General features: G+C 42.4%; 6 protein-coding genes, 2 long non-coding RNA genes and 1 other non-coding gene across 31 annotated transcripts; 4 read left to right on the top strand and 5 right to left on the bottom strand.

The window, feature by feature from the left end:
• Positions 1–39,259: 39,259 nt before the first annotated feature.
• Positions 39,260–61,956, top strand: FRRS1L (ferric chelate reductase 1 like). Of its 2 annotated transcripts, none has more exons than XM_073332663.2 (5): positions 39,260–39,678; positions 46,040–46,124; positions 46,616–46,754; positions 50,861–51,107; positions 51,634–61,956. In XM_073332663.2, the coding sequence occupies exons 1-5, from the start codon at positions 39,465–39,467 to the stop codon at positions 51,804–51,806; spliced, it is 858 nt and encodes a 285-aa protein (XP_073188764.2). In that variant the 5' UTR covers positions 39,260–39,464; the 3' UTR covers positions 51,807–61,956. The 2 variants fall into 2 exon arrangements, with proteins under 2 accessions (XP_073188764.2, XP_078707786.1); XM_078851660.1 differs by having other exon boundaries at positions 46,664–46,754.
• Positions 61,957–81,007: 19,051 nt separating this feature from the next.
• Positions 81,008–202,223, top strand: TMEM245 (transmembrane protein 245). Of its 5 annotated transcripts, none has more exons than XM_073332665.2 (18): positions 81,009–81,803; positions 89,557–89,674; positions 90,929–91,030; positions 96,264–96,374; positions 99,763–99,957; positions 111,031–111,200; positions 117,947–117,970; positions 129,081–129,185; positions 133,432–133,514; positions 138,027–138,117; positions 138,963–139,061; positions 148,403–148,534; positions 157,316–157,438; positions 172,754–172,899; positions 192,185–192,285; positions 194,358–194,532; positions 198,677–198,871; positions 199,364–202,223. In XM_073332665.2, the coding sequence occupies exons 1-18, from the start codon at positions 81,132–81,134 to the stop codon at positions 199,407–199,409; spliced, it is 2,688 nt and encodes an 895-aa protein (XP_073188766.1). In that variant the 5' UTR covers positions 81,009–81,131; the 3' UTR covers positions 199,410–202,223. The 5 variants fall into 5 exon arrangements, with proteins under 5 accessions (XP_073188769.1, XP_073188766.1, XP_073188765.1 ...); XM_073332664.2 differs by having other exon boundaries at positions 81,010–81,803; positions 99,757–99,957; XM_073332666.2 differs by lacking the exon at positions 117,947–117,970 and having other exon boundaries at positions 81,010–81,803; positions 99,757–99,957.
• Positions 202,224–212,144: 9,921 nt separating this feature from the next.
• Positions 212,145–476,487, bottom strand: LOC144930222 (uncharacterized). Its single transcript, XR_013635368.1, has 3 exons — positions 475,819–476,487; positions 273,372–273,421; positions 212,145–213,258 (listed from the first exon to the last, which is right to left on the bottom strand). It is a non-coding gene; the product is annotated as an uncharacterized LOC144930222 (long non-coding RNA).
• On the top strand, positions 264,839–718,475 carry LOC144930221 (uncharacterized). 3 transcript variants are annotated; one of them, XM_078851665.1, is made up of 7 exons: positions 264,839–265,947; positions 343,933–344,010; positions 419,216–419,973; positions 488,701–488,842; positions 490,257–490,301; positions 704,486–704,581; positions 705,494–718,475. In XM_078851665.1, the coding sequence occupies exons 3-7, from the start codon at positions 419,948–419,950 to the stop codon at positions 705,530–705,532; spliced, it is 348 nt and encodes a 115-aa protein (XP_078707791.1). In that variant the 5' UTR covers positions 264,839–265,947; positions 343,933–344,010; positions 419,216–419,947; the 3' UTR covers positions 705,533–718,475. The 3 variants fall into 3 exon arrangements, 1 of the variants encoding a protein (XP_078707791.1); XR_013635366.1 differs by lacking the exons at positions 419,216–419,973; positions 488,701–488,842 and adding an exon at positions 645,123–645,172 and having other exon boundaries at positions 264,860–265,947; XR_013635367.1 differs by lacking the exons at positions 419,216–419,973; positions 488,701–488,842 and having other exon boundaries at positions 265,021–265,947.
• On the bottom strand, positions 331,402–331,505 carry LOC140907982 (U6 spliceosomal RNA). The gene has a single exon (XR_012157693.1). It is a non-coding gene; the product is annotated as a U6 spliceosomal RNA (small nuclear RNA).
• Positions 655,968–657,509, bottom strand: LOC144930162 (uncharacterized). Its single transcript, XM_078851302.1, has 2 exons — positions 657,066–657,509; positions 655,968–656,477 (listed from the first exon to the last, which is right to left on the bottom strand). Exons 1-2 carry the CDS (start codon positions 657,472–657,474, stop codon positions 656,323–656,325), a joined length of 564 nt encoding a protein of 187 aa, XP_078707428.1. The 5' UTR covers positions 657,475–657,509; the 3' UTR covers positions 655,968–656,322.
• On the bottom strand, positions 668,644–723,697 carry INO80C (INO80 complex subunit C). 5 transcript variants are annotated; one of them, XM_078851661.1, is made up of 6 exons: positions 723,118–723,689; positions 699,501–699,611; positions 695,649–695,760; positions 693,771–693,838; positions 690,546–690,644; positions 682,564–685,444 (listed from the first exon to the last, which is right to left on the bottom strand). In XM_078851661.1, exons 1-6 carry the CDS (start codon positions 723,367–723,369, stop codon positions 685,313–685,315), a joined length of 774 nt encoding a protein of 257 aa, XP_078707787.1. In that variant the 5' UTR covers positions 723,370–723,689; the 3' UTR covers positions 682,564–685,312. The 5 variants fall into 5 exon arrangements, with proteins under 5 accessions (XP_078707788.1, XP_078707787.1, XP_078707790.1 ...); XM_078851664.1 differs by having other exon boundaries at positions 723,091–723,453; XM_078851662.1 differs by lacking the exons at positions 682,564–685,444; positions 690,546–690,644 and adding an exon at positions 668,644–670,333 and having other exon boundaries at positions 723,091–723,481.
• A 36,355-nt stretch (positions 723,698–760,052) lies between these two features.
• On the bottom strand, positions 760,053–770,691 carry LOC140907229 (uncharacterized). 2 transcript variants are annotated; one of them, XR_012157413.2, is made up of 4 exons: positions 769,439–769,547; positions 766,045–766,131; positions 762,846–762,934; positions 760,053–761,166 (listed from the first exon to the last, which is right to left on the bottom strand). It is a non-coding gene; the product is annotated as an uncharacterized LOC140907229 (long non-coding RNA). The 2 variants fall into 2 exon arrangements; XR_012157414.2 differs by lacking the exons at positions 766,045–766,131; positions 769,439–769,547 and adding an exon at positions 770,370–770,691.
• On the top strand, positions 769,651–963,406 carry GALNT1 (polypeptide N-acetylgalactosaminyltransferase 1). Of its 11 annotated transcripts, none has more exons than XM_073332672.2 (14): positions 769,651–770,569; positions 797,266–797,422; positions 821,993–822,186; positions 844,687–844,916; positions 853,255–853,429; positions 882,405–882,571; positions 903,658–903,865; positions 908,142–908,312; positions 910,838–910,955; positions 913,039–913,219; positions 926,522–926,661; positions 935,377–935,475; positions 940,226–940,360; positions 961,454–963,406. In XM_073332672.2, exons 4-14 carry the CDS (start codon positions 844,778–844,780, stop codon positions 961,598–961,600), a joined length of 1,680 nt encoding a protein of 559 aa, XP_073188773.1. In that variant the 5' UTR covers positions 769,651–770,569; positions 797,266–797,422; positions 821,993–822,186; positions 844,687–844,777; the 3' UTR covers positions 961,601–963,406. The 11 variants fall into 11 exon arrangements, with proteins under 11 accessions (XP_073188773.1, XP_073188780.1, XP_073188776.1 ...); XM_073332679.2 differs by lacking the exon at positions 797,266–797,422 and adding an exon at positions 843,125–843,189; XM_073332675.2 differs by having other exon boundaries at positions 769,651–770,521.
• The last annotated feature ends 190,027 nt before the right edge of the window (positions 963,407–1,153,433 follow it).

Raw genomic sequence — 1,153,433 nt, forward strand, 5'->3', positions numbered from 1 at the left:
CAAAGTGTACAGTGATCACTTTATATTATTACTTTGATTACAAATATTTGCACTGTAAAAATGATAAACAAAAGAAATAGTATTTTTCAATTCACCTCATATACGTACTGTAGTGCAATCTCTATCGTGAAAGTGTAACTTACAAATATAGATTTTTTTTGGTTACATGACTGCACTCAAAACAAAACAATATAAAACTTTAGAGCCTACAAGTCCACTCAGTCCTACTTCTTGTACAGCCAATCGCTAAGAGAAACAAATTTGTTTACATTTACAGGACATAATGCTGTCCTACTGCTTATTTACAATATTACCTAAAAATGAGAACAGGCGTTTGCATGGCACTGTTGTAGCTGGCATTGACAAGCCAGATACGCTAAACATTAATATACCCCTTCATGCTTCAGCCACCATTCCAGAGGACATGCTTCCATGCTGATGATACTCGTTAAAAAAAGAATGCGTTAATTAAATTTGTGACTGAACTCCTTGGGGGAGACTTGTAAGTCAAGGAGGGCCCTGGTTCAAGACCCAGATTTTTAAAGGTATTTAGGCATTGTTCGTAAATGTTACATGCCTGAAGGCCAAACCCTCAAAGGTCGTTTTTTTTAGGTATCTAACGCCCATTGAAATCAATGGGTGTTAGGCACCTAAATATCTTTCAGGATCCGGGCTAAGTCACATAGGAGCATCTCTCCTATTTTTCAAAAGTGACTTAGGCACTTAGGGAACCTTTCACTGAGACTTGATCTCAAGTGCCAAAAGTCACTTTTGAAAATGAGACTCAGGCCCCTAAGTCACTTAGGCCTTGCACCGCTGGGTGGTGCAACACCTAAATACCTTTTAAAAGCTGCGCCCAAATTACCTCCTTTTTTGAGCCATAGAAGTCATGCTGCAGATCTCCATTGCAGAGCTAGTTTGGCCCAGTTTACTGGTCACCACCATGTACACGTACAGCTCTATATTAAAACGTGGTACAATTTTTTAAAAGGATGGCTGCAGGATGCTCAGCACTTCTGAAAACCAAATCACATATTTAGGCACCTAAATATGGGTTTAACAAGCCTAATTTTAGGCCCCTATTTTTGAAAAATCTTCACCAACAAGTTCACTGCTTCCTCATTTACAGCTCCCATCAAAGGTCTCTTATCGCAGAGCCCTGCCTTGGTAAAGCACACAGGGCAAGGCAGTTAAAGGGGATGGAATGTAGATAACAGCACTGGGTAACCTCTCTAACCTAACTAACAAAACCTTGAAGCTGCTTTTCTGTGTCTGCGGCCTTTGTTACCAAATATCTGTGTGCATCACTCATTACAAGTTCAGCTCAAGGATTTAAGTTGATGAAGCTTTTTCTCACTGACTACTTCATGTGTAAGTAGAGGAGGAGGGCTGACTTTTCCCCAGCACTCGGCTATTTTCAGCCAATTTTAATAGTCTAGATCAGAGGTTCTCAAACTGTGGTCCATGAGTTCCATTCAGGTGGTCTGCAGATAGTTCCCTCTAAGGTGCGCACCTGGGTGGCCGCACACAAGAGAATGAAGGGCCACCCACCTAATTAGTGGAGCTGCGCAGGTGTGGCTCCACTAATTAGGTGTCTGGACCCTGGAGAAGATGCACATGTAAGGTGAGGTGGCGGCCTTGGGGGGAATAAGGGGTAGGTGGGAGGGGGCAGTGGGGTAAGAAGAGGGGGTGGGGGAATTTGGGATGTGCAGGGTTGTGGCAGCCAGAGAAAGAGGCAACTTTCCCCAGCTCCAGGGCTGCGGCTGCCGAGGAGAGACGGCCCTCCTTCCCAGCCTCACCTCGGGGGCTGCTTTAGTGGAGGAGAGAGGGAGAGACTCCCTCTCCTTCCCAGCCCCAGCTCAGGGGCTGCCGTGGCGCGGGAGAGAGGGCACATCCATTGCATTAGAAAGGTAAGACTACTGATATTAAAATATGAGTTGTGTGCTTTTATTTGTAGAATAAAAAAAATTCATTATTATTATCCAAAATGCTTTACAATAGTTAGCTAATGGTACAAACAACATTTGGAAAGGTCATTAAGTGGTCTGCCTAGACCCTCAGCAATTTTCTAGTGGTCCGCGGGAAAAAAAGTTTGAGAACCACTGGTCTAGATTAATGGTGGACATCTGAAAAGGCTCTGTTACAGTTTTACCAAGGATGTTGTTTTCAGTGATCTTCCTTTGTATCAGTTGTGACAAAGTTCCTGCTCTACCTTGGTGGGTCTTGCACTTATTGGCGGATTTGCTCGCCTTGGAGCTTCACGGCAGCCCTCAGCTTGGCCATTTTTCTGAATTCACAGTCCAGATCGACTCCTCCTGTGTCTGACCAGGAATTGGGAGGATTTGGGGGGAACCCGGGCCCGCTCTCTACTCCGGGTTCCAGCCCAGGGCCCTGTGGAATGCAGCTGTCTAGAGTGCCTCCTGGAACAGCTGTGTGACAGCTACAACTCCCTGGGCTACTTCCCCATGGCCTCCTCCCAACACCTTCTTTATCCTCACCATAGGATTTTCCTCCTGGTGTCTGATAATGCTTGTATACCTCAGTCCTCCAATAGTCCACATTCTCACTCTCAGCTCCTAGTGCCTCTTGCTCCCAGCTCCTCACACACACACCACAAACTGAAGTGAGCTCCTTTTTAAAATCCAGGTGCCCTGATTAGCCTGCCTTAATTGATTCTAGCAGCTTCTTGATTGGCTGCAGGTGTTCTAATCAGCCTGTCTTAATCGTCTCCAGAAGGTTCCTGATTGTTCTGGAACCTTCCCTGTTACCTTACCCAGGGAAAAGGGACCTATTTAGCCTGGGGCTAATATATCTGCCTTCTATTACTCTCCTGTAGCCATCCGGCCCTGTCACACAGTCTATTCCATTAACTCTCCTTGTGCCTACTTCATATCCTGTATAATATTTGTGTGGCTATGGGTACACATTAGGCATTAGATAAATAAAAATAAATAAATTAGCCCCTTAAATATGTGTAGTACAGAAAGATGCTCATGAATGAAGGGGTAATCTTCATCTACATTCTTTGTTTCTATGATTTCTTCCAGTGTAATTAATGTTCCCAGCTCCCCCTGGTTTACCAACAAGTAATTGAGCCTTTTGATTATTTAGTTGCTTCCATAATCATCTTGGCACAACACATAAGCTATTTGTAGGAGCAGGTTTTTCCAGAACTGCCTCCAATGCATGATTTATGGCACCCTTCTTTAAAGGATCTGGTGCTGGCCAGGCTCAGAAACAGGACATGGACTAGATGGACCCTGGGTCTGTCTGATCTTGTAGTGCGACTCCGACTTTCCTAGCATTTATTTTCCATTGGCAGCTAAGTCCTTAATTACTATTGTTTTTACTCACACATTCAAAATTAAACAAAAACCTGAAGCATCTATAAATCAAGAGGATTACTGAAGTAAAGTATATAGAGAGACATTGCTGTTTAATTAAAAACTACATTAATTATGCACCTATCATCTGCCACTTACTGTAACAATTGAGATCCAAGCTTTTACCAAGTGAACATAAGAACATAACAGCCATATGGGGTCAGACCAAAGGTCCATCTAGCACCGTATCCTGTCTTCTGACAGTGGCTAATGCCAGGTACCCCAGAGGGAATGAACAGAACAGGTAATCATCAAGTGATCCATTCTCTGTCACCCATTCCCAACTTCTGGCAAACAGAGGCTAGGGATACCATCCCTGCCCATCCTGGCTAATAGCCATTGATGGACCTATCCTCCGTGAATTTATCTGGTTCTTTTTTGAAACCTGTTATAGTCTTGGCTTTCACCACATCCTCTGGCAAGGAGTTCCACAGGTTGACTGTGCATTCCATGAAAAAATACTTCCTTTTGTTTGTTTTAAACCTGCTGCCTATTAATTTCATTGGTGGCACCTAGTTCTTCTGTTATGAGAAGAAGTAAACACTTATTTACTTTCTCCACACCAGTCATGATTTTATAGACCTCCATCATATCCCCCTTAGTCGTCTCTTTTCCAAGCTGAAAAGTCACAGCCTCATTAATCTCTCCTCATACGGAAGCCTTTCCATATCCTTAATAATTTTTGTTGCCCTTTTCTGAACCTTTTCCAAGTCCAATATATCTGTTTTTGAGATGGGGTGACTACATCTGCATGCAGTATTCAAGATGTGGGCATACCATGGATTTATATAGAGGCAATATGATATTTTCTGTCTTATTATCTATCCCATTCTTAATGAGTCCCAACGTTCTGTTTGCTTTTTTGACTGCTGCTGCACATTGAGTGGATGTTTTCAGAGAACCATTCAGGCTTATGGAATTGAGTCTGAAAAAGGATATAGCATACTCCCCTGCTCTGAATTCACCCCACTTGGCTGGTTAAGGGGAGTGGGGTGGAGCCAGAGTCCATCTCATGTGACCCTTGGCTTTTCCCTTGCTTAGGTACCAATCACAGCAATAGAGAGTACTGAAAGGAAGCATGTGCCCTGTTGAAATTCTTGCCAACCCAAAAACAATGCAAGATGACAGGGAATCTCGCCTTTCCTCAGCCTACCTTGTGCTTCTGTATAGGAGCTGACCAGAATCTGGCCCAAATGTTTGATCCTGAGAGGTGCTGAACATGTGTGATTCCCAGGAGCAGGCCCAGCAGTAGCCTTATCTCTGTTAAGACATCTTATCTCTTAATGCTCATGTGAGCTGTTTATGGTTTAAATTCAGCATTCAGTCAATGTTTGGCATTACAGTAATAAGTCATTTCATTAATATTGAAAAGCTTTTGTTTATAAATACTTTATCATTCTTCAGGGGGTAAACTGTGCTTTTGAAAATCTCAGCACTCGTGGTAGGAAATTGTTTCAATTTGTAAGACTCCTTTGTACACTGCAGCAGAGTATACATAGTATCATACTACTCAGGCTTTTAAAGCCTCTACTATACTTCTCATTTGCCAACAACAATGGGGCAGACTCACGTGAGCGAAAACAGCTCTAATTATTAATAGAAAATTCAACCCTTCCATTATGCTACCAGGAAAGGAAAGGAAAGGAAAGAATTGCTGTTTCGCTAAAGGTACCCATACCTATAGCTAATATAGGTAATAAATCTGACTTTGTTGTCAAATTGACAGATGTGCTTATGAAATTTGAGTCCAGATGTTCATTTACAGCTAAACTACAGCTGATTTGCATCTAAAGCTATTTGAGACATGAAATTTCAGTTCTGCAGGAAAATCCAACATTTTGAAGTTTTCAGTTCAGTTCCATCAGAATCCTACCTTTTTTTTTTTTTTTTCATGGAAGGTAGTTGAAACCAAAACGTTTCTACAAAACATTTCAGATTTGATGAATCCACATTGTCCAAGGAAAAACATTTCATTTGAAAAATTTCTGACCAGCTCTATTTGCATCTTACTTCCAGTCGTACAGCAAAGAGAATGAGCAAGAAATGCTCTTACACTTATGTGATTTGTATATACATTTTCCTTCTTGGTTAACTCTGGCCCTGGTTCAGCAATGTACTTAAGCATGTACCCAACTATAAGTATGTGCATAATACCTGTGACTTCACTTGTATTAAATGGGGCTACGCACATACTTTAAGTTAGGTATGTGCTCATGTACCTTGTTAAGCCAGGGCCTTGGTCCACAAGATATTGCAAATTTACTTATTGGATAATGTGTTGTGTTAGTTTTTTAATATTTTGAACAATGATTACCTTTGTGGCTGGTGCAATAACCACATATAATAAAGTCCAAAGAATTTACACTAGATTCAGAAGTGAGGCAGTTAATTTTCCTGTTCATATCTGCTGACTATACCAAGACAAGAGCAAAGCATTCAGCTAATGAGAAAGGACTCCTCTCCAAGAAACCAGTCCTGTTCCAGACGTAACTGATAGCAGTTTTACCTTCAATAGAACAGAATTAGGCTGCAGGAGGCAGATTTGTAAAGGTATTTTGGTACCTAAAGTACCTAGGCACCTAACTGCCATTAGCCACACATCTAGGCATTTTTTGAAAATCCCATGAGGTCCCTAAATACCTTTAAAAATCTGGCCTCAGATACCAAGGAGAGTCATACAGAAGCAGAAAAGTCTGCCAGTCCCCTTGTCTACAGCTCTCCAGACGTACAGCTCACCTGGTCTGATGAATCTAGGCCCAGTTAAGGGAAAAAATTGTAAAATAAGTGTATTATGGTAAGTCTAATATAAAACACTACAGGCTGAATAGAAGCTGAGAGGTATAAGATGTAGCAGGTGGAAAACACTGTGTGTATACAAGATATATTAAAAAAAATCTTATCAGCCCAAATTAATTGCTGCGTTCCTCCCACAGCATCTTTGCAGACACAGAAAACAGAACAGTGTCACTATTCATTCCTGTCCATGGCTTGTTCCTCTGCTAAGCCCAGATTCATCACGTTTGTGTATACGGTATCCCACCAGGTAGTCAGTGGTCATCCTCTAGGTTGGACTGACCTTGGTTGTGTTTGCATTATTTTCTTTGGCATCCTATCATCTGTTTGTCTTCTGCAGTGTCCCAACATCATAATCTCTTCTATTGTGACCAATCCCATATCCGGATTTCACATCCGACCCTCCTAATTAATTAAATTAATTAAAATAAATGACAAGGCTGATCTAAATCTAGTTCTCTAAAAAGTGTCTTGTAGAGATTTAGTTTGCGTTGGTGACATCTTCTGGGTGTATTTACTGACTGCTTGTGGAATTTTTAAAGCTTAACCTTTAGTCTTTCAAGTAGTCCATGAAAGGAGAGGTTTATCTTGAAATTCCAACTTCCTTTAGGCTCTTTAGTATGTCTCAGCTTTTACCTTTTCATTTCTTCCACCAACTGGTGAAACTGAGCATGCAAACACCTTTTCTTTGTGGCTGGCAGCTCTAAATTGAACTTGGAAACTTTATTTTCAGCTTTAAAAATTGCATGGAATGTGCATGAGCACATTGCTTCTGCAATTTGGCTTGGACCATTCTTTGGACTCTTGTGACGGGGTGTACCAGGTCCTTTGAGCCCCCACCCCCTGCTGGAGGCTTCATGGTCTTACCAACCCCCTCCCCAGAAAAGGAACGGTGAAGGTGAGTCCTCCAGGCCTGCAGAGAGGCTGCAGGAAAGCAGCCAATCAGCAGGCTCAGTTAAAAGGAGCTGCAGGGGCTGAGCAGATTAGTTGTGGGCTGGTTCAGAAGGGTGAGGAAGGCTGTGAGACTCTCCAGGTGAGGAGACCTGAGAGACACCCTGCTCAGGTAGGGAACAGTCAGAGAACTCTGAGGTAAGGGTGGAAAGGAAAGGGTTACATGGGAAGCGGCCCAGGGAACAGCAGCGGCAAGGGAGTTAAAGGAAGCAGTATGTGACTGCTTTTTGTAGGGTTCCTGGGTAGGGATTCAGAGTAGTGGGAAGTGACTTAAGGCCCCAGAAGGAGATAAGACTCAGTACTAAAAGGCCCAAGAGAGGGACTTGAATTTAAACAGACCCCGAGATGGGCCTGAAGACCCTGAAGAGAGCTAACCATTTGTTGGACTATTACCCAAAAAGGGGTTTGTTCAGTCACATATTGACTGTGTGAGACTTGAGTGGAGGGCTAGGCCACTGAAGACCCACCTGACCAGATTAACAGCCAACAGGGGGCACCAGGAGCAGAGAGAGAGAGTATGCGCAGGTTCACATCAACTGACAGGAGGTGCTCAGGTATGTGACCCCACCCCCATCTCAGCTTTACAACACCCAAATTAAATATTATTTAAATGATAGAAGAACTGAGGCTAAGGAGCAGATTTACCCAGGAGAAGAAAGAGCCTCATCCTTCCACACACCAGATGATGACAGAAGTTTTGCTGTATCCAGAGTGAAACCTTTGTGTTCTTTGAATGTTTTGTGAGATGTTTTGGTTTTGCTGCTGTTAAAACCTGTTGAACTCCAAGTTGCGATCTGAAACACTTGGAAGACAAGCTTCCTCTGAGCGAGACATTAGCTTTTGGACTGTATTGGCTGGCTTTGCCAGCTCACAGATCAGGAGCAAAGCAGTAACACTGTCAACTAAATCTCAGTATTTTCTTGCTGGAACACGTCTTTTGTAATTTTCTAAAACAAGGGATTACAGACATGTGAAGCTGCTGTTCTGGTCGTGCTCAAAAAAATGACCCCTCCTGATTACTTTCAGATGAAATTAAACTGACTTCCATGGATATTCAGCGCCTCTAATATCTATTTAGAGAAAGGGGAGAAATGTGTTATCCAAGGAGCTCTCCAGCTATGACCCTTGAGGGCTTTAGGCAGACCACACAGCTGCTGGCTTAAGCGCAAGGTGCTCTTGGTGGCTCTTTTGACCAACTAAACGGAAAACCAGCCCGTCGGTGCACTGTGAGCCGCTGCTTCATGCCTCTCTTTGTTTGGTGAAAATTCAAGTCATGAACAAATATGTAAACAATGCAACAGCTGGAAAGGCAGCAGCAAATGTATTTAAGGAGAAAGATAAACTGCCAAGTGCCTTTTAGAGATTACAACAGCTGAAGTCCTGCACCCAGGGAAGACATGACCATATTCAGGATATAGGCATCTGCATCCATTGCCTCAAAATAAGTTTATTTTTCATCTGGCATTCTTTAATACTGTCCTAAAGCCACTTTTTTTGTGTAACCAAGCACTGCAGTTGCTACCCAGAAGATGTGTGGTCAGGACTGAAATGCAGGTATCCAGATTCCTTTCCTAAGAATGGCCCCGGGTTGAAAATCACTGAGTTACCCAAATTTCCTGCACCAAAGAATTTAATGATAGTTTGTTCAGCATCAAATATATCTTAAATACTGTATTTTATTTCATCTTAGTAATTAAAAAAACAGCAAAGTATCCCTGGGTTTTTAACAATGGACCTTTAGAGTCCATTATAGCCATGGCAACTGGGGCTAAAACCAACTCTATGGATCTTGACAACAGCGAGAGAAGCGTGAGTCATAGTAATTGTATGCCACAAAACCATATCACAGCAACACAATCAGATGAGTAATCTTATAGCTTGCCTTAAGGCAGCTGTCTAACTGATCTCACATATCAAACTGCAACAAAATGTCAGTGCTTCAAAACCTTTGACATTTCTTTATCAGGAGACAATAAATGAATCTTTCTAGGCTAAGAAGCAAGGATGATATCAGAAAAAGCAGATAATACTTTTTATCTGCAGAACTAATGCTGGAAGTAATCTCACCTGAATGGAATTTGAGACTAACCAAGATCAAATGAAAGCCTGTTCATTAACTATAGGAACTCAATAACAGTCCAATGGATTTAGTGTCTAATAGCAAATAACATTGACACAGATGTATGATCTAGGAAAGCCAGGTATTGTTTTAGGGGCAAATCCTGTCTTGTCAGTTAGAAAAAGAATTCATCCTTAAAGAAGAGACAACTATAAGCATGAAAAACAGAGCAAGATGTGCATTAATTCTGGTAAGCCCTGTGAGAATGTATGGGCCAGAACTTCAGCCGGTGTTAATTGACATCATTCCATTGAAATCCATCCCAGGTACAGTATCAAAGAAACATGCAGGCAGAGGTGGACAAATAGCACACAGAACGTAGCAAAAATGGGTTCATTGGAAACCTGATTGAGTAGGCAATGCCAGACAAATAGGTGTGTGCTGTGGACATTTGTCAGGCAGACAGAGAAGGTGGCTATATGATAGGTGTACTTTAAAAGTTCGTATTTATTTTAGGGCTATCACAATGTTCAGAGTATTTCCTATCTTTAAAATGGGTCATGCTGTTAGAACCAGTAATACCTTTAAAACCAAAATGCACCTTTTCTGTGCATCCATTGTACAACCCAGCAAAGGTCACATTATGCATGCACAGATGCATAACAGCAATGTGCATAATGAACACAGGAGAGTGACCATGTAGCAGTCCCTTAGGGAATCTCTGTACAATTTATTAATTCTATATGAGACTATGAACTCTCTGTATGTATCTTTCTAAAGATGCAAACTCCATTTTGAATGTAAGTCTGGTCTTGACTTTCTGCTGTCCTTTTACCTCTATCTTGGATTAAATGTCCCACAGGCCTAACAAAGGAGGGTTGTTAAACTTTGATGATTGTCCATTTAAATGGAGTACCCGTGGACAAAGAGGATCAAAAGAATCAAACAAGCAACATCGCCATGAATGCTTGGCCACCACAAGCCAGTTATCCCTGTGGTAACTTTTCTGACACCACCTGCTTAAAACACCAAAAGTCAGAAGGATCATGAGGCCCCGCTTTCACGTCTGTATTCATTGTGAAAACCAAGATCAAGAGAGCTTTTATCCTTCTGCTCCACAGGAAGTTTCTGTCCTCCCTGAGCTCACCTTAGGACACAAGCATTATGATTTGACAGGTGTATTGCCCAAGTCAAACTCCCCAGCTGGCACTGTCCCTGGGGCGGATTGCACCCGGCATGCACGGGGCACTTGGAGCCAGAAGCGAGAGCCCCTCAGGGCTCCCCCCGACCTCACTGGGTAAGTGAAAAAATGCTAAGAAGAGGTGGAAAAACGGTGAGTCCTAGAGCAGGCTCTGAAATGTCTACTTCAGCACCTTTTTCCACCTCTTCTTAAATGGCACAGTTCTGAAAATAGGTTCTCCACACGCTTTGTGCATCCTTATAGAGATAGCCAGTTGTGAAAAGGTTCTTGGACTGCACAACACAAGACACCAAAGTAAGGCACAAAGTTTTGCACATGCTAGCCTTGAGAAAGAATAAAATGGTCAAACACTGGCCAATCACAGAGGGTTTCTTGATGAAGATTGATACACTAAGACTCAGGAAGAACCAAGAGAGGGATGTGTTTGTGAAGGGGCTCACACCATCTCCTGAGCTGGAAACGCCCATTGGGGCATGTCCTTAATTTCACCCTTGCCCCAATGGAAGTGTTCAATATACTTGTATGACATTATTTGTTGCTGGTACAATTCTGTTATATAGTTCCGTTTTTACAGCTAAGGTAGACTTCTCAACTGTAGTGGGTTGGTGTGGGAGTCTGTTTTTTCTTGTACTGAGTATGATAGCATGTCCCATTCACCTTACCTCTCTCTGTAACCATTAGGTCCTGCAAAGCAGGTTGAAGATAAGCTGGAGAACCGCCATTTGTGGTCTATCAATATACTTGTAGGGAGGACTGTGTTTCCATTCAAACGTTGAGCTTTCTTGTTTTAGGTTTATAATAAAGCCCCAATCTGAACTCTCTTTGCAGGCTATGCTCAGTATATGTAATAATAAAATAGCATGAACCTTGTTGGCTACCTGCCCCAGCCACCACCACAATACATACCACACATTCACTCTTAACAGATTAACCCATGGTCTATAAACTCCAGTTATTTTGAACCCATCATGGAGTGAATTCCAAAGTCCAAGGCCCTTCACCAAAAATGCCAATCCTCCAGAGCTCAAAGTCTTAGGGACTCCTAGTGGAAGTTCTAGGGTGACCAGATAGCAAGTGTGAAAAATGGGGACAGTGGGGTGGGGGGTAATAGGAGCCCATATTTAAAAAAAAAGCCCCAAATATCGGGACTGTCCCTATGAAACCGGGACATCTGGTCACCCTAGGAAGTTCCCACAGCTAGTCTCAACTGCTGGAGTGGTATATAGGGCAGGGGGAGATCTACTTGATCTATGATTCAAAATTTATAGGTTTATAAATGACACCTTGAATCACATCTGGAAGCAAAGTGGATACCAGTGCACTCTTTGAAGAACACATGGCATGTACTCTGCCTCGTTAGCTCTGGTGCACAAGTGGGTAGCAATATTTTGCACTAGCAGAAGCTTCTGACTGAGATTCTTTTTGATGCCTAATAGGCTAATTTTTACTCCTTTTTCCAACTATACACTCTCAAGCAGCCATGATTGTGTGCAGGTTTTTTGATGTTCTAGGTGACAGATACGCCACTTGCTCAGCGTCTGCTGCTTTTTACACCCATGTGCATGACTTGGGCAATATTCATCCCCGTGTCAAGAAATAAATTTCGACTTACAAGAGCGAGCATTAATGTAACCAGATTACATATAAGCAGGGTGTGATGCTGTATAAAAGAAAGGTGACCCTTTATATCACTGGTGTTACCGCTGTTGCCCAGTTGTAATAAATCTTCTACAAAGTATGTCATGCAAGGTATTACTAGAAAAGTTATGATTTGCTAAGTATGATCCTGCTTATCTCTATGTATCATCTTTGTATCTGAAGTTATGAATATTGGCTATGTATTTATATCTCAAACGTGGTGTCATTCCTTGGTGACACCCCCCCCCCGATAGATTTACATTAGCACTAACCAGTCATGTGTTGATGGCCCATTAAGAACAATTCACTCTCACAATGGGCCATTGAAGAGACTCACCTTGCCCAGTGAGTCACTCCCAAGGACGTCTCAGAAGGACTATGGACAATGGAGGTCCAGTGACTCATCATGACATGTGATACAAGACTCTGTCTTGGGCCAGTAACTTTCCATGTTCTTGGGTGAAGATATAAAAGTGGAGACTGAGACATCATGCTTTTGTCTTCATTTCCTGCTTTAATTCTCTGGACTGACTTCTAACAAGGAAGCTTTGAAGAAGACACTGATGACCCCCAACTAGTTTGGGTATTCGAGGAGAATTTTTTACAAGCTAGCAGATTTACATCACTGCTATGATCCTGACCTACATCTCTGAAAATCAATTGTATATGATTCCTTAACTTTTTAATAACTCTCTTCTTTTCTTTTTTGTATTATTAAACCTTTAATTTTTAGTTACTAAGGGATTGGCTATAAGTGTGATTTTCGGGTAAAATCTGTGTTATATATTTGACCTGGAGAGGTGGCTGATCATTTGGGATTGGAAGAACTTTGTGTGATGTCTCTGGTTTTCAGTAACCTTTCATCATAAAGTCCAGATGTCTGGGTGGTGAACCCGGGGCTGGAATGCCTAAGAAGACTGGGTTTTTTTGGCTTCTTGTTAACCGGTGTGGTGATACAGAAGTCTACTTTTGTTACTAGTTTGGTAAACTCAAATGATAGAATAACTACCAGTCTGGGGTGTGTTTGCCCTGTTTCTCAGTAGTCTGTCCAGAGTTGGCATTCTCAGCCATGACCCACTTAGGCACAGTGACACAGGGTCTGAATTAGCTCTTCTCTGCCATCTAGTGACGAACTGGGGAAAAAGACTTCAGGAGCAGACTATATTTGCAGTTGTGGTGGATTATGCCCCTTAAGAAGCCACCTGATGTGCTGAGATACCAGTGGGTTCTACCTGTTGTGCCAGCTTTCTTGCTGAGCCAGGCAATTAAAGCCTCCTCTCACACACACACACACACAGGCAAGGCCACACTCAGCTACAGATCAGCTCTGGAAAGACTCAGCTTAAGGGATTTGCTCCAGCACTCAGATGTCCACCTCACTTGTAGTGCAGACCCATGGATATATTATGAAATCCACCTCCTCCCTCAATGTGGAGGAAGGTATGCACAACTCTCCCCCCCCCCCCCCCCACCATTAGAAATTACAGAAACTGGGTTATATTATCAACAAAACAAATTTTATTAACTACAAAAGGCAGATTTTAAGTGGTAAAAGGGGTAACAAACAGAACAAAGCAGATTACTAAGCAAATGAAACCAAACACATGAACTAAGCTAGTTTCACTAAAGAAATTGGTTACAAATAGTATTTCTCATGCTAGATATTGTTGCAGGCAGATTACAGAACGTCTTGAAAGGCAGCTGCACTGGTCTCCCTCTTGAGGCCTCAGGTATTATTATGCACAAGCTAGACGCCCTTCCAGGTTGAGTTCAACCCTTCTCCCCTCAGTTCAGTTTTTGCTTCCAGGTCTTTTTCAGTGTCTCTTTGGGTGGGGAGGCAGAGGATACCCATGATGAAGTCATTCCCCTGCCTTATATAGCTCTTGTGTAAGGGGGGAACCCTTTGTCTTCAAGTGGAAAACCACAGGCATTCCAAAAGGGGAGGAGGGGTATCCGGTACCAGGTTACTCGGACCCATGTCTCTGTACGGTTGTGGCAGCCATTGCTCATAGGCTGTCTCCAGCGTCCACAGGAATACTAAGCCCTTTCACAGTCCATTGTCTCTGCTAATGGCCCATTAGCTCTGTTTGGCTTTTCCATTGTTGTACCGGAAGGGCTGGTTGGGGGTGACACCCAAAGTAACACATTTGAAATACATATACATAGTTAATACTCCTAACTTCAGATACAGCAATGATACAGGCATACAAATTGGATAATCACATTCAGTAAATCTTAACCTTTCCAATGATATCTTACATGTGTCATCTTGCATAAAGTACATTTCTATTACATCATATTCATATCATAAGCATATGTTTATAAGGAATATGGAATGGAATGTCACAGCATTGACACGCCTTCTCTGCCTGGTGCTCAGAAGATGGAGCTGCTTTGCCAAAGTGATCAATTTTGGCTGGTTGTGGGTTACAAATCACGTAAGTATTGAATGCAGCGGTATTGAAATGTTATCCTTATTGTGTGAATAAAGGGCAGCAGAACTGTACTCAGCATGCCCTGATTGAGGTGGTCACCCTAAGCTGATCTTTGCATGCTAAGCAGGTGTAGGGATGTCAAATCCTACTGAAAGAGAGAAGGATTGGGAGCAGGTGTTCTTAGGTGGTGGTGTTGGCTCTGCTTAAAGGGTCCTAGATGACATTTGACCCTCGTGTTCCTAGCATTTAAAGTCAGAGTTCATTAGACCCAATTGACAGTCCTTGTTTCTGTTCTGTGAATTTTAGAGCTGACTCACTGATGAAGAGGTTCAGGGACTAGATTGGGTGAGGGACAGTGCTGCAGTGAAAGATCAAAGCAGAGGTTGCACTAGTAGTGAGGTTCCCCCCCCCCATCTACTGAAACTATTAAGACCTGAGCAGAGATAGAAGCAGCAGATAAAATAGTGGCAGCAGTGGCCAGCAGCAGCAGCAGTGAGCCAGTTGCAGAGGTGCACAGCAGCGCCATTGCTCCAGGGGTGGGAGGTGGACCCATGTGACTGCACTTCTGTACTCTGGGTCTTTGCTGACCAAGGAGAACCAGCTGTGAGTGGGGTGCAGTGCAGCGAGAGGGGAGTGATGTGCTAAAGGGACATTCGTTCATTACACTTTCACACCGTAAGGTGAGAAACTGAGGCAAAGGACATTGTGCAACATACTCTGGGATGGGTGTTTGCTCGTGGTCCTATGCTTTTGAATCGTAGTTGTGGTGTTTTCCCAAATTAATGCAGGGATCCCTTTCCCGGTTAATAAACGTTTTCTTTAGTTATACAGACTCCGTGCTTGCGAGAGGGGAAATATTGCCTCTTAGAGGCACCCAGGGGTACTGTTTAGTTTTCCCAGATTACTGGGTGGGGCTTTAAACTGGTTCAGTTTTGTACTGTTAAGAGGAACCCCTAGATATTGAACGCAGCCCTTGTTGCCACCGTCTCCACCTGGCAGAAGGATTATATATAGAGAGAGCTATCGTTTTTGTTAAAATAGAATCCCTATTCCATAATTGTCCTTACAAATTGGCACATTACAGTCTGATTCTAGTTTTTACCATTATCAGAAACCAGGACCTATGGCCTAAAGGAAATGCTGTCTACCTCTGAAACAACTAACATGGGCTATTAGTGAGGACTGATTTCCTAAAAAGTCAAAATATAAAAAGCTTTGGCCTTTTTCATCAGAAGAAGAAACAAGCTAAAGAGTCAGTTGTCATAGTCTTGGAGGACCTCTGTTAGACCAGAACTTTAAGGCCTTGATTTAGCACATCACTTAAGCATGTGCTTATGGGCCATCGACATGAATTCAACAAATGCTTAAAGTTAAGCACCTGCTTAAGTGCTTTGCTGAATCACAGGCTAGGGTAATACCACTGCCACTTAAACAAATGATTAGACTTTCCTTTCTAACTTGGTTCTCTCCCAGACACTAAAGTAACATAGAAATGGATTTTTACTTAGGCATTCATCTTGCTTCCTTTAATTGTCTCTTCGCCCCAGGAAGTTACTAATGGCTAAGACTTTTTTGGACTGTTTTAATCTTGCTATGTACCACAACCTATAATTAAACATTCGTGAGGTTGGGAAGTAGCCTATCTATATCTTCAGTTGAAATGTTGGTAGAACAGTTTATCTTAAGTTAAAATTTGAACAGTGGTATGAATGAAATTACTGAAATCAAAGATAACTTTTAATGAAATACAATAATTCCCTGCAAGAAATACTTTTAGTATCCTTTTTTAAAACAATTTTTCAAAACGAAAAACAAATTACATTCAGTATCATTATCTCTTTTTAACGTGGTTGCATAGAAAGAGGTTTCTAATTTAGACAAAGATCTTTATGTTAATGTTCCTGATTAAAAGGGTTTTTCATTAATGTTGCCTCCTGGTTATATTCCAATGTATCATTTTGTGGAAAACAACATCCTTCATGTGGAATTTAAATTCTCATTCACTGAACTTTGACTTTAGCTTGTTCCACGGTATAATTGGAACTCCTAAATCCATGGTAAAGCCTTTAAATATCACTGGGACTCCACAGCATATCTTCTTGAGAGAGGATGGTTTTGTGGTTCAGGCATTAAATTAGGACTCTATAGATCTGTATTAAATTCCTGCCTCTGACATGGAATTGCCTATGTGGCCTGGAGTGAGTCATTTAATGCTCTGTCATTTCCCCCCCCCCCCCCCATCTGTACAATGGGCATGATATACTTTCTGTCTTGTCTCTTCTGATTGTAGGTTCTTTAGGACAGGGTTTGTGTCTCACCATGTAAACATACAGCACCTAGCACAATGGGGCCCTGATTTCAGTTGCGGGCTTATGGTGACTATTAGAATACAAATAATTATTAACAACAACTATAATGAGTCTTGAATTCTGAAATGCTGAACATTCAGAATTTTAATTATGTACTTGGGAGGATAATCTAAAAAGAAAAGGAGACTAGACTGTCATAGATGACCTTGAAGAAAGAATTATCAGGTAGGAAATTTTTCAGTTAAGATTTTTTTTTATTGCTATGTGCACTCATTCCAGAGACAGCCCATGACAGAAGTACCCACCCTGGCTGAACATCTATGAATACCACCAAAATATATGGACCCGGAGGTAATCAACCCACTTACTACTATCATATGTAGTTGTAATCAGAAGAAACTATCCAAAAGGTAATGCCTACAGTATCTTATATTCTCTCATTGAGAGTTAGCATTACTGCCATAGCCCCAGGTGTGTGTGTGTGTGTGTGTGTACACACACACACACACACACACACACACACAAAGGAAAGAAAGGGAAGATGAAGTAAAAGTTGTGAGGAATCAGTGCAGCCCTAACTGCTGTGGACTTCCTCTCTCTCACACTTATCTGCACTGTACTTCAAGCATCTGACAATGTGGCATGTTATGTGGATGGTTCAGCAGCAGCACATACAGCTATGTAAATACGGAAGAGAGGTGTCTGCTGGCTAAATAGCAAATATAGACAGACAGATTTGGGGGGGCTGACTCACCCATCATTTCAGAGTGAGAGATGAATTTGGTCAGTTCTGCCCTCTGTGGTCAGTTTCATCCTCCAATGTGTACATTCAACCAAGTGGATATGAAATTCCAGAAGTTTAAAGATCAGTCTAGTAAACTAGAGCTGGCATGAGCAAATGGGAACTTTCATTTAATAAAACACACCGAAAACAGATTTGTTTTCTTTGCTGAATATCATTGTCTCACCTGCCTTGAAATGGGAATTGCAAGCACTTTGAGATACGGATCGAAACATTTTCTAATTTTACTGTAGCTTACCTAAGTAAAATATCTTTTCTCAGTTGTTAACTGCTTGATTTATTTCCTATCACTAGAGGGTTGTGGACTTTGTTGCTTCTGGAGGGTAAGCTATATTCCCAGTGACAGAAAGCAGTACAGTAGGCTGCTGCCTATGATATATGTAGCAGAGGCATCAGAGATTCAAAATGATCTAGAAAGTCGTAATGATTTGTTTTGATTTTTTCCCTTTTAAAATTTCATCAACGTGGACATGTTTGCACCAAGTGTTTCAATTTTTGACAAAATGGCATTTCTGTTGGAAAACTGTTCTGCTAGCATTTTTTTTTACTAGCTCTATTTCTGAGTGTTCCACTTTGCAACCTTAAAGGATTTTTATTGTTTTAATTAAATTTTGAAATGGTTCATGAAAATAAGTGTCGTTTGATATGTATTGAAAAAGTTGTTCCACTTCTCGCAGAACGCAGCCATGCAACCTTAACTCCACCCAGTGGGGACGATAACAGTATTGGGAATATGACAGCACTTTACCTCCGCACCCCAATGAAACCTGCCATTTTCTCTGTGCCCACCAGAACTCTAGATCAGCAGTCCTAATCTTACAGTCTAACAGATCTTTCTTTGTGATCTGTGCAGCACCATTCATCTGGGGAGTACTGACTTCTGGCACACTTCTCCAATATGCTGAGGAAGGTGTAAGGTCCAATACTTTCTCTGAGGGATTCCTTAGAACAGAATATGACAGTGTTAAGGTTGTGTGGCTGTGTTGTGCAAGAAATGTTGTCTTAATTCTGCATCTCCTGATTTTCTGTCTCCCCCTCCCATGTTTTATGTGATGAGACACCAATAGCTGTGCATTTTCCTGGGTTTTGTGAGGGTGTCCTTTCTGGTAACAGTAATATAATTTGCACTTATGTTTGGGGGCTTTAAGCTTCACATATTGGAATGGCATGGGGAACAGAAGACCCTGTTCAGTGTTAGCAACCTTTGTTCCTTAAAGTCTGGTGTAAGTAAATGCCAACCTGGTGATGTCTGGGCCATTTTTCCAGTTGCCCTGTGCCCCTATCTGAAAGTTGATTAAAAACATGTTCTCATCAGGCTGGAAAGAGCACTCTGCAGGCTTAGATTGGCATAGCAACAAACCTCAGAACAGAACACACAGGCCTCATGTTAATACATCAAACATAGCTTCAAAGTTGCTAATATTCTTTCATTTCTCTAGAATGCAAGGGACAGGATTATAGCCCAGCGCATACCATAGGCAGCTTCAGGTCCTTGTGCCATACAGAATGTTTACTATCGAGTCATTTTAGTTTGCTAAAGTATTGATGGAAAAGAAGATTTTCAAAGGCACAAATACCAGTTAGGCATCTAACTCCTTCTGAATTACTTAGTGCTTCACTGGTATTTGTGCCTTGGAAAATCTCTTCTATTTCTTACACGAGTAACAAAAATAGTAAAAACAGAACAAGTCCTGCCTTTAACACAACACAATATGTAAACAGAATAGCTTGAAATGAATGCAAGAATCTTGCTTACCATGGTTCTTTAGTGCTTTGGAAACCAGCCTTTTACTACAGCACTCTCTGTACTCTGGTTTCATTTTAAGCGTTGAATGTTAGTTTAATCCATTGATTTTTCTGTGATTTGTTTGTAGATATCTTGCTGAGTCTCAGATTACTAGAAACCTCCTTCTGTAATGGCTGACCATGCTTTGTACTACTCTGAGTTTGTGTTATGAGCTGGGTGAAAACTTCTTATGGGTTGAGTTAAAACGGCCTTGAGATTGGTAGGCATGAACTCACCCTTCTATTGACGTATTAGGAGGCATAAGCCCCACTTAAGATGCAAGGTGTGTGTGAACCTGCCCAGGAGCTTTTAGCAGAGTCTTGTTTTGCGGGGTGGAGGGAGAAGAGATCTCAAGGAAACTGAGGTCAGCAAGAACAGAGGGAGACAGCCTGAAGGAGCCGCTGAAAGTGTGTGGCTTATCCTTCAAGAAACTGGAGGTGGGGGAAGTTTTGGGGTTAGGGGTTCAGGCGGAAAAGAGTGCTTTTGGTGGTGGTGAGCAAAAGAAGCTGTTACCTGCTACTTGATTCCTTCTGTGTTTAGACACAAGACTTTGAACATTCTTTATAACTAAATAAAATTGCATCAAAGAAATACATAACTACAACCTATTTCTATCCCCACTAGATCACAGACAAGGCCCCGAACTGACTAGCTACTCAGGTCAAAAAGAGGCAACAGTACTTTTGCTGAAAGTAAGAATACTTCACGTAGGGACAAATCCTATAATCTTTGGTTAGTTAACATTCCCATTGAATTGCTGCAGGATTTAGCCCTTAGGTTAAAAGCAGATTAAGTAACATTATTTTACTTGGACAGGGCTATTTCCAGCTTTTTTTTTGCACAAGCTGTTAAATATAGAATGAGCACAATACCTGTTTGCTTAGTTCTGAGAACATGTATTTTATTCACACTGTATAATTTGGTTGCTTGCTGCCTCTCGGTGGCCTATCATTGTTACTACTACAGTTCAGGGGGTTTTTTCCGAGAATTGCTTAAACTTTGTTAACCATTAACAATTGTGCACCAAACGTTTCCAATAAAGGCCTGTATCACTGTCTCCTGCAGAAATTCCCACATATGAAGTTTTGAGTGTGGGGAGAAGAGAAAGCCCAGTGGATCCCCTGACTAGTGCTGGATTTTTTCAGTTTGCAAAAAATGCTTTTGTTTCAGATCAATCCAAAATGAAAATGTTTTTGTTTTCTCAGTGAAACAAAATATTGGAAAAAACCACCCATATCTTCAGGTTGAACAAAATGTTTCATTTTGATTGCAGGCATTGACTGCTTTTTTTATTGAAAGCAAACACATTTTGGAAATGCCATTCACAAAACTCCCATTCCTCACCCACCTCTAAACCTATAGCCAGATAGTGGCTAGAGCACTCACCTGGGATGTAGGAGACACTGGTTCAAATCCCTGCTCTGCCTGATTCAGAGTAGGGACTTGTATTTGACTTGCTCACATTGCAGGTGAGTTCTCTAACAACTAGGCTATAGGATGCTCAGAGGTGGGGGTTTCAATCTCTCCTGCTAAAGCTGTTCCCATTTTGTAAAATAACTTTAATATGCACTGTGTCAGATGAGACACTCTATGGCCTAGTGATTAAGAGACCTGCCAAGGACACCTGGGTTCCCGTCCGGTTCCAATGAATTAGCCTGGGTTCCAGTCCTGCTCCAATGAATGAGTTATTCATAAAGCTACGTTTTAGTCATAGATATTTTTAGTAAAAGTCATGGACAGGCCACGGGCAGTAAACAAAAATTCACAGCCCGTGACCTGTCCATGATATTTACTATATACCCCTAACTAAAACTCTGGCCAGAGGACCGCAGATGCTCGGGGGAGTAGCAGTCTGGGGGCACCATGGGAGCTGGGGGGGGTGGCCCAGAACCCCATTGGTGCAAGGCCCAGAACCCGTGCTGGGGTGGGGGGTGGGCAGTGGCAGCATGCGACCCAAGAACCCCGCTGGTGCTGGGGTGGGGGTCCGGGCGGCACTGCGCGGCCCTGGTGCCCTGCTGGAGGGTCCCACAGCTCTCGCTCGAGCCTGAATGTCTACACAGCGATTTTTAGCCCGGCAGCCCAAGTCAGTTGACCTGGCCCAGCCATGGCAGTGCTGCAAGTCTTTTATCCCTGTGTCCATGTACCCACAGAAGTAAAAATGCAATCCCTGGAGAACAGAAACAAGTTGTCTGATGCAGGATGGCAAGAAAAAGCTGCAGTTTTAATGTACTTAGGGCAGATCTTATAGTGCTTACATAAACAAAACTCCCACTGATTTCAAAGACTGAGTAAAGAGTACCAGTTTAAGCCTTTAGAATACTGTATGTATATACACCACTTTATTTTAGATTTCTTTAAGTTATACTAACTTTTCCTATACTGGGTTAATATTAATAGGCAGAGTCCTACTCTACACAATGTCAGATGTATGGGTATGCTTACTCTTGCAGGAAGAACAAAAATATTTAACAATGGAGAGGAGAGATGTTACTCCTTACAAAAATTAACAAAGGATTACCTAATGTTTTTACTAAAGTTCATATTTGCATAACTTACACTGGAGTCTGAGTCGATTTTTCCTTTTCAATGATTCGGTAAAAGGCCAAAAATACAATCATATACAACAAACTCCTGAAAGCTCTTGAGAGAAACAAGGAAGGGGAGGTAATATCTTTTATTAGACCAATTTCTGTTGGTGGAAGGAACAAGCTTCCAAGCTACACCGAGCTCTTCTTCAGGTCTGAGGAAGGTAAACTGATTGTTCTGAGTTAAATCCAAGTTGGGACTGATTTTTAAGTGTAAGGGGTTCACACATGCGACAGGTGACCACTTAAAATGAAGTAGGGAATTAAGGGTTAGTAGGCAGTGGGTTGGTTGTATTAGTGTCTCACAGCACTATGAGTTAAAGCTCCCAGGCTTGCCTTTTGAAGGTATTGTGTGGGGTGGGGGGGTAGGGGTTTGTTTTTTCTGAGGACAAGGTCAAAGATAGAGTAATGACTTTGTGAAAAGTATTTGCCCACAGGTGATATGGTGGTTTTTGTCTTTCATTGTTTTTTGTGCAAGTTTATTTGAGATCATAGCGATTGGTTTCACCTGAATAGTTGTTGTTAGATAAGGTACATGACATGTTGTGATAGGCATGTATAGGACCCCTGGATCTTGACAGGTGTGTTATGAGGGTATTGATCAGCGTAGCAGTGGAGATATGCCAATGCATAGTTGAAATTCCTTGGTCCTGTTGGGATCCTGGAAGTGGGTGGGTGGAAGCCTGCCCACTGCTAAAGGACCTCCCACAGCCTAAAGGGAGGATCCACAAAACCCGGGATCTCAATTAATTGCAGGGGACAACTAAAGCTATAACAGGGACAGGAGTGAGGTCACAGGGCTAAAGGAAGGGAACTTGACAGCGACACCAAGCAGAGACCCCTGGACAGCGCCCACTGCTCCTCAAAGATGTCAAGGGAGCCAGCGGATGCCACCCAGAGGAACTCCACCCGGATGCATGAGTGGATGGAGGATCGGAAATAGGCCCTGCAGAAACAGGAAACCCCATCAGCCCACCTCCTCTCTCTGGTCTTGTAGATGACCATTTTGGCCAGTGCTAGGAGGAGGTTGACAAGGATGTCCCATGACTTGGTGGGACCACAGATAGGGAGTACATAGATAAGGAGGTGAGGGGAAAAGTGCAGCCAAAAATGTAACAGGATATCTAAGAGAAGCCGGAATAGGGCCTGCAACCTGGCGCACTCCAGCTACACGTGCACCAGGGTCTCCCTCATGCCACATAAGGGGCAGGTATCCAGGATAGGGGTGAACCGTGCTAAGAACACACCCGTGCTCACAGCTCCGTGAAGGAGCCGCCAACTAATATCCCCAGCGGGCTTCGGGACCAGGGTGGAATATAGGCTGGCCCTCTGGGGTTCCTCACTCTCCAGAGGTGGTAGGAGGAACTGCCCCTTCACATTGAGGCGGGACGTGAGGGTGAGGATGTGAAGGGTGTGGAGCATGAGCGTGTACAGATGTCTCCTTGGAGCAGTCTGGAAACGAGCCAGCTGTAGATTGTGCAGCCAGCTCACAGTGAAGGGGTGGGGTGGGGTCATGGGACAGGGGTCTGATGAGAAGGTCCAGAGGGCCTGGGGTGTAGGGTGGGCGGAGGGTGCCCTCCCGCAGGACCCGATTGAGGTAGACCCAAGCAGTGGGCAGTAAAGTGGCCCTCACTTCCTGAAGTACGTGCCAGGGAGCACGAGGGCTGGAGCTGAAGTTGCTTGGTAGTAGGTCGTCTCCTTGCACAATGTGTAGTTGGGCAAACCTCAAAGTTCTGAAAAATAGGAAATGTAGACTTAAGGTTGCCCAGCGAGCCCCATTAACACACACATAGTTACTCTGCCAACCCCACAGATGCTAAAATGTACAAGCTCTTCACCTCCTGTTCCCGCCTCCCATTCATTCTCATCCACAGGATTCCATCTGACACTATTAAAGACCCCCCCTTAAAAAAAGGTTGCCCTATGTATGTTTTTGAAATGCCTCTTCCTCATTGTCCAGTTTGCTGAGCACACGTAGCAGCTCTCCCTTGTTGCATGCAACTGCCCAACTGACCATGCTGGCTACATGCTCTAACTGCACTCCAGCCTGGATTAGACAGGAGACATTGGATTTCCTAGGCCCGTGGGGAGAAGAGGCTGTACAGACACAGATATGGATCAGCCATAGAAATGTGGACATCTATGAAAAGATTGCACGGGAGATGCAGGAGATGGGGTACAACAAGGATCAGCAGCAGTACCATATGAAAGTGCTGCCAATCTCCCCTCCCTCCCCCAGGCACAATTTGTGTACGTCCCGCAGCACATTGTGAAAATTCTCCAAAAATCGTGCTGGAGGGTGGTGTGTGGCACACTGGGATACTTACCTGTGGTGCACTGCACTTTGCGTTGACACAAGCACTCCTAGTGAATATGCAAAATGCTGATATGAGCAGCCAGGTGTGCATTTAGATAAGCAATATGCTAACTGTGGCAGCTTTATGCTGGTGTAACTTGCATTGACCAAAGTGGAACCTCCTGAATGTTATAGCACACACTCAGACTGGCCCTTGGCACTATGTGCATAGTGAGGCATTGCACAAAGAGAGTAGAGGAAAGGTGGCATGGGCAACCTTCTCCTTTCCTCCCTTATATTCTTTAATAGTGCTAGATGGAATCCTGTGGGTGAGAGTGAATGGGTTGTAAAAGGAGGTGAGAAGCCTATATATTTCAGCAACTGTGGGGTTGGCAGAGTAAAGATATGTGTATTAATGGAGCATATTAGGGCATTGCTGAAAGAAGGCAGAGTTAAGATTGCATGGGCAACCTTAACTATGCATTTCCCAGTTTTCAAAAGTTTGAGTTCTTAGAGTGATTGCTCATACCGATTCCAATTAGGTGTACGTGTGCTGCGTGCATGGCCATCCGAAAGTTTTTCCCCTGGCAGCATCTGTCAGGTCGGCTGTGGAGCCCCCTGGAGTAGCGCCACCATGGCGCTCAATATGTGACCCTGCCGACCTGGCACCCCTGCAGTTCCTTCTTCCTGCCTGTGATGGTCATTGGAACTGTGGCGTCTTGCTCTGCAAGTTCTCCACGTTTCCCTAGCTTTGTAGATAGTTGTTGTTTGTTTTTGTTGTAGTTAGTGGAAGCTGGTTTGGGGGGTATACCCTTCACTCCGACTGTTTTTTCTTCTGGACTCTCATGCCCAAGTCCCCGGGATTCAAGCCCTGCAAGTCCTGCTCCAAGCCCATGCCAACGGGTGACCCTCATGACTCTTGTCTAAAGTGTCTTGGGGAGGCTCACCAAGCTGAGAAGTGTAGGATCTGCAAGCGATTTCGTCCTTGACTAAGAAGGAGCGGGACTTTCGCCTGCATAGTCCAGTCCATTCACCTGGTCACGTCCTTTCTTTCCAGGATCCAGAACAAGCTGGCGGACCGCCTCAGCAGGTCCTTCCACTTGCACGAGTGGTCTCTCGTCCACCCCATCTTTCACAGGTGGGGGTTTCCCCAGGTGGAACTGTTTGCCACCCGCAGCAACAGGAAGTGCCCAGTGTTCTGCTCCTTCCAGGGTCGCAGCCCGGGCTCCCTCACAGATGCATTCCTGCTTCCCTGGACGGGTCTCCTGCTCTATGCCTTTCCTCTGTTCCCTCTCATGCACAAGGTCCTGCTCAAGATCTGCAGGGATGGGGCAAGGGTGATTCTGGTAGCTCCAGCGTAGCCCTGGCAGCATTGGTACACCACGCTGTTAGAGCTGTTGGCTGATGTTCCGGTCACATTGCCTCTCCTCCCCAACCTGCTCACTCAGGACCACATTTCGGCTTTCCACCCAGGCACGTCTGACCGCTCTGTCTTCGTCAACCTTATGGTTGGTCACTTTCTGAAGGGCTTGGACCATCTCTATCCTCAGATCCGGCATCTTATGCCTACATGGGACCTTAACCTGGTCCTTTCAAGGCTCATGGGGCCGCCATTCGAACCGCTGGCCATGTGCTCCCACCTGTATCTTTCCTGCAAGACAGCTTTCCTGGTCGCCATTACATTGCCGAGACACGTCTCCGAGCTGAAGGCCCTTACCTCGGAACTGCCTTACACAGTCTTCCAAAGGGATAAGGTTCAACTCAGACCACACCTGGCCTTCCTCCCCAAGGTGGTGTTGGCCTTTCACAGCCAGGACATTTTCCTGCCCGTCTTGTACCCGAAACCTCATGCTGGTCCCCAGGAACAGCAGCTGCATTCTCTCGATGTCCGCAGAGCCCTAGCTTTCTACATCAAGCACACTAAGCTGTTCAGGAAGTCGACCCAGCTTTTCGTTGCGGTGGCAGACCGGATGAAAGGCCTCCCGGTCTCCTCTTAAAGAATATCCTCCTGGATCACGTCCTGCATCCGCACTAGCTATGAGTTGGCTGGGGTGCTGACCCTGGCTTTTACCACACATTCCACTAGGGCCCAGGCCTCGTCAGCAGCATTCCTGGCCCTGCTACCAATCCAAGAAATCTGAGGCACCACTCCAGGGGGCTCCACAGCCAACCCGATGGATGCTACTAGGGGAAGAACTTTCTGACAGCCATGCACGCGGCACACACATACCTAATTGGAATGGATATGAGCAACACATCTCAAAGAACAACAGTTACAAAGGTGAGTAACTGTGTTTTTGTTTTTTTTTATCAACTCAACATTCTGCAAGGGGACAACATATCACCAAGCAACCTTAATTCTGCATTAATGTAGTTTTTTCTCACTAAAATATACAAAACATAAACTACATTAGAAGAACATTAAAGTTGCAAAGTCAAAAATTATATAGTTAAAAAATGCCAGAATGAAGGTCTGCCTGTGCCACCTTAATTCGACCCCCTTGTGCATTTGCATTATAATACAGTCTCATACTACATGATCACATACAATTTTTTCTACAGCACCCCTGCCTCAATCAGTTCACAGGACGTGCTCATTTAAAACAATGACTTTCCTCATTGGCTGAACATAATGGTATATCTGTTCTTAATGTAAAAAAACCAGAACACACAGTATACCACCCAGCAGCCAAAGCAGAAGGCTGCTCAAGTATCCCAGGGTAGATTTCAAAATGCAGATGGTACATCTCCTGCTATCCATTATCTAGAGAATTAAAAAAAAATAATATTCAAGACCAGCAGGAAGAAGCCAGAAGACCTCCCAGGAGTGCATGGCAGCTCCTCCTGCCTGCCCTTCCCTGCTTCCCAAAAACAGAGCTTCAGCCTTCTCTACTCCTACTGCCTCTGAGAGAAGGTCTGGTGGGTCAGATATAAATCATGAAGTATTTCCTTCTGGCAGGCACAGGAAAACCACTGAACTTCCCTTTATGGGGAAAATACAGACAAACCAAACATGGAGCAGGAAGACAAAATGGCAGATGGACACTCAGCAGCTGAACAATGGGATCTTTTGTGGACGTAGATGGCAAACAGATTTATGTAACAATAGTAAACAGGTAAATTATGTGACCAATTTGCACAGCCACATAACAGAATTCTACTCTGAACCCTGGACACACTTCACAACCCCCTTGTGAACTTATACTCTTTAAAGATGGAGAAAATGAGCACAGTACCCAGGTCTCGTATCTCCTACCTCTGTAAAGAGACAGTATGGCTGAGGTAAATATATTTTACTGGACCAACTTCTGTTGGTGAGAGAGACAAGCTTACACAGAGTTCTTCTTCAGGTCTGGAAAACTTTTAATCAGTGTGTCAGAGCTAAATACAATGTGAAACAGATTACTTAGCATAAGTAGTTTCACCTGGAATGGTGCCTTGAAATCTGTAACGACTTATGCTAAGTAATCTGTTCCACATTGTATTGAGCGCTGACGCTCTGATTAAGGGCTAGTCTACACTTACAGCATTGCAGCAGTGAAGCTGCACTTAGTGCAGATGCTGCCTGCACTGACAGAAGAGCTTCTCCCATAGGCGCAGGTACTGCACATCTCTGTGGGGTGATACCTATGCTGATGGAAGAAGCCCTCCCGTTGACATAGAGCTGTCTACACCAGGAGTTAGGACGGTGTCACTACTTCGCTCAGGGAGAGACGTAGTTACACCAATGTAAGTTGGTAGTGTAGACCAAAAGTTTCCCAGACCTGAAGAAGAGCTCTCTGTAAACTTGAAAGCTTGTCTCTCTCACCAGCAGAAGTTGGTTCAACAAAAGATATTCTCACCTACCTTGTCTCTCTAATATCCTGGGACTGACCTGGCTACAACAACACTGCATCCTACATTGATACCACAGGCCTGGTCTACACTATAGGGTTAGGTCAACGCAAGGCAGCTTACGTTGATCTAACGACAAAAGCATCTACACTAAAATTTCACCCCCACCTACATAATTGGCTCGCTAAACCTCTTAATAACTCCACCTCCATAAGAAGTGTAAAGTCAATGTCTATGTAGTTAGGTCGAAGCAATGTCAGTGTAGATACTGCATTGCTTATATTGACCATTTCTGGCTTTCAGAAGTCACCCCACAATGCCCCATACAATCAGTACAACCACTCCTGGTGAGGACGCACACTGCTGACACAAAGAGTAAAGTATAGACTTGCCCAAATGATGTAATTACTGCGACGGCTAATGCTGATGTAAGTTAGGTTGACTTAATTTTATAATGCAGACATGCCCTATAGCACCTTCTATTTTGATTGTAAATTCACTAAAGGCTTGTCTACATGCGGGGGAGGGGGTTAAACCAGATTAAGTTGAGGCCAGTGAAGAGCTGTTTTCAGAAGCCAGGACTCAGCACCCTGATGATAGCCAGTAGAAGCCAGCCAGCCTGATTCCTGCAGTGCAGGAACAAGCCCAGTTCCCAGCCAGAAACCTCAGGGCAGTACTGAGGAGGCATATCTTATTAAGGAAACCTCAGCACTGAAGTATCTATCTTTACAATTTATTATTATTGTGCTCTACTGCCTTGCTAGCTTCTGTTCTGGGTGGTACACAGCCGCAGCCATTTTTGGAGAATATGAGCTAGGAGCCTTTCTGACTCACCATCCCCCATCTCCTGCTTTGCCCCCCTTGGCCTATGCTGTCCTTTTGATTTCCCCCCCCACCCCCATACTATGGTGACCACCTACCCTGGATTTACCAGTTGCCAGTAAAATAATTTAATCTGCTTGGGGGTGGGAGGGAGGGTCATGGGTCCAAGATTTACATTATTACCACAATATACTGGGATATCTAATATTAAAAGTTTGTGTCCAACTAAAGATGCTGCGGTTTTCCTACTTCTGCAGTTTAAGCGATAACCGATCAAAACTGTTGAAAATACAGCAGATGTCTGCCCACCAACACACAAGTGCACCACGCATGTGTGTGAGAGAGGGTTTTAGTCACGCAAGAGTGAGGAGACATGCTATCAGTCATATACATACATTGTGGCAAAATACCTTGTTCGCCTCAGCAGGCTCAGTCCTTTTTAGCCTCGGAGACTCAGGTTTGGGGCAAGGCGAATCCTTATAGGTGGCACAGGGCCCTGATACTACTCTCCTCAATCAGTCCCTTGTGCTTATTTTCCTTCCCTTCTGGGGAGCGAGTGCAGCCTCCCTGCTGGGAAGGTCTGGTGTCTTGCTGCAAAGAGCCTACTAGCAGCTTCCCTGCTCCTCTCATTTCCTCACTCTCCCCCTCCTTCCACCCAGGGGAGGGTTTAAAAAGGTCCCAAGTAGTTGGAGTCAGCTGAACCTAATTGGTTCCCTAGCAACCCCTTTTCCAGCTGAACCTTATTGCCCCTGGGTTCTCTCTCCTCAGTGGATAGGGAGGGGGCTTTTAATCCCCTGGGACTAATTACTCTCCCCCCCCCCCCCCCCGCTCCTTTGTAGCTGTTTGTGCTGGGTTTACCACTATATATATCTAGAGAGATAAGTAGCTGTTGAAGGGGAATGAGTTGCCTTGTGGCTGGGCGGGTTGCAGTGGGCTTGCCTTAGGGGTTGGGGGAGTTGCTTTTGCATTTCGAAGGTGGTAACCCTACCCCATACACATTTCAAAATAGTGGCTGCTCTGCCCAGACAATCAACCTTTGCTTCACGCTAAACACATAAGAACACACTGGGTCAGACTAATGGTCTATATGGCCTAGTACCCTGTCTTCTGATAGTGGCAGATGCCAGATACTTCAGAGGAAATGAACAGAACAGGGCAATCATTGAGTAATCCATCTCCTATTGTCCAATCCCAGCATTTGGCAGTCAGAGGCTTAGGGACATCCAGAGCATGGGGTTGCATCCCTGACCATCTTGGCTAATAGAGTTGATCCCAGCAATTACAGACTGGTAAGTCTAACATCAGTACTGGGAAAATTAGTTGAAACAATAGTAAAGAATAAAATTGTCAGACACATGGAAGAACATAAATTGTTGCGCAAAAGTCAACATGGTTTCTGTAAAGGGAAATCATGTCTTACTAGTCTATTAGAGTTCTTTGAGGGGGTCAAAAACATGAGGACAAGGGGGGTCCAGTGGACATAGTGTGCCTAGATTTCCAGAAAGCCTTTGATAAGGTCCCTCACCAAAGGCTCTTATGTAAATGAAGTTGTCATGGGATAAAGAGGGAAGATCCTTTCATGGATTGAGAACTGGTTAAAAGACAGGGAACAAAGTGTAGGAATAAATGGTGAATTTTCAGAATGGAGAGGGGTAGCTAGTGGTGTTCCCCAAGGGTCAGTCCTAGGACCAATCCTATTCAACTTATTCATAAATGATCTGAAGAAAGGGGTAAACAGTGAGGTGGCAAAGTTTGCAGATGATACTAAACTACTCAAGATAGTTAAGACCAAAGCAGACTGTGAAGAACTTCAAAAAGATCTCCCAAAACTAAGTGATTGGGCAACAAAATGGCAAATGAAATTTAATGTGGATAAATGTAAAGTAAGGCACATTGGAAAAAATAACCCCAACTATACATATGATGTGATGGGTGTTAATTTAGCTACAACGAATCAGGAGAAAGAGCTTGGCGTCATCGTAGGTAGTTCACTGAAAACGTCCATGCAGTGTGCAGCGGTGGTCAAAAAAGCCAACGGGATGTTAGGAATAATTAAAAAAGGGATAGAGAATAAAACGGAGAATATCTTATTGCCCTTATATAAATCCATGGTACCCCCACATCTTGAATACTGTGTACAGATGTGGTCCCCTCATCTGAAAAAAGATATACTGGCATTAGAAAAGGTTCAGAAAAGGGCAACTAAAATGATTCGGGGTTTGGAACAGGTATGAGGAGAGATTAAAGAGGCTAGGACTTTTCAGCTTGGAAAAGAGGAGACTAAGGCGGGATATGATAGAGGTATATAAAATTATGAGTGGTGTGGAGAAAATGAATAAGGAAAAGTTATTTACTTGTTCCCACAATATAAGAACTAGGGGCCACCAAATGAAATTAATGGGCAGCAGGTTTAAAACAAATAAAAGGAAGTTCTTCTTCACACAGCACACAGTCCACCTGCGAAATTCCTTGCCTGAGGAGGTTGTGAAGGCTCGAAGTATAACAGGGTTTAAAAGAGAACTGGATAAATTCATGGAGGTTAAGTCCATTAATGGCTATTAGCCAGGATGGGTAAGGAATGGTGTCCCTAGCCTCTGTTTGTCAGAGGGTGGAGGTGGATGGCAGGAGAGAGATCACTTGATCCTTACCAGTTAGGTTCACCTGGCATTGGCCATTGTCGGAAGACAGGATACTGGGCTGGATGGACCTTTGGTCTGACCTAGTATGGCCATTCTTATATTAATAGCCATTGATGGATCTATCCTCCATGAACTTATATCATTCTTTTTTGAACCCACTTACATTTTTGGCTTTCACAATATCCCCTGGCAATGAGTTCCACAGGTTGACTGTGAATTGTGGAAAGAAGTACCTCCTTATGTTTGTTTTAAACTTGCTGCCTATTAATTTCATTTGGTGATACCTTGTTCTCGTGTTATGTGAAGGGGTAAATAACACTTCCTTCGTCACTTTCTCCATACCATTCATGATTTTATAGACCTCTGTCATAGATCGCCTGTGACGTAGTCTGATTAAAATATAACCATGCAAACCATTGTTGCTACCACTGCTGTATAATTGCAGCAAATCTTATACTAAGTGTAACACATGGCCAGAAAGGTTTAAACAGCTTGCAGGCTAACTAACCCAAAGTGACCTTTATAGACATGTTAGAAAGATATGTGAATGGTAATTAGGGCCATTCTTGCTAAGTAGACTAGAACTTTGAAATGCAAACCTATATTGTTAGAAGTTACAAGTGATACTAATTGTGTGTACCTTTAATGCTAGCATGTAAACAGACAGTTCCTGTGTGTCACTATAACTATTAATTCAGAGATCAAAGGGGAATATTAACATTTAGATGAATCTTGGGTAAAATAATGTCATTGTCTATATGTCTCTTTGAAGTTTGTGATAGATTGCCTAATGAATAAATTGCCCTATGTTAATTTGTTTAATTACTGGTGGTGTTTAGAAAGCAAAAGGTTACATTAAAAGCCTATTGTTTAACCAGGACTGTGTGATCAAATGAATGCTAGAACACTGTATAAAAGACAGTTGGATCCTGATTCTGTCATCTCAGATCTGCTTGAGGCTTCTTACAGGGGGAAACTTAAGCCATAAGGACTGAGATCACACTCCTAAGCTGGAACACCCTGAAATGATATTGAACATTGGATCATAACCTATGAACTAAATTCTAAAGGAACTGTTTGCCACTATGAAGCTCACCATCTCTGCAATGAATCTGAACCTCAAGGATTAAGCTCGTCTGTATGTATATTGATCTTTTAACCATACTCTCTCTCTCTTTTGTTTTTTAAAAATGTTTTTAGGTTAGTTGTTAAGAATTGGCTGTAGTGTGTATGTGGGTAAGATCTGGAATATTCAATAACCTGGGAGGTAATGTGTCCGATCCTCTGGGATTGGTAGAACCTTTTCTTTTATATGATGAAATTAGATTTTCAGAAATCATCATATTTGACTTATGTACCTGGATGGAGGCCTGAGGCTGGATCACTTAAGGGAACTGTGTTGTTTGGACTTCTGAGTAACCAGTAAGGTAATAAAGAAGCTGTTTATGCTGGCTTGGTAAATCTAAGTATTGCAATATCCACCAGCTTTTTTGCAGTTCACCCTAATTGACTGACCACAGCTGGTCCCCACTGGGACCCAGGTCACACCCTCTTAGTCGTCTCTTTTCCAAGCTAAACAGTCCCAGTCTTTTTAATCTCTCCTCCTACGGAAGCTGTTCCATCCCCCTCATCATTTTAGTTGCTCTTCTCTGTACCTTTTCCAGTTCTAGTATATCCTTTTTGAAATGGGTAGACTCATACTGAATGCATTTTTTCAATGTGTGGGCCTACCATAGATTTATATGGTAGCATTGTGATAGTTACTGTTTTACTGTCTATCCCTTTCCTAATGGTTCCTACCACTTCATTAGTGTTTTGACTGCTGCTACGCATTAAGCAGATATTTTCAGAAAACTATCCACGATGACTCCAAGATCTCTTTCTTGAGTGGCAATAACTGATGTAGACCCCATCATTTTATATGTATAGTTGGGATAATGTTTTCCAACATGCACTTCTTTGCATTTCTCAACATTGAATTTCATCTGCCATTTTGTTGCCCAATCACCCAGTTTTGTAAGATCCCTTTTGTATCTCTTTTCTGTCTGCTTTGGATTTAACTATCTTGAATAATTTTGTATCATCTACAAACTTTGCCACTTCACTGTTTACACCTTTTTCCCTTGACTGTTTTTGAAACTCATGCCACAGAGGGCACACGTCCATCTACCTATTTTCATTTTCCCTCCCCACCTGGTGAATGCCCCAACCTGTTATCCAGGAATACAACACATCTGTAAGATACTAGTATGTATCATAAATTCAGATACAAAGATGATACATGCATATAAACAGGATAATCAGACTTAGCAAATCATAACTCTTCCATTGACACCTTATAAGACGTACCTTGTACAAGATTTGTTGCAAATGTATAACAGCGATAATATCAATGATATAAATGGTCATATTCAATCATACACCATCATAATGAGTCACTATCTAACATATTAGAACCCAAGACTCCTAATTCCACATGCTCTAACCAGTTGATCACATTGCATCTCATATGCAGCCCTTATTGTGGCATTGGCAACCAAGCAGCATATGAAACAATTTGGCAAAGAATAACAGGGAAAACCTTTACTCCTAAGAAACACGGTAGGGCATGTTTAATGTCTGTACAGGAGGGAGGAAATCTAGACCAGATCCTCAGCTGGTGTAAATCAGCATAATGCCACTGAAGTTAAGGACAGTGTATTGACTCTCAGTATTATCGTGATAGATTCCATATAAATACCTGTAATAAATAATAAAGATCCTAAAATGTTTATAACTGTAACAGCATAATCCAGTATTTACTATGCAGCATCCTCCCTGTCAAAGTGCCTTAAGGTCTTTTCGTATGCATGGAAACAGATTATGCAGCTGACAGCTGTTCCATTGCTGAGTAAATGCTTCCTCAACAGCAGTTGATGAGCTATCTTTAAGGGGAAAATCTTCATCAGACTTAATTTTTTGTCAAAAAGAATAAGATGTAGCATTAGTTACCTTCCTGTTATCCTGATCCACTAGTTTCTCTCTAGCAATACAAAGTTTGGTAGCAACAAGTGGCCCACTCGATATTTGATGTTTTAGCCTGATGTTGCTCCCCTATAGCTTTCTGTAGGTTACCTGGGAGTATGGTGCATTTGCATAAGGCCTAAAATCCTTTTGCACTTTTTTCTTTACTTTTTTTCTAAAAATTTCTAGCTTCTCCGCCCAGCTAACATATCGCCATGTACTGACTTCTGCTTTCTGTGCACCACTGTCCTCTACTGGATACTCAAAGGTTTATTCTGAACTCCATAGTTAAGGAGCATAGGTTACGTGGCAACTGTAGCAGAGGATAAATAACTGGGAGCAACAGTGGCCCACAGAAGAGCATTTTAAAAATCAATATTAATAGATAAAAAAATTAAATAAAGGTTTTAACTTTTAAATCAATCTATGTACTGATATGGGCCTCTATAGTATCTAGGGCCTGGTTTACTTAAATAGTTTCTTTATAAACTATTTTTAGCATCAGATAATGTAAATAAGCATGTCAATAGTAAAACTTTCAAATTTAATGAAGATGCTAGAAAAGCATATAAAGGAGGCAAAAGGCACATGCCCTGCAATTAACATTAATGTACAGGAATCACAATTCAGGAAGCACTAAACCACATAATTAACTTTAAGAAGGTACTTAAGTCCCACTAGAATCACCTTGCAGCTAATGCTTGAATACTTCACTAAATGAGGGACCTAGAGACCACAGTGGATCAGTTGGTGAATACAACCAAAGGGCAATACCACTGCCTGGAACTATACCCAATACTTTCATAGCATGGGAGGGAAGTCATTAGTCAAAACGTATGTGATGTGTTATTTATTAATGTGGGGGAAGCTTATAAATGTGGGTTCATTTACACCACCACCCTCTGCTGATTTGTTTACTGGGTTTTTCCCTCAGTGAGAATCTACTTGTTTCCGTTTATTTGCCTTGGGAAATTATTTCTGCCCCATTCTCTCTCTCACCAGGGCAAACCGATGACATCTGTGGACAAGACAAGCCATAGGGTCCAATGCATTTTCCGTGGAGCTCACTTTTCAGCTGATGATCCCCCCCAATCCAAAGCTGGCCCACAACATTTTGGCACCTGAAGAGGAGAGCTCAAATGATGCCCCCATACCCCTTCGCTTGGGCCAAAACTTTGAAAGGTCTCAATTCTGCCTTCTTCCTGTTCTATTCCTCTCATAGTACTGCTCTGCTACCTACCCCAATAAAGGAGAACTAACAACTTAAAATGCCTTGTTCAAAAATTTTAAGTAACACTTAACTTTCAAATGCCTGAACAGCAAATGTAACTTTTCTTGTCTGCATAGTAAACACTGGCATTTTTATCTGTTTGAATAATCAAAGTGGTGCTTTCCGTGCCTTCTTGGTTGCAAAGATATGAACTGCTTCCTGCTGAAGATCCATAGTCAGGGCCAGCTCATGCTCTGTTGAGATGGTTGCAAGGCCGACCAGCCTCTCCGGTGTCATTATGGAGCGTAGATGTGTTTTTATTAACTTCAGCTTGGAGAAGCTGTGTTCTCCACTGGCAACTGTTACAGGAAGTGTTAGAAGTATGCGCAGAGCAACAAAATCATTTGGAAAGAGGGCGGTCATCGTATTTGTGCACATATATTCCAGAACAGCCTTTGGAGTTGATCCTGCTGAAATGTATCTTGAAAGGGCTTTCAGTTCATGACCTAAATCACTCGCATCAATATCGCACATGTCATCATGTGTCAACACTGTCTCTAGTGCCCTGCATTGCTGGTGTAGGTCTTCTTCAGGTATAGTGAGGAGTTTTGGAATATCATACAACATCCCAAATACACTGCTGTGTTCCTTGAGCTGCATGAAATGTTCTTCAACTGACTGTATTGCACAATCTAGCACCTGGTTAAATAATTCAACTTTGAATTGTTGTTTGGGGTCTCTTATGGGATTATCTCGTGCCTCGTAATCAAAATGTCATCATCTTCGGTGACTCTTGTATTCTGAAATGGGTGGGAAAATAGATTCAGTGCGAAGTTCCTCTGCCAACTTCTGTGCACTCTTCAGAACATTTTGGAATCCCTCATCTGACCGGTAAGACTGTAGGTATGACTTCGCTTTGTCCAGTTGTTCCATTGCTCCAGATATATCAAGGTCAACACCTTGGAGTCTCTTGTTCACAACCTTTATTTCGAACAGTATGTCATGCCACAACACTAAGCCACACAGAAATTTGAAGTTCTGTATGTTTCTGGTGATTCCATTTCCCTCTGCCACTGTTCTCCCATGAACAGTTCCTGTCATAGCATTATCCTCCATAATGGCAACTGTGGCATCATCTATCTTCCCAATTTGGTGTTTGATAGGCTTTATCGCCTCCACTCGACTTTCCCATCGTGTGGCACTCAGTGGTTTCAGTGTCAGAGAGGATGTTCCCAGATACATGTTGCTTCAAAATTTGCCATCAATGAGTTGATGCACAGAAAAAAACATAGATGCTTTGAATTACATTAAAAAATTCAGCAGCCTCACTAGAAGCTGATGCTGCATTACCGACCACCAAGTGCAATGAATGAGAACTGCATGGGACAAAAAAAGCTCGAGGGTTTAACTCTTGGATCCGTGTCTGCACTCCTGTTCTTTCCTCTCATTTTGGCACCATTATCGCAGCCCTGACCTCTCATGTCAGCTATCGCAATTCCCAAATCTTCCAGCTTTTTAAGAAGCACATTTGTCATACCAGCTCCCGTAGTATCATCAATGTCAATACATTCTAGAAAATGCTCTCTGACAGTCTCACCATTGCAGGGACATTTTCACTATGTTCTGTTGTTACAAAACGCACCATTAAAGTCATTTGTTCTGTATGGCTGATGTCAGGTGTGGAGTCCAGAATAACAGAGTAATATCTTGCTGACTTCAGATCTGCCACAATCTTCTGTTTGACTTTTTTTGCCAGTAACTGTGTGATCTCAATTTGAATTGTTTTTCCAAGGTAGTGGTGTGTGTACATTTCTTGGGTGGTGACCCTTCTTAGATGCTCCTGGAGTACAGCATCAAACTCAGCCATCAGCTCCACAATTTTAAGGAAGTTTCCATTGTTTGGCACATACAGCTGATCTGAAGTGCCACGCAGTGCTAGGTTTTGGGTAGCAAGCATTCTCACAATGGCAATGAGCCTTTTCAGAACATTTTGCCAGTAAAGAGACTCTGATGCAATCTTCTCTTGATGCCAATCATCTGTGGTGGCCTTTAACTTTAGTCTCATCTCACGCTCTTACCACCTATGGAATGCTCTCTGGTGATTTGCTGCCTTCTTGTGGCATGCCAGATTTCTTGCTAGATTTTTTCAGTCCTTTGTTCCTGTAGAACCCAATGTGGCTAGAACATTAGACTGGAAGAGTTTGCAACAAAACCAGTATGCAGCATTCTGGGCTTTTGAGTACATAAGCCATGGCCTCTCCACTTTGGCACCTTTGGGATTTCATGCCAGTAATGTGTTGGATGGAAACTTCTATTTTCCTTATCTTTGGGGAAGATGAAGTTTTTCACTTGCTGTGGCCCATGCAGTACAAGCAAGTCAGGCTACTGCTCAAGTGGGTCCACAGTCCTGGGTAATCTAGACTTAAGGAACTAAACCCTGCAGCAGCTGTTTCTTGTGCCTCCTCCACACTCTTCTCTGATCTACACTTTTCTTTAGGAATGTGTGTGGTTACATCCATTTGAGATGGAGACATGGATGTTGCAGTAGCTGCCAGGTCACCGGCACTCTGACTAACTGGAAGATCAGGCATCTCCTCACTGCTCACATCCTGAGTGGGGCCGGAAGGCTCATCGTGAACATTTGTGTCTATATATTGCAGGAGAGCTCCTTCCTGCTTAGATACCAAAGGAAGCCTTTCTTTCTTTTTCTGAACGCTGCCCCAGAGGGGCGCTTTCTTCTTTCACTAATGATTGCTGTTCTGTGCCAGCTATAGTGGCTCTCAACACTCAGCTGAAGGGGACAAATAAGCAGGCTGGTAGCAAGGCCTGAGTGAGGGAAGCTATCAGCGTCTTAAGGGTCTAACTGGTTCCTACTACTTCAGTTAACTGCCTGTTCTCCTCAACTGGGTTCACGGAAACAGGAAGCTCCCTGAGAAGTTGGGGTTAATAAGTCCAGGCTCCTGGGAGTGCTAGAGAGGTAGATAAGAGCCTCCTCCTCCTCTCTCCCTGCAGCTCCTGCTGCTTTCTGTTATTGCCTCGCACCCTTGCTCTTGGCCGCCTGTTAGGTCTCTTGCGCCCTCCTTCCCCTCCAGCACAGCACTCCACCATCTCTGTGCAGCTAGAGGAGAGAGAATGCATTGCACCAGCAGCAGACACAATTTTCTTCACTCTGGGTCCTGGTGCCTCTCCCTGCTCCCAGTCTGTGGCACCTGCCGCGGCCGCCTCCGTTGGCTCCAGGCCAGCGCCGCCCCGACCCCCGATGCCTCTTTCTCCTCGCGCCCTGAGTCATTTCAGTGCCCCAGGGAGTAACCGCAGTGATTTACTGGGGAGTGAGAAGTTCCCTTCACTCCAAACCTTTCCCTACTTCGGAGCAGAGCGCGCTTCCCCGCCCGCCGGTCTGCATGAACCCAGAGCCCATCCCGCCTGCTGGAAGCCGGTGGGGTTGTTCCCCTCGTCTCCGGTTTCCGGATCGGCCTCTCTACTGGGGGGGGGCTCAATCGCAGGCTCCGCCCTTCCCATCAACCACTCGCTGCCAGGGGCGCTCTATGCACAGGTCACTGCGGGAGGGCGGCCGGGGAGCCCCCCCCTTCCAGCTGGGGGGCGCACGGGCTCCAGGAGCCCGCTGCCCCTCCCCTCGCAGGACGCCGCGAGCGGCAGGAGGCGGAGGAGGGCGCCGCCGCACGCCTCGCTCTGCGCCTCTCCCGGCTGCGGGGCCGCCATGTCTCCGCTGCGCTGGGGCGCTTGGCTGCTGCTGCTCGCCGGCCCCGCAGCCTCCTCCGCCAGCCCGGCCGACGAGAGCGGCGGGGCGCGGGGAGGGGGCCGCGGGGACGGGGAGCCGGGGGCCCGGGAGGAGCCGCAGCGGCAGCAGCACGACTCCTCCTACGGCACCTTCGCCAGCGAGTTCTACGACCTGCGCTACCTCTCCGAGGAGGGTGAGGGGGCCGGGGGGCGCGGGGTGGGGAGCCTCCTGTTGGGGTAGGAGGAGGAAGCTGCAACCCCCGGCCCGGTGAGGTGCCCCGAGGCCGCGGGGGAAGGGGGGGGCGAATTGAGCTGGGAGGAGGAAGCATGCAGCGAGGGCAGGGAGAGGAGCTGGATGCACGGGTGTGTGTGTGTGTGTGAAGCATGCAGGAATGAAGGGGAGAGTGGAGCTGAAATGCACCGAGGGGAGCGGGAGAGTGGAGCTGGATGCACGGAGGGGTGCCGGGGGAGAAGCATATACAGGAGGGAGGGGAATAATGCACTGGGACACGGGGGCGGGGATGGAGCATGCACCCAAGGGGAGGGAGAGGAGGAGCTGGATGCACCGGGGAGGATGAAACATGCAGGAATGAGGGGGAGACTGGAGCTGAAATGCACTGATGCGGGGTGGGAAGGGAGAATGGAGCTGGATGCCCTGAGACACTGGGGGGGATGCACCAAGGGGAGCTGGAGAATGGAGCTGGATGAACGGGGGAGGGTGAGGAATATACAGGACGGAGGGGAATAATGGAGCTAAATGCACTGGAGGGGGAAATATGTGGAGCATGCATCCGAGGGGAGGGAGAGAAGGAGCTGGATGGGAGGGGGAGGGATAGCTCAGTGGTTTGAGCATTGGCCTGCTAAACCCAGGGTTGTGAGTTCAATTCTTGAGGGGGCCATTTAGGGATCTGGGGCAAAAATTGGGGATTGGTCCTGCTTTGAGCAGGGGGTTGGACTAGATGACCTCCTGAGGTCCCTTCCAACCCTGATATTCTATGAGTCTATGCCCGGGGGAAGATGAAGCGTGCATCGGAATGAGGGGGAGACTGGAGCTGGATGCATTGGGACACTGGGGGGGAATGGAGGGAGCTGGATGCATCGGCAGTGGGAAGCTGCACAAGGCTGGTGGAGGGTCCGTGGGGGGGTGGATGGGCTGCTCCCTTCTCGGCCCCGCTCCTGGCCGGGTCTCCCTCCCCGTCGCCCTGCTGCCCTCCTGTCTGTGCCGTGGAGCCGCCTGGCCCCGTGTTGTCGTTTCAGCACGTTGGCTAGTAACTCGGCGGCGTCCGTTCCCTGCTGTGGCCGGGCGGGGGCCTCCGAGCTGCTGCTGTGGGGCGGCACTTTCTGGGGCACGTTTGGAGCCAGCCCCACGCCCGTCAGCTCCCGTCGTGCACGGCCCGTGGCTCCTGGGGCGGGGGCCGAAAGGGGAGTGTCGGAGGCGAGGCCTGGTGCAGGGGTCGCAGTAGATTGAGGCTCGTCGCAAACGAAGAGAGGGAGAGAGAAATCTGCCCTTCTGTGGGTCGGAGCTGTGTTTTGGGTGTCAGACATATTTGCTATTGACAATCAAATGCTCTTCATCATGGGAAAAAGGACTGGCAAAATGAGCATAGCTCCCCCTCCTCTCCCTGGCGTGGGCACCCCTCCTAGCTGCCCTTCCTTTTGGCTGGGGTGCTGAGAGCTCTACCACCAGTCTCAGTTTACAATAACCATTATTGGTGTCTCCAGGCTTTGGAGCAAGAACTTGGAATCAGGCACTGCGACAGTGCTGGGGTCACAGAGATGCCTAACGCTGCGCTCTGTGCTTTCGCAGGGAATACAACCTTGTCTCTCCTAGAGAATGCTCAAGTGTTCTCCTCATGGGTACACAGCCTTTCAGGCTAAATGTGCCAAGTCTCTATTACCACCACTTGCAGATCAGGGCTCATGTATACTCCCACTGGGCAGGAGACCCTTGCACTGGACCTCATGCAGAGACTGGAAGACCCAGTTAGGTTTCACATTTCTCTTAGCAGAATATCCTGCTATCTGTAGCTTATTTTATTGTTGGTTCTGAGGTGCAGTCTGTCTTCTGTCCTCAACCATCTATGCAATGGCAGCCAAGCATTCTCTTTTCACAGGTTACCTTGGTATAAAGATGACCTGTGACAGATGAGGCATATAGGATAGAGACTAATGTCCGTGGCAAAAATCATGCAGTCACATTGATTGCAGTATTGTTTTAAGTGGTGATGGTGAAGAAAGTTTTTCCCTGTCTGTGAAATCCATTTGTCAGAGCTTTTCCAGGTGTGTGATGGGTTGATCATGCCTGGTTGCCTCCACTCAGATACAAGAATCAGTTCTTTCTTGCCATCAGAAGTTTTCCAGTTGTTGTGCTGACAAGATCGATGTGATTTAGATAAAAAATTGGCTGCTTTTGTGGTGGCAAAACCATTTCTGGAGGGGATAGATATATCATCTTTTCTGGCACAGTCCTGGACAGTTTCAGTCACAGAGTTTCTAGCTACCATCTGTGATTTGGAGCCTTTACTTTCTTGGCTAGTAAAATGAAGTAGGGCAGTATTATGTCCATTATCCATTGATACTGCTAGTGACTCCTTAGAGGAGCGCTGATTACCAGCATCCCTCACATGAACAGTTGTTAGGGTTTTGTTTAAGAAGCCATCATTTTACCATAGCAATCTTACCAGTAATTGCCCTGTTCCTAATCTTACCTTTTGAGGAAAGATTATTGACAAAAATTGTGGCAAGACAATTTGGAAACCGCAGACACTTCTCATTTCTCTCATCTCATTCTTTCAGTCTGGCTTTAGGCCTGGATTTGGTATGAAAGCTGTACTCGTCACACTGATCTCTTAGCAATGGAAAGTATTCTCACTGATTTTTAGATCAGTCTGAAGCTCTCCATTCATTTGTGACAAGATTTTCGCTGACTTGTTTGCAGACCATAGCTAGCTTAGACAGTGTTGCACTTGAGTAGTTCTTTCTTTCCTCTCTGAGAAATCCCAATAGGTGATTTGGGGCAATTGTCTGTTTGCCTGGAGGGCTTCCTCTTCCAGGATTCCACAGATTCCATATATTAGCTGAGATCAGCCAGTGACGTGGGTAGAGCTATTAACAATCCCGAAGATTTAAACCCATGGAGTTTGAGGAAGGACATTCTATTGAAGGACTATCAGTTTAGGAATTAACTTCCCTTGCTGGTTGGGTAGAATATGAGTAGTTGATCTTTGGGCCACAGTGCAAGGCTCATCTTGTATTCTCAGGCTTTTGCCTGAGCAGGGAGGGGAGTGGCTGTGCTGGTGTATAATTTCATATGCGGTGAAGAAGTCTGATTTTTTTTAACTTTTAAAAAGCCACGTGTTATGTTAAATATCATATATGTGCCTAGATATGTATTGAGCATATTTTATACATTTTAAAATAAATAAATGGGGCTGAACTTTAAAGCTTCAAACTTCATGTGTGGCTGAACAGCTTTGAAAAATAGCTGCTTGAAAAGATAGAGGAAGGGAAGGGGTTAAATAACGAGGTTTTAGGCAGTGAAAACTTTCCTTTGTTTGCCTGCAGTAAAAGCTTTCAGTTATATTGCTGACTGCAGTATGCGCTATGGAGTGGTGCAATAGTGCACAGCTCCAATAGTGTGATAACGATAGTTGTGTTTCTGTTGAGTGGTGCAGCTTAAAACTCCTGAGGAAGTGAAAACGCAGCTGCAAAACTTCTTAGTGCCACAGCTAGTTCTTTCTTTTCCTGTCAGTTGAAGAAAAGAATATCAAATTCAAATACCAACATAAAGGCTGAAAACCTGAACCCAGAAAGATCAGGAAATTCAAAATGTAAGGTTTCAAAAACGATGTTCACTCAGCCTGTCACGCTTCCTTCCCCACTCTGAACTCTAGGATACAGATGTGGGGACCCGCATGCAAGACCCCCTAAGCTTATCCTTACCAGCTTAGGTTAAAAACTTTCCCAAGGTACAAACTTTGCCTTGTCCTTGAACCCTATGCTGCCACCATCAAGCGTTTTAAACGAAGAACAGGGAAAGAGCCCACTTGGAGATGTCTTCCCCCAAAATATCCCCCCAAGACCTACACCCCCTTTCCTGGGGAAGGCTTGATAAGAATCCTCACCAATTTGTACAGGTGAACACAGACCCAAACCCTTGGATCTTAAGACCAATGAAAAATCAATCAGGTTCTTAAAAGAAGAATTTTAATTAAAGGAAAGGTAAAAGAATCATCTCTGTAAAATCAGGATGGTAAATACCTTACAGGGTAATCAGATTCAAAACATAGAGAATCCCTCTAGGCAAAACCTTAAATTACAAAAAGACACAAAAACAGGAATATACATTCCATCCAGCACAGCTTATTTTACCAGCCATTAAACAAAAGGAAATCTAACGCATTTCTAGCTAGATTACTTACTAACTTAACAGAAGTTCTGAGGCTGCCTTCCTGATCTGTTCCCGGCAAAAGCATCACACAGACAGACAAACCCTTTGTTCCCCCACCCCCCTCCAGATTTGAAAGTATCTTGTCCTCTCATTGGTCATTTGGGTCAGGTGCCAGCTAGGTTACCTTAGCTTCTTAACCCTTTACAGATGAAAGGGTTTTGCCTCTGGCCAGGAGGGATTTTATAGCACTATATACAGAAAGGTGGTTACCCTTCCCTTTATATTTATGACACAGCCTCATTCCACAAAGTGTACTGGTGCCAAATGGGCAAGTGCATACTGATTTTGAAGCCCTGACTTTTTCGTTATCTGGTTGTTTTGTGTTCCGATTTATGTAGTGTATTTTATCTTTAACCTGTCTTTTACCTTTTGATTTAATATAAAATTCTTTTTAATTCTTAATGCAGAATTAATCAAAAAGGCCCTGTACATATCTGTGTTGGTTAACTGAAACTATGTTGGTTTAACAGCTTTTAACTTTTAAGATTCATTTTCTGGACAGAGACTCAGGAAACCTGTGCTCACTGCGTAGTTCTGCCACAGACTGCCTAAGGAAATCACTTATTCTCTCTTAGTGGGATTTTTGAAAGTGCCTAAGAGAGTTAGATGACTAATGCCCATTGAAAGTTCATAGGAGTTAGGTGTCTTCAGATACTTTTGAAAATCCAGTCCTCTGTGATGAGGGTCCCGGGGGTGTGGGAGGGGGGCACGCTGAGATTACTTAAATCAGTGCAAACTGGAAAGAATGGGGCAGACAACCCCCAAAGCTGGTGGATAGTCCAATTTTTAGATTCACCAGATAAAACAGCTTCTAGAATAATCTTACTGGTTACACGGAAGCCAAACATAGCAACCCAGCCTTTGGGCTCCCTCCAAGACAGCCAAGTCAAATATGAAAGTTCTACTAATCCCAAAGGATTGGACATATCTCCCAAATTAATGAATATTCCAGATCTTATCCAAATATACACTTACAGCCAATTCTTATGAGTACAGTTCTGAGATCAGTTTCATAGTAAAGATGATGAGCTTTCTAGTTGCAAAGAGTTCTTAGAATTAGTCCATAATTTCAGTCCAATGTTTCATACCCCGGGTGATCCAGATGCGACTGGAGATATCAGTCTTATGACTCAAACTTCTGCCAAAATAAAGCTCAAGCAGATCTGAGAGGAAAGGATCAGATCCCAAGAGTACTTTATACAGTTCCTGGGCTTGGATGAAGAACAGGCTTTTGATGTAACCTTCTGTTTCTCAAACATTACTGGTGATTAACTACGTGGATTAACATAAGGTAATTTATCCATGAAGCAGTTCAACACAGACTTTAAAGAGACATGTAGACAGTGACATTATCACACTCACATTTCATCTAAATGTTAATAGTCCCTTTTGATCTCTGAATGAATAGCTATCGTAATATACGGGAACTGTCTGTTTACACGGTTAACATCTAACAAGATATAACTAAACACGTACAATTATTATTACCTCTAATTCTCTAACAATACAGGTTTACATTTCAAAGTTCTTGCCTATCTAACATGGAATGGCCCGAATTACCATTTATCTAACATGTCTCTAAAGGTTGAATCTGGGTCATTTAGCCTGCGAGCTGCTTAACCCTTTCTGACCAGACGTCATAGCCTCAGTGCCCTATCTTTAAAATGGAGATAACGGACTCAGTTCTCTACTGGATACAAAGCTCAAGTGCAGTGGAGGAGGGACTAGGAAGGAGCTGATTGCAGATCCCTGATTCCTAGCTGACTTGTGGAAAGACCTTCTGCCAGCAGAGAATCAGGTGTAGTGGCCTCTGGATCCACTACACCCCCATCCCTCAAAATGCATTTTGCATACAAGATAATCCAACCCAATAATACTTTCTCTTATCTACTCTTTGCATGTTTTGTCTAGTTAGATTGTGAGCTCTTCAGGGCAGGGACTCTCTCTCTTACTAAGGTTATGTACAGTGCCTAGCACAGTGAAGGCCTAATCTTGGTTGGGGCCTCTTAGATACTATTCTAATATAGATAAATAATAACAGTGGCAATATTTTGATGTATTACTCCGCATTCATTATCTAATGGCGGTTTATTCTGATTATACAGGTTACCCTTTCCCTACTGCTCCTCCTGTGGATCCATTTGCAAAAATTAGAGTGGATGATTGTGGAAAAACCAAGGGATGCTTTAGGTTGGTGTAGAATAAAAATGTAGATATCTTTCAGTTTATAAACCGTTACTTGACTTCACTAGGGACACTAGTAAATGTCCCACATTCATTTTACTAAATGTTTGTTGTCTGCAGATATTCACCATGATCAGGGACTATGTTGTTCAACACCTGATGAGCACTTACGTAAATAGTCCCAGTGAGATCAATGGACCACACCTCTGAATAAGTGCTCACCATAATGAGCCAACATGACCCAGTCCTACCATAAAGGGATAATTATTTTTAACACTGTAATTTATTGTTTTATATATAAAATACAATATAGTATAGAAATGATACGTTCTACCAATATCTGAAAATTTTATTTATGTGTCCACCACCATTAACAGCAACAAATCATGCTGTCTTCAAGATTTCGATGTAGAAACACAGATAAGCTAGAACAAAAAAGCTGTTCATATTTTGCGTGGTAGAAAAAGATACATGTTCTGTTTTCCTATTTCATCCAGGTATGGTAAACCTGGATGTAATGCAGAGACTTGTGACTATTTTCTCAGTTATCGTAGAATAGGAGCTGATGTAGAGTTCGAGTTGAGTGCTGACACTGATGGCTGGGTGGCAGTAGGATTTTCCTCAGACAAGAAAATGGTGAGACCAACAAAATTTAACGTTTCATGTTAACAAGTATATAAGCGTTTATGTATTAGAATAGGCACAGTTTATATTGGATTTGAAAAATATGTGGCAGGTGCAGAGAAAGATACACTTCTAATGAGAAATAATATCTAATGTTTGCATAGTGCTTTTCATCTCTAGTTCGCAGGGCACTTTACAAAGGAGGGGTGAGTATTATTAACCCCAGTTTTACAGATTGGGAAGCAGATCAGGAAATAGAACCCAGGGTTGCTGATGCCTGGTCAAGTTCCCTAGGCACTGGACACCTCTCTTGAGAATGAAAGTCTACGGTGATCTCTGGCTTCTGCTTTTGAACGCAAGACTGTTAATGACTTTGCACCATTTAATTCTAAAAAAAAATTCAAGAATAACAAATTTGTCTTCTAAGTGTTCTGACCAGTGTTTAATGGAGCAAAGTATACATCAGAAATTAGTGAAGTGTAAAGTTTTCTTGAATAAGTCAATTATTTTTCCACTGTATAAATCTGGACTTAACCATTACACTCTCAAGGGGATGCCCACTGCCTCTTTTTTCCACCAACACCCCACATTCCCAGAAAAGCCAGGTGAATTTAGAGAGAAAATTATTATTGCTAATTTAAATATATATGCTATATAAAATGAACAAATTGAAATAGGCTTCTTTGCTTTTTAAAAAAGTTTTTGAACAAGGTTGCCTCATATTTATTCTTGTTCCTGTGATTTTTATATTTCAGAAGCATTGTTTTTATTGGGGTTTTATGAGGAAAGCAAGAATTGAGGACTGTAATTCTGTTATATAAATAGTGATTCTCATTAATGTATTTAAGATTAGAACACAGCTTATAATGCTATCTATAATTGATTGCATATTGAAACATACCTATCTGCAACTGAAAATAGTGTTTATGTAATACATCCCTAGTCAGAGAGCAAGTGGAGTTATAAAGTTGCATGTGGATTCTATACACTGGAAAATGGGAGAGTGTTTAATGATCCTTAATCAGAGCCCCCTGAAGCAATAGAAAGACTCCCACTGGTATCAGCTGCTGACTTTGGCTCAGGTCCAAAATGAGGAGCACAAAGAAAATGTGAGGAGGGATGCATTACCATCCTACCCATGTAAATGGTATTATGTTGGAAATAAAAGATATGCGTCATGTAGTCTTAAGAAATAGTTGTAGGGACACATTTTTAAAGGTATTTAAGAGCCTCAAGATACAGATAAGCACTTAGTGGGATTTTCAAAAGCACCTAGGCACTTAACTCTCCCAAGCACCTGTCTGCACCTTGAAAAATCTGGCCCCTACTCTATATCAGATTAACAGTGGTAACATGCAGCCTTATCATATATCCAGTAGATGGCACCCCTGCACAATCATAATTTTAAAGTGAATGATTTGGTTTTCAAACCTGCTATGTATGAGATGCTGTGTGTCACTTAATCAGGCTACAATGCCATTTGTCATTTCAGTCTTTATTGCTTGTTGTATCTGTTAATTTAATCTATTTTCCCAGTAATTTTCCAGCCAAACAAGTGTCCTAGAATATGTAGGGTTTGTTAATGTAAATGACTCTGAGCTTTTTGGCAAAAGCTCCTCATAAACAAAATTCTGCCTTGGTGGACTCAAGTCCCTGTTTCTGGCCTGAGCAGCCTGACACAGTTCAGGGAAGAAAAGCATCTTGATTCTTTGATGGATTATTTCTTCATTGCCCTGTGCAGCTTTTAGTATTCTTTCTTGGTCTTGAATAGCATAATGCTTGTTCCATTTTTGTGCTCTCTCTCCTGTTAAGATTTGTACTCCTTTTCTGTTAATTTAGGTTCAGATTTTATTATTTTTATTTGTTGACTCGGAACCATATTCTGATACACTTGCTCATGCTGAATGGTACATTACTCTACTATTCGTCCAGTTGAAGTGGATGGGACACTCGTGGAATGTGTTGCCACCCTTTGTGAGCAAAGGTGTCAGAGTCTGGCCCCTATTTATTCAGTGCCAACAATGTGCTTGTCACTGTAATATGCTCAGAAATAAGGACAATCCATGTCTTGAAGCATTTACAGTCTAAAAGACTGAGAAGTGGGACCCACTGAGAACTCCAGAGGTAGGGGTAATTAGTAAGGCTTTGTTTGTTTGTTTGTTTGACCTATAATTATTATGAATTAACTTTTTGTGGGCATAATGCAAGAAGTCAGTTTTAAGGAGGGATTTCAATTAGGAGAAAGTGGTTGTTCATGGTGAACTGAGGTCATTCCATACAAAGGGGGCACTGTAGAAAAAATGCACAGAGATGAGTGGAGAAGAAGGAACTGAATAGGGCATCATGTCTGGCATCACTGGCGGAGTTATGGGGTGGGGGAACCTGATAGGAAAAAAAACCCAAGATGTAGGGCAGGGTGGAGTTCTGCAGAACCTTACCAACGAAGACCTAGGAAGTTTAAATTCAATGTGGCATGTAAAGGAGAACTAGTAGAAAGATCCCAGATAAGGATGACATGGCAAGAACAACTAGGCAAGGAAAATAATTAAAAATCCTTGTTTTTTAAAAATTGATTGGGTTGATGTGTTAGGGAGCTACATGGCAATTTTGACTACAGAACAGTTCAAAACATTTTAACTTTGTTTTGTGTTTGGTTTTTTAATGTTAAAGGTGCTGGTTTTTTTTTTTTTTTAATCTCCTTGTCCTTAGAGGTGAAGAATTTTTGCTCAAACTTATAAAAAAATAAATTAAACCTTTAAACACAAATTAAGCCTGAGGTGAAAGTTTTTGAAAACAGGAGGTTAGAATGAAAGCCCTTATATAACCTCAACTGTAGCAGTCATCACCTCTCCCACATTAATACCGAGCACCTGGAGCTTTTCAAATCCATGTCTTACCTAGTTCTTCCATTTTTCAGCAGTTTTGTAAGAATCTACACAGCAGTGGCAGCTAAATTAATGTGCCACCCCTTACTTTGTCCCCATCCATTTTGTTCCCCAAAAGCAGTTTGTGCAACCAGGATTAGGTGAGCAAAGACAGTTATGAATCTTTTGCAACATGCATAAAAGAACAGACTTACTTAGGATAAAGTCAGCAATCACTATTGCCTCCTTCAATGTGACACATTGATGACATTAGTACTATGGCTGTGGGGTATGTTGTTACCCAGTACTAACATCTACGCCACTGGCAGTAACCCAATCTTTAGTTGCCAACAACCTACAAAACTTTAAGATTTATTCCTGATATTAATGCTTCTAGAAGGCTATACTTTTGTAAGTAATATTGTGCCCTGAACGGTTAAGTATCTTTGCTGTGTCAATAGTGTTTTTGAATAATTGTTTTAGGAATACAGTACTTCTATGAATAGCCTACACAAGTAATTGTCATCATACTTTTTTTTCATCCACTTGTTTGTTTCTCAGATTGTGTTTCTGTGTCACTGCCTACAATATGTGCGGAAGCAAATTTGCCGTTGGTTAGTTCTGTTAGTATTTTATAGTATTCAACTTGTTTAACTGAATTCCTACTTTGCACTTGGGTGATATATATTAAGGGAAGGAATTAGGAAAAACACTATTGAATTAAAGTAGATTCCTTGCAGTTACGCAATTAATCCTTCAGATATTTTAGATTTGTTTCCTACTGTTGATTAGATTATATAGCATTTAATGTAATGAACTTTGCACCCCAAAAGTTCTGTTCTTCTTCTGTTTTTGTTGTGGTACAATATCCAGGAAGTTCACATATTTTGAACAATAAAAAAATGTTACTTTTTCTTTCTTGTTACTTAAATTATGTCAGGGAGTTGCCATCCTACTGGAATTTGGTATACATCGTGGTGAAAATCAAAAAGTGGCTTGCATACCCATAAACAGATAGAAAAAGTAAATATTACCATTGACTTTTTTCTGCACAATCTGCAGGTGGAAGTATCCAGGGATTTGTACAATGAAAGGGGGAACTAGAGCTTTTAGTATGTCAGCTTTCATAGTGAAAATTATGTAATGTGAATACTTTTATGGATATGGAAAAAAATTATTACTTGTTGAGTTTTCTTGCTAAAAGTAAAACTTTCAAAAGGTAGAACTCTGACTCATTTCTTTCCTACCATGTAGGGTGGAGATGACGTCATGGCTTGTGTTCACGATGATAATGGAAGGGTCCGAATACAGCACTTTTATAATGTTGGTCAGTGGGCTAAAGAGATCCAGAGAAATCCAGCTAGAGATGAAGAAGGAATTTTTGAAAACAACCGTGTGACTTGTCGATTTAAACGTCCTGTGTATGTTCCCAGAGATGAAACTATTGTAGATCTTCACTTGAGCTGGTACTATTTGTTTGCTTGGGGTCCAGCAATTCAGGGTAAGTTGATGGTATGCAGCTATGACTGCGTTCTTCAATCTATTTCATCATTGTAAAAGGAATTAAAATAGTTTGCAGAAGATTTTCCGATTTCTGTTTACAATAGCAGTGTGTGTATATATGTAAATTAAGGGGGCACTGTCAAGTTAAGTCATATAAAAATTCCTTACCTACTCTTTTTGATTATCTCTACTCCCAAAAGCTAAAATTGATTGTATATGCTTCAAAATGACCAGTTTATGATTCTTCTGAAGGATATTGTTCATAGTTTGTTGTTCAGGTTTCCTATGATTTATTCAGAGTTTTACCTTCTGGCACTATGTTAACTGTTGATGTAATGCTGTGTTTTTGTGAAGATTTCCTATTTGGCTAGAAACACCATTTTAAACTTATGAAAATCCTCCTTTTGGTATAGTAAATAGCAATAAGAGGAGGTGAGGTTATCTAGTGGAAAAGAAAGAAAAATCAGAAGTAGTTTAATTCACATGCTATGCTCATCTCTTTTTCTATCCTTTGTCTATTAAAGGTTCTATAACTCGGCATGACATAGACTCACCGCCTGTATCAGAGCGTGTTGTCAGTATTTACAAGTATGAAGACATTTTTATGCCATCAGCTGCCTATCAGACCTTTTCTTCTCCATTCTGTTTGCTTCTTATTGTTGCACTGACCTTTTATTTATTGATGGGAACCCCATGATCACAGCTGGATATGTATGGAAGATAGTGAGAATTTGTTAGTGAGAGTTCCTCAGGATGGATGAATTTTCTGTTGGAATTCATATCACATGATCGTCTAGCTGCTTTGTTGACAATTTCATCTTCTCAGCAAGGAAATAACCTCTCCTTTGAGCAGTAATGGTGTGCCAAATAATTAAGAGTAATCAAGGAGCAAGTAACAAACCGCTTCCAGTGTAACTACTAGTTGTTTAATGAAAAATACTTTTGTAAAATGTGTGTGTGTATGTTGGGGGGAATTTAGTAATGGACATATAGAATCAAATTATTTAATACACAATTTCCTTCAGTTCAAGAACTAAACGTTGGGGAAATATTGTCTGTTAAATACTTGTGGTGCAGATAGCACACCTGTAAGTGCAGTTTCTGAACTCAAAGTCAGGGTATTGTCCCAGCACCGCTGTTTAATAAGGACTGCTTTGTGATAATGGGCTTTCACCTGCCAAAATACTTTGAATTTGACAAAAGCAACTCACAGGTCTAAATGGTTCTGGTGCTTTCCAAAACCAGAAAATGCTTCACATTCCCAGTACAAGCAAAGTTAAACTTTCCATTGCAGAATTCTAATAATTGTCTGTACTATAAAAATAATTCTTAGACACAGCCATACTTAAGAAGACATAGCTAAGCTTTTTATTAATGAGAGATGATGCTGTATAAACAAGAAAAAAGAACATTAATGCTGATATAAATTCTTCATGATACAGAAAAATGCCTAAAAGTATATAGACTATAGAAGCCCCTTCAAGCCATAAGACATCTTCTAGTAGGCAAAGTAAGTTTCTTTTTTTATGAAAAAATGTTATTTAGATGTAAACGTCTTTTAAACAGCTGTTTTGCAGTAACCCTAACGTGTCTGTTCTCACCTTGCTATCTGCCCTAAATTCCATTCATGTTAAAGATGAGCAGGAGCAGCAGCTCATTGTTCCCAGAGCAATGCAAACATGATCTATGGTACTAATATGAAAATATGGGAATAAATAAAAAGAGCCTTAATTTCAGTTCCATCAGAATCATAGGTAAAGTCATATTTATCCAATGAGGAAAAAGACAATTCAACCATGAAAATAGATTTGAATTTTCTATCCTTCAAAGTATTACAAAAAGGGAAAGAAAATAGTTAAGTATTATTGTAAATGGGAGTGGCAGAAATGTATCAAATGAAGAATAGATCACAACTTATTCTAAAATGTTTTGGGTTATTGCTGTACATTTTTACTGTCTACATGATAGGAAATTTATGATTACCTTAAGCAGGGAAGCAGCTGTCTCTTTAAATACCTGATCTTGCAGATAACACATGCACAAATCTTCCATCCACTCAAATGGGAGTTCTGCATGCTTTAGGGTTGCAGGTTCAGTCCCTAAGTTATACTACGTATTAGGCTGTTGTACCAAGAGTACACAGTGCTTGACATGTTTGAGAACTCTTTAGCGCTATGTACTTGTAGAGTGTCTTATTAGAGATGATGTTTCCATCTTAGTTATTGCATGGTGAGGTAATAAGAAAAAAAATAATTGGAGTTTTGTAATTTGTGCATTATTACTCACAGTATAAAATTCAAAGGTTGATTTTTTTCAAGGCTTTGCATTCCTCGAAACTGTGTGCTTAAAGTATGTAAATTTTCGGTTTAAATGGTTATTTACCTCCCTAGCAAGCATTTTGTCCATATTTAAAATTGCAACATTTGTTTAAAAAATGGAGTATTAATTAGAAAAGTTTACACTTTAAAGTGCTTCATAAATAGTGACTTTATCTTAGTGCATTTCAGTAAGTGAATCCTCTATACCTGATTAACCAACTAATTAAATATGTGATATAGTTGTAGTGGGTCAGATCCTTGTCCCTGATAAGGTCTGCTTTGTGGAACTCTGGGAACAAATCATAGCCTTAATGTGTTCTAAGCAGACAGCTGAGATTCTTCTGGTGTAGCAGAATCCTTTGATGGCATAGATCTGGGTAGCTGGCTCTATGCCATAGTCTCTAACACTGGAGAGAAGAATGTGGTCAAAGCATGCTGTGTGTCCCATGTGCTGCTTAAATTACAGCAAGGAGCCTGTTCAGCTCCCAGCCTATGGCCAGTTTTACTACCAGCATAAGTTAAAGCAGTCTCTGGCCTGCTCTAATTTAGAGGCACTTACAGTAGCCCACAAGGGGCTGTTCCAGCAGCTATAGATTACTGGAGCATAACACAAACCTACCTTTGCTCTCCTGCCTCCACTTGACTCCTGGCTGGCCATCAAAATTGAGGTCAGTATATACAAAGACAGTAAAAATAACACTAAGGTACAAAGAGATTTAATCAACCTGACAAAAGTAAACAGATTCAGAGCTGAGGCTAAACCTTTGCACTTATTGTATTCCTTTGTGTCATGCTCGTGGAGAATATACACTATTTCAGATTACAGAGCTTTCAGGGCTGGTGGCTGAGCCTATGCCGTACATTAAGGCAAACGTATGCCTTCACTTTCAGATTCTGTTTTTGTGAGTTAAAGGTTCACCCTTTACCTGAGATTAATGTATTTTTTTTTTGGTTGTACTTTCCTTTTGTTCAGATATTAGTAGCAGTTTGCACTTGTATAGCACCAAGGATCTCAAAGTGATTAGCTGGCCCTATTTAGCCTTCCTTAATAATAGAGAAAAATACAGCAAGTCTACCAAAAAAAAAGAGAGAGAGAGAGAGAAACTATACTACTCTTCAGCTTTTCAACTGATGTTTGAGTTTGTGTCTATTAATTATTATTCTACTATACCATAATTTTACATACTTTACTGATATTAAAAAGACATAATCCCCGCCCCAAAGAATTTAAAGTTCAAGGGGGGATGGAAAAGGGTTTAAGGAGAGTGGAAGGCTACAAACAGCCATTGAGGATTAGAGGTATAAGAGTGGATAATAGTGGAAAAGTAGAACTGCTTGGCCAAGAACAGAGCAGAAGGAAGAAAGAACAAGCCTATAGGAAAGAAAGTTGGCAAGATCATGGGACTTTCTCCATGAGCATCTCTACAGAGCAGAAGCAGAGATAATAAAGGCGAGGAGAGAAACAAGGCTGGGAACTTAACATATATTCTATATTGGAAATATATTATCTATAGCAAAGTCCCCTTTTCACTACAGCATCACTGCAATCTTGCTTCCTAAATGGAAGGTGTCTCCTACTACCGAATAACAGAGACTTCTGGCAAGCCTATCACCCACCCTCTCCCCCAAGTCAGAATAGGGTACATGGTAGTTAAAGTAGCACCAGGTTGGAAATGAAACATCAGAAGCAACCCAGTTTCAGAATTTTCACGAAGTAAAGTTGATTGGACTGCTAATATTTGGAGAGGACAGGAAAAGGGTGAAACTGCAGCAACGCTGTAATTAGGTTTGGAAAGATTAGATTTTTATCAGTAAATGTAAATAAACATTGATTTCAACACACACCCAGAAACCAACAAAAAATATTTCCATTTATGATAACTGAAATTTACAGATAGGCAAAATTCAGCTTGAACACTTGTTAGAGTTTGATTTAAGGATATGTACTTTGTATATTTTTAAGTGGTGATGTTGATAATTTGTGTTAATGGTTATAAAGTTTTAACATTTTGAATTTCCAATTCTGCTGCCATTAAATAATTGTCTCCCTCCCCATAATTTCCCAAAACTGTGAAAATTTAAATCAAATAAAAATGGGGGGGAAATGCTTTAACTCTATAATTGTGCACGACTGTGAAAATTGAAAAAAAATACTTCAAAATAAACATCAATATTATCAGTCAGTTATAATACAAAATTGAAGTCTGCCAAGCCTAACTATAACAGAGAGGAAAGGTCTGGACTTTAGTGAAATTTGACTCTTAATATAATACCTCTTTAGTAGTAACTGGGCATGCCCCGTAACTGTTTCTTATATGTTGTTGTTTTAAATACTAAAAAGCAGTAGTTAGTCCCTGATATGATGAAGTACTGTAAACTTGCTTTACGCTTTTTATTGCTTGTGGAGGGTGCCCTGGAAACTAAAGTCCTCTTTACCCACAGAAGCTGTATGCAGCAATGCATGCTTCTTCATACCTGCCTAACTAATGTGTATCAACCCCGACCAGGAGAGTCAATCTCTAGGGAGAGGATAGTTTAGTCTCCATACCAAATCATTTCTTAGCCTACTTACTGAGATTACTAATGAATTGGCCATTAAAGAACAGTTTCAAAAGGCTTCCATTTTGTGTACGAGGTGAATTAATTGTACAGTTACCTGGCACACATGCACAAATGCAGGCACAGGAACGTGCATGGAAATTTTGCGTGTACACAATTAGGAGGCCTTTGGAAATATGGCCCTGATTGTTCTTTTCCAACATTATCTGTATAACCAACAAAAGGCATTAGTTACCACCTGGGACCATGTATCTGTATAAAAAAATTTTTTTTTTTAGCTGTGAGTTCTGCTTATTATGTTAATCATAGTGTTATCTTGTGCTCCCTTTGTCTGTCTTCACCTGTTGCCTCTCATTTTATACATAGATTGTAAGCTCCTTGGAGCAAGAATCAGATTTTTGTTATGTATGTACAGTGCCTGGTGCAATGGGACCTGCCTTCTCCACGGGGGCCTCTAAATGCTACCACAAGACAAATAATAAATATAATAATTTGGCCTGTTTTACCCAGAAAGAAAGAATGAGATAGGAAAGAGAGAGAAAAAGAAGAGGGAAGGAAGGCACAGCTGAAGACTCCCTTTTTACTTTCATAAAGACATATAATCTCATATAGTTTGTTTATAGTAGAAAAGGTCTTAAAACCTAAATTACAACATTACAAACTAAACAGTATTACTGATTTTATGAAGTATTTAAATAGAGGGTAATTCAGTTACCCAAAATTCAAAAGGAGAATAACCCTGTTTTCATACTCGAAAGAAACTGTATTGGGGAAAACTCTGCCTCTTCCCGTCCCACTCCTCCCCGCCACACACACTTGCTTTGCTGCACTCCAGTGGTACAAAGGGATAAGAGACATTTAACTCCCCTGTTATGGTTATCCCTATCTTTAGGATGTTCCCAGCTGATGTAAATGTAGCAGAGCTGTCATTCATTTATGTCACCCTCTGCACAATCACCACCATATGATGGGGGGATGAGGGGAGTGAATGGAACATGATGTGCTAGCAGCTAATCTTTTTGAGACCATTGCAAACTGATACAGGTTAAAGAAGCACTCAGGCTGAGCAAAGAATCAGGATCTGCAACCACCTTTCAGCAGAACCCAGAATAATTTAGATGCAGCAGATAATATAGCTGTTATGTGATAAATCCAGTGCAAATTTAGCATAGACTTGGCTGCTTAATAAAATTACAATTCATTTCTTTATGTAAAAGGTCCAGCATAGAAACCTTGGGATTGCCATACCAGATCAGACTCAGACCACTATTCTGTCTTTCATCGTGGCAATTATAGATGCTTCCATGTTAAGGCTACCCAGATCATGGTTTGAAGTCCTTGCTGGACCTCAGCCTGTGCTGCTTATGCTGCTCCCAGTCATTGTAGGCAAGTGAGTGGAGAGACTGTGGGGAAGTGGAGTGAGCCAAATGTGCCTCCTCCCCCTATTTCCTCCTTCCCAGCAATGTACCAGACAGCAGAGCTGGTGAGTGCAAGGCAGAATGTAAGCTGTGTCCCTTTCAGAGCTCTCTCATCTCCTCAGATCTCTTCCAGGGATAGTGCAGGTATGCCTCCCCATATTCAGGACAGAGGCTAAAAGATTATAAATAAAGCTCTATTTTTTTAATGTATGTTGTCTTTTAACATCATTGGATGCCCCCTTGTTTTGCCACTATGAAATGGAGTGAACAGGAATCCCCACTCTGTCACTTTGAGAGCAGAAGGCGGGGGCCCGCAAGGGTTCTAAAAATTAATACTTACCACTCCAGGCTTGTATTAAACTCCCATAGTTACAGCTTTTCTCTTGGCTTGGTAAATGCTGCCACCACCCAAATGCAAAAAAAAAAAAAACCCTTTGAACCCAGGAAGGAGCACTTGGGAATTCCTCCCTGTGGGGTACCCTCAAGGGGAAGAGCTGAGAAAGAAAACAAAGGAAATTAGCTGAGGCTATCAGCTAATCAAACAACATGCACAAACCTCGTAGGACACCAAAAATCCAGTCCTGTTCTTAATAAGGTAAATTTTATTAAAAACAAAAGGGAAAAAATACATCTGGAACTTAGGCTTTTGCTAGATTTTAAAGGAGCAATTCCAAAAATAAAACACCCAAAATAGCTTTCTTGGGGGGTTCAGCTTAAAGGTTACAAACAACCAAAAGCATCAGGGGGTTAGCACAGAGGAGATCTACAAGTCTTAAAAAATAAATAAACCTGATCTAGCTAAACATTCTAATCTACTTACACATTTGGACTTTCAGATAAGTAGTTCTAGGTATGATCTGATGATTTATGATCATACCTGGCTTAAAGCTATACACAGCATTTCTGCTGCCCCTCTGTAGGAGTTCCTGCCTGACTATCTTTATACCACTCATTATTTTCTCTCTCTCATGTGTCACCTCCAGCTAATATCCCCAAATAGAACAAACTTGGTCCTGCTTAGAACTGTGTTAGAAGGAACCATGTGCTTTTTCCTTCCCTAGAAGCTGGCTGCAAATAGCACTGTAAAATTACAGAAAAGGAGTATCAATTTTTTTCCACGGAGATCCATTGTGGGAGTCCTAATATTATTGAAATGGTTGTACATACACTGTATAATTTGTCTAGAACCTGGAACAGCTGGAGGAAACAAAGTTAACTAAATAAAACTTATAAACGTATATATTCTGCATGGATACAATCAACAACATTCATTTAGACCCTGATCTCATAATGTATAGACAGTGGGTGCAAGCAGTCTGCACACATGCTACACATTGCGGAATGCAAGCATCAGTAAGTATTTTTAGAATAAAATGGGTAAACATTTATTTAGTATAATCATAAGATATTGTTTAAACAATAAGGAGGAGATTAATTATTTCTTATACTTACTGCTTTCTCTTAAGTGTTTGAGGTGTTTACTTAAGATTGGATTATGTCACCCTTATTCACATTAATTAAACTACTCAATATGTATAAGAGAGGCAGAATCTGATCCTAAAGAAAATTCAACTTTTATGTAGATTCTCTCCAGGCCGATGCAGACTAAAGACTACATTCTTTGCTAAAATACATATTCACATAAATCCAGAATTTGACCCTAAAGCCTTGAATCTGCCCTTTAAGATATGGAAACACATCACTGGGTACAGGATCTTGACAAATCAGCTACTGGCCATTTCACAGGGGACACAGCTCTATATGCCTGAGTATCAGGATGGAACTCAGCTCTGTATCTGTGCTCAAGGGCTTTCATTGTAGATCATGTATTTACCCGAATTTAATCTCATTGTGTTAGTGGCATTTCTGCTGTGTTGTATCAGAGTTGCATTAGGATCTGATACAACACTAAAATATGCCCATCTTCTGTGTGGATACTTCTAACAGGTCCTGGAAGCTTTAAAAAAAATGTCAAATTTCCAGTGCAGAAGGCAGTCAAGGGAAATAAAGATTATATATTTGTGTATTATGTACCAGATTTTTAAAACCTGCCCTCTGTTTCTGCATTCACTGTTATTTGTATGTGTAATTTAGAGGTCTTAAGTATCTGATTTTGCACACAAATATGGTATAGATAACCCCAGTTTTTCTGAACCTGTTTTCTCTAGATCTGTGTGTTGTTGGTTATATATTTTATATCTACACACACAAATTAAATAAATCAAAAGCAAAATTCAGTTTTTACATAGATTAGTTTTTGGATATCTTCTAAGACCTTTGTAAAATCAGCTATAATTGTATTTGTGTCTAACAGATCTAAATTGAGCCACTGCTAGACTGCGAGTCACATAATAGAGCATAGTACCAACATAAGATGAGTGGATGATAGGTGTGAAGAAGGAGTATGAAAATGTAGTAACATTACTTTCTTTTAAAGTGCAAAATGAGTTACAAATATCAACCAAATCAGCATAATAAATAGTATGAAATGTATTTATTTTGGGTTCATGTTACACTCCTTCAGAAATACAGTTCCTTCCCCGATTTTACTAGAGTAAGGGAAGGGGAGCATTCTTCTAATTTAGTGTTCAGTATGTATTCAACATGACCTTACAAAGTCTTTAAAAGTGGTACTGCTGAGTTTTTAAGGCTAAATTTGGCTTAGCTTAAAACTTCTACTAGCTGGTTAGGAATCTTTGGTTTTAGGATTCTCAATCTATTGTCCTGATATGGTATATGGCAATCCCAAAGTTTCTATGCCAGACCTTTTACATAAGCAAATGAATTGTAATTTTATTAAAAAGCCAAGTCTGTGCTAAATTTGCATTGGATTTATCACATAACAATGTTGAGAATATTTTAAGAACCATTTCCAGCAGCAGATGACTAGTAACAGTAACCAAATTTTTTAAACTTGAAATCTAAAATTACAACTCCAAATCCATATTTACATTCCTAAATTAGTCGGATTTTTCAAAAGTGCTAAGTAACTGCAACTCCCATTTGACTTCAGCGGCTACTCATGATAAAAACTGCACTGTAATCACTATGTGTAGGGGCAGTTACATAGACTCTTTACCCTTTAGATCATTCAAGTTCAATAATTCAAGGTATTTCAGATTCTGAAAATGGAAACATTCAATGAATAGATAAATAAGTCTTTGATTCTGTGGAAAAGAATACAAATATTTTTGCATCTTTTCATTGTAATGCTCTTCTATACAAAGGTTAGAAAAATAAAAAATAAAAGCAACTTCCCTGTCAGTGTTAATGTTTAAATAAAGTAATTTTGCTTTAGGCTTTTTGGTTTTGTAGAAATCAGAGAATCCAGTAAGATGGTTTTAGAATGAAAAGTAACTGGGAGCATGCTCTGGAGAGTACAATAAAGCAAACCACTTTACAGCACAGGTTCATTAACCCTTTTTATCTTATTTTCAAGGGCTATTTTTCCCCGCCAATACTATATATTTATAGTGTAGTATATATTTTTTTCCACCATGAAGGAAAAAAGAAGTTTGGGGATAAGAGAATATTGTATATAAAATTAGTAGAATTGGAGGTGAAATGTAGATGCCACATTAAAATCTAGGAATATCAAAGTTTATATTATCAGCGATAATGATGAGAATTTCTTTAAGCAACTATATCGGCAACTATACCATGGCAATACTAAAGTGAGTGGTATTATATACAGCAGTGATTTTTTTTTTCTGATTTCACATCTGATGATAAAGTAGTAACAAAAAATACAGCTACCGTCTATTTTTTTCAAAGCTGAAAATAGTACCATGTTTACTGAAAGAAAATCAAGGGCAAAATTCATATTGGTTTCAATAGAGTCAGGATTACACCCTAAAGATGTTTCCAGCCTTGACTAAAGATGGACATTTTTGTTCCCATATATTAAATATCAACAGTTCTGTTTAGATTAAGACAAATGGCTGGTTGTACTCAGTATTTCTAGTTAGTGCATTCTGAGGTCTGGTTTGCTTCAGACTTTTTGTGTGATTAAGACTGTAAAAAGTATGCTAACACTTGCCAGTTTGTTCAGTACCATATGAACTGTAAAGAATGTAACTTACGCCAGCATTAAATTTTAATTTTGTACAATGTTTGTGCTAAAAATGAAATTTTAGTCTAAATAATTGATATTCACATGAAACGTGTACCTACAGTATTTAATATTAAGCATGCTCTTCATTCTCTATCTTGAGCCCAGTCCTCCATTCCTTTCCAGCTCCTGTTTGAAGTCATTGAGTACTTTGTTTGGTGAGAGTGGAGGAATAGGCTCATTGAGGTTTGGTTGTCAAATACCTGGACAGAAGTTCTTAAAAATAAACTTTTATGTTAATGCATTGGAATTTGCAGAAAGATAAAACTGAACAAATAGTGAAATTATTTTCACCAACAGGACTATTTTATAAAAAGTGCATGCCCTAAAACATTGCTTTGTAATATTTGTTTTATACTAATTGTGTTGTTGATGTTCTAGTGGACTTGGTTAATTGTCTGACAATAACATATGCAAATATTTATAAACCTGTTATAATAAATGCCTTTTTACTGTAAGAAATTATGTGGTATGGCATTTATAAAGAAACACAGACTTTACAGCTAAAATTATAGTAGCTTTCCTTATCACGTGACATCTTTATATTAAGTTAGTACTTCCATTCTAAGGCGCAAGTCCTGCAAACACTTAGTCATGTGTTTAACTTTTACTACCATGAGTCGTCATTGCAGTGAAGTGTTACATTGTAGGACTAGATAAGTAATGTGTGAGAATCCCAGATGTCAAAGCCATGATGCTCCTACTCATATTCACTGACTCTCGGTGAGATTGCCTTCCTGCTGAAGGGAATAGGTAATTCCTATTCCCATGCTCCTCTTTCCTGTGTAAGAACAGACAGAGGGAGGTGGTGCTAAGAGAGAATACCCTGATGTGGCCATTTTGGAAGGAATAGAGCTCTAAAGAGGTGAGCTAATTTGATGTGACTTGGAGCTGAGTTGCTCAACATTCTCCACCAGCACCTTTGATCACCAGGTGCTAGACAGAGCCTCCTTCGTAACCTGTTACTGGAGTATCCAGGTTGTAGTACTTCTGAACATCACAAGGGCACTGGAAAAGAGGGTAAGTCAGAGCTGGCCATCCAAACAGTGAGGCAGCCAAAGATCACACTCATCACCTTGGGCCTTTCAGAAGTGCCCAGAGATGAGTGTGAATTATACTTATTTTTTAAAAGGTGCCGTACAAAGCAGTGAGCCTTACTTCAGAGCCAGGCACATCAGGTAAAATGATACTTAGGAATAGGATTACAAAATACATCCATGAATTTGTGCTGGGTTGTCCCCCTCATACAGGCTACATAGCGTGCTTCATCTAATAGGATTCTTTGAGTTTGTCAGCAAAAGAGCAGATTAAGGAGAGTGAGCTGCTAATCTCTTTGGACATTCAGAAAGCCTCTGACAAAGTCTCTGAGAAGAGGAAAACAAGGAAAATAAGTAATTACGAGATGAAAGCTAAAATGGATCAGATACTGTCCAACAGACAGAAAACAAGAATAAAGGATCAATGTTCAGCATACCAAAAGATTAACAGTAAAGCATCCCAAGGTTCTGCACTAGTAATGATACAGTAATCTTTTTCTAATCATCTGGAAAGTGAGGCAAACAAGATGACAAAATTTACATCCAGCACAAAAACATTTTAGACTAGTCAAGACTCTAGAAGACTGACGAATTACAGAGAAATTTAATAAAGCTAAGTGAATGGGGAGCATAGTAACAGATGAAATTCAATATTAAAAATGCAATTAATGCACCTGGGGACAATAATGTAAACTATGCAAAATTTGCTGGGTTGTACATAAACTATACTAATAAAGGGAGAAGACCTGGCTGTCAATGTGGAAAACTTAATGAAAGTCTCTTCAGTGTACAGAAATTATAGAAGTGTTAGAATGTATAAAGGTTGGGATAGAAAAGAATACCAAAAATGCAATTATATAAATCGATGGTACACCCTTCACATGGGATGCCAATGTCAGACCTGATCACCTTAGTTGGCCAGACGATATGTTTCTAGGTACAATGTTCAGAACCACCAAAGAGACTTAGGCACTTAAGTCCCATAGACTTGCATTATTTCAGGGTATGCTCTTCCCCTACCCACCTCCCTCGCTCTCCCTACTGCATGTAACCTCCTAATCCCCTGCCCCCTCTGTGTGGGAGTTGGAGAGAAAGGCTGGAACAGCGGAGGATGGCTGGAGCAGGAGAGGCTATTGCTTTTACAGTTTCACTTCTACAGGCACTATCTTAGGGATTCTGTTGCTGGCTGTGCTGCTTAGTCACTCTGAGTTTTTGGTTTCCCCATCTGTAATATGGGACCTCTAATACTGACCTTCTCTCCCTTTAGGAAAATGCTTTGACAATACTAAGCATTATAATCAGGGCTATATGAGTGTATCTTTACCATGTGACTAACAGTATCTGTTCATTTACCTCTCACTGTTCTGATGCCAAGAGTTCTGAAGAAACTCAAATGTGAAATTGCAGAACAACTAACTGTGGTATGTAAGCTATCATTTAAATCAGCTTCTGTACCAGGTGACTGGACGATAGCTAAAGTTTTTAAAAAAGTGTCCAGAGGCAATCCCAGCAATTACAGTCCAGTAAACCTGACTTCAGTACCAGACAAATTGGTTGAAACGATAGTAAAGAACAGAATTATCAAACACATAGATGGACACGATTTGTTGGGGAAGAGTCAATATGGTTTTTGTAAAGGGAAATCATACCTCACCAATCTACCAATTCTTTGAAGGGGTCAACAAGCTGTGGACAAGGGTAATCCAGTGGATATAGTATACTCAGATTTTCAGAAAGCCTTTGACGAGGTCCATCACCAAGGCTCTTAAACAAAGTAAGCTGTCATGGCATAAGAGGGAAGGCCCTCTCATGGATCAGTAACTGGTTAAAATATAAGGAACAAAGGGTAGAAGTAAATGGTCAGTTTTCAGAGTGGGGAGAGGTAAATAAATATTGGTGTCCCCCCAAGGGTCTGTACTGGTAACAGTACTGTTCAACATATTCATAAATGATCTGGAAAAAGGGGTAAACAGTGAGGTGGCAAAATTTGCTGATGATCCAAAACTACTCCAGATAGTTAAGTCCAAAGCAGACTGCAAAGAGCTACAAAGGGATCTCACAAAAGTGAGTGATGGGGCAACAATATGGCAGATGAAATTCAATGGTGAGAAATGCAAAGTAATGCACATTGGAAAACATAATCCCAACTATAGATATAAAATGATGGGGTCTAAATTAACTGTTACCACTCAAGAAAGAGATCTTGGAGTCTTTGTGGATAGTTCTCTGAAAACATCCACTGAATGTGCAGTGGCAGACAATTTAACAGAATGTTGCGAATCATTGGGAAAGGGATAGATAATGGTCAACCTGTGGAACTCTTTGCCAGAGGATGTTGTGAAGGCCAAGACTATAACGTAGTTCAACAAAGAACTAGATAAGTTCATGGAGGATAGGTCCACCAGTGGCTATTAGCCAAGATGGTCAGGGAGACAAAACCATGCTCTGAAGTGTCCCTAGCCTCTGTTTGCCAGAAGCTGGGAATGGGATGGATCACTTGATGATGACCTGTTCTGTTCATTCCCGCTGGGGCACCTGGCATTGGCCACTGTCAGAAGACAGGATTCTGGGCTAGATGGACCATTGGTCTGACCCAGTATGGCCTAGGTTCTTATGATAGCAAAGAAAAAATCATGCTGTTGGAGATTTCTGTTTCAAGGGTAATCTAGGTAAGGACTTGTGCTCTTAGAAGAGCATGAGACAAAGTCTTCCAGTGTATTACATTGCCCTATGGAAGAACCAGTTTCAGAAATGAATTCTTGTTCCTTGGGGCATGTGGCACAGCAGCAAGAGTGGCTGCAATAGAGAGCTCCTGCAGGTAGAGATCAGCTGCATGTAATAATTGGATAAAAATAATCTGATTTCCATAGGATCGTCAACATTTATATTCTGGAACCCCAGAATTATTCTTTCTGGTTTGTAAATCACAATAAAAGTGGTTTCAGAGTAACAGCCGTGTTAGTCTGTATTCGCAAAAAGAAAAGGAGGACTTGTGGCACCTTAGAGACTAACCAATTTATTTAAGCGCTCAAATAAATTGGTTAGTCTCTAGGGTGCCACAAGTCCTCCTTTTCTTTTTACAATAAAAGTGGAATCAATTCACCTTTTCTGAGGGGTCTTAGTGAAGTAAATAAAAAAATAAAGTCTCCTTGTGCCAGTTTCCCTTCTCTTTGTGTTTGAGGCCCAAGATGGGTACTTTTAAGGGAAGAGCTTATATTGTGATGTAAAAGAACAAAATCAACGAAGATTGGAGAATGTCATGCATTTATTTAAACAAAAAAAGTAGCAAGGAACGAATCTGAACAATATTAGCTAATGGAGAAATATCTAGACATATGCACAGACTTCCTCCACTGAACCTTAGACTTTTTATTCACGCATTCACCCTGCTCCTCCGATGTCTGAATGTTCCCTGTCTTCTTCCTGTAACTCTCTGCCACTGGGGATCATGTTATGACTGGTGCAGCACAATACATAGGAGCTCTCCTCAGTCACTGAGCCTTTGTTTATTTAAATCTTGCTTTCAGTCCACGTTCACTTCAGTAGATGACCAGGTCTCCCAAAATGTGTTGCCGTATTGCTTATGACACACTATTAAACATGGTAAAAAGGGCATAATCATGAGTAAAGTACAAAAATATATAAATAAGTCAGCTACTTGTCGCTGCTGTTACTAGTATCTTAGATCTAATAAAACATAGGAACAGTACTTGCTTATGCACCAAATATAAGGACCTTGTGACAAAGTGCTAGGCAAGAAAGGGAGTCAGCACTCTGTTCACAGCAGCTCCAATCAATCAAGGCAGAAAGAAGCTGATTAAGCAGAGCTGTGCCTAATTTGTGGGTAGGGCAGGGCAGAAAGGCTAATTAAGCCATTAGCCAGAGCCCACAAATAGGTACAGGAAGGAAGTGGAAAGAGAGAAACAGGCAGCTTGTTATAAGAGCTGTATAGATGATGAAGGTGGTGGGAATCCATTTGTAAATAAACTGCACAAGCTGTTGGACCAGTACAAGGCTCTCTCAGTAGTCTGTAGACCGGGACAGAGGCAGGAGCCAGGAGGCCCTGTTACAGACCTGATGAGAGCACATTGCCTCCTCCTGGAGCTGCTGCTAGAAGGCACGGCTGCCTCATGCTGTTTCTCTGTGTTCTTTTCTCTCTCATTCTCTATCTCTCAGCCCTCATTTTGCTGTCTGATTTCATCAAGGTCCTTCATTTCAGTGTCCATCTTCTCATTCTCTAATCTCTCACGCTTCTTTCTCTCAAATCTCTTACTCTCTGAGTCGTTGATGCTCCATAAAATCTGTCTTTAGCAATTACAAGACATTGCTAACATTTGTGACATGAAATGTGGTATTGTAAATGGTTTGATAATCTATAGCAACTCACAGCTAATTACCCCCTTGACATCTTCTCTTGGATGTCTCATCATCAATTTACATTAATAGATTCAGATATATTAAGGCCAGAAGGCACTATTATGATGATCTAGTCTGAATTTTGCATAATACAGACCACAGAATTTCACCGAATGATTCCTGCATCTAGATGACAATTTCTGCTTGAGCCAGAACATATCTTTATGAAGACCTCCAATTTTGATTTTAAATTATGGAAATTCCACCCCATCTCTATGTAAACTGTTCTGATGGTTAATTGACCTCTCTATTAAAATAATTGATGCCCTATTTCCACTCTGAATTTGTCCAGCTTCAGCATCCAACTATTGGATCTTTTAATATGGCCAAAATGGAACTCCTAATCTTTCCTCCCCATCCCATTCCATTTCCAACAGTGAGAAGGAGGCAGGAGCCATTAGCTGACAAGGCAGTGTGCGGGATCCAAGTGGCATTTAACTCTTCTGCACAAAATGCACAACATGGATCTCCAGTGAAACATTTTTAAACATTTAGCAACTATAAGTTCAGTCTTGCAACCACATTTTGTCATTGAGACACCACAACCTCACCCACCTCAGCCCCTCTAAAAATGAGGGAGTGGGTCTCAGATCCTGGGCTCCAGCCTGAGCCCCTATGGCTACGCTGCTATTTTAAGTCTCGCAACCTGAGCCCCATGAACCCAAATAAATTGACCCAGGATCTGAGACTCGGTGCCGTTGGTTTTTTATTGCAGTATAGATGTACCCTAAGATGCTGAGGCCAACATTTTCAAGTGTCACTAATTTTGACCAGTGCCATGCCAAGAGTGTTATGGGCCTGGTTTGAAGACTCAATTTTGGGCTATCTCACCCCCCCATACCTCTCCACCCTGGCTGCAGAAACAAACAAAAAAATCCACACTCACCAAATAAGTACTTTTACAAAGGGACCTTTCCTAGTCTTCTCTGAAGCAACCTCATGAATTAGCTCTTCCAGTCTATCCACCTTGTTTCCTAGGTCTCTACAGAAATAACTGCTGGAGCACTTAACCTTTCCTGCCCCATGGACATTATTAGGTAGGTCTTAGTTAATTTTAGCATGCCAAAACCCCTTTCATTAGCATCCATGTTTACAGGAAGATGGCTAAAAATTCATAATGCTGTTTCTGTGTATGGGAAACTCCCATCTAAAGACTAGGGTTGTCAAGCGATTAAAAAAATTAATCACGATTAATTGCGCAATTAAAAAAATTATTGTGATTAATCACGCTGTTAAACAATAATAGAATACCATTTATTTAAATATTTTTGGACGTTTTCTACATTTTCTAATATATTGATTTCATTTACAACACAGAATACAAAGTGTACAGTGCTCACTTTATTTTTGATTACAAATATTTGCACTGTAAAAAAAACAAAAGAAATAGTATTTTTCAATTCACCTAATACAAGCACTATAGTGCAATATATTTATCAAGTAAGTTGAACTTACAAATGTAGAATTATGTACAAACCCCCCCCTGCATTCAAAAATAAAAAATGTAAAACTTCAGAGCCTACAAGTCCAATCAGTCCTACTTCTTGTTCAGCCAATCGCTAAGAGAAATAAGTTTGTTTACATTTACAGAAGATAATGCTGCCTACTTCTTGTTTAAAATGTCAACTGAAAGTGAGAACAGGCATTCTCATGGCACTGTTGTAACTGGTGTCACAAGATATTTGTGTGCCAGATGCACTAAAGATTCATATGTCCCTTCATGCTTCAACCACCATTCCAGCTGACATGTGTCCATGCTGATGACGGGTTCTGCTTGATAACCATCCAAAGTAGTGTCAACAACACATGTTCATTTTCTTCATTGTGAGTCAGATGCCACCAGCAGAAGGTTGACTTTCTTTTTTGGTGGTCTGGGTTCTGTAGTTTCCGCATCAGAGTATTGCTCTTTTAAGACTTCTGAAAACATGCTCCACACCTCATTTTGGATTTTGGAAGACACTTCAAATTCTTAAACCTTGGGTGGAGTGCTGTAGCTATCTTTAGAAATGTCACATTGGTATCTACTTTGCATTTTGTCAAATTTGCAAAATTTGTGTTCTTAAAACGAACATGTGCTGGGTCATCATCCGAGACTTGCTATAACATGAAATATATGGCAGAATGCAGGTAAACAGAGCAGGAGACATACAATTTTTTCCAAGGAGTTCAGTCACAAATTTAATTAACACATTATTTTTTTAACGGGCATAATCAGCATGGAAGTATGTCCTCTGGAACGATAGCCGAAGCACGAAGAGCCATATCAATCTTTTGTGCATCTGGCACATAAATATCTTGCGACGCCAGCTACAACAGTGTCATGCGAATGCCTGTTCTCACTTTCAGGTGACGTAATTAAGGAGTGGGCAGCATTATTTCCTGTAAATGTAAACAAACTAATTTCTCTTAACAATTGGCTGAACAAGAAGTAGGACTGAGTAGACTTGTAGGCTCTAAAGTTTTACATTGTTTTGGTTTTGAGTGCAGTTATATAACAAAAAAACCCTACGTTTGTAAGTTGCACTTTCATGATAAAGAGATTGCACTACAGTAATTGTATGAGGTGAATTGAAAAATACTATTCCTTTTATCATTTTACAGTTCAAATATTTGTAATAAAAATATAAAGTGAGCACCGTACACTTCGTATTCTGTGTTGTAATTAAAAAAGATATATTTGAAAATATAGAAAAACATCCAAAATATGTAATGCATTTCAGTTGGTATTCTATTGTTTAACAGTGTGATTAATCATGATTAATTTTTTTGAGTTAATCACGTGAGTTAACTGTGATTAATCAACAGCCCTACTAAAGACCTTTTGTGAAAGCTAACAAGATAAATGGGTGTCTGTTTCCAAGTAATCCTTAAAGATTTTCTTGCAAAACCTGGCAAAGAGCTCAGTCTCATTCTCTAAACTCTTAGAGTTTAAGTCCTCAGGATAGTTCCTTGATAAGTTTCAAGCATGCGTCTTTAGGTCTTTGCAGCTGAGACTTTTCAGTTTCTCACACATCAAAAAAGTACAGCTCCTTCGTACTTAGGCATCCTATTGTCTAATTTTGTTAATATTTTATCTAAGATGGGGTTGAAAACCTTGCACACAAAAACTTTTTCAGGATCTGATGACCTTTCATAGTTTGCATTTTTTTCCTCTTTCAAGATAATTTCTCTTTGAACTGTGTAGATCTTCCTAACATTTCAGCCTGCGAAGTAACAGCTTCCTTAACATGCAATGAACCCAGAAGACTGTAATTCTGATAAAGCATCTTGAAGGCCACCAAGTAAACCATGAGCTGTCTGAATGTCAAGATCTGGACTCTGCAATTTTTTCTCTCAGTGTTAAATTTTGATAAGATAGTGTACAATATCTCAGCCAAAACAAGAAACAAAAACTCTGAATGTTCATTTGCAAGCTATCTGCTTCCGACTTAAGTTCTGGCATAAGATCATGTGAAGATCATCTAATGTGTCAAAAACACCCTCAACCTGATTTCAGAGTGAATGGATTTCCTCTACCCTTGCTGACCATCTTGTTGTGCTTTGGCATTTTAATGTAATGCTAAAATGCTCTTTCAGAACATTCCAACAACTAGGAGAAGCAGAAAACAGGGCATACAATCTTTGAACAATTAAAAAAAATAGAACAACTTGGGGAACAATCATTGCAGCAGTTTCTCCAACAAGATTCAGTCTTGTGCATGGGACAAAAGATGGTGTATTGATTTACCTGCTGAATTCAATTTTGAACACCTCTGTATGCTACAGCCATGTTAGTTCCGTTGTCTTAGCTTTGTCCCTTGCAATCAGCCATATCCAAACTATCTATCTTTTTTCAGGTTTCGGAGGGGTAACCGTGTTAGTCTGTATCAGTAAAAACAATGAGGCGTCCTTGTGGCACCTTAGAGACTAACACATTTATTTGGGCATAAGCTTCATGAGATGAAGTGGGTTATATCTCACAAAACCTTATGCCCAAATAAATTTGTTAGTCTCTAAGGTGCCACAAGTCTACTTTTTGTTCTATCTTTTTTCAGCTTCCCTAAAATAACCGCCAGAATACCTTCCCCTGTTGTGGTGTGGATATCAATAAAATCTACAAAGCTCTCAATAACCTTCACTCCGTATTTCAAAACCTGAATATACCTTACAACTGAGATATTTGTTCCATCAGGAGAGATCTGGAGTGCAATCAAACATAACAGAAAAGTATTGAGCTTTCCTGACCTTGTTGAAAACAGTCTGCCATACTTTTCTTGTGATCCTATGGAAAAATTCATTTGGAATTTGATTGGATAAGTATGTCACCTTTGCAGTGCCAATCTTATTAGCTTCCACATGATCACACAACACACCATTGTACCTTGCAGGCAATTCAAGTAAACTCAAAAAAATTACCATTACAAGGACTGTCTAATTTCTCATCTGAACCTCTCAAAGGTAAACACCTCTCACCTAAGTACAGCAAAATATCCAAAAGAGAGCACATCTCTGTACCTGATAGCAGGTTTTCATATCTTTGACAATTGTTCCAATCATTCTGCATGTTACATCTGTTGTACCAATAAAATAAAAACCAGCAGGATCTTATTAAAGGGAAAAAGGCAAAATACCACATTTATTGTGAATACAGAAAGGATCATAGTAAGCAGTTAGTTATAGTTATAACATTCCATTCAATCTCAAATTTATTCTCATTCATTCATTCATACAAACATACACACACACACACACACAGGTTCTGCAAGGTTGTTATCATAGTTACCAGCCTTAGAGTTGCTCATGCCAAGTCACTGGCCAGGTGGCCTGGACATGAGGAGGGAGCAGGGCCTTGTCAGATGCTCATCTGATGCTCCTGGAAGTTGGTTTGCAGAATCAGACCCCAAAATTCTCACTTTTTAGAGTCTATTTTTATAGGAATTTCTTCCTAGGCCAGTCTATGGGAATTGCTTCATCATGCTGTTGCTGACTCAATCAGCAGATAGCACATTCCTGACGGCTCCAAGATGTTATCTTGTTCTTTGGTTCTCCCATTCTTGAGGCTGTTGGGTGGATTCCAGTCTGCCCTCCGGGTGGGGTCCTCTGGTTATTTCCACTTGACACCTTCTTCAGCCGATGGACACTGGATTCTTAGGCTGGCACCTCCCTGATCATTCAGTTATTATCCACACCAAGCATCCATCCACATGCATCCTCTATCTCTATTTTAATCACAATGGTTAATACAACAAAAGGGCGGGGAGTCTCTGGGTGCTGTTTCTGTTGTTAGAGTATTGCTTTGAGTCTCTCTCTCTGTGAATTGCTTTGAGAACAGACTCTGTCTTAGAATGTACTAACACAATTAGCAGCTTGCAAGTTTCACACATAGAGGGAGAGAAACAGCACCAAAAACCAAGAGACCTCTTAATTAATAATACCCTGGAATTTAAACTCTGGGGAATCAAACTCATTTGTGATTTTAATACAGAACTTCTTTAATATGATCCAACACATCCAGTGAGCAATCACCTCCAGGCATTCCTTTGAATATTTGTGTTGGCATACTCATGTGCTGAAGTGGAAAAAGTTAGTGAACCCAGTTTTACAGTTCACAAAGGAAGATGAGGAATTTGGCTGGAAAAGCAAACAAGTGAAACAGAACAGAGGCAAGAGTCATAGTATACATCAACCAGGATTGCTGGCATAACTCCCCAGTAGGAGTGTTGACAAAGAACCACAATTGTAATGCTTGCCTTCCTTTGTATTTGCTAGGCAAAAAGTCTTGTTCTAAATTAATAATGGGACCATTTTTCTAAATTAACAGTGGGACCAAAAAACAGTGAACAGAATCTGTCACTTGCGGTCAAGTAGCTGGATGTACCTGGTCAAAGTCAAAATTCTGCCCCAGGCTTTCAATAATCAAACTTCTTTCAGTGTCCACATCCATATCAATTGTACCAGCAATCAATAGGAAACTTTCTGTCCTGGAATCAGACTCCAGGACTCAACAAGCCAGATAAACCCAAATCAACACCTTCGCTCACTAAGGAAAGCTCAGAAGTATGAGTAACAGAAGCATCTGCAGATTGTTCACCAGGAACATGGTCAAACTTTGCGTGTTTCAAGAAACTTTGTTGGCCACTTACAATTTTCTGATCTTTTTCAAGAGCCTTCTGTACCTTGCATTTTTGAGCACCACTCATTTAGTTATTCAAGGCAGAAATCAAGATTGACTGTAGGAATTCACCCACCAGGCTCTTCAGAATTAATTGCTAGCTTTGAAATAACTGTGGTAGTGAGTGAAAGATCTAATACCTCTGATACTCTGAGAGAAATCGGGTAAAAAATCATATTAGAGCTCAGAGGTATATCCTGTGCTTAGTGGGGCCCAGGGGCGTGGAGAGTGGGAGGGCTATGCCCTCACTTTTTAACAAAAGAAAGCACCATAGGGGTGGGCGAGTCCAGGGAGGGCAGTGCCAGCCCCTGCTCAACTGGGGCCGCCCCATCTTCTATCTGTATCTCGTGGGCAGGCTCCATGTGTGGCTGCAGTTCCCAGCCTGGCTCTGTAGGCAACAGGTGAGTCCCGTTCCAGGCAGAGGGAGCCTGGCTGGGGGTGGGTGGGGCAACCTGCTGCAGTGTTGGGAGTGCAGGAGGGGAGCCCATGGGCACAGTTTGATGGGCAGCAGGGGGGCATTGCCCCCCCACAAACAGAGGCAAGGCATGTTGTGTCTGGGGTGCATGCAGAGTCACTGCCCCTCCCCCCGATTGCTGTGAGCATAGCGCTGCTCTGCCTGTGCAGGGGGGTTCTGTCCTGCACCTCTCCTCCCACTCCACAGGTTTCTGCCTTGCTCAGTCTCTCACCCTGGCATCCGGGTTGCTGCCTCTTGAAGGGGTGTGGTGGGGGAAAAGGAGAGGATGAGGGAATGGGATGGGAGCTGAAGGGGATGGCGGGGGGAAGGGTTGAAGCAGGGAGGGAGAAACTCAAAGCTATCAGGGGAAACCTTCCTGGCAGTGCGATCTCTGCCTTAGGCTGTGGAATAGTCTCCCAAAAGAAGGGCTAGAAGAAACCTTAAGTCTTGGGATTTTTAAAAGGAGACTGGACAAAACATGCTGCAAGGAACAGCCCTGCACTGGCAGGGAGATAGACTGAGCCGAGATGATCACAGAGGGCTTTTCTCCTTTAACTTCTGTAATTCCATCCCACTATTCTGGGAGTACAAATTTTGGAACTACAGGCCTGGTGCCTGGATCCTATTGCACTGGGATTGTGAATTAATGCCCTGACACGCAACTCCTAGTGGGCCAAGAGTGCAGATCCCACTGTTAGTACAGCTGTTTGCAGGTGCCCTTGTGTTTAGCGGAACCCTTGCACTCAATCCCTGAGTGTATCCCCTCTGTAGTGAGAGTGTGCATTCTGACACTGCTATCCTGCTGTGTGGATCCCAGGGTGCGTGCACTGTGAATTTTTGGCACGCACATGCAGCTATATCTATCTCATTATGCTAGTTCCCTTGTGTAATGATGACATTATGCTAGGAATATGAATCCTGAAAATACTGCCCTGGTGTGATGGTCACTCTGGGTTGTCAATGTGAACCCTCCATTTTTGTATGCAGTGTTGTTGTAGCCCTGTTGGTCCCAGGTTATTAGAGAGACAAGATGGGTGGGGTAATAACTTTTATTGGACTAACTTTGGTTGGTGAGAAAGACAAACTTTCAAGCCACACAGAGTTCTCCTTACTTCTGTTAGTGAGAGAGCTAAGCTTCTGAGCTTACAGAGAGCTCTTCTTCAGGTCTGTAAGTTTGAATGCTTGTCTCTCTCACCAGTAGAAGCTGTTCCGTCTTGTCTCTCTAATGTGAATCCTGTCATTATGTCCCTGTTGGGTGCTATATACTGACAGCATGAATCTTGCCACTAGAGGACTGTAAATCTTAATGCTAGTAGCCTGCTGTTTAGTGTTATACCAATAAAATAAAAACCAGCAGGATCTTATTCAAGGGAAAAAGGCAAAATACCACATTTATTGTGAATACAGAAAGAATCATAGTAAGCAGTTAGTTATAGCTATAACATTCCATTCAATCTCATATTTATTCACACATTCATTCATACACACACACAGGTTCTGCAAGGTTGTTATCATAGTTACCAGCCTTAGAGTTGCTCATGCCAAGCCACTGGCCAGGTGGCCTGGACATGAGGAGGGAGCAGGGCCTTGTCAGATGCTCATCTGATGCTCCTGGAAGTTGGTTTGCAGAATCAGACCCCAAAGTTCTCACTTTCTAGAGTCCATTTTTATAGGAATTTCTTCCTAGGCCAGTCTATGGGAATTGCTTCATCATGCTGTTGCTGAATCAATCAGCAGATGGCACATTCCTGACGGCTCCGTGCTGCTAGATGTTATCTTGTTCTTTGGTTCTCCCATTCTTGAGGCTGTTGGGTGGATTCCAGTCTGCCCTCAAGGGGTCCTCTGGTTATTTCCACTTGACGCCTTCTTCAGCCGATGGACATTGCATTCTTAGGCTGGCACCTCCCTGATCATTCAGTTATTATCCACACCAAGCATCCATCCACATACATCCTCTATCTCTATTTTAATCACAATTGTTAACAAAGCGAGATGAATACAACAAAAGGGCCAGGAGTCTCTGGGTGCTGTTTCTATTGTTACAGAGTATTGCTTTGAGTCTCTGTGTGAGTAGCTGTTGTTACAAAGAATTGCTTTGAGAACAGACTCTGTCTTAGAATGTACCAACACAGTTAGCAGCTTGCAAGTTTCACACACACACACAGAGAGAAACAGTACCAAAAACTAAGAGACCTCTTAATTAGTAATATCCTGGAATTTAAACTATGGGGAATCAAACTCATTTGTGATTTTAATACAGAACTTCTTTAATATGATCCAACATAATATCTTACTTTACTCTGAGCCTGGGAGTTTTAATTTTAGCATGTGTATCCTCATGCCAATCCATGAAGGCAGTGGAGTTTGGAAATAAGGTGACAACAGGGCCAGCCTTACAGGGGTGTGGCTTGGACAGATGGCCACTGTAGTCAAGAGGCAAGGTGTGGGATGGGCCTGGGATGCGAGGCCATGGAAGGGAGCTCGGGGCAATGGGAGGAGTCAGTGGGGCCCAGAGGCAATGCGGGGATTTCTTTGCCACTTTGGTCTTCCCCTCCTCCCCCACTTTTACAAAGGTTCTAGCACCCTTGGTAAGTGGATTGCAGATCCAGTTGCATGGGCAAGAGGGAGCATACTTTTTTTTACTTCTTGCTCATTTCACCCATCATGGGGCTCTAGCTTTCTGCATTCAGTGTCCAAGACAGTGCATTCAGGACAACATTTAGTGACCAAAATGGAATTCAGGACCCCATTTAGTGCTCTCAATGGTGTATTCAGGACCTCGCTTAGTGCCCTGAACTGTGCATTCAGGGCCCCATTTAATGCTGTGTAGATGTAATTGATATCCACACCAAAACAGGGGAAGTCTTTCTGGGGATGGGAGTGCAGTGAGATTCAGTGGGGTGTGGAGTCAGATGGGATGGGGGTTCTCTCTGGAACTGGGGGTGGAGTAACAGTGGTTATGGGGGGGTGGGGTCACTGAATCCCTGGGACCTGCAGCAGAGCTGTTGCCTCTGCCCTCCTGTGTCCACGGCTCCCCATCCCTCCCTGCTGGCCTGGCTGGAGCCTGTCTCTACAAGGTGCTGGGTGGCTGGTGGGAGAGAGTACCTGCATCCTGCAGTTTCTTCCAGCCCCAGCACCTAGGTTGTGCTGACCCCCTCTAGAATTGCTACCACTGCCCCTCCCCAGGGCTGCTGCAGCTCCCAGGATGGATGAAATGAGTGAGAAGTAAAAAAAAAAAAAAGCATGCTCCCTCACCCCTCCAAAAAAAACCCCCAAACAAACAAAAAACCCAGGGTCTTTAAGGGTCCTTGATGGGTGCAGACAGGTTTCCACAGGAACCGTTTGAATCATGCTTCACACAACCCTAATTTTGGCTGCCTCATTGGGTGGCCACCTTGAGACACCTTGGCCTTTCAGAAGTGCTGTCTATGAGAGTTGTATGGGTATTTGGCATCTATGAAAACAAGCCCAGGGAGTTTCAAGTTAGAATCCAAATTAATTGGTTCTGCAATCCAACCAAAAACGGAAGCTGTAACCTGAACTCTAACATTCATGAATATCCCTTTAAAATTTTATACTGCTTTACACTCAGTGACTGTTACCACCCTTTACCAACCTTAACCTCCATGTGGTAGAAAATGGTAATACTCACTGAGTAGCAAATATGGCTCTGCGGACTGAGCGTTCACCAGTACATGTGATCATCACTAAAAAGCGCCAAAGGAGCTTAATGGGCAAAGAAGCATTTAGGGTATGGTAGTGTTTTCCCTGAGAGCAGGTAATGTCTCTCAAATTTGGGTGGATCAGGCTCAGAAGCTTTGGATGACAGCTGATGTAAGAGAAGGTAAATTCCAAATGAAAATGACATAGAGTCAGCAAAATAAGGCAATGGTCAGAGGGCTACTTAGCTCCTAGGTTCTTCATGTATCATGGATTCTTCGCAATCAAGTCATTTAAAACATGCTACCACATGTGGGGTAACCAAAATGCCATCTTCCAGGCATCCGGAACAAAGTAGCAAAGAACAGGAAATTGGAACCTGGAACATAGGTTCATTTACAGGTAAGTCAGGAGAGGTAGTTGAGGTAATGGCTAGAAGGAAAATACTGAGGATACAATGGAATGACTCTGTCAGGAGACGTTTGAAGAGAAAACTATTGGTATTCCGGGATCTATGATCCGTGCTATGGATCTGAAGGAGTGGCAAAGAATTGTGGCTACCTCCGACTCTGTGTAAATTGGGAAACGTGTTGAGAAAGAAAGAAAAGAAGACTGCTGTACATTTTAAAATTATCAGTACCCACTACAAACATATTGGCTCTAAATATAATCATAGCACTTTGTTTAATTACAACCTAATTTTTTCAAATACAGCCTAAACAAAAATGGTAGTGATAGAGGTAGTGTGCGAAGTTTGGGTTCTCAAGGGATTTCAGTAAAAAGTCTCCAAAAAGTTTTCAGTCTCAAAACATTTTTTTAAGGGCCCATTTTTAATTAATTTGAATTCAAGCTTATTGTAATGAACTAACTGGCTGACTTGTGGGTACGCTCTCTCCACCCTAACTGAGCTGGAGGAAAAGGATGTAGTCAATGGAGGGCACTGTGTTACACAGTTCAGCATACAGACTGTTGAAGGTTGCATAACTCGCAGCTTACAGAAATAGAAAGTAATATCCTGGGATGAGAGGGGACCAGGTTCAGAAGAAAGATAAAGGTTGAATAAATTTTGCGGTCCATTGCAGCTCAAATTCTCCTATGAACCATCACTGATAATGCAACATCCCTGGTGGAACCTATGGCTCTAAAACCATGATCCTCTACTGCCTAAGCTAAAACTAGTTCTGTTATCTCAAAAGCTGCAGTCAATTCATACATCTGTACAGTAGAACCCCAATTTTATTAATTGGGGATTGAGTAGTTCATAAAATTGAACTTTTCAAAAGTACAGTAGATAGGATGTATAAATTATAGCATGGTGCAGCACAACACTTTCTTCTTGTCTTTTAAACCACTGCAAAGTGATCTCCAAGGCATTGAATGCACTGGAACGTAAAGGGATGTTGATTTGTTCTTTCTAAACATCACTTTCATCATGTGATTTTTTCTTTCCATTAAGAAAACTGGTTCCTAGGACTGGTCATTCATTAGATAGTGGAGGACGATGGACAGTCACACTGTAAGTGCAGTTATATGCACATTAATAGCAGGCGTGAGACAACTGCCTGAAAGTTGGTTGTGGTGGTGGCAGGAAGGCTTGGTAGCAGACAGCCTGATAGCTGGGTCTGAGAGATGGGCAGGGAATAGCCTGTTGCTGGCAGAGGCCCAGCTGTAGGATATAGCACAGTATCCTTGCAAGTGTAAAGGGACTGTTTCCCCCTTACTCACATTCAGTGCGGGTGTTTTAGTTGCTAGCTCCGAGTACTAAAAAGGGAAGGGTCTATGGGTAATCAGGACCCTGAGACTGATAGTCCCCAGGAACAATGGGGAGAGGCCAATGCTCAAGGTCAGCCTGAATGACAGGGCGGGCAGGCTAATCAGGGAGTCAGGAGGCCAGGGAGGTCCCGTCCTCCCTATGAGCTGGAATTGCTTGGATCAGACAGAGTGGCGCTGAGCTAAGGAGAAAGCAGGGGCCCAAGCTGAGCTGGGGAGCTGAGGTGTGCCAGATCCAGAGAGAGCAGACCTGTCCTGGGAGCAGAGTTGTAGCATCCAGAGGCAGAGGGGCCAAAGAAGCAGCCCAGGGAGCTGGAGGCAGAGCAGCGGAGACCGGAGAGTGGTGGAGCTGCGGCTGGAGCAGTCCGGAGCTGGGTGCAGTGAGCAGCCGGAGAGAGCGAGGGGGACCCTGGGCAGTGGGCCCAGCACAGGGAGCTGCCTCAGCCAAGAGGCTCTGTAGGGCAGGCTTGAATCGTAACCCCAACAGGGCGGGGACGACACTGGGAAGAAGGGTCCTACCACTTAGAGTCTGAGAAGCAGGGTCCTACCACCAGAGTGAGTGTCCAACCCACAGCATCCCTGCAGCACAGCCGGGGCATGAGAAGAAGGCCTGGGACTTACAAGGAACAGACTGTGAACTGCCTGGACATTCCAGAGACGCTGTTTGTGATGTTCCCTGCCACAGAGCGGAGTGATGTGTTTCCTTTAACCTTTCCCATTTTTCCTTATTCTATTTAAAATTAATTGTTGATTAAATAACTTGCATTTGATTTAAATTGTATGTAATGGTCAGTGGGTCAGAGAAGTGCCCAGTACAGAGAGAGTACCCCGGAGTGGGGACACCCTAGCTCCTGTCCGAGGTGACCACAGCAGGGTTGTGGTTCAAGCCTCCCAGGAATCCTAGGCCCAGCCTCGTTGGGGTTACGAGGATTCTGCCAGACAGGAGAGTGGAAGGGGAGTCCTCAAGGGCGGGGAGGCCACTGGGTCAAGGAAGTGGGAGTGAGGACTCAGATCCTTTTGCTAGCCCACTTCACCGGGGTAGTGCAGAAGCCAGGAAAGTTCCCCACGATAGCAGGATTATTCCCCCGCTTATACAAGCCAGGAGGTTTGGGGGCAAATACATGTACAGGGTGCGTGAGGTAATATCCTTTATTGGACCAACTTCTGTTGGTGAGAGAGACAAGGTTTCAAGTTTACACAGAGCTCCTCTTTAGAACTTTTTCTTTAAATGTAGCCAGGAATTGTGGGAATGCAATCAATGTGTGTTATAACTGTGCGAGGGTGGATGTAGGACAAAACTTAAATCACATCAGTTAGTCTGGATGCACTGAACTGTTTCTGCTTCAACCAATTTAATTACAATTGATTTGGGACTTGAAAACTCCAGTTGAGTCTTCCTGAATAAACAGGACCTGTACTTTTTACATGTGTATACAGAAATAAAAGGTTTCAGAGTAGCAGCCGTGTTAGTCTGTATCCGCAAAAAGAAAAGGAGGACTTGTGGCACCTTAGAGACTAACACATTTATTTGAGCATGAGCTTTCGTCAGGTACAGCTACAGCTCATGAAAGCTCACGCTCAAATAAATTGGTTAGTCTCTAAGATGCCACAAGTACTCCTTTTCTTTTTACAGAAATAAAAGAATCTTAACGTCTCATCCCACTTTTCTAGCCGCATTTAATAATAAAGGAGAAAAAATTTCACCCCTGCCTAGTCGCTCACCTTTAAATCCATGTGAGAGAACCTGTGCTCTAGGCTGTAAATGTACAAGAAACTACATCTCCCAACATCCCCTGCTTCACCAATCACCGCCACTAGGAAAGCACTACCGTCAGGGCCCCCCCCCTCGCAAGCGCTGCATTTCCCGGCTTCCTCGGCACTCCCTCGTCTGACGAACTTACGCTCCCAGCATCACACTCGCCTGGGGAAGGGGGAGGAAGAGGGACTACATTTCCCAGCATCCTCTGCGAGCTATTCTTCTGCGGGGGGCGGGGGGCGGAGGAAGGACAGACTACATTTCCCAGCATCCCCGGCGGCTCACGAAGCGGGCAGCGGAGGCTGGGCCTATGCCGCTCTCCCCTGGCTATAGCGGCGGTTAACGGCGTGGAGGGGGCGCGAAGCGGCGGCTATGGACGAGAGCGGAGACTCCGCGGCGAGTCCCCGCGTCCCAGCTTCTCCCGGCTCCCCGCTGCAGGGACGAAGGCGGCCGGGCTCCCCCTCGGCTCCCGGTGCGGGCGGCGGCGGTAGCCGCCAGTCTCCGGAGCGGAGCCCTGCGGGGGCCCCCGGGCCGGCGGAGGGCGCGGCGCCGCGGCTGCTGCTGCTGCCGCCGGCGGCGCCGGTGTCGTCGCTGCCGCGGCTGGAGAAGCCCATCAAGCAGGCCTTCTACAACACCGGGGCGCTGCTCTTCGCCGGGCTGTGCTGCGGCGCCGCCGTGCTGGTCTACTTCATCCTGGAGGCCTTCCTGCGGCCGCTGCTCTGGGCCGTGCTCTGCGGCACCTTCCTGCACCCCTTCAAGAGCTCGCTCACCGCGCTGGGCCGCCGCTGGCTCGGCCGCCTGCACCGCTCCCGCACCCCGGTGCTGCTGGCCGCCCTGCTGCTGCCCCTCTGCTTCGCCAACTACGGCGCCGAGGCGCTGGGCCAGCAGCTGCTGCGCAGGCGGCGCCTCCTGCTGCTGCTGGGCGCTGGCGGCCCCCTGCTCTACGGGCTCTACTGCCTCGGCAGCTCCCTGGGAGTCCAGGTGCTGCTGGCCCAGACCGGGCTCCTGATCTGCCAGGGGCTCGACTTCTTCAGCAGCCTGTGGGTGAGTCTGGGGGCTAGGGTGGGCTTGGCCTCGCCTCTTGTCGCCGAGGTGGTCGCGCACGTCTGCGCGGAGAGGCGCGGTCTGCCGCTGAGCATCACCCCGGCGGCTCAGCATCTCTCCCCAGCCCCGCCCCGGGGCTCCCAGGCATGGCTTTCAGAGGGCTTGGTGCCAGCCTCCTCCTCAGTCGCAGGGAGAGGCTTAGCCCGGCGCACCGTGGGACAGCCTTCAGCTGGCTTGATAGACAGGGTGGGATTCACAACAGTGAAATCAGTGGGAGTTAGGCATGAAAGTCCCTTGGTGGGACTTACGGTTGGAGTCAGGTGCCTAAATAAACACATTGATTTTATTGGGGAGTTAGGAGTCTAACACTTGTGGGATCCCAGCCTCAAAGCTCAACCTGGAATGACTGAAAGGGGATCAGAACCAGCCTCAATATGAAATCACTTGGTATTGCTTGGAAAGGCATAGGGAAAGCTAGCGTCACTTTCACTTCACCTGTGTCTGCTCTAGAAACTTTTTCTGATCAGTATACCCTAGTGGTATGATTTTGTTTTTGCAATATTTTTGTACTGGCAAAAGCCCTAGTCTAGATGCAATTATAACAACTTAAATGTGCTTTTGCCAGTTTATTTTGCTTACTGAACTGGTGGTGTAAGGTATAGCTAGGGTTCTACTAAATTCAGGTCCATTTTGGTCAATTTCATAGTTTTAGGACTTTAAAAATTGTAAATGTCATGATTTCAGCTATTTAAATCTGAAATTTCACTGTGTTGTAATTGTAGGGGCGATGACACAAAAAGGAGGTGTGAGGGGGTGTCACAAAGTTATTGTAGCGGGCTTGTAGTCCTGCTACCCTTACCTCCGTGCTGCTGCCAGCGATGGTGCTGCCTTCAGAGCTGGACAGCTGGAGAGTGGCAGCTGCTGGCTGGGAGCCCAGCTCGGAAGGCAGAGCTGCCTCCAGTAGCAGCGCAGAAGTTAGGATGGCATGGTATGGTATTGCGACCCTGACTTCTGCGCTGTTGCTGGCAGGGTGCTGCCTTCAGAGCTGGGCGTCCAGCCAACAGCTGCCGGTCTCTGGCCACCTAGCTCTGAAGGCAGAGCAGAAGGGTGGCAATACTGCAGCCCCCTAAAATAACTTTGTGATCCCCCTATATCGTCCTTTTGCATCAGGACCCCCAATTTGAGAAACGTTTGTCTGTCCTGTGAAATCTCTAGAGTATAGGGTAAAAGCACACCCAAGACAAGATTTCACGGTTCGTGACATATTTTTCATGGCCGTGAATTTGGTATGGCCATAGCTAAGTGGCATCTACATTAGGATGGTTTGTTGATAGAGACCTACCTTAAACGTCACAGGAATACCATGTTGCACAGCCACTGCTAACCACACTTCTAGCTACCTGGATGCTGGATGGGCATTGTGGTAGGGAGTAGTAGGATGCTTAAGGGACAGCATGGTGCTTTTAATAAAAAATCATATTGCCCTACAAAGAATATTCCTTATTGACAGAAATCTTTAATTTATATGGTGGTTTTCCTCCTAGAGAATCTGCAAGCCCTTCCCAAAAACTCTTCCTAATATGTGTGCACAGCTTTTACTCTAGGACATTGCAGAATATGCTGCACAACATTGGCAGGAAAAGGAAATTTAAGGGACACTGAAGTAAACTCTACTGCGACACAGAATGCCATGGAATATCTTGCGCTCACCTAGAGCGGATGTGACTTTGAAAGTCTCATTCAGAGCAAATACATTAAATGTCTTTAAATGTTTGACTTGAGGCTCAAGAGTGTGCTATTTAACAGTTTGTGTAAAAATGAACATCACATTTGTTGCATAGATACAGGAACTGGGGGTGCAGGAGCACCCTGTGGCTTGAAGTGTTTTCCGTCATATACAGGGTTTTCGGTTTGGCTTAATGGCTCTCAGTACCACCACTATACAAGTTGTCCAGCACCCCTGATTTGTTGAAATAGCACATGTGCTATATCCCAGTATTTTAGCCATATACCAGTTTCACTTACTACTTTCTGATTAGTTGTTCTTCCAATTCTAAACTGTTGCACAAAGATGTTCTGTAATCTTAAATAGCTACTCTGTTCTACCCCAGTCTGTTTTACCACAGAGACAAGTTGGGTGAGGTAATATCTTTTATTGGTGAAAGAGACAAAACCTTTGAGCTACAGAGAGCTCTTTTTTTCAGGTTTCGTATTTTTACCACATTTGATTGGAAGAGGTGATCGCTCTGTCTCTGTTTTTTGTAATTTATATCAAAGGTGCTTAGACTGTTAATAGGCACCCTTTTTACTATTTTAAATATAAATTTATATAGCTGTCCTAATCCTGCAAACACTTAAGCATGTATGTAACTTTACTTACATGAATGAAGTTACCTACATCTTTATGATCTGTCAGTCTGTAAAATGCTTTGGGATGAAAGGCACTGTAAATTTAAGGTGGTATTGGTTATTACAAAATATTTTGTGTTGTCAATCCAAAGAGTTAAGAAGTAAGCTATTTCTTTTGTATATTCATGTTTTGAGGGAAATCTAGACCCTTGTCCTGCAGTGGCATCTGTGTGGGTGTTATCCCCTTAGTCAGTGGAGTTCTGAGAAGGCAGCACTGCAAACCAGGCCCATGCAGCGGAATTTTGTTTTAGGGAGTTGAGTGTATGAATACCTTAACTTTTCCCCCTTTTTGTGGGGAATGTTGTGTTGGATATAGAAAAATTATAGAGTAATGATCTCTTCTCTTGCCTTTAATGAACTTTTTTGTTAATCAATATAATCCATGAGTTTGTTACAAATATATAGGCTTCCGTAATAGGAACCTAGAATTTGCTGTACTAGGGAAAACCAATGATTCATCAGGTCCAGTATTCTGCCTCTTTCACTGTCTGAAACTGGAAGCTTCAGAGGAGTAGACACCCATAGTTCTCTTCTCCTCCTCCTCCTGCCTTTCTCCATTCACACCTACCCAATTATTTATTGGTTCATATAGATAGATAGATATTCTTCCTATCCTCAGGCTGATCAGGGCATAAACTTAAGTAGCACTTGTAACCATGTTTGCTCAAGTGTTTTAACAAGTATTAGGGGCAGGGGGAAGATCAGAAAACTTAAGATGCTTTTCCCTGAAATTTTCTAGGTTTGGCCTCTGGTCATGGGTGAATTGTTTTGTTTGAGCAAAAACTGTTCATTATTGAATGCAAGGAGTTCAGATACTTTTTGCTGTACTTAAAGACTTGTTTTAAACAGCTGAAGCATCTTAAAAACGTGAGGAAGAAAGTTGAAATTTGGGACAGTGTCTCTAAGTTCAGTATTTTATGGTTAGAGTCCTAGTAAAAATTGGTTGTGATTTGGCTAAACTACAGTTAGGGCACTCAAGTATAATTACATTATACAACCATGGAAATTACTATGCACTTCAGAAACTAATCTTTCATTTTAAAGCCGAAATTTGGATGAAAAATGCATCACACTCTCCTCAAGTTTGAATGAAATTATTTTACCTACATTTGAAATTAAATACGCTTTAGGCACTTCTTTGAGCTTTCATGCAAAGTAACTTCTGTGTTTTAAATGTAAAATGAGCATTTGCAGTAAACCAAGGGAAACACCCTGCTTAATTCAATGAGGAGTCTGACCGTGCATGCAAGCCCCGTTTTATTTTTGATCAACTTAAGTTGCTTAGGATAAGAACATTGAGGTTGTAAATATGGTGCTGTGAAAACTAAGGAAAAAGCAAAGTTAAGTTGGTAAACTTCTCAACTTGCCAACTCCACTTCTTTTTAGCCAATCTTTTCCCCTTTTATCTCAGTTCCTTGAGCTGGGATATCTGTCTATAATGTCTTGATTTCCTTTCCTTCTGTCTGGCCTCCATCCTCTTCATTCCATTGAAATTTCTCTTGTAAAAGTCACTTATCTTTAAGTCTAAATATTAATCATGATATTAAGTCTTTTTTTCAGTCTGCTGCTTTGGACAGCACGCTGTCCATATCTTGAGACAGAGGTTTAAACTTCTATCACAGTTTACTTTGTACTTCCATTTTGCAGCCCTTCTCCCATTCAGACCTGGCTCAATGCTGTCACCCCACTAGCTCCTGAGCCTGCAACCCAGCTGTCTCCCCACACTAACCCTTCTGCACCTCCCCCCCGCCCTCCCCCCGCAGCCCTGTGTGCTCCACTCTGTGTGTCTTAATCTAGCTCTGCGGGCACAGTGCTGTGATGAATGCTGCTGGCTGTTCTGATGCCAGAGCAACCTCTGATGGGTGACAAGCAGAATTGCAGCACTTCTCAGGCAGAATGTATTTTCTGCAGCGGGGGGGAATAATTCTGCGCTGGACATGATTTCTGCATATGCACAGTGGTGTTAGAATTCCCCCAGGAGTAAATAGAAAAACAACTGAAAGCAAAGACTTGAACTTTGAAGTCACAGGTTTTTGCTGACATTGCAAATTGCTGACTGAAGGCAGAGATAATTGAAGCCCCTTGTGCTGGATACACTTCCTCCAACAGATTTAAACTCTGTTTCACTAGTAGATGGTGCAACTAACAGAATTTGCACTGATATAAATGCAAAACCATTGGTGAAACATGAGATGTTACCCCCGTAATTGGTATTTAAAGTATCAATGGAGGGTGGGGGGAAATGGATTTTTTTATTTCTTTCAAGAAAACTACAGCACGTTGTGATCAAGTTCCTGAAGGTGTTATTGAAGAATGCAGAGAGCAATATGGCAAAAGAGGTCTTTGTCATTTGTTCAGACAATGAAAATAAATGGGTTGTCATGGGTTGGACCCCCCTTTTGGGGTGCAACCAGATGTGCTGAGGTCCCACTGAGCCTGCTGTCCTACCAGCCTGGGTTTCCCTTACTACTCTGTACTGCTGTGACAGGCTCTCAAGGCTCTTTCCAGCACACACACAGGCAGGGATACACCCAGCTGTAGAATTTCAGAGTCTACGATTAGCTCTCTGCAGAGTTTCTGAAGCTTAGAGTTCCAGTTATTTCTCTTTACAGGCTAATCAGTACATCTCAACCTGGACTCAGCCCTTGCTTTTTCCCTGGCTTAGTTCCTTTGTCTCTTCATGTGCTTTCAGCAGTCTTCCTTCTTGGGTGGGGAGGCAATGGACAAGAGCCCTGATTGATTCACTTCCCAGCCTTAAATAGGATTTACATAAGTCGGGAATCCTTTTTGTTTCCAGTGGAAAAATACCAGGAGTGTCCAAGGTGGTACCCCATACTAGGTGACATCATCACGTGACCTTGCAGTGTTAAAGCCACCATGAGACAAGGCTTATTTGTAATGTCCACAGGAAGTCTAGGAAGATGCGAGATCAGCATCTTCAAAGACCTAATTTATTGTCTATCCTAATGGCCCATTCAGGCTGATTGCCTACTCTCTGGTGAACGTTCCCCAAGTACATACACAATTGTAATTGTTACATAGGCAATATTCCTAACTTCAGATACAGAACTGACACATGAATACAAATTGGATAATCACATTCAGTAAATCCATAACCTTTCCAGTGATACCTCACATGACCCATCTCCCATACCTTAGTTATGCCATATTCATATTACAACAATATTTTTATGAAGAATATGGGGTGCAGCGTCACATGGGGGAAGAAAGAAAACTTGTCTGTTGGAACCATCCTAAAATTCTGACACACAAGCATTCAGCTCACTATTTAAGCCTCACTGAGAGAGAAATAACACATGACATTCTAAAGTAGGACGGAAGTTTAGTCATCTGCAGTTACCCTCAAGTTGGTTCATAGAAAAAAAGGGGCTTGAGGATTCATCTTCCTACTGAAACTGAGTGGAAAAACTCAAGAAAATTGTCTCTGTTACATGCAACTACCACAGTAATTTATAGTGAGTATGAGTAGATCAAAGTATAGCATGATTTCACACAAAGGAATCTACATAACACACCGAACTTTTTTTTTTTAAATGAAATAGGATTTCAGAGGGACTGCTGTTGCAGTCTATATGAAAACTGGTTTGATATAATTACCAAAGGAACTACCAAAGAACAAAACCAAAAAAACAATTTAGAGAAGCTATTGATTTTATCCATTATTTAACCAACTTGACTGACTCCAGCTACGCAGGTGATAGATGGAGCCCAGGAGTAAAATATTTAAAAGGGCTTTAGTCTAATTTTCAGAAGCGATTTAGGCACTTAGGAGCCTGAAGTCTCATTGAAGGTCAGTGGGATGTGGGCTTCAAGGTCATTTATATGCTTTTTAATCCCAGAACAGGAAATAGACTGAAACTTGGCTGCTAGTGTGTAATTGTGACTGATACTTCTCTTCCAGTATTTAAAACTGAAGATCCAGATTTCTTCCCCAAATCTGTCTGAAGCAAATGATCACAATGAGTTGCATCAAAATGGTAGAAAGATAATTATGGAAGATGGGGCAGTTTAAATTTTAAACACTGACAATTTCTAAGACTTGCCATCCTGTCCAGTCAACACGGCATCAGTTGATTGTGACTTTAACAAACTGAGACTTGCTTGGCCAAAATTTCCTTGAGTAGGTACTCCAAGTTTATTAAAGAAAAAAAGCAAGCTCAAGTGATAAGCATATTGGTGTCAATGGTAATAGAGCGTAGTAGACCTTGCTAGCTGGTAGACTGGGGATTTGATTATTGTATTTTTGTCTTTTTTGTTTACAGAATTGAAAACTTTTCGTTTTGAACAATAAATATACTTGGTTATGTCATTAACACATTTATCGTTCAGAAGTGAGACCCCTGGCATGTATTCAATTTAATAAAACCTGGTTTTAGGATATGTTAGGGATGAGCACTTATTCTCCTACCTTTGCCCAAGGAAATTCTTTAGCTGTTTTCCCTCAACCTGGTACAGCCTTGTTAATTAGTATATGTGTGTGTGCCCCAGGATCTGAAATGTACAGGTATATAGATTAACCCAGTTATATCTACACACCTTTGTCAATCAGGCCCATGACATTAATAGACATTATAATGTAGGATAATTTTGTTTAAAGCAGGCTTCAGAAGTCCACTTGAGGGATGTGAATAGTGTGGAATTTGTGTCCATGCTAGGATTGTAACAATAATCATCGTGGGAACTAGAATTTTCACAAAAGCAGATGTTGATGATCTTTCTCTTCCAAGTCTGTCCCTTATCACCCTCCCACCAACTCCATATTTTAATATCAGTAGTCTTACCTTTCTAATGTGATGGATGTGCCCTCTCTCCTCCACCGCAGCAGCCCCTGAGCTGGGGCTGGGAAGGGGTGGGGTTTCTCCTCCACCACAGCTGCAGCCCTGGAGCTGGGGAAAGTCACCTCTTTCTCTGGCTGCTGCAGCCCTGCACATCCCAAATTCCCCCCCCCCCCCCTTCTCGCGCCACAGCCCCCTCCCACCTGCTCCCTATTCCCCCCCAAAGCCACCACCTCACCTTACATGTGCGTCTTCTCCAGAGTCCAGGCACCTAATTAGTGAAGCCACCCCTGCGCAGCTCCCCTAATTAGGTGGGTTACCCTTCATTCTTTTGTGTGCGGCCACCCAGGCGTGCAGCTTAGAGGGAACTATCCACAGACCACCTGAATGAAGCTCACGGACCACTGGTGGTCCATGGACCACAGTTTGAGAACCTCTGCGATAGACAACTCTCGAAGGTGCAGGAGTTCATATAAAAAACCCTACCAGTTGACTAATATGTATGTGTAGTACATATGTATGCTCATAAGTATCTTCTTCTTTTAAAGATATGGACCTTGGTTGTTGGTTATCTGTTGACCATTTCATTCAAGTGGAATGCAAGCACTGAGCGTTACTTAAGAGCAATCTCCATTCCTGTCTGGATAATACTGCTCTTCCACTTAGGTGAGTAACACATCATTGTGTTTATGTATAAAATGTAGTTCGGAAGCCTAACAAAGAACAACCTTCGGCTAAATTCTCAACTGAGATCCAGCTCCTTTGCCCTCCTCAGGTGGCGGAAAGGATCCGGATTCTTACTGCAAATAGCCAGCAGAGAATTTCTCTTGGTGCAGGAGAACTCGTCGCTGGTGTAAAGTTTGCTGGAGGTAGCTTTTATCCTGCTATCCTTCTGGAGGAGTGAACAGGGAGGGGACACGGAGGAACTCTGTAGCACTGCCTGCCTTTTTTTTTTCACTGGTTTAAGTTAGAGCGGCTGCTCTAATGCTGGTTGGGGCTAGGTGCTGATTGGCCCTCAGAATCAAGGATCAGAATCCAGCTCCTTGACACCACTTTTTTCCCTCAGAGCTTGGCCACAGAAGAGAATTTGGCCCCTTATCAGTAACTTTTTTACTTTTTTTTAATAGAGAATCTCAGTAACAAAGATTAAAAATCTAAAAGACAAATGGCAGAATTAAAATGAAAATAAACTCTTCCTCCTACAGCCAGTCTGAGCATATTGATAATATCAAGGATTGTTTGTTTAATTTTTTTTACTAAGATTGTGTTCTATTTCTGTTTTTCTAATAGCATTACTGTATGGTAGTTAATACATTAATAATAAGCTAATATCCTTAAAAGAGCTCATACATCACTCCTTCGTGTTTTACTGAGGCAGCATCTCTTGTGAAGTGTTGCACAAATTTGCCCATACGTACACTATTTTAAGATCTCATGTAATGGCTTTGTGGGTTAGTTTTCAGCCAAACAAAACTTGGTCTTCAAATCCTGAAGCATTCGTCCCACCTTCCCCACTCCCAAAAAAAAAGAGCAAGCAAGAAAACTCCTTGGTCTCATTCTCTATAAAAGTTCTACTAAAAGGAAGTTTCTTTCTTTAGTTATTCTGAAATGTAAGTTATTTTAAAAAATAACTTTAAAATTATATATCCAATATAATAATAAAAATTAGCTAATAGGTATTAGAATGAGTATTGAGAAATGTAAATGTCCGATAAGAATTAAAAGAAATGCATAAAATGTCTAAATATTTTTTTTAGATGTAGAAAAATTTCTCACAATTTTGTGTGATATCTATCTATAATTGCTAGGTTCCAGTTGTGGCTGCCTTCTTCAGTATGGCTGTGTTACACTAACATTTTTGTTGAATGCGAGCTTCATTAAATTCTGAAAAACTTTGCTGAAAAATCTTATTATTTTCAGCATCTGTCGCTGGCTCTTGGAGGATTCCAGTATTTGTGGTTATAGTTTTTCTGATGACTGTGGGCATGTTGCATGAGCAACGGAGCGGAAAGGAGTCTTCTGGTAAGAAATAAGTCACTTTTCTTCCGCTATATCAACCAAGGTAAACTTACGAAAAATAGAGGACTTGAAATCTTAAAACTGCTTGGGTTACTCATGAGTTTATATTAATATCATATGGCTTTTATATGTGTACTCTTTAATATGGAGAAAGTAGGAGTTCTTGCTAATTAAAAATATCATGGATTAGGCGTCCTTACACCGAAGTCTGATTGGTTTTATCTAAGAAAATATTTTGCAGTATACTAATGTTAGGTTTTTGTAGTGAGTCTATAGTTACAATAACAATCTGGATTCTGTTTTAAACGGCAATTTCTGTTCCACCTCTAACTTCTCATTCGTATGACTGGTATGCTTGCAGACTGGGTTGCTTATACGAAGACATGAGGAGAATACTTTCTCAGAACTGGGGCAATACAGGATTAAAGATGTTTGTTTCTTACTAATTCAAATACTCTAATCTTAATGTTTTCTCAGCACAAATGTTTGTTTTTGGAGATCCAGTCATGGGACAAAGGCATTTGTCAGTGGGTAGATTTAAATCCGAGGAGACTTTCTAGGGAAGTATTATTTAGGCGTCTTAGACCTGGTCTACACTATGGGGGGGATTGAGCTAAGTACTTAGATCTACTTACTGTGGTGTTTTCACTGTGGTAGGTAGACTGCTGACACTCCCCCGTCTACTCTGCCTATGCTTCTCACTCCAGTGGAGTACCAGAGTCGATGGAAGAGTGCTCGGTGGTCGATTTATTGCGTCTTCACTAGATGTGATAAATCGACCCCCCCCCCCCTTTTGCTGGATCGATCACTCCAGAGGTAGGTGTAGACATGCCCTTATTCTTATACTGAGGCTAGAGAGAGTAGGATGGGATCAGGCTGAACAAACTGGTTTCATTACATTGGGCAGTGTCATACATGTTAGTCCCTATGCTCTGATTCCAGAGGACTAAAAATCTTCCAGGATCAAAGATAAAGGTATGGCACTGAAGACGAGAACTTAAGCTTGCAGAGGAAATGTGGAAAGGAGAGAGGAATTCCCTGAGCTGTGATGGGAAAGAGAACCTGGAGGAAAGAAAAAGAATCTTGAGAAATAAAGAAAACGCTTCCCTGTTTCACTCATTTTAATGCATCCTGACCCCCATGGAGGGGATCCCAGAAAACAAAGAATCCTTGCCCTCCAATTGGTTGTCCCTGGGAAGTATGCATTAGTCTCAGGGAGTAAAGAACTTGTTCTGCACTCCCATCATGTCCTGTTGCTCTGCAGCAGGGTGCACTAGGGCAAGGGTTCTCAACTTTTTTCTTTCTGAGGCCTCCCCCAACATGTTGTAAGAACTCCATGCCCCACCAGTGGCACAACAACTGGTTTTCTGCATATAAAAGCCAGGGCCTGTGTTAGGTGGTAGCAAGCAGGGTAGTTGCCTGGGGCCCCATTCCACAGGGGCCCCCGTGAAGCTAAACTGCTCAGGCTTTGGCTTCAGCCCTGGGTGGTGGGGCTCAAGGCCTTGGGCTTCATCTTTCTGACCTGGGCCCCAGTGAGTCTAATGCTGGGCCTGCTTGGCGGACCCCCTGAAACCTGCTTGAAGGCTGCCTCCCCCCCGCCCTGCGGCTCAAACCTCTGTTTGAGAACCACTGCCCTAGGGAATAAAAAAAAAATCACAGTAGGCCATTCATAGTTAAAATTTTAAGAACCTAAGAAAATGCTAAACGTTTGTTAAATTAAAGTTAAGGTTGAGCTACATATTGGTAAATTAAGATTAAAACACTTCAATACTTGTGTAAAAAGAAAAGGAGTACTTGTGGCACCTTAGAGACTAACCAATTTATTTGAGCATAAGATTTTGTGAGCTACAGCTCACTTCATCGGATGCATGTGTAACTTGTGTAGTTACTCTGGGGTATGCAAGAAGCATTGGAAGCCCAGGAAATTCACAGTTAAGATTAAATTTAAAAGAAATTACTAGTTGTACCAAAATAGTTCACTGGAATACACGGTTAAAGTATGTCAATAACTTTAACTGCACCTGTAATCATGCTGAAGGTGGGAGACTGAGGGTTTCTCTTCTGAGGGTTTGAATCTAAGCATACCAGTTTGCTGTGAAGTTATGTGCCACCTGGATGAAGCTACAGCACAATGTAAGTCCCTGTATGGCTTTAAGTAGTAGCATGCCAAGCTGCACTCTAGAACATCTTGTATTGTGCCGTAGCAGTGCACACACAGGATGTTGCTGTGTGGCAAACTGGTGTACTGTAGACTCACACTCTGTGTTAGAATCATAGAATATTAGGGTTGGAAGAGACCTCAGGAGGTCATCTAGCCCAGTCCTCTGCTCAAAGCAGGACCAACGTCAACTAAATCATCCCAGCCAGGGCCTTAAAAACCTCTAATGATGGAGGTTCCACCATCTCCCGAAGTAACCTATTCCAGTGCTTCACCGCCCTCCTAGTGAAATAAGTTTTGCTGTGCAGTAACTTAGAGACCATTTTACTAATCCTTAAGTTTCTCATTAGTAACCACAAATGCTTAGAATTCTTCCACTCAACATTTTTCATTAAGATCCAAGTGTAGATGTCAGTTGAGATTAAACTGGTTTCTCCTACTGTGAATTCCACTAGATGAAAGTCGTCCCTCATGTATACCAGTTGTACCAAAATAGTTCCTTGTTTCTAGGGACAGAGAGCTCCTCATGTTGGCTGCAATGATTAATCATTGAAGATACAGTACATGGTCCAATTTACATTGGACCATGTACTGTGTCTTGGTCAGTACTCAAGCAGTCCTAAAAACAGTTAGAATAGGGATTTATTGCACCTTCTGACACAGTTTTCCCTGAAACTGGTGGTCTTGGTCACTAAACTTTATTACCAACCATAGAGGTTTCAGGTTAATCAGATTGCCTGCCACTTGGAACAGTTTTGGTGAGCTGGATTTCACAGATCTTATGGTTGACAAGAAGAGAGATCACTTCCTAGGTAGTCCTGGGGGAATACTATGCCAAAAAATTAAATTCTACACACAATCTTGTAAAATTCTGCATATTTTATTAAAATAATGCAATGTAATCAAAACAGTTTCAGTTATTTTGGTAATTTATTTCAGAATACCTGTCAGCAAGTATGTCTGTAACAATACAGACAACAAAAAATTCATGAAATGTTTTTTAGCAAATAGATTCCTTACTAGTAACTTTGAGTAAATTCATTTAAACTATTGTAAACAGAAACGTATTTCCTGTACCCCTCAGAAGCAGCGCAAAGGCTGCGGGGTGGGGGAGGATCAGGGGTAATGGAGGAGCTGAAGGAGAGGGAAGTAATTGCTGGGAAGGAAGCTGGGAGTGAACCTGGAGGGTTGTTAGATGTGGGTGGGAGAAGTATGGTACAGGTTTTTTTTTTATGGGGAGGGGGATGGAGGGATTGTTGGAGTGCCTCCCCCATGCAGACTCTAGTTGAACCCCTATCCTCTGTCAGGCACATCTGTCCGTGTATCCATGTGTCCGTGTACCCCAACCCCTGTCCACATTTGGCTCTGCACCCTCACTCAGAAGGCCCTGCACCCCCACTTCCATTCAGCCCCTGCCCCAGTCTGTCCCCCACACTAGCCTTTCTGAACCCCACTCTGGTACCTCCTCAGCAGCCCTATGTGCCACATGCTGTCAGTCCTCTTCCACCACCTCCCCCCCCCCAATATTCCATGCCTCCTTATCTGGACATGTGGGCAGGGCGCTGTTAGGAATGCAGTGTCTTCTGCTCCCTCTCCCCGCCCTGTGGCTGACAGCTCCTGAGTGGGAGCAGCTTCCCTCTGTTCTGGTGCCACAGCAGCCCCTAGTGGGTGAAAGGTGTAATTGCAGCACCTTTCAAGCAGAATGTATTTTATGTGGAGGGAAAAAAAATTCTGCAGGGGACATGAATTTTTCACTGGCACAGAATTTCCCCAGGAGTATCCTAGACCACAGCCATGGCATAAAATGCATACATCTTCTTGAGAGACTAAATTTTGAAAAGTGCTCAGTGATAGATGTGTGATGGGTTGGACCCCTTAAGGTGCCACCTGATCTGGAATATGACTGAGCCCGCCTGTTCTGCTAACCAGGGCACTCCTTTTTACCTGTCTTGCTGAGCCAGGCTATCAAGCCTCCTCCAGCACACACGCGCGCGCACACACACACACACACACACACACACAGAGGCAGGGCCACACCCAACTGCAGAACAACACAGATACTGAGATCAGCTTTGGGAAGCCTCAGCTTAAGGGACTTGCCCCAGCACTCAGGTGTTCACCTCCCTTGCAGTGCAGACACAAAGGTATATTATGAAATCTGCCTTCTCCCTCAGTGTGGAGGACTGTATGCACAGCCTCTTATTCCCCCCTCCCCCCATTATGAATTGCACCAGTGGGGTTATAGTATAAACAAGAAATAAGTTTATTAACTACAAAAAGTTAATTTTAAGTGGCTAAAGAGATAGCAAACAGAACAAAGCAGTTTACTAAGCAAATAAAACAAAACAAGCATACTAAGCTTGTTTCACTAAATAAATTGGTTACAAATAGTAATTTCTCACCCTAAATATTGTCACAGGTAGATTACAGAAAGTCTTGAAAGGCAGCTTCGCTGGTCTCCAGCTTGAGACCTCAGGTATTATTACTCACAAGCTAGATGCCCTTCCAGCTTGAACTCAGCCTCCCCCCCCCAGTTCAGTTCTTGCTTCCAGGTGTTTTTCAGTGTCTCTTTGGGTGGGGAGGTAGTGAAGAACCACGATGATGTCACTCCCCTGCCTTACCTAGCTCTTGTGTGTAGCAGGAACCTTTTTTCTCCCAATGGAAGAACACTGGCATTCCAAGGGGTGAGTCCAGTACCAGGTGACTCAGACCCATGTCTCTGCAGGGCTGTGACAGATGCATAGTTAATATTCCTAACTTCAGATACAGAAATGAAACAGGCATACAAATTGGATAATCACATTCAGTTTCCAATGATATCTTACATTAGCATAAAGTATATCTGTTATGTCATATTCATATTAGAAGCATATTTTCATAAAGAATATGGAGTGAAACGTCGCAAGATGATCATACTGAGTCTACATAATATATGTAACTATTAAAGCGAATATTTATCCATTTCAGTTTCACTGAAGTACAATTTCAATGGATGTTGAGCAACAGAAATAAAAATAGTATTGTGATAAGAATAACCTCTTCCCAACTCTTTACTTATTTGTGTATTTATTTTTATAGGAACAGAACTTCCTGGTCAAATGATTTCCATTGCTGCTTCTACAATTGCCATGGCAATATCTATCACAGGATATGAGTCAAATAATGAGCAACATTCACCCCAACCCTCAGGTGACTGAACACTCTGTAAGAAAATATTTGGATTTGTTCTAGAAACATGAACCAAGAGGAAACTAGAAACAAATTTTAAAACATTCTCTGACCCACAAATTACCACACTTATCCCTGTAAAGTTGGTGTTCCTGGTTTAAAAGTTGTTTAAAGACAGCAGTATTAACATGTAAATGACTAGGTCATAAAAATTGTATTTAAAATAGTCATTTACAACTGTTACCTGCAGAGGCAGAAGTGGTGTCTGAGAGAAATTTTCTTTCATAATTAGTGTTCTATGAAAAGAACTTTTTCTTAGTGGATTTCCTGCTGTACTTATTTCTTTCCCTTGATATCTTCATGGTAGCAAGAAAAAGTTAGGCTTCATGCCTGTGTGGAGGCAGCCTTGAACAAGCTTTGTAATGTCAGACTTTGTGGACAGTACTGTGGAGGCAAAAGACTTCCTTTTGTACTCCTGCTCAACAATGGCTTAAGACTAAAACGTTTTTTCTTGCAGTTAGTTTAATTCAGCATGTAGTTTCAAAGACCGTGTGTCTGGCTTCTGTTGCAAGAAACCTGTGTAAGCAGCAATTTGAGAAGATGAAGGTTCGATAAGGATATTTGGGGGTGGAAAGCCTCTTGGGTCATCGGCGAAAGATCACTATAAAGACAAAATAGGCCTTTGATGGAATAATAGTCCTCCAGAGCTCTCTGGAAACTAAAATGTTCCATCAGCATCTGAGGATGAACTGTCAAAACAGGCCCAGCGACCTGACAGGACTGGAGTGCCCTAATCTCAAACTTGAACATCCTAAATAAAAAATAAAATTCAAGCTACTGCAAAAATAAGTGAGTTTAAAAAACATGACCTTGGTTTCAACACACAAATAGTGCTCCATATGATAGGACATACAGATCAGTGTGAGGTTATTTCAAGCACACAGCATTAATAACATTTTTTTCTATCTAAAGATTGGATTCATTGAAGTTAAAAAGCTACTTCCACCTCCAGATAGTAACTGATGTGCAGCAGTCTAACTACATCTTACTCAGACAGATGGATACACAAGTGTATTCACATACACATTTACGAATTTAAGTGTTCCAATACAAATAGTACTCAAACAAGATTTAGGTTTGAAACGTTTAGCAACACACTCATTTTTAAAATAAAAAAGGCAATCTTTCTGCTCTCATAGTATTTCATGCTGTTCCAAGTGAAACTAACCTCTTCACTCAGACTAGCATGCTAAAATTTCAAAGATAAGCACTTCTTCACATAATACATTGGAAAAAATGTCCAGAGAGATCTCTTGAAATTTCAGGTTGGAGCAATATGGCTATAGCTGTATTCTTTTCTTTTGCAGCTGTTTCCCTTGAGTGTGGGGTGTAGTGTCTTTTGCTTTGCTCGCCCCCTTGTGGCACTCCCCTCTTTCCCCTGCCCACCCCCCCAAAAAAAACCAAAAAAAACAAAAAATGTATGAAGCCTGGAAGTATAAGAGAAGTGATTTAGCTAGATTTTGGATGGTCTGCTGATGAACTAGGGCCTGGTTTTCCTGCATGATCATAAGTGTTCATCGGGTAATGTCAATCCCAGTTAGTGATGATATGTGCAAAATCAGGTTTGAAGATAACCAAGAACCCTGCTGGTATTTTTTTATCAACTAAAACAAGGCACCTCGTGTTAATAAAACTTAATAAAATCGATTCCCAACACCTCTGAGGCCAGGTTCTGTTGAACACTGAGTTAGGGGTTGAAGATAGAACCGTGTAATGGGTAGACTAGTGTAGGATGCAGTTTTGTTGCCTGACTCTTATGCAGATGTCTACAACCAGAAGAGCCACCTGCAAATTTCACTGACAGTAGGATCTGTCTATATAAAGTAGGGCTGCAGATTTGTTACAGCATTTTTATCAAAAATCATGGAACATTTATGATAACCTTAGTAAAAGTCACAGATTTTGTGTCTGTGTGGTGGAATTTTTTTTGTTTTTTGTTTTTTTTTTTTAATTAAAAAAAAATGCTGATACAAATGAGGAGGAGGGCTACTGCAGAGCAAGCCCACCCCACGCTCCTCCTGAGGTTCGGCCCAGCTCCCCACTCTGGCCATTGCGACCTGGTGCGGGGAGTTGCAGTGCCGTTCAGGTTTGGCCCAGCCACCCTTTCACTGACAGCATTGAGACCCCCTGTACCAGGTCACAACAGCCAGAGTTGGGAGCTGGGCCCAGCCTTGTGGGACAGAAACCACTACTGTGGAGTGAGTTTAATAAAACTATGGACACAAAGACAAATCACGGACAAATGGGAAAATCACAGTGTCCGTGACATTTTTCCAACCATGACAAACCTGCAGTCCTGATTCCAGAATTGTCCCTCTGAAGATTAGAATGTCTGTTGTGCCATCATGAAGTGATGGATATTGTTATAATCATGGTTGAGAGCTGCTTTTTTTTTTTTTTTTTTTGTTCAGAATATTACCAATCAACACTGGGATTCACGGTCTGTTACCATCTGGTTTTTAAGTTTTCGGCCATTTTGGGCTGTTCTACATACTTGAGTTTACAGATCACACGTGTGTGAAAGCTACTAGTTTATCTCTAAAAGTCAAAGAACAAAATTGAGCCACACGAATGCATTTGTAGAATATTAATACATATTTTTACAGTAAGTCTCTTTGGGGTGGAGTAATGAAATACATTCTAACTTTCTGTAAACTGGGATTTTGATTAGAATGAAATATTATACACTGGTTAAGTAATTGGCACTTAAATTTTAATGTTTAATGTGTTCATCTTTTAGCTAGTAAGCTAGTGAAGATGAAGCTTAAACATTTAGTGTCATCTTAGTCATACAATGACATATTAGTTATCTACTAATTTTTAAAGTTGTTTGCTTTCTTTATGGTATTGTTTCCAAGGATATTAAAGTATGACATGCAAAGTAATATAATTGAGATCACTGCATGAATATTGTGTAATTTTAGTATGATCATATCTGAAAAGAACACCACACGTTATACTTAAATGATTTGTAAGATGGAAGCGTTCACTTCAAAGTATACTGTGTGCGCTTTGAAGTTAGGACTTTGATTTAAAAATAGCCTGGAGCATGCATTTGGATGTTATTGAACTCATAGCCAAAATACATTATTCATCTTTGCCATAAGGATAATACAGTAAATTCTTCTCATTTTGTAGCTGACAATATAGTATACTTCTTAGATTTTGTTTTCCTCTGGAAAACGTAACACGTTCTCTATTTTTGTTGGGTTATTTGGTGAAGTAGGATTGCACTGCTATGCATTTAGCTGTTAAGACCTTAGGGTAAATGTTGGTGAGTACTAGGCAACCTCCTTCAGTTCAGCAGTAGAAATTAATGTGATAACTTCTACTTCTTTTCTAGAAACAGCAGAAAGTGGGCAACTCTCTCAAGACTCATCCTCTTCGTCCACTTCCGGTGGCAGACACAGGCCTGAGATTGGAGCTTTTCTTAGAAAGAAGAAAACCAGTGATATCTACTTCGTTACACTTGTATGGGCCATTGTCATAGTTCAAATCTGGCTGAACCTCTGGATTGTGCAGTTATTGCCAGTGCCTGTTGCAGGTCATTGTCTAGTTCTTAATAATGCTAGTTAAAATATTACGTACAACACTATTGGATTTTTAGAACTTCTTATTTATGGTTGCACTTAAATACGGATGCTTCATTTGCCTATCGTCAGCCTATTATGAAAATACTATGTGTGGTTGTAGCACAGATTCACTTAATTTATGATTATAAGCAGTTACAGAATGTCTATTGTAGTATCTGGCTAACTTGATATTTCTTAAAAAGAAATTAATAATTAAGAGAGAACATGCTTCTCTGCTGCCTTCATCTCTTAATCAGACAATTCAATGGTAGGTTTGTGTTTCAGTATATTTTGTGGACAGCCACTTTCAGAAATGTGGCCTATTACCAAGAATGATCTTCCTCCAGCACCCAAATGTTTCATGCTTGATACATACATTGGAGAAGAAAAGTAGTTTATAGCTTCCTGTTTTAAAAATAGCCAAAATCAGATATCTTCCAGAGCATTAAGAAACTCCACAGTGAACAGTTATGGAATAACTTTCCCATGAGGGAATTTTTTTCCTAACGCTTGTAAGTTACGGTGAGCTTTTGCAGTATGAACGTTATTCCTTTTAGAAATGGATAGATCACATCCAGTGTAACTGTAGATGTTCTTATATGTTTGACCCTATGCCATTTAACATTTTTCACAATGACATGGATGAAAACAAAGTAGAGATCGGGGGAATGATAAGTCATGAAGCCGACAAGTCACTGATCCAGAGTTTCAGTTTTGTTTTATAACATTCGTATTTCCAATCAGTATAAAGTTATTCTGTTTATTTTTAAAAAACCCTTCCTTTGACAGCCCGGTGGTTCTAGTTTACCCCTATAAAACATAATGATTCACTGTTCTAGATTTGGCTCAGTTTATAATTGCGCTGCCCCCTTTATGACTTAATAAAACTAATAGATAAGGCAGAAGGGACCATTGTGAAAGGAAAAAATGTTCTTGCATTATAGGAAAAGATATTCCTATAGAAAGGGCTTGATTTTCCCAGAGTAGAGAAGGCTGTGACTAAATGCTACTCCATGTTTCAGAAATGTCTTGGTACTGTTAACACTTCCCATTCGGTTCACTTAAACTTCAGAAGAATGATGTTATCTTAGAATTACTTTGTTCCTGGTGGTGGGAATTTTTTTAATAAAAACATAGAAGGGAAAGAAGAATTTTAGTTTAAAAGTTAAACAGAAGACCAGTCGTGAAACCTCTGAAACTTAAGTGCAGCATATGTGTGAAAATAAGCTGTCTCTTCTATTAATTTGTTCCCTTGTTCTTCTGTTTTTTTCCCTTTTTATTCTACCCCTGTTGCAGCTCATATTCACTTCCTTTGTACTGTTTTAACTTTCTTGCTATGCCTTGTGGATAGCTATTTTTCCTCTTTCCCTAATTTGGATTCTTCTGCTTTCACTAGATTTAATTCTTTTCTGTATTAACAAGGTATGACTGCTATATCACAAATATGCCTGGAGCTTTCTGATATGCTTTTGTCAGTTGTTTTAGGAACTAATGTTTGGGGTTTTTTTTGTTTTTGTTTTGTAAAATTTAGCGTTTTGGAATGTGTGGAATATATTTTTTTATTTTTGGACCTTATTGGTACTTCAGTCTTGCAAGAGACTTAATTGTTAATGCAGTACACAAATTTGCCACATGGTGGAGCCAATAGTAAGTAAAAGCAAAGCTTGGAAAAGTTGTAAAATACATTACTCTATTTGTGAGCAAGAGCATAAGCTTACTGAAATGGTTTACAGATAAGTCTTTTGTTGAACTTTGATAAACTCCCTGTAGACATTAAAATTTGACCTTTAGGGCAATGACATTTTGTGTATCTAGATATTTCCAAAAGAAGGCATGTTGTGAATGTTGAGGGTTTATTTTTTGTAGTGTTTGTCAATAGATACTGCATCTAATTTGGAGGAGTTTTTGAATGAACATTATAAGAGTTTTATTAAATATTAACATGATTTGTTAGACTATTAAATTTCAATACTGTTCCAGTGAATAAGGTTTCTAATGTTGTTGCATAGGGGGCTGTGTTGCTACCTATTTCCTTTTAGGATACTGATTTCAACACAACCATTGTTTACCTCAGGATTTTGGTTTGGTGCGTTAAGTGAACAAATTTGAACAAATCTTAGCATTCACTTTTAATTGATCCATTTTATGACATTCAGCATTGCTGCCTTGTGGCAAAACTAATCTACAATAAGAAATAGTCCACAGATGACGACTTGATTTTTTAAAAAAAATTGTACTTCAATTTTTGTAAATTAATGGTTCCTGAATGTCAGTCACAGCAATGGGTTGGGTTTTTAAATGGGGTGTTAAATGCAAAAAACTGTTTAATGCAGTGTTGAGGCTACAAAGTGAATTAATCAGGAAATGCAGAAGTTTTAAGATTCATATATCAATATTAACTCACATGGTATAATTTTTAAAAGTACTTAATATAAGCAGAGACTAAGTACGAATCACTTGATCTACAATGTGAATTAACATTCTGTGGGAACATAAATTTTTGCACTATTTGATGTGCATTATTTTAAATTGCCAAATTAAAATTTTACTTGCATGAATTTTTGATTCTTCTTCGAGTGATGTCCCTATGTGTGCTCCACTGTAGGTGCGGCCTAGGATTGGAGATTATCAGTGCCTGTCGGACCGCACGTGTGCTCCTCCCCCATCTTGCGCCAGGAGCTCGTAGATAGATAAAGTATCTACGTGTGCATGTAGATAGATAAAGTATAAAAAATATAGCCCTGTGGTCCCCAGTTCCTTCTCTACTGCCTTTGGTCTGGGACAGAATCCACAACAGAGCTCGCTTCTCCTTTTGCTCAGTTAGGTAGTGCCTTGCCTGTTAGTTTTTAGTGTAGTTTAGTAGTTATTTCCTCCCTTTTCATCCTCTCCCTATTTTTTTTTAAAAAATCGCTTTTATGCCTTCCTAGCTTTTTTTGTTTCCTGCTTCCTGACCAGGAAGTTTTTTTCCCTCACCTGTATGCCTTTATCTCCCATGTTTAAGAGGTGCGTTTCCTGCTGGCTTGTCTTCCCGGTAATAGATGGTCATCCACAGGGCATTTGTGCCTGAGAGAGGGACATGTCCTGCAAAAGCGTACTCACTGCCACAACCTCACTACCAGGGTCAGAAAAGGCTGGGACATTCAGTTCCAACTTCTCATGGAGAAATCTCTGCGTCCTGCATCTGATGCTGGCCTGGATGCTTTCCCTGCACGGCTCTCTCACGCCACTAGATTGTTCACCGATCCTCCTTCGCCATGCCCTTCTGAAAGAAAATATTTTCTTTTCTGCACTAAAAATAAAGAAATGAGCTCCCTCATCACCCTCTGAGACACTGCCTGCCAGAACATCATTTCCTGCAAGGTCGATTGCCTGACATCCTTGGAGAGGGGACTGCTCCAGGGCCTGTCCGAGTACCTCCGGTACTGGAGCTAAGGAAAGGTCTAAAGACCCTATCTGGGCAGACCTGCAGCCCTCTGCACCATGTATTAGTGCTGGGGACAGAGACTCAAGACCTTCAAGAACAGTGCCAACCGTCGTTACCAAACCAGCTGTGCGTATTGTGCTGCCAGTGTCCATTTCAGCACCGAGCAAGTCCTATTCACCAGGCAAGCCTTCCACACCATCTACTGGCTGCTCAGGAGAATGCATCTCTCCCTCAGCACTGATTACATGTCAGTACTGACAATGCTCCTTCCTTCTCCCCAAGAGTTCCGATATGCCAAGGACTACCTATCTCTGGTGTGCCAGAGTCACCACTGCTCAGGCATGACCTCCCTCCGCTTCAGTCTCTCTCTTTCTGGACTCTCACTGTTCTTCCCTTTCTCCTCCAAGGACGGCACCCCGTTTTCCCAGCGACAGAGGAGGGTGAGGAGTACTCTATCCCACCCTCATACTTGAGATAGGCACAAAAGACTTCCTCTATGCATCCTCACTCTCCACAAGCAGACCAGGGCCCTGATATCGACGGTCATGGATGCAACCCCATGTGCTGCACCCTCAACATTGGCCTTACTGGGATCCTTGGACCATGTACAGAGCACCGTTTGGGAAACCTCTGGTGAAGCAAAGCTGGAGGCCTACATTTTTGCCTTCTCTGTTGGTCTCTGGACCACAAGAGGCTGAACCTCTCCCTGTAGCAGCTAAGGAGGAAGTACAGGAGGAGGAAATTCTACCACCACTCCACTTCTTTCCCCGATGAGGCTATCATGCCTCCACCTCCTGCTGCTGACTGTAAACATTTCCAGGAGTTGTTTTTCAGGATTCCTTTGGAGGAGGTGAAAGATCAACAACATAAGCTGCTTGGCATCCTGCACACATTTTCCTCCTCCAAAATAACTATGAGGACCTTCTCTATCCTGCCAAAGTGCTCTGGCAGACTCCAGCGTCCATCCCAGCAACCTGCAATGGGTGGACAAAAGATATGTTCCCACAAAAGACTTGGAATTTTTTTTCTCAACTCACCCCAAATTCCTTAGTCATCAAGAAAAAGGATGCCAATTCCTCGACCCACCTGTCATGACAGACTGGAAGCGACTGGATCTGTGTGGCCTCCAATTCTGAATATCCAATTACGAGGCTCTCATGGCTAAGACTGTACCTCAGCTACTCTAAATTACAGGAACTCTGCCAAGATAACAAAAAAAGAACAACTCCAGGTGCTCGTATCCGAAGGACGCCTCTTGGCCCATAGAGCTTTACAAGCCTCTTTGGATTCCACAGATACTGCTGCCTGTTCCATTGTGACTGAGATTGGCATCATGGCTGCACATCTCTGGCCTTCCTAAGGAGGTACAAACCACTGTCTAAGACCTAGCCTGAGGGCCCCAAATTATTTGTGGAGCGTACACTCCCTTCAGGACTCACGGTGGGTGGGATTGCAGGGGAAGTTGATATTTCCTTGGGCGTCTCTTCGACAGTAGAGCGTAAATGCCGAGGGAGCAATGAGTTGCTTACATACGCTCCCGATTTGGCACTATGATACTCGGTGCTGTCAGCAGAAGTCCCCTACCAAGTACAGACATAAGACTCCTCAAGGGGCTACCTCTCACACACCTTCAACCAAACAACAATTTTGAAGGTGAGCTTGTGACCCTGAGAAGCCTCCCCCTGTACCAGTCACATCAACCATCTCCAGCATCCTACCAGTTTGGCAACCACTTAGCCCCTTTCTTTCCATCGTGAGGGCTAATTGCCTTGGACAAGTGGATTGGAGAGATCAAGGAAGGATGTTCCATCCCTCTTCAGTGATCCTTCTCATGAGCCCATTCTTAAAATGATTGGGGTTATTCACGAGCTCCATTTGTGTCTATTTGTCAGCCATCATGACCTTTCACTACCAGACAGACAGACACTGTCTTCACCCACCTGCTCAGGAAACATTTCCTGAAGGACTTACAAAATCTTTATCCTCACGTATAGGATCCAATCCCAGCTTGGGACACCAGCCTCGTCCTACACTGTACTAGACCTCCATTTTAACCAATGGCAACATGGTCCTATGTTCATTTATCTATGTAAACAGCATTTCTTGTTGCTATCACCTCTGCTCGACCGGTTGGCAAAATTGGAGCTCTCTTATGGTATACCTCCTGTACACAGTTTTTCATAAAGACATGGTTACATGACATCCTCATCCCAAATTTTTACTCAAGGTACCATTCTCTTTCCATCTAAATTGCTTTCCCTGCTTCTTTCCAAAGCTGCACAGCAATCAAGCGGAGGCAACATTGCATCATCATCGATCGATTTTGAGGATAATCTCTACAACAAATTTGCGTATGGGTCCTGAGATGACTCGAGTCTGATCCTGGAACCACAGGTCCGCCTGCAGTAGGTACAGACATTTTTGTTTTGTTTTTTGTCCCCCTCCGGTCCCCCCCCGGCCCCTTCCTTCCTTCTCTCAATCTCTCTCTTCAGCTTTGAGGGCAAGGCGCTTCTCCCCGAAGCGGACCACGGCCTGATGGAGGATGTGGTGCTATTGAGGTTGGTTAGTGGTTTGCTCCTCCTAGCTTGTGATCTGCACATCAGTTTTCTTGAGATATACTTTGTGTCTCTGTAGTGTTTCCTCTGACCATCACAGGATCTCTGACCATGGGCGAGCTGAGAGTAGAGCACTTGTTTTGGGAGGCGAGAGTCTGGCATCCCTGCCCAATGTCCAGACCAGCGGAGTTGGTGTATGAGGATCATTGCTTCAATGCTGGTGACATTGGCTTCGGTGATGATGCTGGTGTTAGTGCAGCGATCTTACCACTTGATGCTAAGGAGGCATCGTTGATGGTACCTCTCCAGACTCTTGAGGTGCTGTTAAGTCACCCAGATTTAGCATCCATAAAGGAGTGTAGGAATAACAGTTGCCTTATAGACCCGGATCTTGGTGTCCTGCTGTAGGTCACGGTTCGTGAAAACATGGAGCAATTTCTCAAAGGAAGCACTTGCACACTGGATCCTGTGCTGGAGCTCACTGTTGATTTTTGCATGTTGAGAAAGTTTGGCTATTGAGGTAGTAGAAGTAGTATTCTATTGTTTCCAAAGTCGTAGTGATTCGTGGTGGGTCATATGCAAGGCCTGAAGCAGGCTGATGGAAAACTTTAGTCTTCTCAATATTGAGTGAGAGTCCTACTCTTCAGTAAGCTTGTGCAAAAATATCACGTGTGGACTGAAGGTCATTCTCAGTGTATGTGAGGGTGGCACAGTCATCAGCATACTGAAGGTCAGTAATGGATGCCCTGAGGACTTCAAGCAGAGAAGTCGAAGATTAAAAACCCGCCCATCCATTCTGTATTTAATGTCAATTCCATTGGGGAGGAGGTTTTAACAAGGACCAAAATGACTGCTAAATTGATGGAGAACAGGGTTGGGCAATAACGCATCCTTGCTTAATCCCAGTTTTGATGATGAAAGGGTCCATCTCCAAGCCATTACCACCGTTCTCTGTAGTCATCTGATCACCAAAAATCCTTAGGACCTTAATAAATTTTGGAGGTCAGCCAAAACTGGCCAGCACCTTCCACAAGGCTTCGAAATTGACTGAGTCGAAGGCCTTTGTCAAATTGATGAAGGCCGTGTATGGGTCCTGATTTTGCTCCTGAGACTTTTTCCTGGATTTGGTGGGAAATGAAGATCATGTCAGTTGTCCTGCAGGATGGTCTAAAACTGTAGAGATTCTGGCAATATTTCCTCAGCAAAGCAAAGTCATCGGTTTAAGAGGATACGGGCGAGAATTTTCACTGCTGTAGATAGCAAGGCGGTGCATCAGTAATTTCCACATTCCGATTTATCATCTTTCTTAAAGATTGCCTGAAAAAAGATCCTCCTGTCATGCTTTATCAGCATAAAGTTCAATCTCCTTGGTCCTTTTTTTACCACCACTTGTTTTTGATGTTGTGGGTTTTCCTTTGGGCTTTGGACTTGGTTGCTTGTATGACTCTTCCTTCTGCTTGTGTAATGTCTTTTTGCCATATGCGATGAGCTTTTTTTTCCTGTCAAGCAGGCCCTGAATCTCAGCATCATTCTCATCAAACCAATCTTGGTGATCATGGGTGACATAGCTGATGGTCTCAGCACGTGCCGAAAGAATGGCAGCCTTTAATCTCTTCCAGAAATTTTCATTATCGTAGTCAGCTGTAGGTATAGTGGAGACCCTGCTGAAGTTTGTCCTGACTCACTATGTGTTGAAGGGACTTGATGCTGAATTTCTTTCTTACTGATTTTGCCTGTTTACGATCCCTTGAAGCGATCTGGAAATTCATGATAGATTTAACAAAGCCATGGTCTGTCCAACAGTCATTGGTTTCATGCATGACCCTTGTGATGCAGACATCCTTCCGATCTTGAGCTCTGACAATAACATGGTCGAGAAGGTGCCAGTGCTTGGACCGAGAGTGTCTCCAGGCGGTCTTATACTTCTCACTTCGTCTAAAGATGGTGTTTGTGATGACCAGGCAATGTTCTATGCATTTTCTCAGGAGGAGGATGCTGTTGGAATTGGCCTTTCCTACTCCTCCTTTTCTGATAGTGCCATTCCAGAGGTCTAATTCATACCCGATTCTAGCATTAAAATCTTTGAGGAGAATGATCTTGTTCTCCTTGGGAATATTGGTCAAGATCTATATAGAATTGTTCCTTGATATACTTGTCAACATAGAGTGTTGGAGCCCATGCACTGATGACAGCAGCAGGCTGGTTGTTGCTGAGCTTAAGATGAAGAGTCATAAGATGTTTGTTGATTCCTTCAGGAAGTTCTGTAAGCTGACTGACACTTATTCTTAATAGCAGAACCGACACCATGAGTGCCCCTGTTCTCTGCAGATTTTTCTTTCCAGAAAAAGGTGTAGCCTTCACCACCTCCTGTCAGTTGACCTTCATCTAGGCCCCTTGTGTCACTCAGGGCGGTGACGTCAGTGTTTATATCTCACACGTTCTCTGGCGACAATAGCAGTTCTTTCTGGTCATACATTATTTTTATCTGTCAGCATGCGAACATTACATGTAGCAAAATTCACTGTCTTTTTATAGTTCCAACTGCAGGCAGAGTGATCCCACTGGATGCGGTAATCCAGCCAGGAGTGGGTGAGACAGCCTAGGTTTAGGGCATCTTTTCTAATCTTCTCCCCATGTGTGTTGATCAGAGGGGATCCTAAAGAGGACTGCTCAGTTGCGATAGCTGCTGCCAAATTACACACGTCTCAGTCCAGGTGCCAGACGACCATCCAGCTACCACCACCTACCTATAGATTCATGGTGAGGGACTGCCCAATTCACTAATCCTGTCCCCATCACCTGTCACCGCAGGGCTTGGAAGGTTGGAAAGATGTTATTTCCTGTGGTAGAAGCTTGCATGTGATTTCTTTTAATGTGGGGAAGCTGGTATGCCTACAGCAAATGTACGATCATGACAAGGTGGAGGTCTGGGGCCTAGTGGCAGGGAAAGTCCAAGTTGACTAGAGCGCTCCAACTTCAGCCTTCATCTGCTTTCACAACCATTGAGATCCGAAGACCCTCTTCCACCTGATCTACTGTTGAGGACTTGGTGGATTGGACTGTGCTTTGTCTGGGACCTCTCCTCAGACCTGCTCACCTTTGGAGACCCTACCAGGAAAATGAAACCCCCGACAACATAGCTCTGAGGATCATTGGAACACTCAAGCTCCTTCATCACAACAAGGTGGCGGTCCCTGAAGAGGCAACATTGCACACCCTGAATGTCAAATGAGCATTAGCTTTCTACATGGACAGAACAAAATCTTTCCATAAATCACCATGCTTATTCTTAACAGCCGAAAGATAAAGGTGTGGCCATCTCTAAGCAACGCCTTTCCAAGTTGATCTTGCAGTATATGCAATTGTCCTACAAACTACATAATTGATAATCTCCTCCTGGAACTAGAGCATATTCCATCCACTAGTTCTTCACCTTGATTGCCTTTCTCAATAGTGTCTCGACTGACATTTGAAAGTGGCCACATGGGCATCAGTGGACGCTTTTAGCTATCACAATGCCGTTACTCAGGACGTTGCAGCAGATGCTCTGCTCGGACACGCTGTCCTATCATCTGCAGTAAATGTCAGTCCGAAGCTCCAGCCTTCCAATTAGGGGCCCTGCTTTCTAATCACCTAAATGGAGCCCCCTTAGGGACATCACTTGAAGAAGAGGAAGGTTACTCACCGTGTGCAGTAACTGAGGTTCTTCAAAATATGTGTGCTCCACTACCTTCTCTCCTCCCCTCTGCTTTGGAGCTGAAACAAGCTCTGCAGCAGAGAAGGAACTAGGCAGGTGGTCGGACGCACAGTGCTATACATATCCTGCTCATGGCATGAGATGCGGGAGGTATGCATGTGTGGTTGGACAGGCACTGCTGGTGAAGGTTTCTGATCTGAGGTGCAGGGGATGCTGCTGCACCTACAGTGGAGCACCCATAAGGGGACACATCTTGAAAAATGTCAGTTACTGCAAAAGATGAGTAACCTCTTTTTTTCCCCCCTAATCCTCTTCTTTTATAAGAGAAACATGGGGTGTTGCAGCTGATATTTGATGTAACTGAGTAAGAGGAATATTGAAGATTTTGAAGAGCTATGAACTCGTTTTGGAGTTGTAGAATTGTATGTCTGTGGTTTTTCCCCTGCCACTCTACTAGTTTTAAAATTTATTTTGTAAAAGAAAAACATGGCACTCACACTATGGAGTTACAGAACTCTGTAGTACAAGTCATAATTAAGTAAAATCATAAGCAGAATTTTTTATTGCACGTTAACTGAAGTGATCATTTTTTCGCTGAACTGTAATTTTACATTTTTTTTTTCTAATTTACCTAGCAGCCTAGAGACACATTTGATGTTACAAATCAGCTGTGTGCACAATATATGCTTACTGATTTAGTTTTTTTCCATAAAGGACAAGTATTCCTTGTATTTGCCTAATTCAGGCTGTGTATGGATTTTACTGAAAGTTGCCGTAATCATTTTTGAGTTGAGATGCAATTTCAGTTCCAAAGGAGAACTTTTTTTAGAGACTTAAGAGCAAATTAAATCCGGATCGTTATAATGAAAGTTTGGTTGCAAGCTTACATATAACTGTTCCTGTTGTGAACATTATTTCTATAAATAGATGTACACTATTATTTTGCCTAAGAGGAAAGAGAGATTTAACATTATAGAAGGCCTAAAGTTTTAGGAATTCTGAGGGAGAAAAGTTTGCCTTTTGTCAAAGATTTTATTATATTTGTCAGTTATATTATGTGTAGCTACACAATTTAGTGCCATGCTTACAATCTGTGGAATTGCACCTATTTACATCAGACCTTGATATGAACTGTAATCTCCATAATGGTGCTATCGGTCTGGACTTAAAACTTCAGATAGCTGAACATGTTTTTCTGCAAGTAAATGACCACCAGTTTTTAAGAAGTTGACATTTAGTACTGTTTCTGGTGATGAGTTTTTATTAAAACAATTTGATTTTTCTAACTCACTCTCACAATGGAGTGAAAAACCCTGACATGGTGCACTTCTTAAATCCCTAATCCTTTCTCCCTCTTTTTTTATTACAGTTTGGGTTCTTAAAAAACTTGTGGTCCACTTTGGAGTTGTAAACTTCATGGCGAAACGTTGTAGTAATTGGTGGCACGTTCTGGAAGACTTCGTGAAGGAGCGGCAGGAGGCTCTTGCTCCACGGCCAATCAGAGGACTTGGAAGGGTCATGCTAAAACTTGACAGTAAGGTATTTCAATTTATTTTCTTAAGCCATAATTCTGAATAAAATTTTCTTTATTCTTCATAAGCTGTGCTCTAGAAAGCTATAACTCTAAAATAAGTGTCTCCCACTCATAAGCACATTGTTCTTCATGTAAAAGTGTATCTTAGGCCTTGACTATGCTTGCTCTCTCGAAGGCTATAGCACGTTTTTAAATATTGTTATAATAATGTTTAGCTCCCTTGGCACTAAGATGATGTCTACATACTAAAAAAAAAAGTAGTTTTTTAAAGTTGTTAGCTAACATGATTTTCTACTTGGATGTTAATGGGGATTTCCCATTTTACAATTCTTTTAACTGATGGTAAAGATGATAAACTGAAGGTACATAGGTGTTTGGGGAGGGGAATCCTGATCATGTTAAGCTAACCGTTTTTTAAAAAGCAACTTTTTTCATTGTGTAGATAGGACCTAAGCTACTTTAGTTACATTTGTGTTTAAACTGTGCAAAAGCATGATGGTTAAACACAACTGTTCGATAGTGTAGAACAGACCAATGTGGTGGTGGGGAAAAACCTGTGGGGTGAGGGTGGGTTCTCTTGGGAAGCTACTGAATATGACATTGCTTATTTTCTTCTGGTTTTCTAAGTCAGGGGGTGCCACATTTCAGGAAAGATGTGCACAAATTGGAGCAAGTCCAGAGGAGAGCAACAAAAATGATTAAAGATGACCTATGAGGAAAGATTGAAAAAATTGGGTTTGCTTAGTCTGGAGAAGACACGATTGAGGGGGGGACATAACAGTTTTCAAGTACATAAAAGGTTGTTACAAGGAGGAGGGAGAAAAATGTTTCTCCTTAAGCTCTGAGGATAGGACAAGAAGCAATAAGCTTAAATTGGACATTAGGGAAAACTTTCTAACTGTAATGCCCATACAAAGCACACAAGATCTGTTATAGGGGAGAAGGCAGCATGTGAAAATACAACAGGATGTGCAGTCTCACACCCACACACCCTGCAGATGTTCTTTATAGTTACCAGTCTGTTGTAGCTCGAGTCAATCTAACAGCCAGTTAGATTGAGCACAAGTGAGGAGCTGGGCTCTGTCGGTCGTGATCTGAGGCTTTGCAGGACTGAACCCACAGTTCTATGGCAAAACACCCCAGCTGTAAATTTCCACTTTAGTATATGGATTTTTCAGTGTTATTCTGTAATCATTAGTCCTTAAGTGGTGTTAATCTTAGGGTTTTCCACTGTTATCATTCTTTGGTTATTGTCAGGCTTCCCATCGTTATCTCCTATTTGTTGTCTCGCTTTTGGAGGTGCCTGCCTTACCTCTGAGGTCGTCAATGCTGCTAACATGTTTAGCGTTGGATACAATGGATGCTTTCTGATTGTCTCCTGGTGTTTCCAAGTCTCTCACTTTTTCTTGACCATCTGGACATTTGTGATGGCTTTCACACTCATCCTTAACCATGCACACATCCTTTACTCGCACCAAGCAATTTTACAGAGACTTTCAGACAAGATAACATTTTGGAAAGGATTATATGGTTACTAAAGGGATTACAAAAGAACCTTACATAATTTAGTTTGCAATGCATCCAAGAAGCAAGATCTTGTAGCTAATACTGTAATGAAGTCTTATCCTGAAACAAAAGGTGACCATAATCAGCCATAAGGACTATTCTGGTCTATTTGTACCTTAACATCCATATTACAGACACTGGGAGTCTGTCAGATGCGTTTCTACCAATGTCCCAGGGGGTCATTCCTTTCTGCTATTCAAAAAGGGTGGCTGGCAGGATGATCAAATCATACATTAATACATTTAATACATACTACATTATTATAATCGTCAGTCATTATAACCTCTAATACAAATATAAAATCCTACTCCCACACTGGGGTGGTTAAGCACTGGAATAAATTGTTTAGGGAGGTTCTGGAGTCTATCATTGGAGATTTTTTTAAGAGCAGGTTAGACAAACACCTGTCAGGTATGGTCTAGATAATATTTACGCCAGCTGTGAATGCCGGGGACTGGCCTAGATGACCTCTCAACATCTCCTCCAGACCTATGATTCTGTTGAAACAGTTGATCCTATGGTGGTAGATAGAAATAGACTTAACACCTTTAACTTACATCACATGCTTTCACTTTTTGCAACATTTATTCCTAACACTTTCGATAGTGTGATACTGTAATAAGAACAAAAGAATAGCAAACCCTCATTTTCTTCAGAAGTAAAAGCAAGGTGATTAACCATTTTAAATCTGTTTAGCAGTATGTTTAATTTTAATCTTAGAGTTTGGAGGTCATATGGGCCTGTTTTGCCTGAAAGCCATACTCACTACTTTCTGTTAGTAAGGGGGGGGGGAGGAGCTGAGCTGAGCTTCAGCACCAGGAAGCTGCAGAGACTCAAATGTGAAGAAAACAGGCAGCTGCTGCTGTTTCAAACATAAACAGCTGTCTAAAAGTATAGTGGTGATGCTTTATTCTGGCAGTCTGGCACGTGGTAAGGCCAAGAAGAAGTCCCACTACCAAGAGCAAGAGATGCACAGAGCAGAAAGGTGTCCCATTCCACCCAAGAGAATCTGTCAGCCTAGGCAGGGGCCTAGGGAAGAATGTTTTATTCCCCTTCTTAAGTTAAACTAATAAACAACTGACAAAGGGTGAGGGAGAGAGCTGCTTGTGAGTTCAGCATGTCTTCAGCATTGAGCTCCCTTTTGGAGCATTCCTTTGATCTACCAAGGGGGAGCTATGAGAAAGTATTCTGTTCAGCTTTCCCCCTACTCCAGGTCCTCTTTTTCTCCTACAGGGAAGATGGGGCATACCCCACCCCGAGAGAAGTCCTGGGTGAGGAAAGGGAACACAAGCATTGCTGCTTATTCTCTCTCTCAACAGATCAAAGGGACAATCTGGGGCAGAAATTCTATTGTTCTGTACAGCACCTAGCACAAGAGGTCTTAGTTCATTACTTGGGCTCCTAGGCACTATGATAATATAAATAATAAACCCGGGACAACTGGGAGGCTCTGGAGGCAGCAATGAAACCTACTTGTGCATTTCATATAGGTCCTAATTAGATTAGGAAAATGAGATGTTTTTAGCAAAATTGGTTTTACTGTCCCCTCATGCTACTCCTTCTGGCACTGTCCCTGCTGCTGATAGCATCTCAGTAGAAGCTGGGAGCTTCCCGGGTTGGGGGGGAAGATCCCAGGTGTTCTCCTCTCTCTGCCCCTACAATCCTTATACAAATGTTTATAGTTTACTCTCACATTTGTAATTAGTCCAAAATCAGTGCTTTGCTTCACCCTAACACACACTTTAAAAAAAAAAATTCATTGGTTTCAGTTAATGTTTAAAATGGTGATTGTATGGTTTTGTTTTATTTCATTTCTGTTGGGGTTAATAAGGATAGCTCTTTAATGGCGCCATATGGTGTTTCCTGTCCATTGAATGATTCCACACATCCTTGCAGACATCTATAAATCAGGATTGTACTGATGTTTCCCTTTCCTAGTGAGTATTTTTATTAACTGCAGCCAGGGTTGTTTTTAGTGTGTTCAGATACGTATAGTCATTTAACTATTCTTGATAGAGTATAGGAGAACTTGATGTAAATGATACAAACAGGTTGGGCAGCTCTCTTACCATACAGAGTCCAGTGTTAGTGTACATCAAGCACCATACTAGTCGTACAGTTCAAACACATCTTAGCAGAAACATTTACCAGATTATGGAAATACGTATAGCCATGATAAATCTTCCCAAGAGAGATGTCAGCATGAATATAAATAGCTTCCTTAAAAAATACTGAGAAAGTGAATGTAGTTTTGTTAAATTTGACTTCCTCAAATATTTGGTTTAACCCAAATGGGTCATATTTTTTTAAAACTAACTTGATTGCTGGGGTAGAAGCAACAACATTTTGGGGTACATTTGTCGGTATTACAGTGGGAAATAAGGCATGTTGTATATAATGTCCCCTAATCTGAGTTTTAGTGTAGAACATATACTTAACTATATTAGTCAACGCTATTGACATTTTCCTGCATATCAGTGCTGAATTCTGGAAGTCCTGTTTCCAAGCTATTCTATTTATCATTTGTTGTATTACTTTTAGAATGGAGAAGATATAAGACAGAATCTGAATGAGGGAGGTTATGCTAGTATCATGTTAATTTCCCAGGCTAGAACCAGGACAATAATTTCCCCTCTGTCACATTATTATAACCATTAAGAGGGGAAAGTAGCTGATCAAAATATCCTGTTTACACTGCTTGGTACTTAATGATGAAAACGGGTTCTTACACTCATATGGGAATTTTCTACCCAGTTTCCATGAAAGTAAGGTAAGGCAAGATTTTTTTGTTAAATCTATAAAACCCGTTACCTTATTTTTGACTTATACAATATCCCATTTCCTGGGAAGAAAGAGTGGAAACAAATCAGAAGCTGGAGGCTGAGACTTTTGAAGCTCTCTTGTACCTTCCCATTTCCATGCCTTGTTTCCATAGGAACAGGTGTACCTAAGCCACACAAGTATATGGGATAACTGCATACTTTCTGTTGTATATTGTTTGTTTTGAAATCTTTGAATGCCTATGTTTAATTGTAAGCCTGTTGCTTGCTTAATCATACTTTAATTTACGTTCTGAAATTTTGGTTTTATTTGATACATTTTCTCTTAGGCCTTGTTTACATTAGGAATTTTGTCCCAATTCCATCTATTGATGGCCAGCCACTGGTGCAAACCCCAGCTGTAGACCAGAAAAAACACAATTTGTTCTGATGGGGTGTTGGAATTATTAATACGGGAACCACTATTCCTTTATTAAATCCAAAGGCCAAATGGTACTTATACAATTGCTCTAAACATGCCTCAAAAGCCTAATCAATAAGTAATATACTACATCCAAACAGTAACAAAACATTAATAAGCATTTGATCAAGAGATTTACAAGTGGATTAAACCCAGTGTTGTTTAGACTCATATTGGTAGGCTCCAGCTTGGTCAGGCGGGTATTGGCAATGGACCCTTTAAGAGTTTATTTTTACAAACAAGTGATGTCATTGCCAATTACTAGCTTCAGTTAAAAACCAAGTTGAGACAATTCACCCTTATTTCCAGTCTTAATCCAGATAAGATTTACAACCACCTTTCTTCCAAAGGCATTTCCTCCCTTCCTTCTTGCTGTCTACTTGGGTTCACATAAGCTTTAACACTAGTATGCAGGTTGGGGAAGGGCTGTGTTGGCTCATTTTAAGACAGACATCCTCCCTACTTTGTTCCTTCTGGCCTTATTGCTTATTATTTTCAAGATCTTCCTTCTTGAGAGTCAGGGCTTTCTTTACAACACGCACAAATTTCCTTAACTAAATTTAAGCTAATCTTAATTCTTTAATTTTATACTTATCCTACCTGGAGCTTAGCCCAGTTTCAAGCTTCACGGGTGCAAGCTGCCACTTCAATTGTCCACACTTGGGATTTGCATGGATGTATTCGTGACTTGTTACCAGTAGCTGGAATTGAAGTAAAATCTTATTGAAAAGCAGGCCTTAGAATGAGTGAGTCTCTGAGTAGTTTGGGTGAGAATTAGAGTAATATTTATTTCAGTACAAAAGTAGACGGTTGCTTGTCAGGGAAGGGCTCAGCACCTGAATTTATAATATGATCCTACTGCAGACAAGCATGTGTAAATAAGTGTTGGTTCCATGACCTCTTGGTCTGTATCTCATGCATATAAATATATGCGTGTATTTTATATTCCTTTTCATACTGATTCTCACTGGGTATGAATGCAGTAATACTAATAGGATAATAAAATTTATGTATATCACAATAGGTAACATAAAAGACGCTTCATATATATTTTAAACTGTATCTTTGGTCAAAGTTGGAACCTCATTGCAATAAACTAGTGTATGAGATGTTGATTCCTGATATCACAATGATATCACGCTGCTTTTAGAAAAGAACTTTCACAAGTGTTGCACTGATTTTTAAAATTTTGGCTTGCTACTGTTAATCTGTAACTATTCAAGACATAGTGATGCTGATTTATAGCTGGTTTATTAGTGTTAAGTTATGCTAGCAAAATATGATGAAGTTTATATTCATTCACTGTACTCCACTTGCTAAATATTATGCATATTTAGGCTTGAAAGGATTAGATTATCGGAAAATGTTGGTAAATACCGATTTCACCATACATAAGCCAACAGAAAAATATTTCCATAGATAATAGTCAAAATTTACTATTGGACAAAGTAAGAAAAATGTTGCTTGAACTTACTAGTTTTTGATTTAAGGATATTTGCTTTGTATATATTGTGGTATGTAATGTTGACAGTTTTTGTGTTAATGGTTATAAAGCTTTAGCTTTTTGAATTTCAATGTCTGCTGTCATTAAATAATTACTGTTTCACCTCCCCATAATTTCCCACAACTATGAAAATGTAAAGAGATAAAAGTAGGAAAAATTTTAAAAAATTGATATCTGTTGAAATTTATATATATACATGAATCGAATTTTGCCATGCCTATGCATTTTCCTGGTAAATCCTAGATTATTGTATTACAGATTTCACTATTTATTTCCTAATGCAGTTTACCTTTGGGTCTGGAATTACTTAATTTTCATTCTGTGGATGACTGTCTGCCTTCATTTCTATTCACACTATTACTGCATTCTTCAATAATCTTCCACTGTCGTCTTGTCTTTTTTTTTCTCTCCTCCGTCTCCCTTCCTCTCTTCCCCCACAAGCTGTGGCACTGGCTTAATAAGAAGGTAAATAAAGAGATTGTGATTCCAACTAAAGGATTGTGTCCTTTTTGCAGCATGAACGCTTTTAACATGTCTTGCTCTTTAGTTCTCTCTCCCAATTGTCGTCTCCTCTGCCCCCCCCCCCCCCCGTCTAAGCTACTGGAGGTCATATAATGCCATCTGATCTATATCTTTTAAATAAAATGAATGCATTTAGTTAAATGTCTTATACAGCAGGTTAGTGTATTAGCCTTTCTCCTTTGTGGACTTGGGTTCAAATAATTTTAAGATTTAAGAAAAATTTGATCTCTTGACTAATCCCCATCTGTACACGTCACAAAGCGAACACATAATTTGACTCTGTAGGCATTTTCTGTTTAGGGGAACTTAAAGGTGTTGAAGGTCAGGACTAGGGTAAGTTTACAAAGATGTGAGTGGAAACTTGCATAGCTCCTGTATTATGACTGGCTCTAGTCAGTGCTATTAGGCTTTGGCCTTCAAAAGCACCAACTTAACCCACACATTCTTTTTCTTAAGGGAAAAATAAAACTCCAAATTACTCCATATTGAACCATTACTTGGGGAGCACCCAAAGCAGCATCAAGTAGAAGGAAGGAACATCCAAAACTGCTACTGTAGTTAAAAGAAAATAATTTCCTTTCTATGAGGTTCATAGAAAAAAATAGCCATGTAATCCATATGACACACAATCTCATCCTTAATTCACCCTGTGTTGCTGAGGTACTTCAACTAATTTATTTCAGTTCTAAACAGGATTAAGCTACTACACTCCTACAAATTGCTACTTTCATTGTCTATACTAGGAATTTGTTAGTGCATCCACAGTGGCTGGAATCTGGGCGAATCCCGATTTTAGACAAAGCCTTAAACTCTGGCAGAGCATACCAGCTCCACAGTAGCAGCAAGAGAGCTGGAGAGGGCTGCCAGTGGAACTTGTATGAAAATCAAGGTGGGAAATCTGGCATCAAAAGTATTAAAATACAAATCTCAAACATAAAATTCCCCAGCAGAAAAGCATTAAGATAAACTAATGGTTGTAGATACATATTGATTTAAATTATTAAATGTTCAAACACTATGTATGAAGGGCAGGAAGTTAAAAGGTAGTATCTTTAAAAAGCAAATAAAACCATAAAACTGGAAATCAGCTAAACTTCTAGCACCAACCTCTGTCCTCATTTATCTCAGCACTGGTGAGAGAATCCAACTAGCTGTCACTGCACAGAAACTCGGTGTTTACTGTTGCCTGTACAAAGTATAAAAGTATAGTCTCTTTGATCAGTCACATAACCTACAGCTGCCCTTGTAGACTGTAGTAGGTACCTGGAATATAATGGCTCTGGCCTGTGATGGGAGGGTGAAAGGGATAGAGTTGTATACCCAGTCCAAAGTGTAGCTGTGGATGGAGAAGGAGATATAAAGGTATTTTTTTAACAGTGTGGGTAACAAACAGTAAAATTGAGATTATAGTTGGGGTCTTCTGTGGAAAATATGTGGAGAATAATGCATGAGATGTTGTGGTCGTTTTAGCCTGAAACACGGGGACTGTAGAGTTTCATCTCCAGCACCAGTGGATGAGTTCCCTATGCAGGGATTTCACTGAGTATGTGGGGGGTGGTTGGGGTGAGGTAGGGAGAAGCAAGATTTGTGTGGCTTTTCGTTAAAAGATGGATTGGGGAGAGCAGTTAGAGTAGAAGGATAGTTTGACCATCATCTGATCTTTGACATTTAGACTGTTTTAATTTCATCCTCCATTTCCTGATGTTGAAAGGATTGTGTCTGTACTACAACGTGCAAGTGTTCTTAAATTATAAATATGTATGTGCAACCAGAAGTTGTCTTAAAGAAGAATTTTTGTTTGGGAATATGTTACATCTCTGCAATATACCCACACAATGTACTGAGGTACTAATGGAATTTTGGTCTTAACTGTCCATTTTCTTGATTCTGTGATTTTAGACTCTTAATGTTTGAACAGCGATTTTATGTGGGTGGGTTTACCCTAATTTTGCCACAATATAAAAGTTGCTAAATACTAACATGGCTATTAAAATACATTTAAAAAATAATAATAAAATATAATTAAAAAAGAATAAAAATAATGTAGACCCATCACGTGCAGACTATAACTTTTAAAAAATTGAGCTTTAATTATTTACTTGGAAAAAGTACTTGAAACTTCTCATCTTTCATTTCTTGCACCTACATAGATATTTTGAACATTTATATCAAAATATTTTTATTTTGTAATATGCTAAGACTCCTGTGTATGCTGAGCAAATCATACATTTGTACAACTTAGATATAAAATCCAAAAACAGACTGTAAATTCTGACAGGCTCTTAATTTTATCAAATCTACAGTTCATAAAATGCTAAGAAAGGGGGAAGATAGAAGCACAAAAGAGCGGATTGCAGTTCTAAAGGTTGCTTACCTTTTATAACTTTTTCGTCTTCCTCTCAAGGAAAGTACTTAAGAGAATACTAAAATAAGCTTCTCTGTGCAATGTGAAACTAAAAATCTGACCCATGGAGGCAGGACAGGGTTTGAAATGGTTATTGGTAATTCTGGTTATTAGGACGGGAGGTTAAGAGCAAAGCTCTTTTATATAAGAGCTTTCTGTCAGGGACTGTTTTTAAACTGTGACTTCTGTGAGTAAGAATTACACAACTTAATATTACTTACTGAGCCCAAGGCATAGAAGAGATTCCAGTGAGTTAGAAAGACGTGCTCTGTATGGCATTGTTTACAGCGTGAATCATAAATACCTTTCATTTTTGCTAAAATCAGTGCCTCTGCGCCAGTGTTAGCAACCTTGGAAACCCTAATGTAGACAGCTCCCCAGCTTGTTTGACCTAGCTACTCATCTGCACTTTTTCACCGTGAACCTGACATATCTGAGTAACTGACTTCACTGGAGCTAAATTATCCCTTTTTAACAGTCCTACAATAATGGAAGATTAAATCCTTACCAGAAAACACATCCGATTTGATTTATTACTTTATTTTAGGGAGGGAAATTAAAATAGACACTGAAACAGCTGCGACTGCATAAAAGAAGCAAGATACTCATACTGTTTGTATTTTACCACAAACAAATATATATTCAGAGGTTTGTCAATATATACAATTTGCATGTATAATAGTTTAGCATGTAAAAATATATTAGAAAATGAGCACTCAGATATACGTAGGTGTTCTTTTAAGATGAGATGATTTGATTTAAATGTTTTTTTGTGAATAATGTACAGTGCTCTATAAAATATAGAAGGCATAATCACTCTCCCAATTCCAATAAATCTAGACATGAGTCAGTCTTTTCAAAGCTAGTTCCTAGTACAAACCGTAGATTTAAAAAGCCACATTCAATTAAAATGTTCATCCCAATTACTTTTTCCAAATACATTTCTCAGTGAACTCATGAATGTATGTACTTTGACCTTCCTTTAGTTTTGAGGCGTAATTCAATTGTTTGTAATTTGCTTTATTTTTGAAATGTAAAGATAAGTTTATACCCTTTCTTTCAAAACCCTGACATTTTAAGATAGTTTTCATTGACTGCATATCAGAAATCCATCATTATTATTATTTTTTAATGAGTGAATGACCTTCTGTAGCTTAGGAGTTTGGTTTCTTTCCACTACTTGACTGTCGTAGATGTCATGGCAACATTTGCTTGTAGCTATTGACTAACAATTAAATTACTTTAAAATACTGAATAGCTGCTGACGACTGATGTTTAGAAAGTGTGTGTGTGTGTGTGTTATGTGCATGCATGTATTTAGGGGTAGGGTAGAAAGGAAAGTCTATAAGAATGACCTAGAGAAATATGGACCAAATTCAGTGGTAAGTTTCAACTGGTTTAATTTACAGTTATTTTTCCCACTGCCTCCAGCATGTAAATTGAACCAACAGTGAGACTGAGGTTTTTGTTTTGTTTTTTAAATGGGAGATTAGAATCAAGCATGTATAGGAGCTGCTGGGTGCTCAGCATTTTTGAAAAACAGGCCACTTATTAGGTGAATAAATACTTTTATTTATAGTATTTAGCAGCGTTGTGTTGCACCCATGTTTTGAAAGTCTTTAAAACTCTCTTAATCTCTCACTTATTTACAGTGAAGCCTCTTTTTCTTTCTTTGAATTTGTCCTACAGACAATAAACTAGTCTAAGCTAGTGTTGAGGGACCAGATTGAAGGGGGTACAACAAGAGTTAAGAGGAGGCTGTAAGTGAATTAATAATATGGAGAGCATGCTTTCACTTATACCTTATTACACCCTTCTGCTCTTCCCTTTTCAGCTTTCCCTGATGGCCCAACTGCAAGTAGCATAATATTAGACTCTTAGAACTTGCCTACAGTAAGGACACTGATGGTACTATCGGTTCAATGGCTCCAGTGGGAGACCTATCTTCCAAGACTCTAGAGGTTTCCAGATCAAACCAACAGTTTACACAGTGGTAAAACAACAAAAGCCTCTAGATATGTCTATGCTGAGACGCTTGTTGCTATCAGTGGTGCTGTTGGATCAGAACTGACAGTGGTGGAAATCTCTCATGCGGTTCCCTAATGTAGATATGGCCATGGACTCAGTAGCCAGTGGGACAGATTCAAAGGTGATATGTAAGCTTATGCGTTAAGTGGATGTATATTTTTCACAAACTGAATCTAAGTTTAGCATACCTGTTGAAGATAATTGAGATAAGAGATACATTACATTAGTTAGGTTTTCTTAGATTCACTTAGATGTGTCTCTGAATTTGGACCTGTGAGTAGAAGCCACGGCTTTTTTTAAATTGAGAAAGAAATAGCAAGGAAAGTTACAGAAGATAAAGTGAATATTTAACTTATGTATAACACAGTATTTTTAAGGTGCTGTATCCTTTTTATTCTTCAAGTGCTTGCTCATGTCCATTCCATATTAGGTGTGTGTGGTCGCCACATGCATGGGTGCTGGAAGTTTTTCCCCCAGCAGTATCCATAAGGGACTGGCTCTGGTACCCCTTGGAGTAACGTGCACATGCCGCAGCATAAATGGCGCCTCCGGCTCCCTTCAGTTCCTTCTTGCCGCCAGTGATGGTGCTGGAACATCTGCTGCTTCAGCTAATGTTGTCTCGAACTGTGCAGAACTTGTAGTATAGTTGTTGACAGTGACCCTTAGTAGTAGTTCGTAAAGTTCTCGTAGTCCCAAACGGGACTCAGCTGGGGGACAGGGCATTCCCTGATCTCCAGGCTTTAAGCCCTGCTATCGCTGAAAATCACCTATGCCCATCAGCGATCCACATAACAGTTGCCTTAGGTGCTTAGGCGAAGGGCACATAAGTGACAAGTGTCGTATCTAGGACAAAGAAGGAGCACGATGTCCGTCTCAAAGTGCTCCTAATGGAGTCAGTACTCACTCCAGCACCAGAGCAGCGGCCCGACTTCGCACCGACTACCAGGCCTCTGTCCACAAGATAGCACCAGTCTCCCTCCACAGCTCCAATCAAGAAGCTGAAAAAGACTGAGGGGAAGATCTCCTACCTCAAGGAAAGGAGAGGTTGGGCCCCAGCTCAAGTCAAGTGGTGCAGCCCATCCCATACTTCGCTTACGACTTTGAGTTGCTCAAGAGATGCTGATGCACCCGGTGCTTCCCACACCGGCTCCCATGGTACCCCGGCCTCGGGGAAAACCTGCATTGGGACCTATGTGTCTCCCCACCTCAGTGGCACTGTTCCCCATTAAGAGGGCGGTCCTACCATCGCTTGCCCACCCGAGGTCGTCACTTCTCAGGATTAGAGAGGCAAGCTCAGTGGAGCCCTCTTCAGTCTCTGCACTTGGGACACCAACCAAGGGACTCAAGGCATACCTCGCTGGTAGATTAGCACAGCCTCTGAGGCACGTGCCACCCGTCAAGATCTATGGGACGAGCCCCGACCATCTGCAAGGGCCCGATACCGATCACAGGATCGATCGGGGATCCGAGACCACCAGGCCATTATCACCCATCTCCAAGAAGGAGGTTGCCGTACTCAGGAAGATCCTTCCAGCAACTGGCCAGTGGTAGCTCCCGGGCCCATTCGACGTACTGGTCGAGTAGTGTGAGGCGGGGATTGCTGGGTGTCCAACTCAGATCCGCCAATCGCCGTCAGTCCCTGAGGCCTCGAACAAGATGGCCCGGCTTCCTTGGACATGTTGGCTTCGGGACACAGTGACTGGCCCCGGTCAGACAAGAGCCAATGCTCTGTCCAATCCTGGTTGCCCGGTACCGACTGCTTATAGCGTCGGCATGGAGTGACGTTTCCTGACTGCGGGACAAGCCCTGGTACTTGCGGTGCTATCTACATCATCAGCACCGAAACCTGTCCCATGGCCCAAAGTGCAGTGACCAGTGCTATGGTACCCATGGGGGTTCTCCCAACCTTCCCAGGCTGCTCAGTCTGTCTCGGAGAGGGCAGCAGCCTCGGTATCCCAGGGAGCAAGTTGCTGAACAGTGGACGTGGAGGTTCCTGTGGCATTGGCAATATGTGGCAAGCCATGGCCAGGTTTGAAGTGTCGCTCCCCGAGGCTTCCAAGAAGGAGTTCTGATCGATCCTCGAGGAGGGAACAACTGCGGCCAGGACAGTCCTCCTGGTAGCTTCAGATGCCACTGGTTGCTGCTGCCCACACCATGGCTTCCACTACCTCCATGTGGCAAGCCTCCTGGCTGCTCCTCTCTGCATTGTCTACTGAGGCCCAGCAGTCAATGCAGGACTTGCCCTTCGATGGCTGAGCCCTATTTGCGAAGCAAACAGATAGCAAGTTGCATAGCCTCAAGGACTCCCGCACCACCCTGAAAACCCTGGGTCTCTACATCACAGCCCTGGCGCATAAGCGATTCAAACCACAGCAGCCTTAGGGCCGGGGAGCCAGCCTCGGCAGTACCAGCTCCACAAATGAGCTAAGGGCTACAAGCACCACCTGCCTCTGTCCAGTCAGGCTTGACCTGTAACAAGTAAGGGGCCAAACGGTCATTTTGAGGGTGCGTCTGAGGGTGACCTACCCGACTATTCCCCAGATGCATCTTTCCCAGTAGTTCCTCCCTACTTGAAAAGCTATAACTTCGGACCCCTGGGTCCTCAGCACAGTGGAGCAGGGTTATACCCTCCAGTTCCTTTCTACCCCTGCTTCCCACCCACCTTCCCTGTCCCTCTTAGGGACCTTTCTCACAAAAGTCTCCTTGCACAGGAGGTAAAGGGGTTACAACAGCTGGATGCAGTGGAAGAAGTTCCTCTCGAGTACAGGAACAAGGGGTTCTATTTCCGGTACTTTTTAATCCCAAAGGCCCAGGACAGTCTATGACCCATCCTGGACCTGCGAGACCTCAACAAGTACCTAAGGACACTATAGTTCCGCATGGTCTCCCTGGCTTCTATCATCCCCCTCCCTGCATTCGGGAGACTGTTATGCCACCCTCGACTTGAAGGACGCATAGTTCCACATAACGCTTTTTCAAGGACACAGACACTTCCTCCAGTTTACAGTGGGGCCCCACCACTACCAGTTTGCGGTCCTCTCGTTTGGCCTGGCGACAACACGGAGAGTATTTACCAACTGCATGTCAGTGGTAGCCGCTTACTTCAGGCGCTGGGGTATCCAGATCTACATGTATCTCAACGACTGGCTGGTCAAGGGCAGCTCCAGGTCTCAAATCCAAAGGGATTTTGCAGTGCTTCAAGCCACGTGCCGCTCCCTGGGTCTCCTAGTAAACGACAAAGTCAACGCTGGTGCCTGGACAAAGGATAGAGTTAATCGGAGCGTTCCTCGCCTGGACCTGTGCTAGAGCGTTCCTGCCAGTAGAAAGACTTCGGGCCTTGACAGACCTCATCATGGAAGTGTCCCCATTCCCCCGGACTACAGCCAAGGTGTTCCTGTGCCTGCTGTGCCACATGACAGCCTGAACATACATTGTCCACCATGTCAGGCTCTGGATGCGGCCCCTGCCGGAATGGCTGACAGCCTATTCCCAGTCTAGGGATCACCAGGAAAAGATAGTGACCATCTGTCTAGTGTGCACCTCTGAGATCTTCAGACCCAGGGTATGTGGTCCCCGGAGGAGAAGACGCTCCACATAAACGTCAAAGAACTCAGTGGTCCGATTAGTGTGCAGCATCTTTGGCAGCGTATGTGGTCCCCGGAGGATCGGACCTATTCAGAGGAGGTCCAACAGGTCCTCCTGGGAAGTAGGAAGCCCTCAACTAGATTGACATACCTGGCCAAGTGGACAAGGTTTTCCTGCTGGGCATCTGAGTGTGGCATCTCTCCTTTGTGTTCTTCAATACAGGATGTCCTAGACTATCAGCTTCATTTGAGGACCAGGGCCTGGCGCACATGTCCATTAGAGTGCATCTCGCAGCCATCTCCACTTTTTACCCGCTGATCCAAGGACAGATGGAGTTTTGCAATGACATGGCAGTCAGATTTTTGAGAGGGCTTGAGAGACTCTTCTTGCAGGTACACACTCCTGTCCTGCAGTGGGATCTTAACTTGGTCCTCTCTAAGCTCACGGGCCCTTTTCGAGTCGCTGGGTTCCTGCTCCCTTTCCCACCTGTCATGGAAGTTCACGTTCCTGGTGGCGGTGATGTTGGCGAAATGAGTCTGTGAAATTAGAGCCTTGACCTCAGAACTGGTGTACACGGTCGTCTACAAGGACAAGGTTCAGCTGCAGCCCCACCCGGCCTTCCTGCCGAAGGTGGTGTCCACCTTCCATATCAGCCAGGACATCTTCCTCACGGTGTTCTGTCCCAAACCGCACAAGACCAGTGAAGAAAGGCACTTCATATGCTGGACATCCGAAGGGCTTTGGCTTTTTACTTAGAACGTACCAAACGTTTCCATAAATCAACTCAGTTCTTCATCGCTACAGTGGATAGGATGAAGGGCCTGCCAGTGTCCTTGCAGAGGATTTCCAATTGGATTACCTTGTGCATAAAGACGAGTTATGACCTGCTGGGGGTTCTGCTGCCACTGGTTGTTAGAGCCCACTTGACTATGGCTCAGGTGTCTTCGGCCTTCCTGGCGCACATCCCTGTCCAGGACATCTGTAGAGCTGCAACATGGTCCTCTGTCCACACATTCACGGTTCATTATGCCATCAGTCAGCAGGCCAGTTGCAATCTATACGTCTGTGGACTCCTATCCGCCTCCAGGGGTACTGCTTTGGAGTCACCTTATGTGGAATGGACTTGAGCAAGCAGTCAAAGAAGAAAAGACAGCTACCTTTTCCATAACAGGTGTTCTTTGAGATGTGTTTCTCATGTCTATTCCATGACCCACCCACCCCTCCCCCGCTGTCAGAGTTTCCGGCAAGAAGGAAATGAGGGTGGGGGAGCCGGCGGCGCCTCTTTCACTGCCGTATGTGCCAGTCGCTCAGGGGGTACCAGAGCTGGTCCCCAAACATACTGCTGAGGGAAAAGCTTCTGGTACCGGTGCATGTGGTGAGCACACATACCTAATACGGAATGGACATGAACAACGCATCTCGAAGAACGCCAATTCAGGAAAAGGTAACTCATTTTTATGTTGCTGTGTCATCAAAATCATTAAACGTATGAGCCCTTTGAAAGGGCAAAACTGAAACAGGATTTTCTGTAGTTTCCTAGATGGTAGATAGTTTGGAGTTCAATCTAGTTGGAATTTTTCAGATAACTGCCCTGCAGGCAGTTGACTTCCCCACTATTACCGGGGAGAGGACTTGAATGATTGCTGAAGTGTTTCAGGGTATGGTGGCAAACAATGAAAATTTCCATGTTCTCTCTGAGATTTTTGCTGGGTACTGCAGGTTCTTTGAGATTCCCTTCTGCAGAACATAGTATAATGCAGGTTTCATTGCAGGAACTTGCAGAACTCAACAATTGCCTCTCTAAAGAGAGTGTCACACTGTATTCTGAATAGTTGCTCTGAAATGCTGACTATCTGCCTTGTGACAATGTGTGTTAAACAAGATGTCAATTGTAGTGGAGTCTGAGGGTAAAATCATTAATGTATATTAGGTGATCAGATGCCACGGTGATGTTCCAGTTATAAAGAAATTTTAAAACTATAACAATCAGTAATTGATCAATAAAGCAACTTCATATGCAGGGATAGGGATCCGTAATAGAGAGAGCTCCTGTTACTCTAACTTTTAACATTTACATGACACTGAGGAAGAGAATAGCAACTAAAATTATCAGCACAACCACTGAATGTCGAGCCATTTCTCATTTGGAAATATTGAACCCTCTGCATATTGCCTCTGAACTCAGTTCTGTTTTAAAGTAAAATTTTAGAGCACAGCTAGATTTACCCTGCTAGTTTTTTTTACTCGAGTGCTTTTTCTGACTTTTGAGCCACAAAATCTGGAAAAAATACATTTGCCCACGATGAGGTTATGTGATCTTTATTTAATCAGGCCCCTTTCATATTTGATTAAGTGCAGTTTACTCTTTTCTAGAGTACTCTCCACACAGCCATGTAATTAAGATTTTTCCCTCCTTGAACGACGCCAACAGAACTTCATGAACCTGAAGTGATGTGATTACTGGTTAGTTGCGGCATGTGTGTGTTCAGGCCATCTGCACTGAGTTCAGGCTTGAGGTCTGATTAGCAGCATTAAAAATCAGGCCACTTATGTAGGTATCTCATTAGAGACTTAGGTGATTTTCAGCCATCCAAGTTGGCAAATTATGGTTGTATAGTCCACACCGGTAACTTCCCAAGTTTTGTGCAGATGATAGTGACCGTAAGTTTCTCTGTTGCTTGAAGACAAGAAATTAAGCCAGAATGTAAGTTCAGAATTAAAATGAGTGCTAGCTTCTTTGGGTCTGATAACAAAATAATGTTAAATTACTGATTGCTTTGTTGAGGGCTTGCTATGTGAGTCACAGTAATATTTAAATTTAATTTGCAAAATCACTTGCATTGTAACACTTTCCTTAGTTGTCATGCTAAACATTGCTTGTTAATTGTTCATATCTAAGCTTAGGGTCTGATCTTGCAGTCTTTTTGTAAAGAAAACTCCTGTTGAAATCCAGGATTCAGACTGGGTCAGTATCACTTGAATAAAAAACTGATTTTTTTTTGTATGTCATGATTTGTTTTTCTTTTTTCTGCACAGATGATCGTGTGGCTGGAGAAAATGCTTGATAAAATAATTAGCATTTTCATAATATTTTTGCTAGTGATAGGAACGCTTCTGCTAGCCCTGCTCCTTACGGCAAAGGTACAGTGCACCAAGAATGATGATCAGTTCTTTTAATCCCTTTTTTAAATGAAAATGTTACTGATGTTTATGCTGCACTATACTAAATATCTTTAAAAGCCCTTCTGCTTTAATCAAATGTTCTTCAATCTATCTTGTTAATACTATGTATAGATGAAGAAAAAATATTTGTGTATGCAAAGTGTGTCACACTAGTAAACTGTGAAGTAGCAGAATTGTGAGCCATATTATAATTTTACACTACTAGTACTCGAATTATTTGCAACCTATTATAGCTGCTCAGTTTCAATGAGTAAGGGAGAAGACCTCAGATTCCTTAGCATCAGCGTTATGCTGGTGTAAATTATTGCAGTAGAATATTAATATTGTGAAACTACTTACCAATTTTTATGTGAAGAATGATATTTGAATGCATTGAAGATCACTTTCAGCATAAATCTGTGGAAATAAGGGAAGAGCATACATTTCTATACAAGAACTTCTGTATCTCACACTCGTAAATATTTGTGAGGTGTGTAGGTACACATGCCCACTTGTAACTGTCAGTTTTGATCTCATGACACCACATTTTCAAGGTCAGATTTTCTAACTGATTTTCACTATGCAGCTACTCTTTCTTCCCAGTGGAGGTCACTCATTTAATGTAAAGTTCTTTTTTTTAAACTCCTGAAGAATTATGAGCCACTGCACATGTGCCCTGCAGAATTTTTTTTTTCTCTGCAGAAAATTCATTCTGCCAGAAAGGCACTGCAATTACACCCTTTGCCCACCAGGGGCTACTGTGGTGCCAGAACTGAGGGCAACTGCTCCCAGTCAGGTTAACCAACCACGAAGAGGGGAGAGGGAGGAGAAGAGGTTGAGTTCCTCACAGTGCCCTGCTCATGGGGCCAGGTGAGGAGGCATGGGATGTGTGAGGGACAGACAACGTGGGGCACATGGGGCTGCTGGGGGGCGGGGGTGTCACAGACGGGGGTTAAGAAGGGCTAGTGGGGGACAGACTAGTGCGAGGGCTGAATGGGAGTGGGGGTGCGGGCCACATGGGGATGGAGGAGGAGTGGCTGAGTGAGGGTACATGGAGATGAGGGAAAAGGGCTGGCTTATTGGGGGTGCAGGGACACATGGGGACAGGGGCAGATGTGCCTGACTGAATGAGAGAGGCTAGGGGTCAGCCAGGGAAGGCTCCCCAACTCTGTAACAATCCCTCCCCTCTTCCCCCAAAAACCTGTTTCATACTTAGAATCATAGAATATCAGGGTTGGAAGGGACCTCAGGAGGTCATCTAGTCCAACCTCCTGCTCAAAGCAGGACCGATCCCCGACTAAACCATCCCAGCCAGGGCTTCGTCAAGCCTGACCTTAAAAACTTCTAGGGAAGGAGATTCCGCCACCTCCCTAGGTAACGCATTCCAGTGTTTCACCACCCTCCTAGTGAAAAAGTTTTTCCTAATATCCAACCTAAACCTCCCCCACTGCAACTTGAGACCATTACTCCTTGTTCTGTCATCTGCTACCACTGAGAATAGTCTAGAACCATCCTCTTTGGAACCCCCTTTCAGGTAGTTGAAAGCAGCTATCAAATCCCCCCTCATTCTTCTCTTCTGAAGACTAAACATCCCCAGTTCCCTCAGCCTCTACTCATAAGTCATGTGTTCCAGTCCCCTAATCATTTTTGTTGCCCTCTGCTGGGCTCTTTCCAATTTTTCCACATCCTTCTTGTAGTGTGGGGCCCAAAACTGGACACAGTACTCCAGATGAGGCCTCACCAATGTCGAATAGAGGGGAACGATCACATCCCTCGATCTGCTGGCAATGCCCCTACTTATACATCCCTAAATGCCATTGGCCTTCTTGGCAACAAGGGCACACTGCTGACTCGTATCCAGCTTCTCGTCCACTGTAACCCCTAGGTCCTTTTCTGCAGAACTGCTGCTGAGTCATTCGGTCCCTAGTCTGTAGCGGTGCATTAGATTCTTCCATCCTAAGTGCAGGACTCTGCACTTGTCCTTATTGAACCTCATCAGATTTATTTTGGCCCAATCCGCCAATTTGTCTAGGTCCCTCTGTATCCTATCCCTACCTTCCAGCGTATCTATCACTCCTCCCAGTTTAGTGTCATCTGCAGACTTGCTGAGGGTGCAATCCACACCATCTTCCAGATCATTTATGAAGATATTGAACAAAACCGGCCCCAGGACCGACTCCTGGGGCACTCCAGTTGATACCGGCTGCCAACTAGACATGGAGCCATTGATCACTACCCGTTGAGCCCAACAGTGTAGCCAGCTTTCTATCCACCTTATAGTCCATTCTTCCAGCCCATACTTCTTTAACTTACTGGCAAGAAGACTGTGGGAGACCGTGTCAAAGGCTTTGCTAAAGTCAAGGAACAACACGTCCACTGCTTTCCCTTCATCCACAGAGCCAGTTATCTCGTCATAGAAGGCAATTAGATTAGTCAGGCATGACCTTCCCTTGGTGAATCCATGCTGACTGTTCCTGATCACTTTCCTCTCCTCTAAGTGCTTCAGACTTGATTCCTTGAGGACCTGCTCCATGATTTTTCCAGGGACTGAGGTGAGGCTGACTGGCCTGTAGTTCCTAGGGTCCTCCTTCTTCCCTTTTTTAAAGATGGGCACTACATTAGCCTTTTCCAAGTTATCTGGGACCTCCCCCAATCGCCATGAGTTTTCAAAGATAATGGCCAATGGCTCTGCAATCACAGCTGCCAACTCCTTTAGCAGTCTCGGATGCAACGCATCCGGCCCCATGGACTTGTGCTCGTCCAGCTTTTCTAAATAGTCCCGAATCACTTTTCTCCACAGAGGGCTGGTCACCTTCTCCTCATGCTGTGCTGCCCAGTGCAGTAGTCTGGGAGCTGACCTCGTTCGTGAAGACAGAGGCAAAAAAAGCATTGAGTACATTAGCTTTTTCCACATCCTCTGTCACTAGGTGGCCTCCTCATTCAGTAAGGGGCCCACACTTTCCTTGACTTTCTTCTTGTTCCTAACATACCTGAAGAAACCCTTCTTGTTACTCTTAACATCTCTTGCTCGCTGCAACTTCTCCCACCCATACCCAACAGCCATCCAGGTTCACTCCCATGCTGCTCCTTCCCAGCAATTACTTTCCTCTCCCTCAGCTCCTCCATTACCCTGACTCCCATAAACCTTTGCACTGCTTCTGAGTGGTGTGGTAAATGCATTCTGTATTGTAGTTTAAATGAATTATTGCTCAAAGTTCAGTATTAATATGCATAATAAGGAATCTATTTATTTGTCAAAAAACATTTCCTGAATCATCTTTGTTGTCTGTATTGTTACAGACATACTTGTTGACAGGTATTTTGAAATTACCAAAATAATTGAAGCTGGCGTGATTATAATGTTACTTTGAAAATAAAATATGCAGAATTTTAAACTTTTTGGCGCAGAATTCCCCCAGAAATATTTTTTGCTGCTTTGTGTTCATACTAAGTACTTATTTGATCATCTTTGCTTATACTGTTTTTTTATTACAGAACCCATGTGGTCATTCAGTCTGCCGTTTATGTCAGTTTCCTTTTTCATATGATGTGGAATTTATAAAGAATATTGAGTATATGAAATCATAAGTGTTAGCAGAGTTGTAAAAATTTACCACAAAACTATGTGCCTAAATCTATTTTAAGATATTTCCAAGTAACACCTTTTATAAGAAATATATTTTTAGTCTAGAATTAACATAGTAATGTATTTTACAGCATAGCTGATCATTGTAGAACAGAAAATGGAGTGGCTTTCACATTTCTTCTATCTATGGCGAAAATTTAAATCACAAGCTATGCTTTGTATCTCAGAACTTGAAATTACAATTTACACTTATTTTAGGATTATGTAGATTCTTTGACATAGGTATCTTACTACCAGTGTGTCTACATCACAGTTGGGAAAACAATCTGCAATTTCTGGTTAGTATGCCACTTGTGTACATATGGCCCAAATTCACAAAAGTGGCTGGTAATTTTGGATTCATGAATGTTTGGATGCAGGAATTCAAACCTCTTAAAGGAACCCCACTTTGAAAGAGTGCTCAGTGTCTTTCTGCCTTGAAATATTTTAAGGGCCTGAGTTTTCACAAGTTGAGCACCAGAAATTACCAATCACTCTTAAAAATGTAGATTTAAATATCTTGTTCTGTTAATTTAGGGTGGGTGCTAATTTGTATTACATAACACTCCATATTCTTTCTTTTGTCTGTATTTAACTCAGGTACATCAAGAGAGCGTTCACTTGATTCAAGTCACAAGCAGCTTGATCAATGAGACTGTAGCCAATCACCCAGAGTGGGCAAAGTAAGAGTGCTGAAATTAAGAGACTAGAGTAGATAAACAAGTTTCAAGGTGCTCTTATCTACAGTTTTTATATCTTTAAAAAAGACTCCTGTGTGTTAAGAAATGAGGGTGACTATTTTTCAGGCACATGCATGCTTACCTTCCCACAAATCTGATGCTAATTTGCCTTCCAGTCTATCCCTTGGAGTAGTGATCTCTCCTGGAGCTGAAAGGGCAGATGGGAGCTGAGCCTGGTGGTTTAATTGTGGACCAGTGGTGGCAGATAGTTGTGTAACTGCCTTCCTGGTAGCTGTTTTGAAGGAGCTTGTCTCCCCAGATTGTAGTGCAGGAAGGCAAAGGGGCAGTAGCCACATAGTCTGGACCAGAAAATTAACTGGAAAGCCCATTTACAGGATGGAGGGAATGACAGCAGAGCAAGCCTCTTTAAGGATAGGGTGTTGGCTGGGAAACTCTCTTGAGGGAACAGTAAGACTGGGGGAAACTGTTTTGCAGTGGATTAGAAAAAGAAAGTAATTGGTCTGGAAAACGCCTTTTTTAGGGGGAATTATAAGTGAGAATAAGTGGAAGGGGGAGGAGCATGTAATCTACATGTAAATGAAAAGTATGCAAGTGTGAGAGGTAGTGGGAAGATTGGAGGGAATAGTATGTGTGATAGGGAGAGCAAATAGGAAGGGAAATGAAGGGAAAATCAGTGGGGAGAGAGATGAAAAGGGGTAGTTAAGGGGAAAGGGAGGGAATCAATCAATCTGTGAAGGGAGTGCTTACAGTGGATTGTGTGAATAGCGGAGGTGGAAAAGATCAGTCTGAGGAGTGGTTTTTAGGTGATATGGTTACAGAGGTATTTTTCACCGTTGCTTTTATGCTGATTTAAACAAGTGAATTGTTGGGTACACTTTTTTTAAGCCCCAATTTGTCTAGACCAGTGATATTCAGAAAAGTGGCTCTTTAAATGTGTCTCCTTTGGCTCTTTGCAGCACATGATACTAAAACACTGTGATTTCTATTATTAACCAACCAGTATGCTTTTACTATGTATTTAACCAGTTATAGTTGATAAAATAATACTTAGTCATTTTACTGTGAGAATAATGTATATAGAACTAAATATTTCCCCATCAGACAGTTTAAATATGAATATATAGTACTACAGTAAATTAAACTAATGTATTCACACTACCCAAAAGAGCCACAGTAATGTTGATCGCTAATTTGGCTCCTGAACCACTGATGTCTAAGTGTCTGGTGTAGACCCTGCTGTCGAGCACTATATGTTCCCTAGTGCGCTTTAATGTAGTGCTGTTTAACACAGTATGTTAAAGTGTACCACCAGCAGGGTCTACATAGACCAATTAATTTGCAACACAAAGCTGTGTTTAGAAATCACACCCCCGTATAGCACATTACCCCATTTAGACAAACAAGCCCCTTGTTGGTAGCTATTGTATGATTCAGCCCTTGCATTCTGTAGAGAAGGTAGAAATTAAGGCTGTCAAGTGATTAAAAAAATGAATCACGATTAATTACACGATTAAAAAAATAGAATACCATTAATTTAAATATTTTTGGACGTTTTCTACATTTTCAGATGTACTGATTTCAGTTATAACACAATACAAAGTGTATAGTGCTCACTTTATATTTATTTTTGATTGCAAGTATTTGCACTGTAAAAAATAAATAAATAAACATAGTATTTTTCAATTCACCTAATACAAGTACTGTAGTGCAATCTCTTTATCATGAAAATTGAACTTACAAATGTGGAATTATGTACAAAACCTGCATTAAAAAACAAAACAATATAAAATTTTAGAACCAGCAAGTCCACTTAGTCCTACTTCTTGTTCAGCCAATCGCTCAGGCAAACAAGGTTGTTTACATTTGCAGGAGATAATGTTGTCCACTTCCTGTTTCCAGTGTCACCTGAAAATGAGAATAGGCATTCTCATGGCACTGTTGTAGCCAGCGTTGCAAGATATTTACATATCAGATGCTCTAAAGATTCGTATGTTCTTTCATGCTTCAACCACCATTCCAAAGGGCATGCGTCCATGCTGATGACAGGTTCTGCTTGATAACTATCCAAAGCAGTGCAGACTGACGCATGTTCATTTTAATCATCTGAGTCAGATGCCATCAGCAGAAGGTTGATTTTTCTTTTTGGTAGTTCGGACTGCATCAGAGTGTTGCTCTTTTAAGACTTCTGAAAGCATGTTCCACACCTGGTCCCTCTCAGATTTTGGAAGGTACTTCAGATTCTTAAATCTTGGGTCGAGTGCTGAAGCTATCTTTAGAAATCTCGCATTGGTACCTTCTTTGTGTTTTGTCAGATCTGCCGGGAAAGTTTTTTAAAAGGATCATGTGCTGGGTCATCATACGAGAATGCTATAACATGGAATATATGGCAGAATGCGGGTAAAACAGAGGGGGGGACATACTATTCTCCCCCACGGAGTTCAGTCAAAATTTAATTAATACATTTTTTTTTAATGAGTATCATCAGCATGGAAGCATGTCCTTTGGAATGGTGGCCGAATCGTGAAGGGGCATATGAATATTTAGCAAGTGTGGCATGTAAAATACCTTGTAATGCTGACTACAAAAGTGCCATGCAAATGCCTGTTCTCACTTTCTGGTGAAGTTGTAAATAAGAAGAGAGCAGCATTATCTCCTGTAAATGTAAACAAACTTGTTTCTCTTAGTGATTGGCTGAACAAGAAGTAGGACTGAGTGGACTTGTAGGCTCTAAATTTTTACATTGTTTTTGTTTTTAAGTGCAGTTATGTAACAAAAAAAAATCTATTTGTAAGTTACACTTCCACGACAAAGATTGCACTGCAGAACTTGTATGAGGTGAACTGAAAAAACAATTTATTTTATTTTTACAGTGCAAATATTTGTAATAAAAAATGCACACTTTGTATTGTGTGCTGTAATTGAAATCTATATATATGAAAATATACAAAAACTCATCCAAAATATTTAATAAATTTCATTTGGCATTCTGTTATTTAACAGTGTGATTAAAACTGCTATTAATTGTGATTGATTTTTTTTAGTTAACCATGTGAATTAATTGCGATTAATCAACAGCCCTAGTAGAAATGTAACAAAAATAAGAGTAATAAAATCTGGCAGTTTTAGTGACCAACTAGATTACTCAAGGAATAAAAATGTTTGAGAAGTAGTAGAATCACTAGATAGCACAGTTTCAATTGGAGTCCTTATTTCTCAGGATTTTTTCTTGAGTAGAAGATCGCATTTTACTTGATTTCAAAGTTTAATAGAAATAGATTGAAGGCTTGTCAAATTATCCAGCAGGCTCTAACCAAAAGACTTACCCTACTTGCTTTCAGAGCTTGAAGTGTACATAAGTTTCAAATTGGGCAAGAGAGAGACAGTTAAAAGTTCTTTGAAGGTTCAGATAGCATTTTTGAGGGGTCAAACTCTGACAGAAACATCACAGTTAATAGCTCATTGAGATGAATGAAGGCAATTCACACCTCTTTTTGGCCCAAACACTTCTCTTCCCAGCCTCTGTGGAGAACTATGTGGTTCTGTTCTGCACTGATAGGGCAAGATTTGGGGAGCTGATGTAGGAGATGCATATCTCTGGTGCACTGAGGCTTGACTACTGGCCACAGGGGTTATGTCTACACTCAAATAAAAGACCCCCGGCAAGGCTGAGGCTGGCTGCGGTCAGCTGACTAGGGGTCGCAGGGCTAAAAATTGCTGTGCAGATACTTTGGGCTCTGACTGGAGCCCGGGCTCCAGCCTGAGCCTCAACATCTACACGGCAATTTGACAGCCCTGCGAGCCCAAGTTAGCAGACTGAGGCCAGCTGTGGGTGTTCAATTGCTGTGTAGATGCACGTAGAGTGGCTCCATTCCTTCAGAATGACCTGAGGGTGGGAATGGGAAGATTCTTCCCCAGTACTGGAAAAAGTCCCCAGCACACATCTTGACTGGGAATAGGATTTGAGCATTGGGTGATGTGCATCACTCTGTATTTCTAGGCTGTCTGTAAGTTTAGGAAGACCAAACTGTATCAGTTTACAGTCCATTCATATTTGAAAGGTTATCTTTGCAACTATACGAACTAGAAAGATGAGGTTTCCAAATTATATTTCTAACAAAGCAGCAGCTTTAAGAACCCAACAAGGCTAAACCGTTATATGATAGCATACATACAGATGGACAAGCTCTCTTCTAAAGTTACATTTAGTAAATTTCAAGAACTTTTCCTGATCAGCCTTAGAGTGAAATGTAAATGTAGTAATCTGTATCCTACACCGAGTTAAGCTTTGTATGTTAAAGTCTTCATCCTGTCACTAAAAGAGGAAGTACTGTATTCTAGTTTTAACAAAGGTGTTAGTTGATACATATTTAAACTATAGGTGCTGTGAGTTGGTTGGAAACCTTTTTTACTTTTAGTGTTTCAGGCACTGTAATTAAGTGGTTCAGAAGTATTGGAGATAATTTTATTTATACTTTCCTTCCTTAAAAATATCAGCTGGCTCCCTGAAGCTCAGGTCATTCAAAAAGCTCTCAATTCAGCTGCTAACAATGTGTATCAGTATGGCCGAGAATGGATTACACACAAGGTAAGAACACCTTCTTAATTTTTTTGTTTTCGTGTGTTGGTTTTTGTTCCTTTCCAAAATACGTGAATGATCTGTATACTTTTTCCTTCTTGTAGATGTCAAATGGTATCTCTTGGGTTGCTTTAGTTACCTTTTAAAGGTTGTTTTGCTGAAGATTTATTCATTCCAATCTGCTGTTTAGCAGAGTAAAACCTATATTTGGGAGTGATTTTAAGTCTTGCTCCCCATGGCTGCTGGAAACTGCTTGCTTTTAAGAACTTGAAAATAGAAGTATCTATCCATCTCTCTTGTGACTATCCATGTGAAGACTCTGTAGAAAATGTAATTTGTTTCAGAAACTGCCCTTAGTTAAGCATTTTTCAGATGGTAGAATGCATTGTCCTGAAAATGACCATTTTTGGCCAAGCCATGATCATCTGAAGTTCCAGCCTTTAAAGTACAGAGTACATTGTAGATTGGGAGTTTGGTGTTCTTTGGGAAGATGTCAGGATCTTGCATTGTCCTCACATAAGCATTCTGACGTCTAGCACACCTCTCAAATCTCTTTGGGTGTATTTACTGTTACAAGGATCTTACAGATCTTTGTGCTTAGTGTTTCATTGGGGAGGAATCTTATCTGTTCCCATTTAATGTGGCAAAATTGTTTGTTTCAGGTAAGATGTTTTGTGCTGTCAGCCACAGTTTCTGAAATGTATACCTGTAGACACAGTTGACTTCTTTGATATTTTTGGACTTGAGCCAAGCATTCAGTGAAAATCTAATGTAGATGATCTGGCTTTTAGTTCAGCCATAGCTGCTAGCTTCAAGTTGCTTTACATAATAAACAGAATTTCTGTATATTCTAGCTCCATAAGATATTAGGAGAGAAAGTGAACAACACTGCTGTGATTGAAAAGCAAGTGCTGGAACTCTGGGACAGACTTTATCATTCTTGGTTTGTGAAGGTGAGTAACTGATACCTATTATGTATCACTTTTTTATTTTTTTACTGATTCGAGATAAATTTTAAAAACCTACTTTCTAAGAAAGAGAAAAGCTTTCTTATTGTAAAAGCTTGTAATGTTTAGTGAAAGAAATTAATGAAGCATTGAGACTTCAAATGCACAAGTCAGGTCACTAGAATTAGGTTTCCTCTTCATCCAGAATTCTGCCCCTTTGCATATATGTAGTTACATGCATGGTTATATGTGCTATTTAATGTATGCTTAGTATATGTATGTGTTGTAGTATGTCAGACCTTTGCACTGAATATTTATTCCTTGGAAGTAAAATCAAAGCTATTTGTATATATATTTGTGCAACTTCAGAATTAAATATTAATTTGAATTTGTTACAGTGCTATTTTATCTGTGTATTTTCACTGTATTTCTTAAACAATTCAGATTCAAAGTATGTGTTAGCATTCATATTATGGGAGACTCTAGAGAGAGAACAAAATTAAGAGCAATTTTACTAAGATGAAGTGAGCTGTAGCTCACGAAAGCTTATGCTCAAATAAATTTGTTAGTCTCTAAGGTGCCCCAAGTACTCCTTTTCTTTTTGCGAATACAGACTAACACGGCTGTTACTCTGAAACCTTTTAAATGTATGTAATTTAAACATACAAAATAATCCTAACATTGTGTAATGGACTTTTCTTTACTTATTTTTGTTTTAGTAAAAACAGTACTGATTGCACATGAAATTAAGTTCACTTTGTGTTCTGTGAGACTCCAGTGTGAAGAACCTTTTATTTATAACAAAACACTCTTAAAATGTTTGTAATTTACCAAGAAGATCTCTGGTTTTCTGGTAACAATATTATCCTAGTGTAACTGTCAAAATGCAAGAGAAAATCAAGGCTACTTTCCTTGACAGGGTGATGTAGTGAGAGGTAACATGGCTGTGTAAGTAAAGTACCAGCAAGTAAGATACTCTAAACATGAGAGAGGGAGACTTCAGTAAAATGAGAGGGCTTGTCAAAAATGTCCTAAAATCAAAAGTAAAGGAAGTGAAGTCCTTAGAGGTGGAAACTGGTATGGATACTTGTGACTGTGATTGCTGGAGGGGCTATACTGAGAATGTTCAATCAGGGAAATTTGCAAAGAATAGGGCAGACAGTCCCCCAAAACTGGTGGTTTATTTAATAATTAGATACTCCTGGGGGGAATCCTACATCACTGTACATGCGCAGAATTTTTGTCCCCCGCAGATTTCTTTGCTTTCTGGCCAAAAAATGATTTTCTGACAGGGAAGCTGCAAGAGCAGTCATGCACCACTCCATAGCAGTGCAAGTACATCGTTTCAGGCACCCAGAGCAGCCGGTGGAGAGGTAAATCACCATAGGGCTGGGGACACCACAGCCAGTGGCTCCTATCCTGAACTGGGATCAGCTGCTAGTCCCGGCTGGGCTGGAGGCAGGAGAGGATGGGACTTCCTCTTCCCCTGCAAGGAGTGGCTGGGGCTGTGTCAGACCCACCCCCAGAGACCTCCCCCAGCTGCAGGAAGCTCAGCATGCTTCCTGACCCCATTGCTCCTCAGCTGTGTGGGTAGGGGTCACTGTACAGGGAGCTGCTCCCCCATCCACGCAACCCCTGTGCATCTGGACCTCCCTGCCAAGCCTCACCTGGTACATCCAACCCCACCCCTAACTCTCCATACCTGAACCTCAACCCCTGTATCTGAAGTCCCCCTGCACTCTGACCCCATGCCTCTGGACCCCCCACCCCTGCACCCAGACCACCCCCCTCTGAACTCCCTGCACTCAAACCCCTACTCTGATGCCCCACCTCCTGCACCACCCTAATCCTCCACATCCAGACCCCCATGCCACTGACCCCCCTCACCTAACTACATTCAGATCCCCACCCCCTCAGCACCCAGACTCCCCCACTGAGCCCCAACCACCTTCACCTGGAGCCACTGCAGAGTCCCATTGCCCCTGCTCTTGGACCCCCTCCCCTCCCACAAGCCTCTGTTCATCCAGATCCCCCCCACTGATCTGCCTGCACCCAGATTATCCCACACAGAATCCTCTCACCCCACACTCTGATCCCCCTCATCCCCCCCACACTGAGACCGTCCACACTTGGATCCTGCCTGGTTGAGCCTACCTACTCCACACCTTGTACACCTGGCTCAGAGGTGCAGGGCCCCAGGGTGTTTCTGAGGCAGGCCCAGACCTTGTGCTGTGTCGGGTCCAGTGTTACCTGACCCCTGAATCTGTGCCCTGGGAGTGGGGGGTGTAGGGTGATCTCCCACCTTCCTGCAGCCAGTGGCCTGTGCTCCCCACTGCCATGCTGGAGCCTCTACATTTATTTATTGACAAATAAAACTTGTAGGATTTTTAATTTTTTGGCACAGAATGCCCTCAGGAGTAAACTAGATTTCACCAAGCTAGTAACCAAACAGCTTCCTTAATACCTTCTTGGTTACCAAGAAGCCAAAATACAGTTCCCTTTAAGCAATCCAGCCTTTGGCTCCCATCCAGACACCCAAGCCTAAGAACCTTAATCATGATACATGAAGTTCTACCAATCCCAAGAGATTGGACACATTACTCACCAGGTCAGTGAATATTTCAGATCTCACCCAAATACACACTTACAGTAAATTCTTATTAACTAAATCTAAGATTTACTATTAAAAAAAGAAAAGAAAGAGATGTTATGGTTAAAGATAATTATACATACAGATACAAATAAAGTTCCTAGGTCAGTTTCATGGCAGAATTGGTGAGGCTGCTGATTTGTAAAATAGTTCTGGAATTAATTTAAAAGGGTATATCCAGGGGTGGGCCAACTTTTTGGCCTGAGGGCCACATCTGGGTTAGGAAATTGTATGGTAGGCCGCGAATGCTCACGATATTGGGGGGTTGGAGTGTGTGTGGGGGGTGAGAGCTCTAGAGTAGGGCCAGAAATGAGGAGTTCAGGGTGTGTGGGGGGGTTCTGGGCTGGGGAAGGGTGGTTGGGGTGTTCGAGAGGGTATGAGCTCTGGGCTGGGGGTATGGGTTCCAGGGTGGGGCCAGAAATGAGGAGTTCAGATGGGGCGGGGATCCAGGCTGGGGCAGTTGTTGGAGTCCAGGGGAGGGGGCTGTGGCTGAGGGGCTGGGGTGCAGGGGAGGGGACTCCGGATTGGGGCAGGGGTTTGGGATGTGTGTGTGGGGTGAGGGCTCCGGCTGGGGGTGCAGGCTCTGGGGTGGGGCTGGGTATGAGGGGTTTGGGGTGCACGAGGGTGCTCTGGGCCGGGACTGAGGGGTTCAGAGGGTGGGAGAGGAATCAGGGTTGGGGCTTGGGAGGTCAAGGATGCAGGCTCCGGGCAGCGTTTACCTCAAGCAGCTCCTGGAAGCGGGGCATGTCCCCTCTCCAGCTCCTATGTGGAAGCGTGGCACCGGCCAGATGGCTCTGCACGCTGCCCCATCCACAGGTGCCGCCCCTGCAGCTCCTGTTGGCCATAATTCCCGGCCAGTGGGAGCTGCAGAGCCATCACTTGGGGCAGGGGCAATGTACGGAGCCCCCTGGCTCACCCTATGTGTGGGACCTGGAGGTAGGGACATGCTGCTGCTTCCAGGTGCTGTGTGGAGCCACTGCACATACGGAGTGGGGCAAGCCGCTGAACCTGCTCCCTGGCGGGAGCTCGAGGACCACATTAAAAGGTCTGAGAGGCCAGACATGGTTCACGAGCCGTAGTTTGCTCACCCATGTTATAGTCCAATCTGGAGTCTGTACAGAGTTTGTTCAAATTCTTCTTTGAGAAATTGCAGGATTAATCCAGAGTAGACCTGGAGACCTCAGTCTTACAGGCTTAGACTTTCCCTGTCAAAGTTTAAGCAGATCTGAGAAAGCAAGGATCAGGCTCGAAACTTTATTTAAATTATAGCGTAAGTTCAGTGGATAAGCCTCTTGGTAGCAAATGATCACTGCACTCTTGGATGAAGAATAGGTAACACACCCAACTGAGTTACATTAATGATGTCTCAGCCACTCATGAGCCAACAATAGAGAGGCTTCAGCCAGTTCCCCCCCCCAGCTCCAGCCCTACACTCCAGAACTGTATCGTCTTACACTGCTCAAGGCTCCCTTGGGCAGTGCAGGTTCATCAAGTAGTTTGCCACTCGCTCAGTGTAGAGTGGACACACTAGCCTTCGTAAACTAAGATGAGATTTCCCAAGCACTTCAACCAAAACACACTGTTTTAGGTAAAATAGAAAACAGATTGATTAAATATAAAGAGAAGTTTTAAGTGGTAGGTATAAAGGTCACAGATAGTTACCTTATGAAAATAAAAAGTAAACATGCATTCTAAATTGTAAACTTTTAGTCTAAGCAAGAGTTGAATCAAACAGCATTTCTCACTCTGACAGATTGTCCTGGCAGGTTACAGTTCCTCAATACACAGGCTGGCATTTCATTCCAGCCTAAGACCAAACTTCTCCAGTTCAAAGTCTTTGTCTTTCACACATGCTTCCAGGTGTTGAGATGAGGAGGAAGAGAGGCTAAGTGATGATGCCAATGTTTTTCTCTTTTTTTTTTTTTAAATGCCTTCTTCCAGCTGCTAGAAAGATCCTTGCTGTGTCATGGGGTGGCGGGGGGGCAGGCAGTCCACATTGGTCAAGCAGTCTCCATTGTGTACATTGTCTCTTCTGCCTCTGTGACAGTGGATTGTGTGTTTGAGCCATTAACAACTGGCTATTGATGGCTACTCCTTTGTTGTAACTGAAAAGCTGGTTGTGGGTGTTCACAACCTCACAACATATTTCAGTAACATATATACACCTCATAATTTTACAGACAATCCAACAGGATATTGGTCAACAAATCAAGACTTACAAAATGATACCTCACAAGGCATACTTTGTACAAAACACATCAATTATGTGCCAGTGGTGAATATGGGGGTTCCAGGGTGCTACTTTGAGGTGCAGTGTCACAATAGGTAAACACAAACAAATATAATTAGTATCTATTTTTAATTCTCTAACAATACAGGCCTACATGTCCAGAATTCTAGTACTTAACATGCCTTTGATAATGATCTACAAGGCTTGGCCCTCTTTACCATTTCAGTACTCTTCTGATATGTCCTTACGGGATTCTTTCAGGTCAGCCAGCCTGCTGGTTGCTTAACCCTCACTGGCTTGGCATCATAATGCCACTTTAAAAAAACCCAATAAGTGAGTTTCAGAAGATGTGCATACTGCTCACTTAGAAAGGGAACCAGGAAGGCAAGAAATCAACCAATATGGATAAATAGCAATTTCAAGAGATCATTTGAGCCAAACAGTAATCCAGTGAAGCCAAAAACCAGAAGCATAAATTACAGCAAATAATATGTGAGGGGGCAATAAGGATTTTGAAGAACCGAGAGCTAAAGGTGTAAAAATTAAACAAGATATTCTTTAAGCAGATCAGAAATAGAAAACCAGTGGGAGACTCTAGGAATGATCCAGGTAGTAAAAGAGCAATAAGGCTTGCATTTATGCCTGGCAGACTGGTTGGAACTAATTACAAACAGAGTACTAATACCTGGGATCACAATATTACTCGCAGGCTACACATTTCGTAATATATGTTGACTTAGCTTATTGCATGCATCAGGGCTCCTTGTATTCTTCTGTTGCACCCCGCAAGCTTTCTGTGTGCCAGCCTCCTCTGCTTCAGGCACTCCTTGCCAGTGCCCCCAATCTCCCCATGTCAGGTTTCTGTGGCCTCCTATTCTTCCCTTTTCCCTTACCAGGGTCTCTCATTCTCCCCAAGGGCTCTGTGTGCACCCTATTCTTATCCTGAATATCCCCCTACTGGTTGTTCTTTGTTCACCTCCATTCTTCCTCTGTGGCAGGGGTACTGTGTGCTCCCCAATTCGTGTTCTCAATCTCTCTTCCCTCCCCCCATTAATGGTACTTTGTATATCCCCATGGCAGGGGCCCTGTGTTTATCCCATTCCTCCAGTCTCCCCCATACCAGGAGTTCTGTGTGCCCTTTTGCTCCCTCATCCTATACCGTAGTCTGTGTGCATGTCTCCATAACCCCCTCTTCACCTCCATTCCACAACACCCCCCACCCCGCCATTATTTCTCTTCTGTCTGGAAGATAAGTCATTCAGGGTGTCAACATGTTAACTGCTACTGAGAGAATGGTCAGGAATATTGTTATGCTGGAAGGGGTTAAAGGGTGTCCTCAACAGATGACAGTGGCTTCATGGAATCTGACTAAGCTTGTCCACTTTAGAGGATTTAGAAAGCTTGACCTTTAAACAGATATTGTGATGCAACCTTTACTATAATGTTGCTACTGCATCGCTACACTTAATGATCTGGAATGGTGGGTAAGCAGGGAGATAGCAAAATTTGATTAGTCAAGACCAGAGAGCACTCTCAGGAGTTTTAGAGACCTAACGAAATTAGGTGAATGGGCAACAAGATGGCAAACTGTTTTTTGATAAAAGTAAAATAATACACATAATTAAAAAAATGAAACTACTCACACGTCTTCCAGGGCTCTAAATTAACTCTATCAACTCAAGAAAGAGACTTGTGTAATTGTGAACATTTCAAGGAAGACCTCTGCTTGGTGTACATCTACGGTCAAAAAGCAAATAAGATATTAGGAAGTTGAAGCTACTGGATTGAAAACCTAACAGAAAATATTATTATTCCATTATATGAATCAGTGCTAACGCTTCACTTGGAATACTTGTGGTCACTGCATATCAAAAGGGTTGAAGGGGGTTCAGAGAAGGTCAACATAAAAGATTGAAAAGCTTGTATGAAAACAGATTGAGAAGATTGGGATTGTTAGCTTTAAAATGGAGATAAATAAGAAGTGGTGTAGAGAAGGTAGGAGGCAGAGGCTCACTGTCTGTCTCAACACAACAAGAAAACATTCAGTGAAAGGTGGTAAATTCAAAACCAGTGAAAGGAAATACTGCTTCACGCATGTAATGAGACTGAACTCATTGTCACAGAATGTTGTTGAGGCCAAGAACCTGGCAAGATTCAAAAAGGGACTGAACATTTAGATGCAGGTTTTAATGTGGCCTCTAATTGTTAGATTAAGATGAAACTAATATAGCAGGCTGATTGTCCTACATCTGCCTTATTCAGGGTGCTTGCATCTTCCTCTGAAACATTTGGTGCTGGTCACTGTTGGAGACGGCATACTAGATTAGGTAGACCTCAGGTGTGACCCAGTAGGGCAATTCCTAGGTTCCTAACATTATGCAGGTTTCAGAGTAACAGCCGTGTTAGTCTGTATTCGCAAAAAGAAAAGGAGGACTTGTGGCACCAGCAGGACAGTGGGGTGGGAATAGGTATTGTTTCATATTCTCTGTGTATATATAAAGCCTGCTGCAGTTTCCACGATATGCATCTGAAGAAGTGAGCTGTAGCTCACGAAAGCTTATGCTCTAATAAATTGGTTAGTCTCTAAGGTGCCACAAGTCCTCCTTTTCTTTTAACATTATGCAGTTTCATAACTGGGTTAAAATTTCTGTAAGGAGTTGATCTAGCTACTGCATACAGAACCTGTTTCCTTTGGTCTTAATACCATAAGTATTATGGTTATGTATATCAAACTATATACTCTGGAATTGCTAAGTCTGTGCACATAAGTATACAAATTGTATAAATAGCAGCATTTTCAAACATTTGTATTGGATTTGGGCATACAAAATGCATTATACTCTATTTGCAATGTGTACAGTTAATTTTTGTGAAGTGATGGTAATTGAGGATCCAGTTCAGTACCACCAAAAGTCTATGGGAAGCACTAGACTGATTTCAGCAATCATTGGATCAGTCCCAATGTGCCCTAGAACAGTGGTTTTCAAACTGTCGGTCGTGACCCAGTACTGGATTGTGGAATGTAAGGCACTGGGTCGCGGCGGCTCTGGTCAGCACCGCCAACTAGGGCGTTAAAAGTCCCATTGGTGGTGCTGCCCGGCTAAGGCAGGCTAGTCCCTACCTGTTCCGACATTGCGCCGCACCACAGAAGCGGCCAGCAGCAAGTCTGGCTCCTAGGCGCGGGGGCCACGGGGCTCCATGTGCTACCTGAGCACCGGCTCCGCACTCCCATTGGCTGGGAGCTGGGGCACGCGGTGTCTGCGGGCGAGAGCTGCTTGTGCTCCTCTGTCTAAGAGCTGAACCTGCTGTCGACCACTTCTGGGGCGCAGCACAGCCGCGGTGCCAGGACAGGTGGGAAGCCTGCCTCTGCACCCCAGCTGCGCCGCTGACCAGGAGCCGCTGGAGGTAAGCCCGAACCCCTGCCCCAGCCCTGAGCTCTCTCTCGAACGCAGAGCCTCCTCCTACACCCCAGAGCCTACACCCGCAGCCCAGAGCCCTGACCCCCTCCCACACTCTGAACCCCTCATTCCTGGCCCCACCCCATAGCCCTCATCCCTGCACTCCAACCCTCTGCCCCAGCCCTGAGCCCCTCCCACACCCCAAACCTCTCATCGCCAGCTCCGTTGGGTCGCGGACATCAACACTTTCCTTCAGCTGGGTCCTCAGAAAAAAAGTTTGAAAACCACTGCCCTAGAATCTATTGCATGCCCAAACTAAGGCATGCAGACTTATTGCATGCCCAAACTAAGGCTGGAGGAATGGTCAATTATTTAAGTTTGCCCTTGCGTTTTTCACCCAGGGTTATATTGGGAAAAAAAAGTATGCTGCTTGCATTAAATTTTGTAGGTATTCGTGTGCAACATAGTAAGCAAGAAAATTGCTAAAATGCATCATACCTAGGCTTTAACAGATAACATCTGGTTGAGATAATTGGGTGTAGTTCACACTTCTCAAATTATTTGAGGCTGTCCTCTGGAAGATATTACTGTTTTCAGTCAGTTACTTCACGTTTTGAAAATTTTCTTCTCAACCATATGGGCTGGAGACTTGATATCTTTTTTTTAGATGAAAGCTTAGATTCTGGACCTCAAGAATTGCACTCTAGGGGAAAGGACGGTCTTTCCAAGCTGCTGAGAATCCGTCCAATTAAACCCATTTTCCCCGCAGGAGGAACATTGTTCCTCCTAAACTTATTTGACAGATTAACACATTTAAGGAATTTTAAATTATTAAAAAGCATTCTGGGTTAGATTTTCAAGGTACATGTTTAACAACTAATAAGGGGGAACAAATATATAAAAACTTAAATATTTGTGAAAGTGCAGCTGGAAGTGTCTTGTGCAAATGAAAATAGATCTAAGCTACATAGCGGACATGCATTCTCTAAATCAAGTCCTAGTAGCTTACTTTTCTTTGTAAATTGCTAAGATTTAATTTCTATCTTAAATCTCTTGCTTTATTTTTCAGAATGTAACACATCCTGGAAGACACAAAGGACACAAGCTGCATATAAATCGTCAGAACAGCTGGCTGGGTGACATTCTGGACTGGCAGGATATTGCTTCATTTGTTCATGAGAACATTGAGACATTTCTTTCAGTATGTATCTTTTTATCTTAAACTATGCATTAATATTCTCTTTGTAAAGTGATCTGAACATCTAATGTGATTTCACCTTTCAAGATAACACAGTACTCAAGAATGCATGAAAAGTTGGAGGTAAACGGAACTATTCAAGTATTATCTGAGGATCTGTTGTCACACCAGTTGTGAATCTTCCACATCAGCAAAGTGGCAAACATAATGGATTATGATCAGGAAACACTCATCGACTCAGTATCCATATTAATACAATCTCTTCCACCTTCAACCTGTCCCCTCCCAATAGATATCATTGTTGCAAGATTACTGTGTGGTCTGCAGGTTAGTTTTAAATGTTTTAGTTTCTGTAAACCTTAATCTTTTCACTCGTTCTTGGAGATAATTAATATGAATCTCTATTTGGCTAGACATGATTTTTTTCTGGTCAAATGTTCATTTTTTTCACACCCTTTCCAATAAATTCATACTGCTCCATTTCTATGGCACAGTTCCTTTCTTATCTCTCTTTGAACACCACAGTTTTGTTTGAAGTAAATTTTACCACCTCCCTATCACTGAGGAGAAAGCAAGGAAGTTGAATTAAAATGACCTATATCTTTGTTTCAAGCTCCAAGGAAATAAATCATGTGTATAGTTACAAATCGAAATATTTTAGCTTAGTTGAAAAATTCTAATGTGGCAAAAACAGAGTTAAAAGGTTTTTGATAAGACTAACAATTCAATGTTTGACTCAAAGCAACTATTTTTTTGTTTAAAAATTCAGTTTGTGTAGGTCATAGTTGAAGGAAATATCGATCAAGAGGTTGAGAGGCCGGTTCCTTAGTCTCGTTTTTCCAAATTATTATTCATTGTTTTGAAAGCAGCTTATTCTTTCTTTGTGGAAGTTCTGTGAAGAATGAAATTAATATTTTACACTTTGTGGTTCCCTGAATTAATTGCACTGGTCCTCTCACCTCCTTGAAGGAAAAAAAATATAACATCGAAACCAGTCCATACTGAAAAAACTGACTTACACTCAAATGGTCCATTCAGTCAGGAATGGTTAATGTACAGAATCGCTACTACAGTGCAGGCACTTCTTAAGTTCTTGACTTGTTCACTATAAAACAAACAAAAAAAATCTTTACATTATTGTTGAGCTATCTCAGAAAATAAGTTCTCTACTAACCTTCAGCATTTCTTGTGGAGGTAATTTAAACTAACACTTCCCTGGAGGCACCTCTTGCCATGGACTAGTAGGTATGTATTTGTTCCTTATACCTTGTGCTTCTAAAGATGTTACAGTTTTGACTCCTGAATATGGAGCAGGATGAAGTAACTCAAGGGAAAGTTACTTCAGTGAACCTTTTATCACTTTACAGAAATGATTTGTTTAACCCTTTCTTTAAATTGACTTATGCATGCATGAGGCACATTTCTTTGAACTTGCCTTTCATAAATAAAAATGCATGGCACAATTTTTTTTATTTGTTTTTTAAATCCATGTGCAATTTCCCACCTAGCAAGACAAGTGGAGAAGGAAACACACTTGAAGGTGCTACTCATGTCACTTAATGCATTGCTGAAAAGTGCTTGGATACCATGGTGATGGGGGTGCTACAATAACCTCAATACAATAGAGTGACCATGAACTTAATGCAGAAGAGGATAAATATTTTTAAGGGCTGAAACCTAAAAATAAGGATTTTTTTTTTTTAAGAAAATATCCATAGTTTCCAGCTACATCAATTTATTTTCTTTTCAGTTTTGGTTTTGCAGTAGGAAAAAGAAAACCTCTCAATTGACTTGCTTTCCTGTTTGTAGCCATGAACTCACAATTTATCCTCAGTTATAGGAAACACCTGTCCCTTCTCTCCACACTCATGTCCTTTATGATGTACTGTAGACGGTTGAACGTAGTGTAAATTCTAAATGTGTCCTTTCTGGGCAGCATTCCCTTGCGGGCTCCTGTGTACACGACCCCTTGCATAAATATTATTCACTCTGATGTTGCAAATTAAAATAGATGAAAATGTGATTGTGTGCCACTAGAGCATTGATACTTGGACATCATAAACATTTTTGTTTCTTTAAGGCCAGTATTACTGAGGTAAGGATGTTGACTTAACTTAGTATGCAGCAGTACTTTTGAGATATTAAAGGTTTTGAGGCAGGTAATGAAAACATTTTATTTAGCTAGTGATTAATTATTCAGTAGCAGAAGAGTTTTGCTAGGGAAGCTAGGAACTCACAAGCAGACTAAATGAATTGCCAAGGAGCAGCAGCCGTCGCTTAAACTTTTTCTTCTTTGAGATGATCTCTGCATTGTCAAAGTTTTAGGCTGCAGCCCAGCTTTGAAAACTTATGGTAAGCCAGCACTAACCTGGGACTTGTAAGTGTGCAGTAGAGCACTAATGCTAACAGTAACAGTAAATTCCTAAACAACAAACCTATAATTCTTATTATAATACAAACCATTTTAAGAAAAGAAAGGGGGGGGGGAAGAGAACTGGCTTTCTATGATTATGTCTACGCTGCACTTAGACACCCACAGCTGGCCTTGTGCCAGTTGACACAGGCTCACAGAGCTGCGGCTGTGGAGCCGTTTTAATTACGGTGTAGATGGACCCTCAAACTTCTCAGGATTCTAGAGCCTGAGCCCCAGTGTCTGCACCACAGTTAAACAGCCCTGAGCCCAAGTCAGCTGGCCTGGGCCAGCCACAGGTTTTTAATTGCAGCGTAGACATGCTCTAAAAGGTCCCAAAGCTCTGCAGATAAGACTGGGCACATCCTAAAGGTGTAAATATACAGATGCTATGTTGTCAAACTCTATTTAGTAGTAAGTAACCTTACTTTCTCACCCATTGGAGTCCTAATGAGTATTCATCCTCTTTGGTAAGAGACGGGACAATAGCCCTAAAAGCAGAAAAGACACTTACAGGGTATGTAAATGATTTAGGAGCATTAGTTGTAGCTCATTCTGTTACTTGCTGAGAAGACTACCATACTAGTCCCCCAAATGTACAATTCAGAGGAAGAGATGTACTACAACTGGAAGTTCAGTATGCTTCTTTATTTATAATGCACGTTGGTATAACATCAACTTGTTAGCTGAATGGTAGTATAATACTAAATGTAGCTCAGAAGGACTAGTATACTTCATGAAATTTCATATGCCTGGCTTAAAAATTTGACCTTTATAGTTGTTGATTACATTTTAAATATAGACTGCTCTTAAATATTGAACAAAGAAGGTTCTTTATTTAAAGCGAGAACTTGCTACTTTAATCTGTATTACCAAAATCTTTAAGATAAGAGAAAATTTACAGAATGGCCGAAGTCTCATTTTTCAAAAGCAGCTTAAGAGCTTTAGAGCCTGAGTTTCCATGGTGTTTCAACCTTGAGCTGTACCCTGTATTCAGGAGTAGAAGTAGTAGCACAGACCCATTTTCCAGTGATTCGTTTGTTGTAAGGTAAGTAAAAATCGCTGTTTGTAGTCCTACCCCTTCACACCATTGATATGGAGAGGGGGGAGGTTCTGATTCCTGCCTCAGGTTCTGTACCCTATTTCTATAAGACAGTTTGTCAGACAAATGGTCCCTGCTTATTAAATATATAGCCAGATGGTTAAGATTCAACCTCTGAAAAAGGGAAATCCTCGCTTCTTTTTCTGAATTATTCACAGAGAAGAGACACTCCTGGTCTGTTTTCTTTTTTTTTTTTTCTTTTAAATTCATGCTGGGATCTTTGAGAGTAAAATGGCCCTTCCTAAACCTATGAATAAACACTTGAAGCTTTCCAGGTGATGTGTGAGACCTGGCTCATATCTCCTTAGATTCGATCCTCTTGCTGCTTTCACAAAGTCATCCATCATTACACTAGCAGTTAGTATCTTCTTAAAGATATCCTGGTCAGGAAGACAGAGGGCACACTCTATTAAAACTTTCAGTAAGCTTCACCTAATTAGGATTCTTTAGCTATGTTTTTTTGCAATTCAAGAGCCTGAGTGGTATATATGTCCCAACTTGAGTTGGGCTCTACAGTCCAATTCTAATTGTCCAAAGGATACCTCAAGTTGTTAAATACCCTGATGTCTGTTGTGGCCCTGAAAACTGTTGCTAAGGAATTGTCCAGTTTTACAGTTCATATGAACTGTTCTTCAGTAATAATCCAAAGGTCCCTCTGGCTTTGTCCATGGTAAAGTGACTTTTCTATGAGTTAATGTTTCTCTCTCTTTAAGGGCTGTCACCTTTCGAGGCGTAAGGTAGATACCAGCCCTTCAGCATAACTTTTTGAAGTTTGAGAATGAGGAAAACAATCTCTCTCCCAGCATAATTGTCAAAGGGATATTTGTCCTGATGGAAGATTATCTGTGCTTTTCTCAAAATTTAAATGGAGAAAATGAGATATGAAAGTACTCCAAATCTCACTGTCAAAACTGTTTCAACCCTTGGGTCAGCAATCCAGATCTTGCAGAATAGGGAAGTCTTAATTCTACTGGTGTCAGCTGGCTTTCCTGAAGGAAGAAGTCTTATTTAGTCCTGCAGAATTGAACTGTTATCAGCCAAGACAAATGGTCACTATAGACTTACTGTCCCCAACTTCCCCCGGGGCAGTTTTACATTTTCCTTCTACGTTTTGCTTTCATTTACAGCATAATATATCTATAGCAGTATTTTGCACCAAGTCCAACACCTGGTTTCTACCATAAACCTCCTTTTGCCATTATTTCTAAATTTAGAGTATGATGTAAAATAGCTTGGGGGAGAGGGTTGAATTTCTATTAAATAACTCCAATTAAATAACTCTAACTCTCATTTTGGGAGTTTATTAATTGGGTATGAATATACACAGTGGGTTCTGACTTGGTGTACTAGTCCCTGCCTGGGGAAAAAATTATTTAAGCTTCTATATAGGTTTTTATGCCATGGACATCACTATAGTACAGGGGTCAGCCGAGTCTTCATTTATTCATTTTAATGTAAGGTTTCACGTGCCAGTAATACATTTTAACGTTTTTAGAAGGTCTCTCTCTATGTCTATACTATGTAACTAAACTATTGTTATATGTAAAGTAAATGAGGATTTTAAAATGTTTAAGAAGCTTTATTTAAAATTAAATTAAAATGCAGATCTTATCAGTTTAGTGCAGTGGTTCTTAATCAAGGGTGCACGCACCCCCTGGGCGTGCGTGATGCCCTTTCTGGGGGTGCAAGACGTGAGATTTTTTTTAGAAGGTAAATCATCAAAAACACAAATTAAGCACAGGCACATAAGTACAACTACTTTGTTTTATCAAACCTCTGTATTTATTAACATTATACCTTTTTTAACAATTACTGTAATATACAAACAAAGTTTTTACGTTTTCAAGTTTTTAAGTTAATCGTAGTGTAATTTTTGAAAAGGGGTGAGAGAACATATTTTGAGAACTCCAAACCATCAGTGGGCTGGGTGGGGCTGGGTGTACTGTATTAAATTGCTCCCCATAGGAATGTCCTACTCACGGTGTACTACTTACGGCTGCCAGTCCTGATGCTCTTGAGTGTCATGGTAAGGGGATGGAGAACAAGGGTGGTTGGATAGACGCGGGAGTCTGGGGGGCCTGTCGGGGGTGTGGATAGGGGTCGGGGGAGTCAGGGGACAGGGAGCAGGGGGGCTTGGATGGAGGGGTTGGCTCCCGGGAGGTGGTGGTCAGGAGACAAGGAGCAGGGCAGGGGGTTGTATGGGTGGAGGGTTCTGAGGGGGACAGTCAGGAGGAAGGGGGTCCTGGGAGGGGGTGGTCAAGGACAAGGAGTGGGGGAGGTTGGATGGGTCAGGGTTTATGAGGGGGGCAGTCAGGGGGCGGGAAGTTTGGGGAGGCACAGCCTTCCCTACCCAGCTATAGTGTATTAAGTTTCTCCCCGTAGGAATGTGCTAGTTACCATGTACTACTTACGGCTGCCAGTCCTGGTGCTCCGCAAGTAGCACATTCCTACGGGGAGAAATTTAATGCACTACACCAGCGAACAGAACCCCAGACCAGTGGCGGCCTGAGCAGCTCAGCCCGCTGCCGGTCTGGGGTTCCGTCCGCCGGCTCCTGCCAGCTGGGGTCCCAGCCACTGGCCCCGCTCAGCCCACTGCCGGCCTGGGGTTTCATTCACCCAGGCCGACAGCGGGCTGAGCGGGGGCGGCAGCCGGGACCCCGGCTGGCAGTAGCGTGCCACTAAAAATGGGCTCATGTGCGGCTAGTTGCCGACCCCTGCTATAGTATATGATGGCCTTCCGGGAGTGCATAAAATGTGACTAATATCTACCATGTGTTTGTACTCTTCCTTGCCCCAGGGAGAGAAGTGTGCAGTGGAGTAATTTTGTTTTGGAATTTTTTATACAATATATTTAGCAATGTGTTGCAATATGTTAGAGAAGGCAAGATCAAAGAAATGTGCTTTGCAGTTAGAGCAGAAGGTGGTGAGGTTTGTGATAGGTCTTGTGGGAGTTAATGCCATGATATTGGGTTGGCCTTAGAAAGTGCTCTGTTCTTCTGCACAGACAAGCTTTATGCTTATTGTGGAAAGTTCCACTGTGACAGAGGAGCGCAGCTGTCAATCACGGTCTTCATCTTGATACCCTGGGCCCAAGCCATTGAACACCTTGAATTTAATTTGATACTCTCTGGGAAGTCAGTGTAGGAAGCAGAAGACAGGTTTGATGTATTCTCAATAGCCAGTGTTGGTGAAGTGACATTCTGTAACAGACTGTGTACCAGTTAGCTTGTTCTGAAGGCTTCATGCCCAGGTATATTAAAGTGTTGTAGTCCAGTCAAGAGTTGACGAAGTTGTGAATAACTTCATGTACTGTGTATAAGTATTGAGAGTCAGACCAATTGCATAGCTAAATTTTTCATTTTATGACTAATCAGTAACTAGGTGAGTGAAAATTATTAATGCTGAAACTACATTTTCTAGTAACTATTACTTATGTTTTAAAATCTCTTTTTTCAACCCTATTAGTTCTTTTCCTCACCTGACTTGTAATTTCATCATGCACTGCAGAGTTTGATGCAGTTTTGGATCGAAATGTGACAATCTTCAATAGCATTACAGCCGCTACTCTGCATTTCTTGATCTTTTCATTTTACACCAGTGTCCTCCTTTGCTTACCTCTACTTCCTCTAATTTCCAGCATCTGACCTCTTTGCAGGCAAGGCAAAAGAAGCCATTGTCCAACAGCCAAAGACAACCAAAAATTGTCTATTTAATACAAGATATTTATTTCAGAGTAACAGCCGTGTTAGTCTGTATTCGCAAAAAGAAAAGGAGTACTTGTGGCACCTTAGAGACTAACCAATTTATTTGAGCATGAGCTTTCGTGAGCTACAGCTCACTTCATTGGATGCCACATGCTCAAATAAATTGGTTAGTCTCTAAGGTGCCACAAGTACTCCTTTTCTTTTTACAAGATATTTAGTTTTCTGTTTTGCCAGACAAGCTGCTGGCATCCACTTAAAAACCCTGATAGCACTGATGGACTAATGCCTCTGACCTAAAAATGAAAATCAACGTCCCACCTAAATTTCCTGTTACCAAATCCAGGTTAACTGGGTGCTTTTCTTGACTTAGCCTGCTACTTTGTTGAATGGCTTCTGTCTTAACATTCTTTACTCTGACATTCTATTTACCTCTGAGTGTTGAAGTAATCCTTCAGTATAAACTCATTTGCACATTTACAATGGTAAACTCAGTCTGCTTTCTTTAGCCTCTGTGGCATATCCTGCATCTGTCACTGCTCATTCTTGCATTTGAAAGTTCTTACCTTGATTACTGCAATTCCTTTTTTAGAGCCTCCCAAAAACTCTTTTTTCAAATGTGAGTATTAGTGCTTCCATTCCCTGTGCATGCACACTAATGAACTCTCTATCCTTCACTGTATCCTTACCAACTTCAGTGTCGACTGAAAAATTGCTGTCCTTCTCTTCAAAATTCCTACCTTTGTCATAGTTATTCAGTTTATTTCCTCTCAGTTTTGCCTTCTGAACTTCCCTCCTTTTTTTGGACTTCACTGCCACTGAGCAAGCTAATTGGAACAACCTGTTTGTACTAAGTGCATCACTTTTTTTGAACCAATCATTCCTATGCTACCTGCAACTAGTAAGCAGTCAGCCAGTTGTCCCAAAATAGCACTTACTGATTTTGTGTTATGGATTATAGGTTACTGTCCACACCTAATCTAATTTATTAATGTACCTTTACACAAAATCATAACTTCTGTATTGAGTTAATTGTGTGAACAAGTTAGAAAATTAAATAGCCCCAATTAATATGGAACTTCTTTTTAACCCTGTGTTGAAGAAAATTACAGTATTTGATTTGAATTTAGCTTTGTAATGTTACTGCAACATGTTTTCTGACTTAACTGCCCTACCTACTTTTGAGGGAAGGATGAGATCTTTTTCTTTCCGCAAAGTTCACTGATTGTAATGAAACTAGCAGCAATAAACAGAAAATAGCACTGCCTTCCTAGTAAGAATGGATGTCTTCACACAGTCTTTTGTATCAGAATTATGCTATTTTATTAGAATTGTCAAAAAAAATCCATTAAAACATTTTTGATGGAAAATAGCTTTTTGACAAAAGGGATGTTTTTATGAAAAATTGTTTTAAATGAAAAATCTTAGATTTTTGTCAAAACCAAAAACTGTCTTGATTAAAACAGAATTATTCTTTGCAGGTTTGTTGAAGGGAGAAATCATTTTCTGACCAGGTCTGTATTTTAGATAATTTTAGTCAAAGTAGTGACTTACTTTCTTTTCCTTGCCAGATTCTGGAGTCCTTGTGGATAGTGATGAGTCGTAATGTGAGCCTACTCTTCACCACAGTAACAACATTAGTGACAATCCTCTTCTATAGTGGGACAGCCCTTCTCAATTTTGTGCTCTCACTGGTAAGTAGCATGCACTGGACAGTTTATACTATTCATTTTACATCCCTCTAAGTTGATGTAAACAAGGAGCTTTCACCAGGGATTTTAGGGATATCAATTCATCTTTAGAACACAGAAGGAAGGATTTAAAGGAACACATTAAATATTAGTGAATTCTTGTTCACAGATCAGACTGGATTTTTTTTAAAGTGCTTTTGTTTTGACCATGTGCATGTGTGGATAGCAAATATGTGATATGGTGTGATATAGTATAAAGGTTCTCACAGCATGAGTTTTTGGGATAACCATTTTGCCCGTTCATAAGTAATGCAGGTCATCCTGTACTCTCAATGATAAATGCCTACATCCTCTGCTGCAGCTATAATACACTCAACCTGAGGAAGGATGGAGGTAGAGTGGCGTACTTGCCTGATCCTGGGGCCAGTTCAGTCCTTGGCACTACTTAAAATAGCTTGGAAGCTCCTGACAATTACACTGAAGGCGTTCAAAGCTCCTATGTGCTATTCTAGAAACTGGAAAATGCCAGCGTGTAGGGATGTCCTTGTCAAACTCTCTCTCATAGAAGTATCCCCTGCTGGGGGAGTCAGAGGGAAAAAGTGTAATTTTACTTGGACAGGGTGTGTATCAGGGAGGTGATTGATCCAGTTTTGCAGATGCTTTGTGCCAGCGGAGTGGTGCAAAGCAGTTAAAATGATCCAAAATCTTTTTTTAAAACCATTAAGTATTCTGCATATGCCACATATACTTAAAATATTTTAGAGTTTTCAGTGTTTCAAAAACTTTCACTGAAATTGTTTGTGTCCTGCTGTCTGAAAAGCTGTTTTATCTCCATTACCAAGAGTCCAACTACTGTACGGGGTTTATAGCAAAAGGAATATTAAAACTAACGCCTCTCAAAAGTCCTTTAAATATGATCTAAAATAGCTTTTAAAATTAATACAAATGCCATGACTTGGGACCTTCTAGGCTTAGGAACAAGAACACTCTCTCTCTCTCTTCCCCTCCCCCCCCCCCATTGGGAAATTGGCAGTCTCCCCTTTCCTGTTTTATAAAGCTCCTATTTCTAGACTTTTAGAATTCTGAAAGATTAGACCTTAATCCTATCACTGGTTTATATTTTAATATTGCCTATCCTGAACTTGGAGCCAGAATAATTTGCCGGTAGGGGGAGTGGGAATTCTACCGTTTGGGGGAGGGAAAAGGAAGGAACGCTTATCTGACAATTTTTTAAGAAAAAGGGCATCTGTTAGAACATGATTAGGGAGTTAGAATAAGTCCCAGATTGGACTGGTGGGCAGAGTATAGGTATGGCAATCAAAAGCTAATGCTAGATATAATTTAACATGAACATCAAGACCTATGCAAAGTACTTCCTTAGAAAGAAAAAAAATCAAATGCTCAGCTGCAAAATGGGGAATAACTGGCTAGGTGGTAGTACTGCCTCATATGTAAGACACAGAAGGCAGCTGTCCTGCTTTATGCAGCTCTGGTGAGGCTACAGATAAAAGGTTTAGAAAATCCGACCTATGAAGAAGGGTTAATAAAACTGAGTATGTTTCGTCTTCAGTCTTTCTCAAGGGGACCTGTTAAGTCTTCAGAGAGGTTAAGGGCTATTATAAAGAGCTCTGTGACCAGTTGTTCTCCATGTCCACTGAAGATAGGACAAAAAGTTATGGGCTTAATCTCTGTAGCAAGGGAGATTTAGGTTATATATTAGGAAAAACTTTTTAACTTTAAGGGTAGTTATGTAATGGATTAGAATTCCAAGGGAGGTTGTGGAATCCCCATCACTGGAGGTTAAGAAATGGTTAGACAAATACCTGTCATGGATGGTCTAGATCAGTGGTCACCAACTGGTAGATCGCAATTGACTGGTAGATCGTGGAGCCTCTGGCAGTCGATTGCCATCTCAGTCTAGGGTTGCCAACTCTCCTGCAGCCATCCCTGCCTGCCCTGGCTCCGCACCGCTACCGGTAGCAGCCAGCATGTTTCTGCAGCTCCTGGGGATAGGGAGTAGCGAGTCTCTGCATGCTGCCCTTACCTGCAGGCACCACCCCTGCAGTTCCCATTGGCCTGGAACGGGGAACTGCAGCCAATGGGAGCTGGGGGAGGAGGTGTGTGCCTGCAGATGGGGGCAGCGCACAGAGCCACCTGCCCTGCCCCACCCCACCCCACCTCCAGGAGCTGCTGCCGGACATGCCGGCCACTTTGGGGAATGGTGCAGAGCCAGGGCAGGCAGGGAGCCTGCCTTAGTCCTGCTGTGCCGCTGCCCAGGAGCTGCTTGAAGTAATCAGCATCCGGCTGGAGCCTGAACCCGTCTGGCACTCCAACCCCCTGCTCCAGCTCTGAACCCTCTCCTGCAGCCCAACCCGCAGCCCTGAGCCCCCCGCCACACCTACCTCCCCCCCAGAGCCCACACCCCCTCCTGCACCCCGTCCCAGCCCCTTCCCAGAGCCTGCACCCCAACCCTTTGCCCAAGCCCTGAGTCCCCTCCCAGAGCCTGCACCCTGAACCCCCTCCTGCACCAACTCCGTCACAGAGCCTGCACCGTGAACCTTCTCCTGCACCCCAACCCACTGCCCCAGGTTCAGCTTGGAGCCCCTCCCACACTCCAAAGCCTTCGGCCCCAGCCCAGAGCCCACACCTTCTCCTGCACCCCAACCACTTGTCCCAGCCCGGTGAAAGTGAGTGAGGGTTGGGGAAAGCAAGAGATGGAGTGGGCAGGGCCTCGGAGAAGGGGTGGGACAATGGTGTTTGGATTTGTGTGATTATTGTTGTTTCTACGTTTTCTTTGAGGTAGATCGTGGGTTGTACTTAAATTCAAAAAGTGATCTTGTGCTTAAAAAGGTTGGAGACCACTGGTCTAGATATACTTGGTCCTGCCTCAGATTCCACGGGCTAGACTTGGTGACATCTGGAAATCTTTTCCAGCCATATTATTATTATTATTACCTCCACGTATGTGAATAGTGTGATGTGAAAAGGTTTTATTGGTATGAGTTTAGGAAGGTCAATTTACTTACGTAAGCATGTTTTATATAGGTCATTTTTAAATGAGTACAGCTAACATAACTTTTATATGCATAGATTGTAATCTTTCAGAATCCTTTTAACCTTGTTGAAAAACTTGGTCTGACAGGGTGTCCGCTTATTTTGCTTACAGTTCTTTCTAAAATCTGGTATTGTCAGTTTTTCCAAAGTACATCTCCGAACAAAGGCATTGTTCTAAGTTGGGTAAAATTATTGTAGGGAATTGTAAGCAAAACTGCTGAATACACAATTACTGTTTTATGTTGCATTCATTAAGGAAGTATTTTCAATTAATGAGTTTTATTTACCAAAATGATTTTTTCATTGCAATATGCTTATTAGATTTGTGTATTCTTTAACACTAGTGCACATACTGAAATAGTGGTTTGATATGTACTTTTAAAAAAGCTCTTGTTTTTAATGAAAGGTATCACTTTGTTTTTTGTGTGTGTGCATGTGGGACTTAGTTTTTTAAAGATTCTTTTGATTCTAAATCTGATAGCCACAGCTGTGTGGAGTAGTTACTAATGTTAGAGGTGATTTTTTTTCTTTCCATTGCAGCTGTGTATTGACAGCTGCTACTTTTAAATAACTTAATGGCTGGAACAGAGCCCGAGGCTTGTGATCACCTAGATCTCAGACACTGAGAGAGCTTGTGTCAAGGACTCTGGCCTGAGTGAGTTTTTTAATCTAAACAAACACTGACCTTGGAAACATGATTGAAATCCTGGTGGTGTTTTTGTTGTGTGGGGTGTTTCAAAATATTTGTTTTGAATAATTGGAAGAAAGTGAAGGCCTACTGCCAGATTAACTTCAGCAGTTAATGGAGACAGTGAGAAGAGGAGACGAGATCTTTTCACGTTTGTTTGGATAACTAAAATTGCATAACTTAAATCAAATGCTAATTTGGGGCAATTGTGTGGGTTCTCAATCACACAGGTAAAATATAAGAGTGGGCTATGAGGATTTCTTAGCTGAATTGCTACCTTAAGTTCCAGACAAATGACTTTTACATCTATTTGTAGTTATGTTGTTCTGCAGTTGTCCCTTACTTCAACTGAGGGAGAAAAGCATAGAAAATAGATATGTGTAAATAATTATTTACATTTCTTCCTGGGTCTAATATTTTACCCATGATGAAACACTGAAAGCAGTTTCTGTGGGCTAGTGAGATTACATTAGAAATAAAAATATTTAAAGATGAAGAGAGCCTGATGAATAGGTCTTCACAGTTCTTAAAGACCACATCTCCACCCTATCCCTGCATTGCCCCTCTTTCTCCCCCCCCCCCCCCCGGGGAGAGGGAGGTATTTCTGATATCTTCTACTATCTTCTTTGCTTTCATTTGTGTAAATCTTTCACAAACATTCTTGCACAAAAGGGGGAACATAACTTTTATGGTATAGTGGATCAAATTTTTAATTTAAACTCAAACCTTAAGTTCTCCTAATAGTTTTTACTGTGTCTTTTACCATCTTCTTATAACCATAAACAATTTTAAAAAGAGGAAAAAGGGCATCCTTAGCATAAGCAGTAAATCTGTCCATTGAGCCTGGTACACAGGGATCTAAACAGTCTGTTCACTGGGACAGTTATTAAAATGAACATGTTAGTTGTCATTCTGAGAACTCTGGAGAGCTGGTTTTGTTGGATTTAAATGATCTTTCCTAGCAAAACATCAGCTGAACTACCATCCAGATGATGATTTTTCTTTCAAAATAACGTGGAATTTTGCTGGGAATAATGGAACACTTTCCACTTGTCTCTTCATGTGCTTGTTTTCTAATGTAGTAAGTCTGAGAAGTGCAATATATTAAGGCATGTAGTAAGTGATAACTCTTACAGCTTTTGCAGCTTTCAAGTTTCATTCCCTATCATGTATATCAGACAGGGTATCAGTAATCTTGCATCAGTTCCTCTTCCTTGGGTTTGCACGAGGAGTCCTTACAACTTCTTTCCATGTATACTAGGTCATATTAATATCCAGTTTGTGAATATTAGGTGTGAGGTTTTTCTGTAACCCCTGAGGCTCAGAACCTATATTCTGAGTGATATGGATATGTTGAACCCTGACTTGGTTCTCTAAAGTTTCCAGTTTTCTCTCCAATAACATTGTTTTTAATAAGTAATTTTATAAGTGTGGATGTCTCTTTTGCAATTTCCTTTATTACATTAAGCTCAAATTCAGTGTGCCCTATTCTCTACTCCTTTTGTGGAAACACTTGAAATTCAAAGGTTGACAGCTTCACGGAAACTCACTATTTTCTAGTGAGGAAACAGATTTTTGTAGAGATCCCATCTTATGTGCAGCGCCAAGATAATTTCTTCCTACAATATTTCAGAATACCCTTTCACTTCAGCCAGTGGTTCAGAGAGGAAGATTTTACCAAATGCACTGTGCTACTACTCCTAGCTTGAGAAGTCTGAGCCATCTGATTTCCACTTATTTCCTCCTATTTTCTGCTTACCCCTACTGTTAGCCATCGGAGGCAGCTATTCCCCTCGGTGGTGGTGTCAAGGCTGATTCCCCACTCTGGCATTTTGAGTGTGGAAGGTGGGGGCCCGCAAGGATTCTAAAACTTAATACTGGCCACTCCAGGCTTGTATTAAACTCCCAAGGTTACAGCTTTTCTCTGACCTTGGATGGATAGATGTTGCTGCCACCCAAGTGCAAAAACCCCTTTGAACACCCAGGAAGGCGCACTTGGGAATTCCTTCCTGTGGGGTACCCTCAAGCCCTTTCACTTCTGTTTCTGGGAAGAGCTGAGAAAGAAAACAAAGGAAATCAGCTGTTGCCACCAGCTAATTAAACAAACCTCTTAAGGACACACAAATCCAATCCTGTTCTTAAAAAAGGTAAATGTTGTTAAAAACAAAAAGAAAGAAAATACATCTGGAATTTAGGCTTTTTGCTAGGTTTTAAAAAGAACAGTTACAAGGATTAAGTATCAAGAGAGCTTCTTGAGGTCCATCTTAAAGTTACAAGCAAAACAAAAGCACCTGGAGTTAGCACAGAGGAGTCCACAAGCCATAAAGAAATAAAAAGAAATAAACCTAACCGCATCTTTCTAGACATTTCCTGATCTACTTACATATCTGGGGTTTTAAATTAGTAGTTTCTAGGTATGATCTGATGATTTTCCATACCTCACCCAAAGCTTCTTACAGCATTGCTGCTCTGTCCCCCTCTTCCCTGGAGAACAGACAGACAAAAGGGACGTTTTTTCCCAATTTTAAAAGTTTTAGCCTGTCCATTGGCTCCCTTGGTTAGGTGCCCACTCCCTTCCTTTTACCTATGGACTTGGTAATGCTTTACAGGTAAAGCAAGTAGAGAACAGCTAAGAAGAGGGGTTTTATAGCTAACTGGCTGGCTGGGTGCCCATAAAATGGAGCTATCCCCTCCCCCTTATTTATCACAGGTGGACACTTAGAGTTTATTTCCTCTCTGCAATGGGCACATCACCCAGAAATTTATATTGTTTTTTTTAACATCTGTTTTGAAAACAGAGATGTTCAGTTGAAGCTCTTCCTCCTAGATAAGTCTGAGGCCTAAGACCTCTTAAAGCAGGCTCCTTCTGGGTCCAAGCAGTCCTCTGAAAAAAGTGCCTCAGCAGTAATTTCCTGTGTCTCAACTTCCAGGGCTCATGCTTAATCAAAGCCTTCTACGGATCCTTTTGTCATTCCCTCCTCCCATCCAGAAAAGGGGAGATATCAGCTCCTCTCATCCAAGGAGCATAGATGCAGATCTTCATCTAAATTGAAAGAGACATCTCCACTTTCAACTTGAAAAGAGGACACCAGAAGGCCTCAACAAGGGTCCCTCTGGTGTCTGCAAAAACACTGAAGTTAGACCTCAGAATGACTTCATCAGCATCCATCTGTCTTGGATATAGAGTCTGAAGTATTACCTCATGGGTTTGCTCTAGTGCTGATAGGGCTGTTTGTTCTGGTACCGATCGCTTCGGCACCACTCACCCTGGTACTAACTATATATGGTTTCTTCTTGGCACCTGTGTCATCAGGGCCAAGCTTTACAATGCTAGGGGTTTGGTTATATTGATCTTATCTGAATTATCTTTGCTTTCTGTCTCAATTAAGATTACTGAACTGCTACTGCAAGCTTTGTTACTGGGTCCGTCCTCTGCCCTGGTGCGGCATCTCCCCACCTGCATCCCTCAGACTCCTTTTAGATCTGCTCTACCTCTGCCAAAAGAGTATTCATACTCTCCTTCCTCTGATATTGGTGTGGACGGATCACCTTCCTGTTCCTCCTCAGTGTATAATCCTTAATATTCTGATAAAGATTCCAGGGCTACGAGTTGTGGCATACACAGGGAATGGCCTCCCTCCTGGTACATGATACTGTCATGATTCTGCTTCTTGGCTTTGCTGGGCATCTTGGTGTGTGCGTGAGGCAAGGAGACCCAGTTCCTCTGTGGCATGTAGAACTTTACCACAGGAATTGCTCAGAACTCAACTATAGCAACCCTTATCTCTCTGTGGTGGAGACTATGCAAATTGAACTTTCAGAAGAGGGGCAGTGACTGCAGTTATCCTCTGATGTGATTCTAACACATATGTTGTCATCATTGCCAAATGAAGCTGTTATGCTATCCACTTACCTCACCACCTGACAACAGGGCATTCTAAGACTAACTTTGCAGGATGGCAGAAGCACTGGAGATTCCTGAAGGCCATCCAGGCTCACAAATTTGGGGGCATTTTACACTCTTCTTTACTTTAAAGACACACACTGTCTGTCAGTGGAGCCTTTTAGAACCTGCTTAGCTCCTCTGGAAAATCCCAGCATCTATACTCCTGACTTCAAAAGGACAGATAAGATACCTAGTTCCCTTCTATGGGATTTGAGTACTTCTTTCTACATCTTTCACTGGGTTCTTTGGTTATAGCAGCTCACAAGAGAATGAGACAACAGGCCTCAAAGCTAACTTAAAGAAACTGAGCCAAAAGAGACTAGAAAGAGCTACTCTGCAACTCAGAATAGCTAATTACCAAGCTCTCCTTTCAAAAATGTGATTATTTTAACTGGTACAAGGTATCAGAGTTTTTAGATTAGATTCTAGAATCTAAAGAGGAACAATCATTGATCCAGGAGGGTCAATTTACAAAGTATTTTAGTAGATTGACTCATCGGATACCACAGCTAGGTCAATGGCAACTACAATTATCATGCCTCATGTATCCTGGCTGCAGTCATCTAGGTTAACGAGAGAAATTCTGAATGCAATCAAGAATCTCCCTTTTTTGTAAGGAATCAATTTTCCTTTCTGATGCCACTGATGATGCAATATGTTAAGATTCTCAAGCTTCACTGAGATCTTTAACCACTTACACTGCTCATCCCAGAAGGAAAAAACCAAATCAGATGAAGATCCCATTCTCAGTCATATTAGTGACCAGCCAAATCATCCAGGAAGAGGTAGAAATTCCAGATGAGGAGGCAGCCGTCTACTGTTACTGCCACCACTACAAGAACAATGCTATCTTCCAAGCAGTCAGTTTGATAATCATGTTGAGAGCAGCTGGGAACAACTCGTAAAGGATCTCTATCACTTCCTTACCCCATATGGAGATTGGTGGTTGTTTTTGTTTTTTATTTTCAGGTAGCCTGGAACAAGATGACATCAGAGCACTGGGTTTTGTGTGCTACACAAATCGGTTATTTGATCGAGTTCCAGGAGTTTCCCATCTCTTTGGAGGGACTGCTCTCATCAGACACTATTCTATCAAGCTGTACAGTTCCTCCTTATGCTTGGAGTAAGGGAAGAGAGTTTTTTAATTCACAGAGAAGAGTATTTACTCCTGTTACTGTCTAGTTCTCAAGAATGTATGCAGTGTTGTAGCTGTGTTGGTCCCAGGGAGACAAGGTGTCTGAAGTAATATCTTTTTTTGGACCAACTTCTGTTGGTGAGACAGATGAGCCTTCACAGAGCTCTTCTTCACATCTGGGAAACTAGCCCAAGTAAATAAGTTCAAAATGGGGCACCAACCTGACTTCTTGGGAACTAAAGAGCTCTGAACACATTCATCTGTCAGTGCATATTCAGAATGGTGACCCTTGCTAAAATAATCTATACCTTGGATCTTCTAGACTGGTTTGCAGCTCTGAATCTGCAGGATGTATATTTCCATCCCACCAGCACACAAGGACATAATTGTAATTTTGTAGTTGGGAAGGCACATTATCAGTCTGCAGCCCCAAAAGTCTGGCTGACTTTGCGTTTGTTGTTTACAAGAATGGTTGAAGTCCACTTACCAATCCAAACAGACATCATATATAGACATGGAAATACAGATTCCACAAGGATCACACTGCCTGGATGCTGTTAGACTGTCTTAGTAAGGACTTTTTCTAGAGATGTGCAGAATATCTTAATACAAAGTGGAAAAGGTTCAACAAGATCTGTTTATGCAAGTGGAAAAGTTTGTCTGGTCATCTCAGGGCATTTTGTCTCCATCTCACACAGTTTCTTCATATGTTCACATACAAGTTATATTTAAGGATTCAGATATCTCGATCAGTTCACTCCAGATTCACGTAGCAGCAATATCTGCAAGTCATCCAACATATTCAAGATCATAATTTTTTTTTCTCATCCAGCAGTGGTCAAGTTTCTCAAGGTTCTGACTCATGTATTTTCACTAGTGGGGGAACCACCCACCTGTCACTGGAATATTGTCCTCCAGGGGTTAATGCAGTGGTGCCCACATTTTTCCTGTTGCATCCTCTCTTACCAGTAATTGAATGTGTCCATGCTTCCCCTCCATTTCTGCACAATTGGCTTAGCAGAGGGGCTGTGACTGGGGCCGGAGCAGGGCTGCAGCTGGGGCTCCTTCCCCACCCCCTGTGGGAGCTGACCCAGGCCCTGTTGTGCACCCCTCCCCAGTGTTCCTCTGTGCCTTCCGGGGGGGGGGGGCACCCCACAGTTTGAGGGCCACTGGGTTTATGGGTCCTTCATTTGAACCCTTAGCTACCTGTTCTGTGTTGCATCTTTCTATGAAGATGGTGCTCTCAGTAACAATCACTTCAGAAATGAGTTGACCAGAATGGCAACTTATTAAGAAATATTTACTCTTACAGATTTAGATAATGAAACTGAAGTGAATCTTGTAACTCACATGTAGCATACCACTTTCAGAAATCCAACAAAACAGCTCTGCGTTAAGGTCTCAGCAAGACTGTAGTTCTTTGCCTCTCAAACACTTAAACTTTTTTGTTTTTGCAAGAGAACTCTCTGAAAGTCAGATAACACCTTCATTTTACATTAAAACCTCAAGTGTTTATGTTCAAATAGACCAATTGTCTTCATTTAACTCGATATTGCTCTGGGTGTCTCAGCAATTCAACCTAGCACAAACAGGAACAGCTCCTCTTTAGTTGTATTCTCTTAAACCAGGGCTGAATCTGGCCCTGTAATCAGTGACACATGTTGGTAGCTACCAGTGTGGTGCTTTGCTCTTGTTCAATGATACGTCGGCTGTCTGCGTGTTCCCTCTGCGTGCTGACCCAGCTCTATGCAGATAGCTAACACAGCAGACCCCGAGAGAACCCCCAAAACCCACAGACTCTAGTAAGATACGAAGGAACCCGAGCCAGATTTATTGTCAAATGAAGCACAGTAATAGTTCCCTATAGACTTTATAGGGCATACTACGAATTTGTGCTCCCTGGCAATGGACACAGCTCAGTCAGCGGCAGGACACTTCACTGCCCCCTAGGCTGGACACATCAGAACGATGTGCGCTCTCTAACCTACTTTTATACAGTTGCAGAACAGATTACTTTTCATAGTTTAAATGAATTTATTCATTATGTTGTCCTTTTGACCCTGTCTTTAAGATGCACCTGCCTGTTCCTTGTTGTGTTTATGGAGTGTTGTGATGCTGTCTTGACACAAGTTCCTTTCATTAGCACTTACGTGTGTGTGCACGTGCTTCTAACAATCTTTTCTTGTTAACTTCTGTGAGTGGGACCTGCCTTTGGCTCACAGCCCAGCTTTGCTTAACACTGCCTGGAAGTACTTTGGTTCAGGCTTCAGGCCTCAGACTGGGCCTCTGATACAAGAGTTTGTTTCAGGGCCTTCTCTTACTACAACACAGGCTCGCTCTGTTTTGTTAGTGTTTTAAGTAGGATTGAATTTACACATTTTCTGTAGATGAACAGTGAATAAAGTTGGTTCAGCTCATGTTTTTACTGCAGAAAAGGAAGATAAAAGTGCCATTGGTCCAAAGGAGACCTGCAGTTCTGTTGGGGGAATATGGAAATTTTCAACACATTTTTTAATATGTCAGCAATAAAGCCCCCGGACAGACAATAACTCAGTGAACGGCAGGGATAGTAATGTTTCCCAATGTACAGAGCTGTCTCACACACAATTAAACTACATTGATATATAGTTCTAGGCTATATATTTTAGCACAGAATTTTCTCACCAGTCACTTTTCTTTTTAGGTGCAGTCCTTTGGTGCCTCAGTTATGACTTAGAAGTTTAATTTTTGCATATAGTTTAATTTTTAAATTAAGAAATCACTAAGTGCCTTGTAAAATGCAAAGAATGGCTTAACCGGTTATCTTCAGTGGCCTCCCTCTTCTTTTGTTGACCCACAATTGAAGTTAATAGAGCCTTGCATTGCTTCCTCACTAGAGGCTAAGGTGATTCTGAAATTTTCCAAAACATACTCAAGCTTACTTAAGATCTAGTAATGGACAAAGGGGACTGCATGCCTTAATGTTGCATGTAATGTTGGGACTATTCTGCTTGTGGGAGGAGGGGGCAAGTCAGTTATATTTAATTTAGTATTTATCTTGTGATTCCTGGCATTACTTTGCACAGTGTGTTCTCTTTTTTCAAAATTTAATTGCACATTCATAGAAATGGAGTTGTTGGAGTGTGATGCTCTAATTACATGCATTTGCACTTGATATTAATTAAATGATCAGCTCAAATAAATGAGCTGTATGTCTGTGTATCATTTAGTTCAACTAACTCCCTGCTTCCACTCTTACTTCTTCAAGATAGGAGAGGGTCCTCAGATGCTGCTGCATTGTTGCTCCCTAGGAAAGGGAAGCCCCTGCTGCCATTCCAAATAGGGGAAGAGGCTATGGTGTGAGGGTGGTGCCATGCAGACTGAGCTAAAATTGTCCTGTGCGATAGTGCACCTAGGGCTTCAGGCTGTAATCCAGTCCTGCACACTTTGCGTTCCAAGTGGGAACGAGTTCTGCCGGCAGCTCGTCAGTTCAGACCTGTGCTGCCCTATTATATTCCTGTGGCTCGCTTTCAAAAATAATCAAGGGCAGTCCTAACCATCCAGGAGAGCTCTTGTCCTGCTTTCTAACTCCCCCTTTCATGAGTAGCAGTGTGGCTTATGTGGTGAAAGCAGCACAGAAAGAGATGCTCTGGCAAAACAAGGCTAATGCAATCCTTGGATGTATAAATGAAGGAGTAGTGAAGAGTAGTGGGGAGTTGATTTTTATCTCTGAGTACAGTATTGATGACACCAATGCTGGAATACTGCACCCAGTTCTGGTGTCCACATTTGAAAAAGGATGTTGAAAAACTGGAGAGGGTGTAGAAAAGAGCCACACAAATTATTTGAGTTCTGGAAAAAATGCCTTATAGTTGCTGTAAAATCCCCAAATTTATCCACTCCTTCCACATGTGGTGCTGCCCTTATCTTCTCCATAACCAATTCCCTAAGCCCTCACCCTTAACTTGTAGTTTTTGCTACCTAATCTTTGGTGTTACCCTCTTTCATTTTCTATTTATCTGTGTTCTAAGACGCATATCTAAGGTGAGTGTTCTATGTTGACTTGTAAGACTTTTTCCTGCGATCACCTTGTGGTCCTTTATATCTTTTGTTTTCTTCTAGGAATCCTGAAAAATAGTCAGTCTGGCTCCCACTCTTGTTGGTAATAAGCTGTTTCTCTCTTTTTGTAAAGAATGTGTTGGATACTACTAGGTCATGAGCTTGTATCAGGTGCAATATGCTTTCTTCTTTGTCATGTAAAGTTCCGTAGCCCTGGCCACCATGTTGTCTGCTATATCCATGCCTGTCTCTTCCAGCATGTCCATTTAAGTAGGTGCCGATAATTATTTCCTCATTTTCTGGAATTTTTTGAAGAGCATTGTCTTACGTCTTCCAGAGAGTTGGCTTCTCATCCTCCGCACAGTCAGACTAAGAAGCATTTAGCAATCCACCTTCAAAAGCCAGCTTGACCGTCATTAACCTGTCACAGATTCTATTTATTGTCACCACTCTTTCCTTTATTTTACCATTGAGCTATGGCTACTGTTTCTTGAGTTGGAGGTCCCACAGTAAATTGTTTTGTATCCTTCTCCAGTATGTTTTGCCTTTTTCACTTTCCATTTTGTTTCCAAGATACATGCTATCTGTACTCTCCACCTCTTCAGTGTTTCCTAGCTCCGTGTTACAGCCAGTTAGTAGACCAGCATTCCAATGTGCCAGTCTGATCTTCGATTTCTGGGCTAGAAACTGCATGCTTCTGAAGTTACACTGTAACCCTCACCTACAACACTTGGCCAAGAGGCACCGTGCATCATTTCTAGAGAATACTCTTGTATTGTTTTGATTTATTTGAGGACTCACTGTCAGTTTATGGCAAATTTTTACATCTGGCTGCCAACCTAACGCAAGCCCGCCTCCTTTTTCTATCAGGCTTGGTACTGGCAATGATGATGGATATATTGGAGAGTGCTAAACTAGTTGTGGGTGAATCAAAAGAGAGAGCCTTTATTCAAAAAGCAGCTTGGTGTTGGAGTAAAGTAGAGATGAAGTGGTAAAAGATGAGAGAAAAAAAACTCTGGCGAAGTAGTAGGAACAAACAAGAGGTGGAGGAATAGTAGTATGTAAAGAAATTGCCCAGGAACGTAGTTACAAAAGCGAAAGCAAAGGTTTTGGAGAAATTTTACATAAGACTTAGAACAAAGGTGGGGGAAAAGGGAATGTATAGACTGGTGAAAGCACAAGACAGAAGTACCAAACATGTAAAGGAAGTGAGGTTGGTGTTGACTGTTGACAGTCACATAAAGGATTGATGGAAAAGGTATTTTGAACAGCTTTTAAAAGAAGAAAATCCAAGAGACTAATGCTATTCTGTGCTCTACTGCACCAAAGTTCATCTTCTATCAAACCAGATGAAGCTGCAAGTGCTCTAAAAGAAATTAAAAATAAGGCTGAGGTTCAAACAGAATCGCTACTGAGGCATAGAAAAAGCTTGGAATAGAAGATATCCCTCTGCTGGCATTCTTGTACAGCTCCATCGTGTGATGGGAAAAGATACTAAATACATGGAGGAAAAGGACCTTGGTACCAAGATGCAAGGAAAAAGATGGTTGCTATTGATCTGAAAAGACCTTTGACAGAGTTCCAAGACAAGTCATCTGGTAGTGTATGAGGGAGAAAATGGTACCAGAACTTTGTGTGGGTTGTTCAAGCCACATATATAGGTGCTATATCAATATTCAGAACTTCTGGTGGTGAAACAGACAAACTCTTGGTAAAGGTGGGAGTGTGTCAGGGATCAACACTGAAGTTTCTCTTGTTTATCCTTGTCCTGGATACCCTCAAGGAATATACAGAAGGAGGCATCTTGATGCATGCTGTTGCAGGTATCGTTCTGTGCAGTGGGGAGAAAGATAGGTAGTCTAGAAGAGGATTTTGATAACTGGAGCGATATGAGCTCAAAATAAGCAGAGGAAAAACAGAGCGTATGGTATGTAATTTCAATATTGTGAACACTGAAGACTTATTCTTGAAACTAGATGGGCAGACTGTTACAGAAAACACATAGTTTCAAGTATCTGGGTTCCAGAATCTTGGAACATGGGGAAACGGAGGACAAAATTAGAACTAGGATAATAAAATGTCTCACTCAAATGATAAGAGGTGTAATATGTGACAGAAAGATGCCACTAAGATTAAAAGGGAAAGTCTGACTGATTCTCTGGGAGCTCTTCCAAACTAAGATGCAATAAAAGACTGGTGCCTCTGCACTGGGGGAAAAAAATTAAAAATGATTGCTTGGAACTCTTTCAGGTAACTGTCAAATCCCTTTTTCAAAGGCAAGATTTACTTTTAGATGTGCCATCTGTATGACCTGCAATGCATTTCTCTAAGTCTGTGTGTCCAATAGCATTTTTTGCATTTCCCAATTATGTTAAATGATCTGAAACATATTTGCATCCTATTATCTGCGTAGTGTTTAATGCTTTTTTTCCTTTCAAATTGTGTTTTGTTTTACAGGTGATTTTCCTGACCACGCTGTTTTATCTGTTAAGTTCCAGTGATGAGTACTACAAACCAGTGAAGTGGGTGATTAGCTTGACACCTTTGTCGCAGCCAGGCCCATCCTCAAATATAGTTGGCCAGTCTGTGGAAGAGGCCATAAGGTATGATGATGCTTTCTCACTAGCTGTGGCAAACCATTTTTTTTGAGAGACTGACATATTTTTGTTGTATGAATATTGAATAATTTTAGTTTAGTTTAATTTTAACTGTTCATGTTAAGGATGTGCAGTTGTGGCTGCTCATATTTCAAGGACTTAGTGTATGTTAATAACAGACCAGTGTGTCCCTGTTGGGATGAGGCAGAGAAGAAAATCTTGATCCAGATTGTTCCACACTAAACGTGCCACCTTTGTCTCTTCCCTTTCCCCTCCTAAAAAACCCCTTCAATTGTTGGAACTTTTGAAAAATACATTTTACTGAGACATTTTATAATACAACTGTTTTTAATTTCACAGTTACTTATTTTGTGATAATTAACTAAAGATGTTTCTAGATATCCTCTTACAGTAGCAGCTTACAAACATTAGTATAGTTGACTATTTGCTTTTCATCCCATGGCATGAGGGAACAGAGCAGCCATAGTGGCAGAGACTAGCTTCTTCGCTTTTTTTGATTTGGGCTGTCTGCATTTCATTAGGTTACTAAGTAGAGCTGCACTAAGTAAACTCATCCTGTTTGCAATCCTGCTTCTGTGCTTTAGTGCCTGGCCAGTTTCTCCCAAGTTGTCTTTCCATGACCCCATACATTTATATAGCATCTTTGATTCCACAGTGGCAGAGACTAGCTTCTTTGCTTTGTTGATTTGGGCTGTGGGCATACTCTTAGCTGCAAAGTGCTATTCAGCAAAGAATTTAAGTTTCACTTTGTAGACCCATATCACAGATAATGCAATGGATTGGATCAGTATATAGGAAAACAATGAACTGGAGGGGATGGAAACTAAGGGAGGAGAGAAGTAAAGCCAGAGAAGCAAGGTGTAGGGAAGGAAAGAGACAACAGGCATCAGCGGTAGATAAAGCAGAGCCAACGATTGGGAAGTATAAGGGGATGCTGGCCTGCCTTGCTGACAAAGACTTTATTTTGAAGATGCAAGAAGTCAAATTTGACTTTAAAAGAATGCAGATATAAAGATATGCAGAAGTGTGTGCTGTCAGGTCTCTTTAGTCTACCCTTGTTCCCTAATCCCTGTATGTGTCTCTTTTCCTACCTTCGCTCTGTTAATCTAAATTGTACCCTGAATGTTAAGTTGCACACACATCTACAGAGTTTGACATAACACTGAGGGTATATCTATACTACAATGGTCCAGTGATGTGCCAATGTAGTGCTGTAGCGTAGCTGCTGCTTGCATTGATGGAAGGGTTTTTTTCTGTCGAGATTGTTAATCCACCTGTCCAAAAGACAGTAGCTAGGTTGGGAGAAGAACTCTTCCATTGACTTGGCTGCCTCTACACAGGGGGTTAGGTTGACCTAACTACGGTGCTCAGGGACATTTTCCACAGCATTGGGCAGCATAGCTATGTCAGTATAATTTTTAAGTATAGACTGCGCCTGATATGGGATCCTCATGCCAGAACATATACTTCAGGAATTATTTTGGGGCAGTTCTATGGCCTTTGTTATTCAGATCAGACTTGATGATCACAGTGGTCCCTTTTGGCCTTGGAATCAATATGGGATACATTAGCTGCAGCCTTAAGATGGAATAAATACAGTGGGTTATGTAGAACAGCAAAAAGGAGAATGAAAGGACTTACTATTTTTGAGATAATATGGTTTCCATAAGGCAGTTTTTGCTGAACTTAATGACCAATTTCTTGAGGACTAATGGTCAGAATAGACTAATGGTGGGGACTTCTCTTGAATTATTACGGCTAGTGTGGTTTGATGCTTATTGTTACATGTATATCTGATCATTGTTTGTCAGATCTCATGCCATTTGGAAAAAAATTATGATTCTGTCAGTTCATCAGGCTGCCTGCAGGAAAATTGCTTGTTTGTCACAGTGTGGCAAGTATCTTGTCTTAAAAAAAAAAAAAATTAAAATAAATCAGTTTTTCCCAGATTCTGACCTTGAAGGAGAGTAATAAGCTAAAACTGCATGTGCATCTGATATGGCTTATATATTAAATCTGTAGATACAATTTTGTCATGGTAAAATGGTTCATAATTCATAGCACAGTCTTGGTAAGAAATAGATAATTTCACACTCTAATAATGGGAACCTTGTGTGTACCCTGCTGCTGCATGTTAACAGTTTTAGTTTGCTTTGATCTAGTCCTCTTTGAAATGTGATTAGATCATAGAATCATAGAATATCAGGGTTGGAAGGGACCTCAGGAGGTCATCTAGTCCAACCCCCTGCTCAAAGCAGGACCAATCCCCAATTAAATCATCCCAGCCAGGGCTTTGTCAAGCCTGACCTTAAAAACTTCTAAGGAAGGAGATTCTACCACCTCCCTAGGTAACGCATTCCAGTGTTTCACCACCCTCCTAGTGAAAAAGTTTTTCCTAATATCCAATCTAAACCTCCCCCACTGCAACTTGAGACCATTACTCCTTGTCCTGTCCTCTTCTACCACTGAGAATAGTCTAGAACCATCCTCTCTGGAACCCCCTTTCAGGTAGTTGAAAGCAGCTACCAAATCCCCCCTCATTCTTCTCTTCTGCAGACTAAACAATCCCAGTTCCCTCAGCCTCTCCTCATAAGTCATGTGTTCCAGACCCCTAATCATTCTTGTTGCCCTTCGCTGGACTGTCTCCAATTTATCCATATCCTTCTTGTAGTGTGGGGCCCAAAACTGGACACAGTACTCCAGATGAGGCCTCACCAATGTCGAATAGAGGGGAACGATCATGTCCCTCGATCTGCTCGCTATGCCCCTACTTATACATCCCAAAATGCCATTGGCCTTCTTGGCAACAAGGGCACTCTGCTGACTCATATCCAGCTTCTCGTCCACTGTCACCCCTAGGTCCTTTTCCGCAGAACTGCTGCCTAGCCATTCGGTCCCTAGTCTGTAGCTGTGCATTGGGTTCTTCCAGTCCTGCACTTATCCTTATTGAACCTCATGAGATTTCTTTTGGCCCAATCCTCCAATTTGTCTAGGTCCCTCTGTATCCTATCACTGCCCTCCAGCGTATCTACAAATTTAGTAGTATCCTCCCAGTTTAGTATCATCCGCAAATTTGCTGAGGGTGCAATCCACACCATCCTCCAGATCATTTATGAAGATATTGAACAAAACCGGCCCCAGGACCGACCCCTGGGGCACTCCACTTGACACCGGCTGCCAACTAGACATGGAGCCATTGATCACTACCCATTGAGCCCGACAATCTAGCCAACTTTCTACCCACCTTATAGTGCATTCATCCAGCCCATACTTCTTTAACTTGCTGACAAGAATACTGTGGGAGACCATGTCAAAAGCTTTGATAAGGTCAAGAAACAATACATCCACTGCTTTCCCTTCATCTACAGAACCAGTAATCTCATCATAGAAGGCAATTAGATTAGTCAGGCATGACCTTCTCTTGGTGAATCCATGCTGACTGTTCCTGATCGCTTTCCTCTCATGTAAGTGCTTCAGGATTGATTCTTTGAGGACCTGTTCCATGATTTTTCTGGTGACTGAGGTGAGGCTTACTGGCCTGTAGTTCCCAGGATCCTCCTTCCCTTTTTTAAAGATTGGCACTACATTAGCCTTTTTCCAGTCATCCGGGACTTCCCCCGTTCGCCACGAGTTTTCAAAGATAATGGCCAATGGCTCTGCAATCACAGCCGCCAATTCCTTTAGCATTCTCGGATGCAACTCGTCCGGCCCCATGGACTTGTGCACGTCCAGCTTTTCTAAATAGTCCCTAACCACCTCTTTCTCCACAGAGGGCTGGCCATCTATTCCCCATGTTGTGATGCCCAGTGCAGCAGTCTGGGAGCTGACCTTGTTAGCGAAGACAGAGGCAAAAAAAGCACTGAGCACATTAGCTTTTTCCACATCCTCTGTCACTAGGTTGCCTCCCTCATTCATTAAGGGGCCCACACTTTCCTTGGCTTTCTTCTTGTTGCCAACATACCTGAAGAAACCCTTCTTGTTACTCTTGACATCTCTGGCTAGCTGCAGCTCCAGGTGCGATTTGGCCCTCCTGATTTCATTCCTACATGCCCGAGCAATATTTTTATACTCTTCCCTGGTCATATGTCCAACCTTCCACTTCTTGTAAGCTTCTTTTTTATGTTTAAGATCCGCTAGGATTTCACCGTTAAGCTAAGCCGGTCGCCTGCCATATTTACTATTCTTTCGACACATTGGGATGGTTTGTCCCTGTAACCTCAACAGGGATTCCTTGAAATACAGCCAGCTTTCCTGGACTCCTTTCCCCTTCATGTTAGTCCCCCAGGGAATCCTACCCATCCGTTCCCTGAGGGAGTCGAAGTCTGCTTTCCTGAAGTCCAGGGTCCGTATCCTGCTGCTTACCTTTCTTCCCTGTGTCAGGATCCTGAACTCAACCAACTCATGGTCATTGCCTCCCAGATTCCCATCCACTTTTGCTTCCCCTACTAGATCAGAGCTACTAGCGAAATGTTAATGCATGGCAGCTGATCAAAGTATACTAACAAACTGGTAAAGCAGGGCAGCACATAAATGTCAAAATTCAGGGGTTCCATGACAGTGGTGACCGCCGTCACATAATTGTAGCCTTAGTTAAATCACATGCTGATGAATAGTAGTCTGGGATGTACAGTAGTAGGATCAAGATACTGTGCTGATATGAATTATAACATCATAATTGCACTCCTCTAGTTCCTTTCATCTTAGACTCTCAGAGCATTTTACAACCATTAATACAGCCTCAAAACATCTCTGTGCACCCAACTCTGCCAAATAACCTAGAGATATTAGTGTAATGGGGGCTACCAGAAATGAAATTAATAATCTTCTCTAAAGGTATCATGAGTGCATAATTCTCACTCTTGGTTCTCATTCTTCTAAACCGCTGATGCTCAACCTATTTACCATTGTGGGCCTCATATGCAGCTCTCTCTCTAGTATGTGGGCTGCAGCCACATAATATATATATATACTAACTATGGCCTATAGCAAGTTATGTGGGGCTGCAGCTGTGTGTTGATTGGGCCACGGGTTGAGAACCACTGCTCTAAAAACTACCTGACCGGGCATGTTCCAGGCACCTGAGTTGAGGCCCCAGAACATTTCAGTCAGTCCTTTCCTGATAGTGGTCAGTGAAGAAGCTGCCTCATAAATGTTACCCAGTGATTCTCAACTTCAGCTATGGCTCCTAGTGTTCATAGTTCTTTGAACAAGATTCAGGGTATCCTTTGTCCAGATTTCCAATCAATAGCAACAATTTTAGTTGGTACATTGGTGTTTTTTCAACAGGGCATAACTATGCAGCTGGTTTACTTACTATTTATTATTTAAAATGAGTTAGTGCCCAGAAGTTGAAATACTTCCAAATGATAGGTAAGATGCACTCATAGGAACAGGGAAAGTACAACCAAAAAAGATTCATGCTTCAAGGGTTCTGCCTCAATTTTTTGGGTCAGTGAGAGGCTTCAGAAGCCCGACCTGTACCTTGGCTTTCAGCAGTCATTCAGCAAAGATTTGATGAACCAGTCGCCTGCACCAATTACAGTTTGGTCTCCTGTGGACAATCAGTAGTGGTTTTTATTCTTCTGTGTTCCATTGATGCCACGTCCGTGAAGTTGATGACACCTTCTCTCTGAACTGATTGAGCTATGAGCCTCTGTGTGGACAAACGCATCTCAGGTTGGCCCTCTGCTGTGTGCCATGTGTTCCACTCCTGATTGTTCCCTTTTCATTAATTCAGATTGTGGAGGTGCAGTTGAGAATGGGATTGAGGAGCTAGACGCACAACTGGGCAGTGCAACAGCCCATAAATAGTCTTCTAAGTACTTGGAGCATACATTCACGTGGATCCCGCTTTGAATCATGCCTCTGAAGGTGTGCCTTTACTGCAGTGTAAACCCAGGGTTAGCAGAGCTTGCGTTAGCAGACCCTGCCATTACCTGTTGAACCCTGGGTTCCAACCTGGGGATCCAGTATCTGTACTGCATTATGCACACTTGAGTCCAACCATCCGTATCCCAGATTTCCTAGCACCCTCCCCAAAATATGGTTGCTCTAGCCCTTTGTTTGTGATGCACTGTGGGAAAACTTGAATGTCCACCAAACCTGACTCCAGAGGACAAAGAGTGTCAGCCTGTGGGACTGTGGAATACTGTTGGCAAACTCCGAGAGCCCGAGTCCACTAGGACAGCATCTACACTACAAAGCATAAGACTTGAACCCTGGGTCCAAGTTTGGGTCAGGCTCAGGCCTTCCACCCCTGCAGGGTCCTGGGATCCTGGATCTGAGCCCTGGGTTAACGCAATTTGTGTGTAGATGAAAGGAGGGTTAGAGTTGAGCCTGAGTTTGAACTCTGGAATTACATTGTAGTGTAAACTGCCCTAAGTCCTAGGGTTGAACTTGGAATGAATTTAAGACATTAGAAAATTAATCCAATGTTTTCTTTGTGTGTTTTGGTTTTTTTGTTGTTTTTTTTAATACTGGTTCCCTAGGTAATACCGTAACTTAAAGAATTGTGTTGAAATGACTGATTTTATTTCTCACTGCTATGATCTGGCAGGCCTGCAGTTAGTCAGGTAAAGGTGAAGATTTATTCTATCCAACACTGAACAGTTTCCTTTGTCAGTCACAGGAATGTTTAAATCATGGCTGTATGCAAAGCAACCTATTAGTTTTGCTCAGTACTTTTACAGAGTTTGCACAGATTCAGTCTCTAAGGAAGAATACTGCTTATATGGTCCCCTTATCTTGTAGTACTTCTATATAGGACGGGTTTCAGAGTAGCAGCCGTGTTAGTCTGTATCCTCAAAAAGAAAAGAAGTACTTGTGGCACCTTAGAGACTAACAAATGTATTTGAGCATAAGCTTTCGTGAGCTACAGCTCACTTCATCGGATGCATTCAGTGGATGAATGCATCCGATGAAGTGAGCTGTAGCTCACGAAAGCTTAGGCTCAAATACACTTGTTAGTCTCTAAGGTGCCACAAGTACTCCTTTTCTTTATATATAAGACTAACTCCTCCCACCCATTTGAGTTTTTCAGTGTCAGAATGTTCTTTCATGGAAACCGGTGACATTGATGCGAAGTTTTTGTTGGCATATGTTCAGAAAAGCTTTTATTGTTCCATGCCTTGTGAGGTATCTTACAACCTTTTATTTAAAATAAATAAATAAATCATACCTGTGAGTAGTAGCCCTTATTTAATTTGTAATTACACTCTTTAATTAGCAACATCCGACAAGATTCTTTCTAAATTTGAGAATCTGACACAGATATGGTATATTTACTTACCTTGTGATTTTCATTCTTTACCAAGATCACTTGTAAGATTCCTTCAGAGTTGGAAGGCAGCTCTTTTATCTGTTGTCCTTTCATATCTGGTATTATTCCTTCCTTGAATTCTTTTTTAAACATAATTAGAGAAGATCTTATTTTTCTGCTCTTCAAAAGAGATGACTGGGCATGTTCGGGGTCTATGATGTGCTTGAGATTGGTGCAAGCGAAGCAGGATAGAGCTCTTAAACCAAGTTTTGGGTGTTTTAGAAGGTCAAAAATGTTAAGTTAAGTAAGTACTTACTGTAGGCATGAGACCCACATGTAAAACCCTGCAAAATAACAAGATAAATAATTTTTCCTTACAGGGATTTCCCACCGCTACCCCCAAACTTCCCCCATGCCCCTAGTGGTCAACTAGTTACTGTGTTGCTAATACAGTTGTTTTCCACACACCCCATAAATTCCAACACTCTCTCTTACCCCCAGGCTTGGTTTATATTTGACAGTTTACGTTGACCTAACTCTGTAAGTGTCTACACTACAACGTTGCTCCTGTCAATGTAAGTCACCAACTACACCGACCTAATAATTCCACCTTCACAAGAGGCATAGTGCTTAGGTTGACATAGTTAGAACTAAAAATAATCCATCCTAAACTTATCTTGAATTATTAAGAAAGAACCTACATCAGTCAACTGGATTGTTTGGCAATCCAAGGGTGTAATGAATGATACTTCAGTAGTAAAGTGTATTTCTTAAAATTCAGCCAGAACCCATGGTGGAAGAGGGGCAATAGGGGTTGTTAATCTTCCATGAAATAACATGTTTGGCAGACTTACACAATTCTTCAGGGTTCTGTTGCATGCTAGAACAACCATTGTTCCATTCAGTGATCTGTGTCATTTATTACCAATTATAGTGACTGAAATTTCCGTTTGTTAGATTAAGACCAAGGGGACCAATCTTTAATTGTTTGACGAAATAAACCAAGATTTGCCATGTGTCTTGATACTGAAGCTGCATGTGCTTACATTTCACAATTAATCAAAGTAATGAGACTATAATCGGATCAATTCTACATCTGTAGACTATTTGTTTATTTCCTTAATAATTCATTCATATGAGGTCTGAGTAAATTAGAATTATTGGGAGTTAGTGTTGATTTTCAGAGTACCCCTAGGAGAGTTAGAAGTATTATGTATTTAAATTAATGGTATTGTTAAAAATATGCTGGTGATTTTGTTAGTCTAAGAAACGTGTCCTGTCTAGTTTAAAGTGATCCTCTGTATTGAATTTTGTGCATGTGGGATATGATTCAAAATTATAAATAAAATACAGTTTTGGGCTGACCCAGTCATGCCACCTGCACTACCACTTGAGACTTCTCGCTCCCGAGGCCAGGAGGTCTTGGGGATGCTGCAGAGGCAAATGCTCCGTGGCTGGGAGAGAACATACCTTCCATCGTTCCATAAAGAACTTTCTATGGCCTAGCTAGCAGCAGCGTTGGTGACTTTTGGGGAAAAACAAACAAACAAACATGCAGTGTTAGTTGGCCAAAGAAGGTTTTGAGCTGATGGAAATATTTGCTGAGGCTTTCACTCAAGACTAACAAGAAAACTTGTTTCAGATATGAACTAGCATTATTAGATTTTACAGGACTTTTGAATCTATTAGTCATTAATACTTCAGTAAGTGAAAATACTCAGAACGTAATTGTTTTAAAATAAAGCAGTACTTTGAGAGCTGGAGTGTAAATTACCAGATAACGGCTTTCCCAGGGTACTTGAAGCTGTCAGTTTTCGATTCAGGCTTTAAAGTCCTTTGTATGAAGTTAGTTCATAATCACCCAACTATTTCACTGTGTCTTTGACTATTACCACCTTGATAGCATCATCCCTCTACTTTTAGGGATACATGTTTTGTCTCCTCATTTCTGATTGGATGAAGTGGTAATTCTCAAGTTCGTGGATCTCTTTAGTAGCAGCATGCACACCTTTGCCTGAACCATTTTCCTTTCCCTTAGCAGCATGTCGTTCTCTTCCTGAATGCACCATACCCTTCTTCCCTGAAGCTTCCATTCTGCTTGCTCTGGTGGAGATATTGCACATTACTAAGTTGCATGTTGTCACGGCCTCAGTGCAATTTAGTGTGTGCGATATTTTCACATGAGTGCATGCACACGGGTATGGCTGTGGCTTAAAGTTACTGCAGCTTTCAGTTTTTGGTGGGGGCTGACCAGTGTTATAGAAGTCATAAGACCAGTTCAGTGTTTTGACTGGATTCTTGAAACATTCTTCTTAGCAACAGCTCAAGTTTTGTAACATCAGGAAGATGAGTAGTGTTATCGTTATTTTCTTCATCCATTTTTAATACGTTTAAAAATCTTGAGAGTCTTGGTTATAGAAAATTCTCCCAAATGATCTGAGTTTTTCCTAAAAAGGAAATGGCCTCCAGATTTTTAAGAAAAGGTTCTCCTGACGAAGAAAGGGGCTGAACCAAAGTTGCCTAAAAGCGAAAAGGCAATGTTTGATGCAGAGACCTACAGTGCCTTGATTGAACAATCCAGGTTTCTATTAACACTTCAGAACTTTTATTTACAGTAAAAGCTGTTTTATCCAGTAGCTGGGGGAATGGGGAATTCCGGTAAGTGAAAAATGCTGGTTAACTAAGATGGAGGGAGTTTGGGTGCAGGAGGGAGTGCAGGGTTGGGGCACAGGCTCTGGGAAGGAGTTTGGGTATAGGAGAGGGCTCGGGCCAGTGGGAGGGGGTGCCGGATCCGAGGGGCACTCACTTCGGGCGGCTCCCCGCTAGCAGCGACCTGTCCCAGCTGCTCCTAGGCGAAGGCACGGCTCTGTGCACTGCCTCTGCCCTCAGGTGCCGCCCCTGCAGCTCCCATTGGCCATGGTTTCCAGCCAGTGGGATCTGCGGAGGCAGGACTCAGGGTGGGGTGGAGGTAGTGCACAGAGCCGCCTGTCATGCCTTCACCTAGGAGTAGCAGGGATAGGTCGCCACTTGTGGGGTGCTCAAGGTATGCGGCCCCTGGATCCGGCACCCCGCATCCTCTCCTGTGCCCTTACCCTGAGCCCCCTCCCGCACCCAAACTCCCTCCCAGAGCCCATGCTCCGCACCCACTCCCACACCAAAACCCCCTGCCGGCCCAGCACCAACCAAAATTTCAATGAAGGTCAGAAATGGCAGTTTATAGAGGTTTCCAGTTGGTGAAGTGCCAGATAAAACAGCTTTTATTGTAGTAACTTAGATGTAGAGAGCTGTGCTATGCAAAAGCTGATCAGTCACCTAAATGTATCCAGGTTATTGCTTTCACAGAATAGTCAAATAGTCAAGAAAATGAGATGGTGATACAGTTCCCAGAGAAAACAATGGTCTTCCAGCATATTAAGGGTAAAAGTGTATAATATGCTCAGGAAAGCTAGAATGTGTGAATTTTTGACTGAAGTGTTAATAGTATACCTTTTTAATTGAGTGAGTTTTTATTAAACAAATGTTAACAAACTAAGTCTTGAAAGAAGCCTGCATGCACTGTCTGTCCTTTCAGTACCAGAAGTATCTTTTACAGAGATTTATTGTTCACAAGAATGCAGAAAAGTTGCATTTTCACAATTTATAGTTCTTGTCTGTGTGTGTATATAGTGTTCATTTGTTTTCAGTGAGTATAATATATGAATCGAGTGGGGGTAGAAGGTTAAAAATGGCATTTCCAAAATTTTCCTTCCTTCCTTCCCCTTTTGCCTTTCTGAAATCAGCATAGAATCCACTTTTTGAATCTCATTTGTGTACCAGAATCTACACTTTGGCTTTGGTGGTGAAAACCTTTCAGATTCAACGTTCCAAATGAATTCAGTGATGATTCAGGTTATGTGCAGAATGAGGTAGACACTAGCTCTAAAGAAAGGATGAACTACCTGATGATCACAGTGAAGCGTTAATTTTGAAACCTAATGATAATTTAAATGTCATAATTAACTAACTTGGTTAATTACTGCTGGTAATTTTAACAGAAATAACCAGCTAACTTGCTTATTTCCCAGCTTAAAATAGCCTCCAATACCTTCCTGTGTTCCAAAATCCTAAACTATCACCCACTTTATTTCAAATCTCCAGTTTTCCCTGATGGCTGCAGTGGCTGGACTAATACCATTCTCTGAGTGTGGCCTAGGGGATAGAGCATGGGACTGAGATTCAGGAGAACTGGGTTTTATTCCCAGCTCTGCCACTGACCTGCTGGTTGACCTTAAGCAAGTCACTTCCCTTCTCTGTGCCTCCATTTCTCCATCTGTAAAATGGTGTAATGACATGGATCTCCTTTCTAAAGAGCTTTGAGATCTACTGATGAAAAGCATTAGATAAGAGCCAGTTACTGTTGAAAATTAATGTTCAGGGTGAATATAAATTTAATTTTAATATAAAATTAAATAGGAAAAGGCATTCAGTTTATTCATTCATATTACTCTACAAACCCGCCTCCCATTTATTTTTTAACTTCTCCAGAGCTACTACAGAATTTCTAGTCTTCCATAACGCTCCACTGCAGCATTTAGGTCAAGCTGCAAAAAAGCATATGGGACCTTAGTAATATACTACTCTCAATGTACCGAATCACTTGTCTGCATGATCTAATACTGAGAAAATATTATCCTCTTCTAGGCTCTCTCTAGACTAGGGAAATGAGGTGTATTTAGCTAACATTAGCTGGTTGTGTAAGGGCTTCCATATTTTCAAACCAACGCGGTCAGTATTGTAACCTACCTAGGATTTTCATTCTGTTTTTGTGGCTACCATCTGCCTCATGTGCCTGATCTTTTAGTTCTCTCAACCAGATATATCGACGCGCAATATATGGGGGTCAGTAATTTTAAAAAGCTAAAATTTTTTTCCCCAGGCAGACAGCAGGTTTCCAGAAAGTGCTATTTGTGTATTTCCATTCTCATCCAGTTTTCCTCTAGATCATATATAAATAAACATATATAATATTTATATATCTGTATGGTATATGTGTTTATAAGTGTATATAAACAGATTTACATACAATTAAGGCATGAAATTGTAGGAGGACTATTATATAATTGTGTACAGTATAAAATATATATTAAAAGTACATGAATATATACAAGTATATCTAAATACCATGTAATATAGAGTTGCTTAATTAACCTTATATAAAACTATACACAGGTGTGTGTTTGTGTGTGTGTGCACACACACAATGTACAGCTTTTTCTACAACATTAAATACATCACATTTTCTAGTACTGCATACTATTGTCCATATGCCAAAAATCCATTAAATTAATTTATATGAAAATTAAACTGTTACATGACATACATCAAGAACAAGGGTAGTGAGAATTTGCTGACACATGTAGGCCACGAGTGTTGCTAACTCAGCTCGCCTGGTAGTTAGTTGTCATGTTGCCTAATTTCTAAGAAAGTCTGCGTAGGTGGTTGGAAAAAAATTGTGAACTACCCAGGTGCTGACAAAATTATTAAAATGTGTACTTCGTGAGAGAACTTGTACTGGATATGTGTGGGAATAAGGAGATAATGGCTAAGACAGTGAATGTGTTGCTAAAAAGAATTCGAGCATCCTATGCATGCATATCTAAGAGTGTAGAACAATTATATAGTGTATTTGAGAAATTGTATGTGGTAATGTAATTAGACTGTATTGCTACACATACATATGAGGAGGCATTTTTAAGGTTGAGTGTGCAACTTTAACTATGGCATTTCCAGACATTTTGAGAGATTAACTATGTAACTTTAACTTTCTTCTCATTATTTTGCTTCTACAGATCCACGTTAGGAGTAACAAGCACTGTCTTACAAGTTGCCACCCCTCTCAATGCAGTAAACTGTCAGGGTCATGCATGTGCATGCTCCTTGGATGCAAAATAAAATCTCTACCTGATAGCAATCCGTCATTTCCTCTCTTCACCAGCCTGAGCAGTCACAATCCTAACCTTCTCCCTGCACAGGATTAGTATTACTCCTTTTTTTAATTGTTTAGTAATATTGTGGCTGACTACTACTTGAATAGGCAGGGAGGATCTTGGTCTGGCTATGAAAAGATGCAGTAGATCTCAGGAATGGTGCACCATGAACAAGGTCAATGCTTTCTCATCTGCTTCTGGAGGAGTGAAAACCACCTTAAGTTGCTACTATGAACAGGCCTGAGTGGCCTTCAAAGGAATCAGTGGTTGGATTTTTTGTTTTTGTTTTTTTGTTTAAGTGGACTAATCCATATGTAGACTTGTTCGTCACAAACTGGAACACACAATGTTCAGTGTTCTATGCCAGAGAATGTAGAGACGTTGAAATGTTCTAAAGCTCTGGCAGGACAGGACCTGAGTGATTTTTCACTTCACAGATGTAGTTCTTGGATATATTATCCCTCTTCAAGAATGTACATTCTGTTGTTGTTCTTCAAGCCCACATCTCTCCTAATAGTGTGGTTGCTGGGCTATTGAAGCTGGGGTCACTGTGGGTATGTCTACACTGCCATTCAAATCCTGCAGCTGGCCCGTGCCAGCTGACTCTGGCTCAGAGGCTGTTTAATTGCAGTGTAGATGCTCTGGATGGAGCCCCGGGCTCTAAAAAGCTGTGAGGTTGGAGGGTTCCAGTGCTTGGGCTGCAGCCTGAGCCCAAATGTCGGCACTGCAATTAAAAAGCCCTTAACCTGAGACCTGCGGCTGGCCAGTGCCAGCTGACTGGGGGTCTAATTGCCGTGTAGATGTACCCTGCATTTCTTTAGTCAATCACATCTTTGCTATAGAAATTATGGGAAAGATCTTCTAAGAAGTCATGTTGGAGGAAGTCTTTTAAAGCTGATATACCGACTAAACTTAAAGGTGGTCCAATTCTGTTCCATTGACTGATTTATTTTGGAACATTTTATGTCTCATAAAGACAATCCTATGTTGATTTACAGCTAAAGTGTACATAACTATCTCTGCTTACCTTTTTACTGTGCTGGGGATGGGGCCAAGTCTTTTTCCCCCTCCTAATCTAGTAAAATGGCTTAAGGGTATGGTAGAAGTGTATTCCCAGATTTGTAAATGGATGAGTTTGTGGTATTTAAATGTTATTTTCACAAGTCTCCTACAATTTGAAAACTCATCTACCTATTCCTTCACATTGCCCATTCATAGTTTTTCTTTGTGGCTGTAACATTAGCCAAGAGATTTTTCTCAGCAGCAGGCTCTGATGGCAAACATGCTTGATCCTGTATACACCTTCTCCTAAGGACAAAAGTAGTGTTGATCTCATCTCATTTTGTTTAGTAGAGTGGTCTCTGAATTTTACTGAATCAGTCAATTACTTTACTATAATTTTTCCTTCCACATTTTCATGGTGGAATTGGATATATAAAGAAATATTGTTTAGTTTTTATCTTGATAGGGCAAACTCTTTTAAGAGGGCTAAAAGTCATGGCTTTTCACAAAAAATCTAACTGACAAGCTGTAACCTAATCACTGTAACAAGAGTGATTGGGTAAGGTGAGCTATTACCAGCAGGAGAGCGGGGGTGTGCGTGGGGGGGGGGCCCTTTTCTAGTGATAATCAAGGTGGGCCATTTCTAGCAGTTGACAAGAACGTGTGAGGAACGGGCGGTGGGGGGGGGGAGCGACAAACATGGAGAAATAATTTTACTTTGTGTAATGACACATCCACTCCCAGTCTTTATTCAAGCCTAAGTTAATTGTCTGGAAATGGCCCACGTTGATTATCACTACAAAAGATCACCCCCCCCCGCTCACCCCCGCCTCCTGTTGGTAATAGCTCACCTTAAGTGATCACTCTCACCTTACAGTGTGTATGGTAACACCCATTGTTTCATGGGTCTGTGTATATAAAATCTCCCCACTGTATTTTCCACTGAATGCATCCAGTGAAGTGAGCTGTAGCTCACAAAAGCTTATGCTCAAATAAATTGGTTAGTCTCTAAGGTGCCACAAGTCCTCCTTTTCTTCCTTTTGTGTATCTCCTGAACCTCTCTGAGAGATGAAAAGTAACCAAGTATTCTAGGTTGCTTGAGCTCCCTTATCCAGATTACTGGCCTTTGCGCTGTGACGGGCCACCAGCTGGCTTCTGACATGCTATTTACTGTACTCAGTGGAATGCTATGTTTTACAAGTTGTTGGAACGGCATATTTTTTCCCATTTTTAATTATATTTGCATCCAATGCTCAGCGTGTGTACCCTTAATATAAAAACATGTTGGTAGTTTAGGATAGTGTCCAATAAATTCATCCCACATAAGCCCACTCTACTCCCTCAGATGAAAACTCTCCCTCCAGCCCAGTCCACTTGCTCCTCTTTCCCCAGTGCTCAGGAAAAACTTTAGAAAACAAGTAGGCCTTGTAGAGAGCTCTGGAAGTAAAATAATACTTTCAGCTGAAACATGAAGTAGATTTCACAGTCCAGAAACCCTAACTTCTAAATGTCGTCCTTCTACCTTTTCTTTGTAGGACTAGGGGCTGTTTGCCTCCTGTGATCTCAGAGGTATCTCATGGGGGAAAGGTAGCGTGAGATCACCAGGAGCCAACTCATTTAAGTCCTAATTAGAGAGAATCACTGTAAATTTCACAAAGAAATTAACAGGAAACTCTAGCCTCACTGCATTCATTCTAATCCAGTACTAACAGGAAAAATTCAGGAATCACCATAGTAGAATCTACAACTTCATGGCTAAGTAGAAATGATAAAATGAAGTGGGTTTCTGGCCACTGCTGCTATGTAACTATCCAGAAGTAGGTGGGGATCCAACCTGATCCCACCCCACCCCCCAGATTTTGATCTTGAATAGCACAAGGTGAGCGCACTTACTATTCTTTTGTTTTATCATGTGTGTGCCTTTTGCAGTTAAGTAAAACCAAGAATATCAAGGTATGCCATACACTGTTCTTGAATTTGTAATCCCATTTACAGACCACAGCTTCTCCAAGTGGTGTTTCATTCACACGGTGTTCCTTTGCATTTAGCTTTCTGACTTTGCTGAAACATGTAAAGACTGAGGAACATTCACACCTCCCTCTTGGATTACACAACTGAGCAGGTTCAAAAGCACAAATAAATCCTTCCTGTGTGAGTGAAAATGTTAGCTTGCTAAATTGGGTCAGAAAGGTCTGCCACTTTTTATGGTAATATAGAACTTTATGATTTTTGCACAAAACCGCTCTGAGGGTCTGTCATCACAAAGGTGGAGGAGATAATGCATAATGTTGATATTAGTTACTAAAATGACTAACTGGGCTCACATTCAGAGATATGCTTCATAGTTATGATAGCAGAAATTGGATCCAGAGTTTTGAGTGTAACAAATTTAAGCCTGTCCAGTCAATTTCCTGGATTTTATTATTCTAACGGCATATGCATAATGAATAACTGGCTTATCAGTGTAAACACTATCAAACTTACTTAAAAGCTCAGCCTACTGCATTATCAATAAGTAATTAACAAAAATAACTTATCTAAGTAAATACACAGCTCTAAAGATACATAGTGATGATTTTTATGGTCTCACTGAGATTAAATCTTACTGATCTGTGCAGATTACATACTCATTAAAACTGTGGCATACTAAGAAAATATATTAGCTATTGCTAATTATCAAAGACGTGTCTGAAATGTCTTTATTTTAAGCTGAGTGCATGGCATAAGTGGATGCAGTTCTTACAGATTTCACTTTGATGTTAAAATGAATTTGATCCTCTGTTTCAAGGTCTTTCCTGTGTGCAGAAAGCAGATTTACAATTGTTTTCTAATACACACAGTTATATTTAGAAATCCAAAAGATTTTTTTGGCTCATGGAGTTTGTTTCTGTTTACTATTACATTTATCATAGTAGGACAGTCCTCTCTTCTTTCATAGGCTATGGGGAAATTTTCAATGACTGAGTACCCGAAAAATCCTTCAAGGAGCTGTAGATGGAACAGTTTAATTTCAAGTGAAGTTGGTACCTCAGACACCTGTCTCAAGCCAGAGCTCATAAACTGAAAACTAATATCCATCCACTCTCAAAAATCTCTTTGGAGACCATGTATCATGCTAATTTTGGCAAAGTATACAAGCATCTTCTAAGAGACAGTAAGCAGAGACACACTGTGGGGATACTTTTCAGTGATTTTTGGCTAGAAAATTAACCTCAACTTTATTTGTGTAGCAGCTCATATTCAGTTTCAAAGGACAGTATAAACCTGAGGATTTAAAAGTTTTATATTAACCCATACTGGAACTTGGGTTCCCGCAACCAATGTTTAAGTATTAAAGTGTAACGGAATCCTCCTAATTATGATTTTTTTTCTTATTTTTGAAGGCTCCTGACAAGCTATATAGCAATTAAAAAAAAAAAAAATTCACATCGCCAATTAGGGGCCTCACTTAATGGTTGCAGACCGCTCTCTTTGTTCTGTAGAAGAAGGGTTTGTTTCATCATTAGAAGGGAACGCCTTGGAATAGGTTCAGGAGCTAGAAGAGCCTGACAGAGGAGGAAACTGCTTTGGCAAGAGTTTAGGTATTAGGCGAAGATAGGAGGGAAGAGATGAATTCTTAGTGTTACCAACAGGAGAGCCCTCAGTAGGTATAGTTGAAATGTTTTTTTTACTGCTTCCTTCCGGGCTTGGTGGTACATATGTAGCACTTCCTTTGTGAGCCTCTGTGAAGGCTTTCCTCACCAAAACCTAAAAGTCACTGCTCTAAAGATCTTGGACAAGGAAACCAACTACAGACAAAATTGTGTACAGGTTTTAAACTAATGCTTGCCAAACTAGTTTTGTGAAGCTAGTGGGTAAAAAACAGGAATTTCAGTTAATCAGAACAGAACTTATGTTTTTTCCTAACACTTCACATATGATTTATTTTGATAGCGTAAGTAATTAAAAACAGAATTAGTTCTGTAAACAGACTTTCACTACAAGAAAATTATATTCTTTAAACTTTTGTAGAGAAAACTGGCATATTGCATTCAATGTAATAGAAAAGGAGAGTGCAGAAATAATGCTGATTGTTTCATCTAATAATTGAAATATGATAGTATCTTAGTATTTTGAAGTTTTTATACAAGCTCTGGTGTTTTGCTTGCTTACTGTGATTGTTTTTCCTTATAAAGATTTGAGCTGTTTCCTTCTAGCATAACTAAAATATATTGTATATTCTGCACTAACCAGGCCCTGAAGTATTTTATTTCAGACTATGCTTTTCTCCATGTGGCGCTATGGCAAATGAGATCAGCTATAGTGTCCAGGGTGTTTTCAGTGAAGCATCAACAATGTTTCAAACCACGCCCCGCCACCCATATTGATCTGAATTTGTTGACTTTCAGGTCACTGTGCAAAACTTTTTTTTTTTTTCTCCCTCATGTCTTTTCTGGGCAAGTGGCTGAATGTTTTGTGTTGGATGACAAGCTTCTAGTTTAGGTCTGTTTGAGGATTTCATATTTGAGACATTGGTCCTAATGTTTAAGTTGTGTATATATACTCAAAACTTCAAATAGGTGCATTTTAAATGACTAGATATATATAAATTCCTTCAAAAACATTTGATACGTTATACAGCTCCTAAAATGTGGGAGTAAGGTGGCAGCAGGGAGAGGATAGCAGGAGGAAGTTGAAATTACTGGGTTCTTAAGCCCTAGCAGAGAGATGATGTAGATGATTATTAGCAAGGGAAGGCACATAAAGCTAGTAAGTAGAGCGGTGTGAATAACTGAATTTTCAGCTCACAGGCAGTTTAGAAAAAATGGGGGGGAATCATTTTGGGTTTAACCGAATCTGACAATTGAGAAAATTTTGGCAAATCAAAAAATCCACTTTGGGTTGAATGCATCCTTTGGCATAGGGAACAAATGGATAATTTATTCTTCATTACAATTTGAACCAAGTAACTTACTTCACTAGTGTATGATGCACTTGGACATGTTTTGATATTTCCCCCACTTTTGTAATCAGTAGTTTAATTGGGTTTCTTTGATCATTCTAGAGGTGTGTTTGATGCTTCTCTCAAAATGGCTGGGTTCTATGGACTGTACACCTGGCTCACTCACACCATATTTGGAATTAATATTGTTTTCATACCATCAGGTAAGAACCAAAGCAAATGTTATTTATTTTACAGATGGTAGCTATGTATCCATTTATTGTGCAGTGGCAGTAGTGATTAAATATTGCCTGTATAAAGACCTTTGTTTGAAATATTAATAATTACACACGCAAACTATTCTAAAAGAACTTTTAAGATTTCAAATTCAAGAACTCAGAAGTAAGGAAATGCCAAAACTAACGTTCATTGAGAGGTCCTAGGCTCACCAGACATTTTGTCCTAATCTACTCCTTTCCCTCTAACCAGTCCAGTTTTTGTCCCTTCTGCAATAAATCTGCTTCCTTTGCTGCGCTTTGAGAGTGCCATTTGGGGGTTGTCATTGAGAGCACCGGAGAGGGAGGCTTTTTGGTGTCGGCTCCGTTGCCTGCCCTACTCCAGCCTGGAGCAGCCACAATGGGGGAAGTCTGTCTTTGCTTCTGTAGCCCTGGGCTAGAGAGACCATGTGCTCTGTGGGGATGGCATATGTATAAGCCTGTCTCTCACTCATGCACACACAAGCTGTGAGAGGATGAAGCGTGCCCACTCACTCCGTGGGGTTGGCGTATGCCCCATCTGATTGACATTAGCAGCCGTAAGAGTCTGGAGCATACTCAATGAGGACAGAATCTTCTTTAGCACCTAAATTCTCTGAAATCATTGTCAGTTCACGTGTGTGAACTGACATTTTTCAAAGCCTTATAGGTCAGTTAAATTTGGTCAGACTTCCAGGGGACAGCAAAAGCCACATCCCTGAGAGATTTCCAGTCCCTGCTCCAAAGCATGGGATGGTAGAGCTATGCAAAGAATTTTTTCCTAGCCTCATTCTTGGAAATGGCTGAAGCTTTTATTTAAAAGGGGGCGGCGGGGAAGGCCTGCCTGAGACGGCCACATGACATGATGTAAAATTTCAGTGGAAATGGTTAAAATTTAGCAAAGTTGTAAGCAACTGACAACAGGGCCTTTAAAAAAGGGAAGTGTTGGACAACCATAATAACAGGTAGCTTTACGAGCCCTGTCTATAATAAAAGTATAAATCAATTTTTTTTTAATTTCCATATTACTGATCACAACTGTATTGGTGTATAAATAGTACTCCTGGAGGCATTCTGTGCCAAAAAGTTAAATTCTGCGCACAATATTTTAAAATTCTGCAAAGTTTATTTGTCAGAAGAACACTACATAATCACTCCAATTTCAATTATTTTTGTAATTTATTTCAAAATACCTGTCAGTAAGAATATCTGTAACAATACAGACACACACAAATTTTCCCCCAGAAGTAGAGAGCTAAAGAAATCTGACAACCCAGTTCCTGTTTCTCAGCTCCCTTCCCCCTCCAAGTGCCTAGCTGCGTGTCCCCCCCGCCCAATACACCTGAACCCTCTTCCATCCCCACCCCCTTGCCCAGATAGCCTTTCTCCCCGAACCCAGGCATCCAGAGGGAGAAACAGTCTGATGCTCGGTCCTACGCTTGCATGGAGTTTCTTGCGCACCATCCTTTCCTTCCCTCAGAGGGTGCTGGGAACTGTAGCTGTCAGGAACCCTTTAGCTCCATCCCCCTCTCCCTGGCAGGATCTTCTGTGTGGGAGTTGGGCTCTGTTGGGTCCAGCAGCCCCTAGTGGCAGCCAGCAGTGCTGCAGCCCATTTGTGTGAGAAGAAGGAAATTCTGTGCGTACAACGTTAATTTCTGCAAAATTCTGAATTGTGCAGTGATGCAGAATTCTCCCAGGAGTGAAATAGAAGTTTCTACCTTGGGTTCACAAGACTGCTTCTCCTGCTTGTTTTTTTTAATTCCCATCCATTTTTATGTCACAATCAAACATTTTTGATATGGAAAGAATTTAGGTATCACAATTTTGGAGGAGGTGTAATAACAAAAAAAAAAAAAAAAAAAAGGAAGAGCTGTCACTTCTTTTAGTTCCTTATTCCAGATGGTGCCACTGATTTAAATGAGGCTGTCTGCACAGTAAAGGTGGCAGAATCTGACCCAAAGTATTTTATTTTTTTGTAAAATATTATATTTTCTGATCTCTTCTTCCTAACTTCTGACTGACGGTGTACTCTATTATGTTAGCATTGGCAGCAATCCTTGGAGCTGTTCCATTTCTGGGAACATACTGGGCAGCTATACCTGCAATTCTAGATCTGTGGCTCACCCAAGGAGAAGGATGCAAAGCCATTTTGCTCTTGGTTTTTCACCTGTTGCCAACGTACTTTGTAGACACAGCAATCTACTCAGATATATCAGGGTAAGTGTCTCACTGAAGACCTCTCAAAGCATGCTATTTTTTTTTCTGTTGGATCATACTCTTGCCTTAATTAACTTATTTGTTCAAACTATAGTGGTGTTTTCAGTGTTTTAAGCACATGAACAGTTTAATGAGACCATATTATTATAATAATAAAAAATCTAACTTTTCAGAATGTCACTACTACCACAAGACTCTCTTCTCTACCCAACCATTCAGCAGTAGTCTGCATATATAAGTATTGCATCATACCCTGAAAGTCAGCCAACTCTGGCTTTGCTTGAGCAAGAATGGAAGCAAATACAGGAGCATAGGAATTGCCATATATACTGTATCAGACCAATGGTCCATCTAGTCCAGTATCTTCACTCTAGAATGACCAGTACCAGATGCTTCAGAGGAAGGCACAAGAAACCCAGTAGTAAGCAACTATGGATTAACCAGTCCATCGTGAAAGTTTCTTCCAAACTCCCTTCATGTGCAGGTTGAATATGTTCTGAAGTATGAGTACCGGAGTTTGGGGCTCACCTTAAGAATGTTCTGGCACCAGCCACCAGATGTAAAAATCTAGGGACTACAGGTCAGACTTTTAAAGGTATTTAGATGCCTAAAGATATACATAGTTACCCAGCCCCCATTGTAGGAGTTCAGAACCTATGTACTGTTGGAAGTCCCACTACACACCTATCTGCATCTTTAGACCTAAATACCTTTAAAAATGTGGCCCTAACAACTTGAGCTTCTCTCTGATTTCAATTGTTGAGAGAGAAGAGAAACTCCAAACCTGTGTAGGGTCACATCCAAACCCTTCAGTTGCATCCTGAATAATAAGCAGGCAGCTGAAGCTTTCAACTTTCCAATTAGAGCTCATTGCAGTGCTCTAGTCTGGAGGTGACAAAAATAACTCTGAGATCCACATCTGCAAGGAATGGTCACAACCTTGTAGTGATGTACAGATATAAAAATACACTCTTAGGCACTGCTACTTTCTCTGCCTTTAGGAGCAATTGTACATCTAGTACAGGGGTGGGCAAACCTTTTGGCCTGAGGGCCACATCGGGGAATAGAAATTGTATAGTGAGCCATGAATGCTCACTAAATTGGGATTGGGATGTGGGAGGGGGTGAGGGCTCCGGTTGGGGGTGCGGGCTGTGAGGTGGGGCTGGGGATGAGGAGTTTGGGGTGTAGGAGAGTGCTCTGGGATGGGACCGAGGAGTTCGGAGGGGGATCAGGGCTGGGGGTGCAGGTTCCGGCTGGGGGTGCGGGCTCTGGGGTGGGGCTGGGGATGAGAGGTTTGGGGTGCAGGAGGGTTTGGAGAGCGGGAGGGGGATCAGGGCTGGGGCAGAGGGTTGGGGCATGGGGAGAGGCTCAGGAGTTCAGGCTCTGAGAATTGCTTACCTCAAGTGGCTCCCAGAAGCAGTTGTATGTCACTTCCCTGGCTCCTAAGCACAGAGCAGCCCCCAACCCTCAGAGCGGGACCATCACGCGGCTTCCGGGAGCCACGTGGTGCAGCCCTTGACCCAGAGACCCGGCTGGAGCGCCAGAATGAGGCCGAGCCGTGTGGTGCGGCCCCCCATCCGGCGCCCCTGCTGGAGCACCAGAGCAGGGCTGAGCCATGTGGTGCAGCCCCTCACCTGGCTCCGCAGCAGGAGCTCGTGGGCCAGTTTAAAATGTCTCCCAGTCTAGATTTGTCTCGCGGGCCGAGGTATGCCCACCCCTGATGTAGTAGGACACTTAAATTATTTTAGTCAGATCCTGGAACAGCTTAATTTTTGTTATAATGCACCTAGGGATGTTCATCAAATCAGAGCATTAGGTAGACTGTTTGTTTCTCTTCTGTGGGAAGACAAGATTTGCTGTAGTCTTAAAATCTTTTGGTCTCATCCGACAGTAATGATACTGTGCAGAGAGAACTGGTCCTTGAAAATATACACAGTCTTAAGTTTCTTCAGACTATTGCACTGGTTGCCTTTCTAATGAATTTGTTCCAGTAAGTGAAGTATAAATTACTACTGTTCTCCAATGATAGGTTATTTATGCTTGTCGGGACAGTGGTCATTAAAAAGCCAATGACCTCATTCTTCCATTTATTCATTAGAATTTTGTTGTTCAACTGCTATGAGATGGATGTTTACTGCCTATAAAATGTCTGTGATAGAGAGAATTTGCTAAGGGTCAGAGCAGAAACCCAACTGTTCCCATTAAATAAAACAAAAACACTCTGCTGCATTGTAGATTAGATTAAGTGCATTAGAAATAGCTATAATTGGGTTATGTAGGGTTTTCTAAATGTATACACGGATATTAGTTGTATCTTGTCAGGCAACTTGTTGCAGCAGCTGCCTATGTAATTTAACAGCCTGGACCAAAAAAATTGAAGTTGATACAATAGTTGAAAAAATTTACGAAGAATTGCAGAATTCAGGAATCAGTCACAAGTCCACTTTTTTAAGTGATGGAAACAAAAGATCTGTCTAAATCCTACCCTCTCATAATCAAATTATCTACTGCCCCTGCTGTGTATTAGATCTGATTTATATCACAAGTGAAGCTGAGTTGTGTGTTACATTTTGAGCTCCCACTCTGTTCAGTAGTGACAAAGATCAGAACAGCAATAGTGCAGGTGGTATAAGTTGGGACTGTCGTGTGTCTTTGGTGCTGTGTGTAGAAGTTTGACTGACAGCAACCGCCAGAACTCTGCCTGACTAGCCAATATTCTCATTCCCTTATGTTCAGTTCCAAAACCACCCCTCAAAATATGTGCTACTTGTATTACTACAAGCTTCTCCACATAATTCCGTATCTGTTGTCTGCATGCTGGCTTATGCGCTGTAAGGACGCTCAGCAGGCTAGGTTTGGGTTTTTGCATAATGCTGTTGGTTGGGTTTTAGTTTTCTGCTTTGGAACTTGTCCATTTAATTTGAACTGCTCAAGTACAGCAGTGGGGGGGAGGTACAGATAAAATATTCTCATTTTGACCCATTTTTAATCATCTCTTTAGAACACATCTTTTAGGAGTGGTTTCCAGATGCTAGATTAATTAGTTGGGGTTTGGGGGAGGGGGTAGTTTGGGGTTTTTTTTGTTTTTTACTAGAAGTGGTAGAAAGTTTTGAAATTTTGAATAATTTTTTCCCTGATGTTTTTAGATATGTTTGAAATTTCCCCTCCTCTGTTTACACAACTATAGAGCAAGTTTTTATTTCAAGTTTCAGCTTAATTTTGAAAATCAGATATTTCTCCTTTTTCCCCAACCCAGCTGTACTCATGGATGCCTTTCCATCGTGCATTTGTCTGTGGGCTAGTGCCAAGTCTTAAATTATGTGGTTGCCTCCCTGCAAGTGGCTCATTTGCCATCTTTTATTTGTAGTGTTGGCTTCTTCTGCTGTAGGATTTCCTTAGTGAGGCGGGGCTTTAGTATTGGCAGTATTTAAAATGGCAGCTTTAGTATTACTGTATAGAACGGTGATAGGGTGATAGCCAGGTCTTAACACATAAGGGCATCATCTTTGAGACAGTCGCTACAATCTTTGATAGCAGTTATTAGGCTGCTCCCAAGCCTGTTTCGTAGATGGCTTTATGATGCTTTACAAGTAAGATGGCTAAAATCAAGTGTCTTTAGATATTTTCATTCATTTACCCATTACCATTCTGCAAATAAAAACTAATTCCAATGAGAGAATATGAAATGTTGTGAATCTACAAACTATTCTTGTTAGAGTGTGTACAGTTTAGGGCACACATGACAGGTCACCGTTTCAGTAATTAGAGGTTACACGAAGACGCATGTTGCCAGCCATCTTATAAATTGTAATTCAAAAATCTTTACAAAGATCGTGTTTTATGATTAGCCTTAAGCATTTCATTTTGAAATCTAAAGCCTACCTAGAATCAACTACTTGGAACAGAGACTGTCCCTTCTTCAATATGTGGAAAGTGTCTACTACATTGTGGACATTACCAAGATCAAATACTAATTAATAATACTAGAATGTTTGTACTTGCAACATTTATAGCAATCTGTAGTTACATCAGCTTGATATGCTAAATAACATTTGCTAATCAATCCACATTTCCATAAATGATGATATTTGCTGTTATAAAATATTGCTCTTAGTAACTTATCCTCCTTATGCTGTAATTCCAGAGGTGGCCATCCCTACCTGACAGGCCTCGCAGTAGCTGGTGGAGCATATTACCTAGGATTGGAAGGAGCGATCATTGGACCCATACTGCTTTGTATACTGGTGGTTGCCTCTAACATATACAGTGCCATGTTAGTGAGTCCAACAAATTCAGTTCCTACCCCATCACAAACACCATGGCCTCTGCAGATATACCAGTAAGTAATAGATTAGGGTGGTGTGGAGTGAATCACAGACTGTGTAAGAACAAACAAAAACTTATTATAAATAGGGAACTATTCATTGTGGGTTTGGGGAAGGGTTTTAGGAAGAACTTGTTGTTCTATAATAATCTAGAAATAAAAACTACGGGGTGGATTGTGGTTTCCAAAGCAATATAAAGAATGTGACTGCAATCATTGATATAAATAACATAAGGGAGCAAGATTAGCGATTGTGGGCTTGATCCTGCATTTTACTCATGTGTATGATACCAATATCTCCAATGGGGGCTACTCACGTGAACAAAAAAATAAAGATTAGGTCCCAAGGCAAATTTCTATCTAGTTTTGTGATTACGTTCTAAAGCTTTCCATGTATATGCAGTCCCACAATATAGAGAAATCTTGCAACTATGCATTTTATCATCCTCTTCCCTTCGTTGTGAAAAAGCGTTTGCTCTCCCTCAGTAAGTGAATATTTTCTTTCAGACCATCTAGAGGGAGTCCTGAGGAGATGAAAATGGCCACAGAGTGAGATTTACACCATCTCGCACCTGATCAGCATGAAGTTGTCACTCTCTCTTCTACCTGGATTGAGTTCAGAACAGTCATGGCCTTCTGTCCCTCTTCCAGCTGTGCCTAGTGACAGCTCATAGTGAAGCACAGTTTAAAACAAACCCTCACGTCTGCTGGCCTTACGTTATGAAGCACTTCGCCTTTGCAAGATAGACTGTCTGCTTCCGATTACTTTGCATACTAACACACAGACTTAAAGTTCAGATGCCTTGTGTGTAGATTTTTTTCTTCATAGAAAGATCTTAAGAAGGACAAGTAATATCCACTGAGTCAAGGATGCCATCTGCTGAAATGACTAACTTGGCTTTTATTCCTTTGGATGTTTGCATTATTAGACTTCTAGTAATTTTAAACAAGTTAAACGCCAAGTCTTTTGTTGCTGGAATCTTTAGTTGATTTAGGGGTGTGTTTACTTGTAGAGATGCTAAAACTTATAAAGGTGTGAAGCACCTGCTATTAAAAGAAAAAATAGTATAATCTGCTGCTTCTCAAAGTATTTCTTTTGAGAGGCATGACAGTCACCGTTCAATTAATAACACTTGAAGCTTATTTATGTGTACACTAATCGTGTTTATGCTGTCAGGGAGCGATGCTTCCACTTGCAGATTGTGTTAAGTGTAGGTTATGCTCACGTGGAATAGGAGTATTTGTAAAAACAGTTTAATCCTTGACTTCACTTTTGCAGTTAAACTTAGTATTCTGCTGTTTTGATTTGTTGATAAAGCTTAATTTAATACCAGGGTCTCAGTAAGATGATGTACCCAAAGTCCCAATGGATTCCTGCCAAACTTAACCAAAGGACTTAAATATTTCCAGGCAGAAATAATATCAGATTGCCATATCTAATTACAGTATTTGGAAGATGCTGAATGATTGTGTTCACACCATTTTTTTTATTATTTATTGAGAAGTAATCATCAAGAAGGTGAAAGGTGGTGGGGGGAGGGGGAAAGCACAAGACAGGCAGAGATCTCAAATTCCTAAAATGTGTTCGTGTCCTGGGCACCAAATTGAAGTGCACTAGAGCCCTTCCCGCCTGCCCCCCCTAACCCCCCAAAAAAGTAGTTGGCCTTAAATTGCAGTTTTTAGTGTCACTGAAGGCTTTTCATACCTTGGTTATTGATGCAGGTTTGAAATAGTGGTTTATGAGAACCAAAAAAGTAGTTAAATTATTTTTTGTATAAGTTCTCAGACTCAAAAGACAGATACAGCAAAAAAAATTTACCCCAAATACTTGGTCAAAGAATACACTCAGATCATCAGGCCCCAGGCACGATACAAATAAGCTGCGATGTAGGTGGTGTGGTTTTCTTTTTTTTTTTCTTTTTTCTTAATACCAGGGCAAAACCATTCCATTCCTGATTGACTCTACCTTGAATTTATGGCAGGGTTTCTTCTTTTCTGATTTATACAAAATACAGGCTATGTCATGCTCTTCATCTGTCCTTGCTTTGTAAAACAGCTATAGTACAAATCTGTCCATATCATAGTCCCAGGGATCTGGCTCAACCTAAGTGAGAGAGGTTGTTATAGATCACTACTAGTTTTTTGATGTGACCGTACATGTGTTGATAGATAATATTTTAAGACTGGATCTGTTGTGTGCCCTATGTACGGCAAAGTTTTGAGATCAATTCAGTGTGCTGCAATGCATGGGCCCAATTTGTGGTGTTATGGATGGAGTAATTACCCTAACTTCGAATTTCCTTGCTTTTGTGGAACAAAGTTAGACCCTTTACATTATTCAACATCATTTTGTTTCATAAATGACAATTATGGAAGAAGTCAGGATCTCACTAAGAGTATCAATATTCGTGTAGTATACAGACCAGTGTATGAATGATAAACTGTTATTGCTCTTGGGAAATTGCTACATTCTGTTCTATTAGTTTATTCTACCATGCTGAGCAGCATTACGAATCTGTTTTGGTTAATCAGGTCATTGTGTACCCAGGTAGCTTTTGAAAAGAAAGGGTTGTCACTTGAGAGAAAAATGCTTAAAATGTATACAACTAACCAGAATCCATAAGCTTTAATATTTTAATACTTTTCTCTTGCTGCTTTTTGCTCACTGTTAAAGATTGTGTTAAGTGTTTTCTACATTAGATAGCATGTTAACATCTAACCTGATCTTTCATAACCCTGTGTTCCTGAATTTGTGATGTCAGTCATTTCCATGCTGCCAGATAGTGATGTCATAAACAAAGGCTGATTTCTTTACTATAATCACAGAGAAGAATCTCTGATATGAGAGGAGAGTTCTTTTTCAAACACAAGTATCTTCAATAATAGCAAAACAAAATTAATAAACTGAGAAGACCTGGTGTTGCTATTTTGAAATGTTCCTTTCCCAGTGTGAAAAAAATCTGTGTGTATAGCATTGATACGATACGCATTGTCTATTTGTTTTTATGTAGGTGGTTTTTTTTTTTTTAAACGAATACTTGAGCCTTCCAGTCTTCAACTTCAGCTAATATTTGCCATTAATAACACAATAATAAAGCTGTAAATTTGTGGTAAACCTAGATTTAAGACCCATACTTTGTGCCATGTCTGTATCTGAGGAACAAAGACCTTGTCCCATGTCCCTTTGAGGCATGAGGCTCAATTTAGTAATGAGTGAACTCTGTTTTTAAAATTACCATGTCAAAATACTTAATCACTCACATGCTTACTCAATAAATGTAAAAAATCAGAATCTTTACATGTAGATGCCTTATGGAAAAGTATATGTCTGTTAGTGTTCAAAAAATAAATTGTCACTGGGAACTAATGACCTGCACATTTTTCATTTTTAACATCCAATTTCATTTGTGGAAACATACATCTGAAATGTGTTTGGGGGTTTTGGGGTTTTTTGGGGTTTTTAATCAACTTTCCAGCAACTTAAAAATTACCAAACTAATTTTATCCATGTTCTTTTAAAAGAAAAAAAGAGGGGAATTAAAAACCATTTTGAATATGATACTTCGTATGAAAAGAAACATTTTTGAGTAATTTTTAAGCCAGTTATAGTTCCCAGGAAAAATGATTTCTAGACCGTTCTTTGTGCAGTGGCATTCTGAATAGGGCTTTCCCTCTACTTCATATTTATAGCCTCTAGCACAATGAGGCTTGATTTAGTCTGGATCTTCTTGGTGTTACAATAAGAAGGTGTTTCTAGAATAATAGTCATATTAAACACTGTGTGTGCAAGTAGAAAATATTAATGAGTTGTTAAAGGAATGCTTATATTTTTATTGGTTGTCATGAGATGGTGCTCAGCAGTGGAATAATGATGACAACATAAAGTGTGTCAGCTATGATGCTGTCATGTTTTTCTAGCACATTAGGTTTATCCCAAGTACAAAATTATCAATAGCTCTATGGTACTAATGGTTTTTAGCATACATTTCAGTAGATTTATTTCCTCCTTTTTTTATTAAATTGGAGGGTTTAGGCCCATGAATTTTAGTTAGTGATTATTGGATTAGGAAACGAGTAACATCTTACAAAACTGCAGGCTGCAATAAAAAAAAAAAAATGTAGAAAATGTAACTGCTGTCTCCAGTGTTAGCATTCAGTATATTTATCTTAATTTCCAAAAATAGTTAATATGGGGAAAATGTTAAATCTATTAAAAATACTGAGCCTAAATTCAACATTAACACCTTTGTAAAAGTGTTAAAGAAAATTCGGTCCACAGTTAGGGTTAAACGCCTCATCATCTTCAAAAAAAAAAAAAAAAAAAAAATGGCTGCAGTGCTAATATCTCGCACTTTGGTCATTAGACTACTTATAAGGCTGCCTCCCCAGCAGACTTAATACAGTGAGTCTGGAAGGACACCAGGATGCAAGTGTCCAAGATGGCACTTCACGTCCCTGAGGAGCAGAATGGCCCCCTATTGCCTTCATACATATATAGACTGTTCGTATTGTGTGTGATATGTCTGCTTAGGCACAGAAACTGTCACTCCAGAGCACAATACTGGACTCATGGTAACTACTGTGAAAATAGACCATACTTTTTTAAATGGATTTGCATTAAAGATGTTTTGGTTTTTTTAAACTAAAGTTAGAAGACTTTATGGTTAATATTGAAGACCACATTTAATTTTCTGTAGTCAGTTTCAGGGAAGCCTGTAGTCTTAAAAGAGAGAATAATGGTTTCCACGCTTCTAGTTAAAGTTAGATTGTCTCCAGAACTCCCTTCTCTTATTTGGTTTATTATGAGAGTAAAAACAGTATTTTCTCTCCCTCTTTGGGCACTCCACTGAATTACGGAATGTAACAGTGCAGTTCCCCTTTCATTCCCAAGTCTTCTGTGAAATAAAATGGCCTAAAGTTTTTAAAGTCATGTGGATTTAATCTTTAATCGGGCATTGTTTCTCACTGTCCATTTTAGTCAGGTTCCTTCATGCTTTATGATGAATGTGTAGAAGCTTTTTATGAAAGTAAAACAGGTATTTTATGAAGTGTGAAAAATGAGCAAAGTGTTTTTAAAAATCAGTAGTAATTCCAGAAGTAATGAGGGTATTCAAGGAGTCCACATTAGTTGGTTTTTTGTTGGTTGTTTTTTTTAAGAGTATACATATGAACAGAGTCTGTTTTTCTTCAAATTATTTTTAACTGACAAATTTTCTTTTGTGATTCCTAGGAATAAAATGTTATGTTGCCTGTACATAGTGGAAATAAAGTTTTCTGGAACGGTCTTATACATGGTATACAATAAATAGGTAAAGAGACTGGGGAGAATCTAGCAAATATCTGATCAAGTGACTAAATAAACTGTTCTGATGTAATAGTGGTACAAAACTAGTCAACACCAGTCTTTCTAGTAACAGCTCAAGAACCAGAATTTAGAGCCTATTGGTCCTGAAAGTATTTGCACTGGTCCACCAAAGCACTTCTAGCCTTAATAGGTCATGAAATATCAGGCTTTCAAATCCCCAAATGTTACTCTTTTTTCCTCCCCCACTTACAGAATGACATTTTAGTATCTGGTATTTTGTGAATTACTAGAATTGGAGAAGATTATTGCTTTATGCCTTTTGTAAGATAGGTTCCAAGATTCAGAGGGTATGCTGCTACAGCAGTTGGTCTGATTTCAGGAAAGCATTTCTCTCAAGGACAACATTTAAGCAAATCCCATTGAAGTCTGTTTTAAAGCCACATGTGTTTTTCAGTGCTGCCCTAAATAGGGATGGACTTAAGCACATAGTCCATAAGCATGCTTAAGTGCTTGTAGTCTAGTACTGAAGATGGCAGCATTTAGAATCCTGTTGGAATTAAACCAGGTGGGGGAGGAAAATATTCAGCTCTGACACCTTTCCAAGGGAATACAGCATTCATTTTATGGCTCGGATGGGTTTTCAGTGTGTTGAACTTAAAACTCTTGGTGTTTTATTCAGTCCAGCCTTGGTTGTGTGTAGTTTGTTTTTGGTGTTTTGTTTTGGTCCCTGGATGAGGGTGAACTATAACAAGTCTTTGACTTCTAGTATAAAAGTAATTTTCATTCCCTGCACAAGTCTTTGACACAGTCACAATGTAACAGCATGACGCACAGTTACATCAGAACAAAAGTCTGTTCAGTGAAAAAACAAATGGACATCCAGGCCTTAGTGCTGGAATAATAAACAAAACCACCACAGTAGGCCTCTTTGCTGCTAGTCTCAGCCCAGGGCACTTCTTCTAGAAGTATCTTGTCAAAGAAGTGTCAGTGAAGATTATTGCATTACTGCCTATGATTGACTTGCTCTGTGGATGGATGTCTTCAGTGTCATCAAACTGATGTATTTCACATGCACTAGATTCAGTCAGATGTTCACCTTTTTAAAAATGTAATAAAACGTTACTCTGCAGCATTCAGTGAAAGTTAAGACTTATTTGGTTTTTGTTTTTGAACTGAGTAAGAGCTAAGCAATTAGCATATATGTACTCACCAATATTTGGTGTTTTGGTAGGAAGGCAGCATAGCTTCTTTTCTGTATGTGTTAGTTTGGCTAAAACGAAATCCAAAGAAACTGTATAAAATTGGATTCTAAGACTAGTTTGGTTAACGTCACCACAGATGTTTTGAATTACAAAGCATCGGTTATTGTGCCTGACTTGAGGTGTGCATTCCAATTTCAAGTTATTTGTGGGGATTTGGAGAAGTAACTTCTACTGCCCATTGTCATGACAAATTTGTGTGTAAATTAACATGGGATACATGTTCACAATAAGAATTACATTCCAAAGTAATAATACCTGAACTGGTAATTTATAGTAATTGTTACTGCATGTATAATAGTTTGAAAAGATAACCCCTGTGCCTATCTGTAGTGGAACAAGAAGTATAAGTTGCTATTGGTAAGAACTCTTGAGTAGACTGAATAATTATTTAAAAACTTAATTTATTTTTGACTACTCAGAACATTTTGTTTCCTAGCAAATAGGTTTCCTGTAGCAGCTATTAAAAGCTTTTAACCCAGTATTGTATGCACGTCACAGTCCTTTGTAAACATCATGTTTAATATGTTTTGAAATAAAAATCTGTGCTGAATGTTTAAAAAAACGGCTGGGTCTTTTTTAATGGTTGACTAATAGAGTAGTTGAACTGAATAAGCATTATGGTAAATTTGAGTGGATTCCTGGATGGAATTGTCCAAATAGGTATCGTACAGTAACTATTGGATGCCCTGGAGACTAATAGTTGATGCTTAGCAGCAGTTCATGCTCTTTCTAATGGTGTTTTTAGTATGATTTCTTATAGGGAATGGAAATTGTAGTAATCTGGTATCACAAAGCACAATTTTAGAGCATTTCAAATTACCATAAAACAGAAATGGTCAAATATAGCCTTTGTGGTTTCTCTCATCTTTAAAACAGATGGGAAATGTGAAGGCTGAAGTTCAAGCTTGCAGTATTCCAGCTTGGTAAGGTCAGGAGTGTATGGTTATATGTATTTGACACAGATCTTTTTAGCAAATGTAACATCTTCTAACTAAGCTGTCTTCAAAAAGGTTCCTAAATTTACGTATGCAATGAACAGAGTAGCATGCTCAGTTACTGAGAGGATCTTAAAATAACTTTTTCAGATGACTAAAACCAGTCTATTTTCTCCTGTGTGTCCATGCGAGGGAAGTGTCCATGATCAGTGCTAACCCACCTCCTTTTAATTAGGAACCAGTACAAATAAATGTCTGTATTCAACCATCAAAAATATACTATGCTATTGGGAGACCTCTTTATTTATATTACGTTTTGGAACCAGGTTATATAGGAGGTGGATCACAACCTGTGAACCCAAGGTGGTTTTTGCTGGGTGGAGGCCAATTTGCTAATATAACCAGAGGGATTTACTGACTCAGTAGTTCACACTATAGTAAATTATACCACAGATTAATTTGGGTCAGTTGACAACCAGCCTTTTGGTGCCAAAGAAGTATGATCAACTCTGGATACTTGTGACCAAAAGATTCAAGAGGAAGACCCACTTTTGAGGAATTTGTCAAACGCTGAAAAGATTTGGTGCGTCAGAAGATCTCCTTGCACCATCTCTCTTTTCAGTGGCCTATATTTTGCATTTGCTCTGCAGGCTGCAATTTCTAACTTCAAATAAAAATTGTTCTCAAGGAAAATCTCACCCAAAAGCTATTTGAGCTGACAGCATTGAGCTAAATTATGTAAGGAAAATGGGAAAAGTGTGCCAAATGGAGCTTATTGTTGAATTACATCATCTTTTTAAGAGACACAAGTAGTTAAGTTGGTACATTCTTATTGGGCACCAGTCCTTTTTTACTGTTACCATATAAGGACCTAACACTTGAGAATACTAAAAACTCTTCTACTGACAGTGGCTGTCCACACACCCAGCACTACATGCATTCAATCTGCACTTGAAATTACAGACTGGGGTGTAATAAAGTTGAATACTCAGCGTAAATGTCAGAGTAAATGTTTAAAGCGGAGCAACTCCTAAGCCTAATGGCTTTAGCTGCAGGTTCTCCAAGAACAAAAATTGCAGTTTTCAAAACCTGTTTCTCCCTGGTTCTTGGTGAAGGTGGACACTAAAGAAGGTTGTAGGGCAGTTTTCCCCCAAGTTGCACCATTCTCAACCCCTTTGAAGTTATTGTTGCATCGGGTGTAAATCAGAACAAAATTCCGTGAGACCAGTCTCCTCGTCTGTCGACTTCTCTCAGGATGTCCCCATCTCCGAGATCTGCAGAGTGGCGACGTGGGCGTCAGTCCACACCTTTGCAGAACATTATGTGATTACCGGGGACTCTGCCTCTGATGCCGTTTTTGGCTCCACAGTACTATCATCTGTGACCAACCCAACTCCGAAGTCCCAGCCCTCCAAAGGGGTTACTGCTCAGGAGTCCCCTACAGTGGAGCACCCACGGCAGCACTAATCAAAGAAGAAGTTAACTTGTGCAGTAACGATGGCTCTTTGAGATGTGTCTCCCTACTTGTGCTCCACCAGCTGCCCTCCTCCCCTCTGCGTCAGAGTTCTTGCTATGACTCCGGTAGAGAAGGAACTGAGGGGAGTTAGCCCACGTGCGCTGGTTAGCCTCGTGGTGCGGCATAAGGAGAGATGGTGCATGTGCCAACCCAACGGACACTGCTACCAAAGACCTCTGACCGGCAGTGCAGGGATGCAGACACCCTTACAGAGGAGCACCCCTAGGGACAAACCTCTCTCGAAGAACCATCGTTGCTGCACAAGGTGAGTAACTTCTTTCCTTTGGCCTGTGTGGAGTCTCAGAAGCCCTGAAGAAGGGAAAAAGAGAGGCAGGGCACTGCAGAGGCAGCCCTGACTACTAGGGGTTGCTCGGAAAGCAGTTGACCCTATTACACCATATTATGCATTTTAGAAATAGTGTAATCATGTAATTACATTACGAAGGAGGAAGAAATAAGTTTGCCCATTGAACCTTAATTTTGTTGTTCCTGACTTTGAGATTGACTTTATTAATGTAGTCCTTTGGAGTTCTCAGTTCTATACAAAATTGCTATTTTGAAGACTTCAGGTTTCACATTAGTAATAATAAATCTGTCCTTTTTATTGTGATGTGACTCATACAGTTGAACACATTAAAATGTAATTTTAATTATTTTGCGGTAGTGCCCAGATGTCTCCGTGAGGCTGAGGAGGCTCATTGTACTAGAAACTGTACAAACACACAGGTGAACATGGTCCCTGCACCAAAAAGATATTTCCTGGCTTGAGTCACCTGGCCATGGTCAGAATTAAAAAGGTTATAGCCTGTCAGATGTTGGGTGGCCACAATTACACTACTGAATTATAGGGGAGCAGCAGCTCTGCTATAGTTAACGCTTAGAGTTGCTTAGTTTTAAAAAGTTGACTTTTCTAGGTGCTCTAAAATCCACCTGCTTATTCAGATTGTCTTGCAATTTGCTGTGTCTCATGGGGGTTGTTCTGCTTCTAGAGGAAAGGGGATGTTAGATGAGTGTAGAGGAAGGTGGGGAGCCAAGGAAGGGGTCAGAGTTGTTCAGTGGAGGATATAGGGAAGGGCTTCAGCTCTGCCCCCAAAACTTTGTACGATCTTATTTCCCCCATTATTGTCCCACATTCAAAACATGTTCCCACAGCACTGAGACCAGGATGGGGAGCTAGGAACTGGCCTGTTCCATGCATGCGTTAGCCTCGCAGACACTGAAATCACAGGAGGGAAAGAAAACACCCGCTGAAATGAATGGAGCAGTTCATTTGTTTTAGGCTATACTCATTTGCCTGGGGTGATCTTATTCAGCACAGAACATTACATTCCACCTCTCTGAACCTTAAATGCTGGAGGCGGTTGTATAGAGCCCCTTCCCCATACACTAGGCCAAATCTGGCATAAGGACTCTGCATCTCCATGCTCCTACCCCTTCCTGCCTTGAACAGGTGTACACACTCCTCAGAGTCCCCTGACTTTCCCACTTCTCCATGGCTTTCCTAGTTTATCATGTGCATGAACTGGCAAAGATAGGGTGGATCTGGTGTGTGTGTTGCATTACTATTATTCTTCGTTCCCTGGTTTTCAGAGGTTTGAGTGTAGCTGAATGTAACATTCGGGCAGGACAGGGAAGGGCAGGATCTTGACAAAGGGCTGTCAGGGCTGATGGTCGGTGTGACCCTGCACCCATACTCTTTACAGTGATATTATGGTATGATTGACATAATTATGTATTTTATGCAAGAGGGGTCATGAGATGTCATTGAAAGGGTTATGATTTGCTGAATATGGTTATCCTAGTTGTACGCATGTATCATTTTTGTATCTGAAGTTGTGAGTATTGACTATATATCTGTATTTCAAAATGTAGTTACACCTGGGGAATGCCCACTATACAAGATGCTTTCATTCTCGATAGCTGGGTGGGGAAGGGCCTATTATAGGGAATGGGCCATTAGGAAAATAGGCCTTAGAAGAAGCTTATCTCCCACCTGAGGAGCCTTCCTGAGAATGCTACCAACAGCCTCCGAGTAATGGCTGCTATGACTCTACAAAGACATGTCTCTAGATTCCATCTTGGGATGTCAGTGTCTTTCCACAGACTGGTCTGGGAACCAAGCTTTGAAACAAAGGGTTCCTGCCATATGCAAAAGTTAAATAAGGGAGGGAGTGACCTTGGTGGTTCTTCACTCCCCACACAAGAAGACTCCTGGAAATACCTGAGGAACAAAGACTGAACTGGGGGAAGTGCTGGACCCATGCTAAAGGGGTTTTTAGCCTGTGAATAGAACACCTGGGGATTTCAAGCTGGAAGCAAGTGCAGTTTGCCTCTTAAGAACCTGCAGCCTGCTTGTATCCTCTCTTTGGCTATAAGTAGCAAATTTTCACCCTATCTATTTAGTATATTAAGCTTAATTTCCATTTTTTATTTGCTATATAATCTGCTTTGATCTGTTTGCCATCACTTATAATCTATCTTTTGTGGTTAATAAATTTGTTTTAGCTTTATCTAAACCAGTGTGTGGGGATCATAACTTGGGCAAAAGCCATTGCATATTCCTTTCCACATTGAGGGAGGAGGCACATTTTATGAGCTTACGCTGTACAGTTCCCCGTGCAGTGCAAGACAGTGTAATTTTGGGTTTATACTCCAGAGCAGGTGCGCGCCTGGGAAGCTGGGAGTTACCTTTGCTGCTGCCTTCCTATGCAGAGACTGGTCAAAACTCCTGCATGTAACTGCAGGTGGGTGTATCCCTTCCTGTATGTAGGCTGGTGAAAATGCAAGCCTGGAGGGCTTTGGAGCTTGTCACAGCAGTACAGTGTAAGTAGGAGCCCAAGCTGCTGGGTGGTATCCCAGTTCCAAGTGGCACCCCAGGGGAACCCGTTACACTTGGAACAGTGTCAAACCTGAGGCCGAAAGCAGCAATAGATTTTATAGTCAAGTTCCAGACAGGTGGATGCCAAGGACTAGAATCTCATTTGGGTTTCAGGTCTGGGTCAGGAATCAAGGTCCAAATCAAGGTGAGGTTGAAGCCAGGAGTTCAAGTGCAAGAATGGTCATGGCAACTATAGAAGATCCACATTGTTACCTGGACACTTCCTGGAATGCCCCTTGGGTTTATATAGGGCGGGGAGTCAATCATGAGCCAGGAGGCTAATGACTGTTAGACCCCTTGAGGTGGACTTCCATTGTCTGTGTCGGCAGTGGGTAGTGGAGTACAAGAGAAACATAACCAATTCCATGTCAAGGACTGTATCCCCAAGGCTTTGAAAGAGGATGTTTGTGTTGCAGTGAGAACCGTGTGTAAATTGGTGAGAAGAGTGTTAGAGGCAGAGTTTTGAGAAAGTAGGACAAGGGTTTGGAAGAAAATCTCCTGGTATAAAAATTGTTTAAACTCTAGAGCAAAGTTTGGATCCCAAGTTTATTAAGGAAAACTTTCTGGATGCATTCCTGACCCAAAAAAAAAAAATGCTGAAACAATAACTGAGTTTTCTTAAAAGGGGCTTAAGTATTTAACCTAGTTAAATTTAGAGAGCTTCAATTCCTTTTGAAATGTTTGGGTAAAGGAATTGAACCATGATACAGCTCTGACATCAGATTTATTGTTTGCTCAGATTTTTCCCCTCCTCTTGAATTACAGCTTTACATAGCTCTGGTTTATTGTTTTACAGACGAACTCTTGACTCTGCTCAATAACTTGGCATGGGTCACTGGCATGAATCAAATGTTGTTCTGGCCAGAGACTTTCAGGAACCGGGACAAGTGTAGGAAGCTTCTGAACAGTCCAGAATTTAGTAGATTGCCAACATCAAATAACTCCCTGTGTGTAGTTCCACATAGCCTAGGACTGGAATTTAATCAGTTATTTTTTTTTCTTATTAAAAAAGTCGGTTAAAGAGGATAACTGATGCTAGACAAAAAGAAAAGGAGGACTTGTGGCACCTTAGAGACTAACCAATTTATTAGAGCATAAGCTTTCGTGAGCTACAGCTCAGCTGTAGCTCACGAAAGCTTATGCTCTAATAAATTGGTTAGTCTCTAAGGTGCCACAAGTCCTCCTTTTCTTTTTGCGAATACAGACTAACACGGCTGCTACTCTGAAACCTGATGCTAGACTGTAGTTACTATTTTCTTGTAATAACTACAATTTTGTTCAGTTGCTACTTATGAAAGCTACATTTGCCCACTGACCGTAAACAACAAGAAAAATAAAATTTTACATAGAAACTCATTTTAATTAGGTTTATTTTCTTTGATAAAATGTCCTTTAATTTTCACTTTGGCTGGTTGCCAGTTGTCATTAATTGATGTCATAATGGTCCTAATTCATGCGAAGTTACATTTTTCCTTTGAAATGGTAATAGTTAATATCAATTACTCTGCCTTTGTTCATTCAATAAATATAGGTTTATTTAGCCACACAAATTCCACTCATTTTAAGTGGAGGTGAAGGATAAATCTCCTAGTTGACCATGAAAATCTCAAGCATAGGATACATACAGCAAGCATACAGCAAGACTATTGAGATGGCAGAAAATTCTTCCAAGACACTCAGCAACAGCTTCTTGCTTGTCATCCCAAAAAGTCAGTGACCGTAAATGCTTAGAATATTTTGCCTTTGGATCATGTCAAATCTTTTATGCATAAACATATACAATATGGTCAAGACACACGTGGCTGTTGAGATGAAGACTAAGGAAGTTTGCCTGCAGTGGAAGGCAAGGAGGTAGGATTGTGGAGTGGTGGTAGGTTTTTGTTTGTTTTTCCTTTCCTTAACTTAACTTTCCTATGTTATGCAGGGGGTCAGAGTAGATCATAATGGTTCCTTTGGCTTTCAAATCTATGATTCTATAATTTATTCCATTGTTTTTATGTAGATCTTGGTTTGTGTAAATGTCTTCATGAGGGTGGATCTCTGCACCTGCCAGCTCGGATCCAGTTGCAGCCAGTTTACATTATAACTTCTAAGATGCCAGCATGGGGATCTATCACAGTTAAAGTATCCTTTTAGTGTATCTTTATATTGCAACTGAAAAGGGGTGGTTGAATAAGGAGCATTTGGCTAGAGATTTTAGGCATAGTAGGCCCACAAGTCTTGGTGTAACTAGCAGAAACTTCCAACTAAAAATGGTTTTGCCTTTACTTACTGGCTGTTGACTTCTTCCTTCTCCAAAGCAGTAGAAGTGATGTTGATTTAAATAAAGTATTTTTTTTATAAAAGTAATTTAAGCTTGTTTTCAAGAAAATATTATTCTGTCCATCTCTGCCTCTCTCTCAGCAGTAATGTGTCTTAGCTGGTTGTGGACAGTGCTTCTAATCTTGCTGGTTGGTTTAAGCACATGCCATTGTGTATTTTCTTCTGTTGGTCAGTGTCTTCTTCCCTAGAATGATAAAGTGAAAGTTAATGAGGTGCATTTGGAATGTCCACCTATTTCCCATGGTATTCATTGCTCTTTAGTGGAGGAACAGCAAATCTATGATGCACCAGAATGACATTGTAACTTCACAAGTGGATAAAAGCATAGGAGAGTTCCACTGGTACTGATATTTTTAGAATGAAGCTCAGTTTTAAAAAAAAAAAAAAAAGAGAGAGAGAGCACACTCTGCTTCAACATCTTCATTACAGATGTTACTTTTGTTGAATAAATGAGTCTCTTCATCTGCTACTTGTGTAAATCTGGACGCAAGATTGGATGTGCTGATTCTAATTTTGATTTTAAAAGTAACTTGTCTCTTATACAGTCAATTTACAACCCACATCTTTTACTAGGTTAACAGCAAGCTTTTTGCTAGATGTGCCCATAGCGCCTTGCCTGAAAAAAGCTTACAAATGATCACTTATGCCAGCTGTGTTCTGGACAATATAGTTGCCAAAAACTATTCTCCTTTGTTGTCGTCATTTTTCCTAGAAGGATCCCTGTGTAACTTGCAAACATTTATTAATGAAGCCTCAGTGTATCTATGTAAGACAACTAAATCTTATACTCTGTGTGTGTATATACACATGTATATACACACACACACCTGTTCCTAATTTTCCATATATATAAATATGGAAAAAATAGGCACACAGAGGTTATGGATGGATTATTAAAAGCACTCAGTATTGACCTGCTTTCACTGAGGTCAATGGGAGCTTTACCATCTGTGACAATGGGAACGGAGTTAGGCCAATCCTAAGGGCTTTTGAAAATCCCATCCTATGTGACTTGTAGCAAGATATTGGTGGAACTGGGGATGGACCAGGAGCTGTACAATGATGTCTACTGAGCCTCCCATTAAACAGTTTGGACAGATTTTTTTTTTAACAAAAAATTGTTTCAATGGGTAAGGCTCTTTCAAACTCCCTTACGCCCTTGAAACGCAATTCAAGTTGAAAATGAATCTCAATTCAAGTTAGAACTATGTTAGTGCTACAAAAAGAGGGTGTTGCCTGATCCTCTCATTTCCACACTTAATGTTAGCTGTGCTGGCAACATGTCCCTGTACTTCCTAAATCCGAAATGAAGATTATCCAGTTTTATGCTTATGGAAGCACGGTGACTTTTTCTGTCTCTGGTGATTTTCTTGAATCAACAACTGTTTGTTGTTCATACTGCAGACTGAGTGCTTTTCTTCTGTTCTTGGTGCCATAAAGTACTGTGTACTACATGGCCTATGAGGTAGAGTGAGCACTTTACAATAAGGGGCAGTATATCAGAGGACAACTTCGTGGGTACTAAATCAACATATTTTTTGTTCTTTCATATCACATTTGTCTCTGGTTACGAGAACCTAGCCCCATTTGAAGATGCTCCATTGTCTCTAAAGATTGTGTGCTTGTGGGAGCACAAAGCACTATCTAGGAGCAGCTGCTTTTCAGAAGTGAACTTGAAGTGACATCACAAACAGGAGATTCATAGATATTGTTTTAAGGCCAGAAGGGACCAGTGTGATCAACTAACCTGACCTCCTGTATAACACAGGCTATAGGACTTCCCTGAAATATTTCCTATTTGAACTAGAGTGTTTCTTTTAGAAAAATATCTAATCTTGATTTAAAAAGGTTCAGAGGTGAAGAATCCAATGGTAAATTACCTACACTCTTAAAAATCTGCACCTTCTTTCTAGTGTGAATTTGTCTAGTGTCAAATTCCAGCCGTTGGATCTTTGTTATATCTCTATCTGCTGGACTGAAGAGCCATCGAGTCTAAAATTTCTGTTCACCATGACACCTACATGCGACCTGGTTGGCTGCCTCTGCAGAAATCCCTTTTCCAGTCCCCAAAGTGCACCATCTCAGGTGCAGGCTTTTGCCTCCCCTTTTTGGGGGGATGGGGCCCTGTGGTCCAACCACTCCTCAGCTGGGTCTTCAGGTTGCACCAACCAGTAGCTAATATCAATTGTTAGCAAGTCCAATAGGCTTGACACCTGTGCAAGTTTCCCTCTGGTCAATAACAGTACGCAGTGACCCAGAAGCAGCTTCTCCAAAACAAAGTATGATGTATTTTGCCAAAAGGTGCACAACACTTAGAGAAGTACATTTAAAATAAGGGACCTACACGTGTATATTTACACATGCTTAGCATTCCCCTTGAGCCCCTAGGTAGGCCATGACATTTTATCTTGGGAACCAAGTTGTAGCCTGCTTGTTGCAGACCTAGGTTCTCAGTCAGTGTGTGTCAGCCTGCATCATGCTCTCTGTGTGTTTCAGCCATAGGACAGGTGACCTCTTCCCGCCCTCCCTGTCTGCCGGAGGCACCTTTTAGCAGAGTGATGTCTTGATTTTCTTCTCAGCCTTGGCCAAACAGCTGTGTCACCTGAATACTAACTGAGGAGTCCTCTTCACAGCTATAAACGTGCCTATTTTGTTTGAAGGGAGGCTCCTTTTATGAGACATTGTTTTTACCTATCCTGCATAATTTCTCACTTTTTTGAGATAACTATGCCTTCAGACAGGGTAATATCACACAGATACACTGAGGGACATATGTTTATGAAAAAACAAAACAAAAAACAAATATTTTCCAGTTCTCCACAGTATGTACTTTGAAACTGTAATTGTCACTCCTCAACCTTCTCATTGTGAAGCTAAATAAATTGAGCTCCTTGAATCTATCACTATTGGCCATGTTTTCCAACCCTGTAATCCTTCCTGTCGTGGCTCTTCTCTGAGCTCTCCAGTTTATCAACTTCCTCGAATTGTTGGCACCAGAACACAGTATTCCAGCAGTTGTTGCATCATGCCAAATACAGAGGTACAATAACATCTCCGCTCCTACTCAAGATTCCTGTGTTTATTCATCCAAGAATCCCATTAGTCCTTTTGGCCACGGAGTCACACTAGGGAGCTCTGATTATCCACCACACTCCCAAATCTTTTTCAGTCACTGCTTTCCAGCATAGAGCACCCTAGAGATGGCCTGAATTCTTTGTTCTTAAATGTATGACTTTGCATTTGGCTGTGTTGAAACATCCATTGTTAGCCTGCTATCATCTTTCCAAGCTATCCGAACTGCTCTGTATTAATGACCTGTCCCCTTTATTATTTACTTCCGCCCCCAATCTTTGTAATATCTGAAAAAATGATCAGTGATGATTTTGTTTTCTCTCAGATCATTGATAAAAATGTTGAATAGTGGAAGGTCCAAAAACCAAGTCCTGTGGGATTTCACTAGCAAGACGCCTGCTTAGTGATGATTCCCCATTTAATGTTTCACTTTCAGACAGGAGAGTTTGCCAGTTTTTAATCCATTTCTTGTGTGACATGTTGATTTCTGAATTGTTTTTTAGTTTCTTAATCCAAATGTGTGATATGAAGCCAATTGCCTTACAGAAGTCTAATTATATTACATCAACAAAACTACCTCGAACAACCACATTTGTAATCTCATCAAAAAAATTATCAAGTTAGTTTGACAAGATCTAGTTTCCATAAACCCATGTTGATTGGAATTAATTGTATTACCTTCCTTTAATACTTTATTAAGAGTCTCCTATCAGCTGCTCCATCATTTTGCCTGGGATCTATGTCAGACTGACAGCCGTATAATTGCCATGGTTATGGTGTTTACCCTTTAAAATATTTGCACAATGTTAGCTTTCTTCCTATCCTCTGCATGGCTTCTTTAAAATCAACCTTAACAGTCCAGAGAGATCCTTGGCAAGCTCATTTTAAAATTCTTGGATGCAAGTTATCTGGACTTGCTGATTTAAAAACGTCTGGCTTTAGTAGCTGCTTTTTAACATCGTCCTTAGTTACTGTTGGAATGGAAAGTACTTCATCATCACATGATGTGACTGTCGTCTAGTTTTTTCCCAAATACAGAAGAAAAATAATTACAGACCACTTCTGCCTTTTCTGGATTATTGACAATTCTATTGTTTCTATCTACTAATGGACAAATACAGTTGTGTGGGTTCCTTTTGTTCCTGATATGCTTAAAAACCTTCTTATTGTTCTTAACTCTGCCATAGATTTCTCCTTACCCTATTGCTACCCTTGTCAATTTTCTACAGTTCCTAGATTCTGTTTTATATGAATTACTATCAATTTCCCCTTCCTTCCATTTGTTCTCTATGGTGGCGTGATTTTTTGTTTTGTTAGTAGCTGCTTTCATTTCCCCTCTTAAGATTGGTTACAAAACCAACGTATGTGCCCTTTTTTTCCTTGATTGTGGGATATTGCCTTTCTGGGTATCTAGTAAAATATTCTTAAACCATTCCCAATTATCATTCACATTTTGCTGTTTAAATTCTTTCTCCCGCCTGATTTGGCTCATAATTGTTTTCAGCTTTGTGAAATTGCCCTTTCTAATGCACCAAGATGGCTTAGTTCTCAGTCATCTGAAAATACAAATACCATGGTAATACGTGTGATCCTGTTGTTTAAAGTTTCATTTGTGGACAACATAATTTTTTTCTCCTGCAGAGAGTTTGTTTACTTAATGATTTCATTTGCTGCCTTCTTTTCCCCATCAAAAGACTGAAAAATAATCAAGGATCTGTTGAAGACTACAAGTGCTGCTGCATCTGAGACTGTACTAAAAATATCTCTCTAATGCACTGTGCTGCTTCTCTCCCTGTGCATCAAACAATTCAAACTTAATCCCTATAGTAGTTTCCTGTTTCTTTAGGTCATCTTATAATAGTCAAAATAATATTTACTTTCTGTCATTATCAAATGGTTCTCTCAATCTCTTACTCTCTATAGCTGATACAACTGTTTGGCTTATTCCCTTGGGAGTGTATATATCATTGTATTGACTCTTTAAATTGCAGTGTCACACCTCTCTTTCATGCAGGCTAAATAGTTAAGAAAGAACTCTACAAAAAAGAATGGTCAATGTTTGTATGAAATGCATCTAGCCAGAAAATTCAGAGGTGAATTTTCTTCAGCCTTCTCTCATGTTATTGTGCCTACTTATATATATGCTTATAGTACTGTATATGAAACAAATGCACTGTCAAACCATAACAGGAAATGGTGGTTTGAATTCAAAGTAGTTCTTGATGGTCTGACATTGAATTTCTTGGCACCTTTTTCTTTTTACTTCAGATTAATTTCTAGAGTCCTGTGCTTCATTTCCCTTTTTCTCCCCCCTTCCTCACCCCACCCCTTATCTGGTTACATATGAGATGTGGGTGAAATTATCCCTGATCACTTGCTACAAAATCATATTTCCAAATTCATTGCTGCTTAATCCGCAATTGTGAGACACAAGACTCTGTTTATATAAATAAATGGATTTGGATGTCAAGGTACCACAAAGGCAGGATGGATTGTCTTAGAGATGTGAATCATGCAGAGGTGTCTAATTAGCCCTTGAATATTTCCCAATCTTTGAGTTAAATTCAGTCCTGTTGAAAGCATGTTCAGTATCTATCTAAGGTTCCTATACAACCCCGAGTCAAGGCTGAATGCCCACTCTGTCACTCAGAGTGCAGAAGTGGGGGCCCACAAGGATTTTAAAAATTAATACTTGCCACTCCAGGCTTGTATTAAACTCCCAAGGTTGCAGCTTTTCTCTGACCTTCGCTTGGTAAACTCTGCCACCACCCAAATGCAGAAAAACCCCCTTTGAACCCAGGAAGGCACACCTAGGAATTCCTCCCTGTGGGGTGTTGTACCATTCTCCACAAAAATGTTATACCAATAAAATTAAAAACCATCAGGATCTTATTAAAGGGGAAAAGGCAAAATACCACATTTATTGTGAATACAGAAAGAATCATAGTAAGCAGTTAATTATAGCTATAACATTCCATTCAATTTCATATTCATTCTCTCTCTCTCACACACACACACACACACTCCTACCTTCTGCAAGGTTGTTATCATAGTTACCAGCCTTAGAGTTGCTCATGCCAAGCCACTGGCCAGGTGGCCTGGACATGAGGAGGGAGCAGGGCCTTGTCAGATGCTCATCTGATGCTCCTGGAAATTGGTTTGCAGAATCAGACCCCAAAGTTCTCACTTTTTAGAGTCCATTTTTATAGGAATTTCTTCCTAGGCCAGTCTATGGGAATTGCTTCATCATGCTGTTGCTGAATCAATCAGCAGATGGCACATTCCTGACGGCTCCGTGCTGCTAGATGTTATCTTGTTCTTTGGTTCTCCCATTCTTGAGGCTGTTGGGTGGATTCCAGTCTGCCCTCCGGGGGTCCTCTGGTTATTTCCACTTGACGCTGCCTTCAGCCTATGGACACTGGATTCTTAGGCTGGCACCTCCCTGATCATTTAGTTATTATCCACACCAAGCATCCATCCACATACATCCTCTAGCTCTATTTTAATCACAATTGTTAACAAAGCAAGATGAATACAACAAAAGGGCAGGGAGTCTCTGGGTGCTGTTTCTATTGTTACAGAGTATTGTTTTGAGTCTCTCTCTGTGTGAGTAGTTGTTGTTACAGAGAATTTCTTTTAGAACAGACTCAGTCTTAGAATGTACTAACACAATTAGCAGCTTGCAAGTTTCACACATAGAGGGAGAGAAACAGTACCAAAAACCAAGCGATCTCTTAATTAGTAATACCCTGGAATTTAAACTATGGGGAATCAAACTCATTTGTGATTTTAATACAGAACTTCTTTAATATTATCCAATAGGCGTACCCTCAAGCCCTTTCTCTCACACACCCTCCGGGGAAGAGCTGAGAAAGAAAACAAAGGAAATTAACTGTGTCTACCAGCTAATCAAACAACACAAACATCTTAGGACACCAAAAATCCAATCCTGTTCTTAAAAAAGATAAATTTTATTAAAAACAAAAAGGAAAAAATTACATCTGGAGTTTAGGCTTTTTCTAGATTTTAAAAGAACAATTCCAAAAATCAAGCACCCAAAATATCTTTCTTGGGGGTTTAGCTTAGAGGTTACAAGCATCAGGGTTAGCACAGAGGAGATCCACAAGCCAAAATAAAAAATAAACCTGATTGTGTCTGTCTAAAGGTTCCCTATCCAAATAATTTCTTCTAGGTATGGAAGATTAATTTTCAGACCTGGTTCAAGCCTTACACAGCATTGCTGCTCTGTCCCTGCAGCCCAGAGAACAACAGACCAAGGGAAAGTTTCTTTCCCAATTTTAAAAAGTTCTACCTTCCCATTGGCTCTTTTGGTCAGGGGCCTTTACAGGTAAAGCAAGCAGAGAACAGACCAAGAGAGATTTTACAGCTAACTGGCTGGCTGGGTGTCCATCAAAGGTTGCTACTCCCCTGCTTCATCGATCACACCTCCATTAGCGTAGTGTCTGAGCACCTCTCATTCAAATGTATTCTCACAACACCTCTGTACTATCTTTCCCATTTTACAGATGGGGAAGTGAAATTGAGGCACCGAGATTGAGTAACTTGCCCATGGTCACACAGGAAGTCTGTGGCAGAGAAGGTTACTGAACTCTGGTTTCCAAGTCCTACGCTAATGCTCCAGCACTGGACCATCCTTTCCCATTGTCTTTAATGAACTTACAATAGCTCATGCTTGGGCTGAATTTAGGTCTGCCCTGTGTTTTCAGGCTTTGTTCTTCAGATTCTTTCTTTAACTTTAATGCAGGTAGACATACAGGAGATTTGCTGCTGAGATAAAACTGATGAAAATTCAAAGCAAGCTAAAAGCAGAGTGAATCAAAATATTTTGCTATGAAAAATAAAAGGGAGGAAATGCTACTGCAAACAAGTACTTTCTGAACGGAAAAAGAAAAGGAGGACTTGTGGCACCTTAAGAGACTGATAAATTTATCTGAGCATAAGCTTTCGTGAGCTTCAGCTCACCTCATCGGAAGCATGCAGTGGAAAAATGAAGTGAGCTGTAGCTCATGAAAGCTTATGCTCAAATAAATGTTAGTCTCTAAGAAGCCACAAGTCCTCCTTTTCTTTTTGAGGATGCAGACTAACACGGCTGCTACTCTGAAACCTGTCTATGAACGGAGTCATTCTGCTGCCAAGAACGAGTGGTCTGTTATGTCGTGGGTGAGAAAAGAATCCCATTTTTTTAGATGTATGGGAAAGCAGAAACTGATGAGACTGGTGGCTTGTGTACACTCAAAACGTTACAAAGACATAGCTGTAGTGCTTCATTGTAGGCGCTACCTACACCAATAGGAAGGGTTCTCCCATCAGCGAAGGTAATCCACCTCCCCGAGAGGCGGTAGCTAGGTAAATGGAAGAATTCTTCTGTCAATCTAGCACTGTCTACATGGAGACTTAGCATAGTTAAGCCAACCTGCTCAAAGATGTGGATTTTTCATGCCCCATACTTGGATTTTTTGGCAAACACAAGCCTAAGACACACAAGGAAGGCTCAGGGTACTGCCAGTTAAGCTGTGTTGGGAATCATGCTCTCGCTAGGAACTAGAAAAATAGAATTTTCATCCCACAGGAAACTTTGCCATTTCAAAATTAGTTTGTTTTGACTCAGAAGGTTGGAATCTTGAAAAATTTCACGGAATGAACATTGCAAAAAGTTTCCCATCAGAAATGTCAATGATTTAAAAAAAAAAACATTTTCAATCGAAACGAAATTAAAATTCTTTTCAACTAACATTAACATAAAATGCCCTTTTGGTGTTTCAGGCTGGAAAGCCAAAATGAAAAAAAATATTTTTCATTTTGACATTCCCTTGACAGAAAATCAATTTTTTTGTTGGAATCAAAATTTTCATGTGAAAAATTTCAGTTTCAGCCAAACCATAGTTTTTGGCAGGAAAACTTTCTATGGAAAATTTTTTGACTAGCTCTACTAGAAACAAAGGGTTGGTGAAATCTCAGTTCAGCAGATAATCCATCATAACCTAGTTATTTTGGCAAACAAAAAATATTTTTCCCATTGCCAGACCTTTGTAAAGCATTCCAGACAAAATTTGAGTCAGACTTGTTCTACGCTAGGAAATCAGACCAGTATAGCTGTCGCTCAAGGGTGTGAAAAATCCACACCCTTGAGTGACTTGTTTACATTGTCCTAACCCCCGATGTAAACAGCACTAGGTTGATGGGAGAATTCTCCCATCAACCTAGTTAATGTCTAGCTACTGCCTCTTAATAGCGTTTTAAGTGTAGATAAGCCCTCAGTACCAATAAACCTGTGCTTATTGGGAAATGGGATTCTTTTCTCACTCAGGACAAACATCCAAAAATGTGTGTATTAGAAGACTTGTCACTTTCTGAAGCAAGGTAATCAAATACTTAAAGCATGGTCCTACTCTGAAAAGTTATTCTCTAATAAGGAGGGAAGACTTACTAGACCTGGTAAACAGATGCTGTTTCTGTAGATCTTGCACATGCTTATTTGCATGTCCCTATATCAGCTTAGTACCAGCAATCGTCATAAGCTTTATGGAATTACATCATTATTAGCCTCAGGGATTTGGTAGCAGCTGCTGCCCACCTCAGAAAGTAGAGTGTCTCTATCTCGTATTTAGATGACTGTCCATTAGAAAGTAACATCAGAAGCAGAAAGGGAATTTCAGAAGTGTATGTCTACATTGCCTATACCGATTTTGCCAGTAGTTCATCATAGGCCTCACATCGGAGGCAGGTCTGAATACAATAAAAGGTACAGACTTTCCTTCAAAAGAAAGGGTACAGAAGTTTTGGCTGATATAAATTGATCTTAACTTATACCATACCAGCTAAGTAATAAATAGCTTGTGCACAATCTATAGGCTGAAATATGTTCACATAAAGTGTAGAACATTGCTACAAATCAGCCTTTTTGTAGGTAACTTGCAAACAGGAAAAAGGGGCTAGGTTTGGATAGAATGTGTGCTCCTAATAGATGAGTTATCTTTTTATGGGACTCTCCAGCCAAGCTTTGCTTTCACTCTCGTCCCCTGATCCAAAAGCTATTATAAAAGGTGGATATAGAAAGGGCCTCACAACTGATAATTCTGTTTGTTTGACCCAGCATAGCTCCTGAAAAAGTGCACTGACTTGCATTGCCTGACTAGATAAAAGTCTAAACTCATGTGACTATTGTCTAACTGAGGGCTTGTCTACATTTAAAATGTGGCCGCTGCACTGTAGTGCTTCAGTGAAGATGCTGACAGGAGTGGTCTATCAGCATGGGAAATCCACCTGCCAGAGGCAGTAGCTAGGTGAATGGGAGAATTCTCCTATTGACCTACTGCTGTCTACACTGGGAGATATGTCAGCTTAGCTGCGTTGGTCAGGGGTGTGGCTTTTTCACACCACTGAGTGACATAGTTATACTGACCTAATTTCCTAGTGTTAGACCAGGCTTTATACCCCTTGGGTAGAGGTCTCGTGTTTTGCATATTTTACAGCAATTATTACACCATTGATGCTCAATAAATAACCATAATGATATCATCATCTCCAATGTCAGCAGATATAGTCATTCAGGGACCATTTGAGTGCCCAAACACACATCCAGTGGAATTATTGGCTTAGCTCTTAAGCAGACAGTACTGAAGAAAGGATGTTTGTTCCAAATGGGGGACGTCTAGTATTCATTGCACACTATTGGCAACAGTCTTACATTGATATAAAGTCAAGCTATGATCACTGAAAAATATCTTGTGGCTCAGCACTGAGTTTTGACAACTGAACTGTCTAAGGGGTGAAATGCAGAATTAAAAGCTAAAATTTAAACCTCACTGTTATCCATGGCTTTTAATAGGCAATGCTATCATCCACTTGAATCCCATTCTTTTTTGAATTTTTATCTTGAAAGCTGGCATTGTTTTAGGATCAGCTATCACTCACGTGGAATTATTAGAGGTAGCAGCTCTTCAGTCTACTCTTCATGATTTTTAATAAGAACAAAACTATTCTCTTGATACCTATACATTCCAATTGTTGAGTTGTTCACTGGGTTTTCCATTGTTATCTTAGCAGATGATGATTTTGCTTTGTTTAAAGGGAGAGAAGAGGCAAGTACTAATCTAACAAAATGGATCGCCTTTTGCATCAGAAAAAACATACGCAACAGTTAGAGGGAACAGTCCATGGAACATCATAGCCAGCTCATAACTGTTTCTGCATTGAAAGGAGAGAGAACGCAGACTACTTCAGCTGCAGGCAAGAAATATCAAGTTACAACTGTATCTAACCATTTTATGAAGAGTTTTAAATAAAATGGTTCAGCCTTAAGAGATGCTGCCTTCAGCAACTGGATGCTGTAGTAGGAAGAGAACCTGAGACATAAGCCCTTGTATTAGAGGCCTGGTATGAGACAGAACCTGCTCACAGAATCTGGCAAGAACTGGGCTGATATTGCAAAGATACACATTCCTAGGAAGTGCTGAGCACAGAACACTTATGCAAACATATTTCGATATCAAGTGGTACCAGAACATTCTGATATTAAGGATGGTACAAAAACATTCCCCAAGGATAATAGGAATACATTGACCCCCTCCTCAGAGATCAGGTCAGGATAACTGTACGTAATAACAATGTTTTGATTGAACCAACACCGTGTTCCCAAACTTTAACAGCCTGTGAACCCCTTTAACTAAAATATCAAGTCGCGCGAACCCCCTCCTAAAACTGAATATTTCCAGGGATTTTCTCCTTTACCTGAGTATAAATTAAAAAAGCAGTGATCTTGGAAATATAAAATTTCTTTTTATGACATGCTTATAACATGCTATTTATTAATTATTTATCATTACAGTATTTTTATTACATTATGAAAACAGCAACACTCTTCCAAGTCTTCTTCTCACTTTCGTAGCTTGTATCACTTTGAATAAGCCTGTTATAAGAGAAGGTTCCTATGTTTCATCAAGGAGTATCAGATGTGAAACAGCATGTAGGTATTTAAGAAGCCAACTCAAATCGTTTCTCCTACACAAGGATTCAGGTCTTGAGCAGTCCAAGCAAACAACACATGTTACAACAAAGCTTAAACTTCTTCATAATCTTTTTAAAAACAATACTGGCTGCCTATTTAATTTTAAAAACAGCAAAAAATATCCACCTCCCTTTCCATTTCTTATAAGGAGTCTTGAAGTTTAAATCTCCTCAGGGTGATAGATATGCGTTGCTTAGCTTTTGGAAGTCCAGGGGCTCTGGGCTGCTGGCCCTGTGCTGTCTGGGGTCCCTAGAGACAGCTCTGTCCACCATTAGGGAATTTTTCCCCCGAGAACCCCCTGTAACATTTTGCAAACCCTCAAGGGTTCATGAACCCGAGTTTGGGAACCACTGAACCAACATGTCAAGGTAATAACTAGCTGTGTCAGAGGCAGTAAGTAACTTGTTTGTATCAGGGTATAAAGGTGTATCTGAGGGAGCATCTTTGTCTAGCCGAGGGGGGAATGGAATGTCTCGCCATTCACTGAGCTGCAGCCATTGTCATGGGCATACATGTCTTAGTATCTGTGTAGAGTCTGCCAGGTAGTATACTGTGCTTTGTTGACAATAAACCTGGCCCTACATCTTCGTACCTTAATGGATCTTGTGGTCTTTGGGAGGTTCGCTCGAGGTCTGCTATGCTGGGTGTCTGTGCAAAGCTGGGGCAGCATACAGGGAAAAAAAAAACCACACACACACACAGCCAAACATCTAACCACAGATGCTTGCAATTTTCTCTGCCGATATGAAGATCCTTGGAATACCAGAATCCTGGAACTGTCCACTACAGTGGCCTTCACATTGGACCCTGCTGTACAGTAGGTTATACTGGTACACAAAAAGTCTCTGAATTTCTCTTCTCTGTGGGAGAAAAGCTTTGAGGATTTCTTCAGAACTTCTCTCCTGCCTGGGGAGCTCTACCTTCCTTGTAAGAAGTGAACCCAATGTTCACAAGCCTACACATCCCCTCATGCTTTCTGTGTCTCGCCCTGCTGCCAGATGGTAAATAGCATGGCTCATGTTTTATCAGAAACTATTTTTGAGGTGTGGAAGTGCAGCAAAGCATTTAAAAACAATAAGGTGTTTCTGCCTTTCTAATTTTAAATTGTTCAAACTGAATTTTGTTAATGAAATTAGCTTTGGAGTTAGGCTTTACAACCTTTAGCCTGGAGCAAAATTTTATGGCTGAGTTAGAAACCTCTGAGAAATTAGTTTTGTAATGGAACTGGTTAGAGAAAAATAGTGATAATTATAGGGGTGTTTCTAGTATCGCTGTAGTTCATGATCTCTCTTGTGCAGCTTATGGTGATTTTTATATTGTGCCACAAATTGTAGTCATTTCTTGTACATGCATGCACATACTCACCTACCTCTTTTAGATTTCTTTCCTCCTACCCAGGTAGCTGATCTCCATTACTATGGAATCTTATTTCTAAAGCTGCATGTTACTTACACACTAAATATTAGCTGATTTGCTAATATTGCATTAAAAAAATTCCCTACTCGGCAACTTTCCTTCCAAGATGAGGTTCAGTTGTCTTAATATTTTTCTGGTCATGACTGCAGTTAGTGGGCTCTTAGCCAATTGCTATAATCAGTTTTCAGTAAGTAATAGTGAAACTAGATACAATAAGAGATTCTGCACTGGTTAGCTTGTGTGAAAGCTTGTTTTCATTATGCTCTAATCAAAGTGTTGCAGAGCATCACAGATGAAGCAGATATGAATTTAAGACAATGTCCAGTCATAGGGAAAGTAAAACTAGCAAATTTGTGCTTCCGAGTCCAGGAAGCATAGTAAAGCAACAGACTAACAAATAATGTTACAAGAAGTACTTTGGCTTGCATTCCCCTGTGATGCTGTTTCTGTTGCTGCCGAAATAAGTGTATGAAACAGTATATTGCTATGTTACTGAAGTTCCATCATCAAGCTACATATTGCAACTTAGTTTACGAATTTATGTAGGTTGGTTATAGGTAAGTGGTTCATCTTTGATGCTGTGAAGTTTGGGGTTACATTGTAGACACTGATATTTAAAGGGCATTATGAACTTTTCAGAGTCTATAGTTTGGCACTGCATTCTAAAACCCAGCACAGAGATGTTATAAAGGATTTTAAAATTACAGTCAAGGACAAGAACCATTTGAAATCTTGAAAAGAGAATGGTTTTGTGTAGGCTGCCGTGGAAAACAGTGCAATGTGTCTTTCACTAAAAGTTAAATTTCTGAGATGAATAGCGTGCATTCATTTCCTGCAAGCTCAGGATAGAGTGAATCACGATAGTTTAAACACTTTAAACTTACTTTATTACCTTAAATAATGACATTTGTTTTGAGAAAATATCCAGTGATGCAAATTGCTAATTGTTTCTTTTCAGCTATTTTATAATTAAAGATAAGACTGCATAAATATAGAAAGACATAAAGAGGTTAGTCATAGTTTAAGAAACAAACAAACATATGGGGATATAATAAGCACATTCCACAACAACAATATTCAGGATGGAAGAAGTTGTAATATTAGAGAGTTCTACGTGAAAATCTTGGCATACAAGAATTTTTGTGAAGATCAAATTCATTAAGCACTTCATTTCTCATTAAGAATAACTTAAGAAGTTTTAAAGGTTTAAAAACAAGCAATCTTCTAGTTTAATCAAACTTCAAAGTACACATTCTTTGGTCTCAAAGAACACATGGTTTAGTTGGTAAAATATTGCTCTTAGGGCACCAACTGCCCAGGACAAACCTGCAGAAAGACACCTTACAGAATATTTTCTGTGAAACAAGGCTAGTGGTGCCAACACTTTAAATTTAATCAGGAGTCTCATGATAGTTGGGGTTTCTCTTAGAGCCTGAGCTTCTGGAGTCATCAGATTCCATGAGAATGTCAGCTTCCCTTTTAAAAAACAATTGCTAACCCTTGTGGCTGTAGAGAAAAGCTTGACAATGTGACTTCTAAAGCAGAGGTGGGCAAACTATGGCCCACGGGCCACATCCGGCTGGTGGGACCCTCCTCCCTGGCCTGGGAGGCTAGACCCTCCCCCACTGTTCCTCCTCCCGCGCAACCTCTGCAATGCTCTGGGCGGTGGGGCTGTGAGCTCCTGGGGCAGCGCAGCTGCAGAGCCTGGCCTGGGCTGGTGCTCTGTGCTGCACGGCTGTAGCGCCGCCAGCCACCGGTGCTCCAGGCACCGCAGTAAGGGGGCACGGGGGCTTGGGGTGTTGGTCAGAGGCCGGGGGTGTGGATAGGGGTCGGGGCAGTCAGAGGGCAGTGAATGGGGGCAGGGGTTCCAGGGGAGGCAGAGAGGAAGGGTTGGATGTGGCGGTGGGAGGCAGTCAGGGGCAGGGGTTCCGGGGGTGGTCAGGGGACAGGGAGAAGGAGTGGCTGGATGGGGAAGGGTCCTGGGGAGCAGTCAGGAATGAGAGGAGGGGTTGGATGGGGTGGGGGGGGAAGTCAGGGGACAGGGAGCAGGGGGTGGTGGATGGGGCAGGAGTCCCGGGGGGGCTGACAGGGAACGGGAGGGGTTTGATGGGGCAGGAGTCCTGGGGGGCCATCAAGGGGCGAGAAGCAGATGGGGTCGGACAGGGGTCTGAGGCCGGGCCACGCCATGCCACGCCTGGCTGTTTGGGGAGGCACAGCCTCACCTAACCGGCCCTCCACACAATTTTGGAAACCCGATGTGGCCCTCAGGCCAAAAAGTTTGCCCGCCCCACTCTAAAGACTTGAAGGCAAATAAAAAGGCCCCCCAAATGTATTATTTTTTAAAATCTCACAATTTCTAAGTTAATCTCTTGATTCTGGGGGCTGGACACATTATTTTTCAACACTTCACATTAACAGTACTGCAAAGGCCACAATTAATAAATATTACAAACCAATTACATGAAAAAGGAATGGGAGAAAAGCATAGCTCACACACCTACAAGATAATTGCTGTGCCCAGGCAGGGCCCTACTAAAGGCTTCAGTGGGCTTATGTATCAGTTCAGCAGTCTTCCCCCCAGTATTGTCGAATTTCAGGGTTCAGACCATAGTCTCTGCCTCAAGGGGTGGCTGAAGTTTCTCTCTCTGGTCATGAGCCACAAAGAACCACTTCAACAGACCACTAGGTCCACGTATGGCCACCCAGCGAATTTTAAACTATACATTTTCCCCCTACATATTTCTTGTATAACAGCATGAAAAGGGAAGTTAAACATAAAGTCCTTGGCACGTTCTGTGAAAAATTAAATTTTTCACCAAGAAATTCTTTGCACAAACCCAATAACCTTTTGTTTTTTAGCACATTCTGTGACCAATTTTAAACCTAAGGCAAGGAGGCAGGAAGCTATGGCTTTACCCTCTTTGCCTTGAATAAGCGACTGTTCATTTAAGGGTATATCAAACTAGCATTCAAAAGAAATTCTCATAAATATTGCATCATTCCCAAGTCATAATTTAAATCTAGTCATTAAACAATTCTAACCTCTAAAACTCACTCTGAAACAAATGACTCGAACTACAAGTTTTTGTGGACAAGAAGGGAGCAAGATTTGGTTTTGATTAGTTTTCTTACAGTGATGTTTTTCTTTGAGTAGATTAAACAGATCTGATGGCTATAAAAAACATATGCATTAGGTCCTTGATTCTGCCATGTGTGTAAATTTATTCATATAAATAATCCCAGTCACTTCAATGGGCCTATTCCCATAAATTAGACACGTGTTCTCAGCATGAAGGCCTCACTGGTGCTTCTAAGGAACAGTCAACCCATGGAACTCTTTGGTAGAGGATGTTGTGAAGGCCAAGACTATAACAGGGTTCAAAAAAGGACGAGATAAGTTCATGGAGGATATCTCAATGGCTATTAGCCAGATGGGCAGGAATGCTGACCCTAGCCTCTGTTTGCCAGAAGCGGGGAATGAGCAACAGGATGAATCACTTGATGATTATCTGTTCTGTTCATTCCCTCTGCGGCACCTGGCACTGGCCACTGTCAGAAGACAGGATACTGGGCTATCTAGACCTTTGGTCTGACCCAGGACGGCCCTTCTTATGTTCTTATATTTTTAATTACATATGCTTAGTACAGTGGTAACTTTTCCCTCATATTATTTAAAAAACCTTTTTGAGGAAATGCTGACAAATGCACAGACAACAGCCAGGAGCCATGAAGGACATCCACACAGAAAAGAGTTCCTGTATTATCGTCTCCAAAAGGCGACTCAGTGGGTAAAGAGGACTGGGAAGAACCATATAATAACCTCCCTTTTAGCCATTCTCTTCGTCATCCCCTCTCCATCACCATTTTCTCTTACAGACTTTTCCCTCATACTCAGCTATCTTGGTAAAATCTCACTATTTTTACCTTCTTCCTTGATGCCCACCTGTTCTGTGATGCACGTCAACTACATTGCCATGCCATTTCTGTATTGTACTGTGCTCACTTGGGCCTTCATTTTATTATTGGTTATTGCTTTAACAAATTATTTCTCTGATAATTTACTAGTATTAGCAACAGATGCGCTAAAACCACCTATAGCTTTTCATCCATTCATATGTTACATTCATTCATATGTTCTAAGCAAAATGCAGTGAGCCTAGACAGATTTAATAACTATGAACAGGAGCCTTGCATAAAAACCAAGAAGCAGATATACAGTTTCATAAGTCTGTGATAAGTTTTTTTTCCCCTTTATCTGAGATGGGGGGGAAAGTGACATTTTAATAAAACCTAAGTCCCATTGCGATTTTCCCTTTAATTTGTTTCTCAAGTTTGAATAAGTCCATGTTGATATAATGAGCAGTTGTGGTTTAGGTCTATTTGTGCCAAACTCTCAGAAGCAGAGATCAGCCCCAGGCTAAGGACAGAGGTTAGAAGGAGACACTTAATCCTAAAAAAGAAAACAGACTATAGTTACTAGCTAAATAAAGCAATTTTCTGTCTCACAGGGCTGCAGTCCAGTGAAGCCTGTTAGGTAGCATATGGTATTGTAGAATAAATCTGCCAGAAAAATAAATTCATCTAGGTACAGTAAAAGCTTTGTTATCCGGCATGTTGGAGAAATGCAGGATGCCAGTTAGTTAAAAATTCCAGTTAACTAAGAGTTATAGATACCAATGGAGGGAGGGAGTTTGGGTGCAGGAGGGGGCTCGGGGCAAGGAATGGGTTTCGGGTGCTGGATCTGGACAGCGCCCACCTTGGGCAGCTCCCCACAAGCAGCAACAGGTGCCTGCTGCTTTTAGGCGCAGGCGCAGCCAGGCGGCTCTGTGCGCTGGCCCTGCCCCGAGCGCTGGCTCCCCAGCTCCTATTGGCTTTAAACCATGGCCAGTGGAAGTTGTGGAGCCAGCGGGCGGGGCGGGGCGCGGGCAGTGCACAGAGCCCCCGGGGCCGTTCCTCCACCGAGGAGCGGCAGGGACACGTCGCTGCCTCCAGGGAGCCACGCGGAGCCAGGGAGGGAGCCTGGCAACCCTATTGAAGATTTGTATTGGGAGATATCCAAAATGCTGGTTTCTAGAGCTTTCTGGTTGGCCAAGTGCAGGATAACACAGCTTTTACTGTATCAGTCAAAGCCGTGAGCACAAACCTTTGCAAACAAATAACCAATGAAAACATGTCTATCTTATCTACTATTAATAGTGGACATCCAGGTCTTTTACATTGTTAAGTTCACTTCAATGAATATTGATTTAGGTAATAAAGAAATCTTTCCTTAGGGGAATACTTGATAAAAGAGCCAAAGTGGGGAAAAGAAGGGAGGAAGGGGGAGGAGTTCACCCTGGAGCTAACTTGAATAAAGAGAATATTTAAACAAAAAGCTATTGACATGATCAGTCGTTTTCTTCATTCCCTTTGCTACAGTTTATGTATTTGACTTAAGAGCTAGTACCCTTGCAGCCAAGCTTCTTCTTCTGTGTTTAACAGGCTGGTGTTTACTGGGCATGGCCCCAAATTTGCCATCCTGATTTCTTCACAAGCGCAACTTGAGGAAAGGAGCTGGAGATGAGTTAACCTTTCTCCAAACACACAGCTTTTCTAAAGAGCTCAGTTCCCATTTAGACACCTGAGTAAGTGACCAGAGTTTCAAAAAGAATAAAAAGGACAGCTGGCAGCTAATCTCTTTTGAAAATGCTGCCCTTAATGTCGAGACAAGAAAATGGAGCTGAATCTACAGTCTGGCAAAAAGTAGGCCTCCTTGTGGAGGATTAGTAAGAATTAAAGGAGGATAATATAATTAATGCCAATCAACATGGGCTTGTGGAAAATATATCCTGTCAAACTAACTTGATATCTTTTATTTTAATGAGATTACAGGTTTGGCTGATAAATGTAATAGTGTTGAGGTAGTATACTTAGACTCCTGTAAGGCATTTGACTTGGTACTGCACAACATTTTGATTAAAAATCTAGAATGATATAAAATTAACATGGCACACATTAAATAGATTAAAGGTGGTGAACTATTGGTTTCAAAATGTAATTGTAAACAGTGAATCATCATCGAGAGGGTGTGAGGCTTTTGGGGTTCCACAGGAATCAGTTCTTGGACTATTTTTATCAATGACCAGGAAGGTAACATAAAATCACTACTGATCAGTCAAGATTGGATTTTTTTTTTTAAAATATATGCTCTAGTTCAAATAGGAATTAATTCAGGGAAGTCCTATAGTCTGTGTTATACAGGAAATCAGACTAGATGATGACAATGGTCCCTCTTGGCCTTGGAATCTGTGAATCTGAAACCTGCTGTGAACCTTAGGGTAGGATTTTCAGATGCAGTCAGTGTTAGCCTAACTTTGCTTCCATTAAAGCAAATGTAGTTTTACCATTTACTTTGATGGGAGCAGGCTAGGGCTGTCAAGCGATTAAAAAAATTAATCACTATTAATCACACTGTTAATAATATAATTTATTTAAATATTTTTGGATGTTTTCTACATTTTCAAATATATTGATTTCAAGTATAACACAATACAAAGTGTACAGTGCTTGCTATATATTTATTTTTGATTACAAATATTTGCACTGTAAAAAACAAGAGAAATAGTATTCACCTAATACATGTACTGTAGTGCAATCTCTTTATCATGAAAGTTGAATTTACAAATGTAGAATTATGTGCAAAAAAACCCCAAACTTGCATTCAAAAATAAAACAATATAAAACTTTAGAGACCACAGGTCCACACAGTCCTGTTTCTTGTTCAGCCAATCGCTCAGACAAACAAGTTTGTTTACATTTGCAGGAGATAATGCTGCCCACTTCTTTTTCACAATGTCAGCTGAAAGTGAGAACAGATGTTTGCATGGCACTGTTGTAGCTGGCGTCGCAAGATATTTACATGACAGGTGCGCTAAAGATTCATAGGTCCCTTCATGCTTCAACCACCATTCCAGAGGACATGCGTCCATGCTGATGATGGGTTTTGCTTGATAACAATCCAAAGCAGTGTGGACCGACGCATGTTCATTTTCATCATCTGAGTCAGATGCCACCAGCAGAAGGTTGACTTTTTTTTTGGTGGTGGTTTGGGTTCTGTAGTTCCCGCATCGGAGTGGCTTTTAAGACTTCTGAAAGCATGCTCCATACCTCATCCATCTCAGATTTTGGAAGGCACTTCAGAGTCTTAAATCTTGGGTCAAGTGCTGTAGCTATCTTTAGAAATCTCACATTGGTACCTTCTTTATGTTTTGTCAAATCTGCAGCAAAATTGTTCTTAAAATGAACATGTGCTGAGTCATCATCCAAGACTCCCCTAACATGAAATATATAGCAGAATGTGGGTAAAACAGAGCAAGAAATATACAATTCTCCCCGAAGGAGTTCAGTCAGAAATTTAATTAACACATTATTTTTTTAATGAGCATCATCAACATGGAAGCATGTCCTCTGGAATGGTGGCCGAAGCATGAAGGGGCATACGAATGTTTAGCAGATCTGGCATGTAAATACCTTGCAATGCTGGCTACAAAAGTCCCGTGTGAATGCCTGTTCTCACTTACTGGTGACATTGTAAACAAGAAGTGGGTGGCATTATCTCCCATAAATGTAAACAAACTTGTTTTGCTTAGCGATTGTCTGAATGAGAAGTAGGACTGAGTGGACTTGTAGGGGCTAAAGTTTTGCTTTGTTTTGTTTTTGAGTGCAGTTGTGTAACAAAAAAAAATCTACATTTGCATTTTTCACAATAAGGAGATTGCACTTCAGTACTTGTAGGAGGAGAATTGAAAAACACTATTTCTTTTATCATCTTTACAGTGCAAATATTTGTAATCAAAAATAATATAAAGTGAGCAGTGTACACTTTATTCTGTGTTGTAACTGAAACCAGTATATTTGAAAATGTAGAAAAACATCCACAAATATTTAAATTTCAAGTGGTGTTCTATTAACAGTGCTATTAAAACTATGATTAATCACGATTCATTTTTTTGAGTTAATCACATGAGTTAACTGAGATTAATAAACAGCCATAGAGCTGACTTTAACCAATGCTGAGCACTTTTGGAAATAGCATTCCTTGTGCTGAGTTCATGCCAAGATATTAAGGTGATGGGCAGGTTGAAATACGTGATGGGATGGGGCAGAGGGGAAGAGATTAGCAAATGGGGAAAAACAAATGATTAGTAAAAGTTTGTTTAAATGTAACACATTTTAAATTTAACTCCCTTATTAAAGTCTTTATTTGGACTTCTGTAGTAGATTTCCTTGCAAAATTGAAATTATGAATGAAAAAAACTACATGTTTTTGAAGGCAATATTGTAATTAATTTACATAGTGCCACAGGTGTTCATGGAACTTATCCTATCTAAGACATGGATCTTCCCCTGTGGCCCTTACAGTCTAACTTATGCAGCTAATGCTAGTGAAAACAATGACCTATTGGGGAGAGCAGGGAGGATAAAGGATAGAGGAGGTAAGGTCTTGAGGGAGCATTCTTTTAATACATTTGTCTTTGTATTGGTTACTTGCATTGCTGTGTTAACTTCCTGGTCTCTCTTGCTTTTGCTTTATTTTGTAAACCTATCATGAGAGTGGTAGATGTGGTAAAAGGAAAGGCTCAAACAAAGATTATTGGTGAAAGTCAGTGCATGTAAGGACCTGAAGGAAGGAGGCACAAGGCATTGCAAGAGACAAAGCATAATGCGAGGAGAAAGTAGAGGATGAATACAGATGGGGCGGAGCAGGAGTTCTAGAAGATGAACTTTGATGTAGCCAGAGCATCACTGTGAAGAGTCTTGAAGATTATGATGATGAAAGGTTTGAATGTGGTGCAGAAGGAGAAAGAGCCACTGAAGTGTTCAAGGGGCAGAGTGATATGGCCATTGGGCAGGAGAATACAATAATTTTCAAATCAACATTTCAGGTAGATTGGAGGGGGTGGAGAAGTGAGGAGAAGAATGATGATGAGGCAGTCAATGTAGTAGTCACAAGCATCTTAATGCTTTCTACCATGCTCCCCCTCACACTTAGGAGGAATGGCTCAGAAACATCCCCCAAAATACCTCATTATCCATGTTCAAACCCTCCTCAAAACTCTTCTTTGCTGTAGTGCCTTACCAAAAAATGTGATAATGGTTGGGCTGACAATGGTGTTAAGCCCACTGCCTGTCATGCTGCCACCTTGTACTTGGCCATTGATATGCACCCACCAGTTGCCTCTTGTCTTATACTCAGATTGTAAACTCCTTGGGGCAGGGACCATCTTTTTGTTCTGTTTGTTTGTACAGCACCTAGCACAATGGGGTCCTGGTCCATGGCTGGGGCTCCTAGATGCTATGATAATAGAAATGGTAAAAAGGGGAGAGGGAAGTAAGTCACGGACAACAGATTAGAGATGGGAATGGAGAGGGAAAGGAAAGGATGAATTTTGCAATGCCAAACATTTATAGACTCTTACACCAATGATCTGAGAAACATGGAAGATGAGATGTGATGTTTGTTGGGGCATATATTAACTCCTTCAGAATAAAATGTTTAATTTCTTTAAGGTATTTTGTTTATATGTCATGTAGAAGGAGATCACAGACTAGGATCAATAAATGCTCAGATATTACTGGTGTCTTCCTGAACTTTGTGATTCCTTCTATGTATGTGAGGGGGCTTATTAGGAGATTGGGATGGAATAGGCCAACTTGTTTTGCCTACTTTCAAAATTGCTTATGCATCTTAGGTTCAAACGTTTTGTTTGCTCTTTCACATGACAAGGATCATGTTCTGGAAAGGAGAGGTTTTTTTTTAAATGACTATAGGGCAAAATCCAATAAATATAAAGTGAAAATTGGAACTGAGCATGAAAACCCAATGAAGGTCTAAAAAAGGAATACAGAGAGATTCTACTAAATCACAGTTTGTACATTTATATACCATGTATAGGGTAGCCACTGTGCCAGCCTAATTTGGGGAGTATGTGTCTTGAATCTCTAATAAATAACATAGGCTCCCATTAAAATATATAGCTTTAAATGATGAGGGAACATAAATTGGCCCCATTATACATTGGAAAAGGTGGGCTTTCCACAAGTGCTCAGGATTAGCCAAACTCTGCTCCCATTGAAGTCCATGGGAATTTCACCCTTGACTTCAACAGGAATTGAGCTAGGTCAATTCTGAGCACTGTTGATAAGTCCCACCCAGAATTAATGCTAATAATAATAATACCTAGCTCTTAGATACTGCTTTTCATCAGTAGATGTTGTTGTGGAAAACAAGTCACACCACCTGTTTGGCTCAAACAGTCTGAGGTCCTTTTATTTTTGAATACAAGCATGCAGGGAGAAGGAGACAGAGATGGTCACACACAGGTGCCACCCTGGTCTCCCTCTGTCCTGCCCCTATAATACCAGTCTTTTATATAGTTTTTTACATTTCAGTCAAATGATACATTGCCTTAATTTTTTCTTATCACTTAAGCATTGTTAATAAAGCCTTAAAAGGAGCCAAGGTAAACAGCTTTATAATTAGCATTGTGCTGATGCACTTTGTTATTATCAAGATCTGCGGTTTGCTTGTGGCAGCGTTTTGTCTAGGGGCTTTTGCAGGTTTGGGGGTGGGGGGTTGTACATAATAGACAGCTAGGGACTTGAGCTAGGTGAAAGATTGGCCTAGTTTGTTATCTGTGTCAAAATACCACGGCCCAGCATATGCTCTTAGCTTAAGCTAAGTCTTGCAGGATGCAGGCCGTAGGTCTCTTGCATTACTGCTCTTTCCTATGCTGCATATAGTGCATAGGTCTTTGTCACAAAGTGGGATAGGGTCAGGTCAGCAATACTTTTCCCCACCATGTCAAAGTGCTTTGCAAAGCAGGTCAATATCATTAGCCTTTTACAGATGGGGAAACTGAGGGCCACACCTGAATGGTTCTGTGATTCTCATGCACCATGTTGCTCAGCTACTCACTTAATTTTGGCTTCCCCTCGCCCCCCAGTCATGATGGAGCGACTGGGGCAGGGCGTCAAACCTGAGTGTCAGCCAGTGCTGCTGCTCCTCAATGCTGCTGTGGGGCTGGCTCCTGTAACAGGACTCCCCACCTCCATCCGGGCACATGCCCAGTATCACCCCACTTCCTGCAGCCTGTGTCCACTCTCAGGGATGGGGCCTGACATTGTGCCTGGGCCATCCGGGCTGGGAGGCAGGAGCTGAGCATGGCACAGACCTGGTGGTGCCCCTAGAGCCTAGGTCTCCTGAGTCCCAGTCCAGTGCTTGCCACCTTGCTCTCAAGCCATCAGAAATTATTTGACTGGCTGGCTTAAAAATCAGGAGTTTGGGATTTTTAAATAATACATTTTGGGTTGTTTTCCCTTGGCTGGTTTCTGAGCTGTTAGGATGCCCTGAGATAGCATTTTCAGGCTTTTTTCCATATCCCGGAGGTAGGGTGACCAAATAGCAAGTGTGAAAAATCGGGATGGGAGTAGGGGGCAATAGGCATCTATATAAGAAAAACCCCCAAATATCAGGACTGTCTCTATAAAATTGGGATATCTGGTCACCCTACCCTGATGGCTAGAAATCTTTTTTTAATGAGAGCTGGAGATTTAAGAAAAACACCAAATACAGCAAATGCACAGTCAAATTACAAGAGTTGGCAACCCAGCCCCCATTAGTATCAGAATGTGATTGTTTTGGCAGTCTTGAAATGGCTAGTTCTTTTCTTATAGAATAAATGACTTTTACTTTGCAAATGTTGCCTTTTTGCTGTTCCATCCTTTACATTTGTATTTCAGTAAATTATATTCCAGAGTTTTGGATCTACCTGTGAGGGGGGAATGTATGTATGTTTTATTATTAAAAGGTTAGAAACTCCATCTGATTCTGTGAACCCAAAACAGGTTCTAAAACCCTCAAAGCCCATTAGGTTCATGCTTTTGTTGCTTTTGAATAGATCTATCAAATTTCATTCTGTAATATTCCTTGATTCACCCTTATTCTCCTGCTATGTGAAAACGTAACAGTGAACTACACATTACTTTTGACTATAGACATCATCACATTGGTTTCTGCCCCACCTTAAATTAATGTAAGCATCTTATTTGCCACCACATGCTTGGAAGAAATCTTCATTTAGGACCTAATCCTGCATGTGGCTCAGCATCTGTAACCCCATTTGAACAGGGAACTCAATATCAGGCATGTTAAGTATCACACTAACTCCAAGTCTCTTGTTTCAGGTGATTCTGAAAATCCGAAGCTCATCAGCATGTATGAGAAGTTTGACTGTTTCTGCTCATGTGCATTACTGTAATTGTATCCAAGCTGAATTTCATCTGCCATCCTGCTGCCCAGTCCCTTAATATATCTTGCTGGATTTTGTCACAAATCCACATACTTTTTACTAAATTAAAAAACTTGGTATCATCAGAAAACTTCATTAATTCACTGACTACTCCTCCAATTCATTAATACATATATTAAATAGCCCTTGTCTGAACACTAACCCCTTGGGCACCTAGTTATTAACCTCTCTGTCCTCTGAAGAGTTAGGTATTCACCTGCTATTCTGTTTCCTGTCACTTTATCATTTTTAATCCATGCCCATGAGGTAAATGGAAGTGTATGAGTTGTTTGTTTTCCCTCACGGTCTTTTATAAGAGACCTTATCAAAAGCTTTCCAAAGGTCCAAGTAAATGAGGTCACCTTCACAAAGTTTCTTTTGTTTGGAGTTGTTGGTTTTGTTCTTTTTGTTTGTCTTTTTGCTACATGATGAAAACCTAGAGATGAAGTATACTGCTTCAATGATTTCTTTGTACTGTTCACTGGAACAGGGAAGCATCATTCTTTCAGTTTGCACAATTACTTTTGCTATGCTCAAAGTCTCTCTCTCTGTTAAAGCTCTTTGTACATGGCCTATTATTTTCACTGGATTTTTTTTAACTGCTCACTGAAGAAATAAACATTTTTTTGGTGAAACTAAATTGCCTTGTAAGTAATGCTCTGTGACATTGCTGTCCCTTTCTCAAGGGCGGAAGGAGACAACATGGATTTCAGTCCTACATATTTAAAGAGATGTGCAAAAGCATTTGTTTCTGAGACTCAGCAAATTTGACAGTCGGAGGCATACGTTTTCCTAAACGCTTTTTATAGATATTTTGTACAATTTCTGAAGGTATTTTTATGGTACTGTTTTATGTAAACGGTTGACTTTGAGGAGATCAAGGTTATATGTGTTTAAATACACATGCAGAGGTGATGAGGTCCATAATGAAGGAAATATATATTTTATATTGCATGACCGTTATAAAAGTGCCTTTCACTCAAATATGTCTAGGGTTTACAGCCTTGCATTCCCAACCTACCATGCTATCTGTGCCTAAAGAAATGTGTTTCAAGGCTAATTACATGAAATTGATTCAATCAAAAAGATTCAAGACTTGTTTCTCTCTGTCCTTGTTGGAAATAAGTTGTTGAATTAAAATCAATATTGTTTACTTTCTCAATTATCCTGTGTAAATTTGAGTTAATTCTGAGTTTTTGCAATTTAACTACCTCGAACTTTAGTAAACCAAATGCCATGCACCATAAAATACAGAGATTTTCTATTTTTCATTACATTTATTTTTAACTTTTAAGAGTCAAAATGGGAGGATAAACTTTATGCTACTTCTAAATTTTGACTATTTGAAAGCACGTTTATTATATCTTTTGTGTATCTAGATCCTTCTGCAATGTGTACCTCTGAGAAATGTACACACCAATGTAACTTCTACTCTGCTTTCACAGAGGTTTACCAGCTTAAAATGATGGATTAAATAATAAACACAAAACAACCACCATAGATCCCAGGAGGCTTTGTACTTTAACCTGAATAAAGATCACAGGTGGAGTGGCAAGTAGCCTAACTTGTAATTAGGGACCATAGAAATCAGAAAGAAACTTGGCAAATGCTTAAAATGTTCTTCACAATTGTACAGTTTAAAAAAATATTTTCTAATTGCTACTGCTTTTTGAGACAGATGGATGAAGGGGCATGGTTTGGGGAAGAGTGCAGTGCTGCCGCATATGCCTTATCTGTCCTATGGAAATAGAGGGCTTTAGTCTCGAAGGCTGTTAGTCAAGCCCATGTTATCAGTACTTTTGTCATAAATATAAAAGGAAGGGTAAACCCCTTTGAAATCCCTCCTGGCCAGGGGAAAGCTCCTCTCACCTGTAAAGGGTTAAGAAGCTAAAGGTAACCTCGCTGGCACCTGACCAAAATGACCAATGAGGAGACAAGATACTTTCAAAAGCTGGGAGGAGGGAGAGAAACAAAGGGTCTGGTCTGTCTGTAGTCCTCTTGGCCGGGGACAGAACAGGAATGGAGTCTTAGAACTTTTAGTAAGTAATCTAGCTAGGTATGTGTTAGATTATGATTTCTTTAATTGGCTGAGAAAAGAATTGTGCTGAATAGAATAACTATTTCTGTCTATGTATCTTTTTTGTAACTTAAGGTTTTGCCTAGAGGGGTTCTCTATGTTTTTGAATCTAATTACCCTGTAAGATATCTACCATCCTGATTTTACAGGGGGGATTTCTTTATTTCTATTTACTTCTATTTTTTATTAAAAGTCTTCTTGTAAAACACTGAATGCTTTTTCATTGTTCTCAGATCCAAGGGTTTGGGTCTGTGGTCACCTATGCAAATTGGTGAGGCTTTTTATCCAACATTTCCCAGGAAAGGGGGGGTGCAAGTGTTGGGAGGATTGTTCATTGTTCTTAAGATCCAAGGGTCTGGATCTGTAGTCACCTAAGCAAATTGGTGAGGCTTTTTACCAAACCTTGTCCAGGAAGTGGGGTGCAAGGTTTTGGGAAGTATTTTGGGGGGAAGGACGCGTCCAAACAGCTCTTCCCCAGTAACCAGTATTAGTTTGGTGGTGGTAGCGGCTAGTCCAAGGATAACGGGTGTAATATTTGTACCTTGGGGAAGTTTTGACCTAAGCTGGTAAAGATAAGCTTAGGAGGTTTTTCATGCAGGTCCCCACATCTGTACCCTAGAGTTCAGAGTGGGGGAGGAACCTTGACATGGTGGCACAGTGGTGGGATTAACCTGAAATCATTTGAGATCCAGTTGAGATTTTTTGAACTAGAAATACAGATTTTAAAAAGGAAATTTTTTTTTCTTTGGAAAGAAAGTCCAGAAAGCAGCTTTGAAACTGAAAGCAGCTTGGTTTCTCTCTGCTTTGTGGCCAAGCAGAGACAAAAGGGGATTATCTTGTGAATTGCAGGTTTTCTTTGCCTGGAGGCAGGGTACTTAACTCCTGCAGGGAAATTCACAGTCTTCCAACCCAGAGGTTTTTTTTTTCTTTTCTTCCTAAAAGTAAATAGGGGGGGTGTGCTCTACCCATTTGCCTGGAGACAAAAGTGGCAGGGGTTTTTTTTTAGGATTTTGATTTTTTTTTTGTTTTACAAGGATCACAGGTTTGAAAAGAAATTTTTTTTTCTTTGGGCTGGGTAAGCAGGTTTCCAAGTAGTTGGAGGTTTTTGCTTTAATTTGGGCCCAGAGCAGAGACAAGGGAATTGTCTTTTTCTGTAGGCTGACAATCACGATCAGAGAATAGGTATTCTATTCCAGCACAGCAAAATTTTACAGCCAAGTTTTGTTTGTTTATTTCTAAACCTCGGGTGTAAAGTTAGTTAAAAACAGAGAGGTTAGAATGGCCAAATCCTCAGCTCGACTACAGCTGGAATTAGCCAAATTTCAGGCTGAGGAAAAACAAAGGGAACATGAAAGACAGACAGAACTCATGCAGCTGAAGAAGGAACAAGCAAGGGAGGCAGAACAACACCAAGAGGCTGCCCACAAGAGGGAAATGGAGGCAAGGAAGCAGGTGGAGGAGGAGAAGGAAAAAGAGAGGAAGCATGTGGAGGAGGTGGAGAGGATAAAGGCCCAGCAGAATATACCAACAAACCCTAGCAATCCTTCTCCAGGTACCACTTCCCATCCCAGAAAGTTCCCCACCTACAAGGCAGGTGATGATACTGAGGCCTTCTTAGAAAACTTCGAAAGGGCCTGCCTTGGGTACAACATCTCTACTGACCAATACATGGTAGAGCTGAGGCCGCAGCTCAGTGGACCCTTAGCTGAGGTGGCAGCTGAAATGCCTAAAGAACATATGAACAAGTATGAACTGTTTAAATCCAAGGCGAGAGGCAGAATGGGGATAACACCCGAGCAGTCTCGTCGGAGGTTCCGAGCGCTAAGGTGGAAACCAGACATGTCATTTACCCGACATGCCTACCACATTGTAAAACATTGGGATGCCTGGATATCAGGAGCAAGTGTTGAATCTCCAGTAAATTTGCCCTTCCTAATGCAAATGGAACAATTCTTAGAGGGTGTTCCTGAGGAAATAGAAAGATACATCCTAGATGGGAAACCCAAAACTGTAATCGAGGCAGGAGAGATTGGAGCCAGATGGGTGGAGGTGGCAGAGAAGAAGAAAACTGGTCGCAGTTGGAGCGGAGACCAGAAGGGACCACCCCAGACCACACCCTATTACCGGGGGCTGCCCAAAGCCCCACCTACCTCCCAAAGAACCCTCCAGACCCCTTATCGTCCCACCACCCCGTTCTCCAGCAACCCTCCTCGCCCCAGTGACCCGTCAGCTGGACGATGTTTTAAGTGTAACGAGCTGGGGCATGTAAAGGCCAACTGCCCCAAGAACCCCAACAGATTACAGTTCATTGCACCGGAATCACACCAGAGGTCCACAGGCCCAGATACCTCCCAGATACCCTTGGAGCGGAGGGAAACTGTGAGTGTGGGCGGGAAGAAGGTCACCGCATGGAGGGACACCGGAGCACAAGTGTCAGCTATCCATGCTTCCTTAGTGAACCCCAATTTAATCAACCCAGAGATCCAAGTGACGATTCAACCCTTCAAGTCCAACTCTTTCAATTTGCCTATAGCCAAGTTGCCTGTCCAGTACAAGGGCTGGTCAGGAATGTGGACTTTTGCAGTCTATGATGATTATCCCATCCCCATGCTGTTGGGGGAAGACTTGGCCAATCATGTGAAGCAGGCCAAGAGGGTGGGAATGGTCACCCGCAGCCAGGCTAAACAAGCCGTGAGGCCTAGCTCTGTTCCGGAAACTTCTATCAGGACCCAGTCAGAGGTGATGGACCTGGACCCCAGGCCAATGTCTGCAACAGCAGTAGTGGATCCAGTCCCAGAGACCCAGACGGAACCAGTCCCAGAACCGGAACCAGCCGAACAACCAACACCAGACCCCGTGTCAGCACTGAATCCAGTACTTGCAACCTCAACACCAGAGGGCCCCACCGAACCTGAACTGGCAGCAGCCGATAACCCTACACAAGAGGCTCAGCCGGAGCCTGAATCCCAACATAGTGCACCAGCGGAGAGCGGTTCACAGTCAACAGAAACAGCTCCATCCCCTATATCGCTTCCAGAGGGACCAAGCCTAGGTCCACAATCCCATGAGGAACTGATGTCTCCAGCATCAAGGGAACAGTTCCAGACCGAACAGGAAGCAGATGAAAGCCTCCAGAGAGCTTGGACGGCGGCACGGAGCAACCCACCGCCTCTCAGCTCTTCTAATCGATCCAGGTTTGTTGTAGAAAGAGGACTTTTATACAAGGAAACTCTTTCTGGTGGACACCAGGAAGACTGGCATCCTCAGAGACAGTTGGTAGTTCCAACTAAATACTGGGCCAAGCTCTTGAGCTTAGCCCATGATCACCCTAGTGGCCATGCTGGGGTGAACAGGACCAAAGACCGTTTGGGGGGATCATTCCACTGGGAGGGAATGGGCAAGGATGTTTCTACCTATGTCCAGTCTTGTGAGGTGTGCCAAAGAGTGGGAAAACCCCAAGACCAGGTCAAAGCCCCTCTCCAGCCACTCCCCATCATTGAAGTTCCATTTCAGCGAGTAGCTGTGGATATTCTGGGTCCTTTTCCGAAAAAGACACCCAGAGGAAAGCAGTACATACTGACTTTCATGGATTTTGCCACCCGATGGCCGGAAGCAGTAGCTCTAAGCAACACCAGGGCTAAAAGTGTGTGTCAGGCACTAGCAGACATTTTTGCCAGGGTAGGTTGGCCCTCCGACATCCTCACAGATGCAGGGACTAATTTCCTGGCAGGAACTATGAAAAACCTTTGGGAAGCTCATGGGGTAAATCACTTGGTTGCCACTCCTTACCACCATCAAACAAATGGCATGGTGGAGAAGTTTAATGGAACTTTGGGGGCCATGATACATAAATTCGTAAATGAGCACTGCAATGATTGGGACCTAGTATTGCAGCAGTTGCTCTTTGCCTACAGAGCTGTACCACATCCCAGTTTAGGGTTTTCCCCATTTGAACTTGTATATGGCCGTGAGGTTAAGGGGCCATTGCAGTTGGTGAAGCAGCAATGGGAGGGATTTACACCTTCTCCAGGAACTAACATTCTGGACTTTGTAACCAACCTACAAAACACCCTCCGAACCTCTTTAGCCCTTGCTAGAGAAAACTTACAGGATGCTCAAAAAGAGCAAAAAGCCTGGTATGATAAACATGCCAAAGAGCGTTCCTTCAAAGTAGGAGACCAGGTCATGGTCTTAAAGGCACTCCAGGCCTATAAAATGGAAGCATCGTGGGAAGGGCCATTCACGGTCCAGGACCGCCTGGGAGCTGTTAATTATCTCATAGCATTCCCCACCTCCAACCGAAAGCCTAAGGTGTACCATATTAATTCTCTAAAGCCCTTTTATTCCAGAGAATTAAAGGTTTGTCAGTTTACAGCCCAGGGAGGAGACGACGCTGAGTGGCCTGAAGGTGTTTACTACGAAGGGAAATGTGCTGGTGGTGTGGAAGAGGTGAACCTCTCCATGACCCTTGGGCGTATGCAGCGACAGCAGATCCAGGAGCTGTGCACTAGCTACGCGCCAACGTTCTCAGCCACTCCAGGACTGACTGAACGGGCATACCACTCCATTGACACAGGTAATGCTCACCCAATTAGGGTCCAACCTTACCGGGTGTCTCCTCAAGCTAAAACTGCTATAGAACGGGAGATCCAGGATATGTTACAGATGGGTGTAATCCGCCCCTCTGAAAGTGCATGGGCATCTCCAGTGGTTCTAGTTCCCAAACCAGATGGGGAAATACGTTTTTGCGTGGACTACCGTAAGCTAAATGCTGTAACTCGCCCAGACAACTATCCCATGCCACGCACAGATGAACTATTAGAGAAACTGGGACGGGCCCAGTTCATCTCTACCTTGGACTTAACCAAGGGGTACTGGCAGGTACCGCTAGATGAATCTGCCAAGGAAAGGTCAGCCTTCATCACACATCTCGGGCTGTATGAATTTAATGTACTCCCTTTCGGGCTGCGAAATGCACCCGCCACTTTCCAAAGACTTGTAGATGGTCTCCTAGTGGGATTAGGAGAATATGCAGTCGCCTACCTTGACGATGTGGCCATATTTTCGGATTCCTGGGCAGACCACCTGGAACATCTACAAAAAGTCCTTGAGCGCATAAGGGAGGCAGGACTAACTGTTAAGGCTAAGAAGTGTCAAATAGGCCTAAACAGAGTGACTTACCTTGGACACCAGATGGGTCAAGGAACTATCAGCCCCCTACAGGCCAAAGTGGATGCTATCCAAAAGTGGCCTGTCCCAAAGTCAAAGAAACAGGTTCAATCCTTCTTAGGCTTGGCCGGTTATTACAGACGATTTGTACCGCACTACAGCCAAATCGCTGCCCCACTGACAGACCTAACCAAAAAGAAACAGCCAAATGCTGTTCAGTGGACCGGAAAGTGTCAGAAGGCCTTTAACAAGCTTAAAGCGACACTCATGTCTGACCCTGTACTAAGGGCCCCAGACTTTGACAAACCGTTCCTAGTAACCACAGATGCATCCGAGCGTGGTGTGGGAGCAGTTTTAATGCAGAAAGGACCTGATCAAGAATTCCACCCTGTAGTGTTTCTCAGCAAAAAACTGTCTGAGAGGGAAAGCAACTGGTCAGTCACTGAAAAAGAATGTTATGCCATTGTCTACGCTCTGGAAAAGCTACGCCCATATGTTTGGGGACGGCGTTTCCACCTGCAAACCGACCATGCTGCACTAAAGTGGCTTCACACCGTCAAAGAAACTAACAAAAAACTTCTTCGGTGGAGTTTAGCTCTCCATGATTTTGATTTCGACATCCAACACATCTCAGGAGCTTCTAACAAAGTGGCTGATGCACTCTCCCGTGAAAGTTTCCCAGAATCAACTGGTTAAAATCGTCCTTGAGATGTGGAAAATATTGTTAGTCTTTATGTACTTGGTAGTATATTTAGAGATGCATGTGTCTTATTAACTCTGTTTTCCTAGAGCTCCAGGAAGAAATCCCAGCCAGTGTTTCACCCTAGCTGAGATTTGGGGGGCGTGTCATAAATATAAAAGGAAGGGTAAACCCCTTTGAAATCCCTCCTGGCCAGGAGAAAGCTCCTCTCACCTGTAAAGGGTTAAGAAGCTAAAGGTAACCTCGCTGGCACCTGACCAAAATGACCAATGAGGAGACAAGATACTTTCAAAAGCTGGGAGGAGGGAGAGAAACAAAGGGTCTGGTCTGTCTGTAGTCCTCTTGGCCGGGGACAGAACAGGAATGGAGTCTTAGAACTTTTAGTAAGTAATCTAGCTAGGTATGTGTTAGATTATGATTTCTTTAATTGGCTGAGAAAAGAATTGTGCTGAATAGAATAACTATTTCTGTCTATGTATCTTTTTTGTAACTTAAGGTTTTGCCTAGAGGGGTTCTCTATGTTTTTGAATCTAATTACCCTGTAAGATATCTACCATCCTGATTTTACAGGGGGGATTTCTTTATTTCTATTTACTTCTATTTTTTATTAAAAGTCTTCTTGTAAAACACTGAATGCTTTTTCATTGTTCTCAGATCCAAGGGTTTGGGTCTGTGGTCACCTATGCAAATTGGTGAGGCTTTTTATCCAACATTTCCCAGGAAAGGGGGGGTGCAAGTGTTGGGAGGATTGTTCATTGTTCTTAAGATCCAAGGGTCTGGATCTGTAGTCACCTAAGCAAATTGGTGAGGCTTTTTACCAAACCTTGTCCAGGAAGTGGGGTGCAAGGTTTTGGGAAGTATTTTGGGGGGAAGGACGCGTCCAAACAGCTCTTCCCCAGTAACCAGTATTAGTTTGGTGGTGGTAGCGGCCAGTCCAAGGATAACGGGTGTAATATTTGTACCTTGGGGAAGTTTTGACCTAAGCTGGTGTAAGCAGTGTCAGGATGAGCTCCACCCTGACATCTGGTGGTGAGGTGTGGCAAGTTGTGGAAAAGAACTTCAGGGGCCGATCTCATTTGCATAGGCACACCCACCACGCCTAGAATGAGACCATAGCTGCCCAAATGGTCACTTTGGCTGCTGTGGGATCCCCAGTGTCTCTGTTATTGGGGCAGGAAGAATAAATTGTTATTACCCTGATTATGGGAACTGTGCTTGGAACTGTACGTGGCCTTTTGTTATGATGGAGGGATTCACCATCAACTAAGTAGCACTCGCTAGGCAAGGGTCATGGGTTCCAAAACTGTGTGAATGGAGAGAGGCTGGGGACAAGTAGTAGTACTTGGTGGCATGGGCCCCTTGGTGAGGGCCTTACATGCTGATTGCACTTCCTCCTCTCTCCACTGTGGAATATCAGAGCTAATTTTGATTTCATTAGAAGTCTAGTTATAGGCTGCTGAGCTCACTTTGGGCTGACAGTGCACCAGCCCTGGGGCTCCCCTACTATAAGCTGAATTCACCTAAGAGCTGAAATCACTGAGTGTTGTGTTAAGTAGTGGGGGAGCCTGAAGATATATTGTGGAGCAGTTTGCGGGACGGCTGGTGAAGCAGTTCGACGCGGAGCAGTGTGTGGATGGCAGGAGCTGCTTGTGGGCCGTGGAGCTGAGTTCGTGGGGCAGCTGAGCGAAGGAGTTCGTGGGGCGGCTCGCGGAGCGGAGCGCAGCTGAGCGAAGGAGTTCGTGGGGCGGCTGGCGGAGCGCCGCTATGGGGCGGTCAGCTTCAGATCACGTAAGGTGCCTCTTACCCCCGTCCCATTTCCACCCAGGTTGGGAGGTAAAGCTCCGCCGATAAACTTTCGAACTCTGGGGCTGCCCTGACCAGGGACAGAGACTTTTGGGGCATTGGACTTTTGGGACTTTGGGTGATTTGGGGTTGCTGGACTCAAGAACCAAAGGGAAAAGGGCATGCCCCAATTTGCCTGGGGTGGGGTTGTTTTTGCTCATGGGTTGTGTTATGAATCCTGTTGGTGGTGTTTCCCCAACATAATGCCACATTGTTTCTCTCTGTTATTAAAAGACTTTTGCTACACTCAGACTATGTGCTTGCGAGAGGGGAAGTATTGCCTCTTGGAGGCGCCCAGCGGGGGTGGTATATATTTTTCCCAGGTCACTGGGTGGGGGCTCGAGCCGGTTTGCATTGTGTTATTGGAATGGAACCCCTAGATATTGAACCCGGCCCTTGTTGCTGCCAACTCTGACGGGCAGAAGGGTTACACTGGTAAAGATAAGCTTAGGAGGTTTTTCATGCAGGTCCCCACATCTGTACCCTAGAGTTCAGAGTGGGGGAGGAACCTTGACAACTTTATTCATTTAAAGAATCCAGTTGCATTGGTTTTGCAGGTAAGATGTGGGAAGCTACACCAACCAAGCTCACCTTTACTGTACATTGTATCTTTGGTTCGCTTGATTCCCTCCTGATCTCATTGTTTTGGTTGTAGTTTTCTGGCTAATCTGTCAGCCATAGACCTCTTGAAATCCTCTGCATTGTTGCCTGTTGACCTCAGGGATAGTCTGTGCTACACAGGTTCTGCTGATACAGCAGACATAGCTAGGCTGAGAAAGCTTTGGGTGTAGACCTGGCATCAGAGAGGCCTCCAGAATTCTTCAGAAAAATCGCTGATCAGCCTCCAGCCTCCAAAATAATGCTAAGAGCCTGAGTTTCATGAAGCTCCATGTGTGAAATTATATGCAAATATTTAATGAGCTAATTTTCATATAGTCATAAACATCAGCTTTAAAAATGTTGATTTAATACTGGTGAAAGGCAGCAAGAAAGACCGATCCAGTGGAAGAAGTTTTGTTTATCGACAGGGCATGCTTCCTGCTACACTGCCCTGCAGGCACACCTCAACCCTGATCTGGTGAGGAGTTGGGGGGAACTTCCTTTAAAAGTAACAAGTAGTTAGTCTCCATGGCCCATGCAGTTCTTGGCCTCTCTGTTCAGTCTGCCCATTATTGCAAAATGTGATGATGAGTGTGTGATGTAGGAGCCAGAACTTCAAACTGGTGAGCTACAGGTAACTGGCTCTGAGGCTCATTAGGAATGCCCTAAGGCCAATAAGTGCTTAATTAAGAGGAGTGCCTGTCTATATTTATATAAAAAGCTATGTTAAAAAACATTAAGACTCTAAAGTCTACCACTAGACTTTGAAATCTAGAAAATGCTGCAATAAAATTTGCCTTTGAGACCCCAAGTTAACCCCCTTGTACATACATGCCTCATAACAGCCTGAAATTATATGATTGCATACTATTCCCACCTGCCCACAGCAGACTTTCAGATCCACAGCACAGATCTCCACCACTTGAGTTAAAGCAATAACTAGCAGCTGCAGTAGGTTATCCTCTGTGGAGAGTAGCCTGTAGACGGGGAGGACACACACTTTGCTCCAAGAGCCAGGAATGCTGACAAACGACATTCCATTGTGGTGTCCCAAACATTTGCTTAAGTCACTGGCAAAGTGTGGTTGCATGGCTAGAAAAACTGATTACAGACAGTGTCTGCAAGCACATTGAGTCTGAAAAGGAGTATAGCAAAATGGATGACATTTGGGTCTGTCATATTAAAGGTCTTTTTTCAATTCTGAACTCTAAGTTACTGTGCACAACTCTTCAGCTAACTGATTTGTAAGTGGGTGAATGATACTTGTCTGCTTTCTAGGGTTGGAGCTAAGAAGTCTTGGTCAGTGTAACTGTTGTGGACTGCACAGAAATGTTTACACAAGTCAGTAGAATAGCTGAGAAGAATCCATGGCCTTCAGCCAAGTGACTCTTCACCTAAACCAAAAATGGAGGGTCTTAAGCATACTTTGCAGATTTGCTGTTTTGCTTGTTTTTGTAAGGGAGCTTTTAAATCAAGTACTGTACCTTTCAAATGAATGAAGGGCAAAAAAAGCCAAGCGTTTTAATGTAAATCTAACTACATGTGTAGCATCCTAGTATTGGCTTGTGGGTATTAACAAGGTCAAGCGTTATGGAAATGTTAGTAATTTCTGAATCAATCTTGTGTCAATTGGTAAAGGCTAAATTCTCTGGTGCAGTTGTTAGAGACAAGGTGGGTGAGGTAATATCTTTTTATTGGGCCAACTTCTCTTGGTGGAAGGTACAAGCTTTTGAGCTTACACTGGAGCTCTTCTTCAGTTCTGGGGAAAGAATCAGAGTATCTGAGCTAAATACAAGTTGGATCAGATTGTTAAGCAGAAGGGGTAATACACGTTGGAGGTGGTTATTTGAAATGAAGTGAGCATTTGTGGGGGATTAGACTGTTCTGCATAAAGTGTTTGAAGTGGGCAATTAAGGGTAGCAGGCAACGTGCTGTCTTAGAAATTGCTGTAATGAGCCAAGAAACCAGTGTCCCTGTTAAGTCCATGGCTTTTCGTGTCTAGCAGAGGTTATGAGTTTAGGGGATTGTCTACACTTACAGCACTTGCAGCACTCACTGTAGTGCTTACTGAAGATGCTTCCTATGGCAATGGGACAGCTTCTTCTGTCAGTGTAGGTACTCCACCTCCTCCAGAGGCAGTTGCTATGTTGATAGGTGAAGCCCTCCCATTGACATAGTGTTGTCTACACCGCTATTTGTATAACAACACTGCTCAGGCGTGTGGATTTTCCACACCCCTAAATAACAGTTACACCAACATACGTTGGCAGTGTAGATCAAGCCTAAGTTCCCAGGAATACCATTTGAAGGTGTTTTGGAGATTTCCCTTGAGGACAAATATTGAAAGATCAGATATGGAGTGATTGCCTTATGAACAGTATTCACCCACAGTCGATATAATGTTTGTCTTTGATCATTTTCCTGTGTGAGTTCATTCAAGAGTGTAGTGATTGTCCGGCTTCACCCATGTAGTTGTTGTGGAGGTATTTGAATGAGGTACACCACATAAATATACATGTTGTAATAAGCATGTGTAAGACACACAAATCCTGAAAGGTGTGTTGCGGCAGTGTTGATCATCATAGCAGTGGAGATACGTTGGCAGGTTTTGCATCTGTTGTTATGGCAGGGACTCAATGGTGCCACATTGAGTCGGTGTGTCCTGGTCTGTGAGGAGCTTGCCCCTGGTTGTGAGCTTGGCAAGGTTGGGAGGTTGTTTGAGGGCTAAAAGAGGGGGTTTGGGAAAGATTTCTTTTAGGATGTGGTCCCCATCAAATATGGGTTGTAATTGTTTGATACTTTGTACAGGTTCCAGTGTGAGGTCGTAGGTGACAACTATGAGTGTGAAGTCAGTGGGGCTTTTCTCGTTCGGATAGGCATTCTTTGTGCATTATTTTGCTCTCTAAACTCAAATAAAAGAATTTATTCATGTGTACTTCTGGGCTGAAGCTTGAATTTCCTTGGTCTCTTGTGTCATACATAGGCTTGTCATTGGCCCAGGAGCACTGTGACTATCCCTGGGTTTTAGCACCTTTCTCCCAAGATTTTTAGTAGTGACCTTATGACTTCTACAAAGTGGGGAAGATGATGACTTTCTGAATGAGTTTCTCTTAAAATGTGCCCTTCTGCAAAAGGCCATTTTATGTTCTTTTCTTTCTAAATGGATAGATTCAACCATGCTTTGATTCTGTGAGGAGGAAGGGGAGCATGCATCTAAGAAAACAATGATCTACTGTAGAATTTGTACAGCAATTACCATAAAAGTGAACAAGGAATCTGACAGAGTGAACTGAAAGAAAATTAAATATAAAACATCCAAGAAGTTGGATGATTGTCAAGCAGAAGGAGCAATTACTGGAACACAGCCACAATCTCCAATATAAACTCTGAAGGCCCACAGCTGAAAAGGAATAAGTAACTAGAGGTTATGTAAATCCTTATTTCTGCAGTCCTGGAATGAAAAGTTGGCCAAGGTTAAAAAATTTAGAATTGGAGCTATTCAGCTTGAAGAATAAATACATTATAATTGGTATGCAAGGACCTGAATGCAAACCAAATGTTCACCATGAGTATTTTTTAGGAAAATGAGAATTCGAAGGGGAACAGTACTACACTGTACGTTATCAAGGGTAGCATGCACTAGAAGGTGCTACATCATTAGATGAACATGAGGGAAAGACATAGAGAAGATGACGGGTTCCCACAAGTACTCCTTTTCTTTTTACACAGAGAAGAGTGTGTTTCTTTCTTTCAGAACAATGTCACAATGCCCTGCACTCCTCTGGAAGTTGGAAGTACAATGAGAGTAGTAGTTGCATAAGTGTTGAGAGAGTCAGAACAATGGCAGGCTATATTCTCTCACTATGTGTAGTGTACAGGGATTGAGTAGTATCCCTTTAAACAGTTGTGGGCTTCCCTCTGTTCTATAGCAGAAGCCCCTGAAGCCTAACAGAGTAGCAGTATATTGATGTTACATAGCTACGCCTTGTATGTTTGTATATAGTTAATAAACATGGTTATTTAGAACCCAACTGTATCTGTATAGTTTCTTCATATCCTTAACATTGTGAAGACAGCAAAGACATAACTCTGTTATCCCACTAGCATTATTGCTGTGGCTGCTTACCCCTGCCTACAATGGAAAAAGTAGAAAGGATGAGTTTTTTATCTTGGCTGGTTTCCCCCTCCTTCTGGATTTTTCTCTATCTGAATTTTTAAATCAAATTAGGTTTTTCCCAAATTAAAAAAATAATCACCTACTGTGTATAAATCCAGATATCAGTGGGACTTGGACCATCACCATTAAGACAATCTGTTCTCGTGATATTTCAAGATGCCTCCAGATGGAATGTAGATTAGGTCCATCAAGTCACCTTGGAGACATCTGAAAGAGGATGATAAGCCACTGGCCTCCCTGCCACTAGCCAAGAGGCCACCAGCAGGTAGGAGGTATTCAGGGCCTGTTTGGGGCAGGAGGTTGTGGGGAGAATGAGAGAGGGATAAAGGAACTTCTGTCAAGACTCAGACAAGCAACCATCCTTTTGGATGCTTATCTGAATTGAACCCAAAGTCCAACCCCTAAGAGGTTTGCCCAGCACTAATGATGGGTATTTTACTGCCAGACAGCTCAGTGGTAATGACCCGGGGGGACAGGGGTTACCCAACTCCAGAATTCCTTTGCTTCTCACCATAAGGCAGATCTAATGAGTACTGTATAAATTACCACAGAGAAAATTGCTGTACCTGTCAGTAGATTGCTTAGATACCCTCTCTGGTCATAGAATCTCATCTAACTAAAAGCTGCGTGAGGAATGAGGCATGGGCTACTGGTCTGTGCACCATAGCTGGGAGCTAGGGATTCTTAAAATTGAATCTTTATTCTAATATTTCCTCAGTGGCCTTGGGCAAGTCACTTAAACTCTGTGCCTCAGTTTTTCCACCTGTAAAATGGGCCTATGGCTTACTGACATCACAGATCTGTTATGGAAGATTAGTTAATATCTTTAGAAGGTTAATACTAGTTAGCTGTTATATATCACATCTATTACTGTGTTCAGTTCTGGTGTCCACGCTTTAAAAAGGATGTTGAAAAATTAGAGAGAGTGCAGAGAAGAGCCACAAAAATGATTAAAGGGCTGGCAACTGTGTCTTACAGTGACAGTCTTAAGAAGCTCAATCTGATTAATTTATCAAAAAGATGATGGAAAGGTGATTTGACTACAGTGTAGAAGTACATTCAACAGGAGAAAAAATACCAGGTACTCAATGGCTCTTTAATATAGCAGAAAAAGGCATAACAAGAATCAATGGCTACATGCTGAAGCCAGATTCATTCAAATTAGAAATATGGCACAATTTTTTAGCAGTGAGGGTGATAAGCAATTAGAACAAACTAGCAAGGGAAGAGGTGGTCTTCAGATTCAGACTCAGTGCCCAGTGGTGCCCAAACTTTTCCTCACGCCTTCCCCTTACCAGTAGTGGAATGGGTCCATGCCCCCACTTCACTCCCCATCACTGCACAGTTGGCTCAGCAGAGGAGCTTTGGCTGCAGGGCAGAACTCAGGAAGGAGGAGGACTTGGTGCTAGAGGCAGAGCTGGCCTGGGGGTGAAGAGGGAATGAGGGCAGAACTGGGCTGGGGGCAGAGCAGGGGGTGGAGTGGAGCTGTAGCTGGAGATGGAGTAGAGCTGGATGGTGCTCCCTCCCTGCCCCCTGTGCCCCTCCCTAGAGTGGTGCGCCCCACAGTTTGGGGAGCACTGCTTTAGCCAGTCACAAGTTATTGATTCAATGCTGGAGCAACTGAATGAAATTCTATAGCATTTATTACACAGGAGGTCAGGCTAGATAATATAATGGTTTGCCTTAAACTCCATGGGTTGGTTTATATATAAAAATATTTTTGGGAATTGTGACTACTAACTAAACCATGACAGTAAATGACACTGCTACCCCAATTTATATTTTGTAAAGTTACCCAAAGGCCTGATTCTAAAGGAGGGCTAGCATGTGCAACTCCATTGACTTAATTTATATTTGCAGTATAAGCAATTTTTATTGGGTATATACTTCCCAGAATGGGAACCTCAACAACCTTAATACCTCCCAAAATCAGCTAGTAAGTTTTCACCATATTTAGGAGCTTGCAGTTGTATTTTTCCCTGAGCTTTGTGTTTTGAGGCATTTTTGTGTCTTCTACAGCCTCAAGGACACTATCCACACTGACCAATTAATGTTTTTTGTAAAGCTTGAAAAGTAGATATCCTTTCCAAAAGAACCCTAGGAAATTGATTTTTAAAATAGTGAGGTGGCCACATGAAATGCCATGTTTTTGGCATTGTAGTAATGTACAAATGTACTCATTTTTGGTAAGCATAGTTTGCATTCAATGCCAAATTTGAGTTTGGAGTGTAACAAACAGAACATTGTTGGATCATATTAAAGAAGTTCTGTATTAAAATCACAAATGAGTTTGATTCCCCATAGTTTAAATTCCAGGGTATTACTAATTAAGAGATCTCTTGGTTTTTGGTACTGTTTCTCTCCCTCTATGTGTGAAACCTGCAAGCTGCTAATTGCGTTAGTACATTCTAAGACAGAGTCTGTTCTCAAAGCAATTCACACAGAGAGAGACTCAAAGCAATACTCTGTAACAACAGAAACAGCACCCAGAGACTCCCTGCCCTTTTGTTGTATTAACAATTGTGATTAAAATAGACCTAGAGGATGTATGTGGATGGATGCTTGGTGTGGATAATAACTGAATGATCAGGGAGGTGTTAGCCTAAGAATCCAGTGTCCATAGGCTGAAGAAGGCGTCAAGTGGAAATAACCAGAGGACCCCCGGAGGGCAGACTGGAATCCACCCAACAGCCTCAAGAATGGGAGAACCAAAGAACAAGATAACATCTAGCAGCACAGAGCCGTCAGGAATGTGCTATCTGCTGATTGATTCAGCAACAGCATGATGAAGCAATTCCCATAGACTGGCCTAGGAAGAAATTCCTATAAAAATAGACTCTAAAAAGTGAGAACTTTGGGGAGTCTAATTCTGCAAACCAACTTCCAGGAGCATCAGATGAGCATCTGACAAGGCCCTGCTCCCTCCTCATGTCCAGGCCACCTGGCCAGTGGCTTGGCATGAGCAACTCTAAGGCTGGTAACTATGATAACAACCTTGCAGAAGGTAGGAGTGTGTGTGTGTGTGTATGAATGAATGTGTGAATAAATATGAGATTGAATGGAATGTTATAACTATAACTAACTGCTTACTATGATTCTTTCTGTATTCACAATAAATGTGGTATTTTGCCTTTTTCCCTTTAATAAGATCCTGCTGGTTTTTATTTTATTGGTATAACAACATGACAGGCTATAAAGCCCCTTACTTGTTTACTTTCTATTTGAGAAGCTCTTTCTAAGCTTTACTTCCACTCCTAATTGGAGTAGCAGTGGCTGACGATGTGTTTGGGGGGCAGGGGGGAATTTCTGATTTTTTTATTTGTATATTATGCAAAGAAGAAAGAATGATGATATACTTGTTGTACAAAGTTTTCTAAAAATTACCATCCCACTCTGCAAAAACTAAATTGCACCATATCCTTGATAACAGACATTTGCTAAGTTACCTGGATGGATAATAAATGCCGTATACATACACGGAATTATTAAAGAACACACTCCATGACTATTGTGCACTTTTCTGTCAGTTGTTTACTCAGCTAAGAGACACCCTCAACCTTGATATCAATGGAAATTCCTGGAAGAATGCAGATAGCATGTATAGAATAGAACTTTCCTTTTCTCAGTATTTGCAACTGTATGTGAGGAGCATGTTCTGTAACAGCATTCGCTGTGCATAAGTGGAGGGTAACTTATGCAAATACTTGCAAGACTGTGCCCTGCCATTCTTGGGCAAATGCTTCTGCATGATGTAGCCTGCAACCTCAAAAAGAGGCTGCCTCTAATTTCACATATGTCCTGTATGTGTTTTAATAAAATATTGAAGTCTTTCTCACTGGCACCATTCAGTTATAAATGGTTAAAAATAAAAACACTGATATAAAAGAAAGACCAAGATTACACAAATCTCTGAGAAACAATATTTTTACCACACATAATTATTATACAATGTGCTTGACCCTATCCAAAAAGTTCCTGCAAAGGACATGTTATATATATATAAAAACAAACAAACAAACAAAAAAAAAGCAGAGAACAAACAGGGGATGCATGGAGAAAAGCACAGGCTGGAGTAATATTTTTTTCTGTTAAATCACAGCTTGGTGAAAGAGATGAGATATTAAGAGGGGTATTAATGTGGAGGAGGTGTTGGCATAGGGAGATCACTCAGTGCAGAGTGGACATGATTTTGATTTGCCACTTGCCTTTCTCCTCACCCTCCATTCCCTTGGTTTCCTTTTTCCTTTATACCCAAACTTTTTCCTTGATAAAAGCTTTTTATTTTAATTTAAACGTAATTCCTGTAAATGATTGGAAGCTGTCCAGCATATCTGCACTAATGCTGGAGAGGGCTGGAACCCCAGAGCACGGACACAGGATGAGTCACACACAGTCAGGGATGAGAGAGCTGGTGGGTTCACATGAGAAACTGTTGCACCATAAAGCTTGGCCCCTTCCCATTTGTTCTCAGGTCTAGGAAACTTTCAGTGCATCCCTTTCAGTGTAGAAAAGGTCAAGGAGACAGGAACCAGCCTCAAAGATTCAGCTAACATGTTAAGGACAAGGATGTGAATACTCTTATTTTTGGAAAGCTAAATCAAAATACAACACTTAATCCGAAGAAACAGCATCCATGCTCTGACTGAAACTACAAAAGATGTGAATTCAACCTGCTTTCAGTATATGTTTGAGTGTAGCCCAGCCCCCAGGGAGCCAATACCTGTGCTGTTTAGGGCTGTGTAACCAAAGGCAACAACTTAATGCACTGGAGAGGCAATATCCTGCCAATTTCCATATAGTTGGATGGAAACAAGGCTAACCCTGCCTTTAACTTATTCAACCTCCCCTGTCATTCTCCCCTGAAGCCTTACTGTGTAGCATAGTGGCTTGGGCATGGGCCTAGGACTTCAGGAGAACTAAGTTCTATTCCTGGTTCTGGCATCCTGGGTGATCTCAGACAAATCACTTCACCTCTGAGCCTCAGTTTCCGCATCTGTAAAACACTGATTATAATAATAGTGATCTCTTTTGTGAAGTGCTTCAATAGCTGATGAGGAGCACTCAGTGATGTGGTTAACACTGATGGCAATATATGTAAAAGTACTCACCCCCCAAACAGTTCATCCTGTGTACAGTAATCGAATACACTGACAGATTTTGAGCAACCAGGACTGTATCCAGCAGCTCTTTCTGCCTAGTTGAACATTTCCCCCTAGCTCTAATCTACCTGTATTTCTTTCTTTCTCTCATTGTGCAGTTTAGAAAATGTATTATTGGTATTACAGCACTCATTTTGACTGGGAGAAAGGGACTATTCAAAGTAATGTTATCTGGAAACACAATAAATCCTGATTACTGCAGTGACATCCCATTCAGAATGTGCTCCAGGCACTAGTATGGCATCTACTTTATATCTAAGTGTATCAACTTTGTGACAGAACCTGCTGTCCTTTTCTCAGGGGCTCCTGAGTTAAACTATCACTGTTGTGAGAGAGGATAAGTTTGCACATTTATAGGGATGTTTGTTTATTGGAGTGGGTTTCCATTGCTACTGTGTGGGCATCTAAGGTGGTGTGGAGATGACTATCCTCTCCTCCTATAGCTGGGGACCCCCTGTGGGGTCTCCTGTAATCCTTGCTAAGGTGGTAGGGCATAGAATACTCATACAATCACACACAAAGAGGTCCCATTCCCCACAGATGTTGTAACAGTGCTGCCAGCCAATGGCTACTCTCAGCATCTTATAGCCATTCTTCCTTGCTCAGTCTTTCTGTTTGTTTGTCAACACTAAATGCATCCTGCCAGCAATCTCCTCCCACCAGTTCCTGTCTTCACCTTTTCTGCTCCTTTCATGCTCTACTCCTGAGGGAATTCTGTGCCAATGCAGAATTTAGCAGAATTCCTTGTTTCCCACACAGAATTTCTGGATGTCACGAGGGGCCACTGGACTCTGTAGAGCCCAGCTCGCAGTGAGCAGAGCACCCAGCCTGGAGGGGCTGGAGGCTGCATGCTCATTGATCTTCATTCACCCAGGGACAGGAAAGGGACTGGGAGACCCACCCAGCTTTGGCAAAGGGTGAGGAAGAGCAGGGCTGTACCACACCATGTCCCCTGGCAGAACAGTAAAGAAGTTGAGGGGAGTAAAGGCTCTGTGGGTGCTGGTATCTCGGCTGGGGGCTGCCTCATGGCTGGGCTCTGTGGGAAGGGGGAGGGCTGGTGTTTGGGCAGCTGGTGTCTGGGGGCTACCCCGCTGCTGGGCTCTGGAGGGGAGGGGGATGCTGGTGTCTGGGCCGGGGGGAGGAGTGTGTGGATGTCTGGGTTGCGGGGGTGCCTCATGGCTTGGCTCCGGGGGGAGGAGGGTGCTGGTGTCTGGGGCAGGGAAGTGCCCTGCAGCTGGGCTCTGGGAGGATGGGAGTGCAGATGTCTGGGCTCTGGGTGCCCCACACAGCCCCCTCCAGCACCCACCAACTGGAACTGGGTTGTTGTAGGGGTTTCTTTAACTCTCTACTCTTGAGGGAATCTTTTTTGATGTTCTCTGTTTTGTTGACATACTTGTTGACAGGTATTTTGAAATAAATTACCCAAATAATTGAAACTGGAGTGATGGTATTGTGTTATTTTGATAAATAAAATACACAGAATTTTGCAGAGTTATAAAATATTGTGTGCAGACTTTTAATTTTTTGGTGAAGAATTCCCCCAGGAGTAATGCTCTCAGGCACGTGCATACTTCCTGCATGCCTGGGAGCTGGCCTAGGCATATTAGGAGAATGTGGTGGTTAGAGAGCTGACTCCATCACAGGTGTGAAAAAAGCTGTAGGGTAAATGCTTTGTGTCTGTCTTAGCACAGGATCCCGCAGAATATATGACTGGCACCCATTGCTTTCGTTTAGTTGGCTAGAATACAGCATGAAAGGAATATTCCCTACACATACAGGATGCTGTAGAGCAATGGACTGCTAGTGCAATCCTGATATCTAATGCATTTTAAGAATGCCTAGTTCAATCTTTGATCATTCTACTTTAATTCAACAGGTGTATTAAGGGGTTTGGGAACAAGTGGCCTAGCCCAAATTTGGGGTGATCACTCTCGTCATCTAAAAGTAAATGGCATAGTAATCAACAGCTAGGTATTACCCAAACAGGGGATATGAAAATGTGTTAATTGCTTATTAGCCTTCTGATCTGCAGCGATTCTACCCAACCAAGGAGCTGATCTAGAGGAGCTTGCCTGCATACATCATGGCATGATCCAGGGAGCCTGATGAAAACAGCTAATGTGTGACACTTGGCATTGTGTGTCACGTGCAAAGCAGGGATCAGAGGACTTTCTTGCTGGGAGAAGCACTTGTTCCACGTTCATGGCCCTATGTGCCTGCAGTTGATAGCTCCAACATTTATGGCAATTGGGCCATTTAATAGATACTGTGAATAGGTTTAAAGTGGTGTTGCTTTTCCATGAAAAATCAATCACATGGAACATCCTCAGACAGCATAGGTGAAGTGCATCATTGCAAGCATTAACCAGGCAATAAGTGTCTCCTGAAGAGAAGTGTCTGGAGTAATGCCCCTCTGTAGCTAGGAAGCCTAAGGCTGCTGTTACCTTGACAACTGTAGACCGGACATGATTCATCCTTGTCTGAATCTAAATCCTATTGTAATTCTTGGCACAGATCACAAACTGTCAGTTTATCATGTCTATATCTGTGGAACACCTCTTCTTCAATGATTGTGAGAAATTAGTGTTTTGGGTGGACTCCTTTCCAGGCTTAAGGTGCAATGAAGAATGATAGCCCTGTGCTTAGGTCACAAGCCTGGGACTTAAGAGCTCTAAGTTCAATTCTTGGCTCTGCCACAGGCTTCTTGTGCAATTTTTGGCAAGTCATGTTATCTATCAGTGCCTCAGTTTCCAATCTATAAAATAGGGACAATAATACTTCCTCATGTCACAAGGAACGGTGAGGCTAAATCAGTGTTTGTGACACTCTGAGATACTATGGTAATGGTGCCTTGCAAGTACCTAGACAGACGGAAGTAAGAAAGTGATTGATTTCCTTTTTAGAGCTTTTTCTGCATTCATCCCTTCCTCCACACCCAGAAGAATATTATGCTTCTCCCAGGGATCAGCATACGAGAGGGTGGCTGCCTGGAAGGAAGTGTAAGCTTTACTGTTTAATCATGATTTTCACTTAAGGAAGGCTGCCCTCACAACCGCTTGATTAGTTATATTTTTATATCCTACCCCTTCTAAAATGGTTGAGGATCCCTTATAACCAGACTTCTGATGATAGTGGCTGGCCCTTGTGCAGTGACTGGCAAGCTTAGGGTTAAAATGCTCTCTCATACTTGCAGAAACCTCACAGCTGCCAGCTATTAGCCTTGGCAGCAGCCTTCTCCTCAAGAAACTGGTGCTAGCTCATCACAGTTAATTATCAGCAGCACCTGAGTTCCCTAGAGGCTGGAGATATAAACCCAGCAAGGAGAGCCTTAAATGCCAGATATGCTGGTTTCTTAGTAGATCCCAAGGAAGTATGATTTCCTAACCTCTCCCCCCCCGGGAAACATTCATGTAATGTTGAGGACTAAACAGAGTGGGCACACTCCTTTCTTCTCTAAAAACAGTTTGTTGTTTTCTCAACACCTGAACTCTCATCCTTCCTTTTAAGAGACCCCTTAAAAACCACAGGACTACCAGATGTTCAAAGAGTTCACCAAAAAAAAAAAAAAATGTAATTTCCGATGATACAAGGAACTATCTTTTTCATTATAGACAAGTTCTCATTAGATGGAAACTATAAATAATGCATGTGGAATATTGCTCCCTGATGTTCTTTGTCAGTCTTGGATTCCCGGGGAGTGGAGCTATTTTCTCAGGTTTCCCTTAGACGTGGTTTAAGTTAAATGTGAAGCCTGATGCTGGATTTTTCTTCCTGTTACTTTGGGGTGCCTGACATGCTAATGTTGTGATCATCTCTGATGTATGCATGTATTTGCTCTGAAAGGCATTTTTGTAACTGCAGATACTTTTAATGTAGAACTTTTGTTTTCCTTAGGACAAATATATGTGTGTGGGAGAAGTATACTGGTGCTTTCCCTACAGTCACATTTTATAATGGTCTCTCCTGTTCACCTCACTCCCACCTCTTCAGATTTGTTGTTGCATAATTATATTCCCATCTTGGTGCCCCACTGCTGATGAAGGAGGGGAGAAGCCCCTATCTGTTTCAGAGAGAAAGAATATGAATTTTAATTTAGCTCCAACATAGCTTCTTTCCTGGGTGTCAGCCCATTTCTATCATTACAGAGTGTGACCTATACCCTGTGAATAAGAGGATTAGCAGAAACGGAGGTGTTTCACCACTCAAGCTGTCTGAGAGCTTCCCATGCTCTGCAGCAGTGTGAAAAAGATGCCAAGAACAGAATTGCAGTTGCAGAAGCCAAATGTACATTTCAAATCACGTAAATTAACAAATAGCAACAGCCTGGGTCTCTGAAATATATGAAAGGCTGTTCACTGAAGATCTATGAAATACTAGATTGTCAGTAACATAAAAAACCAAAAAGAAAAGGAGTACTTGTGGCACCTTAGAGACTAACCAATTTATTTGAGCATGAGCTTTCGTGAGCTACAGCTCACTTCATCAGATGTTTACCGTGGAAACTGCAGCAGACTTTATATACACACAGAAATCATGAAACTGTGTGTATATAAAGTCTGCTGCAGTTTCCACGGTAAACATCTGATGAAGTGAGCTGTAGCTCACGAAAGCTCATGCTCAAATAAATTGGTTAGTCTCTAAGGTGCCACAAGTACTCCTTTTCTTTTTGCGAATACAGACTAACACGGCTGTTCCTCTGAAACCTGTCATAAAAAACCAACATTTTACTTAAAGAAAAGCCAAAAAGCAAAACCTTGAGCCCCTGTACGCAGGTTACTGTATACCCCAGAGCAGAATTTGCCACAGAATCTACCCCCTATTACAGAGCTGAGTTCAGAAGGGAAGGTCTTGCCTTCCCCAAATAGAACCTTTCTAGCATTTATGGCTACTAAAATCACCTTGAAAATGGAATGCAGAGCAAAGTGGTACACTAATGTCTACCGGCAGCCAGACCCAATAGGTGGGTACTGCCCCAGTCAGTGCCCGGTGGTCGAACTTGAACTTGAAAATGGGATCAAGGTCAGCATTCTTAACTCCTGCACTTGTGGGCCACTTTAGCAGAGACATCGAGTTTTGACCCCTAAAACGGTCTCCTATCCCTCCCCAGGTGCCAAAGGCTCCAGCTTCTCGCTGATGACTTCTTGTGGTGCATCGTCCCCCAGCCCCATTTTTGGCAGACCGGCCACTGCAGGGGAGAGCCGTGGAAAACAGGGCGAGGGTGTACGTGCGTAGTGTGGGACGGAGGGTAGGACGGATTGTCCCCTTCACTAACAGCCTCTTTTTCTCGCTGGCAATCCTGCAACAGCTCCACTGAAACGTGCGGCGGGCAGAGGGCGGGCTGGCTGCCGCCGGGCGTGGGCTGGGCTTGCCGTGGAGCATTGCGGGTGCTGCCCGGCTTTGCGCGGGGAGTTTTCTCCCCTGCCCCCGGGGGGGAGTCTCGGAATGCACCGAACAGCAGCCCAGGGCAGGTTCGCCTCAGGCGATTTCTGACCGGGCTATGCTACATCTTCCTCTTCGCGCTCTGATCGCTGCGGGGAGCTTCTTGTTCGACTTGCCGGGGGGGTCCTAGCCGCCTGGAGCTCCCTGGGAGCGCCCCCTGGACACTGCGCACACATCCTGTTGCTGGGGAATGGCATCCCACAGCAGCGTTCAGTGCTTGCTGCATTTGGCGGGAAGCTCCCCGCCCGGCGCATTAGTCCAGCTAGGATTTCCCCCCCCCCCACGCCACCTCGTTCATCGGAGGCGGAGCTCTGGCGGGTTTGTGTCAGAAAGACACTCCGGGAGAGCTTCCGCCTGTCTGGTCTCTGGTGACGGGGTCTGCTCTATTCGGGTTTGTTAGACTGAGCAGAAGTTTTGCTAGTCCCCATTGGAAATCTTTTATTCAGCCATTGCAACTACTGCTCCTCCCAGGTCTGCGTCCCCGTGAGGGGACGGCGCTGGGTGTCGCTCGTGAGGAGGGAAAATCCTCTCGGATTTATTTTCGGTGTCTACTTTCCTGCTGAACCTGTTGCCAACTCCGGGATTTAATCTCCTGTCCCAAGAACTCGTGTGGATGTATATTACACTGCACTTCTGTACATGCTAGGCTCCGATCGGACACATTTCACCTCTTCCCCTTCCCCTCCCCATGCAAGTTGAGTCTATTACTCAGGACAATGACTTTTGTGCACCAAAGTGAAAAGAAAATGAGCCAGGTGTGACAGAGAAATGATCCTCTTTCGCATCTGTGCGCACCCTTCCAAGCGCCTGCGTTGTAGGCACAGACGTAATTTTGGGATCCACCCTGCAACTGCAGTCACTTGTCACTAATTTCTGAATGATTTAGTCTGCCAGTTTGAAAAGTAGCTGGTTTGCGGAGGAGGGAAGGATTAACACTCCTTGTGGCTCATAAACACTGATCAAAACTCAGTCCCTTCTCTTTATGCCCTTCTTCTGCTCCTATCATTGACATCCACTTCTTACGGCTCAGCTCTTACCTAGGACAGCCTCTTATGGATCAGCAAGCAGACATCCTTCTTCTTACTGGGTGGTGTGACGGCAGCTGAGAACAGTTTGTGTGACCCAAATTATGAAATGCCATTGAGCTAATGAAAGCAGACCTCAAGACGACTCGGCCGAGTTAGCTGCAGGCTACAGCAAGACCATTATAAAAATAAAAAATCACAAAGTCGTTTGTTGCACAGGCTGCTTGAAGTGGTCTGAACTGAGGATGGAGATGTGGGAAGGAATAGGTTCAGGGCAATGTGCTTGGCGTTCTCGGTCTTTGTCACTTTCCTTTCAACCTTCCATGTAAACGCTCGAGTTAAACAACTCCAATGCTGCTACTTAAAAGATGGGGGAGGGGGAGAACCATGCCTAACAACGGCCAATAATATCTTGTACAAGCTTCAGGAAGGACAAGACCAGCTCAAGAAGTGGGTGGTTTAGATAAGAACCAAAGCGTGATTTTTGTCAACAAATGACGGCGGGGGGGAAGAGCCAGCTGTTCCAGGTGGCGTAGCGGGATAAGAAATCTCATGCTGAGAGACGTTATATGGCTGGGCAATTCATCATGAGAACGGATAACTTTATTACAGGAAAGTCGTAAAGACTTCCTGGTGCAAGCATGAGCCCAAGCTCGGAAATGAGGGTGAACGATCTCTTGCTAATAAAGAAAAAATATGAACTAGCTGCTGAAAGTTGTGGCTATTTACCTTAATTAGGGAAGTGTAAGAAGACAATTTAGGGAAGTCCAGTTTACCATCATGAGGAACCTACTTTATCAATTTAGCTAAAGACAGAGTTCTGCAAAGTTTGTCCAACTGGTAAGTAAACTATTATAAAAGAGGAAGCCCAGAAGGTAGGTGGGGGGTAGGTGTGGGTGTGTTGCTTGGAAGACTTGCCATCTACTATTAATGACTTATTGCACAGATTAACAAATTGGTTAATTTAATTACATGGCCCACTAACATCAGACAAATGCATAAACTCAGGTTCAATGTAATCTTCACTAACCTTAAAATAATAATAGACCTCAACTATCTGAATTTAAAAAAAAAATTAAAACCTGCAACTATGATCAGAAAATGGAAGCTTAGTTAACAAGAGCCTCAGTATAACAATGTTGCTCAATTAGGAGATGGACACTCTGAGTGAGTAGCTTATGTAAATCATTGCTCCAAGTGAAAAATCAAGTAAGGAGGAGAAGTCAAGGGTAGAAGAGTGATTAAACATGCTTAAAATGAATTGTGAATATATAACCACAGCGAAGCTTGAGAGACATTTGTGAAACTCTTCTAAAAATGTAGATGGTAGACCAGAAAGTTGATGATAGCTATGCTCAGACAATGCTGAGAACAGTTAGCTGATAACATAGTCAATTGAGGTTAAGCTACATTATTCATCTTGTAATACTGATCTGGAACCATGTCTGAATGGCTTAGTTCAGTACTTTGGAAGCATATGGCGCTAGGCGTAGTCTAGACCACAGCTATCTGAATGGAGAATTTAATTGTGATGAAGGTACACTTATTTAGATATGTGGGTGGGCGAGATTCTGTGGCCTGCAATGTGCAGGAGGTCTGACTAGAGTATCATGATGGTTCCTTCTGATGTTAAAGGCTATGAATCTCTCTGTAAGGCCTTCTTGTTTGTGATTGTTCCATTTGTACAATTGCTTCCACATTTCTCAGACCCATTGGAACTCCTTTGTCACTGAGCCATGTCTGTCTTTGGCAGGCTGCACATTATGCAGACTCTCATTGTGGTGTCAATCACTGTCCTCTCCGCTCACAAGTAAACATTACTTCCACTCCATTCAGATCCTCAAAAGCTTTGCAATATGATGTTTGGCACATCTTGGTTACTGAGGCAGTCCTGAAAAATCACTTAAGTATGTATCTACCAAAAGGGAAGAAGAAGGAACTGAGTTTCTATGTTGAGCCTGACCTGCCAAAACATTTGGCTTGCATCCAAAACTGAAAATACTGTTGTATTTTGAAAGTTAGACATAAGATACAATTTTTAAAAGCATCTCAATGACTTAGGAATCCAAGCCCCAGTCAGACACTTAAAATTTTCAACATGACTTGAGTGACTTATCCATTACCTCCTAACTGTTCTTATGGGTAGCACTTGTGTTTAGTCTATACAAATCTTTAACTTGTTGGATTTTATTATGGTGGCTATTCTATTAATCCAATCTGCTGCTATCTGACCTTGCTCAATAATCTTCCTCTTATTATCCAGAAAAGTTTAGGTTTTATTTCTCAGTGTTAATAGAACTTTATGTGGCACATATTTGTAATTTTATCCTTAATGAGTATCTTAATCTGTTAAACACCATATGTCTCTTTCCATCCTGTTCCATACATTTTCATTTGCCGGTTGCCTTTCCATGGCTGCTTAGATTGCACTTCTGTGGTGCTTCCTAGGAGTCCAGGTTGTTCACTACCACCTGCCCTTAGCATGAGGAAGCCTTGTCGGTGCCTGCCAGGGGTCAGCTACCCATCTTCACCAGCCATAGGCAACATATATTCCCCTCTAGATATATGCAGGATATAATAATTTTATATAGCACTTTCTCATCAGTAGATCTCAAACCACTTCACAATCTATTTATCATTACAACACCCCTGCGAGGTAGGGAAGTACTACTATCCTCATATTTATTTATTTATTTTTAAACAGAGGCTAAGTGATTTTTGTCCAAGGTCCCACAGGAAATCTGTGGTAGTATTGAACCAGGTCTCCTATGTCCTAGGCTGGTTCCCCAACCATAGAACCATTTTCTCATAGAACCTTCCTTAGGCAACTACTTAAGTGACTGGCAAATATCAGATTCCTAGTAGTGATAGCCTTTAACTGAGGTTACAAGTAAATAGTACTGGAAACCTTCAATACCTTCAGATCTTAATTTGTGCTGGGGCTTGCTGGGACTCAGCTCTGACATGTCTTTTCATGCCAGGGCACAGCCGAGCACCTCTTCTGTTAGTGGTGTATGGGGAAGAGACCTTGCTCATATGGTGTGTGAGAGATCCTTTTTTTTGGAGAACACTGTTGTTGTTGCTTGAGCCCTGGCACCTCTTTCTTTACAAATTTAAGCACTGTGAAAGTAACTTGCTTTTTGAAGGCCTAGTCTCTCTCTTCCCCTCCCCCCACTTGATTGCACCAAAAAACCTTATTCCTTGAGAAAATAACTTGATTCACTGGCTACTGCTAAGGAGGGCCATTTATTCAGTACCTTTGCACTTAGTGCATAATTTCTCACAGTGTAGCTATATAAAAATCTTAAATCCTTAATTAAATATATAAAAAACAATTAAGTACTTAAAGGCCATGTTTGGCACTAATCTACAGGAAATGACAAGCTGTCATCCATTCATTTTTTCTCCTGAGTGTAGGCCAACATTATCTTCAAAATCCTGCATGCTCTCAGGTCTCTCCCTGATCAGAGCCCCAAAATGAATTTCCCCCCATGTGGAATGTCCAAAACACCCAAAATTTGGATGTCTGTCTTGGATTAGAGATGGAGAAAGTTGAGGCTCCCAGATGGATTTCAGCAACAGGGAGTGCAGCCTGCTGGATGACGAGTACTTATCCAGAAAGCCTTAGAACAGAGTCATTGTTGGCTAAAGAATAGGGCTGAGGTACAGGGCCTTATCCAATACCTGTTGAAGGCAAAGGGAATCTTTATATTGGCTTCAATGTGAGTTGAAACATGCCTCAGGTGCATTGATTTCTTTTTTTTTCTGAGTAGGTTTGGCCATTTCTAATAATACCCTTTTCCCATACCCATAGTAAAGATGCTATAGAAATGGGCAGGAGAAATCAAGTAAATTTTCCTGCTAATAAGATGGTCACAGCTGTTACTAAAACAGGCACAATTTAGAGTTGTTTGTGTGTATATAATGTCGTCTGCAGTTTCCACGGTATGCATCCAATGAAGTGAGCTGTAGCTCACGAAAGCTCATGCTCAAATAAATTGGTTAGTCTTTAAGGTGCCACAAGTACTCCTTTTCTTTTTGCGAATACAGACTAACACGGCTGTTACTCTGAAAGGCTTCTAAGCTGTAAATTGTGCTGATTTGTGTCTCAGCCCAGTGCGTGTGTGTAAAATAATTCATCATTACTTAATAAATGTTAAAGCTTGTTTTAAATAACACACACATAAATGTTAATTATATTGTTGTTCAGAATGACTCCACTACTCTGGTGAATGAGGTCAAACACAACACATTTCTTTAATACTATACAACCTAGTTTACAACTGTTGTATCTTATTCCAAAGGTAGAAAACTAAAATTAAACCCACCTGTAAGAAGTAATCATTAAAGTACTGTATTATTGCCTTTGTATTACTTATAGTGTTACAGAAACCTAGTGCTAATATTCATTCTTAGCTGCTTCTTCAAGAAAACTTAAACAGGGTATTAATCCAGATGATTTTTCTCTTTGACTCTGATATTTTTTGAGCTTTAAGGATTAGTTTCTAAGTTTAAGCAGAGGGCAAAGTAATTCTCTCACCATATTTTGGATGAATGATGGTTATCTTGGAACAAAATTTGTTTCAAAGACATTCATAACTGAGCTGGTTAATAATTCAGCAGTTAACACCTGAACTGAGTTGTGTTTTAAAGCAAAGCTTGATGGATAAGCTACACTGAAACACTAGGAAATGAAATAGAGGCATAGAGAAGTTCCAGGGATATTCTAAAACATGAGAACAACAGTGATCAAATGGTTAGATTATTGCCAACACATTGCTTTTGCTGATATTACCTTTTATGCATTCATTTGTTTTTTAATATAGGGAATGGAGATTGTCTTTAAGGTTCAACATTTTAAACAACATTTAGTTTAACATTAAGATTTGACATTTTAGTACTAATGAAAGGTGCTAAATTGAAAGCCCTGGAGATCAGTCCACTTACCCAACAAAGACAGTATGAACAGTGCAATGCAAGCTTTGTCACATGGACTGCAGATAGGCATCAGTCTTGACTTGGAGGTACTACAGTGAAGGCAAGAGGGCAATGTAACCTCTATCAAATTCCTGATTGGATCTCTCACTAACTAATTTAGAAAGGGAATTTTAATATTTACACTACAACCAAAATACTCACATAATGTAACAATACTTCAACACTGAAATGTTTCACTTTACTAAATACATCTTCAACCAGCAATTGTGCTTAATTATTTGTTGTTTTCAGATAACTAATCTGGTGCATACTAGTGAATAGTGACTAGATCCCTCCACGGTTTGGGATTTTAGAGTCTTTCATTTCTATGTCACTGGTGCAAATCTGATCTGCGATGGTATCCCTGGAAAGTCATTTTTACCTGAAGGTGATTTGGTGAACTATGTGAACTGGTGGACTCAGACCAGATCCTAAATTACTGAATACTGGGAATAATCAAACACCATTCTGTGTCAATGGGGCCACTACCACTTTACCTGAAGCCACAGCAGCATGTCTGCAGTGTGTGCATAAACCAGAGCAGATCTAGATTCCCTCCAAACACTGCTTTATCAGACATCCCTCTATCCTTCCAGCCCTATGCTGGGAAATGTTGGTCTAATCAAGGCTCATAAGGATTGATGGTCAGTTTCTATCTCTGTTTACCATAAACCTGTTGGTAAACCCTTTCACACGTGAAAATAATAGAGATCATCTTTCTAGTGAGGCATGGTTTCAGTTGTCGGCTGGTTACTGCTCTTGATTTGTTACCACATCCTCCCCAGCCTTGGCCTTGCTTGTGCCTTGCTGGTTTTGCTAATCTTTAATGGAATGCACCCTTTCAAGGAGCTGGCTTTTTTTAATGACTTCCACACCATCTGCTTCTTTATTTTCTTCCTGGTTAATCATGATTTTTATTTGTAATTTAATAACTTCTTCAGATATCTGCTTTAATTAACATTGTGCGGATCTCCTTAGCAATTATGTCTTCACACTAGGGTTATTTAGTATTACAAACCACCCTATTATTTATTTTGTTATGCAGGAAGTTAGACTAAATGATGATAAAGGTCCCTTCTCACTTTAGAAAACTCAGATTCCTTTGTATTTTAATCTCTCTCTCTCTCTCTTCATGGTGTTACTTCTCATAAAACAAGATACAAGAAGTAGCAGTGACTTTCTTTTTTGCTTGACATACGGAGTAGCATGTTAACATATGTTCACAACATAGATTAATTGGGCAAATTAGTTGAAATAAAAGTGCTACAATCTTTAAATTGTGGAACTAGGGTATAATCCACAATCTACTAGAATGGCTTGTGCTGCCTTCCTCTTAAATACAGAGGGCCTTATGCAGTGCCCCGCCCTGATGCAAAGGACCAACTTCTTTCAGATGGAGCTCTGTGTCATGAAGAACTGTGATGTCTTCTACATATAGTGTTTACATAGCACTAATCAAACTTCTGTAAAGCCACATCTAGGTTTTCTTTAATACTCATTCTTAAAGGTGAATGTGTGTTAAACCTCCAATACTTTCTTTCTCCCATCACATACTGGAGCAAACAAATCTTACACTGCATTGACTTTTCCTCTGGCTCTATAGCCATTAAGTACAGCAGAAATATTTTTGTCATAAATGCTTCCTGTGAGAGTTAGCTTTGAAGGGGCTTTCAAATTTTTCCTAGTTTGCTTGAGTTTGATTTCCCAAAATCATAATGCTGTATTCAAGGAGTGGCCGTTTTGGATCCTTTTAATTATAGAATCATGGAATTAGAGTAATGTAGGGCTGGAAGTGACCACATGAGGTCATCTAGTCTATGCCCCCACAATGAGGCACCCCTGCGGTCTACCCTGTCTACCCTGTTCTTAAAAAAACCTCCAAGGACATGGATTCCACAATTTCCCTAGGATAACCTGTTCCACTGCTTACCTATAGCTTAACTATTATGTAATGTTGTCATTGACAGAGAGGGCACATGGATTGTCTAGCTGTTTCTAATGGGGTTATTGTGTTGCTAAATTCAGAAATGTCTGGTAAAGACTTTGAGGCTCTCCAATGGAAGGTATTGTAGAAGTGAAAAGTATTTATTACCTTCATTCCCTACTTCTATTTTTAAGGGATAATGGCATAAAGTCTTGCAAAAGAAGCATGGGATCTTGTCTTGATCAGTTCTCCTTTTGAACACTTTGTTGTGCTGAAACTCAGGTCTTGAATGGATAATTGCCTCAAACAATAAATGCCTTATGTTAAATTAATTTTGATCCTTATGAGTCAAGATGCCTAATTATTATTTTTCCAACAGGGGCAAATTGAACCACTTCAGTGTCTCTCTGTCAGTGATACAGTGAAGGACTTGAGATTTTTTTTTAACTGATTGCAGCAGTCAAGTACTGATTGATTCTAGTCAATGCTAACAAGCACTATAATATTTATTATGTCTTGTTGAGCAGAAGGTAGCCAACATGCATTTCACAGGCCAAATGTGGCGCGCAGATATCAGTCAAACTTGGACAGAGCACTGCATGCTGGGAACTGTAGTTTTCACACCGGGTACCTCTATGCTTAATTAAAAAAAGATGACAGCAACTTAGTGGGTTGCCAGTAGGGTAGCCTTCTTATCAATCTTGTATAGAATTATGGCGGAAATGGATGTAATAAATGTATTTAAGCATTTGAAAACTGCTTTCCTTATGAAGATTATTCATAGGGTAGAAATTAGGATTAATTCAGGAGCAACATGCTGACCTTAAAAAGCATCACCATTTTTTTCCCAACTAAGAAATATTAGTTACAATGAACTTTTCAGTCAATTTTAGCATTGCAATAACAATTTTGATAGTATTTTTATATCTGCATGTTCTCTTAATTTCAACTGATCTACTGAAGAAAACTAGAACAGTCTCATTCTACAGCATGCAAATAATGTATCAAGTGGCAAAACTGGGATCAAAACATGTGAATGTTTCCTTTCATTTGCATTTCTTTCATTTTCTTCATTTCACTCATGAGAATCAGAGTTTTCTAGACATTAGTCAGTCCTAAGTAGCTACAAAGAAACACTTTCATTTTACACACAAAATAAGTTGCAGGTGGCTGTTCTTGTGCAATTTAATTTTGAGTGCTATTCCAGATTTTTTTTTCTTAAACAAATCAAAGATGACATCAGAATTGGCCTCTACTCTTGAATGCTTCTTTGTAAAGAGAGAACTCCGACTCTAGACAATTTTTTTTAAGAGGTGCTTATGTAGATTTCCACAAAACCCTTTTGTATTTGCCTTTTACTTACAGTTATTGAAATCCTCGTCTCTTAAGTGTTTTTCCTTTTGAAAAACTTCCCTGTAATAAGAAATAAAATACCTTGAAAAATTATGGACCATGATTCAACATCAAACACAATTTATGACTTAAGACCACATTCTGACTTCACTTCTGCTCCATTCAATACAAGACTAGTGTGTGTGGTGGGTTCTTTTTTTTAAAATTTATTTATTTTTAATTTTTTAGTATTCACAGATAGAGTAACACAACATGGGGGGAGAGGGGGAAGGATCATCAAGTAGTTTACTTCTGACATACTTGATTTTCCCCCACCCCTGCCATGGGGTCAGTTGGGACCACATCAGAGGTAAATGCATGATACATTACACATCAACTCCTGCTCTCAACTGAGAACAGCTAAGACTAGAAAGACCGAGATTCAAACCTGGATCCAGAAACCTGAACTTTGCTGAAAGGGCAGATGAGGTTTTAATCTTGACCATTCGTGCCAGTTTTAGTTGGAACAAATTGCCTCCCAACTGCAATGTGCTGCTTGGCTCACCTGAGGAAAATCTTTCCTGAATTTTGACCTGAAAGGGCCTTTTAAAACACATTTTTCATTTTAATAGCAGCTCGGTAGTGTTCTAACCAGTGGGACCTGCTGAAGAATGCCATTTCTGTGCAGGTTTTGTAAGCTCCCTTTCTGCAGGAAGCAACGTAGGGCAGGACAGATTTCCTGGCATTCCTGCAGAATCTCCCAAATTCCTCCCTGCAGAGATTTCACTCATCAGTCATTTCTACTGAAAACAGACAAGAGCCAGGAAGTTGAATTAAAGCTGACCCTGTGTCTTTTACTCAGAGTTTTACGTAGGTGTGTCAGCCTCTTGATATAATACAAGTTCACCCACTGCTCTTTCATTATGTTTCCACTGGAGAATCTTAACCATTTGATCACCAGACGTTAGATGCTCTTGACTAGTATGCATCACGTTAATGGCAACATATAGTGTCTGTGACAAGGAGTTAATGTTGCACCTTCATTTTAAATTTTCTTCCTGACCTGTTTGTCATAAAACAAAATTTAAATACACTCTTGAAATATGTTTTGCATTGACACTACTAACTTACTTAGAATAGCATACAATTGTGTTATTTGTCCTGAAGCATCCTACAGTAAAGTATTTGATACACTACTGACCAAATCCTGCAGTGTTTATTCATGCAAAATGCCTATGACAGTTAATAGGCACTCTCTGTGTGCATGAGGAATGGGTAAGAATGACAGTATTTGACCATATAGTGAAGTCACTTTGTGTACCAGGTTGAAATGTAGCCACTTCCAGGGTGAAACACAGCAGCTTTTAACAGTGAACAATCACTAAGGACAGGAAGTGAAGAAGAGTACTGAAGCCATTTGAAACCACAGGAGAAACTGGTGTGTAACAGGAATTTTTGTATTGGATGTCACTGTGGCTAGCACGCGGATGCTTGTGAAAAGTGCCACAGGATCTCTAAGAACAATTCCTCATTGAATGTCTTCTTGGATTATATAAAATAGTCTTGAATGACAGTTTTCTCAGCAAGCCCTCAATAACACTCCCTTCTGCCCCATATCCTAATAATCAAATATGGCAATTCTATTGAGCACCGTTGCACCAGCCAGAGTGACTACAGTTGATTACATCGCATCTAGCATTGTGTAGTGAGGTTACCCTGAGCAGCACCAGATAAGGTACAGGCACGCACCCTTTTGCATATTGATAGAGAGTTTGAGAGCACCGTGTGCTGGGGTGTTTTTGTCCACCCTGCTGACATGGCTGAAGAGCATACAACACAGCTTTTGGATATAATGTGTGATTGAAGGAAGGCCAGATCTCTGTGAGATTGACATTTTGCACAAAGTCAAACCGCTTTATGCTAACAATACATAAGCAATGTCTCCATTCACCCCAAGTCTACCTATAAGAGAGGCCAGGTTTCTGACCCATATCACAGTATAGGTAGAACAGAGGTTTGATAGATCCTGAAATTTTGTCTCAGCCAAAGATGGTTTTTTCATCCATACGCCAGACATGGATTTCATGTAGGAGGTGGCAAGGCCTATTCATCAAAGAATGTTGATTTACTGTGACCATTTGAACTCTGCTTTCAGCTTAGGTAGATGCACTCATCCATGCTCTCCACAGTACTCAACCCTATCTGTACCAGGGGTTCTCATGGCCCATCTCTGAGATTCGGGTCTTTTGCCATGAGAAATTCAACCCAATAGTGCAGGTAGTGTCTTGTAGACCTTGGAGCACAGAGGTGAAATTGATTTCTCCACAAGCCAGGACATTGTTATTTAAATAAATCAAATTCAGAGATACTTAAATGAATTGGCAAAACCTATAGTACAGAGTTCTAAATGCAAAGTTCCTAAATCCTGGTGTGCTGCTTTGATTGCCTCTTAGGAACGAGCACGGTGCCATAGTAAAGGCCCAAGTAGACACGTGTGTGCCATGGCTTATGTCAAGGTTCCTTCCCCACTCCGAACTCTAGGGTACAGATGTGGGGACCTGCATGAAAACCTCGTAAGTTTACTTTTTAGCAGCTTAGGTTAAAACTTCCCCAAGGTACAAACTATTTTACCCTTTGCCTTTGGACTTCCACTGCCACCACCAAACATTTATCTGGGTTTCTTTATTAGGAAAGCGTTGTTTGGAAACGTCTTTCCCCCCCAAAATCCTCCCAACCCTTGCACCCCACTTCCTGGGGAAGGTTTGGTAAAAATCCTCACCAATTTGCATAGGTGACCACAGACCCAAACCCTTGGATCTTAAGAACAATGGAAAAAGCATTCAGTTTCTGAAAAGAAGGATTTTAATAAAAGTAAAAAAAATCATCTCTGTAAAATCAGGATGGTAAATTTAGATTCAAAATATAGAGAATCCCTCTAGGCAAAACCTTAAGTTACAAAAAGACGCACAGACAGGAATATCCATTCTATTCGGCACAGCTTAATTTCTCAGCCATTTAAAGAAATCCTAATCTAACACATATCTAGCTAGATTACCTACTAAATTCTAAGACTCCATTCCTGTTCTGTCCCCGGCAAAAGCATCACGCAGACAGACACAGACCCTTTGTTTTTCTCCCTCCTCCCAGCTTTTGAAGTATCTTGTCTCCTCATTGGTCATTTTGGTCAGGTGCCAGCGAGGTTACCTTTAGCTTCTAACCCTTTACAGGTGAAAGGGTTTTTCCTCTGGCCAAGAGGGATTTTAAAGGTGTTTACCCTTCCCTTTATATTTATGACAGCCTACAATTTTTAATTTCTTTTTGGTTCTGTTTCATATTGTGTTTGTCAAAATTCTTGTTGTCCATTTGGGTCTCTTATAAAGCACTGCTAGAACTTTGGGTTCTCAAACTCTATCATAATGTGAACAATGACTTAATAGTCTCTTCTCTTTTGCAATCACATAACATCCTCGTGGCAACCTCAGCAATTGCTTGCATGAAAAACTAGTCCTACATCTCAAGTGTCCATTAGGTCAAGAGATGTTTCACATTTTATTCCAAAGTTACCTGTGTTGCCTACAAATTTGGAATCCCCCTCACTTCTGTTGTTGAAAGTTTACATTAGATTTATGAAACTGAGATTACAGAATGTGGCAATTTCACTAAAATTTTAATCCCAGTTTATTTAAAGTTTCTTGCATGAATCATGGTTTTTGTCCCCTTTTTTTGGGTCTTTGTCACACATAGTGTCCAAATTTGGCAGGTTGAAAGGTATGGAAATAATAATAAGAGATTCTTATTGTGTCCTTTTGCTGTCTCTAAATGTGATTTTTTTACAAATAGAAACAAGGAGAGCTGGCTCATGTGACCAGCTGACTCTTCATGACAAATGTTCTGTGCGCTGTCAGTGGTCTATGAACACAATTTGAGAAATGTCTGATTTCTCCTCCAACAAGAAGCTGACCTGCAGGAGCCTAATATTTGCCACTTCTTAGCTGAGGGGCAACACTGATCAAGTTGTAGGTAATATGTCTTCAGTTCTTGGGAATGTTGTAGACTATTTGGAAGTGGTGAAGGCAGTGTAAAACTAACCCAAACTTCTCCTCTAACTAATATTGAACAAATATATAGGAAGTAACTTGCGAGTGTTAGGTGTTAACACTCTACTTGTCATATCTGTATTTTTTTCCGGTTCTCTCTCTTTCCTGCTGAGCAATTTTAGAGCAAACCCATTAATCCAAAACAGCACAAGTCTAAAAGGCTTTTGGGTACAGAATGCTTTATAAATATTTATCCCTTTAAATATAATTCTAAAACATTGTAGCTTGAAATGAAACAAATACAGTAACAGGCCACTTGTCGTCATTTCTTCCCATCATGCTTTTCCAAGAAGTTCCACATCTTCTACCAAGGGGGTGCTGGTGGTACAAATAGTTAAAAATTTTGCTGCAAAAGGAATCCATTGGGAAAAAAAATCCCAGTAACAAGTCTCTTTTCCTTGTTGCTGTACAACTTAAAAGTTTACAAAAATATTTTCTGTTTTTACATAACTTGGATATTTTTTTCTGGTACCTAGATCTGTAGGCCAGTGGCTCTCAACCTTTCCAGATTACTGTACCTCTTTTAGGAGTCTGATTTTTTTTTCTTGTGTACCCCCAAGTTTCACCTCACTTAAAAACTACTTACAAAATCAGACATAAACATACAAAGGTTGTCACAGCACACTATTACTGAAAAATTGCTTACTTATTTTTAACACATAATTATAAAATAAATCAATTGGAATATAAATATTGTACTTACATTTCAACGTATAGTATAAAGAGCAGTATAAACAGGTTGTATGAAACTTTAGTTTGTACTGACTTTGCTAGTGGTTTTTTATATAGCCTGTTTTAAAAGTAGGCAAATATCTAGATGAGTTGATGTACCCCCTGGAAGACCTCTCGGTACCCCCAGGGGTACGCAGACCCCTGGTTGAGAAGAACTAATTTAAATCAATCCACCTTTTGAGGCAGAAAGGCTTTACTGACCAGCAGTAACATATCTTCTAATATATTTCCTCTGTAGCACCACCCATTAAGAGTGCCTACCCACGTGGCCTCAGAAGCAATTTTGAGTAGTACTCTGTGGTTACAAGCATCAGCAATTCCTTGTAGCCCCTACATTCCAGGGGCATAAATACCCTGCCTCCTCTAACTGCCCTTCAGTTACACTCTACCTCAAGAAGTCTTACTTGCAGCTGGGCCCTGAAGTTCTGTTAACAGAGGGTGATTGTGGCTCTGAGATAGCAATACATTCAAAGTATAAGAATTACCGCTAATAAGCCTACAAACCTTTTTTTAGTTTCATGACTTTGCCTCCAGAGAGCCCTACGTAGGAGACTAGCTAACAGTGAAATCCCTTAAAAGGCAAGCTTGTTCAATAGCAACTGAAGCATTGTCCTTCTCAAACCAGAGTCTGCTGTTGACAAAATGTTTGTTTGAGCAAATGTCTGGGTGCCAGAAACTCCCAAGATCTAACAACAGCTCTGGCACTAACTCAGTGTTGCCCAGTCTTGTGATAGAATGTGGTGGCCTTGTGTCTTTGGAGTTATGTGAGTACATGAGAATCTTGGCTTTCACTTAAAAGGAGTAAGTTTGTCACCTTAATGTTCATGGAGAAAAACTGGAAAATCTAAACTCTAAAAGCTAGTGTGGGGTCATGAATCTTCTGACTAGATGCTTTTTGTCAGGCAATGCAGGATTGTAGAAACTGAAACTGTCATAAATATAAAGGGAGGGGTGTCATAAATATAAAGGGAAGGGTAAACCCCTTTGAAATCCTTCCTGGCCAGGGGAAAGCTCCTCTCACCTGTAAAGGGTTAAGAAGCTAAAGGTAACCTCGCTGGCACCTGACCAAAATGACCAAAGAGGAGACAAGATACTTTCAAAAGCTGGGAGGAGGGAGAGAAACAAAGGGTCTGTGTGTCTGTCTATAGTCTGTCTTTGTCGGGGGATAGACCAGGAATGGAGTCTTAGAACTTTTAGTAAGTAATCTAGCTAGGTATGTGTTAGATTATGATTTCTTTAAATGGCTGAGAAAAGAATTGTGCTGAATAGAATAACTATTTCTGTCTGTGTATCTTTTTTGTAACTTAAGGTTTTGCCTAGAGGGGTTCTCTATGTTTTTGAATCTAATTACCCTGTAAGATATCTACCATCCTGATTTTACAGGGGGAATTTCTTTATTTCTATTTACTTCTATTTTCATTAAAAGTCTTCTTGTAAGAAAACTGAATGCTTTTTCATTGTTCTCAGACCCAAGGGTTTGGGTCTGTGGTCACCTATGCAAATTGGTGAGGCTTTTTTTTATCCAACATTTCCCAGGAAAGGGGGGGTGCAAGTGTTGGGAGGATTGTTCATTGTTCTTAAGATCCAAGGGTCTGGATCTGTAGTCACCTAGGCAAATTGGTGAGGCTTTTTACCAAACCTTGTCCAGGAAGTGGGGTGCAAGGTTTTGGGAAGTATTTTGGGGGGAAAGACGCGTCCAAACAGCTCTTCCCCAGTAACCAGTATTAGTTTGGTGGTGGTAGCGGCCAGTCCAAGGACAACGGGTGGAATATTTTGTACCTTGGGGAAGTTTTGACCTAAGCTGGTAAAGATAAGCTTAGGAGGTTTTTCATGCAGGTCCCCACATCTGTACCCTAGAGTTCAGAGTGGGGGAGGAACCTTGACAAGGGGGGAAACACCTTTAAATCCCTCCTGGCCAGAGGAAAAACCTTTTCACCTGTAAAGGGTTAAGAAGCTAAGACAACCTCGCTGGAACCTAACTAAAATGACCAATGAGGAGACAAGATACTTTCAAAGCTGGAAGGGGGGCGGGAACAAAGGGTTCTCTCTAACTGTGTTGTCTTTTGCCGGGACCAGAGCAGGAATGCAGGTCAGAACTCCTGTAAAGGGTTAATAAGCAATCTAGTTAGATATTCATTAGATTCGGTTTTGGTTAAATGGATAAAAATTTAAGTTGTGCTGAATGGAATGTAGATTCCTGTTTTTGTGTCTTTTTGTAACTTTAAGGTTTTGTCTAGAGGGATTCTCCTATGTTTTGAATCTGATTACCCTGTAAGGTATTTACCATCCTGATTTTACAGAGGTGATTCTTTTACTTCAATTAAAATTCTTCTTTTAAGAACCTGATGGCTTTTTCCTTGTTCTTCAGATCCAAGGGTTTGGGTCTGTGTTCACCTATGCAAATTGAAGATTTTTATCAAGCCTTCCACAGGAAAGGGGGTGTAGGGATTGGGGGGATTTTGGGGGAAAGACGTTTCCAAGTGGGCTCTTTCCCTGTTGCTTTTTGTTAGACGCTTGGTGGTGGCAGCAATAAGGTCCAGGGACAAAAGGTAAAATAGTCTGTATCTTGGGGAAGTTTTAACCTAAGCTGGTAAAAATAAGCTTAGGGGTTTTTTCATGCAGGTCCCCACATCTGTACCCTAGAGCTCAGAGTGAGGAAGGAACCTTGTCAGAAACTGTATAGGAAAGGGTTAGTTTTGACAAATATCCCAATTTTTGAGAATTTTTTTTTAAATTGTTGAAATGTCCTGTTTCAACACTCTAAAAATGAAAAGTTGTGTTTTATTTTAAAATGACTGGTTTTTGGTTTAGTTTGAATTTGTGTTTAATGTGTATTTTTAAACAGTTACAAAATAAAGGTTGAAAATGTTTCATTTTGAAGTTATTGAAATGAAGTGCTTCAGTTGACCCAATCTGACTTATTATTTATTTATTATTGATTGGTTCGTGAAAACTTTCAAGAGTTTGACTTTATATGCCAATTCAGGATGGAAAAAACTTTAAGAAATCTGAAGCTCTCCTAGGATAAGAAAAACATTTTCTGCCCAGATCTACTAAAGGCTCAAAAAACCCATGGGAAAATCAAAAGAATCCTAAATGTATGTGGTTTTTTTTACAATCCCATGACTTTTTGTGAGCTGATTTGTGATTTTGGAATCCTTGGGACGAGCAATACTGCTAACACCTTCTGTGGCCTTTGTCAATTGCCTAATCATGCTCTCCTATTTTTGTCCCTTCCTAAAATAAGATGATTATTACTATTTTTACTGGCCTTGAAGAAGATTAGTTAGTGGTTTTGAAGGCAAAAAGTATCACATATAGTGTGTTAAATATTATTCATGAGTCTATCTCTTTGATCCATTGGTTTTATTCTTCATACTTGCAAATAAAGCTAGCATGAATAAAGCTAAATTGTCGTCTAATTAAAGATGGACTGTTATGCGCTTAAGAACTCTTTCTTCACGCCTATTTCACATATTAAGACCTTGCAACTTCCTTTCAAAATAACTCTTTAAAAGTAATTTAAGTTTGGAAATGCATTTTGGATCTAAAATTTACAAGGCAGGCTACACAGTACACTTCTGGGTGTGCAACTGAATTGAAATGGAGTCAGGAAATCAGCAGTACCATGAAGACTGGTATGGCTAGTTTAGTTTCAGCAAGGGATTCTGACGGGATTCTAGGCTGTATCAAAAGGAGTATTGTTGCCAGGATATGGAAAATAATTATAAGGAAATACAATACATGCTGAGGTCTAATATTGGACCACAGAGCCTGATGCTGACCTCACACTGGTTCAACTCCATTAACTTCAACAAAGTTTCTCTCGACTTTCACTGGTATGAGTGTAATCAGAATTAGGCCCATATTGTGTGTTTTGTACTATAGTGTGTTCACAGACTCTCCAGCTGTATCCATTGTTTGGGAGCACCTCAAGGAAGCAGGTTGTAGCCCCCTGATTGAGTCATGTCTCTGCCTACTTTGGTGAAATGTAGAGTAGCCTTGAATCGACTTTTAAATTACATTGCTCTTGTGTGGCAATGGTGAATCATTGCACAGTAGTGCTCTGGTCCTGCCCCCTTTTGCACCCAGCATACACTCTCTGTGCTGGGGCAGTGGGGGTGGGAAATATAGATCTGGCAGAGCCAGCTCCTACACCAGTTGGGGATTGCCTTCATACTGGGAGAATATGCAGCTGAGGAGATCCAACAGCTTTCTAGCCCACTGGTTCCTCAAGAGAGAGGCAAAGAGAGAATCTGACCCTTAATCATTATGGAAATTTGTCAATAAAACTGACTATGCAGGTATACCAGTAGATAATCTTTAAACTTTAACACTAGCCTGTTTAACAATGTTCTTGGCTCCGCCCCCCTCATTTGGAAAGAGGGTGGTCGCCTTATTTGTGCACATATATTCCAGGACAGCCTTTGGAGTTGATCCTGCTGAAATGTATCTTGAAAACCCTTTCAAGATACATCACCTAAATCACTTGCATCAATATCGCACATGTCATCCATGTGTCAACACTGTCTCTAGTGCCCTGCTCTAGGTCTTCTTCGGGTATAGTGAGAAGCTTTGGAATATCATACAACATCCCAAATATACTGCTGTGTTCCTTGAGCTGCATGAAACATTCTTCAGTTGACTGTATTGCACAATCTAGCACCTGGAAAAAGCATTCAACGTTGAACTGTTGTTTGGGGTCTCTTATTGGATTATTCTGTGCCTCATAATCAAAATGTCGTCATCTTCTTCAGTGTCTCTTGTATTCTTGAATGGGTGGGGAAAATAGCTTCAGTGTGAAGTTCCTCTGCCAACTTCTGTGCACTCTTCAGAATGTTTTGAAATCCCTCATCTGACCGGTAAGACTGTAGGTATGCCTTCGCTTTGTCCAGTTGTTCCATTGCTCCGGATATATCAAGGTCAACACCTTGGAGTTTGTTGCTTTCAACATTTATTTCGAACAGTATGTCATGCCACAACACTAAGCCACACAGAAATTTGAAGTTCTGTATATTTCTGGTGATTCCATTTCCCTCTGCCACTGTTCTCCCATGAACAGTTCCTGTCACAGCATTATCCTCCATAATGGCAACTGTGGCATTATCTGTCTTCCCAATTTGGTGTGTGTTAGGCTTTATCGCCTCCACTCGACTTTCCCATCATGTGGCGCTCACTGGTTTCAGTGTCAGAGAGGATGTTCGCAGATGTTGCTTCAAAATTTGCCATCGATGAGTTGATGCAGAGAAAAATACATAGATGCTTTGAATTACATTTAAAAAATTCAGCAGCATCAGCTTCTAGTGAGGCTGTATCACTGACCACCAAGTTCAATGAATGAGAACTGCATGGGACAAAAAAACCTTGAGGGTTTAACTCTCGGATCCGTGTCTGTGCTCCTCTGTTCTTTCTTCTCATGTTGGCACCATTATCGTAGCCCTGACCTCTCATGTCAGCTATCGCAGTTCCCGTATCTTCCAGCTTTTTAAGAAGCACATTTGTCATACCAGCTCCTGTAGTATCATCAATGTCAATAAATTCTAGAAAATGCTCTCTGACAGTCTCACCATTGCAGGGACATTTTCACTAGGTTCTCTTGTTGTTACAAAATGGAATGTGCATGGTTACATCCATTTGAGATGGAGATATGGATGCCGCAGTAGTGGCCAGGTCACCTGTGCTCTGACTAACTGGAAGATCGGGCATCTCCTCACCACTCACGTCCTCACTGGGGCTGGAAGGCTCACCGTGAACATTTGTGTCTATATATTGCAGGAGAGCTCCTTCCTGCTTAGATAGCAAAGGAAGCTTTTCTTTCTTTTTCTGAATGCTGCCCCAGAGGGGCATTTTCTTCTTTCATTCCTGACTGCTGTTCTGTGCCAGCTATAGTGGCTCTCAACACCCAATTGAAGGGGACAAATAAGCAGGCTGGTAGCAGGGCCTGAGTGAGGGAAGATATCAGCGTCTTAAGGGCCTAACTGGCTCCTACTACTTCAGTTGACTGCCTGTTCTCTTGAAGTGGGTTCAGGGAAGCAGCAGGAAACAGGAAGCTCCCTGAGAAGCTGGTGTTAATCAGTCCAGGCTCCTGGGGGTGCTAGAGAGGTACATAAGAGGCTCCTCCTCCTCCCTCTCCCTGTAGCTCCTGCTGCTTTCTGTTACTCTGTCTCTCCTTTTCTCCTGCCTACCCGTTATGTCTCTTGTGCTCTCCTTCCTCCAGCACAGCATTCCACCATGTCTGTGCATCTAGAGCAGAGAGAATACATATACACCAGCAGCAGACACAATTTTCTACACTCTGGGTCCTAGTGCCTCCGCCCCTCCCCCCATCTGGCACCTGAGGCAGCCGCCTCAGTTTGCCTCATGGTAAGGCCAGCCCTGGCTGACTATTTCAGGATGCTGTGTCCATAGATAAGTGACACACAATGTCCAAAACATCTAAAAAGATCACTTGTGAGTTTTAGAGAATTTTAATTTATCAATAACAAGGCTCTGAGACCATTAATTACATCTCTCATGATTTTAAGGCAAATTCTCCTATAATTTCCCTAGATAGGTCTCATTTCTGGATCTGGATCAGTTTTAGTTGCTTAATCCTGAAACTCTTATCTGAGCCACGAGCTATGCGTATACCAGCTTCTAGTCCCCAGAATACTAGGCAATTTCAGGAAAAGAGGGGTGGAGAAGATTAGCATTATCTGGACAAGCAATTGTTATGCCTCCTTTGGCATAGACCATCTTCATAGGTTTTTGGAGTTAGTATGTTTAAAAAGTAATTTCTGAAGGCAACAAGTGACAACAAACAGACTCAGTGAGACCAGGGATCATGCACCGTGCAGATGACATGTTCAGAAAATTAAGGAGCAAAATTCTAGACCTGGTTGACAACTTTTTCTTGGAAAATGCTGATTGATGACATTCAAACATTTTTTGGAGCTGTATCAATTTTTGTCAAAACTTTCACAGGAAATTGGGACACTTTTTTTTTTGTTCAAATAATTTAATGTAGATGTTATCGGTTCAACTTTGTTATATAATCAAAACAGTTGAAACAAAATGCTTTTGTAATACTTCAGAATTTTTCATGAAACGAGTTTTTAACTTGTTCATGCAGATTTGGGATGGAACCAAATTTCAACATCTCAGAATTTCCTGCTGGAAGGAAATTACAGATTTCAAACAGCTCTAAAGCCCTTAAAATTTTTGACAGTGCAAGAAGTGGTGAAAGAATTTTGGCTTATACAGTGTTGCCAAAACCAGACATTAAAAAAAAAAAATTATGAGTCAGCCTTGAAAAGTCCATGAGACTAGCTTTAAAATAATTGTGTAAAAAAGAGTAAAAATCAGGTTCTCTCTATTTATTTATCTTCCGTTTTTGAGCATTTGTGCATTCGGGTCACATTTTCAAGTTTTTGTGGTGTGTGTTTTTTTGTTTGTGTGTTTTTTTTAACAGAAGCTTAGATTCTCACATAATCATTTGTCTCCAAAAGCTGGAGCTTCAAGAAAACATTAAATATCATAGAAGTCTTGATAGAATCCTATGAGTTGGCAATATTGCACCCCTTCAGTAGATGCAGTGAAATAAAGAGAAGAATGCAAGGGTGACCAGATGATTCCTGTCCCTACAACCTTTCTAATTCACCATACAACACTGGGCTGGAAGCTACCATAGCAATGCAGATGGCTTGTCACGAGTACGCTGCCTGACGTCCCAAGTTGCCCAACCCCATAGTGTTGAGCAGAGTGGGGGGGATATGTGACAGGGATGGCTACAGTAGAGTAATAGAAGGCAGATATATTAGCCCCAGGTTAAGTAGGTCCCTTTTCCCTGGGTAAGGTAACAGGGAAGGTTCCTGAACAATCAGGAACATTCTGGAGACAATTAAGACAGACAGGCTGATTAGAACACCTACAGCCAATCAAGAAGCTACTAGAATCAATTAAGGCAGCCTAACCAGGGCACGTGGGTTTAAAAAGGAGCTCACTTCAGTTTGTGGTGCGTGTGTGAGGAGCTGGGAGCAAGAGGCACTAGGAGCTGAGAGTGAGAACACAGACTGTTGGAGGACTGAGGAGTACAAGCATTATCAGATACCAGGAGGAAGGTCCTATGGTGAGAATAAAGAAGGTGTTGGGAGGAGGCCATGGGGAAGTAGCCCAGGGAGTTGTAGCTGTCACACAGCTGTTCCAGGAGGCACTCTAGACAGCTGCATTCCACAGGGCCCTGGGCTGGAACCCGGAGTAGAGGGCGGGCCTGGGTTCCCCCCAAACCTCCCAACTCTTGATCTGACACAGGAGGAGTCGACCTGGACTGTGGGTTCAGAAAAACAGCCAAGTTGAGGGCTGCCATGAAGCTCCAAGGCAAGCAAGTCCGCCAATAAGCATAAGACCCACCAAAGTAGAGGAGGAACTTTGTCACAATGTATATTTCCATAACTTAATTCTCAAAAATGGCTAAACTATTTTTTGCTGAACTATTCAAGAAACTAATGGAAAATCATCCCCTGAATAGTTAGTTTGCCAAGGTGATAAGGCACTGAAAATAGAGGCTTATAAGAAAAATGGTGGATAATCTTAATAGAGGGGTTGTTACTAGGTACCCATATAATTTATTCTTTGGTTTAAAAAAAATCAAATGTTTTTATATATACTCTTGATGCCCTGACAGCAGTGAAGATAAGTTGTAAAAATATCACCCAGCAGCCAATACTAGAAGTTCACATCCCATCCAGTAAACACACAACAAAATATTAGACTCTGTACAGCCCCATCACCTTCAGACTACACCTTTGTTGACATCTATGCAATGCTGTTTACCTTAGCAAATAATCCTATTGGCAGTACCTCAGAAATAATAGAAAGCAGCACACTCTGTCTCACCTTCGCTGGCTATTCTGGGACAAGAGGAGTAAAAAGCAATGAACACTTCTACCCCTAAAGTCAACAACTGTCATGTGATGCTTAATACACACAGGGAGCAGATACTGAGTAAGAAGGTGCCATTTGATATAGTCACTTTTCAGAGGAAAATCACTCTTGAAGGATTCTTTTAGTTTAGCGATAGTGTCTGTTTTATACAAAAGATCTCTGATCATTTTAACAAGTACAAAAAAAAAAAAAGCATAAAAATGTATCCACTAGTGCAATAAATGACTATACTGAAATGTTAAGGTAAGTTACTGAACATATTGTCTAAATTACTTTTTTTTAGAAGAACAAAATAGGACTGTGTAAGTGTTGGGGAGTCATCCTGAGTTTACTCAAATCAAAATGTTTCTTTTTATAAATACAGAGCTAGCTACCCTCTGTTGAAGTGTGAACTTTTGACATACTGCACATAGCTTGTTCTTAAAATGTTGGACTTCTGGACGTCTTCCCATGGGGCTTATACAAATTGTTTATAAACACATGGATTCTCCCACCCACATAAATATTAAACAAGCTCCCTATTGTTCTAATGTCTAAGGGAAGCAGAGATTCCCATCCAAACACTTTGGCTGGCAGACCTGCAGAGGGGAAGTAGATTAAGGATTGATGCATTCATAGCCTGTGGGAGAGATAGGAGTAGGGAGCTCTGATATCACTGCTGTAGAACGTTGTCTCCCCATCTTTTGTTAATCTGCTTCATACAGTCGTATTGATATTGCATCTGGGGCAGTCACTCATCAGCACTTTTAAAGAGAGCAAGAGAAAGAAAGAAAAGGCAATAAAAGGCTAAGAATCTATGCTTCATTCTCCACTGCTTTCTTCGCATTTGCAGATGCGTACCACCAGTAATCAAATGCTTGCAAAGCTAATTGATATAAGCAAAATTTGATGTATAAAGCATCCCCAACTGGTAGTATCAACATAAATTGCTTTTATGAAGAGATTGCAGTTTGAAGAGTGGAAAAATGGATGGTTCTGTTTTTGTTTGTAAAATCATCATGTATTTTTTTTCAACAGAATTGCTCAGAATTCATCCATTAAGAAAGTCTTTTAATTTAGAACAAAAACTTCAGAAAGCATGTAATTTTTCCTCACCAAAGCTCTTGCACAATACCAAACCCATGTGAACAATTTCTGTAAAATTTTCACTACAGTCATGGTCCTCTTAGAAATGGAAAGGGAAAGGAAGACAGGGTAACGAAGTACAGAAATAGTTTCTTATTGGAAGCAGACTTGCTGGCTGAAGTGGGCATCAGAACTGCTTAATGGATAAAGTGTATTAATGCTGAGCAGGTGCTGAGTGCAGTACTGGGTCCTTTCAACCTTGGTGATAAAACTGGGTTGGGTATTGCAAGGCAGAGGGGTGTTGACATAGCTGATTGGGTAGTATTTATTCAGGATTAGGTATGGGTTGCAGTTGTGTGACTAAATCCATGGTATGCCCACAACTTGAATACAGTGTGTTTAGATGTGGTCACCCCACCTCAAAAAAGATATATTGGAATTGGAAAAGGTGCAGAAAAGGGCAACAAAAATGATTAGGGGCATGAAATGGCTGCCATAGAAGGAGAGAGTAATAAGCCTGGGACTTTTCAGCTTGGAAAATCATGACTAGTGTGGAGAAAGTAAATAAGGAAGTGTTGTTTACTCCTTCTCAAACACAAGAACTATGGGTCGCCAAATGAAATTAATAGGCAGCAGATTTAAAAAAGACAAAAGGAAGTATTTCTTCACACAACACACAATCGATTTTTTGGAACTCCTTGCCAGAGGATGTTGTGAAGGCCAAGACTACAACAGGGTTCAAAAAAGTACTAGATAAGTTCATGGAGGATAGGTCCATACATGGCTATTGTCAATGGAGTCACCGGGTCATACAAAGCAAGCCAGGACTCTGGTGTATCATGTCTCCTCTCTCTGAGCATACTGTCACCAGGGCAAGAAGCTTACACAGCTTCAACCTTCCTGGGTCTGACCTCTGAGCATTCCGCATCCTCTTCCTCACTGTGCGCTTCCCCCAGCAAGTCCGACCAGGTGGGGCTCCTGGGGAAGCCAGAGGGCCCTGCACCCCAACTCCCCCGTCAGCAGTGACTCTCAGCCAGCAGGTACAGCAGAAGGGTTTATTAGTTGGTGGGAACACCACATAGAACAGAGCTTGCTAGCATAGAAATCAGTGACTTTCAGCCAAGTCCATCTTGGGGAGTCCTGCACCAGATGCCCTGGACTCCCCCTCTTTCAGTCTCCCCAAGCAGACTGCCAGTTTCCAGTGACCCGACCTCAGACACCCCTGTTGCTCCTTCTCCTTGTCTTTGTCTCGCTTGCTAGGCAAAGAGTCACCAGGCTGCATCCCCCTCCTGGGTGTCAGGTTATGGAAGGCACCAGTCATAGCATACGAGCAGGCAGCTGGAGCAGCCTCACCTGCACCAGAGGTCTCAGTCAAAGTCACACACCCCTGTTACCACCGCCGAGGTATTGGTTCAGGATACAGGGAAACTGAGGCACGCACAGTACTCATGCAAAACAGTAAAATGCACATAGACTCTCATACAACATAACAAGGGAAAATGCCCACTTTGTCATAGCTATTAGCCAGAATGGACAGGGATGGTGTCCCTAGCCTCTGTTTGCCAGAAGCTAGGAATGGGCGACAGGGGATGGCTCACTTGATGATTATCTGTTCTGCTCATTCCCTCTGGGGCACCTGGCATTGGCCACTGTTGGAAGACAGGATCCTGGGCTAGATGGACCTTTGGTCTGACCCAGTATGGCTGTTCTTATGTGAATAAGAACCTGGATTGGGAGGCAGTGATAGATACTGCTGGTGTGGGTACAGGGTTATGTCAATGAACAGATATAGGTGTTTAATTTTAGTTTTGCTGGCCAGCAGAGTTGGGAGCCAATCCTCAGCTGGTGTAAATTGTCATAAGTGTATTGACTTCAATAGAACACTCAAAACTCCAAGGGGCCTGCCCTTGATTCCTTTGTGCTGGTGTAATCCTGAGGAGTTTACTGCAGAGAGAGGGGTCTTATTCTTTTATCTATGTTGGGGTGTCAATGTTAGTTTCTTAAAGTATCTTTGGAAACACTAAATAGTTGAGGCTAATTATACTGGATATCCCAAAGTATTTGATTGTGAAAGGCAGTATTCCCAACTATAACACTCAAAGATCATGAGTCAAACCCAAAACAATCATGGTACTGGATTAAAAATAAGTTTTTTAAAAATAATACGTGTTGGGTTCTTATTAATTGCCTTATTGCTTTTGAGCAGTTAGGTTTAGTGGGGGTGTGGGGAAGCAGAGTTGTGTTTTCAAGTCTTTCTCCACAAGCAGGAAGGCAAGGAATTTTTTTTTTATTTTTTTTAAATGAAGGATTCTCAATTATTCACCATACTCCAGGAGCTGGCACTTTAGGAAAGTTGCTGAGTTTCATGACACTTGGCAATGCTGAAAAGGCAACATTGTAGAGCTTGGTTGGTGTGCATGCATGCGATGCCCTGGATGTCTTGCAGTGGGATTACCCTGCCATGGTGGCATAGGTGCTGACTTCTACTGGCACTGGTGGGTGTTCGACCCCCTGGCCCTGCCCTGACTCCACCCCTTCCCCAAATCCCCGGCCCCACCTCTTCCCCTGAGCATGCCATGTTCCTGCGGACCCCCGCCCCCCCCCCCGAGCTTGCTACAACTGTTTGGCGGCGGCAGCAAGCGCTGGGAGGTAGGCAGAGGAGCGGGGATGCGGCCTGCTCGAGGAGGAGGCGGAGGTGAGGCGGGGCAGGGAGCTTGGCTGCCGGTGGGTGCAGAGAACCCACTAATTTTTCCCCGTGGGTGCTCCACCCCAGAGCACGCATGGAGTCAGTGCCTATGCATGGTGGTATGTCCTGGCTGGGAAGCAGCGTGCACTTTGATTCTACCCCCTGCTCAGTTTTAATGTAGTTGAGGAGTCAGTTGGCCATTTTGTTCCAGGTGTCTGTACTTCGTTAAGGAATGACTCTTTAAAACTGTGTACTCAAATAGGATAACGAGTTATCAGTTTGTATCACAAATGAGCGGGGAGGGTGTGGGGAAGAGGATTATTATAAAAGAAACTTTATTTCTCTTAGCTGATGACTGATGGACAGAGTCTTCCAGTACAAATAAACTAAGGTGAATAGCAGAAAGGCATGGTGAGGAGCTTCTCCCTGTAGTGACGAGGTGCTGCTGACATGCACTTGGGAGTTACCAAAAGCCTGGTTTCAGATTTGAGGGGGGTTATACGTTTTTGTGTTGCGGGCTGAATGGTTATATGTGTCTGTATTTTCTTTATGGTAAGTAGAGCTGGTTGGGAATTTGGCAATGAAACGTTCATGTGAAAAGTTTTCACTTTTGACAAATCCGCATTTTCCAACAAACTCCCCCCCCCCCCCAAATCCTCTTAGTTTCCACAAAACTTTTGTTGGGAAGGTTTCTGAGGCCTATGATTGAATTCTGGGTCAAAATGAGAGCATGGGAGACCGACATTAACATGTGGACACCACAGATTAGCCCATAGTCTGATGGTCAGGGCATTCATGTGAGATGGAAGGACTTGCATCTGGGTCTCCCACATCCCAGGTGAGTGCCCCAATAACAGGGCTATTGGCTATTATGGGGAAAAGTCTTTGTCTGACTTTTTGTAAAAAATGTCAAAAGGTCTTGGTTTTGTTCCAATGTGAAATAGGAAAAACTATAGCTTGCCCAGTTCTAATGGTATTGCCTGAGGGTTATACTGTATCTCTGAAACTTTCCTGTGCTGTCAGATATCTCTTAGGGCATGAACAAGACACTGCCATCTCCGCCTACCATGCTGTTTGCTGGAACGGTTAATTTATTGTGTTTCTATAACTTAACTTTTTTTACAAGGATAGGGTTTTGGCCTATTGCTCAACTCGCAGCCTGGAAGACCTGTGAACTGTGTTATGACTGGTCCCCACCTTTTGACCTGTCCAGCTAGGGTGGCCGTACCAGGAATTTAAAATTCATACTGACTTAGCTCTCGGGGTCATTGGAACACACACTCCTTTCCACCCCGTCAAGGTGCAGTCCCCAGGGAAGGTTATATTGTATAGTAAACAATAAATATAAGAATTCCTAAATTGTGTTGAAGTGGCTTGTGACTTCTATATTGCTGAACTAATCCTTATAACTATTTTTTTAAAGTAAAGATAACTTTTTATAGATGCCATCCCTGGTTCCAACTGAGATTTCCACCACATCTTCTCAGAGAAATCTCGCACCCAGTGCTCTCTGCATTTTTTTGGCACCAATTTTGAATGAAAAATGGACTTGCAGGTAGTAGGAGGTCTCTTTTTTTCTCAGTTTGCTTAGAGCAACAGGAGATCCCATCACTTGCTTGTTGTATGGTGTGAACCCAGGATTTCCTTGTAATGATCACTCCGGACTCATCTCTTCCCAGTCTCTGAAGATTTAGAAAGAATATTACCATCAAAGCCATAATAAGTTGCAAATTTTTCCCCAGGCAGATGTGACATTAGTATGACTATAACACCTTTGCTTCACAGTTAATTATTTAGGTAATAGAAGTATATATATTTTTATGTTAGCATTTGGAAATTTAAAGCAACTTTTCTGCAATTCTTTTTTGAACAGCTGTGAAACATAAAACACAATCTTAATAGTGATAAGGCATTTGGGTTGAGTGAAGATTAGCAGCAGCACTGTTGAGTTTTTCTTGAATGTTTCAGATAATTTTGAGCTGACTTTAAGCTGGTCAGAAAATCTTGACTTCTCAGCAAAAAATTAAAAACTGAAATAGATCAGCCAAAAACTTTAATAGTTTGATTTGGAAATGCTGTCATGGTGCTTCCTGGGAGTTGTAGTTAGGTTTTTCATGTTCCCATTCTCCTCTATATGCCACGTTTACTGTTCAGACTAAATCTCCCATGATGCACCATGATCTCTCCTCCTATTCTTGAATCCACTTGTGGTTTCTTTACACATCTTCCAGGTGGAGGTGGAAACCAACACTATCGGCCAAAACCTATAATCTTGGTGTAACAACTTGCATTCAATTTAATAAAATTTCAGGTGCTCAGTGCCATGCTAGGAAGGTCCCACAAAGCACTTTCATTGTCAAGAAGATTTTGTGGAGCTCAAAGGTATAAAGAACAGTTCATCTCCTTTATTTCAACAAGTTAGTGTCCTGTATAATATGTTATTTGATGAGCACTGATATATAGAGGGGAGTATAGTTTGCATTATACTGTGAATGTATGATTTCAGCATCATACTTCCTGTTTATGTAACCTGCTGATCCATGTGTGTTACAGATCCCCCTCAGCACTTGATCCACAGAGGAGCTGAATCTGTTACAGCCACAAAAACATGAACCTTATCTCTTCAGCTCAAGCTGTAGCAGCTCATGCTTTTAGATCTTAGTTTCAATCCCTGGTGTATTGACCAAGATGGTGGCCCTCACGCCTGTAAACTCAGAACGTGTCTGTGGTAGACTAATCAACAGTTGTTGACAGCTGATGTTTGCTATGGTATTCCCGCATCTTGTTCCTGCGCATAGCCTTTTGAATAGTTTTGAACACTACGTAGATGCTGGTGTAGAGGGTGCCAAACCTTTTTTAACAGAGGCTATAGAACACAGCTTCTAGATACAATTGTCAGACACAGTAGTTGATACTACTTTGAGTCTATCTGTACTAGAGGACCTGTGGCTGTCACCTGTGAACAGGTCACTTTCCAGGGTTGTAAATGTTAAGGTTGTCTTTGTGGGTACACCTGCACTTGAGTTGGAGGTGTCATTCCCAGTTTGGGTAGACAAATGTGCACTAGTGTGGACTGAGCCAGCATGTGAAAAATAGAAGTGTAGCCACACTTGTGTGGGAAGCAGGATGGGCTAGCTGCCTGAATAAGTACTTAGGATCCAGGGTGGAATAATACTCAAGGCTGCTAGGCTGTCCTGGCTCCTACGCTGCAGCAGCAATGCTTCTATTAGCACGCTAGCCCCATCAAAGCTCATGTGCATACATCGGCCTGAGAGGAAAGCTACACCCCCAGATTGAGTGTAGGTATCCTTGTAAGGCAGTTTATTTCAGAGTCCGAAGGAATTGTTCAATCACTGTCTCCTTTTGCTCTCTCTCTCAGCTGGTGTAACAGCCACAATTTGTTATAAGTTATGTAGGGTTTCCCCGGGACCTGTAACTAACTTTATCATAGACTCTGCCAGTGTCCTGCATTTTATACCTACCACACCAACGCCATGTGTCCACATTATACTTAAGTTTGTTGTGTACCTGTGTTTGCTGAAAAGCAGCAAAGTTTAGGTATGTGAATTTTCTATGTCTTGATTTAAAAATAAGAACCAATGTTAGTGTTTTTATCATCAAACCATAGGACAAATGGCAACTAATTCCACAGTGGTATTGGGAGGATAAAAATTTGCTATTCCCATTTTAAAATGAAGTCACTTGCCTAAGAACAAGGGGTAACTGTTAAAACCAGAATTAGAGCTTGTGAGTTTCTGGCTCCCAGTCTAGTGCTCAGTGTTTAGCAATATTTCTGCTTCTCCAAAATGTAGAGACTGTTGTGGTTAATTCATATTGCTGAATTTCAGTTGACAGCAATTTGAAGAGAGCTGCGAGGTTACACATGTACTAGGATTTTTGACACTTGGGCTGCTGAGTTTATTTCCAAGGTGATCTGTTCAGATTTGAGAAGTGAGAGCATACAGAAAGTTCAGAAGAGCATTGCAGCTGCTGATGGGGGACTCAAGTACCTTTCCAGCTAGACACTTAACAGACAGCTCAAAGGGAATGAAATTCAAGAGGGGTAATGTAATGAGATGGATACATAAATATGTGATCAGGACTCAAGATGCTCTTTCATAAGCTATGAACATGCATAAAGCTTGGGGTTCTTTAATCTTGATTTTTACCTAAATCCAGTGCTATAAGAAGACACTCTGTACTTTGTTTGGAAAATAGAACTTTGTGTGCAGCATATGGCATCAAACCACATATGCCTTAATAAAGCTCAAGAAATGGTTGAGCTCTTTTTTGCTGACCTAATAAACACCACCACCTGCCGCTGCTGCATGGGAAGAATGCAGCATGAGGAACCAAAGATATTTTCCATAATTATATTGCTTTTTTTTTGTTTAAGTAAACTTTTAAAATCTCTTCTCTGCAGCTTATAAATTCACCTGAGAAAAAAAATCAAGCTTTTATTTAAAGTAAGTGTTAGCAAATAATTGACAAGTGAGCAAGATACATTTTGGATATAGCATATTTTTCACCTACTGCGGCCCTTAAACAGACCTAGAAAAACAGATTCTGAATCCTGATCACTGCTGCTCTAGGTAAACATTCAAATATAAGTTTGTTCACGCTATTTTATTTATCAGGTAAAACTTCCAGCTACCAATAAAAACAAATAATAAATTCTAGCATTTTTTAATACATGAATTACAAGACTGTAGAAGCCAGCCCTGGCTATCACTGACTTGTAGAAATATCAGTGTGATTCAAAAACGTGCACAATTGTAATTTATACACTGGGGAAGAAAGCCACAGGCTTGCAGACCCTCATGCTAAAAAATTTGCAACCATTATAAATAAAGCTGATCTTCCTTCAGTAGCTGATCATCTTTCTCCCTCCCATTGTCATGACATTTAACCACATGAGGGAGCTCTATCAATCTAAGTATTTATATGGCCATCATCACTATAGGCGCTGAGCATCTCCCAAGTACTGAAACCTAGAAATAAACGTGTCTAAGTCTGCCAGAGAAATATCTTGATTAGGGGTTTGTTGGTGTCTGTGAAAAGACAGAGGGAAACCTAAAATGAAGAAATTAGATTAGTTCCAGGGTCGTTCTCTTCTCCTGTGTCTTCTCCTTAGTCAAAGTCCAGCTCATGAGAGATTCAGGCCTCCTTTGCTCATGAGCCTTGCCCTATTGGTTGACCATTGCATTGCACAGAGCTTTTATAGAGAGGGTCATGGTTGTGGCGGCAGAGGTGAGCCCACGCAGCTAGCTAGGGGGCAAGGCCCATGGTGGGCTTTGACTATCTGTACAGAGAGCTGCAGTGGCTCCCATTGAACAGAGAGGATGGAGCACCAGGATGAGGCATTCATGACTGCCTGTACTACTAAGCAAGAGCATGGTTGCATTTTGCACCAGATTTTGTTCTCAGGATGTGTGGCTTCATTCCTCACTGTGATTGCAAGAATCAAGCTCGGAAATAAATGGATCTCTATGGCCAGTGCTGGGGGGTACAATCTTCTGATTAGTCACAGATGGAAGTGGGTAAATTCTGCTCCCATGGCTATTTAAGCATCCAGTAGCACTGAGAAGTCCAAAAGGATCCCAAGGTTTCAGACAAGCCTACAAGTCTAAGAGCAAGTGCCCAGAGTATGAGGGTTTGTTACAGATGAGGAAAGTTGCTGGAAGCACTTCATTTCACTATTAGTATCAACTCTTTGTTGCCTGGGTTCTGCTTTAGCCAGGTGCTGATTTTTTGAAAGACTCAGATGGCATGACTTTTTTTTTTTTTAATCAGAGAGAGAGAGAGCGCGAGCGCGCGCAAGCTGAGCATCACTTGAGTTTTGCTGGCATATCAGCCAGTGCTGTCTCTCTGCTCTCCCACCAACTGTGTATAGCTGTTTGAAAAAAAGGGAGAAAGGACTAAGCTTGTGGGACTCTGCCGGAGGAGTTGTTTCTCCCCTCCACATACCTCACAGGCTCTACTTTTCTCAACAATTTAAAAGGACAGATGCAGAACTGGCTTTGGAAGAATGCTTCGTATTCAATTCTGTCTCCACCATATGCCACTGTTCTGAGGAACGGTCTGTGATGGAGGACTTCAGTCTGACCCTTGAAGATTTGTGTGCTCACCTAAATCCTGGCAAAGGAACATGTTGTGAACCTTTCCCTAGGCAGGTATGTTGGTCACCATATTGTAATGGGCACAGTGGATTTTTTGGTTGGTTTGTTTGAAGGCCTCTGGCTCCAGAAGCCTTCCACATCTCAACTCACTGGCTATAATAGAAACCTAGGAATTGCCATACTGGATCAGTCCTGTGGTCTATCTAGCCCAGTATCCTGTCTCTGACCGTGGCCAGTGCCAGCTGCTTCAGAGGAAGCAAAAAACCATGCGCTAGGGAGCTATGTGAAAGCTTCCTCCGTATCCCAATAGTTACTTTGTTTTATGGCCTGAAGCATGAGGCTTTGCATCCCTTCAAAAACTCGTTTTTTTTTTTTTTAAGCTTTTGTTCTTATGACTGTACACATAATTCTTACAAATGTCTAATCTTTGTGAATTCTGCTAATCTCTTGCTGTTGTGAGTTCCACAGGCTAATTGCTTTTAAAAGGTATTTATCAGTTTTAATTTTTGCCACCTTTCAATTCCATTGAATTGGCTCCTTGTTCAGACAGAGTGAATAGAATTCCCCATTGACCTTTATAGAATTCATTATTTTCATCATGTCAACGCTTACTCATCTTCTCTAAGGTAAACAATATCTGTCTGCATGTGAGAGTCTTCCCATGTTCTCAAGCTTTCTTGTTGCCCATCTCTGAATCACAATTGCCAGCTTTAACACAGTAAATAAGCACCCCAACTTTCACAATAAGCCAAAAATCAAGCCAATCCCATTTCCAAAAAAAAAAAAAAAGCCAAAACAAGCCAATCCTTAAGAACCAATACTATGTGAATAGAGTACCCCCATGTACAGTCTGGGACTGTGGTGGGCCTGCTGTGCATCCCTGACTCTCTCCCACCCCTGCTTGCCCCCCCTCTTGCATCTGCTTTCTGGGAGCTGATCAAAAAAAAATGAAACAAGCAGCTGCATGACTACAAGCTAAAAATTAACAGTGGCAAGGCACATTCTTGGTCTCATAGATTCATAGATATTTAGGTCAGAAGGGACCATTATGATCATCTAGTCTGACCTCCTGCACAATGCAGGCCACAGAATTTCACCCACCACTCCTAAGAAAGACCTCACGCCTATATCTGTGCTATTGAAGTCCTCAAATTGTAGTTTGAAGACCTCAAGGAGCAGAGAATCCTCCAGCAAGTGACCCGTGCCCCATGCTACAGAGGAAGGCGAAAAACCTCCAGGGCCTTCCAATCTGCCCTGGAGGAAAATTCCTTCCCGACCCCAAATATGGCGATCAGCTAAACCCTGAGCATATGGGCAAGATTCATCAGCCAGATACTACAGAAAATTCTTTCCCGGGTAACTTGGATCTTACCCCATCTAAAAACCCATCACAGGCCATTGGGCCTATTTACCATGAATATTTAATTACCCAAACCATGTTATCCCATCATACCATCTCATCCATAAACTTATCAAGTTTAATCTTAAAGCAAGATAGATCTTTTGCCTCCACTACTTCCCTCGGAAGGCTATTCCAAAACTTCACTCCTCTGATGGTTAGAAACCTTCGTCTAATTTCTAATCTAAATTTCCTAGTGGCCAGTTTATATCCATTTGTTCTTGTGTCCACATTGGTACTGAGTTTAAATAATTCCTCTCCCTCTCTGGTATTTATCCCTCTGATATATTTATAGAGAGCAATCATATAGCAAAAGTGGATGGGAATCTGGGAGGCAGTGACCATGAGTTGGTTGAGTTCAGGATCCTGACGCAGGGAACAAAGGTAAGCAGCAGGATACGGACCCTGGACTTCAGGAAAGCAGACTTCGACTCCCTCAGGGAACGGATGGCCAGGATCCCCTGGGGGACTAACTTGAAGGGGAAAGGAGTCCAGGAGAGCTGGCTGTATTTCAAGGAATCCCTGTTGAGGTTACAGGGACAAACCATCCCGATGAGTCGAAAGAATAGTAAATATGGCAGGCGACCAACTTGGCTTAATGGTGAAATCCTAGCGGATCTTAAACATAAAAAAGAAGCTTACAAGAAGTGGAAGGTTGGACATATGACCAGGGAAGAGTATAAAAATATTGCTCGGGCATGTAGGAATGTTATCAGGAGGGCCAAATCGCACCTGGAGCTGCAGCTAGCCAGAGATGTCAAGAGTAACAAGAAGGGTTTCTTCAGGTATGTTGGCAACAAGAAGAAAGCCAAGGAATGTGTGGGCCCCTTACTGAATGAGGGAGGCAACCTAGTGACAGAGGATGTGGAAAAAGCTAATGTACTCAATGCTTTTTTTGCCTCTGTTTTCACTAACAAGGTCAGCTCCCAGACTGCTGCGCTGGGCATCACAAAATGCGGAAGAGATGGCCAGCCCTCTGTGGAGATAGAGGCGGTTAGGGACTATTTAGAAAAGCTGGACGTGCACAAGTCCATGGGGCGGACGAGTTGCATCCGAGAGTGCTGAAGGAATTGGCGGCTGTGATTGCAGAGCCACTGGCCATTATCTTTGAAAACTCGTGGCGAACCGGGGAAGTCCCGGATGACTGGAAAAAGGCTAATGTAGTGCCAATCTTTAAAAAAGGGAAGAAGGAAGATCCTGGGAACTACAGGCCAGTCAGCCTCACCTCAGTCCCTGGAAAAATCATGGAGCAGGTCCTCAAAGAATCAATCCTGAAGCACTTGCATGAGAGGAAAGTGATCAGGAACAGCCAGCATGGATTCACCAAGGGAAGGTCATGCCTGACTAATCTAATCGCCTTTTATGATGAGATTACTGGTTCTGTGGATGAAGGGAAAGCAGTGGATGTATTGTTTCTTGACTTTAGCAAAGCTTTTGACACGGTCTCCCATAGTATTCTTGTCAGCAAGTTAAGGAAGTATGGGCTGGATCAATGCACTATAAGGTGGGTAGAAAGCTGGCTAAATTGTCGGGCTCAACGGGTAGTGATCAATGGCTCCATGTCTAGTTGGCAGCCGGTATCAAGTGGAGTGCCCCAAGGGTCGGTCCTGGGGCCGGTTTTATTCAATATCTTCATAAATGATCTGGAGGATGGTGTGGATTGCACTCTCAGCAAATTTGCGGATGATACTAAACTGGGAGGAGTGGTAGATACGCTGGAGGGGAGGGATAGGATACAGAAGGACCTAGACCAATTGGAAGATTGGGCCAAAAGGAATCTGATGAGGTTCAATAAGGATAAGTGCAGAGTCCTGCACTTAGGACGGAAGAACCCAATGCACAGCTACAGACTAGGGACCGAATGGCTAGGCAGCAGTTCTGCAGAAAAGGACCTAGGGGTGACAGTGGACGAGAAGCTGGATATGAGTCAGCAGTGTGCCCTTGTTGCCAAGAAGGCCAATGGCATTTTGGGATGTATAAGTAGGGGCATAGCGAGCAGATCGAGGGACGTGATCGTTCCCCTCTATTCAACATTGGTGAGGCCTCATCTGGAGTACTGTGTCCAGTTTTGGGCCCCACACTTCAAGAAGGATGTGGATAAATTGGAGAGAGTCCAGCGAAGGGCAACAAAAATGATTAGGGGACTGGAACACATGAGTTATGAGGAGAGGCTGAGGGAGCTGGGATTGTTTAGCCTGCAGAAGAGAAGAATGAGGGGGGATTTGATAGCTGCTTTCAACTACCTGAAAGGGGGTTCCAAAGAGGATGGCTCTAGACTGTTCTCAATGGTAGCAGATGACAGAACGAGGAGTAATGGTCTCAAGTTGCAGTGGGGGAGGTTTAGATTGGATATTAGGAAAAACTTTTTCACTAAGAGGGTGGTGAAACACTGGAATGCGTTACCTAGGGAGGTGGTAGAATCTCCTTCCTTAGAGGTTTTTAAGGTCAGGCTTGACAAAGCCCTGGCTGGGATGATTTAACTGGGAATTGGTCCTGCTTTGAGCAGGGGGTTGGACTAGATAACCTTCTGGGGTCCCTTCCAACCCTGATAATCTATGATTCTATATCTCCCCTCAACCTTCTTTTAGTTAGGCTAAACAAGCCAAGCTCCCTGAGTCTCCTTTCATAAGACAAGTTTTCCATTCCTCGGATCATCCTAGTAGCCCTTCTCTGTACCTGTTCCAGTTTGAATTCATCCTTCTTAAACATGGGAGACCAGAACTGCACACAGTATTCCAGGTGAGGTCTCACCAGTGCCTTATATAACGGTACTAAAACCTCCTTATCCCTACTGGAAATACCTCTCCTGATGCATCCCAAGACGACATTAGCTTTTTTCACAGCCATATCACATTGGCAGCTCATAATCATCCTATGATCAACCAATACCCCAAGGTCCTTTTCCTCCTCCGTTACTTCTAGTTGATGCGTCCCTTATAACTAAAATTCTTGTTATTAATCCCTAAATGCATGACCTTACACTTCTCACTATTAAATTTCATCCTATTCCTATTACTCCAGTTTTCAAGGTCATCCAGATCCTCCTGTAGGGTATCCCTGTCCTTCTCTAAATTAGCAATACCTCCCAGCTTTGTATCATCTGCAAACTTTATTAGCACACTCCCACTTTTTGTGCCCAGGTCAGTAATAAAAAGATTAAATAAGATTGGTCCCAAAACTGATCCTTGAGGAACTCCACTGGTAACCTCCCTCCAACTTGACAGTTCACCTTTCAGTAGGACCCGTTGTAGTCTCCCCTTTAACCAATTCCCTATCCACCTTTCAATTTTCCTATTGATGCCCATCTTATCCAATTTAACTAATAATTCCCCATGTGGCACAGTATCAAACGCCTTACTAAAATCTAAGTAAATTAGATCCACTGCGTTTCCTTTATCTAAAAAATCTGTTACTCTCTCAAAGAAGGAGATCAGGTTGGTTTGGCACGATCTACCTTTTGTAAAACCATGTTGTATTTTGTCCCATTTACCATTGACTTCAATGTCCTTAACTACCTTCTCCTTCAAAATTTTTTCCAAGACCTTGCATACTACAGATGTCAAACTAACAGGCCTATAATTACTTGGATCACTTTTTTCCCTTTCTTAAAAATAGGAACTATGTTAGCAATTCTCCAATCATACGGTACAACCCCTGAGTTTACAGATTCATTAAAAATTCTTGCTAATGGGCTTGCAATTTCTTGTGCCAAAAGAAGCCAGCACTGCTTTTAGCCTTGGTGAGATGGGCTTGGGGTGAAACAGTCCCTCTTGGCTGCACAGGGGCAGTCAGTCCTTCTCTCAGCCAGTGTTTTGGGCTTGCTTTTCCTCCCTAATGGGAGGGAATGCAGCCTCCCCTCCTGGAGAGGCTTGCTCCCTTGCTGCTACTTGCCTACTGGTAGGTTGGCTCCTTCTCTCTCTCTCCTCCCCAGTCTTCCCACAGGGGCAGGTTTAAAAAGGTCTCAGGCAGCCCTCAGTTAGAATCAGCTGATCCTAACAGACCTCAGGTAACTCCCTCTCAGCTGATCCTAACTGAGATCTAATAATCCCTTCTCAGTTGAACTTGATTGACCTTTAGTCACCTCTCCCCAGTTTGATAGGGAGGAGGATCTTTTAACCTTCTGGGACTGTTTTTTACTCCCCACTTGCAGCCATTTGTCCTGAGTTTATCACATAGCCAAGAAGCCAAAAACAAGCCCAATTTCTGCATTTTTTCCCCCTGTGGGTTTGGTGTGTCTGCTCTGAATGCTCTTATTTTGCAGTATACTTTTTGAGATAGAGTGACCTCAACTCGTCACAACATCCCAAGGGAGGGCAAATCATGGATTGTAATATTTTCCATATTACTCTCCATCCCATTACTAAGTAGCCTAACCTTTTCCTTTGCTTGTTTGACTGCGGCTCAACACTGAGCGGAGGTGTTCATTGAGCTGTCCTTGCTGGGGACCAAGTAGTCTTTCCCCTGAACTGATGAAGTTTTAATTTTGAAAGTCTAAAATGTCAACCAGTTCTCCTTTACCCACTCTTTTTTACTGAAATGTTCAAAGAATTGTAATAGACTAGTCAGGCACAGGTTTTCTTGGCAGAAGATGTGCCGGTTGTAGCCTATCCTGTTGTGATCCAGGTGTGTTCAAGTAACAGTTACAAGCTTTTTGTTCTGTGAGATCCTTTATCTAGCATCTTAGGAGATCGTGATTACCCACATGCGATACGTCTTCCCCTCAAATAGAACTGTCTGTTCTTAATATGAACTTTTTCTCTTCCCACCCCCTGCAGTCCAAGTCTACTTGGTCCTCTTTTTTTCCTACTTCTAGTTAAATGTTATCTTTTCCAAACAGGTGGAAGGACTCCCCTGAATTCAGCTTCAGCTCTAGTGGGTGAGCCACCTGAATAGAGTGTAAACACTGATCTTTAGTAGTTGTAGTTCTGCTCCCTAATGGGGAGAAAAAGAAGAAGAGTATGCCTCCAGTTCTTTGGGCTGATGTGTCTTCATGGTCAAGGAGACTGGCTTGTTAAGTTGCATTTCCAGGAGGACATGACCAGTGGAACAATCCCGTCTCAACTTGCTTTGGAGGTTCGGGTGATTTCAATTGAGATAATAGGATAAAAATTACATTCCTCCACCCCCTTATTTGTCTTATGTTCACAAAACTGAATTATTTCTAAATCTTGAACAAAAATGCTTTTCTCTCCATATGTTTCATACAGTTTAGAAAATATGGTGTCTTTTTAAAAATATATCTGCCTTCCTTTTTCTATTAAAATGCATTAGCAATAGCAATCTTCTGGTAGTAAAGATTTATTTATTTATTGAGCAAGAAGGGTAAAAAGTCTCACTTGAGTTGTGAGAACCTCACTGTAGTGTGTTAACAGAAAATAAGTCACTGTTAGTTTAAAGCATGGTAAGTAATAACCAGTCAACACCTGCACTACTGACTTTTAGCAAGTCTCAGGTCAAACTGGAAGAAAGAGAACCTGAACAGTGCTTGGCAGCATTTTATTTAAGAAGCCTATTTCGTTTAAATGTGACCAGATCTCACCAGGGCCATCCTTATGATTTATGGGGCCCTATGCAATATTAAACTGGCGCCCCTTTGCCTGACAGCGGCCCAGGCTTACGGCCCCGGGGGCGAGGGATGAGGCAGAGAAGGACAGCGAGACGCCTGGCCCACCTGATTGTAGTGGACAGTCACAGTTCCCCGCAGAGACCCTCGTACCCTCTCCCTCACACAGAATGGGCATGCAAAAGGTACTCAATTAAAAGCACTAAACTTGGGAATAAAAACTGTCAGTCACAGGTTTTTTGATATGCCCTGAAGTTTGTCAGAGATTTATTTGCAGAAACTTTGTAGTAAGGGAGAGTCAGCTGTCTTGCTGAATACAACATTAAATATGGAATACATGATGCAGCTCTTCTGTTTTTACATTTTCTTGATCAGTATTTCTAAGATGAGTACATTTAAAATATATAATCTTCAGCCCTCAAAGTAATCATTCCAGATTACTACATATTTAACTCATTGAAACAAAGATATTTTAAATTAGTCACAGAGGTTTAGTGTGTTCATAACAATGTTCATTGCTTTTAGAAAAAGGGAACACTAATTTACTGTGTGATCTCCATAACAATAGACATGTTTATGAAATTTCACCAACTTTAAAAAAAGTGTTTCCAAAGGATTTTGTATCTGATTTTGCTGGAGGGTTCTCTTAAAACTAGTTCATCAGATAGCCAGAAGTAAAGAAAGGGAAACTCATTTGTCCAGTTATCTGGAACGAAAGGGGTGTTGTCTCTTCAACCGGGGATATGTGTGTGTGTGTGTGTGTGAAGGGAGAAAGGGATGGACAGAAAAGACAAGACTTTGGAAGCAAGTTTTTTTACTATAGTAATTAAAATGTGTATTTTAGATAAGGGTGGTCTTTTGAAGGATTTAATTAAAGAACAATATGTCTGAAGATCCAAGCATTTAAGGCTAACTATGATTGTGCATCTAAAAATCTATGCAAGGATTTTTTTTAGAGATGTGATTTTATAATCTTCACCAATTCACGAAAGCAAATTTGAAACTAAGGTCCTGTAGACTAACATGTTCTGAGTAAATATTACAGTAATGCACAACTGCTTTTGTCAGTAAATTCAAAAACTGACCTTATATACCTGGGGTTTGGCAAATGCCTGTTAAATGGCTTCATTACCACTTGAATGGCGCTCACAGTTTGTGTTGTGCTAATTGGTCTGGTAGGCTGGAAGACTTTTACTTCGGAGGGGATCTAGTAACTTAAAAGTGAAAAGTCACCAGGCTGCAGCAGCCAGCTGTGGGAGCCTGCAGGAAGGCTCAGAACAGGGATAGGAAGAGGCAGGAGGGTGGATACTAAGACCCAGTTGTGCCAAATTTTCAGATGCCTTACACAGCCGCGTATTCTACATATGCCTAAGGACAATCCTGAATCTCACACATTGTTTTGCATTTTGCTGTTAACAAAACTATCCCTACCACCCACCCACCATTCCTTTGCACGTGTTGAAGTGAACACTAAAACTTTAGGATTTTAAGAAACTTGTTTTTCTGTTAGAGCATCATCTTCCCCGGAACAAGCTGTTTAAAATGCCCAGTCTTGTTAGGGGCTGGGCACTGATGGCAGTGGGAGCTGTGGATGTTTGGAACCAATCACAATCAGCCCAACTATAGAACACTGGGCATGTTATGGTTTTAGTCCTTCTCTACTGCATCTTAGAGAGCAACCAGTTTGATTAATAGGCTTTTTGCCTGGTCTTCCTCTGCACATGATTCCCTGCTACTTGCTAATTCTTCCCTGAACATGTTAACTAGTCACCTGATTGTCTTCTCTCCTGAACATGCTGCCAGACACCACACTTGTTTTTCTCAAGCATGTTTTTTCTTGGTGAATTTCTTCCCACTGGTGGCTCTGGTTTATGAAGTAGGTTTCCTCTCATCCTCTTATTAAGCACAGGTAACTATGCTGGCAGGTTATTTGCAGTGAGGAGTCTGAGCACTTGTAGAACCAGCTGCAGACAAGGAAAGCCAGCTCTCTGTGACTACCCAGCTATTTATGAAGCACCAGCAAAAGCTATATGGATCATATTTTAAGAACTTCTCCTCCAATGGGTTATTCAAATACTGCCTGATCTTAGCTGAAGTACTTTGTCCTCTCAATTCCCATTGACTTCAGTGTAATTGTGGGCTCTTATGGTGTCTTCAAGGGGGCTTCAGCATGTCTTTGTACAGCTAAAGAGAAGGTGATCCTTTTAATGATTAACTCTGGGAGTTTTATAATAAGCCATCTCTGAGAGCATTTTTAATCCAGTCTCTAGTAAGTTATTGTGATGCTCTGTCTAGTTATGGGTGTACTGACCAGGGAAAGCCAAGTTAGCACTCCTTTAGCACACTAAGCTTGTAGAATTAGGGTCTTTGATTTACTTAACTCTGATCAGGCTGACTTTGCTGTATGTGCTGGGTTCCTGTTACCTTTAGTGTTTCTAGGCAAACATTTGTGTTACTTGCATTTGTAGTCTTTTTAAATTATTATGCTTAAATAAAAACTCATTTAATCTGGTGTAGACAAACCAGGGAATCTAAATACTTGCCATTCTTGCCCACTTCTGTAAAACTGTTTATCCATAGAAAATAACTTGCCAATTGGTATTCTATCAATGGAGAAACTGAAAGGCAGTATCAGCCAGGTGATTTTCCAAGGGAATGCACCTGAGCAATTGAGAGCCAATGATAAGACAGGTTTCCTGACTGATCTGGTAACCTTCATTGGACCAACATAATTGGTGTATATATAAACCTGTATAAGACAGAATATCATGTCCTTTTGGGACACAGATGTTTTGCTAACCTATTTGTCTTTTAGTGACAATTCCTCTTTTAGCATCAGGAACTAAACCACAAAATCAGCATGCCTAGTTGTTTCATGCTGTCCACAGAGTACTAAAATTGGCTTTTCTGAAAACAAATGGAAAAGTTTTTGAGGGAAGAAAAGCAAAATGCATCATCATGTGTGTGTACTTTAAATATGTATAAATATATTGTGACGGGTTGAATCACAGAAGCTCCCTTGGGCCTGCCACCTGATGTGCCAAGACTTCTGCCCCTGCTTTTCCTGCCAGCTTGAGACTCTAGCACCCTGTCTTGCTGAGCCAGACACACCAGTCTGTTCCAACACAGAGCCAGGGTCTGAACCACGTGTCCCAAAGCTGCAGACTTAGCTGAAAGCAACTTAAGTGTTCCTGCCTTTAACACTCAGATTCCCAACTCCCAGTGGAATCCAAACCCCAAATAAATCCATTTTACCCTGTATAAAGCTTATACAGCGTAAACTCAAATTGTTCGCCTTCTATAACACTGATAGAGAGATATGCACAGCTGTTTGCCCCCCAGGTATTAATATATACTCTGGGTTAATAAGTCAAAAGTGATTATTAAATACAGAAAGTAGGATTTAAGTGATTCCAACAGCAGACAGAACAAAGTGAATTACCAAGCAAAACAAAATAAAACCTGCAAATCTATGCTAATACCGTAAGAAGCTGAATACAGATCACATCTCACCTTCAGAGATGTTCCAATAAGCCTCTTTTACAGACTAAATAGAAAAAGGAGTCCTTGTGGCATCTTAGAGACTAACAAATTTATTAGAGCATAAGCTTTCGTGAGCTACAGCTCACTTCATCAGATGCATACAGTGGAAAATATAGTGGGGAGATTTTATATACACAGAGAACATGAAACAGTGGGTGTTACCATACAGACTGTAATGAGAGTGTCCAGGAAAGGTGAGCTATTACCAGCAGGAGAGCCGGGGAGGGGGAGAGGGGTGCGGCGGTAAGAAGAGACCTTTTGTAGTGATAATCAAGGTGGGCCATTTCCAGCACTTTACAAGAACAGTAGAAGGGGAAATATAGTTTTACTTTGTGTAATGACACATCCACTCCCAGTCTTTATTCAAGCCTAAGTTAATTGTATCCAGTTTGCAAATTAATTCCAATTCAGAAGTCTCTCGTTGGAGTCTGTTTTTGAAGTTTTTGTTGCTGAATTGCCACTTTTAGGTCTGTGATCAAAAGAGTGACCAAAGAGATTGAAGTGTTCTCCGACTGGTTTTTGAATGTTATAATTCTTGACGTCTGATTTGCGTCCATTTATTCTTTTACATAGAGACTGTCCAGTTTGGCCAATGTACATGGTAGAGGGGCATTGCTGGAACATGATGGCATATATCACATTGGTAGATGTGCAGCTGAAGGAGCCTCTGATAGTGTGGCTGATGTGATTAGGCCCTATGATGGTGTCCCCTGAATAGATATGTGGACACAGTTGGCAACGGGCTTTGTTGCAAGGATAGGTTCCTGGGTTAGTGGCTCTGTTTTGTGTGGTTGCTGGTGAGTATTTGCTTCAGGTTGGGGGGCTGTCTGTAAGCAAGGGCGGGCCTTTCTCCCAAGATCTGTGAGAGTGATGGGTCATCCTTCAGGATAGGTTGTAGATCTTGATGATGCACTGGACAGGTTTTAGTTGGGGGCTGAGGGTGATGCCTAGTGGCGTTCTGTTGTTTTCTTTGTTGGGGCAGGCCTGCCCTGTAGTAGGTAACTTCTGGGTACTCTTCTGGCTCTGTCAATCTGTTTCTTTACTTCCGCAGGTGGGTACTGTAGTTGTAAGAATGCTTGATAGAGATCTTGTAGGTGTTTGCCTCTGTCTGAGGGGTTGGAGCAAATGCGGTTGTATTGTAGAGCTTGGCTGTAGACAATGGATCATGTGGTGTGGTCTGGATGAAAGCTAGAGGCATGTAGGTAAGTATAGCGGTCAGTAGATTTCTGGTATAGGGTGGTGGTTATGTGACCATTGCTTATTAGCACCGGAGTGTCCAGGAAGTGGATCTCTTTTGTGGACTGGTCCAGGCTGAGGTTGATGGTGGGATGGAAATTGTTGAAATCATGGTGGAATTCCTCAAGGGCTTCTTTTCCATGGGTCCAGATGAAGAAGAAGTCATCAATATAGCGCAAGTAGAGTAGGGGCGTTAGGGGACGAGAGCTGAGGAAGCGTTGTTCTAAGTCAGCCATAAAAATGTTGGCATACTGTGGGGCCATGCGGGTACCCATAGCAGTGCCACTGATTTGAAGGTATACATTGTCCCCAAATGTGAAATAGTTATGGGCAAGGACAATGTCACAAAGTTCAGCCACCAGGCAAAGTGCTGGAAATGGCCCACTGATTATCACTACAAAAGGTTTCCCTCCCCCCACCCTGCTCTCCTGCTGGTAATAGCTCACCTTTCCTGGTCACTCTTGTTACAGTCTGTATTGTAACACTCATTGTTTCATGTTCTCTGTGTATATAAAATCTTCCCACTATATTTTCCACCGTATGCATCCGATGAAGTGAGCTGTAGCTCACGAAAGCTTATGCTCTAATAAATGTGTTCGTCTCTAAGGTGCCACAAGTACTCATTTTTCTTTTTACGGATACAGACTAACACAGCTGTTACTCTGAAACCTGTCATTTTACAGGCTAGTCTCCTTCTAGTCTGGGTCCAGCAAGCACTCACACTCCCTGTAGTTACTATCCTTTGTTCCAGTTTCTTTCAAGTATCCTTGGGGGTGGAGAGGCTCTCGAGCAATCTGAAGACAAAATGGAGGGGGTCTCCCAGGGGTTTAAATAGACTTCACTGTTGTGGGTGGAGATCCCCCTTCTCTCTCCTATGCAAAGTCCAGCTCAAAGATGAAGTTTTGGAGTCACATGGGCAAGTCAAATGTCCATGCATAACTCGGAACTTACAGGTGGCAGCCATGGTTCACCTGCTTCCTTGAATGTCCTCAGGTAGACTTCTTATGTGGATTGGAGCATTCCAAGATTCGTTGTCCTTTAAGTGTTCCTTGATTGGGTACCTAATTTGCACATTCCTTTCTCAAGGAACTGATCAAAAGCTCTACTAAGGTAGATATCAAGCCAGTACACAGCCAATATTCATAACTTCAAATACAAAAAATGATACATGCATACAAATAGGGTTAATAGATTCAGTCGATCATAACCTTTACATCGATATGTTACAGGGCATATGTAACATAAAACACATTCCAGTTATGTCCTATATATTCATAAGCGTATTTCCATCAAGCCTTATGGGGGGCACTATCACATATATAATTTTAAAATGACCTATTTGCAAGGTACTACTTTTTCCCTTCCTGTCAAGTCTGGATGGGTTATACCTTAGCCAAAATGGAATTCCTGGCACAAAAAAGCGGCAAGGATTATGGAGGTTATTCAAATTAGAAGTGGAGGAAAGCTGACAGGTGTTGAGGAGCACTCGGGTCATACAAAGACATCAATAACACAAGGACATCCAGTAAAGGAGAAGACAGAAATTACAGCTGAATTGAAGGATGAACAGATTGAGATCAGAAGTGATGTATCAGAGCACATAGATAAAGTAAGTGTCAGACTAAGTAGCTAAATAAAAAGAGTCTGTCAGCCAAAATAAGAACTATTAGTGTCTGGGTACCAATGCGAGAATCTTGAACAAAAATAGGTGAACTGGATGCCTGGTGATTGTATAGGCTGTTGACATAACAGGCATTACTGAAACATGATGGAATGACAAAAATTGATGGGATACTGCAATACCTGACTCTAAACTATATAGGCGGAAGAGATTGTCACAGAGGCAGGGGAGTTGCGCCATGTATAAGATTGTATAGTATTTAAAGAGAATGCATATGAAGTGGAATGCCAAGTCTGGTTTCAGCCTTAATGTTCAATTAGTGTATATATATATTTTTTCCATGGATTTAGTGTGCTTGGATTCTGCAGAAGGCTATATAGGAAGTCTAAGCTAGTGAATACAAAATTTTCTAGTGTATATCGGGATAAACAGTTTGGTTCCATATTGACTAAGTGGTGTTGTATACAAGACTCCTGAGTATTGTGTCTTTCACAGTTGAGCAGTTATATCCATATTTTATTGTCATGGGGAGCCACTCTGCCTTTATCATGGTGTTAATAAGGAGGCTTTTATGCAAGACCTTTTACCCTGCCAAAGGAACTGTAATGTGCAATTAAAGTGGGAGCTGGAAAAAGGAGTCGTGGCTAAACATATCTTTGGACAGGACTTGGTTACCTAGCAATTAGTGAGAAAGGCTGTCCCATACAAATTAACCTTTTACATAAATCCTGCATACACCACAGGTCCTCCATGTTATAGAATAATACTGGAGTGGCAGTAATTCTCTACTCTACCTAGTGAGCCTTGATAATGAAGAGGTGTTCCAGCAAGGTGAAAACCTTTCTTTGCCACAAAAAGACAATGAATGAGGAGACAGAGAATTGTTAAGTACAACTCAATTGGTCATTGGATGAGGAAAATGCAGATCTCATATAGCCCCTGCTTTGCATCAGAAATGGATAAACTTTTAAATTCTCATCTTTTTTTCCTTTCTTCTACTGTAAGGAGGTGCACGGGTCTCTCCCCTTCTGACAGGGCAGGAGACCGCATCCCCTCGCTGCTTGTCAAGCAGGGTGCAGCTCACAGCTAGTGAGTCCACCTGGTGATTATTCCAATTAGCAGTGAGTCCTTCTGACAAATGCCTCAGTCAGGGCAGTGAGCCATTAGCAGGCCTGGCCAACACTCAGCCCAGGTCTTAATTAGCCTTCCACCCCAGTCCCTCAGTCAGGGCAGTTCACGGTTTATAGCTCAGGCGGAGTTTGTGTGATATAGCCCAGCAGTTCAGGGTGGGGAATTGGCTGCCAACTGGGAGCGACAGCAAATGCGTCTGGCATGCTAGCTCTAGCAGGCACCAGATCAATTCAGGCCTCCTGGCCTCTTAGTGGGGAGGTGGCCCCCCTTCATAGGTGGGGTGCCCAGGGTATGGGGACACAGGCCCTCCCACTCCACTGCATCCCAGCCCAGGGCCCTATTAGGGGCAGGGTATTGCACCACTAGGTCAGCAGGGATCCACCCGCAACACACTGGCCAGTTCACAATAACTCTACAGCCAAACCCTATTCAGCATCTCTGGACTCCTTCCTACCCTCCCCAGTTTGGGGTACCTGGGTTCCAGGGTCATCCTCAGTCTCCCCAGGGTAAACAGCCAATGGCAGTCCCAGCAGTTCATCAGCCTTGCTGATCTCCAGCTCTTCAGGTAACTCCTCTGGTGGGGCATCTGTCTCCTTCAGCTCCAGGCCCCAGCAGCACAGAAGAGACACCCTGCTCCTCTGGCAGCCCTCTCCTTCCTGAGCTAGGAGGCTGGTCTTTTATATACCAACTTTCTGTCCTGCCCCTCTGCTTCCAGAGAGGTGGCTGCAGATGGCCTGGTTCTGCCCACCAGTGGGCGATCTCGGGTCTCTCCCCTTCTGACAGGGCAGGAGGTCGCTTCTCCTCGCTACACCTACATTCAGCTAGTGGCTTCTTAATATAAATTTTCCATAGTTTTTTACAGTCCTAAAATCTTCTTGTGACCAAAAATGTTTGGATAAATTATAGATAAGCAATTAATCCTTGCTGTTGATGGCTGGGAATATAAGGAACTGGGACATTCTCTTAAAAACATGACTATCATCAAAAAAGAATTGGCATTGCAAATCGGTGTAAGATCTCCTGCTGTGTAGAATTATCCCTTATTTAAGCTCTATCTACGCTAAGGTTTAAAATTGTGCTAGTAACAAAATACCATTTGAGAGGCAGGCTAGCCAAACTGCATTCCTAGCGCATGTCTACCATAATGTGAGCAGAACCACTGCACAACAAAATCCAGAACACTCCTATGAGATAGTTGCTTTCTGCTGCTACATGAATATTGAATTAAAGTTGAGTCATGTGACTCTATTGCTATGAATGGCACTGAAAATTGCCCCAAATAGCAGGAGTATATTGAACAATTAATCTGTGCCAGTTAGACAGCCCAGCTTCCTTATACAGACTGTAAAAGAAGGAAACGACAAGAGTAATTCTTGATATAGGCCATGTAATGTAGTGCAGCTGACACACTATGGGGTATTTAGATGATGAAATAGACTCTGATCTAGTTATTAGAAAAATAAAGATGTTGATTCAGCAGAATGTGGAAGTATCTAAAAGTGCTGGGTGAAATCAACGGGGGTGGGGGGGAAGCAAGGAAGCAAATGACACTGAGGGGAATCAGAACAGAAGGATAAACTAGTGTATGCTCGTGGGTTATTCATGCCGTCTAGCAATAACTACTCTGGGAATGAAAAGGCCAATATGAATTAACAAAGAACTGAAATGAGTAATTAATGATGAGAATGAAACATGTAAGCAATAAACCATGATCTATAGAAGAAGACAGATTACAGAAAAGGTAACAAAAGCAAAGGCAGAGCGTACAAGGACAATTACACTAGTGGTTAAAATATTCAAGTATATATAAAGAATAAAATTTTAATGCAAGAGTCTTTAGGGTGTTGGAGAAGGCAATGGTATCTTTTTGCCATCAAAAAAACTGCTAGACTCTCTCCTAAATATACATTTTGTCTTTCTGTTCACATAAAAGGGTAGGAGACAGTACCAGAAGCAGACATATGGGTCTGATTTTTCCACTCTTTTATACAAGCGTAATTTCAATGAGGTCATGCCAGTAACCAAACTCGTAACAGAATGAAGGTGTTCAGCCCCCATATATTTCTTACAGGAGGAAGAAGGTAAGAAGAAACTGGAGAGTAGGATTAATCTAGAAATAATCAAGAAAAGAAAGTATTCAAAAAGGGAGTGAACTCCCAGATGGACAAATTCTATCTCGGACTCTAGAGTTGAAGCAGTGTGGCAGGAAGGCATACTGTAGTATCTAATGTATTTTTAAATACACTGTTTGGGGAAAGCAGAGATGACAGTTGGTAGAAGAGAAAAACAGTACAATACCTTACAATACTCCTGTGATGTTGCTCCTCGCTCCCCTTCTCACAGCCCCCTAGGGGGTCGCAAAGGAACCTTGGGGAGAGGGGAAAGCAGTATCTGTGCATCACCGCTCCCTCCTCCCCCGCCCCCGTTCCTCTGCCGGGAGGAAGCAGGGAGAAATCTGCCCCCACCCAACAACGTGTCACCTCTGCGAGTTTGCGGTGCTCCTCTGTCAGCCAGGAGTGCATGCCTCTGCACAGCAGCCCGCTGACCACACCGCCCTGGGCGGTCACTCGGTGACCCACCCACAAGGCCACCCATGACTCTTAGACTGGATTTCTGGGCTGCAGTCGCCCTGGTGCCCAATCATGCCAACATGACAGGCCCAGCTGTGTTTGACACCTATATAAGCCGGGCACCTTTGACAAGCAAGGTGGTTAAAGCAACTCAAAAACAGCTTCTTTAACACAAATCATTATTTATTCATTCAGCCAAAGGTGCTAAGCATGTAGAGAGTGAAGGGTAAAAACAACAAAGGATGACATGCATGTTTCAGCTAGCCCACTCACCTCTGTCTCTGGGTTGGGAGAAGTGGACTGCCTCTGCTGCAGTTTCTGACTCTCCTGTTCCTTGCCAGCCTGTCAGCTCTCACTGACACTTCTTGGGCAGTCTCTGGCCGCTTACTCAACCCCCACTCCCTTTCTAAGCTGCGGGGTGCACGAATGCTTAGTATCCCCATTTCTCCCTAGACTTTGCCTGCAGATTAGTAAACCATTCTAGCCTGGCTGGAGCCAGGTAAGGGGTATTCTCCAGTTATCCTCATTTTTCTCTCCAGGACTCTTCTTTGTCATTGTTTTGCCCTTCCTGCTTGGTTCCTTTTAATAATCCCTTTGATCCAACTCCATAGCAAGTAACCCATTTGTGAACAAACACAGCAGCATATTAATAAAAACTAATGCCGATATTTCCTGGTCCGCCACATCAAGCAAAGGTCAGATACTAGAAACTGGAGCATGGATTTAAGGAAAGAGCAGATCAAATGCTAAACTGATTTAATTGGAATTTATGCAGGAAGTCGTTAACATATGGAACAGACTGCCAAGGACCACAATAGGAACGGGTCTGGTATTATAAACAGTGTCAAAATTGAGTTGCAGACTCTGTGTAAGGAGATGGAATGAAGGAACAACAGGGACCGAGGAAACATGAGCAAATCTTGTATCAGCAAAACTGTCTTTTGTGGGGGGAAAGGGATGTAGAGAGTGCAAATGTACTGGAGAGAAACTGATGTACTGGGACCAGTTGTATTTCACAAAACATACAGGAAAGGGACCCCTTTTCCAGCTCTGATGCCATTTTCCCTTCAGGGGAAGATCATCACGCAAAGATATTCTATGTACAGTGCAATGTTGATTAACTGAGACACAATTAACCTACCCTATGTTAAACAGGTTTCAGAGTAGCAGCCATGTTAGTCTGTATCCACAAAAAGAAAAGGAGGACTTGTGACACCTTAGAGACTAACAAATTTATTTGAGCATAAGCTTTCGTGAGCTACAGCTCACTTCATCGGATGCATTCAGTGGAGAATACAGTGGGGAGATTTATATACACGGAGAACATGAAACAGTGGGTGTTACCATCGCTCTCGTTACAGTGTGTATGGTAACACCCATTTTTTCATGTTCTCTGTGTATATAAATCTCCCCACTGTATTCTCCACTGAATGCATCCGATGAAGTGAGCTGAAGCTCATGAAAGCTTATGCTCAAATAAATTTGTTAGTCTCTAAGGTGCCACAAGTCCTCCTATGTTAAACAGGAGTTTTGGTTATGTCCCTTGGGGTTGCACTTTCAGTCCAGCTGTCTGGTATCCCCTTCTTTGGGCACTGAGTCCTGTGACTTTGGAACATGATTTCCCTTGTAGAGGCAGAGAGTGTCTGGGAAATCTGCTGGCAATGGGATCCTCCTGACTGGGTTAAACTGCTCTCTTACTGGTTTCAGAGTAACAGCCGTGTTAGTCTGTATTCGCAAAAAGAAAAGGAGTACTTGTGGCACCTTAGAGACTAACCAATTTATTTGAGCATGAGCTTTCGTGAGCTGTAGCTCACAAAAGCTCATGCTCAAATAAATTGGTTAGTCTCTAAGGTGCCACAAGTACTCCTTTTCTTTTTGCTCTCTTACTGGATCTCCATATATCTGCTCCCCTCTAGATATCTTTTGGGTCTGAGCTGTGGTAACTTGTACTGGGAATGGATAAACAAATAGTCCCTTTGCAAGTGACAGGGTCAGAGGGTGCTCAGAGATAGCTGTGCCATTTCCAACTGCTATCCAGATATGGAGAATAGTCAACCTGAATGGCAGCTGTGGTTTCTATGGCTGTGAAGTTCTTCCCCACCTCTGAGGAATTAGGAATCCTCTGGGTGTGTTTGGGGCCTCCCTGAAATCCTTCCCAAATCCCTACTCACTCTGCATTGACAAAAGGCAGGGACAGAATCAGGCTACCATTTGGCAACCCTGGGGGTTGTATGGGAGTCCCTCTTTGGGGGTTCCACTTGCTCAAATTACCTCTGTGGTACAGAATTCAATGGTGCAAGAACTGCCTGTAAGTAGTAACACTTGAGAGGAGTGAATGGGCCGAATTCTTCTGTTATACTCATGTAATGGGATAATGTAGCCCATTATATTTAAGTGTGGAAGTATGTAGATTACACCATACACATTTGCCTCTAAGAGCCAGGGGAACCAGTCATTACACAAATTGAATCTATTTTCCCATGTTAAGTATCCTTACACCTTCTTGTCAACTGTCTGAAATGGGCCATCTTGATTATCACTACAGAAGTTTTTTTTTTCTCCTGCTGATAGTAGCTCATCTTAATTAGCCTCGTAGAGTTGGTATGGCAACTTCCAACTTTTCATGTTCTCTGTATGTATATGTATCTTCTTACTATATGTTCCATTCTATGCATCTGATGAAGTGGCTGTAGCCCACGAAAGCTTATGCTCAAATAAATTTGTTAGTCTCTAAGGTGCTACAAGTACTCCTGTTCTTTTTGTGAATACAGACTAACACAGTTGCTACTCTGAAACCATACAGATTTACTCAGTGGAAAATAAAATAGAGATTGAATGGTGGTGGCAAAAATGAACATACCAGAAGAACATCTTATTCTTACAATAGTCATATCCCCTTTAATCCACCAAGAATAATTTGCTGTACACATTCTTTCCTTTATGGATAAATGCATGAGTAATGCAAAAGCCACAGGCAAGAAGCTTGATAACCCTAGCTAGCTATTCAAACACATAATATTATCTTCAATGTCTTTTTTTATTTAATTGTAACTGAAGTATTTTTGTAAAGGATTGTTCACTTGAATATCGGCAAGAAGGATTAAAATGAGAAGGATCTACTTGGATATTAAGCAATTTCACCTGCACTATTAATGCACAAAAATTACATAGCAGACAGTCATAATTCATTTAACACCTCAATCTCCATCATTTTAATGTGTCCACAAAAATGCAGGAGCAATATTTTAAAGATATGTTCCAAGTTTTTTGATGTTTTTTTTTTTAACTTCACTTACTATTCAATGGCTGCAAAATCCATTTTGCTTTCGGAGTTAATATACAGTAAATTTTCCCCAGCCTCAGATCCTGGCGAAGTTCTTGCATTGGTCATTGAAAATAAGAGTATCCTTCAATTGCCCACTTAATACCACTTGCATGACTCGAAGATGCATTTCAATGAGATGCTTGAGCGCAATGTTGGTGTGAGTCTGAATGTGTATGAGGTGATGGGCATAACAGTGCTTAGATCATGAAAGGATGCAGAGGAAGGATCTCTGGACTGTGCTGCTCCCTTCTGCTGGCCTTCACTGTGGTCATGGAGGACTTCCCCTGTTATAGGACAGGTGGTCATATTTCCATGGCCAGCAGAGGAAACTCTTGTATGAAGAAAATTATCTCATTCATACCTTCAAGGAAGTGGGTATCTCCTTTTGTAGAATAGGTGAGGGGTGGTGCCTCTTCCACTTCAGTTCAGGGGCATGAAGAGGGGTGTTAAGTGTTTTGTCCAAGGCGAGCAAGGAGCTGTAGAGACCATACAGACAGGAAAGTATAGGAGCTGCAGGGTGGAGATGGTGGTTTGCTCCGACCATGCCGTGCTGAAAATCTTTTCTCCAAGTCCTTCATGCCTGGGAATGGCAATTGGAATCTCAGTGCTCGGTGCCTACAGAATGAGGTGGTGCTACAGAAAAGAGAGGCCTTTGGAAGATTGCAAGTGAATCCAGGCGAACGGGAGCTAGTTTTAAAACAGGTGAGAGGGATTTTCCAGCAGATATCCAGGCGTACTCAGAGCCAGGATTCTGAGTAGGGTCCAGTGCTGCAGTGACACCTGTGGGTTTTTCACATTGGCAAACAGGCAGAGGAACTAATGAGAAGACAGGGAGTATAAGCAGGTGAAGTGGGAACTGGCTCACTTCTGATGAAACAAGTGTTAAGAGGACCATTTTCAGATGGAACATCAAGTCATAGGAGAGACAGCTCCTCTGGATATTAGTGTAGCCTGCAGAGAAAGGTGGCAGAAGAGGCATATTCCAGCATATTTCGGGCCTTCAGAGTGAATCAAGAGGCCAGGGAGCCAAAGAGAGTGGAGAGATGCAGGTAATCATTGAGAGACCTGAGATGTTCCATGGTCAGGACATTCTTTGTCAGGGCCAGCAGCAGTTTCTTTCATTGGGCTTGGAATATCCTCAGCTGCTGCCTAAAGACAATCAGGAGGTTTACAGTGGCCCAACAGAAAAGTGAGAGTGGTGCTTTTTCTAGACTGGGCAGCTTGATCCCAGCCTCTTAATTGTTTTTACAGAGCCTGTGGCCCTGACATTTTCATCAACATACCATGCAAGGAGGAATCTGAGGCAATTTCTGAATGAGATTTTTGGGGTTGCTGGCTGAGAGAGTGGACTTAACAGATGTCTGCAACTGGAGGGCCATAATCCAGCTCGATGAGTATCCTGGCTCAAGTGCTTGGAAGGAGGCTGGGATACATAGCAGACCTGCTTCTGCATTTTAGTTGCCTAATTCAGTGCTAGGCCAGACACTGGCCAGACACTTATTGGCCCTCTTGTAGAATGCAAAAACTCTGGGGCAAGGGGCACAGAGGGAAGGAGTACACTGCCTCTAAAACAATCCAAAGCATTTGATCAGGTCTATTTTCAGTATTTGTGATTAGTGTGGAGGAAATATGGGATCCTTGAAGAATTCATCAGGTGGCTGCTGGTGCTCTATAAATGTTCCTCACCTTCCTCTTTGACAAATACTGGGAAGAATGAAGATTAGTCTACTTAAGAGTACAGCAGGGTTGTCCCGTAAGCACCCTATTGAATGTGTTCCCCCTAAACTCTCTCCAGGGAGTGTTTTGCAGCTGCTGAGAAATTAGGGAGAAAGGTCAATCAGAATGGAACCCAGTAATAAAAGGGGCAGGAGCTGAGCTTTTGGGAGCAGTTGCACAAGTAGGCATCACCAGGAGACTGCCAGGCCTTGAAGCAGCATTTGGCACAAGGTGCTTTGGGTGTATCCAGACCTGAGTTGATGTTTTCCTTTTCTACATCAGGAAATGTCCCCGGGTGTGTGTGGATATTTTAGGCAGGCTTGTCAGTGATGAGTAATGACATCAAGTTGTTGAACTGGGGAAAGCAAGTGGCTGTTTGTAATGGAAAATGAAGGTGAGCCTGAATCTGACCAATTTACTATATGCCAGTAATTTCCTCAGTTGTGTCTTCCTTTCCCAAGTTCTCACAAAACGTAATACCTTTGCTTTCCACTTTCTGTGGGGCAGTGCAGCCTGTTTGAGCATTGTTTTTCTTCATATGAATTGGCATGGTGGGTTTTGATGATTTGGTTCCACCTTCATGTTCTTTAGTGTTTAGCGAGTGATAAAGAAGTGTCAGAAAAGGCAGGGTTACATCAGAAAACAGGGTTGATTGCCTTAACTGTCACTAAGATTTTGTCTTCATTGCCAAAAAATGTGTGTTATCACAGGATAACTAATGAATGTTCGCTCTCTGTCTTAGGTACTTATATGACCCCCAGCACTACAGTATCAGAGCACCTCATGATCTCAATTTATTTATCCTTACAATACTCCTGTGAGGTGGAGTAGTGCTATTATGCCCATTTTACCAGTGCTGAACTGAGTCACAGAGAGGCTAAATGACTTGCCCAGGGTAAATAAGGAGTCTGTAGCAGAGCAGGGAACCAAACCTGGGTCTCCCGAATCCTAGGCTAACATGTCCACTACTGGATCATCTCTCCTATCTTGCTGTAAATACCTAGCAGAGACAAAGCACTAGTTTTACTATGAGGTAAACTTGGTGAGGTCAACCACTGGCAGGGGTGGGGACTAGCATTGACCTCGCCTAGCTACCTACTGGAGAAAACTACAGGTGTCTTGTATCTGCTAGAATTTTAAAGTGTCGTTATCCCGCAGCTAAAAAAAATCCCACCTGTTTGCAGTGAAAACCTAGCCAATCAGAAGATCAGTTACACCTCTGTGAGCTGTAGTTCAGATGACCTGACCATGCTCCACCAATACATATACATTCACCCAAACAAGAAAACTCCCACATTGAAAGAATGGGAATAAGCTGACCAGCCACATGTTACACAGTGGTAAAATGAAAAAGGAGGAAAGTAAAAGCAAAACTGATTGTGCAAAACAAAGAAGCTAATATTTTCCAGGTTTTGTTGAAAGCTTACAAAACAAAAAACAATTTTTTTGAGAAATGTGCAATTTTTTTAACAAAATTTGATTATTTTTTCCTTTTTTAAAAAAAGGCCAGTTAAAAACTTCTCATCTGCTGTATTGCTGAGCAAGAAGCATACTATTGTTCTGAGTACTGGTAGGTCTAGTTAGGAAATTTATTATTAGTTTTAATGTTCCTCCCCAGAAAGAAGCTTGTGCAGGGTCTGGATTTATCTGAATCTTAAAGGTTTCTAATAGTCGCTCTCACAAATACATAGAGAAGAAGTAGCAATTCTAAGGTACATTAAAGGATCAACCCCATCAAATGATAAATGTCGTAGCATCGCCATGCAGGAATAGAAGTTAGCCCTAGGTTGGCTGGTTAGTTTGGGGGGGAAGAAGGATGTCTACGATGATATAAAAGTGCATTAATTTCTATTTAATATTGAATATAGAATAAATGAGCCGACAGATTGCTGCTCACTCTTCCCTACAAAGATCTTGATTTGTCTCATTTCTTCAGTTAAGGATCCTATGGGGGAGAGAGTTTTAAATATGCTCTAATTCATAGTCCATCTTTGTATGCATTAACATCCAGCTTATTGAGGTTTTGGTACTTATAAGGCAGTACCCAGCATGTTGGAGGCCCAATATCTCCCCAGGAGACTTTGAGAAATAAATGAAACCTGTGAATCATCTTTTTTTTTTCTCTTACATTGGCTTTTCTTTGTTACTCTTGCTTAATACTCACCAAAGCGACTTCCAACCAAAATGCAAAAGGCGAGAATTTAGTTCATTAACCTACTTTAAGATGTGCTCCAAAAATACCTGGGTGATGAGTCTTTTTAAATGTAGGTCCTCTAAACAAAACACTTTTTTCTGACTATTGGTTCTGAATGTGCTACACTTGAAATGGGCCCTTGTAGTGATAGTGAGGGGAGAAATGAAGGTGGCTGTCTGCCACGTTTATATGCCCCGTTCTGTGACTAGTGTAAGTCAGAGCAACCTCAGGGCACCTTGATGCCAGCAACCTTCAGACATGTCAGATACAACTCCTCACTCCCCCACTCCCTCACCCCATGGCAGGCTGGAATTAAAGTAGTAAATCTCCTATTTCTACACGCTCTATTATTGTTAACTTGTATTTGGGACTGAGGCCTCACTGTCCTAGGTGCTGTACAAAAAATAGTAAAACGTGGTTCCTACCCCGAAGAGTTTATAATCGAACTTTGGAACAAGATGAAGGAGAAAGCGAAGGGTGGGGATAGGTAACGCAGATAACAGCATGCGATTACATAGGCTACTTAATGCACAACTTGAGCTTGATTAATTTACTGCTGTCCCTGTTTACTGCAGCTGTGAGAAATCTCAATGAGGCATGTTCATGATGTTCTCTTCACAATGTTTTCATTAACATGTTGTGTCTGATGCCTAACAATGAGGATGCTTTAATAACACAATTGCCTGAACATATATGGAGAAAGAACAGTGTGAATAATGTACAGCAAGTATGGAATGTGTTCAGAAGGAAAGCTTTTTACTAGAAAGTGCAATGCTTTTTTCACACCACATAATATTTTTGTTGCTTGTGTGGATATCATGGAGGCTCGCTGTGTCTCTGAAAGAAACAATTCTGAGAAAAATAGCTGACAGAGTTTGGGTGCTGCAAGTCACTGGCCCTGGCAATCATCACTGAGAGAAACATGCCTTTGTTAATGTTCTAAAAATCAACCCATGATGCTGACTGGAAAAGCCAGATGCCTTCTCACTCGTGCTGGAAGCTGTACAATTGAAAAATAACCAAGTTCAATAATGGAAAAATGATTAGCAATTGGGATCTTCTAGTACATGGGGTGGGGAAGACTCCTGAATTGCTCTCAGACTAAATATCCCAACAAACAGAATTGGAAAATGGTTAAACAGTACAGCCTTTCTTCTTCCCAATGCTTAGCAAGCCTGTTATTTTTGTCTAAATCCATCTCAGGGTTTCAACAGATCCTACTTCAGCAAATTGGGCTCGGTATTGTATTAGCAAAGGAATGGAACGTAGGGAGGAAAGTGAAATATCTTAAACCCCCCAATTTAGGAAGCCTAGGAATATAAATAAAATTGAATAAAATAGCTGACCAGAGCCCAGAAGAGCTTCTGAAACCACATCATTGCCAAAAGTTGGTGACTTTAAGAACCAGACAGATCTGGTGATCATAGAGAGAAGAGTCAGATCAGGTTGGGCTAAGATCTGGAGGGGAAGATGATGTGGGAGGAAGGAAAGATGCCCAATGTGTTCAGGAAAAAAAATGGAATATGTTTTTGATAAGTAGTTGTTCCCTTCAATGCCGACCTCTCTGGACTGAATCTCCATCTGTTATAGATAGACATCTGCCTATCTATAACTGTCCTCTGAATACTGAAAATTTCTTGTTTCCCCAGGGAACAAAACAGTATATTCTCTGTTTGGTTGTGTGTTTTTTGCAGATGAAATTCTACCCTGTGTAAAACCTCGCTCTACTGCCTAGAACTCATTGATATTTTTCATATGACTATTTCTTTGACTTCAGTAATCATTTCAGTGGTGTTTCTTTAAACAGGATTAGCTTCCACCCTGTGCTGGGGGGCTCTGACAGCATGTTGCCTTCAGTGGAGTCCACTCTTGGTTCTGCTTAGAGAAAAAGACCCTGAAGCACAACACCACCATCTCTCTGAGTCTCTTGCTGTTGATAACCAAGCTAAAGAATGAATTGTGCCAGTGTGAGAATGTTGCTGTGTGCTCTACCAAGAGTGTGGCAAACAACATATTTTCAGGAAAACAGGACATATGAAATATCTCTTGTTGCCCTGAGAGAAGGCAGCCCAGAAGCCCACTGCAGGTCTAAGAGACTTTCTCTCATAGTCATACTGCTGTAAATTAACTATACTAGTACTGAACTGGAGCAAATCCTAGATGTGGAGAGAATGCTTTTAATCCCTTTATTTGGGGTGGGTCGGGGGAGGGAGCACACGAGGGGGGACATACCTTTGCCCAAACTCCTGTAGTAATGCCCAGTTAAAGACCAGTTTAGGAGCAGGTATCACCACTGACATTCCTATAGACCTGAAGTTTAGCTCTCTCCCTGGAATCCATCCCTTGCTAATTTTGAATGGTCTATCATTGCCTTAATATCTGCATCCGCCTCTCGGCTGGGGAGGTTGGGTTGGGCACACGTTATGCGAAGGCTGGATTCTCCCCAGGCCCATACAGCAGGAGATTTGGCAAAGAGCCGAATCCATTTTGTTGTGAGTTAACTTTGTTTGTTCCCCAAGTTGGATTTAATGGATTCATTGTTAATTTTTAGAGTGTGCATGTTTGTCCCCCCCGGTAGTGAATCTTTCAGATGTTATTTACCTAAGGGGGAGTAGAGGCTTTTGCAGACTTGCTCTTTAAAGGCGAGAGAATTACAGTACTTTCTCCAATGTAAATCAGGCACCATCAATTACAGTGAAAGGTGACCTGCAAGTGTGTTTGGGGGTGGTGGGAGAGGGAAAGTCAGAGGCCTTTAGAAATATGTGCTGAGTGCCCTAAGTATCCAGGGAGGACGAGGGACATTCAACACATTTGTCATGTACCTTACCTTTAGTTTTCTTTTTCAGGTATGAGTCATCCAGACCTGCCACAGATCACTGACTCCAGCTCCATGTGCTATATTAGTACTGGTTATTTTGGGGCCATTCAGCACATAATGCTAAGGCACTTTTAATTTATATATTTTGTAGACAGGTGGCTTTTGCAATTGGTTATGGATGGCTCCTTTCACCTCTCAGGTTCTGGCTTTTAATCCAGCCTAATCATGTGAGTAACTAGAAGTTTGTTACCCTCTGAGGGCTGTGTGAAATGAGTTGTTGGTCTCGGTCCAATTCTTGGTGGACATGTCTCCGTATTACGAAACCACCATCATTAACTGACAACATTGTTGGCAGCATCAGTACAGAAGTCAAGGTGTAGGATTGAACTATTTGCAAACTCATTGAGGTGTTTCTCTCCTCCCTCTCCGCTCCCTTCTTCTGTTAGGGTACTTATTCTGTGGATAAACTTCATTCTCCAGAGTTGTTAATCTGCCATGCCTTTCTGAGCACTAAATTAACACACTCACAAAACTTGCAAATCACCTCTTCTTCTTTGACCCCAGCGAATGGTCAGTTTATGCCTGGGAGCTTTGGGACTGGTAATAGTTCCAGTTTTATTAACATCCGGTAAATGCAGGTGCTATTCTTATAAGTGTTGAGGGTGGGATTTTTGAAAGAGCTCAACACTGGCCTATCTCTGCTCTCATCAAAGCCAATGTCCATTGACTTCAAAAGAAGTAGAGTTAGACCAACACTGATCATGCCCCCCTCTCTTCGTTTTTGATAGCTCATTTAGCTACTTGTCGTGTTACTGTTCTGCACTAATAAGTTCCACAGTTAATTATATAGTGAATGAACAATGAATTTCCATCCTTTAGTTTTCGGAGTTGCTTTTTAGGTTTGAGGTTCATATGATGCCCACAATCTGTTCATGCACCTTCCCCGGGCATGAAAATCAAGGTCATTGTACAGGACCTGACCTTGCTTCCCCAATGGGAGCAAGATTGAGGCCATGGTCCTGATATCCCATGGTTTTTATAGTCTGTGACAAAATAAACTGGAGCAGGTGAATGTGCTCTTGTTCCCTCTTACTTCGCTTTTGTATCCTTAAATTGCCTCATTGAGGTTAGACGTGGTAGCGGATAATGTCAGTCTCCTGTATTTTTAGAAATGTGAAAACTGCCATTGGCATAATAAGGGGCCTTCTTCAGTCTTTGTCCTTTCTTTCTTCTAGCAGTCGACCCTACCACCCCCACCCTCATGCTTCTATCCAAACCCATGCGGCTGCCACTGCTCTTGCACATTCCATCTGACGCTCAGGTTTAAAAAATAAGCTTCCGGTCTCAGAACACTGGCTACTGAGAGAGGCCTGTGCAACCTTAATTCACACTGCCCACTCCATACCTTGTGTGTGTGTGTGCGCATTGTCATAGTGTTGAATTACATGGTCACATCCTATTTTTTCCACAGGACCCCTGTGATGATTTGAGGGATCTCTGTAAACTGTATGAATTCTAGTTGATAATATGAAGTTGTATCATGAAATGTCTGCATCATGGAAAGCTTCTGTATGTGTATGTACCATGAGCTGGCAGGGTTCTGTCATGTCTCCCCCAGACCACCAGAGACAATGGGGAATACTTACAGTGCTTTGAATGGACAGTAGAGACGCTAAAGGAGTTTGCTCAAGATTGAAAAAGCTACTTCCTCCCCCGTCTGAAGAGACGGGGGATGAGGAGAGCAGCAGAAATTTACCATACATAGAACAAAAGAGTCAAGGCATTGCGGGAGGGGGCGTATATAAGCAGGCTCAATCACACAGAAGAACTTGGGGCATGACACAGGAAGTCTTGGCAAGATGGAGACAACCAGCCATGATGAGCGAGAAGCACTCCAGCATGTTGATGTCTGATGAGGCAGGGTCCCCTGCCTCTCTATCTGAGTCCAGACAGTCCCAGGCCTTCCAAGGAAAGGGTGGGATTCTGCATTTAGAATGTTTTTTGTTTGTTTGTTCTCTAAATGATCTGTACTGTCTTCTTTTTGTGTTAAGAGCAATAATGTGGTATCGTTCTGTGCAAAGTGTCCGTGTTACATGCTTTACAAGTACCATCTGACCCAAAAGGCTCACATCTTTGGTGGGATTCTGGGAGAGATTGTATTGTGAGCTACAGCCCTGAGCCCAGGGTCTAGGTCTGCTCCCTGAGATTGTTCCTGGAGACCCCAAGACAGAAGCAGTGCATAGACTCCATTCAGGCTCTGGGAGGCTTAAAACACCTAGGGATCCAGAAGCTGGAATTCCCTTACAGGAATCTGGTGGTCAGCTGGTTGGGGAGCCCAACTGGATTTTTGACACCTCTGCCTCTTGCAGCACACGGGTCCTGCTCTGGGGATGAATACAGGTTGTGTAGTGCAGAAGGCAGTTGTATGTAGCACCCCTGTCTCATTTGTTGACTGAGTCCCTGTCAAGGCTGATTTCCCACCCTGGCACTTCGAGTGCAGAAGGTGGTGGCCCACAAGGACTCTAAAAATTAATACTAGTCACTCCAGGCTTGTATTAAACTCCCAAGGTTACAGCTTTTCTCTGACCTTGGATTGGTAGATGCTGCCACCACCCTTTGAGAGCCCAGGAAGGCACACTTGGGAATTCCTTCCTTTGGGGTACCCTCAAGCCCTTTCACTGCCCCCTCCCCCTTTGGGGAAGAGCTGAGAAAGGAAAAGAAAAAAAAGAAATCAGTTGTTGCCATCAGCTAAGTAAAAAAAAAAAGTGTACAACCTCTTAAGAGACAGAAATCCAATCCTGTTCTTAAAAAAGGTACAATTTATTAAAAAAAAAAGAAAATACATCTGGAAACTCAGGCTATTGCTAGATTTTAAAAGAGTAACTACAAGGATTAAGCACCAAGAATAGCTCTCTTGAGGTCCCGCTTAAAGGTTACAAGCAAAACAAAAGCACCTGGGGTTAGCACAGAGGAGTCCACAAGCCATAAAGAAATAAACCTAATCGCGTCTTCCTAGCCATTTCCTGATCTATATCTGGGGTTTCAAATAAGTAGTTTCTAGGTATGATATTGAGGATTTTTCATACCTGGCCCCAAGCTTCTTACAGCATAGCTCTGCTCCGTCCACCTCTCTAGCCGGTAGAACCCCCACAGATGGACAAAGGGGGAGTTTTTTCTCAATTTTAAAAAGTTCTAGCCTTCCCATTGGCTCTTTTGGCCAGATGCCCACTCCCTTCCTTTTATCTATGCATAGCAGTGAGACTTTTTAGCCCTTTATAGGTAAAGCAAGTAGAGAACAGCTACTAAGAGGGATTTTATAGCTAACTGGCTGGCTGGGTGTCCATAAAAGGGAGCTCCCCCCACTTCATTTATCATAGTCCCCTTCTCAATTCCTTATCTGATGTCTCCCTTCCCCTCATTCACCCCTTTATCTGATCTGTGCCTGCACCTCCATTCCCCTCTTCCAATCACACCCCCGCTCACTTTCCATATCCCCATCCCCACTGGCTCCAATCTCCTTCTCTGGGATCCTTATCAGTGCTCCCTTCCACTTCCTTGTCCCAATCATAGACCAGCCAGTCCCAGTTTATCTCATGCACCATCTTCCCATCAAAGCTGTCTCCCTTCTTCTCTGCTCCACTGGTTCTCAACCCTAGTTTCTTTGCCTACCCACTCCATCTCCTCCTCCCAGCCTCAGCTTCCCTCATCTCCCCACCCCTTCAGCAGGTCCAGCTCTTATCTTCTCTTCATTCAGTTCAGGTAGCTTCCTCCTCACTGCCTGGCATTCAGTGGGAGCACAGGAAAGACTGGTGCCCTGCTCTTAGTTCTGGTGCTTGGACCTGGGTTGGCTCCTAGAGCAGCTAGCTGGGTGCTGCAATTGCAGGGAAAGTCCTGCTCATCCCCCTGCAGTCCCAGGCTGGAGCATGCTCATTGCGGATGAAATCTTCAGGGGATTAAGCTGTGAAGCACTAGCAGTCTGTACTGAGCATGTGCAAACTGCAATTCTTCTGATGCTTAAAACTTGGACAAACTTTGGCAGGTTTTCACTGGGATGGCAAAAGGCACCTCCTGCCAAATTTCAAGTCTCTTCTGCACAGCAGTGTGGCACTAGAACTTCTCAAAGAAAAGGTCATCAGAATGTAATATGGCCCAAAACAATGTATTTTTCCCTATCCCTGTTTTCCGGAATAGCTGAATTTTTTTGGCTGAAATTTTCCAGAGAAGTTCAGCCTAAGGCAGACACCTGGCATAGAAACTTCAGCCTGAATGGTTAAAGTATGGCGAAGTTATAAAGCAACTGAAAACAGGGGTGTTATGATAGGAAGTGTTAGGCACCCTGTCATAAACGTACAGCTAAGGGTAGCAGAAAATCCCTCCTTTACCTGTAAAGGGTTAAGAAGCTCAGATAACCTAGTTGGCACCTGACCAAAAGGACCAATAAGGGGAGAAGATGCTTTCAAATCTGTGGGGGAAGGTTTTTGTTTTGCTTTTCTTTGTGTTTTCTTGGGAGGCAGAGAGGCACCAGGGCAGGGAAATCCATCTCCTCCAAACAATCCTGAAATGAGTCTCTGATATTACATAAAGTGTAAGTAAACAAGGCAAGGCACATTAGGTTATCTTTTGTTTTAGCTTGTGAATTTTCCCTGTGCTAAGAGGGAGGTTTATCCCTGTTTTTTGTAACGTTAAAGTTTTGCCTAGAGGGGAATCCTCTGTGTTTTGAATCTGATTACCCTGTAAAGTTACCGTCCACCCTGATTTTACAGAGGTGCTTCTTTACTTTTTTTTCTTTATAATAAAGTTCAGTTTTTTAAGAATCTGATTGGTTTTTAGTGTCCTAAAAACCCAAGGGTCTGGTCTGTGCTCACCTGGTTTACCTATTTGGTTGGCAGATTATTCTCAAGCCTCCCCAGCAAAGGGGGTGAAGGGATGTGGGGGGGGATATTTTAGGGAAACAGGAACTCCAAGTGGTCCTTTTCTTGAATCTTTGTCTAACTCACTTGGTGGTGGCAGCAGTACCCATCCAAGGACAAGGAAGGATTTGTGCCTTGGGGAAGTTTTTAACCTAAACTGATAGAAATAAGCTTAGGGGGTCTTTCATGCGGGTCCCCACGTCTGTACCCCAGAGTTCAGAGAGGGGAGGAAACCCTTAACAATAAGGTGTGCTCCCAGCCTGCGTATAATCACACTATACTTTCAAGTGGTACCTGATTTATAATCTGCCATTTGGTTTATGATCTGTTAGCATTATGATCTATTAAAGTATACTTTTTAATAAATCACATGCTGGTAATTGACACAGATGACCAAAACCATGACGTTTTTGACCACTTCTGAACCACAGATTTACAGCGAAGCAGGCTTGGCGATCATGTGAGTAATAGAACAGAGTGTACCTATTGATGGATTGTGTTCAGCACCACATTTCAGAGCATACCCTTGGGCTCAGATTTCCAGCATATTTTATTTGCCTTGACCTTTGCTCAGACTTTAGAATGTTGACTAACCACCTCATGCTGACAACGTCATTAAGCATTTTGGAGAGAAATCTATGCAAAGGCTGAGATCATCTGCGGACTTTTTAAAATGTCTTAAATGCTGCAAACTTTTATGGAATATTAACACCATGACCTTTGCTTCACAGCACTGATAGAGAGGGAAATCTCATTATAGCCACTGCAGTCTAACTTCAGTTTGACTCTATTTTGTTTTTTCTTTCTAAAAACCTGCTGAAAATGTAATTCAGCCCTTAAGGCGAAGGTATTTTATCCTATGGTTTTATGAGGGTTTTTTTTATTGCAGTCTGAGTCATATTTCACAGAATGGTAGACAGCTTTGTAACAGCTTTTGGAGAGAGCCTGGAGTAGAAATACTTGGACCTCCATAGAAACCCACTTCTTTCTAAATGCTGTGGGTAATATGATAACCGAACCCACACAACAAAGCGTAATTACTCACCTGTGCTATCCACAAAACTCCCTCAAACAAAAATTGACAAAAGGTGATATTCTGGCCCCTGGTTTCAGTCATGCAACCCATTTAAATCAATGAGCTTTTATGGCTGTAAGAGCAGTGTTTGGCTCTAGTGTACTATATCAAGGCATCACGTTTGGATACTAACACAGAGCCAGACCTTTAAATGCCCACCTCACAAATCTGGGGTGCTCAGAATTTTTGTTCACCCTGTTATAAAGCAACATCCTAGCTGTTGTTTTGGCTCTGCATTCAGATTCTGTTAGTGAGGTATTCCTATTTTACTGGCCTTCAGGTAAATGCATTGGTTGTCAGTGCAACTACATCCCATGAAATGAAAGAAAATATTTAAATCAGTTATTTAGAAACCATTTAAGGAGCTGTCTTCAAACAGGCCAGTTAATGAATATTAAGAATCTTAAATCCTGCTACTTGTCTGTTTACAAGTGTTTAGCCCCTGTATATTTTCCAGGAATACATGGTATAATCATTTGGTGATTAGCAGGAAAAACTGTTAATAGTTTGTTACAATGGCATTACCATAGACCAGTAAAATCATTACAAATTACTAAATCTAATCCCTTGCCAGTGTGTCAATTAATTTTCCTCTCACCAATCCATGAGGAAATCTTAGAGGTTTTCCTTGAGTTGATTTCTTCTTGGGTTGTCTTTGTTTTTCTTAGCTGTCTGTGACAGTTGGCATACAGAGATGGGCAGGAAGAGCTGAGGAGTGCATGCTGTTTGAGTACAGTAGCTGAGTGGCATGGGTGATCACTTTAGAATTTTTTATACTCTTCTTCTTATTTTCATGAAATTATAGGAAAACTCTCCTTCTCCCGGCTTGTTGAGATTCAGGTTGGCTACTGTCATGCTTTCGTCGGCTCATGTCTTCAGGGGTTGATTTTGTTGACATATTCAGCTTTTGATATGTAGTCTGTTTAATGAATGTGCAGCACACTTCTAATTGGCTGTGTCCTGTTGGGGAACATTTCAGATAACTTCTAGTTTTTGAATTTCCTTTTGATTCTGTCCACTTTGGGAAATGTTCCTTTAGTTTTATTAGCGTTCAACAGGAAATTAAAAAAAAAAAAAAAAGTCAAAACTCGTTCTTTATAAAAGAGTTTTAACTTTAAAAACAGTCTTTTAAAAAAAATCAATAATTCGTAGAGTCTTTAATTACTATTTAAGCTAAAGAAGTTGTTAATACTTCATAACAATTTTTGGAGAGATCATTCTTCTTGTCTTCCTGAGCTGGGAGAGGGAGTTGCTGGAGCACTGACAGTAATTAATTAATTAATTCCCCATTAATATAAATAATCTATACTTAAATGGCTTTTACATTAGTAATCAGCTGTACTAGATGGAATGCTTCACGAATGTGCATGCCATCCTCGTGCAGGGGCCATGCTATTCTTTTCTGTATCATTCCAATTTTAGTATGTGTGCTGCAGATTACATATCAGGTTGGTACATAAAGCATTTTATCACTTACATAGCAGTGATATTAAGAAACCACATGCTCTTTGCATTTAGTTAAAATACTTTCAAATATGCCTTTCAAAATGGTTTGCCATTTCAACATTTAAAAAATAGTCAATGGTTTTTAACAAAACGTTTTCCTACTACACACATTTTTCTCTAAAATTTTAAGGGTGCAGAATTTTCTTGAAAAGGGGGGCTGGTAGAGGCCATACGCACTAAATTTCTAATCTGCTGGGGGGGGGTGATTCACCCAGGACCCACCCCCAGCCTGATTCTTCCTGCTCCTGACCTGCCTCTTCCCTCCCCACCCCTTCCCCCTCACGCGATGCACCTTCGCTCCTGCCCCCTTCCCCGCAGTGCCTCCTGATGCCGCAAAACAGCTGATCCGTGGCAGGCGGTAGGTACTGGGAAGGAGGCAGAGGGCCCGACAGTGGCAGGAGGCTCTGGGGGGAGGGGGAGGTTCTGGTAGGGGGGGCTGCCGGTGCGTGCTCAGCACCCACCATTTTTTTCCCATGAGTGCTCCAGCCCCAGAGGGCCCGACAGCGGGCAGGAGGCTCTCCAGCCCCAGAGCACCCATGGAGTTCGCGCCTATGGTAGAGGCCCTCTTTACAACCTAGATTTATTGTTCTGATAACAAATCCCCACATTCCTTTTTGGGGTATCTGTATAAAGAACATCTTTACATTCTTTTTCAGGACCAGGTCTTCCCTAAACACTTATCTTTACAAATTTTCTGTTCTTGAGATAAGGAATTATATGTATTCCAAACTTATCATTTATACAAGAGGGAGGTATCCTGGTCTAGATAGACAGGGCCGTCCTTAGGCATATGTGGCTGTGTAGGGCACCAGAAAATTTGGGGCACCCATCCTGGCTCTTCCTATCCCTGTTCTGACCCTTCCTGTAGGCTCCCACAGCTAGCTGCTGCAGTCTGGTGACTCTTACTCCAGAGGGGATCTAGTAACTTTAAAAGTGAAAAAGCTTCCAGCCTGCCAGACCTATTAGCACAACATTGAAACTGTTAAAGTGCCATTCAAGTGGTAATGAAGCCATTTGCCAACCCCCACGTATATGAAGTGAGCTGTAGCTCACGAAAGCTCATACTCAAATAAATTGGTTAGTCTCTAAGGTGCCACAAGTCCTCCTTTTCTTTTTGCGAATACAGACTAACACGGCGGTTACTCTGAAACCACGTATATACTGTCAGTTTCTGAATTTACTGACAAAAGCAGTTGTGCATTATATAATATTTACTCAGAACACATTAGTCTACAGGACATTAGTTTAAAATTTGCTTTAAAAATATTTCATTAGTGTGTTGCTGGAGATTAAAAAATCATATCTCTAAAAAATCCTTGCATAGATTTTTAGATGCACAATTTGAGTATTCATCTTTAGCCTCAAATGCTTGGATCTTCAGACATATTGTTTTTTAAATAAATCCTTCAAAAGACCACCCTTATCTAAAATACACATTTCAATTTTAAATACTATAATACAAAAATCTTGCTTCCAGTCTTCCTGTCCTTTCTGTTCTCTTCTCCCTTCACATCCCTGTTGAAGAGAGTCCTTAAAGGGACAACACCCCTTTCCTTCCAGATAGCTGGACAAATGAGTTTCCCTTTCTTTACTTCTGACTATCTGATGAACTAGTTTTAAGAGAACCCTCCAGCAAAATCAGTACCTTAGTAAGATATGAAATCCTTTGTTATGCCTAAAATCTTTGGAAACACATTTTTTAAAGTTGGTGAAATTTCATAAACATGTCTATTGTTATGGAGATCACACAGTAAATTAGCGTTCCCTTTTTCTAAAAGCAATGAACATTGTTATGAACACACTAAACCTCTGTGACTGATTAATATTAAATAATGTCTTTGTTTCAGTGAGTTAAATATGTAGTAATCTGGAATAATTACTTGATGGCTTCAGAGTACATTTAAAATATAAAATCAACTTAGAAATACCGATTAAGAAAATGTAAAACAGAAAAGAGCTGCATCGTGTATTCCATAATACTTAATGTTGTATTCAGCAGGACAGCTGACTTGCTTTTACTGCAAAGTTTTTGAAAATAAATCTCTGACAAACTTCAGGGTATGTCAAAAAACCTGTGACTGACTTTTTTTATTCCCAAGTTTAGTGCTTTTAATTAGGTACCTTCTGCATGTCCAGTCTTCACCATCTGGCATGCAGTGGAAAACATGTTCCATTTTCTTTAGAAAGAAATTGCAGAAATGTGTTTTTTTTTTTTCAAATGTCATTTGCTTCATTTGGGTTCAGGGATTTGGCTGGAAGGGGGTGAGCAGGGAATGGAGGGAAGAGAGGAGGGAGACAGTGGGGAGAGGGCAGGGCCGGGGCAGAGTAGGGGCGAGGCCTGGGGCAGAGCAGGGGTGGAGTATGGGCACGGCCACAGGCAGAAGAGGTGGGCTGGGAAGCTAACCTCCCCAAGTGGCAGCTTCACCCACTGCCCATGACAGCAGGTAAGAGCGGGTCAGCTCCCGCACGCCCAGTGCGCGCTGCAGCCTCCTTAGGCAGGGGCCGTATTCACAGAGCCGAATGTGCCAGCACCGCACATTCAGCATGAGGGAGAGGATACAGGGGTCTCTCTGGGAAACTGTGACTCTCCGCCACCATGAGGCGGGCTGGGCGGCTCGGTATCCTTTGCTGCCTCGTCCCTCCCCTCCTGGGCTGCAAGCCCGGGCTGCCGTCGGGCAAAGGGGCACCAGTTTAATAATACTGCATAGAATCATAGAATATCAGGGTTGGAAGGGACCTCAGGAGGTCATCTAGTCCAACCCCCTGCTCAAAGCAGGACCGATCCCCAATTAAATCATCCCAGCCAGAGCTTTGTCAAGCCTGACCTTAAAAACTTCTAAGGAAGGAGATTCCACCACCTCCCTAGGTAACGCATTCCAGTGTTTCACCACCCTCCTAGTGAAAATTTTTTTCCTGATATCCAACCTAAATCTCCCCCACTGCAACTTGAGACTATTACTCCTTGTCCTGTCCTCTTCTACCACTGAGAATAGTCTAGAACCATCCTCTTTGGAACCCCCTTTCAGTTAGTTGAAAGCAGCTATCAAATCCCCCCTCATTCTTCTATTCCGTAGACTAAACATCCCCAGTTGCCTCAGCCTCTCCTCATAACTCATGTGTTCCAGTCCCCTAATCATTTTTGTTGCTCTCCGCTGGAGTCTTTCCAATTTTTCCACATCCTTCTTGTAGTGTTGGGCCCAAAACTGGACATAGTACTCCAGATGAGGCCTCACCAGTGTCGAATAGGGGGGAATGATCACTTCCCTTGATCTGCTGGCAATGCCCCTACTTATGCATCCCAAAATGCCATTGGCCTTCTTGGCAACAAGGGCACGCTGTTGACTCATATCCAGCTTCTCGTCCACTGTAACCCCTAGGTCCTCTTGTGCAGAACTGCTGCTTAGCCATTTGGTCCCTAGTCTGTAGCAGTGCATGGGATTCTTCCGTCCTAAGTGCAGGACTCTGCACTTGTCCTTGTTGAACCTCTTCAGATTTCTTTTGGCCCAATCCTCCAATTTGTCTAGGTCCCTCTGTATCCTATCCCTACCCTCCAGCGTATCTACCTCTCCTCCCAGTTTAGTGTCATCTGCAAACTTGCTGAGGGTGCAATCCACACCATCCTCCAGATCATTTATGAAGATATTGAACAAAACCAGCTCCAGGACTGACCCTTGGGGCACTCCACTTGATACCGGCTGCCAACTAGACATGGAGCCATTGATCACTACCCATTGAGCCCGACAATCTAGCCAGCTTTCTATCCATCTTATAGTCCATTCATCCAGCCCATACTTCTTTAACTTGCTGGCAAGAATACTGTGGGAGACCGTGTCAAAAGCTTTGCTAAAGTCAAGGAACAACAGGTCCACTGCTTTCCCTTCATCCACAGAGCCAGTTATCTCATCATAGAAGGCAATTAGATTAGTCAGGCATGACTTGCCCTTGGTGAATCCATGCTGACTGTTCCTGATCACTTTCCTCTCTTCTAAGTGCCCCATCAGTTCTAAGGATGGCCCTGTAGATAGGACACTCTTTTGGTTTGTTTGTTTCTTGACCCAAGCTTCTTAGAGTTCCAATCTGTGGTAGCAATTAAACGTCTATTAAGTATTTTGTACAAAGCACAAATTCCAATAAGCATAGTATAAAAGTTAAGGCAAAGTAAAGTTAGGAAAGCTGCTTTTGAAAAGTCTGTGTAAACACTCATGGGGGTCATAAACCATTTTATGGTCAAGGAGGTATTATCTTTCTGAGCCTTAGCCAGTTTCTGGATGACCGAAAGCCAGAGGTAAAAGTAAGCCGGTACGCCCCGGTACAGCACACCGGCAAGAGCCGGTGTGCCGTATCAGGGTGGATCGGCTTCCCCAGGTGCAATTTAAAGGGTCTGCGACTCCCAGCAGCGGCTGGAGCCCCCGGCCCTTTAAATTGCTGCCAGAGCCCCGCTGCTGGAGCCCTGGGGTAGAGGCAGCGGGGCTGGGGCGGTGATTTAAAGGGCCTGGGGCGGTAGCGGCGGCCGGAGCCCTGTCCCCGGAGTCCTGCTGCTGGAGCCCCGGGGAAGCGGTGGTGGGGCTCTGGGGATGATTTAAAGGGCCCAGGGCTCTGGCCGCCGCTACCTCCCAGGGCCCTTTTAAACTGGTGCCAGAGCCCCTGGCTGCCGCTGTTACCCTGGGGAGGGGGAAGGAGGCACTTGCTGGTACAGGGTGGGTCAGGGCTGGCGCTGACCTCCCCAGCCCCGTACCAGTAAGTCCCTAGACTTACTTTCATCCCTGCAGAAAGCAGAAGCCTTCTGTAATTTCTTTAATTTGCTTGAACATATTATAATATAACTAACCCATACACAGATGTTGTTTTCAAGCATCCTGGCAATAACATACTTGTAGGTATATTTTAATATTCTGTAAAAGGGCACACAAGTTTGTATTGACCAACATTACAAAAATGTTACAACTTTCATTAATTTTTGCATCAATATTGAGGTCTGTCCCCCACAAGAGTGCAAGAGGAGGCATAGCTTTAAATAGCTTCCTTGCTAAGGAGAAATTTAGCTAAACATTCCCATTGCTCATTAAGGCAATATTGGTTCCTCTCCTTCTTTTTACCTTTCAATTAAACACACAGCACTTTACACCCGTGCTGTGCAAGGTCAAGCCAAGAAGCAGCACTGCAGAGTAAACAGGTGAGAGGGAGTTTATAAATAGTTAAGAGGATAAATATGATCTTTAATACTGGAAATAACCTTCGATCCTGGCAGTAATAGGGACTAGTGGGGTCATCTTTTTTTTAAAAAGGTATTTTATTTGTGAAGACGTTTTTAACTGAGTAAAGTGGAGGGGCCAGCTGAAAAGGTAAGGGTGAGAACTGAACAAGTTTTCATTTTCACCAAAGTGTCAAGCAATTTTTCATAGAAAAGAGAAATCGATGGGAAAGAGTTGGAGACAAATCTTATACTCTTCTTTAAAAAATGTTCCGACATCGGTGTAGAGAAGGGAGTGTGTTCAAAAGAGACAGGGTATGTCTACACAGCAGCTGGGAACTGTAATTCCCAGCATGAGTAGACATAAACTCTCTAGCTCTGCTCAACCTAGCATGCTAAAATAGCAGTGTGGCCATGGTGACAGCTTGAGCTAGACACCTGAGTACGTACCCAGAGGGTTGGGCGGCACTGTACTTGGGCAGCTAGCCCCTGCCACTACAACCACAAAGTGACTCTTATGTGCTACCTTGAGCACAGCTAGCCCATGTATGGGAATTACACCTCCCAGCTGCTGAGTAGACGTACCCACAGTTAACAGGACTATTCATGAGCATAAATTTCAGCATATGTCCTATGAGATTGCAGTATCAGGGCCTTAGTAGCTGTAACTTCTAAAACCAAAAGTTTCTGAAGAAAAAAGAATTGGACATGACAGCTAGTATTAGGGAACGGAACAGAATAATCATCTTTTTTTTTTTCTTTTCTGAGCTAACTGAATCTTTTTCATTTATAGTAGATGCCTGTTTATCTGTATCAAATTAAGTTCTTGGGTTTTCTTCAGATAAATGGGAGTCTGGTAAGGTCTCTCATGTAGTAGTAAGTCAGTCAATCATATGGAATATTACAGCTGGTTGGCAATTTTTCAATGAAATGGTTTTTCATCAAAAATGCCCTTTTGTCAAAACTGAAACTTTTTGTGAGAACACATCACTTTCAGGAATGTTTTGGAAAGGTTTCTCAAGGCCAGGAGGGAATTTCTGATCAAAACCAGAGAGAGATTCAGAGCAGGGACTTGACTCCTCCAGGTATCCCATCCAACAGGTGGATGCCCTAACCACCAGGCAGGTTGCGTGTGGGTGTGAATTTGAAAGGTCTGTTTTATCCAGACACGTTACAGGAAAATCTTTGATATCTCAAGTTTTCACTCAACAGGAAAAAAAACATTTCCCAGTGTGACACACTGTACATCAAAGTACCACCCTGGAACCCCCATATTCACTATGGTGATATATGTTTTGTACAAGTGTACCTTGTGAGGTATCATTTTAAAAGTCTTGATCTGTTGAACATTAATATCTTTTTGGATTGTATGTGGTATCATTGTATGTGAAGTTATGAAGTATTGCTACTGAAATATGTTGTGAGGTTGGGAACACCCGCAATCAGCCTTCGTTACAACAAAGCCAGACAGTGCTAATGACTCATCAACACCCATCAAGAAAAGAATCCACTATCCCAGAGACTCCTTAGAGAAGGCAGGTATGCAGTGGAGACTGCTTGATCAATGGGGACTCTCTGATCCCCACATCACAGCAAGGATCTTTCCAGTAAGCTGGAAGAAAATATAAAAGAGTGGAAGTGACATCATCACTTGGCCTCTCCCCCCACTCACCTCCAACTCAACACCTGGAAGAATGTCTGGAGGACTTTGAAGAGAATTTGGTCCCAGGCCAGAAGGGAATCTGTGTATTGAGGAACTGTAACCTTCTTGTAATGTCTGTCAGGGTGACAAAAGCTGTTTTAGTCTAAGCAAGAGTTGAATCAAAGTTTAGGATTTAGAAAGCTTGTTTACTTTTTATTTGCTTAAGGTAACTATCTCTGACATTTATGGCTAGCACTTCTAATCACAATCTATTTTTCTGGTGTTAATAAATCTGTTTTACCTAAAAGAGTGTGTTTTGGTCGAAGTGTTTGGGAAATCTCAGCTCAGGTTAACAAGAGATGTTGCATATCCACTACCCTTTTGTCGAAGTGGTGAACTAGGTAATGAGTAAAAAGAAAAGGAGTACTTGTGGCACCTTAGAGACTAACCAATTTATTTGAGCATAAGCTTTCGTGAGCTACAGCTCACTTCATCGGATGCGAGTGAGCTGTAGCTCACGAAAGCTCATGCTCAAATAAATTGGTTAGTCTCTAAGGTGCCACAAGTACTCCTTTTCTTTTTGCGAATACAGACTAACACGGCTGTTACTCTAAAACCTGTCATAGGTAATGAGTTTACACTGGCTAGGCTTCTGACCACTGCAAGACAGTGCAGTTCTGGGGTGCAAGGCTGGAGAGTTGTGGGGAATAGTCTGGAGCATCTTTATTGATGGTTCATGAGTGGCTGATCATTCATGTAACTCAGTTGGGTGTGTCCCTGCCTGTGGATGTGTGTGTAAGTGCAGTACCTATCAGAGGTTTGTAGCTTGACATCAGCATCACCATGTAAGAGGCAGCCCAGGTTGGTGGGACAGAGGGCTCAGTGGTCCCACAGTCCAGGTTGCACCCCATGCCACCCATCCAGCTCTACTGGAGAACAAATACAAATTTTGATAATACAGTATTCAATTTTTTAAGATTATTGGATAGTTAGTCAAAGACCTTCTCACCCCCGCCACCAAAACCCTGTCGGGCACTGTGATAAATTAAAGATTTTGACCCTCCTTTCATGGGTGGAAAGTTATCAGTAAAAAGGATTTGAAACAACTCCCACTGTCATTATTCATCAGTATAAATAGGAATGTGCGGTTAAAACCAATAAGAAATGTTTAAACAATGTTGTTGTTTTCCCTGCTTAACATCTAAGCAGAAGTCGGTTTAGCTGAGAAATGCATTGATGCAAATCCATCAGACCGTTTGTATGCATTATGTAGTGTGGTCTGGTAGCACCCATGCAATAGATTTGTCATCTTTTTCAAAGGGGTTAAACACAGCTATAAACATTCACTCACTTCAAATCCAACAAATCTGGTAATTTCATTTATCCCCTTGAAACAAATTTTTAAAATATAACTTTTTTTCTTTTTCTTAAATTACCAACTAACATCCAGGGAGCTGAAGATTTTGAATCTAATCTTTGGGTAGCTAATCTTAGCAGCACTGATAAGGTTGGAGACGACACAAGTTCTATAAACGAGAGAACAAGAAAAGGCTTTTGAGTGGGGAAGGATGGTTTTCTGGCTAAAGCACTATTTGGCACCTGGGGTCTGGATTATATTCCCAGCTCTGTCACATTCTCCGTGTGCTTTGCCCAAATTCACACACCCAATACTTTCAAAACCTCCCACTAAATTTGAGTGCTTTGATTTTTGGTTGCCCAACTAGAGGCACAGAGGGTCTGAGAATCTGAAATCAAAGCTGCTCATCTAGCATGATCTAGCCCAAAATTTCTCATCTTCGATAACCAAAAATGAAGACACTGACAATGAGTGGATACATTTAAAAAAACTAAACCTATCTGTGCCTTAATTTACCCATTGCAAAATGTAGAGTAGAGCTGGTTGGGAATGGGAATTCCCATTCTCTGGGGTAAGTGCTAACATTTCAGATAGAAAATATTTGTTTGATTCAGAACAAAAAGTGGAAATTTGGAAATTTCTGAAAATTCTGAAAAATTTTGATTAGGGACCATTGAAATGTTTTGTTTAGACTTCATATTTAAGATATATAAACATTATATTTATATAATGTAAATGAATATAAAATTAATGTTTTAATATATATATAAAAATAATAAAGAAATTAACTGAAACAAAGTCTTTCAACTTTTCTCATTGGAAAATTTTGTTGAAATTGACACCTTGTCATACAACATTTTGATTTAGAAGAAACTGAATTCTTCAGCAAAAAACGGCTCAGTTGAAAACTTCTCAGTCGGCCCTAATGTGAATGTTTACCTTCCTCGCTCCAAACCTTTGTGAGTCTTAGCATTCATAAAGTGCCGTGAGAACGTCATATGGAAGGCTGTTCTGCAAATTATTATTTTATTACGGGCATGGATGGATAAACAAAAATAACAAGCTTATCTGAAAACCCTACAGTAATACCAAGGCAAGCACTGGAAGAGGTACTGATCTTGCATATCTAATTTGGGCCCATCTTAAGTGTCCTGACACTTCTCCCCCTTTCTGTCAATTTTGGGGACTTTTGTTCAGCCTGCTGTGTGGATAGGCGAACAGTAGAGTCATTTCTCCAGAGAGTCCCCCACTCTTGGAAGGACTGAGTTATGAGAGCAGGAATGGCTCAAATCTACTGCTTCTTGATTGTGGGAGATGTGTGAATGTAAGCAGCTCTTTCAAAGGGACAACTATAATTGAAGTATTAAAGGAGCTTGATATTATTAATGACCTCTGCTGAAAAGCACTGTTGAATTACCATCTGTTAGCTCATCACTGCCAAATCCCTGCAAGACTGGGCTGGCTGAATATAAGCAGGCAGAACTGCTAGCTTTGAAGGCTTGTGAACAGGGGGAAGCTATTGTGAAATAAGCGAGGGTGTGAATTTTAAAACACTAACTTTCCATTTGGACACTTATTTCACACTAAGACAACCTTTTTGCAGTTTATCTTAATCCACAAAAAAGGCAGATGGTGTGTCCATACAGGGAGCAAGTATTAAATAGCTATTCCAGGCCATTTCCTTGCGTGGACAAGCCCTTGAGTTTTGTTTTGTTAAGGCTGGTAGTGGTAACGTTAATGGTGTACAATTTGCACTGTCGTTTGTGTTAATGTTTGAGACCCTACTCCTCTTTAAAATCAATGGGAGCTCTGCTTAAATAATAAGGATTACAGGATTTGGTCCAAAAAGAAAAGGAGTACTTGTGGCACCTTAGAGACTAACCAATTTATTTGAGCTTAAGCTTTCGTGAGCTACAGCTCACTTCATCGGATGCATACTGTGGAAACTGTGGATTTGGTCCAGTATTTCCAGAACTGGGCACATTTCTTGTTGATCTAAATCATGAGCCTGATACTTAGAGAAGTAAAACAATTAGCTAAATTAGCTTCATCACCACTAGAAACATAGCAGAGCAAAACTTGCAATGTGGAAAATGACAACATTAATAGGAAGCGTTAGTTTATACGTCTCAGACAGAATTCCATATTATGCATTCCAAAGATGGCTATTTTTTTCTCCTCCTTTCCCATATTAATCAGAGACTTTTTTTAAAGACATACAGATAAGAGAATTTCATTGCCAGAAGTGAGTTCCAATGATAGGAGCCTGCCACTGGGAAAGCTGTTTTCTGTAATTATGTGACCTACCCTAGAAGATGACAGTCACAACGTTCCACTGGAACACAACTGTTGTGGGAGATCGTGGTCTTGGGGGCAGGGGGACAGAGAGAGAGAGAGAGTCCCTCAAGTGCCAAGTGCTAATGTTTTGGATGGCTTTGAAAATCATAAGAGATTTTACTTGACTTTACAGCGGGGAAGCCAGTGGAGTGAACAGTGCACTGGGGTAGGTGCTGTTTGTGGCAAGCATTGTTGAGCATGCAGGTGGCTACATTCTCAGCTAGCTGGAAACTTCCATAGGCTCTGGCTTCGCTCCCTAGGAACAGAGAACTACAAAATAATCAAGCCTATAGGTCACGTATGTGGATCACCATGGCCAGTTCAGAGTCTGATTTGAACAGGGCATAGTCTTCTGGACAGCCAAAGGTGGAAGAGGGCATTTCTAGCAGCTGCAGCTGTCTGGGTTTCCAGTAGTTGTGAAGGTCCCAGAAAGTAACAGTCTTGATAGCTGAGAGGCAAACACTCTTTTTGGAGAGGAAAATGGAGGAAGCAATCAGTAGCACTCCATTTTGTTCAGCTTCAAGCAACCATTCTTCATCCAGATGTTGATGCCTCCCAGCCACTGGAATTGGTGATGTCTGTCTGATATAAAGGAAATGTTGAGGTGGATATTCTCCCTGCATGCTGACATTTCAGCCCATGCTGTTGAGTAATCACAATCTATTAAGTTACCTGGCACTTCCCATTGTGAGACCCTGTTTTCAGTGGCTTATACCTTTGCCAAACTTTAACTGTTTAGGCTGAAATTTTCCATGCCAAGGGTCTGCATCAAACTGAATTGTTAGGGGAAATTCAACGTTTCTGAGAACCAGGCTAGGGAAAAACATATTTTTGGCATTCAAAAACAATTTTGGCAGTCTTCTTTGAGAAGTTCTAGAGCCCCCATGCTTTGGAGCAGGAACTTAAAATATGGCAGGAGACTGCCTTTGTCAAAGATGTGCCTTTTGCTCTTCCTATGAAAATCTGCTCAAATTTATCCAAGCTATAAATCTTTGAAAAATCTCATTCACCCACATGTTCAGCTGAGACTTCTTAGAGTTTATCAGCTTAATTGCCTGAAGATTCGGCCTGCACAGGGCATGCTCCAGACCTTCACAACTTCTACATGTAAACAGACTGTGCATGCATCTGTCTCTAGTGTGCTGTCAATGACCTCCTTGCTGGCACCCGGCAGCATGGAGGAGGAAGCTACCTGGGTAAAATACAGAGGGAGCAAGAGTGGGGCTGGAGGCAAGGAAAAGGAGTAGACTTGGAGGAGGATCCTGTTGAGGTTGGCACCGAGAGAGGGTAGGAGTAGGAGGGGAAAAGAGAGGAACTGGGAAGAAAGACTGTGGGTAGGTCTGGCTGGGACTAGCTGGGCAAGGAGGCTGGGACTGGAAGGCACAGAGGGGAGATTGGGACTGAAGTGAATGGAGGAGATGGAGTCAGCTTATGTTGGGTCGGAGGGACACTGAGAATTGATCTCTGTACATATTGTACACTGATACAAGAGTCCTTTGGAAATTGTATGTGATCATATAATTGAAGGCTGTATCATAATGCATATGCACAAGAGGAGCTGAATTAAGGTTGCATGGCCAACCTTAAATCTGGAATTTCCTAATCCTTTGAGTACTTGATTTTGTAACCACCATTTTTCTGTACATGTATAATTTCAGGAAGGTGTTGCAAACCATTGACAGGAATAAAACTTAGTATCTAGAAACAGGTGGCAACCTTAAAAATTAAATGGTAATTTTTAGGATGCATGAAATATGCTATTAGATATTTTTACTTAAAATAGTTTGTTATATTTGCACATTACAAGTTGGAACACGCTGCTTTTGTATTGTTACAGGCATGGACATAAGGTTTGCTGTGATTCTGGACCAGTAGGAATCAGATGGGACCCTCTTTGGCATCTTATCAACACAAGGTTCACGTTATTATTGAACTTGATTTGGGTATCTCAAATGCCAAGGCTCTGTGTGCTACTTGTGTGTAGCATCTCTGGGTTGGCTCTAGAATGACCAGCTGTTACAGTTGTGGTTTGATGCAAAATAGGCTGGTTATAATGAAACGGCCAAACAGTACAGTCTATAGACAAGTTAAGTGTACATAATAAAAAATGCAATTACTGAAGGGAGGGGGTCTGGAAGCAAAGGGAGCAGCAGTTTTTCAGGAACGCTCCGACTGAGGGTAAACATCTGTCTTGTAATTTTTTTTCCCCTGCCTTATGCTCACAAGACACTTAAAAGCTGAGTTTTCCTGAGCTTCTATGGGTTAGTAATATCAGTCTGAAAAGCAAAAATAAAGTCACCACATAACTGGTTTCCAGCATCTGGGTCCTGAGTTCCGAGGGAACTTCTGAACTTGACAATATCCAACATTGGTCCCCCACCTAGTCCCTAGTGGTTGCACATACGTTAGGTGAAGGAGAGAGCTCCAGCTAATATGTGGTGGAGAAACCCATCTGGGTTGGGGCAGGGAAGTTGGGAGGAGTCTGGGGTTTGGAATAATTGTCATGTGACTTGGTGGGAGGGATTGAGAAGATGGGCATGCATTTTTACTGAAGTTTGTCTGAGACACCTTTTTAAAATAATTCACTATGCATAGGTGCCTTTTAGTAGATACATTAAGAAATAAAAATTATTCTTTTAATCATATTAAATTAATTAGATTAATCGGATTAGATTATTTCTTTATTAAGGGAAATTAATTCAACAAGAGATGGAAGCAGGAGAGACTGATTTAGCCAGATTTATCCCACACAAAATTAGCAAGTGTATTAAGGTATTACATCTTCAGGCGAAGTGTTCACAGACTGACCTGAGATCCTGGCTTCTCAACTTCTCAGAGTGGACTTTAACAAATGAACTCTTATATGAGTGTCCTGCTGTAGGGGGTTCTGAATATTTTGTGGCTCTAACGCCATTTGGTCATAATTAGAGCTCATTGAATGATTCTTTGTGAATGTAGCCCTTTGTTTGGTTTTTATAAAGTTGGCAAATAGCTTGTGAACGCTGTCGTGTTGTCTGGAGTAGTTCACGACCATGACTGCCTACCTCAGGGCAGACTATCAAAAACAGGGCAGCTACCTCAAACTGGTGTTATGTTCTATAATTAGATTTTACAAGTCAGTAATAAATGTGAACTTCTGGGTCACTGTATAACAGTCTCACCATGGAGTCACAAAAAGTCCCCTTAGACTCTCCAGTCTATCTTGCCACTCAAGTAAACTGGACTTGAAATACCAGGGAGGAAGAGGAGTTATTTAAGTTAATGTTAGTGGGGGAATAGTTCCGCTATTGTGAGGAACTTTCCTGGCTTCTGCACTACCCTGGTGAAGTAGGCTAGCGAAAGGATCTGAGTCCTTGCTCCCACTTCCTTTACCCAGAGGCCTCCCTGCCCTTGAGGACTCCCCTTTCACTCTCCTGTCTGGCAGAGTCCTCGTAACCCCAACAAAGCTGGGCCCAGGATTCCTGGGGGGCTCAACCCCCCAACCCTGCTGTGGTCACCTAGGACAGGGGCTAAGGTGTCCCCACTCCGGGGTACTCTCTCTGCACTGGGCACTTCTCCTACCCATTGACCATTACATGCATTTGCTTTAAATTGTAAGTTATTTAATCAACAATTAATTTAAAAAAGAGTAAGGAAAAATGGGAAAGGTTAAAGGAAACACATCACCCTGCTCCGTGGCAGGGAACATCACAAACAGTGTCTCTGGAATGTCAGGGCAGTTCATAGTCTGTTCCTTGTAAGTCCCAGGCCTTCTTCTCAGGCCCTGGCTGTGCTGCAGGGATGCTGTGGGTTGGACACTCGCTCTGGTGGTGGCCACACACTCTCAGGCTCTAGGTGGCAGGGCCCTTCTTCCCAGCGTTGCCCCCTCCCTGTCAGGGTTACCAATCCCCCCCACGAGTCTGGCCTGCAGAGCCTCCTGGCTGAGGCGTCTCCCTGCGCTGGGCCCACTGCCCAGGGTCCCCCTTCGCTCTGTCCAGCTGCTCATGACACCCGGCTCTGGACTGCTCCAGTCCCAGCTCCAGCTCCACTCTACCTCAGCACAGCTGCTGCTCTGCCTCCAGCTCCCTGGGCTGCTTCTCTGGCCCCTTTGGCTCTGGTTGCTGCAGCTCTGCTCCCAGGACAGGTCTGCTCTGCAGGCTGCTTCTGTGACTCTGCTCCCAACACTGACCTGCTTCGTGGGCTGCTTTTCTGGCCCCTCTGGCTCTGTTTGCTGCAGCTCTCCTCCCAGGGCAAGTCTGCTGTCTCTGGGCTGTGCCTCTGGCCTTCAGGCTGCAGCTCTGCTCCCAGGGCAGGGTCTGCTCTCTCTGGGCTGCTTTTCTGGTCCCTCTGGATCCAGCACAGCTCTGCTCCCCAGCTCAGCTTGGGCCCCTGCTTTCTCGTTAGCTTGGCCCCACTCTGTCCGACCCAGGCAATTCCAGCTCACACAGAGGACGGGACCTCCCTGGCCTCCTGACTCGCTGGTTAGCCTGCCCGCCCTGTCATTCAGGCTGACCTGGAGCATTGGCCTTTCCCCATTGCTTCTAGGGAATGGCAATCTCAGAGTCCTGATTCCCTATCAACCCTTCCCCCTTTTAGTACTGGGAGCTAGCAACTAAAACACCCCCACTGAATGTTAGTAAGGGGGCAACAGTCCCCTTACATTAAGCACCAATGTGGACATAAGAACAAATGGGTATAAACTGACCATCAGCAAGTCTAGTCTTGAAATTAGACTAAGGTTTCTAACCATCATAGGGGTGAAGTTCTGGAATGGCCTTCCAAGGGAAGCAGTGAGGGCAAAAAACCTAACTGGCTTCAAGACTGAGCTTGATACTTTTATGGAGGGGATGGTATGATGAGACTTCCTACAATGGCATGTAGCTGATCTTCAAGTGCCAGCAGCAAATATCTCCAATGACTGGTGATGGGACAATATATGGGGAGGGCTCTGAGTTACTAGAGAGAATTCTTTCCCAAGTGTCTGGCTGGTGGGTCTTGCCTACATGCTCAGGGTTTAACTGATTGCCATATTTGGGGTTGGGGAGGATTTTTCCCCCAAGTCAGATTGGCAGGGGACTTGGGGGGCATAGGTGCCAATTCTGTGGGTGCTCCTGGCTCAAGCATCCATGGAAAAAATGGATGCTCACCACCCACCAGCCACAGCTGTTTGGCGCCGCCACCGATCAGCTCTTTGGCAGCTGGAAGAAGCGCTTGGGGATGGTAGAGAGTAGTGAGAGGTGGGTAAGTGCGGGCTTTGGGAGAGGGAGCAGAGCAGGGGCAGGAAGAAGTGGCGCAAGAGCAGGGCTTTGGGGGAAGGTGCGGAGTGGGGGCAGGGTCTCAGGGCGGAGCACCTCTGGAGAAAAATAAGTCGGCACCTATGCTGGGGGGGTTTTCACCTTCCTCTGCAGCATGGGTCACTTGCAGGTTTAAACTAGTGTAAATGGTGGATTCCCTGTAATTTGAATTCTTTAAATCATTTGAGGACTTCAATAATTCAGCCAGAGGTTAGGGGTCGATTACAGGAGTGGGTGGGTGAGGTTCTGTGGCCTCCAATGTGCAAGTGGTCAGACTAGATGATCATGATGGTCCCTTCTGACCTTAGAGTCTGAGTCTAACTCTATAAATGGTTACTTACACCAAAAATCACACAATTTTCAGATTGCTTCCAAGTCCCAAGAGACCAGTCACTTACCCCAGATCAACTGGTATCCTAGGTCTTACACCAGAGACAATGCCTGTAGCCAATCCTATAATTAACTAACTAAAGGTTTATTAGCTAAAAAAAAAAAAAAGAGTTATTGAGAGTTAAAGCAGGTAAAATATATGTACGGGTGAGTCACAGTATATGATTCCAAATGGTCGCAGAGATGTAATAATCTGCCAGTTTCCCAAAAGTCTCTGGGGATCTCCGTCTTCTTGTTACTTATTCTGCTCTGTAAGAATCCAAACAGTCCAGAGATGCAGGATCTTTCTCTGAATCCATACTTATGCTGCTTCTTCTCTCAGAAAACAAGCTGACAGGGTCAGCACCCACATGAGCTCTTTCTTAGATTGGCATTTGGAGTCTTTGATCTCTGATAATCACACACAATGACCACTTGTCTTCAAATGTGAAAGAATTAGCACTTTCCTGTTAAAGTTCATTTGCCTTACATGAGGCTTCTTTCTCCTTTGATGGGTTATTTAGTTACAGGGGTATATACAACGTAAATGTTTGCTGTTGCATTATAACAAAATACAGATAAGTGAAAACAGTGCATGAAGCATCCCATTAGTTTTCATGAAGTTTAAACACCAAATACATCATTATACATTTAACAATCAGTTTGATCTGTACTAATACACAAGTGAATTGGTCTGGCTTCTAGCTGTGAGTTCGTCAGTTTTCAGCTGAACCTACAGTTCTGATCAGAGCTGGTATCAGCATCACAAACCCATCCTGATTTCTTGGAAAATATTCATTATTCAGTGAACACGTGGGGTGAATGCTTTTCAGCCTGCCGATTCTTAGCAAACTGTTAACTCTATTTGCTTTTCAGCATTTGTAGTGCATGTTTGGTTACCAAAGTCACTTGGTATCATGCCTGCTCCCTGGTGGGATGAGTGAAATTTTTGAAACTAGGGAATAGCAAATGCACCATTTTCCAGTATAAGTTTTGAACAAATAAACATTATGCTAAAATCCATGAAATGTTTGAGGTGTAAACATCTTCATGAATGAGATCACACAGTTACTCAGTTTAGTCATGTGCACATCCTGATGATTCTGTTTTTATATTCAACCAGCTGTAACCTTGATATCCTTCTATAACTGAGGATGTGTCTTCGCTGCACATTTAACCGGGGCTCTTATTTGCATTTTAGCCCAACTTCCTCCTACCATCCACACAGAAAATCTCTGACCTGGGTTTGGAGGTGCTTTAAGCCTGGTTAGCTGAACCAGCTGGGGATGTGGTTCCACTTTTACCCAGGTTTGGGCCTGACCAGTTTACAGTGAGGTCATATGCAAATTCAATTGTATGCTGCAGTGCCCTTCCCACAATTCCCTCTGAAGGACAGACAAGTTCTACTGCAATTGACACAGTTGACTGGAGAGAATCCTGGAGCAGCTCAGCTCAAAGTGCCCTGTGATATGGCCCCAGACAAGTGCTGGTGAGTGCAGTAACAGAGAAGGCGCAGTAATATGGAGGGAGCTTTCCTGTGGGGATGCTCACACCTAGGCTAGGCTAACTTGAGTGTTCAGACCCAGGTGCCCATCACCTAGGTTAACTGCAGCAAAGACATAGCTGCCAAGGTATCTGTATGGTTCACAACATTTTTCCTTCTAGCTCCTCAAACAAAACAAGATTCTACATTGAGAGTTCTAAAGCCCACAAAGCCTGGATAATTTGCAACCTGATTCCTTATTAGAAAACTGCTGGGACTGATTTTGTCCTGGAGAAAGCAGGTGCAATTCAGTTGATTTCAACTGAGTAACACCCATGTAGAGCAGTTCTACTTGGCCCACTGTGCACATTGATAAATGTTATACAATGACCACCTGAAACTATCTCACAGGATCTTCCCATAGCCCTTTCTTGTGGGAGAATGGATTCTTTAGGTATTTTAGCCAAAGACACTGAATTCCAAAGGCAGATGGTAATCACACATTCAGATGTAAGCAGACTGAAGACATGAGAGAGGGAGAGAACGAATTGGTGGAGCTTAAAAATGCCTTTGTAGAGTCTAAAATTCCCAGTTTTATATCCAGTGAAGCTGTATGCGTACACAATAAAACCTATATCTTCTTGGACATGGAATCGGTGAAACAGCTTTTATCAGACCTTCCATCTGCTGGTGCCCCAGGGTATTCAAACAGTAACTAATTCCAGAAAGCCAGATATGTGGCTAAATACAGGCAGATTGTATTTTATTTGGTTGGGTTGTTTTGCTGAAATTCTGTGAAGTGTATAATAAAGAGTTTAAATATACTCTAGCTAAATGAAGAAAAAATTGCTATAAACAAACGTATGAGACTCTTTGCTCCCCGGACTTTGTCTGCCCTGCAGCAAGGTGCCATGTACGTGTGGAGCATAGCATTTTGGATCATTATAATTGCTCTTCCTGGCATAAGTGAGACATCTGTTCCTCCCCAAACACTGGGTGGACAAAAATACCCTAGGCGGTAAATGTATAACCATTAGACATTATGTAGCTTCTGGTTGTGTTTTCAGTTCTTAGTTGTTTCTCCCTTGCTCAAGTGAAACAGACTTGGACTTGTAGACTTAGGACTAAGGCAAGCTAAAAAATGAAATCACAAAAGGGATCATAATTTTTCACTATGCCCTGCAAGATCCATAGGCATATGCTCCCTCTCAGTAGTATGGTGCAGCAGAGAGACAGCATGTGGAGGCTGGAAAGAAGGAAAAGGCATCTACTCAGTAGCAGGCCTCACAAAGTAGCTGCATTTCTTTTTGTGTGTGCCAGGCAGGAAGGAATTCAACACCATGTATTTGGGAGCCTGAGCTGGGAGTCTGGAGAACAGACCTTCAAAGTGGCAAGACAAGTTATGTGGGCAGCAATTCTATAAGGGCCCTATCAAGGTTTCAAGCCCATCTCCCTTCCTGAATAGGTCTGTATCCTCTCATACCTGTATTAGACTTCTTTGATCAGAAGTTCTTAACTTTTTTCTTTCTGAGGTCTGCCCCCCAACGTCAAAAAACTCCATGGCCCAGCTGTGTCACAACAACTCTTTTTCTGCATATAAATGCCAGGGTCAGCATTGGGGGGCAGCAAGCAGGGCAACTGTCTGGGGCTCCAAGCCACAGGGGCCCCTGAGAAGCTAAATTGCTCGGGCTTCAGCTTCAGCCCCCAACAGTGGGGCTTTGGCTTCAGCCCCAGGCCCCAGGGAGTGTAATGCCGCCCCTACACTCTAGTTTATTTTGGTGGCCCCCCTGAAACCTGCTTGGGGACCCCCAGGGGGCTGCAGTTGAGAGCCACTCTCTTAGATAGTCTGGTCTGGCTGGCTGACGGCGGGGGGGGGGGGGGGGGTGAAAAATCTGAGGCAAAAGAGAGACTTCACACCTTGGCCTTCTGCACGGGAGGGGAAAAGGCCATTAAGCAATATGGTAATTAGGCTCGGGCTCACACACCAGCACGGTGGGGCTATGAGGAAAAAGAGAACGAGGAGCAGTCTGGGGGCAGGGACCACTCTTTGTGGAAGGAAAACAGAGATGAGACTGGGTCCCAAGAGCTCCTGGGCTTCCTAAAATAATGTAATTTGGGTCTGTCCTTTCCCAGTGTAAGACTAGATGGCGCTAAATATGCATGTTTGTTTTGAAATTATTTTCTCTAATGCTTTGTTCCATTTGCTAGTAAATGTATTTGTCACAGGCTCCCAGAAGAGGAAGAGACAGATGTACAGTTGCACCTGCCCAGTTATAGGTGGTTGGCGTAGTTGGGTGTTGTTTCAAGATACAATATAAGAGTGGGAGAATTGCAAAGCACCCAACATCTCAGGGGTGCACTCCGAGACCAGAAATGGGGCAGAGATGTAATCCGCCTTGTAACCATGACTGTTTTTTTAATATAACTTTTTTTTTTCCTGACTACTGTTTCTCATTATTTCAAGTATTACTGGGCTGGAAAGGACTAATGGCTGGGAGTGGTGTGTGAACTGGCAGTCAGGAAAATTCAGGAGGGGAGGAAAAAAAGATAAAATATCTCATAGATTTTATATCATTTCCAGAATTTTTCTGTTGTTTTCTTAAACTGAATTAGACCCTGCTGCTGCCAACACTTGTGCGCATACTTAACTCTAAACAGAAGAGTAGTCCCATTAACTACAAAAGGACTACTTGTGCGCTTAACGTGTATAGGTATTGGTAGAATTCGGGCTCTGGCTATAAGAGTATGATGAGTCAGCTCTCAGAATTATCTGCTCTATGTCTCACTCTTTGGGTTGGTCTCCTTCTCGTTCTCAGTGCTGCTGGGTAGGAGAATAGCATGAAATTAGCTGATTGCATGACAATCCTCTGTTAATGCTTTTGAAAGTCAAGAAATGTTTAAAATTATCTTTAGAAAGTCACTGAAATACAATGAAAGAGAAATTCAGTATTTCTCCCTTATTGTCTGTCTCTTTGACTCTCTGCATCTCAAATAGGCATTGATCTCCTTGTTGCCTTGGGGGGGAAAAAAGATGCGAGGAAAACACATCTAGAAATGTTTTTATCTATCTTTTTATAGCTCATTTCTCACTCCACCTCCAGACACTAATACTTCTGAGCTAATTAATTAAAAACCATGAAGGCATAATACAAAACAGTTGCAAAAGCATTTTGGTATTTTTATTATTATTTTCTTATCTTCTCTATACAAAACCTTCCCAAATCTAAATAAAAACCCTTTTTAGACCAGCAAAAAAAAATCACAAATCTGAAAAGGATGATATTAAAAATATTTTCCAGAATGTCTTAATTTTGCGTCTTTCCTCTATCTCCCTGACTCAGTCCTTCTCTTTGTTCCTACACAGAAATTAACGCTTTATAAACCAGCAAACTTTCTGTTAAAGATCAGTAAATTCCCTCTCTAAAGATCAGTACCAAGTGACAGACACATTTAAGAAAATAGTGGGGTCATTAATATTTATTCTTTTAATACTTTTGCAGATAACCATTTTATAAAAGCAATAACATACTTAAGGGTGTGCAAATGTTTTCTTCAATGCCACTAATCATTCAGTTGAGATATGATTGTATAAAAAAAGATACTTTTTTTTTTAGTTGTGTCCGGATATACATTGTGGCAGATAAAGAATCAGGCAACATGCTTATAATAACTTCTTACCCTGGGACAATAAAATAAAGTATGTCCTAATAGACCATTTGTTATCCTGTGTTTATGACTGATGGGAATTGTATGGCACAACAAATATATCTTATAATTAAATTCATGAGTGTAATAAAATACTAAAAAAGTTATCTGGTATTTATATCAAAGCGACATTTTTAGTATGCTTATATTTTTCCTTCAGCACTTGCCTCCCGCAGACTCCTTTGTCTCCCCATAGTTATCTAGAATAAATAGAAAGTTCTGAGACCTGTTTAAAAAATGATATAGTGAGGTAGACAAGAGTAATACATTTTCAAATCTGTAGAAAGAACTCTGAAAACTGATCTCTGCTCAGAGAAGAGAAAATGCCTTGATTTATAAATAGCTAAAAGTATTAATTTTTTTCAAAGATATTTTAATTAAAAGTATAACTTTAAAAATATTATTTGTCTTTTCTGTTTACAACTGATTAATTCTGATTTCATGGTGTTGGACCATAGTGCAGAGCATATGAGCACAGAGTATATAATTTGAATCTTATTTAGGAGTCTCTGGTGCTTGTCATTCTGTTGTGATAAACTTTTCTTAAGTTGGAGTAAAGGAGGATACAGGACAGTACTATCCCTCTTCTCTAGTAACCAGAGGAAAAACTGGAGGATAGAATGGTTTCCAGCTGAGAATCCTTATCCACTTCTCCTCCTAAAGCTCTGTTTCCCAACGGGCTCCCTATCCCCACCAGTGAGAGTCGGGAGGAGACACTGACACCAGCTTCCTCTCCCAAAGACGCATGTAATGATTTTTGTATGAATACTCTCCTTGATAGGGTCTTGTGTATATTGTATCAGGTATCTAAATACTTTCTGAGGAAAGATCCCTGAACCCTCCAGATTCACTGTTTTACAGCAATGAAGATTTTTCTCTAGTTAGGTCTAAATGATGAAAACTAGAAGAAATTGTGACCATCTCAAGGTCTTTCTCTCCCCTCCAAAACTACTGTTTTGCAAAAACGTAATTTCTATCTAAATGTTCTGGTTTTGTGATGGAAAAACTGAAAACTTGCTTCTAAAAACCAAAAAAGCCCATGATGGAAACCCAAAATTTTTCAGTTGCTGACATTTCACAAAAGAACATTACAAGACTTTTTCTGTCTAGCTCTAATGATAACATTTGTAGAAAAGGGAATGGGTATAATAGAAGTATGAGACACAGGAGTGTCTGTGATTCCAGTCCTCAATCACGTGATATGGATCAGTGTTAGAAAGGTTACACTTCTGTCACACAGCAAGGGTCGCTATCCACAGGTTGGGGCAGATCGTACAGTGCTGAGAGCCAGAGTGGAACTCAAAACCAGTCCACGTTGACTTGTTGTGGGGGCTGTTTTTGGGTCTCCAGGGGTTTGGTTCAGCTGCATTCACACTGCCACTTGCGTCGGCAAAACTTTTGTCTCTTGCTGGGGGGGGGGCTTTTTAAAGTATGCTTGAAAGACGAAAGACAACACTGAGAAGTTGTCAACAAAACTTTTGTCTTTCATGGGTACTTAAAAAAGCCCCGCCCTTCCATGAGAGGCAAAAGTTTTGACGATGCAAGGGGCAGTGTGAACGTGGCTTTTGTCAGCAGGAGTACAAAGGTAACGCTGCTTGCGGGGCTGGAAGTATTTTGTCAGTGTCGTAAATATAAATGGAAGGGTAAACACCTTTAAAATCCCTCCTGGCCAGAGGAAAAACCCTTCCACCTGTAAAGGGTAAAGAAGCTAGGATAACCTTGCTGGCACCTGACTAAAATGACCAATGAGGAGACAAGATACTTTCAAAGCTGGGCGGGAGGGGGGAAGAAACAAAAGTTTTCTCGGTTTGTGTGTTGTTTTTTGCCAGGAACAGAAAAGTAATGGAGTCTTAGAACTTAGTAAGTAATCTACTTAGATATGCGTTAGATTCTGTTTTGTTTAAATGGCTGATAAAATAAGTTGTGCTGAATGGAATGTATATTCTTATTTTTGTGTCTTTTTGTAACTTAAGGTTTTGCCTAGATGGATTCTCTATGTTTTGAATCTGATTACCCTGTAAGGTATTTACCATCCTGATTTTACAGAGGTGATTCTTTTACTTCAATTAAAATTCTTCTTTTAAGAACCTGATTGCTTTTTCATTGTTCTTAAGATCTAAGGGTTTGAGTCTGTGTTCACCCATGCAAATTGGTGAGGATTTTTATCAAGCCTTCCCCAGGAAAGGAGATGTAAGGTTTGGGAGGATTTTTGGGGGAAATGTTTCCAAGTGGGCTCTTTCCCTGTTATATATTTGTTAGACACTTGGTGGTGGCAGCAATAAAGTCCAAGGGCAAAAGGTAAAATAGTTTGTACCTTGGGGAAATTTTAACCTAAGCTGGTAAAAATAAGCTTAGGGGGTTTTTCATGCAGGTCCCCACATCCGTACCCTAGAGTTTAGAGTGGGGAAGGAACCTTGACAGTCAGCAAAAGTGCCGACAAAGTACTGACAAAGAGCCTTTACACACACTGACTTTTAGCGACAAGGCTGTGTCAACACAGCCTTGTCGCTAAAAGCTGCGTGGTGTAGACAAGCCCTTCGAGAACACATGAAGTGAGGGAACTAGAAATCCAGAAATAAAATCTCTTCTTTTTCTAACCAGATTTCTAGCCAACCAGGTTTGGCTAAAGCCTCAAAGTATGGACAACTGTCCAAACTGAGTTTCTACAACTTTATACAGATTTGTTCATGGCTGCTAGGTAAAGCTTGAAAATATGCCTTTGGCCCATGTAAATTATTCTGGCCATTTTCAAGGTGTAACTTGCACTGCTGATTGATTGATTGCTTTGTCAGTGAGCAAATTTCACCTATCTTTCAATTCCCACCTCTTTCTTTTTTCCTATAGACAAAGCCCAACTTCTGCTCATATCTTCTCCATGGGCCTTGAATCATAGAATATCAGGGTTGGAAGGGACCCCTGAAGGTCATCTAGTCCAACCCCCTGCTCAAAGCAGGACCAATTCCCAGTTAAATCATCCCAGCCAGGGCTTTGTCAAGCCTGACCTTAAAAACCTCTAAGGAAGGAGATTCTACCACCTCCCTAGGTAACGCATTCCAGTGTTTCACCACCCTCTTAGTGAAAAAGTTTTTCCTAATATCCAATCTAAACCTCCCCCACTGCAACTTGAGACCATTACTCCTCATTCTGTCATCTGCTACCATTGAGAACAGTCTAGAGCCATCCTCTTTGGAACCCCCTTTCAGTTAGTTGAAAGCAGCTATCAAATCCCCCCTCATTCTTCTCTTCTGCAGGCTAAACAATCCCAGCTCCCTCAGCCTCTCCTCATAAGTCATGTGTTCTAGACCCCTAATCATTTTTGTCGCCCTCCGCTGGACGCTTTCCAATTTTTCCACATCCTTCTTGTAGTGTGGGGCCCAAAACTGGACACAGTACTCCAGATGAGGCCTCACCAATGTCGAATAGAGGGGAACGATCACGTCCCTCGATCTGCTCGCTATGCCCCTACTTATACATCCCAAAATGCCATTGGCCTTCTTGGCAACAAGGGCACACTGCTGACTCATATCCAGCTTCTCGTCCACTGTCACCCCTAGGTCCTTTTCCGCAGAACTGCTGCCTAGTCATTCAGTCCCTAGTCTGTAGCTGTGCATTGGGTTCTTCCGTCCTAAGTGCAGGACCCTGCACTTATCCTTATTGAACCTCATCAGATTTCTTTTGGCCCAATCCTCCAATTTGTCTAGGTCCTTCTGTATCCTATCCCTCCCCTCCAGCGTATCTACCACTCCTCCTCAATTGACTTGAATTGTTTTCACAATGGGCCATTAAAATACCTTTTTTGTTTAAATGAGCGACATCAGTTAAGTTCACGCCTGTAAATTACATTGAAAAATCCAACACATGGTATATCCAATACAACAAAATTGGTACTGGGAGAAATTGTTACTGTTTTTTAAAAAATCCCTATCAGGAAAGGAGCTAAAATCTTAAGGGAAGATTTGTAAAAGTGCAGAAGATGCCAATCTGGGTCTCAAGAGTTTACTCCTTTCCACTAACGTAACAGTTTGCTCACCCACCTCAAACGATATGCCAGGCAATTTAATTTTTTTTCCTGGGAATAAGAAACCTTGATTTGGTTTTATATTTAAATGGTCATTAATCAGAGACTATTCTATTCATTCTGAGTACATTTACAGTACAAAGGGTTCAGCAAAAAATGAAAAATATAAACAAGATCAGTAAAGTTGCCTTCTTTTTTTAACTCATCCTACCTTCACTGGCAAGGCAACAGTTGTATCTGGTTTAGTTTGGGCAGCTCTTCCGTATTTGCTGTGACATTTCTCTTTGCTTATTTCCTCTTAAACCAATCAAATTAGTGGACCGCATTCACAGATGATGTTTAAAGTGGTGTAAGTGATGTGGGTTGTGTGTGTGATTTACACACTAAGGGGCCAAAAGAGAGATGGCTGGTGGTGGGGAACAGCAAGTAACAGGAAGGATAAGAAGTTGTAAGTTGCATTGCTGTTCTATCCTGCCCCACTGGGCCAGATTCAGTGTTTGCTTCAGGCAGTGCTCCATAAATCTTACATTGTTTGGGGGGTGGCAATTAAGGAAATAAGTGTTCCATTATGATTGATAAATCTAGATTTGTTAGACTTTGTAATATATATATATATATATATATATATATAATATTCATACACATTTGCAGTTCCCTTAGTAGGTGGTTATTGTTTTTCGTCAATGAAGCTGTCATTTGGGAAAGGGGGAAATTTAGATCTGGACTGGCTGTATCCTGAACAATTTAGAGGGAACTGGAGAGCATAATCCTTTGCCCCAAAACTGCCAGACAGAGTACCACACAAGTTTGTTTGGAAAGATGTTAAATTAAGTCTTCTAGACTGAAATCACACTGTTCAAATTTGAAGTCAACATTCTTTTCTGTCCGAGGGTATGTCTACACTATGGAATAAGGTCGAATTTATAGAAGTCGGTTTTTTAGAAATCGGTTTTATATATTCGAGTGTGTGTGTCCCCACAGAAAATGCTCTAAGTGCATTAAGTGCATTAACTCGGCGGAGCGCTTCCACAGTACCGAGGCTAGAGTCGACTTCTGGAGCGTTGCACTGTGGATAGCTATCCCACAGTTCCCGCAGTCTCCGCTGCCCATTGGAATTCTGGGTTGAGATCCCTATGCCTGATGGGGCTAAAACATTGTCGCGGGTGGTTCTGGGTACATATCGTCAGGCCCCCGTTCCCTCCCTCCCTCCGTGAAAGCAAGGGCAGACAATCATTTCGCGCCTTTTTTCCTGAGTTACCTGTGCAGACGCCATACCACGGCAAGCATGGAGCCCGCTCAGGTAACCGTCACCCTATGACTCCTGGGTGCTGGCAGACGCGGAACGGCTTTGCTACACAGTAGCAGCAACCCATTGCCTTCTGGCAGCAGACGGTGCAATACGACTGATAGTCGTCCTTGTCGTGTCCGAGGTACTCCTGGCCACGTCGGCTGGGAGCGCCTCGGCAGACATGGGCGCAGGGACTAAATTTGGAGTAACTTGACCAGGTCATTCTCTTTAGTCCTGCAGTCAGTCCTATTGAACCGTCTTATGGTGAGCGGGCAGGCGATACGGACTGCTAGCAGTCGTACTGTACCATCTTCTGCCAGGCAAGGAAGAGATGAGGATTGCTAGTAGTCGTATTGTACCATCTTCTGCCGAGCAGCCATGAGATGTGGATGGCATGCAGTCCTTCTGCACCGTCTGCTGCCAGGCAAAGATGTAAAAGATAGATGGAGTGGGTCAAAACAAGAAATAGACCAGATTTGTTTTGTACTCATTTGCCTCCTCCCCCGTCTAGGGGACTCATTCCTCTAGGTCACACTGCAGTCACTCACAGAGAAGGTGCAGCGAGGTAAATCTAGCCATGTATCAATCAGAGGCCAGGCTAACCTCCTTGTTCCAATAAGAACAATAACTTAGGTGCACCATTTCTTATTGGAACCCTCCGTGAAGTCCTGCCTGAAATACTCCTTGATGTAAAGACACCCCCTTTGTTGATTTTACTCCCTGAAGCCAACCCTGTAAGCCGTGTCATCAGTCGCCCCTCCCTCCGTCAGAGCAACGGCAGACAATCGTTCCGCGCCTTTTTTCTGTGCGGACGCCATACCAAGGCAAGCATGGAGGCAGCTCAGCTCACTTTGGCAATTAGGAGCACATTCAACACCACACGCATTATCCAGCAGTATATGCAGCCCCAGAACCTGGCAAAGCGATACCGGGCGAGGAGGCGACGTCAGCGCGGTCACATGAGTGATCAGGACATGGACACAGATTTCTCTGAAAGCATGGGCCCTGCCAATGCATGCATCATGGTGCTAATGGGGCAGGTTCATGCTGTGGAACACCGATTCTGGGCTCGGGAAACAAGCACAGACTGGTGGGACCGCATAGTGTTGCAGGTCTGGGACGATTCCCAGTGGCTGCGAAACTTTCTCATGCGTAAGGGCACTTTCATGGAACTTTGTGACTTGCTTTCCCCTGCCCTGAGGCGCATGAATACCAAGATGAGAGCAGCCCTCACAGTTGAGAAGCGAGTGGCGATAGCCCTGTGGAAGCTTGCAACGCCAGACAGCTACCGGTCCGTTGGGAATCAATTTGGAGTGGGCAAATCTACTGTTGGAGCTGCTGTGATGCAAGTAGCCCATGCAGTCAAAGATCTGCTGATATCAAGGGTAGTGACCCTGGGAAATGTGCAGGTCATAGTGGATGGCTTTGCTGCAATGGGATTCCCTAACTGTGGTGGGGCTATAGACGGAACCCATATCCCTATCTTGGCACCGGAGCACCAAGCCGCCAAGTACATAAACCGCAAGGGGTACTTTTCGATAGTGCTGCAAGCTCTGGTGGATCACAAGGGACGTTTCACCAACATCAACGTGGGATGGCCGGGAAAGGTGCATGATGCTCGCATCTTCAGGAACTCTGGTCTGTTTCAAAAGCTGCAGGAAGGGACTTTCTTCCCAGACCAGAAAATAACTGTTGGGGATGTTGAAATGCCTATATGTATCCTTGGGGACCCAGCCTACCCCTTAATGCCATGGCTCATGAAGCCGTACACAGGCAGCCTGGACAGTAGTCAGGAGCTGTTCAACTACAGGCTGAGCAAGTGCAGAATGGTGGTAGAATGTGCATTTGTACATTTAAAGGCGCGCTGGCGCAGTTTACTGACTCGTTTAGACCTCAGCGAAACCAATATTCCCACTGTTATTACTGCTTGCTGTGCGCTCCACAATATCTGTGAGAGTAAGGGGGAGACGTTTATGGCGGGGTGGGAGGTTGAGGCAAATCGCGTGGCTGCTGGTTACGCGCAGCCAGACACCAGGGCGGTTAGAAGAGCACAGGAGGACGCGGTACGCATCAGAGAAGCTTTGAAAACCAGTTTCATGACTGGCCAGGCTACAGTGTGAAAGTTCTGTTTGTTTCTCCTTGATGAAACCCCCCGCCCCTTGGTTCACTCTACTTCCCTGTAAGCTAACCACCCGCCCCTCCTCCCTTCGATCACCACTTGCAGAGGCAATAAAGTCATTGTTGCTTCATATTCATGCATTCTTTATTCATTCATCACACAAATAGGGGGATGACTACCAAGGTAGCCCAGGAGGGGTGGTGGAGGAGGGAAGGAAAATGCTACACAGCACTTTAAGCACAGCACTTTAAAAGTTTACAACTTTAAAATTTATTGAATGACAGCCTTCTTTTTTTTGGGCAATCCTCTGTGGTGGAGTGGCTGGTTGGCTGAAGGCCCCCCCACCGCGTTCTTGGGCGTCTGGGTGTGGAGGCTATGGAACTTGGGGAGGAGGGCGGTTGGTTACAGAGGGGCTGCAGTGGCAGTCTGTGCTCCAGCTGCCGTTGCTGCAGCTCAACCATACACTGGAGCATACTGGTTTGGTCCTGCAGCAGCCTCAGCATTGAATCCTGCCTCCTCTCATCACGCTCCCGCCACATTTGAGCTTCAGCCCTGTCTTCAGCCCGCCACTTACTCTCTTCAGCCTGCCACCTCTCCTCCCAGTCATTTTGTACTTTCCTGCACTCTGACATTATTTGCCTCCACGCATTCGTCTGTCCTCTGTCAGTGTGGGAGGACAGCATGAGCTCGGAGAACATTTCATCTCGAGTGTGGTTTTTTTTCTTTCTAAGCTTCACTAGCCTCTGGGAAGGAGAAGATCCTGTGATCATTGAAACACATGCAGCTGGTGGAGAAAAAAAAAGGGACAGCGGTATTTAAAAAGATACATTTTATAAAACAGTGGCTACACTCTTTCAGGGTAAACCTTGCTGTTAACATTACATACATAGCACATGTGCTTTCGTTACAAGGTCGCATTTTGCCTCCCCCTCCCCCCCCCCCGGCGTAACTACCCCCTCAACCTTCCCCCCCTCCCTGTGGCTAACAGCGGGGAACGTTTCTGTTTAGCCACAGGCAAACAGCCCAGCAGGAATGGGCTCCTCTGAGTGTCCCCTGAAGAAAAGCACTCTATTTCAACCAGGTGACCATGAATTATATCTCACTCTCCTGAGGATAACACAGAGAGATAAAGAACGGATGTTGTTTGAATGCCAGCAAACATACACTGCAATGCTTTGTTCTACAATGATTCCCGAGTACGTGTTACTGGCCTGGAGTGGTAAAGTGTCCTACCATGAAGGACGCAATAAGGCTGCCCTCCCTAGAAACCTTTTGCAAAGGCTTTAGGACTACATCTATTAGAACTGCGAATGCCAGGGCAAAGTAATCCTTTCACATGCTTGCTTTTAAACCATGTATAGTATTTTAAAAGGTACACTCACCGGAGGTCCCTTCTCCGCCTGCTGGGTCCAGGAGGCAGCCTTGGGTGGGTTCGGGGGGTACTGGCTCCAGGTCCAGGGTGAGAAACAGTTCCTGGCTGTCGGGAAAACCGGTTTCTCCGCTTGCTTGCTGTGAGCTATCTACAACCTCATCATCATCTTCTTCGTCCCCAAAACCTGCTTCCGTATTGCCTCCATCTCCATTGAAGGAGTCAAACAACACGGCTGGGGTAGTGGTGGCTGAACCTCCTAAAATGGCATGCAGCTCATCATAGAAGCGGCATGTTTGGGGCTCTGACCTGGAGCGGCCGTTCGCTTCTCTGGCTTTCTGGTAGGCTTGCCTCAGCTCCTTCAGTTTCACGCGGCACTGCTTTGGGTCCCTGTTATGGCCTCTGTCCTTCATGCCCTGGGAGATTTTGACAAAGGTTTTGGCATTTCGAAAACTGGAACGGAGTTCTGATAGCACGGATTCCTCTCCCCAAACAGCGATCAGATCCCGTACCTCCCGTTCGGTCCATGCTGGAGCTCTTTTGCGATTCTGGGACTCCATCATGGTCACCTGTGCTGATGAGCTCTGCATGGTCACCTGCAGCTTGCCACGCTGGCCAAACAGGAAATGAGATTCAAAAGTTTGCGGTTCTTTTCCTGTCTACCTGGCCAGTGCATCTGAGTTGAGAGTGCTGTCCAGAGCGGTCACAATGGAGCACTCTGGGATAGCTCCCGGAGGCCAATACCATCGAATTGTGTCCACAGTACCCCAAATTCGACCCGGCAAGGCCGATTTAAGCGCTAATCCACTTGTCAGGGGTGGAGTAAGGAAATCGATTTTAAGAGCCCTTTAAGTCGAAATAAAGTGCTTCATTGTGTGGACGGGTGCAGGTTTACATCGATTTAATGCTGCTAAATTTGACCTAAAGTCCTAGTGTAGACCAGGGCCTAGATAGTGAGTGTATGTTCACAACGTTTGTTTGCTTGTTTTTGAAGGGGACTATATGTCAAACTTAATAGAGGTAGCTCAGAAATTCTTATTTCTGAAGCTGGGATTTTAAGGACATTCTTATACTCAACAATTAGCTTTAAAAATCCTTCCTGAACCCATCCATAGAATCCCTGGGGCAACCCCAAAGGATGCACCTTTCTAATGGACCAAATTGCCTCTTTGAGCCAAATTCTGTTTTGCCAAATGTGGCTCTTCAGTCACACAGTGTGACCTGTACCTGAACTTCTGTATTTCACTCTGCTGCGGGATGGGAAAAGATTGTAGATACTAGGGTATAGCAGGAGTCTGGCATGTATTAGGAAAGCTGGAGCTCAGGAAAAAATGTAACTGACCATGAGCTGTGTGTGTACTGCCAGATGAAAAGTCTAGTTCTTTGGACAATAGGATAGTTCAGTTCTTTGAGAAATGTTATGTATTCACAGAATTCATGGATTCCAAGGCCAGAAGGGACCACAGTGATCATGTAATCTGGCCTCCTGCATAACACAGGAAACAGAAATTCACCAAAATAATTCCTAGAGCAGATCTTTTAGAAAAACATTCAGTCTTGATTTAAAAATTGTCAGTGGTGGAGAATGCACCATGACTCTTGGTAAGTTGTTCCAATGATTAGCTACGCTCACTGTTAAAAATGTACACCTTATTTCCAGTCTGAATTTGTCTAGCTTCCATCTGTAGTCATTGAAGTGCTACATCTTTCTCTACAAGACTGAAGAGCCCATTATTAAATATTTGTTCCCCACGTAGGAGTTTACAGACTGTAATCAAGTTGTCTCTTGGCCTTCTGTTCATAAAGCTAAATAGATTAAGCTCCTTGAGTCTATCACTATAAGATGTTTTCTGATCCTTTAATTTTTCTCATGGCTCATCTTTGAACCCTCTCCAATTTATCAACATCTTTCTTGAATTGTGGACACAGTACTCCACACAATACTGGACACAGTATTCCAGCAGTCGTTGCACAGTGCTAAATACAGACGTAAAATAACCTCTCTACTCCTGTAGACTAAGCAGCTTGAGAACCAGCTAGCCTTTTAATAGCTTTAGAGCATCATGTTCAATAAACCATTGATATTGCTCCCCACCATATGTAGACTAAGAAATGTAAGTGAGAGAAAACATTCTTGACAGGCTTGCAGAACTTCCCCACCCCCATAATTTAGAGCCTGGAGGCTGGCTGTTGTGACTGCTAATGGCTATAATTGCATGCTGGAAAAAAACACCCTAAATTCCAAAGGGTCAGTGTCCACTGAGAATGTTGCTAGAGTGACTCATTTGTAGTAATAATTATGATCCTCCTTCCTTCAAAAGTGGAGGAAGAGGAAGGGTAAAAGGTTTCCGGGCTTTTCTTATTTGTGAAACACTGGGCTGCGGGATTGCTAGCTTCTGGTAGAAGATCTGCATCAGGCCCATTCCCGTGCCAGTGGAGACTGCTGGCATTTTGAAAGTGGATAGGTGGAAGTGACAAGTAAAGCTTTACTCAGAGCCAGCTTACTGCAAAGGCTAAATATCATAATGTATATGAAATCCAGTAGGGGAGGTCCTGTCTGCCCAGAGGAGATTTCACTACACAGGGTGGCACGTTCTTCTTCTTTTCACAAATGCTGTTTGTTCTATTGCCAGTTCTGTAAAATAGTTTAAACAGATTTCTCTAAAATATGAATGAAGTTGTTCATCTGTTTAAAGCAATAGTGCAACAAACGTGGACATATTATTGATTGTACTGTTGTGGATGTTGGGTCTTTCAGGAGAAAAAATATTCCCAGGCATTTGATTTGAGCTAGCACTCTATCAATATTTTAGTTCCTCTTCAGTTTTGCAGAATTTAAGATTTCATTTAAAATTCCGTGACTTGGGCTCCTGGATGCTACGGTAATACAAATAGTTTGCATTTTATTATTATTGTTGTTTAAGTATCTAATCTTTATCGCTTCAAAGAAAAACATTCTGGCTGTAAGCAGATGCAATGGCTTGCTCCTGAGTTTCCAGATGGAAACCTTTAAAGGACATGGTATGAAAGGGTGAGTTGTCTTCGTTTGATTTCAGTGATCTGTTACTTCCGGAGCCTAATTATCTCAATCACAAGTTACCTATCAGTATTGTCGTACTATTAATTATTGGCTCTAAAGAGTACTTTACATGTTCAGAGTGCTTTAGAGTTGATAATCAACCCTCACAACAATCCTATGAGATAGTTAGATAAGCATTGTGATCTCCCTTTCATAGAAGCTGAGACAGACAGGCGAAGAGATTGGCTCAAGGCCATCCAGTGAATCACCGACAGAGCCAAGTTTAGAATTTTCAGTCCCATGCAAAGTGGGCAGAACTCAAGTTGAACACTGCTACTTCTTTCCTTATTCTTACCACAGACCATCCTAACAGTTTATTTAATCACAGTCCTTCCAATTTCTAGTGATACCTGTACAAATCACACATATAGTACCATGAAAATGGAGCACACTGGATTCCTTTATACCTGCATTCTTATAAAATATCAGAATAACAGCCAGCCCCTGTCTATATAATTTCAATCTGTATTATCTACCAGATACTAGAGACTCTTAACAAATTCTGTATTGGTTCGTATTACATCCAAAGAATAGAGCACACAGAATCATCTAGGAACATAGGAATTGCCATACTGGATCAGACCCAAGGCCCATCTAGTTCAGTAGCCTGTCTCTGATGGGGGCTGATACTATATACTTCAGATGAAGGTGTAAAAACCTCACAGTAGGTAGCTGTGGAATAATCTGTGCCCCTACCCACATGCTTAATTCCTAACAGAGACTGGTTTAAACCATGAAGCATAGAGCTCTGAAGCATTTCTTCTTACCTGTAACTGCAACTCTTTTATAGAAATCACCTAGATGTCACTTACTGAGGAAGAAAAGTTACAGCAAAAAGCTCTCAACAAAATCATGATTCACTCAGTCATCAAGCTCTCATTGCCAAAAATGAGTGGAATCTGCTTTAATGTCATGACATAAATTTAAAATGAAAATTAAAGAGGATGTGGAATAAATCTAACCAGCTGTATTCTTAAATGAAAATTAGCCAAATACAATACCTCCCTTTTGTAGAATCGACAACCATTTGGGGCATCTTCTGGACCAATGAAAAAATATAATTGTTTTCCTTCAGCTCTGCTGGAAATAAGGTACATGTTGCTCTTTTCTCTCAGCACTGAAATAATCTCCTCACATTTTTTCCGTGAAGATATGCACACACAACTTCCATTAACTTCTCAAGAGGTATTTATGTGTTACAGCAAAATTTAGCACTTGTGAGCCTTCACACATCTATATATGAAATAAATATAACAGGTCATATTATCTTGTGTCTCAAAAAAATGGAAATAAAAATCAGGACCAGTACAGGCTCATGAACATAATTCCTTTTAATAGTATTATTGAGCTCTTACATAGCCCTCCTTTCATTTTTGGAGATCAGTCTTTTACAAAGATTGGGGTAATCCTTATCTCCATTTAAGACATGGAGAAACTAAGACACAAAGAAATTTGTGATTTTCCCCCCACCCCATGTCACACAGTGGTGGCCTAGGAGGGGAAACCAGGTTTCCTGACTGCTAGTTTTAAAGCACTTTCCAGCGCAGTTGCTTTAAGGAGCAGAGTTTAGCTGAATAATTGTTTGAGGGTGGATGTAAAAAAAAAATAATTCTTATGAAGTTATAGTGGGATCACTGGACATCCTTTAGAATGATATTTAAAATGGATGTTAGAACTGTTCAGGAATTATTTTTTTTCACACTGGAAAATGCTGATTCATTGAAACTCAAACTTTTCATGCAAACATATCAGTTTAGATAAAAATGTTTCTCAGGCCCAGGGTGGAATTTCTGGTCAGAGAGCAAGCAAACCCAGAATTTCCAATAGCCTGGCAGTCAAGGCACTCACTTGGCATATGGGAGAGATCCAGGTTCAAGTCCCTAGTCCAAATCAGGATGAACAAGGATTTGAACCTGGGTCTTTCCCACATGCCAAGTGAGGTCCCTAACTATTGGCTATTCTGGGGTGGTGCCCTCTCCTTTCATGAAAAATCTTAAAAGGTCTAATTTTTCTTTTTATGTGGAATGAAAACAAATGTTGAAACCTCAATATTTTTTGTGAAACAGAATTCTTTGTTTCTGGCCAGCCCTAGTAGATGGGTCTGTGATGAAAGAGTAGAAATAAGCCACTTGCACGTGTAGATCAAGCATTGCCCTCATTTATTTTTATGAAAGGTACACCAAACACAAAATCAGTCCTGCTCCTAGACAAGAGAGCAAAGTTGAGTGGATGGGTGCTGCAGTGGTGGCCATCTGTGCAAGCTTGTGGCCATCTGTATGTTTTAAAGTGTCTGGGAGCCAACTGCCCTTCTAAACTTAATGATGGCTTTCCCTAATTAATTAAGGAGTTATTAGACAGCACTCTGCAGTGCTGCTAGGTTTATAGTTACAATGGATCTCTATGTAGAAAAATGTTTCATTGTTAGTTTTTTAATTTTCTTTGCATTGAAGCTTTATAAAATAAACCATGGAAAGCCACAGCTAGCTGACCATTACAAAATGTATAAAAGAAGCACAATAAAAGTTTTGAAAGTGGAAAAACAAATTAAAAGAATAACTGACAAATGTGACCATACATAACAGAAACAACCTGAGGATAAATTCTGTTCATTTAAACGTTTTGCAACGCCATTGACTTTAATGGGAGTTTTTATCTGAGAGTGAATCAGACACAGAAAAGAAGTCAAATTCTGCTAATACACATTTATTCAGATAACTCATTGTCTGAATGAACAATTTATTTACATAAACAATTTATCTTTGGCAGTTCAAGTAAATATGAAAAGGCTGCCAAATCTGTCTGTATGAATCCCAATAATTTAATATGTTTCAGGATATTTATTGAAAAAGTGAGAGAAGGCATTTTATCTTAATAAGGTATATGGAGAAACTCTTTTAGAACAGTGAATATTTCAGAAGAATAGATATGAAAAATAGTAATATTTGTGAGGACTTAAATGAAAACTGTCTTAATTGTATAGAGTGCTTTTCATTTGCAAAGTGAAATTGTAACACTGCACACAGTGTTACAAACGCCAATAAGTAATGGTACAAATAAAATGCATAGAAATCATTCCACCAACCACTGAAATATGGTCACCTCTGGGATGAAATATGGAAACCATGCCACAGCAATACTACTAAACTGTATAGAACAGATGAAAAGACTACCATATCCAGTTGAAACTGGGGTGGGAATTTAGGTAGGCAGAATGTAGCTATCCAAAACAGGAATTTGGCCAGAAAAATTGAGTTAGTACCACTACTCCTATGAAAAGTGTGTAGAATCTTTGGACACGAGTTATCAGAAACTCAGTCGTACATCTCAACCAAAAAACAGCACTGTCAACATCAGAGTGCCCTCTAGCATCAAAATGGGGCATTGTTACTGACTGGGTCAGATGGGAGAGTTCCACCATCTGTTTCATCAATTCATTGAAGTACCTTGTCAAGGTTCCTTCCCCACTCTGAACTCCAGGGTACAGATGTGGGGACCTGCATGAAAACCTCCTAAGCTTATCTTTACCAGCTTAGGTCAAAAACTTCCCCAAGGTACAAAATATTCCACCCTTTGTCCTTGGACTGGCCGCTACCACCACCAAACAAATACTGGTTACTGGGGAAGAGCTGTTTGGAAACGTCTTTCCCCCCAAAATACTTCCCAAAACCTTGCACCCCACTTCCTGGACAAGGTTTGGTAAAAAGCCTCACCAATTTGCTTTGGTGACTACAGACCCAGACCCTTGGATCTTAAGAACAATGAACAATCCTCCCAACACTTGCACACACCCCCTTTCCTGGGAATTGTTGGATAAAAAGCCTCACCAATTTGCATAGGTGACCACAGACCCAAACCCTTGGACCTGAGAACAATGAAAAAGCATTCAGTTTTCTTACAAGAAGACTTTTAATAGAAATAGGAGTAAATAGAAGTAAAGAAATCCCCTCTGTAAAATCAGGATGGTAGATACCTTACAGGGTAATTAAATTCAAAACATAGAGAATCCCTCTAGGCAAAACCTTAAGTTACAAAAAAGATACAGACAGAAATAGTTATTTTATTCAGCACAATTCTTTTCTCAGCCATTTAAAGAAATCATAATCTAACACATACCTAGCTAGATTACTTACTAAAAGTTCTAAAAAGAAAAGGAGTACTTGTGGCACCTTAGAGACTAACCAATTTATTTGAGCATGAGCTTTCGTGAGCTACAGCTCACTTCATCGGATGCATACCGTGGAAACTGCAGTAGACATTTATATACACACAGAGACCATGAAACAATACCCCCTCCCACCCCACTGTCCTGCTGGTAATAGCTTATCTAAAGTGATCATTAAGTTGGGCCATTTCCAGCACAAATCCAGGTTTTCTCACTCTCCGCCCCCCCCCCCCCCCAAACTCACTCTTCTGCTGGTAATAGCCCATCCAAAGTGACCACTCTCTTCACAATGTGTATGATAATCAAGGTGGGCCATTTCCTGCACAAATCCAGGTTCTCTCACCCCCTCACCCCCCTCCAAAAACCACACACACAAACTCAATCTCCTGCTGGTAATAGCTTATCCAAAGTGACCACTCTCCCTACAATGTGCATGATAATCAAGGTGGGCCATTTCCAGCATAAATCCAGGTTTTCTCACCCCCCCACCCCCATACACACACAAACGCACTCTCCTGCTGGTAATAGCTCATCCAAAGTGACCACTCTCCCTACAATGTGCATGGTAATCAAGGTGGGTCATTTCCAGCACAGATCCAGGCTTTCTCACCCCCCGCCCCCCGCCCCCGGGAACACACACACACACACACACACATAAACTCACTCTCCTGCTGGCAATAGCTAATCCAAACTGACCACTCTCCAAGTTTAAATCCAAGTTTAACCAGAACGTCGGGGGGGGGGGGGTAGGAAAAAGCAAGGGGAAATAGGCTACCTTGCATAATGACTTAGCCACTCCCAGTCTCTATTTAAGCCTAAATTAATAGTATCCAATCTGCAAATGAATTCCAATTCAGCAGTTTCTTGCTGGAGTCTGGATTTGAAGTTTTTTTGTTGTAAGATAGTGACCTTCATGTCGGCGATTGTGTGACCAGAGAGATTGAAGTGTTCTCCGACTGGTTTATGAATGTTATAATTCTTGACAGCTGATTTGTGTCCATTTATTCTTTTACATAGAGACTATCCAGTTTGACCAATGTAAATGGCAGAGGGGCATTGCTGGCACATGATGGCATATATCACATTGGTGGATGTGCAGGTGAACGAGTGTGCAGAGTGCAGCCTCTGATAGTGTGGCTGATGTTATTAGGCCCTGTGATGGTGTCCCCTGAATAGATATGTGGGCACAGTTGGCAACGGGCTTTGTTGCAAGGATAGGTTCCTGGGCTAGTCGTTCTGTTGTGTGGTATGTGATTGTTGGTGAGTATTTGCTTCAGGTTGCGGGGCTGTCTGTAGGCAAGGACTGGCCTGTCTCCCAAGATTTGTGAGAGTGTTGGGTCATCCTTCAGGATAGGTTCTAAGACTCCATTCCTGGTCTGTCCCCGGCAAAAGCAGCATATGGCAGGCAGAGACCCTTTGTTTCTCTCCCCGCTTTTGAAAGTATCTTGTCTCCTCATTGGTCATTTTGGTCAGGTGCCAGCGAGGTTACCTTTAGCTTCTTAACCCTTTACAGGTGAGAGGAGTTTTCCTCTGGCCAGGAGGGATTTTAAAGGGGTTTACCCTTCCCTTTATATTTATGACATACCTGGTTTTCTCTGGAGGTCCCCCATCCTGGCCTTGTTTACTGTGTAAAATTTGATACAGTCACTACTTTAAATGGTGTGATTGCAAAAAAAAATATTTATGAACCAAATGTTTGTATTTTAAGTGAACCCCTTGCTTCTAACATGCCACTGTCAACTAAACTGGCACCATTTTTGGGGCAAAAGATTTGCAGCATTTCTGGAGCACTAAAATTTTCTGATTATAGAAAGCTGGCCAGGGAGCAGCTTCTCAAAGCTGGCTCGATCTCTGCACCATCCCCTGCCTTCCCGCTTCATTCTCCCCTGGCAACTCTTCTTCCCCACTCAGTCTCCTTGCCAATTGACACTCAGCACCTGCTTAGCTAGCCAGCAGCACACTTCATGTTCTCTTCGCCTGGCCCTGCTATCTCCTGGCCAACAGGGATTCTCGCCATACAAGTCCTCTTCCTATTAAAATTGCCTCTTCCCTCCACTTCCTCTAGCTCTAATTATCTTCCTGCTTCTCCTTTCCATACTTCCCAAGTTGTTCTGCCCTCTCTCCACTGCCCCGTGCTGTCTACTTGTTTGCTTCTGCTTCTCCCACTCTGATTCCTCACTATTTCTTTTGCTCTTTAGCAACCCTTCCCCATTTCCCCCACATCTGTGTCCTGGTCCCACATGTTTTTCCATCTCTTCCCTTTCCCACAACTGTTCAGGATCTCTTGTCCACCTCCCAGTTGCTTCCAATCACCATTCCCCTGAATTATAGAATAAAATCAAGAAATGAAGGAGTCAGATAATTTGGTTGCAACAATATTAAAAATTTCCATCATTATTAATCTTTCATAGTGATAAACATTATTGTATGTTTCAAAGAAGCGGGAAAGTGGTTTCTGGAGGCTATTTATATAGTGGAAGTGGGAATTAATGAGCAAAAAGTCATTAATCTATGTGCAGTTGCCAGCATAAAATCTTCCTGAGGCCAAATTTTGGCCTTCCTTACATCCATGCTCCTTTTTGTTTTTTTTCCAAAATCTGATAAACACAGAATTGAGGCAACAACCTACACTGTGTACGTAAAGAAATAGCATATTGTCAGTTGAGCTAAGCACTTCTATTTCTCTTTAGGAAAAGATCCTGTTTCTTTATACTTACTGGCTTTCATGTCAATAAGTCAAAGCTGAAGCCATTGCTAGTATAAGGCACCACTCCAGTAGAGTTGCATCCACTTATACTACCAGTAATGAATTTGGTTAATTGTCCTTAACTGTGCATTTATGGCTCAATTCTGCAAGGTGCTGAGCACCCTGAAGTTCATTAACTTCACTCAGTCTGAGTATATTTACTTCAGTACTCATCAACTGCAGGATTGGGACCCTCACAATTCACTCATGGAAAATGTAGCCTGTAGTGTTAATGAGGAATTGTGTCATTTTGTGAAAAAATAACCTGAAGTTTTCAAGGCTCTGATTTACTAAAATCATTCCATTGGCATAGAATAATAAAATAAGCTGCCTTTGTTTTGGAACAGAAACAATAGCACCAGGAGTTTATAGAGAGATTGTTCTAAACTTGATTGATTATACTTATTATATTTATGATTTGCTGCATGCAGTTGAGACTCGTGAGTTATTCTGTTCTGGCTATTTTGTGCGTCAGTAACGTAGGTGGCTAAGAATGCTAAGAAGGAAGTGCTTTGCATATCTCTGTGACACTATGAACTTGGGGATGTGCTTGCTAGAATACAGTAATCTTGCTACATTTTGGAAACTAGAGCATGATGTTTAGAAGATAGGAGCTGTAAGTGTTATCTGTATCACTAGTCTCCATTACAATTACATCTGCCTAGATAAGACATAAATCAATGTGGCTTATAAACTTTAAATACCCATTTTTCAAGAACCAAAACACCACCTGCTTTTGCTGTTGTAATACATTCTGAAGGGATCATGACTCTGAACATAAGAAACAAATATAGTGGCAGCCTGTGTGTGTTAGGATTTTATTTTAATAATTTTTTTAAACTGAGTTTTCAAAAGTAGCTTTTTACATTCAAGAATCAAGGTGGTAAAGTTACATCAAAACTACTGTAATCCAGTATGAAAGAGTTGGTGAAACTGTGGATATTACCTCTTATGACGTGCTGAGAATTTTCCAGGTAACTTTACATTTGAGAGTGAGTGTGTGTGTGTGTGTATATTTAGAAATAGATTGAAACAAAATGGAATTAATTTGAGTCAGGGAGTCAGAGTGGATCTTTAGCAGAGGTGAGCAGAACCTCTTGCTGGTCTAGTCGATTGAGTATAGATTTAGGAGCCAGAAACTCTTGAGTTCTATTCTTAGCTTTGGCCCAGACTAGTTTGTGGGGCTTTGGGGATTAACCCTCTATGGTGGTGCACCTTTTGTTAAATGTTGATCATACCACCTGCTGGTACTTGCCTACCTCACAAAGATGCTGAGAGCTTTAATTTATATGCTGCAGTGCTCTAAAGTAATAGATTGAGTTCATGTGGTTTTGGCGAATCCAAGTAAGTTGCTTGGGCTCACAAAGCTTTGTGAACCCAGATGTTCACTTGGAATTTAGGGTTTCCTTGAATCTGAAAACTCCAAGCAAAGCTTGGAAAAACACACAGCTTTTGAAACAAAACTGGTGAGTTTTCTGACTCCATCCCCTCCTGTAATGGAATGCTAAACTGTATTTTACTTTTCAGCCACTCAGCCCTGGTCTACACTAGGACTTTAGGTCGAATTTAGCAGCATTAAATCGATGTAAACCTGCACCCGTCCACACGATAAAGCCTTTTATTTCGACTTAAAGGGCTCTTAAAATCGATTTCCTTACTCCACCCCTGACAAGTGGATTAGCGCTTAAATCGGCCTTGCCAGCTCGAATTTGGGGTACTGTGGACACAATTCGATGGTATTGGCCTCCGGGAGCTATCCCAGAGTGCTCCATTGTGACCGCTCTGGACAGCACTCTCAACTCAGATGCACTGGCCAGGTAGACAGGAAAAGAACCGCGAACTTTTGAATCTCATTTCCTGTTTGGCCAGCGTGGCAAGCTGCAGGTGACCATGCAGAGCTCCTCAGCAGAGGTGACCATGATGGAGTCCTAGAATCGCAAAAGAGCTCCAGCATGGACCGAACGGGAGGTACGGGATCTGATCACTGTTTGGGGAGAGGAATCCGTGCTATCAGAACTCCGTTCCAGTTTTCGAAATGCCAAAACCTTTGTCAAAATCTCCCAGGGCATGAAGGACAGAGGCCATAACAGGAACCCGAAGCAGTGCCGCGTGAAACTGAAGGAGCTGAGGCAAGCCTACCAGAAAGCCAGAGAGGCGAACGGCCGCTCCGGGTCAGAGCCCCAAACATGCCGCTTCTATGATAAGCTGCATGCCATTTTAGGGGGTTCAGCCACCACTACCCCAGCCGTGTTGTTTGACTCCTTCAATGGAGATGGAACAATACGGAAGCAGGTTTTGGGGACGAAGAAGAAGATGATGATGATGAGGAGGTTGTAGATAGCTCACAGCAAGCAAGCGGAGAAACCGGTTTTCCCGACAGCCAGGAACTGTTTCTCACCCTGGACCTGGAGCCAGTACCCCGCGAACCCACCCAAGGCTGCCTCCTGGACCCAGCAGGCGGAGAAGGGACCTCCAGTGAGTGTACCTTTTAAAATACTACACATGGTTTAAAAGCAAGCATGTGAAAGGATTACTTTGCCCTGGCATTCGCGGCTCTCCTGGACGTACTCCTAAAGCCTTTGCAAAAGGTTTCTAGGGAGGACAGCCTTATTGCGTCCTTCATGGTAGGACACTTAACCACTCCAGGCCAGTAACACGTACTCAGGAATCATTGTACAACAAAGCATTGCAGTGTATGTTTGCTGGCGTTCAAACAACATCCGTTCTTTATCTCTCTGTGTTATCCTCAGGAGAGTGAAATATAATTCATGGTCACCTGGTTGAAATAGGGTGCTTTTCTTCAGGGGACACTCAGAGGAGCCCATTCCTGCTGGGCTGTTTGCCTGTGGCTAAACAGAAATGTTCCCCGCTATTAGCCACTGGGAGGGGGGAGGGTTGAGGGGGTAGCCACGCGGTGGGGGGAGGCAAAATGCGACCTTGTAACGAAAGCACATGTGCTATGTATGTAATGTTAACAGCAAGGTTTACCCTGAAAGTGTGTAGCCACTGTTTTATAAAATGTATCTTTTTAAATACCGCTGTCCCTTTTTTTTTCTCCACCAGCTGCATGTGTTTCAATGATCACAGGATCTTCTCCTTCCCAGAGGCTAGTGAAGCTTAGAAAGAAAAAAAAACGAACTCGAGATGAAATGTTCTCCGAGCTCATGCTGTCCTCCCACACTGACAGAGCACAGACGAATGCGTGGAGGCAAATAATAGGAAAGCACAAAATGACCGGGAGGAGAGGTGGCGGGCTGAAGAGAGAAAGTGGCGGGCTGAAGACAGGGCTGAAGCTCAAATGTGGCGGCAACGTGATGAGAGGAGGCAGGATTCAATGCTGAGGCTGCTGCAGGACCAAACCAGTATGCTCCAGTGTATGGTTGAGCTGCAGCAAAGGCAGCTGGAGCACAGACTGCCATTACAGCCCCTGTGTAACCAACTGCCCTCCTCCCCAAGTTCCATAGCCTCCACACTCAGATGCCCAAGAACGTGGTGGGGGGGCCACCGGCCAACCAGCCACTCCACCACAGAGGATTGCCCCAAAAAAAGAAGGCTGGCATTCAATAAATTTTAAAGTTGTAAACTTTTAAAGTGCTGTGTGGCATTTTCCTTCCCTCCTCCACCACCCCTCCTGGGCTACCTTGGTAGTCATCCCCCTATTTGTGTGATGAATGAATAAAGAATGCATGAATGTGAAGCAACAATGACATTATTGCCTCTGCAAGTGGTGATCGAAGGGAGGAGGGGAGGGTGGTTAGCTTACAGGGAAGTAGAGTGAACCAAGGGGCGGGGGGTTTCATCAAGGATAAACAAACAGAACTTTCACACCGTAGCCTGGCCAGTCATGAAACTGGTTTTCAAAGCTTCTCTGATGCGTACCGCACCCTCCTCTGCTCTTCTAACCGCCCTGGTGTCTGGCTGCGCGTAACTAGCAGCCAGGCGATTTGCCTCAACCTCCCACCCCACCATAAACGTCTCCCCCTTACTCTCACAGATATTGTGGAGCACACAGCAAGCAGTAATAACAGTGGGAATATTGGTTTCGCTGAGGTCTAAGCGAGTCAGTAAACTGCGCCAGCGCGCCTTTAAATGTCCAAATGCACATTCTACCACCATTCTGCACTTGCTCAGCCTGTAGTTGAACAGCTCCTGACTACTGTCCAGGCTGCCTGTGTACGGCTTCATGAGCCATGGCATTAAGGGGTAGGCTGGGTCCCCAAGGATACATATAGGCATTTCAACATCCCCAACAGTTATTTTCTGGTCTGGGAATGAAGTCCCTTCCTGCAGCTTTTGAAACAGACCAGAGTTCCTGAAGATGCGAGCGTCATGTACCTTTCCCGGCCATCCCACGTTGATGTTGGTGAAACGTCCCTTGTGATCCAACAGAGCTTGCAGCACTATTGAAAAGTACCCCTTGCGGTTTATGTACTCGGCGGCTTAGTGCTCCGGTGCCAAGATAGGGATATGGGTTCCGTCTATGGCCCCACCACAGTTAGGGAATCCCATTGCAGCAAAGCCATCCACTATGAGCTGCACATTTCCCAGGGTCACTACCCTTGATATCAGCAGATCTTTGATTGCGTGGGCTACTTGCATCACAGCAGCTCCAACAGTAGATTTGCCCACTCCAAATTGATTCCCAACTGACCGGTAGCTGTCTGGCGTTGCAAGCTTCCACAGGGCTATCGCCACTTGCTTCTCAACTGTGAGGGCTGCTCTCATCTTGGTTTTCATGCGCCTCAGGGCAGGGGAAAGCAAGTCACAAAGTTCCATGAAAGTGTCCTTACGCATGCAAAAGTTTCGCAGCCACTGGGAATCGTCCCAGACCTGCAACGCTATGCGGTCCCACCAGTCTGTGCTTGTTTCCCGAGCCCAAAATCGGTGTTCCACAGCATGAACCTGCCCCATTAGCACCATGATGCATGCATTGGCAGGGCCCATGCTTTCAGAGAAATCTGTGTCCATGTCCTGATCACTCATGTGACCGCGCTGACGTAGCCTCCTCGCCCGGTATCGCTTTGCCAGGTTCTGGTGCTGCATATACTGCTGGATAATGCGTGTGGTGTTTAATGTGCTCCTAATTGCCAAAGTGAGCTGAGCGGCCTCCATGCTTGCCTTGGTATGGCGTCTGCACAGAAAACAGGCGCGGAACGATTGTCTGCCGTTGCTCTGACGGAGGGAGGGGTGACTGACGACACGGCTTACAGGGTTGGCTTCAGGGAGCTAAAATCAACAAAGGGGGTGGCTTTACATCAAGGAGTATTTCAGGCAGGACTTCACGGAGGGTTCCAATAAGAAATGGTGCACCTAAGTTATTGTTCTTATTGGAACAAGGAGGTTAGCCTGGCCTCTGATTGATACATGGCTAGATTTACCTCGCTGCACCTTCTCTGTGAGTGACTGCAGTGTGACCTAGAGGAATGAGTCCCCTAGACGGGGGAGGAGGCAAATGAGTACAAAACAAATCTGGTCTATTTCTTGTTTTGATCCACTCCATCTATCTTTTACATCTTTGGCTGGCAGCAGACGGTGCAGAAGGACTGCATGCCATCCACATCTCATGGCTGCTCGGCAGAAGATGGTACAGTACGACTGCTAGCCATCCTCATCTCTTGCCTGCCTGGCAGAAGATGGTACAATACGACTGCTAGCCATCCTCATCTCTTGCCTGCCCGGCAGAAGATGGTATAGTACAACTGCTAGCAATCCGTATCGCCTGCCTGCTCACCATAAGACGGTCCAATAGGACTGACTGCAGGACTAAAGAGAATGACCTGGTCAAGTCACTCCAAATTTAGTCTCTGCGCCCATGTCTGCCCATTTGCTCCCAACCGACGTGGCCAGGAGCACCTCGGACACGACGAGGATGGCTACCAGTCGTACCGCACCGTCTGCTGGCAGAAGGCAATGGGTTGCTGCTCCTGTGTAGCAATGCCGTACCACGTCTGTGAGCACCCAGGAGACATACGGTGATGGTTACCTGAGCGGGCTCCATGCTTGCCGTGGTATGGCATCTGCACAGGTAACTCAGGAAAAAAGGCGCGAAATGATTGTCTGCCCTTGCTTTCACAGAGGGAGGGAGGGAAGCGGGGCCCGACGGTATGTACCCAGAACCACCGGCGACAATGTTTTAGCCCCATCAGGCATTGGGATCTCAACCCAGAATTCCAATGGGCAGCAGAGACTGCGGGAACTGTGGGATAGCTATCCACAGTGCAATGCTCCGGAAGTCGACTCTAGCCTCGGTTCTGTGGAAGCACTCCGCTGAGTTACTGCACTTAATGCACTTAGAGCATTTTCTGTGGGGACACACACACTCGAATATATAAAACCGATTTCTAAAAAACCGACTTCTATAAATTCGACCTTATTCCGTAGTGTAGACATACCCTAAGTGGTTCTGTGTGTAAAATACCTTATTTAAGCTAATCTTAGCCAGACCTGGCAGAGCATTAAAGGATCTTATAGTGAATATCGCGTGGATCTCTTTGAGAAGTAATCTCTGTAGTCAGTTTATATCTGATTCAGAATCCTGACCTACTAGTAGCAGCCCTGCAACCTACTGTGTTCAAGAAATACATGACATAGGATCAGAAGTAAACTAGTTCCAGAGAAGAATGAAGTGAAGGAGTGAAGCAACAAAGGAGAGAATTCCCAGGCTAAAAGGGACAAATTCCAGCCTACATACACAAGATGTGGAAAAAGTCAGAACCCAAGAATGATACACACCCAGCCAAAGACAGCAGTTGTAATAATGCACTAAATATGGACATTTGGCAGCTGTTGGCCACCCCAAGGCAGTCAGGAAGTTGGCCAATATTACAGACAATTAAGAGCCATCATTTCTGTGATCTATCTCTTGTGAAGACACAGAGCCTTCCTGGAGAGTGAAACTGAATATTCATGGCAATACTAGTGACTTTAAAATTGACTTAGGAGCTGACATCACAGTTATATCAGAAGGGACTTACAATTGCCTTAAAACTCTTCCAGAGCTGAAGTCACCTAACACAGCTTTGACTAGCTCGGAGGTATTCTGAACTGTATGGACCAGTTCAGCACAGAAACAATTTAAAAAGATACAAGCTATGCATTCAGAGTGCATGTGATCAAAAGTTTAAAGACGAACAACCTTCTCAGCTGCAGTGTGGCAGCAATCATTGGCCTAGTGAGAAAGGTGGAAGAACTGAGGAATCGATGATATTGGACTCTGTGAATGGAGATCCAGTACAAATTAACTAAAGAGACAATGCTGAACCATACAAAATGCAATCACCCCTACCAGAGAGACCTTGGAAGAGACTAGCTCCTGATTTATGCAAAATCAGAGGATGTTGTTACCTGGTTGTAGTGTACTACTTTTCCCGGTATATAGAAATTATGTACTTGAAAGACATTACATGAGTTATTGAGAAACTAAAGTGCCCTTTTGCTCATTTTGGTATTTCAGAACAACTAGTACTGGACAACAGGCCAAAATTCACTGCATTAGAATTTACATCATTACAAATGAAATATGATTTTGATCATATTACTAGCAGCCAACATTATCCATAAGCAAATGGAGAGGCTGGGAGATCTGTACAGCCAGCCAAAAACATCCTACAGCAGGAAGATCCATTCCTTGCTCTTCTTAATTAAAAATCAAAACTAATAGCATCTATTGGATATAATCCATCCCAACTCTTGATGGGAGGATAATTTAGAACTATTGTTCCAACTTTGGAAAAGAATCTATCCCCAAAGTGGCCAGACATGAAGAGAGTCACCAAACTGGATAAAAAGGCAAAAAAACCCACTTTTTACAACAATCACCATTCAGTTAGAGAACTGCTGGGTCTAGAACCTGACCATGTTTATGTCAAATTGGATAGAGAAAAAGGATGGACAACTCCAGCTGTCATAAAGAAACAGAATTCAGCTCCCAGATCATAGATGATCGAGACTGACAGCGGAGAGTTCATGAGGAACTGTTAACATCTACCCTTTGTTCCTTAGAAAGAATAATCAGCAGAGCAAACTCTACAGATGATAGATGAAGAACAAGATGACCACTCAGAAATTCCAAACTGACCACAGCCACTCATTGCAACTAATGGACAGCCAGATGGTAAAGTTGTTATGCATTCAGGTAGTGTAATTAGAAAACCAGTATGATTCAGAGACACTTAACAGATTGATATATGCTGAACTTCAAAGATAGCATGATGGTGTATATTTCCCAAATGAGAGGAATGTACAACTTCAAGGGGAGATGTAACAGAATGCTAAACTATATTTTACTGTTCAGCCGCTAGTTGGTGCTGTGAGTAAAATACCTTATTTAAGCTAACCTTAGCCAGATGTGGCAGAACATCAAAAGTTGTTATAGTCTGACACAGAAGCCTGACCTGTCAGTAGCAGCCTTGCAACCTACCACATAGAGGAAGTACATGACACTTCCCACATCTCCACCCTAACATCACTTCTTCGGCCCCACTTCTGATCAGGCACTTTCTTCTGAACCTGGGATCTTCTGAAGGCAGGTGACTAACCTGATTCATCCTGGGGTTTTCTCAGAAGAAACAAGTATGTCTTCTGCCCAGTGACCCATTGAAGTTCTTTTGAGAAGGTTTTCTAGTCCCAGCTCTGTTCTAGAGAAGTAAGGCAGGAAGTAGTTCTCTTCCTAGTACTCCCACTGCTAAATTCAATCTCTGTCCTCGCTCTGAGACACCACAGTCTTCTGTGCAGTAGGAGGTGGAGCAAGGTAGGTCCCAGAAGTCTTGTGTGGGGAGACAGAATCTCAGGCCAGTCTGGAGCTGATTCCTGGATGGCCCAAGTCCTTTCCAAGGTTCAATAACTTGTTTGACCTTCTGAGAGAGTTTCACTACAAAATGTTTCTTTAATCCTTATCTTAGTTAACAGACCAAGAGAAAAATGGCATCAGACTGACTCATATGGGACATTTGGCTCAAGCCGTGTGAGATTTCCAGTTGTTCAGGGCTGAATATATTGTGCAGTATTAAGTCTGAACCTTGCACATGGAAGAATAAAAACTCCTTTAATGACCTGCCATGCTCACAAACCTGAACTTTAGATTTCCCCACTGCTGTTGGCAAGGGGAGTGGCTTGATGTAGCGGGCTGACAGTGATGTGTTTTGCACAAATACATCACAAAGTTTTATAAACTTATAGATTCCAAAAAGTGGTAGTGTTGTGAAATTAACAAATCAGCTGTAAGTCTGCAGCTCCACAGGAGCTCTAATTTACTGGACTGATAGATATTTTTCCTGATGTCTATATGAATTTTTCTCGTTCCTGGTTTTAGACCATCTCTCCTTGTTGCTTTTTACTGCATTTTATAATTTGAAGTATACAGAATTCGCATTTGTCTCATGCACTAGCTATATCCACCTACTAACTGCTCTGTTGCAAATCCCCTTATGCCCTTTCCACATTTTTTAAACTTTACTTCCATCTAGAGCTGTCTGGGAAAGGGAAATTTCCTCCCACAAAAAAATTAGCATGGGGGGGGGGAATTCATCCTGTATCATCTGGATACAATTGTGGGAGGACAACTTGTGAAAAATTCTCTATTCTGAGAGTACCAAAATGGAATATTTCTACTTGGTCCCCTGGTAGTTGGTTCCATTGGGTCCCAATTCCCAGGCTGGTGGATTGCTCAGGTTCCAGGGAGACTGAAAGCCTGGCAACCAGCTAGGCAGGCAGCTGTGGACCCTGAGGACCCCACCACATAGGCAGCCAGAGAGCCCTGGGAGCTTACCAGATGGGGAGCCAGAGAGCCTGCTGGGTGGGCATCCCAGGGAGCGAGGCAGTCCACTGACAGCTGGTTGGAAGGACACCAGGCAGGTGGGCAGACAAACTGACTGGTTATCTTGCCTGCCTCCCTGGTTTCCATCAAAGTTTAGATGGAATTGAAATATTCTCCTAGAACGTTTTGGTTCTATTGAATCAGCATTTTCTGAATCAGCACAGTCTGACTGGAAAATTTGCAACCAGCTCAGCTTCCTGCAAGTATATTATTAAAAACTTTTTCCTGTTTAAAATACAATGCCGAATCCTGAAACAATCAACTTATCAGTAGAGAAGATTTAGAAATATTGCCACAGAAAAGGCTCTCCTTTGTCTCCTGTCCTTTTTTGGAAAATGTTGCCCCAGCTGAAGTTTTTCCTAATGCTGTCTCTTTGCTCCAAAGGCCTGGCTACAGCTTGGCCTGCCTTAACTGTCTCCTACAACAGAAGACTTTGTTTTGTAACAATGGGGAGTCTACCAGGAAAATTATGAAGCATAAAATTGTCATTTCCCAGTAAATAAACCTTCCAAAAGTTATGGTGTGCTGATGGCATTAAATAATGTCATGTTTGTAAAAGGAGAACATTTCAGCTTGTTTTTAAAGAATGACCCCACCCCCTTGCAAAATCATATGGTTGTGATCTGGAAGGGAAAGTTTCAGTCATCTGCTGTTTTTTCTCATGCTAAGATCTTTTTCTCCTCCCCCTTTCATTTGGCTAAACTGGAGACATGAAGGGTATGTCCGTGCTGCATTTTAAAACCTGCATCAGTGAATGTCAGGGCCCAATTCTACAGATTTGGGCTTGCACTGGGGTACTAAAAGCAGCTCATCAGAAATTCAGGTTTGGGCTCAGGAACCTACCCTCCTCCCCAGGCTTCAGAGTCCAAGCTCCAATTCTAAGTCCAAATGTCTACACAACTGTTTTTAGCGCCCTAGCATGAGCCAGAGTCTATAGACCCAGGCCCTGAGACTCACTGCCATGGCTCTTAAAACACAGTGTAGATGCACCCTTACTGCCCAACTTTCCAACGTGGCCTGCGATTTGTGGAGCTTAGCTTTGAGACATCTTAGGCTTGATCTCCAGTAGTGGTGGGCAACCTGCAGCCCTCACGCAGCCCATCAGGGTAATCTGCTGGCAGGCCGCCAGGCAGTTTGTTTACATTTGTACAGCCGCCTGCAGCTCCCAGTGGCTGTGGTTCGCCATTCCTGGCCAATGGGAGTTGCGGGAAGCGGTGCGGGCTGCTGCTGGCTGTTGCTGGCTGCTGCTTCCCACAGCTCCCATTGGCTGGGAATAGTGAACCGCAGCCACTGGGAGCTGCGGGCGGCCGTACAAATGTAAGCAAACTGTCGAGGGGCCCACCAGTGGATTATCCTGATGGACCACAGGTTGCCCACCACTGATCTACAGCATTGGTGGTAGCTGGTGCTTAGCCCTACTGAAAATCAGCTTGTCATGTTCTGGGATGCAATTTGGACCAGTCAGAGGTTGTCACCACTTGTCCTGTAATGCTGAGTGCCTTAAAATGCTCGCTGCTGTAGCTCCCTATGTGGAGGCTCCCAGCCAGTGTCCAAACATGCACTGAATGTTGGTGTGGGGAGAAGCCCTGGTTCAGCACCTCTGACTCCAGCAGCCTGCTTGTTGCACCCCAGTCACACTCTGGTCTCCGCCAGCCTTGGTTACTACTAGCCAAGTGCCCCCCCCACACACACATTCCCAGTCCCGAATTTCTCCAAGACCGTCTGCCCTGAAATGTTCAGCGCTCTCCTGATCATCAAGAGGAATAATGAGGTCCATTATGCCTTTACAGAGGAAAAAAGCACAGCAGCTTATTGCTTTAACTTGAGTTAATAATCAGTTCAAGTCAGACATAGTACTGGGTTGATTTAGAATAATTTAGAATAAAATAATAATTTAGATAATAATTTAGAATAAAAGAAAAACTAGTTTGTTTAATCTAAAAGAGAGAGAGAGGTTGTAAGTGAGTCCCAGAATAAGAGATAAAGTCAGAAATGGTGACAAAAAAATAAAAATGAAAAATGCTTTGTAGTGACTAAGACTTAGCAAAACTGTGCTCTTGGTTTAAAGTCAGATTCTTCCTATACTTCCTTCCATCCCCTTGCTCAAGATCTCCCACAGACTACAAAGTACCTTTGTCTTAGGTGAGAGATAACCTGAGATTGTTTGCCCCTCTCGTACAGTCCAGTGTGCCTTTGAAATGTATCCTTCTCAAAGTTCAGTGCCCCTGCTGTGAGGAAAGGTGTTATGGAATCTGATGGAGAAGGTCCCATGTCAGTTGCTTCCCCGCTGGTACTTCCTGCAATACAAATTGTTCTGTCCCTGCAGCCTCTGACATGCCAATGAATGGCCACCTGACTGTGATGGTCAATTGTCTGTGACTGCACCTGGATGGAAGTTGGCCTCTCCTTTGTCTTGAAAAAACCTGTTTACCTGCTCCCCATACTTATCTGGTTCAAATACCTTTTAGTTCCTATTTCCTTCACAGTTGTGCACAGTCCTTTGGGCGTTTACAACACTCAGGAATATTAATGATCAGTGTGCTGTTGGTTTTCTAATGATATGACACCTATTCGATACAGCTTATGACATAAGTGAATTGGGATACACTGAACGAGTGAGGCCACCTGAAATGCACTACCTGATACCAGAGCCTCTTGCCCTCTGGCATTGCGATGCTCTTAGAGTCACACTGGACCACAGGGTATCAGGCTGAGCATCCACTTCTGGAAATTCTGGCCTAAAGGCCCAATCCTGTAAAGGCTTAGCCCCTGCAAATCCCAGTGACATCAGTGAGAGCTGAAGGGCTCAATATCTCACAGCTGGTGCTTAACAGATTGTGTGATTGATGCTTAAATATACTTCACACCCAAATAACATCTAAGAAGAAATAGTAATTATGCTGTAATTTACACAATAACTGCTCTCATAAAATCAGCAGTAATTAAGGGCCCGATCCAACAATCTTTGTACCATTTCATTCTCAAAGGCTTCACGTGACTGTTCTGTATGCCTAAGGACTACAGGACATGGTTACAGTTTGATGGATTACTATATAATTTATAAAAAGAAAAGGAGTACTTGTGGCACCTTAGAGACTAACCAATTTATTTGAGCATGAGCTTTCGTGAGCTACAGCTCACTTCATCAGATGTTTACCGTGGAAACTGCAGCAGACTTTATATACACACAGAAATCATGAAACAATACCTCCTCCCACCCCACTGTCCTGCTGGTAATAGCTTATCTAAAGTGATCAACAGGTGGGCCATTTCCAGCACAAATCCAGGTTTTCTCACCCTCCACCCCCCCACACAAATTCACTCTCCTGCTGGTGCTAGCCCATCCAAAGTGACAACTCTTTACATAATCAAGTCGGGCTATTTCCTGCATAGATCAAGGTTTTCTCACATCCCCCCCACCCCCATACACACACAAACTCACTCTCCTGCTGGTAATAGCTCATCTAAACTGACCATTCTCCAGGTTTAAATCCAAGTTAAACCAGAACATCTGGGGGGGGGGGTAGGAAAAAACAAGAGGAAACAGGCTACCTTGCATAATGACTTAGCCACTCCCAGTCTCTATTTAAGCCTAAATTAATAGTATCCAATTTGCAAATGAATTCCAATTCAGCAGTTTCTCGCTGGAGTCTGGATTTGAAGTTTTTTTGTTTTAAGATAGCGACCTTCATGTCTGTGATTGCGTGACCAGAGAGATTGAAGTGTTCTCCGACTGGTTTATGAATGTTATAATTCTTGACATCTGATTTGTGTCCATTTATTCTTTTACGTAGAGACTGTCCAGTTTGACCAATGTACATGGCAGAGGGGCATTGCTGGCACATGATGGCATAGATCACATTGGTGGATGTGCAGGTGAACGAGCCTCTGATAGTGTGGCTGATGTTATTAGGCCCTGTGATGGTGTCCCCTGAATAGATATGTGGGCACAATTGGCAACGGGCTTTGTTGCAAGGATAAGTTCCTGGGTTAGTGGTTCTGTTGTGTGGTATGTGGTTGTTGGTGAGTATTTGCTTCAGGTTGCGGGGCTGTCTGTAGGCAAGGACTGGCCTGTCTCCCAAGACTTGTGAGAGTGTTGGGTCATCCTTTAGGATAGGTTGTAGATCCTTAATAATGCGTTGGAGGGGTTTTAGTTGGGGGCTGAAGGTGACGGCTAGTGGCGTTCTGTTATTTTCTTTGTTAGGCCTGTCCTGTAGTAGGTAACTTCTGGGAACTCTTCTGGCTCTATCAATCTGTTTCTTTACTTCTGCAGGTGGGTATTGTAGTTGTAAGAAAGCTTGACAGAGATCTTGTAGGTGTTTGTCTCTGTCTGAGGGGTTGGAGCAAATGCGGTTGTATCGCAGAGCTTGGCTGTAGACGATGGATCGTGTGGTGTGGTCAGGGTGAAAGCTGGAGGCATGCAGGTAGGAATAGCGGTCAGTAGGTTTACGGTATAGGGTGGTGTTTATGTGGCCATTAGTACATTGCATTAAGAAGTGTTCCATAGTAATTCACTGAACCGATGGAAGAGAATCTCCAGTTTAAAATATTTTCCCACTGTTTTAGCCTCAGGAATTTGCCCATGTCATCTTATTTTCTTACATCTGCATATATAATTGGCATTTCTCTCTCTTGATTCTAGTCTGCACCTTACACACACACACACACACACACATATCTTGCCTCACTTTTTCCAGCATTATTCACAAGGGTAATAAACCAAAGGGGACTGCTCAGACCAGACCTTGGAGAACTGCTAGTTTTAGGGCACACACGAATAAGCCAGTTATAAATTTTGCAGGAGCCAGCTTCACTTCCAATACAAGTGCATTGACACTCTGCAGCAGGAGCTGTACTGTAGCTTTATTCCAAGCACGAATTGAAATGCTGAAAGCCACTGCACTGGGTTTCTTAGCCAGTGTCCTCATTCTGTTTCTGCCTATAGTCTACACAGCAGAAAAATAGGCCTGAAAAAATTGGTTCTTTAACCAAATACAACTTTATGTGCTTACACAAATATTTTTTAGAAAATGTTCTTCAAGGTATCTTTTTTTATTGCCTTTTAAAAATGCTTGTTTGAAAACACTGGTTTATCATGGGAATGAACTACATAGCTGACAAGCTTATTTAAATCCACAAATCTAAAGGTAGGTTTGGTCCCATTCATTTTTATTAAATGTCTGAATAACTTGGCCATTTCAAAATGTTATTTCCATGCTCTGAATGGAATTGTTTACCAGTTCAGTCTGTTTCAAGTGCCAAAGACATGATGACTCCATTGACATCATTTACTGATGTATTTGCACACTAACATAAAACATTAAAATACCAGTGAAAATGCATTTTATTCTCCAAACATGGGAAACCATGTTAGGAAATATTATAAGTATACTTAGAGTATTTTTAAAGTAAAATTTTTGTTTTTCATATTATTTATAAACTGATAATATAATATGGTCATCGTTTATGCTGGAATAGAAATCCATTCATCCCTCACACAATTGGAGACAAAATCTGTCCAGATTAATTATAAAAAAAGATAAATAATATTTTGTCTACTTGAGGGATGTAACTTTCCAAACGTCAAGTGGGATTAAAAGGCTTCCTTTTCTCTAGATGTAATGTGTAATACATGCTAGGAGACAAGCTTATTAAGTTTGACTCCTGAGGAGTGCAAGCCAATTACTCCATCACTAGGACTCTTATGTCACCATTTAAGGACCTGCTTTTGGAAGTGCTGAGTACCCACAACTCCAGCTGAAGCCAATGGTTAAAATCAGAGGCCTCTCTAAAAACTGGGCTAAATGTAGTGTTTTGTGTGGCAGGGAATTGTCTCCTGAATAGCACTATTCAGCAAACTAGCAATGATGATCAGAGAGGAGTGTGTCACTGGAAAATCATAGGGTTATGTCCCCAGAAAACATTCAGTGTTATCCCAGCGTGCCAGCAAGGGATGCTAATCAGGGCCACAGAGGGCACTGCTTTCCTGGAGGAGATGTTTATTAATTACATGTATTTTGCCTTTGAGTTTCTAATTCCTGCTCTTGCACAGAATGAGGAGCATCCTCACATCCTGAAGTGAGAGTGCATGAGCTTTGTACTATGCTCCCTCTCTGCTTGGATTTGTAAGGTGCCTCCCTCCACTTATCTTGTCTGTGAAAGCCAGTGTTTTTGGAGGAAAAGTGGGAATCTTCAGAGAGGACATTGACAGGTTAGAGACATAGAGAAGATTAATGCTTCTTCACAGACCTTACCCCAGAGTTCTCACATGATAGAAGTGGGTCAGTTTAAAATAAATGAGGCACAGAAATTATTCTTTCTGCTAGAGTTCATAATAACTATAACCACAAGTTACACTTAAATTTCACAGAAGAGCCAACAAGAGTGCCATTTGCCTTGTTCTTAGAGCTATGAAGTAAATCTGGGGGCATGAAAGACGGATGCTGGCCTACATATGATACTTTTGATCGGCCAAGAGATGGATACATTATTGAGCAAGGGATAATGTCAATATTAGGGCCCAATACAAAGGCTGTTGAAGGTAATGGAAAGACTCCCATTGACTTCAATGAGCATGGGATCGGGCCCTTAAAGAGATGCATTTGCTGGCTAAAGATGGTGACAGCTGGACGACAAAGGAGCAGATGGCCTCTCGGGATCCACGTGAGGACCACTTTACTTCCAGAGGGAAAAGAGGAATAACTGCCTCAGAATCACAGTCCTCACCTGCTTGGGACCCTACAGTCTGAGAGTTGTGTGTAGAGAGGGTGCAGGCCAGGGCCAATATTTGGCAGATATGTGTAGTCCCCTGCACCATTGAGAGAAACATTCCACAAAGTCATTACAGCCTAGGGCTATAATAACTCTTCTGCAGAGCCCCCTGTCCCTAGGCCATCCCCCTTAAAGGGTTTTGGTGAGTTTCAAGGGCAACCACAGGGCAGTCCCTGTCAGTGTAGCAATGATGTAAGTTATCCAGTCTTCCTGTGGGATTCTCTTAGCTTTGAGGAGTGGATTTAGCCCCTGAATTGCTTCTTCAACGGGAGAAGGGCAGTCCTATCCCAATGCCAACTCAGAGGAAATTCTGCAAGGGGAACCGCAAAAATATTCCTCCCTCTCACCCCACCCCCACCCCAGGACTCCTGTGGATAGTGTCAATCAGAACCCCAATGTGTTCTGCTGTGTGGATTATACAATTCCATTATTGTAATGATGTTACAGTGGAGACTGAGGCCCTGCCTTTCCCAGTAGATGAGTCTCTTAAGACCAAGGATTTTAAACTATGTACTTTTACAAACAGTTCTGTTCTTTAGTGTCTTATTTCTAAGCAGCACCACGTCTGCTTAGAAGGTCAGTGAACCTTATTGAATCTTTTGACAAACTTGGTCTTTCACATTTCTAATAAAACATGAAGCCAGGAGAGATTTGTGGGGCTTCATGTTTCACTGGGAAACTTTCGCACAGCTCTAAATGTACAGTGGAAGTGAAAATTAATTCACACAAGTCAGGTTCCCACGGCAACATTGATGCCTCCTGCTTGCATACATGCATTACAACAGGGTCTTTTATTTTGAATGCACTCAATTAGGCCATGTAGCATACTGTTTAGCAAATAATACAATATAATACACAATGGAGATTTGCTGTTTCTGTAAATGTAGATGTACTTGCAGCATTTAATATTTTTTACATGTTATCCTACAATGAAAGTCCCTGCAGAGGCCCAGTTTTCAAAGGTTGGTGCCTTAAGTTTCACCTGCAAACTGTGAGTTGTGGTGTGTGTGGGGGTGTATGGGGGTAAGGGGTAAGGAGGTATAAGCAATCACTGAATTCCGTGTAGAAAACATGCAGTTGTACATGTAGACCAGGAGTCTGCAAAGCAGTTAAATGCATGGCACAAATACTGGAGCAAAAGGAAATCTGACCACCATCAGTCTCACAGTGCTTGGAAACAACTTTGCAGCATCTAGTCCAGCTAACTGATTGATGAATTCCTCTGTGCTTGTTCCACACGCTGCCTTAGGGTGGAGTGCTGTGAGGTCCCTGGTCTGCCCTCCTTCCTCAGCCTGCTTTACTTGCCCCCTGAATATTCTACTGAGGGAGCCCTCGCAGAGCCAGGCTTCACTCCACATGGGGCCTGTGCAACCCCTCCAAATCTTGAGTCTCCCCTCCGCCTTGCTGAACAGAATCACAACAGTTCTGTCCTGGGGGAAGATCCACAGTCGCAGAGCCAGAACAGGATCTGTGTGTGCAGCTGCATGCAGATATTTTACATGGGCAGTTATTGATTTGCATCCACCCATGCATGTTTTAACAAATTAGGTTCTGTGTGTCTTGTCTTTGATTAAAACCCCAACCTTAGCATTGTTTTCGCATATGGTCTGTTATTACAATCTCTTACCTGTATAAGTAGTTTCACCAAAGTTAATGAGCCTCCGTCAGTAAGCAGAGATTTCTTGCATGAGTAAAGATTTTTTTATTTTTTTTTTAGTTAACAGTACATTTAATGGGGAATGTCATGTCAAATTCCCTTATCATTTGGAAAATAATAATCTTGCTAGACATCCTTATTAGATAAATGGACTGAGCAATAGAATGGTCTACTGTCTGCAGAGAAGACCAATATATGCAACTTGTATAGTTGATTCATTCAGATTGAAAGCATAGTTAGCAGTAAGGAATGCTGTTAGAACAATAAGTTCGAGCAAATAGAAACACAGGGTAAAAGTTCCAAAAATGCTTAGCTCCCATTTTCAAAAATGGCGAGGTGACTGCCACTTTTGAAAACAGGAGTCAGGCTCATAAGTCACTTTTGAAAATTTTAACCCCTGTTAATATGGAGAAGATGACATTTTCTTCATAGTTTTAATCAGCTTTCCATTAGAAGCCCAGTCTTTGCCCCCATTCCATATACAATGCTCAGGAATGGTCCTATCTACATCAAATGTCAAACATCCTGGTCTGTGATGAGAGAAGACTATTATGAGGAAAATGTGAAAAGCTGTCTGAAATATGGGAGTCTGAAAGACTTGGCTTAATGTCTAGACCTAGAAACTTAAGTTATGGTTACAATTCAAAATTCCCCAATCCTTGCAAGTATTGAAGTAGAGAGTTAAGATATTCAAGTGACCTTAACTCTCTCCTATATCCCTGCCACTCTGCATCTTCCACATAAGGTAGATGCAAGTGTATGATAAATACTAGAGCTAGTTGACATCTCAAACTCTTGTATGCCTTGGTGGCTTGGCTACTAACACTGGTGGCTAGGGGCATCTTAAACCTCATATACTTTGGTGGTTTGCCTATGGAGCTTAAGAAGTCTGCAGCCTACACCTGAGGACACTTTAACAGCGTCCAAGATCATTTCTGTTGCAGAGTAGGTGTAGCTGAATTGTGAATATGCAGAGTTTTAAGATGTGCACAGGGGAATCTGTCCAATGTGAATAGTAAGAGGCTAATATGGTAGTAAAACTTCCATTGATTAGCCTGAGGTAACTATATTGGTACATTTCTCTCCACTATGCCAGTCTCGTCCACTTAATTGTCAGTATCTCACAAAAATGTCTCAGTGCTTTTTTCTATGCTGCCCCTTACACATGTAGTGCCTTCTCTGAACTGACCCATAAGATGCTCTCCTCAAGACTTTCCTTTGCTGACACCTTTAAGACAGATAGTGATAGCTAGGCTTAAAGTCACACAAAAAGAGCTGACACTTACTGTGTGTATTTATAAGAATGAAGAACAATTGCAGATGTACGTGTTTGATTATATTCCTCTCCCTATACCTGTTGTGTATCACATGTCTTCTCAGATTACGGCCCCTGACCTGGAGATTCTATGTCTTTATTTGATTGTATGGCATCTGATTGCAGCATCTATATCCTACAGTAATATAAATATTAAGATTGGATGTGAACTGAATGTTATGTGTTGTGTATATGAAGTGGTGAGATGTTAATGTTGCTGCCTTTTCAATGGAGGGTGAATTAGTATGTGACATGTAAGTGGCACATACAATCTGATTATCTGAGGCATCATGTTTAGTAGAGTATAGCACAATAGAATAGGGATATGCATTGAATACATGCCGGGGTGGCCAACCTGTGGCTCCGGAGCCACGTGCGGCTCTTCGGAAGTTAATATGCGGCTCCTTGTATAGGCACCGACTCCGGGGCTGGAGCTACAGGCGCTGACTTTCCAATGTGCTGGGGGGTGCTCAGTGCTCAACCCCTGGCTCTGCCACAGGCCCTGCCCCCACTCCACCCCTTCCCGCCCCCTCCCTTGAGCCTGCAGTGCCCTCGCTCTCCCCCCTGAGCCTCCTGCATGCCATGAAACAGCTGATTGGGAGGTGTGGGGAGGGTAGAGGAGGGGAGGCGCTGATTGGCAGGGGTGGGAGGCTGTGGGAGCGGAGGGTGGGGTGCTGATGCGGGGGCTGCTGACCTATTACTGTGGCTCTTTGGCAATGTACATTGATAAATTCTGGCTCCTTCTCAGGCTCAGGTTGGCCACCCCTGATATATGCTGTGTGCCAGCATAAGTTTATTTCAAGAATCTGAGTGGAGGTTGGATTGGGATACAGGGCAAAATTAAAGTTGTGTGCGGGAGCTTAGGGCTGCATCTCTTGCTTTCTAACCTTTTGATTTTTTAAAAGGTTTTACCTTAATTTAAAGTTTCCCAAACTTTTCAATACCTGTTTTTTTTAAAAATGTAATATTTTTAAAGGTTATTTCTCCTTAACTTTTAGTTACAACCTTAACACTCATTTAAGAATTTATTTTTGGTCTGGAAATTTAATAAACAGAGCCAGGAAAATCTACTACCAGTTCATTGAAATTCTCTGGATATTCCTACTGATTGTAAGATAAGCACTCTCCTAATTACAACCAAAGGGAAATCGATGAGCAACTGTGGGACATATTGCTTAGGTAGTGAGAATCAATGAAATATGCAAATAAATATTTCATTGGAATGACCTGAAACCAGGCACATGTGAGTGTGTGCCTAAAGGACTTGCTAAGAAACTGAAGGACAAGTTGTTGGACATATATATTGACAGCTATCTTTATGTTGCAACAGCTGCAGTGCCAAGTACATCAGCAAAACAAAAAATACACAACCAGATCAATGGACATAAATAATGCTGTTTCTTAGATGCATTTTTGAAAGTTAGACCATAAACTTTACTGTAGCTGGGCCAGTTGTCAAGGGGGAAAGAATAGTTGAGACGTTATGTTAATATTAATAAATTAATAACTTGTCTGTCTGAACATGTCAGAAGCCAAAGCTGTCAACATTCTGAAAATAGCAAATAATATGATGGCCAGAAAAATCTCACCAGGAAACCAACCCCGCATTAGCATTGGGATGGTTTGTGCTCCCTGCACACACACACACAAAGTGAGAGCACGTGTGTGTGTGTACACGCCATAATAGTTGACCAAACATCACAGACATAAGCAACAGACATTAGAGAAACAGCAAACAAAACAAAAACTAGACAAGGCATTGTCTGTAAAAACAAGACTGTGAAGTACGAAAGGCCTATAAGTTGTTTTAAACCCTGATCCTGCACCTCTACAGAGGATCGGGATCTGTGCACCAGTACAGCATCCCCCTGATGGGTCAGGAAAATATACGTACACTAACATAGCAACAATTGTGAATTCCATTGCTTTACTTAGTTTTCAGATATTAAAAGGTATACACATTTAAATTAATTGAAAAATTGTATTGATCATTTCACAGCAGCACACATCTTAGATGAGGATTTTGAGATATAGTATGCCATCTTGAGTTATGGTAGGTTATGAACATACATAATTGAACCTAGGTTGGTCTAATTAAAGGCTCAGATCTCAACCCTCTCTTTTGACTCTATTCCTTAATTAGTAATGCCAAATTACATAATTGTTCAATATGAACATATACAATTCATATTATTTTTCACTCGCTTTCCTTTCTCTAGTGCTCTGTAATCAGGGTTTTCCCATATTCTGATGATGATTCACCTCAGTTACAAATGATCTACCTTACCAGAATCTTTCCCTACAGATTTATGTGCCCACCCATCTGAAGGCTATGAATTTAAATACATCAATTTGTTATGAGTAAGGGTCTCTTCATTTAATCCTGGGGATACTTTTGTCCAAGTACCTCAGTAAGCACCTACAATGAGAATAGATGCTTTAGTCCTTTCTTCAGTATATTTGTTCTGTGGGTTTCTGTTCCACTTCCTGAGTGAAACACATTACCTACTGACTCTTCTATCCCCAGGCACAAAATGTATCAAATTCTATTCTTATTTAGAAATCAACGAGGGTTTCATGGGTGCATTAGGTATCAGGGATAGGCACTTTATAAATGAATTAGACTTAGTTTTCAGTTAATCTCCCGAAGAAACAGATTCCCTCAATACAGCAGTGTTATATCCACTCTGTGCAGCTAAAGTGCTCACACATCTTTGGAGAGGCACTGGCTTCCAGAGATCCCTAAAAGAAAGCAGACAGGATCTTCCACAGTCACTTCTTTCAGGTTAGGCAGTAAACTCCATTGTCCCTAGCAGTCAGTCCAGCTCAGGCACAGGGCCATGAAGTGATACCAAATAGGCAGAAGACTTGTGGAGAGCACCACTTCACTAGAGGCAGTTAATGTTTCTTGAATGAACGTTGTAAACGTGACTGTGAGCAATTAGAGGCACAAATCTTCCAGCTTGTCTAGGGCAGCAAAACTCTTGTGTTACTTCTGTTCAAATTCCTGACTGGTTTGTGTGTATGTGTACAACTGCCTCTGTACGCCAGGTATGCCAGACTTCTTGACTCCCTTTACTAGCCGAGTTAGTCATCGTTCCCTTGGTTCACTGGATCTAAATTGGTTTATGCTTCTGGGTCTAAGGTCTGTTCTTGATGCTGTAGGCTGCGGCTAGGCACTGAGACTCAGAATGCCTGGGCATGTAGTGTGTATACCCATGGATCATCATAATGGTTTCTCGCAGACAAGCCTGTGCTCATCAGACATCTCTTGCAAAGAGGCCAGCCTCTATCATCCATCACAGGTGCTATAACTAGCTCATTTTGCTTGGGAATATGTGTTTTATAGTAGCTTTGAAAATATGACTGAGTTTAAAATAAGTGGTACAGAAAATGGTGACTTAGAATTCGTTTGAAAGTTGATTCTTTAGGGGAGATTGGAATAAAGGTTCTATCTATCCAGTCTCTGTATTTATAACTACTATTCACCATGGGATCTGGGTAGCTGAGACAGAGTTAAAATCTTTCCTTGGTCAGCCAAAAATAAAAAGGCAGCAAGCAAGTGACAAAACAGGAAGGCAAGTAATGGGAGAAAGTGGCATCAGGTCTGGAGAAAAGCTTTATGTAAGTTTGAAAACTCGTCTCTCTTTCACCAACAGAAGTTGGTCCAATAGAAGATATTACCTCACCCACCTTGTCTCTCTAATATCCTGGGACCAACACAGTTACAACAACCTTGCATTCTTCATCTCAGTAAGAAATTAAAAGGGGCCCATGAGGTTCAGAATGAAAGCAAATGCAAACAAATCCCTCTTCCCAGGGGAGCCTGGTATCTCTGTGAGGTGATGCTATTTCGCCTTCTGGTTCTGCCACCTCATGAGTCTGAATTGTCCATGGAGGATGCTCCTGAGCAGGGCTAAGTAAAGTTTTTGGATGGAAACTCTTTTTTGATGGAAAATTCAGATTTGGTGACATCGAAACATTTTATCAGTTTGTTTGGTTTTGTCAAGTTCTTTAGGCCAAAAAAAAGAAAAGCCTTAAAAAAAAAAAAAAGGAAAAAACTAAATGTTTAGTTTTGGCATTTTTCTAAACAGCCATTTCAAACCAAAAAATAAAAACTTTTTTCATTTCAAAACATCCTTTACTTTTATTTTTAAAAAATTGTTTTAAAATGATTGAAGTCAAAACGAAACATTTTATTCAACCTGAAATTATTTTTTTCCTGACTTCTCAATTTGCTTAAATTTTTGAAAATTTTCAATTTTCAAAACAAATTTGTTTTGGGGTTTTTGGAATTGCTAGAGAGCCAAAAAATCTGTTATCCGCATAGCTCTGCTCTGGAGATGTTGAATGTCACTCTTCCAGACTGTCACCTGCTTGTGAGAGATTTGTACTGCAATGTCATGTCCATCAGCCATTTAATCTTTAATTAATCTCATGGTGATTTTGGGCTCCCACATGATGCCCAGAGATTGATTGACACAGACTTGGCTGAGCTGGAGGCTGTGTGTGTGTATGTTTTGTACTTCGGTTATTTTATTCATTTAAATTTGCCTTGGGATGTGGGGGTTCATGGCTCATAAACATCCCCAAATGAGGATTTCATTTAATAATTCTTCTGTTCATGATTAACATTTTGTCATGAAAAGCTGTGTTTGTGTTCAGAAATGGCAATGTTTCTTGGACAAATTTGTGAGAGCTCGCAAAAAAGTTTTTATTTTGCAATGCTTGTGAAATGAAAAATGTATATTTTCTCAGAGCTCTTCGAAAGTGATTGAAACAGAGAAAGTGAGACTATACCACACTGTAAATTCTCTATCGATAGGAAAGAATACAGCTGGAACAAGTGCCAGAACACCAGATTGTCTTTATAAAATTATCTTGCACAATGCTAAGTAACTAGTAAGTACAGAGGGAGGCTATTATAATATTTTCATGTAAAACTATGTGCTGCCTTTCACTTCATGTAATGTTTCCTTCTGACCCCTCCTTCTGACCAAATGTGAAATCTGTATGTAAGTTCATGTACATCCAAACCCTGCCCAGCTTCATGTTGGGATGCTTTAAGATTTTTGGTGATAACTGAAGTGCAGACAGAACTAGGGTGACCAGAAGTCCCAATTTTATAGGGACAGTCCTGATTTTTGGGTCTTTTTCTTATATAGGTTCCTGTTACCTGCCAACCCATCCCGATTTTTCACACTTGCTGTCTGGTCACCCTAGAAAGAACCTGGAAGATTTCCATAAAAGGGGAGATGCTACTCTATTCCATGATTTAGAAAGAAAGACCTAGAGAAACCAAGTGGGTGAGGTAATATCTTTTATTAGACCAACTCCTGCTGGTGAGAGAAACAAGATTCTTCATTGTGATGGAGTGTCTACCTCACACAAGGCTTGAAAGGTTTAAGGTGGACAGGTAGACCAATTAACTCCCCAAGCTGCACCTGGAGGAGAAGCCAGGGAGCAGGGATTGATTAAATGAGGCTTAGCTGGGCAGGATCAGGAGGGGCCTGTATAAAGCCAGGTAAATGGCAGGGGGGAACTCTGCAGTTGCTCCCTGGGAGAAGGGAGATGTGTTAGGACTATAGAGGTAGTCCACAGTTACTCCTTGGGAGGAGGGAGTTGGGAGGCTGACAAACCCAGAGATGGGGCAAGCCAGGAATGTAGGAGAAGGCTCAGGGGAAAAGCATCAAGGAAGAGGATTGCAGACCTTGGCTGCTGATTAAAGGGTCCCTGAGCTGGAACTCAGAGTAAAGAGAGTGGGCCTGGACTCCCCTACCAGCCACTGGGGCTGTGGCACATATCAGGCAGAGGACAGGATGGAACCACATATGGTGACCTGGCCAGAGGCCAAGTCATGAAGAAGAGGCTGCAGTTCCTAGAGTGATAGGGGTGCACAGGATGGGAGAGTCACAGCCAGAGGAGGGCGCAATGCCTGGCTGGAGTTAAACCCCTGGATGGCCAGGAGAAGGTACCACTAGTGGTGAGTGGATCCCATGACACTCACCAACAGAAGCTGGTCCAATAAAAGATATTACCTCACCCACCTTGTCTCTCTGATATCCTGGGACCTACATGGCTACAACTATGCTACATACAGAAAAAGGCCTAAGCATTTATCAGGTTGTGACAAGTAAGTCCATCTTGTCCTGGGTTTCATGCTAATGAAATGACACTACATTTATCTGAATAGCATTTTTGCTGTTGGTGTTTGGAATTGAGCTAGCCTCCAAACTGCCTATTGGGAACTGCCTCATTAACATGCTAATCAAACCTTGCCTTGAGATGTTGTTTAGACTCATTAAAAATGTAGAGGAGCCACTCATGATGAATGTGGTATAGAAGATTGGGGAGAAGGTCTAGAGGAGCAATTCTTCTCTAAGAAGAGAAAATCTGTATCTCAAAGGGGCCTGTTGGCACATGTTATTGACACTTGTTATTTTCTAATACCAGAAGGAAAGAGACGGGGAAAAGAAACTCTGGTATAGTTTGGATGAAACGAATCTATCCTGATTAAATTATCTACTCAAATGTCAAGGTACATTAGGCAGAGACCTTGTTCAGTGCTGAATATGTTCGTTGACTCAGTGTTAATGAGTAGATATCACTGACATTAGGCAGGATTCATTTGTGATGGCAGACATCAGCAGTAGGGAAAAGAAGAGCGTATCATCCGATGAAGTGAGCTGTAGCTCACGAAAGCTTGTGCTCAAATAAATTTGTTAGTCTCTAAGGTGCCACAAGCCCTCCTTTTCTTTTTAACTGAAGAGTGAAGATTACATATGAAGAAGTAATGCTGGCAAGCTGTAACCTGGAGCAACTCCCTGGAGTTGATCATAGAATCATAGAATATCAGGGTTGGAAGGGACCTCAGGAGGTCATCTAGTCCAACCCCCTGCTCAAAAGCAGGACCAATCCCCAATTAAATCATCCCAGCCATGGCTTTGTCAAGCCTGACCTTAAAAACTTCTAAGGAAGGAGATTCCACCACCTCCCTAGGCAACGCATTCCAGTGTTTCACCACCCTCCTAGTGAAAAAGTTTTTCCTAATATCCAACCTAAACCTCCCCCACTGCAACTTGAGACCATTACTCCTTGTCCTGTCCTCTTCTACCACTGAGAATAGTCTAGAACCATCCTCTCTGGAACCACCTCTCAGGTAGTTGAAAGCAGCTATCAAATCCCCCCTCATTCTTCTCTTCTGCAGACTAAACAATCCCAGTTCCCTCAGCCTCTCCTCATAAGTCATGTGTTCCAGACACCTAATCATTTTTGTTGCCCTTCGCTGGACTCTTTCCAATTTATCCACATCCTTCTTGTAGTGTGGGGCCCAAAACTGGACACAGTACTCCAGATGAGGCCTCACCAATGTCGAATAGAGGGGGACGATCACGTCCCTCGATCTGCTCGCTATGCCCCTACTTATACATCCCAAAATGCCATTTGCTTTCTTGGCAACAAGGGCACACTGCTGACTCATATCCAGCTTCTCGTCCACTGTCACCCCTAGGTCCTTTTCCGCAGAACTGCTGCCGAGCCATTCGGTCCCTAGTCTGGGAGGCAGTGACCATGAGTTGGTTGAGTTCAGGATCCTGACACAGGGAAGAAAGGTAAGCAGCAGGATACGGACCCTGGACTTCAGGAAAGCAGACTTCGACTCCCTCAGGGAACGGATGGGTAGGATCCCCTGGGGGACTAACATGAAGGGGAAAGGAGTCCAGGAGAGCTGGCTGTATTTCAAGGAATCCCTGTTGAGGTTACAGGGACATACCATCCCGATGTGTCGAAAGAATAGTAAATATGGCAGGCGACCAGCTTGGCTTAACGGTGAAATCCTAGCGGATCTTAAACATAAAAAAGAAGCTTACAAGAAGTGGAAGGTTGGACATATGACCAGGGAAAAGTATAAAAATATTGCTCGGGCATGTAGGAATGAAATCAGGAGGGCCAAATCACACCTGGAGCTGCAGCTAGCGAGAGATGTTAAGAGTAACAAGAAGGGTTTCTTCAGGTATGTTGGCAACAAGAAGAAAGCCAAGGAAAGTGTGGGCCCCTTAATGAATGAGGGAGGCAACCTAGTGACAGAGGATGTGGAAAAAGCTAATGTACTCAATGCTTTTTTTGCCTCTGTCTTCACTAACAAGGTCAGCTCCCAGACTGATGCGGTGGGCATCACAACATGGGGAATAGATGGCCAGCCCTCTGTGGAGAAAGAGGTGGTTAGGGACTATTTAGAAAAGCTGGACGTGCACAAGTCCATGGGGCCGGACGAGTTGCATCCGAGAGTGCTAAAGGAACTGGCGACTGTGATTGCAAAGCCATTGGCCATTATCTTTGAAAACTCGTGGCGAACGGGGGAAGTCCCGGATGACTGGAAAAAGGCTAATGTAGTACCAATCTTTAAAAAAGGGAAGAAGAAGGATCCTGGGAACTACAGGCCAGTCAGCCTCACCTCAGTCCCTGGAAAAATCATGGAGCAGGTCCTCAAAGAATCAATCCTGAAGCACTTACATGAGAGGAAAGTGATCAGGAACAGTCAGCATGGATTCACCAAGGGAAGGTCATGCCTGACTAATCTAATCGCCTTCTATGATGAGATTACTGGTTCTGTGGATGAAGGGAAAGCAGTGGATGTATTGTTTCTTGACTTTAGCAAAGCTTTTGACACGGTCTCCCACAATATTCTTGTCAGCAAGTTAAGGAAGTATGAGCTGGATGAATGCACTATAAGGTGGGTAGAAAGTTGGCTAGATTGTCGGGCTCAACGGGTAGTGATCAATGGCTCCATGTCTAGTTGGCAGCTGGTGTCAAGTGGAGTGCCCCAGGGGTCGTTCCTGGGGCCGGTTTTGTTCAATATTTTCATAAATGATCAGGAGGATGCTGTGGATTGCACTCTCAGCAAATTTGCGGATGATACTAAACTGGGAGGAGTGGTAGATACGCTGGAGGGCAGGGATAGGATACAGAGGGACCTAGACAAATTGGAGGATTGGGCCAAAAGAAATCTGATGAGGTTCAATAAGGATAAGTGCAGGGTCCTGCACTTAGGACGGAAGAACCCAATGCACAGCAGAGCCATTGATTCTGGAACAGTGCTGCAAAGTCGAGTTGGTCATAAAATAGAAGGGGAATAGCCAGCTCTACTGTGAAGCAGGGTTGAGCTTAGCACATTGGTGAGACCACATGAGGAAGCCTGCACTGTCTGTCTCTGTAACATTCTTTTATGGCCTCCATCACCATAGTGTCTGAGCCCCTCACAATCTTAATGTATTTGTCCCCAAACCACACGAAGTTAGGGAATTGCTACTATCCCCATTTTGCAGATGGTGAACCAAGGCAGAAAGACTAAGGGCTTGTCTACATTACTAGTATAGCTAAAATGGAAAGTCTCCTTATCCTGCCTAGTGCAGACAGAGCTATACAGGTATCAACAAGAACCAAAATAAGCTACATCGACATAAGACAACTTTATTCCAGTATAACTGCATCCACACTAATGTTTATACCAACATAATTTATTATTAATAAAAAAATCACTTCCCTTCTGACATAACTACACCAAAGTAACTTTTATAGTGTAGACCAGGTCTGAGTGACTTTCCAAAGGTCAACCAGGAAGTCTGCAACAGAGAAGGAATTGACCCAAAGTCTCCTGAGTCACAGACTAGCACTTTGCGTTGGGCCACTCTCCTGCCAGCATTTCTGTACTTGTTTTGTAGAGAAAGTGAACTCCACTTCCTCAGGATATCAGTGAAGTACCTTCCAAATCCCCTAAAAGGGAGATTTTTTTCAAAGGTACAAATGGCAGTCAGATGTCTAGCTCTCATTGAAATTCCATGGGAGTTCAGTGCCTCACTGCCGTTTGTGCCTTTGAAAATCTCTCTCTAAAATCACAACTGTAAAAAAAAAACAAAAAAAACCCAACCCCACCAAGGGATAGAGGTGACATGTCAGTAACATAAATACTATTAAATTCTCCATAATGATAGCTTCATGGTTCACCATTTGTAATGTAAGTAAATTACAGCTATATATATTTTAAAAAATCCACCAAGACTGAGGTTAAATTAGGCCCAAAATAAAGAATGTCCCTCATGATAAGGGACCATTCACTATTCTCTAACCTCTTAAGTCTCTAACAGTAAGAAACTCTGCCTTTGAACACTACTGAAAAACCAGCTGCTTAATAATAGTTAAGTAAAAAAATATTTGAGACACAAGGTGGGTGAGGTAATATCTTTTATTGAACCAACTTCTGTTGGTGACAGAGACCAGCTTTAGAGTTACATAGAAGCTTGAAAAAGAGCTCCGTGTGGCTCAAGAGTTTCTCTCTCTCACCAATGGAAGTTGGTCCAGAATAAAAGATATTACCTCACCCACCTTGTCTCGCTAATATCCTGTATCCACATGGTTACAACAACACTGCAAACATACATAAAATATATACAGTTTAAACAGAAAAGAACTTCTCTGACTGATTATAATAGCAGAACAGAAATAAGTGTGTATGATCCCTGACGGTGACTCATACTGCTGGTGTCCAGTTATGTCACTTTATAGTAAGACAATTGCCATCAAGGCCTGTTGTTTTTTTTAACTGCCTTCCTCTGCTGCAGAGTCTCAGTGACCTTCCCTGTGCCAGTGAAGGGATGGATACAGATCCTTGCGGTGTCCATTCATGTCCGTCAATGAGTCAGCTACAGGGCTGTGCTAGAAACTGGCCACAAGGCCACTTAGTCTCCTAACTGCCTCTTAAACCGTTCCAGTTCTTACCAGCACAGAAGCAGGTCACCAGAATTTGCATTTCATTTTATGGAAGGTGTTGTGCTGTAACTAAATCATTGAGCCAACACAAGAATGCCCAACAGTAATTACCGATTTCTATCAAATCGAGAGAGGATGCATGGGGACAGATGCTTCTTAACATGTGAACTTCTCAAAATGTGCTGAGCCAAATGGGCTTGTTATCTTGCTGCTAGCAACTCTGAGCCTTGTGTCTTGGTTTCTCTGTTTTCTGTGTTCTTTGCACTACATACAAAACAGTGAAAACTGAGGCTCTGAATCATGAACAGGCTGAAAGAGGGTTATTTCTGTCAGCGACACTTATGTTCTTGTTTTAAAACTAAGTACACCCAAACCTAGCCAAATTTTGATTTAATATCTTATTTTCTTTGGTATGTCTAAATATTATATTAAAATGAATGCAGACTATACTGTTATCTGTATTCCGTACATACCAATTAAAATAAAATAACTATGTAATAGAGTAACAGTCTATGTACACACCAGTTAAACAGTTGAAATAAGAAAGCATAAAATGGAAGTGTCTTAGAAAAGGTTTAAATTTGGATCTGTGATGAGGCAGCTGTCTAAAGGGAATGAATTCCACTGCTCAGAGGCAATCATAACAAAAACTGAATCAGCAAGTAACCTCCTTTTCAATGGTGAAAACTGTAAATAGTGGTCTTGGGACACACACTTACATATCCGAATGAAGGTCAGGGAGAAAGAGGTCTCAGGCAGAGCCAAGTCCCTCCCTATTAAGCATAAAATCAGCCAATATGAAGAATTAAGGGGAGTGTAATATAATCATGGCTGTTCTAGTCACCGAGCAGGCATGCTGCTGTGTTCTGCACCAGTTGCAGTGGTAGACATGCCCTTTGGAAGACCATCTAAAAGAAAGTTACATGAAATGAAGGAGATATTTAATGGTTCCACATTAAGAATGGCCACACTGGGTCAGACCAAAGATCCATCTAGCCCAGTATCCTGTCTTCCGAGAGTGGTCAATGCCAGGTGCCCCAGAGGGAATGAACAGAACAGGTCATCGTCAAGTGATCCGTCCCGTCGCCCATTCCTAACTTCTGGCATTAAAAGGAACTCTTTTCGTATCTATAATGCAGGTGTGTATTAAAAAAAACATTTCTAGATATAGAAGACGGATTGTAACAGCTACAAAGCAGTCATTATATTAGAGGGCATCAATAATCTACCTTTTTAAAAAAAAAACACCAAAACTATATACGTCCATAATCCAGCCTTTCAGTTAAAAAGACAAACCAAAATGGTACATAGTCCTTTTTAAAATAGGCTGTGGTGGTGTATTAGGCCAGCCCTTGTATACTTCCTTAACATCATGGGTCTGATACCAGCAACACAGGAACAAGTTAGCATTTCGACTGGGAGCCCAGCCTTATTTTACCTTGCTGAAGCCGCTGGAATTTCAGAGTTCTGACTTAAGTGGTTAATGCTGTGTGCCACATATGCCAGGCCTCCATGCAGAACACTTAGATTCTGTAACATAGCCCCTTGGTTTCTGCAACATGGGGTACTGAATTCAGCAGCAGTCTCAAAATATTACAGCATCTCCAGATAAATTATTAAATGGAGCCTCTTGCTGGATTAGAGAGAGAACTGACCTGTGCAATCAGTGAGTTTTCCTTGTTGATTACTGTGATATTAAGTTACATTTATTTTACACTGAACAATTGAAGATTTAGGAACAATGTATTTTAGGAACAATTGTATTGGTGGTACATAACTTTGTATTGCAAACTTTATTTTATTTTTTGTGGAGAGAGTGGGGGAGGCTACCGACTTTGGTAGCAGGGTAGGGGACAGTAGGACTTTTGGCAGCTAGAAAGTTTTGGAGGTGGGATGGGCGTTGGCACACAGGAGATAATTGTGGCTTTTGATAATGGGGACATGATGCATCTTCTCTTTCCTTTCTTGTAGTGGGCAGAATTGGAGATTGCTTTAGTGGGGATGGTAAACTCCTATTTCCCCAACTCAGCAATGCTTGATAGCATCCTCAAATTTGCTGCTGCTCCAGTAATGATAGATAATGTATGATGAAGCAACATGATTCTGCTAAAACAATGCTGGTAAAATAGGTGACAGTACATATGGCAGCGCTAGAATCATTAGGCTTCAGAGTTAGTTAGCTCCCCACTGTAATGAATGGGGACAGTCATGCATCAAAGCTAATGTTTTGGGCTGGCTGCAGACTTGGGCAGACATTGCTACATCAGTTACACTTGCTTCACAGTTAGTAGGTTTTCCTCACAATAAAGGCTAGAAAGGTATGGGGGGGGGGCAGCGGACGACCGTTAAAATTACATTACATTTTGTTGCCCGATTCTGTGAGGTATAATTAGCTCTGTTGGTATCTTGACCAAGCGGCATACTCTATTTTGAAAGTGCAGGCTGTAGTCTTCTCTGTTTGCTTTTGTCTCCATGCTGGACTGAAATTCCAAGGGATAGTGATACAGGGCTGGCAACAGAGGGTCAATAGAGGGATGATCCTCCATTCAAATACAAATGCCTAGACAATAGACTGCCTTCCACAGAGGGTCAATAGAGGGATGATCCTCTATTCAAATACAAATGCCTAGACAATAGACTGCCTTCCACCCAGGACAAATGGTTTGTCAGGGGAGAGGTTGCCTAGTAATGAAGTCACCTGGTAAAAATCTAGGATCCCCTGAGGAGGCTAATCTGCGAGTCACCTGACAGGGACCGGAAAGATATAAAAGCACAGGAGCTGCTCTGTTTGGTGTCTGTGACCATTTTCAGCTGCTCAGGTAGAGTGCAGCTGCTGTAGGAGTCTGATGAGGTGTGGAGGTTCTGCACACCTGAACTGAGAGGGTCATCCAAGGACTCCCAACTGAAGGGTGAGCTAGGGTGAGGGGCATTGCATTCAGGATGTTTGAGTACAGATCATACAGTAAACTCTTTGTGGATTTTGCGTGCATAAGTAAATGGTATTTTAGAATGCTGTGCAAAGAAGGCTGTATGTGGTAGGTGCTACACCATGCGCCCTTTGAAGAGGTAAACTGTGGGCCCAGAATGCTCACATGGCTGGAGTTCTAGGAGAGGGTTTGTTTAAACTATGGAGGTGTCTAAGGGACTGAGCAGTGGACTGCCTGGTTACAGCTCTTGAGAACGGGGGTGCTAGATAGAGGGTCTGCACCCTGACAGCGTTCTTTAAGGCCCCAAGGTGGGGACAGTTCTGTTCAGACTCCGGAGGATTTAAACACTTGGATGTCCCCCACAGCAATCAGGTGAGTGGTCAAAAGGGAGTGCTCACGAGTGTCACAGACCTGTGACAACTATTCACCGATATTTCTCCAGCATAACAAACAGCAGTCCAGTGTTTCTGATTCTGTTCTGCAGGCTTTTTGGAGTTTGCTCTTGTAGAACTATTTGTACACTCAGACATTGTACACTCCTTCCTATTTTGGTGTTTGTCTGTCGTATTCAGAAAAGTAGCTCATTAGTACAAAGTTAAATTAGTTTTTTTGGTTTTGTTTCTTATTCTGCTCCAATACTTACTTTTATTGTTACTCAGATTCAATTTGCAAGGAAATTTGCAGACTAATGCACCAAAAAAAACAACCACCAGAAAACCCCATCTCCTGCGGTGATGGGAAGCAAGTATTGGGCCCAAGTAGCTTTTCGTCCTAGGTCTTTCCAGTAGACGAGCTAGGCAATATAAGATCCCTCTTCTCAGGTTTCTTTTTATTGCAGGTGGTGGTGTTATATATGGGATTCCTTGTGTCTGCTCCCAAAGGGACCTATAGGAAACTAGCACAGAGAGGGAAATATGCATGGGGAGGCATGGTGTCTCTAAAGAGAAATACATTAGCAGTGGGGAACTCAACAAGGCAAAGCCTTGAGATTCCTGCACCCCCTTCCCTATGATACTACTTTCTATGGGATAAATGGAGGGCTGATGCACTAGAGCAGAGCCTGCTGATTCAGCATGGCTGCCATGCCTCAGACTTCTTGCCACATACTGAAGGAGGTTGCCTACTTTTTCATTGCTCTGTTGCATAGACATTGCTCAGAGCTTGGTTCTAGTGCACAGCCTCTGTCTTAAGCAACGCTTGCTTGGGTCTCTCGTGGTTCCATTTGTTCCCTGGTGTGACTGATTTGTATTCCCACAAACTTCCTGCTGGCTGTGCTTTCCCATTTCAATGTGATGCTCAAGTGGCTTTGTAGTTTTCCCAGCCACATGCTGCAAGAAAACTCTTGGAGGCAACCAAAACTGGCCAGGGATTTTGCCATCTCTTCCATGGGTTGACTTTGAGGGACGTATATGTCAACGGGTGCCATTAAGGGCCTGCCTTCCTTGACAATGCATATTTATTGGTTTTAAAGCAGCCCCTCCTGCCCTAAAGCAGCCAATTTGCCTGTCCGCAGAGATCCTAAAGCCTTTTCTGCACCAGCAATGTTTTGTAAAAGCCTCCCACCATTGCAATTCCGCCAGCATAACTCCAGGGCTAATATAAAGAGGCTGGCAGGGGCACTGGAATTTTTTTTTCTTACCAGATCTGTAAGGTCCAGATGACTAACTGGTTAAAAAGCCAGTTTCCAGATGGGGAGGCAGCAGGGGTCCGGGGCGATAGGGGGTATGGCTGGGGGGGACTGGGAGTCAGTGAGGACCAGGGGCGTCAAAATATAAGTTTGCCCAGGGCGCTATTTTCTCGAAGGCCAGCTCTGCCTGCTTGATCGGAGCAAATAGTTGGTAACGCACCACACTGGAGCTACTTTAGTGGCTCCATTCTTTTCTGGCAGAATTTAGACTAACTTTAAAAAAAAATCACTCTTCAGGTTGCAATTATTACCTGTCCGCTGTGAATCGATGCCGGGCTGCTTCACTGAGTTTGTAGAAAGACAGACAAATTAGAGCTCTGAGAGGTATATTCATCTGAACTGTTTGTCAACATTTCAGTGGATGTTGGGGTTATTGGTTAACATCCAATCAAGGGCTCAATACAGGAAGTGTTGAGCATCCTGATCTCAATCCAATGAAGCACTTAAACAAGTACTTAATTTCTTAAACATGCAAGTAGTCCCATTACTATCAAAACACCTACTCATTTATAGTAATAATAATAATTATGTATTTGTATTGGGGCCGTGCTTAGAGTTCCCAGTCACTGACTGGCTACTTCTCGGTAATCTTGCACAGGAAGAAGCAGCAAGATCTAGACATCCCAGGATGTGTGGGTCTAGAGTGAATGCAGAGTGTTAAAGTTAAGTATGTACTGAGGTGCTCTACTGAATCGGGGTCAGAGTTCTCAGCACCTGGCAGGATTGAATCCCAATTAGTGGAAATATCTAACTTCTGGTGTTCTGTGGGCAGAGATTTTGTAGTGTGCCAGCCCAGACCCTTGTCTAACATTAGTTCCCTTTCAGCTGGAGAGACAGCACTACAATATAAAATGGACAGTTTGATAGCACAGGAAAAGAGAGATCAGTGCTACTTGAGAAAACCCTGCTAGCCAGCCATGTCTCAGCTGTTCATTTACTGTATAGGTGAAACTATTCCAAAATAGTATCCGCTTCCTAATCACCATTATTAGACTGGTTCCCTTCCCCCACCATTTATGCAGTCATTTGAAGAGCCATAGAGTAAACATTTATCCACTTTACTGTCTCTCTTTCTACCCTTCAATGGCTCTTTGGGCGTATGATTTGAAGTATATTTTCATTGTGGCACAACACTACAGCCAGCTATAAAATACAGCAATAATGGGATCTCTGCACTCAAATTCCATGCACCACTTTTGAAAATACACTTCATATTCTGTGACTAAATCATTTCCTGGATGTCTCATACAGAGCATTCTCTCTGTTGTCATGGGTCTGGAGACTGTAGTCAACCTGGCAATGATGGGATTCATTATGTATCGATACTACAGATAGGCATAGGCCCCAAAGTTCAGATCCAGATGACAACTTCCTGAGGTTTTGATTCAGCCCAGTATAGGTATAAGGTTAGCTGTGAATTTTAGATTGGGTCTGAATCTATGCCCACATTTTCTAAATTTCAATCCTTGGGTTAAAATCTGGGCCATCCCTAACTGATAAATAATTGAAAAACAACCCCCCCCAAACATTACTTCAAACCGCTTTGCCTTCCCATTGTAAAAGGCTGGCTCAATAATAGACTATTGTAGTCAACATTTAAATACAATTATGTTTCTGGGAATTGAATCAACCAGGTTGGCCTTTTATTCTGACAAAATGTCTGGGTGACTTTCCCCCTCTGTATGTTTGGTAACCTGCACCCTGCCAAAATAGTTATTGCACAGTCATGACAAAAATGAGAACTCAGACATACATTATGGATGAAAAATGGGAACCATTTATACACACACAGTCTTCCTGTCTTCTTCAATAAGTAACAACTTGCCATCATAATGAGCACTTACAGTCAATTATGTTTCCAGGTATTACTATTCTGATAAAGTTAATAGTCCAAAAAAAGACAAAGAAAGTGTCATTTACAGCTGACTGATCTTCAGACTGATTTAAAAGTATCCTTTTAATAATCTCATATAATGGTAGCTCCATGACATCCGCCAGCTACACTATTATGCCGGTGGTGGTGGGGGAATTATCATTATCAGTAGCCAGCAAAAGTAAAAAATTCCATATGCTGATTCTTTCTTCTAGTTCAAGACTGATTGACTCTTATAGACATAAAACACCAGGAAGCCTGAACTATAATTTTAAATGTTTATGCAAATGGAATAAACACAGTCAAGGAGTTCAGGAAAGGCAAAATATGATAAAGCAATAAAAACATAAATATAGCCAATCCTAAACCAAATAGAAGCAAAACAAAGAGTTAAGTAGGAAGAATCAGAATAATGTCTTAGATAAACAAGAACAATAAGTACTTGTTGGCTTCTGAGAAGTGCAGGCTATGCACAGGAACTCAAAACTTCCATGAAATCAGTGTCTCCCTCAAAGGCCCCAAATATTAGGGTTTTGAGTAGATACAAAACAATCTTAGGTATTTCTAGATTTATAGATTCTAAAACTAGAAGGGACCATTGTAATCATTTAGTCTGGCCTCCTGGATAACATGGGCCATGGAACAAGTAATTCTGAGAGCTATCTTTTAGGAAAAACATCAAATCTCGATTTTAAAAATTGTCAGTGATGGAGAATCCACCACAACTGTTGATAAATTGTTCCAGTGGTTAATCTATGCCTTATTTCCAGTCTAAATTTGTCTAGTTTCAGCTTCTAGCCATTGATTGTATCTTTCTCTACTAGATTCAAGAACGCATTATTAAATATTTGTTTCCCATGCAAGTACAGATAAAGTATAATCAAGTCACTCCTTAATCTTCTCTTTGTTAGACTTGAGGAGTTCAATCTAGTTAATTTATCGCTTTCAGGAATGTTTTCTAAAGTGATCACTCTCCTTACAATGTGTATGATAATCAAGGTGGGCCATTTCCAGCACAAATCCAGAGTTTAACCAGAACATCGGGGGGGGGGGGGGGGAGGGGAAGAGGGGAGGGTAGGAAAAAACAAGGGGAAATAGGTTACCTTGCATAATGACTTAGCCACTCCCAGTCTCTATTCAAGCCTAAGTTAATTGTATCCAATTTGCAAATGAATTCCAATTTAACAGTCTCTCGCTGGAGTCTGATTTTGAAGTTTTTTTGTTGTAATATTGCAACTTTCATGTCTGTAATCGCGTGACCAGAGAGATTGAAGTGTTTTCCGACTGGGTTTATGAATGTTATAGTTCTTGACATCTGATTTGTATCCATTTATTCTTTTACGTAGAGACTGTCCAATTTGACCAATTTGGCCAATGGCAGAGGGACATTGCTGGCACATGATGGCATATATCACATTGGTGGATGTGCAGGTGAATGAGCCTCTGATAGTGCGGCTGATGTTATTAGGCCCTGTGATGGTGTCCCCTGAATAAATATGTGGGCACAGTTGGCAACGGGCTTTGTTGCAAGGATAGGTTCCGGGGTTAGTGGTTCTATTGTGTGGTATGTGGTTGCTGGTAAGTATTTGCTTCAGGTTGGGGGGCTGTCTGAAGGCAAGGACTGGCCTGTCTCCCAAGATTTGTGAGAGTGTTGGGTCATCCTTCAGGATAGGTTGTAGATCCTTAATAATGCATTGGAGGGGTTTTAGTTGGGGGCTGAAGGTGACGGCTAGTGGCGTTTCTTTGTTAGGCCTGTCCTGTAGTAGGTGACTTCTGGGAACTCTTCTGGCTCTATCAATCTGTTTCTTCACTTCTGCAGGTGGGTATTCTAGTTGTAAGAATGCTTGATAGAGATCTTGTAGGTGTTTGTCTCTGTCTGAGGGGTTGGAGCAAATGCAGTTGTATCGCAGAGCTTGGCTGTAGACAATGGATCGTGTGGTGTGGTCAGGGTGAAAGCTGGAGGCATGTAGGTAGGAATAGCGGTCAGTAGGTTTATATGACCATCGTTCATTAGCACTGTAGTGTCCAGGAAGTGGATCTCAATGCCCCTCTGCCATGTACATTGGTCAAACTGGACAGTCTCTACGTAAAAGAATAAATGGACACAAATCAGATGTCAAGAATTATAACATTCATAAACCAGTCGGAAAACACTTCAATCTCTCTGGTCACGCGATTACAGACATGAAAGTTGCGATATTACAACAAAAAAAACTTCAAAACCAGACTCCAGCGAGAGACTGTTGAATTGGAATTCATTTGCAAATTGGATACAATTAATTTAGGCTTGAATAGAGACTGGGAGTGGCTAAGTCTTTATGCAAGGTAACCTATTTTCCCTTGTTTTTTCCTACCCTCCCCCCCTCCCCCGATGTTCTTGTTAAACCCTGGATTTGTGCTGGAAATGGCCCACCTTGATTATCATACACATTGTAAGGAGAGTGATCACTTTAGATAAGCTATTACCAGCAGGAGAGTGGGGTGGGGGGAGAGAAAACCTTTTGTAGTGGTAAACACCCATTTTTTCATGCTTTGTGTGTAGAAAAAGATCTTGTGCACTTTCCACAATATGCATCCGATGAAGTGAGCTGTAGCTCACGAAAGCTTATGCTCAAATAAATTGGTTAGTCTTTAAGGTGCCACAAGTATTCCTTTTCTTTTTGCGAATACAGACTAACACGGCTGTTACTCTGAAACCAGTGTTTATACAGTATTTCTGGAACAGAAAGATCTCAGATGTATTATTGCAATATTTCAAGGACTTAATAGCTGCCGATGCCACTCCACCTTTGCCATTGGCATGGAAAAGCATGCAAATAGTTGGAGCCAGAGCAGGGAAAGTGATTTCCAGTAGATTGTGAATAATCTCCCAAAGGCAGTGGTGGAAGCCGCGTCACTAGGCACATATAAAGTTAGTCTAGACCAGTGTTTCTCAACCACCAGTTTGTGGACCAGCACCAGTTCCTGGGATCTCCCTGGCATAGTTTAGGAAGGTAGCAAGCTGATCTCTGGTATCAAAAAAGATTGAGAAACACTGGTCTAGACCAAGCACTGGTAAACATATAATATGGAACAACCTTGCACTGGCATAGAGATGGAATAGATGACATAGTAGGTCTTAACCTCTCTAGATTCTCTAATTTTAGGAAAGTTTGTGGGCAAGTAAATCCACTTTGTAGTTTTTCTGTTTTTGCCTTCAGAGAGAAGAGGACAAGGGAAAATAAATTCCCAAGATATTGGTAAATTGGCAGTAATGTAGGTTTGTGATAAATTTTAGACCCTAACAGCTGCCTTCAATGTTAATAGTATGCAGTCATTCTACATATCTCTTGGTTGTTAATCCAAAACTTTGGCTTGTTTTGTAAAATCAAAGGTCTACTGACAAATTTTGAAATTGAAACCACTTTGGTTTGGCCCATCTCTAAGAATAGCTATGAGCACTTGAGATCTTTGCATGAAACACAGGTCTAAAGTTTCCCCACCCATCCCGCAGCTGTCATTACATAGCAGCTCTTTCACTCCCACCCCTTGGTTGTTTTCTGCGTCTCTGTTGGTCCCAGAGATTTTGGCCATTAGCTTACACTCCATTCTTTTGGTCAGTTCCCATTCTGAATTTGGCAAGCTCTCTCTTTTTTTTTTTTTACAGGATTCTGGTCAGAACTTGGCTAAGTGTTTCTTCCTTTTTCAGCTAGGAGGCTTACTATAAGGGAACACAATAGAATCAATTATCCCCATCTCCACCTACTCAGGTTCCCTAAAGCATTCCTGGCCACTGGAGGCCTGGAAAGCACTACAGCTGTCAGGATGACGACCTTCCAGCACAGTACTGCAGTAGGCCAACATCAGGTCAACTTGGCTTAAAAAAAATTCGTATCAGTCACTTGGTACTAAGTACTGCACAAAATGTTTAAATTCTCAAGTACTGTTGACTAAAAAAGACATGCTGAAATAACTTCCTGTTAGGTGTTCTGCATTTGCAGTTGTGGAACTGTCTACAGCACACAACACAGTGAGGATTCTGGTTCTTTCAGCAGCTTGTGTGTCATTAAATAAGCAACTATGAAAAAGCAGGATCTCTCTTTGCATTTGTCACAAAATCTGTTTAGGATTGTGTTGCTTCACATTAGGGGCTATGGCATAAGACCTGACATAAATTGATGTGACCCAGCACAACATACCTCTTTCAATACATTACATCAATAATTGAAAAATCTTTGTCCCTATTGCAGTTTATTTTGGGCTTCCTAATGGTCATAATGGATATTTTGAGCTGCATTCTAATCTCACTAGCACTGGTATAAATCATGAGTAATTCCACTGAAGTCTCAGTGGACTTAAACCAGTGTAGAACTGGTGTAAGTAAGATCATAATCAGGCCCATCATTTCCACTTGTATTCTAAAGCCTCCAGAAAATGTGTTTAGAGAAGATAATGCCTGTTATAGTCTATTCTTCAGGTGAGAACTCTCTGTAACTGAGTGAAACCCCATCCGTCTTGTACTGTCCCTAGAGGACAGCATTGCCTGGAATGTTACTGCTAGAAATGGGCCTGAGCTTCAAAATCTGAATTTGAATTCAGACCTTGATTTGAAGTGCTCCCAAATTTCTGGGGTATTTGTATCTGACTGTGGACTCACTGCTCAGTAAAAAGAGGCTCAACTGCAAAAATCTGAAATAGATCTGGGTTTGCATTCTGACACACCCATCACACTCAGTTTGGTTTTGGATCTTTGATTTATAAGACCTCCATGGGGTCATTGTTTCCATCACAGCAACATCATCTTTGTAATGTATATGGGGAGTCACTTCTGGGCATAACAACAAAAATGTGGTAGTGTCCAAAGAGTCAGATAAAAAGGATTGAATATTAAACTCTTCACATAACTCCTGGCCTGAGAGTAACTGTACCGATTATGAAGGAATCTGGATTTTCCTGAAACACTAGTTACTGCCCTCCTGCATTCAGATAAAGAAGTATGTGCTGCTGAACTATAATAGAACCCATTGAAAAAATTACTTCAAAATAAAATGGAAATTGGGAGAAATTAATATTGCAGTGTTATCCAAACATGAAGAGTCTCATCATTATTCTGCAAAAATTAGAACGGCTGCATGAAATTAAATTAACTTCAGTCATCAGCATTTTCTCTTTCAATTCATCACTTCACAGGATGCCATTTCTGGAACACAGAAGTGTTTGAAAATAGGGGATTAGAATGGAAGTGCCTTCTCAGCCTTAGTCACCACAATGTTAGAGAATCAGCCAATTTTCTCTTTGAAATGAATAAGTAAAAAGTGGTTGATCATAGGATGGTTGTTCTCCAGAGAGATATGTAAACTGTTGTACTCACTAGCCATACTCCGAGTACTCAAATTCTATGTCATAGTAAACTGTGTGTGTAATATGTAGAAAATGTCTTTTGTCTGAGGGAGTTATCTGTCTAGAAAGGCTTCTGAGCTCCTAGCACCAAAGGCTGGAACTCATTAGTGGCCAAATTTTGTAAAAGATTGAAGCTTGCTTGCTCATGCAAAACATTTGTCTAAATATATGTGCTCAAATAGTCTTGTATGCACTCATGTCAGATATTTGCACATGCAAACAGAACTTTGTGCACAGAACTATGTGGAAATCATGCACAGGTATGAGAGGTAAGTTGTGTATGTGGGCCTCCATTTTCACCTCTTAACATTTTTGCTCTTGGGTGGTAGAGTTTTACCGCAATGTGAATCCATGATTTATAATCTTAGCTTCAGTTTTGACTTTTCTGTCTTACCGGGGATTTTTACTAGGCTTTTCTAGCTTGTGAAATTTATCACAAAGGTCCAAATATTTATTATTCTTCACATTTCACACAGTGCATTGTCTATTTTTGGTAGCGGCAAATAGCTGGATTTTTTTTTAATGTAGGAATAGGGTTTTTTTTTCCTCTCCACATTCTCCCATGGTTTATTTACAACACATTCTAGAGGTCACTGTGACCTACTAGTAATGGGAACAAGGTGACCCAGCAGCCCTTCCTGCCTTAACAAGTAAAAGTCCTGAAGTCACTGCCAAATCTGAGTTCCACCTACCTGCTCTGCAACATATGTTGCCCTGTTGCCAAAGGCAATGAGTTGTTGTTCTGCTTCATGTGCACGTGAGAGGGATTTATTTTGACAAGACGTATGCTTACTTGTTGACATCAGATCAGCTTTTTAATAATTGTAACTAAAAAATAAATCCAAAGAACTAATAGTTGCACCTTGCCTCCTTGATGCTTAAGCAAGCCTGTACCTAACTACAGACATGTTAAATGTGGGACTGAGAATGTCAGAGCCAGAAATAGAAAGGAAAAAGAGAGAGATGGCATTATTCAGCCATTTAACAGCTCTTCTTGCCCCATTTTTGGCAAGCACACTGCAAACTGTCTCATTCAGACACTATCAGGGCCACATTCTTAAGTGTCTCAAACCAGCTTCTAATCTTATTACCACAATTGTGATGGCAGGAGTGATAAAATTTAGCTAGCTAACTAATTTGTCAGCACAAATGTTGTTGTTCTCTCAGAGCAGGTAGTTAGATATCTAAATCTTATCATTTGGGCCTGTGCCTGCTGCAGACTCAAATATAGAGGTGGTTTCTGAAAGTTTAGTCCAAAAAAGACTTTCTGGGTCAAGTTTCCCCTTGAATATAAATCTATTCTAGGATTTAATTAAATTAAAATCCATTACTCAATCTCCCTGTTGTGTTTCACAATCCCTGGATTGCCTCTATCATCTTTATATTTTCATTCAAGACTCAGGATATCATTGCTTTTGGCAACCACTGTGGTTTAAATGCATGTTTTGACATCCTCTGAGGTTGTTTGTGGATGGATTACCTGTAACCATTTGTTTTGATAATTTTGACTTTTACTGTGCCTTCCAGGGGGTGGGGGTGGAAGTGGATCTGATTATAGTAGATGTTCTAATGGAACATGCCTGTCACATCATATAATTGACCATGATTTTACTGAGTAGGCACATCATAACAGTGAACATTATGTACAATGCTGATAACTTATTTTGTCAGGGCACAAATAAGATATCCACTAACGGGAAAGTAAGAGCCTGACTGTGTCTTAAAATGTGTGATAAGTGATGAAATTCGGCAGGAAAACCTAGAGAATCTTTTATTTCTTTTTGGAAACCATCAAATGAAGATCTGATGAACCAGCACCTCTTCCAAAGTTTCAGTCCTAGGACATACCCTATTAGAGAAGTACTTGATTGGAGCAGCTGCACATGGCAGATATTTGGAGATGCGCAAGCATATAGGTCAAGTAGTTTACTGCCTATTACACACTCTGCCAGCCATAGACACTGCCATCCTTTTCTGCCATTCCCCGAAGAACCATCTTTGGAAGGTAGAATTTATGAGAAAGACACGGTAACATTGAGTGGTCACCATGGAGTTGTCACTTTCTGGGATGTTGTAACATTATGCCAGTAGGAGTGTTTACAGCTGGGATGAGTATCTGGCTAGAGTCCAGAAGTCTTTCCAAAAGATCCAGTTGTATGGACTTTACAGTAAATAATTAAAACATTCTATTGATTTTAAAAAATAAGATCCATTAATATTGAGCAGACTGCTAGCGATGGGCCTAGATAGGTGAAGGAAGGGGATAAAAGATGCAGGAGGAAGGAAATGACGTCTTGCTTCCAAACAATTCTGAGATCATGAGGATCGTATGTTAGGGAAGAGGTGGACAGAGGCTGGGAAAGGATGGTTTTCAAGAGAGAATGAGGGTTTCACACTGGAGATTTAACTCTGCATCAGCTGTGAGCTTTCTATTTCACATGCTGCTTGTTCACACATTAACACTGCCCAGCCATGCTGTAATCCTGCTGCATGGCAAGGAAGCTACCACACCCTGAGGGATAGGGTGGATGCCAAGTTAGCTTATCTCACGGTTTATGAACCCATTGCAACTGCAATGAAAGTGCACACCCATGGTTAGTCACAACAATCTACAGATTATGGCTAAGGATATTATTTAGCCTGGGAGGTCAAAGATTCCAGGACTCTACCAGACCACCGTGACTTCTTCGGCTTTAGCTGTAAGTGGCTGCAGCCGGAGCAAGGGCTGGTTACCTGCTGGTGGGGATGGAGCCAGGGCTCTGCTCCCCACAGCGGTGGGGCTCAGAATGTCAGTCTCCCTACCCTCCCCAGGGTGAGGATCTAGCTGTCAGTCCCCTCCCCCTGCTCACCCACCCCACCCCTGTTATTTTTAGTAAGTCTCAGACAGGTCAAGACTCTTGTGAATTTTTGTTTATTGTCTGCAACCTGTCCATGACTTTTACTAAAACTCACCATGACAAAATCTTAGCCTTAATGATGGCTCACCAATCCCTTCCCACAAGCCCTCTGGGCACCTAATCTTGCATAATATGTCATCTACCTGTGCTCTAATCAGTGATGAGCTGCCAAAATCTTAACAACGGGTTCCCTCCTCACCCCACAAGGGGGTCGTTGCCCACCCCCGCCCCCCGGGACTCCTGCCCCATCCACCCCCTTCCCCTGTCCCCTGACTGCCCCCATAACCGGGCAGGAGGGTCTCATGGGCCACTGTAGTGGGTGCCCACCCCACCCCTAAAAGCCAGAGGGACCTGCCGGGGGGTGAGGTGGGGAATCCTGGTGGTGCTTACCTGGGGCAGCTCCCAGGAAGCATCCGGCAGGTCCCTCTGGCTCCTAGGGGTGGGGGAGCGTAGCTAGGGGGGGAAGAGAGGGAGTGGCTGCTCCCCCCACTGATCACATCAAAAGTGGTGCCTTAGGCGCCGACTCCCTGGGTGCTCCGGGGCTGGAGCACCCATGGGCAAAATTTGATGGGTGCAGAGCACCCACCGGCAGCTCCCCACCTGGCCCCAGCTCACCTCCGCTCCACCTCCGCCTCCTCCCCTAAATGCACCGCCCCGCTCTGTTTCTCCGCGCCCCCCTCCCACCCCGCTTCCCACGAATCAGCTGTTCAGCGGGAAGCCAGGGAAGGCTGAGAAGCCGGCGATGGCTTCCTGCTCAGGCCGAGGGAGGTGGAGGTGAGCTGGGGTGGGGAGCGGTTCCCTTATGCTCCTCCCCCCCAACAGGTTACCTGCTGCAGCGCGGGCAGCCCTCCTCGCGCCCCCCCGCCTCCGCTCCGCCTCCTCCTCCTCCCCTGAACACACCGCCCCGCTCTGCTTCTCTGCGCCCCCCCGCCAGGCTTCCTGCAAATCAGCTGTTCGGCAGGAAGCCAGGGAGGGCTGAGAAGCAGGTTGCAGCTTCCAGCTCAGGCCGAGGGTGGCAGAGGTGAGCTGGGATGGGGAGCGGTGTCCCCCACCCCCGTTACCTGCTGCGGTGAGGGCGGCCCTCCTCGCGCCCCCCACCCAACCCGAGCTCACCTCCGCTCTGCCTTCCTGGGCCTGAGCCCGAAGCCACCGCTTGCTTCTCAGCCCGCCCCGGCTTCCCGCGCGAACAGCTGATTCGTGGAAAGCCGGGTTGGGGGGGGCGCGGAGAAGCGGAGCGGGGCGGCGTGTTCAGGGAAGGAGGTGGAGGCAGAGTGGAGGCGAGCTGGGGCTGGGGGTGGGGCGGGGAGCTGCTGGTGGGTGTTATGCACCCACCAAATTTTCCTCTTGGGTGTTCCAGGGCTGGAGCACCCATGGAGTCGGCGCTTAAGGCGCCACTTTGGGCCGGTTAAATTTAGAAGCCCTTTTAGAACCAGTTGTCCCTCACGGAACAACCGGTTCTAAAACGGCTTCTAAATTTAACAACCGGTTCTAGCGAACTGGTGTGAACCAGCTCCAGCTCACCTCTGGCTCTAATCCCTGTCTGGAAGTTGCCTGCTTTCATACGCCTCAGCTCAGAGTCCTTGATCCAATGTTGCATGCAGTTTTCTCCAGCTTTGATTATGTCCTGTCTCCAGTACAACAGAAGACTGCCTGGTAAAAAACCCGTGTATTGGCATGCAGCCATCTGGCTGGAGGTTGACGCAGAGGCTGAGAAATCTGAGGTGCTAGTACGATAGGGTCTATTTTGGCCAGTGCTGTGGATTGAACTGGGGGGCCCAGCTCTCGAAAGTTAGGAGTTTCCTCATCTTGAGCTTAGGAGTCAAGCTCAAGAGCTGGGGTTTTAACAGACTTACTGTGCCTGATCCACAGAAGAAGAATGGGATGAATAACACATGCTGACTGGTGGTAGCAGTATTGGTATAACTAAACCCTACCAGAGAGAACCTGTATTCTTACCCTCTCTTGTTGGAACCCTTCCTTGATTTGTAAATAACCCTGTTGGACTCTAGGGATTACTTTAAGTCAAATGTTCAAAACATGGAATTTTCATTCTGCTGGAAATTTTTGACCTTTTGAAATTGAGTTTCCATTCTGTATCAGAGCAGAAAATCTTAATATGGGGTTGGGAGTGGAAATCACAGGATGAAGTTATGAAAAATTTAGAATAAGAAATGTTTTATTAAAAAAAACCCAAATACCTTTTGGCCTAAATGAAACAAAACTTGTCATTTTGAACCGTCATTTTGGCTCATTTTGAAATGTTATTTCCTTGCATTTTTGTCAAAACAAAAACATTGGCATTTAATTTAGAAATGTTTTGCAATTACAATGTTTGTTTCAATGTCTCTTATCAGAAATTTTTTTGTCTGGATCAACATTTTTCTGCAAAAACCTTCAGTTTTGATTAAACCATATTTATCTACAGGAAAAATTTGACTAGCTCTACTATTAAGCTCTAGACCTGGCTGAAGAGTCTGGTTCCTGGGTGAATGTCTCTGTGATGGGGTCTCTACGCCATACAAGGCTTGAACAGGTAAAATAGGCCAATTAACCTACAGGCTGAACAGGGAGGGGAGCCAAGGCCTAATGGTTGATGAAGCCTGCTGGGATAGGTTATAAAGCGAGGAAGTTGGTGGTAAGAGGAGGGCTGCAGTGAAAAGCTCTGCAGGCATTCCCTAGAGAGGAGAGGGAGTTGGCTAGGTACAAAGAGGAGGTCTAGAGGGAGACTAAGCTCTAGGATCCTGCTTTGGACTACATACGCTGGCAAACACCCACAGGGTGAAGTAGCCACAGGGAGTAGAGGAAGCTCCAGTGGTAACTCAGAGGGGGGGCACAAAATAGGAAAGAAAGGTAGAAAAGAGCGCAGGGAAACAGCAACAAGGTCAGAGCTTGAGCCGATCATGATTGCTGGGCATAGGGTCGCTGGGCTGTAACCCAGAGTAGTGGACAGGCCCAGGGTCCCCTACCAGCCTCTGGGGAAAGTGACACAGCCTGGGCAGTGGCTCAGAAGACTGCCGAGACAGTTTGTCCTGAGGGACTTTCTTACCCCAGAAAAGGAGGACTGTAGTGACTTGACCCTCAAAGAGGGAGCAACCTGAGACCACAGAGCAAACAACCAAAGGAGGGGGCATCTGACTGGTTGAGAGCTAATCCCCAGATGAGCCACAAGGAGGCACCCCAGAGGTGAGTACTAAACCGCTTGACAGTCTCTCAATGAGATATAGTGCCCATCACATAGCAGCAACCGTGATACAACCATCTTTTTCTGATGTATTTGCAAACACCAAAGAGATTAATAGATATAGATGTTTGCCAGAGAGTGGCTGTGCTCAGGCTGTTTGCATTCCCATAGTTCTTCAAAACAGTTAGAATGTGTACTCTCTCATATAGTGGCATCAGCTATGACATGTTATCATTTTGCTCTTGTGTTGCTATTCTAGCGCTCCTCCTGCAAGTGCCACTTTGTTTCCAATTAATGGTTGTTGAGGAAATCATGGCTCATGTGGCACAAAGGGTGCAAGCACTTTCAAAGGAAGTTGAGTCTCTTTTTAACCAAGCCAACCACCATCTGATATTAGAGCCCTAATACTAATGATAAAAGCTTAAACAAGAAGAGCTTTAGTTATCCAGAGAAACTGGATTTAAAAAAGAAATCTACTAGATTAGAACATTGAGTTTTTCATTTTCTCTGGTTACATTCTTGTCTGCATTTTGCAATTAAAGGAATATGCATCTCTCATGGTGGTGGAGTGAAACTGAATGGTAATCTGAAAATAAGGAAGTAATATGAATACTTTCTCTAGTTTTAATCTTGTAAGTGACAGCTAGCTCAACTCAAAATTCACCTCTTCCCTTTCGGTTGCTTAATGAGGTGTTAGGAAAACACACAACCTGTTGCAATGTGTATAATGCAGCGTCTCTTCAAATGCAATTCTAATGTATAATATTGGCCTCCTGGGGTCCCACATTTTCTTTAGACTTGAATTCCAGATTAAATGTGCTCAGTTTGCAAGTAAAATGATCAGTCCAATAGCTAGCCACTTTGAAGTGTGGAGGATGTTAGAAAATGCGGAACAGCAGAAAGGAGGGAGATCCAAGGATCCTCCCTTGGAAAATGTTGAAATACCAGGTACAACTTCTTCCATTTTAGGTTTAAATATTTCAAAACAAAGGGCTAGATTATGTCTTAAAGCTACAGTCTTCGGCAGAGAGAGTGTTGAGGAGCCATATTGTAGTAGGAATCATGCTAGAGCAACATTTCAGCTTACTTGGGGGAGGGTGTAGTGTGCATTCCTCTCCATTCCTTTCTAACTCTGCTGGCCAGGGTAAAAAGATGCCCCCACCTCTAACTTTTAACCTCTCACTCCAGTGGCAATGCTAGCTATGGACTGTGCCCAAACCATAGCCATGCTGTAGATGCTTCCTCCTCACAATCTGCTCCTGTCATAAACATACAGCTAAGGGCAGCATAAAATCCCTCCTTTACCTGTAAAGGGTTAAGAAACTGAAATAACCTGGTTGGCACCTGACCAGAAGGACCAATGGGGAAAGAAGATACTTTCAAATTGGGGGGGTGAGGGGAAGGGGAGTTTTTGTTTGTGCTCTTGGGACAGAGAGGGACCGGGGCAGGAAATACCGTCTCCTAAAACTCTATTTGCAATAAGCATCCAAGATTACAAAAGTAAGTAATAGCAAATGCATTAGCTTATCTTTTGTTTTAGCTTGTGAATTTTCTCTATGCTAAGAGGGAGGTTTATTCCTGTGTTTTCTGTAACTTTGAAGTTTTGCCTAGAGGGGAATCCTCTGTGTTTTAAATCTTATTACCCTGTAAAATTACCTTCCATCCTGATTTTACAGAAGGTGCTTCTTTTACTTTTTTCTTTAGTATAAAGTTCTGCTTTTAAGGACCTGATTGGTTTTTAGTGTCCTAAAAACCCAAAAGTCTGGTCTGTGCTCACGTTGTTTACCTATTTGGTTGGTATATTATTCTCAAGCCTCTCCATGAAAGGGGGTGAAGGGGCTTGGGGGGATATTTTGGGGAAACAGGAACTCCAAGTGGTCCTTTTCCTGAATCTTTGTCTAACTCACTTGGTGGTGGAAGCGATACCGTCCAAGGACAAGGAAGAACTTGTGCTTTGGCAAAGTTTTTAACCTAAGCTGGTAGAAATAAGCTTAGGTAACCTTTTATGTGGGTTCCCACATCTGTACCCCACAGTTCAGAGTGGGGAGGGAACCTTGACATGGTGGGAGTGGTGGGATCATTTTGAACCAGAAGCACAGAGCTCAGGATTTTAAAAGGACACAATTTTTTTGCGGGGGGGCGTGCTGCTTGAAAACCAGGGAGGTGTTTTTGTTGGGTGGGGTGTTTTTTTTTTTTAGTTTTGTTTTATTTTTAAGCTGAGAGCAGCTGGATTTTTTTTTCTTTGCCTGGAGGCAGAGGAGTTAAGTTACAGAAAGGGAATTCACAAGCTGGGTTGGTTTTTTTTTCTTTCTTTTCTTTCTAGCTCTTGGGTTAGGCTAGGCTAAGCACAGGAAGGCTAGGATGATGGAAAGTGAGGTCCAAAAGAAACTAGAATAAGACAGATTAGAAGATGAAGAGAGACAGAAAGAACATGAAAGACAGATGGCCTTAAAGCAGTTGGAGTTGGAAACGGAGGAGAGGAAACAGGCAAAATGCTTGGAGATGGAAATGGAGACTAAACGCTTGGAGGCAGAGGCAAAACGCTGGGATACAGAGTTAGAGCTGAAGTGCTTAGACCTGGAAAGGGCTAAGCTGGGTCTACCAGATAACCCTAACAATCCTTCTCCAGGTACCGCTCCCCCTTCCAAAAAATTCCCCACCTACAAGATAGGCGATGAAACAGAGGCCGCCTTAGAAAATTTCGAAAGGGCCTGCCTTGGATACAGCATCACTACAGACCACTATATGGTGGAGCTGAGGCCGTAGCTCAATGGACCCTTAGCAGAGGTGGCAGCTGAAATGCCTAAGGAACACATGAACAGCTATGAACTTTTTTTTAAAAAAAGGCCAGAATTAGAATGGGGCTAACACCCGAGCATGCCCATCGGTGGTTCAGAGCCCTAAGGTGGAAACCAGACATGGTATTTTCCCAACACGCCTACCACGTTGTAAAAAATTGGGATGCCTGGATATTAGGAGCAAGCGTTAAATCTCTGGAAGATCTGTCCTTCCTAATGCAAATGGAGCTGTTTTTAGAGGGTGTTCCTGAGGAAATAGAAAGGTAGATCCTAGATGGGAAGCCCAAAACTGTAATCGAGGCAGGGGAGATCAGAACCAAATGGATGGAGGTGGTGGAAAAGAAAAAAGCTAGTAGCAGTTGGAGTGGATATCAGAAGGGGCAACCCGAGACAGCACCCTATCACCGGGGGCAGCCCAAGGCCCCACCTACATCCCAAGGAAAACCCCAAACACCTTATCGTCCCATCCCACCATTCTCCAGCAACCCACCTTGCCCCACTGACCAGTCAGCTGGGCGACATTTTAAATGTAACGAGCTGGGGCATGTGAAGGCCAGCTGCCCCAAGAACCCCAACAGATTGCAGTTCATTACACTGGAATCACACCAAAGGTTCCCAGGCCCAGATGCCTCCCAGATACCCTCAGAGCGAAGGGAAACTGAGTGTAGGTGGGAAGAAGGTTATCACATGGAGGGACACTGGAGCACAGGTGTCAGCTATCCACCAATCCCTAGTGGACCCCAAATTCAATAACCCAGAGGCGCAAGTGACGATTCAACCCTTCAAGTCAAACTCTTTTGACTTGCCTACAGCCAAGTTGCCTGTCCAGTACAAGGGCTTGTCAGGAATGTGGACTTTTGCAGACTTGGCCAACCATGTGAAGCCAGCCAAGAGGGTGGGAATGGTCACCCGCAGCTAGGCTAAGCAAGCCTCCACATCTCTCCCTGTTCCTGAGCCTTCTACCAGGGCTCTGTCTGTGTTACCAGAGCCCCAAACTGAGGTGGTGGAACCGGACCCCAGGCCAACGTCTGTGACCCAGTGGAACCCAGTGGACCCAGTCGCAGAGACCCAGCCAGAGCCAGTCCCAGAACCGGAATTGGTGGAGCAACCAGCACCAGAACCATTGCCAGCACTGAATCCAGCACTTGCAATCCTGTCTACAGCTCCAACACCAGAGGGCACCACCAAGCCTGCCCTGGCAGCAGCAGATAAACCTACACAAGAGGCTCAGCCGGAGCCTGAATCCCAACATAGTGCACCAGCCGAGAGCGGTTCACAGTCAACAGAAACAGCCCCATCCCCTGCATCGCTTCCAGAGGGACCACAATCCAGTGAGGAACTGATGTCCCCAGCATCAAGGGAACAGTTCCAGGCCGAACAGGAAGCAGATGAAAGCCTCCAGGGAGCTTGGACGGCGACATTGAGCAACCCACCGCCTCTCAGCTCTTCTAATCAACCCCGGTTTATTGTAGAAAGAGGACTTTTATACAAGGAAACTCTTTCTGGTGGGCACCAGGAAGACTGGCATCCTCAGAGACAGTTGGTAGGTCCAACTAAGTACCGGGTCAAGCTCTTGAGCTTAGCCCACGATCATCCTAGTGGCCATGCTGGGCCAAAGACTGTTTGGGGAAGTCATTCCACTGGGAGGGAATGGGCAAGGATGTTTCTACCTATGTCCAGTCTTGTGAAGTATGCCAAAGAGTGGGAAAACCCCAAGACCAGGTCAAAGCCCCTCTCCAGCCACTCCCCATCATTGAGATTCCATTTCAGCGAGTAGCTGTGGATATTCTGGGTCCTTTTCTGAAAAAGACACCCAGAGGAAAACAGTACATCCTGACTTTCATGGATTTTGCCACCTGATGGCCGGAGCACTAGCTCTAAGCAACACAGGGGCTAAAAGTGTGTGTCAGGCATTAACAGACATTTTTGCCAGGGTAGATTGGCCCTCCGACATCTTTATGGATTTGGGAACTAATTTCCTGGCAGGGACCATGAAAAGCCTGTGGGAAGCTCATAGGGTGAATCACTTGGTTGCCACCCCTTACCACCATCAAACAAATGGCCTGGTGGAGAAGTTTAATGGAACTTTGGAGGCCGTGATATGTACATTCGTAAATAAGCACTCCAATGATTGGGACCTAGTGTTGCAGCAGTTGCTCTTTGCCTAGAGGGCTGTACCACATCCCAGTTTAGGGTTTTCACCATTTGAACTTGTATATGGCTGCAAGGTTAAGGGGTCATTACAGTTGGTGAAGGAGCAATGGAAGGGGTTTATGCCTTCTCCAGGAACTAACATGCTGGACTTTGTAAACAACCTGCAAAACACCCTCCGAGACTCTTTAGCCCTAGCTACAGAGAACCTAAAAGTTGATCAGAAAGAGCAAAAAGCCTGGTATGATAAACATGCCAGAGAGCGTTCCTTCAAAGTAGGGGACCAGGTCATGGTCTTAAAGGCGCTCCAGGCCCATGAGATGGAAGTGTCATGGGATGGGCCATTCACGGTCAGGAGCTCCTGGGAGCTGTTAACTATCTCATAGCATCCCCCACCTCAAACCTAAAGCCTAAAGTGTACCATCCAAGGACAAGATAGAACTTGTGCTTGGGGAAGTTTTTAGCTGGTAAAAATAAGCTTAGGGGGTCTTTCATGCGGGTCCCCACATCTGTACCCCGGAGTTCAGAGTGGGGAGGGAACCTTGAAAGCTCGAGAAATATTATGCCAAAAGTAAGACCACATTGTACTTATCTGACATTCTGCATTAGGGTGACTTGCCATTGTGGCAAGTCAGATTATGTCAGAATATGAAGAAAAGTGCAACTAAATCAGTAAAACAGTAGCGCCCTGTGACCGTCCTTCACTGGTCTAGATTGCAGCCGGTATGTCACCCTGCCCTGCAATCTTGGGTTCCTTACAATGCTTTGCTGTAGTAGTGCCCACCTAGGCCTCTCAAGCAATCCACACTCTGAGTGTCTGTTTGCAACTGCAACCTGCCAGCCATACTTGGCACTTGGGCTTTTACCAGCCTTGGTTACTTCTGCAGTAGTTAGGGTTAGGGTTCTCAGTAGTTCTCAATAGTTCCTTCTGCAGTGACCTATTCAGTCACTGCATTTGGTAGGGCTGCCTTGCCTTTTTTGATTAAGCCTAATGTATCCTCAGTATGAAATCTGAAAAGGAGGCCGCATTACCATTACACATGGGCTCTGGGGCTGATCTCCTTAATCACACATCTACTATTTACTTCAGTGGAAAATTTGCGTGAGTGAGGGACAGGATCTTAGGCATTTCAGACTGTTATGCACTTACAGAGGTGTTTTTTTCTTTTTAAAGGCAATTTTTATCTTGTTTTTGTTTTCAATGGCCATTCAGTGGGCCTTAATGAAGATTAGTTACTTTCTTTGCTTAAAGAAAATAAAATAAACACAGCGACTTCCATTTAAAAATGGTGGCATGAACATGCACAATTTCAATATTGCACTAATATTTATTATTTTCAAAGACACCAGTTAAAGGTGGTGAGGCGAGAAGGGTCTTTTGACACTGTTACAGCAGTGTGGTAGCAGGGTGAGGACTGGAACATTTCAAAGTTTCAACTGTTCCGTGGAATGTCTCTGGGCTGGTGCCTCTGCTCAAAGAGGCAAGCTTGAGGGGAGAAAAAAGAAGCCTTCATATGTTGTACAGTGGCTGTCAGTATTCACTCCTCAGAGAACTGAAACCTAAATGTCAGACATTGCCAGATGGTTCTCTGTAAAATCGTAAGAAGAATTAGCCTCACTTTACATTTTTAAACTCTAGATCAAACTAAGCAAAGTCATATGAAGAATTACCTTTATTTCATGTTTTGTAAGTTTTTGTTTGTTTGTTTGTTTTTTCCCTCTCTGTAAACATTTCAAATGAAGCATTATACTGTTGTTGGATGTCTTTATCCATCCAGGGCCAAATCTTACTGCTCAGATGACTAGTCCCATTCACCTTGCCTGTGTTTGAATTCTTAGGGCAATCTCCTAGCACCGCACTATACTGATGCACTTCTCCTGCTGGTCACAACAGTGAAAGCACTAATGTAAGCAATGCACCGGTGTGTCAATACCTGTGTTGTCTAGACCTGTTCTGGCCAGGGTTAGGCTACACTGTGGCAGAAGCACCTGCCCTCTCACTGCTGCTACCTCCAGTGGAGCTACAAAGGTGGGACACTTCCCAAACAATTTCATGTAGATGCAAGCCATTGAAGCCAATGGGACTTGTCAAGTGACTAAGGCAAGCAGGAGTTAGCCAGTGGCTGATCTCTACTTTTCTCTGGTTTAGGTCTCCTCCTTTTTGATTTTACTCTCACTTATCAAAGTAAACATAATGAAAATGTAGGGGATCCCCCCCATTGAACTATAGAAAAGCCCCATATAATGCTTTTTCCATTAGAGTTAAATTGTCCTCCTTTAATTCCTCTTATGCTGGCTATATTTCAGAACATACTGCGATAGGGTGATTTGGTTTATATTATTACTGTTTGTTTGAAATTACAAATGATTTCTCTTTCTTAGAGAAGTAGTAAATAAGAAGCCTTTTTATCTGTGTGTAACAGCTGTGAGGGTAGAATTTCCCTAGCAGTGAAAAATCTTCAGGAGATCCAATTCCTATCTTCCCTCTCCCTTTCATCCTCCCTCTAATCAGTACAGTAGGTTTAGCAACCTGTCATTATCCTCTTCTCTGACAGTGATTTTCCCCCCCCGTCCTTGCAAATAATACCAGCCATAAATTGAGCAGACAGAGCCCATTGGTTCTAGCTCAGTATGATTCTATAAACCCTCTGTGCAAGAAACGTTTGTTGCTCTGACTGACAGGGCAATTTCGGAGAGTAATGAGTAAAGATGGATGTCCCTGAGCAATTAATCAGGCTTCTTTTGGCAACTCTCTCTGTCAATATTCAAAGCTGTCGTCTTAGTTATTTCAGAAACCAGGTAAAAGAGGATAATACCCATGGATTTCCCTTGTGCTAAATTATGTAAAACTCGATAGTGGCAGTTGGTGACAAAGTGAAAAGAGGTAGAATTTTAATATATAGACAAGGGCTCTGTTCTTTTATTTTTCATTCTGTATTGCTGCTGTCAGATAAATCATGAAGGTGTCTAATTCTGAATTAGCACACAGCATTTTTCAGCCTGAGAATGAACACACTAGTGCCTAATGACTGCCTGAGGTGAATGGGAAGAAGGAGTCCCCCAGAATATAGAGCTTAGGTTTGATCCATTTTTCCTGGGTCTCTTTGAAATTTGTTTTCATGCCTTTTATTAAGGGCCTCGTCTTGCTCCTGTCGAAGTCAGTGGGAGTTTTGCTAATGACTTCTACCGGGGGTAGCATTGGGCTGTACACATGGTGAAAGTTCCCGTTGTAGACTAGAACTCTGATATCTGTGAACCTTATTTCCTAGGCTCAGTTCTGCATCCTTAATCTTGCCCTTATGCACAGGATGAGTCCTGTGGCCACACTGATTACTCATTCCATGAGTGGGGGGCATTCCAAGATCAGGCCCCAGTGCAGGGTTAAATGAGCTAGTCTGTGCTCGAGCGGATAAGAGAGACTTAAACCTGTGCTGTTGTGGCTCAGCCAGCTGAGGCTGGCAACTTTTTCATTAGAAAACCTGATGAGTCTCCACAGGGATTCATCATCATATTCAGAGTGCACTTGTCCGGAGCACAGTGAAGGTATTTAGGGGGTGGAGGGAGGCGATAAGGGATGCATGTGCACCCCCTTTGCCCTGCATCAAAGCAGTAGTACAAACAAGTCTTCTGTTACTCTGTTTTTCTGCATTCAGTGGATTCCTCAATGAAATATCCCATTGTTTAATTTTAATTATTTTCTTTTTGAGAGGGTAAATTATAACCCTGTAAGTGAATACACTGACAGGCATGGCAAGGTGAGGATACTAAATATCAACTCACCAGAAAACTGTTTTGTTTTTCTTTTAAAGGTACTTTTATATTAATTTTTAACATTTGATTTAGCTCAAGAGTTCAAGTTATATCATTAGGCAATCACTGGCTGAAAATGGCAGGGGAAACTCAAAGGTATCAAGAGGGATGGGGGGGGGAAGCAGAAACCAAAACTGCCATGAGCTGTATCAGCAGATGTGGAAACTGCAAAGAGAGAATCAGAGAAGCAACTTCATCAAATTACTCAGCACGTGACTTGGCCCAACTGGACTTCAGCCATATTGCCTAAAATTGATATCAGTGTCTGAAACCTGGCTGAAACAATAGGAGAGGAAGGGTCACACATTCTGTCCTATTAAACCCTATTAAAGTCTATTAGGTTTCATGGGTGTAACTGAGGATGGAACTTGACCCTTAGAGGTGAAAGTCTAGTTAATGGAGGGAGCACTAATAAGTAGATTTGGTCAAATAATTTGTTGCAAGAAACATTCTATTTACTTTTAGCCTATTTTCTATTCACACATTGCTTGCAAACAATTTGATTCTTATTAATTTATTTGCTATTTATAATTGCTTGTGCAACTTATGCAAGCCAATTTCAGCCTCTGGATTGTCTGAGCTGTTTTGACTAATGACAGTGTATAGTTGGTTGCATAAATCAAATGGTATTGCTTCCGTACCCTGATTGGATGACAAACTCTTTTTAAAAAGCCAAATATCTAATAGTGAATAATGCACTTTTTCATTTTTATTCTAACTAGATGGACAAACAGAAATATACAGAGTTCTTCCCTTTCTACGGTTTAATTTTGTCCAAAGAGTTTTTCCGTTTTCCATGGTATAAAGAAAAAAGCAAAACACAATGTTTCCCGTGGTCACGCTGTGATGTTCAGTCTCCTCACAGACTGAGACCAGAATTTCTCTACCACCAGTCACACTTCCTTGGCTCTTCCTTCCATTTTATATCAGACACCTAACCCCTGCACTTTAAGGCTCCAATTCTCGAAAATATTATACATGTGCTTACCTTTATGCACTGAGCAGTCCTACTGAAACAGATAGAACTAGTTGCAGAGGACAAAATTAAGCAGGTGTCTTAGCAGAATCAAAGCCTAAATGCTGGAAGAAAAACTGGGTTTTGTGCTTTGGCCCTCCCTGACTGACCCTATTCTAGCTGTATGGGTGGCCTTACAAGACCTGGGCAGGTAGCAGACCACAACAGAGACTGAATACCCTTTGTTCACATGTGAGTGTGGGTACCTGTATAACCAAGAGCTGTTCCCCAAACACTTGTCCAAAAAACGGTGAGGAGGTGAACATGGTCAAACCCAGCAGCCATTTGAAATTCAGACACTGGCTTTGTGAACACTGGGTGGGATTCATGAAGGTAGTTAAAAGCCTACGTCCTGAGATCCACAATCTCCCACTCAGCTGCCATCTAATCCTGTAGGCACCTAAACTCACTTGGTAGCTAAGGTTTTTTTGTTTTTGTTTTTTTTTCTTTCCTTTGAGCATGAGCACTGCAGTCTCCTTCTCGGCATCTGGGTGCCTATCTCCTGCCTCAGCATATGCACCCTAGTGCCTTGTGATAGGTGTCCAGGTGCCTATGTCCCGCTTAGGCTCCAGAACAATCCACAAACCAGGACAGGCAAGCATTCGGCCTGCCCAACTGGTGTATGGGAGCTAGAGCTGGTAGGCAGGCTCTAAGCATGCCTACTAGATAGGGTCCATTAGGCAAGTTTGCACAAAACAGCTGTGGGGGAGAGGAGGAAGAGTACCAAGCTCTCCCTTATAACCTTTAGTTCAGTGCTTGCTAGTCCAGGGGATGTGAGACCCCTGATTCAAGTCTGAGGGGAAGAAGTGATTTGAACTGGGATTCACTACTTCTCAGAGAAGTGTCCTTACCACACACAAAGCTATAGAATATTCTGATGTTGGTCTCCCTCAGTCTCCCCTATTGAAGTTGTTCCCTTTAAACAATGGCATACTTAAATATTACTTGGGCCAGAGAAAGAGAGTGTAAGAAGGACACTGTACCTAGGGGTTAGGGCATGCACCTAGGAAGTGGCAGGTCACTGTTCAAATCTGTTCTCCCCCTCAGGAGTAAGGGAGACTTGACCTGGGGGTCTCCCACATTCAGGTTGAATACCCTAACCATGAGACTCAAGATTATAAGGGAGGTAATCCTCCCACTCCCCTCCTGCTGTTTTGTTGTGGGTCCTGCACACAACTTAGGCAGCCAGATGCCTATCTCTTCACCTGGTAGGTGGATTACTAGCAAAGCTAAGTGCCTTTTTGCAGCCTGGCCTTAGACTCCTATCTCCAAAAGTGAGGTAGGGTTAGCACACCTCTGTGACACTGCACCCCCTATTCTTCATAGAGATATTATTATGATTAAGGCATAACTAAGATAGGTCATGTGAGATAATTGGAAAGGTTACGATTTACTGAATATGATTATTCTATTTGCATGCATGTATCATTTTTGTATCTGAAGTTAGGAATATTGACTATATATCTGTATTACAAATGTGTTTACATCTGTCAAAAGCCTCTCAGTCTAGATGGCTGGCTGGGAAGGGCCCTTTCAGATTGAAGAGCCATTAGAAGAAAACAATAGGCCTTGGGAGATAAGCTTCTTCTGGGGAGCCTTCCTGAGGATGCTACAGACAGACTCCAAGTTATGGCTTCTGTGACACTACAGGGATATGTGACCTGGTCACCTGGTGCTGGACTCTATCTTGGGATACCAGTGTTTTTCCACTGGTTGATGTTGGAACCAAGCTTTGAGACAAAAGGTTCCTGCCATATGCAAAAGCTGTTTAAGGCAGGGGGGAGTTCCCTGTGCAGCGCAAGATGCTGTAATTATGGGTTTACACTCCAGAGTGGGGTGCGTGCCTGAGTAGCCAGGAAGTTCCTTAGCTGAAGCCTCCCTATGCAGTAGCTGATCACTGCAACTGTATGTAACTGCAGCTGGGTGTGTCCCTACCTGTATGTGTGCTGGTAAAAGTGCAGGCTGGAGCCTGGGATTGGGCTTGGCAGGCTGGTCACAGCAGTACAGTGTAAAGGGAGCCCAGGCTGGTGGGATGGGGGGGTACCCAAGTCATACCCCAGTTCCAGGTGGCACCCAAAGGGAAACTTGTCACAACCTCCCTCTGGTGAACATATCCCATTGGCTAGTTTAGGTGGCTCCCCGCCTATCCCTGTGGGCTTTGTGAATTGCAGTTTAAGGCCTGCCTCTGCCCATTCATTGTACAGGGAGCCCAGGGATCTAACTCAGGTTTTGTGGATCCCAGTCAGACGCGCTGACAGAAATTCCAGGCTCCAGGGCTCCAGGGCTGTCCCTGGGGGGGCAGGGCCTGGGGGCGGAAGTGACAAATCCGTCACTTCTGGGACAGCCCACGCTGGCCTGTGGGGGCCCCCCAAAGCAGGGGCCCAGAGTGGTCTTGCGCACCTAGGCACCCTACAGCCCGCCCGGGTGATTTAAAAAGGGCCTGGGCCGCCCTGGGCCCATTTAATTTAAAGCACCCAGGCCCCTGGACAGTTGCTCCCTTCCTCCCAGTGTTGTTGCAGTGATTTTCTAGGTGCCTAAATGTTAGGCCTAAGTCCCTTCATGGATCACATCCACTGTCTCTGCAATATTTAACCAGCTCCATTATAATTAATGTGGATTCTATAGTATACATTGATTATACATAGAATCTGTGTTAATCTGCCCAAGGAGCATATAGGTGACAGAAGAAAAGTTTTACATCTAAAGAGAGAAATGAAAGACCTCACAAACGGGAGTTCTAATATCCATGTCATAGCAGAAGGAAAAGGGTCAACCTCTAGAAACTGAAGAGGTAAATGCGGATGAATTAAAGTAATCCTAATGAGCCAGATCAATTACTCTTGTAAATAAAATAATAGGAGGCTCAAAATTCTGCAGTCCTTACTCAGGCACAACTCTAATTGAAGTGAATGGGAATTGAAGATGAGCCTTCTCCAAAGTTTGAAAAGAGCGGAGAGATTATTTTTCTCACAACTTGAAAAGTATTTGAAAAGGAACAAACCTTTATCACTGAAGAATAAGGAGCAAGTTAAGAAACCCCTTCAATCCTTGTCTGCCGCAGATGACCCTGATTGACTTTGAGGCTGTAACAAAAGCTTAATCTTGTTTGCAATATATTGAGAGATGGCTGGTGGAGATTGACTATGAAAGGGTAGCCTCTTCACAGAGCTCAAAGTGACACATGAAAAGCAAATTGTTTTAAAGGTTACAAATGTCATTAAGTTTTTCTCCCTGTATCTTTGCTTAAATCTTTGAATCACTGTCCGCTTCACAAAGGTACAAAGCTATGCAATCTATTGCTCAGGTGCATGCTGAACAAAATTTCAGAAGTGAAGCTGAGATGGATGGGACAAGGGGCAAGAATTAATTTCATAAAAGCAAACCATTTATTGCAAATATAGTAATTAAAATAATAATAAATCACACCAATGTCAAAATAGTGACATTCCATCCATTTAATATCAGGGGCCTCCATAAGTCTGAGAACAGATGCAAAGTAGATTGAAATCTAAATGGCATTTTTACAAGACACACCTGGCTCTAGAAAGACATATGTAAAGGTGAACAGACAAAAAGAGACTTGGCTGTTCAGTTAACAGGATTGTTCCTTCCATATTTAATGCAGACCTTGCAGAGTCACTAGGCTAATAGTTTTAAGGCAGACATCTGTGGTTTGGGGTGACTTCATGTATAGCAAAACAACACACAACCCCATCTTGGCACAAATGCTGAGATACACCTGTCTGCCTTCAGGTAGCATAATAGATTAGCTTGAAATTTTGGAACGTTGTGTGGGACACAAGACTGAGGATCTGTGTCAGATATCAATATTACTTTATGACAATTCTGTTTCCCTTTTATAATGATATATTAAATCCCTTTATGGAATGACTCTGCAAAGCTAATTCCTTGTCTCTCTGTGCTGAACAGCATGGAGGGGAGCCCACAGTGAGCCTGGGTAAAGGGTGGCATCGTGGCAGTGCTCGCCAGAGCCCCGAAGACATTGTTTCTTTGTGAGCGCTCACTAGGAGAGTTTGCATCTGTAGCACTCCAATGCAGGCTTGTCTTTAAAGCCACTGCATGTGGCCCTAATGTTCTGTAAAGAACTCTTGTATTTCCTTTAATCGGAAAATATGTCATCACAGACCTTAAAGATATAATCTTTCTCATTCAGTTTCTACATTCGAAACTCTTTATTTAGCATGCCGCTCATAAATACCTTAAATTCAGGCATAATTACTTCCCTTTAAATTTTTCTCAAAATATTACTATTCTCTTTTCTTGTTTTCAGCAGCATTTTTACCAGGGCATGAATCTGCACAGCTTTTTATGAGATTGGAACACTTCAAGCTTTGCATAAAACACATTTTTTGACCATTAGAAAATTTGTAAATGGCCAATAAAATTGAATGCAATTCACTGTGTTTAGTTTTTTGCTGCTGTTTATTGATTTTATATTTTCTGCTCAGCTCACAGCTCTTTGAGTGGTTTGTCTCTTTCCTTCCTGGTTTCTCTTCTCTTGGTCCCAGAATTTCTCTGGCTGTATTTCTACTTCTTCTCTTAATGGTTTCTGCCTGCTGCTGCTTTTTAAGGTTTTTATGGTCTAAAGCCTATTTCAGCCAATGGAAAGACTCCCAGTGACTTGAATCAGACCCTTACTCTTTTCACCTCTCAAGTCTCTCATATAACTATTCATCTTTTTTTTTTTATATATAGTCTGTGTTCTCCTGGGGTGAAATCCTGGCCCGATTGAAGTTTTGCTATTGATTTCAGTCTAGCCTGGATTTCATGCCTGATTTTGCCACTGTCTTTTCCAGTGATCTAAATATTTGTATTATGATGTGACTTCTACCTTATGCTATCTCTTATCTAGAACAGAGGAGGATATGCTCACTCTGTAAATACCTTCAAAGTCCACATATTGCTGTCGGGGTTTTTTTCTGGTTAACTTAAAACAATTTTGTGAAAGCAAGACTTTCTACAGCATTGATTTAAATATACATTAAGTAATATACTATTGTAGCTATTAGTTAGATAGTCTAGATTGATTGACTTTGGTATTTAAATATTAATTATTGAAAGAAGCTAGTCTATCTCTACATTTCAGATTGAAAATAGTTCTCCATTGTAAACATGTTTAAAGCACTAACTTCAACAAAAATAAATCAAGCCATCTGAAATTCTCTATGCAAATTCTGATCTCAGAATTGCCTTTTGCAGGGTTTTTTTGGTTTGTTTTTTAAAAGCATAATACAAATCAGATAATTGTTTGCAGTGTCATAGCTGTGCTAGTCCCAGGATATGAGAGACACAAGACGGGTGAGGTAATATCTTTTATTGAACCAACTTTCACTGGTGAAAGAGACAAGCTTTCAAGCTCCACAGATTTCTTCTTCAGGTCTGGGGAAAAAGTAAAAACCAGAAAAGGCATTTCTGAGACATGGTAATTAAGTACATTGCTTTTCACTTCTTGGATAATTTCCTATAATTTCCTTAGCTTATCAAAATTGTAACTCAAGAATGACTTGGCCTAGAAACTCCAAGTTTGCAAACAGCTAGATGATGTCTCTGAGACACTACTCCCTTTCTGCTCACCCCTTTCTCTGTAGTTGCTGCAAATTACAACACCCAACACACAAACTCAGCTCTTCTGGGTGATGAGTCTCTCAAAACTGGATGACTGGGCAACAAAATGTCAGATGAAATTCATTGTTGATAAATGCAAAGTAATACACATTGGAAAACATAGTCCCGGCTATACATATAAAATGATGGGGTCTAAATTGGCTGTTACCACTAGAGAGAGATCTTGGAGTATTGTGGATAGTTCTCTGAAAACATCCACTCAGTGTGCAGTGGCAGTCAAAAAAGCGAACAGAATGTTGGGAATCATTAGTAAAGGAATAGATAAGACAGAAAATATCATATTACTGCTATATAAATCCTTCTTGAATACTCCATACAGATTGGGTCACCCCATCTCACAAAAGATATATTGAAATTGAAAAAAGGTACAGAAAAGGGCAACACACATTAATAGGGGTATAGAACAGCTTCCAGATGAGGAGAGATTAAGAAGACAGGGACTTTTCAGTTTGGAAAAGAGATGACTTATGGGGGAAGAGGTTTATAAAATCATGACTGGTGTGGAGAAAGTAAATAAGGAAGTGTTATTTATTCCTTCTCATAACACAAGAACAAGGGGTCACTAAATGAAATTAATAGGCAGCAAGTTTAAAATGAACAAAAGGAAGTATTTCTTGACACAGCGCACAGTGAACCTGTGGAACTCTTTGCCAGGGGATGTTGTGAAGGCCAAGACTATAACAGAGTTGAAAAAAAGAACTAGATAAATTCATGGAGGATAGGTCCATTCATGGCTATTAGCCAGCATGAGCAGGGTTGGTGTCCATAGCCTCTCTTAGCCAGAAACTGGGAATGGGCGACAGGGGATGGATCACTTGATTACCTGTTCTGTTCATTCACTCTGAAGCACCTTGCATTGGCTACTGTTGGAAGGGCTAGATGGGCCATTGTCTGACCCCATATCGCCATTCTTATGAGTTGGGGGGAGGTTGGAACTAAAGTTCCATTCACCACCTCTCCCTGCCCACTACCCAGCACCTGCATTCCTCTGCATCTGGATCCAAGGTCTGGATTGCCCATTTGGGGCACAAAAGATGGGGGATTCTTACTCTTCTGCTTGGGCATGTAGCCAAAATCACAATTAATTCTGTTGGCCTCAATTGAGTTCTTGTGCCTTTTGGCTAGTTTAGGAGATTTTGGTGGTACAAACCTTTCCTCCATACTTTATGGTTGTGGAGAGGGAACTCTTTTTCATGAAAACAAATGCAATTCTGCTCTACGAAAGGAGGCAAAATTTGGAGAGGCGACACATTAAATGTGTATCTGCTGTGTGCCATAGAAACCAGTTCTGTGTATACTCCCTGTATATCAATGCTCAACAGGGATTTAGGAGAGGTCAGAGCCAGAGGAGGAGATTTCAAATGTTTTGTCCCTTTTTAAAGTGTGACTTTATTTAGGAATTTCCTGCCTTTCTAACCCTTTTTTTAGCCACACATCTTTAGGGCATTTTCCCCTTGAGTTCCTAATAAATATTTGCAATATAAATGCAAGCTTTACCAACTTTTCATAAGTGTGCTTTGGAATTTAATATTGCATTTCTGTAGTTCTGCATTTCATTATTACAATAAAATATAATTAAGAAAAGTCTCACAGGGTAACTACAAGTAAACCCTTTTGAAATAACGCATATAAATCCATACTACATACAAAATCATCATATTACTGTTATATAGTAGAATGAAATCTAGGAACCTTTTAGCCAAAAGTCTTTGTTTTCAGTTTGCTTTTGCAAAAGCAACCATCAAGAGAACAATGTGCTGGTGTAATAAACTTGTTAAATGTGAAATATGTGACTTGTTCTTTCTGATCTTCAGTTCAATTAAGTTTGAGTTTTTCAGAAAGTTTTTAAAAATCCCTTCAGGGCAGCCATTCACAGTCTTGGAAGATTGCAGGGCCATGATCAATGACTTGAGTTAAACCAAGGAAGTTTTTTAAGCTGTCTATATATTCCCAATAATTTTATTGCATGGCTTGCTGCCTTCTAATGCTATAGCTATATAACCCCAAGTAAAGATTACAATGCATAATTAAACACATTGCATTGTAAATAATTAAGCTGCGCAATGTTAAAACTTCTGATATAATGTAATTACTGTACTCCATAGAAAATTAAAGACTGCTTGAGCAAGGTAAATAAAGAAAAAAATCAATGTTTCCTGAAGGTGCAAAGTTGATTGTTTTAATTAATTTATCTTCATTTATTCTCTCTAATATATAATATAAATAAATTTCCAGCTGTGTGATCTCAGTTAAGAGAAGAGACTGGCCTGCCAGCAGGAAAACCTTTCCCCAAAGTATACACCATAAAGAATTTGAGTAAAAATGCTGTCTTACCACTACTGATATGTGAATAAAAAAGCTGAAAACCAGAAAATTGTTGTATTTCATCTGATCTTGGCTGTTGAGAATTCACAGGGTAAAAATGAAAGCTAGAGACCGCTTTCAAGGTAATTCAATTGAATAAGAATGACGTCAGTTGAGCTGAAAAATCTTATTCAATTAAGATACTTAAAAATCTAATTCTCCCAAGCTTAAGTATAGATGATGATCAGTAAAATGTTGATGTGTCAATTTCACCATACCCATACAAATTGAAAAAATATTTCCATTGATGATAATCAAAATTTACAGATAGGCAAAGTAAGAAAAATGCTGCTTGAGAACTTATTGGAGTTTGATTTAAGGATATTTACTTTGTATATATTGACATGTGATGTTGCATTTTTAGTGGTAATAAAGCTTTTTTGAATCTCAATGTCTTCTGTCATTAAATAATTGTCTGGCACCCCCCATCACTTCACTCCCCTCATAATTTCCTGCAACTCTGAAAATTTAAATAGGTAAAAAAATTGAAAAAAGCTTTAAAATAAACATTATTATCCATCAAAATTACATAAAAAATAAAGCCTGAATTCTTCCAAGCCCAGCTATATTCCACCAAAGACCGCAATCAGAATCAGGACCACTGCATTAGTCATTTTATAAACACAGAAAGTGAGGTTTCTGCCCTGAAGAGCTTACAAGAAAAATGTTTCCCTTTCCTCTATTCACAGGTCAAGATGAAATCCTGACTCCATTGAAGTCAATGGGAGCTTTATCATGACTACAGTGGGGCCAGCATTTCATCCACAATGTTTATATATAGAGAGACATTTACCTATTTATACATCGCTTTTTTGAAAAAATAAAAAGTCATTATCAGCTATCCCCACCAGTCCCTCAACTTAGCATTCGCTGCAGGCATTATAACAGAAATGGGCTCTGAGGAGGGGTTTGAAGGGCGAGAAGCAGCGGAACTGAGGAATGCCATTCCATACGCAAGGGGCAGTAGGGAAGAAAGCACAGATGTGGTCATGGGAGATGCTGATAAACAGGTGGTTGAGGCTGAAGATTTTCTTCACAATCACGGAAAAATGTGAACCTATCATGGTCATGCTGGGAAACCTTCCCATTTTACCCATGACATTTCATTGGCTTGAGTGAGTTAGTCTTGGTCTTACACTGATATAAAATGATAACTGGGCCCTACATGTCTAGAGCAGAGTTTTCTCATTTTAGAGTCCCTGCTTTGGGAATTGCCTCCCCTTGAATGCCTAGCAGAGCCTGACTTTAGAGACCCCTTGGGACCCTCTGGTGAGGCGCAGTGTGTTTGCCATTTGATTGGCTCATTTTGGTTAGTTTTTAATTGTTTTAATTGTTTTGTCATTTTGTTTTTTGGTGTTTTGTGTTCATCTCTCTAAAGTGCCATGGCAACATGTATGGTGAAGATTAGTCAGATAAATGAACAATGCATATAGTGTTCTCGTTTATTCGCAGTTCTTTTGAAATGAATACTTTTAATGAGTGTGGCAAGCATGTTTCAACAGCTGGCTAACATGCCAAGAGAGCAACATACTGGCAGAGGATAGTTTTGTTTCCAGCTCTGCTGATTTTTTTTTCTTTTAATCCCATAACCTTTAACAATTTCCAGGCCTTTTTGTCAATTGAGATATCCAAAAAGCAAGCAGCATCTTAATTCAGTTGTACAGAGGTTCTCGTACTATCCTCATATCCGAGCACTTTTCAGTCATGTGTTAAGTAATGTGAGGTGGTGTTTCTCTCATTTTCTTCCCAAGAGGAAAACTGAGTTGTGTAGTGTAGCGTTTTGGCTCTGTGTGTGTGAATGCATTATATTTACTGTGCTTTGTGTTTATATTAGGTGAGGTTGAAGAAGGTTGATTTGCAAGGTGGTGGTGAGGCATATAGCTCTATGGTTGTATCACAAATACTTTTTTGATTTGTCGCATGGTCGGTGATCTGCAAAAGTTCATGGCCTGAGATGACTCAATGCATGTAATGCTCAAGAAGGTTTTTTCATTATTATTATTATTATTATTTATTATTTATTTTTAAATATTTCAACATAAAGCTCACTTTATCTCATATCCATGAATAGATAATTAACACAGCTCTACTCTGGCCAAGTACCCCTTCATGATACATTTTTCATTGAAGAAAGAAGATATATCATCATTTTCAAACATCCCTTTAATAATGAAATAGTCTCACATACTCCCTTCTCCTTTTCAAGCCTGCACTACTGTGAGTGATTTCCCCCCTTTAATGCCCTTTTTTATGAAGATTGACATTGACGGGTCTTCATTTAATTATTCTGTGATTACTGGAACTGTGAAGGAGGGCTGGCAGCTCATGTCAATATATTTTATGGCTTTATTTCATAGCATTTAATGCCATAACTTGAATTTTAATATTTAGCTAAACCTTTACACCGCCCTAGCTTTCCTTTTGTTCCTAATGTTGTTCATAATTTAATTACTTTGATTTTGTTTTAATAAAGTCTGCAAAGACAAATGTTTCTTTGATCAGCCTACAGTCGATATGTGTTTTGGGGGCATTTATTTTTTAAGTCACTGAACTTTCATGTCCTTTTAGCATCTGTTTTTAAAATTATTAGCCAAGCATCAAGTGGGCTTATTAATAAAGGTGTGTCTGTGTCTGTCTGTGTGCACATGCATGCTCCATGTTGGCACTTGTAGAAAGTCCATGTCAGACTCTCAACTTATTCCATATGTTAAACATGGACAGGTGCATATTTTTAACAGTGGGAGTCATTAACCAGTTGAACAACTTCCCAAGGGATATGGTGGATTATCCATCAACTGAATTCTTTAAATCAAGACTGGATGTCTTTCTAAAAGATAGATCTGTTTAGGGCTTCTGTTTCTCAGGGTTTGTTAATTTCATTTTTCAAGGTTTATTTTTTAATAAATTTAATAAATTTTTGAGTAGGTGTCCTTAAATCCGGTGTGAGGGGTGATTGTGGGGTTTTCCTATGTATATACTGTAATGAATAATCTCTTTGTAATGTTCCCTAGTGTGTTTTAATTTAGTATCCTTTCAACCAGCAGTACATTAAAGAGCTTCAGGAACCTTTAGTGCACACCAGCAAGGTCTACATGGACCAATTAATATGCCACATGTTGGTGTGCTGTAGAAATCATAACCCTGTAGACTGCATTACTGCTTTGTGTAAACAAGCCCTTACACCCAAGTCACCATTTCTGGTATATTTCTGCTATTTATTGGATAAGCACCGATTTTTTTTAATTATTATTATTATTTTTTGTATTGGCGTGTTTATTGGTTAAAGCTGAAAATCAGAATCCCTAGATATGCTCTAGCTCAGACAGAAGTTATGGGTTTGATGCAGAAATTACTGGGTGGAATTCTATGACCTATGTTATTGAGGAGGTCTGGCTAGATGATGATCCCTTCTGGCATTAAAATCTATATAACTCAGAAGTAATGGGAGTCTTTCCATTGACTTCAGTAGGTGTTGGATGAGGCCTTGTAATAGCAGGTCAACAACACACTCCACCCACCCTTTTTGTGAAAATCCATCAAGTATAACAAAGCATAACATTAGTGTATAGATCCCAGTGAAATACTAACCCAAATCCACATAATGTTATTGAGTGTAAGCCCTGGAAAATTCTTGTTCCGTTCAGAATTATTACAGGGGCTTGGAACAAGGCTATATTAACTCAGGGTCTCTGCCTGTAGCTCACTGTAGCCAATTATGTAATAAAAAATACCACCAGTTAGTAATCTAGCTGTAGGAGGTCACACAATGGGTTGCAGGGATATGGGATAACTTGATCCTTACAGCAGAGGGAAGAAAACCACCTATGGACTCTCCTGAGTGAGAAGGGAATTATATTTCCCTGTCAGTTGTCTGATTCTTTTATTCATGTGGCTTTCAGTTGAATAAACTGTGTAAGTGGGAATAATTGCAAATAAGTGTTGCTGAAATGATTGCCTAATAAGGTGGCAATAAATTGACCCAGTTTCCATGTATTAAATTTATTTTCTGCTGCAAGCTAGAAGCTCAGTATATATTACTTAAAATTATTTGTATAATCTACCATGTGTTAAGCAGATCAATGGAGAGTGAAGTACTGTAGAGGCACATGCTATCAAACTGATAATATAAATTGGCTGAGGATAAATCAGACCATGACAAGGTCAATATAGGATATGGGGCTTGATTTAATTCACAAGAAAGTCATTTCCAGTACATATTAAATGTCTAGCAGGACGCCAAGGTCTGGGGCTAGAGCTATAGTTTGTCTTGGAACTATGGGGATTTGAGATTTTGGGCAGTGTTTGATATTCAGATCTCTTGGGAATAAATTTGCATAGAGCGCAATACTATGCTTAATAACAATTTTGAGCATTACAAGATGAGGAAAGCATCTTGTCTTTAAGTAAGCTGTGGAAACCATTCTTAAGAGCATCTTCTTATGAGGCATATTGCGCAAGTGGAAGACTGCATCTGGATTAAATGGCTGATTGGTATAATGATATGAATGCTCTGGAGAATTTAGAGAGGATTTCATGTTTTCAAAATAGGAGGATGGTTTGGATGGGATATGGTCCTGATTTCTGCAGCTGTATCATTACTATGTTAAATCAGGATTGGACATCTGGCAGCGTGGGAGTTGCATCTGGCCTCCCAGGTCATTTTATCTGGCCTTCCCATAGCCAGCTGGTGAAAATATTCTTTGGTGGGGCTGAGCAGGGCCATAGCAATGGGTGGGACTGGGTGGGCTGTAGCACACAGGTCTGCCCGAATCTGAGTATCAGGCACAGTGCTTAAAGTGAGGGGCATCACAAGGGGTCTGGAGCAGAGCCCAGGACTGGGAGCAGGATCCTGTATGCCAGGCTCCAACGCCACTCATTAGCCCAAACACCTCTCCATCACTCACACAAGGAAGGGGCTCCACCCAATGCCACCCAGCTCTGGTTATTGCTGTCCCGTTGGCTCCCAGCTCCCACAGCCAACTGATTGTGGTCAGCCCATCCCTCCTCTCTCCCACCAGTCCATGGATGTGTTAGGGCACATCTCTGCCAATGCGAGGACAGTAGCCAGGGCTGGGGGGGCATAACAGCAGAGCCCCTTCCCTGCTGGCATGACAGAGGGGCAGCTGGACCATATCTGAGTGGCATTGTGACCTGGCACATGGGTTGTGCTGCTTCCAGTCTCTGCCTCTGCTCTGCCCAGCCATGGATACAGACTCTGTCCCATGGGGAACCCATGTGCCTGGCTTCCCATCAACACAGGCGCCGGCTCCATCCCATACCACCCAGCTCTAGTTACTTCCTTCCCAATTGCAGAGGTGTGCCTAGTCCAGCCCACTGGTGGATGGCCTGGCCAGAATCTGATTGGCTCTCCGCTCCCAATCAGCCAATGGGGAGGCACTACCTGGAGCTAAGTGGTGTGGGGCAGAGTCGGAGCCTGGGTTCATGGGGAAGCAGAGCCAAGTGGATCAGTATGACTGGCAGCAGCAGCTGTTCTATAAGACTGTGACTTGCTTAATCTTAAATTCTCTATGGCCCACCAAAGGGTTTTAGTCTATTTTTGGGGCCCAATACTACCTTATAGTTGCCGATCTGTGTGTTCAAACACAATACTCTCTCTTTAGCACATATAATCTGTTTGGTTCATTTTTTAATGTTTAGTTACATGTATTTATGGATCACCTACTCAGCTTCTCCTTTCCTTTCTCATCTACTTCTAGCAAAGTTAAAGTATTTTAATCATGACAAATACAGGCAGATTATTCTGCTCCTACATAATTCATGGTGTTTTCAAGGGAACCATCATTTTCCTCAGACCATCGTGTTTAAATTTCAAAACACAATAATGATACTTTGCAGTTGGATAGAATATTCCATACAAACACTTACAAATGTTGATTCATTTAGACCCACAGCACCCGTGTACAGTAAGCAAGTATTATCCCTGTTTAGAAATAAGGCCCATGAAACAGAGTGATTCAGTGTCTTGTGGGTAAGTGCAAAGTAAAAAGTCCGAGGAAAAGCTGGGACCAGAACCCAGAGTTGTCCTGACCTCCTGTCCTGTGCCTTAACTACAAGACCTTTCTTCCTACCATGCACAATTCAGCATAAATAAACCACAAACAAAGAATATTAATTTCAGCATTTTTTGAAACTCTAAGATGAGATGAGCAAAGGCACCTCCCATACTTTGTACCATGCAACCTGGTTTGAAGAGGTTAATAGATTCTGTAGTTCCCAATGGAGGCTGCAGTAAAACCTGTAAACAGCTGGAGAAAGCCCATGTGAGAGAGTTTTAATAAATCCTGTGGAAGCAAGAGCTGGTATATTCCAATCAAGAGAGGTGATTTAATTATAATCTAAATTTACATTCACACTTATTCATTAAGGTGGTTTCAGACATGTATCAGTGGTCTGAGTGCATGTTACCTTTCAAGGTTTAAAATTTAAAATAAATAAACCCCAAAGATAAGGAAGCACTTATCTTAAGAACACCATAAACTACCCTAACTTTGCCCTTCAGAGACGTCCATTAAGCACCAAGCTATGATGTCACTCTTTGCCTTTTATAGCTTTTGCATATGGCAGGAAACCTTTGTTCCAAAGCTTGGTTTCTAGATCAGTTTGTGGAAAAATACTGACATCCCAAGATGGAGTCCAGCATCATGTGGCCTGGTCACATGTCCTTGTAGAGTCCTAGCAGCCATCGCTCTCAGAATGTCTGTAGCATACTCAGAAAGGCTCACCAGGGAGGAGATAAACTTCTCCTAAGGCCTATTGTTTTTCCTAAAGGCTCATTGCCCTGAATAGGCCCTTCCCCACCAGCTATCTAGACTGAAAGCATCTTGTCTATTGGGCATTATCCAGGTGTAACTACATTTGAATTACAAATACATAGTATTTATAACTTTAGATACAAAAAGGATACATGAATACATGAATAGGATACTCATTCAGCAAATCATAACCTTTCCAATGACCTCTCATGTGACCTGGCTTTCATAACATATATCATAATTATGCCATAATCATGTCATATAATATCTCTGTGAAGAATATGGGGTGCAGTGTCACAGCAACCCTATCCTTCTTGAAAGGAAGTACACACACAAACTTCTGCCGAGACCCTGCAACCTTACCGCTACTCTAACCAAGTGTTGCTGTGTAGGAAATTCTTTTGATTTTTAGGTAGAACTAAATACAGGACTGAGGAGGGACATGGGATTTGATGTTGGGAGGAGATCTCCCTAATGTGTGCCTCCTAAAATTCTTAGGAGCAGAAGCAGTGTGAAAAAACATACCGCTATCACTCGCTCACTGATTGTCAACAGCTGTCTATAACCGCTTTTGTTTTTAATTATTTAATTACTGATGTGCCCCTATCGCACAGCTATAGGTTAGTTACATTAAGTATTTAAAAACTCAAGCCATAATCTGAATTCTTAATAGCAATGGCTAACGTGTTTGAATCTTACATGGATTTACATCAAACATCCTAGTTTTGCCCACTATCTATAATTAAAACTGAATGGTTTGGATCACAATGATCACAATGAAACCATGAACGACAGGCTGAAAATAAACAATAAACATTTGCTGGGTTCTCCTGTAACTCATACATAAACTAGACAGGGAAGGTATACTTTAAAGGATAATACAAATTGCAATTAAAACATTATGTGCACCGAGTGAATACCTACTGCACAGAGTAAATAACTTCATAAACAGATGTTCAGCATAATGGAAGTTTCTAAGTCATATAATACAACACTTGGCAAACCTTTCGTAAGCTGCTTGTGAAACATGTTTCAGTGTGCAAACATATAAGCTAGACGATGGCATAAAATTCTATTTTCCTCTGGAACAACCCATCCTACAAATCATTTTACTACCAAAATGAACACTCTCCTTCAATCCTGATGTCCTTTCTTTCACAGCATGAATCACTTCCACTGCTCACTTTTGGTTATGAGTCCCCAAAGTAGCTTGATTCCTCTGACTTGGCTTAAGCATCACTAGGGAGAACTGTGAAAATGATTTTGTGAAAACTTAGTTTAAGGAAACTGTATTTTGGGTATAGGAAAGTAAAGGTAATTGGGCAGCATGATTGCCTCATTTGTGTATTAGAACTGCCCATGGGACCCAATGCATCAGGAATATATCTTGTTGGAGCGTCTCGGGGTGGTAATGTCATTCCCACCACGCACAGTAAAATATAAATCTATAGAGCATTAACTTATGTACATTTTTTCCACAGAAGAAATCTAAAACAAAGGGGAAATGTTCATTTCTTTTCCTGTTTAAAATACTTATTAAGCATTGTTATACAGTAGTACCACATATGAACATGCTGCTTCACAAAATATACCATGGATATGGTCCCTGCCTCAAAGAATTTACAATCTGACACAATATGGGACAGCAATTCAGCTGAGGGAGGGTGTAGCAAGATCAGGGGTGAAGGATGTAGGAAGGCAGATGTAAGGAGAAATTGGGAGGGGGACAGAAGTGGTGTTTGGCCAAACAAATTGCGAGGCTGTTTTAACTATAGGAGGCATCATGACACATGATACACAGTTGAGAGTGGGCGAGGGCAAACCACCACTCAGCTCTTTACCACGATTGGTTCAATACTCTCAATACACAAAAAAATGAGAGGGGGTTGGGATCAAAAGTTTGAAGAGGAGGAAATGAGAATAAAAATGTAGGCCAAGACAAGAACACATAGGGCCTGTAAGGTCAGGAAGAGGAGAATGACTTTGGTTTTGTAAAGGTCAGTAAGTCAATGATGGGATTCAAGGGCGACCAGGGGTGACATGAGTGAAATGGTGGGAGAAGATTACTTTAACAGTAGCATGTAGATAAAGGCTGGGATTTTCACAGGACACAAGGGAGTTGGGTGTCCTGATTTTTTATGCTCCTTTGGAAATCCCAGCCAAACTGGAAAAAGGAGGAATGAGAATTGGGATACTGGACAGAGGAAGCTTAGAGTAATCAAGGGGAGAGATCTAGAAAATCCTTCTATTGACAAGGGTTTTAGCAGTGGGCAATAGAATAGGATGGATTTTAGTGATACAATACAGCAAAAAATAGTGAGAGTGTGGCAGTAGGAGTAGAAGAGTAGACTCTGAGATTGCACTAACAGAGAAGAGAAGAAGTAGAAAAATGAGGAGAAAAAGCCAGGAGCTCCATTTTGGACTGGCTGAATCTGAACTGGTAGAGTGCTGAGAGGGCAGGGAAAAATAAGAGGAGGAGGGGAAGATAGGAAGAGAAAGAAAGGAACAAGAGTACAAGGGAGTTGCAAGAATCAAAAAGAAAAGGAGTACTTGTGGCACCTTAGAGACTAAGGGTATGTCTACACTATGAAATTAGGTCGAATTTATAGAAGTCGGTTTTTTTGAAATCGGTTTTATATATTCGAGTGTGTGTGTCCCCACAGAAAATGCTCTAAGTGCATTAAGTGCATTAACTCGGCAGAGCGCTTCCACAGTACCGAGGCAAGCGTCGACTTCCGGAGCGTTGCACTGTGGGTAGCTATCCCACAGTTCCCGCAGTCTCCGCTGCCCATTGGAATTCTGGGTTGATATCCCAATGCCTGATGGGGCTAAAACATTGTCGCGGGTGGTTCTGGGTACATATCGTCAGGACCCCGTTCCCACCCTCCCTCCCCCCGTGAAAGCAAGGGCAGACAATCATTTCGCGCCTTTTTTCCTGAATTACCTGTGCAGACGCCATACCACGGCAAGCATGGAGCCCGCTCAGGTAACCGTCACCCTATGTCTCCTGGGTGCTGGCAGACGCGGTACGGCTTTGCTGCACAGTAGCAGCAACCCATTGCCTTCTGGCAGCAGACAGTGCAATACGACTGGTTGTCGTCCTCGTCGTGTCTGAGGTGCTCCTGGCCACGTCGGCTGGGAGCACCTGGGCAGACATGGGCGCAGGGACTAAATTTGGAGTGACTTGACCAGGTCATTCTCTTTAGTCCTGCAGTCCTATTGAACCGTCTTATGGTGAGCGGGCAGGCGATACGGACTGCTAGCAGTCATACTGTACCATCTTCTGCCAGGCAGGCAAGAGATGAGGATTGCTAGCAGTCGTATTGTACCATCTTATGCCAGGCAGGCAAGAGATGAAGATGGCTAGCAGTCGTACTGTACCATCTTCTGCCAAGCAGCCATGAGATGTGGATGGCATGCAGTCCTTCTGCACCGTCTGCTGCCAGCCAAAGATGTAAAGGATAGATGGAGTGGGTCAGAACAAGAAATAGACCAGATTTGTTTTGTACTCATTTTCCTCCTCCCCTGTCTAGATCACACTGCAGTCAGTCACAGAGAAGGCGCAGCGAGGTTAATCTAGCCATGTATCAATCAGAGGCCAGGCTAACCTCCTTGTTCCAATAACAACGATAACTTTGGTGCACCGTTTCTTATTGGAACCCTCCGTGCAGTCCTGCCTGAAATATTCCTTGATGTAAAGCCACCCCCTTTGTTGATTTTTGCTCCCTGAAGCCAACCCTGTAAGCCGTGTCGTCAGTCGCCCCTCCCTCCGTCAGAGCAACGGCAGACAATCGTTCCGCGCCTTTTTTCTGTGCGGACGCCATACCAAGGCAAGCATGGAGGCCGCTCAGCTCACTTTGGCAATTAGGAGCACATTAAACACCACACGCATTATCCAGCAGTACATGCAGCACCGGAGCCTGGCAAAGCGATACCGGGCGAGGAGGCGACGTCAGCGCGGTCACGTGAGTGATCAGGACATGGACACAGATTTCTCTGAAAGCATGGGCCCTGCCAATGCATGCATCATGGTGCTAATGGGGCAGGTTCATGCTGTGGAACGCCGATTCTGGGCTCGGGAAACAAGCACAGACTGGTGGGACCGCATAGTGTTGCAGGTCTGGGACGATTCCCAGTGGCTGCGAAACTTTCGCATGCGTAAGGGCACTTTCATGGAACTTTGTGACTTGCTTTCCCCTGCCCTGAAGCACATGAATACCAGGATGAGAGCAGCCCTCACAGTTGAGAAGCGAGTGGCGATAGCCCTGTGGAAGCTTGCAACGCCAGACAGCTACCGGTCAGTTGGGAATCAATTTGGAGTGGGCAAATCTACTGTGGGGGCTGCTGTGATGCAAGTAGCTCACGCAATCAAAGATCTGCTGATATCAAGGGTAGTGACCCTGGGAAATGTGCAGCTCATAGTGGATGGCTTTGCTGCAATGGGATTCCCTAACTGTGGTGGGGCTATAGACGGAACCCATATCCCTATCTTGGCACCAGAGCACCAAGCCGGCGAGTACATAAACCGCAAGGGGTACTTTTCGATAGTGCTGCAAGCTCTGGTGGATCACAAGGGACGTTTCACCAACATCAACGTGGGATGGCCGGGAAAGGTGCATGATGCTCGCATCTTCAGGAACTCTGGTCTGTTTCAAAAGCTGCAGGAAGGGACTTTCTTCCCAGACCAGAAAATAACTGTTGGGGATGTTGAAATGCCTATATGTATCCTTGGGGACCCAGCCTACCCCTTAATGCCATGGCTCATGAAGCCGTACACAGGCAGCCTGGACAGTGGTCAGGAGCTGTTCAACTACAGGCTGAGCAAGTGCAGAATGGTGGTAGAATGTGCATTTGGACGTTTAAAGGCGCGCTGGCGCAGTTTACTGACTTGCTTAGACCTCAGCGAAACCAATATTCCCACTGTTATTACTGCTTGCTGTGTGCTCCACAATATCTGTGAGAGTAAGGGGGAGACGTTTATGGCGGGGTGGGAGGCTGAGGCAAATCGCCTAGCTGCTGGTTACGCGCAGCCAGATACCAGGGCGGTTACAAGAGCACAGGAGGGCACGGTACGCATCAGAGAAGCTTTGAAAACCAGTTTCATGACTGGCCAGGCTACAGTGTGAAAGTTCTGTTTGTTTCTCCTTGATGAAACCCCCCGCCCCTTGGTTCACTCTACTTCCCTGTAAGCTAACCACCCTTACCTCCTCCCTTTAATCACCGCTTGCAGAGGCAATAAAGTCATTGCTGCTTCACAGTCATGCATTCGTTATTCATTCATCACACAAATAGGGAGATGACTACCAAGGTATCCCAGGAGGGGTGGTGGAGGAGGGAAGGAAAATGCCACACAGCACTTTAAGCACAGCACTTTAAAAGTTTACAACTTTAAAATTTATTGAATGACAGCCTTCTTTTTTTTGGGCAATCCTCTGTGGTGGAGTGGCTGGTTGGCCGGAGGCCCCCCCACCGCGTTCTTGGGCGTCTGGGTGTGGAGGCTATGGAACTTGGGGAGGAGGGCGGTTGGTTACAGAGGGGCAGCAGTGGCAGTCTGTGCTCCAGCTGCCTTTGCTGCAGCTCAACCATACACTGGAGCATTCTGGTTTGGTCCTGCAGCAGCCTCAGCATTGAATCCTGCCTCCTCTCATCACGCTGCCGCCACATTTGAGCTTCAGCCCTGTCTTCAGCCCACCACTTACTCTCTTCAGCCCGCCACTTACTCTCTTCAGCCCTCCACCTCTCCTCCCGGTCATTTTGTGCTTTCCTGCACTCTGACATTATTTGCCTCCACGCATTCGTCTGTGCTCTGTCAGTGTGGGAGGACAGCATGAGCTCGGAGAACATTTCATCGCGAGTGCGTTTTTTTTTCTTTCTAAGCTTCACTAGCCTCTGGGAAGGAGAAGATCCTGTGATCATTGAAACACATGCAGCTGGTGGAGAAAAAAAAAGGGACAGCGGTATTTAAAAAGACACATTTTATAAAACAGTGGCTACACTCTTTCAGGGTAAACCTTGCTGTTAACATTACATACATAGCACATGTGCTTTCGTTACAAGGTCGCATTTTGCCTCCCCCCACCGCGTGACTACCCCCTCAACCTTCCCCCCTCCCTGTGGCTAACAGCGGCGAACATTTCTGTTCAGCCACAGGCAAACAGCCCAGCAGGAATGGGCTATACTGAGTGTCCCTGAAGAAAAGCACCCTATTTCAACCAGGTGACCATGAATTATATCTCACTCTCCTGAGGATAACACAGAGAGATAAAGAACGGATTTTGGTTGAATGCCAGCAAACATACACTGCAATGCTTTGTTCTACAGTGATTCCCGAGTATGTGTTACTGGCCTGGAGTGATAAAGTGTCCTACCATGAAGGACGAAATAAGGCTGCCCTCCCCAGAAACCTTTTGCAAAGGCTTTAGGACTACATCTAGGAGAACCGCAAATGCCAGGGCAAAGTAATCCTTTCACATGCTTGCTTTTAAACCATGTATAGCGTTTTAAAAGGTACACTCACCAGAGGTCCCTTCTCCGCCTGCTGGGTCCAGGAGGCAGCCTTGGGTGGGTTCGGGGGGTACTGGCTCCAGGTCTAGGGTGAGAAACAGTTCCTGGCTGTCGGGAAAACCGGTTTCTCCGTTTGCTTGCTGTGAGCTATCTACAACCTCCTCCTCATCATCATCTTCTTCGTCCCCAAAACCTGCTTCCGTATTGCCTCCATCTCCATTGAAGGAGTCAAACAACACGGCTGGGGTAGTGGTGGCTGAACCCCCTAAAATGGCATGCAGCTCATCATAGAAGCGGCATGTTTGGGGCTCTGACCCAGAGCGGCTGTTCGCCTCTCTGGTTTTCTGGTAGGCTTGCCTCAGCTCCTTCAGTTTCACGCGGCACTGCTTCGGGTCCCTGTTATGGCCTCTGTCCTTCATGCCCTGGGAGATTTTCACAAAGGTTTTGGCATTTCGAAAACTGGAACGGAGTTCTGATAGCACGGATTCCTCTCCCCAAACAGCGATCAGATCCCGTACCTCCCGTTCGGTCCATGCTGGAGCTCTTTTGCGATTCTGGGACTCCATCATGGTCACCTGTGCTGATGAGCTCTGCATGGTCACCTGCAGCTTGCCACGCTGGACAAACAGGAAATGAGATTCAAAAGTTCGCGGTTCTTTTCCTGTCTACCTGGCCAGTGCATCTGAGTTGAGAGTGCTGTCCAGAGCGGTCACAATGGAGCACTCTGGGATAGCTCCCGGAGGCCAATACCATCGAATTGTGTCCACAGTACCCCAAATTCGAGCTGGGAACGTCGATTTAAGTGCTAATCCACTTGTCAGGGGTGGAGTAAGGAAATCGATTTTAAGAGCCCTTTAAGTCGAAATAAAGGGCTTCACTGTGTGGACGGGTGCAGGTTTAAATCGATTTAACGTTGCTAAATTCGACCTAAAGTCCTAGTGTAGACCAGGGCTAACCAATTTATTTGAGCATAAGCTTTCGTGAGCTACAGCTCACTTCATCGGATGCATACTGTGGAAACTGCAGAAGACATTATATACACAGAGACCATGAAACAATACCTCCTCCCACCCCACTCTCCTGCTGGTAATAGCTTGTCTAAAGTGATCACTCTCCTTACAATGTGTATGATAATCAAGGTGGACCATTTCCAGCACAAATCCAGGGTTTCTCACCAGAGAGATTGAAGTGTTCTCCGACTGGTTTATGAATATCTATTCAGAGGACACCATCACAGGGCCTAATAACATCAGCCACACTATCAGAGGCTCGTTCACCTGCACATCCACCAATGTGATATATGCCATCATGTGCCAGCAATGCCCCTCTGCCATGTACATTGGTCAAACTGGACAGTGTCTACGTAAAAGAATAAATGGACACAAATCAGATGTCAAGAATTATAACTTTCATAAACCAGTCGGAGAACACTTCAATCACTCTGGTCACGCAATTACAGACATGAAGGTTGCTATCTTAAAACAAAAAACTTCAAATCCAGACTCCAGCGAGAAACTGCTGAATTGGAATTCATTTGCAAATGGGATACTATTAATTTAGGCTTAAATAGAGACTGGGAGTGGCTAAGTCATTATGCAAGGTAGCCTATTTCCCCTTGTTTCTTCCTATGCCCCCCCCCCCGAGACGTTCTGGTTAAACTTGGATTTATGCTGGAAATGGCCCACCTTGATTATCATGCACATTGTAGGGAGAGTGGTCACTTTGGATAAGCTATTACCAGCAGGAGAGTGAGTTTGTGTGTGTGGTTTTTGGAAAAAAAAAAAGGGGGGGGGGAGTGAAAAACCCTGGATTTGTGCTGGAAATGGTCCACCTTGATCATCATACACATTGTAAAGAGAGTGGTCACTTTGGATGGGCTATTACCAGCAGGAGAGTGAGTTTGTGTGTGCGGGGGGGGGAGGGTGAGAAAACCTGGATTTGTGCTGGAAATGGCCTAACTTGATTATCATACACATTGTAAGGAGAGTGATCACTTTAGATAAGCTATTACCAGCAGGAGAGTGGGGTGGGAGGAGGTATTGTTTCATGGTCTCTGTGTATATAATGTCTTCTACAGTTTCCACAGTATGCATCCGATGAAGTGAGCTGTAGCTCACGAAAGCTTATGCTCAAATAAATTGGTTAGTCTCTAAGGGTATGCCTACACTACGGAATAAGGTCGAATTTATAGAAGTCGGTTTTTTAGAAATCGGTTTTATATATTCGAGTGTGTGTGTCCCCACAGAAAATGCTCTAAGTGCATTAACTCGGCGGAGCGCTTCCACAGTACCGAGGCTAGAGTCGACTTCCGGAGAGTTGCACTGTGGGTAGCTATCCCACAGTTCCCGCAGTCTCCGCTGCCCATTGGAATTCTGGGTTGAGATCCCAATGCCTGATGGGGCTAAAACATTGTCGCGGGTGGTTCTGGGTACATATCGTCAGGCCCCCGTTCCCTCCCTCCCTCCGTGAAAGCAAGGGCAGACAATCGTTTCGCGTCTTTTTTCCTGAGTTACCTGTGCAGACGCCATACCCATGGCAAGCATGGAGCCCGCTCAGGTAACCGTCACCCTATGACTCCTGGGTGCTGGCAGACGCGGTACGGCATTGCTACACAGTAGCAGCAACCCCTTGCCTTGTGGCAGCAGACGGTACAGTACGACTGGTAGCCGTCATCGTCATGTCCGAGGTGCTCCTGCCCACGTCGGCTGGGAGCGCCTGGACAGACATGGGCGCAGGGATTAAATTTGGAGTGACTTGACCAGGTCATTCTATTTAGTCCTGCAGTCAGTCCTATTGAACCATCTTATGGTGAGCAGGCAGGCGATACGGATTGCTAGCAGTCGTACTGTACCATCTTCTGCCAGGCAGGCAAGAGATGAGGATGGCTAGCAGTCGTACTGTACCATCTTCTGCCAGGCAGGCAAGAGATGAGGATGGCTAGCAGTCCTACTGCACCATCTTCTGCCGAGGAGCCATGAGATGTGGATGGCATGCAGTCCTTCTGCACCGTCTGCTGCCAGCCAAAGATGTAAAAGATAGATGGAGTGGATCAAAACAAGAAATAGACCAGATTTGTTCTGTATTCATTTGCTTCCCCCCATCCCCCATCTAGGGGACTCATTCTTCTAGGTCACACTGCAGTCACTCACAGAGAAGGTGCAGCAAGGTAAATCTAGCCATGTATCAATCAGAGGCCAGGCTAACCTTCCTGTTCCAATAAGAACGATAACTTAGGTGCACCATTTCCATTTGGAACCCTCCGTGAAGTCCTGCCTGAAATACTCCTTGATGTAAAGACTCCCCCTTTGTTGATTTTAGCTCCCTGAAGCCAACCCTGTAAGCCGTGTCGTCAGTCACTCCTCCCTCCATCAGAGCAACGGCAGACAATCGTTCCGCGCCTTTTTTCTGTGCGGACGCCATACCAAGGCAAGCATGGAGGCCGCTCAGCTCACTTTGGCAATTAGGAGCACATTAAACACCACACGCATTATCCAGCAGTACATGCAGCACCGGAGCCTGGCAAAGCGATACCGGGCGAGGAGGCGACGTCAGCGCGGTCACGTGAGTGATCAGGACATGGACACAGATTTCTCTGAAAGCATGGGCCCTGCCAATGCATGCATCATGGTGCTAATGGGGCAGGTTCATGCTGTGGAACGCCGATTCTGGGCTTGGGAAACAAGCACAGACTGGTGGGACCGCATAGCGTTGCAGGTCTGGGACGATTCCCAGTGGCTGCGAAACTTTCGCATGCGTAAGGGCACTTTCATGGAACTTTGTGACTTGCTTTCCCCTGCCCTGAAGTGCATGAATACCAAGATGAGAGCAGCCCTCACAGTTGAGAAGCGAGTGGTGATAGCCCTGTGGAAGATTGCAACGCCAGACAGCTACCGGTCAGTTGGGAATCAATTTGGAGTGGGCAAATCTACTGTTGGGGCTGCTGTGATGCAAGTAGCCCACGCAATCAAAGATCTGCTGATATCAAGGGTAGTGACCCTGGGAAATGTGCAGCTCATAGTGGATGGCTTTGCTGCAATGGGATTCCCTAACTGTGGTGGGGCTATAGACGGAACCCATATCCCTATCTTGGCACCAGAGCACCAAGCCGGCGAGTACATAAACCGCAAGGGGTACTTTTCGATAGTGCTGCAAGCTCTGGTGGATCACAAGGGACGTTTCACCAACATCAACGTGGGATGGCCGGGAAAGGTGCATGATGCTCGCATCTTCAGGAACTCTGGTCTGTTTCAAAAGTTGCAGGAAGGGACTTTATTCCCAGACCAGAAAATAACTGTTGGGGATGTTGAAATGCCTATATGTATCCTTGGGGACCCAGCCTACCCCTTAATGCCATGGCTCATGAAGCCGTACACAGGCAGCCTGGACAGTAGTCAGGAGCTGTTCAACTACAGGCTGAGCAAGTGCAGAATGGTGGTAGAATGTGCATTTGGACGTTTAAAGGCGCGCTGGCGCAGTTTACTGACTCGCTTAGACCTCAGCGAAACCAATATTCCCACTGTTATTACTGCTTGCTGTGTGCTCCACAATATCTGTGAGAGTAAGGGGGAGACGTTTATGGTGGGGTGGGAGGTTGAGGCAAATCGCCTGGCTGCTGGTTATGCGCAGCCAGACACCAGGGCGGTTAGAAGAGCACAGGAGGGCGCGGTACGCATCAGAGAAGCTTTGAAAACCAGTTTCATGACTGGCCAGGCTACGGTGTGAAAGTTCTGTTTGTTTCTCCTTGATGAAACCCCCCGCCCCTTGGTTCACTCTACTTCCCTGTAAGCTAACCACCCGCCCCTCCTCCCTTCGATCACCACTTGCAGAGGCAATAAAGTCATTGTTGCTTCATATTCATGCATTCTTTATTCATTCATCACACAAATAGGGGGATGACTACCAAGGTAGCCCAGGAGGGGTGGTGGAGGAGGGAAGGAAAATGCTACACAGCACTTTAAGCACAGCACTTTAAAAGTTTACAACTTTAAAATTTATTGAATGACAGCCTTCTTTTTTTTGGGCAATCCTCTGTGGTGGGGTGGCTGGTTGGATGGAGGCCCCCCCACCACGTTCTTGGGCGTCTGGGTGTGGAGGCTATGGAACTTGGGGAGGAGGGCGGTTGGTTACACAGGGGCTGTAGTGGCAGTCTGTGCTCCAGCTGCCTTTGCTGCAGCTCAGCCATACCCTGGAACATACTGGTTTGGTCCGCCAGCAGCCTCAGCATTGAATCCTGCCTCCTCTCATCACGCTGCCGCCACATTTGAGCTTCAGCCCTGTCTTCAGCCCGCCACCTCTCCTCCCGGTCTTTTTGTGCTTTCCTGCACTCTGACATTATTTGCCTCCATGCATTCGTCTGTGCTCTGTCAGTGTGGGAGGACAGCATGAGCTCGGAGAACATTTCATCGCGAGTGTGTTTTTTTTTCTTTCTAAGCTTCACTAGCCTCTGGGAAGGAGAAGATCCTGTGATCATTGAAACACATGCAGCTGGTGGAGAAAAAAAAAGGGACAGCGGTATTTAAAAAGACACATTTTATAAAACAGTGGCTACACTCTTTCAGGGTAAACCTTGCTGTTAACATTACATACATAGCACATGTGCTTTCGTTACAAGGTCGCATTTTGCCTCCCCCCACCGCGTGACTACCCCCTCAACCTTCCTCCCTCCCTGTGGCTAATAGCGGGGAACATGTCTGTTTAGCCACAGGCAAACAGCCCAGCAGGAATGGGCTCCTCTGAGTGTCCCCTGAAGAAAAGCACTCTATTTCAACCAGGTGACCATGAATTATATCTCACTCTCCTGAGGATAACACAGAGAGATAAAGAACGGATGTTGTTTGAATGCCAGCAAACATACACTGCAATGCTTTGTTCTACAATGATTCCCGAGTACGTGTTACTGGCCTGGAGTGGTAAAATGTCCTACCATGAAGGACGCAATAAGGCTGCCCTCCCCAGAAACCTTTTGCAAAGGCTTTAGGACTACATCTAGGAGAACCGCGAATGCCAGGGCAAAGTAATCCTTTCACATGCTTGCTTTTAAACCATGTATAGTATTTTAAAAGGTACACTCACCGGAGGTCCCTTCTCCGCCTGCTGGGTCCAGGAGGCAGCCTTGGGTGGGTTCGGGGGGTACTGGCTCCAGGTCCAGGGTGAGAAACAGTTCCTGGCTGTCGGGAAAACCGGTTTCTCCGCTTGCTTGCTGTGAGCTATCTACAACCTCATCATCATCAGCATCTTCTTCGTCCCCAAAACCTGCTTCCGTATTGCCTCCATCTCCATTGAAGGAGTCAAACAACACAGCTGGGGTAGTGGTGGCTGAATCCCCTAAAATGGCATGGAGCTCATCATAGAAGCGGCATGTTTGGGGCTCTGACCCGGAGCGGCCGTTCGCCTGTCTGGTTTTCTGGTAGGCTTGCCTCAGCTCCTTCAGTTTCACGTGGCACTGCTTCGGGTCCCTATTATGGCCTCTGTCCTTCATGCCCTGGGAGATTTTGACAAAGGTTTTGGCATTTTGAAAACAGGAACGGAGTTCTGATAGCACGGATTCCTCTCCCCAAACAGCGATCAGATCCCATGCCTCCCGTTTGGTCCATGCTGGAGCTCTTTTGCGATTCTGGGACTCCATCATGGTCACCTGTGCTGATGAGCTCTGCATGGTCACCTGCAGCTTGCAATGCTGGCCAAACAGGAAATGAGATTCAAAAGTTCGCGGTTCTTTTCCTGTCTACCTGGCCAGTGCATCTGAGTTGAGAGTGCTGTCCAGAGCGGTCAGAATGGAGCACTCTGGGATAGCTCCCGGAGGCCAATACCATCGAATTGTGTCCACAGTACCCCAAATTCGAGCCGGGAACGTCGATTTAAGCGCTAATCCACTTGTCAGGGGTGGAGTAAGGAAATCGATTTTAAGAGCCCTTTAAGTCGAAATAAAGTGCTTCATTGTGTGGACGGGTGCAGGTTTACATCGATTTAACGCTGCTAAATTCGACCTAAAGTCCTAGTGTAGACCAGGGCTAAGGTGCCACAAGTACTCCTTTTCTTTTTGCGAATACAGACTAACACGGCTGTTATTCTGAAACCTGCAAGAATCAAAGACTGTGAGAGAACTTGGTAGACCTAGCATTGGGAACAAGGGGATGATGATGGATGGGAGAGGGACAGAGGAAAGTAGCTGTTTAATAGAGTTATGGATTGGTGTTTTGTGTGACTTTGAATAGACTAGGTTTTGAAATAATAGATTTTACAATAGCTGCTGCCAATGCATAATTTTTCAGATCTACTCTCTGTAGAAAAACTCAATGGAAGAGATTGTTGCTGACCTGCAGCTTTTGGATTTTTCCTTGAGAGACTATAATTTGCAAAATGTGCCAAGTTCATGTCTAAAAGTAAATAACCTTCCTTTCCCTTATTGAAGGCCTCATCCCTGGCATTCATGGCTCACAGAGGAAATAATATAACTTTTGTAAATTGCTATCATTAGTAAGTTATTTCATAAACTCGAAAAGATTTGGAAAAGAATCATGATTGGCATGGATACAAAAATATGAATTTTTAACACTGGAGTCATGTCTGTCCTCCTTTATGGAGCAAAGTCATGGAAATCTACAACAGAAATGGCCAAGAAGATCAATTCCTTCCAAAGTAAATGTCTGTGGACATTTAAGAGTCCAGAAGAAAGAGTTTATTGCACCATCAGAAATTCTAAGTAGGGCAAACCAACCATACCAAAGCATCAAACATACTAAAAAGGAGACGATGAAGACATTTTGGGAAATGCTTTAAGAATGCCACCAGTGCCACTTCCACATCAAGTGATAATATGGATACCACCTGGAAAGAGAATCAGAGAAACATTACATAAAACAAGAGAGAAAGAAGACCAGTCCATCAACATGACACTCAGAACAGACCAGCACAAGACCAAAATAAATGGGGGGAAATGGCGGGCTCTCTATGCGCCTGGGAGAATAAAGAAAGATATGTACAGAAGAGCACTTCAAACACACACACACACAGAGATGCACACAATTGCAAACACACACACACACACACACACACAGAGATGCACACAATTGCAACCAGCAAGTCCCTCAGACCACAGTTTAGTTCTGATCAGGTCTCTCCTGGTACTTTGGGTGGTAGCCTTTGTTGTTTCCAGTTGCCTCACTACATAAAAGGGGACTTAATTTTACCTTCCACTGAGCCTGACAAAGTGCTTTAGCACACCCACTGACTTTAACAAGGTCTGTGATGGTCTTTGGATCAAAGACTCGCTTGATGGCAGCCATTAGCACCTTCCAGCATAACAATATACAATCATTTCCTATTTTATTTTCCTGTTTTTTTCTCCCTGCTGCTTTTAATTAATTATTTTGGCTAGAGATGTCCTGAATTCAGAAATGGCTCTATGCTGTGCAGGATCCTGCATATAGTAACATGCGGCGCCTTGCCCCATCCAGCTTCCACCCCTTTTATGACTGAGTTCCCCCGCCCCCCTCCCCCATCTCCCCATATTGCTGATTAGAGCTGGATTTATGGGCAGGCGACCCAGGTGATTAATCAGGAACGCTGGGCTCAGGGTGCTATTTTTGTTGTTAGCGTCAAAAGAGAAAACAGAATGTTTGAAGTAACATGCTTCAGATACTTTGTATGTGGCTTTATTTTTCATTAACCTCCTAGAATGTCCTATATCTTTGTAGAATCTTGTGGAACCTTCCAGACTTTCTGAGAACTACGTTTTCTTTGAACCTCCTAGAATGTTGTCAGCCATATCCTGGCAGGTTATATAAGATGTGGGGCATCACCAGTCTCTCAGTGAGATATAAGAATGAAGTGAAGTGAAAGTGTACTTGTGTTTTAAGACTTAAAGAGTGTACGTTGCGACTAATAAAGGACATATTTAATGAGATGCTAAAGATATCTATCAAACCCCTATTTATGCGACAATATAAAAGAAATACTGTTACTACTTTTGCCATGCTTTACACGTAATGTTGGATGACTTTCTAAGACTGCGGAACATAGACTTTTGCTCTCCCTAATACAGTCTGTTTTCCCTCGTAGAAAATAAAAGATGCCCCGAAGAAGGCTTCGGGAGCTCAGTATAGGAAGCGAAATGCTCAATTACAATCTAGTTTGCAGCAAGGGGCAAATCTGATGGGGAAATATCTGAAACAGAACAACACAGACCGGGCTTTAGGCAGTAGCGATCATCCCAGTGCAGAAGAAATTGAGGAGTGAAGTGTAAATGACGGAAGTCCTATTACAAAGGAATTTGCAGATTTACCTGAAGAAAATGAACGGAAATGTGAGGAAAGTGATGGAGAATCGTCCAGTTTGCCTGGCGGCGTAAAGAAGAGTGATGATTAAGAATGTGGGGCTCACGTGAAAAGGAGAGTAATTATAAAGAAAAATCTGGTTTACATAAAAAGGAAAGAAACAATGAAGAAGAATCACCCTCTCATGATAACAGAAATGGCAGTTTTTGAACGGACTGGGCAAAATTGAGGATATGACATTTTCCAGTAAATGAGCAGAGGCAGCACTTCTCAAAGTCAGACTGCGAAAGAGCACTCGAGAGTGTGTGAGCACCTACATAGAGTGGTTTGTAAAGAAGCTATGGACCATTAGTGCAGCAAAAGAATTCAAAATAAATTGATTGACCTTATGGCAAAGTGCTTGATAACATGTTGATGCAGCTCAGCAAAGTGAAGTACTACGCTGTAATAATGGTCTGCACTTCTGACATTAGTCACAGCGAAAAGGTGCATCATTTACAGTAGATTTGTTGACGACGAGGATGGTTGTATCCAAGTGAAGGAACACTTTATCTGTTTCCGGTCTCTGGACAACTGTATTGTAAAAGGCCTAACAGAACTGTTTATGAATGAGAATAAAATAAAATGTCAGGACTGCCACAGCCAAGGCTACGACAATGGTATGAACACGAAGGGAAGAAACAGTGATGTCCAGGCAAGGATCCTTGCACTGAATGTAAGAGCTTTCTTCATGTCTTGTGGATGCCATTCCCTCAACGTGGTTGTGTCAGATGCAGCATTGTCATCTTTTGATTCACTATCTCTCTTCAGAGTAACGCAAAGGATATGTGTCCTGTTTTCAGCATCAACTATGGGGTGGAAGATCCTCACAGACAATGTTACAAATCTGATTGCGAAGCCGCTAAGTGACACTCGCTTGGAGAGCCATTTTGGCAGCATAAGGCCAGTGAGGTACCAAGTGACTGAGGTTTATGATGCCCTGATGGAACTGGTGCAGTTAAGTAAAGCCAAGGCCAGAATCTGACATGAGGCGCAAAGCCTGGCAAACCAGATCACTGACTTCAAATTTCTGGTCTCCATTGTGATTTGACATGATATCCTCTTCCAAATAAATATAAGCAAGGCATTACAAACTCAGTTGATGGACATCACGACCACTTCTGCTTTGATGAGAAGCTGTTTGGATTTCATTGTGGCCTACAGAGATGACAGATTTGAAGAGGCCATCGCTGCTGCCAAAGAAATGATGGAAAACTTAGGAGTTCAGCCTGTATTCAAGGAAACTCTTATTCACTGGAAGAAGAGACAGTTTGGTTAAGAGGGCAGAGATGAGGTGATGGGAAACTTGGAAGAAAAATTTAAGAAGTTGTTTTTTTGCTTGCCCGTTGACACTGCTCAGGTGTCCATCGAAGACAGGTTTGGACAAACGAAGCACCACAAAAAGATCTGGGGTTTTTTGTATGACTGACCTTAGCTGCTGGCAGACAGGAAAACACTCCTGAACAATTATACAGATCTTCACTGGATGCTAACACATATGGACTGTTCAGACATCAATGGTAAAGACCTCTATGTTGAATTGGACAACATCAATCACATTTTGCCACCGGGGAAGCACTCTCTACTCCAAGTTCTCCAAATCATTCATGATGCAGAGACAGTCTTTGGATCTCTCTGTGTTTCAGTTCACAAGGGCAAAGGTGGGAAAAGCAACCTTTTGAACTAAAGAACTAGAGTTAACGTTTTAAGGCTGTGACCTACTGTAACACTGTTTAATACTGGTCCTCTCAATATTAGTGCACAGTTCAATTTCTTGATGATAGTACATTTCAGTTATTCTTAAAATTAAAAAGTTTCCATAAACTTAGAGGAAACAATTTTCATTTGCTTATATATGGCATGAATAAATACAGATTTACAGATCCTAACATGCAAATTTGTCATGCATGCAAATCGTGCATCAAAGTCATGAATTGGGCTACAAATGCAATAAAAACTAAGGTATTCAAAAGTTTAACAAATGGGCGGGGGAGAGGGAAGCACACTGAAGACGCTCCTTGCCTGGGGTGCCATTTGGTCTAGGGCTCGCCCTGCTCTTGATACTCTTTTACTAGTGACTGGCCCTCTCAGCCTGTGTAACCTTGGTACTTATCTTTATAGGAGGCAATGTGACATCTGGACAGAGAAGTCTGGAAATGTACCAAAGCACAGCTTTCCATGCAAAGAGGGCAATTCAAATTTTGCCATGGGCCACTAGGACTGCAGTCACACAAGACTCCTAGATGAGGAATGGCAGGCACTCTGCATGTGGAGTCAGTTGTATTTAAGGTGGTGAAGAGCCCCTAGAAGAATTCCGTAGGCAGGCCAGTTCACCAATTTATGGGCACTTGGTTGTGCCAAACTCTTTCTTTTCCTCCAATCACCTTGAGACTTTGGGAAAAAGAAGTGAGCTAGTCATGTTAGTATCGAGACGTAATTCGTACTCATGTATGTGCTTATTTTTTAATATTACCACCTTTGGAAATCTGCATATCTAGGAATGGTGTTGTACCATCACAATGCCAATTGGCAGCCATATCTAGATGTATATGCCAAGTAGATCTTGATGTGAGGTTATGAGCTACAGATTCCAATAACATCTGGTTTGTGACCTGATATTAGGCACAGTGGTAATGCATTCTTCATACACCAAGCCTGGATGTAGGTCAGCTAGACTTAACTGAATCTTGCATAGTTCATCCATATCCTTTATCTCACTCTTTCTCCCTACCTATCTTTCCATTTCCTTTCATGCTTCAGCTTTTCCCTTACTATTTGAGGATTTGAACCGAACCTTTAAAGGAGGTGTTAGCAAATCAGTCTAACACCATAGTGTTACTGTAGGTATTCATCTTTGCACCTTGTCATCAACTTGCATGATGCCCCATTGTTGAAGCCATATTGGCCCCAGGATATTAGAGAGACAAGGTGGGTGAGGCAATATCTTTTATTGGACCAGCTTCTGTTGGTGAGAGAGACAAGCTTTTGAGCTGACACAGAGCTCTTCTTCTGATCTGGGAAAGCTTGAAAGTTTGTCTGTCTTGCAACAGAAGTTGGTCAAATAAAAGATATTACCTCACCCACCTTGTCTCTCTAATCAACTTGCACTGGCATTTGGCAGGGTCACCTACTGAAAAGGTAGTTTATTGAATGTCATTTTCCCTCTGAGTCAGAATGGATCTGATGCCACAGCATGGTACTAGCTTTCAGATGAGAAGTAAAGCTGAGGCCTTGCCTGCCTGTTGAAATTACAGTCTGACATGTATTTTGATTTGTACACAAACCCAGGGATTTGAGAGTTATTTGTACTTATTTTGAGCAGTGCTTCTCAAAGAGATAAAAATATTGAATGCCTACACATTTTCTTATGTGATCCTTTCCTGTTGATAGGTTTCAGAGTGGTAGCCGGCTTAGTCTGTATCAGCAAAAACAATGAGGCGTCCTTGTGGCACCTTAGAGACTAACAAATTTATTTGGGCATAAACTTCCATGGGCTAGATGAAGTGGGTTCTAGCCCACGAAATCTTATGCCCAAATAATTTTGTTAGTCTCTAAGGTGCCACAAGGGCGCCTCGTTGTTTTTCCTGTTGATGTTGTCTTTGATCTTCTTGAGCATTACAGAGTGTTGCCCATAGCTGAGTGCTGTGATTGGACAGTCGGTATTTAAATACACTGTATGGTGAGAGGCCTCGATTTGGAATGGGTGTGAAAAATGAGCAAAATGCACATACCTATGATCTGTTGTAATGTAGCTGATCATTTCTTGGACTAACTGTCCACGTGTTTGATTGAGTTCAGTCTGCAGCTTTGCATTTGCTGGTGACCACATGGGAATACCATTTCTAAAGTTTATCTTAAATAGGAAAAATGGTGATTTGCCAAAGATGGCAGCCATGCTGTCCTCTGCAATGACTTCCCAGCACTGGTGAAGGCCGAATCCAAACCCCATTGAACTAAATGAGACTTAAAGTTAACTTCACTGGACATTGGATCAGTCTGCACTTTTCATAAGAGAAGGGTGTTATTCCCAATGTCCTGGCTAAATTCAGTCTTGGGTAATGCATTAGACTAGCCTAAATCCCCCCTGCAGTTCCAAATGACTATTTTAATCCATCTGATCTATCACCTAAAATAAATATAAATATATTCTTAATATTCTTATTAATAAGAATTTTACTTTTTCCTGAGGATGTCACTGGATCATTCTGGTCCTGTTATTGTGAGAAGGCAAAGCAAATGTGATGGGACTTCACTTTTTTGCTCTGGAACAGCACTGCAACTTCTCTGATTTTGTCCAAGAGAGCCTGAACCACAGCATTCCTGACTGTATCTCTTTACGTGACTCACAAATGTGACTATCGCTGAGTCCTTTGTAGGTATTGTCCTTCATGTGCTGCCCTAAAATGGTGTGGTTTTGTGAGCTGTTGTCTGTGTGGTGGAAGAAATTATCTCTCTATGTTTTGTATATCACTTTGTAGAAACTTTGGGACCTTTCAGGGGAAAAATACTACAGAAATGTGAGGCTGTCTCATGGCTCTAGTTAATCATAACATCTGACAAGAAAGGTGTTAAAATAGATGGAATCTCATGAGGTTCCCCTCCCCCCCCTTTATCTCTGAAGTAATCTCTGCTGTATCACTTCCTTAATTACTTTTTTTGACAGAAGATGGCAGCCTCTGTGTATTCTAGTTCAAGGAGATTTCTGTCCTCTGCATGGGGCTAGGTTTCATTTCTTTTAAACTTGACAGAAGCTTCCCAAAAGAAAGTGAGATTGGGCAGAGAACTTGTCAGAAGCTTTTTGCTATTGGCAAAGACTAGAAATGGTACTTTCATCACATTATGATTGGCTGAGTGTTGGAAAGGCGAGTAGCGTTTTTCTAGTAGAAATACAACAAGCTGTGTGCTTGCTATGTTTATGACCCTTGCTGTGAAAGCTAAGTCTGCAAAGTACAACCATTCACTGCCAAGCATAACCTAAGTAGTAAAATGAGGAAGAATTGGGAGGTCTGGACCTTTTTCTTTAAGCAAATGATTTTAGAATTAAATTTGATCCACTCTTAGGGAAGCACTACTATTAAATATTTAGTACAATTTTCTCTAAATCAACTTCCTTCTAGAACTGGAAGCTTTTTTGGACCCACAACTAATCTGTGAGAAGATACAATGCTCAGCACTGCCATGTAGGAACATATCAGTGAAACAATTCCATCCCTATACCTGAAAATTCCTGGACTGCTAATTATATGTCAGGATTTCTAAGTGTCAAGCATTGGAACATCAGTGGGAATAAAGGTGCTCAGTGCCTTGTAGGACTAGGTTTAGTTTTGGCTTCTGAACACATCATCTTTTGAGTGTCTTGTCATTTTACATCTCATCCAAAATATGAAATAGTATTGAACAGGATATTTTAAATAGATTTTTCCTTATTAGAAATTGGGGATTTGATTAGCCCAAAATGATAAAAGCACCCTAACAGCATATCATCAGCTCTGAATTTTAAAAATCATGAAAACATAAGAAAGTTAACAGTAACTGTGTGTCAGAGATGGGGAGAGCTGAAATTGAGTCAAATTAGGTGGGCAAAATCCAAGTGAGAGTCTCAGATGCGCTGGAATGTGATAGAGGGGCACTAAAGTGGTTACCATAGCTGGTAAATGTAATCCAGGAAGGGGAGACTTGTGTGTTATGCTACTATGATGATGTGATGTGTTATGATGACCCTGAGTCTGATTCTTATTTACACTTGCCCCACTTGAGGGCATCTTATCTCTGACCATTTCTCATTCAAGCTATGTCCAAATAACTCTGTCACATTCTGTATCTTGTTAGCAACCTACAATTATCCCAGTATAAAACAGACCAAGTCTGCAAACCTGGAATAGATGTAATCCTTAGGATCCATGTAGACTTACTGCAGGCCTATGTAGTTGAAGAATAACTGTGGTGTGAGATATCTAATACAGAAAGCAGATGAAAGTGGAACAGTATGTCGTGATACAGTATCTTGAGTTTGTATCAGCCCAAAAGTTTTTTTGGGAGGAAGGAGGTACAAGCTAGTGACTGACTTTGTGAAACTGGCAGCTAAGACTGTCAGTTTGAGGCTGTCCCTTGACATGGCTGTTACCTATCCGAGTACTTGGATGGTTTTTAAGACAACCAAAATCTAGCTTTGCATTTGGCTAAAAAATTATGGGGGTGGAGCACATTTATATCCAGAGCAAATAGATCTTTCACGACCTGAAGATGTCCCCACTGGAAAATCTCCTTTCCAGCCTGTTGATAGTTGCATCAGTCAGCCAAATTCCGCCCTTAGAGCATAAGTGGGCACAACTCCATTAAGATAAATGCACTTGCACCTGTTCACTCCAGGGCTGAATTTAGTCCCGAGAGCAGTCGTGTGGAGTTGAAGGATCCTTGTTCTCAGGGGCAAAGAGGAGCATGTCATGACTTGGAGGGTGGTGGTGGAGGATACAGTTTGATATAGTTGGATGGGTATACTATTTAGATCCATTCCCTATACTTCCAGTAGTTATTTTTAAAAAAATACACTATGTTGGTCCTTCTAATTGCAAACAAAAAGTGACAAGGAAAAGAATTCGTAACATATGTTGAAGCACAGTTTTATCCTCTTAATTACCATGAAATTACACAGCCATTTGGTACATGCCTATTTTGAATATATTTATGTGACTTCAGAGGCATTAGGGTTACTTCATTTGCAATGAAAGAAGAAAAATGTTGCTAGGAATACAGGGCTACATTATAATCCTTGTTATCATATGCCAAATTAAAAATATGTCCGTGTATATTTGCTTAAAAAATGACTTGCACTACATGGTTTTCCCTTGGAATTAGTATAGTTAATATATTTAAAACATCACAAAACCGTTTTATATTTATCTCCATAGAAATATGCCAAAGTAGATTTTTCCACTGTAATGTTGCGGGAACACAGAGTCCACTTTAAGTAGGATGAGAAGTATTTCTTAAACAATAATGTAGACTAGGGTCATATGAGACCACAAGTGTTGCTTTAACAAGACAGTCCTTTCATATGCACTACTTATCAGAAAAAAAAAAAGAGAAAGTTGGATACCAAATGTAATATATTTGTGGTTCTGATCCAAAGCCCATTTAAGTCAATGGGAGTCTTTATATTGATTTAATGGCCTGCAGACCAGGCCTATATTACACATGGGCCATCCCACATTTATATATATCACACTGAATGGCAAAATCTAATTAAGGTGGCCACCTGAAACATATGTGTGTGTTGCGTTTAGGAGTTATCACACTTTTATTTTCCCAATTTAAAAGAAGAGTTGGCTGAAAAACCAAAAAATTTCCCATGAGAAATTTTGAGTGGAAAAAAATCTTTGTTCAGTTTTCCCAAGGGAAGTTTTGAACGGATCTTAAATGAAAATTTTCATCTCCTTCAGAAATGTGAATTCAAAACAATTTCATTTCAAAACTGCATGTGGGGAGCCAGAATTTCTCATCAGGATTGATATTTTTCTGTGAAAATGTTTGGTTTAGATGAAACTGTATTTTCTCCCAGGAAAAGTTTCCACATGAAAAAATTTGACCACCTTTTATCAAGAGCCAAATATGAGCTTTTATGACTTCCCTTTTCTGCTAACTAAAGGGAAGATTGTAATAACCAATCGAAGAATAAAAAAAGATTTAAGAAATGTTTTATGCACAAAATGAAGCCAACCATTTGCTTTATGTATTAGGGATAAGCATGTACCCAGGAAGCTTCTCCTTAGAGATTTGCCCATGTATATTCACTACAGCTGCTTGAAACTCAAAATTTCCGTTTCATGGGAAATTCTGACGTTTCAAAACTTTTCAATTCCAAATCAAAATGTTTCATTTCATTTTTGACTATTTTATACTATATTATAACTTGCAAAATAATATAATATAAAATACATTTTGAATTGAAAAGTTATTTCTAAATGAAAAATCCAAATGTTCTGTACCCATAAGGTTAAAACAGAAATGCTTGGGGGGAAAAAACTTGAAGGAAACTTAATCAAAATCAATATGATCTTGTGAAAAGTTTTGATTTTGATTAAAAGGCTTTCTCTGGTGGACATTTTTTTGACCAGCTCTTACTTTAACCTGACCTGCAACTCCTTCTGTTACTATTCAAGACCTGGGCTGCTTTGAGTTAACTGTGCGAATCAACATGTTTAATGTTGCAATGAGGACAAAATACTAAAGAGGACTAGATTAAACCCACTCATCTTTCACACCTGATTTAAATATGCTTTGAACCCTGGATTCTAAAGATGAAATGATACTGCATTAACCTTCTGTGCTAACTAGAATCTATTTCAATACTGTGTTCATATAAATAATTCAATAGATATTATTTTATTCAATTGTTGCTTGATATGTCTATTGCTCCAAAATAGCAGGGAGGTGGGCACATTGGCACAAACCTCATACACCAACTAATGAAGCCTATGGTAAATGTAGATTATGATATGTTAAAGTGTATTTTGTGGACCAGATCCTACTTTCAGTTCTATTAGAGTGAAACAACACTGACCGTTGAATGGCTGGGACAAATCCTCAGTCTTTTCATGTTACCATCTGCATTTAATGTCTGCATTTAATCTGAGTTTCACTGGGTTTTATCCTTCCAGTATAACTCAAAGTGGGATAGGTTACACTGACATTCTTCATGGTGATGCATCCCCATCCAAACTGATAATTTTCATTGATGTTGGAGGAAGAAAAGGTGACAGTGACAATTAGAGGCTTTGGTATCCCCCACACTAGAATTAACATTTATAACTTTGTAGCAAGACAAACAGGAGGGGATTAAAAAGGATTCTAACAACCACTTCTCTTCAGTTTTATCTATGATTTCCCTGTTTATTCCTTTCTCTATCTTACGTTTTAAAGAACATAATAACGACCATAATGATACCTTTATATGGTCAAGTCACATTCTCTACAGGTTTGATTTGGCATAATTAACAATTTATATCTTGTACTTCTTCGCCTGAAAAGCACTAATAATTCAGGAGCATGCTGTCGGTGCTCACTGATATATTTCAGAACTGCTTAACTCGTCTCTGAATGTAGCATCCAGGAATGTTTCTGACCCTGTTCTGCAAGTGAGAAATCACCTTAAAAATGCAGATTACATAACAATCTGTTTTAGGCATGTAGTCAAAAACATGCTGATAGCCTGTTATAAATATTCATAGCCACTGAAAATTTAATCACAGATTTGACATCAGAGGTAAATGGTAGGGCTGGATTTTATCCATGGCTATTGTAATGCATTCCTATTTGTTTATAAACCCAGGGCCAAGTCCTGTCCTTGATTACAGCTGTGTAAATCCATAGTAACTCCTCTAAAGTCAATAGAATGGAGTTAATCCAGATGCACACTGATCTAGCTGAGAATAAAACTGGGCCCTGTACAGGTACAGAATGCAGGGGACCTAGGGGAAAAGGCTTGCATTTCTCTTAATCTGTGGCCTTTGGGGGGCTGCCCAAACATATTATGGGACTTTTTGCAGCAGTGGAATAGAAACACCCTAGCCATCCCCACCCCTCCCTTCCTGGTACATCCTTCCACCTCCAATCTTCCCCCAGGTTGTTAGGGTGGGGGGTGAGCTGCACCAGGGGATGCTCCTTGGAAGTGGGGCTTGCAGGTGATTGGGCCCACAGTATTCATTGTACATCTTTTTAAACACCTGATTTCAGATGGAATTAAAAAATCAGAACAATCAGCAGCTCCTCACCACTCTGTCTTTATCTAGAAATGGACAATCATCGGGCTTTGTGAGAGTGAATAGGATAATGAAATAGTCTTGGTCTGTTAGCCTGATTAATAGTAGTATTGTTCACCTCTTATATTACGGCTTCAATCAGGATTCAATCTCCACACTGCTGGACAGTGAACAAACACACAAAGGCACAGCCAGTGTCCCAAACCGCTCAGAAAAAGCTGACCATTCTAATTGCTCTCCTGTGAGTATTTAACAATACCTCAGGCCCCTCCAGCCATCTCCAGTTGCTTTTTACTCCTCAGATCTCAACTTTGATTATGACAGCTATTTGTCTATCACAGATAAGCAGTCAGCAGGCTGTGTATCTAGACTATTGTAGCATAACTGTCCCAGCATGGCAATAGAAATGAGTAGAAAATGGAGACTGCATAACAGTTCAGCACTTTATACATTGTGTCACCTCCAAGGAGACCTTTCTCACTATGTTCTCTTGCCTTAAAAAAAAAGTCTAAAATTGATGTATAGCAACACAAATACTGTCTAACATTTTCCAGCCCCTGAACACTGGAAAGAAAAAGCTATTAATCACTACCATTATTAACGAATTAGGTTGATTGTAGATAAATGGCTGGAATAAGAAATCTCTGCAGACTGAAGGGAGAGATTCCTGTAGGATGTGCAGAGCAGGAATGGATATGTTGCCTTCTAGGCAAATGGGAGAACATACAACAAGAATTTCACAGGAAAGCTGCTAAACTCTTTGTGGCAGGAATTGTCATGTGTAATGTTTGTACAGTGCCTCGCACCATGGGGACCAACCTCAGAGAGGGAAGGATGGTCCAGTGGTTAGGGAGCTTGCATGGGACCTGGGAGACCTAAGTTCAGTTCCCTACCCTGCTTCATACTTCCTGGGGGACATTGGGCAAGTCGCTTGGGCCCAGATCCTCAAAGATAGTTAGGTGCCTAGCTCCCATTGAAATCAATAGGTGCTGGCTGCCGAAATGCCTTTGAGGATCTGGGCCTTAGTTTCTCAGTGCCTTACTTCCCGCTGGGTAAAATGGGAACAATAGTATTTCCCCACCTCAGAAGGATGTTGTGAGGATAAATACATTCAAGATGGCGTGGTGCTCAGATTCAATGTAATGGGGGGGGGCCAAAGAAATACCTTTGATAGAACCTGGTTGCCATCTTTAGGCACATCTACTAAGACTAGAGCACTACACAGGTCTCTTCAAGGGGTGTTGGAGCACATTAGTGGTTTCTATGGCTCTATCTACACTGAGTGAGGGGTGTGATTCCCTTGCTCGTATACAAATAGTCATGCTAACTCAATGAGAGCTAGTATGAGTATAAATAGTAATGTAGCCATGGTAGCATGGGTGGCAGCAGTGGAGGAATGGCTTAGCCATGCCAAATACAAACCCACCTGCAACCAGTGAGTATGTACTCGGCACAGCTCAGCCATGCCCTTCCTTTTCCTCATGTTGCCATGGTTACACTGCTATTTATACTTGCACAAGCAGGAGAATCACACCCAGAGCTCTTAGCACAATTAGAGCCTAGAGGAGGGGTGCAGGAGTCATCACATGTCTCTAAAAAGAGATTCAGGAGGGAAGTGAAAGTTTCTACAGGAAAGGAGTATTAGCATGTGGGCAGATCTCTCTAAACAACGTGGGGCCTTTACAAAGGAAAGCACTGGATTCCTTTGCAAGAGGACTATGCGAGAATGTGGCCGTTACTATGCAAGATACATGGGATCTCTGTAGATGTATAGCATGTTCCGGTAAAATAGTCTCCAAGGGAAGTTGTGAAAGACCTTTTGCTTCAGTTATTCAACCAGACTTGATAAAACACTAATAAACTAATGGAAAGTATAAATCCTATCCTGACAGGGAGGTGAATTGTCTGATCTTAGAAGATGACCTATAACTTTTATAAAGCTATCCTATAAACTGACAGAAAAGAATCCAAGACCTTTATCCCTTCTAGTAATAGAAATTAATTACAAGGAACAAATTTGCCTCTCCACTGCTCAGTTTCCTCCATCTGTAAAATAGGAATAATGATACCCTCCTTGGTAAAGCACCCTGAGATCTGTGGATGAAAAATTCCATATATGGGCTAAGGATTATAAAATGCAATAAAGCTTGTCTGTATAAAAAGTTATATTTCATAGCTCTGACTTCACAGCTGTGAAATCTTGCCTTTTGGTCATATCATAGCTGTGAAATCTGACTTTCTCCCACTAACTAGCAGTGGGAACTTTGGTATATGCTAATGCTATTAGCACAGAATGCTAATAACTGACAGTATTAAATCCCCAAAACACTGGATTTTCCTCATAAAATTTGGCAGTGACATAGGTTTAAACATGAGAATGAGAGTTTGCTGCAAGAAACCTTAATCTGGATTGAATCTGTATCCTTTGATATACCAGCTGCATGCATCATTTTTCCATGCAAAGGGTGGGCGTCCAAACCAAACCACAAGCCTCCCTCTACATCTGTTCTATCAGACTAATTATTCATCATCCTCACCCTATCACCATCTCTCATCAGCTAGGCCGTTGCTATCATTTCCCTTACTATAAGGCATGTTGCGTGGTACTGCCAACCAGCTGCAACATGTTGATTTTGGGCTGCTGACAAGTTTGGCAGGAAAAGAAATGACTGGTGACTTCCAACTTTTCTCCAGTAAAGCTGAGCAGGGGGGTTCTAAAACTGAACATGACCCTGACAGCAAATTCAGATTGGGTTTGGAAACCAGGAAATAATATAACCTAGAATAAAAACTGGTCTCTCAACACTTTTTATCATGTATGTAAGGCTATTATCCACTTACTTTCAAAGCTGCTGTTTTAGTAAAATGTTCCTATGAAAGGAATGAGAGTGTATCGAAAACACATGGCTCTTACAAGTAATAATACTTAGTGCTTGTGTGCTGCTGTTCAGTTAAGTGTCTCAAAGCATTTTATAAACATTAATTTATTTAACTGCAAAATGTACGTGAAAAGTAAGTAAGTGGCATTACACCCATTTTACAGATGGGTACATTGATGGTCAGAGACTTGCACAGGTGTAATGAATCTATATACTTTAAACAATCTGTTACACCGCAAATTAGTGGCAGGTCAGGATAAGAACTCACAAGTCTTAACTCCCAGGTCCTTTCTCTAGTCACTATACCATACAGCCTCATATACGCTACTAATGTGTCAGCCTACGTTTGTTCCTGTATTAGACGATATGTTCATGTGATCACTAGTGGTATATGCTTAAAACTTAAAGGTACAATTTTAAATGTTACAAAATAATTGTTAATAAAAATATTGAATAATAGTTTACTAAAATCCCCTCAACTGTTTATCATTGCTGTATTTTGGAAGAGCGGTGTAAAATTTATTCCTGTAATATTAACCACTAAATGGATATCTTTATAATTGGAGCAAATTATTCATATTATATGAATGATCATATTGGTCCACACCCATATTTTCCATCCAGCCCTCTTATTCATTCCCTCTGGGTTGATGGAGTACCATTTGCAATTTAGAATTGGCACTTAGCCTCATTTTTCATATTGCACTGGAAAAACATAAATGAAAAGAATATTTCTAAATGCTCTATGTTCTTTTATTACTGTCGTTGCTAGCTGATGGCTGCCTATTGTCTGTTATCTTGTCTGTCAAGCAAGCTTATCATACTTACCCACAACAGATGTACAAATGGGGCTAAACTCAGCCCAGGATCTACACTGTCTTCTGCATCAGGCATTTTATGATAGATAATCTTCCAAAACCCCAGCCTGGCTCTATTGTTGAGCCTTCCAATTATTTACTGAGTAGATTTTATCCTTAAATCTGCCCCTGATGCTAGAAAGAAGGCAGGGACACCTAGTAGTCAGAGTGCAGAACTGTGAGCTAACAACTCCTATACCCTAACCTTGTCTATAACATTGATTCCCTCTGTGGTCTTAAGCAAGTCTATCTCTGTCTCAGTTTCTTCTTCTGCATCAGGAGATATTTACTTTTCTGCCCTACACATGTATCTTGAGGATGGATAAATGTGGAGGTGGCGGGGGGGCTGGGGCCGGCCCTGCGGAGGAGGAGGACCTCAGCCCGGCTCTGCATGGGAGGGCTCAGGACAGCCTGGGGGTGTCCTGTTTTCCCTTTGGGGGGAAAACCAGATCATCCAATCTGACTGCCTGTATATCACAGAGCCCCAACACCACCTGCACGCTAAATCCAATGACCAAAACTGCATCAAAATATTGCAGCCCATAGAAGACTAAACTATTATGTGCCAGAGACAGAGAACAGGAGGGACTGAGGAGCAACAGTGCACAATGCCCCTCAAGTGGCAGGAAACTGATTAAGTGAAATATACTCAAATTATCCCAGGAAGTGACCTGGACCCACATGCTGTAGAGGAAGGAAAAAACCCTTCCTCTCTGCCTCCCGCTAGGTCACTGCCAATTTGATCTGGGGTAAAATTCGTTCCCAATCTCGTATATAGCAGTCAGTTAGACCTTGAGCATGGGAGCAAGAAGTAGCCAGCTACGCAGCCGAGAGAGAGAACGCTTGTTGCCGCCTCAGAACACTGGCCCACCCTGTCCACTGTTCCGTCTCCAGCTGTGGAGATAATAGTGTTGCTAGCCTCAGAAATCATGGGGCACCTCCTCCCACTCCAAAAAGAAAAAAAGAAAAAAGAAAAAAAAAAAGAAAGGCATCACAAGATTGTTTTAATCATGTCAAGAAATCTTTGTTTTAGACTCTGAAGATAGCATCAGATATAATGGAGTGGTGTCAGAGGACCTATTGGGGGGATGGGATTGTATGAATGATTTTTGGCAAGAGGAAAAGAGGGTAGGTACGATACTTGTCTTGAACAAAATTCTCTCCCTGTTCTGGACCTTAAAATATGTAGCTGTATTAGGTTCTTGTTGCCATTGCATCGGGGTACTGTACAAAATCTTAAAACAATACCCTATCTACGTTGCTGTCAATCAACAGAGTATAGTAACCTTGAAACAGAAAGTTATAATTAACCTAGAAAATATAATTGCAAACTTCATATGGGATTTTAAAAAAACAGCCAAGATTTAAAAGACTTATCTCACTAAATATAGGGAAGACTAGGGCTTCCTAATATGGAACTCTGATGAGTGGTTCTGTCTGACTCAGACCTCCACTTTCTTTAGGAGTGAGGCTAAGCCCTCAACATGAAGGTGAGGTTAACAAGAGTCTTTCTATCAACTTCAATGTGCTTTTGATCAGGCTCTATGGCAGCAGGGAGAATTTGATGTGCACCTTTTCCTTTCAAAATGAGTTAAATCCTCCTCCAAACACTGTAAAATCCCAATATTACTGCCACTTCTTTTCATCTGAGCAGCTAGCAAAGTTTGGGCCCTGCAGGTTGTTTCTGTTAAGAGGAGAAATTGATGATGGAGTCAAGTATCTCTGGTGCAGTTCTGTATATTTACAAAGACTGCACAAAGTCCTGCTCCCCAGAACCCTCCAGGAATCAAACAGGAAACAATTTTTTTGCTCATGCCTCCAAGCCTCTTTCAGTCAGCAGTAGACCCAAAACAGGGTTGCCAACATTGTATTTCAAAAATAAGGGACTGTTTTCTTAGCACCTCCATCCCACCACTCCTACCAATATTATCATAATAATTTATTATTATTATTAATAATAATTATAAACAGTACTCACCTACATTCGCCATGGATATTTCGTGCTGCTTTTTGTAGCATGCAGCAACTCCAGATCTTGTTGTACAGAGATGAAAAAATAAGGGACGTCTCTTGTAATAAAGGACTGTCGGCAGCCCTAGCCCAAAAGCACTCTATGTAGACTTTTCTCAGGATGACACATTCAGTGTTTGTTCAGGCTGTGTCTACTGCGTTTTTTTCCTTGCTTCTGTGGTGGGTTTTTTGCTGCTCTCTCTCCACATACCTCCATCAGACAATACCCAGCAAAAACTTTCCTTTCACATGATTCAAATTCCTGAGCAGACTGACATGTACCTCTATTTTGGCCAATGACATGTGCCTATGTTTTGGGTTGAGGCCTTTAATATTTCTTACAATTATCCCAAATGAAGGGTGGCTGCTACACTTACCAGTTTTAACAAGGTTTAACCCAACCAATAACAAAACAGGATAATATGGAAATTTAGAAAATCTGAATTCCCTTCCAAGAATCCTCTCAAGCCTCTTTTGGGTAACATGCAGAACTTAAAAGAGAGAAGAGGGGTGGGGAGAGATTGAAGAGAAGGCACCAACTGAGGTCCTAAGGTGTCACAGGATGGATTGGCCCTTTTAAGAGAGCTGAGCTCAGCCTAGTCCATCTGTGCTTTGTTTGTACCCCCCCCCCATGGGCTTTGACACAGATAAAGGGAGTGCTCAGCTGAGCTGAGGGGAGGAGGGGCCTGGGAGGGGAGAAGAGAAGAGAAATAGCTCTCTACATCAGACAAAAGAAAAGGGCTGATTGGTGTTACCTGCAATGAGGGTCAGAAACCGTAAGAAAGAGGCTTGAGAAAACACCAGGCAGTAGGGTTGGGAAGGAACAGCTGAGCCCAGCATGGGACTGAAAAAATGTAGAGTCTCAGAAAACATTGTTTTGATTTAAATTGACATTTTCACTGCACTGTTGTTTTCACAAACCAGAAGGGGTGTTATTTCTCTCATATGAGAGCCTGGTTGCAGTTATTGGAAGCCCAAAGAGGGGAAGCCGAGGCAGCAGTAGCAGGTTCGGAGGCTGCATTAGATAAGGAAAGGGATTTCTGGCTGTGGGATCATCTGGTTTTATTTGAAAACTTGTGAAACATGAGCCTGATCCTTCTCCATTGAAGTCAGTGGAAGTTGGCTCAAACCCGATACTTTCTTAAAGGAAAAAACAGCTAAAAAGAGAAACAGTGATGTGAAAAAAAGCCCAAGATTAATCCCACATAACCCTGTTCATTCAAAAGCCCTTGACAATGTCCCTTAGTTTCAAAGCCTACTCCTTATCACTGGAACTATCATATCCAAATTCTGCTTCTCATTCTCTCAGGGTAATATGAATTAAATCTGCATTTTTAATAGCCATCCTTGTTTAAGGCTTTTAGACTTCACTAACAAAATAGCAAAGGAGACAGAACGGAAGATTATGCAGTTTAAAATAGTACATAGGATGTGCTTCATCTGCTTTAAACGTGGTTAAAGGTGTGATATATGTTTAGCAATGTGATAAATGAGGAGGAAGCTTATCCATATTATTTGCTCATGTCCTAAAATTAAGAGCTTGGTGTAAGGTGGTTTATGTGATACGTGAAATCTACGAATATAAATGGCCACCTTTGCTGCAACTATCTCTTCTAAATGATTTTTCCATGTTTCAGAGTGCAACTAAAATCTCTTAAAAATGGGTGGCCATTGCTCTTTCTTGTGCAAAGCGATTGATTCTGAGAGGGAAACGTCAATGTTCTAGTTATTAAATGCTGGAATCTGGAAATGACTGCACTGGCTTCACATGAAAGCCTAGTATGTAATTTAGATTAATTTAATTCATTATGGTCAGAGTTCATCTGCTTTTTATAAGGTAGAGGATATAGACATTCCAAGGGGATTAGAATTTAAATTATACTGTAGGTTTGTGACAGGGGGAAGAGTTGTGATGGAGGGGTGTGGGGAGTGGAGCATTTCCATTTTTTCCCTGATTGTCTGGGGTTTGTGTGCTGTTGGTGATACTGGATTTATTTTTATGTTGTATTTTGCCTTAGTTACAGCAGGAGCTTGTTGGTGCCTCCAATAAAAAGTTGTATTGAAATTGTTATGCTAACTCCATTTTCTCCTGATCACAACTCCCTGAAAAGTTCTTTGGGGCTAAAATATTTTATGCCTTGTTTCAGCTCTTATTTAACTTTTTTCTGGAAAGTTTGAACAAAATTTCTTCACCAGTTTCTTGAGCTTTGTGAGGGGGTGAGAAAGAAAGATATTCCATTGTAAGATAACATTAACATGAACTTTGCATGTGTTCATGCAACTTTAAAATTACTGATTTAAAAAGGTGAAATGTTCATTAGCTAAAATTGCCCGCGTAGACATTTCTTTCAATTTACATGGGGGAGGGTGGAGGGGGTTTGGAAAATCTTTGTGCATGGAAGAATGAGGCCATGTTTTTGGCATTGGTGTTTGTTTATATAGAGTAGAGTGACATTTAAATTTTAAAACACCTTAAAGCAATATTTAATTGAGTGTTGTTCCTAGACAAAGGTAAAAATGACCCAAACAGTCCAAACTTGACCATTGGGGGAGTTGTTTTATGTGGCTTCCATGCTGCAGATGCCACTCTGAGAGGAAATATGACTCATACCACACAGGAAATGTAGAGAGTAGTGAGGATATAAGGACAAATAGCACTGTCAACATGATTGCAAGACCTTTACCCTTTGTTGGCTACGCTATTGAGCAGAAAGCCTTCAGAGAATTCCTGGGAGGTTCAGGGCAAATTGCACTTCAGAAGAGCCTTGTACAGATTAGACGGTTTTGACCTGGGGATCTAACTGCAAGTGACTCAGCCTTATTGCACTAATGTTCCATTCAGCTCATTGAGCATTTGTGCCTGTGTATTCCTCCCAGCTCTCCCTTCTGTTGAGAGTGCAACACCTGCATGGGAGCTGCAATACTAACTGCATCGCGAAGCTGGATTGCCATTCTCAGACATTCAGATATCATGAGTTAGGGCACAGAAAATCATGAGATTCTACTCTCTCTCCTATTCTTATTCTGCCCTTATCACCATAGTATCTGTAACTTCCAGTAGTGCACTAAGTGACAAGACTAAGGTCTGTCAGATGCGATTCACTGTCTCACCCATCCTCTCCTTTGAGATTGGCTTAAAAATCATGAGATTATTCTTTTTAATTGTGCAGGGCATTTGCCCTCTTGTTTCTGAGCCTTTAGGGCATGCTTGCTTTGTATCTTGGAGCTTTTTCTATACAACCAGGAGGGCTAAAATCTTTGTCTTTATGAAAGCTGAGATTCTCATGCAATCTCTTAAAGCCTCAGCTGCTGGAATCAGAAGAAAGCACCAAGCATTGTGAGACTAATGATAAAATCATGAATTGGTAACACTGCAAAGGGGCTTTTTTTTTCCTTTCTTTTTTTTTTGGTAAGGCGCTGATTGCCCTCAACTCAGCGTCTTGAGGGAGACACTCAGCAGAATTGGGCTCTATTTCTCTGTCATGCTAATCTCTGATAGAAAGTTTTCATCATAAAGAAAGCGCTTGCTGTAGACTCTTTGCAATGCAGAAAGAGATTGCATATTGAAATCCTTATGCTCCTGGGGAACATGAATACTAGTCTCTCCTGCCAAATCTCTCTCCTTCCCACTGCTGTAACAGCTCCACCCAGTTGTGGTTGCACTTCAGTAATGCTACTAAAGACAAGATATGAAAAAGCACAAGACTCGTTCCCCGTGTGCTTCGATACACAAAAATTAGAATTATCCCTTGCCTATACACCTTTGGATGTACATGCAATTGAGTAAGGTATGTTGCAATTCTGGGAATTACATCTGAGACCCCAGTGTTATCTTTAATGCTTTGTATGGTGTAATTCAGTTCTAGAAATAAATCCTAAATGAGAAGAGAGAGAGAGAGAGAAAGAGAGAATCAGAAAGAGAGGTAAAACAAAACTATATATAGCATAAGAGGGAAAGTAGCTTGGAGCCATAACCTCTAGCTACAGTAATACAACTAAGTACCTCTGCCTCTGTTTACAGATTACAGGAATGCACATCGTCATAACCACCACCCGCATGAATATTGGATGGTTTCACACCTCCCTCTTCTCCTTACTATTATTATTTAATGTGGTAACTTTTCAATATCTCCCTACAATGGAAAGACAAGAGGGACACATTTTCTTTCTTGTACAGTTGCAATCTAGTGCAGGAGAATGTCTGAGGAGAAAATTGGTTGGAGACCTACTGAGAAGCCAGAAACTGGACAATAGCATTGATTAATCTGCCATGAGTCTGCGGGCTGTCTTCTATGGTGAAAATCTCTTTGCCTTCAAATTTTATAACCACTCAAGGTCTTTCCAGTCTTTGTACTTTATCCCTATTTTTTAGACCTATCCTTACTTCAGCACACGCTACCTGCTAATACTCCATACAACTGGGGGGAATGAATCAAGAGCAATATTACTGAAAGCCAAATCCAGTGTTGTGTAGGGAAAAGGCTGGGTTTCAGCCACAAACTTTGTCAAATCTGGAACCTGACTAAATATTTGCAGCATGGGGCACTGAGATGAATTATGTTATAATGCTAACCTGGTAGAGCTCACTCTTCAGGGAAGGAAAGCAGGTGTCAGGAACAGACCACACCCGGGAGATAGCTTGCTCCATGAAGTTTTAAGGTCTGTCTTTGCTCTTTACACATGAAGAAATAAACATATAAGGCCTAGTTACATCTATAAACTGCTACTCTAGCATGGCCCTGGTGGCTTCCATAATAAAACACAGGGAGACCGCTGGGACAGTCCCAGGGTTGTGAGGCACCTCACCACTATCTGCCCCTAGTGTGAAGCAGTCTTGTCTGTGTCTGCTATAGTTCAGCTCCCTGAAGCCAACAGTCTCTGGCCAAGCAGTGCCTTTGAAGTCTCCAGAGACCTTGCTCTCTCTCTCTCTCTGTGCAAACTAGTGATAGGGACATGCCAACCCCTAAGTCCTCGGAGTGTTCCCTGTAGGGTCCAGCCCTGTGTCCACTGTCCACTGTCCAGAAATTACCAGGTCCACAAGGGAATATTATACACAGCCTGACTGTTACCACTCAGGATCAGCTCCTTCATAACATCACAGCACGGAGATGTATTTATTGTGAAATCAATCAAATTTATTATCCAAAGCTATGAATTCAGAAAGAGTGAGTAAGGAAAATGGATACAGAAATGGTTACATAGAAAAGAAAATCATAACACGCCTTCTAGAGATTAAACTTAACTTTATCAGGCTACATCCTTGTCTAAAGCAATTTATCTCACCTAAAGCAATCACCCAGCATCTTCAACCAGCGCAGCTGGGATCCCTCCTTTTGTGCATGCAAAAGTTCTGTTCTTATGCTTTCTCGGTGAAGGATAAAGGGGTGTCTCCTTACTTTCCCGTATATCCCCCAAAATTCATTGTTTCTCAAGAGTCAGGATGACCGTTATGTTTGCTTACAATGTTCAATTTACATGTAAACCGAGGTAGATGGGAATATACATCTTTTGGCAGAAACTTTTTCATCAGCCGTGCCTTGATTCAGACTTTAAAAACATGTTTTCCAGCATGTAGACATAACTCCTTACGCAGTGTTAGTACATATATTTCACAATGATATAAATGACCAGTGTGATCCTGGATGTCATTTAAGATCTCGCATGACATTCTTTATGGATAAATACTGTGAAAGCAGTGTGTTAGATGTAGTGAGTTTATCAAGCCTGATAGGAGTTGTTGTTCTAGAACAGTGAATCCTTTGCCAGTTGGCATTGAGGGTCTTATGGGTCATAGAAAGGTCCCAAACTATTTAAAGGGATACTACCCAATTCCTAGACACTACAAACTCATTGTGCTAGGCTTTCAGATTTGAACTCATGCAACCAGATCCAGCACTGGGAAAGCTGGCTGTCAGGAGAGTTGAATCTGCTTTTGCCAAGTTCTGACTTTGGCCTGTAAAGTTCAGGTCCTGTTCATCTGACTCAAACACAGCATGATAGTGTTCATACAGATTCATATTTTCCTTCCCCAAACTCTTTGTCTGACTCAGATGCTCTGTTTAAAGTGCAAACCTTCTAACTGCTGCTGAGGTTTCTTGTTAAACCAGTTATTAAACCACTAAGTAATTAGCATGGGATTGACATCCTTCTTTTGCATATGATTATGTCAAAAGATTTTTTAACACTCAATAAAGCATATGGTTGATTAAATACCTTGATTTTCTCTCCATCCGTATTCTTAAGTTAAAACTCTAATTACAACGACTCCTTGTCTTTCTGGAAAGTACCTGTTCTACCCACACTGCCACTTCCACCCTGCTGTTGATATGATTTGCAACTATATGATTTACAACAGTGACTATGGCTGCCTGCTGTAAGATTGAGCAGTTGTCTAAAGTAGGATGGGTCTTTTAAACAACATTGTACGCTCAGTATCACCAGACTCTTGCTCTTGATTGTATTATCATATTAAAGACTTGGAATTATTTCTCAGGAGAAAAGCAATAACCTCTTGTGAAATTCACATTACCCAAGTTTCTCATTTTATGTAGGAATATAAGAATTTGTATATCGATCAGACCTATGGTCCAACTAATTCCAGTGTTTTATCTTGAGCAGTGGCCACAACCAAATGTTTTAGAAGAAGATGCAAGATGTTCTCATTCTCTATATAAATATCTAAATCCTGCTAAGTAACTGGCCTCTCTAATCCTGCAGCAGGGATTTCCACAGTTCATTCATTTTAAAAAAGTATTTCCTTTCATCAGTGCTAAATCTGTTACCTTTAATTTAATTAGCAGTCCCCTTGTTCTTGGCTTATTAGAAGGCAAATAGGACAGGATTTATATTCTTTTTATACTCTATATTTGGCATACTTTTGTAATGTCCCTGCTCACAAGAGACAAGTAACAATAATCTTTTCACTTGCCTCATAAAACTTTCCATGCCTATCATAACTTTTTTCACCAGTCTTTGGAGTCCTTTTTGGCCTCTGGTATTTTTTTTTTTCATGAGCTGCAGAGAGAGGCTAAGTGACTTGCCCAGAGTCAGGCAGGAAGTCTTTGGCAGAGCAGGTAAGGGCACATATAATTTATGATTTATGTAATAATATTGTCACAGTCTCAATATAAATGTGTATCCTGTTATTTATGCATCCTCATGCTTTCTATTGCCTCAGGGTAGTCTGAGCATTCACTCCCTCCCATTCTAGCATCTGTCAGTTCAAACATTTTTAAGCATTGCCAGCCCAGTGATCATTTAGGAAGCAAATAGTGCAATGCTGAGATTCTGTTTGTGGCAGAAAGTATTTGTCTTGCTGCATCTAAAGCTACAGAAACAATTTGTATCTGCAAAGATGAAGAATCCTTAAGGGCCTTCTATCAGCCATGTGAATAACTTCATCCCTCTGGGAAATGGTTCCAGAACAGCCCTGCACTCCACCGGGCTTCTGACATTCTGTTCTATGGTGCCCTGTCTGAGCCACAGCAGAGGAAGAGTTAATTGCCTGCCTCTGGGGAGGGGTGGAGTAGATAGGCAGGGCTAGTGATTGACTCATTCAACCCAAGCAGATGCTCACAGTTAGAATGGGGAATTCTTTAAAAAATGGCTCCTTGGCAGTCAGAAAGGGAGAATGTCTGTCTGAGCAGGAAGCGCTCCAAATTCAATAGCGAGAGTGCTGGGCAGTAGTCTGAAGGGGCCCTTTTCTTTGATGTAAAAGATGGTGCATGTGTAGTGAGCTGTTAATATGCTCTCTGTGGGTTTGTTTATATGAATGAACACTTAAAACTGGGAATAAAGCCTTTTTGCAAAGAACATTTTATCGCTGCTGGGCTGGGGTGGCCCACTCCATCACCTTCCAGGCAATAATTAAATTCACATGGTTATTGAATTAACATTTGTTCTCTGACTGAGACTGCAGGATTACTTTCTCCTCCCCTTCAGGAATTAAATTTGGAATCAATTGCTAATGGGGAGAAAGGGAAGGAATTCTCAAGTCTCACTGAGCACAGATGGAAAAGAGAGATGGACTTGCAGAAATTAACTTAAAATCTTTCCCTAGACCATTAGCATCATATCATCTATATAAGTGGTAGGTTACTTATCACTGCAACAGACAGGGAGATCAGGGAGCCTCAATTCTGCAGCAGAAAAAAATAAATCAATAACCTTTTTTAAGTCAACAAATAATTTTTCACTAATTGGTGATCATCCCAACCCTAACTCATTATCTTTCTGAAGAGCCATACTTTGCAATACCATCAATGAGTGTTTGGCTGAATATCTCAACAGCACTGTGGAGAGTTCATTGATTTTAGGCCTGTGACTAATGCTGAGGAGAATGGAGTACTTTAGACAATTATTTGTCTACACCACTCTAATTTCTGCTGAAGGGTTTTCAGAGAGGCTGTTTACGAGGTATAGGGCAAGGGCACGTTTCCCTACCCCTTGTCCTTTAACTCACATGATCCTTCACATGTGATGGGTTCTGTTTAGCTGTGGTTTGACTAGCAACAGTTAACGAATGTACCACCTCTCTTTGGTTTTTCACACAATGACATATCACAACCCCACCACTTCGGCTCTTATCTATGATTGAAAATAAGGAAATCATGAGGAAAAAATTCTGGCTGTAGATGCTTTTCTGTTGACCCCTTGCAACAGGTATGTTTCCATGGTAACCACACCTGGCAGTGGTTGAGGAATCCTTCCCACCCCCTTTCCTCTTGCTTTTCCAAATACAGGATAAAATTGAAAGCTAAATTAGCCTATGGATAAAAACAGGCCTCCCTTAACCTTTATAGTGCTTCCTTTTTTTAAACTGCACTATGTTGGTCTCCCTGTGGCTCCTGCTTGCTGTCTAACCAGTTTATATGAAGTGGCTCTTGGAGAGCTGCCTTGTCACTTGATGCTGGCTCTTCTCCTGGCTTCCAGGGGAGAGAGAGACACACAGTGGATGTGCCTGTGGAAGGGGGTGATGAAATTCAGAGCAAAGTAAACCCAGGCTACTTCCTTCTTAAAAAACAGCAAAACACAGCTCCCACTAAAGACATTGAAAAACCCCCTTTCCTTGTAAGCAAGTGCCTTAGTTGCCACAAGGATGTTACTTGACTCTGACTAGGCTGGGAGGTAGCCCACATAGTAGTGATGAGAGGAAAGCTACTCTGGCTGATTGTGAAGGGGAGGTGCCCATGAAACAATCTCTCTGTTAAGATATGTTACGTGCTATGACCAGGCTTGACAACATGTGATCTTAGCCAGCTTCATCTTTACCGGAATCTCGGGGGAATTTGAAGGGGTTAAAACACAACACAGTTTAAATGCTCCAAGAGCTATTACCCCAAAGCCCACAAAGAAACATACCCAGCCTGTAAGGAAATTCTATTGCCCATAAGAAACGGGTGCCTTGTCAGAAGTACAAGCCTGCTCTGTGGTCTCTGTGCAAGCATTAAACTTGCATGTGTAATAGTGATATCCGATATGACCATGAAGGATTGGATTGAATTGAAGGATTCAGTGCTGCTATCTTTGTAGAAGAGTTGAAGTCCTAAACGAGTTGCTTACTTGTGACCTCAACGTTATATTGCTGTATGCTGAAAGAGCTTCCTGCTGTAACATGACCACATTCCTGTTGAATAAAAGTTAAGCACAGAGTCTCTACTACTCTGTCTAACAGGGCTGTTCTCACTGATTTCATTCATCTCTCCAGGCACCAAAAGAACTGACGGAAATCAAAAAGGCAATGATAATGGTGCAACACCAGAAGAGATAAGACTTCAGTGCTGAGAGGGAAGTAATCAAGCCTCCAGCTTTACTGCCAATAACAAGAAAGTTATTTCACTGCTCAAGGTGGAAGCACTGGTCACAGCCCTCCCTCTGAAGTGAAAAAAGAATTGGGGCAGCTCCTGTGAATCTGGGGCTAATATATTGTATGAGGACAAACAGGAGTACAGGATAGTGGCACAATATACATAAATCAACTAGTAGCTATGGTCCAATATTACAGATGCCAGGGACTGCAGGAGATATAGTGGCCAGAAAGCAGGAACAAAAAGTGTGTAGATGGTGCAGACCAAAAGTAAAAAAAAAAAAAAAAAAAGTGCTTAGCTGTTTGTTGTAGTGCCAGGCAGAGGAAAGACTATGTTAGGCAATCAGGCATTTGACAATCCTGGGCTAGCTGTAAAAGAGCATACAGGATTATAGACACAAGCTGTGACAGCAAGTTAGCTATGGACACAGCTATAGCTGTGGAATATGATTCTAGATACAGCATTTGCCAAGTGCTTGGTATATTAACAACACAGCTGGAGAGATTTATGACATAAAGAGCACAAGCTGCAGAGCTACAGAAAGGGATCTTTAATTTACAGCATGAGCAGCCCTGTGGTTAACACAAGTAACACAATCCATTCCAGAATGAGCTAGCACTTGGAGGAGTAATATCAGAAAACAGACAGAGCTCAGTCTAAGCAAAATGAAATCCTAGAGAGAATTCATTAGCTCCTCAGTTTCAGGCTGATTTGGGCTTCTGTGTTTCACTTGATTGGGCAGGATGTGATGGATACCGGGCCTGGATTAGTTGTGAAGTGTGCTAACTCCAATGAAAAAAGGGTTTGGGCGGGAGAGGGCATTGAGGAAAGCTGCCCATCTCCTTGTCCCCACTCCATCAGGGCAGTGGGGAGCTGCTGCTGCCAGCCAGTACAGCTCATAAAGGGGCAGGGCGATTTAGGAAGGGGGTGACGCTAAGGCACCCGAGCAATGCAATGAGGCATTTTAAAGCTTCGCTACCCTAAGGGAGACTGAAGCTGCTAGCAGCGCCGGACCTCCGCTGGGGTGGAGTCTCCGTTTGAGTGCAGCTGCCCCGTGGGAGCAGAGGCTACAAACAGCCAAATGGGATTAAGCCCCTTGCACACATGCTAGGAAATAAAGTACATCTCTCAAATACCCCTGCAGTGAGGGAGTAATATGTGGCCTGCACATTTCCATGAAATTTGGCTTGAATTAATTCTAATGGAATAAAGGCTATTTGTTAATTATTAAATGCTATTCCAGTTCTCTAAAAATTGCCCTGCACCACAGTGTACCAATGTACATGAATTTATATCCAGGATGCACTAACTCCCAGAAACAGTCACGGAGAATGGTCTAGTCTATCCCATCTAAGTTTTTATATGGCGGTCATCACCATAGTATTGGAGCCGTGTCACCCAGCAATGGTATCACTTGTGCATCACCAGGTTCGGTAAGACAGAAGTCCAAGTTGCAAAATCTTGCTATGCCAACAATTCCAAGGTGGCTGCTGTGGGAACTTCTGACTGGGCAGATCAGAAAGAGTTTAGGAAGGTTTTTCAGTTTGTGTCCTAGGGCCTTGCTCCCACAAGACTTTTGTGACAGAGATCTTAGTATCATCTTGCCTTTTAAATAAGACACCTATTCCCAGTGTCTGGGATCGTTCCAGCTGCACAAGCCAATTGGACAGGATTTCCTGGCTCCAGTAGGAGCCTACGACATCCCATTTTTTAGTCCAACAGGATTACCACTCTGTCCAGTGACCTATGACATCGAGTTCAAATCGGTCTCCCACAGTCAAAGCCCCCACTGGTTAGTGCATCACTTTGCATCTAAATGATGAGGCAATCCCTCAGACACGCTCCTTATTCAGACAAGCGGCATTGAATTCAGCAGCGTTAAGTGGGAAAGTTGATTGTGCAGCTGGTGGTACTCTGACTGAGGCTTGAGAGTTGCCAGTGGCTTGTTAATGTGTCTCCTGCAGCTCTTTGCAGCGCATAGTGTTAAACGGTGTGATTTAATTAATTATTAACCATCAGGATGCCTTTACTATGTTATTAATCAACTGTAGTTGATAAAATAATAATCCTTGGTCAGTCATTTTGCGGTGAGAATTTTATAAATATATGCAAATAGTAAATAATGAATTCACACGACTGTGGCTCTTTTGGGTAATGTTGATTGCTAATTTGGCTTCTGAACCTCTGAGGTCTGAGTATCACTGATGTAGACAATCATCCAATGTAGTGCCCAGCTGCTAAACTGGGAAGGAAAGAGGCTGGCAGTAGCAAAAGGGGGTGCCACCCCCTCTCAGGCTGAACAGCAGGAAGAGGTGGCTCCCATACAGGGCTCCTAAGCTCCACTTCTGAACAACTCAGTGTCTACACAGCTAGTGAAGGCACCTACCGTCTAGGCTCTTGAGCTTCAGAAAGAAGAAGGTTCCTTTCCTTCAGGGATGGCAGCCACTTCTTTCCCAGAAAGTGCTTAAGCTCCTTTTCTCCCTCTTGCTGAGGTATGCTCCCCACACAGCTTCATATTGCCCCTCCTGCAGAGCTCCTAAAATGTCAGGTGAACAAACTTGAGGAGCTGAAAGATGGAAATAAAATGGCAATTAAAAAAAAGTTTCAGAGTAGCAGCCGTGTTAGTCTGTATTCGCAAAAAGAAAAGGAGAAGTGAGCTGTAGCTAACGAAAGCTTATGCTCAGATATATTTGTTAGTCTCTAAGGTGCCGCAAGTACTCCTTTTCTTTTTGCAAAAAAAAGGTTGTGATACAAATCTTCATGGGTTCTTGGCAAAATGGTGAATTATGCAGCCATTTGTGCAGCTGCATAACCACGCTTTGGGTGGGGGGGAGGGCCTGTTCCTCATTCACTGTCTCATTGAGCAGTGGTAAAAATAAAAGCGGGTAGAGAGATCATCAAGGCGGCTGAAGAATAAACTGAAATGATCGTGTAGATCCATATGTGGATGTGCTGGCACACTGCACAGCAAAATCAGAATGTGGCTATGTTCTACAGCTCTAACTACCAGCTGCAAATTGATTTCTTTGTGTCGATAACTCCAGCTATAGAGTCTCAAACCAGAACAGACGCTTGGAAATGCAGCAGCAGGAGAAATATCCTGACAGATTGGCAGGGTGTCCTGTGCAACTGAGGGAGGAGGATGTGGGGCACAGAAAGGAACTTCAAAAGGCTCCCAGTTCTGAGGCAAGTTAGCATCTGAGTTGTGTTGATATCATGAACGAAAATGGAAAATTTTATCGATGGAGAAGGAGACGTTTTGTGAAAACTAATGACTCTTATAAGGTTTGCCTGGAACTGAATACAGGTGTTTCATTCATCTGCACAGGGCTTGACATATTCAACATGAACTTAAGGACATCATCGGTACTGGACTTTGATTGTTGGGAAACTGAATTGTGTAATAAAAATACTACTACCTCAAAGAAGGTGGTAAATAATTAAGATGTGCCCTAATACAAAGATCACCTTTTTCAGTAACTAAGACGGTCAGGAGAACACTCTAAATACATGAAGAGACTAACTAACGTGATGGACAGAAATTGTTGATGGTGCTACAAGAAGGATATAATTAGGAGCAGTAGCATGAAATTAAGAAATGGGACATTTAAATTGAACAGCAGAAAAACCTTCCTACCTGTTACACTGTGGAATACTCACCATTCGTAGATACACTCGGTGAAGCACTGGACCAAAATAATCCCTCGTATAATTCCACTGATTTCAGTGAAATTATATCTAGAATGAATCTGGCCTGCTAGATCTCTTCCAGTTTTAATTTCAGTCAATTTAATCCTTAGGGAAAAGCATACTGTGTTGGCTAAATATCTCAACAATTAACTAGCTAAATTATCCTATAGCCAAAGCCTCCTGTACTCCTAGGCAGGCAGGATTTCAATTTGGTAGGAGCTGTGGGTGCTTAACATCTCTGAAAATCAGACCACCTATTTAGCTGCCCAAATATGGATTAAGGCTTTGGTTCTCAAATGGGTTCGTGCTGTCGCTGCACATGCTGCTGCAGCAAATTTATAGTAGCCACAGTTTTGCCATTTAAAATATACTAGTCTAGAGACAGTTTAGTCACATGTTTATTTGGATGTATCATGGAACTAAAAATAATAAATCTTTTCAATGTAAAGAATAATCTGTACTACAAATAGTACCACAAAAGTACATAGTTATTACTAACTATATAATTGAGGGAAAGGGGGTGGGAACAGAGGGCTGGTTCCCTCCCACAGCCAAAGGCAGAAGCTCTGTTGCACTGTAACAAAATGCTGGTAAGCCAACCTTGAGCTGCTGTAGGGAGCATAGCTGGTGGCCATGGCAGGGAGCTGCATGTGGCCACACCTGAGAATCACTGGATTAAGGTGCCTAACTTTAGGCACCTATTTCTCAGTATGTTGACCTCAGTGTTTAGCTATTAATCTGATTATCACCAGTGAAGGGAAAACCTCAAATTCAGAGGTTGAATATACCACATATGCTGCAATAATTGGTTACTTTTGTTTTCATTTGGTTTCTTTTAAAGATGAATTGCATACATAAATGAGCACACACAAATATCACAGGAAGAACCTTTTTTTCTTTTTTAATATAGATTCTGGACTCAGGAAGTACGGAGGTGCACAAAATGTACAAAAAAGTAAGTTGAGCGACTCCTTTGTCAAAGGTTTGGTTTGCGTTTGAGACAAAGATTTCAGCTGATTTCTTATTTGATCAAAGTTGGCTTGGCTTTGTGACTTTCAATGTTTTTGAGAAGTGGTTTCATCAAGAATAGCCTCAAGGAGCATAAAACCTTGGGCTTTTGCCATTCATTAAATGATTGACCTTGGGCAAGTCACTTAACCTCTCTTCCCTCAGTTTTCCTGTGTGTAAAAATGAGGTAAATGAGACCCTTGCAGAGGCATTGTGAGGATTTAGTGCTTTGCAGATATGAAATATTAAGTTTTGCTGTTTCTTGTTCTTTAAAGAAAGGTGGAGTGCAAGAGTATGGAGCAAAAAGCTACTACAGAAATATGCTGCAGTAATATAATTTCTTCCTGTTGAAAAAAAAATCAGACACAGGCCTTATTTTGTTGCTCTAACTAATAAAACTGTTCTGACTGATTACTAATCTTTTCAAAAACACCGAGGAGTCCTTGTGGCACCTTAGAGACAAATTTATTTGGGCATAAGCTTTCGTGGGCTATAAACTACTTCATCAGATGCATGGAGTGAAAAAAAGTAGGCAGGTATAAATATACAGCACATGAAAAGATGGGAGTTGCCTTACCAAGTGTGTGTGTGTAGGGGGTCAGTGCTAATGAACCCAATTCAGTTAGCGTGAATGTGGCCCATTCCCAACAATTGACAAGAAGGGGTGAATATCAACAGAGGGCAAATTTATTTTTTGTAGTGACCCAGCCACTCCCAGTCTTTATTTAGGCCTAATTTGATGGTGTCAAGTTTGCAAATTCATTCCAGTTCTGCAGTTTCTCATTGAAGTCTGTTTTGAAGTTTTTTTTGTTGAAGAATGGCCACTTTTAAGTCTGTTATTGAGTGTCCAGGGAGAGTGAAGTGCTCTCCTACTGGTTTTTTAATGTTACAATTCTTGATATCTGATTTGTGTCCATTTATTCTTTTGTGTAGAAACTGTCCGGTTTGGCCAATGTACATGGCAGAGGGGCATTGCTGGCACATGATGGCTAATCTCAGATTGGTAGATGTGCAGGTGAACGAGCCCCTGTTGGAGTGACTGATGTGGTTAGGTCCTATGATTGTGTCCCTTGAATGGATATGCGGACATAGTTGGCAACGGGGTTTGTTGCAGGGATTGATTCCTGGGTTAGTGTTTCTGTTGTGTGGTGTGTGGTTGCTGGTGAGTATTTGCTTCAGGTTGGGGGGCTGGCTGTAAGCGAGGACTGGCCTGTCTCCCTGGGACTGTGAGAATGAGGGATAGTCCTTCAGGATAGTTGTAGATCCTTGATGATGCGCTGGAGAGGCTGTAGGTGAGGGCTAGTGGAGTTCTGTTACTTTCTTTGTTGGGCCTGTCCTGTAGCAGGTGACTTTTGGGTACTCTTCTGGCTCTGTCAATCTGTTTCTTCACTTCTCCAGGTGGGTACTGTAGTTTTAAGAATTCTTGATAGAGATCCTGTAGATGTTTGTCTCTGTCTGAGGGATTGGAGCAAATGCGGTTGTATCTTAGGGCTTGGCTGTAGACAATGGATCGTGTGATGTGGTCTGGATAAAAACTGGAGGCATGTAGGTAAGTATAGTGGTCCGTAGGTTTCTGGTATAGGGTGGTGTTTATGTGACCATTGCTTATTTGCACTGCAGTGTCCAGGAAGTGGATCTCTTGTGTGGACTGGTCCAGGCTGAGGTTGATGGTGGGGTGGAAATTGTTGAAATCCTGGTGGAATCCCTCAAGGGCCTCCTTTCTATGACATGTTTCAGCTAGACAATCGAAGAGGGTAAAACATGGGGATAAATTCTGTTGGAATAGTAACATTAAGCTTTAGTGTGGGGTGGGATTTAATTTTAAACTCAAAATAGTAAAGAATGTATTTCAGCGAAGACTGCAGAAAGTGAATGGGGAAAAATACTGAATAGCTTCCAAGCTAAATATTGAGAGAGAACCAAAGCTGTATTATAAAATCGTACATGGAGGGTGTGCTTTCTGCTGCAGTTATACTAGATCCATCATAATGCTGGCACTTTTATTTTCATGGAACAGCCATTGCCTGATCAGAAAGTGAAAACTGAACAGCCCTGATCTTTTCAATCCTTGCAGAGTTATGACTGCACACTCCAAGCAGAAATTCAAACCCGGAGAAAGTAGCTGATCAGATTAGAGGAATATTTGAGCTAGTTTATTACAGAACTGTAGTTCAGTAGATGTTGCCTTTTGTTTCGGCCAGAGATTGTAGTTTGTGTGTTTGTGAACTCGGAAGAGCTACTTGAGCTCGGAAGAGCTATCAAGAGTCTAAAAATCAAATAGTTTAGTCTCTGAAGAGAGGAAGAATCTCGGCGGGATTACATGAGAATACACAAGTGGAAGAGGCAGAACAGATCGTTTTTACAGCAAGAAACTAGCTTGTGGTGTTCGCTCTTCTGGGGGTGGGGGAAAGGGAAATAGCTTTGCCACATGCACAGTCTTTATGCACCATCACTTGTGCATCCAGAAATTCTGTTATTTGCACATACCTGTGGAAACAGAACAGAAGTGGGGTTCATACATGTAAAGTCTGTTACATATTTTGGGCATCACCGATTATGCACATAGACGAATGGGAGTCGATTTAAAAAATGTGACCCGTAACATTTAAATCAATATGTATTGTATTTAATATTATAGAATATCTTCACATTCTGTATGCAAAAGCAACAACTATTACAAAAATGAATCAATTTTTTGACAAATGTATAAAACATAATTCCTATCCCTGTGGCAGCTATGTCTATCAATAACATAAACTAAAAGACACCAGACCTATGGGCTCAGATCCACAAACAGACTTAGGTATGTAAACCCCAGATTTAGGCTCCTAAGTCCCAGTTCTAGGCACCACTCTGATCCACAGAACCCTTCTTGGCTGTCACCTAAATTCTCTTCTTGCCTAAATTTCCACTGTAAAGGTTACCTAGAGGTCTAATTTTCTGCCTCTGATCATACCCAGTGCTGCCCCTGCCCCTTCCTCCCCAAGCTCCTGTCTCCTGCCCTAGCTCTAGTGCAATTCACGAACTGGGGGACAACCGGTATTTGTCTGCCTATATTGCCTGAAGGGCTCAATCTGATTGAAAATCAGAATGAGATTGGGCTGGAGGAGGTGGTGGTATTAGTGGTGCCCACCATTATAACCTTTAGCTCAATGACAAGAGCATTAAGGCCTGGTCTGCACTTAATATTCAGAGCAATATAGCTACGTCATTCGGTGGTGTGAAAATGTCACACCCCTGAGCTCTGTAGCTATGCTGCCCTCACCCCCGGCGTAGACACAAGGAGGTCAATGGAAGAATGCTTCCATCGACCAAGCTACTACCACTCAGATAAGTGGATTACCTACAGAGATGGGAAAACCCCTTACATTGCTGTAGGAATCATCTACACTATGGCACTGCAGCTCCATAATTATGACGCTGTAGTGCCTGTCATACAGACAAGCCCTCAGCTGGGATATGGGAGACCCAAGTTCAATTCTCTCCTCTGCCTGATGGCAAGAGAGGATTTGAGGTCTCTCACCTCTCAGGTGAGGGCCCTAACCACTTGGCTCTGGGATATTCTGATGTGGGGCTCATTCAATCGCTCCTCTTAGAGCCATTCCACTTTGAATAAATACTTAGTCATTGACCGAGAGAGAGAGAGAGACTCCATAGCAGTGGTTCTCAACCTATTTATCAGTGCGGGCGCATATGCAGCCCAGTGTGTTACCTGGGCCACGGGTTGAGAACCACAGCACGCCCCTCCCCCAGACCCTCCCACCAAACCCCTATCCCCAGCACCTCCTGACCAGAGACCTCTCCACAAAGTGGGGCCAGGAGTAGAGCCCTGGGCAGGGGACCTGACGGCAGAGGCCCAGGACCCTGCTGTGCAGGGCCAGGCAGCAGCCCTGACCCTGGACCCGGCCACTCAGGTCGGGTGGCCAGGCAGCCAGCCAGCATCCCAGATCCCGACCTCGGGGCTGGCTCTCAGCCCCAATGCAGACCCCGGGCCCTCTGTGGGGACAGGTGGCAGGGCAGCCCCAGACCCCACCAGATCCTTTGTGGGGCCAGCCAGGCGAGCAGCCCTAGATCCTGTGGGGCCGCCCCAGACGCTGCCTTATGGGCAGCCCCGGACCCCACCATGTGGGGCCAGCTGGTGTCCCCAACCCTGCTGCCAGGCAGCTGGTAACCAGGACCCACATGGCCCTGTGGCCTTTAGTACACAGCTGGGCCACAGCTGTGTGTTAATTTGGCTGCGGGTTGAGAACCGGTACTCTACTGCCTCGTGATTAGGCTTGTCACTGGGGAGGTGGGAGACCCTGGGTCTGGTCTTCTGTTCCAACCACTCTTAATTTATACACAATGGAAGAGCTTTGACAGGAGAGATTGACAGAAACCACTCCACCCCGCCCTGTCAAACTACCTCATAGCCCAGTGCTTAGGACATGCTCCTGAGAGGTAGGAGACTCGCCTGTTCAAATCCTTTCTCCTCAGGCAGAGGTGGGCATTGAACTTGGATTTCCCACTTCCCAGGTGAGTGCTCTGACCACTGTTTAAAAGGTGCATGGTGATCTCCCCCCATCCCCATTGACTAGTTTAGGTCCCAGCTAGCATGCTCAGTTTTGTGGATAACGTTCTAAAGCAGGGGTTCTCAAACTGGGGGTCGGGACCCCTCAGGGGGTCACGAGATTATTACATGGGGGGGTCGCGAGCTGTCAACCTCCACCCCAAGCCCCGCTTTGCCTCCAGCATTTATAATGGTGTTAAATATATTAAAAAGTGTTTTTAATTTATAAGGGGGGGTGACACACAGAGACTTGCTATGTGAAAGGGGTCACCAGTAAAAAAGTTTGAGAGCCATTGTTCTAAAGCATCTCTCTCTCCCCATTCATTGCATAGGGAGCCTAGGTGCCAACTCAGGCTTTGTGGATCCCATTGTTATTGCTGGTTTCAGAGTAACAGCCGTGTTAGTCTGTATTCGCAAAAAGAAAAGGAGTACTTGTTGCACCTTAGAGACTAACCAATTTATTTGAGCATGAGCTTTCGTGAGCTACAGCTCACTTCATAAAGTTATGTGTTCAGCATTGCAAAGCCTAAATCCCTTTGTGGATGCAAGCCGATACTTACCATAGGAAACATATATGCATTTAAAGTACTTAATCCCTTCTGGGTCAGATCAGTCCTCATTCACCAGATTCACCCTGATGTAACTCAGTTGATGCACATTATACCTAGGTTTAGATCAGGATAAATAAGTGTAGAATTTGGCCCACTGTCTTTTAGTCTGATTATAAATCCACTGAAGTCTGAAGGGAGAGGAAGAAGGAAGGTGAATAACAGAAAAGAAAAAAGACCGAATGTTAAAATAATGGCTATACGGACACATCTCCCTTTTTGTAATTAGGGACACTGATTTAATTAGAAAGAAATCTTCCCAAACTTCTTGTTACCTTTCCAAATTATCATTCAGCCAGCATATTAGCTCCTCAAAAGATGCTATTTCCATCATGTAGAGCGCCTAATCTGTAATCAGGGGTGGATGTGAATGTTGCAGTTAATGCAGAGACGCTCTTCTCACGTACTGTATTGCTAAAGTAATTAATAGCTTGTTTGGATGTGGGATGCTAGCCAAATACTTAGATCAAATAGTCTACCATTATATGACTGAAGGCTAGTCTACACTGGCAGTGCTTAAATGTGGCTTGTGTAGTTGCGGCATAGTGCTGGGTAAGAGCTCTCCCAGCGCTCTAAAAAAACCACCCCCATGAGGGGAATAGCTCCCAGCACTGGGATTTACAGCTCCCAGCGCTGGTGGACTGTCTACACTGGCACGTTACAGCGCTGAAACTTGCAGCGGTAAGGGGAGTGTTTTTTCACACCCCTGAGCGAGAAAGTTGCAGCACTATAAAGTGCCAGTGTAGACAAGCCCTGAGTTGTACAAAGTCATTGGTTCGACATTGCCAGCTCTTGTTATATGGAGAAAGGCCTTGTTTAAACAGTTTACTCACAGTTCAGTTTAGTCAGTGAAGAATTTTAACAGAATTAAATACAGACTTCCTGGCCGAATTATGAGGTTTTTAGTCTCCTCCACCACTGTTATTTCTTAAAATCGACATGTAAAGAAAGTTCCCACTCTCCTGGCTATTAATTGTCTAACTGTCTAGTCTAATCAGTCTTGTTGCTTGTCTAGTTAGTGGCCCTCCTTGGTCCCAGGACCTGGTTACTTACTTCACTGCAACATGCCCATGTAACATTACTGAGTAAGAAAACTGAGCATTGCCTACTCCCCCAGTAATGCAAATCTGTGATGCTTGCTTCCAACAAGTGGCTCTGGTCGGACCTGAGAGCCTCACACTTTTTCCACTGTGGTGCTCCACAAGGATATCACCAGATGGAAGAGTCTAAAATTACCTGTTCTTTCAGCAGTGTGGTGTCTCCTAAGGTATATCTACATTGCAATTAAAAACTCATGGCTGGCTCATGCCAACTGACTCAGGCTCGCGGGGCATGGGCTAAGGGGAGGTTTAATTGTTGTGTAGATGGTGGGCTCAGGCTGGAGCCTGGGTTCTAAGATCCTGCAAGGTGGGTAGGGTCTGTAGAAGGCCTCTGTGCAGTGCAACTGGTGTGAGGAAGATGGAGAAAAATGGAAAAGAGGAGAAAGTTTTGTTTTCTGCTGTGCAAGATTTTCAATCCATTATTTCAAGAGAGTTTGACTGTTTATAGCAAAAAATCTCAATGTTCCTGGCTCTGGAAGGGAAGGGAATGGTATCTCCTCCCCCTGACTTTGCAAGAGATCAACCCTCTTCCCTTTAAAAAAAATTGACAGGTATCAGAGTGAATGCTTAGTGTTGTGATTGTTCAACACACAAGGAACAGCAGTGGGGAATAGGAAACTAGATACAGCATTCAGGTCTCTGGGAGTCAGCCAGCTGAAAAAATTGGCCTTTCTATTTCTGGTTCGGGGGGGGGGGGGGGAGCTCTAAGTAATCAGGCCTAGGAGAAAATACTGGATGGGTGCCATGGGCAACTGTATAGTAGGTTCATGAACCAGTCTTCTACACTTCTTTGTGCCCAGGTGTCCCTGAAGAACTATCTCTAGGAATGCACTTTGCACAGAGACAGTTATAACTATTGTCTGCCATCTGGAATAGTCCTTCAGAATGCAATAACCTTAAACTGGTAATGTTATGTTGTTATGTTTGCTGAGTAGTAGCAGCATGTAGGGCTTGCTAGGGCAGATTCACCTTTGGAGCAGAAACTGGTGATGCATCATCAGGCGCTTTCTTAATGTAATTTTTGTTTATTTACAAAATGTACGCAAGTCCTGTTTCCCTGAGCAAGGGTTGGAGACAAAGCACACAGGCAAATCCCTCATGCAGAAACCTAAGATCAGGCATCTCTGCCCTGTCCCCAGAAGCAAATGTCTTATGCCTTTCTCTTTCTCCAAAGCCTCACACAATCTCATTGCTCAGCAAACTCTGTGCCCCTTTTCCATCCCTTATCACTAGAACTGGTTGCAAATTTTCTACTGCAATTTCCTTTCTCAGAAAATGCCAATTTGGTGGAGTAAAATATTTCGAATCTGTAAGATTTGGGGAAACTCTTGCCAAAGCAGAGGCAGGTTTCCACTGGAATCTGCTGGTGTTCCAGGGTCCACAGCTCCAAAGCAGAGAGCTTGAGAGCCATGGCTGGAGCCAGGTTTCATGGGGCTGGTAGGCTCCCTGGTAGCTGGCCTGAGAGCCTGGAAGTCCTGGGGCAATCCGCATGGACTGGTATGGCTCCCTCAGAGCCGTGGACCATAGGAGACTGTCTTATTAGCATTTCCTGGTTCCAAGCTATGCAGCAGGGACTCTGGGCCCCTGGTAAGCCCCACCTTGAGCCCCAGCGACTCCAGCCAGGGATCCTTGGGCTACAGGCTCCCTGCTGCAGAGCAGCTATGTGAAATTGACATACTTGTCAGTTTCATATATTTTGTGTCAGGAACACCCTTTTGGTATTTCTGAAATGAAATTTTCAGGGATCTCTGGTTTGCTAAGAAATTTCGGCATATTTGCTTTCATTCCAATTTGGAACAGATTCAAATTCTGAAATAACTAAATTTTTCTTTAATTGAGAACCTCAAGTTTAGAACCTTGTCTACACTACAAAGTTAAGTCAACATAAGGCAGCTTCCATCAACCTAACTGCAGTGCTCCTGTCAGTTCAACTCTCCTGCTACACCGACGTAACAAAACCACCTCAACAAGAGGTGTAGCACTTGGGGTGTCAGTATAGATACTGTGTTGCTTATGCCATAAGTGGCCTCTGGGAGGTGTCCCACAATGCCCACCCTGACCTCTCTGGTCACCGTTTTGAACTCCACTGCCCTGAAGTCAGGTACATGGGTATGTGCCTCTCCCCTTTTAAAGCCCCAGGGAGTTTTGAAATGGTTCTTCCTGTTTGCTTGGCATGGAGAGCTCATGTAGCATCTGCCCACCTGTGCCTGCCAGCTCCACGCAGCAAACACATGCCTGCCTGGAGTACAGGGGTGGGGGTGGATGTTCTTGGTCTGTGGGGAAAGGAGGCTGTGTAGGCACAGCTCCACTCCACTCCAGCTGCAGGACCTTGTTCAGGGCAATGATAGGGACATGCCGCAGTGCTGTGTAAAAAATCAAAGAGCTGCAGCACGCAGAGCAGAAGGCAAGGGAGGCAAATAGTCGCTGTGGTGTGGAGCTGCAGACATGCGGGCTTCTACAAGGAGGGGGCTGGGGTCAGGGTGGTCGTATATGGGTGGGAGGCTGGTCGAGGGACAGGGCCAGCCCACAACATTGTGGCACCTGAGGCGGGGAGCTCAAATGATGCCCCCATGTTCCCTCGCTTGGCCAAAACTTTGAAGGGTCTCAATTCCGCCTTCTTCCTGTTCTACTCCTCTCATGGTACTGCTCTGCTACCTACCCCAATAAAGGAGAACTTAACAACTTAAAATGCCTTGTTCAAAAATTTTAAGTAACACTTAACTTTCAAATGCCTGAACAGCAAATGTAACTTTTCTTGTCTGCATAGTAAACACTGGCATTTTTATCTGTTTGAATAATCAAAGTGGTGCTTTCCGTCCTTCTTGGTTGCAAAGATTTGAACTGCTTCCTGCTGAAGGTCCACAGTCTGGGCCAGCTCATGCTCTATTGAGGTGGTTGCAAGGCCGACCAGCCTCTCCTGTGTCATTGTGGAGTGTAGATGTGTTTTTATTAACTTCAGCTTGTTGAAGCTGCGTTCTCCACTGGCAACAGTTACAGGAAGCGTTAGAAGTATGCGCAGAGCAACAAAAGCATTTGGAAAGAGGGTGGTCATCTTATCTATGCACATATATTCCAGAACAGCCTTTGGAGTTGATCCTGCTGAAATGTATCTTGAAAGGGCTTTCAGTTCATCACCCAAATCACTCGCATCAATAGCGCGCATGTCATCATGTGTCAACACTGTCTCTAGTGCCCTGCATTGCTGGTGTAGGTCTTCTTCGGGAATAGTGAGGAGTTTTGGAATATCATACAACATCCCAAATACACTGCTGTGTTCCTTGAGCTGCATGAAATGTTCTTCAACTGACTGTATTGCACAATCTAGCACCTGATTAAAGAATTCAACGTTGAACTGTTGTTTGGGGTCTCTTATGGGATTATTCTGTGCCTCATAATCAAAATGTCATCTTCTTCAGTGTCTCTTGTATTCTTGAATGGGTGGGGAAAATAGCTTCAGTGTGAAGTTCCTCTGCCAACTTCTGTGCACTCTTCAGAATGTTTTGAAATCCCTCATCTGACCGGTAAGACAGTAGGTATGCCTTCGCTTTGTCCAGTTGTTCCATTGCTCCAGATATATCAAGGTCAACACCTTGGAGTCTCTTGCTTACAACATTTATTTCAAAGAGTATGTCATGCCACAACACTAAGCCACATAGAAATTTGAAGTTCTGTATGTTTCTGGTGATTCCATTTCCCTCTGCCACTGTTCTCCCATGAACAGTTCCTGTCATAGCATTATCCTCCATAATGGCAACTGTGGCATCATCTATCTTACCAATTTGGTGTTTGATAGGCTTTATCTTCTCCACTCGACTTTCCGATCGTGTGGCACTCAGTGGTTTCAGAGTCAGAAAGGATGTTCCCAGATACATGTTGCTTCAAAATTTGCCATCGATGAGTTGATGCAGAGAAAAATACATAGATGTTTTGAATTACATTAAAAAATTCGGCAGCCTCATTAGAAGCTGATGTTACATCACTGACCACCAAGTTCAATGAATAAGAACTGCATGGGATAAAAAAAGCTTGAGGGTTTAACTCTTGGATCCGTGTCTGAGCTCCTCTGTTCTTTCCTTTCATGTTGGCACCATTATCGTAGCCCTGACCTCTCATGTCAGCTATTGCAATTCCCGTATCTTCCAGCTTTTTAAGAAGCACATTTGTCATACCAGCTCCTGTAGTATCATCAATGTCAATAAATTCTAGAAAATGCTCTCTGACAGTCTCACCATTGCAGGGACATTTTCACTATGTTCTGTTGTTACAAGACACACCATTAAAGTCATTTGTTCCAGAATAACAGAGTAATATCTTGCTGACTTCAGATCTGCCACAATCTTGTGTTTGACTTTTGTTTCTAGTAACTGTGTGATCTCATTTTGAATTGTTTTTCCAAGGTAGTGGTGTGTGTACATTTCTTGGGTGGTGACCCTTCTTAGATGCTCCTGGAGTACAGCATCAAACTCAGCCATCAGCTCCACAATTTTAAGGAAGTTTCCATTATTTGGCACATACAGCTAATTTGAAGTGCCACACAGTGCTAGGTTTTGGGTAGCAAGCATTCTCACAATGGCAATGAGCCTTTTCAGAACATTTTCCAATAAAGAGACTCTGATGCAATCATCTATGGTGGCCTTTAACCTTAGTCTCATCTCACGCTCTTTCCACCTATGGAATGCTGTCTGGTGATTTGCTGCCTTCTCGTGGCATGCCAGATTTCTAGCCATATTTTTCCACTCCTTTGTTCCTGTAGAACCCAATGTGGCTGGAACATTAGACTGGAAGAGTTTGCAACAAAAACAGTTTGCAGCATTCTGGGCTTTTGAGTACTTAAGCCATGGCCTCTCCACTTTGTCACTGTTGGAGATTTCACGCCAGTAATGCGTTGGATGGAAACTTCTATTTTCATTGTCTTTGGGGAACATGAAGTTTTTCACTTGCTGTTGCCCATGCAGTACAAGGAAGTCCCTCAGGCTACTGCTCAAGTGGGTCCACAATCCTGGATCATCTAAATTTAAGGAACTAAACTCAGACGCAGCTGTTTCTTGCACCTCCACCATACTCTTCTCTGATCTACACTTTTCTTTAGGAATGTGTATGGTTACATCCATTTGAGATGGAGATATGGATGCTGCAGTAGCTGCCAGGCCATCTGCGCTCTGACTAACTGGAAGATCAGGCATCTCCTCACCAATCACATCCTCACTGGGGCTGGAAGGCTCACCGTGAACATTTGTGTCTATGTATCTCAGGAGAGCTCCTTCCTGCTTAGATTGAAAAGCTTCCTTTGCTTTCTTTCTTTTTCTGAATGCTGCCCCAGAGGGGCGTTTTCTTCTTTCTCTCATGACTGCTCTTCTGGCCAGCTATAGTGGCTCTCAACACTCAATTGAAGGGGACAAATAAGCAGGCTGGTAGCAGGGCCTGAGTGAGGGAAGATATCAGCCCCTTAAGGGCCTAACTGGCTCCTACTACTTCAGTTGACTGCCTGTTCTCCTCAAGTGGGTTCAGGGAAGCAGCAGGAAATAGAAAGCTCCCTGAGAAGCTGGTGTTAATCAGTTCAGACTCCTAGGGGTGTTAGAGAGGTACATAAGAGGCTCCTCCTCCTCCCTCTCGCTGCAGCTCCTGCTGCTTTCTGTTATTCCCTCTCACCTTCTCTCCTGCCTGCCTGTTATGTCTCTCTTGTGCCCTCTTTCCTCCAGCACAGCACTCCACCATCTCTGTGCATCTAGAGCAGAGAGAATACATATGCACCAGCAGCAGACACAATTTTCTACACTCTTGGTCCTAGTGGCACCCCCCCCGCACAATCTGGCACCTGAGGCGGCCGCCTCAGTTCACCTCATGGTAAGGCCAGCCCTGTTGGGGGAACAGTCAGGGTGAGGGCTGTGGGGAGAAAGTGAAGGCAGGGGTCTTATCGCCTTGCATTCATAATGCACAGCACAATACTGACAAGCAGTGCAGGATCCATGCTTTCTGTCAGAGATCACTGGCTTGCAGATTACCAGGGCAGTTCAAAAGCAGCTGGAAACCTAGTAGGATGCTCATGGAATTATGAGATTGAGAAACCTGCATCATGTGACTCTGAACCCGCAAACCCTTCCCAAAACACCCTGCGGCCAGCTGCACAGTGAGATAGCTACCCATGATGCACTGCTCTGTGTTGAGGCGAGAGCTGCTACTGGGGATGTGCTCCGATGACCCCAGGAGCACAGTGTGGACATGCAACAGTGATTTAATAACAGCGGTGGCTGTACATTGACGTAACTTAAGTGACTTAACCGTGTAGTACAGATGTAGCCTCAGACAGCTCTACTGTCACCTGGGAAACCCCTAGTCAAAGACTGCTCATGAAGAACACGTGGCCGGGAGAAGTCAGCCTGAGCATCTAACTTCCTTTTGTGCAACTGCTTTGCAATACAAGGAAGCTAGGAACAGTCTAATGGCCCAGATAAAGACTGAGCACTTTAACCCACCCAGTATCCTTTAATGCAGCAGTTCTCAAACTTTGGGTCAGGACTCCCAAGTGGGTCGTGAGTGACTCTGTTTTAATGCGGTTGCCAGGGTTGCATTAGACATGCTGGGATCTAGGGCCAAACCCAAAGTCTGAGCCCCACCGCCCAGGGCTGAAGCTCCTCAGGCTTCGGCTTCAGCCCTGGGCAGTGGGGCTCAGATTATAGGCCCTTCCCCCACCTGGGGCTGAATTCCTTGGGCTTCTGCTTTTGTGCCCCCATGGCGTGGTGAGGGTCGGGCGGGCTCAGGCTTCGGTTCCCCACCTTGGGGTTGCATAGTAATTTTTGTTGTTAGAAAGGGGTGCAATGCAGTTTGAGAACCACTGCTTTAATGGCTCTATAGGTGAATTTACTGCAGAACAGACTTAACTGTTTCTATGGAGAGTTTTACCCTGGGTGCCCATACATCAATGGCTCCCAAACAGTGAGCCGTTAGCATCTTTTGCTGTAACAGTTATTTACATCAGCTTCTGGATTACTGTTGTACAGTGGTGCTTTTGATTTATTTGACAGTAATTTAATTACAGCATATAGTGGACTTCCCACTTGACAGGTAGGGGTAAGAGAGAACCCAAGAGAACAGAACAGGTCTGCCATATAATAAAGTACAACACAATTCCTAATTAAGAAATGCAAGAGTCTTACTTTGCAGTCTCATCATAAGAGGTGGCGTCTGTGTAACATAAAATAATTAAATGCTGTCTAACTTGTGTGATCGTGTCTCCCTCTAGTAACTGGCTTGTGTCAAAGACAAAAGCTTGCTACTTGCAACCAGGTAGTAAAGTGGCCGCTTTAGTTCATGTGACAGGTGCTTGTATTTCACTAATGTACAGGAAAGGCATGAGCAACACAGTAGTGGCCATCCTGTTCAGAAGGATTCTCTGAAATTTAATCAGAACACTGCTGTATCTGTGGGTTTCTGAAAACACTGGTTCAGTCCTGGTTTGATGCTACATACCTTATTGTGACAAATAAATCAGACCATATGCAGCTAGCAGTCTAGAGCAGCTCCACGACTGCTCTATCCAGTGCTGGGACTGGAGCAAATAATCAGGGAGCCACAACTGGCTTCCTGACAGGCTCTCTGCTTGTCTGCCCTCAGCAGAAGCTGGAGAATCTGCTCTACGCTGAATATTTTTCTACCTCACATGGAAGATGCTGAACGTAATAGTGGTTGGAAGCTGGGGTCATTGAGCTCCTTGTAACAGATATTCTAATGAGTACACAGCACCATTTACTCCTAATTATAAATCTTGTTCTGCCAGATAAACTGCATGAGTCATACAATATGAAGAAGGAAGGAAGATATCTGGGCTTATTTGATAGTTTCCTCTGATATTTCTTGATTTTTGGTTCCATTGTTTTACGACCAAATTTTTGAAATGTCCACATTTTTACCAAGAAAAAGGTGATATGACAGGCACAACACCTGCTTCCTGAGGTGGTAAATTCCTGTGTTTGTGTTAATTAAGATACACAAATTCTGTATTGTACGTCAGGTAGGATTGGTCTGCCGAAAGCGGACCTAACATAAAATCTAATTAGCAAGGAAATGTTTAAGGCAAGCAACATTACATACCCTCTTCTCCACCCAGAGCCACATCCTTCATGACTGACACACCCACTGTACATCACAGAGAATGCACCCCTACCTTAACACTGCCAGCCTTCCTGCACTCCCTTCTCCAAATTCCATCCCACAACCTCTCCCAAAACTACCCCCAAACAGACCTGACTTCCTTCCCTGCTTCACCCCCCCCTGTATTCCTCTGTGCAATTCTGAGAAACTGCATGTGGTAAGGTTTTCTGTTTGGACATTTTTATTTCTTTCTTTGTTCTGTAAAGCAGAAAAAGAGAAATATACATATATAATATGCAATAATATCCTGACCAGGATACCTCATAATCCTTCATACTTACTTTCTGCTTATTTGCTATGATTAGAAAATATCAAAGTGTGGGCTGTTTGGAAGCAGAGCACAATTTGCTTAATGAATGGCCTGAGCAATATAATGTGCAGCTTATAATTAAACCTGTTACTAGCAGGTGGTGATTGCTGCCGTAACAGAATGAGAGTGTCTTTCTGACCCCAATCTGCTGAGCTATTTTGATGTGCACTCAGAAAAGAGACAAAAGCATTTTTCTGAACATAGCTTCCAAATCATATAGAACACAAATAAAAGCTCAACTAGCATCCTCCTTGGCAAGTACTGGGGACCAAATTCTGCTGTTATACTGGTGAAACTCCATTGAAGCCAGTGGGGTTGCATCAGTGTCACTGAGAGCGCACCGCTATTGCACCAACCTATAGCACACCATGTTGTGTCCTATAATTTCTAGAGGGTCACAGACTTTTTGTTGCTTCTGTAGGCCAGGCTCATTGCACATGAGTGTCTGCTCTATGGGGAGTAGAAAGAGAGAGTACAGTACAATAATATATTTTCAATAGTCTATTAGCTGTAAGCTTGGGCCGAAAATGTTTCTCTAATGCACTTTGAACCATTGTCAATGTCCCCAAGTGTTGTCTCTCTAGCCATGATGAAGAATGTATTCAGAAAAATGAACAAGTGCCTATTACCTACATTCAGTAGGAGGTCTCTGAGCTGTGCAGAAGTGAGGAAGAAGAAAGGAGGATTCCAGTAATGAGAATAATGCAGATAGATCCTTTGTCACTAACTATAGACTAGTCAAAGAGAAGACAACTGCGTGGATGCTGCTTGCTTTCAACACTGCCACCTACTTGAGTTTGGGTGAGTAAATAATTATGCACAAGTAAGGAGTTTCTCCATCTTCTGCTTAGACAGGTGGATGCTTTCCCCTGTGTAGTCTTGCATGGTTTGTGTTTCAAGCTCATAATGAAACCGAAACCAGGAGATTTTTGTGTTTTATTAAGAACATTCCAGTATCCAATTCCAAGCCTCTAATGATGGGGGAGAAGATACAAAGGTGGGAAACGTTGCTGGTATAACGCCTCCCCTGAGGTCTGGCTCAAGCGGATTCTCTTTTCTGACCCTAGTGTTTGCTATGGCCAACATTTGTTGCTTCTCCTGTCTCCTCACATGGGTCAGGTCTAGGGTTGTCAGGTGTCCAGTTTTTGACCAGAAAGGGGACCTGTACAGTGTCCAGTCAGATGTACTGACTGGACACCAAAAGTCCAGTTACTGCACCAGCCCCCACTTAGCTGGAGCCATCTCCTATCTGCATCTCACTGGTGGGCAGGCTCTGCATCAGGGGCTGCAGCTCCATCCCAGCCCCTGAGGAAAGGGAGCCCAACTGGGTGGGGTGGAGGGAGGTGAAGAGGATTGAGCGCCAAGGAAGGGGAAGAGGGGAGAGCAGCAGGGCAGGGGCAAGAGGAGCAAGCAGGCATGGGGCCTTGTGCGGGGTGGGGGGGAAGAGGTAGAGCAGAGGGAGATTCTGGCACTGCTGCTGTAGTGTCTAGTTTTCAGAAATTAGAAAGTTGGCAACTCTAGCTCATGTTCTGGTTTCTTTTCTGCTGTCTGGTGCCTCCACCCATGCCATGTACAAAGGGAGTGTTGTCACTTGACAAAATTAAGACTACTACTAGCTGGCAAGGATGGTAACACCCATTACACAGGGAACAATAAAATAAATAAAACCAACCTCAGGAAAGGAATGAGATATCAATAATAATAACAGTAAGGAAAGGGGTTTAACTTTATTGAGAACAGGAAATAAGGGTCTGCAAGGAATGGGATATTATTACCTAATAATTAATAAACATTGATAAATAAACAATTCCCCACTCTTAACATTCACCAACACACCAAACCCTAGCTCTCTCCCTGGCCTTCTTCTCAAGGCAGATTGTATGTGGAGGCGGAGTATCTGAAGACAGACTGGTGCAGTGCTGTGGTGTTGGCTGGCTTAAACAAAAGTCCCCTGAGTGAGACAGTGTCTTCTCCTGACTCTAACCAGGCTCACTTTTCCCTTGTCTGGAATTCTCCTGGGGTTTTGGCTTCCTCCTCGTAGCCAGTGGCAGGCTGGATCGCTCTCTGGTGGATGCCAGGCACTGCAGTGCTGGGAACTGCCTGGTTCATGCTCTCACAGCAGTGCAAGAATTCCCTTTGAAAGGAGTGGAATTTAGTAGGGATTCCCCCTGAGCTGTGCTTTCTCTCTCTCAGCTTCCAAACTAAAACTAAATTCTCTCTTTTGTGTAAAGTCAGGCTATCACCTTGCTGGGGTCTGTGCAGCACTAATGTATCACTCGTCCAGTAGACTGCTTGTCCATATCACACCATCGAGAAGTCTCCCTTATTGTCTTCAGCAGGGTTTTCTAGTTCTTGCTGTCCCCATGACTTCAAGCATACTGGGAAATGGTGTTAGGGGCCTTTGGTAGGCACTCTAGATCGTGTGACAAAGTTCCTCCTCTGCCTTGGTGGGTCCTGCGCTTATTGGCAGATTTGCTTGCCTCAGAGATTAATGGCAGACCTCAGTTTGGCCACTTTTGCTAGTGGCTCAAACCTGCCATACACTCAGCTAACCTCATCACTGGCCAGCATGGAGGAAACAGAGAACAGTCCCCGCAGTCTGTCCCCCACCTAGTGGACTGGGGACAGGCCAGATCCCTTCCCAATTTAGACCTTTCCTTCTGGTGTTTCTCACAGACCAGGTCAACTCCTCCTGTGTCCGATCAGGAGTTGGGAGGGAACCCGGGCCCACCCTCTACACCAGGTTCCAGCCCAGGGCCCTGTGGATAGCAACTGTCTACAATGTTCCCTGTATCAGTTGCATGACAGCTACAACTCGCTGGGCTACTTCCCCATGGCCTTCCCCCAGCACCTTCTTTGTCCTCACTGCAGGATCTTTCTCCTGAAGCCTGATCATGCTTGAACCCTCCAGCAGCACACCTTCTCACTCCCTGCTCCTTGCACACTCCCTGCTCCTTGCACACTTCCCTACTAACTGATGGGAGGTCCTTTTTAAACCAGGTGTCCAGATTAGCCAGCCTGCCATAATTGATTCTAGAAAGTTCTTAATTGCCTCCAGGTGTCTTGATTAGCTTGCCTGTCTTAATTGGTTCTAGCAGGTTTTTGATTGCTCTAGGACATCCCCTGCTCTGGTCACTCAGGGAACAGAAAACTGTTTATCCAGTACTGAATTGGATACAATTAATTTAGGCTTGAATAAAGACTGGGAGTGGATGGGTCATTACACAAAGTAAAACTATGTCCCCTCCTACCGTTCTTGTAAAGTGCTGGAAATGGCCCACCTTGATTATCACTACAAAAGGGTCCCCCGCTCTCCTGCTGGTAATAGCTCACCTTTCCTGGTCACTCTTGTTACAGTGTGTATGGTAACACCCATTGTTTCATGTTCTCTGTGTATATAAAATCTCCCCAATATATTTTCCACTGTATGCATCCGATGAAGTGAGCTGTAGCTCACGAAAGCTTATGCTCTAATAAATTTGTTAGTCTCTAAGGTGCCACAAGTACTCCTTTTCTTTTTGTGGATACAGACTAACACGGCTGCTACTCTGAAACCTGCCTTCTACCAGACTCCTGTACCCCACTGGTCTGGGTCTGTCACAGTAGGGACCCCTAGAAGTTCAGTCTGGAGCTCCAGGTGTGAGCAAACTCCAAGTGTGGGTTACACTGAGAAGAAACCAAAGGGGAAAATTATACAAGCTTTTAATCATAAGGTGATTGAAAAACCTATAACCCTGTTCAGATCAGCATTGCATCTTGATACTCTGCCTCTGGGGGCAAAAAGCACTGCAGGGTCATTCATTCCAAATAAGCATATTGTCTTGTCATTACTACACTATATTAAATTTGTATGCGTTGTACATTTACATCTATCTCAATCAGAATAATTAGGTTGCTAAAGTTACCTTGCTGTGCAAAAATTGTACCAATCTTCCTTATAAATCATTCTTACCTTGCTCTCCATCTACTTTATTTTGTTTCCTTTCTGACCATTCCTGCTCTCTGAGTTATTTAAATCTGATTAAAACAATTCTGATCTTGGTTACAGCATAGTAACTCCATTTAAATCTTTGTTATGGTGTTATCCTCATGTAACTGAAGTCAGAAGCTGACTCCACATGTATATATCTCTCTGTGACTTCCACATTTACTAAACTTTAGGGTTTTTATTCACTGTCCCATTTGACTCAATCCTCACATGATAGTGTATGATCCTACAATCCTTCCTCAGACAAAACTCAGAGCCTGATCCTGACTTGAGTTCCCTGGGAATTTGGGGAGCCTATAACAGCAGGATAATGGCCTCTCATGGTATTTTTATTCAAGTAGAGACTTCAGGTCTTCTGCAAGCCATTATTCTACCCTTTATTCCAGATTAAATCAGCTCTGCATATCTAGTCAGTAGTTCATCTCAGGCAACTTCTTGAACTCTGTTTCATATATTTCTGTGTTACTATCCTTTGATCAAATTAATATGCCTATTTTTTTCTATTAATTTCCTGGATTAGTCTTCCCCCTCAACATACATAGTAAACTGTGCTGCCACATTGTTCATTTTCTTTTCTTTGCTGGTTCACATGTGTTCAGTTTGCTTCTGGGCCTGTTGTGTGCATCTGGCTAGGTATCTTCCACTGCTAGATTCCTGTACTTTCCCTCCATCATTTTGGGGTTAGTGTAAGAACCTGCAGGGCTTGAAACGAGGACCATGGGGGTTCTGGACTGCTGACGCATTGCCACTGGATGCTTAGGCTAGGCTCCCATGGGAGGTCCTTGTGAGGCTGGGCTCAGCAGCAAGTACCACGCAGCAAGACCTGAATGGTAGTTCCATTGATTGGCCGCCAGTACTTAAACCAGGATGCCACAAAGGGGAGCTGTCTGAGCAACAACGCAGACTGCCTGCCTGTCTCTGCTCCAGACTCTGCTTGCAATAGACCCTAGACTCTGGCTTCCCACCCTGGTTTGTCCTTGACTTTGCTCTTTGTTTGCTGTTTGTAATCTGGTGCCCAACCCCAATCTCCTGGTACCTGCCACTGCCTGACTCTTGGTTTGCCCTTTGGCCTATTTGAGGCTCTGACTTCCTGGTACCTGACTCCTGCTCTGACCACTCTCATTCCAGTTGTGGCAGTTAGAAGTTGAAATGGTTGCAATGAAACCTGAAATAAGAAGGGGAAAAAGCACTCTTGGTTTCCTGAAACATAGGCCTAGTCTGGTGAAATGTTCACAAATCTGCCAAGCAAATCCAGTGTAAAACTTTTCTTCCAACCACGTTTTTGAATGACACACTAAGTGAAATTCAGTTATTTTGACTGACTTTTGCTTGAAGGTTATCAAGTTATTCAAATACAGAACCGAAAGTGAAACTCTTGGGGTGCAAGCTAACCCTCATGAATTAAGATTAATATATGTGTGACCTGTTAAGAGAAATTGTGATTATCCCATTTCTAGTTAAAGTCCCTGATCTCACATTATTACCATTAGCATCATCATTTTATAGCTCCCAGATGTCTGTGAGACACTTGTAGGACAAATTGAAAGAGTCTGTCCATGCCCCTTAGAGCTTACAATCTATTTATAAACACAGTGCAATGACTGGGGGTAATGAGGAAGTATAAGGGTTCCATGCATAAGATTACATGGTTGCTATGTTTAGGAATGTGTGCTTAATGATTTGAATCCCATGGTGTGCAGAATAAATACCGTCTGACCACCTATCTAGAAAGTTGTGGACCAATTTTCTTGAAGTAATGTAGCCATGTCAATTCACTTTACATTAGCCCAATTTAATTGGAAGTATCCTATAGAATGGGTTTTAAAACAGAAGTAGTTTAAAGTTCTATAGAACTTTCCACCTAAAGATCTCTGAGCACTTTACAGCATTAATTAAGCCTGACCAACCCCTCTGTGATTATCTAGTTTTACCAGTACTTATCTTCATTATACTGATGGGAAAACTGGAGGTAGTGGAGAGGTACAGTGACTTACCCAAGGACGCACACAAGTCTCACAAAAGGTGAGGGGAAAACGTAGCCCATCTGAGTGTTAATCCTGTGCTTTAGCTATGGTCTGTCCTCCCCCCACTTCATTGTGACTGGCTAAAACAGAGACATGAATATGGATAAAATTACTTACATAATTTCAAACTTCATTTTATGTAGGTAATCTTTTCACTCTAATTAAATGCAGCAGGACTGAGTCTCTGATGAGCACCGACTAAGGAAATGTGCCCTCGGACACTTTTTCCCTTAGAGACTCAGGAATTCTCTGTGTTCTTTTATGGACTTACTGATGGTGTATAGATTTTAGTTATTCATATAATAAGTAAACAATTACCATATTAACCTACAGGAAACCTTATTGAATGATCTTAATAAATCTCACTGTTCAGTGAGTGCAAAATTCCTCTCTGTAGGGCATCCCTTCACATGAAGGCTTAATTTATTTCAGTAACTCTACTTGCTTGGCCTTAAAACTAGATTATAGAATTCTCCTAGAAAACCTTCAAGACTGACAGATACATGAAGATGTATTTAAGCTTCTCGTCCCTTTAAATTTTCATTTGAACCCGCTGAAAATCTTTCCTTTGAAGCTCCCTGAATAATTCTGAAAGATGGAAAAATTCCCTGGTGTTCTATAGTTATTTTTTCTTCTTTGACAATGCCAGACTTTAATTTTGTTAGTGAAGTTCTGTAGGCACAGAATAGGACTGAGAGACCTTTCAGAGTCTACTTGTCTTGGGATCAATACTCTTTGGGGTTTAGGAGTTTCAATTCCTCCCTTTACAATTTATTTGAAGGATTTCAGGGAGGCAGTGATGCAAGAGTCAGCACAATTATAGCTTTCCACCCGCTGGACAGAAAAAAGAGATTCCAGCCTCGATCCCAAAAAAGAGGACTGTGCAGGTGAAGTCCTGCACAGAGACCCATTCAAGTCATTGGGGCTCTGTGCAGACACCTGTGGCTCCACCTATCCAGATACCCTTGCAAGACTGGGGTCTTGTTCTCTGTCTCTGGTCTTGAGAGTCACCCTTTCTCCTCATAAAAATCTGTACCTTGCACATGAGTGACAGAATCCTGGTTTAATTCCAGGGAGCTTTATCCACAACTACAGATCAATTGTAGTTCAAAAACAAATTAAAACTTGGAACTAGCAAGTTGCATGCCATCCATAGCCCAGTTGTGTTACTTTTATACTACATTCCTTCTCCTCCCCTTTGCTTGTTTTATTCTCCAATTTAGGGCCTTATCCTGTACAGACTAATTGCATGGAATTGCACTGAGGTGAATGGGAGTTCTACATGAGAAGGGCTTGTAAGATTGGGCCAAAGACTCTCTGTGGCAGGGACCTTGTCAACATACATATCTGTGAAGTGCCACACACATGAATGATAGTAGATAAATATTCGTAATAATTTCTATCCTCCTCCTTCCTGTCAAAAAAGAAGTAACTCTGTCAACTGCTCTGAAGAAGCTTTTAAACAGTTAATGTCTTTGGGTCATGTGTTTCCATGATCACCTCACACACCAGTCAAATCATCTGTTTCAGCATCTGTATTCCGCCCCTTTGATCCTAAGCTAGTTTAATACAGAGCCTCTACCACTGGGTCTAATCCTTGTCTCATCTATTTGTTGGCTATTTTTCCCTGGCATTCTCAGTTCTTTGCTGTACTATGTGGCCAACACTTTGTACAGACACGATTCCCAAGCTCAGGACTTCTTAACTGAGTTTTTAAAAATACCATAAACTTCACAGCAGGGAGCTATTTTTTCCCTGTCACATTCCACTCCCTCATCTCTCATTCCCACTATAAATTGCACTATTTAATTTTTTCTAAATGCAAAATGACATCAAATAAAAAGTTGGCCTATAGGAGAAGTGTCCTGGGAAGGTGGGGAGGGAGAGTGTGATGATCTAGGGTGCAATCCAGAGCAGTGAGGAGTTGTCACCACTTGCCCTGCAACCCTGAGTGCCTCACAATGTCTTGCTGCTATAGCTTCCAATCGGGAAACTAACAACTGGCTTACAAGGATGTAGGTCACACCCTGAGAGTCTCTGCACTAGACAGGCCTGATTCAGCAGCTCTGACCTAGCAGCCTGTCTATAGCTCCACTCTGGCTTCTACCAGCCTTGGTTACTACTTGCAGGGTGGCCTAATAGACTCCCAGTCCCAAATTTTCCCCAGATCATGTATTCTGTAATGCCCAGCCCTTGCCTGGACAGTTCAGAGAAATAAAGGTTTGTTTATTCCTCTAAAGACACAAAAGCACATCACAGCTTATTAATTTAACTGCGGTAAATTCACGTTCCCTTTAAACACAGCGCTGAGTTGGTTTATAGTAAAAATAAAACAAATTTACTAACAACAGGTCATAGGTTAAGTGATGCAAAGTAAAAGGACTAAAGTTAGAAAGAGTTGCAAGCAATTAAAAGTTTAAACACTCATCTAAATGTCTAAAACATAATCTAGCAAAGTACAGCCTTTGTTCAAGATGTTTTCTCTCACCAATCTTCTTTCTTCCCAGACATGACTGACTGTCTCTGTCAGCACATTCCACAAAAGCATAAGGGCTGGTTTCTCTTGTCTTCCTAGGTGAAAGATCTTTGCCTAGGCAGGTTTCTCATCTATGTTCAGTTCCAGAGACTGCACCCCTTCTTGGCTGAAGGGCCTATCTATCTCAGCTTCCAAGGGCTCTGTTCTCATGTGTCTGTCTAGTAAAAGATGCCAAAGATGACTTCTATCCTTGCTTATTCTTCCAAAGCTCAATGACTTTGTTTCAAGAGGCAGGATGACCTCATGCTATTTTTCCTTTCCTGTGGTCTTCTCATCCCCCTCCTGATTTCTATGTAAACGGAGCTTCCATTTTTTCTGGTCACACCTTGCTTAATTTCCCTGGAGACAGGTAGGTAGCTTCCTTCCCACCTCTCTGGGGAAAAGCCTGTTTCTCCCTTTGTTTGGTCACAGACTGGAAAACCTAATGTCAATGAGTATCCATAATTCCTCGTCTAGGATAAATACATACAATTCACAATTATATTAATCATGAGCATGTCATAGGTGTTCATAAAAGACTTCACATTACACACTTTTATAATACAGTAATGTTTTGTACAATCAGTTGATTCAATTGCTGATCATTTAAGGTTCAGCCAACCCCTTGTCTTTATAGATGAGTAACCCTTTGAAACATATTCTTCTGAAGGTTACCCTTCAAAGTAAAGTTTATTCAAGCTGTGAGGAAGGTGACATGGAGTCTGGTGGTGAAGGAGCTCCCTATGCTGTTCCCCCAAACCCCCATACTCCCACTGGAATTTGCTAAAATGCAAAATGTTCTGTTTCTTCTTCCAGTGCTGTCCCTCTGGGTGCTCCACTTTAAGTGTCCGTGCGCCCCTGCGCTCATAATCGGAGACTTTTGGTAGCAGTGCCTGGTTGGGTCGCACATGTGTGGTCCCTGTCTCGTGCTGCTTCAGGCAGTTAACTGACGTTGTGCGACCAACCCCCACTCAGTTCCTTCTCTACCGCCCTCTGCTACGAGTCGGAGCTATCAGCAGCGCCTCACTACTTAGTAGTTAACTAGTTTAACAGTTTCCTCGCTAGCAGATATTTCCCTTGTTTCCCTTTTTCTTTAATCCCCATCACCGAGTTTAAAAAAAACAACAACAAACAACTTTTTCCTTTTAAACTACCGGCTGGGGAGAAGTTTCAGTAGAACCTCCGCATACAGCCACTCTGAGGGCAAAAGCCCCCCCAACAGGAATGCCCGGTTTCCCAGGATTTAAACACTGTCTCAGCTGCAAGCTTGCTATACCTATCTCAGATGGCCATGATCAGTGTGTTTGCTGCCTTGGCAAAACGCACATAACTCAGAAGTGCCCATCAAGCTCATTGCCAGGACAAGAAGAGCTAGAGATTTGCATTTAAAGCTCCCCTTATGGCGAAGTCTCTCAGACCTGCATCTGAGTGTGGAGCCGAGACTCCTCACACCACTCTGGGTCAAACTTCGCTGACCACTGCTTCTGATAGGGACCCTCCTCAACCCATGCGTCTGAGCAACCTGCCAAAAAACTGTCAAAAAGGCAGGCACCTATGTCCCCAGTGCAGGAATCGGCCAAGAAATGCCGTTCCACGAGTGGACACTCAGCACTGGCACTGACTGCACTGTCAGCACTGGTAGCCGACACAGCGGGACCACCCGGCACCAGCGGTACCGCTAGAGCCAGGGACTCTAAAAGAGCCAGCTCCGGCAGAGGCACTAAGGGGAAATCTAAACCCCATGCCTCGGCACCACCAATACCAAAGCCGTGACCCACACACAGCGGCGTGGCACCGAGACAGACCGTGGCCCTTTTAAAGGCACACTCTGTTCACACAGCGGCACAGCCTTCAGTGCCAGCTTATATGCAGCAGCTCCTAGCATGGACAATGATATAGCCTCAGGGGCCAATCAAAGAGCCACCGTAGTAGTTTCTCAGACAGAAGGATCTCTTAGTCAGCTCTGCCCGACTCCCCTATCATCGGCCCCAACGCAAACATGTCATGCCCTGCACCGAGTCTCCTCACGTCTCCAATACAATCCGCTCCTCCCTATTCGGGTGAGGAGAAGGATGAAAGTGAGGAAGGACAAAGTGATCTCCCTCCACAATCTCCTCTCCACCATGAACCAACTAACTCAGGACCCTCTCAAGGGACATATTACACTGATCCCAAATATTTTCAGTGGTATGGCCAACCCTTGGGGGCCCCCATACCTTCCCCACCCCAATGGGCATACTGGAACCCATGGGTGGCATACCCCATGCGACTAGGTCTGCCCAGCACACAGCAGTCACCTGCAATTTTGGTGCTTGGACCTTTGATGGGGTCATGGGAAGCGGGGAAAAAGAAGAAAGAACCCCCAATCCTGGAAGGGGCACCACCTACCCATTTGTCATCATTATCCACAGATGACACCGGTTATGCCTCTTCCCCCTAATATAGGGGGAGATTTTAGACTATTCCAGGACCTATTTAAAAGGATGGCTAGTTCCCTGGACAGCTCCCTTGAGGAGGTCCAAGTGACACAACACAAACTAGTGGGCATTTTGCATACATCTGCTTTGTCCAAAATCACTCTGCCCATGAACGATGCACTGATGGATCCTGCCAAAACCATTTGGCAGACCCCTGCAACTGCTCCTCCGACCTGCAAGAGGTCTGACAAAAAATATTATGTATCAGCCAAAGGCACAGAGTTCCTCTTTTCACATCCTACGCCCAATTCCCTAGTGGTGGACGCAGTCCAGGAACATGGTTGGTAACAACAGCCCAAAACTACACCTCATGACAAAGACTGGAAAAGACTTGATCTTTTCAGCCACAAGGCTTATTCCTCGGCTACACTACACCTCTGCCTAACCAACTACGAGGCATTACTGGCGAAATATGACTATTAACTACATAAAAATGTGTGAGTTGACTGATTTTATTTCTGAGGACAAGGGAGAACAATTCACAGAACTTGTATCAGAGGGACTACTCATCTCCAAAACAGCCCTGCAAGCCACACTTGATTCTGCGGACACAGCTGCAAGATCAATGGTGACAGCTGTTGTGATGGGAAGAACCTCATGGCTCCATCTCTCCGGCTTCCCTAAGGAGGTGCAATCCACAGTTGAAAACTTGCCATTCGAGGACCCCAAACACTTTGCTGCGAAGACAGATGACTCTTTCCACTCACTCAATGATTCTCGAGTGACTCTCCAATCCTTGGGAATCTATACGCCCAAACCCAAGAAAAAACAGAGGAATTATTATGTACCCCAATGCTACTGCCAGACCATGTATTTGCAACAACGGCGATTTGAGTCACAGAGCCACAAACACAGGCCCCTGAGCGGACACCAGTATACTTCTTCAGTAGCTGCATCCCAACCATCAACCTCCTTGATGCCTTGGTCAAGGGCACGAGAACCCCAGGTCTATCTGTGCTGGTGACACCATCTCTTGCCTGACCATTCGGAGATCGTCTAGTTCCATTTTATCCAATGTGGAAGACCATCACATCCAACAAATGGGTGCTAGAAATTGTACAAACTGGTTACTCCATCTCTTTTTTTTTCAACCCCCGCACCTACCTCCTCTCCCCGTCCCTCTTCAGGCACCCCTCTCACGAGTCTCTACTGTGCCAGGAGATAAACCTCCTGTTGCATCTAGGATCAGTAGAACCCATTCCAACAAAACACAGAGGGAGAGGATTTTATTCCCACTATTTTCTCATGAAGAAAAAGTCTGGCGAGTGGAGACCAATACTTGATCTACGATGACTGAACAAGTTTGTCAAAACACAATGATTCAAGATGGTCACACTAGGCACCATAATCCCTGCTCTAGAAAGAAGGGATTTCTTCTTGGCCCTCAACCTCCAGGATGCGTATTTTCATGTAACAATACATCCCTCTCATCGCAGATTTCTCCATTTTACAATCGGACAGGACCACTTCGAATACAAGGTCCATCCCTTCGGCTTCTCTACTGCCCCTCGGGTGTTTTCTAAGGCACTGACCATGGTTGCAGCATACCTGCACAGAAATGCAGTTATGATATTCCCATATTTGCATGACTGTCTGCTAAAAGCATCAATGTGGCAGGCAGCAATACAAGCCACCAAACAGACAGTAACCCTCTTCCCAAGATTGGGCCTCCAAATAAATACTGAAAAGTCCACCCTAACACAAGTGCAGGAGTTGGAGTTCACTGGGGCCCATCTCAATTCTACCGAGGCCATAGCCTCTCTACCAAGGTTTCTCAATCTCACCAGCCTCATATCCATGGCACGAAACAGTCCACAGATATCAGCCTGGACTTGCCTACAACTTCTTGGTCACATGGGAGCCACAACCTTTGTCGTCAGACACACCAGATTAAACGTGTTGCCTGCAAGGATGGCTCTGTATGAATGATGTCCCACACAGACACAGCGTAAACAAGCGTCTTATGATGCCGGACAAAATAAAGGATTCCCTACTCTGGTGGACACAACCAGCCAACCTATGCACAGGGGTGCCCTTCCTTCAGAAGACACCCGCACTAACCATCATTACAGACACCTCACTCTTGGGATTGGGGGCACATATGCACCCACATTCTATCCAGGGCCACTGGTCTCCTGCAGAATCCCTTCTACATATAAATCTATTAGAACTACGAGCCATCTGCAATGCATGCTCCCACTTCCTACCACTCATCAAAGACAAGGCCATTCAGATCCTTATGGACAACATAGCCTGTGTCAAGGTTCCTTCCCCACTCTGAACTCTAGGGTACAGATGTGGGGACCTGCATGAAAACCTCCTAAGCTTACTTTCACCAGCTTAGGTTAAAACTTCCCCAAGGTACAAATTAATTTTATCCTTTGCCCCTGGGTCCACTGCCACCACCAAACTTTAACTGGGTTTACTGGGAAACATAGTTTGGACACGTCTTTCCCCCCAAAATCCTCCCAACCCTTGCACCCCACTTCCTGGGGAAGGTTTGGTAAAAATCCTTACCAATTTGCATAGGTGACCACAGACCCAAACCCTTGGATCTTAGAACAATGAAAAAACATTCAGTTTTCTTACAAGAAGACTTTTAATAGAAGTAAAGGAATCACCTCTGTAAAATCAGGATGGTAGATACCTTACAGGGTAATTAGATTCAAAACATAGAGAATCCCTCTAGGCAAAACCTTAAGTTACAAAAAAGACACACATACAGGAATAATCATTCTATTCAGCACAGTTCTTTTCTCAGCCATTTAAAGAAATCATAATCTAACACATACCTAGCTAGATTACTTACTAAAGTTCTAAGACTCCATTCCTGTTCTATCCCCGGCAAAACCAGCATACAGACAGACATAGACCCCTTGTTTCTCTCCCTCCTCCCAGCTTTTGAAAGTATCTTGTCTCCTCATTGGTCATTTTGGTCAGGTGCCAGCAAGGTTACCTTTAGCTTCTTAACCCTTTACAGGTGAGAGGATTTTTCCTCTGGCCGGGAGGGATTTTAAAGGGGTTTACCCTTCCCTTTATATTTATGACAGCCTGTATGTTTTATATAAACAGACAAGGGTTAGCACAATCCCACTCCCTATGCGTGTAAGCCATGAGTCTTTGGCAATGGTGCATCAGATACAATATCCACATCTCCGCGTCTTACCTACCTGGAAGCCAGAACATCACAGCAGATGCCCTAAGCAGGCATTTTTCTCAGGACCACAAGGGGAAGCTCGACAACAGAGTACTTCTACACATATTTCAACAGTAGAGGTTCCTGACAATAGACCTCTTTGCAACCGCACAAAATACCAAATTATCCCAGTTTTGCTCCAGGGCAGGTCTCAGCACACAGTCCTTAGGCAACACATTCCTCCTCAAGTGGAATGCTCCCCTCCTATATGCCTTCCCTCCCATCCCTCTCCTGACCCAAGTGATCCACAAGATCAGTAATCCTAATAGCCCCTGCATGGTCTCGCCAAACCTAGTAGCCTTACCTCCTCAGCATGGCTATGCGTCCATCAATCACACTCCCACTTCGGCCTCATCTGCTGTCCCAGAACTCAGGCGTTGTCCTGCATCTGGACATGCAAAAACTCCATCTCAGAGAATGGCTCCTCCATGGCTCACAGGATCTGAGATGACCTGCTCGGAAAAGGTACAAAACTTTTTATTACTAAAAAATTATTAAATAGTCGTAGAGCAACTACCCATCGCATGTACATGCTCAAGTGGTGCTGATTTGAAGCATGGTGTCAACAAAAACAGATGGCATCCATTTCAGTCTCATTACCCTTGATATTAGAGTACCTATTAGAGCTTAAAAGATCAGGCCTCTCCATGAGTTCAATAAAAGTTCACCTATCTGCCATCACAGCCTTCCACCCCAAGGTGAATCAACATTCTATCTTTGCTCACCCGCTAACCGAATGTTTTCTCAAAGGACTCAACAACATCTACCCAGAACAACGCGAGCCTACTACACCATGGGACCTCAACCTGATCCTTCAGGGCCTCACCCGTTCCCCATTTGAACCCATGGCAACATGCTCACTACTACACCTTTCCATGAAAGTGGCATACCTTGTGTCAGTTACATGTGCCAGATGTGCAGGAGAGCTGGGGTTCTTCATGGCAGATCCCCCATACACGGCCTTTTTTAAAGATAAAGTATCCCTGAAACTGCACCCTAGATTTTTACCGAAAGTCGTCTCAGTTTTCCACCTTAACCAACTCATTTACCTACCAACATTGTACCCCAAGCCTCACACAGATAGAAAGCAGTCCACGCTTCACACTCTGGATGTACAGAGGGCATTGGCCTTTTACATAAGCAGAACAAGGCCCTTTCGTAAATCACCCAGACTACTTATATCCATCACCGAATGTTTCAAAGGGACTGCCATATCTAAACAAAGGCTCTCCAAGTGGCTCTCCAATTGTATAAAACTATGCTATCATTAGTGCTCCCGCCAACCTCCCAAGGGGATTTGCACACATTCTACCACAGTCCTATCAGCTTCCATGGCTTTCCTGAACAATGTACCCATCATGGACATTTGTAGAGCTGGTACCTGGGCCTCAGCCCATACCTTTACACAGCACTATGTATTGGAGCAACGGGCAACATCTGATACCTTGTTCAGACTCTGTACTGTCATCTGTCATGACTTCAACTCCAAAGCCCCCTCCTTCCACCAGAGGGCACTGCTTTGAAGTCACCTAAAGTGGAACACCCAAAGAGACCACACACAAAGAAGAAGAGAAGGTTACTCACCTTTTGCAGTACTGAGGTTCTTCAAGATATGTGTCCCTGTGGGTGCTCCACTACCCACCCTCCTCCCCTCTGCTTTGGAGTTTCTTATTCAGCCTCTGCAGTAGAGAAGGAACCGAGTGGGGGTTGGTCGCACAGCATCAGTTAACTGCCTGAAGCAGCATGAGACAGGGACCACGCACGTGCAACCCATCTGGGCACTGCTACCAAAAGTCTCCAAGTACGAGCGCAGGGGTGCACAAACACCTAAAGTGGAGCACCCACAGGCACACACATCTTGAAAAACCTCAGTTACTGCACAAGGTGAGTAACCACCTCTTCCTGCAGTCTCCTCCCCCTGCTGTCTTGATAGTCCTTTTTATTGCTTATACGTGAAAATTGTCCTTCATTGTCTTTTCCTGAAGACCTAGCTGGTTGGAGAATCAAATACACATTCCTTTGTCTAGGGCAGACCTATTTACGAACTCTTCCTGACATGACTGGCTTAAACACATTTTAGTCACCGGTTTAGATTCCAGCATGTGTCCAGAACTCTTAATATACACTGCATGCATACATCACTCAAGAATATTAATGATGAGTGAGTTATTAGTTTTCTAATGACATATTACATGACACCTGTTTAAAATACAGATTATAACCATAGTGAGTTGGGGTACATGGACCAGCTGAAACTCATTACTTGATACCAGTCAGCTCCTTGCCCTCTGGCACTGGGATGCTCTTAGGGTCACACCTCTCCCCTTACAAAGCCATAGGAGGGCAAGCCACTGACTGACCTCAAGGGAGCAGGTGAGAGCCCTGTTTCCTGGACAGGGTGTCTACCATCATATTTTCATTCTGCTTTATATAGAAGAAACCTGTTTAGTCACCTTTTTGTGTTTCCAGTCTCCAGGACATAACATCAGAAAGTATCCATAGTTTCACCTCCAGAGTTGTTACAAACATTTCCCTGTGACATTAATGACTAGTGTGATAATAGATTTCAAACCATATATTGTTATATGTCACCTTTTAAATAAATATAACATCAGTGTGTGAGGTGTAGTGAGTATGTCAGGCCTGACAAGAGTTGCCAGCACAGAGTAGTGAATTAAGATGGGCCTCTGTGTCACAGGGAGGTTGGTGGTATTTGGTTTGTTTGACTCGATTTTCATTTAAACATTTGTTAAATGGCTGGTTTTCTTGCTATTATATCTATATATGGATGGACTGCTCTTCCGCTAACTTCACAGTTTTGTTATATGCAAAAAGTTCTGGATCAGCTATTTTTCTCCTTTACAAGAGTGGTAAGATTAATCTATACTTGCCTTGAGGAAATATCTGGTATCTAGGGAACTCACAGGTCTTAAATTAGCTGCAATAGGGCTCTCCTTGTTCCATGAATATAATGGATTGAGATAATGAGCTTTACAAAGAATGATAGAAAGGATACAAAGTTCAAATAAAGGATGTTCTCAGGTTCATAACAAGTTCTATATGCATGCCAAATAGCATGAAAATTGAAGCTTTGGACCCAGTTGTTCATTGCTTTCCTCTTTGGGTGGTCATTTACTCCATTTTGAAGTGGTTGTAAATTGCTATTATTAGTGTAAATGCATGGTGAATTCTAATTTTGTACTGTTTTACATGTTTGGAAAGTAGGAATAAATGAGCATACATGATCTGTAGGGCTGTTTAGTTTCAGGCCTTTTATAGTTTGTATTGCTTCTTGAACAAAAGGAGGCTCTTGAATCCATTTCCTTTCCAATTAACTTTTTATTATTTCAGATAACGTTAAATTTGATCTGTGAAGAGACTCCACGCAGTGAGGTGATCATAATTCAAAATAAAAAACAGGATAGTTTTATGGTGATATTTTGTAGGGCTTCAAAATACTCCTACAAAAGAGAAATATAGGGGGTGCTTTTTGTTTTTTAAATGTGAGCTGGTGTCACTACTGCCAGCTTCTTACTTAACAGTGATGTGTATGTTTCTAAGTGAAAAATTTTTTTCCAATAACTTCCTGTTCTGAAAAGAGTTTATCAGGAAACACTGAAAATGTGCTGTTAACATTTAATTTGAGCAAATGAGGGAGGGCTGATTTTTGTCTACACATACTTGATCTTCCTCTCCTCTCCAAACACTACATCACCCTTAACAGTTGTCCCTCTGGACTGTTTGCTTCTGGTAAACACAGAGTAAATTCAACCCATTACAGCAATGTGTCTTGAATAGAGCTGAGTGCAATACTGCATCTGCCAAAATTGCCAAAGTGCTTCATTCGAGTTGTAATTCAGGTGCTTTATGCCCTCATTCGTCCCTGTGGGCAGAGCTCCCTGTCCGAAATACATCTCTCACGAACAAATGTATTGTAATTATTTCTAAGGCTCTGTTTATGTCACGGAAGTCATGACTTTCAGAGACCTCCATGACATTTTCTGTTTCTGCCCCTGGGTTTATTGCCCAGGACCCGTCCATGACCTCTACTAAAAATAACCATAACAAAATCTTGGCCTAAATTATTACAACAAAAGATACTGTAATACTCACTTAGAGAATCAGAGATTTATTGGGACACTGTAAGTTCCAACTCCAGTACACACAGGCAAGTCTGAACTTCCTGCTAATCCCGCAGCTCAGATCAACAACATAGTAACATACAAGACAACAGCTTAGCATATCCTGGGACCAACACAGCTACAACAACACTGCAAACAATAACTTAACACTAACATAAAGATATAGCACCATCTATTTGCTGTCCACACTAAACATTACAACTTTCCCCCTTCTAGGTAAATAAGAATTGAATGGTAACTCCTAGGAATCCAAGCAGTCTGCCATCCATGCAGGTTTCTATGTTAGTCTACACTCTTGAGTCCTGTATTCAGTCATAGAAACTTTGCTCATGGTTGGATCGAGATTACCAGGAAGTGCAGGGTTCATATCTTCTAGGTCAGGACTATCTTTTATGGACAGCAATATGTTGAGGTCCCAAGAACACCCCGGGTCCAGCTCATCTGTTCCACCACCTTCTGGAAAGCTGTCCTCAGATCCCTGATATGCCTCTGTCATAAATATAAAGGGAAGGGTAAACACCTTTAAAATCCCTCCTGGCCAGAGGAAAAACCATTTCACCTGTAAAGGGTTAAGAAGCTAGGATAACCTCGCTGGCATCTGACCAAAATGACCAATGAGGAGACAAGATACTTTCAAAGCTGGAGCTGGGGGGTGCGGGGAACAAAGGCTCTCTCTGTCAGTGTGATGCTTTTGCTGGGGACAGAACAGGAACTTAGAATTTAGTAAGTAATTTAGCTAGATATGCGTTAGATTCTGATTCCTTTAAATGCCTGAGAAAATAAGCTGTTCTGAACTGAATGTAGATTCCTGTTCTGTACAGCTCTGTAGGCAAAGAGCAACTGCTGCAACACTAGGTCCCAATCATTGAAGTTCCATTTCAGCGAGTAGCTGTGGATATTCTGGGTCCTTTTCCGAAAAAGACACCCAGAGGAAAGCAGTACATACTGACTTTCATGGATTTTGCCACCCGATGGTCGAAAGCAGTAGCTCTAAGCAACACCAGGGCTAAAAGTGTGTGCCAGGCACTTGCAGACATTTTTGCCAGGGTAGGTTGGCCCTCCGACATCCTCACAGATGCAGGAACTAATTTCCTGGCAGGAACTATGGAAAGCCTTTGGGAAGCTCATGGGGTGAATCACTTGGTTGCCATCCCTTACCATCATTAAACAAATGGCCTGGTGGAGAAATTTAATGGGACTTTGGTGGCCATGATACGTAAATGAGCACTCCAATGATTGGGACCTAGTGTTGCAGCAGTTGTTCTTTGCCTACAGAGCTGTACCACATCCTAGTTTAGGGTTTTCACCATTTGAACTTGTATATGGCCGCGAGGTTAAGGGGCCATTACAGCTGGTGAAGCAGCAATGGGAGGGATTTACACCCTCTCCAGGAGCTAACATTCTAGACTTTGTAACCAACCTACAAAACATTCTCCGAACCTCTCTAGCCCTTGCTAAAGAAAACCTACAGGATGCTCAAAAAGAACCAAAAGCCTGGTATGATAAACATGCCAGAGAGCGTTCCTTCAAAGTAGGGGACCACGTCATGGTCTTAAAGGCGCTCCAGGCCCATAAAATGGAAGCGTCGTGGGAAGGGCCATTCATGGTCCTGGAGCGCCTGGGAGCTGTTAATTATCTCATAGCATTCCCCACCTCCAACCGAAAGCCTAAGGTGTACCATATTAATTCTCTAAAGCCTTTTATTCCAGAGAATTAAAGGTTTGTCAGTTTACAGCCCAGGGAGGAGCTGACACTGAGTGGCCTGAAGGTGTCTACTATGAAGGGAAAAGTGCTAGTGGCGTGGAAGAGGTGAACCTCTCCATGACCCTTGGGCGTATGCAGCGACAGCAGATCCAGGATCTGTGCGCTAGCTACGTGCCGACATTCTCAGCCACCCCAGGACTGACTGAACGGGCATGCCACTCCACTGACACCGGTAATGCTCACCCAATTAAAGTCCAACCTTACCGGGTGTCTCCTCAAGCTAAAACTGCTATAGACCGGAAGATCCAAGATATGTTACAGATGGGTGTACAGTGCATGGGCATCTCCAGTGGTTCTAGTTCCCAAACCAGATGGGGAGATATGTTTTTGCGTGGACTACCGTAAGCTAAATGCTGTAACTCGCCCAGACAACTATCCAATGCCACGCACAGATGAACTATTAGAGAAACTGGGACTGGCCCAGTTCATCTCTACCTTGGACTTAACCAAGGGGTACTGGCAGGTACCACTAGATGAATCCGCCAAAGAAAGGTCAGCCTTCACCACACATGTCGGGCTGTATGAATTTAATGTGCTCCCTTTCGGGCTGCAGAATGCACCCGCCACCTTCCAAAGACTTGTAGATGGTCTCCTAGTGGGATTAGGAGAATATGCAGTTGCCGACCTTGACGATGTGGCCATATTTTTGGATTCCTGGGCAGAACACCTGGAACATCTACAAAAAGTCTTCGAGCACATAAGGGAGGCAGGACTAACTGTTAAGGCTAAGAAGTGTCAAATAGGCCTAAACAGAGTGACTTACCTTGGACATCAGGTGGATCAAGGAACTATCAACCCCCTACAGGCCAAAGTGGATGCTATCCAAAAGTGGCCTGTCTCAAAGTCCAAGAAACAGGTTCAATCCTTCTTAGGCTTGGCTGGTTATTACAGGCGATTTGGACCGCAATACAGCCAAATCGCCGCCCCACTGACAGACCTAACCAAAAAGAAACAGCCCAATGCCGTTCAGTGGACCGAAGAGTATCAGAAGGCCTTTAACCAGCTTAAAGCGACACTCATGTCTGACCCTGTACTAAGGGCTCCAGACTTTGACAAACCGTTCCTAGTAACCACAGATGCGTCCGAGCGTGGTGTGGGAGCAGTTTTAGTGCAGGAAGGACCGAATCAAGAATTCCACCCTGTAGTGTTTCTCAGCAAGAAGCTATCTGAGAGGGAAAGCAACTGGTCAGTGAAAAAGAATGTTACGCTATTGTCTATGCTCTGGAAAAGCTACGCCCATATGTTTGGAGATGGCGTTTCCACCTGCAAAGCGACCATGCTGCGCTACAGTGGCTTCATACCGCCACGGGGAATAACAAAAAAACTTATTCGGTGGAGTTTAGCTCTCCAAGATTTTGATTTCGACATCCAACACATCTCAGGAGCTTCTAACAAGTGGCTGATGCACTCTCCCATGAAAGTTTCCCAGAATAAACTGGTTAAAATCATCCTTGAGATGTGGAAAATATTGTTAGTCTTTATATACTTGATAGTATATATATGTCTTATTAAGTCTGTTTTCTCCTAGAGCTCCAGGAAGAAATCACAGCCAGCGTTTCACCCTATCTGTGATTTGGGGGGCGTGTCATAAATATAAAGGGAAGGGTAAACACCTTTAAATCCCTCCTGGCCAGAGGAAAAACCCTTTAATCTGTAAAGGGTTAAGAAGCTAGGATAACCTCGCTGGCACCTGACCACAATGACCAATGAGGAAACAAGATACTTTCAAAAGCTGGAGGAGAGAGAAACAAAGGCTCTCTCTGTCTGTGTGATGCTTTTGCCGGGGACAGAACAGGAATGGAGTCTGAGAACTTAGTAAGTAATCTAGCTAGATATGTGTTAGATTCTGATTCCTTTAAATGGCTGAGAAAATAAGCTGTGCTGAATGGAATGTAGATTCCTGTTTTTTGTGTCTTTTTGTAACTTAAGGTTTTGCCTAGAGGGATTCTCTATGTTTTGAATCTAATTACCCTGTAAGGTATTTACCATCCTGATTTTACAGAGGGGATTCTTCTTACTTTTTCTTCTATTAAAATTCTTCTTTTAAGAATCTGAATGCTTTTTCATTGTTCTTAAGATCCAAGGATTTGGGTCTGCGTTCACCTGTGCAAATTGGTGAGGATTTTTATCAAACCTTCCCCAGGAAAGGGGGTGTAAGGTTTGGGAGGATTTTGGGGGGAAAGACATTTCCAAACGGGCTCTTTCCCAGTTATATACCTGTTAGACATTTGGTGGTGGCAGCGATAAAGTCCAAGGGCAAAAGGTAAAATAGTTTGTACCTGGGGAAGTTTTAACCTAAGCTGGTAAAAGTAAGCTTAGGAGGTTTTCATGCAGGTCCCCACATCTGTACCCTAGAGTTCAGAGTGGGGAAGGAACCTTGACAGCCCCTCACTGCATTGCCAGTTGCAGATTCAGCACAGCAGGTTCTACTTCACTCGAGCCAGGATAGTGCAGGGAAAGCCCTATCAACAGTCTCCTTAACATATACAAATAACTATGCAGGGGTTTCCCTTCCTGCCACCTCCGAGTTTGCCATTCCTTCTGGTATTTCAAAGGACCAGTTCCCCATCATAGTCGTCATTTAAGTGTTTGCATAACCAGCGATAAGACCCATGAGCTGCACTGGGAAGCTGCTGGTAAAATGCTTTGGTATCACCATCCAAAAACATTGCTAGGTACTATGCTGCTTTCTCATCAATCCACTCATTCACAGAGAGCAACACCTCAAAGTCTGTCAAGTACTCACTGATTCCAATCTCATCTGCATTCCCAGTAACTTTCTTCTCAGGCAAAAGTGCAATCTTGAAATCACTGCCACCAGTTCGGTCTTGGGACCAGTCTTATTTAACATTTTTATTACTGACCTTGGCACAAAATAGTGAGTGTGTGTTAATAAAATCTACAGATGACATGAAGTTGGGAGATATTGTCAATACAGAGGAGGACTGGAATAGAAATGGGATGAAATTTAATAGTGCAAAGTGCTAGGTCATGCATTTAGGGCAGGGCTGGGCAAACTCTTTGGCCCGAGGGCCACATTGGGGAATAGAAATTTGTTGGCAGGCCATAAATGCTCACAAAATTGGGGTTCGGGTGGGGCTGGGATGAGGAGTTTGGGGTGTAGAGGGTGCTCTGGGCTGGGACTGAGGGGTTCGGAGGGCAGGAGTGGGATCAGGGCTGGGGCAGGAGTGTGGGAAGGGGTGCAGGTTCCAGCTGTGGGTGCAGGCTCTTGGGTGGGGTTGGGGTTGAGAGGTTTGGGGTGCAGGACAGTGCTCCAGGCTGGGATCAGGCGATTTGGAGATCAGGAGGGGGATCAGGGCTGGGCAAGGGGTTGGGGCACGGGGAGAGGCTCAGGTGGTGCAGGCTCTGAGAGGCACTTACCTCAAGTGGCTTCCGGAAGCAGTGGCATATCCCTTCTCCAGCTCCTATGAGGAGGTGTGGCCAGGCAGCTCTGCACGCTGCCCCATCTGCAGGCACCGCCCCTGCAGCTCCCATTGGTCCGTATAGGAGCCAGAGTGGTGCCATGCCGCAGCTTCGGGGAGTCGCGTGGTGCGCTCTCTGACCCATCACCCCGGCCAGAGCAGGGCCAGAGCGGGGCCAAGCTGCACAATGCCGCCCCCGACCCAGTACCATGGCTGGAGCGGGGCCAAACCGTGCAGTGCGGTGCACAGGCCAGCTTAAAACAGCTTGTGGGCCGGATCTGGCCCACGGGCCGTAGTTTGCCCACCCCTGATTTAGGGACTAACAACAAGAATTTTTGCTATTAGCTGTGGACTTCTTAGTTGGAAGTGACAGAGAAGGAGAAAGACCTGGGTGTGTTGGTTGATCACAGGATGACCATGAGCCATCAATCTGATGCAGCCGTGAAAAAAGGCTAATGCAGTCCTAGGGTGCATCAGGTGAGGTATTTCCAGTAGAGACAGGGAAGTGTTAATACAAGGCCCTGGTGAGGCCTCATTTGCAATACTGTGTGCAGTTCTAGTCTCCCATATTAAATAAAGATTATTTTAAACTGGAAGTGTGCAGAAAAGGGCTAGTAGGATGATCAGAGGACTGGCAAACCTACCTTATGAGAGGAGACTCAAAGAGCTTAGCTTGTTTAGCCTAACCAAAAGAAGGCTGAGGGGAGATATGATTGCTCTCTATAAATACATCAGAGGGATAAACACCAGGGAGGGAGAGGAGTTATTTAAGTTAAGTGCCAATGTGGACACAAGAACTAATGGCTATAAACTGGCCATAAGAAAATGTAGGCTCAAAATTAGGCAAAAGTGTCTGACCATCAGACGAGTAAAGTTCTGGAACGGCCTTCCAAGGGAAGCAGTAGGGGCAAAAAATCTAACTGGCTTGAAGATTGAGCTTGATAAATTTATGGAGCGGATGGTATGATGAGACTGCCTACAGTGGCATGTAACTGATCTGTGACTGCTAACAGCAAATATCTCCAATGACTGGTGATGGGACACTAGATGGAGAGGGGTCTGAATTACTAAAGAGAATGCTTTCCCAGGTGTCTGGTTGATGGGTCTTGACCACATGCTCAGGTCTAACTAATCCCCATATTTGGATTCAGGGAGGAATTTTCCCTTGGCTCAGATTGGCAGGAGACATTGGGGGGGTTTCGCTTTCCTCTGCAGCATGGGGCATGGGTCACTTGAAGATTTAAACTAGTATAAATGGTGGATTCTCTGTAATTCGAATTCTTTAAACCATGATTTGAGGACTTTAGTAACTCAGCCAGAGGTTAGGGGTCTATTACAGGAGTGGGTGGGTGAATGAGATTCTGTGACCTGCAATGTGCAAGAGATCAGACTAGATAATCATGATGGTCCCGTCTGACCCTAAAGTCTATAAGTCTATATGAAAAAATAGGGAGGGACTATCCCAATACACATGAACATATTGTCACTTTACCAGGCTCTAGCAGGGAGGAACTTGCAACCCCACCCTCAGCAGCCCCTGAAATCTCAGTCACATTAATGACTCATGCTTGATTTCCTGAGGACTGTGGGGAAAAGAGCTGGAATGGAGAAGAGAACCAAGAGGTTTCTCTTTTAAAACTGACAACATTTTGGAGGATAGGTAAAGCACCCCTAACAGTACCTCAGTTAAGACCCAGGAGGCTTGAACTGCACTGTGGACTGGATTGGCTGGATGTACAATGTTATGAGGGGCCACAAGGGAACAGGACAGTGGTAAAAAGTAAAGACAGAATGTACAAAATTGTCAAAGTTAGAAGAAAAAAAGAATGATAGCAACACGAGTAGCTAGAGAAATGGTTTATGTGAGTTCCATGACAAAGGTGAACTCCCGAGCCTGGATAAAGTGTCAGAGGAGGTCTGTAGAGGAAAGGACATTAGTAAGTTTATAGCTAGCGTTAGACCAGCTAAGAAAACAAGTTAGTTGTGATCTCTGTATAAAGGCCACCAGCCAAGTGTTAGGTCATACCTATCTAGTGAGCATTTGGAGTGCTGTTGTGTTTAATACAGAAAATAATTTATTTCTTCTAACTGGAGTGTGAATACAATAGGAGGAAATGTGTGCATCAGGAAGCTTGATTCCTATTCCAGTAAAAAAGTAGCCAAATGGAAGTAAAAAATGACCACTGGATTAAAAGTTGAAGGCCATGTGTCAACCGTACCTCATGCATTAACATCTGCATGACATATGTAACGGAAAAGTGTTCAAATGAGTTTAGTTAGGACTAGACATGAAACTAAGAAGTGTAGATCTGGATTAGGGTTAGACTAGGGTTGGAGTTCAGATATGAGTTTGAACCAGGTCCACATCACAGAGTGTGGAAGAGATATCCTTGTAAAATACTCGCGCAAAATAGCCAAAATGTTGCAAGATCAGCTGTTTTCTTGGGATTTGCCTTCTTTGCCCACATCAAACTAGATTTACAAATTAGTTTTCTTCTGATTTTACTTCTAAGTCAGAACCCGAACCGCAAAAGCTTGGATTTAAGACTCCAGATCAGGACATGTCACTAGGTTAGACATAATTAAGGTTAAGTTTTAGTCACGGGTAAACAAAAATTCATGGCCCGTGACTTGTCCATGACTTTTACTATATACCCCCGACTAAGACTTGGGGGGGGGATAGCTTGTGGGGAGGGTGCTGGGGGGGCAGGTTGGTGGGGCTAGGGCTGGCTCCTGGGAAGCGACAACCTACAGCTCCTAGCTCCATGTGCTGCATCCGCTCCACCCCAAGCCCTGGTTCTGCAGCTCTCATTGGCTGGGAGCCACAGCCAATGGGAGCTGCGGGGGCAGTGCCTGTGGGCAGATGCAGCAGGTGGAGCTAGGAGCTGAGGGAGGGAAATTCCTGTCACCCCTTCTGGGGACCTCCCTGCAGGTAAGCACCACCCCGCTCCCCAGTCCCCAGCCCTGAGCCCCCCCCACACACACCCAAACTCGTGCTGCTGTGGGGGCCCAACACTGCCCCAGCAGCAGCCAGTGCAACTGGCCCAGGGACTGCCCGAGCTACTCAGGCGGCTCCCAGGTGAGATGTGCAGGCCACTGCAGAAGTCAAGGAGGTCACAAAGTCATGGAATCTGTGATTTCCATGACTTCCCTGACAAACACGGAGCCTTAGACATAATTGACACCAAAGGAGATTTTGTATGTTACAGTTTATAACAATTCCCACAGTGCATATGCAATCATTGTAAAATATAATTTAATACATAGGACCTAATATTCCTAAAACAAAGACATTACCAAATTCCTGCAACTTCCACTGCTGTTGCCCACTTACTGCTCCCTCGCTGCATGCAAAAGTCTAGGTGAGCAGATGGGATCCTAAAGGTCAACAAATTCAGACTTTGGCAAACCAAAAGGAAACTTCACAATCATGAACCTCTCAAATTCCCTGCGGCCCCTGATGTTTGAGGACTGTTAGCTCAGATGTCTTATCTGATTTTATCTGCTGTGGCATCGCACAAAGAGAAAAGCAATCTCTCTTGTCTAATCTATTTCACTGGATGGCTGTGTTGCCCCTTCTTCTAACACCAGTGTCCCATTTTGATTCCAGTCTTGCCCATCTGCTGAGCAGTAGCAGGTGTCTGGAGTCTTTGCAGATCTTTAGAGGCTTATGTTTCAGATGGCTATAGTGAAGTAGTTTGTTCTTTTTCTATCACAGCTGAAATACATTGAGCTACCCAGTTTTGTTTCTTCATGGGTTAATATTTTAAAAGAAAATGAAAGGGGCTAGAGGTATAAAACTATAGTCATATTACAGTACAATTAACGAATGGACAACTGGTTGCTTTTGTTTTCCATACAATTGATAACTGTCCAACAAACTAGCTGTATATGGAAAGTCACCATGATAAACATTGTTCTTCTTGCGTTCTTTGGCAAGAACACAAAAGAGAGACATCCCCTCCAGCACCCAGCAGCTTGGCTTTGCCTTTGTATATATGCACAATTCTCCTTTCTAGGTCTGTAAAACCTCTACAATCTCCATTAAAATGCACTGCAAACCTCCCCTCTCTGGGAGTAATACGGTGCTATGAAAAGAAGACCATAAAGCTGAAGCCAGAATAAATAAACTTCATTCCAGATGAGTGAGGGTTGGCAAGCCTAAGAATTATTAGTTCCCCCCAGTGAAACAAGAGGAGGATTGAAATCCTCAGGAGGGAATCAAATTGGTTCCAGGGACACACAAGCATTGTAATCCCATTCCAGATTTGTATGTAATATACACATAGAGAAAGAATGCATGATGGTTTAAAAGAATACATGATCAGCCTGAGTTTGGGGTAGTTGCATTACTTGTGAGTGAATGAAGTCAGCGCGAGCTACGCAAATCATCCTAAATGAGCGTCACTAAGATCTTTCTATCATGCCACGCCCATTCTGCATGAGCCATATTTTACAGGAAAACTATTTTAGAAATATTTGGGAGTTGTTTGTTTTATTGGGTCTGTTTTTCATATTCTTCCTCTGGCAAAGCCAGACTCCCTTTAGCACCAGGAGTCCTACAGTAAAGACCTCTGAGAGAGAGAGAAAAAGAGAGAGAGAGAGCCAGATCGCACCCTTTGGATCTGTACAGAGCTCCCCCACACACATTCAAAAAGTGGAGGGTCAGCTGCCTCTGTTTCAGTACCCCTTCCCCTGGATCCCATCCTGCTAGAGGGATGTGCTCTTCATAGCTCCAGAGATCTGAGTGTGGGGATGGTGCAGCCTGCAGGCAGTGCGCTGACTGGGGGGAGGGAGTTATGTGAGCTGAGGCAGTGCAGAGTAGGGATGTGGGTTGTCCCACATGTGCACACACTCAGTAGACAATCCTGAGATAAGTTAACACTGTCAGAGGTATGGTCCTAGGGGCAGGCACTGGCTAGGAGTGGAATGGAGCCATGCCTCCTGGGAGATAGAGGCTCAAGGAGACCCAGAGCCTGCATGGAGTCACAAGGTTTCTCTGTGTGTGGTCTGGTGTTCCCACAGAAACTTCTGCAGGGTTTATGGACTAGATACCAATTATGTCTCTTCAATGGGGCAATTCCAAGGTGAGCCAAAAGGGGAACCTTTCAGAGTTTCTTGCACCTTATGCAGGTATTACCATGTAGAGAGATGATTTTGACTCATCATTAATATTTTAAAAAAAAAAAAAAATCTAAAAAAATATTGTACTTTTTCAAAACATGTATGGCCTTGAATTTCAGTATTTCAGGACTTTCATATGTAGAAGCAAGTCCTGTGCATCCTGTTGGGAAGCTGGGAATCTTCCCCTTTCCAGCGGTACAGAGCTCCCACTGCTAGCCTTGAATGGCTGAAACATTTAGGACCTTGAACCTGTCACTGCTCCAGGATTGAATGTAGCCCATCCTGGGCCACAGGTGAGAGCAGGGGTTATTTTGCTGGGGACTTGTTGGGGGTGGCTGACAGGTCAAGTGGAGATGAATTTGTGGTAAGGTTGCAGGTGGAGTAGTCAAAGGTGTGAGATAAATGCAAGTTATCGCCTGACTCGAAAAACATTTAGGAGCATCAGTTACATTTTATACCACAGGGCACCCAGTTTGGGCCTTTTAGTCCTTTCTTTCCCTCTCTAAATTTGAGATTCAGACTTTTCTGTGTTGCTGTTGGAGTTGTCAGTCTCTCTCATTCCTTTGGAGCATGAGGTAGCAAATAAGGAGCCTCCAAATCCTTTCATTCCACAGCAGCCGTAACAGTTTGAAGACCACTCTTTCCTTGATATAACTCAACTCACCAGTTAAGCCGGGTCAGTACAGGTAAGTACTTTATATAGGTGCCAGATGCTGAAGATTTTAATAAAGGTGGAGTAGAATTGTACACAGTCTGGGGATGCTATGGGGTGGACTCTTAAGACAGATTTCCTAACAATAGTCTCTTGTGCAAATTTCATTAGGCATATTTAGAGGTTTGTGACTTTTTAAAACTAGCTGCCATCCCTTATCTAGTTAGAAATGTTTGTATTTTAGTCATTGATGTAAACCCTAAATCTCAAGAATACAGGAATAGTGTAGAACCAACCCTGCTGCTGCGATGGATGAAACCATTTTGCCGAGCTCCCCGTTCTTGCTAGTGTGATGTGAGCAGTGTACTCTGCAAAATGGCATCCTCTGTGTGGCACGGGCGGCTGCTACTTTTGTAACCTTGAAATAGCACCAGAACCGTCTTCTGGGCCATTTTGGCTCTACTACTCTACTGATTTTAGTACATATATTTTTTCATTGACATTAAATATATTCTTTAATGTTCATTCTTTGGTTCTTGATCCAATGGAAATTGAGAACTTAAAACCACACCACATATCGCTTTCTGCTTTCTGATGTAGAATTTTTTTTTAAATCACCAGTTGTAAGTAACAGAACAAATTGTAAGAAATATACTTTTCCTACTTCATAACTCTTATCTCCTTCTGTATTCCTTAAAGAGAACAACTTTTTCATTCTCCTGTATGGTATGATTACGTGTTTTGTGTTCCATATGACAAGAATAATAGATTTTTCTAAATTTTTCATACATATTATATTTTATATTTTACTTTTAATGCTGAATACTTTTTGGTGCACATTTTATTAGCTAAAAGAAAAGGAGTACTTGTGGCACCTTAGAGACTAACCAATTTATTTGAGCATGAGCTTTCGTGAGCTACAGCTCACTTCATCAGCTGGTTTCACTGTCCTTATTGATCAAGTCAACTGTGTTTATCATCCAGAAAAAGAGAGCTGGCAGTATTGGCTCTCTAAGGAAATAGAACCAGAGGTGGGGGGAGGAAATCACTGTTCAGTCCTTATTCCTGGGGGGAGATTCTCCCCTGCTCAGGCACTGTACAATGCTGAAGCAGTGCTAAGGCACTGGGAAAGCCCCTTAGGTAGCCAAGGGAGAGTTCCCCTGGTGCAGACACTGCGTACCACTGCCATGCAAGACCCCTTCCAAGCCCTGGGTTGTAGGGCAAGGTGGGAGTGGGATGGGTGGGTCAGGGTGGGAAAAGGCAGGGTCGCAGTTCATATCACTGCATTGATGCTGGCTGGCACTGCCATGCATAGGCAGCCAAGGATGACCTGCCACCCATTATTATGCCAGGGGCCAGACGGTCCCATGGAGCAGCCCAGGATCAGGAACATGCAAAGGTGGTTTAAAGTCATCTTAGCCTCTCCCCCCAGACTCCTGGGCTACGTCTGGGAGTGCAGCACCTTCAGGAGGTACAGAATGAAATCTCATCCATAGTATTTGCTGTTGGGATTACAGTACTGGAGAATAGCACCCAGGATTTGGCCCCTGTCTGATGCTTTTATGCTTGTCAAATACAAACGGTGAAAATTCTTCCGTCCTTTTAGTACAAAACTTTGAGGCAACCGTAATGCCCACTGATACGAACACAAATGGGCTGCACCTTCATTTTAGCTAGGAGATCTGGGAGGAATTTTGAGGATCCCCATTACCCTAGAAGGGGGAAGCTACTGTGTGACAAATGTTATAAAATATCCCCATCTCTAGTGTCCCTGAAAAAACCATTCCACTATTTGGTCTAACAGCCTGACTAGCGTGACCTTGTGTGTCGATGGCCTAATTTATACGAGGCTGTTATGCCAGAAAACTTCCCATCCTGGCTATCACCAGTGGAGCTGAAGGAGTGTGAGCAAAGGTGGGAAATTTTTGATGCAAAAAGCTGTGTGCAGACACAGCCTATGAGCTGAGGTAGAGTCTGCAAGGAATGTGTTAAACAGTTTGCGGCAGCCTTTTACAAAGCTGGAAAAATGCAGATGTGTATTTTGTTTGAGGACTATACTATGTGCCAGCCTTATTTCTGTTTAATTAGCTTAATATTTAAAAGCTATTTGTGGCCTTTTAGTGATCTGGGAAAGGCCCTGCAGTTGTTAAAAGTGCAGCCAGCTGCTAACAGCAGCTATGAGTGCTCGGAGGAGTACGAATAAAACAATGAAGTGTGGTGATATGTGGCTCGGGTCAGGACATGCAGGGTTTGATTTTGGTCCTGTCCTTACTTGAGAGGTGTAGTGGATCAGAGCACCCAAATGCTAGTATGAGAAGCAGACTCCAAGCTGTATTTTTTTCCAAGCATGTGCTTTAAGAGTGGATGCCATTAGCTCTTCCTGTTCATTTCACTTGACTGACAGTGTGGTTAAGGGGTTTTTCTTGTCACCCACAACCCCACTGTCTCAAGGGCATCCCAAATACAAATGGGACTCTTAAAAGACTGGAAGGTGTCCTTAAGTTGCTGATGGGTGCCCACAGATTTTAAGGCCAGAAGGGACCGTTATAACCATCTAGTCTGAACTCTTACATAATATAGGCCAAAGAACTTCACCTAGTAATTCCTTCATCAACCTCAATAACGTATGGCGGAACTAGAGTATATCTTTTAGGAAGCCATCCCACCCTGATTTAAAGACCTCTGGTGCTGGAGAATCCACCACATCTGTTGGTAATCTGTTCCTGTGGTTAATATACTTGTTGTTTAACATGCACACCTTATTTCCACTTTTAATTTAGAATAGTGAATTTGCTGAAAGTGAGAATTAGGATTAGGCTGAGGGAAAATACTGATGAAAGCTCTACATCTAGTAATGGTTTGGAACAACTGTGAGATCAAAAGCCTTGGAAGTCAGGGGTTTGGGGGATATTGCTACAAGATGCTCAGAAAAAAAATTCAGGCTGAAATTTTCAATTTTTCTTCCAGAAAGAAAAGAAAAAATATTCAGCTGAAAACCTGAAAATGTCTAGTTTTCTGCCAGAAATATGCAGCTTTAAGGCTTTCAATTATGTGACGGTAAATTGAACTTTTTTGAGGAAAGCAGACTCTTTGCCTGAAAATGTTTGTTTGGCCAGAAAACTAATTTATTTCAACCTAGTTCTTGCCAAATAGCGTCAGACTTCACTTCCATCCATGCCAAAATCTGAAGCCTTTAGTTTCTGCTAAGCAGATCTCCTATTACAATTCTGTTTCCTGGCTAACTGATTTCTTTAGCCATTCCCAACACAGTCTGTTAAGATGGAAAACACAAGTTGGGGAACAGAGGAACAGAAAGAAAGGCAAGAGAGAGAATAAAAGAAACAAAAAGAGGAATGAAAGGCGAAAACACTTTTTATAGGAAAAAAATAATTGAAGCATGGTTGATATAGTTTTTTTTCCAAAATGTTGTAGGTTTGTTTTGTGTTTTAATAGGTGGACGGTAGATTTTTTTTGGACAATCCCAACTATAATTTCTGCTTTCTGTTGTTTAGGTATTTTTTAAACTCCATCTTCTGTTGCTTTTTGGATTCATTATTCTGTCTCCCCATTTTTTCCTGCTGCTTTCTGTGTCTCTCCCCCTATTTCTCTGAAGGTGATTTGAGATGTGGCTCTTCACTGCCTACCTGCTAGACTCTCGCCCTTAGTCAAGTTCTGTGATATCCTGTATATATTTATAATATGAAAGGAAGTACATTTTTTAAAGGTTGCCCCCCCATTTGTGGGTGCAGTTTGTGTTCATATTTATTGCACTCACAGTTCACTGGTGGTTGCAAATTTGCATTGTCTTTCTTTGATTGTGGGAGGCACAACTGTCCATTTATGTGTCTGTGATACATTCTACAGTTTGCACACATTTATAACTGAACTCCCCAATCCTGTATCAGCAAATAGGTTATATTCAATGGGGAAAAACTACATTAATGTAGAGTTAAGTTGCTTGGCAGTCTGTCATCCTCTTGCAGAATGTTCAGCTGAGCAAAATGCAAACTTCTGAAAAACAAGAAGTTTGCCCATGTAACCTTAACTCTGCCCTCTTTCAGCAATGCTCCAATATGCCCCATTAACACACATATGTTTACTCTGCCAACCTGAGACTTGCTGAAATGTATAAGCTCTTCACCTCCTTTTGCAATCCATCATTCTCTCCCACACAATTCCACCTAACACTATTGGGGCGGGGGGGAGGGGGGAAGGTTGCCCACGCCACTTTCCCACTACCCTTTTTTGACCAATGCCTCAATTTGCACATAGCACATATTCAGACTGGCCCTTGGCACTATTAGATTCAAGACTTTCCAGAGCCTGGAATACCCTCACGCAGTCAGCCAGCTCTACAGAAAGAATAACACACGTGTACAATTTAATAACCACTTCACAGCCTTTTACAAGCCTTACATTTACTCACAGGGTACCATCTCATTTTCACTTAACCGTTATTAAAGTCTGCTCATATTCCACCTCACCATTCACAGTATCCTTGTAATAAAAGCCATATGCCATCACCAACATAACTTATTTAATTCTGCACAGACGTGATGGATACTGCATCCTGAAGGTGCACATGCATCTATTCCCTTTCCTCATACCTGAGAGGGTGGAAAACATAGATCTCCTCATATCGCAGTCACAGCTCTGTCACATACCTCATCATAATCCCCAGATCTCGCTAACACTGCTACCAAGCTCAGCTAACGACTGCTTCCACCATTCAGTGCAGCTACACCAGACTCCGAGCACACCCACTTTACTTGGAGTGCACGCAGATAATGCTTAGACTGTTTTCATCTCCCAACTTGCCACTGACAATACCCTTTGTAATAACCCTGCTGGGCCCTTCTAATTGTACAGCATACACAATTGTACAGCTTACTGCACTGAAATGATGCCTTCTGGAACCGGAAAGTACACATGCAGCTCTTCCCTTTGCTCACAGATGCTGGTGGGTGCAAAACATAGATAATCACTGCTGTCACACACCTCAAAGTAATCTACACATGTCCTTGTATCACTAACTCACCTTGACCAACCAGACCCAACTACTGCTCCCCCTCCCCCCATTTAGCATACCTGACACCCTCACTCCACCTGGAACATATGCAAATAGTTCTCATTGAGGACTGCTCACTCCAGAGGAGCAGAGGGAAGGTGGCATGGGTAACCTTTTCTTTTTTTCTTTCATCCTTATTATCAGCTGGAATCCTGTGGGTGAGGAGAAAATGGGTTGCAACAGGAGGTGAAGAGCTTTTACATTTCAGTAAAGGGGGGGCTGGTAGAGTAAAGGTGTGTGCGTTCATGGGGCATTGCTGAAAGCGGGCAGAGTTAAAATTGCCGGGTCAACCTCTTAACCATCAAGAGGTCTGTGATTCCTCCGGTGAGTCAGTCATACCTCTCAGCTGAACAGTGCAAGGCAGCAGAAGGAAGAGAAACTGTTTTCGGGGGGTGGTTGTAACTCAGGAATGCCATGGTCAAATGACCCCACATTTGGAACAGTAACACTACCCTGCACTCCCATGAGCCACATTAAATTTCAAAAAGAAAAGGAGTACTTGTGGCACCTTAGAGACTAACCAATTTATTTGAGCATAAGCTTTCGTGAGCTACAGCTCACTTCATCGGATGCATACTGTGGAAAGTATAGAAGATCTTTTTATACATACAAAGCATGAAAAAATGGGTGTTTACCACTACAAAAGGTTTTCTCTCCCCCCACCCCACTCTCCTGCTGTAATCGCGTGACCAGAGAGATTGAAGTGTTCTCCGACTGGTTTATGAACATTATAATTCTTGACATCTGATTTGTGTCCATTTATTCTTTTACGTAGAGACTGTCCAGTTTGACCAATATACATGGCAGAGGGGCATTGCTGGCACATGATGGCATATATCACATTGGTGGATGTGCAGGTGAACGAGCCTCTGATAGTGTGGCTGATATTATTAGGCCCTGTGATGGTGTCCCCTGAATAGATATGTGGGCACAGTTGGCAACGGGCTTTGTTGCAAGGATAGGTTCCTGGGTTAGTGGTTCTGTTGTGTGGTATGTGGTTGCTGGTGAGTATTTGCTTCAGGTTGGGGGGCTGTCTGTAGGCAAGGACTGGCCTGTCTCCCAAGATTTGTGAGAGTGTTGGGTCATCCTTCAGCATAGGTTGTAGATCCTTAATAATGCGTTGGAGGGGTTTTAGTTGGGGGCTGAAAGTGACGGCTAGTGGCGTTCTGTTATTTTCTTTGTTAGGCCTGTCCTGTAGTAGGTGTCTTCTGGGAACTCTTCTGGCTCTATCAATCTGTTTCTTCACTTCTGCAGGTGGGTATTGTAGTTGTAAGAATGCTTGATAGAGATCTTGTAGGTGTTTGTCTCTGTCTGAGGGGTTACCACTACAAAACAGATACAGATACAGACAGACATCATCTTCCTTTCCAAATGCAAACAGATGGACATCGTACCAAAAGGACTGAAGGTAAAAAATCCATTACAATCTACATACCACACAGACTATGCTGACAGCTTGTGCCACACGCTCTCAAAGAAACTGCGGAACCACCTGATCAACATCCTCTACAGCAAACAGGGAAAGATAAAGAATGACCTCTCAAAAATGGATACTCTCATAAAAAACCAACCTTCCACACAAACTTCCTCATGGCTCGACTTTACTAAAACTAGACAAGCCATTTACAACACACACTTTGCTTCTCTACAAAAGAAAAAGGACACTAAACTTTCTAAACTACTACATGCCACAAGGGGCCACAGCAATGGTTCCCTCAACCCACCCAGCAATATTGTTAACCTATCCAACTATACTCTTAGCCCAGCAGAAGCAGCTGTCCTATCTCGGGGCCTCTCCTTCTGCCCCTCCACCCCTACGAACATGATACAGTACTGTGGTGACCTAGAATCCTATTTTCGACGTCTCCGACTCAAGGAATATTTCCAGCACACCTCTGAACAACATACTAATCCACAGAGACCTCCCTACCAACACTACAAAAAGAAGGATTCTAGGTGGACTCCTCCTGAAGGTCGAGACAGCAGACTGGACTTCTACATAGAGTGCTTCCACCGACGTCCACGGACTGAAATTGTAGAAAAGCAGCATCACTTGCCCCACAACCTCAGCCGTGCAGAACACAATGCCATCCACAGCCTCAGAAACAACTCTGACATCATAATCAAAAAGGCTGACAAAGGAGGTGCTGTTGTCATCTTGAATAGGTCAGAATATGAACAAGAGGCTGCTCAGCAGTTCTCCAACACCACTTTCTACAAGCCATTACCCTCTGATCCCACTGAGAGTTACCAAAAGAAACTACAGCATTTGCTCAAGAAACTCCCTGAAAAAGCACAAGATCAAATCCACACAGACACACCCCTGGAACCCCGACCTGGGATATTCTATCTACTACCCAAGATCCATAAACCTGGAAATCCTGGGTGCCCCATCATCTCAGGCATTGGCACCCTGACAGCAGGATTATCTCACTATGTAGACTCCCTCCTCAGGCCCTATGCTACCAGCACTCCCAGCTACCTTCGAGACACCACTGACTTCCTGGGGAAACTACAGTCCATCGGTGATCTTCCTGATAACACCATCCTAGCCACTATGGATGTAGAAGCCCTCTACACCAACATTCCACACAAAGATGGACTACAAGCCATCAAGAACACTATCCCCGATAATGTCACAGCTAACCTGGTGGCTGAACTTTGTGACTTTGTCCTTACCCATAACTATTTTACATTTGGGGACAATGTATACCTTCAAATCAGCGGCACTGCTATGGGTACCCGCATGGCCCCACAGTATGCCAACATTTTTATGGCTGACTTAGAACAACGCTTCCTCAGCTCTCGTCCCCTAACGCCCCTACTCTACTTGCGCTATATTGATGACATCTTCATCATCTGGACCCATAGAAAAGAAGCCCTTGAGGAATTCCACCATGATTTCAACAATTTCCATCCCACCATCAACCTCAGCCTGGTCCAGTCCACACAAGAGATCCACTTCCTGGACACTACAGTGCTAATAAATGATGGTCACATAAACACCACCCTATACCGGAAACCTACTGACTGCTATTCCTACCTACATGCCTCCAGCTTTCACCCTGACCACTCCACACAATCCATTGTCTACAGCCAAGCTTTGCGATACAGCCGCATTTGCTCCAACCCCTCAGACAGAGACAAACACCTACAAGATCTCTATCAAGCATTCTTACAACTACAGTACCCACCTGCGGAAGTGAAGAAACAGATTGATAGAGCCAGAAGAGTTCCCAGAAGTCACTACTACAGGACAGGCCTACCAAAGAAAATAACAGAACGCCACTAGCTGTCACCTTCGGCCCCCAACTAAAACCCCTCCAACGCATTATTAAGGATCTACTACCTATCCTGAAGGATGACCCAACACTCTCACAAATCTTGGGAGACAGGCCAGTCCTTGCCTAAAGACAGTCCCCCAACCTGAAGCAAATACTCACCAGCAACCACATACCACACAACAGAACCACTAACCCAGGAACCTATCCTTGCAACAAAGCCCGTTGCCAACTGTGCCCACATATCTATTCAGGGGACACCATCACAGGGCCTAATAACATCAGCCACACTATCAGAGGCTCGTTCACCTGCACATCCACCAATGTGATATATGCCATCATGTGCCAGCAATGCCCCTCTGCCATGTACATTGGGCAAACTGGACAGTCTCTACGTAAAAGAATAAATGGATACAAATCAGATGTCAAGAATGATAACATTCATAAACCAGTCGGAGAACACTTCAATCTCTCTGGTCACACGATTACAGACATGAAAGTTGCGATATTACAACAAAAAAACTTCAAAACCAGACTCCAGCGAGAGACTGTTGAATTGGAATTCATTTGCAAATTGGATACAATTAACTTAGGCTTGAATAGAGACTGGGAGTGGCTAAGTCATTATGCAAGGTAACCTATTTCCCCTTGTTTTTTCCTACCCCCCCCCCCCCGCCCCCAGACGTTCTTGTCAAATCCTGGATTTGTGCTGGAAATGGCCCACCTTGATTATCATACACATTGTAAGGAGAGTGATCACTTTAGATAAGCTATTATCAGCAGGAGAGTGGGGTGGGGGGAGAGAAAACCTTTTGTAGTGGTAAACACCCATTTTTTTATGCTTTGTGTTTATAAAAAGATCATCTATACTTTCCACAGTATGCATCCGATGAAATGAGCTGTAGCTCACGAAAGCTTATGCCCAAATAAATTGGTTAGTCTCTAAGATGCCACAAGTACTCCTTTTCTTTTTGCGAATACAGACTAACACGGCTGTTACTCTGAAACCTGTCACTAAATTTCAAAGCAATCAAAGTACCCGTTCAGATTTTACAGCACTTAACAAGAGTTGCATTTTAAAGCATATAATGGAATGGAAACTGTCTAGCCATTTTTCTGTATTGGCACATGTGCAGGGTAAAAAATGTACATTTCCTTACATACTAGTCACAATTTGGGTCCCCCAAAGATTTAATGGCTGCCATACACTGCCTTGGGATGAAACTCAACAGATAGTTTGTCAACGGCTTTATCTCTAGCTCTGAGATTTAAAAAAAAAAAAACCTCAAACTTTTTCAAAATCGGTATTTTGGGGACTCATCTCTCTAGAACCCCAGGCTCACATTCACAGCTATTGGATATTCTACCTGCTGCTCTGTCACATTGCTTGGCCTGAAAGAGACACAGGTTGGAAGTCTGTCTCCTTTAGTTTCCTACTACTAAAACCATGCTTCTAACGAAAGCAATGATTTTATGTTATCTGGAGAGTCCAGACTTCCAAAGTTTTACCTCTCTGCACTCTTAGACTAGGGATGAATGTATATATTTAAATCCTCAATATTCATTATGCAGCACATGGCTGTGTGTTTCTTTTAGCTCCTGCTCAGTAACACAGAAAAGCTTTGCAGTCTTTCTCCCTCCCAGGCCTCACCTGTCACTATGGGTAATCAAAGCAAAGAATCCTAGACTTTTCCACAGGGCCCAGAGGGAAGAATTGGCAGGAGTGCCAGCTGCATATTCAGGATCTAACAGTGTCATGCATGTGAGTGTGAGAATCACTTGGTCTATAGGGGAATCAGTCTACTCATCTTACCTGTGATCATTAATGAAAGCTCCCTACAGCGCTAGAGAGCACTGCAGGGAGAATTACCATCAGTCTTCACTTGGAACCCCTTCTGCATGGCAAAACAGGGCCATTTTTCATTGGAGGAGGTAGTGAAAGTCTATATACAGATTAGAGTAGCTGTCTCTTTTAGAGAATGACCGATTTCAGAGTAGCAGCCGTGTTAGTCCTTTTCTTTTAGAGAATGACTTTTCTCTGCGTGTCTAGCTCTGAGAGACCCGAGAAAACCCATCTGTCTTCACTTTGTTGAGGGGAGGGAGAGGATGCAGACAGCAGAAGGAGAGAGATGTAGAAATTAAAATGGAGAGAAACAGAGATAAACACTGAGTGGGAGCAAAGTGCACAGAGACAGGAGGAAGTGATAGAGAGGACTGGGAGAGGGGACACTCGCATTGTGGAAAGAGCATTATCAGGAGTGTGAGCAACTGGGAGGTGGAAAGACCAGGAGGAAAGAGTTGACTATAAGTTCCCATCATCAACTGGGTCAAGCTTTGATCCTAAATAGATTTAACTGTTTAAATCTATCATTTCTAGTATGCCCTCCTCATAGTATCTGGGTGCCAAATATAACAATTAAAAGAAGATCTGTTTCTGTTCAGTAACAGAGAAAATTCTATGGTTGTTCCTTGGGTCATATACTTTAGAGCAAAGAACCCTCTCACCAAACATTTTGTAGCTTTTAAAAAAAAATCAGAAAGGTCTTTGCAAAGATGTGTGTTTTTCATTGTGTTCTGAAGGACTTGAACTCAGTCTCCATTGCTAGGCAGCTATATAGCCAAGGACCCTCTGCCAAAACATCCTGCTGCCATGAGTATCACCCTGGGATCTATTAATCAGCATCCCAGTATAAGTGTTGTATTTTTATTGGGGCAGAGAAAGAGGTGGCCCTTGAGCCCTAGCCTATTGAAAAATTTGAAGATGAGGGCTATTATATTTCATGACACACACAAAGAAATTAAATAAAAACATAACATACTCTTTCTGGAAAGTTATAACGTAACACTACTTTGTTTCTTGGGATTCAGAACAGTAACACACACACACACAACCCAAAAGCAGAGCAAGACAAAGCAGGCTGCTCCCTAAAACACAGAGGCACAATTCACCCCACCTTACTATAGGCTGACTGCCTGATGACTGACTGACCAGTAGACTCAGATTACACCTTTCCTCACAGAGCCACCTAGTCTATAAGCAGGACTAGGAAAACCTCCTGAGCATTTAAAGTGATAGCTTACAATTTTAATACAATTTTCAATACACCACAAGGACTAGCTCTTGAAGTGAAGCCACCATTTTGAGGCTCTGTGTTCTAACATGAGACGCTATTACCATCCTGTTCCAGTGTACAGAAAAGCTTTCATGGTCAGTCCTAGGAAACTGCTGTAGCAGGAATCTAGCCTAAAGCTTACAAAAGCATGGGTCCTTGTCTGAAAGGAAGTAGTGCACCCTATTAGAATAATCAGAATGCTTTTCCCTCAACCAATGCTGAATAGTTGATTAATGGGAGAGATGATTGGATGGTGAAGTCTGCCCCACTGGCTGCCGGGAAGCTGTTGTCTGCTCCTTCTCAGGAAGTCAATAGATTCATAGATATTTAGGTCAGAAGAGACCATTATGATCATCTAGTCTGACCTCCTGCACAACGCAGGCCACAGAATTTCACCCACCACTCCTACCAAAAAAAAAAAAAAAACCTCACACCTATATCTGTGCTATTGAAGTCCTCAAATCGTAGTTTAAAGACTTCAAGGAGCAGAGAATCCTCCAGCAAGTGACCCGTGCCCCATGCTACAGAGGAAGGCGAAAAACCTCCAGCGCCTTCCAATCTGCCCTGGAGGAAAATTCCTTCCCGACCCCAAATATGGTGATCAGCTAAACCCTGAGCATTTGGGCAAGATTCATCAGCCAGATACTACAGAAAATTCTTTCCTGGGTAACTCAGATCTTACCCCATCTAATAACCCATCACAGGCCATTGGGCCTATTTACCATGAATATTTAATTACCAAAACCATGTTATCCCATCATACCATCTCCTCCATAAACTTATCGAGTTTAATCTTAAAGCCAGATAGATCTTTTGCCCCCACTGTTTCCCTTGGAAGGCTATTCCAAAACTTCACTCCTCTGATGGTTAGAAACCTTCATCTAATTTCTAATCTAAATTTCCTAGTGCCAGTTTATATCCATTTGTTCTTGTGTCCATATTGGTACTGAGTTTAAATAATTCCTCTCTCTCTCTCCGGTATTTATCCCTCTGATATATTTATAGAAAGCAATCATATCTCCCCTCAACCTTCTTTTAGTTAGGCTAAACAAGCCAAGCTCCCTGAGTCTCCTTTCATAAGACAAGTTTTCCATTCCTCGGATCATCCTAGTAGCCCTTCTCTGTACCTGTTCCAGTTTGAATTCATCCTTCTTAAACATGGGAGACCAGAACTGCACACAGTATTCCAGGTGAGGTCCCACCAGTGCTTTGTATAACGGTACTAAAACCTCCTTATCCCTACTGGAAATACCTCTCCTGATGCATCCCAAGACCACATTAGCTTTTTTCACAGCCATATCACATTGGCGGCTCATAGTCATCCTATGATCAACCAATACTCCAAGGTCCTTTTCCTCCTTTCGTTACTTCTAATTGATGCGTCCCTAGCTTATAACTAAAATTCTTGTTATTAATCCCTAAATGCATGACCTTACACTTCTCACTATTAAATTTCATCCTATTACTATTACTCTAGTTTACAAGGTCATCCAGATCCTCCTGTAGGGTATCCCTGTCCTTCTCTAAATTAACAATATCTCCCAGCTTTATATCATCCACAAACTTTATCAGCACACTCCCACTTTTTGTGCCCAGGTCAGTAATAAAAAGATTAAATAAGATTGGTCCCAAAACTGATCCTTGAGGAACTCCACTGGTAACCTCCCTCCAGCTTGACAGTTCACCTTTCAGTAGGACCCGTTGTAGTCTTCCCTTTAACCAATTCCCTATCCACCTTTCAATTTTCCTATTGATGCCCATCTTATCCAATTTAACTAATAATTCCCCATGTGGCACAGTATCAAATGCCTTACTAAAATCTAGGTAAATTAGATCCACTGCGTTTCCTTTGTCTAAAAAATCTGTTACTTTCTCAAAAAAGGAGATCAGGTTGGTTTGGCACGATCTGCCTTTTGTAAAACCATGTTGTATTTTGTCCCATTTACCATTGACTTCAATGTCCTTAACTACCTTCTCCTTCAAAATTTTTTCCAAGACCTTGCATACTACAGATATCACCATGGACCTTCAAAGGGGACTGGAGAGTATGTGGAGGTTTCCAAGCAATTTTATTTTCAGCCCCATTATGTGCAGTATCAAGCCTGGGGCTCTAGCATGTTTTAAATGGATAGAAACAGGTCTGAGGAGGAAACAATAACACCCCAGGTAGTAATGAGTTTCTATTCATACATAGGAATGAATACAAAGTGGCCAATATAGTTTTCTATGACATTTTTAGCAAAAAAAAAATACACCCAATCCTCAGCCATTAACATTCAGAGCTGGGTATGAAATGAACTGCAGCCAGAGAACATCTAGATGTTTTGCTGGAGGGATGGGGAAGCAGAAGTAAAGAGGCTCTAGGTCCACAAAGTAACAGTTCTCTTGATTCAGAAGAGCAGAAAGTGACGAGTTGGTAGGGTGACTGAAAGGTGAAGAGAGAGAGAGTGTGTGTGTACATGGAAGTATGGGTAAACTCGAGTGAGGGAGAGGATGTCAGAGTGGAGAAAGGGGGAGAGATCGAGGGGCTAAATTAGGAAAGAGACACCTAGGATTGGGAAGGAGTGAGCTCTGAAAGGGGAGCAAAGAGGAGAACACAATGTAAAGGAAGCAAAAGGAAGTGGGTGGATGAGGGAGAGAAAAGGAGCAACAGCCAGCGAGAAGAACTCAGAAAAATATACACCATGATATATGCTAGGAAAGAAAGGTGAGAGAAAGTAGTAGGAAGGAAGAGGAAGAAGGTATAATAAAAGAGAGGGAGATGTAGTTCTATATAAAAAATATGGAATAGAAAGTTGATTGCCAACATGTCAACAATAAATTAACAGTACATGTTCATACTGTCTGATTATATTTGCCTTTGTAATGCATCAAATTGCAAGAAAATGGCATGTATTTTCAAATATTTCCCCTAGACTTCTCTGCAATTAAATATTTCCTGGACTTCCCAAAAGACATTGCCTGGGATGCTTCCACCTATGAGCTCAGCCTTGCAAATCTGCTATTCTCATAGTGGCTGTGCTGGATCTAGCCTCAGTAGTTGCTCCTGAAACATGCCTGTTCTTCTGGAACCATTGTTTCTTGGCAGGTTTAAATCCTCTACTTGCTGACAAGGTGATAACATAAGGCTTATCCTTCCCTAACTCCCTTCTCAGCTCCAGCACTGGTTCAATTCACTTTTCCTACTGAAAAAAAATGTACCAAGGAAAGCAGAAATTTCATCTTGCTGCTGTACAACTGTATTTCTGTTCATAGAAAACTGTGTTCAGTCTACATAGGTGAGGTTTTTAACTACTTAAAAGGTAACAGGCTAGGCATTTTCAATAATGTCGTTGTCCTTTTTTGTCGGGAGAGTTCTGCATTCTTTTGAAATACTCTACAATAGTGTGGCAAGCAAGGTTGTTTCATCAGTTCTTTGAGTAGTTATAAGGTTTGAAAAACCCTCAATAAAAACTTTAGGTAAGTAGTGATGAAAAACATTAAAATAAAACTTAGATGGTAAAGAGCTTGTCAAGTAAGTTGGAAGAGAATGCAAGAGGTTCAGTGTTTTTTGGCAAAATGGTTACACAGACACCTCAGTTTGTTATTTCAAGGCAGACTAAAAAACATTCTTGGATGTAGATTTGTGGGCTGCACAGAACATCTTGGTCCCTATCTGTATCTCCCTTTGAAGTCCGTGGGAGTTACTCATATCTGCTGAGGGTGGCAAATTGGGTCCGTGTACTTCAAATCACGTCTTTTGATGAGAAAAGTCATTTGAGTCTCTCTAAAGTTTTCCACATGGGGATTGGAGGGGAAGGGAGAGAGAGAGAGAGACAGAGAGACTTAATGTTCCCTTCTAGTTTAATCATTTACATGTTTCTCTGTTGGGTTGTGAAATCTAAACCCAGCAATTTTTCATCCTTGGTGGTGAGGGGAAAAAAATTAAAATGACAACTGAGTCATTGCTTAACTTCACAAGTAATCTGGTTATTCACATGCATAGTCAAACTGTAATGTTTCACCCAAGAAATACACCTGCAGGAGAGCAAATAGCAAAAAATGTAAAGAGACCTTTTGTCCTACAGCAGAATTTCTGTGTTTTTGACATTGCAGTGCCAACTCTCTTTCAAAACTTGTTTTGAATACACTGTGAGGTAATTTTTTAAAGAAAACAAATCTTCAAAATCTGTCAAAGTGTGTAAAAATGGAGCCCAATGCAACAATTTAGCAGCATTTACTAATGATGTTTGTACAGGTATATTAGAAAAGAGTGAGTGCAGAAAATAATCTTGGCAAGCCAGCTTTTCATTTTATATATAATGATATGGAGGGAAAAGTCATCCAAGTTCTCCAGGCTTATGGGCCTTGAGTGAATTTAATTAAAGTAAAGGGAGAAAAAAATAGAACTTTTGCTCAGAGAACATGAAAGCCTAAAAATGTGAAATGAGGTGGTTTATGAACTTCGGAGCAGGGTTGTGTGAAAACTTCCAAATAAGTTTTGTTACATTCAAGTGGAATTTAACACTGAAACTGTTTCAAATGTTTCAGGGAGCCCTTGCTTTTTCAAGTAAATGATCATTTTCAACAAAAAATTCAATGACAAGAACAAACATTAACCTTGCTGAGTGTAACATGGGCCCAGCAAGAAATACAAGCAGCAGGATGCCCCATGAGACTGCAGCACTGCCCCAACTAAGACTAGGCACAGCTCAGTGCCAGTCAATATACTTCAAACCTGATCCTGCAAGATGCTGAGTGAAACTAGTGTGAGCTGAGGGCTCTCAGGACCCACTCAGCATCTCATGGGTTTGGGTCCTTAAACAGACTCTGTGGCATGTTAAATTTGACATGGTTCTATAATTGCCCCACCATTTTGGCTGTGGGTTTCTCAGATCCCAAAATTGGCTCTGAATAAGGATATTTCTCTATGATGTGATTCAAACACACAACCAATCCATTAGAAAAGCCTAATGAAATATGTTCTCGTACCTGATTTCCCAACATCAGTACAGTAGCTCAGACTTGTATTTTTTTGTTTTTGGTTTTTGGAAAGGGATGATTGCATAATTTTACCTGTAAGAGGAAAATCACTGAAAATACACAAAGATGAGGGATTATCTAAAAACTTAGCTATTCTTAGTCAACAGGTACAACCTCCTCATCAGTACAAATGCAGTCCTTTCGATATCCAATTACAACCCCAAAGAAATTCTAGAATGAAAGACAGCTCCAAATGGAATGCACAAAACAAGCACCTATAAAGCAATTTGAGTAGCATTAAATAAGTCTGATCAAAAAGCCACTTTTTAAAGTAAAAGTCAAGTCCTGGCACACCACCTCAAAAATCCCTTCTCAGTACATCAGCAGTCCTCCGAAGCAGACTGAACCTCCTCACAGCACACTGGAGGTAAGCATAGGGGTATAATACCAATCTCTTTAAGCTAATGAAATTCTTTCTGATGTGTGAAAGATCCGCTCCTGCTGAGATTTAAACTGGAAATCCTTGAATCCAAAAATCAGTAATTCCTTAAGCCGGGATGAAGAAGAGTCTCCAATAACTGACACTAGGGCTAACAATTATATTCCCTGTGCAGATCCTCTAGTTGCTAAAGACAAGACCATCAATATGTACTGTTCAATAACAGGTTAAGGCTGAACAACCCAGTTCCACCCACTAGAAGTATTTTGTCAGTTCCAGTAGTAGTGTCATTGAAGGGCAATAATACCACTCTGCTGGGAGGTTCTGGGCAAAAGTGCACCAGCAAACTCTTGTCTCTAATGAGAATCTCCCAAAATCGTGAGTATATGGTTCATAAATTCTAGGAGCTGACACTTTGATTTCTTCTGTGAGGCTGTGAATCCACCCCAGTGAAAGAATTCCAGAGAAATTGTGTAGTTTCCAAATTCAGTGTGAAGTTTCCTTTTTTTTCTGAATTAGCCCCAGGGGAAAACACAGACATACGCTTCCTGCAGCCCATTTATCACAGCCCTTGCAGCAACCATCCTGCCAGGAACCCTCCCAACAGATAACTACCCCCAGGATCCTCATTGCAGAATAAATACAAGGGCTGCCCCACCTTCCCTGCCCTTTCTTTAAGCCATGAATCTGGATCTCCAGAGAGTCCTAAGAGTGAATTTAGTGGGGTCTGGAAGCTTGGGGGAGAATTCTGAAGAGGCACGACTCTGCCAAGTCTCCCTGGTAGGCATCCAGCCCCCCATTGTGGAATCTGTAAAGATCATGAGCACAATGTAGGTTTGAATATATAAAACATATGAATTAGCTATTTATATGTCTGCCTCTATGAGATATAAACGTGTGTGTGTAAAACAATATGCCATATGTAAGAAGAGAGTGTTATGGGGAATTATATGGTGTGTTTGAGATATGAAGGTTATAAAGGCAAATAGACCTGATTGAAATTAGGAATTTCCATCCTGCTGGAAATTCCAAGATTTCAAAATTTGGTTTCATCCTAATTCAGGACAAAAAGTTGAACTCTTGGAATTTTTCATGAAACAAAATATTTTGTTTTGACTTTATCAGAATGTTTAATTTCAACATTATCATTTCAACTTTTATATTATAGTAGAACATAAAAGATGATACAACAGTCAAAATGAAACATTTTGACCTAAACAAAACAATAATTTCCTGTGAAAATTTCAACAAAACTTTTATGGTTTAGTTAAATCAGCATTTTCTGATGGAAAACTGTTCTTTCAGTGAGTAGGGGGGAAATTCTTGTCTTGGAGGAAAGAAGGAAACATTGCTCTGGCCAAACAAAATAGCAGCTGTTTGAGGCTGCTCAGGGGTTTGGAATGTTAGTATAAAGGAGCTGAATTAGTGGTCTGAGAGCAGGTGAAGTAGAATCATAGAAATGTAGGACTGGAAGGGACCTCAATAGGTCATCTAGTCCAGTCTCCTGCAACAGATCTAACCTGTCCTTAAATACCTTCAGTGACAAAGATTCCACAGTCTCCCTAGGTAATTTGTTCCAATGCTAAACTACCTTGACAATTAAAGTTTTTCCTAATGCTAACCTAAATCTCCCTTGCAGCACTTTAAGCCCATTACTTCTGGTTCTGTCCTCAGTGGTTAAGGAGAACAACTTAAGTCTCCTCTTTATAACAACCTTTTACATACTTGAAGATTGTTATCCTATCTCCCCCTCAGTCTTCTCTCCAGACTAAACAAATTCAGTTTTTTCACTCTTTCCTCGTAGGTCATGTTTTCTAGATCTTTAATAATTTTTGTTGTTCTCCTCTGGACTTTCTCCAATTTGTCCACATCTTTCCTGAAGTGTGGTGCCTGATACTCCAGTTGAGGCCTTATCAGTACTGAGTAGAGTGGAAGAATTACTTCTTGTGTCTTGCTTACTACGCTCCTGCCAATACATCCCAGAATGATGTTTGCTTTTTTTTGCAACAATATTACATTGTTGACATCATATTTAGTTTGTGATCCACTATGACCCCCATGTCCTTTTCCATAGTCCCTCCTTCCTAGACAGTCATTTCCCATTTTGTATTTGTGCAATTGATTATTCCTTCTTAAGGAATTTGCATTTGTCCTTATTGAATTTCATCCTATTTAATTCAGACCATTTCTCCAGTTTGCCAAGATCATTTTGAATTCTAATCATGTCCTCCAAGGCCCTGCAACCTCTCCCAGCTTGCTATCATCCACAAACTTTATAAGTGCTCTGTCTATGCCATTATCCAAATCATTTATGAAGATATTGAATAGAACCGGACCTAGGGCAGATTCCTGCAGGACCCCACTCAATATTCCCTTCCAGCTTGATTGTGAACCATTGATGATTACTCTCTGAGTATGGTTTTCCGGCCAGTTGTGCACCCACCTCATGGTAGATTCATCTAGGCTGTAGTCCTTTAGTTTGTTTATGAGACAGTCGTGTGAGACAATATAAAAAGCCTTACTAAAGTTGAGATAAATGACATCCACTGCTCCCCCATAATAGTCAAAGGGTATACAATAAATCACATGGATATCACCACATAGATCCGTGTCTGAATGTATATATGCATACAACAATTGTATGTGTGTATATATTAACATACTAGACATATTCTCACAGAAAAAGACAACTGTATGCTTATTTTTGACATAGAGATGTCATCTGTATTACATTTTGAACAAATTAATTTGCCCTTTATCCCTCTGCTGCCCCCAATCTGATATGTTCTGCAGACAGATATGGCACATAAAGTTTTGTATATCTGGCATGCATTCATGTGGCTTTATACTGACTATCTACTATAGCTAATAATAATCCGTTCTATCAACAGTTGCTGCACAGAGGAAAAATAGTCTCACAGCACTAATAAAAACATCTTCCCCAACAGAGTCTGACTGAGCTGGAGCTACTGATCTCATTTCCTCTTTTCGAAGTCTCTTGCTTCACAGCTAGAAATCTAGTGAACATGGAAGCAAGTGAATTTAGAATTCTTATGGCCTCCTGCAGGTTCTTTAGTTCTTACTGTGTTTACAGAAGCTCCTCTTGGTCTTTTGACATTTCATCTGTTAGAGATAGAGAGGAAGAAAGGAGGAGTAGGCATTTTCAGCTAATTTTCAATAACATATTTTTGTCTTTCAGCAAAGACCTACAATCATCTATTTTATGTTGCTGGTTCCACACTTGCCACCAGGAAAAAGAGAACCAACAGAAGTTTGGGATGTGAGGAGTTAAACTGTGGGACAAGTTTAAGGATCTAGATGTGTGCCATTAAAGCTATTTAAAAGATGGCAAGAGACCTTTAAGACTTTTCTTTGTGGAGAACAATGACTTAGAATAATAATGAAATGTGATTAGTAAATTATCAAAGGGGATCTTTATTTGAGAATCTTAATGAACTATTACTCAATTGCCAGTCGGAGTTGTGAGGTGGAATAATCATCTGCTGCAATGGCAAAGAGTAGGTCTTGGCTGGGACTGGAATGTAATTAATTTGTTATATATGGCCTCCTCCAGGCATGTGGGCCTGATTTTCCATTGCCAGGCACCTGGTGAAGACGTGCACCTGCGCACAGTGCGTGTGTAAAACATTACCGTTCTGTGTTCTCATTTTGTACTCCCTTTTCATAGTTGTAAATGACTTAACTGCACAGTGAACCAGGCAGGACCCTTGTTTCAGATACCATTCCTGCAGTGTTTAATGGGAAGCATTTCAGTCCAGAGCAACTGGACAGGAGTACAAATTCAGGACGAACTTAAATTTGTTCCTCATGAACTTTAAGGGCAGTGGATATTCAGTTATCATTATTTGAAAGACAGGATCTTCTATATCAGGGGTGGCCAAATGTACTGGCCCTCTGAGACACCTACGACAATCTTCAGAAGTTCGAGAGCTGGGGAACACCTGCCTGCCTGGAGCCAGGGCTGAAGCCCCCAAATCCCCTCCCCACTGGGCAGAAGCCCCAACCCCACCACCCCACTGCTAGGCACAGGTTCTGAGTACCCCCCTGTGGAGAATGGAGGTGGGGAGGAGGGACTTGCAATACACACTTTAATGGTAAAAGAGCCGCATGTGGCTTGCGAGTCACAGTTTGGCCACCCCTGTTTTATAAGGTAGCTACTTTAAGGGCAAATTCACACAAGATAAAATATCAAAGAGATCTAAAGCATGTAGTAGGTTATTCATAGGCTCATTTGGTTAATAACGTGGATCATTAGGAAAATGATAAAATGTGGTTTGACAAATTCATTCTTCAAAGCACCACATAGTGTTTTAATGGTATAGCTTTGAGTCTCTGTTCTAGCTGTGCCTACTCACCACTTCTTCCAGAGTGTGTGTGAGATCATTCCCTCTTGTTCTGCTCTCATTCACCCTTTGACTCTCCAGTCTCCCCTTTCCCCACATGACCTAGACAACAGTAGGGTGATGCCTTCCCTGGTGGGTTCATTTGGGGATGCCTGGTGCCACCTTATTGGTTTATTTCAAGCTTGATCATTCCTAGACAAACACCTCTGCAGAAGTGGAATTAAGAACCTGGTCCATCCTGAAGTACTAGAAAGAGCTTAGTCATTAAAAGTACTTTAGATACTTTTCTACAGGTGGTAGCTTCTGTAAAGAACTGAGGGAAAAAAGATCTGGTCCTTCATCATCTGGACTGACACATGCATCTCTCAGTATGCTGTGCTTATCTCTTTGTCCCACAAGTGCAATTAAATACAATGAACTTGACAGCTAAGCACATGTGTGTCACTTCTCTGCCCAAGATTGTCAATTCACTGCAATCCTAACCCCATGATTTCAAGACTGTTTTTACTTGTGTGTTGTGTTTTGTTTTGTGTTCCTATGAAGGAGCTAGTCTCTGCTTCTGAAAATACTCTGAGTTTAGTTGTTTTATCCACTGAGATCAGATGTGCTCAGATAGACATTTCTGTTCTCATGGTCTCCCACTGTGTTCATATTCAGGGCTGAGTATAATGGCTCAGCTTGGCCCGAAAGCAATATTGATTTAAATGTGTAAACACAAAGATTAAAACTCGATCACCAACATATCTGTACTGAAATGAATCCATATGAGGCAAACTTAGTTAAATGTGTAAGTGTTTAATGTTTAAAGGTCAATACCAAATAATCATTAAAAACAGGTTCTGGCAAAGAAAGATGTGTAGACAGTTTAAGATTAATCCATAACAGTGACTACACATACAGTATGGAAACTTAATTGTAATATACATATATATCCATTCATTAAAATTCTTGGAGGAATTTTGCTACATTGATCAGATTGACAGAAAAGGACTGACTGGTTTCCATTTGTATTAAGAATGAGTCCATAAATCAGGAATCCATGCTCTGTTTCCCACTCTCTGCCTAGCTGTCTCTCTTTTTCATCGATAACCTCCACAATTCATTGGTTCTCTTCAAACACATTTCACCTCTAGCTGCATCTCAGGTGCTCTGTTTTAACTCATGTCCTTGTTCTTTGTACAAGAACAAGTAACAAGTAACAAGTAATCTTCCACTATCTTAAGGAAAGAGACACACTGAAGGCAGAAACATCCTCTAGCTTGACAAGATTTGAAGAAATCCTGGAAAGAGGAAGGCATTTCTGAAGTGCTTGAAGAGAATCTATCTAAAAGCAGATAAAGAAAACAATATTGTAGTTTGGTATACTGAACTTTTGCCAGGAGAAAAAGTAAGTAAACATAAATATCCCTACCTAACCCTAATTCAAATCACTATAGAAAAGAATTGAGTCATCACAAAGTTAAGTGAAGGGGGGGAATATTATTATAGGGATAGATCCCACTCCCATTAAAGGCTATGTCAGGTTTCCCTGTGATTTAAGAGAGCAGGATCAAGCTGGGAGCTGCTGGAAGCGGTGGCCAGTACGTCCCTTGCTCCATGCCGCTTCCAGCAGCTCCCATTGGCCTGGAGCAGGGAACCACGGCCACTGGGAGCCGCAATCAGCCGAACCTGCGGCTGCGGCAGGTAAAACAAACTGGCCCGGCCCGCCAAGGGCTTTCCCTGCACAAGCGGCGGAACAAGTTTGGGAACCGCTGTGTTAGATAATTCACTCTTCTGGAGTTCCTAGGTATTACTTTTGGCATGTGGGCTGGTAAGAACCCTGGGTTGTTTTCCTAAGCTAAGTCTATGCTAATGAAAATGTGCACTGTGTGAGAGGAGAGAGACAGAGAGCTGGTGTGTCATTTTCTCCCTATGTAAAGGACTTGGTCTAGAAAAAAGAGGAAAGTGCAGTGTCTGGGAGAACAGAATGAAAAAGTGGGTGAGACTAGAAAGTTGACAAGTGGTATAAAAAGCATGTTTTCAGATGGAATAAAACAAATGCTTTTTAAAGCAGCATATAATCAACTTGTGGAATTCTGTGCCGTAGGGTATTATTGTGGCAAACAGTTCAGCAAGAGTCAAAAAAGGATTAGACATTTATATGAATAATAACAACATTTGTAGCAGTACTGGCTAGACTGAAAATTACAAGGGTTATGGCAAGCCTTTCACTTCAGGGCATAAACTGAGAGGAAGGGATTTTTTTACCTCGTATACCATAGATTGCAGAGTTGGCCAGAAGTATTAGAATTGCAGTTTTTCTTTCCTGTCCTGTGAAGCACTAATATAGATCACCATCAAAGGTGGGACTTTGGACCAGTTGGGCCTGTTGCATGTTCCAATGTGTCATTTCCTCTGTTCCTCTGGGTGGTGACTATTTTGGAAGTGATGAATATGGAACTAAGTTCAGCTGAAATATGGGGCTGGTAATGGTTCATGTTCAAAACTGGATTGGTTTGTCTACATTTGGAGCTCCTAGAATTAATACTCTGCCAAATGAGTGTTTTTTAAGCAGATTTGAATTTTAAATGGTGAGCACACTGCTGATTCACTGGTGGCAATCTGAATCTTTACTGAACAAATATACCAGCATACTGCTTGTGGGTAAAGTGCTAGTGGAAGTGCCACTTGACTGGTATGATGTAAAACTCAACTCTTAAGCATCTGTGGTCCTTAAAGTTCCAGTTCTAGAGTGCAGTGACTTCCAGTGTCCTGGTCAAATTCCTATGTGGGGAAGTACACTTACCCTATCTAACTCACTGTGCAGTTTCACCTAGATAAGTTATTTGTCCTGTCTTCCTTTCCCAGAACTATTATGTAGTGCTGGTACATTGCAAGAGTTACCCTATTCCACCCCAGAGGTGACTGCATTTCAGTGGTGAATTAGATGTACTTTGTTTTTAAAGGACTATGGATTTTTTTCTTGAGGATGTATAACAGGTAGAACTGCTCTGTAGCACCCCTAGCAGGGTCCAGTGTGGAACTGCAGGGGCTCCCTGCCTTAGTCTTGGCTGCCTGCTGGGAGCAGGGTGGCCTGAGCCATAAGTTTAGAGTCAGTATCTACTCAGTTAAATAAAAAATAAACTTAAATAAAATAAAATAAATAAATAAATAAATAAAATAAATTTTGCTGCTTGCACCTTTAAATAAACAAAGAAGAGGCAAGTGCTTACTTGCGGTGCTTGAAGGCAAGGCCCCGACCTGGCCCTGGGATATTCTGGGCTAGTTCTGAGGAGCTCCTCCTCTGTCCCAGTGTCACCCAGCACTGCCCCTGAGAAGAAGCAGGCAAACCTTCTTAACTGGTCTGCTGGCTCCCAGTTGGTCAGTGTCTCCTGGCCCTTCCAAGCTTCTGAAGAACTAGGCCTGGTCTACACTACGGAGTTAGATCAGCGCAAGACAGCTTATGTTGACCTAACTCTGTAAGTGTCTACACTAAAATTTTGCTCCCGCTAACATAACTGCCCCCACTACGCCGACTTAATAACTCCACATCTACAAGAGCCATAGAGCCAATGCTGATGTAGTTAGGTCGATGCAGGGTCAGTGTAGGCACTGCGTTGCTTACATGGACTGTAACTGGCTTTCAGAAGCCATCTCACAATGCCCCACACTGACTGAACAATCAGTGCAAGTGCTCCTGGTGAGGATGTGCACCGCTGATACAAGGAGCAAAGTGTAGACACATACAAGCGATGTAATTACTGTGCTGGCTGTATGCTGACGTAAGTTAGGTCAACTTATTTTCGTAGACATGCCCTAAATCTTGTTGGTATCCTGGCCTGAGCAGAGGCTGTCAGGGCACTGATGCCGCCAGCACGGGGCAAAGAAGGCCTGGTAGATGCCATCACAAGGTGCTAATGAAATAAAAGCTGTTTAGGTCTCAGCTATTGTTCTCATCATATATAAAGAGACTATTGGCTTACTGACTCATGGCTAAATTGCAGTTTCATGTGTATTATGTAGAACTGTTAACATTCACAGAAATTGGCTATGAATTTAAAGGAGCCACTATCCCATTGCTTTATTGCTAAATGGTTATGGGGGTTTTGTGCCTATTACTGATGTACAATTTCAGGGTTGGATTCATGGAGGGTTTCAAGTGGTCTGAAAATGAAGCCGCATCCTATTATTACCTGGTGATGGAATTTCATTGGTTTGCAACAAAATATTACCACTGGGACAGCTTGTTTAAATGCTCTTCTAATCGTATCGCTTCATTTGAGTTGGGCAGAAATAGTGGGCAGCAGAAGCAAGGTGGATACCAAGATAAAATGGTTGAAAATTTTCAGTTGGAAATTCTGATGTAATTTCATCAGAGCACTAATGAGATTAGCCAGGTTAGACCTCAGAGCAGTGATGCACCAGAGGCTGACTTGGCAGTATTGTCAAATTAAGGATCCCAAAACTAAACTCAACACATGAGAACTGCAACCTGATATTCCTGCAAAACCAATTCCCAATGTATACACACTGGTGCACTAGGATTCTACTGCAGCTAGCCTCATTGTGAAGAGGGATGGCTGATGGTGCTTTTTCCATATGGCAGAAGGAAAACGGTTCCAGATTTCACCACATCACCTACATTCACATGGACCAACCACCTCAAATCTAACTCAGAGATTTCTTTTTTCTGAGGGGGGTGGCGTTGCAGCAGCGGAGGAGGGGGAGAACATTGTTAGTCAGCAACCTCAGGTTACTCTGCTCACTTCAAGGTCTGGTCAACACTTAAGGTTTAGGTTGATGCAGCTAAGGTGGAAAAATCCACATCCCTGAGTACCACAGCTATACTGACATAATTCCCAGAGTGGACACAACTAGGTCGATGGAAGAATGCTTCCATGAAGGTAGCCACCATTGCTTGCGGAGGTGGTTGCGACGGGTTGGACCACTCCTCCTCCCCCCGGGGATGCCACCCAATGTGCTGGGGTCCCACTGACTCCATCCATTCCACCAGCCTGGGTTTCCTCATCCTGTTCTAGCTGCACCAAGCCCTCAAGCCTTTTCTGGCACACACACAAAGGTAAGGCCACACCCAGCTGCAGACACAGACTGCATTCAGCTCTGTGTGGGAGAAAGCAGCTCGAGGGTTCACCCAGCAGTCACGTGCACATCCCTTTTGGAGAGTAAACCCAAAATAATATTGTCTTGGTTGTATAGAAAGATCTGCACAGCACAAGCTCAAAAAATCGTCCTCTCCCTCAATGTGGAGAGAGAGATGCACAACTTCTTGCCCCCCACAGATATGAATTGCACAAACTGGGTTATGTTATAAACAAAAAATAAGTTTATTAACTATAAAAGGTAAATGTTAAGTGATTATAAGGGACTGCAAACAGAACAAAGCAGATTACTGAGCAAGTAAAACAAAACATGTAAACTAGGCTTAATACACTCAAGAAACAGGTTACAAAATGTAGTTTCTCGCCCTCAATGTTGTTTTAGGCAAGTTGCAGAGTTTCTGTAGCTTAGAGTTCCAGTTATTTCTCTTTACAGACTAGACTCCTTTTCTTAGTCTGGATTCAGCCCTTGCCTTTCCCTCAGCTCAGTTCCTTTGTCTCGTCAGTTGTCTTTCTTCTCCAGTGTTCCTCTTGCCGCTGGGCCCCAAGTCCCTCCCAGACCCCAGTGCCCCTTTTCCTTGGAGGCTTCCCCCTGGCAGTACCCCCACAGTCTCTGGGTCTCTCCTCCTAAGGGAACCCCCAACCCTCTATCCCCACCTTGCCTCCGTATTTGGCTACTGCCAGTCACCACCTAGCCCGCATTCACTGGGGCGGACTGCAGTGTACAAGCCACTCATCACAGGCAAGGGGGGTTTGGACCTGCTGCCTCTGCCTACCCTTGGGCTCCCCTGTTGCAACCCCAGTACCCTGTCTTAGGCCGTCTTCCAGGCCTGCAGCCTGGGGCTTTTCCAGCCTGGAGCCTCCCAGCTCCTGTGGCCTTCCCCAGCCCTGCTTCACCTCAGGTACCCTGGATATGCTCCCCAGCAGCCAGGCCCATCTCTCTCCACAGCTAGAGGAGACTCTCTCTGAGCATCTGGCTCCCAGCCCTTTTCTAAGGGCCAGCTGTGGTCTGTTTGGGGCATGGCCCCAGCTATGCCTACTTCCCCAATCAGCCTGGGAGCTACCTGCCCCCAGCCACAGCCCTCCCCAGGGCTGTTTTAAGCCCCTCTGGGCAGGAGCGGGTGACCACCCTGCTACATAGAGGACGGCAATGTTTGCCTTACTCCCCAGCCTTAAATAGAATTTACATAAGATAGGAAGCCTTTGTTTCCAATGGAAAAGTACCAGCAGTCTCCAAGGTGGTACTTTTTACCAGATGACATTATCACCTAACCTTGCAGTGTCAAAGCAACCATGAAACCAGGTTTATTTGCAATGTCCACAGGAAGGAACTCCCAGAAGATGGTGAATCCATATCTTTGAAGACTCATTGTCTTTTTCCTAATGGCCCATTAAGGCTGATGGCTTACTGTCTGGTGAGTGTCTCCAAGTATAACCACAGTTGTAATTGTTACATAGTCAATATTCCTAACTCCAAATACAGAAATGATACATGCATACAAATTGGATAATCACATTCAGTAAATTATAACCTTTCCAGTGATATCTTACATGATCCATCTTACATAAAATATATCTGAGTTATGCCATATTCATATCATAAGCATATTACTATAAAGAATTTGGAGCGTCATGTCATAGTGGTGTTCCTAGAGCACCTTTCTATCACTGTAGGCTGCGCCTATACTAAAGGGTTATGATGGCCTAGCTAGAGAGCCATCACTATGCCGTTATAATCCTCATAGTATAGGTATCGCCTAAGTCTTGGCCTGAGGTGGTACAGGATAAACCAAACTTGAGAGAGGAAATCTCACTTTGGATGATGCACAATCTTCCCTTGTCTTTGTGTTTCCATGCAGAAGTGTGCTCTTGTGGGCATACTTGGTGATGTATGAGCACTCAGATAACAAAATACTTGTCACTAAACATAAATACTTAGCTTTAAGAGAAGAATTTACTTAGGCAAAGGTTTTAAACTCCATGTCAGTGTCCTTAAAGTGTAAGAAACGTATTAGCCATTGCCAGATAAGTAAGGACTTGTTTACAAGGAGTTATTCCATAATAGATATTTCTGAATAACTCCCTGTGTGGACACTTATTCCAGAATGAGTGCCTTGCTCTGAAAGTGGATTAAGCTAAACTGAAACAAGACAGTCTTCATTCCAGAATGTGTCCACACATAGAGTTATTCAGGAATAGCTATTGCACTTTAAATTCACACCCTATCTTATTCTGAATTAACTTTCAAGTGTATACAAGCTCAAAGAACCTTGGAAATGGTGGATGGAGAACAGAGCTTCAAAAGGTAGTTAGAAGTCCCCTTTTAAAATGGAGTGGCATAGTCTGATGCAAACTTAAAGGAGAACAAACATAAATAACATTTAATGTTTCTTGTCTCTAGGTACTTTGTACAGTGCACACAAATTCTTCAATCCACTCGTGAATATTTGAATACTCCACATTATATTTGTGCATGGATATTATATATATAAAAATTACACATTATTTAGATTTATGAGACATCTGTGTTTTGATGTACCATTTCTGCACTCTAATTTTGAGAGGACTGGTATTTTATTGACTCTGACGCCTGTACTTAAAGACATTTAGTACTACAGTGAAGTAACATATATTGTTAAACATATTAGTTTCTTCATAGTTAGCTTGCAACACCCCTTCCATTACAAGACTAACTTTGACCCTACACACACTAATTTCAGCAAACCAAAAATAAATCCCCATGAACATTTACAACAAATTTAAGGCAAATTGGTCAAGGCTTTTAGAATGTACAAAGGTTCAAAAAATGAAGGTGATCTCAGTTTTTAAATATTTTTCTTACAGTTTTTGGCTCATTATAACTACAAAATGGCTTGTCCAAGAGACTCCAATTTTGTTTTAATCTGTTGGTCCTTGGCCAAGTATGGTTCCTTTGACTTCTTTTGGAGGGCGTGTTGGCAGAATTAATTAATTCTTTAATGTGGTTTCTGCATACCTTAACGGCTTCATTGAGGTGATGAACTCCACGTGGTCCTAGAAGAAGAATTGTGAGCCAAGGTGAAGGGAAAGGAGGGGTGTCATACTCAGTGATGAGCTGCCAAAAGCTGAAGAACCGGTTCCTTCAGTTGCCCTGAGTCATCTTGGCGGCACTTCAGCTGTGGGTCCTACACTTGCTCTGGGTCTTTGGTGACACTGAAGTACCTCCCGCCGAAGTGCCACCAAAGACCCGGAGCGAGTAAGAACATGCTGCCAAAGTGCCCCCGAAGACCCGGAGCACCGCCGGGTGAGTGAAAATTAAAAAGGGATTCTCAGCCGGGAGCCTCCCCAGCTCGGAGCTCAGGCGGGCTGGACAGGATGGTGCTGCTGGCTGGATGTGGCCCACGGGCCGGAGTTTGCCCACCCCTTTAACAACTGGTTCTAAACCGGCTTCAAAATTTAACAACCGGATTGTACGAACCGGTGCGAACCGGCTCCAGCTCACCACTGGTCATACTTGCTTATCATACACATGCATTTTTCTAAACCAAAGCCATGAACAGTCTTCTAGAGTACAGCTCCATGGCCAAACCATGCAAATAAAATGGTTTCAGTGAATTTAAGACATTTGTAACAACTGGATAATTCCTGAACATCCTTGACAAAGAACTTATCTTCACTACTGTGCTAAATTGGTGCCACTGTGATTGATGCAGCAGCATTGATTCAGCGTGTCTAATGACGACGCGCTACGTTGACAGAAGTGCACTTTTCTGTCTACATAATTAATTCACCTCAACAAGAGGCAAAGGAGATGCGCTCCCATCAACATAGCGCAGTGTAGAGACCATGTTAAGTCAATGTAAGTTACATTGCTGGGGGAGCTGGGGAGTTCACACCCCTGAGTGATGTAACTTACATTGACTTAAGCGGTAGTGTAGACAAGCCCAAAATCCCTATCATCAAAATGTCTTCATTGTGGAGAGCCTATCTTATGAGAGGAGAATTAAAAAAAAGACTAGCTTGTTTAGTCTAGCAAAAAGAAGGCTGAGAAGAAATATGATTGTTTTCTATAAGTACATCAGGGAGGTAAACACGAGGGAGGGTGAAGAGCTATTTAAGCTAAAGGACAGTATTGGTACAAAAACAAATGGGTATAAATTGGCCATGAATAAATGTAGGCTGGAAATTAGAAAACTGTTTTTAACCGTCAGAGGAGTGAGGCTAAGGAAGAGCATCCCAATTGCAGTAATAGGAGCAAACAACCTAATTCTAAGATGGAGTTCGATACATTATGAATGGGATCTTGTGATGGGGTTGCCTGCAGTAGCAGAGGACCAGACATAATGGCCCAGGAGGTCCCTTCTGGTCCTGTCCTAGATCCATTTCCCCACACAGTGTATTGCATGGAAGAATGCAGAAGAAGCATGGTCTCATGGTTAAAACACAATTAAAGAGTTATGAGATCTTGATGGGTGGGGATAGGGATTTCCGCTACCTCTGACACAGGCAACTTGTGTAGCTATAGGCCTTTCTGTGCCCCACTTTCCCCCTCTGAAAAGTACTTTGCAATGAAGTTGAGGATTAATTCAATCCTTGTTTTGAAGCCACTTTGAGATCCTTGTTTGCAAAATGCTATAGGAGTTCAATGTATTATTATTTATTAAGATATACTGCCCCTACAGATTTTTACGTCCTAGGAGATGACATATACCTATCTGAAAGCTTCTGCCTTGCTAAATAATTTTGGCCACCACCACCCAAATTCATATCATTCTCCTCATTAGTCCCATCATAAATCTTTGCAGGGAAAAATTAAATGAATGTGGACTCACTGTTTGGGTGCTAGATGGGTGTTCATTCTTACTGAAATGGATTAATTTCACAAGTCAGTAGCATCTTTTGTCAATATTCATGATGAGTTACAATGCCACCCACAACTTCATGGCACAAAGTCAGGAAATGTGTCTGCTGCATCATCTGCCTATGGACCAGCACTGTGGCTCATTACTGTTCTCAGCTAGTCTAGCCTGGGGCATAGTCCCACTCATTTGGGGGCGGGGATTGTGCCCCAGGCTAAACTAGCTGAGAACAGACAAGCTCAGGACTGGGCAAGGCCTGCAGTTGTTGCTGTTTCCTATGTGGGGGTGGGGATGCAAAGGGAATAGGGAAGAGTTTTTCCACCCTTCTTTCGTCCTCAGCCCTTCTTTGCATATGCCAGAATTTGGTGTAAAACACTTCACTGCTGCCCCAAGATTCCCCATGTTTCTGAACACTAGGTGGGAGAGGGGAATGTCCTGGGAAATACTTTCATTATGTATAATCTAATAATTAGTTATCAGGGAAAAGCATTTTTAAAGGTGCTCAGCCAGGAGCTGTAAGCAACTAGGTTACTCGAATCATTGCAAAGAGGAAAGGTGGGTGGGTTAATATATTTTATTGGACCAACTTCTGGTGGTGAGAGAGACCAAGTCTACACTAGAGATTTGTATTGGTATAACTACATTGTTCCAAGGTGTGAAAAATCCACACTCCTGAGTGACGTAGTTATACCGACCTAAACCCTGGTATAGATAGGGCTATGTGGCCAGAAGAACTTCTCCCATTGATACAGCTACCGCTACTCACAGAGGTGGATTAAGTACACTGATGGGAGAAGCTCTCCCATTGGCGTAGAAGTGTCTTTACTGAAGCACTATAGTGGTGCAGCTGCACCAATGCAGCTTTTTTTAAGTGTAGACCTGCCCTCAGACAAACTTTTGAGCTTCCACAGAGCCCTTCTTCGGGTCTGGGAAACATACTCAGTGACAAAGCTAAATACCAGGTGGAATAGATTGTTTAACATAAGTAGTTAACACACATTTCAAGGGATCATTCAAGGTTAAGTGGCCCATTAACATCCCTCCAATCAGGGGGGAAAGAAAGATTGGGGAAGGCAGTGGGGAGGGGCTTGCTAGTGGGTTATAAATTGTTGTAATAAAGTCATAAATCCAGTGTCTCTATTCAGTCCATGATTTTAGTGTCTAGAAAAGTTATGAATTTAAGCTCCCAGGTTAGTCTTTGAAAGTCTCTGCAGGTTTACTTTGAGGACAAAGACTGAGGGGTCAGATATGGAGTGATCACTTTGTGAGAAGGGTTCACCCACAGGTAATATGGTGCTTTTGTCTTTTATCATTTTCCCATGTAGCCATTTGAGCTTGAAGTGATTGTCTGGTTTCACCCACAAAGTTGTTGTTGCGGCAGTTAGTGCACTGGATGAGGTGCACCACACATTGTGATAGGCATGTGTAGGACCCATGGACCTTGAAATGTGTGTTGTGGGGAGTGATGATCATTGTAGCAGTGGAGATATGACTGAAGATTTTGCATTTGTTGTTCTGGCAGGGTCTGGTGCCACTTTGAATTGGTGTGTCCTGGTCTGTGGGGAGCTTGATTCTGATGATGAGCTTGGAGAAGTTGGGGGGTGGTTGAAGGCCAGAAATGGGGGTGCAGGAAAGATTTCTTTCAGGATGGGGTCCCCACTGAATATGAGTTATAGTTATTTGATGATACCCTGTACTGGTCCCAGTGTGGGGTGGTAGGTCACAACTAGGGGTGCACGGTTGGAGGGGATTTTATTTCTGTATTGAAGCAGGTTCTCTCAGGGTATTTGAGTGACCTGTTCCATGATGCCATCTATTTCTCTAGTGGAGTGTCCTTGTTTGGTGAAGGCAGTTTTGGGTGTCTTAAGATGTATATCCTGGACTTCCCCTATGGAGCATATTCTGTGGTATCTGAGTGCCTGTCTGTAGATAACAAATTTCTTGGTGTGTTTGGAGTGGTTACTGGATCTATGAAGGTAGGTGATGTGATCTGTGGGTTTCTTGTATGTAGTTGTCTTTAGGAGTCTATTGTTGAAGTTGATTGTTGTGTCCAGGAAGTTGATGCTAATGTTAGAGTGTTCAAGAGATAGTTTAATGGTGATAGTTGAAGTTGTGGTGGAAATCTATGATGGAGTTTAAGACATCTGTCCAGAGGATGAAAATATCATCAGTGTATCTCAGGTATATCTTTGGTTTTTTGGTGCATTTTTCCAGAAATTCTTGTTCAAGGTGGCCCATGAAGAGGCTGGCATATTGTGGAGCCATCCTAGTACCCATGGTGATTCCCATGGTTTGGACAAAGTGTTTGTTGTTGAATGTAAAATTGTAATGGGTGAGGATGGAATGGATGAGTTTGGTAATGTCTTTGGGGTGGATATATGAGGATTGTCCATTGTCTTGTAAATATTTGAGGCGGGCAGATATGCCATCATTGCAAGGGATATTAGTGTTTAGGGAAGTGACTAGAATTATGTGGCTAACAAGGTTAGTACTAAAAATTCACTCACAGAATCCTGATACTTAAAGGGCTAAAAGCACTGCTGCTTGCAATTTTGCTAATGTGAAAAACCCAGATCAAGTAAATTATTGCACCATAATTGTCTTTCATTTCACATTAACAAAAGTCTTGATTTCCCTGACACCAATTGCGTTGGCTTTACAAATATAAGCTTTTTAAGAATTTAAGCATGAAAAGCTCTGCCAAGTGCAGGAAGTTCTTGAAAGCAAAGACCTTGAGTCTTGTCTGAGCACAGCACCAAATGTGAAACTTCAACTTGTAAAATATGTGATAACCAACTTGACAATGCAGATTACATATAAAAATACGACTGGGGTAGACCTAATACATTGTATGAAAGACTCCATTAAGAAGAAATACACTGTGAATCACAAACACCAGCTTCACATCGCTAGAGAAAATGGAGGTCTTCTTTGAGGACAGAATTCAGGTGTCAACATACTCAGGAAAGTGACTCTTAAGATGGCATTGTGGGGATCTATGTTTGTCTGGCAATGATCCTAGTTCAAACCTAACTAGGTTTAGTAATAAAAAGTTTCTCAACTTCCAGCACTGCAAACTCAGCCTGGAGTCTGAAAGGAAAAGTATTCTTCCTGGCTTGTGCATCGTCCTCAATAATAAAGTACTCTGGGAGGGATTCCTCACTGATCCCATCCTGGCCCTTGTATGCTGCTCTAGCAATTTCAATGGATTAGAAAAGCCTATGCTTGGAAGGAGTGAGTTCTTCCAGTGTAGGCACTGCATAAAGTTATCCAAAGTGGCTCTGTGGAGGACCCTGTGCAAGCCCCAACATGGGGAGTGCCGGGGCAGGTGCATTACTTCAATGGTGCTGTGCTGATTTACACCAGCTGAGGATATGACCCAGAGTCTGTTATTGCCATAACATTTTCAGTAGCATATTATCGTGTCTTTAATCTCAGATTGATAATGAGGTTCGAACAGAAAGGGTGTTGAACATGTGCTATTTTTTTAAGTAGTGTATGTCCTTTGAAGGTTTTATTGATGAAAACAGTTTTCATATAATGGTGAAAACATAAATGCATTATAGGAGTATTAGCAGGTATCAAATTAACAGCATATTCCTTCTGGCAGTATCCGCAGAAGCTTTTAATCCTCGCTGGCTACTTTTCTGAATATCAGATGTTATCTTTTGGGATATCTTTCCAAAGGATATGCGAGAGGTTTCATCACATATGTCTGCTATTCTGGCTGGACAGTTTCCTGTCAACATTGGAATTAGATGCAGCTGAAATGGCATCACATTCTTCTAGTTCAACATCAACGCTACAAGAGCTGCCAAATCTGTGGAAGTGGGACAGACCCATAGTAGGATTTTGGCCAACTTTCATTTGGGGTTTTCCCTTGTATTACAATTAGTTTTGAGTAGAGTTGGCTTTAGCATTTTAAGTGGAGCTGGAGAACAATTCCCTACCTCAAGGTAATGGACTCCTTTTGACAGGATCATTCCAATATGGCCAGGGCCAGCTTCAGCCCTCCCCCAAATCCTAACAAGACAAGGGTGTGGGTAGTTGAGACATTTCTAAACTTAACTCCAGTTATATAAAAACTGGGGGTGATATTTTCAGTCCCCTCCCCAGCCATTTGCTGCTTCAGCTGGAATCAATGCATACTTTGCAGCATTGAAAGACTTTGGCAAAGAATAATAATCTCAATAAATCAGGAATCATCCATGGAGTGTGTGTGAATGTATCTGTATGGGACTTTATAAACTTAAACAACTTAAGATAAGCCCTTTCATTTCTATGTCTCCCAAATAAGTGTGGCCCATCACAATGTGGGTTCCAAGGGCTAGCTCTGTGTCTGAGTCACATGTGCGTGCACTCTCTACCTGTCTGCTCTACAAGAAAACAAAAGCCCCAAAATGTTCCTTTACCTTAGTTTGGGGGCTCTCAAATATATTTTGCTGGACTCAAATAGAACTCAATCTTTAATTTAAAACAAGGTTCCCACCCACATACATTTTTTGAAAAGACACTAAACACTTTGAGATACTGATCTGAGCCCTACATTCCATATCTACTTCTCCCCCTCAACTCCTACTGATACTTATAAAGAATGGAATTAAATCCACATTAACTCATTCTCTAATGATGAGTCTCACTCTCTGCTCCCGGGCTTTCCACCAGCTTACGTACATAATAGGTTGCTTTTTTTAATTTAAGGTGGATTCCATAGTGAGTTTCATAGGTGCATTCATTCCATATCAACAGTAGGAAGAAAAAGATCCAGTTGTGAGATGATCTTCATCAGAGCACATTGGAGGGGCGAACTCTTCTTTGCAGTTATTTCCCACCCACTTGCCCTGTGTGCCATCATTCAAAAAAGAAATATCGTTATCAAGTGTCATTACAAAAGTCAAACATTTCTTTCATAAATACATGTTATCCCTTGGCTTCTTTTTCACCATTTGCATTCATTCCACATCTGTGGTGAAGAAAATGTCAGATATTATTACAAAAACCTTGCCAAGTATAGGTCAAAGGCATTGGTTTAACAAAGAATGCAAAGTCCTCTCAGTTGATCTGGGTAGTGGTAGGCACAGGAAAAAGAATATTTAGGTTCTGGGCCTATCATCGTGTCAGTGGCGTTGTTTTTCCATTAGCCTTTTTTAACCTGTTAAGTTTATGGAACAGCTCTGGTCTTGCCATTTGCAACCCTTCCAAAACCTGGTTATACTTGGATATCTTTAATAAAATCTAGAGATGGTCCCAAAACAAAAACCTTACATTTGAACCCCTTAGAAGTTGAGTGTGCTCAGATTAGAATGCCCAGATCAGAACCTTTCTCAGCTGTTTTAGTGCTGGGTTAGATCCAAAACTGGAAGGGGTGTGTTGTCTTGTTCTGTTTCAGATGTGGCTGAAATTTCCCAAGAATGGCTAATCTCAAACGATTTCAGCTACCATGAATGGCAGGTGTCTCATAATATCAGCAGATTCTAAGAGCTTTGTCACTTTGAGCCAAAGTGTAACAAGAACGTGCCATGAAATGTTGGTGTCCTAAAATCCAAATCATAATCTAAACCTAATACACATCCCAGTGTTGCTTTCTTAGGGCTTGTCTACACTTAAAATGCTGCAATGATGCAGCTTGCATCACTCTAGTGCTTCAGTGAAGACTCTACCTATGCCAATGGGGCGGGGGGGGTTCTCCCATCTGTGTAGGTAATCCACCACCCCAAGAAGTGGTAGCTAGATTGATGGGAAAATTCTCCCATAGACCTAGTGCTGTTAACACCAGGGATTAGGTAGGTTTAACTGTGTTGTTCGGAGGTGTGGATTTTTCACACCTCTGAGCGGCACAGTTATACTGACCTAATTTCCTAGTGTAGACCAGGCCAGTGTCTACTTCTAGTTCCAGTGGGTTTATGAATTATGACCAAGAAAGGGGAATTTGTAAAGTCTAGAAGATGTGGTACATCATATCCTCATACAAGATGGCTTTGTTGTTTGCAGTGATAGGTAAAGTGTGACTTTGGACTTGACGCCAGTGGGAATTTTGCCATTGATTTGAATAAGCATTATAGTAGTGCCCCAAATCCATAGTCAGAGTAAAATTGTGTCTGGACCTGTACAAAAATGGAATCTGGAGCAGGTCCATTAGTTGTGTTATGTAGTATGGAATAGCAGGTGTGCCGATGTAAACAGGAAACATACTATTGTGACTTCAATATTGACAATAAAGTCCTAGATAAATTATTCGGGTTTTTCTGAAGTCTCATACATTATTCATACTCCATCACCACAGATGTTTGAAAAAAAACTCATTAGCAGCCAATTTCTAAATCCTTGTCAGTACATTACCAATCCATTAGCAGTGCAGATTTACAAAAGACTTCCATTCAGAACTAGTATATCTCTATAGACAATAAACTGACAATTGCGTTTGAATTTTCATGCTGATTGTATTGTATTATGAACTGTGTGTTGCCATCCCCCTCTCCCATCTATTCACTAGAAACAACCAGTTCACCAGACTAATTTCATTCGCTGCGGTGAATTCCATTTAGGGTGTGTCTGTACATACCGCTCTGCAGCGGTACAACTGTACCAATACGGCTGCAGCATGTCTGGCGAAGATGCTCTATGCCAACGGGAGAGAGCTCTCCTGTCGGCATAAAAAAACACCTCTGCAAGCAGCATACGCTCTCCCACCAACACAGCGCTGTGCACGTGATTGCTTATGTCGATGTAACTTATGTCACTCAACGGGGTGGAATATTCATCCCCCAAGCAACATAAGTTTTGCCGACAGGCTGTTGGTTGACATAGTCTTAGTCTGTGGGGGCGTAAAAGAGAGGAATACCTTTAAAAATACCAATAAGATCCATTCAATTACAGGCTTATGTTTGGGGGGGTATTTTAGAAGTTTATTCTAGCACACTACACTTAAAAAAACACACATCAATTTTAATACAGACTATTAAATCCAGAATTTGAAAGTGCTTTCAGATATGGTGAAACTCTATACTTGTTTGGTAATTATCTATGTTTTATCAGTGACTCACTAATATAATTTGTTGTGGCTCCTTCCAGCAGTGTCATGCCTGCTGCTGCCAAGCATGTTTGAGGGCAGCAAATCAGTCACCAAGTACACAAGCTCCAAGACACGTTTCTTAGTATCATGTACACAGCAATATATATTTAATTCTGGAACCACGAGACAAGTGCCTCAATAAAGGGGGCAGTGTTTTTGGAACAAAAATAATTTAAAATTGGCATTTGGGCCTTCTGCTAGCATTGGCCATGTAAGTGAAATGACTCAATGCAAAAGACTGTTAACCAGTTAGCACCCTCTTTAAAAACTGTTTTATAAGTAAGACAGTATTTAGAACTAAATTTTTCAAAAGGGTCCTTGTGATGGGGTCTGCACCCCACACTAGCCCTGACAGGGTTGATGAGGACCTGAGAGGCCAGTTAGGTCATGTGGCACCACCTGACAGAAGGTGGGCCATGGTTAAATGAGAGTCTTGTCCCACTGGGGCAGTGCTAGGCTGACGCTGTAAAGCTAGGAAGCCAACAAGGTGAATGGGGTTTTTGAAGGAACTGGAAGATTTTTTGGACCCAAAATGAAGGCACTTTGGGAACTGAAGAAGAGAATGGATACAAAGGGGCTGGGGGCGGGAGGGAGTATACAAGCAGAATCAGATGATGATATCAGCAAAAGAGCAAAGTTGAGGAGGGAAATAAACCAAAAGGTTATAATTGCAAGATCCCTAGCCAAAGATATAGATTAGGTGATGTTAATGCTGTGAAAGTAGCTGACTGGATTTTTAAAAGTATTGGAGATCTAGCAAGAGCCAGGAGGTTGCAAGCTGGGGATCTTTTAGTTGAATGTAAAAACAGACAGATAAACTGCTAAGAACTAAAATGCTAGAAAAAGGAGTACTTGCAGCACCTTAGAGACTAACCAATTTATTTGAGCATAAGCTTTCGTGAGCTACAGCTCACTTCATCGGATTCATACTGCGGAAAATACAGAAGATGTTTTTATACACACAAACCATGAAAAAATGGGTGTTTATCACTACAAAAGGTTTTCTCTCTCCCCACCCTACTCTCCTGCTGGTAATAGCTTATCTAAAGTGATCACTCTCCTTACAATGTGTATGATAATCAAGGTGGGCCATTTCCAGCACATATCCAGGTTACTTTTTATAATAACTCAACCATTCCCAGTCTCTATTCAAGCCTAAGTTAATTGTATCCAATTTGCAAATTAATTCCAATTCAGCAGTCTCTCATTGGAGTCTGTTTTCGAAGTTTTTTTGCTGAAGGATAGTCACTTGGAGATCAGAAATCGAGTGACCAGAGAGATTGAAGTGTTCTCCGACTGGTTTTTGAATGTTATAATTCTTGACATCTGATTTGTGTCCATTTATTCTTTTACGTAGAAACTGTCCAGTTTGCCCAATGTACATGGCAGAGGGGCATTGCTGGCACATGATGGCATATATCACATTGGTGGATGTGCAGGTGAACGAGCCTCTGATAGTGTGGCTGATGTTATTAGGCCCTGTGATGGTGTCCCCTGAATAGATATGTGGGCACAGTTGGCAACGGGCTTTGTTGCAAGGATAGGTTCCTGGGTTAGTGGTTCTGTTGTGTGGTATGTGGTTGCTGGTGAGTATTCGCTTCAGGTTGGGGGACTGTCTGTAGGCAAGGACTGGCCTGTCTCCCAAGATCTGTGAGAGTGTTGGGTCATCCTTCAGGATAGAACCCTGGATTTGTGCTGGAAATGGCCCACCTTGATTATCATACACATTGTAAGGAGAATGATCACTTTAGATAAGCTATTACCAACAGGAGAGTGGGTTTGGGTTTTTTTGGGGGGGGGGAGGAGAAAACCTGGATTTGTGCTGGAAATGGCCCACCTTGATTATCATGCACATTGTAAGGAGAGTGATCACTTTAGATAAGCTATTACCAGCAGAAGAATAGGGTGGGGAGAGAGAAAACCTTTTGTAGTGATAAACACCCATTTTTTTCATGGTTTGTGTGTATAAAAACATCTTCTGTATTTTCCACAGTATGCATCTGATGAAGTGAGCTGTAGCTCACGAAAGCTTATGCTCAAATAAATTGGTTAGTCTCTAAGGTGCCACAAGTACTCCTTTTCTTTTTGCGAATACAGACTAACACGGCTGTGACTCTGAAACCTGTTAAAATGCTAGGGGAAGTTCAAATAAGTTGCCAGCTACCGAAGTATCTGGGTGAAATAAACACAGTAATATATGGCATGCAATTAGAACTGACCAGGGCTGAGATAACAACAAGCATAGGAGAAGGCAAAGTGAGCAAGCAACTGATTAGTAAATGAGGAGGAGAAAGGAAGCCACCAACAGCAGTGCTGATTATATTTAAGGGAGGGACTCTATCGAAGAAAGTCACAGTAGGGTTTCAGATCTTTAGAACCAAGCCATGTGTCTGTCCTCCCTAAAGGTGTTATAACTGGCAACAAGATGGGCATGTAGTGCATGTTTGTAAAGAGCAAATGAGATGTGTTCAAAATGGAGGAGAGAATTCCTACAAAAATTGCATAGAAGGGATGGAGGTGAAGTGTAACTGTGGTGGTAATCACAGTCCAGCAAAAAGAGGGTGTCTTGTGGCAAGAAAAGCTAAAGAGATACAAAAGGCAGAAATTATTAACAACGTATCTTACGTGGATGCTGTAAGGAGACTCTCAAAATATCAGACAGAGAAGGAAGAGAAAATCAGCACAGGAAAAGGGGAACTGTGGACACAGCCTCATTCTGTAATAACAACATGGAGAAAGGAACAGGTGATAATAAACTAATAGTGAAAAAAGAAAGGTTTATTGCATTTATGATAGAAGTGAGATATTGCACATCACAGAGGTTAAAAATCAGAAAAAATAAAAATTATAGCAAGGGCAATGAAAAAATACTTGTATGTTAGCAGTCTGTCAGTGGACCATATTTATGTGATTTTGAATGAGGTTAATGGTGAAATATGACAAGAATGGGAAGCACAACCATTGCTAGAATGTGCAACGTTTGATAGCACATGGTCAAGAACTAAAAGAAAATATCCTGGAAAAGAAAACTGAAACAGGTGTCATATGTATCCAAGAAATATGTCTGGATAAAAAGCTTGCTTTTAAAATTCCAGGGAATATTGCCTTTAGGCAAAAGCAAAAACTAGGAAAAAGGAGGAGGCATTTGTACTTTCATAAGGGAGAGATTAAACTACATAGCAGGAGGGAAGAAAATCTCTAATATAATGTTGAGATTTCAATGCAGAAGAGAAATCTTTCTTTAAGGATTTATAATATCTATAACTCGTGTAGGAAATTAGAAAGCTCGGAGTTACAAGAAATAGTGAAGAATGCTAAAAAACCATATATTGTATGGGGTGACCTAAATAGTCCTAATAAACTGTGGGGCAGTAAGACAACTGATTAACAATGGTGTATTGTTAAAAAAGTGGTTTTAAACGATGTCAGCTTGACTAGATTTAATGCAGCAGAGCGTAGTTTTTCTTGCTTAGATCTGGGAATTATAACAGCAGATACTGCAAGTTTGATGCAACTGGGAAATATATAAGGAAGACAGAATGGGGAGTGATCATTTCCCTATACTTATTACATTTTAAGGGCAAGGTAAGGTTGAAGGTAATGGAAAATTACCCACCAGGAATTTTAAGAAAGCTAACTGGGAGCTATTTACAAGTAAGTGTACTGAATTTGTGAATGTTCATTGTGTGACTGATGGCAGAGAATTTCAATGGCAATGTAATAAAAAGATTAATAGCAGCAGCTACAGTAGCCATACCTAATATACTGAAGTACTCTAAAACTAAAACTCACTTCCATGGTAGAATGAGGAGCTCACAATGGCAGTTAAAGAAAGGACAAGCCCTACAAAAAGTGAAAAATACAACGAATAGTAAAGATCTAATGAAGTATAAAAGAAATAAGGCAATAGCACAAAGAATTATAAAAAGAAAAAAAAAGAGATGGAGAAAGTACTACAGCAGATAAATAAAGCTACCAAGACATTAAAATAAACAGGCAAATTGGAAGAACGAACGGAATTCAGACCAGAGTAGTTGCATCCAGTGTCTTATTGGGACTGACAAAAATAGTTAGAAGTTCTGATAATGAGAAAGCAGAAGTTTTAGCAGAAACTTTACAAGGGGTGAGGAATGATGAAAGTCAAAGTGTAATTTTCTGCCAGTCTATTCACTGGAGAAAATCATGACCTATTGTGTAGGTTGGGTAAACATGAAGATATTATACTGAATGAATGATTTTGTATGTGGGAACTTGAGAAAGGTATTGATATCACCAAGAATACATCCCAGGTAAAGATAATATATGTCACATAATGGTTAGCTATCTCTCTGAAAGCCGTTTGAGGCATCTCTTAGAATTATATAATCCTATATAGTAGTAATTCCAATATGAAAACCAGTCAAACTATCCACAAAAGTGGATGCTTATAGATCTGTTGCCCTTCTGTCCTTTGTGGATAAAATTATGGAGAGAACGGTGAATGAAAGTTTATTGCCTATCTGGGAAACAAAGGCATTATAGACAAGGTGCAGGGTGGTTTTACAAGGGGAAGATGCACCATTAATCATGTTGGTACGTTAGGAAAAAATATTAGGCACACAGGGTTTTGGTAATAGCTGTCTTACTAGACAATGAAAAGGTGTGTCATGCTATGGAAGGAAGGCTTGTTGCACAAAGAAAGTGCACGAGTGATAAGAGTAAGACTACATGGGTGGAGTAAAGACTTTTTGAGTAACAGGACCATGCACATCAGCGTTGGGAAAGTTACGCTGAATATAACATAAAAAATGATAACTATAGGAAAGTGTTATTAGCCCAACCTTACTTAATAATATTTGTTTGGGGAGATCATTTATTATAAGTGTCAGGGTAGGGGGACACTCTAGTCACAGATCATTGTGGTTAGGGACAGAAATACTGAGAAAAGAGAATCAACGAAGTGTTACAGGAGACCTCTGACTGGGGAAATGCTTGGGATTTCATGTTCTCCATTGCCAAACTGAAGGACTGATCTTTACAAAATGGAAAGCTTTACAAAGGAATGTAAACTGTATATGTATCAAGAACAAATAGATCTAGTTAGAAGGTTTACATTCCTAGAAGTAATATTTTATACTACATTACTTTGAAACAATCATATAAATTATGTTAAACATAAATGTACAGGAAAGATTAACCTGCTTAAAAGTCTTACTGGGACTACTTTCGGGTGGGGATAAGAAAACAGTGTTGATAGTCTACAGAACCTTAATCAGATCAATTATGGTGGTCAAGCTTTTGGGTCAACATCAAAATCAGAACTTAAAAAATTCTCCTGTCAACATAATAAAACCACCTCAACGAGCCACGGTAGCTATATCAATGGGAGACGTTCTCCTGCCAACATAGCACTGTGCATGCTACCACTTATGCCATCAAAACTTATTTCACTCATGGGGGTGATTTTTTCACACCCCTGAGCAACATAAGTTTTGCCCACCTATGTGGTAGTGTACACATGGCCTCAGTCTCTCTGTGGATCTGGGCCCAGGTCCTAAGGGCCAGGTTGGACAGCCAAAGTGAGTGAACACTTAATCTTTACTATGTAGCTATTAAACACTGTTTAACTATTACATGTTAAAATTATTATTCTGCTTGTCATTCTATTAAAGCAGTATTATAGGACTAAAGATAGCAACTATCTGGAAAGATTATATGAAGACTACTAACCTTTGTGTTTACTGACTCATGTTTCTTCAAAATGTTCCTTTTGTTCTGAAACTTTCCACGTTTGGTCTTGTCTCAATAGCGAGTTAAAGAAATAAACAGTCTGGGCTACATCCATTCAACTGTTTGAGTTCTGAGAGCAGGAAAGCATGTTTTTATAAGCAGAAAAAAGTTAGATTCAAACAGCTGATCTTCAGACTTCATATGTACATGTCACTGAAGAATAGTATCTGAGGGGGAGCAGGCAGAGGACAGGAGGGGAATTTTAATTACAATAAAATACTTCATAAAAGGGGATTTGTGCACGCACAGTAAAAAATGTCAGTGTCAGGCCCTGATTCTTCAACTGACTGGCTTAGGATATATTCCTACACAGTCAGTTGCAGAAATTAGACATTTAATTGTGTAATTGTCTGTGCCAACATTGTATTGTATAAAAAGCTTCCCATTTGCAGTAGAACTGGAAAGAGCTTAGTCCAAGTCTGTATTTAGTTCTCTCTCTAAGTACCGTGAGACAAAAATATGCAAAAATCCATAGTGTCTAGAAGGATTTGAAAGAAGAAACAGGGACTGGAATAATTAAGGGTCTGATTTCTATAGTACATTAAAACATTGATAAAAATATGGGCTAGTTTCAGAAATGTGTGTACAACTGTGTGCCTAATTTGCAAGCATATTTACCAGATTTTATATATAAATAAGATAATGAAATAAAAATGGCCATATAAAATTTCTGATTAGTTATTGTGCTGATTTGCAAGCACAAATGAAATCTCTAAGTGCAGGATAAGCATACAGTTGAAAGCCCATTTACAACAATCAGGGCCTCTGAATCTAGGGGTTCGATATTCTCACTTCACACTGGGGTCAATCAGAGGAAATGTCACGGAAATTAATGGAATTACCAGTGTAAAAAAGAGAAACCTGGCATGACCCGGCAATTGGTACTCAGGCCTTTAGTGCCATTGTGCCTTCATTTCCTATTCAAAGTACTACTATAGCTCAGAAGCTTCAACTTCTTGGTAAATATTGACTTTTTAACTATGACTACTGTGTCCTTCATCTCGTGGTATGAAAGAGAGAATGAAACAGCAGGTATGAAACCACTCCCTTAATAGTATGGATCTTTCAGGATTAGAGCTCTTAGAATTGTGAGACATATAGTTGTTCCTCCTTGTAGTTTGATACTGCTACAGGTCTCCTGGGTAAAATCCAGGCCACATTAAAGTCAATGGCAACATTCCTACTGACATCAGTGGGCTAGGATTCCCACCTTATGTTCTTGCCATAAGACCCCATTCTCTTGCAGACCCTGAGTCAGCAAAGAACTTGGACAGGTGCGTATGTCCCATTAAAGTCAATGGGTGAGTGGAAAAAGTGCCCTTATAGTTCTGCTTATCATCAAGATGGGCAGCATCAGCTTCGGCTCAGAGATGTCAGTTGTAATTGAATCCTTTTTTGAACAAAACATTTTAGTTTATTCATGTTGACAAGCATATCTTACCTGTGAGCTTTTCAGCTGTTTGGCTGAGTCCAATGGGTGAAGTTTTCATCTAGATTTACTCTATAACTTTTCATGCTGGGCTTCCATAGAAACAAGAGTGCTCTAACAAATATCCAGTGTGGAGATAATTAATTCCAGCGTTGCATGAATTCTGGATTACAGTAGAGGAAAGAAGGGACCCTAAAGATCAAAAGTGGAGTGTCTGGCTTGCTGAGAGCACATGGCTTGTAAAAAGTTTTAGGTGCTGGCATTTTGCTTCCAAAAAGGGATTAAATTAGTTGGATTACCTGTTCTTTTTGTCAAATTTTGCTATCGAAGTTTATAAAAAGGGAAAGTTAAAAGCTTAAAGATGTTGCCAGTCTATAGAAACTCACCTACTTGCCTACAATTTAAAAACTCTACCAATAGAGAACCTCCTAGATCAAATGTATGCATAAAAATATGAAAGTGTCATTACAATTAGAAAAGGAACTACAAACTGGTAAGCAGGTCCTGGTAGCACATGTGGCTCCACTCTTAAGAAGTTGCAAAATATGGACATCACAATATAGGATATTGAGTCAGGGCAAATTGCCAGTAAAATGAAATGGTGTCATCATCCATGTGAATTTATAGTCACTCTCTGGAACAGGTTTTATCAGTGGAAAAACCTAGGGTTACCATACGTCCTTATTTTCCCGGACATGTCTGGCTTTTTGGTTCTTAAATCCCCGTCCGGGAGGAATATTTAAATATCTAAAAACGTCCGGGATTTTGCCATTATTATTTTTCCCCAAAGAAGAGTGGATCATTCAAGAAAGAGAGTGAATGTTGATCACTCGAGAGAGTGCCTGCTTTTTCCCCCTAGCTCCCAGCGCTTGCGCTGCAAAACAGCTGTTTTGCATGGCTGGGAGGGAGGGGGGAGGAGGGGGAATGCAGCGCTCTCAGGGGAGGAGGCGGGGGCAGGGCAGGGATTTGGGGAAGGTGTTGGAATGGGGGTGAAGTTGGGGCGGGGCCAGGGGCAGGGGGTGTGAGCAAATACCCCCCCTCCCATGGAGTGTCCTCTTTTTTGAATGTTCAAATATGGTAACCCTAAAAAACCTCACCGAAGACGGTCCTTTGAGTGAAACACTGTCAAGATTTTCTGAGCTTCCTTTCCAACAGCTCTGGGTCCACTCATGTTTCATACAGTTCAGTCCTTACAAATGAATATTCAAGTGGATTGAACCTGATTTTGAACAGGAGATCATACTGTAATTACAATCTCAGTCAAAGGCTTTAATACTGGTATTAGAAAGATCAGTAGAGGCGATGACCTCTGAAAGTGACTAGACAAAACTGACACATAAAAGCATGCTCAGCATGTATCAGAAGGTAAAAGTGACACGGATTCAATAGTATAGGCCATGCCTACCTTGAAATATGTCCATAGAAAGAGACTACTCAGTATTATCTAAGGTTCAAGCTAGTAATAGAATTTCAGTCACTTAGTCCCAAGCCTAATTGTGAGTCCATTAACTATTTTAAAAATATTTTAAGCTGTTTCCTGTTTATAGCAAACACCACCATTAATTGATGCAACTTACTGAGGAAATTTGGATTTTTTTAATTTGAATCCACAAATTTGCAGCCCTCGTTTGGAAACACTATAACTCTGCACAGCCCCTCTATGGAAGTACCCCTATGCACTGAAAACGCTGTGACAGAATGAGCTGCTGTAATTGGCATTCGTCTCATGAGTTTGTTTATAGAATGCCCTGAAGAGAGAGTTTTTGTGAGAGTCAGTATGAGCAGATGGAAATAAGAAAGTCCGAGTGATAAAATGTGTGCTTAAAGAAGACATAAAAATTTACATGGAGTCGGAACAGACTGACTCCATTGCTCTCAATTACACTTAGTGAAGTTAATGGTGATTGTATCAGTTTAAATGAGAACAGAATCTGGCACTGTGGATATTACTACTCTGGCTTAGTGGGGAAAATGCAGAAACATTTGTAGCACAGACTATCAGTAAAGAGGACACTAAGGAACTTGATATCTCTTCTGACAAATATGAAATGTGTGTAAAGTTATATCAAAAGCTTGTGGCTATGCAGGCAGTTATGGAGATGAACAGAGTAAAGTATGAAGTAACTAAGATGGTATGGACCCTTAAGCATTGCTAATTATGATCTTGGAGTTGTGTTTAGATCTTGAATTTATGAAATGGGGTAAAACAGTTTGTTTGGGATGCTGAAAGCATCCTATCCTGTTGAGTAAATAGCCTGTACCATTGCATAGTCAGACATTAGAAAGAAGTGTCCTACCATCAGTATTAAATGTCAATTACAGTGGTGGTGTCATCTTTAAATGTGAAAATAGTTAATCCTTAGCTAAAACAAGATTTGCTTACACCTAGACTTCTCAAAATTTCAAGGACAGACCACATCTTTCCTTCCAATTCATGATAGTGCAGACCATGCCCCCTTCCACTTGCAATTACATATATTCCCCATGTTCATTAAAACAATTGCTATGTGGAATAGTATTAGGAGAGATTTCAGAGTAACAGCCGTGTTAGTCTGTATTCGCAAAAAGAAAAGGAGTACTTGTGGCACCTTAGAGACTAACCAATTTATTTGAGCATGAGCTTTCGTGAGCTACAGCTCACTTCATCGGATGCATACCGTGGAAACTGCAGCAGACTTTATATACACACAGAGAATATGAAACAATACCTCCTCCCACCCCACTGTCCTGCTGGTAATAGCTTATCTAAAGTGATCATCAAGTTGGGCCATTTCCAGCACAAATCCAGGTTTTCTCACCCTCCACCCCCCACACACAAATTCACTCTCCTGCTGGTGATAGCCCATCCAAAGTGACAACTCTCTACACAATGTGCATGATAATCAAGGTGGGCCATTTCCAGCACAAATCCAGGTTTTCTCACGCCCCCACCCCCATACACACACAAACTCACTCTGCTGCTGGTAATAGCTCATCCAAACTGACCACTCTCCAAGTTTAAATCCAAGTTAAACCAGAACATCTGGGGGGGAGGGTAGGAAAAAACACGGGGAAATAGGCTACCTTGCATAATGACTTAGCCACTCCCAGTCTCTATTTAAGCCTAAATTAATAGTATCCAATTTGCAAATGAATTCCAATTCAGCAGTTTCTCGCTGGAGTCTGGATTTGAAGTTTTTTTGTTTTAAGATAGCGACCTTCATGTCTGTGATTGCGTGACCAGAGAGATTGAAGTGTTCTCCGACTGGTTTATGAATGTTATAATTCTTGACATCTGATTTGTGTCCATTTATTCTTTTACATAGAGACTGTCCAGTTTGACCAATGTAAATGGCAGAGGGGCATTGCTGGCACATGATGGCATATATGGATTTGTGCTGGAAATGGCCCAACTTGATGATCACTTTAGATAAGTTATTACCAGCAGGACAGTGGGGTGGGAGGAGGTATTGTTTCATATTCTCTATGTGTATATAAAGTCTGCTGCAGTTTCCATGGTATGCATCCAATGAAGTGAGCTGTAGCTCACGAAAGCTCATGCTCAAATAAATTGGTTAGTCTCTAAGGTGCCACAAGTACTCCTTTTCTTTTTGCGAATACAGACTAACACGGCTGTTACTCTGAATGTTGAAACAGTGTAAGTTTCAGTGATTTAAGCAGCAATTGGACTGAAAGTGAAACTCAATTAGCCAGTTTTTGGGGTAACCGGTTTTATGAATGAATGTTGTTTCATTCATAACAGTTTGCTTATGAAGTTATATTAATAAAGTGAACAATTAAAAACAATTTCATTGATTAGTTCTACAACTTGGAAGGTGAAATTTCTCTACTTCAGTTGCATTTTGCCTTAGTTTGGAGAGAAAAATCACAAAGCCTTTTTTAAGTGGCTGTAACTCATTAGACAGAGAGCAGTTTTGATACGAGAGACGTATAATAGCTTGAGAACTACTAAGAATCATTTCAGGTTAAAAATGTTGTTCAGGAATTTTGCTCAATTGTGACAAAAAGATCACTGCTTCTATAGTTTGAATGTGTCTGAAAATGCTTCAGAGACACTTTTCTAGAAAATAATTTTCGACTATGCTGCAGACATTTTTCAGCTCCAAACACAAGAAAAAAAATGTTTTAAAAATGACTTATTTCCTCAGAAGGGGCTATGAAAAGAAAGTTTGGTAGTCATCATTTTTTCTCTGTCATCTCTGTAACTGATTAGTGTGTCCTGGAGTCAAAATACTCTGATAAAACATTAACTATTTCCTGACCAATGGATCTGGCTTGCTTTTTAATAGTGTGCAGGGAAAGAAATGTCTATTCAGTTTGTCTTAAAATCTTTATTTTATTAGTTTTGATGAGGAAATAGGAGAATCACTTCTGGAATTAAATTACAGGTCTTTGATAAACTATTTAATATCACTTATTACCTTATATGCTCTAGTTTCTCCATTGTGTCCTCATCAACTCTGAATCTCAATCCAAGAAGAAAATATCCCCCATCTGTGATCTGCAGTCTGCCAGGACCTGCTCCTTTTTAGCCCCCAAAGATTCATGAAGGAAAGGAGCATGACTATATAACCCATCCATTTACATCTCCTGGATTCATAACACATGGTTTTGTTGCTCTTTCATTTTTTATATATATACAGCTGTCATTGGAGCTTGGCCTCAAGTTGACTTTCAAGTTAATAGTTTTTATAATACCTAAGGCAGCCAAATCAAAGTAGGATTAAAACATAACAGGAGACAAGCTCATATAACCTAGGAAGAACTCTTAACTACACTGCCTCAAACACCAAGTTCTAAGAACAAACTAAGCAGAGTGAGATTTTCTAATTCTTAAGCTGCCTTAGAAAATATTTTCCCCCAAATGCTCATTTCCCAACCATGCTCCCGACTGATCTTCAAAAAACTCAGACTTAGCTCGTAGGGGTAAAAAGCTATCCCTTTTCTGTCCTAAGAGGAATAAAACTTTAGAAAAAGTGCCATAGATTGTAAATCCACAAGCAACACCATTTTAAATCTAAATCTGCCTCTTGATAAAGGTTTCCATAAGATCCAAAACAAGAATAATTTTAGAAACACCACTAACATATAATAAATGTGTGAATCTAGATTTTAATAGCACCCACTGCCTGTGTGGGGAAAAGGGAGGAATGTGCATGCACAGATGTATACATGCACATACACACAGAGGAGACTGTTCATGGAAGGAGGAGACCATGGGCAGAGATTGGGGTGCATCTGACTATAAGGCCAGGTCTACATTGCCACTTATATTAGCAGAATTTATGTTGCTCAGGGGTGTGAAAAAATTTTGCCAGCATAAGTGGTAGTGCGCACAGCGCTATGTCAGCAGGAGAGCTTTCTCCGCCGACGTAGTTACCACCGCTGGGGGTGGTTCAATTATGTCGATGGGAGAGCTCTCTCCTGTCAGCATAGAATGGCTACATGAGAGGTCTTACAGCAGCACAGCTGCATCATTACAGCTGTACTGCCATAAGGTCTCTAGTGTAGACATAGCTTAAGACGGGGAAGAGCATCTTCAGACACTAACTCGCCAATGTAGTGAGGGTGGCTTTAAAGTAGTTTCAAAGGGGGCAGGTGACAAAAGGCCATGGGTAGGTATATAAAAAAGTCCTTAACAGAGGACTAGGTATTGGGATGGAAACGGAAAATTACAATTGGGTGATAAGAGCAACACTAGGCGAATCTGCTCAACATCTTAGTTGTCTGTACACAAATGCAAGGAGCATGGGAAATACACAGGAAGAACTAGAAGTCTTAGTACATAAGTTAAATTATGACTTGGTGTCACTGAGACTTGGTGGGATAAATCTCATGACTGGAAAAGAAATACGGCAAAACACAATATGTCCAATAAGTTATTGGAATGTGTAGCAGTCAACTTCTTGTTTCAGAAGATGGAGGAAGTAGTCAGGGGAGAATCATTTTAGACTTGATTCTGATTAACAACAGGGGAATTGGTTGCAAATCTGAAGGTAAAAGGCAATTTGGATGAAACTGATAAGAACATAAGAATGGTCATACTGAGTCAGACCAAAGGTCCATCCAGCCCAGTGTCCTGTCTTCCGGCAGTGGCCAATGCCAGGTGCCCCAGAGGGAGTTAACCTAACAGGTAATGATCAAGTGATCTCTCTCCTGCCATCCATCTCCACCCTCTGACAAACAGAGGCTAGGGACACCATTCCTTACCCATCCTGGCTAATAGCCATTAATGGACTTAACCTCCATGAATTTATCCAGTTCTCTTTTAAACCCTGTTATAGTCCTCGCCTTCACAACCTCCTCAGGCAAGCAGTTCCACAGGTTGACTGTGCACTGTGTGAAGAAGAAATTCCTATTATTTGTTTTAAACCTGCTGACCATTAATTTCATTTGGTGGCCACTAGTTCTTATGGGAACAAGTAAATAACTTTTCCTTATTCACTTTCTCCACACCACTCATGATTTTATATACCGCTATCATATCCCACCTTAGTCTCCTCTTTTCCAAGCTGAAAAGTCCTAGCTTCTTTAATCTCTCCTCATATGGGACCCATTCCAAACCCCTAATAATTTTAGTTGCCCTTTTCTGAACCTTTTCTAATGCCAGTATATCTTTTTTCAGATGAGAGGACCACATCTGTACGCAGTATTCAAGATGTGGGCGTACCATGGATTTATATATGGGCAATAAGATATTCTCCGTCTTATTCTCTATCCCTTTTTTAATTATTCCTAACATTCCGTTTGCTTTTTTGACCACCGCTGCACACTGCATGGACGTCTTCAGAGAACTACCTACAATGACGCCAAGATCTTTCTCCTGATTCATTGTAACTAAATTAACCCCCATCACATTGTATGTATAGTTGGGGTTATTTTTTCCAATGTGCCTTACTTTACATTTATCCACATTAAATTTCATTTGCCATTTTGTTGCCCAGTCACTTAGTTTTGGGAGATCTTTTTGAAGTTCTTCACAGTCTGCTTTGGTCTTAACTATCTTGAGCAGTTTAGTATCATCTGCAAACTTTGCCACCTCACTGTTTACCCCTTTCTTCAGATCATTTATGAATAAGTTGAATAGGATTGGTCCTAGGACTGACCCTTGGGGAACACCACTAGCTACCCCTCTCCATTCTGAAAATTTACCATTTATTCCTACCCTTTGTTCCCTGTCTTTTAACCAGTTCTCAGTCCATGAAAGGATCTTCCCTCTTTATCCCATGACAACTTCATTTACATAAGAGCCTTTGGTGAGGGACCTTGTCAAAGGCTTTCTGGAAATCTAGGTGCACTATGTCCACTGGATCCCCCTTGTCCATGTGTTTGTTGACCCCCTCAAAGAACTCTAATAGATTAGTAAGACACGATTTCCCTTTACAGAAACCATGTTGACTTTTGCACAACAATTTATGTTCTTCTATGTGTCTGACAATTTTATTCTTTACTATTGTTTCAACTAATTTGCCCAGTACTGACGTTAGACTTACCAGTCTGTAATTGCCAGGATCACCTCTAGAGCCCTTCTTAAATATTGGCATTACATTAGCTATCTTCCAGTCACTGTGTACAAAAGCTGATTTAAAGGACAGGTCACAGGTTAAAAGTTCCACAATTTCACATTTGAGTTCTTTCAGAAGTCTTGGGTGAATGCCATCTGGTCTTGGTGACTTGTTACTGTTAAGTTTCTCAATTAATTCCAAAACCTCCTCTAGTGACACTTCAATCTGTGACAATTCCTCAGATTTGTCACCTACAAAAGACGGCTCAGGTTTGGGAATCTCCCTGACATCCTCAGCCGTGAAGACTGAAGCAAATAATTCATTTAGTTTCTCTGCAATGACTTTATCATCTTTAAGTGCTCCTTTCGTGTCTCTATCGTCCAAGGGTCCCACTGGTTGTTTAGCAGGCTTCCTGCTTCTGATGTACTTAAAAAACATTTTGTTACCTTTTTTGAGTTTTTGGCTAGCTGTTCTTCAAACTCCTTTTTGGCTTTTCTTATTACATTTTTACATCTAATTTGGCAGTGTTTATGCTCCTTTCTATTTTCCTAGTTTACCTCACTAGGATTTGACTTCCACTTTTTAAAAGATGCCTTTTCATCTCTCACTGCTTCTTGTACATGGTTGTTAAGCCACGGTGGCTTATAAATTATAAATGTCATGATTCTAAGGAAAGGAAGGAATGAGAAAAACAGAATAAGAACAATGGACTTCAAAAAAGCAGAATTTAACAAACTCAGAAAACTGGTAGGTAAGGTCCCATAGGAAGAAAATCTAAGGAAAAAAGTAGTTCAGGAGAGATGGCAGTTTCTCAGGGAGACAATATTAAAAGCACAACTGAAAACCATCCCGGAGTGAAGGAAAGAGAGGAAAATAATAAGAGGCCAATACAGCTCCATCAGGAGCTCTTTGATAACCTGAAAATCAAAAAGATTTTCCTGGAAAAAGTGGAAACAGAGAAAAATTGCTAAAGATGAATACAAAAGAATAGCACAAGCATGTAGAGACAAAAATCAGAAAGGCTAAGACACAAAGTAAGTTATACCTAGCAAGGGACATAAAAGGCAATAAAAAGAGGTTATATAAATACATTAGGAGCAAGAGAAAGATGAAGGAAGGTGTAGTTCCATAATTTAGTGGGGAAAGGAGAGCTAATAATGGATGCCATCAAGAAGGCTGAGGTGTTTAATACTTATTTTGCCTCAGTTTTCACTGAAAAGGTTAATTGTGACTAGATGCCTAACACAATTAATATTAACAACAAGAGGGAAGGAATGCAAGCCAAAATACAGAAAGAACAGGTTAAAGAATACTTAGATAAGTTAGATGTATTCAAGTTGGCAGGGCTGGACAAAATCCACCCTTGGGTACTTAGGGAACTAGCTGAAACAATCTTGGAATCCGCAAAAAGAAAAGGAGTACTTGTGGCACCTTAGAGACTAACGAATTTATTAGAGCATAAGCTTTCGTGAGCTACCGCTCACTTCATCAGATGCATACAGTGGAAAATAGAGTGGGGAGATTTTATATACACAGAGAACATGAAACAATGGGTGTTACCATACACACTGTAACAAGAGCGATCAGGAAAGGTGAGCTATTAGCAGCAGGAGAGCGGGGATGCGGGGGAGGGGAATGACCTTTTGTAGTGATAATCAAGGTGGGCCATTTCCAGGAGTTGACAAGAACAGTAGGGGGGAAAATAAACAAGGGGAAATAGTTTTACTTTGTGTAATGACACATGCATTCCCAGTCTTTATTCAAGCCTAAGTTAATTGTATCCAGTTTGCAAATAAATTCCAATTCAGCAGTCTCTCGTTGGAGTCTGTTTTTGCTGGTGAGTATTTGCTTCAGGTTGTGGGGCAGTCTCCCCCTGGGAGACAGGCCAGTCCTTGCTTACAGACAGCCCCCCAACCTAAAGCAAATACTCACCAGCAACCACACACCACACAACAGAAACACTAACCCAGGAACCTATCCTTGCAACAAAGCCCGTTGCCAACTGTGTCCACATATTTATTCAGGGGACACCATTATAGGGCCTAATCACATCAGCCACACTATCAGAGGCTCATTCACCTGCGCATCTACCAATGTGATAACCAATGTGTTATGTGCCAGCAATCCCCCTCTGCCATGTACATTGGTCAAACTGGACAGTCTCTACGTAAAAGAATAAATGGACACAAATCAGACGTCAAGAATTATAACATTCAAAAACCAGTCAGAGAACACTTCAATCTCTTTGGTCACTCAATTACAGACCTAAAAGTGGCAATTCTTCAACAAAAAAACTTCAGAAACAGACTCCAACGAGAGACTGCTGAATTGGAATTAATTTGCAAACTGGATACAATTAACTTTTACAATTAACAATTTTCTAATGCCTTTTTTGAGATGGAGTGACCAGAACTGCACACAGTGTTCAAGGTGTAGGATTACCATGGATTTATATAGAGGTGTTATGATAATTTCTTTCTTATTATCTGTTGGTTTCCTAATGGTTCCAAACATTGTTAGCTTTTTTGACTGCTATTGCATATTAAGAAGATGTTTTCAGAGAACTATCCATAATGACTCCAAGATCTCTTCCTTGAGTGCTAACCACTAATTTAGACTGCATTTTGTGTGTGTATAGTTGGGATTATGTTTTCCAATGTGCATAACTTTGCATTTATCAACACTGAATTTCATCTGCCATTTAATTGTCCAGTCACTCAGTTTAGTGAGATCCTTTTGTAACTTAGCTAAATCCAAAGTTGACTGCAATCTTGAGGAATTTTGTATCATCTGCAAACTTTGCCACCTCATTGTTTATCCCTTTTTTCCAGATCACTTATGAATATGTTGAACAGCAGCACTGGTCCCAGTACAGATCTTTGGGGGATGCTGCTATTTACCTCTCTTCACTGTGAAAACTGTCTGTTTGTTCCTGTCCTTTATTTCCTGTCTCTTTAGCAGTTACTGATCTATGAAAGGACCATCCCTCTTATCCCATGACTGCCTACTTTGCTTAAGAGCCTGTGGTGAGGGACCTTGTCAAAGGATCTCTGAATGTCCAACTACACTATATCCACCAGATCACCCTTGTCATCATATTTGTTGACCCTCCTCAAAGAATTCTAATAGATTGATGGGGCTTGATTTCCCTTTACAAAAGTCATGTTGACTCTGCCCCCAACATATCAAGTTAATCCATGTGTCTGATAATTCTGTTCCTTACTATAGTTCCAACCAATTTGCCTGGTTCTGAAGTTAGGCTTATTAGCCTGTGATTGCCAGGATCGCCTCTGAAGCCTTTTTTAAAAGTCAGAGTTACATTACCTATCTGCCAATCATCTGGTACAAAGGCTGATTTAAGTGATAGGTTACATACCTCTGTTAGTAGTTCTGCAATTTCATATTTGAGTTCCTTCAGAACTCTTGGATGAATACCATGTAGTGCTGGTGATTTATTACTGTTTAATTTATCAATTTGCTCCAAAATTGACACCTCAGTCTAGAACGGTTCCTCAGATTTGTCACCTAAAAAGAATGGCTCAGGTGTGGGAATCTCCCTCACATCCTCTGCAGCAAAGACCGATCAAAGAATTCATTTAGCTCCTCCGCAACAGCCTTGTCTTTCTTGATTGCTCTTTTAGCACCTTGATCAACCAGTGGCTGCACTTCCTATTTGGCAGGTTTCCTGCTTCTGACCTTCTTAAAAAAAATTGCAGTTCGTTTTTGTGTTGCTCATCACATGCTTTTTTGGCATGCCTAATTGTACTTTTACACTTGACTTGCCAGAGTTTGTTCTTTTCTATTTTCCTTGGTAGGTTCTCACTTCCAATTTTTAAAAGATGTCTTTGTGTTTCTACCTGTATCTTGTATTCTGCTGTTTAGCCATGATGGCACTTTTTTTTGGGGGGGGGGGGAAAGGGGGACAGAGGGGAGCTCTTTTTTTTTATTATTTGGGGTATACATTTACATTAAGCCTCTATTATGGTGGGATTTTTAAGTTTCCATTCAGCTTGCAGGCATTTCAGCCCTGTAACTGTTTGTTTTAATTTTGGTTTAACTAACCTCCTCATTTTTGTGAACTTCCCCTTTTAGAAGTTAAATGCCACTGTGGTGGATTTCTTTGCTATTTTCCCCCTACAAGGATGTTACATTTAATTTCATTATGGTTGCTATTACAGAGTGGTTTGGCTAGATTCACCTCTTGGACCAGATTCTGTGTGGCACTTAGGACTAAATCAAGAATTGCCTCTCCACTTGTGAGTTCTGGAACTAGCTGCTCCAAGAAGCAGTCATTAATGGTGTCTGAAATTTTATCTTTGCATCCCATCCTGAGGTGACATGTACCCAGTCAATATGGGGAGAGTTGAAATCCCCCATTATTACTGGGTTTTCTTTTTTGTAGCCTCTCTAATGTCCCTGAGCATTTCACACATAGGCTGGTGGTTGGTAATATATTCCTACTACTATACTCTTATTCAAACGTGAAATTTCTATCCATAGAGATTCTATGGTACGGTTTGATTCGTTTAAGAATTTTATTCTATTTGACTCTATGCTTTCTTTCACATATAGTGCCACTCCCCCACCACCACAACCCATTTTGTTATTCCTATATATTTTGTACCCTGGGATTACTGTGTTCCATTGACTATCATCATTCCACCAAATTTCTATGATGTCTATTATATCAATATCCTCATTTAATACCAGGCACTCAAGTTGACCCATCTTCATGTTTAGGCTTCTTCCATTTGTATACAAGCACTTATAAAATTTGACAATGTTTAGTTGTCTGCCTTCAAGTGATTTAACTGTATAGAACTCTTTTGCTTGACTGTTTTTCAGCTCCTACCTACACTTTATCAACTTCTGTGCTCTCCTCCTTGTGAAATAAGCCAACTGTTTGGTATAGGACCCTGCCAGATATGGCTATGACTGACCTCTCTTCGCAAACATTGAGCATGGGATCCTTATGTGGCCCTATCCTCAGGCATTGAACCATTCACCTTTAGTGGGAACAGTGGCTCCTACAAAACATAGCTGAGAGGGATGCAAGGCTGACAGAGGACAAGGGGGTGCACCCAAGCAATCAGTGGAGCGGGGCATGGAAAGAAAAGCAAGTCACAGCTCCTGCACTACTGAATTTTAATTTTTTGACTCAGTGACTTCAGAAACCTTTCATGTTTTGAGTTTTACTTTGATTTTATTTTTATTATTATTATTATTATTCCTCAAAACGGAAAATGTTTTGCTTGTTTGACCCAAACCAATTTATTTATTTAAGTATTTCACTGGAAAAAAATGTTTTTAATTGTTTCCAGTAGACCTGCAATTAATTTTTTTTTTTCAGTTTGGCCATCATTATTTATATAGCTCTAGTCAGAAGTAGAGTTTTGGGATTGTGCAACTGGACACAATATCAGAAAGCTGAAAGACCATCTGCTGGTGGTGAAGTGCTTCCCTTGGGTAAACTACTGACAGGTCCCCACAACCCAATCCCCGCCATTTCCAAAAAGCCTCACCCCTCATGACAAGCATCTGACTCCAGTTGCCTGTCTGACACTTCACTTATTGGCAACTTGCTGTTTCGCTGGGTTTAGCTTATTTATTCCTTATTTAGCCCCTCCCCCAGACGATATTATCATGGTTTCATATCCACTTATACACCATAGCTCCCTACACACCCTTCTGAAGACAGATCTTTATAAGATACCATAAATATCCAAAGGACAAGATAAGAGCTAGTGGAGTCTTCATATAAGAAACATCCCATGGCGTCAGATATTGGGCCTTCTTAGTAGTGTCTAAGGTTCTGCTTGGAGTGAGAGAAATTGAGCCTCATCTAAGTTTATCTGTTTTGATTAGCTATGCAGCTGTTAAATCTCAGTATTCCATTGCATATCTAGACAGATTTCTTGTATCTTGGTGAGATTGCATACTTCAATTTTAGATACTGCAGGAAGTAACTAATGAACATTTGGAAAAAAGTTTTAAAAATTCAAAACAGTTAAGTCAAGCAGAATTAGGGATATGAAAAATGAAAGGAGCATGTTGTCAAAACAATTTTTATGACTACGGGTTTTAGCAGTTTTGGAAAATTACAGCGTTGGTGCTTATACAATATATATATACAAAAAAGCATAGTACGGGCTTGTTTTTAAAAATATATGTAAATTAAAGCAGCTTCCCCTGTCATCAGTGGGACTATGTGTGCCCCTGTAGTAAAGATCACAGATTGAAAAGAGTGCCCTACATACTGTGATTGAGTCCAGACTTGGCCATCATCAATACATTAGATTTTTGAGAACGTTATAGGAAAAGTAGATTTTAGACAAAGGAAATATCAAAAGGACCAGATATAGAGAGAAGGGTCTGAGTTAAAATTCTTCAGGCAAATGGTGTCAGATAGCAGCGGAGGAGGAGAATGATTCAGAAAGAAATTCAAAGTGAAAGAGCTGAAGAAGAGGAACAGTTGTGGGGCTGCAGAGAAAACCATTTTAAGTAGATAAGGACTGTTGTCTTAGACAGAGAACTGCTTCTTTTGGATATTAAATTGCATTTTTTCTCTTCCATTAGGCTTCCTCATTACAGTATCTCTGGCCAATGTGGGAAATAGCAAAAGGAAGAGCTGGATGGAGATGAAAAATGCTATTTGAGATATGATTTTTGTTTGTTTGTTTAAAAGGGATTTTTAGATACCTGTAACATTGTTTGGCTCATGGAAATTGCCATCGAAAGACTCAGCAGCTCTATGGGAATAGGAATTAATCTCATCAGTAACCTGTCAATTCAAGCATAACCAATATAGGAATTAATTAGAGGTCTTTCATGTAATTGAAATCCATTACTACTACTTAATACATCACAGCACACATAACTACCCGGTTCTTTCTTTGTCTAATAAGGAAAAGTGTTGTTATTAATCATTTATATGGCACTGTAAATATAGGCAACACTTGACAAACTATGGACTAGATTCTGGCTCAGTTGCCAGTGGTACGCTCAGAGGAGGAATGGAGCAGGAGCCGCCAAATGGAGGTTCTGGGGGCTATTCTGTCTTCCCGAAGAAGAGCTTTGTGTTGCTCAAAAGCTTGTCTCTTTCACCAACAGAAGTGGTACCAATAAAAGGTATTACCTCACCCACCTTGACACAAGTTAGAATAGCTCAGGAGCACTGGGGCAGCCCACTCAGCAATATTTCTCTTACAGGTGTCTGAGGATAGTAGCATATGCTCCCCACAGTGCCTGCTGCTGGACACCAGCAGGTGGTCATGGTACCCATGCCCCATGTTGGCTAAGCAGTGGTATTGTGGATATTAGACTGCCACACAGCCTAGTGTATCAAGAAACTCTAGGTGTGAAGTCAGGCTGACTCTTGCTGAGATGTCTAGTCTCCCACCCAGATCATTTGGGCCAATGCAGCCTGAAGAGATACATTCCCCACCCCACAAACCATAGAATTCTATAGCAGGGATATGATAGTCAATTGCATTCTATGGCACTTTCTTGTAAGAGTTTGCCCATGTAAAGACTGAATAAGGACTTAGATTTGTCCCTAGATGAACTCCAGTTACGAATACAGGATCCTGAACACATCTGAGACCCTTGTGTTCTAAAGACGCAACAAGGAGAGCATGACTGCATAAGCATGAGAGAGGAGAGAGTAAAGCTGCATTGGTTGCCTGTAGACCATATGGTCATGTGGAGATTGATGGAACTATAGACCAAGTGGGGAGTTTAGTTACTATCCATTAGCATTTGATTTGTATTTTTCTAAATAAATACAGTACTTTTACAAAGGATCTAAACTAATTAGCGTACACTGAACATTTGAAAACCAGATGTTATTTACAAAAGGCAATAGACAGGAACTTATGAATAATAGTTTTGAATGGAACAATAGTAAAAAAAGAGACCAGCAGCAAACAATTTGGGTTGGGGTGGGGATCTTTGGGGTGGGTGGGGGAGGAGGGGGTTGGTTTGTTTTTTCTCTACTAAATTTAGAAGGGAATGCTAGATTTTTTTCCCTTAATGCTGTCAAAAGCGAAGTGCCTTATAAAAAAGGCAGAGATTTAAAGTAAAGTACAAATAAATAGTTGTCATCACTAGAAGGAAAGAGAAGCATAATGAAAACAAGAAAGAAAAAAACAATCCTAGCCTCAGTGGGTGGTTTGATTTATTCTAGATATGGACTTGAATCTCAGCTGGGATAAATTCATCTTTCAGTCACACCCGTGCAGCCCCACAGAAGTTAGAGGACAGAATTTAGCCCCAGGTCTTTAGTGTCATGAAGGTATTTAAGATCAGGACAGTAAATACGTTATCTGACAGTATTGGGGAGGAATTAACAAACCGGATGCACTAGGACCTTCATCCACGACTTTGTAATCATTCATTGTATTAGTCTGCAGTTGTTGTGCTTAGCTGATACTATGTTTTATTTGAATTTGATTTTAAAAAAAGGAAGATGTAACGAGTCTGTGAATCCTGATCTCTGCCATGTGACAAGTGTTAACCCTGATCCTTGCCCCTGACATATGACTGGGCCCAGAATTATAGGAGAGTTTTAGCTCTCCTCTGGTATATCTTTATTGCAGACTATGGCTCCAGTCCTGCAAGCTGATCCATGCAAGCAGCTCCTTGCACCCACTCACAGCCCCACTGACTTCAAAGGAGAACCGTATGGTTCAAAGGAGAACCTCTATGGATCTGCTTGTAGAATTGGGGTGTGACAGACTGACAATATCCAGCAATATCCTGAATGAACTTCATTGAATTAAGTTATACTTTACTGAATTGTTGAATATATTTTGAGTTCATCGTATTAAAAATATTAATGTTTATGGACTCTTGTGAGATTGTATAGAACTTCTTTAGCAGGAAAACAAGATTAATGCAATCTCTGGAAGTTATTAGGAACGTCAAAGGGCATTTTGGAATAATATGTGTGAAGTGGATTTCCTAGGAAGTACCTAAAGGTTCGGGGAATTCAAATTCTCCCCACTGAAGTCAACCTTATGAAGCTACATCCTGGGAAGAGACACCCCTTGTGTACTACTTACCTGATTCTGGAAACTTGAGATCAAAGACCTGAAACTCATGGAACCTATGGAACTCATGTCGTAAAGGCCAAAAGTATAAGTGGGTTAAAAAAAATTAGATCAATTCATGGAGGATAGGTCTATCGATGGCTACTAGCCAGGATGGTCAGGGATGCAACTCCATATCCTGGGTGTCCCTAAACCTCCAACTGGCAAAAGCTGGGACTGAACAACAGGGGATGGATCACTCTATAATTACCCTGTTCAGTTTGTTCCCTCTGAAGCTTGACAGAGACAGGATACTGAGCTATATGGACCATTGGTCTTTACCAGTATGACCATTTTTATGTTCTTATGTTCTAAAGACCCCTGAACTCTATAAAGTCAGGACTTAAACATGTTATGAATATGCTTGTTCTGAACTGAAGCTGTGATGAACTTCTGACCACAAAGGAAACTGCATGGGTGGGGTGTTGAAGGACTGCTCCTGCCAGAGCCCATGTTAGGGTTGGGGTGATATCTGATAAGCTTATTAGCATTTGTGTATAAGTAGGGTATATTTTCTCTGTAATGCTTTTACCTTAAGAATAAAATAGGCTTGCAGAAGAACTGCTGTGTGGGTAACTTATTACTGTAGCAATTATACCTGTTAACTGACTATAAAGAGAAAGCAAGCAGGTGTGCTTCAACAGCCTACATCTGCTGGGAATAACACAGTGAAGACAGGAAACTCTTCAACCTGAAAATACCCTATTCAGAAGGGAGTGGGACACAGGCCTCCACCCAAGAAAGGCAATGGCTGGGGAGGTGGAAGCCTCAGAGTGGGTATCTGTGACATTCCCCAAGGTACAATCTGGACTGTTCAACAGTGGTATCCCCTTAACTCTTTAGCCTGGGGTGCCTTTTACACTGTCAGAACAGCCACTCCTTGTCTGCTCTCACACAGCCTTCATCATTCAAATTCACTTTCAGTCACTCATGAATTACATATAGGGTGACAGCAACAAATTCCTAGTCCCAGACTTCTCCCATAAATCTGCATCTTGTCCTGTCCAGCATATAACTAACAATGCAAGCTCATAGAAAGCCTGTCATTGCACCAAAGCAAAATGATATATGCACCAGCCTTGTTATCCCAAATGGAGTTTCCGCACACACTTTAATCCAAACATACTGGTTAAGATAAAACAATATGTTTGTTAACTACAGAAAGATAGATTTTAAGTGATTACAAGTGATGGTGCATAAAAGTCAAGATTGGTTACAAAAGAAATAAGTTTTAGCTTGCATATTACTAACTTAACAAGCTAAGTGAGTTTAAAAGCAAAGGTTTTGTCTCACCATATGCTGGAGTACATTTCACACGTTGGGTCTCCTTCTAGCCTGGGACCACTCCCCCTTAGTTCAGGTCTTTGAGTCACTGATGTCATTAGCAAAGAGATGGGAGGAGGAGAGGTAAAATTAAGTGTTTTCCTCCCCCTTTATAACTCAATTTCTTGTGCTAGAAACATCCTTGATGAGACATAGTGACAAGTAGTCCATTATGAATGTGAGCTTTGAATCGTCCCTGTGATTAAATGTAAATTTCTTGTTTACACCTTCCCATTGCTGAAGAATGGCTGCTTAAGCCAGAGACCGTCTTTAACACCTGCCTGGGGGGCTAGTCCAGCAGTCATCCGTACCTCTCATGAGTCGTGTAATATGGACATCAGTACGATCACGGGCTGTGACAATGACATAGTCAAGAAGATGCCAGTCTTCTGACCGTGCGTGTTTCCAATGGTCTTATATTTGTCCCTCTGTCTAACAATGGTATTTGTGATAACCAAATCATGCTCCACACATTTGCTGAGGAGAAGGTTGCTGTTAGTGTTCTTTCCCCATGGTGCCATTGTTTAGTCAGATCAATCATGAACGTGTGGCTTGCACCGCAACACGAAACAACCAAAAGGAATGCAGAAGAGATTTAACATCAAGGCACTTCAAAATCACACTAGTCACAAGACTCTTCAATAATGCCTCACTGTGAAGCTCTCTGACCTACCTGACATCAATGACATCCAAACACATTGGGAGGAATTCAAGACCATTATTCACAAGTAAAGCTAAGATTTTTTCACTGAGGTAGAGGAAGTCATGGATTCGCAACGTCCATGACTTCAGCCCATTACAGCGGGGCCCCCTGGAGCTCCCAGCTGCCATGGATGGCAGGGGTACACCGGACCTCCTGGCAGGTGGCGGTGGTGGGGCCTCCCACAGCTCCTGGTCCCCATGGGCAGCGGGGGGACCCTGGATCTCCAAGCACCCATAGGCAGTGGGGGCCCCATAGCTCCAAGTGTGCCCCAGCAACAGCCTAGCCACTACGGGTGGTGTGGGGACCCCACAACTGAGCTCCCCATTTTGTTATGGATATTTTTAGAAAAAGTCACAGACAGGTCACGGGCTTCTGTGTATTTTCTTTATTGCCTGTGACCTGTCTGTGACTTTTACTAAAAATATCCGTGAGGAAATCTTAGCCTTATTCACAAGGCATGTGCTGAATCAATTGAATTTTATATTCACCACCATTAGGATTGGTTTGATGAGAACAACGAGGAAATCCTAGCACTTATTCATCAGAAGAGAAGCACATTTTGCACATGGCAAAATGAATCCCCAAATCAGCAAAAACGAGAGTCTTCTCATTGGCTTAAAGCTGTAGTTCAAAGGAGGCTGTGTAACATCAAGAATCAGTGGTGGCAAGCAAAGGCAATGGCGATCCAGAGTTTTGCTGATCAGCATGACATGAGAAGCTTTTTTCAAGCAACAAAAGCCATGTACGGGCCAAATTCAAATGTCACAGTCCCTCTGTGATCCCAGGACACCTCCACCCTTCTTAAGGACAATGTGGCCCTCATACAACATTGGAAGGAACATTTCAAGACTCTATTGAATCACGAATCTGAAGTCTCAGTTGTCACCATTGAATCCACTGCTCACCATCCAGTAATAGAACCTCTTGCTGACTCCCCATTTCTGAGGAAGTTTGGTGAGCCATCACTCAGACTAGAAACAATAAGGCGCCAGGCCAGATGGCATCCCAGTGGAGGTCTTCAAAGATGGGGGAATAATACTCGTGCAAAAACTTCATCTACTTCTTGTTAGAATTTTGGTTAATAAGGAAATCCCACCCAACTTAAAGGGCGCTACTATTGTGACCATTTTTAAGAAAGGGGACACGTCAATGTGCAGGAATTACCGAGGTATTGCCCTCCTCTCCATTGCTGGGAAGATCCTTGCTCGGATCCTTTTTAACCATCTCCTTCCTCTTTCTGAAGACGTCCTTTTGGAATCCCAGTGGGTTTCAGACCATCTCAGGGCACCAGTGACATGATTTTTGTTGCACAACAGATCCAAGAGAAGTGTAGAGAACAACACCAGCCATTGTTTGTAGCATTTGTTGACCTAACTAAAGCCTTTGATTCCATCTATCATGAAGCATTATGGAAGATGCTGTGTAGGTTCGGTTGTCCAATGAAGTTCATTCATGTTCTCAGGCTAATTCATGATGGGATGACTGCCACCGTCCTCTGTAATGGGTTGGAGACAGACACGTTCACCATCCGCACTGGTGTTAAGCAGGGCTATGTTATTGCCCCAACCCTTTTTCCCATCTATCTTGCTGTAATTTTGATTCTTATTCATGACCACCTTTCTTCTGGAATTGGGATTGACCATCACATGAATGGCCAGCTCTTCAATCTGCAACGTCTTCATTGTAAAACTGAAGTCACCAGGACTGTTATTACCAACCATCAGTATGCTGACAACTGTGCTACCATCACGCACACTGAGTCTGACTTGCAATTCACCCTAGAGCTCTTCTGAGGTGCCTCTCATAGCCTGGGAGTTGCCCTCAATGTTGGGAAGACTACGGTGCTCCACCAGCCTGCCCCAGCACAAGTTGCCCCCGTTCTCCCTCAAATTGTCATGAGTGGTAAACCGTGGGAAAACGTTGAGCATTTCCCTTACCTTGGTAGCCACCTGTCCCAGACAGCCAATATCGATGTGAAGATTGAACACAGGATCCGTTGTGCCAGTGTATCCTTCAGAAAGTTCCTCTGTCATGTCTTTATTGACAGAGATCTATGGATGGAAACTAAGATCCTGATCCACACTGCAACAGTCATCCCCACTCTTCTGTATGGATGCAAGATGTGGGTGACATACCAAAGCCATCTGAAGCATCTGGAGTGGTACCACCAGCGCTGCCTTAGGAAGATTCTCCGTATCAGATGGGAAGACTGTTGCAACAATGCCAGCGTTCTCTCTGCAGCTAACCTCACCAGTGTTGAGGCAAAGATTATAAAAGATCAGCTTCTCTGGGCTGGTCATTGTGTGCAGATTGCTGATACTCATTTTCCAAAGTGAGTCCTCTTTTCTCAACTTAGTCATGGCAGGAGGACATGCAGGAGACGGAGGAAATGCTACAAGGAAAGTATATCTTAAGAAGCAAGGCATTGTTGAACCAACAAACTGGGAAGAGCCGACTGGTAATAGAGTGCAATGGCAACACATCATAAATCAAGCCTCAGCCTCTTTAGAAGATAATTGCCTTGCTCAAGAGGCTGAGAAATGGCACAGGAGGAAGGAAAGTGTACAGCGTCCCGGCCAGCAGTTGTGCTCTTTCCAAGCAACCCCCTGTCGCATATGTGGAAAGACCTGTAAAGTATGAATTGGACTTCTCAGCCATCTTAAGTCTCATCAATGACTTTTCCCCCAGCAAACATCATCCCTTGAGGGATAGCTGAAGTCACAGGGCTAGTGTGTCTTTGTCTCTGAAAAACTGGTTCAGGCCTGCTTGTCTTAACCTTGGAGCATGTTATCACAATGATACATACTAGAAACTTATAACATTACATACAATACTGATACACACATTTTACTAGGATAATAATACTCAGCAGATTGTGACTTTTTGAATGATACCTCACAAGCCATACTTTGTACAAAATTGATCATAGTCTTGTAAAAGTGGTGACCAGAATAGGATAGACTGTCACAGTATCCTTGCTGGACAAGCGAGGCAGAATACAGATACTATGAACTGTGACATGAGGCTTATGTGGTCTCTGTCCAGGTCCCAATGGTTAAGTGTCCTGTTTCCTCAGGGCATAAGAAAAACTACTATAATTAATAATGATGGGAACCCTTTGATAGTCTGAGAAGAGAGGCCAAAGATTAAAGAGGCAGGGAATTTCATTCTCAGAGGTAGTCCTTCTGCATCATGGGTAAGGCACCTTTAGAGGGAGAGTGCAGAGAAGCTTGCAAACAGGGTTCCAGTCTCCTCCAGAGTTGTCCACCAATCATCTTTCACAAGTACTAAATCCAAGTGATTTCAAGACAATGTGGCTATGTCTGGAGTTTTAAGCCTTGCCCTCTCCTGCCTGCAACTCCTAGAGTAAACAAAAATGAGAAGCAAGTAGCTTCAAAATACTCTGGTAGCTCTCACATAAGTGAAGACATGGCGCATTTATACACAGTAAGATTGGGAATAGAACTACAATGATATGAGGCATTCTCTGCATGACAGCCAAGCAAACATTCTGGTAAGGTAAATAAAAGTAGAAGACATTGAAGATAAGGTAATTGAAGGTAAAAGACATCGCTAGCATAGGATTCACCAACTAGCAAAAAAAACATTGCTCCTACTGAGAATCAAAATGCTTTCAGAATGGTGCAATATCTCCCCATTTTGCTCCAATTATACGTGTTCTTAAAATATATTGCTTGAGTTTTGCTAATGTATTAAAAAATCCTGAACCCAGTAGAACTATCAGAAATTAGATTACTGTCTCTTCCATAAGAATTTAGGGTTTGCTTCTACACGATTGAAGTCAGTGGAAGTTTTCCGTTGATTGAAACAGGAGCAGGATGGGACCTTTAATTTTCAATCCGAACTGGCTGGAACTAATGGGAGCAACAGAAATGTACATATATAATAAAGGTCACAAGCAAATCAGTATTGCTCCTCTATAATTAAGATCCCGATCTCCATTTGTTAGGGAAGTCTTGCCTTACACCTGGTTGCAGCCTGTACTACTAAACTTGGTCAAAAGGTCTAATTCGTTTAATACTGTTATTGGAAATTGTAGCAGGGAAGTTTTGATTCATGTCTCTAGAGCTTAGTTTGTAATTAGCAATACTTAGATAATGTGCCACAAATCCTTCTAATAAATCCGCAGGGCCGGGTTTTGTTGAAAGCAGTGTATTGATAGAAGGCTGTTTCCCTCCGCACAAGTGCTTTTACAAGCTGAGTGTGCTGTAAAAGTGCCGTTAATGTGACAAAATTGTTTACTCGCTATTAAGGAGTTGTGTGCAAAGTATTACAAGGAATAATCTACAAATGAATGAATTGGCACATTGCTTGCCTGTGGAAAGTGCTCGCGTGCAGCCTGAAATTGTCTGTATCACAGGAAGAAGCTCTGCAAGCTTCCCCATGCTTACCTGCCAAAAAGTTTCTAAGCTAACCTCTGGGCAGCGGTGGAGGAGTAGTTCAGTGTCCAGACCTTTTTAATCCTTGACCTCTGTACTGATGCTGCCAGCAAGAATGCCAATTAGTCCCCATTGGAATAGTGTTTATTGTGGCAGTGGCCCATGTTCAATTGTCTGGTTCCTTTTTTTGACTCGGGAGAATCATGTATGCAAAGGTTGTAGACTCAGTATGGTAGAATGTATTATTGTAAAATTCATATTCACTCAAAAATGAGCATTTTAGGTTTATTTGACATATTTTGAAACAGCTTTTGAACCAGGATAGCCTGGCTTTTCTAAGATCCCAAGTCCATGTACCATGCATCTCTCACTCAGCACCTCTGAAAAATCAGGTCATCTTTGTGTTTGAAAGAAAACTTTGACATTGATGTTTGACATTTTAGGTGAAAGGATTTGTGTTGATCTCATGCTTGACTCCACTCCTGGTCAATTCTCTTTCATTTAAAAGAAGGATGTATTGTAAGTTTAACCTTGGCTTTGGGTGGTGTCTCCATCTCCCCAAAATCTTGCTTAAATATTCTAAAATATTGCATATAGCTTTGCTTTGAGCGCATAGATTTACATAATCTGTTGCTACCATTGTTGTGTTAAAAGAAAATGAAACATTTTGCCTTTGTAACTCATCTGGCATTTCACAAGAAAAATAGGAATTGCCATCTGATACAAAGTAATGGTCCATTCCTTTTGGTACCCCAATCTCATAGTCAGGGCAGGGTATGTCAGAGGAAGCACTGAATGCCCTAACTGTGCACTATTACACCATGGGGTAACATTTTTCCTTCGTGCCACGTGTGATCTGTGATGCTAGTAGTAATACTTTTCATCTGTGACTCTCTGCCAGTGCTTAGGTCCCGTGTGGTCAGTTAGGGTTCTGCTTGCAATTACAGCCTCACTTTGGGAGTTCAGAGAGAGAGATACTCTAGTAGGGGTTTTGTCAAGAGAGCCGTTTCCCCAGAGTCATTTTCCTTTGCAGGGGCTTTGTCTCAAGGCATCCCCCAGAGGCGTTTTCCCCCTAACAGAGTGACACACTTATGATATTTTTGGTAAGTCTTAAAGGAACATTCTATTTCCATTTCAGTTGACTTTTTGCATGAAACATACACTTCAGCGCAGAAGAGTTGGGACCTTAAGATGCCTCCCTTCCCCTTTGCAACAACTATGACAGATGAGTGCTAAGATGTTTTGGTCTTGGGCAATGCTCTTTGTGGGCAGTGTTAACATCCAGTCTAGATGTTTGATCTTTTGAAATCAATACTACCTTTAATTACACATTGTCACTGGAAACGTGCTACTCCTCGAGACTGAAAAGACTTCCTTGCCACTGATCCCAAAATAACCCACAAAAGACCTAGATATGTTTCAGGGTGTTCCACCGTTGAGGTGGTGAGGGAAAGTATCTCATTCACTAGAAAACAGAGCCATACCAGACTGGTATCTAACCCCAAAAGAAAGTCTACAAACATGAGATTCAAATTAAAAATCTCACCTCCACTTTAATTCAAAGTTACCCACTTCTGAGCCCCCAGTAACAGAAAGATGTTTGCAGAGGGAAGTTAGGTGAATCTGGGGCATGTCTCTTTCCTCACTCCCAAATGTTCTTTTGCCCAGGCCCCTCTGTACTTCTGTAATATCCTGCAGTCTAGAGTGTAAAAAACTGGTAAAAGGGAGAAAGATTTGCCCTTTAATACCCTGTACAGCTGATAGATGAATTGGAGACATCCTGCTCCCTTCTCCACTCAGTCCTGGATATGAAACCAGTATGCTCACGCTGTGTTGGGCTGGAAGGACAGAATGCCACACAGAGGTCAGTAGCGTAGCTAGGAGAGGAAAACTGGGTGGGCCCTGGCTTTCAAGTAGGCGGGTAATGACAGGGGGGATGAGGAAAGGGGGCCACCTCCCCCTATGGTGCCAGAAGTGGATGACAGTTACATGGGGCCCTGGGCCAGGACAAGTGGGGCCTCTCCCCACCCCTTCCACCTGCAGTCCCGCCCCTCCCACTGCCACTCCTGCTGGGGAGCAGGAGCGGGGCCTGGGGGTGCTCATTTTTAGTGGGCCCCACGATTGGCCAGGGCCCATGGGCATGGCCCCATTGTCCAGGTGGCTAATCTCCCATTGGCTCAGACCTTACTCCATGTAGCACATCCCCAGCTGGGGCCGGAGATCGGGGCAGCAGCTCGCAGCGCCAGCAGGAGAGGGACGCGGTGGGACACCCACGATTTGGGTGGGCCTGGATGCTAAGTGGGTGCCAGGCCCACCTATGGCTACGCCCTTGACAGAGAGTCCGTACACACTGTAGAACTATGTTCCATGGAAGCTTCTTCCATGTTTCCACAAAAGGAAAGCTGAGGAGCAAACTGAAGAAGGGGTCAGTAGATCCAATACAAAACCCCAGCCATTTCCTCTGGTGATGAGTAAGTTTAGCCCATACTGAGGCAACTACAGCATATCAACCACAGAGTGGCCTAGTAGGAGTATTACTCTCTAGTCCCCATCTATTAACTACCTCTGCACCAAGTACCTTTGCACCAAGCTGACATAGTCATAGGTTGCCTAGGGCAAGAGGATTTGCCCCTAAGTTTGCAGAAGAGACATTGTACAAATCTAAATTATTATCATTTTTTTTAACATTAAGACTGAAGGAGACAAAGCTCCAATGAGCAAGTTATCAGCAAGGCAAAAACCAATTTGGCAAGTATCACTTGGAATTAGTGGGATCTCTGTGACATACTTACACTGGACAAGTGCAGAATATTTTAAGCCACTAATATCTAACAGAAAAGCACATTACCTCTAAACACTCATTTTGTAATGATTCCAATCTAGTACCATGATAGCATAATGACAGCAAAAATGATTAACTTCTCACTGTTTAGCAAATAAACACATTGTCCTCTGGCTCAAGTAAAGGGAATAATGTTGGGGTGGGGTGGAGGAGTTGTGGATGGATGGATTTCTTGAATTTTAGGTGGCTTGAAAAATACATATATTATATACTTGAGAAATCAAATAAAGATTTTATTTTTTAAAAAAAAATAAGGATCTGATTCTCCACTGCATTCCACCTTGTGCAGTCATTAGAGTTTGGACAAAGTAAGTGGATAATGCTCTCATTCTGATTTGATAGTATTTTTACATCCTCTTAGCACTCATGTAAATCAGGCCCTTCAACAGAAGGATTATTTTTCAATGATTCTCGAGTGCCATTTCTTTACTTTAGTCTATATGGGAGAAGAAAGTGGAATGTTCTCTCTTGTTCCCTTGGAGACTAGGTGAAAATCACCCAAAATAGACAATGTTCCTTGTGTCCTGAACATGGATGTCCCATGAATGCACAGAGACTGTGAATGAGTGAGTGCTAAGAGGGTGTAGGGGAAAATATTGCAAACATTCTAAGCCACATTTCTGGCCACTTCCAGCTGTTTTACACCAATACAATTAAATGTAATAAGGATATTGCAGAAATAGAAATGGTCCAGAGAAATTAAACAAGAAATGATTAGTTACTATATGGGCCAGGGACAGAAGCATAAATATACAAATACTTTTAACATAGTTTTGTTTCTGGTTAGAATAAACCCTGAGATCTGTATAGGTAAGAAATAGGAAAAGCAGAAGTGCAAAAATATTTGAAATAACTGCTGAGTTACAAGAGGGCACACTGGATCCTGTGATGGCCAGAGGATGACTAAAAAGACTATCTGACACATTTCAGATAAAGTTAAATGTGTGAAAATGAATATGAAAACTAACACAAAACAGTCTTATCTGCCATTTGACTAGGGCTAAGTTGTTCGTGTTTGGTGCAGGTAGTGGGTTATTTTTGGCAAAACTCTGATATCCTAACAGCACCCTTTTGATTGTAGCATGATTGGGGGAACAAATTGAAATGTATTATTATGGTGTTGCTCTGTCCAAGCATGCTAGGTGAATCACAATGCAGAAAAGAGTACATGATCCCTGCCCTGAAAAACTTACAAACTAAAGCCTTCATCCTGCACATGGCTTGTGCAGGTACAAGGGTTTGCACATAATGTTTTTGTGGGATTATCTCTTAATTTCAAACATAACAATAAGAAGGGTAACAAGTAAAGAGGAGATAAAGAAGGATGAGCACAAAAGCAAAGCATTTCAAAGCAATCAAGCCCAAGCTACATCAAAAGACCAAATTTCGGGCTATGAACGACTGCACTCCTCTGGAACAAGGGAGATCACAAAGCCCAGGTTGGACTATGAGCTGGGGACAAAGCCTTCTTGGTCAAAAGGCTGGCCCCCATTAGCCCTAGCCTGGGGCTCCAGCCATGGGGGAAGAGCTGGAAGCAGGAGGGAGCTAATGGGGGCTGGAGCATGAATGGGGGCTCACTGGGCTGTTTGGGGAGGCTCAGCCTCCCCATGCCTTTCATACCCACCACCCATGATTGCAGCAGATTGGTGGGCAGGAGGGGATCTTTTCTGTGGACTGTATGTACAGGGTAAATGTGAAAACGTTGATGTCTCAACTATGGGGGGATGCGTGACAGACAGCTCTGACCTGTACAAGAGGAGTAAGAGAGGAGAAGTTTGTGTAGCTGATTCCTATACAGGACTGCAGATAGAATATACAAGGCCAAAGAGATATGAAAGAGGTCACTTCACATTTTTTCCCCAAGATCTTTCTCTCTGCCACTATTAAAGGTTTTTAGCATTTCCAACTATTTTACTAATTTAGCTTTCTGTACAGTAGCTAAGTATAAAAAGCAGTAATAGCTCAAGCCATTAACCATAGCTGGCTGTTTATTCCCCAAGAAGATGCCCTAGATTTAAAGTCATTACAACGATGAAAATAAGTAGTTGAAGACAGTTTTCTGTCTTCTCAACTGTTTTGACCCCTGCTTTCCCTTTGCTTGTACATAAGGCAAAAACATCTAATGATGCACTATTTTATTTTGTAGACTTCAGGCAAAATTCTGCTCTCATTGACATCAGTGTAATGCCACTAACCCCAGTGGGAATTCAGAACAATATCGAGCCTAGTCAGTTTATCCTCTGGTGTGTTCAGTTCCTCAGGGTCTGATTTTCAGAGGTACTGAACATCCCCATGTCCAGTTGAAGTCAGTGGGGGCTGAAGGTTCTCAACACCTCTGAAAAATCAAGCCCATGTTGTGTAACTGAATCTGACAATCTATCCGGTGTTTGTTTTGCTCGATGAAGGTCTGATGTTTGTTTTAACAAGAGGTGTCTTTTATGGATGCTATTTTAAGTCTGTAGGGAAATAGCAATAGCCAATCAAACTTTCTCTTTTCCTGCAGATTTATCTCACGTTAACGTTATTCAGGAGAGGCGGATTAAGATTTGCTGGGGCCCCACCCCATCCCCACCCCTTCTTCCTGCAGCCCCGGCCCCATTCCACCCCTTCCACTCGTGGCCCCGCCCACAGCCCCACCCCTTTCTGCCCCTTCACCGGGGCCCACCCCATTCCACCCAGGCTCCCCCCCAATTCCGCCGCCCACTGCAGCCCCAAAGCCCCTTTGGCTCCTTTCTGCCCACCCCCTCCAGTCCCAAGACTAGAGAAGCTTTGTCCCCGTGCCATGAACCCAGGGTGCAGCAGGGAGAGCTCCCAAGGCCACAGCAAGAGTCCAGGTGCTGAGGCTTTCCCTGCCACGTCCTGTGCTTCTGTAGGGGATCAGGGTTGGGGCACTGGGGCTTCTCCCACCCTGCCCACCCACCTGCTGCTTCTGCTGGAGAGCGGGGTTGGGTGCGTGGGGCTTCCCCTGCCACCCCTCAGCTTCTGTGTGGGATGGGGGGAGGTGCTGGGGCTTCCCCCACCCAGGGACTTCTGCTGGTGATGGGGTCAGGGTCCAGTGTGGGGGATTTCTCCAGCCCACAGCTTCTGCCAGGGATGTGGACGACATGAGGGGTTGCTGTGGGGACGGACAGATGGGGACTTCCCGCACCTGGTGGCTGATGCCGCCGCTGCAGAGCAGGGTTGAGGCACAGGTTCTTCCCCCGCAAACCCCCCCCCCCATGCACACACATGCCAGGGACTCCAGGCTTCCGCTGCTGTCAGCAGATTTTTCCAGGGTCCCCTACTTGTCCGGGGCCCCTGGCATGGGCCCCATTGGCTAATGTGCCACTGCTATTCAGCTACAGTCTGATGGTTGAAGAGACAAGGAACTGGGAGACAGCACACTTGAGGTCTTTTCCCAACTTGTTATTTTCTTGCTGTGCTACAACATTAGGAATGCCACTTAAACTTTCTGTGCCTCAGTTCTCCCATGTATAAAATTAGAAATATAATTCTCACTCAACTGTGCAGGGCCCTTTAATATTTGCATATGAGAAGTATTCTATGACTCTAATTCAGCAAGTACCTGAAGTTAAGCACAGGAGTAGTCAGTCAATGGAACTACAGTACTCAGATGCTGTAAGTTAGGCATGTTTTAAGTACCTCAACAAATCAGGGTCTATGAGAGGCAAGTATTTGCTGATTATTAGATACATTCACATGGAGGATAGGCCCATCAATGGCTATTAGCCAGGATGTTTGCCAGAAGCTGGGAATGGGTGACAGGGGATGGCTCACTTGATGATTATCTGTTCTGCTCATTCCCTCTGGGGCACCTGGCATTGGCTGGTGTCAGAAGACAGGATACTGGGCTAGATGGACCTTTGGTCTGACCCAGTATGGCCATTCTTATGTTAATCCAATTTTGGACCTGCTGGCCAAAATCTTCTGACAAGTTGTAGGTGATGCTTTTTTATTACCTAAAAATGTATTTGTATTTATCTGTGAGCTGACACTAAATAACCCACATTATTGCCATTTTTGTCAGCTCTTGTAACTCACACTGGTAATATTACTCCTGGGGGAATTCTGCGCCACTGCACAGATGCATAACTTTTTGTGCAGAAAAAAGTTTCTGACAGAAAGTTGCTGCAGTTCTGCCTTTTGCAGAGGGCACTGAGGCAATAGAACACAGCAACAGTTCCCTGCCAACTAAGGAAGAGAAAGAGCCTGCCTTCTTCACAATGCCTGTCGGGCCAGGTCAGGAGACAGGAAATATGGAGAGACAGGCAATGTGGGGCTGCTGGGAAGTTCAGACAGGGGCTCATACAGACTAGCTGGGGAGGACAGACTGGGGCAGGGGCTGAATGGGAGTGGAGGTGCAGGGCCACAGGGGGGAGGGTGGTGCAGGCCCACATGGGGACAGGGAAAAATTGCAAGGCCACATAGGGACAGGGGGTGGTGGAGTGGGATCACAGAAACACATGGGAACAGGGGCAGGGGGTGCAGGGCCACATCGGGGAGTGGGTGTCTGAGTGGGGGTGGAGGACACATATGGACAAGGGGTGCAAGCACACATGGGGTTGCAGGAACACATGAGGACGGGGCAGATGTGCCTGACTGAATGGGAGAGGGTAGGGGTCAGCCAGGGTCTGCAAGGAGGAAGCTCCCTAACAATGCCTTCCCACCCCCTGACCTCCCAAAATACTGTTCCATACTTTTCCCACCCATATCTAACAACCCTCCAAGTTCACACCCAGGATCCTTCCCAGCAATTACTTCCCTCTCCCTTAGTGCTTCTGTTACCCCTGACTACCCCAAGCCTTTGCACTGCTTCTGAGAGGTGCAAGAAATATGGTTCTGTATTGTAGTTTAAATGAATTATTACTCAGAGTTCTATATTAATATGCCTAGTAAGAAATCTATTTGTCAAAAAAAAAAATTCCTGAATCTTTTTTGTTGTCTGTATTGCTACAGACATACTTGCTGACAGGTAGTTTGAAATAAATGACCAAAAAAAAATTGAAACCTGGTGTGATTATATTGTGTTATATTGACAAATACAATATGCAGAATTTTGCAGAATTTGAAAATATTGTGTGCAGAATTTTTAATTTTTTGTAGCAGAATTTTTAATTTTTGGTGCAGAATTCCCCCAAGAGTATAATGTGTACATATGAGATGGACAAGTTGGGGAATAGTATCTAAGAACAAGCGTTCACTGGCTCAATGCCATGTTCTCTTGTGACTAAAATGGCCTGTTTGAAACCGCAGTGTGTTTATGGCCACAATGCCCACTCTGTGACACCAGTTTTTACACAGGTGTGACTTCAATGAGTCCAGGGTAACCAAGGTGGAGAATCTGGCCTAAATCTTTTTATTTAGAAAGGAAAATATATTGTGAGACTAGAAACTGCCCAAAGGGAAAGTGACGTGCTTAAACAACAAACAGCTCCAGGTGCACCTGTTGCTTCAAAGGAAAATGCATCCATTCTGGCAGCCACTACAGTGTTTGATTTCTGAGGCTCACTGAAATGGTTGCTCAAAGGAATGACTGGATGACTCAGAGATTTGATACCCTGGAAGTAACTGTTTCAGGTTTTGATCAAATATTTCAACAACTGGATGCTCAATGGATGATCAGATGGGGAAATCACTAATGTACGAGTAGCAGTAGGAGATAAGGGTATTGCACTAACTGGCCTATTTAGACAAAATGAATTGCTTAAAGCTAAAATAGGCCACCTTGAAAATAAAATGTGGGGCAAAGCCACCAGATTATATATCTGCCTCAAACTCTATTAGTCAGAGGGAAATTATAAGAAATGGCTTCCAGTGGCTCTAGGAGCAATTAGTGTATCTTGTCTATAACTTGATTCTCTTATTTCTTTGCCTATTAACTGAAACCAGATCTTAAGTTGAGAGAGTACAAACCAAAACCCCATATCTGAATAGTCTTGTATCTTAGAGGGTTCAGAATTCATATCTGCTTCCAAATGGCATGGCTTGCCCCTATCTCTATAATAGACAAATCCAACCCCTTTTTTGAGCACTCTGAATTTGAGGGTTTGGTGGAGGCTGAAATTCAGATTTTGTGACTTGGAGTTCACAGCTACTAGAGGCAGGAGCCAACTGATGCCTAGAGCACTCAGAGCTAAGGTGATTGTCACCAGAAATGTGATCAGTAACTATTCAGGGCTATAGAACAGGAGAGCCATTGTATTGAAACAGCACTGGGATCTTCCGAGATAAGAGGAACTGCAAGGAGTTGTGCCAAAGCTCTGAAGCACTGCGGAGAGCCACATCAGCCAAAACACCAAATCATTAGGGAGTGGTGCATTGCAGCTGAAGCAAAGAGGTGTGACAGTAAGGAGGAGTTTGTGCTGGCAACCACTGGGGCACAGAGGAGGAGTGGAAGTAAGGCTGTTGCCATGACATCCCCTCAGAGCAACACCTGGAGTCGTCAATCTTATCTGCATTGAAGAGTTTTCTGCTTCCAAGAGCCAAAACCTGTCCATAGCAGCTACTTGGGCTGTGACTATTACAAGTGAGAATCAGCAGCTTTGCATTCTATTCCCTATGCTGCTGAAGACTGCCTTTGTGTCCTTTGGTAGGTCTTTTAGGGCCGCATGTTTGAAAGTGACCCCTAACTTTGGTTGGTGCCCAACTTTAGATGCTTGAGACCTGGTTTTCAGAGTTATTTAGCACCCACAACTCCACTGGAAGTCACTGGTGATTGTGAACACTCAGCATCTCTGGGAACTATGCTCTGGGTGTCTAAAGTCAAATATTAATGCATCTTGTATAGAGCCCACCTTTCAAAATGTGTCTCTCAATCTTTTTGTGTCTAACAGATGTTGCAAGGTTAAATTAAATGCTGTTTGTGAGGCCCTTGAATATCCTAGGATGGCAAATTGTATGCAAGTATTCATAGGTCTTGCTGGGAAATGTATGGCACTCTGGCAGTACCACGTGTGAAGTGCAAGTCAAAGCTGGTTTGGAGCTTTGTCCCAGTGGTGTTCAAAGAAAGGAAAGAGCTATTTGTTCCGTACATGAATTTAATTCTGGTGTATTGAAGAATAACTAGAGAGCAGAAAGGAACATCAGATATTAGAAGAGCAGTTTACCTTTCTTCTGGAATGCTTTCTTTATTCAAACATGTGTTCATACAGAGCATTCTTTGCATCTTGGCGATGTGTCTTTGATTTTTATCAGCCTGCCTCTAATTTCTGTATCACAGTGTGGCCCGCTAGGGACTGTGCATTTAATTCAGTAACTTTTGAAATTATTTTTAGCTTTGTACAGGAAAAAAGAAAAAGGATGAAAAGAATGCGACTGGATAAACTTGTATAGTGACGTATGGCATCCAGATATATGCTCCTGAGATAGAAGCCCAGCCTTTGAGGGTTTCTGCAAATTCATCCCAGGGTCTGTGACCCTGCAGTCACCTCTGCACATCTGTCTGAATTGAGTCTGAATTGAGCTCAGCCCTAGGAGACTATAAACATGGCCCCCAGCTCCCTGTTGCTAAGGGAAGATAGGCCAACTACCTAATTCTACCTCTGGTCCTCTGGGAAGGAAAAGGGGACAGGATGGAAATGAGGGCCATCTGGTTCCATTCTTTCCCCCTCTCTCAACAAGCAGGCAGAGATGATGACTGGCATATTTCCCTGTTAGCCTCAAAGTCACATTTCCAGGCTCCCCTGTTGTAATGGTCAGAGCCTCAGGAGCACTGTGGGACCAGTCCTATTTTCACTGGAGCCAGTGGAAATCTATCCAGTGTCTCCAACGGGAGAAGGCTAACCAGATTACACCAGAATAAGTACTTTCCCGAGGAAAACTCCCCTAGACACCTATAAAGTATTTGCCCATGTTTGCCTCTTCTTTTGAAAAGTACTCAGTATATTTTGTTCCCTGTGAGCTGGTCAAAAGATATTGCCTGATGCCCAGCAGCAGTCTGTGCAGCTAAATCTCGCTGCTTATTTTGTAACACTGCCAATACATCTGCCCCTTCCTTTCCATCCCCAATGCCAATGCCCTTGTCTATGCCTTGATAATCTTCCTCCACTAATAAGCCAACCAGTGGACCAAATTCAATGATGGATCCTAGTCATGTGCCACCTGAGGCACGTTGCGCATATGCTAAGAAGCCTACTTGAAGGGCTTTCTTGCTTTCCCATCCTCCACTTTGCTCACCCTAATCTAGCTAAAATACCAATTCCAAACTCATCTTCTCCCCACCTCCCCTTTTATGACTCCCTTCCCTGGTTTAGCATCCCCGCCCACAGAAATCTCACACTCATTGGCCTCCCTATGGCAATCCTCCACTGCTTTGTCCCTGCCTATGATACAGCATCTCTGGTCAGCCATCGCTCTCCTCTTTGAGAGAGCTGCACTCTTCACATTCTGCCTCCCTCCTCTTTGCTTCCTTCTCCCATCCATTTGGCTATGCTTTCTCCTATGCTTGAAATGTCCTCCTATGACCTTAAATGTCCAAACCAGAATAAGTCACACCAATGCAGTGCATCTACGTCATTTGTACATAGGCATAGTTTGACTTCTGTGTCGGGGAGTGGCAGAGACAGAGGGCTTTACTATTAATAATAGGTATAGGTCTAACTTCCAGATTTGCCGCTTGTTAATGGTACTTAAATTACAGTGTACTTGAAATCACAAATACAGTTTACATTCATTATTTAATCAATCTTATTTTTTTGTTTTAACTTATTTGACATGGTTGCCAGCTACCACTTAAAAATCAACATTAGCATAAAAGCAAATTCTTGAATAAACAGAACCAAGCATTTACATGCAACTATTAATCGTGTCTCTCTGGTTTTAGAGATACATAAACATTGTCTTAATGCAGAAATACTGTATTTACCTTAATGTAGTTTATTTCAAAACAGACGACAGCAATAACAAGCTGCCCACTTTTGTCCTCCCTCTTTGCAGACCCAGTTCATGCCAGCACTGACCCACAGTGATCCTCCAGCCCAGCCAACTGGGCCACATATGGGGAGCAAATTCTGTGCCAGCCCTAAGGTTGCCAACTTTGGTTGGATCAATTCCTGGAGATTGCATCACATCACATAATCTTTAATTAAAGATTAATCTTTAATTCCTGAGGGACTCCAGGACACTCCTGGAAGGTTGGCAACCCTAGCCTGCCCGAGGCTTCAAGGGCTGGGCCCACCATGGGGCCAGATGCCTGCCTTGTAGTTTGTTCTGGTCTTGAACAGGGATCCAGTGGGGATTTAACCAGCGCTGTGCGGTGGCTAATGCACAGGAGTTCCCAGCCAGGGGGACCTTAGAAGCCATGGCTGGAAACCACCCTGCCTCCAGGGGCTCGGGGATGGGCTGGGACTGCCCCATTCCTGCGCATGGGTATGCTGTTGACTCAGAGCCGGGCCCGGTTGGTCACATGATGCGGCCAGGCATCCTCCCTGTGTGGCAGCTGGCAGAGCCAAGCCACTCAAGTGACCTTGGAGGCTGGGTGAGCTGCAAGCTGCGCCCTGTGGGGAGAGGCAGGAAGCAACATCTGGGTGCTGCAGGGAGAGGCTGTTAATTTCCGGGAGGGGACTGAGGATAAGTGGTGAGAGGTGCCCGGGGGCTGCGACTCGAGCCTTTGGGGGTTGGCCGAACCTTTAAATTGTGCCCCCCCCCACTATCAACAGTTATGTGTCACCTCTGGTTAAGTCTAAGGATGCAGTTTATAGTGTTGCCAGTTTTCGTTGGATGTATTCCTGAGGGTTTCATCACATGACATAATCTTTACTCTAAAATTAATCTTTAATTCCTGGAGGCTCCAGAGCAATCCTGGAGGGTTGGCAGCCCGAGTTGAGCATTGTTGCCTCACTCTCTGCAAATACCACAATACCTGCTGTGAGGGGCAGGAATCGGAGAAGCTCTTGGGTTGCAGTTGGCTTTGCCCCTCACACTGGGAATCGTGGGGTGCACAGAAAATGGTTTTTTAATCTGAATTGTAAACTACTGAAAAAATCAACGTATGAAGTTGGGGGGGCAGTGGGGGCAAAGCCCCTACTGTACACCCCAGTCTTTGCCCATGCATTTCTACCAGTGCAACTACACTGGTGGAAACATCCCTAATGCATCCAAGACCTGGCTAAAGTTACATCCACACCTGTGGTTCTATATACAGTAGAAGTGTTCTGTAATAAATTATGCCAAACAAATAACCAAAGATCCATGCTGAACAAGAAACATTTACACGCATTTGAAGCAAGCAGACCACACTTGTGTCCATGAACCTTCTAGACACAGAGGGATCAAAGGGAGAAGGCAATTAAAAGGAGGAGGATGACAAGGTTGCAGGAAAACTAAATGAATTATTAGAAGCAATCCTCACTACAAAGGGTGATGGGGGAAATCCCCAACCCAAGAGAACTCTTCATGGGAACTCTTGGTGTGGTGATAACAGAGGGAGAAATCTCTAAGGAAGAGATTATGGAGCAACTTGACAAACTTAATTACAGTAAATCACCAGGACCAGATGATGTTCATCTGAGAGTTGTGCGAGGTCTAAACTCCAAGTTAGCGGTGCTACAGACAAACATATGTAACGTATGCCTTAAAAGAGCAACTTTTCCTGGCTGGTATAAATCACTGCCTTGGTGCCTGTTTTCCAAAATAGAGCTAAAAGTGACCTTGGGGATTACAGGTGAATAATTAATACCACTGATTCAGAGTAGTCAGAAAAATACCTTTCAATTTGGGAAATACAGTTATGTGGTCAAACCAGCAATCCAGTTTCTGGTTCTTGTTTTTAGAGGGTTTTTGAGGAGGTCCCTTTGCCAGAAGGAATTTTATATTATAACACAGGGGTAAAATTCTTTCTCCAATAAAAAACTGGCTGAACACCAAGAGACAGAGTTGTAATTAATGGCTGTTTACCGAAGTGTAGGCAACATAAGGTGCAGAGATCAAACAACATAAGGTGCAAACCACTTTTGGACAATATTTATTAGTGACTTCAAGACAATAGATCGCAACTTGATGAAATTCAGCCATGACACACTAATATTTAATTTAGTAAAAAGTGAAGGAGGCACATAAGAAAATCCACAAGGACCTAATTAAACAAGCCAAATGGCAGGTGGAATTTAACTTAGATAAATGCAGGATAATATAAGGAAGGGAGAATAATTTAAGCTTCTCATATATGCTGATGTGTCTGAACAAGCAGCTTTCTCAAAGGGAAAAGATCTAGGAGTAATTGCGGGCAGCTCATTGAAGATTGCTGCCTGATGTGCTTCCGTCAGGAAAAAAAGGAGGGGGAAATAAAGATTTGCTTCAGGTATGCAACATAATGAAGGCTATAGTATATAGACGATGAACTGGAAAAGCAGTAAAAACAAATTAAAGGAAATAATTCTGCAGATTTCAGTGCTGTAGCAAGTTATCATATTTTGCAAGATTTAAAGTATTCGCTCATTTTATCACCATTAATAACTTTTGCAGCAATTATACAAAGAAAATCAAACATCAGGTTCTGGGTCATAAATTTATCTTCTGTGAAGGACAGTAAGGAAAATGTCTTCATAATATTGCATAGTTTGACAAGTGCATTTTTGGTTGGGGCAGGGATCACCTCCCTCTGAAACATCAAGTATTGGCAACGGTTAAGAACAGGGGAATAGACTAGATAAACCAGTCCAGTAGGCAACTTTTATTATACTCTGATGGTCCACTGAGCCAACAGTAGAAAAAGAGACGTACATTGGGCATTTCTGATTTAACAAAATTTGATCTTTAGCTGATGCTTACATTACAGCTTGGCATGTATTCAGTGTACTTGGTCATTAAATATTAGAGCTGTGTTCATTTCATTAGAGGATGAAAGTTCTGTTTTGCAAAGGATTTGAAATCTGGCTTTAGTCTGAACTCCATGACAATCGACAATTTCAAAATTCTATGAGAAGGAAAATTGTGAAAAAAGTATAGTTTGAGGCCTCTCAAAATGTTTTGTGTTGGAAAATATTGTTTTGTTTCAGTTTTGACTTTTTTGTTTTGTATTATATCATGCACAATAAAAACACCTAAACAAAGTCATTTCAGAATGAAAAATCAAAATGTTCCGTTCCAAAAAATGTTGAAATGACACATTTTGACATTGATGCAACTTTTTTCCCCGGTGTTCTTCAGAAACAAAAATCTGGTGAAATCAACCTGATTTTGTGAAGGGGTTTTGATTTCAGACAGACTGCATATTCTGGTCTCTTAATAAACAAATGGGAAAATGGGAAAATTTCATTCTATTGTGATCCTATTGCACCAGGGATGGATCTGGCCCAATGACGTTAATTCTCTTCTTAATATTTTTCTTGAGTGAACTTTTTCTTGCCAGTTATGGAGTCTGAAACATTTTTCTCCTACTTCCACCCAACACTCAAAGCAGTGCAGAAGAGCTGCTATCCTTCAGGTTGTTGTAAAGTTATTTATTTTGCGATCAGTCCTTCTGGCTATGGTATATGAAATATAAACATCTTTGATATTTACCGCTGTATATTACTGGGGATTGATTGTCCCCTGATCCAGTCCTAAAGAACAACGTGGAGTCTTTAGCCACCACATCTAGCCTTTGGAAACATTTCTACTTTTTGCTTTTATTCCTTTTAAGGAATTATGCAAACATCTTCCAGGGGGAATTTGAAGACATTTCATCACAATAGAGGATTATTGGCATAACGTGTGTCATTCTCAGTTAATATTGACAGGTTCATGAACATGCTGCATTTGGTAGCAGTGTTTCTGTTATTAAATTGAAACTGCTGAAATCTGATAAAACCCTGTCAAAGCAAAATATCTAGGCTAGGGGTAAAATGATCAAAAGTGCCTATGGCCCAGTTTTTAAAACGTGATTTGGCATTGCAGTGTTCAATGTTGCAACACCTAACTGATTTAGGAGCCTAAATCTCATTTTCAAAAGGAATTTAGGCAGTTAGGAGCCTGAGTCAATGGGATTTAGGCTCCTAAGTATCTAAATCCCTTTTTAAAATGAGATTAGGCTCCTAAATCCAGGCATTAAAACAGTGTGCACTGCAAGGCCTATATGACTTTAAGTATATGGGCCGTTGGGACTTAGAGGCCTAAGTGTCATTTTTCAAAGTCACTTTAAAAAAATTTGAACTTAGGCTCCTAAGTCACTTTGGGCTAGATTCACAAGGGGGACTTGGGCATTGCAAAGCCTAACTCCTAGGCGCCGTGGAATTCTTTGCCTTGAGTGAGGTGCCCAGGCTTCCCATACAATGCATGGAGAGAGTTAGGTGCCTAAGAAAGGGATCCTCAGAAGCCAACAAGCAGAGTGGGGAGCTGCCTAAACCAGCCAAGAGTGAAAAGGAGAAGAAAGCGGTCAGGTCTAGGGTCCAGATTCTCAGACTACTTAGGCACCTATCTCTACTTGGCATTCTCAGCCGGGAACCCGCTCCTGGAGTTAGGCACATATGCCAGGTGAGCCCTTCCCTGTGGGGATCTGGGGATTGACTCTTTAGCCCAGTAGTTAGCGCACTCACCAGGGATGTGGGAGAATCAGGTTCCAGTCCCTGCTCCCATTAATATGTAATTACTTATGCAAAGCAGAACAGCTCCAACAGGAGAGACTGAGAGAGAGACCCGACAGCCTGGTGGTCAGGGTACTCAACTGGGATGTGAGAGACCTGAAATCAAGTATCCACTCTAAATCAGGCACAGCAGAGATTGAGCTATTGGACATACATGCACACAGTAATTCCTGAGCTGCTCACCCCGACTATCTTTTGTGCTAGGTAGGCTTGCTGAGAGCATGCCTCCTGGATCAGGCCCCCCAAGGTGAGATAAGTGGGGGAACACTTAGATGGAGGCATGAGTAAGGGCTCCAAGCAGCTTGTTAACTGGAAGGCAGCATGAGGAGTTAAGTGGCTTTGTGCATGCCTACCAGCCAAAACATAGGTGTCTGTAGGGTTAAGAGGCAGCTGAGCTGTGGTTTGAGAATGTCAGTGGACCTAGGTGACCAAGGAGTCAGTTAGCCACCTAAGTACATTTTGTGTATCTAGCCCTTGAGCACTTTTGAAAATTTTACCCTAGATCTTTATGAAAATATAAATCCCAAATGTACAACTTCACCAGGGTTAAACATGGTTTAAGAGGGGTAAAGTAAAGTTCTTTATGCATCCATTTTAAAAAATCAATATTGGCTCCAAAAAGTCATTTCCTTATAAAAATCCTCATCACAAACTACAAACCTCTTTTATTAGTAATGAAGCAGGTGAATATGTGTGAACAACTATCAGATTTTTAAAACCACTAAAAATGCTATTTCAAATATAAAATACCCCAACTGTCACATTAAAAATAGATCAAAGTTAGCAAGGTACAAAGAACCCCATCACTTTTATCATTTGTGTCCAAACTAATTTACATAGCTAGCCAGTCATTATCACCGTTATTCTTTTTCTTTCAATAGCACCTAGGACCAGACCTAGCATGGACCAGGATCGGTCAGAAGGATCTATCCAACTGATCTCTTCTTCCATCAGTAACATTCCTCTGATTGGAAAGAGTAGGATTGTAGTGAGCACTATGCATAGTAGGGTTCTAACTCCCTCTGTTTTTCTTTAAACAGCATCTTGAAATTACAATGACTTTCTCTAGGTTGACCTATAGCAATAGGATATCCTTACAATTCAGTGTCAGCAACTAACATGTCTCAGGCTAAGTCTGCACTACAGACCTATATCCCTATAACTATATTGCTCTGGGGTGTGAAAATCCACACCCCTGAGTGCTATAATTATACTGCATAACCTCTCTCCCCTCCCTCCCCCCCATCCCCAGTTCTATGACAATGGGAGAGCTTTTTGAGGAAGTGGATTAACTATGCCAGAGGAGTTCTCCAGTAGGTGTAGTAACATCTTCACTAGAACACTAACATCTTCACTAGTGGCACAGCTGCACCACTTTATGTGAAGACAAGCCCTCAGAGGTTACATTAGAAAACACTACAGAAAAATCGTCTGCTGTGTTTAAAGCACTCCTGTCTGTCCCAGTCAAAAGTGTTGTGATAACCGTAATTGATTACTCTCATTCATTAACCCTAATCACCCCAAGCATCACTGGCAACATCACCGAATGTGGCCAATAGAAATAAAAAGCACAAGGTACTCAGAAGTGATTATGCATAACCATTTTTGCAAATAATAGAGAGCGAGACCTCTTTGGGGCAGTTGTTTAGAATTGGGGGTGGGAAGGGGTTCTATTCATACTAAAGCAATAACTTAGCTAACCAAACAGCTCGCGTTCTGGGTGTGGTTCTACAATGCTGGAGAAGCACATCTGCATGGTTCACAGAGAGCATTTCTTAGATCACTGAATACTGATGATTGGTCAAATTGTTTTGATTAGTTTATTGCAGTCTGGGGTGCTTTTGAATGATGCACTGCAATAATCAGGATGAACCCATCTGCTATTAATGTGAATGCCATACATATTTTCTCTGATACTTCCATTGTGACTGAGAATTAACTGGGCCATTATTTTAATAGGTTTCTTTACTATTCCCTCGGGATCCCATCACTTGGAGGGAAAGAGTGCGCAAACAAATTGGGAAAAAGTGAGACAACCCAATAAGGTAATACATAAATGTGGTTACATTAATAAGAGAAAATAGGCTAAGTAAATATAATTCTGGATTCCTTCCAAGGGTCTCTGAAGAACAGAGGAATGTTTTTGCTGTTCAGTTACACAGCTGACCAGGGCTATTTCCATGAAAGAGGGTTGTGTTTCTTTGCCTTTTGGTTTTCAGCATGAAATATAGTCTGGTCTTGTTTCCTTTGCTATTGGTGCTGTCCAAATGTCTCTGAGCAGAGCACTGTCATGCTTATTTGCAAAATTACCACCTCCACCGTGGGACTGGAACATGCCCATTGAAAGTCTGAAGGGGGGAGCAGGGGCAGGAGGGTTTTTTATTATTTTTTGTTGTAGTTATTACAGCTTTGCCTTGTCAGTATCTAAACTGAGTGACTTTTATTATGCTAAGAGAGGCGACACGTCGGGGAGGGAGCATGCAGGGTCAAGTGCCGCCCCTCCCTGCCCCAGATTTCTGCAAGCGCTGAGCTGTCCTTGCACTGCTTGCTCTGCTTGGCCTGCCAGGGCGGGGATGGGAGAGGGAAGAAGGGAAGAAGGGAGAGGGGCTCTGTCCTTCTTCCACTGCGCCTCCCCCCAGCACGTTCAGCTCCCGACAGGACGGAGCCATTTCTCATGCTGGCCGAGGGTGGCTGCTCAGGGTTACTGCTCTGTGCAGCGCGGTGGCCGCCTGTGAGAACCTGGCTGGGGAGGCAGCGATCTGCCCCCTCTGCTCTGTGCTTGGGCTGTTATACCAATAAAATAAAACCCAACAGGATCTTTTAAAAGGGGATAAGACAAAATACCGTGTTTATTGTGAATACAAAAAGAGGCAGAGTAAATAAGTAGTCATAAACATTCTATCCCATGCACTCACACAAAATACCAAAAGAGGCACAGCAAGTAATCCTATTCACTCCCACACACATACCCATACAAGTTCTGCAAAGTTGTTATAGTTACCAGCCTAGAGGTTGCTCATGCCAAATTACTGGCCAGGTAACCTGGGCATGAAGGTGGAGCCGAGTCTTTGTCAGATGCGCATCTGATGCTCCTGGAGGGTGGCTGTAGAACTAGACTCAAAGTTCTTAATCTTTTGGGTCTGTTTTTATAGACGTTTTATTCCTATGCTAGTCTATGGAGGTGGCTTTATCATGCTGTTGCTGAATCAATCAGCAGATGGCACATCGCTGATGGTTCCATGCTGCCAGATGTTATCTTGTTCTTCAGTTTTCCCATCCTTGAGGCTGTTGGGTGGATTCCAGTCTGCCCTCCGGGGGTCATCCGGTTATCTCCACTTAGCGCATTCTTCAGCAATGGACACTGAAGTGGTAACTCTTAGGCTGGCACTCCTAACCATTCGTCTTCTATTTACACACAACATCCATTCACATGCATTTTTGAGCTTTATTTTAACATATATCTCTTCTGACTCTACCAACTCTTAGGGTGTAGCGAAACTGCTTAAGCCCGTTACCATATGACACACATAACAAGCAAGATAAAGAAAGAGAGAAGAGTAGGAGTCTCTGTATGCTGTTCTGAGGAACAGTTGTTTTTGCAAAGTCTTATCTCTTCTGAGAACAGACTCTCTGTCCCAGGACGTGCTGAGCAGTTTGGCCTTCTAATTAACATTACTTTGGGATCTTTAAACTATATACAATTAAAAATCGTACCAAAATCCTCTCGCGGCAGCCCTGAACAGGGTGGGGGGTCACTGGGCAAGGCGTCTGTGCTCAGCCAGAGGTAGGGGCATTGCCTGCGCCCCACAAGGTGTCCACAAGGGCATGGGAGCTCCAGAGAGACACTGTGGTGCTGTGAGTCTCTCTAGGCTGTGGCCCCAGCCCCCCCAGGAGCAGGGGGGATTGGCTGCCTTGGCCCAGGGACGTGGGGCTGGAAGTTCCTCCCAGAGGTGACACGTGGGTCGGTCACATGTCTCCCCCTCTACATGGTGTTCCCCCTCAGTGTCAGCAGGTTTGAGTCGTCTCTGGCTGAGACTTTTTCCAAATGTGGTGTTTACTTCTGTAATTCCATTGTCTACAATGTCACATTTGATTCCACCCCTGTGTTGTGGGGAGGTGTGAAGGGAGATGCCCTCTCTCTGGTGGACAGGAGACTAACGAGCTCTTCTGGGTCTGTTCAGCTCCAACAAGGCCCACCTGCAAAGCTTGTTTTGCCTGGGGGGGGGGGGGGGGCTTAAAACGGGGAAACTTGCCACAGGTGAGGAGAAGGACTGCTCTGCCTCAGAAACTGCTGACAACAGAGACAGGCCAGCAGAGAGGGTGATAGCAGCAGGCCTCACTGCTTCAGAAGCCACAGGGCCCAGCTGCACTGCAATATGCTCCAAGAGGAGGGGCTGGAGGTAGACGCCATTAAAGACAATAAATATGCTGATAGATTAAGCTCAAAGGGCGGAATCCGGGAAGACTGCCTGATAGCCAGGCCACCTTTGCCTTTCTTTGTTTTCATACAGAGTCGCCCCTCTCATAAGCGAAAGAGAGGGGAGGAGACCTTGCTTTTGTGTGTTTTAGTCAGAGAACCCCTCCTGTGCTATGAACTGTCGCCTCTGGGAGGAACTTACAAATGACTGGAAGTGGGGTCTGGAGGGAACTCCCTGCCCCCTGCCTCCCCCAGGCAGTTTGGAGCCTTTTGGTTGAAAAAGTCTTTTTTTAAAAAAAGTCTTATTTTAATAATGTGTGTCATTTTCTCACTGAGGCGTGGTCTGTGTTAGAGAAGCAAAACGTGTTGCATCCACATGCCAACACCCAAATGTCCTAATAGCCAATTAGGACAAAATACTTTTTCAGTAAATGGAATAAGCTCTTAGAAATGTAACCAGTTCAGTGCCACTGAGGACACTGACAAGCTGAAATGGTTCAACTTATCCTCTCACTGCTGCTCTGTGGCCTTGCACAATCTTCCAGAAAGCAATGCTTTCTGGAAACTGTAGATAATTACCCAGAGGGCACTGCCACCAGATCTGTTCAGGTGAGTACTGGAGTGGGCATGGGGCAAAACTTGCACTGATTCAGCAGGGCTTGCGTGGGCTTGTTGAACCATTTCTGCGTGAACTGGTTTTATATACAAGGTTCAGCTCTCTAATAGAGACAAACCTAACCCTTCACCAGCCTCCTGTTCTGGTGCTTCAGCCACGTAACCTCTTCAGATGCAGGTCACCAGGGTCATGAGGCCCAATCCTACATTCCTGTGGAAGTCAATGAGAGGTTTTTGTATGTAAGGAATAAAGGATTAGTCCCAGTGTGCTTTTTGCCATGCCATCAATCTGGCCAGTAAGTGTGTTCTTCGAAAACAGTTCCCGCTAAGGGCTGGATCGTGGCTTTTAAGCACTGACCTGAATTTGGAGGAGATGCAGGCCCACTGTGCAGGAGTGGGGTGGGGGGAGGGGCTCACCAGAGGGACTGTACTTTAGGAAGTGCAGTCCCTCGCCAAGCTTCCCAGTGTGCAGAGGGAATGCCCAGGTTGTACAGTCAGTTTGGTACAGTGCATTCTGCTCCTTTCTCCACATCCCACCACCTCCTCTCTGAGCCTTTTGGGGTGATTTGCATCCTGGGCGTGCAAAGTCTACACTTTCCTGCATGCAGGACCTGACATGGCCCTTGGCCTTTTCCTGAAGCCAGAGCTCTTTGTGCCATCACTCCACATGCACAGAGACCAGTCTGGCCCTACTTCTCAGTAGTATTCTTTTCCAGTTTCTGAAAAAGCATATTACTAACGAACAATAACAGCTTCACTAGATCAAGACTACTTAGTATGCCAGCTCACAGTATATGCTGTGAAGGACCAGAGAGGTTCAACAATTGCCAGGCATTTGTTATAGACATACTACCAGGTGGCTATCTTTCGCTGAGCAAAAAGGGAATTTGAGTCTGATTTACTGACATCTCTTAGACTGACTTGCTTACAAACACAAATTGGTGTGATCTCTCATCCAGAACTGGACAATTGGGTAATTTAATTGGACTCTCAAAGACTAGCTTGCTAAATTTCTCTGTGCTACAGCCAGTAAGAGGGATGACCTTCTAAGTCAAATATTGTCCGCAATAGTAGAGTGTGCACTCCAGTACTGATTCACACCTTTTTAATTGGCCCAGGAAGAGAAATCCACCTCCCAGTGGGCTTAATACTTACCCATTCAGAGCAAGAAGAAATCTAATATTAATCATAGCAATTCCCACAACTATGCTAGATGTCTAGCAAAGATGCTGGTGGTCACCTGACCATGCATTCTACCCATTGGTACATTCACACGAGCATCAAAAATCCAGCTGAGGCACCAGTAATCAAATTTACTTCTTCCAGTGTCAGAGCTTTGGTTTTAATGAGTGGTCTGACAATAGCCAATGAAACATTGTCTCAGAATTTTCATTTGAACAGCAATTCTCAAAATTATTTATGTAGTTCATTTGACAGCAGCTCTGAAGGCTATACATAATTGTGAGAAGCTTGATCCATCACCTGAATCTCACCAGGCAAGTGTACAAAAGCTGATTTCAAATATAATTCAGAAGCAGATGAGGATGAGAAGTATTACAGGTAATGCTCATCATGAACTCTGGGTATCACCCCAGATACTTGGGCCTCATCCTTTTAAAAAGGACAATAATAAACTTCTTTTTACCCACGAAAGCTTATGCCCAAATAAATCGGTTAGTCTTTAAGGTTCCACCAGACTCCTAATAATAAACTTATTACATTCTGTGCTTTTAGTTTGCGAGAAGCTGTGTTGGAGTTGCTCCTGGATTTATCAGCCTGTGTAACACTGGACCCAGCTGTTGTTCAAAACCCCTCCCTAGAGATCTCACCTTGGACTTTCTAGTGACGCAAGGACAGTTACATCTGCTATACCCCAGATGTATCTTAGAATCATAGGCCTGGAAGGGACCTCAAGAGGTCTTCTAGTCCAGTCCCCTGCACGTATGGCAGGACTAAATATTATCTAGACCATCCTTGAGAGATGTTTCTCTAACCTGATCTTAAAAATCTCCAATGATGGTGTCATAAATATAAAGGGAAGGGTAATCACCTTTCTGTATAGTGTTATAAAATCCTTCCTGGCCAGAGACAAGACCCTTTCACCTGTAAAGGGTTAAGAAGCTAAGGTAACCTCGTTGGCACCTGACCCAAAATGACCAATGAGGGGGCAAGATACTTTCAAATCTGGATGGGGCGGGGGGAACGACAAATGGTTCTGTCTGTCTGTGTGATGCTTTTGCTGGGAACAGATCAGTCTTCCAACTCCTGTTAAATTAGTAAGTAATGTAGCTAGAAAATGCATTAGATTTCCTTTTGTTTAATGGCTGGTAAAATAATCTGTGCTAGATGGAATGTATATTCTTGTTTTTTTGTCTTTTTGTAACTTAAGGTTTTGCCTAGAGGGATTCTCTGTTTTGAATCTGATTACCCTGTAAGGTATTTACTATCCAGATTTTACAGAGGTGATTCTTTTACCTTTTCTTTAATTAAAATTCTTCTTTTAAGAATCTGCTTGATTTTTCATTGGTCTTAAGATCCAAGGGTTTGGGTCTGTGTTCACCTGTACCAATTGGTGAGGATTCTTATCAAGCCTTCCCCAGAAAAGGGGGTGTAGGTCTTGGGGGGATATTTTAGGGGAAGACGTCTCCAGTTGGTCTCTTTCCCTGTTCTTTGTTTAAAACGCTTGGTGGTGGCAGCATACTGTTCAAGGACAAGGCAAAGTTTGTACCTTGGGGAAGTTTTTAACCTAAGCTGGTAAGAATAAGCTTAGGGGGTCTTTCATGCAGGTCCCCACATCTGTACCCTAGAGTTCAGAGTGGGGAAGGAACCTTGACAGATGGAGATTCCACAACCTCCCTAGGCAATTTATTACAGTGTTTAACCACACTGACAGGAAGTTTTTCCAACTTAAACTGCCCTTACTGCAATTTAAGCCCTTAGCTTCTTGTCTTACCCTCAGAGGTTAAAGAGAACAATTTTTCTCCCTTCTGCTTGTAACAACCTTTTATGTACTTGAAAACTGTTATCATGTCCCCTCTCAGTCTCCTCTTCTCCAGACTAAAAAAAAAAAAAGATTTTTTTTTCAATCTTCCCTCACAGGTCATGTTTTCTTTAAAATCATTTTTGTTGCCCTTCTCTGGGCTTTCTCCAATTTGTCCACATCTTTCCTGAAATGTGGCACCCAGAACTGGACACAATACTCTAGCTGAGTATCAACGCGGACTAGAGCGAAAGAATTACTTTTCATGTCTTGCTTACAACACTCCTGCTGATACAGTCTAGAATGATGTTTGCTTTTTTTTACAACAGTGTTACACTGTTGACTCATATCTAGCCTGTGATCCACTATGACCTCCAGATCCATTTCCACAGTACTCCTTCCTAGGCAATCATTTCCCATTTTGTATGTGTGCAACTGATTGTTCCTTCCTAAATGAAGTACTTTGCATTTGTCCTTATTGAATTTCATCCTATTTACTTCAGACCATTTTTCCAGTTTGTCCAGATCATTTTGAATTACAACCCTATCCTCCAAAGCACTTGCAACCCCTCCCAGCTTGCTATCGTCCGCAAACTTTATAAGTGTACTCTCTATGCCATTATCTAAATAACTGATGAAGATATTGAACAGAACCAGACCCAGAACTGAGCCTTGTGGGATCTTACACAATATGCCCTTCCAGCTTAACCATGAACCACTGATAACTACTTTCTGGGAATGCTTTTCCAATCAGTTATGCACCCACTTTATAGTAGCTCCATCTAGGTTTTATTTCCCTCGTTTGTTTATGAGAAGATCATGCAAGACAGTATCAAAAGCTTTACTAAAGTGAATATATAGCACATCTACTGCTTCCCCCCATCCACAAAGCTTATGTTACACTGTTAAAGAAAGCTATCAGGTTGGTTTGACATGATTTGTTCTTGACAAATCCATGCTGACTGTTACTTATCACCTTATTATCTTCTAGATCAGGGATTCCCAAACTGTGGTTTGGGACCCCAAAGTAGGTCATGATCCCGTTTTAAAGAGGTTGACAGGGCTAGCTTAGACTTGCATGGGGCTCAGGTTACAGGGAACATCAATGGCGGGGCTTGGGCTTTGGCTTGGGTGGCGGGCTCTGGTGGGCTCAGGCTTCGGTCCCCCCTTCTGGGGTGGTGCAGTAATTTTTGTTGTCAGGAGCGGGTCATGGTGCAATGAAGTTTGAGAACCCCTGTTCTAGATGTTTTCAAATTGATTGCTTAATTATTTGCTCCATTATCCTTCTGGGTACCGAAGTTAAGCTGACTGGTCTGTAATTCCCCAGGTTGTCCTTATTTCCTTTTTTATAGATGGGCACTATATTTGCCCTTTTCCAGTCTTCTGCAATCTCTCCTGTCTTCCATGACTTTTCGAAGATAATCACTAATGGCTCAGATATCTCCTCAGTCAGCTCCTTGAGTATTCTACGATGCATTTCATCAGTCCCTGGTGACTTGAAGACATCTAACTTGTATAAGTAATTTTTAACTTGTTCTTTCCCTATTTCAGCCTCTGATCCTATCTCATTTTCACTGGCATTCACTATGTTAGACATCCCATTGTCACCAACCTTCTTGGTGAAAGCAAAACAAAGACATCATTAAGCACCTCTGAAATTTCCACATTTCCATTATTGTTCCCTCCTCCCCCTCATTGAATAAAGGGCCTACCCTGTCCTTGGTCTTTCTCTTGCTTCTTATGTATTTGTAGAATGTTTTCTTGTTACCCTTTATGCCTCGAGCTGTTTAATCTCATTTTGTTCCTTGATATTTCTAATTTTGTCCCTACATACTTGTGTTATTTGTTTATATTCATCCTTTGTGTTTTGACCTAGTTTCCTCTTTTTGTAAAACTCTTTTTTGGGTTTCACGTCATTAAAAATCTCCTGGTTAAGCCAGGGTGCTCTCTTGCCATACTTCCTATCTTTCCTACACAGTGGGATAGTTTGCTCTTGTGCCCAACAACAACAACAATGTACTTGTTAATGAGCATTTTTCAGAGTCAGAAACCAGCAGAAAAGTTGGGCGTGGAGAGGAAAAATGTGGGAGGTGAAGAAAGCACATTGAGTTTACTCTCTGTTTTACTCCCTGTGTTGTGTGGTCTGAATTTCTTCTCACTTCTAAATCATCCATTGCACAATTATCCTGTTGACACTGAATAGCTACTTTCAATCAAGCTATTATTCAGTACTCCAACATTATCTGAAAATCATTTCAATTGCCATTAAATCCTTAGCAACTATGAATGGACAAATAAAAAACTAATAGATTGCAGCCCATCCTTCCCCAGCTAAGTCCCAAAGCTTCACAGCTGTTAATATGACTGATATCAATCAAAGTGTCATGCCATTCTTTCACTTGCTGAAGTATTTAATTTTTAAGCTCAAACTAAAAGATATACCTCAGGATCCTCTTCCCAGACTTCATTCAGAGGCTGGTATATGTTAAGGTGTTCTGGACTTGTAGAAATTTGTTTAGCGAATAAATCCATGAAAGGCAGCAAGGAGAAATAGTTTGTTCAAATAACAAATCTGCATTGCTTAGACTTCTTGTGTGGGTTTTGAGTTTGGTTTAAATAGTACAAAACAAGGACTGATGTGAATGGTGAGATGTGGATACAGATGGAAAGCTTACTGGAAAGAAACAATTGCACTGGGTCAACTTACATGAGGTAAAAGCCACAATAGGTCATACTTGTGATTCTCGCTGCTAAGCCAAAATCTCTCAGACATGAGGTAGCATTAATTGGAGCTGTTTCAGCTAAAACTGTAGCTCTTTGTCTGCCTTGAAAGAAATGGCCAATGGAAAGCTATAACTCATCAAAACCACCATCCTCTAGAATTTTCCTCTGTTTTAATATGGGCTGGGTCCCCCCAATTGTGGTTTTGGTCAGCTGACTTAATTTACAGATGCTGTTCCAGTAAACTGCCTAAGCGTCTTATAAATAAATAAAGGGTACTCCAATAATCTATTTTTCCATTTTTCTAGGGGATTGTGGGGAAAGCAGTACAGTGATGTAGGGAAGGTTTGGGAAGCTGTTTGCCAATAAAAGAATAAGTAATCCAGCTTTGTGGTTAAAGGCAATTGAACAAGTTCACTCAGTACTTTCTTTTGAGGTTTTCCATCCTTTTTGTAGGTAACCACTCTAGCTAATTGACTCCTCTGGAGTTTCCTGTGCTGGAAAATTCATTTGCTATAGGGCTACAATCCTTCCCCTGACTCGCTGCTGAACATGGAAGAAGGGCATGGTCATCAGTGGCCCAGCCTTCACAGATATCGAGAGGCTCTGTCCAATCCAAACCATCCTTTTGAGTGAGAAAATATTTCATAGGCAGACTTCTAAGGCTCTTAGGTCTACAGCTGGCACTTATCCCACAATTCCTGACCTCCCTGCTCCCATCTGTACTGAAAAATGCGCTTTTGTGAGCAGAAACTGGAAACCTTTGTGTGTCTATTTTGCTGTCTCTGATCAGAGTAACAGTTAATCCCACAGTGTTTAAAGGCTGAGAACCCAGCATGACAATGCCAGTTGTACATTTAATGGCCTTAAAATTCACTATTAGGAATTTCTTTTGCCAATGAAAAGAATATAAAAGCTTGACAGACAGCTTTGGAGTCAGGTGGGTAACCTGCTAGAGCTGAAAAGTGAGTTTAATTTTCAGCTCTGTCAGCCAGAAAAGCAGTAGTGGTGTTATTCTGAGTTAGCAACTGAGAGGGAAAGACTCAAAACCTGGGAGTGGAAAGACACTTTGTGTGACCCTGGCTTAGGGGGGCACCAATGTATACCAGCACTGCCAGAAGCTGTAAATGGGTTACTTTGAAGCCAGCTTCTTATTTCACATATAAAAGCATAATTTATAATTAAACTAAATTTTAGTAAATAGGATTTTGGAAAAAAAGCTGATTTACTTTTTCACCTAAAGAAGCCCTGTAACTGCTAGTGGAGCTGGACAAAATCCATCAGTTCTCTGAGCAGAGGTTCATGCCTATTTCCTTCTTTGCTCCTGTTATCTTTAGTTTCCTAGACCTGTGGTTGAGAGGGGTGGGAGAAGAGATTCATGTGACTCCCCCACATCTAGGCCTGTGGGAAGACATATAGAATATACCTCTGGCTCTCGTCCATGAGCACCTCCCTTCCTGATCCTCTCAAAGCAAGAGGGGGGTGGCTGATGAGATGGGGCATGTGTTGAGAGTGTAAAGCTGGGCAGAGGAAGGCAAAAGTGAAGGGAGAAGCCAGGAATGAGTGTTGGCCTTTTGTGGGAAGGGCCAGAAGAGAGGAAGGAGGGACTAGCAGTGTGGGCAGAAATTAATGAATGGGGTGGCTGTAGGTAGGGGAAACTGGTTTGCATAAGACAAGGAGAGCAGAAATGAGTTGGAGAACGGGAGTGACGGAGGCGTCAGGATTGAGGGATGGAAAGCTCTGGGAGCAGACTGCACAGACAAGTGACCTGGCATTCTTCTAATTCATTCCAATAGATCCTTTGATGGCATAATTGCTGAGCCTGCACGTGAGCCATTTTTCTCATTGTTTCAAACACTGCCCCACTAAAAGTCACCACTCTCTTATACTTCAAGCCGCACCCCACGGCGATATCAAAACAAATTGCACGGTGATGACTCCCCTACTCCAGCACCTTAGGCACCTAGGAAAAATACTGTGATCCACAATGCTTGGGTTAGGCGCCTCAGCTCCATAAGCCTGCCCCTCTCACAGAGTTGGGTGCCTGAATCCAGCCTGTTAGGAGGCACCTACCTCTGCAATCCACCGCCAGGAACCCTCTCCTGCAGTCAGGCAGTTGAGAAGACTAAACTGTTGCTTGCAAGAATGAATTAGGCAGGCACCTAACTCCACACACACCGCTGGGAGCAGGACAACTCCCTTATAATCTTTTCGTAATGGTTCCTTGGATGTGGGAGATACTGGTTCAGTTCCTCACTCTGCCTGGTGAGGAGAAGGGATATGAACATGGATCTCCCACCTCTCAGCAGAGTGCTCCAACTGCTAGACTATGGGACACACTGGTATAGGACGCTTTCAATCTCTTTTGTTAAAGCCCTTTCATTTTATTTAAATAATTGTATAATTAAATATTAATTGGGTCAGACGGCAAGTGAAAATCACTCTATATTATTATTATTTATTCGTATTATTGTGGCACCTAGGAGCCCTAGTCATGGACCAAGTGCTAGGTGCTGTACACACACAGAACAAAATTGAAAGGGCAGGTTTCACCGTTTCTTTTGCCTGTTAACATACCAGGCCAGGTTCTCAGTCCCACTTTGGCCCCTTTGCACCACTCTGTGCTTATGGTCCCTTGAGAAGTGGGGAGTTCCCCTGGTGACGAGAGCCAGTATAGGGATTCCCTGCCACACTTTTTCCTGCCTCTGGCTTACAGGACATGGCTAGGGAAAAGAACATGTGGCTGGAGCACAGGTGCTAGAGCAGCCCCTTGTATCTGTAAGCAGCCAGGTGCTACCTAGAGCGCTGTTTCTCAGTGACCGGTCTGTGGACCGGCACCAGCCCCTGAGATCTCCCTGACACAGTTTAGGAAGGCAGCAAGCCAGTCCCAGGCATCAAAAAAGATTGAGAAACACTGCTCTAGAGCATCCTCCACCCAGGATCAAGACAGCCACACAAATGGCATAAAGCCACATTTCCACGTCCAACACATCTGGCCCACTTATGTTCTCATGTGTGCTGTTTTAGGGGCCTTCAGTACCACCTTGTACCTGTCTGTATTTCTTTCACCCAGGATAAGCCCATTCTACTCCCTGGTCATCTCCCCCATGAAATGAACATTCTATATTATCTTATGGTCTCTTTCATGTGTAGGGCAACTTCCTAAGAGCTAGCCTAGATTCTGAATCCAGAGATCACCATTTCCCGTTGTGTACATCGTTTCTGAAACACCAACTATATTGACCCCCTCACTAAAGCAAAACATTCCAGCTTCCCGTGTTCGACTTTTTTCTGGCTTCAGCATAAGTATTTGTACTTTTTACTACAAACAGATTAGGGCAGCCTTTCTTATCAGCCCCATTTACTGTAGCTGAAACCTTGCCTTTGCTCAAATGGATGCCTGTACCACAAAATCCCTGCCACTGCTAATCAGTAGTTCCTGGCAAGTTCTTCTCCAGCAAATTCATTTTGAAAAGAGGGAAAACTGGTGAAAGTAATTTGGTGGTTCTAATTTTCAATCAGCTGCAGGATCCTCTACACAGATGTGGTAAAAGGCAGTCATGGGGAAGGGAGAGATTTCTAAGCTGGCTCCAGGAGCTGGTAGTTCCATTTCCAGCAAGGGATACTGGTTACAATGTCTGCTGAGACTGACAGATCTGATGCCCGCTGTAATGAGTGATAGCAGATGTCATGTAATCATATAGGCTTTTCTGTACGAGTAGGCTAACCACACTAAGGGCATGGCTACACTTGCAGTTGTAGAGCGCTTTGAGTTAAACCAGCCTTCGGAGTGTGCAGTAGGGAAAGCGCTGCAGTCTGTCCACACTGACAGCTGCAAGTGCACTGGTGTAGTCACATTTGCGGCACTTGCAGTGGCATTGGGAGAGGTGCATTATGGGCAGCTATCCCACAGAGCACCTCTTCCCATTCTGGTGCTGTGGCTTCTGGGCAGGGGGTGCAGGGCATTCTGGGTCCTGTCCCAACGCCCCGTGATGCATCAGTTTGCATCCCAGCAATCCCTGTGCTTCCGTCCACACTTGGCGCCATCTTTCAATGTTTTCTGTGTTGCACCTTCTGTCTTCCCTTTTGGTCTGCGGGAATGGCGCCCGAACTGCTGAGGAGTATGCTGACGAGTCTCGCTAGCATGTCACGTTTGGCAGTCAAGTTATTCCTTAAGATCCAAACTGACAGTGAGGACTCGATGATTATATCGACTTGAGTAACACATACAACACGAGATTGCTTGTGGCATTCATGGACATGCTCACCACCGTGGAACACCGCTTTTGGGCTCGGGAAACAAGCACTGAGTGGTGGGATCACATCATCATGCAAGTCTGGGATGACGAGCAGTGGCTGAAGAACTTTCAGATGAGAAAAGCCACTTTCATGGGACTGTGTGAGGAGCTCACCCCCACCCTGTGGCGCAAGGACACAAGATTGAGAGCTGCCCTGCTGGTGGAGAAGCAGGTGGCTATTGCAATCTAGAACCTGGCAACTCCAGACAGCTACTGATTGGTCGCTAACCAGTTTGGAGTGGGAAAGTCTACCACTGGAATCGTTTTGATGCAAGTTTGTAGGGCCATTAATTGCATCCTGCTCAGAAGAACCGTGACTCTGGGTAACATGCATGACATTGTGGCTGGCTTTGCACAAGTGGGTTTCCCTAACTGCGAAGGGGCGATAGATGGCACGCATATTCCAATTCTGGCACCAGCCCACCTAGCCTCCGAGTACATTAACTGGAAGGGGTATTTCTCTATGGGTCTCCAGGCGCTTGTGGATCACTGTGGGTGTTTCACTGATATTAACGCTGACTGGCCCGGAAAGGTGCATGACGCACGCATCTTTTGGAACACTGGCCTGTTCAGGAAGCTGCAAGCCGGGACTTTTTTCCCAGACCAGAAGATCACCATAATGCCCGTTGTGATCCTTGAAGACCCCACTTACCCTTGAATGCTGTGGCTTATGAAACCCTACACAGGGGGCCTTGACAGCAGCAAGGAGTGGTTCAACAACCAGCTGAGCCGGTGCAGAATGACTGTGGAGTGTGCTTTTGGCTGTTTAAAGGGCCACTGGCGCTCTCTGTATGGGAAGCTGGACCTGGCCAATGACAGCATCCCCACAGTTACATCTGCATGCTGTACCCTCCATAACGTTTGTGAAGGGAAGGGTGAAAGCTTCACTCAGGCACATACCTCAGAGGTTCAACCCCTGGAGGCCGAATTTGAACAGCCAGAGAGCAGGGCTATTAGAGGGGCCCAGTGCAGCGCTGCAAGGATTAGGGATGCCTTGAGGGAGCAATTTGAGGCTGAAAGCCACCAGTAATGTGTGGTGCCCTGCACGGGAGTGAAGTGCAGTGGTTCCAATGTTAGCAAGAATCTGTGTTTGCTACGCTGACTTGCAGTAGCTGTTGCTTTCCTGAGCTAAGGTATCTTTTACTTTATGAAATAATAAAGAATGTTTTCAAAGCCAAAAATATCCATTTATTGAAAAGAAAATTCATTTATCAAAAAGAAACACAACTGCTTGGGAAACAGAAAGGGCAAGGGGGTGGGGTGGGGAATGATACAATCACAGATTTGCATATGTCCTGTTATCGTACTCAGCCTTCCTGTCTGGAGTGCTGTGCAATGAGTGCTGCACTTCACGATGGCTGTACTGCATGGTGATGGGGGTTGAGTGCAGTGGGTAAGAGTCATAGTTTTCAGGGCTGGATGGTGAATCTACAGGTGTTGGAGGCAGCTGGTGGTGATAAGAACCCGGATGTTGCGGTAAGTGGGTTGCAGGTGACACAGGGGCACAAAGGAAAGAGTTTTGGGACAAGGGCTGTGGGGGGGGCTAGACGGGGGGGGGACACACAGGCGCAGTATTGCTCTGCCTGCATGGCTACGACCACCTGGATTGAGTCCGCTCGGTGCTCCATGATGCTTATCCGCTGATCTCTGCTTTTCTGCTGGAGCTCCATGCTTTGGTGCTGGCATTCCTAATTCTGCTGGCGGATCCTCCTTTCACTCTCCCTCCATTCCTGCACTTTTAGATTCTCATTAAGTGACTGCTGCATTAATTCATGCAGCATGTCGTCTTTGCTTCTATGTGGCCTCGTCCTGAGTCTTTGCAGTCTCTCAGCAGTGATAACACGGATGGCTGATATCACAAGGTTGCATCTGTAAAGGCAAAATGCAACTTAACAAAGGCAGCATTGTTCACATCAGACAGAGAAATGATTCCCCCGTACTTAAGGAGGGCAAGCACAGTCTACACAATAGCATAATTTGCCCAGCCCTAAGCGAGTGCACATATCCCATGGAAGCCCCAAAATGGTGCATAAGCACAGAGTCAAGCGTGACTGATTGTTTCACGGCTGTACTGTCCTCTGAGTTTCTGTGCCTTCGGGAGAGCCAACAGCTGCAAGGGCCCCCTGTACTGAACACTGTTCCACATTTTCCACAGGAGTTCGTCCTGGAAGATGTCTCGCTGCTGAGGGTGACCTGGGAAGCAAGACCAGGGTCTTCTACTTTAATGTGGCTTCTGCCTTGGCCCATATGCAGCTTGCCTGTGTGCAGCAATGGTCCCCTGCCCCTCACGCACAGTGGCACGGACAAGTTAGCCTGACTGGGACAAGAACCACAGTGGCTCTCCCAAGAAACCTGTGCAAGCGCATTGCCCAAGTTCTGGATGAGACCTTTGAAGAGATCACTGAGGCTGATTACTGTGATGCAAGAGAGCACATCAACGCCCTATTCCGCATCTAGACATGCATGCAGTTCTAACCCTCCTCACCCCAAGAGCCCGCACCGAATAACTTCCCAAAATAAAAGCCGCTTACCAGGAACCCCCTCTGGTGTTTGTCCTTCCCCAAGCACTGGCCACCATGACTGGCTACCTACCTCCGCGCTTGAGAACAGCTCCTGGCCGCATGCATCTAGGATTCTGGGTGTCTTCCTCCGCCTCAGCACCCTCGCTCCTGCTTTGCTCCTCCTTCTCCTGCCTTGTTGAACTGGGCTCTGAAGTCTCCATGGTAGTACTCAGAGTGGAGGTGGGGTCGCCCCCAAGTATCGTGTCCGGCTCTTTGTAGAAATGACAGGTCGCAGGGGCAACACCGGAGTGGCTGTTTGCCTCGCAGGCTTTGTGATAGTCATTTCGCAGCTCCTTCACTTTAATCCTGCACTGCAGTGTGTCCCGGTCATGGCCCGTTTCCATCATGTCCCTTAATATCTGCCCGAAGGTATCGTAATTCCTACAGCTGGAGCACAGCTGGGACTGGACAGCTTCCTTCCCCCCAGACACTGATGAGGTCCAGCACCTTGCCATTGCTCCATACTGGGGATCGCCTGGCGCATGGAGGCATGGTCACCTGGAAAGATTCGCTGAGAGCACTCCACGCCTGGCTGAGCAAACAGGCAGGGATTTTCAAAATTCCCAGAGAATTTAAAGGGCGGGTCTGACGGTTGGTCACCTGAGGGCAGGGCAGTAGTGTTCAAAGTGATGACCAGAGTGGCTAGAACAGGCATTGTGGGACACTTCTGGAGGCTGATCAGAGCTCAATAACAGACCAGGGCATCCACATTGTCGCCATGGCGCTCCAGCGGGGGCACATCAAATGTTATTCCACTCGCCGAGGTGAAGAACCAGCAGCGCGGTAGCCGCGGAGTCAGAGCGCTCTGCGTGCCTTGCCAGTGTGGAAGCGTCATGAGTTAGAGCACACTGGGCTGCTTTAATGTGCTCTAACTCGCAAGTGTAGCCATGCCCTAATTACAGGTTTCAGAGTAACAGCCATGTTAGTCTGTATTCACAAAAAGAAAAGGAGTACTTGTGGCACCTTAGAGACTAACCAATTTATCTGAGCATGAGCTTTCGTGAGCTACAGCTCACTTCATCGGATGCATGCCGTGGAAACATCCGATGAAGTGAGCTGTAGCTCACGAAAGCTCATGCTCAAATAAATTGGTTAGTCTCTAAGGTGCCACAAGTACTCCTTTTCTTCATGCCCTAATTAGAACTGTTTTTAAGAATGGTGCTAACATAGGTTCATCAAGGTTTCCTTACCCACTGTGAATAGGCTTGATTGCTTTTTAAATATTGTAACAAAGCACGTTTTAAAGAACTGCTCCCCCAGTCCGCTCCCTTGTATAGCTTAAGGAGGGAATGTAAAGCCGGTGATTTTGTAACACACTTCAAGTTTAGGAGTGTGATGAATGGAACTTTAAGAAGCATGTGTGTGCTTACCACACCTTTTAAGACCCAGGAAACTCTGGATGAAGACTTTGAAAGGATGGTCAGTAGGAAGTTGTTTCAGCAAGTTGGTTGATGACTAAACCCAAGAAAGTAATAGGGCTGGGTGGTCTTTATAAACCTCTAACTGGATTGTTTTGCTGTTCTGATCCATTTAGGTTCACTGTAGTTAAACTAAAAAGCATGACTGGCCGATTGAATTTTGGGAGGCATAACAATCTTGGAAAGAATTACGTTTCAGTTTTGTCCATCATGGGGATGGGGTTTCTTGTAATTCTGTCTATGCCCTGTTAGAGACCTTCATTCAATAATTCACTCTTATTCAGACATCTCCGAAAGGCTAAGATTTCAAAAAGTTAATGCCACAATTCTAGGATGTTGCTGATGACCCAGTCTCTGTTATTTAAAATAAATCAATAAATACCCAGAGAACAAGATCTATGACCTTATGGGCAACTTTATTAAGTCAAAACTATGCCTTCAAGAACTCATATTCCAGAAACATTTCCAGTTTCATATTCACATTGACAGTATCAAAGTCAATAAGTCTGCTCCAGGGAATAAGCTCTGTAAAGCCATGGTTTTGAAAACTAAATTTTTTAACTATATAGAGTTATCACATCATACCAGACATGATGTGCCCCTGGCTTGCTTCCAGTCCTTCACAGTTACATAACTGAGACAAAACTACCAAAGATGAGTGTAGGTCACAGGTTGCTTCCCACAATGCTAGCATAACACAGCCTGAGGACCATTCCCCGGTGTAATGAAGCTTCAGCGCAGGATTCATTGTCTAAAAGTTTAAGCTTTTCATCTATGGACATTTGCACTTCCTCCTTATGGACTTCAGCCCACTGCTCAAAAACCTCTTGCTGTAAATTCTCCATCCTTTTCTGTGTGATCCAAGGAGTAGGATCCCTTCCTGAGAAAGTTTGTCTACAAGAGGTACAAATCATTTACATAACGTGCCTGCCTGAAAAAAGTTACTTTCACAGGAGTACCAGAGGCAAGTCTAGGGGGTAACACCTTTAAAATGTAGTATTTCTAATTTGCAGATAAAGGGGGGAAAAAGTGTTTCATGGCAACTTATGCCTCATAGCTATGCTTCAAAGGACAGAAACCAACCTTTAGTGTCATATAAGTCTCTCAGGACCTTTATCTCTTTGTCTAATACTGTGTGTTCATTCTTGGAATATATATATATGCACACGCACACTAAAGTGTGCTTAAAGGATTAAATTCTGTGGACTTGAGATAATGAAACTGTAAATAAGCCAGGACACCTCAAATTTAGTAGATAGACATTATCAGAGCCTCAAAGTCAGCAAAATGTGCAAAAAGAAAACACACAAAAACACTCCAGAATTCTCTTACACTTAGCTTAGAAATTGGCTCTGAAGAATCCCACCGATTGTTAAAGGTTTTTGTAATAAAGAGGAAAGTTCTAGTTGCAAAATGGTTTCATCTTAAGTGCAGAACATTTGAGACCCTCGGCCACCCAATCCTCTCTGCAAAGACATTTATGGATCCCATTTCAACAGCCTGACCTCCAGGAATCACATTATCCACATTCACCTATCATCTTCTGGGTTTGAATGCACTGCTGCATTCACTGGGTGAGTGATACAGGGCCAATAGAATGACTTCAATACAAGTTTATGGAGATCATGAAGACTGTGTACATGTAAATGGAACTATTTCAAGTGTGGTTATGCTCAGAAAAGCAACTGAGCAAATACGGCTGCATCTTGAACAACAGATCATCTCCCTAGGGTTGCTTCAAGCCTGCTGATATAAAGGAGACAAGGTGCAACTGCCTGCACCACCTGGGGTCACTGCATCCCCAGAGAACAAAAACCAAAATCCAAACAGACCAGGGGACTGGGACAAACCATTGTGATACTGAGGTTTTTCAAGGATGTTATTGATGTTCTGTGCTAAGGACTTATCTATCCATTTAAATGAAAATGGCAGCATGGTGGAGAATTAGAAGGCTGGAGAATATCATAGAGTCAGAGCAGAAATGTAGTAGGAAGAGATATAGAGCGATGAGAGGCAGGTCACCACGGGAAGCAGTATGCAAGTAGAGTATAACATCAGGTTAAAATGGCAAACATTTTGCGGATAAACTCATATCCAATATGCAGACAAAATGTGCCTAAAGAAGATGAGCAATGGAGTGGCAGGGGCCATTCTGCTAAGGTGAAATGTGACATTCAAGTAAAGTGGGTGGATAAACAAATCGGTGGGATGCTGTGCAGACACTATTGGCAGACCAGTTCCTGGAGGCCGAAGGTGGCAGTGCGCTCCTTCCTTTGGAGGTAGGGCCTTCTATAGGCTTCCCACAGGAAGTCCAGAGGTGATAGAGCTGGGCCACATGGGTAGAGACCATTGAAACTTTGGCTGTAATGAAACAGGAAGGAGACAGACTCCAGTCTTTCCTCTGGATCTCTATTCCCAGAAATTATATTCCTACACAGTCAGTGCTGTGTGAGTCTGTTTCCTTTTTTACCTGTTCTCAAAATGTATTCTAACTTGCACTCCTGCAGTTGATTTCAGTGAGATGGCATATCCTTCTAAAGCAGAGGTGGCCAACCTGAGCTGGAGAAGGAGCCAGAATTTACCAACATACATTGCCAAAGAGCCACAACAATACGTCAGCAGCTCCCATCAGCTCCCTTCCTCCCCCCAGCTCCCAGTGCCTCCCACACACCAGCAGCCCTGCCAATCAGCGCCTCCCCCTCCCTCCCCACACCTCCGGATCAGCTGTTTCATGGCATGCAGGAAGCTGGGGTGGGGGGGGAGGAGCGAGGGCATAGCAGGCTCAAGGGAGGAGGTGGGAAGGGGTGGAGTGTGGGCAGGGCCTGTGGCAGAGCCAGGGGTTGAGCAGTGATCACCCCTCAGCACATTGGAAAGTTGGCACCTGTACCTCCAGCCCTGGAGCCGGTGCCTATACAAGGAGCCGCATATTAACTTCCGAAGAGCCGCACGTGGCTCCGGAGCCACAGGTTGGTCCCCCCCTGTTCTAAAGGGTCTAAGTTCATAGGATCTAGTTCTCCTCACATACTTCAGTGTTAGTCAGCGGGGCTTGCTTTGAACACAATGGAGCAACAGTGGTGTCAAAAAATCATGTGAGAGGAGAATCGTGCCCATCATTTTGCACAAGGCTCATGGTCTGTGACCTGCTGCTTATCACCCCTGACTCCATTGCCACTCTTTGCTACTTCCAGTTGGGTTCTGTTTCTATTTACCAACACCAAGCACTGCCAGGCTATTTCTGCAGTTTCAGTCTTATTGGCAGAGGCAGTACCCTAGACCACATTTCCTTCCTGGAGATGTGCCACTTCTGGTCTCCCAAAGGGGCAGTCAGTTCTTTAATAAAAACCTCTTGTTGGACCCCAAAGCCAGTCTCTCTTCTCAGAGCAATGCTGGCATTGTCTCCTGAAAGCAGCCTGTTTGGACAGAATGGAATTTCCAAAGCTGCTGCTATTGTGTAAATTCCCTGCATGTGTTCCTTCCTTCCTACCCTTCTAATCTCTTTAGTCGTAACAAACACAGGTTTTGTTTCTAATTCTCTGCTGACTCAGTCATGGTTTTTTTAATCTAAAAAGCCTGCCCATCCTTTTAATATCCCTGATGGCCCTACGCAGGCGGAGTACTGCAGCAGCCTAACAAAACATGCCGCATGGTGGCTTTCCCACTGAGCCAAAAGATAGTTGTGTTCTCTGCTCCAGCCATGCTAACTAGCTGCTGTTAGCAACAGTTCATGGATTGTTTTATGGCAATAAACTATTGAATTCCATATACAATTATTATCTTCACATATGGCCAAGAGTGTTTCCTTTTTAAATATTTTCCATCCTCTTCCCACCTCTTTTTTCCCTCTTCTCCAGCACTTTGAGCCTACATTTTTTTAAAAACATTTCCTCATTTCTGATCATTTCTCTCTTTCCTCCATTTGCTTTGGCTGTGATTAATTCAATAGGTCAGCCCTCGATTTCCCTCTATTATACCAATATCTCAATCAGTCTTCAATCATCTTTCTTCCAGATTTCAAGCATTATTACTGTGGGTTTTTTTTTCTTATTCCTCCAAATGCTGCCTGTCTCCCTTTCGTCACCCCCTTTCATCATGTATATCTTTTACATCACTGAAGTCTCACCTGACTTCTCTTCAGTTAGATGGTCGGGGGGCTGTGGTTTGCAAGACTGACTAAAAGATTCAACTAAAAGAAGCCCAGTCTCATTTTGTCAGTCAATTGCTAGATTTCCTATGCATGTGCCTGCCTAAGTCGGTATGTATGCCTTATTGAACTAGTAAGAGTCCCTGCAGTTCAATAGCTCATACAGATGGCATCCTGCTTTACAGTTCCTTGCCTGTATTTGTTGTTCTTTAAACCTCAGAAAGTTCAGCAGTTCATTTCAACCAAGTGCCTGGATTTGGAGTATTTATTTAGATTCGGGAACACTTTGTTATCAATCTGTTTGAATTAAGCAGTCACAGGAAAATCGATGCCCCTCAAGTTATGGGCTGCAAACTTATAAGATATAAACAATGTTGAGAATTCTCCGCACCCAGATATATAAGAAGATTGATCATAGTGGAATAAAATAAATGTACAGAGAATTGCTTGGATGACAGTCAGATGCTATCTTGGGGTATAATGAGGTAGGTGCTTAATGAAAATGAGCGTGGTTCATATGTGTAGTCAGTTTCCGTTTATCTCCAGTCTTTCCTGTCCTATGTTAAGCATCCAGTATGATGACCAATTCCATTGGAAATTCCACATATGTGCTCTAATGTGGGAGGAAGGAGAGATGTAACTAACCACCACACAGGCACTTCAGATTTCGCCATTAATAAGGAAACCTTTTTGATAGCACTGTAAATAGTTTGGAGAGTGAAATGTCAAACCAGCTCAGAGGGAGCAGTTTGAGGACATTGTGGAAATGGTTGCTAAATCAAACTCATTTATGAGCGTGAGTTTATAGGTATTCGGAAAGTTAAACAGTTCACTAACAAGATGCAAATGATTGCACAGCAGTTGGATTGCACAGCTTGTAAATATAAGGTGACCACTTTGGAATGATATGTACTGTATTTAGGGGAAATGTTTTGCTAATGAGTTCCAAGCAGAAAAGAGATCATTTTTGGAATACACAAACTTTCTGCAACTGACTCTTGTCCCACAGTGAAAATACACACAATTGAAGGCAATGATGAAATGCTGGGTATGTCTACACTGCTGCCTCCCACCTCGCAGGGCCCTAGGGCCCAGGCTACAGTCCAAGCCTGCGTGTCTACACTGCAATTAAACAGCCCGTTCTCCTGAGCCCCGTGAGCCCGAGTCAGCTGGCACAAGCCAGCTGGGGGTGTTTAATTGCAGTGTAGTTATGCCCCCTATGGGACTGATTCTTAACTGCCTTGCACCTTGTATAGTCATTTACACTCATGCAAAAGGGGTTTAAAATGCTGCCGTTCAGATATGGTATCTTATTACTCCCACTGTGCAGTGGGGGAAGGAAGAAATGAGCCAAGGTATTTAGACTCTCTCCAATTGCACTGGGGCCTCTCCTATGAACTGTCTGTTTAATAATTGAACTGGAATTCCTGAAACTGCATCCCTTGCCTCAGTTATGTGGCTCCTTAGGTAACAAAAATACAGCTTCCAGGAGCCCAATGTCTTCATTAACTCATGGTAATTGGTTTTGCTTAATTCAATTAAAGGGGCAATGTGAAGTCTCCTTTTGCTCACATCACATGTTTTCATGGGCTTGCCAACAAAAGCAAAGGGCCTAATGCTACTTCCATTGAAATTGTTACCAAATCAATAACAAAACTCCCATTGACTTGGACAGGAATTCTGTTCTTGTTAAAGGTACAGCCTACAGGTGCAACCTCATTGACATCAATGAGATTCTATGTGACCAGGCTAGGTGGCAGAATGGGGATCTAAATTAACACATAATTTCAATACCTGCTTACAGGTGCGATTTTTAATTAGAGTTAAAATGAGCAGAAACAAAGACCGATGAGAAGTTTGTTCCCTAAACTATTTCCAAAGAACCTGGAAGGCTTGTTGGTGTGAAATACACCATACAATTTAGATTTAATTAACAGTCTCAGCTCGGAAGCAATCCAGAAAACTGAGGTGAGCTGCAACTTGAAATGACGCCCAAGGATAATGGCAGGTTCTCCTAGTTAATTTTTACAAGACAGGGGAAATTCAAACAGCAGCTGTCTGACTGTATCTGGCTGATTTAAAATCATTAAGAAGCAGTGAGTTTTCAGTCCCATCACTGCCATCCTATTCTCCTTCATCAGCACAATTGTTCAGTCAAAAAATAATTGAATACAAATTTTAGAAGAATGTCCAGTTAATCAAAATACAGAATACTGCAGCATCACCAGCACAATGCTGTAATTCACCATTGTAATGTTTAATTCTGACACTTCATCCTCAAGACAGAAAGATTAACAAGAAGAGAAAATGGGTTATTACCATGACAAAGATTTTGACAGCACAGGGAAAGTGGCATATTATTAACCTGTTGTCAGGGCAGTGTTCAGATAGTGAACTGGTGTTAGTCCCCTAATAATTATACTCTACATTCTGCATGATTTCCCTTTCCCTTTCCCTTTCCCATACATCAGATAATAGTACCTGAATAATCAGGAACACAAATTTAGTCATGCAGCTTGCACAAACTATTAAAGCATCAGTGTAAGCATAGTTGAAATAAATGGAAAAATGCAGATATTTCAGGAAAGGATCTCTTAATTATTTTCCCAAAAGAAGTCCTGTTTATAGGTACAGCATCCAGTTAATAGGAAGAGGATCAGTTCTCAAGAAAGTACAGTTTGGTGCTTTTTCTTGATATGAAAAGAAACAGTTTATTCACTTAATCTTCAATTTGGCTTCATTTCAGAACTCAGCCCTTCCAGGTTGAAGTCCATTGAGATAAATGCCTATCAAGTGGTAAGTTATCACATATTAACATAGAACATAGTTTTTGATTTTTAAGGGGTAGTCAATTTGAGCTGTAGTTTGAGGGTATATTCAAGGGACTGTTCAGTCTGGGATCAGGTTACTTTCATTTCCCCCATAAATAGCATTCTAAAATCTATATTATTTATTTATTCTTGGAGGCAAAATGTTGGCGCATGTAGATGTGCGTGTGACTAGATCAGTGTATAAGCACTTGGGGAATAAGTTACATTAACAGAAATTTCTTGGTAAAGAAATATATTTATTTCACAAGACAATAGAGGTTCCTATAAATAGAGATCTGTTTGCTGTTGAGATCTAAGGGAGTCCCAGAAAGATCATCAGTTCTGGTCACATTTTAGCTTGTTCTATACCTACTAGTGATCTGTACTTCAGAAACTGCTACAACTGTTAGGTGTCATTTTCACTATTTCATTTAGCCTATGATGCTGTTTTCCAGAACAAGGCAATAATGAGATATATTCATCCCTGAAGTCATACCATTTAACTGTAGGATTAACTGGGCCCAGCATGTCTGGCTACATGAATCAGCTGGGCTCTCAAACGAACAAACAAAAACAACTTAGGACAAAACTCTGGGGACCTTGCTGCTATAATTTTAATTGCTGTAACCCATTCCCTGAAGCCTACATTTAAATTCACTCGGCTTGTATATTATATCCCTTCTCCCCAACAGTTGTCTGTATGGTCTGTTTAATTGCCAGTTTTTTGAGGCAGGCACTGTCTTTTAATCTGGTTGTACAGTTATTTATACAATGGGGTCCTGATCGTGGTTGGGGTCCCTAGGCCCCACCTGACTATAAATAAAAATAATAAATAATAATAAAATGCATTCTCATGTATGTTCATATGAGATTCTCCCTCTCAAACAATCAGCCAAATAACCCAGATTAATTCTTCTGAGAAACAGGGGAGCTATATGTCCAGTGACCTAGGAAACATTTTACAGTTAGGTATCTGGAAAAACAGTCATAGTAAGCCCCCTCCTAGAGAGGAAAGAGTTAACCAGGATCAACCCATAAACATGTCTAAAGAAGAGAGATGATTCTTTGGTGGTGGCTTTGCAATGAGGAGGAAGAGCTATTATAACTACGTACAAGGTCTAATTATAGTTGTATATTTAGATGGTAGGCTCTTTGGAGTAGTCTGGAGCTACGTCTACACCACCAGGTAGGGGTGTGAGTCCCCTGCTTGTGCGCACATGCTCTCATTAGCGCTCATTGAGCTAGCACAAGTACAAGTAGCAGTGTAGCGGCGGTAGCGTGGGTAACGGCCGTGAAGCTGTGCCAAGTACGAAACCATCTGAAACCGGTGTGTACTTGGCATAGCTCAGCCATGCCTCCGCTGCTGCTACCCAGGCTGCTGCAGCTACACGGCTATTTATACTGGCCCTGGCTCAATGAGAGCTAAGAGGAGTATGTGTACACAGAGGGGGAACTGTACCCCTTGTGTGTTTATGCAGTGCCTAGCACAATGAGGCCCTGATCTTAGTTGGGATTTCTAATCGCTACTGCAATAGTGCTGTTGTTTATAATGACAGTTGCAGGTAGGCCTTTTTGTTTGTTTGTTTGTTTGTTTGTTTAAACTTTTCTTCTTCTTCTGCAAACAAAAGGGAAAGAGAAGGAAGTTCTAATAACTTGTGAAAGCTTCCGTGAAAATAGTGAGCTATTATTTTCATGGGTTATAAGAGAGGAGTGTATCGTAGACTGATCAAGAGACAAGTTTTCTCGGGGCAATGGGCCTAGCATAGAGCTGCCACCTTCCCACTGATATCATGGTGTTCTTTCCTAGGCAGGAGGGCTCAGACCGAGCTACTAGATGATACACTGGCTGAATATGCTGAGGCTGAACCCTAAAAGATATTGCTCCACCATCATGATGCCTTGCCCTGTAATTGCATCGGCTTGGATGCCTGGTATTAGGGTTCCATTCGATGTAACTAGGAGCATTGTTTTCCTTGTATAAGTTTTAAATGGCACTGCAGTGCAATATACCTAAATCTGTGTTCTTTTGGAAACAGCAACAGCTGATAGTGTTCTCATTCACTGTTACAGTCTTAACATTAAGGCAATAATCTCAGCCTTAATAGTCAGAAATAGCTTTGAATTAAACAGTAAGAAGAATGAAAGAGATCCAACTATTACAACACCTTTTTCCAATTTACTTTAGCCAGAAAGAAGAGAAAGATTAACTAGAGATAAATAACAGTAACGATTGTGCAATTGTCTTTATATATCACGTGGATTAGACTACCCATAATTCCATCAGCGCCATACATAGCCCCACCAGCATATAGCACCATAGATGACTATGAGTGGCAAGGAGTGAAAAGTGTGTAAAGTTCTTACAGAAAACCACCCTACTACCAATTTCACAGATCTGCAAAATACATGAGGTAACAGTTTTACTTTTTAATGCTTATCCTCAGCGTATGAAGTAAATATGGACCAGAAACAATATTATCTATTCATAAATGTAGGTATAGCCATAAGTGAATTTACAAAGATTAATGACAGATTGTGCTTCATTCTTGCATGCATGCTTTGACTGTCAGTGAAATATTTAACAATGCTGACATTTAAATAATCATAATTAGGCTTCAGAGGGAACATCTTATTCAGATGAATAGGACAGTTCATACCTCTCAGCTATCACTTCGATATGTGATGCCTGCCAGTGTCTGAAGACATCTCTGCATCAGCTACACATGTTCACGATTTTGAAGGTTCATTTCAAACTAGAAGGACTAGACACTTAAAAAAAAATCTTAGATTCTGGAACAAGAAACAATAGTCTCCCCCCCCCGCCCCCAAAAAAGGGAACCCCAGTTTATCAAGCTGGTTTGTGCCAGCCCAAATTCACCTCAGGTGAAGGCTCTCCACATGTATCAAACATTCAAGAGCAAGGATGGCCTAGTGGCTAGAGAGCCTGTGACTTGGAATACCAGCCTTCAGTTCGCTGCTCACAGGTTTCCCCTGTGATCTTGGGCAAGTCACTGAGGCTTTCTGTGTCTCAGCTCCTTGTTTGTAAAATGGGGCTAATAATATTTCCCTACCTCATATAGGTGTTGTAAAGACAAATACATTAAAGATACCATTAGGGCCAGATAGCTACCTTAGATAGACTTGGTTCTCCTCTCCTGCATTAATGTAAGTCAGAAATGGTGAAAGAGTGAGGAGAATCAAACCCAATATTGTATCCAACTTCAGTGGTAGCATTCCATATTGGAATAGAGGCAAATGATGGCAATCCATTGTAATTCTTTAAGAGAGCACCATTATACGTGTGAGAGTTCTCACAAGGGGACTCAGAGGAGAAGTATCATCTGGTAAAAACAGATGCATCTTTTAAAAAATTAGACCTACGTAAAGTTGATTAAATGAATTGCCTTGACGCAGCAATGATCTGTTGCACCATCATGCTGAGTCATGATTCACCAACCCATGATGCTGTGAAATTCTCAGCGTACTGGACAAAAGCTGGTTGTTACCTGCAACCCAGCACCTGATGAGGAAGCACTAAGTGTCTAATCCTACATGTGTGTGTATACATAGAGAAGTTACTCTTAATTGCCATTAACCGCAGTACATATGGTGTGAATCCAACTGTGGGGCAATAGGAAAGTAGCTCTCCTCAGCCCTGGTTTGTTATTCCACTCTCAAAGTAGTGTGCAAAGTTGTTGGAACTACCCCCCACAAGAAGCGTCCCTTTGAAATCCACCATTAGAACTTAGCCATGGGCAGCAAAGCTGTCTGGAAATCAGATGGTTGGTTGTTGTTTTCCCTGGATATTCAGTTTATATAGTATGCGCAGCTGAAAACTATTATACTTGATTTAAAGTGACAATTGATAACAAGTTGAATCCAGACTATTATTGAACATAATTATTCAACAGAAGCCATCCTGAATCAATTAATCATACACTGAATGCTTATTTAGTGAAACTCCAACTCTTGGGGGGGAAAAATTCACATTTCTGATTAATAGATTGTTGTACAGCTTAGTTTACAATTTGTTGCACAGCAATACTTTCATCAAACTCACTGAAGAAGTGTTATGTCTTCCTCCATTAGCAGCACATTAAAATGGTTCCATTTGTTTCAAATGAAAGTGAGACATTTGCAGGGGGAAACAAAACAGATTGGTTTTAATAAACTTAGACACAACTGTGAAGTTCTTTCCAGTGACACTCACTCTTCGTCCAGTATAAGGCTATGGCAGGCTGCTCTCATATGTACTAGGGACAGATGTAATTACACCAGTATCATAACTTATTTTTATAATGTTGACCCTTTTCGACCTAATCTAAGTTCAGGGCCTAAGGATGTTCCAGTTGGAAGCAGAAATTGATGGCGTCTGGTATTTTCTTTGATGCAGTCTTGATTAGGACTTTGTACATTCCTTGTAAATACTTCTCTGAATGCAGGCGGGACCAAGAACTGTTAGGAATCAGGGCCTGCTGCAGAGCCAGTCTCCGTGCAACGTAGCTATCACAGCTGGCCTGTAGCAGGCTGCCAGCTTGGCTACACCCCCTGTTTGTTGGAAGAATCAGCAGGCCAACTCTAACGCCCAGCAGCTGCTCAAAGCACTCAGCCATGTAGCTCCTGCCCTTGTTTGTTCCCAGCCCTGCCCCGCCTTGCCTCACACCAGGTAACTCAGCTCTGGCCCTCGGTCCTGATTCCTGACTTCTGGCTCTGGCGTCTCGCCTCTGACTCCAGCTCTGACCCTGGGCTCCAATTCCTGACTACTAACTCCTGCTGTAACCCCTGGGCACGACTCCTTCTCTAACGTAGTCCTGCAAGCTTCATCTCCAGCTGCTACCTTTCCTTCCTGACCAGTTCAATGGCAATCGAAGCAAATTTCCTGGGTTCCTAAATCAGTGTTGGCTTCTATTTCTGCTACACCCGCAGTCGTATCTCACTGACCAAGCCTCAGCAGGACTGACTATCAGCCTGCTTACTCGGGAGACCCTAGCTCAGGTGTCTCCGCTCCAGGAAAATCAGGCCCACTTCTGGGACAATTTGACGACTTTGTTCAAGCTCTGGTGATGATCTTCAATGCGTGCAGCCAAAACTGCCCTTCCTGTGCTGTGGCAGGGACGCCTGCCAGTTGCTAAATATGCAGCTGCGTGCCAGCGCATGGTAGTAGATACTGAATGGAACGAGGCTGCCCAGCATTATCATTTGTGGCTCAGCCTTAATGATGATACTAAAGATGAACTGGCATGGGTGGAAGCCCCATCTGGCCTGGTCGCCTCAGTTGACCGATGCATCCAGATCACTGACTGCCTGACCAAACACCGCCAAGGACAAAGAAGTTTCTGCCAACTTCCCCCAGCCCAGCGGGCGCTGTCCCCAAACCCTCCTGTCACCAGTCCCTTCTCTGTCACTGGAACCCATTCAAGTTGATCAGGTCTAGCCCCGCCTTTCTGACATGGAGAAGAATCAACACCAGGCATCAGGCTTATGCCTATACTGCAGGGCACAAGAAAGCTTTGCATCAAGCTGCCCTGCCAAGGTCCAATCTGCGCCCTGGTAAGTAAACATGAAACCCTAACCCCAATCGTGGGATCACAGCTGGTTTGGTGCCCTTCCCCTTTCCCCAGCAGCCCACACCAACACATCTCCAATTCCCCCTCTCTGGCTCTGGCACCCTTTGGTGCCTGAATCAACCCAGAGGGGCTGATGGACTCAGGTGCCTCAGGCAATTTCATAGATCTGGCATTCACCCGAGCACACAAGACACCCACCCAGCATAAGCCGCCCCCCAGATTAGTGGAGTCCATAAATGGGTCACTCATTTTGTCAGGGCCAGTCACCCACCAGATGACTCCCTTAGAGGTCATGACCCTCTGAGTCACTGAGAAACCCTTCCGTTTGGGCAAATTTGTTCACCAACTCAAAAGGTCTCTCTTTCTAGCTTTATCCAGGTTCACTCTCTTTACAGGCTACTGCTTGGTTCTCTTGCTTTTTGCCTCTCCTCTCTCTCTCTCCATGTCCATTCTCAGTTTCTGTATGTTCTCTCTTTACACACACACACACACACACACACTCTTCTACCCAAAACAATATTAATCCAAAAGCTCCTGGGCATGGTGCAGCTGCACTGCTATAGCACTTTAATGAAGATGTTCCACACTGAGGGGAGAGAGCTCTCCCGTCATCGGTGTAGTTAATCCACCTCCCCCAAAGGCTTGCTGTCTCTGGCAGTAGGCTAATACATAAAGCCAGTTGAAGACTTTGCTAATCTGCTTGGTGCAGATAGCTATGAAACGCTGGAAAACTTTGTGCACTGCTCCTTTAACTATCTAAGCTCCACTGTCTTCCACCCTGTGTATTCAGTTTCACCTGTGCAGAAAGTGAAACTTGGGTGTTGAATTCTGTTAACTGTGTCTTACACCTGGTTTGCACAAATGTAGGTGGCTACAAAGTGCATAGTTGCAGAAAACTTTGCCTGAGTGCAAAGAACAGCAATTTCGTTCTGCCTATTGCTGAAGCTTGTAACAGAACAGGCATGACGTGCACGCTGCTCTCCAAGGGAGGCTTTACATTTGTTCTCTCTTGTTGTTTTCCAATATTGGAAAACTATCTGGCTAATCTTTAATTTAAATCTCCTTGGTTTTTTGTGAATGGGAAAAGTGCTCTGGTTTTTTTATTTCTTTAAGGTGACCTGCGGAAAAGAGGAAATGGGGATTGCACCCAACTTTGCTTCTTTGTGATGTACATGGGTAAAATATCCGTCTCCCATGTAAAGCAGTATCTTTCCTCTAAGGGATAGGTCTTGGTCTCTAGAAGGTTTTACAATATGTAAATATTTGTTTAAAATGTATTTTAATAACAGCAGTGTGATGCTGATAAGTTAGATGCTACATACACCTTGAATTACCCAGTGTTGTAAAAATTAATTGGAACTTACTGGAATTCTCATTCTGTTTCCTTTGTTGGCTTACACAGAATGTAAGCAAACATTGTTTTCATGGTTTTGATTCGATATTAGAAATTCTATTATTCTGTATTTCATATCTACAATAAAATCTGATACTGCAGTGATGGGAGCCATATAAGCACCTAGATAGATGATAAAAATGTTGTTAGTGAGTCCTTCAGGGGGTGCTTTCTGAGAGAAGGCACTTAATCTAAAGAGCACGGGGTTGTTAACTTTTACTAGATAGCGTATGTAATACTCTAGTTTATTATTCTATTGTTCAGTGCTGAAGTTGACGTGCTGTTTAAGTATTTTTCCCCCTAAATCCATGGAGTTCAAAACAAAATACCCCAGCCTCTGTCTCAGTTTTCTGTTCTGTAAGATGGTATAGTAAACAGATCTAACTCATCAAGAGTTTAATGAGAACTAACCAGTATGCAAAGCACACGAAGAGCTATAAATGGAAAGCAATTATATTTAATAAAAGTTACTATTTTTTAAAATCAATAACTGATTTGTTTCCTAGCACAGTTACAATGCTATTGTTGCATAAACTGAATTTTACTTGCAACATTACACTATTATTGCACCTGGCAATAACTAAGCACTCTAATTGCATTTATATGCACTGTGGAAATTTTCAGACAATGCATCAGGAAACATTTTATAACAGAAATGTATCCTTACCAAAGGAATCTGTGTGTAAAATATTTGGGACAACATCCAACTCTTATTAGTCTGACACTGAATCAAGGCCATGAACGGGAAAAAATACACAGACCAGCCAAATTTAAAAAATGAAATAAAATAAAAGTTGACTCCACAAAGAATAAACACAATGCCTTATAGTTTTTACAGCACCCAAAAGCATGCTTAGATGCCTTACATCACCTATCAATACACATGGACACTACCCTGTGGACATGAAAAATAGACATATCATACAGTAAGGAAAAGAACTGGGACAGTACAGCGGTGGCTGTAAGTTGACCTAACATAGGTCAACTTAGGGTATGTCTACACTATGGAATAAGGTCGAATTTATAGAAGTCGGTTTTTTAGAAATCGGTTTTATATATTTGAGTGTGTGTGTCCCCACAGAAAATGCTCTGAGTGCATTAAGTGCATTAACTCGGCGGAGCGCTTCCACAGTACCGAAGCTAGAGTCGACTTCCGGAGCATTGCACTGTGGATAGCTATCCCACAGTTCCCGCAGTCTCCGCTGCCCATTGGAATTCTGGGTTGAGATCCCAATGCCTGATGGGGCTAAAACATTGTCGCGGGTGGTTCTGGGTACATATCGTCAGGCCCCCCTTCCCTCCCTCCCTCCGTGAAAGCAAGGGCAGACAATCGTTTTGCGCCTTTTTTCCTGAGTTACCTGTGCAGACGCCATACCACGGCAAGCATGGAGCCCGCTCAGGTAACGGTCACCGTATGTCTCCTGGGTGCTGGCAGACGTGGTATGACTTTGCTACACAGTAGCAGCAACCCATTGCTTTCTGGCAGCAGACGATGCAGTACAACTGGTAGCCATCCTCGTCGTATCCGAGGTGCTCCTGGCCAGATCGGCTGGGAGTGCCTGGGCAGACATGGGCGCAGGGACTAAATTTGGAGTGACTTGACCAGGTCATTCTCTTTAGTCCTGCAGTCAGTCCTACTGAACCGTCTTATGGTGAGCAGGCAGGTGGTACGGATTGCTAGCAGTCGTACTGTACCATCTTCTGCTGGGCAGGCAAGAGATGAGGATGGCTAGCAGTCGTATTGTACCATCTTCTGCCGGGCAGGCAAGAGATGAGGATGGCTAGCAGTCGTACTGTACCATCTTCTGCCGAGCAGCCATGAAATGTGGATGGCATGCAGTCCTTCTGCACCGTCTGCTGCCAGCCAAAGATGTAAAAGATAGATGGAGTGGATCAAAACAAGAAATAGACCAGATTTGATTTGTACTCATTTGCCTCCTCCCCCGTCTAGGGGACTCATTCCTCTAGGTCACACTGCAGTCACTCACAGAGAAGGTGCAGCGAGGTAAATCTAGCCATGTATCAATCAGAGGCCAGGCTAACCTCCTTGTTCCAATAAGAACAATAACTTAGGTGCACCATTTCTTATTGGAACCCTCCATGAAGTCCTGCCTGAAATACTCCTTGATGTAAAGCCACCCCCTTTGTTGATTTTACTCCCTGAAGCCAACCCTGTAAGCCGTGTCGTCAGTCGCCCCTCCCTCCGTCAGAGCAACGGCAGACAATCGTTCCGCGCCTTTTTTCTGTGCGGACGCCACACCAAGGCAAGCATGGAGGCCGCTCAGCTCACTTTGGCAATTAGGAGCACATTAAACACCACACGCATTATCCAGCAGTATATGCAGCACCAGAACCTGGCAAAGCGATACCGGGCGAGGAGGCTACGTCAGCGTGGTCACGTGAGTGATCAGGACATGGACACAGATTTCTCTGAAAGCATGGCCCCTGCCAATGCATGCATCATGGTGCTAATGGGCCAGGTTCATGCTGTGGAACGCCGATTCTGGGCTCGGGAAACAAGCACAGACTGGTGGGACCGCATAGTGTTGCAGGTCTGGGACGATTCCCAGTGGCTGCGAAACTTTCGCATGCGTAAGGGCACTTTCATGGAACTTTGTGACTTGCTTTCCCCTGCCCTGAGGCGCATGAATACCAAGATTAGAGCAGCCCCCACACTTGAGAAGCGAGTGGCGATAGCCCTGTGGAAGCTTGCAACACCAGACAGCTACCGGTCAGTTGGGAATCAATTTGGAGTGGGCAAATCTACTATTGGGGCTGCTGTGATGCAAGTAGCCCATGCAATCAAAGATCTGCTGATATCAAGGGTAGTGACCCTGGGAAATGTGCAGGTCATAGTGGATGGCTTTGCTGCAATGGGACTCCCTAACTGTGGTGGGGCCATAGATGGACCCCATATCCCTATCTTGGCACCGGAGCACCAAGCCGCTGAGTACATAAACCGCAAGGGGTACTTTTCAATAGTGCTGCAAAATCTGGTGGATCACCAGGGACGTTTCACCAACATCAACATGGGATGGCCGGGAAAGGTACATGACGCTCGCATCTTCAGGAACTCTGGTCTGTTTCAAAAGCTGCAGGAAGGGACTTTATTCCCAGACCAGAAAATAACTGTTGGGGATGTTGAAATGCCTATATGTACCCTTGGGGACCCAGCCTACCCCTTAATGCCATGGCTCATGAAGCCGTACACAGGCAGCCTGGACAGTAGTCAGGAGCTGTTCAACTTCAGGCTGAGCAAGTGCAGAATGGTGGTAGAATGTGCATTTGGACGTTTAAAGGCTCGCTGGTGCAGTTTACTGACTCACTTAGACCTCAGCGAAACCAATATTCCCACTGTTATTACTGCTTGCTATGTGCTCCACAATATCTGTGAGAGTAAGGGGGAGACGTTTATGGCGGGGTGGGAGGTTGAGGCAAATCGCCTGGCTACTGGTTACACACAGCCAGACACCAGGGCGGTTAGAAGAGCACAGGAGGGCGCAGTACGCATCAGAGAAGCTTTGAAAACCAGTTTCATGACTGGCCAGGCTACGGTGTGAAAGTTCTGTTTGTTTCTCCTTGATGAAACCCCCCACCCCTTGGTTCACTCTACTTCCCTGTAAGCTAACCACCTTCCCCTCCTCCCTTCGATCACTGCTTGCAGAGGCAATAAAGTCATTGTTGCTTCACATTCATGCATTCTTTATTCATTCATCACACAAATAGGGGGATGACTACCAAGGTAGCCCAGGAGGGGTGGTGGAGGAGGGAAGGAAAATGCCACACAGCACTTTAAAAGTTTACAACTTTAAAATTTATTGAATGCCAGCCTTCTGTTCTTTGGGCAATCCTCTGTGGCGGAGTGGCTGGTTGGCCGGTGGCCCCCCCACCGCGTTCTTGGGCGTCTGGGTGTGGAGGCTATGGAACTTGGGGAGGAGGGCGGTTGGTTACACAGGGGCTGTAGTGGCAGTCTGTGCTCCAGCTGCCTTTGCTGCAGCTCAACCATACACTGGAGCATACTGGTTTGGTCCTCCAGCAGCCTCAGCATTGAATCCTGCCTCCTCTCATCACGCTGCCGCCACATTTGAGCTTCAGCCCTGTCTTCAGCCCGCCACTTACTCTCTTCAGCCCGCCACCTCTCCTCCCGGTCATTTTGTGCTTTCCTGCACTCTGACATTATTTGCCTCCATGCATTCGTCTGTGCTCTGTCAGTGTGGGAGGACAGTATGAGCTCGGAGAACATTTCATCTCAAGTGTGTTTTTTTTTTTCTTTCTAAGCTTCACTAGCCTCTGGGAAGGAGAAGATCCTGTGATCATTGAAACACATGCAGCTGGTGGAGAAAAAAAAAGGGACAGCGGTATTTAAAAAGACACATTTTATAAAACAGTGGCTACACTCTTTCAGGGTAAACCTTGCTGTTAACATTACATACATAGCACATGTGCTTTCGTTACAAGGTCGCATTTTGCCTCCCCCCACCACGTGGCTACCCCCTCAACCGTCCCCCCTCCCTGTGGCTAACAGCGGGGAACATTTCTGTTTAGCCACAGGCAAACAGCCCAGCAGGAATGGGCTCCTCTGAGTGTCCCCTGAAGAAAAGCACTCTATTTCAACCAGGTGACCATGAATTATATCTCACTCTCCTGAGGATAACACAGAGAGATAAAGAACGGATGTTGTTTGAACGACAGCAAACATACACTGCAATGCTTTGTTGTACAATGATTCCCGAGTACATGTTACTGGCCTGGAGTGGTAAAGTGTCCTACCATGGAGGACGCAATAAGGCTGCCTTCTCCAGAAACCTTTTGCAAAGGCTTTGGGAGTACATCCAGGAGAACCGCAAATGCCAGGGCAAAGTAATCCTTTCACATGCTTGCTTTTAAACCATGTATAGTATTTTAAAAGGTACACTCACTGGAGGTCCCTTCTCCGCCTGCTGGGTCCAGGAGGCAGCCTTGGGTGGGTTGGGAGGGTACTGGCTCCAGGTCCAGGGTGAGAAACAGTTTCTGGCTGTCGGGAAAACCGGTTTCTGCGCTTGCTTGCTGTGAGCTATCTACAACCTCCTCCTCCTCATCATCATCTTCTTCGTCCCCAAAACCTGCTTCCATATTGCCTCCATCTCCATTGAAGGAGTCAAACAACACGGCTGGGGTAGTGGTGGCTGAACCCCCTAAAATGGCATGCAGCTCATCATAGAAGCGGCATGTTTGGGGCTCTGACCCGGAGCGGCCGTTCGCCTCTCTGGTTTTCTGGTAGGCTTGCCTCAGCTCCTTCAGTTTCACGCGGCACTGCTTCGGGTCCCTGTTATGGCCTCTGTCCTTCATGCCCTGGGAGATTTTCACAAAGGTTTTGGCATTTTGAAAACTGGAACGGAGTTCTGATAGCACGGATTCCTCTCCCCAAACAGCGATCAGATCCCATACCTCCCGTTTTGTCCATGCTGGAGCTCTTTTGTGATTCTGGGACTCCATCATGGTCACCTCTGCTGATGAGCTCTGCATGGTCACCTGCAGCTTGCCACGCTGGCCAAACAGGAAATGAGATTCAAAAGTTCACGGTTCTTTCCTGTCTACCTGGCCAGTGCATCTGAGTTAAGAGTGCTGTCCAGAGCGGTCACAATGGAGCACTCTGGTATAGCTCCCGGAGGCATTACCGTCGAATTGTGTCCACAGTACCCCAAATTCGAGCCGGCAAGGCCGATTTAAGCGCTAATCCACTTGTCAGGGGTGGAGTAAGGAAATCAATTTTAAGAGTCCTTTAAGTCGAAATAAAGGGCTTCATCGTGTGGACGGTTGCAGGTTTACATCGATTTAATGCTGCTAAATTCGACCTAAAGTCCTAGTGTAGACCAGGGCTTAAGTTTATAGTGTAGACATGCCCTGAATAACTGCAATTTCCTTTCCCAGTTCTTTTCCTTACTGTTTGATATGCCTATTTTTCATGTCCACACTGCCCTCCTTCTGTCGGTAATGCGCGTCCGCATCAGGCGCTTCCATCCACTTAAGAGGGGCAGTTTGTGGGGCGGAGAGCCAGGGATCTCAGCTCTGTATCCTGCTCCCTGCCAGTAACCCAGCTGCCACCACCCCTTGGCGTCCTGCTCCCTGCTGGGAATGGGGCAGCTGCACTGGCTTCTCAGCTCTCCGTTTCCCACTGGGAACAGGGCAGCCAACCCGACTCAGGGCTTGAAGCTCCCCACTGGGCACAGCCATGCTCCCAATGGGGAGCTGAGAGCCTGGACAGCAGCGAGGTTGGGAGCGGGGACCCAGGACCCCAGGGAGGAAGCAGGGCTACTGGCTGGGTGGGAGCCTGGGTGGCAGCCTGGTTTGGAGTGGAGACCAGGCAGCAGCTCAGCTGGGAGCTGGCTTTCTTGTCAATTTCACAGCTCCAATGGAGTCATGACATTGACAAGAATGACAGCCAATAGATGTAAGTAATGGAGTGTCTGAAGGGACATGGCATCACCCTAACTACCTATGCCTCTCATGGAGGTGGTGGAGTTATGTCAGTATAGTAGGGCACTTACATTGGCAGGAGCAAGGCTGTAGTGTGTACATTGACATAATTAGGTCAACATAAGGCAATTTATGTTGACCTAACACTTTAGTGTAGACCAGGCCTAAATTAAGAGTACTCAGAGAGGCAAAGTGGGTGAGCTAATACTTTTATTGGACCAACTGCTTTTGGTGAGAAACAAGCTTTCAAGCCACACGGAGCTCTTCTTCAGGTCTGGGGAAAGTACTCAGAGTGTCACAGCTGAATACATGATTGAACAGACAGTTTAGCCTAAGTAATTAGCACATATTCTAAAAAAAGAAAAGGAGGACTTGTGGCACCTTCAAGACTAACAAATGTATTTGAGCATAAGCTTTCATGAGCTACATCATCGGATGCATGCAGTGGAGCTTATGCTCAAATAAATTGGTTAGTCTCTAAGGTGCCACAAGTCCTCCTTTTCTTTTTGTGGATACAGACTAACACGGCTGCTACTCTGAAACCACATATTCTGAGGGACCATTCAAGGTGAAGTAGCTCATTAATACCCCTGTAGTCTCTCTAATATTCTGGGACCAAATGGCTACAACACTGTGTACAACATTAAGATTACTCATTCTAGGAGGTTGTACATAACTGGTTGCCACATTTCATGGTAATTAGTCTAAAATGATGCCAATCAACTTTTTAGTCATCCAAAACTCTCTTATATTTGCTTTTGCAATTATAGTCAGTGTCTTTTTAAACTGACTATAAAAGCACAGGTTTACTGCTTTCTGCACCCTGGGAGTGGAGAATGCCATTTCCGATATTGCCACAGCTCGAGGAAAAGCCAGCCCCTATTTATACATAAATCTGCAATGCTGGCAAGTTTTAAAGTCTTTGTTGCTCAGTACTTGGCTTCAGTTTTCGGAAATTTTGAAGTGCCAGCTTTTCACTTAAAGCAGCTTATCCCAGAATTGCAGAAACTTCAAACTGTTTACTTCCAGAAATCTAGAACGCCCCAGCTGAAGTTGCTGGAATGGTGATAGCTGCTACTGGTAATGGAAGGATTAAGGGCAAAATCCTCCAGTGATGGAGATCATCACATTTACATTCCCTTTTGTTGTAGATCTCTAAGTGTTTTTTAGGAATGATCTATTCTTATCAAATTATTTCATGCCTTACAACAAACCTGTGCAGATTAAGCTGTGACAGTGGGCTTTGCATTCTCCTTGTACATGATCTAGATTTAACTAATAACTAACCTCCTCTCTGTAGCTGCACTTACATGTGTTTTGTTATTTGACACTGCTTTGTGCTGGTAAATTTGTCCCTCCCACTTGGCTTCAGAATCCTAAAACCCACCTGCATTTATGTTTTGTTAAGTCAGTAGAAAAGATGCAGTGAACTCTATTTTAAATAGTAAAAGACCAAGCTATGCCATGCAGTGTGAAAGAATAGTGTGCCAATATATGGAAAGGTCAATATCACAGTTTGTTTTCCCTCTAAATTAAGAATATTAAAGTTTGGCTCAATAGCAAGCATAAACTTGAAACCTCTGATTAGCAGATATGCTCAAACTCAGTTCACTCCTCTCCCCAGCCTTCTCTTGCCCAATGCATACCCTGGAGAGCTGGTTATGCTCTGTATTAGGGGTGGCCAAACCATGGCTTGGAGGCTGCATGTGGCTCTTTTTCCATTGAAGTGTGGCTCGCAGAAACCACCATGGCACTCCCATTCTCCACCTACCAGATTTGGGGTGGGGGAGAGCTCAGGACCTGTGCCTTGCGATGGGATGGTGGGGTATGGGCTTTTGCCCAGTGGGGAGATATATCAAAATATCCCATAGCTTGTGGTCAGAGCAGTGGCTGTCAACCTTTCTAGACTACTGTACCCCTTTCAAGAGTCTGATTTGTCTTGAGTACCCTCAAGTTTCACCTCACTTAAAAATGACTTGCTTACAAAATCAGACATAAACATACAAGAGTATCACAGCGCACTATTAACTGAAAAATTGCCGACTTTCTCATTTTACCATATAATTATGAAATAATTGGAATTGGAATATAAATATTGTACTTACATTTCAGTGTATAGTATACAGAGAGGTGTAAACATGTCATTGTCTGTATGAAATTTTAGTTTGTACTGACTTTGCTAGTGCTTTTTATAAAACTATGCAGAGACCACCTCTGGGTTTCAGTACCCCGACTTGAGTCTAGGCTGCAAGGAGGTGCCTATCGTTGCTTGGGATCCACACCTGGGAACCCTCTCCTGGAGTCAGGTGGCTTAGGAGCCTAAGACACTTCATGTGAGAATGAGTTAGGGGCCTGCTTAACTCCATGTAAAACGGCCAGAGGAGGTGGTGGTACCAATGCCACTCTTCTAGCTGCATGCTTAGAGCTGGGATATGGGAGACCTGGGTTCAATTCCTCCCTCTGTCTCAGGGGAATAAAGGATTTAAACAGGGGTCTCTGGCTACTCCGGGGAGTGCTCTAACTTAGGCACCAAACTCCATGATGGGGTGGGGCTTAGGACACACCCCTTTCGTCAGCATCTCCCATTAGCTGGCTTAGGCAGCTCTACGCTCATCATATTGGTTTTTGTGAATCAAATTCTTAGGCACCTGTCTCTCTCCACGCATTGCATGGGGAGTCTAGCTACCTAATTCAGCTTTGTGGATCCTATTGTTATTCCAGTGATTTCCTAGGCACTTGGCCTTGCAATGCCTAAGTCTCTTTGTGGATCCAGGCCATTGTGCAATGAAATGGTCTATTGCATAGCCAGGGCTTGGAACAATTTAACATATCCATGCAGCATCATTGTGTTTAATGCAACTGTTTTGGCATGTCTCTATCGTAAAACTATAACCATAGCAGTGCACTGTGGTACTTCTTAAGAACCTAATCTTTAATGCACAGGATTGTTATTGAGGAAAAGAACTTTTGGGTAGCTTACAGGTACAAAGCCCTATATTGTGGCATGGAGTTATGTTGACTGACAGAACTAGTGCAGGTTCAAAAATTCATTGCTGGTACATTGCACTGGTTCAGCCAGGTCTGAGCAACACTTGAGAAATGCCTACAATGGCTTGACTGTTGTGCACGAACACAGCGTATCATACAAATGTTGTAAGCTCAAGGCATTTCAGTTAATGCTTTTCTTTTCCCCTCTTTTTAACCAAATGTGGGCAGAGTACTAATATTCTAAAGTTAAAGAAACAGGGTTTACTTACTAGTAACTGAAATTGAATACATTGTCTCTGCAGATCTCCATATTAGGATTTATATTTTCCCTTTGAAACATGAAGCATGACATGTGTCACCTAACGAGGGGATCTGCAGAGGCAATTTCATAAAACTTGAATCTCAGACCTTTAAGATTCTACATAGCAGAGAAGCTGTGGCTGTAAAGGGAATAAAGGAAATTCTAAAGATAGGAATTAAAACACCACAGATGAGATTCTGTGCTGAGCTTTTAAAAGGCACAGTAGAGAATTCCTAGTCACAGGAGAGTATAGAGTAAGGTGGCTTTAAGTCACTTTTACACTTTCCCAATCTTGGGCTGTGCTGGGACTCCAGGTGTAACTCTTGGGGCCTGTTTAGGTTATAGCTGCCTCCCTGGCATCACTGTGGGGCTAGCCCTTTAAATTTGGAAGCGAGGAGAAGTTGCAGCCCTAAAGTATCCATTTTGTAACTGGCTGATGCTTCCTGGATCTCCTTCTCACCCAGCTAGTGAGTACTCTTAATTCTTGTTGAGTTATTTACTTATTCTTGCATAATGACAGGTTTCAGAGTAGCAGCCGTGTTAGTCTGTATTCGATGAAGTGAGCTGTAGCTCACGAAAGCTTTTGCTCAAATAAATTGGTTAGTCTCTAAGGTGCCACAAGTCCTCCTTTTCTTTTTACTTATTCTGAACTTCCCTTTTCATACGCTTGAGGAGCTGGTATATTTTGCGGTACATTGTCTTTGCTATTTTATGCTTTGTTCACATAAACTAAAGCTAGAGTCCACTGTCAGCCCATGCAGTTGACAGATGTTGAGGAGAGCAGCAGAGAGCAATCTGCTCTTAGAGCCCTGTGTCGGGACTAGGTTATGGGAATCTTTATGCAGCCCTTCAACATGGGCAGCATGAGGGAATTTGCACAGCAGTGGATCCCCATAGCCCTTCCTCTGCCTCATCTTTTTCCTGTCTTACATGTATTAAAGCAGAAAGGGGCCTTGCATAGCTAAGCACTGTACAGGACAAAGGGTGTGCCCTGCCTCCCACTCTCCAGTCCCTACCTTTCCACTCTTATGCAGCAGAACCAGGCCTGGGGAATCTCTGCCCAGAAGAAGACACTGGACGTTGGCTTTCCTTGCAAATTCACAGTGAGTCTTCTAGTTATTGGGGCAATCAATGTCTGAGTTTAAGGTGCAGCATGGTGTTTTGAAGATTGATATAAGATGCATGAATGCCACCAGAAAACCCCCCATTTAGGAGAAATAGGTTACTGTGTGTACTTCTTATCTTACAGTACATTTTGTAATGAAATTTTTAGATGTCTGTGGAATGGGAGCATGGCAGAGAAGGGAGGCCAAGTGCAGACAAACAGAAGAGACGGGGACATGCTAGGTTCGCTAGCCATTAGAAACAGTGGCATAACAGGTAATATTAAGTCCATGTGATCGTGAATCATTCACACGGTCAGGCTGGCTACCAACTACTGCATTTCAGATCGCTAACCCCCAGTCTGTACCGGTGTGGGACGTGCTGTGGTTTGGCTTCAGTTTTTCGCAGGGTGAAGGGGACGTAAGTAAGCTTCAGAAAATCAGGGAGGTGGTAGCACAATGGAGTCAGACAGTGGGCTTTGGAAAGTCTGTGCTTCAAATCCCAAGACCAGACAGCAGGAAGGGGGATTCCACTGGCCTGCAGGTGGGCTGGCTTTCAAAGGCCACTCTCCAAGTATCATGGCCTATTTAAAATAGGCCCAGCTCCAAAAATAACAGATTTTTTTCACTGCGCTCCAGGAGAGGGGACTCAGAACACAGCCTCTTTGAAGAGAGGAATGTAGCTTACAACCTGTGGGGAAAGAACTATATTTCATTTAACTCAAACTCAGCAAACTGGATTTATATAGTGCCACATTTTAGTAATTCATCCATGTACACATTGGTTGACGTTGGGACTGCTTGTAATCACATTCTTACAAACAATGATAAACTGAGGAAGATACAAAACCTTGGTGAACCTTGGTTTTGGTTACCAGAACAGTTACCTAATTAAAAACGTGTTTTAAACTGTAACTTCATTCCACAGTGTTATACAATAGTGTAATGAGCTTCAGCAGTAGATAATTCAGATTTGTCAACTCTTGGAATTTTATCATAAGCCTTCTGATCTTTGCAGTGTTTTACCTTCTTGTGACTATCTGGCAGCTTTCTGGTAAATTTTTCCCTTTTACAAAATGGCTGTCATTTCCCATTCTTTTCAACCAGATTGAATTACAGGCTGCTCTCAGCCAAGACAGACTTTTCAAAACAGCCTTTGCGTGTGGAATTGAGACTGCTCCTAGTAAAGATAATCAGCGTCTCCCATTGTTTTCAAGTGGGCTGAAGCCAAGTTGCTCTTAGGGAACATGACTGCCTACTGGGGCCTCTGGATGGGAAACTGGAGGGAGCCCAGGTAGAGCTGGTCAGAAAATGGTATTTTCTGAGAAATTTTTCAAAAGAAACAACTTTTTAACATTTTCAGTTTTTGATTGTGACTGGAGAATTCCCAAAGAGACTGAAATTAACTTAAATGTTTTTAAAGGCTATTTTTCATTAAACATTTTTATTGACAAAAAAATGTTGACCAGTTCTAGAGATAGGGGCATGTGGGAAGCAGAAGGGGAAGCTACTACAAGACAGAGGAATATGGGGAGGCAGAAGGCAAACAATGGGGTACAGACCAATGTGTGTGGAATGGGGCAGACTGAGAGTCACAGGGAAACTTGGGATGCAGAAAGCAAGACTATAAGGGGATCTAGGAGGTAATACAGGGTAGAAAGGTGGGAGACTGTAGGGGGTGCTGAGAAAAAGGGAGAATATGAATGGTACATGATAGTAAGAGAAAACATGGGGGACAGATAAACATAAGGGGGCTAGAGAGTCAATTCATCATTTCTTCAAATGTCTCATGATTTTTTTAATCCAGTTGTGATTTGTAGCCCAGCTCATGGTATTTGAATGCTTGGTGTGGACAGTAACGTTAATCTGCACCTTGTCACTCTGGCTTCAGGGTCAGTTCCACATTTTTACAGCCCTGGGCAGCAGTTCTCTGGGTTGGCCCTTGATCTGATTGTCAATGCATGGCTGTGGTATTGGCATTGATGGTCGGAGGTGTTTTGGAGTGATTGTCATGTCCTAGAAGCATAATGTTAATTGGAGTGGTTTGCTCAATGGAAGGGTAAATTGGGAGGGGCCCAGTTCTCAACTGGACCATGGGGGGAGCAGTTCATTGTGGTGTCCCTGGGCAGCCCAGCAGTATGAGTATGAATGGAGAGTATCAGTGAGTTGAGGGCAGGAATCCTGACATGGGAAATTTAAAAAGGAAATGGAATGAATTGCAGGGGTTAGTGTGAGTCTGAGGAGACAGCTAGGTCCATCAACATGACTGGGGGGACACATCCCCTTTATTGGGTAGTTTGCAGGGACAGTGAATCCCAATCCATAGAGGGTTCAAGGTAAATCAAGGTTAGGAATTGTTCTGTACAGAAAGCATGTGCACAGAGAGGTTAAGGAGCCCAAGGAGCTCTCTCAGTCTTATTGCATAGCTGTTCAGTTTCTCAAGAAAATGTTTTTGTGCCCGTATTTTCCTCCTGATCCTCCCTGCCGTTCAGAATGCAATATAAACTTTTAATAGATCGTCATTATCGCCCACTGGAGTGTCTGTCCTCTTCCAATCTTCCATCCCATTTCAAAGTCAAAATATAATTGAAATGAGACAAGGCAGACATTATAATGAGATTCTATAAATAGGGTGTAAAATGTCATCTTAACAGGCATAAATGTGACCTATTTAAAATACCACTACAAAGAGAAATTGTTAAATACATAGCCTCATTAAGCACAAAAAAGTCTCCTCATAAGTGGTTTTATTCTTTTACAGTTATTTATTTAAGTTGGTTCCAGAATATGATTACATATTTTCTGGTTTGGTGCCCAGTAAATGTATTTTGCTAACAGTTTTATTCATGTACACTTTGAATTGCTATTGAATTTGTTGTACAGATAATGCACTCTTTTAATAGTCTCCTTCCTTCGGAAGTTAGTTTGTAAAGAGTTTCATTATATAATCTATGGCCTGATACCCAGAAAAGACATTCTTTTAACAGTTCCTCATTTGCAGTACAAGAGTTTTCCTGATACAGTGCGTTAGCATGGCTATACTCTTTACCTACCCTTCTGTCCCTTCAGATGACTACCTAAATCAGTAGCATAGGCAACCAGGGTTAAACTTCAGTTAAACAATCTCTTTCCAAAATATCAAACGCCTTCAGGCTGCTGGTTACCTGAGCAATGGTTTGGTGAGGTTACATTTGGCAGTACTTGACCCATTGCACTGCATATTTTCGCATCTGTTTTTGTCTCATTCTGATTGTTTTAATCATGTTTGTTTTATTGATGCACTCTACTCTGGCATACTTCAGAGAAAAATTCCTATCGAAAATATAAAAATGTTTTCATTGACCTTATAAAGATGAAAAAAACCCACCAATAAAAACATTGGGATTTTTTAAAATTTGCTCTTAGGTTAATTTTTTAATTACGGATTTAATTGAATGTAGAAGTGTGTCAGTGCTGACTTCTGGTTGAGAAATTACTGCCTATAATCCATCAACGATTACATCTAGAGCTATTAAAATACCAGATATATAACGGCTGGTACATGTAAATTCTCCTTAGCAACTAATAGCAAACTTTAAAACATTTTTTTTTTTAAATGCTCTTACATGCCAACTTCAGTTCTATGCAAGTACTAAGCATTAGTGCAGCATTACGGTTAAGAATCCAAGCACTTGTCAAGAAATGTGGATTTAAGTTCTTATCCCTGATCATCTGAGTTGAGATTTTTAAAGCTGACTAGAGGATTTAGAAACACCACTTGCATTAATGGAAGTTGTGCATTTAAATCTCTTACTCAGCATTGAAAATACCAACGTTGTCTCTCTATCATTATAAATTATTTGTCAATTATTACAGTGTAAAATATAATGCAGTATTTCCCAAGCTGCAATCTGCAGACCATGAGCAGTCTGTTCTGAGTTTTCATGACCTGGTAAAAGTGTGTAATCCTGTATGAGGCTTAGCTTCAGTAGAGCTTCACCATCAATGAAATACAGGCTCTAATTTTACTAATGTAAATACATCTGTAACAGGTTGCCGGCCAGGAGGTCCTGAGCCAGCCCTCTGTTAGCCCAGCTCCAATTAAGAAGCATTAATTGGGGCTGGCTAAGTATGCCACACCTAACTGATAGAAGGGAAACACCTGCGGGCCTCATTAGCCAGGGGGCTATATAGGGCTGGCTGGCGGGAAGGGGGGGGCAGCCAGGAAAGGGAGGAGCTAGGGGCTGTACGTCCCTGCTTGCTGGAGAAGCTAGCTCTCCCCCCCATGTTACTAGTTTGGAGCAGTCTGTAAATAGAAGGCAGTGGAAGCTGATACTGTGTATAAGAGGCACCGGTGATTGAACCCAGAAGAGGTCTCTGGCTGATTTGTGGGCGCAGGAGTCCCATAGTGCGAGGAACAAGCAAAGGCCTTGTTACATGTAGGGCTTGTCCGGGGTTCGAGACCCAGCGAATGTGGTTGGCAGCCTGGATATGGAGGAGACCCTACAATGGCTGGTCAAACAGCAGGAGCAGATGCAGCAGGCCCTGCAGTTTTCAGCAGTCCCACCAGGCCAAGAGACAGGCCTTACTGACCTGGCAAGCAGAGCAACAGCAGCTCCTGCAAAGAGTGGTGAGTCCTGCGGGAGGGGAGGGCACCGAGCCGCTGCACTGGGGACTCTGTAAAATGAGCCCAGTGGATGATCCGGATGCCTTACTTGGAGACTTTCAAGTGGGTAACCACAGACGCCGGGTGGGAGAGGGCAACCTGGGCCCTCCGACTGGCTTCATACCTGACGGGAGAGGCTCAAGCGGCCTGTATGGCCTTGAGCGACAAGCAAAAACAAAACTATAAGCTGGTTAGGGCGGCCATTCTAGACCGGGTGGGCCTGTCGACAGAGCGGTACTGCCAAAAGTTCCGGGCGGCCTGATGGATGGTGGTGGTGCAGCCCTGGGTGTATGCCCAGAGACTAATGGACTGGGCCACGCGCTGTTTGGTCCTATGGCCAGTTTTGAGATTTACTAGTTGTCACAAAGTCAAAAGCCCTTTGTTGTTTCTGTCTAACGATGATTGTTCATGATGACAAAAAATGGGAGATGAGTAAATGCAGTTGGTAGGTATGTGAAATATTGCTAGAGGAGACATCTAAGCAGGAAGTTCTCCAAACTCCTGTGGAGCCAATCTGGCACTGTGCCGATCAAATGACACAAACAAGCAGGGGTGACCATTGCACTTGTGCACATGACGAATGACTCTAATAAATGGTTGGCAATAATATGATAGAAAATGGAATGAACTGATCCATTAAACTGGCAGGTATTTGAATATAGTGTATGATGCTATATATTGGGTGCGGGAGTGGACAGTTTCTTCCGGAGCCTTCTGGTCAGAACCATGATGCTAAGACAATTAAGCGAGACAAACTAGGATCCGGCCCAAACCTCACAATGAGGACTAAAGAAACACATGCACTCACAATAACTTGGTGTGAATGTGGCAAGAGAAAATGCAATGTCTTCTAGATAGTCAAGATATCTGGTTGATATCTTTCTCTCTCCTTCAGGAAGGAACCCAACTGCTTTACAATCTGGGTCCAAATTCTTGTGCATGTTCTTGTTCAAAAATGTCGTGGGTCTGTCTGTTACACCAACAAAATAAAAACCAGCAGGAACTTATTAAAGGGGACAAGACAAAATGTCACATTTATTGTGAATACAAAAAGAATCGTAGTAGGCAGTCAGTTATAGCTATAACATTTCATTCAGTTTCACATTCATTCACATGTTCGTTCGTTCATACACACACACAGGTTCTGCAGCTGCTGTATAGTTACCAGTTCTGAATGTAGCTTGAGTTCATGGCTTGGGTTCGTATCTTGTGGCGGCTAACTGGCCAGGAAAGCCGGGCACAAGGAAGAGCTGGGTCTCTGTTGGGCATGCACTGGTGCCCTTCCATGTTGGCAGCAGAATGTTACCCTTCAAAGTCTTCCATCTCACCCATCCTTTTTGTAGGCTTGAGTTTGAATCCAGAGTCCATAGGCCTTGCTGTGTCACTCTGCCTCTGGGTTCGGTGTGATTGATCACCCGCCAATTGCAGACATGACTTTCAGCCTGGGACCTGGCTTTGATGTTTCTTCAATTGTACTTTTGTTCTTTTCTTTTGAGGGTGGGCTCCTCTTACTTTGTCAGGGCTGTTGTCTGCATCTTCAGCCCTTCCGTGTTTACACTTTATTTCATCAGGACAGGCTGGGGCTGGAGGTTGATTCCATCATCCATACATACCTCAGTCACACATCTAAACTAAACTAATAAGATTACAGCAGGGTTTTGCAAAAATGAAGCTTGCTGCAACCTTCTACAAAATGGAGCGAGCATTTTAAAATGGAGTTTGGGACAAGTTAAAATGGCGTTTGAGTTACAATATGGACAAGTGTAAGGAATGGCAAACAGTGAGCAGAAGTTACAATATAGACAAGTATAATGAATGGCAAACAGTGAGCAGAAGTTACAATGTTGAAACAGTGTAAGTTTCAGCGATTTAAGCAGCAATTGGACTGAAAGTGAAACTCAATTAGCCAGTTATTGGGGTAACTGGTTTTATGAATGAATGTTGTTTCATTCATAAAACTTTGCTTATGAACTTATATTAATAAAGGGAACAATTAAAAACAATTTCATTGATCAGTTCTACATGTCTCTCTCTTACCGTAGTGTTTTCCCCCAATCTTCCTGAGAGCTCCAGTCAGTGCCTTCACGATTTCTTCAGGCACTCCTACTCTTTATAAAACTAAAACAATCAGAAAACAGAAACCATACCATGTGACTCAGATGACCAGTAACATAGCATGAATTTTGAGTTCTGAATGCCAAATATTTAAGGTAATAGAACAGTTCACAAGCAACCCATAGATTTAACTATTTTCACTAAAACTATTTGCTGAACAATTACAAATACAGACTGTAAAAATCGCAATGTTTGCAACCAGAAAAAGGGCCAGATATGACAAATTGTTCATAATGAATAGCTTGATTGGTTCTATCTACTTAGTAGTAAATAGTTGCTCTGACTTCAGACTGGAACTGCAATGTTTGTCAGAAATTCAAACAAGCCATTTAAAGCTCACTCTCCATCGCAAGATTAAGTGTGGCTATTGGGCTTGAAATGAAGTGTGAGTCTCAGCTATAATTGAAATTCATGTCACCAAGCAAGTGGGAAATTCAAACAGCCCCCAAGCGTGGGAGCCAGCACAGCAGCTGAGGAGCTGTTCAGAATGAAAGTTCTACGTCACATCACAGCTACGTTCTGAGCAGGATTTGGCTTTTGCATATTGTGGGAGGCAAGTCCAGCGCTAGACTGGTGACTCTGCAAGAGAAACAGAGGGGAGGGGGAAGTGAGCATAACATTCACTCCAAACCATGAATCATTTTTATCCATAATCAAATAGCATTCAAGTTCTTGAGAGGAAGAGAAGGGAGGAGACTATCACAGTTTATTACTAAGAACTTTCCTGCCAAAAGCATTAGGACTTGACTGTGCTTTCTTCTCTTGGAGACTTATTCTCATGATTGTATCTAACGCTATTAAGGGGGAGTAACAGACTCGTGAGCCTCAAGCAAAAATTTAAAGTCATTCTAAATTCTTTCCCCCCGTTTGAGTACTTTGTGAATGTTATACCTGAGACGAGACAAGCAGAAATGAGAATTCTGAATTTCTGTAAGTAGGGTGTGAGCTCTTGGAAGAAGGACTATCTTTTACTAAATGTTCAGATAGTACCTACAGCAAAAGAATCTGATTCTGATTGATGACTTAGTGCTAATGTAATAGAAATAAACAATTTTATATCTGTAAGTGGTGTAACCTGAGAATCGATATAATGAAGTATAATAAACAAGGGGGAATAATTGTATGTGGTCAAGAGCTTCTCTGCAGCTTACTCCCCCTAGCTCTGGAGTATTTGTGACATCTGTTAGGCCCTTTGCAGACAACAGCTTGAACTGTGATTTTGTAACTACAACATGTGAATAGCAGAAAGCTCAGCTTTAAATGACTTCCAGGGTGTATTCAGTTTAAGTGGGTGCAAGTCACGTTGGTCAGTTCACATCCACATAGTTTTCCTGTCACCACAATCACGTTTTTGCTCTTGCTTCTGCCTCACGTGTGTTTTTAGGAGTGTATCCTGGGATGCTCTGGGCAGACTGAGTGACGGCCTGGAAGCAGAGCAGACATGGTAAGAGCACGTGGAGCACTCTCCACTACTAACTGAAAGGCAAATACAGAAGTTTGTGTCCTTTCACCCTGCTGAACCATGAGTGGGGCATAGTAGGGTTTGATTCTGTATTCCATTTGAATACAACTCTTTACATGAAATTAGAGCTGGCACAAGCCATAAACTTGGTTTGGGATCAAGGTTCTGGTTCTGGCCTTTTGCACAGATAAGATCTGCATCTGATTTGCAAAAGTTCAGGGGGATGTTCAGATCCAGGCTTTTGATTTAGTTCATTGAAAAGGGGCAATTTTTCAAATTGTGATCAGAGCTGGTTCTGGACTTCAACTACCCCCAAGTTGGAGGGTATTTAGAGTCAGGGTTCTAGCTCAGGCCCATTATAGAGTTAGGATCCATAGCTGATCTTACCCAAAACCTAAGGAAAGCGTAAGTTGTAGATCTCAGGTTCCAGTTTAATATAGTTAATTGTGCTAAAACTTATATAAAGGGTCTATAAAAAGACAGATCCCTTATAGTTTAGAGAATGATTGGGCCTGGAGTCCCAAATGAGCAAAATAGCATCAGAACAAATGTTGGAAGGCTCCTGTGGATCAAACAGAATAAAATGCAGGGGGGTTAACCATAAATCAACCTGAGAGAAAAAGAGAATCAGCAAATGAAAATATAAGTAAAAAATATACAGACAGTGCTGAGAGCTATATCCCTAATGTTAAGACCCAGATCTTTTAGCCAGCAGCCATAGAAGTTACTCACTGCTATGGGTGGCAAAATGGTTGCTGTGTTCAGATCCAGACCCATACTTTCTGAAAGTTCTGGGGCATTTAGTACTGGGATTTTGGGTTAGCCCATAACAGAGAGAGTGATAACGCTGGATCTGAACTTCCCCAACGTTTTGAAGTACTGATCCCTACCTGGAGCCCCTATGAGCAGATCAACATCTGGGTGACCATCTGGGTGACTTTTAGGAGAAATGCACCCACTGTATTTGCTAGGAAAAGCAGCTTTAATATCATTGAACAGCACCATTGGCCATACTGTTCCTCCCTCCTTCTCTGCTACTAAGAAAACTATTGAAAAAGTCAAAGGACAATTTGTTGTAGATTCTACGCTAACTTGCAATAGGTGGAACCACCTGTGCCTGTCTATTTCCAATGAAAATAATCTATTTCCCACTCAGGAAAGTAGAATGTAACAGTGACTCAGAGCTTGGAGGGGAAATAGGATGGTGCTGAGGAGAGCACATAGTGTGTCTGGCTCTGACTCAAGCACTCAGCTGGTTGTGTGAGCTAATGACAGAAGACTGGTCTTTCCTGTGTGCGACAACAGTGGGTAAGTTTTTCCCCGGAAATCTGTCTGTCTAGCAAATGTAAAACTAAGCATCTGAATGTCCTGGGAAGTACAGCTGTGTGCGTCTCACTGCTGATTCTGTCATTGAATTGGCCTGCTGGTTTGGGAGGAAACCACCATTAACGAGAGAGTCTACTGCAAAATGTAGAAATCTATTTTTTTAGCTATTTCCCCCCAAGGTTCTGTAGTTTCTTTCATTGACATTAAGTAAGGTCTTGCTCGTAGAACATACACCCCAATAGGAAAATATTATAACTACTACAGTAGATAGATGTGTTTTGCAAACCTGAACGGGATTGTGTTTTCTCCCCTTCTCTGTGTTTTTCCTATCATGTGCTTTCAGCAGCACACACATTTCCTATAAGGTGAAATCCAGCTTTCTGCAGGGGGCCAGCACAAGACTGCCTGCATCACTTAAGTCCTGTGTTGGGGATCAGCGGGCACAGCAGCCATGCAGGAGGGGGCCTACAAAATACAAATCACTCTGCTGTAGGGGAAGATGTCCCTGCACTTGCGCCAACATAAGCCCGGCTGGAAGGCAATGATGGGACAGGGCAAGGTATATATAGTGACCCTGCATGCATCCAGTGACCCTATTTTTCCACCTAGCATGAAGGTACTATTGTGCCACTCTAGCCTGAACAGCTATAATGTACTGTGCTGGCCCTAGGCAAGAGGGGCTGGATTTTACAACCCTATCCCTCCCTCTCCTCTCCCAATTCTAGCTTACTACAGGTTAAGTTCTTTTCAGAATGTATGAACAGTGTTGCCTCTGCCTGTCTTGCCCCTACAAAGCTCAGTTTATGAGACCAGTCCTTCAGCATGAATATTCCTGGTTTAAGATTGTTTCCCTGGTGGACTCTGTAGGTGCCAAAATAATATCTGCCCATTCTAGAAGCAGAAAGAGAAATATACAATAAAATACGATTTCCTTGTTCAAAATACATTAGTTGGAAACAAGTGCAGTAAATTATCTAAAGAACACTACAATCTTACAGTCCTCCCTCTGAGACACTCGATATCATGATCCATCTGTTTCTGTTTATTAGTTTACCAGCCGAGACTTTAATAAGTTTTTCCACTGGGTGTACACCACCCTTGGTGTCATTTTCCTAATGAGGGGTGTGTCACTGAGCTCCTTGAGACATGCAAAACAGTAGGTCATGTAGTAAAAAACTACGAGTCAGTTCTCTTCTGCTGGGAGCCTAAGAAGGCAGCATAAACTTGAAAAAATACACTGTAGATAAGACAGAGTGGGGAGAGTCTGATCATACAACGTGGTGTATTTCTCTTTCCTTTTAGTAAAAGTGAAATTACTATATTTTATACTAGAGCTTCCCTCTAGATCCTGGTGTCCTGCAAATATGGTAGTAATAAATAATAGAATAAAGTATATGTACTCAAATGCTTCCATCAACAACCCCCTATGCGTATATACAAATAGTTAAAATATTACAATACCAATTGACCAAATGCCAATAATTCTACCATTCCCACTCACTAGCTGGAAGCAATGGTAGTCAGAATAAAAGTACTGGATGAAAAGCAGGAGGACCACACCTGAGCTACTTTACCTTGTTAATCAATCATGGCCTACGACTAATAAAATGAAATGCTTCTCTCCTCAGGTGGACTAAAAGTTAACTCAGAATAGCCCACTGGACAGCCCAATAGTGCCTTCCCCTCACTAGTTATAAACAAAACAAAGCTGTGCAAAAAAAACAAACAAACCAAAAAACATTTAAATCATTATGCCTTGTGCTGAAAAATTCTGATCAGATTTTTGTACTTTACAAAAAGTTTGAGAGCGTTTGGAAACAAAGTTTTGGTTACGATCAGCATAAAGCTAGGTGATACTTACAAAACTTGGATTTCAAATACCTCCAAAGCTCAGCTGTGTTGAGACCTGGGATTTTGATCTAAATCCATCTCTAGTCACAATACTGTGTGTGAATAATAGCTGTCATTCCTGTATGTTGCAATCTATAGGCTTGTGCCTGCCCTTTTCGGAATCAATGGCAAAACACCCTTAGACATCTATAGGTGCGAGATCAGCTCCTAGGAGTGGTCCTGATGCTGCCCAGGGAGTCTTATCCATGTAAATAGTCATCAGCATTCACGAGTGGCCTAAATGAAGTCAAAAACGCAAGTGAGTTTGCAGGATTTAGTCCTAGAGCAGCTTCTATTGTGTCACATGCGAGGCTGGGTGGAAGGTGGTGTGCCATGACATAATGAAATATACCATGGAGTGCAACATCTCCAGACAGAAACTGGAACAGTCAGCCCTTTGTAAAAATTGTCCCCTTTTCCTTTTCAAATGACAAACTACTGTAATAGCTTTTTAAAATGAGATTCTAGGAGCAGAACCTAGAATGGGTGGAGTCATTTAATAATACTTAGCACTTTTCATCAGAGGCTCTTCATGGTTTACATAGCTGGGTAAATATCATTACCCCTGTTTTACAGGGGCAAATTGAAACACGGAAGGGGTAAGGGGAAAATGCCCCTTGATTTGAATGGTGCAAGACCAAACCCCCAGTGAATCACTCCCTAAGAATCAAGCCCAAGGTCTCAGCCTAAATAAAATAACAGAGCTATCAATGGAACTCAGGTCTTCTCAATCCCCAGCCAGTGTTTTATCTAATGAGCCATGCGGCTCACTGCCCACGTAAGCATATCTGGCACAATGCCACAGAGGTATGTACATTTTCTTCATGATGCGTACCAAGATAGGATTTGATCATTGATCCAGTCTTCCCTGGAATTGTTTATATGGGCATTGAGGGTTATTTAGGAGTCGCATTTCACACTGAAAGTCACATAAATCCTGAGACAAAACCATGGACACGTTCAGAATTTTCCTCACAGGTGGACAAAATCTGATTTCTCTTTCCAACTTTTTTTGTTTGACTGAAGTCTGGCAAACCTCTCACTGAGTTAAATGCAAATTTTGTTTGAGTAAGTACTGCAGGCTCAGGCTGTATCTTGAAGTCTGTGGGAGTTGCACGTGCTCACCTCCACTTGGGATCAGGCCTGTAGTTTGTAGGAGTTATTTATGTAGGAGATTTGTTGACAACAGATGACATAACTGTGTGAAGCTATTTCAGTGATGCTGTTTTTATTGCTTGATTTTTTTTATCAATTGATTGAAGCAGTGCTGTTTTTATCAGTTGGTTTTATCAATAGTATGACACCCACAGCTGCAATATAAATATACCAGACAATGAAAGAAGGTGAAAGCTGTACTTATCTAAATTAGTCAGAGTAGGACACATACAGTAACTCACTTTTAGCAAAACCATGAATTATCATGAACTTAACCTCTCATTTGAAGATAAATGTTTTAAAGCACAACCCCATCATTATGTGTAAAGGAATTCTTTTTCTGCAATCATAAGACTTATATACTTTCTAAGAGGTGGGTCTAACTTGTGGTTAAATACTGCAGACGATAGTCTTGCTGATCTCAGGAATTTCCAGAGATTAAAACGCAGATGTCTGGATTTTTCAAAAACCTCACGAAACTTGTAAAAATATCAGATCTGTCTCCCCCACCCAATATCTGGATCAGTACGTCAATGGAGCAGCTGTAAGTCACCTGTAGAGTTTTACTTTAATAATCTGGCCTATAGAATAGCTCTTATCTGTTCTTAGCATTGTTAAACTCTATATTTTGGCAAATTTAATCATGATTGATCTGCTAGATTTTACCTGACTACTATACTTTTATTTGTAAGGCATTTATAGATAGAGTTGCAGTTGCGCTTTTTTATATGGTATTTTAAAGGGCTAGGCTCATAAAAGGATTCAGGTGCCTAAATGCCATTTTGGGCACCTAAATCCCAGAATCAGACCCCACTGGGAAGAACCATTGCTCAGTCGCTGCCAAATCCTATTGGCACTTAAACTCACTTGATGCCTACGTTTTTGCAGTAAAAGTTCCCTGTGCACTGCAGCTTCATTCTAGGCATCTGCATGCCTTAGCTCCAGTGTACTGCACGAATGGGGGGAAGACAGGTGCTCCTCTGCCTAACTTACTTGTGGGCCCTGATCCAGGAGGTGAGCTCTGAGGCCGTTTATCAGATCGGGCACCTATGAGCTCACATGAAATATTTGAGTGGAGGGAGAGGAGGAGGAGAATTTCCCTGATAACTTTAGTCCAGTGGGTTAGGGTGTTCACCTGGGATGTGGGAGATCGCTGATTCAGGTTCCACCTCCACCTGAGAGGGAGAAGGGATCTGCCATCTCTCAACTGAGTGCCCTAACTGCTGGCCTATAGGCTGTTCTGTAGTGCAGCTCCCTCAGTCTCTCCTGTTGAAGCTGTTCCACTGTGGATAAATAATTAAAGTCATTGGAGCAGTGGGATTGCACCCTGGGTCTCCCACCTCCTAGGTGAGGGCTCTAACCACCAGGCTACAGAGTCATTGTCATGCTCGCGCTGTCTCAATGATTCTTTCACAATTTATCCACTGTGGAACAGCTTCCACAGGTGAGTCTGAGGGAGCCCCACATCAGCATAGCCCATAGCCCACTAGTAGTGCACTCACCTGTGTGGTGGTAAATCTCTGTGCAGATCCCTTCTCCCTAACAGGTGGAGGGGGAGACTTAAACCAGGAATCTCCCACAACCTAGCTGAGTACCCCTATCCATTGGGCTAAAGGGTCTCCTTGCAAAAAATGGCAGAGGTGCCTAAGGCCAAAGGTGGTTTTGCAGTGGAGAATTCCAAGCAGACGGAGGCACCTCTCTCCAGCCCAGACTCAGGCAGTGAACTCCCTGAGGGAGGCAGGGTTTAGGATGCCTCCCTTGCCTTGGCATCTTCCATTGGCTAGTTTCGGTGGGGAGCTGTACAGTGCGCTGGCATTTGTGAAGCCCATTCTTAGGAATCTATCTCTTCCCATGCATTGTATAGCGAACCTCGGTGCCTACAAATTAGGTGAGGCAACGCGGAGTATCACCATGCTGAAATTCCTTTGTTAATCTAGCTCAAAGGGCCTTAAAGCTCCATTTTAAATGACTTAGCCAAAAAAAGAATTTCAAAGCCAAACCTGTCACTCTATGGGTCGGTCTTCACTGAAAACGCTGTAGCTGCACTTACGGGAAGATCTTTTCCCATTGGTGTAGCTGATCCACCTCCCTGAGAAGCAGTAGCTACGTCTTTGGGAGACGTTCTCCTGGTGACATAGCACTGTCTACACACTGGGGTTAGGGTGGTCTAACTACATTGCTGAGGGGTGTGGATTTTTCACGCTCCTGGGCAACACAGTTATACTGTTATAGGTCTGTAGCATAGACCTGGCCTAACTGCAGGAGTCTGAGATCAATGTGCAGTGACAGGTACCATTTGTGCTACCATGTCTAGGTCTGATCCAGCTGATGGAAATTTGCACTGGCAAAACTACAGTGGTGTAATTTCACCGGTGCAAACCCCTAATGTTACTAGGGTAAATTGCACCATGCAATGTGTTTACATTGCTGCTGTTACACTGGGGCAAATTTTCCTAGTCTAGAGATGCTCTGAGGAAAAAGAGAGGGGTAAGACTGGGTGAAGGGGCCAGTATATCTGATCATGAGAGGTGCTGAGCAAAACCTGAAAGTTTTGTCTTCAGGTTTTTTTGTTTTTTGGTCAAGTTTCTCAAATGAACAGTGAATATTTAGACTTAGGTAACTTTTTGTAACTGGGGAAACAAAAATGTGTTTCCTTATGTTAAACTATTCAGTATATGCATTTATCTGATCATGAACCATTTTGTTTTCTGTTAAAATTATTCTCTTTTAAGGTTCCCTTCAATGGCCCTTCTTACAGCTGGACTGACATTGTTTATGCTTCTTTTTTTTTTACCCACTGGCTTCATTAGGGTTTGGAGTGCCATTCGCTGAAGCCTAACTGTGTGAGAAAAAGTTTACTTCTTAAACTCTGCCAGGTAGCTATGCTATTTTCTTTCTAGCTTTCCCGCTTCCTTTTCTGTTTACTTACGCATGGCTTCTGTGGCTCTATAATGGTTTGCTTAAGTAGCTTGCATGCCTATCTACAGATTTCAAGTTCCTTGTTTGAATTAGGGCCTCTTTTGGCCAGCACTCATTTTGTACTGAAATTCCCCATTTGTTGTCACATGGGACGAGGTAGACTCTAATTACATTTTGGTGACTATTACTTAGTGACTCAGTTATAATTATTACTTGAGCTAACTCGTACATTTTTTTTAGGACTGAGTCTAGAATAGCTTCTCCTTTTGTGAGCTCTGAAACTAGCTTCCCTCCGCAGAAATAATTTTTAAGGTGTCAAGAAATTCCTTCTCTAACTTTTATCCTGAGGTGATATTTGACCAATCAGTGTGTGGGTCTTTAAGGACACCCATTATTACTGTTCTTCCTGAGACAAACACAATTTTGGAAAAATGTATTTTAAACCGGGAGTTTTAAGCCCTTGTCTTTGATGACTTGTCCAGTTTATCTCAAACTTAAATAATAATTTGTGTGATGTTTGTAGTCTGTTTTGGAAAAGTTGATGGGGGAGATGACAAAACTGGGTTGATAACAGCAAACTAAACACAGCTTTAGCTAGGGAGAGATTGTCACCATTCCAAAGATAAAGTTTTATGGCCTTGTCTACACTAGCATTTTTTTTTCCCTTAAAATTTCCCTCTTTTGCTACCACCAGTTCAGCTCCAACACTGGTAACAGCAGTGGGAACCATAGTGGTACAAGGTGTCTCGTGGCCACTGTTGTTTCAAACCCGGTATTGTGCAGACCTGTTCTGAACAGAGTTGGATGACGTAGGCCATGATGATCCAAAACCGCATAAAGTTAATGACAGATTTTCCATAGTCTTCAGTGGACCTTAGATAAGGTGCATGGTATTTAAATGGCAGGTGCCAAATGGAGCCTTCTCTATGCTAATCATTGCTATTTTGGTGAAGCTGGAACAGTAAGGGTTGTCTACACTGGCACGCTAAATCGGCGCTGCTGTGATCGAAGCAGTGGCATCGATTTAGTGGGTCTGGTGAAGATGCAATAAGTTGATGGCAGAGTGCTCTCCCATTGATTTCAATACTCCACCTCCCTGAGAGGCAAAAGCTAAGTTGGTGGGAAAGCATCTCCCAGCAAAATAGCATAGTGTAGACACCGCCTAAGGCTGATGTTGCTCAGGGAGGGATTTTTTTTCCTCACACCCCCACAAGCAACATAATTTACATCGACTTAGGCCTGGTCTACATTGCCGCTTAAGAAATATTAAAAGTAACCACACTATCAAAGGAATTTAATCTCTTGGAGGTCCAGGGTTGCAGAGAATATGGCTGCCAGTGTATGTTACCCAATTACTGTAAGAACTTAAAGGAGAGAGCTGGCCATATCCACTGCTTGCATAAGTGCGTGAGATTTCCCTGAAATCAGGGGAGTTGGACACGTGTATGCCAGACTAATTTGGCCCAACATTTCTACTATGAAACAACATTCTTCACTGTAATGCTGATAATACTTTATCTGTGGTCACAAATCTGTGCACTAGAGGATTGTTCCCCCTTGTTTAATAAAAAAAAAGTTTCATATTCAAGTAAAACTTGTTACATGGAAAAAATGGTCTGCCTCACATGCATTTGTGTGGTACAGGTAGCCTGCATTGGTGAGAGAGTTTTTTCATTCCTTTCACTTTGTGGAATTTTGTGCAAAGTAAAGGATACCGGTGAGTCCCAGGTATAGTACATTGAGGAAGATTTTTGAAATTCCCCAGCCCAGATCCTATTCTGTTAAACTACTGTCAAATAACTGAGTCCCTGCAGTCAAGTAACTGAGAGAAAAATCGACCCCAGAGGTGCGATGCTGGCAATAGTAATATAAAAATCGTATTATCTAGTCCACTAGTATTACCATTTATATGTAGTACTTATTGTTTTTTAGGCTACAGTAGCAGGGAAAGTGATGTTCTGTACTTAAAACTTGTGATCTCCTAGGTCATAAACCTTATTCAATTACACAAGCAATACTTACAAGTACTTTAAACACAGTTTATTAGTTATTAGGTATCTCAAGAGATTACTCCTATTGCATTCTGTAGACTGTGATTTACAATAGTGTAGTCATCTGAAACTACTGGATTTGTTAAGCTCCTCAGATAATAGAAAACCAAGTCAAGCAATACATGGAGATGCCAAGTAGACTTAAACAAAATGCTTTTTCTTACAAGAAAATGTATTACATTCCACCCGCCTTTCAGCAGGCAAAGAAAAGTGGTTTGTAATCAGAACACATGGGCTAAAATGAAAAAAATAAGCAGGCATTTTTATGAGTTCTTCTAGTATTTATGGGATCATCATCTTTTCTGTGTGATTGAAGTGTTCTGCAGTAACACAGATATTACTTGGCTGGCTCTCTTTAAAAAGGGCTTTACATGTGACCTTTTCAGAATCTGATGATCAAATCTGTGAACTTTTCTCCTTCCCACCGTATGTCAGAAAGGAAAATTATATGCTCGTCTGTAACCCACAAAAAAATGAGTTACAGATTCTAAGAAGCCTTGAAACCAGTTAATAAATTCTCAAGTGATAAAGTGTCTTCACTTTACTAATTCATTTCATGTGAGGTTTGAGCATTTATCTTCACAGAGTAATTCATGAAGCTTCTTGTGGCCTACTCGTTCATTGTTCCTTTAACAGCGAAGGAATGCAAATATTCCCCTTTGCAGACCTGGAGAAAGAGACAGCTCCCCACCAGGTTCCCCTGCTTCTTGTAGATTCCGTGAATACCCTCATGTGGGAGCTCCATGAGGATGCAGATTCCCGGAAGGGAGACTGAGAAACAGTTGGGCTCTGGGGGTGACTGCTTTCCATGGTACCCTTCAGCAGGGCCCTCAGGTGTAAAACCAGCCCAAGTTATTACAATCAAAGATTATAATAAACCACATCCCAAAGGTGTTTCTAGGACAACAGTGCGTGGACACTTGGCAAAATGGAGGCATACAGACTAGGCTATTAGTGGGTGATCTGAGATCTTTGAGTTTAAGTACAGCAGTCCTGGTCCCCTTTGGGGTGTTGAATTAAGAGAAACACCCTCCCCCCTCAAAGAAGAAAGCTTTGAAAGCTGAAACCAAATTCCCACTCACAGGGCCCAGTCCTGCAAGCTGTTAGACACCCTAAATTCAATGGGACTTGAGGTGCTGAGCACCTCAGTGGATCAGGTCCTTATAGAGGAATAATTATGTAGGGGGAAACAGAGTACTATAAATGGTGGATACATCGTTCATGAATAGAATAGAGCTTATTAACAGGAACACATTTGAGACTAAAATAAATTGTGGTCTGTATCAATGGGTGACAACTTATAGACAGTGATGTCTTTACATTTAATAGTTAACCCCTTCCAAGATCATGAGCAGACAATGCAGCACATGGGGATGCATTAATAGTCAAAATACATGCTCTGAATAAGGTGCTCCCCCACAAAAAAATTTGTCATTTCAAAATATCTTCCTTTCTATGTTCTCATTACCGTTTAAGGTTATATGTTCTTTTCAGTCTTTACCTCTCCTTAAGTTGCCCCAAAACATATATTTTAAAAACCACTTCTCAATAGCATGAATTAGCTCTTGGTTTGTTCAACTTGTACATAATTACAAAGATAATCCTGCTCTCACTGAAACCAATGACAACAGTAGTAGGTCCATACAGTATACACACAAAAAGATTGAGTGAATGACAGTCAGATGTTGGAAAAGAGCTATAGTTCAATTTTCTACCAATTCAAGTATATTTTGATTATTCCACATAGCAAACTGACTTTGTTCAGTTTAATATTATATCCCAAGTAAATTGCTTCTTTCACTTCCTAGCATGACTACTCCACAGCTTAATGAGTGTACGTGAGCCACTTGGGATGAGAAAAAAGGGAAACAATAGCTAACAAGGAAGAGGGGAGAAGAAAAAGGGACCCGAACAGTCACTCAGAGAAATATTGTTTTTTTAAAAATGCAGACCTCTGAACCTTATATGCCTCTAATAATTATGATCTTATTCAGTATGACACAAACTCAGGTTTTCAAATGTGATATTTAATGTATATACATAAATATATATGCTGTACAGTAGAAACTTTGTAACAAATTTGGTTACACATTGACATTGTATGATCCCCCACAGTTATGCCCCAACAGCCCTCCTGCGAGGGACTTTAAAAGGTTCTGGGAAGTTCAGTAGCTCCACCAACAGAATTTGGTCCAATAAAATATATTACCTCACCCAGTTTGTCTCTCTCATAGCCTGAGACCAACATGGCACCAACAACAAAGGGGGGGGAGGAAGTGGACTCTAAAAGCGTTCCTATGTGGATTTGTACCAAAAGAATTTTAAATGTGTTTGTGGGAGCCAATAACCTGTGCTGAAATCCAACTTTCTGAGCAGCTGTCTGCCTAGTCAAAGCAATACTTATCTTACAGTAGTACTACAAGATTTCTTTTCATATCAAAGTTAAGCCTATCTTAAACATATCTTCAGTACATAAAGTAAGGAGAAAACATCCCTTTAAAAACATATACGCAAAGGGAATGTGGCCTTGATGTTTTCTGGCATCAAGCGAGATATACTGTCTTATTATTTTCTGTTCTGGGATATAGTCATGGCATTATCCAAGGATTTGAGGGACCTGTTGTAAGCACGTCAAAAAGATTTTTTTAATTGACTTAGTTTTGTAAGTATTGGATCATAAAAAAATGGGCATTAAATCCCAGCTACATCCTATACATTTGAAATTTCCCATTAATTAACCTTCCTGTTTAGGGCTTGGAAGTAAGCTAATGTTGACAGTACTCTGTGTATACATCCCTGCAGTAGAGAAAAATCTATAATAATAATAATTAGCACTTCCATAGGCCTGTGTGAAAAACACAGTACAGACATTCATTAATGGGAGATTAGACTCCTAAGTACCATTAGACCCATCTCACAAATAAGGAAACAGACAGAAATGAAGCGATTTGCTCAAGGTAACATAGTGAGTCAGTGGCAGAGCTCTGATTAGAACAGACCTGCTACCACGATCCCAGGCTCATTCCACAAGACCACAATGATTCCATTCCTCCCTAACCTGGTCATTAAAATTCAATAAAAGACTATGGGACTAAGAACCAGTGGTGCAGTGAGAAGGAGGAGACAGAGCTGAGAAGACTGGGTGCAGGGGGAAACTGGGACTAGCTGGGCAAAGAAACTGGGAGAGGGAGCCAGAAGCAGGGGAGACACAGACTAGCCAAGTAGCTTGGAGAGGGAGACTGGGACTGGGAGCATGCGTTGGACGGGATGTGTGTGTGTGTGTGTGCATGAGACACTGGAAGCCAGGGCTGGGGAAAGAATGACTGGCTGAGGAGCCAGGAGAGAGGGAACTGGGATTCACTGGGCATGTAGATAAGACAAGGAGCTCAGAGTGAGGTGGGGGACTGGGAATAACTGAGCGAAGAGACTTGAGGGGACGAGAGAGAGAGAGAGAGAGAGAGAGAGACTGGGACTGGATGCCAGAAAGGGTGAGACAAGGACTTGTGGAGCAATGAGGCTGGGCCAGGGAGCCACAGAAGAGAAGATAGGACAGAGACAGGTTGGAGGGGATAAGGCAGAGGGGATCATGCTTCAGGAGGAGGAACAGGAAAAACAGGCTGTGCCCACTAGATCACATTCCCCTCTAAAACCTTGACTGGAAGCCAAGATTCCCAACTCTCATCATTCCTCTCCTGTGAACAAATATCTGTGAAACCAGTTGGCCAAGCATCCAATACCCTGCTAGTGCTGGTCCACAGAGCAGATGCCAAACTACTATTGCTATCAGTTACTCCACTAGTTCATGCAACAGAGGTCAGTGTGGTGAATCTGAAGCTTCCAACCCTGTTGATGAACCATGGGGGTGTTTCTATGATGCTAATGATGGAATTTCTGTTTCAGTTTGCTTTTTAAAAAACCTAGGAAATTTCATACAAAAAACTACATTAAAAAGAACATTATTAGGGTTGCATAGTCAGGTACTCAAAAGTTAAGGAAATGCCAGCATTTGTACAACCTTAATTCCCCCTCTTTTCCTTATTCATTATGATTGAGTCTTGTATCATAGTTTGTGTGTATAATTTTAATTACACTGACAGTTCTCTTGATTATCTGAAAGCTAAAATATCCCAAGTTATTCAGTATCTGTTTCCCCACCCAGCGCCCTGCCCATAATAGGATAATTAAGTTTGTAATATAAATATTAGCGTATTAGCACTTGTATAGCCATCTTCATTTTCAGTATGCTTAATGGACATTAACTAACTAATCCTCACAACAGTATTCAGAGAAGTATATTACAGAGGGGGCAAACTGAAGGAAAGAGGTTGTGACTTCTCCATATGCAAGACAGGTTTAGAATTCAGGAGTTCTTTGTCACTACTCCTGGGCTCAGATCACTCTGAGATAAATATCAGTGCACTTAACAATAGCAAGGGTGAAATCCTGGCCCCACTGAAGTAAATGGCAAAACTCAGACTGATTTCAGTAGGGCCAGGACTGCACGCTAAACATTCAGGATCTTTTGTTGACTACAACAGGTTTCTTAAGAGTCAGCACGCTAACAAATATGCAGATGTATCAAAATTAAAACGAAATATTCTTTTGAATATACCTTTCAATACCAGCCGCTTTCAGACATAAATATGAATATTAATTTATAAGAAACTCCCCCCGCCCGCCCAAACCAGAGTTTTATGTAAAACGCTTAATGTTATCCCAATCTGTGGCTGGCTGCTCAAAGGCATTTTGCAAGTCTTAGGGGACTATACTTGTTGCTTTTCTTAATGCCAGGTAACCTGTAACAACGTCTGAAGGAAGCATCCGAATGTAAGCAAATTCTTCAGTGCTACTGAATCTCAGCTTGCTCTGTGGATCTGTATAATTTGCCTGGAAAAGAAACAATGGCAGAGATACCATTCAGAGAGAAATCTCAGTAAAAATGTCAAAACAAAACATTTCTTGAGTCCATAATGTGTGTAACAACTGAGAAATTTATAACACGTTACCACGGGACAAAAAGTTGTTTCCTCTTTCTTCCCTCACATGTCAAAACTTTTACGAGAACTAAATAGTTCCCTGAAAAAGCTTTTACATCAAAAATGCATGAAACATAAGAGGGCTAAAATAGCTTCACATACAAATCTACACAACAGAAAAAAAACTAACACAGCTCTCTAACATCACTCTAGCAACTGTGTGTCTGGTACAGTCCTTTACAAGTAGTTCTCCAAAGAATGAGGTTGTTGCCAATAAATTACCAACAAAGAGGCTGAATTATGGGTGGTCTGATAGCTTTGACTTGATTTCTCTGCTTGTGTCGGATTGTTTGTAGCTTTAGTTTTCTTTTCAATGGCAACGATTTTTTTTAAAGAAAAAGCTTTTGGTTCTGTGGCTGAACTGATAAGAAACTTGACCTCAGTGGTTTGCATTACTGCAGATTTCTGCTTTCAGTGACACAACTAACATTGGTCTTGTATCCTCCACTTCTGCTACGTTTGGATTAGGGCTTCCTAGGTGAGGTTCCAGCTCCACCCCATCATCCTTCCCTCCCTGTTGCCACAGAAAGCTTGAGCATATGTTAGCTATCAGGCTCAGCACATTGGGTAGAACCAGGAGAAAAGTTAATCTCCATTGTATTATTCTCTCCACCCTAGACCCAAATGAAATAACTATTGACCCTGGTCGTATTATCTTATGTCGTACCTGCCAGTGATATGAGACCTTCCTTCCTTGCTCTCCCTGACAAGAGATCTGGGATGGTGGAAGGCTGAGGCATTGGAAGCTTGCTTTCTTTAAGAAGCATACTACCAAAGGGGACAGGAAGCACTGCAGAAGAGCACAGGCTCTGCAGGTCTCCCCAGATTCAGGATGTAGTGTTGAATCCCCTGCCAGTTCCATGGCAGGAAGGAAATGTTCTCCATGGCGAAAAATGTGGGGGGAACTCTAAAGTGAAAACTCAGTACGTGGCTACTGGGTAGTCAACTGCCAGGGCTGGTAAGCGTTATGTAGCAGAGTATATTGAGGACTATTGCCATATAGCATTTTATTTTTTTTTACAACGCCACAAAACATTAATTAACATGAAAAATATTTTAGTTTTCAGAAAATAGCAAATGTAGGACTTAATGAAGGGCCAATATCATCCCTGATGTAGTCAACAGAGTTAACCTGGGTATATATTTGTACACCAAAGTTCTATGAGTTTGGCTCAAGGTGTGTAAGAAAACAGGTTGATTTTTAATGGACAATAGCAATAAGTTTTTCAGCTAAATTGTATCTACTTATTTATTGCATGTCATTAAATGTTTGTTAAAAAACTGTGACCCTGAGAGGATCCTCTACCAGTCTTACACTTCATACTGGAGGTCAAGACATTACTATATACTAGATGTAATTACCATCTAGTGATTTTCAGATAAATTCTGTTGGAAGCAATATGATGATTAAAACTTTTTCAAATATTTCTGCAATAATTAAACCAGATAAAAAGCAGAGCAATGCAATTTTGCAAGGAAAAATCCCTCCACATTTTGTAAACTAAGTCAAAGGCCACAGATACTTTATCATGTTTTGAAGTATGTAATTATCTTAGTCTGTTTTTACATCACCAAAGCTGATACATTTTCAGAAAAGGCAGAAGTTCAAGCATTTGAGTAATTTCTTCTGTTAGATTAAATTACTTTGTTCTGTATGTTAATCTAACCCAAGGCCTACCTTCTAAATTTCAACAGAAGAGCTTAAGTGTCTAAAAATGCAAATGCAATCCATAAATACAATTATTTTTGAACTTTTAGCATATGCCACATTAAAACTATAAACTGGGTGTCTTATTAGACCATTAAGGGATATAATTCCATCTGTGTTACCACACAGAAAGAGACAAGAATCAACAGAATTCAGTTGTGGTATTTAACATAACTGCTGATGTACTGATGGGAGAGTTTTAATGCACTCCTCATTTTATATAAGACAGACCATTTAATACTTCCTTGCATGAGTAATGCTAAAGAATTTATTGTACATAGCATTTCTTGGGGAATCCTGCACTCCTCACAGGAAATGTTCTCATACAAATGCTATCAGATTTCTCTCAGATAATGTGGGGACATTTTTTGGACTAGACTTCTAAAATATTCCCTTACGTACTGTATCTTCCCATTAGGAAGTGATTTTAAGAATAAATGTTGTGCTTCTTATGCACCAATTCTGACTCAGCAATTTAAAGGACACATAGTCTCCTATCTTAATAAGAAAGGTTGTTAAACAGGATATTTTTATCAGTCAAGAGAAACTTTCCAGCCATAAGCAAAACAGGAAATTTGTCCCAAGATGTATTCAGAAGATGAAAAATTGAAAGAGCCAAAAGAGAAAAGAAAAAAAGCAGCTCTGAATGCAGCCGTCAGAGAGAGATTATCTGGATCATACTAGAGTAGTTACATTTACATAGCTCATCGACAGTGGGGGATGGGCAAAAAAGAAGAGACTGCTGAAGTCAGTAGGAAACCTACAGGCTTCCCAAGGGTAAATTTGGTCTCCTCTGGCTAATTAAAGAGCCAAACTCTGACACATCTTTACGTAGCAGTGGGAAATAGTAGCCTCTCTAATCCATGTGCTCACTAACTGACCAATTCTGAAGAGGCTCTAGGCCAGTGAGGAAGGGAATTATAGAGCTGCTTTGGGAGGCGGAAGTGGAAAAGGCTTATGCAATTAAGCTCCTTCAGCAGCCCTTCCCTGTGCTAGATCAGAAATGTTACTGCAACCCAAGTAAACACAGTTAGGGCTGCTGTTTACACCTGCAAAGCAACAGTCAGGCGAGGGGATGGGGAAAAGATAGAGGGGGATGAAGACACTAATTGCATCCTCTGTTTTTTTCTGCTCAGAATCTGTTTGTATTATTACCTCACCTCCCAAACCACCCCCCATTTGTCTATTTCATCCACCTGTTGCGCCCTGTCTTTCCTATAGAATGACAGACTTCTGGATTACTTGATTATGTGGCACTAAGTACAACTGAACCCCAATCCTTCCTTGGGGATCCTGGGTGCTAACATAATATAGATAATATTCTAGTTAAAAACACAAACTGGCTGGAGGGGAGTGGTTTTATTGAGTGGGCGAGCTATGTCCCAAATGACCGGGGAGAAAGGCATGTGTTTGAATCAGAGGTCTGATGGATCTCAGCTGGCAACTCCTAAATCTAGAGGGTCAAAGTGGCAGGTTTCACTCAGAGAAGAAGGATCCCATGGGAGACATATTGTCTCCTCTGATGTCATCCACCAACTGCCTTTATATATTAAATCAAAAAAACGATGTTAAAAGAAAATTAAGGTTGCAAAGTAAAGCTCTCAAAAGTTAGGAAATGCCTGAATTAACGTTGTTTGTACAAGCTTAATTCCAACTCCCTTGCGTGGATGCATTATGATACCAATCTTTAAATACATGATCACATTCTATTTTTATCTCAGCATTCCTGCAGCATTCAGTGCCCAGAATAGACGGTGCTCACTTAATGAGCAACTATTCAATGCTTTGTTTTCTCCTCATTGTTCAATGTGTGGCCCTCCAACTTGTTTACTGCACACTACTCTAACCCTGTTCTGAACACAGAATTATTAATTTCCCCATGCAGTCTTCTATGACACTCATCACTACAGTATCTGAGTGATTCAGAAAAAATGAATTTATGTTCACAACATCCCTAGATAGGTAGAGAAGTATTACTATCCTAGCATTAGGGATGGGAAACTGAGGCACAGAGAGATTAAGGTCAAAAATGGCCATCAATTTTGGGTTTCCAGTTTGAGATAGCCAGGACCTGATTTTTTTCAGCGTATTTAGCATTATATGGCACTTTCCATGTTCAAAGCAAAACTTCTATTGACTTCAGTTGCAGTTTTTCTGCACTCAGCTCAGCACTTCCGCAAATCAGACCCAATGTTTAAAGTTGGGCACCCAAAAACTGAGGAACCACACAGTTAATTTAAAAATATAGTTTAAGTGACTTGACTAATATCACATAGGAAATCTACAGCAGAGACAAAAGTAAAATCCAGTTCTCCAGGACAGCATTCAACTGCATTAACTATGCTTACTGCAGACAGAGAATTTAGCTGCCAAATTCTAACAAGTCTCTACTGAACATATGTGAACTGACATTTTTGAAAGTCTTATAATTTGGCCAAATGTGGGTGTTTTTTTCATAACAGAAGCAAAAGGTATATCCCTGACACAAAGGCTACCCCACTGCCAAATGGCAAATTCTGACTCCAAATCATAGGGGCATTAGAGCTTCTCAATGTAACAGTTGTAAGAATATTTTTGAACATGAGCCAAACAACATATTTTTCCCTAATCTTATTCTCTGCAACTGTTGAATCATTTTTCCAAATAAGACTAAGAATAATGAGCTGGAGACCGACAGTGGACATAGAAAGTTTTAGTCTGAACGGTGAAGTTTGGAAAAATTGTATGCAACTGAAGACAGGGTCCTTTCCTGTAATGGGAAATGTGAGCTACCAGCTCCACCTATAATGTGTGTGGGTGAGGGAACCAGACTCTACCACTGGGAAGAGGCAGGGTAGAGGGACTTGTGCAGCTATCTCAAGAGGCAAGGCCCTTAATCTGCTTTGGATCTTTAGCCATGGAGTCCACCTAGGTCTTAGGACAGTGATTCTCAAATTTTTTTACTGGTGACCCTTTTCCACACAGCAAGCCTCTCAGTGTGACTCTTCCTCCCCCACCCCCCATCAATTAAAATGCTTTTTTTAATATTTAACACCATTATAAATGCTGGAGGCAAAGCGGGGTTTGGGGTGGAGGCTGACAGCTTGTGACCCCCCATGTAAGAACCTTGTGATCCCCTGAGGGGTCCCAACCCCCAGTTTGAGAACCCCTGTCTTAGGAGCTATGTGATACAGAGGCAGTTTAGCTCAGGGTTTGGCTCTAAATCATGGGACATGTTTAAGTACATTGCTGAAGTGGGACCTACCTGTATACATTGCAGGAAGCGAAACCAGATATTATAGGGATAACAGAAACATGGTGGAATAGTAGCCATGACTGGACTACAGGTATTGAAGGGTATGTGCTGTTTAGAAAAGACAGAAATAAAGGTAAAGGTGGTGGAGTAGCACTGTATATCAATGATGAGGTAGAACGTAAAGAAATAAGAAGCGATGGAATGGATAAGACAGAGTCCGTCTGGGCAAAAATTACATTGGGGAAGAAAACTACTAGAGCCTCCCCTGGGATAGTGCTTGGGTCGTGCTATAGACCGCCGGGATCTAATTTGGATACGGATAGAGCCCTCTTTAATGTTTTTAATGAAGTAAATACTAATGGAAACTGCGTGATCATGGGAGACTTTAACTTTCCGGATATAGACTGGAGGACGAGTGCTAGTAATAATAATAGGGCTCAGATTTTCCTAGATGCGATAACTGATGGATTCCTTCATCAAGTAGTTGCTGAACCGACTAGAGGGGATGCCTTTTAGATTTGGTTTTGGTGAGCAGTGAGGACCTCACAGAAGAAATGGTTGTAGGGGACAATCTTGGTTCAAGTGATCATGAGCTAATTCAGTTCAAAGTGAACGGAAGGACAAACAAAAATAAATCTGCAACTAGGGTTTTTTATTTCAAAAGAGCTGACTTTCAAAAATTAAGGAAATTAGTTAGGAAAGTGGAGTGGACTGAAGAACGTATGGATCTAAAGGCAGAGGAGGCCTTGGATTACTTTAAGTCAAAGCTGCAGAAGCTATTGGAAGCCTGCATCCCAAGAAAGGGGAAAAAATTCATAGGCAGGAGTTATAGACCAAGCTGAATGAGCAAGCATCTCGGAGAGGTGATTAAGAAAAAGCAGAAAGCATACAGGGAGTGGAAGATAGGAGGGATCAGCAAGGAAAGCTACCCTATTGAGGTCAAAACATGTAGGGATAAAGTGAGATAGGCTAAAAGTCAAGTAGAGTTGGACCTTCCATAGGGAATTAAAAGCAATAGTAAAAGGTTCTATAGTCATATAAATAAGAACAAAACAAAGAAAGAAGAAGTGGGACCACTAAACACTGAGGATGGAGTGGAGGTCAAGGATAATCTAGGCATGGCCCAATATCTAAACAAATACTTTGCTTCAGTCTTTAATAAGGCTAATGAGGATCCTAGGGATAATGGTAGCATGACAAATGGGAATGAGAATGTGGAGGCAGATATTACCGTATCTGAGGTAGAAGCGAAACTCGAACAGCTTAATGGGACTAAATCGGGGGGCCCAGATAATCTTCATCCAAGATTATTAAAGGAATTGGCACATGAAATTGCAAGCCTATTAGCAAGAATTTTTAATGAATCTGTAAACTCAGGGGTTGTAACGTATGATTGGAGAATTGCTAACAGAGTTCCTATTTTTAAGAAAGGAAAAAAAAGTGATCTGGATAACTACAGGCCTGTTAGTTTGACATCTGTAGTATGTGAGGTCTTGGAAAAAATTTTGAAGGAGAAAGTAGTTAAGGACATTGAAGTCAATGGTAAATGGGACAAAATACAACATGGTTTTACAAAAGGTAGATCATGCCAAACCAACCTGATCTCCTTCTTTGAGAAAGTAACAGATTTTTTAGACAAAGGAAATGAAGTGGATCTAATTTACCTAGATTTCAGTAAGGCATTTGATACCGTGCCACATGGGGAATTATTAGTTAAAGTGGAAAAGATGGGAATCAATACGAAAATTGAAAGGTGGATAAGGAATTGGTTAACAGGGAGACTACAGCGGGTCATACTGAAAGGTGAACTGTCAGGCTGGAGGGAGGTAACCAGTGGAGTTCCTCAGGGATCGGTTTTGGGACCAATCTTATTTAATCTGTTTATTACTGACCTCAGCAGAAAAAGTGGGAGTGTGCTAATAAAGTTTGCGGATGATACAAAGCTGGGAGGTATTGCCAATTTAGAGAGAGTCCAGGATATCATACAGGAAGATTTGGATGACCTTGTAAACTGGAGTAACAGTAATAGGATGAAATTTAATAGAGGGAAGTGTAAGGTTATGCATTTAAGGATTAATAACAAGAATTTTAGTTATAAGCTGGGGATGCAGCAATTAGAAGTAACAGAGGAGGAGAAGGACTTCGGAGTATTGGTTGATCACAGGATGACTATGAGCCGCCAATGTGATATGGCAGTGAAAAAAAGCTAATGCGGTCTTGGGCTGCATTAGGCGAGGTATTTCCAGTAGGGATAAGGAGGTTTTAGTACCGTTATACAAGGCATTGGTGAGACCTCACCTGGAATACTGTGTGCAGTTCTGGTCTCCCATGTTTAAGAAGGATGAATTCAAACTGGAACAAGTACAGAGGAGGGCTACTAGAATGATCCGAGGAATGGAAAACCTGTCTTATGAAAGGAGACTCAAGGAGCTTGGCTTGTTTAGCCTAACCAAAAGAAGGTTGAGGGGAGATATGATTGCTCTCTATAAATATATCAGAGGGATAAATACCGGAGAGGGAGAGGAATTATTTAAGCTCAGTACCAATGTGGACACAAGAACAAATGGTTATAAACTGGTCATTGGGAAGTTTAGACTTGAAATTAGATGAAGGTTTCTAACCATCAGAGGAGTGAAGTTTTGGAATAGCCTTCCAAGGGAAGCAGTGGGGGCAAAAGACCTATCTGGCTTTAAGATTAAACTCAATAAGTTTATGGAGATGGTATGATGGGATAACATGATTTTGGTAATTAATTGATCTTTAAATATTCATGGTAAATAGGCCCAATGGCCTGTGATAAGATCTTAGATGGGGTGGGATCTGAGTTACTACATAGAATTCTTTCCTGGGTATCTGGCTGGTGAATCTTGCCCATATGCTCAGGGTTTAGCTGATCAACATATTTGGGGTCAGGAAGGAATTTTCCTCCAGGGCAGACTGGAAGAGGTCCTGGAGGTTTTTCGCCTTCCTCTGTAGCATGGGGCATGGGCCACTTGCTGGATGATTCTCTGCTCCTTGAAGTCTTTAAACCACGATTTGAGGACATCAATAGCTCAGACGAAGGTGAGAGGTTTTTCGCAGGAGTGGGTGGGTGAGATTCTATGGCTTGCATTGTGCAGAAGGTCGGACTAGATGATCATAATGGTCCCTTCTGACCTTAATATCTATGAATCTTTATTTTGTGTTGTGAGAAATGCTATGCCAATTTAGACAAGTTTAAAAAAAAATACTTACAGGAAGTCCTGAAATATCAGAGTATTTCTTGGCTGGTTTAAAGGAAGGAGGAGCTTCGATATTAAAGTCTAAAAGTATGTCAAAGAGAGAAAGGAAGACATTAACTTCTGCATTCTATCTTTTCAGGGTCACTCTTGTGTTTTGTTTTGTTTTAAATAAAAATAACACTTGGAAAGGTAAACAACTGTTGAAAAACAATTGTTTTACTAAATGAAATGTCTATTTTCTAGCAACAGTAAGGCAAAGAGACATGAAACAGAATTAACTGAAAGCATTTAGCTTGCTTTCTTTGTACACTAAGGCCCTCATCCTGCTTGCCTTACTGACAGGGGTAAGGTGAGCAGGACTGGCCCCTAAAGGAAGAAAAATGCAAGAGAGCTATTTGAACTTCATTACAAACACAATGGTTTCATGTAAGTCTTAATGACAATATTTCCTCTACAGTCAGAGATACTATATCTGCAAGAATAGTCATTATGCCTGCTGTACGTTAAGACCACCAAACATTGCTCAAGACTGAAGCTTTGACATACTGTAATCCAGAAAAGCAAAGTAATCTTTTAAATCAGATAAATCTTTAAGCATGTGCCACTTTAAGCCTGGCCAATGACCTAGAAAATTGTTTGAATACTTAAATGAAATTATAGAAATTGCTATTTTTTTGGTGTCCCTTAGGCAGTAATAGCATTGCTCTTATATGCAAACGTTTATTCAGACACAACTCGGTATGTTTCAATAGTTACAAAAAAACAAACAAACCCTAACTTGACAAAGTACTGATATACACAAAAATATCTTGTACATGGCTAGCTTCTTTCCTCCCACGTGCATCTGATTCAGATTTTATGGATGAAGGATTCCAATTTAGCAGATCAGATCCTTTAATCGTCACATGCACTATAAGGCAATAATTCAAAAGATATTAATGCCTGAGGCAGCTGTTTTAAAATATGCAATTACGTTTGTTTTTCTATCTTTTTTTAAAATGTGTACATTTACAAATAGAATGTAGTGGAAATAGCAACCTCAGCAGATTGTCAGTTGTAATAGCCAGGAACACACAGTCGTCTGCATTTTTCTATAATAGTAGTCTCAAAAACCCTTTTGAAAATGGCAAGTTATTTTTGGATAAAACACTTGAGGGTATGCCTACACTACCAAAAAAACAACCCTGCAGGAGGGAGTCTCAGAGGCTGGATCAACTAACTTGGGCTTGCGCTTTGGGTCTAAAAATAGCAGTGAAGGCATTCCTTTTCAGGCTGGAGCCCCGGCTTTGAGACCCACCCCTCTTGTGGGGTTTCAGAGCCCAGCCTCCAATCTAAGCAGGAACATCTACACTACTACTTTCACTCCCATGGCGCAAGCCTGAGTCAGTTGACCAGGCTCTAAGACTTGTTGCCACAGGGGTTTCCTTGCAGTGTAGATATACCCTAACAGGCTGACAAATAAAATATTAAAAAATGCAAACACGCTCAATTTCTGAGGTGCTTTTTTATTTCTTATAGCCTGCCCAGATAAAAACTGAGGGGTAGATTCTGCCTTTTATTTATGTTGAGCAATTTATTACTCCATGAGTAGATTAAGGCAGACATGGGGTTACTCATAGAGTACCACTCAATATGAATAAAGGTGACAGAATCTTGACCTACCAAACTTTTCTCTCTCAAACACGCACAAACTTTCTAACACCACTCCCAATTACATGCTTCATGTTCCTCTCCATTTGGTTGTGGGGTCAGGCTGTTCTTAAATAGTATCACTGGAATCTGTTCAATCAGAATACTGCATGCATAGATAAAATTTAGGTTCACTTTAAAGAAAGTAATTTGTGTGGATTTTATTATTTATAAATACATGCAAAGCATCTAAGCAGCTTACAACTAGGATCATTGAGTTGCCATGGCAATGCCCTTTCAGAAGCAAGAATTTGTTTTAGGTTCTTCCAAGTTCTGTTCTTCTTCCCAGCTGCTGCTCCACCAATGCCAGAGTGCTAGAATTAAAACATAGTGTTTAAGAAAAAATAAAGATGACTATTTCAAAATATGACATTTTTATTTCACAGCCTTTGCGATACGCCTCATCTTGTCATGAACCATTTATCATGCTCACTTATTTAATCAATAGTCTAACACACTGTACACTTTAATTTCAGTTGCAAGAAAAACAAAGATTTTTTTAACTGTGTCAAAACTACTAGTTTTGGGATTAACTGAAGGAAATTAAAATCTGCTTTTTATAGGGAAATAGAAAATCAGTCTGGTTAGGGTTAGTCTGAGATTACAGGATTCCGCACTTGTGCGCACTTCCCATCATATTAAAACTGTTTACTATGGGGTTGTATCTAAATTGTGATTACATGTCTAAATTCTCTTTTGCATGGCATATGCAAAATTACAGGTGCAGCTGTATCTTCAGTAAGTGAAAAGTGATTGTGCAAAAATACAACTGATCTTGTAAAATGTAATCAATGCTATGAGAAGCCTTGTGGCAATCTTCTTTTTCTTTCAAATGAAAGAAGACTGTAAAATAGAAAAGGAGTAAGAGAACGTTGTGCTGGAAAGACTATTGTGCATTTTGAAAGCTATACTAAAGGAAGCAAGCCTTTCTATAGTTATCATAAGTCATTTCAGTTATCAAATGTGATTGCTACGGAGTAATTTTATTTATGTCCCTCAAGAGAAAGAAGATACACAACATACTGTACTGCTTCTAAAAGATGAAAGGACTGAGCTTCTCAGTTTTATTTCAAAAAAGAACATTTTCTCATAGCCAGAAGTGTTCTCTCTCTTAATAATTACTATCCACCACATCAGCCTTATCAAAACTCTCTCAAAGTTCTGCACACACATTTTGGCTGTATTTTATAAATTGGTGTGTAAAGTGCTTGAGAATGGGAGGAGTGGGAATGGTAAAGTAGATGACTAGGATTCTCCGTGAAAAGGTTTTTCCATAGAGGTGACTGTAAGATACTGGATTCAGGGAGGATGCTCATGAGCTAGTGATTACATCAACTTCATTTTTTTTTGGCAATGAATAGCCAAAATGGAAAGTAAATGGAACATTTAGCTATAGGAGTAACACCCTGGTAACCTAGATAGCACTGAAAGAGAGAGGCTATTGACAGCTACCACAGCCATTTCCATCCCAACACATTTGTAATTCAGATTCATTACATGGATCTTCCCCCTACCTCATCACGTTTCAAGTTATCTGTTTGGCCTATTGCTGGCACTTATGACGTGATCTAAAGCTAGTGGCAAGACTCAGCCAAACTGGAAATATACTAATTATTACACTGTGAAGAATCTGTTTTTGCTTTAATAAAAAGGAAGAAGAATCAGAAGCTATCACTTTTTTCACTGTATATTTTGCTTTTAAATCCACTAAAGCAAGATTTAAATATCTGGATTTAAGGCCTGATGTTGCAAGGTGCTCTGCACCTTCTGGCATCTGAACAGATTGAGGGATTGAGAATGGAACTGAGAGCATTTCCAAATGTTTAAAAATACCACCCATCCCCATTGATATAACAATGATACTTGCTGATTATACTTTACTTAAATAGCCAGAAAATGCTATACATTGGATTTACAAAAGCAAGATCAGCAAAATTTCTGTGCTATATGCTTGAGAAGGCCCGATCCTGCCTGTGGATCTATGCAGATGGATCCTTACACCTGCATGGGGTGCCTTAGAAACTGACAGGGTTTTCTTTCTAGGCCTACCCTCAGAGACTCAAACGCAGGATTTGGGCCTAATGCACTTGTGTATTTCTTGTAAAAGGTAATGGACTGATAGCTTTATTGACAGGAAAGGTACAGTAGCGGCAGAGACAGTACAAGGCTCGTTGTACTGTTCTATGAATGTGCCTCCAATTTGTTCTGGAGGGATCACCTCTAGGAGTTTGAATGAGTGATACAGAAAAGTACTCTCTATCCTGGTTCTTCCTGCTGAGACTGCCAACAACTAAACTGACATGAATTTGTATCTGCTTTGACCTGGAGTGAGTCTCCTCTTACATGATAGCAATCACATGGCAACAACTCTCAAGTGCAAATTAATTTAGCTGCACGTGAGCTGGTGACTTATGGGAGAAAGGCTCTAGATCCCATTATCAACCCCTTGTTCTATTCAGTTGCCAGAAGGTGCACAGCACCTTGCAGCATTAGTCCTTAAATCTAGATATTTTGGGATTAACAGTTAAAGGGCAACTTGTTCCTTCCTGCTTTTTATTTTTAAATTTGCAACCAAAAATTGTCTCTGGTGGAGTGAACTAACAGTTTTTCAGTTTTTGGCATACTTTTAGAAGTTAAGGTATTTGACTTTATTTTCTTCACAATGAGATTAATTTAAAATAAAATTATTTTAAAAGTCAGCAGAATTCTTAATCACAGCTCATGGGGTGGATGTGGGTTCAGAATAATCTCCTAGAATTTCCCTCTGATTAATTTTTGTGTCAAGTGTGAGACAATACTGTGGTAGTTTTCATTACAATTTTACAACTAATTCTGCAACAGTGGTACCAGATTCTGTACATACCTCAGCTTTCATGCCTGTGGATACCAACAGTTTCAATTCAGACGTAGTGAAATTCACCTGAAACATGAAGGGCCAGCACAATGCATCTGCACTACCCAAATCCTATACTCAAGCTACGTGAAGAGGCTTTGGGCACATGAGGCTTCTGCACAAACCATGCAACCCAAAGAGGCTGGTGCTTAGAGAAGAGTTTGAGAAGCAAAGGATGTAGTGGTCTAAAATAAATGCAAACCCTGAGACTCTGGGGCCAATTTCATATCCCTGTAAAACCCCTGCTTAGCAAACTACACCAAGTACTCAGGCTTTATTTTGTGGGATGGTTGCATCTGATTCATACAGAATTAAATTACAGGGATCAGATCTTTCTTTTTGAGCAATGGCTTAGGGCTTGCACTCTGAAAAGGTTACTGATCCAAAGAACATTTGGTAGAGTCTGACAACTGGGTCTGCGCCCCCACAGGTAGCAAGACAGCAGACATTAAAACAACAGTAAAGACCAAACCACAATCACATTAGCAGCTATTATCATCTTGCTATGCCTCTACCCACAATTTAATTCTGAGGTTATTTTAGCAGCCTGTACTTCACAAATTGCTAGAGTTTCCACCACTTGAAAGCTGGAATGCCAAGATTTTAGAGAGCAGTAAGTATTTGTTTCTAGCTCTAATGATTGAGAGAATGGCCACTAACATTATGTTGGCAATGAAATTACTGAGGGGGTGCATAATGGCAATCACTAATGACATGATTGATTTTTAGTCCATTATTTTGCAACCTGACTGGGCTTAGGAACGAATGCTTCATGCACTTGAACCGACTGGATTCCCAGATTTACAATGGTATAAATTGTTCATTTCTAGCCTTGGTGACTTGCGAGATACCAGACCATAAACCATTACAGGTACCTTGATCTAGCAGCAGTACTTTTTTGGCATTGGGTCAGGACTGAATATAAGAAGTCTTGCCTCTGGACTAGTGTCATTTTCATGTTCTGTAATTTAATGCACACTTTGGCCATAACTTGGCATGGATTTTGAAGCTGAATTTCTTTAAAACTGATGGTATGATATGGACCCTTGACATGGCTCCTAATCTTACTTTCTTAGTAGGAATATTAGCAATGTAGTAATATAGTATCTTAGTTACTACTTCATTTAAAGTTTGAGAATTTCTAATGGTTAATATACTTACAATGAAGTTTGAATCCTTAAATGGCAATGGTTTGATGGCAGCTTCCATTGGCCCGGTATTGGGATCCACAGTCATAAATTTATTCTCATTCATGGTCTCTGTACCTACAGTCTGCAGAACACACACAATCTCATTGCTTATTTGTTAATCTGAATATATTTAAAAGAAAGTGAACAGTTTTCTTTGTGAACATTAACTTCTTAATCCATTTCTTGTGAAGTAAGCCTTTTTTAAACTTTGAAAATGTTACCTGCCATTAGTAGGTGTAGCATTAAAGGGGACACTGTCAAGCAAATAAGGACCAGTACTTAAAATCTGGTAGCTAAAAAAATTAAAATTGGGAGAAGGGGAGAGGGGTTACCAAAGTCTACTAAATAGAACTGCCACAGGTTTTGTTTTAACGTCACTGAAAACAACCTGAATAAACTGGAAGAGAGCACATGAGCACATAAATGGACAAAAGTACATAACATTTGTTTCAAAATGTTTGGTATTAATAAAGTATCAATGTCAACACAGGAAAGAACTTCAAAATGTACACTGGGCTTATTCCAGAGGTTCTTAATAAACTTTTCCTCTATTTCTGACTTCAGTGGGAATCATGTCTAAATAAGGACTGAGAAAAAACTAATTAAAGACCTTTGCATCAGTTCAAAAATATGAGCCTTGCAAAATTCCACATGCCCACTGGCTATGGGTTTGGTTTGGGGGGAAGGGCGGGAGGGGAAGAAAAGGGATGGGTATGTTCTTTGTTTTTTAAAGTCATGATTGTAAGGAAGAACAATTGTGTCTAGGCTAGCCACTTTTTGTGATAATTTTACAAGAATGATACATAGCTTTTATTTTTTCTCTTGAGAGTGCCCTGTTAAGTTTCTATTCAGTCTGTATCACAAGTGACTGAAATATAGCAAATAATAAATACACAAAAATTCCTAGGTGAAATTCTGGCCGTATTGAAATCAGTGGGAATTTTGCTACTGGCTTTAATGGTCCCAGCATTTCACTCCCTAACTCTTCTTTCTTGAAGACCAAAAGGACTAGGAAAAAAGCTAATAGTACTTATAGAACAGGCTGACAAGTATTTCCATATCCTGCCCGTACACTGATTGTGCTCAGACTATAAAAACTCTTTCCGTAGAAGATGTACATTGCAAGACATTCCATGTTGATACATGTTCTTTTAGATGGTATGCAAGGTTCATTAGTGTTAGTGAATTACACAAATGCACCTAGAAGATGAGAATATATTTATCTCAGGTTGTGATCCAGCAAATCTTTATGCATGTAATTACGAAGGGCTTATTTGCATGCTTATATAACCACATGCATAAGCAATTACAAGCTTAGACCTAACTTTGCAAGTGGCCCACTTATCTGGGGAAATATATCACTCAGTGTCAGTGATGGATTTTTTTCTTTCCCTGCTTCTTATGTAGCATCTCCTTTCCTGGAGGTTTGCAACCATGGTAGCCCATTTTGTACAATGATCTGCTAATATCTTTGTGGATGAATAATCCCTTTGATCCCAACCAGGATACCACAATATTCGTCCAAGATTTTTTTTGCCTTTTGTTTTTCTACTGTCAACTTGCCCTTCCACTGCCCACAGACCCAATGTAAGTTTTTAAGAGTTAGGAAGAGTCTTTAGTCTATTTAACTAATCAATCAAACAGATTCATTAAAGAAAAATCTGAGCATGTTGAGTAAAAATGCATTCAACAAGTAACCCAAATTAAATATTCTGTCAAATATTTTAATGAAATTAAAAATTCAACAGTTACGACGATTTATTTTTCAAATTTACTCAAGGTCTCAGTTGATGAACCTGTACAACTGGAAATATTATCATTACAATGTCAATCCTACTTCCATTCAAGTCCATGGCTCAAACCCAGTTCTGCCCCCACTAAGGACAGTGCAAGTCGAACCACTAATAGACTAGGACTCTGTCATAGGAGAGGAATAAATCCAGAAACAAAAAAGAAAAGCACAAGCTTTTATGTTTATTTATGGAGCAGTGAAAAGAATGAGTCCTACTCCTCTCAGTCCTTAATTGGTAATGCTAGTGAGCTGCTAGGTCTCAACCTCTCTTTCTTACCTTGGCCAAAACCAATGTCATATTCTTACAAATATTTATACTTTCAGGACATAATTTTAGAAGCTAGTATTTCAGGTTTAAGGAGCAAGCATTACTCTTAAGTTTTTCTTCAGAAAGCTGTGACTGAAGATACAAAATGATTGTTGATTAATAATTAATATCCTGCAACATCATCTTTTATCTGTCTTTTTGTGTCACTGCAAAGTCTTTAACTGAAGGAGTCAGCACTCTTAACAAACTCCTGTTTTCTTTCCATTTTGTATGTTTTTGTTAGTGGATTATAGTTAGAGACGCATAAATAATTGATGTTTCAGTTTGCTGGCATATCTGAAAAATCTCAAAAAAATTGTTTTAGGTCAAGTGAAACACTTTCAATTTTGAACATTTAACAATGTTTAAAAATAAAATCAAAGGAAACTGAAACAAGGTCATTTTGAATAATATAATCTAAACATAAGCAGCACTGGTCCAATATTTAAAGTCAAAGCAATTAAAAAAATTCAGAGGACATCAGATGGAGGAAAGAGGGTATTATTACAAACATAAGCCCTGATTCTGCAATCAGGATTGGATTCAGTGGGGCTCTCTGCATGGACACAGGAGTTCACCTCCTTGAATTCAATTGCAGAATCAGGGAATTGGGCCCAATATTACAAACACTATTGGGTCTACTGGTTGACATGAATGGGATTTTCACTCACAGTTGCAAACACTACACCCAGCACATTTGCAGGATCAAACCCTTAAGAAATTACAGGTTCATAATATCAGAATAACTAATGCTACAGCAAACTAGACTGAGAATGATGATCAAAACCGAAGTCTCCTGGTAACTGTGAGATAAAAACATGCTTGCAAGACATGACAGTCTCATACAATGAACTGTCATCACTGCTTGTATTAAAACTTTAACTTACAGCAGTACTGGGATGGAAGAGGGGTATTTAATTTAATGTTGTTATCTTTCTGGAAGAATGTAAAGGAGTTTCATTGAAACAATTTCCAGCATAGGTTACGTTCTTAGAAAAACTGTCTACGCTATCATCTCCTGAGTTCCTCTAACTAGAAAGCCTTTCAGCTCCCTTTTCAGTATAAATTCTGAATTAAAATCCTCAGCATTTTAACTATGAAGTCAAATATTTTCAACAATTCTAAAAACTGTTTCAAAATGTGCTTCAAAATGCCAGTGGTTTGAATCACAAAAACTATAATCAAAATGACAAACATCACTTACTGACTTTTTTTTTAAGTTTCAAGAGGCGAAATAAACAATCAAATTAATTTTAACTAATCCTGTTTTTCTATTATAATACCTATGCAATTTGAAATTGAATAATATAATGATAAACAAGAACAAACCACTGCTAAGAACCTGAAAGACCTCAAAGGGTAATTAGTGCTCATTAAAGGTATTCTCTCCTAGTCTAACATTAGTGAAACAAGTCTCTCAGTGGTGTAGCTCTGCTTTGATTTAGAGTTTGGGGCAGTAAAGAAATTAATTGCTCACTTTCTAATGTTAGTAATACCAGAATTAAGAGTGGGCTTGGTTCTCATAAAGCTCCTTTCAGTCTCAGTTTTATTAGATGGTCTGGTTTTCAACAGCACAATGAGCAAGTATATAGCTCAAAGAGAAAAAAACAAGGAGGAGTCCTTGTGGCACCTTAGAGACTAACAAATTTATCTGGGCATAAGCTTTTGTGGGCTAAAACCTACTTCATCAGATGCATGGAGTGAAAAATACAGTAAGCAGTACATATATCACAGCACATGAAAAGATGGGAGTTGCTCAATGTGTGCTGCTAACCCTATATCACCTAGTGGCTACATTCCTCCTAAATCCACACCTTCTCCCCAATTTACTTCACTATTCACCCAGCATTTTGACTATAATAACCTAAAAATAGCAAGTACTTTGTCATAAATATAATAAAAAATATATTGTAATAGGCTGACAGTGTTTGCCTGAAACAACCTAACATTAGCAGATGTTGATCCTGCTGGGAAAGAATTAGGTAGGTTTTTCTGACTTGGGCCCCAGTTCAGCAGAGCTTTTAAGCATATGCTTAAATCCATCCCTATTTGGTGGGACTTAATTATGGTTTGAGTACTTTGATGAATAGGATGGACTGCTGCCCAGTGAGGGAGATGAATAACTACCCCTCTTGGATAAAGGAGAGGTAAGAGTCTGGAGGAAGAGGGCCTCTGGCATAGGCAGAGCACTCCCAACAAATGGGCCACAGGAGCAGACAAGTCTGGGGAGCAGATCTGAGCTGAGTTTTGCTACCTTAATGTTGGTTTCTTTGTTATTAAAGCCAAACCCCAGGAATGAGTCTAGTTTGGACTCTAGATAACATCTGGATTGTACTGGTAGAGCAGGCTGGGAAAGCTGCCTACTTGCACATTAGTTTCAGTCCTAGGTTTTGATAGATTTATTCATTTTCTACATATATTGTTCCAGATTCCCTGCCTCTGATGTATTATATTTCACATCTCATCCCCAAAGATTTCTTCATCCATCTGGTTTAATTTTGGGAGAGGACAGCAGAAACTTGTAGAACATGGAAGCAGAACTCTTTGTTTTGGCTGTTTTGAGGTGGAATCAGCAATGTGGGTTTTTGGGGGGACTGAGTTCCAAGTCTAATTAGTTTGCTGTGAATTTGCTTGTCTGCATTTTAAGTCTTTCTTTAGTAAAACTACATAATTCTCTAACTTTTAAAAAGGGGATGAAAATTCTATATTGGAATAACTGATTTATGCTGACGATGTCATTTCCCAATCCATTTGGACTACATTTAATTTGTGTATTGTATTTTATAATTTGGTTTCAACATTATTGTAGTATTTTGCAAAAAAAATATTTAAAGGTTTGTTTTTTTGTTTTTTACAGCAACAGCTATCACACCCATACAATGCTGGCATCCTGCTGCTGAACACAAGGAAATTGGTGATATGGCTTGGAAAGAAACTGCATGTATACACTATTGTAGGTAATTTATCTGATCTTATGCCCCCTTCTGCTGGCTGTTCCAAACAGTAGCTCAAAAACTGCAATTCCAAATGGGAGTACTTGAGGATAAAAATTTCAAATCAAATCAAAATTTTGTTTGTGAAACTTTGACCTAATATTAAACTCTATAAGAAAAAGAAAGATGGGAACTCTTTATGAAGAAAAAAATACTATAAACATTATTTTTAGCCAATTTTTACCATAGGTCTTATGTTGAGTAGTTCAGTCATAAATAAAGATAATCTATGTAGTAGTTTTGTTTTCATAATAGTTCTTATGGTGTAATACTTTTAGTATTATGGTTTTGCCTCATGTAGACAACCAGTGTGAACAGTAAAGGAGCTTTGATGCTGGATCAGGCCCTGGAAATCAATGGCAAAATTGCCACTGACTCCAGTGAGCACATGAGTGGGGCTGCAGAGGGCAGACTTGTCTCTGCCCTCGGTATAATGAAGGCTTGATAATCTGTCTTTGGTTATTACTGTATGTGGTATAGCTGTAGCAATGTCAGTCCCAGGATATTAGAGAGACAAGGTGGATGAGGTAATACCTTTTATTGGATCAACTTCTGTTGGCGAAAGAGATAAGCAACCCTATGGCTCGAAAGCTTGTCTCTCTCACCAACAGAAGTTGGTCCAATAAAAGATATTGACCTCACCCACCTTGTCTCTTTGGTTATTACAGTAGTCTTTAGATAGCTGACTCCCAATACTTCTCTTTCAATCAGTTAATTCTGCATTGGAATTCTGAAGTTCATTGATTTTTCTTGTTTTCAGCAATTCTTGACTCTGATATTGTCCACTTCTTGTGAGCCATTTGATTATAGCATCTTTGGAGTATAGGTTACACTTCAAAGCTGTGATACTCAACTTTCCACATTCTTTACAGGATTGCATAACATCCTGTGACATCCTGACTACAGAATAATGATGTAGCAACTGGCCAGGGAGCAACTTGTTAATTAAAAACTGAGGGATGGATTAAATCTGGTAGCAGATTTTCACTGGTAGCAAATTAAGGTAACTGAAAAATGCATATTGAAATACCCTACAGAAGGTCACTGGGTGATAGCAACAATGATAGCAGCGGACTTCTCAAAACAGGGAATAGACTTTGAATGTCAGATATTTCCCTGAATCCCAACTAATACTAATCATACTGTAACATTTATTAAGCTGTTTTAATATATTAGCTCTCACTTCATAACAAGCTTGCTACAGATTTTTTTGCTTTCTAAATATTTAATTCCTTTAACTCGGAGTGGTGAAGTGACTTCAGATACTGAAAAGTTGAGCACCAATTCTCCAGAAGAGGAAAATTAGCACTATGTATCACCGGAGATGATGTGGGGGTGAGTTTGTCACAGTTAGATGGACTTTATTTTTAGATAAAATGATAGCTTTGCAATGTTGGTGGTAGGAAAATTTAGAATAGTGGATTCCCCAAAACAAATACACTGAAGTCTCAGTAACAGCATCAGGATGGGATAGTAGCACTCCCTCCTGAAAGTCAAGATTAACACCGTCTATTCATTTTTGTGACAGAAAAGGGGATAACTATAAATATTCATTCAGTTGCATGGGGTCTTGGTCCATTACTAGGGCTCTTAGGTACTACAGTAATGGAAATAATAAATAATAATGCACAGACAGAACAAGTCTTCCCCATCTGGTTCAATGTTACTGGTTCTTGGGTTCAGTGGGAAACATTTCTCCTTCTTCCCTACTGGAAAAGGAAACCTGATGCAATTCCCCCAACCTTTTCTTTTTCAGACTTCTGGCATATATTGGCTTTTTAAGAGCACTCTTCTTTCAAGAGGATCAAAGGATTAAATGTGCTTATTTTGGGTGAGGAAAAGAACTGAGAACCAGAGATCTCAGCTTGAGACTGTTCACATACCAGGAGAAAATACTACATTTGTACAGCAAGTTTTGTTCTGAAGGATACTGAAGACCATCATATACTAAATTAATAAAGAACCTCAGAAATGTAGCCACCTCTGAAGTAGAGGGCAGCAGTGAGGCTGGCAATGGGTACTAAGTACATGGCCCAACAATATTCTTATAAACTGCAACCAGCCAGTAGTATGGGAAATATGCTCATGCATACAGTGTAAATTAGGAGTAAATCCTTTTAAGTCAATGGAGTTTCACTATTGCCACCTCAGCGTAAATAAGATGGAGAATCAGGGCTCACACTGCCTGATCATACTCCCATTGATTGACATCAAAGGCAAAAATTTCATTGGGAGTAGAACTGTGCCCCAAAAACTCACAACAAAAAATAATATTCTTGCTTAATTACAAGCTATTTTCTTCAAATACAGCCGGTGCACTAGTTAGGAAGGAAAGATGAAAGGGTATTAACAAGGAGAGAAATCAGATTTCTTTTCTAAGTGATCTATAACTGAAAAGCAGTTTGACCAATTTCCTCCAGACTTTCTATAAACAATCTCCTTTGCCTTCAGAGAAATATGGCAATATTCAAGCCAAACCATTTTTCCAAACCAAAGTTACCAGGAGGCTAAAATAGGCTTTATATTGGAAGCTGACTCCGGCCTTAGCTATGGAGAGGTAACTGTCCCTCCCACTTCCCCCCTTAACTATAGTATTCCAATAAGAGTTTATTGAAGTGGATGCTTCATTTACGGAGGAAAAAAGCTTAACATATCTTCCATTGCTGATGCCTGAATATATTTATAAAAGCCTTGAAAAAGAATGGAAAAAAATCTGTCCTTCCCCTACCGCAAAACAGCTGAATATGAAGTGTTACTCTATGAAATTAACTCAAAAAAGGTGACTAGAGCTTAGAAGTAATTTAGCTTGCTGTAAAAAGCATTTTCTTGTTTGAACCATGGCATGAAAAATAGTTAAATTGCAGTCTAAATAAATAAATAACGTGAAAAAAGGTTACACACTGTAGAGAAAACGATCTGTACCGTATTCCCTCAAACTTTTCTGTTTTGAAATGGCTCGAAACATCTCATATTCCATCTGCCTGAGAAAGGCTGACTAAAATTTTACTCATCCATTAAAAGATTGAACTGTCACAAAGTGATGGATAGCTTTTCTATGTTCTCTGTAGAGCATCTGAACACCATAAACTCCAAGTGCTCTTGATTAAAGGGCGACATACTTATTAGGGCATGGCTACACTTGCAAATGTAGAGCACTTTGAGTTAAACCAGCCTTCGTAGAGTGCAGTAGGGAAGGCGCTGCAGTCTGTCTACACTGACAGCTTCAAGAGCACTGGCGTGGCCACATTTGCGGCACTTGCAGCGGCACTGAGCATTATGGGCAGCTATCCCAGCAGGCAAGTGATTGCAACATGCTTTTCAAATGGGGGTGGGGTGGAGTGGACAGGGAGCGTGTTGTGTGTATGTGAGCGGAGAGAGTGGGTTTTGGGGGGAGCACGTCAGCATGCTGTCTTGTAAGTTCAGGCAGCAGCAGAACCCCCCCCTCCCACCGCCTCTCTCTCTCTCTCACACAGCATTCCACACTAATGGTTGCTTTATCTCAGAGCAGATAAACAAGCCGGCTGTCAGAAACGGAGCTTTCAATCTGCATTCCTACAGTGATTCAAAAACAATGACAAGAGTGGCCACTTGACTTAAGGGGATTATGGGACGTTTCCGGAGGCTGATCAGAGCGCAGTAATGCAACACCTCGTCCACACTGGTGCCGCGGCACTCCGGCAGGGGCACAGCAAATGTTATTCCACTCGCCGAGGTGGAGTGCCAGCAGCGCTGTAGCCACGGAGTCAGAGCGCTCTGCGTGCCTTGCCAGTGTGGACGGGTAGTAAGCTCGTGTGCCCAGGGGCTCCTTTATTGTGCTGTAACTCGCAAGTGTAGCCAAGCCCTTAGTGTCCCATCACTGACTGAGCTTCAAATCACCAACATTCACCGACATTGGTGCTTTCAGTCACAAAATACTTGACCAACATGTATAAAATACTAAATTACTTTAGTCACTTAGATGGAGGTATAAAATACACTAAAGCAAAGCTCTATTAAACTGCATAAGGGTTTGAATTTAAAATTAAAAATGCAGCCAAAGAGAGAATAAGATTTTAATTACATTTGTAGTCCTCAGTCTCTCAAAACCTAAAGGAAAAAGAGCCAGCAATTTCATGACACAAGAAATCCCTTTTCACTGGTACAGCTTATTTTAAAAAAAAAGAAAAAAGAAAAAACTTGAATTGACTGGTTTTTTTTTTTTTTTTTTTTAATTATTAAACTTTCAAACACATGAACAGACTGACAAGCTTTAATAAAAGCTTTGGTTTCTTCTCAATAGAGTTTAGATGCCAAACTTATTTTTCCATTTAAAAACTTTCAAGCACTATGCTGAACAAAGTTCTTATAACTTACAGATATTTTAAGAAAACACCATTTTCTAGGAGGGAAAAGCCACAATAAAATGTAATTGGGAAGCAACTGTGGATAGCTTCCCACAATCCCAGGAAAGCTTGATTCGATTTGCATTTGCCACAAACCTCCCTTCAGCTTAAATGACTGCAAAAGATCTCTACTTTTAGATTTATTTGGTGGATTGGGACTATTTCTTGTTTATAACATTTGACAGTTTTCTTTATTACAAAAATTGTAACGCAGAAGCAAATGCAGGAGCTGAATAGCATACTAAAGAAGCTCTGCAGTTAGGAAACTTGGGACATGTAGAATGAAAAAAGTAAAGTATATGTTACAACATACATTACCAGGAGTAAGACTGAGCCCAGTAAACAGAGACTAGTTAGAGTTCTTTAAAGAAAATATAATTTCTCCTGAACTATTACATTTTAAAAATAAAAGCATAAGGAGTCATCTTAGTGATTAAAAATCATTCAATTAATAAATTAGGACTGAATATTTGATAACACTTATCTGTCTGTATGGTTCTGTGAACAAAAAACAACTTTCATTGTTCTAGTCTAATCAACGACTTAGAGAGTAAATTCCATAATAAAACTGTTTACATCTATCATTTTACATATTGCAGTTCTTTTAAGGAAACAAGGTACAGGAAGAAAAGGAGGATCACAAATTGTTGATGGAATGTCAATGTCAAAACAGTTCTTAGAGGGGATATCAAATAGTGGATTGCAACCAAGGAAGGAGAAGAGAGAGAAAACTAACTCTAATATCGTAGTCCATCTGCCCACTAAAAAGCTTTATGTAGGATAGCAGTAGAGAGAAGGAAAGAGAAAGCAGAAGCGTATTGATTCTTAGGACTGGCTAGAAAACAAAAAAATCAATGTCATGAAAATCTGAGGTTTTGACATATGTTTAGTTCCAATGCAGAATGAAAATGAGACCTGTGTTGAAATTTTTCATCAAGAGAGCAAGCCACCTCACAGTAGCCAATAGCCAGGTGACTAGGCCATTTACCTGGAATGTGGGAGTGTCTCTCTCCCCTCCTCCCCCGCTTTCCTCCTGGACCTAAGAAACCTTCCCAACAAATGTTTGGTCAAAACCAATATTTTAATTTTTTAAAAAGAGATGTTAATTTTTTCAACCAGTTCTCTTGATTATACCCTTCCTGAAATCAGCAACCAGTTAGTTTCCAGTAGCAATTGCTATATACGTCTTACCAAATTCCTATGAGAGCACATGGACCCATGGACCTTGAGCTAATGTCCAAACTTAACCTCTTCCATGATTTTAGCTTAACTAGTAATTCAATTACAATAAAGACAACATGACACACAGGCCCTTTCCTACCTTACCAGGTTTTTAGGCTGTCCTAGCTCCCTTTTCACTCTAGCAGGACAGACACTCCCACCCATTTCCTGTCCCGTTGGGAGCTAACAGTCCCCCTGCCAACAGGACTCAGCAGTAACTGCAGTGAGTCTTAATGCAGAGTTTTAGCATGAGATCCTAGGGTAGTTTAGGTTACATCTACATCACAAAAAAATCCCCCAAACTAACAAAAAAACCAAAACGGCAATGAGTCTCAGAACCTGGATCAATTAACATGGGCTTGTGCTAGGAGGCTAAAAATATCAGTGTAGACGTTCCCTCTCAGGCTGGAGTCCCGGTTCTGAAACCCAGTGAGGGGGTGGCTCTCAGAGCCTGAGCTCTAGCCCAAGCTATTTTTAGCCCTGTAGCATGGGCCTGAGTTAGTTGATCTGAGCTCTGAGACTCATTACTGCGGTGGATTTTTTGCAGTTTAACCGTACCCTAAGAAGTAGATTCCGTCACTCCTGCACAGGAACAAACTCTGCAACACCCATAAGATCCCCAAAACATCCTCCACCATCCCAAAATCAATTGTGAAGCATTTCATTCTTAAAGCAATTTACAGAAAAACAAAAACCCTTGAGTTCCACATCATATACGAATTCTTCTGACTGACAAGTAACACAAGCTTCAAAAGAGCTTGCCAAAGGTGCACCACATCAGGAGTGAATAACCCAACCAGATACCCACAAGATACTTGTAAGAGGACAATAAAAGGAACTTCACATCCATTTTTATATTTTCTAATCTTAGATTCCCTCCCAATAACACAAGCTTTCTTTACGTAGAGTCTTTTTGTACATTCACCAAACATTGTAACCTCCCCTCCCGCACCTTGTAAAGTCACAAAGGAAAGTAGGCCTTAAGCCAGGCTTCTCTTCTCCGAGTAGCATGGAGACTGTACTCGGCAAAACTGTACTCTACTTCAGGAGACCTAAATTTTCCAGCATAATGAGTAAGTTGGTAAGTGAACAGAAATAGACACCAGGCAAATTCTAGTTTAGAAGAGAACAGAGTCACACAAGCATCTGTTGTGAACTACTTTGCTTCCTTTATACAATCAAATGCCACTTTGAGGTCTGTTTTCTGATAATATCTCCAGGATATGCTGCTTTAATAAGATGTAAGGCTTGAGTAGCAATAAAATGCACCTCACTGTTTTTGGTTGAGTTTGAAGAACTGCCACATATCCTGAAAACAACTAGACAGTCCTGTTTTTGAATATGTTTTGCATCCTGATTGCCTCTTTTGCAGGACATAAAATAAAAGAGAGCTGTGAAAAGACTGGCTTTTCCATTGCATCAGAACTAGTGAAGTATTTGTACCAGTTTCAAGAGTGCAGGTGAGAGAGAATCAAGGGATTTTGGGAGAGGTTTTATGGGATCTTGTAAGAAAGCACCCACAATAAAATATTTAGCATGTCAGTGAAAAAAAAAAAAATTGCGGAGATGTTCAGATTGTGAATCAGAGCATTTACAGCTGTAAAGACAACGGATCTAGACAGCTCCCAAACTTGGACCTTTTAAAAAATGTTGTAGTTCCTAGCTGTTGTACACTATATAAAAATAGTGGCTACTTCAAATTCTGTTCTTTTTTATGCAATACAGTGCGCTATTTTGAGGACTGAGAACAATTTTGAATTAAAAAAACAACTGGTAAGTCCCAAGTTGATTTGATATGGCAGAAATATGAAAAAGCCAACTCCTTTTGTGAATATATAGTTATTAAACTTATGGCTAAAGCTTATGTTATGCAGTGATAAAGGACACTGTAGCCACTTGACATTGTGTAACCTGGATCCATGCAGGCCAGACTTACCTGGAGGAGGGGAGAACTGGGTCATGCCTCACTACCAAGTGCAAATCAATGCACCACTGCCCTCCTTTTTAAAGAGTGGATGGGAGGAGTATGGGTAAAGGGGACAGAAGGGCAGGCAGTTGTGGGTGCAGCAAATAAAGTTTACAGGAGAGTATCACTTTGTCTTCCCACTTCAACCCAGACTCCCCATCAGGATGTTTAATTTACCGGAGGGTAAGTAATTTACGATTGAGAGCTAAACGAACAGTTTATCTTGATTCATTCAGTCCAGAACTATCAACTGAAGACACACCTTGGTAGACTCAGAACATTTCTAACTCTATCTTTAAAAGATGAGCTAAATTTGGAGCCTGAACATTCTGAGTGTCTAGACATCTAATTGTTTTCACCCCGTCCCATTTTGGTAATTTTTAGTTTATTGTGCTGTGAAGACGCTATGCAACTCACTTCAGTTAGAAGCAGCTATGGTAATACATACTGAAGCTGTTACCTATTGTTAGAAACCAACATATTTGAAAATTGAGGGTATTACTGTTCGGCATGAGCAGTGATATAAACTGTATGACTACCATGCAGTGTATTAATGACTGTGCTAGTCTCTGCAGGGACTTTCAGAGAGATGTCTGAGGACCTGGTCCCTCTTCTGTCCTTTCTCCCCCTTCCAAAACTATGTTAACTTTTCCCCATGGTTTCACTTTCTCAAAGACAGGGAAACTGAGTAAGCGGTTTCCCCAACTGCTCAGTAGTGCCAGAGATATGTGATTAGCACCCTGATCGCCCCATAGTTAGCAGTGTCATAAGTAGACAATCACTATCACGGCGGGAAATCTAAACAATTTATCTAACTTGAAGTTGTCCCACACTGAAAGATTTATCCCTCAGGACTGCAGATATTTTTTAAGTGATGGCATTTACACAAAACTCAGAGTTTTACATAGTTCATGCATCAGGAAGGTGTGCATGTGGGAGCTTGGGGAATTCTCTGCATAATACTTTCTCTCTCTGATGAAAATTGGTGAAATATGATGCACATATGAGAGACCAAACATTTTTTCCTCCCCATTAATATGAAGGCATAGATATATAGGATTTGCCATGGAAAGAAACCAATAATTCAGCTAGTTTGGGATCCTGTCTCTGGCCTATAATGCCTCAAAGGAAGATTTAAAAAGATCCACAAAATGTTTCCTATCCATTGTACAATACTATGGCAAGTGGGGACAAAATTTCTTCCTGAATGCAGCTGACAGTTTATGCCCTGGAGCAAGAGGACAGAAAGCCTTTGTAAAAATTTTCATAGCAATGTAACTACAGATATTTGGTCTTTTTGCGAATACTTTTTGCCAATCCATTATTCAGAAAAACTATTTATTTTTATCTGTTCTAAATTTCTATTTAACAGAATGTTTCCTTTTTATTATGGGACGACAGAAATGGGAGTGACTAACTGGTCTCCACTATATTATTAGCTTATAATTTTGTCACCATTTTTAAAAAACTCTGTTCTTTATATTCAGTTTATTATTAGTTTTTCCTTATAACTGTCCAATAATTCTCAATCTCCAGAGAACAAAGAGAGAGCCACTCCTGCAGATAATTTAGCACCTATAAATATACATGGAATGTAATCACTAAATGAATAACCCAATGGACAAGTCTCTGCTTTGCTTGCTTCTTGATACAAACCATTAAATTCAAAACCCTGATAAACTACAAAATTAAATTTTCTATTAACTTCCGTACTCTAACATTAACATGTTTATATAATGTCTATCACTTTTCTGAAGCAAAAACTGAAATGCTATCCAGTGCAAGCTTGTAACACATACTGAAGTGTGTAAAAGAGTAGTTCAGATGTATAAAGTTGCAGTATCTAGATAAATATTCACGTTATTCCTAATTGAGTCTGGTTTACCTTGACCATTTTAAACAGCTAATTTGATTCTAACATGACCATTTTTATGAGCGTCACATCTTAAGTGAGCTATCTTGCTAATGTGTGAAGTGTCTGAATCGAATTTTCTATACAGTATCACTGTCGTATCTCCTCTTACACTTCTCTTTCAAAATCAAATAATCCTAGTACAGTATTATCTCCTTCTGACAGAAACATCCAATCTTTCTCCTTGTCCTTTTCTGAGTCTCTTGTATTTTTGTTATACATCATGAAACGAAGTGCAGCAGTTGCTAGATCCTGCATAGATTTTTAAAAGATGTTGCACGCCCATTAGCTAAAGTAAATTATTTTAAACCTTATGCTGGGAGAAGGAGAGAAGAAAGAGGGTGAAAAATCTGACACCAATTTACTGAGATCCATAGTAAAATTAATACACATGTGCTATGATGTAGAAAGAAGGGTGGGAGCACATCTGTGTTTACTCTGAATCTCAAATCAAATCACATGGGGGGGTAGCATTTCTCTGGGATTGGCATAGGTTGATTTGGAATACACATACTTTTGTGATTACAGATACTCTAAATCCTTCAATATGTGACAAACGTCAAGCAAATCAATTTTTAGACCTCCCAGCCTTAATAGTCGCCCTTTTAAAATGACTAGTTTTAAAAATTATTCTTTTGTTTTATAAAGCTGAATTAAAACACGTATATTATAATCTTGGCCAGATGATATTATGAATATTACTGAGAAGTGTTTGTTAACTGTGTGTTATAAACATAATCTTCCTATCACCAAGGATGTGGAGGGATGCTGGTTCTTTAAGAGACTGGATGGATTATACATCTACAAATATCTAAGAATAGTCTTGGTTCTCATTTCTGGACCCCTAGTAAATAAAGCTAGTCTTTGGGACAGCAATAAAAGAACTTGCTGGTATTTAATACTCATATTTAATATTTAGCTGTTCGCTGTCTGCTTTGTTGCAACACCTAACTTTGCAAGCGTTCCAGGGCCTTGCCTCGGCTACGATTTAAAGGTGTGATGATAGAGTATGTCAGCTAGCTCAATCTAACTAATATTGTCTAAAACTCTAGCTAAAACAAGGTAATTTATGCTAAACTGGTTGAGTTAAAGCCCAGTGAAAGCCTAGGCTTTACTTCAAAAGGTCCTTGAGGCTTTTGGTACTAACGAGGTGATGCATCTCCTCCATACTTCCTTCCTTGTGGACAGATGTGAATGTGACTGAATTTGAGAGAGGGAAGTTGAATTCCTCATCCCAGCAGCCCGTAGCAGTAACTAGCTAACCAACATCCCCAATATTGCCACTACATCCAGCAAGATAGATATTTAAATTGACTTAAGTAGATTTGAGTTAACATCCCATGGGAACACTTCACATCTTCCAGAAGGTATTGCTTCAGGCTGCCTGCAGATTTAGGGCTTGTCTACACTTAAAACAAAACAGTGGCACAGCTGCAGGTGCGCCATTGTAGTGCTTCAGTGTAGACACTGCCTGCAATGATGGGAGGGTAATTCCACTGGCATAGATTCCATTGGAACTTTTCCGAGAGATGGTACCTAGGTCAGCAGAAGAATTCTTCTGTCGACGATCTACACAGGAGCTTGGGTCAGCTTAACTATGTAGATCGGGGTGTGGATTTTTCACACCGGAGTGACGTAGCTGGGTTGACCTATCTTACTGGCGTAGACTAGGCCTGAGATAGACATTGCTTCATCAGTTATCTTAACAACCTTAAGAGCTACAGAAAATGAAAGTTTATGCTCTAAAGCAGTGGTTCTTAACCTGGGGTGCACGCACCCCCTGGGGGTGCGAGATGCCCTTTCTGGGGGTGCGAGACATGCCAGATGTTTTTAGAAGGTAAATCATCAAACAGAAATTAAGCACAGGCACGTAAGTACAACTACTTTGTTTAATCAAACCCATGTATTTATTAATATTACACATTTAATCTTGGGAGACAGGCCAGTCCTTGCCTACAGACAGCCCCGCAACCTGAAGCAAATACTCACCAACAACCACATACCACACAACAGAACCACTAACCCAGGAACTTATCCTTGCAACAAAGCCCGTTGCCAATTGTGCCCACATATCTATTCAGGGGACACCATCACAGGGCCTAATAACATCAGCCACACTATCAGAGGCTCGTTCACCTGCACATCCACCAATGTGATATATGCCATCATGTGCCAGCAATGTCCCTCTGCCATGTACATTGGTCAAACTGGACAGTCTCTACGTAAAAGAATAAATGGACACAAATCAGATGTCAAGAATTATAACATTCATAAACCAGTCGGAGAACACTTCAATCTCTCTGGTCACGCAATCACAGACATGAAGGTCGCTATCTTAAAACAAAAAAACTTCAAATCCAGACTCCAACGAGAAACTGCTGAATTGGAATTCATTTGCAAATTGGATACTATTAATTTAGGCTTAAATAGAGACTTGGAGTGGCTAAGTCATTATGCAAGGTAGCCTGTTTCCTCTTGTTTTTTCCTACCCCCCCCCCCCCAGATGTTCTGGTTTAACTGGATTTAAACTTGAAGAGTGGTCAGTTTGGATGAGCTATTACCAGCAGGAGAGTGAGTTTGTGTATGTATGGGGGTGGGGGGGATGTGAGAAAACCTGGATTTGTGCAGGAAATAGCCCAACTTGATTGTCATGCACATTGTGTAAAGAGTTGTCACTTTGGATGGGCTATCACCAGCAGGAGAGTGAATTTGTGTGGGTGGGTGGAGGGTGAGAAAACCTGGATTTGTGCTGGAAATGGCCCACCTGATGATCACTTTAGATAAGCTATTACCAGCAGGACAGTGGGGTGGGAGGAGGTATTGTTTCATATTCTCTGTGTATATATAAAGTCTGCTGCAGTTTCCACGATATGCATCTGATGAAGTGAGCTGTAGCTCATGAAAGCTTATGCTCTAATAAATTGGTTAGTCTCTAAGGTGCCACAAGTACTCCTTTTCTTTTTACACATTTAACGATTACTGTTATATACAAACAGGTTTAAAGAACTGACCTGCTTCAACAACTGTTGATAAGGGGTGCGAGAACATATTTTGATTTTTTATAAGGGGTGCAAGAACATATTTTGAGAACCAAAAGGGTGTAGGCTACAGTAAAGGTTAAGAACCACTGCTCTACAGCATAATGATATGACCGTTTTTTTTTTAAATCAACAACTACATAACTATATACACACTCACATGATCATATTATTTCTGGTTCCCTAATCACTATCATTGCAATGGGTTCTTCAGAAACATGCTTTGTTATTTTTTATTTTAAATTTCCAAGTATAGAGGAGAACTGTTATTTTTATCACAACAAATCTTATATAAGACAATGTTACAGTAATTAGAATAAGTTTGGAGACCTTAACTTTTTTGAGCTCATTTAATTTAAATGAGTGATTAATTTTTAGTTGCCTTGTGGGAACTCATTACAATGCAGAATGCTGTAAGGGGTACTCAACCAGAACATGATAGCTATGGTGGTGGCACTCACTACTTCTGTGTTAAGGATAGTTCAACTTTTCCTCAATAATCTTATTTTTAAGGGAATTAAAGTCAGCTTGAACATGAAATTTTTTAAAACAAAATTACATTAAAATTTATTTGATAGTTTCCTATTTACAGTGAGGGTATTTTTATGGCTTTGAGAAAATAGCATTTTTTTTATTATCATATTTGGTAAATGGATTAGGGCCCAATTCTGTTCCATTGAAGTCAGAGGGACTGTGGTCACAGTGGAGCAGGCTCTCGGTACATAATTGTAATTCATATATATGTATTTTTAAAGGCCCGGATATTGAGGTTTAGAAAATATGACCATCTATCAGATACCTAATTTGATGATCATCTTAGTTCAGTCATGCTTTAACATGAACAATATTTTGTGTTTATCTTGGGGTTTAATCTCTTCGATTGTTTGGGAGAGGCAACCCTTTAGTAAGGGAATGATATTGTCATTTTGACTTGTATATGTTTTAATACTATTGTACGACTCCTAGTTACTTTTGTTATAGGCACTTGACATGTTAAATAAAATAAAGTGTTTATTACATTACTAATTATATAAAAACAAGGAGGTTCCAATTAACTACATTCACTGTTTGAGACAAACATCATATCAAGTCACTTATGTAACCAATTCTTAAATGCCATTGAAACACTGGAGAAAAGCGTTTGCAAAATGAAGATTAAAATAAACACTAAAAATAGAAAGAGAAACTACATATGCTGATGCATATAGGGGAAAAAGTGCAGGAAAGCTCTGCCATGAAATTTTATGAAGGGTTTTCTATGTATCCAAAGCATAGGACAAACTGTGGTATGATTTTCAAAGCGAAGCATTTATTTAAAACTCACCTTATTGTATGTATGTTACTATGCCTGGAGCAGCCTTTCAAACTAATGGTACACCACAACCCTTACATATGATAATATTTAGCACTTAAATAGCACTTTCCATCTTCTGTCAATCATATGCAAATATCTTCTGACAAACCTACCGATGATAATGTTTTCCCTATCCCTCGGTTACCTGTACTGTCACATTTTGTCTTTTAGCTAGTTAGCTCTTCAGGGCAGGCATTCTGTTTTGTTTTCTGATTAGCAAATACATCCTGCTGTACAATGCAGCATATAGTTTTGTGTACAATAGACTTAGAAGTCTATCCCCCAGACATAGGTGCCTAAGTCCCACTTTTACTGCAACTGTGATCCAAAAAACTCCTGTTCAGCAGCCGCCCAACCCTGCAGGTGACTAAACTTACTCAGCACCTAAGCCTTTTCAGTAAAAGTGTCCTAGTCACCTATGTTTCTGCTTCTGAGCATGTACACTGCTGCCTCACACTGGATATCCAGAGGCTTGCCTCCCACTTAATCCCCAGCGCAACTCCACCTAATCCACTAGGCATACTCAAAGGCTGCCTAACTCCACACAAGATAGCCAACGACGGGAAGAGGCCCTCCCTTATAACCTTTAGCCCAGTGGTTAGAGTATTCACCTAAGATGCGGGAGACCCCAGTTCAAATCCCCTGCTCTACCTGATGAGGAGGGATTTGAACATTGATCTACCATCTCTCAGGTTAAGGAGACCTCCTCCTATAGGCTGTTTTGTATGCAGTTAGGCAGGCACCTAAGCTGCTCAGAGCACACTAGGGCTCCCATTGATTCTGATGGAGCTGAAAGAACGCGAGCAACAGTGGAAATCCTTTTAGCAAAAAAACCAAACAACAACAAAATCCTCTTGTAGACAATCCCTAAATGAATGGGTGCTATATCAATCAATAATAACAGCAATGGTTTTCTACTGATTTCCATCTCTACTTCATATTCACATTAATCCTCAATATTGAAAATACTGAACTCCAGCAAGATTGAAGTATTTTTCAATGGAACAACAGTATGGGAGGAATAATCGTGTAAGACTAATAACAGTGATGTAATCAAACTGCAATCATGCTCTCCTGTAAATTCATTTTAAATTCTGCATTTGGTAAATACAGGCATTATTTCCAAAAGAGCTGTGTCTCTTATTGCAGACATGACTGAAAAGCATTATGTGCTGTGGCCTTCCAAAACAAACATGACTCAATACCTTTTACAAACAGTGAACAATATTTTATTGTTCATGTTTGTGAGACACAGATGAATTAAAGGTAAGTTCTCAATGTATACACTAGGTCATGTGTTGGGTAAATATAGTCCAAGTCCAGTACAGAGCTGCACTGATACGTAGCAAGAAACCCAGTCCTTCTTCCAGGATGCACAAGAGCACACAAATCTTCCCATTAACCAATTATTTTACCAGGTGAAGGTGATAAAACAATTTATAAACAAAACTTTATTTGCTCTCACTGCTTTCCTTATTCCTTTTTTTTGTTTGAAATCTATATTTCAACCATACCAACATTCTTCCCAGTTCAAGCACTGTAGTAGCTACTACTCTAAAGCATGCAAAGGGAAAATAAGGCTTGTGGGGTTAAACAGTTTTTGTTTAACTTCATGGAGACTGACCCACAGATGTGGGGAAAAGTGCAGACTAAGCACTAAATATGAAATACACCTACGGTGAAAAGGCCAAGCACAAGGTCCTGTGCATCAATAATTATTTACACAATTCCAAAAAGTGTGCTGGGTGCTTTAAAAAGATATAAGAAGGCACTTCCTTACCCTAAGAGCTTGCAATCTAAAGGCCCAATCTTACATACATTTACATAAGTGTGTAACGTATGTATTATTAACTATAATTTGCTGATTTAAACTGGGGAATGTTAACTCTATTTTTCTCCATCTGTTCCATAGTGTCTATTTCTTTACAAGAAAAAACATTCCATATTGAGACATATGACTAATGATATGCTTAGCATGCAAAGTTTTAAAAAATAAGGTCAAAAGAGGTTAACTTGGAAAGTGAATGGTATGAAGAGTAGTAAGCATTCTCACAAAACTTGTTTTAAAATTGGATTGTATAAAAGGTGTATCTACCTATCAGACTGTTGGACAGGTGAATCTCATTCAGTTAAGTTTTAAAAAAGTCCCACAATTACCAGCTAGTACAGAAAGGTTTACAATGTTTGTGGATGAACTAGTCGCTGACTGAGCTACTTAATCAGAGGGATACTCATGAAGTAGAGTTAGAGCTAGTTGATGACTGGCTGCATTATGATTAGATTAGAGACTGGATTTATTAAGTGTTTCATCTTGTCAGAAATCAGTTTATGCATGAATACGTTGGTAGCTGTGTAACTAAAAATTGTAGGAATTTATGGGGTATGGGTAGAAAAAGTAATTGCTGAAGAACATGCCAAATGATGAGTGTTTCTAACTCTAAAAATATACAGACCAACTTCATTTCTATGTTTCTGTTTTAAAAGTCCTGCATCAGGGTGTCTCTTCTTCTGTCTAAGGTATAGAGGATATGGCATTCTCCACAGCTAGTCAACACTGTGTGTCTGTTTGATGGCCAGAGAACCAGTACACTGACAGCAGATTTTATTCATTCCAGGGGGTTAAGTATGCTTTTGGTTGAGCCTAAGCTCCTGAGTTGTGACTTTTTGGAACAGACCCTGCACCACTGAAGTCAATAGCATACTTTTATATATAGTACTTCATACACTGTGTAGAGAAATTACTTCATCCACCAGTGCAATGCAGCCACCTCAAGGGAGGAATGCAAAAGCTGTTTAGTACAAAATATTACAACCCAATTTAGGGCAGGAAATTAAGGATTCTTTCACTTTACTAGCAGCTGTCTATTGACACAGAATATATCTCAAACATAAAGATAGATTTTCTTATAAACAAGTCATATAAAAATACACTTCACCCTTACCATCCTTGAACATCCAGACTGCTAGCCACAACAGCCCTTGAAAATGGTTGTCAAATGTGATAATGGTTGGCAACCATTTTTAACATTATTTTAGCTAGCAGCCAGTGTTACAAACAACAGTGGGCCAAAAACCTCACTGCTTATTGATAATACCACAGAAGGGGAAAGGAAGATCTGTAAATGCCACAAGCTGAACTCATGGGAGTTGCAGAGATGCTGTCCAGCTGAGGGAGGGCTAATTGTCATACAGAGAAGAACAAGGATGGTGATCTTCAAGTTACAGGGTCAGAGGATTTGCTGGGAATTCCAGAGCTATCCCCATTGATCTCCCCAAGGCTTTTGTGAAAATAAGCAACCTTACTGGCAACATTGCTCACTTAGAAGCTGTAATACCACTAGAGCTAATCAAAAAAGTGTGGAAGTAGATATTTTCTATGAAAAATAAGGACAGACTTTTGTCACGGAAACTTTTTCTGTTTTTGGACTAGTTCTAGCTACTGTTATGCCTCCTGAAAAGGGAATAGAAATCATTGAGGATCTACACTATAGACACACAAAGCCTACAGAGACTCAACTTTTCAACATTCACATGTAAAGACATGCATGCTCCATTGGCCCCAATCCTCATTTGGTAGGCATAGATAGCTCAAGAGATGCATGACACTATACCACACTATGTAATAACTCTGCAGCGAAGACACCTAACTCCTCTTGTGCTAGTTTAACTCAAGTGAGAGCAGCCCACCCTGTGAAATAACACTCAAGATGCAAAGAGTAATTGTATTAGCAACTGATGAATTGGGCTAATTCAACATGTAGCCCAACAGGCCATCTTGAGTTAAAAGCACCATCATACTTACGAGATTTGTATGTGGTGGAACTCAAGGAAGGGCCAATTATATGAATTATATTGGGCTGAACACAAGTCCTTGAGCATAGTACAGGATTCTGGGTTTGCAGCAATCATGCCTAAAATCTAACTTCTCCAAAGCAGGGTCTGATTGGGCGTTCTAACACATTTACAACACCTTTTAGTGACCTAGATACATATAAAGTGGTTTTAAACATGCCTTTATTGCACCTGTGTGAGGCTACATCCCTTAAGCTATAGCTACAATACACAGTTAACCCAGGTGATTAGGATCTGGCTTAGCCTAGCTCAGGTATGAGCATTTCCATTGCAAAACCCCATTTGCACTACTTTGTCCTCCGTTTCCGCACTCACCCACGTGTAATGGGGGACATATCCCTTGATTTTTTGTGCTGAGATGCTCTAAGAGTGCATGACAACAGGTCTCAAAGTGCTTGACAAAGGAGCCCAGTGTCATTAACCCCATTTCACAAGTGGGGAAACTGAGGCACAAAGGTACCACGGTTACCCAGGAGGCTGGTGGCAGAGGCAGGAATAGAACCTAGCTCTAGAGTCCTGATCCAGTGCTCTGCCTGCTAGGCCACGCTGCCTCACGCCGGCTTATGGGGGGGGAGGGGTGTCAAGGGCACCAGTGGGTGGGAGCGCCCCGCCTAGGGCACGTGGCTGTGGGAAATGCAGGCTTCGGGGGGGGGGGCGCTATGACCCCCGCACATGCGCACTCCTCCCGTCCCCCCCCCGCACATGCGCACTCCTCCCTCGCCAGTCCTCACCACCCGCACTCACTGCTAGCTGAGGGCCGTTCACCGTCACCTTCTTCTTCTTGCTGGGGCCGCTGCCGTTGCCCGGGCTCGCCGGACGCTTCTTGCTGCGGGCCGCTCCCGGGGCGGCGGGGGCGAGAGCCGCTGCCCCTGGCACCAGACTGGCCATTCCCCCCCTCCTCCACTGGGCCGGATCCGGCTGCCCGCCCCTCCCCGCGGGGGCGCGCGCGCGCGCGCAGTGCGGCCGGCTGGCTGCGGACTGATTTCGCTCCCTGGCCGCGCCTCCAGTTTCGCTGCTGCGCATGCGCGGCTTCCTCCGGCTTTTTCCGCGGGTCGGTGGGGGCTGGGCAGGCGGGAGTAGCGCGTGCGGTTGGAATCCTGGGCGCCTCCTTCCTTCAGATCCGAGGTGCTCGGGGCGCCCAGGTGCTCATTAGAGCGGCGGCCTGGGCGGGGGACGGGACCAGAGGTCTGGGGGAGGAAATGCAAGGCCCCGGGAGCCCTTCGGCATGGGCCTGGTGGCCTCAGGGCAGGGCTGCACTCAGTGAAGAGGCTACTTTGTGGACAGGGGAGCGTCCCCCACCAGTGTAGTTAACCCACCTCCACCAGCAGCTCCGTCTGTGGGAGGAGCCCTTCCCTCAACAGAGTGCTGACCTCACCTGGGGTTAGGTTGGTATAACTGTCTCAGTCAGAGGTGTGGCTCTTTTACACCCCCAGTGGCCTAACTATAGTGATGTACGTTTAGACCTGGCCTCAGTATTTCACTCCTAGTCCAGGAGGACTGTTTTTTGGGGTAGGAGGTATCCACAAAATATGCCCAGTCCCGTGTTCACCTATCAGAAGCAGATACTGAATTGTTGGTGAATCGGGGGCCATATTCTACACAAAGAGCTGCATAACCCTGTATATTCACTGGAATTGCACTGGGAGTAAAGGAAAATAAAGTCTGGCTCCAGCACTGACTTTATTTGCTGTGGAGTTGTAGCTGTATTGGTCCCAGGGTATTAGAGAGACAAGATGAGTGAGGTAATATATTGGACCAACTTCTGTTGGTGGAAGAGACAAGCTTTCTCTTCTTCAGCTCATACATGGGTAAGCAACAAGAAGAAAGCCAAGGAAAATGTGGGCCCCTTACTGAATGAGGATGTGGAAAAGCTAATGTACTCAATGCTTTTTTTGCCTCTGTCTTCACGAACAAGGTCAGCTCCCAGACTGCTGCGCTGGGCAACACAGCATGGGGAGTAGGTGGCCAGCCCTCTGTGGAGAAAGAAGTGGTTAGGGACTATTTAGAAAAGCTGGACGTACACAAGTCCATGGACCTAGACAAATTGGAGGATTGGGCCAAAAGAAATCTGATGAGGTTCAACAAGGATAAGTTCAGAGTCCTGCACTTAGGACGGAAGAATCCAATGCACCGCTACAGACTAGGGACCGAATGGCTAGGTAGCAGTTCTGCGGAAAAGGAGCTAGGGGTGACAGTGGATGAGAAGCTGGATATGAGTCAACAGTGTGCCCTTGTTGCCAAGAAGGCCAATGGCATTTTGGGATATATAATTAGGGGCATAGCCAGCAGATCGAGGCACGTGATTGTTCCCCTCTATTCGACATTGGTGAGGCCTCATCTGGAGTACTGTGTCCAGTTTTGGGCCCCACACTACAAAAAGGATGTGGAAAAATTGGAGAGAGTCCAGTGAAGGGCAACAAAAATGATTAGGGGTCTGGAACACATGAATTATGAGGGGAGGCTGAGGGAACTGGGATTTTTTAGTCTGCAGAAGAGAAGAATGAGGGGGGATTTGATAGTTGCTTTTAACTACCTGAGAGGTGGTTCCAAAGAGGATGGTTCTAGACTATTCTCAGTGGTAGAAGATGACAGAACAAGGAATAATGGTCTCAAGTTGCAGCGGGGGAGGTTTAGGTTGGATATTAAGAAAAACTTCTTCACTAGGAGGGTGGTGAAACACTGGAATGCGTTACCTAGAGAGGTGGTAGAATCTCCTTCCTTAGAAGTTTTTAAGGTCAGGCTTGACAAAGCCCTGGCTGGGATGATTTAATTGGGGATTGGTCCTGCTTTGAGCAGGGGGTTGGACTAGATGACCTCCTGATGTCCCTTCCAACCCTGATATTCTATGATTCTATGATAAGCTTGGAAGCTTGTCTCTTTCATCACAGAAGTTGGCCCATTAGCAGATATTCCCTCATCACCCACCTTGTCTCATTTAAAAACCCTGAAATTATTTAGGATGAATTTCTAGTTAATGTAGTATGAAATGGCTGTACAGGAAATTTGTTCCTTGTCAAATCTTTAAATGAAAAGAGCAATAAGATTAGGTTGAAAATCTTTTGTTTGCAAACCTGAGGAAGCAGAATGTTCTAGTTAGGACTTAATTTGAGCAAAGTCATGCTGTTTTGGCTACCAGGTACTGCCATCTTGTTCTCCACAATTTCTCTCTCTTAAAATGAAAGCCTTCTGTTGTTATGATTGTAAAGAAAGCTTTCAAAATCTGATCCAGGTATAAATGATGCAGCAATATCTGCCTTCATTTCCAGGGACACTGAAACAAGCTCTAAGAGGTATGAGTTGTCCCATTCAGCTCAATAGGTGGTTAATTAAGGGCTTGTCCAGATTATTAATTTACATATCAGTGCAATTACACCAGTGTAAATTTCCCTAACCTTGAGAAGACCTCAGGTGCCCCCTGATGATGATTTAATTTGAGAGGCTGGATGGTTTTGTGATTAACAGCACGTCTACACTGACAAAGGGCTTGTCTACATTGGCAATCTACAGTGCTGTAACTTTCTCACTCAGAGGTGTGAAAAATCACCCCCCTGAGCGCAGCAATTTTCAGTACTGTAAAGCACCAGTGTAGACAGTGCACCAGTGCTGGGAGCCGCGCCCTTTGTGAAGGTGGTGAGCTCTCCCAGCCCCACGACCACACAAGCCACATTAAAGTGCTGCTGTGGCAGCACTTTAGCATTGCCAGTGTAGACTAGCCCAAAGTTACAGCATCAGCGCCGTTCAGAGAGCACAGAAGGAAAACCGCTGTTGTGTGTTCACATTTGCAGTGGTATTCAGAGTGGTGCACTCTGGGCAGCTATCCCACAGAGCATCTCTTTCTCTTTTGCCGCTGAGACTTGTGGGAAGGCAGAGGGGGTTGCGGGGCATCCTGGGTCCTGTCCCAATGCCCCATGATGCATTGCTTCACATCCCAGCTATCCCTGTGCTTAAGTCCGCATTTGGCACCATCTTTCAACGGTGTGTGTGTACTGCACGCCCTGCTTCTTTCGGGCTGCAGGAATGGATCCTGAACTGCTGACCAGTATGCTGCTTGCTCAGACCAACACATCAGTGGAGTTATTCCTTAAATTACAAAGGCAAAAAGAGTGTGACATTGATCTCACCACGCGTAGTAGCTACAACAAGAGATTGCTTGTGGCATTCACGGAGTGCTGACCACAGTGGAACGCTGCTTTTGGGCTCGAGGAAACAAGCACTGAGTGGTTGGATCACATCGTGATGCTTGTTTAGGATGACGAGTAGTGGCTGCAGAACTTTTGCATGAAGAAATCTACATTCTTGGGACTGTGTGATGAGCTCACCCCAGCCCTGCAGCACAAGGACATGATAATGAGAGCTGCCATCTCACTGGAGAAGCGTGTGGCAATTGCACTGTTGAAGCTGGCTAGTCTAGACTGCTACCGATTGGTTACTAACAAATTTGGAGTGGGAAAGTCGACCGTTGGAGTTGTGTTGATGGAAGTGTGCAGGACCATTAATTGCATCCTGCCCTGAAAGATCGTGACTCTGGGCAATGTGCGTGACGTTGTCGATCGCTTTGCACAAATGGGCTTCCCTAACTGCGGAGGGGTGATAGATGGCACGCACATTCCAATTCTGGCACCAGACCACCTAGCTACCAAGTACTTTAATCGCAAGGGGTATTTCTCAATGGTTCTCCAGGCACTTATGGATCACCGTGGGCATTTCACAGACATTAATGCAGGCTGGTCTGGAAAGGTGCATGACGCATGCATCTTTCGGAAAACTGGCCTGTTCAAAAGCTGCAAGCAGAGACTTTTCTCCCGGATCAGAAGATCACTGTAGGGGAAGTTGAACGTTGTGATCCTGGGAGACCCCGCCTACCCCTTAATGCCATGGCTTATGAAGCCATACATGGGGCAACTTGAGCGCATGGAGCAGTTCAACAACAGGCTGAACAAGTGCAGAATGATTGTGGAGTGTGCATTCAGCCATTTAAAAGCCCGCTGGCGATGCCTCTATGGGAAGCTGGACCTGGCCGATGACAATATTCTTATGCTTATAGCCGTGTGCTGGATGCTTCATAATATTTGTGAAGGAAAGGGTGAAAGCTTCAATCAGGGCTGGACCGCAGAGGCTCAGCGCCTAGAGGCTGAGTTTGAACAGCCAGAGACCAGGGCTATTAGAAGGGCACAGGGCGGGGCCATAAGGATCAGGGATGCCTTGAGGCAGCAAGTTGAAGCTGAAAGCCACTAATATTTTGTGCTCGGGATTGCAGTGCTTGTAGGAGGTGATTGGTGCACATGATGTAAGAAGGGACTTAACATAATTGTATGTTGCTTTGCAGTGATCTTTTTGTTTTCACTTAATAGAATGGTTGCTTTCAAACCAACACAATCCTTTTGTTAAAAGATAACTGGAGGAGAGAGTCAAATGAAAAAATACATCAGGGAGGGTGATGGGGGAAGAGAAGGTCTCAAGAGGAGGACTGGTCCCGGGACGGCTACAGATTTGTGTATGTCGAGGGATCGTACTCAACCTTCTCCTTTGGAGTACAATGTTGTGGGTGCTGTACTTCAGCAGGGCCAAACTGCAGAGTGATGGGTGTTGAGTACAGTGGGTAGTGGGAGTCCACACTGCTGAACTGTGAGGAGGGAGGAGTGGAATGCTGTGGGTAGAGAGTGGAGCCAGGAGGTTGATAACAGAGTGTTGGTGGTGTGTGGGGGGTACAGGGAAAGAGTTTTGCGACAGCAGCTGCAGGGGAGGGTGGGCGTGGAACTACTCCATTTGAAGAGCTAGAATCGCCTGGAGCGTGTGCACTTGGCACTCCGTAACGTTTAAGAGCCGCTCCATGGCTTCTTTCTGGAGTGTCGTGTTCTCCTTTCAGTCCCTCTTCTTGCTGTCCCTCCACTCCTTCAATTCCTATTTCTTGGTGGCGGAGTGCATCATAAGCTCACGGAGAAAGTCCTCCTTAGTTCATCTTGGCCGCTTCTTAATTCTGCGCAGCCGTTGTGCCACCGATAACAAAGAGGGAGGCTTGTTGGATCATATTAAAGAAGTTCTGTATTAAAATCACAAATGAGTTTGATTCCCCAGAGTTTAAATTCCAGGGTATTACTAATTAAGAGGTCTCTTGGTTTTTGGTATTGTTTCTCTCCCTCTATGTGTGAAACTTGCAAGCTGCTAACTGTGTTAGTACATTCTAAGACAGAGTCTGTTCTCAAAGCAATTCACAAGAGAGAGAGACTCAAAGCAATACTCTAACAACAGAAACAGCACCCAGAGACTCCCCACCCTTTTGTTGTATTAACAATTGTGATTAAAATAGAGATAGAGGATGTATGTGGATGGATGCTTGGTGTGGATAATAACTGAATGATCAGGGAGGTGCCAGCCTAAGAATCCAGTGTCCATCGGCTGAAGAAGGTGTCAAGTGGAAATAACCAGAGGACCCCACCCGGAGGGCAGACTGGAATCCACCCAACAGCCTCAAGAATGGGAGAACCAAAGAACAAGATAACATCTTGGAGCTGTCAGGAATGTGCTATCTGCTGATTGATTCAGCAACAGCATGATGAAGCAATTCCCATAGACTGGCATAGGAAGAAATTCCTATAAAAATAGACTCTAAAAAGTGAGAACTTTGGGGTCTGATTCTGCAAACCAACTTCCAGGAGCATCAGATGAGCATCTGACAAGGCCCTGCTCCCTCCTCATGTCCAGGCCACCTGGCCAGTGACTTGGCATGAGCAACTCTAAGGCTGGTAACTATGATAACAACCTTGCAGAACCTGTATGTGTGTGGGTGTGTGTTTGTATGAATGAATGTGTGAATAAATATGAGATTGAATGGAATGTTATAGCTATAACTAACTGCTTACTATGATTCTTTCTGTATTTACAATAAATGTGGTATTTTGCCTTTTCCCTTTAATAAGATCCTGCTGGTTTTTATTTTATTGGTACAACAGGCTGGCCTCCCAAGGTCATCTCTGCGAAGTTTAAATGCAACATTTTACAGAAGCAGTATTGTTTGCAACACAGACTACACTGATTCAGTGCTTGTCATAAATATAAAGGGAAGGGTAAACCCCTTTGAAATCCCTCCTGGCCAGGGGAAAGCTCCTCTCACCTGTAAAGGATTAAGAAGCTAAAGGTAACCTCGCTGGCACCTGACCAAAATGACCAATGAGGAGACAAGATACTTTCAAAAGCTGGGAGGAGGGAGAGAAACAAAGGGTCTGTGTCTGTCTGTAGTCGTCTTGGCCAGGGACAGGACAGGAATGGAGTCTTAGAACTTTTAGTAAGTAATCTAGCTAGGTATGTGTTAGATTATGATTTCTTTAAATGGCTGAGAAAAGAATTGTGCTGAATAGAATAACTATTTCTGTCTGTGTATCTTTTTTGTAACTTAAGGTTTTGCCTAGAGGGGTTCTCTATGTTTTTGAATCTAATTACCCTGTAAGATATCTACCATCCTGATTTTACAGGGGGGATTTCTTTATTTCTATTTACTTCTATTTTTTATTAAAAGTCTTCTTGTAAAACACTGAATGCTTTTTCATTGTTCTCAGATCCAAGGGGTTGGGTCTGTGGTCACCTATGCAAACTGGTGAGGCTTTTATCCAACATTTCCCAGGAAAGGGGGGGTGCAAGTGTTGGGAGGATTGTTCATTGTTCTTAAGATCCAAGGGTCTGGGTCTGTAGTCACCTAGGCAAATTGGTGAGGCTTTTTACCAAACCTTGTCCAGAAAGTGGGGTGCAAGGTTTTGGGAAGTATTTTGGGGGGAAGGACGCGTCCAAACAGCTCTTCCCCAGTAACCAGTATTAGTTTGGTGGTGGTAGCGGCCAGTCCAAGGATAACGGGGGTAATATTTTGTACCTTGGGGAAGTTTTGACCTAAGCTGGTAAAGATAAGCTTAGGAGGTTTTTCATGCAGGTCCCCACATCTGTACCCTAGAGTTCAGAGTGGGGGAGGAACCGTGACATGGTGGCAGTGGTGGGATGATAAGGGGTCTGGAGGGTTCTTTGGGAGGTAGGTGGGGCTTTGGGCGGCCCCCGGTAATAGGGTGTGGTCTGGGGTGGTCCCTTCTGGTCTCCGCTCCAACTGCGACCAGTTTTCTTCTTCTCTGCCACCTCCACCCATCTGGCTCCAATCTCTCCTGCCTCGATTACAGTTTTGGGTTTCCCATCTAGGATGTATCTTTCTATTTCCTCAGGAACACCCTCTAAGAATTGTTCCATTTGCATTAGGAAGGGCAAATTTACTGGAGATTCAACACTTGCTCCTGATATCCAGGCATCCCAATGTTTCACAATGTGGTAGGCATGTCGGGTAAATGACATGTCTGGTTTCCACCTTAGGGCTCGGAACCTCCGACGAGACTGCTCAGGGGTTATCCCCATTCTGCCTCTCGCCTTGGATTTAAACAGTTCATACTTGTTCATATGTTCTTTAGGCATTTCAGCTGCCACCTCAGCTAAGGGTCCACTGAGCTGCGGCCTCAGCTCTACCATGTATTGGTCAGTAGAGATGTTGTACCCAAGGCAGGCCCTTTCGAAGTTTTCTAAGAAGGCCTCAGTATCATCACCTGCCTTGTAGGTGGGGAACTTTCTGGGATGGGAAGTGGTACCTGGAGAAGAAGAAAACTGGTCGCAGTTGGAGCGGAGACCAGAAGGGACCACCCCAGACCACACCCTATTACCGGGGGCCGCCCGAAGCCCCACCTACCTCCCAAAGAACCCTCCACTGGGAGGGAATGGGCAAGGATGTTTCTACCTATGTCCAGTCTTGTGAGGTGTGCCAAAGAGTGGGAAAACCCCAAGACCAGGTCAAAGCTCCTCTCCAGCCACTCCCCATCATTGAAGTTCCATTTCAGCGAGTAGCTGTGGATATTCTGGGTCCTTTTCCGAAAAAGACACCCAGAGGAAAGCAGTACATACTGACTTTCATGGATTTTGCCACCCGATGGCCGGAAGCAGTAGCTCTAAGCAACACCAGGGCTAAAAGTGTGTGCCAGGCACTAGCAGACATTTTTGCCAGGGTAGGTTGGCCCTCCGACATCCTCACAGATGCAGGGACTAATTTCCTGGCAGGAACTATGAAAAACCTTTGGGAAGCTCATGGGGTAAATCACTTGGTTGCCACTCCTTACCATCATCAAACAAATGGCATGGTGGAGAAGTTTAATGGAACTTTGGGGGCCATGATACGTAAATTCGTAAATGAGCACTCCAATGATTGGGACCTAGTATTGCAGCAGTTGCTCTTTGCCTACAGAGCTGTACCACATCCCAGTTTAGGGTTTTCCCCATTTGAACTTGTATATGGCCGTGAGGTTAAGGGGCCATTGCAGTTGGAGCAGAGACCAGAAGGGACCACCCCAGACCACACCCTATTACCGGGGGCCGCCCAAAGCCCCACCTACCTCCCAAAGAACCCTCCAGACCCCTTATCATCCCACCACTGCCACCATGTCACGGTTCCTCCCCCACTCTGAACTCTAGGGTACAGATGTGGGGACCTGCATGAAAAACCTCCTAAGCTTATCTTTACCAGCTTAGGTCAAAACTTCCCCAAGGTACAAAATATTACCCCCGTTATCCTTGGACTGGCCGCTACCACCACCAAACTAATACTGGTTACTGGGGAAGAGCTGTTTGGACGCGTCCTTCCCCCCAAAATACTTCCCAAAACCTTGCACCCCACTTTCTGGACAAGGTTTGGTAAAAAGCCTCACCAATTTGCCTAGGTGACTACAGACCCAGACCCTTGGATCTTAAGAACAATGAACAATCCTCCCAACACTTGCACCCCCCTTTCCTGGGAAATGTTGGATAAAAGCCTCACCAGTTTGCATAGGTGACCACAGACCCAACCCCTTGGATCTGAGAACAATGAAAAAGCATTCAGTGTTTTACAAGAAGACTTTTAATAAAAAATAGAAGTAAATAGAAATAAAGAAATCCCCCCTGTAAAATCAGGATGGTAGATATCTTACAGGGTAATTAGATTCAAAAACATAGAGAACCCCTCTAGGCAAAACCTTAAGTTACAAAAAAGGTACACAGACAGAAATAGTTATTCTATTCAGCACAATTCTTTTCTCAGCCATTTAAAGAAATCATAATCTAACACATACCTAGCTAGATTACTTACTAAAAGTTCTAAGACTCCATTCCTGTCCTGTCCCTGGCCAAGACGACTACAGACAGACACAGACCCTTTGTTTCTCTCCCTCCTCCCAGCTTTTGAAAGTATCTTGTCTCCTCATTGGTCATTTTGGTCAGGTGCCAGCGAGGTTACCTTTAGCTTCTTAATCCTTTACAGGTGAGAGGAGCTTTCCCCTGGCCAGGAGGGATTTCAAAGGGGTTTACCCTTCCCTTTATATTTATGACAGTGCTTTAAAACGCAGCCAGTAATCACACACCTGTCACTAACTGGCTGACCCCAGGCAAGCACACATGAGCTACAAGACCCCCAAAACGGTGAGTAGTCACATGGGCAGGGTAAATCACTCTTCCCTGACCCTGCTGTACACTGGGCATGTGGCTCTTGGGGAGAGCCAGCACTCTACGGAGGCCTGATAATCCTTCCTCTCCCCACACTTTCCACAGAAAGTGATCATGATGAAAGATATCTTGTTGCTGAGGGTGAGCAGGGAATCAAGGTAGGGTCTTCTCCAAGCCTGTGGCTTCCTCCCCAGCCCTTATGCGGCTCACCTGTGTGCAGCAATGGTCCCTCCCTGCCCCTGTGACGGCATAGTGGCACAGGAAAGTTACCGTTAATGGGGCAAGAAACAAAGCAGCTCTGCTGAGGAACCTGCGGCAGTGGATTGCCCAGTATCTCCATGAGAGTTTCCTGGAGATCTCTGAGGTTCCTGTGAAGTGAGGGAGTCTATCAACAGCCTGTTCCACCGCTCAGATTAGCCATGTGGCGGGAGACAAGCCTGCTTTCTGCAACCTTTCTGCCCCCAACAACTTGCTTCAGCAATTCCCAAAATCAGATTCACTTACCAGGGGCCTCCACTCCTGTTTGCGCTTTGCCAAGTTCCGACTGCTTTGACTGCGTAGGCTCCTCTGGAGTAGAAAAGAGCTCCTGGCTGCCTGCATGTCTGGCCTTTGAGTCATCCCCTGCCTCTGGGTCTCCCTCCCCCTCTTCGTCCAAGATTTCCTCCTCCTGGCTCGGTCCACTCTCATCTGGCACACGAGCCAACGAAATATCCACAGGGGCTTTTGCAATGGAGATGGGGTTGCTACCAAGTATCGTGTCCAGCTCCTTGTGGAACTGGCAGCTCGTGGGCGCAGCACTGAAGCGGCAGTTTGCTTCCTGTGCCTTGTAGTAGGCGTTCCACAGTTCCTTCACTTTTACTCTACAATGCAATGTGTCCCGGTCATGGCCCCTTTCTATCATGCATCGTGAAATCTGTCTGTAGATATCATAATTCCTAGGGCTGGAGTGCAGCTGGGACTGCACAGCCTCCACTCCCCAAATGCAGATGAGGTCCAGCAGCTCACCATTGCTCCAAGCGGGGGATTGCCTGGTGCATTGAGCAGGCATGGCCACCTGGAAAGGTGCACTGAGGCCACTGCACGCATCACTGAGCAAACAGGAAGAGGACTTTCAAATTTGCAAAGGAATGTATGGGGTGGGGATGACAGTTGGGCAGGACTGAGGGCAGGGCAGTCGAGTTCAAATCGATGACCAAAGAGGTGAGAACAGGCATTGTGGGATACCTCCTGGAGGCCAATCGCAGCGCTGTAATCGCCACGGTGTCTACACTGGCACTGCAGTGCTGTAGCCCCGGTGCAGAAAGCTCGATGCTTCTCATCGGGGTGTTTTTTTTAGAGCACTAGAACTGTGCCGTTTCTGCACGCTAAGCGGCTTGGCAGTGTGTACACCTTGGGAGTTACAGCGCAGAAAGCTGCTTTACTGTGCAGAAACTTGCCATTGTAGACAAGGCATTAGACACTAAAACTACTTACATTCAAATTCTAGCTCTGCCATGAAGAATAGGAGTGCTGCTTCTCTCTCCCACTTCTTTTCAGAAGAACAAAATGGGACAGGTTAGAGTAAAAGGCAGAGTGAGGGAAACCAATATTCATCTCTCACCCCTTCACTGTACACTACTAGGCACAAACTCTCCTCATCCAATCTGGCTTTATCCTACCATCTAGCCTTGTTGTCTCATTCTCATCCTCATTCACTACTCAGTTCAATTCCTTTCCTCCATTACTCAACCCTGCCAATTCAACCCAACCCTCTCCCAGCTCAGAAGTTCTTCAGGCACCCTCAGCTCAAACCAACCCCCACTGGCTCAGAAATCCCTTCTCACGCTCATTGTTCCTGCATTCCCCCTTGAATTCCCCCCTTGAATTTCCCCTTGCTACCTAACCTCTCCAAAGCTCAGAACCACCTCTCCACCTACAGATAGCTATGAACCCTCTTGCACCCAGCACTCTCTGGCTTTGTCTACAGTACCAAGTTTTGGCGACAAAACTTGTGTCGACACCCAAAAGTCAACAAAACAAAAATCGCCAAAGGGTGTTCACACTTGCTCCCTCTGGCGACAGATCGTGAGCACCATCATCGATAGTGTAAGCAATGCACTGTGGGTATGTATCCCACAGTGCTGTGTTGTGGGAAGGCGGAGCTGATCGCTGTGCATCATGGGAGGATTCCCTTCACATTCTCCCACAGCCTCCTCAGCTGCCGGGAAAGGCATCATGAGTAGCTCCCCATGCTGAGAAACGTCAAAGCTGCGCAGCAGTCTCTCCTCCCACTCTCCCTGCCACAGCAGTCTGCCTGCTGCTGTGTTCCTGGTGTAGGACAGAACAAGAGCATTCCAATGATTTGCTCTTTGTCCCCCAAACGGAGCAGCATACTCCGCTGTCAGATACTTCCCGGAGCTTTGAAAGGGGAAGGGCACATGCTGCAGGGCAGCAGAGATCAAAACACTGGGCAGAGCGATCAGGGCAGGCATTGTGGGATACTGGCAGAAGCCAGTTCTATCGACAAAAAAAACAGCAGTGTCTACGCTGGCTTTTTGTCAACAATAAAGGGAGGAGAAAAGAAAAAAGTCTCTTATAGGGGTGGAAGTATTTTGTTGCCGAAACTGGGCGTTTTTACTGACAAAAGTCGCATTGCAGTGTGTACACACTCTGTTTTGTCACCAAAAGACAGTTTTTGGCGACAAAACTTGGTAGTATAGACAAAGGATCAGAATACACAAACCAAATAGGCTCAGAGAACCAATTTCCAGGCTCAAAACTCTTTCTCCTCCTGTCTGTTGTCCACTGCCACCAGGCTCGGAGGTGCTCCTTACGTACTTCTTGCTAGATGGAAAGCAGTGTAGGAGGAAGCATGTGCATCTGATCTGAAAAAAACCCACAGAAGCCTGAAGTCCGTGCTGTGTACATTCTCCATATGTATGCTACATGAACTTTGGGGGCTGAAGGTTACAAGAAGCATGTGGAGACGGTCCTATGTGCATCCTCTCTGTGGAGCAGAACAGAAATAGCCCCACATAATTTTGTATTCCCTGCACTGTAGCTTCTGCTGCCGGCAATCTGCGTGTTACAGGGCCAGAAATCCTTATAGACATGAGTACTGCAACCTCCAATGATTGGAGCACCTCCAGGACTACTTCAGTGGCATCAGGTGGTATGCATCCTCCCATAGATCAAGCCACACTATACAGTTGGGACATTATAAGTGGAGCTTAGTTCCATTAACTCCTAATACCTGCTACTCCTGGAAGGAGGAAGTCTTCTGTTGGCTCTTTATTGGTGCCTCATCAAGAAATGAGGCAGTGTCTTACCTGTTGTTTTGGTAGTAGCAAATCACCTCTGTCCAGTAGATGATAATTTGTTTATGAACCGGCATTTAACTTTCACACCACACTCTTCCTCATGGGCCAGTACTGCAACATTCAGTGGTGCCTCTGAGCAGTTGATTGGTTTTGGTATTGATTACTCAATTAAGTCTAATTGATAAACCAGGTGTAATGTGGTAAACTGATATAATGTGACCACAAGGGAATTTCCACCTGTTTAAATTGATTTTTTTAAATGGTTTTAGTTAAATTGGTACAATTTTTGTGTTTAGACAAGGCCTTAGTTACACACTTTCAACATATTTATTGGTGTTACATCTTTAAAAATTTGCCACAAAAGATGAAAGAGCAGCTTTGTGGTTAAGGTACTGGACTGTATTTAGGAGATCTAGTTCTGTTTCTGGCCTTATAACTGATGATTTGGGGCACCTGACTGCACAACATATGAACTCTGATTGTTGTTATGATATTCCATTGTTACTATGAAAATTGCCATTTCATGGAATGCTTCTAGGTCTGTGTATCCTACCACTTCTGGCAAGTCACATCCCTGCAGACCAGGGACAGTGGTGGGATTTTAGAATACAGTGGCCTCCTGTTCTATTTTTGGGGGAAATACCAGAATGACAATGTGTTGGCTGGAGCCTGGAGAAGATACTTCCCCCAACTTGTCTTCCGGAAGGAGGGAAGTGAAAAGAGTGGAAAATTCCCAAACTGGGCAGAGGTGATGACAAACTAGAGTTAAAAAAAGACTAATGGCAGAAGACAGAGAACTATGCAGAAAGTTTTGGGCAGGAAAGGGGATGGACCAGCTAAGCTCAGAGAAGGCTCCATGTTGTAGAACACAATCCATGCACTTCAGCAGAAGGTCCTTGGATGGCCCCAGAAGACCCTCACTCCAGCTCAAAGAATGTTCTAGAGTGGTGAAGAAACTGAGGCAGGGAAGTGCATTTTCGGTTTATTATTTTATATAGATTGTGTGTTTCTTATGTGATTAAGTTAAGAGCAACAGTGCTAGAATCCTGTAAAAAGTGCCGGTGCGTTCCATGTATTACAACTACCATGTGCCCCAGAGGTAAACTCCGGGCCCAGAATACTCACTTGGCTGAAGTTCTGGCAAAGGGAGTGTTTAAACTCTGGGGAGAGTCTGAGGGGTCACCACTAATTCTAGGGGTTGGACAGTGGACTGCCTGGTTCCAACTCTGTATGGGGTGCTAGACAGAGAATCTGCACCCCAAGAGTGTGCCTAGAGGCCCCGAGGTAGGGATAGTGTATGGACTCTGTTCAGACTCTGGAGGTAAAAAACACACTAGATCCAGCACCTAGATTCTCTCACAGCAGTCTGGTGAGTGGGCAAGGAGGGTGCTTGACTGGGAGCTGTGACTATAAGCCCAACGTCTTTCTGCCTTTGTTTCCATATCTTTTAAATGGGGATCACACTTCCCTGTCTCATAGGGGTTTTGTTGGATTAATTCACTAGATTACATGCTCAGAATTTAAAGTGATGAATACTATAGTAATGCCTATAAAATAAATCATAACTATATGTAGTTATTTCACATCTACAATTTACTGGAGCAGGCAGACAACTAATTTGCATTAATTTGTCAATCCCTGATAACATGCTAAAGTAGGATGTACTGTTTGTTAATGGGATGGTGCAAAATATAAAATAAAAAATATTCTTTTTTAAAAAATGTGTATATGGTTAGACTACAATATTCAACACATTTTTATATGGGCTCTCCAAAAGGAGAAAAGATTGACGTTCTTAGCTTTACAGCACTATCAACTAAAAAGCGTTGGATTCCTGCAGTGCAGCTTGTGAGATCTGGTGGTATTTTGTACGTCATTCATTACAAATACTTAGTGGCTTTGATTACTTTGCAGAGCCTGCAGTGCAAACTCCTGCAATTTGTTCGCTGCAGGCATAGTACCTTTGTTTAAGTAGAGTGACAAGTACTTTTAAAATAGGTATTTGAACTTTGGATTATAGATGACTACTGAAATGCCTTTAACATTATAAAAGTACATCCACATAATATCTACTTTTCAATGCAAGCTTCATGTTATAAGCTTTGAAAACTCCATCTCTAGACCTTTAGAAAAAATGGTATAGAAAATTAGTTCACGAGAAAAGACGACCATGAAAATGGTACAAAAAGCTATGTACTATTTTGAATGTATTTTAAAATTTGACAAATTTGGCACATCAAAGTTGACTCACAAGAAAGAATTCAAAAAGCTTGTTCTATGTAGATATAATGTAGTGGTTAGTTGAATTGTCTACTTGTAACCTACTAAAATTGTGACTTTACTTTTCCAACTAAGAATATTTAGCCATATTTCCTCTTTATTAGCAGTTACTGAAAATGTTCTGTAACGTTTGCCTTTTGATTGTAGAAATTGTATGGACAGTATGCCCAGCACGTTTCACCAAAATACCATGTCAGCAAAATTAAACTACATTTAAAATACATATAAAAAATAAAATCTGTTAAAAAGAAATTGAGTTTCTCCCTTGCTTAAAAAAAAAAGTGTAAGGGAAAATGTCATCTTAAATTAGATGCATGTCTAATACATACTGAGTAATGATGCAGCTACCACCCTGCCACTGCCCTAGAACCCTATATTAAATCAATTATTTACTGGTCAATTTAATAATGGAAAGTCTACATAATCATTTTAACTTTCTCATAAGCTAAGTTTTTATGTACTCCCCAATCTAGAATTTTATCTATGTTCTAATAACTATGAATTTGCCTCCTCTCCTTCTGACTGCGCTCCTGGGACTCCTGCCCCCATTCAGCCCCTCTGTTCCCCGCCCTCTGACTGCCCCAACCCCTATCCACACCCCCGGCCCCTGACCACCCCCTTGAACTTCCCTGCCTTCTATCCAACCCCCCCTGCTCCCTTACCATGCTGCCTGGAACACCGGTGGCTGGCGGTGCTACAGCCGCACCACCCAGCTGGAGTCAGCTGCGCTGCCCCAGGAGCTTGCAGCCCCCCTGCCCAGAGCACTGCACTGGCGGTGCAGTGAGCTGAGGCTGCATGGGAGGGGGGACGGCGCGGGAGGGGCTGGGGGCTAGCCTCCCGGGCCGGGAGCTCGGGGGCCAGGCCGGAGAGTCCCACAGGCCAGATGTGGCCTGCAGGCTATAGTTTGCCCACCTCTTCTTGAATACTAGTTAATTGTTATATTTTTTCTGAACCTGTGTTTTTAGGAATGTCTTGTAATCTTTGTCTCCTGTTCTAGTCTTGTTTTTTCTTGAGCTCTTTTTTTTTTTCAGTTGAAGGCTTTGCTTATCAACTAACCCCTAAATACTGCTTTACCTGCCTCCCAGAGAAGACTTTTTATATTGTTCATATCATTTATTTGAACAATGTCTTTAATTGCTGCGACCAGATCTTTGTCTTGGAGAAGCAAGCAGTTCATTTTCCAATAAAATAATCTTTGGGACCCAACCCAGCCATCAAATATTTCCAGTGGTGCATATAATGTTGCCAATTTCTGCAGATCTTGTCTGCTTCATTAAGGATTCAGAGATTAACAGTAAATCTATTCTAACATATAACTGATGAGGGTGTGAATAAAATACGTAATCTCTTTCCCCTGTGTGCCATTTTCTCCAGCAATCTGAAAGAGTCAATTGTTGGCACAGGAAGTCAATGCTGTGCCTGCTTCCTTATGCCCCAGTCTTTATCAGATCTGTCCCCGTAAGGAGTTGGTGTGCAACTGAAGTCTCCTACAAGTATAATTTCCCTTTCCCCAAAGTGTTGCAGTGTTTAAAAGAAGTCCTTAAAAAAAGTGGGGTTTTTTGCTTTGGGTTACAAGTATACACTGATCTCGCTTTTATTAATAAACTAGAAATTGTGCCTTTCAGCAATATAAATCATCCTCATCCTTAACTTGACCTTTAATCTGAAAAGGTACATGCTTAGCAAATATTATGCCCACTTCTTTTCTTTTCTGAAGCAAAATATGTGTGTTGAAATCAGTTACCTTTCATGTCCATAATCTGCCTCTGCTGAAAATGAGGTTCTTGAAGTAGAATAATCTGGGAATGTGTTTTGTTTTTTTTTAAATTCTACTAGGGATTCCCCCACCCCCCATTGATGACATTATTTAGCCCTTTAACATTCAAAAGTATTGCTTTTAAAGGAAGAGACATTCAGAGGAACTAATTATCTTATTGAAAAACCTGAAATTATTGTGATTCTTTAGATGTTTGATTACATGAACCCTTGTGTTGCCCATGTGTCTCGTTTCCAATTATGTTGCATGCACTATAGGTACCTGAATATGGCTGGTTTCTGTTTGTAAACTTCCATAGCTGCTACTTGTGTTATTTCACCCCTGCCTCCCCAGTTTCCTCCACTCTTCTGCATTCCCCTTACTCTAATTCCACAAATGAAGTACTAACAGAACATGTAAAACAGCACCCAAACAACTCTGCTTTGCTGAATTCTAAACCCTTGTTCTCTCCCCCTAAGCACTTAGACTCCTTTTCTTGCAATCCAAAAGAAGTTATGTTCTCTACTATGGGACCTTGACCTGCCCCCCTCCCTACCCAGGGCTGGATTGCCATCAGGTATTTTGAGTTATAGGGAGGGCTTACATAGACACCCTAAATGCTTCTTCCCCTTCCTCTCTTTCTCCAGACCCCTGCAAGCTTGAAATGATTCCCCCACTCCACTCTTATAGTCCTTGATTTCCTCTAGGTTTTAAAATACAGAACACTGCTATTACTGATCATCCCAATTGCAGTAAAGGTCATACTACTGTTTTTATAACATTAACAGTTACTGTTTAGTCGTTGTTCATTCCTGGTGACTCCCAAGAAGTCCCTTCTGATTAGTATTTGGATTACTACTCAGGTATCTAAGTTCTCTTGGTCAGCTTCGCTTCTCATGGCCAGTATGGTTTCTAGAGTCTTTGTCTTTTTTTCCCTGTCTTCTTTTTTCTGGGTTTCACCATTTGTCAGCAGTTTTTCAGCAGCTTATCTCTAGTTACTACCTCTGGGGAGTCTTCTTGTACATCTGGGATTTGGATTTCTAACCGAAGTGACAGGTGTATATTTTCCCCTTGTTTACAGTCTTTTATTGTATAATACGGATTTTGAAAGCTGAATGAGAGTTTAAATGGGAATCCCCCATCTGTAGTGGATATCTGCCCACCTGAGTGCTGCTGTAATTTCCCACAGCTCTTTTCTCTTTTTTTAAAGTTAGGGCAGAGAGGTCATGGAAAACTGGCAGTTTGTGGCCTTTGAGTATGAGCTCTGAATGCTCTCTGGCTTTTTTCATAACTACTTTTTTTTTCTGTTGATAATCATGCAATTTTACAATTAAGTCTCTGGGTTTATTATTATGAGGGCCAGGTTGGGGGAGCAAGGCTCTGTGTACTCACTCCACTTTTACCTCTTCCAGAGAGGTCAGCTGTAGCAACTCCACAATTACAGGTTTTACGTACCAGATTGGGTTTCCTCCTTCAGCATTTTCAGGCAACCCCTTAATTCTGATGTTGTTTCTCCTTGATCTGTTTTCTAGATCATTCAGTTTAAGATGCATGTCTCTCTCCCTCTGCTCCATCAGTGCCATGCAGATCTGTTTATTGATCACTTGCTTCTCTTAGGCCAGTCTCTAGCATTGTGACCCTGTCTTCCAAGTCAGCAACTTCCTTCTGTACTGTGAGAAGCTTGGTCATGAAATCATCTCTCATGGCCTTACACTTAGAGGTCATCTCCAGAATGTCTGCTTTGGTAGCCATTTCATTTTCTTCAGCTTTGGCATTTCTGCCTGATTTGCCTGCCATGTACTCACTTGGACTCTGAGAGGTTTCTTCACACTGTGAGCCAGAAGCATTCTTCTGAGTGAGGTATCTTTTTAATTTTCCAGATTTGCTTGGAGAACCCATCCTCTGCAAGTCTGTGCTCTGTTGTTTTGGGGTGTTTAGTAAGTTTGGGGGGTTGATGGAGGCAGATTGCTTTGCTTTCCCCCCAGAGCTCAAGCTTCAGGGAGCCATGTTATTGTGGCCCCCTGCTGATCCTCTGAGGTAGGCTTTTTAACGGTTTATATTACCTGGCCTTCAGTTATCTAAGCATTTTCTTTTAAGGAATACTGTTAGATTAATTGGTATTTATAAAATCATCTGACTGGAAGTTTCAGTGAAGTACTTCTAATGGGTATGATGAATGTGTAGTTTAATAAGAAAGTGGGATAGCATTAATTTATGGCACAATTAAATGCAAATGTGGCATGGCATGTGAACCAGATCAATATGAATAATTAACTTGTATATATGTAAATACTGTTTCTCTTTCAAAATATTGTTGTGTTGTATAGTGAGATTACTAGTGGAAAGAGTAATATTTATTTGGGATTGTTGTGGTGTGACGAAATACTCATTACTTTACACTGGATGAGGGTAATGTCCCAGATCTTCATCTGTGGCTGACGATAACTCAGCAAAGCTGAGCAGGGAGAAGAAAAAGGGTAACTTTGTCAGAGTTGTGCTGCCTTGACTTGGAAGGCTGATCTGGGCAAGGCCAATTCCTTTGTGAAGTTAGCGCAGCCTGAGGGAGAGAAGCTGAAACTGCTTACTTGCACTGGCTTTATATGCACAGCAGCAGCACCTTACAAATGTGGAGTTTTGCAAATGATTTCACCATGTGAGCAGGATTGTACTCTTACTTAGCAAAAGGGAACCCATTATTAAAGATCAGAGAAGGTCTTCTTTGGTACAGTCTGAACATTCTTTCCCTCCCCACATTCCTTCTTTCCTCCAGCACACTTCTGGCACAATGATAGATTATTTCCTCTAGAAAAAATTAAGTTAAATGCCAATATAAACACAGAAGATATAATTGGCTTCATCACTTTTCACCCTATTATTACAAGTGCTTTCTGTATAATTTTGCCAAAGAACAAGTGAATATCGTTTGAACTCTACTTTGGAAAGCTTGGAAGGATCTATACACTAGCAAAGGAACTGAGAATGCACGTAAAATGCCTAATAATTTCAGCACTGTCAGATTAGATTGAGCTTTGGTCATTCATGTAGATTAGATTCAGCTCAGGTGCTTAAAGTGAAAGAAGGTGCATTAATCAGCAGTGACACACTGTCTTTACCAATTAAGTGAGTTCTGAGGGCTCTTATAGAGTGGGCAGGATCCTGTGAGGCACTTTGCACTCATCTCCCATTGACTTTACCGGAGTTAAGGCCATTCAGCCCCTTGAAAGAGGCACTCAGCAATTTGAAGCACTGGACCCTAGAGAAAGCATGAGAGGTTAGGCAAAATAGAGGTTTCTACGAGTATTTTAAAAGTTGAGGACAAATGATTTTAAACTGACATTTTGAGAGAGACTTTTTTTTATTAAATCTTTGAACTGTATGCCTACAGTGTACATCTTTGTGTGATCAGAATGTGTCTGTCAAGATTTTGATTAGCCAGTTGACATTTCAACTGAATTAATAAGGATGTAGTGATTTTCTAAAGCTGCATATTCTTATTTTTTGGACATGGGTGAATTTCTGTGCAGTGCTAAAGGTCATGCACAAATAAAATTCTTTAAAATCACATATTGGGAATGCCATGATTTTAAGTATTTTTAGAAGAGGCATAACAAAAGTAATAGTACATTAGTATTAGAAATGAACAATGAAGGCCAAGGTACTGAAAAACAAGATACAAGGAAGTTCTTCTTTGCTGTATATGTAGTGCATCTTGTGATTCAACAGTAATATAATTAGTTTTGGCAATGCTTTGCTAAAGCTCAAAGTATACATTTATTGCTTAATTTTCTGAGTTACTGAATGCACCCATTGCATAATCTAGGGCAGTGGTTCTCAAACTTTTGTATTAGTGACCCCTTTCACAGAGCAAGCCCCTGAGTGTGGCCCCTCTTATAATTAAAAACACTTTAACACTATTATAAATGCTAGAGGTAAAGCAGGGTTTGGCGGTTGAGGCTGACAGCTCGCAACCCTCCATGTAATAACCTCATGACCTCTGATCTAGGGTGAGTCCATTGCTGTCGAGATTTTGATGCCATCGTATTTTTCACTATGATATCTTAAGTGGTTTCTTTTACCATGTACTTTACCAAAGAAACACTGGTAGTAAGTGCAATGCAAAGTTAATTGAAAAGTACCCATGTTTTCTCTTTATTTCTCTGAAGATAGTCTAGTGGGAATTACTTAAAAGATGTTTTTCCTTTCCTGGTTAGGTTTACCTCATCTTTGTTGAATTATTCATTCTGATAAGTTTTTTTTTTTTTTTTAAATGTTGGCATAGCTCAGGTCAAGACATCTGTCCTTTTTTAATAGTTTCAGAAGACTGGACTTTGGTGATACGAAGGAGATATGGGAAGTAAATTTAATTGCTGAAGTAGTGATGATTTTGTCAGAGCTGGCACTAGGCATAAGCAGACTAAGCAATTGCTTAGGGCCCTAAGCAGCTCAAACCTCTTCCCCCCTGATTAATTATTACTATGTGTTGCGGGGGGGAGGAGGGCATTGTCCAAAAATAGTCCTGGTGAGGGCCCCCAATGGGCTAGCACCTGCTCTGTAGACACACGTCCTTACAATATCACAATTTTCAAAAGTCCTGCTTGAAAAAGATTTACTGAGTTCATCTCTGCTTATTCATACATCCCAGTTTAGTAAGAAAAATGAAACCAGGTAGGATTTAAACTATTAAAACAACAAATAGAATAGAATTGCTTCTCCAGTAGTAGGGGTTTCCCTTGGCAGTCATAGTGCCTATTAAGTCTAATTTCTAGTTTTAATTCCTTACATTGGGTTTGCCATACCATTAGTCCATCTACTCCAGCCTCTACCTGCAGCAGTGGCCAATACCAAGTTTCCTTACCCCAGTGGTTTTCAAACTTTTTTCCTCAAGATCCTGTTGAAGAAAATTGTCGATGCCCATGACCCAACATAATTATATCTTTTGACTCGAGTTTTCACAAAATCATAATATTGCAATACATTCCAGCTTAACCCACTTTACATAACTAACATTAGACACTAACCTTAGTAAGCCTATGGTAAGGAGTGTGGGACGTGGCCCAGGGTAGGGCAAAGGGTGGGGCTGGGGATGAGGGGTTCAGGATGCAGGAGGGGGTTCTGTCTGGGGGTGTGGGCTCTGGGGTGGGGTCAGGGATGAGGAGTTTGGGGTGCAGGCAGCCAGGCTGCCCCCGGGTTGGGGCCAGAGGACTCCCCCCAGCCTTCTTCTCACCGGCAACAGCTAGCTCCAGTGGATAAGCCTCCAGGGAAGGGGCCTCTCTCTCCCTCTGCACGGAGCTCCAAGGGAAGGGTCCCTCTCTCCCCACTGCCAGCAGCGAGCTCCAGGGCTGGGGGACAGGCCCGCAGTAGCCCTGCAAGCCCCAACTTGCTCCCCTCTCCAGTTCCCGCCTACCTCTGTCCTCTCCAGGTCCCTGTTGTGTGGTCCTTTAGAGCTGCTGCGCAGCAATGATCATTATAATTTGAATCAGCAAGGTGACCCAGTGCCAGACGTTCCATACTTTGAAAAACACTGCCCTACGCCATGCAATAATCAGTTCATGTATCAAAACGTTAGATCTGATTGTCTTTTTTTCTTGCTACCCACAGTATCCTGTGCAGTAGTCCTTTGCCTCAATTTCCCACCTTGTGGTGTGAAAGTCCGATGGACGACTGTCCCTTTAACACGCCACTCCCCTTTTCCTCCGCTGCACCTTACTCATGGTTTGTTGTCTGAGGTCAGCAAAGTCCAAGGGTGCATTTAGGGGAGTTCAACCCCTACACCAGGTGTGGGGGGCACCTGGGCTAACAGTTACAAGGTGGGTGGCATCATCCCCTCTTCCGGCTGTTTTGTGTGGAGCATAGGCGCCGACTTACCAAGTTGCCAGGGGGTGCTCTACCCTTGCTCTGCCTCTTCCTGCTCCTGGTCCTCCCCTTCCCCCCTAGTGCTTCCTGAACGCCGCGGAACAGTTGATCCATGGCAGGGGGAGGTGCTGGGAGGGGAGGAAGGGGCTGATTGACGGGGCTGCTGGCAGGCAGGGGAGCACTGGGGAGGAGGTGTTGATTGGTGGGGCTGCCAGTGGGTGCTCCAGCCCCAGAGCACCTACAGAGTCGGCAACTATGGTGTGGAGTGAGTTAGGCACCTAACTCATTAACATAAGAAACCGCTTAAATGCGTAAGCTGCCTGAATCCATGTGAGGGGTTCCCGGCTGTGGATTGCAAGCAGAGATCTGTGCCTCCCTGCAACCTGGCCTTCGGCACCAATTCCGTGAGAGCGGAGGGGCTTAGAACTCACCCCTCTTGATGGCATCCTCCATTGAGTAGTTTAGGCGGCTCCCAACTTAGCATGCTTGCTTTTGTGAATTGTATTCTTAGGCATCTATCTCTTCCCATTCATTGTATAGGCATCTAACTCAGGCTTTGTGACACCCATTGTTATTCCAGTGATTTCCTAAGTGCCTAAAAGTTAGGCACTGCAATGCTGAGCATTACAATGCTTCAGTCTCTTTGTGGGTTTCAGCTTAGGTTCCTTTATATTGAAGGCCAATCCACATACCGGAAAACCAGAGAAAGAGGGGATATACATACCCTGTGAGCTTGTATGCAGAGCACACTCCTGCCCACATAGTTATTTCTAAAATATGGGCTATGTCACAAGGATTTCTGGAGACATGGTCAATTTTAGCATTGTATACAAAGAACAGTAGGGAGGACTTCTTTGTAAAGGATGCTGCTACCAAACACAATGGTTTTGTTGGTTTTTTTTCAGAGGTGTTGAATCACTGCAATATCTTAGATATACAGTACTTTCAATTATAAATATGCCCCAAAGCCCATCTCACTAGACAAATTTAGGATGAATTTATTCAGTGGAAAAAAATGATGAAAAATGGCAAAAGTTAGACTTAGTTATGCTACCACATGGGATGCAATTTTGAATATGCTACACTTTAATATTCTAAATTGAGTAGTTTGAATCCCACTTAAATTATTTCAGAGCAGAGATTAGAATTGTGAATCAATGTCAGAGATGCCAAGCAAATAAAGGAGGTAATTGATGCATGATGTGGAGTAGTCCAATAATAGAAAATTAATAGAAAAATGTAACACACTAGAGAATGACAAAATGTAAAATCCAATGTATTCCTGCATTATATCTATTGAGCAACCATTAACATTGAAAGGTTTTAAAGTACTGTTTAAAAATCTCTATTTTTATCACACAGAATGGAGAAACATTTTTCTATAATAGACAATCCATAACAGAGAGCTGCATAAAGGTCACTATATTGTATAGGCTGCAAGAAAGCATGGTCTATACATAATTTTTTGTATTGGTGTAACTTTCAGTTAGGGGTGTGATTTTTTTTTTTTTAAAAACAAATATAGTTATACCTCCCTAGCATGGATGCAATTACAGTTGTATAAATGATACCATATAAAGTGATAGCTTATTCTTTTTTCTGTAATGGGATAAATTGTACTAGCATAAGCACACTTATACTGGGGCATTGTATTACTTCATCTATACCAATATGGCCCAGATCTTCAAAGGTATTTAGGCACCTACTTGCTATGGATTTCAATGGTAGTAAGGCACCTGCATACCTTTGAGGATCTGGGCCTACAACTTTTGTATTTAGATGAGGCTAGTTACTCTAGATATACACTGATATCGCTGCGCTGAATTTGGAGCTGCTTTGTTTTGTTATTGTTTTTAGAAGAAGGGAAAGGCTAAAATTAGTGTTTTTTTAAAAATACTTAAATGTGTTACTAATAATACCTTTGATTATTACACCTGAAATCTATTTTGTTTTTCATGCTATTCAATGGCCCTGATCTAACAAAGCACATGAGCATGTACTTACCTTTAAACATGTGACTAATCATATAGAGGTAGGCAATTCATATGCTTGAAGAGCTGCCTGGATGAGGACCTCATTTTGGACAATGAAATGACACACATCTATTTTGCTTTCTTTCTAGTCAGATTCAGTTTCTAGTTTTCCTGAATCAGCACAAAGTTGTAGTGTTTAGGGGGAGGGAATACTTTAGGAGAGAGTTTCTATACAAACAAAACAAAGTGATTTTATCAAAACAAATAGATAAAAAGACATTTCTGTTCATATTAGGTTTTCTAAAACAATTTCCTCACCTATTACAAACCAAGTTGAGGCTAACATGCATACCTATTTAGCAACATTCATTTGGAAGGATATACACTCCCACTGGGAAACGACACATCTTCTACAGGTGTTTATCTCAAGTTTTGCTCTGCTTGTGTATTTTACCTTTGATATCTTTGTTTTATTTTTATTTAATAGAAGAAAGGAAAAACAGCACAAAAATATAAATACAGATTAAATCAGCCCATCATCATACAAGAAAATTAGGTGAAGATAAATAAACTGCTATTAGTTTTCTCTTTAAAACTTTATATAAATAAGCACATTATGTATGGGATTGGTTTGCATGTTCTTATAAAAATTGGTCTCTACCTCAGCAGTCTGTTAAGAGGTACAGTGTGTCTCCTTCTCATTAAGCATCATCTTTTTCCTGTCCATCTGACTAACACAGCAATAAAACTAGTTTTCAAACAGAAAAAGAATCAGTTTTGTATGTTTTCTTCATTTACCTCTGGATCTGTATTCATCTAAATGTAATCAGATTTCTAGAAAAAACATCTCTAGGTCTGTGACAGGGTGTACTAGGCCCTTGATGGCTCCTTCCTGGACGCCCCATGGTCCTACTTTACATGGTCAATGACCCTTATAAAAGTGCCACTCAAAACATCAAGACCCAGAGTTTGGAGTGAAGCAAGGAGATGGGGAAGTAGGATCCTAAGAACTCATTTCACAATAAATGTTTTGGACAAGCAAGGGAGTGAAGCTGCTTGCCTGATGGAAAAGAACTGTGGTTGACGGACCACATTGCTGGAAGAAATATTGAAAGTGAGGTATTTTCCTATTCTGTTTGGATAAGTGAACAAGAGTACACCACAATGTAAACATATTAGAAGTGTTACACTTCATGCCCAAGAAAGGTGGTTTATAAAGAAAGAAGTAGCTATGTACCATATAAAAGGGGAATGGTTTTGAGGTTATTTGATTCATTAGAGGAGTGTTCAAAGTAAGGGCCTGATCCAACATAAAATATTTACTACTTTCCTAGCTGAGCAAGCTCCAGCAGACCGTAGATACTGGCTTTGCAGCAGGCTGAAAAAGCCAGGAAAAAGCTCAGCCTGGTGAAAAACAACAGCAGAAAAAAAAATTGGAGTTATACTAACAAAATGGACAGTGCTCGCAATGCACTATTCTTAGAACAGTTATTTTTTCCACTAAGAACCATGTAGCCTGTGGGAGTCATTCCTAGGGCTGAACTAATACCTGTCCATGGTCCCCAAATCATCTTGGCACTATCTCCAATCAGCCAAGGAAAGGTCACGCAGCCAAGTCCAAGACCTTACTGCCTTTTGCAGGACACCTGGCATGACTGAAAGATACAAGAGGGGTTCATCTTGAGACCTTACAGTCCTCCAGTATCCCCACATTGTACATATGTGATGCAGTTCAAATAGTTGGAATATGTAATGTATAAAGAATGGTAACTTTAAAAGTTAACCTGATTGCAAAGACAAAATGAGGTTCTACACAAGGCCCCTATGCACCTCTAAAGTCCCACATCAAAGGCTGAAATGAAATTAAAGGGTGGCTTGGTGCAGGCCCTCATGGACAGAGGTGAATTTCACGCAGAAGATTTGAAGTGGTATACAGGAGAACTGTAGGTAGCTTGTAATGTAAGAAAAGTAAACTTCAAAACAAAACAAAAAAAGAGCAAAGAGGTCAGCATAAACTTTTTTATTTTCTGCTTTATCTTTACATGTTTAATTCTTTTGTTACATATTTAATTTTGTTTGTACTAAATACGTAACAGAAGAATTAAACGTGAAGATATTTTAGAAGGCAGAGATCAATTAGAAATTTGCCATGGGATGTTTAATGAAGTAATTTTCAGGAAAAAGAATTTAATGTATCTTGGGTTGTGTGCATGATAAGATGCATTATAAATGGGACTATGTTACATTGCATTTGAAGGCATAAAGATTCAGGTTGGAAGTAGTTTTTCGGTTAAAGTAGTCTTGCAGAAATCACATTTCACTGAGCATTCCTTTATACAGAAAGGGTGTTTTCAAAAAATGAAGCAAGTCCCACAATTAAAACTGTGCTAAACAGTGATATGCCAGTGAAAGAAGAAGGAAGCATGTGACTAAATTTGAGTGTGATCTAGGAACAAGGTCAGGAGGATGTCTTGGTTTCTTCTGCCATTTCATCACTGACTTGCCTTGTGACTTTGCACAAGTCGCATAATCTCCCTGTATTTCAGTTTGTCTCTCAGAAAAATGGGTATAATCTTGTCTATATAACCTGGGTATTCTGAGGTTACTTTAGCACTCAGTTCAGCACTCGTTGAACTCAGTGTAGTTTTTGCCATTGATCCAACAGAGAGAGGATTGGGCCCTTAGTATTTTAAAGGACTGCAAGGTCCTTAGATATAAAAAAAAGCATTGTGGAAGTGTGACATTTGTTTTTATTAATAATATTTACACTGACATAAGTGCCAATATACCCAGCATTTAATAATATTCAAATATTGATGACAGTAAAACAATTAGACCAGCAAGACATAATTTAGGTGTTCAGGAGCACTTTTAAAACATCCTTACATTTCAAAGCATTTCTCAAGGGAACAGCTAATTCTTTTTGATGATAATAAAAAATGAGTTGCTAAGACCCCCTACAACTCTATGGAAATTAGTGTAGTGTTGACTATTGGAATACAAGCATTTTCCAATCCCACAAAGCTGCTGTACATCATGCCTTTCACTTCAAGACATGACACCAAATATTGCACTCCCATTCACCATACCAGACTGGAGAGTTTACCAAAAGGTTGTCAGATTTCAAACACCTGACTTAAGGATGAGTAAATGTGCCCTGCATTTCTATGCTTCCATTTACCTTCTCCAGTCAGCTCTTTCCCATATTAGTCTTCAACATTCCACTGGCACTTAGATGCATAGATGCATAGATATTTAGGTCAGAAGGGACCATTATGATCATCTAGTCTGACCTCCTGCACAATGCAGGCCACAGAACTTCACCCACCACTCCTAAAAAAGACCTCACACCTCTATCTGTGCTATTGAAGTCCTCAAATTGTAGTTTGAAGACCTCAAGGAGCAGAGAATCCTCCAGCAAGTGACCCATGCCCCATGCTACAGAGGAAGGCGAAAAACCTCCAGGGCCTTCCAATCTGCCCTGGAGGAAAATTCCTTCCCAACCCCAAATATGGCGATCAGCTAAACCCTGAGCATATGGGCAAGATTCATCAGCCAGATACTACAGAAAATTCTTTCCCGGGTAACTTGGATCTTACCCCATCTAAAAACCCATCACAGGCCATTGGGCCTATTTACCATGAATATTTAATTACCAAAACCATGTTATCCCATCATACCATCTCCTCCATAAACTTATCGAGTTTAATCTTAAAGCAAGATAGATCTTTTGCCCCCACTACTTCCCTCGGAAGGCTATTCCAAAACTTCACTCCTCTGATGGTTAGAAACCTTCGTCTAATTTCTAATCTAAATTTCCTAGTGGCCAGTTTATATCCATTTGTTCTTGTGTCCACATTGGTACTGAGTTTAAATAATTCCTCTCCCTCTCTGGTATTTATCCCTCTGATATATTTATAGAGAGCAATCATATCTCCCCTCAACCTTCTTTTAGTTAGGCTAAACAAGCCAAGCTCCCTGAGTCTCCTTTCATAAGACAAGTTTTCCATTCCTCGGATCATCCTAGTAGCCCTTCTCTGTACCTGTTCCAGTTTGAATTCATCCTTCTTAAACATGGGAGACCAGAACTGCACACAGTATTCCAGGTGAGGTCTCACCAGTGCCTTATATAACGGTACTAAAACCTCCTTATCCCTACTGGAAATACCTCTCCTGATGCATCCCAAGACGACATTAGCTTTTTTCACAGCCATATCACATTGGCAGCTCATAGTCAACCTATGATCAACCAATACTCCAAGGTCCTTTTCCTCCTCCGTTACTTCTAGTTGATGCGTCCCTAGCTTATAACTAAAATTCTTGTTATTAATCCCTAAATGCATGACCTTACACTTCTCACTATTAAATTTCATCCTATTCCTATTACTCCAGTTTACAAGGTCATCCAGATCCTCCTGTAGGGTATCCCTGTCCTTCTCTAAATTAGCAATACCTCCCAGCTTTGTATCATCTGCAAACTTTATTAGCACACTCCCACTTTTTGTGCCCAGGTCAGTAATAAAAAGATTAAATAAGATTGGTCCCAAAACTGATCCTTGAGGAACTCCACTGGTAACCTCCCTCCAACTTGACAGTTCACCTTTCAGTAGGACCCGTTGTAGTCTCCCCTTTAACCAATTCCCTATCCACCTTTCAATTTTCCTATTGATGCCCATCTTATCCAATTTAACTAATAATTCCCCATGTGGCACAGTATCAAACGCCTTACTAAAATCTAAATAAATTAGATCCACTGCGTTTCCTTTATCTAAAAAATCTGTTACTCTCTCAAAGAAGGAAATCAGGTTGGTTTGGCACGATCTACCTTTTGTAAAACCATGTTGTATTTTGTCCCATTTACCATTGACTTCAATGTCCTTAACTACCTTCTCCTTCAAAATTTTTTCCAAGACCTTGCATACTACAGATGTCAAACTAACAGGCCTATAATTACTTGGATCACTTTTTTTCCCTTTCTTAAAAATAGGAACTATGTTAGCAATTCTCCAATCATATGGTACAACCCCTGAATTTACAGATTCATTAAAAATTCTTGCTAATGGGCTTGCAATTTCTTGTGCCAATTCTTTTAATATTCTTGGATGAAGATTATCTGGGCCCCCCGATTTAGCCCCATTAAGCTGTTTGAGTTTCGCTTCTACCTCCGATATGGTGATGTCTACCTCCATATCCTCATTCCCATTTATCATGCTACCATTATCCCTAAGATCCTCTTTAGTCTTATTAAAGACTGAGGCAAAGTATTTGTTTAGATATTGGGCCATGCCTAGATTATCCTTGACCTCCACTCCATCCTCAGTTTTTAGCGGTCCCACTTCTTCTTTCTTTGTTTTCTTCCTATTTATATGACTATAGAACCTTTTACTATTGGTTTTAATTCCCTTTGCAAGGTCCAACTCTACTTGACTTTTAGCCTGTCTCACTTTATCCCTACATATTCTGACCTCAATAAGGTAGCTTTCCTTACTGATCCCTCCCTTCTTCCACTCCCTATATGCTTTCTGCTTTTTCTTAATTACCTCTCTAAGATGCTTGCTCATCCAGCTTGGTCTACAACTCCTGCCTATGAATTTTTTCCCCTTTCTTGGGATGCAGGCTTCCGATAGCTTCTGCAGCTTTAATTTAAAATAATCCCAGGCCTCCTCTACCTTTAAACCCATAAATTCTTCAGTCCAATCCACTTCCCTAACTAATTTCCTTAATTTTTGAAAGTCAGCCCTTTTGAAATCAAAAACCCTAGTTGCAGATTTATTTTTGTTAATCCTTCCATTCAGTTTGAACTGAATTAGCTCATGATCACTTGAGCCAAGATTATCCCCTACAACCATTTCCTCTATGAGATCCTCATTACTCGCCAAGACCAAATCTAAAATGGCATCCCCTCTAGTCGGTTCAGCAACTACTTGTTGAAGGAATCCATCAGCTATCGCATCTAGGAAAATCTGAGCCCTATTATTATTACTAGCACTCATCCTCCAGTCTATATCTGGGAAGTTAAAGTCTCCCATGATCACACAGTTTCCATTAGTATTTACTTTATTAAAAACATTAAAAAGGGCTCTATCCATATCCAAATTAGATCCCGGCGGTCTATAGCACACCCCAAGCACTATCCCAGGGGAGGCTCTAATAGCTTTCTTCCCCAATTTAATTATTGCCCAGACAGACTCAGTCATATCCATTTCATCGCTTCTTATTTCTTTACATTCTATCTCATCATTGATATACAGTGCTACTCCACCACCTTTACCTTTATTTCGGTCTTTCCTAAACAGCACATACCCTTCAATACCTGTAGCCCAGTCATGACTACTATTCCACCAGGTCTCTGTTATACCTATAATATCTGGTTTCACTTCCTGCACCAGTAACTCTAGTTCCTCCATTTTGTTACCTAGGCTCCTTGCATTAGTGTACAAACATCTTAATTTTTGCTGTTTGGCCTCACTCACATTCTGTACCCTATTAGGCACGGTTATTTTACTACCAGTATAACCTATTAGACTTGTATCTACACTGCCCTTCCTCCTACCTACAGCTGTATCCACTCTTACTTCATTTTCTTTCCACTCTATGCTAAATTCTGGCGTGGAGATTACCTGGACATCTCCCAACCATCTCCCCCTAATTCCTAGTTTAAAGCTCTCTTAATCAGTTGTGCCAGCCTCCATCCTAGAAGTCTATTTCCTTCCCTACTCAGATGAAGTCCATCCCGAGAGAACTGTCCTCTATCCATGAATGCCTCCCAATGGCCATACATCCCAAAGCCCTCCTTATAGCACCACTGCCTAAGCCATCTATTGATAGTCATAATCTTGTCACACCTTTGTTGCCCTTCTCTAGGAACAGGCAGAATCCCACTAAAGATCACCTGAGCCTCAATTTCCTTAAGCGTCCTCCCCAGCCTAACATAGTCTCCCTTAATACTTTCCAGTGAGAATCTAGCCGTATCATTTGTTCCCACATGAAGGATAATTAGGGGATTCTTTCCCGCTCCCTTTAGAATCCTTTTTAACCTCAGGTCTACATCCCGTATCTTAGCACCTGGAAGACAGCACACCCTCCTATTTTCTGGATCAGCTCTGGTTACAGGCCTATCTATTCTTCTCAATAAAGAGTCCCCAATCACATAGACCTGCCTTTTCCTAGTGACGGTGCTATTCTCCAGTCTATCCCCTGTTCCCTCTGGCTGCAAGTTTTTTCCATTCCCATTCTCCCTTGTAATCCTTTTTAACCCATCCTGTATCCTCCTGGGGCTCATATTTGGTGTAATCTCCATTAACTCTTCCCCTTTTCCTATAGGACTAACCGCTCTTCTCTTCTTCCTTGCCCTGTCACCTTCAGTGACTACCTGCTGAGCCCCTTCTTCATTTTCCAACTCTGCAAACCTATTCTGAAGCTCTATTTCTCCTTCACTAGCCCGTCTTTTCCTCTGCCTAGTTCTTTTAGTCACATGCTTCCACTGACCACTTTCCTCACCCAGTCTCCCCTCAGAATTCCCTAGTCCTGCTTCCATCTGCAAGTCTGAGCTTTTCCCTTCAGATACCTCATGTCTTTGCTCCATAATCTGCTCAAACCCCTTCCTAAACTCTACCAGACTTTCCACCTGCATCTCCAAACCTCTGATCTTTTCCTCCATCAGCTCTATCAGACGGCATTTCATACAGACAAAACTCTTACCAGGTGCCCCCTCCAGGATCATGTACGTACCGCAGCTTCCACCTCCAGTCATCTTCATTGTGTCTTCCACTACATGGGTCACTCCCACTGCTGCCTCTGTATCTGTCATAGCCTTCCCACCTAAATCCTGTTAATCTGGGAAACACAAACCACACCAAAACACCACCACCCACAGCAAAACCAAACCCCACACAAGCACCACAAGACAAACTCCCCTTGCAAACTCCCACTCAAACTCCCCTGTTTACAGCTCTGTTTGCTAGCTCCTGCGCTGCTGCAGCTGTGTGTGCTGCTGCCTGACTGGCTGCTACCTTTATAGGACCCCTAGTCAGTGAAGCCCCGCCCCCTAATCAGGGCTCAGCTTCTCTCCCAGCACAAAGCCCCTACAAGCCTCTACACATACAAATACTACCAATACAAAGCCAAACAAACACAAATACCTTCTCCTCCAACAGAACTCCCACTCAAACTCCCCTGTTTACAGCTCTGTTTGCTAGCTCCTGTGCTGCTGCAGCTGTCTGTGCTGCTGCCTGACTGGCTGCTACCTTTATAGGACCCCTAGTCAGTGAAGCCCCGCCCCCTAATCAGGGCTCAGCTTCTCTCCCAGCACAAAGCCCCTACAAGCCTCTACACATACAAATACTACCAATACAAAGCCAAACAAACACAAATACCTTCTCCTCCAACAGAACTCCCACTCAAACTCCCCTGTTTACAGCTCTGTTTGCTAGCTCCTGTGCTGCTGCAGCTGTCTGTGCTGCTGCCTGACTGGCTGCTACCTTTATAGGACCCCTAGTCAGTGAAGCCCCGCCCCCTAATCAGGGCTCAGCTTCTCTCCCAGCACAAAGCCCCTACAAGCCTCTACACATACAAATACTACCAATACAAAGCCAAACAAACACAAATACCTTCTCCTCCAACAGAACTCCCACTCAAACTCCCCTGTTTACAGCTCTGTTTGCTAGCTCCTGTGCCGCTGCAGCTGTCTGTGGTACTTGTGGTATCTGGGCATTGCACTAAGCACCTACTTATGTCAGCCTCTTAAAAATATCTACTACTTGCTACGTTCTCTGCTCACGTACCTACGCTGTTCACTTGTAGTGGAATGCTGATAGACTTTTAAGACTTTGCATTATGGGAGAACTTCTCAGAAATTGCACTCTTGGAATATAACCCCTTTCTACAAAAGACTTAAGTATAAAATAATTAGTGTATTTAATTTGAAATGAATCTTACTTTAATAGATTAATAGATTCTAAGGCCAGAAGGGACCACTGTGATCATATAGTCTGACCTCCTGTATAACACAGGCCATAGAGCTTCCCTGAAAAAATTCCTAGAGCATCTCTTTTAGAAAAACATCCAATCTGATTTAAAAATTGTCAGTGATGGAGAACCTACCACAAGAAGCCAGAATTGAAGTGGGGACCTTCAGATCTTCACTCTAATGTGCACCCAACCTAGCTAGTTAAGCTAAAAGATTAAAGATTTGCCTTAGAACGGGCCTCTTTCTCCGTTACTGTGGACGGCACCATCATCCTTCCTGCAACACAGGCCAAGTCTGAGCATTATCGTTGACTCAGCCTTCTCTGTAGACCCACACATCCAGGCCACATCTAAATTGTGCTGCTTCCTCCTGCAAAACTTCCCTATGATCCAGACTTCTCTCTCTGCCCACAGAGATAAAACTCATCCAAGCCCTCCAACATCTCAACTATTGCAACACCTTCCTCTCTAGTCTTGACAAATGCATTCTTGCCCCCTTAAATCCACCCAAAATCCAGGTGCAAATATCTTCTTGGCTCATCCCTCTAACCACATTACCCATCTCTCTGCATCCCTCCATTGGTTCCCCTGTATCGCCATATCAAACACAAGCTTCTTGTCTTTTAAAGCCAATCATATCAACCCCCAATAGTTGAAAGTAGTTTCAACCCCCAACAGTTGCCAGTGATGTCAACATTCATTATCCGTCCATGCAGTTTTTCCTCAGGCACCTTTGTGCTTTCTGACATGCCACTGCTTTTGAATAAGAGAAGCTGCACTGCAATGGTTTGCTCTCGTGGGGAGCATTGCCTAGTGGTCAGGGCTTAGGCCCTTTGACATGCAGGGGGAATTTGTTCACTGTGCAAATCCTAGATTTGCTTCAACTTGATTTCAGACCTGTATAGGTGGTTGCAGTATATTTGCTTGTTATCTTTGATGAAATAATCTCTCTGTACCTATTCTACATGCCACTCACTCATGCTCACTTTTGTTCATATCTTTAAAAGTAATGCATTTTTAAAATTTAAAAAAATATGAGAGTGGAGAAAAAAAGGAAGAGATTTGCCATGTGTTTTGGAGCCTGCCCCCTTTTCTGAGGGTGCTGAAGGAAGCAGGAGTTGAGTGGTTCCATGTGTAGGAGAGAACATCCTACTGGACCAGCAAAGCTGTGTTCTGTGGGAGAGCTCTCTGCACTGCCATTAAGGAAAGGTTTAGAAGAGGTAGGCAAGCCCAGAGGGAGAAGGGGTGAGCAGATCAACAGTTAAGCAGTTCCTCCAGCACTTGCCTCCACTCATGGATGAATCTGTCTTCTAATCACTGCATATTGTCCTTGTGCCATGCTACTGTACGCAGTTCTGGTGTGGGGTATAGGAATTATATCTTAGGCATTAAAACGGTTCCAGATGGCATCCATTTTCACCAATGAAAATAGTGAAAGCTGAACTAAAAATCTCTATGCAGCATTGTTGTTAAAAATCTCTAGCACATTCAGCTTCTCTTCTTGGCACCTTGTTTGATCTCACCTTCCTCTCCAGGCCTCCTCATTTCATTCTGAATCAGCTGCAATGATATTATCAGTGTCATGATGATGACTGGCACAGGCCTTATTCGTTCCTTTTATTGTTTTTTATCTATATTTTCATAACATTATAAAAAACTATCTTGCGGGGTTGAGAGGGCACTCAGGGCAGAAGTGGAAGAGGTGAATGGTAGGAGGGATTGGGGAGTAAGAAAAGGGAGGAGGATGAGGAGCACAATGGATAGGGAAACAACGACCAATGGCAATCAAGCAAACAGGAAAAAAGTATCCAGACACCAAATTTCAGAGCTGAATGAGCAATTATGCCTCCTGCAAGTCTCCCCATACAAAGAAGAAATTCTGAGCATGGTACCCATTCTACCTTTCCTCTGAATTCTAGCTTAGACCCTTAACCTGTAATTGATGTGTGTCCCTGAAATGTGCCATCATCACGACTTAAAAGGTTGTAAGACCATTTGAGAAAAACCTGTGAAATAAAGATTAACACAATTTTTAGCTGTGTTGGCTAAAGTCAGTGTGTCCTTTGACTGGTAGGGAGGAGTAGTATACTCCAAGAACAAGGAGTATAGTAACACCAAGATGATATAGCTAGAGTCTTTATTACTCACATGAACGTTGGTTAAAAGATTTTATATTTGTAGTAACAGACTGAGCCAAAGGAAGCAGAAAAGAGTCAAGACTAGGAAACAGCGCTATGATAATGTGAAACTATTTAGCGAAAGCTGAAAATCTTTAACTCAGTAGTTCAATGAGACCAATTATCCCAGAGTTATAGAGAAGGACATCTTTATACCTTGGAAGAGTTATCTGAATGTCTAAGTATTGTACACCAGTTTAATCCTGGGGGAATTCAACAAAAAAATAAAAATTCTGTGCACAATATTTTCAAATTCTGCAAATGTTATTTGTCAAAGTAACAATATAATCACACCAGTTTAAATTATTTTGTCATTTATTTCAAAATACCTGTTAGCAAGTAAGTCTGCAGCAATACAGAAAACAAAACATATTCAGAAAATGTTTTTTTGACAAATAGATTATTTACTAGGCATATTAATACAGAACTCTAATAATAATTTAAACTTCAATACAGAACCATATTTCCCATACCCATTAGAAGCACTGCATAGGTTTGGGGGAGTCAGGAGTAACGGAGGAGCTGAGGGAGAGGGAAGTAATTGCTGGGTGTGAACTTGGAGGGTTGTTGGGTATGAGTAGGAAATGTATGGAACAGGTTTTTTTGGGGGGGCGGGGAGGGACTGTTAGGAAGCTTCCCCCATGCAGACCCTGGCTGACCCCTAGCCTCTCCCATTCAGTCAGGCACATGCCCCTGTCCCCATGTGTTCCTCCACCTCCCCCTGTCCTCACGTGTCTCTGTGTCCCCACTCAGCCACTCCCCTGTCCCTATGTGGCCCTGCACCCCTTTCCCATGTGTCTCTGTGCCCTCACTCAGCCACCCCCTCCCCCTGTAGCTCTGCACCCCCCTCTGCCCATGTGGCCCTGCACCTCCACTCCCATTCAGCCCCTGCCCCTGTCTGTTCTCCCCCACTAGCCCTTATGAGCCCCTGTGTGACCCCGCAGCAGCCCCACGGTCTATCTCCCCATAGCCCCTGTCTCCTAACCTGGCCTGACAGCTGCTGCAAAGAAGGCAGGCTCTTTCTCTTCTTTAGCTGGCTGGCAGCGACTGCTGTGTTCTATCGCCACAGCACCCTCTGATGAGCAAAAGGTGGAACTGCAGAAGTTATTTTCTGCTGGGAGTTGCTGCTCTATTCTAGCACCCCAGAGTCCTCTAGTGGGAAAAAGGCGGAACTGCAGCAACATTCTGGCAGAAGCTTTTTCTGCGCAAAAAAATAAAAATATGCATGGCTCATTAATTATGCATCCACGCAGTGGTGCAGAATTCCCCCAGGAGTAACCAGGTCCAGAGATCAAATCTCAGGCGGGAAAGATGAGTTCCTTAGAACTGACCAGACAACGAGAAGGAAACCGGGCCAAGATGTAGTGGGAAAAGATGACAATTGCCATTTACCTTGTGCCAACAATCACCAACTGTATTAAGCTTATCTGAAGCAGTTAATTATTGCCAACACATACATCTACAGTAGTCAGATATTTCAGCCCACCTGTCTATCTGAGATACATCCACCGAAAATGGAAGTAACTTTGGTAAAAACAGAGATAATTTAAAGATGTAATTTGAACTCCTGAAGATTATAGGAGAGAAAAGAGATGAAATACAAATTGACTCTTATACTGAAAAGAGGAGCGTACAGAAATAACTGACTTTAAAAATTGGTTTGGTAATGCTTTTATGTAAATACTAAATGTGACGCAAAACAGTGATGCATTCTAGATGATCTGGCAATTGTTGTGTTGTAATGTGAACCTACCCTTTTGACTTCTTCATATCTTGTGGGCAGTAAAAGTAGTATGTCGATTACTTTATGGGTGGAGTCCTCGGTCTTAAATATGAATACTAATCAATGTGGTCCTTACTGTAGAAAAGGCAGCCAATGAATTTTTTTCAAGTGTTCATTAAGGTGCTGTTCTGCTCTGAAAAGTTGTTTTACTTACTAAAATCAGCAGGTATCATTGGGCAAATAAAGAGAGTAGATTTTCCTGCTTTTTTTTTCCTCCTCTAGCTCTGCAGAGTCAACGCAGCTAAAAAAAAAAAAAAGAGTGAGCGTCATTTGCATTATCAAGTGCTGATTACTAAGTTCTAATCACTAGCCTCTGTGCAAAGTCATTGAAGGCAAACGGGTTGCAGAGTTGTCACTGACGTTTCTGAACTCAAAAGTTATGACTGAGATCATTTGGCCCCCAGAACCTTTTTTAAAAATTAAACTAGTGATAATGCATGAGAAGGAAAGAACCCATATTGCCTCTGCAGACCAGGCAATTGGGGCAATTTTTTTTCACTTGTAACCTGAGCATATTTATTCTAGAAATGGAGAGACAAAGACGGATGTCCATGATAGCGTTTTACAATCACTTTTCAGAAAGCACCTGCACTTTCAGATGGTTGTTCTCCAAGTTGATTTTCCAGAGGCCTCCAGCCCCTACAGGGTCTCCTTGTTTCAACTTCCACACAAGCCTGGGTATTACTGAACCACTGTGGCGTAACTATGGGTGAGTAGCGATGAATGGATTAGAGCATCTGGTGGAGATGTCAGTGACAGGTCCTCATGTCAAAATATTTGGTGGCTACTCCAATTTTAATTGCTCATAATGCCTTTTCAAACCTCGGGGACAGGAACTGAGACTACCTGGATCCAATCTGCTGCAAGGACAAAAGTTGCTAGAAAATCCTTGCTATCAAGTACTGAAATACTACGTATTATTTTAATACTGCATGAGAGAAGAGTTAGTTTTATTAACTAGAGTTAGAATTATAAACTAACAGCTACATACAATCATATCTTGTCTTTATTCATAAAATAAAGCTTAAATGATACAAACAAAATAGAGACTTCATCTTTCAGTGATTTATTACACATTTATGTTGCCCTAAGGCTACCTATTTTTACTAGAGAATAGCTCAGCTAGCTCGTTGACAATTCTTCAAGGATAGAATCAATCAGTTTCACTTTGTCTAGACTAGAACTGTTCGCGACAAATCCTATTCCCCTGAGGTCACAGGATATATTTGTATAGGAGTTATTTTTCTTTTATAGTTTAAATAGCTATATTTGGTAGTTGCGGATTGTCTCACTACATGAGTGTTTTGCAATATATGAAAGCACATTGTCACTCTGCCAGAAACATCCTGGAAACACAGTTCTCTCTTCTTGATGTTTTCCTTGTTTAAAATAAACTTTGAAATAATTATCAAAACAAATAATGACATATGGAATGAAAATGCTTAAGCACTCCATTGAGATCACTAGAGATGCTATACTGCAGGCACTTTTATGCCAACACTTTTTTTTAAAGTGCTTATAACTTTCTGAAAATTACTGTTTAAAACTGAAATTCTTATGCTTGCAGGTTAACTTGTTTTTTTGAAAATTTGGCTAAATTACTGTTGAGCTGTAAGGGCCCACTCCTGCAAAAACTTTTACATGTTCTTAAATTTATTTCTGAGAGTAATCCTATTGATAACTATCATCAAGACCACTCACGGTAGTAAAATTAAGCATGCATTTGTTTGCAGAATGGGGGTTTTGTATTTTCTACCTGCTCTTAGTCAGGAACTAATGCGTCAAAATGCAGTATCAGTCTATTAGACAAAGACGATAGTGGGGCAGATTGTAATTTAAATCAAAGAGCAAAAATTCCCAGCAGTATTTTCTCTTACCATGTACTTACACTAATGTTTCAGGACATGCTGTAACTCCTACCTCTTATGCTACATGTGATGGAGTTCAAGATATGCTGGGGCAAATCAAGTCAGAGCAAGAGGACATGCAACACTCAGTTCTCCCTCAACCTGAAAAGGAAGGAAAGCTTCATGAAAACCTCTGAGTGGGAAAAAATAACCAGATAAATGGAAGCCCTGGATACATACATAAAAGCTGTGCAGGTCTGCATCATACATGAATATCTACCCCTGAAAAACTGGTGAAAAATGACAAATTGCTTTTTGGTTAAAGAAACAAGTAAGAGCCAGAAATGATGCAGGAGATCCCAGATGAGCAAGGAAAATCAAATCATACTTTTTTGTAGAACACTTTTTACCAGCCATCCTAAGCTTAAATCTGAAAGATGACTTTATGTGGAAAAGTCCTAACTCATTTTCAGTTAGTAGCCCCAAAAAGCTTGGAAACACTGTTTTAAAAATTGTTCCCAGTCAATAGGACCATGAAAGACTAATGCAGACAGCTTGTGAAATTAAGAATCTCTAAAATAAACAATGCTAATAGTTATTTTCCCCTGCCATAACCCAGCCTATTTCAGTTAGGTGGAATCCTAAAGGCCAAACTGACCTTCAATCCTTGCACAGCTCCCATTAATAGGAAATGAATGTCATGTCTGAAGGAGAAATATGGCTATAAAACTCAACTGAGAGCAAAAGTGATGCAATGGAAATAATTACAAGCCAATAGAAAGAGGTTTCTTTAAAATAGATCTATTTTTCAGCTCCAGTATCCCAGTGAAAAATGCAATATAAACATTAACAAGAGAACACTTTCTTATAAAATATTAAACTAATAGATTGCAATACCTTAACACTGAATCTCAACACACTTTTCAAAATACAAATACCATAAACTTGTTACACTATTCCCTAAGAGCTAGATCCACAAAAGTACTTAGGTGCCTAAACCCCAGGCAATCCACAATATCCCTGTTTGGCTGCTACTTAATCCTCTAGGTACCTCCACTCACTTGGTGCCTACATTTCTGCTATAAAAGTTCCCCAGGCACCTATGTCTGTCCCTCTGGGTACGTGGACTGCTGTTTCATTCTAGGCATGTGGATACCTGTCTCCCATCTAAGCCCTGCATGCCACAAACTGGGGAAAGACAGGCTTGCCTCCACCTATCTCGTCTACAGGGCCTGATCTGGGAGGCGTGGGCAGCTGCTGCCTAACTCCATACAAAATTGGCCAGAAGATAGCCTCCCTTGTTACCTGTAGCCTACTGGTTAGGGTATGCAGTTAGGATGTGGGTAACCACTGGTTCAATTCTCCCCACTGCCTGATAAGGAGAGAGATTTGAACAGATATCTGCCACCTCTCAGGTGAGTGCCTAATCTGATGTGGGGCATTCTCAATTTCTGCCATTGAAGTTGTCCTAATTTAATTAAATATTAATTGGGTCAGAAATAGTGAGATCCACTCGAATCTAGTGGTTAGGGCATGACCCTGAGGGGTGAGGCCTCACTATTCAAATCCCCTTTCATCAAGCAGAGGGGAGAATTCAATTTGGGGTCTCCCAAACGAGTACCCTAACCACTGGACTAAATGCTCTGAGAGTGGGCCTTCCCCACTTCCCTTCCCTCCCATTTTGTGTGGAGTTAGGCAGGTGCCTAACTCAATCTTGGAAGAAATTGTTTAGGCTTCTAAACTGCCTGACTCCAGGAAAGGAGTTCCCAGCTGTGGATCCCAAGCAGAGATAAGTGCCTCCCTGAAGCTCAGACTTAGAAGCTAAACTCCTAGGGAGGGGGCTTATGATGCACCCCTAGCACTGACATCTCACACTGGCTATCTTAGGCAGTTCCTTGCCTAGTGTGTTGGCTTTTGTGGCTTGCAGTCTAAGTCACCTCTCTCTCTCTCTCCCTATTCTTTGTATAGGGAGCCTAGGTTCCTAACTCAGATTTTGTGGATCTCGTTGTTCAGTGATTTTTTTTTTTAGTGCCTAAAAGTTAGACATTGCAATACCTAAGGCCCTGATCCACAAAGGGATTTAGGTATTGCAATCCACTCTGTCTCTCTTTTTCTGGCCCAGTGCATGTTTAATTATACACTGTGGAACAGATTCAACAGGAGAGAGGCCTGCTCTAGAATGCCCCATAGCTCAGTGGTTAGGGTACTATTTCCGCCCCCCCCCAAAAGGAGAGAACCCTGGGTTCAAATCCATTTTCCACAGCAGGCAGAGGAATTGAAACTGGGTCTCCCACACTGTGGGTAGGTGGGCCAAAGGTTATAAGAGGGGTGGTAACAGCTGTTCCTATTTGTGAGAAGGAACTTAGGTGCCTAATTCCTGGAGATGGGTCATGGCTGTGAATCTCAAATGGAGGGACATGCTTCCCTCTGGCCTCAATTTAAGTGCCTAAATCTCTTTGGGTGGTGCTTAGGCCCACACCCCTCATTGGCATTCTCTATTGGCTATTTTAAGCTCAACATGCTGGCTTCTCTGAATCCCATTCTTAGGGCTTGTCTACACTTAAAATGCCACAGCAGTACAAATGCCCCGCTGCAGCTGCACGCTTCAGTGTAGACACTACTTATGCCAATGGGAAGGGTTCTTCTGTCAGCAGAGGTAATCCACATCCATGACAGGCAGTAGCTAGACTGACACAAGAATTCTCCCATCGACCTAGCGCTGTCTACATGGGGACTTAGGTTGATTTAAAACCATGGATTTTTCACACCCCTGACCGATACAGTTAAACTGACCTAATTTTCTAGTGCAGACCAGGCTTTAGGCACCTAACTCTCTCCATGCATTGCCTAGAGAGCCTAGGCAACTAACTAAGGCCTGTGGATTCCAATAGTCACTAGGTCCCCTCTGGTTAGGCCAGAGCTTCCACAGGCCAAGAATTTAAGAACAGACAGTTGGAGTCCAACCACTATGGAACTTTTGTATTCTATCATCCAACCCTTACTTCTTAAAGAGGCACATTTCATCTAGTGATTATCTTAAACATATTCTGGAATGTTTCCAAACCCAGGGCTGTATATAACCATCAACTGTGCATGACAAAAAATATTGAGAAACGTGATTCTGCAAATACATGTTCATGGTCTGTTATAAAATCAACATCTGTAGAAGTCAATATAGATTCTGAACTTGTATGGCTTGTCTCTCATCTTCAGTAAATCCTTATGAACAGACAAACTTCCAAAATCAGTGATTTGGAAGCATAAATACTTACAGTGGCCCTTTTAAAAAGACCCCAGTTTCCTCCTGGAAAGAGAGTCTACAGCAGTGACATATACCAGGAGCAACAGGTAGCAAGGACCTTTACAATTATAGAAAAGAAAATAACTCAGGTTATGTGCTATATTAATTGGGAAGGGGAACACAAGTGCTAAATGAGGAAGCTTGGAAGGAAAACATGGATGGAATTGTTAGAAAAAAGGGGATAAACAACTGCTGATGTTCTTAGAGTAGCAAATCTAGCAGCAAACTACCTAATTATATATATCTGTAAAGCACTTAGCACATTTTTGGGTGATGTAAACAATTTTAAAAGCTTTACATTGTTTCCAAAAAAAATTAGAAGATTTATTGTTTATAGTGATTCTAATATTTTCTTCACACAGGTTTTGATTTGAAGACTAGATTTTTAAAGAGGGCATTGAAACGAGCAATTTAGAAACATATGCAAGCAAAAGTATGTGTGCAGGGTGGATAAAAATCAATGATTAAAAAAAATTGGATTTTTTAATTTAAATTGGATTTTTTTTATATAAAATGCTTTTTGAGGAAAAAACCCTATCTAAAGATAGTTTAATTAAGATGCATTATAGCTCAATGATATCTCATCATGGAATAGGGATTATAAATTCTAATTCTATAGTATGAGACAATATATTCATGTAATGTTTAAGAAAAGTTTTGTAAATGAGTTCCAATAGTTCATGGATTAGGGACCCAATTTTATGGGGTTCCAGGGACTTCTGTATAGATTATTTAGGTTAATCTTTCAATCTACCCAATGGGACTCAGTGCTCAGTCTAGAAGATACCATTAGAGATGCTTAGTTTTGCAGTTCTCAAACTGTGGATCTGTGTCTCCAGAGATAACATGCTTGTTAACAGCAAAAATGTTTTTAAATAAATAAACAAACAAACAAATGATATATAGAAGTGAGAAATAACAGACCTCAACCCTATTGTCCCTCTGCAAATTTGTGTACACAGAGTCAATCCCTTACCTCTCTCTAAAAGTGCAAAGTTTCAAAAAGTTCAATGAACAGAAGATTGTTGGGGGTGGAATACATCTGGATAAGAAGAAGTCTGGAGATAAATGTGAGAAGGGAGGGACAGGCAGTAGAAACAAAAGTGAAACTAAGCACCATATTCCAGAAGTCTTGAGGTCTTTCTGAATGTAGCCTTCATTGATTTGAGATCTACCATACCATTCTCTCATTAGAAGGGAAAACCTATAATAGCTGCAGGTCGTAAAAGAGACCCAGTTTGGGAATAAGAGCCATTCCAGAAATATATGTTTCCTGACAATGCTTTAAAGAAAGTCACATCAGTGAACTGGTGGAAGTCACTTAAGCACTTGGATTCAGAGACTGTTGAAGTGATCATTTCACTTTTAACAGCAGTAGCTTCTTCTGCTGGTGTAGAAAAAATATTTTCTTCCTTTGACTAATTCAGTCCAAATTGAGAAATCATTTGGGACCTGAAAAAGCAGGAAAGCTTGTTTTTCTTTTCCAGATTAGGAACAAACAGGAAGATGAAGATGACAAGGCAGGGGAACAGCTCAGTGGTTTGAGCACTGGCCTGCTAAACCCAGGGTTGTGAGTTCAATCTTTGAGAGGGCCATTTAGGGATCTGGGGCAAAAACTGGGGATTTGTCCTGCTTTGAGCAAGGGGGTTGGACTAGATGACCTTCTGAGGTCCCTTCCAACCCTGATATTCTATGAGTTAGCTGCAGAAGCAAATATTTTAAATTTCTTATGTTGACCTCACTGACACAGTCAATTTAATTTTTGTTTTTTTTTTAAATATTTCATTTAACTATTTTAGTTAAAAACAATTTTAACAAAAACAAACCTGATTTTAAAAAATGTGAATGTTTAACTCAATTCAAAAATTCATATGATTGTTTTGTTAAAATATTATATGTTTGCTGTTGAAGAAAAAAATCCAGAATACATGATGTTGTTGTTTTAGTTAAAGAAAACCATTTAAATGTCTGTCTGGTGATGTTCTCCTCCTAATACAGCATGGCAAGAAAATCCTCCAAATATTAATGATTAACCTGTTGAATTGGGGATAGTTCACCTCCCAATGACTTCATAAATATCTGCTACAATTACCTTTGGTAAATGAAATAACCAAACAATCATTCATTTTCTGATATAGCTGTGAAACTAATCTGAAAAGTTTTCAAAATCACTTTTAAAATTTATAGTGTGCACCTTCTAAAAATGAAACCTACATCTATTTATCTCTGAGTTGTGAAGAATCTGTAGTAAGGTTATAACAACCAACAAGAATCCACTTTTATGTAGAAATCCACGATTAAATTGAGTCTTCCTGACTAGTGATTTAAATCATGATTTAAATCAAATCCACCCTGATAAAAACTATAATCGTTTTCAGAAGCCCTGTTCCAGCTGGAAAATATCACTGCCTAATGACTTGCTTTACTCTTTGGAGTATCTTTCCAGTTGAATTAAATGCTCTCTACATAAAAATCTCACTACCTTCTGTATGTGTCAAAAGCCCTAATCCTGCCATGAGCTCTGTATGGGTAACTCCCTGTGCCTGGGCAGAGATCTATGACTGCAATGGGGTTTCACGTACTTGCAGGGGTTTGTCTCTACAGAACTAAATGCAGGATCAGAACCTTATGGAGTAATGTTAAAACAACACTTTCTTCTACCCCATATATAACGCTTGCACACTACATCGATCAGCTCCCTTCTGGAGCTACAGTAACCCAAGTGCAGCTGTACACTGACTTAACTGAGGCTGAAATGGCAACGATTATATAGGAAGTGCCATACGTGCTGATCACCTTATTGTGACATCTGTAGAGTATGCATGTGCATAGTATAGTATCTGCCTGCAAAAAATGTGTTACTTTGAAAAACTAGACTAGAAGATTGCATAAAGATATTTGTGTTGCATATATTAAAAATACAGTTGCACAGTTATAGGATCCAAAACAGACTATGGCTCCATACCATCTGTAATGCCTTGAGGACAATACATCTGTCTCTTCCCTATACGTTCTAAACTTTTTGTGCCAAAGAAAGTGCACGTTCGACAAAAAAAGGCCCTTTTTTTCTCCGATCTGAAAAAACGAACGGGCAAAATCTATGTCTGACAGCTGCTTCCAATTAAATACAGTATGCAAAGGGTGCGGTCGAGAGCAGGCATATTGAGTGTCCTGCTCACCCCCTATGGGCAGTCCTGCATCACAGCCAAAACCCTCCCCTGAAACACCCTGCCCTCAGTCTCTGGATGGCGAGGGGGATGCGCAGCTATGAATGCAGACTAACAGATGAATATGATTCAGAACAGCTTTATACCCTGCCTCCATAACACCGCAACTCCACCCCTCCCCAGCCTCACACCACTCACCTCCTCAGGCACAGCGGCACCTTCTCCCCCCCGCCAGTCGTGCCCCCTGCCCCCCCCCCGCAGGTCGTGCACCACGTGGCTACCCTGGCGATCCGGGTTACCGGTGGGCGGAGCCGGACGGGCGGGGGCGGGGCCGGGGCAGCGCGTGGACTCCACCTTCCAGAAGACGTGTTCGCGCGCCGGAGCCGTTACCACCCCTTCCCCCCTCCTCCCCCCCCCCCGCACCCCGCGAGGAAGCCGCCGCCCCCGGCCGGCCATGGAGACGCGGCGCTGAGGAGGTCTCCGGAGGCAGCGGCGTGCGGGAGACGCGGCGCTCAGGAGCAGCGCCGGGGGGCGGCGGAGGGGTCCCGCCAGGCGGGCGGCGGCGGCTCTGTGTGTAACTGACTCGCTCAGCGCCCGGAGCGGGGCTCCCGGCGGCCGCGGAAGGAGGGGGCCGGGGCGGCGGCGGCGAGCGGTGCGAGTCTCCTGCGCCGCTGGCCAGTCTCAGGCGGGAGCGGCCGCAAGCGCCGGGACTCGGGGTCTCTGCAGCCGCCGCTGCGAGCCTGGAGGCGGACCCGGTGCCAGCCGCGCCTGAACTTTGCGAGAGGGACGGAGCTTCCCCGCCCCGCCCCCGCACGCCGGCACCGGCGGAGTCACCCCGCTGATCGCTCCTCGCCGCGCACCTGGTGCCCCCCCGCCCCCTCCGGCCGGGCCGGGCCGCGCGGACTCCGCGCTGCGACCGAGCAGTGGCCGCTCCTCTCCCCAGTAGCGGCTCCCCGGGGCCGGGGGGCTCGGTGCTCTCCGGGCGGCTGCTGGTGCGTCCCCCGGGTGTGAGCAGCGCGGCCGGGCCCGTCGCTTGCGGACGAAGTGGCGAGGTGAGTGAGGCTTTGGGGAGGGGGCTGCTTCCCCCCACGACCGGGGCCGAGCGGGGGCCGCTGGCTCGGGCGCTCACCCGCCTTGAGGAAGCGAGTCAGTGAGAAGAAGAAACTGGTTCTCGTTGGTTCCCCTCGTCATCGCCGGGAAGCCTCAACAGCCGCGGCTCGTAACCGCCGGAGGAGCGGAGGCAGCCGAGCCGCTGCGCGGTGCTTCTCCGAGCCGCTGGGGGTGAGAAAACCCGCTCGCCCCTTGACTGGGGCTTGCAGGAGAGCTCGGGTGAGAAGGCGACGGGGGCGTTTAGGGAAAGGGGGACCTGCTGCTACCGGCACGGAACTTGTTCTGTGCCTGGGGTCAGGAGAGTAACAGCTGCATCCCCCAGCTCTTCCTCTTTGCACCACTGTCGCATGAAGTTTGCTCAGATAATAGTTATTACATAATGTGTGACTGATATCTCAGACTCTTATCCAGTGGACTCTGAGGAGGGTTTGTTTTGTTTCCTTTTAATTCATAAAGTTGAAGGGGATTTAAAAAAAACTAACACTTTTGTTTTTGGCAGTTGTTTTAAAACGAGTTAGTTTGTATGTGGCCCCACTGATTATTTTAATAATGGGCTAGTATTTTTTAAGAAAGATGGACCTTTTTTCTTTTTCCATACTTATTACTAACAATGACCAAATCTTTTAGGTCACAGTAGCTCATTGCGTTCAGCAGCATCCAGAACTTGTTACTGCTACAGTTCTAGGGGTTTCAGAGTAGCAGCCGTGTTAGTCTGTATCCGCAAAAAGAACAGGAGTCCTTGGGGCACCTTAGAGACTAACAAATTTATTTGAGCATAAGCTTTCGTGAGGCTCACTTCATCAGATGCATGCAGTGGAAAATACAGTGGGGAGATTTATATACACAGAGAACATGAAACAAAGGGTGTTACCATACACACTGTAGGGAGAGGGATCAGGTAAAGTGAGCTATTACCAGCAGGAGGGGGGGGGGGGCCACGGACGGACCTTTTGTAGTGATAATCAAGGTGGGCCATTTCCAGCAGTTGACAAGAATGTCTGAGGAACAGCGGTGGGGGAGAAATAAACATGGGGAAATAGTTTTACTTTGTTTAGTGACCAAATAAAGGCTTTCTATGCAGCAGCTCCTTTGGAAAATATTTTTTGTGGCAGTGAAAAAAGTGAACCAGAATTTTCTGTTCTCTGTATGAATTGTGTTGGTGGTACATGAACTGTAAATTTACAGCAACCAACAGCTGTACAAACCAAAACTATGTAACTAGCTATGTATTTTATACACTCTCTACTACTCCTCGCTAGGGATCCTTTGCAAAAACAGTGGCAACCATGCTGCCTGTTACATTTCTGACTTAGGGCACCAGAGAATCCATTTTTATTGCAAAAGCTTGTTTGTACTGGAGAAAGCATTTCACTTCCCACTGCCAGCTTCATCATTTTCTGGGGTTTGGAATTTTATTCAGGTTCTTCGTTTTGTCCTGGATTGTTAGGTTTTAGTAAATGGTTTTGGTAAGGCTGTATAAGATTTCAATATATATTTATCAGTTTTGCAACATTGGCTACAAAAATCTGAACTCAGGTCAGCAGGCAAACATTTTTATAACCAGTGGTGGTAGTAATATTGTGGATGCACAGTTAAAAGGAGGTGATGTGAATGGTATCCTTGAAGCACAGCAAGGGCATGCATCACTTCTGAGCTGAGACTTCTGGGATCCAGGAGATAGTGTTCTTGGAATTTTATTATTGAGCACTGTTTTCAGAATGGTAGATTATACAAATAAAGACACTTACTTTAGATGGACAATACGCTTTAGAGATGTAAATCAGTGTCATGGAAATTCTCTAAGTACTGTATGACAGGCATTGGATGGTTCAATTTTGAGGTGCTGCAGCTGTTTTACATATACACTTTAAAATGCCCCTGTCATCTCAAATTAGATTTGTTGAAAGGTATTATGGGAACTACTCGTTTTTGAAAGTATTTAGCCAGAAGGTGGTGGTGGTGAATCTTGCGTGCCAAACTGTTGTGCTGGCAGAACAGGATGCTGCTATCTTGTCAGTGAAGGCTATTAGTCTTTGCTACCCTTTCATTTGGCAAGGCTGGTATTCAAGTGCCCATGTATATGTCAACCTGTATGTTACGTTATTTCCCTTTTGAGACCTCCAATTGTTCTTATTTCCCAAGGAAATAAGAATAAAAAGTGTGTATTGATGGGTGCATGTCTAATAAATCTTAGATCACTTATTTTGATTACACTACACATTTGATGAATTCAAGGTTATCAGTTAAATATAAAAATTGAGTGCTTTTATATATTAAATTTGTTTTAGTGACATTAGTACTGGTGAAAGGTATTGGATTAACAGCAGACTGAACTCCTCAGTTCAGAGCACCAATACAGTATAGACATCAACACTACAGTCTTCACGTTGCTTTGTCAATGTACTTCTACATTGAACTACAAGGACCAGATTGCCACATACCTAATTGCTGTAATCGGACATGGCTCCTTTTGAATTCAGCAGGAATTTTGTGAGAGTACACTGGATAGGATTTGGCCTAGAAATTAAAATTGGAATCTGGCTTTCTGTACTTCTTGAAAAGTGTTCATTTGCATATCTCGGTTTTCTAGAACCATAGAAGTTTGTAATCCCAAGATTATTGCCATAATCTTGGGTTAGGTAACTATTTTAACTGACCGTATAAAAATACTATTGCTTCTTTAAAATTCTAAATTCTCATCTTAAAGTCTTTCATCCTCTTTATTACTAGTAAATGTCCAATGTGTTCACTTCTATCTCCTAAAAGTAATTATTTAACTATTGCACATTCATTCTTAATTTGTGGAATGAAGTCTATTAATTCAATAAGGTCTCTGAATATCTTCCAGGATTTTAGGAAAGTGTAAGGAGCTAGCAGTTTCAGTGTATTTACTGATGCTTGAAAATTTAAAAAGCTTAAGACATACGAAAACCACATTTTCAGGATGGAAGTAATATTTTTAAAAATGGTACTTCAGTTAATGAAAGGTTTCAGAGTAGCAGCTGTGCTAGTCTGTATTCGCAAAAAGAAAAGGAGGACTTGTGGCACCTTAGACTAACAAATTTATTTGGGCATAAGCTTTCGTGAAGGTTGGAAAACTCCTCAGGATTCCTGTGTGTGTTAAACTCTTGCAGATAGCTCGCAATCCAGACTCTCGCATATCTTGATACATCAATTGTACCTTGCAAGTTTTTAGTACATGTTCTTGTCCAGTAGTGCTGCTAGAGTTGAGAGGCTGTTGATCATTAAATTTTCTTTAGAAGTTTTTAAACAGTTCTGTTTTAAATTCACATTTAATTTAAACTTGTCATAATTATTGGGATTGTGGAAATTGACATACTGGAGCATATTCATAGTTGATCTAGTCTAGTATGCTGTCTCAGACAGTAACTTGCACAAGATGCCTTATATGAAATGTAACAAACCTTACTGTAAGCATATGTGGGATAATGTGTGCCAGTTAACATCTCATCCTCCTGTAGTAGTAATTGGCTTAAATCCTGAAGAATATGGGGTTTTATTTCCCTTTCAAAAATTTTAGCAGTAACTATTAACTGGATATTCTTCTGCACATAAATGGCCAGTCTTTCTTTGGATCTTCCTACATTTTGGCCTCAGTGACATACAGCAATGAGTTCTGAGCTTTAATTTTGTATAGTATGACTAAGTAGTCCTTTTATGAGAGTTGAATTTGCTGCCTTTTATTTTCACTTAACATCCCTTAGCCTTGTGTAGATGGCTCATAAGTGTGTACTTATATCATGTCCCTCCTTTAGTCTCTTTCTAAGGTAAACAGTTCCAATGTTTCTAATATCTTCATATGAGTTTTTCTGTGCCAAACTTTTTTTTTAAGCCTTTTTTGAACCTCTTGTTATCCTGCAATATCCTTTTTGCTGGTGCATGCAATATTCCAGATGATTGAACCATTGATTTATAGAATGACGTTTCAATTAATTTTCTCTGTCACATTCATGGGGCATCCTAATATTTTATTTTATTATTATTTTTTTTTTTAAGTAGTTTCGCATTGTGTAGAGGTCTTCCTTGAGCTGTCCAAAGATGCTCAGGTCCTTTTCCTGAGCTGACAGTTAAATTAGAACTCTGTGGATTGTATTAGTAATTCATTTTTTTTCTTATTTCTTTGCATTTATTGACATTGAACTTTATCTGCCACTGTGTTGTCTCTTCACCTAACTTGGTTAAGATCTCTCTGAATTTCCTCAGTCTTCTCTGACTTTAACCTAAATAATTTTGTCATTTGTAGGCTTTGCTATATCACTCCTTACCCCTTCTTCAGGATTATTAATAAATATATTAAACACTGCTCCTAATGTATAGCTGCCCAGTGTTAACGTTTTGCCCTGTTTAAATTTGTCCATTTATTCATAGTCTTAGTTTCCTATTTCTTATCTAAGAATAAAACAAGCTATTAAAACAATAATTCTTGTGAGAAATCAGCTTCTGCAGTATTGTAATCAAACAAGTAGTTTTACTTACCTTGATATTAACTTTCTAAATATAATTCTCCAAAATAAAACATACATTAACCATGTGACTTCATAAAGGTATTGTGATATGTCCTTCTTCCAGTTCCTCTGAAGCCGTTTTTCTTTTATAATCTTTGATCATATTTAGTCCATTATCTGGAATAGGCCCATCATAAAATCAAAGAAATTGATATAATTTAAGTTAGTATATTTTAAAGAGCTGGTTAACATTTCCATTACTCACTTTTTTAATTATTTAAATATATGGGTTTATGCAGTGGAGTACAAAGATTATTAAAGGACATCTACTTTTACCAAAAATAGAAACCACTGACTTTCAAAATTGCATAAATATTTTTATATATTCCTGTAATAGCTCTGAACTCCTTCAGGAGTTTTAATACATTCAAATGAAAGTCTGACTCTAATCCATTAACAGGTATTTATTTATATTCTGAGACCGTGGACTATGTAGGTGACCAAGAGCAGTTTATACTTCCATAAAGGAAGTTTTAATTCCTGATCTCTTGTCCCTTTGGTTGGAGGGCCTGGGAAACTGAGTATCTGGTTTAGTGCTCCTTGTGGTTGATTTTAAAAGATGCTGTCAATGTGAACTCAGTCAAAATAAATAAAACATTGACATTGATTCCTCTCCCAATTTTTGTGGGAGTACGATCTCATCTTCCAGTTCTTACAACTTTTTTCCCTCCCTTCTGTGACTATGGGAGAACACAGACAGTAGAAACTGACTGTACAGGGGAAATAGTGAGGCAGATAATACAAAAATATTTGAAATAACAAACTTTTATCTTTCAATTACAATAAGCTTGGGTTGTCTGTACGACTTTTATTCTTGACACAAAACCCTAAATAGCCTGGATCTACTGATCTGAGACCAACTCACTCCCTGTGGTGATCTGGTGAAATTGCAGTCAGTGGAGGAACTTGAGATGCATGTCTTTGGAACTCAATCCTCATCTTGGTCTGTATTAGCCAGTGTTGAACTTCCAGGGTGTGGTGAGAGGCTCATCTCTCTTCCCTGGCCCTTAATTAGATGGGTAGCAGTGGGAGATGTTAAATAAAACTTTTGTTTTACAAGGTATTTGAACTTGGAGTAACTGATGGGTCTGTTGTTATTTTTTGCAAGATTCTTAATAGTGCCCAGAGCCTTGGATAGAGGCTTTTTCATTGTAGGGTAGTAATAATTGAAATACATCAATATACACTTGTAGGGTAAAAAGAATCTTGGAAAACTGTGATCTCTAAGTTGACAGTGTCCCTTTTAAAGGAGCATTGTTCAGCTCCAGAAACTTCTTTTGCAACTAACTGGAAGGGTAACTTTACCACAGAGAGAGTGTGGTGGAGGAAGATTATGGAAATTGAGAAACTATTATTGGGTCTCAGACAGACAAACTTAAAATGCTTGTGCAGGGAGGGAAATCAAGTACTGTCTTTAATTTATCCCACTATTTTATGTCACACAAGAGCTTCCAAACAGTGGGTGAGTTGATTTGACATTTGTTACAGTACCTTGGCATAATTAATTAAGGACAGTGTTAACTGGAAGAAACCCCACCAGCATACTAACAAATACATATGCTATGGCAGGCGACATTTTAAAAATATTGAACGGGCTAGTACTTGAATGTACGAGTTTATCTTGTTAGATGATCAGTAGGCTTTAAAATGCCTTAATCTTTACCTTTGCTCTGCTCTTCTGAAATGTCCAATGAGTATAGATGCTGTGAGTGAAGATCTTGGCTATGCTGCTGTTCTTACCCAGCATTGCCAGTAGGAATAGTCTTTCACACTGCTGCTCTTGCTGAGCTTCCGTAGAAGCTCTGGATGCAGGACCAGCAGCAATTGCAGCTGCTGGGGGCACTCTTTGTAAAGGGAGGCAAAGGAAGCATTTTCTCTCTTCCATCAATATGCCATATTGGTATGAAGAGAACATTTTGTAGCCTTGTTTGCTTCAGGGAATATTGGAAAAACAAGGAACAATGACTGTGCCTACCATTGGTTTACCTGAACAGGAGTTAGTATATTTTTTTTTTATTTTTGTAGCTCTAATGTAGATGAGGATTCAGCAGGCAGACCTTGTTTATCTCACAGGATTTAACTTTTTAGGTTGTCCTCAGATGTTAACGTATTCAGTTAACAGTAATAAAAACGTAGGAAGCTGTTGTGGTTTTAAGAGCTTCTACCTGTGCTAACTCTGGTTCAGTTTCACAGGTGGTAGAATCACTTGAGATGCTTGTGTGAAATTTCCTAATGTAGATAGAGTAACCACTGTTTTTGCTTCTTACAGGGAATTGCTATTTGTATCAGAGTGAAACTTACTAGGATCACATCCATGTCACTGTTGCTTAATTCCTGTAGTCATAACTTCTCATATGAGAGAATTTCTGGCTTGTGATTGGTGGAGTCATATGACAAATCAGTGTCTGTCATCATAGACCTATAGTATGGAACAAGAGCAATTGAGACTGTGGAAAGCTGATACAGCTGTGACTCAGCTCAATAACCTGTGAGGTCATGTTTGACTTTTTCTCTTGCATCATACATCACAGTAGAGTTCATGTCTTTCAGGTGCTTCCTACAGAAAGGTATTTGAATCTGACCTTTTTTTCCTATCAAATTATTTGGCCCTCAACACTGTAGTATATGAATGCCTCACATTCAACACCCCTGTGAGATACAGCTGTGTTATCCTTATTTTACAGAAGGGAAAACCTAATTTGAGGAACCTGTCTGAGACCACACAGTCTGTTGTAGATCCTTGGAACTGAACCCAGTTACTGAGTCTCAGCCCGTTAACAAGGAGACCATCCTTCTTGACCACCTTCTCCATTGCATGAAGTTCAAGTTTCTTGTAATCTCTAAGACCGTACATAAATCTGTCCTTCTCTGTTTTTGAGTCTCCTATTGCATTGGTCTCCTTCAATCCATTTGGCTGGAGATGCCACCTTTGGGGGCTGTCCCTTTTTGTGTGCTTCTTCCACTATTGTCTCCAAGTTTCTCAGTTGTCTTTTAGGCTGAGGAAGCTTTGAAAATATTTCAGGCTTTGATGACATCTTCCCCCCCCCCCCCAAAAACCCCAACAAAAAGCAAAAAAAAACCCAGTGATAGTAAATTAGTGTACATACTCATAAAAGCATTAAATGAAGCATGTAATCATTATATATGGTATGTATGGTGTGGTATTACCACCATGTGCGCCAGACAGTGGTGGCGGCTGGCCGCAGTGCTGCTTTCAGAGCTGAAGTAAGGGAGGTATGGTATTGCACCGTTAATTCTGTGCTGCTGCTGGCAGTGGCATTGCCTTCAGAGCTGGGCGGCCAGAGAGAAGTGGCTGATGGACCCCCTCCCCACGGAGCACTCCCTTCTGCCAACAATATTTTTTCTGATCTCGCAACCCCCCTACTTACAATCCCCTTTTGGGTCGGGACCCCCAGTTTCAGAAACGCTGCCTTAGAGGTTGTGCTAACTACATATGCTAACCAGTCTGTTCCACGTTGTATTTAGCTGTGACGCTCAGAGTATCTTTCCCAGACCTGAAAAAGAGCTCTGTGTAGCTTGAAAGTTTTTCTGTCACCAACAGAAGTTGGTCCAATAAAAGATATTACCTCATCCACCGTGTCTCTAGACAACATATTGGTAGAGGTGTCTCCAGTAGTTGTAGGGCAATTAGCAATAGGTATTTTTAATAGTTGAATTTAATGCCTTTTTAGTGATTTCCATAATCACTAAAAAATATGCATTGGATGTACGAGCCTGATTAGGATTAAATGCATGTAACTCCTCAGGAGCTAGTCCTTCTGTTAGATTTTATCCTACAGCATGTGGGTTTGTGCACAGCTGCTGGAAGATAAAATATTCTCCATCAGCAACTGCTCTTCTACCTCAGACAATTCCACCCTTTTCTGTCTTCTCACACACTTGCTGCCAAACAAATCAGCATAAAAAAAAATTGAGATGCATACACTTGGTTTGGAAGCAGTCAGTATTACTCTGCACGCAATACATGTGACACAAATCCACAAAAGCAAGAAAATGAAAAGTTGCTGGACAGTATGCACTTTGTATTCCTTCACCCTTGGGCACACACTATCACAACTGCCATACATCGTATACTGCTTCACAACCTTTACTCTGGCCCCTGAAGATGCTAGTTTTCTAACACCCCTGTATTTGTCCTTTTGCAAACAGCCCTTCACCAAACTGCCCTCTCCTAAAAACCAACAGCTACATCAGACATCCACAGTTGCTTGCACTATGGGGGGAAAATAATATGGTGAAGAGGTGTTTGGAGAAGCGTGAAAGGGGAGAAGAGCTAGGATTCCAGTGTTTGGCATATGATAGTTCAGGTAATGGCAAGCAATTCAAGGTATATATCTGGAAAGAGGCAGACGCAAAGGAGTGGTAGGCCTGAATAGTATGCCGGGATTTTTGTGTTCTTGCAGAATTTCAGACTTGTCATTTAGGACTGTGCCTACTTATGTTTGAGTAATAAACATGCTTGTGAAGTGAAACACTGTGTTTCATTGAATAAAAACTGAGTTTTACATGAAGAAAAGTGGCCTTTTTAATGGTGGAAAATTACAACAGCTCTATTGGTAAGGTACAAACTACCACTTTCTCACCTCTGAAATTTCTCCTGAAGATGCTGCTTTGTGATGCCTCCAGGAAACTTATTGGGTAGATTGTCATCTTTTCATTACATAAAAAAATATAATTTAGCATGCTGTAGTTCTGGCCTTCCCTGAGTTTCTGTGCAGTCCTATTGATTGCTTTTCCACCTTTGTCCTCTGCACCGCTTTATTTAGCGCTCTCTTTCTCATTGAATTGTGTTTGAAATTACTCTGTCAGGTCCTCTATTGGGGAAAATACTTTGTATGATGTTGGGTGCTGTTGAAATCTTTTTCTTTTTTTTTTTTTTTTAAATTCCAATTTTAAGCATCTCAGGTCTTAGTGATGGATAACTTATATGCAATATATTTGTTGATAGCGTTCCTAAAAATATTTACATCTTAAGGGTAGATAGAAGTCAACAAAAACAACTTTGTTTCCTAACAAAGTTAGTTTCTAGGAAAAGCTGTCTTAAGTATCAAGAGTGCGATCATATGTAAGAGATGAGCCTAATGTGTACCAAATTCTCAGTTCGTTTATTATCACTACTTATTGTTTATTATCTGGAGCTGGTAGTGCCACCTAAAGTTAAGGTTGTCTGACATGTCTCATTTCAAACCCTGTTTTCAGTTGCTAATAACTTTGCCTAATTTCAGCCATTTGAGCTGAAATTTTTCAGGTTGCATGTTCCCAGATTAATTTTTTTGGAACATTTTTAGCAAAAATGGTTCACTATTTCTGAGAATGAGACTAGGGGAAATATGCCCATATTTTTGGAATATATATTTTTTTCTAAAACTTTTAGTTGAGACGTTCTAGTGCCTTTATGCTTTGGAACAAGGGCTTGAAATTTGTCAGGGAGATTGCGTTTGTCAGAGCCTTTTGCTGTTCTCTGGGAGAAAAACACTCACATTTGGCCAAGTGATAAGCCTTTGAAAAATCAGGTTGCACATACTCAATAGAGACTTGTTAGGATTTTTTCGAGAAGTTCTTTGAAGATTGCCTGAGCTGAGAATGGGCTGGCTGAGTGAGAGACTTTCCTTACAGTTGCTGCTCCCAGCTGCTGTGACACCCTGAGTACTCAATACTCTTGCTGTTGGTTCTCAGGCAGTATGGAGGAGAAAGCTCCCTGACTGGTGTCCAGAGAGTCAAGGAGACTGTTTGTTGTCTGTGTGACGGTTGTCTCATTTGTTGCAGAAGTTGGAAAGTGTGTGGTGAATGAGGCAGGGAATGGTTTCATTGTTAAGGCAGCTGAAAGCTGCCCTGGAGGATTGGATTCTATCCATGCCTCTGCATCCTCTGATGCTGGACAAATCAGTTAAAATACAGTTTTCACAAGTGGTCACTAACTGGATAACTGAGAAGTTAGGGTCTTATTTGCACTAGTGTTGAGTACTCAGGTGCATCTGAAGTCAGTAGAACCTGTGCTTTGAATGTATGAAGTGCTATATAATGCAAAGTGCTTTGCAAAAAATCAAGCTCTAGGCATCTCAAATAGTGGAAATTTCTGATTTCTTGTCTCTGTACCTCCGTTCTCAATCTGTAAAATGGGACTCATAATAGCACCTGACCTGACAAAGGTATTGTTTTAAAAATAAAAATCACTTTGTAAAGTACTCGGATACTGTAGTGATAAGTACCATAGAAACTCTTGTGAGGAAATAAATATTGAATAGTGTGGCTGCACATTGTTTTACCCTTATTATTCAAAATACTGAGTAGCTGCCCATTTGGTGAGCAACATCTAACCTTAAGTCTTTTAAGAGTAATTTGACACTTACTTTATTTACATTAATGCTTAAAGGCCGTAACCAGGTTGAGTCCCATTGTACTAATACAAATAAATGACATTCCTGGCCCAAAGCACTGGCATTTCTTTTGAACCTGTGCATGACTGTCAGCTCTGGATACAGAATGGAAACGTTTTCTGTTGTCTGGCTTGCACTTCATGCATTTTCAACATCTATCCATGTAAGTTACTTGTGGGCATCACCTGCGATGGTCTGGTTCCTCCTGAGAGGTCTTTTGCTGCTCTAGTGCTGTTGGAAGACACCCCTCTATGCTTTTGCTGCTGTGGCCTTCACCTGAACCCAGGCATTTCTATCTTTTATTTTTGTCATTTTCTCTGTGTCTTGTATTCACCTCTAAGAGTTCTATATTTTGCCTTACACTGTTCCTTTTTTCCTTTAGTGCTTTCTGCTAGTCAGTCGCTGCCCATGGTCCAGATATAATCCATGTATCTTTCTACCCACTACATTTTCTGCTATTTTGACGACCGTCTTCCAATTTGACCATATGTCTTTCAGACTTTCATCAGCCTGGTACTGTAAAATACTGGAACAGTTGCTAAATGCAATCTAATCTGTGTTTTTGTCATGGAACTTTTCTACTGGATCTTTTTGAATTTAAGTTGGAACATGACCACTAAGAGGTAATGATCTAAGCTGACATCTGTTCCTCTGCTAACAGTTACTTGGAGAAGATGCCCACCTCTTATATGCACCCAAGGTCTATTTGGTTGGCATTTGGATTGTTTGATGATCTCCACATGAGCTTGTGAATTCTCTTGTGCTGGAAGAGACTATGACCCAACCCATCACAGTAGGAGTTAGAGATCCCCTTATGACCTGTCACCTGATATGCTGGGACTACCTCTGAGCCTGTTTTCCCTGGCAGCTTGGGACTTCAGTACCTTGCCTTGTTGAGTCAGACACACTAGCCTGTTACAAACACAGGCCCAGGTCCGAACTACATCCCCCCCCCCCCCCAACTGCAGGTTTAACTGAAAACAGCTTAAGAAGTGCTCTTGTCTCCAAAACCCAGGTACCCAGTTCCCAATGGAAAACCCCCAAATAAATCCGTTTTACTCTGTATAAAGCTTACACAGGGTAAACTCATAAATTGTTTGCCCTCTTTAACGCTGATAGAGGGATATGCACAGCTGTTTGCTCCCCAGAAATTAATTACTTGCTCTGGGTTAATTAATAAGTAAAACGTGATTTTATTAAATATAAAAAGTAGGATTTAAGTGGTTCCAAGTAATAACATACAGAACAAAGTAAGTTACCAAGCAAAATAAAATAAAACACGCAAGTCTAAGCCTAATACAGTAGGAAACTAAAGGCAGGTAACTCTCACCCTCAGAGGTGTTCCAATAAATTTCTTTTACAGACTGGACTTCCTCCTAGTCTGGGTCCAGCAATCACTCACACCCCTGTAGTTACTGTCTTTTGTTCCAGTTTCTTTCAGGCATCTCTTTGGGGTGGAGAGGCTATCTTTTGAGTGAGTTGAAGACCAAATGGAGGGGCTTCCAGGGCCTTATATAGTCTCTCTTGTGCAACATCACAGCCACAAGATGGGTCTCTAGCCACCTGGGCAAGTTACATGTCTGTGAATGAGTCGGCTTTTTGCAGGCTGATGCCATTGTTTACATGTTTGTTTGAATGTTCCCAGAAAAGCTCAGATGTGGATTGGCGTCTCTCAAAGTCCATTGTTAAGTACTCCCAATTACTTGAATAACCCCTTCACATCATGTTGACCAAATCTGCCTTATGTGCCTCCTACAGAAAACACTTTAAATACAAGCATAGAGCCAACGCTCATAACTTCAGATATAAAAATGATACATGCATACAAATAGGAATATATTCAGTAGATCATAACATTTACAAAGATGTTACATGGCATATCTAGCATAAAACATATTCCAGTTATGTCCTGTCCACTCATCAGCATATTTCTATAAAGCATTATGGGGTGCAATGTCTCACCTACCTTAGGGTGTTTGTGCCACAGAGATTCAAGAGCTGTTTACCAATATCAGTTTGGATGCCTTCTGCTGCTGTACCCATGACTCCTTCCCATCCAGTAGAGTTGTTGCTGATGTGTCCTTTGAAATTGCTTATCCACTTGATGTCGTGGTTAGGCACGTCATCTGACACATTCTACAACCAGGGACAGCAAGTGTCTTTTTCACCATTGCTTGCTTTTTTTATTGGGGTATGTGTGCGTGTATATATATACTTGGGTTATTGTTTGCAACCTCATGATGGTGGTTCTATTGTTCGCTGGTTCCCAAGTCAGCAGGGTCTATGCTGATGTATCCAGCATAATTCCTACACTCCTTTCATACTTTCCTCCTCCTGTGTTCAAAATGTAGCACTATCAGATACCATTTTGCCACTTCTTGCCTATCTCATCTCATTGATGCCAAGTACTTCCAGATGGTAGTCTTTTTTTGTAACCTGTGCCATCTGTCCTGTACTGTATAAAGTACGTATGTTCTATATGCCTACTCTCGTTAGAGATTTAGGAGTCATGATTCAATACTAATTTAGAAACGGAAGATTGACCAATAACACCTGAGGAAATTAATGCCTCAAACTGGGGGAAGATCCTGGGTTGACAGAATTCAGGCAGAGGTATTAAAGATGGGAGACAACATTCTGATTGAACTGCTAACATAAAAAATGGCCATACTGGGTCATACCAAAGGTCCATCCAGCCCAGTATCCTGTCTGCCCACAGTGGCTGATGCCAGGTGCCCCAGAGGGAGTGAACCTAACAGGTAATGATCTAGTGAACTCTCTCCTGCCATCCATCTCCACCATCTGACAAACAGAGGCTAGGGACACCATTCCTTACCCATCCTGGCTAATAGCCATTAATGGACTTAACCTCCATGAATTTATCCAGTTCTCTTTTAAATCCTGTTATAGTCCTACCCTTCACAGCCTCCTCAGGCAAGCAGTTCCACAGGTTGACTGTGCGCTGAGTGAAGAAGAACTTCCTTTTATTAGTTTTAAATCTGCTACCTATTAATTTCATTTGGTGGCCCCTAGTTCTTATATTATGGGAACAAGTAAATAACTTTTCCTTATTTGCTTTCTCCACACCACTCACAATTTTATATACCTCTATCATATCCCCCCCCTTAGTCTTCTCTTTTCCAAGCTGAAAAGTCCTAGCCTCTTTAATCTCTCCTCATATGGGACCCATTCCAAACCTCTAATAATTTTAGTTGCCCTCTTCTGAACCTTTTCTAATGCCAGTATATCTTTTTTGAGATGAGGGGACAACATCTGTACACAGTATTCAAGATGTGGGCGTACCATGGATTTATAGAAGGGCAATAAGATATTCTCTGTTTTATTCTCTATTCCTTTTTTAATGATTCCTAATATCCCGTTTACTTTTTTGTCCGCCGCTGCACACTGCGTGGATGTCTTCGGAGAACTATCCATGATGATTCCAAGATCTTTCTTCTGATTAGTTGTAGCTAAATTAGCCCCCATCGTATTGGGGTTATTTTTTCCAATGTGCATTACTTTATATTTATCCACATTAAATTTCATTTGCCATTTTGTTGCGCAATCACTTAGTTTTGTGAGATCTTTTTGAAGTTCTTCACAGTCTGCTTTGGTCTTAAGTATCTTGAGCAGTTTAGTATCATCTGCAAACTTTGCCACCTCACTGATTATCCCTTTCTCCAGATCATTTATGAATATATTGAACAGGATTGGTCCTAGGACTGATCCTTGGGGAACACCACTAGTTACCCCCCTCCATTCTGAAAATTTACCATTTATTCCTACCCTTTTTCCCCTGGTCTTTTAACCAGTTCTCAGTCCATGAAAGGATCTTCTCTCTTATCCCAAGACAACTTCATTTACATAAGAGCCTTTGGTGAGGGACCTTATCAAAGGCTTTCTGGAAATCTAGGTACACTATGTCAACTGGATCCCCCTTGTCCACGTGTTTGTTGACCCCCTCGGAGAACTCTAATAGATTAGTAAGACATGATTTCCCTTTACAGAAACCATGTTGACTTTTGCGCAACAATTTATGTTCTATGTGTCTTGACAATTTTATTCTTTACTATTGTTTCAACTAATTTGCCGGGTACTGACGTTAGACTTACCGGTCTGTAATTGCCAGGATCACTTCTAGAGCCCTTCTTAAATATTGGCATTACATTAGCTATCTTCCAGTCACTGGGTACAGTAGCTGATTTAAAGGACAGGTTACAAACCATAGTTAATAGTTCCGCAATTTCACATTTGAGTTCTTTCAGAACTCTTGTGTGAATGCCATCTGGTCTTGGTGACTTGTTACTGCTAAGTTTCTCAGGGTATGTCTACACTATGGAATAAGGTCAAATTTATAGAAGTAGATTTTTTAGAAATTGGTTTTTATATATTCGAGTGTGTGTGTCCCCACAGAAAATGCTCTAAGTGCATTAACTCGGCGGAGCGCTTCCACAGTACCAAGGCTAGAGTCGACTTCTGGAGCATTGCACTGTGGATAGCTATCCCGCAGTCTCCGCTGCCCATTGGAATTCTGGGTTGAGATCCCAATGCCTGATGGGGCTAAAACATTGTCGTGGGTGGTTTTGGGTACATATAGTCAGGCCACCGTTCCCTCCCTCCCTCCGTGAAAGCAAGGGCAGACAATCGTTTCGCGCCTTTTTTTCCTGAGTTACCTGTGCAGATGCCATACCACGGCAAGCATGGAGCCCGCTCAGGTAACCGTCACCGTATGTCTCCTGGGTGCTGGCAGACGCAGTACAGCATTGCTACACAGTAGCAGCAACCCCTTGCCTTGTGGCAGCAGACAGTACAGTACGACTGGTAGCAGTCATCGTCATGTCCGAGGTGCTCCTGGCCACGTCGGCTGGGAGCGCCTGGGCAGACATGAGCGCAGGGACTAAATTTGGAGTGACTTGACCAGGTCATTCTCTTTAGTCCTGCAGTCAGTCCTATTGAACCGTCTTATGGTGAGCAGGCAGGCGATACGGATGGCTAGCAGTCGTACTGTACGATCTTCTGCCGGGCAGGCAAGAGATGAGGATGGCTAGCAGTCGTACTGTACCATCTTCTGCCGAGCAGCCATGAAATGTGGATGGCATGCAGTCCTTCTGCACCGTCTGCTGCCAGCCAAAGATGTAAAAGATAGATGGAGTGGATCAAAACAAGAAATAGACCAGATTTGATTTGTACTCATTTGCCTCCTCCCCCATCTAGGGGACTCATTCCTCTAGGTCACACTGCAGTCACTCACAGAGAAGGTGCAGCGAGGTAAATCTAGCCATGTATCAATCAGAGGCCAGGCTAACCTCCTTGTTCCAATAAGAACAATAACTTAGGTGCACCATTTCTTATTGGAACCCTCCGTGAAGTCCTGCCTGAAATACTCCTTGATGTAAAGCCACCCCCTTTGTTGATTTTAGCTCATTGAAGCCAACCCTGTAAGCCGTGTCATCAGTCGCCCTTCCCTCTGTCAGAGCAATGGCAGACAATCGTTCCGCGCCTTTTTTCTGTGCGGACGCCATACCAAGGCAAGCATGGAGGCCGCTCAGCTCACTTTGGCAATTAGGAGCACATTAAACACCACACGCATTATCCAGCAGTATATGCAGCACCAGAACCTGGCAAAGCGATACCGGGCGAGGAGGCGACGTCAGCGCGGTCACGTGAGTGATCAGGACATGGACACAGATTTCTCTGAAAGCATGGGCCCTGCCAAAGCATGCATCAAAGGTGCTAATGGGGCAGGTTCATGCTGTGGAACGCCGATTCTGGGCTCGGGAAACAAGCACAGACTGGTGGGACCGCATAGTGTTGCAGGTCTGGGACGATTCCCAGTGGCTGCGAAACTTTCGCATGCGTAAGGGCACTTTCATGGAACTTTGTGACTTGCTTTCCCCTGCCCTGAGGCGCATGAATACCAAGATGAGAGCAGTCCTCGCAGTTGAGAAGCGAGTGGCGATAGCCCTGTGGAAGCTTGCAACGCCAGACAGCTACCGGTCAGTTGGGAATCAATTTGGAGTGGGCAAATCTACTGTTGGGGCTGCTGTGATGCAAGTAGCCCACGCAATCAAAGATCTGCTGATATCAAGGGTAGTGACCCTGGGAAATGTGCAGGTCATAGTGGATGGCTTTGCTGCAATGGGACTCGCTAACTGTGGTGGGGCCATAGATGGACCCCATATCCCTATCTTGGCACCGGAGCACCAAGCCGCCGAGTACATAAACCGCAAGGGGTACTTTTCGATAGTGCTGCAAGCTCTGGTGGATCGCAAGGGACGTTTCACCAACATCAACGTGGGATGGCCGGGAAAGGTACATGATGCTCGCATCTTCAGGAACTCTGGTCTGTTTCAAAAGCTGCAGGAAGGGACTTTCTTCCCAGACCAGAAAATAACTGTTGGGGATGTTGAAATGCCTATATGTACCCTTGGGGACCCAGCCTACCCCTTAATGCCATGGCTTATGAAGCCGTACACAGGCAGCCTGGACAGTAGTCAGGAGCTGTTCAACTACAGGCTGAGCAAGTGCAGAATGGTGGTAGAATGTGCATTTGGATGTTTAAAGGCACGCTGGCGCAGTTTACTGACTCGCTTAGACCTCAGCGAAACCAATATTCCCACTGTTATTACTGCTTGCTGTGTGCTCCACAATATCTGTGAGAGTAAGGGGGAGATGTTTATGGCGGGGTGGGAGGTTGAGGCAAATCACCTGGCTGCTGGTTACGCGCAGCCAGACACCAGGGCGGTTAGAAGAGCACAGGAGGGCTCGGTACGCATCAGAGAAGCTTTTAAAACCAGTTTCATGACTGGCCAGGCTACGGTGTGAAAGTTCTGTTTTTCTCCTTGATGAAACCCCCCGCCCCTTGGTTCACTCTACTTCCCTGTAAGCTAACCACCCTTCCCTCCTCCCTTCGATCACTGCTTGCAGAGGCAATAAAGTCATTGTTGCTTCACATTCATGCATTCTTTATTCATTCATCACACAAATAGGGGGATGACTACCAAGGTAGCCCAGGAGGGGTGGTGGAGGAGGGAAGGAAAATGCCGCACAGCACTTTAAAAGTTTACAACTTTAAAATTTATTGAATGACAGCCTTCTTTTTTTTGGGCAATCCTCTGTGGTGGAGTGGCTGGTTGGCCGGAGGCCCCCTCCCCCCACCGCGTTCTTGGGCGTCTGCGTGTGGAGGCTATGGAACTTGGGGAGGAGGGTGGTTGGTTACAGAGGGGCTGCAGTGGCAGTCTGTGCTCCAGCTGCCTTTGCTGCAGCTCAACCATACACTGGAGCATACTGGTTTGGTCCTGCAGCAGCCTCAGCATTGAATCCTGCCTCCTCTCATCACGCTGCTGCCACATTTGAGCTTCAGCCCTCTTCAGCCCGCCACCTCTCCTACCGATCATTTTGTGCTTTCCTGCACTCTGACATTATTTGCCTCAACGCATTCGTCTGTGCTCTGTCAGTGTGGAAGGACAGCATGAGCTCGGAGAACATTTCATCGTGAGTGTGTTTTTTTTTCTTTCTAAGCTTCACTAGCCTCTGGGAAGGAGAAGATCCTGTGATCATTGAAACACATGCAGCTGGTGGAGAAAAAAAAAGGGACAGCGGTATTTAAAAAGACACATTTTATAAAACAGTGGCTACACTCTTTCAGGGTAAACCTTGCTGTTAACATTACATACATAGCACATGTGCTTTCGTTACAAGGTCGCATTTTGCCTCCCCCCACCACGTGGCTACCCCCTCAACCGTCCCCCCTCCCTGTGGCTAACAGCGGGGAACATTTCTGTTTAGCCACAGGCAAACAGCCCAGCAGGAATGGGCTCCTCTGAGTGTCCCCTGAAGAAAAGCACTCTATTTCAACCAGGTGACCATGAATTATATCTCACTCTCCTGAGGATAACACAGAGAGATAAAGAACGGATGTTGTTTGAATGCCAGCAAACATACACTGCAATGCTTTGTTGTACAATGATTCCCGAGTACGTGTTACTGGCCTGGAGTGATAGTGTCCTACCATGAAGGACACAATAAGACTGCCCTCCCCAGAAACCTTTTGCAAAGGCTTTGGGAGTACATCCAGGAGAACCGCGAATGCCAGGGCAAAGTAATCCTTTCACATGCTTGCTTTTAAACGATGTATAGTATTTTAAAAGGTACACTCACCAGAGGTCCCTTCTCCGCCTGCTGGGTCCAGGAGGCAGCCTTGGGTGGGTTCGGGGGGTACTGGCTCCAGGTCCAGGGTGAGAAACAGTTCCTGGCTGTCGGGAAAACCGGTTTCTCAGCTCACAGCAAACAAGCGATCTACAACCTCATCATCATCTTCTTCGTCCCCAAAACCTGCTTCCGTATTGCCTCCATCTCCATTGAAGGAGTCAAACAACACGGCTGGGGTAGTGGTGGCTGAACCCCCTAAAATGGCATGCAGCTTATCATAGAAGCGGCATGTTTGGGGCTCTGACCCGGAGCGGCTGTTCGCCTCTCTGGTTTTCTGGTAGGCTTGCCTCAGCTCCTTCAGTTTCACGCGGCACTGCTTCAGGTCCCTGTTATGGCCTCTGTCCTTCATGCCCTGGGAGATTTTGACAAAGGTTTTGGCATTTCGAAAACTGGAACGGAGTTCTGATAGCACGGATTCCTCTCCCCAAACAGCGATCAGATCCCGTACCTCCCGTTCGGTCCATGCTGGAGTTGTTTTGCCATTCTGGGACTCCATCATGGTCACCTCTGCTGATGAGCTCTGCATGGTCAGCTGCAGCTTGTCATGCTGGCCAAACAGGAAATGAGATTCAAAAGTTCACAGTTCTTTTCCTGTCTACCTGGCCAGTGCATCTGAGTTGAGAGTGCTGTCCAGAGCGGTCACAATGGAACACTCTGGGATAGGTCCCAGAGGCCAATACCGTCGAATTGTGTCCACAGTACCCCAAATTCGAGTTGGCAAGGCCGATTTAAGCGCTAATCCACTTGTCAGGGATGGAGTAAGGAAATCGATTTTAAGAGCCCTTTAAGTCGAAATAAAGGGCTTCATCGTGTGGACGGGTGCAGGTTTACATTGATTTAATGCTGCTAAATTCGACCTAAAGTCCTAATGTAGACCAGGGGTCAGTTAATTCCAAAACCTCCTCTAGTGTCACTTCAGTTGGTGACAATTCCTCAGATATGTCATCTACAAAAGATGGCTCAGGTTTGGGAATCTCCCTAACCTCCTCAGCTGTGAAGACTGAAGTGAAGAATTCATTTAGTTTCTCTGCGATGACTTTATCATCTTTTAAGTGCTCCTTTCGTGTCTCGATCATCCAGGCCCCCGCTGGTTGTTTAGCAGGCTTCCTGCTTCTGATGTACTTAAACATTTTGTTACTTTTTTTTTGAGTTTTTGGCTAGCTGTTCTTCAAACTCCTTTTTGGCTTTTCTTATATTTTTACATCTAATTTGGCAGTGTTTATGCTCCTTTCTATTTACCTCACTAGGATTTGACTTCCACTTTTTAAAAGATGCCTTTTTATCTCTCACTTGTTCTTTTACATGGTTGTTAAGCCACGGTATCTTTTGTAGTTCTTTTACTGTGTTTTTTAATTTGGGGTATACATTTAGGTTGAGTGTCTATTATGGTGTAACAAAATATAAACAACTTTCATTTTGTTTACTTTCATACCTAATAGTACTACTTCTAGAAGGAGAGAAAAAAAAGCCCTTTTTATTGGCAACTTAATTTTTAAGACTGGTAGAACGACTGGTGAGCCAGTTTGACAGTGATCATTCAGGCTGTGACATTTTAATGATTTAAAAAAAGAACTTCTGGAATTTTCAACGGTAATCCGAGGGCATTGTAGGTCTTTCTGTCCAGTCATGTAAGCTGGGGTGTAATAAGGGTTGGAGTCCTTGAAACATAGAAGTACCTTGTTGGGTGAATTGCATTTGTTCCCTCTTAATTTTGCTTGCTGCTATGTTCTATATGTTCTATAATCTCTTTCCACACTTCTTAAGTAAATATTTTAATTTTCTTCCAGTATCTTTTTAATTTCAGTATTTTCATTTGTAATGTTTTAAATTGTTGTATATTAAATGCAAATTTGTTAAAATACACCATTGCAGGTGTTACTGTCATATAAGTAAAAATTTACAGAAATGTCATTAAATTACCAACTAATATATAATCACTTTATCAATATCCTATTTACAGAATAAAACTTAAAACACCATTCAATAGCTATGTTCTTGGAATACTTTTTAAGAGCTAATTAATTCAGGTGAAGAGGAAAAAAAGTGACTTGATTTTTAGGGGTGTCTGTGTGGCTTTTTTGGTGCCCAGTTCTCAAGCTGTCTTGAAGGGGCTGGATTTCAGAAAATACTGAGCACTGACCTTCTGACAGCCAGACCTTTTAAGATGTGTCAAGCTGGACTCTAAAAAGCTTGAGAAACCCTACTCTGAAACCTAAATCACTTGTCACTTTTTACGATTGACCAAAACTATATACGAGTCCTACAATCTCAATTGTGAATCAGGGCCATCTTTTGTTTCTTTAATCAGAATTTAAGGGTGTGCCCAACTACTTATTACTTAGCCATGTAAATGGAGAAGATGGTGCTGAGGGAAGAAAGACATTGAGAAAATGAGGGACAGCTGTTAAACTAATCTAGTGATAGTGCATATTAGCTAGAATCTAATTTGGTGTGATTGTCCAGCAAGGGCTAGGAGTGCTGTGGAAAGTAGCACCCTTGACCTTTAGGAGATAGTCATTAGAGAGATATGAAACAGTCTATCTCTAGCTGTATGAAAAACGAGAGGTTCAAGGGGAAGCAGTGTCAGTGCCCGGATGTAGGTCTTCTAGGGAAGGAGTCTGCAGTGATTTTGGGTATCTGCCTGTGTACAGCTTATGACTTTAAAAACAGGGTCTGCAGTCTGTTAGATACAGCTCAAATTTTTTTAATGTGGGATTTGTTTGTCTTTTCTGTTATGATTTACCTTTTATGTTGGAGTGGAATTCTAAAGAGTGGTAGCACAGGCCTAATGGTGAAAGGTCCATAATGTAAGTGGTCTCCCACTGAAATTGAACCACCTTAGACTTTACAATAGGCTGTTGCCTACCCAGAAGAACTAGTCTGTTCAGGTAGGCTGGTAATTAAGCAACAGATCACATGGCAGGCATTTGATCACCTGATGAGGCTGATCAGGAAATCATCTGAAGGGGATGGAGGTTATAAAAGAGTCTCTTAGCAGCTGTGAGAAAAGAAGAAAATACCATATGAGAAGTCGTGTGCAAGGAGAGGAAGTATGTTGGACTAAGAGGACCCTACAGAGTGGCAAAGAAACTGAGGCAGGGAAAATGTGAATAGGGTGTTCAGTATTTTGTCTAGATATCCCATGTTAAGTAAATTGTGTTAGAATCCTGTGTAACGTCTGAGAGTCAGTTTGCTTTCACTATGGCATATCCCTGAAAAGGTAATGTGTGAACTAGAAGGCTCACATCTTCTGTGAGAGTTGCGGGGAAGTACAGTCGCTGCTGGGAATGCCTGGGGGAAATGGCAGAAGTTTCAGGGCCTAAGTAACTGAACCACAGGGTTCTTGCTGCCAAGAGGAGTGTAGGCATGAGATCTGCACCTGGAGTGTGTTCAGAGGTCCAAAGCCAGAAACAGTGCCTAAACTCTGGCCATCTCTAACAAGCTATGGGCATGTGGGATTCAGCAGCCTGGTGATTGTCTAACCAAAGCAGCATGTTCAGATCTGTGAATATAGCCAGAGCAGGAGTTCCCAAACTTTTTGCTGGTACAACCCAATTTTAATTATTTCTTCCTGGGATCCCAGATGGCATGGAGGATGCCATTTTGTAGAGCAAAATGGTGTCCTCCCTGCATTGTGACCTTGCACACACACACTACATGTGAGGTTACACTGTGCAGAACAAAATAGTGTGTGGGGGACACCAGGGATCACCACAACCCCATCTGCTGATGGCATAACCCTATTTATGGTCATGACCCACAGTTTGGGAACTACTAAGAGAGGGGTTTTAAGGAGACCAGGTGGAGAGAAATCTTATTGCCCAGAAGAATGGGATGAGTTAAAAGTGATATCCAAGTGAGTATCCGGTTTCCTTGCCTGCCTGATGAGGACAAAATGGGAACAGGCTGAATGACATGCAGAGCAACATTGGCCTGTCACAGGCAAGGGAGACCAGAAGGGCTGAGTGGGGGTGGAGGAAAGAGAATGGAGTGGCTTCAGGGACTAAGCAGTAGAATGAAGCTGTCAGTCAAAGGGGTAGGGGATGGGCCTAATTGGTAGTCACATATACAATATTACGGGGAAAAGGGTTGAAGCGAAGAGGATGTGCACTGCTGAACATGCCTGAGTCTGAACCTCTATTTAATGTGATCTCTGTTAGTGTTTTGATCCTGGGGGAGGATGAGAGAAACTAGGTCTGGGCTTTTCAGCTATGGTCAGATAGTTCAGTTTGCCAGAAAGGCTAGCAATGGTCGAATTTGTTAACTATGCCAGAGGGTCTTAATAGTAAAATAAACTGTACTTTTATTAGTTGCTGCTGCAAAAGACAGTTTAATGTAATTTTAAGAGGGAAATGGTGTCTTAATTTTTTTTTACAGCCTTGCAGTTGAAATCTTAACTGCAGCTGCTGCCAGGGTCAAACAGTTTAATTGAAACCAGTCCTTGACTTGCTATCTGTTATGTAGATATTTTTTTTAATAAAAAATCATCGAAGACTGTTGGTATGTAAAAGGGACAAAATGAAAAATGTTTCATCCCTTGAAAATATCCTGTTTTTGGGTGAGGTAAAAATTGTTCTGATTGAGGCTGATGGATTAGTACTGAAGACATTAGGCCAAGTAAGCTGAATGTAAACTGCCCAGAGCAGTGGTTTTCAACTTTTTTTTCATTTGCAAACACCTGAAAAACTTTGAATGCAGGAGCAGACTCCTCTGGGAATCTTAGACATAGTCTAAGGTCATAATCATCATAGCCACAGGTTGAAAACCACTGGTGTAGAGTATGCTAAGGAGTGCGGCATAAAGAGTCTTCTCAGAATTTGTGGAAAGCAACATACCCATGAGTTTTCTTTCAAAAAGATGAAGTGTTTTGTGTAACTTGCACTTGAAAAGGTGGGTTTAGAATTAATTCCCTATGTGTACATGCAGCTTAGGTGAAATGCATGGAAGCAGAAAATTTTGTCCACAGAGAGCTCCTTTTCTGCTCTGTACAATGCAGTATGAGGTGATCCAGTAGCTTGCCACCATCAAATTTAAGACGCTTTGAAGTTTCTCACAGTAAAAACAAAGGAATAAAAATGAGACTGGCACAATTGTCCAACAGAACAGGAATGCTGTCAGGCAGTATTATTTAGTTTTAATGTACTTGTGAGAATGAGACTACAGCTCAGATTGTGACCATAATGTTTCCTTGCAGATAAGCAAATTGTAAGTCTTAAGCTGCCTATGGAACAGTGATCAGTTTTTCCCAGCCCTGGGAAGACATGAAAGGTAAGGTGAGAGAAATACATGCAATTCAAAGCCGATAAAGAACAAGACAAAAGAATGTGTGTGGGGGGGGGGAGGGGAAAGAGAGAGAATTTGCTTAATTCTAGTTTTGTTTTTGGACACCAATCAAATGAATGGAGGCAGTTAACTAGTAGCCAAAAGAAACTGAAGTCATTTCAGTCTTAAACTTTGGAAATTCCACCTGTAAAAGACCAGGGGTAATTTTGGTCCCTGGGTTTTGAAGAGAAACTGGGTTTACAGTCTAAGTTGCTAAAATTGTTGGTCCTTTTATTCTGGTCAATAAAGCATCTTCTGTGAAGGGAGGTGAGCTTTCTATGAATTTACTATAGAAGCCTTGTTTCAGGTTTTTTAACCACTCTTGTATTGTCATTCCTTTGTAGGATTTAAAAACAAACAAACAAAAAACAGCAGGTTAATATAGCAGCCAGCGATAGGGAATTGAGACCTGAATTTTGTTCCAAGTTCTGATACTGACTGTGTAACTTTATAGAAAACAGGCCATTTAATCTCCCTGTACTTCATTTCCTCTTCTGTAAAAGTATTTACCTACCTTTGTATTTTGAAACTCTCAGATGAAGAGCTCATTCATTTTATATATATATATATTAAAAAAAAAAAAAATGAAGTGCCAGAGTTAAGAGTCTTCCCACCTGGTACATTCCAGTTTCTTGAGGTGACAGATACAATTTCTTGTCCGTTTTCTGCAATTGTTAGGGGTTAACTTTTTCAGGGAACCCTGAAATTGACTAATCTTGTTTTTGAATATCTTTCACTAATCTTTCAAGAGATTCATTGCATAAACTGTAAATTTACAAATTGTGTTATATTAAACAACTTAAATACTCTCTCAGCCCTCTTGGCTGGTAGGAGACGGGCAGAGAGCCAGATGAGAGGGGAGCAAACTGAGTTAAAAGCAGTAAAATCTGAATATTTGTTTTTTCAGAACCTAGGCATTTTTCTGAGAATTAGATAAAACTCAAAATGAAGGGCCTTACCTATATATAACTTGCCTCTAGGGAAAACTGCTTCTTACCACCCATGAGCTAGAGAGCAGGTTATGTTCCAGTTCCCCTTGAAGTCAGTGGGAATCTTTCCACAGACTTCTGTAGGGATTGGATGAGGCCTCCAAAACCTTTTTTTTAATATTTATTGTTCTGGACTATTTCATTTAAACAACAAAAAAAAAATCTGGTGCATTTCTTGACTAGTGCCCTAAAGAAATTGCAAGCTTAAATCTTGCAGTTTACGTTACACTTTTTCTCAGTTTTGTAACTTTTCTGCTTGATGAATACTTTGGTACAATACTGACAGTATGTTGCTGTATCTGAGAATGAAGCCAGAAGTCTAATCAATAATAAAGATGACTTGTAGTTTTGAGAGTTTGGGGAAAATGTTTGCAAGAGGATTAGGAGAGGGAAATACAGAAATTAAAATTTTACTTTTGAAAAGTGTATTTAAATCAGTGTGGTGCAGACTAAATGCTTTTTCATTCTGGTATACTAGTTAACTATGCTATTTAGAACTTTGTATATCATTTCCAAGAATATTTTTGATTCAGTGAAGTATTTGTTAGAAATATTGTGATGATGATAAATATTTAGAAAATCACCTTGGAAAAAGGTATCTGTCCTATAACTTTCTTGTGGGTAAGGGGTTTATATTGGCATACTTATCCAACTCTTTGAAACATCTCTTTCAAATAAGACAATTTAAATTGTAGTACATCTGTTCTGCCTGATGAAGCTTCATAATTGTGTTATAAGGTATATATTTGCATTGTTTCCATTTGAAAACTCAAAAAACCCCCAAAAACCTAGAATTTTGAGGAGAGATGGGAGTACTTAAATTCTTATATGATTTGTGAGACCTAGAAGGTGGTAAAAGAGAACTGCAAAAGTTTATTGGAAAGGGATAAATGTGTAAAGTCAGCTGCAGCTTAGTTGTCTGTGCCAGGTACCTTTTACTTAGAACAGCAATTTGTTGGTTTAAAGTGTTTCATGGTGTACTATATGCCTCCGTCCACTTATCAAAGATTTGATAGAATGCTGTCGTGTAGTCTCATGTCTTAAAGAGAATACTATAAATATCAGTTTAAAAATAGACTTCACAAATTAGTTTTACTTATTTTGAAGTACCACATCCTTGATATTTTTCAAATATTTACCAACTCACAAATTGGAAATTCACAATAAAGTATCCCAGTCTGTATCAATAAAGAAGGTCTGTCTTTTCAGAAGGTGTGGGCCATAGTCTCCTAGTTAGGCTTGTCAGAATTCAATTTTTTATCATTTTGATGGATAATATAAATGTTCATCTTCAAAATGTTTTTTGGTTTTTATCTATTCTAAATTTTCACAGTTGTGGGAAATTATGGGGAAATATACAAAGTAAATATCCTTAAACTAAGTCTTCAAGCAGCATTTTTCTTTTTTTGCCTATATGTAAATTTCAGTTATTGATTGCAATATTTTTTCATCGGTTTGTGTATATCCAGTGAAATCAGTGTTGACTGATGAAAATCTAATCCTTTCAAGACTACACAGAGTTAAGGTTGAGTCTTCTACTTAAAGCAGGATTCAACTTCTATGTTTGAAGAGGGAAGAACATCCTCCACAATTATTCTGAGTACACAATTTTCTGAGAATTTTCAGGTAAACCCATTAATTAAAATAAACTTAAATGTGTTCTTGAAGAAATTTGTCACTCAGTGACACCTTTTTGTCCTCTGTGATCTTAAGAATGAAATAAAGCACTCTTCAGTTAGTTAAATATATGGGAAGTTTGAAATCTCATAGGTTACGTTTAAAGAAAGAAGGTTGTCATTATGCTACTTTATTGGTGACTTTTATGTAAGTGTTATGAATGTAATGGACAGGGCAAAGGCAGCACCTTAATTGGGGCTATTGTGACGTGAGGCAATACAACCAATCACCTTCCTCTAGAGCAGGGACGGGCAAACTTTTTTTTTTTTTTTTTTTGGCCTGAGGCCCGCTTTGGGTTTCAGAAATTGAATGGAGGGCCAGTTAGGGGAGGCTGTGCCTCCCCAAACAGCCAGGCGTGGCCCAGCCCCCGCCCTCTATCCGACCCACTTCCCTTTCCCCCCCCGCTTCTCGCCCCCTGACAGCCCCCCCTGGGACTCCTGCCCCATCCAAACCCCCCTGTTCCCGGACCCCTAACTGTCCCCCCACCGCCCCATCCAACCCCCCCCCTCCTTCCTGGTTGCCCGGGACCCCTGCCCTGTCCAGCAACTCCTTCTTCCTGATCTCCCCCCGAACTCCAGCCCCTGACCACCCCCCCGAACTCCCCTGTCCTCTATCCAACCCCCTTCCCTTGCTCCCTGCCTGGAGCACCGGTGGCTGGAGGTGCGGCTGCACCAGGACAGGCAGCCGTGCTGCCCAGCTGGAGCCAGCCACGCAGCGCACAGCACTGGGTCAGGCTGGGTGCTGTAGCTGCGCTGCCCCCAGAAGCTCACAGCCCCGCCTCTCAGAGCATTGCGCTGGTGGCACAGTGAGCTGAGGCTGCGGGGGAGGGGGAACAGCGGAGGAGGGGCCGGGGACTAGCCTCCTTGGCCAAGGGCTCAGGGGCTGGGCAGAATGGTCCCGCGGGCTGTAGTTTGCCCACCTCTGCTCTAGAGCTAATTTGCATGCTGTAATTCTGTTAGTTGAAATGAGGTAGAGGTATGAGAGGAACTGGACTTGAATATCGAGTTCTTATTAGCAGAGTGGATACAAATGAATGATTAAATTAAAAATGTGATTTTTATTTAAATTTGATTTTTCCAATTAAAGTTTGTTTTAAAAAATCCATTTTAAATGAAGTTTGATATTGACAACCAACGATAAGGCCTAAACTGACTATAATTAAGGCTATGATTTAGTCACGGGTATTTTTAGTAAGTCATGGACTGGTCACTGGCAATAAACAAAGTCACGTCCCGTGACCTGTCCATGATTTGTACTATAAATACCCCTGACTAAATTGTAGGTGGTGTGGGGGTGCTCTGGCTGATGCTGCTGCTACTGCTGCTGGGGGGGGGGGGGGGGGGGCTCTAGCATGCTACCACTGCTGCTTAGGTGCCCCTGGGGTCAGCCGTACCTGCCACTACAGAAGTGTCCTGGAGGTCCCAGAAAGTAACAGAATTCATGACCTCCATGAAAGACTCGTAGCCTTAATTATAATAGATTACAATCATGTAAATTAAATACAAAAAAAAGCATCATCTGTGCTGCAATGTTTCAAAGGTAGTCAAGCCACTGAACTGGTAGAAATTGCCACTTAAGCACCTGGAACCAGAGTTTGTTGAAAGCAGTAGCCCCTTCTGTGGGTGAATAGAGAATATTTTCCTCATGAAGGTTTATTAAGCTAGTTCATTCAACACATTTCATTTCAAGTTAAGAAACTGTTTGGGAGTTCAAAAAGCAGGAAAGCTTGTTTTCCATTCTATGAATAAAAATAGATGTGAGAGGATGAGATTTACTAGTTCTGAAATCTTGAAAGACCAGAAACAGTTCAGTTTACTAACTACAGATGTACTTTGTTTAATAAATCCATTTTAAATATAAAACATACTTTGATAAACTTTTTTTATATATACAGCTCAATTAAAGTAGTTTTGTTTAACAAACTTTGAAAATGCTATTTATGCATTTTTATTTAAATTTGAATTTCTATTCAAATATAGCAAGTAAGATCAAGTAAAATCTAATCTAGTAAATAAGAAACGTATTCACCATTTTCTAACAATACACTTATTTAGATTAATTATTTTTAAGTGTGTGTATATATAGGTGTATATACATATGTATATAAGTATTAAAAAAAATGACAAGCAACTGTTGACCCACTGGATCATGGTGTATTAGTAAAAGGTCTAGTCAGGTGCCTGATGAATTGTCTTATGGTTGACAAAAGCAACACAGATTTTTACAAGTTTCACAAATCCATGTGTTGTCTGAGTTGGAGGCCAAGATTACAGCACACTGTTTTCTTCTTTCTTGCTTTGCTTCCATCCTGTGGAACAAAGTTGCTTCATATTGAGCTGCACCCAGTGCCACATGTTCCATCCAGATTGAACAGGATTCTGCAGGCTTCCCCTAGCTGTCTACATTTATGTTGAGCGACTTCTTATCATTTTTGGACATATTGGGGTACCACCGTGAAGGGCAACCCTGTTTTTTAAGAGCTGTCTCGAATCTCGCTGTGCAAAATATTCTTGGAGATATGGTCTTCTCCCATTCTCCTGACATGACTGAGCCATCGCGACCTTCGCTTCTTGATAGTAGTTTCTAATTGTGTCAATTCTGCATGCTCCAGCACTTCTCTGTAGGGCAGTTTGTTTTCCCACTGTAATTCCAGAATCTTACACAGGCATCTCATGTGAAAGCTGTTGAGTCTCCTGATATGCCTAGCATACGTAGTCTTGTTTCTCAAACATGGAGCAGGGATGATGGCATGCAAGTCTGATAGATTTTCATCTTCACCTTAGTTGATAATTTGCTGTTGTTCCATGCATGTTTCTGTAATAGCCTGAAATTCTTAGCTGCTTTTCCGATTCTGCCGTTCAGTTCAGTCTGAAGGTCAAGTTTCCTGCTGATCATAGAACCCAACTAGCAAAAGCTGTTATGACGCCAAGAGATTTACCCTCCGGAGTAATGTCAGGCATTGGTTCTTGTGTCCTTGTATATGATCCATCTTCTTAACCTGAAGCTCTTACATGATGCAGAAGACTTGTGCAAGAGATTTTGCATAAAAGATTCACTGTGGGCAACCAAGGTGGTGTCATCTGCAGGCAGGAAATATCTCATAACCAGCTCTGTCACCTTGGTTTTCACTCTAACCCTTTCGATGTTAAGCAAGCCTTCATCTAGTCTGGTTCGAAGATAAATGCCATCATTGCTGTTAATAAATGTGTATATCATTGCTTAAATAAATGTGTGTAGATATTATGTATCCTTCTGATTAGCAAAAGGAAGAATTAGAGTGAAGACTATATTTAGCTGCAAAATCAACATGTTTTAATGGTTACAAACCAATGAGAATCAAAATTTCTTCAGGAAAATAACTAGGTACAAATGCAAATCAACATTAAAATCAATGATCTAAATCAAGTTTTCCTGCTTGCTGATTTTAATAATGTTTAAAATCAGTCCACCCTGGTTCTTCGTAATTCTCTTCTGGTTTCTCATCCGTGAAATCTGAGAAACCATTGGAGTTTCATTCTGTTTCTGTCATAAGTTCATTTTTGTGTTCAAAAGGCTCTATAACAGGTTTTTAACAAATGCTTGAGATTTCATAATTTAAAAGGTGGTATATAGTATCTAATTCCATCATTCTAGAGTGGTAATGTACTTGCAAACTACTTCAGCATGGAAGGTTTTCCTTTTCATTTCCCCCTCAATGTATGGTATTCCCAGTGAACACTTCTTAATTGTAATTGAAATTGTACCCTTTCTAGGTTTGCTTGTGGTGGTTTTGGCTTTCTTTTTGTTCTGTCAGGGTTTGTTTTGGCAGCTGCACAGTGGCTTGTATATAACATCTTAAGACTCACTTAAAAGATGCTAATTTGAAGCAGAGACGATACCCCAACAAATAATGTATCTGGGGTATACTTTCTTATGAAGTTTAAAAAAAATCTCCCAAACCCTGCTTCTTGATAGAATACTCGTGTGTTTCAGAGGTGCAAAAATAGCTTCAAAAATATATTTCAGATAAAGGATTAAAATTCAACCCAGGCAGGAATGATTTATCACTATCTAGAGTCGGAGATGCATTCTAAAAGATGAAGACAATCACACTCATCCCATATACCACAAATTTGATGAGGACCATTTAGTTTCCTGTTTTTAGAACCCCTTGGTATATTGTCTGTTTCTAGTCAGTGGTTTGTACATTAACTGTTACTGATAGCTCTGAACTGCTGGGCTTTAACCCTGATTTAGCATTGCAGTATAGGGAAATTAATGTGTGTCCAGTCTTGTAAAATATAATGCAGACTTTTATAGTTCTGTTTGCCAGACAAGTAATTTACACTTGACTGGACAGTAAAATATCATTACTTTTTGCATCATGGTAAAGAGAGGGTGAGTTGACTCTTTCTGCATGGGCTGGGAAATTATTCATAATTTTTAGAACTGTTAATATAATTTGATAAGAGGTTAATATTGAAGTCTACTCTGTATTAAATTATTTGAAAGTTAGGGTTTGTCCACACTGGCAATTAACAGCGCTGCAACTTTCTCGCTCAGGGTGTGAACCCCCCCAATTCCCCTCAGCCTGGCAAGTTGTAGCGCTGTAAAGCGCCAGTGTAAACAGTGCCCAAGCGTTGCACCTCATTGTAAACAGTTTACCTCGTTGAGGTGGATGCTTTAGAGCCACGACCACACAAGGCACGTTGCCAGTGTAAACTAGCCCTTAGTATCACTAAAGGCATAGCTACACTGGAAACTTCAAAGCGCTGTCACGAGAGCACTCCTGCGGCAGCGCTTTGAAGTGTGAGTGTGGTCGTGAGCTCTGGGAGGGAGCTCTCCTGGTAATCCACCTCCATGAGGGGATTAGCTCCGAGGGCTGGATTTAGCCCCTCCCCTCCACGGCCGTCAGTGCCCCACACTCTGACAATGCTCCACTTCAGCTGGTGCAAGTGCTCCTGGAGAGAACGCATGAAGGGTAGTGTGGACCCACCAGCCGATTGAATTACTGCAGTGACTGGAGGTAGACCTAAATTAAGTCTACTCCACAATGTGGTGTCCACAAGCCCTTTGTCTTCACAGTTCAAGCTTGTTGAGAAACATGGTTTTGGGAACATTCATTCTCTATGCAGCCTTATCGATGTTTGCTTAGGGAGGGGTGTGTGTGGGGGGGGGGCACTGGTTTTATGGAGCCGTTCTCTTTTTTAAAATACATTAATTGTCAGCGGAGCTAACTGCACCTAGTGGCTGTTAAGCACTGATCTCTGCTAAGTTTGAAACTGGTCATGGATGGGAGGAAGGGGCCATTCAATCACAGATTCTGTCCTTGCCTGTATTGTTACTGGAATTGTTCACAGAATTGTTGCAGAAAATCAAAACTAAGCCATAAAGGTATTTATCTACCCATTTTATGCAGCATTGAAAACTAGTAGTGTGTTTCTGTAAGCACATGACACTAACTGCACTTTCCCCCTCCCTCCTGTGTAACCTTGGGAAACTTCAGATTGTCCTACAATCGCTCATTCAGAAATGACAGAAAAGTGTTTTAGTATGATGGCACCAGACAGTTATACACCATTTCATTTAATGTGCTGTGAATTGTGGGGTCCAGTGCTAAACCTAAAAACATCTTTTGTTTGCTCATCATAGTTAAGAGGGAGGGTTGGCGCACAGCTCAAGGAAACTATAATGTTTGTTAAAAGAACTTGAGGAAATACCTCAAATGGTCTTCTAAGTACCATTTATTTCCAGGACAGGAGATCTCAGAATCATGCATTTAAGAGATAACTAAGGATGTTTGCTGTAGGGTGTCCATCCCCCATTCCAGGCTATGCTCAGTCAAGTGAGAAGTAAAATACAGCCTGTTGGAAAGGAGAACAATGTAGGATTTGATAGAGGGGAGAAAAATCCCTTCTTAAGGAACAAGTGGGTTATGACTTAGTCTAACAGCAATGGTAAATGTCAACAGATGACAATGAGATTAGCCATGATGATGCATAGGAAAACTACACTGTGAATCTAGGCAGCGAAGCATCTTATTGGGCTGGAAAAGCTACATGTCTGCTACGAAAGTTAGTTGCCAATTGGTAAATCAGGTGAATGGATTATTCTTCACCCCACCCCCCCATTCCCTCCTCCTAGTCCAGATTCACTGCAATATGATTTGGCTACCCCAGACTGGATCTCTGTTGCCAAAGACAATTGCAAAATATTTCTCTAGAATACACTGTTAAGGTCTGAGTGTGGCAGAAGTCCTTGTCCGGTTTTGATCAAGTGAACTACTGAGTTCTCTGTTCTTGGAACTCTCTGACTTTACAGAAAATTACAAGAGAAAAGCAAGTTATACAGATGTTGAGGGAGGAGGCCACTGTTCTTGAAACTTGCCAACATAAGAAAAGCTCCTGTGTCCATATGGTATAAGATGGACATGCTGTCACTGGAATCAGTATTTCACCTGAAACCAGAAAATCTCAACCTTGTTGCTTGGTATTAAAAAGAACAAATGAAGGAAGGTTACTTCCAGAAATTCATTTCCACTCTTACAAGAAAGGTCCACAAATGATACTTATTCAGCAAAATGGGTCAAATTTGAGGTAAAAGTGCATGGACTAGAATAGGGCAGGCAGAAGGGCATAGGTGTCCGTCCCAAAGCTTGGAATTCCTACAAGTACAGTTTACTTGGAACCTGAAGTAAAGCATTCAGATATACTTACCTCAGCAACTTCCTTTTGTGGGGTGGGATCCTTGCCCATACATGTACATTGTATGACTTGACTTCACTTAGACATTAGGATAGTCTTAGGGCATATATTGGCTGAATCAACAGTTGATATACAGATAACTACTGCCCTGTTCACCTAAGGAAATTCTTTTCTTACCAGAAGATCTCCTTTCTTCACATTCTCGTGTCCACAGATGTAACCCATGCTAATTGAAAGGCATAATAGTACCTAGGAAAAAGGTTCTTGTGCTCTGCAGAAAGTTCCATTCAAGTTTTATCATGAGGTTCATTAGTTCTGTGAATAAGCTTACTGTTCACTGAGTTAGTTAAAAAAATAAAAAAAACAAGGAGTACTTGTGGCACCTTAGAGACTAACAAATTTATTTGGGCATAAGCTTTCGTGGGCTGAAACCCACTTCATCGGATGCATGGAGTGGAAAATATAATAGGAGGACTGATATATACACACAGAAAACATGAAAAAATGGGTGTTGCCATACCCACTGTAACAAGACTAATCAATTAAGGTGGACTGTTATCAGCAGGAGGGAAAAAAACCTTTTGTAGTGATCAGGATGGCCCATTTCAAACAGTTGACAAGAAGGTGTGAGTAACAGTAGGGGGAAAATTGGCATGGGGAAATAGTTCTTACTTTTGTGTAATGACCCATCCACTCCTGGACTTTATTCAAGCCTAATTTAATGGTGTCCAGTTTGCAGATTAATTCCAATTCTGCAGTTTCTCGTCGGAGTCTGTTTTTGAAGTTTTTTTTGTTGGAGAATTGCGACTTTTAGGTCTGAAATTGAAGGACCAGGGAGGTTGAAGTGTTCTCCAACTGGTTTTTGAATGTTATAATTCTTGACATCTGATTTGTGTCCATTTATTCTTTTGAGTAGAGATTGTCCGGTTTGGCCAATGTACATGGCAGAGGGGCATTGCTGGCACATGATGGCATATATCACATTGGTAGATGTGCAGGTGAACGAGCCTTTGATGGTGTGGCTGATGTGATTAGGTCCTATGATGGTGTCCCTTGAATAGATATGTGGACAGAGTTGGCAACGGGCTTTGTTGCAAGGATAGGTTCCTGGGTTAGTGTGTTTGGTGTGTGGTTGCTGGTGAATATTTGCTTCATATGCCAGGTGTATATAGATCTTCCACTCTGTGTGCAGCGGCAGTCAAAAAAGCAAACTGGATGTTAGGAATCATTTAAAGAAGGGATAGAGAATAAGACGGAGAATATCTTACTGCCCTTCTATAAATCCATGGTATGCCCACATCTTGAATACTGCGTACAGATGTGGTCCCCTCCTCTCAAAAAAGAGATACTGGCATTAGAAAAGGGCAACTAAAATGATTAGGGGTTTGGAATGGGTCCCATATGAGGAGAGAGTAAAGAGGCTAGGATTTTTCAGCTTGGAAAAGAGGAGACTAAGGGGGGGGATATGATAGAGGTATATAAAATCATGAGTGGTGTGGAGAAAGCGAATAAGGAAAAGTTATTTACTTGTTCCCATAATATAAGAACTAGGGGCCACCAAATGAAATTAATGGGTAGCAGATTTAAAACTAATAAAAGGAAGTTCTTCTTCACTCAGCGCACAGTCAACCTGTGGAACTGCTTGCCTGAGGAGGTTGTGAAGGGTACGACTATAACAGGATTTAAAAGAGAACTGGATAAATTCATGGAGGTTAAGTCCATTAATGGCTATTAGCCAGGATGGGTAAGGAATGGTGTCCCTAGCCTCTGTTTGTCAGAAGGTGGAGATGGATGGCAGGAGAGAGATCACTTGATCATTACCTGTTAGGTTCACTCCCTCTGGGGCACCTGGCATCGGCCACTGTGGGCTGACAGGATACTGGGCTGGATGGACCTTTGGTCTGGACCTTATGGCCGTTCTTATGTTCCTACTGATCTTCCACTGCATGCATCCGATGAAGTGGGTTTTAGCCCACAAAGTCTTATGCCCAAATAAATTTGTTAATCTCTAAGGCCACAAGTACTCTCCCCCCGCCCCCACCCCCCCGATACAGACTAACATGGCTACCACTTTTTTTTTTAAGGGAACTCATTAGTTCAGGTTTTTCAGATGCTAAACTCTGTCTGTACACTTTGACTGATGGATCTGATCTGCTTTCATCAGCTACTGGGGACTGAAGATCCAGTGTAGGATCTCTGGAACAAAGTTACTTGCATTCTTTAGGCAATAATACAATTTTCTTATTTTTCTCCATGGTTAGGAAAAGATTAGTTGAATTTGGCAAATAGTTGAATTGAAAATGAAATCCAGCATGTTTCGTACTTTCTTAGGTTTGACTTTTTAGATTAAGTGCATAAAAATCTTGTTTTTTCTTAGATTGGGAGCTGCTTCTACATACAGTCATAAATTACGCTTTTTTGGTTAAAATCTGCAGTTCTTTGTGAATATAAGGCAGGGGTGGGAAAACTACAGCCTGAGGGCCGCATCCGGCCCTCTACATGTTTTAGTCCGGCCCTTGAGCTCCCACCGGGGAGCGGAGTTGGAGACTTGCCCTGCTCTGGGCGGCTCCCAGAAGCAGTAGCCCGTCTCCTACGCATCGGGGCAGCCACGGGGCTCCACACGCTGCCCCTATCCGAAGCGCGGCTCCCGCGGCTCCCATTGGCCAGGAATCGTGGATGGGGCAGTGCGCAACAGAGCCTTCTGGCTATGCCTATGCATAGGAGCTGGCGGTGGGACATGGTGCTGCTTCTGGCAGCTGCTTGAAATTAGCACCACCCAGAGCCTGCATCCTTGACCCCCCCACACACACCCTGCCCTAGCCATGATCCCCTCCTGCCTCTGAACCGCTCAGTCCCAGCCTTCCTGTACCACCAAATCCCTCAGCCCCACCCCAGCGCCTGCACCCCCAGCTGGAGCCCTCACCTACTTCCGCACCCCAACCCCCAATTTTGTGAGCATTCTTGGCCCACCATACAACTTCCATATTCAGATGTGGCCCTCGGGCCAAAAAGTTTGCCCACTCCTGATATAAGGACTCTCATCATGAATCTACAAAATTTTAGTTTTAATGTTTACATTTGCCAGTGGTCTCTGCTTTGGTGAGGCTGAAAGGAACGACAATTCCTCTGGCTCTGAACTGGAATAACTAAATATCTAGAGTAGTAATTTTACACTGGGAACTAGTTACCTCTTAGCACTTGTTTGTTATCATTATACTCTTATTTCTATGCACAAATACTATATAATTAAAACACTTTCAAATTTTGAAAAATATTTTTTTTAAATTTATAGTTTTTGGTTTTATAATTTAGTGGTAGACTTAGTTTATCAGATGGGTATTTGGGATGTTTGGTCTTTTTTCATAAACTACAACTTAACTGGCAGTCAGAAGCTAGCCAATATTGCTACAGTAGTGCCTGCCTCAAACTATCGAACTTGCAGATAGCTACATGAAGGTATTTCTCCTTTTACCTCCTTATATGTATTACAGTTTCAAACTGGGGTGTGAAGTGTGATTTATGTGTGTGCTTGTCTAGTAAACTGTAGCTAATATATGGTTTGGATATGAATGCTAACTTGTGGGAGCTTTGGATATTTGTCCAATTACATTGCAATATATGTATTATAAAAGTTCTCAAAAATAGTCAGAAATATTCAACAAAAGTATCCTTAACTGGGATTTCAGGGGAAAATATTAGCCTTGACCACAGTGGGAAAGTAATGCAGATTCTTTCCTGCACAGGGTTTATCTTCATTAGAAAAATCTACCAGTGTAAACATACATCAATTATGTGTTTTTTTTTTTTTCAGTGTCAAAGTTGCGTTAGTAGAAGCCATCTTACATTTGAGCCATATGTTGATGATATGCTTGGTGTAGGATTTGTTTGTAACTCTTCGTAGGATATCTGTCTGTAACTCTCCTGCTGTATTCTAGAACTTGCCTGTTGCCAATGAGATTTCCAAATTCATCTTAGCTTGGAATTAGCCCAGGTTGTGATCCTGTCTATGGAGTCAAATGTTAATCCTTGTAGCTAAGAGGTAGGGGGAATCTTTGCAGTTGTTTGAATAGTTATGGGGAAGGAGAGAAGGGACCCAGAGATATCAAGATTTCTGATGTGATATGATGACACCTCTACATTTTTCTATTATGTGTTCTTTGATTATGTGCATACTGCTTTTGGGGCAGGCCACCAAACATGGTTGCATTTAGAACCCTGTAAATCTGCAGATATCTGTTTTATATGCTCGGCCCATGTTTGCAGATCATGCATCTGATGCAGATCCAATTTTTATATTTGTGCAGGGCTCTAGTTGTATGACCAGATAGTTTGGAGACCTGGGGTGTTCAGCAGTGAGTGCAGAACTTTAGATTACAGAAAGCAACTTTCTTGGAGCTCTGCTTAACTACCTGGGTACTGCAACACCAGAGAACCAGGATCAGAGCCCCTCCTTCCCCCAGCAGCATGGAGAAGCAAGTGTCTTCATCTTTAGAAACTGGCCATCTCCATTTACTGTGGTCCGTGGGGAACCAGTTTGTTGGTAGAGCTACTGTTGGGGCTGTCATACTTAAGTTGTACAAGACTGTTCTGCCGGTACAGATACTCCATGGGGTCTAAGTGGGGACAGTGTATAAGCCACTGCTACCTAAACATTAGGGTTCTTTGTTTAATGAGACCTCTGTGCCCATTTTCATATAATCATAGAACTTGAAGGGACCTTGAGAAGCCTAGTCCAGTCCCCTACATTTATGGTAGGACTAAGTATTATCTAGACCATCCCTGACAGGTGTTTGTGTAACCTGCTCTTAAAAATCTCCAATGATGAAGATTCCACAACCTCCCTATGCAATTTATTGCAGTGCTTAACCACCCTGACAGTTAGGAAGTTTTTCCTGATGTCCAACCTAAACCTCTCTTGCTGCAATTTAAGCCCATTGCTTCTTGTGTCCTCTTCTCAGAGGTTAAGAACAATTTTTCTCCCTCCTCCTTGTAACAACCTTTTATGTTCTTGAAAACTGTTATCATGTCCCGTCTCAGTCTTCTCTGTTTCAGACTAAACAAACCCAATTTTTTTAAATCTTCCCCCATACGATATGTTTTCTAGACCTTTAATCACTTTTGGCGCTCTTCTCTGGACTCTCTCCAGTTTGTCCACATCTTTCCTGAAATGTGGTGCCCAGAACTGGACATAATACTCCAGTTGAGGTCTAATCAGCGCAGAGTAGAGCAGAAGGACTACTTCTCATGTCTTGCTTACAACACTCCTGCTAATACATCCCTGTATGTATGTTTGTTGCAACAGTGTCCAGATCCATTTCCACAGTACTCCTTCCTAGGCAGTCATTTCCCATTTTGTTTGTGTGCAACTGATGGTTCCTTCCTCAATGTAGTACTTTGCCTTTGTCCTTATTAAATTTCATCCTGTTGCATTTCAGACCATTTCTCCAGTTTCTCCAAGCCATTTTGAATTTATAATCCTATCCTCTGAAGCACTTGCAACCCCTCCCCGCTTGGTATCATCTGCAAACTTAATAAGTGTACTCTCTAAATTATCTAAATCATTGATGAAGATATTGAACAGAACCAGACCCAGAACTGATCCCTGCAGGACCCCACTCGATATGCCCTTCCAACTTGACTGTGAACCACTGATAGCGACTCTCTGGGAACGGTTTTCCAATCAGTTATGCACCCACCTTATAGCAGCTCCATCTAGCTTGCATTTCCCTCGTGTGTTTATGAGAAGGTCTTGCGAGACCGTATCGAAAGCTTTACTAAAGTCAAGATATACAATGTCTACCGCTTCCCCCCATCCACAAAGCTTGTTACTCAGGGAAAGAAAGCTATCAGATTGATTTGACACTCTTTGTTCTTGACAAATCCATGCTGACTGTTACTTATCACCTTATCTTTTATCTAGATCAGGGGTTCTCAAACTGTGGGTTGGAGCCCCAAAGTGGGTCACGACCCCGTTTTAAAGGGGTTTCCTGGGTTGGCTTAGACTTGCAGGGGAAAGTTACAGGCCCCCTGCCTGAGGCTGAAGACCTTGGGTTTCAGCTTTGGCCTCTTGCCAGCAGCAGTGGAGCTTTGGCTTTGGCAGTGGGGCTCTGGTGGGCTCAGGCTTTGGTACCCCTGTCATAAATATAAAGGGAAGGGTAAACCCCTTTGAAATCCCTCCTGGCCAGGGGAAAGCTCCTCTCACCTGTAAAGGGTTAAGAAGCTAAAGGTAACCTCGCTGGCACCTGACCAAAATGACCAATGAGGAGACAAGATACTTTCAAAAGCTGGGAGGAGGGAGAGAAACAAAGGGTCTGTGTCTGTCTGTATGCTGCTCTTGCCAGGGACAGAACAGGAATGGAGTCTTAGAACTTTTAGTAAGTAATCTAGCTAGGTATGTGTTAGATTATGATTTCTTTAAATGGCTGAGAAAAGAATTGTGCTGAATAGAATAACTATTTCTGTCTGTGTATCTTTTCTGTAACTTAAGGTTTTGCCTAGAGGGGTTCTCTGTTTTTGAATCTAATTACCCTGTAAGATATCTACCATCCTGATTTTACAGGGGGGATTTCTTTATTTCTATTTACTTCTATTTTTTATTAAAAGTCTTCTTGTAAAAAACTGAATGCTTTTTCATTGTTCTCAGATCCAAGGGTTTGGGTCGGTGGTCACCTATGCAAATTGGTGAGGCTTTTTATCCAACATTTCCCAGGAAAAGGGGGGTGCAAGTGCTGGGAGGATTGTTCATTGTTCTTAAGATCCAAGGGTCTGGGTCTGTAGTCACCTAGGCAAATTGGTGAGGCTTTTTACCAAACCTTGTCCAGGAAGTGGGGAGCAAGGTTTTGGGAAGTATTTTGGGGGGGAAGGACGCGTCCAAACAGCTCTTCCCCAGTAACCAGTATTAGTTTGGTGGTGGTAGCGGCCAGTCCAAGGACAACGGGTGTAATATTTTGTACCTTGGGGAAGTTTTGACCTAAGCTGGTAAAGATAAGCTTAGGAGGTTTTTCATGCAGGTCCCCACATCTGTACCCTAGAGTTCAGAGTGGGGGAGGAACCTTGACATGGTGGCATAGTGGTGGGATTAACCTGAAATCATTTTGAGATCCAGTTGAGATTTTTTGAACTAGAAATACAGATTTTAAAAAGAATTTTTTTTTTCCTTTGGAAAGGAAGTCCAGAAAGCAGTTGAAACTGAAAGCAGATTATTTTTTCTCTGCTTTGTGGCCAAGCAGAGGCAAAAGGGGTTTACCCTTCCCTTTATATTTATGACAACCCCCTTTCGGGGTCGTGTAGTAACTTTTGTTGTCAGAAGGGGTTCATGGTGCAATGAAGTTTGAGAACCCCAGTTCTAGATGTTTGCAAATTACTTGCTTCATTATTTGCTCCGTTATCTTTCTGGGTAGAGAAGTTAAGCTGGCTGGTCTGTAATTTCTCCTTATTTCCTTTTTTAAAGATAGGCACCTTTTCCAGTCTTCTGGAATCTCTCCCATCTTCTGTGACTTCAAAGATAATCACTAATGGCTCCGATATCTCCTCAGTCAGCTCCTTGAGTATTTTAAGATGCATTTCACCATGCTCTGGTGACTTGAAGACATCTAACTTGTCTAAGTAATTTTTAACTTGTGCTTTCCATCTTTTAGCCTCTGATCCTATCTCATTTTCACTGGCATTCACTATGTTAGACTTCCAATCACCACCAACCTTCTTGGTGAAAACAGAAACAAAAGTCAGTAAGCACCTGTTGGTTCCCCCCCCCTCATTGAGTAATGGGCCTACGCTGTCCATGGTCTTCCTCTTGCTTGTAATGTATTTGTAGAATGTTTTCTTGTTACCCTTTATGTCTCTAGCTAGTTTGATCTCATTTTGTGTCTTGGCCTTTCTAATTTTGTAATTTTTATTTGTAAAATTTTATTTTTATTTTATAATTTTGTAATTTTATGTTTATGTTCATCCTTTGTAATTTGACCAGTTTCCACTTTTTTTGTGGTACTGTTTTTTTTTTTATTTTTGATCATTGAGGACCTCCTAGTTAATCCAGGGTGGTCTCTTGCCATATTTCCTATCTATCTTATGCGGTGGGATAGTTTGCTCTTCTGCCCTTAATAATGTCTCTTTGAAAAACTGCCAACTGTCTTCAGTTGTTTTTCCCCTTAAACTTGCTTTCCGTGGGACCAACTCCGAAAGAAATCCATTGTCCTTTTTTGTTCTCCCTCCTACCATTCCTTAGAATCATGATCTCTACCATTTTATGATCACTTTCACCCAAGCTGCCTTCCACTTTCAAATTCTCAACTAGTTCCTCCCTATTTGTCAAAATCAAATCTAGAACAGCCTCTCCCCTAGTAGCTTTCTCCACCTTCTGAAATAACAAAATTATCTCCAATACATTCCAAGAACTTGTTGGATGATCTGTGCCCTGCTGTTATTTTCTGAACAGATGTCTGAGTAGTTGGAAGTCCACCATCACCACCAAGTCCGTGCTTTGTATGTTTTTTTAATTTGTTTAAAAAAAACCCCTTATCTACCTCTTCTTCCTGGTTACGTGGTCTACAGTAGACCCCTACCATGACATCACCCTTGTTTTGTACCCCTTTTATCCTTACTCAAAGACTTTTAACAAGTCTGTCTCCTATTTCCATCTCAACCTCAGTCAGAGTGTTTTTTTAATATATAAAGCAACACCTTCTCCCTTTTTTCCCCTGCCTGTGCTTCCTGAGCAAGTCATATCCTTCTGTACCAATATTCTAGTCATGCGTATTATCCTAGCAAGTCTCTGTGGTGCCAACTGTGTCCTAGTTGTGTTTATTTACTAGCATTTAGAGTTGTTCCTGCTTATTCCCCATACTTCTTGCATTAATATACAGATATCTGAGATACTTCTTGGATCTCTCTTCCCTCCTCCCGCCCCCTCCCTCCCCCCCCGTTCTGTCTTCTCTCCCTTATCCCTGCTATCGCAGACCATGCTCCACACAAATTCCTACCCTTCTCCCAAGTCTCCTTGTTTTTGACTAACCTGTGGGCTTTGGGCACCTGCCCCCTTTGAACCTAGTTTAAAGTCCTCCTCAGCAGGTTAGCCAGTCTGTATCCAAATATGCCCTTTCTCCTTTCTTGATTAGCAGTTCTTCCTGGAACAGCATCCTGTGGTCAAGGAAGCTGAAGCACTCCTGGCAACACCATTCTCACAGACAGGCATTCACCTCCCGGATGCATCTGTCTCTGCCTGGGCCCTACCCTTGACAGGAAGGATTGAAGAGAACACCACCTGCGCCTCAACTCCTTCACCCTTACTCCCAGAGCCCTGTAGTCACTTCTGATCTGCTGAGATTCATACCTTGCAGTATCATTTGTGCCCACATGGATGAATAGCATGGGGTAGTAGTCAGAGGGCTGGATGATCCTCGATAATCCCTCTGTAATGTCTCAGTACGGACTCCTGCAAAGCAGCATACCTCCTGGGATGCCATTTCAGGCGACAGATGTGTTCCTCCATCCCCCTCAGAGTCACCAACCACCACTACCCTATATTCCTCCTGGGAGTGGTGGCTGAGTGATCCTCCCAGCCTTGAGGGTACATGGCTTCTTCCTCTCCACCTTTTGGGGGTGATTCCTCATCGCTCGTTGCCAGGGCAGCATAATGGTTTTCCATCACCATGGTGGATGGGCTGGAAGTAGGGGTGGAGCACTGCCTGCTGCCAGAAGTAACCATCAGCCAGTGTCCTCCTTGTGACAGAGCCATATCCTCCCCCAGTGGTGTGACAGCAGTCCTCTGTAGCTGGATAGCTTACTGAGCCTTGGATGTCTCCATATGAATACTGTCAAGGAATTCCTCATGGGCATGGATGCTCTTCAGCCTAGCCACCACCTCCTGTAGCTCTTCCACCTGTTTCCTGAGAAATTCCACCAGCAGACACCTTTCATACTGGATGGTACCCCCAGCCTGGCTTTCTGAGAGTGGGAAATGCAGGCCACAGTCTTTGCAAATCCACACCAGGATCTGGGTAGAGGCATCCATGGTTAGGTTGTCTGTCTGGGTACAAGCGCAGGTGCAGGAGACAGAAGCAGCACTGGTACTGGCAATGCGGCATTTCCTAAGCATAGCAATTTATATTATGTCTCCCTCTCAAACTCCCCTGTTTGCGGTCCCTTTGGTTGCTTGGGCCCCTCAGTGGCTTAACCTCTTGCTTTTAAGGCCTTCTCCCCTAGGTCAGTCTTACCCCCTCTTTAATCACACAGTGGGAAGGTGATCACAACGCTGATTGAGGCTGATCAAAGGTGATCAAGGGTGATCCAGGGAACAAAGGCTCAAACAGTCCCCAGACACAATCCCAATTGATCCTGTAACTGAAATAACCTGAAAGAGAGAAAAACACAAACAGCCAAACAAACTCTCACCCCAAGATTAATACTTGCACCTTGTTTGTTCAGCAGGGGGATCTCCTTCTCTCCCTCTCAAAATCCGCTGTTTGCAGTCCCCTTTTGTACTTTCTTGCCCCCAGAGTCTTGGAGTTTATTAACAGAATGGTTATGTCTACATGTTTGTGAAGGCCTTGGTGGATTATCCTGGGTGGTTCACCAACATTAATGCTCCCTTATAAGGGAAGAAAATGCGCATGAAACCAGGATCCTGAAAATAGAAATGAATCTGTATTCACAAGAATCAGCCAAGGGGAACTCTTTCCCCCTTGAATAGCAAAGATATTGATGGGGGGAATATATCAACTGGTTTTCTGAAGGACTCAGCCTATCCCTCTGCTTGCTTGTCTTATGCAGACATGTTGGAAATGTAGCCGGGGGAAAATACCCTGTTTTGCTATAGGATATCTTACGTAGTAAGCCTTTGTTAGCCTGAAGGGCAGATAGATGTCTGATGCACTTGGTGCTGTGGATAATGTCCCCCCATATTTCTGCTTGTTTCACAAATGTGCAAAAATACAATGGGAAAAGTGCAGTGCAAAGGCTATGTGTCAACTTGGATCTAGATGATACATGAGTCACCATTGGTAATGCCAGGAATGCTCAGTGCACATACTGAAAATGGCATAGTACATTATCGCTGTTAACAGAATATATACTCTTGCATTTTCCAGTCTTTCTGTTCTGATGGTCTCAAAGGACTGACATTCTTCCCTGCATCTACATGGCCCAGTAATGCTGCTCCTTCTATACACACATTCTCTTTGTGGTTCTCTGGGACTCAGTCAACAGGCCATTGAACATATTCTCCTTAAACCTACTTTTACTAGACCTCAGATTTGTGAAGTACTGTGCAAGGGTGTCAGTGGGCTTCTGAAATGGTAGCTCTTTTCAGTAGTTGTCCAATGACGGAGATGCATCACTAATCACAATGCATATGCTTATAGTGATGCTCAACATCCTCAAAGTTAAAACTTGTGGCTTAATTTTTTTTTTTTGCATTTCCGCATTCCTTTCCCACATTCTCCAAGAGTTCTGTCACTCAGCAAGGTTGTCAGGAGCTTTTCCCATAGGTCTTATCCTGCACCATCTTAGATACCACTTTTTTGAAGGGAAGGAATTTATAAATGACGCATTTAGTCATTTTTACTCTATTGCAATCTGTACTAAGCTTGGATGAGGTAACTTGACTAGGTTCCCAATACACAGAGAAGGGCACTGTTCAAGAAGTTTGAGTCCAGCCTGGGACCTATGCTGCAAGGTTGTTTAATGGATTTTCCTACCACAGCTGCTGCTGAATTGACGAAGAAACATTTCTTAACAGAGGCTGTAAGGGAAATATGTAGTATCTTGTAATGTTCAGGCCAAATTAGAATAACTATTGTCCCAAAAATTATGGTGGTAATGCCAGATGATTTAAGGACAGATAAAGATATCAGACTTCATATCCTAGCCTTAAAATTAATATGTTTATCCTGGGTACTTTAAGCTTATGAATCACTGAAAACTTTTTTTTACATGTAACTTGTGATTTTTTTTCTGAAGAGGGAGCTTACACTGTTATACATCTTAGACTAACTAATTAGTCTCTGTGGTGCCACAAGTACTCCTTTTCTTTTTGCAGATACAGGCTAACACGGCTGCTACTCTGAAAACTGTTATACATGGTGTTAATCCAAAGATGCCTATTTAGCACCATGAATGCTTTTGTTTTCTGTGCTGCTCTGTATAAAGTAAAGAAGGGAAACTGTACTGTATTGTTTGACTTTTAAACAGTGTTTTAAATTACTGTGTATTTTACTGCCTTTACTACCTCTGGTTAGCACAGGGCCAGCAAGTACAATGTGTGTAATGCTTTGGTTGCACTGTTGTAATGCCTTAGTTCTCACATTAAATTGTGTTTGCTTTTTATACTTTAAGACATTGTGGACTATTTGTGCTGATCTAATTTTTTTTCTAGCTGATTTTCTACCATTTTGCCTCTGACTACATGATTTGTGGTGAGGGGTAGGGGTGTGTGTGTGAGTGGGGGGGCAGAGGGGGTCTGCTGATGACTGAACTGGTAGGAGTAGTTGAAGGGGGAGTTGCCTGAACCAAACTGGAAGTAGGTGGTGGGTGATGTATTGGGGTGGGGCTAGAATTGGGCAACTGGCTTCCTGTTGCAGCTAGGGAAAAAGAGGGAAAATGGTGGATGGAAGTAAAATGGAGCCTCAAGGATGTATATTCCCTTCATTGTAGCTATATTTGCTTGTCCATAAAGGCAGCCATATATACCTGGAAGCAAGTTGCCCAAATTCTTCTGCCCAACACTGAGATTGATGAAATGCTAAATGACAGGGCAGTCTTACAGAGCAACATGTATCACTTGGTAAACTGAACCCCCTAAATTTTATACAGCCCATACCTACAGAATGGAGGGCTGTATTTTTTGTAAAGCAATGATGCTGAAAAGCATCCAGGGAGTCATAGTGGACAAGCAACTCAAGAAGAGCTCTGTGTGATGCTGTGGCAAATGAGGTAATGTGGTCCTCAAATGTATGCACAGAGGAGTAGTGAGCAGGAGTAAGGAGATATTACCCCTGTATGTGGCATTGGTGAGGTTGATATTAGAATAATGCATACATTACAATACTATTTAAAAAGATGCTGAAAAATTGGACAGTGTGGAAAAGAACCACAAAAATTGTATGAGGGTTGGAGAAAATGCCTTATAGTGAAAGAGAGACTTAAAGAACTAAATTTGCTGGGCTTATCAAAAAGAAAACTGAGGTGATTTGATTAGTGTATAAGTACTTCCATGGGGAAAATACTGGGTATTAAAGGGCTCTTTAATCTAGTGGAGAAAGGCATAACAAGAATCAATGGCTGGAAGCTTAAGCCAATTAAACGCAAATTGGAAATAAGGCACAAATTTTTAACAGTGAGGGTATTTAACTTCCTTTGCTATTGTGAGGAAATCATTTAGTCTCTCTGTGCCTCAGTTCCCCATCTATAAAATAGGGTAAGTACGATCATTCCATCTCACAGGGGTTTTGAGTCTAAGTATATTAAAGATTGAGGCACTCAGATAATATAATGGGGGTTCTCAGAACCCCTCAGAGCAATGAAAGCATTGCCCTCCTCACAAATCCAGGGAAATCTAAGGCATAGTGAACAAAAGGGGCATCATTATTCAGGCTATCAAGTGGATTTGCTCACTATAAAAATGACTACTCAGTAGTGTCCAGGGCTGTTTGCAGGGTCTGATTTCCAACTGAGATCTTCTCATTTTAGTAGAGTATAGAAAGGTGAATGGTAATTTATGCTGTGGCCTGAGCAGTACTGGACGTCAGGGTGGGGACTTTTTGCACCAATTCATTTACCTTGAAATGGGATACATGCACACTGTCACTACATGGGAGTATAACTACCATTAATGTAGAGTTGAATCTGAACTGGGGTAAATTGAACTGATGGATGTCCAGAGAGCCATCCTTGGGAGAGAATTTTGATGCATGGCATTTCCCACCAGTAACAGTCCCATCTTTGGAATTTTCTTACGCAGACAAGCCAGCTCATGGGTTAGAACTATTTTATGTTGCACTTTTCCATTTTTACTGATAGGTAGCAGAGATACGCCAGGATCAGAGATATTTTACTTTTCAACTTACTGAAAACTAAGCTAAAATGTAAGTGAAACACTTAAAAATATTCCATGAGGATAAAACCGAAGTTTATTTCTTTGAAAGGCCACTTTTTAAAATAGTCTTAAAATCATTACAATGTGACCACTGAAACATCCAACACTTAATAAAAAATATCTTTCAGAAGAAGCCCTGTACAACTAGCACAATAAAAAAGTCTTGCCGGGGGAAACACCGTTCCCTTGGTTTTCCCTCATCTGACTGATTACATAATACAGTCTGATTGGACAATTTTCTTTCTAAGCAGAAACTTTTTAGGACCTAACTTTTCAAAAGAGCTGAGCACCCACAACTCCCCTGTAAGTCAATGGGCCTTCTGTGCACTTAGCTCTAATGAAAATAGGCCTGTGGTTTGAATTGCATAACAAAAATAGTTTAACTTAGAGTTTTGCGGTGAGCAGATTCAGGCTGTTGCTGTTTGAGGATCAGTGTAAACCTAAGTCTGAATGTCGCTTATCATGATGTTCTATTTTCTAAGAATGACAGTGTGTGTAATGACAGACGTTTGAACGGTGACATACATGTTCTAAATGCTAAATTATGTTAATGTATCAAATGTTAGGTGCACAGTTAAAACATGCCTGTGTGAAAATTTTAACAAATCTTAGCGTCGTGTTGCACAGCTTGTATTTCAGTACACATAACTGCACAAAACATAAGTACCCTCCCTTCTGTGAGGAGCATATATAGATTAGTAGATTTTAAGGTCAGAAGGGACCTTGATCTTCTTCTAGTTTGACTTGCATAACACAGGTCAGAGAACCTCAGCCAGTAATTTCTATGTCAACTCTAACTTCTTTTGGTGCAATAGTATATAATTTAGAAAGATATGCATGTTGGTTTAAAGACTGAAAGTGACAGAGAATCCACTATATCCCTAGGTAAGTTGATCAAGTGGTTGATTACCCCTACTGTTAAAAATTTCGGCTTTATTTCGAGTCTGAATTGGCTAACCTTGTCTTCCAGCCATTGGATCTTGTTATGCCTGTTGTTGTTGTTGTTTAGAGCTATGTACTCTCAACAGTCTGTTCCCCTGCATATTTACCTGTAGGCAGTGATCAAGTTACGTCCTAATTTTCTCTTTGATGAACTCAGTGTATTGCATGTTAGACTCTTGTTGTAAGATACGGTGTATTTGCCAGATCTCTAATAGCTCTTTTAGCTTTCTTCTGAAGTTTCCAGTTCTTCATTCTTTTTGAAATGTGGACACTAGAATTAGGTATAGTGCTCTGTCATGCTGTATGTAGAGGTAATACCACCTCTCTACTCTTACATAATAACCTCCTTTTTATACAGCTAAGGATTGCAGCTGTACTCTTAAATACAGCATTGTATTGGGAGCTTATAGTTTTGTACCATGACGTGTAAGCCTTTTTCAGAGTTCCAGAATACAATCCCTTGTTCTGTAGGAGTGCCTTACATTTTTTATTCGTATGGTATGATCTTGCATCTGGTTGTATTAAAACGTGTGTTACTCAAATGAGCACACCTTACTAAGCAATCCAGGTCAGTACCTGGTCCAAGCCGGGAAAGCTAATGATCCAACCAGTGGACCAAGTTAGCTGATGAATCCTGGTCACATGCCATCTGAGACACATTACGCATTCACTAAGAAGTCTGTAACTGACCTGTCTCCCCTTCATTATTTACTACTCTACCAGTTTTCTATTTCCTTCCAGATAAGTGAGAGAGCTGTTGAATAGCATTGAGCTGAGAACAGATACTGCAGGACCCCTTAGAAACAGTTCCATAGGATGGTGATTCCCTATTTAGTTATTTTTGTGATTATCAATTAACCAGTTTTTAATCAGATTAACATGGGCTGCATTAATTTTTTTTGTGTAGTGCTGTTTTACTGGAATGTCATGTGGGACCAAGTCAAATGCCTTACAGAAGCCTAAGTAATTATGTCACAGTTGCTTTTATCAACCACATCTATAAATTTCAATAACGCAGTTTATATCAACAAAAACGATATCAGATTTGTTTGACTAGACCCATTTTCCATAAAACCATGTTAACTGGCTTTAATTATGCAACCATCTTTTAATTGTTGACTACATGCATCCCATATCAGCTTTTTCCATGACTCTGCCAATGAATGATGTCAGGCTCACTGGCCTATGATTTCTCAGATTATTTCATTTACCATTTTTAGATATAGACACAGCATTAGGTTTTTGCTAGTCCTCAGAAACTTTCCCATCGTTCCAAGACTTGTTAAAAATCAACATTAATGGATCCAGGCGCTCGTAAGCTAATTCTGTTAATACGCTGCAGTGTCCTGCAGATTTAAATTTTTTTTAAAATCTTTAATGATGGGTAAAAAGTATTTAATAAAGATGGTAACATACGAATCTATCACCCTGCTTCTTTTGGAATACAGAACAGAAATTTGTATTGAATACTTCTGCCTTTCCTGCATCATGATTCATATTTTTATCATCCTTGTCTACTATCAGACCTATAGCATTGCTAGGATTTGGGTTTTTTTCTGATATAGTTAAGGAATATATTCTTCTGTTAATCCTACTGGGCCCTTTTCTTTCCACAGATATCTTTGTTTCCCATATCAATTGTCTGCAGTTCCTAACTGCTGATTTGTACTCGTTGCTATCAGTGTCTCCTTTTTTCCCATTTGTTATGTTTGTGTATTATCTAGACAATACAGTACAGAAAAAATACCAGACTCTCAATCACCTTTTACAGCATATGTGTTATGAGAGACTTTGTGAGCTCCTAATAGAAAATATGACAATTGTGGACTAGTTAATATTGCATCAAAAAAGGCAAGATCCATGATCTTTTACACTTTTAATGTTTTCCGGTCTGATGTTACATCAGTTTTATGGAGAATTTTTCTGTATAGTTTATTCAGGAATTTACTATTTCTTATATAAATTGCCCCAGCAGTAGCCCCTGTATATATCCAGTTGGGCAAGGAGAACATGCAGAGATCCCAGAGGTGGTGGGACTTCATTAAGCTCTGCTAAAATCTTTACAAGTGTTATCTATTCCAGTTTAGAATAACTTTTTCAATTTGCAAACAATTTTCACTATTAAACTCTCTTCCACAGTCACACAAAGGCATTTGTTATCATTGAACACTATACCCATATCAGCTGTAATATTTCAGCACCTTTTTCAGTAGCTTTTTTATAACCTTTTAAAATATTTTTAAATCGGAAAAGTTGCCCAAAATTCAAAAATTGCTGCAGTATGCTGCATTATTTGGAAAAAAAAAATTGCATTTTTCTAGACTAAGTAGACCAGACTAGACCAAGTATGGGAAATGTCATCTCAAAAGCCTACTCTTTTGGAAAGTTGAACATATGAAAATGGATAAAACATTTCTCAGCCAGCTAACACAGTTGTTACAGAGTTAACTGATTATATATATATATGCATGTATGTATATGTGTGTGTTATATCTTGGCTGGATGGAGAGGGGGATATAAATAAAACTGTCATAAATAGGCAACTGTCAATTTAGGAAAACACTCAAACCTCCAATTACAATAACAATTATATGGGATGAAAAGTTCTAGTGACAGTTGACTCTTTTCCCCCTCCTGAGTCTAGATCTAACGTTTCATAGATTCAATTCACTGCTTCCATCCAACAGCAGTTGTAGGCTCACTCCTCTCTTCCTGAGAACTTTGGAATTGTGAGATGTTAAACTGTACTAGGAAATCTAGAAAATTGGAATGTGGAGCTTAACTTGATTTCTGTTCTTCCTCTAGGGCAGTCTAAAGGCCTTGTGGATAGAAATCCCCTCCTTCTACTCCTGTGTGTATGCCAGAGCAGCCTAGCCCTTTCTGCTGTTTTATGGCTCCTGCTACCGGCTCTCCACAACAATGCAACAGACCAGTCATATTGCATACCACCACCACCAATGCTAGCAAACCATCCAGATGGCTGTAAACCTTCAGAAAAGGTCAGTAATGAAGGTGTAAAGTATTCGAAACATAACACAAATGACACCACTGCAGTAAGGCTTGTCTGTATCTGGTGTGTCTCAGAGAGAAGGGAGGATCTGTAGCATCTGCAGAGTTGAGTACTTCGGCATCATGGACTTCAGTGAAGACCTCAGTCTGTCACTTCAAGGCCATTGTGTCTCAGGTTAGCTGTCAATAGTTTAGACGAGGGTAGCAGAAAACCTGCTCTAAGCATTTAATTAGTACATCAGTGATATATTTTAGTTATACTTGTATCTGCTTCCCTGCTGATCGGAAATATCCTTTAGTTAGAATTTCAACTCCATTTTTTCATCTCTCAACATAAAGCCTAAATTCAAGTCTGTTCTTCAGACAGAGGATTCTGTATGTGAAAACTTCTGACCCAAAAGGATGGAATCAGATTAATTTTGCTTGCTGCATCAGGATGGATAGCTATTGGGGTGAGGAGTGTGTATATCTATCCTCCACTAGATGTCTTCACTGTTGATTGATTCATTTCTCCATAATGGGATTATTGCACCAGTAAAACTAACACCTTTCAAAAGACTAACTTCCAAATATATATTTGGAAGGACTCTTTGGGATGAACTAGTTCCCCTTCAACAGGACAAAAGGGGAAAATGTTCCTCTGTTCCAAAAATATATTGATCAGTCATGGCCCTTTCTCCGATACACAGTAAGCTCCAAAAGATTAATTCAGTTAGAGAGGAGGCAGGTGCTGTAAAGTTGATTATGAAAAGTACAATTTGAATAGACAGCATCAATTTGAAAAAAGTTTCTCTGAATTCTTTTTTCCTACTATAATTACAAGTAGCGCACAAGTTTAAAAGTCCCGTCAGCAGTATTGCCCAGCTAAGGCAGACTAGTGCCTGCCTGTTCTGACACCACGCTGCGCCCCAGAAGCGGCCAGCAGTGGGTCCGGCTTCTAGGCAAGGCGGCCACGGGGCTCTGCATGCTGCCCTCGCCCCGAGCACTGGCTCTGCCCGGCCAATGGGAACTGGGTGTAGTAGGATGGTGCCTGTGGGAGAGAGTCGTGTGAAGCCGCTTGTGCACCTCTGCCTAGGAGCTGGACTTGCTGCTGGCCGCTTCTGGGGTGCAGCATGGTCCACTGTGCCAGCACAGGCAGGAAGCCTGCCTCTGCACCCCAGCTGCGCTGCTGACGGGGAGTCGCCAGAGTTACATCCATGCCCCAATCCCCTGCTCCAGCCCTGAACCCTATAAACCTGGAACCCCTTCCTGCACCTCAAGCCCCTTATCCCTGGCCCCTCCCCAGAGCCTGCACCTCCAGCCCAGAGCCCTGACCCCTCCTCCAGCCCAGAGCCCTGACCCCTCCTCCAGCCCAGAGCCCTGACCCCTCCTCCAGCCCAGAGCCCTGACCCCTCCTCCAGCCCAGAGCCCTGACCCCTCCTCCAGCCCAGAGCCCTGACCCCTCCTCCAGCCCAGAGCCCTGACCCCTCCTCCAGCCCAGAGCCCTGACCCCTCCTCCAGCCCAGAGCCCTGACCCCTCATTCCCGGCCCCACCCCGCAGCCCTCACCCCTGCACCCCAACCCCCTGCTCTAGCCTAGAGTCCCTCCTACACCCTAAACCCCTCATGCCTAGCTCCATTGAGTCGTGGGCCTCAACAATTTTCTTCAACTGGGTCCCCAGTAAAAAAGTTCAAAAATCACTGCCTTACAATATGTGCCAAGTACTTACGTTAAACAATCCGTTCCACCTTGCATTTGCTGTGGTGCTAGGAGTTCCGCCCAGACCTAAAGAAGAGCTCTCTGTGGTTCAAAAGCTTGTCTCTCTCATCAAGAGAAGTTGGTCCAATAAAAGATATCGCACCCACCTTGTCACTGCACTTAGTTACAGTTTATAGTTGCGTTTGAAGTTAATTACCATTGTATGCCCTCTGTTTTCACACTCAATTTTCTGAAGCATTGACTATTGGGCTGAAACTTTACTTGCTTGGTTTCTCTTCCAATATGATTTTTTTTTGATGGGTAAAAAAATCCTCAACTGCTTTTGAGTATTATGAGGATATAAACTTATAGCTATATTTTGTACAAACAACCAAAAAGAGGTTTAATTTTGAAACTTGGCATGTAAGTAGTTACTGAGTACATGTATGTATGAATGACTGATTTGGGAAAAAATTGGCAAAGTGATAAGCAGTTGAGTACTCTAAAAAACTATCTGCCAAGAATTTTAGTAGAGCCTAATAAAGCACCACCACTGCTTCTCAAACTTGCATAAGGTTGACTTCAAACGTGAAGAACGCAAGTTGTCAAAAACCCCAGTCCCTTAAAATGATGAATTGAAGATCACACACTTAAAGGATCTGTCTGGGCCTGTTGTGTAATGCAACAAATGGCAAATTCTAAGCTTTCATGACACTTCCTCCGAACCCCATCCCCAGCACGCAAGCATTGCATGAAATCGGGGTCCCCAGCGTGGTGCCCACGGGTACGATGGCTCCCACCGGGACATTTTTGTGCACCTGCAGGAAACCCCGCTGCTGAAATGCCTCCGAGAAGCGTTGCCATTTCTCAGCGGCATTTTGGCGGTGATGCTTCTTGCCCTTGCCGCTTCTTGGTGGCAGCATTTTGGCAGCGGGGTGCCTGGCGCCCTCCACAGTCTTCTGGGAATAGCAATATGCTATTTCCACAAGAAAGGTTGGGGACCACTGCACTAAATGGTAGAACATTACCACCTATGGTAGTTAACCCACTGTGTAAAAACTTTCTCAAATCAGTGACAAGATCAGAAGTTATAACTGGAGTTGAAAAAATGTTAATGGGACCATTTTCCATCAAAGAATGCAGTTCCATTTAAGTCAAAAATGCATAGCAAAATTTTGCTTCATTTAAAAAAAGGGAAAAAGTTCCAACATCCTAAACATCCCATTTTGACACTTTCAGAACTAAATGTTGGATTTTTGCTTTCAAAATGACTTTCTAGCTTGATATTTGTAATTTGTATTGTTACATTGTTTTAAATGTAAAATATATATTTATAATTTTTACATTTTATACACTGAAGATTTATAATACAGGTTATTCAGAGGAAATTTCCAGGCAACTATAATTATTTTCTCTGTATCCCAAAGTTTTTGTGTCCAGTGAACTTTTAGAATACTAATAGAATAATTTAACATTTCCTTAGGGAAATAGTTCTACGGCCTGAGACCTCACTGTTAATACATTTAACCTCCTATTCACTTTAAAGTTACCTTTGCTCTGTTCCATAGCATTACTCATTTTACTCCTTTGAGCCAGTTGAAGCCAGTACCTTACTCAGTGGTCCTACACATTTGAAATAGTTATTTCCTTAGTTTTTGTTTAGTCAAACTGTACAGATGTAGTTTTCTTATTCTTGGCCTTTTATCATTTTACTTATCCTACTTAGTTCCTTTCAGCTTCTTGATGTCAGCCTGGATTTGATTTGCCAAGAATGTGTGCAATATTCTAGATAGAATCCAACCTGTTACAGTGAAGATGAACATCTTGGTAGGCCATGATGTAATACCTGAGATCTCATTGGGTTTTTTCTTGATTCTAATTGCCTTCAAAGCTCATCTCATTTTGAGACTCTCTCTCATATTGGATCCCTCTTAGGCATTACTGACTTCTTGTTACCTTCATCACATTCAGTGTGTGTAAAAGTATCATTCCCCAAATTGATTGGTTTATTTTAATAGATCAAATTTAATTTGACTTGTTTTTCCAGTTTGTTCTGTGGTCTAGGTGACAGTCCTTCATTCTTACTTTGCTTTGCATGTCTTCAGATCCCTCTTCTGGACCCTTCTAACTGTTGAGGGCTTGTGGGGAAGTTGTTCCTTTCTCAGCAGTTCTCCATTTAATACTTCTCATAAAAGGACAATGCTTAGTGATTTTCCCCCCCCCCTTCCCACAGGTTTTCCCTACAGTTCTTAATACCATATTCTCTAATGGTCCCTCTTCAGTTGGCTGACTCCCCCATTTGACTTTTTCCCCAAATTCGATACTCTATGAATATATGTACATTCATTGTGTCTCCCCTCCACCCCATGCTTTAGCTTGCATAAAGAGTTAATGATTAGGAATCATTCTCCTCTTATTGTAGCTTTGTTTTTGATTGTGTTTCTAAAGCTTCCTGTCTCTCTTTATAGAGAACTCAACATTTTAATTCATTTAAGATGGAAGTTGCTGTATTCAGCAGTTTCTATTGACTGATGCCTTATAAAGGACCCCTGAAATGTCTCTGGTATTTCATTGATTGTTTGCTTTGTTTTAAGAGTCGTTCTTACTTTGTTTATGTCTCCTTGAAAGTCGTTTTTTTTTTTTTGTTTGTTTTTTTTAAAACATCATTGGCTTGGTAGTGTTTGGTCTTATGTTCTCCATGGGAGTTGGAGTACTGCAGCTTGGAATCCATAATTCTTTAAGGGTAACAACTGAATTGTAACATAATTTTTTATACCTGCTATCTGTTCACATATTAATACCAGAATTAATGACACTCACATGTTTTCCTTAATTCCTTTGTTCTCCAGGGTCATAGACAATCTATTTTCTTAATACGTGCTTTGGAAGTATCTGAATGAAGTTTTGCAGTTTGAATGCTCTGAAGAGGATGTGAAAATATACAGGCAGTCTTATTGGATTGCCAGCTATCTGATATCTGTGTGAATAGGGATGAATCCACGAATCTGTACTAAATGGGCAGACTCTCAGAAAATTAGGTGATACAAATATTGGATATCTGCTTGCTGGCTGATTTCATTTCCATTTAAGATATTTTAATTTGATGAATTTTTAAAATGTTGGTTTGAAGTAAAATTTAGTTTGCATCCTATACTAGGAAAAAAAATGAAAGTATGAAAATTTAGAACTGTGAAACTACGCTACTTGTGCTTAGTTGCATGAATCACACAACAACTTCCTTAAGGCATATGCTTACTAGGTGCTGGAAATTCTCATAATAGCAAATGTCCATCTGTCTTTATTTACGGGGTATTTTAACTTTAAAAAAACTGGCTAGTTAGGCCAATTCTCATAGATTTTGTTTGAGGCCAGAAGAGACCATCATAATCATCTAGATTGCACATTGCAGGCTACAGAACCTCACTCACCTATTCTGGCAGAGTTACTGAAGTTCTCAAACCTTGATTTAAAGATGTCAAGTTACAGAGAATCTTCCAATTACTCTAGTTCAAACGGTCAAGTGACCTGTTGCCCATGCTTCAGAGAGGCAAAAAACCTGAGAGTCTCTGCCAATCTGACCTGGAGGAAAATTCCTTCCTGACCCCGAATATGGCAGTCAGTCAAACCTTGAGCTTGTGGGTGAGATTGACGAGCGAGGCACCTGGGAAAGAATTCTATGTAGTAATTCTAGAGCCCTCCCTATGTAGTGTCCCATCTCTGGCCACTGGATATATTTGTGAATAGCAAACGTATGCAGAGCCCTGAAAATCTGCGGATATTCACAGACCATGTATCCGCACAGGGCTCTACTTATATGGGTGATATTCCATTGCAGGCAACCTCATCGTATCATCCCCAGCATAAATTTATAAAGCTCGGTCTTGAAACAGTTTAAGTTTTTGAAAATGTAGTCTAATTTCATGCCTAAACTTGTTGATGGCCAATTTATATCCATATGTTCTTGTGATAGCATTGGCCCTTAACTTAAATAATTCCTCTTTCTCCCTTTATCTCTCTGCTATATTTTATAAAGAATAATCATATCTCCCCATAGCCTTCATTTTGTTAGACTAATCAAGCCAAGCTTCTTAAGGCAAGTTAAGCTCTACTCTCATAAGGCAAGTTCTCCATTCCTCTGATCATCCTAGTAGCCCTTCTCTGCACCTGTTCTGGGTTGATTTCATCTTTTTTAAACACAGGAGATCAGAATTGGACACAGTATTTCACCATGCCAATATTTTCACCGGTCTCACCAGTGCCTTGTACAATGGTGGTAACACTTCTCCATCTCCACTGGAAATACCTGATCTAATGAATCCTAGGGTTGCATTAGCCTTTTTCAGCGCCACATCACAATGGTGGTTGTCATTCTGTGATCAACCAACACACAGGTCTTTCTCCTCCTCTGTCACTTCCGACTAGTAAATCCCCAGTTTATAGCAAAAATTCTTCTTGTTAATCCCTAAGTGCCTGACTTTGCACTACTATATTACATTTCATCCCATTTCTATTAGGTTTTCAAGGTTGTCCGTATCTTTTTGTATGACATTCCTGTTCTCTTCCATATTGGCAATACCTCCCAACTTTGTGTGATCTGCAAATTTTATTAGTGCACACCCACTTTTTGTGCCAAGGACATTAATGAAAATGTTAAATAAGATTGGTCCCGAGTATGATCCCTGAGAAACTCCACTAGTAATCTCCCTCCAGCCTGACAGTTCTTTTTAGTATGGGCCATTGTAATCTCCCTTTTAACCTGTTCCTTATACACTTTTCAATTCTCATATTAATTCCCATCTTCTATAATTTAACTAATTATTTCATATGTGGAAGTATCAAATGCTTTACTGAGATCCAGGTAAATTTTAAGGTAAGTGATTTTCTAGACACAGGAAATGCAGTATATCTAAAGAAAGAGATCTGGTTGGTCTGGCACAGTCTACCTTTTTAAAACCATGTATTTTATCCCAATTACCATTAACCTCTTTTTTTAATTGCTGCTTCTTTCCAAATTTATCCTAAGATCTTGCATACAATTGAGGTCAAATTAACAGTCCTTCTTCCATTCCTTGCAGGCTTTTTGCTTTCCAGCAATAACCTGTCTGAGATGCTTGTTTAATCTATTTTGGTCTGGAACCCTTCCTTACATGACGTCCCCTCCCCACTCCTGGCTTAGGGTGCAGGATTCAGATATTTTCTGCAACTTTGACTTAAATTCCAAGTCTCCTCCACATTCAGATCCTTGAGTTCTACAGTCCAGTTAACTTCCCTAACTAATTCTCATTTTTAAAGTTTTTTTTTAAAGGTTGTCCTTTTGAAATCAAGAACCCTAGATGCAGGACCTATTTTTGTTTATCCTTTTAGTTTAAACTGAATTAGCTTATCTTTGCTGATGAGCTGAGATGACTATGCTGTCTGGACCATGTGAGCAGGTTGGAAGACACTCATACCCAAGGACATGCTATATGGGGAGCTATCAGAGGGAACAAGAAAAAAAACGAAGTCCCAAGCTTTGCTATAAGGACACATGCAAGCAAGATATCAAGGAATTTAGAATTGATCCTGACCTATGGGAAATCTTGGCAAGCGATAGTAACAAGTGGGGCCATCATCTCCATCAGGGTATCAAAGTCCATGACAGGAGCTGGTTCCTACAGCTTAAAGAGAAAAGAGCCCATGGGAAGCAAGCAGCTCCCATCAAGATACATACATTTGCAATGACTGCCAAAGATCATGCAAACTTTGGATTGGCCTATTCGGTCATGTGAGACATTGCAAACCATCTACATCATAGGCTGCAATTCCCACAGTCTCTTGCAGATGAAAGGATGCCAACAAAAAACCAAAAAGAATTAGCTCATGATCACTCGAACCAAGGTTGTCCTCGACAATAATTTCTTCTGTAAGGTCCTCGCTACTTACCGGTACTAAATATAAAATAGTATCACCTCTTGGTTTCGTAACTACTTGATGAAGAAGTCTTCTGGATGTCACATCAAGGAATATCTGGATCCTATTTTTTGTTAGCAGCATTTGTTCTCCAATCTGTATCTGGGAAATAGAAGTCTCCCATAATCTCAATTCATGGTAGCATTTACTTCATTAAAATATCCAGTTCCAGATATTGGAGGTCTTTAGCAGACCACAAGCACTATCCCAGTGGAGTCTGTTATCATTTTTCCACCAAAGTGATTTTTGACCCAGACAGATTGTTTTATCCATTCCGTCACTAGTTATTTCTTTAGCCTACCTCATCATTAATATGCAGTGCTACTCCACCACCTTTACTTTTATTTTTCTTTCCTGAACAGCACATATCCTTCAATATCTGTGTGTGTGTCATGTCAGCTATTTCACCACGTGTCCATTATCCCTATAATACCTGATTTCACTTCCTGCACCAGTAATTCTAGTGCCTTGGTTACCTAGTTCTCTTGCTTTCAGAAAGGTGACAATGGCATGTTTTTTTGACAAACGATTTAACATAATTTTTCTTTTGTTTCCATGTCTAAGAGAAATCTTTGATTCTTCAAGCTCTTGTCCATATTTCACTCTTGGTATGCATGGACACCCAAAGTACTCAAATTCAGAATCTTTTTGTCCAGCACTGTGAGTTTAGGGCCAGATGTAAGTGTCCCATTAAAGGGCGGGGCAACTTCAGCCATCCTTCAGTTTTTTTACTGCCTGTGGCTGAGATACACTGCTAGGGTTCTATGTTCCTCTTGCTCTCTGAGTAATTCTTTATAGTGTATATAGTTTGATATGCATAGTGCTAGAATTGTTAGTCGTCGTTTTTTAATCTATTTTTTTCTTAACTTTCCTGAGACGACTTGTACTAGGTCTAGCCCTTATGGCAAAGCTAAAGTTTCCTTGGTTTTACACTGCAATATAGGCAGTTTTAATACTGCTGGTTAATGATGGGTGTATGAGGTGCCTTATTGAGGGGCATATCTATTTGTTGGTCATTCTGTAAGAGAACACAAAACTTGAGAGAGGCTCACCTACAGCACTTTTTGTTGGAGAAAGGTCTTTGTGTCCTGTCTCAGATCCTGGAGTGGCTGAAACTGAGAAGCCTAAGCAAATGCTTTCAAAAAGTTCTCCAGTGATCTTGGGGTTAGCTCAGATCTTTGGGACTATGTCTCAGACATTATCCTTCATGAGCAATAAAGCTTCTGGGAGTAAGGCTTGGAAAGAGCACAGTTTTCTTGGGTTTGCCAGGGCTAGCATTAGACTTGCTGGGGCCTGGAGCTGAAGCCCAAACCCAAGCCCCACTGCCCAGGGCCAAAGCCGAAGCCTGAAGGCTTCAGACCTGGGTGGTGGGGCTCAGGTTACAGGCCCCCCACCTGGGGCTGAAGCCCTTGTGCTTTGGCTTCGGCCCCCTGACCTCGGTGGTAGGGCTCAGGCTTTGGCTTTGGCCCCCCATGCTGGATCTCAGTCCCCCATCCTGGGGTCCAGTAGTAATTTTTCTTGTCAGAAGGTCGTTGCAGTGCAATTACATTTGAGAGCCCTTGCACTAGAACCACCTGGCAAACCCCAGCTACAGTCACAGCTACGTGTTATGTCCCTTTCAAGGGCTCTGAATTCCTTTTCTCACCCATCTCCCAATTGTTGATGCAAGTGGGGCAAACATTGCTATAAAACCACCCTATATGACAGACTAAAAGCTTCTGGATCTCATGGGAAGGAAGGCCTACTGTAGTTTTATTTTGCAAATTACCAAGCATTGATGGCCAAGTACAACTTTGCCAACTACAAAAACTTTTCCTGGTTTATTGAGCACCTTCCCTGGGATCAAAGGGAACAATTCCAGGCCACTGTTGCTGAAAGACAGTTGCTGACAAAAGTATCTTTGCAGGCAATACTTGATGTTGCGGACTCCATTCCATCTCTGTACTCCACAAGCATTGCTGGTGGTGGTGATGCATAGTGATTCCTGGCTGCAGTTGTCTGGCTTCCTCAGGGAAGTTCAAAATGCAGTTGAGGATCTGCCATTGGATGGATGGAAGCTGTTTGCAGAGACACTGAGTTCTTACATATCCTTAAAGATTTCAGGGACGCATTATGCTCATTAGGGATCTATACTTCTGCAAACAAATGGAAGTTCAGCAGATTGCAGATGGCTCAGAGATCCTGCTCTATCCAAATTGCAGATGGCTCAGAGATCCTGCTCTATGCTCAGAGATCCATTCTCTGAACTCCAGAGACCCATAGAACCCCCCGGGAAGATGTTCAGGTTCTAGAGAGAAAGATCCACTAACCCAGTGGTTCTCAAGTAGGGGGTTTATGTACCCCCTGAGGGCTTAGAGGTCTTTCTGGGGGTACATCAACTCATCTTTATGTAGCCTGTTGTAAAACTAGGCAAATATCCAAAGCACTAGCAAAGTCTGTACAAACTAAAACTATACACTGAAATGTAAGTACACTGTTTGTATTCCAATTTATTTTGTAATTATATGGTAAAAATGAGAACATAAGCAATTTTTCAGTAATAGTGTGCTGTGACATTCTTTTGTATTTTTAGGTCTGATTTTTTTTAAGCAGGTAGTTTTTACGTGAGGTGAAACTTGTGGGTACGCAAGACACATCACTCTGCAAGGTGTACGGTAGTCTGGAAAGGTGGAGAGCCACTGCTCTAACCCATCTGATGCGGCTTCTCAACAGGCATCATCGAAGTGCCAGTTTTGCCAGGACTGTCCAAGGTTCATATTCCCACCCCTCATTAGCCTGCTAGCTTCAGTATTTTGCCCTCATTCCCCCATTTGGAAACACACTCCCGCTTTCAGCATGAATGGGAGCACCTTATCTCAGACAAATGGTGCTGGAAGTAACATAATTGGGCTACACCATCCACTTTACTTTGCTCTCTCCTTTCCCTTCCCGGTCCCTCTTCAGGCACCCTTCTCATGTGCCCCTGATTAGATAGGAAGTAGGCAACTTTCTTCGTCTAGGAGCAATAGAACTGGTACCTGCTCAATATAAGGCAAAAGGTTTCTATTCAGACTATTTCCTTGTAGGAGAATGGTGGGTAGAGACAAATTCTAGGTTTCAGACTCCTAAACAGATTTGTGAATCCCAGAAATTCAGGTGATGCTGGCAGTGATAAATTATTTGCTACGTTCGGGGGATTGGTTTTTGTCTGTTGACCTCCAGGGTGCCTACTTCTGTATAGCAGTGCATCTGCCACTTAAGAGATTCCTCCAATTTGTGGTAGGCAAAGATCATTTTCAGTATCGAGTCCTCTTGTTTTGCCTCGCCTCTGCTCTGAGAGTATTGTTGAAGATTCTGTTCGCCAGAAGCAGGGAATGAGCGAAAGGGGATGGATCACTTGATTATCTGTTCTGTTCATGCCCTCTGGGGCACCTGGCACTGACCACTGTCAGAAGACAGGATAGTGGGCTAGATAGACCTTTGGTCTGACCCAGTAGGGTCATTCTTATGTTCTGTGAGTAGTGGTGGCTTACCTCCGTAGCTAGACTGTTCCTGTAGCATACCTGTACCTCGACTATTGGTTATTCAAATGTCGACTTTAGCAAGAAGTGTTATCTGCCACAAGGACAGCACTTTCTTTGTTTTTGGACCTGCCTCCAGCTGATCATAAAAAAATCCAGACAAATGCCTGTTCAGAACGTACAATTCGTAGGGGATTTGTCTGGATTCCCTAACATCTAGGACATCCCTTCCCATGGACAGGTTCTGGACAGTATTGAGCCTCCTCAAAACAATTCAAGACTGCCCCAGACATCAGTCAAAAACTGCCTTCAGCTTCCAAGTCTCATGCTGTTTGCACTTCCATGACAAAGCATGCAAAGTTACACCTTCGCTATTTCCAGGGGTGGCTCAGAATGGCTTACTCACCAAACAGTCTAAACAAAGAAGTGTAGATTCCCCAGCAGATGAAGCATTCCCTAGACTAGTGGAAGATTCATCGCAATATAGGGGTGGAGGATGTCCCCTTCCTCCAACTAGAACTGATAGCGACTAACAGGTGCATCTCAGCATTGAAGGATACACCTCGGCTCCCTGAGAGTACAGGGCAGATAGTCACTTCCAGAGCCCACTTTCCATATCGATCTCCTGGATCTCAGAGCAGTTATGAATGTCTATCTTCATTTCCTTCCTCTCATCAGACACAGATCTATCAAAGTCGTGACACTACTGCATGTTTTATATCAATCGGCAAAAAGGGACAAGATCGCTTTTCCTCCGCACCAAAGCAATAAAGCTGTGGAATTGGTGCATAAAGCATCACATAAGGATCTCAGCAATGTGTATCTCTGGCTTATAGAATGCCAGAGCTAACACACTCAGCAAGCACTCCTCCCAATATTACTAATGGGAGTTGGATTCTTGGGTTCTATTTGCAAGATTTCAGACTTGAGGGTTTCCAGATGTAAAGCTTTTCGCCACAACTACAAACTAAAAATGTCATCTGTTTTTCTCAAGGGGAGGTTTAGATCACAATTCGCTGGGGGATACCTTCCTTCTGCCTTGGATGGGCAGACTGTTTTATGCCTTCCCTCCTCCACCTCTCATCCTCAAGGTGATAAACAATATCAAGCAGAACAAAGCCGAAGTTATTCTGATAGGCCCGATGTGGTAAAGGGAAGTGTGCTTCCCTTAGCTGTTTCACCTCATTCTCTCTCTTCAAATCGATCTTCCAGCTGTTCAACTCCTCTCTCAGGATGCCGGATGCCTGGTACATCTCAACTTGGGCATTCTTTGCTACAAGGTGTGGTTCCTAGGTGGTTTGCAGGGCTAGGCATGCTGCTTTGCAGAGGTACGACATACTATTAAATAGGAGAAAAGTTTCCACCGGAACTATTTACCTTCAAAAGCGGACAACATTTGGCCACTGGTGCAAACTCCACAGTGCTACCCTTGAATCTGCTCTGCTTCCCCTCGCTCTGGAGTACCTGCTATAACTTAAGAACACAGGACTGTCCCTCAATTCCATAAAAGTTCGCTTGGCAGCCCTGACAGCCTTAGGTTTCTCTGTTTGTTCACCCCACAACTGCTAGATTTAGGGAATCTCTTCCCACAGATAAAGGTTTGTACTCCTGCTTGAGATCTGAATTTGATTCTCAAAAGCCTCACAAAGCCTGCATTTGAACCAGTGGCAACCTGCTCCTTATTTAGTTTATCAAGGAAAGCAAACTTCCTAGTGGTGATTACCTCAGCCTGCAGAATCTGAGAGATTGGGGCTTGAATAGTAGACCCGCCTTTTGCGACATTTCCCAAGGATAAGGGTTGGGGTCTTACATCAAACAGATCTATTACTATCCACTTATCCACAATGGGTTCCTAGTGCTAAAAATAATTTAACTGATAGTATGGACCTGGCAAAACTATATTTCAGTAGAGCTGCAGAAAGCAAGTTTTATCCTCAAGTTATCCAACATTTATGAGTAGGCTTGGAAGGATTAGATTTTTATCAATAAATGTTGATTTCACCCAACACACAGAAATAAAAAAATATGTATATATATACTATATTTATTCGTTGGCAGTCATAATTTACAGATAGGCCAAGTAAGAAAAAGGCTGTTGGAGAACTTCAGTAGCATTTGATTTAGTGATATTTACCTTGTATATTTTGACATATGATGACAATTTGTGTTTTAAGTGTCAAAGCTTTAACTTTTGAATCAGTGTCTACTGACATTAAATTTCCTACAACTGTGAAAATTTAAATTGAGAACCTTAAAAAATGCATAGAAATATTGTTTTTAAAAAAATGATTGATTTATTTATTGACCAGGTTGATTTGCTGGTCTAGATAGGCTCAAGAATGGAGTTTTGGGGCAGTAGCAGAATTAAAATGGCTTGTCTCCAAGAGGAGTGGCCGTATTAACTATTCGTGTTTGACTTGTTTTTATATGTGATCAAAAAACAAACTGATGGTATTTGTATATTAGTCTAATAAACAAAGATTTGCACATCTCTAGTGGGCACTACCTCACTGAGAAACCAAAAACGGTTTCATATAGGCCACGAAGCATCCATCAGATGGCATTAAATTAGGCACTCCTGATGGATTTGATTCATAGCTGTTTAAGGCCAGAAGGAATCACTGTTCATCTAATTCTGACCTCCTACATAATACAGGCCAGAGAATCTCACTTTGTAATTTACTCCTGGGGGAATTCTGTGCTGCCAGGAGGGAATTGGGTGCACTGCCACATGGCGGGACTGCTACATAAGGGCTGGGTTCCAATCCCAGAAACAGCGCACGCCGGCATGCAGTGTGGCTCTGCATGTTGGAAGATGGTGCTCATCAAGGGAATTGTGAACCTGGGCTGAGGGAGTGCCAGAGACAGCGGAGCAAGCCCGCCACCCTGCTCCCTGGCAGGAGCTCGAGAGCTGGATAAAAACGTCTGACAAGCCAGAAGTGGCCCGCTAGCCGTAGTTTGCCCACCCCTGGTCTAGGATGTTTCTTAAGGAGTACAGAAATTACATGGTTTCTATAATGACCAACCTAAACCAGATCACGTATTATAAATCGACAGCATTGCTTTTAAATCATTAAAGAAAATGGTAGTTCACAACATATTTTCGGTTAGAACCATGTAAAAAGGAATTTTGGCTTCAGATCAGTGTTGTATCTGCTTAAATACAGCATATAGCATAGAAACCTGTTTAAGATCATTAACGGCAGTGTAATCCTTTGTAAATTAAATAAACTTGTATGTTGAAGATTACTGATGAAGTTGGTCCAAAATGAAAAAGAATAGCATGGTTGTGATATGGACAGAAGACTTATTATTTATTATTTTTGTTTTCAGTTATATAGGTGTGAGAAGCTGGAATGTAACTTTTAACTTGCTGTGGTACATTTACCAAAGGAACAAATAGGAGCGGTAATCAAGTAGTATTGTATGAGCAGTAATTTAAAGCTGACCTTTTTCTGTAATGCCAAATGGATCATGACAAAATAGTCAATTTGATTTTACTGCCCTTCAAATTTAGCATGCTTGAGGTTATACATTTTTTTATTTTGTTTCCATTCTAAATTTGAGTCTTTATGGAGCTATCAAGATTGTGGCTTAAAGATAGGCGTTTGATATTTGACCTTTTTGATAAAGTCCTCCTATAAGAGGGTTTTTAATGGAAACTGGATGTTCCTTTGGTTGCTTAGTGCTTTCAGCAGTTGAAGTGTAGTCCAGTACTAAGAACAAAGAGGGCTTCCTGTTCTTCTCCTTGCGTTTGTAGTCCCTTATTCACTTTGCAGCAGTACTGCAAAAGCCTTTTGATCTTATTGGATGTGGTTTTCTGAGGCAGGATCTAGTTTTACAGAGATCCACAGTTTGTTCTTCATCCGCTGCTGAGCATGGCTATATATTCCAAGGACTAGATCATTAAGCAGACACAGAAGTGCTCCAGTTAGAGAGACTGCCCCAAACATGCTAGTAGGAGCTATAGCTACAACAGTTTCTACTGAGCTATGCCATTGTCCTTTCTGGTTGATCCTTTTAGGATTCAGCAAGGTGTTCTCTCACTAAGGGCAGCTCTCATGTCAACCCATTTCTTGAAACCTTATTTGATTTAGCCAGCCTCTTTGTTGTGGTTGAGAAACCAAGACCCCAGCCTTCATTCAGAAACACTAAGGCTGTGGGGTCCTTCATACTTCCTTTGATAGCTCAAGGTCTTGGTCTAGAACCAGACTATGAAGTCTGAGGTCCCACAGGAATATACATAGATTCCAAAAGAGACTAAGATCTGTTGAATTAGCACTGGTTCTCTCTGTTCAGTCAGTCCTGTGACTGTCATGGGTTTTCTACCAGATCACTCCTGCAATGCCCTAGACCAGAGGAAAAACAAAGGAAAAAGCTTACAGAGCTCCAGTCAGCATCATTTTCAGAGGAATCTGTCAGTGTGTTCACCCAATTCATAAGTGGAGGAGGGTGCATTTTCATGATGAGCCTAGGATTAGTTTGATTGTGGTCATCTTTCCCTATAGAACGAAACTGACAAATAGATGGGTCTTACTATACCTTAACTTACTACGTTCCTCCAGCCCAAGACCATCTTAAGGTGAAGTGTGAGAAATTTAAAATGATCTTCCTAATTCTAGAATATCTGGAGATCAGATGGAAAATGCTGAAAACGAAAGTTCACTTTTATTATTTTACATACCTCTGTTGCCTCATTTCTCTTCTAAACTGAACTGTTGTCTCAATCTTCTCAGGATCTCCATAGGGAAGTTTTTTCCCATGTTTCTAGTCATTTTTGTTGAGTCTGAACCCCTTTTAGTTTTGCTACATCTAGTCTCCCGTAGACTTTTTTCAGTTGCCAGATGTGACCATGAGGAGCAAGCCATTCTGTGAAATGAACCAATCTTTTCTTCAAATTAAGCTTGTTTTGAGGATCTCATTGAAACTTGGTCTAAGACTTGTATTGGTTTTTGAGCTATACTGTGAACTTACATCTTAAGGTGTTATAAAATTTGGAAACACATTACAATTTTTTTATTATAACGATGCTGTATTTTAAGGTATATGCACTCGGTTGAGATTCTGCCACCCCTTTTTAGAACTTCATTATTTCTAAGATTATAATTTTGGTGCCCAGATACTATGGTGATAGGTACCCTTTGGAAATATGTATTTTATACACATACACAAGGAACTGAGGCAGAGGGACTGTGTAACTTTGGGAAAGTCACTTAAGAAGTCTGCAGTAGAGTAGAAAATTGAATTTGGGTTCTCCAAGTCCCAGACTAGCACCCTAACCATTGAGACATCCTACCTGTCTGGATTCTCAGATTTACTGAGGAAAGAAAATATTAATTTTTGTCTGCAGATGGGACTGACTTTAAAATTGCATAACTTCATTTCTTCTGCCTTGTGTTCTTCCCACCCAAGCAATTTTAACTTCTGGAAGAGTTTAGAAGTACTAGCGGTAGAAATCTAATGCTAATATCCCCTTTGAAATTGTACAATTCCATTTTCAAGTGATGTGCAGAATTTAATCTCCATGTGTATGTATAATCTCGATATAAATGTCTACCGTAAATATAAAAAAAGGATCAAAAAGGCACCTTAGAGACTAACAAATTTATTTGAGCATAGGCTTTCGTGAGCTACAGCTCACTTCATCCTTTTCTTTTTGCGAATACAGACTAACGTGGCTGCTACTCTGAAACCTGTATTTTGGGTTAGTAACTCATTAAAAGATAGGAAACAAAGGGTAGGAATAAATCTCAATGGAGAGAGGAAAATAGCAGCATTTCCCAAGGCTCTGTACTGGGGCCAGTTCTGTTCAACGTATTCATAAATGATCTGAAAAAAGGGGTAAAAAGGTGGCAAAGCCTGCAGATACAAAATTCCGTGACATAATTTAGACCAAAGCAGATTGCGAAGTTACAAAGGGTTCTCACAAGACTGGGGAAAAAATGGCAAAGTATTGGGCATTGGAAAACACAATCCCAGCTATACATACAAAATGGTGGGGTCTAAATTAGCTGTTCTAACTCAAGAAAGAGCTCCTGGAGTCATTGTGGATAATTCTCTGAAAACATCTGCTCCAGTGTACAGTGGCAATCTCTCTCTCCCCTCCCCGTCCCCAAAAAAAGAAAAGAAAAAAGAAAAAAAGCTAAGAATACTAGGAACTATTAGGAAAGAGTTTGATAATAGGACAGAAAATATCATCATCCCACTGTATAAATCCATGATACAGCCACATCTTGAATACTGTGTGCAGTTCTGGTTGCTCTATCTCAAAAAAAAAAAAAAATTATATATATATATTGAAGAAGTACAGAGAAGAGTAAGAAGAATGATTAGGCGTATGAAACAATGTCCATATGGAAAGATGAAAGACTGGGACTATTCAGTTTAGAAAAGAGACTACTAAGGGGGCGATATGTTAGAGGTCTATAAAATCATGGATGGTGTGGAGAAAGAGTGAATAAGTGTTGTTTACCTCTTCGCATAACACAAGCACCAGGGGTAATCCAGTGAAATTAATAGGCAGCAGATTTAAAACAAAAGAGTATTTTTTCACACAATGCACAGTCAAATTGTGGAACTCCTTGCCAGAGGATATTGAGAAGGCCAAGTCTATAACAGGGTTCATAAAAGATAGTGTCCCTAGTGTCAAGTGGAGTGCCCCAGGGGTCAGTCCTGGGGCCGGTTTTGTTCAATATCTTCATAAATGATCTGGAGGATGGTGTGGATTGCACTCTCAGCAAATTTGCGGATGATACTAAACTGGGAGGAGTGATTGATACGCTGGAGGGCAGGGATAGGATACAGAGGGACCTAGACAAATTGGAGGATTGGGCCAAAAGAAATCTGATGAGGTTCAATAAGGATAAGTGCAGGGTCCTGCACTTAGGACGGAAGAACTTAATGTACAGCTACAGACTAGGGACCGAATGGCTAGGCAGCAGTTCTGCGGAAAAGGACCTAGGGGTGACAGTGGACGAGAAGCTGGATATGAGTCAGCAGTGTGCCCTTGTTGCCAAGAAGGCCAATGGCATTTTGGGATGTATAAGTAGGGGCATAGTGAGCAGATCGAGGGACGTAATCGTTCCCCTCTATTCGACATTGGTGAGGCCTCATCTGAAGTACTGTGTCCAGTTTTGGGCCCCACACTACAAGAAGGATGTGGATAAATTGGAGAGAGTCCAGTGAACGGCAACAAACATGATTAGGGGTCTGGAACACATGAGTTATGAGGAGAGGCTGAGGGAACTGGGATTGTTTACTCTGCAGAAGAGAAGAATGAGAGGGGATTTGATAGCTGCTTTCAACTACCTGAGAGGTGGTTCCAGAGAGGATGGTTCTAGACTATTCTCAGTGGTAGAAGAGGACAGGACAAGGAGTAATGGTCTCAAGTTGCAGTGGGGGAGGTTTAGGTTGGATATTAGGAAAAACTTTTTCACTAGGAGGGTGGTGAAACACTGGAATGCGTTACCTAGGGAGGTGGTAGAATCTCCTTCCTTAGAAGTTTTTAAGGTCAGGCTTGACAAAGCCCTGGCTGGGATGATTTAATTGGGGATTGGTCCTGCTTTGAGCAGGGGGTTGGACTAGATGACCTCCTGAGGTCCCTTCCAACCCTGATATTCTATGATTCTGTGATTCCCTAGCCTGTTTGCCAGAAGCTGGGAATAGGTGACACGAGATGGATCACTTGATGATTACCTGTTCTGTTCATTCCCTCTGGGGCATCCTATCGGAAGACAGGATACTGGGCTAGATGGACCTTTGGTCTGACCCATATGGCCGTTCTTATGGAGAATAGGTCCACCAATGGCTATTAGCCAAGATGGTCAGGGCACAACCTCATGTTCTGGGTGTCCCAAAACCTCTGGCTGCCAGAAGCTGGAAATGGACAACAGGATGGATCACTTGATAATTGTCCTGTTCTGTTCATTCCCTCTGAAGCTTCTGGTACCCGCCACTGTTGGAAGATATGATACTGGGCTAGATGAACCATTGGTCTGACCCAATGTGGCCATTTTTATGTTCTTATCAGATGTGAAATTTATGATGCAGTTCACGGATGGGGTAGGAAAAGCAGTTGAAGTTTGGGAGTGCTAGCAAGATGCTAATTGTCCCCCTGAGTAGTGACTACAAACATAAAGCTCTGAAGATCACATTAACTGAGTGATTTAATTTAAATGTAAAATTTGAGTCTGCCTTGACAGATACTTCGATAGATCTGGAGTTGTAAAGTTTTTCTGGAACAGGTCTAATCTGGTCAGTCTTTGGAAAACAGCACTGCATTGATTAATGCCTGATTCACATATGAAATATCTTTGTAATCATATGGGCTAGAAATATAATTAATTTAAAAAATGCAGGCTTAAAAAACCTCCAAGACTGCTTTGGATGTTGCAAAAGTCATAGTAGCTGAGTGTGTGAGACAGTGTGACATGAGCATTACTCATAACCCTAAAAACGTAATACCTTTTCCTGGAAGAGAACTGAATTGCTCCACCTTTCCATGATATAGAATTTGGCCAATAATGTGGAAGAAAGACAGTGATCCATAATAAGTTCTCTAAAGAAAATGGAGGTTTATTGTTTGAGCTGTCTTTAATTCTATGGTTTTCTGTTTCTAACTGTGGTTGTAATTGCTAATTCTTCACCCTTAAAAGATGCTTCAGGAAGAGATTGCATATATAGCAACAATGCATATGGTGAAGAGACTTCTTTCAGAGCAGGAAGCAGAGGAAGTTGCCTAGAAAGGAAATTGCATGTGGTTGAACAGTTTCCTAGTAAAATCTTAACATTTATTAATTTGATGGAGCAGTTAGACAAAGTTTTGTGTATAGTTTTGTTACCCAGCATAAAACCTGTAGCATATTGCTGGCAGTAATTGACAGAAGCCAGTTTACATTATTTGTGTTCTTGTTTTTGAAACTAATTTGTTAATTAGGGAAGCTCAAAGCTTGTTTTTGTTTTTTAATATTTTTGACAATTGTATAAAAGTCTGCAGTATGGCAATTTACAGTGGTGTCTGTGGAATTTATTCTTAATTTGAATTAAGTGGAGCATCATAAAATTTAAAGGGTTCATTTCTAAAACTTTAATATGTTGAAAAGTGGGTAAATATTTGTCCAGTAATCAAATTGGTCAAACTGGATTCAATATTGGGTTCATTCCGAGCTTATAAGTTAGAAGGACTCTTATTTTAAATGGCAGTTTATTAGTTGAGATTTTTTGCCTTGGACGTCTACCAGATTACTCCTGTTGCTGGATCCTTCACTGCACTTGATGATTTTTTATTGTAATCAATATTTACTTTGGTACACTTAGCAGCAAAGTATGTGGGTTTTTTTAAAACTCAGTATAGCTGAGTTGTTAATTAACATAGGTGCTTTGAGGCTATTTTAGTAATAGTGTAGCACCTCGGAGACCATTATTCCAAGCACTGTACAAACAGAACAAAAAGATGGTCGCTGCACCTAAAAGCTTATGATCAAAGTTATAAGATGAGAGAACAGACAGGCCAACAGGGAAGTCCAGGCAACAGAGAGAATATTGGTAGGTAGCGATCTCAACTCACCATCGTAGGCAGCGATCTCAGCTCACCAATGACCTAGTCATGTTGACATTTTTTGTGAAGACACTTCTTTCTCGGGTAGAAGGGAGTCTGAAGTATAAGACAGTTCTGAAAATCTTTTTCCATTTTTTTAATATCTTGGCATACTTGCCCCTTTCTAGCTATTAACCATAAGCATTTTCTTGCTTTAATTTCTATTTTATATTGTGAGTTTTTCAATACACATTCTTCACTCTCTAGGCATGAAAAGCTTGTCAGAGTTGGAACACATTTTTGAATTGCAGCATCCTATTACAAAACAAACAGCTAAGTCTAAATCAATTTGATATTTTTAAAAAATATTAATAATTGAATGCAGTATATCAAATGTGTTGTACTATTTCAGTTCTAGGTTGATACTATGTAATATGCTGATGTAGACTTCTGATTTTTTTGGGGGGGTGGAATCATGGAGAAAACTTGTTTAAGTGAGTGATGGAGACTATTGTAGTGTACAGGCTTGCTCTATAAAGTGCTGAGACTTCCAACTTTCATTGAAGGCAACATATGAAATTTGCTATTGTATTATTGGAGAGATTCTTGATTGCCTCTGGATTAAGGGGGTTTAGAAACCATGAACTGTGAGGAAAGGTTGAAAACTCAGCATGTTTAGTGTAGAGAAGAGAAGGCTAATGGGAGAGATAAGTCCTCATATATGTAAAAGGTTATCATAAAGAGGTCACTGATCAATCTTTCTCCACATCCACTGAGAGTAGGAGAAGTAATAATGGGTTTAATTTAAATTAAGGGAGACTTAGGTTAGTTATTAGGCAGAACTTTTCAACTATAAGCGTATGTAAGCTATGGAAAAGCTTGTCTAAGGAGGTTGTGGAATCCACATCATTCGAGAGTTTTAGGAACAGGTTAGACAAACATCTGTCAGGGATGATCTAGGCATATGCAATCCTGCTTCAGTATGGGCTGGACTAGAGGTCCCTTCCAGTCCTGCATTTCTGTGATTCTAAATATCAAATATAAAATGAAAATCCTGCCTTTTACATCTGTGTGGTATGTGATGTTTAGTTACTATATGTAGAATAGTAAGCTATAATCACTGTTTAAACTTTGGAAATAAAATCCAAAATTGCTATAGGAATTTCGCCCAAACTGTCTCCTAAAAATTGAAGTGTCTGTTTCAGAAACAGCAAAGTGGAACAAAAAGTTTTTCTGAACCACGTTGCAAATTAGTTAAACCTGTTTCTACTACAGCAGTCCTAGAAATAAATACTGGCATTTTCAAAACTTTACCAGTAAAGACTGGAGCAAAGGTTGTCTTCATTTTCTTGTTTATCACCAAGCTAATTCTAGTATTTAATCTAGTATTCTCTGTGTACTGTTAATTGCCCTCTTGCCAAGTGTGTTTCAGTACAAGGAAGGTTAGAAAAGACTGTTTGTTGTGATCAGACCTTTCATTATGCTGGCTAACCTAAATTTCCAAAGAGTAAACAATTATATTAAGTCCAAATTCAAAGAGTGGCTTTTAATTTGAATATAGTTGCATATTCTCTTCTGCATTGAGTAGACAACTTGGCATTTTGGAGGCATGAATGTTAACACATCACCAAACTTAGTTGCCTTAGTTGCATCTACTCTCTTCACCTGTAGAGTGCCTCTAGCATTTCTTAACTTTTGCATGTGGACCAGAGTGATAACACATTTGACATGCAAATTAGTTATCCTAAAATGTAAGTAAAATTGGCTCTTTGGGTATTACTTCTCATTTTGGATTTTTTTGTAATGTCTATTCTTTGTTTTCTTTTCAGATACAGAACATGGTCTCGGAAACTGGATTAAAGCAATCTTGTTGACATTTTTATTTATACTTCTTTATTTTTGTATTTGACTTAAAGTGCCATGAGAAAATTTGCATATTGCAAGGTGGTCCTTGCCACCTCACTGGTTTGGGTCCTTTTGGATATGTTTCTATTGCTGTACTTCAGTGAATGCAACAAATGTGATGAGAAAAAAGAGCGAGGTCTACCTGCTGGAGATGGTGAGTAGATGTTCATAAATTACAATTTACAAGCATCAGTGAAAACTTGCCCATTGATAATTCCCAACAGTATGTGTATGGCTTCATCTTGTACATATTACAAATGTTTTCAGAGTCTTGGGGAAAAAAAAAAAACACACCCAACCCACCCCTCAAAAAAAATAGCATGAAGGTTGTGTAGGCTCTCTAATACCTGAGGCATTCTGAAGGCAGATTTCATTTAAGATGACTTTAGAAATCAATTGCATGGATAATATAGGAAGGTAACAGTTAAGAAAATAATCCAAATCCTTCCCTACCGTAATGTAAATCTGCAGTAACTCCATTGACATCAATAGCATTACATCAGTGAAACTAAGAGCTGTATTTGGCCGATTAACATAGTAATTTTGAAGGACAGTGACCTCATTACAAAATAAATGTTGGAACAAAAGGGTATTTATTAAAATTAGTACAGTAAGCCCTCCATGGTTGCGTTGTTGAATAAGTGTGTATTTTGAAACAGGAACTATTTTATTCTGTAGCAAAGTTCTTCAAGAAATCTCTGCTACTCCTGTTCTCTTTTGCTTCCCAGCATAGTTTCCATATGCCACCCAATGAAGCTCTCAGTGCTTTTAGAAAGAATATTTTCAACTGCATAAAACTGTTGCTACTATAGTATAAAGTATGGAGCTTGTCTGGGTTCAATATAGGTAAGACTATTTATCTTTGTAGATGTACAAAACCAAGTAAAGCTGTATAATACAGATGGAGCTGGCAATGGCCATCGTTAAGATGGCCTTCCACTTTCCATTATAACTCTGACTTCAGGATGGGTTGATTTTAAATCACCTGGTGGAAAGCCTCTCTTTAAATTGGTTTTAATCCATCTTTCTGTTATCTAAAGAAGGGTGCATTCTCATTGGTTGATATTACCATTAAAACATGTTGATTTACAACTAAATAGAGCCTCTACTCTGGATTAGGTACAGCTGTTTGCTACCTAGGATGGTATAACTGTAGATAAAAATATAGATATAGGCTGTCAAGCTATTAAAAATATTAATCACACTGTTAAACAACAATAAAATACCATGCATTTAAATATTTTTTTCTGCATTTTCAAATATTGATTTCAATTACAACTCAGAACAGTGTGCAGTGCTTACTTTATATTTTTGATTACAAATATTTGTGCTATAAAAAAATTTAATTCACCTCATATTAGTACTGTAATACAGTCTCTATCATGAAAGTTGCACTTACAAATGTAGAATTATGTACAAACAAAACCTGCATTCAAAAATAACTTCAGAGCCTACAAGTCCACTCAGTCCTACTTCTTGTTCAGTCAGTCACCTAGACAAGTTTGTTTACATTTACAGGAGATAATGCTGCCCGCTTCTTGTTTACAGTGTCACCTGAAAGTGAGAACAGGTGCTTACATGGCAATGTTGTAACGGGTGTCGCAAGATATTTACATGCCAGATGTGTTAAAGATTCATATGTCCCTTCATGCTTCAACCACCATTCCAAGGGACATGTGTCAATGCTAATGAGTGGTTTTGCTCATAATGATCCAAAGCAGTGAGGACAGATGCATGTTCACTTTTGTCATCTGAATCAGATGCCACCAGCAGAAGGTTGATTTTCTTTTTCGGTGGTTCAGGTTCTGTAGTTTCCACATCAGAGTGTTGCTTTTTTAAGGCTTCTGAAGGCATGCTCCACACCCTGTCCCTTTCAGATTTTGGAAGGCACTTCAGATTCTTAAATCTTGGGTCGAGTGCTGTAGCTATCTCTAGAAATCTCACAGTGGTACCTTCTTTGCATTTTGTCAAATCTGCAGTGAAAGCGTTCTTAACACGAACACCACGCTGGGTCATCATCCGAGACTGCTATACCACAAAATATATGGCAGTGTAGCAAGGTTTCAGTTGGTCTGCCAAGCCGCTGGAGGGTTGTGGGGAGCTACTGCCTCACCGAAAGGCCTTGGTCACACCTCCCCGTTGATGGGGAATTAGCAGAGGGAGGTGTGCCATCGTAATTGGCACGACACAGGAGTACCAGCCAGAGTCATTGGTGCCCCCCTTGAGCAGGGGAGCATCGCCAAGAGTCGGAGCTCTTTATTGGGGGGATGGGATGGCAGGGGTAGTGGAACGCAGGCCCGCCCGACTCCACTGCGTTCCAGCCCAGGGCCCTGATGGTGGGAGGAGAGGGTCTCGCCACTGGGTCAGCGGGGATCTGTCCACAACATGCTGACCAAATACTAACTCACTGCACTATCCATTTCTGCCCCTGGGCTACTTCCTACCTGTTTTCTCGAGTGGGTCCCTCTGGTTCCTCCAACTTGTCGGGATATTCAGCCATAGGTAGCTCCAGCTCGCTTTCAGCATTATGCTCACTCTGGCTCGGGTCGCTGCCTGGCTCCTCCAGTTCCTCGGGGTACTTTGTGGTCAGCAGTCCTTGTAGCCCAAGTCCTTCCTCAAGGTCAGGTTTTCCCTGGTCCAGGGCATACCCTGGTTCGGCAGCAGGGTCTACAGGGAACAGCCAGCAGTCTGTGTCTGTCTCCCTCCCTGGTTCTGCCCTGACTAGATTAAGGGCCCTGCCTTTTGTACTTCCTGTTCCACCCCTCCCCTTCCAGGGGGTGGAGTAAACTTGGCCTGGCCCCGCCTACTCGGGCTGAGAGAGTGGCTCTTTACCCTCTGGTTCAGAGGGAGGCCACCCTGGCTCCCTCAAGGCAGAATGTGGGTAAAACATAGAGCAAGAGACATACAATTCTCCAGCAAGGAGTTCAGTTACAAATTTAATTAACGCATTCTTTTTTTAACAAGCATGTCCTCTGGAATGGTGGCAGAAGCATGAAGGGGCATATGAATGTTTAGCATATTTGGCACATAAATACCTTGCAGTGAGGGCTATGGAAGTGCTTTGTGAACACCTGTTCTCACTTTCAGGTGATAATGCTGCTGAATTCTTACTTACAATATCTCCTGTGAATGAAAACAAACTTGCTTGTCTTAGTGATTGGTTGAACAAGAAGTAGGACTGAGTGGATTTGTAGGCTCTAAAATTTTGTTGTTTTGCTTTTTGAGTGCAGTTATGTAACAAAAAAATCTACATTTATAAGTTGCACTTTCACGATAAAGAGATTGCATTACGGTATTGTATGAGGTGAACTGAAAAATACTATTTCTTTTCTCATTTTTACAGTGCAAATATTTGTAATAAGAATATAAAGTGAGCTCTGTACACTTTGTATTCTGTGTTGTAATTGAAATCAATATATTTGAAAATGTAGGAAAAAATCCAAAAATATTTATTCCCATTGGTATTCTGTTTAACAGTGCGATTAATGGCAATTAATTTTTTTGAGTTAATCGTGTGAGTTAACTGCGATTAATCGACAGCCCTACTCTCTCTCTATATATAATTTCTTTATTTAAGCAGTTATAAAGCTTTCAGATTCTTCTGAATTGTGCATTTTTAGTGTGTTTAGAAAAAGGTGAATGATGGATTGATTATTTACTAGATAATTAACTTTTTCGTCATGATTTGTGTCAAGCTGCATTAGGATGGTAACTAGAATTTAATTAAACACAACAGCTTATAACATTTATTTTAATTAAAGCAGCTGTGAATGCTTTAGATACATAAACTTCTTTATCAAAGGATGTTTCACACTTACAACTAAATGATTTATTAAACAGAGAAATTAAACATAGTCAGTAAATTTAAACTGATTATCACAGGCCAGTCCGGGAAATTTTTCAAATACATCTAAGTGAAAGTAACTGCAGCTCAAGTTCTTACTTGCCTTAGTCTCTTGAAAATGACAGCCTCCTAAATTAGTTAGGCTGGCCTATTGTACCATATTTATAGGGCTTAACCTCATAAATTTGATTTCCCCCTAATTATTTATATAGAAAAAACAATGTTTGTCTTAACTCAGTTTTTTATAGAGGATCATGGATTCAGCATATTTTTTCTTTAAACGTTTTAAGATGATATAGTAAGTTTAGACCTTAACATATTTTGTTTTTAAATTCAGATTTCATTTTTAACAGGTTTATATTTTAAAAGGAAATTGTTATTGTAATTTAAATAACAAAATCAAAAATCTGATTTAAATAAAAAAAATTTTTCTTATCCACCCTGACTAACCACTCAGGCTGAAATTTTTGAAATGTGTCAAATGGTTCAGCCATTACCAAGAATGACATTCGGGGAAATTTTTTTTGTAAATGGTAGAAACGTCTTACACTCATTTAATGGAGACATACTAGTCCCTTCATGCTTTAGAGAAGGAACTTGAAAATATTGCGGGGTGTATGTCAGAGAGGTGCCTATAGAGGTCCCTGTGAAAATCCACCTCTATTTGAGAGTTACCAGTATATGCCCTTGAAAATTGACATTGATACATACACAGTGGTTTGGACACCAAGATTCCATCATGTCTTAGTATACTACTTCTAAGTGCAGCAGGAGCTGAGCAGGAGACTTCTTACAGTTGCTTTTTCTGGCTGTTTGGAGCTTCTGTTGTGCCAGCCACCAGAAATGAGTAGGGAGACTTTACGCTGTCTGCTTCTCTGCTGATGTCCAGCATCATGGAGTAGTAGTAGGAGGAGAAGGAGAAAACAGCCTGCATTTAAATGCAAGGAGTGAGGAGCTGGGAAAGCAGTACGCTAGGAAGGGACAGGAGCAGAGGGAGAAGGAGGATTGGTTATATGGGGCAGGAATAGAATGGGATAGACATGGGGAGATGTGGGCAGAAGGCCGCCTGATTTAAAGCATCTTGAAAACCTGGAATAGAATTCAGGATTATTAAGTGACCACATTTCCCTGTTGTCTAGCAAGTAGCTGTGAAATCGACCAGCGAAGTATCTCATCCCCTTCCAGTGACTGCTGTCAACTACTCCATAAGCTTAGTGGTAGAAGTCTATACTATGGATTTAAACTTGCCAACCCTAAAGGTGACCAGTATTGGGGGGGATGGGTTGGATTGAATATGGTTATATTACATGTGATAGAATTTCAATTTCCTTCACTTTTTTTTAAAAACCTAGGTAATTACACAGAAAAAGATTCCATTAAAAGTTAGGTTGCAAAGTCAAGCACCCAAGACTTAAGAAATATCAAAATTAAGGTGGTCCATGCAACTGTAAATCAGCAACCTGGAATGTATGCATTACCATGCAGTCTTTACATGATCACCTATTTTATTTTTTTCTCCATGAGGCTTCTGCCTTATTCAGTGCATAGGATAGACAGTGCCCAAACAGGATTGTGTAGTGGAGGAAGCTGATTGTAGGACCCCAATCTCATTTGTTACAGAACTTGGAAGAGAAGGGTTGATCTCATGGTTTAAGCAGTTGAATGCTGCCCCAGAGAACTGGGTTTCTGTAAACTACCAATGTGCAACTCGACAGGTTCCTTAAACCAAATTTTTAGGAAGTGGCCACTAACTGTGTGGCTCATTTTTGGGTGCCCAATTTGAGACATATAGGATTTGATATACAGAAGTGCTGAGCAGTCACAACCACAATTGAAGTCAATGGCAGCTGTGCTTAGAATGTATAAACTGGAAGTACTTGGAAAAATCAGGTCCTAAGCATCTCAAGTGGGGCATTCGAAATTAGTACAGTAAAAACTTTGGTATCCAGCATGTTGAGGGAATGGAGGCTGTCAGTAAGTTAAAAATTCCGGTTAACTAAGAGGGAGGGAAGGAGCGCAGGGTTGGGGTATGGGAGGGGATTCGAGGTGGCAGATCCTGGTGGCGCTCTCCTCGGGTGGCTTCCTGCAAGAGGCGACATGTCCCTGCTGCTCCTAGGCTGAGATGCAGTCAGGTGGCTCTGCATGTTGTATCCGCCTGCAGGCGCTGCGCCCGTAGCTCCCATGGCTGCGGTCCCTGGCCAATGGGAGCTACAGAGCCAGCGTAAGCCCACTGTGGCTGTTCCTCCGCCTAGGACCGTTGACTTATTGCAGCCAATGGGAGCTGCGGGGGCAGTGCCTGTGGGCAGAGGCAGTGTGCAGAACGTCCTGGCCACACCTCCACCTAGGATCAGCAGGGACATGTCATCGCTTGCAGGGAGCCGCCTGAAGTGAGCACCATGTGGATCTGGCACCCCAAAACACTTCCCATGCCCTAACCCCCTGCCCTGAGTCCTGTCCCGCACTCAAACTCCCTCCCAGAGCCCTCACCCCACAATCCTCCTCTCCTGTGCCCCCCCCCCCCCCCCAAATGCGAGTTTATAGAGCTTTCTGGTTGGTTAAGTGCCGGATAACGCAGATTTTACTGTAGATACTTTGACCACTTCGGTCTTAATCTCTATGCCTTAATTTTCAGTTGTAAAATAGCGATGATATTTTACCTCATAAGTGTGTAGTGAAGATAAAATAAATAGTGTTGAGGCTCTTCTGATTTTAAGGCCAGAATCTGTGTTTGGAGCTTTTAATGCGACTAATTTCTTTTAAGTTTAATTACTGTGCCTATTTAAAAAAAAAAATGTGCAGAGGACAAATTACATTTGAAATTCCTTGAAATGTTCTGTTCCCTGATTGGCAGTGAAACTTTTTTGGGAGGAGAGGGGAACATGTATTAAACCTTCATCTCTGCAGTGGGAGGAGGCTTTCTCTTTGCTTTACTGCTGCTCCTATTGATGTTACTGGAGAATTTGGGTTGAACTGTCCATACTGTTCACTGAATGAGGCAAGTGGTCGTGTGATACATAACAGAAATAGACTGATTATAATTAGAGCTTATTGAAAATCTTCCAGTGGATCAGTTCTCTGTTGAAAAATGGTGATGTGGTGGAATCACAGTGTTCTGCAGGAACATGTCAATTCCATTGAACCAGGGACATTAGCCAACTGGCAATTTTTAACAGTATATCTCAGCTAAACTTGAACCAATTTCATGTGACAAAGAAAAGTTATTCCTTTGGTCACAGAGTATTCACCCTACCGAATTTCAAAGGCCTGTTGCAAACAGTGGAAATGTTTGAGCTTCTAGGAAGAAACTCTGAAAATCTTTTATAATGGAAATGCTAGCAAACTGAATTTAGGTGTTGCTAATAGTTTTCACCCCTGCTGTCACTTGGGAAAACTCGGTGAAATAGGTGCAAGATATCTCATTTGTTTCTCTTTATACATTCATATAATTTGAGTTCTAAGTTTTTCAGTGAGTACAGGATGCATTTTGTTTTTGCTCTTGACAAGCTATTTTTTCCCTCTTTGGTCTCATGTAAGATTATAGTATTCTCTCTTAGCCAAAAATTAAGGAACATTTCATAATTTCATATTTGGGAAGTAGGAAGAGAAAAAGGAGTGGTGCCTTGATCTTACTGGAATTAGTTAATACTCTGTTAGAGTACATTGAATTATTTTGTTCATTTATAGTATTTTCTATTAAAATTAATCTGATAATTGAATAGCTAGATGATTCATAGACCAATATATATGCCAATGGTCAAGTTAAAAACAAGTGTCTGGAAATTTCATTATTTGTGTAATTTTTAAAAAATTTGAATTTTGAAAAATATCACCAAATGAGTATTTATAAAGAAACACTGGCCACTTTGATAGGTTGGTTTTGTTTTTTAGTATCAGTTATTTGTAATGCTTTCTCAGAAGCATCAAAATGAAATAATGTTCTGTTTCTGGTTTTGTCTTTTACTTGGCAAACAGTTGGTATCAGAAATACTATGCCTCGCTTAGGAGTAATATTAAATTTGTTTGTTGATACAGATTGGCTAGAGCTAACACATTGTTTCCATTTTGTAATAGATTAATTCTGGTGGAATTAAATTCTCCCAAAATTGAGAGAGGATTGTTCTGAAGAATGAATTCAAATTGCATTTTTTATCAGAATGCCAAATTGTAAAGTATATTACACATCAGAATTTGAGTCCAAATGGATTTGTCTTCACTTAAATAAATAAAAGTTTTTTATATAAAAATAAATTTCTTTGCTAACCTAATAATCTCTATGGAAGTGGATGTTACTAGATGTGAAATAAAACCCCCGCTGATCTCCTCCCCCCCCCCCCCCCCTTCGGAAAGTCTGTGAAATCTGTAGAGATTTATTCCATAACTGAGTTAAATTTGTGATGCAGTAAGTTTGTACAATACAAAATGTGATGACAAAAGGATGGGTGCTTTTGGCTGCTGAGAATGAGATGTAACTGCTCTTGTTAAATATATTAATACTCAGAAGTTTATATTTTTCCAGTATTTAAAAATGTCAAATTTTAAATCACCTGACTTTGGCTCTTGCTTCATATGGAACACTGCATCATTAAACAAATTAGATATGCTTTTGTAAAACATAAACAAGAAGTGGTAATTTGTTCTTTTTTGTTAGTTCCAGAACCTGTACAGAAGCCACACGAAGGTCCTGGAGAAATGGGGAAACCTGTTGTTATTCCTAAAGAGGATCAAGAAAAAATGAAAGAGATGTTTAAAATAAATCAGTTTAATTTAATGGCAAGTGAAATGATTGCACTCAACAGATCATTACCTGATGTCAGGTTAGAAGGGTAAGTACCTTCTATTCTATTGAAAGCATGCTTTACTTAAATGAACACACATGAGAAATTCTCCATAGTAACCATTGTTCTTTTATATATTGGTAATCAGCGAAGATATAAAGGCTGTAAGACACAAGAGATTGTTAGAATTGCTGGGTTTTGGGGGGGGTTCATTTGTAAAATTCAACTTAAAAGCAAAGCCAACAAATTCCATTTACTACTATTGTAACCATGAAGTTAGTTACGATTATTAGGCTTTTTCAAGAAAAGAAATTGGTCTTTTTGGGGGTAACGTAAGGTGGATAAAAATTTACTAAAAATCTGATTTTTATTTAAACACATTTTTACTCTTTAAAATAAACCTATATAAAATTAAATTTAAAATATAACTGCTTGCCTTATCATTTAAATCTAAACTTACTAGAATCTATTAAAATAATTAAGCAGTGCATCAAAGTTTTAAAGAAAGTGAAGCCCCTAAACTGATGAAAATCATTAGCTAAACACCTAGGATCAGCATTTGAAGTGCAAAACAAGCTTTTGGTAGCCAGATCCTCTTCCTTTTGCAGGTGCAAAGAGAATGTTTTCTTCTTTTCAGTTTATTCAGCTAGTTCTGTTCAATGGCCAGTTCATTCAAAGTTGAGAAACTGATTGGGACTTAAAAAAGCAAGAGAGCTTATTTTCTTCAAAAGTATCTATAAAAACTAAGTGTGAGAGAAGATAGGATCAACTAGTACTTAGAGTGCTTGCTCATGTCCATTCCATATTAGGTGTGTGTGCTCGCCATATGCGCTGGTTCTGGAAGTTTTTCCCTCAGCAGTGTCCATAGGGGTCCGGCTCTGGAGCCCCCTTGAGTGGCGCCCACATGGTATAAGGGGCGCCGCCAGCTCCCCCCACCCTCAGTTTGTTCTTGCCACCAGTGATGGTGCTGGAACATCTGCTGCTTCGGCTACCAGTTTCATTTTCTGTTCTTGTAAACTTTGAAAACCTGTAATATAGTTGTGTATAGTTAGTAGTTTCTTAGTTACCCTTAGTAGTAGTTCTCAACTTTCATTAGTCATGAATGGGACTCAGCCGGGGGACGAGGCATGCCCTGGTCCCCCGGCTTTACGCCCTGCAATCGCTGCAAACCGCCTATGCCAATCAGTGATCCTCATACCAGCTGCCTAAGGTGCTTAGGCAAAGGGCACATAAGTGCCATATCTGCAAGTCCTTCAAACCTAGAACGAAGGAGGAGCGCAGTATCCCTCTGAAAGTGGAGTCAGTATTCACTCCGGCACCGGAGCAGTGGTCTGACTCTGCACTGAGCACAGTCACCTCCGTGCGCAGTGCTCTGCCAGGGCCATCCACGCCTTGAGAGAAGCTGAAAAAGACTGTAAGGGGAAGATCTTCCTCCCTCCCATAAGGGAAAAGAGAGGGCTGGAGGTGAGCCGTGACCTGTGCCAGGCAGCTCAACACCCCCTTCGGGAAGTTGGGCCCCAGCTCAAATCAAGTGGTGCAGCCCATCCCATGCTTCACCTGCAACCCCAGATAACGGTGCACGCCGTAGCCAGCTTCAGGTGCTGTCGACGCCTGAAGCTCTTCAAGTGGCTTAAAAAATCCTGATGCTCCCAGTGCTGCCCACACCGGCTCCTGCAATACCCCGGTCTCGGGGAAAACCCAAGTTGGGACCTATCTGTGTATCCCCGCCTCAGCGGTACCATTCCCCATGGAGAGGGACGTCCCATCAGTGTTTGCCCACCCAAAGCTATCCTGCTTCAGGACTGAAGAGGCAGGCTCAGCAGAGCCCTCTTCGGTCCCCACACTGGGGACACCGATCAAGGGATTCAAGTTGTACCTTGCCGGTAGATTGGCACAGTCCTTTTGAGGCATGTGCCACCTGGCAAGAACTCTGGGACTGGCCCCGATCGTCTCCAAGGCCCTGGGACCGATCTGATGCCAGAGACCGCCAATTGCCAGGCCATCATCACTGTCTTCAAGGAGAGGTCGCCCTACTCAGGACGATCCTCCCGGCAGCCGGCCCGTAGTAGCTTCCGGTCCCGTTGGACATCCTGGGACCGGTTAAGTAGCAAGAGGTATGGATAGCTCGGTATCCAACGCAGGTCCGCTGAACACTGTTGGTCCCAGAGAGCACGACCAAGACAGTCTCGCTCGAGCAGGTTGGCTTTGGGATGCAGCGACCGGCACCAGTTGGACAGGAGCGACCGCTCAGCCCGATCCTGGTCATCTGGTACTGACCACTCCGCTGGTTTCTCCAGCTGGGGACAAGCCCCGGTACTGGTGGTGCCGACTACATTATCAGCACTGAAATCTGTCCCATGACACCCTTGATGGGTTCTCCCAAGCTTCCTAGGCTGCCCGATCGGTGTCTGGAGTCTCAGAGAGGCCAGCAGCCTTGATATCCCATTCCCCTCCGATGCTCGATGCTCCGGGGGGGGGGGGGGGGGGTAAGAGCCCAGAGGTCCAGGAGGACCCAGGGGAGCAAGATGCTGGACCCTACCCATGGATGTGGAGGCTCCCACGACACTGGCATTGTCCTTGTCGTCGCCAGACAAGGCTATCGTGGGGCCCCCGAACCCGATTCCTCAAGATGAGGCCAAAGCGCACCATGAACTTTTGAAGAGGGTTGCTTCTAACCTGGGGCTTCAGGCAGAGGAATTGGAAGAGCCCTTTTCCTCCCTGCCTGGACCGCTATAACTCTGGACCGCTGCGTCCTCAGCACAGTGGAGCAGGGTTATACCTTCCAGTTACTTTCCACCCCTCCCCCCCTTCCCACCTGCCTTCCCTGTCCCTCTTCAGGGACCCCTCTCACAAGAGTCTCCTGGTGCAGGAGGTAAAGGGGTTGCTACAGCTGGGAGTGGTGGAAGAAGTTCTTCTCGAGTACAAGAACAAGGGGTTCTATTCCTGGTACTTTTTAATCCCAAAGGCCCAGGGTGGTCTACGGCCCATCTTGGACCTGGGAGACCTCAACAAGTACCTAAAGAAGCTAAAGTTCCACATGGGTTCTATGGCTTCCATTATCCCTTCCCTGGATCTGGGAGTCTGGTATGCCGCCCTGGACTTGAAGGACACATACTTCCACATAGCGATCTTTCAAGGACGCAGACACTTCCTCCAGTTTACGGTGGAGCTCCACCACTGCCAGTTTGCGGTCCTCCCATTCGGCCTGGTGACAGCACCAAGGGTGTTTACCAAGTGCATGTCGGTGGTAGCAGCTTACCAGGCACCAGGGTATCCAGATCTACCCATACCTCGACAACTAGTTCGTCATGGGTAGCTCCTGGTTTCAAGTCAAAGGGATATCATGGTACTTCAAGCCATGTGCTGCTCTCTGGGCCTACTGGTAAACGACACAAAGTCAACATTCATGCCAGTGCAGAGGATAGAGCTCATCGGAACAGTCCTCGACTTGACCTGCGCCAGAGTGCTCCTGCCAGTGGAGAGGTCAAACACGTTGATAAACCTCATCGCGGAAGTCTCCGCATTCCCTCTGAAGACAGCCAGGGTCTGTCTGCACCTGTTGGGCCACAAGGCCGTGTGCGCTTATGTGGTCCACCATGCCAGGCTCCAGATGCAGCCCCTGCAACAATGGCTGGGAACGGTCTATTCCCAGTCCCAACACTTCGTGGAAAAGATAGTTACCATTCCCCAGGCGATAATTACCTTGTTGCAATGGTGGACCGATTGCAGGACAGTCCTGGAGGGGGTTCTGTTCAACAACTCTCCTCACTCCACCGAGTTGATGTTGGGTGCCTCGGACCTCAGCTGCGCATCTTGGTGTCCTCCAGACTCCGGGGATGTGTTTCCTGGAGGAGGCGCAGTTGCACATAAACGTCCGAGTTCCGAGCATTCTGGATGGGGTGTGGAGTCTTCCTGCCTCACCTGTCTGGCAAGTTGTTATGAGTCCTGACGGACAACACAGCCTCAATGTTCTACATCAACAGGCAAGGAGGAGCGTGCTCGTTGGCCCTCTGTCAGGAGGCATTCCGTCTCTGGGACTTCTGCTTCAGCCACAAAATCCACCTGGAAGCTTGTCACCTTCCTGGCGTCAGGAATATGCTGGTGGACCAACTCAGCAGGCGTTTCTTCTCTCACCACAAGTGGTTGCTCCATCCGGAGGCAGCCTGCAGATCCCTCCCTAAAGGTGGGGAACTCCCTGAATGCACCTGTTTGCTACCAGACAGAACAGGAAATGCCACCGGTTTTGTTCTTGGCAAGGTCTGAGCAAGGGCTCTCTCTGATGCCTCCCTCTTCTCGGTGTCAGGGATCTTGATGTACGCATTCCCTCAGATTTCGCTCATCAGTAGTGCCCTGGCAAAGATCAAGAGAGACAAGGCACAGGTTATCATGATTGCCCCGGCGTGGCCTCGCCAGCACTGGTTCGGCACGCTCATGAACCGGAGAGCAGCCCCTCCCTGGACCCTGCCCAACTGACTAGACTTGCTGTCACAGGACCATGGTCAGCTCTTACACTCCAGCCTTGAGTCCCTTCACCTCTCGGCATGGATGCTGTGTGGCTGAACCCGGAGGACTGGACCTGTTCAGAAAGAGTCCAACAGGTCTTCCTGGAAAATAGGAAGCCCTCAACTAGACTGACTTACCTGGCCAAGTGGACGAGGTTTTCCTGCTGGGCGTGTGAACAGGGCAACTCTCCCTCACGTTCCTCCATACAGGCTGTCCTGGACTACCTGCTCCACTTGAGGAACCAGGGCCTGGCACACACTTCCATTAGAGTGCATCTGATGGCCATCTCTGCTTTTCACCTGCTTATCCAAGGAGAGATGGTGTTTTCCCATGTTCCTGAGAGGCCTTAAGCGACTTTTGCTACAGGTACAGGCTCCCATCCCACAGTGAGATCCTGCTCTTTTTCCCACCTGTCATGGAAGGTCGCATTCCTCGTGATGGTGACATCGTTGAGAGAGATCTCTGAAATTAAAGCCTTGACCTCAGAGCCTCCGTACACGGTCTTCTACAAAGATAAGGTTCAGTTGTGGCCCCACCCGGCCTTCCTGCCGAAGGTGGTCTCCACCTTCCATATGAACATCTTCCTCCCGGTGTTCTGTCCCAAACTGCACAAGACCAGTGAAGAGAAGTCCTGGACATCCCAAGGGCCTTGGCTTTTTACTTGGCACGTACCAAACTTTTCCATAAATCAATCTAACTCTTCATCGCTACACCAAATAGATTGAAAGGTCACCTGGTGTCCTCGCAGAGGATTTCCAATTGGATTACTTCAAGCATGAGGACCTGTTACGACCTGGCAGGGGTTCTGCTGCCACTGATTGGCAGAGCCCATTCAATGAGAGCGCAGGTGTCTTCGGCAGCCTTCCTGGCACACATCACTGTCCAGAACATCTGTAAAGCTGCAATGTGGTCCTCTGTCCACAAAATTTCAGCTCCTTGTGCCATCACTCAGCAGGCCAGGAACAACGCTGGGTTCAGCAGAGCTGTGTTGCAATCTACACGTCCGTGAACTCTTATTCCCTCCAGGGGTACTGCTTTGGAGTTCCCTAACATGGAATGGACATGAGCAAGTACTCAAAGAAGAGAAGAAAGTTACCTTTTCCGTAACTGGTATTCTTTGAGATGTGTTACTAATTCCCATTCCATGACCCGTCGTCCTCCACTCTGAGTTTCTGGAAAGAAGGAACTGACGGTGCAGGGGAACAGGTGGCGCCCCTTTTACTGCGCCATGCAGACACCAGTTCAGGGGGCGCCAAAGAGCCAGTCCCCTATGGATACTGCTGAGGGAAAAACGTCCGGCACCAGTGCATATGGTGAGCTCGCACACCTGATATGGAATGGACATGAGCAACACAGCTCAAAGAATACCAATTACGGAAAAGGTAACAGTCTTTTCTAAAATCTTGAAGCATATGATGACCAGAAACAATCATTTCAGTTTGCTAACTACATATAATACTTCCTTTGTTTAATAAATCAGTTTTTAAATACAAAATGTTTTGATCAATTTTTTATGTATCCAGCACATTTAATGTAATTTTATTATACTAATTTAGAATGCTGTTTTTGTGCATTTTTAATTGAATTTGTTTCCATCCAAAAGCCGCTTGACCCAAACCATGAGAAAAAATTAATTTAATAAATAGAAAATGGTCAGTGATGCACTTTTTAACTTAATGTAAAAATTATTTTAATAAATGGATGTTATGTTGGGATAACGACATGATTTGGGCAATTAATTGATCTTTAAATATTCATGGTAAATAGGCCCAGCGGCCTGTGATGGGATGTTAGATGGGGTGGGATCTGAGTTACTACAGAGAATTCTTTCCTGGGTATCTGACTGGTGAATCTTACCCATATGCTCAGGGTTCAGCTGATCACCATATTTGGGGTTGGAAAGGAATTTTCCTCCAGGGCAGATTCAAAGAGGCCCTGCGGATTTTTCGCCTTCCTCTGTAGCATGAGGCACGGGTCACTTCTTGGAGGATTCTTTGCTCCTTGAAGTCTTTAAACCATGATTTGAGGACTTCAATAGCTCAGACATAAGTGAGAGGTTTATCGCAGGAGTGGGTGGGTGAGATCCTGTGGCCTGCGTTGTGCAGGAGGTCAGACTAGATGATCATAATGGTCCCTTCTGACCTTAATATCTATGAATCTTAAGCTACATAATTTCTTTAATAATTGTGTATAGATCTAGTGTATCTATCAAAAAGTAGTACCAAATTTATTGTAAATGCTATATTTGGTTGCAAAGCAACATTTTAATGGTTATAACAGCCAGTGAGAATCACCCTTTCTTTAGGGGGAAAAAACAAAGTACAAACCTAGGACATGATTAAAATTGATTTTAAATAATTCTACCCTGGAAAATAAAGATTATTTTGATCAGGTCTGGTAAATCTCAAGAGACAATTACTTGTTTGAAGAAGTCAGAGGTTTCATATTTATAATGAACTAAACTACATTTGTCATTTTATGTAGGGAAAAACATTTAAGAAGAAATAATATGCTTAATGTAATTGATACACATTTTTGTTTAGGTTCCCTATAGTTCTCTAGTGTCCATCTGGTTTTACTACATTTGAAGTTGCTTGCATAATATTGACCCTTTCATATTCATTTTTTAGTTAACAGTGACTGAAATAAAATTGTAGCTTCTTAAAGATCATAAGATGGCTCTCTTGGAGTTTCCCGGACCACTTGATGGGAGGGACTTTCAGGTGTGCAGAGCTCATGAAGTAACTTTATTCCCAGTCAGTTGCCTGCATTCTTTTCAATTCTTTTCTCTGGAAGCTCCTCTGGGGCTGCTGCTGATTCAGAGTCCAGCTGCTAGACCGATCTATTCCTCCTCCTATCCTGCTACCCTAAAGGATGTAATCAGGGGTTATGAGGGATGACCATTTTTCTGTGTAAAATTGTAGTTCTATATTTTAAAGTAATACTACATCAAAAGTAACTTGAGGAGTCTGTGGGTGTGTAGTACTGGAGAAGGTGGTGTGTTTTCTATCAGGGTAATGTGATCAACTTTAAGCCTTTGTATCTAGATCTGTTTTTTGAATGATATGGGTTCATAATTAACGTTGAATAAATTTTGAGGTGGGTTATGAATTTACATTTAGATTAATTCCTTCATGATAAACACTGCAGTTATTTGTTTACTTATTACTATTTGACTGTATTTTTAGTATGATAGAGGGACCTTTATTTCTTGAAAGTGGCACAGATTTTTCAATTTTATGTATATGTGTATATAAGTTTGCATATATTTAATTGTATCCTCCTTTCTTCTCTCTGCAATGTGTCACTTATATCCTTATGGCTATCTCTTGTAAATGGATCTGTCCAAGCATATGGTTCCAGCTATTTGGATTCATTTGTAGGCTCTAGCCCTGATAGCATACGCTATTTGAATAGGGAGAGCGTCTTTGTGGTACAGTGTATAAGACTTTTGGTTAATTCTGTGATGTTCCAGATTGGTTTTAGTTGTAAGGGGCTCAAAAGTTGTGGGGTTATTTTGGGGTTTTTTGTTTGTTTAAAGATTATTGTTGAGGGCGAGTGATCTACGATTGCTTTTCTTTGATCTAAGTTTGATACGTTGGTTTCTAGAACTTTCTTGCTGGAGAGAAAAATGGAAGAGAAAAATTCAGAAACAGTTGCCTCATTTGGAAGTTAAGAATTGATTGAAGTTCTGTTCCAACTCAAGTGATGTTATGCTTTGAGATTCACAAGAAAAGTAAAATAGAACCACTTTTTAATGCTTACTGACCTCACTATTGCTTTGAAAAATTGTCTTTAATTATACCAGTTTGAGGGTGCAATTACTTTTAATTTCTCATCTTTGCACTTAACTGTAAATGAATTGTGTGCAGGTGTAAGACTATTTACTTAGCCATTTGATAGTCATATTTTGTAGGTAAAGATAATCTAAATTAACCAATAATAGGCAAGGTAGTTTCTTAATTATGCAAAATAGGACAATAAGGGCAATCAAATACCAGACTTAAAAGCATATTTTGACCTACAAAATTTAAAAGGAATTTTTCTTCCTTGTGTGGCATTGCATAATTAGCATGGCATATCTGTGGGCTTTTTTGCTTAAGATTCTGTATTTTGCTGTAGGATTCTGGACTTGATGGTCTGATACAGTGTAGTGTATTATTTAACCTTATTAATCCTTTAAGTTTTTCTGGATATTCATAGGCACTTCCTTGAACTACTCATTTTGCATTCATATTGTGATGCTACAGTAGTGCAATAAGGTGATTAAGGATCCCATAATGACATGTTTGACAGTGTCTAGCAAAATTATGCAAACGGATGGTACTGTTTTGTGGATGTAATAAGCTGTCACATAGGCCTTTTTACTGTGCTATTAACATATAAAACAAAAGGAAACTCAAATTTAAATTTAAATGTTAGCATTGTAAAACATACTATGAAAAGACAGTGAATTTTGAGTTAAACATGTAAAGTTATGTATCTTGTGCAGTAACTAGACTCGTTTTGCTTTAACTGATGTGTAGTAGTCTTTGTACCTGGCTGTTTTTTGTACAATAATGATGGTGGTTGTATTTTAAAAGGATAAGTGAGTTTGGAAAGGATTTAAAGCATTCACACATTTTTTCCCAGTGTTATATATTTCTACATACCATTTCAGATGTGATATTTGTAGCATAAGATACCTAACAAAGATAAAATTTAAAAATAATAGCTGGACATTTGGTTGTGAAATAGTTACTCCTGGGAGAATTTTGTGCCAAAAAATTAAATATTCTGCACACAGTATTTTAAAATTGTGCAAAATTTGCCAATTTTATTGTCAAAATAACACTATATAATCATGCCTGTTTCATTTATTTTGGTAATTTATTTCAAAATACCTGCCAGCAAGTATGTCTGTAACAGTACAGTCACACGCAGAAATTCCCCCAGGAGTAGAGAGTTAAAGAAACCTCTAAGACAACCCAGTTCCTGCTTCTCTGACCCTTCCCCCCCAGAGCTCAGTCGGGGGGGCCAGACACTCATACCCCATCCCCTCCTTGGTCCAGCCGCAGCACCCCCCCTCTCCCCCCCGGCCCAGATACTCACACAGTGTCCCCCCAGAGGCCAGCCATGGGGCTCCCCCCGGCCCAGACATTTACAACTCCTACCCTCCTAGAGTTCAGGAATCCAGAGAGAAACAGCCTGATGCTGGGTCCCAATTTGGCACGTAGTTTCCTGCGTGCCACCGCCTCCTTCCTTCAGGGTGTGCTTGGAACTACAGCTGCTCTGTTAGTGCCCACACCCCCTTGGCCTTGTCTTCTATATGCGAGCTGGGCTCTGCTGGGTCCGGCGGCCAACATCTCTGCAGCCCCTTTTTGTGGGGGGAAAGGAAATCCTGCACATCCAACATTAATTTCTGCAAAATTCTGCATTGTGCCGTGGCACAGAATTCCCACAGGAGTAAATTAGTGTAATGGAAATTGAGGCTTTAATTTCTGCTAGAATATTGCTAAAATGTCTGTTACACAACTACTACTAATTTGCAATGGCTAAAATGTGGATTTGTATTGCTAAATCACTTGTACTTTGACTTAATCTGAAATGTGAGATTTTTTTTTTTGAGTAGCTCTATATATTATAGGTCTTTTTGCGCTCTGAGACTGCACAAATAGTTCATATTGAGAACCAGTTTTTTTGTGAAAAAGGAAAGCAAAGATGTAAGAACATGGATAAGTATTACTTTACTTCAAAGTTATAGTATTAGATTTTGAAACGATGGATTAAATGAAGTTCAGACTTCTCAGCATATATTCCTCTTACTGCCCATGACAGCAAGTCAGAACTCCAGTGTCTGCTAATGCTAGTCAGAAAGGTTTTTGTAAATAATAGTAATAGTGTTTAATAGTTTTTTTTTTTCTGCCCATTAGCAGCATTTCCCCCCCCCCTCCTTTTTTTCTACCCAGCGAATCTCCTCAGGCATTTGTGCCTCATCGCTTTCATGGTGGAATCTAAGACCTTGGTGTTCAAGCCCTGTCCCTCTTGTGACAGGCCAGTCACCTTAACTGATGGCCACAACAAATGCCTTTTCTGCTTGAGTCTCATATCCCAGATATTTGGTTGACTGCAGTTCTTCTCTTGTTAAAAGAACTGCAGAAAGTTGAGGGAATTTCATCTCAAATTGTTCCTGTTAGGGTGGTTCATGACATTTACCTCAGACTCTGAAAGGCCTTCCCTTGACTAAACAGAATGGCCCCAGATCCATAAATCTGACTTCCACACTGCTCTGGGAGTAGAGACTCCATTCCCCAAGTGCTGACTACTGATACCAAGAAAAGGATTCAAGATTGGCATAGTCCTCAGGACATCATCCCACCTGGCTCCAGTCCAGGTTCCCCAGTTCAGACCCTGCCAGAGAAGGTAGATCTTGGCATCATTATACTTTCCCTGGAGCAGAGTAGGACAAAAGACTAAGAGGAGCTTAGAGCCATCTGACTGAGAAATCTAAGACCAATAACCTAGATCAGCTCAAGAGAACAGTCCTGATTAGCTCTCCATCGCCCTTGGTATGGGGAAATACCTCATCATTTCTGGTACCAGAGCATGTTCTGGGACAGTACTGACCACCTGAGCATCAGTAACCTCTCCCCCTGGGTGCTGGAGACTTTCACTGTACCAGCTGATCTTCCCTCAGTGGTATTGAGACTTACTTGGTTTCTATCTTGGTACCAGCCCTTCGAGAACACTTCTCGGTACCAGCTTCCTGGTACCGATCCCATTTGTACCTCCCATGGGACCTACTTTTATTCTTCTTTCCCAGCTTCCCAGTAGAGAGCAATTTCCTGCTTTTATAAGCTTGTGTAGGGATATTACCCTAGCCTACACTAGGGATAGTGACATTCCTCCCCCGTTGTGAAAAGTCCTTTGAATGCTCCTCCATTCAAATAGGTCACAAATGACTGAAATGTGAAAAATCTAGTTTCTACACACACGTGATTTATAAGTTATTTAAAACAAGTGTTATTGTTAAAAACATGTTTTCTCTCTGTATGAATTGAATCAATTTTTTAAAACAATGGAAATTCTTTTTTTACTTTATGCAGCCATGAATGATTTGATTTATAGACCTTCAGATTCCCAACTCAGGCCTCTGCCATTTGAGCTACAGGAATAACTGCTGTTACTAGTGTGGACCAACTGCTAGAGAGGGAGTTGACTCATACTTTGCCAACGGGATATACAGCTGTTTGTTTTCCAGTGTTCTGTTGTCAGTTATGAATACTGGGCTTTATCTTTGGCTTTGGCCGAGGAGAGTGGTGCAGTGATTAGAAAAAGTACAGTAGATGCTTGTTTGCAGCAACACATTGTAAGAGCAACTGACGCTTACAAGCAACGTTTCCCCTGGGAACACTTTCCCTACTGTGAATTGTCCATTCGGTAACAGCAACATAGCCACCGTGTAAAAGCAACATTTGTGATACTGTGATGTCACATCCAGGGGCAGAGATTGGGGGGGATATGTAGGGGTGTTGCCGCCTCCCACCCCAACTGCATCTTTCCATTCCCCTCCAGACCCTGGCCCTTCAGTGCAGCTCAGGGCCTGCCTGACAGAATCTGCATGGAGAGCATGTGTGGGAGGGAGGGTCTGTAAGAGCGGGTTTTTAAGTGGGGGTGAAAGGCAGGGAGCTGGGCTTGGAGGAGCAGCAGAGGCACAGCTGGAAGGTTTCCTCCTCCCTTCCTTAGCATCTGGCTTGCGGGGGCGGGTTTTTTTCTATTTTGCAGTGTGGCGTATCGGGGGACACCCCCTCTCCCCCCGGTGCACTGAGCTGTCCCTTCCATCTTGGTTGCTGCTGGCAGGATGTGTGCGTGCTTTTTTTGCAGTTGGTGGTCAGGAGACCTGAATCTGCAAGGCACTGACCTGTCCCCCTCATGCCCTCCCATCTCTGCTGTTGTTGCTAGGAGCCATTTTCTCCCCTTTCCCCTGCCCCCCTCCATTGCAGACTGCATGTGGTACTCTCCCCAGCCATCCCATCCCTTGCTGGGATGGAGCATGAAGCTGCCAGCTTAGCCTGTTCCTGGCAGCTGGGCTCACTCACTGTTTTTGCTCACTGGGGGCACCCCTACCAAACCCAGGGTTCCCCTGCCCAATTCCCCACAAACTTGGGGTTCCCCCATCCCACCCCCTCCATCTCCTTCCCCCCTTCCAAAACACTCTTCATGCATCTTTGGTCAGACGCTCCCCATAACAGCAATAGCCACTTAGAATCAACACAGCAAAAGGATGCTGATATGTTGCTACTAAGTGTCTAATGTATACACAAAACGTCTTTTTGACATGTTCAGTCTGTAGGGCCATGTAGTTTAGTGCATAAAATCTGGATGTTGTACTAGAAACCAGGTTTTATTTCTAACTCTGCCTGAGGTAATTTTATGCAATCTGTCTTTGTAAAAATTGTGTGCCTGATTCTTGACTCTGTACTACAGTTTGAATTATCAGGCCTTGGTTAGTAATTTGAGTTGGGCCAAGTAATCCCAGACTGTACCTGCTCCAGGACTCTTTGGAGGGGCCTGACTGCACAGCAGTCCCTGGTTGAGAAGGAACTGATGGGAGCCAGGGTGGTGCTGCCCTTATAAAGCCATGGCAGGGACTGTGAAGGGAGGTATGCAAGCACCACACCTGTGGGTACTGCTAAGCAAAATTCTCTAACTTTGGTGCACTGGGCGCACACACACACCTGAGTTACAGGTCTTTGCCCACATCTCAAAGAACAACAGTTACAATTACAGGTAAGTAACTAGTTTTTTTTTCTGGATTAGATGGAAGGTATGGCAGCTGCGTAGTGTAAAATTAGAAATGTTAGTTCCTGAGGAGGAGGGGAGGCAGTTTGGAATCAGAGGATAAGCAGTTCATCTGGGGATATCTGCTCTTTGAGGAAGGAATTGTCACCATATTTTGTGTAGAAGTTAGCACAATAAGATATTGGCCTGTAGGTGCTACTGCGCTATAAATGGTAAATATTTGTGCCAAAATTATCAACAGTAAAATAAAGTGCTGACATGCATATTTATCTGAAGATTGAGCTAAACCATTGCAGTGAGTGGGACAGTTTACAACTCGGATATTATTGCAGGTTCTTTGCAGAAAAAACTGCATTGGTGTACACTCAGTTCATGTTTTCAGGATTACCTTCACAACCAAGAGGGGCTAGAAAATATATATAATTTTTTAAACTGATAGGTTCTGCAGAATATTGCCAAAAGAGTTGGAATTGCAGAATTTGCAGCTTTGTGAAAGACTGCTTTATGTGAGTTCACTGTGGGAATGGCTTCTTTCTCTCTCATCCCCTTGACCCGCACAAGACTATTTGTAGCTTGGGACTTGGGTACAAGGGACATTTTCAAAAGGCTTAATATAATGTATTTCATTTGCTCTGCTGAAATCTTATTTACAAGAAATCACCTTATAAAACTTCCTGCCTATCTGTCTTACAATATGAAGGCCAGGTCTTCACTGTAAACTTGGGGTATGAAAAATCCACACTCCTGAGTGACACAGTTATACTGACCTAACCCCCAGTGTAGACAGCACTATGTCAATGGAAGAGCTTCTTATGGAGGTGGATTAACTACGGTGATGGGAGGAGATCTCCCATCGGCATTGTAACGTCTTCCCTGAAGAGTTGCAATGGTGCAGCTGAAGCGTTGTAAGTGTAGACCTGCCCGAAATATTGTATGCTTACACATGAGCTCATACTGAAGTTAACTCTTCAGATCTTAAATGGATTTGCATCGAATAGCAGTTGCTGTATATTAGAAGCTGCTTGTTTGAATCATAATTTAATTTGGCAGAGAGAATCCGACTTGCATGCTTTTCTCAAACTTTATTTTTCCTGACTTAAGTTACTTAAGTAGGTATATTGAAACCAAGACTGATAAGTTAGCACATCAGAGAATATGTAAAGGTACTACTTTTCCAGACATTTTAAATAATTTAGACTTACTCCTGTATTTGAGTGTTTTGAAGCTGCACGCTTATCCCTCATCCCATAACTCCATCAATTTGTCGTCTTAATGATTTAAGGCAGCATCATAAATCCTTGTGTCAAGACCATAGTATAAATTCCTGTATATTCAAATGTAGAGAATATGGATATAGAGGTGTCCCAGCCACTAATGATACCTCATTTGTTTACATGTGACACAGTATGCTAATTGGGCATAGAGACTTGATTAGATCCATAAATTACCAGAATTTTTGTATACTTTCAGGATATATTGTTCTATTCAGATTTTACTAATGTAAAAGGAGATAATTCAGAGAAGGAACTAAAAGCCTACCATTCTTTCCCGTCAGCTCTAAATAGTGCCATCATTATCATGAAGGTTTTGAGAAGGCTTTGCACCAAGTTTAGGAAAAAGCAGTGGATACTCCTTTGTTTGAAGTTGCTAGTTTGAAAGTTCAGCCAGCTAAGAATTTGAAGTCATACTTATATTGCTATTTGATAAGTAGACTGAAGAAAATTGCAGTTGATGCAATGACTATAGTAATGCTAAAAATCTGAAAGCATCTGATCAAGGGCTTTCTTTTTCAGTGTCGGAACCTTTTTTCATCTGGTCTTACTGTCAAGAGCAGGAGGCTCTTCGAAGATATTTCCATATTAGACAAAATGCATAGGGTATTTTGAGCCTCTTGCAGAATCTGGCCTAAGTTTTCTTGTTGGTGTGAGTTTTTTAATATTTATTTCCCCCAAAAAGCAGAAGGTATAAATCTTGTTTTTCTTATTAAAAAAAAAATTAATACTTTAAAAATTAGGTTGCCACTGTAAGCCAAAGCAGAGTAGGTTTAAATTATTTTAATAACTTCTCATCCTCAGACACTATAATCATCCACTTCGGTCCAAGCCGTCACATATCCTGTTTTCCTTAATTGAGATTTGAGAAATGAGAAATACATTTGGCAAGGGAGGCTTAAAAAGTATAGTTTCAGCCATTTGGAGAAGAGAATCCTTCTATGTCTCTATCAAAAAATGCTTTGCTAGGAGCAATTTGTTATGCCAGGAAAGCTAGTAAATTGCCACTTTCCTTTTGTGAAATTCTGCTTGAATTCTGTAACCACAATGGTTTTAAGGACCATTTTGGATTTTGTTTCCAGGGTTTAAAGAAGATTTCTACTTGGTTCATGAGATTATGCGACCTTTCTTCTATCCAAATCTTTGAAATAAGACGAAAGGAAAATTTCATACTCTTGATGTCAGGTAAATTATGAAATACTAATGAGGGCAGAGAATTTAGCAGGTCGGATTAAAATGTGTGGAAACGTTTTTGAAGGTTTTGTCTGCATTCAGGTCACCGGTTGAAAGATTAAGGATAGATTTTGATGTGAATCGTATAAATTAAGACCCCTGTTTAGCATAAATGGCTACAATCCAAAACTCTGAAGATGAAGCTCTTTTCAGAAGTAGTGGAAGGCTCTGATATAGACCTTTTTGGCAATGTTTTTTATGCTGCCATAAATTAAAACTGTGGCTATATGTTGTGTATATGTTTGAAGGAAGTCCAGCAATTTTTGGTACTTAAAAGGTCCCACTTTGCTCTGATGTTTTGTTTTTAGTCCTTTTAGCCATATTGATACTACAGGATAATTGTCAATTTTTATTCCAGTGCATGGATTGCCTGTTGGTGATTTCTAGGGTGTTTTCTGAATACAGAGTTAGTGTCAAGGTTATTGTTAAATAATGGACTTGTCTGTAAAAGTTTCAAGAGTCTGTCAATATCCAGGAAAGATTAAACCAGAATTTAACACACATTTTCAAGTTAAGAATAAGATTTTCTTCTATAGCAATCATACTTAAATTGAGCTCTTAACTTCATGGACAGTGGAAAATAATTACTTTATTGCAAATGTAAGGATACTGTAATCTGTATCCCAACTAAGCTCCATTATATTTCCATACCAAAGGTTTTTCAATTTTGTAATTTTTTTCACTAATATAAACAGCATTTTAATAGGGGATGTGCTGCCTAAAACATTCCATTATTCGGGAGGAGCTCTAGTACCATCATTGAAATTTGGCCAGGGGATAATCCTGGGGTTAGGGAAGTAACTGTTACTGTCCTCATGTAAATTCTTTAGAACTGTGTTAATTCATAAGCTTCTAAATCATCATTTCCTGTCTCTGTTTTGCTTACTGTTGCTTCCATGAAGCTTGCTGCTAAGAATCTATTGGCATCCTTTTAGAATTTCAACATGTATCACTTCAACAACCTGCTCTAGCATGCCATATAACTAAATTTCTGAATTGAGAGGGATACTGAATGCATGCTCTTGTTCCCTTCTCTTGTTTTTACCCATCAAAATATCTTTTGGTCTGGGAGAACATGCACTGGGCTGTATACCAGGAGACGTTGAACTCCATACTCAAAGCTTCTAACTTCCATTAATAATTCTGTGCCCTAAATAACTCTGTATTGACCTCATCCCCAACTGAAAGGTTACAGAATCAGGGAAAAGAACCCAGATCTCAAATTTGGCAGACCCAATTTTGTTTTTTAGCTGTACTGCCTCTCAATCTGCTAAATCTTCATGCTTGTCTATGACTGTGTAAAATGGGGCTAACTCATGCCTGTATAAACCATTATTCTCAGGTTACATGTCGTCCTCTAGTGGCTGGTCTTCAGGGGATAACAGTTTACTCCTGCTGGTCGCTAATATAGTTAATCCTCTAGCTCAACAAGTAGAGGTCTGTCCTGCAATAATTAAATTCCAGGATTTAAAATCTGCTGATACAGATGACAATATTAAGGTTTCACATAATAGAATTTGTGTGTTCCTTTTTCAAAACATTAGGAAACAACATACAAACCCCCTACATGTTAAATATATTAAATTTGGAAAGTTCAGTACTCAAATGTTTGGAAATTGTAGAATAAAGGTGGTTCAATGTTATCCCTGTTCCCTTCTGCGTATATATTATGAGAGTACGTTGTTACTTGTTCACATACAGTTATTTCAACAGGATCCCAACCTCAATAGCAGCATTTTAACATCCTTTTCTGTATGTAATTCACAACAGAATGTAAAACAGACCTGTTGAGAAGGCATGCAAGACTTGTCAATAAATTCATCTCTCCACAGTATTACCTGCAGAAATGTTTTTTCCATGGTTTTTAAAGCCATGAAACAAACTGTAGCAAACTATACTAAACTAATGTATAATAAGCAAATATTTCTGTAATATTCTATATAGCGCGCACACTCTTTGGTTTTAAGAATGATGCTTAGATTAAATTGAACAGTGAATACAATACACACCTCAATTCAAAGAACTAATTATAAATGCCTCTGGAATCTCTAAATGCCAAGTGATGTGCTGCAGTGAGATTAGCCTATAGGTGCCTTATTGGAGTAGTATTTGAGATGGTATTGCTTGCAGGAATTGTTAGTAAACTGATTCAGATTAATGCTTAAACATTTTGTATTTTCCTGAATGTTTTAAAGTTTGATTTTAGTGTAAAATTAGCAATTGTTGGTCCAGATGACTAATGTTGAAATGATACAAATGTTAGTCCTTTTTTATGATACTGAGAAATTAAAATGGTAAAAGAATAACTATCCATCATGACCTGGAAACCAAACAAGGCTGAGCAATAGATGCAGTGATTTAATTCTGTTAAATCGGACCTTAGATTCAGTGGCTTAAAAATTCCTCTAGTTTAATAGCTTTGAGTAACAGCCGTGTTAGTCTGTATTCGCAAAAAGAAAAGGAGGACTTGTGGCACCTTAGAGACTAACCAGTTTATTTGAGCATGAGCTTTCGTGAGCTACAGCTCACTTCATCGGATGCATCAAATGAAATGAAATGAAAGCTCATGCTCAAATAAATTGGTTAGTCTCTAAGGTGCCACAAGTACTCCTTTTCTTTTTAATAGCTTTGCAATCCAGACAGAGCTATTGAGAATGAACTTCAATTCACACAGGTACCCTTTTTTCTTAGATACATAATTCTGCTTTGATCTGCAGAATCTCATAATTTAAATAAGGTCTAAATTAACAACTCACTACTATGCTGCTTTATCTTGCACTGTTTTCAATGGCTTGATAAAGAGTTTGTGACTCTCAGAAGCTTGTCTAGATTATTTTTTTAGTCCAAGTAAGGTTACATTTCTTGTCTCCCACTCTGATTGTCATGCCTTTTTTTGAATTCTTCCACTGGCTCCCACTTCTCTGATGCACAAGTTCAAGCTTCTCATCCCCTTCAAGACCACATGTAATTTTCTTGCCCTCTAAGTCTCACCCTGTCTAATCACCTCCCTTCTTCTTGACTGTGCCAGTAATGCCAGCCTTGTTGCTCATTTTGAACATTTTCTTCTGCAGCAGTGTCTATGGTTTCTTGTGGGCTATTCCTCAATTGATAGAATGCCCTTCTTAAACTGGTTCACACAGTCTTCACTCTTTCATATACATCCACTCTTGAAAGCCTCTTTCTGTGATGTATGCAAGAAATTTGGTTGACTATCATCTACTTCCTTTTTTGTCTGGGGACAAGAGATCAAATGTTGGGAGGATGAAGTGTAAGGGCTGTTAAATTGAAGCTGGAGATTTCTGTGTGGGAGAAGATGAGAAGCTTATTTGATGGGAGAGAGGGAACCTTAGTGTGTTTAATATTAAAATAAAATCTGTATATCAATAAACTTGTAACTAATAAGACTGTTCACCCTGATTGCTTTGTATATTGCAACCCTCTTACCTATCCTTCGTCTTTTTTTAGATCAAAGTGGCTGGAAGAGTCTATTTGCATTTTAAAAGTGTATGTTTTGGGAGCTGTAGCAATCTAAGTAATGATACTGAACCGCTTTAGCTAGAAGCTCATAGGTTGAGGGCCACTCCTGCAAGGAAAGGGCTTGACACATAATGTAAAACTTTCATCTCCAGCAGTCATTTGGGGCCCTCTTTAAACTATATTGGAGCTGAAATGTAGGCTTGGCAAGCTGGTCAATTGACTGCCTGTTTGACCACAATCAGATATTCCAGTAAGAATGTGCTGATGTGGGAGGCGGCCTAACTTTTTGATAGCCTCGTGATGCCATGTGTTCACAAGTCTACATAAGTGTTGATCACTCATTTTACTACAAGCTAACCTATTAGGGAAAAGGTTAAACTATTTGAAAACTGAGCATCTTGATTAGCTGGAATTTTCTAGGGTGAAGTGTTGTCTCTTTATTTGTATACTAGGCCAAAGATGTACATGATGGCTTACAAAGGACATAAAAATTAAGACTGCGGTCCCTTCCTCAGAGCCGACAATCTAAACTGACCAGACATCAACATACATTAACTCCGTAGGGAGGGAAAAGAGGGTTCAGTCATTACATCTTTCCCCCCAACACAGAGAAAAAGGTGTGCAGCTATTAAGCCTCTCCCTTAACAAACAAAACTATCAAGGCTATTAACCCCCTAACTTCTCCCTCAACCTTCAACAAAGTAAACAACCCATCTTAAATGCCTATGTAAATAACTCCCCCCCCCCGCATGTAAATAAACTGCCCTCAATAAAAATCCCCTTCATAGTCCCTCACCCCCCAAACATTACACACACACATCCTTAGCCAAAGCTTCCAGATAATATAAAACGTTCTTTGCTAATGAGAGGGGTTGACATCATATCTCTTCAGAGGCCCTTCCCTTTTCCCTTGCTGTCCCTTTCTTCCCTCCTGCTATGGCTTATGAGTCCGTTATGTTTTGCTGCAGGGAGGAGGGCTGTGCCTGTGCCCCCTCACCCCCACGCTTGTGTGATTTGTGATTCTGTAAAGGTTCTGGGAGGAAGGGTGCAGTATGCCCAAATACAAGGCTGGAATATTCTGGAGGATCAGGAGTTAAAAATAGAACTGAATGGCTACTGGTTGGTTGACTTATTGAAATATAAGAGATACTTCATAAGTACTCCTTTTCTTTTTTCATAATCTAGAGAGCATTCTAGAAGTAGTGAGACATAACCAGACATAATAAATTATGCTGATTTGAGAAAAGACAATCATGTGTGGAAACTTTTTTTTATTAGACATGAACATGGCTAACTTTTAACACTAAGTGCAAGTTCTTTGAGTATGTCCACCTGTTCTTGTGAGTAGGTGATTCATGTAGATAGAATGGAGAAATATTTGTTGAATTTTTTTGGTGTCCAGCTATTGGCAAAGAGAGATTATTTCAGTCAAAAAGCTAAAAAGGAAAGTTGGTAAGCATCAAAATTTTTCTTCTGTGCGTTTTTTCCACTTAATCTTCGGCGGCAGCATCACCACAAAGCATGGAGTTTTTGATGAAGACAGTGATATGAGTGACAGTGAAAGTGAAGCTAATCCCATTACTTCATTTAAGAATTTTGCTACTCCATCTGATTTAGCAACAAAAACTTCTACTTCTGGAAAGTCTTCAGATGTTCATCAAAGTGGCATTAAGAAGTTTTTGGATAGAATATCCCATGACCAGGAAAACAAAATTGACCAGACATTTGCTAGATATATTTATGGCATCAGTACACCATTTCATATTGTCAAAAATCCTTATATGCTGGAAATTTTTCATAAATTGCATTGTTTATTAAGTACCAAATAGGAAACTACTTGTGGGAAATCTGAATGTGAAATGGCTGATGTAAAAAGTTGGTTTTTTGGTTGGGAGGCGGGGGCTTTTGTTTTCTTTAATTGATCAAAGCGATATATCAGCATCAATCTGTCTCACGCCATCTGTACAAATGGGTGGGGGAGGGGAAGCCGGGTCCAGTCTCAGTCCATAGCTTCTGCACATCGACAACAGAATCCACTAATTACTCCAGGTCTTTTACAAGGGCCTCACTGGCTTGTACGTTAATCTGGGCTTCTACTTTAGCCATTTTGTCAGGTGCAGCAGCCAGCTGGGATAAGGCCTTATCCAGATTCGACTTAGCAGTAGAGTTGGTGGTATTACTGTGCAGGCTCCTCGCGTGTATTTAGTGTTGGATGGAGCACAATCAGGGTGGTGTTAACTTCAGGGTACAGCTTCACAGCCAGTCTAGTATTCATTCCAGTGCACAACTGAACATCACCACACAGCCCGGTATATTGCTAACCAGTTTACAAATATAATCAGTGAATTGGGTCCATGGAAGGCTATTTTGGTTGTGACCATCATAATATGAAAGCTGCTTGGGTGTTGATAAACAAGTATCCATATCCACACTGTTATGGATGTGCTGCCCATACAATCAGCTTTACATTGGTGATTTTGAAGATCTGACAGCTTTCTCATCAAGTGTCAAAAGTGAAAAGCATTTTCAAAAGAAAACAAGTAGCAACAGCCATTTTTCAGCTAAGTTTAGTAGAGCACTTAGTTTCATCTTACTGAGTAAAACTTACTGTACGCAATGGGCGTCTATTAAATGTCTCAAAGATTTTTGGATATGCAAGAAGCCTCTTTAATCAGCTGCTGCTGAAGAAAGGGTGGCCCCCAAGTAACCCACACTGACATTCTTGATATCTTTTGGGTATGAAACTAAAAATTCATTTCACTGTTTGAAGCCGTAGCTCAGTCCATTCAGAATATGGAAAGTGATAGTTCTACACTGTCTAATGTCAAGAACTAGTTCCAGAATGTTAAGAAATATATTTGTGAGTATACTGAATGCAGTCCATTTAAAAAAGCTGAAGAGAAAAAGATAATAGACAAAATAATCAAGTGATCACTTGTGCACAAATGCTGCCTACCTTCCTGATCCACTCTTCTAGGGGCAAGAATTTTCTTATGATGACTTTGATTCAGCTTGTGATCTCATAGTGGCTATTGCAAATTTTAGAGGATATACAAACAAACAATTCTGACAGAGGTATCAAATTATAAAGCAAGACGTAGCCTGTGCAATGGTTTAAAAAAAAATCAAGTGCAATCCCAGCAGTTGACTGAAAATAGCTTGCTCCTTCGTCAGGGTGGAAAAACTTGTCATCCTTGCACTCTAGCAACAATGGCAGAAATTATTTTAATACTTCTGCGTACTTCTGCATTTGTGGAATGAAACTGGCTGGTTTGGGGAATCATCTATCCAAACACCAGAAATAGATTGAAGAGCTCCACTGCTGGAAAGCTGGTGACTGTTACAATTTAAGGTTACAGAAGAAAAGGGCAGATAAGAGTTGACTCAGGGTTCATCAGATGAAGAGGAAGATGATGATGAATTTGATAAGCGATATAGATAAAGCAGTTAAAGCTGATTTAAAGAAAAACAAACTAAAAGCAAGATGCTCGAAGACTTGGCCTGCTGTCTATCTAGCATAAGAGCAACTATAAAGAAAGTCCTTTAAATGCCATGTGTTTTATTTCTGTTAATTCTTTTGTAACTACTCAGTCTTGAATAACATTCACATTTAAATGCTAACCTAATATTGCTACGAAATGTCATTGTTTCACTTTTTTCTGAGTTAGTCAGTCAGCTAGATAACTTCTTGTAATTAGACATAAATTTCTATCTTTAAGGCTAATCTTTTTGAAGACCATAAAGTCTTACTCTTTCATTCTTGTTCTGATTAAGTAGTACTTTAAAGTATGTGACCATTTTTGACCTTGTTGGACTATATTTGTCCAGTCACTTGGCCAGTTATATTTGGACTGGCCAAATGTCCAACCCTACAGATGTGCCATTCTGATATTAAAATCAGAGAACAGACACGATCTAAATAAAAGAACAATATAATTATATTTTTAAAATACCTTCTATAGACTTAATTCGTAATGATGGCAAGTACCTTTGTGTTTTAAGAGCTGTGGTTAAAGTTATAAACGTTCATCTGAACATTTCTACTAACATCTATAGCTATTTTATTAGTAATAAATATTTATATTAATAAAATTCCCATTGTGCTGGGTGATGTACATACACAGAAAGTAATGATGCTCTGAAGTAATGGTGTAACAAACTATAGACACAACTTGTAATTTCATCCTTGTATAATGACAGTCATGTTATAGTTTGAGGGGGTTAATGGTCTGGTCATGGTTATTAGATTTTTAATGGCATAAAGTCCTCTATCATCCCCCTTCACCCCCCTTCTGTTTGTGTGTGAGAAGTGCATATCTTCTAATAGTCTTAAAACAGTAGATACTGGTTTGCAAACATTTACATAAGTTTGCATAAATATACCTAAAGTTACAGAGAGGGGCAAAAAGGAAAGTAGAGATCTTCGTATTTCATTCTCTCTCCTCCCTGTGAGTGTTAACATTTCATTCCAAAAGAATTTCACACCAAAAACCACTAATTTTATTGTTAAAAAAACAAAAATTCTAGCCCGGTTTCACTGTAAAACAGTTCCTCATACCACCTCCACCTTTCGCAAGTTTTGGGGGAAAGTAGTGCCAAGGAGCTTTTCAAATGCCTTCCAGCCCTGAGAGAGCAAAACAGGTCAGGGAGGAGGATGCTCAACATTCATCACCCAAGCCTGTGGGGTAGAACCAAATAGGGGAGGATCTTCATTTGCTCGTAGACCTCAGGTGAGGGCAGTGCTGGGAACCACAATAGGAACTGTAGAGTCATCAGGAACAGCTTCTCCCCTGCTAGCTGCAGATACAGGAGTGCTATAACCTTAGTTTCATCCAAAAAGTCTAATTTAGCATGTGCAGCAGCTTTGATTGGCTGCCCTTCTCGGGAGAATGGTGAAGGGCAGCCAGTAAAACAGGAAAGCCCCATATACTAAGGACTTTCTTCACAAATAAGAGGGCCTGAAAACCTGTAGCCTGAAGGGAAACTTTGAAATGTCAGCAGGTTTAGACTGGTTGGTTTATTTAATATTTACTGCACTATAATGATTGGTGTAAATGTTGCTGATAGAGTATTATGATATATGGAGATCTTGTGTAATTAATCTTTGTAATTATGATGAAAGTTAAGTTTAGACATTTTCATTGCTTTTAGCTCCTCAGATGTCTAGAAAATCTTGAAATGTTTCATTTAAGTGCTATAAAGCCTAGATTTTTAAGGGAATTACTGATCTCAGCATTGCAACGCATAAGTCTCCATTTTCAAAAGTAATTTAAGTACTGGTGAGAAGTCGCATTGCGGGTATGTCTACCAATCCTGCCAGTCAGCTCCAACAGTTGGAGTATTCCTTCTCAGCCTTTAACAATAGTAAAGACCACTTCCTCACATTTTCTGGAATCAAGAGCTATAATTTAAACCTCTAAAAGATAATTTGGGGTCAACTGCCATTACCCTAACCCTAAAAGTCACAGGCAGGTCACATAGTGTCCTGCACCTACATAAGTCAGCATGCTAGCCTTCACCTTTGCTGCATACAAGGATGGTTGAAGTAAGTATCAGCCCATCAGACATCACCTAGACAAGAGAGTGCAGGTCCCCCTGGAAGTAGTCATGTAAATTGGTGGAAGTATCTCAATAAATCTTCCAGAGGAGTTTCCTTTTCTCCATGCCTACCATTCAAAACTCTTAAAACAGATGCCTCCAACATGGGGTGGGGGTTCACCTGGGCCGCTTAGGTTCAAGGTCTCTGATCTTTCCAAGGGGCCCAATTACACACACACACATTCTGGAGCAGAGTGCAACTCACTGTGCTTGTGCTCCATTTTTTCCAGTTCTTAAAGGGTCATCTGTCCATATATTAACAAGCAACAATGTTTTACTAACAGACACAGAGGAGCAAGATCCACTCCTCTGTCAGGAAGCAGTAGGGCTGTGGAACAAGTGTATTGGTCACAACTTAAATCTAGTGGCTCTCTGCTTACAGGTCTTCAGAATGTTCTGCTTGCTTGCCTCAGCAGACAATTTACAAGCAATCATGATTTGTCGGTAATGGACATTGTCATTCAAGAAATACTTATTGGGGTCAGTGCTCCATAGATATTAGCAATATTGAACAACAGAAAGTTTCAAGACTTCTTCAGCAGGGGATCAAGATCACAGGTCCGTATTAGGGTTGTTCTTGATCCCTGGTCATCAGCTCTCATGTATAAGGCTGTAAGAAAGTTGATTTTGTTGTTCAGAAGCTGAAGTCAAAGCCCCAGGACCTAAACATTTGTTTCATTACTGACTAGATGACTAGTATCTCCCCCTGTTCCTCCATGCGCAGTGTGTGGTGTGGGAGCCCAAACTCGTGCACCCCAGAGCGAGCCCCAGATCAGAGACCTCTAGAAGCCTTCCCAGCCCTGTATCCTGCAGGGGAGACAAACCCTAGTGCCCACCAAGCCCTGTTCACCGGGGCCTCCCCAAGCCTGTCCTTCAGTGCAGACGAATGGCTGTGAAAAGCAAAGTCCTTTGAAATTGTGTAAGAGACACTGCTGCTTGGCAGGCCTGACCCACACCACCAGGTGCAGGTAGACCTTCACCTGCGCAAAGTTCAAGGCAAGCACCAGAAGGGCTTGAGTGCAGACAGTGGCGCTCAATATGTAGCTGGGGCAGTGAAGGGGTGAATGCTATGGGGAAACTAGTCCCATCCTCTGCATTTGCCACAGCCCCCACCAAGTCATGACAAAGAGGTGGCTCTGCCAAATTTGAGTGGTATTGTGACACCATGTGCCAAGTCACAATGCCACTTAAAGTTGCAACGATTTGTAGTTTCCTCAACAAAATCACAGCCCGTGATTTTCTTACAGCCTTACACATGCATTTATCATCCAGTTCTCCTAATCCCAAGGGTAATCAGCATGATCAAACAAAACTCAGCAAAGATAATGCTGGCTCCAGCCTAGGTAAAGGCAGTCTTGGTTTTCATACCCGATGAACCTCTCATTTCAGACCCGATCCAACTGCCTATTTGGCTGTCTTTGCTATCCCAGAAGGAAGGCCAAATTCTGCCTCTGGTTCTAATATTTATAAGATCCAGATTCACTTTATAGTATGGATATTGGATGATTGTCCGTGTTAGAGGGAAGTTGCTCATCGGAAGTCAAAATACCCTTATTAAAAGTAGAACTTAACCAGCACTATATGCTCATAATGGAAAATACTTAGATGTGCATAGGGCCCTGTCATTCATGATAGGATTAGGCTGTTAGGGTATTTCCTAGATTATTTGTATTTTCTGAAGAAAGAGGGAAAGGTCAACATATTTCCACTCAAGGACTGTCTAATTGGGTTATTAGTTGTAGTAAACTTTGCTAATATTTAGCTTAAGTAGCCCTTCCAGAAAGACACTCATCTCACTCCAAGGCCCAAAAGCCTCTGTTGTGTCTTTGAGGAATGTGTTTGTAGCAGACATATATAGGGTAGCCATTTAGAGTTCAGAACATGGGTTTTACACACTTCATTCCATTGAACATCACAGCATGATGCTCATTTTAGGAGGGCCATTTTATAGTCATTTAGACTCCCAGCACCCACCTCCATAAAGTTTGATCACTGAGAGTCCCCATCAGTGGAATATATGTGAACAAGCACTCAAAGAAGAACACTAATTTTGGTTCTTTGAGATGTGCTGTCCACAAGCTGTTGTCCTTTCCCACTAATAGTGTCTTATAATAGCTGGATTCAGTATTGGTGAAGGAATTAAAGGCTGGTTGGGGTTGCCTTTGCCTTTGTTGGGAGCACAGGGACATTCAGGGTGCACGGGCACTCCTGGTCCAAAAAAAATCCAAAATTGAGTGCACTGGTTCATGTGTACCATCCATGGAAAATATATATATAGACAGCATATCTCAAAGAAACTCAATAAGGTAAATAACTGTTTCATCATATGGCTATAATGTTTTCTTCCAGAGATTTTGTAACATTCATTCCTACATGGCGGGTAACTTTGTTCAGACTTAATCTTACAGAGAAATGTATGATAAAGCCAGATTGTGCCTGGCCCATATGCAAGATGGGGTGTGCAGGGCTTGAATTGGAAAACAAATGGCTATTCTTCTAAGAACCACCTGTTTGAAATGCCAAAATAAGACATCCTTCCACAGAAGCTATTTAGTGGTATGGCTTGGATTCCCTTGGGCTCCATTCATTGTTTTGGGGAGTGGGGCGGGGAGTCAGACAAGGTTGCTCTTTAGGCTCAGCTCACCCTCAGTAAGGTATGTTGGAGCTTGTATGCCTCCAGACTTTGGGTTCTCCTTTCAGTTGGAGGAACCACCCCACTCCCACTCAGAAAGTTCAGGCACAAATGTTGTACTTATGTTCAGAGTATGAGAACTAGTTTTGACTAGTGCCTTTAGTGACCCATCTGCAAATTGAAGGGCAGGGGTGGGAGGAGGATGCAGACCAATGCCCTATCCCTTTACACTGGCCAGTAAAGCTAGCCCCCTCCCCCTAAGGTTGGAGGAGACATACTGCATGCTCCTCACAGTTCCCTGAAGGCTGTTGCAAGGCATAAAGCTTCCTAAGGCAGCATCCTTCTTGGCATTCCTTCTGGAGTGGTATGCCTCAGTACTGCCTATCATGAATTCTGTTGCAGTTCATTTGATCACTCAATTTGGAATTCAAGAAAACAGCTCTACTGTTAAAAATGAAGCTCCATTCCTTGTCCTTTTCTGATTTTGATTTCATGTTTCTACATTGCTTTGTTGATTCTCCAAAGCTGACAGAACTAAAATCTTATAGTACAGTAGTTCGCATATGAGTCTGAAAATACTTAAAATTTTCATAATAAAAGGTTGTATGACCATAATCTTGCTTTATTTAGAAAAGCGACAATAAAGTTCAATACATGATTACCCTATAAAATTAATGTAAGTTATTTTAAAATCTTACATTTTTCATGTCAAGAACTACTAAAGTAGTATAATGCTAAATATATAATGCTAGTTATAATAAATTATTTTTTCTTCCAGCCATACAGTATTCCAAACGAATTACTTTTTTGCAAATATACTTTTAATTTTTCTGATTTTTTTTCTGTTGTAAAACTGTTCACTTCCTAGCCTGTATAGCTTTTGCTTAACTAAGTTTTTTTCTTAAAGCGAGTCGAATTTAATGTTATCAGAGGTGGCACCCTTGGAAGATTGAGCCTCCTTATTCACAAAACAGGTATACAAGGAAGTACAAGAAATGAGACAGTAGTTTCAATGCATATCTTGTGTGTTTGCCTATGGTGTTAACAAGGATGCCACTTCTTTATCCTGTTCTCACCAACTGAATTTATGTACTGCACGTGACTGAACAGCCATCAAATGGTAACATCTGGTCACTGCTGACCAGAGCAGGGAGCAAGACATGCACTGAAAATGAAAAGCTTGCTGTTCCATTACTTAATCCACTGAGCCATTCAGCCCTCCATCCTTTCCCTGCCTCTCTACTATGGGTTTGAACAATTCAGCATAATATAGTGACAAACGCTTTTCTTAACCCTTTACACCAGTGTATGTTAAAAAGAGCCAGAAACTGGAACACACAAAGAGACATGTTATGGTGCAGATATATATATTTGATATTTTAAATCGGCAAACTCTTGGTCTTTTTCACGTTTTAAATCCTACTATAGGAGTATTCTTAATGTTATAACCCAGAAATTATATTTTAAAATTGTTATAAAAACTGTTGACTTATAAATGAACCTGTTCGTTTTACCTTTCTGTCCATAGGTGTAAAACAAAGGTGTATCCAGACAACCTTCCTACAACAAGTGTTGTCATTGTGTTTCACAATGAGGCTTGGAGTACACTTTTACGAACTGTCCATAGTGTGATAAATCGGTCGCCCCGACACTTGCTGGAAGAAATTGTACTTGTAGATGATGCCAGTGAAAGAGGTAATACAGTGGTGGTGTTGCTGGTTTTCAGATGCTGTCTACATGGCTTCATGACTTACTGCTTTAAGAAATTCAGACTTGACATAGGTTTAGCAAGGAAAAATAGCAAGGACAAGTAATATTTGAAAAATCGTAGTAATGAAACGATGCCCACATTGGTTTTTATCTGGAACATTCCACACTGAATATATGGTAAAAGCCCACCTACCCACTCATTGTACTCTACTATTAACATTATAAAGGACACAACAGTTCTGGCTATCTTTAAAAAAAAAAAAGGGGGGGGGGCACCAACCTGTTAATTTCAAATTCTGTGCAATCTGTAGTACACTTTGCTTTCTAGGGCATTCACAAACCCCTGCAGTAGTGGTCCCCGTAGTGAGGTCCTGGATCATGGGAGTGCACCGTGGGTTATGCCGGGGTCTGACCCTGGAAGCGGGTCCAGGACACATTGGAATGGCGTTCTGGCACTTTGCCACATGAAGGTTGCCATTTTGTTCCATACAGCATGATGCACCATTCATGAGGTCATGCTGCTAGGATTCTAGTAGAACCAGAAATGAAGGAAGTCTGGGTCATTTAATCAGATGCTAACGGGGTCCTTGGTGGAAAAAAGTTTGGGAACCACTGTTTTGGAGCATGTAAGATTTTTTTATATGCATCACCTGATCAAATGAACACAGACAGCTTTCTGCCCTAAAAACCTAAATAACTCAGATATAAACACCCGTGTGCATAGGTTTGAACTGGTTGAAACTTGACATTTTCATTCCACAGACAAATGTGATTCCTCTTCTTGCCTCCACCGCCCCCCAAAAAAATGACATTCCAAATCAGAAAAATATTTCGATTTCGAAAATTCAGTTTTGGCTCAGCCAAAACCTTACAGAAAAATTGAAAAGTTTCATTTAGATTTTGACTTTAATATTTTTATTTAGTTTGTTTCTTTAAAATTCTGATTTAATTTTTAAATATTAATATTAAATACTAACATTTAATTAAAATGTTTGATATGATATAGTATTGTCAGGATAAAGTTATGCATAATTTATATCAATCACAGTTTTAAAAAAAAAAAAAGGTTTCATGCTGTGGTCACAGTGACCTTGAGGACCTTGCTGCCATTCATTAACAGTTAGTTAGCTTTGATATAGTTCTGTTTGAAACAGGACTAGATCAAAGCTAACTAACACACTGATAATGTGTGGCAGCAGGGTCCATATAAATGGCAAAATTCACAGTTATGTGACAGTGGTGACCATGATGACATAATTGTATCCTTAAGAATTGGTGATTAGTATTGTAATTGATGAATATAAAATAAAATGCTAAATATAAACCTAAAATAAAAAACCTGCCATCTGGTGAAGGATTTTCTCCAATATTAAGTGTGTCCATATGCATATGAAAGTGTTCGAGAAGACCTCTGTGTGTGTGTGTGTAAGTAATATTCATTAACCGATTGTTTGACTGTCCTGTCATCTGTTACCTTCATTTATATAACCAGTGAAGATTATTTCCATAACTTGGGAACGTTGCAGCAGTGCCAGAGATTGCTCATTAGGTAGAGGATAGTGAATGCAAAGGATGACACATTAAGCAGGTGAATAGCTACAGAGGAAATCAACGTGAGCTTTGAAGACCATCACTAGAGCAACTGAATCTAATCTCAGAGTGAGAATATTAGCTGAATTGAAGGAAAGTATGAAAATGAAACAAAAAGGCAATGAAGTAGTAGGGCTAAAGTCTGAGTAGTGATTATGGTCCAGAGATTCAATATGACTCTGCCATTGCATGGAACAATATGGACATCTGGGAATTAAAGTATTAAACTGAGAAATAACATAGGACAAAAGAAGAGAGAACAATCATGCACAAAAGCAAATTCCACTACATTCCTGCAGAAAAACTTGCTTGATCAGAACTACTTTTCAAAATGTTTTCTAGTCAATGAATTTGTATGTCTCTTACTGTTGGAGTCTAGGTAGGATGCAAATGTAGTCCCCAAATTTCAGTTGGTGGCATACTTAAATATTAGCTTTCTTGTTTACTGATGAAGCTTTCTCTGTACTAAATGTGCAGGCAAGCCTATTTCAGATTGAAACCCAGTCTTATAATAGAGTGTACTAGTACAAGAAGTTACAAGGTAATTGGAACCTCAAACTTTCCAAGAAACACACAATGGGATTCCTTTAGATCAGTGGTTGGCAACCTGCGGCCCATGAGGGTAAGCTGATTGCGGGCTGCGAGACATTTTGTGGACGTTGCCGTCACTGACCAAGTCACAATACAGTATTCATAAAATCATTACATTACTCTATTCTTAGATTACATAGTAATTCCATGTCCTTCACATACACTTTCCATCTTCATTTGTCATGTTATTTTGTAATTCTTAGTTTTGTAACATGTAAGCGCACATTTAAATATAAAGCTAAAATGAAAAAGTAAAAAAATTACATTAAAATATGTATAATTTCAAAATGAAAAGTCCTTAAAAATCAGAGCATTCTGTTCTTACAAGGTTTTTAAAAACTATTTAATTGAAATTACCATGTTCCCATGGGACATCTCAGTTTTGACTAAGTAACTTCCTCTGATAAAAACGTTCTGTCAAACGTTTTGACTAGTTGTGGCACAGGTAAACTAACTTTATATTTAACTACCTTGATTCCACTAACCAGTTGTCAAATGTTCACTCCTCAAGCACTATAACAGCTTTAACATGGAGTCAGACAATCCCCTTGGGTACTCCGATCTGTCTTACCACCCAGGTAAGCCTGACTTTGTGATAGATGGTTTCTTACACCAAGGATCATAGCAATATTCAGGTTACTCTCAGTCCCAAAGGACTGATCACTTACCCCAGGTCAACTGCGCTTTAGCTCTCACATCAGTGACCAGGATTGTAGACAATTCCATGTAACTGTCTAAAGATTTATTATATAGGGAAAGGAAACAAGTGTTTACAAGGTTAAAGCAGGTAAGCATATATATACACACACATGAGTTCCAAACCTCAGTTTCAAAAAGTAATAGAAGCTTCTATAATAAGAAAGCTCTGTATGTTCTTTATGGCTAACCCAGACTAGGCACTGGGGTCTAGTACTTATGGCTACTAATTCTTGCCCCCAGAGTCCAAGCAGCATAAAGATACAGGTCCTTCTTGTTGGGGGATTTTATTCCCTTCCCTCCCCTTCCGATCTGAGCTGCAGGCTCAGCTGATCCAAGGAATTGACTTGCATGACTCATCTTCATGGGCAGGGGAGAGTAAACAGTCTTTTATCCTTTTTTTATGTTCCACACTAGTCCGTCTGGTGTTGATTGTCTTTCTTTGATGGGAAGGGACATAAAACCTTCTGCTGTTAACCAGCATTTCACGCTAATTAATGCCTCTCAGCTGTCTGGTGATTTATACAGTTGCAGAGAACTACAATGCAAATGCTCAAATGTTACCTTACAATTTGAGATACAGATGTTATAAATGAGATTAATGCATGCAGCAGTTTACAAACATTCCGTAAAGTCTAAACACATTTTTATAATTCTAATATCTATTTTAACAATACTAACACAGGTGAGCCAGAGTGGTTCCAGCTATGTATTTGGAGTGGAGACATGGGAACCTTTGCGTGAGCTGGCACCTGGTTTGTCAGCATCACACCTGAGTTAATTAGTCCCTCTGTACTAAGAACTAGGTCAGCACTGGATGACTGTAGGTCACATCAAGAGCGAATGCACTAGCAAGGATCAGAGAAGAAACCAGGTGAAGCCATGCTAGCTAGCCAAACATACAGAGAAAAATGATTCAGACCTTTTAAAAGAAATATCAGTCTTTCTTCCATTTATTATGAACGACTGTGGCAAGGCCATTGCATAGAACTATTGAACTATTTATTGAAACTTTTAAATGACTACATAAGAATGGCCATATTGGGTCAGACCAAATGTCCATCTAGTCCAGTATCCTGTCTTCTGACAGTGGCGAGTGCCAGATGCCCCAGAGGGAATGAACAGAACAGGTAATCATCAAGTTATCCATCCCCTGATGCCCATTCCCAGCTTCTGGCAAACAGGCTAAGGACACCATCCATGCCCATTCTGGCTAATAGCCATTAATAGGCCTATCCTCTATGAACTTACCTAGTTCTTTTATGAACCCTTTTATAGTCGTGGTCTTCTCAACATGCTCTGGCAAGGAGTTCCATGGGTTGACTGAGTTGTGTGGAAAAAATACTTCCTTTTGTTTGTTTTAAACCTGCTGCCTATTAATTTCATTTGGTGACCCCTAGTTCTTGTGTTTATGAGAAGGAGTAATAACACTTCCTTATTTACTTTCTCCACACCAGTAATGATTTTCTAGACCTCTATCATGTCCCGTCTCTCCCCCCTCACCCCCGCCATCTCTTTTCCAGGCTGAAAAGTCCCAGTCTTATTAATCTCTCCTCATATGGAAGCTATTCTATGCCCCTAATCATTTTTGTTGCCCTTTTGTGAATTCCAGTATATCTTTTTTTGAGATGGTGACCACATCTGCACGCAGTATTCAAGATGTGGGTGTATTGTGGATTTATATAGAGGCAATATGATATTTTCTGTCTTGCAGTCTGTCCCTTTCTTAATGATTCCCAACATTTTTGACTGCTGCTGCACATTGAGTGGATTATTTCAGAGAAATATCCACAAAGACTCCAAGATCTTTCTTGAGTGGTAACAGCTAATTTAGACCTCCCCATTGTATATGTATAGTTAGGACTGTGTTTTCCAATGTACATTACTTTGCATTTATCAACATTGAATTTCATCTGCCATTTTTTTGCTTAGTCACCCAGTTTTGTGAGATTCTTTTGTAGCTGGTCACAATCTGTCTGGGACTTAATTATCTTGAGTAGTCTTGTATCATCTGCTAATTTTGCCACCTCGCTGTTTACTCCTTTTTCCAGATAATTTATGAATATGGTGAATAGTACCGGTCCCAGTACTGATTCCTGGGGATCACCACTATTTACCCCTCTCCATTCTAATAACTGACCATTTATGCCTACCCTTTGTTTCCTATCTTTTAACTAGTTACCAATTCATGAGAGGACCTTCCCTTTTATCCCATGACAGCTTACTTTACTTAAGAGTCTCTGGTGAGGGACCTTGTCAAAGGCTTTCTGAAAATCTAAGTACACTATATCACTGGATTCTCCTTGTCCCCATGCATGTTGACCCCCTCAAAGAATTAAAAGTAGATTGGTGAGGCATGATTTCCCTTTACTAAAACCAAGTCGACTCTTCCCCCAACAAATTATGTTCATCTATGTGTCTGACAATTCTGTTCTTTTATAATTTCACCCAGTTTGCCCAGTACTGAAGTCAGCCTGTAGTTGCCGGGATCACGTCTAAAGCCCTTTTTAAAAATTGGCATCTCATTAGCTGTCCTCCAGTCATTTGGTACAGAATCTGATTTAAATGATAGGTTACAAACTATAATTCGTAGTTCTGCAGTTTCACATTTGAGTTCCTTCAGAACTCTGGGTGAATACCATCTGGTGACTTATTGCTGTTCAATTTCTCAATTTGTTCTAAAATCTCCTAATGATGCCTCAATCTAGGATAGTTCCTCAGATTTGTCACCTGAAAAGAATGATTCAGGTTTGGGAATCTCCCTCATCCTCAGCTGTGAAGGTGGGTGCAAAACATTAGTTTAGTTTCTCCGCAGTATCATCATTGAATGCTCCTTTAGCATCTCGATTGTCCAGTGGCCCCACTGGTTGTTTAGCAGGCTTCCTGCTTCTGATATATTTAAAAAAAAAATTGCTATTTCTTTTTAAGTCTTTGGCTAGCTGTTCTTCAAATTCTTTTTTGCTCTTCCTAATTATATTTTTACACTTCATTTGCAAGAGTTTATGCTCCTTTCTATTTTCCTCACTAGGATTTAACTTCCACTTTTTAAAGGATGCCTTTTTGTTTCTCACTGCTTCTGTTCCTTTGTTGTTTAACCACGGTGGCACTTTTTTTGGTTTTTACTATATTTTTTAATTTGGGGTATACATTTAAGTTGAGCCTCTATTATGGTGCCTTTAAGAAGTTTCCATGCAACTTGCACTTTTGGCACTAACTGTACCTTTTTAATTTCTGTTTAACATCCTCATTTTTGTGTAGTCCCCCTTTCTGAAATTGCATGCTACACTGTTGGGCTGCTGTGGTGTTTTCCCCACCGCAAGGATGTTAAATTTAATTATTTTTATGGTCACTATTACCAAGTGGTCCAGCTATATTCACCTCTTGGACCAGATCCTGTTCTCCGTTTAGGATTAAATCAAGAATTGTCCTTCCTCCTGTGGGTTTCAGGACTAGCTGCTCCAAGTAGTCGTCATTTAAGGTGTCAAGAAACTTTATCTCTGCATCCCATTCTCAGGTGACATGTATCCAGTGAATATGAGGATAATTGAAATCCCGTATTGAGTTTTTTATTTTTATAGCCTCTCTAATCTTCCCTGAGCATTTCACAATCCCTATCACCATCTGGCCCGGGTAGTCAGTAATAGATCCTTACTGCTATACTCTTATTATTAGAGCATGGAATTAACTATCCTTTGAGATTCTGTGGTACAGTTTGGTTCATTTAAGATTTTCTACTTTGTTTGATCCTACGCTTTCTTTCACGTACAGTGCCCTCCTCCACTAGCATGACTTGTTCTGTCCTCCCGATATATTTTGTACCCTGTATTACTGTGTCTCATTGATTATCCCCATTCCCCCAAGTTTCTATGAAGCCTATTATATCAATAGCCTCATTTAATACAAGGCACTCCAGTTCACCCATCTTATTACAATATTTAAGACTTCTAGCATTTGTATATAAGCACTTGAAAAACTTGTCACTTTTTAGCTGTCTGCCATTACATGATGTAATTGAATGGGACTCTTTTTCATTTGACTGTTTCTCATGAGATCCTACCTGTATTTTATCTTCCATCCTCCTTCCTAGGACATAGAAAATCTCCATTAATAGGTCCTCCCCAAGGGAAGTCTCTGTCCGAACCACATGCTCCTCCGCACCGGTCTGCTTTCCTCCAGCTCTTAGTTTAAAAACTGCTCTACAGCCTTTTTAATTTTAAGTGCCAGCAATCTGGTTCCATTTTTATTTAGGGGGAGCCCATTCTTCCTGTATAGGCTCCCTCCTTCCCAAACATTTCCACAGTTCCTAATAAATCTAAAGTCCTCCTCCCTACACCATTGTCACATCCACGCATTGAGACCCTGCAGTTCTGCCTGTCTAACTGGCCATGTGCATGGAACTGGAAGCGTTTCAGAGAATGCTACCATGGAGGTCCTGGACTTCAATCTCTTACCTAGCAGCCTAAATTTGGCCTCCAGGACCTCTCTTCTATCCTTCCGTATGTCATTGGTACCTACATGTACCACGACCACGGCTCCTCACCAGCACTATGCATAAGTCTATCTAGATGTCTCGAGAGAATCCGCAACCTTCGCACCAAGATGGCAAGTAAATATGCTGTTCTCCTGGTCATCACAAACCCAGCTATCTATGTTTCTAATGATAGAATCCCCCATAACTATTACTGGTCTTCCTAATAAGTGGAGTTTATATTTATACAATAGCCTAACAATTAGGGCTGTCAAGCGATTAAAAAAAATAATCGCGATTAATCGTGTGATTAATCATACTATTAATAATAGAATACCATTTATTTAAATATTTTTGGATGTTTTCTACATTTTAGATGTATTGGTTTAAATTACAACACAGAATACAAAGTGTACAGTGCTCACTTTATATTTTTTATTACAAATATTTGCACCGTAAAAAACAAAAGGTAGTATTTTTCAATTCACATAATACAAGCAATGTAGTGCAATCTCTTTAAAATGAAAGTTGAACTTAAAAATGTGGAATTGGGTACAAAAAATAACTGGACTCAAACAAAACAATGTAAAACTTTAGAGCCGACAAATCCACTCAGTTCTACTTCTTGTTCAGCCAATCGCTGAAACAAGTTTGTTTACATTTGCAGAAGATAATGCTGCCCTCTTGCTTACAATGTCACCTGAAAGTGAGAACATGTGTTCAGATGGCACTGTTGTAGCTGGCGTCGCTACATGCCAGATGCGCTAAAGATTCATATGTCCCTTCATGCTTCAACCAGCATTCCAGAGGACATGCATCCATGCTGATAACAGGTTCTGCTTGATAACAATCCAGACTGACACATGTTCATTTTCATCATCGGAGTCCGATGCCATCAGCAGAAAGTTGATTTTCTTTTTGGTGGTTTGGGTTCTGTAGTTTCCGCATCAGTGTGTTGCTCTTTTAAGAATTTTGAAAGCATTCTCCACACCTGGTCACTCTCAGATTTTGGAAGGCACTTCAGATTCTTAAACCTTAGGTCGAGTGCTGTAGCTATCTTTAGAAATCTCATATTGATACTTTCTTTGTGGAATGTCAAATCTGCAGTGGAAGTGTTCTTAAAATGAACAGTGTGCTGGGTCATCATCCGAGACTGTTATAACATGAAATATATGGCAGAATGCAGGTAAAACAGAGCAGGAGACATACAGTTCTCCTGCAAGGAGTTCAGTCACTACATAATTAACCCATTATTTTTTTTAATGAGCATCATCAGCATGGAAGCATGTCCTCTGGAATGGTTGCTGAAGTATGAAGGGGCATACAAATGTTTAGCATCTCTGGCATGTAAATACCTTGCAGTGCCGACTACAAAAGTGCCATGAGAGAGCCTGTTCTCATTTTTAGGTGACATTGTAAATAAGTGGGTAGCATTATCTACTGTAAATGTAAACATGTTTGTCTTAGCGATTGGCTGAACAAGAAGTAGGACTGAGTGGACTTGTAGGCTCATTTGCTATCCATATAGTGCACTAAATGAAGCAGGAATCCTGTTTTTTAAAAAAGTACAGTATATGAATATGTAATTAGACTGCATCATAACACATACACCTAAGAGGCCTAATTAGGTTGTAAGGGCCATCTAAATTATGGCATTTTCTAACTTTGCATGCTTGACTTTGCAAGCTTGCCATTTTTAAATGTACTTTTTTTATCTCACTTTCTAGGTGTTGTTTTTTATAAAGTAAACTGAAAAAACAAGTCCCACCATAATACATGGTTCATTAGCAGGTTTGAACCTAAAACCTTTAGCTCTCCAACACAGACCATTGTCACCTGAACAAAAGAGGATAATAGCAGTAGAAGGCTATATGAAGCAGTCGCTGGAGAGGGAAGCTGGGTGATGCAACACACATTTCAGCAGTGACTTACACAGCTAATTGCAGAGGAACACTGGCAGTCAGAATTCCTGGGTTCTTTTCCTGACTTCTCTGGAGGGAGGTTTTGGGTCAGGCAGCCAGACTCTTCCATTTTTTCCTTTAACTTCCAAGTAGATTTGCAGTACTACGTAAGGTCCCAATCCTGTAAACACTTAATACTGAGCATAGTGTTTATTGCTATGAATAGTCCCCTTAAAGTTGGTGGAACTGGAACCACTCACCTTAGTGTTTTCACTTTGCAAATTAAGCCCCAACATTGAATCCCTGGCCTCCAGTTAAAATATTGTTGCGCTTAGCTAGATAATTTACTAGAAAGATGCATTTCTGTTTTTTAGAGCTGGTTGAAAAATGAGGATGTATGTATGTGAGTGAAACTTGAATGTTTTTAATTTTTTTCCCCCAAATTTCAAAATCAAGATATAATTAAAATTTCAAAATTTGAACAATTTCAGCCTGGTTCTATAATTGATTTAAATGGTTAAGGAAAAATTCCATCAACATTTTTCCTGTTTCTGACATTCAAAATTTCACATTCATAGAATTTTTTACCAGATTTACTTTATGAAAAATAGTAGCTCTTGAATCTTTACATGCAGTGAGTGAACATGCCTTTTACTATACTGTAAGCAGAACAAGATGTCTCACACTGGATTTTTGCCAGTCCTGGTTGTGTTGTTTTTAAAAATTTTATTTGTTTCTGTTAGAGCCTTACCAGTCTCCTGGTATTACACTTGCACACTTCAGGTCAGCGTCATTGCCTCAGTTGATTTAGCTATTACTGGTTAGGCTATTTTCAAAGATTACAGCAACTACTGAATTTTCCACAGGAAGAACACATTAATCAATATGACACGCTCCTTCTTTCTCATGAAGTGGTTGGCGTAGGAGGGAAAACAGAAATTGAAATCATGGCTTCCACGTAGATCAGAGCGAAGTATTGCCATAAGGCTGACCTACAGTTCTGTTTGTTTAATGTGTCTGGAGGGGTGCTATTAAATCGAGAGGAGTATATTTGGTTGTGATAAATTTGGCTTTTCATCTGAATTAATATTTTGTAAGCAGGGTTGTGTACTCAAACAAAATACCTTTTGTAAGATATTTTAGAGAGAAGTATTATGTATTCTTCAGTTGGTTTGTGCCACTCAGGTTATCCTTATTTTTCATTCTGTCCCTGTTAGAACATGTGAGCAAAAATGAAGTCTTTGATTTTTTCTGGAGAAGATAGAGATCTATTTAAAGTCTGTCCTGCTTGTAGGTTCTTTTGGTATAACACAGCTTTCAAGATCTGTCAAAATGCATTTCTACTTTTTTTCCTTCACTAGATTGTCACTGGAGGGTCAATTAGAGCTCATTCAGCCAAAGCAGCGGCAACAAATGGTAGTCACCCTCAGGTCAGCTCTGCCTCTTGAGATTTGCAAGACATCCGCTAAGAGTTCATGGCATATTTTGTGCAACATTACACTTCCCATATATTGCATAACCTAGTTCTTTTATACTGGTTCCTTTTTGTAGATTTACTTTCCTACACACGTAGTAAAACTCTCCCCTTTTATTCCAGACACTTAATGTAGCTATAGAATATATTACATTAGATTACTTATTTATACATATATAAGATAGACTTGAAATCTGCTAACTGTGAACACAGCCAGTTTGTGATCATGTGTTCCTACCACTGTTAATCATATTCTTTCTTCCCAGTTCCCTCAATTGTTTGTTCTCCCACTGGTTGCCACCCATCGTAAACTTAGCTCGTTCTTCAGGGTAAGAGACTATTCAGCCATGTGTGATTTGGTCCTTTGGCAGCTATTGTAAGACACATGATCATTTTAATTCCGTAGGTGATTGATAGTCTGCTGGAGTTAGTTTATTGCGTTAGTTCTTCGAGAGAGGTATCCCTGTGGGTGCTCCACTCCAGGTGTTGGTGCGTTCGCTCGGAGATTTTTACAGCAGTACTTGTACCGGTCGTGCACGCGCAGAGCCTCTCTTCCTCCCTCTTCTCCTCCCCCCCGAGCGTACCTTAATAGTACACGTGCGCGACCCGTCTCCTCAGTTCCTTCTCCACCGTCCCCAAGCTGAGACTGAGCTCAGCAGACATGTTAGAAAACTTTCTCCCTTGTTACTTTTACCCTTTTTAGATAGTTTGTTACCAGTAGTGTTAGTTATTAGTGTTACCAGTGGTGTGTGTTAGTTTTCTCTTAAAATTCTTTGTTCCTGTCAACGCAGCCGCTTCCGACATGCCTGGCTCCCCAGGCTTTAAGCACTGTTGTAATTGTAAGGATGTCATTCCCCAAAAATGTGCCCACTGCAGTAAACTGAAGTCTAGGGCATGGAAAGACAGGCTAAAGCTGCTCCTGCTTCAAAAATCATTAGGGTCAGCTTCAGACCTGGGTGCTGATTCCAGCTCTGCTGCATGCCACAACAACTCCGCTTCAAAGAAGCTGAAGAAAACTTCAAAAAAAAATCACCTTCTGTCACACGCAAAGGGAACCTTGTGTGAGAAGGCTTCTCCAGGCAGGTCTACTGCCTCCCTCCCAGCACTTCCCCAGCTGAGCAGTTCTGACGCACTGGGCTCCTCCGGCACCGTGCAAAACCCACCTGCGGCACTCGCGCATAGCTCCGGTGCCAAGGGTTCAGGCTTCCAGTTGTCTGCCTCTCACATGGCACTGCAGTGGAAGTGGTGCCGACACATGCGGATGTCTGTATCACACACACACCCCTCTGCAGGCTATCACCGCTCTCCCGGCACTGGCACCTGCTGAGCTGGCCCGCAGCCAAACAACTTTAAAGACACCGGTGCAGAGGAACATTTCTTCCCAGCAGATTCCTCTTGCGCAGCCCTCACGACATAGAGGAGCTTCAGCACTGCAATTTACAGTCAGGTGACCTGCTGGTGTTACCCATTCTGCAGTCACCCCTAGTGAATGCCTGCTTATCTCCAAATGCTCAGCCAGGATCTGAACAGCCTTCCTCCAATGAGGAGGAAGCTAGACTGCAGGAGGATTTTTCGCCATATCAAGTGTCTCATCCTCAGATCCCAATTAATAGAGGTCATAGAAACATCACCTCATCCTATTCTCAGGATCCTGCCCTGTGATGTGTAAACCCCTGGATGGCACCATCTATGCCCTTCCCATCACAGTGGCAATATTGTGCCCCATGGGCACCCTATCCTCAAGACCACACTCGCTATGCCACCTCAACCAGGCCCGACACCTGCCCGTTACCGCAAGCTCACGAACCTGCCACTGATGCCAGACAGCACCATCACAAGTGTAGGATCAGGCACAACCTGTCTCTAACTCAGTAGACCCAGTTGTTACGACTGACAAAGCCCTACTTCCTACTTCTTCAGATGACTTTTCTAAATTTCAAGACCTTTTCAAGACAGTGGCCAGTGAACTAAGAATGAATCTGGAGGAGGTTCATGAACAGCAGCATAGTTAACGGATATCCTGCAGCCTTCGCCGCCTTCCGGAATTGTATTGCCAATCGACCCAGCTCTTCTGGAACTTGCCAAAGCCATCTGGCAGACTCCTGCTGCAAGCCTAACTACCTGTAAACGAGCAGACTGCAAGTACTTCATCCCTTCTAAGGGCTCTGAATTCCTTTTCACTCATCCAGCGCCTAATTTGCTGGTGGTAGACGCAGTCAACCGAAAGAACAAACACCATTATCCCCGTTCCAACCCAGCCGACAAAGACAGTAAGCGTTTAGATCTGCTTGGTCGTAAAGTATACGCATCTTGCACGCTTCAATTTTGAATTGCTAATTATACTGCCGTGCTGGCAAAATATGATCACAAAAATTACAACAAATTCATGGACTTTGAGGACATTCCAGAAGAAAAGAAACAATAATTTACTGCTTTAGTCTGAGGGACAAATCATATCACGTACCACTCTTTAAGTGGCCCTCGATGTGGCCAGTGCTGCAGCAAGATCCACCGCTACAGCAGTAGTCATGTGCCGAGGTTCGTGGCTCTTCTCCTCCTTCATTTCCTCGAGAGGTCCAGAGTACCATTGAAGACCTTCCATTCGTGGTCCAAACTCTTTGTCTACACAACGAAAGACGTCCTTCGCTCAGTGAAGGATTCAAGGGTAACTCTCTGGTCCTTAAGAATACAAACCCATACGACCAGAAGGCGACAATATAGATACCAATCTTACAAATGTCCATGCTACCCCACTTCCAGCACTTCCAGAGATCACACGAGCAACAGCAGCAATGCCAGAGACCCAGATACCAGCGTCGCCGCCCCAATTCCACAGCAGCGTCTCAACCCCTTCAGACTAACTAGCAGATTTGAAGCCTTGGTCGAGGGTTTTGAAAACCATGTTCCCACTTCAGCGCTTACACCGCCTGTCCCTATTTTTGGACACAGTCTACGACCATTCTTCCATCAGTGGCAGAACATTACCACTGACAAGTGGGTTTTAGAGGTCGTCACACTTGGCTATTCCATCCCCTTCCTATTCTTGCCTCCTACCTACCCCCTCACCCTACCCGTCCCTCTTTAGGGACCCTGACAAGCAACTGCTCCTCCAAGAGGTACAGCATCTCCTTCTATTGGGAGCAATGGAGCTTGTGCCCAAACGATACAGAGGGAAAGGGTTTTACTCCCATTATTTCTTAACAGAAAAGAAAACCAGGGGATGGCGACCGATCCTCGACCTCAGGCAGCTCAACAATTTTATCAAGAAGGAAAAGTTCAGAATGGTTACCCTCACCACCATAATCCCAGCTCTGGAGCAGGGTGATTGATTTTCAGCCCTCGACCTACAGGACACCTATTTTCATGTGACAATACATCCAGCCCACAGATGCTTCCTCCGTTTTACCCTCTGCTCGACACACTTTCAATACAGGGTACTATCCTTCGGCCTCTCCACTGCCCCCCATGCTTTTTCCAAGCTCCTGGCCATAGTTACTGCCCATCTCAGGAAGCAAAGAGTCATAATATTTCCTTACCTAGACGATTACTTCCTCAAAGCCTCAACGCTCAACAAAGTGCTTCGATTCACGCAACTCACCGTCGATTGCTTCTTATCCCTTGGCCTGCTAATAAACAAAGACAAATCCACATTAACTCCTACCCAGCACCTGGAGTTCATAGGAGCACACCTCGATTCCCGAACAGGACTGGCATCTCTTCCATCCGATCGCTTCAACACCATAAAGCGGCTGGCGGCAAAACTTTGCAACAGTCCTCAAGTCACCGCTCAAGATTGTTTGCAACTACTAGGTCACGTGGCCTTGTGCACTTTTGTGATCCAAAACGCATGACTCTACATGAGGTGCTTCCAAGCTTGTTTGGCCATGGTTTACAGACCCAATGTGCACGCCCTAAACAAACCTCTATCCATACCTTTCCAAGTTAAAGACTCCCACCTATGGTGGACAGTTCCCTCCAACATCTGCTCTGAAGTCCCCTTTCTCCGGGAGACTCCATCCATCATAATGGCTTCCGAATCATCCCTCACAGGCTGGGGTGCTCACATGTTACATCGCACAATCCGGGGCTATGGTCTTCAACTGAAATCTCCCTGTTCATAAACTTCCTAGAACTTCGAGCTATAAGCAATGCCTGCCGTTACTTCCTCCTGTTAATCCGGAACCAACATGTATGGATAATGCCAGACAACATTGCCTGCATGTTCTATGTAAACAGTCAGGGAGGAGCTCGCTCTCACTCGCTTTGCACAGAAGCCATGAAACTCTGGAACTGGTGCCTTGTGAGCAATATCTGGATATCCGCCGCCTACCTTCCCGAAACTATGAATACCACAGCGGACAAATTAAGCAGACGCTTTCCCTGGGACCATGAATGGGAGATGAACGAGATGATCATCACCAACGTATTCCGCATTTGGGGCTACCCAACCATAGACTTTTTTGCAACTGCGGAGAACACAAAATGCCCCGAATTTTGCTCCAGAGCAGGACTGGTCAAACACTCCCTGGGAGATGCGTTTATGATTCCATGGCACCAGAACTTACTCTATGCTTTTCCCCTGATCCCGATTCTCCTCAGAGTTCTGACAAAGATAGGAACAGATTATGCCACGGTGATCCTGATTGCCTCATCATGGCCCAGACAACCGTGGTTCCAATTCCTCACCAGAATTTCAACTTGCCCACCAGTTTCGTTGACTCTCAGTCCGAACCTCCTATCGCAGCAACATGGCCGATTTCTACACCCCAGCCTGTCCATGCTTCACCTCAATCTTGGTTCCTACATGGTTCTCCCAAAACTAACTAGCATGCTCTGAGGAAATTCTAAGAGTGCTCCTACATAGCAGAACACAACCTATTCGCACCACCTATCTCCAGAAGTGGAAGTGATTCACACTATGGTGCTCATCTGAACAACTGTCTCCTATGTCTGCACCTCTTCCTCTTATACTCGACTACCTGTTAGACCTCAGTCTGGCCTTTCTTTCAGCTCCATCAAAGTCCACCTAGCTGTTGTTACAACTTTCCACAACAAAATTGATACCTCTGTGTTTGCCCATCTGATCACTAAACGTTTTCTCAAAGGACTCCAATCCCTATACCCGGATGTTAGACCTCCTACCCCTCCGTGGGACCTTCACTTAGTATTATCTTGCTTAACTCAACAACCATTTTGAATCCCTAGCCACTTGCTTCCTCTTACACCTTTCTATGAAAACAGCATTCTTAGTGGCAATCACTTCTGCCAGATGGGCAGGAGAAATAGCAGCTCTCATGGCAGACCAGCATATACCTATTTTTTTTAAGGACAGAGTTACCCTTCGATTACACCCCAAATTTCTTCCAAAAATTCTTCCAAATTTCTTCCATTCGTCATTCCACATCAATGAACTTATACATCTGCCGACTTGCTTTTCTAAACCACATGCAAACTCTTTTGAATCCACAGTGCATACCCTAGATGTATGCAGGGCTTTGTCTTTCTATTTGAATAGAACCAAACCCTTTAGGAATTCTTCTAGATTCTGTCTCCATTGCAGAGCGGTCTAGGGGGACACCTATTTCTACCCAGAGACTTTCAAAATGGGTTTCTGACTGTATCTGACTCTCTTATCAGATACGGAAAGTTACTCCTTCAGCAGACATCAGAACTTACTCCACTAGATTGATGGCTACTTCTGTGGCTTTTCTATGCAAAGTTCCCCTGACTGACATCTGTAAAGCAGCCACTTAGTCTTCTGAACATGCTTTTGTTAAACACTATGCCCTTACTCAGGGCCCTCTCTCAGATACACGATTAGGCAGAGCTGTATTATCTACTGTATTTCTACCCAATCCGAAGTCTGTACCTCCTTGAGATACACTGCTTTTAAGTCACCTGGAGTGGAGCACCCACAGGGACATCTCTCTCTCGAAGAGGAGGTTACTCACCCTGTGCAGTAACTGACATTCCTTGAGATGAGTGTCCCTGTGGGTGTCCACTACCTGCTCTCCTCCCCTCTGCTTTGGAGTTGGGGTAGCCTCCGTTGCAGAGAAGGAACTGAGACCGGTCGTGCGTGCGTACTATTAAGGTACACTTTGGGGGTGGGGGGGAAGCTCTGCGCATGCGCAACCGGTACGAGTACTGCTGTAAAAATCTCCGAGCAAAGGCACAGGGACGCACCAACACCTGGAGTGGAGCACCCACAGGGACACTCATCTCAAAGAACATCAGTTACTGCACAGGGTGAGTAACCTCCTCTTCCTTTTCTTAAGGAGAGCTATTTGGTCGTTTGGCAGTTCAAATATTCATTTATGTTTAGGTGATTTTGCCTTTTATTTTAGCTGTGAGGAGTTGGTGATAAATTAATAGGAACACCTTAGGCAGAAACTGAAATTCTAAAGGAAGCAAAAATGAAATTAGTCATGTATTAAATCTACATGTGAGGAAATCCTCATAGATATTAGATATTTAGGTCAGAAGGGACCGTTATGATCATCGAGTCTGACCTCCTGCACAACACAGGCCACAGAATTTCACCCACCACTCCTGCGAAAAACCTCTCACCTATGTCTGAGCTATTAAAGTCCTCAAATCGTGGTTCAAAGACTTCAAGGAGCAGAGAATCCTCCTGCAAGTGACCCGTGCCCCATGCTACAGAGGAAGGCGAAAAACCTCCGGGGCCTCTTCCAATCTGCCTTGGAGGAAAATTCCTTTCTGACCCCAAATATGGTGATCAGCTAAACCCCTGAGCATATGGGCAAGATTCACCAGCCAGATACCCAGGAAAGAATTCTATGTAGTAACTCAGATCCCACCCCATGTAATATCCCATCACAGGCCATTGGGCCTATTTATCATGAATATTTAATTACCAAAACCATGTTATCCCATCCTACCATCTCCTCCATAAACTTATCAAGTTTAATCTTAAAGCCAGATAGATCTTTTGCCCCCACTGCTTCCCTTGGAAGTCTATTCCAAAACTTCACTCCTCTGATGGTTAGAAACCTTTGTTTAATTTCAAGTCTAAACTTCCTGGTGGCCAATTTATATCCATTTGTTCTTATGTCCACGTTGGTATTGAGCTTAAATAATTCTTCTCCGATATTTATCCCTCTGATATATTTATAGAGAGCAATCATATCTCTCCTCAACCTTCTTTTAGTTAGGCTAAACAAGCCAAGCTCCTTTGAGTCTCCTTTCATAAGACAAGTTTTCCATTCCTCGGATCATCCTAGTAGCCCTTCTCTGTACCTGTTCCAGTTTGAATTCAGCCTTCTTAAACATGGGAGACCAGAACTGCACACAGTATTCCAGGTGAGGTTTCAACAGTGCCTTGTATAACTGTACTAAAACCTCCTTATCTGTACTGGAAATACCTCTCCTGGTGCATCCCAAGACTGCATTAGCTTTTTTCACAGCCATATCACATTGGCGGCTCATAGTCATCCTGTGATCAACCAATACTCCGAGGTCCTTTTCCTCCTCCGTTACTTCTAATTGCTGCATCCCCAGCTTATAACTAAAATTCTTATTAATCCCTAAATGAATGACCTTACACTTCTCACTATTAAATTTCATCCTATTACTATTACTCCAGTTTACAAGGTCATCCAGATCCTCCTGTAGGGTATCCCTGTCCTTCTCTAAATTGGCAATACCTCCCAGCTTTGTATCATCCACAAACTTTATTGGCACACTCCCACTTCTTGTGCCCAGGTCAGTAATAAAAAGATTAAATAAGATTGATCCCAAAACTGATCCTTGAGGAACTCCACTGGTAACCTCCCTCCAGCCTGACAGTTCACCTTTCAGTAGGACCTGTTGTAGTCTCCCCTTTAACCAATTCCTTATCCACCTTTCAATTTTCCTATTGATCCTCATCTTTTCCAATTTAACTAATAATTCCCCATGTGGCACGGTATCAAATGTATCAAATGCCTTACTAAAATCTAGGTAAATTAGATCCACTGCGTTTCCTTTGTCTAAAAAATCTGTTACTTTCTCAAAGAAGGAGATCAGGTTGGTTTGGCACGATCTACCTTTTGTAAAACCATGTTGTATTTTGTCCCATTGACCTTAATGTCCTTAACTACCTTCTCCTTCAAAATTTTTTCCAAGACCTTGCATACTACAGATGTGAAACTAACAGGCCTATAGTTACCCAGATCACTTTTTTTTCCCCTTTCTTAAAAATAGGAACTCTGTTAGCAATTCTCCAATCATACGGTACAACCCCTGAGTTTACAGATTCATTAAAAATTCTTGCCAATGGGCTTGCAATTTCATGTGCCAATTCCTTTAATATTCTTGGATGAAGGTTATCTGGGCGCCCTGATTTAGTCCCATTAAGCTGTTCGAGTTTCACTTCTGCCTCAGATATGGTAATATCTACCTCCATATCCTCATTCCCATTTGTCATGCTACCATTACCTCTAGGATCCTAATTCTCCTTAATTATAGGACCACAGAACCCATACCGTCAAACTGTCTCATAGTCTGCTACTTTCTTCATTACTTTCTGGTAGTGAGGTGAATACCTCCCACCATAGATAGATAAGTAGGCTTTACAGAATTGTAATTTTTTACATAATTTTTATGGATAGTGTCAATTCTTTTTAAGCATTTCTTCGATTTTTATCTACTTAATTTAGCATAACTGTAAAAATTTATGGGGAGAATAGACAATGGGGTGGGTTCAGACACTGATGGTAGACACTGAGATTTTAAAAGTTTTATAACAGTGACAATTTTCAACATCACATATCAAAATATACCAAGTAAATAGTTGTAAATCCAAGCTATAAATTCTCAAGCAGCATTTTTGTTTATCTGTAAATATCAATTATCTATGCCAGGGGTTCTTAAACTTCATTGCACCGTAACCCCCTTCTGACAACAAAAATTACTACATGATCCCAAGAGTGGGGACTGAAGCATGAGCCCCGCTGCTACGGGCATGGGGTGCAAAGCCAAAGGGCTTCATGGGGGCGGGGGGGGGGGCTGTAACATGAGCCCTACCATCCTGGGCTGCAGCTGAAGCCTGAGCCCTGGGCAGTGGGGCTTGGACTATGCCCCGGGCCCCAGCCAGTCTTAACACCAGCCCTGGTGATCCCTTTAAAATGGGGTCGCAACCCACTTTGCGGTCCCGGCCCACAGTTTGAGAACCTCTGATATATGGGAAAAAAAATTTCATTGGTTTGTGTGCATGCAGTGAAATTGACATTTACCAATAAAAATCTAATCCTTCCAAGACTGAGTCTGCAGCCACCTTGGCAGCCTGGGCCTATGTGGCTGCAGAGAAGATAACCAAGTTTTTGCAGCAGTAGACATATGTCATCTCAATTGATCCTAATGTAAGCATCTTACATTCCCCATCTCTTTCATGGTATGCAGTAAGAGAAGGGAATAAGGGAAAATGAGCAGGAAAAAGGAACAGAGAAACCAATGTGAATAAATGATGTCCCTTGTTTCATAGCTCAGTGTTTCACATTGTCTTTTGCTGAAGTATTGGGAGGTTGTTTCTTGCTGTGGTATTCTGAGGCTCCTTTCCCTGTAGCTTTCATATCCATTCTCAGAATACTACAATACTCAGCCATTTCTAGGCAAGTAAGACTTCATATCATCATCTCAATTTCTCTAGTTTCAATCTCCTAAAGGATTGGAAGTCCTAGAACTGTAGTCTCCATTATAGCATCTCAGAACAGTGGTATAACCTTACTGATAAATGCTGACAGCCAAATTATTTCACATAAAACTGTAGCCTCCCATTTAAAAATAATAATTTTCAAAGTGCTATTCACAGGTAGGCACACAATCACATCAACAGTTGAGAGCACAAATCTATGCAGGTTTGTAAATGAAACTATACAAATTCAAAGTGCAAAGCTAAGTATTAATATGCTAGTGGGAGGCATATTTGAAAGAGCAGCCTTAGGTTGAAGACTTAAAGAAAAATGATAAATGTCCTTTTGTAGATATGCAGCAGACGTTTTTAAAGTATTTTAACATCCAAGTCATGTGGCATGTTGTTAACATCTGAGACTTGTGGTGTTGCAGCTTATGGTCTGAGAAGTTGAGGACTCCCCTTTTACTGAACAGCTTGGTTTCTTTCCCAGTGATTGATCACTCATGTAGATTTCAGTATGATTGATCTTTTCTTCTTCTGTTTTTCTTTGTACCCTTAATGAGTTAGAAGTACTGCTAAAATGAGATTACTGTGTGTGCTTGTGAATCTGGACCACAGATTATACAGTTACATTGTACAGCTACAGAGCTACTGGAGCTAGTTATATCATTACCATGTTATCTTAATTCATATTTCTTATTGATTGGTCACATTTTGCAGACTTCCTGAAGAGACCCCTGGAAAACTATGTGAAAAAGTTAAAAGTACCAGTTTATGTGATTCGAATGGAGCAACGTTCTGGATTGATCAGAGCCAGGTTGAAGGGGGCTGCTGCTTCCAAAGGCCAGGTCATCACCTTCTTAGATGCTCATTGTGAATGTACAGTAGGATGGCTTGAACCTCTGTTGGCACGAATCAAAGTTGACAGGTAATTATCAATTTATTTGTTAATGTTCTACTTTTGTAAAGGTTAGTAAGGAATACTTTTACTGCAGATTTAACTTAGTTTATCAGCTTCAGCTGAACATATTGTTTAACCTACTTTGAAGTAGTGAATTAATTTTGTAATTTCCCAGAATTTCACAAATGTGTGATTAAAACTAGTGTTCATATGAAATGCTAATACGGGGGAGCTTTTAAAAAGCAAAACTTGCTGTTAAATTTAACTTGCATTCAAATGTAAGTTACATGTCCTGACTAAGCCTTGGTCTACAACTTATGTCAGTATGACTGCATCACTCAGGTTTGGAAAATGCACACACCTGAGCGACGCAATTATACCGACCGAACTCCTGATGTCAGTATAACTGCGTTGCTCAGTTCTCTCCCATCAGTATAGGTAGTGTCTTCACTAAGCAATGCAATGTGCACCACTGCAAGCCCTGAGTTAAATACTCACCCAGTCTAGTGAAAGAAACATAATAAAACTGAGAGTAACGTTCTGGAGCTCCTTCGCCTGCACCCACCTTCTCACCCACCTGGAAGAACAGCCTATGGGGAAGTTCTAAAAGATCATTCTGGTCACAACCTAACAAAAAGATGAGTGAGGGAGAGTGGTGTAGATACCTATATGAGCAAGATGTTGGTAGTGGGCTTTCCCTAGCTGACATTCATTAACTACTAATTGTCAGTTTCTGCTTGGTGTATTCAAAATAAAAGTGCTATTGAAGTGTTATATGTTAGGGTTGAGGTCCACTGGCATAATTGCAGGGGGAAGCTTTTAATGTTCTTGTTTACACAGTAGAGTTTAGTCATTGCTGGAAACAATTTAGTTTGAGAACTAAAGTTGTAAGAACAATTCACTATTACACTCCTATATGTTATAACAGCTCTCCTATCAAAACTCAATATTTTAAATGGTAATTAAAATGTTGAAGTTATACTTTATTGTTCTGGAGGTATAGTTTGGAAGTGAGAGGAGAGCCAGGTTTTTAATAAAAATGTTAACCTTCAAAGAATATACATATTAAAGGGATAGTAAGAAAAGATGAGCATTGTCTTGATTCAGATCTGGTAGTATTTCATAATATAGTTTGCTCATTAGACTAGTTACCAAGCGTAGCATAATCTCTCAAGTCATCTGGTGTCCTCTTGTTCGTCAATATCTTTTTTCAGAAAACACAAACACTTACACATAGCAAATATATTTATTAGGTAACTTTAGATTTCCCTGCTTTATTTACTATAAAGAACCATCAGAACCTTGAACTCGTGATAAACCAACTGGTTTCAAAAATTTAGTCAGTTCCACAGTTTTGGGGTTCTCATGGTTCCTTTGTATATATAAAGGCTATATTTAAAGTTATAAATCACCTGTGAATGAGTACTATACTGTAAAATAAGACAAGAACAAATGAATATAAATTCGCCATGAACAAATCCAGGGTGGAAATTTAAAAAGTTTCTAATAATCAGTGAGGTGAGGTTCTGGAACAGCCTCTCAATAAGAATTGTGGGGACAAACAATGTAATTAGTTTTAAGAGCGCTGGGCAAACTTATGAGTGCAATTGTATGATGGGGTAGCATGGAATGGTAGGGGACAGAGCTCAACAGCCCTGCGGCTCTCTTCCAGTTTGTCTTAAGTTCCTAAAGCTCATGTGTCAGGATTTCAGCTGGCCACTAACAGGTCAGGAAGGGATTTTTTTTCCCTTTACAATGTGTTCTTGGAGGTTTTTTATCTCCTTCTGAAGTATTGGGATGGCTACTGCTGGAGATGGGACAGTAACCAGAGTTGGCTAGGCCTCTGAGCATGCAGCCCGCGGGGTTCTTCCCTACGACCCACCAAACTCCCCGCAGCCCCCCATCCCCTCCCCAGCATGCCGTGTCCCCAGCCTACCTCTAGGCCAGGGGTGAGCAAACTCCGGCCCCTTAGGGCTTTGGATCCGGCCCTCGGATTTGCAAACTCCATGGTGCTGTGAGCCCCACGCCAGGAAGTAGCAGGCACCGCTTCCCTGCGACCCTGGGGGGCAGGGGGAGCAGAGAACTCAGTGAGCTGTTCTTGCCTATGGTTACCTCCCCTGAAGCTCCCATTGGCCGGGAACTGGGAACTGCGGCCAATGTGAGCTTTGGGGGAGGTACCCACAGGCAAGAACAGCTCATGGAGTTCTCTGCTCCCTCTCCCTCCGGCGTCGCAGGGACAGGGTGCTCACCACTTCCCAGAGCAGAGTGGCACTGGGCTGTGGCCAGGGCAGGCAGGGAGCCTAATCTGGCCCCGGTGCGCACCCCTGCCATCCCGGAGCCGCTCAAGGTAAGCGGCGCCAGGCCGGAATCCAGACCTCTCCTGCCCCCCAACCCCCTGCCACACCCCGCACTCCTCCTGCACCCCAACTCCCTGCCCTGAGCCCCCTGCTGCACCCCACGGGCAGGAGTGGGGGGCAGGGGCAGCGGGGGGGCAGATGATGTGGCCCTCCTGGTGATTCGAGTTTGAGACCCCTGTTCTAGTCTGTTGTGTGTTATAATACTTTGATCTCATTTCCATTGTTGGGTGTAATGTGTGAGTGACGTGTGTTGTTGGTGGCCTGTGATATACAGGAGTTCAGACTAGATCAGTGGGGGCAAGCTCCGGCACACAGGCCGCACGTGGCCCATCAGGGTAATCCACTGGCAGGCCACCAGACAGTTTATTTACATTTGCCCAGCCACCTGCAGTTCCCAGTGCCCGTGGTTCATCGTTCCCGGCCAATGGGACCTGCGGGAAGCAGCAGCCAGCATGTCCCTGTGGCCCGCACCGCTTCCCTCAGCTCCCATTAGCCAGGAATGATGAATCAAGGGCACTGGGAACTGAGGGTGGCTGGGCAAATGTAAACTGTCTGGTGGCCTGTTAGTGGATTACCCTGATGAGTCGCAGGTTGCCCACCATTGGACTAGATTATCTGGTGGTCCCTTCTGGCCTAAAACTCTATGACCTGGTTTTTGGGAAACTGTTTTCTAAAGTTACGATGATTATTTGAGCTACACTCATCTATATTGTAGTTGGAAATTGAGAAACTGGCTACTTTCTGCTGATACTTTTTTTCTGGTACATGCTATTAAGGCACACAAAACATTCTGCTAGTGTGAAAGAATTTCAGTTTGGTCGGGGGAGCAAAGAAAAGATGCAGGACTTATAAGGATGCTTTATGAAACGTCGTTTGTATATGTTAGTTCCATGCAGTACCCCTGCAGTTGTGGGGGCAGTTTATTAAAATAACCAGCCTAAATAATTTCTTGTGTGCTAGTGATGCAGATTTCAGTTTTGTGTTTAAAATAAACCTGGCTGGAGTAAATTACTGAGAGATAAATTTAACATCTAAATTATCAATACAAAAATGTGGTGCATTAACAACAATTTGCAAGAAATGAAGTTTTGTTGGGAACTCTATTGAGAGGAAATTACAGTATTTTACCCTTGAAGTCATTATTAAGTAATGTTTTTTCTTGTGAGATTATCATTGGATAAGTAGTGGTGCAGGTTGCACCACAGAAAGGCACCTGCGAATCATATCTTGATGTGACTTTCCAAGAAAGGTAATGTGACCACAGAGAGTTGTCAGAATGCATTTCCAAGAGTGTTAAGCAGATTACGATCTCAGAATTCACCTTCTAAAGAATAGGACAAAGGACGAGTGGTTTCTTCCTATTGAAGATCTCTACATGACATCAGTGTATTTGTTAACCAGAGTTGCTTCATTACATCCATTTGTCGATGTTATCTGAGTATTCCCCCAGAGCAAAGACCAAATTTTTACTTCAAAACATGTAAGATATCTTGAGCATACGTCTAGGGACCAAAAAGTTTTATAATCCTGGGTCACTGTGTGGCATTGGAAAGTCCTCATCACTTTACGCCTTAGTTTTCTTATGTGCAAGATGAGGATAATTACTCCTTATTGATTACTCCAGGAGTGTTTTGAGGAACGATAAGTTAATGTTTGTTTAGTTCTTTGAAGACGTAAAGCACTGTTAATGTTAAGTACATTAGTAATAATAAAAATTAAGCCATTACCATAACCAGGACAAATGTGCACTCTCCCTGGTAGGCAAATACCATTACAAATGGAATAGTAAAAACTCTTTTAATTTAGTAAAATGCCCATGCTTCCTGGCTAAAGGCTTCATGTTTACTGTAAGTTTGGAGGGATGCTTGTTCTATACAGTAGGTAAGAGACAAAAGACACAGCAGTTGGTCACTTTTACTAATAGGTTTTGGCACTTCTCTCTTCAGGAGAACAGTAGTGTGTCCTATCATTGATGTAATCAGTGATGACACCTTTGAATATATGGCAGGCTCTGATATGACCTATGGCGGATTCAACTGGAAGTTGAATTTCCGCTGGTATCCTGTTCCTCAGAGAGAAATGGACCGAAGGAAAGGTGATCGGACCCTTCCTGTCAGGTAAGGGGAATTGATTTTATTAGTTTAATTATCAAATACCTAAAATAATTCCTTATTATTTTGTGGTCTCCTTTCCAGATTAGTTTTTACATACGGTAGAACCTCAGAGTTACAGACACCACAGGAATGGAGGTTGTTTGTAACTCTGAAATGTTCCAGAGTAGCAGCCGTATTAGTCTGTATCCGCAAAAAGAAAAGGAGGACTTGTGGCACCTTAGAGACTAACAAATTTATTTGAGCATAAGCTTTCATGAGCTTATGCTCAGATAAATTTGTTAGTCTCTAAGGTGCCACAAGTCGTCCTTCTTTTTTCTGAAATGTTCGTAATTCTGAACAAAACGCAGCTCCAGCAGTTCACGCTCTGGGTCAGATTCCAGAGGCAGCTAGGCAACTTCCTTGTAGGGCAGCTTCTTTCCTTGGCCCACGCAAGCTTGTGTTTCCCTCCTGGTTAGGGGTGGGGATGGGGTGAAAACAGCACCCACAGCCTACAGGAAAGCAGCATAGACCCCAGTGCTACATCTGCTTTGGCTACCTTGGGCTGGCAGCAGCGGTTGATAGCTTTGCCCACGAATCTCAGCGTCTTCACTTTCTAGCTGTAAGTCGGGGTGAGGGTGGTGACAGGCAGCCCAGATGTGACCACCTTTAAGAACCAATACACAATATAGTATTTGCTGCTGCTTTTTTTTTTTTTTTTTTTTTTGGGTGGGGGGAGATCTCTTCTGCTGTCTAATTGGTTACTTCCGGTTTCATATGGTGTCTGGTTGCCACTCTATAACTCTGGTGTTCGTATCTTTGAGGTTCTACTGTCCAATAATTAGCGAGGTATGATTTATCAGCAGTTTGGCATGTTTAGAGTAATAGTATAGTATGAAGGCTGTATTGTGATGAGATCTTGCTAAATGTTTTTAGATTAAACTAATAATGAAGGAAAAAACAGATTTCTTATAACTTTATTTTAAAACCTACCTAATGATTTATCAGTTTTAATAATCGAGAGTTTAAATGAACAAATGAGATCCCCACGTACTTCGTGAATAACGTACAGTTTTTTACTGATGTTTGCCTTTTTCTTTTCTTTTCTTTCTATCTTTTATTCTAGGAGGGGAAACATTTATGATTCAGTGATGTGACAGTTATACATTGATTTTATTTGTAATGAGATCTCTTTTTATTTAGATTGGGGAAGGTGATTGATTTTAGTGGTTTAAATTAAACATGAATACACTCAGGTTGTCTGTAGATCTCACCGTCTTGCCTGTATAGTACTTACTCTTGTGGTATCTACTTGTATTTTTACAGTCAGTGGCTCCGTTTTGAATTAAAACATGTCAGATACTACTAACAATAGATATGTGGAGGTAGCTGTTATCTTCTGTTCCATTATGAAGATTCAGAAACTTAAGAGCTCCTTTCCAGGGCTTGATTTTTTTTTTTAGGAATCTATATAAGTGTTGTGCGTGATGTATCTAGCTGTTTTGCATGCAATTGCTTGCAAAGTTTATTGCACCTACACTTAACTGCAGGTGCACAGTTGCTGTTTGTAAAAACTTAGTTCAAATCATTTCTGAATACATGAAATTGCTGATAGAAGTCATATGAAAGCATGCTGTCAATTTAATAGTCAAAGTCAAAGTACCCTACATACATACGAGATAAGAACACTGATTTTGTCATTAAAAAGCAAGTACATAATTGAAGTTTAGGAGATTTTGCAAATTGGTTAAGAAATAACTAGCACCCTTTTTTGAGAGACTTTTTAGTATCTGAAAAAGGGGTTGTAATGGAGCTCTATATGTATCCCTGATTACAGTGTTTGTTTCTGTGAACACTGTAATATATTGAAAGTAATCATGGCCAACAGTACTTGGACTGTGGTGCTTTCTTCTTGAGGAATGGTCTAAAGAAAACATGTTTTTTCTTCAGGAAATTAATGCCTTTTGTAAGGTACCAACCTTGGAGATAGAAGATTTCTATCTATCCTATGGGCATTAGCAGCTTATCATCCACTTCCTGTGTCCTGACCTATAAAGAGTAGTTTTAGGGAGGAAAGACTGACGTAAGCACTGGACCTCTTAAGTTGTCCCTCTGCTGAAACTCGCCAACATAGCGCTAATTCAGATGTCAGGTGGACATTTATTGACTAGGAACTAGATTAAAAATGCTAACTGAGTTTCACAGGCCACTACACCATTAGTTGGCAACAACTTTCAGTCATTGCAAACTGAGAGCTGCTTGAACAGTTGATGTGGAAGTGAAAGGCTTTGTATCACACCATTAATCTCATAGGCCATCCAGTCCTCCAGGAAATGGTTTAGTTACAGTGCAATAAGATACAGGTATGAAATAAAAGTAAGAAACAAAAGATTTGAAGGAAAGAGGCAAAGAATAAAAAGTAAACTAAGTAAAAAACCCAAAGATGCTTAAATGGTATGGAAAAGATGTGGTTTATACCTTTCTCTACATGTGTATTCAAAATGTCCAGTATTCTGCCTTTAAAGTGCCTTTACATATTTGTCTTCTTTCAGGACACCCACAATGGCAGGAGGCCTTTTTTCAATAGACAGGGATTACTTTCAGGAAATTGGAACATATGATGCTGGAATGGATATTTGGGGAGGAGAAAACCTAGAAATTTCTTTCAGGGTAAGCAGCAATTCCATTTGGTTCAGTGCTTTACTTCTTAATTTAGAACAGTTTAAGTTGTAAAAATGGTAACCTGTTGTGGTCCTTGTACCTTTATTATCCAAGCACAGATAGCAACTTAATTTCTGTGTAATTTCTGGTGCGAACCATTGAAAGTGCTATATTGTCAGAAAAGGAAAATGTCAAGTTTGCAGTCTACAGAGCCGTGAGACAAAAATGTTTGGACATAGAATTTTCATTTAAAGAAAAATAAGCATTTCAAAAATCAGCTAACATTTGCCTGTTTAGAAGCTCTGTTAGAGTAGCATCTTGGAGAGACATAAGCTAAGCTGACATCAGTGATGTGTGGCTTAACCTTCCAATAAAAGCTCGTATTTCCGTTATGAACCCTCTTTCAGTCATTTACAACTTAGTGGTTGCATCCTTTTATGGATGTGGGATCTACCTAGTATTGTCCATATTTCTGAAATACATTCCATGTTGGGTGACTACCAAATGATAATGTTCATCATTCCCTTCTTTGCTTTCAGCCAGAGTGTATGGGGGTTACTGCTATTATAGCTAAGTTAAACACATCAACAAGAATTTTAAGCTGCTATCTTTTGGGGCTCAGAGTAAAATTGAAAAGGTCTTCCAGACTAAGTTCACATAATCTTATCGAGAACAAAAACTTCTGGATCTTGTTACATTTTACAAAGAAATCTAGTAATAAAAAGGTGGATTGATTGATTTTAAATCAGCAAGTAAGAAACTCGATTTAAAAAAATCAATTTTAAACTTGTTTTGCATTTGTACATTTTTTTCTTTACAAAAGGTTAATTCTCATTGGTTGGCAACCATTAAAACATGTTAATTTGCAGCCAAATGTAACTTACTCTAAATTTGGTACTTCTCTTTTCGAAGTAGGATGATGTACTTTATTTCTTCACATTTATTTAATTATATCTTAATATATTATTTATTCAAATTCTTAATTTTTACTTTTTTGTTAGGTTAGAAAAGGCTGAATGACCTTTCTTATTTACTAGCTTAATTTTATAACTTGTGATTTGTGTCAAGCTGCATTAGGACAGAGTTCGGAATTCAATTAAAAATATACAAAACCCAGCATGTTAAAATTATTAGTTAAATAAAACTACCTTGATTGTGATGGATGCATAAGGAAAAGTTTCTCAAAACATGCTTTGCATTTAAAACTGATTTATAAAACAAAGGAAGTATTATCTGTAGTTAGGAAACTGAACTGATTTGTTTCTGGTCGTCATGTATTTCAGGATTTTAGAACTAGTGGATTTCATCCTCTCAACACTTTCCCTCTCCCCCTCCCCCCAATAGATTTGAAGGGGAAAACAAGCTTTCCTGCTTTTTCAACTCCCAATCTGTTTCTCAACTTTGTATGAACTAATCATTGAACTGAACTAGTTGAATAAATTTAAAATGAAGAAAATATTGTCTCTGCATCTGGAGAAGGTTATTGCTGTCAAAAGCTGGTTTAGCACTTCAGTAAAATCTAGTTTCAGGTGTTAAGCCAGTTCATTTCACCAGTTCAGTGTGGCTTGACTTTCTTTAAATCTTCAGCAGGAAACGTGTACTGCTTGAATATTTTATTTAATTTAAATTATTTTAATAGATATTAGTGAATTTAGGTCTTAGCATAGGTTGTCATAATTTCACATTTAATTAGGTTTATTTAAAAAAAAGTACTTCAGTAAAACAAAAATCCAGTTTAAATTTTTAAAAAATCTGATTTTTTTTTTTATCCACCATGAATAGGAACTTTTTAGACAAAGTAACACTTTTGCTGCTTCCATTTTTCTCTTTTTTGCTTCACACTCTGAGCCCTACCATTCATCTCTAGCAGTCCATGACTGGCATCTCAGTGCTGTTGTGCCTGATGTCACTCAGTCTGCCCCCAGCCACCTCTTAAATTCTCTTCTAGTGAGCAGGACACGAACATTTTTACTTGACTTTTGGGCAATAGAATTTTTTCCAGCTCGAAAAGACATTAGGTACAAAAACTCTTTAAAAATCACCTTAATTGTGACCACTGTGAATTATGCAATGACTGTTCTGTCCTTTTCAGATTTGGCAGTGTGGGGGCACTTTGGAAATTGTAACCTGTTCACATGTTGGACATGTGTTCCGAAAAGCCACTCCTTATACTTTTCCAGGAGGCACAGGACAGATTATCAACAAAAATAACAGACGGCTTGCAGAAGTCTGGATGGATGAGTTCAAGAATTTCTTTTACATCATTTCCCCAGGTGAGCAGTCTTTAGTGTGAAATAATTCCATTCAAGGTAGAAGATATGAGTGTATTTAAAAGGAAAAATAAGTACTTCTAAACAAAAAGTCTGGTAATTCTGGAGGAACGGCCTTCCAGTAAAATAAAGATCACTTAAAACAATTTCTGTTAAAGGAATGGTCTTATTTAAAAAAAAAAACATTTTCTGTTATCCAATCGAACAGATGCAGGTGTGCCCTGAAGTCCTTTTTACATGCATATGTGAAAGTTAAGAATGAGCTTCAAGTGCACAAAAATAGAAGTGCAATGGAAAGTTCACTTGTGAAAGCAGAGTGCTGGAAGTGTAGCCGGAAGTCCAAATACATCTTCTTATATCGTGAAGTACGGCCCCTGGCTGCTCTCTCCGTATAACTTCAGGTTGAATAGGGTAGATATGATCAGCTGAAATTCATTGCTGATTAATCAAATAAGCAATTTCCTTTCATCTATCAAGAAAGATAAAAAGCAGTCAATTTTTGTACTTTAGGTAAATGTATGGGAATATATATTTGTGGAAACTAGGCATCTCCTTCGACTCCTTCAAATTACTGTTGTGGCCTTCAGAATTATAAATGTTTTACATTCCTGTCTTAAAGGGATAACTGTTAATTCCAAAGAAAACATTCATTTTAAATCTTTCAGATGAATACTTTTAAAATAAATTAACCTTACAAAGTTACAGTATTTGTGAATTGACATTATGTATACAATGGATTTCTGGTGCTTTATTTGTAAAAGTAGTTTCCATTTTCTTCTTCTTGGGAGAAACTTGATCAGTTTGCCTGTAATCAAAAACTTCTTTTTAATAAAGTAGACTGGTATGCTTTTAGTCAATGACCTTCTTTTGTTAAATGAAGTTAATGCTGAGTTACCAGCCTCTTTTAATTTATTTTTATATTTTAACTTTTTCTCGTGTTTCTTAATGTATTCCTTCCTCCCTCTTATCTTAATTCCCCTCAACTTTTCTGCTTTCTTTCTCTGTATGTAGCAGCTCTTCCACTGATGCTTAAGATCTGGCCCACAAGAAATCAGCAACAAGGTTGAGGGTGAGGATCCCTGGGGAGAAGCAGACTTGGCTCCCAGAAGAGCACCAGTCGGCCATGAAATCGGCTTTAATTAGTTCCCCGTTATCTGTTCCTCTGAACCCCACTATCCAGTTCCTGTTTTTCTGTGATTTTCTATCTAGGGGCTAGTAGGAGGACAATAGAATTGAGCATTCAAGCTGTTCTGATAGTCCTACAGTTAACTCTCAATTTGCAATTTACCACCTGGGAATACGTAGTTCATCTGTAATGGTAATGGGCAATTATTAGTTTTCACAGTATTTAAATTGGGGACTTGATTTGGAGGCCCAACAGAGACTAGAGAACTAATAACAAATGTGAGCATGATGAGTACAGAAAGCGAAGCCAGTAGGAGCCTTTTCTAAGGTAAAGAGAATAGGAATGCCAGCCAGCCAGGAATGCTACCTATTGGAGGCTATGATAAGAGATTAGGATTGTGGAGGTCACAAGGAGTGAGGGAAGGATTAGTTGTTGGGATGAAGGGGTTTTGGAAAGTTTCAGGTATCCAAAATTTGCTTCCTTGTTTTAATCAATCTTCTCCAGCTTTCAGTCACAAAGGTCCACTTATTCATAAAATAACACAAAATAGGACATATTCAATTTACCAGTATGTACACTGTGATTTCTGACCTCTGAGTGCTAACAAGGATGCCAGTCTCTCAGGTGAGAATCTCATCTGAACCAACACATTACCCATGGAAAAGATAGGCTATGTCAGAAGTTACTAAATGTATTAATCTGCTAGTTTAAAAGATTAGTACTATGCATTACCTTCCATTACCAGTAACTTACGTAAACCAGCAGGGTAGAAAAAATAACTCACTAAATGCAGAAGCTCTGCAGATTTTATTCTGGAGGAAATGTGCCTAAACTCAAGGGATGTTCTTCAAAAGGGCCCATAAATCAGAGAGCTGGCTAGCTGAGCCACCAAACTGTAAACTAAGAATGGACTTTGAACAGAAAAAAGTTTTTCAAATCATCTTAATTTCATCAGACACTTCTGCCTGGATCTGTTCATATCCAGGAAGGACAGGAAAGCCAGAAAATTCTTCACAAGGGAGATCAACCCAAAGCTCCTGAAAATAGCATTGCCCTGCTACGTTGCTCACCCAGCAAACTACTGCACACTTTTTTCTTCCAGTTCTGGGAAAAGTAATGGAGAATAGCGAAAGCTAAGAAGGAACAATAATTCTAATAGCTCCAAACATGCTAGAAGGATTTTGCTAGTCACTGCTGAAGTCCTGATAGAACTAGTACAAAGGCTTTCATTCATATTTACAGACCAGATTTACTTTCTCAGGGGTTTCTCAGTCACACAAATCCAAGCCACCTTAGTTTCAAAGTGAAAATCCTAGCCAAAATTTGGCTACTCAGCTGTGGTAATAAGAGTGTTGTTAGAATCAGTTGGCCCATCCACCAGCCTGCTCAAAATCTCAATGAGGTCCTTCTGTTGGTACAAATATGAAAAGATCCATCCCAGAATACACAAGTTCCACTATCCTGGACTTTTTTATATGAATAATTTGACATGGCTTTTGAACTCTGCCATTTCTTCACTCTGTCACTGTACATTCTTCTAAATCTGATATTTTTTGGTATGCAGTTTCTTCAGAGCAACTTATTTGGTCAAATTAACCACCAAAAGCATTTTTCAATCATGGCGCTTACGCTGAGCTTTTCTATTCTTGACTTCTCATCCATTTGAAGCAACAATCACCTTGTCTTTATACCTATTATCAATAAAAACCTGTTTTCTTATGCCATTACCATAGTGAGGAGTATCTGAGAGACACTCTTTGCAGACACAAGTCTTATACTGCATATTTCATGATGACAGAGTAATCTGCACATTTGAATCTTTTAGAACTCAGGCAAACATACTGTTCCATATCTTACAGGGGGCTTTCTTTTCCTTCTACCCAAATGTAAAGAACCAAAAGAAAATATTACAGCACAGTCTGCAGAGCAATGAAGATAAATCTTTAAATTCACTGATTCCATTAAAAAAAAAAATCATGCCTTTCCACCAAAGATGCCTTTGAAACAGGATGTTCATGGCATCAGTAGCTAGATAGATCAAATGTTAACAGTGCAGATATCACATCAGGTGTACAAGTCTGAGAGGGAATCAAAGCCTCTAACGGCAACTTCTTGGGCTGAAAGATCACCATGTATCTCAAAAGAAATCAGTAGGCCAGCAGTATGGTCCTTTCAGCACTTTCATCGAGTATTACAAAGCTTGGTCTGTTCTTCTCTGTAGATGCTTCATTTAGCAAAAGATATTTCATTTGGTGGTTCCTGAATAATCATTGTTTCAGATGCAGAAGAGGGAAATCCTTTATCTGACTTCTGATTCCTGTCTTTACTGTCCCTCCACACTATTCTTCTTACGTCTTGCTTTTTCTCATTAGTGATGGACTAGTGAGAGGTCAGGAGTCAGAACAGAAAATCTGTTACCTGACCCAATGCACTCAGGGTAAGAGGAAATTATTCATTAATTTCTGGGTATTTCTACAGCTTAGAAAATACTCATCTAGCCTTCCCCCAGAGGCCTGGTCACAAATCTGGACTGCTTGATGATGGTACAGCATATTAGTAGAATGGGGGAGAAGTTAGACCCAGAGAGGAAATCAAGTGACACATTTTCCATGGCCTCTGTTCATTTAGTTTTAGGAAAGCATTGCCTATTCTAAATAAGGATCAGTATAAAAAATAATATAGACACTATAGTTACATGTGATTTCTGAAGCTTTTTGTATGCTCTTCTTCTACAATCAGTGGTCTGCTTCCCAGTGCAATTCGGCATCCAGGAAAAGACAAGTAAAGTCACTGATGTTTTTTAGTTTCTCATCTATTGCCTGTTTAATGCAGTCTCCAGTTTGCAGAATACAGTATTTCTGTTGAGTGTAGCAACCTAAAGAAGAGCTCTGTGTAAGCTTGAAGGCTTCTGTTTCACAAAGAGAAGCTATTCGAAAAAAGAAAAGGGAAAAAAAAAAACTGTAACTCTTCACTTAACGTTGTAGTTGTTTCTGAAAAATGCGACTTTAAGTGAAACGATGTTAAGCGAATCCAATTTCCCCATAAGAATTAAAGTAAAAAGGAGGGGTTAGGTCCCAGGGAATTTTTTTGCCAGACAAGACATATACACACACACACTATAAGTTTTAAACAAACCATTTAATACTGTACACAGTAATGATGATTGTGAAGCTTGGCTGAGGTGGTGGAGTCAGAGGGTGGATATTTCCCAGGGAATGCCTTACTGCTAAATGATGAACTAGCAATTGGTTGAGCCCTCAAGGGTTAACTTGTTAATGTAGCCTCACACTATAAGGCAGCACGAATGGAGGGCAGGGAGACAGCATGACAGAGACACACACCGTGTGTGTATGAGTCTGAGAGAGAGAGAGATGCACATTTCCCCTTTAAGTACCTGACCCACTCAAGTACACTGCCTTGTTAAGTTAATCAGCAAGCTGAGACCACAGCAGCTGCTGCCAGGAACCTCCCTCCATCCTGAGCCCTGTGGTGTGTCCCCCTGCTCTGTGGAGATGGGATAAGTGGGGTGCAGGAGCAGGGGGGAGGGGGACACACTGACATTAGTCCCCCTTTCCACCCCCCCAGCAAGCAGGAGGCTCTGGAGAGCAGTTCCAAGGCAGAGGGCAGGAGCAGCACATGGCAGTGTGGGGAGGGACAACTGAACTGCTGGCAATTGATAGCCTGCTGGGTGGCTGCTGCACAGGGAACTTAGGGGAGCGGGAAGCTGATAGGGGGGCTGCCAGTCCACCCTGGTTCCAAGCCCCCACCAGATAGCTGCAACAGGTTGCTTTTCCTGAAAGCAGTGGACAAAGCAGGCGGCTGCCAAAGACATTATAAGGGAGCATTGCACAACTTTAAAGGAGCATGTTCGCTAATTGATCAGTAAGGTAACAATGTTAACAGGGACGACTTTAAGTGAGGAGTTACTATATATGTGATAGCTATGGTGCAAATTCAACTGAAATGTTTTTCATGTTAATTACACACAGTTTCTTAAGGTTCAAATTCACAGAGCAATGAGCAAGGACTTAAACATGATAGACCAAAATTCTCATGGTGTCACCTTTTCTAGAGATGTGTGGGGAGGAAGGAGTCCTAGAAGTTTACAGTGTTGTTTATTGCAGCTAACTGCTTATACTACATTCTGTGCTCTTGTTTTTCAAACAACTAATTTTAGACAAGTTTTTTTAGGAAAGAGAAATCTCCTTTGTAAATAGAAATTATATTAGAGATTTAACCTAAAAAAACCCATAGTTTTGTGTGTCAGGCCCTTTTTTCAGAAGCGATATTAGAATTTGAAATTGGTGTTTTGTTGACAAATTTCTAATTAAATGTGCATTAAATTTTAAATTAGAAATTGCTGAAAGATAGCATAATACAAACCTAAACAGAGCTGAACTTTAAGTTAGACTTTTAAGACTAATACTTGTAAATCAACCTGGTCATTAGTTCCCCCAGTATTTTTCCCCATAGAGCAAATTAAGCAAAAAAGGCTTACCTTGGTGTTTTCTACACTAGATTGTTTGTTCTAATCAAACACTGTTTCCCTATTAGGTGAAACCAATAGTGAATTAATAATGACTTGTTTACTGCCCTGTATTGTCATTATTGAAGTGTTGCCAATTTTGGTGGGGTGGGGGGTGGCCAAAACAAAAAAAGCTAGAGATAAATAGCAAATACATTTCAGCAAAATTATGTTTAGTGATTCCTTGGATATTTTAATGTAAAATAGTCTGAATTTTTAAGCATGCCAAACCTCTGCTTGCTCTTCACCAACTGAGAATTAAGAAACAGGCTCTGTTTTAAACAGTCTGGGTCACAACATAAATGTAAGGCTCCTGCTTCATATGACATGATTCATAGATGGATTGAAAGGCATATGTAAAAGATTACAAAAGACAGTCTTCTGTCTTCTTTATGGAGAATCATTTGCTTTGGAAATAGGCGTTTTCCTAGCTTGAGGTACTGTGCAAATTTCCTCCGTAAGAAGAAACAAACAAAATGGAAACAGCATTTAAAATGGGACAAAGGAGCATGATGAAATATTGTGATATAAGAGCAGCAGTTTGTACCTGTAAATGTTGTCTAACGCAATTAAAATCTATGTTTGGTGTTTCAACCTATTTTAGTTTTTTTTCTATTACTATTCTGAGTAATGGTTAATTTCAAGTATGCAAATGTATTGATAAATTGAAATGGGTTTAAAAGGTCGCTGCTTATCATTGTCCTCAAACACCCAGAATGCATTTCCCCATTGAATACCATCAACAAATAACGTGTCCCTGGTGTCACTAACAGAAATCTCTCTAACTCACATGTACACAATCTTGAGGAAAAACATTGTACATACTGTACCATTTACCTTTTAGTTTACCTGGGTGTCTAATGGTTGCTCAGTGACTTTCTCTCCTTTAGTCACATACAGACTATAGGCATTTTGGTTTGTTCGCATTATGAGAATTTGAAGATTAACCTGTAATTATGTACAATTTTGTTATGGATTATTTTGATGTATTGAGGATTTTTGCAGCTTTTCTATATTTTTTTTATTATCTTTTGTTCCCCTACAGTTTTTAACATCATTGCCCTTATTTTTGTCTGTGTTGGGTTTTTGTCTTTCAGCTTAAAAAAAAAAAAAGCTAAATCAGGAGTTTACAATGCACAGCCTTTAGTGGAGTATGGTTGAGCCCACAGCTTCTTGGCACTTTCTTTGTGAACACTGGCATTCTATTCTGTATAGGTTTTTTTTATATACCACACTGCTCCCTGAAGTATCTGAGCACATTGTAATAGTACATTACAATTACAATGCAATTACATATTAATATTAGCCACATGTTGTGTTCTCATCCTAACCCCAGAGGGAGAAGCATGTGGAGTAGTGGAATGTCTTGTTGTGGTAGGTGTTTTTTGGTTAAATATATCTGTTGCAATGTGTTTATATTAGGGAAGGCAAGGTCAAAGAAATGTGCCTTGCACTTTGAGCAGAAAGTGATGAAGTTTGTGATAGTTCTTCGTTCCTGTGGGAGTTCATTTCACAGTCTCAGACTGCCTGAAAATGGTTGTGTCCTGAACAGATGATCTTTACTCTTACTGTTGAATTTCACTGTGCCAGAGGAGCTCTGTCTTGGAGCTTTAAAATGGCTTTTAGGTACTGAGCCCAGGTCATAGAATGCTTTGAGACCTTAAACTTGATTCAAAATTCTATGGGAAGCCACTGTAGAGAGTGATGGATAAATACTATGTGGTCATAGTAGCCTGTGTTGCTGGGGAGATGCAGCACAGAGTTTTGAACTAGTTGCTGTTTCCCAGTTGCTGAAGCATAACTCATGGCTGTAGTGGTGTGAGTGCTCCGTTTCAATTAAATGAATCCAACAGTACTCCCAGACTACAGACTGAATTGACCAGTTGTGGATGTGAACATGCATTTCAAGGAGACTACACCATGGCTGCAAGCTCCTCAAAATATTTTCCTCTATCCTACCAATATCACCTCTGTTTTGCTCAGACAGGTGTCCTTCATCCGTGAGCTGATTTCATCCAAACTCTGGGTCGTGTTGGTGGTAGTGGTGCAGTCGTTACATGGTGATGGATAGGTAGAGCTGTGGGCCATCTGCATATTGCTGGCATTTGAGTCCATGTTGTCTAACCAGCTCACCTAGTGGTTGCATGTAGTTGGAAAAATACTGGAGTGCGAAAATTGATCCTTCTGGAACCCTGCAAGTGAGGGGACTAATGGTGGAGGTTGCAATTTCCCATCGCTGCGCTTAAGGTTTATCCCTCCTAGAAGGACTCATGCTATTTTAGCTCATTGCCCTGGACTCCTGTCACCTCTCTTAGGTGAGACAGCGATGTGTCATGGTCATTAATATCAAATGCTGCACAGAGGTCTAAGAAGATGAGAATGGATATTTGTCCTCTATCCATTGACAGGAGGCGATCATCCACTGCCACTAAAGCAATTTCAGTTCTTCAGTTGATTCAGTTAATTAGTGGTATTCATTAGTATTAGTGTAGGTTTTCTTTATTTTCTTGGACCATCAGTTCCCTCTTACTTGCAGCGTAGCAGAATATGCATCGGTCTCTGGGTTTTAAGCCTTGTGCCAACTACAAGAGATCTACCCCAGCGAATGACCTCATTCCACCTGCCTGAAGTGCCTCAGGAGTGTCACATTCCAGATCACTGCCAGACTTGCAAGGAGTTGAAACCGTGGACAGAGAGGACAGAAAGATGAGACTGCATCACGCGCTCATGAGGGTCACCATGACCACCCCATGAATCTTCCATATTAGGGTGGGCACTGGATACTTTGTCATTAATGAAGACCACCCTTCTGAAAGTCAGCACCAATCTCCTTCTCCAGTGCTGAGAAAGAAGCACAAAAAAGTCAGATCATTATTCATTGAAGGAGCCAAAACCAACCTCTGCTTGAAAATCAGGGTCCACCAGTACCATCCCCCAATAAACAGTCAGGAGGACAAGGTAAAGCATCCTCTGGAACAAGACACTCCCTGGTACCAACCTGTTCTTATCAGAGGTTGTCAACTCTGGCAGCTGGGTCGTTGAGATGCCCAATATGGAGCCAACTATTTTGGCGCAACAACAGCACCAGAAATATCTCTGTGCTGGACTCTCCAATGGCCCATGAGACAAGCCAGCTGGGTTCCGGTGGATCCTCAAGCCCCGGCTACTTATTTACATCAGAGTCATGATCAGCCCTTGGTACCATGGGGCACTAGATCTTCAGAGAATCCAGTGCTTTCTTGACTGATCCAGTCCAGGGTTGAACCCATCATGCTGTCCCTGCTGCTTATGTCTCCAGAACAACACCCCTGGACCTTGGCACAACACCACCATGATCAGGCGATTCTGGGTCTGAGGTAGAGTATTATGCCTCTTGCTCGTGGGGTAGACGATAACAATGTCCTTTGCCTTTATCATGGGAATTCCATTATCAGTACCCACCAGATTTCTAGAGACAGGGACCATTGGAGTAGTTGTGGCTGGGGTCCTGTGCCATACCCATGACCTTACTGAAAACTGTGGGACATGCCTCCCAATTCCTCAACCTTTCAGATCTCCTAGCACAGGGGTTCCCAAACTCTGTCATGTGTACCCCTGGGGGTATGCAAGACATCTCGGGGGCGGGGGGTACATGGGAAAAATTGTGTAAAGGTGGATTTTATTATTTTATTTATTGCATTTTCACAATAGGCTCAGATGAAGCTTTAAAACTCTGGGAATTTATTATATGAAATAGTGTAGTTAATTTACTTCAAGATATACCAATGAGAACACAGATATTCATATTGACATATGGTGCCCTCACCTCCAGTCTCCATACATCACGGGTTTAGTTGCTCAACAACTGTCCAGGCTAACTGAGCTCAAAATGTAGGGTTTTTTCTGGTTGTATATGTCACATTGTAACTATATCTGTATGTAACAGTGAAATATGGACAGATGCCTAAATACAGATATACACACAAAGTATCAGTGATAAGAAGGGTAGAGGTACATGGGCAGCTGGTAAATATGGAAGGGGGTATGTAATAAGAATAGTTTGGGAACCTTTGTCCTGGCAGATGTACTGAGCAAGACTTTCAAGGCCTGACTCAGGCTTCAGAACTTCCACCTACTGTACTATCGGAGGATCAGCCTCAACCTTCTTTGCATTCTTCCTCCTTATCACCTGATGAAACTGTGGTTCCCTGGGATTCCTCACCTGTTCAAGGATGACTACAGGGCTTATCAAGATCTTAAAGAAAGTAGCTGCCTCTATTTATATTCCCATTGAGATGGCCAGGAGGGTTCTCACAAGCTGATAGGCATTGTGGGTTTGGCAGGGCCTTCTAGAGTGGCTCTACATATCAGTGGTGCCATCTTAGAGCCTGTGAAATCATTATGGCAAATATCCTCTCTGCCTTCAAGAGCTAGGAGAACCAAGACACAGTACCCTGTCCCTTCTCAAGGCTGGATACAACTTCTCACTGTGGGCCAATATGCTTAAGTTCTCAGACAAGTTGGCAGAGGATGCCAAACAGGCGTTCTGGGCAGTTTTAGATGAAGGCAGTCTGATGGCTCGGATCTCTCTGCGAACATCCTTGAATGCAGCAGATTCAGCATCCAGAGTCATGGCATCTGCCGTGTCTGTGTGCAGATGTTTGATATCAGTCTGCTGGTTTCCTACAGTAGAGGTCCAGCAGACGATCCAGGATCCTCCATTTCAGTGGTTCTACACTCTCTTGTACAAAATGGATGAGATGCTCTACGGTCTCAAAGATTCAAAGACCATATTAAAATCATTAGGAATTTATGCTCCTTTCCCTTAAACAAAGCAATTCCTCCCTCAGTCTCTGCTGAGATGCCTGTCTTTCCCACCAAGGCAACCTGACCACTCTAGCAAATGAGGAAGAAGCCCCAGGAGAAGAGCATCTCCTCCTCAGTTTTCTTCTTTGGTGGGTTATTCAAGACAGACTGGAAATCCAAGTCTGTTTGCCTGCCTTGTCAAGGACATACCAGTTTTTCCATCCCCTATTTTTTCCAGTAGGTTATCCAACTTCCTCTGTCCTCTTCCATGAAGTACAGTCTCTTCTCCATTTGGGAGCTATAGCAGAGGCTACCTCTCTTCAGTGAGGGTAGGGTTTCTGTTCACACTGCTTCCTGGTTCCAAAGGCAAAAGGAGGCTTCAGGCCCATTCCATGACCCACCCTCCTTCTCATTATTAATGTCTGTCTGGTGGGTCTGGGATGATTCTGTCCTTTATACCAATGTGCCGAGATTACCTTGGTACCACAAGACAGCAGAGAACGCAAATGTAATGCCCCGACGGGTACCGCTAAGGGAAAAATCTCCAACACTGGGGTTGTGCAGACCTGAAGTGGAATGGACATATGTAACATCTGAAAGAACAGCAGTGACAGAACAGGTTAGTAACCATTTTTTTCCCATGTTTTGACCTAGATCCTGATTGTGCAGTGTTTAGGGTGTTGCCCTCAGTTAGATGAGTGGGTAGTCTGCTTTTGGTTAGCTTCTGTATGAGTTTACTCAGGAATTACAGGTTTGACACTGGGTGATGATTGGCTATGCCTGAAATCTCCAGAGTGGGTTTCTTCAGTGTTGATCAGACTGTTGCATGTTTGAAGGAAGAAGGGACATTTCTTTCTCTGAATCAGGTGGTGGATATTTAAAACCACCTGGATAAATATCACAATTGTACACCACTGAATGTGATTTTTGAGGTTTTTTTCTTCATAGTTATGACTTGAATTCTTATTGTCATTTAGTAATGTGACAGAGTTGTAATAGCATTTTTCCAAAGGTCAGTATAACAGATTCTGTGCATGAATGAATTTAGAATACTCCAAAGTTACAAGAGACTCCTTCCTTTGTCTTGAGGCATAATGACAAGTAAATGCTTAATCCATCAGCTACTTTTTTCCAACCGAAAGGTGAGGAACTCCATACTTCAGCTATGTTTTATGTCATACTTGTTCATCAAGGAAGCCTTTCCTTTTATTTCCCCCCCTTGATTTAAGAAAAAATATTGAAGTTGCTTAAAAAAAGCTCTTTCTGGTTCCTTGCAAGTGTTTTGGAGTTTTATGCTGGTGTGAGGTGTGATAGTTTCCTCATTCCATCCCAGCAAACTGAGAACAAGACAGTACTTACGGTACACCAGGCAAGCTTACCACAAATATTTATCCCCACATCTTTACTCCCATCTTGGTACAACCCTTCTGTACATTTTGGGTGAGCACAAGCTCTTAGTAATCTTTTGTAGGGGAGAAAATTATTGATCCATATTTTTTGTTCTCAGAATATATAGCTATACTCCTCCACCCCCTTTCAAGTTGGGGAATATTTTTTCATGTTTAAACTTTTGTGAATCTTCATTCAGCTACAATATAATGATCACTCACTGCTATAAGCTGCTATGCAGCTCTTTCTGGTGAGTTAGTTTAAGTATGCTAGCTCTGAAATATTCCAAACTCAGTCACACAAGAACAGGAATGCCAGTGGTGGTGGTTCTTCTATTATAATTATCTTTGAAGAACATGAATTACAAAAAAGTACATTTTTCTTACTTTTATAAGAAAATGCTGTCTTCATAAAACAAAATTGTCAGATTCCCAATCTGTAGGCCGGACCTGGTCCACTTGATGTATTTATGTGGTCCATATGGCATATTTAGCTAGTATAGAAATCAAAGTTTTCATTTGTTTTTTAAAATGTACATTTTTAGCCTGTATGCTGTTGAGGATGAGTGAAACTATGAACAGTTTGAATGTAAATTGTTGCAGTTCACTTCAGTGCCTAATTATATTTTAAATGCCAGCATTAACTATTTAATTGCTGTCCTTTTAGCAAATGGGATGGGAAGGACTGAGATTTCAAGTGCACATGTGAGAAGGTTTCTAAAGGAAGGGAAGTATCTGAGAGAGAAAAATACAAAGACCAGGAAATGGGGGGAGGGAGGGAAAGAGGGTAGAAATAATGGCAGTCCTAAAAGTTAGGAGACTTTTTCCTATCTAGGGATGATGAATGCAACAATAAGGTACTGAACAAATAACTAAAAGGTTAGTTATAAAGTCTATATTCTACCCTAGTTCTTCATGCAGACCTCCCATAGACACAAGTGAGAGTTGTACTGTGGATGGAGAATGTAGTATGTGGTCCCAAATTTATAGCCTGGCCAACAGAGCTTCATTAAAAGTGGAATTCTGCATTCAACATAGAAAGACCCAGATATATTTATGTAAGAATTATCGTGCAAGTTATGGTGATAATGATTAAAGGTTTCATCTTTTTCTTCCCTGTTAGTTCAGACAGTGATTTGCATGTAAATTGTTCCATCAGATGCCAATAAGGAATTGATTGCCACATGTAATACAGATTCAGTGGCTTAGCCTTTCCTGTACTGAGAAAAAAAGGCACAAGCAGTAGTCTCCACTGTATGACTTTTCCTCCAGGAGAACAAGAACAAAACTCAAAAAAGTACACTATATTAAAAAATTCCTGTCTGCCTTTGCCATAGAGATGTATTTAGCTGGCTTGTTACGGACAGAGTATATTTGAAGCATGTAACATGTATTGATCACATTTGTATTATCCTATTAAAATTCAACAGTTTAAAATTCACTAGCAACCGCTGTTTGAAATAAAGCATTTTTCTCTACAGGAGTTACAAAGGTAGATTATGGAGACATATCGTCACGCCTTGGGCTAAGACATAAGCTGCAATGCAAGCCTTTCTCTTGGTACTTGGAGAATGTGTATCCCGATTCCCAAATTCCACGCCATTATTTCTCTTTGGGGGAGGTAAGGATTATTTTTAATTATGTACTTTTAATTTTCCTTTTTGTAAGGGATATCGCAGCATAACATCCAGTTTTTGAAATCTCATTTGAATAGTAAAGCTGAAGTCAGTGTCTCCAGCACCAAAGTGCAATATCTCACAGCTCCATGTCTTTCATCTGTAAAATGGTATATTTGACTTGAATGGTTTGGTGAAGTATTACCAAGCAGTTGACCCGCAATGTCAAAGGTTGGGATTTCTTGTCCATATTTACAGCAGTACTAAATTAGCATGGAAAGGCTTTTTAGAAAATATTTTAGACATTAGTGCATATTTTATGTATTCAGTTTCATTGATGTGCATGGTGCTTTACAAACAGTTAAAACTAACAAGGAGCTTAGTGCTTGTGTAAATGGCACACAAGTGTGCACCAGCTAAGATGTAAATTCTGGTGCACCCCCGTGTGTCTCATTCGGTCTGTGTGGATCCTGATGGCACACACTAAAACTTTTAGTGAGTGCCATCAGGATCTACACAGACAGTGCATGACACATTGGTGCCCATTACATGCCAGCTGGCGTGCACTCATCTGCAGAGTAGACAAGCCCATAGTTGCATTAGACATAAAACATCAAGGGATTACAAATAACAAAGCATGAAGAAAGGAGTTCTTAAACTGCTTTTCTCATGTCCATTCCATGTTAGGTGTGTGCGCACTGCGTGCGCTGTTTCTGGAGATTTTAGCATCAGTGGTATTCGTTGGGCTGGCTCTAACGTACACTGGAGACATGCACTTATGCATCAGCCTAAGGGGCACTGCCAGCCTCACGCCCTTTCAGTTCCTTCTTTCTGCCTGTGACGGTTGCTGGAACGACCATTCTTGCTATGTCAAGGCTTTCTTCCTAGTGGTTTTGGACTCTTCTTCATTTGTGGTTATCAGTTTAGTGTATATAGTTCTTATAATTAGTGTTAGTGTATATAGTGGTGTAAATAGTTCCTATCGTCGAGGGACTTCTTCACCCCAGGGGCTTCAGGCTTCAAGCCTGGTGCCTCTGGTGGCAAACCTATGCCAGCGAGTGACCCGCACTCCAGCTACTTGAAGTATCAGGTGGAAACTCACATGAGGGACAAGTGCTAGTTCTCCCAAGACTTCCAACCCCACACTAAAAAGGGCAGACACGTTAGGCTGAAGGCTATCCTCATGGAAGCCTCCCTCAGATGAGTCTTAACGCCAAGTTGCTCCGTTGGTGTGAAGTTTCCCCTGGCACTATTCACCGTCTCTGGTGCCAAGGAAGAAATATAAGAAGCAGCACACCAAGAGGGTGCTCACCAGTGCAGAAGAGAGACAAGAAGAGAGAGAAGACAGCAGAGAGACCCGCACCAGGTCACTCATCCTCTCACAGGCCAGTGATGGCACTGTCGATCCCGCCTAGAGTATTGAGTCTGGAGGGGGACCCTCTACCGACACCCGGAAGCCACCGTGGTGCCAGTGGTCTGACGGTTCCATTGACCCCGGAGGTTTTCCAAGCATCAAAGGGCCTTTCTCTGCCCGTCCCACCAACTCCAAGGGGACACCCGACAGCTCTGGTGACCAGAAGGAGGGAACAAGAAGCAGTGGACTCCTTCCTGGCACCAGCCCTTGGCATCCTCGAGCGGAAAGCCTTCCATGATCCCAGTGTCCTGATGGCTGGTCCCTGGAACCCTGGTTCCACGTGGAGGCAGAAGTGGGTGCTGCTCTGTCGTGGTCTCTGAAAGAAGACTTCTCTTAAGAGTCCGAAGGGGAATCTTAAATAGCACCTAAAGCCCAGCACCTGTACCCAGCTTATGCACCCCCAGACTTTGGTATACATCCCTGTGCCGGCACCTGGCCAATGCAGTGGCCATACTGGAATCCCTGGGGGGTTTCCCTGGTGCGAGGTCCTCCTTCCTACTCAAGTGTTCCAAGGAACACACTACCGCTCCTTCCCACTTGGCACCGACTCTCGACTTTGGCACCGATCCCAGTACCAACATCCAGGAGACGGCTCTGATGGACATAGAGGAGGAAGCGGAAAGAGCCCCTCCTCCCGCTGCAAGCCACCTCCTCGTCTTCCCCAAACGAGGCTGTTGCAGATCCCAGTAACCTGCTTCAGCAGGATGACTTCAAGGCCCCTCAGGACTTTCTGAAGTGGGTCATTGCAAACCTGGGCCTAGAGATTGTGGAGTTAAAAAAAACATTGCACAGTCTGATAGATATCCTGGCTTCGGCAGCTCCCTGCAAGGGGCTTTGCCCATCAGTGATGAGGTGATGAGACCGGTCAAGGCCCTGTGGCAAACTCCTTATCTTCCCTTCCTCCCACCCAGGTGGGAGGGCAGAGAAGTAGTACTGTGTGCCACTGAGCAGGTTTGAATACCTCTACACGCACATACGTGCATCTCTGAGGGTCCCTGGTGCTGTTTGCAGCAAATTAACAGGACAGGCAGGGACAGTTGAGCACTACCCCAATCATAAAGACCCCAAGAGACTAGACCTTTTTCAGAAGAAAGATTTATTCGACTGGCAGCCATCAGCTACATATCTCCAACCAGCAAGCTTTGTAGGGGAGATAAGATTTTAATCTGTGGGACTCCTTGTCTAAATTTAAAGATTCTCTACCCCAAGATTCAAGTCAGGAGTTCACAGCCCTCTTGGAGGAGGGTAAGAATGGGGCCAGTACTTCTCTCCAGGTGACTCTGGATGCTGCTGACTTTGCAGCCAGGACAGTGGCCTCCGCTGTCACCATAAGGCATTGTTCTGGGCTCCAGTCTTCCAGCCTTCCGCACGAGGGTCCAACAGTCTGTCCAGGAAGTCTCCTTCAAAGGCTCCTCTCTTTTCTCAGAGCAGACAGACACAAGACTACATGACCTGAAGGACTCAAAGGCTGCTACTCATTCCTTAGACCTTTACACCTGGTCATCTTTCAGGAAGCACTTCAGGCCCCAGCAACCCCTCAGGTCTCGGGGCCTCCAAGAGAGGAGTTGTACAAAAGAAGAGGGAGAGGTTACAAACAGCACAAACCTCTCCTGTCCACCTTAGCTTCCCAGTCAGGGTTTCAGAGATGCTCCGGTAGGCCCAGGCAAGCTTTATGAAGGTGTGTCCGAGGGTGTTATACCATTCTGTTTCAGATCCACCCCCTCTTGGTTTTGGACTGTCTGTCACTCTTAGTCCAGCATGGTCATACATAACATCAAACTGTTAAGTGCTGAGTACAGTGTCAGTCGAATATACCCTTCAGTTTTTATCCACTCCTCCCTCCCATCTTCAGGGACACGTCTCACGGGCAACTCGTCATCCACGAGGTGCAATCCTTTCTAGATAGGGAGGCTGTGGAAGATGTTCCTCAAAATGTGAGAGGGAAGGGGTTTTACTCCTGGTATATCATAATCTCAAAGTCCAAAGGGGGACTCCTGCCCACCGTGGATCTGCATCACCTCAACAGATATCTCAAGAAACAAGTTCCGCATGGTCTCCATAGCCTCCATCGTTCCCTCCCTGGATCCAGGAGACTGGTGCTTTACCCTCCACTTAAAGGATACTTACTTCCACATCTCTCTCTTCTGTGGCCACAGATGATTTCTCAGGTTTATAGTGGGTAAGCACCACTACCAGTTCACGGCTTGCCCCTTTGACCTATTGGCAGCCCCTTAGGTTTTCACAAAGTGTATGATTGCAGGTTGCAGCAGCCTTCTTCAGGCAGTGAGGTGTACAAGTCTACCCATACCTTGACAACTAGCTGATCAAAGGTTGGTCGCAGACTCAAGTACAGAACAGCATCAGCATGGTCTGAGCCACCTTCTGAGTGCTGGGCCTGCTGATAAAGAAGCAAAGTCAACTCTTGTCACAGTTCAGAGAATAGAGTTTATTGGGACAGTGCTTGACTCAACTTAAGCCAGGGTCTTCCAGCTGGAGGCCTGATTCCAGACCATGTCGGACCTGATATCCAGTGTCATAGTCCACCCAGTTACGACAGCTCAGGTTTACCTCAAACTACTGGGGCACATGGTGGCATGTACTTATGTGGTTCAGCACACAAGGTTGTGCCTCAGGCCCCTCCAGATGTGGCTAGCATCAGTTTTCTCCCCAAGTAGACACCACCTAGATGCACTGCTCACATTTCTCCTCCCCTCCCCACCACCTCCATCCTTGCCTCTTGGACTGGTGAAAAGATCCGCGAATGGTTCTGATGGGTGTGTCCTTTGTTACCCCTCAATCATCGGTAGCCTTAGTCTCGGGCACGTCAGACATAGGGTGTGGAGTCTACCTCGGCCTCTGGTCCCGAGAACTCTCCCTGCACATAAACGTCAGGGAACTCAAGGCAGTACGCTTAGCATGCCAAGTGTTCCTTCCCCAGACCTCAGTTGAGGTGGTGCAAGTCCTGACAGATAATACTGCGGCCCTGTTTTACATGAACAAACAGGGAGGGGCTCAATCTTCGACCTTATGCCAGAAAACCATCCATCTGTGGAACTTGCACGGAGCACTCCATTCATCCCGAGGCCTCACATCTTGTGGGAGCCTGGAATGTGCTGGCAGATCATCTCAGCAGATGCTTTTTCTCTCACTATGAGTGGTCCCTTACCCGGAGGTCACCAGATTAATCTTCCAAAGGTGGGGGCCTCTCCAGGTGGACCTGCAGAACAGGAAGTACTATCAGTTCTGTTATCTGTGGACACAGCCTGGGCTCCCTCTCTGATGCTTTTCTACTCCTGTGGGCAGACTGCCTACTTCACGCCGATCCCCCAAACCCCTTGGCTCATGTGACCCTCCTAAAGATTAAACGAGACAAGTCATGAGTTATTCTGATAGCCCCAGCACATCCGCAACTGTGTTGGTTCAGCAAGCTGCTAGATCTCTGTGGTAACTCCACTCTTGCTCCCATTTTGCCCAGACCTAATTTCACAAGATCATGGCTGGTTGCTTCATCCAAACCTTGCCTCCTTGCATCTGCCTGCATGGATGCTGTATGGCTGAACCCTGAAGAACAAGACAACTCAGAACAGTTTCGGCAGATCTTGTTAGGCAGTAGGAAGCCTTCTACCAGGGCTACCTACTTGGCCAAATGGAAGCATTTATCTTGGGCTTCTGAATGTGTGCTCTCTGCATCTTGATCTTCCCTTCAGTCTATCTTGACTGACTGCTTCACTTAAAACAGCAGGGCCTGGCCCTCTCATCTGTTAAAGTGAACTTAGTAGCCATCTGAGCCTTCCATCCACAGTGAACAGCAGGTCAGTGTTTTCCCACGAGATACGTTTGCTTTCTCAAGGGGCTGGAGGGGTTATATTCTCAAGGTGGCAAGCCAATCCCCCGATGGGACTTAAACCTGGTTCTGTCACAGCTCATGGGTCCCCCCCTTTGATCTGTTAGCTTCATGCCCCCTGCCATTTCTATCTTGGAACGTCTCCTTCCAGTGGTGATCACCTGGGCCAAAAGGGTCTCTGAAATCAAGGCCCTTATGTCAGAACCGGCCTACGTGGTGTTTTTTCAAGGACAAGATCCAACTGTGCCCCAATTCAGCCTTCCTGCCGAAAGCGGTATCACAATTCCATAACAATCAGGACGTTTTCCTGCCAGTTGTCTTTCTGAAATCTCACAGGAACTCTGAGGAACGACAGCTTCACTTGTTGGATTCCTAGGCGTTCCCCTGCCTCTTATATTGAGAGGACTAAATCTTTCCACAATCAACATAGCTCTTTGTGGCAATAGCGGAGAGGATAATAGGACTACATGTGTTAGCCCAGAGGATCTTGTCCTGGATTAACCTCCTGTGTCCGGGCTTACTACGAAGAGGTAAAGTTTCTGCCTCCAGCGATTTTAAACTGCTCATTCCACAAGATCCGAAGCCACATCAGCAGTGTTCCTCCCAATCAGATCCACGACCTGGTCATCGGTGCATACCGTTGCATCCCACTGTACCATCACTCAACAGACCCGAGATGCCAGTTTTGGAAGAGAAGTGTTGCAGTCAGCATGTCCATGAACTCTGAGCCCACCTCCTTGCTTGTGAGTAACCTAACATGGAATGGACATGAGCAAGCACTTGAAGAAAAAGTAATGGTTGCTAACCTTTCATAGTGGTTGTTTTTTGAGATGTGTTGCTCATGTCCATTCCATGACCCACCTTCCTACCGCACTGTTGGAGTTAACCAGCAAGAAGGAACCGAAAGGGATGCTGCACATAAGCACACGGCTCCAGAGGGTGCTAGAGCTGGCCCAACAGATACCACTGAGGGAAAAATCTCTGACAATGGTGCATATGGCATGCATGCACCTAACATGGAATGGAGATGATTAACACCTCTCAAAGATGGATAGTTATGAAAGGTTAGTAACCTTTTTTTTTTAATGCAGCGTGACAATGGTTACAACAGTGAAAGAATAAGAAATATTTGTTAGACCTGCGTAGAAATGCAGGAATGGTCATACCAGCTCAGATCAGTGGTTCATCTAACCCACTCTTCTGTCTGAGTGTGACCAGTTCCGGACACTTCCAAGGAAAGTGCAAGAAACCTTGGAGTGGACAATTAAGGAGTAACTTGCCATAGGTAAGGTGGAGTTTCCTCTGAACACCTATGAACAAGTAGTGCTTTAGCCTCTGGTGCATAATAATTTACATCCTTTCTTTGAAAAAGAAATATTTTCATCCTATGTAATGAGAATATTGTGATCATTTTATCTATACAAGTATCTAACCCCCTTTTTAAAAATTTACTAAGCTCTTGGCTTCTATTGTATCTAGTGACCAAATCCCATGGCTAATTATGCATTACAAATATGTATTTCCGTTTCAATTTTAAAAGTTACATCTTTCAATTTCATTGAATATCTCCTTGTTTTTATACTATGAGACAAAAGGCATATAGGACATCCCAGTTCACCTTCTGTAGTGCCAACCATGGTTTTGTATACCTCTTATTTCCTCTCTAAACTAAACAGACAAACCTCTTTTATCTAGGGGGGTATCTTTTATGCCCCTAATTTTTGTAGGTTATCTCTGAATCCCTGTATTTCGCCTATGTCCCTTTTGAGGTAGGGTAACCAGAACTAAACATAGTATACAGAGAATGTACATTTGATTTTTTTTCCATCTTTTATACAGTCTCATACGTAGTTTGAATTTTTGACTGCTCGTGCACACTTGAGTAGAGTTTTTTTGTTGAATTAACCACGATGATCTAGGTCTAGGTGTCTTTCCAGCGTGCTTACAGTTACAGTCAGAGATTAGGCACTGACTTCCCATGCTGGAGCAGTAGTACTGCATGGACAGTGAGATTCTTATTTCCCCCAGAACCACTGGGAAGTGAATGGGAGGCAGGAGCTGATCACCCCTCCCAGTCCTTAGAAGCAGGGCATCTCCCTCCCCCCAAACATATGCCACCCTCCACCCTCTCAAGGCTAGTGGAGGAAACTGCTGAAGGAGATGCTGTTTCAGGAGCAGTTGGGTGTGTATGGTGACATGCCTGGGGTGGATTGTTAGGAAAGCTGTGTGGGTGAGTGTGCCTGGTGTGCTTTCTTCTCACATTTTGTCCTGCACCAGAGCCATCCTTGTTGGCTGCTGGAACAGAGGCAGGCTACTTGCCTCAGAGGAGTAACTGCAGGAGGATTTCTGTTGCATATGTGAGACCCTAGTGGGGGCTGAGTGTGTCACGAGAGATGCACAATATTTCACGTTCCTGTTGCATTTGTTGTCAGTTAATTTCAAACTTCTTTGTTTCTGATTTTATGTAAACTAAATATTTTACACCTACAGAGTGACTAATCTTAATTGAAGGCTCGCTATATACATTTAATATAAATATAAAATGAGGCTATTTTTGAGACTTGTGAGCACCAAAAAACAGAAAAATGGAGTGCAAAGAGGTTTTGTTTGTCGGTCTTCCCTGTGATCTCATATCACATTTGGCTGAACCGCTATACAGATTTTCCAGAAATAGGCACCTGGTATTATTTGGGACTAAGTGAGAAAGTTCATCCTGAAAAGAACATTTTTATAAAGATAACTGCGAGAATAACTATATTTTTATTCCTCAGTGCTGTAAAATCTGCTGGTATTACATTTTTCATTTTAGTCTTTTTGTGTTTCCATCCTCTATTGTATTAAATTTTAGTAGTTCATTGGGGGGGAAGGGGAAACTCAACTGGGAGCATCTGTTGGTAAGATAGAATGACTTGTTTCTAAAATATTCATATTTTATGTTCAGCTGAAGGAAGCAAGTGGAGTATGACTTTTATAAATACAATTGGCTAAACTGGTTTAGATAAAATAACTAGCCCAAGTAATGTACAACTTTTTTTTTTACATCATGGTGCTTTACATTTTCAAAGCAGTATGGAAAAACCTTCCTATAAATCTCAAATCAAACCTGAATCTTTTGTGGATAAAAGTGTATTTTTGTTTTTTATGTGCCTATGATTTGACTGGTTCCAAGTTAGCATTAGAAGCTCTGAAACCAGACTCGTATTATTTCATAGATATCTAGTTTGTCTGAAACCAGGAAATTCTAGAAAGCTCATGAGAGCCTGATCTTAATACGTTAGAATAATTTTTGGACCGTGGGACGCTTATGCTCAGCTGTAACTCCAAGTTTTTAGAAGATTTGTTCATTGCTATTTATGAATCCAATGCCAGTGGTATCCTCTGTGGGTTGATTGTCCCCCCCCCGCCCCATAACTATTAATAAAAACCTGTCTTGATGTATGTTATGCTTTATTTCTTCTCCAGATAAGAAATGTGGAGACAAATCAATGCCTGGATAACATGGCAAGAAAGGAAAATGAAAAAGTTGGAATATTTAACTGTCATGGAATGGGTGGAAATCAGGTGACAAGATATTTTACAACTTTAAATTATTTCAGACATTGCTCATCTGTCTACACATAATTTCCAGCACTTTCAATAATTAACTGTACAGACAATGTGCTGTTTAAAAAACCCTAATGAGAGACGTGGGCCTGCAAGATGAGTTAAGAGTACCTAAAAAGGTTGCTTGGTTTGTTCGAGTGCTTGCTCATGTCGATTCCATTCTAGGTGTGTGTGTGCCCGTGTGCGCAGCCGCCTAAGATTTTTGCCTTAGTGATACCCGTAGGGCTGGCTGTGGCGCCCTCTGGAGTGCTGCGCTCATACTGTAGTATATTAGGCACCGCCAGCCCTACACCCTGCCTTCTCAGTTCCTTCTTACTTCCCATGGTAGTCAGTCGGAGCACCTTTCTTGCTTAGCAAGAGCTAGCGGTTGTCTGCCATTCTGAACTTTGTGCCTTAAGGCCGTTGTATATAGTTCACTTTGCTAGTCTTAAGTATTGCTTAAGTAGTTGTTAAGCATTGGATAGTAGTTAGGGTCCTAGCAGGACTTTGCTCCAGGTGGGGCATGCCTCGGTCTCCCGGGTTCAAGCCCTGCTCAGACTGCAGCAAACCTATATCTGTGAGTGATCCCCACAGCAGCTGCCTTAAGTGCCTGAGGGAGTCACACGAGGAGTGGTGTCAGATCTGCAAAACTTTCAGCCCCACACTCAGAAGGACATCCGCCTCAGGGCTCTTCTGATGGAGTCCGCCCTCCGCCTGGCTTCCGAGCCATCCAGTCAGGTCATGCCACTGCCAGCACCCGACTCCTTCTGGCTCCGTTTGCCATTGCCGATGCAAAAGAAGAAGACCACGAACCGCTCTCCAGCACCAAGCAAGAAGGCCCAGGAGTCATCTATCAAGCGACCCGGGCCTGCCCACCAGACTTCACCAAAACCACACAATCATGCCTTCCCGACTGGGGTGCCCAGCCCCCTTAAAGGTCCACCACCGACTCTTGGGAGCATTATGGGACCCACACTCCTGCCTGCACCTTCGTCATTCCAGGCTTCCATGGCTCAGAGAGAACACGGGTCTCCATCTGCTCCAATGACGGTCCCAGTGCCACAGAACCCGGCAAAGGCTCCCCAAGAGGGCAGACCTGCCATTAAGACTCGATGGAACATCAGGTGGAAGCCCACTCTGAGGTCAGGGCAGAGAAACTTGTGCCCGCTCCAAAGCCTCTTTCTCCGGCGGTGGTCAAGATTCCAGCACCCCCATCAGTGGTCCAGTCTTCCTCATTGTCTCCACGCAAGGCGGTTGTGGGGCCTTCCAGAGCTAGCTCGCCGGATGACTTTAGGGAGCATCAAGGCTTTCTCCGGCATGTGGCCAAGAGTTTGGGTTCAAGGTGCAAAAGATGGCGGAGCAGGAGGACACCCTCTTCGTTGCCCTCTCAGCCTCTACGCCTGCCTGGGTCACCCAGCCTGTTCATGAGGAGGGCCTCGACCCCCTCCTCCATCCCACCTACCTCAAAATGGGCCGAGAAAAAGTACTTTGTGCCTGCCAAAGGTTTTGAATACTTTTATACCCACCCGCCCTCAATGTCGCTGGTGGTTTCTGTGGCCAATGAAAAAGACAAGCAGGTCCCCACCTCCTCGACTCCCAGAAACAAAGATGCTAAGAAATTTGATTTATTTGGGAGAAAGATTTACTCTATCTCCAGCTTGCAATTTCATGTGGTGATTCATCAGGTCCTGCTAGGCCAGTACAATTTTATTCTCTGGGATGGTCTCAAAAAGTTCCAGGATTCTCTCCCTCAGGGTTTAGCCCAAGAGTTTGGCACTCTGGTGGAGAAGGGCATGGTGGCGGCAAGATGGTCCCTACAAATGGCATGGGACGCGGTGGATTCGGTGGCAAGTGTGGTCACATCGGTGGTGGTCATGCTATGTAGTTTCTAGCTCCAGACTGCAGGCCTCTCCCAGGAGAGGTAGGCCTCGATCCAGGACCTCCCCTTTGACAGAGCTGATCTGTTCTCAGATCAGACAGATGCCAGGCTGCACAGGTTGAAGGACACTAGGGCTACTCTTTGCTCGTTGGGCTTACACACACCACAATCGGCCAGGAAGCCCTTCCAACCACCACTGTCACCAAGATCCTGGCAGCCTTGTCAGGGACCTACCAAGGACAAGGGATTAGTTTTAGTCATCGTCGCCCTTCCTCCTCCTGCTTGCCAGCCCAACCTGGGGCTGTTAAACACCAGGGGGCCAGAAGAGACTGTTTTGAGTGTGTGCCCCAGATCCGTGCTCTAGTCAGTCTTTTCCTCAACTGCCTTTCCCCCTACCGCTCAGCCTGGTCACGGGTTATGTCGGACCACTGGGTCCTGGACGTAGTGGCTCAGGGCTTCTTCCCTTCTTCCCGACCCCTCCCCACGCCCTTTTTCCCGTCCCTATTCAGCAACCCTTCTCCTCGTTCAGGAGGTAGAGAAGCTCCTGGGTTTGGGGGCTGTGGAGGAGGTTCCTTAGGACATGGAAGTAAGAGGATTCTACTCTCACTACTTCCTAATCCCGAAGGCCAAAGGGGGCCTCAGACCCATCCTGGACCTTCAGGGCCTCAACAAGTCTCTCAGGAAGTTGAAGTTTCACATGGTCTCCCTGTCCTCCATCATCCCCTCCCTGGATCCAGGGGACTGGTATGCTGCTCTCGACTTAAGGACGCTTACTTTCATGTCTCCATGTTCCTGGGCCACAGGCGCTTCCTGCATTTCATAATGGCCGGGCGTCACTTCCAGTTCATGGCGTTACCCTTTGGCCTGTTTTCAGCTCCCAGGGTGTTCACAAAATACATGGTGCTGGTAGTAGCTTACGTGAGACGATGCGGGGGAGGGTCCAGATCTTCCCGTATCTCGACGACTGGCTCATTAAGGGCAGGTCTCTAGGACAGGTCCAGTGAGTCTCAACCTGGTGCGATCCATCTTCAACAATCTGGGCCTGTTAATAAACACAGAAAAGTCCACATTAACGCTATTTCAACGGAAAGAGTTTACCAGAGTAGTTCTCAACTCCACTCAAGCCAGGGCCTTCCTTCCAGAAGCGCAATTCCAGGCCATGTCACACTTGATTGCCTATGTGAAGAGCTATCGCCTTACCACAGCCCACACATGCCTGCAAATGAGGGGCCACATGAATGTATGTGGTCAACTGTGTCCAGCTTCATCTATGATCTCTGTGGGCATGGCTGGCCTCAGTCTATATCCCCAGCAGGCACGCCCTGAACCGAGTGGTCATGGTACTGAGCCACGTCCTCTCGTCCTTGGATTGGTGCCTGGATCCAGAGTCAGTGCTGCGGGGGATCTCTTCATGACGCCCATCTCCGTCACTTACCCTGGTTTCAGACACGTCAGACCTGGGCTGGGGAGCTAATCTGGGCGACCTCAACACCCAGGGCCGCTGGCTACACAGCAGTCTAGCCCTTCATATCAACATCGGGGAGCTCAAAGCAGTTCGCCTGGTCTGCCAGGCGTTCTTGCGCCCACCTAAAGGACAAGATGGTGCAGGTTCTAAAGGACAATACAGCTGCGATGTACTACATCAACAGGCAGGGTAGAGCCTGGTCTTCGGCCCTTTGTCTGGAAGCACTCAGCCTCTGGGACTTTTGTGTGTGACATGCCATTCATCTGGTAGCCGCCCACCTGTCCGGATCCAAGAACATCCTGGCAGATCGCCTCAGCAGGACCTTCTCATCTCACACAAATGGTCGCTCCATCCAGAGGTGGACAGCCTGATCTTCTGCAGGTGGGGGACTCCCCAGGGGGAGTAAAGGCTCTGGGAGTACTGGTTTCTGGGCTGGGGGTGCCCCCATGGCTGGACTCTGCAGGGAGGGTGGTGGTTGTATCTGGGCCGGGGGGTGCCCCAGGGAGGTGGGTGGTGCTGGTATCTGGGCTCTGGGTGTGTCCATGGCTGGGATCTGGGCTGAGGGGTTCCCTGTGGCTGGGCTCTGGGGGGAGGAGGGTGCTGGTGTCTGGGGTAGGGGCGTGCCCCATGGCTGGCCTCTGGGGGGATGGGAGTTCAGAGGTCTGGGCTCTGAGGGCCCCACAGAGCCCCCTTCAGCACCCCCCAGCTGGAACTGGGTTGTCATCAGGGTTTCTTTAACTCTGTATTCCTGGGGGAATCTTTTATGCTGTTGTCTGTATTGTTGACAGGTATTTTGAAATATATTACCCAATAATTGAAACTGAAGGGATTATATTGTGTTATTTTGACACAGAAAATATGCAGAATTCTGCAGAATTTTAAAATGTGTGCAGAATTTTTAATTTTTTGGCACAGAATTCCCGCAGGAGTAATATATACTGTAGACATCCTGTAGGATCCCTGGAACTGCCTTCCTACAGATTCTCTCTAGTTGATTTGTCACTCTTGCAAATTCAGACAGAAAGTTGAGTGTATAGTTTTCATTTTTACTTTTGTGATTCTCCACTCGGAACTATATTCTGTATCTACTTCTTTCTATTTTATTATTTTATTTGAAGCTCTGCATTGCTGCTTGCCACCCTGCCAAAATTTCCCATTTTTTTTCCCCTGTTTTATCATTTGGGAATAATAGGGAAGTTTTTTATCTGAAAAACTTTCCTATTATTGATATGGTGTTTATATTTTTTTCTCCTAAGAAAACAGTTTTCTATATCGTGTAAAAAAAATTAAAGAAATTTTTAAGTTTGGTATAAATGAAGTTGTATGTGAACCTGCTGTTTTCTCTGTAGAACCCAGTAGATGAACATTATTATTTTTCTACAAAGGTTTTCTCATACACTGCCAACAAAGAAATTCGAACAGATGATTTATGCTTGGATGTTTCCAAACTTAACGGCCCAGTCACAATGCTCAAGTGCCACCACCTAAAAGGCAATCAACTTTGGGAATACGATCCAATGGTAAGTCTTTGTGATGCTGAAATAAGGCTTTCACTTAATTTCTTGTATACATTTTTCCCGTAAGCTATGATAAACAGTATATTCCTGTTACTAAGGGCTATTGTATGTTGGTCAGAATAGGGCACTGTGAGTCAGGATTGTATTTCTAGGTGTCATCAATTCTCTGTTAACTTGGGCAAGTTGTTTGTTATGCTTCTGTTTATCTTCCTCAAAAACAATTATAACTTTCACAGGACTGAGTCTTCATGTTTGGAAACTGCTTTAAGATCCTCTATGAAAGGTGTTCGCAAGACCAGAGAGGGAAAATTACACTGGCCCAAGGGCTAGAATTTTCTATTTTTAGTCCTGGACCGGTAAAGATAAAACCAACATTAAGGTTCTTGTGATATCTTGCCTCTGCCAATGTTAAAAACAAATATTTTTATTATTAAAATTGGGTTACTGAATTTTGAATAGTATAAATCTTTCATTTCTAGCCCTGACATGTTGAGATATAGGACTTTCAAATATCATTGCTATCATATCTGTCGTCTTATTTGAATGTAAAAGCTATTTTTAAAATCATATATTGAACCACTAGAGCTAAAAACTAATTACTTACACCATTTGAAAGTTTTCATGTAATATAAATCAGTAATTTCTACCTTCAACAGTTTGTCAAATATCAGCGTCTAAAATCATGTTGCAGTTAAATGTTAGGATAGGGTGAGAGGAGTCGTATTATGTGTGGGTTTTTTGGTTTTTTTTGTTTTTTTTTATATCCCATTTTCGGAGCAGTGAATACAGACAAAAACCTCTTAATCTGAAAACTTTTAAGATCAGCTTCTATACTGGATGACTGTTAGATAATTACTGTTAAGGAAAATCTTGACCCTGCAGTTTACAAATATCCTTTGAGGAGGATAAAGTGGATAAAAGAGAACCAATAGAATACCTTATTTGGACTTTCAAATAGCCTTTGATAAAGATGCCTCACAAGAGATATTTAGGTAACTAAGTTACAGCTGAGAGGTTAAAGGGCTGATGACAAATAGGAATAAATGAGTTATCTATAAGAAGAAAGGTTAATGTTGTGGTTGCTCAAAGGGCCTCTACCAATACTGATGATCATGTTTATTACCGATCTATAGGAGGAACTGAAGAGTGAGGTGGCAAAGTTTCTGGCTGACAAAATATAAGTCAGTCAAATCTGGACAACATTATGAAGAACTTCTGAAGCAGTTAAAGCTAGGCAATTCACTAACACAGACAGATGGAATTAAATGTAGACAACTGACAGGAAATGTGCAATAGAAGGAACAATTTTGAACTATTTAGACACATTTAAAGGTTCTTGAAGTGATTGTCTATACAGATTCCATTCTTAGTAAGCATGTAACTGAGGTCTGATTCTTTTGAATAACAAAACCTCTCAGTGCTGCAAGATGTTGTTGATGTTTAGTACAATTTGAAAAAGGATCGGTAGACATCAATAAGAATATTATTTGCACGTATATTAGCTAAAAGTTTACAAGAGATCAAACCCCTCATGTTTCAGGGCATAAGCCATTCATCAGTAGCCTGACATTAGAAAGAAACTTCTCCCCTCTGCAGGTTATTGCATGTTCCTGCATTAAGCGGGTTTGCACCTTTCTCGGAAGCACCTGGTACCAGACAAGTTGGACAATTGGTCTGATCTGGTATGGCAGTTTCTGTTTTACTGAATGCAGATAATTGGTTTTGGTTGAGAAAGCTCTACCCATCCAAGCATCCTCATTTCACTTGCGCAGGTGGTTGTATCACAAAAGGTAGTGAGGTAAACAAAGCCTTGATCTTTAGGGAAAGCATTAATGAAGTGAAGATTACCTCAGCCCCACAGTTTAGTTTCATAGTATAAATCCTTCTCCTAGAGAAATGAGGAAATTATTTCACTAGATTAGAGAGAGGAACTTTGACTTTATTTGGGCTGGCCTTGTGCCTGGACTTCAGAAGGCTATTACCCCTCTTCAGAAATGAAGTTTTAAAACTTCCAAAGTTCAAATAGCATCCAAGTTTCTAGCCACTCACAAATTAACACTCTTTAAATTCCAGATGCTGAACCAATGCACTGAGGTGTAAATGGGGGGAAAAAAAAAATCTTACTAGCTCATCTGTTTATGAAAGCATTTATGATTTTTTCCCCAAAAGATATTCTAAAAGAAAAAGATAATATTGTCAAAGTTTCAGGGTGAGTGCACCTTTATTCCTCCTCCATGGTCCTTCAAGGGCACCCACTTAAGTTTTCCAGCTCCCAGCCATCACCTCTCTTGGATGGAGATCCACATTTTCGTCCATCCTGATTGGGATTTTAAGGCAGCACAGCTCCCTGCCTTACATTCTGATATCCCCAGCAAGCCTGCCTGCGTAAAGGCCAGGCAACCTGTGCTTTGCTTTCTCTCCAAGAGCTATCAACAATGTCTTACCAGCACTCACAAGTGACCACACCAATGTTTCTAAGCAAGAACGTTTATTCTTAAGGTAAAAATGTTAGAGAGAACGCACACAAAAATAGATGTAAACCAGGACATACCAGGAGTCACCCATCAGTCTTATGGGGCCCTAGTAGGGCAATGTCTTTCCATCCCTTCTGCAAGGGTTGTGGCCCTTTGGACATAAGGTCCTGTCCATTTGCTGGATCAGAAAGAAGGCACTGTGTCAGTTCAAGCTCATCCATTTATGTCAAAAAGATCTTTCTTTGTCTTCCTAGTCTCTGGAACCCTGTTTGAGCCAGTATATGTGACCTTCCCCACAGAATGGCACCTCTCTGGAAGTATTTACAGTGTGATTCACCGTCATCACTCATTGTTTTTAGTTCCTGAAGAAGCTGTGGTAACCCTCCCTAATGAAGGAAAACACAATCATCCTTACAGTCCTTGACCCACAGTGATACGTAAATTTAATACTATATGTTTCCCCCAAAGATACTGCCTTTAGCAATTTATAATCAAGGAATTATTCCAGATCTACGCTTCTGGCTGAATTTTATGTCCTACACACTCAATCTCAAGTTTCCAGAAATATATTTGTGATAGACATTGTAGCGAGAAACAATCCAGAGAATAAGTCATGGGTTCCCCAAGGATGCCAGTCGGGCACTTGTAGGTATACCCTCTGCTTTATGGGGGAGATGTCAAAAAAATTAGTTGAAAACTCTTAAATTTCTTTTCAATGCTACAAAACAAAGATGTTAAACAGAGCAAGAAGAGTTGGCAATAATTAATCTTTAAACCTGTTCATGCTTTTCTAACATAGCTATATTTCCTGCTTAAAAAGTGATGGTTAGTAATGTTACCACACACATTAGTTCCTCAGAGACTAAGTCTTTTCCACTTTGCTTCTAGATGACCCATTGCTAAGTGTCCAACGTAGTTAAGCATTTCATTAGACTGAGATATAAGGTCAGTTACAAATAGTCAACTTTTAAACTACTTGAGTATCTTAGTCATGTTACTGAAGTATAGTTAAGAACCAAAAGGCTGTAGAAATATAAAGCTTTAAAGTCAAGAACTATAAAAAGATGAATACTGTATTTAAACTACTCTTGAAATGGCTTGCCTACTCTTATCTGTTCTTAGATAATACAGTTTTTTTCATATTTCTAATGACTAAGAATTATTTTTATCTATCTGCTTTACATGATATTGTTTGTTACCACAGAAAATGTGAAAACTGTTCTGGAAATCATGATCTGATTGTGTCCATACTCTGCAGTTTTACCTTTGTCAGCATACCCACCATTAGAAAATGTACTTGCACATTGCATTGCAAAAAACAAGTTGCTGTCACTGTAAGAGAAGCTATGATGATTGAGTGTAAAGCAGTGTGCCCTCTGTTGCTCCTTGGCCATAAACCCACTCCAGTTGTATATTTTGCAGGGTGTGCATAGGACTACTAGGGGATAAGATGATGATGGTGTGACAGGTTGGACGCCTTAGGATGGCATCTGATCTGCTGAGATACCACTGAGCCCACCTGGTATGCCAGTTTGGGCTTCCTTTTTACCTGTCTTTCTGAGCCAAGCTATTAAGCGCTCTCCCCGCCCCCGAGATCAGTTCTCGGAAGGCTCATCGTAAGGGACTTGCCCCAGCACACAGGTGTCCACCTCCCTTTGAGTGCAGACCCAAAGATATATTAAGAAATTCACCTCCTCCCTCATTGTGGAGGGAAGGTATGAACAACTCTCCCCCCCCCCCCTTTAGAAATTACAGAAACTGGGTTTAATAATAAACCAAATAAATTTTATTAACTATAAAAGTCAGATTTTAAGTGGTAAAAGGGGTAACAAACAGAACAAAACAGATTCCTAAGCAAATGAAACCAAACACACAAACTAAGCTAGTTTCACTAAAGAAATTGGTTACAAATAGTATTTCTCACCCTAGATATTGTTTCAGGCAGATTATCGAAAGTCTTGAAAGGCAGCTGTACTGAACTCTTGAGACCTCAGGTGGTATTACTCACAAGCTAGACGCTCTTCCTTCTCCCCTCAGTTCAGTTTTTGCTTCCAGGTGTTTTTTCAGTGTTTCTTTGGGTGGGGTGGCAGAGGAGACCCATGATGATGTCACTCCCCTGCTTTATATAGCTCTTGTGTAAGGCGGGAACCCTTTGTCTTCTAGTGGAAAAGCAGTGGCATTCCAAAAGGGGAGGTGGGGTATCCGGTACCAAGTGACTCGGACCCATGTCTCTTCATGGCTGTGCCAGCCCTTGCTTGTAGGCTCTCTCCAGCGTCCACAGGGAGACTAAGCCCTTTCACAGTCCATTGTCTCTGCTAATTGCCCATTAGCCCTGTCTGGCTTTTCCATGTTGTACCTGAAGGCCTGGTTGGGGGTGACACCCAAAGTAACCCATTTGAAATACAGATACATAGTTAATAGTCCTAACTTCAGATACAGAAATGATACAGGCATACAAATTAGATAATCACATTCAGTAAATCATAACCTTTCCAATGATCTTACATGAGCCATCTTGCATAAAGTATATCTCAGTTATGCCATATTCATATCATAAGCATACTTTCATAAAGAATATTGAGTGAAACGTCACGGATGGATTTGCCTGGCATGTGACCTTTGTTAATTAGCAGGTGATGTATAACTTTCAGATCTTTCCAGGGAAGCTTTTACATGGCTGAGAAGTCATAAAAACAAGTCAGAGAGCCTGTAGTAAGGACTCATTTCCCAAACAGCTGGGTTGTTTTGTACTGTTTTTCCTTATACTTGCATTGTATAAGAAGCATCTGGTCTGGGACATTAGATGCCCCAAAAAGGACCTTGTGGTTTATTTTGTTCTGTTAAAAGCCTATTTGGTGATTCAGTCACAACAGTATAGACCTTAGGTGCCTCCTCTTTTTGTTCTTATCAGTTCATCCTTTGACTGGTTTGCACAAGATGTCCCTCTTCCATTTCTCCAGTTTGATTACTGCCTCCCTCTGTGGAGCACATAGGAAGGTGCCCTTCAAGATTGCATCTGGGCAGCATTTTATGAGGAAAACATGAAATAACCAAATAAGCCCAAGAAAGAAAAAACACCTCAATTGTGCCTCATAGTACCTGTGAGGCCATGAAGTGTGTTTTGCTCTCACTTTGAGAAACCTTCACTATTGCAATGAAGATAGCAGTTGAAATCGTTCATGTGTCTTCAGCAGACAAAAACAGCCATCTCTTTCTGTACAGACATGAAAGAAGCTCATTCACATGAACAAAGACCCTCCCTGAAGCACATTTAGACTAGGAAAAGGAGATTTTCTAGGGTGTAAAGGGATTCATTGATAAATTCACCTTTCCTGTGGCCCCTAAAGTGTTAGAATGTTTTGAGTATTTTCCTGGCGGGATTTAATGGATAACCTGCTAGGCTACCCACTCTACACCTCTTAATAAAGCCATTTACATCTCTACGAGGTACCAGCACCTCCTGTTACCTGACCTTATCCTTCCATTCTCCGTGAGGAATGACGCAACCCTCAGTGGCTCCATTGCAGTACATGGAGGAAAGAGGGCAAAAGGAAACCTACGGGGCTATGTCGAAGGGCTCAGATCACTCTAAGGATGCAAAAGTGCAACCATAAATACCGTTACAAAACCAAAAAAATTAAAACCAAACCTGATTTTAACTAAAGCTTATTTCTTTAATATTGATCTGCTTCAGCTCGCTACCTGAAGGTGGTATTTTTCATTTTAATGTATTCTAGACCCCAATGTAATCTGGTAGCAGTAACTGACTCTCCAAAATGGTATGAGACCCTGCTTCTTGCTGCACGTGTGAGGATCCTCATGATTCTGAACCATTAAAACTAGCAGTGGCACAAATGAGAAATGTAAACGGATGCAAGTAAACTCAACCTTTTCTAGGGAACTGTGCTGGGAATTTGTGGTAGGTGCAACAATCCACAGTATTTGCAGCTTTTTACAGGGAATATTTTATGTGGGCATTGAGAATTGTGTGCATCCAAAAGAAAATTACATGTGTACCCAGTGTACTGTTGCAAGTTCCACCAATTAAATCATAAGTGCATATTCTCTGATGCAATAATGGACTTAAGTTTCATAACATGTAAGCGTGGGAAAGTACTAAGTGTTCAGTACCGTGTCAGTCAGCTGCAATAAACACTCAGTTGACACAAAACTAACATGATTACTGACTGACACACACTCAGCCACAGTTAAATTTTGTATTGTAGACCAGGCCTCAGTGTGACACAAACTTCACCCTAAGGCAGGGGCAGACTGTTTTCCCATACAGATTGTCTGTCTCTCACTCCTGCATGCACCTAACTCCCAGCATCTCTCCTGTCCAGTATAGGCAGGCAGTCATCTTTCTCAGTCTCTGGCTCCCCAGTGCAGGTAGACCCATTTTCATTAACCTCCATCTGGATCCAGTGCTGGTGACTGGATGGTGCTTTTGGGTGGTATTCTGTTAAGTGATTGATGGATTAAGCACCAGTAAGAGCCTAGCTGCTCTACTTCTGTCTCTGCATGTGGCCTACCTCACTCTGCTGCAGACTTCAAGAAGATAGAGGAAGCACACCCAATATACCAGACATTGTGTTCCTTTCTTCATCCCAGGCACCTTGGCCCAGTCTAGCTAAGCGCTAAGGACCTTGTTATGTCTAGAGCTGGCCAAAACTCTGGTAATCTGGTTCATGAGAAGTTTTGACATTTCAAAATTAGATTTCTGTCTGACTTGGAACAAACCAAATGAAACTGACAAAATTGTAAATTTGCAAACAGCAGCTGCCAGGGCTCCCAGGATCTGCGGCTCCAGGACAGACCTGTCATGTGGACTGCCCAACGGCAGGGGACCCCAAGTCTTCCAGACTCCCATGCCATTTGGCTCTCAGGACTGCCTGTTCTGAAGTAGAGCAGCATGAGGAGCCATGTGGCCCAGGAGTGTGCCAAGGCAGACCCCATGGTGAGGCTCCCCTAGAACCAGGGACCCTGGAAGCCCAGATTTCCATACTACAGAGCCAGGAGCCTAGACTCTGAGAGCCCTGGCTACAGCCAGTTCTCCCAAGGTGTTCAGGATTTCCTGACTCCATGGCAGGGCTACCTTAGAGTCATGGTTCCTTGATGCCAGAGTAGTCCACGTAGTGGGGCTCCCCAGAAACCAACCAGACAAGTTATCAAGGAAACAGGCAAGATCTCTGCCTGTGATTCAGCAAAAGTTTGTCACACCCAACTTTGTTTTGCAACAATCAACATTTTTCCAACTAAACTGTTCCATCGGAATATTTCCGAGTAGCTCCAGTTAAATCCTTTTTATATATAGCAGCCTACTCATATTAAATTTGTTTCTTCATGTAATAGGGGTTGAAAACATCTCCAGTATTTTGCTGAGTTGGAATTTGTTCAAATTGTATAAAAATTGATGTCTTCATCTCTTTATACTATCAATATTTACCATCTTTCATTGTTAAGAAGTGCTGATTCTTAACTGCTTACTTAAATCCAAGACAGATTTTGATAGTAACACAACAAATAAAGCATATCCACCAAAGCTGTGCTTTTGTCATTATACCTTATTCCAGCCCCCTCAATGAGCAAAATGCTCAGCAATAAGAGAAAAAAATTTCTAAACAAGGAAACAATTTTAAAATGTACCATGACCAGCATTTCTCTTTCAAACATTATATAATGATAGCATTGGCAGAGGAATAAGCTTTGATTGAGGGTAAAAACTAGATTCTGCATGCTGTTTGAAAATATACCTTGTCTGTACTTTTAACTTATTCAAGGCCAACCAAAAATAGGACAGCTTGCAAAGTACCGGAAATAGTTGTGAGTAAACTTGTGTTTGAATTGCTATATTACTATTTTATGATGTAGAATAACATTTTTAAAATTGCAGTGCTGTAATAATAATATATCCTGTGGCCAGCACACTCCAAACTTTTGCTGGCGTAGCTGTGTGGGTCATGGGTGTGAAGAGTTGTAATCTCGAACACGGATGTGCCAGGAAAAGCTGCTCATGTAGATGCAGTTACACAAGCAAAAACATGCATTTTTCCAGTATAGCTTTTTTTCACTTGTTGAGGGAGCTGGAATGAGCTATACTGGTAAAAGCATGCTTTGCTGGTGTAAGCCCCACCAGCACAGAGTGGCTATACAGGAGACCTTACAGTGGTACAGTTGTGCCACTGTGAGGTCTGTAGTAAAGACATAGCTTCACTGTATATTTGATTACAATTTATACTATTAAACAGAAAAGAAATTTTAAATCTATTTTAATTAATGCTAACAATGAGCATGTGCTGCTAGCTTTTCAGAATTTGAATCTTGTGTTGTTTTTAGTGTATATATGCACATTTACATTGAATATCATTGTACTTTGTTAGTATTTTATGCAAAAAATCTCTTAAGCTTATTTTGAATATGGAGATTTCTGCTTTTCAATTACTTAAAGCCCTTGTTTCATCCTTTACTGTGTCATGAAGTATTGAACATTAAACTTATCACAGGCTTAGGACTGAATATTACCTCTCCCAGGCTCAGGTCAAGTATCATTTTGGGGAAATAGGAATGGTGCATGTTAGAGGCTGCTTGGAGTACTGAAAGTAGTCCTAGAGGAGATGGTATAGTGGACAGTAAGTATGGGTGGTCATTAAGGGCCTATGATAAATTGTGGAATCACGTGGAAAATTAGAGATGTATGATATCACATGGATGTCACCACCCCATATGTGATTTATACATTTTAATGTAATATCAGTTTTTAAATTACATTTTAATACTGTACAGATCAGTATTAAAACATCCTTTAGCTTACTTGGCAAGATGACATAGGTATGTTGTTTTCTTCACCATACTCATCACATTTTTCACGCATTTTGAGAGAAGTGCCACAACTTCAAATATATTCTTTGTAATTATTAAGATATGAATAACCTGTCAGTGCCAGGCAATGCAAGGCTTGATTGGTCACTGGCACAAGGCCCAAGCTGATGTGAAAAGATTTTTTTTTTTGTCATATAGCCTTTGTGTATTCTAAAATTAGCTGAACTTCAGACACCTTTCTAAACTTCTAAATGGTTGCTTTCATATTTTTGTTGCAGCTTAATCAAAAAAAAATTTGGCCCTGAGCCATAAATAGCTTGCGTATGAGATATTGTGTTCAAGCTGAATAACTCTAAGCCAAGCCTCAAGACACCTTTATTAAAAATTACTTTTCATTATATGAAAACGTTAAATTATTTTCCTTATTCATGAGGTCTGTATTTTTATACTATTAATTCTTACGTTGCATTTATCACTTTAAAAAAAACAACCCTGTAAAATATTTGTAAAATAGTTTTTCTTTAAGGTACATAGCAAATACAGAATACATTTTGGTTTGTTGTGATGCATATGAACATGAGAATTTCCATTACCAGATAAGTGATCTGTGCAGTTCAGTATCCTACCTCTGAGTGACCAATACCAGATGCTTCTTAGGAACATGCAAGAATCCCTGTCGTGGATGATTATAGAATAAGCTATTCATAGAGGAAGTGCCTCTCTAACCCCCCCCCCCCCACACACACACACACACACACATAGTTATGGTAGTATTAGAGTTTATATTCCTTAATATACTTTTATTTTTAATCTAATGTAACTGTGGATAGTCCACCAGCAGTTCTCAAAGGTCCCTAGTGCTCCTTGCTAGGAAAGGAGAAAGCAGTCCCCACCACCTTCTTTCTAGGGTTCCTGATCACAAGATAAGACCTTTGAGGAACAGAAAGCGAGATTGGACAAAGATTACTCCTACAACTAACATCTCACCATCCTCCCTGATGAAACTGTCATGCTTCTTCCACCGTCCTTGTCTGATGATGAAAAACAATTTCAGGGCCTTATTAAAAGGATAGCGGACTCCTTGCAAATTCCGTTGGAGGAGGTTAAGGAGTCACAGCGTAAGTTACTTGTTATCCTGCATACCTCTTCATCTGTCCACATCACGTTACCCATTAACAAGGCCTTGTTGGACCCAGCAAAAATAATATGGTATCCCCCAACCACAATACCTCCCATTTGTAAGAGGGTGGACAAAAATACTACTTTCCCTCCAAGGACTAAGACTTTTTATTTTCACATCCATCCCCACTATGGTTGATGCTGTGAATGAATGTGGTAGACGGCACCAGGCTAAATCAACACCATACAAGAAAGATTTTAAGCTACCTTACAATTTAGGATCTCCAATTACCCAAGCCCTCATGATGAAGTATAACATTCTAATTACTCAAAACTGAATTCCCTTATTGAGCATCTTCCAACATGCCAGAGCGAGCAATTCCAGGCAATCATCGCAGAGGGCCAACTGCTTGCAAGGACATCTCTGAAGGCCTCTTTGGACACTACTAACAGAGCTGCTCATTCCATCTCCACAGCGATGGTCATGAGGAGGGCCTCCTGATTTCAGCTCTTGGGTTTTCAAACTACAGTCAAGGACCTTCCATTTGAGGGATCAAAGATGTTTGCCGAGAAAACTGATGAATCCCTACATACCTTAAAAGATCCCAGAGAGCGCAAGGTGGCTCTAGAAAAGTACACCCCTGCACAAAAAGGAAGGTTCGGTAAGTCCCAGATGGCACAGAGGTCTCTACCTACGCAGTTTCCTGCCTCCCGGAGGCATTATGAAACCCAGTGCAAGAGACATTTGAGAAAAAGAGATCCACTACCTAGCAGGCATCAACTTCACAACCCTTAACCTCCAAGCAACTATTTTAATGGATTGGTTAAAGGTCTGAGTTACCACCCACATTCTTATCTGCTGTAATAATGCACATGTTTCCCCCACTTCAGTGAGTGCCTTGCTCATTTCCATCAGAACTGGGAACATATCACTACAGACAAGTGGGTGTTGGAGATTATTTCAACAGGATACTCCATCCACTTTATATTCCCCCCACCATGCACCACCTCCAGTCCCTCATCACGAGCACCTTTTGCCACAGGAAATAGACTCTCTCCTGAATTTGGGTGTTAAAGAACCAGTTCACACGTAACACAGCGGGATTTTATTTTAGGTACTTCCTGGTACCAAAAAAGAACACCTGGTACCAAAAAAGAATGGGAGACCCATTCTAGATCTAAGATCATTTAACAGATTTGTAAAGGTTCAGTGGTTCAAAATGGTAGCTCTTGCAGCAATAATTCCGTCACTGGACCAAGGGGAGTGGTTCTCGGCCCTCGACCTTCAAGACACTTGCTTCCATATAGGAAACCACCTCTCCCATAGAAAGTTTTGATGATTCTTGAGTTGAGTACTTCCAATACCTGGTGCTTCCATTTGGTCTCTCATCTTGCCCAGAGTGTTTCCCTCACATCTTTTGTGCCACTACCACAAGGAATCCTGATTTTTCCCATAATTAGATAATTGCCTGCTCAAAAGATGGTCCTTCAACAAAGGCTTGATGGCCACTCAGGAAACCGTGGACCTATTCCTCTGACTGGGACTACAATTAAATGTCTAAAAGTCCACCTTATATCTGGTACATTTGGAGTTCATTGGCGCCTGTCTTGATTCAGCAGCAGCCAAAGCATTCCTTCCTTCGTACAGGTTCGTTACCCTAGTCAATTTAGGGTACGACTACACTACAAAATAAGATTGAATGTATAGAAGTCGACTTTTTAGAAAGCGATTTTATACAGTCGATTGTGTGTGTCCCCACACTAATGCACTAAGCGCATTGTCGGCCGAGTGGATCCACAGTACTGAGGCTAGCGTCAACTTTCGGAACGTTGCACTGTGGGTAGCTATCCCACAGTTCCTGCAGTCTCTGCTGCCCATTGGAATTCTGGGTTAAGCTCCAAATGCCTGATGGGGCAAAAATATTGTCACGGGTGGTTTTGGGTACATGTCTGCCGTTGCTTTCACAGAGGGAGGGGCGACTGATGACAATTGTTTAGCGCCTTTTTTCCGTGTGGGTGCCATACTGCTTTGTGCAGACAGTGCAGTAGGTCTGCAGAAGTGGTCATCCAACCACCGCTTCCCCTGCAATCCTGCTGTCCTGCAGATGCCATACCATAGCAAGCATGGAACCCGCTCAGATCACCGCAGAAGTTATGAGCATTGTAAACACCTCGTGTGTTATGCACAATATGCAGAACCAGAACTTGCAAAAGCAGGCGAGGAGGCGGTGGCAACGCGGTGACGAGAGTGATGAGGACATGGACACAGACTTCTCTCAAAGCACGGGCCCCAGCAGTTTGGCCATCCTGGTGACAATGGGGCAGGCTCTTGCCATGGAATGCCGATTCTGGGCCCGGGAAACAAGCACAGACTGGTGGGACCACATAGTGTTGCAGGTCTGGGATGATTCCCAGTGGCTGCAAAACTTTGTATGCGTAAGGGCACTTTCCAGGAATTTTGTGACTTGCTTTCCCCTGCCCTGAAGCTCAAGAATACAAAGATGAGAGCAACCCGCACAGTTCACAAGCGAGTGGCGCTAGGCCTCTGGAAGCTTGCAACACCAGACAGCTACCCGTCGGTCGGGAAACAATTTGGCATGGGCAGATCTACTGTGGTAGATCTACTATGGGCTGCTGTGATGCAAGTAGCCAACGCTATCACTGAACTGCTGCTATCAAGGGTTGTGACTCTGGGAAATGTGCAGGTCATAGTGGATGGCTTTGCTGCAATGGGATTCCCTAACTGTGGTGGGGCTATAGACGGAACGCATATCCTTATCTTGGGACCGGACCACCAAGCCAGCCAGTACATAAACCAAAAGGGGTACTTTTCAATAGTGCTGCAAGCACTGGTGGATCACAAGGGACGTTTCACCAACATCAACGTTGGATGGCTGGGAAAGGTACATGACGCTTGCATCTTCAGGAACTCTGGTCTGTATGAACAGCTGCAGGAAGGGACTACTTTCCAGACCAGAAAATAACAGTTGGGGATGTTGAAATGCCTATAGTTATCCTTGGGGACCCAGCCTACCACTTAATGCCCTCGCTCATGAAGCCATACACAGGCAGCCTGCACGGTAGTCAGGAGCTGTTCAACTATAGGCTGAGCAAGTGCAGAATTGTGGTAGAATGTGCATTTGGACGTTTAAAGGCGCGCTGATGCAGTTTACTGACTGTTAGACCTCAGCAAAACCAATATTCCCATTGTTATTACTGCTTGCTGTGTGCTCCACGATATCTGAGAGAGTAAGGGGAGACATTTATGGTGGGGTGGGAAGTTGAGGCAAATCTCCTGGCCGCTGAATATGCGTAGCCAGACACCAGGGTGGTTAGAAGAGCACAGCGGGGCGCTCTGCACATCAGAGAAGCTTTGAAAACCAGTTTCATGGCTGACCAGGCTACAGTGTGACAGTTCTGTTTGTTTCTCCTTGATGAAAACCCGCCCCCTTGGTTCACTCTACTTCCCTGTAAGCCAACTGCCCTCCCCTCCCCCCTTCTATCACCACTTGCAGAGGCAATAAAGTCATTGTTGTTTCAAATTCATGCATTCTTTATTAATTCATCACACAAATAGGGGAATAACTGCCAAGGTAGCCCGGGAGGGGTGGGGGAGGAGGGAAGCAACAGGTGGGGTGGTGGATGAGGGGAGGAGGGAAGGACAAGGTCACACTGCACTTCAAAACTTATTGAATGTCAGCCTTCTGTTGCTTGGGCAGTCCTCTGGGGTGGAGTGGTTGGGTGCCTGGAGCACCCCCTGCCCCTTTCCCCCCCGCATGTTCTTGAGCATCTGGGTGAGGAGGCTATGGAACTTGGGGAGGAGGGTGGTTGGTTACACAGGGGCTGCAGTGGCGGTCTGTGCCTTTCCTGCACCTCAACCATACGCCAGAGCATATCGGTTTGATCCTCCAGTAGCCTCAGCATTGCATCCTGCATCCTTGCATCATGAGGCTGCCACCTCTCCTGTTGCTCCAGCCATCTATCCTCTCGTGCGTCCCTCCTGTCCGTGCGTTCATTTTGTGCTTTCCTGGACTCTGCCATTGTCTGCCTCAGCGCGTTCTGCTGGGCTCTTTCAGTTTGGGTGGACTGCATGAGCTCAGAGAGCATTTCATCGCGAGTGTATTTTTTGTTTGTTTGTTTTTTCCTTCTTTATCTCCACTAGCCTCTAGGATGGAGATGCTAGTCACAACGTTGAAACATTTTCAGCTGCGGGAGGAAAAAAGGGAGATTAAAATTGAAAGACACATTGGCCATTTAAAAAGGAGGGGCTGATGTTTTCGGGTTAACATGCAGCACAAACCCAACTAAACCCCACACACACACCCAATTCTCTGGGATGATCACTTCACCCCTCCCCCCACTGTATGGCTAACAGCAGGGCTGATTTCTTTTCAGCCACAGGCAAATAGCCCAGCAGGAACGGCCACCTCTGATGTCCCCTGAATAAAATTCTCCTATTTCAACCAGGTGACTATGAATATCACTCTCCTGAGGGTAACCCAGAGAGATAAAGAACGGATGTTGCTTGAATGCCAGCAAACACTGGGACCACACGCTGCCATGCTTTCTTATGCAATGATTCCAGACTACGTGCTACTGGCCTGCCGTGGTAGTGTCCTACCATGGAGGATGCAATAAGGCTGCCCTCCCCAGAAACCTTTTGCAAAGGCTTTGGGAGTACCTCCAGGACAGCTTCGTTGAGATGTCGCTGGAGGATTTCCGCCCCATCCCCAGGCACGTTAACAGACTTTTCAAGTAGCTGTACTGGCCAAGAATGCATCCCAAGTCTTCAGGGCAAATTAATCATTAAACACGCTTGCTTTTAAGCCATGTATTATATTTACAAAGGTACACTCACCAGAGCTGCCTTTTCCACCTTCAAGGTCCGGGAGCCCGGTTTGGGAGGTATTGGCTCCAGGGTGATAAACAGTTCCTGGCTGTCAGGGAGGATGGTTTCTCCGCTTTCCTGGTATGCACTATCTTTATCCTCCCCCTTATCATCTTCCTCGTCCCCAAAATCCTCATCCCTGTTGCGTGAGACTCCCCCCTTTCAGGAGTCCACGTACAGGGATGGGGCAGTGGTAGAAGCACCCCCTAGAATTGCGTTCAGCTCATCATAGAAGCAGCATGTCTGGGGCTCTGATCCCGAGCGGGCATTTGCCTCTTGGGTTTTTTGGTAGGCTTGCCTAAGCTCCTTAAGTTTCACGCCGCACTGCTGCAGGTCCCTGTGATAGCCTCCGTCCTTCATGCCCTTGGAGATTTTTTTTTTTTCCAAATATTTTGGCATTTCGTCTTTTGGAACGGAGTTCTGATAACATGGATTCGTCTCCCCATACAATGATATGATCCAGTACCTCCTGTTCAGTCCATGCTGGAGCTCTTTTGCGATTCTGGGACTCCATGGTCACCTCTGCTGATGAGCTCTGCATGGTGATTTCTGCTGATGAGCTCGCCACACTGGCCAAACAGGAAATGAAATTCAAAAGTTCGCGGGGCTTTTCCTGTCTACCTGGCCAGTGCATCTGAGTTGAGAGTGCTGTCTAGAACGGTCACAGTGGAGCACTGTGGGATAGCTCCTGGAGTCCAATACTGTCGAATTGGGTCCACACTAACCCAGATTCGACCCGGCGATGTTTATTTCAGCTCTAATCCCCTCATCGGGGGGGAGTACAGAAATCGATTTTAAGAGCCCATTAAGTCGAGAAAAATGGTTTTGTTGTGTGGAAGGGTTCAGGGTTAAATCAGTCTAACACTGCTAAATTTGACCTAAACTCGTAGTGTAAGGCCAGGGCTTAGTCTCTACAGTCCAAGTCAGCCCTTAAACATTTTCCAGAAATAGTCTCCAACTACTGGGACACATGGAGGTGGGTACTTTAGTAATAAATCTCACACGACTTCATATGTGTTGCTTTCAAGGGTGGCTCAGAACTGTTTACTCACCAAGCAGACACATCTTAAACAAAGTACTCTCAATGCCCCCAGTAGTCAAAAAGTCCCTTGACGGGTAGAAGAATCCTCATGACATTTGCACAAGGGTACCCCTCACTCAGCCACCCCCAAACTCTGTAATAATGGATGGATCGCTGTTGGGGTGGGGAGCCCACCTAGACACTCACCCTATTCAAGGCAGGTTGTCTCCTCCTCTTGAGTCCACACTACACATCAGCTTGCTGGAACTCTCAGCAGTCAGAAATGCCTGTATTCACTTCCTCCCACTGATCAGGGGCAAACATAAAGATCATGATGGACAACATGTCATGTATGTTTTACATAAAACTCCAAGGGGGAGCGAGATCACCTTCCCTCTGCGCCAAAGCAAAGAGACTCTGGAATGGTTGTATATGACACCCAATCAATATCTCAGCAGCTTACCTTCTGGGCATACAAAAGACCACAGCAGATGCCCTCAGCAGACATTTCTCCCATGGTCACAAATGGGAGATAAATCCCGCTGTACTCCACTGCATATTTCAGCATTGGGGCATCCTACAGATAGACCTGTTCGACACAGCCAAGAACAAGAAGTTTTCCCAGTTGTGCTCCAGAGTGGCGGTCTGGGAGTCAGCATTCCCTGGGAAATGTCTTTCTCCTCCATTGGAACCAAAGACTCTTGTACACATTTTAACTGATTCCTTTAATATCCAAGCACCGTGCAAGATAAAGAAAAAGCCAAGGTTATTCTTGTAGTTCTGATGTGGCTGAGATGAACATGGTTTCCTTACAGCCAGCTGAATGAGGTATGTCAGCCAGTCACTGTCAAGCATGTTCCCCTTTTCTGCTCTCAAGTCAAGTCCATCTCAATCTCAGGGTTCTCCAGCTCACAGCATGGCTGATAGATGGTTCGAAACAGCCTGTTTTGAGGACATAAAGACAGTGCTGCTGCATAGCCAGAAACAAGCTACTCGTGACACATATATCCAAAAGTGGAAGAGATGTAAACACTTGTGTGACTTGAAACACATTTCTCCTGCATCCTCTCTGCTGTCATTGGTACTAGATTACATCCCGGAGCTAAAAAGGTCAGGCTTATCTCTAAGCTCCATAAAGGTGCCTCACAGCTGTCACAGCCTTCCATAATATGATAAAGGGTTTTTCTGTTTTTGTTCATCCTACAACAAGAAGTTTCTTCAAGGAACTTGATAAGCTCTTCCCACAAATCAGATGTCCCACACCAGCATGGGGCCAACTTTGTACTCATGTCTTGAGACCTTCCTTTAAACCCATGGCCACCTGCTACTTTCTACACCTGTCCATGAAAACTGCATTTCTAGTAGCCATTGCTTCTGCTCAAGGTGGGGGGGGGGCTCTAATAGTGTACCCTCCCTTCAGTCTTTTTTTTTTTAAAGGATAAGGTCATGCTACTACTGCATCCCAAGTTCCTGCCAAAAATATCTTTAGACTTAGATCAGCGATTCTTTGATAATATTGCCTCCACTTCACTGTGGACACCACCTGGCTCTCCTGGGAGAGTGATCTCTCATGTTAATGTTACAAATATTGACCTCAGTTGTATCCCCAATTGTTTCGTTGTTAGATCTGGGCTCAGATCCTCATTCAGAGGAACAACTGGCTCCAGTTCTGGGTCCAGAACCACAATCTCAGAGAACTCCGTTGGACATGGATTATTGCAGGCATGGATAACTCTGACATCATACCAGAATGACCAAATTGGCAGCACTAGAAAGTGCCTCCCTGACTGAGTGACATCATGCCAAATTGGCAAGAAAAAATGTTCTTTCCTGGATTCCTTGGCTGTATTGGTGGACTCTGGGCCTTCCATACCAACCTCTCTTTAAGATCATGCCTTCTTTCCAGCATCGAACTAGGGACATATTTATGGGTTCATGACCTACAGATTCAAGTTATATGGATCACAGACAACCAGTCTGAGACATTCGGATTCGAGACGTTCATATCTTGTGCTAACAAATCCAGTAACAGGAGATAAGTCCCCCTATTCTTAATGCAAGATGTTTTATATGATGAGGAAAAGAAATTTGAAATTGCTCCACAGACGAATATTTTGCATCAGGATCCTATGGGCAAATCATCTCCAGATGAAAACAGAGTAGCCTCAGCTTCTTCACCTTTGGAGGATGCCATTCAATTGCAGTTAGTCAGAAGAATGTTTTCTACATTAAAATTACCTTCAGTTTTGTTGGAGGAAACTTCACACCCCATCGTTGATATACTTGGAAATACTTCTGCATACCAAGCTTCTCTGCCCTTTTTGGAGGGTTTATGGCAACCAGTTAAATCAATATGGAATGTCCCATCTTCTTGTCAGCCAATGGCAGAAAATGCAGTTATGCTTTACCGGATTCGTACAAGGGATTTTCTTTCTTTCGTGTACAGTCTCGGTAGTGGCCAAAATTTAATGCAAAGATCAAGATGTAGGTATCTGATCGCGGTATGGATCCTGTGTCAGCCCCTATTCAATCTATATTAGAGTACTTGTTACCTTTATAGCATAAGGGTTTATCCGTTGCATTGCTGCTAAGGGTACATTTTAGCTGCAATGGCACTTTACTGATTTACCATCTACTTGTATACGAAATTCTCACATGAGTTTCTAAAGGGTTACTGAACTTTTATCCCCCAGTAAGATATCCGGTCGCAGTACTGTCATGGCTTATGTCTCCAATCTTCAAGCCCTTATCTTGTTGCCTATTTCATCAATCAATTTAAGCTGCTTTTATTATAGCAATACTGTTAGCCAGGAGGGTTAGTGAATTTCGTGCCTTACTGACTGACCCTCCATTTACAAGTTTTTATAAGAGCAAGGTAACTTTGTTCATATCCAAGTTTCATACCAAAAACCATTTAGGAGTTTGTCAATTAGTCCCTTAATCTACCAGTTTTTTTTCCCCAGACATCATTCAAATAAGGGTGAATCAGAGCTACATTGTTTGGATGCATAAAGCATTTTATTGTTTTATCTGGATTGGATTAAGGATTTTTAATCTTCATGCAAATTTTCTCGTATGCTGGTAACTGTAAAAGGAATCCTATTTCCGCACAAACATTATTTAGATGGGTTAGGCAGTGAATAATACAAAGTTATAAAACAGCATCACAATCTCCCCCAGCTCAGCTGAGAGCACATTCTGCTAGAGCAATAGTGGCCTCAGCAGCATGTTTGAAACATGTTCTGCTAATAGAAATTTGGAGAGCAGCCATGTGAAGTTCTATACATACTTACAAACCATTATTTGTTAGATATTGCAACTACATCAGATGCACAGTTTGGTAGATCAGCTCTTCAGTCCTTGTTTACTTTGGACGTCTTACCCACCATCTGGTTTAATATGTGTACTACTGACTAAACTATCCCAAGCTTGGGAATATGCAGAGAACACCTGAAGTTAGTTACTTATAATGGAGGTTCTTCTATATGAACTCTGCTTGTTCATGCGCCCCGCCCTTCTTTCCCCCTTTTGTGGAGTCCTGTCTTCTAGTGGCTTGGCATTAGCAGTGGAAGGAACCAAGGTGATAACCACTGCTGCACCGCCTGTTATAGCCATGCCCTCAGAATGTGTGCAGAGACTCAGGGCAGGGGCAAAGAGGCGCATGAGCATTTGATTATGTACTGCTAGTGGAAGACTACACTGCTCAATGGCACCAGTCAGTGCACTTCACAAAAGTGTGAATATGCAGAGTCCATCTTGAAGAACGTTCCTTACAGGTAAGTAACCTTCATTATTGTCTGATAAAGGTCTCTACTAAGTTGCAGAAAATTGTTCCATTTTGTATAGAAAATCAGTAGTGACCAGTTTCTTCTTCAAACAGACCTTTTTCTTTTGATTAATACCATACAGCTACAGGTAAGCTGCTTCATAACTTTCCCATCTATCCTGACAATACTGTACCTATAGCTTCAATTTCTGCCATTGTTCTTTATTGTGTTTCCCAAATGGTTTCTTTGTTCCTGTTGATTATATTAAAGGCATGGGATCTCAGAAGTCAATGTAGTGGAACAGTGTGAGAGCACACAGATTTTTTTGGTCCCACAGCAATCAGAAATTCACAAAAGTTCCTGGTAGATATTCTAAGTGATCATGGTGGAAATAAAAAAAAATTAAGCTTACAGATAAGCTTAAGAGAACATGTAGATTACTTCCTGAAAGAGTGTTATGCAACTGCTTAAAGATGAAGAGTAAATAAAACTGAGGAAGGATGGTGTGGTTTAAGCACTGGAATGGAACATAGGAGATTTGGGTTACATTCCCAGCCTTAACACCCATTTCATATGTAGCTTCAGGTAACTCCATTCACGTGTATATAATGGTGAGGATAACAATTCTTTTCTCCCATTGTTTTCATCTTTGTCCATTTAGATTAGGCTTTTCACTGCAGGGATTCTCTACATATATGTCAGGGTGTTGCCTAACACAATGGGACCCCTGGGTAGTACCATAATACACATAATTTCTCAAAATTCCATCTAACTCAGTAGTATCTCTTAGTGAGGTAAGTTGCTAGATTCTTAATTTTTTGCCTTTAAATGCAGTGTATTTTATTGAATATTAAATTGTGTTTCAGTGGTAGTCTTTAATACACCTTATTTGAATTGTACTATTACGTTTAGCACAAAATGCTTTTTAGACTCAAAAGAATGAGATTTGTTATTTTCTGCCTGGCCTCTTTCTGTAAAATCTTACTTGTTTCTTTTTCTTTTTCCAAGAAATTAACCCTGTTGCATGTGAACAGTAACCAGTGCCTGGATAAAGCCACTGAAGAAGACAGCCAGGTACCCAGCATTAGGGACTGCAATGGCAGCCGTTCTCAGCAGTGGCTACTTCGCAATGTCACCCTTCCAGAAATATTCTGAGAGGTTTTAAAAAAAGAAAAAGATTGACTGGCCTACCTCGGCAAGTATTTTGGCTGTGTCCTTAAGTAGCAAAAGAAAGATATTTCTGCTCTACAGGATACAAGGGTCATCAGATATTAGAACTCTGACTCTTCTAGCTTTTCAGTAGCTGTGAACCAGCCTTCCTGTATAAGGACGTGAAACTATATACATACTAGTGAAACTGCGCACGCTGATGTTTACAAGTTCGAAGAGAGTGTCTTTCATCAAAGAATCATTCTAGAGAACGTTTGGACAATGGAAACATAATCATTGAAATACGCTCTCTGGAGAGCTGCATATCGTTGTAGTTTGCTTGCACATCAGTAACCTCTGCTGAAAGTGCTGTTGTAATGAAGAGACTTCCACGAGTTTTTTTTTCCTGGTTAGCATTGGTAACCAGCATATTAAATATAGTTACAAAAATAAATGGAACAGAGAGCTGGAGACCACATTCGGTATCACGAAATAAGATTTTTACAGCAAGAAACATGTAAAACAGGATTTAAAGGAAAAGAAATCAGAACTACAAAAAGTACAATTTGTTATAGTAAAGTATCAGATTTATATGTAGATTTTATACCTCAGTGGGGAAAAAAATAACCAGGTCAAGCAATTTTTTCTGTTTTCAGTTGTGTGATAGTTCATGGATTTTTTTTCATGGTGGGTCTGAAATTATTTTGAGAGCAAACAAAATAAGCTTAAGAACAAAAATTTGGCTCTTTGAATGTCAGCTCACTTTTTGTTTTTAATTTGGTTTGTGAGCTGTTGGAATTGTAATGCATCTTTTTATTACTGTCTGAAAACTGGAGGTTTAACATACTGTCTAACTTTTGTCCAGACCTACCATTTCAGTTGTACTTGGGTTGCCAGCTTGTGGACTTTCATGGCCAAACAAAGGATTTTAGTGCATTTTGAACTTAAATTAACTTGACTGATTATGCTTAGTGCCCAAAACTCATACTACTGTACTACAGATTTGTTTTCACAGCAATAAATCTTTTGTTCTTTGTTTGATTTCCACTCATCAGAAAGCCTGCAAAATGATTTATTATTTGGGTAACAGGAGATTGGCATAGCTGAAGGTTTTCTGGAATTTTTTTCACTTCATACTCAGATGTGCTTAATTGTCAAGTGCATACTTAGATTAGATTCTTGAATTGTAATGTTGATCTGCTGCTTTTTTCTAATAAAAACTGAAGAAAAAATGTTAAATTGGCATGGTTTTTAAAGTTAATATAGCCAAAAGCAGTATGACTGTGTACATTACATTAACCTTGCACTTCTGAACTGAATTGCTTTATTTCCTTTAAGTTGAACCTTTCTGGACTAACCTAGTCTTGAAGACAAGCCACAAAATGCTGAGTACTCAGTGAGTTCTCTTTTAAATAGGAAAAAGATTAATACAATGGAGAGGATATTTTTTATAATAAATGTGTCATTGTTTGGCCAATTGTCCTGTGAATCAAATTAAATTTAGACTAAAGCAAAAGATGTTGCAGATGTTGTCTACTGTTGCAGCCACTTTAGGTCGGTATTTATACAGTACTTTAATCAAAGAAATCTATTTTTTTATTATTTCTTTTTTTGCAACCATTCCCGAGAGTGTTCTTACGCACCTTACAATAAATGACCATGGCCCCTGCCTTGAAAAGCTTGCTATCTAATTACAGACATGATTAAACAGAACAGGGAGCAATATTGATAGGGGTTTCAGCAATATTATGCAGTTACTCCACAAAATATAATGCACGGCATGATGAGATAAAATATTATAAAATTCAAAAATATTTCATTGATGTTTTTATTGGTGTTGCTCAAATGTAAAGGAGGGATTTGAATTGTGAAGGTTCTGGCTTTGGTGCATTATGTCTACGTACGTATTCAATATGAAGGAATGACTAAGAAGCAGCCTGGAGATGGTTGTGGGATAATTGGCAAATTGGGCACTGAGGCAAATTGAGACAATGAAGAAGGTATGAGGGTGGTGATGTAATTATTTGTATATTTGGTTGTCATCCTTGCTTTCTAGGAATCGTTTGGATCCTCTCTGACCTTTAAACCTTTCTCAAGCTCCTAATTTAGAAACTGTTGTCTTCTGATTCTACATATTATCCTTCTAATACATAACCAACCACTCCTGCAATTGGTGGCTTCTTCCTTTGTTCTTATTGGTATGTGATAGTCTTTAGGGCATGTTTATTTTTCCTGCAGTCCTGGTCTGGTGAAATCATTTAGCCCAGAAACAATTTCCCAAACTTTGAAAAATTTGACAATAAAAATGTTGTAATGTGCAGTTCAAATAGCCCATGGTATCCAAATAAGGAGGATTTATTTTTAGATTCAGTCAGATGGACCATTCTCCATAAACTTTTATCCAGCAGCTATGGAGGCAGTTTTCAAAGTACTCCATGTGTAAGTGGCCTCATTAGCTCCACCCCTATGCTTTCCCAAACTCCAGAAGTAATTCTCCCCTAGGTAGCATAAAGACAGTTTTCAGTGCTCCTGTCTCTGACAGGAATAACATTAAATTATCTTCAGCTTCTTTCAGCCAAGTGACCACATTGAATTAACCCCCACCCCAGCGTCATTGCATTGGTCACTTAACTTTCACATCTCCTTCAACTGGATTTTTGAACATCTCTGCATTTACAGAAATTATCGAATCATAGAAGTGTAGGGTTGAAAGGGACCTCAAGAGATCATCTATTCCAGCCTTCTGTGCTGAGGCAGGATCAAGTATACCTAGACCATCCCTGACAGATGTGTGTCCAACCTGTTATTAAAAATCTCCAATGATAAGCATTATATAACCTCCATAGGTAATCCTATCCTTATAGTCAGACAGTTTTTCCTACTATCTAACCTAGATTTCCCCTTGCTGCAGAGTAAGCTGATTGCTTCTTATCTTGCCTTGTCAGTTTTCTGATTCTGCAAACATGCACAATGTTTTTCTCTCTTCACAGCACAGACTCCCTTGCTGTGTGACTGAGTGCTCTGCTCTACTATCCAACATCAGTTGGTTTCCAGTAGATACCCTCTCTCTCCCCCAAAATTAAAAGTTTCCTTCAGTTGCAGGCTCCTCTCTGCTCAGATCTGATGCTGAAAAAGAACCAAGCTGCCTCCATTCAGCATCCATGGAACAGGGATGTAAGGAGAAAAGCTGAATTAGGAGGAAATGTGAGTAGTTTGGTTTTGGAGAGAATGAGTTAAAATGGTGTCTGACTTGTCTTTCTGTTGCACAGCTTCATTCATTACTAATGGGTTTATGTCCCCCACCACTGCAATTTGGAGGCAGTCCACTGTTGTTGCTGGATGCTCCAGGGCTTAAGCTCCGCCCTTCAGCTGAGGCCATCAAATTTCCCGTTTCTGGCAGTGGAGCGAGTTGGCGGTTGTTTCTTGCAACCATTTTGTTTTTAAAACCTTTATTTCTTTTTGTGCAGTTGTGAGTTATCTTCTTCCTACTCATCCTCCCCTGGATCAGGTAATTTCACCCTTCCAGAAATATTCTGGCAGGGGGTTTCAACTACCTGGATCTGCCTCTGCACTGCCTCCCTGCCAGAGTCCACTGCCCCACTCAGGCCTGGCAGAGCTGTCCTGTAAACACCTGGTTTAAATCTTGGAAGTGTTCCCTATTTGAAGCAGCTCTGAAGAGAGTAAATTATGCCCCATCTGTCCCAGACAGCTGACTCTTGCACTGAATGGGTACAATGCTCAGAGTCAGACTACCATGTCAGGTGCCATCCATTCCCCATGGAGCTGTGACTCCAATGCAGAAAAGCATGATTAGAAATTTCTGAACTTTCCAGGAGAGAGTAAGGATGAGAAGGAATTTAGGTCTCACAGGACCTGGGCTGGAGGAGGGCGGGGGCGGGGGGTTAAAAATCTGAAAAGACTAGTCTTTTTCTCCCTGCCTCCCTCCCTCCATCCCTCCCCCCACCCCACGGTCCCCCAGATGCTGAAGTGGGTCCTCAGCTCGCTGAGAAAAGAAGGCAGGGCTCCTGCTCAGTTCCCTTTCCTCCCACTATGATACTCAGAGATAAATCTTGCAAACCAGGTCCCCAAAACAGAAAAGCAAGTGTCCTTCATAAGGCACCAATTCATATTTTAAATGAACAAGTAGTTCAGGGGTTAAACCAGTTCTCTTTTGCCTTCTCCACCTGAGAGAGCGTTTGCTGGGGCTTGTCTTCTAACAGACTCATGCAGTTCTCTGCATCATACTCACCACCTCTCCCTGACCCTGCAGCATGTCTGGGCATGCAGAAAAGTCTGTTCCTCCTGTGCAGCCCTGCCTTAGGCTGCAGCCTGATGGGAATTATGTCTGTCTGGCTTTCAACACAAGGACCTTGACTCTGCCAGGAAAGTCGCTTAGATTTCAGGCAGTATCAAAATGGGAATTGTGTCCTCTGATCATCCTTGCTTTGCCAGGAAAAAGGGGCTCAGATTCTGATAGGCAGGAAAGAGTCTCTTTCTGCACCTTCCCCACTTCACGTTAAAGCCTTAGGAGCACTTCAGGCCATCTGTGATGCGAACAGAGGATTCTGAGGATTCCACTCCCCACAAAGCTGCGCCATCATGGGGTTACAGAGAAGTGAGAAATCCCTTCCCATTTTCAAATGATCCTGATTGACTGAGTAATGCTCTGAATGATAGAATAGGTTACTCCTACAGTACATATTTGGGTACTCATGATTTTATATACCTCTATCATATCCCTTCTTAGTCTCCTCTTTTTCCAAGCTGAAAAGTCCTAGCCTCTTTAATCTCTCCTCATACAGGACCCATTCCAAACTCCTAATCATTTTAGTTGCCCTTTTCTGAACCTTTTCTAATGCCAGTATATCTTTTTTGAGATGAGGGGACCATATCTGTATGCAGTATTCAAGATGTGGGCGTACCATGGATTTATATAAGGGCAATAAAATATTCTCCGTCTTATTCTCTGTCCCTTTTTCATGATTCCTAACATCCAATTTGCTTTTTTGACTGTCGCTGCACACTGCGTGGATGTCTTCAGAGAACTATCCACGATGACTTGAAGATCTTTCTCCTGATTAGTTGTAGCTAAATTAACCCCCATCATATTGTATGTATAGCTGGGGTTATTTTTTTCCAATGTGCATTACTTTATCCACATTAAATTTCATTTGCTATTTTGTTGCCCAATCACTTAGTTTTGTGAGATCTTTTTGAAGTTCTTCACAGTCTGCTTTGGTCTTAGTTATCTTGAGCAGTTTAGCATCATCTGCAAACTTTGCCACCTCACTGTTTACCCCTTTCTCCAGATCATTTATGAATAAGTTGAATAGGATTGGTTCCTAGGGCTGACCCTTGGGGAACACCACTAGTTACCCCTCTTCATTCTGAAAATTCACCATTTATTCCTTCCCTTTGTTCCCTGTCTTTTAACCAGTTCTCAATCCACGAAAGGATCTTCCCTCTTCTCCCATGATAACTTAATTTACGTAAGAGCCTTTGGTGAGGGACCTTGTCAAAGGCTTTCTGGAAATCTAAGTACACTATGTCCACTGGATCCCCCTTGTCCATATGTTTGTTGACCCCCTCAAAGAACTCTAATAGACTGGTAAGACATGATCTCCCTTTAGAGAAACCATGTTGACTTTTGTGCGATAATTTATTCTTGTGTGTCTGACAATTTTTTTTCTTTACTATTGTTTCAACTAATAGCAATCACTCATCCTGACGGGCTATATTGTACATCCAAATTTAAGGTGAGGCGCTATTGGGGGAACATTAAAGAAATGAATAGCTGAGATTACAGAGAGGCTTTGCTGTCAAAGCCAGCAGAGCAATCCATTCTTTGCTACCAACCCCAAGCGTATCCAAGAAAGGACTTTTACCCTAGCATAGGGAAAAATCTGTAGCAGAAGCTTCCAAAGAAAACTAGATACATTTCCCTCAAAACCAATAAAATCCTCAGTATGACACACACTGTTTGTGTACGAGAGCTCTCGGTTTCTGTACAACTCTCTTCCTTCTGATATACCCTCTACCACCAGTCTCTTAAGACTCTGGGTGCAGTCACGGTATGACACAGGTCACACGTTATGCACCTATTCCCATGCATAGACAACATGTCAATCAGTACACTGTCCAGAGAAACAAAGACCCCGTTAATAAAAGAACAGCTGCTGGAAAGGATTCATAGCCACCAGTTCTTCAATATCAAGATGACCTTTTTATCTGAGTGCTGAGAATTGTTCACCTATAGGTCAAAATAGATATAGCTATTGCCTTAATTTTACCATAGTGGTAAAGATTTGCCAAGATCCAAAACTTAATTGCATCGTTCCCAAAGGGTCATCAGGAGCTAATTATCTCCAATGGCAGGGATTGCTGGTGCCATGCATCGACTTCATCCCCTGAGTGGGTTTCTCAAAATACACCTCTTGAAATTCCTTCTAAAGACCTAGCAGTTGATGTAGTGCAAAATTAGATGTCATTCTCAGTTCACATCAAAAACCCCCTTTGTGGGCAGGTAAATACAAACAATACATAGAATGTCAATCTAACTTTCACTGTAGATCCTTGCATACTCTCTATGGAAGCAAGTATAGTTGGAAGACAAATCTCTTAGAACAAATCCTTTTCAGTTGACACCTGTATCAGGGTATACCTCTTCTAAAAATAAACATACACAAATATGGCCATGTGGAATTGGAATAGTGGTCTTGGGCTGCAGGGTTGTTTCATTGCAGTGTAGACTTCTGGGATCGGGCTGGAGCCTGGACTCTAGAACCTTGAGGGATGGGAGGGTCCCATAGCTCGGGCTCCAGCCGAAGCCCGAAAGTTTACACAGCAATGGAATAGCACCACAAGCCCAAGTTGGCTGGCATGGGCCAGCCAAGGGTTTTTCTTTGCTGTGTAGTAGATATACCCTTGAGGTACAAGATTCTCCTTGGGAATGGAAATAATGTCCTAGGCAGGGAAGAATCTGCTACCTGTCTAGACAATGCATGTTCAGGATACAGAAAAGAAGAAACAGGAGAGTTGTGGTCCTCCTAATCGTCCTTTGACCCAGAAAGCACTTTGGACTTGGTACTCAAGGACCTCACATTGTACCTTGAGTACCAAGTACCTGCAGAAAATAACCAGATCTCTTGAAACAGGACTCATTCATTCAGATCAGGAATAGCCTGGGCATCAGAAAAGAAGTGTAGTTCAGCATGGATTCTCCATTAACCTTGGATATAGTTTGGTGTTCGTACAGAATTCGATTTCATGCATTGATCTGGTCAAATCTATGTTTCTGGTGTGAAGTGAATCAGAAAACTTTTTGGGGCCGGGACTGTTTCGTTTATGCAGTACCCAGCACAATGGGGCCTGATCTCTAGATGCTATTGTAATAAGAATAATATAATCCAAAATTCTAGTGATCTAGAGTTTCTCCACAAGGTTTGATTGGAGTTCTACAACCAAACACCTTAGAAACATGGGTACCAGCCAGTGCAGCATTTTGTAGACAGGCACATTGGATTCTCAATTTGAGTACCAAGTTTAATCATAATGACAAATTAGACAAGCTCAGAGCTGGCCTTTCCAGTGACCATTACCTCTGAATGCCAAGTTTTAGGATGTGTTCCTATATCCATACGAGAACCACCTTGCTTTTGTGATGCGGAAAAGGTATTCTTATAGCTCCAGAAATCTTTTTGTTCAAGGTAAGTTCCTCTTTTCACAGTTCCTGGGAAATAGTTCTCCATTTTGTTTTAATTGTTGAAAGGCTGTGGCATTCCTAGAGCTCTGAAGATTTTCCTCAAGCATATGGAGTTACATATGCCAGTTGCACCCTGTTTATCTCATTCTGTCCAAAATGTGTCAAGGTCTTATCTCCTCAAGGTTGCTGCAGGCAAGATGTTAAAATCCTGCAGCAGTTGGCCTGCTAGACATCTGGGAAACTTCACAGAAGTCCATGGAGGCACTGGGCAGGGGCAAAAGTGTATGAGCTTCATCTAAGGAAAATTTGCAAAGTAAGTTTTTCATAGGACAGTGCTACTGGGTTGGTTCCCACATAAGTCCTTCGTTCATAAAGCTCTTGTTTTTATATGGGGGAACTTCCATTCCTGCCTATTGTTCTACTGTAATAATTAAACTCTGCTCATGCTTGCCCTCCCTGTCTCTGCTGTTCACTGGTTACTAATTCTCTTTAATGAATGAGGAGAGAAACTGCAACAGAATCAGACATTTCTGACCTGATTTTCTTTCTGGTAACAGCTTATCTTCAAATTCAACTCATTCTGGTAGCCTGGTGAGCAACCAGAATATAAATAGATTTTTTTTTCTAAATGGACACTTAGACATATATTGATTTAAGGTTAATTTAATCCATTATATCAAGTTGTGTTAAGGCTAATAATTGGTTGCTGGAGTGTTTCTACAACTGTGAAATATGGTAGTCACTGTACAAACCTCTTCTGATGGCCTGAGCTGAAAGGTAGCGCTTAGTGCCGGAGCCTCATCAACTTTAGACCATCTCCAGATTCCATAGGGTTGGGGGCATTAGCCCTTGAGTAATGAATTAGAGAGAAGGTCCTACCAAGAAAAGGATCACACAAATTTCTCATTCTTGCAGATTGTTTACATTGCTCCAGCATGAACCCATACTGTTCTTTTATTTCCAATCCGCCCCTCCCCGCCCCCACTCTAACTGGGCTGTTCCATCATGCCAGTCTCACCTTTCATTTTCTGAGATCTTTTTGGGCTTTTTACTCAGCTGAAGAGTGTCTCTTTGTAATATAGTTATTGGATAATTGCATGGTACTGTATCTTACTGGTCATTTCTAGTATGTTTAGAACCCAAATAGAGTACTGTAAATCCCATTATAAAAATTCCATTACCCACATGCGTGCACGCAGCATTGAACAAGTGTTTTATAAACCAAAGCTACCCCCTTTTACAGATCGTTTATTATAGGTGTGAACATAAATTGTGTTTTAACAGCTTCATTTTTTATGATACATTCTACAAAGTGCTTAGCAATCACTTTTAATCCAGATCATTGTTAAAATGAAATGGATTTAAACAGAGAAATCCAACATAATTCAGAGAGAACTCAGTTTTTATAACTAATTTATAATGCAGAGCCAAACTTCTGCAGAATGCTTCTAGTCTATAATCACGCCAAGCAAATTCAAATATTCAAATTGAAATATGTTAAATCTCTGACAAAATATCACACACGTTTTCCTTCCTCAGCCATGTTTTCACCTCAGGAAAGGTGGATATAAGGACCGGTCTACATTGAAAAGTTAGGTCAACCCAGCTTCATCGCTATGAGGTGTGAAAAATCCACACCCCTGAATGATCTAGTTTTGGTGACCTAGTGTAAACAGCGCTAGGTTGACAGAAGAATTCTTCCATCAACCTAGCTACTGCCTCTTGGGGAGGTGGGTTAACTGCAGCAACAGGATAACTCCTCCCACCTCAATAGTGAGGGTCTGCGTTAGAGCGCTGCAGCAGTGCTGCTGTAGCATTCTAAGTGTATTCATCTGCCGAGTAAATGTCAGCAGAATCTTTCTAGGCGAGATTTACTGGCCACATTTACTTTCATCTCATAAAGATTATGAGGGAGCAAAAAGGGTTGCTATCTTAGCATGATGTAATAAAAGTGCTAGTGAATGTTTACGAAAGCTTATGCTCAAATAAATTTGTTAGTCTCTATGGTGCCACGAGTACTCCTGTTCTTTCTGTGGATACAGACTAACACGGCTGCTACTCTGAAACCTGTTTAATCATTGTAATTCATAGAGTGAATTTTAACACCTTTAACTTCTCTGCATACCATCTAAACCTTATCAGCTGTATTACAGATTTTTAGGATCGGATTGGAATCCTAAACTCTGAAGCGGATTGATCAAACAAATTTATATGACGTCCGTCACTTACTCGGCTGCTGTCCCATCCTTTTTCTTGCTGTGTGTTTCTTTCATAACTTCAAATCACAGTAGGCAAAATAATGGTAAAAATAGTCCCCTGACTTCTGTGTTCAATTCCAAGCCCATGGAGCTAAACGGGAGAGAACTGTTTTTACCTGCTTGTTGATTAAAATAACCTGTCTATTACAAACATATGTAGCACATTCAGCTAAATGCAGCCATGATGTTCTGTGAAAGGTACGTACTGTGAGATGCACTGAACAGCCTTGTAGTCCTTCTGTATGTCTCAACCTCTCTTCTAAGCCTTCTTAGCTAGAGAATAGAAGTCAGGTAATATCTAGAACTTCTGGAGAACAGAAAACCAAACTAAAATTAACCCAGTTGTATGACTAAATGGAATCCTTGGTGGTGGCTGACTGCATGCAAATGAAAGCAAATCCTCAAAATAGTTTTGTTTTCTTAAAATTTCAGAGAACATCTAAGTTCATCCCTGTACATCCTGATTACAATTCATGCAGCTATACCAACTCAAAACAATTCTACAAGGTGATGCAATTCCATAATCTGTGGTATCTGAAGCTGTCTCTTGAGTGTAGGATAATTCCATCTATTCTTTGCGGTAAGCGTAGTTCAGTAAAAGCTGTTTTATCTGGCATTTTAGGGGAATGGAGGTTGCCAGTAAGTGAAAACCCAAGATATGTCCATTCCTTGAATACTGGGTCCAGTTCTGGCCACCCTATCTCAAAAAAGATATATTAGAATTAGAAAAGGTACAGAGAAGGGCAACAAAAATGATTTGGAGTATGGAACAGCTTCCATCTGAAGAGGGATTAAAAAGCTTAAACTGTTCGGTTTAGAAAAGAGACTAGGTCTGTAAAATCGCGAATGGTGTGCAGAAAGTGGATAAGGAAGTATTATTTAACCCTTTACATAACACAAGAACCAGAGGTCACCCAATGAAATTAATAGGCAGCACATTTAAAACAAACATAAGGAAGTACTTCTTCACACAGCGCACAATCAACCTGTGGAACTCATTGCCAGGGGATGTTGTGAAGGCCAAAAGCATAACTAGGTTCAATAGATAAGTTCATGGAGGATAAGCAGGGATGCAGTCCCATGCTCTGTGTTCCTAAACCTCTCACTAGCAGAAGCTGAGACTGGACAACCAGGGATGGATCACTTGATGATTGTCCTGTTTTGTTCATTCCCTCAAAAGCATCTGGCATTGGCCACTGTTGGAAGACCGGACACTGCACTAGATGCACCATTTGGTTTGACCCAGAATGGCCATTCTTATGTTCTTGTGTTCAGAATTCTAACAGAGTAGTGAAATATAGTTTATACAGTAGCTCTGGCCATGTCCTAATCTCGTGTCTGAATCCAGATTTCAGTTAATCATTCAAATCATTACTGTTCAGATGTTCCATCTGCTAGTTACCATCCTGCACTGGGACCTTTGCCATTTGGCTAAAGATGGTTGAGGCACTGGTGTCTAACAGCCAATGATACTGGGGTTAAAGATATTCTTTCTTTCAAGAGGATTTACCGCCACTTCCTTTAAAATCATAGAAATATGTTTCTTCCACAAACTCACTGCTGGCAAAGAAAAGCATCGTCACCACCCAACTTTCCAAGAAAAATGGTTGGGTTGGTATCCAAGCCACAGGAAGTGAGCACAAGTCCAGCACGCATTGCTGTGGGGAGCTCAGAATTAGAAATATTCAGACTGAGGAATTTGAAACATCAGATTGGGCTGCAATCTTCGTGACTGCACAGTGGAGGTTTGGATCAGCTGGAAAATCCAAAATATCTTGTTGTAAGCCCGCAAAACCCAGAAAAAATAATTTCTTAGCAAGTGCTATTGGCATTGGTGTGAATGACTTGATTAACAATTGAATTTGACTGTGACTGAAAGACATGACCAAATATTGCAGAAACACTACTCTGGTAGTCTCAGGTAGCTTATTAGTGGGCAAGCACCACCACTGCTAATACTGACGTGTTCTAGAATAGCAGGCTACAGTGAGAACAAACAGACACCAAAGTTAATCACTATGATTATAATAGTCTATAGAGATGATGATTATCACCTGTGATACACAGGTCTCCTGGCCTGCAACATCTCTTGAAGTTTGATCGCCTACATGTTTGGAGTGAAAACAGAACATTTGCATTCATAGGGCAGGAACCCTATCCCAGTACTGAAATTGAAAATCTAGTATCCCTAAAATCAATGAGATTAGGTCGCACATGTGGTCCCACTCAAGTGCAGTTATATTAACATGATGGATAAACTAGAGGCAAGTCTCAAAGCAGACAGTGCAGTTTGACTGGTAGCCGTAGTCGTCGACATAGTCCAGGGTGCTCTTTTAACTGACCTCTATGAGGTCGGGGCGCCTGGGCAAACATGGGAGTGATTCAGCCAGGTCATTTCCCTTTTAAGTTGTCTCATGGCGATTCAGTCCTACCGGCAGTGCACTGTCCTTTAATCAGCAGCCAGCAGAAGACGATGGCCAGCAGTCATACTGCACCGTCTTCTGCTGAGCACCCAGGAGATGACGATGGCTAGCGGTCGTACTGCACTGTCTGCTGCCAGCAAGATGTATAAAGATAGATGAAATGGATCAAAACAAGAAATAGACCAGATTTGTTTTGTATTAATTTTCTCCTCCCTCCCTCCATGAAATCAACAGCCTGCTAAACCCAATTTTGAGTTCTATCCTTGAGGGGGCCATTCTGTTTCTCGCAAAGCCACCCCCTTTGTTGATTTTAATTCCCTGTAAGCCATGTTGTTGGTCTCCCCTCCCTCCATCAGAGCAACGGCAAACTATCGTTTCACGCCCTTTTCCCTGGATTGCCCGAGCAGGAGCAGATGCCATAGCACAGCAAGCATGGAGCCCGTTCAGCTCACCACAGCAGTTATGACCATTGTAAACACCCCACACATTATTGTGCAATGTATGCAGAACCAGCACCTGAAAAACCAGGTGAGGAGGCGAAGACAGCGCAGTGATGAGGACATGAACACACTTTTATCTAAAACCGCGTTCCCACGCAATTTGGAGATCATGGTGTTAATGGGGCAGGCTCATGCTGTGGAACACCAATCCTGGGCCTGGGAAACAAGCACAGAGTGGTGGGACCACATAGTGTTGCAGGTCTGGAATTATTCCCAGGGGCTCCAAAACTTTCGCATGGGTAAGGGCACTTTCATGGAACTTTGACTTGCTTTCCCCTGCCCTGAAGCACAGGAATACCAAGATGAGAGCAGCCCTCACAGTTCACAAGTGAGTGGCAATAGCCCTGTGGAAGCTTGCAACGCCAGACAGCTACTGGTCAGTCGGTAATCAATTTGGAGTGGGCAAGTCTACTGTGGGGGTTGTTGTGATGCAAGTAGCCAACGCAATCATTGAGCTGCTGCTATCAAAGGTAGTGACTCTGGGAAATGTGCAGGTCATAGCGGATGGTTTTGCTGCAATGGGATTCCCTAACTGTGGTTGGGCTATAGACGGAATGCATATCCCTATCTTGGGACTGGAGCACCAGGGCAGCCAGTACATAAACCACAAGGGGTACTTTTCAATGGTGCTGCAAGCACTGGTGGATCACAAGGGACGTTTCACCAACATCAATGTGGGATGGCTGGGAAACGTTCATGACGCTCGCATCTTCAGGAACTCTGGTCTGTTTAAACTGCAGGAAGGGATTTACTTCCCAGACCAGAAAATAACTGTTGGGGATGTTGAAATGCCTATAGTTATCCTTGGGGACCCAGCCTACCCCTTAATGCCCTGGCTCATGAAGCTGTACACAGGCACCCTGGACAGTAGTCAGGAGCTGTTCAACTATAGGCTGAGCAAGTGCAGAATGGTTGTAAAGTGGGATTTGGACATTTAAAGGATCGCTGGCGCAGTTTACTGACTCGCTCAGACCTCAGCGAAACCAATAATCCCATTGTTATTGCTGCTTGCTGTGTGCTCCACAATATCTGTGAGAGTAAGGGGGAGACGTTTATGGCAGGGTGGGAGGTTGATGCAAATCACCTGGCCGCTGAATACGCGCAGCCTGCCACCAGGGCAGTTAGAAGAGCACAGCAGGAAGCGGTGTGCATCAGAGAAGCTTTGAAAACCAGTTTCATGACTGGCCAGGGTACTGTGACACTTCTTTGTTTCTCCTTGATGAAAACCCGCCCCTTTGGTTGACTAATTCCCTGTAAGCCACCCACTCTCCCGCCTTTGATCACAGCTTGCTTGCACAGGAAATAAAGTCACTATCATTTAAAAAACATGTATTCTTTATTAATTGATTATAAACATAGGGAGATAACTCACAAGGTAGCCTTGGGGGAGGAGGGAAGGAAAGGGCCACTTCAAAACTTGTTGAATGCCAGCCTTCTGTTGCTTGGGCTGTCCACTGGGGTGGAGAGGTTGGGTGCCCGGAGCCTCCCACCCCGCGTTCTTGGGCATCTGGGTGAGGAGGCTATGGAACTTTGGGGAGGAGGGAAGGCGGTTAAACAGGGGCTGCAGCGGCAGTCTGTGATCCTGCTGCCATTCATGAACCTCCACCAGATGCCGGAGCATGTCCGTTTGATCCTGCAGTAGCCCCAGCGTTTCCTCATGCCTCCTCTGATCTTCCTGCCACCACCTCTCCTCAAGTTCATCGGCCATCATGCTGTACTCTGCTATTGTGTCCCTCCCCGTAGCTCTGTCAGTGCCAGACGACTGCATGAGCTCAGAGAACATGTCATCGTGCGTGCGTTTTTTTCACCGCCTTATCTGAGATAGCCTTTGGGACGGAGGAGGGAGGCTTGAAACATTTGCAGCTGCTGGAGGAAAAAAGGGAGTGAAGGATTTTAAAAGATACATTTTACAGAACAATGGCTATACTCTTTCACGGTCAACAACACTATTCACATTACATAGCACATGTGATTTTGGTACGAGGTCGCATTTTGCATCTTATATTGAGTGCCTGTGGCTTTGGTGTTAGAGATCACACACGCAGTGCCGGGCAACAGAATTCGGCTTGCAGGTGGCCATGGTAAGCCGTATTCTTTCGGCTTCTGCAACCTTCATAACAGCAGCCCCCTCCTTTCCCATACCAAGCAAAGCCCGTTAAGTTGGCCATTTAGTGCTGCAGTTTTCCTGTTAATGTGCAGCAGCAGAAACCAAACTAATTCCCTCCCCCCATCCAATTCTCTGGGATGATCGCTTTTACCCTCCCCCCACCGCCTGGCTGGTATCAGGGAAGATCACTGCTAGCCAAACGCTAACAGCTCAGCGCCAATGGTCCCCCCTCCCACCACGTGCCTAACTGCGGGGAGGATTTCTTTTCAGCCACAGGCAAACAACCCAGTAGGAACGGGCACCTCTGAATGTCCCCTTAATCAAATTCCCCTATTTCAACCAGGTTACCATGAACGATATCACTCTCTCCTGAGGATAACACAGAGAGATAAAGAATGGATGTTGCTTGAATGCCAGCAAACACCAGGAGCGTACGCAGCCAGGTTTTGTCATGCAATGATACTAGATTACTTGCTACTAGCATGGTGTGGTAAAGTGACCTACCATGGAGGACAGAATAAGGCTGCTCTCCCCAGAAACCTTCTGCAAAGGCTTTTAGAGTACCTCTAGGAGAGCTTCATGGAGATGTCCCTGGAGGATTTCCGCTCCATCCTCAGACATGTTAACAGACTTTTCCAGTAGCTGTACTGGCCACGAATGCATCCCAAGTCCTCAGGGCTACCTAATCATTAAACACTTGCTTTTATAACATGTATTATATTTAAAAAGGTACACTCACCAGAGGTCCCTTCTCTGGCTTGGTTGGGTTGGGAGGGTATTTCAGTCAGGGTGATAAAAAGATCCTGGCTGTCGGGGGAGAACAATGTGCTGTGTGCTCTCCCCAAGCTCCTCCTCCTCCTCATCTTCCCCATCTGCAAAATTCTCAGCCATGGTGGAGAGTACCCCACCACTGGAGTCCACGGACAGGGGTGGGGTAGTGGTGGTGCCCCCCCCCGCCTCCCACCCAGAATTGCATGCAGCTCAGCATAGAAGCAGCATGTCTGGGACACTGTCCCGGAGTGTCTGTCTGATTCTTTGGTTTTCTGGTACGCTTATTTGACCTCCTTAAGTTTCACGCGGCACTGTGTTGCATCCCTGATGTAGCCTCTGTCCCTCATGGCCTCTGAAATGTTTTGGCATTTCATCTTTTGGAACGTAGTTCTGATAGCACGGATTCCTCTCCCCGTACAGCAATCAGATCCAGTACCTCCCGTTTGGTCCATGCTGGAGCTCTTTTTCAATTCTGGGACTGCATGGTCACCTGTGCTGATGAGCTCTCTTGACCAAACAGGAAATGAGATTCAAAAGTTCCTGGGGCTTTTCCTGTGCACCTGGCCAGTGCATCAGAGTTCAGAGCGCTGTCCAGAGAGGTCACAATGGTGCACTGTGGGATAGCTCCCAGAGGCCAATACCTTCAAATTGCGTCCACGCTAATCCTAATTCGAAACGGCGATGTTGATTTCAACGCTAATCCCCTCTTTGGGGAGGAGTACAGAAATCGGTTTTAAGAGCCCTTTATGTTGAAAAAATGGCTTCGTTGTGTGGACGGGTGCAGGGTTAATTCAGATTTAACGCTGCTAAATCCAATATAAACTCGTAGTGTAGACCAAGCCTTAGTCTCTAAGGTACCACAAGTACTCCAGTTCTTTTTGCGGATACAGACTAACATGGCTGCTACTCTGAAACCTGTCATATTGCTATGCTGACATTATTCATGGCAGAGGGACATCTGGATATCCTGCTACAGGTATTTGTTAAAGATGCTCCCACAAACCAGCAGAATTTTCCAATGAAGTTACTCATGATCTAGTTCTATTAGTAGCAGAATTTGGTCTCAAAGACCTTACCATGAAACACAATCACTGTGCAGGCTTCTAGTTCCCAGAGGGACTCCATCTTGAAGATTCTTTCTCCTGATAGTATAACACTCAAATGATCTCTAAAGGGAAATGCAGGAAACTTTGCTGCATGTCCTATTCAATTTTCATTATTCACTCTGAGAAAGAGAACATACCCAAAATATCCACTTTTGTTTTAGTTAAGAGGAAAGTTAATCTCTCTCCCCCAATTGACAGATGGAATATCTAGTTTTGCCTCTCTAAAGTGGAACTTCAAAACCTGCTTTCTCTGTCTCTGCACAGAAAAGATTAATTTCCAATGAAAGGAAAACATCTTGAGTGGGTTAGATTTCTTTTGTGTGAGAGGAGGGGGTATATGTGGGAAAGAAGAGGGAGTGCATGACAGTGAGAATTTAAAATCCTAGTCAATAAAGCCATAGTGGAATCCCGCTCAACTTCTGTACCCACACAGGACTACAATCACAGACAAGAACATCCAGTTCAGAAGAAAAGACCGAATAGATGAATGAATAAAGCAGCAAATACAAGAGGATGACAGTTGAATAATTAGAAACTCCTATTCTTGGTTATGTGTACACTCTAAGGTCTGCTATACAAAACAAAGGATCTCTCTTTAAGGGATTTTGAACAAGAGTACAGGAAAATGAGCTACTTGCCTTATAAGGAGTCATAAATGACACCCCTGTTTTCTGGAATCTGTTTTTTCACCATAAACCCCACAGAGTTTTTCCCTGCCTTGGTTTCCAGAGACCTTATTCTTCAGTTACACTGAGGGAACATTTAGTGACTCTTAAAGGGAAGCTGCAGCTTCTCCCTCCTCTCCCATTGCAGTGTTCTTTTATTGGTCTTAATTATCCTTGGATTTTTTTTTTCCCTCCCGCTCTCCATCTTGTGTAGGTGGTAGTCTCTTGTGGTTATCATTCAGCAAATCAAAGCAGCCACATACTCTGACTTCCAGCTGTAATGTGAACAAGGGAGCAGGAGACTCCCATGCCTTGCCTATGTTGAAAAAACATTAAAATAAAAGTATATTCCCATCAGTTCAGCTAAACCAGAGCTACTGTGTAGACAAGGCTACCGTGGCTGGGATTGCATTTTCCCAGCATTTTAATTAGACTTTCTCAGCATGCGCTACTAAAATAGAGGCCAAAACAAATCCAGACAAATTGAAGTACATGATGGTTCCCCACTCATTCTTCAGGTACTATGCTACTTATATCAGACACTAAAAGTGGGGGATTTATGCTTGATCTCTTCACTATTCTGGATCTAAACTGATCCTGCCACACTAAACTGACACTGATCTCTGGCAGAGAGCACTTGTCAGAACAGAGATCATAACAGCTTTTGCAGCGAAGATGGCAACAGAGATGGTTGATACAAATATGTGTTAAATGCTATCACTGGAACCAGTGTACTTTCAGGAGGAAAAGTGCTTGGGAGTATTTTGTTTTTTGAAGCCAGAACAAGCTGTCTCGAATGAAGAAAACATTATTTAAATCTAGCCCTGATGCTAGCTTTTTGGTTCAGTGTTGTTCATTTGTCTCGGAATAGATGCAATCTCTTCCTCCAGCTAGATATATACATTGAGACTGTTAATAAATGACAGATGATTTGCTCTTAAAGGTTTAAGAGATCTTGCCAAAATTCCTTCCAAAGGGCAGCGCCTGGCAAAGGCAAACCTTTAAAATGAGTAAGAATGACCCAATGAAAACTAGGTCTCCATTTTTCAACCTACTAATTGCATTGTAAACTCTTGGCAGCTAGTGTCATGTCTTTATGTATTGAGAATCCTTCAGAAAATTTTCGGGCACTGTAAAAATAAATAAAATAACCTGAAGCGTGGCAACAAATGATTAAACCTTAGGTCAGACCAAAAAAACCCTATTTTTCAAATGTTTTTAAATGTTTGTACTGGAACAATTTTTTGGTATCCTGTCCTTATAAAGCTAGATGTGTCAATTACCATGAATCCAACTGTACAAAGCCCAGAGGCAATCATAAAAACCTACAAAGATCTAAACTTTTCTGTACTTAAAAATATCACGTTTAGAGTCTGATTATCTCAGGATCTTCCAGGGCTAGAAGCAATTGGCATCTGCCTTATTTAATAAACAGTATCAGAGTTGGCAAAATCTTAGATAGGTGGCTGGGGAGAGCATATAGCCTACTTCAAAAGATTGTCCCATTTCTTAAAAAGGAAGATAAAATTACAAAGAATAAGAAAAGTCCTTCCAGTGTGCTACACACACCTATCCAGTAGAGACTGGCATTATCTGAAAATGAGTATGCAAACCTAACTCTCAAACATATTCAGTCCATAATTAGCACCATAATCTGACTCAAAATAAGGTACATAAATCTTAACTACAACTATCCATAGATTTTTACATAGGACAGCCTTGTCTGTGGATTTTGTATCAATAGTTATTTTCTTACTTAGTTTTGCGGTGGCTTAAATTTCACCATTAATTTGTACTATTGATAAATGTTGGTGGGCTCTGCTCCACTCCAAACAATAAATGGTGAAGATAAATGAGTCTCTGGTGTGTTTCTTAATTCTCCCTTTTTAAATGTCTTATCCCTTAACTGTCTGTGTTTCTGTTTAGATATGTACTTCTAGCCTTAAATATGGGGGTATCAGAATGTGTGCAAATATGAAGAACTTTTAAACATATATCTTATATTCCCCAACTCTGAGGTAAGATCTCTGCAAAAGTGCAAGCTAATTGCATCTAGCCCTGAAAGATAAAAATGATGGTACTTAAGTAAGTATCATTTGATATGGTCATACCTTGTTGATTCTCCACCTGTTGGCATGAAGAGTAGTCTCAGTTCATATATTTCATCTGGAGGGGAAAATTAAGCTTCAAATAGTTAACAAGTTCATGATGCTGAGAATAGAGAGAGATTTTTGGATGATCTAACTTGTACTATGTAGTGGGAAATAGTAATTTTGTAAAATAACTCTGCTTTTAACCAGGATTATGCCATGAACTCAGAAGCCAAAATAGGATGTCTCACTTTCCATGATGATGCCTTCTTCCTTGTCATGTGGTTCTACTCAGCTTCCCTTTAAGTTGTAAATTTCATTCTTTCCCGGTCATGTCATGTGGTGTAGACTTAAATCAGAGAGAGTATTTCAAACTGTGGTCTGTCTTTAGATTTATTTTGTGGAAAGTACTTGAATTGCCTTTGGAGGATCCTCTAGTCAACAGTTTGAAAGAAGGGGAGAAAAAAAAAAGAATACAAGGGCTCTGAAATGTGATCAGCTCCTCTAACAGATGTTTTACAGGAGGAGTATGGGACTGCATGGGGTTTCTTGTCTCTGTTCCAGCGTTATTGGAGAACTAAGAAACCCCATACATAGATCCATCTTCTAAGTGTTTGAATACGTTGGGCTAGATCCACAAAGGGGACTTGGGCATTGCAACACTCAGCCTCACTTGAGGCACCCTGTCACCTAGTGGAATCCACAGCCCTGAGTTAGGCACCCATCCCTCTCTCCAATGGGTGGGACGAGTTTAGCACCTAAGAATGGGAACCACCTAAAAAAGCCAATAGGATATGCTGAGGAGAGGGGTGACCTAAGCCCCGCCCCCTCTGGTGCCTAATTCTGGTCCGAGGGCAGTGCCTGTCTCCACTCAAGATTCACAGCTGTGAACCCTTCTCTGGAGTTTAGTGCCTAAGCCAAGTCAACTCTTTCTTAAAAAAAAAAAAAAAAACAGTGGTAGGGGTGTCGCCACCCTGATAGCCCAGTGGTTAGGCCACTCACCTAGGAGGTTGGATTCTTGAGTTCAAGGCCCTGCTCCAAGTCAGACAGAGCAAGAATTTGAACCTGGGTTTCCCACCTCCAGGGTGAGTCCTCTAACCCGCAGGCTCTACGGTGTAAGGACAGCAGTGGAACAACCACCAATGTTTTGTATGGGGCCCGACGGACTAGGTGTGCTCGACGGTGGCCACAGAGCACAGCTACTGAACAGGGCCCTGCAGGTGACAGCAGTAGGCAAATACCTAGTTTGTGAATCTCGCTGGAGTTTAGGCGTGAGCTCAGGGGCTGTGTACAGGCCCACCAGCAGAAATGTAGGTACCTAGGGGACTTCAGAATCTTGGGTGTCTCCAGTGTTAGGGGCAGATTAGTGGGGGATTTGGGATCTAAATGTTGGAGTTAGAATCCTTAAAATGGCATTTAGGAGCCTTGGTAGATCTAGTCTGTTTTCTAAAATGCCTTGATTTAGCTAAAGAAAATAATTTATAACAATATTTGGAGGGAAGAACTTAAAATATTCTGGTACTTCAGAAAATGTGAGGAAACGTAGGTTCTAGGTTAATTCAACTTTTTGACATTGTGGTAGCTAAATTGGCTAATTTTAAAATATTTACTAAATGAGGACTCCTTCTGTGGAAGAATGACTGGGATAACAGACATGTTAACCTGTGGATTTGGGTGATCTACCTTTATATATGAGTGAATTTAGTTCTGGTAAAAAGGTGATAGATTGTCAGCCCTGGAGACTGAAAAACTCTGTCCACCGAGTGGGTACAGCATAGGAAGTGATGATTCAAGATTCTCCACCCCACCATGTTAAGTTCCTCACCCTTAATGGATGTATCCGCCTCGTGGTGATAGTTGTGCTCATTTAGAGACGCTATTCAAGGTGGCCACTAGGGAGCACATAGCAAAGAGGTAAGAGTCTGTGTAAACAGGATATAAAGACACTCTTGTATTTACCGACCACAGTGCCATGGGTCTCTGTAATCTCTAGACACCTCTGAGGTAAAAGGCCCTATCAAAGGTTGCCAAAGGTTGCCTCTGTTCAATCTTTGGTCTCCATTGAGACCATTCATCAAAGGTGTCAGATGTGAATGGTGGTTTTCTCTGATATTTACCCTGGTCCACTTAGAACTAGCCTCACACAAGGAGCTCATTCTATATGGGTCACTAACTAAACAGCCATCAAATTATGTTGTCATTACTAACCTAGGGTGGATTTAAACCAATAACATGGCAGTGTAAAGCTCCATATCTCATTAGCAATTCCTTGAATGATCTAATCTCCCTGGTTGATTCAATCGATACACATAGTTCTGTATAGGGAAAGCCATAATACTTACCCATGAAAAGCTAAATGCAAAAGCAAAACTGTTGAGCTGTTTTAAAAATAACGTATGTATTGACTAATCTTCCTTCCTTCCCCAAGGGCATAAGGTTTTGGTTGCAGCTATGTAGCTTTTCTCCATGGATTGAATTGATTTCTGATATCTGATGGAAACATTAACTTTCCAGGCAGCATGGGACCTGTTTTAAGTTCCAAAGTCCTTCATTTGCAACATATATTCGCAATAAAGCGTAAAGAGTAATCACAATGCCAAATGGCTGCAGAATGCTGCTGTAATCCCAGTCTCTTGTGGTGGTGTGTATATACTGTATTTAATTTGCAGAGCTATTTGATATCAAGTTCTGACAAGTTGTTCAGAGCTTCAGCTAGAAGAAAAAAAATATTTCAGTTTACCATCACTCTGGTAGGAGAAGGGATGCAGAGAAGATTTAATAGAATTATATGGCAACTGTTCATTGGTGGAAGTTGTAGAATTTGTAAATAACTAAGGTTATTTTGAGGGTGTAGAAAAATGGCATACAAAACAGAAATACATCACAAATAGGCAACCTGCTACATATTAGCTGAATACATTTGGTTTATGTACTGCAAATGCTGCTAATTCCACTTGTACACATAGTGCTGATTAAACAGGACACTTTACTACTTGGATTATATTGATACACATACTGATTAAGCTTCATTTTTTAGTCATGTATTGTGTATACTTTACTAATCAACCCTGTGTGTGTAACTGATTCAGCTGCAGATTTCAGTAATGGCTTTTTATGTGTTATACTAAATGAGCTGCATTATTCTGAAGAGCCAATTGTACCATATATTTAACTGGACCAGCTGTGAACATTTGAGGATCCAGTTGGGTACTGCAACAGCAGTTTCTTTAGAGAGGAAAAATTGCCCTTTGTTTGCTGATTGATTACTGAAGTATGCAATCCAATCTGTGCTTTCTAGTGGCTGAAACTTGACAACCTTACCAATCACAGGACTTTATTTATGCTGAATATTTATTTACTTCACTGAGCTGTACTATATTTTGTTTACTCAGATACCTACTATATTTTCTCAAGCTAAAATGGAGGACTATTAACCAACCATGTCTGAAGAATATAAGACAGTTACCTGATTTCTAAAGTCTCTTCTCAAAGTTCTGATATCAATGGCATGCTGCCAAAGGGGGTAGCAATTGGATTAGGAAACCTGCTCCAGTGTTCCCCACTAATTAATGTTTAATCAGAAATTGTGTAGTTTCATTCACAAAAATCACAAATGGACTTCACAAAAGCAAAATATGCAAATAGGCAAAACCTCAACAAGTGCTGAGTCTCTTTGGATTATTGTCCAAAAGTTCAGGTGGTTACCTAAATTACCTGAAATTAACGAGCCTTTCTTGTGAGCCTCTGGCAGCTCCTTGCATTGCCCACTTCCACTGCTTTTGCTTTTGGTGATAGAGAGAGGTCCATTTTTCTCTTTCACGCTTCACGTTATTGGCATTAACTCCAAAAGACAGCCTGTCTTTTGGGGATGAGGGTTAAATCTGAGCACCTGCTTTTTAGTTCCCCGTGGCCTCTGAATTAAAACCGCTTATTTTCTTCAGCTGCTTGCCCACAGAGACCAGCACATCATGTAACTTAGCTGATATTAAGGTATAATTGTTGGGATCCAGCAGAAAGGTTTCCAGATCAAGGGGAGATTGCTGAAAGTGACAGCTCTTGGAGAATTGCAACATAAACAGAAAGTTAGCAGGGTCTATTGAAGGATGGTGGGAATGTGTAGCGGGGAAGGATCCTTAATTAAATGTTTTCAAAATCAGCAGAAACCTCTAATGAAGTTAGAGGGTGAACGTTGGTGGTATATCTTAACCAATCCTGTTCAGTCAAGGTGCCTTAAGTCAATACAAAATCAACTCCTGTCTCAGGTAGGAAGCCTCCAGAGATGGTAACACTCCCAATTAGCTTAAATACTTTTTGTAAGTTGTGAATTGTTTTTAATAATATGTCCAATTTTACTAAATTAGGTCTGTAAATGTTGGGCCACTATACTATAAAAGTAAATGGGTTAAATATATAGTTACCTCTCAAATAATCACACTAGTCAACAGAGCATAGAAATTCAGCTGCTAATAATAAAAACTTTTTTTTTTACTTACATTTTGTACATGTAACAGGATGACTGTAACTTAGAGACTGGTGAAAAAAATTCTCTATTCAGAAAAAAATCTTTATTTTCTGTAAACTTTGTGCATTTGACAGCACTTAGTTTGTCTATAGTCAGTTTTAATCTTTCTTTTGTCATCTAGACCCTGATCCTGCAATTGCAATCCATGGGCCTGTGTCCATGTAAAATCCCATTGACTTTACTGGGCCTCTGTGTGAATGCAGCTGGTTGTCCACACACAATCAAGGGCCTAAGCCAGTTTATTAGTCAGGGCCTTGTTGTTTGTGTGACTCTTTCACATGAAACAGACATGAGAGGAGATAAAAAAAAACACAAAGAATAAGAAAATGTGATTATAAAAGCAGAACAATTGGCAGTGCAAATCAGGTGCAGGTGTAATGTACAGTAATTATTTTTTTGAAATTAGTAAGATTTCAAGTTGATATCTCTTTAGTCAGGACAGGTAGGCTGAATAAATTAAATGTCGCTTAGCTATTATAATGTGACTAGCTTCATAAATCAATTGTGTGCCTACATTTATGGATACAAATTACTGTTTTCATGTACAATTGTGGTAGTTGCATATGCATATGAGACTTTCCTTTCTTGAATCGGAAGAGATTTAGAATTTGGCTTTGTGTGTACAGTAGAATCCTGTTTATTCAGGTTGTTTATATGGTACTTAGTGTCATCCATGTTTGGATAACTGGGGTCAATAGAAAGAGGAGAAACAGTAAAGTAAGACTCCGATAGAGGGAATTTATATAATCAAGATTCTACTGATAGGTGGATATTTGTCTTATCAATGGGTACTGTATATGAAAAAGTATTTAGCAAAGTTTGTAGTTAGATTATTCAAAGTATGGAAAACCAGAATGAACAAAGTTTGCATCAAGACTAACTTATAGCCAGGGCACCTCTAAGGCAGAGTCACAAGAGCACTTCTGTCTGAACAGTGGTTCTGCTTCTGAAGTTGCAACTCAGATTCAAGCCAGCTGAACCAAGTTTCTGAATTGGTGGTATGTGTTCAGAGCACTACAGTGTTGTCACATCAGAAAAGTTGTGATGACTTGAAGCTAATCATTCCAGGCTCTATTTCAATATATGCTTATACAACATGGTCTACATGTGCCTAGGCAGGCATGGGTTTGCAGAATGCTTAGACCTGTTCCTTTACTGCAAAAAATTGCTTCCTAAGCAGTCAATGAAAAAATGTTTTGGGCAACGAGGAAGGGATGAGTTAATGTAATACAGAAGCGAAAAGAAAAAAAAATCACACCTACATAAACCACGTACGTGACTATGGTAATGCAGTGAGAAGTTTTGTAACAAATCATTAGTCATTAAACTAATGCTAACTGACTTTTGCAGAGAAGTCATAATGAATCAGTGTTTGCAGTGTTATTGTAGCTGTGTTGATCTCAGGGTATGAGAGAAACCAGGTGGGTGAGGCAATATCTTTTATTGGACCAACTTCTATTGGAGGAAGGGAAAACCTTTGAGCTTCACTTTTTTTTTTTTGTTCTGGTTCAGATGAATCAGTAGCATTTGCCAACGGCCATAAATGTTCACATGGAGCAAAACTTGTTTTGTCCTGGCAAAAAGTTATTAGGCTTTGAAGATTTCTTTTGTAAGGAAAACTCCCAATTGTCAACACATGCTCACCTGGAATTTTACTTGGATTTCAGCATCTGTGATTACACTGTAATCAAGTAACTTCAGCTAATCTCCTTCCACCCCAAAATAAGACTTCAATATATGGATAGGAATCTAAACAGAGTAAATGATACTATCTATTAATTGCAACAATTCAATTCAGTTATGAGGAAGAGGAGGCAAGTTTTCCAAGTTAAAGAAAATTGCATGGTTGAACTTTACTTCCAGAAATACGGCTGTTCTGCACCCATTCAACCCTTCTCCCAGCTCTCCTCACAAATGGACTGGTGATAAATTACAGAATGAGGGACAGAACAATTTCTCCTGGGAAATTACTATAGTTCTCAATCCTACGGGTGATTGACAGCTAAACTGAAGCCACTGTAATTGCCAATTAACTAATCTAAATTATGGAAGCCCTAGAGGGCTGTATACTGGGCATCTTTGGGCAAGGAAGCCTAGTCACTGTGCTTCTTGGATTGTTGGTTTACCATCAAGGCTCTCTGATGCTTTTTAACCAATCCCATTACTCAAAGCCCTTCCCTTGCTGACAGTCTTCTCACATGCCAACCCATTTTTATAAAAAAAAAAATAATAAAAAAAAAACAACTTTGGACCCTCGATCTTGCTGCAAGCAGGCTTCTCTTCCCATTCTTTGGTCTCCCCAGCCTTCTGCTTCTAGAGCTTTAGCATTAAGTGTATGTTTTATGGAGGAAAGCCAAGAGCTTTACTAGGATTGGTATCATCTTTCCAACTGGAGACAGGCCTATGATAGATTTAGTGTGCTTCCACAAGTGGCCCTTTCCTTGGCAATCTTGTTAATCTACTTTTACAGGTTTAATTCAAGCCTGGTTTACATGCTGTAACATGAATTAGTGTTTTGCTGGACAAGCTGTGCATAGAGTTTGCCATCTGGTGAGCAGCTTGTTTGACTTCTCTACTCTTTAAGCATTGTAATTTGAAGATAGTGATGCTAGACAAAACCTTAGCAAATAAGTATAGATACAGGTATAAAATCATCTCAAGACTTTACTCATGGTATCTCCCAGATACGGTAAATGTAAAACTTAGCTGGTACTTGACTCGGTCCAGAAAATCCCAATGTATTCATGGATATTTTTCTAATAATATTTTTTCTAATAATATAATATTTTTTTCTAAAATAAGACAGTTTGTCCAGTCTTACTACAACTCCAGTGAGAAACTGATAGATAATAGATACTTCTAAAGCATCTATAGATACTATTATAATAGATACTTCTAAAGCATTTAGTGTGTGTTGAACAAAGGACTTCAAAAAAGCAAACTTGAATAAAAATCAGAGAACAGGTAGATTAAGTCCCAGATGAACAAAATCTAAGAGAGAGAGGAATATAGGAGAGCTGGCGGTTTCTCTAAGAGACAATATTAAAGATACAACAGCAAACTCTCCCAATGCAAATAAAAGATAGAAAAAATAAGAGGTCAATATGGCTGCATTAAGAACATAAGAACGGCCATACAGGGTCAGACCAAAGGTCCATCCAGCCCAGTATCCTGCCTGCCGACAGTGGCCAATGGCAGGTGCCCCAAAGAGAATGAACAGACAGGTTATCATCAAGTGATCCATGTCCTGTCACCCAATCCCAGCTTCTGGCAAACAGAGGCTAGGGACACTATTCCTGCCCATCCTGGCTAATAGATTCATGGAAGATAGGTCCATCAATGGCTATCTAGTTCCCTTTTGAACCCCGTTATAGTATTGGCCTTCACAACACCCTCTGGCAAGGAGTTCCAGAGGTTGACAGTGCATTGCATGAAAAAATACTTTCTTGTGTTTGGTTAAACCTGCTACCTATTAATTTCATTTGGTAGCCTCTTGTTCTTGTATTATGAGAAGGAGTAAATAACACTTCCTTATTTACTTTCTCTACATCAGTCATGATTTTATAGACCTCTATCATATCCCCCCTAGTTGCCTCTTTTCCACGCTGAAAAGTCCCAGTTTTATTAATCTCTATTCATACGGAAGCCGTTTCATAGAATCATAGAATATCAGGGTTGGAAGGGACCCCAGAAGGTCATCTAGTCTAACCCCCTGCTCAAAGCAGGACCAACCCCCAACTAAATCATCCCAGCCAGGGCTTTGTCAAGCCTGGCCTTAAAAATTCCTAAGGAAGGAGATTCCACCGCCTCCCTAGGTAACGCATTCCAGTGTTTCACCACCCTCCTAGTGAAAATTTTTTTCCTAATATCCAACCTAAACCTCCCCCACTGCAACGCCCAACTTGATTGTCATGCACATTGTGTAAAGAGTTGTCACTTTGGATGGGCTATCACCAGCAGGAGAGTGAATTTGTGTGGGGGGGTGGAGGGTGAGAAAACCTGGATTTGTGCTGGAAATGGCCCACCTGATGATCACTTTAGATAAGCTATTACCAGCAGGACAGTGGGGTGGGAGGAGGTATTGTTTCGTATTCTCTGTGTATATATAAAGTCTGCTGCAGTTTCCACGATATGCATCTGAGGAAGTGAGCTGTAGCTCACGAAAGCTTATGCTCTAATAAATTGGTTAGTCTCTAAGGTGCCACAAGTACTCCTTTTCTTTTTGCGAATACAGACTAACACGGCTGTTACTCTGAAATCTGATTCCTTGTTCTGTCATCAGCTACCACTGAGAACAGTCTAGAGCCATCCTCTTTGGAACCCCCTTTCAGGTAGTTGAAAGCAGCTATCAAATCCCCCCTCATTCTTCTCTTCCGTAGACTAAACATCCCCAGTTCCCTCAGCCTCTCCTCATAACTCATGTGTTCCTGTCCCCTAATAATTTTTGTTGCCCTCCGCTGGACTCTTTCCAATTTTTCCACATCCTTCTTGTAGTGTGGGGCCCAAAACTGGACACAGTACTCCAGATGAGGCCTCACCAGTGTCGAATAGAGGGGAACGATCACATCCCTCGATCTGCTGGCAATGCCCCTTCTTATACATCCCAAAATGCCATTGGCCTTCTTGGCAACAAGGGCACACTGTTGACTCATATCCAGCTTCTCGTCCACTGTAACCCCTAGGTCCTTTTCTGCAGAACTTCTGCCTAGCCATTCGGTCCCTAGTCTGTAGCGGTGCATGGAGTTCTTCCGTCTTAAGTGCAGGACTCTGCACTTGTCCTTGTTGAAGCTCATCAGATTTCTTTTGGCCCAATCCTCTAATTTGTCTAGGTTCCTTCTGTATCCTATCCCTACCGTCCAGCGTATCTACCTCTCCTCCCAGTTTAGTGTCATCTGCAAACTTGCTGAGGGTGCAATCCACACCATCCTCCAGATCATTTATGAAGATATTGAACAAAACCGGCCCCAGGACCGACCCTTGGGGCACTCCACTTGATACCGGCTGCCAACTAGACATGGAGCCATTGATCACTACCCATTGAGCCCGACCATCTAGCCAACTTTCTATCCACCTTATAGTCCATTCATCCAGCCCATACTACTTTAACTTGCTGGCAAGAATACTGTGGGAGACCGTGTCAAAAGCTTTGCTAAAGTCAAGGAATAATACGTCCAGCACTTTCTCCTCATCCACAGAGCCAGTTATCTCATCATAGAAGGCAATTAGATACCCCTAATAATTTTTGTTGCCCTTTTCTGAACCTTTTCCAATTCCAATATATCTTTTTTGAGATGGGGTGACCACATCTGCACGCAGTATTCAAGGTGTGGGTGTACCATGGATTTATATAGAGGCAATATGGTATTTTCTGTCTTATCTATCCCTTTCTTGATGATGTCCAACATTGTTAGCCTTTTTGACTGTCACTGCACATTGAATGGATGATTTCAGAGAACTATCCACAATGACTCCAAGATCTTTCTTGAGCTAGTTTAGATCCCATCATTGTATATGTATAATTGGCATTATGTTTTCCAATGTGCATTACTTTGCATTTTTCAACATTAAATTTCATCTGCCATTTTGTTGCCCAGTCATCCAGTTTTGTGAGATCCTTTTGTAGCTCTTCACAGTCTGTCTGGGACTTAACTGTCTTGAGTAGTCTTGTATCATCTGCAAATTTTGCCACCTCACTGTTTACCCCTTTTTCCAGATCGTTTATGAATATGTTAAATAGGATGGGACCAGTACAGACCTTGGAGGAACACCACTATTTACCTCTCTCCATTCTGAAAGCTGACCATTTATTCCTACCCTTTGTTTCCTATCTTTTAACCAGTTACCAATCCATGAGACAACCTTCCCTCTTATCCCATGACTGCTCTTTAATGACCTGAAACTCAAAAAGGAATTCTACAAAAAGTGGACACCTTACTAAGGAGGAGTACAAAAGAATAGCACAAGCATGTAGGAATAACATCAGAATGGCTACACAATGAGTTACACCTAGCAAGGGACATAAAAGGCAATAATAATAGGTTCTATAAATACTTTAAGAGCAAGAGAAAGCCAAAAGAAGGTGTAAGTCCACAATTTAATGGGGAAGGAGAGCTAATTACAGATACGATCAAGAGGGCCCACGTGTTTAATGCCTACTTTGCTTCAGTCTTCATGAAAAAGGTTAATTGTGACCTAGATGCTTAACACAATTAATATTAACAACAAGGGGGAAGGCATGCAAGCCAAAATAGGGAAAACAGGTTAAAGGATATTTAGATAAGTTAGATGCATATATTCATGTTGGCAGGCATTGACAACATCCATCATTGGGTATTTAAGGAACTAGCTGATGCAATTTTGGAAGCATTAGCAATTATCTTCAAGAACTCATGGAGGATGGGTGAGGTTTCAGAGGACTGGAGATGGGGAACAAAGAGGATCTGGGGAATTATAGACCAGTCAGCCTAACTTAGGTGCCTGCAAAGATATTGGAACAAATTATTAAACAATCAGTTTGTAAGCTCCTACAAGGATAATGGCATAAGTAGTAGCTCACATGGATTTTTCAAGGACAAATCATACAATACCAATCTAATGTTGTTCTTTGACAGGGTTACTGGCCTAGTGGATGGGGGAAAGCAGTAGACATGATAATCTTGATTTTAGTAAGGCTTTTGACAAAGCCCGATGTGATCTCACAAACTAACTAAGGAAATGCAGTCTAGATGAAATTACTATAAAGTGGATTAATAATGGGTTAAAAGGCTACCCAGAGTAGTTATCAATGGTTTGCTGTCAAAATGGGAGGATGAATCTAGTAGGGGTCTTGCAGTAGTATATCCTGGGTCTGGTACTATTAAATACTTTTATTAATGCTTTGGATAATGGAATGGAGACTATTCTTATAAAAATTTGTGGCTGACACAAAGCTGGGAAGAGTCACAAGCACTTTCGAGGACAAGATTAGAATTCAAAACCAATATTCAATTTGTCAAGAATTAGCCTGAAATCAACAAGATGAAATTAAATAAAGACAAGTGACAAGTACTACACTTAGGAAGGAACCATCAAATGCACAACTGAAAAATGAGGAATAACTCGTTAGGCAGTAGTACTGTGGAAAAGAATCTGAGGGTTATTGTGGATCACAAACTGAATATGAGCTGCTAATGTGGTAGAGTTGTGAAAAAAGGCTAATATTTCCACAGTGTATTAACACAAGTATCATATGTAAGTTGTGGGAGGTGATTGTTCTACTCTATTCAGCACTTGCGAGACCTTGTCATAAATATAAAGGGAAGGGTAACAACCTTTCTGTATACAGAACTATAAAAAACCCTTGGATCTTAAGAACAATGAAAAAGCAATCAGGTTATTAAAAGAAGAATTTTAATTGAAGAAAAAGAATCACCTCTGTAAAATCAGGAAGGGAAATACCTTACAGGGTTATCAGATTCAAAACATAGAGAATCCCTCTAGGCAAAACCTTAAGTTACAAAAAGACACACAAACAGGAATATACATTCCATTCAGCACAGCTTATTTACCAGCCATTTAAACAAAAGGAAATCTAATGCATTTCTAGCTGGATTACTTACTAACAAGTTCTAATACTCCATTGCTGTTCTATTCCTGGCAAAAGCCTCATGCAGACAGACAGACTCTTTGTTCCCGCCCCCTCCAGCTTTGAAAGTATCTTGTCCCCTCATTGGTCATTTTGGTCAGGTGCCAGAGAGGTTATCCTAGCGTCTTAACCCTTTACAGGTGAAAGGGTTTTGCCTCTGGCCAGGAGGGATTTTATAGCACAGTAGCATAGTATACAGATTTTATAGCATAGTATACAGAAAGGTGGTTACCCTTCCCTTTATATTTGACAGGCCTCAGTTGGATTACTGTGCCCAGTTCGGGTGCCACACTTTAAGAAAGATATGGACAAACTTGGAGGAGTCCAGAGGAGAGCAAAAGAAAATGACAAAAGGTTTAGACCACCTGACCTGTGAGGATAGGTTGAAAAACTGGGCATGTTTAATCTTGAGAAAAGAAGACTGTGTGTGTGGGTGGGTGGGAGGGTGCTGATAACGGCCTTCAAATATGTTAAGGGCTTTTATGAAGAGGACAATGATCAATTCTTCCTCGAGTAGTGCCCCTATGGCCCTATGGGTGCTCCACTTCAGGTGTGATATGCCTCATGCACCTTTGATAGGAGAATTTCATTAGCAGGGTCCATTTGGCACATACATGAGCCCTACACAGCCTTGTGCCTCGAGCCATGGTTGTACAAGTCTGTGCTGGTAAACTTCCCTCAGTTCCTTCTCAGCTCCCTTGACTTGAGATGGAGCTGTAGCATGTCCACTTCCAGCAGGCCATGTCTCATTAGAATATTTTCTTCTTCTAGTTAGTTTAGCTTAAGAAGTTCTCAGTTAGCTTTTAGTGACAGAAGTGCCTTTTTTCCTCTCTTCTCCAGTCAGGCAGACTTGTCTTCCTCCAGACAGCATGTCTGGCTATCTGGGCTTCAAATGATACTGCACTTGCCGGGAGCTATCATGGTTAGCGATGGCAACTCCAAGTGAATCAGCTGTCTTGGAGAGTTGAACATCCTGCAGAAGTGTAACTTCCATTTAGCCCTGAAATCTAGGGCCACATAGAACCAGAAGATCAAAATGGGTCTTCTTACCATGGAGCTCTCCCTTTGCCCCATGTCAGAACCAGGTCAGGATAATCCATCTGTATATTGGTTTCCAGACACATCTAGTGCCCCTTAAATGTTGGCCCATCACTTTCCCAAGAAAGGGAAGGCCTCAGAGACCTCTTAAAGCCCCAGGAAGAGGAGCTATGAATTTCTTTGTAGGGAGTCTGCTCCAAAGAGACCTCAGTCTCCTGCTAAATCAGTGGTCTCTGATTCATTGACTTCTAGATCCGGTCCTGTGCATAGGTGCTGGGGGGGTGCTGCCGCACCCCCTGGCTTGAAGTGGTTTCCATCATATACAGGGTTTACCGTTTGGTTCAATGGCTCTCAGCACCCGCAGTGTACAAATTGGTCCAGCACCTCTGCTCTACTGTGGAGGCTGCAGGCTTCTCTGGTGGTGTTGGAAACTGAAAACCAAAAGCCTCCTCCAAGAGTGAGCAAACAGCTCTGAGTGAGCTTGGTACTGTCCAGGCATGACCGGGTCAGCAAGGAGAGAGATGCCTCCAGACTGGTTCCATCAGCTGCACCTCTGCCACTGGTGCTGCCCTCGTCAGGTCCGTTGGTACCATACAAATTAAATCCTCTACCCCCAGTGCCCCCCTCAGAACATTCTAAACCCTTGGTACCGACAACTTCCAGAGATACTGTCGCTTCAGTACTGATGCCCCATTTGGGCACCACAAGAATTTCAGAACTTGAAGGACTTAACTGTAATGGAGGAAACACAGACTCCATTAATCATGGACACTGAGAGTCCCTCGGTACTGAGACTAGTTCTGTCTCTGGACTTCTGTTTAATCACTTGCACCATTGGTTTCACCATTTTCAGTTGGGGCTCCTTATTGTTCTGTGAGAAGGATGAAGGGAACTTTCACTTAGTCTATTCAGCCTCTTCAATCTTGGTATAGGGTTCTCTTACCCATCCTTATAGGAATCCTTGTTATGTAGGCCACAGAGATAGGGAGGAGTGCAGAAGAAGACATCACAAGTGGTGTGAACAACCCTGCATGCCACCCCCATCCTGAATGGATTCCCCTAATGGTCATACTAGGATCCTTGGACTGCTTACCATCAGCAATTTTCTAACTCTGAGAAGGAGACAGTCTCTACCAGCTCAGAGCATTCCCCGGCATGGGAGAGACATTTGAGGAACAGGAACCTAGAGCAGATGATGATGCTACTTCTCAAGCCACTATTTCCTTGTCATCACCTGACAAAGCAATGATACCACCTCCTCTACCATTGATGGCTGGTGACTTTAAGCAGTTCCAAGACCTCAACAAATGCATGGCAGACTCCCTTCAGATGAGTCATACTCTTGTATCAGAGAGGCCAAGGAGTCACAGCACAAGTGATTGGATGTCCTCCAATCAGCAACACAAAGCAAAGTCACCCTTCTGATTAACAAGGCCATCTTGGATCCTGCAAGGATGGTTTGGCAGACCTCAGCAACAGTGCTACCAACTTGCAAAAGGTGTGATAAGAAATACTATGTTCCCACCAAGGACTTTGAATTTTTGTTTTCCCATCTCTCTCTCCTAATTTTCTGGCTATGGGGGCAGTAAATGAGCTTGGAAAACAGCATCATGCCAAGGTGACCGCAAATGACAAGGACCAGAAGCATCTTGATCTTTTTGGATGGAAGTCATATTCATCAGCGACGATACAATTTTGGATAGCTAATAACCCGGCACTCATGTTCAAATACAATCACATGAACTATGCAAAATTGAATGAATGTGTTCAGCACGTTCCTCTGGAACAAAGAGAGCAATTTCAAGCTGTCACTGCAGAAGGGCAGTTGTTAGCCTGGACATCCTTGGATACTGCAGACGCCGTAACCTGTTGCACCTGAATGGTGGTAGTCATGCACGGGGCATCGTGCCTTCACTTGTCTGGTTTCTAAGGGACATCCAGAATATGGTGGAGGATCTTCCCTTTGATGGGCTTAAGTTGTTTTCAAAGAGCATGAACAAGTCCCTCCATATACTGAAATACTCCAGAGCCACACTGCAATCCCTGAAAATCTATACCCCTGCAAGAAGGGGATGGTTTAGTAAATTGCACACTGCCCAGAGACCCACTGAACCCCTAGAAAGAAGCATAGGTTCCAGAGAGAGAACCACAAATCCATCATCCTTGAATATGCAAAGTTTCATCATCAAAGCACCAGTTTTGATGAGCTGGTCAAGAATTTGAAGCCTCCTCACTCTTTAGCCTGCCAGCTACAATAGTTTGCCCACCTCCCGCCATTTGGAAATCGGCTCTCCCATTTCTGACATGCACGAAAGTGGATTACCACAGACAAACGGGTTTTGGAGATCCTTACACTGGGCTGTGCTATCCACTTCACATCCCCACTCCTTTCAACCACCCCTTCCCATCTCTCTTCAGGGACCCCTCTCGTGAGTGCCTATTAAGACAGGAGATAAACTCCCTCCTTCACTTAGGAGTGATACAGCCTGTCCCAGCTCTACACAGGGGGAAGGGTTTCTACTCGAGGTACTTCCGAGTACCAAAGAGAAAAGGAGGGTGGAGACCAAGTTTAGATCTAAGACTCCTAAACAATTTGAGAAGTTTCAGAATGGTGACTGTCAGCAATAATTCTTTCATTAGCCTCAGGTGATCAGCCTTCAGTCTACAAGTTGAATGTTTCCATATTTGATACACCCCACTCAGAGAAGATACTTGCATTTTGTGATGAGGGCATAGAGTTCATCTGTTCTGCAGAGGTACAGCAGGTGTTATTAAACAGCAGGAAGGAATCTATCTATAATGCTTATTTTCAGAAGTGGAAAAGATTTAGTTGTTGGTGTGAATACCAGCAAATTGCATCTGAATCTTCCTAACTTTTTTTTACTTATCCCAGATTGCCTGAAACAACTGAAGGACACCAGCAGATTTTATCAAATAGATTAAGATTGATCTGGCTGCAATATCCACCTTCTATTCTCAGTATTCTCTCACCCCACAACTGTAACAATCATTAAAGGACTGGTTTCAGAGTAGCAGCCGTGTTAGTCTGTATTCGCAAAAAGAAAAGGAGTACTTGTGGCATCTTAGAGACTAACAAATGTATTTGAGCATAAGCTTTCGTGAGCTACAGCTCACTTCATCTGATGCATTCAGTGGAAAATACAGTGGGGAGATTTATATACATAGAGAACATGAAACAATGGGTGTTACCATACATACTATAACCAGAGTAATCGCTTAAGGTGAGCTATTACCAGCAGGAGAGCGGGGAACTTTTTTGTAGTGATAGTCAAGGTGGGTCATTTCCAGCAGCTGACAAGAACGTCTGAGGAACAGTGGGGTGTGGGGGTGGGGGATAAACATGGGGAAATAGTTTTACTTTGTGTAATGACCCATCCACTCCCAGTCTCTATTCAAGCCTAAATTAATTGTATCCAGTTTGCAAATTAATTCCAATTCAGCAGTCTCTCATTGGAGTCTGGTTTTGGAGTTTTTTTGTTGAAGAATTTGCAACTTTTAAGTCTGTAATTGAGTGACCAGAGAGATTGAAGTGTTTTCCAACTGGTTTTTGAATGTTATAATTCTTGACGTCTGATTTGTGTCCATTTATTCTTTTACGTAGAGACTGTCCAGTTTGACCAATGTACATGGCAGAGGGGCATTGCTGGCACATGATGGCATATATCACATTGGTAGATGTGCAGGTGAACGAGCCTCTGATAGCATGGCTGATGTGATTAGGCCCTATGATGGTGTCCCCTGAATAGATATGTGGACACAGTTGGCAACGGGCTTTGTTGGAAGGATAGGTTCCTGGGTTAGTGGTTCTGTTGTGTGGTGTGTGGTTGCTGGTGAGTATTTGCATCAGGTTGGGGGGCTGTCTGTAAGCAAGGACTGGCCTGTCTCCCAAGATCTGGGAGAGTGATGGGTCGTCCTTCAGGATAGGTTGTAGATCCTTGATGATGCGTTGGAGAGGTTTTAGTTGGGGGCTGAAGATGACTGCTAGTGGCGTTCTGTTATTTTCTTTGGGCCTGTCCTGTAGTAGGTGACTTCTGGGTACTCTTCTGGCTCTGTCAATCTGTTTCTTCACTTCAGCAGGTGGGTATAGTAGTTGTAAGAATGCTTGATAGAGATCTTGTATGTGTTTGTCTCTGTCTGAGGGGTTGGACCAAATGTGATTGTATCGTAGGACTGTGGAACCTCTTCTCTCGAGTAAAAGTCCTCACTCTGGTCTGGGATCTAAATCTTGCTCTCAGAGCTCTCACAAGACCTCCTTTTGAACTATAGTGATCTGCTCATTATTATACCTATCCATGAAGATGGCCTTTTAAATAGCCATTGCATTGGCTCCAAGAGTTGGGGAAATCGGGGCCTTGATGGTGGATCCTCCCTTTACAGTATTTTTCAAGGATAAAGTTTTCTTAGGTCCACATCCCAAATTCCTTCCTAAAATAGCTGAGTTTAATCTGAACCAGACCATACATCTACTGATTCCTACCCCTTGCCAAAAAATTTAAAAAATCACATAACTCGGGTCAGGAAGCTTTGTTTCATTCATTAGATGGCAGAAGAGAACTAGCTTTCTATCTCGATAGGCTCCCACTGTTTTGGAACTACACTATTTGTCTCCATTGCAAAGAGATCTATGGCTTCCACTACTTCTACCCAGAGGCTAGCAAGGTGGATTCTAGGATGTATTATTGCTTAGTTGCCAATGCACAACCTTCTGTTTAGAGTTTTGGGCCACTCCACTAGGTTGCAATCAACATCTGTGGCCTTAAGAACATTCCAGTACCAGAAATCTGCTGGGCTGTTACATGGTCTTTAATACATACTTTCTCCAAACACTATACGTTGATCCTTATCTCTAGATTTGGCGTGGTAGTGGGCAGTACAGTTCTGTCTTCTGTACTAGACTTAATTCCAAAGCTCCCTCTTCCTGGGGATACTGCTCAGAAGTCATCTGAAGTGGAACACCCATAAGGATGCTTCTTGAAGAAGAAGGAAAAGTTACTCACCCTGGGCAGTGACTGTAGTGTCCCTATGGGCACTCCACTTCTCAGTTTCCTCACCTTCTGCTTTGGGGTTTTCTTGGTGGGATTTCGCAGTAGAGAAGGAACTGTGCGCAGCTTACCAATGCATCCCTGTACTGTTTCAGTGTAGGGCTTGAGGATGTGTAGGCTGAACACATGCTGTTAATGAAAGTCTCTGATTGAAGGTGTATGGGGCACCTGAAGTGGAGCAAGCAGCCATAGGGGGACACATCTCGAAGAACTACAGTTACTGTGCAGGATGTGATCTTTTTTCCTCTGTGTCTGCTGAAAGTAGGACAAGAAATAATTGGCTTAATAGACAGAAAAGGAAATTTAGGTTAGATATTGGGGGGAAACGTTTTAACCAAGGATAGTTAAGAATGGGAGCAGTTTACCAAGGGAGGTTGTGGAATCCCTGTCACTGGAGTTTTTTGAAACCAGGTTAGACAAATACTTGTTAGGGATGAGCTTGGTATACTTAGTCCTGCCAAGAAGGCTGGACTAGATGACCCCACTTTAACTTTCCTTTGAAACCTTCCCTTCAGGCAAAACATTCAGTTTGATTTAATATATGGGTGCTGGTGACCTGTACAGGAGGTCAGCTCAGATGATGATGTGGTCCCATCTGGCCCTAAACTCTGACATTGTTTTAAACATTCTTCTATGATATGACAACCACTGAAGTCTTCATAAACCAGCAACAAGAATTAACATGGCTTCCTTCTTCTATGGTGCATATATATTGTGACAAAGCTCTGTCCTTGCCTCCGTGGGTTCCGCGTTTCCTGGCGGATTTTGCTCGCCTCAGAGGCTCACCATGACCCTGCACGTAACCCTTCTCTCTCTAGAGTCAAGGGTCACAGTCTACTGAGCCATTTTCATCATAAGCCAGTGAGGTAGGTGAGAAGTTATCCTTCCTTGCACAGTCTCTGTTGTCTCCCAGTCTCAGTGATTAATCAAGGGGCAAAGGTGGGGCAGGGGAGCCCAGGCTCGCCCTCTACTCCGGGCTCCAGCCCAGAGACCCTAATAGTATCAGCTATGGTAGCTGACCTTTTAGAAACATGACATGTACAATTCCCTGGGCTACTTCCCCCACAGCAGCCCTCACTTCCTCAAGCTCCACTTCACCCTTACCGCAGGGCCTCCTTCCTTGTGCCTGACATGGTGTGTACTACTCAGCCTCTCCAACAGTGCAACTTCCTCCCACAGCTCCTGACATGCCCACCCACCTGACTGACTGGGAGGCTTTTAACTAGTTTCAGCCAGCCCCTGATTGGCTTCAGGTGTCCCAATCAATCTAGCCTTCTCCCTGCCTTCTGGAAAGTTCTTAATTGGCCCCAGGTGTCTTAATTGACCTGGAGCAGCTGCCATTTCACTTATCCTGGTACCAGGGATTTGTTTAGCCTGGAGCTAATATATCTATCTCCCACTACATTTCTATAGCCATCTGGCCTTGCCCCATCACAATATATATGTGCATATGCAGAGCCAGCTGACTGTCCATTGGTGTGCGCATACAAAGTATGTTTCTGAAATATTTAATACAATTAACACTCATCAGATGATCAAATGGCCCATCTGACAATGCCCTCCCAAATGTTAGGTTTCTACCACTGAGACACTAGTTTTTATTTAAGTGCCAAAAGTGTGTAAATGCAGTTCCCCCACCACCTCATTATCTTAATTCTCAAAATTGGCTGGACCACTACTACTCAACTTGCAAAGAAAATTTTGTTCTTGGGCTTGAGAACAAATGTGCCGAATGCCAGCCTCGTATTGTTAACCCGGTACAGATTATTTTAACAGGGAGCTATAGATTTAAAAACAACCCCCCTCATCTACACATCTGTTCCCCCTCACGTATCTATCACCAGGGGTGATTGACACTCTACAAACACTAAGGAGGCAGGTATAAGGTACAAACAGAATAAGAATTTATTTAACAGGACTCCCAACAGGAATAATAAACAAGATATATACAATACAAAGCACTTGGCTGTTAACCCCACAGGTGGGCTTGTAGCCAAGAACCCCAAAATAACACAGATATACAAATAAACCAAAGAGATTAATACATGACCATGTCTGATGCTTTTACAGAAGAAGGACCACACATAGGTTCAGGAGCACAGCCAGGAGACAAGCACACAACCACAGGAACAACACAAGGGACCAGGAACGACGATACCACAGGATCAGGAACAACAGGTAAGCAGGACTTCTCTTGACTCATCGTCTTGGCTAGGACACAATAGGCATTGGGCTGCCCCGAGACAGACAGTGCTGTGTGCATCGTCCTTAAATAGAGTCTTGTGTCCAGGCAGATTACACAGATCACATGACCCTGTTCCTGCCTTGAATAGAAAAGGACACCAACTGGCAAACAAGAAGGAGTAACAATATGGAGGGCAATCCACAACTTAGGCAAACAAAAGGCAAATTGGAAAATTAACCGTAGAGTATGTAAAAGATGAATGAAGTTCTAGACAACTGGAAATGACCCTTTGCAATGGAAATGTTTACACAGTTTTCACTATAGGCATCGGCGCTAGACGAGAACAAAAATTAAAGCTAGTGAGCCAAATTGAACAATAGTGCAAATGTTTGCAGGCCTATCAATGGGAGTTGCCTGCTTACACCAGGGTTGAATTTGATCCATTGGTCTTGATTGGCTTGAAATAGCAACACTCCTTTGCACAGCTGAAGCAATAAACATTCTATTCTGTGAAGATCAGGATCATCTAGAAAACTTTCAAAAATTGCTTTGCAGGGTAAATGTCACAGATGGTTTGTTGAATTATTTAAAAAATGAATTCACAGGCAGCAGTGACCTTTCTCTCTGTTCCACGCACATTACTGCTCTTTCTGCTTCTATTGGGTCTTTCATGTGCTGGCCTGTAAAAAGAATTAACAGTAAATTTTAATAGAGGAGGTACCTAAAATTCAGTGGAAGTGCAGTGCTGCCACTTCTGGAGGGGAAAAGGGAATCCAAACAGATGAGAACCTGGAATCGGTGGTTAACACTCCCATTTTCATCACAACTTCCTGCTGCAAAGACCCACCCGTCAGATTCCGTAGCTTTTACAGAAGACTCTCCGTGTATTATTAATAAATCATTTTACAGAACACCAAACAGTAGCTTTCCTGGGGTTCAATCTTGAGAGTTTAGTGAGCACCTGGAGCGGCGCCCACTGTACATTGGAGTTGAGGATGCTCAGCACCTTCAGGATTGCCTCAGATTCTGGAGGATGAAATCTCTGCTCTCATCCTGTCCTGACTGTCCCTGCTGGAATGGCCTGATACCAGCAGAGGAAGAGAACTATGCTGCCCCAGACACTCAAGACACTGAAATGACAAACTACTGTGTCTGTCCTTCTCTGGTAAACGGGGCTCATCACATCTTAATCTCTGCATCTAGCACATTTCATACTTTGAGCTGCACGTGCTCCTGCAGGAACCTACGTCTTCAAATTAGAAACTACTAAGCCCACTTAATGGACAGATTGTGAACAGCCCAGCTTTCGTCTAGAGGACAACCTTTCGTCCTGGCTCAAAATGCAGCTGGCTGAGCATCAGCTTCAGTTTGTGAGACATGGTGTCAGCGGTGGAGCAAGCTCCCCTGCCAAACGAGTCAGAGAGTCTGTAGAAACATCACAATAGCTATAAGAATGTTAACGCTGGCTGAGAGATCTGATGAGCTGAAGCCCAAGGTGCTTTAGAAAGGTTCCTCATCTTGTATCACTTGTATTGCAACATCCTTCTCTCTGGCCTTGACACCACCCATATCCATTCCCAGCAGCGCTGCAAGGGTCATTTTCCTAGCCCATTTCTTTAACCACATCACTCCTCAGTTTGTATCCCTCCATTGGCTCCCCTTGCTCTACCAGAGCAAATGTAAGCGTCTTGTCCTCACTTTCAAGGCCCATCTCCACCGTGCCTATAGTCCAGAGGTGGGCAAACTACAGCCTGCGGGCCACATCTGGCCTTCAGGACCATTCTGCCTGGCCCGTGAGCTCCTGGCTGGTGAGGTTAGCCCCCGGCCCCTCCTCTGCTATCCTCCCTCCCACACAGTTATGCCGCTGCACGGGCAGCCCAGCTTGCACCCACCAACCTCCCAGGCTTTCCAATAAGCCTGTCCTGCTGCTCTGAGCGGCGTGGTCAGGGGGAGGGGGGAGTTGGATAAGGGGCAGGACGTCTTGGGGGGCGCAGTCAGGGGATAGGGGTCAGGGCAGTTGGGACAAGGAACATTGGATGGGGGCGGGGTTTCAGGGGGTTGTTAGGGGCGGGGGGGGGTCCAGGGAGAGGGTGGTCGGGGGGTACAAGGAGCAGGGGGGGTTCGATGGGTCGGCGGTTCTGAGGGGGGCAGTCAGGGGGCAGGAAGTGGGAGGGGTCAGATGGGGAGGCAGGGGCCAGCCTGTTTTGGGGGGGCACAGCCTTCCCTACCTGGCCCTCCATACCATTTCACAACCCCAATGTGGCCCTCGGGGCAAAAAGTTTGCCCACCCCTGCTATAGTCTCTCATTTAGCATTGAGAATCTTCCCGGCCCACGCTCTGCCAAATTCCAAAATGTATGTATAGAAAACCCTACCTAACCAAGAGCAGTATAAGAAGCACTGAAGCTCTTAGACCTGCTCCCTGGATTCCTCCAAGAACACTATATTCAAAACATCTTCTCCCTCCAAATGGTGGTTGTCAGACAACCGGCAAAACACCAAGAATCAAGGAAGTAAAGTCTAGCTTCAGAGGTGGAAAACACAGTCTGCTCATATTTAACTCCAAGGACTTTTTGCAGGTCCATGCCACTGTTTGAACATCGGCCGAAGTGGCAGCAGTACACAGACGCCCACCTTACAGCTGTATATTGTTTGTACTTTTTGAAGTCTGCTCAGCTTGGACGACAGTGAACCTGAACTGTTGGTTTCACTTTTCGTTTACAGTCACTTTCATTTTCTGCTTCGCTTGCGCCAACACAAAGCCGTCGTTTCAGTTTCTTCCCTTTTTTGACAATTAAAAAATGGCATGAAAATTTCTCTGTATGTGAGGGCTTATGGAATTTTTTTAAGCAAAACCTAAAATGTGTGGATCTAAATTACCAGACAGTGTCAATGGAAACAATTCTCTTTTTTTAATTAAAACAATTTTTCATTTGTTTTCACTTCACCTTTCCCCTCACTGTACTCCTCACCATACTCTTTCCATTCTGAATCTGACTCCTGGCACTTACCATGAGGCGAAGAGACAGTCCAGTAAAACGCATCAGGAGCTGAGTATAAACTTTGATTATCTTGTGGCACAATCTCCCCCATCCTTGCTGCCATGTATAGGTATGTTAATCTGTTTAAAAACAAAAATGTCTGAGTACAAAGGATGGGTTTTTTTCTCATTTTCACTAAAGTGAAAAAGCAAAATGAAATTGTTTCAGATTAAAATCCAGATGTGTTCACATAGTTATAGTAAGTATAATTCTACAGCAGAAAGGCAGTTGGAGAATAACCTTCCTGTTACTTACAAATGGTGCATAGGCATAAACTGATATGCTCATGTGATGCAAGAGCTGGATGCTCAGGGTAAGGGTGCATTTATTATAAATTTACCTGTAATCTGTTCAGTTATTAGCTAATCAATATTCTGAATACAGATGGGCTGACAAGGCAGTGTTCTGATTTGGATTAGATTTATTGGGGAAGGGGGTGGGAATTAAAGTTTGATACCAAATTCGGTCTAGTGTTTATATTCGATGGGGCAGGACTTGAGACTTCCATCAGCCTGAATTGTGGGCATCTTCCACATTCAGCAGCACTCATGCAATTTCTGCCATTGGGAGCTGGACTCCATGGGTGGCAGGTATAATAGGCCAGGGGAAGCTAAGCCTTCCCTGGTGCAGCCAGCACTGATCCCACTGCTGGATGCCTGGACCGTGGTGGCCCCACCTCTTCCCCTCCCTGCGGGGAGTGGGCTTCTGCCGGACGTTTTTGGTTATTTATGATGTGCCATGCAGGTTCCCAGGTGGCTGAGGAGGGTGGTATCTTCTACTCAGCTTCCCGGTTCCCTTGGACTCTACAGGGAGATTACTGATGAACCCGGGAAGCTGAGCAGCAGATACTGTCTCCTCAGCCGCCCGGGAACCTGTATGGTGTATACAAAAAGCTCAGCGTTCTCTGCCCGCGGCTGCCTGGCTGCTCCTCCCTAGCACTCCATCCCCCCCCCTTCCAGAGGTCCCTGCTGATGCTTGCTGGATCCTCCTCTCCTCCCCGTTCGGTCCCCTCCCAACTTGGCTCCCCTGCTGCTGCTTGAGCGTGGAGGCAGGGGAAGGAGAGGAGAGATGCATGGGTTGAGCTGTGGCGGGGAAGAATGAGTGAGGGAGGGGCGGGCCCTGGGTGGAGCGGGGTTGGGACCTGGAGCAGTGCAGGGGTGAAGTGTGGGCAGGGCCACAGGCCGAAGAGGTGGGACAGGGAGCTAGCCTCCCCAAGGGGAAGCTTTGCCCGCTGTCCATGATGAACTCTCTTTAAAGAGAGGTTGTGGCCAAAATCTTAAACCACCAAACTGGGAGGAGGCGGGCGGGGGCGAAGGCTCCTTCCAGTTTTGGGCCTGAAATGGAAACCACTGTAGGTACAATTTCAGAGTTGAAACTGAACACTCCCACCCCCCTGAACTATGAAGGAGTTTGGATCTGTGGTTCTTGTTTTGGCCCCTCTCTAATTTTTTCAGATGAATATAATGGAATTTTGCTGTCTGGCTCACTGGCTGGAAATGCTCTCTAGGTAAGTGTCTATGAGATCTCTTCAAGCAAGAGTCAAGGATATGTGTTATCTCTAGCCCAGTGTGCTTGAGTTATAAAAATCTATCCTCCCATTACGTTTGTGGTTATGTAGCACTATTAAGGGGTCAAAGCAACTGCTCTCTCAGCTATTAAAGAATAAAGGTGAAAAGGGTTATGACAGCACTTCCTCCACAATACTATTTAATTGAAGCCCAGGAAAGATTCCTACAATATAAGATAATTTATATATAAAGCATAGTTCCATTTACTGTCATTAGACCACTTTTGAAGCACTTGTCATTATTAACCGGGCCCTGCTTTATAGAATGAGGTCACGGGGATTATGCCATGGGACAGAAGCACATTTCAGCTTTGCTTCAAAAGTGATGCACCCATTAACTAGGTGGCGCTGAAGGGAGGAGGTCACTCAAAGGATTGTTAAAGGAATTTGGAGCCTCTCACTTGGACGTCATCAGTGGGGGAAAAAAATTGTTACAAGCTGATGACTGATCAGTGGCATACGGAAAATGACTTGTTTTGGTGGAGATTGCCACATCCCACTGAGCACCCTGAACACCAAGTGCTGTTGGGAAATCTCAGCACCTCTCAGTCTGAGAAGAGTCCCAGGACTGAATGGGCTGAACTATCCCCTGGTTCTTTCAGGCAGCTCTACTTGGTTACATGGCTGAGGTGCATTTGTAGGGAAACATGCTGATATTGTCCAGACTGTGTCTGATTTAGGACTCCCAGAGGACTTCAGCTTTCTGCAATCTCAATGTTCCACTACTTTGGCCTCAGCAGAGCAAACAGACCCTGAGATAGAGTCCACCTCACCCCATCAGTGGGTTTGGCTTTACTGGCAACTCAAAAACAATAGCCCAACATAGTCTTCAATTTACCCCTGAGTTTGACCATTCCTAGAGTTTCCATCCAAAGCCGCCTTTGGATTAGCCCTCTTGTTCCCTCGGGACCCAAACAGAGACCACTCCTCCCTTTGCATCCTGGTTGAAGCTAATTGGACCCACTATGGTCTCAGCAGTAGAATTCTACATTCCTATTGTGCTGATGGGTTGGGTGAAACCTCACTGAAGCTGGTGGGAATCACTGCCACCCTTCATTTAGGACAAGTAACAATCAAGCGCCTTTATGGAACAAGGTAGCTGAACCAATAGGAGCCCCCGTCCAAAACACAGGCACAACATGACTCTATCAGCAATTGCTTCTCCTAACAAAACCAACACCCCCCCGCCCCGCCCCCAAATTTAGGCTCACCACTCACATCAAAAAAGGATAATGTTCTACAGGGTATTAGACTATGCCAGTCTGCTACAAGTCTGAGAGACACTGGAACTAAAATGAAAATGGAGCTACTTCACCAGGGTTTGCATTTGTGTTAAAAACAAAACTCCTTATTTGGATACAAAAAGACTAAAGACTAAAACTAATCATAAGGGAAAGATTGAATAATGGAAGCGCCTGCTTTGTGAATGTCCTCTCTTTAAACTAGCCTTACCAAAGAGAATGTGAAAATTGCAGCTCAGTCAGGAAATGGGGAGGAATATTGCTTGAGGTTAATCATGTAGATTTGGAGGAGAAAGACAAGAAGCCAGACATGACATCATGATAAACTGAATGTAATAAGGGTTTCCGCTGGCATTAATATAAGACAGCAATGTCCAAGCTCAGCTGGTAATTGGATCTGACAGCTGGTAGGGCTGGTCACATTGCATACATCAGTAACGTTGATCTGTTGATTTTTTTTCTAAATGTAGTGCAGATGTTTCTTTGTTGCTCTTAATGCCTCTAATGGCCTCAATAACCACTCTCCCTTACAGGTAAAAAGTTCAGCTTTCTACCTGTCCTCTAATGATGGACTCAGATTATTTCAGTTGCTCCAGACTCTGTTTTATTTCTTACCTGTAGTATTTAGCCCACAGCTGTAAAACACTAAACGTCAGGGGGTGTGATCAGAATTTTATTGCATTAATGAGTTTTAAAAGCAGGAAATCTATAAGCAGGCTCAGTGCAGACAAAGCAAGGCATTGAGAGCTCTGCACATTGGTGCACCCTCAGAAATGTACTTTTCACTTCAAGGGTGTCCCCAGAACAATTCTAGCTCAGTCCCTGGGAGTTGGGGCTAGGAACACATTAAAAATCATCTTGTCAGTGCTCTGGGACACCCATGCATTTTGAGATGCCACATGATGGTTGGCAGTTCAGTGCCCAACAGTAGGTGTGTAATAGAAATCACCAAATAATCAGTGTTGGATGGCGAACTGAGATTACACTGCACTATTATTTACTGTTTCAGTAGTGCCTAAGAACCCCAGCATGGTGGGCGCTGTACGAACACACTGACAGACAGCCCCTGCCCCAAAAACTTCCAATTGAAATAGGACAGAGAAATGGTGGGAGGAGAAACAGGCACAGAATGATGTGACTTGCCCCAGGTCACACAGCTTGTCACTGGCAGAGCCAGGATTTAGACGCTAGGTCTCCTGACTCCCATCCTGTGCCCTGTTTGTTAGTCCATGCTAGTTCAAGTCACAACATTTAATACCCTCCCTCCCACAAGTTTAGGGATGTGTAGGGCTGGGTGATTTGGCTCAGCACATTCTAAAAAGAGGGGTGACCTGTAAAATATGGATCTGGATTCTGTTTATCAAGTACCCCACATTTGGGGATGTTTGGGCTCAGAGTTTTGGTTCTGGCAAACATCCAGCTTAAATAACTGGCGAATCAATGGAGCCAGTTTTGCCTCCTGCTATGGCCCTGCTCTACATTGTGTTCGGGGTCAGGCCTAGATTTCCGACGGTGAAAAGAAAGGCAGCAGAAAGCCACCTTTGTATTCCACCAGCCCAGCTATGCCTCCTGTGGGGTGTAGCCCAGAATCTCGCCCCGTATGTTTATGGACAAACTGCTGTCATTTATGTTCATGCAACCCCCACTGATGTAAATAGGGGTTGGATGGAAGTGATTGAGGCCTATTATCTTCAAAGATTTGTTGGAGGAAGGGAGAGGACAGAGGAAGCCAAGTCTGATTTTTCTTTCATAGCTTCCCTTTCTAAAGTGTCAAAATGAAAGCCTGTGTTTGTGGGCGTGCCCCGTTCTATATAACGTCCAGGTTCACAATTGTTTTATAGAAATGGCAGGAACTCTCACTCCAACTCTGTCGGACTTCAGCAAAAGTGATGATGTCAGAGGGTGTGAAACTGATCTTGTCACTGAGTGTGAAAAAGCTTAACCTAAATGTGTGACTAGCTGATGCAAAACCCATGTTCGATACCTAGACTCGCTAATTATCATAAGCAACTGAAGCTAGTTTATTATCTGATAACACAGTCTATACAGCTGCGGTTCACAACCGGGGAATCTGTGGCCCCCTGGAAGGCTCTGAGCAGGTTTCAGGGGGGTCTGCCAAAATAAACCAGAGAGCAGGGCTAGTGTTAGACTCACTGGGGCCCAGCATGGAGCCCAAGCCCGAGTCCCACTACATGGGTCTGAAGCCCAAGCCAGAGCCCAGCCAGGATGAGCAGTGACCATGACATGTGCATATGCTTCTCAAAGAAATCCCCGCATTTCTACGTTACTGGTGCTGCTCAACCATTCTAAGTTTCATGCTGAGTAAGTAAAACAAAAATAAGATTGTATTTTTATTTTTGTACCTACATTATCCTTTTATTTTTCATACTAGGGGTGTGTATGTGTGTATGTATATAACTGTAGAGCTAGGAATTTAATGCAGCTTTTAATTTACTGGATATACAGCACAACAGTAGTTGTGGCACCGGTGGGCTGTAGAGTTTTTATAGCATGTTGGGGGAGCCTCAGAGAGAAAAAGGTTGAGAACAGCTGATTGACATCAGCGTTAACATCTTCAGAATTTCTTAACCTCGAAGATCTTGGTGAGCCCCCACCTCGCGGCTGAACCAGGACTGTCCAGCATCCGATTATATGACTATCGTAACCAGGTAGTAGAGAGTGGATATCAAAACAGCCTTGAGCCAAGGCACGCTCCAGAGCTAACATACTTAAGAGCCCCACCCTGCAAACATTTGCACACATGAATAATATGACTTGCACACTTAATCATAGAATATCAGGGTTGGAAGGGACCTCAGCAGGTCATCTAGTCCAAACCCCTGCTCAAAGCAGGACCAATCCCCAACTCAATCATCCCAGCCAGGGCTTTGTCAAGCCTGATCTTAAAAACCTCAAAAGAACGAGATTCCACCACCTCCCTAGGTAATGCGTTCCAGTGCTTCACCACCCTCCTAGTGAAAACGTTTTTCTTAATATACAACCTACATCTCCCCCACTGCAACTTGAGACCATTACTCCTTGTTCTGTCATCTGGTACCACTGAGAACAGTCTCGATCCATCCTCTTTGGAACCCCCTTTCAGGCAGTTGAAAGCAGCTATCAAATCCCCCCTCATTCTTCTCTTCTGCAGATTAAATAATCCCAGTTCCCTCAGCCTCTCCTCATAAATCATGTACTCCAGCCCCCTAAGGATTTTTGTCACTCTCCGCTGGACTCTTTCCAATTTTTCCACATCCTTCTTGTAGTGTAGGGCCCAAAACTGGACACAGTACTCCAGATGAAGCCTCACCAATACTGAATAGTAATCTCATTGGAGATAGACAGAGCAGTTTATATGCATACGGTTACTTGTGTGCATAAGTGTTTCAAGGACTGGTGGCTAAGAGGGAGCTTTTTGAAGGCAGAAAGGCACCCAGCTCTCACTGAAAGATAATGGGATTTGAGCATCTAATTCCCATTTGAGCCTTTGAACCCTCCTCCTCCTCCAGATGTGAATGTGTAGCAGGGAACCTTGAATGTAATTGGTTAATTTTCAGAGCTATTAACCCTTCCTCTTTCTTCACACCCTTTAGAGCTGTAAATTGCAATGATTCCTGAGTGTCTGTGGCAATTGTAGTATATCTACATAGGTTTTTTTCTTTTCTTTCCTTCCCAACTTTGTTGTAGTCGTTCTGCATGGGGAAGACTATGACAGGAAAGATGATACAAAAATATTTCAAACCGAGGGCTGCTGGAAGAGCAAAAGAGAGAGAGAGTTGGAACCCAAATGCTAGATTTTTGAATACAAATGGAAGAGGTGACAGACGCTAATGCAGTGAAATGAACTGCAACAAAGCCATGTTGGGAATTATTTTGCTATTCATAACTATTTCTGTTTAAAAAAAAATGTAATTGGGAAATGATGTGAGGGTCAAACAATATGTCACTTAACTTGAGGCCTTGCCGGGGGGGGAGGTGGGGGAAGGAAAACTGCATAACATGTCATCCTCCTAGACATGCTTTGAAATAGTTCCCTGCTTTTTCAATCAGGACATACTGTCATGTAGCATTTTCTATTTCCATACAGAGTATGTTTCTCCTTAAGAGAAATTAAAATGACAGGAAAGCTGGTGTGCCACATTCAATAACATTACCAACTTTTCTGTTTCAGTGATTAGGGAGAGGGGGAGAAAGAAAATACTCTGATGTGATCCAAGAAAGTGACTGTTAGGGAAATAAGTTTATAATTCAGCATCCTAATCTCTCACCTGGAGGAGTGATAATTACATCAGTCTAAGAAAACAATACAGGCTTCCTGACAGGCTCATGGATAGGAATATATTACTTCTCCATATTGTTTGCCTGTGTGGACACGTGACGTGTCACAATTATAAAATATTGTGTGTCTCTGCACTGCATGAATGCTACATTCCAATGCAAATAGTTTTCCATTACAATAAACTGAATAGAGAAGGTTGTCTTGTCTTTCAAAATATCATCAGCAGAGACCATCTCCTACCCCGCCCTAATTCTCCTCCCAGTTTTGTTTTTATTGTCTGATTTTTGTTTAGGCAAAAATCCTCCTCCTGACTGCACCTCTCTACTTTCATTCCTTTTTGTTTCCCACCATTACTTGGCCCAAGCCTCAGCCCTAACAGGCCTTATTTTGTATTCAGCAGTGTGTCTTCAAGGTGCCCATGGGCTGCAGAGATGGCAAGCCAAGAACTAGGCCTCACTGCATGGCTAGGCCTTCATGAGCAGCCCAGGCAGGAAAACAGCTTTGAAATATGTTATGAATGTTTGAAGAATGTGTTACTGGCCCCTGAAAATTCTGCAGTGCTAATCTGAACAAGCTGCGCACACATCCTACTTCCTCGTTCTGTTTTCTTTATTAAATGTTAAACCTTCTGGTAATACTGTTTAGCAATGCATACTATTAGGCGGGCAAATGGGCCAGGGAAAGTACTAACTCTTGGAATTGCATGGCTGACTTCATAACACAAGGAGGAGGAGATGGATTTATGGCTGAAGCATCAGAAGTGGTGGGGCTGGGAAATCTGGCTTCTGATTTCAGTTGGATGGCATTTCTTTGCGACCTTTCATGAGTCGCTATCTCACCTCCCAGGCTACGATCATCTTAAAAAATGAGAAAGGATATTACATCCCTTCCTCCCATGGTTTTTAGGGTTAATCAATTAATATTTGTAAAGCGCTTTGAGATACTCATATGTAAGGTGCTATAGAAATACAAGCACAGGGTTGCCAATTTTGGTTGGACGTATTTCTGGACACTTCATCACATGACATAATCTTTTAAATTAAAGATTAATCTTTAATTCCTGGAGACTCCAGGACAATCCTGTAGTTGGCAACCCTAGGTACAAAGTAAGTTCAGCTCCCTCTTACATGGAAATGTAGAATTGTTCAAACGTCCTTTAATATCTGTCGTTGAGTGTCATTGGTGCTGTTATCTGTACCAGAGTTGATAGAAAAACACTGACAGTTTCCTTGAAAGAGCTTCCTTGCTCTTTTCTTCTGCTATTCTCCTGAAAGCCCAGGCTGATCTGGGCAGCTCGGATCTTCCTTTCAGCTCCTCGTTGCTTTAGTGCTTGCTCTCTCACCTTTGCTGGGGTGTGTAACATGGAAAATTATAGTATCTCAGAGACAACCCTTTGAGGGTAATGGTTGGTAAATGAAGTATTTCCAATCCAGAAGGTTCAAAAATCATGAGTCAGACCCCCCCCCCCCCAAAACCATGAGACTGGTTTAAAAATTATGAGAGTTTCAAAACAATAAATTTGGAATTCTTTTAATTTGCCTTTTTTTGTTGAATCTTAAGGGATTGTGTTTTCCAGCTTTTCAGCAGTCGTCATGGTGAGAAACTCATTTTTTTCCCAATGAAATAAGAGCTGAGATTCTCACATATTCACTTGATTCTACTGGGGGGGGGGAATATTGCAAGACTCGCAATAAAATTGGGACAGCTGGCAACACCATGTCCTGTTAACTGTAGCATCTGTCTGTCTAAACATTTTTAGGATCCACATCACCACAATACTTAGGCATGAATGACAAGCAGCTGGAAAAGAAATTCCTGGTAAGAACATTTGCAAGGGCCAAACGGAAAAGAATGTATATTCTAAATGCAAACAATGTCAAGGCTAATGGAACTTTTATTGCATGGTTGCAAAATAACACATAGTAATCCTCGAGATAACTCCTTCCCAGAACTGCTGCAGAAAAATTAAACACTTAAAACCATTCCTGGGCCCCAGTCTTCACCACAGCACCGAGGGGGACAGTGCTATTTGCCATCTTCTACTATTTCTAGACACTGCGGTACCATGCTGAGATTTTGAAACCGACTTGGTCCTTGAGTATGCATTAAACCTTTCCAGTCAATAAACTGTGGTCTTTAAATGTACTGCTAGATTTGCTCTCTAACACAGCCTGCCTTTCAAGCCAAGCCAAATGAAAAGCTTATGCAAATGTAGAGCCATGGAAGAATGAAGCCATATTTTCAATATGGGTGTTCAGGTACCATACAGCTATTATTTATATCCTGGAAACATGTTTAAAGCACTGTTAAACAACAGGTTTAGCTGAGTTAAAATTGGAGGTGTAATTTCACACTGAACCATGAGGAGGAGTGCTTCATTGTGACTACTGCCAGTACCACTCTGAGACTTAACGGGTGGGTGGGTGGGGCTTCAAAGTAGATTGGGGGAGGGGGAAAAGGGAGTCAGACGTGGGCTGGTAAGGATGTGGGGAGGTGATGGGTCTATCTTTATGACAGGGACTTGTCTCCTTTTTGTTGGTTAAACTGTTGATGAAACAGAGAAGCCCAGCCCAAAGGGGGTTAAGAGTAAACCAAGCTTTGGAAGAGCTCTGTACACAGAAAAGCCCTGCCCAGGGAAGTTAAGGAACCTCAGGAGAATTTACAGAATATGCCTGTTTTAGTGTAGCAAATTCTAGACAGCTTCTCCCGGGAGCCTTTCAGGGCCTGTATATGTCTTCCAGCCCTCCCTCCATTCAGAAGGGAACCAAAACACTGCAAATAGACCATCGGCTCACTCTTGCTTCCATTACAGTCAATGGAATTCAGCTTTTTGACTTCTGGGGAGCAAGACTGGGCCCCAGGACTCCTGAAGTCCTAATCATAATTATTTTTTCCTTAGTGTGTACGGAGTTCACTGAGAAATGGGACATTTGCAGTCCTTGTGCTTTGCTCTCTAACCTAAATTATTAGTGGTGATAGTAACAAAAATTCTTTTAGATGAGCCCTTAAACATCAAAGGTTTGTCTGCTGTAATAAAGAGACAATGGCTTTTGTTGTTGTTTCTCTGCATCATTAATCAAAGTTTTCCCTGCACCTGCTGTTGCATAGCCCGCCACTGCTGCTCTCCACCCCAAAGGTGGCTGAAGTTTGGTCATGCCATATGTTATATAAGGTGTGACAGGGTCGGGCCAGATGGCTACAGGAGAGTAATAGAAGGCAGATATATTAGCCCCAGGCTAAGTAGGTCCCTTTTCCCTGGGTAAGGTAACAGGGAAGGTTCCAGAACAATCAGGAACCTTCTGGAGACGATTAAGACAGGCAGGCTGATTAGAACACCTGCAGCCAATCAAGAAGCTGCTAGAATCAATTAAGGCAGGCTAATCAGGGCACTTGGGTTTACAAAGGAGCTCACTTCAGTTTGTGGTGTGCATGTGAGGAGTTGGGAGCAAGAGGCACTAGGAGCTGAGAGTGAGAACACGTACTGTTGGAGGACTGAGGTGTACAAGCATTATCAGACACCAGGAGGAAGGTCCTATGCTGAGTATAAAGAAGGTGTTGGGAGGAGGCCATGGGGAAGTAGCCCAGGGAGTTGTAGCTGTCACACAGCTGTTCCAGGAGGCACTCTAGACAGCTGCATTCCAGTAGAGGGTGGACCCAGGTTCCCCCCAAACTTCCCAACTCCTGGTCAGACACAGGAGGAGTCAACCTGGACTGTGGGTTCAGAAAAATGGCCAACCTGAGGGCTGCCGTGAGCTCCAAGGCAAGTGTCAAAGTCAGATTCAGGACTCACATAATTTGTCAGACCACTCTGTTTATTAGCAAAGTGCCTTGCTAATGCACCCATATGTGAGCCCCTCTCTGAGGCCCAAGATAACTTATTTATACAGCTAAGCCAAAGCCAATTTAACATAAGAGACAAAAGAAAGCAGAAACTGACAAATATACATACATATCTTATTTGTATACTAACGTTTACCAATCTCCTAGCTCAGTAGGAGCTCTAAGTTAATTAGTTTGAGGACCCATTGTCTCACACTCCTTAATGTTTCTCTTCCTGACAACTATATTTCAACAAACCCTTCAAGTAGCATTTCTTTAATGAATTATAATTTCAATATAATTCATTCTACTTTCACTCAAGCAAATCCGCCAATAAGTGCAAGACCCACCAAGGTAGAGGAAGAACTTCGTCACAAAGGTCACGTAAGTTATCTGAGATCTAATGGAATGAAAATGGTAAAAATCAATGCCAAATGTTTATAGTCTGTGTAGTTTAATTTGTGGTATTATTGTTGGTATTATTATTATTATTATGATAATATAATCAGTAGCTTTTCCTTAGAGATATTCCTTGATGGTACTGGTCAGCTTTCACTTTCTAAGCTGTTTGAATAGAGGCTGGGTCTTATTATGACATGGAAGAACAAGTTGGAGAAGCTTTCACACTGTAGTTTTGCTGTTGAGTCGCATTTATTTCTTTCCTAAATGTGTGTTTGGTTTTTTTTGTTTGTTTTTTAAATTTCAGAGCATTATAAAGTCACTTGAGTAGCATTTTTTCTGGTACACTACACTTTATTATTTCTTTAAAGGTTATTCCTCAAACTCTTTCCTTTCTGGATTCATTTGGCTGGGGGTATTACTTGCCATGTACGTAGCACATGGCATTTGATGTCACTATAACACAGAGCTAAGCTTGAATTAGGTTAGCAATGGGTTACATCCAGTTTTAACTTCAGTATAAAGAGCAAAAAAAATCTTATAGGACCTAAACCTTTTGGCAGCCTCATTCCTATATCATATACTCTGGTGGACTGGCATCAGTTTAAAGTGTTACTGTAATCCCCTCTAGCAATATATCAGACATTATTGTGAACTTTTGGAAGAAATTGCTCCCTTCATTTAAACATGGTTTTACAATAACAGAGTAGCTATAATATTTTACATTTATGCATAACACATTCCAGCCACAGAGCCCAAATGTTTAAAACATTCAGAATTTAGCTTATAAACCTCCCACTCCCACCCCCGGTAAAGTAAATTAGCATTATCCCTATTTTAAAGATAAGGGAAATGAGTCAGAAAAAAATCGAGTGAGTTGTCAAAACTCCTACAGGGAATCAGTGGTAAAATAGGGGATAAAACCGAGGTCCTTTGGACTCCTAGTTCTGTGCCGTGCAACTGTCCTTCCTTTCCAAATGTCACCTTGTAATGTAAAAGCATATTACAGCACTGAATCTCAATACATTTGTTACCAAATGTGAACACTTAGGATTCTGGAAATGTAACAGCACAGCAATGACTTTGCAGCTCATTATATTTTGAAATGAACTGATTGGTCAGAACGCGATTCAGGAACTATGTGCCATTATTTCATCCTGTGCATAATGAGTGTAAGATGCTAATCTACCTGAATGGGCATCTTCTACGGTCACTGTGTGCAGGGGTTAATGGCTGCACAAGGTGCCAGGCAGTGGAGCATCAGCCTTTGAGTTGAAAATGTCCTCTGTGTGGTGGTGGTGGTAAGGTGACAGATCGATGACTCTGGGGATATAAATCCTCTCTCGAGCCTCAGAACAAGCTAGGCCCAGGCTTTCAAGCCGGGGGTCATGACCTCCAGGGAGGTTGCAAGTAGTTTGCAAGGTTTTTTTTTCTGTAACATAGGGGTCATGGTATGGCAAAGGTGGAGGACCACTGAGTTGAGAGATCAGGTGTAAAGGCGTTGGGTCTAAATGGAATTAGTTTACCCAGAGACCAGAGATCAGGCATTTCTGAGGGGATCCCAAAATCCCTAACACTTTGCTCTTCTCTTTCCTTCAGTCCAAGAAGGTTGAGAAATGAAAACACAAACCCCCTTCTTTGTTGACAGGGCAGGATTCTAGAAAAAAGAACCATCGGTAGAAAGTTTAACAAAATGAGAAGCCTTGCACAAAGGTATACTTTAAAGCTTTTGGAAAGGGAACAGAGTGTGCAGCAACAGAGTAAATTTCCCTACACTGCCTCACGTCACTGCTTCTATGCTGACCTGTCAGCCCTGTGACCCCTGACCTGATTTTGTGAAAGGTCGTTATGCAAGATTAAACTTCATCTCAGGTGGTAAGATATGCTAAAATGCTTTAGGAGGTGATAATCAAAGCAATTAAAGCTATAATGGTGCTAGTAGGGGAAATAAAAGGTAACATTTTTTAAAAAAGGCTTTAAAATAAATATAAGGCCTAACCAGATAACATAAGGCCTAAGCAGCTAGCATAGAATCATAGAATATCAGGGTTGGAAGGGACCTCAGGAGGTCATCTAGTCCAACCCCCTGCTCAAAGCAGGGCCGATCCCCAATTAAATCATCCCAGCCAGGGCTTTGTCAAGCCTGACCTTAAAAACTTCTAAGGAAGGAGATTCCACCACCTCCCTAGGTAACGCATTCCAGTGTTTCACCACCCTCCCAGTGAAAAAGTTTTTCCTAATATCCAACCTAAATCTCCTCCACTGCAACTTGAGACCATTACTCCTTGTTCTGTCATGTGCTACCACTGAGAACAGTCTAGAGCCATCCTCTTTGGAACCCCCTTTCAGGTAGTTGAAAGCAGCTATCAAATCCCCCCTCATTCTTCTCTTCCGTAGACTAAACATCCCCAGTTCCCTCAGCCTCTCCTCATAACTCATGTGTTCCTGTCCCCTAATAATTTTTGTTGCCCTCCGCTGGACTCTTTCCAATTTTTCCACATCCTTCTTGTAGTGTGGGGCCCAAAACTGGACACAGTACTCCAGATGAGGCCTCACCAGTGTCGAATAGAGGGGAACGATCACATCCCTCGATCTGCTGGCAATGCCCCTTCTTATACATCCCAAAATGCCATTGGCCTTCTTGGCAACAAGGGCACACTGTTGACTCATACACAGCTTCTTGTCCACTGTAACCCGTAGGTCCTTTTCTGCAGAACTGCTGCCTAGCCATTCGGTCCCTAGTCTGTAGCAGTGCATTGGATTCTTCCGTCCTAAGTGCAGGACTCTGCACTTGTCCTTGTTGAACCTCATCAGATTTCTTTTGGCCCAATCCGCCAATTTGTCTAGGTCCCTCTGTATCCTATCCCTGCCATCCAGCGTATCTACCTCTCCTCCCAGTTTAGTGTCATCTGCAAACTTGCTGAGGGTGCAATCCACACCATCCTCCAGATCATTTATGAAGATATTGAACAAAACTGGCCCCAGGACTGACCCTTGGGGCACTCCACTTGATACCGGCTGCCAACTAGACATGGAGCTATTTATCACTACCCGTTGAGCCCGACAATCTAGCCAGCTTTCTATCCACCTTATAGTCCATTCATCCAGCCCATACTTCTTTAACTTGCTGGAAAGAATACTGTGGGAGACAGTGCCAAAAGCTTTGCTAAAATCAAGGAACAACGTGTCCATTGCTTTCCCTTCATCCACAGAACCAGTTATCTCGTCATAGAAGGCAATTAGATTAGTCAGGCATGACTTGCCCTTGGTGTATCCATGCTGACCGTTCCAGATCACTTTCCTCTCCTCTAAGTGCTTCAGACTTGATTCCTTGAGGACCTGCTCCATGATTTTTCCAGGGACTGAGGTGAGGCTGACTGGCCTGTAGTTCCCAGGATCCTGCTCCTTCCCTTTTTTAAAGATGGGCACTACATTAGCCTTTTTCCAGTCTTCCTATAAATCCTGTATAGTTAGTCTAATGTGCTTGATCTAGGATTATAAAAACAAAAACAAAAAAAAAACCCACAAAAAGGCAGTTTAAGCTTGAAATAACGTCTTTCTATGGGATTTTTGGTGCATGTAAGCAGGAAGTGAAATAGCACTCACATATTGAAACCATTGTGAAGTGTGACAGTGTAATTATAGTTCCCCTGGAATGACACAAACAGGCAGGGAGCTGAGACCTAAATCAAATGTGCCAGATGTAGGGGGGATGTACGGAGAAAGGTTATAAAAACATGGTCAGACCAATCCCTTGTTGGGACACCCAGGGGAAGTCAGAATGGCAGGAGCCTGAGTATGACCAAGATGTCTTGTGGTGACCTCTGCTTACTTTTCTTTTATCTTTGATGTTACTTGTCTTCACAATGTAGTAATATGTCAGCATTGGGGGATTGCTTTCTCTTGTATCAGACTGGAAGTATGTACAGTTCAGGGGATGTTTTGTTACATGTATCTGGTTTTGTATAATCATGCTGATGCCTGGATTTGTTTCTAGTTGTGTGATTCACAAATTTCACTCATTAGTAATTTTATGTAGCTGCCAAGTAAAGAACCTGTTGTTAGTGACAAGTGCAATTTGCACCCTAAACTTATCCAAGGCTATATTGGGAGGGACAACATAGATAAGATGATATACACAAGAAGCTATGACAGTCCACGTTCTCATTCAGACCTTAGCCTCTGCGGAAGCAGTTAATAAGGCTGCTCAGTGTGACAGTGTCTTTTGGTGATGTACAACCACCAACTCAAACGCCACTCAACTGCCAGATGAAAGGAATTTTTGCTCACTGCTGTCCTTCTGGGTTTGAGCCAATGATCTAGAATGAAAGACTCCATATGGCTTCAGAACCATTCAGTCCATATGTGTATTGGTTCTATTTGAGGAGATTGGACCCAGAACATACTGGAGTTGGGAAGGTTAAAGATATGCCTTGGGCCCAGCAGGCAAAGATGGACCCGAGCAGTAAACTTTGGAATGGGACCTGAATATTTGATCCGGAGCTTTGTTTGTGCCCATCTTTCCTAGGAAACAAGATACAAAGAAACCATCCCCGCATCCCCTGTGCTGGATATGGGACTCAGTGCTTCTAAGAGTCAGTAGTGTCCAGTATTTCTAGAGCGCTTCTACAGGGGAAGGAGCCAAGGGTGGTGGGCTGCCTGGTGCAGGACCGCTCCAAGGACCAGCCTGACCTACAGAGTCAGGCATGAGGCGGGGGGTGTGATATGGAAGATGGGTGTCTGGTGCTTGGAGTCCAGCTCTGTGAATTGCTGAGAATGGGGAAAAAAGCTATTTTGTGCTCTGAAAGAAACACTCTCCAGGTAGTGGTGAACCTGAGAGTAACAGAGAGGAATCTGGTGAGTACAGTAGTGCATTGTTCTGCAACTGAATAGCTCTAGTCACTGCCTCTGTGGTGAATGAGACTTGCAATAGCAAAAAACTGGCTTTCTGCTCCAGTTCATATGTTATCTGCTACAGTAGTTCTGCTTTCACAAAGCATGAAAAAAGAAATCAGTCCTGTAATTGCTTTATCATTGCCTTCTTCCCCTCCTCCTCCCTCTCTCTGAGGTAATCTTTCTGTCTAAAATCCTGTATCTTTTCAATACGATCCTGAAGCAAGCGGATCCCTCCTTATGTTCTATCAGACAGCTCACCTTTCAGACAGACTGAGAGTAGAGACTAAAAAGATCTATTGAAAGGTAAGAGAAATAGTTAGAGGAGGTCTCTCAGGGCTACCGTATGATGTGAGCTTGCAAACATGAGGGGACTTGACTGAAACATTCGAAATTATGAAGGGACCCATTATAGCAAATAAAAAGGGTTAACCTGTTGAAGTTAAAGAGCAGATAATGCAGAACAAATCAAAGCAAAATCTACTTTATTGCCTACATGGCACCCCAAATGTGTTGTGTTCTTCAAGCAAATAAGACATTGTCTCTGCCCTGAATAGCTAACAACCTAAGTTAGACAAAACACATTATATGTGCAAGTAGAAGGTCTATGGGGAATGAAAGGGAGGACAAAGGTTGTTTACAGAGAGAACATGTGGTTGCTTCGTTTTGCTCTGCATACTTTTTAGAGCTTCTTTCACAGAGTATACTGTGGAACTCACTCCTTCTTGAAGTCACTGAGCACAAATACAGTGGCTGGATATTTAAAAAGGCTTGATAATTCTTATGACTACTTAGATCCCAACCTAGAACTCTTAATCTGAAAACCTTCCTCCTCCTTTGGGACAATCCATTTGGAGACCGATTCTGTACTAGATACAAATTTCATGGGCCCTTCTTACATAAAAACACACACAAGATGTGGAAGAATAATGAGAGAATTATTCAAGAACACCTCAGTGATTCCTTACTTAGAATGTGTTTGCATTCCTTCTTTGCTTTTTGTGAGGAAAAACTGTGTTCATAAGATTCTTGGTGAAATTAGAGCTCATAGCTGAGGTGAGTTTAATCACACAATAAGATCAGTTTCATGACAGAGTTTGTTTTGGGCAAATTCAAAAGTAGTTCATGAAAGTAGATCATACAAGTAACAGAAACAGTCCCATGTGTACATTAAGAAATTTGCCCTGATGTAATTATACCCGTGCTACCTTCCAAAGTAGATGCACTGCACTGCCGCAAAACTAGGCTTACACTGAGGCGGCTTTCTTTTTGTAAATTAAACCAGGGCAATTTTTTTTTTAAATCTGTGCAAGCCCTTAGATGATCAATCTCATAGCTCAAATCTCTAGCAAAAACGAGAAACTACTCAGAACAATGCGCTTAGCAAATAAATCACATGTGATCAATAGGTTGATATTTGTATTCACAAAAATTCACGAAACAAGTTTAGATACTTAACAAATTCATGAAACTTTGTCTGACACCACCCCTCCCTCCCCCCACCTAATTTGCAGACATGAAAAAAGACTAAATGCACTGCTTACGTTGTTTGTTTTGAATTATTTGCCTGGCTCTAAGATGTCTACAAAGTAAGAGTGTTAAGAATAATCAAATCCCAGGCCTCTGAAAATCAAAAGAGAATTCTCCTCTTCTGCCCCCCCACCCCCACAGGTAATTACTGTGTTACACGTACATGGTAGAGTTTTCCCGCTTCTTCTGAAGCATCAGTTAATAGATACAACTGTTGGTGTCACTAGTTTGCTCTAGTACATCATATCTCCTATACCCTGAGAAATAAAACTTATTTAATACTGTGAAAATGAAACCAAATTGAAAGTATATGAACAGAACAAATTAACTTTGCATCTGGCTGTTTCGTAGAGGTTGGCCCTGATTTCATGCAGATACCAGCACCCTGTTTGCTGATCAGCATTGTGGGGAAGGGTTATTTGAATTATTATTAATTCTCTTTGCTGTGACCAGGGCTGGCTCCAGTGTTTTTGCTACCCCAAGCGGCAAAAAAAATGAAACAAAAAACCTTGCCGCCGAACACAGAAGCGGAGTGATGGTGTGGCCGCCGAATTGCTGCCGGCAACCGAAGAAGAGTTGCGTCCCCGCTGCCGAATTGCCACCGAGCGAAAAAACGCGCTCTGACGGAGCGGCTGCTGAATTCCCGCTGCTGCCGAGGGCGGATTGCCGCCCCAGAGCCCGACATCCTGCCGCCCCTTTACATTTGCCGCCCCAGGCACCTGCTTGGTTCGCTGGAGCTGGCCCTGGCTGTGGCTTATTGTTTGATGAGGAGGACTTGTGGCACCTTAGAGACTAACAAATTTATTTGAGCATAAGCTTTCGTGAGCTACAGCTCACTTCATCGGATGCATACTGTGGAAAATACAGTGGGGAGATTTATATTCATAGAGACCATGAAACAATGGGTGTTACCATACACACTGTAACGAGAGTGATCAGGTAAAGTGAGCTATTACCAGCAGGAGAGCGGGGGGGTGGGGGTGGGAACAGCCTTTTGTAGTGACAATCAAGGTGGGCCATTTCCAGCAGTTGACAAAAACATGTGAGGAACAGCGGGGGTTAGGGGGGGTAAACATGGGGAAATAGTTTTACTTTGTGTAAAGACCCATCCACTCCCAGTCTTTATTCAAGCCTAAGTTAATTGTATCCAGTTTGCAAATTAATTCTAATTCAGCAGTCTCTCATTGGAGTCTGTTTTTGAAGTTTTTTTGTTGAAGAATTGCCACTTTTAGGTCTGTAATCGAGTGACCAAAGAGATTGAAGTGTTCTCCAACGGGTTTTTGAATGTTATAATTCTTGACGTCTGATTTGTGTCCATTTATTCTTTTATGTAGAGACTGTCCAGTTTGACCAATGTACCTGGCAGAGGGGCATTGCTGGCACATGATGGCATAGATCGCATTGGTAGATGTGCAGATGAATGAGCCTCTGATAGTGTGGCTGATGTGATTAGGCCCTATGATGATTATTATTACAGCTCTCCTGCTGGTAATAGCTTACCTTACCTGATCACTCTGGTAACAGTGTGTATAGTAACACCCATTGTTTCATGGTCTCTGTGTATATAAAATCTCCCCACTGTATTTTCCACTGAATGCATCCGATGAAGTGAGCTGTAGCTCACAAAAGCTCATGCTCAAATAAATTGGTTAGTCTCTAAGGTGCCACATGTACTCCTTTTCTTTTTTGCGGATACAGACTCACATGCCTGCTATTCAGAAACCTGTCATTATTGTTTGATGTTTCTCTGTTGTTAATATTGATATTGTACATGTCGATAACAGATTGCTCTGTACTTCACATGAAATTAAGAACCTCCCATCACCGTCTCCTAATGTCACGGTTCCTCCCCCACTCTGAACTCTAGGGTACAGATGTGGGGACCTGCATGAAAAACCTCCTAAGCTTATCTTTACCAGCTTAGGTCAAAACTTCCCCAAGGTACAAAATATTACCCCCGTTATCCTTGGACTGGCCGCTACCACCACCAAACTAATACTGGTTACTGGGGAAGAGCTGTTTGGATGCGTCCTTCCCCCCAAAATACTTCCCAAAACCCTGCACCCCACTTCCTGGACAAGGTTTGGTAAAAAGCCTCACCAATTCGCCTAGGTGACTACAGACCCAGACCCTTGGATCTTAAGAACAATGAACAATCCTCCCAACACTTGCACCCCCCCTTTCCTGGGAAATGTTGGATAAAAAGCCTCACCAATTTGCATAGGTGACCACAGACCCAAACCCTTGGATCTGAGAACAATGAAAAAGCATTCAGTGTTTTACAAGAAGACTTTTAATAAAAAATAGAAGTAAATAGAAATAAAGAACTCCCCCCTGTAAAATCAGGATGGTAGATATCTTACAGGGTAATTAGATTCAAAAACATAGAGAACCCCTCTAGGCAAAACCTTAAGTTACAAAAAAGATACACAGACAGAAATAGTTATTCTATTCAGCACAATTCTTTTCTCAGCCATTTAAAGAAATCATAATCTAACACATACCTAGCTAGATTACTTACTAAAAGTTCTAAGACTCCATTCCTGTTCTGTCCCCGGCCAAGACGACTACAGACAGACACACAAAACCCTTTGTTTCTCTCCCTCCTCCCAGCTTTTGAAAGTATCTTGTCTCCTCATTGGTCATTTTGGTCAGGTGCCAGCGAGGTTACCTTTAGCTTCTTAACCCTTTACAGGTGAGAGGAGCTTTCCCCTGGCCAGGAGGGATTTCAAAGGGGTTTACCCTTCCCTTTATATTTATGACACGCCCCCCAAATCTCAGCTAGGGTGAAACACTGGCTGGGATTTCTTCCTGGAGCTCTAGGAAAACAGAGTTAATACGACACATGCATCTCTAAATATACTACCAAGTACATAAAGACTAACAATATTTTCCACATCTCAAGGACTATTTTAACCAGTTGATTCTGGGAAACTTTCACGGGAGAGTGCATCAGCTACTTTGTTAGAAGCTCCTGAGATGTGTTGGATGTCGAAATCAAAATCTTGGAGAGCTAAACTCCACCGAAGAAGTTTTTTGTTAGTTTCTTTGAAGGTGTGAAGCCACTTTAGTGCAGCATGGTCGGTTTGCAGGTGGAAACGCCGTCCCCAAACATATGGGCGTAGCTTTTCCAGAGCGTAGACAATGGCATAACATTCTTTTTCAGTGACTGACCAGTTGCTTTCCCTCTCAGACAGTTTTTTGCTGAGAAACACTACAGGGTGGAATTCTTGATCAGGTCCTTTCTGCATTAAAACTGCTCCCACACCACGCTCGGATGCATCTGTGGTTACTAGGAACGGTTTGTCAAAGTCTGGGGCCCTTAGTACAGGGTCAGACATGAGTGTTGCTTTAAGCTTGTTAAAGGCCTTCTGACACTTTCCGGTCCACTGAACAGCATTTGGCTGTTTCTTTTTGGTTAGGTCTGTCAGTGGGGCAGCGATTTGGCTGTAGTGCGGTACAAATCGTCTGTAATAACCGGCCAAGCCTAAGAAGGATTGAACCTGTTTCTTTGACTTTGGGACAGGCCACTTTTGGATAGCATCCACTTTGGCCTGTAGGGGGCTGATAGTTCCTTGACCCACCTGGTGTCCAAGGTAAGTCACTCTGTTTAGGCCTATTTGACACTTCTTAGCCTTAACAGTTAGTCCTGCCTCCCTTATGCGCTCAAGGACTTTTTGTAGATGTTCCAGGTGGTCTGCCCAGGAATCCGAAAATATGGCCACATCGTCAAGGTAGGCGACTGCATATTCTCCTAATCCCGCTAGGAGACCATCTACAAGTCTTTGGAAAGTGGCGGGTGCATTTCGCAGCCCGAAAGGGAGTACATTAAATTCATACAGCCCGAGATGTGTGATGAAGGCTGACCTTTCCTTGTCAGATTCATCTAGCGGTACCTGCCAGTACCCCTTGGTTAAGTCCAAGGTAGAGATGAACTGGGCCCGTCCCAGTTTCTCTAATAGTTCATCTGTGCGTGGCATGGGATAGTTGTCTGGGCGAGTTACAGCATTTAGCTTACGGTAGTCCACGCAAAAACGTATTTCCCCATCTGGTTTGGGAACTAGAACCACTGGAGATGCCCATGCACTTTCAGAGGGGCGGATTACACCCATCTGTAACATATCCTGGATCTCCCGTTCTATAGCAGTTTTAGCTTGAGGAGACACCCGGTAAGGTTGGACCCTAATTGGGTGAGCATTACCTGTGTCAATGGAGTGGTATGCCCGTTCAGTCAGTCCTGGGGTGGCTGAGAATGTTGGCGCGTAGCTAGTGCACAGCTCCTGGATCTGCTGTCGCTGCATACGCCCAAGGGTCATGGAGAGGTTCACCTCTTCCACACCACCAGCACATTTCCCTTCGTAATAGACACCTTCAGGCCACTCAGCGTCGTCTCCTCCCTGGGCTGTAAACTGACAAACCTTTAATTCTCTGGAATAAAAGGGCTTTAGAGAATTAATATGATACACCTTAGGCTTTCGGTTGGAGGTGGGGAATGCTATGAGATAATTAACAGCTCCCAGGCGCTCCTGGACCACGAATGGCCCTTCCCACGATGCTTCTATTTTATGGGCCTGGAGCGCCTTTAAGACCATGACCTGGTCTCCTACTTTGAAGGAACGCTCTCTGGCATGTTTATCATACCAGGCTTTTTGCTCTTTTTGAGCATCCTGTAAGTTTTCTCTAGCAAGGGCTAAAGAGGTTCGGAGGGTGTTTTGTAGGTTGGTTACAAAGTCCAGAATGTTAGTTCCTGGAGAAGGTGTAAATCCCTCCCATTGCTGCTTCACCAACTGCAATGGCCCCTTAACCTCACGGCCATATACAAGTTCAAATGGGGAAAACCCTAAACTGGGATGTGGTACAGCTCTGTAGGCAAAGAGCAACTGCTGCAATACTAGGTCCCAATCATTGGAGTGCTCATTTACGAATTTACGTATCATGGCCCCCAAAGTTCCATTAAACTTCTCCACCATGCCATTTGTTTGATGATGGTAAGGAGTGGCAACCAAGTGATTTACCCCATGAGCTTCCCAAAGATTTTTCATAGTTCCTGCCAGGAAATTAGTCCCTGCATCTGTGAGGATGTCGGAGGGCCAACCTACCCTGGCAAAAATGTCTGCTAGTGCCTGACACACACTTTTAGCCCTGGTGTTGCTTAGAGCTACTGCTTCCGGCCATCGGGTGGCAAAATCCATGAAAGTCAGTATGTACTGCTTTCCTCTGGGTGTCTTTTTCGGAAAAGGACCCAGAATATCCACAGCTACTCGCTGAAATGGAACTTCAATGATGGGGAGTGGCTGGAGAGGAGCTTTGACCTGGTCTTGGGGTTTTCCCACTCTTTGGCACACCTCACAAGACTGGACATAGGTAGAAAGATCCTTGCCCATTCCCTCCCAGTGGAATGACCCCCCCAAACGGTCTTTGGTCCTGTTCACCCCAGCATGGCCACTAGGGTGATCATGGGCTAAGCTCAAGAGCTTGGCCCGGTATTTAGTTGGAACTACCAACTGTCTCTGAGGATGCCAGTCTTCCTGGTGTCCCCCAGAAAGAGTTTCCTTGTATAAAAGTCCTCTTTCTACAACAAACCTGGATCGATTAGAAGAGCTGAGAGGCGGTGGGTTGCTCCGTGCCGCCGTCCACGCTCTCTGGAGGCTTTCATCTGCTTCCTGTTCGGTCTGGAACTGTTCCCTTGATGCTGGAGACATCAGTTCCTCATTGGATTGGGGACATAGGCTTGGTCCCTCTGGAAGCGATATAGGGGATGGAGCTGTTTCTGTTGACTGTGAACCGCTCTCCGCTGGTGCACTATGTTGGGATTCAGGCTCCGGCTGAGCCTCTTGTGTAGGGTTATCGGCTGCTGCCAGTTCAGGTTCGGTGGGGCCCTCTGGTGTTGAGGTTGCAAGTACTGGATTCAGTGCTGGCACGGGGTCTGGTGTTGGTTGTTTGGCTGGTTCCGGTTCTGGGACTGGTTCCGTCTGGGTCTCTGGGACTGGATCCACTACTGCTGTTGCAGACATTGGCCTGGGGTCCGGGTCCATCACCTCTGACCGGGCCCTGATAGAAGTTTCCGGAACAGAGCTAGGCCCCACGGCTTGTTTAGCCTGGCTGCGGGTGACCGTTCCCACCCTCTTGGCCTGCTTCACGTGATTGGCCAAGTCTTCCCCCAACAGCATGGGGATGGAATAATCATCATAGACTGCAAAAGTCCACATTCCTGACCAGCCCTTGTACTGGACAGGCAACTTGGCTGTAGGCAAATTGAAAGAGTTGGACTTGAAGGGTTGAATCGTCACTTGGATCTCTGGGTTGATTAAATTGGGGTCCACTAAGGAAGCATGGATAGCTGACGCTTGTGCTCCGGTGTCCCTCCACGCGGTGACCTTCTTCCCGCCCACACTCACAGTTTCCCTCCCCTCCAAGGGTATCTGGGAGGTATCTGGGCCTGTGGACCTCTGGTGTGATTCCGGTGCAATGAACTGTAATCTGTTGGGGTTCTTGGGGCAGTTGGCCTTTACATGCCCCAGCTCGTTACACTTAAAACATCGTCCAGCTGACAGGTCACTGGGGCGAGGAGGGTTGCTGGAGAACGGGGTGGTGGGACGATAAGGGGTCTGGAGGGTTCTTTGGGAGGTAGGTGGGGCTTTGGGCGGCCCCCGGTAATAGGGTGTGGTCTGGGGTGGTCCCTTCTGGTCTCCGCTCCAACTGCGACCAGTTTTCTTCTTCTCTGCCACCTCCACCCATCTGGCTCCAATCTCTCCTGCCTCGATTACAGTTTTGGGTTTCCCATCTAGGATGTATCTTTCTATTTCCTCAGGAACACCCTCTAAGAATTGTTCCATTTGCATTAGGAAGGGCAAATTTACTGGAGATTCAACACTTGCTCCTGATATCCAGGCATCCCAATGTTTCACAATGTGGTAGGCATGTCGGGTAAATGACATGTCTGGTTTCCACCTTAGGGCTCGGAACCTCCGACGAGACTGCTCGGGTGTTATCCCCATTCTGACTCTCGCCTTGGATTTAAACAGTTCATACTTGTTCATATGTTCTTTAGGCATTTCAGCTGCCACCTCAGCTAAGGGTCCACTGAGCTGCGGCCTCAGCTCTACCATGTATTGGTCAGTAGAGATGTTGTACCCAAGGCAGGCCCTTTCGAAGTTTTCTAAGAAGGCCTCAGTATCATCACCTGCCTTGTAGGTGGGGAACTTTCTGGGATGGGAAGTGGTACCTGGAGAAGGATTGCTAGGGTTTGTTGGTATATTCTGCTGGGCCTTTATCCTCTCCATCTCCTCCACATGCTTCCTTGCCTCCATTTCCCTCTTGTGGGCAGCCTCCTGTACCTCCTTCTCCAGCCGCATGAGTTCTATCTGTCTTTCATGTTCCCTTTGTTTTTCCTCAGCCTGAAATTTGGCTAATTCCAGCTGTAGTCGAGCCGAGGATTTGGCCATTCTAACCTCTCTGTTTTTAACTAACTTTACACCCGAGGTTTAGAAATAAACAAACAAAACTTGGCTGTAAAATTTTGCTGTGCTGGAATAGAATACCTATTCTCTGATAGTGATTGTCAGCCTACAGAAAAAGACAATTCCCTTGTCTCTGCTCTGGGCCCAAATTAAAGCAAAAAACCTCCAACTACTTGGAAACCTGCTTACCCAGCCCAAAGAAAAAAAAAATTTCTTTTCAAACCTGTGCTCCTTGTAAAACAAAAAAAAATCAAAATCCTAAAAAAAACCCTGCCACTTTTGTCTCCAGGCAAATGGGTAGAGCACACACCCCCTATTTACTTTTAGGAAGAAAAGAAAAAAAAAACCTCTGGGTTGGAAGACTGTGAATTTCCCTGCAGGAGTTAAGTACCCTGCCTCCAGGCAAAGAAAACCTGCAATTCACAAGATAATCCCCTTTTGTCTCTGCTTGGCCACAAAGCAGAGAGAAACCAAGCTGCTTTCAGTTTCAAAGCTGCTTTCTGGACTTCCTAAAAATTCCTTTTTAAAATCTGTATTTCTAGTTCAAAAAATCTCAACTGGATCTCAAAATGATTTCAGGTTAATCCCACCACTGTGCCACCATGTCACGGTTCCTCCCCCACTCTGAACTCTAGGGTACAGATGTGGGGACCTGCATGAAAAACCTCCTAAGCTTATCTTTACCAGCTTAGGTCAAAACTTCCCCAAGGTACAAAATATTACCCCCGTTATCCTTGGACTGGCCGCTACCACCACCAAACTAATACTGGTTACTGGGGAAGAGCTGTTTGGATGCGTCCTTCCCCCCAAAATACTTCCCAAAACCTTGCACCCCACTTCCTGGACAAGGTTTGGTAAAAAGCCTCACCAATTCGCCTAGGTGACTACAGACCCAGACCCTTGGATCTTAAGAACAATGAACAATCCTCCCAACACTTGCACCCCCCCTTTCCTGGGAAATGTTGGATAAAAAGCCTCACCAATTTGCATAGGTGACCACAGACCCAAACCCTTGGATCTGAGAACAATGAAAAAGCATTCAGTGTTTTACAAGAAGACTTTTAATAAAAAATAGAAGTAAATAGAAATAAAGAACTCCCCCCTGTAAAATCAGGATGGTAGATATCTTACAGGGTAATTAGATTCAAAAACATAGAGAACCCCTCTAGGCAAAACCTTAAGTTACAAAAAAGATACACAGACAGAAATAGTTATTCTATTCAGCACAATTCTTTTCTCAGCCATTTAAAGAAATCATAATCTAACACATACCTAGCTAGATTACTTACTAAAAGTTCTAAGACTCCATTCCTGTTCTGTCCCTGGCCAAGACGACTACAGACAGACACAGACCCTTTGTTTCTCTCCCTCCTCCCAGCTTTTGAAAGTATCTTGTCTCCCCATTGGTCATTTTGGTCAGGTGCCAGCGAGGTTACCTTTAGCTTCTTAACCCTTTACAGGTGAGAGGAGCTTTCCCCTGGCCAGGAGGGATTTCAAAGGGGTTTACCCTTCCCTTTATATTTATGACACCTAAATTTCAGTGAGGCTTGTGGTGGGTGGTGGTGGTCATGGCTTACCCAGATCCGTCATCCAGTGTTGTAATGGTGGTGGTTTTTCACTCTAGAAGGGGTTGCATTTTACTTGTGGGATTAATAAAGTGCTTGGAAACGTTGTGATGACAGGCACTATATCACTGTAGAATATTGTCGGTGTAATAATTTGCTAGGTTTGTTTGACTTCCTGGACTCTCAAACACTGACCTCTATCTATCCATAGATTTACAGAATTTAAGGTCAGAAGTGACCATCATGATCATCCAGTCTGACCACCTGCACATTGCAGGTCACAGAACCTCACCTACCCACTCCTGTAATAGACCCGTAACCTCTGGCTGAGTTACTAAGCCCTCAGATTATGATTTAAAGACTTCAAATTACAGAGATTCCACCGTTTACACCAGTTTAAGCCTGCAAGTGACCCATGCCCCATGCTGCAGAGGAAGGCAAAAAACTCTCAGGGTCTGTGCCAATCTGATTGTGGGGAACATTCCTTCTGAACCCCAAATATGGTGACCAGTTAGAGCCTGAGCTTGTGGGCAAGACTCACCAGCGAGACACCTCGGAAAGAATTCTCTGTAGTAACTCGGAGCCCTCCCCACCGAGTGTCCCATCAGCAGTCGCTGGAGATATTTGCTGCTAGCAGTTGCATATTGTACTTTGGAGGATTATCATTACTATCCCACCTCAAAGGAAAGTAATTAGTGGCTGCCAGCTACAGAGAGGATAAGTCCTAGGGAAGGAAAATAAGTGAGAGAAAAGGAGGAGAAATATTAAGGGGGAGAGAAAGGGGAAATGAGGGTGAGGGAGGAGGAAGAGGAGTAGACATCAGCCCAGGCAGCAGATGAAGGCGCAAACCTCCTTTTAGCTTGTCACCATTTTTTAGCAGTGTTGTCACCAGCACCAAGTCCACTGTGTGACACATTTCCAGAGCAGGGACACGGGTGGCTTTAGACAGGCTGCAGGCAGATAGGCACCTGGAACTGAACTTTGCAGTGTTGAGCCTTTTCAGTGGTGCCCTCTGAGCAGGCACATTCTAGTACTCCAGTGTACAGATCAATTGCTCGTGTCACTACATGTTGTCCAGGCTCTGCCCAAATCCCTTTCACCAGCACCACCCAATGCCTGCTCTTCAGTGCTTAGTGGCAAAGTCTGTATTAGCAGTGCTGAGTCTGCTATAAATGTGCCAGCATGGTGCCTGAACCTGCTCCCACTAAAACCTCTCGATGATGTCAGCAGAGGTAGGAATGTTCAGTGTTTAATGCTGAAAATTTGGCTAGTTCTAGTCCAGACACTGCGCCTTTGTAATCAATTAATGTGGACTTAACACTATTCCCCAATGCAACATCCCCACAATTTTCCTTAGCTCCTTTCCTAAAAGCATTTTTTGCCACTATGAAGCTGAAATGTGGGAATCAGGCTCAGGTAATGGGGTGCATCCTTGAGGCTTCTGGTTCCAACCCCAGCTCAGGTCACTAATGAATGAAACTTGTAACCATCTGAAGGCTGTTTGTTTTCTGTGTGAAACTAGTTGACTATCTCAATCTGTTTCCTAGTAGATAGGGCTCCACATTGAACTTAGCGCTGATTGGATTTGATACCCTTTTATAAAGAGACTGAGGTCTGAGTGGTCATGGATGCTGTCATAAATATAAAGGGAAGGGTAAACCCCTTTGAAATCCCTCCTGGCCAGGGGAAAGCTCCTCTCACCTGTAAAGGGTTAAGAAGCTAAAGGTAACCTCGCTGGCACCTGACCAAAATGACCAATGAGGAGACAAGATACTTTCAAAAGCTGGGAGGAGGGAGAGAAACAAAGGGTCTGTGTGTCTGTCTATATGCTGGTTTCTGCCGGGGATAGACCAGGAATGAGTCTTAGAACTTTTAGTAAGTAATCTAGCTAGGTATGTGTTAGATTATGATTTCTTTAAATGGCTGAGAAAAGGATTGTGCTGAATAGAATAACTATTTCTGTCTGTGTATCTTTTTTGTAACTTAAGGTTTTGCCTAGAGGGGTTCTCTATGTTTTTGAATCTAATTACCCTGTAAGATATCTACCATCCTGATTTTACAGGGGGGATTTCTTTATTTCTATTTACTTCTATTTTTATTAAAAGTCTTCTTGTAAGAAACTGAATGCTTGTTCATTGTTCTCAGATCCAAGGGTTTGGGTCTGTGGTCACCTATGCAAATTGGAGAGGCTTTTTATCCAACATTTCCCAGGAAAGTGGGGGTGCAAGTGTTGGGAGGATTGTTCATTGTTCTTAAGATCCAAGGGTCTGGATCTGTAGTCACCTAGGCAAATTGGTGAGGCTTTTTACCAAACCTTGTCCAGGAAGTGGGGTGCAAGGTTTTGGGAAGTATTTTGGGGGGAAGGACGCATCCAAACAGCTCTTCCCCAGTAACCAGTATTAGTTTGGTGGTGGTAGCGGCCAGTCCAAGGATAACGGGTGGAATATTTTGTACCTTGGGGAAGTTTTGACCTAAGCTGGTAAAGATAAGCTTAGGAGGTTTTTCATGCAGGTCCCCACATCTGTACCCTAGAGTTCAGAGTGGGGGAGGAACCTTGACAGATGCTGGCTAACCTTTCATCCAGAAGGGATCTTGCTATGGAAGATGGGAATGTGGAAAGTCCACACTTCCATTTGGGTTCGAAGGAAGATCTAATGCAAAGGGCACTGACTGGGACTTAGATAGGGTCCTGGGAATTGAATTCCTGTCTCAGCCATGGACTTTCTGTGTACATGGGCAAGTCATTTGATCTATCTGCTACTTCAATTCCCCATCTGTAACATAGGGATAATACTTCCCAACTTCACAGGGTGTTGTGAGGATAAAATCCATGGATGAGGGTGAGATGCTCAGATACTACAATAACGAAGGGCCATGTAAGTACCTAAAGAGAGTCCAGACTCTGTTTGTCCTGTGGCTTCACTGTCCAGTGCCTTTCATCAGCACTAAATTAACTGTAATTTTTTAAATGAGAAATTAAAACCAAAGCAGAAAGAATGTCTCCACGTTGATGCTTGCTGCATTCAGACTGCGTAACTCTGAATGAAAGTATGTTTATGATGCACATGGTATGAGCTATCTTGTTCTAATATAGCCCAGTGGATCATATGCACGAGTGAAACACAGCTCCCCTCTGAATCAAGGGAAAATTTGTTATTGTAGTTCTCCATTGCAGGAATTTGTCCCATACAGTGTATGTGGGAACTGAGAGGAAGGGAGTTTATTTGAAAAAAAAAAAAAATTAGTCACTAAAAAGTAGAGAAAGCAGCACTAGTTCCAGACAGTGGTACTGGGACCATATTTTCCTGCACTGCACAATTTTTAGCCCTTGCTCAAGGTGTATGTGTTCTGTTCACCAAATTTTGGTTACAAATAATTAAATGATAAACAGAGCGCATTTTAGATATCCTCACTACCCAAGATCCCATGAGCACTTAAACAGAGAAAAGAAAATATTTAGTCTGTGTCGTAGCCCCTGTATTTCTCTCTAATTGTAGCAACCGTGTGTCTGGTAGCAGGTTTGCACTCTCTATGTTGTCAGGAAAGTTCTGCATATTTGTTTGTGGAAGGAGTTTTATTGCAGCACTTCCAGAGGCATGTAATTTAAATTCTTTAAGCTAGACCACTCCAGCAAGCTGGAGCTAACCCAGAATAAAATATACTTTCCTCTCAGCACCTTCTGTTCACTGTCTCAAACTGGAAATACAGCCCGCCTTTTGGTTTGTATAGAATTAGCTTGATCTTTTACTCCCATCCAGTGGCTTTTAGAAGAATTGCTCGTTTCTATTCACAATACAAGGCATGCTACAAACAGCAAAGCATCAGTAGGGTAGGGCATAACCAGGCTCAATTTCAGATGTGCATAAAAATCCACTCTATTTGCCTGCCTGGTGAAAAAGTTCTTTAAGAAGAAGGTTCTTGCTTGTTTTCAGTGACAGAGAGAGGATCTGCTCAGAGTGGGCCGGATTTTCGTATAGTGTGCTTGGAATAGGGGAACTGGCTATTTATGCTCATTTGAAATGGCCTTTCTAGGTGTTCCTTGTTTTTTAACCTTCACATATTATTAATAAATATAAATGGGTTTAAGTGATTACTCTGATATACGAAAGTGTTCCATGGTATCTGTTCAGTACACGTAAGCTGGAGTTGAGATTTTTTTTCCGGATGAAACACTAAACGAGGTGAAACTCACCCTGTTCCTGGTTTCCTTTCACACTCAAAATTCAGGCCAGGTTCCTTGAAACTATGCAGCTGATCACCTCTAAAGCTAATGTGACTTGTGCATTATTATCATCTTTGAAATGCACTGCTCTGCATGATTTAGACTGGGTGAAACACGGTGGGCTTCAACTGAGTGTCCAAGGGAGAGTCCAAGTTTGTTTGACCCCAAACTGTAATATGAAACTCCGAGGCGGTAGTGTGAAATGGGAGGAAACTTTGACATGCTCCTATGCAAAGTGAAATCACAGACACATATGGCTCCACTGTACTTAACAAATCTGCACAACTCTCAAGTCAGCAGAATAAAGGTCAGAAGTGGACAGGCAGAGGACGACAACTTGCATCTCATACTAATTGTTACTGCTAGCGAGAGACCCAACCTGTGCGGATCTGGTTGTGAACTTTCCCAAGATCTGAGGTTTTGGTCTGGATGCAGCTCTAGTTTAGCACTAATGAACTGGATAGCAAATTCAAAGGATGCTAGGCACGTACACAAGGAAGGTTTTGGACAAGTGGTGGTGGTACAACACAGCCAGGCTGGAGACTTGCTCTCCTTCAGTGTGGAGGGCTGTGCCTAGTGTGGACCATGCCTGGTGTGGGTCACACCTGAGAATGCCGAATTCAGGGCAGACTGCAAGAAATGGGGCAGACATACCCCTAAACTGGTGGTTATTCTAACATTAGAAAAAAGAAAAGGAGGACTTGTGCACCTTAGAGACTAACAAATTTATTTGAGCTACAGCTGTAGCTCACAAAAGCTTATGCTCAAATAAATTTGTTAGTCTCTAAGGTGCCACAAGTCCTCCTTTTCTTTTTGCAGATACAGACCAACATGGCTGCTACTCTGAAATCTAACATTAGAGTTCCTCAAGCCAGTAACAAAAGTGAGCTTTTGTATTACCACATTGGTTAACAAGGAGCTAAAAACAGTCTCCTTAGGCAATCCAGCCCCTAACACCACCCAGACATCTGGTATTTATGATGAGAGGTTACTGAAAACCAGATTAATCGTACATAAATTGCTTTTAATCCCAAAGGATCAGCCACTCCCCCAGATCTCTCTCTCTCTCTCTCTCTCCACACTTTAGGTCTTACCAAATACCACGCTTGTGGCCAGTTCTTTAGTAACTAAAACCTAAAGGTTTAATAATATAAAAAGAACGGAAAAGAGTTAATTGGTTAAAGGAATCATATACCTTACAAGTGCTGTTAAATCTGCTAGCTTGTAATAAGTATCTCTGGTTCCCCACTAGATTGGGGCCATCAGTCCATTGCTCAAAGCTCTTCTTTGCTAGAAATCACGTCCAGAGATGGGGAGCAGGAATGAAGACAAAACAGTGATGTCACACCTTGCAATTTATAGTGCAGCCCGTGTGCATGGAAAGTTACTGGCCAGTATGGGGTCCAGGGTCACATGATCATGGAAGGTTATTGGTAAAATACGGAGTCTTAGATCACAGGTCCTTACTTGCTTCGCCGAGTCATGAGGCATTCACTGGGTATGTGCTCCTTGGGGAGTTTTCTGGACGTTTCCTGGAATAGTTGATTGTCCTTAATGGGCCATCAAGCAGGCTGGCTAGTGTTGTTGGAAATCTATTTGTGAATGTCACCTAGGAACACAACACATGTTTGAGATACAAATACATAGGAAATATGTATAATTTCAGATACAAAGATGATACATGCATATAAAGAGGATTATCACACTTGGCAAAACATAACTTTTCGATTGATCTCTTACATGACATACTTTATCAATTTAGTGCAATTGTGCAACAGTAGTGATACATTAGTGATAATACATTACGGAACACCTGGTTATTCTTTCTATACTGCATCACACTTCACTTGCATAGTCTTAACTATACATAGTCTTAACTACTTTAGCTCCTTTAGCACATGCAAAGACTAGTATCAGTGTGACCTTAATAATATAACATGGACGGTTCTCTATATAATGTGAACATATGTATCTGAATGTTTTCTTGGTACAACAGATTGCACATGTTAATATCCTGATTTGCTGTATGTCCACATTTGGGCCATACTGTAGAGTTTATGTTTTGTTGTCTAATATATGCTACAATATTAATTCATAGCGGAATATGATAAAGTGCTTAGCACTTTCTGAAAATCAGGCCCTTTTCAGGCATCTCAAATTGGACACCCAAAATGGAGCCCCATACAATAACAAATCACTTTTGGAAGTTTGGGCTGCTGTGTATTCAATGTCAATACATGTCTTGTAGTATGTGTTCCCTGATATGAACTATATCCCTAATTAATTTCCATCTATTACGCCAATCATTGTAGATTTAAAATGTATTAATTACTATGTATATGGTACTGGGAAAAAATGTGGCTTAATGGGAAAATAGCTCCCGTCGGTCACCATTCTCCTCCCCCAACTTCTATATCTGTTGCCAAAGTTTCTGATTCAGCTAATGATTTTTTGCTTGAACCCCATAGGAAAGTGCCAAATAAGCATTTTGGATGGGAGCTCATCAACGTGGGTTCTGCTCAACGGATACAAGAGCCTGGGTAGTGGATTCATATTAATAATGAGGGAAGGTATGAGCTTTCCATCTTCTTAAATCTGAGGAAAGAGTTCACCAGGGGACCTAGATTACCCTTAACCCTACTGAACCAGATCCTCAGCTGGTGTAGCTCCATTGACTTCAACGGTGCTCTGCTGCTTTACACCAGCTGTGTGTCTGGCTCATCATATTTAAAATTTTGGAGGCTTAACAAAGCGTCCACTGTTCAAAATGTTGTTTCAAGAGAGCACGGCAGAACGTCAGATTTTGAACAGCCTAATCTAAATCCAGATAGAAGCTGAGTTCCCGATTAAAACCTTGAGCACAATACTTAGTGTCTGTCTCAGTTTTTACATCTCCACAATGGAGATAAGGCCTCCCTCTCTCCCAGGCACGTTCTGAGAATTAGACAGAGGGTAACATTTTTTTTTAAAGCTCCTAAATGAATTAGGAGTCTAAGTCCTACTGGTTTTCAATGGATTTAGCGCTTGTCTAGATGGAGACTTAGTTCATGGCAAGCTGGGGGTTTAAATGTACAATGCACTAACCTATTGCACACTAACTGGTTGTCTAGACCCTACTGCCATGCATTAAAAGTTCCTAATATGCTGTGACTGAATGTCCATGACTGAGGAAACATGATAGTTAATAAGAGATCATGTAACATGCCTGACTACAGGTAAAAGTTAGTGAAGGTTGTGAGTTTGCTGACACTTTATGCATTTCCTGTTGATGACAGGTCATGCAGAATTACACTGTCATTGTGTTTAAAGCACAGATTGAGTGGTCATGTGAGACGGGCAATCCAGTAAGGTTGCGCCTTATCTTGAATGATGGTCTTTCTTTTGATAGAACCATTGACACAGTTAATTAAAAGAAGGTTGGATATTTACCTGGAGGAGATGGCAAAGTAGAAGAATGGGCAATTAGGCCAAAATCTTCAAACACAGGTGCCACGGATCCCTAAGAACAGCCTTTTGATTTGGCAGCCTTCCTATACAAACTGAATGTTATCCAACTTGAGGAAATATTGGCATTATGGTTGCATCATCCTCACTGAAGCTACATTTCACAGATCTAAAGCTTGCTAATATCTACCTCTCCAGCCCTGAGCTCAACCCCTCTGCCCAGGCTCATGTCTCCTCTCCAATGCCTTTTCATGGATTAAGTTAAACATGAGATAATAGAACTTAGCTTTTCCTCCTCCTCCCTCTCCCCTCCTGCTTTCTCCATCACTACTGACAGCTCTTCTAGTCTCATAATCACTGAAGCTTGCAGCCTTGGGTATATAAGTTTCCATCCTTCCTTGCACTCAGACTCCTGCCAAACTTTTTGGTTCTCCCTCCGTAATATTTCTCAGGGCCCCAGCTCCACACACAGGTATTAGAAGACTGGAGAACTCCAGCTTGAGCCAGGGACCTCAGGGCTTCCGGGCTTCCTGCTGTGGAGCCTGGGATCTCTAGGATGGACATCCAGGGTCTGCAGCTCTGTGGCAGGCCTGCTATGCAGATTGTCCTGGGGCCAGGGATCCCAGGGCTTCCTGATTCCTGGACCAGCTGCCTCCCTGGGCTGCCTGACTCTCAGGGCACCTGCCTCCCCAGGCCATAGCCCCAGGAGTCTAGAAACCCTGAGGTCCCCAGACCTGGGGCAGTCCACATAGCCAGGCTTCCCTAGATCCGCAGGCTGGGAGCCCTGGCAGCTGCTAATTGAAATTGACAAGCTTGTCAGTTTCACCGGATGAACCTGACAAGAAAGTTAATTTCAATCAGCAGCTGACATCCAGGAAGGAGATTTCTGTTTTTTGTCAAAACAAAACTTTTGGTTCACAAGAAAATTATAAAAATCTGGTTTCGGTTTGAGTTGGAATGAAATCAAATTTCAAAATATCAAACTTTTTTATGAACTGGAAATCCTAAATTTCAGCCCAGCTGTATTTCTAGAGTCTGCCCCTTCTTTTCTTTCCCTAGTGCCAATGCCTAGGTCCAGGCCATACTGTACCCTTGCTCTCCCCTTACTCCAGTCTAGCCAACAGATAAAATGCCCCCCCACCCCCATTTTTTTTTTTGCTGATGCTTTAACCACCTTCCCGAGAATCTTTGCTGGCTCCTCGTCTCTTCCTGCCTAAAGTTCAAACTCCCCATCCTCAGTTCTCTTCCTCCTCTCATCTCCCAGTTTGCTCCCACCCTTGCTCTGCTCTACGTCCGCCACTATCAGCTTCAGATCTTTTCTCATGCTGCTGTGTAGGCTGAAATGACTTCCCTCTCCCTGTGCACTCAGTGTCTTCCAAATCCCTCCTCCTCTCACCTCCCAGGCCACAATCAACTTTCACTCCTGTGCTCCCTAGGCCTCTTTCTTTGCCCTAGCTCTCGGTCTCAACTTAAAAATATAGGGACTTATTTGATTGGTTTGCTATATAAAGTGGCATCAATGATTGATCTCCTTGTATGAAGCCTTGCCCCTCCTTTCCCCATGTTTAGCTTAATGGTTTATGTCTGATTTGGACTATAAGCCCTTCAGAGATGGGATCATGTTCTTTTAAATTTCTTCAAAGTATCATGCTGTTTGTTTGCTTCATAACACACAATTTTTTGCAATAAAATGAAAAAAAAATGGGTTTGCCCAACAGCACATAAACCAATGTAATGTGCTATGCTACTTTAAAGCCAGCTGGGAAAATGAATCCGATGCACTGATTAATATTCTGCTCAAAAGGATCCCATGGTAGACTGGCATGTCATGCTGTAGGTTTTGTTTTTAGCAGATGGGAAGAAAAAACAACATTTGGTCCAAAAGCCTATGTCTGTCTGAAATTTTGCTTATTTTGAGGCTGCATCTATTCTAGACATTAGAAACCTGATTTAATTAGTTCAGTAGGATCCTGCTTTGTCAGGTCTTTTTGTGGTTAAATGTGCAAAACTGACCGAACTCAAAAATTAATGCCCAGTCTGAAATATGCAAACAGAATAACGGATAAAATAATAGAAAGGAAGGAGCTTTCATGTTGGACATATCTCTCTCCCCTTTTTTCCAGAGTGAACTGAGTATCTATTGATTTATAGTCTCTAACAGATGGGGAGCGCTGAGATAATTCCTCCTCGCTTTGAAAAGCCACAGTTTTTAGAGAGTTTGCTTTCATTAAGAAGTTAGTTACTTTCTGATTTGATTCCGCCTGCGCTGTGTACTTTTGGGTATTGATTGCACCAGGAGACAAACTGTGATTATGGATCTTGCAGAGCTGCCAAGGTCCTGCCATGCACTGGGAAACCGTGTCTTTTCTCTGAAAGCATGAGCTTGCCTAGGAACAGGAAGAAAAGCACATGTTCCGTTAAGCAAAGTGGTGAGTGTCACTGCTAAAGTGGGAGGCATAGCCAGTCAGCCTAGACAAATACACAGTGTCTTTTGTGCATATTTAAATACCACTGAAGAGGTCATATGCCAAATAAACCCAAAATGCTCATTGCTGCTTCACCGGAGAAGTCTGTGTCATCTTGAACAGAAATTCAAGTGCAGGGTGTGTTCAGAGCTTGTTTAAAGCATGCTGTGCTTAGCAAATGTATACTCATGCCTATGGTGGGGTGAAAGCCTCCAGTATTAGCAGGGTTGGTCTGTATTATTTTAAATCTGATTTTAGAATTGGAAAATTGACATTTGCCATGTGAAGCCATGTTGATGACCATACTAGAGTTACATTGAAGGTGTATGTTGGAATTGCAGCTGGTTGAGAATTTTTATGATTTTGACTCCCCCTGTCCAATGGATGCACCTCTGTTGTTTACACACTGGTCAAAAATGTTAGAAAATTCAACCGAAATTTTGGAATTTTTTAATGAACATTTTTCTGCCCTTTTCAGCCAGCTCTAATTGGAATCTGAAATGTTTGCACACTGTTTATTACTCCTGGGGGAATTCTGCACCAAAAAATAAAAAAATTCTGTACACAATATTTTAAAATTCTGCAAAATTCTGCCAATTTTATTTGTCAAACTAATGCTATATAATCACATCAGTTTCAATTATTTTCATAATTCATTTCAAAATACCTATCAAGTATGTCTGTAACAATACAGGCACACATAAAAATTCCCCCAGGAGTAGAAAGTTAAAGAAACCTCTATGACAACCCAGTTCATGCTTCTCTGGCCCATCCCCTGCCAGAGCCCAGTTGTGGGGCCAGCCACTCTCATGTCCTCCTCCCCAGAGCCCAGCAAAGGGCCGCCCCCAGCCCAGACACTCACACCCCTTCTGTCCCCTGAAGCCAACTGCAGGGTCCCCCCCGGCCCAGACACTCTTCCCCCTCCCCCCCCAAGAGTCCAGTCATGGGGCCCCCTCAGTCGAGACACTCACCCCCCCCCCCCACAGAACCCAGCTGCGGGGTCCTCCTGGCCCAGACACTTACATCCCCTTCCCCTCCAGAGCCCAGCCATGACTCCCCCTCAGCCCAGACACTCACACCCTCAACCCCCAGAGCCCAGGGATCCAGAGGGAGAAACAGCCTGATGCTGGGTCCCAGGCTTGCACAGTGTTTCCTGAGCGCCACTGCATCCTTCCTTCAGGGAGTGCTGGAAACTGCAGCTTCTGGGAACCCTCCACTTCCCTCCCCCTGGCCTTGTCTTCTATATGTGAGCTGGGCTCTACCAGGTCCAGCAGCCCTAGTGGCAAACAACATCTCTGCAGCCCATTCCTGTGGAGGGAAAAAGGAAATTCTGCCCACACAGCATTAATTTCTGCAAAAGTCTGTATAGTACAGTAGTGCAGAATTCCCCCAGGAGTAGTTTATTGAACCACACACAAAGTGTACGTAACAGCAGGTCTAAATCAACATGGGTAGTATAATCAATGGTTGGGGAAGAAATTCTGTACTATTAACTGTGTTGGTATGTGTGAACACTAGGCAAAGTTTGGATAATATAGCAGTTCGTGAGTCAGGGGAGAAGCTTACAAAAAACAACCCCCCTATTCAGTTATGTAGCTGTCAATCTATTTTAGGTATTTCTATGGAACAGCCCCCGGCCCATGTACCCATGCCATCCCCGCCAAGGGCTGGTGAAGGGGCCGTGGCTCCCTACAGCTGCCAAGCGGCTCCTACCCCAAACTTGGGTCTGGCTTCTGGCCTGGCCTGCGTGGTGAGGCCTCAGGGGCCAAAAAGCTGCAGCCAGGCCATGGGAAGAGCTCTCACTCTTTGGGTACCATCTTCTCCGCGTAAGCTCAGCTCAGTCAGGAAAGAATTTACAAACCCTCACCACACTAAGCGCTGCCCCATTCTCTCTCTTTAACTCAGGCAGAATCCCAGTTTAGAGCAGTTAGCTGATAACTGAATGTAAGTTTCACTCCACAGGTAACAATGCTCCCCTCTGCTGTCTCTCTAGGTCTGTAACACAGACCACAGTGGACCCGAATCCCAGGGGAGGCTTCTCTAGTAAGTGAAGCTGGAATAGCATTGTATCCAAAGTGGTACAGGCTTGGGATGCAGCCCTCACAGCAGACACATCTTCTGCTGGCCCTACATTGATCAGCATCCAAGTCCACAGACTACAGGGCTATCTTTCCTATATTCATAACCTCCCTCTGCCCCCATGGACTTTGACTGACTCAGCTCCTGGAGGGTAATTGGGTGTGACCTGCCACGCAGATTGCTCACACTGAACACTTCCTATCAGCTTCAGAACCTGCTACCAGGCATGTCTAGTAACTGCCACAACCTAGTCTGGATGTTTCTGGGCCCTTCCAGCTGAGTTTCCCTGCCCTGTGCACAGGTGCAGAGACCCAAAATACCCCATGTCCCCTCCCCGCTGCTTCTCTCCCTTCCTTGGTCCAAACAAGGTTAAACGTTGCAGCATAAAGCATTTAGCTTACACTTACCCAGCAGGTCCGACTGAGCTTGGCACCTGTGGTTGTTTCCTTTGGGAATCTGTGAGCACTGCTGTAGATGGTGACCAGACAGCCTTCTTCAAACCACAGTAGGAACAAAATGTTCAGAGAAAAAGGATTTTAAGCCAGCAACCAGTCTACAATTGTCAGTCTGACATAAGTCTTGCTTCCCCCACCCCGTGAGAGCCTAGACAGGTCTAATTCCTTCCAGATGCTCCGGGGCGGGGGGGGGGTGTGTTTGTGGCATGGTCAGTCTGGTTTCCAAGAACTGCTCCCCAGCTGCCCCCTTTGAGAGAGACAGAGACCCAAACAGAGTCCCTTAGTTCTTCTCAATCCTCAGGCTTTTTGCCTTTATGGACTAGGCCAAGGGGCTCAGCGGGAGGATGAATCCCCAGAGCTAATGGCTCTGCCATTATCCCATAGCAACCCTCAAATGTTAGCTGAGGGCTGTCTTATCTTGAGCCATTTTCTGCATGTTTTCCTTATAGCTCGCTGTTAAACTAAATCAATATAGTCATGCAGTAAATATCCCAATAACTAGGGCCCTACCAAATTCACAGCCATAAAAAATGAGTCCTGGACTGTGAAGTCTGGTCTCCCCCTGTGAAAGCTGGTCTTCTGTGTGCTTTTACCTTATACGATACAGATTTCATGGGGGAGACCAGCGTTTCTCAAATTGGGGCTCCTGACCCAAAAGGGAGTTGCAGGGGGGTCAACAAGTTATTTTAGAGGGGTTGCGGTATTGCCACCCTTACATCTGAGCTGGCTTCAGAGCTGGGTGGCTGGAGAGTGGCAGCTGTTAGCCGGGCACCCAGCTCTGAAGGCAGCATAATGCCAGGAGCAGCACAGGAGTAAGGGTGGCAATACCATACCAGGCCATCCTTACTTCTGTGCTGCTCCTGGCAATGACTCTACCTTCAGAGCTGGGCTGCTGGCCCGCAGCCCCTGCTCTCCAGAGGCTTTGAAGGCAGCAGCAGTGCAGAAATCAGGGTAGCAGTACCACAACTCCCCCTACAATAACTATGCGACCCCCTCTCCCCAAGTCCTTTTTGGGTCAAGACCCCTACAATTACTACACCGTGAAATTTCAGATTTAAAAAGCTGAAATCATGGCATTTACAATTTTAAAAATCCTATGACTGTGAAATTGACCAAAATGGACCGTGAAATTGGTAGGACCTTACCAATAACCAAGTCAACATATAGCATTCACTGATATCTACTGATACACAGCAGCTCCACGCACATTATACTTGCCTCATTTGTTGTAGAAGTTGGAAGGTATGAATGATTTGGGGCAGGCAGGTCTAGACCTGCCCATAACTAAATGCCTGGGCCCCTCTATTAAGGGGGAGAAAACACGAAGTCCAGGCTACAGTTGATTTCTGGGAACAACAAATGGAAAAAAATAGCAGTGGAAGCGAGGTTAAAGGTAAAAAGTTGAGGATCAAGAGGGGGAGACTGGGCGAATCCCTGACAGCACTGATTCCTCCTCAAAGATGACTAGAGAGTCAGTGGACACTGCCCAGAGGAACTCTGCCTGGAGACGTGACCGAACAAGGGAATGGAAATAGGTCCAACAGTGGCAGCGCACACCCCCTATCCAGCTTCCTTCAGCTGGAGTGATCGACGGCCATCTTGGCCAGTACCAGCAGGAGGCTGACAAGGAAGGCCCACAACTTTGTGAAGCCACAGATGGGGTGTGCATAAATGAGGAGGCGTGCTGAGAAGTACAGCCAGACCTTCAGTAAGAGGGTCTGGGGTAGCTGGAAGAGGTGCTGTAATCTGACAAATTCTACTCAGATGTGTGCCAGGGTCTCCCTCTTGGCACAAAAGGGACAGGTGTCAGGGGAGTAAATGTTCACAGTTGGCCACACTGGGTATGTCTACACTGCAAGCTTACTGTTTGTGGTTGCTTCTGAACATGGATGTGTTGATGTTTAGACTAGAGGAAGAAGGGGACGGGAGGTCACAGCAGGGGTTGGAGTCCCAGGAACAGCCATGGTGGTAGAAGCCCAGAGTCAGCTCATATGGCCAGATAGGCTAGCAGGTGTTCTAGATCCATTTTCCAAAAATCTGTTTGAGGGGAGGCCCAGGGAACAGCCTGGAGAGGAAGTGGCCGAGGACCAGGAATCAGATCTGCAGCATGGTAAGTGGTGCCTGCCTTCTTATCATTATCAGGGGGTAAAGTGTAGCCTAAGTGGGAGGGATTTCCAGGTTATAACCAATGAAGTAATTGTTATGGAGGCTATTACGTGCAATAGGGATGTGTTTAACTTCAATTGAGGGTGGAAACCACAACATTTCCTGGCCTCCCTTTCTTCCCCTTTCCCCCCTACACCACTTATGATCCAAGATGGACCCCAAGAGGAGGAAAAATTAAACATGTACTAGTGATGCTTAAAATGAATCTTTTCAATTATTATTAAAAATATAAAGAAATTAAGGGTTACAGGATTAGCAAGCATGAGTGCTTAGCTTTGCACATACTGTCCTCTTTGCAGCTCAGTCACTCTGGGAGAATGATGTAGATTTATACCAGGTCCATAACTAGCATTGAAACATTGTCCCAGACCGTATGGATTGTAAGTCTGTGTTAAGTGAAAAAGACCCTTGTGGACCTCACTGTTTGGTCTCCTGGTCTTGTCTGTTGGTGGCAAGCTGTCTGGGCTGGGAAGGTAGAGGAAAAGATGAAGTCAGTTCAGCTGTTAGCAAGCATCTGCGTTCTAGTTCAGAATCCTGTTCAAGTTCGCCCACATTTTTCCTCACTCCTGGTAGGCAAAGCTGGAGAATGTTTAATGTAGGAGAAATCCAAGGTGTTTGATGAGATTCCTGAGTAGGGCAAATGTCTAATGGCCATTTTGGTAGCTTATCGGCCCTCTCCATTCTTGATATACTGTTGGCGTCACCTAGCAATAAAATTTTCCAACTAGTGAGGAACTAGAAACCCTGGGATATGCCTCCAGAAATCTGAGTGCCATACATGCGTAACTGCCATGCCAATGTGGACATAGATACACAGGTCTGGGTTGTGAGCAGCTCTCCAGTGTGGGTACTTGGAGGTGAGCTTGGCTAGCAGGTGCCTGAGCCAGGACAGGGATACACACCGCAGGGCGGGAACTACCCATTGTGTGTGCCTCAACGTCTGGATGCACAATGGGAGCGAGACACCCAAAATTATATTTGTAGCGGGGCTGAGCACTTTCGACTAAAACTGCAGCGGACTGGAGATGTGCTTTGACAAATAAAATGATAAACACTCTGAAAATCGAGGCCCAGGTGTCTCAAGTGGGCACCCAAAATTAGTGACCCCTTTAGACTATGTTGGCCTTAATCGCTATGTGCCTCAGTCCCTAAACTGCAAAATGGGGATTATAATACTGCCTATTCTCACAGAGGTATTGTGAAGAGAAATTCAGTAATGCTAGTGAAGCAGTCCAATTCTGTGGTGAGAGCATCATAGACATGCCCAGGAGGAAACTAATAATTTTGTATTCAGCACAGGCTTTGGATGGCACACCGTAAATAAGGCCTCGTGCCACACATTGAATGAGGAGGATAAAAAGAAACATTGAATAACTATTCGTTCACTAAGCGAGCAGGGGTAAAAAATAGTACACGATCATGTCATTAAAGACTGTATCATAATGCAGACACGCAAGGGGAGTGAATTAAGGTTCCTCAGGCAACCTTAAGTCTGACATTTTCTAACTTGTGAATGCTTGGCTTGGCAACCTTCTTTTAATGTAGTTATTATATAATTATATTTAGTGCCATGATAGCAATTAACATAACACTGAATTAACAGAGCATCAAAACTGTCCATATCTCTTACAAAGAAATGTAAGATGCCACTAACTCATGAGCTTGTCTTTGCAATACTTTCTCCCCACTTCTTCTCCCGCTTCCCCTGTTACAGCTCTGCTGAACTTGTCAGCTCTTTGCGGCAGCAAATGTGGGCCAAGTAGAGCTGCTCCAGATTTACCCCCATGTAAGTGAGTAGAATCTGACCCTGTGCCTTTGTGGCCCTGTGGCACCTAAAGCACCATAATAATAAATAAATGACATTTCTGTCATCATTCCCCTCTCCTTCAGCCAAGTCCGCAGCCTGTTATGTGCACTGGTTCCTTGAGCAGAGTATGCCATTACTTTGAAGCACAGAGTGATGCAATAAACCAGCAAAAAAATTCATTAGTGCTACATCAGCATAATTGGCCTGATTCTTATCTCACTTACACCAGCGTAAGGCCTCACTTCAGGGCAGCGCTTAAGCATGTCACCTTATTTCTTTGCATTTGTGCCCTTCTTGTGAGCTTGTTTGCCCCCATGCTGCCACCCAATGGCTCTCAGTCAGCGAGGAAAATGGCCCAGGGGCTAGGATATGAACCAGGAATTTGGGAACTCAAGGTTCAATTCCAGACTCTGATACAAGCTTCCGGTGTGACCTTGTGCAATCACTCAATCTCCCTGTACCTCACATCCCCATCTGTAAAATGGGGATAATTGGACTTTCCTACCTCACAAAGAAGTTGTGAGGCTATGTTAAAGGCTGTGAGATGCTCAGCTACTATGGTAATGGGGGATCTGCAAGTACTTTACGTAGACCCTTCCATGGTGCTCTTGTCAGGTAACACGCTACAAATGTTTACAAGCAGTCATAATGCCCCAGTGAGGTGAAGTATTTTTATCCCCATTTTATAGATGGAGAAATTGAGGCAGCGAAGTTTTGTGATTAGACCAAAAGTATTGAGGATGCTTTCCCCACTAGATCTATGTCTTTGCCACTAGTCCATAATGCCTCTCTCACTAATGAACTGTCCCTTCCTGTCCCACTCACCTGTAGTCAGCAGGCAGCAATCATCAACTTGCACTGTACTTACTGTAAAAGATCTACACAGTGCTGCACTGGAAGTTATAGTGAGGAAATGGAACAAGGTATGTTATTTAAAGCACAACAATTATACAATATATAACAAATGTCTGCATTTTACAATGTTTTATCATATGTTTAAGGGATAATATTTGGAGTGGAGGGGGGTTATACCAAGGGTAATAGATGGCTTTTGCAGGCAATTAAACAAGGAAGCAAAGATAAGGTAATTAATAAATGTAACAGAGGTTTATTACTCTGTGCCATTTACTACACCATGAACATCATTCTTGTTACATCACACAAGGCAAAGCATGGCAAACCGTACCATAATTACTCTGTAGGGCTGTCAATTAATCGCAGTTAACTCACGTGATTAACTCAAAAAAATTAATCGCGATTAAAAAAATTAATCATGATTAATCGCAGTTTTAATCACACTGTTAAACAATAGAATACCAATTGAAATTTATTTAATATTTTGGATGTTTTTCTACGTTTTCATATATATTGTATTCTGTGTCTATATATATTGTAATCAAAGTCTATATTATTGTTGATTACAAAGATTTGCACTGTAAAAATAATAAACAAAAGAAATAGAGTTTTTCCATTCACCTCATACAAGTACTGTAGTGCAATCTCTTTGTCGTGAAAGTGCAACTTACGAATATAGATTTTTTTTGTTACATAACTGCATTCAAAAACAAAACAATGTAAAACTTCAGAGCCTACAAGTCCACTCAGTCATACTTCTTGTTCAGCCAATCGCTAAGATGAACAAGTTTGCTTACATTTACAGGAGATAATGCTGCCTTCTTCTTATTTACAATGTCACCTGAAAGTGAGAACAGGCATTTGCACGGCACTGTTGTAGCCGACATTGCAAAGTACTTATGTGCCAGATATGCTAAATATTCATATGCCCTTTCATGCTTTGGCCACCATTCCAGAGGACATGCTTCCATGCTGATGACGCTCGTTAAAAAAATAATGCATTAATTAAATTTGTGACTGAACTCCTGGGGGAGAATTTTTTTACCTGCTTTGTTTTACCTGCATTCTGCCATATGTTTCATGTTATAGCCGTCTCGGATGATGACCGAGCACATGTTGTTCATTTTAAGAACACTTTCACTGCAGATTTGACAAAATACAGAGAAGGTACCAGTGTGACATTTCCAAAGACAGCTATAGCACTCAACCTAAGATTTAAGAATCTGAAGTGCCTTCCAAAATCTGAGAGGGACGAGGTGTGGAGCATGCTTTCAGAAGTCTTAAAAGAGCAACACTCAGATGTGGAAACTATAGAACCTGAACCACCAAAAAGAAAACCAACCTGCTGGTGGCATCTGACTCAGATGATTAAAATGAACATGTGTCAGTCTGCACTGCTTTGGATTGTTATCAAGAACTTGTCATCAGCATGGACGCATGTTCCCTGGAATGGTGGTTGAAGTATGAAGGGACATATGAATCTTTAGTGCATTTGGCACATAAATATCTTGCAATGCTGGCTACAACAGTGCCATGGGAATGCCTGTTCTCACTTTCAGGTGACACTGTAAACGAGAAGCAGGCAATATTATCTCCTGCAACTGTAAACTTGTTTGTCTGTGCAATTGGCTGAACAAGAAGTAGGACTGAGTGGACTTGCAGGCTCTAAAATTTTACACTGTTTTATTTTTGAGTGCAGTCTTTTTGTACATAATTCTACATTTGTAAGTTCAACTTTCATGATAAAGAGATTGCACTACAATTGTATTAGGTGAATTGAAAAATACGATTTCTTTTGTTTTTTTTACAGTGCAAATACTTGCAATAAAAAATAAATATAAAGTGAACACTGTACACTTTGTATTCTCTGTAATTGAAATAATTCATTTTCAAAATGTAGAAAAGATCTACAAATATTTAAATAAATGGTATTCTATTATTAATAGTGTGATTAATCACGCGATACATTTTTTTTAATTGCTTGACAGTCCTATTATTTTGTATTGTTTTGTGAGGATTTGAAAGGTCTTTGCTGCTGCTTTCTCTGACTTTTTAATTGATGTCACCCTGAGACTGAGTCTTTAATGACTAATAGTGGAAGAATGGAACTAAAAATGTGGCTCATTGTCTGGGGGAGCAGCAACCTGTGTGCAAAAGGAGTGATGTCATGTTAGACATAACAAACCAAATGTCAATGGAGTTACATCAGGGATGACTTTTGACCCATTGTCAGGCTGGATTTCAGTGTCTTTTCAGGTAATGTTACCTGTTTCTGGACACGTGTTCCCTGAGAGCCTCTTCATATTGTATAGTGTGAGAGGAAGGATGCTCTGGTGGCTTAGACACTCCCATGGGAATTGGGTTCAATTCCCTGCTCTGCCAAGGCTCCCTTTGTGACCTTAGGCACATCAATCTCTGTGCCTCAGTTCCCCCAGCTGTACAATGGGGGTCATAGCCCTGCCCCACCTCACAGGGGCGCTATGAGGATAAAAGTGTTAAAAGATGGTGAGGTGCTCAGATATTATAGGGAGTTATAGGGGCCTGTGACATCCCAAACGTTTTCCATCCATTTTCTTTTGGACAGAAAATTGAGGTTTTGACTGAACCCTCACTATCCAAAGTTCCTCCTGGAGGAGGCTGCTGAGATGATGCAGAACTGTGCAGACATTCTGCAGTCCATGGAGGGACAATTCCATCCTTCCCATGAGAGCTTCTGAGCACAGGCCAGTTACTTGGGTTCTGTGCATGGACCTACATTTGTGTATGGAACTACATTCTGTGAATGCATCTACATAGTCCATTGTGTTTTTACCAGTAAGGGAATTACAGGCTTCCCATATATATAGGGATGAATCATGAACAAGAGGTGAATCCTAATGAAGACAACTTCTTCCATCTAGTTTTTTGGGGGCTAGCTAATAAATCAGCTCTGAATGCTACATTAGATACTGTATATTATTCCTGAAATTAGAAATGCTGTAGAATACATATCCAGGTATGTTTGCATTAGTAATTGTGCCTTTGAGGTAAAATAAAGTATTAATAGGAAGGGAGTAATAGAATTTGCATCAAATCTATTCACAGGGACATTACGTTTCCAAATTCTGCAGGAGTTCTGTACCAAAGTCATTCGTTTCTCCCTCCTCATTTCTGTCTGCTGCAGTTGTCCCAGTAGTTGCCTTAAAATGTTCTGAATTTTGAATTGCCAGCCAAATGTGTTGAAGGATGTTTTCAGTTTATTAGCTGGAAGTGATGGGTTTTTCAACTGCTTTCCTTGAATCACCTTTTGAGGTTTTATCTTTATGAGCTGTGAAGCTTTTGTCTATATTGAGTGGTTTTGAGGAGCTTCTCAAAATTCTGTCATTTGAGTAAATTGTGCCAGGCCTTGACTTCTCTAAGTATCCTCTCTGATTATTAGGCTGAATTCCATTATAGGTGTGATGTTCATAAAGGTGCAATAAAAAGCAACCAAAGAGGGGCTGGGAAAGACAACTGAGTGTCTGAGAAGACAATGCAACAGAGAGCTAGAGATTAATTCTCCCTAGTCACTTACTCAGTGCAGTAAGGTACTTTGTCCATACAGAATGTCATAAGTCTGTCAAGATGCCACCGGCACAATTCGATCTTCTACCTTTTAGTGTAATGTGGAGTAAATTTAGGGGATTATGGGCAGCTCAGAGTGCTTTTAACCTTTCCCCCCTGGGTCTTGATAATTCAAAGCAACTTCCCCTGGCAGCTGCTTTGGGCTAGGAAGGCCCAAGGTTGCAATCAGGGCACAGAGCAAATGAACTGTGTCGCTCCTCCTTCATAGACACTTTGCAAAAGAAAACATGATTTCTTTCTGAAAGTGAAGGAAAACCACAAGTAAAATCCCAATCTCCTTGTTCAGCTCAAATCCCAAATGAATTCAGTGAGGGTAAGGACTCGAGGAGTCTGTGCCTCCCTTATACTGAGTAGCACTTTATGAGATGGTTAGACCTTTTGATGTCAGTGAGATTCCTTCTGTAATAAGGTATGGCTCACTGTGAGGAAGGTTGACAGAATCAGGCCCTACTGAATGAACTAAGATGATATATCACAAAGAGAATTAAAGAAAAACTTCATTAAAAGCCCCCACATATTTAAGACCAGAGGCCAGTTTGGGGTTCCCTTTACTTGTGTATGGCTGCCAATGGACTGAAGAGCTGTTTTAATGGCTGGAAATAGCCACGGCCTAGGGGACACCAGTGATTGTGGTGGATTCTCCATCACTGACCATTTTAAAATTAGGATTGGATGTTTTCCTAGAAAATCCGGTCTAGGAATTATTGTGGGGAAGTTCTGTGGCCTGTGTTCTACAGGAGATGATCACCGTGGTTCCTTCTGGCCTTGGAATCTAGGAATCTATGAAACACCCAGGCTATGCCACCTCCTCCATAAGACCATTTTTGGCACTGATCCTTATGCTGGGAACCGGCCGCAGCTGGCATAAAGCCAGCTATGCTGACTCTTAAGTCTTCTGGGGACTTCCCCCTATACTTGAGGATAGCCTTTACGATAGCTTCACACCACCAGAGTGTACATCTGCCTCATGTACCTCTTATTTACTCAGGGGTAGCTCTGCTGTTTTCATTGGAGTTACTCTGGATTTACACCAACATCACAGAGCCAACCTTTGTGCCCAGTTACACTTGTACGACCTCCATTGAAATCAGTGACTTTGCCTGGGTGTGACTTAGAGTAGAATTTGGCCCTTTGGGTCTGATTCTACTCTCATATATATTCCTGATTTATGTCGGTGTAACACCATTGGAGTCAATGGCATTACTCTGTTTTACATGTGAGAGAATAAGTTAGCCTTTAGTCTTTTTCCATCTCAGCTGTTTTTAATACACTGGCAAAAACCACACGTAAAACCCTAAAGAGAAAAAGAGCTTTCCATAATGTTTTTCCTAAGCAAAATATTGATAGTAACAACTTTTATGTGTCTGAGAAAAGTAATAATCAAATCAGTCTGATTTCTTACTGGAGCAGCACAAATCTTTTTCTTGTTTTCTGAGCTGTAAACAAAGGTAAACAGACTTAGGCCTTTGGGCATCTCCTTCCCGGCAGGAGGGATTATTGAAAAGCACCATAAGTAATGAAAATGTAAATGGGGCATAAAATACATTTTAAGAAAAAGAAACTGTAAGCACTTTTCATGCTACTTTTTAAATTTAAGTGAAGAGTATTTCCTGTCACTCTTTTCATTATAAAAAGTAGAAGAGTGATTTTCATATTGGAGAACTTAAAAAAAGTAGAACTTCCTGTGACATCTTTTCTCACATTTATTTCTTTTCCTGGCTATGTTTGCTAGCTATTAAAATCATGTAGATTTTAAAGGAGGGTTCCTCTCACTCCTAGTCCATCTTTCCTTCTTTTTCCTCTCATTTTTCACAGTATGAAGTCGTCTTCTTAATCTTGAGATCCTCTCAGAGCCACCTCCCCTCTTTTCCCCAGTTCTGATCTCATACCTTGTCTGTAGCAACCATAGTCCTTGCTTACAGGAAAAAGTGCTATCAGGCCAGTATTGGGGACTGAAGTTGAAAATAAACTCCCTGTAATGCAATGGAAGCCACTGGTTGATTGTAGTGCTCATCCCACCCACAGCATTTGTTTGCATCTGGGCTGTTCATTTCTCTTCTCTTGGTGCAGGGCTTTGTACTCATTAGTATCAAATCTTCCCTCATTAGCTTGCAGCACCGATCTTGGAAGCTTGGTTCTGTTTTTCTTTGTTTTTGCTACTTCTCTAGTTCTGGTGCTATCCACCAAGTTAATTGTGGTGGAATTTACACCAAAGAAGCACCAAGCAGGGTTACTGGCCTAGTGGATTGGGGGAAAGCAGTAGATTTAATACACCATTATTTTAGTAAAGCCTTTGAAGCAGTCCCATATGACAGTCTCATAAGAAAACTAGGAAAATGTGATCTAGATGAAATTACTATAAGGTGGGTGCAAAACTGGTTGAAAGACCATGCTCAAAGACTAATTATTAATGCTTTGCTGTCAAATGAGGGGACATAGCTAGTGGGTCCTTCTGGGGTCAGTCCTGGATCCAGTATTAGTCAGTATTTTCATTAATGACTTGGATAACGGAGTGGAGACTGTGCTTATAAAATTTGCAGATGACACCAAGCTGCCTAGAGGACAGGATTAGAATTTGAAACAACCTTGAAAAATTGGTGAATTAGTCTGAAATCAACAAGGTGAAATTCAGTAAAGATAAACACAAAGTACTTCACTTAAGAAGAAAAAAAATCAAATACATAACTACAAAATTGGGAATAATTGGCTAGGCAGTAGTATCGCTGAAAAGTATCTGGGGGGCATTAGAGGATCACAACTGAATATAAGAAAATAATGTGATTTGTTGGAAAAAAAATGCGAATATGATTCTGGGGTGTAATAACAGGAGTGTTGTATGTCAGACTTGGGAGACAACTGTCCCACTCTACTTGGCACTTGTGAGGCCTCAGCTGGAATACTGTGTCCAGTTTTGAGAGTCATACTTTAAGAAAGATGTGGACAAATTGGAGAATCCAGAGGAAAGCAACAAAAATGATAAAAAGTTTAGAAAACATGAAGTGTGAGGAAAAGTTTAATAAAAAACAACTGGGCATGTTTAGTTTTGAAAAAAGAAGACCAAGGGGGGACCTGATAACAGTCTTCAAATACGTTAAGAGTTGTTATGAAGAGGACAGTGATCAGTTGTTCTCCATGTCCACTAAAGGTAGGACAAGAACTAAAAGGCTCCGCCTGCAACAAGTGAGAGCTAGGTTAGATATTAGGGAAAACTTTCTAACGATAAGGACAGTTAAGTATTGGAACAGGCTTCCAAGGAAGGTTGTGGAATCCCCATCACTGGAGATTTTTAAGAACAGATTATTGGACAAATAATCTGTCAGGGATGGTCCAGGTTTACTTGGTCCTGCTAGCACAGGGGGCTGGACTTGATGACCTCTTGAGGTACTTTCCAGCCCTGAGTTTCTATGATGCTAAGCATGAAGACATGAAGCAGCTGGGCTGGACTTTAAGAGAGTCCTGGAGAGGGCTACACTGAGGGGGAAGAGTGGCTGCCTGAAGCTTGAGAAGTGCATTACCTTTGTGATGTAAGCAGCGATACAGGCAATGACTGGAATTACTCATATCGATTGTGGTAGTGGCCATTGTATGCTAAATGCTTTGAAAATCCAGAGGAGCTACAATATCTGCCCTAAAGAGCATGAAGTCTACATGCATCCCAGTCACTTCCTGGTAATAGCTCATCATATGGTTCCACTGAAGTATCTGGAGCAGAGGACGGTAAGATGGAAAGAAGACACCTGTTACGTCTTTACCAATTATTGGGCTATCTAGACATCGACAGATGGCTTTATTACGATCATTCCTGTTTAATATGAATATTTATTTGTGTATTATTTTTGTAGGGTTGTCATTGTTTATATTTTGTGGGATGAAAGTAACACTTCTGTAAGTTGTTCAAAGTTAATACAAAACCTGCCCTTGCATTTTCTTAGCATGCCAGCAGATGGCCCTAGCGTTTCCATGAATCAGAGTTTTCTGTAATAAAGCTGGCTGAGAATAGTTGTAGAGCTTTGAAACAAGCTTCTGCCGATCAGATAAGACAATTCTAAATCTTCATAGCTGGGTGTGTGTGTCTGTCTGCAGGTTTCCTTCTTCACAGCGAAATACAACGTGCCCCCCTGTCACGATGGTACCTAAAACATCTCCTTATCCACTGTATAAAGAACTTTAAAGCCATATCACCGTATGCTGCTTGGGAAATAGAATTTGCATCCCATGTGAAGTTCTAAAATTTTGAAATTTGTTTTCATTCTGAATCAGAACCAAAATTCAAAATTTCCCACAGAACAGAAAATCCAGAAGAAAATGATTTGGAAACATCAAACCTTTTTGTTTCGATAATGTCAAAACTTTGATATAAAATATTAAATACAATATTATATCTATATCTATATATAACATATTAAAATGTACATTACAATATAGTATAAAAGGCGAAACAAAATGTTAGCGTTGAAATGAAACAGGTTTACCTTATCAAAACAAAACATTTTGACATCAATACCAAACGGGTGAAACAATTCGTTTCGACACTCTTCAGTTGAAAATTTAGTTGAAATTGACATGTTCCTGCAAACTGTTTGGAATTTGATGAAACTGTGTTTTTCAATGCTACACTTCCATGGAAAGTTTTACGACCAGCTCTAATCATGATACTGGGGTCAGCATGGAGCTGGATATGCACCCTTACAGGAACTGTAGAAGCAAGATGCTGTCTCTGAAGGAGGCACGACGTCTCCTGTGGAATACAGCTGCTGCTTCACCCTATACAGGTGCATCTACAGTGCCTTCCCCTCTGTACTTGGTAGCTCTGGCCAGCTCAGGCAGTGGAAGGGTTGGGGGCATGACCTCTTTTCCTCCTCACCTCCTATAGATCTCCACGGGGAGGAAGAGCTCAGGAGCTTCGCAAATTAAAGCTGTTAGTGTTCACGCTGGGGATTCTGGTTCCCATCCAACAAGCATTTCTTAGTGAAATGAGTTTGGTAGCTAATAGTTCCGGCTTGTGGGATTGCAGTTGTAATTAACCACAAATGGGGTTCAATAACCTGAGATTAAAATTCCAGGTAGACAGACATGCTTTACTCAGTGCTGTCTCCTTAAGTCAGGTTTAGAAGGGAAGTGGGAGGAAAAGACTGTGGATTATTTTTATTAATAAGCATTTATTTCGCATTGTAAATTGACATGCTACTTTGCAAACTTAGATAAGGCATGTTTCCTGCCCTACTGAGCTTATACCTCTAAGTAGTTCCTTTAGGGAAAATTCACTGAGCAAACTAAATTAATTATGGAAGGAAACCCAGTACTGCAGTTGGAATCATCTTACGCTAACCTTATAAGGGATGTTCCAGTTCTCAAAAGAAGTGAGTTTGGAGGAATATGCTGACTTCTTATATCTAGTGCTTGGTGAAAGTGCTGATCTTTCATTTTAGTATGATTTTCATTTTGCTGTGGAAGTCATCAGTTCCCTCTACTGACACCTGCTCTATATGACCAGTGGGTTGTGCTGCTACTGTCTCTTTTTTCAGAGTAACAGCCGTGTTAGTCTGTCTTCGCAAAAAGAAAAGGAGTACTTGTGGCACCTTAGAGACTGACCAATTTATTTGAGCATGAGCTTTCGTGAGCTACAGCTCACTTCGTCGGATGCATACTGTGGAAACTGCAGAAGACATTATATACACAGAGACCGTGAAACAATACCTCCTCCCACCCCACTCTCCTGCTGGTAATAGCTTATCTAAAGTGATCATCATTTCCAGCACAAATCCAGGTTTTCTCACCCTCCGCTCCCCCACACACAAACTCACTCTCCTGCTGGTAATAGCCCATCCAAAGCACATCCCTACAATGTGCATGATAATCAAGGTGGGCCATTTCCAGCACAAATACAGGTTTTCTCACCCCCCCCACCCCCATACACACACAAACTCACTCTCCTGCTGGTAATAGCTCATCCAAACTGACCACTCTCCTTACAATGTGCATGATAATCAGGGTGGGCCATTTCCAGCATAAATCCAAGTTTAACCAGAATGTCGGGGGGGGGGGGGGGGAGGTAGAAAAAAACAAGGGGAAATAGGCTACCTTGCATAATGACTTAGCCACTCCCAGTCTCTATTTAAGCCTAAATTAATAGTATCCAATTTGCAAATGAATTCCAATTCAGCAGTTTCTCGCTGGAGTCTGGATTTGAAGTTTTTTTGTTGTAAGATAGCGACCTTCATGTCTGTGATTGTGTGACCAGAGAGATTGAAGTGTTCTCCGACTGGTTTATGAATGTTATAATTCTTGACATCTGATTTGTGTCCCTTTATTCTTTTACGTAGAGATTGTCCAGTTTGACCAATGTACATGGCAGAGGGGCATTGCTGGCACATGATGGCATATATCACATTGGTGGATGTGTAGGTAAACGAGCCTCCGATAGTGTGGCTGATGTTATTAGGCCCTTTGATGGTGTCACCTGAATAGATATGTGGGCACAGTTGGCAACAGGCTTTGTTGCAAGGATAGGTTCCTGGGTTAGTGGTTCTGTTGTGTGGTATGTGGTTGTTGGTGAGTATTTGCATCAGGTTGGGGGGCTGTCTGTAGGCAAGGACTGGCCTGTCTCCCAAGATTTGTGAGAGTGTTGGGTCATCCTTCAGGATAGGTTGTAGATCCTTAATAATGCGTTGGAGGGGTTTTAGTTGGGGGCTGAAGGTGACAGCTAGTGGCGTTGTGTTATTTTCTTTGTTAGGCCTGTCCTGTAGTAGGTGACTTCTGGGAACTCTTCTGGCTCTATCAATCTGTTTCTTCATTTCCGCAGGTGGGTATTGTAGTTGTAAGAATGCTTGATAGAGATCTTGTAGGTGTTTGTCTCTGTCTGAGGGGTTGGAGCAAATGTGGTTGTATCGCAGAGCTTGGCTGTAGACGATGGATCGTGTGGTGTGGTCAGGGTGAAAGCTGGAGGCATGTAGGTAGGAATAGCGGTCAGTAGGTTTCTGGTATAGGGTGGTGTTTATGTGACCATTGTTTATTAGCACTGTAGTGTCCAGGAAGTGGATTTCTTGTGTGGACTGGACCAGGCTGAGGTTGATGGTGGGATGGAAATTGTTGAAATCATGGTGGAATTCCTCAAGGGCTTCTTTTCCATGGGTCCAGATGATGAAGATGTCATCAATATAGCGTAAGTAGAGTAGGGGAGTTAGGGGACGAGAGCTGAGGAAGCGTTGTTCTAAATCAGCCATAAAAATGTTGGCATACTGTGGGGCCATGCGGGTACCGATAGCAGTGCCGCTGATCTGAAGGTATATATTCTCCCCAAATGTAAAATAGTTATGGGTAAGGACAAAGTCACAAAGTTCAGTCACCAGGTTAGCCGTGACATTATCGGGGATAGTGTTCTTGACGGCTTGTAGTCCATCTTTGTGTGGAATGTTGGTGTAGAGGGCTTCTACATTCCATAGTGGCCAAGATGGTGTTATCAGGAAGATCACCGATGGATTGTAGTTTCCTCAGGAAGTCAGTGGCGTCTCGTAAAAGTCTCTACATAAAAGAATAAATGGACACAAATCAGATGTCAAGAATTATAACATTCATAAACCAGTCGGAGAACACTTCAATCTCTCTGGTCACGCAATCACAGACATAAAGGTAGCTATCTTACAACAAAAAAACTTCAAATCCAGACTCCAGCGAGAAACTGCTGAATTGGAATTCATTTGCAAATTGGATACTATTAATTTAGGCTTAAATAGAGACTGGGAGTGGCTAAGTCATTATGCAAGGTAGCCTATTTCCCCTTGTTTTTTTCTACCCCCCCCCGACATTCTGGTTAAACTTGGATTTATGCTGGAAATGGCCCACCTTGATTATCATGCACATTGTAGGGAGAGTGGTCGTTTTGGATGAGCTATTACCAGCAGGAGAGTGAGTTTGTGTGTGTGGTTTTTGGAGAGGGGTGGAGGGGTGAGAAAACCTGGATTTGTGCTGGAAATGGCCCACCTTGATTATCATACACATTTTAAAGAGAGTGGTCACTTTGGATGGGCTATTACCAGCAGGAGAGTGAGTTTGTGTGTGTGTGTGGGGGGGGGGGGGGGCGGAGGGCGAGAAAACCTGGATTTGTGCTGGAAATGGCCCAACTTGATGATCACTTTAGATAAGCTATTACCAGCAAGAGAGTGGGGTGGGAGGAGGTATTGTTTCATGGTCTCTGTGTATATAATGTCTTCTGCAGTTTCCACAGTATGCATCCGATGAAGTGAGCTGTAGCTCACGAAAGCTCATGCTCAAATAAATTGGTTAGTCTCTAAGGTGCCACAAGTACTCCTTTTCTTTTTACTGTCTTTTTGTTACACAAAGAAAACCTCCTTTCTGCCATCCCCTTGTTACCAGTCAAACTGAGCACTTTATCTGGGTCTAACTCTTTCAGTCTCTGTTTCCCTCATGGACTCTTTCTCCCAGGGAATGTTTTCTATGTCTGGGGGTCTCCTTGTTCTGACTTGAAAGTGAAATGACCTTGTGGTCAGGCTCTAGACTGCAGCATTCTCCATAAGCTCATCTGTCCCTCTCCGTAACCCAGGGGTTGGCAACTTTCGGCATGCGGCCCATCAGGATAATCCGCTGGCGGGCCGCAAGACATTTTGTTTACGTTGACCATCCGCAGGCACGGTCCCCCACAGCTCCCATTGGCTGGGAATGGCGAACCGTGGCCACTGAGTCAGGGCCTTGAGTCAGCAGTGGGGAAAGCCCAATTCCAGGCATGGGGTGTTGGAAGAGCAGGAAGACAGACCCTTAGGGAGAAGGGGCTGGGCCTAGCTGACACTGGGATGAAGACTGTGTATGTGAGAGTTCTATTTTGAAAGACTTTGTGCAGTACTTAACCAGCTGGACTGCAGAACTAGAATGTTTTGAATATCTGGCATGCGTGGACTTCTTACGGGTCCCAGGCCTCAGCAGAGCTGTGCTGGCCAGCAGTGGAGGCTACAGAACTGGCATGACCTTTGACCGTCATCCAAGCACTCTGGAGCAGAACCCAGTCTGTCCTCACTGTGGTGTTTGTTTGTATTACTGTAGTACCAGGAACCAGGACACCATTGTCCTAGCATTGCCAGGTGCCAGGTTTTCTGCCCACTCTGTGCCACTTCTACTCCACACATCAGTAACGAAACTACCATTTCTGCTGCAGCCAAAAACTGACGTCTAAAGGAGAGCAGCGTGAATCAAATGGCTTGGCATTTTTCTCCTCTCAGCTTTGCCTTACAGGATTAGGTTTCTAGACAATATGATTGATATACTGAGTTCTGTATATTTTATTAGGTGAAAAGTACCCACTGAGGCATAGTATCATTTCCAAGGGTGACCTTGTGACAGCAGCAGTGCACATAAAAATGATAAGTCTGGGTAAAATCCCTGGCTGAACAGGCTGGAGGGATGGCTGGAAAACTATTGATAGATGGGCCAGATTAACAGATAAGTGCAGAGTCAAAGATTGATAAGCAGCAAATCCAGGGAAGCAATGGGTCTAGATGAACATAAAGAAAATTAAAGGAAAAGCAGAATGCAGTAAAGAAATTGAAAGTGGGGTAATGGGGACAAGATGCCTTAAAAGAACAGGTTTCAGAGTAGCAGCCGTGTTAGTCTGTATCCGCAAAAAGAACAGGAGTTCTTGTGGCACCTTAGAGACTAACAGATTTATTTGAGCATAAGCTTTCGTGGGCTACAGCCCAATTCATCAGATGCATAGAATGGAACATATAGTAAGAATATATATACATACGGATAAGTTGGAAGTTACCATACAAACTGTGAGAAGCTAATTAGTTAAGATGAGCTATTATCAGCAGGAGAAAAAAAACATTTGTAGTGATAATCAAGATGGCCCATTTAGACAGTTGACAAGAAGGTGTGAGGATACTTAACTTAAGGAAATAGATTCAATATGTGTAATGACCCAGCCACTACCAGTCTCTATTCAAACCCAAGTTAATGGTGTCTAGTTTGCATATTAATTCAAGCTCAGCAGTTTCTTGTTGCAGTCTGTTTTTGAAGCTTTTCTGTTGCAAAATTGCCACCCTTAAATCTTTTACTGAGTGGCCAGAGAGGTTGAAGTGTTCTCCTATCGGTTTTTGAATGTTATGATTCCTGATTCAGATTTGTGTCCATTTATTCTTTTGCGTAGAGACTGTCCAGTTTGGCCAATGTACATGGCAGAGGGGCATTGCTGGCGCATGATGGCATATATCACATTGTTAGATGTGCAGGTGAATGAGCTCCTGATGGAGTGGCTAATGTGATTAGGTCCTATGATGGTGTCACTTGAAAAAAATATGTGGACAGAGTTGGCATCCTATGTTGCAAGGATAGGTTCCTGGGTTAGTGTTTTTGTTGTGTGGTGTGTGGTTGCTGGTGAGTATTTACTTCAGGTTGGGGAGGCTGTCTGTAAGCAAGGACTGGTCTGTCTCCCAAGATCTGTGAGAGTGAGGGATCTTTTTCAGGATAGGTTGTAAATCTTTGATGTTGCGCTGGAGAGGTTTTAGTTGGGGGCTGAAGGTGACAGCTAGTGGCATTCTGTTATTTTCTTTGTTGGGCCTGTTCTGTAGTAGGTAACTTCTGGGTAGTCTTCTGGCTCTGTCAATCTGTTTCTTCACTTCAGTAGGTGGGTAGTGTAGTTTTAAGAACGCTTGATAGAGATCTTGTAGGTGTTTGTCTCTGTCTGAGGGGTTGGAGCAAATGCAGTTGAATCCTAGAGCTTGGCTGTAGACAATGGATCCTGTAGTGTGTCCTGGATGGAAGCTGGAGGCATAGAGGTCAGTAGGTTTCTGGTATATGGTGGTGTTTATGTGACCATTGCTTATTAGCACAGTAGTGTCCCAGAAATGGACCGCTTGTGAGGATTGGTCTAGGCTGAGGTTGATGGTGGGATGGAAATTGTTGAAATCACGGTGGAATTCCTCAAGGGTTTCTTTTCCATGGGTCCAGATGATGAAGATGTCATCAATGTAGTGCAAGTAGAGTAGGGGTGTTGGGGACGAGAGCTAAGGAAGCGTTGTTCTAAGTCAGCCATAAAAATGTTGGCATACTGTGGGGCCATGCGGGTACCCCTAGCAGTGCTGCCGACTATTCTTCATGAGGAAATATGGCCATTCCAAAGTGTTTGATAGTTGATCTGGGCTGGAGAGGGAGAAGGGAACACTGCCTCTACTAAATAAACCACTCAGGGTTTCTTCCGTGCCCAGTGAATTATCTTTCCTTGCTGTACTTTGTTGTTTGTGTGCTGTGAGTTTTCAAGCAGTGCAGATAAATACCACATTGATTTTCAATCTCACTTTTTAGCAATGATGTGGAGTGGCTTTTTGTTTTTGTTTTTTTTGGTATCAAGAATACAAAGTTTTCTCTTAACCCCCAGCTGGGTTTAATTTCCCACACTACTAAAGAGACAGACTGAGGCCCCAGCCAGAACACTGAATCCAAGCTCCTCCAACCATGAGGGAGTTGCAAATTGTGTCTGAATGTTGCATCTCCGGCCCAGCTCTCATACTAAATATGTTGCATCTGGGCTCCTAAGGGATCATGTCTATTCCAGCTCAGGTGTGAAGATGGAAAATATCAGACAGTGGATCATAAAATCCATGACTTACGTGATCACGTTTTATGTTATTGGTGTTTGAAGTAGCTGAAGTGGGAGTACAGAAATAATACTTCTTGTTCTGTATTGTTTAGCTTTCTTGCCTTCCTACAATGTGCACAAGGCCACGTATTAAAGTGGATGAAGTAGAGAAAGGGCACGAGACAGTCAAAGGAAGAGAAAATAGATTAACATCTCTGCTGAGACACGTGAGATGAATTTGGGTAAATATGCCTGCTACAAAAACTACCTTTAGTAATTCACCTGCTGATAAATGTATTGGCTGATCAGGACCAACCATTTCCATGAGAGAGAGGTGTGGTCAAAATATGAAATTAGAAGCCAGGAGCTCCTGTGACTTAGTCCTAGCAGCACTTAAGACCCCAACTTTGTGTGGTCCTGACAAGTCATTTAGGACCTAATTAGGAGCTGCGGTCCCTCAGCACCTCTGAAAATCAGAACTTGTAGATCTCTGTCTTGGTTCCCCATCAGTAAAGTGGTCTGCAAGGAGGATGGTAAGGATTACATAAATGGAACTGTGGAAAGCACACTGAAGATTAAGGTTGCGGTAAACAGTGCTCCTTGTCAGAATTTAAATAGTCACCAGTTACAGCGCTGTGTTCCCTCTGCATTTAGAATAGACAATAATTTGATAGCTATGCCATCTCAGTTGCCAAGTGTTGACCAAGGTAGGTGCTCACGCACTGAGCACTCTGAAGAGCAAAGCACTGTTTGGGTGCAACGTGTTACTTCAGAAAGGTTTCCGTGTCCTTTAATTTTTGCTGAGGCCCTTGTTATACCTCCCTAGAGCTTCACCTCATGCCTCCTAATCACATTTTGGTTCATGTCAGCTTGCATTGTGCTCTTGTATCTCTGTGAGATTCTCTTTCAATATGATTCCCTCCTGTGAGGTTTTACCTCCTACAATTTACATGGCTGCATACTGTGCACTCTTTATGATGATTTCATTAGCATAAAAATATAGAGTATAGTCTCATTTAAAAATGTAATCCATGAACAATTCAAACTACAAATCTGTATGTACTGTAGAAAAGAGTTACAGGTGTGTTCCATTTTGCTAATGAGGTGGTGGTGTTCCTGTGAGACTTTGGTAACGTACATCAGGTGCTGTGCAATGCCTTGGACTGAAAGATATGACAGAAATATCAGGTGTGGTGGTGGAGATTATGAAAAAAAATCATGTTAAGTGTGAAAGGGAGCTCACACAAATTTTGACCCTGGAGATCTCTGGACTTCAGAAGAGTTACAGCAAGGATAAATGTGACCTATTGACTTTCACTCCAAGTTTTGGAATTGTCCAGCTGTATATGGCAAAATTTACTTTCTCGGACAAAAGCAGTGAGTTGAATTCATCTCTGTGTATGTCGCCAATAAGGTTAAAGACAATAAGAAGAATTTAAAATATAGAACAAACCAAAAACTCCTTGCAAAAGGCATAGGTCTGTTCCTAGATAGGTATGCTAACTTTGTTAAAAATGCAGAATTGTTTAATAAATATTTCTGTTCTGTGTTTGGAAAGAAGCTGGATGACAGTTTACAGTGATGATGAATCTATTCCAACAGTAAACAGGGAGGATGTTAAGCAGATAAGCGTGTCTGTGCAGGCACAAATTTATGTGTTTTTGTCTTGGATTCATAACAAGCTTGTATGACACTTGATCACGTGATAGGTGTCCTGGATTCTAGGCAACATAGAGAGAGTGAGTCATAGATTTTAGGGCAGGAAGGGATCTAATCTGACCTCCTGTATAATGTCAGTTATAGAATTTCACACAATAATTCCTGCATCAAGCCCAGAGCTAGAGCATATTTTTAGAAAAACATCCAACTTTGATTTTAAAACTGAGTGATGGAGAATTCACCACATCCCTAGGTAAGTTATTCCAATGGTTAGTTACCCTCATCATTAAAAATTTGCAGCTTATCTCTAGCCTAAATGTATATATCTAAAAGCTTTTGATTTATTATGCCTTTGCTAGATTAAAGAGCCCTCTATTATAAAATATCTTCAGCCTATGAAGGAGCTTTTAGACTGTTATCAAGCTAGAGCGAGCTTCTTTAGTCACTTTTTAAGGAAGGTTTTCTGGAACTTAAATCAGTCTTGCAGTTCTTTTCTAAACCCTTTCCAATTTGTCAACTTCCTTTTTGAAGTACGGACATCAGCACTGGACATAATTCTGGTAATGGTAGAGTGCTGTAGCCAATGGTAATACCACCTGTGACCCATAGGTGCTTAGGGTAGCCAAGAAAATGCCAAGATCAGGGCAGGTTGCAAAAGGAAAGCAGATTCTCCCAAAAGTGGTGGTAAACATTGAAGTTAGATTGAGCAACCAGTCACAAACTGTGCTCCTGACTTTGCCCCCACCCGACCCAACTGGTTATCAAGAAGCTACAAAAAGTAATCATGCAGCCTCCTTTGTTGCATTCCAGTTCTCTGGCTCCCAATCAGCACATAGGTCCAGTAAAGTAAGAAGTTATTTAAAAACTCTGCTCACTATACAAAATGTTCTTCTGATCCCCAAAGGGCCAGCCACATTACCAGATCAACATTAGTTTGGATCTTACCCAAAATACCACACTGCCAACGAATCTTTTAATATCTAAAACTAAAGGTTTATTATAAAAGAAAAGCTTTTAAAATAAGAGAGATGTTAAATGGTCCAAGCAGTCAGATACATATATAAGATTTCAGCGTCCATATATCAGGTTCTTAGTAGCACTGGTGAATTTGCTGGCTTGTAGAGTCCCTCTGGAACACATCCACAGCTTGGATGGGTCTGTCAGTCCTTTGTTCAGTGCTTCAGTTTGTAGAGAACTTGGTCCAGAGGTAAGAAGCAGGAGACAAATGGAGAAGATGCAGCTGCCTTTTTATATCCTTTGCCATGTGGCTTTGTCCCAAACACAAACTTGCAGCACATGGGAGTCCCCTGTCCACCAGCATGTCCCTACCTGTCCTGCTGACTCATAGGTGATGTCTCTGACTTCTCTCAATGGGTTCATTGTATAGCTGATTGGGCCATCGAACAGGCTAGAAAGTGCTGATGTCGTTCTGTCTGGGGGTGTCCACCAGAAACAGAGCATAATTTTGGAAATATACCACACATATTTATAACTCAGAATACAAAGGTGATACATAGTTATAAATATGATAATCATATTTATAACTAATTATAACTTTTCCACTGATCTGTTACATGGCATATCTGGCAAGATTGGTTGCAATTTTATAATATTGGCGTCACTAATATCATAAAGTGTCTCAGATATTCCATACAGAGTTACACCACCTCCATGCTCCTACTCAGTATTCTCCTTAATAATGTCCTCAATATACATCCAAGGATAGTATTCAAACTCTTTGCTACAGTATTGCAATGGGTCTTTGTCAGAGTCAATACTTTCCAAGATACAATCCCTCATTCTGTAAGAGTGACCTACGTTCTTTGCTCCTAGATGTATAACTTTGCATGTGACTATACTAAAAAGCATGTTGCTCAAAGGAGCCCAGTCCAACTTTACCAAGTGATCCGGATCACTCTGCAAAACAGACCTGTCCTTAGCATTGTGTATTACTCCACCTGTGTGTCATCTGCAAACTTTATTAGCAATGATTTGTAATTTCTTTCAAATCATTGAAGATATTGACTGGCATTGGGTCAAGAACAGACTTGTGGGGTTCCCCCAATAGAAACGCCCCTTTTTACATGATGATTCCCAATACACAATAACTTTCTGGACTTATCAGTTAGCCAGTTTTTAACCTATTTAATATGTTCTACATTGATTTTGACAGTGCTAACTTCATAATTAGAATGTGGCACAATACTAAGTCAAATACCTTCCAGAAGTGTATTATGTCAACACCTTTACCTCTATCTACTAAACATGTAATCTCATCAAACATATTGTTTGTTTGACAAGATCTATTTTCCCCTAAAACAATGCTGATTTCTCTGAAATATCTGTCAATCACAAAGGTGTGGATGTAACTTGGCTGCTTTTGTTTCTCTGTTCGAAACCAAACCACATGAAACCTCCACACAGCACAAGTAACTGGTTATCAGTTCTCTTGTGTTCTTACTCCAGTCTCTAATATAACTTTTGGGGGCAAATTTATCCCTAGTTTAACATAATTGGCTTTAAGGGTGTTCTGCTAGGGATGAATTTTGATCTTCTCATTAATTCCAAGTGGATGCGGATGTGGGTGTGTGTATTTTTGTTACTTTCAAACTTCTGTTTGTGTTCCTGTGATGTGGTGTGCATCCCTGATCTGGTCAATGAGGGTTGTAGCAGCCAATTATGTCACCTGAGAGAAGGAGGGCCTGGGTTAATTGAGAGTGAAGCCCAGCTGGGGAAGGGCTGGGCCAGGCCTATAAAGCCAAGAAACAGAGAGCAGAAAGGGGCTTCAGGCGAAGAAGTCTGCGGTCACTCTCTGGAATGAAGGAAGTCATTAGAGACAAGGAGGAAGTCTAGGGGAAGAATTTGCCCTGGAATTCTACCCTGGAGTAAGGAGTCTAGGAAGAGGCTAGGAGGGAGTGAAGTAGCCTCAGAGAGTAGACTAGGCTAAAATAGGTCAGAGAAGATACAGAGGCTGAGTAGGAAGGAGCCAAGTGAAACAGGGACAGGGACTGAGGACCTGGATTGCTGGTTGTAGGGTCCCTGCGCTGGAACCTGGTGTAGTGGGCAGGCCTGGGTTCCTCTGTCCACCATTGGTATAATGTCACAGAGCCCCAAGCCAGGGTTGAACAGTGTCCAGAGAAGGCATTTTGACAGTGGTCCTGTTGGACTTTGTAATTCTGGAAGGGGTAGTGAAATGGTGACCTGGCCAGAGGGCCACGTTACCAGAAAAAAGATTATTACAGAGTGAGCAACCAGTCCCAAGGGGGCAGCCGAAGCAGCGAGAACTACTATCCCAGACCTAGACACCAGGAGGCCCGCTAGTGGTATGTGGCAACCCCATAACCAATTAACTACTTTGTAGCTTCTTACTTTCTTGGCTTGATCTTTTTCTGAGTCAAGAGTCAAATGTCATTAACTTCTACACACTGACTAAAAGTCAGAACCTTCTGTCTAGTCAGAAGCAGGACTTTTAACCCCCTGCTGAGGAGGAACCTTTTAAAGGACACTTTAAAGGAGACAAAGCTGCTGTCTGCTTGTAGGAAACACAAAGGGAACAAAAGAGCTTAGTTTGAAAATGTAATGCTCTTCTGGCCATTTCTGAAAACTCCATGGATGTGGCTATTTTCTGAACCTTGTGATTGTATGAATCAGATTTTACTTCACAGTTGTCACCTCAATCTATTTGATAAATATGACCTGAACACACAGTAGTCTGGGGATGAGCTAAAGAGTTCAGAGCCACATCTGGATCTGGACTTTCACCAAAGGCTAGGGATGATTGGTCACTCCACCTCAGTAAAGGCGTACAGAACTAGAGTGGGGTTCAGAGAAAGGCAACAAGAGTGATCCAGGGACAAGGGCATGGGAAAACTTATATCCAAAGAGAGATTGACAAGACTGGGATTCCTTGCCTTTGAAAGAAGATTAATAAGAGGGCACATGATAAAAGTATATAAAATAAAGAACGGAATAGAGAAGGTAGAGCAGATATTTCTGTTCTCCCTGTCTCATAATACAAAAGCAAGGGAACAGTCAATGAAACTAAAAGGGGAGAAATTCAGTACCCATAAAAGGAAATACTTTCCCCCCACAATATATAATTAAACCATAGAACTAATTGCTACAGGAAGTCATTGAGGTAAAGAATTCAGCAAGATTTTAAAAAAGGATAAGACATTTGTATTGGTATCAAGAATTTCCAGAGCTGTCATAATGGTGCTAAAAATTGTGTGTAAGGGATATTAAGCCTCAGGCTTCCAGGCTTATCCCAGTCTCTAACCAATAAAGATCAGGATGAGATCTAATATGGAGGACAGGTTGCACCACATCTGCCTATTGCAGGGTTCTTTCACCTTCTTCTGAGTCATTGGTGATGGCCACTGTCAGAGACAGGACACTGGACTAGATGGACCTAGCTGCTGATCTGGTATGGAAATTCCTATGTTTGGATCTGGAGTCTCAATTGAGGTCTTTTTCCAACTCTCCTCCTACAGTGCCAGCTCCTGAGCTAGTGTAAATCTGTTTAGCTTGTTTGACTTCAATGGAGTAATGTTGATTTACACCAGCTGAGAACCTAGACCATGATTTATAATCTGCTCCTTTGCCTTGACTTGAGTGTATCAATCTGTAGATTAGAGGTGGATTGTCAGAACTCATGCCATTTGAATGAAATATTTCTCTCTGACTAACAGCATTGTCACAGAATTTGCACTACAGGAATCAGAAGTACTTCCAAGTGTCTCAACAAAGTTTTTTTTATCTTGGGTTCAATAAAGATTTGCAGTCAATTCTGAATTTGCACATCAGTCAACTAGATAATAGCTAATTCCAAAAAATCATGTGTTTCCATTTTTGGGGAGCCCAACTTGTGGCACCCAAAACTAGTAAACATTTTTCTGCATATGAGATCTCCTTTCTCTGGGAAACATTTGTCTGATTTCCTCGATTGTTCAAATATTAGCATAGATGGTAAAGTTACACTTAGATCTTGTAAAACCACCCATCACTTGTGAGCTTGCTTTCCAGCTTTTAAATACAGTATTTACTCTCAAACATACAACTTCATTTTAGTCTCAGATCTGCATCATGTTGCTTCTTTATTTCTAACTGCATCATCTTTCTCAGCTCTCTAGATACCACATGCCTGGGCTTTAGAAAAAACACACATGGTTCCAAAAATTACCACTAGATGGCCACACAACAGCACATTATTTCACAGGTCTTCTTTTACACCTCTTTGAACTGATTTCTCATGGCTCTGTAGTTAGTAATAGTCTCAGTTTGAGTTGCATTTCAGCCACCAAATGTGATTTCTGTACCTTCAATTTTCTTCTCAGCATGCTGCAATATAATTCCAAACCATTCAAGTGTCTTGTACAAAGAGTCTAAATGAACGGGCCTAAATGTAACATCTGAAGCATCTGGTGTTGGCCACTCTTGGAAACAGGAAACTGGACTACATGGCCCATTGGTTAGATCCAATTTAGCACTTCATATCTTCTGGGAGTATCTGCAGGAAGTGTTTTGAATAAATTGGGCATAGCTTGGTAAATCTGTTTACCCGCATCTGGTCAAATAACTTCAAAAGCTGACAGACTGGTAACAAGTTACAGTTTATGATGCAAAGTCCTTTGCGAGCTATTTGGTTTTTGAAGGACTCAAGGGGCTCTTAAAATCCCGCCATTGAAAGACCGGTCTTCAAGAAAAATATCAACCTGAGGTGGCAAGTACCTAAGAAACACTCCCCTTCTCGTGTCTACCTCAAGTTCGGATCAAAGGAAAGACTAAAGCACATTTAAAACTTTATAACAGGATGTAACCATTTTAAAATGATTTTGCGGGGACCAAGAAGTCATGGCCTAAGGCCATTTCTCCACGTACAGCGCTGCAGAGGTGCAGCTGTGCCGATACAGCTGTGCCACTGCAGCGTGTGTGGTAAACACGCTCTCTGCCGATGGGAGAAAAATAACCCCCCCACCTCATGAGTGGCATAAGAACGTCTCCCGCCAAGAGCTACACTAGCGCTTACGTCAGTGTAACTGTGTCACTCGGGGGGCGGTTTACTCACACCCTGAGCGACATAAGTTTTGGCAGCATAAGTGGTAGTGTAGATGTAGCTGTAGTGTTGATTTTTTTGCAATGACTTTTTTTGCAGAGAACGTTACATGATGATAGGCAAAAGATAAAAATCTCTCTCTCTCACTCACAAAGGGTTTTAGATTCCTCATCTAAGCAATCAACTCCTCCTCTAGTGAGCTGTTATGATAATGACACACACAATTCCTGTACTTATTTACAACGGATAGTCTGACTGTGAATTTGGATGTAAATAATGATCATGGTCCTGCATGAGGTAGGGAAGCATTTTCCGCATCTTACAAATGAGGAAACTGAGGCACAGAAAAATTAAGTGGTTAAGTTGTCTTACCTGTGAGCCTAGTGCACAGTTGTCATGATAGAAACCCAGAGCTTTGGCAGGATATGGTATGCCTTAGAATGCATCTACTCTTGGGGAAATCCCTCAGAGCTCAGGAGCTCTATAGATGATGGTGTGCCCTAGAGTCAAAGCCAACAGACACACGGCCATAGTGACAACAGAATTAGGCAGGAAGCCGTTGGTGTTTACTTTCTCAGCAAAGGTGGAGTGAGGAGAATCTAACGACAGGGGAAAGAGTTGAATGAAAGAAGGGAGGTGGATAAGACAGGGTGCTTGATCTAGACTGGCCCTCCTCTGGAGGAATGTACTGGAGCTTTGCAAGTTAGTAGTACAGTGGTAATTTTGAAGTGTGAAATTGAAAAATAGAGTTGTGAAAAAAGTTTAGATTTACCTACTGAAATATCTGAAATTAGGAGCCCATGAACGTGTGGTGGTTTCTCCTCTGGAAAAAAAACAAACAAACTGGCAAATAAACTGCAGATTTAGTCTTGTTCTACCATGCAATCGTTCAGAAAACCAGGAAGGTGAGATGTGTACCTCCCTTGCCCCATTGGGATGTTGTCTTTGAGGTTGATGATCAGCAGTTGCCTCGGGGGCACCAGATCATTGAAAAAAATAGAGGTTAGACTAGGAAGTGGAGATGACTTGTCTATGAATTTCCCCTATCAAAAATAAAACTCCTCATTTGGCAAGTCTTTAGCCCCGACATGAAAACAAAATTGGAAAAATGAAATCACTCCATAAGTGCAGACATGTTCTGAGCTGTTGAGTGAAGAAAAGCATCCAGAATGTTTGCTCCAAGGCAGGTTGGAGCCAGTAGTTTACTTTCTTTGGCTCTAAAGTGTATTTTCGGCCATTTTGTAGCCAAAAACAATTGGAAGAACACCTCCAAGCTGGCATGGAATGAGGAGCTCACAATGCTTTATACAATATTAAAACTGTATGGCTAATATAGCTGTGTCAAATGTATGTAAGGGACACAGAGTTATTTAAGAAGTGTTGAGTGTTTAGCTGCCAAGCAAAAATTATATGAATTTGAGATTGGAAATTACAACATTCTGTTTTCAGAGCCAGTTTACATTCTGTTATACTGAAATCCAGAGCCAAAGGAGATATGTCTGGGAGCAACTGATGCAGTGAGCGCATCTCAGCAAGACTCAAAACTGGAATCATAGAAGTGTAGGACTGGAAGGGACCTCAGTAGGTCATCCAGTCCAGTCCTGCACTCATGGCAGGACTAAGTAATAACTGGGTAATTCCTGACAGGTGTTTGTCTAACCGGCTCTTAAAAACCTCCTGTCATTGAGATTCCATGAATCTCTCTAGGCAATTTGTTCCAGTGCTTAACCACCCTGACAGGAAGTTTTTCCTAATGCCCAACCTAAACCTCCCTTACTGCAATTTAAACCCATTGCTTCTTGTCCTATCCCCAGAGCTTAAGAACAATTTTTCACCCTCCTCCTTGCAGCCACTTGAAAACTGTTAATGTCAGCCCTCAGTCTTCTCTTCTCCAGATTAAACAAACCCATTTTTTTTTCAATCGTTCAATGATCTTTAATCATTTTTGTTGTTCTCCTCTGGACTTTCTCTAATTTGTCCACATCTTTCCTGAAGTGTGGCACCAAGAACTGGGTACAATACTCCAGCCAGGGCCTTATCAGCACTGAGTAGAGTGGAAGAATTATAAACAATATACTGATCATCTCATTTTATCAGCACCAAAACATGGATCAGCAACAGCTAACGAGAGATGCCAGCTAATAACTGAAAGGAAGCAGAACTGTACACTCTGATTTAGGCAGCAACATGTAAATTTGAAACTGACATTTGTTGAAAGGAAAGGTTTTAAAGTCAAGATGTTTCTTTTTGAATCCTCCAAAGTCTCCCGTTGGGGAGATAAAAATACCAAAGTGGTGATGGTCAGTGGTGCCAGAATGGGGGTGGGGACAGAGGGCCATGGCTCTTCCACTTTTTGAAAGTGGATGGGCCTGCCCCCTCCACTTTTCATCAGGCCAGACCCTGCCCCCTTCCCCTCCTCTTCCCCTGGGCCCCACCCCCCGGGCCAGGCCAGCGTGGAGCCCGGGCAGTTGTGAGGACTGTGTGGCCCCTCTACCTGCCCACGGTATGGGGGGTTGAGAGCAGCCCCTGGCCCAGGGAAGGTGGAGGGTCTGTGACTCCGTGTGGGCTCACCACAAGCAGCTGCCCTTGGCCCCATGCAGCCCTCCATGACCTGGCTGCGGTGGGAGGGGGCATGATTTAGAGCCAGAGCATGGCCATGGTAAAAGCCACACAGGCAGGGGAGCTACGGACCCTCTACCTGCCCTGCATGGGGAGTCTTGGGGGCGGGGACACAGGCCGGGGGCTGCTCGGGCCCCCGCACCATGGGCAGGTAAAGGGTCCAGCGTGGCTGCCCACACAGCTCTAATCATAGCGGGGCTGTGGCTCTGTCAAGGTTCCTTCCCCACTCTGAATTCTAGGGTACAGATGCGGGGACCTGCATGAAAACCCCCTAAGCTTATTTTTACCAGCTTAGGTTAAAACTTCCCCAAGGTACAAACTATTTTACCTTTTGTCCCTGGACCTTATTGCTGCCACCACCAAGCATCTAATAAATATATAACAGGGAAAGAGCCCACTTGGAAACATCTTTACCCCCCAAAATCCCCCCAAGCCCTACACCCCCTTTCCTAGGGAAGGCTTGATAAAAATCCTCACCAATTTGCATAGGTGAACACAGACCCAAACCCTTGGATCTTAAGAACAATGAAAAAGCAATCAGGTTCTTAAAAGAAGAATTTTAATTGAAGAAAAAGTAAAAGCATCACCTATGTAAAATCAGGAAGGGAAATACCTTACAGGGTAATCAGATTCAAAACATAGAGAATCCCTCTAGGCAAAACCTTAAGTTACAAAAAGACACAAAAACAGGAATATACATTCCATTCAGCACAACTTATTTTATCAGCCATTTAAACAAACAGAATCTAATGCATGTCTAACTAGATTGCTTATTAACTCTTTACCGGAGTTCTGACCTGCATTTCTGCTCTGGTCCCGGCAAAAACAACACACAGACCGAGAGAACTGTTTGTTTCCCCCCACTCCAGCTTTGAAAGTATCTTGTCTCCTCATTGGTCATTTTGGTCAGGTGCCAATGAGGTTATCTTAGCTTCTTAACCCTTTACAGATGAAAGGGTTTTTCCTCTGGCCAGGAGGGATTTAAAGGTGTTTACTCTTCCCTTTATATTTATGACAGGCTCTGAGGCCCCTGCCAGAGCTGGGTTGGGAAGAGCCTCATGGGCAGCTGTGGGGAGCCTGGGTCCCTCCACCTGCCCTGGGAGGTGGGACTGAGGGTGGGGACACAGGCAAGGGGCTGTTTTTGGCTCCCTGGCCCCGCTCTGGCTTCTGACTTGGCCAGAGGCAGGGCTTCTGGGGGAACAGGAGGGGTGGGGGTGAGCCCTTGGGGGAAGGGGCTCAAAGGGGCTGGGGCCCCCAGCTCCCCAACTTTTGGGAAGACTCCAGAGCCCTTGGTGATGGGAGTGATAAATTTACCATTTTCACCTCTTATTTCCCACTCTATTTGTCAGTTGTCTTTCAGCATATTCGCTGAATATCACAGTAAAATCCTGTGCACTATGACATGAACATTATGGATCTGGGTCACCTTGAAGAGTTACATGGTGCTAATAACTCTAAAGCCTCTGTTCTCTCAGGTGGAGGGGATCTAACAGAAGCAGTCTACATAGAAGGGGGTTGGGTGCCTTTACTGCACCATCCCCTGCTCTCCAAGGAAACCCTTCTGTAGGTGTTCGGCAGGAGTTTCCCTACATAAGGCTTTGTGGGTGGATGTGGGAAGCACGGAACCATTTTCTGTCTACAGCTATAGCAGCATCTCCTACTCTGCCCATGAATAAAGAAATCTGGGTGGGAATATTTATGATGTTGTAATTAGCACGGACTCCTACTGAGTCCTCTCCTGCAAGAGCCATTCTGCCAGGGGGCTAAGGAGAACAGTAGAGCCACAAGGAGGGGTAATCATCCTTGCACAATGGCTACTGCCTGTGTGGATCTGGAGGACAAGCAGGGTGAGGTAATATCTTTTATTGGACCATTTTCTGTTGGAAAGAGAGACAAGCTTTCAAACTTATATAGAGCTCTTCTTCAGGTCTGGGAAATGTACTCAGTGTCACAGCTAAATACCAGGTGGAACAGATTGCTTAGCATAAGTACTTAACATACTTAAAGGGACCATTCAAGGTGAAGTGGCTTGTTAACACCCCTGCAGTCATAAGGGAGTAAAGAAAGTGTATGTGGGGGTTGTTAGTGGGTTATAGATTGTTGTAATAAGCTATAAATCCAGTGTCTCTCTTCAGTTCATGCTTTTTAGTGTCTAGTGAAGTTATGAATTTAAGTTCCCAGGCTCGTCTTTTGAACATGTTGTGCAGGTTTCCTTTGAGTATGAGGACTGATAGGTCAGCTATAAAGTGATTGCTTTGTGAAAAGTGTGCACCTGCAAGTGATATGGTGTTTTTGTCTTTGATCATCTTCCTGTGTGAGTTCATTCAAGAACGTAGTGATTGTCAGGTTTTGCTTTGTCCCCCACCCTTTCAGCAGCCCCTCCTTCCCAAGCCCCTTTTCCTAGAGAGGATGGTGTCCTGAAAACTGAAAGATAAACCTTCTAGAGTTCCCCCTCACACCTTCCTGTGGGCTTCTCCCCAGATGCGATCTGGCTGTCAGAATGTTAATGCCAACTACTCTCTTTCATGTACTGGATAATAACATGAAAGGACTCCATGTTTCTAAAACTAAGCTGGCTCTTTATTAAGAAAACTATTTACAGAGATGCTGTTCCTGCATCCAGCCATGTGCATACAGACTGACTTCCTGGTACCTTATTAAATTTCTTCCCCCTGCAACCTGTGCAAGAGGTTGCAACACACTGAATTAACTCCTGTTTCTATCATGTGTTATATATATGGATTAAATAATTTTTCATTTTGAAAGTAAATTTCATGCTTGGGAAAGATATGACAGCCTACGAGAAATAAATTCTCTATTTAGCCACAGAAAGGGCCAGGCTTTCCCATTGTTGTGCTTGAACCCAGCCATAAGGAGACACTTCGAGGGATTATAAAGTAGTTCAGTGTTCATTCCATTCTCAGTGTTTCTGTGGTAGGTCCCAACAACAAGGCCAGTTCTTATGAAATGGGGCACCTGTCCAGTAGAAATGAGCCTAAAGCCACTAATTCCTTTTTCCTCATAACGCTGATGGTAACAATATTTAGTCACTACTGACCTGGATCGTCTAGAGCCATCCATTTCCCTGATCTTTTTTTTTTATAAATAATTTCCAAGCAAGGCTTAAAACCATGTCCTTCCCTCCCAGCATTGCCACTGAAAGTCCCTAACATCCAAAGGTGTCTTGTATCTCTGTGAGCCACCTAAAAATGGATGGAAATGGTGCTAAATGGTGCACTGAGTTCTACCACCATTGCTCTGTGGCATCCAAGGAGGGATTGGTCAATTCAAATGTTAAGATTGTAGTAAAACTGCGTTAAATGTGAGCCATTTCTTATTCTGGCCACAATCACAATCACTATCACTACAACAGATGTATGTTCTATATTCTCTACTCATTGCAGTTTTGTCAAGGGAAGGAGACATCCATCAGTTCTAGGATGACAAATACTAATGAAAAACATTACTCAAACCTTTTTAGCAGTGAGAAGCCCAACAAAACCCACTACTCAGTTTCCATGTGGACTTTAATAATAATTGTGGGAGCACTAATCATCTGTGCTGTTTTGTCATAGCTGGAAGCTCTGCTGCTGGGAATAATCATGGTCATAAAACGCTGGTCTGTGTGTCCCAGCCATGGAGATGGAGTGTGTCTAGTGGTTACAGCAGGAAACTGGTGGTCAGGATTCCTGGGTTCAGTTCTTGGTTCTGTCAATGAATTATGCATGCAAGTCAACAAGGCCAACTTTTTCAGAAGTATCCACTAATTTTGGGTGCCGTTCATACAACTCCTGATAGTCATGGCACCCAGAATCAGTAGACCTTTTTTTTGTAAAATGGGCCTAAGCCTCAGCTTACTCATGTATAGACAGGGCACTTATAATAACTAACACATCTGGGTGTATCTGCACTGCACCAAAAGACCCATGGCACAGTCGGAGCTGGCCCTGGGTCAATTGACTTGCATTTGTGGGGCTCGGGCTGAGGGGCTAAAAATTGCAGTGTAGACATTCGGGCTTGGGCTGGAGCTCAGGCTCTGAACCCCACAAAAGGGAAGGGTCTCAGAGCCTGGGCTCCACTCCGAGCCCAAATGGCTACACTGCTATTTTGAGCCCCGCAGCCTGAGTCATTTGAGATGGGCTGTGAGGCCTGGTGCCGAGCCTTTTTGTTTTTTTTTTTACTGAAGTGTAGACATGCCCCTTGAGGTAATGAGGCTTTGATAAAGTTTGTAAATCACTTTAAGAGCCTCAAATGAAAAGAGCCATCTATGTGCAAAGTATTCCATTTATTATTAATGATGAGGAAATCTACAAAAGCTGTTAAAAATCAAATGGCACCAACTGCTTAAAAAAAAATACACAAAGCTACCACATCGTTGTTCTTCAGATTCCCTCCTTAAAACTGTCCTCTGCCACAATGGCCACAGAACATTCAAGAACAGTTAGGCAGCTGGTGCACTGGGACTGCTACTTATGCTGATCACAATTCTCTGACTGCTACTTTGTGCTCTACCACCTTTGTTGTATTCACCTGTGGCCTGTAGTCTTATATTTAGATTGTAAACTCTTTTGGGGGCAGTGATTGTTTCTTTGTTATGTGTTTGTGTAACACAGTGGGTTGGAGCCTGTAATACAAATAACTGGCTTTCTAATCCACATGTGGTCAGATTACTCTAGATTTCCTGATTTATTTGGCCTGTCCATGGGTGGTGCATGGAGCCCCCGTTCAGGGAGGATAGCCCCCAGCTCTGCGCCTTCCCCGTGGCCAGAGTCCCAAACCTCCCCCCACCTGAAGGGGCCCCGGCCAACTGAAGCCCCGAATCTGCCCCGCACACCTCCCTAGAGTTTCCCCAAACCCCCGCACCTGCCCTAAGAAGTCCTGGGCCAACTCCCTCTCCGGACCCAAAGCCATCCCGGGGAAAAGCGTCTCACTCTCCTCCCAAAGAAGCTTTTGATATGCTCCAGGCAGTTTCCAGGGAGTCCAGGGAGATTACTGATGAACCCAGGAAGCTGAATAGCACATACCACCTCCTCAGCCATCCAAGAACCTGCATGGGGCAAAATACAGCAAAAACTTCCCCCCCCCAAACTCCTCAACCAGGGTTCTGGCAGCCATCCTCTGGCCTATTATACCGACCACCCATGGGTCTGTCTCTGCCTGTCAGTGTTTTGATGTTTCATTCACCTGCTGTTCTCATTTTCCCCTTGCAGTGCAGCCTCAGTAAGCTGTTAAGAAGTACAACTGAGATATAATGTAGGATATTATTGTATTTCTCCATCTATACACGTGACACACATTCTGATACTACTTCATCCACGAGGCAGAGTCTCATTAAAAATTAGAAATAGAATCATCATAACTCATTTTCATTACATTCCTAATACTGTGTTCTTGTCCCTGGTTGTGTGATGAATTAGCTTGTGAATATGATTGTTCCGTTGCACTCTAATGGAGTATGATAGCCATACTCAGATTACTTTTTTATTTCCTGCCACCTGTGCCCTTTTCCATTTTGCTACTGAAAAGGAGGCAGGAAAAGGAAGAAATTTGGGAGAAAAGAAACGGGGGGGAAATGAAATTTTTTTTAAAATGTTTTGAAAAAAACAACTTTTTGTAAAAATTTCTGATTTAAAAAAAAAAGGCCATTTTTTGAATTTTTTAAAAACCTCTACTAAGCACTGAATGTGGTAGGCCCTCCAAACTGGTCCATTATTTTGTAATAAAATTCAAATCTTCTAGAACAGTGTTTCCCAAACCTGGAACGCCACTTGTGCAGGGAAAGCCCATGGTGGGCTGGGCCAGTTTGTTTACCTGCCGCGTCTGCAGGTTCAGCTGATCGCGGCTCCCACTGGCCACGGTTCGCCGCTCCAGGCCAATGGGGGCTGTGGGAAGCAGCAGCCAGTACGTCCCTCGGCCTGTGCCGCTTCCTGTGGCCCCCATTGGCCTTCAGAGGCGAACTGCGGCCAGTGGAAGCCGCGATCAGCCGAACCTGCAGACGCGGCAGATAAACAAACGGGCCCAGCGTGCCAGGGGCTTTTCCCAAGTTGGGGAAACACTGTTCTAGAACATTTAAAGAGCACCATGTAGAAGAGTCCTGAAGCTCAGAAAATGTTCAGCTCAGAATATCTAAGTGCTTTAGTCTCAGCAATTTTTGGGAGCCTTCTCAAATCGTCAAGAAGGTTAGGCAGCAAGAGGCCTTTCAAGTGCCCTAATTGCTACCTCTGGCTTTGGACTATTAAACTTACTCTTGATCTTTTTCCACAGATTTTCTTCTTTTATTTTGTTAGCAGCAGCCATATCCTCTTTTGTATGGTGTAGTATTTGATGCTTGACTTCATATTACCATTATTACTTATATGGCAGTAGCACATTGTGACAGAATGTGCCCCTGATCTGTGAAGTCATCAGTGATAGTGGAACAGTTTGGATACATTGTAAAATGTCTGTGGCTCAAATCTCAGCTCCTGTCATAACCATACAGCTAAGGATAGCCTAGAATTCCTCCTTACCTGTAAGGGGTTAAGAAGCTCAAATAACCTGGTTGGCACCTGACCAAAAGGACCAATGGGGAAAGAAGATACTTTCAAATCTTGTGGGGCGGCTTTCTTGGTGTGTTCTCTGGGGAAAGCAGAGAAGCATCAGGTCAAAAAACTCCTTCTCCTATAAGCCATCCTGTACAAGTCTCTGATATTACAAAAAGAGTAAGTAAATAAGGCAAGGTGCATTAGATTACCTTTTGTCTTCAACTTGTGAATTTTCCCTTTGCTAGAGGGAGGTTTATCCCGGTTTTTTGTAACTTTAAGGTTTTGCCTAGAGGGGAATCCTCTGTGTTTTGAATCTGATTACCCTGTAAAGTATTTACCCTTCTGATTTTACAGAGGTGATTCTTTTACCTTTTCTTTAAATAAAATTCTTCTTTTAAGAACCTGATTGATTTTTCTTAAGATCCAAGGGTTTGGGTCTGTGTTCACCTGTACCAATTGGTGAGGATATTATTCTCAAGCCTTCCCCAGGAAAGGGGGTATAGGGTTTGGGGGAATATTTTGGGGGAATAGGTCTCCAAGTGGTCCTTTCCCTGGTTCTTTGTCTAAATCACTTGATGGTGGCATCATACTGTTCAAGGACAAGGTGGAATTTGTGCCTTGGGAAAGTTTTTAACCTAAGCTATTAAAATAAGCATAGAGGGTCTTTCAAATAGGTCCCCACATCTGTACCCCAGAGTTCAGAGTGGGGAAGGAACCCTGACAGCTCCAATGAAATCAGTGGCAAAATTCCCACTGACTACAATGGTACCCAGATTTGTCCGTGTATCTGTGAGTGTACCTGTGCATATATGTGCAGTCACTTTCATTAGTTACAATCCCACCTTTCTGAATATGAGTTGCATTATTTACCATACCTGCAAAGCAATTCACTCTAAGGCCCTCTAAACTGCTTTTAAGGATTATGGAGCATTTAATTATGCTCCCCTATCTATGACTGTCTCTGAATGTCTCTGAATCCGATGAAGTGAGCTGTAGCTTACGAAAGCTCATGCTCAAATAAATTGGTTAGTCTCTAAGGTGCAACAAGTACTCCTTTTCTTTTTGCGAATACAGACTAACACGGCTGTTACTCTGAAACCTGTCTCTGAATAGCTGAAAATGAGATACTGGCAAGGACTATCACCTACATTCTAAGTGGCTTCCTCCTTAATTTGTTGCTGTCAGAGAACAAGTCAAAAAGGATTATTAGGTGTGACATGGGACTGATCCATTCACTTTTAACTAAAATATGCTTAACAGAGCAAAAGGGGGAAATGGAGTATTCTAAAGACAGGGAAATTACCTCAGTAAAAGAAAGATGATTTCATAAGTACTACTGCTGAAATGGTAGAAAGTACATTATTAAAGGAATTATTCTTTTGACCTCCAAACAATTCAATCTAAGAGGCCATAAAAAGCAGATTTTAGTCAATAAGTGAATGTTATTAAGATAAATCCATAAAGAATAAAAATCATAAATAAAAATTGGGAAGGTGGCAGGGTCTGAGCACAACTACAGAATGTTTCATTTCTGCGTTTTTAGCAATATCCAGACAAATATGGAACATGCACAAAAGCTGGAATCATAAGACTGGAGGGGACAGCGAGAGGTCATCTGGTCCAGTTCACTGCACTCATGGCATGACTAAGTATTATCTAGACCATCCTCAACAGGTGTTTGTCTGACCTGCTCTTAAAAAATCTCTAGTGATGGAGATTCCACAGTCTCCCTAGGCAATTTATTCTAGTGCTTAACCACCCTGATAGGAAGTTTTTCCTAATGTTCAACCTAAACTGCCCTTGCTGCAATTTAAGCCCATTGCTTCTTGTCCTATCCTCAGAGGTTAAGAAAAACAATTTTTCTCCCTCCTCCTTTGTAACAACCTTTTATATACTTGAAAACTGTTATCGTGTGTCATCCCCCTCCCCAGTCTTCTCTTCTCCAGACTAAATAAACCCAGTTTTTTCAATCTTCCATCATAGGTCATGTTTTTTAGACCTTTAATCATTTCTGTTGCTCTTCTCTGGACTTTCTCCAGTTTTTCCACATCTTTCCTGAAACATGGCATCCAGAACTGGACACAATACTTCAGTTGAGGCCTAATCAGCATGGAGTAGAGTGGAAGAATTACTTCTCCTGTCTTGCTTACAACACTCCTGCTAATACATCCCAGAATGATGTTTGCTTTTTTCTGTTTTTGTTTTTGCAACAGTGTTACACTGTTGACTCATATTTAGCTTGTGGTCCACTATGACCTCCAGATCTCTTTCTTTAGTACTCCTTCCTAGGCAGTTGGCAACTGATTGTTCTTTCTAAGTGGAGTACTTTGCATTTGTCCTTATTGAATTTCATCCTATTTACTTCAGATCATTTCTCCAGTTTGTCCAGATCATTTTAAATCTTAATCCTATCCCCCAAAGCACTTGCAACCCCTGCCAGCTTGGTATCCTCCACAACTTTATTGCTCTATGCCATTATCTAAATCATTGATGAAGGTATTGAACAGAACCAGACCCAGAACTGATCCTTGTTGGACCCCACTCGATATGCCCTTCCAGCTTGACTGTGAACCACTGATAACTACTCTCTGGGAATGGTTTTCCAACAAGTTATGCCCCTTCTCCCCTTTATAGTAGCTCCATCTAGGTTGTATTTCCCTAGTTTGTTTATGAGACGGTCATGCAAGACAGCCTTACTAAAATTAAGATATACCACATCTACTGCTTCCCCCCATCCACAAGGCTTGTTACCCTGTCGAAAAAAGCTATTAGGTTGGTTTAACATGATTTGTTCTTGACAAATCTATGCTGACTGTTACTTATTACCTTATTATTTTCTAGGTGTTTGCAAATTGATGTTTAATTCTTTGCTCCATTATTGTTAGGGGCACTGAAGTTAAGCTGACAGGTCTGTAATTCCCCGGGTTGTTCTTATTCCCCTTTTTATAGATTGGCACTATATTTGCCCTTTTCCAGTCCTCTGGAATGTCTCCTGTCTTCCAGGACTTTTTGAAGATAATCTCTAATGGCTCATATCTCCTCAATCAGCTGCTTGAATATTATAGGATGTATTTAATCAGGCACTGGTGACTTGAAGACTTCTAACTTGTCCAAGTAATTTTTAACTTGTTCTTTCCCTATTTTAGCCTCAGATCCTACCACATTTTCACTGGCATCCACTGTGTTAGATGTCCAACTGCTACTAACGTTTCTGGTGAAAATTGAAACAAAAATGTCATTTAGCACTTCTGTTTCCACATTTTCTGTTATTCTCCTCCCCACAATTGAGTAATGGGCCTACCGTTTCCTTAGTCTTCCTCTTGCTTCTAATGTATTTGTGGAATGTTTGCTTGTTACCCTTTATGTCTGTAGCTGGTTTAATCTCATTTTGTCCCTTGGCCTTTCTAATTTTGTCCCTACAAGCTTGTGTTATTTGCTTATGTTCCTCCTTTGTAATTTGACCTATTTGCCACTTTTTGTAGGACTCTTTGTTGAGTTTCAGGTCATTAAAGATCTCCTAGTTAAGTCAGAGTGCTCTCTTGCCATACTTCCTGTCTTTCCTACACAGTTTGCTCTTTTGCCCTTAATAATGTCTCTTTGAAAAACTGCCAACTTTCTTGAACTGTTTTTCCCCTTAGACTTGCTTCCCAGAGTATCTTACCTACCAATTCCCACCATTAACAAATGTCTGAGCTTTGAAAACAGTTGAAGCAGGCTGTAAGGGTCTCAAAGTAAGAAAAGCTAGGTTCTATTTCCAATTCTGCCAATGGTGGTTGAGCAACAAACTTATGTTCAAAATGGGGAAGTTTTACTTTCCCTATCTTACTCAGCCTGTTGGATTTAAATAATTAATGCTTGTAGAATGTCTTGGGATCTGAGGGTGCAAAGCACAATAGAAATGCAAAGTATTACAGGGTCCCATTATTAAATCCCAAGGATGGTTTGTTGCATGCATTCACAACAAACAGTTTGTTTTTCTCTGGCACGTAAGAAAGTGATAATGTAGGACTTTCTACTTCAAGTTTAGACTGAGTTTTCACTGATCAGAAGAACAGAAACTTCTCTTCTCTGCACTCTTTGGCTTTGAGCCATCTTCATGAAGCTGTTGCAGTAAACATCATCTAACAGTATGTTACAATCATATCAGCACTGTGAACCATAACTTGTTGATGAAGTTGTGGAAGTTGCCTACTAAGTATAGAATGTACACAGAGTACTCGATGTGTTAAATGTCAGTTCCCAACAGCTTGATATCCTAGAAAGAAAGTGGATAATTCATTTCCATACATTCTTTTAGAATAGTGACAGCAGAAGCAACTTCTGTTTCCAGGGGTTGCTGGAGCACCTTCCTGGATGGGAGAGAATTTGGGAAGTGCTGTGGCTGATAGCAATGTGCCATTTACAGTACTTCACCTGATAAGCAAGGAAATGGATTGCAAAAGTAATGCTGGTCAAATAAAATCAACCATTTCTCCCCTAAAATAGTTATACATGAGATTGCTCATGCTACCAGGCCTTCCCACTCAAATTGGTGGTTCCCTTCTTATGAAACTCCAGATTCACTGCCATTCTCATCCCCTGAAACAATTGTCTTGACCCCACTGAGACCGACCACCCCTATCTTTGACATAGCCTCTAGTGAAATGGGTATGCTCTACTTGTGAGCTCCCTGGGCAGCTTTTGTTTCTTTTGAAATGGAGGAACATATTTTACCATGCAGGAGACTCTGGGTTCTCTCTTGAATTGAAGCAAGTTAGGGTAATATTTAATTTGATTATGAGACTTTTCTGTTTTTCTGTTTCAACATGCAGTGTTTGAATAATGTTAATCAGTACTACTGCATTCATTTACTTGAAGGGTGTTTGTCATAAATATAAAGGGAAGGGTAAACACCTTTAAAATCCCTCCTGGCCAGAAGAAAAACCCTTTCATCTGTAAAGGGTTAAGAAGCTAGGATAACCTCTCTGGCACCTGACCACAATGACCAATGAGGAGACAAGATACTTTCAAAGCTGGAGTGGGGGGAGAAACAAAGGGTTTGTGTCTGTCTGGGTGATGCTTTTGCCAGGGACAGAACAGGAATGGAGTCTTAGAACTTAGTAAATAATCTAGCTAGATACGTGTTAGATTCTGTTTGTTTAAATGGCTGAGAAAATAAGCTGTGCTGTATGGAATGGATATTCCTGTCTTTGTGTAACTTAAGGTTTTGCCTAGAGGGATTCTCTGTGTTTTGAATCTAATTAGCCTGTAAGGTATTTACCATCCTGATTTTACACAGGTGATTCTTTTTACTTTTTCTTCTATTAAAATTCTTCTTTTAAGAAACTGAATGCTTTTTCATTGTTCTTAAGATCCAAGGGTTTGGGTCTGTGGTCACCTATGCAAATTGGTGAGGACTTTTATCAAACCTTCCCCAGGAAGGGGGGTGCAATGTTTTGGTGAGGATTTTTGGGGGAAAGACATTTCCAAATGGGCTCTTTCCTAATAAAATAAAACCAGTTAGACATTTGGACTTTCACTGCCACCACCAAGGGCAAAAGGTAAAATAGTTTGTACCTTGGGGAAGTTTTAACCTAAGCTGGTAAAAGTAAGCTTAGGAGGTTTTCATGGAGGTCCCCACATCTGTATTCTGGAGTTCAGAGTGGGGAAGGAACCTTGACAGCGTTTATTCTTTGTTTCTCTCTTTCAGAGAAGATGGAAGAACACCAGTATAAGAAGACATCCCTAGGTAAGTCACAATGTGTAAATAGTACTGCTGAGAGCATAACGTGGGCTTAGTTGTGCTATCATACAGCACAACAGCACATATATCACATAGGTGGACCTCTGAGCCTTGCATGGGTCACAGGCCTATGAAGTTCTCAGTGGCGGATCAGACCCAAAGTGTGACCAAATTATTTAAGTCTCAACATATATTAAGCATATTTCTACCAACTGGGATCACTGTAGATTTGATGCCTTCCATAAGTAGGGTGACCAGATAGCAACTGTGAAATAACGGGAAGGAGGTGGGGGGTAATAAGTGCCTATATAAGAAAAAGTCCCCAAAAACGGGACTGTCCCTATAAAAACAGGACATCTGGTCACCCTACCCATAAGACTAGTGGCTGATGTTGGTTGGCCCGGAGAACCTCATAAGGATCTACCATCTATTGTCTAAGCTTTGATGTTTACTAAAAAGGGCTAGTGAAGACCAGTAGACTGTAAGAGAGAGATCCACTTCTCACTACACTACATTGATTTCAGTGGGAGTTAGGCGCTTAAGTACCTTTGAAAATCCCACCCTCAGTGTCTTAGGAAAGGTCACTGATTGCCACTGGAAAGGCCTGAGGCTTTCTGAATCTTAGGGAATCGAGGACCTGTTATCCGCTGAGTTGCTGTTAAACTGCCATCATGGCTCATCACGTACTTTTTTTTCTCTCAGACATCACTTCTAACCTTGATAAGGACATCTGCCTCATGAGTCCAGGTGCAGTGACCTTTAGAAACAAAGTAAAGCCTGCTGACTTGTCTGCCAGCCAACTTGGAAGAAATGTTTTTCAGAACCAAAACATAGTTCCTTCCCTATTTGGGTGACACAGGGATCAGCTGATTTCACAGAAGAAAATCTATACTAACCAACTGAATTGAGATAGTAGTCCATTTATTATCAATTAGATGGCAATCTCTTTGGGGAAGGGACATTTTCTTACAATGTCTTTGTACAACACTGTCACAGGATGGTCCCCTGCGAGTCCTTTCCAGCCTCAATCATGGACCACAACCACTCCAGGTCTTCTTAACCACCAATCTGCTTTATTATATGTTATATTTAGAGTCAGTAGCCAGCTTCCCGAATTACTTCTGGGGGAAGGGTACAGTTCTACATCCATCTGCCTTCCTTCAAGTTCCCAATTCTTCCCCGTAGCACGTCCTTCCTGTTTGCTTATGTAGTCCCAGCTGCTGAGGGGTTAGTTTCACACAACTAGTCCCTCAGCAATATCTCTACTCTGTTAATTGGCATCCTTTGCCAACTGCCTATCTTTCAATCAGGCTCCGTTTCATGTATACTGGTGGTGATTTGAGTGACAGGGTGCTGAGTTAGCTCCTGCGTCAGCATACCCTGTTCCAAGTACCTAATGCAGTGGAGCTCTGATCCTGCTTGGGGTCTCTGGGTGCTGCTGCAATACACAGGAATTTCTTTCCCCACCCAGTGGGCATGGCGATGTAAACTCATTTGCCTGGGCTGGTTTTGGAGAACTTGAAGAAATCAAATTAAATTGCAAGAAATCCCCATTCACTCCTTTTAATTGTTTTTTAAAAGTTCTTTTATGCTTTTATTTTATTTACACTTAAAGTGGAAACGCCCAAAATGATCATTACCATTATGACAAATTCTAAAGCTTTTTCAAAGACAGATTTTACTCATTAAAGACAGGAAGACAGAATTGCTCTTTGGCTTTGTGACGGGGGACACTCACCTCTCTTGAATGCCTCCTGTTGGTTGGGTGTGAACCTTTACTCTCTCTCTGTCTGGTCCCAGCTCCCCCTGTAGGCTATTAACCTCATCAAGTAGGTCTTCAGTGGCCCAAACCTTCTGCCAAATCACACAGCCTAAAATGCCTGAACAAGCCCTTGTTGGCACCTGTGGCCTTGTCTCTGGTCTCAGTCCTCAGTTCCTTCTGGGCCTGTCCCTGCCTTGTTATAGAGCAGCACCTCCAGGGCTTTCTGCCTGGAGACTCTTTGCCTTTAGCTGTTCTGTGGTGTCCCAGCTCTCCAGACAGGTCACTACTTAACTTCAGTCCCCTTCCGGGGACAGAGGGGCAGGTAACAAAGTTAAATGAAGGGTTGGCTCTCTCCAGGATCTTCAGCCCCATTTCCAGGCCTGTTTAAATTCTAGCCCCTTTCTTGGGCTTTTAGTACTGAGTCTTTTCTCCTCCTTGGAGCTTTGGCCACTTCGCCAGTAGGGGGACCCAGGCCTGCGCACCACCCAGGGACCCTACAAATAGCATCCACATGCCAGTTCCTTTAATAGCTGTTGCTGCTATTCCCTGGGCCACTTCCCACTTGGTCCCATCACCTTCTTTGGGTCTCCATCTGTACCCTGCTTGAGCAGGGTATCTCCCAGGCCACCTTGTCTGGAGAGTCTCACAGCCTTCCCAGCCCTTCCTGACCCTTCTGGTCTCAACCAGCAACTGACCTGCTCAGATCCTGCTGCTCCTTTTATCGGAGCCTGCTGTGCTCTGATTGGCTGATTCTCTACAGCCTTTCTAGGCAGGCCTGGAGAACCATCTTCACTTCTCCTTTCCTGGGGGAGGGTGGTAGAACTGTGAGGCCTCCAGAAGGGGACCTCAAAGGGCCTGGTACACCCTGCCACAGGCTTTTAGAAAAACGTCATTTGCCGCTCTGTAATTTTATGTGAATTATTTAGATGGCCATTGTATTTTATAATCACAGATTTTAACATCAATAGGCTGGATCAATCCCAGTTTATACCACCTTTTAAGCCCCTGTAAAGGCTCCTCTGCTAAAGCTGCTGTAGACCCTCTGGTGTAACCATTTAAGTCGTCCATTCATGACACGCTCTCTTTCTTTCCCAAGAAGGGCAGGCAGCTGAGAATTTAAGCATCTCTGGAGATCAAAGGTTGGTGCCCATGAAGGGTGATTTGGAGTAGAGGTCTCTTTGGGATTGTGCCATATTTCTTTTGTTGTTGGCCCATAGCAAAGTCCCCAGTGGTTTCTGTGAGTTTAACAGTATCAGTCCTTAGGTTGAATTTGTTCAGAAAGAGCTGAGCAATGGCATTAGCATCACTTTCCAGCGCATCAGTAAAACATCATATAATTCAGAAAAAGATTTACAAACATTAGATTTGCAGTGTATAAAGTTCTTAGTATTGCTCACTATGGTTACGATCTGATTAAGCACTTCTCCACCTGTGTACATTTCTGCATGAGAGTAACCCTGTTGATGTCAATGGGATTGAATCGCATGCATAGAGTTTGGAGGATTAGGGCCTTTGTGCTCATTACGAGCCAGTGACGGTTCCATTTTGTGGACATATATTGTCTTAGAACATTGTCTCCTACTGTGTGTACTTTGTCATGAATCCTGTTGGAGGCTTCTGGGACTTTGTAAGAAACATTAATGTTTCTATCAATTAAAACTTGTTAAAACGCACCTGTCAACAAATAAGAATGTTGCCAAAATTATATCATGGTTGCAACTGCAGTTTAGAGATGTTTCACGTGTTTTATTTAACATTCCCTTTGGTTCTCTGTAGTCATCTTGTTCAATTTCAGAAGCTAAGGCAATGGCTTGCTTTGCTTGACCTTGAGACTGTGTTTATAAAAGCCCAATAAAAGTACTTTTCCAGACTTTTATTTATTTATTTACCTTACAGGGAGTTTATTTCCTATAGTATAGAGACATTTCAGGAGCAAGAGAAAATGTCAAAATGTTTTAGATACCATATGTAGCATTATGAACCCCCTTTCAGGCTGGCTGCCAAAGCTGTTGCTTGCTTTCCTAAAAGCTAGGCAAGGCTCTGTCATTCTTTTCTGCTTCAGTCCAAATGAACTGATACTGGAAATGTCATTTTCTTTGTGTTCCTCTTGCATCCCTTTTTATTTATGTATGTGATGCCATTTGGGTTGCTAAGGTATCTTTCATTCCTGCAACATATTGGGTTATATTAATCTCCGGTCTAGCTCCGGCGCTGTCAATGGATTGCATCAGAAATGAATTTGACCCATTCTATTTCTTTTTGTAACTGACAGGACAATAGCTGACTCTAGGGATGTGTTTCAAATGCAAACAGAAAGAGAATGAACCAACGTGACTTGGTCATGCAGATTGCTGAGCTCCTGCTTCAATGAGATAGGTGGGTGCTCAGCACCTCTTATGCATTACTCTTCCCCTTACAGAATTGGTCCAAAGGTGCTTGTGGCATAGCATCCTCATTAGCACGTGTTTTTTTAGCAAGGATTATTTGCCATCTACTTCCTTCCAATTTTGTAAATAGTGTGATTGATCTGCTAACTGTAACGCCCATCAGCCCCCTCCCCACGGCACTTCTCTTCCCTGTCCAGGAAAGGGGAAGGATCCTGGATCAAGAAGTGACTACTGGCTCACTCTATTTGGAAGCAGCAGCTGCATGGCAAGCCAGGAGCTGCAGAGAAGCTGGGTGGAGGAACTGTGGACAAAGCTGCGTGTGAAACAGTTTCTGACTGCTGGATGTTATAGCTCTGTGCAAGGCTGTGTGGGACTTGGTGGGGGTGAGGGAAGGAACGCTGCAGTTGCTGAGCAGGGAGCCAGCACAGAGGGGCCCAAAGAGAAACACTAACTGAACCTGATATGCAATCTCTTTCTTGCTTGAAATAGAGACTGAACTGGAGAGGGCACCCCAGGCAGTAGGCCTGAAAAGCCTTGACTCTCAACTGGACTGCCCCCAGGGACCCAAACAGAAACCACTATTGCTTGACCTGTAACTGTTTAAGCCTCTGTACCAAGGGTATTTTCAATCTTTCCCCTTTCCTGTAACTCCTATTAGAATACTCTTTCACGTAACCATATGTCTGAGTGGTTATTGGGACCTATCAAGGGTCCCAATATGCCTACAAGGCCTCGTTGCTGAAGCACCTGCAGTGAGTGCATCCAAGTCAGGGTACAGCCAGCATGCTACTGGATACCTTAGAAGTTTGGTATATTCCAGAACTGAGCAGCCCCAGTAATTACTAATACCCTGTTTCCTTGCAACGTTTCCTATGCAAGAGACTGGCTCTGTGGAGGAATGTACGGGTTAATTTCTTTTGAAACAAGCTACTATGTACATTTACCATTGTAGCAGCCCATGTCCATAATGTGCTAGCGGTGGATCACAGTGTAAAGTGTCATGTAATCACACCCACTCACACACACGGAACAGATGACAGATAGTATCTGTGAGACTGATGGAAAATTTTTTGCACAGAGTTTCCTCTAATAGTCTTGCCTACATTTTTCACTGTTGCCTTGTTTAGATTATTTTTGTTCCACCTGAATCTATTCCTGTTAAAATCAGTGAGAGTTCTGTCATTCACTTGAATGGGAACAGAATCCGGCCTTACACTGGCTCTTTAACAGGCAGCATTTCTTTCCTTTCCTGGCAGTGGATAAAGTGCTTTCAGTGAATATGCTATACTGTAATTAGATTTTTCAGAATGCTTTTGGAAATGTTCCATCTCAGAAATTGACGGCTAAGATGGAGTCATGGTAGAAGGTAAAATAGGATTCTGCGTGGAAAAACAGCCCCAATAAAGAGTTGTCATGGATGCAAACTTTATTGGTTGGAAAGGGGTTCTTAGTGGACTGCCTCAGGAGTCATTTTTTCCAATACTACTTTTGTTGTATGCTTCCATAGTTAAGATTGTAAGCACTTCCATTGTAGTCCCACATGTTCAGTTGCTTGCAAGTTTCTGATTTGTCCATCTTTGGGGCTGAAATAAAGTAGACTTGAAGATCAAGATTTTCAGAAGTGCCTAGTGATTTTGGGTGTCCCATTTGAAGATATCTTACAGTTGCCTGATTTTCAGAAAGCGTTGAGCACCTGCTCTTTGAAAATAATGCCCCTTTATGGTGTTTCAAGTTGAGAATCCAAAAATTTATGCACCCAGAATCATTAGGCATTGTCAAATCTTGGCCCAATTGGTCTCTGCTGAAAGGTGAATGATTTCTTTGTGGAATGTTTAAATAAAAATAGTGAAGACGTTTTCAATGCCAGGAAAGTTTGTGTTTTTTTTAAATGTACTTTTCCAATTGTTAAAAAATATTTTGACCTTGTTTGAACAGCTCTCGAGCTACCATGGTCGGGGTTTAAAAGTGGAAATTTGGCCGGGAAAGGGCATTCATGTCACTGAGAATCAGTGCATAGGTTTGTACTGGAGGATTTTTAATTTAACTGAACTATGAGAATTTGGAAATTGTATACGGACCACGTGTAGCAAAAAATTTCTCAATAAAGCTTAAGTGCACAGGTACAGAAAAAGCAGACCCTTTTCCCCATAAACTTTCAAAATCTCAGTAACACTTCCAAGTTTTCTGAACCCATGCTATAGCAGCTCAAAAATAGAATGTTTTTTTTGTGAAGAATTCATCCCCCTTTTTCATTAACATTCAACGTCGATAAAAAATTTAGTTGAAAAATGGAAAGTCTGAAAACTTCAGCCAGCTGTAGCAATAAATCAGCTTCACAGTCAACTCGCTAGTTACATATACAGTATTATTAAACCCATAGGCAGAACAGGTAGGACTTAAGCATGTATTCAAGTGTAGAGCTGTTTGAAATTTTTTGTTTAACACATTGTTAATTTTTTGCTTTCTTTAAAAAAAAAATTTATGGAAGTTTTTTTTATTTCTTTGGACATTGTCCAGTTTTTCAATGAAAGAAAAAAATCAGTGTTGAAAAACCAGGAATTTTTTTGTTAAAACAGCAAAATTTTCTCATACACAAATGTCTAAAAAACTGAAAATATTTACCTTCTGAATATTTTTTGTGGGAAATATTTTCCATTTTCAGACTAGTTCTACTTGAGAGTTTTACTGAATGTGGGCCAAGATATCCGATGGCACTAAACTTGGCTTCTTTTTCTTTTTAGCTATGGACCCGGTTTTGTAGGAGTGATATATTTCCTTCCCTCCTTCCCATTGTGGATCATGACTCCTGTTTCTGGGAAAGCGTTTCTCTTTCACTCTGGAAAAACTTTGTTAAATACCCACATAATTATTTTCTCTTAACCTGACATATTTTTGGGTAGGAGAGGAAGGGAATTATTTCAAAACATGCATCTACAAGGTCAGATTGTATTCCTGCTTCACTGCAATTTGCACAGAGACAATTGCAGTCCTAGGGGACACACAAACTAGCAGCCACAGAGGCACTATCTTCTCCGAAAGGGACAAAGAACCCCTTTTCACACCAGCCAGGAGCACAATGACATCCAGGACTTCTGTTGGGGGAGTGCAAAACCTCCCCACACAACCGGCCCTTCCCCAAAAGAAGTTATTACCTCACTTTCTACAACTGGACAAGATATGCACAGAGTACTACAGACCAATGAGTAAAAGGGAACGTTCAGTGAAACATATTTAACATTTATAAGCTATGTTTGCTAGCTGGAAATAGAACCCAAGGCTCCTGATTGCCGTGTCCCATCAACAAAGCTACCTCTGAACACACATATGGATAGAGTCATAGAAGATTAGGGTTGGAAGAGACCTCAGGAGGTCATCTAGTCCAACCCCCTGCTCAAAGCAGAACTAACCCCAACTAAATCATCCCAGCCAGGGCTTTGTCAAGCCGGGCCTTAAAAACCATTAAGGATGGAGATTTCACCACCTCCCTAGGTAACCCATTCCAGTGCTTCACCACCCTCCTAGTGAAATAGTTTTTCCTAATATCCAACCTAGACCTCCCCCCACTGCAACTTGAGACCATTGCTCCTTGTTCTGTCATCTGCCACCACTGAGAACAGCCGAGTTCCATCCTCTTTGGAACCCACCTTCAGGTAGTTGAAGGGTGCTATCAAATCCCCCCTCATTCTTCTCTTCTGCAGATTAATTAAGCCCAGTTGTCTCAGCCTCTCCTCCTAAGTCATGTGTCCTAGCCCCTAATTACCTAGTTCTGGTAATAATGGTGTGTGTCAGAGGGGGTAATTTCATATGTTCTGGAAATTCTATAACTGGAGAAAACATTGGGGGAAAAAGTCTCTAAAAGACTTGGCTAGAAGTGCAAGAAATTTCCATGACTGCTGAAGACAGTAAACAAGTCTAGATGTAAGAGACATGGCATAAGGCATAAACATAAATAAATATGTATACAGGGAGAAGGATATTTTAAGCGTTGCCATTTTTGCACGTGTCTGTAGCATGGCAAATTGTCAGCCTGGATTCTTTTTTATTCCCCTGGGTGAGGAGGGAGGAAATAAGCTTCTAGATTCTCAGTTGGTGTAAATCAGAGTAGCTCCATTACTCAGGTGACAACAACCTGAAGTACCTCATAGCAAATAGCTTAAAAAGTGAGGTCAATTTCCACCTCTTGTAGCAAGGAGCATTTATTTATTATTTATTTATGGAGAATACATCTGAGTGCTGACCACTGATCCAAAACTGTTTTGGCTCTTCTAGTTGCTGGCCAGGTCAGGTTTCAGAGTAACAGCCGTGTTAGTCTAGTATTCGCAAAAAGAAAAGGAGTACTTGTGGCACCTTAGAGACTAACCAATTTATTTGAGCATGAGCTTTCGTGAGCTACAGCTCACTTCATTGGATGCATACCGTGGAAACTGCAGCAGACTTTATATATACACAGAGAATATGAAACAATACCTCCTCCCACCCCACTGTCCTGCTGGTAATAGCTTATCTAAAGTGATCATCAGGTGGGCCATGCACATTGTGTAAAGAGTTGTCACTTTGGATGGGCTATCACCAGCAGGAGAGTGAATTTGTGTGGGGGGGTGGAGGGTGAGAAAACCTGGATTTGTGCTGGAAATGGCCCACCTGATGATCACTTTAGATAAGCTATTACCAGCAGGACAGTGGGGTGGGAGGAGGTATTGTTTCATATTCTCTGTGTATATATAAAGTCTGCTGCAGTTTCCACGGTATGCATCCGATGAAGTGAGCTGTAGCTCACGAAAGCTCATGCTCAAATAAATTGGTTAGTCTCTAAGGTGCCACAAGTACTCCTTTTCTTTTGGCCAGGTCAGGTATTTCAGTATCTGTCCCTTTCCAATCCCTATACATGTTATAATTCTGACCAATTCAGGGGACCTGACAATCCCAAAGCACAATGAGTTGAACCCTCCCATAACTATTCTATCTAAGCCAGTAGGAATACTGTTAGGCTCATTTTATCTAGAAGTCAATCATACAACAGTGGTAATTAATTTAAGGAGATAAGTGCTTGTTCTCGGCAGTAGCACTGGGACCATCTGAGATTTGCCTAATATTCAGCCTGCATATTCCCATATATATTTGGCACACTCTTTAAAAAGTTCCCTGCATATTTGCTCATAGCACTTTTTTTTAAAGGCCTACACCCAGATTTTTAAAGTTATCAATCTTTTGCAGTGCTCCGCACTTAGGTGCCTAATAAGCATTGACTGACAATGGGATCTTGGCTTCCAAATGCCTAAATCCCTTTTGAAAATGAAATTTAGGCTCCTAAATCAGTAACACAGAGCATCACAATGCATAAATACCTTTAAAAATCTGGGTCTTAGGGTCTTGTGAAAGGGAAGACACAAAAGACAAAGACAGGAGTGAGGACAGAGATTAAACAGAAATATAAGGAGATGAGATCCTAAAAGCCCACATGGTGATGTTTGGATGGAATTCTACAAGTTCATGCTGAATTTTAAGGAACAAACCTACTTAATCAGCTGATATAGCGAATGATAGGAACTCTTGGAGCCAGCTGGGAATTCAATCACTTCTCCCTTCCTGTTGCTGCCTCTGCCTGTGACTAACATTTGCAGCTCATCTTTGTATTTTTTAAGAATCAGATGGTGCTGCTGACTGAGTTCCAGGAGATGGGGATGCAGGCTAGATTGAAGCTGGAAGTTATTTCTTGGCTATTATGGGGGGTTTATTTTTGGTTCTTTCACCTCTGAGCTGCAGTTACAATTTATAGGTTTTGGAGGGGGACAGAAGAGAAACAAAGATGGCCCTGAACTCCAGAGTTCAGATTCAGATCCTGACTTCCCCCAAAGCTTTGGGTACTTTGATTTTGCCTATGATACATGCAAGGGACAGCTGCAGAGTTTTAGATCTGGATCAGGAATTGAACTTCCCCAAAATGCAGAGGCATTTAGAGAGAGGATCAAACCAAAAGCCCAGATCCAGAGCGAAGATAGGGGAAGGTGACTGATAGGGTAAAATGGAAAGGGAAGCAAAGAGAGGAGATGGGGACGGGATGACAGTTCTTTTTTCATGTTTCAGAGTAACAACCGTGTTAGTCTGTATTCACAAAAAGAAAAGGAGTACTTGTGGCACCTTAGAGACTAACCAATTTATTTGAGCATGAGGTTTGATGATCATGCATCTGATGAAGTGAGCTGTAGCTCACAAAACCTCATGCTCAAATAAATTGGTTAGTCTCTAAGGTGCCACAAGTACTCCAGTTCTTTTTTCATGTTAGCTGCTCCTGGAATCAGAGCTGAAGAATCTCTTTCTGTTAACACAAGCAGCCAGAACACTATCTGTCCCAAAGAGTTACTGCAGTACCTGTGCTGGGCACCCGAAGAGTCTTTTGAAGGGCATAACTTTTCTGATTATAGTTCTGTTTTTCAAGTTCACAAGGTGAGTACTGTATATAGGATGCAGCTGACTGCAGTGATTAATAGCCCATTCTGCTCAGAGTTCTTCTGCAGATCCTTTGGCATTTCATGCATTCAGCAAGTTTATTTCCACATAACTGCAATCTCTCTCAGTCGCTCAAATCCATTTTCAAGCATTATGAAGAATAATCTGGATGCTAGTCAATCTCTGCTGTTGTCAAGGCTCTGTGCAGCAGGCTCGCTCTCTCTCTTTCCTTTTTCACAAGCTTTTAAGATGATATCTTCTTAGTACCACCTATTAACTGTGCCAAGCGTATATAGGCTGATACTGAAAATAAAATAAGGCTTTATCATTAAAAGAAAATACCTTTGGAACAGTTACTCCTTTGTTCAAAAGGAAGTGGCACTTGCCTTATTCTGTACCATGCTCGTTAGGACCCCTTGTAGGGAAGGTATCTTTAAGGCAGTGGTGCAAGTATGGTGGTCCGGTATGCCATACCAGTAAGATATTTATAGCCAGTACTCTACTGGAAAGACACAGGAGTTGCAGAACATGGGGCTGCCGGGCAGCTGCGTCTCCTGAGGCCTGTCTGGGGTCTGCCAGGCAGCCCCACGCCAGCATTTCCTCCAGCATAGCTGTACCGCCCCTAGCCCTGCCCCCAGCCCTGTTCTCTGGTGGAGCTGCTGTACGGACCCCAGACAGGCCTCAGGAGATGCAGCTGCGTGGAAGGGGTGAGGGTGGGGCCAGGGGCAATACGGCCACGCTGGAGGAGCTGCTGGCGTGGGGCTGCCAGGCGGCCCCACGTTCTGCTCCTTTCGCTGCTGCTGTTCCAGAGAGCCCTGCAGTTCAGAAGGCTCCAGCGCAGCAGGAGGAGGACATAGGTGTGCGCAGCACATTTCATTCGGGTGTGCACCCAGGGAATTTTATTTTATTTTTTTAACAGTGAGCATTTCACACACAATTTTCCACACTGAAAAAACCCGATAACCTAGTTAATAATAGTTAATAATTAATAATAATAAAATCAACTCGTAGAATTAATGAAAAATGTGAGTATACTGTATATGAGATTATTATATGAGAAATGAAAATGAGCTTGCTTTGGGATTTTACAAGGCACTTATATCATTTAAAAGCATTTGGTACCCTGAGAAATGATAACTCTTCTTGCAAATCACATGAATAGGGATCTCATGGTCCCCTTCCTTCACCCCATTGCAAAGGCGGAGGTGTTATTGCTGGCTGACCTAGGGCTGCAGAAAACCCTATGGGCAAAACATATGGAAAGAAGAGGATCAATTTATACAGAGGGCTGAAGGGGGACTCCCATAATGCATTAATTAACACTTAATAAACACATCAAAATTAAATACATTACAGAGATAAGAACCTGTAATGACTACTTTACTTCATGAGAAGCTCCGGAGAAAGAAGACCCAGAGGGAGTAACGGTAGGGGGAATCCCAGGGAGACCAAAGGGACTGGTAGAGGGAGCAGACAGAGAACAAGGGTAGAGGCAGAGTGGCTGCAGGGTTGGCCCAGTCTTCTGCATCTCCCCTGTGGGTGGAGACACTGATCTCTTATCATTGTAAGAGGGAACAATAGACTGGAATGCCCAGAAGAATGAATGACTTGAGGACAATTTCCTGAGGGACCCATACCCTTGCAGAGCTTTTCTAGCTCTGACATTTACATTTCTACATGGTTTGGCGCACAGAATTAAAAATCTGCACATCTTCCATGTGTTTTTGGACCAATGGAAAAAAACAGGTACAATTCAAGTGACTTTTAAAATTCCCTATGAAACTGAGTTAACAAAATAAATGAGCTTATGAACAACCAGAAAATATACTTCTCAAGTGAAAAACTATAACTGGACTTCTTTGCAAAGAAATTGTAAGTTTTCTTTCAAGAAAAGCCACAAACTGTCTGGAAAGGAAGAGTAGATTAAATTACTTGCCTCAGTGAAATTAAATATCCAGAGAATTGCTGGGCCTGTGATGATGATGACCGGGGTTTGCTCACCTGTGGCTCCCCTCCCTGTGCTGTGGAGACACAGCCGGGCAGGTCTGCATCTGCAAGCAGGCCCCTTGCCTGATCTGCAGCTCCCATTGGCCTTGGTGGCCAACAGTGTGGGAGCCTCCTGGCCAGTGAGCTGGGGGCGGGAGAGGGAAGGCAAAGGGGGAGATTGTAGGGAGCTCAGGAGCAGGGGAGGCAGGGGGGAGGGGAGCTGTCTGTGGAGGCACAAAGAGGGGGCTCTCTGGAGAGGGATGATGGGGGCACAGGGGCTGGTGGGGATCTTCCAGGGGGGCAGAGGGTTGTGTGGGTCTCTGTGGGGTGGGTGGGGGGGAGTGATGGAAAGAGCCAGCTGCAGCCCAGGTCTGGTCTGTGGGGGAAGGGAGTGTTGCTATACCCTGCCACGCCCCAGGAAGCCCCCTCTGTACTGTGTATTTTGTGCCAGCTTCTGGGTGCCCATCGCTGCTCCTTTCTCTTGCCCCCAGCTCCATCTGTTTGTCTGCCCCCACAATCCTCCCCCACCCCCGTCTGTGTCTGACAGTGACAGACTCCTGCTCCTCTCTCTGCCTGCAGCTCCCTCCCCCTCCGTGCTGGGGAGGAGCAGTCAGGCAGCTCTGGCACCCCCCCCCCACCCCAGCTCCCTTTGGCCAGGTTGCTGGCCAATGGGCTGGGAATCGGGTCAGCTCTGGGACGGGGGACGGAGGCAGCGTGCGGAGCTGCCCTGCCTCTGCCGAGACTCTTCCGCAGCGCGCAGGGACACTGGGGAGGGGGGAGCTGCCCCTGAGGTGAGAGTGCCCCACCTCACGTTGCCGAACCGTGGCGCATGGGCACCATGGCCCAGCTCGCCACCTATATATCCAACCCACCCTGCTCCCTGTCCCCTGACTGCCCCCGCCGCTTATCCAACTGCCCGCCCCCCCAGTCATGAGGCTCCTAGCAGCGTTTGGCTCAGTGCGGAGCCAGACACACTCACGCAGCGTTCTGCCCTGCGTTAGGGTGTCCCTGGGCACACCCCCTGTGCACACGTATGGAGGAGGACACAGCCAACCCCCCAGGTAACGTGGGAGGGGACAGGGAGATCATGGGGTCCCCAGGCTGGGGACTGGAAGGAGTCACGTGGGGAGGTCATGTGCCCCCTAATAGCTGGTGCCCCCCCATTTGTGTCCTGGTAAGAAATGAATTCTACTTGCACTACTGCTTTAAGAAAAGGAGTACTTGTGGCACCTGAGAGACTAAGCAATTTATTTGAGCAGAAGCTTTCGTGGGCTACAGCTCACTTCATCGGATGCATACTGTGGAAAGTGTAGAAGATCTTTTTATACACACAAAGCATGAAAAAATACCTCCCCCCCCACCCCACCCCACTCTCCTACTGCTTTAAGGGATCTGAATGAGAACTGGTCAGAAGCTGGATGGTTTAGCACTGTGGTTTCCAAACTCTGATCATCTGAGCACCAATGGTAATTGGTAGTGAGATTAGAGAACCATTGATTGCCAAAAAGAAAAGGAGGACTTGTGGCACTTTAGAGACTAAGAAATTTATTTGAGCATAAGCTTTTGTGAGCTACAGCTCACTTCATCGGATGCAAATACAGTGGGGAGATTTATATACCCAGAGAACATGAAACAATGGGTGTTACCATACACACTGTAACAAGAGTGATTAGGTAAGGTGACAGGTTTCAGAGTAACAGCCGTGTTAGTCTGTATTCACAAAAAGAAAAGGAGTACTTGTGGACCTTAGAGACTAACCAATTTATTTGAGCATAAGCTTTCGTGAGCTACAGCTTATGCTCAAATAAATTGGTTAGTCTCTAAGGTGCCACAAGTACTCCTTTTCTTTTTTAGGTAAGGTGAGCTATTACCAGCAGGAGAGCGGGGAGCCGGGGGAGGGAACCTTTTGTGGTGATAATCAAGGTGGGCCATTTCCAGCAGTTGACAAGAATGTGTGAGAGTGTCTAGTTCAAATCTAATACATGCCATAGGACAAAAGAGGGTTGTGCTTCCCTTTGCTTGAAATACTTATGCTGCTATGAATGTTGGCTGCTGCGAATTTGAGACTGTTATGTGAGAGATTTTCAGAGGGGAATTTGGTGCTCAACTCCCCCTGACTTTCAATGCCAGTTGGTTCCCTTTGTGTCTTTGAAACTCTCCCATATTGCTCTGCACCAGCAGCTGTTGGAAGCAGGTCTCATCAGCACCAGTGTGGAAAGGGTGGAGTCAAAGACAGTGACATAAAGGGTTGGTGGGGGGAAGCTTGCTGTGAATGTGGGGGCTGGGGCATGGAGGGATAAGGGGGAGTGAGGGGAGACGTGGTGGGATGTGTCTGTACTGTGCTCACCCACCTTGGTGGCTGGCACTTGAGTGCCCACGTCCTCTGCCCATGTGCAGGGGCCTTGGCCCCCACCCTGGTGGCTGGTGCACGTGCTCCAAGTCCTGCCCCTCTCCTAGACTGGGTGTCTCCGTGAGGTGTTTCCTACCCACTCCCTGGCAGTCAGCCTGATCTCATGTGCCGTAGTGGCCATTCCAGCCCCTCCTCCAGGTCCCGCTCTCACCTCTGTGTGGAAACCGCCGGGTCCCACTCTCGCCTCCATTAGATATTGTGGGGGTGGAAACATATATCAGGCCCCGAGAATATTTCCTTCCCAGGGGGCGGTAGGCCCTCCCCCCGCTGCCCCGTTCTGCTGCCCCTGTGGGGGTTGACCAAAAGGAGGAGTTTGCAGCGTCAGTGCCACCGCTGAGGAGATGGCAGCTCCACAGCAATGTGGTTGTCAAGATGTAACTCAACACTAAGCTAAGGTTCACCTGCTGGCTGCCCCGGGCACCCGGTTTGCACGCCTGTGGCACAAACTTCTTCAATGCCACCCAGTTGAAACTCTTCTATGCCTTCTGCTCCACGCTGTGTACTGCCGTGTTCTCCTCTCTGGCCTTTCCAAGTCTCCTTTCCCCAGACTGCATAGCGTGCCGAATGCTGCTGTTCATTGTCTCCCCTGTTATACAGCTCAACCTTTGCCAGGCCAGGATTCCCAGATCCATACCAGGATCCCAACTAGGGAGGACCAGCTTCCCATTTAGCATCATGGGAGTGACAAGGTGATTATGATCTACACGGCATGCTTCTTTTGGTGGCATGTAGTGTGTCCAGGTATAGATAGCAGCGTAGACTGAGAGGCACGGCTTAGGTGAGTAGAGTAAAGACATGCCTGAAGGGTGGGGGTATGTACCTGATTACATACCCTACATGGCTTTCTATTTGCCCAAGCCTGCCTCCCTGTCTACACAGCTAAATATAGCGGTCTAGTGTCCTCCCACCACTACAGTCTTGCCCTGCCACCAATGGTGTGCAGTGTAGACATAGCCCCAGATATCTGGTGGAGAATCCCTGGTCTATTAAACTGCAGTCACATCTCCCCCAGTACCAAACAGTTCCACTACCTGGCCATTTGTTGCAAGCTCCAGTTCAAAGCTGCTCTGTTTAGTTTTAAAACTTTACCTGGACTTGCTGTAGCATAACTTTCTCGCCTTCTTTATCTCCTCTCCTTTCTCTTGTCTGTCCCTGATCTCCTCTTCTCTCCATGCAGTCCAACTGCAGTTGGAGAGAGCTACTTCTCCTCTGAAGCTCCCGCCACTTGGATCTGCCTCTAGGGTCCTTCTGTCACATTTCAAATCTCACCTGCAAATATTTTTTCCCATTTTCTTGTCCTTATTGATTTCTCCCCCACTTTGGTATCTCTATTATGTCAATTAATATACAGTGCTTGTCCCAATATGTAGGGAAAGTAAACAATTGCATTGAAAACACGGTGGTTTTTCTCACACAGTCAAGCATTGTTCTCTGTCATTGTTATATGTAACCCTGTAAAGCCATTTGAGATACAGTGTATATGAAAGACCCTTCTACACAGGAGGTGAATTCTATTACAAATGCCTATGGCATTGTTTGGTACAATTAACAGGAAGAAGATTGTTTCTCTGGGTGTCCTTGCCTTTCTTGCTTTAGCTTCAGCACCTGTGTTTGCTAGCTGAATTTCATCCAATATAAAGGTTCATCCTCAGTCCTGTGACTGCTGCTAAGCTGTCTTTCCTCCCCCAGCAGTAAATTCACCATTACCAAAAGTGCTGAGCCTCTGCTTTCACATCATCTCCCTCAAGGACAAGGACAAAATTATCGTCAACAACGTGCTCCAGTCGTACTAGAGGCCATGGGCTCCCTTTCGTTCACTTTCAGGGGTTGGAATTTCTACTCTCTCCCTAGGCTGACGCTGCAGGCTGACTTTAGCATAAATCAGTGGCAGAGTAGTAGTGATTATGGAGGTAGTGGGGGTAGAGGAAGATGTGGTGGTAAGGAAGCAGGGAAGCACTGATATTTACTAGACGTGGGCTTGAGAAGCAGTGATCTAGATCCAACCCCCTGCAAAGTTTGAGGATGCTTAGAACTGGGGTTTCGGTTCAGCTGACTGAGGTGGGGGAGGGGGCAGAAAGGCCAGCTTTAAAATTCAGAACAGGATCCAAACAGTCCCAAAGCACAGAGAAATGCTCTGATTCATAGCCCTTGGTACTAATTGCACTGCTTCTGCTAATATAGTAGACTCTGGCGTTAGCACCTGCTTAGCATAAATACACTTGCTGCATAGGTGCAGCAGTTTCAGCTCATTCACCTAGCTTCCTGATTTTCTCTTGGCAGAGGAGAAAGTGGCAGATGAAGCAAATCTGCCTGTAGAGGGTTTACATGAGTGGTGCACGAGACCCCACTTCGGGGAGGCTAGTCATGCTGCCCTGCCCCTTCTTCCTGAGGGTCCACCCCAACTGCCCCACCACCCACATCTGTCGAAGCCCTGAGCACCCCGCTCCCGTGGGTGGAGGAGTCTCCCCTGACCTCTTATATCCGCCGCCCATGTACACAATGAAGGATTCTCTCTCTCTCTCTCCTTCAACTTCCACCTCAAGGCTGGTATTACTACCCCAGTTGCAATTTGTGACAGTGGGAAGGTAGGAGAAGAGAACTTGGGAAGGAATGTTTTATTCTATCGCCTTCGTTTCTGTAAATGTAGCGAGTGAATGAGCTGGAGGTGGGGGGAATAACGAAACATTATTTGCATACTTCTAATAGAATTTTGCTTTTTCATTTGTCTTTCTCCAATATTTGTGAAAGCGAAGTTTTGTTCATGCATGTGGAAGCAGAAATTTCTGGCCTGTAGCTGAGAGTCATTTAATCCCCAATCAACTTTTCCTTTTTGGGGGGTGGGGGGTGAGGGGAGGAAGCAAAAGTGGTTTGTGAAGGCTAGGCCAGGAAACAAACAAATCATTTGGCTTCGGCATGCAGCTTGAATGACAAATACTTAAAGCCAAACCTGCATCAAACAGGCTGAACAGTTCCAATTGCTGTTAATTATTTGTATTATCAGAGCACCTTGGAGCCCTAGTCATGGATCAGGAGCCCACTGTGTCAGGTGCTGCACAAGCACAGAACCAAAAAACAGTCCCTGCCCCAAAGAGCTTACAATGTCAGTATCTGACAAGAGACAACAGATGGATTCAGTTAAACAGAGTGAAGGGGGAGCACGTGGAAACAATAAAACAATGTTGTTGAAACAGTCAAGACTGAGGGTGAAGGAAGGGCTATAACACATAAGCAGTGTGAGCCATGTGATAGCGGCATACGGCATACAGCATGTTAGTTCCATGCTATTTTTTTTAATTTGTTTTTTGGTGATTGGGTTGACTAAAGAGGGGATCAGCTACATGGAAGGAAAAGAGAAAGGAAGGGGGATGAGAGGGAAAGGAGAATAGGAGAGTGAACAAATTTGTAAGGTCTCATTATTTTCCTGGACTTGCTTTCAGGGTGGCTGCAATTGGATCCTTGTAAAGTAGATGCTTACTTGCTGCAGAATAGGTGACATTTTAAAGGGCCAACACTGTATGTATATATTATTCAAAAGTGTGTGTGTGTGTGTGTGTACACAGTATATAGTACAACTGAAGCCAAGCACTAAGGATCAAGCTCAGTTACATCTATAGAATACCTTGGACTTGAGTTTCACAGTGTAACTGACAGCAGAATGTTTAGGCAAACAGGGGCCCTAATTTTCTTCTCTCACTGGCATAATTCAATAGTAATTCCATGGAGGTCTGTAGCATTACACTGGAATAAAACAAAGATGACTGGAGGAGAATCAGGCCCCAGGATGTTTGTGTATACACAGGTTCATGTCAGTGGTTTAATTTATCATCTCATGTTGCTGCTCTGTGGGAGACGCTCACCTTCCAGGGCCAGATTCCATCCACTCGGAAAGGCTTGGAGCAGCATGGGTATGTTCTCTGTAGATTACAAGGAGAGGCAGGAAGTCTCTCTTTCAGATTCAGAACATAAATAATGTTAAAAATCATTCCAAGAGCACTCCATTTTGCAAACACTGGGCTCAGTTAATGCCTGCTAAAACAGGGTGATGCAGATTGCTTTTCCCAATAGGAACCCTTGCACCACTGCCCTCTCTATACATTTTGCTCATGGAGAGAAGATCTGTGATTGGAGGGGCTCTATAGGAGCTGGCACAGGCTGCTGAGAATAGCGCTGAAATAGCTCATGCCCCAGGAATCCTTGCCATGTCTCTTTGTGTGCTTGTGGTTAAGTTGGCTGTGGGCCCCACAATAGAGCTTCAACCCTTTGTGACGCATCAGGTCTGGATTGCACCTATATTTATATCACATTCTTCTCTGCAGCTTCAGTTACTGATATGATTTGAAGGTCAATGCCAAAGACGAGGCTGTGTAATTAGTATCTCTCAAGTCTGAACCTTGTATCTTAATAAGTCTGATTTACAGTCTGAGTCAGCAGATTAGCTGCAGACTATGCAGCTTCCCAAACTCCATGGTGTAATGAATATGCATACATTCAAGAGTTGTAATTACCAAGCACCCACTGATGAGGAAATAAATCCATAGGACCGAAGTTTGCAGTCCCAGTTGGCGCAAAGCTCCCACTGATGTCAATAGAAATTTTGCTCAAATATGAACCATAGAATTTGCCCTACAGAGCAGCAGTTAATATGTCCCAGTCTTTGGTGGAGCTATTTTAGTGGGAGGAGCGCTGTGAATGTTTGGGTTGGTTCTAATTTTATCTAAACTAGTTTGCCCATTCCTAAGTGGAACAGGCAGGAAAATGTAAAGTCAGTAACACATATGGTACAGTACCCATGTTTGTGTTTATTCTAACAGTAGACGTTTGTGCAAGCCGCTTCCCTTCACTGAACTAAACAGATTAATTAGCCAACTACAGGAAAACAAAAAGATTACATTATCAAGTCACTATGTTCAGCTGTGTGAAATTTTCATGAAAATTAACCAGAGAGATAGAAGTGGGATATTGGGGAAAAATTATGCACAGCTAATATTACTTTCCTTTTTCTACAATTCAGCTTAACCCTTTGTTGGGGTATGAGCTAGAGTTCTTTATTCAGGACTTTTCAGGAAGCAGCATACAGAATCAGAGCCAAGGCTATTGTATTTAAACCCCGGATTTAGGTTTTATTAATAGCTACCAATGACTTGCAAAGAGACAGGACCACACAGTTTTTTAATATAAAACTATCTACATTTTATTAGAAACAAGCCAAGCATTTAAGACCATACAAGAATTAGTATTAAATTCTCAGAAAACTAGACATACCTAGGGACAGTGAAGAACCACACTATGTTATATCTCAGGGCTCTGCTACGACTATGCAGGTGTGACTCTCAGTAAAGAGGGATTTGAGCCGCAAAATTTGGAGCTGGAGCCTGATCAAATCCAAAGCTGAAGGAGGTGGGGCAGGTCATACGACAGTCTAGGTGTGTAAAATAGATTAATTTTGGGTGTGGTTGGTATATCACCACAAGGGGCCACGTCCCTCTGTATTGTTTTCTTTCTCCTGGTCCACCCAAACCAGCCCCCATTTTCTTGGGGCTTGCCTAGACTAGAGTTTTGTGGTCCTTTTGTAACTTGAGACAATGGGCAATTAACTCAAATTAATTAACTTGACTATAAATGCTAGTCTAGACACTTCACAAATGTTTGTTCCAGGATGCAAATGTTTGTGACTTTCCCTGGACTTGTAGGGCAAACAAGAGGTGATTTGCAATTTTAGACTTGGTTTTGCAAGTAGAGAGGACATCATAGAAGAGCTGGTCGTAGCAAATAAACTTGGAACAAATGGTCACAAGATGATTCTGTTTAAAGTAAATAGAGGTTAATTACAATCAGGCCATTAACTGTGATTTTTTATTTCAAAAAGGCAGACTTTGGCAATTAAGGGAATTGGTTAAAGAAGTCAACTGGACTGAAGAGGTCAAGGACTTAAATTTGGAGGAGGCTTGGAATGTCTTTAAATGAACTATACAAAAACTCTCTGAAATTTGCATCCCAAGCAAGGGGAAAACACTTGTAGGGAAAGGCTCCCTAGAAGCAGAGAGCCTATTGGGAATGGAAAAAGGGATTGATCATCAAATAAAGCTCCATTGTGGAGGTTAGAAAATTTAGGAATAAAGTGAGAATTGCTAAAAGTCAAGCTGAATTAGCTCTGGCCAATGAAATTAAAATAGAGGTTTTTTAGTTATATAAATAAAAAGAAAATAAGGGAGGATGAGGTTGGGTTGCTATGTAGTGTGGATGGGAAGGAGACTAAAGATAATCTAGGTATTGTTTTAAATCTAAATGACTACTTTGCCTCAGTTTTCAATATGGATAATATGGAACATGTGCATGAAGGCAGGACAGCTAACAGAAATAAGTGTATAGATATGGAAATTACCTCATTTGAGGTGGAAGAAAAATTTAGAGCTTAATGCACTCAAATTGGGGTAACTGGATAACTTCCACCCCAGAATATTGAAAGACTTGGCACATGAAAGTGCTGGTCCAGTAGCAAGAATTTTCAATAAATCTGTCTATTTGGGGGTAGTATTGTATGACTGGAGAATAGCTAATGTCATAGCTATATTTAAGAAAGAGAAAAAAGTGATCCAGGCAATTACAGACATGTTAGTCTGACCTCAGCAGCCTGCACAGCTTTAGAACAAATTGTGAAAGAAAGAATAATTAAATTCATGAATGTAAATAGTAAAAGGGATGTAATGCAGTATGGGTTTACCAAAGGCCAGGCTAACCTGATTTTCTTCTTTGAGAACATAACTGTTTTCTAGATAAGGGAAGTGCAGTAGACCTAATATATACTTGGACTTCAGTAAAGCATTTGACATGATACCACATGGGAAATTATTAGTTAAATTAGGGAAGGTGGGGATCAGCACAAGGATTGTAGGGTGGATAAGGAGCTGGCGAAAGAGGAGAAGGCAATGGGTTGTGCTGAAACGTGAATTATTAGACTGGAGAGAGGTTACTATGGAGTTCCTCAAGGATCAGCCTTGGGATGAATCTTATTCAATATTTTCATTAAGGACGTAGGAACAAAATGTAGAAGTATACTAATGAAATTTGCTGATATAAATTTGGGAGGCATCATCAATACAGTGGAGGATCGGAATATTACACAGGAAGATTGGGTTGACCTTGAAGACTGGAGTGATGGAAATGGGATGAAGTTCAATAAAACGAAGTGCAAGGTCATGCACGTAGGGTCTAATGATAAGAATTCTTGCTGAATTTCTAATTTCAGTTTTTGGGTTTAGTGTGCATGTGTTTGGTTTGTGATATATAGAAGGTCAGACTGGTTGATGTGGGGCATCCTTTCTGGCCTTAAAGTCCATGACTCTAAATCTCAAACGTACATGGAGTGTCTAGACTAGCATTTATAATCATGGTAGATCACTTAAGCTAACTGGCAACCAGTTCATCAAATGGAAGCAGGACCATAAACTCTGGTCTAGGCAACTCTCTGTGTGTCTCTTTCTCCCTAATCACAACTAACAGAGTGATTCTCTGCCAACTAACTCCAAACATTGTACTTGTGCATATCTCGGCTATGTGGTTTTTATGAAGTCTGCAGCAGGGCTACATGTAGTTCAGAAGTCAGCAGAACCCATCATGCATATAGAAACTGATATTTTAGGGCCAGATTCTGTCTGGCCCTTACACAGGTACACTGTGTTGGGAAAGTGCAAGGACCTTTCTCCTTGTGCAGACCCCAAAAGGGCCAGGCAGAGTGTTGCTTCCTCTCAGTTCTCCTGGTGGGATGGTATACAGGGCCCCAAAGGGAACAGGGAAGTAGTGAGGACATGGCTCCCCATCCAGGTCTGCAGTGTATCCTCCAGGCCAATCCATGTTGGAATTCTCATGAGCCGAAGACAGGGTGAGAGAAAGGAAGAAAAGTACATGTCCATATCCCCCAAATACTTTGCCCCATTTGTCTCAAACTTCCCAGCAAAATTATACACTCCCGTAAGGTGAGACCTGTGATATTTCAGGCAGATTGGTTAAATTCTTATAAAGTTAAAGTCAAGATTAGGTTTATAACGGGATAATTTAATAAAGGAGAAATTAGCTTCTCTGCATAATGTGTGCTGCCCCTGCAGAGGACTCTAACGTATGCTCCTTGCATTTTTTTAAATAAAAAAGGGCAAAGGCTGGAACTTATCTGAAAAGCAGCCAGATCTCCTCATGCTGCAGATTCCATGGCTGGAGCACCACTGACTCCAGCAGTCCCTAGTGATAGGGGGCCCATGGGACTATATGCAGCCAGGTGTAGTTTACAGCAGCCCTTGGACTACTCTAAGCTATGACAGGAGAACAACCATCCCCAGCCTGCTTGGTGCTCCACCCTGCCTGAGGGCCTGAGCTTCCCCAGCTTGTCCTGCCTGAAAATCTGGGACCCTCAGACTGATTCTGGCCATTAGGTCACACTCCCCTGAGACTAAGGGGAACAAGCAGACTTAGCTACGGGACTGCAGTAACCCTGGTCCCACTCCCAAAGGGTGACAGGGCACACAAGTCCCATGACAGGGAGAAATAAAAGATAAAATGTGTGTGTGCGTACTCACATGTATGTATGCAGGGATAAAAGAGTGCATCCTAAAAGCTAGACTGGCCCTAGCCAGTTCCAGGATCAGGGAGCTGCAAACAGCTCCCCTAGTCAACTAGTGGATACTGGGCACAGCTAAGTATTGAAGCTCGTATTTCTATTTCTGAACACATTCAAACATTCACTATGGGATTGAAAATTCAGCTCAGACTCAAATGTTATGGGATTTGTGATCTGCTGAGGAAAGACTGTGATAGGGGAAGGGTGAAGATGGACTAGAGAGAAAATTTTCCAGTGGAGGAAATGGGATTAAAATGGAAAAATTGTGTAGGCTGAAAAATAAATACAAAGAGTATTTGCAGGAGATGGGAGAAAGAGCTGGTAGGGGGAGTGTGACTCAGTGAAACCAGTCCCGCAGTGGTCCAGCAGGGGTTAACCCCACACTGTGGGCCAAGGAAGCTGGGACCCAGGTATAAAGAGAGCAACTCAGCTCAGTCGGAGCTGACCGCTGAAGAGGGAGGACGCAGGTTGCCAGCTTCAGCCTGGGAGCCGCCAAATCTCCAGACGGTGGAAGCCAAACCCAGTGCCAAGACCCAGGCAAACATCAGAATGATGCAAGGCACCCAAGAGTGGTTGAGGTTGCCGGGAGCTGCGCAAGCTGAAGAATCCTGAGACTCCAGGGACGCCCGGACCACCACGTGAGGAGATGGGATAGGACGTGGCCTAGGGGGACGATCCATAGGGCTGGATGCTGTCAGTGTGTTGTGGCTGGATTCCCTGCTGACACCACGGCTGAACTCTTCACCACTGCTAGGGCCCTTGGCTGGTACCTGGTGGAGTTGGGTTGGCCCGGCTCAAAGCCCATTTCTGCTCTCAGCTACACTTGTAAACTCTATTGATTTCACTGGGTATCACTCAGTGGAGAATCTAGTCCTGCCTGTACCCCTAACCCCTCCTCAAAAAGAGTCCGAGAGTTTTCAATTTTTTCTGGATTCCTTTGTCCCTGTTTAAACCCTAACAAGTATACCATGTTTGTAATGGAAACACTGATAGGCTTTTGATGACTTCATGTGTTACCCAGGGTTCTTGCAGAGATCTTATCAGGAAGGACACCAGGGTCAGCTCCCCTCTCAAGCCGTTCCCTCCTGGCTTCTTGCTTAGATATATTAAGACAATTGCAGAGGCCTGCGGAGACCTACTGATTTAGCTGCTTTTGGCAACAAGTATGATCATCAATATTACACTGTTGGTAGTGGTCCCTGGCCTGTTATTGGTCTGTCAGAATCTCCCTGTACACAGGTTCCATTAGTAACAGTTGCTTTTCTATGTGAATGTGCTGTGCATACATATAGTTGGAAATGAACATATGTATGGTAATTGAATAAAATGAACTTACTCCTTTTTTGTTTTCACTTCATTAGACAAGTGGGTTATGTATACTGTGTGCATATTACTTTATGGATTTTGAAGTAATCAAGTGGAGCATTTCAAAGCTGTGACATGGCAGACATTGTATCTTGCATAATTCCCTGAGGCCTCACTTGCTTTTTTTTTTGTTCCAAAATAATTATGCTTTTGCAAAAACCAGTGTAAATGTTTGTTTACTAAACCAACATGAGGGAAAACATTAGGCTGAAACACACAGTTTTGGAGGGAAAAAATCCTTGCAATGGATTCTTTTCTTTTCTTTTTTGGTTTTAAAAAAGCTTTCGTACAGAGGTGAATATTGTCTCATGCTCTCTTCTTCATCAAATTGAACCATGGGACAAGTTGTGACTGATCTGCAGAAACGTTCCACCTCACCCCATGGTAACCCTTGCACAGGGCCTAAGCACAGTCACAGTGGCTGCATGGTTCTGAGCACATGGCCAGCTCCTGACAAACCACCACAAAGAGTAGGGTCATGAGGTGGGGCTTGTAGACCAACTCAGGCAACTACAAGGGATAACCGCTCAAATTATGGGCTGGCCCGGATTACTATGCTGGGTCCAATCTGCTCATCCCCATCCTCCAAACCTTAGGAAGGTTCTGAACTGGAACTGGGGATCTACTGTACATCACTTAACTAATTGTACAACTGTGTGTCTCTGTTTTTATGAAAAAAGAAAAGGAGTACTTGTGGCACCTTAGAGACTAACCAATTTATTTGAGCATGAGCTTTCGTGAGCTACAGCTCACCAAAAACGTTAATGAGTCCTCGCAGAATCTCTGTCAGGGAAGTGGTATTCCTATTTTACACAGAGGGAAACTGAGACACACATATTCTTCCTCCACAGAATACAAATAACCACCTGTGATAAATGAAGCGGGGGCTGGGGTAGCTCCCTTTTATGGACCCAGCCAGCCAGTTAGCTATAAAATCCCTCTTGGTAGCTGTTCTCTACTTGCTTTACTTGTAAAGGGTTAAAAAGTCTGACTGCATGCATAAGTAAAAGGAAGTGAGTGGGCACCTGGCCAAAAGAGCCAATGGGAAGGCTAGACCTTTTTAAAATTGAAACAAGACTCCCCTTTTGTCTGTCTGTGGTTGTTTGCCTGGAGAGTAGGGACAGGGCTGGAACTATGCTGTAAAATCTTGTGCCAGGAATGAAAAATCATCAAATCATACCTAGAAACTACTCATTTGAAATCCCAGATATGTAAGTAGATCAGGAAATGTCTAGGAAGACATGATTAGGTTTATCTCTTTTATTTCTTTATGGGTTGTGGACTCTTCTGTGGTAACCCATGTGCTTTTGTTTTGCTTGTAACCTTTAAGCTGGACCTGAAGAGAGTTATCTTGATGCTTAATTCTTGTAATTGTTTTTTTTTTTTAAATCTAGCAAAAAGCCTAAATTCCAAATGTGTTTTCTTCCTTTTTGTTTTTAATAAAATTTACCTTTTTTTAAGAACAGAATTGGATTTTTGTGTCCTAAGAGGTTTGTGCATATGTTGTTTAATTACCTGGTGGCAACAGCTGATTTCCTTTATTTCTTTCTCAGTTCTTCCCGTTGTGCCTTCCTGGGTTCTGAAAGGGTTTTTTTTTTAATGCACTTGGGTGGTGGCATCATCTACCCATCCAAGGTCAGAGAGAAGCTGTAACCTTGGGGGTTTAATACAAGCCTGAAGCGGTCAGTATTAATTTTTAGAATCCTTGCGGGCCCCCACCTTCTGCACTCAAAGTGCACTCCCACTCTGAAGTCAATCAGTGCAATTCATATTCTGGGAAAGGAGATGATGACTCCAGAAATGTTAAGTAACTTGCCCAGCATCACACAGTGAGTTAGTAGTAGAGTTGGGTCTAGTGCTTATGGTACTGCCAGCCTTAAGAGATCAAGCGATTGGCCCAAAATTAGATATGTAATATTGTGGTTTTTGGTCTGTCATGGGCTGGCTGCCCCTTTGAGGGTAGCTGGGCTGAGCCTTGCCCATAACTTAGAAGTTTCCTTCAGCCTCATTGATAAGCTGGCAACATAAGGGTTAATCAGTGACCCCAACTAAATGTAATGTGACTTAATTAGAAAGACTGACTGGTGGTGGAGCACCAGCGAGAGCACTACTTAAATAGAGCTGGGAACTCATTACAAAGGGAGGACCGTGGAGGGAGGAACAAGGGAGGCCCCCTTCTGGGAAGAGCCTGAAGACCTTAGGCTGAGGTACATACAGAAAACAGAGTAGGCTTGTCTGGGTAGGGTGACCAGACGTCCTGATAAAATCGGGACTGTCCCGATTTTTAGTTCTTTGTCCGCGTCCTGACCGATGCACGGTCAGGATGCCATTTGTCCCAATATTGCGGTTTTGGCCACTCCAGCATTTTGTTGTTTTTTTTTTTTTGCTTTGGCAACTCCAGCTGGTCCTGATATTTTGTCTGTTTCATCTTGTCACCCTATGTCTGGGGGAGTCCTGAGCTAGGGCCTACAAGGATAAGGGAATAGAAGATAAGCCCAGGAGAGAAAAGGTTGGAGTTCTCTCTCTTGGTAGGTCCTGGGATAGTCAGAATGAGTCACCTACAGGAAGCAGGGTATGCCCCTGTCGGGGGGAACCCTGAGATAGGGCCTACAAAGGTCAAAGAGATCTTTAGGGAAGCTAATGAAGTTTTTGCTGTAGGGAGACAGTAGAGGAATCCTTCCAAGAGAAGTTCTGCCCAGGCCAGCAGATGGGGCTAGCAATAGATCCTGAGAGGGGCAGAAGAACTATTAATTTGGGTGTTTGATTTGGACTTTTAGTTACCTTGTAAGAGGAGTGAACTATTGTGACACACACAACCCAGAGAGGGAGTTAGGAGAAGACATGGTCGGGGAGTGGCTGACACTGCCAAGGAAATGGCCACCGACGGGGAGAGGAGACATGAGAGTTGAAGTCCCCTGCAATGCCACATCCAGGCATAAGGGATGCCCTAGAGGTGTCTTTTGCTTTTTGAAACTCCCTGCCCACCTGAGTGTGTTTGTGACAATTAGCATTGCCCACTCTCCCAAATTTTTTGGGTAAGGTGATTTTGGTCCGTGTGGCAGAAGCTGTTACCCCCACAGTGTCGTCCCCTGCCCAGCAATCCATTCTGCCGCCAACCTCCTAATCAATCATATCAGTTCAGCCTTCTCAACCCCCTATCACTTCAACCCCAACCCCTCTGCTCCTCCTGCGCTCTTCACCCCTTTCTGGGGAGTGAGGGGTGAGGAGGAGGGAGCAGAGGTGCCCTGAGTTGCTGGGCTCTTTAGCTTCCCTCTCCCCTCTGTTGAGAATGGCTTAAGGTTGCTGAGGAGAGAGGGAGAGAGGCAGCTCTTCCTACAACAGTTCTGGCTGGTTACTCTGGCCCAGGTGGCAGATAAAGGGGGTAGGCAGCCATTCAGAGGGGTTTTTCCCACAGGCAGGGCTCAGTTTCCCTAAAAGGCCATACAGTCTCACATCACCCCCTGACTGGGCTCCAGCCAAAATCCCATCACTCATGGAAAAAAATCACCAGAACTGGTACCTATGAGCTTATGGTCTTGTAGTCCTCCAAGTCCTTGCTCATGCCAATGTAAGCAGAGTCAGAATGAGCTCTCCCCTGATATCTGGTGGTGTGCTGTGGAAAAGGACTTCAGGAGCTGATCTTATTTGCATGGGCACACCCACCCTACCTAGCATGATGGGACTGCTTGCCCAAATGGTCACTTTGGCTGCTGTGAGATCCCCAGTCTCTTTGTTACTGGGGCAGGAGTAATAAAGCGTTGTTATCCTAGATATGTAAATCAAGGACAGTAGAACTGTACTTGGCATTTTATGACTGAGTGACTCACCCTCAACTAAGCAGCACTCGCTAGGCAAGGGACATGGGTTCTAAAGCCCAGTGAATTGAGAGAGGTTGGGGATAGGTATTTGTATCTGGTAGTGTGGGTCTTAAATACCATATTGCCCCTCTCCTCACTGTGTAATAACAGAGTTAATTTAGACTTAAGTAGGAGTCTTGTTACATGCCCCAGAGCTGAAATTGCTGATACCTAAGTCTAAGCATTAGACCTACTTTGGGCTAGTGGTTCTAATGCAAGCAGACTATCCAGATGCACCCGCAGTGAGGCTCCCCTACTAACAGCTGAAATCACTGAGAGTTGGGTTAAGTTGTGGGGGGCCTAAAGACATATTGGTGAGTGGCTGGTGGAGAGGCATGGCTGGTGGAGAGATGTGGCCAGCTGGGTGGCTGGCAGAGAGATGTGGGCAGCGGAGCGGCTGGTGATGAAGCCTGAAGCAGAACTCCACAGAGAGGTGTGGCAATTGGCCATTGAGGGCCCGAGCAGTGATGCGAGTAAGGTGCCTCCATACCTCCCCCCGCTTCCACCCAGGCTGGGAGGTGAACTCTGCAGATTAACTTCTGAACTCTGGGGCTGCACTGACCAAGGACAGCAACTGTGAGTGGGGTGACTTTGGGTTGCTAGACTTAAGAACCCAAAGGGAAAGTACACGGCCTAATCTACTTGGAGGTGGGTCTTCTAGTTCATGGTTCGTGATTATGAACCCTATTTGTGGTGTTTTTCCCAATTTAATGCTGAGTTGTTTACCTCCTGTTATTAAGGATTTTTTGCTACACCAAGACTCTGTGCTTGCGAGAGGGGAAGTATTGCCTCTTTGAGGCGCCCGGGGCTATGTGTGAAAATTTCCCAGGTCGCTTGGTGGGGGCTCGAGCTGGTTTTGCATTATATTGTTGAAAGGGAACCCCTAGCTTCTGAACCTGGCCCTTGTTGCTGTCAACTCTGCCTGGGCAGAAGGGTTACGCCATAATATCATGTTATCCCCACGATGGCATAATACATCACATTGAAATAATTGTTACATAGGCATACACAGCAGGCTTCTCCCCATGCATACTTACTGACTGATGAATGCACACACTGTTGAGTGTTAATGGTTACTTAACATACTGCAATTTTTTCCTGATATCTTGAGAATTATTGAACATCCTTACTCAGTTCACTGCAACCCTCATTTATTTATGAGGTCACTTCATATCAGCTTTTACTCTGTTCTCACTGAAAGTAAAAATCAAGATGCTGTACAATTTTATGTGTATCTATTATAATTAACTGAATTGCCATATTGAGGTTGTAAAGAACTAGACTATGTCTGGGGCTATATAGACATGTACAATACAGAAAGGGAAATGGGGGAGAAGAGCATATAGAGCCTGCTAGCTTTCACCTCTACTAGGGGCTAGGCACAGTCTTAGAACTGTTTCAGAGTAACAGCCGTGTTAGTCTGTATTCGCAAAAAGAAAAGGAGTACTTGTGGCACCTTAGAGACTAACCAATTTATTTGAGCATAAGCTTTCGTGAGCTACAGCTCACTTCCTCAGATGCATATCGTGGAAACTGTAGCAGGCTTTATATATACACAGAGAATATGAAACAATACCTCCTCCCACCCCACTGTCCTGCTGGTAATAGCTTATCTAAAGTGATCATCAGGTGGCCCATTTCCAGCACAAATCCAGGTTTTCTCACCCTCCACCCCCCACACACAAATTCACTCTCCTGCTGGTGATAGCCCATCCAAAGTGACAACTCTTTACACAATGTGCATGACAATCAAGTTGGGCTATTTCCTGCACAAATCCAGGTTTTCTCACATCCCCCCCACCCCCATACACACACAAACTCACTCTCCTGCTGGTAATAGCTCATCCAAACTGACCACTCTTCAAGTTTAAATCCAAGTTAAACCAGAACATCTGGGGGGGGGGGGAGGGAAAAACAAGAGGAAACAGGCTACCTTGCATAATGACTTAGCCACTCCCAGTCTCTATTTAAGCCTAAATTAATAGTATCCAATTTGCAAATGAATTCCAATTCAGCAGTTTCTCGCTCGAGTCTGGATTTGAAGTTTTTTTGTTTTAAGATAGCGACCTTCATGTCTGTGATTGCGTGACCAGAGAGATTGAAGTGTTCTCCGACTGGTTTATGAATGTTATAATTCTTGACATCTGATTTGTGTCCATTTATTCTTTTACGTAGAGACTGTCCAGTTTGACCAATGTACATGGCAGAGGGGCATTGCTGGCACATGATGGCATATATCACATTGGTGGATGTGCAGGTGAACGAGCCTCTGATAGTGTGGCTGATGTTATTAGGCCCTGTGATGGTGTCCCCTGAATAGATATGTGGGCACAATTGGCAACGGGCTTTGTTGCAAGGATAAGTTCCTGGGTTAGTGGTTCTGTTGTGTGGTATGTGGTTGTTGGTGAGAGTCTTAGAACTAGAGCTCAAAGCAAGAGGGCAGTGCTCCATCATGCTCCTCCACCCTCATGGCTGGCCCATATGTACAAGTAATGGAGGGTGCATTTCATCTTGTAAGAGGAAGTGGAAGAAGTGGCTATCTGAGTTGTGCTGCCTCAGAATCTGAGAGGAATTCCTCCTGGCTCTGGACGTGCTTCTCCTACAATAGGCTTGTAAGCCCCCGTGTGCTGTGAGGAAGAGCTGGTTGAAATTCTATCGGCGAATGCAGCTTAGCAGAAATTAAAATGTTTCATTGGAACATCACTTTTGACAGACACCATTTTTGACAGCAGAAGGGTGAAATGATTTGTCTTGACTTTGTTTCATGTTGAAAAATTTAGTTTTGACTTTTTCATTTTGTTTTGAATTTTATATTGTATCAGTGTTAGTATTATATTTATTGTTTTGATATTATTGAAACCATGTTTTTACTTATCAAAACAAATCAATTTGACCTTATTGAAATAAAATGTTTCACTGGTTCCAAATATATATCTTTGAGGCTGTGCTTCAAAGATCCAATCTAGCCTCAAAAGATTAATGATTATATTAATCAGACCTGGGTGGATCAATCATAACAAACAATGTATTCAGTTAAATTCTCTTCTTTCTGTTTACCAATTGTTTGCTAACAGATTGTGTCTAACTTATTTGTTGTTTAAAACTATTTGCTGAATAATTACAGTGAATAATCCCATTTCGAAAAGTGCTATAAAATTCAATAGAAAGTGATATTTAGTTTTAAACCACAAGATAGAATTTAACAGAGAGTGATAACACTGTAATAGAATTCTACTGATTGATTCAAAAGCTCTAGAAGAAGGAAATTCTTCCTCTATTAAATTCTATAGGTGTTTGGGGGTAATTTCTATAGCAATTTACTTTTTTCATCCCTACATTCTAATTATAGAGTTTACTAAAGTTATTTTTCTAGGAGAAATTCTTGATCTGTAGCTTGATGTTCAAAAGTAGTTCATTGAATGTAATCCATACTCTAACTTCAGTCTGTTTCCTAGGTCACATAGTATGTTTCTGTTTCTGCTCTGACTGGGTAATCTTAATCACCCAGAGAGGTTGCTGATGTGAATGCTGATAATTACAAATGCAAACGACACTTGCCATCAATATGGTACAATATTTACTTAAAAATCAGTGTTTAAGTGACTGTTCCTGCCAGTAAAATCGTGTAGATTTGAAATATTTGCTGAAAGCGAGTTTGCAAAGGTGGAAAAGCAAATTCATTAGAAAATATTAACAAATGCATGTGACCTTTTTATTTATTTATGTATTTTTTTGAACCAGCTTTAATTTTTATTTTTTAAAATGTCAATTTTGGAAAATATATTTGATTGTTATAATTCCTGTATAAAGTTAAAGTCTGCTTTGAAAAAAATACATTATAATATTTTCCCATATTTAAGTTGACTTCATGGAAGCAATATTGTGACAATCTTTACTCAATCTGCTATGCTGCTGATGACTCTCCATGGGATACTGTTGGTTCTCTGCCTTACCAAAACTTATCCTTTTAACCTAGGGATAGCTTGTAGATCTGACTATATCTGCTCCAAACTGATTTCTCACTTACTGCTATTGTTCCCCAGGCAACACTGTTCCATACCCTGGTCTTTACCACTCATATGTACATAAACCATGCCCACTCAGTGTAGCACTGTACCTCTGGCTAATAAAGGCCACATAAAGACTGATGAGCCTGTTAAACCCCTGGCTGAAAAAGATAGACAATCCCTGGTGTGTTTAGTAAGCATTTGAATCCTTTTATTGTTTGTTTTTCTCTGTGATCTTTTTGCCCTAGGATTAAATGGTCTTTGCTCTGGAATAGCTGTGGCAGCTCTCTCTCTCTGGCCTTGAGGACGGAATAAGTGGATTCCCCTTCTGAGTAACCAGGAGAACGGCAGGTATATCTGTGTATTTAGTTATGGTTTTAAATTTTTAAACTGAAATAACTACAGACAAGGTAGGGTGGCCTAAAATCAAAAAGCAAGTGAAACACAGTCACTTTCATTCAACCATCTTTAAGCCAGTCTCATAATTTCTGAATGTTTGCTTTGGCAATATTGCCAGTTTGGGTACTTCTACATGAGGGCTGAAAAAGGATAAAATTTGTCGTTGCAATTATAGCTTTCATCCACAAGTGGCACATGAACTCTTGTAAATGGAAACAGCAGGTTTTGCTGTAAAGGAGACTTTTTCAGTCAGATTTGGGCTGCTGTCACATAGTGGAAATTTGCATATTTTTCACTTAAACCCCCAACAAGGAGGTACCAAAAAACCAAACCCTACACCTCAAACACATTGTTTTCCCATCAGACAATGAAACTGTAATTAAAAAAAGCCTGTAGAATCTAGTGTCAACACTTGTTTATGTTCTGTCTTTGGTTCTGTTCTCTCCCCAGTATATTGTTAGGTGGTTCTCCCTATGTTCTGTAGGAACAACAGATTCTCATATCTTTTGCCCAACCCCCACTCATCCCTCCATATGCACCACACCAGTATTTTATAATATTTTCCCATTAATTGCGGTGAAATAATTAAAACTTGAAACTGTGGCCCCACAAAACTCTCTTCCCTCGATTTTTTCCTCTTCCATTTGCCTATCCCTTTCCCCACACTCTGTATTCCCTGCAGATGACTTGCATTCACATTGCCCTCCCCAAGTCTCTTCCCTTCCATCTCATTTGCTCTTGACCTCACTTCCCTCCAAGCTCTCATTCTCCCCTCCTTCCATATTATATTGTATTTTCCCCTTCTGTTCCTTTGTTTGTTCTCTCTTGTTCACTCTACTCCATGAGCTGTTCTCCACTACCTTGCCCTGTGTGTTGGCTTTTACGTGGCTGCTAAGTAGGTGTGAAATGCTACCAAATCAGAACTCTCCACACATTGACATCACTGGTTTCCTGACTATACAATGTATAAGGTAGTGGAGAATAGGGCCCCATCTCCCTTTCTCCTTACGTCTCTGCTTGCACCCCTTTCCATGTTCTATCTTTCTTGTTACTTACCTATCCTTTGTCTATCTTGTTCTCTGCCCTCACAGCCATCCCTATGCAATCTTTTTTCTTCCAAGTACCCATCAATCAACTGATCATCTGACTCCCCCTCTCCCCACTTAATTCAATCGAACCTTAGCCCAAAGCCCTCTACCAGCCCATCTATCTTCTGTCTCCTCCAGCACACTGATTCTGTGCATCCTCCCCTCTGCGAGGAGTAGCTGCCACTGTTGTGTAAGGGTGGGGCTGCAGAGACCAAAGGCCATCTTCCAATTTGGAAGGGGGGTTGTGGACTGCAGCGGGCTGAAGAAACTGGAGCTGCCTGCAGCTTACAGCAGGCTCTGGCTGCCATGGTATGTACTGTTGAAATAAAGTAACTTAACTCTTAAATACAAACTCTCCATGCCTTTAAGAAGAGAAACACAGCTCCCAATTGATCCTGTGCCTCTGCAACCCCAGCAAATCAATACGGTGTGTGACAGAGGATGTGGAAACTCAAGGCATGGATCTATTAAAAGAGGACTTTTAATAGATTCAACACTTTAAAAATAAAAGTCCCTCCTTGAGTTGTATGTAAAACCCATGGGGAGGATAAGGAAGTACATCCTGACTGCAGGGTCAGTGAGTTCTTCCTTCCTCCCTTTAGTCACCTTCAAAAGCAGACACTGGGTTGCTCTTACCCTTGGGCAATGTTTCTGGCAGAGCTTTCTCTGGAAGCAGGAGGGAAAAAGAATCCAGCAGCTGCTGGGGTATTTTAGGTCGGGAGATGAGTGAGGTGGACCTTGTAAGTACTTATGTGTTTACATACACCCTCTGATATTAGGAATGCAATATTGTAAGTCAGGCTGTATTGCAGCTTCCCATTGAACAGTGGAGAACCTGTTAGATCTTTGTTCTGTTTATTGCTGGCAGTTCCTTGCTTGCTGCGGACCTGGATAAGTAAGATGGAGAAATGTTTTAATAGAGTGGAAAAAATAAACACATGGAAATGGGCATGTGTGTGTGTGTATGTTGGGGAGAAAGAGAGAGAGTGAGAGTGGGAAGGGGGTACACCTTTCAAGGAGTTTAGTGGCTAAAAACGTACAAAGAGAAGAGCCCAGGGACTATAAAGCTGGTCTCTAGAATTACAGTGGGACAGTAATGCCACTCCAAGGAAGGTTGAGATAGTACTTAGTAGTTGTCAGATTTCAGCATGAGGATGTCATTGTCAATTAGATGCTTTCTTCTACCTTAAAGGTAGATTGCATGAAGGGGTGACTACTTCATATAAATGTTAATATGAGGGCTTTTAAAGTTAAATTAATCTAATTACTATGGGATTTTAATTTAAAATCTGTTTTCTGTATAGGAATAGGCTCCAGGGCCCAGTTGCACAAAGCTACTTAGGTGCCTAAATCTGACGCTGTCATCTAATGTTTAGAGCATCCCCTGAGTGCTGGGAGACCTCTGGTCCATTCCCCTGCTCCCATTACTGTTTCACTATTTATCCACAGTGGAGGAGCTTCAACAGAAGGGACTGAGGGAGACCCACATCAGAATGTCCTAGCTCAGCACTCTCCTGAGGGGTGGGAGATGCCTCTTCAAATACTTTCTCCCCATGAGGCAATGGGGGGATTTGAACATGGGACTCCCACCCCCCAGGTGAGTGCGCTAACCACTGGGCTAAAAGCCATAAGATGGGCACCGTGAAGAAACATCTTAGGTGTCTAAGATGTCAGACTCCAGGAGACAGGTTCCCATCCCGGGATCATGAAGCAGAGATAGGAGCCTCACTGCAGTTCGGACATAGGTACTTAACTCTAAGAGAGGGGTGGGCGTAGCTCACACCCCTCCTATTGGCATGTCCCACTGGCTAGCTGAGTGCTTTCCTGCCTATGGTTCTAGCTTTTGTGGAGTGCCTCTTTCTCCCCATTCACTGTACAGGGAGCCCAGACACCTAGCTTGGGCGCTGTGCATCGCACTGTTGTTCCACTGATTTTTCTAGACGCCTAAAAGTTCTGTGATGTGACAATCAGCATTGCAACGCCTAAGTCCCTTTGTGGTTCCCACCCCAGCTTCTTGTTGCCTGTTCCTCTATACTGTTTTCATGAGTCTACCACTCATATCTCCTGTGCTACAACTGGAGCGTGATAACATCTCCCCACACCCATCCCAATTGCTTTGCTCCCTGCAAACAGCTGTTGTACTTCTGCCTCACAGTCATACTGTGTCTTTCTCCTTGATGTATGCATGGACTCAGGTCTGTTTCCCCTCCCCCAAACACCCACAGAGAATTCATAATGAAGCTCCCCTTCCCCCCAGCAAACTTGTACTTTGTCCCCCTGGTGCCTGGAAATCCATTACTGTGCCTTGCCCAACTCTCTATAGGCTTTTTCCCAGCCTGGAGTGCAGGCTGCTTTTTTGCATCATCTTCTCCCTTTTTGTCTCTTCAGTGCTGCACTCGGTGGGTGGAAGTGTTGGGAAAACATCCTTTGCTACATGCTTCCCTGAGGTCAAGCAAGGCCACTTGTAGTGCTTATCTAGTACTCGCTGCATTTGACACACGCCCACACATGCACACTCTACTACAGCTGCTGTCTAATAGAGTTATTCATTAGCATTAAATGGGCTTTTTAGAACTGTTTTCACAGTTTTCCCATGTTTTCTGGGATGTATGTCTGCCGAAAAATCACATCACTCCTTATTGGATGTTTACTCACAAAAGGAAGCTGAATGCATTCTACCAGTAGAACGATCTCGGAAATTCATTGGAGAGACTGTCTAACCTACGTTGAAGTGTTGTGCCACATGGGTCAGCAGACTGTGGACTCAATTATACAGAGAAGGTGTGATCGGGTGTTTGCCCGAAGAAAGGGTTAACCTCATCAGGGAGCAGTGAAGGTGAGTCCTCCGAAAGGCCCAGGGAGGCTGTGTGAAGTGCAGCCAATAGGAGGGAGGCTGCAAGGAGCAGCCAATCATGTCCCAGCAGGCTCTCGTAAAAGGAACTGCAGGGGTAAGGAGTGTGTGGCTGAAAGAAAGAAAGCTAGCACCATGGACAGGTCAGTTGCTGCCAGGGACAAGCAACAAGAGAGAGCTCCTGGCAGGCTGCAGGGATTGAGTAGCTGAGTGCCCTGAGGTAAGGGTGAAGAAAGCGCTGGGGCTGTTGGGAAGTGGCTCGGGAGATCAGAGCAGTGGTGAGAATCACTAGAGGTACAGCAGGAGGCTGCCATCTACAGGGTCCCTGGGCTGGGACCTGGAGCAGTGGGCGGGCTTGTTCCCCCCACCACTTGTCATTGAGGAAGTGGCATGATTATTGGACTGAGGCACTAATCCCTGGAAAGGGGAAACACAGATGGTGACACACCTGGAGGGCTGAGTTGTAAAGAGGGCGCTGTGGTTGAGAGAGGGGCTGCAGGCAGACGCAGAGATGGAATGACTGTGTGCAAGCTGCGGATGGGAGCTCTGGCCTTGAGCTAATCCCCAGAGTGGCCAGGAGGAGGCACCAGTCCAGCTGTGAGTGATGTGCCCTGTGACACCTCCACGATGGATGGATACATGGTTTAGCCATGTCATCAGGCATCAGAAGCACAAGGTATGTCTTAGATTGGATTCTGCCTGGAGGAAAGAGAAGGTGTGGCTGGAGGACAAAGAATGACCTATCACTGAATGTTTGAAAAGGATGCTGCCTTCATGGAAACACCTTACAATCGGAAGACAGCAGTGGGGGAAAATGGGTTGCCTCCTGCAATCAGGTACAGGAGATTCTGAGTAAGGTTATCTTTAAGTTACCTGTGTTGACTGGCTACAGTACAAAGAAAAGAAATTTTCCTGGGGTAGATGAGTGCATATTTTTGGGTTGTTTATCCATGTCTCCTAAAATATCACTCCTGTCCCCTTGCACCATCCATTGAAGGAGGGACAAATAAATGCATTTTTCTTACCATTATCCATACAGTCGTATTGATTCATAACACTAAAGTTTTAAAGAATGTCACTTCAAAACAATCATAATCGGACCCAGGAGTGTGGTAATGGAGGAACTCTTAGGCATGCTATTTGGAGACATCAAATGAATATACATTAATAGCTGCAAGCATTCTCGAATTCTCTAACAGAACTGTGAATGAAACTGCAATCTCCTGAAGATGTGGAAATGTAGGTGTGTTAAAAAGAAAGGTGGTAAGTGGCAAATAACCAGGAGGAAGAAAACAAGCTACTTACATCCAATACTCTGAGCCTGCTGAATGTCTGCTGGGACTGTTTTTGACTTTCACTGAAGTCACTGGGCCCTTGATGTAGCAAAGCACTTAACTCTCCTATCTTAAAATTAATCAGGTGTTTAAATGCTTTCCTGAATAGGCATGGATTTAAGCACATGTTCAAAGCTAAATGGCTTTGTTGAATCATGACCTTGCAGCCGAGGTCACTCAGCATCTCAGAATTAGGTTGTTAATGTTTTATAAATTCAGTCTCATGCTTTGTCACTTCATGAATTTTTAATTGATATATGAAAATAATACTGGTTGTTCATACAAGGTTACTAAATATGAAACACAATATGGATTTACTATACATCTTGTTTTCTAAATTTGTGAAATGAGGTTACAGTGGGGATTTTAACAGTTCACATGGTATTTTGATGAAAAGAAGAATGTAGCTTTCGTTAGCTTTTTTCATGTTTGTCTTTGCAAGTACTTAACATGGTTTTTCATCCTATTTTTCGCCTCTACAAGCATGGGTAAGTAAAGCTTCTTTATATGTAATCACAGTAATTCTGCATAATTGAAAATTTTAACAGATATCCATATCAGAAGCAGACTGCAATGTCTATAACCAATAGTAATCCCTCCCTAGTCCCAAAATATTCTTGCCTAACCCTCTCCCATCAACCCACAACACACCCCTCACTCAGCATATGTGAATAAGCATCACATACTTCCCAAGCCAACAGCTCTGTGGATTTCTCAAAGCAACACCTCCATGATCCTGGCAAATAATTCCTTCTGGAGGGGGCTAGTCAAAAGATCTGCCCCTGACTGTAGGTAGATCCCAACTAAAGAAAGCTAAGCTAATGCAAATACTATGAGTGAATATATAAATTGGGCATGTGTGTGCAAAAAAGTTCTCTTAGGCATCTGCAATGTACAAAAACTCAATTTACTTGTGCACTCAGCATTTCCAGGTACAATTTAAGTGCGTGTAAACAAGTGCATATGCAACATCTTTGAAAAATCTGGCCCTCAGTGGTTGTGTCTGTGGGTGGCGGGTACCATAGGCTGGGGGTGGCGAGCCCTGGCCACGCTCCGGCCCCAGACCCCACCCTCCTGTTTGAAGTTCCTACTCCACATGCAGCTCCAGTCCCCCCGTGCGGTGGCCCTGGCTCAGGCTGGGGCTGCGCTACCCGTCCCCCCGGAGCTCCAGGCCTGGGGGCGGGTGGGTGTGGCTAGCCTGTGGAGGGGCCGGTGGCTGTGGTGGGGACATGGAAGGGGAGGGGCCTTGGGCAGAAGGGGTGGGACCTCCTTCAGCCTGCAGTTCATGCGCCACCCAGGGTTGTGTCCAAAATGTCATGCAAATATTCACCCATTCTTTTAGCAGGCTCTCAAATGTCATACAAGTTAGCTGACAATGTTTTCTTTGCATATGTGATGGCACATATCTATAACTTTAAATTATAACCTTCCTGCAGCAGAGACCTGGAATTAAATCATAATCCGAGTGAAGTCAATGGGAATATTGCCAATGATTTCAATAGGGTCAAGATTTCACCCCTTCTCTTTATATTTGTGTTTACAGCACCATATGCACCTATGACACTAATTAAATAGTAAATAATAGTGTCATGTGGTTAAAAGGGACTTCAGAATGGTCCTTTCAGTGCTGTGGAACTAGTTTAAGTGACTTTGACATATAAATATCTAACCACCTTTGCACATGCCAATTGGATTGTGCAGGGAAAGACAGTGGCTTCAGAATGATTAATGAAAAAAACAGTGTTCAGTGGTCGTTTAATTAGTTTTTCTATTAAACAAATTACTTTTTTTGCTACTAACTCATCCTGGACTGACCTTCAGATAACGTCACTAACTGTATTAGCAGAAGTATTATGGGGCCAGTAGGCATCGCACCTGATTCATGTATTTTTGCTGGTGTTTGCACATTTCCTGTCTGCCTGCTCCTGAAAAGACTTTACTTGCCCTGTGTGTTTCTTTGAGCCCACTATTTATTTCTATTACCATAGGACCTAGGAGCCCCACTCATGGAGTAGGGCCCCATTGGGCTAGGTGCTGTACCAACACAGAACAAAGACAGGTGCCCTGCCCTGGAGTACTTCCCAGGGCCTGGGAAGGAGTAGTATTCACACTCAGAGTGACCAATGTGACAACAGGAAATGTCATGTTGGTGCCACAATATTTTTTGTGGGTTTAGTTCGGAGGGGATAAGCTAAAGAGAAGGGTGTTGAAGGGAAGAGGAGGGTAAAAGGAGTGATTCTGAGGTGAAGAGACTATGAGGAAGGGGGAAGGGGAGGAGTTGGAGCAAACAGCACTCAGCACAGGGCAGAGAAAGTCCAGTCAAAAATAAGAAAGTTTGCCAGAGGGCTCTGCTTCAGTTGTTTCTTCTGGAGTCTCTGGCTGGGTACTCTTTACAGCTTTCACCCAACCCTATGTCCTGTGGCACTGGGTGAGACTCCACCTAGATCCTAGTGCCCCAATTGATGGCTCCATTGCATGAAAGTGACACAAACTACCCAGAGCATAAAATTGACCCACTAATTTTTAAAAACATATCCTCTCAAGTCTACACAATAGTTTTTGTGGAGGTGGGATTTAAAGCCATTACCACATATAGTTGTAGAAATAACCATTTTTTTCACTACAGTTTGGTGGCTGAGACGAAAAAAATGGGGGGGGGCATGTTAATTTTGGTTTAACACCATTTTTTTCTGCCAAATTATTTATGTACATACGTGTAAAAAGTTAAAATAAAGTTCTGTAAATCAAAGGCCATCTTGTTTTGGTAAAAGGACAAGGCAACCTCCATTTTGTGTCAGGTTCTTGTTCCTTGGTACCAGGAAAAGGCGGGAAATCACAAAGGCGGGAAACCAGGTTTGCCCGGCAACAGCTCCCTATAAAAGTGTGTGAGGGGAGGAGCCAGGGGCTCTTGGTCTCTGGAGCTTTCGAGTTATCAGAGGTTCAAGTGTCCAGCTCTCTCTCATGGTGCGGTACCATCTTAGCACTAGCTATTGGCCTGCAATAGTTAACTTACCAATCAGTTTGGGGTTTGTTTATTCTTTTATTTTGGAGAAAGCAGACTTGTATAGTGGACTTAGTCCGATTAGTTAGATCAATCTCACATGCACAGATGACGCAAAGCGGGCTAGGGTGGGAGTTAAGGTAGGGATACATACCTGTCCATTCCATCCGCCATTCATGGTCGGTGTCCATCAGTCCATCGCTAGCTTCGGTCGTCCGGATCCTGCAACCTTCATCGTGAACATCTGAAAAGGTAGAAGAACATCTTGGTACCATTGAGTGTAAGTGCGTGTGTGAAAGTGTTATCCCAAATGTCCAGTATTGTTAATCCATTCCCGTCTCCTCCCTTCCTCGTCCTTTAGTTAAATAAAGTGTTGTTTACTTTTACATTTGGTGTGTGTGTTGGTTTACGGGAATCCAGCTCTGATAGATGGGCTTAACAAGGGAACTCAGCAGGAGGTAAACTGTAAGGCTCCCTCAGATCTTCTGATCAGGTCGGCCTCCAGCAATAAAAATCCTTACAGTGGGGGGTTGATTAGTTTGGGTTCACTTGAAAATAATTTTTTTGGGGGAACCAAAAGTTGAAATTTTTTTATTTCAGGTTGAACAAAATTTTGTTTTGTTCTTAACGTTTTCTTGAAAATAAAATTGAAGCATAATTCAAAATGAAAAATCATTTCAAGTCAAAACATTTTGTTCTTAAAGTGTCAAAATAGACCATTTTGATTTTTTCTTTTTTGTTTTCAATCAAGATAATTCAGCAAATTCAACATGAATTCACAAAATATTTCAGTCAACCCAAATCTGCACTTTTTTTTTTGGCAAAAAGAAATTTCATCTGAAAAATTTCAGCCAGTTCTATTTCCTCTTCCCCAACTCTTTGCAGATATTTAAAATGCTTTCAGTCTGGTTTATCAAATACTTAGTGTCATTGGGAGGGAGGGAGAAAACTAATGATGCTCCAAAGGGAGGTGGGGGGACTCTGGGTCCATTCCCCCTGCTCCAGTCACTCTGATTGTTTATCCATAGTGGAACCACTTTGACAAGAGTGACCTAGGGCATGCCACATCAGAATATCCCATAGCTTTGTGGTTACAGCACTCTCCCGAGAGGTGGGGGAGAGTGGGGAATTGAACCTGGATCCCCCACTGCCCAGCTGAGTGCCCCTGATCACTAGGGTAAGAGTTGTAAGGTGAGCCTCACCCATTCCTTCTCTGGCCAGTTTATATGGAGCGAAACAGGCATCTAACTTATTCCTGCAAGCCATATGGTAGGGACCCTAAGCTGTCTGGAGTCAGGTGGCAGGTTGCCGGTCATGGATCACCAAGAGAAAGAGGTGCCTCCTTGCAGCTCGGACTTAGGTCCCTATCTCTGAGACAGGGATGGGAGCGCACTCCTGTTGTCAGCATCTCCCATTGGCTAAGTAAGGAGGCTCTCCACCCGGTGTGCTAGCTTTACTGGATCACATTCTAAGGCACCTCTCTCTCCCCATTCATTGAATATGGATCCCAAGTGCCTAACTCAGGCTTTGTGGATCACAGTGTTGTTCCAGCTAAAAGTGAGGCACTGTGATGCTCAGTGTTGCAAAAGCTAAGTCCCTTTGTGGATCTAAGCCTTAGTGTTACTATGCGACGGGAGAACCCCTTCCATTGGTGTAGAGAGCACCTTCACTGATTGTAAAATCTCTGGTAACTTCCAAAAGACTGGAAGGTCCTCAGTCCATAATTCAAATGCTCTTTTTAGTTGTAAATGCACAGTCCAGAGAATCAGAGCAGGAAACAGGCAAAATGGTGTAATTCCAGGGGTCTTTTATACCCTTTTCCATGTGCCTGGAAATTTTCTGTTTCCAACAAAGCTCACAGCACAATTTGTGGAAAATTACTGGCACAAGATGGTGACTAGGGTCACATGAGCATGTCACTTACCGTTACATGGCATGCTGGCTCATAGGAACAGCCATTGGCCATATCTGTGGTAAGCTGTCCACAGAAAGACTTATTTGATTGGAATGAATTTCTTCTATGGCCCATAGTGAGAGGGAAGTGTCTTTAATAGGCAATCAAGCTTGAATAGTCCATTCATAATGTGCTGGCTAGACTGGATGTACACTACCTTGTGGGTGTTACCCCAGGAACAAACACAATGGTGAATCAAGTATATGGCCAATATTCATAACTTCAGAAACAAAAATGAAACATGCATATAAACAGGATAGTCATACTTAGCATATCATAACTTTTCCATTGACACCTTACATGGCATGCTTTGTACAAGATTTGTTGTAACTGCATAACAGTGGGGCTATAATTGATGTAAATGGTCATATTTCAATCATAGACCTCTCTGTGCCTGTCTACAATCTTGCTAGTGTTGATACAAAAATCATCTCAGTAGTTTTTATGATCTGGAACACCTTACCTTCTGCCTCATTCGTTCTCTATCTGACTTAAATCTAGAGCCATGCAGAGAATAGAAGTTCTGTTTTGTGAAGGATTTTGAAATTTGGCCTTGTTCAAAACAGAAATGGAAAAAACACACATTTCAAAATTTTATGCAAAGGAAAAATTTTTAAATTGTTTTTGTTTTGGGTCATTCAAAACCATTTTGTTTCAATTTTGACTTTATTTTGTATTATGATATACAACTTAAAAAAAATTAAACCATTTCAACATGAAAAACTGAAACATGGTGTATCAAAACACGATGTTTCAATGTCATTGGAACTTTTTTCCTGGTCTCTTTCCAAAATGAAATTCCAGCAAAATCAACCTGATTTTGTGAAGCGTTTTGGTTTTGATGAATATGGTTCCATCAAAGTTCCTTTGATCTGCTCTACTTAAATTTTTGTTTGAAAGCATCTTTTCTCCCATGATATATGGGTATTCAGTGATGGGCATTAGTATAATAATCTAGATATTCCTATCTCATTTGTTGGCCTTATGAATACTTCATCTTTTTCATCATAAACTATAGTTACATGTCTCTCTCCTGAGTGTGATATACCAGCAGGTACTGTGGGTACTGTTTACAATATTGTCATCTTTAATCTAGTAAAGCATATGATACACTTTGTAGGAAAGTACTTTATTGAAATCAAATTGCATTGTAGTTGTATTTTCTAACATTTACAGAACAAATTGACCATATCGTCAGAGCTTAATAGTATTTGTTTTGAAATTCAGAGAGCAGATTCCCAAATTCTCTGTGGTTTCACAGTTTGAAAAATCCAGCAGTTTCTATTATTCTTTCTTTTAAAAACTACCAAAGGGAACATTTTTAATTCATAGCAAGGGAGAAGGAGCAACTGATCTGTCTGAAAAGTTAGCCAGGCAATCGGTAGTTTCTAGGAGAATAATGAAGAAAAGTTAGCCAAGTTTATTAATCTAAAAAACAACACTTACTTCTCCTTGAGTGCTGGCTCTGTTTACTCTCAAACTGGTCATATATAAGGGTAGAATGGGTTTCAATCAACACTTTATGCTGCATGTCCAGTTTTCAGGCATTCATGCATGACCCTTTCTTACCCTGCAGGTACAATTGGTTTCTGGGTGACATATATTTTATTAACTTTTCCACCCTGTGATTGCATTGAAGTAATACTAGTTGTGCCCCCAGTGTCACATCAGGTGACAAACTATCAAGAAATTTACAGAAATGGACTCTTGCACTTTCCAGGAGGATGGGGATCTCTTTTACAGGGAAAAGAGACCATCGGTGTCACTGACAGAGGGGGTCCCTCATGAGTCATGAGCAATTTTCCATCTGTAGGGCCCTTCAAAGCTAATTCTATTTTTATAGATCCATCACCATCCTCCCAGCCTGATTCTACATTTCTCTAACTCTGCACTGCTGCATGATCGAAGGATTTTTGTTTCCCTAGCAGCCATTCTGTTTTATCGCTCCACTGTAAAATATCCAACTCCGCTGCTGAGGGAGCTGCTCTGTAAAACAATTAGGTAATAATAATGTCCTCTTACTTAACAGGTGCCTGGTCGAAAGCCCATTGAACTCAATGGTAAGACTCCTATTAATGCCAGTATATTTTAGATCAGGTCTGAACTCCATGTATGCACAGAGTCTGCAGACTTTGACCAAAATAATACCTTTGATACAGCTTACTGCTATTAGCAGTGTAGATTATGGTAGAGTGAGTTGGATTCCATTGTAGCTTGGACATTATCAATAGACAAAGGGGTTACATACAAGTAACCAAGGGCAGAACTTGGCTCACAAAATCTTTAATACTGCTGGTAATGTGAGAAAAGCCAAAATCCCCGCTGATTCTCAGAGTTCAGGTTGAGTTGTCAGGACTGGTGGTGTGAGGAGAAATAACCTTTTGCTTGTGAAATCAGCACACAATTTGGGATCACTGTGAAACAGTAAACACAGAACCTTGCTGTACCACTCAGATAGTGCCATCAGGAAGTGAGACGGTTACCCTTCATCCTCCTCTCACCAATGACTCCCTGCAAAGGAAACAGTTACTGACAGTATCCATGGCCCAGTGTGAGATCTCACAAGAAATTGTAAATATTTTTTAATAGTTATAGATTAGTAACCAAGTGTTGGTATTCCTTCAGTCAGAACAGTGGGGACAAGCTTTTCCTCTTTAGTAGAAGATGGCCTGACATATAAGGTCTGGATTCAGAGCCACCTTTCAGCAGAGTCTTCAGAGCTAGGCTCAAGTCACTTCTCAAGACCCATTTCAATTGCAACACTTACAACAAATTAGCCTGTTCAATAATAGTAGTGGTGGAACACTTAGGACTCTGAGTGCTTAATGCCTCTTTCCTACCCTTTGTCTGTGTGTTTTCTTAGCTTGTAATATCTTAGGGGCAGGGACTGTGTATTCTTTTATCTGTGTACAGTGCCTAGCACTGTGGATGCCACCGTAACACAAATTATTTCTAATTAATAACAATAGAGATAAGTGTCAAAGCATATTAGTGGTATTGCACTCTGATCTCCCCAGTGGCTTTGTATACATATTGACCAGGAGGACTGAATTAATGGGACAATGTAGCACTTCCTCTAGAAACAGCCCCCTGTACAGATGAGAAATTGCCCAGAACTACCCTCTGGGATTCATCTGAAGAAAAGGAAGCGAGTCACTGAAACAATTCCATTCAACCCTGACAGGGATCACAGGTGAATCAAAAAAATCTTAACCTCAGTGGCATCAAAGGCTGCTGACTAAGTTAAAAGAATTAGATATGACTTTTGTCCAGCACCAGTTTGATCAGTTACCCCAAGGTGTCTCCGTACCATACCCAGAACTAAAGCTGGACGGAAAGGAATCAGAGAACCCCAAATAACACCAAGAGCAGCTTGCCACAATCTTCTCACTAACCGTTCCCCCACAAAAAAAAGAGAGAGAGAGAGAGACTGCGTGTGCGCTCAATAAGTGGCAAGACCATCAGCGATCGGAAGTAACCTAACCACTACTCCTGGGAGGGAAAACTGTACCTTATTCTATGTAAGGAGACAGTGGCGGTTGTTTGCTTCTAGTTTTTATATGCTGATTCACTGTGTCTATTTAAATGCAGTTTTTCTGTGGTGAAGTTGATCTTGCTTTTTTCCGTAGCTGGGTGTATGAATTTCATGATTTGCATGTTTGTCACTGTACTCCTCTTATATTACTGGTGCAGATTTCATAAGAATCACTAATGTTTTAACTCTGAGGGAAATGGTATGGATTATCTGCTGCTACTGTATAACACCACCAGTCACAAAAAATAACCAGTATGCCCTCGGTCTCAAACTTAGGCTTCCCATATCTCCAGTTCAGACAATAGCCAAGCTGCCCAACCTAGCAATGATGTTAACAACTCACCTCTGTAGTCTACCCAGCAAGTTTGTCATGTCACAATTACAAAGGAAAAGATGATAATTCTACCCATTCCCCATCTCCAAAATTCCAAAAAATTAAAAGGGCACTTTCTAAGTACCACACTGAGTAGGAGGGCACTAATAAGCCTTTAACTCTTCTATTCTTACTTAACACCTTCTATCCAAGAGGACCTCAAGGTGCTTTACAAATATGAAAGAATAAAGCCTCAAAACACTGCTGTGAGGTAGGGAAGGATTATTAATCCATTTTAGGTGGTGGTGGGGAACCTTAGGCACAGAGAAGTAAAGTGCCCTGCTTAAGATAACAAGACCTCTGCGTGGATACACATTTATATCTGCAGATGTGGATATCCGTGGATATAAGTCGGTATCCGTGAAACCACAGGGCTCTCCCAGGAACCGCAGTGGCAAAAGGAGCAGAACATGGGGCCGCCGCTCCCAGGAGCCAGAACTCTGCGCCGGCAGAACCTCTGGCACAGCTGTACCACCCCCAGCCCTTCCGTGCAGCTGTCTGCGTGACTGCGTCTCCTGTCTGGGGTCTGTACAGCTGTGCCAGAGGACAGGGTTGGGGGGCGGTATAACCGCGCCGGAAGAACTGCTGGCATGGGGTGCTGGCTCCTGGGAGCAGTGGCCCCATGTTCTGCTCCTTTCCCCACTGCGGTTCCCAGGAGAGCCCTGCAGTTTCATGGATACCGATTTATATCTGCAGATATCTTCATCCGTGGGTATACATTTGCATCCGCGCAGGGCTCTAAAAATAACACAGGCAGTCTGTGTCTGGGCCAGGACTAGAACCCAGCTCTGACTCCCAGGCTTAGATTCTAGCTACGAGATCTTCCTTCAATTATATAAAAACAGAGAAATGTATTGCTATAGTTCAGTGTAAAGTGAGTTACAATATAATACAGGTTAACGTTCACTATAGTTTAGCTGATTTTAATAATGGCACATACTTGCCACCATATTTATCAAATGTCCCAATTTAGAGAGACCTGCCACTGAATCTGTAGTCGTATTTCTCTATCAGGCTGTTCTGTCTGACTCAAATTTGGACTCAAATTTCCCATCATTTTCTTTCTGTTTATCGGGGATGAGTAGTTCTGCAAAAGTAAATTCAGTGTGACAGAAGCCAGCAGTACACTGGTAAAATTATAGTAATGAGCAAACTTCAAAAGGTTTACAGGTTAAGTCACATGCCTAAGCTTATCTGAACCTCTTCGGTGTGGAAACTGGTCTGGAGTCTCACGAAAAACAAATTCTCATAACATTTCCAATAGATTCTAGTTTTCACTGTGTTTGAAATATTTGAAGAATAACCTTTCTGGTGGTATTTCAGTCTCTGTTTCTGGTGTAGTTTGAAATTAGGAAATGCAGAAGTTCATCATCATTTCAACACACAGGGCCAGAGCTTCAGCTTAAATAGGGAGGCCACCACTGACTTCACTTACTTATACCAGATAAGGATCTGGCCCCAAAACAACAACAAAAATCAAACTTAAATGACCTTTAAAAACTTTTAAAGTAGGTTGGGGTTCCTTTAGAGTTTGGGACAATGGTCCTAGAGGAGATTGATACCTACTTTATCTGAGCAGGTTCACTCAAAAAGCAGCAATAAGGCCAACTAGCAGCTTGATATCGTAAAGACGACATAAGGATAAAAGTAACTTTAAAGCCTGCACTGGCTTACACCCCATGCAATTCCAGAGAAGTCTGTGGTATTGCATGGTTTGTAATGTCAATGCAGAATTTGGCCTGTTTTTATTCAGGGTCGTTGGCCTTGATATGAAAGTCACATGGTACGAACTGGTGGTTTTATCTCTGCTCAAAAAAGCTTGTTAATCACTGATTGTACATGTGTACAATTATTTTGCTGGAAATCTCAATGCATTTTTTTTAATGTGAGTGTCAATAGCTAAAGGTCTGTCATGTCTTTTAAAATCCTGTTTTCAGGACTATATAAGTGGGCTGTAAATATTTTTTCTAATTTAAACTATTGAGTAAAAAGATTCAGCCAACAGAGTTAATTTTTTTTTTAACAAATGAGGAAAAATTCCATATGGCAATTTTAGTTGAATCTGTCACTGAAGGAAAGATGAGACGCTAACAGTGCAGTCACAGAATAAACATAAGGCTATGGTGCTCCCCTTCTATGAGAGGGGATGCTAAAAGTGTGGATTTGGGGAAGAAGATCCACAGCATGCTTACTCTTTGCCCTGATCCTGCAGAAACTTTTTCACCCCATGTGCCTCGGATTGGAGCTCTGTGGCTGTGAATGTCAGGGCTGTGAGCAAAGGTCTCTGAAGCTTTGTTCCCCATCTAAAACATTTGCTTACACTGCTTCCCCCTTTGTATTCTTTAGAGTTATGCAGGCCTTCTGTGACCTTGTTATAGTTGGATTAATAGCCTCTCTGCCAAAATTAATTTCTTCACTTCTGATATCAGGGCCTTTTAGACCAGCTACCTTGTTTTTTGAAATCACTCCTAATACAGTTCAGTATCTATGTTAGTTTTGATATGATTCTTCCCCCAGAGACATTGAACTTAATTTTATTGTGGTCACTATTACTTGGCAGCTCCGCTAGAGTGAACCATCTTCTGAGTGGTCCTTAGGATTAAGTAGAGAAGAGTTTCAGAGTAACAGCCATATTAGTCTGTATTAGCAAAAAGAAAAGGAGTACTTGTGGCACCTTAGAGACTAACCAATTTATTAGAGCATGAGCTTTCATAAGCTACAGCTTCATCGTGATGCATCCGATGAAGTGAGCTGTAGCTCACGAAAGCTTATGCTCAAATAAATTGGTTAGTCTCTAAGGTGCCACAAGTACTCCTTTTATTTTTTTAGAGAAGAGTGTCTCCACTTACGTTGTCTGCAAGCTAGTTGTTCCAAGAAGCACCCCTTTGTGACAATGTGCCCAAACACTTGAAAATTGAGGCCTCTTTCAGGAAAATAAAATCCAACTCCAACCCCGCAACTCCACCATGTGCTGTTAAAGGCCTACACATCAGAGTGTGTGCATCTTCCATGTCCCCTCTTCCTGACTTAGTCCTACACATCCCCCCACCTCCTTGCACACTCCTCCCCGCCCTCAGGAAACACTGGTATATACAGTCCATGAGGGAGAGGAGCAAATGGCTGGCGGAGGGGGCCGAGGTGGAACAAGGGTGGGGCTTCAGTGCAGAGCGTGGGTGGGGCCATGGTCTGGGCACCAGTGTGCCCCCCACTTCTAGAGAGCTTCGCCTGATTGCTATATTGGGGGCGGGGACGGGGGCAAAGCATGTGCACACACGCACGCACACGTGTGCATGCTGAAGCTAGCTCCCTTGGTTCACTGGCTTTCCCCCCCACCTGGAGTAGCACCTGCTGCCGGTGCTGCGGGGGATGGGCCGGGTTAATGGGGAGCCCAGCGGCTGCTAGCGGCCACTCCGGCAGGGCTGCTGCACCGATGTCACTGCTCTGGTGCCACTACCGCTGAGGGGACGCCTGGCTCTTACTTCCCCTTCTCTTCCCCAGCCCCGCCCCTCCCTCCTCTTGCCACTGTCCCCTGCCCCATCCAACTGTCTCTTCCCCCAGCCCCACCCCGCCCTCCTGCCCTCTCCAGGCGCTCCCTGTTGTACAGGAAACGGGTGGGCGCTAGGACCCAGGAGGCGGCATCCAGTTGCCAAGGCAGCGACCCGCAGCACGGGAAAAACGGCTCCCCGCAAGCCGAAACGTGCAGGAATTGCGGGGGGGGGGGGGGGGGGGGAGAGTGACATGTGATCCTGCCTGACACCACCCAAGCCTTGCCTCTCTTGGAGGCTGCACCACCCCAAACTAACCACTCCCACACCCCAGCTTTGCTTCCCGCGCTCCAGGGAGGGCAGGTCTGTGCTGCGTCTGCGGCATTGCCAGCCTGCCCGGCAGCCTCCCCGAGCCTCTATATGCAACACCCATGACTTCCTTATTCATCTTCTCCACACCCTTCATAACTGTACAGCATAGACCCTACCATACCCCCACCACTTAGTTATGTCTTTTCGAAGATGACCAGTCCTAGTCTTTAATCTCTCCTCAGATGGAAGCTGCTCCATACTCCTAATTTTTTTTTACCATAACTAACTAACTCTGGATATTCGTGTTATCCATATGTAGCTGTGTGGTCTGAGGATGAACTAGAAGAAAAGACTTCATGAGCAGATCTGATTTGCATAGGTGACACCCCCTGTGTCAGGATGATCATTCTTTGCTCTTTTAGGTTAAAACATGAGAGACAGCAAAGCAGCAGTGACTGCAGAAAAACAAGAGGCAAGAGCAAGGCATCCCTTAATGGGATCCAGGCAGCAATCTTCCCCCTACACCATCAAGGGCTGGTGGTGAACCCGTCTGAATGCACTCTTGGGGCCTGGGACTTCACTAACCTCTGCTGTCAAACTGTGAGCAGGGTACAGGGGAGGCAAGGGGAGAAAATGTTTTGTTTAAAGGGACATTCACACAGGCAGGCGAGGAAACTGAGATGAATGCCTACTGTCAAAGATACTGTGAAGGGAAGTGTTTTACTTATTGTTCAAATATTGTTGATTGATTGTTGCTGTAACACTGACTTTTTTAAAAGGCTCCAGAGGCGATCCTGACAATTACAGGCTGGTTAGCTTAACTTCAGTACAAGGCAAATTGGTTGAAACTATAGTAAAGAACAGAATTATCAGACACATAGATTAATACAGTATGTCGGAGAAGAGTCAACGTGGCTCTTGTAAAGGGAAATAATGCCTCACCAATCTAGTAGAATTATTTGAGAATGTCAACAAGCATGTGGACCAGGGTGACCCAGTAGATATAGTGTACTTGGACTTTCTGAAAGCCTTTGACAAAGTCCCACACCAAAGACTATTATGCAGAGCAAGCAGTCATGGTATAAGGGGGGAAGATCCCCTCATGGATCAGTAATGGTTAAAAGATAGAAAACAAAGGGTAGAAATAAATGGTCAGTTTTCACAATGGACAGTAATAAATTGCAGGGTCCCCCGAGGATCGGTACTGGGACCAGTGCTGTTCAACAAAATATAAATGATCTGGAAAAGGGTGTAACACTGACATGGAAAAGTTTGCTGATGATACAAAATTATTCAAGATGGTTAAGTCCAAAGCTGACTGCAAAGAGTTACAAAGGAATCTCATAAAATTGGGTGATTGGCCAACAAAATGGAGGATGAAATTCAATGGTGATAATTGCAAAATAAATGCACATTAGAAAAAATAATTCCAACTATACATACAAAATGGAGTCTAAATTAGCTAAAAGAATGAGGAGTACTTGTGGCATCTTAGAGACTGACAAATTTATTTGGGCATAAGCTTTCGTGGGCTAAAACCCACTTCATCAGATGCATGCAGTAGAAAATACAGTAGGAATATATATATATACACAGAGAACATGAAAAAATGGGTGTTGCCCAACTATGGCGAGACTAAACAATTAAGGTGGGTTATTATCAGCAGGAGAAAAAAAACTTTTGTAGTGATAATCAGGATGGCCCATTCCAACAGTTGACAAGAAGGTGTGAGTAACAGTAGGGGGAAAATTAGCGTGGGGAAATAGTTTTTACTTTGTGTAATGACCCATCCACTCCCAGTCTTTATTCAAGCCTAATTTAATGGTGTCCAGTTTGCAAATTAATTCCAATTCTGCAGTTTCTCATTGAAGTCTGTTTTTGAAGGTTTTTTTGTTGGAGTATTGCGACTTTTAGGTCTGTAATTGAGTGACCAGGGAGGTTGAAGTGTTCTCCGGCTGGTTTTTGAATGTTATAATTCTTGACATCTGATTTGTGTCCATTTGTTCTTTTGCGTGGAGACTGTCAAGTTTGGCCGATGTACATGGCAGAGGGGCATTGCTGGCACATGATGGCATATATCACATTGGTAGATGTGCAGGTGAATGAGCCTCTGATGATGTGGCTGATGTGATTAGGTCCTATGATAGTGTCCTTTGAATAGATATGTGGACAGAGTTGGCAACAGACTTTGTTGCAAGGATAAATTCCTGGCTTAGTGTTTTTGTTGTGTGATGTGGGTGGTTGCTGGTGAGTATTTGCTTCAGGTTGGGGGGCTGTCTGTAAGGAAGGACTGGCCTGTCTCCCAAGATCTGTGAGAGTGAGGGATCGTGCTTCAGGATAAGTTGTAGATCCTTGATGATGCAAAGAAACTGCGGAACTACCTGATCAATATCCTATACAGCAAACAGGGAAAGATTAAGAATGAGCTCTCAAAACTGGATACTGTCATAAAAAGCCAACCTTCCATACAGACTTCCTCATGGCTGGACTTTACAAAAACTAGACAAGCCATTTACAACACACACTTTGCTTCTCTACAAAGGGAAAAAGACACTAAACTATCTAAACTACTACATGCCACAAGGGGCCACAATCGTAATTAGCTGTTACCCTCCAAGAAATATCTTGGTCATCATGAATTATTTTCTGAAAACATCTCGTCAATGTCCATCAGCCATCAAAAAAGCTAGCAGAAAGTTGGGAATCATTAGGAAAGGGATTGATAGTAAGACAGAAAATATCATAATGCCACTATATACATCCAAGGTACGCCCACACCTTGGCAGTTCTGGTTGCCCTATCTCAAAAAAGATGTATTAGAATTGGGAAGAGTACAGAGAAGGGCAAGAAAAATTAGAAGGCATAGTAAACCTCACCCTTCAGGCCTTAACCCAGTCTCTAACTATTAGAAATCAGGATGCAACCTAACTCACCCAGTTGGAGAGTTCCTATTTCGTCCTCTGAAGCATCTGAAACTGACCACTGTTGGAGACAAGATACTAGAGTAGATGGACCAATATGGTGAATCCTATGTTCCTGTATAGCACAGTATCCCATTGATTTTTGTCATTCTACCATGTTTAAGAAATGCCTGTCATGCCAAGATCATCTTCTATTGCCAGGCAATCTGCTCCAGTATAGTTAAAAAACCCTATAAAATATGATGAAATACTCACCCTCTTAAATTAGATTATAATTTTGGGTAAAATGAAGCAGGCCAGTGGTGTTCTCTAAGTAGGAGGCATTACCACCTTCCACTGTATCAAATGCAAATACATCCCCTTTCCGGCACCTGGGTTTCTTAGTGAGTAAAAGAATAGCTACAACAAACAATTCCATAAAACTCAAATGAAAACTTTCTCCCAAAGCTAAGCTCTTCATAAGGTTTCACTGAAGAGATCTCTCTGTTCTAGACTCCCAGCTTCTTCTGCACACTCCCATCTCCTTTTTAAGCAGGTGGATTTAGTAAGCTATACCTATTCAGATGAGTTAGTCAGCAGGAATAAGCCAGCATCTCTTCGCAGTGTTCCAGCATGCTTTCACAGGGTGCATCACTAGATGATTACGTGGTCACATAAGTAGGTCCTTTTAAACTTTAGAGGTGTTATTGAAATGCTGGGAGAGGGTAGGTAGTATCCACTTTAACACAGATGGGTGCTTCATGCGCCTGCCAAAACTCACACTTTTGACCTGTGATTCAGATTTGAGAGGCAGGAGATTTCTTAGGTCCTCTGGATTATTTCTAAAGTCTTGGTCCTTCCAATGGTAACATAACAGTGGGTGCAGCAGTGCCATGTGTTCACGTGGGAATGTGGCAGTGATGAAAGTAGCACTGAATAGAGGAGAGGAGGAATAGGACCTGAATCCCATCCAGGTAGTGCAAACAGAAGGCAATTCTTTAAATCCTGAGTCCCACCATCTTCAAATTCACTTACAGCAGAGAGGGGATGTGATTTTCCTAATTCAAAAAACAAAAATTATGTGATGTCAGTATTTTCTTCTCTCCCGCACCACAACTTCTCCCCCCCCCCCCCGAAAAGAAAAGTAAGCTGTGGATGAAGACTGTCAACCAAGAGGAAATCTTAGGCTTTTCAATTTTCCATTTCAGACCGGTATGTTGTTCCATCACCTGGTAACCACGTGAACATTGTGTGCAGATCATTAAGCATTTCCACATGCAGCAGAGCTGTGTATATCCTAAATTGTGGCTTCTTGTAATTATAGTTTTTAATAGATCACAAACACAGCAATAAAACATAACAAATATTCATAGATACAGTACCGCCAAGAAGCCCCAAACTGGTACAGGTAATAAGACAGCCTATGCCCCAAAGAGTGTATAGTCTAAACAGACTAGCCAGACAGAAGGTAAAAGAACAGAAGTGTTGTCATTCCATTTTGCAGGTGGGAAGTTGAGGCACAGAGAGATTAAGTGACTTACCCAAGGTGTGATGGTCCTTGCTCAGGGTGTGATAGGTAGGGGAGCGTAGCCTAGTGGTCAGGGCTTAGGCCTGTGACTTTCAGGGGACTTGTTGATAGGGGAGCTCAGGCCCTCCCACTCCACTAGACTCCGTCCAGGGCCCTTTGATCTGACAGCCAGGGGTGCTTAAGGCTGCTTTCCCTGGGCCATTTCCTATCACGCCCCCACCCATGATTGTCCCAAAGACACTGTCCGGGTTAAGGTGGTGTGAAGGGTGTCTGCTCACCAAAAGGCACCTTCTGGTGGCTGTGAATAGCAAGGTAGCTTCTTCTCTCTCAGGTGGCAACTGCCTCCTCCCACAGTGTGGCTCACCTTCTTGGGCCAGATCAGCCTTCAGGCTTTCCACTGCTGGGCTTGTCCAAACAAACCAAAGGGAATTAGCAAACCCAGAGTTCATATGAGATGGAGAGGGGAATGCTTCCCTTCTCTTCGTAGCAGGTCCTCCCTTCTCTCAGGGAGAGATTTTTAGGCAGTTGTTTTAGGGAGAGACTCTTCCTTTCCCTCAGCTCTCCTCTGCTGGAGTTGCAGGTCTGCTCTCTTCCCTGGTCTGCCAGCAAGTGAGCTGCTCCCCCGTCTTGTAGGAAATGCACCAACTGGGGGATGAGCTAAAAGTGTGGTGGGGTGGGGCTGGCTGAGCCCAGAGCAATTCCTTAATCCCTTGTTGCCCACTGTGGTGTTTGAACACCCTATCAGACAAGGTCGCACAGGAAATCTGTAACACAACAGGGAATTGGTCACATATTTCTTGTGTCTTAGGCCTCTGCCTTAAGCACAAGGCCCCTCCCCACAAGACGTTCTCGCCTGCTTTTTGTGTTATACTAAGGTAGACTTATTTTACATAGAAACACCTTATGGAATGGCCACAATTAAAAACTCAATATCTACAAACAGGTGGCAATTAAAATACTATTTGTATTTCCTATTCTAATCATACAGAAAAATGATGGTATCTGCTAGCAAATGTTGTCTTTTTAATATTTTTGTTTGTGATTTGGCCTCAGGATTACATTTCACAGGCCCAACAGAATAAAACAAAACAGGAAAAAGTATACTCACTGTTTAAAAGTAGCAGTGGTAAAATGTTGCTTAGGGTATAAAAAGGATGTGAATTTGTGATGACTGGTTGCAATCTAAGTTTTCTTATGTCTAGTTTTGATATTGCTGGTTTGTTTACACACCAGCGGCTAGGAGATTACTGGTTTGAGCAGGTATTTCACAGGCTTATTTTGGCGTAGCGCCATGTTGTGGACACTGCATGTATGTATCAGGAAATGCAGAGGCAGGAAGAAGTTAGCTAGAAAGACACAAAGGGTATGTCTACACTGCAGTTAAAAACCTGGAGCTAGCTCATGCCAGATGACTCGGGCTCATGGGGCTCAGGCTAAGGGGCTGTTTAACTGCAGTGAAGATGTTCAGGCTCAGGCAGGAGCTTGGCTCTAAAACCCTGCAAAGTGGGAGGCTCCCAAATGTCTACATCGCAATTAAACGGTGATTGTCTACATCGCAATTAAACCCTTAGCCTGACCCACGAGCCTGAATCTGCTGGCACAGATCAACCGTAGGCTTTTAATTGCGGTGTAGACATACCCAAAGAAATACAGAGCTTGGGCATTCTCAAAGTAAATTTCTGAATTCAGTTTCATGTGTGATGTTGTTGATATGGGATAGATTTTGAAAAACACAAAGGGGGAGTCACTAACAGTCGATGAAGTTTGTCTCCTAACTCACATTTGTGTCATTGTATTAGTTAAATCAAAGCAGTTCATTGGAAGTGAGACTCCCTGCTTCTTCAAGAGAGGTATGTTTATGGAGAATACTGCTAGAATCAGCAATATTTTACCATCTAGTAAAATGTGAAGGAAAGCTCCCAAAGCTGAAGGACTCTGATTTTATTACACAATCTCAAAAGGGTTTTTTTTTTTGTTTTTAATCTTTTGGGCAATATTTCAGAAAGCTTTTGTTCCAAAAATTCACAGGTTTCATTCCCAAGCTTTTTAATTTTTGAGAAATCAAACTGTTGTAAATCTTCCTTAGAGGGTTTTCAGAAATGTGATGGGTGATGGATCAGCCATTTCATTTTTGAAGGCAAAGTGCAGCTGGGCATGATGTAAAATAACCCGTTGTTTGCTTTTGTTAATGACTGCCCCCTTTTTTTCCAGGCAACAGACCAGAATTATAAATGGTCACAATACCATTTCAGCTAGGTGGAGATAGAAAAAGAAAAGTAGCAAATGGAAATAACTAACCCAGTTGGATACTATTTCCTTAAAATTGTGGGGAACTTGTATATTCCAGGTGATGACATTTTGGACTTATTTCTGTTTTTTCACTGTTTCATTTTTGATTCATAGAATCATAGAATATCAGGGTTGGAAGGGACCCCAGAAGGTCATCTAGTCCAACCCCCTGCTCAAAGCAGGACCAATTCCCAGTTAAATCATCCCAGCCAGGGCTTTGTCAAGCCTGACCTTAAAAACCTCTAAGGAAGGAGATTCTACCACCTCCCTAGGTAACGCATTCCAGTGTTTCACCACCCTCTTAGTGAAAAAGTTTTTCCTAATATCCAATCTAAACCTCCCCCACTGCAACTTGAGACCATTCAGGATTCAGATTGGTTATGTTAACAGTACCTTTGCTCACAAAAGGCAAAGTCAAGAAGATAGCAACAGTGAATAAGAGCTCATCAAACAGGCCCCCTTCAAAACACTGGGCCTGATTTGTTTTTGACATAGCGTGGCACTCCGAATCTAAAATGGCATTACCTGTTTCCAAGTCACTGATGAAAATTTTACTAGATGCCTAAAATCCACAACTGAGAAAGAAGGCTACCCTGGTTAAAAAAAACACCAACATGGATTGTAGGGGAAGTAAAAACAGCTATAAAAATACATCACAAACAGGGGTGGGGGGAGAAGGCAGTTGATAGCAATGAATTTTAAATTAGAAGCAAAGAACTGTAGAAAATTGATTAGGGAAACAAGGTAAAATCTATGACTAGCATAATTAAGGACAATTATGAGGGTTTTTTTTAAAGTATGTTAGGAACAAAAATAATCCTAACAACGGTATTAGTCCATAGTTAGATGAAAATGGTAGAATTGTCAATAAAAATGTAGAAAAGGCAGAAATGTTCACTAAATTTTTCTGATCTATATTTGTGAAAAAGCCAAATTGTATATTCCTATCATATGGTAAAGAAATTCTTTCCAGTCCAACAGTAACTCAGTAGGATGTTAAACAGCAGCTCTTGATTGGAGGATAGCTAAAGTGACACCAATTTTTAAAAAGGGTTCCCGGGGTGATCCCAGCAATTACAGGCCAGTAAGCCTGATTTCAGTACTGAGCAAACTGGTTGAAACTGTAGAAAAGAACAGAACTTTTAGACACATATATGGACATAATTTGTTGGGAAAGAGTTTTTGTAAAGGGAAATCATGCCTTACTAATCTACTAGAATTCTTTTGAGCGGTTCACCAAGCATGTGGACAAGGGGAATTCAATGGATATAGTGTACTTAGATTTTCAGAAAGCCTTTGACTAGGTCCCTCACCAAATCTTAATCAAAGTAAGCTGTCATGGGATAAGGGGGAAGATCCTCTCATGAACTGGTAACTGGTTAAAAGATAGGAAACAAAGGGTAGGAATAAATGGTCAGTTTTCAGAATGGAGAGAGGTAAACAGTGGTATCCCATGGAGATCTGTACTTGGACCAGTGCTGTGCAACATATTCATCAATGTTCTGGAAAAAGGGATAAAGAGTGAGATGGCAAAATTTGCAGATATAAAATTACTCATAGTTAAGTCTAAAGATGACTGCAAAGGGTTACAAAAGGATCTCACAAAAGTGGGTGACTAGGCAACACAATGGCAAATGGAATTCAGTGTTGATAAATGCGAAGTAATGCACATGGCAAAATAAAATCTCAACTATACAAACAAAATGATGGAATCTAAATTAGCTGTTACCCGTCAAGAAAAAGAGCTTGGAGTCATTGTGGATAGTTCTCTGAAAACATCTGCTCAATATGCAGTGGTAATCAAAAAAACAAACAGAATGTTGGGAACCATTAGGAAAGAGATAGATAAAACAGAAAATATCATATTGCCTCTACGTAATCCATAGTATGCCCACATCTTGAGTACTGCATGCAGACCTGGTTACCCCATCTCAAAAAAGATACGTTGGATTTGGAAAAGGTACAGAGAAGGGCAACAGAAATGATTAGGGATATGGAACAGCTTCTGTATAAAGAGAGATTAAAAAGACAAAAAGAAAAGGAGTACTTGTGGCACCTTAGAGACTAACCAATTTATTTGAGCATGAGCTTTTGTGAGCTACAGCTCACTTCATCGGATGCATGCCGTGGAAACTGCAGCAGACTTTATTTATACACAGAGAATATGAAAAAATACCTCCTCCCACCCCACTGTCCTGCTGGTAATAGCTTATCTAAAGTGATCATTAGGTGGGCCATTTCCAGCACAAATCCAGGTTTTCTCACCCTCCACCCCCCCACACAAATTCACTCTCCTGCTGGTGATAGCCCATCCAAAGTGACAACTCTTTACACAATGTGCATGATAATAAAGTTGGGCCATTTCCTGCACAAATTCAGGTTCTCTCACCCCCTCACCCCCCTCCCAAAAACCACACACACAAACTCACTATCCTGCTGGTAATAGCTCATCCAAAGTGACCATTCTCCCTACAATGTGCATAATTAAGGTGGGCCATTTCCAGCACAAATCCAGGTTTTCTCACATCCCCCCACCCCCATACACACACAAACTCACTCTCCTGCTGGTAATAGCTCATCCAAACTGACCACTCTCCAAGTTTAAATCCAAGTTAAACCAGAACATCTGGGGGGGGTAGGAAAAAACAAGAGGAAATATGCACATAGTGTAAAGAGTTGTCACTTTGGATGGGCTATCACCAGCAGGAGAGTGAATTTGTGTGGGGGGGTGGAGGGTGAGAAAACCTGGATTTGTGCTGGAAATGGCCCACCTGATGATCACTTTAGATAAGCTATTACCAGCAGGACAGTGGGGTGGGAGGAGGTATTTTTTTCATATTCTCTGTGTATAAATAAAGTCTGCTGCAGTTTCCACGGCATGCATCCGATGAAGTGAGCTGTAGCTCACGAAAGCTCATGCTCAAATAAATTGGTTAGTCTCTAAGGTGCCACAAGTACTCCTTTTCTTTTTGCGAATACAGACTAACACGGCTGTTACTCTGAAACCTGTCATTAAAAAGACAGGGACTTTTCAGTTTAGAAAAGAGATGATTAAGGGGGGATCTGATAGAGGTCTATTAAAATCATGACGGGTGGAGAAAGTAAATAAGGAAATGTTATTTACTCCTTCATATAACACAAGAACTAGGGGTCACCCAATAAAATTAATAGGCAGCAGATTTAAAACAAACAAAAGTATTTCTTCACAGTTAACCCATGGAACTCTTTGCCAGGGGATGCTGTGAAGGCCAAAACTATAACAGAATTCAAAGAAGAACTAGGTTAGTTGATGGAGAATAGGTCCATCAATGACTATTAGCCAGGATGGGCAGGGAATGCAATACCATATTCTGCATGTCCCTAGCCTCTGTTTGCCAGAAGCTGGAAGTTGGTGATGGGATGAATCACCTGATGATTGCCTGTTCTGTTCATTCCCTCTGAAGCACATCTGGTATTGGCCACTGTTGGAAGACAGGATACTGGGCTAGATGGACCATTGGTCTGACCCAGTATGAACATTCTGATGTTCTTATATAGAACCCAGATGTATCTGCCCCCCCACTGTAACCTTACCCTCCCAGAGCTGGTATAGAACCCAGGATTCTGACCGGTATCCTTCTCCACAGAGTTAGTTACAAAATAAAAACATACATTAAAATTTTAACCAGTGTCCCTGAAGTGACTTGCCACAAGATGTCAGAACACATTAGGATTAGAGCTCAGTGGGTCAAAAGTTGATTTAATTTTCTTTCTTTTATACAGAAATTAGATACAGCGCTCCTGTCAGCTAATTACTAAGTTATCTGCCAAAAAATTAGAATTTTCAGGTGCCTAAATAGCCCTTGGAATCATGGATAAATTGCTCCCCCCCAATCTGAAATGGTGCCCCTGGGTGCACAGTACCCTGCCACGCTCCCCCACAAGAGCTGCATTAAAAAGCAACTCTTCAAGTGACCCCCACACCTCTCTATTTCCTTGGCCTCATGTATCGTGTCCTTTTTCTAGCAGCTAGTCCAGCAATAGAGGACAAGAGCTCATTACTGCTACCACCTGTGGGTGGTGGGTTGAGATCAGCTGGTAGAAGCAGGCAATAGGACAGAATCTGAGACTTCAAGCTCCTAGAGTGACCTCTTACCTTATAGCCCTGCCCTTTAATCATACACAGCTATTTTAAAGTTTAGTGTGATAGTAAAGGACCCATTCTAAACTCTTCACCACACAAGACAAAGCCTGCAGTATTCATCATTATCTATTTATTTCTACTCTCTTGGCTCCCAAACTGCTTTTCCTCCCTACAGCTGCCAGCCACCTTCGAGTTCTCCGTCTTCTCTCCCTGGCTCTGCTCACTTGACAGCAGCAGCTCAGTGGATGGTCCAGCTTTGCTCTTTCACTTCCATTCTTCACTTCTTTGGATGGCTGCATCTGCCATTGAGCAGCCTGATGGAAATACCTGAGTCCTCTGTCTAGGGACGCAGGCCCAGCAGCTAAAGCCAAAGCCCCACTGAGAGCAGTGGGAGATTAGCCTGGAGTGTCAGGAGTGGAGGCTTGGCCCATGGGGACTCCAGGCACTGCAACTACTGCCACCTACATGATGAATCCTCCAACCCATCGCCAAACAGCTCTTCCACATTCTGCAAACTGGCCTCACTGGCTGACTATGTAGGAGAACAGAAACCGTGTTTTAGAGCAAGAGAGTCTCTTCAATGCTGCACTTTTTACATGGCTCCCAGAGGGTCACAGTGAAACATGACTGGACAGCCCTTAGGAGCTAAGTTCCCTCTAAGCTGCAGGGCCTCATGGCCGTGCAACAGCCTATTAAGAGCCACGCAAGCGCTCAGGGCTGTGGCAGGGAGAAATGCCTCTCCCCCAGCCCCAGACCTGCTGCAGCAGGGAGAAACGCCTCTTCCCGCTACCCCAACCCTGGAAGTGCCTCTCCTCCTCAGCCCAGGTGCTGCTGCAGGGAGAGAGAGCTGGGGAGAGTCCTCTCTCCCTGCTGTAGCCCCGGGGCTGTCTACACCCCAAAGCCCTCATCTCCGGCCCCACCCCAGATCCCACAGCCCCAGCCAAAGCCCTCACCACCCCACACCCTGACCCTCTGCCCCAGCCCTGACCCCTCATCCCTGGTCCCACCCCAGAGCCCGCACCATAGAATCATAGAATATCAGGGTTGGAAGGGACCTCAGGAGGTCATCTAGTCCAACCCCCTGCTCAAAGCAGGACCAATCCCCAATTTTTGCCCCAGATCCCTAAATGGCCCCCTCAAGGATTGAACTCACTACCCTGGGTTTAGCAGGCCAATACTCAAACCACTGAGCTATCCCTCCCCCCACATCACATTCCAAAACCCTCGGCCCCACCCCTGTCACATGAATTTTATTATGTGCACCAATATGGAGGTGATATTGGTGCACATAACAAAATTCATTCTGTACATGCGTCAGAAAAATTAGAGGGAATAGTGCCTGGGAGTCTCTCAAGCAGTTCCTTGCTTAGTCATTTGGCACCCACTAGCAATGGTCTCTGGCAGTGGCATTGCAGAGGGGAGCTCAGCAGATGGTCCCTTCTATGGCTTCCTAAATGGGAGGGAATTTGGTCTTGTCATTAAGGGACTGGCTGTCAGAGTCAGGACTTCTGGGTTCTCTGGCTTTGGAAGCGGGTGTGGTTTTGTGGTTGAAGCTGGACTGGTATCAGTACCATGCTTCAGTCCTGCCCCTGTCAGTGACATTGTGGGTGACCTTGCAGCCATTCACTTTCAATCCCTGTGCCCCAGCTAACAGGAATAATACTGACCCACCTCAGAGGGGCTGGCAGGGGTCACAACTGTCATGACTCAAGTTGGAGTGAGTTGCACTCTTGATAGCAAAGGGCCAGATTCAGTCCCCATGGATGACCATGGTGTCTGTATGTGGCCATGGTTTTACTCACCTAACATTACAGGCTGTTTAGCCCATTCCTGGTCATGCGTGGTGCATCTGCTCCTGGCCCTCTCTGGCACACAGCTCCATCGCACACAAGAACATGGCCCACCAAGGACAATCTATCAGGTCCCATCTGGTGTTTAGCTCCAGGATGGATGGTGAGCCCTAGTCAGACCATAGAAAGACAGGGTGGGGTCCTCCAGTGGAAAACTGCTGGATCTTCAGCCTCTGCATCACACAGGGATCAGAGGGAACATTGGGTCCTTTGGCCTGAAGGGCTGGAGATTCTGGTAACTTGATGTTAGTCTGGAAACTGCTGTGGCAAAGATTGTGACTTGCTAAGATTCAGTTTTTGTCACTACAAAGTGTGTTTTGATTGTAACCAAAGTTCTCTCTTTCTCTTGCTTAGTATCACTTAAATCTCTGGTCTTTGTTACTACGCTTCCCAAACCATCTCAGTGCTGTGTGTTCAAGTAAAGTGTGAGTCTCCAGCCTACCTAAGAGGCTGAGGTGTGCCCTGTCTCTCTGGAGGCAGCAAACCTAATAATTTCTGTGAGTGCCCAGTAAGGGGACTGGACACTGCAAGGGGATGTCTCTGGGGAACTGGGGTTCACTCATTGTTACCTGCAAGGCAAGTTTTAGTCTGGCAGAGTCTTGAAGAGTTTGCTGGCAAGGCAGAGAGGCTGGCGTGTCTGGCAGCTGACACGGCTTGGCAGCACCAAAGCTCTCACCTGCTGAGGCAGTGGAGTAACAGTGGCTTGTGATTCTGGGTGTTCTGAGCAGAACATCAAAGCTGGAGAATAAGTTCCTGTTTGTTTCATGATCATAAAGGCATAGCAAAATAGCCAAGGAGGGAGGGGAGAATAGAGCGTACCAAGGGAACTGCTGGGGTGGGACCCAGTTCAGTTCCCAGCTCTCTCCCAGGTTTGTGGGTGAGACCTAGGACGGGTATCTGTTGGACAAAGGACAATCCCCGGCTCCTTACAGTCATCTGTGTCCATGGGAGAGAAGGGCTGATTCCCTGGGGTCCATGTGAATCTCAGCAGCTCCCTAGGAAGGAGCCAGTGTTCTTCTTGGAGGACCTTCTCCTGTGCCTCACAGGGGTCTGATGCTGTCACTCCCCAAGCTGGCCTGGGGCCTTGTAGTAGGTGCTCAACAGAACCAGGCAGAGCCCTGTCTTAAAGCATCAGCACCTTCCCTGTGTCACTGAATGAGGAAGGGCCCCAACACTGCACTGTCTGCCCTGACCAAGGTGGCCCAATGGGCTCTCAGGTAGCAGGGGACAATGGAAATGAGGATCATCCAGTCTCTCATTTCCAGGCCTCCCCTGATTTAAGGTAAAATTCCTGCTGCCCCTCCCCATTGTTCTCACCTCCATGATGTACTGGAGTTTGTGCTGGGGGTTGCTATCAGTAGGCTCCTCAGCATGGCATCCATGTTTTCTGTGGAGCCTTGTTCAGAGCCTGCTAGTGGAGGGAGACCATGGGTCAGGGTTATGGAACCTGGGGCTACACCTGCCAGGATGACAGCTGGCTCTGCAGTCCTTGCCCAGAGCAGCTCTCTGCAGAGGGCCTCCTACACAGCAGGGTATGGAACAGCCAAGCTGCTAGGGATGGGAGCTGGGCTTCCTGGCAAAGTCCAGGAACCAAAGCTCAGCGTCTGCAGGGAAGGGATTCCCCACAGAGGGGTAACATCATTTCCCACAGAGGGGAAGTCTGCCCCTGACACTTTATTAATCCTGTGGCCTGTTCCCATCTGTGCCCACCCCACCTCCACCTCAGCAGCTCCAGCTACAGAAGAGTGCAAGGACCAGAGGCCTTCCTGCTCCTGGGACAGAGGAGTAGGTTGATGATCTACCTGGATGTGGGTCTTGGCCTTCCCCGCGCCCATGGGCAATACTCCATGCAGGTCAGTGCACAGGAACTGCGATTCCTGTTCCGGATCTAGAGGTGGCTTCAGTTTCCTGGCAGGAGACTATGCATGAGACCTTGCAGTTGGGGAATGAGATAGGCACTAACATGGGTATGGGAATTCGAGGAATAGGGCAGAGGCTCCGTACGGGGCAAGGAGGGCAGGGATTTGGGAAGCAAGAACAGAGGATCAAACACTTTCTAAATGTAGGTCAGGATTATTTCCACTTCAGAGATGGAGAAAGTGAGGCACCAGGTGGGAGAGCTGGGCCCTCTCTCTAATCCCCACCCAGCCCCACAGCTACCTCCCATCTCCCTATGCTCTCCACCACTCTCCAATACCAGGCTGTATCCATACTGGAATCATGCTTGTGACAGAGTTCATTCACCTCTAGGTGCTCCTCCCTGGCCAGGCCTGGTGTCACAGCTTTCTTGCTGGGCTAGCACCCCCATCGATAGCCACTCTGGCAGTTTGTTGGCTGGGAACTCAGCCCTCCAGCCAGGTGACCGTCCTTTAGTCCGCTCCTTCCTGGGTCGCACTCATCCCAAACTAAAAGATCAAAAATGTCTTTAACAGAAACAAGACCCTCCGCCCTCTTGGGGGTGCTTCCTCAGCCTGACTCAGCGTGGCCTGCCCTTGCTGGGCTTGGTAGCCCTTTCTATGGCCTTGTACGTCCTCTTCCTTGGGGATGGTGGGAGAACCCAGTCCTACCCTGGACACTAGGTTCTGGCCCAACGCCCAGTACTGAACTTTGTAATCAATTTGGCCTGGCTCCAGGTTTTGCAGCCCACAGGCCAAGCCACCCTGTTATATACCCTCCTCCTTAAAATCCAGCCCAAACCAGGGGCAAGTTCTACTCTTGTCCAAGCTTCATTCCTCGCCATCTCGTCGCTGTCACCAGCTATGCACATGTACAGCCTGGGCGCTTGGTGTCTCCAGCAACCCTGCCAGCTCGCTCACCAGAATTAAGAGGCAATCCTTCTCTTCTGCAGTATCCCAATGCTCTTCCTGAAGCCACTCATT

This window comes from Lepidochelys kempii, chromosome 2 (genome assembly GCF_965140285.1).
Source record: "Lepidochelys kempii isolate rLepKem1 chromosome 2, rLepKem1.hap1, whole genome shotgun sequence".
Lineage (NCBI taxonomy): Eukaryota > Metazoa > Chordata > Testudines > Cheloniidae > Lepidochelys > Lepidochelys kempii.

Excerpts from the sequence above, each read along its gene's own strand:
- FRRS1L (XM_073332663.2), top strand. The coding sequence starts at position 39,465 with ATGTCTCCGCTGCGCTGGGGCGCTTGGCTGCTGCTGCTCGCCGGCCCC. Across the intron at positions 46,125-46,615 it reads AAAACCAAGGGATGCTTTAG|GTATGGTAAACCTGGATGTA; the intron begins GTTGGTGTAGAA and ends TATTTCATCCAG. Across the intron at positions 46,755-50,860 it reads TTTCCTCAGACAAGAAAATG|GGTGGAGATGACGTCATGGC; the intron begins GTGAGACCAACA and ends CCTACCATGTAG.
- TMEM245 (XM_073332664.2), top strand. The coding sequence starts at position 81,132 with ATGGACGAGAGCGGAGACTCCGCGGCGAGTCCCCGCGTCCCAGCTTCT. Across the intron at positions 91,031-96,263 it reads GAGCGGAAAGGAGTCTTCTG|GAACAGAACTTCCTGGTCAA; the intron begins GTAAGAAATAAG and ends TTATTTTTATAG. Across the intron at positions 139,062-148,402 it reads ATCATTCTTGGTTTGTGAAG|AATGTAACACATCCTGGAAG; the intron begins GTGAGTAACTGA and ends TTTATTTTTCAG.
- LOC144930221 (XM_078851665.1), top strand. The coding sequence starts at position 419,948 with ATGAGCCACAAGGAGGCACCCCAGAG. Across the intron at positions 490,302-704,485 it reads TGCACAAAATGTACAAAAAA|CAACAGCTATCACACCCATA; the intron begins GTAAGTTGAGCG and ends TGTTTTTTACAG. Across the intron at positions 704,582-705,493 it reads AACTGCATGTATACACTATT|GATTGCATAACATCCTGTGA; the intron begins GTAGGTAATTTA and ends CATTCTTTACAG.
- LOC144930162 (XM_078851302.1), bottom strand. The coding sequence starts at position 657,474 with ATGAAGGACAGAGGCCATAACAGGGACCCGAAGCAGTGCCGCGTGAAA. Across the intron at positions 656,478-657,065 it reads AGGCGGAGAAGGGACCTCCA|CTGCATGTGTTTCAATGATC; the intron begins GTGAGTGTACCT and ends TTTCTCCACCAG.
- INO80C (XM_078851664.1), bottom strand. The coding sequence starts at position 723,369 with ATGCGCAGCAGCGAAACTGGAGGCGCGGCCAGGGAGCGAAATCAGTCC. Across the intron at positions 690,645-693,770 it reads CTGATATTTCAGGACTTCCT|CACATACCCTTCAATACCTG; the intron begins GTAAGTATTTTT and ends TTTTCTAAACAG. Across the intron at positions 685,445-690,545 it reads GCTTCCTGCAATGTATACAG|GCAAATTATACAGATCCACA; the intron begins GTAGGTCCCACT and ends TTTCTTTTCCAG.
- GALNT1 (XM_073332672.2), top strand. The coding sequence starts at position 844,778 with ATGAGAAAATTTGCATATTGCAAGGTGGTCCTTGCCACCTCACTGGTT. Across the intron at positions 908,313-910,837 it reads GATCGGACCCTTCCTGTCAG|GACACCCACAATGGCAGGAG; the intron begins GTAAGGGGAATT and ends GTCTTCTTTCAG. Across the intron at positions 910,956-913,038 it reads ACCTAGAAATTTCTTTCAGG|ATTTGGCAGTGTGGGGGCAC; the intron begins GTAAGCAGCAAT and ends TGTCCTTTTCAG.